Raw genomic sequence first — 1,121,170 nt, forward strand, 5'->3', positions numbered from 1 at the left:
ACGCGACGACTAGTGTGGCACTCATTCCTGTCATGACGCGCAACTTACAGATAAACAATGTGATCTTTAGGGCACTAAGATAGCATCTCTATTGGCAGTAACTAGTGTGCCACTCATTCCTGTCATGACGCGCAACTTACAGATAAACAATGTGATCTTTAGGGCACTGAGAGAGCATCTCTATTGGCAGTAACTGGTGTGCCACTCATTCCTGTCATGACGCGCAACTTACAGATAAACAATGTGATCTTTAGGGCACCGAGAGAGCATCTCTATTGGCAGTAACTGGTGTGCCACTCATTCCTGTCATGACGCGTAACTTACAGATAAACAATGTGATCTTTAGGGCACTGAGATAGCATCTCTATTGGCAGTAACTGGTACGCCACTCATTCCTGTCATGACGCGTAACTTACAGATAAACAATGTGATCTTTAGGGCACTGAGAGAGCATCTCTATTGGCAGTAACTTGTGTGCCACTCATTCCTGTCATGACGCATAACTTACAGATAAACAATGTGATCTTTAGGGCACTGAGATAGCATCTCTATTGGCAGTAACTAGTGTGCCACTCATTCCTGTCATGACGCGTAACTTACAGATAAACAATGTGATCTTTAGGGCACTGAGATAGCATCTCTGTTGGCAGTAACTAGTGTGGCACTCATTCCTGTCATGACGCGCAACTTACAGATAAACAATGTGATCTTTAGGGCACTGAGATAGCATCTCTATTGGCAGTAACTGGTGTGCCACTCATTCCTGTCATGACGCGTAACTTACAGATAAACAATGTGATCTTTAGGGCACTGAGAGAGCATCTCTGTTGGCAGTAACTAGTGTGGCACTCATTCCTGTCATGACGCGTAACTTACAGATAAACAATGTGATCTTTAGGGCACTGAGATAGCATAAGATAATAGGTAAGGGTAGATTTCTCGGAAGCAGAGAGCACTACAAACGCAGCCTCCGAGCCACGCATTTGCAAAGTAGGCCCACAACTAGAAGAAGCTGTAACGGAAATATTTTACAGACGGGTTGCTTCAAAAATTCAACAATTACATTTAAAATTTATGCAAAATATAGAAGAGGGGATGAATGGGTAAGGGGTAAGAAGGGGTTGGGGGAGGCGGTTGAAGGGGAAAATAGAATAAGGATGAAAATACAACTGGAATGCTACGTTCCTTAATCACAGTTACACTGTAACGTAAACCACAATAGCGCAGACATTCCTGTACCACAGACAAACACACACAACCACGCCCAACTAACTGACATAGATAAACAGACAAGTGAGATACAACAACACTGTAGGGCACCGCCCAAGACGCACAAGCAGACAAACGCACACATATAAGCAGGAAAAAAAACAATCGGGTACCGCCTTAGGATTACTGCAGCCAAAATAAAGGTGGGCACGAAAATTTACTCATGGTAAAGGGGGAGGGGATGCCAAAACAAGGGAGCGCAATTGCAAAGGGAAAGGATGGGGACAATAGGGTCAGTGAGAAGAAAGAGGAAAAAACGCTAACAACAAACAACATACGCAATACAAAATACAAGACTGTCAGAAAACCAGTTGAAAATAGGGACACCGCCTTGGAACGGGCAGTAACCTGTATAATGGAAACTGGGGGTTGACACGCGTTTAGAGCATGCCAACTTCCCACTTACCCTATTTTCAACAAGTTAGACAACACAGAGTAAATAAAATCCGCCCTGAGCAAGGCTGTAATATAAGCGAAAAAATACCAGATCATGTTAAGTAAAAAATCTTAATCTAAGGTATAATTACACCAATGTACTCAACAACTTGTCTGAAATCAGAGCACCAAGAGCTTAACTTTTAAGGGCACGACTAAGAAAGCTCCAAGACAAAATTCCACTCCCTCCGTCCGTTGTATGTAGGATTTAGGAGAAAAGCATCATGGAGTCTTACACTTTATTAGTCATCGCACCATCAAATTGGAAAGCGTAGCGATTAACTGTAGAGGGGTCAATCACTAAACATGCACTGTGCTTCGTAATTTTCGCATCGTATCCTCTTTGATAAACTTTTTTTTAAATAATTTTACAAATATCTGTCATTAAAATAAGGATTATGTTAAATTTTCCGAATTTTATAAACAACATCTCCATAGTATTCCGGGTGTGTAAGTCCAAGTTTTAAAAGTGGTTTTAGGTAAGTTTTATATTTCTCATGTCTTTTGGCAGTAACTAGTTTGGCATTCATCCCTGCCATAAACAAAGTGATCTTTAGGGCACTGAGATAGCATGTCTTTTAGCAGTAACTAGTTTGGCACTAATCCCTGTCAGGACGTGTAACATATAGACAACCTATATTATGATTTGTTATACCTCATATAAATGTCCAATGTAAATTTCCCATTAGTTTTACTTGAATAATATATTATATATCCCAGTGATATTATATCACATGCGCAAAATCATAACTTCATATAAAATGCGCAACAGCGTTGTTTTGTTTTTCTGCGCATGTGATATTATTTTTTATATCTCCCGTTGAGAGATTGATACTTTCGCATTGAAAGTTCATGCATGTGTGAATCCGACCGATTTTTCTTCTTTTAATGATTAATTCTACGTGCCAAAATTTTCGAAAACAACTTTTTATCAAATATTGAATCGAAACTACCACCATCAGATTTGAAATGATCTAACTAAGAAAATGAGTGCTCACAGTTATAAGTTTCCTTTACAAATAAGAGAGTTACCGTCGTTAACTTTTTCGAATGTTACTGCTGTCGATTTCAGAATTGATGCAATGTTGAAACATGCGCATAAATATAGGGGTCAGCGACATGTAAACGTCTCGATTAAATCTATCAAAAGAAGTCTTATAAATAGCAAAGTCGCCACAATTTCTGAGAGAGAAAAAAGCTACCTAAATTATGTCTTCATTCTGGTTAATAACTACTTTTTAATGTTAAATAAATCAAATAAATCATAATGCTGATTTTCCAGTAAATGTTTTGACCTTTATATCGTTTCGGCATAATAAAATAAATATTGCATTCCTGAGAGTGTGATATGAAAAATGTTCACCCCTCGAAATATGAATATAGACCTCGGCTGGCGCCTCGGTCGATATTCATATATCTCGCGGTGAACATTTTTCATACCACACTCTCGGGAATGCAATATTTATATACTATGATTCTTACATGATGTCACTGTTACTCTGGATCAGAAATACTGTCCGGATATTCAGCTGGAGGTGTCATCCCAATTAATAAATTTGAAGTTTTCGTTATATCAAAGTCGTGGATATTAATTCAATGCACTACTATGTGCTTAGGGACTAACACATTCTATTCATCAGAAGATTTATAGAGAATTTATAACTAAACCTATCAGCCAAGTAAAGGCGACAGACACACTTAAATATACATGAAGTGCACATGAACATGAAAGTCCAATATACTTTTGCAATCTTTTCTTATCATATTCTATCAGTTGTTTCGACCACTTTTCTCTCTCATTATCTACTACGTATCTAGTTTGGAAAACGACGTGTTTAACTACCCAAGACCTTAACTTCGTCGACTTATAAGGTTCATAAACTCGAGTTATCCAGTCATCCGTCCACCAGTTTTCAAGGTAAGGAGGATAATAAAAGTCGAAGATTTCTAAATGTTTACGGTGAACCATGTCATGTGTAAGAATAAATGTATTGCCCTCGTTGCATGTTGGACCTACTACGCCGATATTTTCTGGATAATATCCCTTCAGTGTACTGATTCCTAAAGTTGTCCAATTTGAAGTATTAAACAATGTGTCATCATTTATACGCACCAAATATTCCATGCCATCTTTATACGCACGATCAGCTATAGTATTCACAGACTTTACATAGTTCTTACCACGAACAATAACAGGTATTGCACAATCAAACATACTGACTATTTTATCTTGAACCGTTTGTAAAAAGTCTCCTTCGTCAATGCCAATATAAATTCTATAAATATATTGCGCTTCTAGAGTTTTGTAAACCGACGGCAAACTTGTATTTACAAGTGTCAGATTTCCAAATAATGGCTTTTGAATCTTCCTGGTGGATGAAGGAACAAGAATTCCAACTTTCGTTTTATTTGAATCATTAAGAGGAAGTTTACATGTAACAAAAGTAAATTTTTTCGTTAATGAAATGCCAGTACTTGTTTTGTTGTTTTCGTTAACTGATTTTCCTAAACTTGGCTTTGCAGATAGGTCCTTTGGAACCGTGTTAAACATCTTAGCTTTAGGTTCGCTGATCACTGACGTGTTCAATTTATTGGCATTCTGACTTGCATACGTTGAATCTAATGGCTTAGACTGACTAAGTTTATCGTCTGGTGTATGTTTAAGAGCCATTTGTATCAAATTAGAATGTTTATGGTTTGAACCGACTGTTTCTTTAGTCGTATTAAAATATTGTTCCTTGTAAAACAATGGTCTGTCTTGGTGGGTTAACATGTTTTCTTTATGTTGTCGCCAAGTAATATTTTTCAACTCGTGCAGCTTGTTTGTGTACATCCCTATTGCATTTTCTTTGGAGATACTTCCGTTCTGTTTTGCCAGCATGCGTTTGGTGGTATAACTTGCAACAATGTTCAGATATTTCGGATCACTCACGTTTTCACTATATTTGTGTTTCAATAATTTTTCATGTCCGCCAATATTACCATACTTATGATCTATTAAGTTTTTATATTTTTCCCCATTGAAAGTTGAACGTTGTATTTCATGGACAGCTTTATTTTCACTTTTTTGAGATCTTTGAAAACCTGTTTCATTAAAGTTTGAAAATTTGTTGACTTTGACAATTTCAGGTGTATGTTCGGTATCATTCGATCGTTGCTGACCACTTAGATTTGTGGTTTCTTCGCTCTCGTTAATACTCTTTTGTTTCTTATCACTATTGTATTGTTCCTGTGCTGGATTTCTGATTATTGCTCTCGACAACACAACATCAGATTTCACTACAGTCTTAGTGACTTTGTTGTAAGATATGACTTGAAATTTAAATATCCATAATGTACAATATATGAACATAATGGCAAGCATTAACAGCACAATTCTGAACCTGAAGGCCTGGTGACGAATTCGTCCAACCATTTCTTGTCTTTAGAAACTCTTTATTCGTCATTTACTGAAAATATAAATATATTTGTTGTTATCTTTGTCTCCTTATGCAGTTATTTGGAAATTACATTCAAACGGATATGTGTAAATGAGGTGTAAAAGAATAAGTCCAACAAGAACCAAACTACCCATTCACAATTTTTCTTTGGCATGCACATCTCATTTGTACGACAAAACCCTAAATGACCATATATATATGACCGGTTATTACATTACACCTCACATAAGTCGCTGGTCCATAGATTGTGCTATTTACTGGTCTATATTGCAACTCTATATTTGGCAGAACTACAATCCAAACTAACAAACTAGATGCCCACGGGCAACAATTCGAGCCCACCAGCTGTCAAAAGGACTAGGAGTTGCACATGACAGCCTGTCTCACTGAGGCAAACATTTATGCCAAATAAAAATTGATAGCAAAAAGTTACAATATAAGTTATTTATAGTAACAACAAAGGAAAGTAAATCTTTAAAAAAATCTAAGTCAACACAAAAAATCCTTACAAGTAGAGATAGGTCAAAAAAAACACCTCATAATTGGATGTAACATGCGTATTGTACTGCTGAAAAGTGGTCTTGATTTTTCCCTACGACCAGTAATAAAAAAGTAACAATATAAGCTATTTATAGTAATAACAAAGGGAAGTAATTCTAGGTTCTTGCCCATGACACTCCGTCTCATGATGGTGAGCAATTGTGCCAAGTAACATCAAAATCCCTACATGCATGAAAAAGAAATGCTCCGGACAAAGTCATTCTTGTATCTGCCCTTTGACCTCTAAGTGTGACCTTAGACCTAGGGTCCTGGTTCTTGCACACGACACTCCGTCTCATTGAGGTTAACATTAATGCCAAATATAAACGAGATTGCTCCATGCATGTCAAAGTTATGGTCCGGACAAAGTCATTATTGAATTTAAATTTGACCTCCAAGTGTGACCTTGACCTTTAAGATAGAAACCTGCGGTTTGCGCATGACACTCCGTCTCACTGAGGTTAACATTCATGCCAAATATAAACGAGATTGCTCCATGCATGTCAAAGTTATGGTCCCGACAAACAAATCCGGACGACGCACGCACGGACGGTCGCACGCACGCACATACAGCCATTTGGACAACTATGTCTTCGCTTCCGCAAGCGGGCTTGACAAAAATAAAAGACGACTACCTAATGTATCATGCAGAATACCTAAACTATGGACCGTGAGTATTAGGACAAAAAGATTTTAACCGTTTTTTTTTCTTTTGGTTGCCATGACAAGCAGAATTCTGTACAGAACGTAAATCTTTAAAATAATTGTGATAGCCGACCATCAAGCTGCAAAGGAGAAGATGTCTAAGTAAACATTTTATGTGATAAAACACTTCTTCAAACCACAGGCAATATTTTTAACAAATGACCGTCAAGCGAAACAATTAGAGTATATTAGTATACACGTATATTTGATATTCAGGAAACATGTAGTGTTACCTTTAATAGACAGTCAGTAAAATTATTTTTTTCCTATATAGCAGCGTTTATTTATATTTTACATATCTATACGACGTTTTCGTCAAATGCTTGTGTCTTAATCGATACAAGAAAAACAATAAAAACTTGATTATTTAGAATTCCTTCCAATCGTAGCCATATGCTAGAATGTTGATTAAATAAGAAACAATGCACATTGTGACATTTTTTGTGCGTAAAGTTGCACATTACGTTTAATGTCAAATGGAAATACACAAATAGTAAATACGAACGACTTCTGTTTCGTTATACTTTAAATAAGACTTCAGACGGTTGAACACAATGTGCGTTGACAGATATTTTGACAAACACCAACCAATTTTATTTACGTAGACACTTTTCCAAAATATTCGTTTTTATAGAAAAGAAATAAATGTCTTAAAATGATATTGAAGCAGACCGATATCGAACGCACACATTTGCCCATTCAACAGCATATTTCACTCTATAAATATATCCTTTCCGCGCCTTAACGTAATAAAACGTATTAGCGTCTGATGGCCCTTTCACGCTTCCGCTCAAATACGGCATTACATATACTGACACTTTTAGGCAACTTTTAAACGATTTGACGAAGTTCCAAAAATCTCCATATACCCTTGCTCCGTTATGGACCGCTGTGGGATTTGTGTCTCTTCCGATTTCAAATATATTTTCGTAGATGAAAGGCTGCCATATCGTACTAAAGCTCAGGCATTTTCAAATTGTTAGAAAGCGCTGAAAATTGACTCCCCATTAGCAAAACAAAAAAGAAGTCCACGCGCATACAGTTAGACGGGATGACCCCTGCGCGTGACCCCTGACTATGCGACTTTCGTTTCGTTTTTAAGTTTAGCCTGTCTGCTTTCATTTTCTTTACTTTCGAAAAAACGCTGAAGGTCGCCTGACGTCACTTTCTGTGTTGTCAAAAACATACGTTTGCCTGGCGAAAAATGTCCGTCGTCCTAAGGATATTGAACAAAACAGTCAACCCGCTATTTGCTCTCTACCTTAACAATAACTAAAATGTTCTTTTGTGAAACAAATAATACATATAGATTGATATGCTTTTAACCCTGCTAAATTTCTATAATGAACTTGTCCATCTTTCTATTTGGACAGTACCATTAACTGTTAAAAGGATGCTTACCAAAAAGATACTGACTGATTGGCGAACAGTACAGATCAGGCAAAAGCAGAATCAATCGTGCCCAGAAATACTTAGGCACGTTAACATCTAAATTTATTCAATTTAAATTTACTACAGTAACTACAAGTCCAAGAAATATACAAGAACACATGAATCTTATCAAAACGAATGAATACCGTCTACGATAACACAGAGATGAAAATTTTAATTTTTTTTACTGGAAAATAATTCAATACGATACAAATATAAAATAATGTTTAACCATACTAACTTGTGCGACGATTTTATCTTATTTTTGTTATCATTTTCTTCCCCTTTAAGTTTATCGCTAGTTTGTTAATTTCAGACATTTAAATGTATTTATATGAGCCGTGCCATGAGAAAACCAACATAGTGGCTTTGTGACCAGCATGGATCCTGACCAGACTGCGCGGATGCGCATGCTGTTCACTAACAGTTTCTCTAATTCTAATAGGCTTTGAAAGCGAACAGCATGGATCCTGACCAGACTGCGCGGATGCGCAGGCTGGTCTGGATCCATGCTTGTCGCAAACCCACTATGTTGATTTTCTCATGGCACGGCTCATATGACTTTTCAAATATCTGTTGAAGTCGTAAAATAGATCTATTATGCAATGTCATGGCTTGGTTTTGTTGAAATGTTGAAATATTGTCATGGATATAAGGTTCTAAGCGTGAAGTAAATTTCAAGAAAGTACTTTCTGTAATTTAAAAGATACTGGCAAACAAACAAAAGCCGAGTTATCTGTTTTGTTGACTACACATATATACTGATATTTTGATAAGCTGAGTGCACTAACGAAAATTCAAGTAAGGAAAGTGTTACTTCCGAATACAAAAATGGTGAAATTCAGCTCAAATTCCAGAATCTGAGAGTTTCTGTTATTGGTTTAGTACATTCACTGAGTCCTTTGTATAAAAAGACCTTATCATGTGACTAAGTGTCAAAACAACCCTCGGATCCTAGCTGTCAGAATAACGATGACAGAATTTATCAGCTACCAAAATATTTGTTTACATATTGTATTAGTTTCGGACTCGTTTTCAGAGAAAGTACAGAAGTATAATGTGTACTTAACAAAGAGATAAAAACATTAAGGTTTAATTTCAAAGGCTTTTTCTCTGTTGTCTACTAAGACCGACGAAACAAGTGCAGGCTGATTTTTGCACTACACGGATGACTTTGAGCACATTTGGTTCCGTTCAGATGTGACGTCAATTCAATTAACCCTTAGCCTGCTAAATGTCTAAAATGGACTGGTCCATCATTCAATTTGGGCAATACTATTTATTTTTCGAAGGGGTGTTCACTGAAAAGTTACTGTAACTGACTGAATAGCGAACAGTGCAGACCATGATCAGCCATTTTGGATGGCAGACGTATGTTGTTGTTGTTGTTGTTGTTGTTGTTGTTGTTGTTGTTGCTTTCTTTTTATTTTCATTTCAAAAGGCCACATTTGAAAAAAAAAGATATATAAAATTGTTATCTTCTTTAAATAAAGATATTATTATCATTATTATTATTATTACAATATATTGATGTCAAGTGAATGACAAAAATTATGTCAATGATATGAAGGGTCAATATGTCAATTCCTGTCTAGAACGTATCATTGTTTTATTCACAGTGTACATTTCGTTAAGCATATATTACTTACTTTTGTGGTCAAATAAGTTTTCAATAATGAACTTTTGTACATGTCATACCTTTTACACAATGTTTTCCAACTTTTATAACCTTTTAGACAAGACGTACACATGGAAAATATTTTCATTTTGGCGAGATATTCGGATTTTTGAGTTCTGAAATTTTGTAATCTTGTATTTTGTGATACACAATAGATTCGCGTTTGACACACACCTCTTTAGTATAAATTAAAAACAATGACACTAGCTAGATACCTTTAGTGCGACCTTGCCAAAATAAACGTTTATCTTTTCCAGAAATGATATGCTCTTAGCCATAGGCAGGCAAAAGAAGGCCTACCTGAGACTTAAGTAAAACGAAATGCCGCAAATGGAAAAGGTAAACGTCATCAAACAAGTGCCGTTAATGAAAACGCGTTGTCACCTCAGCTTGCACAGGCCCCAATTTCACGAAAAAACTTAAGTAATTGCTTAGCTAAGTCTGTTATTTCAAATACTTGTTTTTTGCCATTTATGCGTCTTCAATGTTGACTTTTTCATCTATATCAGACATGACTATTTCATAGATCAAAGCACAATTCTGAATTTTACAGAAAATGAAGTATAAAAATAAGAAATATACTTAATCAAATACTTAAGTTCGTTATATCGTGCTTAAATAGTAACATCAAATTTGCGTGACTGAAATAAGTGCTGCAGACAAATACTACTAACCTTAAGTTTAATTTAGCTGTAAATACATTGGTATAGAAAAATCAACATTTTTTAACAATAGCTTAAGCAATAGCATGATTTTAAAATAACAGACTTAACTAAGTAATTACTTAGTTTTTTCGTGAAATTGGGTCCACAGTAAAAGACATAATGTATGTGATCCGGAAAGTAATAGATTCACTGATTAATACAAGTGAAGTAACTAATACAGAACAAGTATACAGAAACGAAGAAATCAGGGAGCACAGTGAGTCTCTGCGGGTCTCTGGCCTTAGAACGGTCAGTGGCAAAAATACCATAGGCGATATTCGTTTAAATGCACTGGCCAAACAAAAAAAGATATTATAGATATCTGGAAATTAATGCTGTATTTCTTAAGAAACTTTGCTTTGAAACTTAATTACTGACAGACCATATGTTACGGAAACACGTGAGAATTAGTTGTTTTTGAAAATCGAAAAGCGTTTGTAACACAAATGTAAACTGCCTCGATTATAAATACCTATAATTAACTCGCACTCTATAGCGGTGAAAAACTTCTTTTATTAAGCCAAAATCTTGGGGTCAGCGCCTTTAAGGTTCAATTAGCAGAATATGATGGATACTTAGAAACAGTATGATACATTCTAGTAAATTATATGTTAGTTTGCGAAATGTAAAAATACGATATTTTATTTTATTTGTATATTTGCAAACGACGGTCGTATATAGTGAAAGTAGAAGTTTATTTGTGGTAATACTAAGAAACAACATTACGTATAACTTATAGAAACTGCTTTTCGCTAGTATCTTTGAAACATGCCATAATACGTGTGATACTTACTTTACAACGTTTGGTAAACTATTATGATTTATTATAATTGAAAATAGTTCCACTGATTTCGATGTGAAATGTGAAAATGTAAGAACACAAATTTTGCTCTCATTGAAGTTGATATGCATGTAAATTATATATTATACATTAAGGTTCGCCATAATTAGTGAAAGATGATACACTGTTTGTGAAACTCGTACATAATATAAGCACTTTTTTTCTTTTTAGAAGCTAGAATCAGGTTTATGTATTGACACATTTCTACCATCGTTAACTTTGCTTGACTTTAGAGACTATAAACTGATAATAGTTGTAACAACATATACTATTTATATACTGTGTTATGACCTATACGACCTATTTCTTCAATAGAATACCCGCGTATCTGTCTATCTAAAGCTTAGTTTAAAGACACGCCCGAAATAACTGTATTCTTTTGTATTTCCATGATGGTGATTATACATGATCTGCACAAAAACATTGAGATATAAAAGTATCGCATTACAAATTGACAGCGACATATATTAGGCCAAGCCAATGTGTTTAACTTGTAAACATTTCATTGAATGAATATGGCAGTACGCACAGTGGTTGATGTATTAACCTGAGTTTAGCGTACATTTTGTTTCTACGGGGTAAGATAGTTGTTTATCTATGATTTTAAAACTATACTGAAAGGAGACTGATTATGACATTGTGAAAATTCAGGGAGTGCCTGAATTGTCCGCCTCTCATCTGGTAGTGTAGCTGTATTATTCGTGTCGGTGGGAATAGTACGTCTCTAGGTTGTGGTAGGTCTTTAAAGACACGCCACAGAATTCTTTTGTATTCCCATGATGAAAATTATACACGATTTGCATGAAAAAAAATCGAGACATGCAAGTATCTTGCTACAAACTGACAGTGACATACATTAGGCCAAGACAATGTGTTTAATGTCTTCACATTTTATTGAATGAATATATAGCAGTAAGAACAGCATTTGACGTAATGTGTTGAGGCTAGACCACCCTTTGTTTCTACAGTGTAAATTAGTAATTTATCTATGTTTTTAAAATATACTGGCAAGAGATTGACTGAATACGTTTGCAGATGAAAGTTGTGAAAGCACATTAATTCAGGCAGAGCCAAAATTGTCTACTGTCACCTTGTATTTTAGCTGTATTATACCGGAATGTTTTTGATGACGTTCATGTGAGAGGTAAAAGAGGGTCACTAGGTAATAGCGGGTCTTTAATTAGATACCGTGAAATTGAAAAGCGTGCCATAATATTTTAACCGGCTACAACAAACTGTGCCAAGTTCCATGACTCGAAAACAAACCATGTATTACCCTTATGAGAAGGCATCCTTATATTGTTGTCGTACGTTTGGTGATACATGTAAGTAGTTAAAAAATTATGAAAATGAAAGCAATGCCATAAATCAACACCATTATGATATATGACACATGTGACCTTGACTTTGGCCCTGAACCAGAAGATAACTTGACACTTATGCTGATAACAGCAGTAGTAGTTAAAAAGAAGATACTGAAACTAAGGTTTGTCTGAAAAACTGTCTATGCATAACAGCCTTTCTTATTCTTGAATAATCGAGCTAAATATAGCCTTCCTTATTCTGGAATAGTCGAACAGTCGAGCTAGACGTTAGATTACAGCCTATGTGATGGGACGTTTCTATTGTAGGGTAGGCAACTGTCGAGTTTGCTATCACCTGCAAGCGGATGTTTAAAGATGACGTGTTTATGAATTTAAAGAACTCAGAGACCCAAGTTGGTCACAACATGTATATTGCAAGTCTATATTTCAATGCTTCTATACTAATTAGCTATATTTATATTCGTTATAACCATTTTATACTGCTCGGAACAGAGAATTGCTAAACTCGGGAAATTGAAATTGTTCCGTATAACCTTGTTCATTATTGTATATCATCCATTTTAAATATTTAATATGAAAACTTGTTGACGGATCAAATTCCTACAAAACTACTGCAAGGTATTGCTGAATACATGAAGAAAGTCTGTTTCCATGGATGTGATCTTACATCCAAAATGAACCGTACATGAAGTGGGATCCGGCGATTTGGCTCCAGGACATTGACGCCCCCTCCCCCAACAAACGTGGATTGCTACTACATACATTTTCCCTACAGTTGAAATTTGAACCCCCCCCCCCCCCCCCCCACACACACACACACAACTTCCCTTCTACCTCGCCCAAAAAATGGTTGTTTTGGAAGTTAGAAGAAGATCATTATTTGTTTTGCAGGTAACAATATCTTTGTTAGTTGCAATGCTTTAACAGCCAGTTGACTAATTAAGAAGTTTGAGTGTTAAAGAGATCACATAAATTAAAAACAAGAAGTATTTTTAATCAAAGTACTGAGAGGACTGATGGGGGCAATGCTTTGCAGTTTCAATACTTGATGTAACCCATTCAAGAAATGGAGTGGTCACAACTTTAACAGTGCACAACAATAAAATTTTATTAAATTTGTGTTCAATACACTTTTATATTTTGTTCAAAAGGTAAAAGATAAAACATCTAGTCTTGTTCAATAGCAGTTGTTCGTCGAAAAAAAAAAACCCTTTCATTGCCAGGTTTGATAAAATGAAAAAGATAAAGCTATACCATGTATTTCAATTTCTTCAATACTTCTGTTTGCACTCTATGTCCTGACATCATGTGTTCTTGACAGTCTAACAAAAACAGGCAAACTTTGTAACACTTTATGAAAGTTTGGAAAGAAAGTCAAGATAGTCCAATATGTGAAAGTTTAAAGGAACAGGATTTCCTTGAACTGAGATTGAAAAAATCTAGGCTATGTTTTCTAATGTGTACAATACTTATCAATTATAAAAGTCAGGAATGTTTTTTGTTACAAATAAGCATTATTTTAATAAGGAGTCGTCATTAGTTAACACACAAACACCTGTAAAAAATATTTTTATAGATCTACCTTTTTTCCATTCCAATTATTGCTAAAATTCAGTAACTGTTTTCTTAAAAACATACATGATATATGATAATATTGTTATTCATATTGTTTGTTATGTTTGTTGATCAAAATAACATTGTCTGTTTCAATTTTAGGTTATTTAATAAACACCTGTATTTCAAACTATCAATATCATAATATAAGAAATACATTAAACACTATGAAAACCGTGATTCGTCATATCAATTAACCTACAGAACTGGCGTATACAGTTAGGTTCGAGTAAATTAGGATACGAAACGCCCGTGGAAAAAGAACAAGATTTCTGGTGGTTCTGCCTTCGAATATCAACATCAGAAACCATTTGCACCCTCAGATAGATGAAATACATTAAACTGGTAACATAAATGTACATCTGCAGGGATAATTACCAAGAAAATGAGGCCAAAATATAACGGGCACCTGCGGCAAGTTATCATCGCGGAATGGTGGATTACCTCCCATAGCAAAAATTACTCGGTCTGAAAAATGATGAAATACGTATATGTACGCGCAATTGTAACAGTATTTAGCGCAATTTTTACGTTAAACGATAATTTTCCTGCAGATAAATACCAGTTTGATCAGCGTATATGGCGTTTTTTTTTTTTTTAAATATAAAAATCTGGGAATGATTTTTCTGCGGTCCTTTTTCAACGATTTCCCGAACATTATATGTTAAACATGTCATATACATAATGTTCTGATCTTTAGACTAAAGAATCGGGCACATGTTCAGTTTGGGAAATGCTGTACTTTTCCAGAATAAAGGCGTTTCTATTGGCCCTACAGTAAGGTCGAATTTCAGGAAAAAGTAAAAAAATATCTCCCCTGATTTGCGGTGGCGTGGTGGTTGCTATTGAAATTACTGCATGCTCGCAAGATTCTGATGCCATAACTTTTGACAACATCTCCATGGATTCAAACCTTCCCTAGATGACATGTATATTCAGGATGCTCTCTCCAATTCACAGTACATAACCATATCGGCGCATTCTTTGCGAAATCTGCTATATCGGCGGTTTCTTTCCGTCGGCACCTGCTATTTTTTGCTATAAACAGTGCCCAGGTTGGTATGGGAGGCGAAAAATCGAGCTGCCATCCATGATCATAGGCATGCTGCTCAAAAATAAGTAGAGCACGGAACATAAGATCGTCTTTTCTATGTTTTATAGTGTTTACTTTTTAATTACCGCTAAGATCGTCGTTTCTATGTTTTATAGTGTTTACTTTTAATTATCAGCGATTTTGCTAGCAACTCGATAAAATTTGTTGATGGTGTACTGACATGGAACACTAGCCCGACTTTTTCCAAAGTCTTTAACCAGTTTTTGCTTTGATATCATACATATCAAGCGCACTATTTGTATTCATTTATCAATATTCTTCCAAATAATAAAGATGAATAGGCCGAAATGTAAATGGAATTTTTCAAAACTACTTACTTTCGGTTTTGTCGTGGCACCGGCGGTCTCTCTGCATACCAGTTTTTTTTTTTTTTTTAGGCTAATGAGTATCTGGAAACATTATAGCTTAATTAATTTGGTGAGTTTATTTGACTTTTTATAACTGTCAACCTGTTTATAGCAAAGAATCGCCGGTGCCGACGCAAGAAACCACCGATAAAGCATATTTTGCAAAGAGTCCGCCGATATGGATATGCAGCGTGCAATTGTGTATAAAATTTTAGTAACTATTTAAAATTCAATTCATTTTTATAGAACTTCTGTGGACAAGACATTTTGATTAACGATCAGTTACAGCTGATTTCGAGATCAAAATATATAATTATACATAATATACAATCACGAGTAAGGACGGTCCAATCAAGTACATAAATATGCCTTTAAGCTTTAAAATGTTCTTAATAGTTTGTGTAAAACAGAAGTAATCTGTTCATAGTTTATTTTACGAATTCGAACAATGAGAGAAAACATCTACTGACGATTATTAGATTAGATAATAATTACAAAAAATCAAACTGTCAAATTAATCCCCCCCCCCCCCCCCCCCACGAACCAAATAAGTCATAAATTCAAACTGACGAATAAGTAATGAATTTTTTCTACCTATTCTATTTCAAGTAAAACACTGTTATTTTATTGTATTTATTATTTTTTTTATAGTATTAATTTTTATAAATAACATATCTCTTGAAAATGTTTTCTTAGACATGCGAAAAGTATTTCATTTCAGCACTATATTTTCTGAAATAATATTTTAGAAATAACACCTGCACAGAAAATATATTTTAACAGATTGCGAATCGGGATCTATAGGATGTTGCCGCATATTTATAGATTCGCCTACTGATAAACGGTACTGATCGCCGCAAACTGATAAAGTTTCTCCATATACACATCCACAACAGTGTCGAGGCACGACGATGAAAAAATCAATAATCTATCGGTTTATCAGTGGCGTTGCAATTCCTTTGTAGTTGCTATTTTCACGCAGAATCATGAACACATTTTTTTTTAGCGTATTGAAACTAGTTATTGGATTTCAGGTCTCATGATCAAAACAAGTGTCGGTTTCAGAATCGATCACGTGATCAGATCAAGCGTCTTTATTATTCTTACGCTTAGGAAGATCTATTATAATTTATATTTATAATGCAGTTTAGTTTTTTTCACATACTGTTGTTAATATAAAATGTGTAGATCTATTTAATCATATCTGGATCAAAAATATAATTGCAAAATGCAATATGAAAGTTATGTTTGGTAAAAACTTTGGAACTCGTTTTCTGTGTGTTGTCAGGTTGGTCATAAGCTCGACAAGAAAATTGAAAGACGGTTTGTTAAATGTGGGGGCATTGCCCCCAAAAACGATACACGGCCGCATTAGTCAATGCACACTTTAAGCTACGAAACGTGCATGTACTCTGCACTTTAACATACGGTTGTGTATTTATAAAACGAAACAAAATGTAGCTTTTTTTACTGTAATATTTTCATGTTTTTGATGTAGAACATATTTTATAGAACACATATTTTACATCATAATTATATTAATCATAATCTACGAATCTCTGACAAAGAAATAAGACTAAAAAGGAGGGGCCGAGAAGTGGGGGACGAAATGACCAATTTGAAATCGTGAAGGGAAACGAAATGACCAAAATGGGGACGAGTTGACTGTTAATCATTTATGGGAGATAACCCCGTATCAGAGTGGCAGATTTGTAGCAGTTTCACTACCGGGGGGATTCAGGTTTATGGCGTAAGCTATTTCCACAGGAGTCTTGCAACGGATTATACTGGTTAACAATACAGCTTAGGGCACCTGCACACCCCTTAAGAATATAATTATTATCTATTCCATTCGAAAACCGGTGCATTTTTTATCCACCAATCAAAATGTACAGTTTTAGTCAGCTGTTAAATGAGCTTCATCGCCGATATTTACAGGAAGTAAAGGTGAAATCAAGACCGTCCTGCGGCCAGAAAAAAATATGTTGTTATGCGCGCTTTAGTTATTCAATAACAAGCTATTTTTTACCTTTACACATGAGGGTAATTAAGATATTTATCAAATCGATAAAAAATATGAACTGAAACGTGCCGTTTAGAGAAATGTTGATATCAAAACAACTAAAGACAAAGCTATATCTACTGGCTTATAGGTCAAAATATTGGGGACAGGGGGTTGGGTGGGAGGAGCTAAATGCCCATTCCAAAAATATGCAGTGTGGTGCAAATGTCCTTTTTACCATTTCAAGTGGGGACAATTGTCTAGAAGTTGTTTTTTTATTGGGGGTTAAATTAAATGACCTGGGGCGGGGTGAGTTATCCGTAGAATACATAAATCAGCCTCAACCTGTTTTTTAACATTGTGTCCCCTAAAGTCAGGGGTAAACGTTGAAAAGTCAAATTAGACATAATATGAGCCGCGCCATGAGAAAACCAACATAGTGCGTTTGCGACCAGCATGGATCCAGACCAGCCTGCGCATCCGCGCAGTCTGGTCAGGATCCAGGCTGTTCGCTTTCAAAGCCTATTGCAATAAGAGAAACCGTTAGCGAACAGCATGGATCCTGACCAGACTGTGCGGATGCGCAGGCTGGTCTTGATCCATGCTGGTCGCAAAGCCACTATGTTGGTTTTCTCATGGTGCGGCTCATATGTTTGACATTTTATAAAATCATACACAACACATCTGTACTTCCCATTAACACGCGTTCAACACCGAACAAATATCTGCTGTTCAGTTAGTAAACAAGTATCTCGGCAGCTACTTTAGTATCAACTATTTCAACGTTATTTTGTCAGCTATGGTGGTGAAATAAAAAAGAACGAGGGTTGTTTGGACCCTTGATCAAATTCTGCGCCTGGTCATTAAAAAAAAAAAGTCAGTTAATACTTACTTCAAAACAAAGAAAAAAAAAGAACTCACGTTCTGGAATTTTAGCTTAATTCCGCCATTTTTCGCCACTGAACGTCCACAAATGCAAGTTTACGTGCACAATCAAAACAAAATAACTGCCGACGCTGAGGTTCGAACCCACACGGCAAATGAATATAATCAGTAGTATGGAAACTAGAAATATTTAGATTTTGTCGAATTCGTTTTTATTCATTTTAATTCATGTACAGTTACGTTTGTAAAAATCACCTAATCATCAGCGAGTAGTACCTTGTCTATGTAAGAAAAGTCTAAGCGTCTTTTGTATCCAATAATCTGTACATTTATTCGTGTTTTTTTTTTTATATTAGCAATATAAAAAAATACTCTAACTCTATATTAATATACACAAATAAAATCAACACTAACTCTACAGAAGATCGGCAAATTAAAAACAAAATACGTCACTTGTCGTAACATCCTCAAGTTTTAAATTTTTAATGTTAATAACGGACAAGTACCGATTTCCTTGATTAAAAAAATAGCAAGAAGTTATCAGTGACTCTGAAAGCTTCAAACTAAACAAGAAATATTCTATAGCAAAACTTACTTCAGTTTATAGTATTCCTATGTTTCAATCTGAAATGGCATGCTAATTGCAGGTGTACAGCTATAATCAATACTATACCGCGTTGTATCAAGTTACATTATTCTTTTGTGTTTTCAAATCAATATACCATGTTTTTTGTTATATAGCCTGTTCGATTTGCACGATGGAAGTCGAACTAAACTGAGACGATCTGATTTGAATGAACGTCGTCTGAGTTTTGAACTCAGCATTTGATGGACACTGGCGGATAATACGTGAGTGTCATTCGTACTCAACTGAATTCGCGTATCAACATAAGTTTATAGAACAACATATGGGCCCGAAACAGCTTAACTTTCATGCGTTCCATGATGTGAAACCTGATTACAATGGTTACAAAGTTGAAACTTTCTAAGAGAAAATAAAACTGGATGTTTAAATGCTGGTCGCAACTTTCAACCTGCGTTCAAGTGGAATACAATGTCCGTTTATCTTAATCGGGAGCGGAGGACTGCTCTACCAAGCAGACTGCAAATCAAAACGAACAGTGGGCGACGGAACCCGATAATTTGATTTTTATCGACAAATATTGTCTGCCAATATCATAATAATAACAACAGTGCGACTAGCGAACGTGGTCTTCCGACAATATTATTGATATAGAATACTTATGAAAAATGATTTCATCTTAAAAGAGCATATAAAAATGATTTTCTCATAAACGAGTATTGACTGTTACTAGAATATAACATAAAAAGATCGAATTATTTTCTTTCATCTATACAGCATAAACTGTTTGGAATATTTTTTATATTATTTTTTCTTCTTTAGGGACTATTAATGTTGATATGAGCAGTCACATTCGACTAAAATATATTTGCAGAACTTAACCCTTACCATGCTAGATACGACTGATTCTGCCTTTGCGACCAGGGTAGATCATGATCAGCCTGCATATCCGTGTAGTCTGATCATGATCTGCACTGTTTGCCATTCAGTCAGTATTATTTGGTAAGCACCCCTTTTAAGAGTTAATGGCATTGTCAAAATTGGAAGACGGACAAGCTCATTATAGAAATATAGCAGGGTAAGGGTTAGAAACGTTCCTTATAGCCACTTAAGATAAAACGTAAAAGACACTGAGCAATCCTCAGATTTGTTGTCAAACCCCTTAAGAATAATTCATTCCTAACAAATAGAATATACTCTACAGACTATGTAAGACTTCTCATAAACAGGTCCATTCATGCCGAGTTAGTGTGCCATTATTTGACTTAATTGCGTTCCTAACTTTCAAAAACTAACAAAACAGAAGTCTTTAAATAGCCAGTGGTGGCCATAAAGTCCTCCCATGCTTGGACCTAGTGTTGTTATATTTTCCATGGAGTTCATTAAATGTTATATGAATCTGTATGACAGATTTCCGCGAAAGCCACCTTAATCTTTACCCTGCTAAATTTCTAAAATGAACTGGTCCGTCATTCAATTTGGAAAGTACCACCTATTATTCAAAGGGGTTTTCTGAATAGCGAACAGTGTAGATCATGATCAGTTTGCACGGATGTGCAGGCTGATCTTGGTCTGCAATGGTCGCCAAGGCAGAATCACTTGCTGCCAGCAGGCTAAAGGTTAAAGGGTCGTTTGCGATGCAGCACATTTCGTTTGTTCTCGTGGAACAGACCCATTCTACTATTTTCCTAGATTGCTTTCTAAGGGAATTTCTTGGTATCATATAAATAAGTCCCGTGAAATAAACAAATACTCAAACAAGAGGGTCATGATGACCCTGGATCGCTCACCCGAGTAATATGAACTACATGTTTTCAAATATCAAACTGATGCTAAAATATTAAGAAAGTAGGTCAGTAGGTCATATTTATGGTCACTGAAAGTCAGTTTTAAGATCAGTATGCAAAACTGTACATGTCATCCAAATTTCAAGGCTGTATCTTAAAAAACAAGAAAGTAGGTCAGTAGGTCACATTCATGGTCAATGAAAGTAAGTTTTAAGATCGATGTGCTAAACTGTATATGACATATAAATTTCAAGGCTGTATCTTGAAAAACAAGAAAGTAGATCAGTAGGTCACATTCACGGTCACTGAAATTCAGTTTTAAATCAGTTTGCAAAATTGTACATGTCATCCAAATTTCAAGGCTGTATCTTAAAAAAAGACAAGAAAGTAGGTGAGTAGGTCACATTCATGGTCACTGAAAGTCAGTTTTAAGATCGGTATGCAAAACTGTACATGTCATTCAAATTTCAAGGCTGTATCTTAAAAAAACACAAGAAAGTAGGTCAGTAGACATTCTACACGACCCAGATTCGAACTTGACCTAAAGATCATCAAGGTTAATATTCTGACCAAGTTTCATGAAGATACAGTCATAAATGTGGTTTCAAGAGTGTTAACAAACTTTGATTTGATGTGGTGACCTAGTTTTTGACCCCACCTGACCAGATTTAAACTTGACCTAAAGATCATTAAGATTAACATTCTGGCTAAGTTTCATTAAGATATGGTCATAACTATGGCCTCTATAGTGTTAACTAGCTATTTCCTTTGATTTGACCTGGTGACCTAGTTTTTGACCCCCACCTGGCCCAGATTTAAACTTGACCTAAAGATCATCAAGGTTAACATTCTGACCAAGTTTTATATAGATATTGTCAAAAATGTGACCTCTAGAGTGTTAACAAGCTTTTCCTTTGATCTGACCTGGTGACCTAGTTTTTGACCTCACCTGACCCAGATATAAACTTTACCTAAAATCATCAAGGTTAACATTCTGACCAAGTTTCATATAGATATTGTCAAAAATGTAGCCTCTAGAGTGTTAACAAGCTTTTCCTTTGATTTGACCTGGTGACCTGGTTTTTAACTCCAGATGACCCAATATCGAACTCGTCCAAGATTTCATTGAGAGTAACATTCTGACCAAGTTTCATTAAGACTGGGCCAAAACTGTGACCTCTAGAGTGTTAATAGTCAAATTGTTGACGACGGACGACGACGGACACAGAGCGATCACAAAAGCTCACCTTGAGCACTTCGTGCTCAGGTGAGCTAAAAATCAGCGTTACCATTAAAATTGGCCTGCTGCTTACACAAAATGCGAAAAACAAAATTTATCATATAGTTACATATAACAAGACATTATTCTTACACACGAAGTTGAACTAAACGTTGCAAATTAAGCAATGACATAGAAACAGCACTTATATAGTAACCACGTCGGCGTATGTAGTCTAAGTTTTGTATAAATTGTATTCATACAGTTTAAAATCGGTTCAATAGAGATCACTATAAAATGAACATGCGTAAAAGTAGTTTAATGATATTTAAGGCAATGATATGAATTCTGACCTTACATATTTGTAGGGAATATGGCATATATCGTCTATTCAAAGTATTATTGACATTTGTTTACGACTGTTATGAAATCCAGTCCTTTTAATTAAAGGCTCATAATGCTTTGTTTAAACATGTAGCTGCCACATTTTCTATTATGAACATAAAATGTATCAATTTCTAGTTAAATCATACATCCGATAATTATTTTGTCTAATATTTGCCAAAGGTTTTAATTCTGTTGAACATACTAATTTTTTATATTTTTTTTATATTTTTTTTTATTATCTTACATTATCGCTCTAGCTTTAACATTAAAGGTATAGCTTTTCTAGCCATGAAACTTCTGAAACTGTTTTAACATAACATTCAGAGCCTCATGGAACTTTACTGCAATATCCTTAATTATGATTTAACAATTAGTCTTCATACATACAACAGAAAGAGAAAATAATAAAAACAGTCTAGTGAAAACAATAAAAACTGCTCAGTTACCTGTTTGAAGAATCAACTGGCTGTCACTACAGGTTTACATCCCTTCAACCTTTTTTCTATACTATTCACGTATTGAATCCATTGAAGTATTGACTGAAAATACCACAAAATAAATTTGATCAAACTTAAAGTCAGTTGGGACGTTTTAGCCCAGTGTAACATTCCGATTTACTGAACTTAAGATATGTACGCGAAAAGGTTTCATAGATAATTTATCTGCCAATACACCCTGTGTAGTTATCAGTTAAACACTCGATTGCTCCTTTTTCAGAAATAAATCCGCAAAATGTAATCTATAATATAAATCACTTGTAAAATGATAAAAAAAATTATTTTCAATTTAATCAATACAACTCGTGTGATGCGTCACGGACGGCGGTCTTAACAAAATCCATCCTTTTACACGTTTATATGGAGATATTGTAACATATGTTGAAAATAATACCCCATGGCGAATAGAAGGTTTAATTGCTGGTTTTAATACATTTTATATTCAGTATTCGATGCAGCGTTCTTGGTGGTTTTATAATCAGTTGTACAGGCGTGTATTTTCAATATATGTAAATGAAATATTGTATATTTTCTAAAATGATTCTATTATAAAAACAAGAAATATCTTTAAAAATGATGGTCGGCGAATTGTAATAAGGAAAGAAGTTTATGAATTTTTCATCTAACATTCATCTTTCATCTAACATTTTTCAAATTGCAAAACTAAACACCGCACTTTAACAATTTAAATGGTTCTCTTTTAAGTTTTCGCAAAGGTTTCGTAGGGTTGCAATTTTGTTTCGTTTATCCTTAGACGAGACGAATAATTACAGCAGTAGTTCGATGAAGATTCATGAAGCGGTTCATGAGAAGAGGTCATTAAACGTGTTTATATTTTTAGCTAAATTGGTCCCTATCCCCATTTGTAACAAAATAGTAGGAGTCCATACGATATTGTTACACATCGAGTTTGATAAAAAATCCATTACATTTTAGTGGTTAATGCGAAGAAAGGCATATCTACTTTTAGCTATAGTGGTCCCTAATAGGGCCCAAGTTCCTATATAAATAAATTTGGAAGAGGACCTTATAATGATGCTCCAGACCAAGTATGACAAAGATCCACCAAGCTGTTCATGAGACGCTGTATAAAGGCAATTCTAGTTTTAGCTCTAGCAGCCCCTAAAAAGGGTCAAATGTCCCAGCTGAACAAAGTTGGCTGCGGGCCTAATAAAGATGCTACAAATCAAGTTTGATTAGAATACATGAGAAAAAAATCAATTAAAGGATTTTTTTATTTATTGTTTTTATTTATTTCTAAAATAGGCCAACTGATCCCGCTTTAACAAATGCATATTCGCTATTCATGAATCTTTGGACAATGACGTCACACCTATAAAACGTGAAGGTCAAGCAAAACATACAATTGTAATTATTTCAATATTTCTGTTTTATAAGCAAAGTTTGACCGTAGTCATATCACATAGATAAACTGTATGCAGCGTACCTTCATTTCAGTGTAATGAGATTCAGTCATTATATAGCATATATATAATAAAACAGATTTCAACTGAGTTCAATATTTGCATACCATACTAAAGAAAAATATTCATATATAATAAATCAGTTAAATAATTTATAACAAATATATCAAAGCAAACAAGTACTCATTTTAATATGCAATCTGAATAAGTCACAAAAGCAAGAAACCTTTTCATATACAGACGACAATTGTAACAAGGAAAATCTTTTAAAAAGCACTTCTCTACATAAAAGACTCTTATCACACCCTTATTCATGTGATACGCAGACCGTATTCAGCTCTTTCTTTAATTTGATATATATTGGTATTTGAACAGGTTTTTATCATATTTATTAAACTTACTTATCATTTTGAGATATATCAATATTCCTGCTAAATATACTGAGCCAAAGTTAGCTTTAAAACTGTGAACAGCGTCGTTTAGGATAAACGCTTTGTCTACATTTCACTCAGCGTAGCACAATCAACAGAGTGAAAGAAATTGACACTCTCGTCCAATCAGGCAGAGTGTTACATAAATCTTCCATTTTGATAAATTATCTATAATGCGTTATCAAGTAGTTTGATTTGCAAACTGAAGTCACGTGGCATAGGTAACGAAAACGAATTTAGACGGCGTCGCCGAAAAAATGCGTGTGTCAAAGTCTATGATATAGAGCTGAGATATGCTGACCTATTTCCCAGGATAAAATAAATCGGAGATTATTAGACTAAAAATGCACATATATGATAAGTTTAATAGAAGTTTAATACAAATTTGTATGTATATATGAGATAAGGACAGGTTCATAGTTGAGTATTCATTTGCAAATAATTATTAACTTTTAGTCTGTTAAATTTCTAAAATGGAATGCTCTATCATTAAATCTGGGCAGAACCATTTATTATTTAAAGACAGAATAGCGAACAGTGCAGACCATGACCAGACTGCACGAATGTGCAGGCTGATCTTGGTCTGCACTGGTCGCAAAGGCAGAATCACTTGCCGCCAGCAGGCTAAAAGTTCAGGAATTGGCCTCCATATTTGTCACAGTTGCACATAATACTGCATTATCACAACAAAAAGAAATCATGTAAAGTTACATTTTGTTCATCTATCTTGTCAAAAGCAATTTCTTTCTCTAATGTGCATTAACTAACTGTTCTCTAAAGGTGACTACCCTCGCAAGTCGAAGGAATAGGGGATAATACCTTATCCGGATTTTCTTCTGATATGTGTTATTAGCTAGATGTTACCATACCGGCCCCTTAACCGCAACCCCCACCGCCTTTGACAACCCAGCTTTGAAAATGCTACAATGTAAACAGGGTACATGATAAACTTGAGAATGGCTTGATCAGGATTAACCCGTCAGCCGTGGTGTCAATGCCCCTGAGATTCGTTGGCATCTTAGTGGACTGGAATATCATTACTGTAACTATTTATACTGTGGAAAGCTGTTGCAGTAAATGCCGTTTAAATGTGCCCATGAACAGCAAGATATTTTGTTAGATCCATATATTTACCAACTAAAGTGGTTACTCCTTTTTAATATTAGTATTTTTTTGCTTAGCTTATCAGTAAACCAACCAAATTAGGCTGCCACGCGACAATTTATATTTGGATGAAATGCATTAATACTAAATTTATCTTTCTAAAGAAGTTTAAGTTGCACCTGTAGAATAATGACAAAAAATGTTGACTGAATAAAAACAAATATTTGCATTGCTTTTTATCTCTCTCACTCTCTCTCTCTCTCGTCACATGATATAAGTTTTGATTAATTAAATACCTATCACTTTTAAAGCCCTTTGTTGAACTGTCATTGGTTTCACCTACATAAACGACTGTGGTTCGGATAGCTACAGTTCCTGTAAGATTATTAGCCCTTAGCCTGCTAAATTTCTAAAATGGACCGGTCCATCATTTGATTTGGGCAATACCATTTTCATTTCAAGGGGAGTACACTGACTAAATAACGAACAGTACAGACCATGGTCCGTGCAGGCTGATCTTGGTCTGTACTGGTCGCAAAGGCAGAACCATTTGCTGCTAGCAGGCTAAAGGTTGATATGAGCCGTGCCATGAGAAAACCAATATAATGGGCTTGCGACCAGCATGGATCCAGACCAGCCTGCGCATCCGCGCAGTCTGGTCAGGATCCATGCTGTTCGCTAACAATTTATCTAATACCAATAGGCTTTGAAAGCGAACAGCATGGATTCTGACCAGACTGCGCGGATGCGCAGGCTGGTCTGGATTCATGCTGGTCGCAGAGCCACTATGTTGGTTTTCTCATGGCATGGCTCATATTATGGGGTATTAATTGTGCAGATTTCGAGGTTGTGTCTGTCAATAAAATCAGACCCTAACGAACAGGCGAAATTATAATTTGTTTCATCTCCAAAGTTTCGCCAACGAAAAGAAGATCTCAAAAGTCTGAAATCCATGAATTAATATACCCACGAAAAAGCGGTTTTGATAAAAAATACAAAACGTCATGTCCACGAAAATCATTTCTTTGTATTTTCTTTATACGTGTTAGTTGAGGTAACTGATATCTCGGTTATTGTAAAACGTATTCAAGAATGTCTGAAACCAATAACTGGACGAATCATCCATGTCAAATAATATGTTACTAGCTACGGAACTAGATCTACGTATAGTTCTGGCTTTGTTACAACCACATTTGTAATAAAAACCAGATTTGTAATAATTATAACATTTCTCGTTTTTTTTACAAAAGTGGTTGCAAATGTTCAACCACATTTGTAATAACCAGATTTGTAATAAAAATCGCCAACTTTTTTTTTCGAGAGATGTGTTTTCCCACGTGATATTCAAGCTAATGCATGCGTTATTTAGCACGTGCAGGTCGAATTGAACTGTCCTGGGTCATTTAAGACTCCAAATGTTTTACCTGAAATCCTTGTTCATGCACATATTTTACTTTAGAAAATTATTACATTTCTCGTTTTTATTACAAAAGTGGTTGCAAAGGTTCAACCACATTTGTAATAACCAGATTTGTAATAAAAGTCGCCAACTTTTCTTTTCTGGAGATGTGTTTTCCCACGTGATATTCAAGCTTATGAATGTGTTATTAAGCACGAGCAGGTCGAATTAAACTGTCCTGAGTCATGTAAGACTCCAAATGTTTTACCTGAAATCCCTGTTCATGGACATATTTTACTTTACAAAATTATTACATTTCTCGTTTTTATTACAAAAGTGGTTGCAAAGGTTCAACCACATTTGTAATAACCAGATTTGTAATAAAAATCGCAAACACTTTTTTTCGAGAGATGTGTTTTCCCACGTGATATTCAAGCTTATGCATGCGTTATTAAGCACGTGCAGGTCGAATTAAACTGTCATGGGTCATTTAAGACTCCAAATGCTTTACCTGAAATCCTTGTTCATGGACATATTTTACTTTAGAAAATTATTACATTTCTCGTTTTTATTACAAAAGTGGTTGCAAAGGTTCAACCACATTTGTAATAACCAGATTTGTAATAAAAGTCGAAAACTTTTCTTTTCTGGAGATATGTTTTCCCACGTGATATTCAAGCTTATGCATACGTTATTAAGCACGTGCAGGTCGAACTTAACTGTCATGGGTCATTTAAAACTCCAAATGTTTTACCTGAAATCCTTGTTCCTGGACATATTTTATTTCAGAAAATTATTACATTTCTCGTTTTTATTACAAAAGTGGTTGCAAAGGTTCAACCACATTTATAATAACCAGATTTGTAATAAAAATCGCAAACTTTTATTTCGGGAGATGTGTTTTCCCACGTGATATTTAAGCTAATGCATGCGTTATTAAGCACGTACAGGTCGAATTAAACTGTCATGGGTCATTTAAAACTCCAAATGTTTTACCTGAAATCCTTGTTCATGGACATATTTTACTTTAGAAAATTATTACATTTCTCGTTTGTATTACAAAAGTGGTTGCAAAGGTTCAACCACATTTGTAATAACCAGATTTGTAATAAAAATCGCAAAGTTTTCTTTTCCGGAGATGTGTTTTCTCACGTGATATTCAAGCTTAAGCATGCGTTATTAAGCACGTGCAGGTTGAATTGAACTTTCTTGGGTCATTTAAGAACTCGAAATGTATTACTTGAAATCTCTGTATAGATATTTGTCCTAAGACACTGAACTGGCATTTTTAAAGGTTCTAGCTTGATAGAAGATGTCGGAAAATAGTTATGAATCTGGTCCAGAAATTCTTATGTATATATATCTTTTCAAACAAATTTTACATGCCAAAAGGCCTGTAAACAAAAGCCATTTCATATCAGCAGGTTTTAGTGGATTCTTTATGTAAGCTAATTCGTACCTATATACCACACATGCGCAAAATAATTTCTGTAAGGATTAGTTCGTCAAAATTTCATAAATACCATCTACTTTTAATTCTTAATGACCCTAATCCCGTTGTAAACAGTTGTCGTCTTGGGGTATTCAAGATCATATTCAGTGAAAGGTCGTTTTTGCATTAAGCCTATACTCTTACAGCTTACCTGACAGATGGACATAGACACGAACACCAATGGCAAATATTGGACTTCAGCAGAATCATTTGATATAGGAAATAATCAAATAACAAGCTTATTAAGATTTAGCTAAATTTATTAGGTCTATATCCTTTAGACCCTTTAAAGACACATGATCACAAATAAAGCAAAATTACACAACAAGTATCGTAGTATCGTAAGCAGGCATGAAGTAAGGGACAATGCTACAAAATCAGGGTTACAACATAGCTTTTAGTATCAGTCAAGTCAGTGTCTTTGACTCTAATGACCCCAACACCTAACGTCTTCCACGATTCACGTGCTGAGTCAAAGCAGGCGACAGATGCAAATAGTTACAGACACACATACACACGAACATTTACACACACGCACACGAACGCGCACACGCACAACCTGGCAGAAATAAGTATATAAAAAGAAAAAAACTCATACTAGAGTTGTGGGGGAAATCATTACTAGTGTAAAGTGTTATACTTAGAATTTTTAGATTAAAGTTATTGTTTATGGCATCTCTTTTACTTTGAAAGCTATTGATTTGAAACTTAAAATATTTCTTTAAAATCAAAGATTACACTAGTAGAAACAATCTCCATAACCCCTAATAGAAGAGAGAGTTATGCTTCGTTTGCACCGAGAACCTTTATGGTACAGTTTTATATAAAGATTAATTTATCAGTAACTTTCAAAGGTATTGACTGGAAACTGAAATTGGATCTCTACTATAACACTTTACACTAGTAATGAGTTTTTTTTCTTTTTACATATTTATGCCACATTTTAATTTAGATTTTGTTACATATAAAAGTATTGTTAAGCTCTTATGTATATTTCTACCAGCCAAGTTGTGCGTGTGCGTATGCGCGTTCGTGTGCGTGTGTGTAAATGTTCGTGTGTATGTGTGTCTGTAACTATTTGCATCAGTCGCCTGCTTTGACTCAGCATGTGAATCCTCAGCATGTGAATCGCGGAAGACGTTAGGTGTTGGGGTCATTAGAGTCAAATACACTGACATGACTAATACTAAAGGCTATGTTGTAACCCTGATTTTGTAGCATTGTACCTTATTTCATGCCTGCTTACGATACTACGATACTTGTTGTGTAAATTTGCTTTATTTGTGATCATGTGTCTTTAAAGGGTCTAAAGGATATAGACCTAATAAATTTAGCTAAATCTTGATAAGCTTGTTATTTGATTATTTCCTATATCAAATGATTCTGCTGAAGTCCAATATTTGCCATTTGTGTTCGTGTCTATGTCCATGTGTCAGGTAAGCTGTAAGAGCATGGGCTTAATGCAAAAACGACCTTTCACTATAGATGATCTTGAATACCCCAAGATGACAACTGTTTACAACGGGATTAGGGTCGTTTAGAATTAAAAGTAGATAGTATTCATGAAATTTTGAAGAATTAATCCCTATAGAAATTATTTTGCGCATGTGTGATATATAGCTACGAATTAGCTTACATAAAGAATCCACTAAAACCTGCTGATATGAAATGGCTTTTGTTTACAGGCCTTTTGGCAAGTAAAATTGTTTTGAAAAGATAATATACGCAAGAATTTCTGGATTAGATTCATAACTATATTCCGACATCTTCCATCAAGCTAGAACCTTTAAAAATGCCAGTTCAGTGTCTTCGGACAAATATTTATACAGAGATTTCAAGTAATACATTTCAAGCTTCTTAAATAACCCATGAGAGTTCAATTCAACCTGCACGTGCTTAATAACGCATGTATAAGCTTGAATATCACGTGGGAAAACGAATCTCTCGAAAAAAAGTGTTTGCGATTTTTATTACAAATCTGGTTATTACAAATGTGGTTGAACCTTTGCAACCACTTTTGTAATAAAAACGAGAAATGTAATAATTTTCTGAAATAAAATATGTCCATTAACATGGATTTCGGGTAAAACATTTGGAGTCTTAAATGACCCATGACAGTTTAGTTCGACCTGCACGTGCTTAATAACGTATGCATAAGCTTGAATATCACGTGGGAAAACACATCTCTCGAAAAAAAGTGTTTGCGATTTTTATTACAAATCAGGTTATTACAAATGCGGTTGAACCTTTGCAACCACTTTTGTAATAACAACGACAAATGTAATATTCTTTTAAAAGTAAAATATGTCCATGAACAAGGATTTCAGGTAAAACATTTGTTTGGAGTTTTAAATTACCCAGGACAGTTTAATTCGACCTGCACGTGCTTAATAACGCATGCATTAGCTTGACTATTACGTGGGGAAAACACATCTCTCGAAAAAAAGTGTTTGCGATTTTTATTACAAATGTGGTTATTACAAATGTGGTTGAACCTTTGCAACCACTTTTGTAATAAAAACGAGAAATGTAATAATTTTGTAAAGTAAAATATGTCCATGAACAGGGATTTCAGGTAAAACATTTGGAGTATTAAATGACTCAGGACAGTTTAATTCGACCTGCACGTGCTTAATAACGCATGCATTAGCGTGAATATCACGTGGGAAAACACATCTCTCGGAAAAAAAAGTTGGCGATTTTTATTACAAATCTGGTTATTACAAATGTGGTTGAACATTTGCAACCACTTTTGTAATAAAAACGAGAAATGTTATAATTATTACAAATCTGGTTTTTATTACAAATGTGGTTGTAACACGGCTTTAAGACTAAGGGCCGTTTTATTTGTTCTCGCAAGATTTCTGTCATTTGCTGGTATTGGTATAAATGTTTGATTCCCAAAAGAAGTTCCATGCAATTATCAAAATGAGTTTCAGTGAATGTCATTTTACTCAAAGGATTTGCTAATGTTGCTTTAACATAATTTGGCGTCCATGTGTGTTCTTTCCACTTGCATCATGATAAGGAAAATGACTTTCGATATTCATTGAATACCACTGACTGATACACTGTGTAAGCGGGAAAAGCTGTGATGAATTCGGAATACATGAAGTCCGTGTTTATTCTTATTTACTCCTACATGACAATTGCTGAATTTAAAGACGTGTTTAAATGCATCTATATGTAAATATGTGCATCATGCAGAGAGGTTGGGCTTGCATATAAAGCATATTTCCCATTTTATTTCTGTTTACTAATCCTATGAATGGAATGACTGCAGTATGCTGACTATGATTTATTTTCGTTGTATTTGTTAGACGGCATCCTTGAAAGTCAGTTTTGCATGTCTGTGTATAAAATGTACTTAGTGTTACCTTCTAGAAATAAAGAATCATCAAGGAGAGAGTTTCAAATGAGCTCAGCTTTCTACTCAATCTTTCATGCTTTAATTATGTAGCGTTACATGTTGTAAATATATATGTAAATTGTCTAAACCAAAGAATCATCATCATCATCATTATTCTCATCATCATCATAATTATTATTATTATTATCATCATATTATTATTATTACTATCATAATTCATATAAATTCCAGAAGTCCTCAGAGGTTTTTACATGCACCAAACTTGACAAACATAAACTACACTTTTTATACTATTACAAGCACAGATTAAACAACTTTATTTAACATTGCATCCAAGCCCTGATAATGACAATGGCTATTGATAATGATTTTTTGGTAAAATGAAACATGGTACCAAACGACTATATTTTATTTTTAAAAAAATATTTATAATTACAGAAATGCGGAATATGATATACATTGTTGTAATTATGATATAAACCAGTTCTCTACTTTTTGTTGGATTTAACGTCGCACCGACACAATTATTGATCATATGGCGGAGGAAGACTCATTTTGCCCTTCCGTGCATTATTTCATCACGGGCGGGCACCTGTGTAGAACCAGCGACGTTCCCTGAGCAAGCCTTCCCCGCGTAAAACCAACGACATTCCATAGACCGGCTGGGTGGCTTCCTCACATGAAGAATTTCACGCCCCGAGTGAGGCTCGAACTCACATCGGTGATGGGCAAGTGATTTAAAGCTAGCGACATTAACCACTCGGGCACGGAGGCGCCTTATATAGCAGTTCTACACAAATTCGCTACAATGAATGTCATGTTTATATGGATCGTCAGCTACGGCATATCTTATTTTTAGTTCACACGGGTCGTAAACCCGCAATCCAATTCCCGCTGTGAACACGCTGTTAAACGATTTCATACTTTGTTCACACTTCATTGTGATAATGTGGCCTTTTTATACATTACAAAGCAGATATTTCACATAAATGACATTTGTCATGTTTGTGTCGAATAACATTGTACTTTTTTCGAGAACATTATTTTTTTCTGACGCGCAACACTATGCCCCCTCTTTAATTACCACCCGTGAATATAAAACCCAGAAAAATAAAACATACAAATAAACAGTTAAATTATGTAAACAGAAACTACAGTTTTATATTTTGGAATTATACAGTCAATATAATATCGAATTCCATATTTTTGGTGTGTCATATATAAATCCTACGCCAAACTTGGTGGAAATGAACATGCTGGCAAAGTTCACCCAACTTAGGGCGAGTAGCTTTAACTCATCATAGTTAAAATCTTTTTGCGTGTTTTTTAATTAAACCAAAAGTATTTTTTTTATAAAACTGTGTAAGTTAATATTTCTATTCTTTCAATGGCTTTTCTTTTGATCCCCCTCAACCCCTCCCCTAATCCAAACTTCTCTTTATGATACTAACGCAATCGTTAAACAATGGCTGATAAAAATACCAAATGTATTGGTCTGCCGTAGATAAAAACAAATGTTGTGCATAACTTGCTTTATTGGCAAGTTGTCGCTGGTAACTATTGAATTTGTAGTAGATAACAATTTATTAACTTTGTTGTATTCTACTTGAGCATACATGTACATGCAAATATATATATGAGCCCCGTCATGAGAAAAACCAACATAGTGCGTTTGCGACCTACATGGATCCAGACCAGCCTGCGCATTCGAACAGTCACGTCAGGATCCATGCTGTTCGCTTTCAACGCCTATTGCAATTAGATAAATTGTAAGCGAACAATATGCGCTGTCTGGATCCATGATGGTCGCAAGTGTACTATGTTGGTTTTTTCATGGTGCGGCTCATATAAAGTTACAAATGCCATGCAGCAGTTGTTAGTTCATATTCCAAATAACTGTACTATATTAATATCAAAATTGTTATATCACAATAGATGCATAATATTCATTTATTAATATGTATAACGTAAAGCGAATGAAACTTATGGCCAATTAAAACAATAACATTTATATTGATTTCGAAAGTATAATGAGCGTATTAAAAATACATGGCTAAGTTCTTTTTAACCCTTATCCTGCTAAGTTTCTATAATGAACTAGTCCATCTTTCAAGTTGGACAGTACCATTGATTGTTAAATGGGGTGACTACCAAAAAGATACTGACTGAATGGCGAACAGTGCAGATTTTGATCAGACTGCATGGAGGTGCAGGCTGATCAAGATTTACACTGGTCGCAAAGACAGAATCAGTTGCGTCCAGCATGATAAGTGTTAACATTACACATTGTCGGAAGACATTTAAAATATCTGGGTACATGTATATTTGGACTTGACCTATAATGTATAAACTTATGTTGTGTTAAGGGGACGCATACTTTGAAATTAGAAAAAAGTGGGTGGGGTATGATAAAATTTACCTGCAAAAAAGTACAAGGTTTTGGTACATGAAATGGATACTGTTGCAACTGTTATAAGTACACAAAGGATTGCTCACTAAAATAAAAATGAGAAAACTGAAACAAGAAAGTTATTGTTGAATTACATAAGACTTATTGTGTACATTCAAAGTCAACAATTAAGACTTTTTGGTGCGAAAATAATAGTGCTTCACCTTGTCCAAACATTTATCAATGTCCTACAGATTCTTATTTAAAGAAAGAATGTGAAATATGGTCACTGTCTTGCTTTTCATTTCGCATATGTAAGCTAAAACACATTATTTAGTTTGTTTACAAAGTAGTGCATAAGAAAAGATACGGTGGTCAAGGAATGCCACATTCCAAAACTAAAAGAGTATATTCCCCTTAATACATTAAACATTATCGTTACAGAAGTCTAGTGGCTTACAATAAGGGCCTAGAAATGTTGCCATTATTAATTTTTAACTTGGTATTCATGAACTACAATGCAATTAAATGTCAAAACACATTCAACAAACTTTTGAAAATGTATTGTCTTAAAAATCCCTAAAATAACAGAGTAAGGTATGAAATTTGGTTGAGAGGTCCAATCAATTTGTATATGTGCAAAAGTAACATTCTAATCTTGTTCACAAAAGTTACTAATACACAGCAGGCATGTCAATGATCAAAACTGGACGAATATACAGTTATCCTCACTTTAATGTCATTTATAATTTGTCCTTGAATTCTCCACCATACTTTTCATAACTCTGTTTGCACGAGTTGCACGAGAATGCTGTCATTCACGTAAAAAAATGGGGTCAAATAAGTTGTAAATGCAATATCATCTAAACGTAATTACTGGATTATGCAGTTCAAGATAAACTTTATCTCATAACGTAACGAACATGTATAATGTTGTAACAACAACTTTACTTACACTGATTTAAATAGCAGTCGGTTTATAAGTGACTTTATTGATTCATTTTGTGTTTTGTTATTGTTGTCAAAAAGTATAACGGAAGTGCCTCACAATTGAAGCGGAAACCAGTTTGATGCGCAAAGTAGTCCAATGTAAGTAATATTTTTTGACAAATGTCCACAGAAATTAATAATTTTCTAATATTAAAGACGAATATCTGAATAGGATTCATTATTTGATAAGAAATTATAATCATCGACATGTTTTTTTAAAAATCGTACACGTGCTGACACCTAAGTTGTCTCCCGTTGTTTATTAGAGTTACCTTTCGTCCGGCGCAGTAATACATTTGCAGTGAATCGCCGAGAAGTCGTGGGAAAATTAAAAACCATGTAAATAAACTAAAACTAACCACCTTTTCAAGATGAATTTCAAGTGATCGCCATTATGCATTTAACCCGCCTGACCTGTGTAGCATCTTAGATATCTGTTCTAAGGTATTCATTGTGTAGAATGTCATGTTATGCCCTTGCAATGCTAATCCCACTCTGACTTTTTTTGTTTACATTTTTATCAATGAGAAATATGGCGTCCATCCCGAGCTGAAATGACGTGGCGTTAAATTTTTACATGTTTAAGCAAATCTGGTGTGTTAGAAAGAAAATATCATCCCTTCAACATTATTTGTAACACTGTTATTGTAAAAAACCTGTTTTTTCCTTATACAAAATCTTAATATTTTGTGTTGAATGTACTTTCACAAAGACCTCTGTTTTCCTATTACATTCATAGTACCACATCCTTATCCACAAAATACTGAATATTACAGGTGTCCATCAGTATTATATCAGTTTAGGAATATGTATTTTATTTTCCCACCATCAATTTCTTGAATATGCACCCCTTCCGCATTTCTGTATGAACTGTGAATGTAGCAATAATGTAATACTTCAGGGTATTGTGACCTACTTTACTCATTGGGACTTTAAGCTTAACTGTAATTTTATTATAAGGTTTCAGACTACTTTAAGTAATTATTTATCTAGTTTGATCTTGAAACTGTTGATTTAGCCCAGCCTCACCTACTTTATTAATTTATAAAAGTAGTAATTTTTGTTAAATCACTAGAAACAGCTGACTTCCTGGTTTTGCAGACATACTGTTGTTGTTGTACTTGCAATGCATTGTGGGTAGTTGCTTAGCAACTGCTGCCTGAAGACTTTGTTTACTCTACTGTAGATAGAAATGTCATTTAACTTTAAGGCGAATATGCTTCCTAGAAACTCCCTTAAAAGGAAATTTGAGGTTATAATCTTTTAGATTATTCATTTTTCTTTCTTTTCATACTAATTTTATTTATGATCTTAAATGTTTTGATGGAAATATTGGCTTTAGTTTCCTTACAGTCTAAGTTCACAGCTTCCACAACCCCACAGTTTTTAGTGTGAAGCTGGGTTCACATTTATTTGTGTGGAGTTCACATATCCTCACATTTTTGTGTGTGCACTTCCACAACTATTTTTGTGAAGTCTGGGAGGTATAAATACCCCACTCTGCCTGTTTTCAGGGTTCACAATCTTAAATCTCTGGTTTTGAGTGGCTGTTATAGTCAGATAATTTTAAGGAAATATTTAAAGAAGTCTAGCAAATTTTATACAAAGATAGTCATACTTGGTGTGTTTTTTACCTGCAGTATTTTAATATTTTAACTTTTGATAAGCATTTTTGAACTCTTAGTTGAATAAAACTGCTATTTTTCATTGGATCAACTTTAAATTTTAACTGTTGCTCTGAGTTGTGTATTAGAAGCTTACTGACAGTTATCAAAATTATCAGAGGCTGGGCTTGATTATTATCTTTAATGAATAATAGACCTTACAAGTAAAAATACCATATTATCACAATATTCTTGAGAACTGTGAATTATTTACAGAATTACTGTGTGAGTTTTATTAAATGATGACTGTTGCTGAACATGAATTGTTTCTGTTGAAATTCTTACTTCAATAAACTATAGTTTAACTGTCAAAGGAGTTGATAATTTCTGTAGTTAAGTGCTAGAAAACCGGCCAGCCTAATAGTACCTCCAGTTGTTTAACATACTTATAGAAGAATTGTCTATATATAAGTTTCCCAAAGGGCTTACACTTCAGCCAGGGTGCAACACTTATAATCAGGCTACAACTATCTGCCAATTGCATCATACCGAGTCAGCATAATCATAGAAATAGATTCCATCAATTGAAGTTTACACAGAAACTACGTCGGCCATAGCGTAACAATATGCGTCCCCTTAAGTTATCTTTTACAAGAGCTTAAATGTACTCTTTCTAAATTCGTAGATTCATTTAGAGCCCAAATATACTTCTACTACATCAGTATCTAATCAATAGAATGTCGTTTCCAAAACTGTCAAAGTATTTTTTTACAAATAAGTTTGAAACAATCTAAATGACTTTATGCCAAAATAAAACACAGATTCAGTTGTATATTATGTAATTTTTAAATATTGTTTTTCATTTGTATAGGGGCCTGTTGGAGGTCGTATGTATTCTATAAAAAAAATAGAAATGCGTCACAGACACGGATGCCCCCGCTACATGAGAAAGTCAAAGGCATAAGTTATTCATAGTAACAACTAAGGGAAGTTAATCTTTAAAAAAATCCTAAGTCCGCACAAAAATCCTTGCTAGGTAGAGATAGGTCAAAATACTTTTCAAAATTAGATGAAACATGCATGTTGTACTACAGAAAAGTGGTCTTGTTTTTTCCCTAGGACCAGTAATAACCAGTTTAAATATTAGCTATTTATAGTAACAACAAAGGGAAGTAATTCTAAACTAGGGACCTGGTTCTTGCGCATGACATTCTGTCTCATGAGGGCACACAACTGAGGCAACTTGCATCAAAATCCCTCCATGCACGAAGAAGAAATGTTCAAGACAAAGTCATTCTTGTATGTGACCTTTTGCCTCTAAGTGTAACCTTGACCTTATACCTAGGGACCTGTTTTTGCTCAAGACAAATCGTCTATCCATGCTTATTATTTGTGTCAAATCATTTTGAAACTGGACCACGCATGTCAAAATTATGGACCGCACACGAACATCACCCTTTCCCGAACATACAAACAAACAAACGGACAAACACACACACGGACAGGGGTAACACTTTCGAACAATCAGAACAAAAAAGGTATTAAAATTGTTTTTTAATTTGTATCAAAATTTAACAAGAGCTGCTTTTGAGAAAAGCGCATGTCTCCCACAACTGCCTAATCATCTTAATAGTATGTCAGTCTTTATATACTGTTTACTCACAACAAATATACCCTTGAAGAGTAATTTGGGTAATTCAAGGGCCATACTTTCAAAGTGCTTGGGCCGGTTTGGCAAGTTATCGAACTTGGCCGAGGACTTATGGTCAAACACATTTTGTTCAAGTTTAGTGAAGATCAGATGAGAAATCTTTGACTTAGAGCGCGGACAAGAGTAAAAAGGCCTATTTTCGGTAATTCAAGGGCCATAATCTGAAGTGCCTGGACCGATTTGGCTGCTAATAAATTTGACCGAGGACTTATGGTCAAACATATTTTGTTCAAGTTAAGTGAAGATCGGATGAGAAATGTTCGACTTAGAGCGCGGACAGGAGTAAAAGACAGATTTTCGGTAATTCAAGGGCCATAACTCCAAAATGCCAGGGCCGATTTGACTAATTATCGGTCTTGGCCGAGGTCTTATAGTTAAACACATTTTTTATAGTTTGGTGAAGATCGGATGAGAAATGTTTGACTTAGACTGCGGACAAGATTTGTGACAGACAGTCAGTCAGACAGACAGACATACAGACAAACAGACAGACATACACACAGACTGGAGTAAATCAATACATCTCCCAAATTATTACCGTAAATGTCACGTGATGGTACATAAACTGATTGTTAAGGTTTAGGAGTATATCATCAAAACACGGAAATATTTGATAAATTAACAACAACTTTACTAATATTTTACATGACCATTACATGTTCTGCCGTACTGTCCCTTACGACGAATACTTAAAATATTCTGAAAAAGTTGTCCCCCTTTGAAAATGAATATCATTTGTAAATAAATAAAAATAAGCAATGTGTCTGAAATTATTAGTACTCCACCTCTGATTCATGTGGGGAAGTTTGCAGTTACCTGCGAAGAACAGGTTTGTACTGGTACAGAATCTAGGAACAATGGTTAGGTTAACTACCCACCGTTACATGACTGAAATACTGTTGAAAAACGGCGTTTAACCCAAAACAAACAAAAACAAAACGTAATTGTAAGGGGTTAATTAGCAATTACAATTATTTGCCTGCAAAAGTATTCAGTTTTTTTTTATTGCGATGGTATAACGGAAAATGCATTAACTTACCAGAACTGACGTCACGGGTTCTGGACTTGGTTAATGTCCCCTCCAAAAGTATGATTTTCTGAAATAAAACAAACAAACAAAGTCACTTAACAAGTTAGCCTGGCAGCTTAATACACATAAATGATATAAAATATGAAACCTGATTTAGCGAAAAGTTTTTTCATTTCACGTGTTTAATATACTAGTCGTTATGTATACTGTTGATATTTCATTTATTCGCATAATGATCTATTTACGGGTGACCACTTTTCAAAAACACAACACAATGATGGATCATTACGTAATAATAATAATTAGTTTTGCTTCAAAAGTATTTTATATCTGGGTGTTTATTTTCTCCTCCTGTTTATTTTAAATTCTTGAATCAGAGGGTATATACATCTGCTTTCTGAATTCTTAAGCGTCAATAGCCTTGTGGAAGAGAGCGTCTTCTTCGAGTGCGGGAGGTCGTGGGTTCAATCTTTGGCCGCGTCATACAAAAAAAAGAAACAAAAAAAACGTGAATACGGCACCAGTAGCTCCCTTGCCTGGCACTCAGCATTAAGAAGGAAACTGGGTATCCTCTCTCATACCCTAGTGGCGATAACGAGGTTTCGGAGACGATCAATGTAAGTTGTAGAACTTGCTTCACAATATATCTAAAATAAATTAGTGTAAATCAATTCTTAAGCATTGTAGTAATTCTGATATTATATTATCGGATTAAAATGTCTACGTTAATAAATTACAGTTTGTGGTAATTATACAGTGAATAGTACAATTCTGAATTCTATTGGACCAGAACATAGCCCTAGTTACCCATTTTAGGACGAGGCGAAAGACTGTCAGACTACGAAACAAGTGGTCGTGATTTCGAGCCCCGGCTCATCAAGCTAGATATTATTAACATTTGGAATATCAGTCCTGTGTGTGGGTGCTTTACAACTAACACGCTAAAGAACCAGAGAAGCTTCTGAAAGTGTAGCGTCTTCTATTTGTTGTCCATTCCTCCCAGTAACATTTTAGGTAAACGGCTACAAATAAGCTTACAAACAAACAAACAAAGGCGAGTCCAAATATGGGCTATTACTGCTTTGCACGACTCCAACTGCAATCAGTATTGTAGTCACCTATTTATGTACATTGTAATCTTAGCTAAACTTTTAACTGAACAAAAAATATTTTCTAAAAAAAAATACTTAATTTCTTCGCTCACATCGGTTTTATCTTCCCTGTGTTTTTCTAAAATATCATTTTTTTAGCTACTTGCTTTTGTTTTCCTATTGTGCTAACAGAAAACTTGAAAAGAACAGTTATACATCACATATGCGAAGGTTGAAATTTAGTTCAGTATAACCTAGTCTATTCACAATATCCCGCCTTAAGTAGTAGGCAACAATAAGGAAGTGGTTACGCGGAAAATAGTTCCTCTGTTTTATGGTGAATATTGGTGAATTTTTTAGTGAAAGACCTGCAATAAATGGCATAATTTAATAGAGAAGATATGAAATATATAGGTACATGTACAATTTGACAGAATGAGAATGTTAGAATATGCATAACATGACTTTTTGATAGGGCCTGTTTTGCCTGTTTGCGGCCATCTAGAGAGTGAGAGTATTCATCATACGCATGTGATTTGGTTCAAAATGGTGGAAAAAAGAGCCGGTCAACCCCATGTTTATTGTGGCTAGAATTTTTTCTCTTGAATAGTTCTGTTGAGTTCAGCTACTTTTAGGGGGTTAGAATGCATGCAATAGTGTCCAGTGCCTCTAAAGAACATATAGTAAAAATAACTGTGCTCTTAGGCCTGATATAACAAACATAGATTTGACAAATTGAAAGCTCCAATCACTGTCTCGTAACGAGATATACAGTTTATTCACGGTATTTTCAAGTATATATAGCAATTTTCGAAAAATACAGTCCAAAAAAAACCGCCAGAATGTTTACTATTGGTCTAGGGTCTAAAATCTCCATTTTCGTATTGAAAAACTCTCCCCAAGTTCTGTAGGAATTACTTCCCTTGTATAATTCATTTATCTGTTGACATCAGTATATTAAAGTTTATATATAAAACGAAAAAAAAAAAAGAAAAAAAAATGGAAATAGCTTTAATAATAATAAATTATTAAATAGCTGACATATTTTGTCGGGGTTCATGCGAAATGAACGATAGAACAGGATCGGCAAATCCATGAACCGCGATAGCTTTTTCTCGATCCTATTCTGTCGTTCATTTCGCATGAACTCAAATAAAAAACTATATTTCTTATATTTACATTATATTATCTTTCCATTTGTAAACAGGGTATGTAAATATTAACATTTATTAAGTGTGTATATCCATTAATTTGAACTAGAAGTTCATAAGAAGGGATATAAATCAGACCCTTTCATATTGTACAGGAATTTCCTTCAATCGTATTTTGCTTGCCAACAGCAACAGCGTTTTCACTTCGTTTACAATCACGTATCAAAATCACATAAAGGCATTAAGTGTTCTTATCTTACAGGAAGATCGCAATTTATAACTTAATTACATGTCAGTGTATTGTCCGTAAGTATTGACCTGGCACTCATGAATATTCCGTTTATTTCCGTAAATTAATTCTCGATGTCCGAACATGAATAACGATGTAACTATAACATATATATAATTTCTTGATAACGTAATGGCACTTGTTCAGGTAGCTGTGCGGACAAAGCGTTTAGCTGCCAACCACTTGGTTGTGGGTTCGAGTCCTATGTCTGACTGGACATTTTTTAAAGTTTTATATGCAAACTAACCACTGTATCGTGATTTTTATGGTCCATTTACTGAAAGTTATCATATTCAACCGCTGTAGAAAAAGTGGAATAACAATGGTTTTAGAAGGATCTTATACAAAAACACATAGTACTTGTCACCAGCGTTTCCAGAAAACAAATACTACAAGAGATACAATTAAAATTCATAAAAAATATGATGTTTGAAAAATGTAACAATAATTTGAATAAAACAGGCATCGATAACATTATATTACATAAAAATATTTTTATGTGATTTCGAACCAGTGATAACATGCTTGGAAGTCAGACATGTTACCACTGCGCCACCGTGTCATCGATTAACTGTATCTGTTACTTTAGTATTATAGATATTTTCAGAATATAACTATTGCGTAAATTAACGTAAACGTCCGAAAATATTGGCGAAGATTAATGAGTGCCAGGTCAATACTTACAGACAATATACTCTATAATATCTAGTCATGTATTATGTTTATATACCAATGCCCTTTAACAGAAAATGCATATGGAATGTAAAGTTTGCTAAATAAATGGTGTCGTTGCTTTTATTGTTGTTGTTGTTGTTGCTGTTGTTGTTGTCGTTCTTGTTATTGTTTTTGTTAAAATGTATGTTATGACAGAACATGTACGTATACACCTTCAATCTTCACGCTATGAGCACACAGTGTGAACTAAATTTGTTAAGTGAATATACCATACAATATTTCTACATTTGTCAATAATTTACTAGAAAGCATATATAACGATATATTAAACGAGAGTGCTTAAGTGGCAGTAGATTTGAAAATTCCACAAAGCTGCGCTGATACCAGTGCAAAAAAAAATCATGAAAAATCCAATTTTGACAAATTCAAGGCAAGTTTTGAGCGAATGTATTGCATAGACTTAGCACTTCATTATGTGACATTTTCACCCTGTCGATTCTGTTGCTTCTGTGATAAAAACGAGTAAAACGCAGGTTTCAGGACTATAATTTTGAGGCAAAAATGGCCCGGAATGCACACCTTGCGCGACCTGTACCGTGTTATCTGCAAATGACTGACCTAAAACACATGTATATTTTAAAGCATGAGGCCAGACGAAAATAATGATGGGAAGAAAAGTGTCTCATAACCGTTTAATTTTTCCACAATTATGAGCTGACTCTAGATGGATGGATGACCGTTTCCATTTCGTCTGAATTCCGTTACCTCATGTAAGACTTTAGACCCGGCCGTCTACACGGAGCTAGGAAAATCGCTTCAAGCGCATATTTACTTTACACAATAAATACTCGTACGCAGGAATCCTCATTTACATAAACATCATAAATAACCAGTTGAATATAAATGCCTTTAAAGTGCATCTGTCTATTTTATTTAAAAAAAAATGTACCCGGGCCAAATGCGAAACTGGCCCCTGCCATTGATATTCTTGCAAGATTGCATTGAATCTGTCTCAAACGTTAATCAACAAAACAGGATGAATAAAAACAAAGATAAAGAGTCACGTCTACTTTGGGTAAATAAATGTAAATACACTGATTAATTCAGTTAAAACGCCTGTGGAAAAAAAAAACAACATTTAGTTGATTAAATACACAATTGAACGAAATTTAATCGTATTTACCTGCATAACTTACGTGGTCTGGACCGATGTGGGTATAGAAGGACGGACCCGCCGATGACAGAAATGATATCCTGACACCTGGTGGGTCTTCCATAAAGTCACTGTGAAATCATAGCTCTTAATCCAACATAAATATCGTTCACGTAAACACTGGCATTTAAATAAACTTATCTTTATTCCATATTATTCAATTATATTACCATATAAACAGCACGCAAGAGGAGTCGCCTAGCTACAAAATCATATATTGATCGGAATTATATATTAGATAACATCTATATATAAGTGTTGTTGCATCATGTGCTGTTTATGTGTTCTATAAATATTCATGAGACTGGTCCTTATCTTAATGAAATCGATATCGCTATTACATACTTGCATCTTGTATCATATTTCTTTGTTTGTTTGATTGTTTGTTTGTTTGTTTTTGTTGTTGTTGTTGTTGTTGTGAAGAACAAGAAGAGATTGTCAATTAAATGCGGCCGTTCAAATTTAAATGATAACATGCAAAAGGGAGGTAAAAAGTATACACATTTGAACTTCTAATGGATTTCAGCTGTTCATTTGATTGTCAAATCCAAATAATGGACGACTTTTGTTCATTGATATTCATAATAGCCTATCCCGTCACCATAGAAGTGTTTGTTATGTTGGGTTTAACGTTGCACTGACACAGTTATATGTTATACGGTGACATCATAGTTCTTGTGGTGGAGAAAGAACCCAGGTGCCCCCTCGGACATTATTTCATCACGGGCGGGCACCTGTGTAGATCCACCAACCTTCCTCACATAATGAATTCAACGTCCCCAGAGAGGCTCGGACACATATCGGTGGGACATCTCAATAATTATTTTGCTTATATTTTTAATGAAACCCATACCATTTGTATCCAAGTGTATAGAACTGTTAAATATTGATTCATACATATAAAGAGATGAGATTAATATAAATATTACACTTACCTTCCTCAAAATTTATGAATTTACTGGCTGGCAAATAAGTTCATATCCATATACCCGTTAGTGACAAATAATATGTTGCGCATTCAAGGTAAAACTCTTGTTGTCATTTTCTATTACTATTCATTCACAATTGTATAAAACATCCCACAATATAAATTTACAACACTAATTTCACTCCAACCATCTTTAAGTAGTATATAATTTGATTCACTTAAAAAATAAATGACCTCGCTCACAAACAATGATACACTGATGGATAAAATTATTTTTAAAGTTAAAACTTTTATGAAGAACAAATTAAGAAAAGAAGTATCCTTAACAATAAGAATTATAACACGTATTCAGATTAAACGTACATTAATGTCTCAGTGTTACGGATGGCGGATGTAACTCGTGTACATATAAATAGTATATGCGAAATATAAACCCGTTCATTGTATACGCTCTATTTCCTGCGATCAGATTCATGCGCATAAATTGTCTCAAATGTAAATACTTAACAACATCCTTTCAAAGATGAATAGCTCTTCCCAGTTTTAAAGGTGGTGAATCAGTTTAGCAACACTTTTGTGACATTTTCAATTTTCAGCAGAGATTTATTTAAGGAACAAAGGGGCCCATTTCATACAATTATATCCCTATTAGAAATGTATGTTTTTTGTTGTTGTTTTTTTTATTTAAGACACTGTAAAATTGTTCATTTCTTTTTTAATTTTGTTTTGTTTATTCAGTCATTTTTACGGATCATTAAACAAGATAAAATGCTGTTGTTAAAAAATGTCGACGCGGATGAACTTTTTAAATTAACTGTGGGAAAATTAAATGCAGTTCTCCATGTGGGACTTGACACGAGGACAATTAATATTGAAGAACGGGACTCAAGAGCCATGACCCAGCAAGAGACCGGGTCAAGTCTAGTAAGTGTCGCAGCTGAACAAGGAAGTTGGTTTTGCTAAATTTAACATGCGGCGATTTCAGTTTTTACCTGGTGAAAGCCTGATACTTTGCTTATATTGAAGTATTTAGTTTGATTTTATGGCAATTTAATGTTTAAATACCAAACTTTTCATACACTGTAAACAATGCTTAAAAACTATCCAAATTTAACTGAAACGGGAGATTGTGTTAATAATAAGTTTGTTTTACAGGGTGTGGTGTTTTTTGAACCTTGTAAAATTAACCAAAAGTCAAGAAAGTATCGACTCACCAGTAATATAATATTGTACAAACCAACATAACTACACGGGAATTTCTAAAGGCCAAAAATAATTGATAACTTGTGTTTAGAGGATGTCATTCATTTTCATATTAATTTAAATAATGTTATCGTTTGTTTAAACGAGAAATTACACACACACAAAAAAACTATTTTCAAAAAAAAATGCTATTTTGAACATAACTTCCTGCAGTATTCAAGCTACATGAACAACTTTAAATTTTCATCAAATGATGTGGACTGGTATCGCCTCAAATTTTGTTTTTTGTCAGCTTTATGTATTATCTTTTTCTCTTTTGGTTAAAAGACAGCTATCTTGTTTCCATTACAACATAAAACAAAATTTACTTTTTTTTGATAGTTATTTTTAATGTCTGTCCTCATTTCGCTACTTAACTGTTTTTAAGTTAATTTCGTCAGCTGGGATTTCTTAAATCATTTAAAGAAATGAAAGAATGTTCAAAATCGGAGTAAAAATGAACAAGTTATGAGCATTTAAATATTTTGTCAAATTGGCGGCCATTTTGTTTCCATGGCAACAAAAAAGAAAATGGCGGATATATTATATTTTTAGATACACATTTAAACTGTATTCACTTATTTCTGTAAAATAATGTCTCTACTTTTTCCAGCTATAATGAAAGAAATTATCATGTTATACACCTTACACTCAAGAAGTATATGAAAATTAATCTATCTAAAAGGTTATTTGCTAAATAAAGAATTCAGCAGTGTGTAAATGACGTCATAAACACTAAAATGGCTGCCTCCATTTTCTTAAATTTCAAGCTGTCATATATTTTTCAATAGCGGACCAATTTAAAAATTCTTTCAGCGTTATGAATGGCTTGAGGATGGCTTTCATATAAAATTAACTTATTGTCAGGCTTCCCTTGCCCTTTAATCAAACTAGAACGACCGTCGTTTATATGACTGAAAAACTGTTGAAAAAGACGTTAAACCCGAACACACACACAAACTAGAACGAAAAACAAAAGCTATTATGCTTTCCAATTTAAACTAAACATATTTTTAAAATGATGTATTTTAAACGTTTATGGCTAAGTGAATAATGGCTTGGTACTATTGTCTGTATTTTGTCCCTAGTCTTATTTTATGATTTAAGTGTTATGTATACAATGCAGGTTCCGTTATAATATATCATGTGTAAAGATGAGAAAACTCTTATTCCATTAATATTTTGTAAGCTTTGTTCAGTAACTGTTTTATTATGACATTGTTTTAAAATGATTTTTCAGAGCTTGTAATGAACAAAAATTACAACGCCCCCCCCCCCCCCCCCCCCCCCCCCCAACTCGTCCTTTTATGAAATGTTCATATTATTTAAGATTTATTATGGGTAAAGACATAAACATGAGTGAATGCCATGAACTTGTCGGAACTTGAATGCATTGGCCGACACGTTAGAAAACAATATAATCTTCTAAAAATACATTATTAGGCAACTTCCGTGCGATTTCGTTTTCTCGTTTGTTATTTCAATATTTTCGGGGGAAGGTGTAAAACGCGGACCACAAAGGGAAAAAGGAGTGCAGACTAGTTGAGTTATATAGGGGATCTGCAAAATGCAGACCACAAAGAATATTCTAGGTATTGGAAAACGCAGACCACATAGAATGTATGAAAATTTGGAAATAGCTGTTATGACACTTGTGTTTTATAAGTGGACATGATATTATTACATTGGAAAGTCAGTTAATTACAAGTTGTGTGAATTTGTAGAACTTCATTGAATAAAGATACTCTGTTTTTTTTTTGTTTTGTTTTTTTTTTTACAAAATTTATCTGCATTTTTTATGTTTATATAGAAATATATTTATGAAATTGACATTATTAAAATTCAAGATAATTAACTGGTAATAATCATTTGAGAGTCTTTCATAATATCAAAAGTTGAATCTTTAGTACCAAAATACAATAGCTGAATTTTAAATATATAATTTATGCAGTTTCTCAAAACTTGTATTTATTAAATGTCCATATGAACCACAAAGAAAAACAACATACATTGTAAATATATACATACATTTAATTTAGTAATAAAATATAGATAAACTTTCCATAACCACAAAGTTAAAAAAAAATATATATATAAATTTATACATCTAATTCAACAATAAATACACCTTCAGTGAACTGCAGAAAGAAAAAAAAACATTCAATTTTAAAATAAATAATAGATATTTCTTTACTATGGACATGGCCGATCACATGTACTAGACACAACAATATTCTCATATTAAGTCACATGTATACAACAGTCAGTTGTAGTTAAGAAAATAGAATGACGGAACATTGGATCAATCTGCAAATATATATCAAATCTGATCTGATACAACCTACATATTATAAAAGATTTATTGTCAGTACTTTTAGCAATTATTTTCTGTTTCATGTCTTTAAGCAATTTTTAACTTTATTTGGTCACAGATAGATTCAAAATTTCCTTACAGCTGCTATTTGCAGCTAGTCACCGATGGAATCACGGTGTCCCCGTGCTCAAGTTTTTAATGTAAGCAAATAGAACAAGTGGAAACTCCACAGGTCGCTCAACACAACAAAAACGAAAATGTTGCGGGCTTGGTTTGATTGAGCCTGTTCATGGACAGTAGTGGAAGTGCATGCTACCGTCCACGCCCTCTAGCCCTGAGTTGAGCAGAACTGAACATTTACACATGCTAAAAGTACAAAAAACAATTTAGAAACATCCGCAGATCTATGTGTTCATACAAACCATTTTATGGTATACCTACTTATACGGATTTTAATAGTTTTATGTCAGTGACTTAGTCATCTTACTAAATATTGTAAATGTGTAAAACTAGTGTATTAATAGATCAAACTGACTTATATTTCTGTATAGAAAGTCAATGTACGTATTTTTAAAATATTTAAATATGTAATGTTTTGTCATGTTGTACGTATGAAGAGACATAAATAAACTATTTGACTTGACCTGTAATAACACAGAAATTGCTTGTCTAACCAAGAAATATCTAGGAACAAAAGAACGAAGACCGACCGACTGACTGACAATCACAATTCTTATGCATGGTGAATATACTTCTTACATGCTCTTCTCAGTTGTGTTAGACAAATACAGCTAAAAGGAAAATATAATGCAAAATATGCTTTGTAATCAAAGGCATATTCCCCAAATCTTGCATATTGAGTCATTGTGACTGACCTAAATGATGATATTTGGTAAAAATAAAAAATATGTAAAATATTTTCTTGAAAATTCTGCTTGTATAAAACATAAATAATGTCTTTATTATCATCTTATACAGTAAATTGTCAGTACATTTGCGTATTTGTGACCCTCCTACTTTTGTGGTTGGCCAGGAAGCATCAAAAAAGGCTCAATGGCCCAGGGGATTTGACAACATTATACAATATCACAATCTAATTAACATATAGAAAACATATTTGTGGCCCTCCTACTTTTGTGATTGGTCAGTAAGCAGCATGACACACGTCAAAAAAGGCTCCATGGTCCACAGTCCAATTAACATGTAGATAAGGGCCATACATATAGCCTATACGAGCTGCAATGATTTACATAAAACCGAAGAATGCCAAAATCACATACGGAGAATGCCAAACTCACATACGGAGAATGCCGAAATCACATACGGAGAGAATGCCGAAATCACATACGGAGAATGACAAAATCACATACGGAGAATGCCAAACTCACATACGGAGAAAGGCGAAATCACATACGGAGAAAGCCGAAATCACATACGGAGCCTGCCGAAATCACATACGGAGAATGCCAAACTCACATACGGAGAAAGGCGAAATCACATACGGAGAATGCCAAAATCACATACGGAGAATGCCTAAATCACATACGGAGAAAGCCGAAATCACATACGGAGAAAGCCGAAATCACATACTGAGAATGCCAAACTAACATACGGAAAAAGGCGAAATCACATACAGAGAATGCCAAAATCACATACGGAGAATGCCTAAAGCACACACGGAGAATGCCAAAATCACACACTGAGAATGCCGAAATCACATACGGAGAATGAAGCCGGAATCACATACGGACAATGCCGAAATCACATACGGAAAATGCCAAAATCACATACGGAGAATGCCGAAATCACATACGGACAATGCCAAAATCACATACGGAGAATGAAGCCGAAATCACATACGGACAATGCCGAAATCACATACGCAGAATGCCAAAATCACATACGGAGAATGCCGAAATCACATAAGGACAATGCCAAAATCACACACTGAGAATGCCCAAATCACATACGGAGAATGAAGCCGAAATCACATACAGAGAATGCCAAAATCACATACGGAGAATGCCTAAATCACAAACTGAGAATGCCTAAATCACATACAGAGAAAGCCGGAATCACATTTGGAGAATGCCGAAATCACATACGGACAATGCCGAAATCACATACGGACAATGCCGAAATCACATACGGAGAATGCCAAAATCACATACGGAGAATGCCTAAATCACAAACTGAGAATGCCTATATAACATATGGAGAATGCCAAAATCACATACGGAGAATGCCGAAATCACATACTGAGAATGCCAAACTAACATACGGAAAAAGGCGAAATCACATACAGAAAATTCCAAAATCACATACGGAGAATGCCTAAATCACACACGGAAAATGACTAAATCACACACTGAGAATGCCGAAATCACATACGGAGAATGAAGCCGAAATCACATGCGGACAATGCCGAAATCACATACGGAGAATGCCAAAATCACATACGGAGAAAGCCGAAATCACATACGGACAATGCCGAAATCACATACGGAGAATGCCGAAATCACACATGGAGATTGCCTAAATCACATACGGAGAATGCCAAACTCACATACGGAGAAACGCGAAATCACATACGGAGAAAGCCGAAATCACATACGGAGAAAGCCGGAATCACATACGGACAATGCCGAAATCACATACGGAGAATGCCAAAATCACATACGGAGAATGACTAAATCACAAACTGAGAATGCCTAAATCACATACAGAGAAAGCCGAAAGCTAATACGGAGAATGCCGAAATCACATACGGACAATGCCGAAATCACATACGGACAATGCCGAAATCACATTTGAGAATGCCGAAATCACACACTGAGAATGCCGAAATCACATACGGAGAATGCCAAACTCACATACGGAGAAAGGCGAAATCACATACGGACAATGCCGAAATCACATACGGAGAATGCCGAAATCACACACGGAGAATGCCGAAATCACACACGGAGAATGCCAAACTCACATACTGAGAATGCCAAAATCACATACGGAAAATGCCGAAATCACATACGGAGAATGCCAAACTCACATATGGAGAAAGGCGAAATCACATACGGAGAAAGCCGAAATCACATACGGACAATGCCGAAATCACATACGGAGAATGCCGAAATCACACACGGAGAATGCCGAAATCACATACGAAGAATGCCGAACTCACATACGGAGAAAGCCGAAATTACATACGGAGAATGATTTTAAATCACTGTCAAATATGTTCTGTTTTTGTCATTTTCTGTTTCCATCCACTGAAACAGCATGCCTGCATGGTTGTGAAATGCACGGAAGGTAGCGCTGTGTAGGATTTAGTGTTAAGTTTACGTTAAATACATGTATAGATATTTTCATTGTAAAAAGTAGTAAAAGCAACTAATTCTCATGTGTTCCCGTAACATACTAGTGTATTCATTCTTAAGAAAATATAGTATTCCATATATCTAAACAAATCTTATATTTTTGTTGTCGAATAATCTAGAATTTAAATGTTATTAATGTTTTCATACTCACATTGCAATATTGAGACGGTATCTTTTTAATATAAATATGATAAACAATTCATTGAAAAGCAGCTACAAATATTTGTATACCCGCAAGGAAACGTACAATGTTATCGCACATTCACTGTCCGTCCGTAAAATGTGTCCGGAGTCATCTTACAGTTCAATTGAATTTTGTTGAAATGTTTATCAGCATATTTTTTCCTGGTCGAATCCAAGATGATCGACTTTCAGACATCAAAATGCAAAAAAAAACAGTAAAAGTGCGGAAACACTAACAACAAATGACTTATACGAACATTTTAGAACTTTGTATAGTACAGATACGATAAATGATAAATGCAACGTACAACCAAAATATCATAGATGAAGATCTAGATAAAGAAATAAGCATGTCAGAAATAGAGAAGGCAATCTTTTCACAAAATAATAATAAAAGTAGTGGCGAAGATACAATAATAGCAGAAATTTATAAATGTTCATTTCATGAAACTTCTCAATTTATTCTTAAATATAATTGCAAAAATTTACTCTCAAGTACTACTAAATCGTCTAACAACATGGTCAATAGAACATTAAAAATATAGACAACCAATACGGATTCCAAAAAGGAAAATCAACGATAGACTGCATCTTTATATTACACTGAGTCTCTATTATAGCAAAAACATTATCCAATAAGATGAGGTTGTACGTAGCCTATGTGGATTCTGAAAAGTGTTTGATAAATTAGAACGGGCTTTCATTTTTCATAAACTTATTCAGCAAAATGTTAGTTCAAAATTTGTAAAAGCAATCTAGGGTATGTATAGCTGTGTAAAAGCAGCTGTAAAATACAATAAACAATTGTCGCCAAGCTTTGAATCTAATATAGGTGCCAAACAGGGCGACCCAAGTTCAAGTCTTTTGTTTTTATTTTTTGTAAATGACCTAATTAACAGCATTAATAGAAATATGAAAGGATTTTTTAATTTAGATGATTTACAATTAATTATGTTACTATTTGCAGACGACACTGCGTTATATGCCCATACTCCAGAGGTGTTACAGTCAATGTTAAATAATTTACAGATATATTGTCAAGCTTGGAGCTTAAAGGTTAATATAGCAAAAACTAAAATTATGATATTCGAACAAGGTAGACATTCATATTTTCACATTTAATAATGAAATTTTAGAAGTTGTTAAAACCTTCAAGTATTTAGGTATTTATCTATTTAAAAACGGGAACTGGTATTGAACCCAGCAGCATCTTGCTCAGCATTCCCTGTTAGTCCAAAATATTAGACGTGTACATGCTCATTTTACCTTCAACATTCATTATTTTATTATTTTACATTTTATTTTCAATCTGCATTGTAACGTCTAAAAGGGCCCTAATCAGTAGAATGTAGCATTTTCTCACACGAAAAATATACGATATACGCAGGTTTAGACAATCCAGCCTACCGTTATTTATCATATTCTAGTAATATATCGTTTAAATTTACCTTTAAAAGCCCTCATATCCAATATATGTCAATTGTGTACAGTTTTCAATACACATTCCGCCATTTTTCAAGCATATTCAGCAGGTTATAATATATTTAGAATCGACTTAGACGAAAACAATTTTCCACGTGAACTGTTTGCCAATTGATCCAGAGGGAAAATATTTCGTCTAAAATTGATTCTCAAAATTAACTGTGTTTACACAACATTCGGAATAGACCGGCAATGTTGCACACCATAATACAGATACACGGCAATACATACAGTGAAAAGAAACAACTCGATATTTATATATGAAAAGTAACTTTTATTTTATAATTATTCACATGTGCAGTTGAAAAAAGGATTATTTTCGGTGTAAGTAGTGTTCTTTCACTTCGGATTGGGTTATGTTGTTCATAATTTGAAGATTAGAGGCGACATGAAGTGTGTTCGCTTCTCACTACATGTTATACATGGCGATCCGATAAGACCTGACATAACCGATAGACGTCAAAATGTTAAAATATGTTATGTCAGGTCTTATTGATAGGACTACATTCCCTGTATGCGTTACATGATTTATTCACAGTATTTAATCAATTAGATCTAAAGATACAGGATAAATGTAAATTATTCGATACTTTGGTAGGATATATTTTACATTATGGCGTTGAAGTTTTGGGGTACAACGAAGGTAAAAGTATTGAATTAGTACATTGTAAATTTCTTAGAAAGATACTTTGCGTGAGAAACCAACTTAGAAGCATAATATGGAGAACTATAGTCCGTGTCTGATAACTTCGGAGTGACGTCACGTTTGTTTATGTTTTCTGGACTTATAAAACTAACAAAATAGGTAAAGCAGCTTACATAAACAATAATATTGGGTATATTTCATTGCAACACGTCTGTCAGTCCCGGTAGCTCAGTGGTAAGCACTGACGTTTGAAATGTTGAATTTTGCGGCCGTAGGCTCGAATCGAGGTAAGTGTGTTTTTTTATCGTATTATGAATGCATAGTCACGAAAACACTCGGAAATTTCGTGCAGGTTAAATTCCTCTCTGGTATATTGCCAGTATACGTATTAGTGTAGTCAACATGTCCGAGGCGTCCACGTCTGTTGTTGCAAAGAGAAACATTGTTCCGTATAAGAATGATGCTAAATGCATACTACAAAATGTTCTGAAGGTAATTTCAAGCATCATTTTTTCCCATATTTCAGTTCGTTATTGTATACCGTAGTGCTGTATTACTGCATTTTGAATATTTTCAGTTGTCTTTGGAAAAATGTAATTAAAACTTAAATAAAAAACAAAGATCTGAAAAAAGCATAAACCACGGTGGGATTCGAACCAAAGCGACAAGAGAAATATAAATAATCGCACATCTAATGCTAACGCTCTACGACCGGTACTAATCTTCTACTTCAAAGTAACCCTTCCAGTTAATAGTATAATATAAGTGTGTACTTAGATAATGATAATTATCGAATACCCACTTGACTTGGACTCGTCCTAACAGTCACTCCGAAGTTATCAGACACGGACTGTAGGACGATATCCAATGGCAATACATCGTAAAATAATAATGATCAAATATTGGTTTAAAATACTAAAATTAAACAATAACTGCATACTTAAAAATACATATAACATGCTTAAAGAAGATGCAGATTATAATATGTCATACAGTGGAAAAAACTGGGCTTTTCACATAAAATCGTTGTTAAATGAAATAGGTTTGTCAAATATTTGGTTACAGCAAGGTAGACTTGATACTGATTTACAAATAATTAAACTTAGAATATTAGATATTTATAAACAAAGCTGGTACGCAAACATAAATAATTCCAATAGACTTTCATCTTGTAGCATTCACAAACACACATTTGAACTAGAAAAATATCTCAACGTAATAAACAATAACAAACATAGAATCGCTTTAACTAAATTTAGAATGTCAGCTCATAATTTAGAAATAGAGAGGGGTCGGCACGAAAATATCCCCAGAGAAAGTAGGAAATGTCGAAATTGTCCCTTGAATTTGGTAGAGACAGAGTATCACTTTTTACTATTATGTCGGAAATACTATGAACTGCGAAGGAAAACCATGTTTTTGTAGATGGCCTACAATACAGAAGTTCGAATCGCTTATGTCAAGTACAAATATTGAGATATTAAACAACCTGGCAGCTTACTTATATCATGCTTTCAAGAAAAGAACATAGATTACATTATTTCACTCATTTTTTCTACGACTAAACGATAGATGCTTTCAGTGTTTTGCTAGTTTGTGTATCAACCGAGATTGTGTTCTGTGGCGACCTCTGAGCCGAATGAATACATACTTGAATACACCTATGTTGTCATGCCATGAATATACTACCACTTTAGATTTCATACAGTTTGCCGGGTTGTAGTGATAAATATAGCCAGTCTATCCCTCTGATCCGTGACATTCCGTGCAAAGCATGATTGCAAATTATCTAGATACATGTACACTGCTGACTAGTGGACAAATTAAACCAACTACAGTTAATGCGGTCTCAACCAAATTGAATTTGCAACATTCACTATTAGCCTTGTCATCAGTGCTTCCGAGGGATCCACTTTTCAGATTTTGATAATATATTTTGTTAGTATTACGTTAATTAGTATATATCTTTTTCAAGAATTTTACCAAAGCAGTTGATAATTTTAGGTTTTATTTATCAAAAACATTCTTACATTTTTATGCCCCCGAAGGGAGGCATATAGTTTTCGAACCGTCTGTCCGTCTGTCGTTTTGTCAGTCTGTCAGTCTGTCCGCAATTTTCGTGTCCGGTCCATATCTTTGTCATCGATGGATGGATTTTCAAATAACTTGGCATGAATGTGTACCACAGTAAGACGACGTGTCGCGCGCAAGACCCAGGTCCGTAGCTCAAAGGTCAAGGTCACACTTAGACGTCATGGCCAACATTCCAATACATTAACCAGTAGTTTCGGCAAAGTAGTCTCCCTTGAATATACACCGATCGCGGACCCGATAACGTTTTATCGATAACAGTTTTACTATAGATTTGTATAGGAAAATATATTTCAAACATTAAAAACGTATTTTTATCGTTATTTAACAAAATTTTATAACCTCGTGAAGTAATCTTCATTTTTTGCCCTTTATTTCAATATATTTTTTATCGATGTGATACAAAAACTTATTGCTTCCATTTTTGTTTGAAGTTTTTGACTATGGTTCCTATGTATTTCTATATAGAAATTTTGAAAAGATCGATTATGTCAGGTTTTAAAAGGCTATAAAAACATTTTCTATCAAAATGACATCATTTTATAACCTCGTGAAGTATTCTCCATTGTCTGAACATTGTTTGGGTATTTTTTATTTTAAAATTGAAAAATGACAAATTGCTTCCATTTTAATTTGAAAATGAAGTAATCGCAATCTTGAGCACGCTTTTCACAAATATTTACTCGACGGTACGACGGCACAAGGCAATGCTTATCAATGTGTTGCATATCTGTTCGAGCATTTTATTTATTTATTTATATATTATGATTAAAAGTAAAACTTTTTTGAACTGGCAAACTTTAAGTCACATCTTTAATTGGAAAATAAATTGGTCTTAAAAAGTTCGCATTAAATTAAAAAGGCAATTAGAATTAATTCTATGTAATTGCTATACAAACTGTGCCGGTATAAGTTTTGACGATATTACAATAAACTGTTCAATAATTGAAACATTTTGCGAAAATTTTGTTATATATGGGTCTAAAATATTACATACAACCATGGCTTTTTTACGTTCATTGCGAGAACGTAAAAGTATAAATTACAAATTAATGAATGATGGTCATATTAACTGTGGTGATAATTTGATTTATTTACCCGTGCGTGCATTTCAGTTGAAGATGAAAAAAGGTACACTTTACGAAACCAAAGAACTATAAAAAATGTATTTTATAGTTCTTTGACGAAACTTATTGTTCAAATTGTTTAAAAAAAAGTATATATTTATCAAATACAATGATCACTTTCACCGGTATATGACCTTTTTTATTATCATCATATTGGCAGAAATCTTTTATGAAAACAAAGACATTTTTATATTTTTCATATATATTTATTATTATTCTACATTCCATAAAGGAAAATAAATTCCTACTCAACAAATCTTCATGGTCCAAGGGGACCCCTGTTATGCAAAATTGCCCATCAATTAGCGACTATTACATAATCGCTGATAAGCAGCAGATAAGACGGGGTTTTTAGATTGGTTTATCGTGTAGGGCACCTCTTCACAAATGTTTTATGATCTTACTGCGAATATTGTGAAACAGTGAAGTTTTATTGTAATAAAATAATTTTTAATAGCAAATAGATACTTTAGGTTAATTGTAAAATGTAAGATAGTATTGTTTTAGACAATTATAAAATGTGTTGTTGTATGTATAATATAAATGTGCACAAAGATAACTCAAATGAAATGTTGAACTTATATAGTAGTGGATCTATATATATATATATATATATATATATATATAGGCATTTAAAAACCACACATGACACTAGAAATTGCCAAAATTTATATATGTGTTTAATTCAGTTTAGGTTGTATTGTCCAGCTGTTCAAAACTATTCTGAAAAAACTGCTTAACCGTTACCTAAATTTCTTTTATAATTTTTTACACCCATCTAAAATTTTATGCAAAAAAAAGTATGATAAGTAAAAACAGTACATCTGTGATCAATTTGCCGATAAATAATTTAATAAATAAATATCTGTTTTATCGTTTAAGCTATAAGAAGATATATATGGCAGAACATCTCTATGTCTCAGTTGATGATTTTTATTTCAGACGTATTTTGGGGGAAATGTGCATAGCCTGGGGTGTTTATCTTGTGTCCATCCGGTGTTTTCGCAAAGGTCCATAAAACATCATGCGTAAAACACTTACAGTCAATATGCAGTAATTGTCAAAATCGAAATTTTCAGGGCGATAAATTAAAATAAAAAAAGTAACTCGAGAACATAATTTTACAACATTACGTTTCATGGCAAAAGGGGAAAAGCTTTCAAAAGGGAATTGAAAGTAAAGGAATCCGAATTGTTTTGTGTGATGTTTTATGTATATCTTTATCACTGAAAAGTGGCATTTTTTATTTTTATATTTTCGGTCCATGCATTCAACGAAACTTATAACTTCACTCAGCATATACATGACAAAAAATACACATTACATACGCATGATAAGTGAGTATTTTTACCGTAAAATCGTACATTTTACTTATTGTTTAATATATAATTATTTATAACTCATGGAACAATGTCGGTATCTAGCAAAGTCCATAAAATACAAATAATTACAGTAGCTTAAAGATGTGTTATATTCTACTTTAATTTGCATACTTCAATTATTCTATCTAACCAAGATGCGTTGCTCAAAAATGTAGAGCCGATTTTACCTATTAATGCAAAAGAGCAGGTTTATCGATATTTTCGTGTAAAGGGAAGCAACTGCAACGGCGCACAAGGCAAAAAATCAATACCGACAAGAGTTGCGGTTCTCGTATATTTCACGCTCAAAGTTGGGGATGTAAAGGTCATTTTTCATGATAGTGCATTCGTGTCCGGTCCATATCTTTGTCATCCATGGATGGATTTTCAAATAACTTGGCATGAATGTGTACCACAGTAAGACGACGTGGGCGGCGCGCAAGACCCAGGTCCGTAGCTCAAAGGTCAAGGTCACACTTAGACGTTAAAGGTCACATTTCATGATAGTGCATTGATGGGTGTGTCCAGTCCATATCTTTGTCATTCATGCATGGATTTTAAAATTATTGGGCATGAATGTGTACCACAGTAAGACGATGTGTCGCACGCAAGACCGAGGTTCATAGGTCAAAGGTCCTAAACTCTAACATCGGCCATAACTATTCATTCAAAGTGCCATCGGGGGCATGTGTCACCCTATGGAGACAGCTCTTGTCTAACGATGTTTCAGCAAATAACTTCTTATTTACACTGCAGTCTGATTTTTTTTTATGCCTCGAAGATGGGCATATTAACTTCACATTGTCCGTCCGTCCGACTGTAATTTTGTAAATTCTTGTAACTCGATCTGCTATCCATGAAGGAATTTTGAAATAGTTTGGCATAAACATTAACCTTAAGGTATAGGTCCATGTTTCGGAGAAAAAAGTTCGAACGTCAGCAAATCATAGAAAGAAAGCATTGTTTTACATGAAAATTTAACAGCGTATAAAAATTTATATTATTCTACAAAACCATTGTCAATTTACTCATATATGTATTGAATTCCGGAAAGGGACTGCATGAAGGGGCCAAACTTCTGGACAGTCCAGCGCCTTTAAAAACTCACCATTGTTTTAAAAAGCTGTTACAGGTCTTCGTTTTGATGCATTTGCAACATCGTGCGAGTGTTTAAACTTTACATAACTGGGTAAAACATCGTTTTGACAATTGTTTACATTTATTTCTTTACAAAAGCCATTCTTATTCAAGCGCGTAGTGAAAATCTGGCAAACATACACACTTCAAATTGCTAATCTATGTCTTTTCAATACGAAGTCTATATAATCCAACAGAGATAATGCTGCATATACAATCATTGCTTACTTCATATTCTGTTTTTAAAAAAGTGGAATGGTGAACTCAATGGGACATGCAAAATGTAATAATGTAATAATCCTGAACATGTGAAATATAACAATCTTACAATTTTAAAGAGGCGAACTTGTATAATAAAATTTTAACACAATGTCAAAAAAAAAATGAAACAAATTTTGGCCTTCAAGTCTAAAAGGGATTTCGAATATGGTATTTTTGTAATAGTACAGACATAATTTTCGCACATAATAATTATTAAGTTATTTTCAGACGTCACAGAATATTTGCTATGTCTAATAATTGTACTTAAATGTATACAATTATCAATTAGTCCATGGTCACATTGTTGTAGAAAATAAAATCCTATAGAAATCAAATAATTACGCCCGATTAAATCTTACGCTATTGCCCCACAAGTCGTAGGATACTACTGTGACGTCCAGTTCACAGCGAGATAAATATCGTCTTTCTTTTATAATTGGTGGTTATATATTTTTAATGGCCTATTACTAACTGAATTATATATATTATATTTCAGAAGACCTTAAACTACATTCAGATCAAGATTTCAATGTAATACTTGGTTTTAGATGTTGTTCAGATATATCAACGAATCAATATGTTATTACAATGTCTACCCAATGCTAATGTTAAAGCCTCGCATAAAACTTCTGAAAAAAAAACAACCTTTTTTTGGTTCGCTATATCTTAATATGTGTTATTTCAATGTATATATATTTTAACATTGGGGCATGGAAATATGTTCTTTACAAACCATGTTTGTTTTCATAGATCAAATAAGAGCTAAAATAGGGACATTTTCAATTACATTTTACCGAAAATTAAATAAATCAGTGTTCGTTTTAGTTGAAATTAACTGTTTATATTATTTCGCTATCGTGAAATCACAATGACGAAGCACGAAATCACAATGGCGAAGCGCGAAATAGTGAATTTTTCGGAATTTCGCGCTTCACAATTGCGCTTCGAAATCGTAATATTGCGTTTTGTGCTTCTCCATCATGCGCAGGTGATGAGGGAAGCGTTGAATCCGATCCATGACGGCAAAGAGCGAGATCACAAGCGCAAAATAGCGAAATTTTCTCAAAGTCGCACTTCGCCATTGTGATTTAACATACGACGACGAATTACGGAATTTAGCGATTTCGCAATTCGCCGTCGTGACCTCGAACGAGATCACGATAACTAAGCATGAAATCGAGAGTTTTTAGCAGTTTTTAGCAGTTTGCCACCGGTCGCACTTTGCAATCATGATCTAGCTCTTCGCCATCGTCATTTCACTGCGCAGGTGATACATGAAGCGCGGAATCATGAAGACAAAGCTACACGTACAGCAAAATTCATTTTACTATCGTATATTTACCTACAGACATATCCCTTGAATGATATATCCAATTATAATAATATTTCGAAAGTTTGTTACCACGAAACATCTGTTTTGAACAAATATTTTTAGCTTCAAAAATATCAGGAGGATACCCCGACCCCCACATACCTCTGCGTACTATGAAAATGCCCCAGCTACGTGCCTGTTATTTAAAGGGTGACAACTTATTTAGAATATTTTAAATATCCAACTCTGTGGGACAGAACAGTAAAACATGTATTGGACAGGTATGTTGTGTGTCAAGATGCTGTTCATTTACTAAAAAAGTATGTTGTTTTGTGATATACTGCTAAACCTTAATGAGACGACGTTTCGTGTGTAATACTCAGACCCCTAGCTACAAGGTCAAGGTCACATTCAGAGGTTGACAGTTTACATGGTGTGTTTCTTGTCCGTTCCATAACTCTTCCATCGATTAAGAGATTTTAAAATTATATGGCATAAACGTTCCCTATATCAAAATGACGTGTCAGACACAAGCCCAAGACCCCTAGCTCAAGGTCAAAGTCACACTTAGACTTTGTATCCTTCTTGTGCAGTCAATAACTCTGTCATTCATCAGAAATTTCTTGTCACAATTTTTCCCTATGATGAACTGGTGTGTCATGCTCAAAACCTAGACCCTAGCTCCAAGGTCAAGGTTACCTTCGGAGAACTTGTTTAATCTGGTCGCAAAATGAGTCATACCTAAACTATAGTGGCATATTTTGCACAGACAACTAGCATTTTTGTTCACACTTCGTGACTTCGGGGGCATTAGTCACTAATAGTGCCAGCTCTTATTTGAGCTTTAGTTTTAAATACTTAATATATTTTGAGAGTTGTATATACTTGTATTTTCCCTATAAAATGTCAAGGTCAGTAGTGGCTATTGTTAAGTTACCTTTAAGACACACCACAAAATAACTATAATATTTTGTATTTCCATGATGGTAATTATACATTTTTTATATGAAGAAATGAGAAATAACAAGTATCTAGTTACAATTTGACAGTTACAGATATAGGGCTAAGACAATGTATTTAAAGCCCTGCTCTCGTCCTACCTTTTAACCTTGAATTGTCACTGAAAAAGCATGAAAATCCTGACTATGAACAGTGGCGCCTGTCAAAATAGAGTCTTTTTTTATAAAAAAAAAATCTATATGAAATACCTGTGGTTATGCGTGCTGAAGTGTGGCACGTGGCCGTTAACTGTTCCCTATTGTAATCATGGGTTGCATACACACAAAAGAATTTAAATAGCAGCGGAGCAGGGCTTTAATGTCTAAATATATTATTCAATGAATGTAGTAGTATGCACGATTATTTGCACCAAGTTCATGCGAGAGGAAAAAGTGGACCACTAGGTATTAGTGGGTCTTTAACACTCCTAATTTCTTGAATACCGATGGATAAAAATAAATGCTATAGCCTACAATTAACGGTTAATGCGAACACGATAATGTTACACATCGATAGCCACACGAGAACTACATGCAGATATAGACTTGCCACAGTTCGCTACTGCGAAAATACAAAGTGGTAATATTGGACTGGGAATCCACGGCATGGTTTGCAAATACGAATACCTTACATAAATACAGTGGTATTCTATGTATATGTAATATACATCATCATCCGAGAACGTTATTAGTACAATAGTTGAGTAAATTCCGCAGGTAGTAGATTTAATTTTACATAGTCCAACGAGCTGGTCTTTTATTTTTGGTTTTCGGAAAGGCCGACCGAAGTTTGGTTCATAGACATAAATCATATCCGAAAATATTTACATACCATCGACACACTTAGACTTTTGGACATATCTGGCAAGGAACTAGTTTTTATATATCGTAGCTAAATCCCTGATTAATGCTTTATCGTAAATCTATTTGCGGATGTTCTCGTATAACGCATTTCGTTTCATAACGTCATTGAGTTAAGAGGATGAAACAAGAAATAATGTGATTTCGATACCGATGTATATATGAACCGTGCCATGGAAAAACCAACATAGTGGCTTTGCGACCAGCATGGATCCAGACCAGCCTGCGCATCCGCGCAGTCTGGTCAGGATCCATGCTGTTCGCTTTCAAAGCCTATTGCTATTAGAGAAACTGTTAGCGAACAGCATGGATCCTGACCAGACTGCAGGCTCTGGATCATGCTGGTCGCAAAGCCACTATGTTGGTTTTTCCATGGCACGGCTCATATGTAATTGCAAGTCATGGCTTATTTTATTTATGTAGTGATGAATTTCGAACAATGAGCCGTTGATACTTCTTAGCGTCACTTCTCATTGCGAGGTCCAATAATACCCATTATATACACAAAGTAGTTAAACTAATAATGCAAGGGAAATAACCTCTGCAAGCTGTTATGTATTATAATCAAAAGTTACTTGTCCTTACCTTGCTCTTAGTTGTGTTGATAAGAGTAAATTATGATAAAGTTCTCTTTCATACCCTTTAGTTATCGGGAGTTATGATAGAGAAGTGTTCATGTAATAGGTTTTAATCTACTGAATCTTCTCAGTTAAATGTTTAGAAACTACTGTCATGTGTTTTGCTTTACCTAAATTGTACTGTTTGAATAGACTATAAATTGTATGTATGCAATTTCATGTCGATTAAAGAATATGTTATTTTATGTTATGTTATGTTTTTCAAATTGAAATACATGCAGTCATATACACTAACCAATTTACTTGTCACATTGTAAAATGGACGAAAAGAAATTCGGCTTAATATGGATTCAAAGCAGATATTTGATGAATTGTGAGGTATACATTTAGGAGGGTTGAATCTTTTAAAGCTTAGAAATTATCTGTCGAAGATGATACCGGTTCTGGTAGACCTAAAACCACTGTTACCAAGGCAAACATCGCTGATGTGAAAGCTGTGGTCGAACAGGATGCGCGATTGTCGGTGAAAGATACAGCCATTAGTACTGGCATATCAGAAGGCAGTGCAAACAATTCCGAAAAAGCGTCTGGACATGAGAAAGGTTTGCGCTAGTTAAATACCTCATTTGCTCATCGAGGAGCAAAAGAAACAACGCCTTAAATGTGCCAAGGTACTTTTGAAAACATACAACAGCTGTGATAGTCGGATTAGTTCTATCTTGCTAACAATTGACGAAACCTGGGTGCACATGTTTGAGCCACAGAGAAGGGCTGATAAAAAGCAACGACAGAGAAAAGATAAATAAACGCGCCCGTATTGCCAAGAGAACCATGACTTCGAAAACTATGTTGTATGCAACTTTCTTCAATTCTAGCGGCTCAGTCTTTCAATTGCCTTGTCCCTCTGGTCACACAGTCACTGGAAAAATTCTACAAGAATTTTGTACTGAAGAAAGTGAAAAAGTATTATAATAAGAAACGTCCGAGCAAAGGAGAGTCAGGAGTCCATATTATACACGACAATACAAGTACGAGGTTGTTAAATCTTCCAAACAATTCGCCTTATTCGCCTGACCCGAGTCCCTGTAACTTTTTTTATTTCCAAGGATTACGAAAATGCTTTCTGGAAAGAAATATAAGTCCAGAGGTTCTCTTGGTAGCGCCATTTATCACTGTCTCAACAGCTACCAAAATCTGCTTTCGCGATTGGATAAAAAGGTTACAAAAATGTGTACAGGGGGAATACTTTGAGGGTTTGTAATAAAAATAATTTTGATAAAACGTAGTGATTAAGAAATCCGAACAGACCTCAATGATAAACGCGCCATCGATTTATTACAATACTCTCTCTCTATTTCAATTAAGAATTCCGTTCTTTTGCATCGACAAACACCTCACTTGTTGATTATTTTCACTTCTACGTTGAAGATAGTTTTTTCAATATGCTTGATAAACATTTTAACAAAGTATTGCACAACACTCTTGATTTTGAATTGAATAAAGAGCTTCCTCTGTAGGCAATGAAAAACCATTGCAAAGAGTGTTAACAATACCTTTAATTTTAGTGAAAAGCTCCCTCCGCAAGCATTGATAACATTTCGACGATTTATTACAATGCTGTCTTGATTTCAAATGATATATCGATAAATACCTTAACGAATATCACGATACCATATCTATTTGAATGAGATCTCTCTCAGTATGGATCAATAACCACATCAAAACTTTTGTTTTATAATTCAGCATTTATTCTATCCACGACAAGGGAGAGATTTTTAAAAACATGGACAAACTTCCTTCATTAATGTATCATAACCGAGAAAATTTATCCACTAAATATTAAAGTGGTACATCATTGTATTACACACAGTCTCGCATCTTTGATAACTTCCATAATCTAAATATTGCCCGCGCATTAATTTCCAAAAGTCCGCTGATAGTCCCATTTATTTAATAAAAATATTATTTAAATCCAACTTTTTTCATACTCATTAGTGTTACTAACTACATGCTAAAATAGGTTTTAATTCCACCGAGCTATGCTCCGTTCCGGTTAGAATGCCAATAACTAATCTAAACTTATACTTACAATACAATCTCTTGTTCACTCTGTAAAACGGGGACCTCCGTGGCCGAATGGTTACGATCGCTGACTTCCAATCACTTGCCTCTCAACGATATGGGTTCGAGCCTCACTAGAGGCGTTGAATTTTTCATGTGAGGAAGCCATTCAGCTGGTTTACGGAAGGTCGGTGGTTCTTCCCAGGTGCCCGCCGTGTGTTAAAATAATGCACGGAGAGGGCACCCGAGATCTTCTTCTACTATCAAATCGGGAAAGTCGCCATATCCTTCCAGCTAAACCGTATTAGCGTCAGATGGCCCTTTCACGCTTCCTTAGAATCAACATTTATTATACGAAATTCATTAAAAGTCTGCAGCTCTCAAATATGGAAATATCTTACATTCGAGGCATATAATGACACTTTCAGACAACATCAAAAAGTACCTTTTGAACGATTTGACGAAGTTCCAAAAAATTTCCATATACCCTTGCTCCATTACAGAATCCTTTGTGATTTGTGTTTATTCCTAATTCAATTGTTTTTAGCAGATGAAAAGCTGACATGTCGCGCTATAGCCCAGATCTTTTTGAATCATTAGGAAGTGCTGAAAATTGACTCCCTATTCGCAAAATCTCGCATACTAGTACATTTTACGGTGTTCCGTTTGGTCAATCGTGACTTTTTACATGATCAACAATTAGGTAAAATTTGCCGTCTTATCGGTAAAATTATCCCCCTTGAAATCACCTAGCTGTGCTATATCGATTTTTATCTGGTTGATATTTTCCAATAGAAACAAAGAAGGAAAAAAAGTTTGAACAAATATTGTTTTAATTAGAATAAACACACAATATTTATTATCCTATTGAAGTGTTCGTCATTCTTTTCTCTTTACAAAGGTATAAAAATTATTTATCTAAAATGAAGAATTAATGCTTCCCTTGGCGATTAAAAAACATCACTATCAGTCTCTGTTTACAGCATATAATTACTGAATAAATAAGCAAAAACCTGTGATACGTATCTTATTCTTTCCCCTGTAGCCACTTTATTCATAATTTGAGAATATTTATTATCCTATTGAAGTATTCTACAGACAATAAATTTTTTATATATGTTTTTATTTTGAAATTATTTTAATGTCTTCTTGCTTCCCTAGACGTTTAAAAGATGGTGTTTTTTGTATTATTTCTTATTTGCAAGTGTCCGTGGTATTTCCGAACGCATGCGAAAACGCACGAAATCGCCCGAAGTTTAGCTGCCGATGATACAGAAAGAGCTGAATGTTACAACCGAGTATTATTTTCAATTGGTAATTCGTACTGCATGCATAAATATTAAAGAAAGAAAGGCAGAGACAGAGAGAGAGAGAGAGAGAGAGAGAGAGAGAGAGAGAGAGAGTGACGGATACTTACCCAATACTTCTATATAGGAGTTGTAACATAGTTACTTCCCTTATCTGCTTCTCCGCCATTTGCCGTCTCTACCCGTCAGAAGGGAACACAGGCACTTGGTTGCACTGATAGTATTTTTCTTATATTGGCCTGTACCTACTGTTTGTTGGTTTTAATACGTGCACCAGTGCTCCCTGTATTCAAAAACATTATTTACTGTAAGTGAATCCCTTTTATTAAAAAAGTTAAAATTTTAGGTTTTGGTATATTATTACATATAAGGTATATATCTGACGAGGCAACGGAAGTGTATGACCGGTGTATGACGGGTAATGAAAAGGTTTTGAACCACTAAATTATTTCCGGCTTTTGAGAGTTGATCAAGACTGTTGTCTTTTTTTTTAAACTATGTAATAAAAATGTTACACAAGGTCAAAAACAAGCTCACAACATTAAATTATAGAAAAAGAACTTATTCACAATGCACATGTCAGATATTAATTTATAAAAATTGAAAATGTATTTCTGTATGAAAGGTAGGTATATACTTCATAAGTGGCTGCAGGCAGGTATTAAAAATCTCTCTCTCTCTCTCTCTCCCCCTCCCTCCCTCCCTCTCTCTCTCTCTCTCTCTTTCATAATGTCAAGTCATCTCTCGACTGATAGAGACATGGGATACACGTCGATTGCTAGTTATGTTGAAAAAGAGTTCTAAAAGACTGTTGGGTCCGACATCAGCTAAAATGAAAAGGCTAAAGGAATGTTAGCATGGTAAGTGTGATTAAAAAAGAATAAGCATTAAAGATAAAAAACCATAGCACTCTGGTCTAGTTACATATACTTTATGGTTGCTACAACCACTTGAAAGCTGCAAGGTCAGGGTGGTCAAGATTATTCCACAGTACATCTGAAACTTTGTGGTCAGGTTATTCTACAAGGTCAAGGTTATTCCATAGTATTACTTAGGGACAAGATGGTATATGCATATTCTAGCTGTGGACGGACAAGTATTTGTATGCTTATGTTTTGGGCATTTTCGTTTGTTGTTGCGATTTGGGTTTTGAAATTAAGCGTTTATTAGCATTTAAAGATATTTAAGTGATATTTTACATCTGTCACTCTATTTTGCACTGACAATTAACTATAAAATAAGCCATGGAGTAAATATTTGGTTTTGATGACGCTTTGATTTTTGTGACATGTAGTGCCTAATTTAGAAGGTTTAACTCATGTCCCACTTATTTTCCCATTGTTCTAGCTTGTTAAGATTTTCCTGGAGGATTTTGTTTCCATCCACAGAATTGATATCATAATAAGGTATATGTATAACTACATTATCGTCGGCAAAATGTCGGATTTGAGACTTGATTGAAAATGGGAGATCGCTAAATATAAATAGAAAATACTGAGGTGTAAGGATGGAACCTTGTGGAAACCCAGATGCCATTGGTACTTCTTTGGAATTTCGCCTCAAAAACTACAAATTGACTTTTATCAAGTAGAAATGCATAATACCGCTTGATGACTCGTGGACAGACACCATGATCTTAACAAAAGTCTTACTGAAGTCGAGTAAAATTAAGTCAATTTGTTTACGACTAGAAGTGCTGTTAATCAGCTCACCTATTAACTCAGTTGGTTGAGTTTTACAATATCTCCTTCAGAAACGCCATGTTGGAGGTCATAAAGAATGTTACGTTTAGAAAGATGGACAGAGACATCGGATGCATAGATGTGTTCTAGTGTTTTACACAGTGAATGATATACAGATAATTTGCCAAGTCATGTGGGTCCCCCTTCTTGAATAGAGGACAAACAAAATCTTATCTCTATTTTGTGGGAACAGTGCCTGAGAAGAAAAAAATGTGGAAGATTACCAGTAGAACATCAACAATTTCATCATTAAGTTCCTGGGGCAACTGGACAAAAATGGTCTGGTCCTGCAGCTTTGTCTGGTTTTAGGTTAGCTAGCAATTTGAGAATATCCATTTTATCGATGGAAATTTCAGATATTATGGAGGCAATGTTCAGAAGGCTATAGAATTTTAAGTTTTTGAAGTCAGTTTTTTTTAAGATAAAGTGCTGATTTGTTTAAATACGGATTTATAATTTTAAATTTGAAAATGAAATAGATTATTATAGTGTTTGTGGTCTTAAACCAGTGAAATGTCAAAAAGGTTATTCCATAACCCTACATATTGCTGGTAAGTAAATATTACACAGACTATCATCATAACTGAGGAGTTACATTTACATGCTCTTCACCAGTGTGGATTATAAGTCCTGCTTTGGTGTTGAAATCTTTCGCTTGAAAAATTTATCCTGGTACATGGAAGGTTGGTGGTTCTACCCAGGTGTCTAATGAAGTTATACCTGCAGGCACCTTATGTATTCCTCCAACAACATCAGAGGTTTGAAAAATACCATGTCAAGAGACAGGAAAAAATAACTGTACAGCAATAGACCAAATCAGTTATTACCATTCATAATTTTATCATGTCCAAAACATTGCGCAATGATAATTATTTCCACTTTGGTGATTATTACATTTCACTCGGACTTTATCGTAGACCCTTTGTAAAATCTCAACTTTAAACTAAAATAAAGGTATTAAATCCATATAATATTTGAACAAAATTTCAAAGTTTTGTTGTTTGTAGCATCGTCTGAAGCATGTGCATTGAAAAATCTTAATTTGATATCTAAAATAGTGTGATATTTATTTCTAGTCACTTTATTTTCATTGTAAATATACTTCGTTATACCCCAAGTAGAAACTGGCATGTAGTCGAAAATGCAGCTCTCTGATTGGTCAGTTAGAATCCCTAACGTACGGTGATGTCATGTTAAAATTATAAATTTCTGGAGGTCCATCATGAATTCTGTGAAAAATTGTAATGATAATTCTTGTACAATCTTTGTCGACGTGTCTGTGTTATGGTTCTGGCTCTGTAGGCAAAAATCGACATGTACTCCAGTTCGTTTTACAGTCTTTTCCATTGATCTGTTTTAGTAATACAGAGTTAATATGTAATATTAACGCATGAAATAAGTTAGGTAGTTCTAGTTACCACGCCACGATAAATTAGTGGCTTACTACCGTTTGCAAAACCAGTCAACCGTAGTTCCGTTGCCGATAATGGCCGATAATGGCGGAGTGCAATACCTTATCTTTATATCTATCCTGAGACCAAATTTTTAAGATTCTTTAAAAAGCGAATTTTCAACATACCATCAGTGCAACCAAGTGCCTGTGGAAGGGAAACGCCAAAATTTATCATATTGATAAAGCTGTTTATTTACTGTACGTATTTTGTGATCTTACATTTAGAATAATTTATTTAAATGGTCTGAATTGATGTTTTCTGGAATGCATTTATGAAGTATTTGTTGTTTTGAATGCGGGAATCGGTCTTAGACGTTAGATGCTTATAAAAGTATATTGAGTTAGAAGGCGCTCTATGAATTAAGAAGGCTGAGAGTTTTAACCAATCAGAATAGCTTTAATATTTGTTGCGGGGTATGATTGAGAATTTTAGCCAATCAGAATAGTCGAATTATTTGCTGCGGGATATGACTGGGGTATAAATAGATCTGTTCAATGCTGTAGAGTCAGTCTGCTGGTTGTCCATGTAAGTGTCAGATCGGAGCAGTACCTATATTTACTGATGCACAGAAATTTCAGATATCTGGCATTAAAAATATTTTACTGTTCCAGTAAAACCTCATGGGCAAATGTTTAAAAGGGTTTAGAATATATAGAGATATATTATATAGGAATATATTTAGAGTTCTTAAATAGAGGAGATCTATTTAAGATTCCTGAAATAAGTAAGCATTCGAACGAAGAGTTGTTCGAGAGTTGGGGATATTCTGAAAGTTTGAAATATTTCATAAGTTTATGATTTAATTTGTTCAAATGTTTTGAGATTTAAAATATAATTGTTCCATAGATAAATCATTTCTTAGAATAGAAGTCAATCATAAGGTTAAGAAACCTGAGGAAAATTTATATATTTGAATAGTTAAAATCATTAGGCAAAATAGCCCAAGAAAAATTATTATTATACATATTTAGATATTAGGAATAAGGCACGCTCCTGTTGCACGCTACAAAATTGGTGGCAGCGGTGGGATATCATTGATAAATGTATCTTTATCACTTACCTACGTATTTTAAAGCTTAAATACACATTTATTTTGGAGTTATGGCCGAGGCAAGGGATACGGAAGATTTTTCTTTCTATTTGGAAAAGATAGATAGGTTACAGAAAGAGAATGAGAGTTTAAGAATGAAATATGAAATTGAACTGTTAGAAAGACAGTTGGCCGAGTTACAGGCTTCAGGCGTGGAGAATGCTAAATATGATATAACTAGTACCCCTATATACCCAAAACCAAATCGGCAGTTGCCAAAGATACCTAGTATAACACGTGAAATTTTGAGTCAAGGGCAACATTCGACCGTTTCACCTGGTTATGACCCGAATGTTAAACATTCAACGCCAAAGTTTGAGATACCTTATTTAGGGTTAAGAAATGAATCACAAAATGAAAATGCAGAAGCTGGGGGTTGGGATAAGTTTGTCACTAAGAGAAAAATATTTGTGAAACCAAAGGAAAGCTCAGATCAAATAAGCAGTGATAAGAAGTCTGAAATGTCCGTTAAGACTAAAGATACAGTTTCAAGTTCAAACAAAAATAAATCTGAAAATGAACTTTCGGATAACAGAAATATATCTAGTAGTGATAAATCTACAAGTTTAGATACATGTACACCTGCAGAATCTAATGTTAAATTTATTCAAAGTAAGCCTTCTGTCTTAATGAAACCAGCGACATATGATGGTGCAGGGTCTTGGATAGACTATAAAGCACATTTTGAGGCTTGTTCAAAAATAAATAATTGGTCAGATGAACAGAAAGGATTGTATCTCGCTGTATCGTTAAGAGGGCAAGCTCAGGGTGTATTTGGAAATTTAGGAAAGTCTAGTAGTAGTTATACTGATTTAGTAAATGCACTTCAAGAAAGGTTTGCACCCCCGAATCAGACAGAGCTATACAGAGCACAACTTAGGGAAAGGCGACAGAAAGCCACAGAAACTTTATCTGAAATGGCTCAAGAAATAAGACGTTTGACTAATTTAGCATACCCTTCAGCCCCTGGAGATGTAAAAGAGACCTTAGCAAAAGAACAATTTATTGATTCGCTTTCGAATTCAGAAATGCGTTTAATAATAAAACAAGCTAGGCCTATAAATCTAAATGATGCTGTACGCCATGCAGTAGAACTCGAAGCATTTAATAAGGCTGAACGCAAACGTCTAGATGGCCAGGGGTATTTGAGAAGTACTAATTCATTAGAACAAAATGAAATTAGAAAGCAAAACAGAACAATAGAAATGTTGGCAAAATCAGTTGAAGAACTGAAGACTAAGTTTGATACATTTCAAAACAAAAATAGGTCAAGAAGATCAGATAGCTTTCATGAAGGGAAATATAACTATAAAGACAAAACAAACATGCCTAAGAATACAGACACATCTAGAACATTTTCGAATCAGAATAGAAAACCTAACAATAGGTTTACATGTTTTAACTGTGGTGAAGAAGGTCACACTCAGTATTATTGTCCGAAAAGACGACAAAATAATGACAAAAATTCAGTAGGACCAAAATCGAAACATAACTTTAATTCATCTTCTAGGAATAGTTCTTCGAATTCAAAACAAGGTTCCGGGTTGTATGTTACTGGAATAGTTAACGGAAGAGAGGCTAATTGTTTAATTGACACAGGAGCAACTCTTACCATGGTTTCAACACAGTTCTTTGAGATGCTTGAGCATAATAAAGATTTAGAAATATTTGAGCATGACATTTTGACTGCATCAGGTTCACCTTTGAATACAAAAGGTAAAACAGAAATTAATATTGAGATAAATAAATGTAAATGTCTTGCGAATGTTGTTATCTCAGATATTGATCTTGATATTGTCTTAGGACTTGAATTTATGAAAACTCATAATGTAGTTGTAAATGTGTTAGACGAGACAATGCTGCTTCAAGGCAAAACATGTAATTAAGCTGTCAGGGAAACATAGGGTCTTATAGAATTCTTGTTAAAGAAAAATCGGTTGTTCCACCAAGGTCCGAAATAATCATTGAGGGAAAAGTTTCAAATCCTGAAATGATACATAAACATGGCCTTTATATTGTAGAACCTATGGAGAACAAACACATTTATGATAATAGTCTAATCGCAAAATCTTTAGTACGTGGAAGTAGTACTGTTCCACTTCGGATAATGAACCTTTCACATGAAGAACAAACTTTGTATCCTGGAACAAATTTAGCAACTTTAAGTCCTGTTTCTAGTGTTAGTTCCACGTCAAACAAATGTAATGTTCCTTCCAAAATACCTGAACATTTGAAAGATCTTTATGCAAGATCTATTACAGGTCTTACTGAAATACAAAGAAAACAAGTAGCTAAATTGTTGATTAAGTATTCAAATATTTTCTCTGAGTCAGAAACTGATATAGGTAGAACTGGTATTGTAAGACATCAAATTCCAACTGGAGATTCTAGACCAGTTAAGCAACCATTACGTAGAGTTCCAGAACACTTGAACAAGGAAATTGAAAAACAAATTAAAGATATGTTGGACAGAAATATCATTGAACCTTCCTCTAGCCCATGGTCAAGTGGTGTGGTAATGGTTAAAAAGAAAGACGGTACGCACCGCTTTTGTATTGATTATAGAAAAGTCAATGATCTTACGATTAAAGATGCATATCCACTTCCTAGAGTAAACGAATCGCTCGATCAATTAGCTAATGCACAATGGTTCAGTAGTCTAGATCTATCTTCGGGCTACTGGCAAGTAGAAGTAGAAAAAGAAGACCAAAAGAAAACAGCATTTTCAACAAGGTTCGGTTTATTTGAATTTAAGGTCATGGCATTTGGATTATGTAACGCGCCTGCAACCTTTGAAAGGCTTATGGAAACTGTTCTAGCAGGCTTACATTGGCAAATTTGTTTAATCTATTTAGACGATATAATTGTGATCGGCAAAACATTCGAGGATATGGTCAAAAATTTAGAGACAGTTTTTGAACGATTAAATGAAGCAAATCTAAAACTTAAACCGAAAAAAAATGTTTTCTATTTGCTAAAGAGGTCGAATTTTTAGGACATATCGTATCGGCTTCTGGAATAAGAACAGACCCAAAGAAAATTGAGAGCATAAAAACGTGGCCAACACCAACTAATGTTCACGAAATTAGATCTTTCTTAGGTCTTTGTGGATATTATAGAAAATTTATTTTGAATTTTTCTGAAATCGCAAAACCTTTGTTTAAGTTAACAGAAAAACATATGCCATTTTTATGGAATCAGGAATGCGAAAAATCGTTCACGACTTTAAAACAAATGCTAGTTCAAGCTCCAATTTTAGCACATCCTGATTTTACAAAGCCATTCATTTTAGATGTAGATGCTAGTAATTTTGCTATTGGAGCAGTTCTTTCGCAAAAGGTGAATCATTCAGAACGTGTTGTAGCTTATGCCAGCAGAACTTTGAGTAAAGCTGAACGTAAATATTGTGTTACCAGGAAAGAGCTGTTGGCTTTGGTTTATTTCGTGAAATATTTTAGACATTATTTATATGGCCAGAAATTTGTTATAAGAACTGATCATGGTTCACTCCGTTGGCTGATGAATTTCAAAAACCCCGAAGGACAAGTTGCCCGGTGGTTAGAAATTTTGTCAGCATATGATATGACAATTGAGCATAGACCAGGTAGACTTCACAAAAATGCCGATAGTTTAAGTAGAATACCTTGTAGACAATGTGGCATTGATAATCACCCTGAATTTAAAGAAAAAGCTTTCATGATCAATTCATGTGATCAGAAATCTGAAAGTTACACAGATATAGATTTACAAAGTGCACAGGAAGCAGATGACAATATCCAGATTGTAAAGGCGTGGTTAGTTAAGGGAAATAGACCAGAATATAAGGACATTTTAAGTCAAAATTATTTTGTGAAATCATTATGGGGTCAGTGGTCTAGATTAGCCATTAGAGATAATTTGATAGTTAGGAAATGGGATGTTTTAGGTACTGATGTTGTGTATTGGCAAGCAATAGTACCGCTTAAGTTGAGACAAACAGTTTTAAAATATTCACATGATATAAAAGCTTCTGGACACTTGGGTATTCGAAAAACTTTGAGTAAAATAAGACAAAGATTTTACTGGCCAGGGCTTCAAAATGATGTCAGAGGTTACGTATCGAGTTGTGAAGCATGTCTTAAACGGAAAGGACCCACACAAACAAGAAAAGCTCCTATGCAAATTGTAAGAAGTGGTTATCCGTTTGAAAGAATTGCTATTGACATACTAGGTGAACTCCCCCAAACTGAGTCAGGAAACAAATATATTTTACTAATTGCAGATTATTTTACAAAATGGACGGAATGTTTTCCGATGGCAAATATGGAAGCACGAACAGTTGCTAAGATTTTAATTGAAAATGTAATTACTAGTTTTGGTATTCCAAATACCATTCATTCAGATCAAGGTTCTCAATTTGAAAGTAAACTTTTCAAAGAAATGTGTTCTTTATTGCAAATTAAGAAAACCAGAACGACACCATACCAAGCTCAATCTGATGGAATGGTGGAAAGGTTTAACAAAACTTTGGCTACAATGTTGAGTATGTATGTTGAAGAACATCATAGAAACTGGATGAACTTCTTCCCTATGTTATGATGGCCTACAGGTCGACTGAACACGAAACTACAGGAATGACGCCAAATATGTTAATGTTAGGTCGAGAATTAAGTACTCCTTTAGATTTAGCGTTTGAAATGCCCCTAGCATTAAGAAAATACCAGCATCACAGTGGGTTTGGGAATTGCAAGAAATTTAGAATCAGCTCACAATTTAGTTAGACAAACTACTGAAAAAGCTATGAAACGACAAAAGATTTTTCATGATACAAAATTATCTTTTGACAAATTTATTGTTGGTGACAAAGTTTTTGTATATTTTCCTGTTAAAAAAGTAGGTTGTTCTTCAAAACTAACATCGTTTTGGAGAGGTCCATATATAGCAGCAGAAGTAGTTTCAGATGTATTATATAAAGTCAACTGTGGTAAATTAAACACATTTCAGGTTATTCATGTTAACAGGATGCGAAAGGCGCCAAAACAGATGACATTTGATGATAGCCCAATAATGTCAGATTCTTTTCAGGTAGACTCAAATCAGAATGACAGAATATCAGATGATGAAAGTTTAGAAGAAGTTATACCAGATAAAAGTAGATATGGTAGAGAGAGAAAGAAACCTGCATGGTTAAATGATTATGTACGTTCTATTTTCAGGTCTAAAATGCCAAACACCAAAATGACCAAAAAGAAAAGAAGTGACTGAAAAGTATACAGAGAATATCAGAATACCATGTGCAGTGTGCGGTGTCACTTTCAAGAAAATTTCCTATCTGAAAATTCATAGGAAGAAGTATCATAAGAAAGTAGAAGAAAAAGCTACATTTGAGAAGAAAAGTGAAAATGCAGCTCAAACAATAAGTGTAGATACAAGTGAAGACGAAAGTGATTGGGACGTAGACCCAGACATCAGTATTCAAGATGATGAAGATACGGAAAGGGATGAAAAGGAGAGCAAGGATGAAAACAGTCTGGAAAGTGATGATACTGATGGAAGCAGTTTAAGTGAAAGTGAAGTTAATGTAACAGGTGCAAAGTCCGAAATCAAGGAACAATCAGAAATAGAAGACAAAGCCCTAATGAACAAAGAATTGGAAACACAGAAGCAGTCTGAAGCTAAAGATATTATGAAGGGACGTCTTGAGAGACTAGAAACAAAGCCAAAGATATTCGTGCCGAAACGAAAAGCTTTTCCACTGATGGAGAAATCCAAGGAGATGTATAAGAAGCAAAAATTTGACAATACTATTAAGCCTGAGAAAAGACTACCAGTAGATAAGCAAACTAACCTTCCTAAGGTTGAGAAGAATGTTAATAAGATTAACATAGAGTGTGAAATGGCTATTGAGCAAGACAATACTGCAGTGCAAGATATGTCTGTGAAATATGGTTCAAAGAAAGTTTTTCAGAGTTTTGAAAAAGTTAAAGGAAGAAAATATGAAAGAGAAGAAACCATAAACTTAGGTGATTACTAACCAGAAGATATAAAGATTGAACCTAGAAACATTACGTTGAAGAAGAAAACGTCAGAGGGAAAATGTGTATTTGAAATTGAAATAGAGGAGCTAAGAAAATAAGAAACAAAGATGTTTCTAACAGTAAGAGAGACTTGGAGATGTTGTTCAGTTGTTATTTTTAATTGTTCACTCATGAAGAAATGTGTATTTTAAAAATCTGTTAAATGTCAGTTGTTGTTATTTTTCCTATACAGTGGCCAATCAAAGTGTTTTGAAACATGCGGGACGCATGTAGACGGAGGCGTGGGTAATGTGACGGATACTTACCCAATACTTCTATATAGGAGTTGTAACATAGTTACTTCCCTTATCTGCTTCTCCGCCATTTGCCGTCTCTACCCGTCAGAAGGGAAACGCCAAAATTTATCATATTGATAAAGCTGTTTATTTACTGTACGTATTTTGTGATCTTACATTTAGAATAAGTTATTTAAACGGTCTGAATTGATATATGTTTTCTGGAATGCATTTATGAAGTATTTGTTGTTTTGAATGCGGGAATCGGTCTTAGACGTTAGATGCTTATAAAAGTATATTGAGTTAGAAGGCGCTCTATGAATTAAGAAGGCTGAGAGTTTTAACCAATCAGAATAGCTTTAATATTTGTTGCGGGGTATGATTGAGAATTTTAGCCAATCAGAATAGTCGAATTATTTGCTGCGGGATATGACTGGGGTATAAATAGATCTGTTCAATGCTGTAGAGTCAGTCTGCTGGTTGTCCATGTAAGTGTCAGATCGGAGCAGTACTTATATTTACTGATGCACAGAAATTTCAGATATCTGGCATTAAAAATATTTTACTGTTCCAGTAAAACCTCATGGGCAAATGTTTAAAAGGGTTTAGAATATATAGAGATATATTATATAGGAATATATTTAGAGTTCTTAAATAGAGGAGATCTATTTAAGATTCCTGAAATAAGTAAGCATTCGAACGAAGAGTTGTTCGAGAGTTGGGGATATTCTGAAAGTTTGAAATAATTCATAAGTTTATGATTTAATTTGTTCAAATGTTTTGAGATTTAAAATATAATTGTTCCATAGATAAATCATTTCTTAGAATAGAAGTCAATCATAAGGTTAAGAAACCTGAGGAAAATTTATATATTTGAATAGTTAAAATCATTAGGCAAAATAGCCCAAGAAAAATTATTATTATACATATTTAGATATTAGGAATAAGGCACGCTCCTGTTGCACGCTACAAGAGAGAGAGAAAGAGAGAGGGAGCGAGCGAGAGAGAGAAGAAGAAGGAGAAGGGGAAAGTCATAACAATTTCATGAGTTAAATTTACACAATTAGAAAAGAAGCTAAAGTATATAAGTGGTCTATTTACTGTTTGCTATACACATTTAGAAAAGTAGAAAAGAAGCTCAAGTATGTAAATTATCTATAGATAGATAGACTATTTCTTTAATCTGGTTTAACGACAAAGATATTGTGCAAATGGAGAGGTATGTGATCAATTAACCAGGTGTGCAACTTGGAAAATACGTTTTATTATTGCAGATAATTATAGAAGTGATAATAACAGTGCGGGAATAATTTCAGTTATATTAAGGCGAACCATAGTTTTTGGGAATTACAAGCTTTCCGCAAAATAAATGTTACAGGGAAAGATGCTGACGTATCATGTTAATAAATAAAAAAAAATCATAAGACATGATGCACCTTGCAACTACATATATATATCCTAAACCGCGATGTACGATGGTACGATGACGAAAATGCGATGGTGCGATGGCACGATGATGAAACAACGATGGTACGATGGTGAAAACGCGATGGCACGATGATGAAATCGCGATGATGCGATGGTACGATGGTGAAATGTCAATGTAATATCGCGTTTTCATCATCGTACCATCGCGTTTTCACCATCGTGCCAGCTCGTTTTCATCATTGTACCATCGCACCAACGCGTTTTCACCATCGTACCATCGCGTTTTCACCATCGTACTATCGCGTTATCACCATCGTACCATCGCATTTTCACCATCGTACCATCGCCTTCCGGTGGTCATGCGCAATGGTACAGAATATGTTTCTGTAAAATCCAGGCTTAATACAATCTCATTTTCACATTGTACTATGTACCTTCAACATCCTAACAAGAATAAGCTGAGTAATATCATGTGACTATTACACCCAGCTTTTTATTTACTTTCTTGCATAAAATACAAAGGACGTGGCCTTGGAGATTTTACAGTTTAATGAACTGAGCACTGAACATTTTGTAAAACATTTTGCAAAACAACAGAATCTAAATAGTAAATTTCTTCTCACAAAATACATTGAGATACATTCATCTATTGTTAACAAAAATACAAGTGTACGGGACTACGCATTTCTAACCGGAAAGCGATGGTACGATGGTGAAAACGCGATGGTACGATGGTGAAACCACGATGGCACGATGATAAAAACGCGATTGCACGATGGTAAAAACGCGATGACACGATGATGAAAACGTGCTATCGCGTTTACACCATCGTTGTATCATCATCATGCCGTCGCGCAATAGCGTTTTCGTCATCGTACCATCGTGCATCGCGGTTTAGTATTAAACTAGAATGTGTCTGTAGGACACCGGGTGTGCCCCCCACTGGTACATTTGTCACAAAAAAGGGGAAATAATTCAAATGTTTGCAGTCATAATGGGGTATAGCCTCAACAAACATTTTATGAAAAGGATTATTTATTCTAGGCCATATACTTTTTGAGCTATGAGCATCACAAACAAAAATTCCACTGTTTTGGCTATTACAAGGGCTGTAACTCTGTAATAACCTCTAAGATTCTCAAAAAGAATGCTAAGTGTGCACGGTCACATCATGATTAAGACTCAAGCAAGGTTTTATGAATTTACATCAAATACTTTTTGAGCTAGGCACATAATTAGGTGAAAATGTGCATTGTTTTACTATTTCAGGGGCCATAACTTTAAAAATAGAGGGTGGAGCCAGCCAAAATATAAGAGATATTCAAGTTTTTATCATGATAAAGACTTATGCAAGTTTTCAACCATTTGTATTAAATACTTTTTGAGCTAGGTGCATCACAAGGTGAAAATGTGCATTTTCTTACTATTTCAGGGGCCATATCTCTGAAAACAGGGGGTGGACCCAAATGAAAAATAGGAGGTGCGCAAGTTCATGTCATGATTAAGACTCATTCAAGGTTTCATGAATCTATATCAAATACTTTTTGAGCTAGACGTGTTACAAGGTGAAAATGTGCAGTTTTGACTATTTCATGGGCCATAACTCTGAAAATAGGGGACGGAGGCAGACGAAAAATAGGAGGTGCGCAAGTTCATATCTTGATTAAGACTCAAGCAAGGTTTCATTAATTTATATCAAATACTTTTCGAGCTAGGCGCGTCACAAGGTGAAAATGTGCATTTTTTGACCATTTCAGGGGCCATATCTCTGAAAATGGGGAGGGGAACCAGATGAAAAATAGGAGGTGCGCAAGTTCATACCATGGTAAAGACTCATGCAAGGTTTCATCAATTTATATTAAATACTTTTTGAGCTAGGCGCGTCACGACACGAACTTCGGACGGACGGACAATAGCAAATCTATATGCCCCACCACTCATTGGGGGGGGGGGGGGGGGCACAATAAAAAGTCTATATTGTCCAAACGGAGCAACGGGGTAGACCGATGCGCGTGACCCCTGACTACAGACTAATGCAAATGCGACTTTCTTCTTAAAAGTTTAATCTGTTTACTTTCATTTTCTTTACTTCCGTAAAAAGCTGAAGGCCGTCTGACGTCATTTTATGTGTTGTCAAAAAACATACGTATGCTTGGCGAGATTGCATATGATTGTTTACTAGGTGGAACGTTAAACCTAACAGCCTCTGTAAAAAGAAAACATATTGCAATGGTACATTGCAAAAGCACATTTTTAATTAACTAGTGGGCATTTTTTTCAACATGGAACTTCCTACGTTTTAAACAAAAAATGATAAATCACGAAAGGAAAAAAATGATATTTGTAAAATAAATGCATATCTTTTACAGAATGCATTGACTTTTGCATTGACTTTTGGCATTCTACATTTGGATGAAACAGACTGGTCTGCACTCAAGTATGATAGGGATTTCTTTTTTATTTCCTAAAGACAAACACTTCTATTAATAACACACACCAACAAGCACAAATGATGTCAAGTAAATGAATATTGAAATAAAGCATTTAATGAATTTGGTCAAAATATATTAACAGAAAAATAAGCGTAATTACGTGTTCTTATAAATGCGAACTTCTGAACATTTGATAACCTAATCAATCTGCATGTAACTGTGATTTAATTGTCTTTAAAAATTCTGTGGTCAATTATAATTCTCATAATTCCATTGATATTCCCGTAGCTGCTATTCAACTGTCCTTCTTATTTAAGGCATACTTTCCAACAACATCTGATAAGGTCAGTAAGATACAATTAAAAAGAGCCGACTGCAGAAGCGCATTAAATGATTTGTAATTATTAATTAGTAAATCAACAACACAAATAACTAATGTCCATCTGAAAAATGAAGAGAAAATCTGACAAACAAAACAAAGCAAAAATAACATGACATGTAATAGAGGATCTCCAAAATCCAAAAAACATGTAGAACCTGGTGCGTAGTCTTTCAGCAAAAATATCAAAACATAGTTTTGCAGTTCTCTTAATTTCCTGGAATTGTTGTCTGTACGGGAGCGACGATACATTTAAAATTCCAGACTCCACACTGATATCTCCCGGCGGAGTTGGCCTTTTTTAGACAAATAAAGCAGAATTTTTGACCACACGGACATTTCATCTGCTTGCACGCCTCTTTGTGCTCAATTAACAACCCACATGTTGGACAGGCACGAACTGCGGGGCAATTTGGAACTTCGACGACGGTTTTCTTGGGACAATTTTCTATAATACGTAGTCGCGGATCTTTGCCGGTGCATCCGAAGTTTCCACAATCTTTTGTATCACTAGTTAGCCAGGTCTTGAGACAAAACCAACAAAATTCATACAGCTTTCCCTTCTTCCTTGTGCAGATTGGACAGATGACTCTCTGGTCCTTTTTGCTTTTTCTTTCACAAAAAGACTCACATTTTGGACATTCCTGGATCCCGACAGCCTTTCTCAGATAATTCTCAGTTACTTTTGTTTCAAATTCCTTCTGTTCTTCGCTAGTGAGAACAGCGAGCCTCTTGACAGTAAAAAACTCCCAGACATGGTCGCAGAAAGGGTCGTCTGCAGATTTCTTGTATGGACAACGAAACTCGTACTTGCCGGCGCTTAAAAGACTCCTGCAAAATGCCGTCAGTGACTCTGGACCTGCATTAAGAAAGAGATAGGAATCAAAATTGTGTATGATCATATCAAATAATATTTGCAAGATTTAACGATCTGCATTATCAGGATGGCCAACCAACGTGTCTTTTCGGTATCGCACACGAGGAAAATCGCTCGATTCAGGTAACATTTTTGCATTTAATTTCATTTTTATTTGACAGATGATAATAAGATAACAACAAAAACGTCAGAGGCAGGAAAATGCATGCTTTCGTCGCCGCAAAGCGCCTACCAGAAATTTTCGATACTTTTCTCAAGCATTTCGCCCAGATGTTTTTTCATGGTCCAAATATGTACGTAACGTACACATTGGACTTTGAAAGACGTGTTCGAAGACAGTATTGAAGTGTGGCAGAGGTTTTATGCCGATGAAAGCACTCGTTTTTCTGTCTCTGGCGCTTTTCTTTTTATTTAAATCCATTTAAATCCATCAAGTAACAAGGAAATTACAAACAAAAATGTTAGATGAATCGAGCGATTTTCCAACGCGAGTACGATACCGAAAAGTCACCCTGATCTTCTGAAACAGATGTTCCAGTGAATTGTGCAAAGAGAGTTTTTACAGTCTTTCTGTTTTCGGTGTAAAAGAACTATTATAACAGTCATTTTCTGTTGTCAATACTCTCCAATATTTACTGCCACCCACTCCAAGTTATATGATATTTATATAATAACAAGAGGACCATGATGGTCCTGAATCGCTCACCTCTTCCCACATGATCCAGTTTTGAGTATGACGTCGTTTTTTCTATTATTTGACATAGTGACCTAGTTTTTGAGCTCATGTGACCCAGTTTTGAACTTGACCTAGATATTATCGAGATAAAAATTCTGACCAATTTTCATGAAGATCCATTGAAAAATATGGTCTCTAGAGAGGTCACAAGGTTTTTCTATTATTTGACCTTTTGACCTAGTTTTTTAAGGCACGTGACCCAGTTTCAAACTTGATCTAGATATCATCAAGGTGAACATTCTGACCAATTTTCATGAAGATCCATTCAAGGGTATGGCCTCTAGAGAGGTCACAAGGGTTTTCTATTTCAAGACCTACTGACCAAGTTTTTGATCGCAGTTGACCCAATTTCAAACCTGACCTAGATATCATCAAGATAAATATTCAGACCAACTTTCATACAGATCCCATGAAAAATATGGCCTCTAGAGAGGTCACAATGTTTTTTCATTATTTGACTTACTGACCTACTTTTTGAAGGCATGTGACCCACTTTCGAACTTGACCTAGATATCATCAAGATCAACATTCTGACCAATTTTTATGGAGATCCATTCACAAGTATGGCCTCTAGAGAGGTCACAAGGTTTTTCTATTTTTAGACCTACTGACCTAGTTTTTGACCGCACATGACCCTGTTTCGAACTTGACCTAGATATCATCAAGATGAACATTCAGACCAACTTTCATGAAGATCCATTGAAAAATATGGCCTTTAGAGAGGTCACAAGGTTTTTCTATTATTTGACCTACTGACCTAGGTTTTGATGGCACGTGACCCACTTTCGAACTTGACCTAGATATCATCAAGATGAACATTCAGACCAACTTTCATACAGATCCCATGGAAAATATGGCCTCTAGAGAGGTCACAAGGTTTTCTATTATTTGACCTACTGACCTAGTTTTTGAAGGCACGTGACCCACTTTCGAACTTGATCTAGATATCATCAAGGTGAACATTCTGACCAATTTTCATGAAGATTTCATGAAATATATGGCCTCTAGAGAGGTCACAAGGTTTTTCTACTTTTAGACCTACTGACCTAGTTTTTGACCGCACGTGACCCACTTTCGAACATGACATAGATATCATCAAGATGAACATTCAGACCAACTTTCATACAGATCCTATGAAAAATATGGCCTTTAGAAAGGTCACAAGGTTTTTCTATTATTTAACCTACTGACCTAGTTTTTAACGGCACGTAACCCAGTTTCAAATCTGACCTAGATATCATCAAGGTGAACATTCTGACCAATTTTCATGAAGATCTTGTGAAATATATGGCCTCTAGAAAGGTCACAAGGTTTTTCTTTTTTTAGACCTACTGACCTAGTTTTTGACCGCACGTGACCCATTTTCGAACTTGACCTAGATATCATCAAGGTGAGCATTCTGACTAATTTTCATTAAGATCTTGTGAAATATATGGCCTCTAGAGAGGTCACAATGTTTTTCTATTTTTAGACCTCCTGACCTAGTTTTTGATGGCACATGACCCAGTTTCGAACTTGACCTAGATATCATCAAGATAAACATTCTGACCAATTTTCATGAAGATTTTGTGAAATATATGGCCTCTAGAGAGGTCACAAGGTTTTTCTATTTTTAGACCTACTGACCTAGTTTTCGACCGCACGTAACCCAGTTTCGAACTTGACCTAGATATCATCAAGGTGAACATTCTGATTAATTTTCATGAAGATCCATTGAAAATTATGGCTTCTAGAGAGGTTACAAGGTTTTTCTATTTTTAGACCTACTGACCTAGTTTTTGATGGCACGCGACCCAGTTTCGAACTTGACCTAGAATTTACCAAGATGAACATTCTGACCCATTTTCATAAAGATCCCATGAAAAATGTGACCTCTAGAGATGTCACAAGGAAAAGTTTACGCACGCACACACGGACGCACGGACGGACGACGGACGACGGACACCGCGCGATCACAAAAGCTCACCTTGTCACTTTGTGACAGGTGAGCTAAAAAACGAAGCAACCATATACACGTATTTGAACTGAAAGTGTGTTGTGGTTTGGGGAGGCCATGGCTTTCCTTGGATATTTGTTTGTTTGTTTTGTTTGTTTTGGGTTTAACGCCGTTTTTCAACAGTATTTCAGTCATGTAACGGCGGGCAGTTAAACTAACCAATGTTCCTGGATTCTATACCAGTACAAACCTGTTTTCCGCAAGTAACTACCAACTTCCCCACATGCATTATCACAGGTGGAGGACGAATGATGTCAGACACAAAGTCCTTTATCAAATCGTCACGGAGAACATACGCCCCGCCCGGGGATCGAACTCGCGACCCCGCGATCCGTAGACCAACGCTCTCCCTACTGAGCTAAGCGGACGGGCCTGTTGGATATTTATCCTGGTTCTTTCTTGGATATTTATCCTGGTTCTTTCACAAAAGGCACAACAGAGAAACACCATTAAGTGCCACATGAAATAGGCGAGAAGACACATATCAAGGCAACTTAGTTTCAGTCCCTTTAAGTCAGGTCACGAACTAGAACGCTGTGAGCTTTTGTTAATGTTATAGTCATATGAATGTTATGAATGCTATGTTTAATAATGATAGTTGTGTATTTTTTTTTTAAATCAGGCTAGTTTATGTGCAGGGACGTAGGAACAGAGGGGCATTGGGCACGTGCCCCCCCCCCCCCCCCACCTTTGCAGAAATATTGACAAATTTTCTAAAATTTACACTGAAAATTTACAAACATTCTGGCTGTGCCCCTTCCCCTCCTCCCAATTAATTATTAAAACATAGAAACACAGGCTGTGTTCCTCAATCTAAAAATGCTTCATACGGGCCTGATGTGTGTCATAATTATTCAGGGTCCTCAGCTAATTATAATTAGACAACAGATTTTTTAGAAATTGATGACGGACGGACGACCCACGACGGACATCAAGCGGTCACAAAAGCTCACATTGAGCATTTGGCTCAGGTGAGCTAAAGTCCCTATCATTTGTTATAACAACTGTAAGAATACAATAAAATTGTTTCAGACCTAGATATACAAACTGATACCCCTATTTACCGTGAATATAAGAATTCAAAATTTTGCTATTCAGATGGTCATGTCATCTCTGGTAACTTTGATATTATTAAAGACAAGCATATTTGTAATATATTCTTTAAAGGACCTAAATACAGAATTCCATCAAATATTGATTTTGATTTGATGCTTGTCTGGTCAGACTGCAGAATCGATTGAAACATTTTGTATTAAATGGTGCCGTCGTGAGAATGCTGACCCCAAAGCATTAACGTCTTGGAAACACACTACTTTTAACATAGTCGATACTCGTATAAAATTTTATAAAACAAATGAGCACCTACTTCCACCTAAACCAAGTTTACTTTACGACATCGGAGAAAAAAAAATTCAAAAATTTCATTCTGCTTTTGTTCAAGCATCAAAGGCGGCCAACAATATTATAATCACGCCTACATTATATTAATGCTTTACGAGACGAACTAAATGGCACTATTTAAAGCTTTTACACCGATCCATCCAAAACACGCGCTCTGCACGTCGTGTCGATGTGGTGAACATTTGTGCCAAGGTTCTTCGAAATCCTTCATGGGGTCCAAGTGTTACACAGTGGACACAAAATTGCTAACGGACAGACAGACGAACGGACAGACAACATCGTCATAACATAATTCGTCCCTTCAGGCGTATAAAAATTATTCTATGTGGACCTGTGACGAAGGTTGTACAGCCCTCTCCTTTTTATTGAACAATATTTACGTCAGGTTTGGGAATGTAGTTTTCAGACAAGTAACTGGTATTTCCATGGGACAAAACTGTGCACCAATTGTCGCAGATTTGTTTTTACGTTGTTATGAAAGAGACTACTACGGACACGCAGGCAGACGTTATTACTGCATTTAGTACTAAATCACGCTATTTGGATGATATTCTTAATATTGATAATCCGTTTTTTGTTCAGTTGGTGGATATTATTTGTCCCCGGGAGCTCCAATTAAATAAAGCTAACAGGTCGGGTACTACTGCTTCCTTTTTAGGTTTACATCTGTCTATCTATGTAAATATGGGAGGACTATATGATAGGATAGGCAGTTTATTAAATCCTATTGGGAATGAACATTTTTTATTTCTGTCTTCTGACCTTTTTGGCAGGGCCTTTAAGGGTATTTCTCTTGATGCTCTGTCTTCTGCGTTTTTGTTTCTTAAGGTGTTTGTGTTTGGGTGGAGGGAGGGGGGGCGGACGCATGTGTGTGCGTGTGTGTACTGGCTGGTTGATTGGTTGTAAGCAATCCACGTGCTGGGAGTTGCGACTTTGTGGAACGTGGCATTCTGTGGACATTTTTCCTTGTTTTTTACCAAATGATGTTTGTCTTTGCAACATCACAATACACTTCTGTTTTCGCATAGAACCTACAGCAAACTTGGTTAGTATAACTACCAGCCTTAAACTGCTTAATAATTGATATTGTTTCATACATGTACTATAATCCTCGCTTTACTCCATTATTAATATCATGTTAACCGTGTAGGAATATGTTAATAATATGTCATACTGATAGCATAAAATATTATAAACATATTCCAACACGGTTAACATGATATTAATAACGGAGTAAAGCCACGGGCAGTAAACACTGGCTCCCCTTCTTTATAGAGGTAAGTTGAAACAAGAGATAACAGAGTGATGTTGGCGCCCACCATTGAGCCATTTTTTAATGTTCCAAATTTCAAGATTAGACCAAGGTCAAAATCAAGGTCAGAGTTCATTTCGGTACACAAAACTGTGCATGTGATCCATGCATGTGGTCCAAATTTGAAGTTGTAGCTTGAGAAATATGAAAATATGTCACTAGATCAATTTCAAGGTCAATGTTCTTTTCTGTACACAATCCTATGTATGTGGTCCAAATTTGAAGGCTGTAGCTACAGAAATGTGAAAGAAGCTACTAGGTAAAAATCAAGGTCAAATTTCAATTCAGAACACAAAACTATTCATGTGGTCCAAATCTGAAGCCTGTAGCTTGTGAAATGTGAAAGTAGGTCAATCTCAAGGTCAAAGTTCATTTCGGTACACAAAACTATGCATGTGGTATAAATTTGAAGCCTGTACCTTCAAAAATGTGAAAGAAGGTCACTAGGTCAATGTCAAGATCAAAGTTCATTTCGGTACACAAAACTATGCACATGGTCCAAATTTGAAGGCTGTAGCTTGAGAAATGTGAAAGTAGCTACTAGGTAAAAATCAAGGTTAAATTTCAATTCAGAACACAAATCTATGCATGTGGTCCAAATTTGAAGCCTGTAGCTTGAGAAATGTGAAAGTAGGTCACTAGGTCAATCTCAAGGTCAAAGTTCATTTCGGTACACAAAACTATGCATGTGGTCCAAATTGGTAGGGTGTAGCTTAAGAATTGTGATAATAGGTCATTAGGTCAAAATCAAAGTCAACTTTTCGGAATACAAAACTATGCTTGTGGTCCAGATTAAATGTGAAAGTAGGTCAATGTCAAGGTAAAAGTTTATTTCGGTACACAAACCTGTGCATGTGGTCCAAATTTGAAGGCTGTAGCTACAGAAATGTGAAAGTAGATCACCAGGTCAAGATCAAGGTCAACTCATGTCAAGGTTCATCTAGCCAGTCAAAACTATACGTAAGGTCAAAATTTGAATGTTGTAGGTTATGACAAGAAGATTTTTAAAGTTTTTTCCCTATATACGTCTGTATAAACCATGTGACCCCCGGGACGGGGCCTTATTTGACCCTAGGCATTCTCATTCATCAGATGTTCGTCAAAATCCCTAGACGAACCTCTGATTTATTTCTATCGTTTATTTGGTGAGCATGCGCACTCGTAATTACTACCGGGAGAAGTTTCAGCCAATCAATTTTCGCCACTATTTGGCACGCCGAATTGAAATTTCAAACAATAAGTAAGCAAGGTAGTTGCTAACGATGGATAAAGGCGATATTCCATGGTTGCGATTAATAAAGATTTATTTCTGTTATTTGATGTTAAGAAATTTACCTGAAGAAATAATAATATTCCTCCGGACGATTTGATTGGTTCGCTTCATTTTGTCGCGAAACGACGCTGACTGGCTGAAACGTTTTACCTGTAATGTAACCAAACCACAAATATCTGCGAAATGTGCCAGAGGTTCATCCGGGGAATCACGGTAGACCTCTGGTATGCGAGAATGGACCCTAGGGAAATAATTTGGACATTCTTGGTAGAGGGCCGCTAGATGATGTTACATACCTAATATCAAAGTCCTAGGCCCTGTGATTTTGGACAAGAAGATTTTCAAATTTTTTTCCTATATAAATCTATGTAAATTATAAAAATAAACAAAGGGCCATTACTCACTCAAAAATGGTTGAACCAGTCTGATTTTCAGGGGGACACAACTAGGGTACTTATACATCATTCTGACAAAGTTTGGTCAAAATCCCGCTCCCCCCCTCCACCCCAGTAGTTTCTGAGGAGATGCGATAACGAGAAATTGTTAACGGAAGGACGGACAGAAGGACGACGGACCACGGACGCAGAGTGATTTGAATAGCCCACCATCTGATGGTGGTGGGCTAAAAAAGAGCCAGTAATACTTCCGAAGCGGCGCTAATGACCGGAACTACATGAGAAATGTAAAGAAAGACAGAGGGTTAGTTTATTTTTTGCTTTCTGTAACAAATTTAAGTCCTTATTTCAAAAAATGCCAGGACAATGCTATTCGCTCTGCAGATCGACCTGCATACATAAAGGTAAAGGTAAAGGTAAGTTTTATTTACCGTCGCTTGGTGAAACAATTAACATAAGCTCTATAGAGCTTTTCTGCGACCCTATATTAAGAACAGTTAAAACCAATTATACCTCACCCCCAGCAATCTGCTGGTATCCATTTACAGCTGGGTCGACTGAGGCAAACGTGATAAAGTGCCTTGCCCAAGGACACACCGCAATGGGAGTAGCCAGGATTCGAACCAGGGGCCTTCACCTCCGTAGGAAAGCGTCTTAGCCCTCTCGACCAATGCGTCCACATAAGAAGTTTAACCAATTCTGAGTGGGACAGCAGTGCCCATGTTTTGAAATAAGGACTTAAATTTGTTAAAGAAAGTAAAACATAAACTCACCGTCTGTCGTTTTTTACATTTCTCGTGTAGTTCCAGTCATTAGTAAGTATCACCAGCTCTTTTTTCAACTCATCTCCATAAAGAGTGGGAGCCAGTGTTTACAGCCCATGAAAGCGAGGTAGCAGCCCGCCCGCTTAGCTCAATAGGGAGAGCACAAGTCTACGGATCTTGGGATCGTGAAATCGATCCTCGGGCGGGGCGTATGTTCTCTGTGACGCTTTGATATAAGACATTGTGTCTGAAATCATTCGTCCTCCGCCTCTGATTCATGTGGGGAAGTTGGCAGTTACTTGCGGAGAACAGGTTTGTACTGCTGCAGAATCCAGCAACACTGGTTAGGTTAACTGCCCGGCGTTGCATAACTGAAATACTGTTGAAAAACGGCGTTTAACCCAAAGCAAACAAAGCAAACATACTGATAGCATGTCCGCAAGGCATTTCAGCACGTTGACCTCCCTCCTCATCGTCCATTGTAAACATATCCGGCTTGTCAGTCAGTTGTACTTCGGAGTCGTACATCTTCGGTTGCTCTTCGGTTGTCTCTGAACCACCGAGGAGACGCAATACGACAAACAGGTTAGCTTGGTCTGAAATGTTGTAATCTTCCAGGGTCTGAGTTTTCCCATATTCATCCTTTGCTGTGAGCTCCTTACCTTAAATAAGTGACAAGAAAATATTCAGTTTAATTTCCGGCATCAAGTGTCCATTTACTTCCTTATTTTACACCTTTGTGACAGAAAATACGAGTCATACTTGAAACAGTTATATTTTCAAAAGGGTTTGATGAATTTTGGAATTGCAAATATAACAAACGTTTTAGACTTTTTGAATCAATACGGAGGTCATGAGATAATTTCATAGCCTGTTTGAAGAGATTCCGCTCTTTAACGTAAGGCAATAAGTAACATTCAACCAAAAAGGTCCTGCAGTTACATAACTCAGAGGTTGTGTCACAACTACTCTGGTATTGGTGCAAGTAGAGTTTCATCATGATGTGTTATAAATCAGAAAAACATACCATTTTACGTGAGAAATATAAATGGCAATGATACATACTACAGTATAGGACCCGGAGATCATCGTCCTTGATGTGCGTAATCTCAGAAACCTTTTTGCGTAGAGCAGCTATTGTTGCATCCTGAAAAGAAAACATTAACTAGTGGTATAAGTCTCATCTGCCACATTACATTGATAGTACGAGTTTTCCCGCATTAAACATGAACCTACAGTTTCCGACATGATCCAGATGGCGAAACGGTTATACACTCATTGTTGTAATATTTTCAAGTCCTTTGTTATCGTTGAAAACATTCACTTTTACTGTAATAGAATTCCACTGAAGCCGGTGCTGGATTGGGGCGTGAGGGAGTTTCGGCTTTCATTCCCTCTCACGAACAGACTCAATCACACTGACTTTGTAGCGTCCTATGCTTCCAAAGAATTTTCTGTTGATGTGATCATTTGCAGTGAAGCATGTCAAAAACTAGTACTTAATTGTTTGAGTTCTACCTTTCATCTGTTTCAACATATTAATCTTAACTAATAGGTCTTCTACTGCAAACAGTCAAATTACTTCATTTATGAAGTAGTAAATCAAAGGACTGAAGTACTGACTGGGCGATTATCTTGTCAGTATGAGGGAAATTTTGGGTTCGAACCCCGCTACCAACCGGACTGTTAATAATTGTGGTCCAGTCCTGTTCCTTCCCTAATACGATGGTTAGGAAAATTGATCACCGCAAGGAAAATTGACCGCCTTAATATAACCTGAAATACTGTTGAAAACGGGTGTTTAAACAAAAATCGCTTACATCTACACCCCCCCCAACCACTCCCCAAGCAAATTGGAGACAAAGCACTTTTTACAATATTACTTTCAGCATTCGTCTCAGAATGTTTCTAAAACGACAACTTGTTTAGTATAAGAATTGTCCAAAAACAAAACTGCCGTTTAAACAATATTATAGTTTCTATTGTAAATGTAAACATTATTTCTGTAACAAAATATAACATGTACGCTGTCTCGGTATACAAATCGTAGAATGTGGTCATTTGTTTCTTCTCACGTTACTGCGGCAATTCAACGCAGCGCTTACCTCCCCTAGAACCTGGCAACTGATCTGGTAGACTGGCATCAGTGGTTAGAGTCGTTAAATGTAAAGCACTTGGCCATAAAATCAGTCCTCTTTGATAGCACTTTCTAAAAAAAATTACAATATCTCTAACTCTCTGACTCTAACGTTGACTCTCTGACTCTAACGTTGAGATGAGCCTAGAGAGAAAATGTTTTTATTGGAAAATATTAGTTTTAGTATGAAGAAAGAATAAACTTTATTACAGATAATTTGATCTCAACAGACGTTGTAAGTCAACTGATCTGGAAGATTGATTTTTAAAATTTATGCTTCCCCTTTACATTCTACACATTTTGTACTCATTATTTATTGTATTATATAAAAATCATACCTATTGAAGGTCATACTTTTATTAAAAATGTAATTATAATGCACAGTATAATTCATATCGACGTTTGTTATGAATGAAACTGTGCTCGGAACCAGTCTGCAATTTCGTAATGTTTGTTTAATAAGCTATTTAAGGACCGAGATAATAGCCTTTAATTTGACCGGGTGGCCTAGTTTTTGACCCCACATGACCCAGATTCGAACCTGACCTAGAGGTCATCAAGACAAACATTCTCACTAATTCTCATGAGTTTCAAACATTAAATGTGGTCTCTAGAGTGTTAACAAGAGTTTCCTTTTAATCTGGCCTAGTGACCTAATTTTTGACCCCACATAACCAAGATTCAAACAAAGCGCGGGAAACCAACATCCGTAAACAGGAAAGACGTCACGACGTATCAAAGACAAATGGTCAAGCTTAGTTCCGGTTTTTGTTTTATCAGTTGCAGCGTAATGTTTTTATTTTTTGATAAAATAACGTTTGTTTTTTTTTTTCAGTCGAGAAATATATCGGGAACAAAGAGGAACTGTCAAGGTATTGGATTTTTATTCTGTTTTATGAAATAAAATATAAATTACTACATAATTCTTCTATATATATGTAGTTCGTAATACGTCATTTAAAGCACGATAATCATCTTACACCGCGGGGTCTAAGATGGATTTTTCCAGCACCGGTAAAAATACCGGAAATCCCCGTCTGGTATGCTGATAACAATATTCTTATATTGTTTGTGCTTGCAAAAATAGGAAACACATATTTGCAGGTACACTTGCTTAATTAATGTTCAGATAGGCCTATTCTTAAATTTTACAGAAATAACTGTTTTCTATTTTTTGTTTGAGTATTTGTTGTCATTAGTTGTAAAGCACATTTTAGACTGATTCAGAATACCCGAGCAGACTGTATATAATATTCATTTTTCTATAGTATGGAGGATTTATAAGTATCTAAAATCCACACAATCTGTCAAATTAGTTACGTCCAATATCCTTTCCGCACCCTTAACGTACTAAAACGTATTAGCGTCTGATGGCCCTTTCACGCTTCCGTAGAAACAACATTTATTACATGAAACTTATTTTGAAATTATTTCTGAAATGTCTAGGTCTGCAGCTCTCAAATACGGTTATATCTTACATCTGAGGCATATACTGACACTCTCAGACAACATCAAAAATGACATTTTGAGCGATTTGATGAAGTTCCAAAATTATCAATGTACGCTTGGTCCGTTACGGACCCCTGTGGGATTTGTGTTTATCCAGAGCTCAAATATTTTTCATAGATTAAAAGCTGACATGGTGTACTAAAGCCCAGATTTTTCAATTCGTAATAAAGTGCTGAAAATTGGCTCCCCAATAGCAAAAAAAAAAAAGTCCACGCGCATACATTTAGACGGGGTGACCTCTGCGCGTGACCCCTGACTATCTACGAATCAAAATGCGGCTTTCATTTTCAAGTTTAGCATTTCTACTTTCATTTTATTTACTTCCGGAAATAGCTGAAGGTCGAGTGACGTCATTTTCTGTGTTGTCAAAAACATACATATGCCTGGCGAGATTGCATAAATAAGTGCTGGCCGTCCTAAGGATATTAGTATTTTATACGTATCACTTTAAAGCATGTCATGTGGTTCGATTAGTGTTTACATTTAAACCGGAGTAACAATTATTAACCCTGGGCCAATACATTTCACCGCCAACATTAAATCGCCCATTTTGGATGCACGCACATATTGAGTCTACAATATACTGACTAAAAAGTAGGGTTAGGTTTAACATACGTACGCCGGATAGACTCGGGCAATGCCGGGACGCCAAACGAATGCCACCAGCGAAACGGGGTACGCCGCAAATATGAAACGAATTGGCCAAGTGGAAGCTGTGTTACTTTGTATTGATTTTTTGTAGATTAATTGAATGTCACTGAGCATAGTAAGTGAACAAACAATTAAGCCTGACCCAAAACTTCCCACACACTTCCTTTCCACCCCTCTTTATTCTGTGGAAATCATACAATATAACAAGAGTGATATGATGGCTTTATTCACTCGCCTGAGTACCATTGCACTCCGTGATTAGGTGTAGGTCACTAAGACCATAACACATCATGCTCAAACATATTTAAGCATAAACACTCTTTGATCTTGATCAAAAGTCGCAAAGTTTGTGTTCTATTACCCCAAATCAAATACATATATTACAAATGATCTGAAAACCAAGAACAGTATTACTTTTAACCATTAAGTTAGGGGTCGAGTGCGGTATGGTGAAATTTTTGTGTAAAGTTTTTTTTAAATATCTGTCCATGCATTAAATATACTAGACAGACAAGAAAATAGTCCCAAAGATCCAGTCAAAAATATGATTTATAGAGGGTTAATAATAATGTTCTATTATTTGATCTAGTGACCTTAGTTTAATAACCCAGTTTCAAACGCACCATAAATTTCAAAAAGACAAATGTTCTGACTAGATTTTATGTTAATCGGATAAAAAATGTGTCATGCAGCGTGTTAATATTTTTTCTATGTATTGATTTAGTAATCTAGTTTGAATTCCAGATGAATCAGTTTCCAATTACCATTTCACCTGTAGTGACCTGGTTTTATTACCCAGATCATCGGGTGATTAAAGAACGACCAATATTTCAACCAGGTTTCAGGTCGATTAGATAAGGATGTGGCCTCTAAAATGTAAACAAGGTCTTCTATTATTTCATTTACTGGCATAAAGGCAACATATTTTGATCAGATTTCTATTTCTTTAGATCATCTAAATATCTGGCCTCCGGTCTTTATCATTCAACTTAGTAGCCTAGAATTTTCCAACGAAAAAAAAAAAGGATTCGGCGCAGTATTGAACCTCAGTCGACTGGACGTCAATCTTTTTATAGCATATTAAACTACAAAATGTAAATATAAACTATAGGTTTTTCCATTCTATATTTAGGTTATTCAACCGATATTTCCAGATTACTAATATGTAACTGCGTGTTAAGTAACATATGATATTATTCTATTTTAGTTTTATCAGTGTAATCAATAGTACAGTAAATAAATAGTATAGAAAAACATTTTTGCGCTTTATGAAAAATCATAAGATGGACTTTGAGCCAGACTGCCTTTTACAAGTCTTTTAGGCGGGTTATTACACAAAAGCAAAACACGTGGGTTTATAATAAGTCAAGCACACCGCCTTTAGCCCCGCATTCGTTTTTTTTTTTTTCTTTATTTCTATTATTTTTTTTAATTTTTGCAGTAACTAATTTTCATAACCTAAGGTTACAGTTTAAAACGCGTACTTTTATTGGGTACGCTTTTCTCTATAGGTTAGGAACCGTGGCGCCTTTTTAGCGTCACTTAGAACTCTGTATACCGTTATTTTGAAAAAGAACTAATTGGAAAATGAAAACTATTTCTGCAGTTCGAAAAGAAATATTTAAATGGAGTGACTTTAACTGTTTCTTTTAAAGTGTAACGGCCCCTTTTAGAAACCGGACTTCTAAGCAGAAATATGAAAAGAATAATAATTCTTAGCGTATTTGCAGAAGCTTTGTTGAATTTCAGTCTTATCCAATGAATCTTAAACAAACATTTTAATTGCCCGCCTTTCAAAAACAAACTATTCCATATCAACAAAGATATAATAAGATGACAACATCTCAAACATGGTCTGATAGTTATGCACGTTTGATAAACCGGAAGTAATGGCGTAACGTCATTTATCCACAGAAATCAGAATAAAACCTGGACTCGGTATCCAGAAATGGAAATCATTTCGTGAATTACTGGCAACCCGTGAGTAAATTTATTAAAACGGCAACGTTGCTATCTTTGTTAAGATAAAATATGACATCAAAAAAACTGACACGTTAAGTAATTCCAAATTATGTCTTCACATCAGCTAGAAATATACGGGTGTCAGTTATCATGGTCAAATATCTTTTTAAAAAAGCACAAGGACATATGATTTGCACGTGTTTATTAACAACTTTTAGAAGTTTTATCAAAATCTGCATTGGAGAAAAAATCTATTCGCGAAAATGTTATCAAAATTGTGATTTTCCCATAGACGCCCATTATGTTAACTTGTGTAAGGTCCAAAATTTTCAAATCAGTCTAGCAAAAACAAACGAGCGCGCAACCTTGCCTTTTATTTTATTTGTCAAATTTTATAAGTAGATTCTATATTATGATGTTTTGAAAAATCAGGGTGTAATAAAATTCTAAATTGTAGAAAAATCTTATACGAACAAAGAACTATATGTGGGATATTTAAATAATTTTAAAGTAGAAATAAAGTATGTCATATTTCTTACTTTGTGCCAATCAGACTTAAACACTGAAATACTGTTGAAAAATGGCGTTGAACCCAAAACGAACAAACAAACAAAAATAACAAAATCATGACGGGTTTGTTTCGTGTTGAGAAAGGGATTACTCTCCTTTAATAGTGTGTGTAATTTGATTTAACTTTGAGCAAAATTTAAGGATGATCTTGTTTTAATTACTATTCCTTTTAATCTTTTACCAATGTATTTACATGTATATATATGTATGTATGTGTTCTTTGATGTCTTTGTAAAGCACTTTTGAACGTACATATTTTGTATGAAAAGAGTGCTTTATAAATGTGGTATAATAATAATAATAATAAACGTACTAAGCTTAGTCCACTTTCAAACTTTCAGAACATCTACACTACTAAGTAGTGGATTTGTATAACCTGTCGGTTCGCATAAACATACAAGTAGACAAAATCTAAGTGTGGTTTCTTCGTATCACTGCAATGATTATTCTAAGAAAATAGACGCACGAAGATCTCGAAATTTGAATGATATTATTATCGTGGTGTTGTAGTATTGCATTCTAACTCGCACTTAGTACAGGTTATAGATCATTTGAGCCGTGCCATGGGAAAACCAACATAGTGGCTTTGCGACCAGCATGGATCAAGACCAGCCTGCGCATCCGCGCAGTCTGGTCAGGCTCCATGCTGTTCGCTTTTAAAGCCTATTGGAATTGGAGAAACTGTTAGCGAACAGCATGGAGCCTGACCAGACTGCGCGGATGCGCAGGCTGGTCTGGATCCATGCTGGTCACAAACCCACTATGTTGGTTTTCTCATGGCACGGCTCATTTATTGACATTCTAAAGCAAGTAACCCTTTTTTGTAATTACCTTAATCAGTAAAAAGAATTTTTTTTAATTTGCACAATTGTCATAGTGATTTTGTACAATATCTTATTCAAAAATCTGATTCTGTTTCATTTTGCAAAGGTGACTTTGAGAAAAAAGTTTAAGCCTGTCAAGAGAAAATTTGAATTTGAATTTCCCTGGGAGGTGTGGCCACAAACTTTCATGCGGGTTGAATTATAAATACATAGCAGACGACTCACTTATCGAGTTCTACAAACTACTCGATGTTACATTAAATGAAAATATAAGGTTTAACTCATAATAATCTAATAGTTATATTTAAGCAACTATAACTTTCAAGAACTTAATTACAAATAAAACAAGACAAAGTAATAACCACTGTCGGCTGCTTTTGCTCAACATTTATAGTCTGGTTTATTTTTAGACCAGTATAGAGGTAAAAACAAAAACTCCCGCTGGTATACCTATGAACAATAGGAAAATTTGGATATATATAAATAGCAACAACTTTAGTGCACTTCCTGGTCAATGCTGTATTACGCAAAAAAGCTTGCATTAAAAAGAAGGAAAAACACAATTTGTTAAGTATATACTTGGTCCGTTCATTATATAGACACATTATTTCTTGCATGCAGTCCCTGTTTTAGATGTTCCTCTGCCTCCCTGAATGTGGGAGATCCATAGTAGGCGGAACAATGAATACTCACTAATATGATTAAGTGGACCAATTTTATCAGTTATGAAAACATATGATTTTTTTTTGAAAATCCTTCGCTTGTCATTGGATAAACAAGAGCACCGCAATGTGGAGCAATATACGTCCGAAATTATGACTTTTGACCCCTAAGTGTGACCTTAACCTTGAAGCGAGCCATCCGAACTATGCGCTCTGCACGTCGTCTCGATGTGGTGAACATTTAAATATGCCAAGTGTCTTTAAAATCCTTCAAGCTGTTCAAGAGTTACACAACAGACACGAAACAAAGTCATATGGCCTTTGACCCCTAAGTATGACATTGACCTTGAAGCGAGCCATCCAAAACATGCGCTCTGCACGTCGTCTCGATGTGGTGAACTCTTGTGTCAAGTTTCTTCGAAATCTGAACAAGGGGTTCAAGTGTTACAGAGCGGACACGAAATTGCTAACGGACGGACACCGGCGTCATAAGATAATACGTCCCTTCGGGCGTATAAAAAGATGTTTGAACTATAATCCTTGATAATGTGTTAATGGAAATAATATATTTCACAGTGATTTTCTCTTGCATAAAATTGATATATCACTCGGGCTACTCCAAACAATGATTTTATTCAACGACAAATCACTGATTGGGATTTATAATTTCTTAAATAAATAATCAAGCATAACTGCATAACCCATAATGCCGCTTCCACACACCCCCCCCCCCCCCCCCCCCAACCCCCACCCACATACCTTACCCAAGTGATTTTCTCTTTAGCAGATTTTTTCAGAAACACTGCAAGTTGCATTTACTAGTTACATCATGTACTCAGCTACCGTGTTACTTATTTCATTACTGTTGCACCTTTAACATTAGCTAGCCAGACTTTTGTACGTCATCCCATATTTCAAGCTATAAAAATAATGACATTTGTAAGACTGAACTTACCTCGTCGATGCGTATTATAGTGGTCTGCCCTTCAATCCCTTTCAAAAATAGCTGCAAAGTCTTTCCTGGCATGTTCGAATATGCGTTTTAATCCTGAAGAAAAATACGAAAAGGATCTGAGAACTATGCCTAATCATACGGTGCACATATTTTATTTACATTTATTTGTTTACCTACAAGCAGAAGAAAATAAAGTAGATGCGTACCTGTCCGAGGTCGGATGTAGATGTGGACTTTTAGTTGGTTGATTTATTTCGTTTATATATATATAGAGGCTATATATAGTTTATATGAAACCGAAAATAGTGTTTCCCATATAGACGTTTTCCGAAAAATTGTATCTTTGGTATCCCAAATAACTACGTCACGCTGTGTATATTTAGAATATACTACTGCAGACGAAAAAAAAAAGATGTACATGAGCGCATGCTTTATAAATAAGTTAATATTATTGTTTATTGAAGAAAGATAGTGATAGTGGATTTAAACAGAAACCTGAATTTTCATTATGCACTAAAATCGCACTTTTCAAAATAAACGAAGAAAGAAGTTTAAATTATAGTTTTCTTAAACCAAAACAATAGCAGACAGTATATAAAAGTTTTCTTAAACCAAAAACAATAGCAGGGATTCTTGCGAAAGAAGCACTGATGATATGGCAAATCACTGATATATAAAATGGTGCAAAAATTAAAAAAAAACTCACGAATATTCGTTACTTCTCCTATTAATGCCATTATTTACGAACAGTTAGACATAAAAGACATTTTAAAAACGTTAGTGTTTGAAATTATTTTTTGTCCAATGGCATTGCAGTACTGTTCAAATATTAAATTTAACACGTCAAAATTATCAATTTTGCACTTTTTGGAATGATCCTGTTGCAGGAACAACGTCCATTTTGTTTTCTTTCCTTTTTTTTTTCATTTCTCAGTTTAATAGTCTCTACTGAACTACAGGACATGAATGGAACGTCGGCCTAGCCATCTCATGTTTTCACAAAACAGCAAAAATGTGCCCGAGTGTCAGTCAACAAGCATGGAACTCTTCGATTCACCGAAGATGACTCATCGATTCATACAAAGTTAGCAGCAGTTAGTTTTACGACTGGCATCAGAATTTTACATTATCAGCTGTTTAAATTTTCTAAAGAATTAACAATATTTACCTCTCGATGTAATTTACAAACATCCAAAATCACGATGTTCTAATTATTACAAATATTGATTCGAAGTGTACTCTGCTACCTTATCAAAGGGCAAATTCTGTGACTGACTCTTGTCTGAAAGACAGCGGAAGTAACACAGTCTAACACTCTTGTTATCTATTTAGTACTACGTAATAGGGAATACCAAAAGTTTGAAAATTTCACGGGGAAATTTTCGACAAAAAGTAAAGCCGTAGTAGATAAAGTTTCCTTTTAAAAATGAAAGGTTTGGCTGGTTTTGGCATAGTCTACATAACTTGACAAGTGGGGGTAGGGGTCATTACATAATATTCTATGCAAAACATGATTGCGATTTTCTACTGCTGTTCCCATGGGAACGCCAGTCTTGAAGTCTTAACTTTAGAGGCAAGGGTATTGAACAATTCTTGGCGTTTTGGGTTTTGAACTACTGGTGTCCAACCTCCATATAAAATTTTAAGACTCTAGCCCAAAGCGTTCTAGTTATTGGGCGGAAACCAATTTCCGGCCCCTGTGACTTCGACCCAGTGACCGCAAAAACAATAGGGGTTCTCTACTAAATGAGACCAATTATCCTATGAAGTTTGAAGACTAAAATTGGTTTAATATACCTTGCAGAGCTACTTGTTTTAATAACACCCCTACAACAATAATCAAACCAACCATAATAGTCCTGTCAAAAATTGGCGGCAAAATGTCTTTTGAGACACCTTTTGGCAGGTTATATCCTTTCAGGGAAAGGGGGGAAGGGGTCTCTAACAAATTTCACAACTGGCCGTTAAATCTTTTTAATAATTACTACAATGGATAAATGTAAACTCAATCATGAATAACGTAAACGTCAAAATTGAGAAGTTGTCAGTTTATCGTACAGACTTACGTTTTATAGTTATATTCCTATTGCTGTACACCCCCATTTTAATAATAGACAAACAAAAGAGCAACTGCAATCGGAAAACTTCCAATATTTCCGCATTGCGCAGCTTACGTCACAGGTCACTTGTTGCTTCAGTAACATATTGATCTCGGTTTGCGGCAGCTTCCCGGCTTTTCGTATCATATACTAACACACACTTGGGTACCAAAAAAACCAAAAAAACAAAACAGGTGGCCCTTTTTCAAAAATATGAAATTGGGTGCAACATCTGCGCCCTTAGAATATTTTAGTCGCAGAAGTAAACCCGTCAATAAAATTGCTAGCGTAACATTCCTTTACATGTTAACAACAGTAGTATGCCAATATATTTGACACGTATTCATTTAATTTAGTGTATGTCTCACCTCGATTGTGATGAAAGCATAAAGCTTATTTGAACCACTCTTGAGGCCGCTTCCTGGAAAAACAAGTACTAGTGTCGTATGAGAAGTCATGGTCATTTGAAAGTCGGTTTACAGTAAAGCCGGAGTTAGGAAAAGTTTGTGCAAAATAATAAATGATGCCATATGCAGACATCTTGTGCGAATTTAAGGAATAATGCATTTTATATAGTTAAACATGACGGGGAGATTATATGCCTGCGGAATGATTTCATGAGGGTGTGGCCCTAGTGAATTATTCTACGCGGCCTGGGATGAAGGTCACTTTTTAGTCTTATTTTTTGTCACAGTTTCCTAGATTATGATTAACATAATTATGATGTAAAATATGTGTTCTTTCAAATATGTTCTACATAAAAAAACATGAAAATATCACTTTAAAAACTACATTTTGTTTTGCTTTATAAATACCCGACCGTATGTAAAGTGCAGAGTGCATGCACGTTTTCGTAGCTTCAAGTGTGCAGCATTGACTAATGCGAACGTGTATCATTTTTAGAAGATACTCCTTGTTTTCTTTGCAGCCATCGCTGGGGATAATTGTTCTTTCGCTGGATACAGATTTAATTTAATTCATTTATTTAATGTATTTAATTTGTGCCTTGGCTAATGAAATTAGGTAATGTTCAATATACATTTTAGTTGTATGTTTAGTGTATGCATTTGAAACATCATCTCACCTTGCCAATTTCCATGAGAAATCTTTAAACAAAGTCTCGGCCTACTCCCACTGAATTGTATTTTGGTTTTCATTTATACTGATGAATTAGTTGGTATGACAGGCGTATTAGGACGGACCTTACTTATCAGCCAACGCAATGATGATATAATCTGTCATTAATATCAGTTACTGTTGTTTTCTCAAAATAATGGCTGATGATATTGCTTCTTGCATATGGCTGCTGTCATATCCTATTAAACACGATCCATTGATGAAATAATTAAAATGAGCATGATTTTATCATATTAGAACGATGTATAAGTAACGTCTTTGAAACTTCTTTAACGAACTCAGTTTAATAGTTCTGAAATACTACAAAAGTATTTCAAGAAATCTTCAATTTATTGTGACGAAATTGTCTTTTCTTTTCTAAGAACTTTTCGAAAAAAGCATTACCTTTCAGTTCAATGAATTCGTCCAAAAATGTATCCTAATACTTGAAAGGAAATCAAGAGATGATTCCTTGTAATAGATAGAATTTACTTGGAAACTATCTTAGAGGGCTGATATTTTAATGGCTTTTACAAAACGCGATATTGTGTCTACCTATCATCTCCATAACAACCGGAGAATGTTGAAATCGTACGTCATCAACGGAAAATGCCGATTGTTTTATGGGTCTGCTACCTTAACCCTTTAACCGTAGCAGAACCTAAAGGTTAAAAGTGAAAAAAAAGAGTTAAGTATAGAAACACTGGCAATAATTCATTAACTAGAAGTTATATTGAAATACTTAGGCTTATAATTACTTTCGCAGTAAAGAGATGTGTAGCTAGGGGATTACAAACTATTATCAAATTCAAACATACATTTCTGACAGGGATCTAACTCTATGTCTTAGGGAAGATCTGTTTCTATAATTTGATCGACCACCTTTAAAGTATACCTTTATGATCACCTCTAGAATAAAAAGCTTTTTAAAACTACCATCACATAAGATTCTATAGTTTTCACTCTGTTTTATTCCATTAGGGTTTCGACAAGGACTGTCAAACTACGTTAAAAGATTGTCTTTGGTAAATGTATTACCCTTGTTGCCTTGAAGGTCAGTAAGTAAAAGGTTAAAATTACATTGACCTTGATGTTTTGAGGCAGTAGGTTGAGAAACTTGTTCCTTCTTCAATAACGCCAAAGCAGTATCGCCTGCGGCCAGTTAATGACCGCTTTTGTTTTTGAGATCAGCAGCCAATTGTATAAACAGCAGTGTTCCAGATAAGCTGCGTATCGGCGTATTTTACGCATAAAAATCAACTAAAAACGCACATGATTTCATTTTGATGCGTACATTATACGTACATGACTTTGAACTTACGCACGACATTAAAACTTGAAGCGTACCTTAATTATATTTAAATGAAAACATGTTGAAAACAGCTGATCACTACTTCCGTATAAACAATGCGACGGGTAACCATTATTAACTTCGCTAAAACGTTCTACCTGTCTTAGAAACCGTAAACTAGTCTACTTGAACATCTGCGTCGTCTAGGCGCTCTAGAAATTTTATGTATTTACTTATCAAAATCAAGCGTTTGATCGTTGTATTAAAACGAAAGTAAACACATTATTTTTTATCATGGCTTCCGAAGCAAAACAGAGAAAAATTGATAAGTTTTTTGTGGTTAAAACACCTCTACCGACTAAGAGCTTGGTGCAACCAATAATCGAAGACATTATTTCTGCCGTTTTAAAAAATAAAAAGTCGCATGTGGCTGTCACATAATCTACCATTGAAAGTTGGAAAAAATCGTATCCTTGGATAAAAACTTACTGAAAAGGACAGTTTATGGTGTTGTTATAATGTCTGTCTTTGTCTCTATAGTAACGGTAAGTATTGTTAAAATTACCCTTTATCCGAGTTTGGAATTTTGAATTTACCCCCATCTTCTGAAAAGTGGGGGTAATTACCCATGGGGTCAAAAAATTATCTGGAACACTGTAAACAGTGGTTAAAATATACCATGATAAAACTATAACCGCGATATATATATCGTGGTTAGGTAACCACTGATTATTTTCTCTTGTATAAACCAGTTTAACCGCACCGTAACCTAACCACGTAAAATATCAATTTAACCGCGGTAAATTTTCCAATAATGCACTGCGCGCATAACCGGCCTTCCATACAGTTCTCTGAACAAGGCACTTTTATGATGTCATCAGTATAATGATGTCATCAATACACGTGTGTACAGTACATATTGTCTTTTACCAAATTCAAGGTTATTAAACAGTGTAAACAACTGCATTAACTAGAGAGAATCTGTGCATTTAATTATAAGTATGGATTTTAAAAGTATCTTCGGAGTAATGTGTGTTTATAGTGACAGTAGGACTGTAATTTTAAGGAAATGCTTCTTGAAATGGCTACAAACGTGTTTTGCTGAATGTGGCTTATCAAGTAAGATGTTTGCTTCTTTTTTTCACATACTGAATCAATGTGTATTTAATGTACTGTAGAGCTGGTGCGCAATGGTCTTTGTGGTCGCAGTTCGCCTGGACATTGATACTTTGTTGATGTTTTCTACTAACAAATGCGGCCTCATTGCAGATAAACGGACGAAAATATTTTAAAATGGGTCTCGTCAAAACAACCGAATAGTGAATTACAGACGGGAGCCCTATAACGGTATAAAATTCACTCATGATTCGTCGTCGAATAAAATCTGTTGCCGTAGTGACAGAGCTTGGTTCCGTTGCGTCCGTCGTTCCAAAGTCGGTCCAACAAGTCTGTCTATCTTGTCAGCTAACACCTGAATACCTTTTGCGTAATTTTTCATCCGCCAAGTCCGTCAAATTTGTCTGTAAATACGTCGAATTGTACGGCGGCCATGTTTGAATGGTTACTTTGTGGTTACCAAGCTCCCGTAGGTGGGTTAAAATTAACCGTGGTTATATTGTGGTTACCACGACTGACGTTATTTATACAATCGCTTTCCACGATGTTACCATGTTGGTTACTGGCATTTAGTGGTTACTGTGCGGTTAAAGTTTTTATACAATTGGCTGCAGTAGTCCAACAGTTTAGGTTACGATGTCCCCGAAACTGAAAACAGTTTCCGATCAATAACTGGAGATTTGGTTTGGCCTATGACTTTCAACCTTTACTAGATGATTGCCTATAGACAATAGATTATCCCTATTCTTTCAGATGGGAGTCACCAGATATACGGTCAACGTCACAATGTTAAACTAAAATGTTTTTAACAATAACTGAGTAGTGCTTGGGCATGTGGCTATCTTATTTTACAACATCGGTAGAGGACCCTTAATGTTTGAAAGGTAAAAGGTCAAAGCCACATTGGCTTTGAGACTTGAAATGAATATATGGTCTGTAAATAAAGCCCTATAGGTCATTAGGACAAAGATCAAGGTGACAGCATTCTGAAAATTATACAACCATTTACCTCCGACAGGCCAAAGTCTCAGGTATATAAGTTTTACAAACCTGTTTTATTAGATCGTCTGATTAAAACAATCAACCTATTGTCGTCACTTGAATGTCGGCATCGGCGCTGATTAAGTTTTTTTTTTTTGTTTTTTGTTTTTTTTCATATTTATTTTTTATCCAAAATTGTAACAGCTGTAGTATTTAACTTTGCAAACTTGTTTTTCGTCATTAGATGAGTCATTCGACCAATAACAATAACTGACAATGACAATGACAATGATTTTATTGATGCTGGCTTCGGCCCATATCAACAGTTATTTGCACATGATATATCACAATGACTATGACTGGAACCAAAGTGAAATAAATCAAAGTACTTATTGTGTACAACATATACAATACATATATACAATAGTATAATGTTACTAAAGCTTCTTTGATACCCTTAAGTACAATCACATGTTATATGAGTTAACTATGCAGAACCTATACATGTATGTGTATAATCTCTTGCTATATTTAGATTCAGTTAATCTTGCGGTAACATATGGAACTTTTCATATAAATATTCATATAAATGCATGTACTTTATTATACTATGAAGAATGCCAACATAAAGGGGGGGGGGGGGGGGGGGGGTCGCAGTTAGGGGTCTGCGCAAAATGTTTTTTGATTTTATTAATATTTTGTGGTAATATACCTACATGTATTAAGTTTCATTAACAAGTGTTATTGTTACCAGTTTTTACTTACTTCTATAGATATTTACATTTAAAGTGGGTGGGGTAATCTGACATGTGACCAGCCAGGAACACAATTTCTGTTATTCTTTTAAAAATGGTTCTAACTTTTTACCTGAAACTTTCATGATAAAATAACTATGCAATGGAAATTCACGCAACATGTTGCATTTTAAATTGTACTGAATGCTTTTTTAATCACAGAGCCACAAAGTGGTCTAATCAAATTTACTGATTTTCAATGGACGAACTTTACCAAAAAGCTAAAACATTTTTCATTAGTTGAGATATTAAGGTGTTATTTTCAGCAGATATTGCAAACTAAATAAAAATTAAAATGACAGTATATCAGTATATTCTGATTAGTATTGGTTGAGTGGTACACTCTCAAACTGGGAAAAAGTGGGTGGGGTAAATAAATATTCGAAGCAGCACTACAAAAATTGTGCAGTTGTTACGAAATGGCCTCAGATTGTCTATTACTATCTTAATGCCACCAAGAGTGGTGGGGGCATATAGATTTGCATTTGTCCGTGCGTCTGTCCGTCAATCCGTCTGTGCGTCCGTCCAAAGTTCGTGACGCGCTTAGATCAAAAAGTATTTGATATAAATTGATGAAACCTTGCAAGAGTCTTTATCATGATTTAAACTTGCACACCTTCTATTTTTCATCTGGCTCCGCCCCCTAATTTTAGAGTTACTGCCCCTGGAATAGTAAAAAAACGCACATTTTCACCTTGTGACACGCCTGGCTTCAAAAGTATTTGATATAAATTGATGAAATCTTGCATGAGTCTTTATAATGATATGAACTTGCACATTTTCTATTTTTCGTCTGGCCCCGCCACTATTTCTAGAGTTATGGCCCCTGAAATAGTAAAAATTGCACATTTTCACCTAGTGACATGCCTAGCTCAAAAAGTATTTGATATAGATTCATGAAACCTTGCATTAGTCTTAATCATGATATGAACTTGCGCATCTCATATTTTTAATCTGGGTCCGCGCCCTATTTCTAGAGTTATGGTCCTTGAAATAGTCAAAAATGCACATTTTTACCTTGTGACATGCCTAGCTCAGAAAGTATTTGATATAAATTGATGAGTGTTTATCATGATATGAACTTGCGCATATACTATTTTTATCTGGGTTTCCCCCCTATTTCCAGAGTTATGGCCCCTGAAATAGTCACTGATAAATGCAAATTTTTACCTAATTATGTGCCTTACTCAGAAGTATTCTCGGTGCCTTACTCAGAAGTATTTAAATGTAAATCTTGCTTGAATCTTAATCATAATGTGACCTTTGCACACATGGCACTTCTTGAGAATTTTAGCATTTATTACAGAGTTATGGCCCTTGAAATAGCTAAAATAGTGGATTTTTTGTTTGTGATGCTCATAAAGTATATGGTATAGAATAATGAATCCTTTTCATAGTTTTTTGAGGCTATACCCCATTAAGACTGCAAACATTTGAATTATTTCCCCTTATTTGTGACAAATGTACCATGCGAGAGGTAGCGGGGTGGGGAGGGGGACACACCCTGTGTCCTACAGACACATTCTAGTTTTATTAAATACGGACTTGGTTGATAAATTTTAACATTTTTTTTTTCACTTTAATAATACTTTATACATGTGTGCCATGGAAAAATCAATGCAGAAAATTTAATGTTAATTTGAACAATAGCTTTTCTCAAAATATACTGCCTCAGACTCAGGCAAAACATTTTGTTAAATACTTTGAGCTTTCAGGGTTAATTTGGTTTGTCTACATGTCATGTTCAAGGTCCATGCTTTTTCCATGACACACATGTATAAAATGGGATTTTTTTGTTAAAATTTATCAATCAATGCTGTATTTAATAAAATTAAGATAGTAATAGACAATCTGAGGCCATTTCTTAACAACTGCACAATTTTTGTAGTGTTGCTTCGAATATTTATTTACCCCACCCACTTTTTCCCAGTTTGAGAGTGTACCACTCATCCAATATTAATCAGAGTATACTGATATACTGTCATTTTAATGTTTATTTAGTTTACAATATCTGCTGAAAATAACACCTTAATATCACAACAAATGAAAAATGTTTTAGCTTTTTGGTAAAGTTCGTCCATTGAAAATCAGTAAATTTGATTAGACCACTTTGTGGCTCTGTAAAGAAAAAAGTATTCAGTACAATTTAAAATGCAACATGTTGTGTGAATGTCCATTGCATAGTTATTTTATCATGAAAGTTTCAGGTAAAAGTTAGAACCATTTTTAAAAAAATAACAAAAATTGTGTTCCTGGCTGGTCACATGTCAGATTACCCCACCCACTTTAAATGTGAATATCTATGAAAGTAAGTCAAAACTAGTAACAACAATACTTGTTAATGAAATTTAATACATGTAGGTATGTTACCACAAAGTATAAATAAAATCAAAAAACATTTTGCGCAGACACCTAACTGGGACCCCCCCCCCCCCCCCCCCCCCCCCCCCCCCTCTGTTGTCACGATATATACTTGTATATGAATTCACATTTGATTCGATAAATACTATTTTACTAACTTCTATATCTACTGGACTGATAATGATATTAAATTACATAGTACTAGTATCATGTAACAATTCACTCTTGTCTAAATGCATAATAAGATACGTAGCTTAACAGAACATAAAATTATCATTTTCAATAGGCTTGCACAACTGTACACAGCTATTCTGTAAAAGAATTATAAGAGACTTATCACAGTATACTTAATCTAGAAACACAATCACAGAGACAAATAATAGTATTTACATGCTAAATCCGAGGAACAACTGCTAATTTCAAAATTAAAAGCTAATTAAAACTGGAAGTTTGGAAAAAAAACTGAATGATGAAAAAGGGCACTAACGAGCATTTAAGAAATGATTTAAAAGATCAGTTATCAGCCTCGATCAGATCGAGAGTGAACTAATTAGCAGTTGTTTCCCGTATAGAATAAAAGAAAAAAAAAAAAGCACAATAGTTATCTATAAAAAAAAGTGAGACATTATTTACACAAGTTAAAATACTATCTTTGAAGTATATAAAACAGGTTTTGGCACAAACTCGCACTAAAGATGGATAAGTAAAAAAAATTGCATTTGGTCATCTTCGCAAATATTTATAAAATTACTTTCACAAGACAATGCCTTCTCGAAAAGTATTTCTCTTAGGTCACTGTACATTTCACAGTCTAGTAAAACATGACTCTAGTTCTCTAATGAATCACAGAAAGGGCGTTTACGGTCTTCTAGCCTGATGTTTTCAAACCTTCCGGTTTCTATTCTTAATGGAGCCACTCCACATCTAAATTTACTAAATGCAGACCTATGTCTTGCAGGCAAAATCATTTTACAATATAGTTCTGTTTCGAAATGTTGTTTAAATATTCGATAAGTTCTGAGTTTGTTATGACCTCGGCCAGACGGGCCTATTGTACTGTTAACAGATGCGGACCAGTCTACAACAAGTGAATGAAGTATTGCCATGCAATACAAAGTCCCCTACTGGAAGGCACCTAATTTTTTCTACTGCAGTATAACATAATGAACTGATATCTGTCAATGATGTATAAACAATATTGTACTACATATACAATATGTTATAACATTATAACAACACACTTGGATTAAAATGTGCATATATAAAAACCCACAGTTGTTTTCATATTGAATTTTTTTGGCTGATTATAAAAATGTTATCATGTAAGTTATTTATAGTAACAACAAAGGGAAATTAATTCTTTAAAAAAAAAAAAAAAAAAAAAAAAAAAAAATTAATAATATAAGTCCACAAGAAACTCTTTACCAGGTAGAGATAGGTCAAAATACACCTAAAAATTGGATGTAACATGCATGCTGTACCACAGAAAAGTGGTCTCGATTTTTCTCTACTGCCAGTAATAAAAAAGTTACAATAAAATCTATTTATAGTAACAACAAAGGGATGTAATTCTAAAAACAAGGGTGCCTCATGGTGGTGAACATTTGGTCCAAGCTACATCAAAATCCCTCCATGCATGAAGAAGAAATGTTCCATACAAAGTCATTCTTGAATTTGACCTTTGACTTCTAAATATGACCTTGACCTTAGACCTAGGGACCTGGTTCTTGCGCATGACATGTTGTCTTATCCAGGGGAATATTTGTGCCAACTGATATCTAAATCCTGCTTTGCATGACAAAGTTATAGACCGGACAGAAAAAAATCCTCTTGACCTTTGATCTCAAAGTGTGACCTTGACCTTTAAGCTAGGGTACTGGGTGTTGCGCATGACATGTTGTCTCATCATCGGAAACATTTGTGCCAAGTAATATTAAAATCCCTTCATGGATGGCAGAGTTATGGACAGACAGGAAAAAAACTCTGTTGACCTTTGACCCCCAATTGTGACCTTGACCTTTGAGCTAGGGGTCCGGATTTGCGCATGACACGTCGTCTCATCATGGGGAACACTTGTGCTAAGTAATATTAAAATCCCTTAATGAATGTCAGAGTTATGGACCGGACACGAAACAGACCCTGTTCATGCTATGTTAACATTTGACTGCTAAGTGTGACCTTGACCTTTGAGCTAGGGGTCTGAAAGTTGTGCATGACATATCGTCTTATTATGAGGTACATTTGTGCCAAGTATATTAAAATCCCTTCATAGATGGGAGAGTTATGGACCGGACAGGAAAAAAAACCTTGTTGACCTTTGACCTCCAATTGTGACCTTGACCTTTAAGCTAGGGGTCCAGGTTTTGCGCATGACACGTCGTCTCCTCATGGGGAACATTTGTGCCAAGTAATATTAAAATCTCTTCATGGATGGGAGAGTTATGGACCGGACAGGAAAAAGCCCTGTTGACCTTTGACCTCCAATTGTGACCTTGACCTTTGAGCTAGGGGTCCGGGATTTGCGCACGACACATCATCTCATCATGGGAACATTTGTGCCAAGTAATACTAAAATCCCTTCAAGGATGGGAGAGTTGTGGACCGGACAGGAAAAAAGCCCTGTTGACCTTTGACCTCCTATTGTGGCCTTGACCTTTGAGCTAGGGGTCTGGGTTTTGCGCATGACACGTCGTCTCATCATGGGGAACATTTGTGCCAAGTAATATTAAAATCCCTTCATGGATGACAGAGTTATGGACCGGACACGAAATTGCGGACGGACGGAATGACGGAATGACAGAATGACGGAATGACGGAAAGACGGAATGACGGAATGACGGAAAAGAGCATTCCTATAATCCCCAAAACTGGTTTTCAACCAGTAGGGGACTAATAAACTTATCCATAGTACATTTGGTTAAGCGATCAGTCAATAAACGTTTATACATAGGGGATTCTATGTTACAAAACTCAGATAAGCTATTATCTCGCAAATATTTCTTAACATAATAAAACCAGTTTTTACAGCTATGTGATTTGACATTTGCCCAGAGTGCAATTCGTTTATTCTGCCTAGAGTTATCTGTGTTAGCTAATCGGGCCCAGAAAGCACCTACAGAAGTCCACTGGCGGACTATTGGTGGCTGCCAACCCATTTCACTAGCAATGGCAGTATTAGGCGTATATTTACCAACTCCAAGGAAATAACGCATGGCGCGATTTTGGACAGCATTTATACAACCAAACGTTCTATGGCCCCAAACTGATGCACCATACGAAATTACCGGCCATACTACAGAGTCGTATAACTTTGTGTAGACATCAAAAGGTAAGCCGCCAGCTTTTTTGCACTTTGCGATTAGCAGACCTAATGCACGGCTTGCACTCTGAGAAACATGTTTAGCAGTAACATTGAAATCAAGGTTTTCGTGTAAAGCAATTCCAAGGTAAGTATACTTGTCAACAGTTTCTATAACATTATCACCACATTTAAAAACAGTACTTGTTAAATGTATTCAGATTAAAAACCATCCTAGATAATGTAGATTCCTATGAAAAAGTCAACAAAATGAATCTGGCCATTGAATTACTGGATAGGCGTATTAATTAGTAATTGTAACAGAGAGTTATCAGCAAGTAAATTGTGGAATAATGGTAAAGTACACAACTTCACAAAGTTATATATTGATAAAATAAGATTCTTTTGGCATGTGACTATATCACTGTTTATACATGACCGCAGTGTAGGCTATGTTGCGTTAGTTACAAGTTGTGGCAATTGATATCGTCATTTTTGCCTGAGTATATTTTTGTAATGAACTTGATGGGTAGATGTATTTAATAAGCTAGTTATACACAGTACGGTAAAGTTCATTCAAGTACGAATTTTTCGACTGAATATCTATATAAAGTTTGAATTGCTACAAATCATTTTTTAAGGAATAACTGTTGTTTTTTTTTTTTTTTTTTTTTTTTTTTGGTGTTTTTTTTTTTTGTTGTTGTTTACGTTCAACGTGTTTTTGGTTGAATTTTCAATATAGCTATGTACTGCCCCGTTTGTAATAGAAGTAAATGTTTCGTATATGTACTTCTTGGTGAAAAAAAACACACAAAAAACACGTGTGACGTGTTTTTTTTTATTTCATTGAAAATGAAAGTAACTGACGCGCTTGAACATGCTTCTTTTATCTAGCTGAAGAACAAAATACCCCTTCAAAAGGTCATATGAGCCGCGCCATGAGAAAACCAACATGATGCATTTGCGACCAGCATCCGTGCAATCTAGTCAGGATCCATGCTGTTCGCTAACGGTTTCTCTAATTGCAGTAGGCAGTTGACCAGATTGCGCGGATGCTGGTTGGATTTCTCATGGATTTCTCATTGGATTTCTCATGGCGCGGCTCATATTTTTATTTTGTCTATAGGTCTACTATGCCTATCAATAGCACAAAAATGTTTTAACATGCCACTTTGGATTTCACTGAACGACCGGAGCATGAGAAATAAAGACGCGAGGATGGAATTGAAAAACTGGTATATAATTATGTTATTATAAAGAATAAAGGCAATTATTATTTGTTTAACGTAGTCCCTTATATAGGCGGTTGTCTCAAATTGAAATATGTATATTTTAAATCATTAATTGCATTGAGGAATACTGTTTTACCTTGATCGAACGGTCACAAAAAATAGTGAGCACCAGTCAGTACACAACTATGTATTCATGCTATTTAAAAACAACCTTTTAACAGACGTTTATCATTCAAACCTTTGATACGATTATTATAAACAACAGTAACCCATAATGAAAATGAGTTAAATGGGTTGCGCGCATCTCCGCTGTCCCCACCTCTATTACGATATCTACGGCTGAAACAATGATACGCACTTGACTTGAGACATGTGTTTATTTTACGTCAATGCTAACTAGTAAGTACAAACATTTTCAGAAAAAAAAAGCTGAAAACCCGAAACGGGAATAACTGTTTAATTTGAAGTAAAATTCAGGGTCTTCCGTACAAGAAAATACTACAAGTTTTGGACAAAGTTTGTTTTAATTGTCCATGTCTGTTATTCAACAATAAAAATATCTGACGTCGCTAACTGTGAGCAAACCCCCAAATGACGTTTGTCTGGACGCCGCCATCTTGAAATGGACGTCGCGTCATTTTACAATGCAAGTCTATGGGGAAAAACATAAAATCTTGATTTTTAACTTCATTTTACTTTTTTTCAAAAAAATGAAAAAGGTGCCTAGAGATATTAACCGTCTGGTATTAACGATGTCATTTTTGACAATTTTATATACAGTATAACTAAATTATCGGAGGTCCAAAATTAGGTGGGACAGACTATAGTAGACATAATCTCTATGTATGAAATGATGAAGTGCGCACGCGTGGAATGATGGCAGATTTGTAAGTTCTATGAAAAATTTATTGCATACCAGACGGGGATTTCCGGTATTTTTACCGGTGCTGGAAAAATCCATCTTACACCCCGGGGTGTAAGATGACTCTCGTGTTGTAAATGGCGTATAAAATATAATTACGAACTACATATATGTAGAAGATTTATGTAGTAATTCATATTTTATTTAAGAAACGGAATAACAATTCAATACCTTGACAGTTCCTCTTGGTTCCTGATAGTATATTTCTCGATTCAAATCGCGTTATTTTATTAAAAATTCATAACGTTACGCTTCAAATGATAAAACAAAACCGGAACTAAACATTGTTATTTGTTTTGAAACGTCATGACGTCTTTCCTGTTTACGGACGTTGGTTTCCCGCGCTTTGTTTAAATACACTGCTATAAGAAATAGTTCTAAAAAGAAAGCCGTTCGATTGGTTTTATTTTTATTATTATTTCTTGAAATCGGTATGCAAGAAAAAGATTCTGTCACTGGTTATAGGTGCAGATAGAAATATCCGGCTCTCGGGGAACTGTTTAGGCGGTTTCTCGGCAGGGAGCCTCGTTACCGCCTAAACAGTTACCCTCAAGGCCGGATATTCCCATCTGCACCTACAACCAGTGAAAGAATCTTATAATCTATGAAAAGAAGTAAAACATTTGAGAATAAATAAATTTACACAAATTATAAATGACTGCAACACATGGTGCGCATTCAAAAATGTTGAATAAGCTTAAAATTTTTCATTGATGTGTCATTGTTTATTCGAGGTATAAGCGAACGGGCAGGGGTGGGTCAGGAATAGGAATACCAAACCCAAACTTTCAGTTTTTTTACATTCCCTTACACAATATTTCATTTACCTTTATGTTTTAGTAAAGATTTACATGTACCATATATTTTGTATGGAAAAGGCGTTTATTTTCGTATAAAGACAATGGTACAAACACATCGGTATATTCATATTAAAGACGACCTTTTCCGCGAGAATGCACGCGCACCCTGACGTCATTCACAAAAAAATAACAAAATGGTGTGGTTCGAAAAGTTCTTTCACCTATAACTAATTTCTTCTGACGGTTAAGATAGAAAGTGAATCGGCACTACTTTATGATTTCCACTGGATTTTACAATACTTTAAATGATACCAAGGAAGCGTATTTTCGTCGGAGGAGAAATTACAATTGAACGTCGTTGTACATCGGCTGGTCTTTTCGATTGCTCTAATAAGATGTTGTAAAAATCAATTAATTTTGATTTTCTGATACTCATGGAAAGCAAACTACTTATATGTGTAGCAAGCTACCCTAAAAATTAAAATATAAGAATCATTAATTAAATTGAAAGTTGTTTTTAAAAACTCTAACTTTCAAAAACACGAATTATACTACTTTTTAAGCAAAGTGTAATTATGCCTATAAATTTGAGCAAATGTTTTTGAATCTAATTTCGTTTCGGAAAAGGACCAGGCCCCGGTTTCACAAAAAAACTTAAGTCTGTTGTAATGACTTAAACTCAATAGTGTACTCATCTTTTGACTTAAGTTGAGTAATTATTTGAGATGCGTTTCACGAACATTTTATTGACTCAACTCAAATCTCAAAGCTTGAGTTGAGTCTGTTAATTTGAGACAGCTCTAAGGCTTCCTCAAATCTATAATTATTACTCAAATATGGCGGATTTTGTTAACACGCTTAGAAGTTAGAGCTGCATCGCCGATGTGAGTGGATCCTGACATGATAAACACGTTACAAGTCCTATCTAGGTGTGAAAACAGGGAGTGCGATAGGTGCCAACAGGAATTCGTAGGATCAAAAGTCTTTTTTGCTAAATATCATCATCATAATGCGTTGAATCGTCCAATATCTCGTCTCCCCGCTCCCCACCCCACCCCGGTCCGCCCCCTCTCCACCAAACACCATCTCTCAGGATGATTACGCTCCATTGTGACAGCGAGCTCATTACATGTAGACATCCGTGGAGTTCGTCAGTGTCAGGGCTATTGCTAGAACAACAGCAGCTAGACACATTTCCTTGGAGCGAAAATGCAAGAAACACACGCACTCGGTGACTTCAACAATACCAGATACACGATTGGTCTATAGCGTTTCCAATGTAAACATTTACAACTTGTTTACCCAAATCTACCGTAATGACCCACATGTGTTTTTATGTACAGTAATATCGGATGTATCTTAACGTGTCCGGACTTACATATAAATCTTGCCTTGCTATTGAGAACGTTACCGTAAGTGCATATATGGCGGTTTTTGATCATGTGTTACGTAATTGTAGCTATTTCTACCCGTTTTCAAAAATGTAGTCTAATTTTATAAGTTTAGGTAAATTATCAAATGTGTTTTATCAAAAAATGAGTTGAAAAATTTGGTCGGTATTCCATCATCGCTGTCAGTAGTTTTCAATGTGCTTTCAACAAGTAGTGCAATGTCAAAAGTTAATTATTTTTAATGATATCCAATAACACAATTAGGCTTACATGTCGGATATTCCATGAAATGCAGTCCAGAATTTTTGGGCTTTTTTAGTACTTCTCTAAATCGTAAACTATTTCATTGCTAATATCAAACTGCATGCTTTTTTTATTTGTCCACACATTCGTCAATCACTTATATATAGCACTAGTACATATGGGCCTATATTTGAGCGAGGTTTGCAACATTTTGTTCTATATGCTCGCCAAATGTATGTAGACCTACATACAAGATTTTTTTCTTTTAGTGTGATGTCACCTTTGTGATAAGCTAATAAGTCAATGTTATGTATCTGTTATAGAAAAAAACGATTAACAAAGTATACATGTTCATTATCTATGTGTACCAAGTAGGCATTTCATGTAAATATGGATATAGAACTCGTCCAAGTGATCTTATATCACTAACGTATTTATCCAAAAGTTGAAGCAGTCTCCATTTTCCGGGAGAGGTGCATTTCATGAATACTTGCTCCAACATTTTAGCTCGACTATTTGAAAAAGCTATATATTGTACTCTCCGGCGTCGTCATGAACATGTTAAAATTTTATCGAAATTTTCCCAATTTCACTATATGCATGATTATCTTCTTTACCACTGCTCACTACTTCACGTAAGGATTGGTCTTGGCAAGGGGGCGACTTTTTCAACTGGTTTAAGGTTAGGCACCCCAAATATCAAGGTCACTGTGATGTGTGTAAAACAGAGTAGGGTGTACTAATAAATAGTTAGTGTGGAATATGTAACAAAAAATGTGAACGAAAATCATGAATGGTGGTTAATGGGGATTGGATACAAGTGAATGTGAGAAATATGTTGTTGTTTTTTGAAGGGGAGGTGGGGGTGGATATGAGGAAATCTAAAGAATAATCAGTTTCTTTTTCTAGGGTGGGGTATGAGGGCTTCATTGAAACAATATAAGTAAATTTAAAATAAGAAAAAATGGTGGGATGGAGGTATATTGTCCGGTTACGATATAAGACGTAGGTGTGGAATATGTAAAACATATTTTGTTGCGATTGTGGTAGTAGCAGATGGGTGCAATTTGGTGGGACAGAGGTATGTGGGGATATGAGGTTTCTGATAAACAAAAAAGAGATATACGATATTTGTTAAAATTTTATTGACAACTCACATGACTTGTTTGAAATTTTATTACATTTTTCTTCATAATTATAGATGTACAGGAACAGAATATTTATCAATTTTTTTTTTCAATTTCAAAATATATAAGAATGTTATTATATGTATTTTAACATAATGAGTTAAAAGAATTATATATAAATGTATAGAATTGATAAACTAGTAAATTTCGTTATAAGCAAAAGAGATCATTTTAAAACTTAATCTAGAGATCACTTTCAGACAATGTCTGCTTCATTTATGCAATTTCTGAACAGAACACTGGCATAAAACCACATTTTCAGCCTTAAGTACAACCACTAGTAAAGTATTTATATACGCTTTCTATACACCAAGTTTGGTGACAAAATTGATAATTAAGAAAAGTGTACTTAGTTTAAAAGCTGCAAAGGAAGCTATGGTTCTTACTCCTTACTAATTTAATGATAATTAAGACAAGTGTTACTGTGTATAAAGTTTAAAAGCTGTAACATTTTTAGTATTTGAAAAGTGAATCTAAACTAAAAATTTAACAAAAAAAATACATAAAGACCACAAAGGGTCATAACAAAATTCATCCACCTCATACTAACAAAATGCATGTCTGAGTAATGATTCTTGGTCTATTTACTCGCATAATGAGAAACAAATGTACAAATCTCTGATAGTATTAAATTAAAGTAGATCCAAACAATATTTTCAACAAAAAAAATCCCGAGTAAAAAAGAGCCATAATATCAAAACAGAGTTATGGAACTTACACAGTGTTTGTCATGTCATCACAATCAACATGTGTGAAATTCAAATCATTCCCAGTAACGGTTACTAGATCTATACCAGCTTATTACAAAAACGTTACCAAACATTGCTACCTTGACCTTTGAGATAAGGGTCTGGGTTCTGCACATGACACCCTGAATATTTATAATATACTTCATGATCCATCCGGGGACAATTACACTATTGTACAAATTTATATTACATTCTTTTCAGGGGAAATAGATATTTGATCACAACGCTAAAATGCGCACACAAATGTAGATACATATTATACCTCGTTTTCAAATGGGAAAACTGATCACTTTAATTTATTGTTGTTTTTTTATTTTTCTAACAGAAATAGCTGTTGGTCTTTGCTTTTTTTTACTTAATGTCCTCTATTTCAAACAGCATCTTTTTCTTTCCAGAGCATAAACATCGTCTTTTTATCATCTTTGATCTGTTTTGTAGACTTCTGTTTTCTCAATCTGTTCAGAAAGGTCTTTGATCCGAGTCTATAAAGTTAAATGAAAATGTATGAATGTGTTATCTTACACAATTGTTGTCTACTGAATCATCGGATATGATGTAATTTTCTTGCCTACCTAGCGGGGGAAAGTATACATTTGTTCGGGCATATGCAAGGGATAGATTTTTCTATCTTTCCCTAAGTCTCCAAAATAAGGCAATCTTGAATGGAGTGAGTGATGAATATCACATCATATCCAATGGCTCAACAGACTGCAATTGTTTTATTAAAGTAACATTATCAGATCTGCCTGATCTAGCTTTTGTATATTTCTCCGCTTCTATTTTTCATCAATGATAATAAAATCAACTGACAATTGCTGGCATATCTTTCTATGTATAACATAATGCTTCAAGAAACAAGAGCTGTCCGTAAGACAGCGCACTCCACTATTCGGCGATTTGACTGTAAAATGAATTTATGTCTCATGTCATATCAGATGATGATTATAAGGAAATATCTTTAATTTCAAGTCATTATCTTGCCTAGTACCAAAGATATGTCTATAAACGAAGCTTTCGAAAAAATTCAACATGAAAATAATTCCAAGTATAACAACCTGGTGACCTTGACCTTGGGTATAATGGGTCCAGCCCCTGCACATACTTTGTTTGTATGCTGGACAATGTTTATGTGAGTTTACAGTAAGATATAAGCAATAGTAACAAAAATATGACAGAAAAACAAAGGTTGCCGAAAAACTTTAACCTTAAAAATAATGTAAGTATAACACCTTGGTGACCTTGACCTTGGGTATAATGGGCCCAGCCGCTGCACATACTTTGTTTGTGTGCTGGACAATGTTTATGTGAACACACAGTAAGATATAAGCAATAGTAACAAAGATATGACAGAAAAACAAAGGTTGCCGAAAAACTTTAACCTTAAAAATAATGTAAGTATAACACCTTGGTGACCTTGACCTTGGGTATAATAGGCCTAGCCCCTGCGCATACTCTGTTTGTATGCTGGACAATGTTAATGTGAGCTTACAGTAAGATTTAAGCAACAGTAACAAAAATATGACAGAAAAACAAAGGTTGCTGAAAAACTTTAACCTTAAAAATAATGTAAGTATAACACCTTGGTGACCTTGACCTTGGGTATAATGGGCCCAGCCGCTGCACATACTTTGTTTGTGTGCTGGACAATGTTTATGTGAACACACAGTAAGATATAAGCGATAGTAACAAAGATATGACAGAAAAACAAAGGTTGCCGAAAAACTTTAACCTTAAAAATAATGTAAGTATAACACCTTGGTGACCTTGACCTTGGGTATAATAGGTCTAGCCCCTGCGCATACTCTGTTTGTATGCTGGACAATGTTAATGTGAGCTTACAGTAAGATTTAAGCAACAGTAACAAAAATATGACAGAAAAACCAAGGTTGCCGAAAAACTTTAACCTTAAAAATAACCCAAGTATAACACCTTGGTGACCCTGACCTTAGGTATAATGGGTCCAGCCCCTGCACATACTTTGTTTGTACGCTGGACAATGTTTATGTGAACTTACAGTAAGTTATAAGCAATAGTAACAAAGATATGACAGAAAAACAAAGGTTGCCGAAAAACTTTAACCTTAAAAATAAACTTTGGTATAACACCTTCGTGACCTTGACCTTGGGTATAATGGGACCAGCCCCTGCAAATACTTTGTTTGCATGCTGAACAATGTAAATGTGAAGTTACAGTAAGATATAAGCAATAGTAACAAAGAAAGACAAAGACTGCCGAAAAACTTTAACCAAGAAAGCTCATGTTAACGCCGGGGCGGGTAGAATAGCACCCCTGTTCTCCGAATAGTGGAGCTAAAATGTTAAATAAATAATGATATTCAACAATGTTAAAATCACTGAGATCCAAACTGCAGACCAACCTCCTGGTTATGTTTTTAACATTTTATGACATGTGCAATTCTTGTTAAGCATGAAATAAATCTAGGTTGTGCACAGTAGGAGTTAACACTGGTGTTCTTACCATTTACTTTTTCTTCTACTTCTCAAACTGACAACAATATTATCCCCTCCACCACCAATCAATGGAAAAATTCATAATTTTTTGTTGTTGTTGCTGAAATAAAATTAAAAAAATAATGCTTTTGAAGTTCATATTTTAAATAATTTAATCACAAGAATGAAAAATAGTTTCATTAAAACTGTACCATAAAGGGAGGTAATCAGAAAGAACAGATTGAGCAACACTTTCTCCTATGTCAATCAATATTCAAACCTACATGGGAACACTTATCTAAAATTGGATTTAAAAAGAACTAATGTATAACATGCTCACAGCTAACAAGAGGGCCACGATGGCCCTAGATCGCTCACCTGACTTTCACAGATTGACTTAAAACTAAACACAACGCTTTTCAAAGTTTTCCATACAGCCAAACAGGGAAAACTGGTGACTATTTTAATCTAGGATATCCAGTTTCAAATTTGACCTAGAGTTTAATGAAAATCAAACATAGATTGTTCACAAGGTTTTTATATGCTTTAACATTGGGAGCTAGTTTTTTTTACCTCAGATAATCTCGTTTCATCTTAACCTATATACAAAGTGACCCATATTCTGATAAAAATATATAATGAATATATCAAATGAAAAACGTGACCTCTAGAGTGTTAACAATATTATTCTATGATTTGACCTAGTGACATAGCTTCTAAGTCATGTAAGCCAGTTACAAAAGTTACTTAGATTTCATAGAGACACATAGTCTGGCAAAGTTTTAACTAGTGACCTAGTTTTTGACCCCATGTAACCCAATTTGGTACTGACCTAGACTTCACAGAGATAAATATTATGAAAAAAATGTATGATGATCAAGAAAAAAATGTGGCCTATATAGTGTTAAAAAGGTTTTTTCTGTGATTTGTCCCAGTAACATAGTTTAATACCTCAGGTATTTAAGTTTTGAAACTGACCTAGATTTCATAGAGACAAACATTTTTGCGAAGTTTTATGTAGATCAAGAAGAAAATGTGGCCCCTACAGAGTTAACAAGTTTTTCTATGATTTGACCTAATGATCTAGCTTTTGACTACAAATAACCAAGTTTCAAAGGGTGAAACCTGACCTAGGTTTTAGGAGACAAATGTTCTGACAAAGTCCTATGAAGATGAGGTAGACAATGTGGCCTTAAGTATTTACAAGATTTCCTATTAACTGACCTAGTAATCTAGTTTTTCACACAGATGACCCAGCAACAAACATGTCAGTGATTTTATTAGACTGTTGAAGACGGACGATGACAAACACAGAGTGATAACAATATCTCACCTTGAGCATTTTGTGCTCAGGGGAGCTAATATTAAATAGGATTTGAAAGTCCTGATAATATGCGCATATCAACTTCATATTGATGCTGTATACCAAGTTTCATCTAAATTTGATGGAAATAGTGATAGCAGAGTACACAAGGAATTGTGACAGACAGTCTTATAGTTTATACATTATATACACCTCCCATGTCTTTGACACCAGGGCTATTAAACTGAATCATTCATTGTCTTAGTATATAAATAAAATTTAATTTTCATTCAATAAAATGGAAGATTAATTTTTAAAACTTAAATTCATAAAGCCTAATTATAGGCTAGAGTGTTTATTGAATCTACAATTTATTTCAGTAGCAATACCTGTCAATTATATTATTTCCTTATACCACTTCTGCCATATGCACAGTATAACGAAACAGGCTGGGTTGGAAGTACTCCTTTCTTTACAGAAACTTCTTTGGTTGGGGTAGCTTGTAGACCTAAATTCAATAAATATTGATTTTAAAATCATACATGTTACATAATCTTTGAAAATCAGTCTTTTTTACAGATCAGTTAATATGAAATATGAAATAAAAACAAAGAGTCCTTGTGTGGAGTTGATTAGCACAAGGGGTAAGTCCTTATATATCTTTATATACTTCTGCATGAAAAATAATTTTGTATGGGATTATTTCTATCTACCAAAACAATGGCCTGTTTTGCAGCATACCAGTTTTCAGCCCAACCATTTTAGGAATCATTGTAAATATATAAAAACAATGGTTCTATCTAACAGTAATATTACACTTTAACTAGAAAATCAGCTATATTCATGTTGAGAATTGTTTAAATTTTTGCCATCCAATGTGCAGAAATTCTATTTTATGAAAGAAAGGGAAGTATAGCAAGAATTGTTGTTTCATGTGTGTTTACATTATTTGAAGTGGCAACTTACCTATAATAGAGTCTGTGCCATCATTGAAACCCTTCCTCTCAGTCTGTCTTTTTTTTCTTTTTCAAGAAGGTAATTTATGATGGGGTTAATGTCACTCTTGGACAACCAGCAGTCTTATTTTCCATTGCTATATAGTAAAAAAAGAACTGATATTTGATATTTTCATCAATGAATACTACAAGTATTAAAACTATTGATCTTGTTAGGTATCTTAATTAAAGTACTGTAGTATCAGTGAAGACTTGTGCAATGTTTTATCAATTTAAGCAATTATTACACATCAGAGACATACCACATCAAATGCTGATGCTGAGAAAAACTGCAGGTTTTCATTTTCATTTAACCCATCTTTTCAGATACGAAGTTTGCAGTTAATAGCCCATAAACAGTCGTAATACATTTTTAAGTAATAATGATCTTGTCACTATCACACTTCTGTAGAAACAACTTTTGTTGCTTAGTCAACATTTTCTCCCCCCTTGAGAACAAGCAAATACTGCTGTTTAAGTTAGGCAAGGATATTTACCACTTTTGGTTCAGTGTAGAAAACCAGTAAGTTTAGATTATTAAGTAATATAATTCAGTCTTTATCAATTGCAAATTTTTATCCAGTTTATTTTGTGGGTGTTTAATATGGCAGAGAATGACTTTCACAATATCTACATACACCCATTACATTCAAACAAATCCAGCAAAAGATTGCTTGAATTATTAGCTTGACTCATATTTCATAAAAACAAAATGGATAGAGTTAAATTTACAAATGTAGTAAGTAAATATGCTGAATTACATAAACTGAAAGAAGTCAATGGGACTAACCTGTATTTTGACTGTCATTTTTGATGTTCTCAAACATCTTCTTAATTTCAGTTGATGTGCAGAGAAGAAGCTTCTTCAGATCTATAAAATTAAATCAAATAAATAATATAAAGTATAAGCAAGTATCCAATAATTTCAAAACCAAAAATTTCACTTTAATACTTCAAGTGTCTAAATAGTTAATAGCAAACTGTTACCGGTTTAGCTGATTTAGTGATAACTTGTCAATAAATTGCTTATGTAAAATGCTAGGTGAAAATCTAATTCAATATCTAGGTAATGAATATCCACAGGGATTGTTCTGAATAAATTTTATTATCACTGTCAATCCAAGGTTTTTAAAAAGTCACATTCACAATATTTACATTGTGCATATATTGCAATTCTTCTTGCTAACAAGTATGTGAAATGGAATCACAGATTAAAAATACTTTCTGATAGCAATATTAAACAGACTGATATGCAACAGAAATTTTAAACACAGAAATTCAAAATTACTTTGTCCTACAACACAGGGCAAACAGGACCATAGACTGCAACTTCATTTCCCCAAGTCCACCTTTCAGTTCCCTGTAAAAATAAATGACACAAAAACATTTTAATTCATATATATGTATTGGTTTATTACACTTTTATAATTTATGTTAATTTTTTGGTAAATATCAAATGGCAAATCTATTTTTAAAAATAGTTCTCACTTGTGTTGGAGATATGAAAACTCTACTGCGATTTCCGTTAGTCACCGTTATTTATTTTAGCAGTTAAAACGAATTCATCAAATTATGAGCATAATCCAAATTTAAAATACTAAAGAAAAGCTTAATTTTATTTATTATTTTAATCATTCAATCCTGAGAAAAACAAGAAATTGATGAAAGATCCATTATTATGCACAAATGACTTAATTATTTTTAATAATTCATCAAATTCGCAATAGTGTTTTTCTCCGGGTTAAAGGATTACAAATTTTTTCAATGTTTTTAATACCATGAAAAAAAAACTAGATCTATACAAAGAGCTCTGAATTTGGCTACCCCTATCAGGCCTCAGTCCGCTTGTCAATACATGCCATCAGCTGTTTAGATGGAATAGAAGCTATGACTAGAAAAAAACGACAGCAATATTTTGAAATCAACACATGTTTTGCTAGATAAATGAAAGTTTCCTCTCTGCAAACACTATTCATATTGATTACTGGGCCTCTAGACAGTCCTAAAAGGGTTGTGTAGGGGTACGATAACTTCCGGACCTCTAGACGGTTACTCAACCCCTAGCCACTGCCTAAGGCTAAATTCATCCGGTTACCGGATCCCTAGTCCAACTAATTTGACGTGATCCTAGGAAATATTGAGATTTCTCATTGATTTATGCCAAAATTACCAAATAATATCCAAAATTACGAATTTTCTGGTGATTTAAACCTATGTATGTAGCCTGCTGTACACAATTAACATTTACCCTGTCTACAGAAGACTACACGCCAATACTCGCAAGCGATAAAACCAATATCTTTAAATGACTGTGTACTGTGATTTATCTTCCATTATTTTCGTCTTTCAAAGTTTGACGTTTTGATTGCCCGTCACAAATATAAAACAATCTGAACGTCGAATTATTTTGACTAACCGGATCCCCAGCCACTGCCAATAATGACATCAATGTAATCTAAAGTATGGGGTCACAATCATAGCAATAATGTTACAAATAATCAGTACCTGATGATGTGATCTGATAATGTTGTGTTTTTTTATCGAATTCATCCATACCGAAAATTGTACCGCTTTTGTTGTTTTGTGCAACGATATTTGACGGAGATGGTCGGTGTATTTTAGTAATTTTACTTCTTTTCTTCCTTCTGTTGCGCGAGGTCTGAAGAGCTATCGGAATTGTAGCTTATATCATTAAGAATATTGAAAGATTTGAGTCGAAAGTTTTCACTCAACTGAGCAATAACTTAAGATTTTTTGTGAAACGCTCTCAAACATAATCACTCAGCTGAGTCGTTTATCAGACTTAAGTTATAACTTGAGTTGAAATATGAGTAAAAACTTAAGTTTTTTTGTGAAACCGGGGCCAGGTCTTGAATGCATTATTGTATATCTAAGAAATAATAGATCTCACTCTGTGATTTGTCGCTGAATAAAATCATCGTTTGGAGTTTTCATGCTAAGGAATTATGTCACGAGGGCGCAACTGATACTGATACTGCTGAAATCGGTGCGGAAGCACGGCCTGATGTTCTGTTGGAATTAATGTAAGGAAATATAAAGAATACCCGGATATATTTTTATAAATTCTTTCTATTTAGGTACACATGAGCTGTTGCATTTTGTTGCATTGTTTTGTGTGTGTGTGTGTGCGTGCGTTCGTGTGTTTGCTGGATTAAGGAATCTGTGTATGTGAATGTTTTACATGTATGTATGTAAAGGAATAAACGGGCTTACAAATATTGGGTCTCAAAAAAAATGAATGATATTTTTTGCGTTTATACTGGTTTAAACCACATTTAGACTCCTTGCAACTCTTCCAAAAATCGCAGTGCGATTCGTTGATTTAAAAGAAGTCCCAGTGTGGTTTAAAAACGTACAAAAATAGCATTTAATTCTTAAGTCAAGTTGCTTTGCACTATAACTTATGTTTATTTTTTTTCCTTTTTGAATTATAAATTTATTCACGTCATCTTCATGATACTGTCAAAGCACTTGATTAAACTTTGTTCATTAGTGTTTTAAATTCTTAAAGTGAATATGCTTAGATAAAAGAAAATTGCTTTGAATTAAAAGTAGAACTCTTGAGTAAAGAAATGTAACAAGGACATTCCTTACAATAAACATTGTTCATTTCGGAGTTAGGACAAATCTCTTGCTGAATTAAAGTGTGACATGTTGAAACATCGATGGGGTTTGTCTGTGAACACCATTCATTCTGTAGTGTATAAATCACTGAAGTCTGAAAAAACTCAGGCCTCATTATGGGATGTATCTAGCAAAATGTCTGTGTAGTGGAGCGAGAAATTTACCTTGTGACCTCTATTTCTTCCAAATATCCACTTTTGTGTTTTATCTTTATTAAGGCAATTTAATCATATAGATATGAAACAAAACCTTTTATTTGATTGAGTTAAATATAGTCTTTTAGTTGATTTAGTGAAATAATCAATTTCGCTAATATACCAGCGATAGCTTGTAGGACATGAGGATGTCCCTGTCAATTAACTCTGTTGTTCCAAATAAAACATTGTGTTTACAGCAGTTGATAACTGAGTATCTACCAGTTTAGGTAAATCACGCATAGACGATATGGAATAGTATCTTAAACTGAGACTCGATGAACGAAGTACTGTATTAGCGCAATGGGTTAGACCGCTAGGTATGACGCCAAAGGTCCGGAGTTCGATACTGGGTTGAAGTATACCTTTTACCTGTTTTCAGCATAGATACAATACCGGTTTTTCAACTGGCTTTAAAAATAATACGGTAATACAGCATACACGGGTTCTTTGTGAACGTCCAATTTTTACCGATGGAATGTAAGTACACTATCCCCACATTATACACCAACATGCCATTCCATAGCTCGAAATGGCGAACATTGAAAAAAGCTTCTGATGAGCGATTTCATTATTCTGAAATTCTGAAACGGACACAACTGACGATTCTGCAACAGATACAGCGGACGAGCCGGAAATGAAATGAATTTTACTGATTAAAATTTCACAGATAATAAAACAAGTTAAAACAAAGTAGAAAAAAAATAGAAAAAAAATAAACGTAATAAGATTAAAGGAAAAAAAGAGAAGACAAACTGAGAATCAAACTGATATAAAACAAACATAAAGCAGGGCTACATAAAACTTTTCCTTAGAAAATAAACCTCTTGCGAGTTTCGAACTCGTGCTATTTTCGCGCTGCATTTGAAAACCGACAGCTTAGCCACCTGAGTTATTTCGCCAATCAAGTAAATGTTGATTTCTATTTGAAAAGTATCATACGAATTCCTATCTAATTTACCGTGACATCTGACCAACCTAAATTATCTGTCTTTGACTCGCCTGACATTTTCGCGCCATTTTTATTATCGTTCGCGGACTGTACATTTATCCCATTCATATGGCTTTGTTTACAAACAGTAATGATACTAGGAGTGCCATGCTTCAGGTTATTCCATCTACAAGTACCTGTTGTGCACGGTTACCAGGGAAATAAAGTTTTACCCTAGTTAAACGGTATGCCCACCACATTGGACCTCGCTTAAATCCATGATAGCAACATCTTGGTCCCTACAGCTAGGTCCACATGACCTCCGAGCTTGAAAACAATACTGATTGTCCACAAGGATTTAGTAGGCGTTTATGTGGTCCAGTACATTGTTTACTATTATGTGTTTAATGTCATTTACGGCAGCTGTCACAGCGCAACCTATTGCGCAGTAGCCGGTCCGTTACATATACATTCTGTTTTTCGTTGAATAAAAAGTTAAATATTTTTCAGAAAATATCGGGTATTCGCGTAATGGCAACAAACTAAATGTAAACATGTTTTAGTCATTAATAAGCGAACTGGACAGTTTCTAGCTAAAGGAAAGGCAAATGCAATGTAAAAGAGGTGTCTGTGTTGTAAAGAAAATGCAGCTTTTTATAGTAAAGCTACGAATGAACACAGTAGAAGTTCAGTTCTTATCCACGTCGACACAGGAAGACAACCAAAGATGACTACAATACAGGTGGATAGCAAAGTTACGGCCTCTATGAGAAATGAACTTAAATTCAAGAAATATATAAATGCTTCAGAATAAAAGCATGGATATACATTATTTTTATGATTTCTTTCTGATGAGTATTATATTATAATACTACCTATACAGTAAAAGGAAACACGGTGCCCGTCGAAGCAAAAAAAAATGTATTAAAAATATGCAGTTTTTGTTAAATTTTACAATATTAGAAAATTTTCTCAGGAATGAAAATTAAGAAGAACTTGTTTTTCAGTTAAATATTTTGAATTTATAATGAATCGTAATAATTTATGCCAATTATATGTTGTGAATTGAAAACTGAAGAAATTTTAAGAACCAGTTTGTCGTACAATTTAATGCATGTTTTGCTTCAGTTCTTGGTCCTCATATTTTAATACCAATCTCAATATGTTCATACACTTATCGGAACGGGCATAGTGACATACCCTAATGATCGCTGAAATATATTGTAGTAGATAGTAACAGCTCATAGAATAAGATTCTATGAAATGGCTTTAATGAGCTTACATTCTATGCAGGCTTACATGCTATGCAGGTAAGTGATGCAGGCAGTGAATTGTTCATCACATATATCATTCTAAAAGTCGCTGATCCAAGGCAATATGAAGATACATTTCTTTGTTAAGCAGAAATTTTCTTTAAGAGAAACCGTTGTCAAAATTTTCTCAGTAATTTTCATTGAAATGAAAACTTTTACAACACTAACAATTACATGTAGTTTTAAATGATGAGTTTGAAATGTAACATGGTGAAGATGTACTGACTTACTTCCAAAGTGAAACATATTTCTCTTTTCAGGACCTAATATTACTTTCATGAATTAGTTCTTTTCTGGTAATGGAGTTATTCAGTATGTAATAAGCCGGTGTTGAGGGCGTGAAAGGTGTTCCACGTTTTATTACCTCTCACAAAAACCTCAATCAAACCCAGCCAACTGTAATTTCACTTGATTAAATTATTTTTGTATAGATTTCATTAATCAAACAATATTTTATCAATGAAATGATTTAGTTCAAAATGCTCATTTCATTTCCTCATCATTATCAATTTAGTTTTTTCTTACGTGGCCTCCGTGGCCTAGTGGTTAAGGCTGCTGACTTCAAATAACTTGCCCCTCACTGATGTGGGCTCGAGCGTAGAATTCTTCATATGAAGAAGACATCCATCTAGCTAACGGAAGGTCGGTGGTTCTATCAAGATACCCGACCTTTATGAAATAATGAAAAAAAGTTCGAAAGTCGCCGCATGAGATAATTGTAATAGTGTCGGTGTGACGTTAAACCCAACAAAAATAACAAACGTGTGATAAGTAAATATGCAGTTACGCTCTGTATCAGTACAAATACCTATTATAGTCTGCCTCACCTAATTTTGGACCTCAGATATATTGTATGTAAAAATATCAATAAAGGTATCGTTAATACAAGGAGGTTAAAATATCCCTAGGCATGTTTTTTTTTGAAAAAATAAAATAAAATGAAGATAAAAATCAAGATTTTATGATTTTTTTCATAGAATTACGTTGTAAAATGACGTTAAGTCCATTAACAATACCAGGTTTAGTAAAGGGTCATGCTTCAGCATTCCTAAAGTCAAAGGATTTGGTAAAAAGTCATTCTGCTATAAAGGTTTTTCTTTGTGGAATAATTTGTCACATAATGTTAAAAATTTTGCAGACATGCAGCAGTTCAAGGTTTCAGTAAAAAATCATCTTCTACATAGCTTGTAGTTTACATTTGTCTTTTCTATTTATACTGTGATTCCTTTACTGTGATACTTTTTTAAACTGCTGAAAACTTCTCCAGTTACCACCATTTATTACAAAGTTGTTGTGCCTTGCTAGGACTTGTCATCATTCATCCAGGACCACAATGGAAATAAGGAGTTTCACATTCCCCTCTTTTATGTCATGCTGGGTATATGAATACATGTCCTGGTATTTTATTTCAGCAGTTATTGGTATTTTTTGTTAGTAATGATTCTCAATTGTCTTTCAATATGTTTTAATTCCTAGTCATTGTATATGTGATATTTGAAAATTGTTTTAATTTGTGTTGTACCATACCATGTATTTTATATACTAAATAAATCAAACAATACAAACGTCATTTAGGGGTTTTCTTGGGGTTTTCATTATTGCCAGATGGCAATGTCGGCCTCACGTGGTGGCCCTTTCGTTACTGTCTCCAGAGCCGTATTGTTAGTCAGCTATGGGTCAGGGCCGTATCCGAAGCCAGTATATAGTCATTTATGTTCATCATCATCCGGCGTAAGGGATGGAATCCGTGTCGGAATGTCGAAAACCCTGTGTAAAATTCTGTGCGGGCCCAATAAAAGAGTTGTAAAAGTGTCGTGCAGGTTAAAACTATTTACAAGGCGTCTGGTCTAGTGGTGTGGTGCGAGAGCTCCCCGGCTGGCTTGAAACGCCTCTGTCGTGGTGCAGTCAGTGGTCCGTTTCGGGAGGCGATTCAAGTCGCTTATAGTGTGGGGGAAGAGGGAGTCCCTGCAGATGGTGGTTGCATCCGCTGTCTGTCTGAAACGGTTTGAGCCACGGCTTATACTGTCGTTAAGCTGAAGTGCTTCAGCTGCCCGAAGACTTCTACCAGATGATGATGAATTTTGAATAGCATTGAAAGTCTTGCGAGGTAACGCCGTTGTTCGAATGACTTCCAGTCTATGTCTTGTACCATCTTTGTCACGCATCCTGGTGTATGGTCGGTGTATGCTGAACGGACAAACCTGGCGGCTTTACGTTGGACTTGCTCCAGTTTGTGTTTCAGTGCCTGAGGCCTTGGGTCCCATACGGTGGACGAATACTCAAGGGTTGGCCTGACCATAGCTGTGTATGCAGTGCTTTTCACTTGCTTGATGCAGTCACCAAAACTGCGGCGAATGAAACCTTGGGGTTCTGTTGGCTTTCCTGGTCGTGATGTCCACATGCTTCTGCCAGCTCAGATCTTCACTCAGACTCCTAGGTACTTGCTGCTGTCGGTGGTCTGCAGGACTTGGCCGTGGCTTTAAAGTGTATGTGGTGTTGGTACATATTCTGATGACAGTGCACTTTTCTGGGTAAAATGACATCTGCCAATCCTGTTCCCTTTTCTCAAGTGCTGCGAGATCGTTCTGTAGGCGGTCAACGTCTTGTTGGGACATAATTTCCCGGGAAAGTAGGCTGTCGTCAGCGAACATGTTGTAAGCGATTTTGACCTAGATCAACAAATGATTTCTATTTTAAAATTTTAAAATGGCATTTACCTTGGTCGCCAGAAACTGCTTGAACAGTGATACTGTGATAGCATTTTCCATTCACGTACAATGCCCAATCAACTGCAGGTGCCTGTATCCTGATATGCGTGCCGTCGATGCAGCCTAGAACGTTCGGAAAGCCGGCAAGCTGGTAAAATTATGTAGAATTTTTTCTTTTCTCATCTGGAGTTGGCCATTTTACAAATTATTTCAAGTGACCAATTAATGCATCTGTCACACCACCAACAGTCCGACTAACGGCCCCTTTGTTAAAGCCCGTAGTAATGCCACTGACTTGGTACATGGCACCAGTGGCAAAAAAAATATAAGGGTTATTAGAATCTGTTGCTTAGGGGCTATAGCACTACTACGACTTGTTGGTCTCTTAAGGTCATTTAACAACAAATTTTCAAGATAATCAATACCATTTTTTTAAAAAAAAAACTATATCTTTCCAACATTTCATTGTCTCTAAGGTTTTATATATGGGTTGTGTACCTATATTCACGTTGCTTCCTCACTTTGATAATAGAACGGCAGCCATCTTGGAAAACTCTGTTGAATTTTAACGGAGCTCCTAACCTTGATTAGTTTAACAGGAGAATCGTCTGTTAAAATTAATTTTAAATCAGTCGTTAAATTTGAGCAACAGAATGTTCGACTTTCAGTTCGCCTTTCAGTCAATAGCTTTTTGGTACGCATCCCTTTTAACAGATAATGGTACTGTCAAAATTGAAAGATGGACAAGTTCATTAAAGAATTTTATTAGGGTAAGGGGTTAAAGAAATAATGTACAGCAGATACCTTATTTCAGACTACAATATTAAACTCAGAATATTTTTGTGTTTGAATTCTTTCACTGTATACTATTTTTATTGGAATTTTTTTTCAGTGTGAAGTAGTACATCAAAATGTGGCAGCACAATTGCTTGGTGATCGTAGATCGACTTCACGTCAATTTTTGTGTAGCATATGGTCAGGACTTCATACAATTTGTTATCTACATGATCAACTCTACAGAAAACCACTCCTTTTCCTGTGGTGTTCAAGACTTTATAATAACCAGTGTATAATACAAGCGAAAGAATTATAACAAACAGATCGTTCTAAAAATTGTTTACATGGTAACACATGTTCTTTATGGTGAATTTGATATGGAATGCTCACAACAAAACATATCATTACACCATTTTGCTCGAACGCGGACTGATTTAATGCATGAAGAAATATTTTGATAACCATATGATGAAAATATTTTGATAACAACAGTAGCGTGGAAAATCATTTTTCAGCATTTGAAAGCCATATTGATATCTTAATTTGGGTTTATACATAAAATTTGAACTGTCGAATTACTTTTAGTGTTATTAGATTAGCAAAACAATCGAAAAAGTCGACAAAATGCAACAACTGCTTAAAATAATTAAAGAGAAAAATAGTAGCGTGGAAAATCATTTTTCAGCATTTGAAAGCTATAATTTAATTGATATCTTAATTGGGTTTATAATTTGAATGTTATTAAATTAGCAACAAATGTCGACAAATTGAAACATCTCTGAAAATTATTAAGGAGAGAGTTTCAAATAAGCTTAGCCTTCTACTCAATCCTTCATGCTTTAAAAACGTAGCGTTTCATGTTGTAAATGTATTTTATGAGTACCAAAATAATGCCCCCAGACTATGTTTAATGGCGTATCCTAGAGTCTTTCCTTTGAATTTTAATATAAAGATGAATAGTTTTGGACGCTACCCGGCGATTCGAGTTAATTGAATAAAGTGTTTTATGCAAGGTGTATGCATGTTATAGTGTTAGTTCATATCTACATTATATGTTAATATAAGGTGTAGGCTATCATATGTACCAATATAGGCTATCCAAAATAAGCAAAAGAAAAACATTTCGGATACAATATTAGATCTAGAAATAAGTGTTTTTTTTTTTTTTTTTTTTTTTTTTTTTTTTTTTTTTTTTTTTGCAAAGAGAATCAGTCTATATCCTTTCCGCTACCGTAACGTAGTAAAACGTATTAGCGCCTGATGGGCCTATTACGCTTCCGTAGAATCAACATTTATTTCATGAAATTCATTTTGAAAATATTTCTGAAATGTCTAGGTCTGCAGCTCTCAAATACGGAAATATCTTACATCCGAGGCATATATTGCCACTTTCAGACAACATCAAAAAGAACCTTTTGAACGATTGACTAAGTTCCAAAAATCTCAATATACCCTTGCTCCGTTACGGACCATGTCTCAGTAAAAACATGGATTTTTGTTTTTGTTCTGTTGTATTTGATCTAGGCCACAAATGCAGTAAAAAAAAAAAAGAAAGAAAAATGCTGTCCAGTGAAAAAAAGTTATGATAAAAATGTGCAATAATTTTACACTTTTAGTATGTTAAACGTTAATTTTCTCGGACATAAAGAAATGAATTTTGGAATTTATGTAACTATTTATGACAGTTATTTTGCATTATATGTACTAAACGAAACATTTAAGAAAAACTGTCAATAAATGTAATTTATCAGGAAAATTAATTCATAATTTGTTTCATTTGGTCATTTATTTATCCTGCCTGTATCTTTAGATCGGCCATAGTAATATACCGTAGAGTAAAATTAATATTCAAGTAGATATATGTGAAGTAAAAAAAACACAAATATGTCCGTAGCGAAAAATTCTAGGAAATGACTTTCACTTGATTTAATTAACAAGCGTTTAGCTAAAACGGTCCAAAGTCCACGAACCTTTGCAAATACGTGGCTCTAAGGGTATGATTTTGGTGCTTTGTGCTTCCGGGAAATCTACCCTTATCTATTCTTTTTTATTGAATTTTCTTTTGCTGAGTAAATGCAAAAATGAGATTATTCGTAACTAGCGTGAGAGTTTATAAATAAGACGTCTTGCCAACTGTATCTCCATATGAATATGAGCCGCACCATAAGAAAACCAACATACATGTAGTGCGTTTGCGACCAGCATAGATCCAGACTAGCCTGCGCATCCGCGCAGTCTGGTCAGGATCCATGCTGTTTGCTTTCAAAGCCTATTTAAAGCAGAAAAACCATTAGCGAACAGCATAGATCCTGTCCAGCCTGGGCCGTAAGCGCAGGCTTGTCTGGGTCCATGCTGGTAGCAAACGCAGTATGTTGGTTTTCTCATGGTGCGGCTCAATTATTTTATTCGTCACATCAGTTTGGAGGATTATATACCCGTGCAAATGGACTACACTTCTCAATACTTGATAAAAATTTTGGGTTTAGTTAAAAACATCCTGATAAAATAAATTCATATTTTCCTATTTATGACCTTTTAAAAAATATCGCAATGAGTGCCCGTGTAATATGTTACCTTTACTCAATTTTGTAATTGAATAGAACGGCCGTCTTTGAGCAGTTCCGCGTTTCAACCAGTTTGATAATAAAAGTTCAAATGTCTCCTTTTTTAGTATTCACATAGTTTTTTATACAACCCATCAGGGCTTATTAGTCCCTAATTCGCTTCTGGTGATATATATCCATATGCTCACCGATAGTGTTGAAAAAAATTGTTGCTGCCTAAGTTTAGAAAAATGGCTGAATAAGCAAAACACAACACAATACCGGCACACCATATTTTTTTAATGATTAGTAATGTTTTCATAAAGTTAATCGATGTTGTGTCGTTTGTTTCTGCTAATTCAAGCGGACTTATTCTTGACACATGCCTTTCAACACTATCAATTCTCGTAAACATACGTCATCAGCTGATAAGCCAAATTTTGCCTCTATAAAAAGCATATATAAATGCTGAATCTTCTTAACCTTTACCCTGCTAACTTTCTAAAACGGACTGGTCCATCATTCAATTTAGGCCGTACCACTTGTTATTCAAAGGGGTGTTTACAGAATATTTACTGACTGAATAGCGAAATGTGAAGACCCTGATAAACCTGCACGAACATGGTTTTCCGTAAAAAAAAAACAACAGAGAATGCCGAAATCGCATGCTGAGAATCCGTAATTTGCCGATGGTCGTTACGGGTCCACCACGTGATCTACCAAGTGATCCACCACGTGATCCACCAGGTGATACCAGTGAACAAGAAATATTCAATTTGGTATTATTGGTTATTCTGGGCGATATGCCTTTCGGTACAAATATTATTTGCGAAGAAAAAGAGAGATGTGTACACTTTTATACATATATTTTAAGCTTCCTGTCTTTTTTCATATGTCGTCATCTTAATCTGGGTGACTGTTACTGCTGGCGAGAGTTATTGCTTATAAAGCAAAATACCTACTATAATCAATCCGTCTTTTTGGTACTAATGTTACATTGTCATATGAGAAATCAGCCATACATTTGTTTGCTATTGCATCATCGATTAATTCGCCTCTCCACCTTGGATCAAAACAAGCTCCTCTCGGGTACCACTGGTCTTGAAAGCAAGTGCAGTATAGAAATGAAATTTTCGTCCACTCGTTTTGCTTCAGTAAGACATTGGTCCTTCTGCATGTATAACCTGCGAGGGAAAAAACAACATGGAAATGATAAGCTATTTGCGAACGAATAACGGCTTATAATGAATTAATTTATAATTGTGCCATCTGAATTATCTGAAGAATTTTGGCGTCAAAATAACACCCTAAAATATTTGCTGTGGTAAAACTGATAAATCGATAAAACATGACAAAATATACTTGTGTCAACACAAACATGACAGAATACACTTGTATCAACATAAACATGACAGAATACACTTGTATCGACATGAACAGGACAAAATATACTTGTATCAACATAAACATGACAGAATACACTTGTATCGACATGAACAGGACAAAATATACTTGTATCAACATAAACATGACATAATACACTTGTATCGACATGAACAGGACAAAATATACTTGTATCAACATAAACATGACAGAATACACTTGTATCAACATAAACATGACAAAATGTACTTTATCAACATAAACATAACAGAATACACTTGTATCAACACAAACATGACAAAATATACTTTATCAACATAAACATGACAAAATACACTTGTATCAACATAAACATGACAAAATATACTTGTATCAACATAAACATGGCAGAATACACTTGTACCAAAACTAACACTAACAATACGGTTATATATTTTACTCGAATAAAAACACTCCGGGGGAAGTACGTTCAATGATCGACTGAAGGCAATGTCAGTTTTAATCTTAGAAATATATTTCTGCAACTGATTTATCATAAACAGGCAATATTTATTTAATATCATGTTCCTTACTCTAACCGATGATGTTACTAACTCTAAACGCGACATAGGCAAGCGTTACTGACACTCATCGAAGTTTTGCGGCTAAACACATTACTTGTATCCGAGTAAACTTTGATATGCCAGCAAGTCTAAATGTGATTGAAAATCAATTTTTGTTCAACGTGTGCAAGATTTTCTATCCGGTTTTCCATTTAACGGTTTCCCCCAAGATATCGTAGTCTAACTGAAAGCAAAATGTACGCGGTGGCACAGAGTTGACTTATACTAATGCATGCGCACACCTTAATTACAATTAAGTCTGCAAACAGATCATTTTGAAGCACATACGCAGCGGAGCAACATAAAGTGAGCATGAAATTGTAGGGTACATTTGTATTAGATTTGTATCGAGAAATATGCACGAAATATACTAGCAGGATATGGAATATATCCTGTCTCCACGTGACGTATATTGACAAATAGAAATGCAAGAAACTTGTAGGAGGCAAGATAAAGCAGAATAACTGCGCAGCTTTAGGAAGAATGAATGCATATTTCTCGATGCAAATCTAATAAAAAACTGATAATTACTACACGTGTATTATTCATAATATCAATGATATAAAATTTGTTCTTCAGACGACATTCATGAATCTATAAAAGAGATGTCAAAATTGACGATACGCATCCAATATGAAATTTGAACGTCAATATTGAAAAATATTGTAATGCCCGCGTACGGTCTGGTACGGCCTACGGGGCGATAGCCTGAACCCGGAACACAGCATGAGTGATTTCCCTTGGCGCGGGCAACACGAAAAGACGTTGCTGGTGTTGCTAGTCAGAATTATTTGGCTATTGTCCTAAACAGTATAAAGTACAGACTAATTCCACCTGGTAAGTTTCCCACAGTTACAATAATATCTCTTGCACACCGGACTGGCGTTTCCGTTGATTTTACCCATGCCGGCAAAACCCATCTGGCACCCTGTCATAGATTTTGCAATGTAGGAACTATATCAAAGACTGCGAGTGTAACAGCTTTGATCGAAACAAAAACAGTTTGCATCAACTCGAAAACATTGTGTAATGCATCGGTCTCATCCACTTATTCTATTTATAGTTCAAATGAGGGTTTTCCTTTGTTCCTATTAAAATCCGACGAAAACGGAAGTAGTCTGTTTCTCCGTCTTTTTCGCAATCATAACTAAGCGGAGTCCAACTTGAATCGGTCAGCTCAGCTAAATACCTAGGTATGGATATCTCAAATGACCTGTCATAGGACAATCACATAAAGAGGTCAAGCAAGAAAGCTAACTAAACCCTGGGGTTCTTACGAAGAAACATTAAGGTCAAATCCCAACCTATTAAGACCATTGCTTACCAGACTCTAGTCCGACCACAACTCAAATATGCCACCAAAGGTATGGTCGCCCCACACCAAAACTCAAATTTACCAAGTTGAAAGCATCCAAAGGAGAGCCGCCCGTTTAATCAAGACCGACTACGGCCGTACTTCCAGTGTAACAGATGTGCTACACTCCCTAAACCTTCGTCGACTGGATCAATGGCGTTTAGATTCTAGGTTATCACTTTTCTATAAGATTCATCATGATCTGGTTGCTATCCCAATCGTAGATTACCTGACCCCAATGACCCGTTGTGTCCGCTATGGCCATTCCCTAAGTTATAGGTTAATTACTGCAACCACTGACTATTACAAGTTTTCTTATTTTCCAAGAACAGTGTACCATTGGAACCAACTTCCAACCAGTGCCGCCCACCTGCCTACCCTAGAGCAGTTCAGTGCTGCGGTTTGCAGCTTAGAACATGGCTGACCCTAATTAGCCCACTAACTCAAGTTTAAATCTTTTTATATCACCAAAGTTATTGTTAGTTTCTGCCACTCTAAAATTTCATCACTATATTCTTTCTCTTTATGATTTTGACGCGCAAAACGTCTACGTTCCAGCTAGGGGATTGACGTCAACGGCAGATATGTAGGCAGGTAGGTAGGTCGATCTCAAAAACACGTTGGAGAAAATTTCGTAGTATTCAAATTCAAATATTTGAATTATTCTATTCTTTACAAAAATCAGTTTAAAACAATAAAACATAAATAAATCCTAACTAATGGAATACAAACGTTCTACGAGATCTTATTGCAAAACTAAAACAGGCTTTTGCATTGCAACCTATTCAACAGATACAATAACAAGAGGCATCCAAACATTCTGGCAGAAAACAGCTGTATTTGTCATTTCTCGGGACTGTTTTAATATGTGACAAAACGCATGTTTACATTCTCGCGCTCATGTGCTGTTAAAATTGCTTTTATATGTTTTTTCCATGGCAAAGTGTAGACGTATTAAGACAGCAAAACAGATGATTCAAAAGGAAGTGACGTAAACGTGAAAAAAATCGACGCAGAAATTCCCAGGTATTTCATGGGAATTTAATGACGCTGATGGACAACATATTCATGCATTAGTTTTTTCATGTTTAATACTAGAATAGCTTTAACGCATGTTCATTTCGTGCTAAAACATCTTCAGAATCCCTCTGGAATCGTTTTTACCCCCTCCCTCTAAAGGGCTCGGGCACCCACCAATCCCTCGGGATTCGGCAAATGTCATTACACGAAAAAAAACATGCCTACGCAATTCTCGCATAAAACGTTTTGATACAAAAATGCCTGTAGGCTAACAACGGAGGTTATGCCTTGCCCTTGACTGCGTGTGTATATAAAATGTTAAACCAGAACTACCTCTCTATTTACACATCTGAAACCCCCACCTGCAGTAGGTTTGCGCTAGAATCAGCGATGACTATTATTTCTGTAGGGCTGATTTTTTTCACAAAGCACAAATTATCCCCCTCCACTGGTCATCGGACATAAAGTCAAGAATTTTCCATAGTGCTGTAAAATTATGTTTACTGATAATAATTGTATTGTACTTATTACATGTACATGTGTTCTATTACTCATACTCGTTCTTTTGCAGACTTTGTAGAAACTAGAATTCTGACCACCATAAGGGCTGCTAGTTTTAAAATATTAGGAGCTATCTTTACTCACCATCAGGACATTCAAAGTCACAGTTGCTGCCATTCTCCTTAGCCCTAGGATTAACACATTCGAGTTTTTGTCCGGGACAATTGGCGTCCTCGCATGTATAAGTGCCGTTCTGGTGGCATGTGCATCTGTCACATGATCCAAAAGGACCTGCAAGGTATCTAACATTGTCACTAATACATTCATTCCTCATCAACTTTGTTCAGATCTTTAGCTAAAGTGGTTCCAATTAAATATGTAACTAGCAATAGTAAGTGTACTTTAATATGACACAATTTACTGCTATATACAAAATCATTTAGATGAAATAAATTACTATTATACGGACAAGATTATTCAGTCAAAATAGGAATGAGTGTTATATATACAAGAATATATTAGTCAAAATAGGAATGAATTCTATAGACAAGATCATTTAGACGAAATAGAAATGGCCGTCATTTAGACAAAATAGATCTGACCGTTGTACGGACAAGATCATTTAGACGAAATAGGAATGACTGTTATGTGGGTCGATCGCTTTGACGAGATAGGAATGGCTGTTATATGGACAAGATCATTTAGACGAAATAAGACTGACTTTAACGTGTACAAGATCATTTAAACGAAAGAGGAATTGCCTCAGGCAAATTCCACAAACTTACTTCTCAAGGACTTCTCAAATTGCCTTATATTTGCCTTCTCTGTGTCTTAACCCGCCCCTTTATGGAAGTCAATATCAACAGAAAGGAAAGAAATTCAACTCTAAGTTCATCTTGTAAAAGAAATATAAAAAGAAAACATAAGGAGTCATGAAAACATAAGAATAAAATGCCAGTAAAAATAATTACACCAGTGCTGAGGTGTACAATGCTTTCAAAGTTTGTTGACAACACGAGAACATCGTAAATAATAAGCTTTTCATTGTCTGGTCTAATTTCAGCGCTGTCGGCCCCTATGTGCAGCCAAGCGGAACAATTAGAAAACCATACAAGGAATAGTCAGGCCAAGTTTCATATGGAATATGAAAAAGATGTATGGAAAAGATGTCGTTCAAAGAAACTTGTTGGTGACAGATGGACGCACGCACGCACGAACACAAGACGGACAATGTACACAACGTGATAACAATAGTTCACCATAAGCACTTTGTTTCAAACTCCTGTTAAGACAAAAATTCTGACCAAGTCGCAATATGATTGTGTCAGATTTGTGATCTCTGAAGTGTTCAAAGCGAAATTATTTGCGTCTGACGGCGATGACGACGAACGATGAACACTGGGCGATCACGCTAGCTCGCTCACCTTGCCCACTTCGTCACAGATGTATAAATTAACTTCTAGTATCGAAGAATATTTCAGTTAAGTATAATGACGGTAAGTCAAATACTTTTGACGATATATGATATAAATTTTCTCTGACGGACAAACAAACAAAACAAGATCTATATCCCCGCAGTAAAATAATGTCAGAATAAGCCATACCTTATCACCAGTGCTACTTTAGAAGATTACGTCAACTTTCGCTCTTCTGCACAATTAATGTTGGAAATGTGCATATATAACCCAAAATAATATGGTTGTGTTGTTTTAAACCAAAGAAAACAAGAAACTTAAGCTAATGATGGAGTAGCAATTGCTAAATGAATAATCGTGTTTTATACCCCAGTCACACATACGACGCGGATAGCTACGTCTGGCCACGGATAGAAAGGTAGTAATCCGTATCGATCCGTACCTCAGCCGTACGGATTGGTAAGGATTGATACGAATTACTACTTTGAGGTACGACTCAGGTACGGATCGATACGGATTACTACGTTTCTATCCGTGGCTAGACATAGCTATCCGTGCTGTATGTGTGACTGGGGTATTACCAATCTGCGCCCGGTTGTCTGGACTTCAATCGACTGTTAAACTAACCGCAGGTTAAATTTTGATTCAAAATACTCGACTTGATGGGAAACGCTAGTATGTTGTTTTGATTTTATTGTAAAGAATTTTCAGTGTTCAAAATTCTTACCGTATACATTTGTTTTTCTAAGTCTTCTGAAATGTCGAAAAATAACACTTAAAAGTTAATCAACCGTTAGCTTAATAGCCTGTTAAAGTTTCAAAGAACTGGACTCAGGTCACATTTGACAACTGTTTTTAATGAGTTGGAGATGCGCATTTATGGCAAGATGCAAAATTCAACAGATAAAACTAAAATGAGCGTTCGAATTCCTTAAATTTAATATTTTAACACGTGAGAAAATGCATTCATAATAAACGATGTTAAACGTGGCATATTGTGACCGCATCCGGAAATCTTTGGTTGAAAATACAAACAAAGAAAAACAGATTTCCTTTATTCTTTTTTTTTTTTAAATTTGAACATATTGTTTAAAATGCCAACGGCTTAGTTGCGTTGCGTTACCAGTAACGCATACATTCTGCATCAATTTTAATGAGCCTTTTAAGGACAATAGCTGACGAACAAATCCTAAAACGGAAATATCTTTTAAAAAATGATCAGCGCAGTAGTTGGAGTACGTAATATACTGTTTTCTATCTAAAACAAGCCAAATACGTTGACTCTTTACTAAGGTTTCCAGTTTTTCACATCTGGCGAGAATACCCTTGTTTTGAGCATCTATCAATCCACAATGAAAACATAGACGTAAAAGGCAAGTTATCCATTTATGCGCGAAAGCCATGATCACGTCACTTAAATAGCTATTCTTCTTAACCAAACACGGGATACTTACTTTCATTTCGGACATATCTTTCAGGTAAACCTTATGTCTGCTGTACTTGTAATTTCACTCAGCGCTGCACAAGACACTGAGGGAAAATAATTGGGCACTTTCATCAAATTAGCAAGACGACAGTTTAAATCTCTCGTGTTGGTTAAAATACATATGATACGTTATCGAGCAATTTGAGTCCCGTGACATAGGTCACTGTTGGTCATGAAAACGAGCTTAATACGGCTGCGACGAACACTGTTAAAACACGCCATGTACCCGGATAATCCTAACTCTGTTCAGCGACCCTAACTCAGTGCCAACATGGCTGACAGAGAGACGATGTATGTAGTTAATTTCCTTGTCTTTTTTCATGTTTTTATGTGAGTATGCAATGTTAGCGTAAAACTTTTGATAGTCATAATATACTGTATTGATAAAATGTTTTGTGTACTAAATATTTCAATCGAAATGTCACATTATGTGGCTGGAATTCATTAAAATGTACTCAAAAAAGTCTTCAAAATGAACATGTTTTATGTTTCTAACTGTTTTAAAGTACCAGAAATTGCAGTTAGACCTTACTTATTAAATGAATGAGTTCCATAAATATCACTTTGACAACGTTTAACAGTATCAAAGTTTGAAATTGATTTCTATAGCTTAAAAATTGTATTGATTATGAGGTGCGTTTAAATTTGCGGATAATTCCTAACTGGTATAGGAAACAGTGCTGGATAAATACGAACTTAGAATGGATAAACACCTAACCAAACGAAAACGGCTGTTCGTCTGTGCTTTTTTATGGACTGCTGATGCTCGAAGTTCTTTGATCTACCCACCCCTGCAGGGATGTGGGATTCCTATGTCCAACTTATCCGACTCGTGATTTTTTGCCGTCAGACAAGTGCAATTTTAATTCTGTGTGTCCGCGGACATGCATACTTTTTCAGGTATAAAATGAGAAAACATAAAATATCATTTAGATTGTGTGTTGCTTCAAGTGTATGGAGGTGATAAAGATAATGGGTTCTTTGACTAGGTCTCGCGCACACTGTAATTCGGTGACTATGATAAAATATCAGAGAAGATTTAGATACAAGAAGATTTATTTAACGTCGGAAAAGTATAAACATATAACACTAGCTTAAAGCTATTTTCCGACAAACACATGTAAATAAGCTCAACATAAGTAAAACAGCTGTAATAAAATGCAAATATGTTAAAGCAAATTAAAGCAAATAAAGCATCTGGCTCTAAGTAGATAAGAAACAAATCATAAATTATCACATACATGTTACAGCGCATTAAAACAAAATAGCACATATGCACTAGCAAATAAAAGGAAAAAGTAATTTACCACATACAGATTTAGCACATTTAAAGCAACATAAAAAAAATTAGCTGACACTACACAAAAATAAGAAGAGTCACATTTTACAACATGCATTTAAAAAAAAAAACATAAAAGAAGAAATCATATACATGCTAAAGGGAACATAAGAACTACTTAAAGTAGCTGAAGAAAAATATTTGCATCATCAGCATATAGCATTCTGCAACTAAAACTAAACAAGAGGACCATGATGGTCCTGAATCGCTCACCTGCCCCCACATGAACTGAGTATGACGTCGTTTTTTTCTATTATTTGACATAGTGACCTAGTTTTTGAGCTCATGTGACCTACTTCTGAACTTGACCTAGATATCATCAAGATAAAAATTCTGACCAATTTTCATGAAGATCCATTGAAAAATATGGCCTCTATAGAGGTCAAAAGGTCTTTCTATGTTGAGACCTAGTGACCTAGTTTTTGACCGCAGTTGACCCGGTTTCAAACTTGACCTAGATATCGTCAAGATGAACATTCAGACCAACTTTCATGCATATCCCATGAAAACTATGGCCTCTAGAGTGGTCACAAGGTTTTTCTATTATTTGACCTACTGACCTAGTTTTAGAACGCATGCGATCCAGTTTATAACTTGACCTAGATATTATCAAGATGAACATTCTGACCAACTTTCATGCAGATCCCATGAAAAATATGGCCTCTACAGAGGTCACAAGGTTTTTCTATTATTTGACTTACTGACCTAGTTTTTGACCGCACGTGACCCAGTTTCGAACTTGACCTAGATATCATCAAGATGAACATTCTGACCAATTTTCATACAGATCCCATGAAAAATATGACTTCCAGGGAGGTCACAAGAATTTTCTATTTTTAGACCTACTGACCTAGTTTTGGACCGCAGTTGACCCAGTTTCGAACCTGACATACATATCATCAAGATGAACATTCAGACCAACTTTCATGCAGATCCCATGAAAACTATGGCCTCTAGAGTGGTCACAAGGTTTTTCTATTATTTGACCTACTGACCTAGTTTTAGATCAGACGTGACCCAGTTTCGAACTTGACCTAAATATTATCAAGATGAATATTCTGACCAATTTTCATGCAGATCCCATGAAAAATATGACCTCTAGAGAGGTCACAAGGATTTTCTATCATTTGACCTACTGACCTAGTTTTTGACCGCAGTTGACCCGGTTTCAAACTTGACCTAGATATCATCAAGATGAACATTCTTATCAATTTTCATGCAGATCCAATGAAAAATATGGCCTCTACAGAGGTCACAAGGTTTTTCTATTATTTGACTTACTGACCTAGTTTTAGACCGGACGTGACCCAGTTTCAAACCTGACCTAGATATCATCAAGATGAACATTCTGACTAATTTTCATGCAGATCCATGAAAAATATGACCTTCAGAGAGGTCACAAGGATTTTCTTTTATTTGACCTACTGACCTAGTTTTTTAGGGCACGTAACCTAGTTTCGAACTTGACCTAGATATCATCAAAGTGAACATTCAGACCAACTTTCATGAAGATCTTGTGAAAAATGTGGCCTCTAGAGAGGTCACAAGGTTTTTCTATTTTTAGACCTACTGACCTAGTTTTTTACTGCACGTGACCCAGTTTCGAACTTGACCTAGATATCATCAAGGTAAACATTCTGACCAATTTTCATAAAGATCCCATGAAAAATGTGTCCTCTAGAGTGGTCACAAGCAAAAGTTTAGGCATGCACGCACGGACGGACGATGGACGACGGACGCTGCACGATCACAAAAGCTCACCTTGTCACTTTGTGACAGGTGAGCTAAAAAGGAAAACAAGGGTTACACACAGAGAACTAAAAGGACATTTAAAGACATCAGAAACGTAAACAACTTAAAAAAAAAAGTATTATGACAAGTTTGTAAGTAGAATTCCAACTGCTGAGACAATAAGTCACTGTCAAAGGAAATATTTGACCCAGTAGTCAGCCAAATTAAAATCAAAAGCACACAGAGATCGCATGTATGACTAAAACAAGTCGGTTTTAACACACAGTTACTGTGATATGCTTTTCTTTTCATTGTCCTAAATAAAGAACTCGATCTCCAGTCTATTTGCGCTTTCATGAAGGTTAAATATTACAAATCAGAGCAAATGAAATTTGACTATGGACAAGTGGATTTTTAAGTGTCCGTGGACAAGTGAAAAATGTAAGGATACCCACACCCCTGTCCCGTCAATCCATGCATCACTCCCCCCACCCCACCACACCACGCACACACACACTTTTCTTCCCTATTTACCGTCTGAAAAATATCATATTTAATAATTAATCATAAATCTAATCCCATTTAAACAATATCAAAAATATTCCATTAGCACCTCTATAAAAATCTCTTACACTATACGATATACAAGATTTGAAACAAACACAATTCTTCTGAAACAGCGTGTGTGTGTGTGTGTGTGTGTGTGTGTGTGTGTGTGCGTGCGTGCGTGCGTGCGTGCGTGCGTGTGTGTGTGTGTGAGAGAGGGAGAGAGGGTTGGGGACTACAGAACTTCGAACATCGGTGGTATTAAATAATTTCTTATGTAAATATAATAATTTTGACTTTTATACTGAGTTATTTTTTAGGGTTTATCCAGATTTTTCCAAACATTGCTATTTGCATAATATTAAAATTATGAAAAAATATTTGACTGTAGTGGGCATACATATAACATCTTGTAAAATTAATGACAAAGTTTGAAGACATAGCTTATAAAGTAATGTTTACAATAATCAGACCATGTATATGTCAACTCATTCATTTCTATAAAATACTAGTCAGTTAGGTGTTTACCCGACACACAATTTCGTGTAAGTTAGGTTTTTATCCATTCCTCATGTAAACTGAGTTCGGTTTTTATCAAATCAAAGTTAGGTTTTTATCCCTTTTCTCGCTGTCAGTACATTTGAACATGTATTGTGCCAACATGTAGTGGGTTAACAACATAGTGTAAGCGGGTCTATAAAGCAGTATACCTTTGCTTTCAAACAACAAAATAGTCGAGGCATCAAAAGCATAGAAGTATTTTTAAAGATTTTTTGTAAAAGTTTTCATTGAAAAAGTTGCCTTGTTCGTCGTTTTTCCACCTGAAAACACAAGGGTTGATATATTTAACATGATACATTTTGAAATAAATATACACTTGATCAATGTATATAGATATAACAACAGAAACATTCCTTTATACATCGTAATTAAACAGAAAACAAAGTTGTATCGGCTTTACATCCGCCATGTTGGCACTGAGTTAGGGTCGCTGAACAGAGTTAAGATTATCCGGGTACATGGCATGTAAAATAAGCGTCTGCTTTTACTCATATCCGGATACGCATTAGCACATTAATGAAACATGCTTTTCATTAAGATGGGACCAATTGTTTTAAATAACATTCTATTTTTACCACGAACGAATTTGTTTCAACTGAAGGGATGAAAGTGAGGTTATGGGTTCCAAAACGTGACAAAAGTCTTGCAAACCTCGGTAAATGGCAATATACAACATAGTTTATATTTAGCAACACATACCTTGAGGCACTGTATCCATCCGCCATATTGTGTCGCGCGTATTGCAGCCGCATGTAGGACAACAAGAGTCATGTTGATACGCATATCTAGACTCGGGACAATCCAGCGATGACGTACTGCAGCTGACACTGTTGCATTCAGGCTTGCATTCTAGACAACAACCATCAGTAGTATTTTGTTGCATCGATACGCCGCAATTTGGCTTCGGACATTCTTTATATAGGCACGTTACGCAGTGGAACGATCCATTTTCACAACAATGGCAAACTTTGCAGTGATCTTGAGGATGTTCAAAGATTTCTGAAAAAAGAAGTCTTTCTATGTTTTTTTTTTGTATGAATACTGACAATACAGATCAGTTATTCATAAAAAATATCGCGTTACCAATATGATAATGTAATAGTATTACGTTTTTTGTTGTATTTGTTGTTTTTTGTATTGTTTCTTTTTTTTTTTTTTTCTTTTTTTTTGTGAAATAACGTCTACAGAAGCCTGCGGGAATGATGAACCTACTTAAAATGATGGTACTAAAACACCTTACTCTTAAGTTCTAACTTTGTCTTAAGTAAGCTTTGTGGAACTGACCCAAGCTATTCAAAGCTCGTTTGACATAAGAAAAACTAAGCGCAGGGGATGAGAAAAACTGCACCTAAGGTAACCAGTACGAAGAAATATTTTTATTTCTTTTGACTGTATTTAAATCTTATAACAACATGTTGTTTTATATAGATATCTACATACAAAACATTTCTCTGCTTCAGTGTCAGCCTTATTTTTTTCTCAGGGTAATCACCAGCTGTTCAACAAATTTTCTTTTCATTTCGAATCTTTTAAAATGGTATAGAACAAGATTGTAGCAATTATTTAGTTCCTTCTCAACGAAATTGATATTTTCATATAATGTCCAATTTCATTAATTCAGTATTCAGTTATGTCACAACATTGTTTTTATAAAACATAAACGCTTGGTATTTCAAGAAAAAACACTAGAAATACAATTTTCGATAACGAAGTGATGATAGAACAAACGAACTACAATTTGTAGTTCAAAAACTCAATATAAGGAGGAGACATATATTCGTGAAGTGAACCCTACCTACAATTTTTTTCACAAGGACGCAGCCACGACAGAAAATGAAAGATCTAGTGTTCTAGAGAAATGTACTAAAACTAACAAATTTTATTCCTATTTCATCATTTTGTGAATTTGACACTTTTGTACTTAAATAATTAGAAATATTTCACTATAATATTTCATTAATTCACTGCTAAATTATCAGAAATATTTCACTAATATTTCATTAATTCACTGGAAATAAATCACTCTAATATTTCATAATTTACATCAATATTTGAGTCTTATAATTCTCTGCAAAACTTGTAGCCGTAAAATCGAAATATTTTTTTTATAATTTTCCATAAGCTACAATTTCATGATGTATTGTCTACACCAATATCTTATTTGTATTGCATACATAGTTATATATAACTATCAATCTGATTCAACATATAACCCAAATATTTGACACCACAGACAAAATCTGTTTTGAATGAAATAAAAAGTTTTCTATTCCCACAAACGGTTACTTTAAGTTCTTTATTCTCTCAGAATACTACCACTTGATTTTAAAATTCTTCAATCTCTTTTGCAGATTGAATTATACTATTCATTTATATTTTGAATTTGATTCGAATAAAACGGTATGGTCTATCTTTTAACAAGTTTTATTCTTCACTTCTCTTGAAATATGATACAATATATTATTCATATACGCCATTCCAGAAAACTCCGAACGCTTCATATTTTAGATTTCTTAATAAGTCTTTAAAGTTATCGTAAAGAAACATTTGACACGGTAAGATTAATTTCACTTATTTCAGGCCATTTTGGACACAAAATGTTTTAAATAATAAATTTCAGCCGCGCCATGAGAAAACCAACATAGTGCATTTGCGACCAGCATGGATCCAGACCAGCCTGCGCATCCGCGCAGTCTGGTCAGGATCCATGCTGTTCGCTTTCAAAGCCGATTGGAATTAGAGAAACTGTTAGCTAACAGCATGGATTCTGACCAGACGGCGCAGATGCGCAGGCTAGTCTGGATCCATGCTGGTCGCAAATGCACTATGTTGGTTTTCCCATGGCGCGGCTCATATTAAGTTTTAACTAAATTTGTTGAGAGGTTGTTTCAAGATTCTGAGTTATCTTAGCAGGCATAAAACCAATATTTCATATAAAAATTTAGTGAAATTTCAATGAAGGTGCTTACTCAAAATTTTTGATCTGTCAAAATCTATACGTGGCGAAAATGCATCTTTACCACAAAAAAAAAAATAACATTTTAAAAATATGTTGAATATGTAAAAATATCCTACAACCATTCCTGTTGCCCTTTTAATTGCAGTACAGGTTATAAATAGTATGTACAGATTTTAAAGACCAAAGCCAAATGTTCGTAAAACCATAGCTTAAACTAGCAATAGTAAAAAGATCTTACCATCCTTTTCGTGTATTGTACCGTCAAATTTACACTTTCCGTGTGTATACGCTATACTAGAAAGAACCAAAAGAATGGTAAAAGTATAGGTCAATTCCATATCTCCACTGTAAACTATGTTTCGTCGAAAATGAGCGCTCGCTTCAAAGCGATCACTTATAACACACTCGGTGTATCAAAACTGTTGTCATCCTTCGGTTTTACTTACTTAAATAAGCTCATCGATTAAAACAAGGGTGAAAAAATATTAGATTGTGTTTGTTTCAGTAAAAGTAGCCGAGTGAACATCAAGTGCAGATTATGCACGAGTAAGTGAAATATAGTTTGATCTTAAATGTTAATTAAAGACATTTTCTTTTTATTTCATGAATTTTCAATGGATGCCCAATGCCCAATGGTTTCTAGCCAATTTCATCCGTTTGATCTGCGTTACCAGTGAAAATTATACTTGATATTTTCGCTTTGATTTGGTTATAATTTACCAGTTCATTAAAACATATAATAAAGTTTAATAAGTTTATTTTCTGTCAATGTTTCTGCAACTTTAAGCAGGTAAGTTAATTTCCCGTCAAAACCTACGAAAAGTGTCATGTTAACATCTTCAGCAACCAGTCTGAGCTGATGCTGCGGGAGCACCGAACACTGGTCAGGATATCAGCCGCGCCTTTATGGATTCAGTGTTGCTATATTGTCTGGTCCTTTGGGATCGTGGAGTTCATTCAAAACATGTGTAATAGAGTTCCGCTTAAGCCGGTGCTAGGGGGTGTGAGAGGTGTTGCACTTTCCATTACCCCTCATGAACAGACTCAATCAAACTGAGTCTGCTATTATTTTGCTTGGTTGCATTCGATGCGTCCGAAGGATCTTCTTACAGATTTTTTTTTAATCGATCCTGGATCGCTAGCGTTTTAGATTTTAAAGTCGCTTACAAAAAGATAAAGAAAACTCTTCAGCAAATTGTAAGCTAACAATAATGTCATACACTACATTTAGGCTACGAAAATAACGGGGCGCAACGTTATTTGAAAGCATTAAACGTAAACAAGGTAAACAAAGACCCCATCTGTCTCGCAAGCCGTTTGCTTTGCACTGAGTGGAACAATTGGTGATTGTAAAGCACTACAGTCCGTTATTCTAAATTCGGCAAGTAAACAATATCTCTATATCGGAAGGCTTTGGTGCATGTAAAAAGTAAGTAATTGCCTTTTCTGATTCAGTAAATGTAAATTGCAAGGATCTGCGGGATACATCATACGATAAGAGCAAAAACATATTGCAAGATCGTGTTGCCAAACCCATTTGCGTATGTTATGTTGTATACTTTCTTTTATTATCCGCGCCCACATTCGCGGAGTATTTGTGATAGCTTTTTGTGAGACACAAACGAGAACTTGACAATAAGTTTCACTAGAAGAAAAGAAGCAGGAAAGTAATCGAAGAGCAGAAAAAAAAGCGATTTTTATCGGAAATCACTTGGAAAATTCCTTTCGTTTTCAGTTAGATCAATGCATCGTGAAGAAATAGTTTTGATGAGCATGTTTTTGCATAAACTCTAAAACATGCATTTCTCAAGCATATATTGATGGCTTACCGATATAATTTTAAAAATCAGCATATACATTTTTTTTTCAGTGTGTTGCAATAATTACCGTTTGCGTAATGTTATTTGCAGTAGCTGCGCAAACGATACGCGCAAATAACCAATCTGCGCGTTTTGTAAATCGCTCACCGCAAATAACCAATTTGCGATTAGCGCAACCATTAGCAAATCGGACAATTTTTACTCACTTACTCACATTTGTTAAACGCGCAAGGAATCTAGCTACCTTGCGCGTTTGGTAAATCAGTCTGTGCTAAAGACATACCGAGTTTAACTTCCGACGAAATTTCATAAGAGGGCTTTTTGTACAAAATTGTTTGATGATAAAAATGGCAAAAACCAGACGTGCTTGAGTTTTTGTTTTAAAGTCGGTTTTAGAGTTACTTATCGTCATCCCAGCACTTATTATTATCAATTTTTTAATGTTTTTATAGTTTACCCTTGCAGGAAATCCTGGAGGTTACAACACACTAAATAGCTGTTCTTCTTTATTCTATATAAAACTGACATATTTCCAATGGCCGCAGCACACACACAGAGTCAGGACCCATTTTAAATGTCTGTAACTTACATTTACTTGATGAATATTGTCAGTGCTGAATAAAAATCAAAAGAAAAGTGGGGGTCATGTTTGATGCAAGAATAATATTTTTAGTCAAACACACAAACTGTAAAATCAGCTAAAAATGAGACCCCAAATTGTAGTGGTGGTGTATGATCTAAGTTGCCATGAAAAATTCTGTCATATTGTTATTTCATTATGACAATGCAACCTACATATCAAGCATAGATCTGCCATGTGATTTTAGCAAAAAAAAATTGCAAAAAAATATGAAAAATAGCTCTACAGTGCTTAAAATCTGAGTACAGTGCTTAAAATCTGAGGACTATTTCTATCCGCCATTATTTTCATTACCGTTTTTTTCGCGCCATTTTCCTATTTAGTGTCTGTATGCCTGGATATAAAAGTTTAATGACTTAAACGTAGACCTTTCAAGAACAAGAATGACTGTATATACCAAGATATTGAGCATTTGAAATGTATTAATTAATCGATTTACTACCTGCACGGTTTACGCTGCACGTTTAACAAGTACTAAATAGGTAATCAAACAGCACTTCGGGCTTCAAATAATGGCGGAAAGAAAGTTATAGTGGCAATTTCATGTTTTATGTAAGCCATTTCCTGCTTTTATTTCATTGTGTCATACTTGACATTTTGATAGCATTTTGAAGCAGATTATTTTCAAGTATAGAAATGTAAACAACCCTTACACATGTGTTCATACCCAATTTTAGCTGTCAGTTTGGACGATATTCCATAGTGAGACAGAAAATCTCTCATAGAAGATACATGGCCACTGCTTTTCTTGGTTATAGGTCATTTAAGAACATAAGACTAGGATTCTTTTACAATGGGTCTGGCTATGTGTTACCGCTCTCGGAAGATTGTTAATTTTATATAGAATATATAGCAAATTTATTTACTACTGTATATCCTTTGGTAAAGCGCGCAGGGCAGATATGACAAAGGATTGATAAAAGGGCACGCAGATAACCAGTTGACAAAGACTTTGGTAAAAGAGTAAACAAAGAGTTTGGTAAATCGCGCAGATTGGTATTTGCGCTTAACACAAACATTAATTCGCACCTATTGCATGTACGCACGCATTTAGGGTATAATATAGTGACTAAAGCGGTAAGGGTTAGCATTAATTCTCACTTATTGGATGTACGTACGCATTGAGTGTATAATATACTAAAGGTTAGGGTAAGGTTAACTAGGCTTATAGTGTATCATGGAATTAATGTCAGCCGTCCCATCGTGTCCAGTCGTTACTTTGAGAAACTCGAACAGAGATCAAATCGGGTAGTTTTGGTGATTTTGGATAAAAAAATGAAAAAATCTGTTATTTAGAAATTAATGTCAATTATGACATACCAAGCAAGATGTGCTCCCGACGTGGAAGGAATTACTCGTTTATATGCATTTTCCAGCAAATCTACGCACTTTTTTCAATCACGGCCTTTTAAGACACTTGTTTATTGGAGCCATACTGTGATGGTCATTAGCCCCCAACTGTGCTGGTGAAGACAAAAATCCCTTGGCCCACTGCCAAAATCTAGGCCTTCCAATAAACAAGGGTCATTGATTATTGGAGAGTCAGTCTACCTTACAAGTGTATCTGTTAGTGAGAAGGGGAAACGATGTAATTTATTTTAAATTAATGAATAATTGATAACTTTTAAAGTCATACTAGTTTTACTTTTGGCATTTCTGTGTAAAGAAAAATATTTGTTGATCAAACACAATAATAAAATAATCAGAAACTTATTTTCACAATAATGAAATAATGAGAAACTTACTTAAAGAAACATGCAAGTTTTCATTTTTTCAAATTCTGTCTGGAGAATTGTGATATTTCTGAAAAATGTGACTTTCACTCATCTAAAGCTTGCAGAATACTGTAAATAACATTTGTCTAAATTGAAAACAGAATGTGAATTTCAAAGTTACAAAGCAAAGCATGAAAAAAGTCCCTTTTGGCAACATACTGAAAATGAAAATTGAGTATAGATGGAACACAATAATCTTATATTCAAATAATGTTGATTACAAGAATACATGAAAATCAATTTCCAAATCGAAAAATATTGTTTGTCAGCACAAAGAACTCAGGAGGTTTTCACTATATTTGTGTTTTATTATCATTATTATTTTCAATATTATTACTGTATCTTTTATCATCCTATATGTAATATAATAATAATAATGATAATATACTAATGATAATATGATAATAATAATAATAATGATAATGATATTATTATGATTATTTCTATTATTATTATTATCATTATTATAACATTAAAGTAATAGTTATTATCATCAACATAATATCAAAATAATAGCCTAATTATTATTATTATCATTCCACATTTACTGAAGAAAAATTAATTTCTTTCAACTCCACTGCACACTTCTTCATGATCTAGTTGGTGTCCCTGCTGTGCTATTTGCCCTCTAATCAGTTGCTATTACATAATCGCTTATAAGCAGCAGATAAGATGAGAGCTGTATACTGGATTTGTGGGGGTGGTGGGACACTTATAGTAATGAATCTAGGCCTTTAACGGTAGCTGCGGCGTTTAGCGCTTTAGCGACATTTAAAGACGTCACAACGTTTTTCAACAGTATTTGAATTATGTAACGGTGGGATGTTGGATTAAACAGAATTTACAGAATCTGATAACAATACATATTAAATACATGCATACATACAAGTGAACTACATAGGAGCAAAATATACATATAATTTGAAAACAAATGACCAATATGAATTAGTTTCCTTGATGTGTAATGTTGAAATTCGAAGTGTGCATATATTTTTGAGTTAAAATGTAACATATTATGATATTTTCGTAGAGATAATGATAAAAGAAAAAGAATAAACAAAGAAAAGAAATTCGCTGTAATAAGCGATCGTGTAATAAAATGTCGTTTCAACAATGTATGATTAGACGATCTTTAAAAAAAGATGATCGGCGAATTGTACATAAGACGAGAAGTTTATGAGGTCTCATATCATTTGTGTTATTCTATCATCTATCTAACATTTTGTAAATAGCAAAACTAAACTTTACACTTTAACAAATTAAATGTTCGTGGGTGTGCAGTTTTGTTTCGTTTATTCTACGGTGAATAATTACGGTCTGGAAGGCACTTCTCTACCTAGAAGACTTTAATCGAACGGCTAATAATACCCTTATTCATGTGATACGCAGACCGTATTCAGCTCCTTCTGTAAATTGATATATTTTGGTATTTGAACAAGTTTTTATTATATTTATTAAATTTACTTATCATTTTTTTTAGATATAGCAATATTCTTGCTAAATATACTGAGCGAAACGTAGCTTTAAAACTGTAAACAGCGTTATTAAGGATAAACGCTTTGTCTGACAGTTCACTCAGCGTTGCACAATCAGCAGAGTGAAAAAATAGACACTCTCTACCAGTCAGAGCATTGCATAAATCTTGCATTTTGATAAATTATCTATAATGCGTTATCAAGAAGTCTGCTTTGCAAACTTCTGTCACATGACATTGGTCGGTCTAGGTCACGGTTTCGTTCTTAGTATGGCATTCGCCGACAAAAGACGACATGTTTCTTACACAGTGATTAAGCGACACCAGCTAGAACACCCATCGCAAATATTCAAATCAAATATTGATACAAATCAATAAAACACAGTATTGTCCATAAATTTTCGGTGGTCGAACCTAAATAGCGATAAAACTATTGCGTCCATACATAATGTCGGATGTGTGGACAAAACGTTTACCTGCCTGGATTATGGATAAGAGTCGTACGTCTAACCATATCTTTTTTTCAAATTTTATATGTAAACTTAACAGGCAGGAAATTAGGCAAACTTCCGAACATGCTTTTTATGGTTCATTTATTGAATGAAATACACTTGTATTCAAGTTAACCGTTGTAGATAATGTCGAACAAAAAGCTTTGAAAGTGTCTTAGATAAAAAAGACAAATAACTTGTCACCCGCGTTTCCAGAAAATAAATACTACATGAGAAAACATTAAAATTAGTGAAATATGTTACATAAAGTAATGTAAGAATAAAAGCAATATCGATAACATTACATTACATTGTTGTTGTTTTTTTTTTAAAGTATTTGAGGTGATTTCAAACCCCAGGTAACATGCGTGGCAGTCAGTCACCTTACCACTACGCTACCGCTTCGTCGGTTAACTAACTAGGTTATCTAAGTAGCCTAATGTAGCTATTATAAGGAAACAAATATTGCGTAAACTAACGAAACGCCCGAAAATATTGGCGAAGATTAATGACTGTTACTAGGATATAATATAACGGAAATAATATAAGCCTATGTATTGTTTTAGTTATGTTATCGTACTCAGTAAGTTAATTTATTTAAAATGAAGTTGCGCAAGGTATTTAATGTTTATTCAGAGATTTATTGAAATAGTTGAGTAAAATGTACTTGGTAGTTCACTGCGAAACATTTCAAATTAGGATATATCAGATATGCAAAGTTTGGTTGAAATCAATGAAAAAAATGAAATAAAAAGAAAATTGATTTAAATTATAAACTATTTCTCATAGGTTAACACCCAAATTTATATTTTTACTCATGTTTACGGAATTTTCTGGTATTCTGTCAGTGAAAGCTATTTCGAGCTTACCATAAGACCAAAAATATCCTCTTATATTATATACACTTATACGTTGTAATAAATTTATAACATAAATGCTGTATGCAAATATTTTGTAAATACATAAAAACCTGTCCCAAGAAATCTAAAAGGGTTCCTGACCATATACATGTATTTAGGTCATAGGAGACAACTCTCAGCCTGAAGTTATTCAAATATTGTATTATTCTTCAAAACATATGATATAATCAGAGCTAAAAAAAGATACAGAAATAAAGAAAAACAATAAAGTAAGAATGCAAACAAAGAGTATCCATGCAGTTGGTAGTCAGATTGGTGAAACAACTTTATACCATTATCGTTTATTCAGTACATTGGTTGATTATAATAAGAGACACAGTTTCAAACTGTGGGATTTTCATTTTCACTGATCCGGGATTAAACTTGAACTCAAAAGAATATAAATTTACAAATAAACTGATGTTGTTTTCTCTTCAGTAAAAGTAGAGAAGTGTCTAAATTCCTACAACAGCATAAAGAGATGCGCTCCATCGTGTTAAAATGTAAAAGAAATCTAAAACTATCAATGAATTATTTAAAATGTTACCAATTTCAGCAGCCCAATGTCATTAAGTTGTGTACGACGTTGTCAAATATGCGTGACGTTGTATAATTTGGTAAAAGAATTTAAAACACATGAAAAGAAAATAAGTAAGATCGAAACTCAAATACCTATCTATCGTGAATAGCAGATTTGAATTTTTCAATTGCGGGCTAGCCAGGGCTAGCTATTCGAGGTAATATTATATCCGACGAAATAGTTGAAAGAGACAGATGTCCTCTATACGATAACACTTCCTTAAAAGTCTTAAATTAAATAAAGTCTCTAAAAGGGCTTTAACAACTGTTTATCTGTCCAGGATGTAAAATAACAAAGTAATAAAAATGCCATATACGAATTAAAACCATATTCATGAAATCAAATAAAATGCTTTTAGTTAGGTATTTACAGTTTTAACGTTTACTGAAATTCAATTTAAAAGACTTGACTGAAATGAAATCACATTCCGGATGTTTAGCAAAAAAAATGAGATAATGGATTTCATAGTCTAGGAAAATATCCCAGTTTAGATCGCTAAAAAGAAATAACTATGATTCCAAGTATTCAAATGTTACAAATGAGTGGCATCATGGTTATAAATGAAAGATATATTGACTTTGAATTTACAAAGTATCCGTTGGTACAAAAACAGTAATCTTATATCTGTATTCAAGTTCGTAATCTGTGGAGTATCAAAGTAAATGAAATGATGTACTTTCTGCTTGCGTTTCCTAATATTATTTTATTCAGTAAATCCTACAAAATCCTACAAAAAAAGTAATTTTAAACCCACATGAAGCGCGTATATTAATTTTTTAAACAAAAATGCCTGTAACACCGAAAAAAGGATGTAATTTGAAATATTAATTACAGTTTAAAGTCTGCCTTGATTTCATTTTGACACAAAGCTGCCCTCTTCTTCAGCGTAGAAATCTAGTTCACCTAGACTAAAATAAGTTAAAAGTCGAACAAGTTAAAGGACTATGCTTTCTGATTTCTTTCGATTTGTTTCTATTTTCAAATTTAGAGTCATTGTGAGTATAAGTAAATTAAAATGTAAAATCATACATGGTGGTGCTAAATGAAAATATATCATCAATCTTAATGGTAAAGTTATGTGTTGTTCCAATTTGTTTTTCAAGAATTCAGTATTAAAGTGGAATTAATATTTACAAAATGTATATTTACTGTGGGCATCTACAGGACGCAATTTACTTGTTGTTAATTTTTGATCCTCACAAATGTATCTTTGTTTAAAAATAGAAGATTGCTTCCCTTTCAGAAAGGGAGAAAATGAGTTAAAAGTCGAAGAAATGAACGATTTATATCAAACATTCCCAAATTAAAAATGTCCTTCCAAGTTTATGTTTGTAGAACAAGAAAGAACATCATCACATGATGAAGCGACATGGTAATAATATTATTATTATTATTATTATTATTATAGCACATTTAAATAGCACTCTATTCATGTACATGTACACGTTCAAAAGTGCTCTACAGAATAAATTACAAACAATACAAACAAATACGCATTCAACAGAAACAAAATTGCATTCCACATTAACAAAAATTATGAATGTAAAAACATATAGGTAAAACAAGACAAAGATACATACATATTTAAAAGTATTATGGTGACCCTGGGATAAAATACTGTTTTATACTGTTTTATGAACAGAAGAAAATGTTTCGGTCCGTTAACGAAATGTTGTACCAAGAAGTGTGCTTTTAGCAGACTTTTGAAAGCAGCTAGCGTGTGAGCTTCCCTGATCTTGACGGGAAGAGAGTTCGAAAACTTTGGAGCAGTGAACAATAAGCTGCGATTGCCATGCATCATGGTTTTAGTTGCTAGGATAACCGGTGCAGTGACAGCATGCCTTGTGATCTTAGGTTGCTGACCGGTTGATACTCTTCTGTCATATCCCTTATATAGGCACGGGGCTGATTGTGTAAAGCCTTAAAGGTGTGGGTCAGAACCTTATCTGCACCCTGTATTTCACTGGCAACCAATGGAGCTCCTTCAGAACCGCTGTTATATGATTGCGACGGGGCGTCTTAGTGATGATGCGGGCTGCCATGTTCTAGATATGTTCCAATTTGTTAAATGTGCTTTTTGGAATACCACTTAACAAGGCATTACATTAGTCTAACCGTGAAGTAACCAGGCTGCTGACAAGGGTCTTTGTGGCATCACTGGTAAGATACCGTCTGATGTGACCTATTCTGCGTAGTTGTGCATATCCAGCCCGGCTGACTTGTTGTTCCATATCCATACTGTTGTCAAATACTGCACCAAGATTCCTAACACATTTTGTGGATTTTATCACGGAGTCACCGACCTTCACCGAGACGACATCAATGTAGTTGGAGTTACGCTTTGGTGCGAGTAAATTACCTCCGTTTTATAAGCATTGAGCGTCAGCATGTTACAATGGCTCCACGAGACAATTTCAGTCAGATAGCTCTAAATGTGGCGCAGATGAAGCAATTCTCTCCTCGTTTATTTGGATGCCTAAAATATATCTTTCTTTTAAAAACTGATGTCTCCTATTCCTTCCTATGTGCTGAAGACGAACTATTTCCATTAAATGCTTTATTGTGTTGCTGTAAATGCTGCTGCTGTTGTTCTTATTCTTTTTAATATGTTCTTGAAGAAAATAGTAAAAACCATACACTGAGAGAGTTAATAAAATATGTGGGAAGAAAACGTGTCCATCCCCTCTGAAAGTGCCACGAAACTCAGTGTTTCAAGCAGACACGCGTGACATAAAAATGTAAATTTTGCAATTCAGGACAATGGAGAATGATATAAGAAGAAAAACCTTGAACTTTGTTTTTTGCCTCTTATTATCTAATGATGATGTATCACAGGAGAATTTATTTCTTTTAAATATACATGTTGATGCCTGGTTTGTTTCTTCTTTTGGCCAATCAAAACACAAATAGCACTGTGTCAAAGGTAAAACAATCAGGTTTGTTATTTAAGATTTTACTATGTAATTAATGAAATGTCGGCGAAAATTACCGAAAAATGACAACCGTAAAACGACAAGAGGTATCAAGCAACTACATGCCACGTTGGAAAACCTCTTCTTGCCTTACTTTTAAATGTGCACCATATGTGGCTAGCTTTACATTGTCATCTATATATCTAATCTATTAAGCCAATAATGTCTAATATTATATTTATTTCATTATTGGTTGCTATGACAGCCGTTGTTGTTAATTGTGAAGATGGAGGGCTTAAAGTTGAAGTGGTTCATGCCGTAGAAAAATGTGAAAGAAAATCGAAAAACCTTGATCGTGTGACCATGCATTATACAGGATTCCTTGAAAATGGTACACAGTTCGACAGCAGGTAAGCTTTTTGTATGAAACCAATAATAGCAGTTTAATGTAATACTTCATTATTTTAGTTAAACGGCGATGAAAGCTTAATGCATAATTTAGTCAAAAATCGCCTTCAGGGGAATATCAGTATTATTCATATACAATGAGTCTCGACTAAGATTAAAATAAAACTAGCAATATTTAAATTTAGTATCTGTTGTATGTATAAAATGTACATTATTCATATCAGAGAAAATTACTTAGGTTAACATGTATGCAACGTAACGCTTAATCGTTGTAACGTTACGAATCCTATGAAATAAAACCTGTAACGTGGCATGTCGTGGCATTGTATAGAAAACATATATATATATATATATATATATATATCGTATCAGATCAGATCTTATCACATCGTATTGTATGGTTTTGATTTGAACTACGTTAATTAAGACGAACAATATATAAGCCATTTCATATACATTTATATATATATGTAAAAGTCTTTGCCGGAGTAAGTAATTTACATAGAGGATATTACATGAGTGTCTTTTCATATAGAATTCATTAAACGGGTTGAATAAAATAATAAAATGCGAGGCTAAGTCGAGCATTTTATTAATGTTATTCAACGAGTTTAATAAATTTAATGTGGAAAGTCACAAATGTATTATTCTTTTTATCACATGTTAGCTTTCCCTGTCGAAATATAAAAAAAATCTACTTTCTTTCTTTATAAACAAGTCAATTTGACCAACGTCTCCTACGCTATAAACGACGTCGACGTCAAAGCTTTATTACACTAGGGTATTATCATTTTTAAGTTATAGCTTTATTATATTCCCGCGACGTCAAACATGTGATAAAAAGAATTCTAATATGCTTGCCCATGTTAAAACACTCTTACGCTAGAATGACGTCATGTTAACGTGCCGTGACGTCAAAGTTTTTGTTGCGATCAAGAAAGAGCGCTTCTATATTTTACAGTAAGGACATTTTAGAATCGAAATAATTTATAGCACAAGCGTGTTTTAACAGTATTTATACATTCGGGTGGTAATACGTCGTTCAAATAATTTCACTCGGGCTGCGCCCTCGTGAAATTATTACGAAATTATTACGCCCGACGTATAACCACCCATCGTGCATAAATAGTGTTAAAGCACTTTTTTGCTATAAATTATTTCTTAATTCTAATACGCTTGTCTCTGTTAAAACACTCTTACGCTAGAATGACGTCACGTTAACGCGCGATGACGTCAAAGTTTTTGTTGCGACCAAGAAAGAACGCTTCTATATCGTATCTACGGATTAAGATTGAGGGCATATTAGAATCGAAATAATTTATAGCAAAAGAGTGTTTTAACACTATTTATACACTCAGGCGGTAATACGTCGTACAAATAATTTCACTCGGGCTGCGCCCTCGTGAAATTCTTACGCCCGACGTATAACCGCCCATCGTGTATAAATAGTATTAAAAAACTCTTTTGCTATAAATTATTTCTTAAATATATATGCGTGCGTGCGTGCGTGCGTAAATATAAAAGAATATTGTTGGTTTCAATTAACTTAGCCCAAACCACACGATATGATACGATACGATCCGATCCGAGAATATACGATACAGAAAAAATGTACTGCATTAAACATTTTAAAAAAGGCTTGTGTTATAAGTACAACATTATCGTGGTACTTATAATTAAAACTTCAACAGATGCAATATTTCTCCTTCTATTTACAGTTTATTATTCATACTTGTTATCTTGTCAGTGATAAAAAAGAGATTTGAAGGTCAACAGGTAACGTTATAACTTAAACTGAGATGCGACATGCTGGCGTTGATGACATAAGGCGATTATCATTTAATAACAGCTGTGATTACTCTCACAGAGCCCATTAATAAAGGGCTGTTTAAAGAGTTAAGTTTTCATTGTTTAATAAGGGTGACATTTCAGCCGTTCTACCATCCAATTACTTCCCCAATAAAACAATTCAGATATATGGAGTGAGAACCTTGCGTCCTTTATTAAATTGTAATACATGTATATATCATTTAAGACTTTGTTATCATTTCAGCGATATTCCTGTATGAAACTATCCTATTTGGTCGTGAGACTGATTCAGAATTATAACAAAAGTTGAATGGACAGCGTGCTTAGTTCCAAATTCAAAGTAAACATATGATGTAGAAAGGTTCCCATTGTCAATATTCACCCAACGCCCCCATTGTTTCCCTAACGTACGATTCTGCTCGCGTTTCAGAGTGATATGCCCTACATCAGGCCAAAATGTATATAGATGATGAAAGTTTTTTTTTATTTTTGTCTGTAACTGTTTTCCCGTGGAACCTTATTTTTCGCTGAAGGCATATTTCACACTAGCTAAATACGGCCAAATTCTTCATTCCAGAAAAATACTGTCAGGTTGTTCACGTTTGCCTAATGTGTGTAAGCGTTTTAATGCATTTGTTTTAATGAACCGTATTTTTGACACTAACATATATTTTATGATGAATCTTATATACTGTAAGTGGACGACATAGTTTGATCGCCAACTCTAAAAAAACAAGGATAAATATCAAACAGGGACATTCAAAACTTTAAAGAAGTAGTTGTAATTAAGCATTGAAAATACATTGTAGTGTTTATCAATTGGGAAACCAATATTGATTATAGGGTTCAACCTACTATGATATGCCAGTGCAAATATATAAAAAGCTGGGGATGACACGTTCACTAGGTTTACACGTCAACAGTTTAAAAATAAAACTGTGAACATTATTACTAATGTCATGTAGTAATAAGAACGCTTAATTACTAATTATATGTCATAATATCTTTTCAAGTGTAACCGTAAATAAGGGAAACAAAAGACAGAGCAAAAATAAGTAAGTAAGTAAGTAAGTAAGTTAATTGTTTATTATAGTGACTTCCAAATACATAATATAAATTATAAATACATCAAAAGACATCCGGCCCATCGGACCAATAATTGTATATAGTTAACAGCTTTTAGGGTTGAATGTAGATACCTAAGGTATTGTGCACATTTCACTGTTCTTCCTCGGTGCATTCTGCATGAATTGCTCGATTTAATTTCATTTTGTATCTAAAAAAGACTCTAACGATGACCTAGTGTGACCATATCATGGTTCAAGTGCATCACTTAAGCGGAGAATACAGCAGTATCTAAGCACCAAAACATGTCCCAATTTCAGGATGAGACCTTCTTTGGACGTATGCAGTCGGCATACTGAAAATCCATCGGCAATGTAATATGTTCTATTATTTGGACATATATACCAGCAATATATCCACATGAATTTATTCATCCTCAAGTCCTCTTGGACGCTTTGAGTAACAGCAGTAACAAGGATTCGAGCCGATTTTCAGACAACTGAAAAATGCTTAAAAGTTGCGATTTTCAACACATTTAAACGTTCTTCGTCGGCACATAATGCATCAATTGCTACAACTAATTTCATTTCATATCATCTCATAAAGGCCGCAACGATGGCCTAAGATGACAAAATCTTGGCTTAAGGCATCGTTTCTGCGCAGACCAAAACCACGAAATTTCATGCCCACGAAATTTAATGATTTTACAGTATGTACTATTATTTGGACATATATAGAAGCAATATATCTACATGGTTTAATTTATCCTCGGGTCCTCCCGGATACGGATGCTGGGCTTTTAGACACCTGAAAAAATGCTTAAAATAGGATGCCGTCGCGATCCTGAAAATCTGTCAACAATGTAATATGTAGTCTCTTTTGAACAAACATATCTATGTAGTGCAATGCCTCCTAATGCCCACATGAAAGTTGTGAATAACAGCATGAAGAGGGTTTCTAGCCCGTTTCCTGTGGCATAAAAAAAAACGAAAAAAAAAATGTAAAACAGACTGATAATTTTGTTTAGGGCAAAGAATGCATTAGGCCATACCAAATTGATCAATAGTTCTTCGGAAAATTTTCAAAAAAAAACAGGAGCGGGCGAGCGAAATTTTTATTTTATTTTTTTTTTTTTTTTTTCTCAATTTTGATTTTTTCAGAGGCGGGTAGATTTTACATGGAGCGAGCGGGCTTTTTTTATTTTTTTTCCCCAGCTTGAACCCTTGAGGAGGCGGTTATGATTATATATAAAGTTAACATTTCTTTAGAAATAACACAGAAATGAAACATTTACAGTGTGGGTAACACAGTATATAGCTTTTCTATATGTTTTAAAGACTACATGAATGATTTTGCAAATAAATTCTTGCCAAAACTCACTGAATCACTTTATTTTTTTTATTTTGTAATTTTAATTACTAAGGAATGAGTGTCTTATTTTTAATTTTGATTTTTCTACATTAATCTGAAGACGTGCCTATTTAATGGCACAGGATGAGGAATATTTAAGACAAAACAGGCACAGGATTGTGTGGAATAACATTTCTTCTGAAACACAGTTAGATGGCTTTGACACATGAACAAATTTGTGCCCCTAGTAGAACTCCAACCCAAATGATGAACAACACCATAATTCCTGACTTTTTCAGTTTGGATCATCAGCTACATGACGCATGAAATCCGATCAATATCACTTTGACGCATTAAAACAGCGATAAAACCTGTTTTGCCGTTATTATTCCGGACCGCATAATCGAAAAAAATTATTTTTTTCGGAGATTTTTATGTACGTGCGGGCGGGTAATTTTTATTTTTTTTTTCTCGGGAATGAAATTATTGATGCGGTAGTTCCGACGAACGACATATCAATTTGGTATGGCCTTAATTGCTAAAATTGATTTCATATTGTATTTCGCATGACTTCCAACAACTGTTGTTACTACTATAACTTCCGACAGTAGCAGCAGTAATACTGCTGTTGCTGCTAAAACTGACAACAGTAACAGAAGTGTTGCTGATAAAACCGACAACAGTAACAGCACTAATACTGCTGTTGCTGCTATAACTTCCAGCAGTAGTAGCAGTATTACTGCTATTACTGTTATCACGTTATAGCAGTAATAGCACTTATACTGCTGTTACTACTGTTACTGCTTTACTGATAACTTCACGACGGTCGATGTTGCCCTTGTGTGTTTTCTTCTAAATCACATTTACGAACCAGAGGTGTTAACTATATGGTATTTAAGATGGATAACGAAACAATAGACAACATGTTTCGACAATATAGTTTATTTGTTTATTTCCAACCTTTGACATTTGGGAGGCCAGTCTTGCATAACTCTTACTGCTTGTGCGCAGTAATGTCAATGATCAGTAAGACCTGTGTTTATTTAAAGAAAACCTGAAAACAAATGCCTCTCAACAAGACCACTCGGGTCTTAACACTTATCATGCTGGACACAATTGATTCTACCTTTGCTGCCAGTGTAGATCATGATCAGTCTTTTTGGCACCTTTTAACAGTTAATTGTAGTGTCCAAATTGAAAAATGGACAAGTTTATTATAGAAATTTAGTAGGGCAAGGGTTATTACCAGTAGTTTTACCGATTTGAATAGCCGTGTATCTAACATATATGGACCACCCTAACGTGAGACCACTTTTTCCACTGTCCCAAGTGTTGTCTTTTTACATAGATTAAATTTATTACGGAAGTGGTTAACGTTTGTCATGTTTCGTGTATTTCAGTCTAGAAAGGAATCAGCCGTTCGAATTTCAGCTTGGTATCGGTCAAGTCATCCCAGGTTTGGAAGAAGGGCTCCGGGACATGTGCCCTGGGGAGAAAAGAAAACTGACAATTCCTCCTTACCTTGCCTATGGAGGTAAAGGAGCAGGTAATATGAACCTTTTTTAATTCAGTTACTTCTGCACATTTTGATCAACATTTGTTCTTCAACTGCACCCTATTTTTTTCAAAGCATAAAAATATTATAGAAAAGAAACATTGCAACATAGATTGTTAGAAACATCTAACAGTTGTACATTTGCATATTTTCTATCATGTGACCAAATAAAATGTATAGGTTCTCGTGCATAGCTTTGAGATATGTATCCATAATGTAATAAAACCCAAATTTGAAGATGATTTATAACTAACAATACCTTAATTTAACTGATATTTCTAACCACTTTATTTTAAAAACTAAGTTAGTTATTTATATTTTGATATTAAAACTACAAATTACAATCATATGTATGATGAAGTATATTATTATACCAGATTTATTTAGCACCCTTTTCATGAGGGCGATAAATATTATCGGTCGACTACTTAAGTACACACTGGGCGCAAAATTCAATCTGACCAGAGGGACAGAGTGAGATAAAGCCCCCAGAACAGATAGAGAGAAATCCTTTTTAGGCACAGGCCTGTCCGGCTTACTTAGCCGAGCTCTTTGCGAATAGACTGTCTGGTTCTTTAACGTGCCCAATGTATAGCACCGATACACACGAAGCCGTCTTTCCTGGGAAGAACCAGTACATGCCTCTTAGTTAGGTGGGAGATTCTCAAGAGCATGTCAGAAATTTCCAGTGTCTGGACCGGGATTAGAACCCCGGACCTCTAGATTGATAGTCAAACGTGTTACCATTAGACCACCTACTCCAAATGAATCAAAATCATTTTTATCTTAAATGATATAAAAAGACTATTTCTGAAAAGAAAGTGTTCAAAGTGACCCTACAAATATATCATTTTGTAGATCTAAATGTATTTTTAGGTTTTGAAACATGGTTTTGATGTTTGTTTTATGTTCTATCTGTCTTGTTTGTAAAGTTTGAAAATTTGAAATTACGTATGTACTTCAAATATTTTGATTTCACGGACAGCAACATATAACTAGCACGTGCGCGTGATATACGAGCTCACCATTTCATAAATACTCTTTTTAGCTGACGTAATTCCCCCAGATGCTACACTGTTATTTGTGGTCGAGCTTGTGCATACAGCTGACGGTCCAGTACCACCAAGTGTTTTCAAGCAGGTAGACAAAGATGGGGATAAAGTTTTAACACAAGAGGAGGTAATTATGTAAACTCTGTAACCCAGAAGCATAATAAATCTCATCAATATGGCAATGTGTACATTTGTACTAGTTCAACTGCCTTTGATTTTTTCATGGTAGTCTCTGCAACTCTTAGGTTTAATTTTCACTAGCGCCGATTAGATCTTGCTTTCCAATCTGAGGTGTGCAGGGCCCATTTTTATTTACAAAATGTTAATATATCTACGATGTAAATTTTCTTGAAAAAAAATGCCAGAGCTTAAATACAAAAGTCAAACAGACACACTTCAAAATCAGCTCAAAACATGAGATCGCAATGGTGGTGTTTGGCCTAACGTTCCATCGTGGATTGTCGTCATATACATTTAAGTGCAATTATTTTATGATAGAATATTCTACTAAGATATCAGACACAGGATGTCAAGCATTGACACCCCAAGAGAGAACAAGATATTGCAATGGTATTAAGGGAAAGTATTCTGTCGTGCGAAGAAACAACAACTAAGAGCTGTTTTAATATGCCATTATGCGGCGACAACGTTTTCCGCGCCATGTATTTATTAAGTGTCTTTATACCTATACAAGTTTTCAGCTGTTAAACCTGTCCTCACAGACCATCTTTTGGAGAGTAAAAAGATCGTTCGTGGTTTGCAGATGCTGTTTCTTGGAGGTAAAAAAATCACTGCAGAAGTTTAACTAGTTGTCTTAGGAACAAGGTAGACTGTTCAAACGTAATATCCGGTACAAGGTAGATTGAAATGTAATGTTTATTCTTAATAGCGTAAACTTAATTTCTTTATTCAGGTATCCGACTATTTAGTCGCACAAGATGAGGAACATGGACAGCCGACCGACAAAGATTCCAAGGATTTCAAGGAGAGGATACAGGCAATATTTGACCACGAGGATAAGGACAAAGATGGAGTTATCTCCCATAATGAATTTAGCGGACCTAAACATGACGAGTTGTAATACTTGATGATAGCAGTGCTTTTTTCAATTTCTATTTTCATAACTTGCATGCTTTTTATACTACAAAACATAAACATTTGAGAAATCAACTTTTTTCATCTTTTAATAAGCTATTTCGTCGGGGACAAAAAAACCACATTTTAAAACATTTTTGGTGGCCGAAGATATTTATTTAAAGATTGTACAGTTTTTATGTTGAAAATGTGATATGATATTGGTTAGCAGATTTTTCCAAAATAAAACGAAAATACACGTTATATATCGTGCCTACTTATATTCCCCAAAGAATAATTAAGATGCTCTTCATCAGATGATGATGACGACTACGACGACGATGATGATGATGATGATGATGATTATTATTATTATTATTATTAGCACAAACTGTTGCATTTTAGCTTCCTCTACTTGCAGGCAAATATCCATGTAACTCTGGCATGATTTTGTTAAGTTATGTAGAATGTTTTATTTATGCAGGGTAAGCAAGTATAATCAGGACTAGGAGTGTTAAAAATGATCGGGTTTAGCGTGGAAAAATAACTGATCCCAGGGTGGAAAAAAATGACTGATCCCACGTTTGAGAAATAACTGGGTTCAGGTTGGAAAAATGACTGTGTCTATTATTATTATTATTATTACTATTATTATCATTATTATGTTCATTATTAGTATTGTTATTATAATGATGCTGAAGGGGAAGATGATAATGATACTTTTCATCAGTTTTCCCCTGTACAAAATAATACACGTCTTCAAGAAATATCTTCATGGAGACAATTCATTTCTCTTTACCATGTACAAAACCACTGAATTTTATACTGTGGGTTTCTTTCATCTTCGACTCGGTCATATTTTCCAATCTGGCACCAGACAATTTTTTCCATCCTGGATCCAGTCATTTTTCCACTCTTGACCCAGTTATATTTTCCACCCTGAACACAGTTATTTTTCCACCATGGGATCAGTCATGTTTTCCGCCCAGGGATCAGACATTTTCTCCACCCTGGGATCAGTCAGTTTTTCCACTTTGAACCCAATCACCTTTTCCACCCTCTGATCAGTCATTTTTTTCCCACGCTAAACCCGATCATTTCTAACACTCCTAGTCTGATTATACTGGCTCACCCTGCAAAAATAAAACGTTCTACATAACTTAACAAAATCATGCCAGAGGATATTTGCCTGCAAGTAGAGGAAAGCTAAAATGCAATCTATATAGTCTATACAATCTATAACGTTTGTCCGCTAGTCTAAGACATAGTCACCTTAGCGATTAGACCCATTTCATTGCTCAAAATATAAAAGGCGTAGGCACTTCCCTGGGTCATATAACAAAAGGAATTGGATATGCGGCGGACTGAAAAAACTTCAATACGGGTGCTAAAATACAGGTTATCTTTGAACCATGCTTTTGATACGATGTTTAATTTAATAAATCATCGTTTCAAGGGCATGATGCGATTGGTGCTTAAATGCCATCGATGTTTGAAATGAAGAGACACAGGCTTGAACGTTTACCACTTATTCATCGAGGATTTCATTTATCGATATGGAGAGACCTACTGGATACTTGAAATAACTTTGGAGAGACTACAACTTTGATAGGTTAACAGTGAGTCAATTTTCCAATTTTTGTAAAATAGCTTGCTCATTGTTTGTTGTTTTTTTTAATCAAAATTATAGTTCACTCATGCATTCGCATGTAAATAAAATGAGTTTTGAGTCTCTCCCGATAAAAGGTACGTGATATTTCCATAATACTTCAAATTTAGACAGCAAACAAGAAATTAAAATGGGAGACTGCCATTGGAAATATAAAGTTGCCGGTTATTTGGATTGTTTAGTTAAGCAGAAAATCGGGTGACGTTTTTAGTTTATCAAACCATGTTTACTTTGCCGATAAGTGTTGTAGTTTTGTCATATGACACCGAAGTTGGGGTAAACCTTTGGGATAGGACAGATTTTAGTGTATTCTATTATTCCTGTCGAAAGCAGTGGTCACTTTTTCACATTTTGTATTCCAAAGTCAGTTAAAATAATCACACAGAAGCAGAATACTGTTAAACTCAGATGACAAAGAAAATGAAAAAAAGAAGATAATTTTGTCTATAAATTGACCAGTGCTACATGAGGTGATTGCTACAGATGTAAACTAAAACTAGCTTGCTTTCTCTGCAGCACCACACGTTCACCACGCTTTAACACAATTAACTTGATTATGGATTAAACACTGAAAAATGTTACGTTATTGAAATCAGGATTATGCTATATGTATTACCTTCTATTGTCGTAAAAGTAATATTATTGTTGTATTGTAAGCGCTTGATTGCCAGTAGGCTATATGAAAGTATCCATGCTAGTTTGCATGGATACTGTATTCTCCAAATACCGGAGTTACTAAAATTTGACGTTTATTCTAGCATAAAAATGCTGTTCTTGTCACATTTTGGCGGAGTTTTAACAGAAGAGAAAACGTGTGTTAATAGAGAGATTCTGGCGCGTACGTGCTGCTAAAATACTTTTTATATATACTCGTTCCATGGCAAAGCATAGACGTATTATGGCCAAAACACGGGTAATTCAATAGGAAATGACGTCAAAGTGATAAAACAACGCAAACATTTCAGTGCATTTCATGGAAATTTAATGACGTTAAGGGACAATATATTCATTTTATAATTGTTACGCCTTTCATTCTAGAATAGCGTTAGCGTATGTCCATTTCGTGTTATAACATTTTCAGAATCCCTCGGGATACGTTGGTAGCCTCGTCCTATCGGGCTCAGGCAGCAACCAATCCCTCGGGACTCTGCAAATGTTATAACACGAAAAAAAAATGCGTTATCCCTACAGTAACACATTGAGTCAGTTGCAGTCGTCAGTGATGAGCCATTTAAATATAAATTCTTGTCCTATCGATGCTCTTGAGCAATGAAGCCATTCGAACAGTGTCCACTATTTCTGTTTATTTTCTGTGGTTTATAATGACATATCTAATGCATAGACCATTAACGTAGGAAGAACAATTTCACATTCTACTGTATCGTACTTTTCTTGTAATACAAGGTATAATTATTCTATTTGATGATTAATAGAATTTATAAGGGTGTTAGACCAACAAGAAATACGACAGAGATTTCATTACCTCCAAATGAAAGTCTGTTTTAAAAAATGAACCTGAAACAATTACAGCTGTTGTCATCATCAGGTGGGAAAAGTTTCAATGATCACCATTATAACGTACCCAGCTTTCCAAAAGTATCTGATAATAGGTCACATGCATGTGCTTATATGCTGAGAGTCAGCAAAATTAATAACAACGAGAGAATAAAGTTCTTTAATTACAGTTCGTCCTTTGAAAGTCAGATTGAACTGAACAGCCGGCGTATAAATCAAGTTCGCTAGAATTATCTTGATGAGAAAATAATTCGAATCATTTGCATCGTCACCACTCTGTGCTAAGAAAAGAAACATGTTAGACAGCTCGATAGGGACCTTTTGTATGGTAACAGCTTGATGAAACTAAGAATGAATGGAGTCACATCAACCAAAACAAAAAATGGATGATGTGTACATTCAATTAAGTATGAAAGAGAACGCAGATTAAGGCAGGTTTGAAGCAAACAGACCATGATTTAAGAACAAGAGGGTCACGATGACCCTGAATCGCTCACCTGTGTAATATGAGCCACATGTTTCAAATTGCAAAGTGATGCTAAAATATTAGAAAGTAGGTCAAATGCATGGTCACTGAAAGTCAGCTTTAACATCGGTATGCAAAACTGTACATGTCATCCAAATTTCAAGGCCGTATCTTAAAAAACAAGAAAGTAGGTCAGTAGGTCAAGGTCATAGTAAGGTGACCCGTAATCACTTAAGTACATCAGGTAAATATAATTAAACAGTCTAGGAAATATGATCTGATAATTTTTGTAGTATTTTTTCCTAAATAACTCATATAAAAAGTGACCCCAAGGGTGGGGCCTCTTTTTACCCCAGGGGCATAATTTGAACAATTCTGTTAGAGGTCCACCAGGCAATGCTACATACCAAATATCAAAAGCCTAGGCCTTTCAGTTTCAGATAAGAAGATTTTTAAAGTTTTCTCCTATATAAGTCTATGTAAAACTTGGGACCCCCCTGGGCGGGGCCTCTTTTCACCCCAGGGGCACATTTTGAACAATCTTCATGGAGGACCACAAGGTAATGCTACATACAAAATACCAAAGGTTTAGGCCTTTCAGTTTCAGACAAGAAGATTTTTAAAGTTTTTTCCTATATAAGTCTATGTAAAACTTGGGACCCCCGGGGCGGAGCCTCTTTTCAGCCCAGGGGCACAATCTGAACAATCTTCCTAGAGGATCATTAGATGATGTCACATGCCAAATATCAAAGCTCTAGGCCTTGTAGTTTTGGACAAGGAGTTTTTTTAAAGTTTTTCCTTTCGGTTGCCATCGCAACCAGAGTTCTGCATGGAAAAAAATTCTTTGAACAATTTTGAAAGAGGACCCCCCAAGGATTATTTCTGCGAAGTTTAGTGTAATTCTGCTCAGTGGTTTTCAAGAAGATTGTTTTAGAAAATGTTGACGGACACACGACGGACGACGGACGACTGACACCGCACGACGCACGACGGACACTGACCGGTCACAAAAGCTCACTATGAGCCTTTGTCTCAGTTGAGCTAAAAACATACATTATGTACTTTAAAGCTTTTTTTCATCTTCTACTGAAATGCACGCATGGGTAAATAAATCAAATTATCACCACAGTTAATATGACCATCATTCATTAATTTGTAACTTATACATTTACGTTCACGCAGTGATCAGTGAACGTAAAGAAGCCGTGGTTTTAATAATATTTTAGGCCCATATATAACAAAATTTTCGCGAAATGTTTCAGTTATTGAACAGTTTATTGTAATATCGTCAAAAATTATACCGGCACACAGTTTGTAAAGCAATTAAATAGAATTAATTCTAATTGCCTTTTAAATTTTTTGCGGACCTTTTAAGACCAATTTTCCAATTAAAGATGTGACTTAAAGTTTGCCAATTCAAAAAAGTTTTACCTAAATCATAGTATATAAATAAATAAATAAATAAAACGCTCGATCAGATATGCAGCACATTGATAAGCATTGCCTTGTGCCGTTGTACCGTCAAGTAAATATTTGTGAAAAGCGTGCTCAAGATTGCGATTACTTCATTTTCAAATTAAAATGGAAGCAATTTGTCATTATTCAATTTTAAAATAAAAAATACCCAGACAATGTTTAGACAATGGAGAATACTTCACGAGGTTATAAAATAATGTCATTTTGATAGAAACTATTTTTATAGCCCTTTAAACCCCGACACAACTGATCTTTTCAAAATTTCTGTATAGAAATACATAGAAACCATAGTCATCGACTTCAAACAAAAATGGACCCGCCCGCTTAGCTCAGTAGGTAGAGCGTCGGTCTACTGATCGTGGGGTCGCGAGTTCGATCCTCGGGCGGGGCGTGTGTTCTCCGTGACTATTTGATAAACGACATTGTGTCTGAAATCATTAGTCCTCCACCTCTGATTCATGTGGGTATAAAAATCGATAAAAAATATATTGAAATAAACGGCAAAAAATGAAGATTACTTCACGAGGTTATAAAATTTGGTTAAATAAAGATAAAAATACGTTTTTAATGTTTGAAATATATTTTCCTATACAAATCTATAGTAAAACTGTTTATCGATAAAGCTATCGGGTCAGCGTTCCGTGTATATTCAAGGGAGACTACTTTTGCCGAAACCACTGGTCAATGTATTGGAATGTTGGCCATGCTAAATCGGTGTTTGATTAATAATAACATTTGATGGCACGTTATGACCACGAACAGTATTCATGTGCTAATTCCAGAATTTTTAACTTTGTTTGATTAAGACCGTTTTGCAGTAGCATGAGACGGCTGACAATGAAAATATATACTGAATGTCCTAAGCCGATAATGTGCTCAAGCGGGACTCTTGGATCAAGAGGCGTGGGTAGTGTGACGAAACTCGAGAAAAGCATTTGCTTTCGATATACATTTTTCGTCCAAAAATAACATCCTTTCAATTAATGTTAGAAGTTACCCTTAAATTCATTTTGTAAGTACGTACCAGGTCTACACCTGCTGCGATTTGCCGTATAAAATAAGTGATATAATATTTTTATCGCTTTTACATAGCTTGATATGGTGCCCACGTAAGCAGCCGAGGTTACACGCATGATCATAACGTCAGTCCGGGGATGCCCGCATCACCGTCTAGGTCATATGAATACAGCTTTTCAGTGTGTGAAATCAGTTCGTCAGATCGTCACTAGCTGCAGGAGATAACAGAAAGGAGAAATTAATAATTGAATTATTTAAGTTTAGATTCTATTGGAAACATTTGAAACTTGGGATATGTTGTTTAGCGGCAGGAGAACCCCAAGAAAAGCAGCATATGCTCTAAGGTGTAGAGATGGTACCTATCCAAAAAAATCTAAAGGGAACAACTCTTAATTGACCAATAAACTGAAGCCAACATAAAACAGTAATCACAAAAGTGAAGGAAAACCAAATAGGTCCTTTTCCCAACAACGTATTAGGCAGACAAAATATGACCTACATTTATTTAAAACTCTTTGTATTGGATAAACAACATGCACACTTTTCTCATGGCTTACATTGACAATTTTTATATGTTGTGCTGAGGCCTTGCTAGAAAGTTTAGTAGTGCATACAACTAAAATAAAATATTGCATAAATTCCTTTCAAGCAATTTTACGACATTAAGAAACGCTACCTCAGATATATAAGGTTTGGCTTTTTAGCTAAAGTTATTTTTTGTTCCCAATGATAACTTGGTTTACACGAAATTCGATATAGTACAATTTATATCCAACAATGATAAATTAAAAAAAAAGAATTAAATTGGTATCACATATGTGTAGCAACAAAGGTAGACTGTTGCTATATTTATCATTTGAAAGTCTTTCTTATGCTTTACTCTGAAGAGCTTTTGAACCGACTGTAACAACATGATGAAATTATATTTTAAAAAAAGCTGTAAGAAGAGACATATCTCAAACAGGTCAGAATTAAAGCTATGCTGGATTTGCTGAACTTGACCCATGGGTCTAAAAACTGCTATAAAAGGATATGTATAAAAAACTGAACCGAAATACGACACAATTGTGTATAGCTAGAAAATGGTTTTAAAAGACCTTTATCACTCCAAATCAGATTTGGGGGGAACTGATCAGCAACTCCCTCACAGAGATACAAGTTACAAAATATTCATTGATAAAACATAGGCAATAAACATTTAAAACAAATACAAGAAGTAGTATAGGTCCAAGAAACATGCTTATCTGTGACCATACCTAAAAGCAGGTGGTAGTTAAATACGTTAGCGAAAGAAAACACCGCCAGGTGAGCATGTCTCTATAGCTCTGTTCAAATAATGCATTTACAAGTACAAACAGGTGTGACGGAATCATAGGCAAGCACATTGAATGCAGTAAATGGAAATAAAATTAATCAACAAAATAATAGTAATTGCGGCACTAGCACGGAGCAAACAAAAACACTCAGCAAATAAATGAAGAAAAAAAACAAAAACGCTAGGAAAATAATGCGCAAATAAATAAGAAAGGACATAACGACAAAGGATCTACACTGAATATTAGCAGCAACCCCTGTGTTGTGTCACTCCTTACGAACATGGAACACACTTACAATCAGTTCCCGTCCACGAAGACATCAACTGCTTGACCTGATTGAAGCTTGTTGCAGTTGACCTTACGCCAGGCAGCCTGTAGCCACGCCTACCAGTTTTCAGGGGGAACAATTCATGCTGGGCCCGACAAACAAAGGAATCAAATGGCGATGGCAGAAATATTTTGCCGGACATTCTAGTTGATTTCGGCATACGCTACCTCAATTCACACGTATTTCTAAAGTGAAAAGACAAAACACAATCGTTAATAAGTGGATGTTCTGTAGCGAAACATAAATTCTACAAAAACAACGATAGGTTGTTGTTAAAAGCCGGGAACTGCACCCGAGTATGAGGAAAACTAAACAAGGCAGGGGGCCGAGCGGAAAACACGTAAAAAAGACGGAAATCTCTGAAACCATTATAGCTGATTTTGTGTTTTTTTTTAATTGTCCGTTTCTTTTTCATTATAGAAACGTCAAATTTCGATCTCACGGAAATCATGTAGGGTATGACTATATTAAGCAGACTAGAACATTGATTTTTATTAATTAAGGTTGAAATCAGACTGTGGATTCTGAATCCTATTTCAAAATAATTAGATAAATTAAATAAGGTAATTTACATGTAAAAATTGTCACTTGTGTCATTTAAGAAACGTCGGATTTCGAAATACCGGAACTCATTTAAGATGCTCATATCATTGTTCAACATTATTCAGATACATAGCATTTAATGTCTAATACTTGGACATGATGTGTTTTAAGTATAAGTAAAGAAAGTTCTCTTATTAGAATTAAAACGTGTAAATGATAAATAAATAAGATATAGTCCAAGGCGATGATATAGTCCATACTCATATTTCAAGACTTATACCGGCGCATCGCAGCTTAAAACAATGTTTGAGCCTACCAAATTTCTTTATAAAGTATACAGAATGAATGCACAATTTTTTGTTTAAGAACATATCTTCTTTATACGAAATATGCTATTTTTTCTGGAATTTTAGACGAAGTTTACGCTGTCTATTAAAATGAAATTTAGAACGAAAGCACACACCGAGTGCTAAGTCAAAACTTCGAGCGCCTGGAAAATTATTGATTAGACTCATTAAAAATAATCTTATATTAATCATAGTTTTTTATCATGTTTATTATTTGTTGTATTATCACCCAGGTATGACTTAACATACACCAGTGGAGATTGATGTAAACCTTAAAAAATGCATAAATCATGTTTCAGGTACATTAAGGCATACTGTTTACACGTTACCATTCAAATAATATAGAACATCAAATATTTGTGTTTTATCAGTACCTACCAGTTACTCTGGTAACTGATGGAATATTTTTACTATTGAATAAAGAATACTAGGCACTTTTGTTAAATAAGAAAGTTAATTTTCATAGAATTTTACACTGATTTAAATGAAATAATTAAAACGTTATAACACAATGAGTGCTAAGTCGAATTGCTTTGCTTTTAAACACTCTTATAAGATTTTTAACATCAACTATTCTTGAGGACGTCTACAGAGCCTGATACATCGTTGACAATATTCGAGGTCTGAGAGTGGATTTGGAAAAGGGAAGCGCTCTAGTATTACACTCTCTTCCCTGTGTCTGATGTAAAGGTGTCCTAACGTCACCTTTTTACCATTTTGGACGATTTTTCGGTGGTATTTATATTCTTTGACTGGCGAGTCGGGCACTAAGTTTGACGGACAAAATGGCGGCTAACAACAAGGCTTATCAGTTCTGTTATCTGATTGGTCAGTTGGAACCTGTCAATCAACACTGGCGTAAGGTCAGTTCTGTAATCGTCAGGTAAAGAGTTCCACAGCACGTGGATAGCATACCTAAAAGAATTCTTACCATAGGTTGTTGTTTTTACTCTTGGATCCTGCAAAATATTAGAATATCTGAAGTTGAAAGATGAATTTTTTTATAATAAGACTTTCAAGTAAAACTGGAACAATTTCATTTAAGATTCTATTTGCAGCTTTTCCATTTTTTTTCATGTTATATTGTGAGTAAAAATGACATGCCATTAGAGAGAAATTAAAGTTCGAAAGTATAAAAGTATGAAGGATTGTAAGTTTGTTAAGCTTATTTAAGTTATTTCCAAGTCTTTGAAGGTATAGTCCGAATCCCGTCCAGGCAGTGACCCGAGATCGTATAGTGAACTAGTTTTTTAAAGTGAAAACTGACGAAGTTAATATTTAGATGAATTTCATTTACCTGCCCATAACGTAGTAAAGTTCAAGATTGAAATATAAAGTTGATATGTAGGAATTTACTAGTGTTTGGCAAACCAAACTTTCTCGCTATTATCCGCCCTGAAGAAGGCGTTTCTTTGCCTTTTATTACCGTGCGCACGGGCCAGTGCACGACAGTTGGTTAATCTTATCCAATAGCTTCTCTCCATCGGACTTGTTATGTCTGTAACCACGGAGACCCGACCGGAATAGTCCAAGTGGAAATCGGGTATTTCCGTAAGCAACCACGCAGACGACAATATATCGAAGAGAAAGTGTCGAGCAGATGACAACGGCTACTAAATACCTAAATTGTTTTTCTTAAAACATTTTATGCAATACAAACAGACTTATATTAAGTTTTCAATATATCAAATATTCACAAGAATACCCTGAAAAAGAAAAAGACCTGAAAAAATAGAACACATCATATAAATATATAAATTAAAATGTCATTTCGAACATACTTTTATTAATTTAATTCCTTTCTTTTGAACATATCAGTATATATGTACACACACATAGAAAGTAAAACACACACACACACACACACCCCCCCCCCCCCCGCACACACACACATATACATATACAGTGTAACTTCCGAAAACCGAACGACCTCCGGACCAGCCTTAAAGTTCGGTTTTTGGAAGTTTCCGGAATTCAGAAGTTTGAAAGTTTGTAGGCAAAGTGGACGTAGTGCACATGAGTTATGTTTTTTTACACGTAGGATGAAGGAGATTTTTATCCTTTTAATTTTTCTATTTCATCTTATTTAATTAATTAATTCGATAATTAATTAATTATTTACAAACATTAAGGATAATAAATACATAAATAACAAGTATAAACAGAAACAACAGAACTTTAATAATAGCATTTACGCAAACATTTTCCACTTACATTTTACCATCTTTGGAGTCCCGAGTTCGTCAACATTAAATTTTAATCAATGTTGATAATGCATAGTTTAATCGATGTAACGAATCATTTAAAACATCTATCTTTCTTTTGTTCAAACAATATGAAAGTTTTTAACAGATAAGATATTTAATTCATCATGTTTTCATAAACTGAATGCAAATGAAAATGATCGCTAATTACTTCCTTATTTTTGCATCAAATGATCATTGTGATTACATAGCGTGTCAAAATAAACGCGCACCGCTAATAAATAAACAAAAGAACAAGTTGACAGCGTTTCTGGATTATCAGGTGACACTTTTAATCCAGTAAATATTTTGCTGTTCGGTTTTCAGAAGTCAATTTTAGTGTTAAAATATAAACGGTTCTTCAAAAATCGTCCGGTTTTCAGAATTCTGAAGTTCCGGTTTTCAGAGGTTAAAATATATAGAAATAAGAACAGAAAGAAACGGGACCTTGACTTTCGTGCGGTTTTCAAAGGTTTCCGGTTTTCAGAAGGTCCGGTTTTCGGAAGTTACACTGTATCTATATATATGTCACAGGTTATCAACACAGTTCGTATTTTCATAAAGTTAAACACAGATCCATGTAATCCAGCTCTTCCTCCTCTGTGTGTAGGGGGTACCAGGAAGTTTTAATTTGCTTCGTGATTTTGTCACATTTCACGCAGACATCCTCGTCTCGGCATACTTGATTAGAGTGAGGTCTTACAGGAAGTGATGGAAGCACTATTATTGTGCTACGCCTTTCCTCCGCATGTTTCAGTTTAAGTTCCTCCTTCTCGATTTATTTAGAGTGCTTCCAGACTGGTTTCGGCACGTCTGGCTTCACAAACATTTTATTTGTTTCCATTTGTTTTTCTGTACATACTGTATGTCTGTTTGATTTGGCATGAATTTGAAGTTTATGCTTATCAACGATTTAAATAGGTAGGAGCGGCAATGGTATTTTTTCCTGTGTTCCTGGACTCTTGAGTATCTGAGGAATACTCTAAAAGTTGTACATGCCGTGACCGGACATGCCATACCTTAGACGGCCAGATAACATCGCTTAAAAGAGAAAGAACTAATTAAATAGATGAATAATCACCCTGCACATTCTGGAATACTTAAATAATCATTTGTAACAGAGCTGTTATTTTCTGAATAACTTTGTATGGACCTACCCAGCTCAAACCGAACTTTTGTTTAGCTTTTTGGAGGGTAATATCGTCAAACGAAATCGCTTACTTCAAACGTTCGTGGTTTCAAATTTCGTTCATAAACAGCTTTTGATACCTAACGCATTGTAGGTGAACTCGAACGCATTCTGTGACGCTTGTCGGACCCATTCAATGTATTGTATAAAGCACGCGATATAATCTCGATCTGGTGGGTTTCAGACTATGAGGTCTATGGTATACTTGTGTTCACGATAAAGCATAAGCAAGTTAAGGGTACATCTGGAGCTTTTCTGTTGTGTAGCCCTATAACTTGCCATAACATAAGGCAAATGATCGTCCCGGTCGTCACGAGCGTCAGAGTAGACAAATCTGGACAGCAATGAAATAATACTAGAATTAGTTCTTTCAATTAAACCATCGGTTTTTGGGGTTTTATGGGCAAGTTTTCGACTTCTCGACGTTAAGCAATTTGCAATTATGTGTAAACAACTCTAACCTAAACTCAGGGACATGGTCTGTATGCAACTGCGTCGAGCAGCCAAACCTTGAAAATACGTCCGTCACTAATTTGTCAGCGACAGTTAATGCCGAGTGGTCTTTCAGCGGAAAAGCTTCCATCCATTTGGTGAAATAATAATCAATAACGAGTATGTATTTGTTTCCGTCTCTGGTGCGAGGGACCGGACTTAATATATTAAGGGTCAGAACAGACATAGGTTGATAGACGCGGAATTGTTGAAGGGGGTTCCGGCTAAATCCTGGACCGGGTATCGAACGCGCACAAAGCTCACAATTTCTACACCACCTGTCTATGTCTATGTCGTCTTACATCCCTACCCAGTAGAAACGTTGTTTAATGGCGTTTACGGTTCGATCCCGACCTTAATGTCCGGCGTACCTTTGTTGATGGAGTTGTTTGAAAATTCTGTTTTGCATTTCTTTCGGTGCTACCATTTGAAATGCAACTCTCCCTCTTTTATCTTCGTATTTTCTTGTATAATACGTCATTTCTGATTTAAAGAACTTCCCACTGGTTAAATAGATAAATAACATGGGGTAATTGTTTAATAACTTGGGATTTCTTTGGTTAATAACTTTATAGCTTTTTAAGTTGGACAATTTCTTGTATAACTGCGTCGTTTTCTTGCATTGCACAAAGTTAACTGGTTGTACGAGATTCTAACCAGCTTGGTAGAAGTACTTCAGGCGTAAACGGATCGTCTTCCACAACCTGTGTAACGGTATACAAAGTTTGATTTTGTATGAGATCTACGGGATCTGAAGAGAATGTCTCTTGATCCCACGGCAATTCTGTCACCAAGGGAAATAAATTTTTCGAATTTTGTCCATTATCTGTAAGAGTTGTCATTCCTCTTTGTCACTACAGTCCGGACTCAACATTTCTGTGCCGGAAGTCGACTTATAGCGTCAGCATTCGCGTGGATTTTTAGCTCACCTGAGCCAGGCTCAGAGTGAGCTATTGTGATCGATCGGCGTCCGGCGTCCGTCCGTCCGTCCGTCCGTCCGTCGTCCGTCCGTCCGTCCACACTTTCCTTTAAACAACATCTCCTCCTGAACCATCAGGCCAATTTTGATGAGATTTCACAGGGATGATCCTTGGATGCTCTTCTTTAAAAAAATGTTCAAAGAATTGAATTTCGTACAGAACTGTGGTTGCCATGGCAACCGAAAGGAAAACCTTTAAAAATCTTCTTGTCCAAAACCACAAGGCCTAGGGCTTTGATATTTGTTATGTAGCATCATCTAGTGGGTCTCTATCAAGATTGTTCAAATTATTCCCCTAGGGTCAAATATGGCCCCGCCCCTGGGGTCACATGGTTTATATAGACTTATATAGGGAAAAACTTTGAAAATCTTCTTGTCCAACACCATAAGGCCTAGGGCTTTGATATTTATTATGTAGCATCATCTAGAGGGCCTCTACAAAGATTGTTCAAATTATCCCCTTAGGGTCAAATATGGCCCAGCCCCGGAGGTCACATGGTTTATATAGACTTATATAGGGAAAAACTTTGAAAATTTTCTTGTCCAAAACCATAAGGCCTAGGGCTTTGATGTTTATTATGTAGCATCATACAGTGGGCCTGTACCAAGATTGTTCAAATGTTCCCACTAGGATAAAATATGGCCCCGCCCCGGGGGTCACATGGTTTATATAGACTTGTATAGGAAAGAAACTTTAAAAATCTTCTTGTCTGAAACCACAAGACCTAGGCTGTTGATATTTGGTATGTAGCATTGCCTTGTGGTCCTCTACCAAGATTGTTAAAATTATTTCCCTGGGGTGAAAAGAGGCCCTGCCACGGGGTTCCCTAGTTTTACATAGACATATATAGGAAAACTCTTTAAAAAATCTTCCTGCCTGAAACTGCAAGGCCTATGCTTTTGATATTTGGTATGTTGCATTGGACTACTACCAAAATTGTTCAAATTATGCCCCTGGGGTGAACGAGGCCCTGCCCTGGGGGTCCCAAATTTTACATAGACTTGTATAGGAAAAAACTTTAAAAATCTTCTTGTTTGAATGTTCAAGGTCTATGCCTTTGATATTTTGTATGAATCATTGCCTAGTTGATCTCTAACAAGTTTGTTCGAATTATGCCCCTGGGGTGAAAAGAGGCCCCGCCCCAGGGGTCACTTGATATATGAGTTACATAGGAAAAAATACTTCAAAAATTATCAGATCATATTTCCTAGACTCTTTAATTATAATTATCTGATCATCCCAAGTGATAAGGGTCACCCGACTGTGACCTTGACCTACTAACCTACTTTCTTGTATTTTAAGATACAGCCTTGAAATTTGGATGACATGTATAGTTTTGCACACCAATCTGAAAACTGACTTTCAGTGACCATGAATGTGACCTACTAACCTACTTTCTTGTTTTTTAAGATACAGCCTTGAAATTTGGATGACATGTACAGTTTTGCACACTTATATTAGAACTGACTTTCAGTGACCATAAATATTACCTACTGACCTACTTTCTTGCTTTTGAAGCTTTAGCAAAGAAGTTTATTCAAGCAAGCAACTTAACTCAGGTGAGCGATATAGGGCCATCATGGCCCTCTTGTTTCCTTACCTGTCGTGTATTCATAACAGAGCTGACCATCTAGCCAGAAGTCCCTGTGGTTCTTTGAAATTGTTTAACCTTTTATGGGAGCATGGTCAACGCGTAGTACAAAAGATCTTCCTAACAAGTACTGTTTGAAATGTTGTACAAAATACACTACGGCATACAGCTCTCTTTTCGTCGTACAGTAATTTTGTTGTGCGACATAAAACACGTGACTTCCATAAGTGATTACTCGCTCTTGGCCGTCTTGTTCTTGTTATTCATTATTTTTAAGTATTCCCGAAATGCCAAACCCACTCGCGTCACAATCTAATACAAATTTTCTTTTAGACTCTAAGGGAAAGGCAAGAAAGGGACTCGAACATAAGTTCAATTTCAAGTCAATGAACGCTTACGCGTTAAGTCTGTGACGGGTTGCAGCCTATCAGAACAGGCGGGTATCATTTTTCTGTAATAGTTAATTATACCAACAAAGGCTCGGACTAAAGATTTGTCTATTGGTCTGACCCATTCATGCACAGCTTTAACTTCCTGTGGATCGCAAGTTATACCTTCTTGTGTAATTAAATGTCCCAGAAACAGACATTTCTCTTGAAACAATTTACATTTTGTGGGCTTCAATTTTATTTTGGCGTCACGAAAGCGTTATAATACCTCCTTGAGATTTGCTATCGCAGAACTGAATTTATCTTCCTTTATTATGGCGTCATCTAAGTAGACCAAGCACTTTTGACGTACTGAAGATTTTTCAGTAGGCCTAATATTTCCACGAGTCTCTCAAAAGAAGCTGTCGCGTTTTTTCAGACCAAAACACATAACTTTGAACTGAAAATGTCCTTTTCCCGGTATCCTAAATTCTGTTTTTGATTTATCGTACTCGCTTATCCTGAAGCGCAATCTCACACTGGCCATAGCTTTCGCGGTGGTTCCAATGCCGCGGCGGTGGAGGATTCGTTGCAGAAGCGATGGATAAATATGGCTGGCTGACTACATTTACGCTGTCATAGGTAAGTTTTCTAACGTTTTCCGATATTTTTTCACGTTTGACTGGAAACAACCAGTGAGACAAAAGCCCACATGTGTACTCTTCCAGCCTAAAACACTTGTTCAGTGCAATTCTTTGTCATTAATGTAAACACTTCTGTAGTTTGACGAGGGACTGCCGTTTTTGTAGAAAAAATGTTAAAATCTTGTACAAAGCGACCCCTGAGCACGTTTGCATCAAATCGTGAGTATGACACTGTCAAACAACAATTATTTGCCTTCGTAATGGGTGAATTTTCATTGCAGGGATATAAAATAATCGGCCAAATTGATTCAATTTGGGTACAATTGCAACTCATTACGGTGTATCTTGTTTCTTTAATGTTCGTTATGGACTTTTAACTTAACTAAACAGCACTTTTCGTGGGATTTTGACTGGAGTAGGTCCATGAAATCAATTTGACATTAGACAGCAATAGAAACTGAATGTTTAGTAATAATGTACTATAAATTTGCACTTCCGTTTTGTTGAATACCTACACGAAAAGTAAGCTTAATGTTTTGAACCATTGTTATTTTACTAAATCTACTCCCAAGAAATAACACCATGTTCTTTAGTTTATACTCATGTGACCTTGTTTTAGCTCGATCGATTGTGATGAAAGCTGAAAGCTTATTGTAACCACACTCGAGTCCGCTACCTGGAAAAACCAGTACTGGCGTCATATGAGAATACATGGTCATGACCCCAGTGGAGCTCGAATCCATTACCCCTGTGTTGAGCGGCCGACACATTATCCACTAGACCACCGCTCCCCTCGCATGTTCTTTCGTACCAAATACACCTCCATTATGATTGTTTATATGAACTAATGAAAGACTTCATTTTCCCTAGATATATACAAAATATCAACTGACAATATAGTAAGACAATGACCGAATTAGTCCTTATTACATTAAGTTGAACAACAAAACAAATTAATACAGTGTCTCTTGTATATAACATGTCAAAACTAGATGTGTGTCTATAGGACACAGGTGCCCCCCCCCCCCCCCCCCCCCCCCCCCCCCCCCCCCCACTGTAACATGGTTTTATGACTCAGGTTAAATAATTTTTAAGATGTTTGCAACACAAACTTTTAAGAACCTTATGTGTATTTTTCACTTAGTTAGCCTAGCTGAGTAAAATCCTATAGAGAACACTTCACAGGCTATAAAACAATCCTCTGTTTTATGATTCTATGTCTAGTACATTTTTACATACATGTTTCACAAACTTTTTTTTTTGAGAAAGCCTTGACAGGAAGTCTGGTCTTGTGTAATGAAAAAACTTAAGAAACAAAATAAGTCAGGGGCCATAACTCCTACACGACTGAATGAATCCGGACGCGAAACCGCAGGTGCACAACTGCACATGCTGACCAACATTCCTGTAAACTTGGGTGACTCTAGGTCAAACACCTTTGGAGCTACGCGCGACACAACATTAAATGACAAATGATTTACTAAGTCAGGGGCCATAACTCCTACACTACTGAATGAATCCGGACGCGAAACCCCAGGTGCACAACTACACAAGCTGACCAATATTCCTGTAAAGTTTTGTGACTCTAAGTCAAATACTTTTGGAGCTAGGTGCGACACAACACTAAAATGACCAATTTTTGCAAAGTCAGGGGCCATAACTCCTACACGACTGAATGAATCCGGACGCGAAACCCCAGGTGCACAACTACACATGCTGACCAACATTCCTGTAAAGTTTTGCGACTCTACGTCAAATACTTTTGGAGCTAGGCGCGACACAACATTCTCAAAAGGACGGACGGACGGACGGAGGACTGACGGACGGAAGGACGGACGGACGGACAAGAGCAAATTTATATGCCCCCGCCACTCAAAAAACGAAACTTGAATTAAATGACTTCCCGTCATTTTTATTTTACCTTATGATAAACGAGCATGAATTTCAGTCCTCATATACACTGAAAAGAAAGCTTCATGGCTGAAAATGCATATGGCTAATGCCACACTTGAGGAGATTGCTTGCTCTCTCCTTTCCATCAGAAATGCAGCTAACAAAAACGTGTAGAGCTTTTTGACGGTTTCTGGATTTTATAATATGCATCAATGTTTATGAATGACCTAACAAATTATGTATAGATTAACTCCAGGTGTCAAACACCATAGGTCTTGCCTTTGCAAAGTTGCAAACACATATTTCTCTAAGTAATGTACGGAGCAAGGAGATGGCGATACAAAGTGGTCAAAATGTCAGTCATTTTCACAAAACTTCTCATAATAATTATTAAGAACTGGTTTCATATTGTTAAGTCGTATTTGATTAGTCTAGATTTGAATGATTTTTGTGAATACATTTCCAACTACAATTAAAGCAACGTCTATGCATATGTATGTTAACGATTGGAAGTCCAAATTGAATCAGGTAAATAGTACAAAAGGTAGATGTTTGTTTTTTGTTTTGTTTTGGTTTTAACGCCGTTTTTCAACAGTATTTCAGTCATGTAACGGCGGGCAGTTAACCTAACCAGTGTTCCTGGATTCTGTACCAGTACAAACGTGTTCTCCGCAAGTAACTGCCAACTTCCCCACATGAATTATCAGAGGTGGAGGACTAATGATTTCAGACACAATGTCGTTTATCAAATAGTCACGGAGAACATACGCCCCGCCCGAGGATCGAACTCGCGACCTCGCGATCCGTAGACCAACGCTCTTACCTACTGAGCTAAGCGGGCGGGCTACCAAAGGTAGATGTAGAAATAAGTTACGAACTTATCTAAATTTAGTTACAGTAGAACAGCATTGCAAAATTATACTTCCAAATAGTCATCGTTCAGCCTTATTAGTGGCCCCACTGAGAATATGAAGGTATAGATATTGAAAACAGAAAATGTCGTTTTTGTGCTACTAGTAGTATAGATGAAAGCCATGTACTTTTGAATTGCCACATGTACTAAGAAGTTAGCGTTGACTTGTTTAACAAAACTTGTTTAATAAATCCAAATGTTGGTATTATGTCAAAACAAGATCAGATAAAGAAATTTTTTCCAGCCCTTCATTAATTAGATATACCGGTAGTGCTAGAGCATGTTTTCATATTTTAAAAGAAAGATCATTTATACTCTCTTTGACAGAATATAAGATACTAGTATCTTCAAACTATGTACATAATGTACCTTGATCTTTTTTCTCCTTGATAAACAAAATTTTATGATAGAATGCTATTGCTAATAAGTTGCTTTATGATCTGATCATAGAGGATATTTATTTTTACACGTTTTCTATTTTCAGTGTCTTACTCCATTTCAATGCAGTATTTAAACATTGGATTAGCGGTAACAATCTAGTTTTCAGGATAAGTATGATAATAATTGTGACTGTTATTCACACAGTAAATAGATGTCAATAAGTAGTTTATTAAGGGGACGCATATTGCTACATTCACAGTTCAAACAGAAATACGGAAGGGGTGCATATTCAAGAAATCGATGGTGGGAAAATAAAATACATATTCCTAAACTGATATAATACTGATGGACACCTGTAATATTCAGTATTTTGTGGATAAGGATGTGGTACTATGAATGTAATAGGAAAACAGAGGCCTTTGAGAAAGTACATTCAACACAAAATATTAAGCTTTTGTATAAGGAAAAAACAGGTTTTTTACAATAACAGTGTTCCAAATAATGTTGAAGGGATGAGATTTTCTTTCTAACACACCAGGTTTGCTTAAACATGTAAAAATTTAACGCCACGTCATTTCAGCTCGGGATGGACGCCATATTTCTCATTGATAAAAATGTAAACAAAAAAAATCAGAGTGGGATTAGCATTGCAAGGGCGTAACATGACATTCTACACAATGAATACCTTAGAACAGATATCTAAGATGCTACACAGGTCAGGCGGGTTAAATGCATAATGGCGATCACTTGAAATTCATCTTGAAAAGGTGGTTAATTTTAGTTTATTTACATGGTTTTTAATTTTCCCACGATTTCTCGGCGATTCACTGCAAATGTATTACTGCGCCGGACGAAAGGTAACTCTAATAAACAACGGGAGACAACTTAGGTGTCAGCACGTGTACGATTTTTAAAAAAACATGTCGATGATTATAATTTCATATCAAATAATGAATCCTATTCAGATATTCGTCTTTAATATTAGAAAATTATTAATTTCTGTGGACATTTGTCAAAAAATATTACTTACATTGGACTACTTTGCGCATCAAACTGGTTTCCGCTTCAGTTGTGAGGCACTTCCGTTATACTTTTTGACAACAATAACAAAACACAAAATGAATCAATAAAGTCACTTATAAACCGACTGCTACTTAAATCAGTGTAAGTAAAGTTGTTGTTACAACATTAAACATGTTCGTTACGTTATGAGATAAAGTTTATCTTGAACTGCAGAATCCATTAATTACGTTTAGATGATATTGCATTTACAACTTATTTGACCCCATTTTTTACGTGAATGACAGCATTCTCGTGCAACTCGTGCAAACAGAGTTATGAAAAGTATGGTGGAGAATTCAAGGACAAATTATAAATGACATTAAAGTGAGGATAACTGTATATTCGTCCAGTTTTGATCATTGACATGCCTGCTGTGTATTAGTAACTTTTGTGAACAAGATTAGAATGCTACTTTTGCACATATACACATTGATTGGACCTCTCAACCAAATTTCATACCTTATTTTAGGGATTTTTAAGACAATACATTTTCAAAAGTTTGTTGAATGTGTTTTGATATTTAAGTGCATTGTAGTTCATGAATACCAAGTTAAAAATTAATAATGGCAACATTTCTAGGCCCTTATTGTAAGCCACTAGACTTCTGTAACGATAAATGTTTAATGTATTAAGGGGAATATATTCTTTTAGTTTTGGAATGTGGCATTCCTTGACCACCGTATCTTTCTTATGCACTACTTTGTAAACAAACTAAATAATGTGTTTTAGCTTACATATGCGAATGAAAAGCAAGACAGTGACCATATTTCACATTCTTTCTTTAAATTAGAATCTGTAGGACACTGATAAATGTTTGGACAAGGTGAAGCACTATTATTTTCGCACCAAAAAGTCTTAATTGTTGACTTTGAATGTACAAAATAAGTCTTATGTAATTCAACAATAACTTTCTTGTTTCAGTTTTCTCATTTTTATTTTTGTGAGCAATCCTTTGTGTACTTATAACAGTTGAAACAGTATCCATTTCATGTACCAAAACCTTGTACTTTTTTGCAGGTAAATTTTATCATACCCCACCCACTTTTTTCTAATTTCAAAGTATGCGTCCCCTTAAAAGTCCCTTGTAATTCATTTATGAATGGCAATGTACTTTAGTTATATGTAAATTTTAAGTATAACATGGGGCCTCCGTGGCCGAGTGGTTAAGGTCGCTGACTTCAAATCACTTGCCCCTCATCGATGTAGGTTCGAGCCTCACTCGGGGCGTTGAATTCTTCATGTGAGAAAGCCATCCAGCTGGCTTACGGAAGGTCGGTGGTTCTACCCAGGTGCCCGCTCGTGATGAAATAATGCACGGAGGGGTCTTCCTCCACCATCAAAGCTGGAAAGTCGCCATATGACCTAAAATTGTGTCGGTGCAACGTTAAACCCAACCAAAAAGAAAAAGAAAAAAAGAATAACATATTTTAACATGAGAAAATGTTTTAATTCCATGTACATGTATGTATATTGCATATTGATGAGACTATAATAAAATAAATAAATAAAAAGTTTTCATACGTCACTATAAGGAAATAAATGTACCCGAAAAACTGTTTAAAATCATTCACAAAATGACTGCTTTTGCCAATTTAGAAAACAGGTATCAGTTTCCCGGCGATATGTATACGAAGTCATGTAATACTATATACGATTTCTAAATGTTGAGAATCTATTGCATCTGGTGTCGGAGTGATATAATGGTAACCGTTAAACGGAATTCAAGTTTCGTTAGAAGGGCAGTTTAGTTCATTTAGAAAACCGAAACGGACATTCAAGAAATCGGACACACCGTATTGTATTGCAATTGTGCACACCGCACACTGCGGTGGAATCCTTTTTGGTCGATTATTTTATATGTCTGCAATGAAAATTCATCGATTATATAATTCATATTTATCAACCGCTTCTTCGACGAATCCTCTACCCCCGCGGCGTTGGAACCACCGCTTCTGCGAAAGCTATGGCCAGTGTGAGTCTAGGGTATGATAAAATGCTGATGAAGACAGGCATTCTAATGTCTCGTCTGTTCTTGGTAAAGGGTACGCATCCAGACGGGAACTAGAATTTAATTCTCTGAGGTCTATACAAAAGCGAATGATTCCGTCCTTTTTAAAAACAAGACAAATGGGTTTATAGTAAGGGGAGTTACATCCTTCTGTTACTTTTGGTCTAACAATTAAAGATTGGAATTATTCTTGTTGATAACTTAGAAGGTTTTGTATCACCAGTGTCTATATAGTGTTCCACTAAATCCGTTTGTCCTAACTTTCCATCCGGACCTATGAAAACGTCACTATATTCTGTTATTAGAGACGCGAGTTGTTGTTTTTGTTCAATGGAAAGATTATTCGATGTGTTCTGGATTAAACTCCTTAAATATTCTGGTAATTCTCTTGTTAATGGGTTTTCTCTATCGCTATGGGAATTATCCTGTAGAATAGCATCTGTTGAACCTAGGACGGAATCTGAAGGCATCCGTAGGTCCTTTTCGCTGGCGTTAAGTAAAGACACTGCTACTTTCGGTTTGTTAGGATCGATAAGCGTTCTTGCTACCATGGTTCATTTTTGCATAAAATCCTTTGTCGGTTCTAAGATTGATATGTCTTCTACATTGAGACGATTTACATACGCTTTCACGATAATTTCCGATTTCGAAGGTACGGTTTCTGCTTGACATAATTTTACTCTCGCGCATTCGTTAGACTTTGCGAAGCTTAACTTGACATTTATTTGTTTTAAAGATCATTTGTTTTATTTTAATTCTAGCACCGTATTCATCCATGAAATCAATGCCTAGAATTCCTAGACTTTCCTCAACGTCGGCTATGACAAAATTTTGTGAAAAAGTGTTCAATTTCAATGGTTAGTTTACACTGACCTAAAACTGACATTTCCTTGCCATTTGCTACCCAGAGTTTACAACTAACAGGTTGAAGCTCAGGTTTGTTCTCCATTTTTATATGCTAAATGTATTTGAAAAGATTATCAAACGTTTTATTAAAAGAGGTTACGACCCAACTGTTTTGTGACATACCGCATGTTAAGTGTTCAACCCGTTTACAGTTGGACACTACGCTTCCCTCTTTGATTGCGTCTGACGGAAGAGGGGGAGGACTCTATGATGAGCAGTTTTTAAATCCTACCAGGACTGAACTGTTTTGATATTTGTCTTCTGGCCTGTTTTGTTGGGGCCTTAATGGTGTTTCTCTTGTTGCTCTGTCTTCTGAAAAGGCATTGAGTACATACGTTTTTGGTTCTTAAGATTTGCTTTTTATATATTTATACACGAGCATTTTTGTGTTTTACATGCCATGCCTTTTTGTTTCCATTACGTGTGTTATAGATTCACCTGGATGGGATTACTTTTATTTACACTGTCCCATGTCTTTGGAACATGGTGGGGGTAAGAGTGAGGTTGGGTGCGCACCATAAACCGGTTTAAGCTCCCCAGTGGTGTTTTTGCCACTGACCGTTCCAAGGCGGTGCCTCACTGTGTTCCTTTGTTTGTTCGTTTTGTCCTAATGTGTTGACTTTGTGTGCGCGCGTGTGTGTATGCTTATTGTTCGTCTTGTCCTTATGTGTTGGCTTTGAGTGTGTGTGTGTGTGTGTGTGTGTGTGTGTGTGTGTGTGTGTGTGTGTTGTTCGTTTTGTCCTGATGTGTAAGCTTTGAGTGTGTGTGTGGTGCACGCGTTTGCATGCTGGGGGGGGGGGGGGGGGGGGTTCGTTTTGAGGAGGCTGCGCTTTTGGTGCGTGGCACTCCCTGTTTGATATTTTTCTTTGATTTTAGTAGTTCGCGGGGTCGCGAGTTCGATCCTCGGGCGTGTTCTCCGTGACTATTTGATAAACGACATTGTGTCTGAAATCATAAGTCCTCCACCTCTGGTTCATGTGGGGAAGTTGGCAGTTACTTGCGGAGAACAGGTTTGTACTGGTACAGAATCCAGGAACACTGGTTAGGTTAACTGCCCGCCGTTACATGACTGAAATACTGTTGAAAAACGGCGTAAAACCCAAAACAAACAAACAAACACAACAAGTAGAGCCTGAATCTATTAGTAATTCCCCTTCAAGTCTATTTAATTTTGCGTTTACATACAAACACTGATTTTCATTAATTATTGATGACTTTTCACTGGAACTATTTGACGGACCTCGACGTTATTCTGAGATTATGCCGAATCAGTTGGAAGTGCTAATGTGTCACATTGTGTGCTGCTGTCCGAAGTTTCTGCAGACTGGTTTCCTTCTTTTGTCTGGTTGCGATGCGGTTCTGTTCTGTTCTGTTGCTCTGTGGGAAGCGTGCTTTTAAAGCTTGAGTTTGAGTTTTCATTTGGCCTTTTGTTCTCACTTCTATTTGTGGCTGAGCTACCAGCCGCTAGGCCAGTCGAAATTAGTTTTTCTGGTTCTGGTTATCTCTTGCTTTCTTGAAGCATCTCGTTACATTTGACCATCCCTATAACAATAGCTGCATAATATTTGTGAATGTGTTGACCTTGACCTTGACCTTGGATAAGGGGCTGGAGATGCCCTTCTGCCGAAGCGTCTCGAGGACTCGGGGACGTTTTTCTATCGTGTGTCTGTGTTGAGGGAAAAGTTCTAGGAGACCTTCTCCTGTAAGGTTCGTTATTTGTCTGTGTATTTTTTTTTATTTTCAGGGTAATTTCGTCCAATTTACTACTGATCACCTCTAACTTTTTATCTACCACGGAGGACACTAAAGTTTCAAGTTCCTGAAGGCTGAACTCAGGTTTATACTTTAAAGGTCTAAGGGAGTTAATCGTGTCGTCTTGTCGAGATGTGTTTTCGAAGGTTACCTCCCTTTGTTATGCTGCTGGTTTTATTGTTTTGTCCAGTCACCCTTGTAGAGTATACTCTACTGTGAGACTAATAGCTTGATCTAGAGTCGATGAGTTGGACATGACGTTGCAGTTCGAAGATTCCCAGACCGGCGATGTACTGGTCAATGATATGTACCTCTAATTGATTATGGTATGCGAGGGTATGCCCTTTGACCTCAGCGCCTTAAGATAATGCCAAAATCTGCGACGTTCTCTCCTCGTAAACGACGCCTATTCTTTAATCCACATCTAAAAGCTATCTCTTTTTTCAGGTGGGTTGAACCTTTGTGTAAGTATATGGATGAGTGTGTCATAATCAGTCAGTTAAGTCAGTCAGTTAACCTCCTAATAATTTTAAGATTTCAGCGTCACTTTTTAAAGCGATAGCTAACATTTGTGCTTTGTCAACTTTCGACCATTTTTTTTTTTCAAGAGACAACTTGTTTTTTCAAAATGAACTAAGTAATCTGACCAGTCAGTGTTAGAGCCATCGAAATTGCTGGGGTCAGTACCTTTTTGTTGGACTGTGAACATGGTGGCTGTGGTTCGAAGGCATTACGAGGTAAGGAGTATGTCTGGGCTAGAGAAGCATGTTCTGTAGGTACTATGTGATTAAGCCCTGGAGGAAGTTGTTGGAATATAGTGTCACTTGAGTCTGCACGTTGCATACTGTGAGAATGCAGATTACCAAAGAGCAAATAAGTCTCCATATGCGACATAGGTAGTATTTGTCTTCTTAATAAGTGTATATGTGGTACAGTTTGCGCGTGTACATATGGTTGATCTCCTGCGTCTAGGTAAAGGTGTGTGAGTAAACTCATGACACTGGTACAAGAAGGTTATCAAGTACTCATATGTTTCAGCTATGTGTGGCTGTACTTGAGAGTACATGTTGATTTCACGGTCAAGATCTAACAAATCCTCCATAAATTGACAAGAATTTGTGTTTTCCTGTCCTCTTTATTTTCAGGCGAATTAGTATCGGTTTTATCCATTGAGTATTGAATACTGTATCGGTAAACGAACAGAACAGGTTATTGATAATCTCACGTGGAATACACGAGTGTCTATACACCCTACAATTCCATGCAGTATACATGAATATTATATTACTATAACATACGTGTATGTATTTACTAATACATTTATATACAATATCAAAACACACATGAATAAATAAGGAAAATATACAACGTTCTAGAATAATTTGTCACGGCACCAATGTGGTGGACGGGGTTTCGGCTTTACCTAAACTCTGGTATATGGTTCGAATCCCGTCCAGGCAATGCCCCGAGATCGTTTGTGGAACAGTTGTTTTTTTTTTTCAAGTGAAAACTGACGAAGTTAATATTTAGATGAATTTTATTTACCTGTCCATAACAGAGTAAAGTTTTAGATTTAAGAATTTACTAGTGCTTTCGCGGGCGATATCTCGCTATTGTATCATGGTTTACCTGCAGTGTCATTATAACTGTTAACTTCTACATGTAATATTCTTCAACCGAGGAAGAGGCGTGACTATAAGCCGTACTCTAACTAAGTTAGAGAACATGTCTTAGGTCCCGCCTACATATAAAATACTGTAGAGAAATGTTGAACTTTCTGAAACCGTTCTCTATTTCAGTTAAAGTACGCTTGTCACGTGATGGTACCAACGCTTTTTAAAGTGAAATGTCAAAATTATTAGCCGAATGCGTTGTTCATATTGACGGACCATGATACAAAACAGAAAGCGTAGGGCCACTCGAATAATGAAGTTATTCTCATGAACCCCTAAACTTTCTATTACATATCCCACAGCACCCACGCAGACGACAATATATCGATGAGAAAGTACCGGACAGATGACTACGGCTACTACAGAATTAAAGTTTAGCTGAAAGTTAATATCGATACCTAACAATTTAACTGTTTCTTCACAAGTAATATTACTCGAACCAATTTTAAAGTCTGGATTTTGGCAAAAGTTTTTTTACCAATTGAAATTGATTAGGATTTTGCTTGCATATTATTAAATTTTAAGACATACCCTGACAACCCGTATGCCGCTAACTTTGAAAGAAGTAGACCAGACTACTATTTGACCCCTTTGATTGTTCTAGAATTTTTATAGGAACATAGTCTCTCATTGTCACGTACGGTATGATACGGGAAAGGCACGACTTCGCTGTATGACAAAGGTCAAGGTTATTCGCATCCAAGATGTCGGCCTCCACGAATAATGGAAAGAAGCCGCAACAAATACCGAAATCAATCAAATTTCTCTTCGGAGGAACAGCGGGGTGAGATAAAAGTAGATGAAAATTGCATCTGAAAATGTGATTAAATGTATTTCTTTTGATAAATAGCTCATATTTACAAAGGCAGAAAGTTTAATTTAACCTTTTCATACCCCACCCACCGGCATAATTTCATAAAAAATGGCCGATAAAATATGTATTATTTTTATATATATCCCTATGAATGCTGTAATGTAAGTGAATGAAAATTGGACAGATAGGTTTAACAAAGACTCGGACTAAGATGTTTACTCATTATTTCTTCCCAAATGACTAAATTATTGAAAGCTGAAAAATAATTTATATGAAACTACTGACAGCATACAAGGACGTAAATATCTAGAGTGGGCAGACCAATGCTCGGCGTAAAAACTACATATTTTCAATCTAAAAACTGATTTAACATTAACTTACCATACACAAGTTCTTTATCGTCAGTTTGTAGAACAGTCTGCGAGTATTCAACCATATTGTTTACATGTTTCTAGTCACACGGTGACGTGATAGGCGGGAGCTAAAAATAGTATCAGTAAAACCTGTGTGGTTCGTGCGGAAGTATACCAACACTCGGCGTACGGCATATCAATCTGCAGGTTATAATTTTGAACTATTTATGCATTGAAGTGAAGTATAAGACAAATCTCAGTATTCTCACACAAGACATAGGTTATATTGATTAACTTATTGTTTTTTAAGTACATAAACATGTACTTAAATTAGCCCTCTCTCTATTCTGCATATATAAATTGAATAAACACATTTTATATGCTGTGTTCTCGTAATTCCGTGGCTCTTTAACTGCCAAAATTGTGCATGCGCATTTGATTTTAGGTATTCACATGTTGTTTTTTAACCAAAAGTAGCTGCAACCTTTCAATATAACCATGCTTAGTCAAAACATCAACAAGATACGACAGAAAATGGAAAATCTCATCTCATGTATGTTGACCTACATTGGTTTGGATCAGCTGGCAGCTTCTCGTTGAATCCATGGCTCTGATTGGCTAATTGATGGTCGCTATGGTGAAGGGTACCTTGACAAATTACACTGCTTAGAATTTAGTTAGGGGACTGCTTAATGTGTTGCTACAATTTTGTCACAATTGGTTTGCATGTTTGTATTTTAATGAAAGTTTTTGTGTGCCACCATCTTTTTCCTTAGCACTGAATAGTTTTTTTTTCAACATTTTCATATTTTTAAGTAAATAAGCTATACTAACCTGTTTTTATGCAATTTTGGATGCTCACAGATCTTTGTTTACTTTTCTGAGAAACTTGCATGAACTTAGGACATACGTGGTAACTGCACAAGCATAATTTTGAGAGCCACGGAATGAACGAGAAACCACGGAATATCGAGAATTAGGTATACAACAATTATCTTAAGGAATTCATTTGAAGATAATTTATCACAGTTGTGTGAGTCTAACTTCATGAAATCAATAACTGATGATAGTTGATGATATATTTCCATTATTTTTGGAAATCTTTTCAAAAGTGCCATTAGTCCACACAGTATATCAGTTACTTGAACAGCATAAGCTACAGAAAAGTGAAGTACAATGAGTCTGTATAAAAGGCCATGATAAGGGTTTATAGTTTATTTAAGTATAAAGAAATAAAATAATTAAAAGATTTTTTTTCTCTATATTTCCACTTGCAAGCTACTTTTTTAATACCTGTTTCACCAGAAAATCTGTTTTAATGAGAGTAGAACACAAAACTGAATGGCTTTTAGCGTTGCATCGTCAGCTCTACTGTGACCACGTGACCATACTGGGAATGAACCGCACTTGGATAAAATTACGCGTGGTGTAAACAAACGAAATGGGACTCACAAGAGCTGATATTTTAAATATATATAAAGAAATTCCCAGAGAAACGTGATACACGCCGAGCGTTGGTCTGCCCACTCTACATCTGTCCACCCAACCGTCCAACTGGGCGGTGCTGTCAGAGAAACAGTTGTTAAAGAAATGGGTATATTAAGAGGATAAAAAGCCCAAAAAGACAGTTACAGTTAAAATAGTGAGTGAGTTGGGTTTTACGGTGAATCGACACAAAATGATCATATATCGCCGGTACAGTTAAAATAGGACAGAAGCGATGCAATAACATGTTGACTACCGCCAGCCTCTCTCTAAAGATACTGAAGCTGTGGCTGGATTTGACATAGGGTCGTAGGGAGTTTCAAAGTTGGATGGTCCTCGTAAAGTAGATGTTAGAAAAGTACTGAGTGTGAGACTAGGGGATTAAGTAGTTTCAGTTTGTAGATTAGATTAGTCCACTGCCACTGTCTGGGCCCTTATTTTTTAAAACATTACTAATGAGTGGAATGACCTTCTATGTTGGAATGTGTTCCAGTTTAAGGTGTTTAACATTTGGGTAACGCTACTGGTGTAACTGTAGTCGGACATGACTTACCTGGCAGCTGACCTTTGAACATTTTCAACTTTACTTGTGTTTTTTGCCATGGATGCCAGACGCTTGAACAGTACTCCAAAATCCTCACATCAGTATCAAAAACAATGAAAATCTGGCCATGGGTTAGCCATCTGTGTAATTATTTGGTGGTCTTTTCAGTTCAGAAAACATTCCTTTGGATGCCTCTTTCTGTCCTCGAAACCTGGTAGGAATCTGGTTTTCATTGATTCACATTGTGTATTGACAGAATTGAAAATACTTACTGCAAAACGAAAACAATCTCCGAAAAGTGTCATGTTGTCTTGTGGTGTTGCATTATCACATTATAGGGTGTATTACAGGTCAAGGTAACCATGGGACTGAAAATGGTTTCCTGTCAATAAATTGAGTGCTTTGGCCTATGAGTCTTGGACTGTGGTCACTAGATGACCTTTTCTATTTTAGGGTCAGTGGTCAAGGTCATAGTGACTTACACTAAAAATGGTTTCTTATCAGTATCTCAGACATCCCAACTTTTTCTGAATGCCAAGTGGGAGTTTTTGCATTCCAAAGTGGGAGATTGAGGTGTTCAAGTGGGAGATTTAATACTGTGGTATTTACGTTCAATGCAGCAGCTAATGACAATATCAACTTATTTGCACTTACATCACTAGTCATTACTCTTCACATGTTGTTTTTGAGTTTATCATGCATATTTTTCAAGTCTTGAAATGTTAATATCTAACTAGACAACACACTTCAACTCCTTGTTACTTACGCAAGCCTTCTTTGCAAAATTTAATAGTTATGGCACTTTTAGCACTATGTCTAACTTCAAAACTCCACTGATAATTAAACCTGCACTCATATTTCTTTTGTGGGGAACAAGACTACCCAGGTGAGTTTTTGTACCCCCCGACAACAAAGTTGTAAGGGGGGGTATACTGGTTTCAGGTTGTCTGTCTGTCCGTCCGTAGACACAATCTTATGTGCACCATCTCTCCTTATCCCCTTGACACAATTTAATGAAACTTCACACAAGTGATCAGTACCAACAATAGTTGTGCATGGGGCATGTTAGGTTCTTTCAAAAAAAAATTTTGCAGAGTTATGGGACTTTGTTTTTTTTTGTTACTATACTATATACATAGACACAATCTTGTGTGCACCATCTCTTCTCATCCCCTTGACACAATTTAATGAAACTTGACACAAGTGATCAGTAACAACAGTAGTTGTGCATGGGGCATGTTAGGTTCTTTCAGCGACAAAAATTGCAGAGTTATGGGGCTTTGTTTCTTGTTAACATACTATGTACATACAGTCTGCATATGCAGTCTTGTGCGTGCCTAATCTACCGAACCCTTGCACACAATTTAATGAAACTTCACACAAGTGATCAGTACCAACCCTAGTTGTGCATGGTGCATGTTACGTTCTTTTAGATAAATATTCTGCATAGTTATGGGACTTTGTTTTTTGTTACCATACTGTATACATACAGTCTATATACATACAGTCCACATAATTATGCAATCTTGTGTGCATCAAATTGCAATGTACTGTGTCAGTGCATGCGGGGGTACATTCATCACCTTTAGTGATAGCTCTAGTTACATTTTGGCATGACAATGCAACTGTTAGAACCGTCAAAACAAAATGTACAGAGTTAAAAAGAATACAAGTTTTAGCAATAGAAAATTAACTGTTTAATTCTCATCTCAGTCCGCCCGTATCTAAAAGCCCTTGCCCCAATTGTTTTATGACCAAAATCCTGCTATCCAAAATTGTATGTCCGGATACTGTTATGCTTCATAGTAGTTGGGAATAGTGGCAGAGTCTCATTGGACAAAAAAAAATCTTGTCATCATTCCCAACTAAAATGTGTCATAATTTATATCGTGTATTTTTCATAATAACATTACACTCTAGAAGAAGAAAAAACAACTTAAAAGCACATTGTCGTCTGTTTTGGCAGGTATAGTTGACATATGTTGTAAGATTTTTGTTAAGATTATAAAAAAAAGTATAAGAATTTAATTTTATTTTGTGGCAAATCTTTGTCAAAAATGGGGAAAACATACTTTTTGGTGAGGAAAATGGGGCTGAATTTTGGTCCCAGAAAAAGAAGTGTCTATGATCTTTAATTAAATTAGAATGTTTTGGCTTATGGCCATCAGACTTCACTCGCAACATGATGGTTACTTATGATTGGCCATAATGGGGAGCATAGTTATGTGTTTTACTAAGAGCTTTAAATAACCATGATAAATTAGAATTTCTATATGAATTGGAATCTGCAATAAGTTTCATAGCAGCTGCTGTATTAAACACACAAGCTGCTTATGTGAACAGACATTGTACAGAAGGACTAAATCTTAACTTATTTCTTTACTACAGGATGGCGGCCACACTCTTTGTACAGCCCCTCGATCTGGTTAAAAACAGAATGCAGCTCAGCGGTGAGTGAGACAAACATGTACTGGTAATGTGTATAATTCAATTGCTGTCTTGATCTTAATCGTTTATTGTATTAAACCATTTTATATACTTTGCAAGAATGTTCATTCTTAACCATTTTTTACACGGGTGATGAGTGCTTTAATATGGAATAATCATACTTTTTTTCAGGAAATACAAACATGATGAAGTAAAGTTGATTTAACTGATGCCTTATGGAAACTTTCAGAACACAAATTTTTAACCAGGTTTTCCAAAAAAAAAAAAAAACTGGTTAAATGATTGAAATTCAGATATTAACTAGGTTGAAAGTTTTATGTGGACACTGGAAAATCAGCTTCAGGAATCCTACAATGTGTGTATGATTGATTTTCTATGCACAGGTGAGGGCGGGACAAAAAGAGTACACAAAACCAGTTTCCACGCACTTAGATCTATAATAGCCAATGAAGGAGTGCTAGCAGTATATACTGGGTAAGGCATACTTTTATTATACATTGGTAATTTTACAGTGAAAAATATCATATCATTTTATTACTGGTTGCCTGGGTGAAATGTTAAAATTGTGTTGAAAGCATAAAAAGAAAATGTATTTCACATGTGATCCAAATGTATTTCACTTGAAAATGCCTCACATGAAAATATTGCATCCAGTGTTAACTACATTAAATATATTTCGATCTTTACACTAAAACAAAGAAATATCCCTGATGTACATGTAGATACCAAGATAAAGGGTTATTGTATCCAATAAAGTATGTATTCAAAGGTTTGGTTGTAATTTCCTTGATTGAAGTTGAGCAGCAGCAGATTAAGCATTGGTTTCAATCAGTAAGAGCAGAATAATTGAGCTCCGCCATGAGAAAACCAACATAGTGGCTTTGCGGCCAGCATGGATCCAGACCAGCCTGCGCATCCACACAGTCTGGTCAGGATCCATGCAGTTCGCTTTCAAAGTCTATTGCAATTAGAGAAACTGTTAGTGAACAGCATGGATCCTGACCAGACTGCATGGATTTCCGAAGCCCTGGTTCTGTCAGTAATTAAGTTTCAAAGCTTTCTTAAGAAATACAGCATTAATTTCCTGATACCTATATTTTTTCTGTTTTTTTTTATTGGTGAGTTGTACTGTCTGGAGGCCAGTGCTTTTAAATTAACAATTTTTTTTCAATTGCAGATTATCAGCTGGATTGTTGAGACAGGCTACATACACAACAACCAGATTGGGAATTTATACATCACTATTTGAATACGCCACAAAGTGAGTTCATTGCCAGTTTAATCTTTCTTATTTTAATCAGTAGCAACCTACATACCATGATTTTGTAGACAGCTTGAGGCATTTTTGAACCATTCTGTGGTAAAACTGGTATTGTAGTTGAGGAAGCACAAGTGGGTTACCAGTAAGATTTGAACTCCGAACCTCCTGCTTAATCAGCAGACATGTTGTCCACAGAACAACTTTGCCCCTGTTTACTTTTACATTAGGTTTTATAGAAACTTTTAAGGGCTTTTTAGTCCCCTACTGGTGGGACACTATAGGAATGCCTTCCATCCGCCTGTCTGTCCGTCCACAAATTTGGATCCTGCAATTACTTAAAAACTATTCAAGCTAGGTAGGTTCTTGGTATATGAATATAGAAGAATATGCATGTAAATGACTTATGCTTGTAGGTCAAAGGTCAAGGTCACTATTGAAGGTCAAGTAAGAATTGTTTCCGCTTCATAACTTTTATATGCATAGATAGATTGTCTTAGTGCTAGACAGAAATGTTCCCCATGATGAGTCAACACATGATCTATGCTTGTCGGTCAACGGTCAGAGTCATTGTTGATTGTTTTCCACCGTTAGTGGACTTCTGTATTGCCACTGCAATACTCGGTCACACTTGTTTAAAAAAAGAAATTGCACTCAGTGATTTCTTCTTTTGTTTCTTACAAGCTCATGTGCTTGATTGAACGATAAGTTTTTTTTTCAATGCTTGGAATGAAATGTCCAGTTTGTTATCTTTACTGCGCTTTTGTTCATGTAAAATTTATTGTTTCAGAGAAGGCAAAAATCCAAACTTCTTCATGAAGGCTGTTATAGGTTGTACTGCCGGTGGTATTGGTGCATTCGTTGGTACACCGGCAGAAATATCTCTCATAAGAATGACTGCAGATGGCAGGTGAGTAAATCAAACAGGGATTGATTTGAATTTCCAAATCAAGTTTGTTAGCAACTTACTTGAAGTTTGAAAATCGTTGCTATACATTGATGTTGTGTTTGTCTTTCCCTTTTTGCTTGTTACAGAAATCATGTCATGTAAGATTTGGGCGAATCATTTTGATTGCCAGGGGCCTTGTGGCTGAGCGGCTGAAGTCACTGACTTCAAATCACTTGCCATTAACCGATGTGGGTTCGAGCCTCACTCGGGGCATTGAATTCTTCATGTAAGGAAGCTTTCCAGCTGGCTTACGGAAGGTCTGTGGTTTTACCAAGATGCCTGTCCATGATGAAATAATGCACAGAGGAGCACCTGGGGTCTACCTCCACCGTCAAAGCTGGAAAGTCACCATATGATCTATAATTGTGTCGGTGCGGTGTTAAACCTAACAAAAATAAAAACAAAACATTTTGACTGCCACTTTGTATAGATAGAATGAGAGTATCTCAAGTAAGTATTTAGTTAAGTATTTATTTGTCTTCATTTTTACTGAGTTGATATAGGAAATGTCTTGTGATACTGAAAATATGCTGGAAATAAGTGATAAGATTGTTCTCCAGATCAGTTTGCTTTCACCACAGTTCATACAAAGACAGGAATAATATCAGAAGTAGCCCACCCACTTAGCTCAATAGGGAGAGCGCCGATCTACTGATCCTGGGGTCATGAGTTCGGTTCCCAGGCAGGGTGCAGTTCTCCGTGACAATTTGATAAAAGACATTGTGTCTGAAATCATTATTCCTCCACCTCTGATTCAGGTGGGAAAGTTGGCAGTTACTTGTGGAGAACAGGTTTGAACTGGTACAGAATCTAGGAGCACTGGTTAGGTTAACTGCCCACCATTACATAACTGAAATACAGTAAAACCTGTCTTAAGCAGCCAGCCAAGGGAGTGGGGAAAAGTGGCTGCTTAATGCAGGTAATTTATAGAATGAATGACCATTTTGGGAAATGAGACACGGGTGCGTAAGACAGGTTGGCTGCTTAATAGAGGTGACCACTGTTTTACTGTACTGTTAAAAAACAGTGTTAAACCCAACCAGAAGCAACATGTTCAGGAAAATTTACTACCTTACTACCTAGTAGTAGCAGTATCAATCAGTACAAGTTGCACACTTTTCTCATCAGGTGAAATAAATGTTTGATTTTTTTAACCATCAGATTGCCGGAAGCAGAGAGACGAGGATATAAAAGTGTTTTTAATGCTATCTACAGGATATCCAATGAAGAAGGGGTTGCTACTCTATGGCGAGTATGTAATAATTGAAATAAACTTCAGATTATAAACCAGTATTGGTTTGTTTAACCTTTACCCTGCTAAATTTCTAAAATGGACTGGTCCATCAACCAATTTGGGCAGTACCATTTATTATTTGAAGGGGTGTTCACTGAAAATTTACTGACTGAATAGCAAACAGTGCAGGCCATGATCAGCCTGCACAGATGTGCAGGCTAATCTTGGTCTGCGCTGGTCGCAAAGGCAGAATCACTTGCAGATAGCAGGCTAAAGGTTAATACAGTTAATATTATGCAAACCAGGGCCAAGTTCTACCAGTGTATAAGTGTTCAACTTTAAATCTTTAAAAATTAAAGTTATCATAACTTCTTTGACATGAAAAGTGCTTAAAAATTCCAGACAAAGTTGTCATTATAGAAACCACTTAAGCAAAGCTTGGTAACAAATTGTAGTTATTTATTAAAAATAAGGCAGATTGCAAATTCAGAATTTTAAAATTTAAGACTTAAACATGTTGATGTACATGAGCCAAGAGTATAAGTATGGTATATATACTATACCTAGGTAACAAAATATAAATACCAGTCTAACATGAGCCAGATTGTTTTAATGTTAACAAAATAACTGCTTATCAGATGTATTAAGACATAGCATATAATCAAATGTCATAGCCGACATGATGAAATGTGTGTGAGACAAAACAGACAAATACTAGTATTTGGTGGATGTCATCAAGGATTTGTAATTAATTGGCTGGAGAAAAGTGAAGTAGGGGATCACATTCTTGAATGTGTCGCCGATGATTATACGATTGTTGACAGTTGTCTGCCCATCACTAATGATCACCATCATAATTTAGTTAAATGTGAAAAAATATACAGTCGAACTACCTTAACTCGAACTCAACGGGACCACCAAAATTTGTTCGTGTGATTGGTTGTTCGAGTTATCGAACAGAATTCATTTTTCAGGGACCTGACGACGAGTTCGAGAGAAGGGTGGTGTACGAATTATCCGAGTATGAGTTAATGAAGTTTGACTCTATATTAAAATTTAAAAAGGTGTTACAGTGAAGTTTTATTAAACTATTAACAGTGAATTGATACTCAATAATGCCCCAAAAAAGTGCTTGGGGGTAAAATAATTTTTTTATGAAGGTACAGATGTATAATGAGGGACCTCCGTGGCTGAGTGGTTAAGGTTGCTGACTTATACCACTTGCCCATCACCAAATTTGGCTCGAGCCTCACTTGGGGCATGGAATTCTTCATGTGAGGAACCTCTGCGATATATGACCATTTTGTGTTGATTCTCCGTAAAACCCAACTCACTCATGTGAGGAAGACATCCAGCTGGCTTATAAAAGGTTGTAGTTCTACCCAGGTGCCAGCCTGTGATGAAATAATATAAGGAGGGACACCTGGGGTCTTCACCATTAAAGCTGGAATGTCACAATATGACCTATAATTGTGTCTTGCGAGGTTCAACCAAACAAAGACAAAATGTTTGTGAATTGATGAATAATATTAAAATTTTAGGGATGCTGGCCAACTGTAGCACGCGCAATGGTAGTTAATGCAGCACAACTTGCATCATACTCACAAGCCAAAGAGGGACTTATTAAAACAGGTTTGATGATACTTATAGAAATATATATCACTTTGGCCAAATTTGGCCACCATTCACTTTGATAAATGAAGATAGAAAACGGCAAAATATGGTTACAGAATATAGAACTGCATTCTTTATTCTTCAAAGAAGTAAGTAGTGTAGAGTCTTGAAAATATGCACAGTAGTCTAATACTGTATGAACCCTGATAGAGTTGTATACTTTGGTTGCTCTGGGGAGATGTTGTTGTTTGGAGGTAATTTTATTCATATGTAAAGTATAGAAAAAAAAGTTCACATTTATTAGCTTCATCTTTATTTAGCTTACTTAATTAAGTGGTGTTTCTAAGACAGAAGTGAATGAAGACAATGTGTAGAGACATTATTAAAAATCAGTTAAGGTAAGTGGCCACTAAGTTTTTAAGGTCTGTGGCCACCGATTTTGTTAAGGTCAGAAACCACAAATTTTTTAAGGTCACAGGTCAGAGACCATCTTTTTTTTTAAGGTCAGTGGCCACTTATTTTTTAAGGTTAGAAACCACCAATTTTTAAGATCAGTGGCCACCAATTGTTTTTTAAAGGTCAGAGATCACAAATTGTTTAAGGTCACAAACCACAAATTTTTTAAGGTTGCCAGCCACCAATTTTTTAAAGGTAACAGGCTACCAATTTCTTAAGGTCGCAGGTCACCAATTTTTAAAGGTCATAGGCCACCAATTTTTTGAAGGTCAGAGCCTACTAATTTTTAAGGTCACAGGCTACCAATTGTTTACAGATTAGAGACCACCAATTTCTTAAGGTTGCCAGCCACCTATTTTTAAGGTCACAAGCCACCAAGTTTTTAAAGATCAGAGACCACTAATTTCTTAAGGTAAGTGACAACTTGACCTTCAAAAAGTCCACATTCTAATCCACATTGTGTGATTTAAAAAAAATAAATCCACTTTAAACCACATTTAAGCCTGCCCGCTTAGCTCAATAGGGAGAGCGCAGATCTATGAATCTCGGGGGTTGTTAGTTCAAGCCCTGGGCAAGGCCTATGTTTTCTTAGGCGATTTGATAAAAGACATTGTGTCTGAAATCGTTCGTCCTCCACCTCTGATTCATGCGGGGAAGTTGGCAGTTACTTGCAGAGAATAGGTTTGTACTGGTACAGAATCCAGGAACACTGATTAGGTTTAATTTCAAAGTCTGTTTCCAGCCATAACCATCTACCAAAACTGTTTTGGCAAGCAGTGTAACTCGGGTGAGCAGCGAGCCATCATGGCCCTCATGTTTGTAAAGGTGGTGAATGAACTGTTCTTCCAAAGAAATCAACAGGATTTTACAAAATGTACATAATGAAGATAAGACTAATCTCTTATAATTTTGCATGCTGCAGAAAATTTGTAAAATAGGGAATTTAAATTATTATTGTTAGATGGTGTTTTTCTTCATTCATTTGCAATGTTTATGAAGATATTACCCAGTTAAGGTAGTTCTGGAATAAATGGTTTGTTTTCTATTTTACAGGGTACTTCAGCGAAGGATTATTCTTGCATTTTGTTGCTAGTATGATCAGTGGTCTGGTGACAACATTTTTCTCAATGCCAGTTGATATTGCTAAAACTAGGTAAGTTAAAGATTTGTCAAAAGCAACATATTTTTAGTGGCGATAAATCACTGCTCAATCTATTCTACATTGCATAAGAAGAGTAACAAGTAAGAAGCTTTTTATGCCCCCCGCTATAAAAAGAGGCAGGCAATTTATTGTATGTGTATGCGTCCTATATGTGTGCACAAAATTTCTTGTCATGATGACATCTTGTGCATTGTGTGATTTTAAGCTCACCTGAGCATGAAGTCTTCATGATGAATCCATAGGATCGTTTGATATGCAGTGTTTGGCCGTGCTCTGTACTTCTGTTGTCTGTCTGTTATCTACAGATTCTTTAAAGAACTCCTTAACCGCTATGCAGATTTCATCCAAACTTCATAGGAATGTTCCATGGATGGTTCTCTTTCAGATTCCTTCAAATCTACATCATCCATATAGAATTCTGGACATAATTGCAAAACAAAGAAAAAGCTTTAATAATTTCCTCCTCAAAAACCACTGGTTGAATTTGAAATTATTTCACAGAAATGTTCCCCGAGTGAGTTTCATCCAAATTCTTCAGATCAGTCTATTTTGTTAAAAAAACATGTCTGTAGGAGGTGGGACTAGATTTCCCTATATGGAAAAATTAGAAAAAAAGTTTCTCTGAAACTGCTAGTCTGATTTCAAGTTAGTTTGGCAGGAATGTTCCTTGGTTGACCCAATACCAAGCTCCTTCAAGTGATTCTGTTTTGTTAAAAGATATGGCTGCCATGGGGATGACTATTTTCCCTATACAGCTGTATGGAAAACATGGCAATCTTCTTGTCTGAAACTACTTGCCAGATTTCAGAATTTTATGAGTAAAGTTTTAGCAGATTCCTGCATATTATTCTTTTTTATTAAAAAAATATGGCCCCCCAGGGGGCTGTGCTAGTTATCCTGTTTGACTACTGTGAAAACATTTAAATTCGCTGGCATGAAATTTCGCGCGAACGTGAAAAAGTACTGTTTCGCGCGGGCTTTAATTCGCGCATTTTTAATTTATCAATGAATAAATAAATTAAAAAAATAATTAAGCACGGTCTTAAATTCGCGCATCGGTTCTAGCGCGAAATACGTGAAAATTCGTCCTACGCGAATAAAAATGATTTCACAGTATATGGAAAACTTTGAAAATCTTCTACTCTCAAACTGCAAGCCCTATTTAAAAATAATTTGACAGAAAGGTTTCTGTGGTGACCCTTTACAAAACTCTTCAAGCCATGTTTATTTGTTTATAGACATTGCTGCCTGGGGGCAGGTTTTGTTTTTTCCATATGACTACATGTATATGAAAAACTTTAAAAGTCTTATCTGAAACTGCTAGCTGGATTTGAAACAATTTCAGAGCAATGTTTCTTGCGTGACCCTGCACTAAATTTCTTTAACCTTTAGCCTGCTGGCGGTAAGTGATTCTGCCTTTGTGACCAGTGCACATCCATGCAGGCTGATCACGGTCTGCACTGTTCACTATTCAGTCAGTAGATATTCAGTGAACACCCCTTCGAATAATTAACGGTATTGCACAAATCAGTCCATTTTAGAAATTTAGCAGGCTAAGGGTTAAATCTATTTCATTAAAAAATATGGCCACCAGGGAACAGGGCTAATTTTTTCTCTATTTGACTATTTGGAAAACTTTGAACCTCTCTGGCCCAATTTTAAAATAATTTCACAGCATTGCTCCTTGTTCAACAATTATTCAATTCATATGTGAAGGTCAGGTGAGTGATCTAGGACCTTCATGCTTTCTTGTTTGGTAAGTTGGCCATTGTGTAACATTTTCATGCAGACATGGATATTAGAATAATTTGGCATAAGCATTCACTATTAACAACAAGAAGATTACATGTCACAATCAAGACCTTTACACCAGCCTTAACTATTATTTGTGCTGCATTAATTCTTACTGTAAGATTATGGTGTTTATTTACAGTATATAATTTGTTACAGGGTTCAGAACATGAAAGTGATTGATGGTAAACCGGAGTACAAAGGAGCTGTGGTAAGTCTTCTCACATAAGATTTATATTTTTACGCCCCTGGGCATATAGCGATTGAACTGTCTGATTGTCTGTCGGTCCATACAAACCAGGTTGCCTACATAAATGACCCAATTTAGTACATACTCACTCAACAGTCCTTGAGCTTAAAACCTCAAAAAGCTTTTGTCATACACCCGGGGGCATGGGTTTGTGTTTTTAAAATGCAGCTCCTTAAAAGATAAAAGTGTAGGATCTTCCTCTGGGAAGTCGCCATATGAAATTTAATTGTGTCAGTTTAATGTTAAACCAAAGACAAAAATTTAAAATAAAGCCCAGAGGTCTACCACCATATTTCACAGTATTTCAGTTATTTTATGGGGCTACTTTTCCCGATACAGTAGCAGCACTCTCAGCTTATCCAAAGGTGAAGAAAAATTGACTTATTATATTATTATTATTATACTAGATTTATATAGCGCCCTTTTCATGATCAATTTCATGTTCAAAGGCGCTTTACATAGTTCAAATGCAGCCACACAGGGCACATAATTCATCCTCTGCTAGTACAGACACAGAGCGACCTGACCAGAGGGACAGAGTGAGACAAAGCCCCCACGACAGAGAGATCAGAAATCAGATACAGGCTTGTCCGGCTAACTTAGCCTAGCTCGTTGCGAAAAGACAGCCTGGTTCTGTAACGTGCCCAGTGTAATACACTGATACATGCAAGGATTTCCTGGGTTCCTGACCAGTACACCTCTAGTTGGCTGGGAAACACTGAAAAGCGTTTCTGAAAATTCCCGAGTAGCTGCCGGGGATCGAACCTCCGACCTCAGGATTGGAAGGCCAGTGTGCAAACCACTGAGCTATCCATCCACCTGGCTTCTTGCTTGTTATGTTCTATCGGATTTTTGGTAACATTTACCTTGTCTGCAAATCAAACACTTAAGCTCTAGATCTGTAGTCTTTTCCAGAATGAGGTAGCTTTGCAGTTTTTAGCTGTTTTATATAATAGGCAGGGCATTAAAGGCACTGACCTCCAGATCATACATAGTGCAACAAAAAAAAAAAAAAAAAAAAAAAATTTTCGATATCAGAAAACTATTGCTGTATTTCTTAAGAAGGCCTTGAAACTTAGTTACTGACAGATTTTACATTATGCAAACACCTGTTTTTATTATTTTTTTCCATTCAAAATTTAAAAGTTTGAAATGGGGTACCTGAGGTAAACTGCCTTATAAAGACTGTTAAGTACATTTTCCTCTGTGGTGTATTGGTCAAGACCACAGGAAAAGTTTTATTGCCAGAGTGAACCGGGTTCGATTTCCAACTTGATCATGTTTTTTTCTTGATTCAGCATTTTAAGATAGTTTAGAAACAAAAACTCATGTGCTAGTGTTCATAAGATGACAAAACTTCAATATTTAAGAAAGATCTTTTTTGCCAAAACCTGGAGGTTCGTGCCTTTAACAACAGTTTATTGTTGTTTATGAATTATAAAGTTTTAGAAGTGCCATCTTATTATAAAATCCTAATATAGTAAGGGGACCTTGCTGCCAGTCCAGAGATTGTAAGTTTGATTCTGTTGGCTATGTAAATGTTCTTAAGCCACCAGAGAGAGGCATGTAGTTATAACTGTCTGTCAACATTTGCTTGTTCATTTATCCAAAACATTTGATTTCTCAGCTACAAGTCCAAGAGTTTCAAATAAAATTTTACCAAAGGAATGTATGTCTTGTTTATCAGTGAGATCTTTACCTCCCAAGGTCAAGGTCACAGTTGTACAGGTAAGGACCCTATCCCTAAAACAAAATCAGATGGCAGGGCAGGGCAGCACAAGCCACATACCAAAAGAATTTCATTTAATACACTTTAAGAATTTGTCTGATGGATAAATGGCAGTAATATAACCATTTTACCAAAATACTAAAAGGATCATTGCCTGATATACAGAACCATATCAAACTCTTATTTTACAGGATGTTATTTCAAAAGTGATCAGAAAGGAAGGTATATTCAGTCTGTGGAAGGGATTTACACCCTACTACGCCCGACTTGGTCCACACACGGTGCTAACTTTTATATTCCTGGAACAGATGAACAAGTACTACAAGAGGCTAGTCCTCAAGGATATGTCGGAAGGAGGTGGTGGCTTATAATGAAAGTTGACACGTAGGAAACAGTAGAAAAATAGATGTTTAGATCACCACTGTGTCAATATTGAAATGTTAACACAATATTCTGTCTTCTTCATGTAATATTATTGCCATGTTTTAATGATTGATATATCAAATATTTGTGCTTTACAAAATTTTGCAAAATTTAGAAACTGACTCATTACGCAAAGTTTTTTACCTTTGCATTTAAGCTGTAAATTTTTCTGGTTTAAACTGTTAATCCCAGTTTTCACAAGTACTAATTGTAACATATTAAAGAAAAATGCTAAAATGTGAAATTTAATCCCTTAAAAATAGTCTTTACTTTACAGTATATTTATATTTTCACTGGTTGAAAATTGGTTTACTGTCCGACAGTCCCTTTGCAATATACCTATTATACGTGTATTGAAAATATGTCAGCTATACTGTCCTGAAAGAGTGTTTGGTGATGTGCATTTTGTGCAGAATATATCATTGTGAAGATTTTCTATTTGTATTAGATTATGTAGTTTAAAATATGTTTTGAGAAATCAGTTTATAATAATCCTTCTCTTGTATTTATCAAATATGTTTTGATTCTCTAAAAACGTTAAGATCTTTGATAACTATTATATATAAACTTACATTATATGAGCCGCGTCATGAGAAAACCAACATAGTGGCTTTGCGACCAGCATGGATCCAGACCAGCCTGCGCATCCGCAGTCTGGTCAGGATCCATGCTGTTCGCTAACGGTATATCTAATTCCAATAGGCTTTGAAAGCGAACAGCATGGATCCTGACCAGACTGTGTGGATGCGCATGCTGGTCTGGATCCATGCTGGTCGCAAAGCCACTATGTTGGTTTTCTCATGGCACGGCTCAATTATTGTTTTAAGAAGAAAGTTGTAACACATATTTGCATTTTGACAAGGTTCCTATGATTAAACTCTAGTCTCTTCTTGCCATGAAATTTTACATAATTCAGAAACATTGTATTCCTTTCAATATATGTATTAATGCAATGCAGCACTGCTTCATAATACATCTGCTTGTCAATACAATGTGGTCATCTAAACCTGCTAAATTTCTAAAATGGACTGGTCCGTCATTCAATATGGGCAGTACTACTTGTTTATCAAGGGGTCGTTTTCACTGAAAATTTACTGACTGAATAGCGAACAGTGCAGACCATGATCAGCCTGCACTTGTTGGAAAGGCAGATTCACTTGCTGACAGCAGGCTAAAGGTTAAATACATACACCCAATTGACATGTGCAAAATGTGGCAAAATATATTCTAGTGTTGTATTTTGGTGTTTCAAAATATGATATTTTACGTAATGTTTACCAACACTTCATTTAGATCATTTACAATAAAAGTGCACATTACATTCTTAAATATTTAATTAGAAAGTGTAGGCAGTTGCAAGCTTTATTCTTGTATTGATGTTGCTTTTTAATATTTTATGGAAGCCAACAGCAATCATGAAACAGTTTATAAATATATTTGTCGCAAAATAAAAGTAACTATTGTCAGTAATGAAATTGTATGCTTTTGCCATTATGTTATAATTGAGAACATGTACTATGTTCCTGTTGATTACCCCCATGTTTAACCAGGTGTTATGTGCTTATGTAATTTCAACCATTATTTGAGCCGTGCCATGAGAAAACCAACATAGTGGGTATGCGACCAGCATGGATCCAGACCAGCCTGCGCATCCGCGCAGTCTGGTCAGGCTCCATGCTGTTCGCTTTTAAAGCCTATTGGAATTGGAGAAACTATTAGCGAACAGCATGGATCCTGACCAGACTGCGCGGATGCGCAGGCTGGTCTGGATCCATGCTGGTCGCAAAGCCACTATGTTGGTTTTCCCATGGCACGGCTCATTTGTTCTACCAGCCAGTGATTAAACTCGAATAAGCGTGTAGAGATACATGAATTTACTGCTTTATTTTTGAAACACAACATATACAATGCAATATTGAGAGAGAGAGAGGGAGTGGGGGAACTAAGTCTGGATTGTTGTACAGACATTGTAGTATTTAAGAAGATAATTTATTAAGGATTTGGGGTTTTTTTTGGCAGATTTTTTAGCAGTTTTGGGGTCATATTTCCAGTTTGAAAAAGTACTTTTTTCCCTTATTTGAAACAAAGTGTCCCAAGTTGAGTAAAAAAAAAATGGTTAAAATTGATTATTGTTCATAGAGGTTATACCGTACATACGTTTCTAATAAAGAAAATATGAATCTTGTGGAAATATTTTGCATGCATTTATATTAACCATAATATTGATTTCTGTTAAGCCTTGGCAGCTACAATGTCTATGCTGTGAATTTACATGTATCTGCTAATTGCTAATTTTCACATCACACCACCGCTACAGGGCTTGGTTAAAGTAAGAATGGAAGGACTTCCGAATACATTATGGGGCTCTTTCACTTGCACCTAGAGTATGGTCTGTAGACTGATAACATATCTATAAAAAGATCCTTTGGAAGCATAGAATGCAACCAAGCGAAATAATAGCAGACTCTGTAAGTTCAGGCAGAAGGTGCTTATTAAAAACAAGCATGTTATCCCAGTCAAATAATCCAGGGATACATATTTACTGCTGTCCCTCTGTGTCTGTGTTGCATTCAGTTTTGAGTACTAGTGATTCTAGTTTGATCCATGCAACTGCGTGTAGTGCACACAAAAGTTCAAACCAGTGCTGATCATTTAAACTTTGGTTTTCATAGATCTTACTATCAGGTGAAAGTGCCATCAATTATATTTTCAATTTGAACACTATAGTGATGAGAAACCTGTGGAGTGTTAATGGTTCTGAGGTTCATACTGAATGTACTTGATGTTTGATGGACTGAAGAACTGCACAGACTTGCATTTATTCAAATAACTTTACAGACTGGTGCATTCTATCCTATAAATCTTTTAACATTTTTTATTTATATCTATTGGATTTGTTTTGGTTTATATCTGTATCTTTATATTCATGTTAAGTTTATTTAATAATCTGTGCTTTTTGAATTTGTAGTCATTTATAAGGGGCCTCCGTGGCCGAGTGGTTAAGGTCGCTGACTTCAAATCACTTGCCCCTCATCGATGTAGGTTCGAGCCTCACTTGGGGTGTAGAATTCTTCATGTGAGGAAGCCATCCAGCTGGCTTACGGAAGGTCAGTGGTTCTACCCAGGTGCCCGCTTGTGATGAAATAATGCATGGTGCAGCACCTGGGGTCTTCCTCCACCATCAAAGCTGGAAAGTCATATGACCTATGATTGTGTCGGTGCGACACAATAAACCCAACAAAATAAATATAAATAAATGTAGTCATTTATATTTTAAGAATTTATTCCATAAAGCTTCATTGAACATGGATATTTATGTGAATTTGAATAGAGTTCTCTATCAGTTCTCTATATGTGTGATGTAAAATGATAATGATGAAGAATACTTTAATCCTGTCCTGAATTGAACTTAAAAATATGAATCTGACGGATGTTTTTAATACGTTGAGACTACCTATCAAATGTTTATTTTTGTTACCCAATACTTATTCTGCAATTTATCCATAACAGTAGAATTTTACTTACATGGTAGTCTCCCTTGTTTGAAAAGTCAACTTGTTCATGGTTTGATGTTTAGATAAATTTTTTGATTTACTGTTTATAAATAAGAAATTTTTTAAAAAGTGCTATTTGAATTTCTTTGCAAAATGGATGTGATGATCATTGTGGCATACATTTTGTGACAACATTGATTAATGTATATTTATGGGAGGTAATCTCTGTCATGAGTTTGTAAAAGTAGCATGTCTACCCATGACAACATTTTTAGTAACTCATACACTGAAGAAAGTATTTTGCTTTAATCCTAGTTATCTAAGGATCACAGTTATATAACATGAAAAGAAAAAACTTGTAATATCTGCAGGTTGTAGTACCATTTATGAAATGTATGTTTCTTAAAGTAAAAAAGTACATGAATTTAGGTTTATCAAACTCCAGTATTTGTGTGTTTGTGTTATGTAATGTAGTATTTAAAATATTCAAGTTTAACTTGTATGTGCTTTGGCAGTAACAGTGCTATATTTTAAATTTTCACATTAATTTTGTTTACTTCTTGTACTTACACAAAAATGTTATTTAATGCATTTCTGCTTTTCATATTTTTTAATCTTTGCTAGGAAAAAAAAAACACATTTGGTTTTGACTGATACATTTATGATATGCAGCCTTTAAAGGTGACCTTTTTCCACAGGCTGTTTCCATTTTATGTCTTCTTCGTAAAATACTCCCTTGTTTTTCCTCAAAAAGAGATGTTTATTGAAGTGTTAAGAAATATTTCTTTTCAATTTTTGATAAATAGGATATTTCAAATCAAATATTTCAGTTAAACAGCATATTTTATAGAATTCTTTGGCTAAAATAGCCAGGATATTTAGAGGGAAAAAATATTTACAGTTTTACATCTTGCAAGTAATTTATATTGCATTTTGCAGCAAGTAAGTGATGAAAAACACCAAAATGTTAAGCAAGAATCGGTGGGCAATATAAAGAAACAAAAACAGCTACCAGTAACTAATGTCTTATGTATAGTGTTTATTGTGTTGTTAAATATAGTTTGAGATGTGCACGTAGTAATGGGTAACAGTAGTACAATATGGCTGTATACTTGGATGAGAACCAGTTCGAAAAATTATAGTTGACAAGCTGCTAGGCAAGTCCAATATGTTTTCCAGATGGGTACATGTCCTATTTTATCCTATATTGTACAGAACTTTGTTTAATAATCCTTTTTATTTTATACTTATTTTTTTGCAGAAACATCGCAGCAATCATTTCTTGATGTTGATATTCATTCCCGATATTTTTATCGGTCACCAGCTTTTATCATTTAGTTAAGGTGGAGATTCAGATCAAAGTTGTTGGAATATATTGTATCCAATATGGAAATATGATGGACAGTCATGTGGAACAATTGGAAAAGAAAAAATAGGTATAGAATAATAACTGTTATTTATGATTTTGAGAATCATGCTGTGAATAAAGCTGTTACAAAATGTCAGAAACTTTGTTATGATCAAATATTATATTATTTCATACCTTGAACAGAGTTGACAAAAACTAGGTCTAAATGTTAATTATGTCTCCCCTCCCCTCTCGGGGAGACATATTGTTTTTGCCCTGTCCGTACGTCACACTTCATTTCCAATCAATAACTGGGGACCATTTGACCTAGAACCTTCAAACTTCATAGGGTGGTAGGGCTGCTGGAGTAGACGACCCCTATTGTTTTTTGGGTCACTCCATCAAAGGTAAGGTCACAGGGGCCTGAATATTGAAAACCATTTCCGATCAATAACTACAGAACCACTAGACCCAGAATGTTGAAACTTCATAGGATGATTGATCATGTAGAGTAGATGACCCCTATTGTTTATGGGGTCATTCCGTTAAAGGTCGAGGTCACAGGGGCCAGAACATTGAAAACCATTTCCGACCAATAACTGGAGTACCACTTGACCCAGAATGTTGAAACTTCATAGGATGATTGTACATGTAAAGTAGATGACCCCTATTGATTTTGGGGTCACTCTGTTAAAGGTCGAGGTCACAGGGGTCTGAACATTGAAAACCATTTCAGATCAATAAATTAAGAACCACTTGATCCAGAATGTTGAAACTTCATAGGATGATTGGTCATGCAGAGTAAATGACCCCTATAGATTTTTGGGTCAGTCTATTAAAGGTCAAGGTCACAGGGGCCTGGTCATGTAAAATCATTTCCGGAAAGAAACTTGAGAACCACTTGACCTAGAATGTTGAAACTTAATTGGATGATTGGACATGCAGAATAGATGACCCCTATTTATTTTTGGGTCACTTGATCAAAGGTCAAGGTCACAGGAGCCTGAACAGTAACTTAAGAACCACTAGGCCAAGAATTTTGACACTTAGCGGGATGACTGGACATGCCAAGAAGATGATCCCTATTGCAGCCAACCATCAGTGTCTCTTTTTTCGCTCCTGACCCCTATTGACTTCTTGCCTATACGACTTTGCATTGGGGGAGACATACGCTTTTTTACAAAAGCATCTTCTTGTTCAACCTATGGATTGATAACAAAATGGACACAAGTTTTTTATGTTGTGGAAAACCCATCGGCCTGATTGGTGGTCACCCAACCATAAAGCATAATGATGGTACAGCATGTACTCTGATCTGAAACCAAACACTTGTGGTTGTCATTTACACAGTTTTCTCTAATGTATATATTTTACCAAATTTATATAACACCGTTTTTTATGTTCAAAGGTGCATATACAGACATATGCAGCTTCTCAAGGGCATGAAGTTCTTACTCTTCTAGTGCTGATACAAGGCCATCTGATCGAAGGGACAGAGCAAAACAGAGTGGGAGAAAAATTTAAGATACAGGCATGTTCAGATAACTTAGCCTAACTCTGTTAATAGCCTGGTTTTTAGCTCATCTGATTTTTTAAATACATCTACAAGGTATTGTCACTTTATCTTCGGCGTTGGTGTTGGTTAAAATTTTTGTTTAGGTCCACATTTTCTCAAAAACCAGAAGTGCTACAGCTTTGAACTTTGCACAGTTGTTTGTCACCATAGTGGCTTTGCGACCAGCATGGATCCAGACCAGCCTGCGCATCCGCGCAGTCTGGTCAGGATCCATGCTGTTCGCTTTCAAAGCCTATTACTATTAGAAACTGTTAGCTAACAGCATGGATTCATGCTGGTCGTAAAGCCACTATGTTGGTTTTCTCATGGCACGGCTCACATGTTCTGCATCCTGTTATCCCATTGAAATATTTCAAATAACTTGGTACACAAGTTTGCAAAAATGAGATGATATGCAAAATGCAATTTTCAGTAAATCTTGGTCCAAGATCTAGATTGTGTTTTAAGATCAACAATCAAATAAGCAATATTTTCTGTCTGCTTTATTTTGAATATTGTCCTTTATTATCCTGTCACCACAACCGCGCACACACTCACCCTGCTTCCCCCTTTCCCTCCCACCCCCTGCACACCTCCCACCCAAATCTGCCCATCATGTTTCGTGTCCATAGCATAACTTAAAAAATATAAGGTATTGACTCGAAACTTTGAATATAGGCAAGTAGTGTCAAGACAATGTGCAGACTGCAACAATCTACATTACACCGCCCCCACCCCACAGAAATAACCATTCAGTATCTTGCCCTTTATTATTCTGTCACCACAACCACACACACACCCTGCTTCCCTCTTTACCCCCCCCCCCCCCACCCCCACCTGCACACCTCCCACCAAAAACAAATTCTTTAAATTTTACTTGCTTCCGTCCCCTCTGATATAACCCTTTGGGGGTATATTGCCCCGCTTGGCGGAGATCTTGTTCAGTTATATCGCCTGATAATGCAAGGCAGTTCACCCTTCCAATTTATTACCTCACCTGCACTTTGACAAGGGTGAGCTATAAGTATAGGTTGATGATCCATTGCCCTGCATCAATACTTTTAGCTAGACTGTCATTAGCACGCCCGCTTAGCTCAATAGGAAGAGCGCAGGTCTACAGATCGTGGGGCGTGAGTTAGATCCTCGGACAATGCGTATGTTCTCTGTGACAATTTGATGAAAGACATTGTATCTGAAATTATTCGTCCTCCACCTCTGATTCATGTGGGGAAATTGGCAGTTAATTGCAGAGAACATGCTTGTACTGGTGCAAAATCCAGGAAAACTGGTTAGGTTAACTGCCTGCCTGTACATAACTGAAATACTGTTGAAAAACGGCGTTAAACCCAAAACAAGACTGTAATTATGAAGTATAATGGAGAGCTCTCCTACTAGCTCCGGCACCCGCACATTGATAAATGTTTCGATGCTCTTCCAGTTTATCTCCATTATTGCAGATAGGATTTACATCAAACTTAAAATAGTTATTCCTCATTACCACCCTGTAACAGTATTTGATTTGTATGTCGTAGGTAATACATGTATATATACGATGTTTAAAGAGTTAATCTTCGCATTATATGATTAACAACAAACATCGATGTTTAAAGAGTTAATCTTCGCATTATATGATTAACAACAAACATCATATTATACATGTATTACGTACGACATACAAAGCATCACGGGAAGGTTATCAAATACTGAGGTCGCATGTGAAACAGTTTGACATACAGTCGGAGTCTGAAAGGGATGACGAAGTTTTGACAGTCAATTCCAGCGGAAAAGTTCAAGCTAAAATATTTGCAAACATGCTGCTCGTTAACCAACAGAAAACTGTCAAGTTTCAGTTAGACAGTGGCGCAACAGCAAATATTATTTCTAGATCGTATGACCGGATGAACTATTAGAACACACGCAGACAACTTTATCGATGTACAATAAATCAAAAATGAAATCCTGCGGAACGTGCGTATTACTGCTGAAAAATCCAAAGACTAGGAAACGCTACAAGGTGAAGTTTTGTCGTAATTGAGAATGACAGCACACCGTTGTTAGGTTCACAAGCAATTCAGAAAATGAATTTAATTAAGATACAATATCACAACATTTGTCCCGTAGACTTGTTACCTCAATTAACCACGGATGAAATTGAAACAAAATTTGCGTCAGTATTTGAAGGTGAAGGTCAGTTTGAAAACCACTTACATTTGGAAATAGATGATACAGTCAAACCTGTGAAAATGCCTGTACGCAGAGTACCGGTAGCTATGAAAGAAAAATTGAAACGAGAGCTAAATGAACTTCAAAAAAGGGGAATAACTGCGAAAGTCGATACACCAACAGACTGGGTTTCGAGTTTAGTAGTTGTCAAGAAAGCCAATGGGAAACTTCGCATCTGCATAGACCCGAAACCACTGAATAAAGCCTTAAAGAGAAGTCACTATTTGTTACCTGTGTAAGTAACGCAAAAGTTTTCAGCAAGTGTGATGTCAAAAATGCATTTTGGCACGTGGTGCTCGATGAGAAATCTAGTTATCTCACAACATTTGAAACGTCATTTGCGCGATATCGTTGGTTGAAAATGCAATTTGGAATATCTCCAGCGCCAGAATACTTTCAGCAATTTCTTGAACAAAACTTAACAGGTCTTTCGGGTATTAAAGCGATCGCTGATGACATTATAACTTATGGCAAAGGTGAAACCTACGAAGAGGCTTTGCGCGATCATGACAACAACATGCAGAAACTACTTGAAAGGTGTCAAGAACGAGGCATTAAGCTAAACAGGGACAAATTTCAGCTTCATAAAACTGAAATGCAAATTGTAGGACATTTACTCACGGATAAAGGAGTACAAGCAGATCCGTCGAAAATTGAAGCTATTACGAAAATGCCTAAGCCAACAGACAAAAAAGCTGTCCAACGGTTATTAGGTCTTGTCAACTACCTAGCAAAATTTCTCGATAAGCTTAGCGAGATGTGCGAACCGTTAAGTCAACTTACGCGTAAAGATGTTGTGTTCAATTGGGCACACGAACATGACGAAGCATTTGACACAATCAAGCAGTCAGTGTGCAACGCGCCAGTATTACGCTACTATGATTCTAAACTCGAAACAGTAATACAGTGCGACTCTTCTGAAAGTGGACTCGGTGCAACATTACTCCAGGAGGGACAACCAGTTGCATATGCAAGTCGTGCACTCACACAAACAGAGCAAAACTATGCGCAAATCGAAAAAGAACTGCTGGCGGTGGTTTTTGCATTTGAGAATTTTCACCATTTCACATATGGTTGGAGAGTTTTTGTAGAAAGTGACCACAAACCACTTGAAATTTTAAGTAAGAAACCGCTTTTTCGGGAACCAAAGCGCCTCCAACGGATGCTACTGAAATTGCAGACTTATGACTATGAAATTTGCTATAAAAAGGGCAAACACATGTATATTTCTGATACGCTTTCTAGAGCCAACATAGCTAATGGATGTGCTACGCACCTAGAAGAAGTACTGTTGACAGACTATGAGAAAGAGATAGAAGCTACATGTTTGTCAGATTATTTGGCAGTTTCGTCTGAAAGACAAACTAGAATCAAGCAAGCTACGCTCGAAGACCAGACATTGGTAAAGCTGATTGAGTGTATTAAGAATGGAAGGAATAAAGCGCCGAGAGAAGTAAAGCCGTATTATTCTGTCCGGGATGAACTATCGGTAGATAACGGTATTACATTTCGCGGTAATAGATGCATCATACCAAAAAAGTAGGCGTAGAAAAATTCTAGATCAACTTCATTCGCATATCGGAATAGAAGGTTGTTTAAAACGCGCTCGTAGCTGTGTGTATTGGCCAAATATAACATCTCAAATTAAAGCTTCATAAGCAAATGTGACACGTGTCAATCATTAGAAAGAAAACAGAGTAAAGAACTGTGAATCAGTCACAGTATTCCAGACAGACCTTGGGCAAAAGTCGGAACAGACGTGTGTACGTTTGATGGCAATGACTATTTGGTAACTGTAGATTATTTCAGTAATTTCTTTGAAATAGATCGATTGTATGAAACAACGTCGAAGAAAATAGTTGCCAAGCTGAAACAGCATTTTGCAAGGCATCCAGAAATTCCTGAACGTGTGATCTCAGATAATGCAAGTGTTTACAAATCAGAAAAGTTTAAATCATTTTCAAGGAAATGGGATTTTACGCATGTGACTTCATCTGCAAGGTATCGAAAAGCTGAAAATGCAGTTAAGACTGCAAAACGTATTATGAAAAAAGCAAAACATTCGCATACAGACCCGATGCTAGCACTTTTAAATTTTAGGAATACACCTCAACAGGCCACAAGTTATAGTCCAGCTCAGCAGTTGATGAACAGAAAAACACGAACATTACTACCGGATACTGATCAAATCAGTTTCAGCCTAGCATACCGTCAAATGTTAAGGCTAAACTTCAGAAAAGCAAAGCCAGACAAGCCTACTGTTATAACAGGAATGCGAAGCCATTAGACTGTTTGCGAGCTGGTGATACTGTGAGAATACAGCCGAATGAAAGAAATAAAACTTGGGAAAAGGGAACTGTTGTCGAAAAACCACAAACGCGGTCTTACAACGTTCTGAGAGAAAATGACACGGTAGTGAACCGAAATAGAAAAAAATCTAGTGAACTTTTCAATGAACAAAGGGAGGAGACTGAAGACATAGATCCGAAAGTAAACGACCAAGAGTTGTTGCCACAGGCAGATTCTCTAACTGAAACGGAATTGAAACCGCAAACAATCGGTCAGTCAGTGAATTCAGAATTGAAGTATAAGGACTATCATTTAACTGATAAACGATGAATTCTTAATATTAACACGTATGCAAGTGTGATTGTTACTGACTTTGTCAATGTTAATTTAGAAATTGTTTAGCAAAGAAACAAGTAATGACTTTAATTTTAACCATAAATACTTATTTAATTAAGCTATTCAGTCAGTTCTGTATTATCTTCTTTTCCGTAAAAGAGAAAAGATGTAACAGTATTTGATAACCTTCCCGTGATGCTTTGTATGTCGTACGTAATACATGTATGTATACGATGTTTGTTGTTAATCATATAATCCGAAGATTAACTCTTTAAATACACGCATATCATATGACACAAATTTCATGAATTATTCCACTTTTACTTAGAATTTCAAGTAAACATTCTGGTGCACTTACACTGTTTATCTGTTATTACTTAATGGATTAGAATAAATTAAAACAATTGACCCACATCACCATCCACATCATTTGATACAAGGTCTATTACTCTGGCAACAATTGTTCATGAATTATGCCATCGTTTTACTCAGAATGTTAGGTCAATTTTGTTGCATTTTTCTTTATCTTTGTTATTGCAGAAGAGATTTGATTCAAATTTTCAATAATTATTCAACATGACACAAGGGCCACATCTCCCATCCCTCTTTTACTTAAAATTTCAGGTTTAAGATTTGGTGCATTTTCACTCTATCTGTAATTTTCCACACCAAAGGCAGAGGGATATTGTTTGGCGTTGTCAGTCAGTCCTGCTGGTCGTCTGTCAATGCATGCATCTTCACCAAACCTGGTTGTACAGTCTTAACTAAATTTTGTTCAACGGTTTTCAAAAGAACTAAAAATAGAAGATGCTTTAAAATGACTACTTTTAATAAACTGTGATGGATATACCTTCATCAAACTTTTCCTGTCATATCCTTGTAAGGACCTCTCTCGTGTTTATTCAAATGGTTCATGTTGACCTGTTTTAGTGACTGTCAGAGCTAAAAAAATTGAAAAATAAAACTTGAAAAAGGTTAATTCTACTGAACATCTTGATGGATCTTCACGATCGAAGCATGCTTCGTAGCATCCTTGCATCTCTCTATTTTGTTCAAATGGTGCTACTTAATTATAAGGCTTGTCAGAACCAAAAATAGAATAAAAATAAACTTTTAAACAACTACTCATGATCCACTTGAAAAATCTTCCCTGAACTTGGTCCATCAGAAGTGCCATATGTTAGCAGTGACATATCTACTAAATGTCAGTAACTTTTCTTTCAGTTTTCATACCTAGCTTTATCTTGGTGCTGCAACCACCCGAAATAAATATATATGTTATGTGTATGCTCGGCCACGAATCCCATGTGATTGACTACCTGTGACTGTTCTATATGGTCAACTACAACCAAAACACATACAAAGTTCAAAGAAATACATGTTTGTGAGGTTATGCTTAGTAAGTTCAAGTATTAGTACCAAGCTCTGTTTCCATAGCAACACGGATGCTGATGGATCTTCGAGTAAAAATAACAGGTAAATAATTATTAATCAATTAACACGACCCATGTAATGTATAAAAACCTTAGGAATAATTTATAATACCTAAAAGCTACACTTATTTCATAAATTAGGCGTGTTTAATCATTAAACACGCACCGTGTCAATTAACCTATTTAATTGATTGTAACCGAAAGGACTATTGAAACAATCGAATTCGACAAACTTTTCCCATGGAGGATTTTCTTTTTATTTGTAGGTTAAACGCTAGAATGAGTGCATATTATTAGCTATTTATGTTTTCTGGTATGAGAAACGTGAAAATTTTTGTCTTTTCTTATCAAGTTTTGATCGCTAACAAAGTTTTTTCGGAGTTGAAAACGAAAGTGAGAGCTCAGAAATCCTTACGATCTTTACGATATACACTTTCTTTGACAGGCGAATATCGGTAGACGTCATTTCATAAAGTCTTCTTTGATAAAGAGTGGTGTGAAACAGTGTATTGGAAAATGTAAACTTAAAGCAATTTGTTGTGATTAAAGTGCGTTTTCTTGGCTTATAAAGCCATGGCAACAAAAGTGATTTATTTCACAGTGGATGGGAGCCCAGAACAAGCGGAATTTAGGAGCGACGACCCGGCAGACGACGTAAAAGGTAAAACTGTCAAAAAATGATCCAAGTGATTGATTTGTCGCGTGCCATTGAATGTTATGCAATTAAGCAGGCACACTGACTTCCTGAAGTTGCTGCTAAATATTTAACTTTATGATCAGTATAGTTGTAACTTTTGTTTTGATATAATTGGCAAGATTGTTAACCTGAATAGTTTTTTTTTAGTTTTCATGTTACGTAATATTATACCGTATGTATATATGCAGTGTTAAATAGTAAAGATTTTGTAGATTAGCTCTCTTTGCTAAGATTAAAGTGTTGTATTCATAATAAGTTGATGTGCATTTTTCATTATACATTTTCATAGCATGATTTTAAAAGGTTGGTAGGCCTATATTATATCAAAAAAGTTTAAATGGTATTTAAACTGTACTTTTTAAAAGGACTAATTAGTACCCAGAGGTTTGATGTTGTTGTTGTCTGCTACAGTGTATACATATTACTATAAGATGCCAGTCACAGCTATGTATTTATGGTCAATGCCTTTGAAATAAATAAATAAATTCTGGGTATATAATTATTCTTACGCTGATTTTTTTTTTTGCCATGCACCTGCACTGCAGACTGTGTGACAACGTGTGTATCATACCATGTAAATCCACTATTATTTAACCTAATTATAAAAGCTGAAATTTCAACAAATCTCCCGTCTAATTAAAAAAAAACAACCCTCAAATTTTGTGTAGTAACTGCACATTTAATTATAAGGTTAATTAAGGACTATAATGTGTAATTTTCAAATCTGCACTTAAGTGTCAACAGTTTTGATGCATTCTTACAAAAAAGATATAATGTCCACCTTTTTAGCCTCATTTATAACAATTTTGTTTCAAAACAGAGTAAATATGGATGTTTAGAATATAAGGCCATACCAAATTTAAAAGTTGTTCATTGGATTTTTTTTCTGAAAAAAATGTTACAACTAATAGATAATGAAAAAGAAACAATCATACATACAAACTTATTTACCCTTACCAAAATAATATATCAAATTACTTGGTAAGTTTATATACATCAGCATTTCAGTGATATGAATCCAATTTTTGTAACAACTTAATTTTAATAGGTAAAATAATGTAAGAAAATTGTGCAGCTACACAAAGGGAAAACAACTTAATGCGATGAAATGCAAGTATCATGATACATAATTGCCTATGTGTGTATGTAGTATGTTTTTCATGGTGATTAAAGTCCCATTTTTAAACAATTTTTCATTTGTACACTAGCTGTTATAAATATCTGATAAATGTAGCGCAACAAGAAATTTTGACAGGATTTTTTTTTCAACAAAAATATTTTGTAAAATGTACAAGTGGCAAATCCAACAAACAATTTCTTAATTTGGTGCAGCCTTACTTCAAGAAATTGTAAATTTGTGTAGTGTAGCCAAACAATTTCTTAATTTGGTGTGGCCTTACTTCCAGAAATTGTAAATTTGTGTAGTGTATAGCCAAACAATTTCTTAATTTGGTGTGGCCTTACTTCCAGAAATTGTAATTTTGTATAGTGTAGCCAAACAATTTCTAAATTTGGTGTGGGCTTACTTCCAGAAATTATAAATCTGTACATTAAAGAGAACAACAGCAATAAACAAAAAGTAGAAACAATTCATTTAAAGGAATTGCAGACTTTTAAAGAAGGAAGGTCATAGCTTCTAAAGAAACAAACTTTTTCCATGTACCTTCAATTCTAATTTACAAATTGTCTGTATTGACAAGATCTATCTATACAACTTGTCTCAATAAAAGTGTGCTTCAGTCATTTATCATGGGTTATAGATTAGCAGGTAATTAGCTTTAAGGTGCTATTGGTAATTTGTAAACTGTTCCATGTGATAAGTTGATAACATTTTGACTGTCATAGTACAGTATTGATAGTGTTAACTTGCTAATAGATATTTCTGTCAAGATGCATTGTATTGAACTATTTCGAGTGCCAATAGAAATTGTCTTTTATTGCAAAACATAATCGTCCATAACATCACTCATTTTCAGATATACCGGTATAGGCCCAATATAGATTTTGCAGTCTTGTTAGAAAAAAATTGATATTCTTTATTTTTGTTGAAAAAAGGAGTTGTGAAGTTTGAAAGGTTAGCAGATTCCATTTTTTGCAAAAATAAAAGCAGAATATAAACTGAAATATTGTACTTTTTGTTGAAATCCCCCTGGAAGCCAGTTTGAAAAAAAAGAAATTTATACAAATTTAAATGAAATTTGACTGTATTCTCCACAAAAAGTCCTCTTACAAGGGAAATGTTTTTTTTTATTCTAAAAAGTCTTCTGAAAAAGGAAATGTGTTTTAATTTTCTATCTCTAAGGCTTTCAGATATTTAAAGGCAATGAGGTTGAAAAATAAAAAAAGAAGTTGATTTTAGATTTAATGTTATAAACAAAAGGTATTGATCAATAGACAAGAAAACGGCTGCGTGTTGTGGTCAGATATATTATGATTTGTAGTATATTGTCAAACCTCGTCAAGTCAGTATATGTCATGATCCGGCCCATCAAATGATTAATACAATTATTGTTGTGACATTGACAGACACTATCTTCTGTTTTGCTGGGGGAAAAATTGATCCAAATTTAGCCAAAGTTATGATGATAACAAATATCGACAAGCAGTTTTTTAGCTTGACTGTGTGAAGTATAATGTGGAGAGCTTTCCTACTCTGAACGTCAACTTCAGCATCTGTGTTCACTGTTTTATAAGTCTTGAAGCACTGTCACTTTTTCTCTGTTATTACACGATGGATTAGCTTCAAACTTAAAAAAGTTAAAATAGTTATTCCTCATTATACCCACATTGTGAGACACAAGAGTCATACATTTTACACAGAGTTTTAGCTCGACTACCGATATTTGTCAACCATTCGTCAACATCCACATCACAGAAGTTTTGCATGTAAGCCAGTGTGCCAATACCACGTGACTTTGACGTCATTTTATGGCTAAGACGGCAAGCCAAATTCCGTCGATTCGATTCTTCAAAGTGGCGTAAGTTCTTTATTTCTTGATCAAATATGACCAAATAAAGCGCAGGCTAAGGAAAAAATTGAGTACTTCACTCACAAGTAAACTGTTTTATCAACAGATGAACAGTTTTGGCCTGAAAACGGGAAAACTTTTTTGTTTAGAGAAAATGAGCATGGTAAGACAGCAAGCAAGAGCCCTTTTTGACAGAAAAACGGATGATTGTACACATCAGAGATGTCGCACGTATTACCGATTCACAGGAATTTAATGCCGGCTCTGTTGGAGGCCTTAATTGACAAAAAAAAAAAATGCAGCAGAATTATTTAAAAACTTTTAAAAAATTCAAAATATGCTAAGACGGCAAGTCCGCTAAGACGGCAAGTCATTTTTATTAGATATACCTGGTTGCACCAACTTACGTCATTCAACACTTCCGTGGTTACAGGCCGTCCATCCTTCTATCAATCCGTCCGTCAGTAACATTTTTACTATGTTTCATCAATGCTTGTGAAATAAAATAGAGAAAAGTGGAAACTTTACAGATTGCCCAACACGACAAAAACGAAAATGTTGCAGGCTCGGTTTGATTGAGCCTGTTCATGGACGGTAGTGGAAATGCATGCTACCGTCCACGCCCTCTAGCCCCGGGTTGAGCAGAACTCAACATTTACCCATGCTAAAAGTACAATAAGCAGTCAAGAGACATCCGCAGATGTATTCAAACAGCGGTGAACATGGAACCTTCAATGAACACTTACATAAAAGTTCAGTGACATTCATTGATCATCTTTCATCTCCTCCTTGAATCACTAGTGCTGGGCAAAAGAGATATGAACGGTTTATCCTCACTGTTTTCTCATTAAGGCAAAACAATTATTTTAACTTTGGACCATACACCGTTTTTGGTGGAATTACACACTATCATTGAAGCTACCATATGCATCGCCGAATGAATACGTCATCGGATGTTGCTAAATTGATTTTTAGGTTGAAACCACGAAGTGGTTGAGACTATAATTACCATATTCCAGAGCTTGCAAAAATATCAGACTAACCATTTTCACTGAAAGACAGATTAATCCGCAGTAAGGTTTTTTTTCCCATTTTTTCGGGCTAATCGACTGATATTCTTATTGATGTTTTTTGAACATTGTTCTACAGTCGGTTGATATTTTCATACATATGTAAATACAATAAGGTTAAAGAATGCGTCATTTCGTATTAAAATTATGTTTTTAAGTCTGTTGATCCATCGAGCATGACTAAGTTGAAAAGCGAAGGTGTATTCCTTTAAAACAATTCAGAAAAACCGCAGACGTGACCGAAGCGCATGAAAATATGCCGTTAAAAAATAGTTCAAAACGTATAAGAAAGATTTCTCTAGTTTAGCCTTAATACATAATGCACTCGTCAGTAATAAAACAGCATATGATTTTAATCATTTTTTCAAGTTGTATAGGATATAGATCTGCATGCGATTCTTTCTACCTGTCCTGATTCGAATGACAAGGGAGATCACTGTGTAGGAGTAAGCTAAATGATAAACTGCTTTATTTAATTTAAATTTTTTTTTCTGAATTACTTCCCTTTATTCTTACTTTATCCTTATTTTTGTACAGCTTTTATAACGACCAATTCACATTATTTATTATTTAACATTTTACTTTATCGTTTTAATATCTCTGTAAGGCTGATGCAAAACTGAGTCAAAATATTTGTTTAAAATTCTTTCTTATAAATAATTATATCTGTAGTATATTAATTGCTACAGTGTTCCACTGTTACATGGAAAGCTACACGTTACAGGTTAAAGCCCTGCTCCGCGGCTATTCAAATTCTTTTGTGTGTATGCAACCCATGATTACAATAGGTAACAGTTAACGGCAACGTGCCAACCTTTAGCACGCAAAACCACAGGTATTTCATATAGAATTCATATACAATAGATTCGAGATCTATTTTGACAGACGTCACTGTTCATAGTCAGGATTTTCATGGTGGTAGGACGGGAACAGGGCTTTAAGGAAAATGGTCGTGCTGCAAGTACACGTCTGGTTAACTTACCTATTTGTCTCGATATTTAATGTAATAACCTATATTAATACTTAAAAGATAAATAATTGACATTCCTTGCAAATCCTGAATACATTTAGATGTTAGGGGTACTTTACTTTGACTTTTAACAACATTACATCAGTTCCGGATTATTATAATTGTTATTGAATTGAAAAATTTACATGAAAGTTGTCATTTTGATAAACGTTAATAAAACAGAGTAAAAGCTACAGACTTTTTAAAATAGATTATGAAGCAAAATAGAATCAAAACAGTACATAACGAGAATTTATAGTCGGTTAAAAATCTCATCAGAGCTAATGTTACTTGTAATTTGACTTTCCGACTCAATTAATAAATCTTATCTTAATATATCAAATGTTGGTGTTTGCCTGATGTGAAGTTTCTAAGTATGTGTGCCCGATAAATGAAACTGTTTGATTTCGTTTAAGCAAAATTGAATCAAAGCATATCAACGGGGCATTTACGTCTTCTCCGATGATTTTCATGTGTATAGTTCCTTTTCTTATCTCAAAACTGCACGGAAGTCGAAACAGCAGGATCTTGGGGTAGATACAGGTCTAGTTTCCAGTTTGGCGGACCCTACTGACTTCTACTGTTGTTGTAGCAGGGTCGGTCGTTTGTACAAACATTTTTAACAAGGTTTTGGTGTCACGATTACTTAAGTCGTGACATCAGTACATTTTATTTTATTAGGTTCGGCTAAACAAGAAGTTGATTTTGCAGAAATGTGTAGAATCCCGTCCCTAGATTTGCCACTATAATGCCACCCTTTTCAATGGTGGAGTATTTAGACAATTTTCCACCAAAATGCCACCTAAAATGCCACCAAAATGGTGAAAAAATGAACAGGACAGTGGCAAACCCGTTTTCCACTAAATTCCACCTCTTTCCACTTGTGCACACCTTTAGGTGGCAATAAGTGGAGTATTTAGACAGTTTTACACCAATATGCCACCATTATGGTGGAAAATTTGTTTGCCACTTAATTCAACCAATAGCCACCTTCATGGTGGCAGTAAGTGGAGTATTTAGACAAATTACCACTAAAATGCCACCATTATGGTGTAAAAATATTTTCCACTAAACGCCACTTACTTCCACCAATCGCCACCTAACAGGTGGCAGTAAGCAGACAAAATTTCACCAAAACGCCACTATGGTGGCAGTCCTATTTTCCACTAAATGCCACCAAATAGCTGGCAATAGCAGGAAAATATGTGGCAACTAGTGGAAATCGTCTGCACCTGCTGAATCTGAAAAAACTCAGTAGTAAGCAAAAATCAAATTATATTAATATATTTTTTATTTTTATGAAAAATCAAAGATTCTTCACAAGAAATCACAAAAGATCTGAACACGAGGATCAGGATGTTGTCAATGCAGTCTTATTTTTTCATATTCCAGGATGGCTTAAGTAGATGGCGATTGACTCTCCAAATTTCACTCCTTTGGATGTAAGGCCATTTTTCCAGCACACAATCTGTAACAGCAAACCATACAATGTCATCTATTAATAAATATATTTTTCTAACATTCTGAATAATTTTGCAGAAAATTGTAAATTTCCTTTAGAAAATATATGAAATCGAAAGACTAACTGTAACTCACTGACATAACAAAGAACTCTACAAACTTAATCTATGTCAAATATTATGAAATCATTTAAATTCGCTGGCATGAAATTTCAAGCAAACGTAAAAAGGACTGTTTCACGCGAGCTTTAATTCGCACATTTTCAATTTATAAATGAAAAAATAAATTAATTAAAAAATAATAACAGCACGCTCTTAAATTCACGCATCGGTTCTAGCGCGAAATATGCGAAAATTCGACCTATGCGAATAAAAATGATTTCACAGTAATATGCAACATCTTTATTATAACTGTGAGAAGTTTCTTCAAAATCTACATTGTAGAAAAAATTCTATTCACTCAAACGGTTACATTGTTATGTGGAAATATATGCATCTTGAATCAATAACAAGAACTTGAGAATTGATTAAAGATGTGGAAGCACCATTGTTCTAAGTGATTTACACTTGTGTCAAATTTCATGAATATTTATCAATGGATTACTTGTTATGTAGGAATTTATGGATTGAAAAACAATTAAATGGCAATAACTTTGGTTACTGAAGTGATCCTGATGGAAATTGCACATGCAATGCTGTCCTGTAGTGATCTACATTTTTATAAAGTTTCATGAAGATCCATCAATAGATGCAGGAAAAATCCCTATTTTTTACCAAATCAAGGGGAAATACTTCTTTTACTAGGTAAATAATTGAGCAGTGTTAAGCAGTGTTAATGAGCTTATAATAATTACATGAGGTTTAGTGATTCTATAGACAAAGCTATAAAAATATTTTTCCAATTACAAGCATTTTCAGTTAATCCGACAGATAAAAAAGAAAGGACACCACCAAAAATAATATCCCTCCACCTTTGGCAAAAGGTAATAATAGCACTTGGGTTTTTCATCACATTTATAATTAATATTTATCATATAATATGCCAGGAATTTCTACTAATTCGTGTATTTCTTTAAAAATTAAGGGTTATTTAAACATTAGCTTTTATAAAAACATATAATATTTACCTGATTCAAAATTATCTTGATATGTTTCTTTTATGCAGTAATAAGCTGTATGCTGCTCAGGTATATACAGTCAGGCAGGCATATCATGTCACAAAGTTGCACTTTTTTCACAGAAGGTACCTGGTACGAACAGTTTAAAGTACATATTGTATCCTAAGTGCTAATCAATGATGTAAATAATTACAAAATGATACAATTTTACAAACAGTGTTATAAATATGATTGAGCTATATTCCAGAAAACTGGGATTTATCCATCTGCCAAACTTCCTAAGACATAAAAGGAGATTTGATGACTTTAATTCAAAGCAGTTTGGTAAATGTTGTTAAAGACAGTAATAATTAAAAAAAAATAAACAGTATAATATTGTTACCTCTCACAATGTGTTTCCAGTTTCTCCCAGGCTGACTCATCAAATGCCAGATTTCAAAATTTGGTATTACTACACAGATAAATTGATTCCACACAATCATACACTTTCTTGGTCAGCTAAAGAAGGTGTCAAATCCTTAAGTTGAAAAGCTATTGTAAAAACATCCTTTTTATAAACACTTCTTTTTTTCAATTAATGAAGAGAATAGGCAAAAACTATTTCTTTGCATCTGACTTGATGTTTGCCTGCATATATAAATCGTAACTAACCCAAATTCCACCTGGGATTGTTTCTATACATTAGTGTGGGAGCTTGTAACTTGATCTATCATTAATCTTATCTTTAACCAACTTTCACTCATGCAGAAATAATACACTGCAGACACATTTAAAAATGATCTTTTCAGAGTCAGCTAGTACAGCCAATTTCCACTAGTTGCCACCTATTTTCCACCTTTTCTGTCTTTCATTGAATATAATGCAAAGCTATAATAAGCAATAAATATTCTGTCTCACAAAAATTTTCTGTATACCATTCTGAATATTATTTTTGTCCAGCTAGAGTCAGCATAGACTTATTCTCATTTTAATGAAACCCTTTGAAGACGGGCCTGGGTATACTGTTTTGCAGATGTTGGTCAGTCTGTCGGTCATTTGGTATGTTGACCAATTGGTTTCCGGATGATAACTCAAGAATGCTTGGGCCTAAGATCATGAAACTTTATATGCAGGTTGGTTATGACCAGCAGTGACCCATATTGACTTGGAGGCCAGTAGGTCAAAATCACAGCGCCCTGGAACAGTTAAACAGTTTCCAGATGATAACTCTAATAATCTTGAGCCTAGAATGGGAAGGTTGAACATAGCTAGCAGATAACTCCTATAGATTTTTAGTTCAGTAGGTCAAAGGTCAAGGTCACAGTGAGCTGGAACAGTTAAGCTGTTTCCGGATGTTAATTTGAGAACTCTTTGACCTAGGATCATGAAACTACATAGGGAGGTTGATCATGACCGGCAGAGGACCCCTACTGATTTTGAGGTCAGTCAATGGTCAAAGGTCTAGGTCACATTGTCCCAGAACACTAGAACTTTTTTTGCCCAATAACTAGAGAATGCTTTGGTCTAAGATCACATTTGATACAGAAGTCACTTATGACTGGTAAATGGCCCATAATTATTGATTTAAAGGTAGTACATCAAACGTCCAGTGCACAGTGACCAAATGATTTCTGTTTCTTGTACAGTTACTGAATGCATCAAGTGGGGGCGGGGAGCATTTTGTGTTCTACGAGCTGTTGTCAATGTGCAGTTTTAGCAAAGTCAGGTTCTGTGTCAATTAGGCCTGAAGTTTGAAGTTTAGTGTCCATTATACCTTGATTCCAACCTGAGTCCATGTGAAGATTTTTGTACAAGATAATCCAATGTCTTACAGTTCTCTTTTAAATCAAACATCACAAAAATTTCTAAGTTTTTTTTCCACCTATTCGCCACCAAGAAAATTTGCTAAGTCCATATTTTCCACTAAACGCCACTCGATTTCCACCATGAAAAAAAACCTGTGTTCTACTTTCCACCAATTTACACCTTTCTACCACCATAAAGAAAAACTATGTTCAAATTTACACCTAATGTCACCTAAATGCCACCAAAATAAGGTGGCTTTTGGTGGCAAATTTACCACTTAGGTGAAAAAAGAGCTGAATTACACCAAACGCCAACTAATGCCACCTATTTCCACCAACTGCCACCCGGTTTTCATCGAAATAAGTGGCAAAGAGTGGCATTAGGTGGCAAATCTAGGGACGGGATTATACAACCCTTTCTCCAAAAATTGTGAAAGTTGGTGTATTTGTGGGTGGTTCCAATACTCCCGCTTTCATAGCCTTGGGTATTGTTTAATCACCCCTTGGATATGGTGCCTGCTTTTTAATTTTGTCTTTTGACTGTTCCTGTGATACGCAGGCTCCATAATCTCAGATCCCCTTCCTAAATTCCAGTTTATTTAGTTCTGCCCATTGTTTTCTCGTTTGGGGCAAACCCTTTATTTTATCTGAGGACCAAACGCCGCTCTTCATGGAATTACACGCCTCAACACGTGTTTCATTGAAGGTTCCATGTTCATCATAGTTTGAATACATCTGCGGATGTCTCTGAATTGCTTTTTGTACTTTTAGCATGTGTAAATGTTGAGTTCTGCTCAACCCGGGGCTAGAGGGCGTGGACGGTAGCATGTATTTCCACTACCATCCATGAACAGGCTCAATCAAACCGAGCCTGCAACATTTTCGTTTTTGTTGTGTTGAGCGACCTGTGGAGTTTCCACTATTTCTATTTTGATATGTGATATCGTGTTAAATTTTGGAGGAAAAAATAAGATTTTTCTATTCTACTCAATACTTAATATAGAAATATTTTTTAAAGCATGTCTTCTTGCTTATAGACTGAGTTAAGAATAAGATTCTTATTTGTCAAAACATTATTCTATATATCTGAAAATTGTGTTTTTGATTTGTGGAAGTCGACAAAATGACTCTTCTTAATAAGTAGCCTTATTTTTAATACATAACGATTTGTCAAGAAAACATTCACTCAAACATTATATGTACAACAGACTTGTGAACATATAAAGTAGTATTGATTAGGTCAAAAATGTGTATTATTTGTTGTCTGCTGCTAACTGTATATTTGTTCTTTAGTTTTCGAAACGCTATAACATACTTTAATCCAAAGACCGACACGCAGAGGTACATCGAAGATGGTATACATGTGTAGCTTTTGAATTCTTAACCTTTCTAGAACAGTTCTTACTTATATGCCAATCCTGCTAGAGCAAATCATAATTCTCGTTTAATTTATCTATTAAGCCTCACAATTTAGCAACTGTACCAAAACAAAAAAAAACATATAACGTACAATGTAGTTCAAAACATCATATGACTTCTCTTATATAACGGTTCTTTGATGTTTTCCTATAGTTTTGACAAGAAGTAGAATGATCTACTATTGGTAAACATCCAATGACCGCTTGTAGAGAAGTGCGACTCCATAGACGATATTACTATAAAAAATGACTTGCCGTCTTAGCGGACTTGCCGTCTTAGCGTATTTTGGATTTTTAAAAAGTTTTTAAAAAATCCTGCTACATTTTTGTCAATTAAGGCCTCCAACAGAGCCGGCATTAAATTCCTGTGAATCGGTAATACGTGCGACACCTCTGATGTGCACAATCATCCGTTTTTCTGTCAAAAAGGGCTTTTGCTTGCCGTCTTACCATGCTCATTTTCTCTAAACAAAACAGTTTTCCCGTTTTCAGGCCAAAACTGTTCATCTGTTGAAAAAACCGTTTACTTGTGAGTGAAGTACTCAATTTTTTCCTTAGCCTGCGCTTTATTTGGTCATATTTGATCAAGAAATAAAGAACTTACGCCACTTTGAAGAATCGAATCGACGGAATTTGACTTGCCGTCTTAGCCATAAAATGACGTCAAAGTCACGTGGTATGGGCACACTGAAGCAGGTTCCTCTAAAACTATTAAGCCTAATTAATGCTTTCAAACTTCATGCATGTATTCGGCATAATGAGTTGACCTCATACAACAAATTACATAACTGTAACTTTAATTTTGTCAAAGTTATGCCACTTTTAACTTAAATGTCAGGCTGAAGTTTTGTCTCAAAATCTACTTGGCCAAACTTGTGCTTTTAATCATTTTACATGTTTTGGCATCATATATGAGATGCCCTCTTTGGGCAGGTTACGTAACTCTAGCTTTTATTTTGTTAAAATTATGCCCCTTTTTTCAACATAAAAATTTTGCGACAGTTTTGCATACATAAGTGCATTCCTCAGGAATTACTTGTCCAGATATTTTCAGATTCTACACACGTCTTTATAAGCATCATTATATGATCCAACATGGCAAGCTTCATAACTCTGGCTTACATTAATTACTCCAGCTCAGTTTTACTATGTGGATTTGACTCAGGCTTTATATAGTTGTTCCTTATCACCACACAAGTTACATTACACTGGCAGAAATATTCCATGAATTGTGTCCCCTTTATAGCTGTATAAAATATATAATAGGGAACAACTTCAGTGTTTTACTATGGTTGTCCCACATCATCATCCACATTTAGGGTATTAATCACTCCAGTGATATCTCTATGTTTCCTCCGATATTGTTCAAGTGATAGCACTAATGGACTCTTTTTAGGAGCCACTAGTTTTTACTGAACACAGTTGTTACCATTTAGGATTCAGTGTGTCATACATGTACATTATATTCAAGGTCAACAGTCAAGGTCAGGTGAGAGATTTGGGGCCACTTATGCCCCTCTTGTTATTGGAAATAAATAATCCTTTCTAGCCATTTTCAATAATTTTGAAGTCTTTTTTTGCAGTCTCTCTTAGTCTATATATGTGCCTGGAAATCAAGCAGGAAAATTTAATGAACTTGCAGACCTGTATAAATATTTACAGAGTATACACATTGCAGATCTATATAATTATGTTTTCTATCGAAGGCTTTTACACAGTTATAGAGATAGCAAGAATTACAGTAACTTTAACCAGACATCCATATGTTCAGATACTTATTTCAGTACCATTCCTGCATAATTGCATTATTGATATAACCAGAAAGATTGAAAGTTATTTTATTTACTTAAGACTGGTTCCAGAGGTAACTTAAAATACCACAAACCTAATATTTCTTTTGTCAACAAGTTCCTGGTATTTATAGTATTACAATTTTGACATACCAGGTACCATTAATTTTTTTTATTCTGTTATCTGGCAACTTCATCTGGACAGTGTATTTGATCATTGGATGTTTACATACATTTCTATATGTTTTTCAGTTTAGTTTCTTTGCTTCTGGATTGACCAAACACGTTTTTCCCCAAGATTTTAGGCTGGAATACAGATGTGCGCATTATACTTGGGTGCACATTTTAAATGGGTATTTATGGTACCATTTTAGTCCAGGGACCCAGTATTCTGTTAGCATGATAAAAAAGGATCACACCTCCAGATTTTATGTGGAATTTAGAAAGGTCACACACTTACTACTGTAAAACTGCATACTGATTCATTCAGTAAGTTCATAAAAGACTGTAAATAAAACTGTTGGTCACAGTATAATTATAATGAAAGTGTGATATAAAAGGGAATGTAAGGAATTTTAGTTGTACTTTGTATGATACTTGTAAAATATCCCTATAGTAAACAAGGTTTAGCAGATCTCAGACTCATTAAAATTCTCGAGGTAACTAAAAATGAGTTAAGCCAGCCAGCTTAGCTCAGTAGGGAGAGCGTTGGTCTATGGAATCCCGGGGTCGCGAGTTTGATCCACGGGTGGGGCATATGTTCTCCGTGATGATTTGATAAAAGACATTGTGTCTGTAATCATTCGTCCTCCCCTAAGATAATTCATGTGGGGAAGTTGGCAGTTACTTGCGGAGAACAGGTTTGTACTGGTATAGAATCCTGGAACACTGGTTAGGTTAACTACCCCCAGTTACAAGACTGAAATACTGTTGAAAAAAACAGCGTTTACCACCCCCCCCCCCCCCTCAAAAAAAAATAAAAATAAAAATGAGCTATTCCATTTATACAAAATCTTGATAGAGCCTTCTTGTAAACCAGTTATGGATTGAAACAAGATAATGTCAGTTTTTCACCTGTTTTCAATCAGGGAGGATAAATGGCAGCAGTCTAACAAGAGATTAATTTTCATTTTATAAAGCTTTAGTCTATGACTGCTCAGGTTACCAGGAAACCCCAATAGAAAATCCAATATAATCATTCATGGTTTTAAGCAAATTGGAAACAAATGAAACTTAATTTAATTAATGTGGCTTAATTAAGTAAAGGAAGGTCATAGTGCCTTTTGTTTGCATGGGTTTTTGTAGGATTTTATTATGATATGTTGTAAGTGTAAAGCTCAAAAAATGTCAAAGTTCGAATCTGGGTGTGTCAACACTATTTTGCTTGGTTAAATTTTGATAAAACTCTTGACTGTAATTTACACATTTCTGAAGTTTGCAACACTGTGGATTCTTGATTAAATGCATTTATGTTGAATTATTACAGTTTAAGGCCTTAAAAGTGTTAAGATGACCCAACTATTGCAATAAATTATTGGAAATATATAAGTCACCTGTAAACTTTCCATAAGTGCTTTAGTTTTATCTTAATAACACATAAAACAGCTTTCCAAATTACTTACATGGTTAGAAAAGCACTACTTTTAATATTGTACATGAACTGTTATGGTTAGAGCATTAAAGGGAGGTAATAAAAACAATAGATTCAATAAAACATTCTAGGATATTCAACAAATTATATTCAAAGTTTTGACAAATGTTAAAACTCATTACATAAATTAGAAATAGGATTTAACAAGAAATTAATGTATTTTATGTTCATAATGGAAAATGTGGCAGCCAGCCAAATTTAAGGCATTTTTGAACCTTTAAAAGGGAACTTTTTAAATTTTCATTTGATACAGTAGAATAAGAATTAATGGCCTCTATAAAAAACGTGTGTATGTAACTACTGTGAAATAATTGAAGAGACTAAGCTACACATTTTAGGCGAAAAATGATTTCTGGTAAAAAAATCTATAAAAAGTGATTTCTCTTAAGTGATACAATCTTATTTACATATTAGATTTTTGCAAACTATTCTTATAAATAACCAAAGCTATTGTGGAGAATTTCATGCAACACATCTGAAATATTCTAATGCAGAAAATTTACATTCTTCTTGCATTTTTACCAATATCTAACTTTTATTTTCACCCACTTTATCATTTTTCAGTGTTATATACATTTAATATGCTTAATTTAGTGGAAATGAACATGCTGAAAAATTTCACCCAGACTGTTGACGAGTAGCCTAGCTTTAATACTTATGGGGGACTAATTTCCAGTGATTTTATGGTTGCATCAGTGCACAGTTAATCTTAAATCCTATACAGTAAGCGGATATTTTTTTATTAATTTTATCTAGTAAAAATTGAAGTCCATGAAATAATTGTCTTGTTGTTTTTGCAAGTAGAATCTACCATGGAATTTTTATATTTGTATATGCTCACAAAATTAAATTATTTCACAGTACTAATAATATGATTAAAAGTTAAAAATTAATTCAGCAAGGAAGTAGAAATATAGTTTCCACTTGGGTGTTCTTTTTGTGACATTTCCCAGTTGGGTTCCAAGGCATGATTAAATTCATAGAAAATTATATGTAAAAACGTCATCAACTTTGCACTTTCATCATAGGCTTAAGCCTCTGATGAATTCCTATAATTGTGTTTTACTTGAGAAATGAGCCGTGCCATGAGAAAACCAACATAGTGGGTTTGCGACCAGCATGGATCCAGACCAGCCTGCGCATCCGCGCAGTCTGGTCAGGATCCATGCTGTTCGCTTTCAAAGCCTATAGCATTCAGAGAAACTGTAAGTGAACAGCACGGATCCTGACCAGACTGCGCAGATGCGCAGGCTGGTCTGGATCCATGCTGGTCGCAAACCCACTATGTTGGTTTTCCCATGGCACGGCTCAATTGTGTTTTACTTGAGAAATTAGTTGTGCACATGTTTGATATGATGACCTGCTGACATCAAAGGCAGACAGGATCAGCAGAAAGAAAATTTTAATGCTCAGGTGAATCTTTTCAGACCTTTATCTACTTAATGTTCAGGTATTTTCATCCTTGATGAAAGGGAATAGTTGAAAGATTGAATCTATTCTCAATATTTGTTTATATCTTAGAATAAATCAGAGGGAAGAATTACGGTATATACCAAGAGAAGGTGGATGAAATGTTTCAGCGTAATAGAAATGGTAAAATTGTAGAACAAAGGTTTGATCGTGCTGGAGGGTTTTTTTGTGCGATTTTTTTGTAATTTGGTTTAAAATTGCTTCATATTGAATAAAATAATTGTGTCAGTGCTGTTTGAGTGCAAAGTCTATTCTTTAGCAAATGATTGTCAGAGACAAAAATGTTGCCGGTTTTGCAATTGCAAGCAGTGTTTACAATTTACAAGAATTTGACGTACTGATTTTTCACATAATATTACTTTGCCCCACAACACAATTTTTTTTTCTTAAATATAAAGCAATAACCCACTTACCAGTGGAAAAACCTCCAGCACCTGAACTGTTTTCTGTTTCAGAATTGAGCCACTTTTATTACAGCGAAACATGTTGCTCACTTAATCTTTACAGCATACCACTGTACCTCTCCTTCGTGACAAATGAAGAGCTGATTTGAAAAGCAATTGATCTAAGTTATTGTTTTGGTCAAGTAAGTTTATAAATGAATTTATTATACATTGCATTGGCTGTTATGCAATGTTTATACAATGAGCCGATCATGAGTTATTGGTGAACAGTTCAGTCATTTGAACTGTTCCTGAGTTGACTGGATTGTATTGTGATACTAGTTTTTTAATTGTTGAACCTTAGGCCATCATTATTGTTAAAATTCTGTCATTCTTTTTATACGTCCATCTCTGATAGAGCTGGGCGTATAATGTGAACACCCGTGTAGTCGAACAGTTTTCATCCGATCTTCACCAAACTTGCTGACAATGTTTGTGGGCATATCTCAGCCAAGATCGATAACCAGCCAATACGCCCCAGGCACTCTTGGATTATGGCCCTTGAATTACTCGAGAAACAGCCTTGTCTGCTCTCTAAGACGAACAGTTTTCATTTGATCTTCACTAAACTTGCTGACAATGTTTGTGAGCATATTATCTTGGCCAAGTTCAATAACCAGCCAAATCGTCTCTGGCACTCTTGGATTATAGCCCTTGAATTACTTGAAAACTGCGAATTTAGCCTTGTCCGCTCTCTAAGTCAAAAAGTTTTTATCCGATCTTCACTAAACTTGCTGACAGTGTTTGTGGGCAAGATCTCGGCAAAGTTCAATAACCACCCAAATTGCCTCAGACACTCTTGGATTATGGCCCTTGAATTAGGCCAAGTTCGATGACGGGCGTGTTTTGTGACAGTCTGGCACTTTTGTTTTATTGAAGAAAAGCTTTTGAATTACTTCAGTACGATTAAGTACGGTACTTACATGTATAATAATCGTAAATTAGGTAACTGACTAGTGTTTTAAGCAGGCTGAAACAGTTTTTTATGTTAGAAAGTGCAAGTAATATTTTAGATGTGATAGACTTGCTTTTATTAGCTCACTGCTCAGGTGAGTTATTGTGATCGCTCGATGTCTGGCGTCTGTCATCTGTCGTCTGTCAACATTTAGCTTGTGTATGCGATAGAGGCTGTATTTTTCAACTGAACTTCATGAAATTTGGTCAGAATGATTACCTTGATGAAATCTAGGCTAAGTTCGAAAATGGGTCATCTGGGCTGAAAAACTTGGTCACTAGGTCAAATTAAAGAAAAACCTTGTGTATGCGATAGAGGCTGTATTTTTCAATTGATCTTCATGAATTTTGGTCAGAATGATTACCTTGATGAAATCTAGGCCAAGTTTGAAAGTGGGTCTACTGGGATCAAAAACTAAGTCACTAGGTCAAATCAAAGAAAAACCTTGTGTATGCGATAGAGGCTGTATTTTTCAACTGATCTTCATGAAATTTTGTCAGAATGCTAACCTTGATAAAATCTAGGCCAAGTTTGAAAATGGGTCATCTTTGGTAAAAAACTAGGTCACTAGGTCAAATCAAAGAAAAACCTTGTGTATGCGATAGAGGCTGTATTTTTCAATTGATCTTCATGAAATTAAAATTTTGATCAGAATGATTGCCTTGATGAAATCTAGATCGAGTTAGAATATGGCTCATCTTGGATCAAAAACAGGTCACTAGGTCAAATCAAACAAAAACCTTGTGTATGCAATAGAGGCTGCATTTTAAACCGGATCTTATGAAATTTGATCAGAATGCTTGTCTGGATGAAATCTAGGTCAAGTTTGAATATGGGTCATCTAGGGTCAAGAACTAGGTCACCCGGTCAAATTAAAGAAAAACCTTGTGTACGCAATAGGGGCTGCATTTTACACTGGGTATTCATAGAATTTAGTCAGAATGATTGCCTTGATGAAATCTGGGTCAAGTTAGAATATGGGTCATCCATGGTCAAAAATTAAGTCACTAGGTCAAATCAAAGAAAAACCTTGTGTATATGATAGAGACTGTATTTTTCAATTGATCTTCATGAAATTTGGTCAGAATGATAGCCTTGATGAAAATAAGGTCGAGTTTGAATATTGGTCATATGGGGTCAAAAACTAGGTTGCTAGGACAAATCAAAGAAAAACGTTTTTTATGCGATAGAGGCTGTATTTTTCAATTGAGGTTCATGAAATTTGGTGAGAATGATCGCCTTTATCAAATCTAGGTTAAGTTCAAATGTAGGTCATCTTGGCTAAAAATCTAGGTCACTAGGTCAAATTGAAGAAAATACTTGTTTACAGTTAGGAGACCACATTTTTGGTCCAGTCTTAATGAAAATTGGTCAGAATATTTGTTTCCATGAAATCACTAGGTCAAACATGTAAAGTGTTACGGTGTGTTTCTCAGGTGAGTGACCTAGGGCCATCTTGACGGAAAATTGTCATAAACATCGCAAATTACAAAACTAACTGCAATTTGCCGAACTGTAAAATTAGCCTTTACAATTTGTAAATGGGCAATTTTTCACTCTATTAGTGAAAATGTTGACCTGTTTTCAAATAAAGTAAAACAAAAGATTTGCTTTAAACCATTGCAAAATGTCCACCATCATGACTTACTGATCAAAATCTTGTGACAATTTATAATTGCTTTTCATGCAAGATTTCCATCAATTTCTCTCCATTATCTTGGAAATGATGGAGTGGTTAATTCCAGTTATTTTTCTGATATTTACAGAAAAAAGTTTCATGGTTATACAAGAAAATTATCTGCTGTCAGTAACAATGTTCTTCCACTCTTGTTAATCAATAGATTAATTGATATATTATTTCTAGCATAAAAACATGAACCTTGGCACTATGGGCAGATTGAATTCTAAAATAGAGGTTTTAGAAAAATATTTTTTCTACCTGATATATTTTTAGCCCACCATCATCAGATGGTGGGCTATTAAAATCACTCTGCGTCCGTGGTCCGTCCGTCCATCATTCCGTCCGTCCGTCCGTTAACAATTTCTCGTTATCGCATCTCCTCAGAAACTACTGGGGGGATTTTGACCAAACTTTGTCAGAATGATGTATTGGTACCCTAGTTGTGTCCCCCTGAAAATCAGACTGGTTCAACAATTTATGAGTGAGTTATGGCCCTTTGTTTATTTCTATAATTTACATAGATTTATATAGGGAAAAACTTTGAAAACCTTCTTGTCCAAAACCACAGAGCCTAGGGCTTTGATATTTGGTATGAAGTATTATCTAGTGGTCCTCTACCAAGATGATTCAAATTATTGCTCTGGGGTCAAATGTGGCCCCGCCCTGGGGGTCACATGGTTTATATAGACTTGTATAGAGAAAAACTTTGAAAAACCTCTTGTCCAAAACTACAGGGCCTAGGGCTTTGATATTTTGTATGTGACATCATCTAGTGGTCTTCAACTAAGATGATTCAAATTATACCCCTAGGGTCAAATATGGCCCCACCCTGGGGGTCATATGGTTTACATAGACTTATATAGGGAAAAACTTTGAAAATCTTCTTGTCAAACCACAAAGCCTAGGGCTTTGATACTTGTAATGTAGCATCATCTAGTGGTTCTCTACCAAGTTTGTTTGAATTATCCCCCTAGGGTCAAATATGACCCCGCCCCGGGGGTCAAATGGTTCATATAGACTTATATAGGGAAAAGCTTTTAAAATCTTCTTGTCAATAACTACAACATTCAAATTTGGACATGTATATTTTTGAGTGGCAAGATGAACCTTGACATGAGTTGACCTTAATTTTGACCTAGTGACCTACTTTCACATTTCTGTAGCTACAGCCTTCAAATTTGGACCACATGCATAGTTTTGTGCACTTGAAAAAACTTTGACCTTGATTTTGACCTAGTGACCTACTTTCACATTTTTGAAGGTACAGGTATCAAATTTGGACCATATGCATAGTTCTTTGTTTCAAAATGAAATTTGACATTGATTTTGACCTAGTGACCTACTTTCACATTTTTGAAGGTACAGTCTTCAAATTTGGACCACATGCATAGTTTTGTGTTCCGAAATGAAATTTGACCTTGATTTTGACCCAGTGACCTACTTTCTCATTTCTCAAGCTACAACCTTCAAATTTGGACCACATACATGGTTTTATGTACTGAAACAAACTTTGACCTTTACATTGACCTAGTGACCTACTTTCACATTTTTGAAGGTACAAGCTTCAAATTTGGACCACATGCATAGTTCTGTATTCTGAAATAAAATTTGACCTTGATTTTGACCTAGTGACCTACTTTCACATTTCTCAAGCTACAGCCTTCAAATTTGGACCACATGCATAGTTTTGTGTACCGAAATGAACTTTGACCTTAAGATTGACCTAGTGACCTACTTTCACATTTCTGTAGCTACAGGCTTCAAATTTAGACCACATGCATAGGATTGTGTACCGAAACAAACTTTGACCTTGACATTGACCTAGTGACCTACTTTCACATTTTTGAAGGTACAGGCTTCAGATTTGGACCACATGCATAGATTTGTGTTCTGAAGAGAAATTTGACCCTTGATTTTGACCTAGTGACCTACTTACACATTTCTCAAGCTAAGCCTTCAAATTTGGACCACTTGCATAGTTTTGTGTACCAAAATAAACTTTGACCTTAAGATTGATCTAGTGACCTACTTTCACATTTCTCAAGCTACAGCTTTCGAATTTGGACCACATGCACAGTGTTGTGTACGGAAATGAAATTTGACCTTGAGCTAGTCAGTTAGTCTTGAAATTTGGAACACTCCAAAATGGCACATTGGTGGGCGCCAAGATCACTCTGTGATCTCTTGTTATAAGTTCGGCTGGTTAAAAAGGGAGGGTTTTTGTACTAGCAATTGATTAATAAATTTGTTGTATAAAATTTATTATAATAAACTGACACTCTCATATAATTCTTTAATTGTGTATATTGTATGGATATTTGAAATGCATATTACTAGCATACTTGATAATAATTGACGGATGTGCAGGCTGATCATGATCTGCACTGTTTGCCATTCAGTCAGTATATTTTTGGTAATCACCCCTTTTAACAGTTAATGGTACTGTCCAATTTGAAAGATGGACAAGTTCATTTTAGAAATTTAGCAGGGTATTAGGGTTAATTCACCTGTATATTCCTTCTGTGACATTTTCCCAGCTTTGTTCCACCAGTGCATTAACCTGATTAAATTTATAGAAATCTATATTGAACACATCTTAAGTCTACACTTTCTTTGATCTTGCTTGCATCAGATGCTCTGTATAAATGATTTACAATTTTGTATATAATTTAATACCATTTTCTTTCCAGAAATTAGTGCTTATATGTTTAATATGACCTTTGAATATAGCAAAGCCAAGTCGAAAGAAATATTTTAATGCTTGGGTAAAATTGTATTACTGTATGTTCCTTTATGCACCATTTTCAAAGAGGAGTGGTGTTGATTTTTAAAGGCCCTAAACATTATTTTTATTAACTTTTACCCAGCTAGATTTCTAAAATGGACTGGTCTGTTCATTTTGGGCTATACCATTTATTATTTGAAGGGGTGTTCACTGAAAATTTACTGACTGAATAGCAAACAGTGCAGACATTGATAAGCCTGCAGGCTGAACATGGTCTGCACTGGTCGCAAAGGCAAAATCATTTGCCGCAAACAGGCTAAAAGGCTAAATATAAAGCCTTCAAAGCGCTTCAAAGTCAAGGTCACACTTAGGAGTCAAAGGTCATATGACTTTGTTTCATGTTCGCTCTGTATCTCTTAAACTGCATGAAGGATTTTTAAAGAAACTTGGCACAAATGTTCACCACATCGAAACAACATGCAAAACGCATGTTTAGGATGACTCGCTTCTAGGTCACATTTAGGAGTCAAAGTTCATACCTTCGGGCGCATATTTCTCCGCAAGGCAGTGCTCTTGTCATGGTCTTTCATACCCGGGGCAATTATTGCTTTTCTTGTGAGATCTCCATTTCTTTATAAATGATGGTCACTAGCTTAATTATCCCCCACCCATGAAATCGGGAAGTGGGTATTGAAATGGCGTTGTCCGTCCGTCTGTCCGTCCGCAGCCATTTCTCAGTAACTAGCAGGTAGAATTTCATGACACTTGAAATAAACATGAACCAACATACTTAGATGATGCCCATCAAATTTTTTATCGGATTGGTAAATTTCCCTTAGAGTTATTGCCCTTGATTTAATGAAAAATCTACATCTGCAGCCATTTCTCAGTAACAAGCTGGTAGAATTTCATGAAACTTGAAATAAATATGAACCAACATACTTCTATGATGCTGGTCATTTTTTAGCTCACCTGTCACAAAGTGACAAGGTGAGCTTTTGTGATCGCGCGGTGTCCGTCGTGCGTCGGTGCGTCCGTAAACTTTTGCTTGTGACTACTCTAGAGGTCACATTTTTCATGGGATCTTTATGAAAGTTGGTCAGAATGTTCATCTTGATAATATCTAGGTCAAGTTCGAAACTGGGTCACATGCCATCAAAAACTAGGTCAGTAGGTCTAAAAATAGAAAAACCTTGTGACCTCTCTAGAGGCCATATATTTCATAAGATCTTCATGAAAATTGGTCAGAATGTTCACCTTGATGATATCTAGGTCAAGTTCTAAACTGGGTCATGTGCCATCAAAAACTAGGTCAGTAGGTCTAAAAATAGAAAAACCTTGTGACCTCTCTAGAGGCCATATTTTTCATGAGATATTCATGAATATTGGTCAGAATGTTTACCTTGATGATATCTAGGTCAAGTTCGAAACTGGGTCATGTAGGGTCAAAAACTAGGTCATTAGGTCTAAAAATAGAAAAACCTTGTGACCTCTCTAGAGGCCATATTTCTCAATGGATCTTCATGAAAATTGGTCAGAATGTTCACGGTTCGGCTGGTTAAAAAGGGAGGGTTTTTGTACTAGCAATTGATTAATAATTTTGTTGTATAAAATTTATTATAATAAACTGACACTCTCATATAATTCTTTAATTGTGTATATTGTATGGATATTTGAAATGCATATTACTAACATACTTGATAATAATTGACGGATGTGCAGGCTGATCATGATCTGCACTGTTCGCCATTCAGTCAGTATATTTTTGGTAATCACCCCTTTTAACAGTTAATGGTACTGTCCAATTTGAAAGATGGACAAGTTCATTTTAGAAATTTAGCAGGGTATTAGGGTTAATTCACCTGTATATTCCTTCTGTGACATTTTCCCAGCTTTGTTCCACCAGTGCATTAACCTGATTAAATTTATAGAAATCTATATTGAACACATCTTAAGTCTACACTTTCTTTGATCTTGCTTGCATCAGATGCTCTGTATAAATGATTTACAATTTTGTATATAATTTAATACCATTTTCTTTCCAGAAATTAGTGCTTATATGTTTAATATGACCTTTGAATATAGCAAAGCCAAGTCGAAAGAAATATTTTAATGCTTGGGTAAAATTGTATTACTGTATGTTCCTTTATGCACCATTTTCAAAGAGGAGGAGTGGTGTTGATTTTTAAAGGCCCTAAACATTATTTTTATTAACTTTTACCCAGCTAGATTTCTAAAATGGACTGGTCTGTTCATTTTGGGCTATACCATTTATTATTTGAAGGGGTGTTCACTGAAAATTTACTGACTGAATAGCAAACAGTGCAGACATTGATAAGCCTGCAGGCTGAACATGGTCTGCACTGGTCGCAAAGGCAAAATCATTTGCCGCAAACAGGCTAAAAGGCTAAATATAAAGCCTTCAAAGCGCTTCAAAGTCAAGGTCACACTTAGGAGTCAAAGGTCATATGACTTTGTTTCATGTTCGCTCTGTATCTCTTAAACTGCATGAAGGATTTTTAAAGAAACTTGGCACAAATGTTCACCACATCGAAACAACATGCAAAACGCATGTTTAGGATGACTCGCTTCTAGGTCACATTTAGGAGTCAAAGTTCATACCTTCGGGCGCATATTTCTCCGCAAGGCGGTGCTCTTGTCATGGTCTTTCATAACCGGGGCAATTATTGCTTTTCTTGTGAGATCTCCATTTCTTTATAAATGATGGTCACTAGTTTAATTATCCCCCACCCATGAAATCGGGAAGTGGGTATTGAAATGGCGTTGTCCGTCCGTCCGTCCGTCTGTCCGTCCTCAGCCATTTCTCAGTAACTAGCAGGTAGAATTTCATGAAACTTGAAATAAACATGAACCAACATACTTAGATGATGCCCATCAAATTTTTTATCGGATTGGTAAATTTCCCTTAGAGTTATTGCCCTTGATTTAATGAAAAATCTACATCTGCAGCCATTTCTCAGTAACAAGCTGGTAGAATTTCATGAAACTTGAAATAAATATGAACCAACATACTTCTATGATGCTGGTCATTTTTTAGCTCACCTGTCACAAAGTGACAAGGTGAGCTTTTGTGATCGCGCGGTGTCCGTCGTGCGTCGGTGCGTCCGTAAACTTTTGCTTGTGACCACTCTAGAGGTCACATTTTTCATGGCATCTTTATGAAAGTTGGTCAGAATGTTCATCTTGATGATATCTAGGTCAAGTTCGAAACTGGGTCATGTGCCATCAAAAACTAGGTCAGTAGGTCTAAAAATAGAAAAACCTTGTGACCTCTCTAGAGGCGATATTTTTCAATGAATCTTCATGAAAATTGGTCAGAGTGTTTACCTTGAAGATATCTAAGTCAAATTCGAAACTGGGTCACGTGGGGTTAAAAACTAGGTCAGTAGATCTAAAAATAGAAAAACCTTGTGACCTCTCTAGAGGCCATATTTTTCATGAGATCTTCATGGTTATTGGTCAGAATGTTCACCTTGATGATATCTAAGTCAAGTTCGAAACTGGGTCACGTGGGGTTAAAAACTAGGTCAGTAGGTCTAAAAATAGAAAAAACCTTGTGACCTCTCTAGAGGCCATATTTCTCAACGGATCTTCATGAAAATTTGTGAGAATGTTCAGCTTGATGATATCTAGGTCAGGTTTTTAACTGGGTCATGTGCGGTCAAAAACTAGGTCAGTAGGTCGAAAAATAGAAAAACCTTGTGACCTCTCTAGAGGCCATATTTTTCATGAGATCTTCATGAAAATTGAAGAGAATGTTCACCTTGATGATATCTAGGTCAAGTTTAAAAGTGGGTCACGTGCCTTCAAAAACTAGGCCATTAGGTCAAATAATAGAAAAACCTTGTGACCTCTCTAGAGACCATATTTTTCAATGGATCTTCATGAAAATTGGTCAGAATTTTTTATCTTGATGATATCTAGGTCACATGTGCTCAAAAACTAGGTCACTATGTCAAATAATAGAAATAATGATGTCATACTCAGTTCAACACTGGGTCATGTGGGGATAGGTGAGCGATTCAGGACCATCATGGTCCTCTTGTTTTTTCAATTGGTCAATTTTCCTTAGAGTTATTGCCCTTTAATTGTTTAAAAATCTACAGATTTGTACATAACAAACCAACCCATTGGTAGAATTTCATTAAACTTCTTTCATTCTTTTCCATGAACATTTAGTATAAACATGTGAAGTTTTGTACCCACACCTGGTCACCACCTTGCCTTGGTCACACACCCTCCCACTTTCACCTCCCCCCGCCACCCCACAAAAAAAAAATAATTCCTTTTTTTGTTTTTCAAACCTTCCATGAATATTTATTAGCATGCAGAGTTGTACCATTCCCCCGCCTCACTCTCCATTCAGTCTTGCCCACCACCCCGATCATGCGTCCCAATCCCCCACCCAGGTTTTTTCATTTTTAATTTTCCATCAATATTTATAATCAGCAGTTGAAATCTTGTACCCTCACCCAGTCACCCACGCTGCCCCCCTCTCCGCTGACCCTCACACTGCCCCCCCCCCCCCCAAAAAAAAAAAAAACATTCATTTTCTGTTAAAATGATTTTGACTGATGAAATTATTTGCTTCTTAGTAACATCCTTCTAACTTTTTGCCAGAAATATTTTTTTATCATGTCTCACCTCAAGCCCTTTCGGCGGGGGATACCAATTCATCGAATTTGCTTGTTTTCTAATAAAGTTTTATATATATACAGAGAAAAAGGCATCATGGCCACACACAGTTACATGCTGACAGTAACAACTGTGTTTTTACATCCTGTCCTTTTCAACTTTTGCTAATCAATGAATTAATTGATACAGTATTTCCAGCATAAACATGGTCTTTCTATGCCACGGACAAATCTAATTTGAATAAAGGCTGTGCTGCAGCTAAAAGAATTCTGTATCCTTGACATTAATTGGTTGAAGGGATTATATTCTGTTTAATATTCCAGTAATCATTTAGGTGACCTGTGATAGAAAATGGTGGAAGCCAGGTTTAGACATCTGAAGGCATGATGTAGGTCCATTTTGAGCATCTGTGTGATTATATAGGGTTGATAAACATGTAAAAACTCACCTCATAGAACAGTTTTTGGAGTTCAGTGCTAAACAAATCTATAAAGTTTGAGCAACAGTTAGCAGACAGTAAAAAAGCAGCAAAATCTGTAGTCAGAAGTTTAGACAGGGGCTGCAGAACCAGATTTTGAAGAAAACTTAAAACAACAACAGCAAAATGTCAGACTGAAGTTTTAGTATTAATGGCTAATAGAACAACACAATAAAAAATAAGGTTTCCTTTTAAAAGGTAAGGCTTGCTTGATTTTGCAATCTAGGAACTATATCGAAGACTGCAACTATAGCAGCCTATGATCGAAACAAAAATGGTTTGCATAAAACCAAAATCTGACATTGTGTAAAAGCATCAGTATCTTCCACTTGTTCTATTTATAGTCCAAATGAGGGTTTTCCTTTGCTACTATTTAAATCTGACGAAACTTCTCTGTCTTTTTCGCAAACATGACTAAGCAGTGAAAACATGCACAGAAGCAGCCCAAAACCAGATACCCATGCCGCTGCGGCCTTTAAACACTAATGTAATGGATTCGGCCACAACGTAAGCGCAGAAACTGGCGTCAAATTTTAGTCTGAGATACCCATTTGGCAAGCTTTGTGCTTACTGACAGGTATAAATGTCCATTAAAGTTCTTTACAATAGTAACTAAAATAACTGGAATATGTAAAGTCAGAAATGAAACGATCTTCATTTTCAGTAAAGTCTTAATTAATATATGTAATTGATTTACATTCTATTGTCATATTATTGTTTGTAAAACACCCTCGAATTATTATCGTAATGTCATAAAAGGCAATTAAATGCCCCTTGGACCGAAGACATGTAGGTGTACCCAATCGGTGGACTCTTAACATCCTGCCACTTGGATATATTCTGCTTCCCGGCTTCTTTTAGTAGACACAACAACATTTGGGGAGGCATTGAATATAACCGAAAACAATATAGAGGCTTGGAGCTGTTTAAGAAAGAAAGACCAATGTTTGCGCCAAAACTTGTGCACTGTGAAAATAACGCTTTGTGAAAATTACAATCTTCATCTTCTTTAAGTCTGAATATGTTCCAGAACTAACCACTTCAGAACCTTTATAGAACTTTTGCAGAATTTTATTTGGTTCTTAAATTGTTCTATGACTGTTCCAGAATATTTTAAGAAGTTACAAGTTTAGAACCTATTTATGTTCTACAAAGTTCCATTTTTGTTAAGAAAGAAAGACCAATGTTTGCGCCAAAACTTGTGCACTGTGAAAATAACGCTTTGTGAAAATTACAATCTTCATCTTCTTTAAGTCTGAATATGTTCCAGAACTAATGACTTCAGAACCTTCATAGAACATTTGCAAAATTTAATTTGGTTCTTAAATTGTTCTATGACTGTTCCAGAATATTTTAAGAAGTTACAAGTTTAGAACCTATTTATGTTCTACAAAGTTCCATTTTTGTTCTAAAATAATGTTATAGAACAGTCTAAAACAAATGTTCTACAGCACAAAAAGTGAATCGTTCTAGAACTGTTCTGTAATGTTCTAGTACAGTTCTAGACCTGTTCTGTAATGCACCGTAGTACAGTTCTAGAACTGTTCTGTAATGCTCTAGTACAGTTCTAGCCCTGTTCTGTAATGCTCTAGTACACCTCTAGAACTGTTCTGTAATGCTCTTGTACAGTTCTAGAACTGTTCTGTAATGCTCTAGTACAGTTCTAGAACTGTTCTGATTTGTAGAACTGAGTTTCACAGGGGCAGGGCTTGAATCTAATGCTATATGCCAGTGGAAACTGAAAAAAATAGGTCTCTCTTGACCTGACGGTCATAGTGGTTTTCATTTCTTCTGCATTATCTTAGGCTGATGGTGTTTCACACTGTATGTATCCATGGTCTATATATATAGCCATATCATGGCCTGTTTGTTTTCAGTTCAGTTTTGGTTCTGTGCAAGTTTTATGAAAAGGCCGTAATGTCAGTGAACCCACACAATCAAACAAATTGATTAAGTAAGTTGGAAACACTGCCTAGCCCTAAATTAAACTTAATTGTGACCGATATATTCCATAATGCACTTGAAGTAGAGTTCTCAATGCTATTGTGGAAATGAAAGAAGATTATAGAACCGATTAATTTCCAATTGACCCATTTATAAGCAAACTCTTTAACAAGGTGACATTTCATTCATTTTATAAATTGTTTGTCATGTCTTAAGAAAATTTTGAAAAGTAAACTGAATTTTTAATGCAAACTTGAAGTCTGTAAAGAAGTAGCTCTGATATATAAAACCTATTCATTGTGTTTCTTTGTAAGAAAAGAACGAATATAATAATTTACACTGCATCCAATATAAATTTGTGCCCATTAATGATATAAGTAAAATTTTTCTTCTGTTGTTGAAGTAAAAGAATTATAAAAAGAAGATAATTTAACATTGTAAGTCTTTCTTTTTGGCTGCACCAGGAGTGGAATTATAATAATTATGTCAGAGTGCTAGTCACATTTAAGAAATATTTTATGTTATTTTACAATTTCCAGATGTTCTATTACAGATTTTTTAGGATCAAAAAGACCCATGAGATAAAGTTAGATCAAAGTTAGAAATACATGTGTTATTTTCTTTTTAGCTCACCTGAGCACGAAGTGCTCAAGGTGAGCTTTTGTGATCGCCCTGTGTCCGTCATCTGTCGTAAAGTTAGATCAAAGTTAGAAATACATGTGTTATTTTCTTTTTAGCTCACCTGAGCACAAAGTGCTCAAGGTGAGCTTTTGTGAACGCCCTGTGTCCGTCATCTGTCGCCGTCAGTCGTCCGTCTGTCCGTCGTCAAAAATTTGACTGTTAACAATCTAGAGGTCACAAGTTTGGCCCAGTCTTAATGAAACTTGGTCAGAATGTTACCCTCAATAAAATCTTGGACGAGTTTGATATTGGGTCATCTTAGTTCAAAAACTGGGTCACCAGGTCAAATCGAAAGAAAAGCTGGTAACACTCTAGAGGTCACAATTTTGGCTGAGTCTTCATGAAACTTGGTCAGAATGTTACCCTCAATAAAATCTCGGACGAGTTTGATATTGGGTTATCTGGGGTCAAAAACTAGGTCACCAGGTCAAATCAAAGGAAAAGCTTGTTAACACTCTAGAGGCCACATTTGTGACTTTATCTTCATGAATCTTGGTCAGAATGCTAATCTTGATGATCTTTAGTTCCAGTTTGAATCTGGGTCATGTAGGATCAAAAGCTAGGCCAGCAGGTCAAATTGAAGGAAAAGCTGGTTAACACTCTAGAGGCCATATTTATGGCCATGTCTTAATGAAACTTGGTCAGAATGTTAATCTTGATGATCTATAGGCCAAGTTTAAATCTGGGTCAGGAGGGGTCAAAAACTAGGTCACAAGGTCAAATCAAAGGAAAAGCTTGTTAACACTCTAGAGGCCACATTTATGGCAATATCTCTATGAAACTTGGTCAGAATATTCTTTATGATCTTTAGGTTAAGAACAAACCTGGGTCAAGTGGGGTCAAAAACTAGGTCACCAGGTCAAAAAATCAAAGGAAAAACTTGTTAACACAATAGAGATTATATTTATGACTGTATCTTCATGAATCTTGGTCAGAAAGTTAACCTTATTAATTTTTAGGTCAGGTTAGAATATGGGTCATGTTGGGTCAAAAACTAGGTCACCAGGTCAAATCAAAGGAAAAGCTAGTTAACACTAGAGGCCACATTCATGACCTTATCTTAATGGAACTTGGTCAGAATGTTAATCTTTAGGATCTTTAGGTCAAGTTCCAATCTGGGTCAGGTGGGGTCAAAAACTAGGTCACCAGGTCAAATCAAAGGAAAAGCTTGTTAACACTCTAGAGGTCACAAGTTTGGCCCAATCTTAATGAAACTTGGTCAGAATGTTACCCACAATAAAATCTTGGACAAGTACGATATTGGGTCATCTGAGTTCAAAAACTAGGTCACCAGGTCAAAACAAAGGAAAAGCTTGTTAACACTCTAGAGGCCAAATTCATGGCAATATCTCAATGAAACTTAATCAGAATTTGTCTTGATGACCTCTAGGTCAAGTTCGAAACTGGATCATGAGGGAACAAAACTAGGTCACCAGGTCAAAAAATCAAAGTAAAAACTTGTTAACACTCTAGAGGTCACATTTATGACTGTATCTTCATGAATCTTAGTCAGAATGTTAACCTTGATAATCTTTAGGTCAAGTTCGAATCTGGGTCATGTGGGGTCAAAACTAGGTCACCAGGTCAAATCAAAGGAAAAGCTAGTTAACTCTTTAGAGGCCACATTTATTACAATATCTTAATGAAACTTGGTCAGAATGTTAATCTTAATAATCTAAAGGTCAAGTTCCAATCTGGGTCAAGTGGGGTCAAAAACTAGGTCACCAAGTCAAATCAATGGTAAAGCTTGTTAACAATCTAGAGGCCACATTTATGATTGTATCTTTATGAAACTTTGTCAGAATGTTCATCTCTATGATCTTAAGATCAAGTTCGAATCTGGGTCATGTGGGTCAAAAACTAGGTCACTAGGTCTAATCAAAGGAAAAGCTAGTTAACACTCTAGGGGCCATATTTATGACCATATCTTAGTGAAACTTGGTCAGAATGTTAATCTTGATAATCTGATCTTTAGGTCAATAGGTCAGATGAGTGATACAGGGCCTTCAGGGCCCTCTGACTTGTATAAAACATTTGAGAGCATACGAGTATTTCTTATTTCAGTATAATTTCTAGTTTTGTACATTTTGCATTTAATAGATATTACATTTCTAATAAATTTCCGCTATAAATATATTGATTGTCAATGTTATGTTAGACAAATAAATACAAAAGGTCTTATATTTATGTAATTCCTTAAACTGAGTATTTTCTTCTGCTAAATTAATTCTCCCTTTGTCGGTCAACCAGGATAAAAAATCAAATCTTGAAAATAACTCCAGTGAAAATCTGCAGTCTGTATTAAAAACAACAAGAAGCACAATTGTACAGTGGCTGACTTAGGACCTTTAGTTATGTTGCGATGGCAATTGTTGGCCTCTTTTGTACAATATTGTGTTATGTCATTCGGGTGTCTGCGCCAACGAGCTTATATAAATTTTAAGTTTAGTTTGTTGTTTTGGCACGACAAAATAAAACATTAATTAGCAATGTGAAATAATGAGACATGAACGCAACAGAACGAAACATTTTATTTTGCTTCGGCTGCATGGCATATTAACAAAGGTTTTATTTTGGCATGGGCACCATGACGATAGATAATATTTTGTTATATTGCATTGGCAATCATGTGGCTTTGTAGTATGTTTTCAAAGTGTCATCCTCGCATGGGCTTCAATCGAGATGATGTAACATTTTATTTTGTCTTAGTGCGGGCCATGCAACAAAAAGAAAATCTTTGCCAGTGGCCTGCATGCCATCGTGAAACAAGGAAACATTTTCATTTTGTCTCGCACAAATGCCAATTAATTAAACATGCCAACACAAGCTTTTAATGGATGGCGCGCATACCAGCAAGAAGTTAGGTAATGTCATATTCTGTGTTTCATCATATCGCTTTGTTACTTTCCTTTTGTTCCATTGGGGCAGACACCAAAACGTCACACAAAATTTTCAAAGTTGATGCATATGCCAGGACGACAAAACAGAGTGCTACATAAAACGCTTGCACGCCAACACGACATAATGAAATGTCCTAAGTCAGCTACCATACAATCAAGTGTAAATGATCAGCAGTTAAATCCCATTAGTTGACCACAATCAGATTACCACCTTTATAAGCTATGTATATTGGCACTGGTTTAGTTGGGTTTATTATTATGAAAAGAAAAAAATCTGCCTTTACACAGAGTTTGATATAAAATATATACTGTTTAAGCCATTAATGAATTAATTGCTGAATTATCAACCACACTTAAATAAACACTTTTTATATAAAAAATAAATAAAATAAAAGTTACTGTGACCCAGTAAAATGATGTTTAGCTCATCTGAACTTTGTTCCAGGTCAGCTTTTAGTATTGGGGGATTGCCTGGCATCTGGCATCCATCATCTACATAATTTATTAATATTAATTGTCCTTCATCAGCACATACTTTAAGTAAAAACTTTTCCTCTGAAACCACTGGTCTGAATTACTGTAGTTAAAGGGGGAAAAGCTCTAAACAACATCTTCTGTTATGGATATTCACCAAACTTGGTCTTTAGTATTGTTGCACTGGTCTATATACATTTAAGGTTAAAAGGTCAAGGTTAGGTTAGTGTATTTAGGACCATCCTCATGCCCTCTTGTTTTAATATGATATAAATAAATATTCATATTTCAGTACTCAGCACCATCCCCCTCACTTTACCCAGTTAACTGTGAAAAAACCCCAAATTTCTGTTAGCTAAAAAATTATCCAGGTTTTTTTTACGTTTTGGGCCTGACTGGAAGGCTCCCGGGTTTTTGAGACTTCTTGTTTTGTAAAACACTTTTTATAAATTATAAACATGGAACCCATAATTGCTTTGCATTCATTATTTTAAATGAGTTTGATAAACAGTGCTGTATATTGTATAATTGCAAATAATTTGCTGTGATATAAAAGGCTGTAAAAGTAATGCTGAATGTTTGTCTTGCAGGTTATAGCTAAAAATGGATAGCAGTGTTGAAAATCAGAAACTCTAGCAAACAGCAGTTTTCTTAGTCTGAAAGAAGCTCCGTAAATTTACTGAATATAATTTAATTACACAGGAACCTTCTTGCACTTGTTTATCCTGTGGTTACCAGTTAAGAGGGTTTACTGTTAAGGATGCATTCAGTAAAAGGGGCATTTTTTAATGGGGCTCCAGAAAAATTTTTTTGGGCCCTAGAGTATTTAATTTACTAAAAATTTTTTGGGGAAATTTGGGAAAAATTGGTAAACTCTAAATTCCCTAGGAAAAATTTTTACTTATGAAAACTTGTAAATGTGAAAAAAAAAAAAAAAACAAATTAAATCGTTTTATTTTTTGGGGGGAAAAACCCCCAAATAAAGGTTGTTTCCCGTCACATTAAAGTTTTTGGGGGGTTTGCTTTTTTCTTCACAATTGCTATTGCTGCAACAAAATTTTAAAAACCTTCAAATTTTTGTTTTGGGGTCATTTTTTTTTGGGTTAAAAAAGAATTGGTAGGGGCGATGTTCATTTTTATTTCTAAGAAAGTGACTTTTTTTGTTGTTTACTCCTAGGGGGAAAGTTGTTTTTTTAAAAATTTCAAAAACCGTTTTAAAAATACACGTACTACCATACCCCCAATTTTAATTCCCCAACTTTTTGATTTACAACTTCATAAAAATTTCCATTCAATGCGTATGTATGGGGAAAATTAATCCCAGCCGTGGTAAAACAATTTTTGGGGAAAGATTCAGATTTTTTTTATGCTAGAAAAAATTTCATTCCCCTGCTTTTTAAATTTTTTCATATAGTATTTTTATGTTTCCCGTTTAAAAAATTACCGATATGGGTTTATGAAAAAAAATTAAAAGCGAAATTTTTAGGGTTAAATTAAGCTTTTTATTTTGGACCCCCTGTATAATGCAAAAATTTTTTGTTTGTTTTTGTTTTTTTGTAATTCTATGTTCTACTTGAATGTATCTATGAGCAAAAAATTAGGGTTTAAAATTCAAACCCTTTGAAAACATTGTTTACTCTGAAAAAATTTTTCATTTTTTTTCCTGATCTTTATGAGACATGGTGGGAATGTTTTTTCCTTTTTAAAAATTTTAAAATGTTTTATAAAGTTTTGAAAAGGGGTTTTTGGGAAAAAACGGGGAAATTAGGTCAAAATCATAAAAAAACTTTGTTAAAAAAATTTAAAGAGGCCAAAAATTTTTATTTATTTTAATTAAATCTTTGTAAAAAAATTTTTTTCTTTTTTGAAATATAGGTCAGAGTTCAAAAAAGGGGTACCCATCTGAGGCCCGGGAATTTTCATTAGGGAAAATTGATTGAAGATCCCCCTGTTTTAAAAATAAACAGGGCCAAAATGTTTGTTTCTATAGAATCTAGGCAAGGGAACATGTTTTAATGGGAAAAATCTTAAAAAAAATCTTCTTCAAAAAAACCCAAAAGCCCTAGAGCTTAGATTTTTTTACATGTAAAAATTCCCAAGGGACCTCACAAAGTTGTTCAAATCATGCCCCCGGGGTCAATTTTGCCCCCGTCCCGGGGGTTCATTGATTTTACATAATTTCTAAGGAAAATTTTAAATTTAAAAAAAAAAAAAATAAACCGGGAAAGGTTTAGACCCTTTGAATTTGACATGTAGATTTCCCTAGTAAATCTACAAAATTTGTTCAAACCCTTGCCCCCGGGGTAAAAATTCACCTCCGCCTAGGGGTCATTTGTTTTTTTTTTAAAAGGAAATTTTAAAAAATTTTTTCAAAAATAAAAAAAGGGGCCAAATTTTTAAAGGATTTTTGGGCCCTTTTGCTTTGGGCCTACTAGACTTCTAAAAAATTTTGTTAAAATCATGACCCCGGGGGTCAAATTGACCCCCCCCCATGGGGTTTTAACGGGGATTGTACAAGAAAAATCTTAAAAATTTTGAAAAAATAAACCAGAAGGTAGAGTTTTGATATTTGACATGTAGATTCCCTAGTAGCCCTCTAAAAAATTTTTTTTAAAATTTGCCCCCCCAACCCCGGGGTAAAATTTGCCCCAAGGCCAAGGGGTTACTTAAATTTTTACATGGGAAAATCTTCAAAAATTTGCTAAAAAAAAACCCAAAAAGGGTAGAGTTTAGTTATTTGATATGAAACTTTGCCTATTTGGTTTTTTCAAAAATTTTTCAAATCATGTTTCCCTGGATTAAAATTGGCCCCCCCCCAGGGGTAACTTGATTGTACATCGGAAAATCTTCCAAAAAAAATCTAAAAATCATCAGTTTGAAATTTGAAACATGTATTAAAATTTACTCGGGAGGGGTTTCCGGGGTTCATCATCCCCTTTTTTAGACCCTTTAAAATTTAATTTTTTTAACTGAATTTAAGGTATCAAAATTTTCCCCGTTTACAAATAACGGGCTATATATAGTGGTAAAGGGGCCCGCAATTTGACCCCGGGTTTTGACCTTTGTTTTTTAATACTTGATTAGGAAAACCCCTAAATTGAAAGGGGGGGCCCATTTAAACTTCTTTAATACGCAATGTATAAAACATACATGCAACCCAAAGCCCCCCTTTTTCTAAATAAAAATAATCGAAAAAAATAATCGCCTAAGGTAAACCATCGCGTATAGACTACTATGCGGCTTTTTAAAAAACAAGGGAAAAAAATTTAAAGCAAAGGGAGCCTTTTGGGGGGTGTATTCAGGTATTCAAAAATAGGGGGGGGGAAATTTTTTAATTGTTTGGCTTTTAGAAACCTGAAAAAGTACCTTATCTTATAAGACCAAAGTAGATCCCATTTCAAAAAAGCAAATTTAAAAAGAGCTTGTTTTTCCGGTTTTGTATTTTTTTTTTAATTTGTTTCATAAGGGGGCAGTCTCCTTTGAGAAAAAAAATTTGTGATTAAAATTTTTTTTAAGGTTGTCGGGTTAAAATGTTTGCCCCATATTTCATTGCAAAAAAAACATGCTTAAAAAAAAGTGGCTTTTGGTGGGCCCAACAATCTGAAAACTAAATTTTACCCTTAAAATTTCAATTATTAGGAAAAAATTGGAAAAAAAGTCCTTATCATTAAAGACAGTTTAAACGGGTTCCCTTGTAAAAAAGGACAAATGGAAAATAGCCCCTTTGGCTTTTAAAATTTTGGGGACAAGTGCCCAAATTTTTAAAGTCTTTGGCATTTAGACAAATGGACAAATAATCTCTGCATTAGGACAAATGCACAAACAGTCTTTGTCATTAAGACAAATGGACAAGTAATATATGCCCTTTTGTTATTGGGTAAAGGGGCCTAACAGTCTGTAATTAGGCAAAGGGAAAAATGGCCCTTGTCATTAAGAAAAAAAAGGAAATTTAAATGTCTAAATTTTCCACTAGAATAAATGGACAGAAGTCGGGCGGGGGGGGAACAAATGAAAAAATAGTTTTAATACTATGGAAAAATTGGGGGTCAGTAGTTTTTGTCACTTTTTGGGCAAATTTTTTGTCATTACGACAAGGGGACAAAGGGTTTTTTGTCTTTTAAACAAAGGGAAAAAAATTTTAGGAAAATTTTGGACAAAACCTTTTTAATGTGTATAAGGAAAAATCGGAAAAAATTGCCCTTTTTTAGGTTTATTTGTACAAAATTTTTCTTTCCCACTGGGAAACCATAATAATGGAGAGGGGGGTTTTTTTTTGTTGGGTTTAAATTTCAATGGAAAATTTTATATTTTTTGCCAAAAAGAACAAATTTGACAATTTGTTTTTAGTTTTAGAAAAAAAAAAAATTTTGGAAACTTTTTAACAATTTCTTTGAAAATTCAGGTAAATCAAAAAATCTTAAATTTAAAATTAAAAGTTTATGCAAAAAAAATGACATGGGAAATTTTATTTTTTTAACTTTAGAAAAATAAAAATGGAATTTAATAAAAATTTGGTTACTTCGTTTTTGTCCATTTGAAATTGTTAAAAGATGGGACACTTTATAAAAACGGGCGGGTTTTTTGTTCTTTTTTAATTTGATTGAGCACTCAAAACAAAATTTGGGTAGATTTTTAAAACTTTTTGATAAAAAATTTTAAAGGGAGATAATTTCTCAATGAAATTTTGGTTTCCCTTTTCCGAATGAATCGGCTCTAATAACAAAAATCGGGCAAAGCATTTTTTAAATGAACAAAAATGTGGGTCTAAAAGGAAGCAAAAACCTCCCTTTAATTAAAAGAACAAAAAAAAAGGTAAAAAAAAAAACCCTGGGAAAAAATAAATGGGGTTCCAGTAAGAATTTGGTTTTTAAATGAAAAAAAAGGTTCTTGTTGTAACCCTGAACCTGTCTAAGTATTTTAGCAAAAAAATGTGTGTTCATTTGAGTTTTGGGAAAAATTTAAAACCAACTAAAGGGGATAAAAGTTAATGGTTTATTTAGGGAAAAAGAGAGTTCTTCTTAAGCCCAAGTTTTTCCCCCTTGGGGGGGTTTTATTTTTTTTAAACAGCAACACTAACAAGTTTTCTTCCATCAAAATAATGGTTGTTTTAGAAAACCCCCTTTGATTTTCCGATTCGGGTTTAAGTGCAAAACCGATTTTAAAATTCGAATTTCCCTTTTTAAAAAAATAAATCCCTCAGCCCCCCCAGTTAGCTCATTTTGGAAAAAGACAGTTGATCAAAGGTCACACTTTTTAAACCCCCGGAGTGTGGGGGAATTTAAAAAACCGGGCGGGGAAATAGAATATTTTTTCGGTCTTTTTGAGAACAGCAAATGTCTTAAAGAATTATAACAGTCAGGTGAATGCATTCCCAAAGGGCTGCTGAAACTAATTTTTTGGGGTTTTTAACTGTTTCTTTTTAAATTTTTTCAGAAATTTTAAGTTGAATATGCAGGAATGTAAAAAACCCTGAGTTTTTAAAATTTTAAGATCTTTAGAAACGTTTCCACTGAACTTCAAAGGGGGAGGGGGGGGAAATATAGATTTTAATTTTTCAAAAATTTTCCCTTATCCCGGTAATTTTCCCAAAAAAAAATTTATTTATTTTCTTTGAAATGCCTTGAAAGTTGCATAAAACCCAATTTCATCAAGCAAAAACTGAAATAAAATTTTTCAGCAATTTGTATTTTAATTTTAAAATTTTTTCTTACTTTCCCCTGTAATTTTTTACGGGCCAATTTTCTCCCAAAAAATTTAAAGTGGTGAAATTTTTCAGAAATTTTAAAGGGAAGAATCCTGCTTAATTTGTACTCACCGAGTTTCAAGATGATAGAGAATTGTTACCTGAATTAGATTAGTTCTGGAAAAAATGTCTGTTGTCCCCAGAGGTTTTCTGTCTTGTGGGAGTATAATATTTGTAGACAGTCATTTGTTGTTAGCTCACTTAAAGCACAAAGTGCTCAAAGTGCTCAAAGGTTTAACTTTTGTGTTTCGTTTTTGTTTTCAGTGGGCCTTGTCGTCTGTCATCAACATTTTAAAATTTTTTTAACCCCTCTAGGGGTCAAAATTTTTGGGCCCCAAATTTTAAATGAAACTTGGTCAGAATTTTACTCCAAAAAAAATCTTGGACGATTTTGGGAAAAGGGATTATCGGGGTTTTCAAAAGGTAGGTCAAAGGTTAAATAAAAGGGGAAAAGTTTTTGTTAATCTCTAAAAGGCCCACATTTGTGACTATATTTTCAAAAAACGGGGTTCAAAAAGTTCATCTTGAAAATTTTTTTAAAGGAAAAATTTCGAAAAGGTCATGTGGGCTTAATATTGGTCACCATTTTAAAACAAGGAAAAACTTTTTAAACACAAAGGGGCCACATTTATGACTTTTCTTAAAAAAGGTCAGAATTTTAATCTTGATGATTTTAGGTCAAGTAAAATCAGAAACTAGGCCCCAGGTAAAATAAAAGGGGAAAGGTTTTTAAACACTTAGGCCACATTTATGAAAATCTTGTTTAAAACATGGCAAAAATGTTAACCTTGATGATCTTTGGGTCAAGATCAAATCGGGGTCGGGGTGGGTAAAAATTAGGTCCCGGGTCAAATAAAAGGGGAAAAGCTGTTAAACTCAAGAGGCCCATTTTTGACCGTTACCGAAAGAAATTGGGTCAAAAATATCTTGATGATCTTTTGGTAAAGGTTGAAATCTGGGCCCAGGGGGGGTCAAAAACTGGTCCCGGTCATATCAAAAAATTTGAAAAAAGTACATTAAACCATTTTTGGGCAATTTTGGTTTTGGTTTTTAAAAATTAGGTTACGCAGGTGTTTCATTGAGAGATATTGAAAATGCTAATCTTTATTTTTGTCTTTTTTTTAAATTTCCTCATTCCTGGTTCGGAAAAAATTTTTTTGTCTCAAAATCTGGGCAAGTTTAATATAAATCTAGTTACTGGTTCAATTGTAAAAAATTTTTTTTAAACAAACTCTTTAAAAAAATTTTTTTCCCTTAAATATCTTGAAGTTTTGTTTACTCAGGTGATGTTATGGGTTCATTTTCCCCCTCTTTTTTGTGATTTAGGTTTTTTTGTTATACTTACTTATTATCAAAAATTGAAATTTGTGTGTCCAATTTCTCTGTTCCAAAATTATAAATAAAAACGGGATTCGTTTTAGTGTTGTGTCCGTCTTTTCCCCTCTAAAAATTTTCTCCCGTTTCTAAAAAGCGGGGGACATATCAAACCTATTTTCTTCTTCCAGAGAATGATACAGAAGCACTGTAGAAAGTCGTTTTATTTGTGATCATCTGTGCAAGAACTGTAAACATTTAAAGATTTTTGACAGATTTGAAAAAAATAATTAAAAGTTAAACCTCACATATGCAAAGGGGCTAGAGATTTATCCTAAACCCGTTTACCCCAGAATAAACAATGTTTATAGTTTAAAACCCAACTAAATGAAATTTTTCTCACCCCTTAAATTCCTGACCATCTTTTTTTCAAAGCGGGAAAAATGAAAAAGGAACTCAAAAGACAAACCCAAACAGTGTCCTTTTTAAAAAATACAAAACTTGTTTGTAGACATATTCTGCGGGGTGAGAGGGATTTTTAACCAAAAATATAAACTTTTGACCCTTACAAAAAGCCAAAAGGGGTTTATAAAATTTTAAAAAATTTGGAAGTTGATTTTTGGTTTGCAGCCATTAGATTGCTAAGAAATTTTAGATGTTTCGATCATTAGTACAGTTTTGTTTCTTTTTAAAGATTTTAAAAACAGACGCTGTAAAGTGAAAAATTTTTTTTTCCTTGGGTAAATTTAAAGACCAGTAAAAAACTATACATAAAAAATTTTGAATTTTTTTTAAAATTAACATTCCCCCAAATTATTTTCCTTTATATTTTTTGCACATACTTTGATGCAAAAATGGGTTTAAAGAAAATTTTTCTTAAACCTTTTCAGTAGCATTACCCAACATCTACATTTCACTTAAAATTTTTTGGGTTTTTTAAACAAAAAAAAATGTTGTTGGTGCATTATTTAAAATTCCTTCGAAAATTCTAATTTTCGGGGGTTTTTTCTTGTTTGGGATCATTACATATTATTTTTAAAAATTCGGGTTAACGCCAATTTTAAGTGTCTGTAAAGCCCGGGTCTGAAGAAATTTTACGCATTTTTTTTTCCATGCCTTGAGGTAAAATGTGGGAAATTTTGGAAGGTTATATGAAAAGAAACCTGGCTCCAATTTCATAAAAAAAATTAAAGTAATTATTTAAAATTGATGTTTCAAAAAAAACTGTGCCAATTTGATATTCTTTTAAACTAGGACCACACAGAACATCATTATAATGATGATTTATTGTTGTTACCACATAGAATATCATATTACTTATGATGATTCCTTGAAATGTGTCTACGTGGACTGTATTTTACGGGTTTTTTTTCATGGAAACTGTGCCCAACACAGAACTTCAGATTCTTAAAAATTAAATTTTAAAAAATTTTAATTTATAGCCAAAGAGTTTTTTTAAAACTATTTATGTATGATGGGCCGGTTTTTTATAGGGTCTTTCGTAATAATTTCCGAGGGCACTGTGACCCCGAGGGAAATTATTTGTACGACATTTTTCCCCCAAGTTTTATAAATTTTTAAAACCCCCTTTTGATTGCTATAAATTTTTTTCAATTCAAATAATTGCCCTGAATCTAAAACAGTAAAAAAATATACTAGCGCTTTTCAGTTTTTTTGGGTCCAAAAAAAGCATTGGGCGTCACCCCCATGTTAACGTGACATCATTCTACCGTAAGAGTGTTTTTTAAAAGAGAAAAAAATTTTTTAAAGATTTTTGAAAATCTTTCTTTAAAGATGATTTACTGAAACTTTTTCCAAAATAGAACAAATACTAATATAACAGTTTTCAATTTTAAAAAAAAGTGATTTTTTGAAACTCAAAGTGCCCCGAGTTAAACAAAGGTCTTAAGTTGTTTTAAACAGTAAGTTCTTAACTTTTTGCTGCTAAATTTCTAAAAAAAATGATCCCGAATTTAATTTGCGCAGTACCATTTAATTTTTCGAAAAGGCCCTTCACTTTTAAAAAATTTTCTTTACCAAAAAACAAACCCGTGTTGACCATGAACACCAGCATGGAAGGGGGAGGGATTTGGTTGCATGGGCACAAAGGAAAAATCCCCTTGCCGCAAAAAGGTTAAAGGTTAAAAAAACACCCCTTTCTGAACAATATTTTTATATTTACGTGTTTAAAAGTGGTGATGAAAGGTTTTCCTGTCAAGATGACAATCACTTTAAATATTTGTTTTAAAAAAATTTTCTGCTAAAATATGAAAATTTTTCACAGAAATAATTTGGGTTTATATATACACTGTCAGTTTTAAATGTCTATAATGTCCTTAAAAAACAAAAAAGTTGGGTGTAAACTTTGGGTTGGGAAATCTTTAAGAAATGAATTTGGGGGGGGACAGTATCTGGGTTTAAATGAAAGGCCCTGGGGCCCCTTTCTACAGTTTGGACATTCATTCATTGATTATTTGTTTGTATGTTTCTTTTTTAGCTTTAATTTTTTTTTTTAAAATTAAAAAAGGTGGGAAAAGCACTTTGTAAAATTTTTTTACAAACCCGCATTTTTGATTTTGATATCGATCAAAGTAAAGGTTTTCCCCCGGGGTGAATGTGTAAATGTTTTCTTGGTTACTAGTGAAACCCTTTTAGTATGACTTTGCAAACATTACCATGCACGTTGTTTTTTGGGGCCAAAAAATTTAAAAAAAGAAAAAAAAAATCGGTTTATTTTCTTTTTTAATTTTTTTTTCTATTTAAAGAGTGAAAATTAAAAATCTTTATGTGGGATTTACAAAGGGCTCGGCGTAGAAGTAAATTTTTCCCCTTTTATTTTCAAAATTTTGAAATAAAGGGGAAAAAACGACAATCTCAATTTTTTTTTATATTAGAAAATTGGGGGAAATTGGGCTAATTTAAAGGATAAACGGCTCAAATTTTTTTGCCAAATTTTTTTTTATTTTCAAGATAAAAATTTTTTTTTGATTTGAATTTAAAAAAATTTTAAAACCCTTTTTCCATCCATTATTTTTTAATTTAAAGGTTTTTTTAAAATAAACCCCCAGTAAAATTTGACGTCAAAAAATAAAAATCTATCAAACTCGCAATAGAATAATATGGGGTGAACAGATAAAAAAAATTTTTACTCACGATTTGTTTGTATGTGCATAATAAAGAAAGAAATAGCAAAAAATCAAGCTTCAAGAAATTTTTTATTAGGGATTGTTCTTTTTTTAAAAATTTCTTTATGTTTTTGGTATTTTTTGATGTTAACGTGACATATTACGACTCTTCCCGTGTAGAGGTTTTAATTTTTAAATTTATTCTGTTTTTTTAAATTTAGAAATTTTTTTACTGGAAAAAAAAACACTTTTTTAAAAAATAAACCCCCCTAAAAATAAGTGAAAAATTTTTTTGCAAAATCAAATTTGTTTTTAGAATAAAACAAAAAGGCTATTGAATGAAAAGAACTCAAGCGTATCTGCTTTTAAAAAATTTTTTATAACTTGGGGAAAAAAAAATTTTTTGCATTTATTTAAAATATTTTTTTTTCCCGTAATTTTGTATTTAAAATTAAATTAAAATACATCATAGTTTTTAAAAAGAAAAATTTGGAAAGGTTTAAAAATGAAAGACATATAGTCCCCTTTTAGATTTTAGAATTTTTATTTAAAAATTGATATAGGTTTGTTCCACGCAATGCAACGACCCAAAAAATGTTTTCATACGTTTAGTAACTTTTTCTTTTGGGTTTTTTAAAAAAAAAAATTGCACAATTTTTTTCAAATAAAATTCCCTTTTTTTGGGCCCCCTAACATAAATTTTAAAAATTTTAAATTTTTAGGAAGCCCCTGGAGGGACAATTTTATTTCCCAACTTTTCCCCCTTTTTGATTCTCACTTTTGCCCCCCCCGGGCTTCCCTACTTATCAAAATTTTTAAATTTAACCAAAAGATTTTTAAGGTGTACCAATGAAATTGCAAAACTGTCCCCCTTTTGAATTTCAACAACTGGGAGTTTTTAAAAAAAATGAAATTTTGGGAAAAAAAAAAGCTACTGTATATGGCACTTACAATGCGCTTTAAAAAAAACATTAAAATTGGGACATTTTCATTTTCATTTCCCATCCAAAAAATAATGACAGTGAGTTCATTATTTATGACCCCTTTTGTTTTCACTAGGACTTTTTTCCCAACCCCTTTTTCAGTTAATTTTTTGCGTAATTTTTTGCTCAAGAAAGGGCATCTAATTTTTGTGTGTGAGGCGGATTTTAAAAATGCGCATGACAATTTATTCCCTTCCCTTGAAAATCCAAAAGGGGGAAAATCGGGGTTTTTCCTCCATCGTCAAAAAACTTGGGGAAAACCGCTATAAAGACTAAAAAATTTCGTCAGTGTGACGTTAAATTTTCAACATCTGTCTGTTTAATTTTTGTTGCTAAAATTGGGAAAAAAGTACAGGTTGCCCCATGATGATTTTTTTTGAGCCCCAACCTTTTTCTAACCCCCCCGTTAAATGTTACTTTACCTTAGGGGATAGAGGGCCAATTTTTTTGTCCCCAGAATCGATCTCAGAGTAAAAAAAAAAAGTTTTTAAAAAAAATTTTCGATGATTTATATTGGGGCCAAAAAAAATTGCCAGACAGATGGAGGGGCGGACGGAAATACCAAAGTTGCATGCATCAACCCCTCACACATGAATATTTCCCCTTTTTTCTATATGACATGGGAAAAAATTTTTCTATTTAAAAAATCAACGTTGTGCCAATGTTGGGCTCAACCCATGGGCTGAAGGATGTGGGGGGGGGCAGGGGGTGGGATATTAGTAAAATTTCGCCCGGGAAGACAAATAAATCTAACTTTCATTAATTCATCACTTTTTATCTCAGGTTTATTTAAAACAATTATTTTTGTTTTTGGGGAAGGGAAAATTGGGAAAAAATTTTTTTTTTTATCTTTGTTTTTTTTTTTGCTCACCGTTTACAAAATGACAAGGTGAGCTTTTGTGATCGGCGGTGTCCCCTTCGTTTCGTCGTGGTCCTTTAAAATTTTGCTTGTGACCCCCTAGAGGTCACATTTTTTTGGGATCTTTTTGAAAGTTTTGGGCCCGGGAAAGTTCATCTTGATGGTATTAGGTCCCAAATTCCCCAAATGGGGCCGTGCCCTCAAAAAATAGGTCAGTAGGTTTTTAAAAAAAGGGAAAAAAATTTTGACCCTCTAGAGGCCAAAATATTTTTAAAGATTTTTCTGGGAAAAATTTGGTAAAAATTCACCTTTTTATGATATCTGGTCAAGTTAAAATGGGGGCAGTGGGTTCAAAAATGGGCAGAAGGGTTAAAAAAAGAAAAAACCCTTTTGCTCTCAAAAGCCATATTTTTCATGAGTCTTCCCTGATATTGGTCAGAAAGTTTTTCCTTGTTTATATCTAGGGCAAATTCGAAATTTGGTACATAGGGGCAAAAACTGGTCAATTGGTCTAAAAATAAAAACCCCTTTTGACCCTCTAGAGGCCCTATTTTTTCAAAGGGTTTTTCATGAAAAATTTGGCCCCGGAAAGTTCACCCTTTATGAAAAACGGGGCAAGTTTTTAAAAAACGGGTCCCTGGGGTTTAAAAATAGGTCCGTAGACTAAAAAAAAAAAAACCTTGTGACCCTCTAGGGCCATTAATTTTTAGAAATCTTCATGAAAAAATTGGTTTTGAAGGGCACCCTTTATGATATCTAGGTCAAGTTCGAAAAATTTTGGGCATGTGCGGTCAAAAATATTTAGTAGATTTTAAAAATAGAAAAAAAATTTTTGACTTTAGAGGCCCTATTTTCAAAGGTTTTTCAAAGAAAATTGGGCAAATGTTCCCTTGATGTTTAAGGGCAATTTTCGAAACTGGGGACTTTTCCAAAAAAAGGTCAGTTTGGTCATAAAATAGGAAAAACCCTTTTGATTTAGAGGGATATTTTTTTAATGGAAACTTTATTTAAAATTGGTCAGGTGTTTACCCTTTGGGAAACTAGGGGCAAGTTTCGGGAAAGGGGCCGGGGGTTAAAAATAGGTCAGTAGATCTAAAAAAAAAAAACCTTGTGCCTTTTCTAGAGGGGGGGGATTTTTATGAAACTTCATGAATATTGGTCAAATGTTCACCTTGAGTATTTAAATAGGTTTGAAATGGGTCACGTGGGGTCAAAAAACTAGGTTCCCCCCCCCCGTGGTCTAAAAATAGAAAAAAAAATTTTGACCTTCTAGAGGCCAAAAATTCTCCCAAAGATCTTTTATGAAAAAATTTGGGGAGAATTTTTAGCCCTTTATGATATCTGGTTTAGGGGTTTTTAAGGCATTTCGGTCAAAAACAAAGGGCAGTAGGGGGAAAAAAAAAAAACCTTTTGACCCCTCTAGAGGGCCCTATTTTTTCCAAAGAGATCTTTATGAAAAATTTGGGGAGAATGTTCACCTTTATGATATCGGTCAAGTTCAAAAGTGGGTTTATGTGGGGGCAAAAATATTGGGCTTTTGGGCAAAAAAGAAAAAACCCTTTTGCCTTCCCAGAGGCCAAAAATTTTTCAAAGGATTTATGAAAAAAGGTCAGAATTTTTTTCTTGTTTATACTAAAATCAATGGTTCCCCAAAAAAGGTCATTTTGTCAAAAAATAGAAATAACGACGTCATTTTCAGTTAAAAACTTTGGGGCATGTGGGGGTAGGTGAGCGATTTTAGGACCTTTTTGGTCCCCTTGTTTTTGTTTTTTTTTTTTTTTTTTTTTTTTTTTGAGTGGGGGAGGGGAGTGGACGGAGGGGTTGGGTTTGGAGGGTTTTGGGGTGAAGGCGAAAAACCCTTAAAAAGGAAAAAGGGGTCTAATTTTTTATATATCAGGCTAAATTTATTTTTTTAGCAAAATTCCCTTTAAAACATTTTGGAAGCGGGTTTCATTTTTAAAAATGAGACTGCGGAAGGGTGGGGGCCCCTGCTAATTTTTAAAAAAATTTCCCAAAAAGCGTGCCCCAGATAATATTTCTTGCACACGAATAATTGTCGAGAACGAGATTTAAATGTAAAGACCAAAGGATAAGATGTCGTTCGCGCGAAAAAATTTAAAACTTTTAAAAAAAAAGATTTTTCCAATTTTTTTTTTTCCTAAAATAAAAAAAAAAATTTTTCTTTTGTAGTATATCCAAAAGTACATTCCCCTTTTAAAAAATTTTTAATCCCAAAAGTTTTGCTCCTCCCGAATTTTTATTTATCAATGTAAAAATAAGCTGAACTGAAATGAAATGATCAAAAATTGCTTTAAAATTGGGCGCTCAACAAAATAAAAACGAGCTCTTTTTTTTTAATTTTAAATAGCAAAGGTAAAAAAACATGGGTGTATAAATCTAAAATGTATATATTTCAGGGAAAGTATATAATTTTTAAAAAGGGAAAAAAAGGTTTTGTCCCCCCACTATACTTTTAAAAAAAAAAAAAAATTTTAATGCGGAAAAAGGGTTCCCGTAAGACTTGTTTTTATCCTACACCCTTTATTGAATCTGTTTTTTCTATGGTTTATTTTTCAATGTTGTCATGAGATTCTTCTTTTTTTTTGGGTTTTTTCTTGGGTTTTTAACAGTATTTCCCGTATGTAAGGTGGACAGTTGACCAAACAGTCTTCCTGGATTCTGTACCCTTTCAAACTTTCCGCTAAGTAACTGCCAAATTCCCCCAAAAGAATCGGAGGTGGGGGACGAATGATTTTTAGACAATGTCCTTTTTTTATTTTGGCAAGGAGAAAGTGCGCCTCGCTTAGGGCCCCAATCACGAACCCGCGATCCCCAGAAAACTGCGCTATCACTACTGGGCCCAAGCGGGCAGGCGGGCCCGAGATCCTTTTTAACGTTTTCCTTTTTCATTCTTCAGTTATTTAAAAATTTTTAAAGATTTTCTTTTCGTTTAAAAAATTTAAAAATGGGATATTTTAAAAGATGAATTTGGGTTTTTCCCACATGATGGCACATTTTTTCCCCGATTTTTAAAAAAGAATGGAAAAAGAATTTTTATTTAAATTAATCACGAATTATTTTAAAAAGAATTTTAGAAAGGTTAAAAAATTTTCAATTTTTTTAAAAATTTTTTTAAACATTTAATTTTTTTTATTTTTTTATTTAAAAAAATTTTTGGGAAAAAAAAATTTGAGCCCTTTTCCCCCTTAATTTAAAGAGGTTTTCGTTTTTTTTAAAAAAACTGGGAAAATTTTTTGGGGAATCGTTTTTTTTTTATTTTTTCCCTCGTTTTTAAAACAAAAGTGACAAATTTTCAAACCAGTGCCGTAGACCTTTGTATAAAAAACCATAAAGATTAATTTTATGCGTAAATGAAAAAAAAACAAATGAGAGGGAAATTTAAACCAATTTTTTTTTGTTTTTAGTGTGGGGGGCCAAAAAGACGGGCAGGGAATGTTTGCAGTCTTTGCTAAAAGGTTTTACTAAAAAAACCCAAAAAAAGTTAAAACCCCTTCACGCCGGGGGGTAACTTCTACTTTAATATATATCCCAAAAAAATATGCGGGTTGTAAAAAAAAACAAAATGCCAATTTTTACCTTAACTTCAATTTTTTTTTTAGGTTTTTTAAATGACTGTATGAAGTGTATTTTATATGGAAAAAATTTGTAACCCCCCAAATGCCAAAACCTAGGGTCCATGCTCCATCCCCACCTTGATTAAAGTTTGATGTACTTCCCAAATTGATCTCCCGTTATTACTCATTGGATTTACTAGATGTCTGTTCCACATCATCACCAGCATCATATGAAAACATACTGGAACTGGCAATGAAGTGATTTTCAAATCTGTCTTTCAGTAGACTTTGCTCTAGCATTCTTTCAGTATACTTTCCCAAAATTATCAATATTAATTTTTTAAATTAAAAAACACTTCCCTTCCCATTTAAATTATTTCACTTTTTAAAAAAAAACTGACTTTCCAATAAACCCGTGTCCTAATTTTTTAAATTTGGGAAACCCTACTGGGTAGTCATTAGCCCCAACGGGGTAATGAAGACAAAAAAACCCCCTTTCCCCGCCAAGATCTAGGCCCCTTTTAAAATGAAGCTAGGGTGGATGGGGGTTTTTGCACATTTAAAGCCTCTAAAGGGTCAAAATTCATCAACCAAGCCCCCCTATGGTTTCTTTTTTCCCGGAAATTTTTTAAAGATTGAATTAACTATCACAATGGAAATCCAAAATTTCCCCTGGAAATCTTAAAATTTCCGTTTTGGGAGTGTAAAAAGTTTTCGTGAAATTGGGGTTATGTTGTTATATTTTCTGGTCCCCCTGGGGTCAGGAATCAATTCGTTTTTCTATAAAGATAGAATTTGGTAAACAGGTGGGCCTTTGGGGGATTAGAGTTATGGCAATTTCATAACCTTTTCATGAACAGGGCGCTTTTAAATTTTCTTAAAATTTGGGTTTGTCCTAGGGCACTTCCCAAAGGTTTTTATTATTGATTCATTAGATATCACAAAAGTTGAAAAGTTTTTTATTTTAAAATGCCGTCAGTGTTTTTAAAAGTTTCCCCATACTTTATTCAGTGTTTTTTTTTCTCACCTAAGCAAATAGGCTCAAGATGGTGTTGGGGAACCGGTTTTTTATTTGGCCTCCCTCGGTTTTCCATCGAGCATCAAAAATTTGCCTTGTTAAACACCAAAAGGGCCCCAGTTGTGAACCCCAAACTTTATGAAATTTTGGGCAAATTTTTTTGTCTTGATGATCTCTATGTCTTTTTAAAATGGGTCCCTTGGGTCAAAAATAGGGCAGTAGGGAAAATAAACAAAAAAACTTGTTTTAAAACTCTAGAGTCCCCAGTTTTTAAATTTGAAATTCTTTAGTTTTGTAGGAATGTTTGTCTTGATGATGGATCAAGTTTTTAAAGTTGGTCCCGTGGGATCAAAAAATAGGTTACCCCGTCAGGGGTTTAAAGGAAAAAACTTTTTTATACCTTAATGGCCCCATTTATAACCCCCAAAATTTATGAAAATTGATCCCGAAAGTTTATTTGATGGTTTTTAGCCATGGGCGAAACTGGTTTTCCGTAAATACCCCTGTATAATGCGCAGTTTTTTGACCCCCCGGCCCCCCCCGAAACGTGGGTGCGAAAAATACACAGGTATAGACAATTTTCCCAAATTCCCAAAAAAAGTTTTTTTACCGATGTTTCCCCTTTTGGTAAAGGGGGAAAATACTCCCCCCGTTTCGGGCTCCCCCTAAAAAACTAAGATTTTTGTTAATTTCCCTAAAAAAATTTGAATTTTTTATTTTTTTTTTAAACAAAATTAATTTAAAAAAATTTTTTAAAAATATTTTGAAAGAAAAAAAATGTTTTTTAAATTTACAAAAATTATGGGTTTCAAAAAAAAGATGAGAATTATCTTTTTAACCCAGGATCAAACTGTGAAAAATAATTGACACGGGTGAAAAGTGATTGCCGGTTTTACTGGGTTTAGATGTGACAAAAAAAACTTTTACCCCCCTTTTGTTTTTCAGTTTAAATTTAGAAGCTTTGTCATTTTTTTAAGTCCCCTTCCCAAAAAATTGAAAACAGCTGCTATTTATTTTTTTCCCAAAAAAAGTGAATTAAAAAAAAGGGAAAAAACAAATATAACAATAATTTTTGGGGTTTTTTTTTGGAAAACAAAAAAATCGATAGTACCCGGGGGGGACCGATGCGCTTACCCCCGTGGGGATAAAAATTTTTACCGGGTTTTTCGATTTTTAAAAAACTACTTTTGTTTTTCCCCTCCACCTCAAAAATTTACCAAATTTTTTTTTTTTTTTTTTTTTTTTTTCCCCAGGGTTTTGGACTAAGATCGGGGGTGCGCATTATACACGGGTGCGCATTATACACGGGTATCTACGGTATGTGAGATCACTAAACCAGATCAAAGGAAAATCTTGTTAATGCTCTAGAGTCCACAGTTTAAGTTTGAAACTCATGAAACTTGGTCAAAATGTGTATCTTGATGATCTTTAGGCCAAGATCGAATCTAGGTCACTAGGCCAGATCAAAGGAAAATCTTGTTGACACTCTAGAGACCAAATTTTAAGTTTGAAACTCATGAGAATTGGTCGGAATGTTTTTCTTGTTTAAATCGAGGTCATGTTTGAGTATGGATCATCTGGGGACAAAAACTAGGTCACACGGTCAAATCAAAGAATAACTCTTTGTGTGCAATAGGGGCTGCATTTTTGACTGGATATTGGTGAAATTTGATCAGAATGATGTGCTTGATGAAATCTAGGTCAAGTTCGAATATGGGTCATCTTGGGTCAAAAACTAGATCACCCAGTCAAATCAAAGAAAAACCTTGTGTATGCAATAGGGGCTGTATTTTGCATTTGATGTGCATGGTCAGAATGTTTGTCTCTATAAAATCTCAGATGAGTTTTTATCTTGGTCATGTGGGGTCAAAAACTAGGTCACCAGATCAAATCAAAGAAAAAGCTTGTTTACACTCTAGGGGCCACATTTTTTATTAAATCTTCATAAATCTTGATCTAATGTTTGTTGTCATGAAGTGTTGGATGATTCTGAATCTGGGTCATGTGGGGTTAAAATCTAGATCACTAGATTAAATCAAAGAAAATGCATGTTTACATTCTAGAGGCCACATTTTCAGTCCAATCTTAATGAAAATTGGTCAGAATATTTGTCTCTATGAAATCTAGGACGGGTTAAAAAGTGGGCCAGGTTGGGTCACTAGGCCAAATTGAAGAAAAATCTTGTTTACACTCTAAAGGCCACATTTTTGCTCCAGTCTTCATGAAATTTGGTCAGAATGTTTATATCCTTGAAAACGCAGACGAGTTTGAAACTGGGTCATATGGTTTCAAAACCTGGGTCACTAGGTCAAACATGTTTACACTGTTATGGTGTGTTACTCCGGTGAGCGACCTAGGGCCACCTTGGCCGCCTTGTTAATATTTTCTGGTACATTGACATCATGGACACTCCATTTAATTTTACTAGAATAGAATTCTTCTTAAGCCAGTGCTAGGGGGCATGAGAGATGTACCTCTCATGAACCAAGTCTGCTAGTGTTTTTTTTTGGTTGTGTACTTTGACTATGCTTCAGAAGGATCTTTTAATTACTCTAGCATTGAAGCGATTGGTGTGCTCTGAGTTAAAACTGTTCATATATTATATATAGCTTTCACTTAGATCTACAAATGACCAAATGACCAATTATTAAAACCGGAATGCCAGAATAATGGTAATGAATGTTTGCCTATTAGCAGTGTCAATATTTAGAATACAATAAACACAAGAGGTGTCTTTAAAGAGATGGTAACATTATCCTAGCCTATAAACCTGGTTTTATAGTTTGGTCAATTATTGACGTTCTCTGTTCAAACACAATCAGTACTTTTATGTTGACAGTAAAGAAACGCATTGACGTCATTTGATAGTCTCTGAGCTTGAGTAGGAATTACCAAGTGCTTGTTAACTGCGTGTTGTGTCAATATTTATCTCTTATGATATAAGTCTATGACCAGATATTTTGTAATGTTATGTAATGTTGATAATATTTTGCCGTATTGAAACATTTCTTGTTTACCAGGGTTTCGGAACAAATTCAGCCATTATTATAAACTGGAACAATATATTGAATCTGCCTTAACATGATGGCAGCCAACAAAAGTTTAAACCCTCTACCAATCTTGTTACTACAAGAAATAATGAAAATAGAAAAGAGAAAAAAAACATGGTGCAAAAAATCCCCGAGAATTATGAAGGTTTTCTCTTCACCTCATACTTGTAATATATTGATAACATCATGTTTTGTATCAGTCATGCTGGGAAGCTCTTACATTTCCTTTACAGGATAATGTATTGCTGCATACTGCAGTATGGAGGGAAGCTTAGGGCCTACTTTCTTGTTCATAATTTTAATACGTATTATAAGCAAAAAACAATAATAATTATTGCTTCTACTTAAAATATGTATGTAGCTTATTAGATCTGCATTGAGAAATAATTTTTTTATGTACAAGGTCTGCATTGGAAATGTTGCGAGACTTTATATAGGAGCACGATATTATTCCGTGAAAGAACTGGTGTACAAATTTATAAACCCGGAAGTAGTAATCTGTTAATATAGGCATCTACACTAGGTCTTGATATTATTTTATCAACAGAGGATTTTACAAGAGTATTAAACAAGTTGAATAAAGTAATAAAACTTGAGGCTTATAATGCAGACCATTTCATCCATTTTATTCAGCAAGCTTAATAATTTAATATAATGTGGAAAGACAAAAGATTTAATATTTGTTTTATCAGATGTGAGCTATTCCTGCTGAAACATCCAAATACCTATTATATACAAAGGCCATTCAACCAATGTCTTTTATACAAAAAATGACATCAGTGTTAAAGGCACCAGACCAGAAAGGAAATGCCACTGTACAGTACGTTATACCCTACAGGCTACCCCTAGGTATTATAACTATTAGAACAATGGTCATGTACAGGAAAATGCACTAACACATTTCAACTGTACAGTTTTCTTACATAAAAGACGCAGTTCGATGAATTAGGTACCAAGCATATTGAACAATAAGTAATTTATATTTTCCATTATGCAATTCTGTCACATTGTCTCAATAAATTTCATATTGCTGAGATACTCCACAGTCACATTTTATGCCTTCGTCAATGTTACAGAAAAAACTTGCGTGAACTTCCCTAAATGAACATCCATTCTAGAGGTCACAGCAGTGTGCACATAGTAAGCGAATTGTAAAAAACAAAAACAGAATGCAAAATATACACAGTTATAAATACAATAAAACTCGAAATGATGAATGAAATTCATCTTCAAATGATTTTGAATTTGAAGACATACATTGGTACACATTTGTATTGTTAATCTAATTCACATTGCACATTTATGCTGCTTATACACATTTTAACGTACATGTGTAGTTAAGCGACGACTGTCACATATTTTCACATAAGGCAGTCAGAATAATTTTGCAATCTAGACCGGAACTGCATAATGGAAGGTCATCCAAGTTTTATCTGTAACATTGGTACACAGTGGAAGATAAATTACCACTTGCTCAATATCCAATTAGTACACGTTTACCGAACTGTGCCTTTTAGTTAAGAAATGCGCAATTGAAACGGTAAGTGTATTTTCCAATTTATGGCCATGGTTCTTATATTATACCTAGGGGTAGGGTATTAATCAAAGCACTGAAAGTCCGATGATGCAGTTGAGGTCTTGGTGCATGGTTAACTCATATACTACTATTCAGATGATAAGCAGCTCTAGTTATTGTAATACCAAAATTATGTCATGGCTTAAAAATTATATAAGTAAAAGGAAAATTACTATCATTTATGAATATTTTTACATAAGAACAGACCCACAAATGATATTGTGCTCCTGAAATGAAATTTGTCCATCAGTATGGAAATTTTTTGATGTCTCTGGCCTTATTGCAGATACATGGAGATTGAAATTACATATGTACTATGAGTATTGTTTAGCCTTTAGCCTGCTAGCGGCAAGTGGTTTTGGCTTTGCGACCAGTGTAGACCAAGATCATCTGCACATCCATGCAGTCTGATCATGGTCTGCACTGTTCGCTATTCAGTCTGTAAATTTTCAGTGAAAATACCTTCAGATAACAAATGGTACTGCCCAAATTGAATGATAGACCATTTTAGAAACTTAGCAGGGTTTTAGGGTTCAAACCATCATACTGCTGGTTCCTGTTTATGTACTCTGCTATGTTTTCGATTGTCTTAGAGCAATTTCAGTGTGTATTATCATTCGAAGACAGCTAACACAGAATTTAAGACACCTCATGTTTCTTGTATTTAGTAAGCATGCTTTAATTATACATAAATAAACAATGTCATGTATTTTATTTTTCAGAGACGTTCAGATCTGCAGCGGAAGCAGGACCAAATGATATTCTCAAACTGTATAATGCCAAGGGCAATCTCATTAACATTTCACCTCGTATACCTGACAATACTCCAGAAGCTCGCTACCGGTTACACGTTGTCGCTGCGCAATGTCCTGGTAAGATGGCAATTGTTTCCATGGTTATATATTACTATAGTGTATACACAGACGCATCAGGCAGTGGAGAGGTTGGATACATATGCATTTGTACTTGGTTACAAAACATTGAATAAGCACGTCTTGCTAAACGTTGTTTGATTAATTTGATCGAGTTGTTTACTGCATGTAAATCTACATGTTTAGAACTTCAGATGTTGGTTTTACAAGTACATTTTGAAAAAGTACAGCTAAATTCTGTGAAAATCTTGCAGTGACTTTGACAAATTTACAGAAATTTTGCATGTAACACATATGCTTTTAAGCATTTAACCACAAATTTCATGCCACAGATTTAACAATTTCACTGGTGGTGAAATTTGCAGAACTGTTTTCCTGATATAACAGTAAAAAAAAATTAACAGATGAAATGTGTACTAATAACTTGTGGATATGTTTCAGGTTGTGTTATGGTCATTATATATAGGAGAATTTAAGATTCTTTCTTCCTGATGATAGAAGAATTTAATTAAACATTTATAGGGATGATAGTTGAATTATCAGGAACTAATATTACTGCTCCTGTAATCTATGTGACAATTTTACCTTCATTCTGCTAGGCTGGTACATCTTTACTGACAGCTTCTTCCATTGCAGCAGTATCTCAGTTCTCATGCATCCTGTCAGATTTTTAGCACAGTGTATTTTAACACTGAAGACTTAACCCTTACCCTGCTACATTTCAATCATTGACTTGTCCATCTTTCAATTTGAACAGTACAATTAACTGTTAAAAGGGGTTCTTACAAAGATACTGACTGAATAGCGAACTGTGCAGATCTTGATCAGACTGCATGGATGTGCAGGCTGATCAGGATCTACACTGGTTGCAAAGGCATTATCAGTCCTGTCCAGCATGATAACTCTGTTGAGAAATTCATGAACAGTTCATGAATAATCCTTGAACTATTCCAGAACTTTGTTCATGAACAGTTCACGAATAGTTCATGAAAGTTTGTGAACTACAAATGGGACTTTTTATGGCATCAAAAATTCATGAACTGGGCATGGTTCATCAAGTTCATGAACTGGACTGGTTCATCAAATTCATGAACTGGATGTGTTCATCAAAGTTCATGAATTGATAGGTTCATGAATTTGATGAACCAGAAATTCGCGAATTTGATGAACAGTTCATGAATAATTCTTGAACTATTCGTGAACTATTCATGAACAGTTCATCAACTACAAATGGGACTTTTTGCGGCATCAACTATTCATCAAGTTGATGAACCTAAGTTCATGAACCAAGGGTTCATGAACTGAAAATAACAAGATAAATGGAAAGTTGATGAACCCAGCTGAATTAGAAACAGTGATTTTGACAATAGTGATGTTACTATAGCAACTGCCTGATAAAGCCTGTCTGAGAAAAGCAGGCTTTCTCAGGTCTGTGACTTGAGAACACTTTGCACTGTTTAAACCTGTGATTAAATCCATTTTGCATTTAAAAATTATTACGCCCTCATACAACACTGAAAAAGGTCTTTAAATTTCAAAATATAAAAAAGCGGAAAAAACAACAAAATCCCAAGTGAAATTTTATCCAAAATTCAGTTGCTAGACGGTCTAATTTACTTTAATCTCAAGATTGACATTCAGATTAGATACTAGCTTTGTTTCAGGGTCATGAAAACATGTGACATTTTAAAAGGATTTTATATTTTTAAAATGAACAATTTATGACAACACCATAATTACTTATTTGATATTCAGTATACTCATGTTCCTTTTAAACCATTCCTTCTCATTTGCTGCACAAACTTCTAAAAAATTGCTGAATCACATGTGCAAAAAATTTCCTAGCATGCAACAAAATAATGGAAACTGATCATGTGACATATATTTAATGAACATTCATGAACAGTTCATGAACTTATTCATTTATTGTAAAAGGAAAACCTAAGTTTTTTATGTTTAATGAGTGAACAGTTCAGAAACTCCTTATTGGGTTCAAGAACTGGTACTGAACTAGAAAAAGGTTTTGAATTTTTAGTGCTTTTATTGAATCTTAGATGACTTTTTCTTAAGAACACATCAAGAATGTTTTAAGAATTTAATATTCTTAAACTGCTCACAAAATGTTCATCATTTTTTTTCAAGAATTTTTCTTGAATTCTATAGGTATATTGACATTCATGAAAAAATCTTGATTCATTCTTAAACAAGTTCATGAATATTTCAAGGATTTCTGGTATGAAATGAAAGACATCAATAAATTCACCAACCAAGTATCAGTGTACACCATTATTCTTTTCCAGTGACATTTTCTAAATTGCCAAATAATGATGAAACTTCTGTTAGCTATCCCTAATGTTTAATCAAAATTTTGTACAAATTGCAGACAACATAAAATACAAAATACTTGACTGTAGTAACATTCCTAGTCATATGTATGTTATCAGTAACTCTGGTATTAGCCTTCAGCTGGAAATACTAGAAGCTTTTACAAGTAAACGGATCCTGTTTTATGAATTTTATGAATTTCAGACTTGATTGATCAATTCATAAATTTGAAGTTCATGAACAGTGTATGAACTTCAGGTTCATGAACCATCAGCATAATTGAAATAAAATCAAATACTGCACTGGAGTTCTGAATGAAGTCACTTGTTTGATTACTGAACTTATAATTCGTGAACTTAAAATCATGCACCAAAGGTGAAATTTTTGAAGAACCAGTTCATGAATAATTCTTGAACTTAAGGTTCACAGACAGTTGGTGAACTTTTTCAGGAATAGTTTCATGAACAATTCATGAACTTTTGGTTCATGAACAGTTCACAAACTTTTTGAGGAACATTCATCGCATTGTTCACGAATGGTTCAGGAATGTTCATGAACAGTTCATGAACAGTTCATGAACGCTTATCAGTTCATGAAGTACAGCTCAACAGGGAAGGGTTAATTTTGTAGTTTACTTTCACTTATACTTTACATCTGATATTAACATTATTATATCCTACCCCGCCTTGAAGAATGTTATCCTATAGTTGTTGGTATTCAGTTGAAAAAAAAAGATGAAGTGACAGTGACCTTAACATTTAAAATGGTTACTGATAAAAAAACTTGAATATGTCTTGGAGTAAGACTGTCTATGTTTATAGGATGATTGTGATCAGAAAATGACTTGGGTTCTGAAAGAAAAAGGTCATGGTAAAAGTTACCTTGAGATGGAAAAGGTTTTTGATCAATAGCTTGAGAGCCTTTCTAGATATACAGCCATCAGACAGTATTATTTTCCAGAAAGAAATGAAAATTGAACAGCTTGTAAAACATTTATAATGCCCTACAAAAAATTGTAAATTTACTGTTTGCAAATGGACTGCCTATTAGGCGCAATGCTTTGGAAAGTACAGTGCCTTTAAAATCTCACTATTTTTAAACAAATGTTATAATTTTTTGTGTAGGTACATTTGAAATTATGTCCCTGTGCTGAAAATTTTTCATAACTAGGTTTAATGTAGTTTTCAGAATTGTTTATTTTTATTTCTCATTTTTAAAGGGGGACAATTTTTTTGCAAATATTTTAAGTATCTAATTCTATGGGATAGGACTGGACAAGTAGATTGTTGATAAAGATGTTATTCACTTTCAAAATATTTCTGTACTGCCAAACTTTAAGCTATATAATAATCAAGTATCTTATGAATGAATTTTAACAATTACAAAACTACCATATGTCGGGTTTACCCTTCTGACCTAAATTAACAAATTTTTTGTTATTATGAAGAGGGAGAACACTTTTTTAAGGAACATATGGCGTGAAATGATATAATTATAATGTGTAAGGATTTTCTGCAAAGACAGTTTAGTGTTTTGAAAGAACTGTAGATTTTTCTACATTTCAGGTGATCCACCTATAGCAGAACAACTAGGATTTGATGTTGGTGCAATAGAAAAAAGGTAAAAAACTTTCTGTAATTCTCATGTTAGTAATTACACTCAGACTATCACATTTGATCTCTGAAATAAACAGAATTGATAAAGTTATAGGTCATATGGTGACTTTCCAGCTTTTTGTGGTTGAGGAAGACCTAGGTGTCTCCCCGGTCATTATTTCAGACATGACCGGGTGCCTGTATAGAACCACAGGCACAGAACCACCTACCTTATATTAGCCCGCTTGGTGGCTCCCTCTCCGGAATGAATTCTAACATCCAATCAAGGTTTCCAACCCATAGTGGTGAGGGACAAGTGATTTTTCAGCCATGGAGCCTCTTTCAGGGTTTTTTCTTGCTGTTTTGGGAACATAGCCTATTATCCCAGAAATTGGGAATTTTGACATGTAAATGCTCCAAATTGGGAAATATTTTAGTCCAATAGGATAAAGTAAGGATGTGTTTACACTTGTTTCACATTGTACAACCTCTTTAACATACTGCCATTACAAAATTGTCCATAATTTGGTCAATGTTTGCAATTTTGATGAAGTTTGTTTTCAGAATGTAGGTTGGGTGTTTTTGCACTCATTTTGTGAAAAATAAATACATTTTTTGGCATTGGGAATGTAGCCAAATAACAAAAACGGCCAAGAAAAACCCTGTCTCCACCCAGAAATCCTGCAGAATGTTCAGTACAAAATAGAAATTGTCTTCTGGTCATATGTTTTCATTTTCTAAGAGACTTAAAATACATTGTAGTGATCATAAAAGAGCAGTTTTAAAATACTAGCCACAGTATAAGAAGATAAAGTATCCAGCATAAACAGATGGGCACTTTGGAATCGTTTTTATCAGAGTCTTCCTGCCTTTACATGCTTATTTCCTCTTAATGTCTCTAAGATATTTCCCTGAACACTCACAAATCAAGATGCAATATCTAAACTGCTTAATGCCTTTCAGTAAAAGAAAAATGAGCCGCGCCTTGGGAAAACCAACATAGTGGGTTTGTGACCAGCATGGATCCAGACCAGCCTGCGCATCGGCGCAGTCTGGTCAGGATCCATGCTGTTCGCTAACAGTTTCTCTAATGGCAATAGGCTTTAAAAGCGAACAGCATGGATCCTGACCAGACTGCAAGGATGCGCAGGCTGCTCTGGATCCATGCTGGTCACAAACCCACTATGTTGGTTTTCTCATGGCATGGCTCAAATGCAGATGAAATCAGTGATTAACACATGTTTTAATCCCGCTATACCTTAAGGATCCTTCCTTTGTCACAACAGACTGTTTGTTCATAAGACACAATACTTTGTTTATGATCTTAATTAAGACAGTCTCATGCCAGACTCTTATTTTGACAAATTATTTCCCTTGTTTTTATGTCTATGGTAGTACAGTGTAACTTCCGAAAACCGAACGACCTCCGGACCAGCCTAAAAGTTCGGTTTTTGGAAGTTTCCGGAATTTAGAAGTTTGAAAGTTTGTAGGCAAAGTGGACGTGGTGCACAAGAGTTATGTTTCATAAAAACGTAGGATGAAGGAGATTTTTATCCTTTTTAATTTTACAATTTCATATTAATTTATAAATTAATTAGATAATTAATTAATTATTTACAAACATTAAGGATAATAAATACATAAATAACAAATATAAAAAGAAACAACATAACTTTAATACAATAGCATTTACGCAAACATATTTCGCTTACATTTTACCATCTTTGGACCCAAGTTCGTCAACATTAAATTGTAATTAATGTTGATAATGCATAGTTTAATCGATGTAACTAAATCATTTAAAACATCCATCTTTCTTTCGTTCAAACATTAAGAAAGTTTTTAACACAAACGATATTTAATTCATCACGTTTTCATAAATGGAATACAAATGAAAATAACCGCTAATTACTTCCTTACTTTTGTATCAAATGATCATTGTGATTTATAGCGTGTCAAAATAAACCCACACGCTAATAAAAAACAAAAGAACATGTTGACAGCGTTTTCTGGATTATCAGGTGACACTTTTAAACAAGCAAATATTTTGCTGTTCGGTTTTCAGAAGTCAATTTTAGTGTTAAAATATAAACGGTGCTTCAGAAATCGTCCGGTTTTCAGAATACGGAAGTTCCGGTTTTCAGAGGTTAAAAATATATAGAAATAAGAATAGAAAAAAAACGGGACTTTGAGTTTCGTGCGGTTTTCAAAGGTTTCCGGTTTTCAGAAGGTCCGGTTTTCGGAAGTTACACTGTACATATTAATATTGAAACTTCTTGCTGTTTGACCCACCTTTATATATCTCTGTGAAAAGGGATATATTACATGATCCCCCGGAGCGGATGGCTGGCGGGTGGGTCAAATCCATGAAAGTTGTCCACTCTTTAACTTGAAAAGTTCTTTACCAGTGCTCACCAAACTTAGTCACAATATAAATTGGCATAATATCTCAGCCAAGTTTGTTACCCAGCTGGATTGTCCCAGAGGCTCTGGAGTTATTGACCTTGAATTACTAAAAATTGTGAAAAATGACAGTGTACACTTCTCTTACTTGAGTAGTTCATATCAGGTGAACAGCAAACTTTGTCATACTGATTATGTGTTCAAGATCTCTTTTAATTTCAATAACCAACTGGAACACCAAACAAAGTGAACACCAAACTTTGTCATACTGATTATGTGTACAAGATCTCTTTTAACTTCAATAACAAACTGGATCCTCCAAATCTCTCTGGAGTTCTGGTTCTTGAAATACTCAAGTTTATGAAAATTGACAGTGTCCTATCTTTAACCTGAGTAGTTCTTATCAATCGCTCACCAGACTTGGTCATTAATATTATGGATAGAGTATCTTTACCTTGTTTGATAACCAACTGGATCTTCAGAGTTTCTCCTGAGTTATGTTTCTTGAATTACTCGAAATTGCAAAAATTTACAATTTTCGCTCTCTAACTTGAGCTGTTCTTATTCAGTAACCATCTAACTGATGACAATGTTTATGGGCATATCTCAGCAAGTTCAATAACCAGCCTGATTGTCACAGAAGTTCTGGAGTTATTTTCCCTGAATTAATGAAACTTGTGAAAATTGACAGTATTCACTCTCTAACTTGGGTATTTCTTACCCAATGATCTGCACCCTTCTTGGTCACATTTTTTTTATGGGCATAATATCTCAATCAACTTTGATATATCCAGTTTTGAACTATGGCCCATGCTTTATTTAAAATTGCAAAAATTGACATGTCCAATTTATAACTTTTTTAACAATTTTTATCCAATGTTCACCACAATCTTGGCCAAGTTTGATAGCCAGGTGGATGGTCTTTGTTGCTTGTGAGTTGTGACCCTTGAATTAATTGATATTGAGGAAACTTGCAACTAGTCTGCTGTTTTAAAAGTCAAAAGTAATTTGCTGCGACAGGCAATTATTGTGACAGTTTGCCAACTCCAGCATTCCATTTATGGGTTTTCTTTTAGTTCTTTACATTCATATTGTACATCAGTAACTATATAAGGAACTACAAGGTTGGTGATCCTAGGAACTTTCTTGATACTGTAAGTGTATATGAATTCGCTGAGACAAATTTTCACGGAACGGGCCATTTTCGGCATTGTAGATATTTTTGCGCATAGGCTTAAAATCATAAATTCGTGCATGGCAAAATATCCACTAAGGAAGGCACTTAAAAGAGTATAAAATAGATACAAATCGCGACTATGTCAATATCGCGAAAATTTGAAGCCCGCGAATATTTCTATACTTACAGTAATCTAAATTTTGAGTTTATTGTCAAAAAACAGTTTTGATGGGTTAGTTTCAAATGTAAATTTCAGGCATTTAAATTTCCAAAATCTGCAGTTTCAACTCTGCTGATGTCAGAATATTTCATTGTCAGACAAGTTGTTTTTGCAACAACATTTTGATCAGGGAAAATGTTAAAAGTGAATGAAAACCTTCAAAAATTGAATTTATTCTAGTTAAATTCAAAACACAAAAACTTTCGGCCACCACCCTCGAGACTGAATGATGAAGATAATGGCATTGCATAACTTGCATCTGGTTATTTTAAGCACAAGTTTACAAAAATCTTATAAAAGAACCGCTGGAATGTAGACATTAGATGTTACTCAAGTTCATACTGGTTCTTATATTATACCATAACATACATTTATAATGTGATCTGGCAATGTTGCATTTAAAGATTTTTTATTCTGTCAATGTTGTTAAGATAAAATATGTCTGATTGATTTTGCAGACTTCAAGCATTAGAGAAACGGGTATTTATCGAAAATGGTGATCTTCCTACAAGTGTATGTGATATTAAGTCCCGAGTGGCCGAGTTCAAAAACAAACTACAGGTAAGCTCAAAGTTTTAATGTAGCTGATTATTTGGAAAAAAAAAAAGATTAATAGATAAGAGTTTTAGATCATTGTGAATATGAAGAAATATGAATACAGTCAGACCATTATATGTAGACAGCCCATAGAGTAATCTAAAATACAGTCTTTGCAGGAGTGATCTTTAAAGACTTTAATATAAACAGGTGAATGTTCACTGCCAGATTAATGTCAGTAGATTGAAGGAGAAACTAGTGATCTTTACAAACAAGTGATCTGTGATTAAAGGTGATCTGTAAAACCAGGTGATCTCAGTTTACAGGTGGTTTATACAGCCAGGTTATATCTGTGTTCATGTGGTCTTTACAGCCAAGGAGGATTTATAGATTGCCTTGACACCCAGTAGAGCTCTTTTTATAGGTCATCTTTATTGCCAAGTGATCTCTGTTTACAATTGGTCTATACAGACAGGTGTTGTCTGTTTACAGGTGATCTTTGAAGCCAGGTGCTATCAGATTATAAGTGTTTTGAACAACCAGGTGATCTCTTTTTATAGGTGGCTTTTACAGCCAGAAGATCTCTGTTTACAGGTGGCTTTTACAGCCAGATGATCTCTGTTAACAGGTGGTTTTTACAGCCAAGTGATCTCTGTTTATGGTCTTTACATTCCGGTGAATGCTGTTTATTGATGATCTTTATAGCCAACTGATGTCTGTTTACAGGTGATCTTTAAAGCCAGGTTACTATCAGTTTATATGTGTTTTGTATAGTCAGGTGATCTCTTTTTATAGGTGGCTTTTACAGCCAGAAGATCTCTGTTTACAGGTGGCTTTTACAGCCAGATGATCTCTGTTAACAGGTGGTTTTTACAGCCAAGTGATCTCTGTTTATGGTCTTTACATTCCGGTGATCGCTGTTTATTGATGATCTTTATAGCCAACTGGTGTCTGTTTACAGGTGGTCTTTAAAGCCAGGTTACTATCACTTTATATGTGTTTCATATAGTCAGGTGATCTCTTTTTATAGGTGGTTGTTACAGCCAGATGATCTCTGTTTACTGGTGGTTGTTACTGTACAGCCAGGTGATATCTGTTTACAGGTGGTTGTTACAACCAGGTGATCTCTGTTTACAGGTGGTTGTTACAGCCAGATGATTTCTGTTTACAGGTGGTTGTTACAACCTGGTGATCTTTGTTTACAGGTTGGCTTTACAACCAGGTGATTTCTGTTTACAGGTGGTTGTTACAACCAGGTGATCTCTGTTTACAGGTGTTGTTTTTACAGCCAGGTGATCTCTGTTTACAGGTAGTCTTACAAACAAGTTTGGCAGTAATTTTCTGCCTAGTACATTTGATAAGAGTATTGCATGTCTCAAATTAAACTGGTTTCAGAATAAAGGAACAGAATGAGTATAATTATGTAAATGAAATTACTGTAGTTTGACATTTTATTCCTTTTAAGAAATCAGAGATCATAAGAACTTGCATAAACTCATGTAGTCAAGTAATTTCATTGCAGAAAACTGTTGTGTCTGATTTCTGCCAGCAATTGATGCTGTCATTCTGGCACCTGGGAAAGAATAAAAGACAATGGATGTCATTCTGCATTTTCTTTGTCATGTTAATTGTTCTGTCACTCTTAAAGGAATGAAAAGACAAATTTTGAATTATTTCACTTTATATCTTCTTGGTTTAGCATACATAAAAAGGTCAAAGATGAAATTGTTTCATGTGGTGTCTTTTAGCTCGATATACTTTTCCAGCTCTGACACAGCAATAAAATGAAATTGCTTTACTTGGTGTTTTTTATTGATTTCTTTTTTGGTTACACCAGAATGACCAACTCTTTTGTCTCTTTGGGGTTTTTTTTTTGTACCAAAAAGACATTTCAGAGTTGGCAGAAATCAGCCACAAAGGTAGCTGCATTGATGTGAAGTCAATTGAGCCGTGCCATGAGAAAATCAACATAGTGGGTATGCGACCAGCATGGATCCAGACCAGCCTGCGCATCCGCGCAGTCTGGTCAGGCTCCATGCTGTTCGCTTTAAAGCCTATTGGAATTGGAAAAACTATTAGCGAACAGCATGGATCCTGACCAGACTGCGCAGATGCGCAGGCTGGTCTGGATCCATGCTGGTCGCATACCCACTATGTTGGTTTTCCCATGGCATGGCTCAATTAATCATTCTTTGAAGGGTTCCAAGTAATGGCATTGTGTGTAGACTGTATTACAAACAGAATCTGCACATTATCTGTTTAATGGATCTGCTAAATTCAGTGGAGTCTCATCAGTGAAAATTGAATGTTTTCAGAGAAATGTCATGCAATATGGTGGAAATATTATAGAAATAATTTGCAAGGATTTTTTGAAGTTCAAAATACATTTACACGATTGATCGAACTTAATTCTAATTATGCTTGTTTCTGTTAAAACATTATGCTTACGCTAAAATGATGTCACATTAACATGCCATGACGTTGATGTTTTTGTTGTGTAACAAGAAAGAGCACTACTATATTTTATCTACAGTTTTAGATTAAGGGCATATTTGAATCGAAATAATGTAAAGCAAAATTGTGTTTTACCTAAATTAGTACACTCAAAATCGGTTATATGTTGCTAGAATAATTCACACCGGCTATGCCCTCGTGAAATTATTCCGCGGACGTATAACCTCTTTCTGTGCATTAATTAAACATTAAAACACCGTTTTTCAATATATTATTTCTTAATTACAGAACAGTTGAAATTTGAAGATATAGCTAACTACTTTCTGTGCTTGAAATGCATATACATGTATATAATTATTAAAGTAGACCCCTCTAAAAGTCAAATGTGTAGACATTTATGTTCAGTAACATCAGAAAAAATGGTACCTAGCTCAAATATTTCAGTAGATCAAATCTCTTTTGGAATATAATTAAAATGGAACAGGTTAAGAAAAGTTTAGCCACTATTCAGAAAATCCCAGCAATTCAAAACTGAAGAACTGAAGAAACAATTTAGAGATTTTTAGACAAATTCAGCCATTATTCCGAAAATTAGAATTAGAACTATTCAGACTAATTTGAAAAAAAAAAAATAAATAAAAAAAAAAAGATTCAGAGATTTTCAGACCAAATTTAAAATTTAATTCAGCAATTGGCTTTTGAGTCAGAACTATGCAGACCACATAACTTTATTTTTGTGGTTCAGTGTAATTTGCTGTGAACCACTTTTTCAATGATTTTTCCAATATATCACTAATCTAAGTGCATGCGCTTGTTCTAGTTGCAGTTTGCAGCAGCATGTCAGAATCTGAGCCTGTAACTGCTTGTTTTAATGAAATAGTCTGGTTACAATGATTTAATGAGCAATATTGAGAAATATTGGCGGTATTATTTTTGTAGATCAATGAAATAGAAGTAAGCTAATATAAAATTTCATAATGATCTCAAGTTCATACTTATTTGTTTCATAAATTACGCAACTTTTATTAATCAGTCATCATATTAATTACTTTTACTACCTCACTACTGAGGTAAAAAGGAGCTTTCTGTTTAAAAGTATGATCTTTCAGGTATTTAGTATATTGCATTCAGGGTCCAGTAAACCCACGACCGCCACCACTCAAAGAGAGAGGCACAGTAAGACATAACTAGGCTACAAGATGGTTATACTTAAGAATAATAATCTTTTGTGATGATTATAGATAAAACAGTCAGCTGTATAAATCTGCAGAATTGTTAAATACTCAGCAAGTTCAGATGACCATTGGTAGTTACACTTTCATTACATGGGTTAATGAGGACAAATGGCATCGGACATTCACAGTCATGTCATATACAAAAATTATCAGTTATAATCCATTGAGAGGTAGTCACATGACGTTGTTCAAAGTTATTTGATATTTAAAAGTTTGCAGGGTATCCTTATATCGTCAGTAAGTTTATTTCAAAGGCTTATATATATACAGTAGAGAGAATTTATGCGAACTAAATCACCACCACAATATACCAGACCAATTACGGCAAAGCGCCTAGCAGTATAAACGAACACAAACACTTTATATATATATATATAAAGAAAAAATAAACTTGACTCGGTACAAATTTTTGCTATATATATATATATATATATATATATATATAGTTTAAATGAAATTCAATATGAGAAAATTTTTATTTTACCAAGTAAAATATGAATGATTTACGTGTTTGAAGCACCAACTGACCAAGAGTTGAATATTTTAAATACTAGCAGGAGGAGATAGAGAAATCTGTGTAAATATTTACAGTGAGGTGTTATCAATTGTGAGGATTAGTACAACATTTTGTCTCCTAGGACCTGGGTCATTTGTGCGTAAGAAGTTCCTTGTGTTGTGTTCATTACATGTCAACAAAAAAACTTCATTGTACAAACCTCTTCATTTGAACTGTTTATTAATGAGATTCTTGTTTGTATTGGATTAACACCATTTTTTCTATATGTGCCAGTGTCCAGTTAAAAATTGTGGACATATAGTCGTTCATGAAATATATTAGGGATGGGAACGAATACTGAAATCAATATTCGAATATTCGGTTTGCCATATTCGAATATATTCGAATATTCGGTTTGTTTTTATGGAAGCTTTAAATTCTTATTAAGTGATTGGCATATACACAACGTATTCATTTGTTTAAAGCGTGGATCATCGTACGTAATAAGGCCAAAAAATGTCTGTTTCGGGTAACCCGATCCAACCTAGCAAATCCCGCCGATCCTAGCGTTTTATTTCACGATTCTATCAGTATAATCATGAACAGATTTAACTAATTCAGTGTTTTAGCTTCAAAATGATACAAAAAATCAAAACGATTATAATTTAGACCGTCGCAATTTTATCTGAAAATAGCAGGTCGTCCTATTTAAACACGTGACGCGCTGTTGTATTACCGCCGCCATTTTGAAAATTTTCAATCGGCGTGTAAAAATCGTCGTGTAAAAAGCAAGTAAGGCAGACTTAAACCTCCTTCAACATGAACTTATGCATCAATCATATGGTATTGCTTGATTTTATTATAAAGTACTTCAAAATTTAATTCGAATACGGCCGATGGCGGATGAAAACCGATTCTGCGGATGGTCTGAAACGTCGTACAAAATATTGTGAAAAGATCGACAATATCTACAAGTTGGTATTGTTTTCAAAAAAAAAAAAATCTACAACTTGTTACATAAAACAGGCGCCAATAAAAATGAACAAAAGATAAAAAGAGATCACATTTACGCCTAATACAAACTGTTAATCCGTAGCGATGACCCAGGTAATTATGCATTGCAATTTTCTTGTTAATTGGACATCTTTTGACATGCATCTGACACATTGACGCCTGTTGCAAACTGTTAATCCGTAACGATGGCCCCTGCCAATTATGCATTGCTATTTTCTTGTTAATTGGACATCTTTTGATTCGCGATAAACAAACATGACATGGTTTTAATCTGTAGAATTAGCATGCTCATATTGCCCAAAATCAATGATACTTATTTTGAAAAAAAAAATACAATAATTTACGAATATTCGAATTTGATTTTCATATTCGAATATTCGATCGATTTTCGAATATTCGAATATTCGAATATTCGTTCCCATCCCTAAAATATATACATGATACAAAGTACCACATAAAAATGCGTCTTAGAGCATTGTATTTTGAAAAATCTTTCACTTCTTTAAATAATTTAAGAAATTCTAGCAGACAGAATAAACACAATGCACAACATTGCCTTTCCCTTTAAAATGGTCTTGTGGAGATGGATTGAAACTTCACACACTTGTTCACTGTGATGATTTAACATGCAAGGTATAGGTTCTATAACTCTATTTTACATTTCTACAAAGTTATGCCCCTTTTTGGACTTAGCAATTTTTTGTTATTTTTTTTATATATAAGGTGCAGCTTATCATGGTGGTACAGTTTCCTTAACATTATTTTGCTTTTCCACAAAGTTATGCCCCTTTTTGGCAATTTGATATTCAGTAATTTAACTTTGCTGTAGTAACAGGACTTTGAATAGTCAAGCACTGCTGTTCTCTGACAGCTGTTAGTCCGCTGTAGATTCAATCCTAAGCTGTCAGACAATAGGAGAGTGGTATCTCTACAATGTTTTGATAAATGGACAGGCATTATGTTGGCTTTAACAAGATTGGAAAAGGCTCTCCAGTTAACAAGAAATGTGAACGATAATCAGTCCTAAACAATCCATCAGGATTTTTGCAAATCCTGAGGTCATTTCAGGCCAGTGATCAGCCTGGTGATGTTTTCACAGAAATGATAAAAAAGAACAGATATTTGTAGATTTCGTGGATTCTTTTGGTGTCGTTTAATGGCTAAGTGCCAACATTGTTAGTACATGTAAGGCGCACCTAATACTGTGATTTATCTCCTTAATCAGTTGTCTGATTAGTGCAAGATGAAATAACTTTAAAGGAAAAGACAAGATTGATTTGAATAGGCCATTTTCTGTCTCCTGCATCTTTGATGTAGTAATCTCAAACTCATGCAGATGGTTTTCAGATTTTATTTAATGTTCAAATTTGTGTTTTCAACCAATTGGAAGATAAATTAAATGAGAAAGAACTCAGATACCTTTTCACGATTCAACACTAGTATCCACCACCAAGTTTATTGAGATTGTTCTACTGTCTTTTTTACCTCACCGGAAAACACATAAAAGTTATTTTGATCACTCGCTGTCTGTTATCCATCCATCCACACTTCCCTTCAAGTGACATCTCCTCTGATACCATTTGGTGAAAGTTGACAAAACTTGGCCTGGAAGTTTTTTGGATGGTCCTCTATCAAAGCTGTACAAAGAATTTTAGACCATGCAAAACTGTGGTTGCCATGGCAACAGAAAAAATAAACTTAAATTCTGTTTCTCAGAAACCACTTTCTAGGTTTCAATACAATTTGATAGAAACTGCTCATCAGATCACAGAAATGTCTCTTTTTTGACCCTCTGCTACAATTGTTCAAATTCTTCTGATTCATCAAAACATATGGCCACCAAGGAGTGCTTGGTCACTTCTCTATTTAAGTGGAGATCTTCTTGTCAGAAAATGCAATACCAGTTTGGAAATAATTTCAAGCAAACATCAATTGTTTTGGATGACCCACTACCAAGGTTATTTAAGTTATTATGATTGGTCACATTACCCTATATGCATGTACATGATACGAGCTTTAAGAAATCTTGTTTGCCGTAAATATCTGAATAAATAAATAATTTCAATGACATGTATATTTAACACTATGCATTTTGAGTGAGAGTTACACAGAATCAATGAAAATTTCAAGACCTAAGTGGTTCATAGTTGCAAAAATCCCAGAATGCATTTGTCTGCTTTTTGCTAGAAATTGTCTATACATTTTGCTTCAGAAGAAAATCATTTATTGTCATTATTGTAAGGATGTTTCATAATGATACCTGTGCAAGTCAGAGTTTTGGCCAGATAGTACTAGTGGTTAAGTATTCGCGTACTTGAGACAGGTCCAACTTGGTTAGATAACTGGTTAGTCTCAAACTGGTAAAAAAGAAGCCAATTAGATTTGTCCTCAGTACAATAACTTTCAAATTTGCATAAAGAATAAACAAGTCATATTTTATATAAATGTCTGCAACAGCAAGAATTTGTAATAATATGAATTTATGAGAAATCTCTGAAAATCTGTCTCCATCACTTCCATAAGTAATCTGTCTCATGTCTGAAAACCACTGAAGTAGTTAACCTTTAGCCTGCTGGCGTCAACTGATCTCAATTGCCTTTACGACCAGTGCAGAGCAAGATCAGCCTGCACATCCGTGCAGGCTGATCATGGTCTGCACTGTTCGCTATTCAGTTAGTAAATTTTCAGTGAACACCCCTTTGAATAATAAATGGTATTTCCCAAATTGAATGATGGACCAGTCCATTTTAGAAATTTAGCAGGCTAAAGGTTAACAGCTGATGATACCAGCTATCTGTCTGGCTTTTTCTTCCAGATGATACTGAAATTTGCTTTTATTTCCCCTAAAATGTATATCCTTTGGTCCCTTTTTCAGTTGTAAATCAAGTTAATGTTTTAATTTAGTAAAACAAACATGTTTTACAGTATTCAATCATGCCAAGAATATTTAACAATCTACCAAAGATCTCCCAACCACAGGCAAAACGGACGAATAGACTTGTGTAAGCAATTATCCCAATGGAAAAAAGTAAATAACCAAGACAAACAATGTTAGGCATTCTTCTACAGCAGTAAACAAGTCATAACATAGTTATAGGTCCCAGGGTTTTCCTTGAGAGGAAAATGAAATGCTTTTCAAATTAAGTTTAACATGTTTATATGACACTAAAATGTCTCTTCCAGTAAACATAGATCATTTCAGGATGTAATATTATATACACCGGACTGGTGACACTCCTTGCAGAATTAATTGTATTGGTGTAACACAATGTTTTGTCGAGTTTGCATCAGCATTTTGCCATGATTAGATTATGCTTTCAGAGAAATTTCCCCTTAAAGACCTGCTCCAGTCCTACCTTTTAACCTTAAATTGTCCATGAAAAAGCATGAAAATCCTCACTATGAACAGCGACGCCTGTCAAAATAGAGTCTATTTTATATAAAATTCTATATAAAAATTTTACCCGTAGTTTTGCATGCTAAAGTGTGGCGCATGGCCATTAACTGTTACCTATTGTAGCTCCATGTGGTTCTGGGATGATCTGTTTATGAAAAGAATTGGAACCACTGCCTTACCCTTGCATGATCGTAAGAGGTGACTAATAGGGTCTTAACACTTGGTTTTGCAGTAACTCTGTGATTCCAGCAGTTATGCAAATTTTGATTCCATACCTCATGTTTCTATTTCGATGTAAATGGGATGTGGAACCAAAATTTGTAGTCCTGACACTTCGGCGCCAAATAACCTGTACTGTGTTGGTGCGCCGTAAAACCCAAATAAATAAATAAATAAGTTACCTATTGTAATCATGGGTTGCAAACACACAATAGAATTTGAATAGCCATGGAGCAGGGCTTTAACCACAAGCATTAGTGACAGTTCATGGCCTTAAATAGTCTTGTATCAGTGTTATAGGATACAGTCAAACCTTTGTGAAGGAGCCACCAAATCAGATGACTACTTAATACAGGTAATGATTTTTAGCTCGACTATTCGAAGAATAGTCTAGCTATTCTACTCACCCTGGCGTCGGCGTCGGCGTCACACCTTGGTTAAGTTTTTGCATGCAAGTGCATACAGCTATCATTTAAAGGCATATAGCTTTGAAACTTATTTATTCTTTTTCTAGGTCAATTACCAACCTCACTGGGTCAAGTTCCATAACTCTGACATGTATTTTGAGCAAATTATGCCCCCTTTTGGACTTAGAAAATTCTGGTTAAAGTTTTACATGCAAGTTACTATCTCCAGAACTAATGCAGATATTGAATTGAAACTTCACATGTGTCTTCGGGGTTATAAAACTAGTTGATAGCACCAAGTCCCATAACTCTGACCTTCATTTTGGGCAAATTATGCCCCCTTTTGGACTTAGAAAATTCTGGTTAAAGTTTTGCGTGCAAGTACATACAGCTATTACTAAAAGGCATATAGATTTGAAACTTATTTTTTCTTTTTCTAGATCAATTACCTACCTCACTGGGTCAAGTCCCATAACTCTGACATGTATTTTGGCCAAATTATGCCCCCTTTTGGACTTAGAAAATCCTGGTTAAAGTTTTACATGCAAGTAACTATCTCAAAACTACTACAGATATTAAATTGAAACTTCACATGTGTCTTCGGGGTTATAGAACTAGTTGATAGCACCAAGTCCCGTAACTCTGACATGTATTTTGGGCAAATTATGCCCCCTTTTGGACTTAGAAAATCCTGGTTAAAGTTTTGCGTGCAAGTACATACAGCTATTACCAAAAGGCATATAGCTTTGAAACTTATTTATTCTTTTTCTAGGTCAATTACCAGCCTCACTGGGTCAAGTTCCATAACTCTTAACTTGTATTTTGAGCAAATTATGTCACCTTTTGGACTTAGAAAATTCTGGTTAAAGTTTTACATGCAAGTTACTATCCCCAAAACTAATGCAGATATTGAATTGAAACTTAACATGTTTCTTTGGGGTTATAAAACTAGTTGATAACATCAAGTCCCATAACTCTGATATGTATTTTGTTCAAATTATGTCCCCCTTTCGAACTTAAAACTCTTTTGATATTTAACATTTTGGGTAATAATTTCCTGCTTCTGTGACAATATTTCGAATAGTCGAGCTTGGCTTCTTACGGACAGCTCTTGTTACAAGAGTACAGACTATTTCATAATACATGTATACAATGTGGTCAAAATATAATTCTAACACGATCCACAGCAATTGCTATATAAACATATAGCGAAATCGCCTATACATGAATCTACAATAAAATATGGCTGGCTGTTACATTTCACCCCCTATGATTGTGACATTAGAGATTCTACTTTAGTTCTATTACATACGAATTATTTCAGGGCCAAACGGTTGAAAACAGCATTTCAAAAAAATAAATATGATAAAAAATCATACTGACTTATGTGTAGGACCGCAGAACACGTTTTGATCTCTACGAACGAATTCAATTAGCTCAGTTATGATTCAGCGGTGACGTCATAATGATGTGACGTCATATAAAAGTTAAGTTCGTCACTCGTAACACAGGGTCAGATCGCCTAATTTGATGATTCTATTCATAATTAGTTTGCGAGCTGTTAGATTACTTATTTATAATACTTCTCAAAATTCTGATAAAAAAAGAAAAAATATCTATACTTCCATTGGCTGTGCAACACTTTCTAAACATAGGGGGTAAATTGTAACAGCATATGACCCGAATGACGTATTACGCTGAAAATGTAGTATTGTAAAATACGAGTTATTTGCTTTGTTAGAATCGAAATAATAAATATGTTCCAATAATTTTATCAATTAATAAAACATGGGCAGTCGTTTGGATGCGAATAATTAAATCACTCGTGCTACGCACTCGTGATTTAATTATTATGCATCCAAACTCCTGCCCATATTTTATTAACTGATAAAATATAGGAACAGATTTATTATTTCTTAAATAATGTACGTTGGTGTCACTTACCAAGATTAGATTTATACATTTTTTTAAACAAAAAAGTATGTAGAGCCTATGTATGTTAATACTATACTATGCTTATGCTGAAGGCAGCCACACATACATCACCATACAAAGTCATATTTATTTATAGCCCACCATCATCAGATGGTAGGCTATTCAAATCACTCTGCGTCCATGGTCCGTCCGTCCGTCATTCCGTCCGTCTGTCCGTTAACAATTTCTTGTTATCGCATCTCCTCAGAAACTATTGGGGAGATTTGATCAAACTGTCAGAACGATGTATTGGTACTCTAGTTGTGTCCCACTGTGATCTCTTGTTTACATACAAACATTAACAGTTAAAAACTTAACAGTTTCAAGTATTTATAATTTATCATACAGGTACAGTAGATTTTATTCAAGGTATTGTCATCAAAGACATAATATAGAGAAATTAAGAATTTAGTTTAATCTAAAAAATGTTCAGTTTTAATATTTAGAAGCATTTAGTCAGTTCTGTCACATAGTATTTTATATTCTAAATACTGATTTGACCTTTTGACACTTGTAGCTGAACTTATTTGCGTAAGTCTCAGGTAAGGAAATCTCAGATTTTCCTGAAACATTCTATGATCCACTAAAATGTAGTCAGCACCCATATGTATATCTAACATTTTTCTGTTGAATATTTGCCAGAGCAAGTAAAGGTGTGAAGTGACCATTAAATGGAACTGGAAGATACATTTGGGAAAGTGGCCACGAAGTCTGCATAAAGCACATAGCTGTTTAACATACTAATTTAAAGAAGGAAACTTGTTGGGGGTGATTTAAAGTGACTGTTATTGACAGTCAGTTGTTTCTGAAAAGAGACGGTTAGTATATTCAAGTTGAACTGTGGCAATAAATAGTATAAGAAGGCTAATGACCAAGATTAACACCTACTGTATACAGCAGTAAATGATCTGTTGGTGATATGGTGAAACTGTCTGGCCTTTCAATGAAAGAATAATGAAGTGGTTTCCTAATAAACCTTAATGTCTCCAGATCCCAACACTGACCATCATACAAATGAGATTCTAAATTTGGAACTAACATCCTTGCAAATATAACTATGTTTAGCAGGTTATCATCAACAGCTTAATTCTCCAGGATTAGAATGGCAGCTCTGCTGCAAAGATTTCTGTCTGGTCTTTTTCTGGTCAGAACTTGGATAATGCCAAATGTGGTATGTTTATGTCTGAGGAGAAAATGAATTATTTCAGTTATGCAGGGAGGCTTAGGTAGTGGATTAAATGTTGGCTGCTTCACCATATATATGGATCTTAGCTCTGTTAGGTGATAATCTCTTGGTTTTATTAGCTTTCCTAAACTGAAGGGTCAGGGTGAGCTGTTAATATACCTTGATGGTCCATCATTCTTTGTCAGACATGTCTGTCCTGTATATATAGAAATCTTCTCCTCAATGAAACTATTTGTTTGGTCTGTAGCATACTAGCAAGGTCCTTTCTCAAGTTTTTTCAATGGTTCTTCTTTGACCTTTTTTAGGGGTCAACAGGCCTAAAAATAGGTACAATTTTCAGCAATTTCTTGTTATGAATCACTGCACTTAGTCTGTAGCATCATTGTAAGGCTTTTTCTCATGTTTGTTCAAATAGGGACACCTGAAAATGACTTTAATTTTTTATTCTCATGAACTGCTTCATGGATTTGTCCCGTTTCAGAGGCTGCTAGAGCTAAAATCATGAAAAACTTTTAAAACAATTTTTCTTCATGAAAATTTTATGGATCTAACTTAGTCTGTAGCATCATTGTAAGGTCCTGTTTTGAATATGTTCAAATAGGAGCACTTAATTAACCAGGTTTAGGAGATGAGCCACTGTAACTGGAAATAGAAACACATTTAAACAGTTTGTTTACCTCTTGATGGATCTTCATTAAACTTGGTCTGTAGCATCATCACTAGGTCCTCTCTCAATTGTGTTCAAATGGGAGCACTTGGCTCCTTTTATGGGTGACAATACTAAGAGCTGAAAATAGAAATACCTGTTAATGAGCAATTTTCATGAACTGCTTAATTGTATGGTATACTTCTTCCTTTAGAGGCCATTAGAGCTAAAAATAGAATAATCTTTTATAAACAACTTTCTCTTGAACTGCGTGGTGGATCTTCACTCAACTTGTTATTTAACATCCTTGTAAGGTTCTTTCTAAAATTTGTAGATTGGAGCATATGAACTGTTTTATATTTTATACATGACACAGATGTTACCATTTAGTACTCAAGGTAAAATAATCCTTTGGTGAGGGGCTTGTGTTCTCAAATTTTAAACTATTGGAATCGAGACCTTTTTTTAGACAAGAGGTAATTAAATATGCTTCCTGTGTCTCGATCATGGTTCTAATCAGATTCCTGTGTGCTATGATAAATGAACAGGCATTATTGCTGGCTTAAACAAGACTGAAAAAGGTTTTGGAGCTAACAAGAAATGTGGACAGTAATCATTCCGAAACAATCCATCAGGATTTCTGCAAATCCTAAAAACATTTCAGGCCAGTGATCAGCCTCAGACAATGTTTTCTAGAAATAATGAATATGAATGGATATTTCTTTTGCTCCTATGAGTTATTTGTTGATTTCTAGGATTCTTTTAGTGCCATTAACTAGGATTCTCTTGGTGTCATTTAATGGCTGATTGCCAACATTGTTAAGCTTAATATTGGGTTTTATCCCCCTTAATCATTGTCTGATTAGAGAGTGAAAATCACATTACCAGACAATACAAGATTGATTTTAAAATGGCCAGTTTCTTTTTGCGTAGTGATTGACAGATGAGTTTAATTTCAGTTTTCACACTTTGTGTTCAATAGATCTCTTGTCTTCAACTGGAAGATAATAAGATAGTACTCAAATAAACAGCCAACAAATCCATCTTCAGGATTAACCAAGTTGTTTTAACATGGTTTTATTCAATCATCTGATTATAATATAGGTGTTATTAAAAATTTCAGTTGTTTAAATGTCATAATTTCATTTTTACAATGATTTAAGTTAGGCTAAATAAAAAAAATATGTGTGGTTCAGGTAACCCGACTGACCCTATTTTTTTACTGCCGACCCTAAGACGTTTTGTTGATTTTCGGAACAAAAATTGTGTGCAGTTACAAAGAAGCCTGGGACGGAAAATATCGAGTACGAACTGAAACGCTTTGAAGACAGCGTCTATCGATAGATCATCCGATATTTAGTAATGCATGAAGACAATACACCAAGACAATACACAAACGTGTCAATATCGAATTACACCTCTGGGCATAATTTAAAACCTCGTCGTGAGTTGCGAGAGTGTTCCTTCACGCAAGAACGATTATTAGTCAGTCTGATTCACCAAACTTCGCCCCACCTACTTCTACAAAAGCAAATGAAGCAACTGAAATGAAATATTAGCTGCACGCTTCTTCTAAAGCTCCACCGATTTTCTTGATGCTTAAAACCCGAGCTAAATTTACAAGTTATTTTTAATATCCAGCAAGATAAATTTACAAGTTATTTTTAATATCAAGCCGATTCACGGAAGTAATGGTCGATCATGAGAACCAAAAAAAATTTCTGGAAATAAGCTGATTCGCGGAAGTAATGGTCGATCACAAGAACCAAAAAAAAATTCTGGAAGTAATGATAAGTCGGAGGCTCACAAAGAATTAAAAATTAATTATGTGCGATTGTAAAACTATATGCGTGATCATGAAATGTGTTAAATAAATCTATGCATTCGTCACATTTCAGTCGCGTTCGTAAAATTTCAGTCAAAGAATCTTTGAGATACAAATGAACTAAAGCAGTTCTTTTGGTTCTTTCACATGCCCAATGTATAGCATTGATACATGGGATGAATTTTTAAAAGCCCCACCCAAGAGCTTCAAAACAAAAAGCTACTAATACCTTTAGGTGGTATTTTCACTATACATTAATACGTATGGAATGAAACAGAAATTGAAATATATATAATGAAACTTTAAGCATTTAAAAAAACTTTTAAAAAGTCATAAAATAAAATAAAACAACTCTGTTTTTATTTTCAGTGACCATAAATGTGACCTACTGACCTACTTTCTTAATATTTTAGCAACAGTTTGACATTTGAAACATGTAGCTCATATTACTCAGGTGAGCGATCCAGGGTCATCATGACCCTCTTGTTTCATAAGTTTCTTAGAGAAAAAGATTAAGCAGGATCAGTGTCTAGTGTAATAATAAAGTAGTCAGCCATGAATTGAGATGAGGCTCAGAATGTAAGTCTGTTATTGGTCAATTCAAGATTCACAAATCAGATGCTGGGGGTTTGAGACAGGTCTACCAGTCTCAGTTAGATCATATTTTACCAAGGTCTAATCAGTCTCAAATCCTTCAGTTGTAACTATATTGCAGTTTATCTTTCAAACTTGCATAAAGAAAAAGGAAGAATCACATTCTCAAACAACAAGTGTACAAACTCAGTTTTATTTCATATTTTACATATTTTCACTGGGACTGATCATTTTCAGTCTGAAGAAAAAATCTTCTTTTAAGTTGAACCAGAAGAATACTCACTGAGCTTGTATTAAAGAAGTCATCATCATCATCTTCGTCAGTGAGATATTGTGACAAACGAATATATTAATTTAAGAAAAATGTCTGAAAATGTGTCTCCATCACTTGCCTATGTAACTTGTCACATCTGTAATAACCTCTAAAAGTAGTTAACTTCTGTTAAAATTTATATTATCACATGTCTGGTTTTCTTCTAGACAATATTGGTTTGTTTCTCCCCAAAATTACACCCCCTGGTTCCCTTTTGGGTGGTGAAACAAGTACATTGATTGTCTTTATTAGGTTAAAGCTAATTTAACACTTCTTGCAGTGTTGAATCACCCTAGAATATCTCACAGTACAGATAAATGTCTCCTTACCACAAGAGTAAATGACATTTGAATTGTCTGCATACTGTATTGAGAATAGACTTGCACAAAAATCTATGAGCTGCGGGTAAAGTCAAAGACTTTTGATCACTTGTCCCACATCAATGTGGGTTTGAAACCTTACTTGTGGTTTAGAATTCTTCGTGTGATAAAGCCATCAGACAGACTTAAGGAAGGTTGGTGGTTAATTCTATGCAGGTGCTTGACCATGTCTGAAATTGCCTTTAGGGTTAGGTGGGGTTCTCTTTCAACACAAAAAAACCTGGAAAAGTTGCCATATGACTATCATTGTTACTCTAAACCCAACAAAACTAACATAAAATAAAATTCTATATCAATGCAATAATACAAACACAAAAAAGTAAATGATTAAGACAACACCTACCAGAAGCCATTACATAATAATGTAAACCTGTCATGTCTTTCTTTTCAGGTTTAACATGTTTAAGACTCTTAAATGTCTCTAAATTCAAACATGGACCATTTTAGCTCCTTACTCAGTTTGGTGTGTTAGTGTTTTGTGGAGTTAACATCAGCTTTATAATTTAGGTTCTTGACACATCCTCCTGTCAGAGAACTTTCTCTGCAGTAAATTTTGGGTATCAATGACTGTTAGTTTTAAGCACATGGACAGTTGCCATTTCATGGTGTGAACTTGTATCTCTAAATAGCCTTAATTTAGTCACAGTTTTGCATTCTGAAGTTAAAAAGCTAATGACCAAGATTAACATCTACTGCGGCAGTAAATGAGCTGTTCATGGTATGGTGAAACTGTCTGGCCTTTCAATGAAACAATAACGAAGTGGTTTTCTAGTAAAGTTTACCATGTCTCTGTATGTCTCTAGATCCCAATATTGACCATCATATGCAGTTTTGATATGGATGAGACTTTCCTATTGAATGGATTACTGGTAAATAGTCATAACTATTGCCTGAGGTACGAAGGACTAAGGGTCAACAGTTTAAATTATGTATAAACTGACAGTTTTGGTTATTATCTGGCAAGTCATTCAGTAAATGTTTTATTGCATGAAAACAAGAATTTATTTTCATGTTTGTTATAGCCAAGCAAACTTGTTGAATATAGACCGGTCATGAAGCTCAAGTCATGGATTAGTGATTTAGATAGAGCCATATAATAATTGAGACTTAACATCTTTTGCAGATATAAGTGAGTTTTGTCAAGCTAGCATCAAGTTCCCCAAACCAAAATACAAGCATGCGGCAAGCTTGTGAGAAGTTTGCCATAAGCTTGCGCAAGCTTACAGCAATCTTAAAAAGATTGCAGCTATGTAATATAATGCTTGCGGATGCTCCATAGAAATTATGTTTGCGGAGAAGTCTTTCTTCGCAAGCTTGCAGCGAGCATCCTGCGATCGTAATACTATTTAAGGTTGCGACTAAGCTTGCGATAGAAATTAAGTTTGCAGATAAGTCTTGCTTTGCAAGCTTGCAGCGGGCATCCTGCGATCTTAAGACTATTTAAGATTGCAAGGTTGCGACTAGCTTGCGATCCTGTAACCTTTTTAAAACTCTTTTAGTTCACTGATACATATAAAAGGGAGGTAATATGTTAAACCATTAAAATTATACTTTTTATGTAAAAATAAGTTGTTTTAAAAAAATATTGTCCCTGACTGTTAAATCTTCATCTACTTAGCACTAAAAGTATTGTTTTATGAAAGTGCGAAAGTTTTACAAACTGTGCAGTTTGTCAAATTGAAGGAAGTATATAATTAAATTTTTAGACTTTTACATTATTAAAACTGTCTCACAAACCTAAGTAAGGTTTAGGAAGATAGTATAGTTTGCAAGCTTGCAGGCAACCTTGATATGATTACAAGGTTGCAGGAGGCAAATGATTTTGTCTACACCCATAGAAGTGTGTTTAAGCTTGCAAGATTGCACAAGCTTGCAATCTTGTTATGATTGTGTAAGTTTGCAAGATTGCGCAAGCTTGCAATTTTGTTATGATTGTGCAAACTTGCAAGGTCGCAATTAAGATTGCTAGGGTTCCAATCGCAAGCATGCGCAACCTTACAAGCTTGCAAGATCTTAAACAGGTTGCTGGAAGCACGCAAATTAGTTTGCGCAAGCTTAAATTATGGTTGCGATGGTTCCAACCGCAATCCTGCTGCATGCTTGTTAAGATTGCAACTGCAATCTTGCTGCGACCTTAATGCAAGCTTAATTAAGCTCGCCATTTTGGTTTGGGACAGCTTAATCCTCAATGGTTAGAACATCAGCTTTGATACAGAGATGTCTGCCTGGTCTTTTTCTGGTCAAAACTTGGATAATGTGTTATGTGGAGGAAATAATGAATTATTTCTGTCAAGGAGGGAGCTTAGGTGTAGAGGATCAAGCATTGTATAGCTGTCCACTAAATTGGATTTGAGCTTTGTCAGCGTCATGGTCATGATGATTTCACATGTCTTTTTTCAGGAAAGGCACTGGCACTTGTAAGAATCTAGAGATGTTTTACAGTAAAGTGGAAAATAATTAGGTTTAGACATAAATCTCTTATTAATTCATGAAATTGCTTTTATTTTAGAGTGTTGAGCACCTAAGTTGGCTGGGACTGTTCAAGGACATTAGTTCAGGTACCTCACTACAACCTTTCTGGGACAAGAAAGCTTTACAGCGTAACACAGATCATGATCGGAACATATATGAAAAATATATACGTATGAGGTAAGCTAAAATATGAATGAGGTTACTAAATATCTGAATATAGTAAAAAGATATGTTTATATCAGGTGAGGTAGAAGTATGTTGCTATTACTGAATATTTGAATATATGAAAAATATAATGTATGAGGTAAGATCAGAATTGATATACATGAGATAAATTCAGAATTATATTTTTCAATTAATATAAGATATAAGGATGAGTATTATACCAAACTAAGTTCCAAATTTATATGCTTGCATTTCAGTAGAATCAGAAATAGTTCGATAGTCTTAACCATTAAAGATGTATTATGCCCAAATTTGATATTTTAAAATAGGAACAGTATTTACGTAAACATAGACTAAACATACTTATTTGGTAAACAGTACTGTATATTAGGCACAAAATTTTCCAAGTAAGCACATTATGACTATAAAGTGCCACACACAAAAAAAATGGAAGATCTTTTGAACAAAATTATGTTACTGCATATATAACATTTAATTGTGATTGTAGTTCTATGTCGTAGTTTTTGCATGTGACCAAATTCAATTTTTCCAGATCCAAAAAGAATTATCTGATTATAACGTATTTTAGCAAAAGATGGGCATACTATATCTTTAATGGTTTGTATAATGATTCATTCTGTTAAGTAAGTCTATTTGCAGTGTTGTTGTTGTTATTTTGACACTTCTTTGTAAAAGTTTTCAAACGCATATTGAAGAAAATCGTGAAAAGTATTAACACTATTTTGTGAAGATATAGATGTACATTAGTTCATGTATTTGTAAGTTCATGTAATGCGTTTCATCTCTATTACAGTCAAGTTCAAATCACAGATGAGGTACGTCAATATTTACGGAAGCCCACTTTCGACAACTGGCAGTGGGACGAACCAGAAATGCTTGTACTGTTACAGCAAATGTACATTGATCTCGGATTTCTCACAAAGTTTAACATTGAGGTAATTTATTAATAAAGTCATTTATTATATACCTATATAAATTATGTAAAAAATCTGCTTGTATTTCACAATTAAATATGAACAGACCGACAAAAATTCAGTATTGTACCTTTTAAATTCCGTATTGTACCTTCCGTATTGTATGCTGCCAGACTATTTTCGTTAATATGCATGACCCAACACAATTCTATAAAAAGCGCACATAAAAACTTAACTATGTTCCATTTAATATCGATAAACATTGAAGATTTCGTTCAAGAACAAAACAAGAATCAAAGTGGTAAAAGTATATAATAAAAGGGTCATTATAACAGTAGCTAGATCTGGGACTTTGTATTCGGCTCTCGTGGATTTTTCAAGGTTGGATCACACTCGGCGCTTGCGCGCCTCGTGAGATCCGATCTGGCAGAATCCACTCGAGCGGAATACTGCATCGCAGATCAAACTACTGTTATAATAACCCTATTATATGAGCCACACCATGAGAAAACCAACATATTACATTTGCGACCAGCATGGATCCAAACCAGCCTGCGCATCCACGCAGTCTGGTCAGGATTCATGCTGTTCGCTAACGGTTTCTCTAATTGCAATAGGCTTTGAAAGCGAACAGCATGGATCCAGGCTGGTCTTGATCCATTCTGATCGCAAATGCACTATGTTGGTTTTCTTATGGTGCGGCTCATATATACCCAACCAGGTTAATTGAAAATCTTCACCTTCATTATACAAGTTGCTGTAAACGTGTAATTTGGTTTTGCTATTACTCTGGGCACACTGATGTTAATTGTAAGGTTATGTAAGTTGACAGCAAAGTTGACCACCGAATGATGGTGAATGAATTCACAACAAATCAGAAGATTCATAACCGTAACCTAGTTAATAGAACTGACAGCACCCAATCTGATCTATTTCATGTAATTACGTTTTGTCTTCATTTTGGGCACAGTGAGGTTATAGGAACAAATTTGTTTTGACAAAATCAACCAAATTGTTGATTATTTGTATGTAAGTAGTGCAAGAAAGGATGACCAGTCATTTTGTTGATGAAATATTTCTAAATAGATCAATTATAAAAATACCCACCATGGGGGTGCAGGTTGTCAGTATTGCCTGTCTGTCTGTTAGCAATTATGTTTCTGCTCTTTAGTAAGAATGCTTTGACCTATGGATCATGGTCTGCACTGTTCCCTAATCAGTAGGTAAATTTTCAGTGAACACCCCTTTTAACAATATGTGGTACTGCCGAAATTGAATGATGGACCAGTTCAGTTTAGAAATTTAGCAAGGTAAAGATTAAAAAGGAACATTCATGTTGAACCCATTTTATTAGTGAAAGGTCATGATCATTGTTCTGTGAAATGATGATATGGACATACTATGTAATGTAACTGGACAGGCATGTTGCTTCAGGCATGATATGCTTTCACTCTGGGTATAGGAAATCATTCAGTGTTAGTTTTCCATTTTGCCAGATACAATTAAAGTGTGTTTTTATCCTTATATCAGTAATACTTCATCAGAATCGTATAAAATTATTGAACTTGCAAATAAAGGTTAGATAAACTGGAAAATTTATTGCCGCAAAATTTATATAAGCTGTTTTACTTTTTATTCTTGATGGCCATGTAAAAATGGAATTAGCATAACAGATATTAATTCCTTGCTCTCCACCTTTATTGGAAAATCATCATTTTCTCCTTATAAGAAGCAATAATTTTATTTATGAATGTAGGAGTATTTGTAATAATAGATGCTGTTCTTTGTGGGTTTCTCTCATAAATATTCATTGTGGAATATTATTTGAGATATTTCCACTGTGCTGAACATCAAAGAAAATTAATATTATCCTTATATATAGAAGTGAGACAGGTGCATAATTTTCCTGTGGGAGAATTTTAACCCCAGTTGTAATCCTCTGTTAGGTAATATAATGGTGTCAACATTTGTCTATGCAAATTCAGAAGTCACTTTGACCTCATGTGGCAAGTAACATTACTCTTGCTTGTATTTTGTGAAAATTATGCCCCATTTTAACATGGAAATTTTGTTAAAGTTTTGCATATAGGTATTATATTTCACTGGAATCACTTGACCATAATTATGTTTTCATATCCTTTACACATGTTTGGCATCATAGGCAAGTTACATAACTCAGGCTTACAGTTTGGCAAAATTATGCCCCTTTTTCAAAATTTTGGTAAAACATTTATATTAGACGGAATATATTCGAGTGCGCTGTCGTGACATCTTGTGTTGTTGTATTTTTCTTGTAAAATATTTTTATTTCCAAATAGATGTAGAACATTAACAAACAAACAAAAAACAACTTTAAATTTTATTTCTTTACAATATTTTATCAAGATATTATTGATTCGACATTCTCTATACTTATTACAAATGACCATCTTATCAGAAAATCTGAAATAAAAAGGTATGAAAGAGGACATGAGAATTATAGAAAAAAAGAGAGAGAAAAATAATGAGAAAAGCTGAGATAATGATATCCCTTTGGGGAAATTAATGTTCCCTGCGATAATATGACAGAAATTTGTTGAAAGTCATTGTGCCCCGCTGCCTATAAAAGAAAAAAGCTGCTAGCTATTTTTTATATACAATTGAATACTTTAATATCATTAATAATCATTAGGGACTAATTTTCAAGGATTGTTTGGTTTGGTAGATCCATGAAATTAAATTCAAATGATACATATTAGATTCCAATTCATTTTATCTTCGAAAATAGAAATCCACAAATACATATCAAAAGCTGTTTTGACACAAACTACAAAATTTAATGCCCATAAAGATAATTGAATTCACTGATAAGTAATTTGGTTTGAGATTTATAAATATGAAATTTGTGGGTTAATCTATATATTGGTATGAATCCAAATAGCTAGAAAACACCACTCTAGGATTTAGGATTTGCATTTTTATGCCCCCACTTTGGGGGGGATATAGATTTGCCCTTGTCCGTCCTTCCGAGAATGTTGTGTCGCGCCTAGCTCCAAAAGTATTTGACGTAGAGTCACAAAACTTTTCAGGAATGTTGGTCAGCATGTGTAGTTGTGCACCTGGGGTTTCGCGTCCGGATTCATTCAGTCGTGTAGGAGTTAATGGCCCCTGACTTTGTAAAAATAGTTCATTTTAATGTTGTGATGCACCTAGCTCCAAAAGTATTTGACGTAGAGTCACAAAACTTTACAGGAATGTTGGTCAGCATGTGTAGTTGTGCACCTGGGGTTTAGCGTCTGGATTCATTCAGTCATGTAAGAGTTATAGCCCCTGACTTAGTAAAAAATTGGTCATTTTAATGTTGTGTCTCGCGTAGCTCCAAAAGTATTTGACCTAGAGTCACCAAAGTTTACAGGAATGTTGGTCAGCATGTGCAGTTGTGCACCTGAGGTTTCGCGTCCGGATTCATTCAGTCGTGTAGGAGTTATGGCCCCTGACTTAGTTAAAAATTGGTCATTTTAATGTTGTGTCGCGCGTAGCTGCAAAAGTATTTGACTTAGAGTCACCAAAGTTTACAGGAATGTTGGTCAGCATGTGCAGTTGTGCACCTGGGGTTTCAGCAGCCAAGAACTTCATGCCTGTCTACATACCTCTCAGACCACAGCATAGTCATCGTTGAGTTCAAGCAACATTAAAATGTGGTGATGGACATGTATCTAAAAATCTCAAGAAAGCATATATGATCATTATATATGGTTATTTTTTGCATTTTTTTTAGCTCACCTTGCTCGGGTGAGTTATTGTGATCTCTCGATGTCTGGCGTCTGTCTGCGTCTGTCTGTCTGTCGTCTGTCAACATATAGCTTGTGTATGCGATAGAGGCTGTATTTTTTAATTGATCTTCATGAAATTTGATCAGAATGCTTGCCTTGATGAAATCTAGGCCAAGTTCAAATATGGGTCATCTGGGGTCAAAAACTAGGTCACTAGGTCAAATCAAAGAAAAACCTTGTGTATGCGATAGAGGCTGTATGTTTCAATTGATCTTCATCAAATTTGGTCAGAAGGGTTGCCTTGATGAAATCTAGGCCATGTATGAATATGGGTCATCTGGGGTCAAAAACTAGGTCACAAGGTGATATCTAAGAAAATACTTGTTTAAACTCAAGAGACCACGTTTTTGGTCCAATCCTTATGAAAATTGGCCAGAATATTTGTTTCTATGAAATCACTAGGTCAAACATGTTTACACTGTTATGGTATGTTTGTCAGGTGAGCGACCTTTGACATTTGAAACATGTTGCTAATTTTACTCAGGTGAGCAATCCAGGGTCATCATGACCCTCTTGTTGTAGATTAATTAGTGCAAGGTCAAGCCTAGCGTGCCTTCTATTTGTTACAGTGAAACAGAAATAAGGAAATAGCAATGTGAAAATTTTAGCATGAATCTGAGATACCGATGTTAAAACATTATAATTATCACAGCAGTTTTTCTTCCCATGTAAAACGAGGTTTGGTTTGACGTCATTGTCATTTGAGACTATGCAGAATTTCAGGAATTAATCAAAAGTAATTACTAAAAACTCAAAGTTATAATAAATGCAACCAATGATTTCTTTAATTATAGCAGGCAAGACTTTGCTTTGTTAGGTTTTTATGCCCCCAAAGGGAGGCATATTAGTTTTCAACTGTCCGTCCGTTCGTTCGTTAGTTTGTTTGTTCGTTCGTCACAATGTTAACTTTTTGCATGAAGGCACTTTACTCGCAAACCACTGCACCCAGGACCTTCAAACTTCACATGCTGATAGTACTTATTGAGTACACGACCCCTATTGACTTTGGGGTCACCAGGTCAAAGGTCAAGGTCACCAGGTCAGAGGTCTATTAAGGCGCTGCTGGTGCATTTGTCACAATTAGTGACAGCTCTGGTTTCAAGCTACAATGGCTGATCATTTGTTTCCTGACACTGATATTTTGCCACCCAGATATTTTGCCATTCGCCCCCATAGATGTTTCCTGACACTGATATTTTGCCGCCCTGATATTTTGCCATTCGCCCCCATGGATGTTTCCTGACATTGATATTTTGCCACCCTGATATTTTGCCATTCGCCCCCATGGATGTTTCCTGACATTGATATTTTGCCACCCTGATATTTTGCCATTCTCCCCCATGGGTTTGATCCTTGCAGAGATATTCAAGATTAACTATTGTGAGGAAGCAGACTAGACTTCTCTTCAGATGATTTGTTGGGGTTTTTTGGCTGTCTGTTGGGTCCTGAAAAATTACCAAAGTGGTTTTCTACTATCAAAATTGAAAACTAATGCCCTATAACATGTACTGTGTTGGTGTTGCAAAAAAATATATATATAAAAAAAATACACACACACAAAGGGATATGTTCCAGACACACTGTGAAAGTATATTTTATTCAATTGGAACTAATTTTTGTTGTGGGCTTGATCAATCTACAAAATTAAATTCCAATGTACAAATACAACAATTCCAATTTATTTTAGTTCGATAATTTATATCTGATTTTAGCTAGCCTGAGCAATGCTCAGGTGAGTTTTTCTGATCGCTCGATGTCTGGTGTCTGTCATCTGTCGTCCGTCAACATTTAGCTTGTGTATGTGATAGAGGCTGTATTTTTCAACTGATCTTCATGAAATTTGGTCAGAATGATTACCTTGATGAAGTCTAGGCCGAGTTCGAAAATGGGTCATCTGGGGTCAAAAACTGGGTCACTAGGTCAAATCAAGGAAAACCCTTGTGTATGCGATAGAGGCTGTATTTTTCAATTGATCTTCATGAATTTTGGTCAGAATGATTTCCTTGATAAAATCTAGGTCAAGTTTGAATATGGGTCATCTTGGGTCAAAAAGTAGGTCACTAGGTCAAATCAAAGGAAAAGCTTGTATATGCGATAGAGGCTGTATTTTTCAATTGATCTTCCTGAAATTAAGTCAAAATGATAACCTAAATGAAATCTAGGCTGAATTTGAAAATGGGTCATCTGGGATCAAAAAGTAGGTCACTATGTCAAATCAAAGAAAAACCTTGTGTATGCGATAGAGGCTGTATTTTTCAATTGAGCATCATGAAATTTGGTCAGAATGATTGCATTGATGAAATCTAGATCAGGTTTGAATATGGGTCATCTTGGTTCAAAAATTAGGTCACTAGGTCAAATCAAAGAAAAACTTTGTGTATGCGATAGAGGCTATATGTTTCAATTGATCTTCCTGAAATTTAGTCAGAATGATTGCCTTGATGAAATCTAGGTCAGATTTGAATATGGGTCATCTTGGGTCAAAAAGTAGGTCACTAGGTCAAATTAAAGAAAAACCTTGTGTATGCAATAGAGGCTGTATTTTTCAATTGATCTTCATGAAATATGGTCAGAATGATTGCCTTGATAAAATCTACATTGAATTTGATTATGGGTCATCTTGGATCAAAAAGTAGGTCACTAGGTCAAATAAAAAAAAACCCTTCTGTATGCAATAGAGGCTGTATTTTTCAATTGATCTTCATGAAATTTGGTCAGAATGATTGCCTTGATGAAATCTAGGTCAGGTTCAAATATGGGTCATCTGGGTCGAAAAGTAGGTCACTAGGTTAAATCAAAGAAAAACCTTGTGTATGCGATAGAGGCTAAATTTTTGATCTTTTAAGCCAAAACTGATCTTCATGAAATTTTGTCAGAATGATAGCCTTGATGAAATCTAGGTCAAGTTCGAATATGGGTCATCTGGGTTTAAAAACTAGGTCATTAGGTCAAATCAAAGAAAAACCTTGTGCATGCAGTAGGTGCTGCACTGGATTTTCATAAAATCTGGTCAGAATAATTGCCTTGATGAAATCTAGGTCAAATTCGAATATGGGTAGTCTGGGGTCAAAAACTAGGTCACTAGGTCAAATCAAAGAAAAACCTTGTGTATGCGATAGAGGCTGTATTTTTCAATTGATCTTCATGAAATTTGGCCAGAATGATAGCCTTGATGAAATCTAGGTCAAGTTTGAATATGGGTCATCTGGGATCAAAAACTAGGTCACTAGGTCAAATCAAAGGATACTTACTTATACTCAAGATTTTAATGATAATTGGTCAGAATATTTTTTTCCATGAAATCACTAGGTCAAACATGTTCATACTGTTATGGTGTGTTTCTCAGGTGAGCGACCTAGGGCCATCTTGGTCCTCTTGTTTTTATAAGAGCCTCAACATTTTATGTCCATGAAATTGAATAATATTTCACAGTGTGGCAAATTACAGATTTCTGTTTTGCACCTGCTACCTTTATTATTGTAATGAAGACTTCGTGATAGAAGCATTCACCATTTAATAAGGTCATCATGCTTTTTGCTAACTATTACTAGTGGGATATTATTAAAAAATGTAGCCTTTGAAGATGAAAATGCTGTTTGATCTTTAATAAGGCAAAATTTGATTTAAAACGGAGTGCATGGTTGTGTTCTATACTTTTCAAAGAATCTTTACAAAACAGATTTTTTTTTTTGCAGAGTTCATGCCCAGTGTGCCTGCTGTAAAATGTTTAGTCTGCCCATCCTTGGACGCAGTGTGTTATTATATTTTCTAGCCCTTTAAACATCCATTTTTACTACAGTAGAATTCCGCTTAAGCCGCAGTTGCAGGGGACATGAGGGGTGTTGCATGTTTCTTTACCTCTCATGAACAGACTCAGTTGGACCAAGTTAGTGATTGTATGTTTCTTGGTTGCATTCTATGCTTCCAAAGGATCTTTTCAGACTGTATTAAACTGGATGATAAGTTATGTAGCAAAGCAACTTTTAGTGCAACACTTGTCTGAGTGTGGAGAGCTCAAGTTTTGACTATTAATCTATTATCAGTCTAAATATGTTTGCCATCTGTTGTAAAGGTATCCGCGTTGGAAATTCACAGTCACAATTTTAATGATATTTTTGCGATTTTTTTTTCTTCTGCAATGTAGATTGTAATGAAACTTCGCAGAATTATAAAATTAACATAACTATGATGTATAATATGGTAAAATGAAATGTTTATCTGCTTGTTTTTAAGGTACTTGCCTATGATTTAAAAGAGATCAGCACATTTCAAGCTGATTTATTTGGAATTAATTGACATGTCAAACTTTTTATGCCCCTGAAGGGAGGCATATTAGTTTTCAACTGTCCGTATGTTAGTTTGTTACAACGTTAACTTTTTACATGAAGGCACTTTACTCGCGAACCACTGCACCCAGGACCTTCAAAAACCACATGCTGATAGTACTTATTGAGTACACGACCCTTATTGACTTTGGAGTCACCAGGTCAAAGGTCAAGGTCACCAGGTCAAAGGTCAAGGCGCTGTGGGGGCATTTTCACCATTAGTGACAGCTCTTGTTAGTATCATATTTTATCTCTAGAAAGATGATATAATTGCTTTGCAATAAAATTTCTCACAGTTGCCATGAATTCATAAAAGGATTTTCATTTCCAGATGCCAAATCCAGTCTTTATTCTATATTATCCTCATGAATGATGTTACTCCATTACTTCCAGTTTATCAGTCCTGCAGAAATACCGTAAATGTCATTAACAGTTTTACCTGAAATGTTAGCCCAATATTGATGGAACTTGGTCAGAATATTTGCCTCAGTACTGATATTAGGTGATTTAAGGTTAAAAACTAGTAAATAATACATTTCTCTTGGGGCCCCTTTTCACCAGTCCTGTCTACATGAACAGAATGTTTATCTTTATGAAATTTAGGTTATATTTGAAACCAGGTCATACCATGTCAAGGCTTGATCAGGTGAGTGACACAGGACTTCAATAAATTATTGCTCTCTTGTTTTTAAAAATTAATAGTCCTTGTAATTTAACTGGAAACCAGGAACTTGTTCTGGTAAATGTAAAAGATACAGCATGCTTTCTGATAGTTTTTGAATTAAAGGAGTTTATTCTCTGTATGAAAAAATTATCTTCTTATTTCCCCAACACCACTAAACAAGAAAATACCTAGCATTCTAAATTGCTAATTAAGAAAACAATGTTTATTTTTCATCATTAATTTATTGTGTTGCATCTTCCTGTACCCGCAGTTCTGAATTTACGTAAATTGAAAACTTGTTTCTAGATATATTTCAGAATGAGTTTTTGCTAGTTTTCTGTTATTAATGAAGTGCAGGATGTTTCTGGTATTTCCTGTTAGCAATGCTTCCAATTTAAATTTAATGATAAAATCTTGTTGCTTAGCGATAAGATAGAGCTGCTTAAAACCTGGAAAAAGTATATAATGCTATATGGTATTGATAAGTTTATTGCATAAGCACAAGTATTAAGGAAATACCAATGTCCAGAATGCAGAAATACCCTGACATTTCATTCTGTTATTTTGTTCTCCAAATTATAACAAAAAATTGTAGAATAGAATATTACAGGTGTAATAGAAAACAACTTTTTGCCAAATACAAGCTACAGTTTTCCAATTACCAGTTTTATATGTCACAGATGTAGGAAACACTTTCTCCATTTCACAAATACACATTGGTACCAAAACTGAGCCGAATTGCGCTTATTTTTATACGCTCGTTTGAAAAACGGGACGTATTATGGGAATGCCCCTGGCAGGCGGGCGAGCGGTGTCAACAGACTTTGTCCGGAGCATAATTATCTTCTTCATGCATGGAGGGATTTTGATGTAACTTAGCATAATTGTTCACCATCATGAGATGGAGTGTCATGCGCAAGAACCAGGTCCCTAGGTCTAAGGTCAAGGTCACACTTAGAGGTCAAAGGTCAAATTCAAGAATGACTTTGTCTGGAGCATATCTTCTTCATGCATGGAGAGATTTTGATGTAATTTGGCACAGCTGTTTACCATCATGAGACGGAGTGTCATGCGCAAGAACCAGGTCCCTACATCTAAGGTCAAGGTCACACTTAGAGGTCAAAGGATACAAGAATGAAACTTTGTCTGGAGCATTTCTTCTTCAGGCAGGGAGGGATTTTGATATAACTTGGCACAAATGTTCAATACCATGAGACGGAGTGTCATGCGCAAGAACCCAGGTCCCTAGGTCTAAGGTCAAGGTCACACTTAGAGGCCAAAGGTCAGATACAAGAATGACTTTTTCTGGAGCATTTCTTCTTCATGCATTGAGGGATTTTGATGTAACTTGGCACAATTGTACACCATCATGAGACGGAGTGTCATGCGCAGGTCCCTTCTTTAGAATTACTTCCCTTTGTTGTTACTATAAATAGCTCATATTGTAACTTTTTCATTACTGGTTGTAGGGAAAATTTGAGACCACTTTTCTGCAGTACAACATGCATGTTACATCCAATTTTGAGGTGTATTTTGACCTATCTCTACCTGGTAAGGATTTTTGTGTGGACTTAGAATTTTTGGAGGGGATTTTTTATGCCCTCGAAGGGAGGCATATAGTTTTTGAACCGTCTGTCGGTCTGTCAGTCTGTTGGTCCGTCCGCAATTTTCGTGTCCGGTCCATATCTTTGTCATCGATGGATGGATTTTCAAATAACTTGGCATGAATGTGTACCACAGTAAGACGACGTGCAGTGCGCAAGACCCAGGTCCGTAGCTCAAAGGTCAAGGTCACACTTAGACGTTAAAGGATAGTGCATTGATGGGCGTGTCCGGTCCATATCTTTGTCATCGATGGATGGATTTTCAAATAACTTGGCATAAATGTGTACCACAGTAAGACGACGTGTCATGCGCAAGACCCAGGTTCGTAGCTCAAAGGTCAAGGTCACACTTAGACCTTAAAGATCATTTTTCATGATAGTGCATTGATGGGCATGTCCGGTCCATATCTTTGTCATTCATGCATGGATTTTAGAATAACTATGCATGAATGTGTAACACAGTAAGACGATGTGTCGTGCGCAAGACCCAGCTCCGTAGGTCAAAGGTCCTAAACTCTTAACATCGGCCATAACTATTCATTCAAAGTGCCATCGGGGGCATGTGTCATCCTACGGAGACAGCTCTTGTTTTTTTGTTTTTTTTTTAATATTAACTTCCCTTAGTTGTTACTATAAATAACTTATATTGTAACTTTTTTATAATTGACCGTAGGGAAAAACCAAGACCACTTTTCTGTGGTACATCATAGATGCTACTTTCAAATTTTAGGTGTATTTTAAGGTATCTCTGCCTCAGGTAAAGAGTTTTTTGTGGACTTAGAAAGTCAAAAGAATTACAATAATTACTTAAACACAACCACAGAATTAAAATTCCAAATACAGGTGCTAGTGTAGAGAAATTTGCTGTAACGGGCGTATATTGTGACATCAGGGCTCCAGATATTTTTTTTGGCCTATGAGTATTTACTCATCATAATTTTAAATGACGCGAGTAAAATGGTAAAATCTGAAACTGACTAGGAGTACTGGTACTTTTACTCCTGAGAATTTGTAAATGTGAAAAACCAGAAATCAGTTTTATAACATATTTATTGGGTGTAACCCCCATGAATTTGTTCCCTTGCAGTTCACTACGGTTTCAATATTCAGCATTCAAGTTTTTGCTTCTTTTTTCTCCCTTGGCTTGCTTTGGCTTCACCCTCGCTACTGAATCCAATAGAATATTCAATATACCTTTAACTGTGTTTTGGGGATCATTTTAGTTAGTTTAAAGAATGCCTAGAGTGTTTGTTCACTTTTTACATTCATAGAAAGAGACATTTTTGTTGTTTACTCTGCACTAGAAGTTGATATTTTAAATCGACACCGCTTTAAAATACACTACTGTACCATCCATATTAATTCCCAACTATTTGATTTATGCACGCATTGAGTGTATAATAACATTTAACCTAGGTGTATAGAGTACCATTCAATGCGTGTGTACGTTCAAAGTGGAAGAATTAATGCCGACCGTTCTCTGTTACATAAAGCATCCAGACGATTCAGATTTTGTTTATGCTAGTAAAAAGCCATTGCGTGCGTTTCTGCAATTTCATATATTATACGTTTTTAAATGCATAAAAATTATCAGACATGCATATATGCATTATTTCAAAGCGTAATTTACGCTAATATGCATCTTATCTGGAGCCCTGTGACATTCTGGCACTCTTGTTCAAATTCTGAATTGCTTAGGGCTTTAACATATACAACAAATTTTGATGTGAATTTCTAGGTGAGAATGTGTAGAAGAATTATTATTATAAACCTAATAAAAAAGAAACCCATTTGAAATGAACTTAATATTGGTGATAATGATATGTTACTGCTTGGATAAGTAGACCAGGGATGTGTGTGTGTGGGGTGGGGGGGGGGGAGTTAGAATGAAATGGGTACAGTCCATGTGAACCATGAATAATTTGACAAACTTGGAGAATATCACAAACTTGTTCAGGAATTGCATGAACATCCTGGATGATCTTGTCAGATTGTTAGCATTAGCAAAGAAAAAATCAAGTAACTTGTTGAAAAATGTGACCCTTTTCACCTTTTCAACTGAATTTGGTAACCCAACTAGGATTTCAATGGTACACGTTTTTGGTTCAGTGTCGGTTTACTTTTCGTTTCCAACAGGATACAAGTTACAGGATTTTTATGCAGTTGTCTATACTAAATAATGTTTTAGATACAAAATAATATTTTTTGGCAGCTGTCAATACAAGATAATGTCACAGATACAGCAGGATATAACTTCATGCTTTTTGCAGTTATCTGTACAGTATATAAATGTTTCAGATATAACCGGATGTTTTTCTGTTTTGCAGTTACCTGTGTTACAGAACTGGCTGTTTGAAATCTACAGAAATTACAATCCAGTGCCTTTTCACAACTTTAAACACTGTTTTATGGTTGCACAAATGGTAGGTAATTTGTCAGTTAAAATGTAATAAATTACATACTGTTTAAAAATTAAGTACAGTCAAACTTTGTTCGCTCGAACTGGATTGGACCGGCAAAATTTATTAGAGTTATTGGTAGTTCAAGTCATCGAAATTTATACATTATACAGGGATTTTGCTGGGACCTAGCAATTTATGAGCAAAGGCTGGCATTCAAATCTGAGTTCGAGTGAAAGAAGTTTATCTGTACATTCTTTTTAAGATCCTCAGAATAGTTTGATTTTGTGCTGTTATTTTTCAAGCCATGCTTTTTAAAACCTCAATGCTGTGAATCGTGTAGTGATCTATAATCTGAGATACTATAATAGGGAAATCTGGTGACCTGGTAATGTCTGGTTTCATTTATTCCCCATAAAGTAACTTGTTTAGCACCAGACAGATATGATGTGAAAGTAGACATAAAGTAAGAAATAAAAAAAATTGAATTATTCCTGCAGTCAGGGGCATCGTAAGACTATGACATTGTGTATAAGATGGTGATTAGGGGGCAATAGGCTTCCCCAGGAATTTCTTTTGTTTTGAATGTATGTAGGAGTGTTTTCTGGCATATCCAGGGAAAAAATACAAAAAAGCATGTGTGGTTAAAGAAGCTTAAACTCCTATGATACATTTTGGTTAGGAAAGTTATATGCAGGCCTAGCCTACGTGGAGCTATGTCAGTGACAGTATGACTGTGTATCTCTTAGTATAATTAGCAAAAAGATGCAAAAAAACTATCTCGTTGCAGTCGATAGTCTTCTCGTTTGACATATCATGCAACATCTGCTTGTATAACAATAATTACAGTGTATAGAAAGTTTTGCAGTTGTTTTTAACATAGAAGTGGTTAAGCCCACATTTTAACACTGTACTGATTCTAGTAAGAACTCCTTTTCTTACTAGTGCTTCTGGCTTTAGCTCATCTGGGTACAAAGTGCTCAAGGTTAGCAGTTAGAATACTCCTGTGTTTGTTGTGCATTGTCCTACGCTTTGGTATGTGCATTTTTTGTTATTGATCATTGGCAATTTTCTTGTTAACACTCCACAGATCACAATGTTTGCCCAACAATAATGATACTTGGTCAGAATGTTTCCTTACTAAAGTCTAAGATGATTTCGAAACTTGGTTATCCCAGATCAAAAATAAGGTCATCAGGTCAAATCATTGAAAAACTATGAATACTTTAGAATCCACATTTTCAACCTAATCTTCATAAAACTTTGTCAGAATATTTGTCTCTTTTAAATCTAGGAAAGGTTTAAAACTAAATTAATTTAGTTCAAAACTAAGTCACTTTTTCAAATAGCAGAAAAAAGCATTATTAACAGTGTAGAGGCCAGACCTTGTACCTCATCCTAATAAATTTTGTCAGAATGGTTGTCACCTCGAAGTCTAGGTCAAGTCTGAAACTTATTTATCCAAGATAAAAAAGTAGCTCACTAGGTGAAATTGCAGAAAAAAAACAACCTGTTAACACTTGAGGCAGATTATTTAAAACTTGATTGATGTAACATCTAGTATTATACATTTGTTCTTTAAGGTTTATACCGTATGACTGGTCATACCAGTGCTAGGGGTCTTGAGGGGTGTTGCACATTTCTTTACCTCTCATGAACACACTCGAACAGAGTCTGCTATTGTTTTGATTGGTTGTGTTCTATGTCACTTAAGCATGGGTAAAAGTCTATTCTGTAAAGTTGCCATTTTCAATTGTTTTTGCATTTTGCGCTTAAAGATTAATGAATTCTTTCATTTTTACAGATGTATGGTTTAACTTGGTTGATAGACTTACCATCATTGGTTGATGATATAGATGTACTCATACTTCTGACCTCTGCAATATGCCATGACCTAGGACATCCAGGATATAACAATGCATATCAAGTAAGTTTAACCCTTACTCTGCTAAATTTCAATAATGGACTTGTCCACCTTTCAGTTTGGACAGTACCATTAACTGTTAACAGGGGTGCTTACCAAAAAGATATTGACTGAATGGCAAACAGTGCAGATCATGATCAGACTGCATGGATGTGCAGGCTGAACATGATCTACACTGGTCGCAAAGGCACCACCAATCGTGTCCAGCATGATGAGGGTTAATAATTTATCACCTCAGTGTAAACAGTGGATAACTGCATTAACATAAAGAAACACTTGTCCAGTTTTTGCTGAGGTGGCAATCTGACGTACAGACAAAATCCACCACAGGCAAAATCCAAACTCTGCTGATTTTGGATAAGGCAGACTAAAACAGTCATTTCTCATGTTTCAAAACATTTCAAAATTTTAAGATTATAATGTTATTAATAAAATAAAAATCATTTATCAACTTAATCAAAAAAATATATATTTTGTATCACCCAATTAAATTGAATAGTAGAGGGAGTAAATTTGTAGAAAGGGACTTAGTCTTCATTCAGTAAGTATATAGAACATTTAGTCCCAGTTGATGTCTGATGTATGTTAGAGTTTGTCATCATTCAGTAAGTACATAGTAGATTTTGTCCTTATTCAGGAAAGATGTAGTAGATTTTGTCATCATTAAATAAGTATGTAATTATGTATTATTGTGGTTACAATTTAGAAAATTATGTGGAAGTAGACTGGTAGCATAGTCAGTAGATCACTAAAAAAGTATCCTGAGACATTTATTTTGAGACCCAGTCCAGCTGCAAAATCTGTTAGCTCTTTGACCTTTTCTGCATATAATAGGGTTGTGAAGGTGTCAAACAAGAAACAGTCTCTACTAGATGCACATGCCTTTTAACGGGTCATGAAATTGGCCTTAATTCTTTCAAAGGTTTTTAACAGGTCACCATTAAAATTCACCCAAAACTACTTACTATTTAATGGGATTTTCATGACCATAGTTTTAATGCCATACATTAAAAATGACTTTGATGGCCATGAAAAGCTGCTTAAAATAAACCATTAAAATAAGTTAATAGGCTCCTTAAAACCCCATGAAAATTTTTAATTGGCATGAAATTAATGTGCCATTAAAAAATTACCCCTTAATTTCCCATTAATTAGTAAGAACTAATGGGGCCATTAATTTTTTTATACTCTGTTAATGGCCGTTAATTATTAAAAAATTGATTAATGATCTCATTAAATATGTCAGATTTAATTTTAATGGGTTTATAATATTTTAATTGTATATCAAATTAAGGGCCTTGAAAATTTGCATTCAGAATTAGACATCGTAAGATAATCAACTTCATAATAATATTTGCCGTATTGATTTAAACTACGTATTACTACACATGTAATAGTATTTATGCATATGTACTGTTTTGTAAAATGCTAGAAGAATATTTGTTTCTTCTTTTTTCTCTTATTATTTTGTAATGTAAACACATGTAACAGCCTCGCACAAACATTTGTTACATTGTATCCTTATTCTGTCATATGTTCATATGAAATGAGAAAATAAATGGATATTGTATTGTATTGAGTTGTACTGAGAAGGGTGTACAGGTACTGGTTTAATAGATCAAGTGACCATGTGGGTAGTTTTAACTATTCAACATTACAATATTGACAAACATTCTGACCAAGTTTTTATTGGCACAGACATTAGGCATCAGGTGTATTGAAAAAGCAACTGTTGATGACAACGTCAGTTCACAATGGGCAATCACAATTTAGCTCTACTTCAGTATTTTGTGCTTACATGCATGCACTGTACATCTAAGAGCAAATGTTTGAGGGATTGCATCACAAGTAGCTTCTCCCATCTCCAATTAAGCGTACCACACTCTTTGATTCATTGAAACAAAGAAGCGGTTGATCTGCCCATGCCCCAAATGAATTTAAATCAGACTGTAAATTTTCACAATTATGTGTACTGTTCACTTCTCTATAAACCTTAGTTTCTACTCAAGAATTTGAAAATCTAAACTAGTCTGAACACAGTTTATAATGTAAATTCCTTACCCCACCCATTTTCTTATACAAATGCTGATTATTTGGACAAGAAAAACAAAGAACAGAAAAAGTAGCATGCATCAGTACGTATTTACCCTTACCAAAATTTTGTAGATTGATGTTATCAAATAAATTAATATGTTTCCATCCGACTTTCATTGAAATAAATCCGATTTTTGTAGGAACATAATTTGCCAAACATTTGAAAAAAAAATGGTGTAACTGCATCAAGGGGAAATAACTTCAATGCAACTAAATATAACATCATGATATATTATAGACGATGTGTGCGTAGTATGTATTTATTGTGATTAAAGTCCATTTTAGAACAATATGAGACTGGAATATAAGCATTCAATAGTAGAGCAAGCCAAAAACCAAACAGAAAATATGTACGAATCACTTTTTACAGAATTTAGGATTTAATGGGCATTACATTGCTGTTAAGGGCCATTAAGTTTACTCTTAAATGAAATCGTACACAACCTGAACATTTAATGGGTATTAAATCAAATTTAAGGGCCATGAATAATCCTGTTAAATTAAAAAATACAGAATTTCACTATTTTTTCAAAGCCATTAACTATTTTAGCTACCAAACTAAATTTTCAATGGCATGATTCATGGATAAAAATGGGTGTTTTAATGGTATTTTAACATGTAACCCATTAATATTGTGAAACCTGTTAAATAAAGTGATGCAAGAATGAATGGGGTTAATTAACGGTTTTTCCTATTTTAATGGATATTTTACAGGGTTTTAAACCATGTTTAATGGTACGTGCATCCAGTAGTGAATTGTGGTTGCACTCAGTGAAACAGAGGCCAAATTTCTGTTTACTACAGAAATATACACATTTTTTTTGTACTTTTATCTGACTGTAAAACAAAAACACTGATATCTTTATGATGCAAACATGTAACGGTTTTTGTTTCATTATTTATTTTTTGCCTTTCAGATAAATGCAAAAACAGAACTAGCATTACGGTACAATGATATTTCTCCATTAGAGAACCATCATTGTTCTGTTGCATTTGAGATTTTAGAGAAACGGCACTGCAATATACTGGCCAATCTCACCAAGGATCAGTACAGACGGGTACGAGAGGGTATGATCAAGTAAGTCTCTGATATGATAAGCTAGTAAGAAACTTGTGTCTTTTAGCAACAGTCATAGCCACAGAATCATTTTAAGGAAGGAAGTCTTTTAGCAACAGACATGACAACAATATCATTTTACAAAAGACTGTCTTTTAGTAACAGACATGACAACAATATCATTTTACAAAAGACTGTCTTTTAGCAACAGACATCACAACAATATCATTTTACAAAAGACTGTCTTTTTAGCAATGGACATGACCACAGGTCCTTTTGGAACAGGCGGTATCATTTTTTTTAGCTCGCCTGTTCAAAGAATATGGAGAACTATACTACTCACATCGGCACTGGTGTTGGCGTAGGCATTGGTTAAAGTTTTTATGAAATTGTGTTATCTTGTAAACCATCAAAGATATTTATTTCAAACTTAGAACACTTGTTTATTATAACAGTCTCTACCTGTAGGCAAGAGTACATAACTCTGTCAAGTATTTTGGCTGAATTATGGCCATTTTTGGACTTGGAAATTGGTTCAGATTTCGTACAAGTCCATGTTTTGTAAAAATTGTTTGATGTGTGGCTTTGAAACTTTGAACTCTTGTTAATTATATATGTCCCTACCTGTAAGCAAGAGTAAGTACATAACTCTGTCAACTATTTTGGTTGAATTATCGCCCTTTTTGGACTTGGAAATTGGTTCAGTTTTCGTACAAGTCCACCTTTTGTCAATACTATTTGATATGTGGCTTTGAAACTTTGAACAATTATTATCCAAATCCACAAATACAGGTACATTGTTTGTCTTATTAGCCCACCATCATCAGATGGTGGGCTATTCAAATCACTCTGCGTCCGTGGTCCGTCGTCCTTCCGTCCGTCCGTCCTTCCGTCCGTTAACAATTTCTTGTTATCGCATCTCCTCAGAAACTACCTGGGGGATTTTGACCAAACTTTGTCAGAATGATGTATTGGTACCCTAGTTGTGTCCCCCTGAAAATCAGACTGGTTCAACAATTTTTTAGTAAGTTATGGCCCTTTGTTTATTTCTATAATTTACATAGATTTATATAGGGAAAAACTTTGAAAATCTTCTTGTCCAAAACCACAGAGCCTAGGGCTTTGATATTTGGTATGAAGCATCATCTAGTGGTCCTCTACCAAGATGATTCAAAATATTTCCTTGGGGTCTAATATGGCCCCGCCCCGGGGGTCACATGGTTTATATAGACTTATATAGGGAAAAACTTTGAAAAACCTCTTGTTCAAAACCACAGGGCCTAGGGCTTTGATATTTTGTGTATGACATCATCTAGTGGTCTTCTATAAGATTGTTCAAATTACCCCCCTAGGGTCAAATATGGCTCCGCCCCGGGGGTCACATGGTTTACATAGACTTACATACTGAAAAACGTTGAAAATTTTCTTGTCCAAACCACAAAGCCTAGGGCTTTGGCATTATTAATGTACCATCATCTAGTGGTTCTCTACCAAGTTTGTTCAAATTATCCCCCTAGAGTCAAATATGGCCCCGCCCTGGGGGGTCACATGGTTCATATAGACTTATATAGGGAAAAGATTTTAAAATCTTCTTGTCAATAACCTACAACATTCAAATTTGGACCACATGTATGGTTTTGAGTGGCAAGATGAACCTTGACATGAGTTGACCTTGATTTTGACCTAGTGACCTACTTTCACATTTCTGTAGCTACAGCCTTCAAATTTGGACCACTTGCATAGTTTTGTGCACTGAAAAAAACTTTGACCTTGACTTTGACCTAGTGACCTACTTTCACATTTTTGAAGGTACAGGCTTCAAATTTGGACCACATGCATAGTTTTGTGTTCCGAATTGGAATTTGACCTTGATTTTGACCTACTGACCTACTTTCACATTTCTCAAGCTACAGCCTTCAAATTTGGACCACATGCATAGTTTTGTGTACCGAAACAAACTTTGACCTTTACATTGACCTAGTGACCTACTTTCACATTTTTGAAGGTACAGACTTCAAATTTGGAACACATGCATAGTTCTGTGTTCCGAAATAAAATTTGACCTTGATTTTGACCTAGTGACCTACTTTCACATTTCTCGAGCTACAGTCTTCAAATTTGGACCACATGCATAGTTTTGTGTACCGAAATGAACTTTGACCTTAAGATTGACCTAGTGACCTACTTTCACATTTCTGTAGCTACAGGCTTCAAATTTAGACCACATGCATAGGATTGTGTACCGAAACAAACTTTGACCTTGACATTGACCTAGTGACCTACTTTCACATTTTTGAAGGTACAGGCTTTGTGTTCTGAAGTGTTCTGAAGTGTAATTTGACCTTGATTTTGACCTAGTGACCTACTTTCACATTTCGTCCTTGAAATTGATCTAGTGTCCTACTTTCACATTTCTCAAGCTACAACTTTCGAATTTGGACCACATGCAAAGTGTTGTGTACGGAAATGAAATTTGACCTTGAGCTAGTCAGTAAGTCTTGAAATTTGGAACACTCAAAAATGGCACATTGGTGGGCGCCAAGATCACTCTGTGATCTCTTGTCTATTTTTCTTCTTTTGTCTGAAAATCTCTGGTAATATTTTGACCCCATACTTCCATCAATTCTTCGAATAGTCGAGCGCGCTGTCAACAGACAGCTCTTGTTCTAGAATGTAGTTTAGCATCAGACATGATTACAGTATAATTTAATTGACACAATATTCTGGGAAAATATTGGCATGGTAATATAATTTCTTATATTTACAGATGTATTTTAGCAACAGATATGGCCAAACACAATGAGATTGTAAATAATTTCAAAGCAATATTGGAACAATTTGACTTCAGTAATACAGAACATAAATATCTGGTAAGTATTTGTCATTGACTGCTTTTTCTCTAAACTTCTTTGAAAACGAGTAACATAACCTATTTAGAATTCTTTAGGTTGAAAATTTTATAATACTTTATAAACTTTTTGATAATTTTTTGAAGGTGGTCACACTAAGGTTATAAAACCGAATTAGAAAGCCTGTCTCAGAATTAAGCCTTGTCATTGGACAATTTCAAGGTTATGCTCTAAATTTCTTAAAAAACCGATCAAATTCTTTGGACGTGAGAGTGGTCTTCATACTTGGTTTTATAACCTTTAGAACCAGATTACAAGTTTTCATAGCTGAGGTTTACATTTTGATTAAGCCATCCTTCTGTTAAATAGTTTTTGTTAAAACTAAAAGGTGAGAAAAAAACTAAAAAAATGTAACACTTTCTAATTAAGATCATTTACAATTTATTGCTTGATATTGCTTTCCTTTGAATGGATTTGGAAAAGAAATCTGAAAAAAAAAAGATACGTTCAAAGATTATAATTAATAGAATAGAACAGATTTGAAACTGGCATAACAACAAAGAGTTAAATCTCAGGATAATCAGATGAAAACTTGTTTTGTCATTCAGTATTGCTTTTTTGATGAATTAATCAGTGACTCGATTTTGCAAGCAAAATGACCAGCTTGCGATTCTATCGTTCATTATTCCTTTCATTTAATCTGTTCAAGACTGTAAAGTTAAAATGTAACATAACATAATGAAAGGGCAACATACGAATATATTGCTGTTATATATGTTTTATAAACTTTGATCATTGTAAAGCATTGAATTGTGTGACTTTCATGATGTATAAAGATGGTAAACAAACAGAGATATGACATTTAGTAAATCAGACATTCTGTCTTGAAGGAATATGAATCAGAACAAATCATTTTCCTTTCACTATGATAAATACCCCTGTTTTATTTCACACTGGAAAATGATCATGTTAAAATGTATATTCTATACATATCTGTCTCAGCATCAGGTAATTCCTAATGCTAAGAAGAAAAAATAGACCAAGATTGAAAGCATCTCCATTGTAAATAAATGTATTGTCGAAACTAATGATATGAAAGATAAAGACAGCGTATGGAAGAGTCCATTTATCTCAGTATGTTCATGCATCATGAAAGTCACAGTCTACACTCTGAACTACCAAAGACTGAATGGAAAATAAAAGTTTTTCATCAGGCTATTTAGTTTATATTATGTGCATGGTTTTAGAGTGGAAACATTGTCACAAGGTGCTAACATACACATTCAGTATGCATGGTGTGAGTCATAGAATTTGAGTAACCTAGAAGACACACAGGATATCTATCTAAATCGGTAGTTAGAGCTTACCAGTCAAATTGTTCGGTAGTTTACACGCACTTGAAAAAGATACCAGTGTAAATCATCACTATTCCCCAATAATAACATGATTCCCGTGCAAATACGAGGACACGTATTAAAAATTGATATATCAGCAGTTCATATTACTTGTTATTAGTATGAAAACTAAAAATATTTAGATTTTTACACGTAATGAAAATATTGAATTCCCTATGCTTCATTTAAATCTATTTCTGGTTATGTTTGTAAACATCACATTATCGTTGGGGAATAGTATAATATTTCCTGGTCATTGTTTTAGCTCATTTGCAAAGAGGATGCAGGTTGAGCTTTCAGTATAGGTGGATTATCTGCCTTTGGCCGTCCGTTGTCTATATTTTTCATTACACAGTTTATTCTTGTAGACTGCTTAATGGATATTAGAATTATTCCTGCATAGACCTGTCTAAAGTATATTCAAATGGCTTTGCTTGACTACATTTAGGATCACTGCAACTAAATTTAGAATTATAAGACTTCGAAAGACTCAGTTGTCATGAATGGTTTGATGCGTCTTCACCAAATTTGGTCAGAAACAACCTTGCATGTATCATTTTCAAGTTTGTACGAATGGTTCTACAAGATCCATAATTATTCTGTCGCAAGGATCATTGTTTTACATTTATTAAATATACCAAAAGTTTAAGACTTGATAACTTACTTGAAGGATATGCTATCCGTCCCCTACCCATTTTGTTCAAGTCAGGTTGCTGGAACAGAGTTTTTGTGCCATCACAGGGGTAAGTGTTTAAACACAGAGCTAAATTTTAAACTTTTATAAAAGCTTCCTTGTTAAATACTGCAGAGCTTAGACATAGGATATTTTACATGTAGCAAAAGCTAGCCTTTAACAAACAAATTCATTCTGTTAAAAAACATGGGGGTCAGATTTTGGGCCAGCACAGGGGTCATTGTTTCAATCTGTTAAATTCTTGTAAAGGAGGTCAAATTTGGGTTGACCATTGGTAATTGCTTTAGTCTGTTAAATTCTAGTCACATAGATCAAATTTTGGACAACTGCAGGGGTCTTTGTTTGGCTAAAATATTTAAGTAAACCTTAAAAGATCTGCTTAAAGGATGCTCACCAAACTTGGTCAGAAGCATTCCTGATGGAAAGTCTCTGTAAATTGTTCCAAATTGCAAGCATTTAGTATTGCAAAGTTAAAAACTTTAATAGATTCCTAACATTAAATTCCACAAGGTTGTGAGGTCAGGTGAGTGATTTGGAGCCATCATGGCCCAAGACAGTGTTGTTAATATGTTCTTACTTACACTGAATTTGTACATGTGTGCTAACATATTCTTGTTTCCATGGTAACCTTACAGCTAATGATGATACTTATGAAAGTATCCGACATCTCAAATGAAGCAAGACCAATGAACGTAGCCACACCCTGGTTAGACTGTCTTCTGCAGGAATTTTTTAACCAGGTTCAGTGATCAAAATATTGTGAAAATCAGTATCAGTCTATCCACGAATTTTGTACTGGTAGTACCCTTCCACAGTGTAGCATCACTTTGTAGATTTTTATACTAGGCAGCATGCACAAGCACATTATTCTATATTAGTTGCAGAATTTTTTTTTCCTTTTTTTAAATTTTTTTTTTATTTCAAAAGTATCTGACAAGCCTTAAGTGTATTGTAAAGTTGGAAAATGAAATTTGCCACAATAATATCAGAAGTCGGTGTTTTAAGAGCAAAGTATTAATGATAAAAATTTTCTGCGTTACATCCAAAATGAAATAAAAGGAGCTGCACCATGAAAGAACCAAGCGCAGGCTGGTCTGGATCCATGCTGTTTGCAAAGCTGCTATGTTGGTTTTTTCATGGCGCGGCTCAAATAAAGTTAAACCTGTATGAAGCAGACTTACTACCTGGCCGCTAATGGCAGGTTGCTGCTTAACTCAAGTTGAAACTAGAACTGAAAGTTTAATTTGGAAGTTAAGTGACTGGCTGCTTAAAGCAAGTGGTCGCTTAAATACAGGTGACTGTTTAAAGGCAGGTGCGCCCATATATTTTGTCTACCATTAATTTTACACTCGATCAAATCTGAACTCTGTTCTTTGCCAAGTCTTTAAAGACACCCTAAGGCTTGTTATAGCTATTTTTATCTTATTAATACTTTTATCTTGTTTTTGTTTTTTCTTTTTTGTAGAAATTATGTCTAGATTATTTTTTGTAGCAGTTGAGTGATTTAGCAAACACTGCATGATATAATAATTAATTCATATGAAAACTAATACAATATGTAATAGAAAGAGTAGGGGTTCACGAGAATAATTAGGTTACTTCAAGAAGGCGTAGCCTTCGAGAAATGACCTTATTATTCAAGTGGCCCCTATGCTTACTGTTTTGTATCATGGTCCGCCAATATGAACAACGCATTCGGCTTCTTATTTTGATTGACAAGTTAACATTCCATTTTAAGAGTTGGTACTATCACATGACAAGCGTACTCTAACTGAAATAGAGAATAGTTTCAGCAGAAAGTCCAACATTTCCCTACAGTATTCTATATGTAGGCGGGACCTAAGACATGTTCTCTAACTTAGTTAGAATACGGCTTATAGCCTCGCCTCATCCACAGTTGAAGGATATTACAGATAGAAGATGAAAGTTATAATGACACTGCAGGTAAACCATGATACAAATCTAATTAGAGTAATGAATCTTCTGTCCTATGTTAGATTTTATAGAAGTTTAAAGATCTGAAAGTTGTTTGCTACTGTGTTCTAGATGTTTTGTAGCATGCAATTCACAACACCATTGATCACATACTGACATTTGAAGTATTTCGAGTAACCTAAAATAAAACTTTATTAGGTTTAAAATGTTGTTCCTTTTCTCTTACATTAATAAATTATGTAAACGTCTGTCACAGACACAGAACATTTATGTAGCAGATAATCATTTTTTATCTGTTTGTTAATTTTAATTATATACTACAATTTAAAACTTCTTAAGATATAGATGTTGTTGTCAAATTATGTTTTACCAATACGAAATATATAAACTTTTTCTTGTTATTCTTCTTTTCAGTAGTTCTTAGCTCATATTTTGTATTTAGGTTTGAATACTTTAAAGAACAGCATTTTTGAATCCATTTTTATTATCTCCCTTTATGGCTCTGTATAAGTTGCTGTGAAACTTTGAAAGTTATGATTTTCTTTCCACGTAATTACACATACCGTACGTTCTCGCATATAAGGCGCACTTGCTTATAAGACGCATCCCGACATCGGGCATGCAATCTGGGGTCTTTTCCACTAACCCTCGTATAAGATGCAGTCATCTTTTGATATCAGCAGTATCAAGTATTTGTAGAAATGCATTATTTTTCAAACATTATGTGTTTTGGGAAAAATAAAATGGTAGAAATCGCCAAATTTTTTTTGGTAAAAAAACTGCAAACTTCAGTCATTAAATGTTAAAATATATAATCAGCTTATATACAATTATTTTTCTGTGATAAACATTGAAATGAATTAGAAACGGAGAACTTGCGTCTACAAAACAGCCGAAATTTTGACGATATTTGCCGATGTTACACAATGAAATAAAATAAAGTATTTTAAAAAATATATTTTTGTATGTAATAAAATGCACTTGAATAACCAAGATACGGCGGAAATACATCTAGAAAAGATTGGCGTTATTCACCAAGATTATTTAATTCTTTGCAGACTTGTTTTATAAAACGTAAATCCTGCTTTGTATGTAATAAAATACATTTTAGCTCCTAGGAAACGGCGAAATTACGTCTACAAATCGGCCGAAATTTTGACGATATTTGCCGATGTTACCCAACAAAATAAAATAAGGTATTTTAAAATATATTTTTATGTATGGTAAAATGCATTTGAATAACCAAGATTCGGCAAAAATACATCTAGAAAAGATTGGCGTTATTTACCAAGATTATTCAAGAGTTTGCAGACTAAGTCTTGTTTTATAAAACGTAAAACTAAACAGAATGTTTCAAAATCCTTCTTTTGTACGTAATAAAATACATTTTAACTACTAGGAAACGGCGAAATTACGTCTACATATCGGCCGAAATAATATTGCCGATTTTATGGCTGGGCTGTCAAATGAAATGACACGTGTCAGTCAATTATAGCTTGACACCTGCCAGTCAAATACAGGTTTGTCCACTTCGATATATTACCCAGTCGTGTTCGAGTTTCGAGTAGCTAGGCATCTCTACATGCCCGTCATTTGGCAAGAAGATTAGTCCAAAATAATTTCCGTTGGCCATTCTTTGAAGATGCCGAAGTTTTACATCAATCAGTGTTTATTTGCGGATTTGAAGCATCAGATATTTCATAACAAGTGTGTTTTAACAATTAACACCCTAAAACAGTTCTCTGTAATTGGCACCAATTAACTTTTAATTATTTTCGGTTTGCAGGATGTGAAAATATTTCTATGTTCAGTTAATGTCCATTACAATTTACAAGTTAATTTAAAGCCGATATATTCTGCTGTTTTAAAAGGAAAAAAAATACATTAATTTATAAAAAGAAAAATATACTTTTGAATCGTAAAATAAATTAATATCGATTTTTATAGCGGGCCGAGATACGGTATGTGCCGTTACAAATTTTTTAACAAAGATTTTATCACCGCTATGCAAATTGCTGCCGAAAAACGAAAGTAGCGGTTTGCAGTGACAGAAGTGAAGATGTACTGAGCTGTAAATTGAAGATTGTTTAAAATTGTCTTTTAATTTCCTTGTAGTATGGGCTTATAAGATGCGTCCCACTCTGGACTGGAAATGTGACTCCTAAAAATGCGTCTTATAAGCGAATATGGACGGTATTCTCTATTAGGACAGCTGTTTCATCTGTTTTAGCATAAAATTGAATTTTATAAATCACTCCGGAACTTGTGAGTTTTTCAGTAAGGTTAAACTACACAAAAAAAAAATGGAAATTTTTACAGTTATTGATAATGTTGAGAAAGAAGTTCTGTTTAGCTGCCCATCTTGCCAAGAATAGTCTGTCGTGTTACTACACTCAGGTACACGTGCCCGTCACTGTATCATGAAACCTTAAATTTTGAAAGCAAACTTAATTACTAGAAATAAATAAAGATTACTTTTTCTGCACTGTGTAAAAAAATTTCAAAAATCTGTTTTGATTTTTGAACAGTAATGTTTTTAGACGTCAGGACATCTTGAAATTGCATATTACAAGGAAGCACCATTTTCCAGGAAGTAACATTTTTTAAGTGGAAACTACATTTTATGTACAAACTACATTTTGAAGAATAATTAAGTCCAGAGGTGTGTGTTATCGCTTAAAAGGGACATGTAGTGGAAAGTGATATTCTGTTTTGATGAAATAATATTATTCATTCATTAGATTGGTTAATACTATGGGCAAGCTCAAATAGTTATTAAATATCAAAGTTAAATTGTTAATTAATTAACATTATAGTTAAGTAGCCATAGACTTGCATTTTTGTTTGTCTTGTGTATGATTTTGGTCAATGGTGTTATAGTTTAAACTGTAGTAAATAATTGAATATTATCAGGGGTGTAGGCATGTGTACAAAAAAATGGAAATTTTTCTGTATATTAAAATTAATATAGTCAGACCTGTGTTTGCCGTAACCTTTATTAATGAATGAGCCATTCTTTAAGCAGTCACTTGTATTTCTTACTATCAAAAGTTATCATTGATGCTAGATCGTCAACTTTTTTTTTTACTTTATTAAGAAAAATCTTAAAAATAACATTTGAGCCGTGCCATGAGAAAACCAACATAGTGGGTTTGCGACCAGCATGGATCCAGACCAGCCTGCGCATCCGCGCAGTCTGGTCAGGCTCCATGCTGTTCGCTTTTAAAGCCTATTGGAATTGGAGAAACTGTTAGTGAACAGCATGGATCCTGACCAGACTGCGCGGATGCGCAGGCTGGTCTGGATCCATGCTGGTCGCAAACCCACTATGTTGGTTTTCTCATGGCGCGGCTCATTTCTCTTGAGCATCAGTTTTAATTGCGAAAATCAGCCCAAAAATTAATTTTGCACTTAAACATGCACTGGTAAATGGGTCAGATGTATTACTATGGCTAATTGAGATTTCACTTCACAGCTTTGCTTCATCACTGGCTACACCCCTGCTTAACCTTTAGCCTGCTAAATTTCTAAAATGGACTGGTCCACCATTCAATTTGGACAGTACAATTAACTGTTAAAAGGGGTGCTTACCAAAAAGATACTGGCTTAATAGCGAACAGTGCAGATCATGATCAGACTGCATGGACATGCAGTCTGATCATGATCTGCACTGGTCGCAAAGGAAGAACCATTCGTGTCCAGCAGGGTGAGGGTTAAACTTCTTTTTGTTTAGAAATGCATGGAGCATTTACATAGTGTTACTAACACATCATTTTGTCGTCGTGTTTTTGTTTGTCTGTTAATCAGCTACTGAAAATTAGTAAATGTAGTATTTTGGTGAAGTTTAGTCAAAATTTCAGTATACAAACTTCAGTCGCAACTCGGCCTACCTATTTTAAAGCTGAAAAATCTGCAAACATACCAAATTTTCTTCTATACTTTAAAGTATAGAAAAGATGTTGGTATATATAAAAAATGTAGGGTGCCTGTTGTTTTACCATATTATTTTTTAATACATGGTGACACCACACAAATTATAAATTACATAAGCAGTACATTTATGGCTGTAATGCAGTGATCTGGGAATCATTTATAGAGAAAGCTAAGCTTCGCCAAAATGTTGCACATATTTACCATATGAGCCATGCCATGAGAAAACCAACATAGTGGGCTTTGCGACCAGCATGGATCCAGAACAGCCTGCGCATCCGCGCAGTCTGGTCAGGATCCATGCTGTTCGCTTTCAAAGTCTATTGCAATTAGAGAATCCGTTAGCGAACAGCTTGGATCCTGACCAGACTGCGCGGATGCGCAGGCTGGTCTGGATCCTTGCTGGTCGCAAAGCCACTATGTTGGTTTTTTCATGGCACGGCTCATATATTTTCACTGTTGTTTTTATGTAGTATATTGCATACAGTAGAATTTGTATGTATTCCTCTCTCTTCCTGCATAGTTACTGATGATCTTATTAAAAACTGCCGACATTTCTAACGAGGTACGGCCCCTGGAGGTCGCTGAACCCTGGATCGAGCGTCTGTTAGAAGAGTTCTTCATACAGGTAAACGTTGGCATGAAAACTAACAAGTGATTAACTTACATCTACCTTCTTGGAAAAAATTATCCTTCACACCCAGCCTGCCTCAATATGAAGTTTTGAGCTCAGATTGAGCTTTCGATTGCTACATGTATCTCCTCTGTTTCACCTCGTATTTTACCATAAAATCCAAGTCTGTGTTATCTACACCTTATTCTCCTAATATGTGCATTGATCCAAATCAGATCAGAGTGAAACCTTTCATTTATGTGTATATATAATGCATTGCAAATACTTTTTTTATGCCCCCGAAGGTGTGCATATTAAAATCGCACTGTCCGTCCATGCGTCTGTGTAAATTCTTGTCCGGGCTGTGACTCTGCCATCCATATAGGGATTTTGAAATAACTTGGCCTAAATGTTCACAATGAGACGACATGTCATGCGAAAGACCCAGACCCCTAGCTCCAAGGTCAAGATCACAGAGGTCAAAGGTTAACAGCGTCTGTTTCGTGTCCGGTCTATAACTCTGCCATCCATGAAGGGATTTTGAAATAACTTGGCATGAATGTTCTCCTTAATGAGACAACTTATCATGTGCAAGATCCAGACCCCTAGCGCCAGGGTCAAGGTCACTTAGAAGTCAAAGGTTAACAGGTGTCCGGTTCATAACTCTGCCATTCATCAAGGGATTTTGAAATTACTTGGCATAAATGTTCCCCTTAATATGTGCAAGATCCAAACCCCTAGCTTTAAGGTCAAGGTCACACTTAGAGGTTAAAGGTTAACATGGTCTGTTTCTTGTCTGGTCCATAACTCTGCCATCAATGAAGGGATTTTAAAATTGACTGGCATAAATGTTCCCTATAATGAGATGATATGTTATGCGCAAGACCCAGACCCCTAGCTTCAAGGTCAAGGTCACACTTAGAAGTCAAGGGTTAACGTGGTCTTTTTCTTGTATGGTCCATAACTGTGTCATGGGATTTGAAAATAATTTGACACATACAGATGTTAACCATATTGAGAAGGTGTGGCGCGCTTATGACCTGGGTCTCTCAGGTCAAGGTCACAAAATGATTCAAACCTAAAGTATTCTGGTATATTCTGTGCAGACAACATAGCATTCTTGGGCATGCTTTGGGGGCATTTGTCACCAATAGTGACAGCTCTTGTTCTTCCATGAAATGATATATGACCCTTGCATTTCTATTTACTTGAATTATATTGGCCCTAAATGGCAGAATATTCTCCAGATCACATTCATTTACTTGACATTGCCAATATTATGGTTAAAAAAACATATCCTGTCAAAGTCCAAACAAATCATGCTATATTTTGTACAAACCATAAGTTCAGTCTATGAGGTTGAAAAGAATAATATTTGATTTTAGCCATACCTTTGTGGATACAATATACCTTCTTTAATGTCCAGTTTGTGTACCTTTTTGATCTTTATGTATACAATATAATATGAAAGCAGAATATTTCCATTGCCCTATAGTACTCACTGCATGTATATAATAATTGTGTAGATTTAAGACATTATAAGCAGATTCCTCTATACATGATATACATGTATGTGTATTACCACAAGTTTTTCTGACAGTCAAACTTGCATAACAAAGACCACTCAAGATCATAGTTATGTTAGGTCAAACTAACTCAACATTTAAACAGTTAGGCTGTAAAAAAATTCAGATATTCTTATATTTTTCTTATCATTTTAAAAGATTTCTTATATTTCAGCAGGGGGCCTCCGCGGCCAAGTGGTTATGGTCGCCGACTTCAAATCACTTGCCCCTGATTGATTTGGGTTCAAGCCTCACTCGGGGCGTTGAATTCTTCATGAGAGGAAGCCATCCAGCTGGCTTACGGAAGGTTGGTGGTTCTACCCAGGTGCCTGCATGTGATGAAATAAGACACAAAGGGGCGCATGGGGTCTTCCTCCACCATCAAAGCTGGAAAGTCACCATATAACCTATAATTGTGTCGGTGCAACGTTAAACCCAACAGAATAAATAATATTAATATATTTCAGCAGACCTCAAGCTGTTCATATATCTAATATATTTAGCTTTTTTTTTAATACTATAATCTGAAGTGGACTAAGAACCAACCGGTTGATTTATTTTCGGAGATATATGCATTTTAAACAAGAATAAAAGATACATGTATATTGCAAAAGGTATAGCTTTCTACAGTTTGTATAAACATGTAAGTAGTAAGACTAAAATTCAGAGCTATATTGGATTTTTCATTGGCATTTAAAGTTAGATAATTATAATAATGCAGACAGCCCTATAAATTGTGTTTGATTAGAATTCTGTTAAATTAGAATGGGCAGCACATAGGATTTTTGTCAAAAATGCTGAATACATAAAAAGTTATGACACTTGGTCTGTTAGCGAAATCTTGTATTGCACCTGGTCATATTTCCTTGAGTGGTATTATATGCAAGTTTGACTGCAGAACAGCATGGAAGCTTGTGTAAGGTTTTGAGTGACATCTTATTGAAATATAATGTGTATGTCTTCTTCCAGAATGGTTGGTATGGTATGTTTCTTATAAACTACTTTCTGTTCTTTAGTAGTTTATCTTGCAATACTAAATACCTACATATAGGCAACACTAGATAAATATATAAATGCTTGTTGCATTTGAAATGCTAAATATTCTTAGATATTTCTTTGCCAAGGAATATGAAATATTCTAAGTATAGATTGAGACATGTTCTGTTTTAAGAAAATTTGTTTTTCTCCATATTGCCATATCTTGTAATAGAATAATGAAGTTTTATTCATTTGTTTTCTTTTTCTTATTGTAGAATAAAAAAATAAGGTTTCTTCCACATTTAGTTCATGTATATATTTTTCTTTGAGAAAAAAATTGTATCATTGTGTATTTTTAAAATGTTAAAATACCACTTTTCTGTATAATGTTTCAGAGAAATCTTTAATTCTGACAATTGAAATGGCATAATATAAATTTTACTTAATTATGTAATATAGTGATTCATTGATGATTTATACCTCTGTTTCCATTTTTCTATCAAGTAAATAAAAATCCTTTTTGGATAAAAAGAATAACTTTGAAAAGCAGCTGCTTTATGAACTGATATTAACAACCAAGATGTCTATGCTGTGAAATCATTAATATTTGTGAGTTACTAATTTCCACAAATTCCATGTTTTCATCAACCCATGGAATTCAGTCCTTATGAACAAATGAAATTCCCATTTACATTATCTTCAGAAGTTGAATTTCACAAATTCATATCCCCTGAAAACAGATGTTTTGGCCAAAAATATAGAATTTCATGCCCATGAAATTAAATGGTTTCACAGTTACTATATAAATTTAAAAAAATATTTGATTAAATGTTTTTTTCCCCCAACCTTACCTGAAGCCAACATAAGTATATAATATGAACACACTTTCTAGTATATCATCCCCCGTACCATTTATAGTAACCATCCCAGTCTTTTCACTTGCACAAAACACAAAAGTTCATTCTCTAAAGCTTCTCCATATTGCCATCATACTATCATTTCAGAATAATTTGGCATTTCTGTTCTGTAACAACAAAATAACTAAACAACAAAGTAACTATAAAAGTGTTTTCAGGTAAAATGATAAATGGAAATAAAAGCTATGTGAGACTTATTTGTTTTTCATTTTTGAAAAGCATAAGTTATCGTGAAGAAATAGCAGAGACAAATAGAATAACTGTAAATTTTGAAGCGGCACTTTATAGTTCAAATAAGTGGTACCGTAATATAAAGTAGCAATATATCACACTTGACAGAAGCACTTGCTGCAAATATCTTGAAGCATTTTTATTTATTGAACACATGTAAATATTTACTTAATTGTTATGCAATCATGGTGCTATTTTTAGCATGACCAAAATCAGAAGTGGTAATACCCAACAAGTAAAAGTTTACATGAACTGGGTAAACATTAAAAATATTGTCAAATTATAGCGCACCTGAACTGTCAGTTAGTTATACGGTAGACTTACAAAAAATCTTGGCTGCTTGTTTCTTTTCTTCACTTTTGCATAATGTAATTGAGCACAACTACAAACTGAAACTGATTTAAAATGTAATGTACTAGCTGGACTTGAACATTCAATAATTGATATGCAGGTATTTTTCCCCATTGTTTTGCAATAAATAGTCTGATTACTCTAAAATTTTCAACTTTCTATTGGAGGTAATATATATTAGAGCTTGACCAGTTTGTAGTATTTCATATAGTTTCCATGCAAAGTTATGTGACTCTACAAAAAAAAAAGAGAAATGTTTTTCTAGTTACTTTGTTATATATTAAAGACTGCTTTCTAAACAATGAATAAAGAGCCATTAAATTTTCCTTTACATTTTCCTTATCAGTGCCCTTTTATACCTAATAGCATATAATCTGAGGAATTTAAATGTCATTTGTTTGTTATGGTGAAATAATAATGTTAAAAAAAGCAATAGCCTTTATAAAATTTGTTTGTTAGCACTGATTAGATTGACCCTCTAAAATTGCCCAGAAAATGACTTTTTTTGCATACAATTTTCAAATATCTATACTCCTTTCTGTTGTAGTGACCCAAGTTTACTGCAGTGCTGGTTTAAAGTCAGGAATTTATATTTCTTGTAAAATATAAAGAAATAATTCATTAGCGGCAGCATTAATATTATTTCAATTTGGAAAGAAAAACAAAAATATAAAAATATAAGCGTCTTAAACTCACCACCTTTGAAATACCATATAACGGTGTTTTTTTTACCTGCTGCTAATTTGTCCTATTTTTTACGACCAAATCAGATTCGTAAATATTGGCCTCGTATAAATTCGCCACGTAAAGTCAATTATACCAGTAGATCTTGTGATTTCATAAATTTTAGAATTGTATATAATAAAATCATGTGTTTTTACCTTAAAACCGTAAACTTTTACAGCAGTAAAAACAACCCGCTATACGGAACTTAGTCAAAACTTCACCAACAGACATTTTTTAAGAATGGCCTAAAGCATTTATATGACATAGTTAAATACCATATTGTATTACAGAGTGACATAGAGAAACTTGAAGGACTGCCAGTAGCTCCATTCATGGATAGAGAGAAGGTGACAAAGTCTTCATCACAGATTGGCTTCATCAAATATGTACTGCTGCCCTTGTTTGAGGCCCTAGGGACACTGCTTCCAGTCATAGAGGTTTGGGCTCTTGTTACAGTCATTTAGTAAAATATAAACTGTATTTTATTGAGACCTCTGGGGACACCAAAGTGTTTATGTTGTATTGAGACCACTGGGGACACCAAAGTGTTTATGTTGTATCGAGACCACTGGAGACACCAAAGTGTTTTTGTTGCACTCGGGGTATTGCCCTTTAAAGTGAACACCTCTAGGGATGCTCAGTGTTTTTAGCTTACCTGAGCCAAAGGCTCAGGGTGAGCTATTGTGATCGTTCACCATCCGGCGTCCATTGTCCGTCCGTAAACTTTTACTTTAAACGACATCTCCTCATAAACCGCTAGGCCAATTTCATCCAAACTTCACAGGAATGTTCCTTGGGTGAAGCTCTACAAAATTTTTTCAAAGAATTGAATTCCATGCAGAACTCTGGTTGCCATGGCAACTGAAAGGAAAAACTTTAAAAATCTTCTCCTCAAAAACCATAAGCCCTAGAGCTTAGATATTTGACATGTAGCATTGCCTAGTGGACCTCTTCTAAAATTGTTCAAATCATGACCCCGGGGTCAAAATTGACCCCGCCCCAGGGGTCACTTCATTTTACATAGATTTCTATAGGAAAATCTTCAAATTTTTTAAAAAAATAAACCAGAAGGCCTAGAGCTTAGATGTTTGACATGTAGCATTGCCTAGTGGACCTCTACAAAATTTATTCAAATCATGACCCCGGTTTCAAAATTGACCCCGCCCCAGGGGTCATTTGAATTTACATAGGAAAATCTTCAATTTTTTTCAAAAAATAAACCAGAAGGCCTAGAGCTTAGATATTTAACATGTAGCATTGCCTAGTGGACCTCTACAAAATTTGTTCAATCTTGACCCCCAGGGTCAAATTGACCCCGCTCCATGGGGTTACTTGATTGTACATAGAAAAATCTTCAAAATTTTCTTAAAATAAACCAGAAGGCCTAGATCTTAGATATTTGATATGTGACATTGCCTAGTAGACTTCTACAAACTGTTCAAATCATGACCCCCGGGGAAAAATTGGCCCCGCCCCAGGGGTTACTTCATCGTACATCGGAAAATCTTCCAAAAAAATTCTAAAAATCCCCAGTTCGACATTTGAAAGATGTAGCTCATATTACTCAGGTGAGCGATCCAGGGTCATCATGACCCTCTTGTTAAAATACAGCCTTGAAATTTTGATGACAAACACAGTTTTGCACACAAATCGTAAAACTGAATTTCATTGACCATGAATGTGATTTACTGACTTTCCTAATATTTTATCATCAGTTTGACATTTGAAACATGTAGCTCATATTACTCAGGTGAGCGATCCAGGGTCATCATGACAGTCTTGTTGTTGTTCTCAGGGTATTGCTCTTCAAAGTGAACAACTTTGGGGATGCTAAAGTGTTTATTGTTATTCTCAGGGGATGCTAAAGTATTTATTGTTGTTCTCAGGGTATTGCCCTTCAAAGTGAACACCTCTGGGGATGCTGCAGTGTTTATTGTTGTACTCAGGGTTTGCCCTTTAAAGTGAACACCTCTGTGGATGCTGCAGTGTTTATTGCTGTACACAGGGTTTGCCCTTTAAAGTGAACATCTCTGGGGATGCTACAGTGTTTATTATTGTTCTCAGGGTATTGCCCTTTAAAGTGAACACCTCTGGGGATGCTGCAGTGTTTATTGTTGTTCTCAAGGTATTGCCCTTTAAAGTGAACACCTCTGGGGATGCTACAGTGTTTATTATTGTTCTCAGGGTATTGCCCTTTAAAGTGAACACCTCTGGGGATGCTGCAGTGTTTATTGTTGTTCTCAGGGTATTGCCCTTCAAAGTGGACACCTCTGGGGATGTTAAATTGTTTACTGTTGTTCTCAGTGTATTGCCCTTTAAAGTGTTTTTGTTGTTCTGAGGCTTTTGCTGTTTAAAGTGAACATCTCTAGGGACACTTAAAGTGTTTTTTGTTGTTCTCAGGGTATTGCCCTTAAAACTTAATGCTTCTGTGGACACTGTTGGGTTCTTTTGCGTGCCTACAGGTCAGATGTATTCTTAATCTGTGAAGAACAGTTGATAATGTAAAAGATTTGTACTTCTTATTTTAATATTTTCACTAGGTAACTGGGAGCCATTGAAATAAGGAAAATATATTTCCTTGCTTCACACCAGTTTTCAGATATTTATTTTGTTTACTTGCTACCTGAATTTGCTGAGAAATCAATCAGATGTACAACTTCTCTATTTGTTGTTGCCTGATGGTTTTGCTCTCTAAGAGTGAACACAAGTCAGGGGAATACTAAAGTGTTTTAATTGCAATGAAGGCAATGTTACTTAAATTTTGCATATTTTATATAAATAAACTAAATGTGAAAGAAGATATCTGCTGTTGTATAGAAGTGTTTGCACTATGAAGTTGTTTCTAGCGTAGGTTGTAGCATTTCAAGTTAAATTACATTTAAATTTTCATATCCGAATGGTTGCCCTTTATACACTACTGATATATTTGATTAAATAAACTGGAATGACTCTCCTTTAAGTCACTTACTGCTATTCATATTCCTGGATGGCTTGGTATTGTGTGTCTTTGCTAACCAGAATAGAATTTACTGTAAAGTTTAAAATGTATTCTTTTTCTTGTTTGTTTACAGAAGGATATCATTGAGCCGGTGAGAAATGCACTTGACTATTATACTCAGATGCAAAAAGCATTAGAGGAGGAAAAGGAGAAAAATTCAGCCAATGAAAAATCAAAACAAAATGGACTGACCAATAAAATGAATGGAGACATCAAAGTATGACCTTAGGCCTCTAGTAGGATTTTCATCCAATCATCAAAGACGTTGCATCAATCTAAATTTCGTTGACAGCCAATCATAGACAAGAAGATAGAGATTTGTATTTAAATTTGTTTTATATTCTCATATTATACCCAGAGATACCTCCCTGAAGGTTGCAGAGACAACAGTTGTGTAAAATGTAATAAACTGATGCTTTATATCAGAAACAACATACAAGGCTTAGACAATTATTTACCAGTGAGCACTGCTGTGCGACAGAAAATGTAAGGGCTTTGCGACCTGCATGGATCTAGGTCAGCAGACATTCATACTGCTCATTTATCCCCACATCTATACTGTTTGTTTATCAGATTTTCACTTGTTTACGACACACTGTGTATGTGCCGGCTAATCTGGACCCATACTAGTCGCAAAGCCCATAGGTTAGTTTTCGCACAGCAGTGCTTAAATGATATTTTGTTAAAGTTCAGAGCTGGATTAGAATAACTTCCACTCAAGCACTAATAAATTTTTGTTTCTAAGATGTAAAACAGTGGTTGTACACAGTCATATTGCACCAGGAAAAGTTTTGCTTATGTGAGTTCAAAATGGCATTTCGCATTTTTACAACACTCTCATGTCAGTTTACAAAATCATTTGGGTAGTGTAGAATTGGTTCTTATAAGCACAGAGAATGAGCTCAGATGAGATAGAAACAATAAGTAACAAGATCAGTTAAGTATTTTAGGGGCCAGTATTGTCTTAATGTAAAGTAGATTTTTAAGTCTGAAACAAGTAACAGATTCAAAAGATTTATTGCTTTGTCACACTGAATGGCTCAGTCTAACAATGTATTATTGTCTAAGGGTTTTGTACATTTGAAATTCATAAGATACTCAAGTTGCAGCTTTTATATTCTATAATTTCTTTATTTTTTCCAGTCATTTAAATTGTGAATTGGCAAATCAGTGTTTAGGAACAATCATGATATTGAAATGGTTAGGTTAAATTCGATAAGAATTTAGTTTTAAACTGTGTAATTTTTTTGATGATAAGATTTTTTTCTTAGAGTTCCTTTTCTGTTGAGTTGTATGACAAACAGCAGTACCTTGTACTTTCTATCCAATTATAGTAAAATACTTTCTTCTTTAAGTTTGAGAAGATGAATGGCATAAAATATCAGTTTTCGAAATCACCTGCTGCATATTTGTGAACATAAGAGTTTTTTTCTGATGAAGAAATCAAGCATGAGAAAAATATCATTGCTCTTTCACTGCCACATGAGGAGTTTTACACCTCAACTTATACTGCTTTAGTCTCTCATAATGTAGAATTTCATGATCAAATCCCTGTCTTCCAATGAAGCTGCCAAGAAACAAATTGATTTTTAAACCTGATCTGTATACTGGATACCATTCTGTACTGATTTGTTAAAAGCTTTATACACTGGATAAACTGTCTGCTGGATATGGTGAACCCTATAAAGTCTCACTAGATAAACTGTCCATGGTAGAAAGTGTCCATCCAAGTCTCCCTAGATAAACTGTCCATGGTAGAAAGTGTCCATCCAAGTCTCCCCTGATAGACTGTCCACCCTATAAAGTGTTCATCCCCTACTCCCTAGATAGACTGTCTATTGAATAAACTGTACATCTGTTGAAGTTTCCACTAGATGAACTGTCCACTGGATAAAGTGCCCAGCAGGTAACTGTTTGTAATATATACATCAAACAGATGAAAGTGGATTCTTGCTGCAAACTTCAGTGATATCAATATTGGGTAGAAATGACTTCCATATATGTTGGGTAGAAATGACTTCCAAATAGTCAGTGTACAGCTTTAGCAAGAGGATAAATTTAAGGAACTAGATTCTGATGTTTATGCTTCTATTATTTGATGAACTAAAAACGGTTCAGTGTGACCTGTAAGTCTTGCATCTGTTCTCTGTCGTCCACAGCTTTACTGATAACACTCTAACACAATTTTAGGTCAGTCCTAATTAAATTTGGTCTGAAAATTTGTCATAATAAAATCTTGGATGAGTTCAAAACTGAGTCATGTGATGTAAAAATATATCACTATGTCAGATAATAGAAAAATCTTGTTGATACTCCAAGATGACATTTCTACTCTGTAAACATGAAAAACTGGGTCATTTCGGGTTAAAAATGAGGGCACTAGGTCAGATCATAGTAAAACCTTGTTAACTGAAGAGACCACACTTAAGGTGCAGTCTACAAAATGGTTGTCTGTATGACATCTATGTCAAGTTCAAAATTTGGTCCTCTAGATCATTAGATCAAGTGTAGAAGAATACTTTTAACTTTGTAGAGGCCATATTTTCTATCTTATCCTTGTAAAACTTTTTCAGAATGTTTGACTCTACAATATTTAGGTCAAGTTCAAAACTGAGTCATCTTGTGTCAGAAATTAAGTCACTTGGTCACTTGAACGGATTGCTATAAAGAGCAATGTTAATTAGTGTCTTTGGGCAATCATAACCTTCTTGTATTAATATTCAGAAAATATATATATATCACACAAAAACACAGTCATATAGACTTCATACTGGTTAGATGTTTGTTATGTGTAAACAGGCCTTTTAAAGGGCCTGCTTTTCTCTACTTTTTTTTCTAGAAATATTCATACAGTTTCAGCTTAGTTGAAATAACTTTGTAGGTTGAATAAGGCTCTTAATGTCTCCTTGTCCATTCTGCCCAGACAAGATTTTAATAGATCAACAAGTTTATTTAGAGTTGAGTTTTATGATAAGGATAGAGTTTTATGCAGACATTTGAGACGCGCCATGAGAAAACCAACATAGTGCATTTGTGACCAGCATGGATCCAGACCAGCCTGCGCATCCACGCAGTCTGGTCAGGATCCATGCTGTTCGCTTTCAAAGTCTATTGCATTAAGAGAAACCGTTAGCGAACAGCATGGATCCTGACCAGACTGCGCAGAAGCGCAGACTGGTCTGGATCTATGCTGGTTGCAAATGCACTATGTTGGTTTTCTCATGGTGCAGCACATTTATTATTAACTTTGACTTTTTGCTGGATCACTTATATTTGGTATGCACACATTTTTCTGGATAGAATGTAATATGATAATGACATTAGTATTTGGATTTCTCTTTCCTTTTCTATTTCAGAAAGAGCTACTTTTAGATAATATTTTTGTTCTGATTATAGTGATACATATACAAGAAAAAAGATCTGATTTAATCAGAGTGAAAGGCTATGTTAGATTGTTTTATGACATTATACTGTATACACAGTACCTGTACAATATTGTTATTTAATGCCTTTCTTACACTGACAGTTTAATTTCTATTAATTTTCAAGATTTTGACCGAAATATGTACAATGATTCTTTTTCTACTTATATTGTGGGAAATTGAGTTTGAAGTTGTTAGGTCAGAGGTCAAGGTCACAGCGACTCAAAGTACGAAAGCCTTTTCTGCTCAATATCTTAAAAATGATGACCTAGAAACCTTTAACTTGACAGGTATAATGCATATGTGCAGCTTATAACCTCTATTGATTTATAGGACTGGTCATGATTAAGGCCACAGTGACTATAAGTACAAATCGAGGGCTCAGAGCGAAACTAGTCTAAGTGTATATAGAAATAGAAGCAGATAGACTAGTTTCGCTCTGAGCCCTCGAAATACAGTTTCCACTCAATATTTCAAGAATGACTTGATCAACAACTCGCAAAGTTGAGTCACACAGTTATCATGGGAAGTCAACAACCTCTTAATACATTTGAACAAAATGAGCAGTCACCATGGACTCTTTTGATTTTATCATCATTAAGTTAAAGGTCATGGTCGCTTTATGGGAAGTGATCACATTAACCCTTAGCCTGCTGCAGGCGAATTTAACAGCCTTTGCAAACAGCTTGGAACCAGATCACACGCCGATTAAATCGGCGTCTGATCAGGTTCCAAGCTGTTTGCCTCTCTGACAATATTTTTTCCAATTTTGGAGCAAATTGAATGAACTTTACAATTTTAGCAGACGACATTTCCAGCAGACGACAATTTATCTAGCATGCTAAAGGTTAATGTATTATCATTAATTTATATTATGATGCTCATTCTCCATACATCTGTTTGCAATTTTGTTTCCACTCAATAACTTCAGAATTGTTTGACCTATGATTCTAAAACTTAGTAAGCATGTTGCTTTGGGTATATTTTCTGTTGTTTACAATTAATAATGTGATAGTTTAAGATAATTTTCAGCAGCTAAAAAGGTTTAGCTAAGAATGCCAAACTTCAGTTATTTTGAACAGTATTGAACTAGCCAGTTAAGGATAAGGTCTAACTTTCATAATATAAAAAATTGATCGCAAATATCTGATGTGATGGATCAAGCATTAAAGTGTGTAATTCTTATATTCAGAGACCTGTATTTGAGATTCTTTACTGAACTTATCTATATTCTAATGTACAGATCCTTTTTAGAAATTTCACTACACAGGTAAATTTCTCATAGGTATTCACATACTCCTCTTTCAGCTAAAATATAATCATGGTGAAGATCATGTATTACCTTTGCAAAAGACACATGTTTTTGCTTTAGGGTTTTTATTACATGAACTTGAGAGGTAGCTCATATTGAAATAGCCAATGTTTTACATTATTTATCTATTCTTAACTCTTGTTGTAGAAACATCAAAAATTGAATTGCAAGGAACATAATATAACTCTTCTTGCATGTAATTGGTACAGTTATTGTACAAACTGAGTATATTGATCTGTACAATATATCATATTATGTAGTAAAACATGTTTTATCAAGAAAAATGTAATTAAGATTATGTGTAATCCCAGAATATGAAATTAAAACCATTCTGCTTCTAAGCAAGGATAAAACTTTCACTGAAAATATTCCGCGAAGTAGTTTACATCTATAATTTGGTAAAAATATATTTTAACTTATTTACTACAGAAAAACACTAAACTGTCAAAATAATTCAATTTTATCAAACATTCAGATACCCAGTTTCCCATTCTTTATGAAAATTTATTTTTCTGATCAGTGATCAACACTGGAATGCATTGGTTACTCGCTATTTATTTTTTATGTTTTGGAGCATATTATTTAGAATCAATAAATCAAATAAAGTTGTGGTCAGTTTTAAATGTTTTCATTTCTGATATAAAATAAAAGACAGATAAATCATGTCGCCGCTACCAAAGTTATAAGTGTATACTTCTGGCAATCATAGAATCTTCTTTTTATTCCTAATTACATAAGGAACTTGTTCAAATGCTACACAAAATGGTTCCATTCATGAGCACTGCTTATGAATTATCAGCAATAAAGAAGTCCTAATTTAATCTGTCTCCATCTGCCTCCATTCACACTGACCATTTACATCCTATAAGATCTATCACTGTAAAGGTATTGCTGCCCATGGTTACATCACTGCTTTCCAGCAGCCATTTAGATAGTCACGAAGAGTTCATCTTGGCTTTGAGGCCTATTTGTATTTATATCTCATACATGTAATTTAATAGTGTGGCATTTGCTTTGTTACAAATCGAGTGTTACAAATATATCAGAAGTATATTTATCAGAAGGGCAATTTGTAAGTGAGATATTCATGAAGTAAAGGTGGTGAATGTTAATATTTCAAAATAAAGTTGTTGTTTTTTTAATTGCATGCAAACTGTTTGTTGTTTTTTGTTTTATAAAGTTAAATTGTACAAGTGACTTGACATTTTTAATAGACAAAATGTATACAATGTATTCAGGTATTCTATGTTTCTTTTGCAAAGGTAGTATACATGTATGCTGTTCATAATCATAATTTAGACAACATAGGGGAATGCAAAAGATTATGAGACAATTTTTTACCAATATAGTAAAATTTTGAAACAGACCTGTAGAAGTGGAAAGCCTGTAGCTTGGTTAACCCTTAGCCTGCTGGCGGCTAGTGATTCTGCCTTTGTGACCAGTGCAGACCAAGATCAGCCTGCACATCCGTGCAGTCAAATCATGGTCTACACTGTTCGTCATTCAGTCAGTATCTTTTTGGTAAGCACCCCTTTTAACAGTTAATGGTACTTTCCAAATTGAAAGATGGACCAGTCCATTATAGAAATTTAGCAAGGTAAGGGTTAAACTACATAAAGAACAACATGTCTGGTGTTTTACCTAGAGTATATTCGTTGTTTTATTAGTACAATGTTAAATGTTAGAATCTGCTTTTGAATTAGCCAAATATAGTTATTTGAATTACTGTCTTGAGGTAATATCCTATACCAGTAATTGATGGTAATTAGTGCCAAAAGGCATAAGACAATAATGATTAGAGAGAATTCTTGTGCCACAACATTTTTACATGCATTTTAATGTTTTTACCTGTGCAGACACTGCTGGGCAGAAAAAACTTAGCTAAAACTTTTTTCAGGTAGATCTATATTCTTTTTGTTGTGCAATTTTTTGAAGGGTTATACATTGCAATGATAGAAAAATTATTTCGAGATTAAACTACATGGATTAATTGTTTGCAGTTTTTGTCTTGAATTATTGTTACTTTATATTTCCAAAGATTGTTCCATAAATTTAATACAGTGCAATGTGTATAAGTTACTATTCATTTTTGCAGACTGTTGTGTAGGAGATTGGAAAAAAATATGATTTTCAGCACTGCATACATTATGTGGACTATTTGATATTGATTTACATACAAAATCATTTTGAAACTATTTAGAACAAAATCTTTTTGATATTTTATGAATATTTTAATTATTGTGCAGTTGTACAGTTGGTATTTCATAAACATGTGTTGTTTCCCTTGACTGATGGGGAATATATAGTTTTTGTCTTATCCTGCTGTTTGTCTGTCTGTCGGGGAGTTGCAAAATCTTGTCGACTCTACTCCTCTATAGCTTATCTGATTTTTATAAAATTTCACTGCTGTTATTAGAATTAAGCTTCCTATCCTAACAATTTTTTTCATCACTACTTCCTCTACACTGTTATGGGTGCTTCATTCAATTGATCATTACCAAGCCTAGTTGTGCATATTTTACGGGTTTTAGTTTGATTGTATTCCACTCAGTCATGCCCCTCACTCAGTCATGCCCCTTTGATTAAAATTAAATGCATGGGGAGACATATTTGTTTTGATCAACCATCTACTGTATAAACATTCGCATAAAGTTTTTGTATTTTGATCACTCATAAATATTTTCACTACTCACAGATAGCATCATAAACAATTCCTGATAGCCATAGAATTAGATTCATCATTTATAATAATTTCTGCATGCAGGAGAAAGATTGGAAATTGTAATAAAATTGCCAAATTACCTTTTTACCTTTTTAGATAATTTTATATTCATGTTCATAAATGACAGAACAAAATCATTCCTATATTTTGATATTTCATTGACATCTTCATTCATAACGAGCCCACAGCTATATTGTTACTTTTAGTGTAAATAGGCAGATATACATACTCTTTTCTTTACTTATATTTGTACTGCTGTTTTAAGTGGAATATTTTATAGCAAAAAGGTTGTAAATGATGCCTCATTTCATTAAGGTAGTTTTGCATTTTTGATTAACCTAAAATGAGGGCATAATGTTATTTATCAAGAATACATAGATTAATGCCTGGTAGTTGTTATTGGTAGCGTCAACATTTCCAGGGGAATCTATTATCTCCCATGTATTACCTGTTCAACAGTCAGTGCTGCTGTCTTTCTTAATGTATGTTTTGACAATAGGTAGAGTTAGATGTAAATATTTGAAAATAAAAGCCTAAAATTAGCTGCGGTGTAAGAGCTGGAATTGCTGTAGGTCAAATTTGAAAAATTAAGCACACCGACCACACTGATGTTAATATGCTATCATATGATTACAAATAGGTAAATCCACAACTTTGACAGGTCATTAAAATCTGTATTGTAGGACTTTTTCTATACATGAAAATATCATCAAAAGTGCGATTTTCCCATAAAAGTCCAATGTAAAAATTGACCAGAGGACAAATATTTTCAAATTAGTCTCAGAAAATATCAAGCACACAACATCTTTTTTATTGGCTCCATTTTCTTTAGATACTATGATATGCTTTGAAAAAAAAACTGTTTGATAAAATTCTTTATTGTATAGAAATGTTTGCTTCAGACATGCAGAACTACTTTAATAGTTTAATGTTAGACACTAAGAGCATCTACAGCATAATGTCACCTATATATAAAATTACTTCTGCTGTGTTTGCATTTGAAACAGAATTTTAATAAAATATTTTCCAACAATATCAAAATTGAATAATTCAGGTATTTTATGTCTTATTTGAAAGGTTTTATTTCCCAGAGGTAAGCATTCTTCAAGCAGAAATAAGTCTGGGTTTTTTTAGCTCACATGTCACAAAGTGACAGTGTGAGCTTTTGTGATCGCGCAGCGTCCGTCGTCCGTCCGTGCGTCCGTGCGTCCGTGCGTAAACTTTTGCTTGTGACCTCTCTAGAGGTCACATTTTTCATGGGATCTTTATGAAAGTTGGTCAGAATGTTCATCTGGATGATATCTAGGTCAAGTTTGAAACTGGGTCATGTGCGGTCAAAAACTAGGTCAGTAGGTCTTAAAATAGAAAAACCTTGTGACCTCTCTAGAGGCCACATTTTTCAGAAGATCTTCATGAAAATTGGTCAGAATGTTCATCTTGATGATATCTAGGTCAAGTTCGAAACTGGGTCACGTGCCATCAAAAACTAGGTCAGTAGGTCAAATAATAGAAAAACCTTGTGACCTCTCTAGAGGCCTATTTTTCATGGGATCTGTATGAAAGTTGTGTGAATGTTATCTTGATGATATCTAGGTCAAGTTCGAAACTGGGTCAGCTGCGGTCAAAAACTAGGTCATTAGGTCTAAAAATAGAAAAACCTTGTGACCTCTCTAGAGGCCATACTTTTCAATGGATCTTCATGAAAGTTAGTCAGAATGTTCACCTTGATGATATCTAGGTCAAGTTGAAACTGGTCACGTGCCGTCAAAACTAGGTCAGTAGGTCAAATAATAAAAAAACCTTGTGACCTCTCTGAGCCATATTTTCATGGAACTGTATGAAGTTGGTCTGAATGTTCATCTTGATGATATCTAGGCCAAGTTCGAAACTGGGTCACTGTGGTAAAAACTAGGTCAGTAGGTCTAAAAATAGAAAAACCTTGTGACCTCTCTAGAGGCCATATTTTCAATGATCTTCATGAAAATTGGTCAGAATGTTCACCTTGATGATATCTAGGTCAAGTTGAAACTGGGTCACTGTGCTTCAAAAACTAGGTCAGTAGGTCAAATAATAGAAAAAACCTTGTGACCTCTCTAGAGGCCATATTTTTCATGGGATCTGTATGAAAATTGGTCTGAATGTTCATCTTGATGATATCTAGATCAAGTTTCGAAACTGGGTCACTGGGTCAAAAACTAGGTCAGTAGGTCTAAAAATAGAAAAACCTTGTGACCTCTCTAGAGGCCATATTTTTCAATGGATCTTCATGAAAATTGGTCAGAATGTTCATCTTGATGATATCTAGGTCAAGTTTGAAACTGGGTCACGTGCCTCAAAAACTAGGTCAGTAGGTCAAATAATAGAAAAACCTTGTGACCTCTCTAGAGGCCATATTTTTCATGGATCTGTATGAAAGTTGGTCTGAATGTTCATCTTGATGATATCTAGGTCAGTTCAAACTGGGTCACTGTGCTCAAAAACTAGGTCATAGGTCAAATAATAGAAAAAAAACTTGACTCTCTAGGCCATTTTCAGATCTTCTATGAAAATTGGTCAGAATGTTCATCTTGATGATATCTAGGTCAAGTTAAAACTGGGTCACGTGCCTCAAAAACTAGGTCATAGGTCAAATAATGAAAAAACGCTTGTACCTCTCTAGAAAACTGGGTCATGTTGGGACAGGTGAGCGATTCAGGACCATCATGGTCCTCTTGTTAGGCTAAGCCAAATGAAAACGTTTCTGTAGTTCTAAAATCCCCATTAAACGTATAAAAAATGGTGATACAGATCAACTACTTCATGATATTAAAACAGTTATTGTGATATTATATATTAGAAAAAGTGAACTATAGATGTAACAATATAAACCTATAATACAGGTTGGATTTACATGAAACTTTATAAGATTAGATTTATCTAGAAAAGAACTGGACACTCTGGAAAAATGTGCAGTTCTGCATTTTAGCCCTTGCCATGCTCAACACGATCTATTCTGCCTTGCGATTGGTGTAGATCATGATCAGCCTGCACATCCATGCAGTCTGATCATGATCTGCACTGTTTCCCATTCAGTCAGTATCTTTTTGGTAAACACCCCTTTTAACAGTTAATAGTGCTGTCCAAACTAAAAGATGGACAAGTTCATTATAGAAATTTAGCAGAGTAAGGGTTAAAATGAACATATTTAGAGTATACACTGCAGGTGAATTACTAATCAGGAAAATCATTTTACAGATGTATTTATCTTTTTAGGTTTAAGTTGTATGCTAGAATTTTTTTACACAGATTTTTGTTATTAATGTCTGATACATTTATTTTCACCATGTAGCTTTATGGTTGTATGTTTATTGACATGATATTTTGCAATTAGGGCCTCTGCATTTTTTGTTAAAACTTTGGCCTTTTTGTTTTTTGTTTAGATTTATTAAATCCAAAAAGGTACAACAGATTTGGTCCAGATTAAAATATTTTCCTTGGCCACTTTTGATAGAATTTGTAGTGACTTGTTTTTTTTTTTATTTAAGTCAGAAGTCCTACTATCAGTACAGTGAGAGGACTTTTAATTTAAATTTTAGTACAAGGATACTTAAAAAACTTTTATATGTCGAAATGGGAACGTTTTTGTTCAAGATGAATTCTTTTTATAAAGTTTTATTTGATTTTGATCTAAATGGCATTTTTACTTTATCATATAGTCACGACCTTTCTAGAAGGTTGTACATGAATGGGAGCAAACTAGTTTTATTTTGTTTAATTTTAATTGTGAAGTTTTAGTCATATTTACATAATCTGTTATAAAAATACAAGTACTGAATATATAAACAGACACAGAAAATAAACAGATCTGGTGAAATGTACTCTCACTGTATCCAAAAAAATCAACAACAGGAATTTCAAATGGCAGAATAATTGCCATACATGTGTTATTACGTGTTTTCATTATCCAAGGATTACTTAGATCTGAAGGCTGCATGTACATCTACTCTGTACACATATATATTTTATTTATTCCAGTCTCATCCATATACATTATAAACAAATATACATTCTATAAGAATTATTTGAGACTATACAGCACATAAAACAACATCATTATTTGTATGTACAAATATTAAAACATACAGCAGCATTAATACTTGTACAAATATGAGCCTCGCCATGGGAAAACCAACATAGTGTCTTTGCGACCAGCATGGATCCAGACCAGCCTGCACATCCGCGCAGTCTGGTCAGGATCCATGCTGTTCGCTAATGGTTTCTCTAATTACAATAGGCTTTGAAAGCGAACAGCATGGATCCTGACCAGACTGCGCAGATGCGCAGGCTGGTCTGGATCCATGCTGGTCGCAGAGCCACTATGTTGGTTTTCTCATGGCACGGCTCATATTAAAAAATAGCATTTCAGGAAATCTTACCAGTGTACAAAATACACTAAAAATTAGTTCTTGAAAGGAGTATTTCTATTTATTTAATTTTACTTTATTTATTTATTCATATTAATATGAGTTATGTCTACTCTTGAGGTGTATCTAGTATACTTGACTAAAGATAAATAAAATTACTAATTACATGTACATATTTATTCCTCATAACATAAAAGTTGTATTATTTTTTCATAATTGTATTCACGGTTTAAAATTTTCTTGTTCAGTTTTACAAGCCTTTGTCGATGTTGATTTATATAGAAGTTTTCGTGTTATAATGTTCGTTTATACAACATGTTATTCATGTATGTAAACAAGATTCTTTCTGTTTTGTACTAAAATAAACATGTTGATATGATGCACATTTATACAATATGTTATTCATGTATGTAAACAGGGTTGTGTCTGTTTTGTACGTAAATAAACATGTTGATATGATGCACATTTATACAATATTTTATTCATGTATATAAACAGGGTTCTGTCTATTTTGTACGGCAATGAACATGTTGATATAAAATGTACGTTTATACAATGTGTTATTCATGTATGTAAACAAAGTGCTGTCTGTTTTGTACTGAAATAAACATTTGTAGAGATAATCAGTTCATTCAGTTATGAGTTATTCTTCCCTAGGTACAACCTATATATTGCATGACAGGTCCACGTAATCATGAAAACAACGTTGAAAGACAGATAGAAGGGAGAGCCGAAATTAACATACATTGAAAGTCACTTAAACTCCTTGCGAATGTGATGTTTCATGTATATCCGGAGTTTTCATGTCAGAAACCGCGTAAATTCAAGATTTTTTAAGTTCGTATGATAGCGGCTTGTATCTGATTGTTTTTGTATATATGCTTAAAGGGGATTAAACTGGTTCTTTCCAAAAAGGGAAATCCTTAAATTTTAGATTAAAAGTTTGTTGAAAAATAAAGTAGCAAAATTACATTAATCCTGGAATGTTGTTCTTTGAATTGGCTATTGCTAATAATTATGAAATGAGTTGATAATGCAGAAGACAAATTTTAAAACAAAGTGTAGTTTCGGAATTCACTTCGAGGGGTTGTACTTAGCCAAAACGGTCCATGTTTTTACTGAATATCACTTTTTGAGACTTTTAATACCGTTTTAAGAGCTCTTTCATTTGCCCTGATCTCTGAAACCGTATCAGTTTAAGCTATCAATGAGAACCTTGTCGCAATAAGTGCTTAGCCAGAACGTTATATGTGCATTAAAGTGAAAACCAGAAAGATATAAGCGCACATAGTTCCTTCTGGCGATATACGTTTTGATACATTATGTAAGGTACAAATGTGCCAAAAGAATACAAGTGCGCTCAAGCCATTTTAGAAGTAACACATTATGTTGATAATTCAAGGCACAAATGAATTATGACCACTTCATTCGTTTTGGAACCAACACCTCAGGTTTACGTGGATAGAAGAATACAGTAAGGATCTTTATCCACAAGATGTTTCACTGGCAGTTATAAACGAAAAGTAGTATTCTTATCAGGGTTCATGTTTTATTCACCTGTTAACTTATATTGTTCTCTGCTAAGATGGTGCAAACTCTCCGCATTTTACATCATTTTTCAGTATTCGTTATATACATCACATACAAACATTAATACTCATTATACTGTGACAATTACGTTCTTTACATTGATACATACGCTCGTATGCATAAATATAAAAATGTTTATTGTTTGTATACAAAATTTTCACCAGAAAAAGAATGCCTTTATTTACACATGTTTTTACCTTATTTTTGTCACAACCGGATTGTTTTTGAACAAGCTTTAGTAAAAATATTCTGTTCTAATCTGATATCAAAGTCCTTGCGTAAGTGTATAGTGTAATTATATGACTAAAAGTAATAATGTATGTTTGGTCTACCTTGATTTCAGTGTGCGAAAGTACCTTTCATTTAACAGTAACTTTAAATTCATTCATTTTAGTTAGTTTATTCTATACATATAACAGATAATGAAATGTAAACACATGCACGCCGCATGTGTGACACGCGCGAAAATTCAAAACAGATATAGATAAACGTGAAAACAAGAAACTGTTAATGAACTGTGTCTCATTTCTTCTCTTGATTAACTTTTCTGACAGGAGCAGTAGGTCGGAATTCTAAAATGATGCATCTTTAGTCCGCTGTATCCTGGACACCATGCTAACATGGATTGTACTGTGTATTGTTGTTTGCATCTTCCACTGCATTCCTGCATCCATCTGTAAAATTATAGAACAAGAGAATACTGCTTAGTGTTCACTAATGATAAAATGAATTACATATTAACAAATATTTTCTAATGTAATGTGAAGAGAGAGTGGCTAAAATATTATGTAAGTGTTTTCCTATTCGACTAAATTTATATTTTGAAATAAACCTGGGCATGGCCCGAGGACCTTTTTCGTAACTGAAAGAAAGATTTTACGAGAGCTTGTTTTTGTTTTTGGTTAAAAGGTTCATAATGCAATGCCACATTTTCCGTTATGAACATTAAATATATTAATTTATTGTTAAGTCTGTTTTCTAAACTACTTGTCATAGGTCTAAATACTGATGAACAAAGCAGAAAGTGATATTGAAACAATTGTTTTTGATTACCTCCCTCTATGGTTCTAACTGTAAAAGTTTTTGTGCAGTTTTAAAAGTACCGCTTTTCTAAACATGTAAAATTTTATGCACAACTTATATTTGGACAGCTGTTTCGTCTTGTTTTAAAATAAAGATTAAAACCTTATGGAACTTCAACGTCGCTTTTCAACAGTATTTCAGTTATGTAACGGATGGTGAGCAGTTAACTTAACCAGTGTTCCTGGATTCTGTACAAGCCCGTCCTCCTTCAGCAGCTGCCAACCTCCCCACGTGAATCACAGTTGAAGGGCGAAATATTTAAGACACAATGTCTTTTATCAAATACTCAAGGAGAACATACGCCTCGCCCGGGGATCGAGCTCACGACCCCGCGTAGATCTCACTCTCGGTCCCGAGCTAAGCGGGAGGGCTACGGCAGTATATTTAGCGCACTGACAAATATAGAAGACGTTTACGAGAAAATGAAAATGAGCAGTCAGAAAAAAGTAACACAACTACACTGAACTCGTATTTTCCAGAAATAAGATTACATTGTGGAAATGGGCAGAAAAAAATGGAGTAAAATGATGGGCCCTATTTGGTAACACGTTTAACACCATTTCTATTCCGAACAAAGCAATACTTTATGTCAGTGTTTTACAACTGAACTACACTTTAAAAATATAATTAGAAGTAATTGACACATACCCGCAAATCCCAACAGATATGTACTGGTACAGTCTCAAAAATGGGATTTGAAGAATGTAGCACTTTCTTCCGGAAATGTTTCTAAGTGGACCTTTGTGAAACGTAACATATCGCCATCTGTAAAACATTGCAACGTAATGTAGTTTATGGTTAAGGAAAAGAAGCACACTGTACAGTGTAAAGCTCAAACTATTATTTGATAAAATTACAACCACGAAAACACTATCATACACACATTACAACAACTGTTTGTGATATATGTTTCTTTAAAAAGCCGGGCCTTTTGAAAAGGAATAATCAAAGATACTTAATTTCATAACACTGATAATTTCTAGGATGTTAAATAATTTGGTCATCACCCGGTAACTTTCAGAAATAAACATCTAATGAAGTTAATGGTGTCCGTAAAAAAACCCGAACATTTGATTAAATGCAAAAATTGACCGTAAACGGGATACTCACGTGGGGCAACAGCCATCACGGTCACTCCAGAAACGACGACATGTAGGACTGATATATGTTGCTAAAGAGCTTTTTGCAGATTGCTTTTCCAAGGCACATGCTGATGGAACCTTTTCAATATAGTCGTTAAACTGTAACCCCGTATTATTCTCTGCAACTTCCTGGCTAGAGAATGAGTCTGGGTAGGCGTTTTGGATATTACGAAGCCTGCAAACAGTCATAAGAAAAATATTGAAATAATAATATTTGACTAAGTATTGCAATAACAGCCACGCCTCGGATTTGGTTTCGTGCATTTTGATGGGGTATCATCCTAGCCTAATATGAATTTAACCAGTACAATATTAGATTCCAGATATCCGATAGGTCAAGATATTGTGGTAATCAATTTGTTTCGATTTAGTGGTATAAGACCCAAAAATTCTGATGGTATTTATAATTTTGTACAGTTTCTTATAAATGATGTCCGCTTTTAAAAGTAATATCATAGAGGCACAATTATTCATCCTCTCCCAGTTTACTGTTATCTCACATAACAGATTTCAAGTATGTATTATGACAAGATGCATTAGGCTAAGTTTTTTTTATAATCTAGAAAATTCTTACGGAATTTTGCCACATTTGCCGTCAGAACACGTTAACACACTATCATCTGTGTATGTCAAGCCTTCCTTAAGTATCACTTTCGCTGGTTCCGGCTCGAGAGATAGAGCACATGTGGACTGGCCTGCCACTCCAGCTTTATACAAACAGAGATTTACAAGAACACACAAAACAGCAATCTGTAATAAAGCATCAGTTTCATCTATAAGTACATCTTTCACGCATCAATGCAGCATTCTGAGATATATCTGGTAATTAAAGCATCAGTTTCATCTATAAGTACATCTTTCACGCATCAATGCAGCATTCTGAGATATATCTGGTAATTAAAGCATCAGTGTCATCTATAAGTACATCTTTCACGCATCAATGCAGCATTCTGAGATATATCTGGTAATTAAAGCATCAGTGTCATCTATAAGTACATCTGTCACGCATCAATGCGGCATTCTGAGATATATCTGGTAATTAAAGCATCAGTTTCATCTATAAGTACATCTTTCACGCATCAACGCGGCATTCTGAGATATATCTGGTAATTAAAGCATCAGTTTCATCTATAAGTACATCTTTCACGCATCAATGCAGCATTCTGAGATATATCTGGTAATTAAAGCATCAGTGTCATCTATAAGTACATCTGTCACGCATCAATGCAGCATTCTGAGATATATCTGGTAATTAAAGCATCAGTGTCATCTATAAGTACATCTTTCACGCATCAATGCAGCATTCTGAGATATATCTGGTAATTAAAGCATCAGTGTCATCTATAAGTACATCTTTCACGCATCAACGCGGCATTCTGAGATATATCTGGTAATTAAAGCATCAGTTTCATCTATAAGTACATCTTTCACGCATCAATGCAGCATTATGAGATATATCTGGTAATTAAAGCATCAGTTTCATCTATAAGTACATCTTTCATGCATCAGTGCAGCATTCTGAGATATATCTGGTAATTAAAGCATCAGTGTCATCTATAAGTACATCTTTCACGCATCAGTGCAACATTCTGAGATATATCTGGTAATGCAGCATTCTGAGATATATCTGGTAATTAAAGCATCAGTTTCATCTATAAGTACATCTTTCAAGCATCAATGCAGCATTCTGAGATATATCTGGTAATTAAAGCATCAGTTTCATCTATAAGTACATCTTTCACGCATCAATGCAGCATTCTGAGATATATCTGGTAATTAAAGCATCAGTGTCATCTATAAGTACATCTTTCACGCATCAATGCAGCATTCTGAGATATATCTGGTAATTAAAGCATCAGTGTCATCTATAAGTACATCTTTCACGCATCAATGCAGCATTCTGAGATATATCTGGTAATTAAAGCATCAGTGTCATCTATAAGTACATCTTTCACGCATCAATGCAGCATTCTGAGATATATCTGGTAATTAAAGTATTGCATCATTTTGTCAGAGATGTCTACAAAGACTACAGGTTTTCAATAAATGCGTAGTCCTGTCATTTATCGAACATTATATGAACATTAATTTACGATATCCAGTAAAATAGTTCATTTTTCAAATAAATATATGAACTACATTGCAACTGTATGTTCTGTACACATTTATACAGTGGCTGGCTAAACATGCATTAGGTGTGCACTATATTTTGTATGTTAAAACTAACTCACAATACTGTTTACACATAAAACACGTTAATTTTATGTTAACATAGATACTATGAACTAACGTCTAAAACATAATATTTACATCTTTTAAAAATATCATAATTGAGCCGTGCCACGAGAAAACCAACATAGTGGGTATGCGACCAGCATGGATCCAGACCAGCCTGCGCATCCGCGCAGTCTGGTCAGGCTCCATGCTGTTCGCTTTTAAAGCCTATTGGAATTGGAGAAACTATTAGCGAACAGCATGGATCCTGACCAGACTGCGCGGATGCGCAGGCTGGTCTGGATCCATGCTGGTCGCATACCCACTATGTTGGTTTTCCCGTGGCACGGCTCATATATTTCCACAAAATAAGCAGGTAGTGGTGATGTGCGTAGACTTCTGTCGTATAAATAACGGATATCCGTTTATCTTTAAATAAGCAACAAACTATACATTAAAATGAAATAAAACGGTAGTTTAAATCTATTTGTTTTTTAACATATACTAATATCAAGATCTTTTCGAAAGTATCCTTTAAAAGTTACCAGAATTATTTTTTACAATAAGGTATTATGTTGTAAAATTTATGTATCCTATACATATAAAGAAATGTAACACTTTTGCTTGGTCTCAAACAACACGTAACTCATTTATATATAAATACTATATTCACTCAGTTAGCCATTTCCTTAACTAAAGAAAGTACAAACTTAGTGTTTGCTTGTTTGTTTGTTTTGAGTTTTAACGCCGTTTTTCAACAGTATTTCAGTTATGTAATGGCGGGCAGTTAACCTGACCAGTGTTCCTGGAGTCTGTGCCAGTACAAACCTGTTCTCTTCAAGTAACTGCCAACTTCCCCACATGAATCAGAGGTGGAGAGCGAATGATTTCAGACACAATGTCTTTTATCAAATCGTCACGGAGAACGCACAGTCCGCTCGGGGATCGAACTCACGACCCCGCATCTGCGCTCTCCCTATTGAGCTAAGCGGGAGTGACATTGATATTTCAGAACAGTTACTTCAAAATAAAATAATACCCAGTTCGACTCATATTTTTCTAAATATGAAGTGTTTATTATATTTTCAATAAATAACTATAAGCGGGTCCGTCAACAGAAGGTTAACTTTAATTGCATAAAATACATTTCGTATTAAATATGTACTTATGTGTAATTAGGCAAATTATATTGAGGCCAGTAAGAATTGAGATTTTCATTAGATAAACAAATATTCGGATGACAAGATTAGATGTAAATTTCATTCAATTTTATTTTCAAATCGGCAAAATACATTTTAATACATTTTTTAATACTAGTTAGTATTTGCTCACTTTGATCGTCACCTAAACTATATACAAATAACTGTAAATATCTTGAGTTTTAACGTTTTCTAATTACCCAAAAGCTATACAGCTACCACTTCTCGCTGTTTATTTCATTCTGATGTTTTTGTTTACAAAATCTGTTTCTTTTATTCACTGAAAAATTTGAAAAAAAAAAAACTTTTAAAAGACGAAATCATGAATTGTAAATACGATGTCTCAGTTTACCGTTCAACAATTTATTCTAGGTCGCATTTAAATATAACCTTATTTATTTGCTCCGTCAAATCGCTGGTTAATGACCGAAGCACATCCCAAAATGACCTTACTGTTGCGAGTAAACGGTCATGTTTAGGACTGAATGAATTTACACTACAATACACCCGATTCAACAGTAAACTGAAGAAAATTCTATAGGTTTTGTTTTCAATTAAAGTATGCAACTATTTAAGAAACAGATATCAGTATGTATAATAACTATAATTCATAATAAAGTAATAACATACCTGTGTTTTGCATGTCATTTGTTCGCGAAACGTCATTGTTGCCCAGTTCTATTTATTTATGCAGTGTTTTATTATATCTTTAAAAATAATGAACATTTGCTTCCAACCCTGAGCTTGTTTATATAAGACAGCAGCATTTTGTTTGACGTAGGATGACAATGCTTATAAAATGTTGGCAAAATTAGATTGGTTTATTTAGATCCTGTTTCATTAAACTAAGGTAAATTTATTTCGACAATGTTTCAAGGGATCCATTAATCAACCTACCGCAAGATGATAATCTAACCAAATAACCCCTTAAACCTTTAAATAGTCACGTAGTTAAAACGTGATACATGCTGTTATGGATGTTTACTGACAAACAATATCAATTATTTTTTTTTATTCGGATTTGAATCACAAACAGTTTTAAGTATAGTTCAATTCAAAAAAAATATTTCCAGAAAAAGTTTAATACAGGCATATTCATAAAGGAGCGATAATGAGTAGTGTCAACTACATATTTTACAAGAGCGATGTCTTGGAGAAAGCATGTCACCCATCATAAACTACAAGAAGGTCTTTACCAAACTTGATTAAAAGCATCCATGCATGGCCCTTTTAAATTTGGTTATGCTCGTTCGCTTGGGCATCAGACCTAAAATACAAAGAATACAAAATCTTTGAACGACTTCTTCTTATGACCAATTGAGTGGATGGTCGCAATTCTTGACCTGTAGCCTGTAGCATATGTGAAAGGTCCTCTCTCAGTTTCACTTTGTACAAAGGTCCGCCAGATCTGTCCTCTCTCAGTTTCACTTTGTACAAGGGTCCACCAGAGTCCGCCAGATCTGTCCTCTCTCCGTTTCACTTTGTACTAGGGTCCGCCAGATCAGTCCTTTGTACAAGGGTCTGCCAGATCAGTCCTCTCTCAGTTTCACTTTGTACTAGGGTCCGCCAGATCTGTCCTCTCTCAGTTTCACTTTGTACTAGGGTCCGCCAGATCAGTCCTCTCTCAGTTTCACTTTGTACAAAGGTCCGCCAGATAAGTCCTCTCTCAGTTTCACTTTGTACTAGGGTCCGCCAGATCTAAAAATAGAAAACGATACAAGACTTCTTCTCATGAAACACTTAAGGGATCTAGGTTTGTAGTATTATGCCCTTCTGTAGGACTTCTTGTTAGGTAACCAAATTATGTTCAAATGTTTTGGCTTGGCATTCAGGAGCCACCAGGGGCAGATGGACGAATAATAATAATAATAATAATAATAATAATAATAATAATAAAACCCTTAAATAACTTCTTATGAGCCACTTGAGGAATCATCGGCAAACTTGATCTGAAATACTCTTGTAGTGTCATCCTCCAGGTTGAGCTTGATCTTTATGAGGAAACACCAGCCAAAAAATAGAAAACAAATACATTAATCATCTGCTTCCCATGAAACATTTAATGATCTTTAGTAAATTTGGTTTGTAGCCCTCCTCCCCACCCTCTTAAGTTTGTTCAAATGGTTCCGCCTGGGCCTTTTCTAGGGATCACCAGAAATGAAAAAAAAGTATTTAAGCAGCTTCTTCGCATATGATGGACTCGAACACTTTTTAGAAATTGATCTGTAGCTTCCTTGTAATGCACATTCTCAAGTCTTGTTTATGTTACTCTTGGATCCAATGCTAAAATAGAAGAAAAACCATTTAACAAATTTCCTCATTGAATCACTTACAGGATCTTAGCCAACTCCTTGTAACGTCTTCTATTCAGTTTTCAAGCAATTTATTCGTGGTTCAATTTAGGGGAGTTGGTGTGTTTGTGTGTGTGGTGGGGGATATTGATATAAATAGAAGAAAAACACGTGGTTGTATAGTCCTTGTAACGTCTTCTATTCAATTTATTCAAACAATGTATTCGTGGTTCAATTTAGGGGAGTTGGTGTGTGTGTGTGTGTTTGTGTGTGTGGTGGGGGATATTGATATAGATAGAAGAAAAACACGTGGTCGTATGGTCCTCTCATTTTGTTTCGAAAGGTTTCAGTTGACCCCTTTTAGGGACTATCAAAACTACAAAAAAATATATGAAGCATCTGCGTTAAGGGAATTCGACGAAATATGCACGGAGCTGTTCGTTTTGTGTGGTTTTCGCAGATGGATGCAATATTCGTTAATGTTTTGTCCAAGCGGCACAAGAAAGTTTACAAAATAATCAAGTACTGTTTTAGGGAGAAACTTTGAAAACTTTGTTGAAATGGGACTATGGTGATAACGTATACATGCGTAATGGTTAAGGTCGCCATTATTTCACAAAAACTGTTTATGTAAGCGCGACGAAAGTGAACACAAGGCACCCTATATAGATATTCTGAAACGTTTTCACCTACTGAAGTATGTTGTGCACACTCCGAACTTTTTTCTGTGCGAGGTTTTGGATGCAACAAGTTATGAGATATGTTAGGGTATGTTAGAACTATTTGTCTTATCCCGTAAACTATATTATAATGAATCATGCACAGTACTTAGCTTCCATTTAGCAAACTTTGCCTGCTTGCTTAGAAACCCCTGGCCCGAAACCTTAGGCAATAAATAGTTAATAGAAGAGAGGCCAATGCTGTCCTGTTTATTTCTTGATAATTGCATTGGCAGTTCATGTGTTCGTTAGTGTTCATGTATTAACTGGGTATTAGCAATAGAACCAAAAAATAAAAATGAAATAAAAAAAATAAACAAATAAAAATAAACAACCTTGTTTGCCATGCAAGATACAATAAAGTGCATCGGGCAATCTCAGAGTCCAGTATCTTACAAATTGCCTCTGCCTCTTCAGTTCTGTCAATGCATTTCATTTTTATCCGGTTAAAGACAATTAGGCTTAAAGTTCTTGCAATGTATAATAGCTTTTATAATATAATCGTTAAAGAAAACAAAATACAACAGTATAACGGTTATACGTTCATATAAAACTTACAGAAGTACAGATTATTCGTACTGACATGATTGTGTTGTTAGATGTATTTATCCGTAAGTAATACATAATAATATGTATACGAGTCCGCCTTTTGTCTGAATCATCGCTGGCGTATTGTATATTCCGTAATAATATTTCCGTAAATTATTTACGGTATCCGAACATACTCTTAATTGATATTCAGTCGCATATGCAAGTAGCTGTGCGGACAAAGCGTTTAGCTGCTAATATTAGGGTTGTGGGTTCGAGTCCTACGTCTGACCCAAACTCCAACGCAGTGATCTCCCTTGTCGCTTCGCTCATTGATCACTGCCAACACAATGTTTTTAGCTAAAATTCAGTTAAGTGGACTTCTTTTAGTTATATGATTATTTAATTATTTTTCCCCCATGTTTTCGAAGTTTACACTTCTTTAAGCACAGGCAAATGTTCCCTAATGAAAAAAAATAATGATTTTGAATGAAAATAGATATTTATTTACACGATCGGTAAGTACAGTGCGTTTACTAGGTCATCCGTGTTTATATGTTTTCAAATCAAAATTTCTCTATTTACAAAATGACCTTTCTACTGTTTGAATATGTTTTGTTTTAGCTTGAGCTCACGTCTTTCTTATACAAGACACACTAAAAGATTGAACCCTGAGTTTCGGTTACAAAACGCAATATTTAATGTTTACAAACATCATGTTTACGAAAACGTTTTGTATCCTGAAACGAAACTGAAAGTAAACAAACGAATATGTCGACGTTGATCTTTGACGCGGTTCACTATTATTTTCGATTTTCGATCAGTATGATGTGTCAATCATTGATAAATCCTTTGATGGTATTTTCGGTTTAAAATTTGAGAATAAAGAGACGGACTATAATTTTGTGCTTTATTCATGCTATTTACCACCTGAAAACTCGCCTGGGCAAGGATTTTATGCACATTTGTTAGCGCAGATCTATATCAATAATGATAGTGACGCTATATATATTGCTGCAGACTTAAACTCTAGAATCGGGTCACTATCAGACATAATGAGTGGAGTTGATGAAATTCCTGAAAGAAAATGCATAGATAAAACTGTTAATCAGCACGGACACGAAATGATCGAATTTTTGAATGAGGCAAAATTTTGTGTGCTAAATGGAAGATTTAATGACACCGAATATACGTCAATATCAAGGAAAGGTCGAGCTGTGGCAGATTATATTTGCGTCCCGCATGACGTTTTTAACAATTGTAGGTCATTAAAGGAGTTTTCAAAGTTTATTTTCCGTTCTATACATGTTTACATACATAAAAACAATCAATTTACATGGAACATACATGCATAGCCAATCTATTAAAGATTTGTAACAGACAATTATTAAAACATTTTACATAGTTCAATAAATAGCACACAAATACAGTTCAAACTCGATAACCCGAACTCGCTTAAGTTGAACTTTCGCTTAAGTCGAACATATCTTTCAGTCCCAATCTAAATTTATTCCAGTCTGACTTTGTTTAAATTGAAAATGTTTAAGTCGAACTTCGACTATTTAAAATCGAAGTGTTTACATTGGTCCAACCGACTTCGAGTTAAAGAGTTCCAGCTGCAATATGAAACTACTTGATATATACATATCAGACAGATAAAATTCAAAATACCCTTGTTAATCTTAGTTTAAAACTGCCTTAAAATCTAGTTACTTAAAACACTGAATTTCCTAATACTATGGCAATAAGCTCAACATTACAAAATGGTCTAAAATAATGAAACATGCTTGGTCACACCAAACATATGTTAGATTAACGAGAGCATTTTGAGTGATAGATAAATATCATCAATACCTTTAAACAATGGATAAATTTACACTGGCCTAAAATAGTTTGACATTTGAAAATTATTATATACATGTCATTTACTAAGAAATTGACATCTTCGATCAAGTATTGCACAGCAGGTTTTTGCACTTAATCTCAATAATGCTGGGTTCGTTAACACAAATTTAAGCTTTTCAGGATCAGACAAAGATTCAAAATTTGAGTTACAATTCAGTAAGACATGTATTTCATCCTCAACCGTATTACAAAGAAAAGGACAGGTTCTATTTTCAACTTGCAACCCTTCATATCTGCCCATCTCAAGACGGATGGGAGCTACCCCACATCTGAATTTACACAATGCAGATCTATGTGATATAGGCATAATAAGTTGACAATATTCTTCAACTTTGTATTCAGGTTTCAGTGTACAATAAGTTCTGAGCTTATTTCGGCCTCTACCACTAGCACTTTCTACTCTATTTATACCAGTAAACCAAGCTCTTAGGTAATTTTCTTCAACATTTTTAGTGATCTTGTCAGTGACATATTTCTTAGGTACATATTCAGAAATATTGTAATCAATTTGACATTCCTCAAACTTTTTCTTAACATGGAAAAACCAATTTCTACAAGAAGTACCAAATTTGTAGCTAGCCCAGACTGCTATTCGTTTATTGAGTCTGGTCATTGCAGTGTTACAGATACGAGACACAAAGCCAGAAACAGTTTTCCACTGACGTACCATAGTAGGAGTCCAGGCCATCTCCCCGGCAATAAATATATTAACTGTACAGTCGCTTGCGGATGAACATAATTTGCATGACCTATTAGGAGAAAGGTCGAGATTACCCGACCATTCAGCGGTAATTACAGAGTTTACCGTATCATACTGTGTAAATGTAGGTCAAGCGTTGTCTGGAGATCAAGAGATTAAGCGACACCGATTTAACACTAGAAATATACCGAACGACTTTATGGACAGCCAGTTAACGAGACTTGCGTTGACAGATATAATAGCACAGATAGAAAGGTGTCGAGAATCTCAGGAAAATATTGACAATATATTATAGCAATTTGTGCGAAGCTATCATATCTGAAATGGAACGGAAATTACCAAAGTATAATACATCTAGTAGATCGGCAAAACGGTACAGGACGAAAAAACCTTTCTGGAACGAAGCATTAACCGAATTATGGAATGATATGAGAATCAAAGAAAGAGCGTTTCTAGAGTGCAATGACAATAGAAATGTTAGAACTGCATTGCGACGGGAATATTTACAATCGAGAAATCGTTTTGATTAAAATACTGAACCAAACAGTGCGGGCATATAGACAGTCACAGGCCATAGAGATAGAAACGATATCTACTAACAACCCGCAAGAGTTTTGGGATAAGATACGGAAATTGGGCCCAAGAAATGACATATCGATACCTATTGAAATTATCGATGATAATGGATTTACTGTACGAAATGAAAGAGAAGTACTCGAAAAATGGCGGCGAGATTTTCAGAATCTTTATAATGGGGAAGACAACAATGAATTTGACAGTGAACACGGTACATAAACTCTTATTAGAAAGCAGAATGGACGATCCTTTATACTTAGAAAACGACATTTTAAACTGTAATATAAGTATGGAAGAAATCGCTAATGTGATTATGCATGCCAAATCTCGGTCAGCTAGTGGGTACGATGAGATCCCGTATGCGGTACTTAAAAATCCGCCAATTATCGCCATATTACAGCAATTATTTCAGTTACTGTTCGATACATCCATTATTCCGTCGATATGGAGAAAGGCTATCATTTGTCCCATTTTGAAGGATCCAAATTCAGACAAACGTATACCAATGAACTATAGGGGAGTTAGTCTATTATCATGTGTGAGTAAATTATACAGTGCTGTCATCGATAAACGGCTTAAGGATAACATGGTGTAATAGCCATATTTCATATCTTGTAACTGGATGGTAATATTTAAATGAAATTTGGTCACTTTAAAGTCATTCAAAATTAAAAACTTTTCACCGAGAGATTTTTTAAATTTTATCATTTTTTGAGGAGATAATCTGTATTGAAGTTAACATTGATGTCTATGGGAAATATATAAATTCGTTGCTTACGAGAATCTAAACTTGAGTTTCGAGAAAATTTTGTGGTAGAAAGCTGCATTATATGATTCTGATACAAAAATCAAAAAGAAATCTAAAATTCCCCGTAGGAAAAAAACATTTTATTTTCTAGTTTTCAAGGGAGATAACTCATGAAAAAAATTATCAGGGGAGGTAAACTGAAGGATTTTTTTGAGAACTTCTGTCACTTTATAACTTGTCAATATGTACCTTATTTCTATCGTTTGACATTTTTAAAGCTTATATTATCGCTTTTGGTGAAATTGAGGCCTATTACACCATGTTATCCTTAAACAGTTCTTAGACGAGAATGACGTATTGGCCGATGAGCATAACGGTTTTAGAAAAAATAGGTCATGCGAAGATCACGTTTTTGTTCTAAACAGTATAGTTCGTAATAACCCTTCCGTGTTCACAGCGTATATCGACCTCCGGAAGTGTTTTGACTTTATTGACAGGGACATGGTGTTATACAAGCTGCTTTTAAATGATATTGACGGGAAATGTATAGTACTGTTAAGAGCATCTATCAGCATACGGTTTCATGCGTTAAAATAAACAACAAAGTTACTAACTGGTTCGATTGCATGACAGGGGTAAAACAGGGAGACAATATTTCGCCGACAATCTTTTCCATCTTCATCAATGATCTAGTGAAGTGTGACCTTGACCTCGGTTTTGACTTGGGAGAAAGAAAAGTTTCTATGCTGCTCTATGCAGATGACTTAGTCATGTTTGCTGAAACCGAGGAAGATTTACAAAGCATGTTAAACGTCTTACACAACTGGTGTAAGCGGTGGCGTGTCCTCATAAATACTGACAAATCCAAGTGCATGCACTTCAGGAAAGGTCGCACATCACAAACGATCAGATATTTACTGTTGGTGGAAACGTTCTAGAAATGGTTGAGACATACAAGTACTTGGGTGTTACATTCATTATAAAGGTGATTTCTCCCATAAACGCCGAGATTCTTGCTAAGGCGCGGCAGGGCACTGGAAAGATTATTTCGAAAATTCATAATTTAAAGGATATTGGTCTGAAACATTTGAAAAATTATACGTATCTGGCGTTACCCCCATTTTGGACTACTGCTCTGGAGTTTGGGGATACCGGAAATTCCAGACTATAGATAACATTCAACACAAGGCTATACGTTATTTTCTTGGTGTACACAGGTTTGCTCCCCTGATTGCTATTAATGGAGATATTGGATGGCTTCCCAGCAACTACCGTCGATGGCTGAACATGATCCGATACTGGAATAGACTTATAAACTTTGATGACCACCGTTTAACTAAATATGTTTTCAAACTTGACTATACGAATGGTCGTAGTAACTGGTGCAGTGAGTTAAAAGACGTTTTAATCAAATTAAACCTAAATGTTCACCACGAAAACAAAAGCGCCGTTAATCTACAGACAGTAAGTGAAAAGCTGAACAATTATTTCAGTAACATATGGAGAGACAGTTTGCCGAATGTATCAAAACTGAGGACATATGCTAAATTTAAGAACGTTTTTAAGACTGAGAATTATACACTGCTTAATCTGAGAAAATATGAACGCTCTATGCTTGCTCAATTTAGATGTGGTATTTTGCCCCTTAGGATTGAAACTGGACGGTACATTGGTGAACGCCCGGAGGAAAGACTTTGTTCATTCTGTCAATCACGTTCCATTGAAGACGAGTGTCATTTTCTTATTAACTGTACATTCTACAGGGATATACGAACTGATATGTTCAGTGACCAATTTAACAATAATAACTTTACCGTATTGAGTGATAGTGATAAACTGGTACATCTCGTAATTATCCTCGTAAAGTTGCAAAATTTATTGTTAAAAGCTACTTAAGGAGGAGAAAAGCAATATATAACACCAGATAAATTAAAACCAAATAATATGAGTAGAAAATTTACTTATTTTTCAGTATATTTATATGTATTTCTGTGTATTTAGTTTTAACAGTATTTATTAGATATTTCTGTGTATTTGCATTTACATTCATGATACGGTGATAAGTGCTTGTTATTACTATGTTGTAGTAGGAGTGATATTTAAATTATTGATTATCTCTCTTTAAAGTTTCAGAAAAATGCTCATTTCATGTGACATTACACATGTTCTTTGTATTACATTGATTGGTGACTTATAGGCCCATTGGGCCGGGTGTGTTTAACTGTTAAATATTGTATGTTATTATGTTTATATGCTCACACAGGTCACGTTAATAAACAAATTTCTTATCTTATCTTATCTTATAATGCTGCCATTTGACCCAAGCCGAAACAGATGGAGGCTTTTGAATATTTTCCTGCTGGCCAAGATATGTTATTGTCAAAAGTTTGGTATATCATAATGACATATTAATATATAAGTTAATTTTTTAACCGATCTGACATCACGTGATGAACCATGGTCACGTGAATGTTGTGTTGGCAGTGATCAATGAGCGAAGCGGCAAGAGAGATCACTGCGTTGGAGTTTGCGTCTGACCATATCCCCACCCCCACCCCAATTTTATATGTAAATTTACCACTTATTTGATCAAAAGTATCGTGATATTTATGGTTCATTTATTAAAAGTTATCCTATTTACCAGTTGTAAAAAAGTGAATAAAATTGTTTTAACGCTAACTTAGATAAAAAGACAAACTTACCTGTCATCAGCGTTCCGGAAAAAAAATACATGTACTACAAGAGAAAACAATTACAATCCATGAAATATGATACATAAAGTGATTTAAAAATAAAGCAGGTATCGATAATATTACATTACATTCCGTTAAAAAAAAGTGATCCAAGTGATTTCGAACTCGTGGTAACGTGCGTGAAAGTCATACACCTTACAACTACGCCTCCGTGTCATCGGTAAACTGTTTATGTTACTTTAGTAATATAGATATTTCGTGTAAATTATCGAAAACGCCCGAAAATATTGGCGAAGATCAATTAATGAGTGCCGGGTCAATACTTACGGACTATATGCATTTATGTAGTTCCGTTCACAAAAATGCAAACGAAGGGAAATCATTCTGCACAGTATATTGCTTCATAATATGAACAATAACCTCCCTTCCATTTGGAATCTTAAACATTTTTTATTCGGCGCACCCATACTAAGCTCGTTTTCATGACTTACAATGACCTAATCCACGTGACAAAGTTGGCAAATCAGATAACCTGATAACGTATCATAGATATTTTAGCTATACGAAAGATTTAGGCAAAAGTCGCGCTAACTAGATAAAAGTGTTCTTTTGTTTCATTCTTTGTCTTCTGCAGCACTGCATGAAACGACAAAACGTCCATCCTGAATGACACAGTTTACACTTTTAAAGATACGTGTCGGTCAGTATATTTAGCAAGTATTTTGGTACGTCTAGATAAATATAATAAGTATGTCTAATAGATATATAGATAGATACATCTTTTATTCCACCATAAGATAAGAAGCATAATTCACATCATAATAAAGAAATTATATGAACATATAATACATAGACAAAATATATATCTATTGAACACAAAAGAAATGGGAAATGATAAAGTGTAAAAGCAATTTACATTGAGATAAATGACAATTTATAGCAGAGCTACCGGCGCCGCAAAGCGGCGCCGACAGCGTCGCATTACGGTTAAACGTATGAAAAATAAAATGAATAGAGAGATCTAACTGTGTATACTATCGAGTTGAAAATTCGTGGTACTTTTTGGAATCGGTGTTGTTCGGATTTTTTCAAGTACACTATGCACATAGTAATTAATCAGTAAAGACGTCAGTAGACGCTTACTGTTTACGGTTGACAAAAGCGTCTCGCTTACTGCTTTGAATATTGAATAAAAATGCAAATGAGCGTTTGATAATAAGAAATTAATGCTCAATACATTTTCTACGAAGAAAAAAAGAAATAAAACACAATATTTTCAGTTTGAAACGACTTTTGTCACGCTGCCATTACTGAACTTTATTATATATACTTATGTTTGTCCCATGACGTCATAACTCCAAATTGGTGTAGTGGTTAGCGAGTTCGCGTTGTAATCCAGAGGTCGTGAGTTCGAACCTCACCCGGACCACATTTTTTTTAAATTTTTATTTTTATTTCATTTTTTTTTGTATTATTATGAGTTTTGAAAATATTGTATAACTAAAGTCTATTGTAATTAAATTTGGAGTTGGAACATTAACTTTTTACATTAAATCCTCATTGCCCAACATTCACACGCAAAGAAACAGAATTCCTTTGGCTATTGGCGTAATGAGATTCTGTTAGGTTTGAAATTTTCAAAGTTCAAGCTTTTCAATTTGAAGCAGTTATCATTTTGTGACTGGTTTCCAGTATGATAATAAGTTATGTAAAATTGTTGATGCAGTGCGTTTTAATAAGAATAACAGAAATTATTCAAATACGTTTTTTCTTTTCTTTATCTTGGTGCAGATGTTAATCTATACCAAACTTTCTTTTGATTCTATACAGAATATTTGTAGAGTTTTCACATGTCGAGAATTAATCTTGATGCAGTCTAAAACATGCATTCAGAAATCATGAATTATCATTAATAATTTTAATAGATCTAAAGAACATAAACTTCCTAAACGAATCCATAATTCCAGATAATTCCAGCAACACTCCTTTTAAAATTTTTAAAGGGCACTGGTGATTTTTCATGGGAGCTCTGCCTTTTAGGTAGCACCTACTTTCATATTAATTTCTAATATTGAATGTTTAAGAGGTAATCCACGATATTATTTTAGGTATACATAAACAGCAATAATAGGGGATGAAAATCCCCGAGACGGTAACGTCCGTATATAGTTATTCGTTTTTGTTGTCTGCATATACTGAGCCATTTTTTTCGATGTTTTCCAGTTCCGATTTATGTACAAAACGCAGACTGGTTGTCTGCAAGAACATCCGAGCACCCCGAATTAGTCATTGAAATTCGTAAACCGCGCCAACAGGATTCTTTTTACTTCTTTTATGTAATGAAATTGAAAAACACTTTTAAAACAATAAGGAAGTGTAAAGGCTGTCAAGTTTCTGCGTGGAGTGCAAACAAACAATAAAATCCTAAAGCCAGTGCCAGAACGCGGTGCATGACGTCACCGTCGCGGCTTTCCGTAAATTTTGCAAAGTATGATATTTGCTGTAAGAGGTAATATGAAAGTAGGTGCTACCTAAAAGGCAGAGCTCCCATGAAAAATCACCAGTGCCCTTTAAAAATTTTAAAAGGAGTGTTGCTGGAATTATCTGGAATTATGGATTCGTTTAGGAAGTTTATGTTCTTTAGATCTATTAAAATTATTAATGATAATTCATGATTTCTGAATGCATGTTTTAGACTGCATCAAGATTAATTCTCGACATGTGAAAACTCTACAAATATTCTGTATAGAATCAAAAGAAAGTTTGGTATAGATTAACATCTGCACCAAGATAAAGAAAAGAAAAAACGTATTTGAATAATTTCTGTTATTCTTATTAAAACGCACTGCATCAACAATTTTACATAACTTATTATCATACTGGAAACCAGTCACAAAATGATAACTGCTTCAAATTGAAAAGCTTGAACTTTGAAAATTTCAAACCTAACAGAATCTCATTACGCCAATAGCCAAAGGAATTCTGTTTCTTTGCGTGTGAATGTTGGGCAATGAGGATTTAATGTAAAAAGTTAATGTTCCAACTCCAAATTTAATTACAATAGACTTTAGTTATACAATATTTTCAAAACTCATAATAATACAAAAAAAAATGAAATAAAAAATAAAAATTTAAAAAAAATGTGGTCCGGGTGAGGTTCGAACTCACGACCTCTGGATTACAACGCGAACTCGCTAACCACTACACCAATTTGGAGTTATGACGTCATGGGACAAACATAAGTATATATAATAAAGTTCAGTAATGGCAGCGTGACAAAAGTCGTTTCAAACTGAAAATATTGTGTTTTATTTCTTTTTTTCTTCGTAGAAAATGTATTGAGCATTAATTTCTTATTATCAAACGCTCATTTGCATTTTTATTCAATATTCAAAGCAGTAAGCGAGACGCTTTTGTCAACCGTAAACAGTAAGCGTCTACTGACGTCTTTACTGATTAATTACTATGTGCATAGTGTACTTGAAAAAATCCGAACAACACCGATTCCAAAAAGTACCACGAATTTTCAACTCGATAGTATACACAGTTAGATCTCTCTATTCATTTTATTTTTCATACGTTTAACCGTAATGCGACGCTGTCGGCGCCGCTTTGCGGCGCCGGTAGCTCTGCTATTATAATTTCTAACTGTATAACTTACACGTAATAAAACGTAAAATGCAAATAAATACATCCGCTGCAACCCCTCAAACAGAAAACGTGTTATTCTATTTATACAACAACAACAACAACAACGTTTACGTTTATTACTGTCAGGCTCATATTACTGTAATTGTTAAAAAGATTTAACGGGCAGTTGTGAAATTTGTTAGAGAACACCACCTGAAAGGATGTAACCTGCCAAAAGGTGTCTCAAAAGACATTTTGCCGCCAATTTTTGACAGGTATTATGGTTGGTTCGATTATTGTTGTAGGGGTGTTATTAAAACAAGTTAAGGAAGTAGCTCTGCAAGGTATATTAAACCAATTTTTTTTATACAATACCACCGTATTTTTGTATATCAGCGTTTATATTTCTGTGTTCGTATTGTAATTACTGGTGAATGCCACGGCCAATCTGGGTTGTTTTTCGTTCGTGCACCCTTTTGTAAGGAATAGACCATACCCTTAGAAAAAAATGGCGGAGAAGAGCAGAACAAGTGCTTCGGGACAGGTTTGAGTGACTTTTTAGTTCATTTAAACCTTCAAAACCATAAGGCTTAGAGTTTTGTATATTCTTATTATGCTCCCCCCCCCCCCCATCAAAGATGAGGGGGTATATTGCTTGCTTTGCACATGTCAGAAGGACAGTCGGACGGTTCATAGACCATAACCTTTCAGTCTGGTAACTATATTCTGATCTCTCAGTCGTTGGGGCTTTGTCTCACTCTGTCCCTCTGATCAGATCGCTCTGTGTCTATACTAGTAGAGGATGAATTATGCGCCCTGTGTGGCTGCATTTGAACTTTGTAAAGCGTCTTTGAACGTGAAATTGATCATGAAAAGGGCGCTATATAAATCTGGTATAATAATAATATAGAACCATTTAACCCATAGTTTTCAAACTTCATAGGATAATTGTTCTCATTGAGTAGAGAACCCCTATTGTTTTTGCGGTCACTGGGTCGAAGTCACAGGGGCCTAGTAAAGGAAACTGGTTTCCTCCCAATAACTAGAACGCTTTGCGCTAGAGTCTTAAAATTTTATATGGAGGTTAGACACCAGTAGTTCAAAACCCAAAACGCCAAGAATTGTTCAATACCCTTGCCTCTAAAGTTAAGACTTCAAGACTGGCGTTCATATGGGAACAGCAGTAGAAAATCGCAGTCATGTTTTGCATAGAATCTTATGTAATGACCCCTACCCCAACTTGTCCAGTTATGTAGATTATGCCAAAACCGACCAAGCCTTTCCTTTTTAAAAGGAAACCTTTTTTTCTGCTCTTGTTGTTTTCTTTATCTTGATTTGTTTCTCTTTTAAATGTTGTTTTTCGTGTAATATATATATTGTTATATTGCAAGGTGAACGTGCGGTCCTAACCTTCAACTTTATAAGTTAATTAAATTGTCCCCTTACCAATCAAAATAATGGCCTGTTTAGCGCTTCATCCTATGTTTTCTCCTAATAGTTATCAACTTTCAAAACGCAAAGTAAGATTCGTGAAACGGGTCACTGATCATAGAAGTAGGATAAATAAATGTGATACCAGTTTTACATGCTGTACATTTATAATTTTTATGATTAAGGATACGTGGTACCATCTTAATGACAAAATCAAATTATCGATTTTCACTAGGCTAACTATAGTTCGGTTTTGAGGTCAGCGATGCTTTTGTACTTTGATGATTACACAGTCCGTTATTTAGGTAATGATTACAAACCAGTACGATTCGATAGGATAATTTAATTTTAGCAATACAAAAATGTACCATCTTAAAAGACTCGATAGTACAGGTAAGTATAATAATTTCAGTCTCTGCATTTTATGGGTCTAGGTTCGATATCTGTCGCAAACGTTTCACTATAATTTTTGATAGGTATGCAAAATCCATATCTTCTTAAGAAATATAGATATAATGAAATTATAAAGAAAAGTGTGTTGCATATTGTATTTTTTTCCAAATAAGTACAACATATTTTATAGAATACACATATGTGCTGTATATATGTGCAAATAAAACAAGTTATAATTGTATCTAATAGATAGATACTTTTATTTCCTCCTCGAGGGAGAGCAGAACATATTTACAACATATATGATAAAGATATGCATGTACAATGAACGAATTCAATACAATTTTACAAACATGTACAAAATATACAGATAAAAATGAATGTTATATTAATTGAAAAGATGAAATGTACTTGTACATGAAAATAATTATGGAAAAATATCATTACAAAATAACATTAAAAGAATGGATTGACTATAATTACACCTAAATTTTTTAGCTTCGCATATATTTTGTTTTAAACGAAAATGCTACTGATTGTGTATTTACATACTGGTAAAAATAGAAATACCATAATACTGTGCGGGACCTACACATACCAATTTTAAATCATAAATAACGCCGAATACTTCTATATTACATTTAAGACCGAGTATAATAATAAAGTCATGATTTACGGAAACGTATATTGACCCCCCTTATATACGCATCATATAACTTGAATATTAATGAAATATCTAATTTCTAAGATATAAAACTAAATATATGCTATAACTTTTACCACAAATTATTCTTGTAAAATCATATAAAATGTTTTGATCGAACATGTTTATGTTTATAAACAGAAGTATGTATGTAACAGATGTATATATTGACGTATGATTGTAATCTCAAATGAAAGAAGTTACGTTTTATGAAGACAAATAACCCCTTCTTTAAAGATGATTTTTATCACTGTAAATAAACATCTGTTAAGTATTCGTTTATAATTACAATGTTACGTCACCAGCGCGCGCGTTTTCCAGCACTCCAATGAAATATTTCTTGAACCGGGTCTGTTATACATACACTTTGTATTCTTAAAACGATAGCTGACATCAGACATACTATTGTATTTTTTTTTAAATCTCAGATCTCCTAATGCAGCTTTAGTGAATATAAATAAATCCTGAATTCTTCGTTCGAAAAGAAAGAAAATGCTTCTAAAACCCTTTGCCATTGGTTTCTATCGTGGATGATTTCTGCCATTTCGTGTTGGCGGGGCGAAAACACGAAAACTCGACAAAAACCTAATTTGTCGTGTTTTCGTGTCGGCGGGGTTAAAACGCAAAAAAAAAAACGACACATTTTACGCGAAAACTTGACGTTTAGAAGGGCGCCGACACGACAAATTTATCTGTCGAGTTTTCGTGTTGGTGGGTATAAATAAGTCGTGTTGGCGCCCTTTATTTGTAGTGTTTTCGTGTTTTTGCACCGCCAATACGAAAACATGACAAATACCTTATCTGTCGAGTGTTTGTGTTTTCTCCCCGCCTACACGAAAACACGACAAAATACATTACTTTTGAGTTTACGTGTTTTCGCCCCGCCGACATGACAACACGAAAAACGCTACAAATACTTTTCAGACATCGCAGAATTACTCTGAAACCTATGGTGTCTAGTTTCTACCATTTCATGTTCCTTCTTTTAAAATGTTGTCAAATAGTTTTTATACATAAAATATGTGATATTTAACAATCTTAATAACAGGATATTTGTTTTTTTCGTACTTAAATAACACTTTGATAAATGCGCATAGAGGATAATTATCAAACATGTCATTCGATCAGATTACTTATTTAGGTGGAATAAATAAATAACTTAACGGAAAAATTCGCTTATGTAGTGCTTTACATATAAACTAAAACAACAGCTTTTGATAATTTGTTAAATATTTAGAAATACAGCTTACTTTATATATCAAATATATACATAATCATTTGAAGGACTACTTTCACATTCACCAATACATATAACTTGATTAAACCTTCCCATTCGTTTTATATATTTTAAATATAAGGGGGGTCAATATACGTTTCCGTAATGATTTGATCATTTTGAAGGATGCTGTTTAAGCTTTCCTTAAAGCCTCACAATCATGATAATGCTTTTGTTTAAATGTGGTTGCCACTTTTTCCGTTATGAACATAAATATATCTATTTCGTGTTGAATCCTATTTAACATAATTGTTTTCTCTAATATTTGTCAAAAGTTTGAACATTGATGAGCAAAGTATTAAGTTTTATTGAATCAGTTGTTTTTTTTTATTACCTCCCTTTATGACATTAACGGTAAAAGTTCATATGCAGTATTAAAATATAATTATGCATAACTTCTAGTAAGATAACTATTTCATCTGGTTTTAACATAAAATTTTAAGCCTTACGGAACTTTAAAATTCTTATTTTATTCGTGCAGGAAATCCTACCAATCCAGCTATTGTTAAATTCATAATCCTCACATACTGCGAGGGGAACTTATCTGTCAGTGAAATGGTTGTCAAATCAAATACTTTCATATTGTATGACACCAGAATGTGTTTTAAGTCTAATACGATCAATTCAGATCCACTATTTAAGCTGAAAATTAGATATCATATAATGTGTACCATATTATACATTTGAAATCATATATAAATAAAACAAGAAAAAACTCTTCAATACTTATCCTTGAAATTGACTGAAATGAAATGACTTATCACTAAGTTTTTAACTATACACTTAGGTCATTGTTCCTTTTAACTTGTGTCATACCGGTGCATAGATAAATACCAAGTAGTATTGTCCATAAGTATTGACCTGGCACTGATGAATATTAAGTATGCTTCCGTAAATTAATTTTCGGCGCCCGAACCTAAGTAGTAACATAAATATTGAAAAAGCAATACAAGATATACATTTCTTTATCACCAATTACCATGTGCAGATATAGCTGTGCGGAAAAAACTTTCAGCTACCAAACCCGGGTTTGATAGTTCGAGACCTCTGTCTGAACACACTATTTTTTATTTTGTCAGTAAACTTAAAAGGCGTAAGAAATTAACATACTTATTTCTTTATTGAAAGAAAAACACAAGTATCCAACATTCTCCTACACGTACATATCAGTAAACCGTTCTTCAAAATGTCGACTTCAAATGTTCATCATTGGACAATCGTCCGTTTATTCAGTGATCTATTGAAGCCACTGATGTCGGTACACGATAAAAATAAAACGATAAAATGAATACTTCAAAAAGTGTGAAATATGTTTTCGGAAATAATGTAAAACTAAAGCAATATCGATAAAATTACAATACATCGAATTCATAAAAATGGTTTGAACTGGATTAAAACCAATGGTAATGTGCGTGTCATGCCATTAGTAAACGTTAGATATTTTCGGAATACAATTATAGCGTAAAATAACTGAAGCACCCGAAAATATGACGAAGATTAATGAGTGCAATATCAATAGTTACGTTTTGACATTTATTTACTTAGCGAAACTCTATTCTATATAACATAAAAGCTGGACGACATCCAATATTTTTTATTAACAAACACAATGATTCCCTGTCTCGGTCCACATTTAATTCAATCTAAGGCTCGATTTTGAGATGAAATGTGTTAATTTTATTCGAGTGGATGCTTGCTTTGCGTTTAAATACTTTGCAAATAAAATATAAAAAAAAAATGAAAACAATTCCGTGATTTTGGCACAATTCATGGGCTACAGATGTAAAAGATCAATTAAATGAAATTAAAAAAAAAAAAAAAAAAAAAAAAAAAGACAGAAAAAAAACACAAGAATTGATCCGAAGATTTCTTGCGAAATATAGAGTTTATGTCGGAATATATGGACAGTTAATGGACAATGGATATACAGTTGTAAAGACCACCTTTCCGAAATGACAAAAATGTTTGTTTTTGACAGATGGTCTCTCAAAACAGGTAAATTAACACTATTTTTATTAAATGCGGGAAGAGAAAATTGCGGCTTTATAAACAATGATTTTGTAATTGCATTTGTAATGAGGTGGTTTTTAGCAAAGATTTACCGTAGATACCCATGTATAATGCGCAGTTTTTTGACCCCCGGGACCACCCCCGAATCGTGGGTGCGCATAATACACAGGTATAGACAATTTTCCAACTTCAAAACAAGTTTGTTACCGATGTTCGCCATTTTGGTAAAGGGAAACTACTCCCCGCGCTTACTGTCTCCGCTAAAATCTAAGATTGCCGTTACGTTCCGTAAAAGATCGAATTGTTTATTTTTCTTTCAAACAAAATTAATTTCATATAAATTTAAAAGTATTTTGACGAAAGAAATGTTTATAAATCACAAAAATTATGTTACTAATTAAAGATCGAGAATTATCTTTAACCGAGATCAAACTGTGAACAACATAATTGACACTAGGTGACACGTTGATTGCCGGTAATTACTGGCTTTATGATCGTGACAAAAAGACTATCACACCTTTTGTTATCAGTTTAAATTGAGAAGCTCATGTCATTTTGAAAGATACCATTCCGAAATATTGAATCAGCTGCTATTTATTTATTCAAAATAGTGGATTAAAAAAGGTAAAACAACAAATATAACAATAATTTACTGGTTTTATTTTCGAGAAAACAAAAATCGATAGTACCGTGAGACCGATGCTGCTCTCCGACGTGGAGATAAAATTTATTACCGGTGTCGATGTAAACTCTACTTTCGTTTTCCATCCACCTCAAAATTGACCAAATTTTTTTTTTTTTTTTTTTTTTTTTCCCCAGGATTTTGGACTAAGATCGGGGGTGCGCATTATACACGGGTGCGCATTATACACGGGTATCTACGGTAACTGTGTACTTATATATGTTGGACATGTTTTTTTTTTTTTGCAGTATAGAGTATATTTTACGGTCCTAGACGCCAATTTATTAATCTCGAACAGAACAGAACAGAACTTTATATTCATAATAATACGATTTGAACATAAGAAGTTCCTCGTCATCATAGATATATACAGCATGCAGTAATAAACTATTTACATATATATGTACAGTGAGAATGAAAATATGACAGACATAATGATAAAAATAATAGAAATATACATGGACTAGGCGATCAAATTCATGCATTCGTACTAAATATTTCTTAGACACACTACAGTGTAATACATTTGTATGTTTAAATACAAATCGTTTTTAATCATACAAATAATTTGAATCTTCATTTGATTTATTACAAAATATAGCCAACCTATTTAAAATTTTCAAATTAGATGTGTTTAAAAGTTCTATGAATTTAAACATACTTGGATGGTTGTAATAGTAACGTTGTATATACATTTTTCTTAACACAGAATAAACAGGGCATATTAGTACAAAGTGATATTCATCTTCCAAATCTTTGTGTTCATTTAAAGTATATTTTCTTTCAGATCTCAGTTGAGCCGTGCCATGGGAAAACCAACATAGTGGGTTTGCGACCAGCATGGATCCAGACCAGCCTGCGCATCCACGCAGTCTGGTCAGGATCCATGCTGTTCGCTAACGGTTTCTCTAATTGCAGTAGGCTTTGAAAGCGAACAGCATGGATCCTGACCAGACTGCGCGGATGCGCAGGCTGGTCTGGATCCATGCTGGTCGCAAAGCCACTATGTTGGTTTTCTCATGGCACGGCTCATATATTTCTATGACTACCAGTTCCAATGTTTAACAAATGAGACGACATTCTTAATATGGTAATACTATTTCGCAGTTTAACACAATTCATTTTATTTAGATATTCAGATATTCCAAATGTCAAATAAAGTTCTTTAAATAAACAAAGAGAAGATTTGTTGTGCATGTCTTGTCTCCAGTTGCTAATGTAATGTACAAATCAAAAATAGAATAAACATTTTGATATCAACTGATCTGAGTATATCCATACATCATTAAAACCAGATTCTTGTAATTAATGTTTTACCTTAGAAGCCCATTTGACCACATACTTATCTCTATCAGTATCATATCTAAGTGAGTTAAATACAGTCATTAACAAACAATTATTACTTTTCTCTAAATGTAATTTCAGATAATATTTAACTATTCTTATTTGTCTAATTACAAACGAGCAGAAGCACTGTCATAGGTTTTGATACCTTGATTAAATAACACGAAACATGTATACCTTTGTATAATCGAAAACAAACGTAAATATGGTGGTTGATTTGTGCCATTTCGTTATTAAGTACTCTGTTTTTTTTCTTCAGATATTACCATTCATGATTCAGTGTGTCATACATATATTCAAGGTTAAATAGTCAAGATCAGGAGAGTTACTCAGGGCCATTATGGCCCACATGTTACTAATTTCATATTCACTGAGGATGTTCATAGAGTTCATGCAACTATCTGGCTTGAAAGATTGTTAAAAATGAAATCACGATGGCAGCATTCATGCTGCTGCAATAACTATCATCTGTCCCAGTTTACTGGTGGTGAATACATGCAACAGAAACGAAAAGCACATCAATATTGGTGGCGAAACACAGAAAACCTTATATGGTGTGTGGTACTCATAAAAGCCGTAATCTTGGGTTCGGCGTGACTGTGGGTGGACAAGCATTCCAAAAATATGAGTACCACACAGACATATGCATTGAGACAGAGCTAAATGTAGGACAAAAAAAATACAAACTGAAGGAAGCACAGCCAAAAACATGACTTCTTCCTTCCACATGCACTCCCGACTCACCTGATATGTGTAAATTACACCTCTACACCCTTCTTGTATTTATCACTAAGTAGAGATAGACCCTAAAATTTTCAGTGATAGTAATACATTAAATAAAATCTAGAAATTGATTTCCAAGTCCTTGAAATAACCAAATGTGAAGTTTAAGACAGTTTTGTTAAAATCAATAACAGAACTTTAAAGTTGTGATCCACAAAGAATGACAGCTCTTGCCTTGGGCTAGTACTTATAAGCAGAGATATCTATTTGTTTACATCCCTTGCAATTACTCAATTGAGTGTAAAATGAAAACCGTTTTAGACACAATATCATACTTTTTGCACAACAAAAACATTTAGGATTTATTCATTTGTGTTTGATTAACCCCTCAAAATATGATTCCTATGATTCTGTCAACTTACATAAGGTAAAAAATTAACTTTTAACAAGCCAATAATGAAATGAAGTACCAGTAAGTAATTGATAGTGCAGATAATACAGTTTTGCTTGTATCAAAATGTCACAAAAGAACCACTTTTGTATTACAGAACACCTGGTAGGATTAGTAAAGGTGCATTTATACTGATCTCTATTTCCTATGCCTACACTAAGACATAGAATACCTAAATAATAATGTAATTAAATGATATCAACTATTTCCATTTCCAAAAACCATTCCTTTAACCAGTCTCAGCTTAGCAGCTGTTTACTAACATATAACGGACCCCACTGGAAATGAATGATTAGTTTTACATGGATCATCCGAGGCGTTAAGATCATATCTTTTTTCTATGTCATAAATTATAAAATATACCTGACTTCATCTTTCATGTACGTATTAATTAGCATATCCATTTTAAGAATTTCATAAAATTTTAATCAAAGCATTTTAAATATATTGATTGTTGTATACCTGTATTTTTACTGCATAAGTGATATATAATGTTTTATGATCTTATGCCTGAATAAATTTGAATCGAAATTGAATTGACTAACGACTTGTTCATGGTCAGGACAAGATCAGACAGCTGTTCAATTTTACAGCAGTTTACAATTTTGTATAGCATCCGACGTTTCAATATTGACCATTAAAAATATACTAAAAAGACAAAACTGTTACAATTAAGAGTATAGATGTTGGTGACGCAACCTTTTGAAATAAAAGTCTGTGATTATAAGATGCTTTAAACTGATTAATTTGTGAACAGAATAATCTTTGTAACATTCAGTCAATACAATACAATCCAATACAATACAATACAATACAATATTTATTTCTCTTATTTCATGGTATACATGAAAATATGAGGCACCAAATTATACAAATACATAGTGAGGCATGTGTTATTCAATATCTAAATATAGTAAATCGTTACTAAGCGGGAGTAGGACCCGGATCTGAATATTTGTACATATGAAATGTCAATGTTGAAACATCTGTATAATCTCTTTTACAAACAGACAAAACTTTTTATAAAGAACATGATTATTGGTATCTGTATTCATAATTCTGCAGAATGTAATAATATTTGGACAACGAATAAATTGCTGTTTGATATTTATAAAAGGTCACAGTCTTTTCTTTTGAGTAGTTTTAAGAGGCACCAAACAGACAAGTCTGACGACAAGGGTGAAAAGAGCAGCTAAAACTACTGCACTGATAAAACGTCAAAAACAGGCATGACCATTTTAACTTCGCTGATTCAAAAGAAAGAGGCTAAATATGAAATCATGGGTAATACGTACGTCAAGTTGATGTATGCACATATTCGTACGAGTCCATATAACACCAACAACCATTTAATTGATAGAAAAGCAACCACTTGTGCTTTTTACGCAATATCTGCCATTTTTTTCAGAATTGCAACCGTTTTGCTGTTTGAACTAAGTTTGCAACCTTTTCACGTCCTCTGTCTTGCTCATAGAAGATACGTGCAGCTATATCACGAACCCAAAGTCCTTTTCAAATTACACTTACAATATTATTTTAATTTTTTTACTTTTTTTTACTTAATTACATTATTTATTTACTTATTTACTTTACTTATTCTTACTGATTCTGTACATTCATATATGAAGAGTCTATTAACATGCTGGTTGCGTTCTGTCTGTTACCACTAGTCCTACTATTGTTGCATATAAGAAGAGACTTGCCTGAGCGTTATTTATATCCTTGCAAATTCTTTCCTGTGTTCTTCTTAACATCTGAGCCGCGCCATGAGAAAACCAACATAGTGGCTTTGCGACCAGCATGGATCCAGACCAGCCGTTAGAGAACAGCATGGATCCTGACCAGATGCTGGTCGCAAAGCCACTATGTTGGTTTTCTCATGGCACGGCTCTGATGTTTTTTCCCACTATTTGCAGAGTGATGGTCAGTTGAATTAACATAACATCGGTATCAGTACAACATCTGCTTGGCTACATAATGCCACTATTTCAAACTTTTGCAAAGCAGTATCATAATGTAACATTTACATGCTTTATGTTTCGTATAGAAAGAAAAACAAACTTATTTTCGTATAATTAAAACAACATCGGTGCAATAATATCAAGTGTTGCACGCGCGATCTGGCGTAATTTACAATACAAAAACATGAACAAAACAGTGCCGTTCGAAAAAATCTTTGAAAATTGAAATGGAACGTTAAATGATAGCTCAGACTACTTTTTTTCTGACGGTAAAAATCAAAATTAGATTTGGCAGAACAATACGATTATTTCTATGACTTATGGAAATTTAAATTAAAAAACCCAAACACACAGAAACTGTATTTTAATCGGAAGGCGTGCGAATTACAATTTAATGTGGGCGGGTCTTTTTGCTGTTCTATTTAAATGTAAAACAAATCGATATCCTAACAGTTATATTTTTGGTACTCATGTAAAGCAAACCATTTATATACTCATGTAAAGCAAACCACTTATATACTCGTGTAAAGCAAACCACTTATATACTCATGTAAAGCAAACCACTTATAAACTCATGTAAAACAAACCACTTATATACTCATGTAAAGCAAACCCTAACTAATATACTCATGTAAAACAAACACACACTTAAACAAACAACTTATATACTCATGTATAAGCAAACCACTTATATATTACCCCTCATGCAAACAACCGAAACACCACTTATTATCTCAAATGTTATATACTCAGTAAAGCAAACCACTTGTAAGAATAATAATGTAAAACAAACCACTTATATACTCATGTAAAGCAAACCACTTATATACTCATGTAAAGCAAACCACTTATATACTCATGTAAAGCAAACCACTTATATACTCATGTTTTATACTCATGTATAAACAAACAACCTTTATATTATTACTCACATGTATAAAAGCAAACCACTAATAGAACACTAATATACTCATGTATAATCACAACCACTTAATATATTAACCCACGTTATATACTCATGTAAAAACCCAAAACACTTAAAAATTTATCGTAAAGCAAACCACTTATATACTCATGTAAAGCCAAACCAACTATATATATTTATGTAAAGCAAACCAACCCCTTTTTAAAAATATACTCATGTAAAGCAAACCACTTATATACTTATGTAAAGCAAACCACTTATATACTCATGTAAAACAAACCACTTATATACTCATGTAAAACAAACCACTTATGTACTCATGTAAAGCAAACCACTTATATACTCATGTAAAACAAACCACTTAATATATACTCATGTTATATACTCATGTAAAGCAAACCACTTATATACTCATGTAAAACAAACCACTTATATACTCATGTAAAGCAAACCACTTATATACTCATGTAAAGCAAACCACTTATATACTCATGTAAAGCAAACCACTTATATACTCATGTAAAGCAAACCACTTATATACTCATGTAAAACAAACCACTTAAATACTTATGTAAAGCAAACCACTTATATATTTACTCATGTAAAGCAAACCACTTATATTTGTAGAAACCTACTGTTAATATGTAATTATAACGATTGAATTCTATTTGTGCGCGCTAAAAGGAATGCATTTTTTTCATGTTAGCCTAAAGTATTTTTCTTTCGGGTCACATCTCAACAATTAGTTAATAGATTTGGTAAACACTTTGTTTCAGTTGTATTCAAAATAACAACTACAAATAGAGTGCCCCCTTGCCACCGGTTACTTTTGCACCGAAACTTGAAAAAATCTAGCGTTACCCTGAACTTTAGGTCGATATTAATTTAACCGACCGAAGGTTTAAGTAAATTAATGGTACAGGTAGATTGTCCGGCGTTCCTCGTCCATAATTACATAAACATATTCTCCTCTGATTTACACCAAACTTTGTCAATAGCGTCCTTGAAAGTCTCCCTCTCAAGTTTGTTCAAATGGTTTAGCTAACCATTTGTGTGTGGTTGGGGGCATTTAAATGGGGGTATTTAGCTTCTTAGGGGCCGCTAGGCACAAAATATAAATACATCTCATAAACCGCTTAACGGATCTACATCAAACGTGGTTTGTACAATCGAAGTAAGTTCTTTTCCCAAAATGGGGGCAGTTGGCTACTTTTAAGGGCAACTGGCTTCTTTAAGAGGCCGTTAGGGCTACAAGAAGAAAAATGCACACGTTTAAACGACTTCTTCATGGTCAGGATAAAATATATATAGGAATAAAGTACCTTTCGTAGCAGACAGCTGTTCATTTTAACATTTAACGACTTCTTCATGGCCAGGACAAAATACATTTTGGAAAAAATACCTAGCCCGAAATATTTACTGACTTTGTGGTGTTATTGTCGGTTGTTTGTTGTCGAATAATGCCCTCGAGTGTTTCAGAACAATGATATTTGCTGTTTTATATTTTTCAGAAAAAAGCACTGAGAGAGAAAACGAAGAGGCTTACTGTGAACTCGAGACCAAAACCAGATATAAAAATATTCATTTAGACACTATTATTCAAAGGATCCTATATAGTTGCACGTAAAAATACAATAGAATAATGTCATTAAAAGAAGCGGTTAATAGGAATTATTTTGTCATTCTTATTTCAATTTTAATAAGTTTTGTTCTGTATATTACGTTTACTCAAACGTGGAATAAAGATGCTGTGAAATATTACGACACTAATAGAAGGCATGAACAGTTGAATATTCATAAATGCTTTAAGACTTTGTGGGATAGAAAGGCATTTAGTGATTTTATCAGGAACAATACTACAGAAAATGGCGGGAATATTTCGACCTATCGAGAAAGTTCATGTAATCACTTCATAAAATTAGCCTCACCGGGTGGAAGAACGGGCAATCAACTATTTCAGATTGCTGCATTGTTCGGAATATCTTTTGAATACGACTTTATTCCAATTATTGAACCTTCGTTCCCTTTATCTAAATATTTTGATTTGCCAAATGTATCTAAGGTGAAATTAAGCAATTCGAGCATATGTACATCACAGTTTCCCGGGATATTTTACAAATGTTTTAACAGAAGTGAAAATGATAAGGCTTTTAATATGACACTTAATGGATATTTCCAGTCCTGGAAATATTTTAAAAACAGTGCGGACATCATAAGAACAGTTTTAAAAATTAGACCCAGATATATGCAAAATGCTAAACTCTTTTTACAGTTTCACAAAAAAGATGGATTCAAAAATATTTGTATACATGTAAGAAGGACGGATATGGCAGACAAGTCACTTGCACGAAAAGGTTATGCAGCGGCTCCTATCAGTTTCATTTACAAAGCTATACAGTTTTGTGAAGTCAATTTTAAGAAAGCTATTTTCTTTGTATTAAGTGATGATATTAAGTGGTGCAGGAAAAATATAAAACGTAATGTCATATTTAGCAGTTTTACAGATCCCGGGAATGATTTGGCCCTTATGACGTCATGTGATCACGTGGTAGTAACGGCAGGTTCGTTTGGTTGGTGGGGGGCATGGCTTTCAAATGGAACGGCTGTTTATTTCAACGGCTATCCACGCCCAGGAACTAAGGCAGAAGCAGAATATATACGTGAGGATTATTATCCTCCGGACTGGATTGGGCTATCGTAATGATGAATTGTACGACCATTTTATGGAGAATGGAATATTTCAAAGTTTGAATTTTCGGGTAAATGCAAACGCATGGCAGTTTGTGGGGATTTGGTCCGACATAAGAAAAAATATTGAGAATTATAGAGACCTATGCCACGTTTAGGTTGTAGCGAGTTGTTGAAATTTCCTATGTATCTCTTTCCGGGCACACGATTGGCAAAAGCTATGACGTCATAAATATGACAGCCTAAGAGAAAATAAGAAGGGAAGAAAATATATAACTGCTGAATAACTGCAGGTGACAGCGTCCTCGAAAACGATAACTGTAATTGTACTATTGATATATGTACTGATGGTAATGTTTATTCTAGATAAAAGCACTTTTATGAAACATGATGAAATTAGTTATGCTTAGAATGAACAAAAATATCCATAAATATTAGCAATAGCTCTGTTTATGCGCCAAAACTGTGATTAGAATGCGAAATAACAATCTAGTAAATGATACATTCGAGAGAATGTTGTTTCTAATTCGTAAACAGCTTAAGGGGACGCATACTTTGAAATTAGAAAAAAGTGGGTGGGGTATGATAAAATTTACCTTGCAAAAAGTACAATTTTTGGTACATGAAATGACTACAGTTTCAATGATCGAAACTGAATAAGTCATATCCTACAATGGATTTATCCTTATCATATATAGTTTACTTACGAAGAAATGTTCACACGTCAAAAGAAAGTAAAAATTGTAAAGCATAAACATTACATTAAAGGATTACTGCATTCATAGCAAATATTACTTTCAAAGTTAACGGAACATGAACGCGAACGGTGACGTTAATTGCACCCGCCGTTCCTCACTGGCTTTGGATTACTTGTTTTGTTTGCACTAGCATCAAACTTGACAGACCTTTACACTTCTTTAATGATTTTTAAAAGTGTTTTTTTTCCAATTCATTACATAAATATAAAAGAAACTGTTGCCGCGGTTTCAATGAATTTCTTATAAAGGTGGAAATTAATTCAACAACCAGTCTGCTTTTAGTACATAACGAACTGGAAAACATCGAAAAAAATTGGGTAGAAATAAAGGACAACAAAACACGTAATAACTTTGGTGTTCCCGTCATCGGGGATTTTATGCATATTAAGTATACAAAGGATTATAAATCAACATAAAAATGAAAAAATGAAACAGACAGTTATTGTTGATTAATGGACTTATTTGACATAAAGTCAACATTAATATTTTTTACGAAAAAATAGACCCACTTCAAATGATTCTCAAACTTTGAAATAATTTACAGATTCTAAGCAAAAAAAAGAATGTAGAAATAAGTTCATGTCTTGCTTCATTTCATAGTTTTAAGCTAAAAAGGTATTTTACTTAATTGTACTGTTGTACAAATTGCTTAAAAGGAACGGTGGTACATAAGCCACATTCCAAAAATTTAATAGATATTCCTTTAACACATTGAAACATTGTTATTCGTTAGCAGAATCCTAGATGCTTGTACCAATCAGACGGCCAGAAATGGTTGCAAGTCAATTGTTAAACTGGATTCAAGAATACAATGATGAATACAAAAAGATTCCAACAAACATTTGAAAACGTATTGTTTAAAAACCTTTAAAAGTAAGGTATAGAATTTGGTAGAGGACACCAATTAATGTGTATTTCAAAATTACAGGTTGGTGGGTGTTTCACAAAAACGTTTACTGATACAAAAGTATGTCAATGATCGAAACTGGCCGAATTTCCAGTTCATGTCCTTGTAATGTCATTAGAATGGCCTTAATTCCTCCACAAACCTCTCTATCATAACGTGTTTGCAGAGTTGCACGAGAATGCTGTCTTCAAGAAATTACGGGTCAAATTAAGTTTAAATGCAATATCATTAAACGAATTAAGGATTAAGCCGATCAGAAAACTTTATTTCATTAACGTAACAAAGTAAATGTTTAAAATGTAGCGAGTTTGAGATTTACAAATACTTCACTGTCACCCTTCAGTCCTGCAAGTTACAGTTATGAAGTTAAAGTTTCGCTTTATTTGGAGATTTCAAACAGATGAATTACTTCGTATTCAATTCCGCCCAAATTCATTTATCCATAATATGACCCATCTGCATTTGATAATCAATTCCGCCAGGGGCAGATTGTACAAGAAAGTTTTGAAAATGAAATTAAATAACCATTAATAATATAATCAACTCAGGATATTCAAGTGCGATTACGTAGAAACAAGCCATAACAATGAACTCTTATAAAACTCGTTGGTGTTCGCATCGAAATTAGTTTTATATGAAATGATTAATTATAACAATGCATGAATTGTATAATTCACATAGAAATAAAAAGATAAAATCAATAGCTTTCTTTTGATGTTTCTGAAAACTATACGTTAAATTCTTAAACAAAAAATGAAGCATATCGTACAATGAATTCCCCAGATATTACTTGAATTAAGTTAAGGAAGCGAAAGGTCAAACACACAAACTCCTAAAATATATTACAGGACTGATTAATCCGCATCTGTTGACTAGTAATTTCATTGTTTTCTTAGGTTATTTTATTTTTTAAGATAGGTATTGTCACAATGCGAATCCATTTAAAAGGCGCCTGAAGTATTTTATAAATGCCAATATACAAATTTATGCATACATTTAACAAGCGAATATTGAATAAGGATTATATATTTGATCAAAAATTATGCATCATGACATGTATATTTTTGAAAATCTACACAGCACACCATATGCGTTGAGAAGTCACCAATTGTCGGCGAAACAGTCAAAGATTTAGGGGGAACGCGAAATGGGAAAAATAAACCATGTAATAACTTTTTAATAACCATTTTATAATAAGTGTGACATATCAAAATTTTATCCGCGGGACAATCTTAAATAGGGGTTTTAATCATTCATTGGTGGGGTCTGTCACACCATTTTCAAGACCACTCGAGTTTTTGTAAAATGTAACAATGAAAATGGCGGGGAATGAAAAGTGCCGAATCTTTTCAGGCTCAGGGAACCTGTGCTGTAAAGAAATGGGATTATCACATTTACGGCTAAAAAACCTTTCGCTTATAATATCATAACTAAATATGTGTTGATTTCTTCACAAGAATTTTGTTTACTATTAGCATTCATAGTTTCGATTATACACAATTGTCGTATTAAGTGTCCCAGCGGATTAATCTTTATGGAAGTTTTATTTCCCACCAAATGAATAATCGCCGTTATTATTCATTTTTAAGCAAAATAAGTACTGTCAATGCTAGGGCTCAATCAGATTTAGTTTTGATAAGCGAGTAAGTTTTCCCCGTGGATTTTTTGGACAGAGAGAGTAAAATACAGACGAAGCTTTTGATTGTGATATTACATTCCGGTAAAATTTTTATTCCCTTCGACTGGAAACGGTAACTGTTTTTAAAAATCCATACCGGGCACCTAGACACACAAAAAGCTAGAAGTTGAAGGTTTTGAACTAATATCTAAGTTTTACAAACAGTTACATTACCCAAACTTCCATTAACTTCAAAGATTTAGTTAAAACTCATTAAACATAAAACTTCATTATTCTTTAGTATGATACATTTTAGATACAATTAGTATGAAGTATGACTATTGCAAAGTTATTAATACTTCGAAAGCAGGTAAAAAATCTGATAAATCTAATTTTTAAAGAACATCACACAGTAATAACACGAATATCTTAGGTTATTTTACACATGAAAACTTTGTAGAAGAGTAATAAGAGAAGTACACAATGCATATGGGTGACATTTTACACCCAAATTATATATGAGAAGAGTTGATGGGAAAAGCAAGTACGCAGATGCCAAAACTCTCTAATAACTATCCTTACAAAGATTTCAAAAAAAAATCAGTTTAAAACGTGTTTAACGATTTTTGTGTTTTGTTATAGATCGTAAAAAAAAGGAAGTTCCTTAATGCAAGGAACCTCTTTAAATCCAATTTATCCAATGAAGTAAGTACTTTTGATAAACTCCAGAAAGGAATCGCATATTTTCTCATATTTAAAGCACAAACTAGAATTCAAGGAAATTTATTATCGTTTAAGAAATATTAATTATTCGACGTTTTTTTTTTTTTATAAATGTACATGCCTGCCCTACATTGTCTCCCGTTGTTTTATATTGAAGTTACCATTATCGTCCCGACAACGTAATACATTTGCACTGAATCGCCCAGACAAACGTCGTAGTGACTATTTAAATACATGACAATAAACATATTTAATTAACACCTTACAAGATGTATTTCGTGTACGACACATTCAAAGCTATCATATACCCCGACATGCTGTACATTTTCATATTGATACGCTTTAATATTCATTTGAGAACGCTTGTTATATTCATGCTAAAAAGCTGCCATTTCATTGTTGTACATTTTCACTCAATGAAAATATGCTCATCCCGCGTGAAATTGCTTCGCGTTAATTTTTACAATGCTTAACAACACCTGGTGTGTTAGAAATATTCAAATTCCCTTTAACATAATTTGAACACTGATTTAAAAGAAACTGGTTTTTTACCTATACAAAAGCTGTAATATAATTTATTGAATGTGTACATATTCACGAAAACCTATGTTTTCCATTGCATTATATATTCACCTGAATGCTTACAACAAGATACCTTTCATTTACATGCCATCAGTCATTTATCATTAGGAAAACTGTTTTTTATTTTACTACCATCGAACTTTCAATTGAACGTATCAACCACTTCCTGCATTTTCACATTGACAATGTAGCAATATCTCCTCGACAAGGCTGTAAAATATATTACAGCTGTGAATGTCAGCATTACACACCCTTTTTTTTAATTAAACGTTCATATGTCCCGACGAGTGTTTTGATTCAAACGAACACAAAAACATTCACATGACCGACTATTGCATTTTCGACTAGATGAACTTTTACGATTCCGGAACATTTTATGATACCACTGTTTTCTAAATCGGTATCACTTTTAAATATCCTAACCGTGTACATATGCATATCAACCAACATCTACCATAACGCTTGATTTAAAGTTTTTGACACATTACATTATTCATACAAACGTTACATTACCATATTTTGCATTTCAACTTAAAATTTACATCAAGAACATCAATTTATTGAAGCTTAAAATTTACATTGAATTATGTTGATATAGTCTCACTGGACGAGGTTACGAATAAGTATAATATGACAACGCTTAAAGTTTATTATATGTTCTTCGAAAATTCCAGGTAACATATGTCTGGCACTTTACAACAATCAGTAAATATGATTCTAATACAACAATCACCAAGTTACACGCTGATTACTTATTTCATGTTACGGTTATTTACAACAACTGAACAGACGCTTTGTAAAGGGAGTAAACTCTAAGAGAAACTAGTGCGTACATTGATGGGGGCAGTACGTGTGGGGTTGGACAATGATACAGCTAACATACTATGGATTACATTGTATCTATAATGCTATAAGAAGAGGTTATTATGGAAGAAGCAAGACGCAGATGCCAAATATCAGTCTACATACATACGTCCCCTTGCAAAGCATTTCAGAAATAAAAATCATGTATTAACAGCACGTGTTTGCACACGATTTTTCTCCCGTTTATACATGGGAGGATCCGGTAAAAAAAGTAGTTTTTATGCAAGAACCTCTTATTAAAATCAATTAATCCAATGAATACGTACTTCCCCCTGAGTGTACTTTAAGACATCTCAGAAAGGAATCGCATGACTTGTTCTCCATGTATGTTTTAGGTCCAGCAAACTAGACGTTCAACGATCATATCATTATCGTTTGAGATACACTGTATTTTGACGTTTCAATGTTTTTTTTTATATTACTATCACCTCCCGTTCGAGTCCTTCCAACGTTGTACATTTTTCATATTGATAACGCTAGCCATATCTCACATTGACAACGCTATACATGTTTCGCACTGACTACGCGATACAAACTTTATAGTGACTATGCTGTATTTATTTCACACTGACAACGCTAAACATATTTCACATTGACAACGCTGTACAAATTGTTTTCGCTGTACGTATTTCACATTGACAAAGCTATACATATTTCACACCGACAATGCTGTACATATTTCATATTGACTACGCTGTACATATTTCATATTGACAATGCTTGGTATATTTAACATAAAAATGCTGCACAACGCTATACCTATTTCACATTGACAAATATGTACATATTTCACGCTGACAACGCTAAACATATTTCACATTGACAACGCTGTACAAATTGCTTTCGCTGTACGTATTTCACATTGACAAAGCTATACATTTTTCACTATGACAATGTTGTACATATTTCATATTGACAACGCTGAACATATTGCACACTGATTACGACTGGTATGTTTAACATAAAAAATGCTGTACAACGCTATACCTATTTCACATTGACAGATGTGTACATATTTCACGTGGACAACGCTATGAATATTTCACATTGACAAAACTGTATATATTTCACACTGTAAATGCTGTACATATATCATATTGACTACGCTGTGCATGTTTCACATAGCCAACACTGTACATGTTTCATATTGACAAAACTGTACATATTTCGTATTGACTTTTGCATATTGACAACGCTAAACAAATCTAACACTGATACGCTGTACATATTTCACATTGACAAAGCTACACATATTTCACATCGACAACGCTGTACAGATTTCACATTGACAACGCTGTAAATGTTTCACATTGACAACGCTTTATATATTTTACATTAACAACGCTTTACATATTTCACACTGACAACGCTGTTCAAATTTCAAACTGACAACACTATACATACTTCACATTGACAAAACTGTACATATTTCATTTTGACTACGCTGTAAATGTTTTACATTGACAACGCTGAACATATCTTATATTGATACCACTGTACATATTTCATATTGTTTTCACTTGTACACATTTCATATTGACTACGTTGTACATATTGCATATTGACAACGCTATACATACTTTACACTGACTACGCTGTATTTATTTCACATTGACAAAGGTATACATATTTCAGACTGACAATGCTGTACATACATGTATTTCATTTTGCAACGCTGTGCATATCTTACATAAGAAACGATGTGCATATTTCATTTTGACAACGCTGTAACAATTTCATATTGACTATGTTATATATGTTTCTCACTGGACAAGGCTGTACACATTTCATATTGACAACGCTGTAAAAATTTCATATTGACTATGTTTTACATGTTTCTCATTGGACAAGGCTGTACATATTTCATACTGACAACGATGTACATATTTCATATTGACAATGCTGTAAACATTTCATATTGACTATGTTTTACATGTTTCTCATTGGACAAGGCTGTACATATTCAATACTGACAATGATGTACATATTTCATATTGATTACGCTGTACATATTTCATATTGATTACGCTGTACACATTTCATATTGATAACGCTGTAAAAATGTCATATTGACTATGTTTGATATGTTTCTCATTGGACAAGGCTGTACACATTTCATATTGACAACACTGTAAAAATTTCATATTGACTATGTTTTACATGTTTCTCATTGGACAAGGCTGTACATATTTCATACTGACAACGATGTACATATTTCATATTGACAATGCTGTACAAATTTCTTATTGACTACGCTGTACATGTTTAATACTGACAACGATGTGCAAATTTCATTTTGACTACGCTGTACATATTTCATATTGACAACGCTGTAAAAATTTCATATTGACTATGTTTTACATGTTTCTCATTGGACAAGGCTGTACATATTTCATACTGACAACGATGTACATACTTCATATTGACAATGCTGCACACATTTCTTATTGACTACGCTGTACATGTTTAATACTGACAACGATGTGCAAATTTCATTTTGACTACGCTGTACATATTTCATATTGACTACGCTGTACATATTCCATATTGACTATGCTGTACATGTTTCACATTGACAAGGATGTAAATATTTCATACTGACAACGATGTGCATATTTCATATTGACTACGCTGTACATATTTCATATTGATTACGCTGTATATATTTCATATTGACAACGCTGTACATATTTCACATTGACAAGGCTGCACATATTTCATACTGACAACGATGTGCATATTTCATATTGACTACGCTGTACACATTTCATATTGACTACGCTGTACATATTCCATATTGACTATGCTGTCCATGTTTCACATTGACAAGGCTGTAAATATTTCATACTGACAACGATGTACATATTTCACATTGACATGGCTGCACATATTTCATACTGACAACGATGTACATATTTCATATTGACTTTGCTGTACATGTTTCTCATTGACAAGGCTGTCCATATTTCATATTGACAACGCTGTACATATTTCACACTGACAACGCTGTACAAATTTCATATTGTCTATGCTGTACATGTTTCATATTGACAAAGCTGTACATATTTCAAACTGACAACGATGTACAAATTTCATATTGACAATGCTGTACAAATTTCTTATTAATTACGCTGCACATGTCTTATACTGACTACCCTGTATATACTTCATATTGACTACGCTATGCATATGTCACACTGAAAACGCTGTACATATTTCACACTGACTACGCTGTCCATTTTTCACATTGACAAAGCTCTACATAGTTCACATCGACAATGCTGTATATAATTCACACTGTCAACGCTGTACATATTTCAAAATGACAAAGATGACATATTTCACACTGACAACGCTGTACAAATTTCATATGACTTCGCTGTATATATGTCACATTGAAAACGCTATACATATTTCACAATGACAAAACAGTACATATTTCACACTGACAACACTGTACATATTTTATATTGACAACGCTGTACTTTCATATTGATTTCGCTGTACATATTTCATATTGACTAGTACGCTGTACATATTGCATATTGACAACACTATACATATTTCACATTGACAAAATTATACATATTTTGCACTGATAACGCTGTACATATTTCATGTTGACTACGCTGAATATATTTAACATTGACAACGTTGTACAAATTTCATATTGACTATGCTGTACTTGCTTCACATTGACAACGCTGTACATATTTTACGTTGACGACACTGTACATATATCATATTGATAACCCTGTGCATATATTGTATTGACAACGTTGTACATATTTCACATGGGCATAGCTAACATATTTCACATTGACAATTCTGTACGTATTTCACACTGACAATTCTGTACATATTTCACACTGACAATTCTGTACGTATTTCACACTGACTACGCTGTACATATTTCACATTAACAACACTGTGCATATTTCACATTGACAATGCTGAACGTATTTCACACTGAAGAATCTTTCACTGGTTGCCATCTTTACCCGCTGCCAGTGATTGATTGTTTTTCTTGCATGCCTTATTCTCTTCAATTTGTAGAAGATGTAATTAAAAGAAAAACAAAGGTAAGGCGCTATTTTGTTATCGTAGCGTATGAATTTACGCATTCATTCATAAATTATAGCACGTGAGTCATCTTACACCCCTGGGTGTAAGGTGTCGGCCCAGTACAATTTCTTCTTCTTTGCTGTATAGTAAAACAAGCAACTTCTGACATGGATTGTGACTTTCACAACAAAATTGCAGCATTGACAGCTCTGTATTTCTGAAGAATAACCCTGTTCCAGTCAATATAGCTTAGAAAAACACTATCATCAACGATGAACTTTTTTGCTACACATCAAAGTTTTAAGTCCATGTTCATATTTCCAATGCACATCTGTCATGTCTTCCAGTCTGGAATAGGTTTTTAATCCATCCGCACAGGAGTATAGTCCTGAAAAACACAGACAAAGCAACTGTTAAAGACATCAGAAATTGCACAAAATGTACACAGTGTCAGTAAATACATTTAAAATTTAATATGTCAAAGTAGGGATGGCTTTAAATTGGGAACTTCAAAATTTCAAAGAACTACTTCCTAGGATACAAAGACCCGGAAGTACTTCAATACCGGGGTGACACCGTAAGATAAGTTTTTCTAGCACTGGAAAAGCACGGGAAAATCCTGTCCGGCATGCAAGAATGAAATATCTTCCACGAGTGAACACCAGATGCAATGTTTTCATTAGCGGCATAGCCACGAGTGAACACCAGATGCAATATTTTCATTAGCGGCATAGCCACGAGTGAACACCAGATGCAATATTTTCATTAGCGACACAGCCACGAGTGAACACCAGATGCAATATTTTCATTAGCGGCACAGCCACGAGTGAACACCAGATGCAATATTTTTACGAGCGGCATAGCCACGAGTGAAAATGTAAGATACAGTGTTCATGAATGAAAAATATTTTGATCTTTACTGCAGTACATGTAAAACAAACAATTTTTTTTTTATTTCATGTTTTGACAAAATTAACTCAGCTTATAGTTTCTTGCCTGAGAAAAATATATTTGACATTTTTCACAGTGAAAATACAAGATATATTTCACACTGATATTTCAATAATTCACTGAAAAGCATGTAATAATTGTAGTTGTATTATAACAATTAAGTTAGACCAATTATATCAGTTGTATCAGTCATGTTCTTCATTCCAATATCCCAGAAAATAACGTTTCATTTTAGCAAAAGTGAGGTACAGTAAATATTGCATCTGTATCTGTCAATAACAACATTTCTCCATTTTCAAAAGCTACTGTGGGGTCAGACAAGGGGAAAATCTTCCCCCTATCTTATTTTCTATCTATCTGAATGATTTAAAAGAGTACTTAGCTGCAATCAACCAGGGTATTAATATTGAGAAAATTTATAACATAATATCTTATTTAAAATTGTTTGAGTTGTTATAGGCCTACGCAGATGACACTGTAATAATTAGTGGAAATCAAGATACATTTCAAAGTCTTCTTTATGATTGTAAAGATTATTGTGACCAGTGGAAAATGACCATAAACATGAATAAAATAAAAGTAACTGTTTTTGGAACTAATAAACCAGAAAAATATAAATTCTTTATCAACGGTAAACTTGTAGAAACAGTTAAAGAGTATAAATACCTGGGTACTTTGTTTTCACCATCTGGCAGTTTTCTAAATGCTCGAAAATTGATTGCAAGCCAGTCAAATAAAGCCATGCACATGCTTTACACTAGAATTTATAACTTGGATTTGCCACTAGACGGGGCCTCCGTGGCCGAGTGGTTAAGGTCGCTGACTTCAAATCACTTGCCCCTCATCGATGTGGGTTCGAGCCTCACTCGGGGCGTTGAATTCTTCATGTGAGGAGTAGGGTATTATAGAGTGGAGCCTTCTTCAGGAGAAATCATCGCAGGTGGCGCACGTGCACATGTTAAAACTCATGCAATAGTCAATAAGTGAGAATTTGACGCGAATGGTATTTTATGGGGCTTTTTTTTCCAAAAAAAAAAAAAAAAGGTTTATTTAGCTCTTATGATTTAAATTTGCCGTATAAAAAGTATTGATATAGATTTATCATTACATTATAACTAGAAATGCGTATCATAATATAACCTGATTTGGCACAATGAAATGTGCTAAAACCTGCGCGCACAACATCGAGAAGATATAAAAATCTTCAGTTTTCTTGACAATAAGTACAACTAATTAAGAAGTTTGTAGTTAGAGGCCTCTCTTTTGATTGACATTGCAACGATTTCAATAAACATTATAAAGCTTAATGTCGTTTTTGTTCTCCACACCTGATTCACGTAAAGAAGTTGTCATACACTTGTGAATGTCAAGTATAGAAATCAATGAAGCCTTGTACAGTGCAAAATATCTAATAGAATTTAAAGGCATAAAAATGTCAAGTGTTAGTTTGATATGAATTAACGACATTCAGCAACAAATGTACTTTAACCAGTTTCCCACCAATTACCACTACTTAAGACTGCTCTTGAATATGTTTAAACTATCAATCTTATTTCAGACACGCCCGGACTGTATCACGATAATTGAACTGGGTTATTTTCAAAAATACAACTTCGTTACTTATGTTCCATGTTAATTGTACAGAATATCGCCACAATTTGCGTTAGCAGACTATCACTAGTAATTAACTTGGAGGAAATTTGTGTAGTTTGTATTTTTTGCAATCAATATTTTTCTTTGTAAAATAAACTGTCCTCTTTCAAGAAGCATTCTCCACCCTGGCGGAAGAGTATGCCCGTATTAACTTTCAGACAAATATCAATACCTGCTTAAAATTGAATGATAAAACTTTAAAGTAAAGTCATATTTAAATCAATTTTCAAGATATGTAAAACTAGTCGGAAAAACTAGTTTTTCACTTATAACATACTTTTTTTTGGAAACAACTGAAACTATATTTACGGGGTCAATCACGCGTTCACCTAAAATGTCATGCACGGACTTCTCATGATCCTACTGCATTGTTTCGGTCGCTTACACATAACTTTAAATTTAATCTCTGACAAATGCGTTAAATGTGTCCACAATTTGGCTCAGTGGTTAGAGCATTGGACTAGCATCGGAGCGACTCCGGTTCGATTCCCGCTACCGGCACTTGAGATTTTTGTGTATATATACATTAAAAATAGGTGTTTATAGACCTAATCGGAACAAAGAAGCCGGTAGGTAAGGTCTTTTGTAACTCGATATCTATCCGCTTTTTGTCAACGAGGTTAACATTAATAATTGTGAACTTTACTAATAGTAAATAGAAATTTACTAATAGTGGAATAGTCAGTCGGTCGGTCGGTCGGTCGGTCACTCAGTCAGTCGGTCGGTCAGTCAGTCAGTCAGTCAGTCAGTCAGTCAATCAGAATTAAGCACGACATGACAACATAACTGTTGAAACTGAAATGGAATCAATATTGAAAATGATAATAGCAAATAAGAAAATACAGAAATCAACAACACACTATTAATCCATAATTTTAGTTATAACGCAGTGAGTAAAATACCCATTTAAGGTGTTTAACAAGGTATGATAAAAAAAAAAAATTTTTAAAGACCAACTTTTACAGCGATATTATTTCGGTCTATAAAAAGCAGGTGCGTTTTCTCTAAGAATGCCAGTGTGCGGGAGTTCAAAAAAAGGAAACGCCGTTTCATTTCTTTACTTTCTTTAAACTTTGTAATTTTGTAATGCGGTATACCTGAAAGGATCAAATATTAAAAGTTTCACACATAAACTGACACCTTTTCAAAAGTGATATGTTTCCTGTCAATAATTATACCAGCTGTCTGACTTATTTTTGACTATAATTTAAAATGTATGTATGTAGCGAGATACTTTATATGTGTAAGTTACTAAAATAGAATTATGTTTTGTTCTGTTTCTGTTCTGCTCTGCTCTTATTGTTGTGAAAGCTGCCGTAATGTCCGAACTTTGTCTAGTGTTTGGCTCATATATCATAATTTTTGTTGATAAGGTTAGAAAATTGTATCTAAGTCCGGCAGATTACAAGATTTAATTGGCTGTGATGCTATTTTCTCACCACTGGAGTAATTAAAAATCAATTAAATAATTAAATAATTACTTTGTTAGGTTAACTAGAGACCACACTAATTCAAACTAGGTACCTTTATCAGCTCATGTCTTTGAGAACATGTTCACACATGTTTTAATGTCATTAAACAGCGTTATATTTTATAACTATTTATATAGTCAGAATGGAGAACGGAGCGTCTTCAAAATGGGGTCAATCCTCAACTGCAAGTTTTATTGAATACATTGTAGGTGAAAATAGACATCTAAAGGTAGACTGACATCAGTCGTTAGAGTCACAAAATGTAAAACACTTGGCCATAAAATCAGTCCTCTCTGATACCACTTTCTGAAAAAATTTACAATATCTCTTGCCTCTGTCGAGATGAGCCTAGAGAGGAAATGTTTTTGTTTTTTTCTGAGAAAATATCAGTGTCAGTATGAAGAAATTAATATTATTACAGATTATTTGACCTCAACAGACTTTGTAAGTCTACTCTAAAGGCTGAGCTTCAATCTTTCAAAAATGAAGCTGAGAAAAGTCACAAGAAATTAAGGGACGAGTTAGTTTAACTTCATACACGAAACAGAGAGCTTGAAGAAAAAATTCTATTTTGCACTGAACAACGATCAGAAAATCAGAAATTGATTAATAGTACTATAAATACTCTAGAGACATTTAATAAGTTTAGATCTCTCCCAACCGAAGTTAATGAAAAGAATGAAAACAGTTTTAACCTCTATATTATTCATCACTTGTGTATCAAATACCCGCCTTGAAAGAGTCAAGTCATGCGCTGTAAGTGATCCGTGCAGTCTGATCATGGTCTGCGTTGTTCGCTATTCGGCTAGTATATTTTCAGTAAACACCCCTTCAAATAGTAAATGGTATTGCCCAATTTGAATGATATACCAGTCCATTATACAAATTTAGCAGAATAAATGTTAAAAAGAGGCGAGTCTAAATTGTAGTAAAAAAGGAGGGGTGTCAGGTTGTATTAGTCATCCAGACTTGAGAATTTTATAGACTGCGTAAATTATCGGGTTGGAACTGAAAGAATGTCGTAAAAAAACGGAATGCCGTGTATAAAATCATTACATATAGTAAAAGCTAAATAACTATAAATACGTAGCAAATTTGGAAAAAAAAATACCCGTTTAATTCTCAACAAAGTTAAAGAAAATTCCAGTAGAGTAACCCGTAGTAAACATATTTCCTTATAAGTAAAGAAATTTTATCAATATAACGTTGGTAGAGTTAAAGATAATAATAAATAACGAATACGAGTGATTCTTATTAAGTGATAAAGTTCAAAGCCCGTATTTTGTAATATGCCATTCACAAGGTCTTGATGCCTGTTGAATTCTAAATTTTGCGTCATGATGATTTTGAAATCTAGCATAAAGAGCAAAGATTTTTATTCATTCCAAAGGAATATCTATTATACTGTGTAGAGACTTATACACTCTATGGCACTGATAGTTTTTAAATTTCAGATACTCAAGTCAGCTGGAAAGAAAGCTTTATAACTTTATTGAATAACAAAGACCCTGCATATCTGCGGTGAGATATACTAATAGTATAGTTAGCATTTCTGATCTTCTTTGCCAGATCGTAGCGGAGCACTCGAAAAATCACATTTATCTATCACTAAATCGCACTTACTGGTCATACTTGCGCTAATGTTGTTTGACATATGGACTACATTTTATCATTCAGGAGGTGAGAGATTAAAGAGGAGTGGCAAAAGAGTACGGAGGAGTTGAAAATGAGTATAGAGGAGTACAAATAATATATTGTAGATGAGGACTTCGGAGAAGAAACAGCTGCGTTAAGGGCCATACACTGCAAATGAGCCCTCTGTGTTAAAAATAACATGTAGCTTGTGTTGGGTGACGGCAATTATACATCCTATCCGCAAATGTCATCTCCAGCATACCCTGAGACGCGTCTGATGTGCTGCTGCGACATAAAATCTGCAATTAACACGCTCTCCCATCTAAATAAGTTTATGATCTAACTGTCACTGATCACTGAGGAGATGAGAGGATATGGGAGAAGCGAGAGAAATGGAGTACGAATGAATTACATTCGGGTTGACGGCTTGGCATTTCGTGTAAGAGAGGTTCGGTTACAATATACTTATACTTCGCATTCAGTTACGCATGACATCCGCATTTATAACATCTTCAGTCTATATGGAGTAGCATTATTTAATGATATTCCATAAACGAAAAACGTAGCATTTAACGATAAATACTTGGACAACTTTTTCTTCAGTGCGTGATTGCATATCAAGTAGAAAACACCTAAAGTTTAAAAAATAAAATGGATATTTTCGATGAACCGGAAAATTTAAAGCGGAGAGGAGAGTATAAACGGAGAGTATCTCTGTCAAGTAATGCACGGAGTGCCGAATTGCATCTAAGGATGGTCCTTCCAGCAGAGCAGACGGCAGCCATAATTAAGCGTATGCTTACACGTCAGCTGAAAACTAATCCGACAGCCATCGATCTTGATTCCAAGCGAATAAAAAACACCAATGAAAAAAGAAAGCGCAAAATTTCCAGAGTAAAGTTAGACGGTAGTATCAGCAAGAGTTGTTAGAAACCAAAGCAGGAAACGCTTTCTACAGGAAAAAAGCCAAAGAAGCAGAATGTGATAGAACCTGAAAACATCACTACGGTTGGTCAGGTATTTAACTGACTGCCTACCTGACTCCTCCTCATTAAGCGTTTGGACGTTAAAGGCGGTGTTTGAATGCGATATTTGCTTCAAAGCTTTTGGAAGACGGGATAATAAGTTACGACATAAAAAGCCAGTGCATTCGGACGTCGACTCGGATGACGATGCAATGTCGGACACTGATTTACAAGAAGATATTTTTGGACCTATAAACGAAACTGAATCCGATTTCAGCGATGATGATATGTCTGTAACCTCTGAAGACTCTCTACATATTGATCCTTGGCAAGAGATTTTGGAAGAAACATTCAAGAAAAATGAATCGCATTATGAAGCGGAAGTCAACGAACAAATGGAGGAAGATGCAAAAATCAGTGAAAGCGAAGCGAGAGAAAATGTATACGAGGATATGAAGTCCACCTACAGAAAAGCCATGATGAATATTTTTGGTAGAAAACTGGTCTGGTTCGACGCTATGAAGAAAGATCCTATCTATAAAGCGATAAAGAAAACAGTTAATCGTCTCATTTCAACAGAACACTACGAACCGGAGGAGGCTTTGAAATACGCCATTCTGAAGCGAAGATATCTTTTTGATAAAGTGCTGGCCAGGTTTGACATTCCCGGCGTTGACGGAGACGAAGACGAAGATACTGAAAGCACAGACGATACTAACTGAGAGTGTTACCATACGACTGTCGGTACTTTTAGTGATAGATCATAAAGGAGCAAAGGTTGTTCTTTTCAACTCAACATAAAAATGAAGCAAGGGGAAGACAAGGGGAAGACAAGGTTATATTTCAATATGTAAAATGTCGCTATTTCTTCTTTGCCTGGAGAAACCTTTTACATCATTTACGAGTATTGCATACGACGGATTATTACCTCAACACATGATTGTGTATGTTGTGCTCCTACGTTCCATGAACGTAGGACGTTTTTAAACCATTTAAAACATAGTCTAGAAACAGAACTGGGGCACTAAAGACTTTTTAAAGTTGTCGAAAGGGCTTGTTGATTGGACCATTCAAGCTCTGCCACTTCAGCGGCGACCGCGGATTATCAACTGCACAAAGCTACACATCTGAAATGGAACGGTCGCGAGTATTTCGAGAACTAAACTTTCTGAGAGCCTTGAATAACGCTAGGCCTGGTACAAGACGACAGTTAATACAGTCAATAACTTTAAGACAAATACAAGCTGTTTCTGTTTCTTAATCAAAAGATTAAGCCAACGTTCTATCATTATATCACCGCGAGACGTTCCAACGTTCGAGAATGAAAGACAGCTCATCAGAACGCTAGCTGCGAGTCGAGTCAACCGTCGGAGGAAAAAGAATTTGTTATTGCGATACCATTCACTGTTACCTAGAGCACTTAGAATGACGTATGTGTACCAGGTAATTTGCCAGGGAAGTGAGTGACGCGAACAGAAGAGAAGACTAGTAACTGAATGGACTCTTGCTGTTGAATTAGACGTTACAATAGTAGTGTGATGTTTGTGCATTTCTTTAAGAACATTTTTTATGAAGTCTTGGAAGCTGCAGAGTTTTATACAGAAGAAAATGATATGGCCGACGGTATGGATCATATTGCTTATAGTGTGAAAAATATATTCTCAACAAGTGTAAATCGGCTGTTTATATCTAAGAACAGATCTTACCAAAATCTCTGAAGCTTCAGAGTTAAACACAGGAAAGCTTGTTCTGACTAACGCTATGGATCATATTGTATTGTAAGACCTCATTTTGTGAAACACTACTGTCAACAAGTATAATTCGGCTGTCTTTACTTTATTTCTATGGACATATTCGTTCATTTGTTGCAAATATATGTCTGAATTTTACAAAATTCATGCTTTCATAGAACAAAAATTGTGAATTTATTTGGTTTATCAATATTAGTAAATATATATAAAGCACCCAATTGTCTTGACTTTTAGTTCTCCCGGTTAAACAAACTCATTCTTATCAGTGTTAAGCTTAACCTCACTTTTCTAAATTATATGAATAAAGAACAAGGTCCGCTAATGATAGCAGTAGAACGGGATGTTAGACTCATAGGGATATAAAAACCGGATGTAAAGTACAATGTAGTGTAAATGTATACCCATGTATAAATATAATCGAATACACATTATGCGTGCTAGACCCTTTTTTCCTTCACAACACACTGTTAACGTTACAGTTACTGAAAGCTGGATTATAGAGCGAAAATAGGACATAAAACTAACCAAACAACAAGGCGTTCATTTCTTTAAAATCTTAAATAAGTTTGATGGGAAATGATCGATTCTTTGGTCGATGCATGTATTTGTTGTTTATAGAACAAACATTGGTCTGAAATAAAATAAATCTTATTTTCCGGTTTAAAAACAAGGTCAATGAGCAGCGCAATTTACTAATAACGTTATGATTTATTCAGTCCCGCTCACATTGTTCCGGGTTCCGTCTTCAATTATATTCTATTGACTTCTTTGCTTGTACGCTTTTCTCTCATTTCATCCATTTTTAGATTTACCCACATTTCCGATGTTTCAAAAAGATCTGTCATAAGCTTTAAGGAATGTGAGATTGGAAGTCTACCATACAGTTGCATGGTTTTCATTCTATGCTATTTTGTGACGTGACAGGTGTCTTTCTGTAGTCGCCTGGTTCCTGTAGATGATTCATCTGTTTTTGCAGGTTTTTTTTCGAGTTTGGCTGATATATTGCATCTAATCGATAAGGACAGGGATAAGTTTACTTTTTTGTAAGTAACCATAACTTTTCATTCATATTATTTAATGCTTAAGTAAATATGTTGCTCAACTGGCCAGAAGTCCAACCGATGTTATTATTTCATAATTAATACATTCGTTATTCACCTACCCATCTATTAAGTATTACTTTAACACAAAAGTATGATACAAATGTAACTTATGATATCGCAGACGGTTTTTGTTCGCGATGTTTTACACACGTTTACCTAAAGAACTTTATGAACTGGCTTTCATCTTATGTTATACCTGACATACCCTGTTTGATTTAACACGACTGTTAAGTTGTTTCTTAGAGGCTTCCAGGAGCAAAAAATAAAAAAAAGGCCATAATTAAAGTCAAATACTGATTTTTTAAAATGTATAATATCATTTTTTCAAAATCTAATACTTTTTTCTGTCTTTTAACGTTTCAAATCTGTTTAATGAAGGTAACAGTGGTCTAGTTTTTCTATTAGGTTAACGTCATAAATATATAAAGTTTAGCAAACGAGATATTGATTGAATCCTTATGGTAACGTCTTTTCAAAAATGTTGCGAGGTTTATGTAGGTCATAAATTTAACAACTGAGAAAGATTATCTGACTCAGTTTGAATATTGGCTTTATTAAGCACACTCCTTTTCTGTTGTGTCGACCCCTCCTTTTTTAATATTTAATTAGTGTTATTGTCTTTTTTACATTATGATACATATCCCAAAAGTTTATTATCTAACAAAAAATATCAGAATATTTTTATGGTATAACACTGTGTCTTTGAAGATAACTTTATTTTCACAAACATAGTATTAATTCTGCATTTCAAAATAAACAATCATTATTGCTAAATAAAGCATTGCATTTTTGGTAATTACACCATTCCATTTGCATAGTGTTCACGGCTATCATACAAGTATAAATTAACAGCATTCCAGATTAATACTGCTAGCTTCCTTTCAGAATAAGCGCAGTAAGTCTGTTCTGACATTATATATCAAGTTACTTCAGGATGTTCTAAATTTTGATACTCAGATATTCTTTTTTGCACTATAATTCCATTACTTGTATATTATTCGATGTACATTTACGTCACTAGGATTCCAAACTTGCGTTTTTTGTAATTTCCCATTATAAATCCTTGAATGCGGTATCAACGTTTTTGAATACTGCGACAGCAACTCCGCATTTTAACATGTTTATATGACTCGAAATAGTTAGTTGCTTTTCTCTTTTTCACTATATACATTAACTTCACAGGGATTTCAAACTTGCATTATATGAAGTTTCTTATTATAATTACTTGAATGCGGTATCAGCGCTTTTGATCTCCATAGTTTAACAAAATAACTCCGTATGTAAATGTTCATAACAACTGAATATGTGAATTATCTAAATAATTCCATACATGAATGCTCTAAATAATTCCGTATGTAAATGTTCTAAATAATTCCGCATATGAATGCTCTCTTAAGTAATTCCGTATGTGAATGCTCTAAATAATTCCGTATGTAAGTATTCAAAATAATTCCGCACATGAATGCTCTAAATAATTCCGTATGTGAATGTTCTAACTAATTCCGTTCATTACAAAAAGTCGTACCTTGAATCAAATCGTGTTCTAACATGAAGGAGAAAAGAACGGCTTTTATAGGAACTTAAGCCTATGCATTTGTTCCAGAAGAATCATGCAGGAAAATGATTTACAAGAATCAGCATGGTATGATTTGAGAAATAGGTGTGTTCTGGAAATAAGTCATTTAAGGACCGACATAGATTTTCTTTGTGCAGATGAAGTGTTTAACGCATCATGACTCTATTTGCACCGACATGTCATAGTAAAGAATGGCTAGCGATAAAAGGTCACGCGAGTATTTTTTTCAAATGTAATGCGAGTCAGTGATTCGTAAAGTATTATGATTCTAATATATTATATCCTCAATTGAATAAGAATAAAAATAGGATCATGCTGACATAGAAGTTACACCTGCTTTGTTTTAGCCTGCATGTGCAAGCAAATAAGGATGCAGCAATATGTTATCCCACTTAAAGCATGAAGTCAAGGTTTATGAACATTGCACTTAATGACAACCTTAAATTATGATAAAACTCAAATGACTAAGGGGTTATATATCATATTGTGGGTGACAGCGATCCCACAATGTAGTCAGATAAAAAAATACATCTAAAATTAAGTTACTCAACACCACGCAAATTTTTATCAATGAGAAGCGTCCCAGTTTTTAAAAAAGGTTGAAAGGGTATGGTTACCGTGTCATCAACTTTGAAAGGCGAGAGCATATTTGATTTTTTTTATCATACCTCGTTAAACACCTTAAATGGGTATTTTACTCACTGCGTTATAACTAAAATTATGGATTAATAGTGTGTTGTTGATTTCTGTATTTTCTTATTTGCTGTTATCATTTACAATATTGATTCCATTTCATTTTTAACAGTTTTTAAGTTTGTATTATTCTGTCATGTCGTGCTTAATTTTGACTGACTGACTGACTGACTGACTGACTGACCGACTGACTATTCCACTATTAGTAAAGTTCACAATTATTAATGTTAACCTCGTTGACAAAAAGCAGATAGATATCGAGTTACAAACGACCTTAAATAATTTCCCACGCACTGTGATGTATAATAACCGTGTGCTTTTTGAATCATATTTTTGACTCGAAGGATTTCCCTTTTATGCAATGGAGAGCAAAAAAGAAAAGAAAAAAGGATTACCCCCCCCCACCCCACCCCAAAGTGAAGATTGCCCTCAAAGCGAAGATTGCCCCGAGTTACGGGTGTCTAGCACGAGTTTTAACATGTGCACGTGCGCCACGTGCGATGATTGCTCCTGAAGAAGGCTTCACTCTATAATACCCTACTGTGAGGAAGCCATCCAGCTGGCTTACGGAAGGTCAGTGGTTCTACCCAGGTGCCCGCTCGTGATGATATAATGCACGGAGGGGCACCCGGGGCCTTCCTCCACCATCAAAGCTGTAAAGTCGCCATATGACCTATAATTGTGTCGGTGCGACGTTAAACCCAACAAAATAAATAAATTGCCACTAGACATCCAGTTGAAGCTTTTTGACCAAACAATTTTACCAATCCTTACATATAACTGCGAAATTAGGGGTTTTGAAAATCTGGATTTGATCGAAAAAATACTGTGACATAATGATTTTCTTAGAAAAATTACAAAAAGTAAAAAGAGCACGCCACTCTATATGTTGTACGGGGAGTTGGGTCGGTATCCACTCGAGATTATTGTCAAAACAAAAATGATTGGCTACTGGTGCAAACTATTGACAGGTAGTTCCGAAAAAGAATTCTCGAATATGTTACGAAAGTATGCTCAATTCTACTACTAACTACAAATGGTTAAATTCTATTAAAATATTTTTAATCAAACTGGTAAAACATATATTTGGACGCACCAGAGAACAAATAAATTTGACTCATGCTGCAAAATATGTTAAGAGAACGCTTATTGACCAGTTTATCCAGAAATGGCACGGTCAACTTGCAAATTCTTCAAAAGGTATTAACTACAGACTTTTTAAAAGTGAAATTAAATTTGAATCATATTTAAGTATATTACCAGACAACCTCTTTCACTTTTTCACTTTAGGACAGGAAATCATAGGTTTCCTGTAGAAACGGGACGGTGGCGTAACTCACACCTCCCATATGAAGCCCGTAAATGTAATTTGTGAAGTCTGAATGAAGTTGGCGATGAGTTTCACTATCTCTTTGTATGCCCATTTTCTTTTTGCATCCAAAGAAAACGCTATATACCAAGTTATTACTACAGGAGGCCGAATACTTTGAAATTTAAGGAACTGCTTTCAACGGGACACTTACATCTCCTTAGAAATATAACACTATTTGTACGTTGTATTATGCATCACTTTAAAAATGCAAGTTAGATAAAATAGAAAAAAATGAAAGTGTATGTATTTTTCAACTCACTCGAACATATGTATGTAATCCAAATTAAGAATATTTTCTTCAAAGAATTAGCATTTTTCCTTTCATAAATAAAGCCCTTTTTTGTTTTGCTATAGTTTTACTATACTGGTTGGGACATAGTTTCCGGACAGGACCAGTTTCCGGACACACGTAATATCCGCTTTATTTCGTTGTTATTCATGTACTTGTTTCATCTAGATCATTTAGATGTTTGTTCTTCGCGTCCACAACAAACCATTATGTTACAAGGCTGTATAGTGTTAGGTTTTATGATGATAACTCACCTGTAATTACAAAACAATTTTCTGTCTTAACAGGGCATGAAGATAGCATTGCGCATGCGCAGTAGTTCACACTTGCCGAGGTATAAGGGGAAGAAGTAATTAAACTACTTAATGATTGTCTGCTGATAACATATGCTTCTTTTAATTTCTCGGTAACAGTTACATAAAATGCAGGGTTGTCGAATTTTGCACTAATTTTATTCTATATCTATTGGAATTATAAAGAATTCGTGTTAGACGAAATTCGAGTATTTCATAGTCAACCTCGTTTTGCTTTAGTAGCTGCTATTGAACGTTGGATTATGTTTCATGTGCATTTTTGAAGAGACTAATGATAATGAAATGTGAAAGAAATAGTTTAATTACTTATTTCGATATTAAATTAACAGCAAAACACCATCAAAATATTTGTCCGGATACTGGTTAACCTCACGGGGAAAAAAGCTTCTTTTAGTGACCCCATTTGAGGCCCCATGGAATCCATATTTTATGTCACAACGCGATGCTGATTACAAGATCGGTTGCGAAAGGAGCTGAAGTTCGTGTGGTATGGGCTTCATTTATGTCAAATATTTTTTTAGGGAATAATGGAGCCGAAATATGAAAATGTGTCCGGAAAATGGTTCCGAACCAGTATAGTTTTGAAGTTACGCTCACGAAAACACTTGACAAACTTTTTGTTCTATTTCAATCACTACCGAGAATGTCATTCATAATCTCCGCAGTAAGCAAGATTTTCGTGCAAAAGTACTATCGTAGTACGATAGTAGATTTTTCCCATGATAACTGACCGTATATTTGCATGGTCCATTAAATTCTGTTTGCACATGTGTATTCAATATTGCTATGTAACTGTATTTTAGTGAGGAATTGACACTGTTGTTTTTCTTTTACCTTTCTCTTAAATTAACTTTTTTTAAAACATCTGTAATTATCTGTAATTTTAAGGCAAATAGGCTGTATTTATTTGCAAAATAATTCCATCTATCTGTATACATTAACAATATACTTTGTTGATGACAAAAGAACTGTCCTCATGTTCATTACAGTAAATTATCTAATAGTACTATTGCTAAGAAAAAACCCACACTTTATTTACTTTATTCAGTCATACTGTTACATTATGTGACCGGACTTAAATAAAAGTAATTGTTGTTGTTGTTGTTGTTGCAAAACATGATAAATATCGCGCCATTTAAGGAGATGTCACAGCTGAGATAGTTTAGCATTATTACAATACACAGTCGGTATTGAAATTGTGTTTCCAATACATGTGATCATTAGATAAATCCTCAATATCTATGTGAAAATAAGGGATGTGTTTTGTATGATTGCAACACTGTGAGTTGCTCTAATTACTGACAAATGACTGAAACAATAGGAATTCGTACGAGAGATGGATAGACAAAACGACAGTGAGGTAACAATATATTCTTTTATTGTTTTAATGTACGAGTTGTAAGCTACAATAAAGAATACCCATTTTATGAAAATCAAACTGGAAGTTAGAAATAACAGAAAAAAATTAATTAGGTCATGAGTCATCATATACCTGTCAAAATTTGTCATTAGTTTTCACGAGCTGTCAAAATTACTTTTATCTCTCTATTCTGCAAATGCATTGTTTTTGAAAGTATCTTGGACGGATATTGTAGTGTGTAACTTACTTTACATTCCACATTAATATTTGTGCTTGAAATTGCTTTGTTGAGCTCACCGACGTCACATATGAATGTCTATTGTTTTAGTTTACTGTCTGTTATAAAGGTATCAAATCTCAATATTGAGATATAAGAAATGTTCCTTTCTGGTAGACAATGGAAACTATTTGGCTGAAAAATAATATAACAGTTTTTAGAAAGAACTTAATATTCTTTGGTTTTTTGTTATTCACCGGAAATTCAAAAAGTGACTTCACCTTAACGTTTCACTTTGCAAACGCAAGATAAAATGATTTCGAAGAACGTATCAAACATGCTTGTTATTTATAGGTTTGTGTAAGTAGAATATGTGCTTCGGCAGCCTAATCCTCGATTTCAGTTGTCGTCTGCGCCAGTTTTTCATTTCGGGTAAACACATAATCGAATATACATTGGCTGTTCTCCTCTCCACACAGAGACTTTGCCTCGTCAACAATAGTTTGGATCTGTTCATCCAGAAACATTGGCACAAAATCAGGAAAATTATAGTCAGCGTGAGATTTGCCAATGTCATATTTGAAATTACTTTCATTCGCTGTTGTTTTCCCTAAAAGATATTTAGATTTGTGCATTATAGTAAATGATATCTAATAATCCCACGTATAAGGGAAAATCAACATTAGAAACTCTGAATAGAAAGTAATCTGTACATTTCACTATTGAAGAAATTATACATTGAAATAATGGACTATCTTTATAAAATTAGACTAAAACGAAACATCAGTTTTTAAAGGTCCATAATGCTTTAAATATTTGATCTTAAAAATAAATGAAACACATGTCCAAATAGATGTTATGTGTACTTACATGGTTAGAAAAACACTACTTTTAATATTGCACATAAACTGTTACAGTTATAGCCATAAATGGATGTAATAAAAACAATAGATTCAATGAAACATTCTAATATATTCTGCAATATTCAGACCTTTAACAAATGTTTAAGGAAGTAATAACAAGAAATTGATGTTTTTTTTTTATGTTCATTACGGAAATGTAGCAGCCACATTTTAAACAAAGGCATTATGAGCCTTTAAGTTTAAAAAAGATACATTTTAAGTTGTTGGCTTAGTTAACAATACTTAATAGTCTTTACACATACAAGTTTGTCCGAAATATTTGAAAATCTCCCTTTCTGTTGAATTACTAGGTAAAGCAGACGACGCTGACCGCGGGAAATAGTCGTCAGTGAAGTCACCGTTAAAGTTCCCCAACAGGCCAGAAGTTGTGTTGTTGTAAGAGTCCAATAATCCGGTACTAATTTGTCACTGTCCAACATTGAAAGTAATGTTGAAGCTCACACCTGAAATACCATTCTGCGTAAACCTGTGTCTGTAAGCAACATTCATGTGAATGATTTCTGTTTATGTAAACAACAAGAATAAGTTCTGTGTCTGTAAACAACATGAGCACATTGTCAATCTGTTTCAGTAAATCAATAGGTACATTCTGCATTTTCAAACGACATACACAAGTTCTATGTCTGTAAACAGCATGGTCACATTCTGTGCCGTTAAACAACATGAACAAGTGTCTGTAAAAGCAAGATCATATTTTGTGTCTTTAAGCAACAGTAATGATGTCTGTTTCTGTAAACAACATGAGTATATTATGTTTCCGTAAACAACATAATAGTATTCTGTGCTTGTATGCAAAATTAACGATTTCTGTTTTGTAAACGGCATGATCATATTCTGTGTCTGTGAACAACACTAATGATGTCTGTTTCTGTAAACAGCCTGAGCACATTCTATTTCTGTAAACAACATGATCACATTCTGCGTCTGTAAGCAACGTCAATTATTTCAAATATATCTGGATATATGTTATTTTTCAGTGGCACACACTGAATGTTTCGGTTGCAAGCCAAAATCTTCATAGTCGTGTCTACCGCAAGTATTGCACAAAATATAGCTCATCAACTCAAGTATTTTTAAAACTTTAACATTTTAACATTTATTTTGGATAATTTTGTATGTTTGATACGATCTCTTGTTGACGGGGCTTTAAAGTCTAAATTTTGGCAATGGTCTTTTTCAAAAAATCAACTATAATTAAATCAAGAATGCGTAAAGTTTAAGATAATTATCATTTCAGAATTATATAAATAAAATGAAATAACTTTTTATCTAATTATCTTTCTTTCAGGAATAGTTACAGTAACGGGAGAATCTCACTTTTCCGCTTTCTCTATAGTATGTGTAAAGAATGACCGAGCTGTATGAGTGAATTGGTGATTTCCGACCAATTCGATCAGATTCATGTATTACCTAATGCATGCATTGTACATTTCATTTCACGGGAGGCAGAAGGTATACAAGAGGAAATATGCCGATCGCATGGCCCTTAGATATTATCATGTGGTCAAACTGACTTAATTACGTCGTGGGAAAGAACTACTTACTCGTGGAAGCTGGATACTATGGCATAGCTACTATCTCGTACAGTCGTGGCCATAAGTTACTTACGTCGTCGGAACGCGATAAGGAGATGATATTATCTCGTCAACAAGAAATACTATCGCGAAATAAATATAAAAGGGCAAATGTCCAAATGAGCAGTCATAGACGGTGCTCATAGACGGATATAATTTTCGTTTTATATTTTAATCTAATGCTTGATACTACTATGTTTATATTTAAAGTACAGTATAACATCAAATAAAGAAATCTGAGCTGTGTTTGAGTGTTAAGTATGAAATTAAATAAAAAAATGTCAGCTGTGTTTATATTTAAAGTTTAAAATCAAATAAAGAAGGGTTTACAAAAGTACTGAAATTAGAACACTATAAAACACACTGGTGATACCTGTCCCTAAAACACTTGTCGCCAGCGTCTTGTTATTCCGGCTCATACTCAGTTCGTCAAAAAAGTATGTAAAATTATCTCCCTTGCTTAGAAACTATTCAGTGTAATCTGCCCAGTCCGTGTAATTAGTGCCCACAAATAAATAAATTCCTGTTGCATCGTTGTTCAGTTCTGCTTGAAGCCAGACGTCTGATGACTGTATAACAAACGCGGTAAATATTGTCGCCTCCGACTTTGAACCGTCCGATTTCTTGGCCCTTTCTGTCCTACTTTGTATTTCAAAATCTACTGATGTTATAGGCATGTACAGGAGAAATGTAACATTTTTGGGCAAGCATGCATTATAGGATCTGTTCACTGCTTCACATTTCTGTGTAGATGTTAAAAATTTAGTTTTTTCTATGCTTTCTGGACCAAGGAGAATTTCAATACATTTCCTGAGTAAAGTCTCATCATCATCAGTCATTTTAAGCCTGACATTGTCTGGCATATAGTTTTTTGCTTTTCTGTAGTTGCCAGAACAAACCAAGCTGTATTTAGAACATGAGGTACCACAGTAACCTTTGAAACATTTTGTGTTTTATTACTTTCAAATTGCTTTTGTACTTCCTATGTGCACTTGATAGCTCTGAAACACACCTATATTTAATAGATAGAGCAAATCTGTTTTTTAGATTAGACTTCTTTTTACCACGGAACATTTTGTCACTAAATGGTGCCGGGTTAATTTGCCTTTTTAGATAATTTGCTAGGTGCCTCACATCTTTCAAGTGCACAGTTTTAGTTCCTTGACCTTTGTCTACACCAGAATGACCTTTAGAATCTCCATCACCTGTGTGGTGTGAAATCTGAAGATCTTTAGTAACATCCTTAGATACCATTTCATTCCATTTGAGTAGAGACCAGGTGTGCAGTATCATCACCTTTTTAGTTACATTTTGACATGAATGGTTGGAGAGAACTTGAATACCATGGCCATGAGATATGACTTTAGCTATAGAATGCAAAAATATGCAGTATTGCTGCATTTGAGATGAAAAAAAAAGACAATTTTCCCACTTTTTACTGAAAAATAAGCTTTTTTTTAACAAAAAAAAAAAAAATCACTAAACACTAATTTTGTTCTATATTTTATCACAGTTGCATAATTATAAGTTTTTTTTTCAGTGTGGTTGTCTATTCTGCACTTGCTGGTGGTATATTTGATGTAATATCTTACGTTTTTTTTTTGAAAAAAAAACAGCATTTAATGACCATATGTGATTCAGCCAAATTTAACGGCTTAAACCGCAGTCTTTGGACAAAATGATGGCTGTACAAAAATAGTGATTTTGAGAAAACTACTGGTTTGTTTAGGCTGAAACTTGTTTTATAAGCTGAATATAGATGAAACTTCACATAGAGAGCAAAAAAGCTGAATTTTTTTTTTCATATTTCCTTATACGGAGCAGTATATACTCCCCGTAACCATTGAACGTGTACGTCACACCATCCAGGGTAGATATACGAGGGTTTCCGAATGCACCACCTGTATGAGAAACGTACCATTTCACGTTATAAATCTATGATTTCAGCTGTGACAATTTCAGACATGTACTTTAGGTAACGCATCAGATATATCCAAAACTAGAATTGTGTAATGTATAAGACACGGATGCTCGGATGCTCCCACATACTGCGCATTTTCATATCAAGTTCCTTCATCTATGCAACTCTGAACCAGTCCCTTTAAAGACTATGTTGAGTCGAACACACAAAATTTCTTCACTATACACTATAGGGCGTAAAAAATGTTTGTTTCCGGTATCCCGACCTATCCTAAATTTTTGGCACGACCCTAAATGTTTCATGGCCTTGGAGAAAAAAAAATAAATTTTTGGAAAAATATTTGGTCAAACTGCACTTTTTATGCTTTAAACGCGGTCAGTGATTTTAGAAATCAACTTCCTAATGCTCTAAAGGCATAACCCCATTATTTGTATTCATTTTTTGACACAAAAATAATTTCCGAAAAGTCTCCCTTAATTAAAAAAAAAATCCGACCTACCTACCCTAATTTTCTGAGCATATTACCGGAAACAAAGAATTTTTTAGGCCTAAAGATAAATTAACAACGGGTCAAAACACTGATAAAATGATCATAGCCCATCCTTTATGATCATATTCAGATAAAGTTATGCATCTGAGCAACTCCGAATCCATTATTCAAAAGTGTGAGTAGTTGAACATACCAAATTTCTTCACTACTGCCTATTTTGTAAAATTAAGAAAGGACCATAATGCTGTAAAAGAAAGTAGCCACAAGAAAAGATCATTATTTATGGTCATGTTCACACCAAGGTCCTTCCTGTGTGAAATTTTCAAGCATGGCCTTTTAATAGTATTTTAGAAGTTGCAGAAAATATTTTTCTCTATGTAGCAAAAATTAGGCTATCAAAGGGCACCAACTGCGGTAAAATGGTCACAACTAAAGTCCTTCCTTTATGGTCATCTGCACATCAAGCGTGTTCATCTTTGACAATTTGAGACTAATAGTGTCGGTGGACTTAACAAAAGATTTTGGGGCGCACGTACATTCGGACAGAAGCATATTGTGAGATATTGTGAGATGGCATTTCAAAGCGTCTTGTTCGTCTGTGCGTCAAGGAGAAAATGACACGTGGATATCAAAATGTTTCCTGCTTTATATTGTGGCTATGAAAAAACTATTTTTCAGATGTCTGAAAAATTCCTGTATAAAACAGACAATGTATTATATTTATCTATAGAGTGAAACATCTGTTTAGAAAACGCAATATTTACGTATCTATATACCAGTCTTTTTGTTTGGCAGATGTATTTTTATACATTATATTCATATGAAATCAATTTATTTTATCACGAGTCATTATCAAATTTAACATTAAGACGCTGTTTAGCCAAATATAAGGCCTTCGCATGGTTAACCAGAACAGAACAGAACAGAAGAAACATCTTATGCGAAGACACAGGTTACAAAATGCAAGTATTGTGAATTAATAAGTATTATACAGAAAAAAATACATCATGAGCTACGCCAGCTCTGTCAAGGGCACATGACTGAAACTTGCGCTTCACAAGTGGGATAAATAAGCCCAACGGCTTGCTACAATAGTGCACTTAAGGTAACCGGTGCGAAATTGCACCAGGCACAGTCTTTTGTTCTACGTTTTTGAGTTTGAATTGGATAGGTTATAATTAAAACTAACATAGCAAAATGTGATTAAAATGTAGAAAGGCTGACATAAATGTTGTATGTCTGGAAGAGTATGATTGTGTTGAGGAGGATGAACAGAAGAAAGATCAATAGATTGAAACTAAAATAGTAGAATATAAAGTTTTAGCTCAATTGTTTTAGAAATGAGATTATCTTAACGAAAAGAGTTAAACAGTTTCAGCTTCATAATTTAAGATCCGTACACCTTACTATAACGAGTTAAACACAGTATCTAAATATTTGCTTGATTGCTTCGGGACAGCGTTGTTCTGCAAATATATAATAACTTTTTCATTTTTTTTTATTAAATCCCCGTTTGCATACATTAAACTAAAACATTAGCGTTTTCAAAGAAATTAACGGAAGTGGATAAAAAATAGAATAACATCAAAATTTGTTTTAACTTTCATTTAATATTTACGAAGTACAGGTTTTATTACTGATACGTTTTTGTTATTAAATGTATTCATTCGCAAGTGATAAATATGTATTTAAACAAGTCCTCTTTTATCAGATATATTTTTTTTGTCTGCATTTATGACGTTAGAAATTACATGAAAATCACATTTTAAAGAGACATCTTAATACATCTTATGGTTCATATATTAAGTCAAAATTAATCTCTTGAATCTTAAAAGGCAGAACATTCGATGTTATAACATGTATTTATCCGTGAATACTAGTAATACATGTGAAAATACATATGATTGTAAACGAGTCCACTTTTATTAGTCCTTACTTATGTCTGAATCATTGACGGCGTACCCGGGTTTATGTAATAACGAGATATGCAAAAGAAGGGAGATTATTCTGCACAGTTCATTGCTTTCTAATTTGAACAATAACCTCCCATGCATTTTGGAAAAGCTTTTCAATTTTCAACGTAACCGAATGCAACAACACATTATTTTCAAAGAATGATAATTTCTATTCGCATTTTCCTTGTGACGCTTTTTCAAATTGTTATTTCTAATACATTTGGTGTAAATTTCAAAATATAAAAATGTTGTATGTAAATATAAGTTCGTACTCCAATCCAATTATTAATATGTTGGTTAAAACGTTTCACATGACATTTTTATTCAGATTTTACAAAAGGCTATGGGTTTGAGTCCTTTGTGATTCATACTTTTTATATTTGTCGCAGCCGTAATAAGCTTGTTTTCATCACCTTTAATGACCTATGCAGCATGAAAAATGATAAATTTTCGAAAGATTTGTGAAACAGTCCTGTTAATAGATGAAAATTGTTCATTTTTTCACTCTAACATTGATTGAAATGACAATGCGTTAAGCTTGAATGATACAGTTTACAATTTTAAAGGTATATGTAGGTCAGTTTTATTCAGCTAGAATATTAGTGTGATCAGGCGCAGTCAGTTTAAGTTTACCAGGTAGAAAAGTATGGTTTTCAGGCGCAATCGATTACGCGACTGTACGACGATGATAACGCGACAATACAATGGTGATAACGCGACAGTACGATGATGATAACGCAGCAGTACGATGGCGATAACGCGACAGTACGATGATGAAAACGCGGTAGTACAATGGTGATAACGCGACAGTTCGACGATGATAACGCGACAGTACAATGGTGATAACGCGACAGTACGATGATGATAACGCGACAGTTCGACGATGATAACGCGACAGTACAATGGTGATAACACGATAGAACGATAATAAAATTGCGAAATCACGATACTACGATACCGAAAATGCGATAAAACGATATTACGATGGTGAAAACGCGACAGTACGATGGTGAAAACGCGATAGTATGTCGCATTATCATCATCGTGCTATCGTATTACCGCGTTTTCGTTATCGTAGTATCGCGTTTTCGTTATTGTAGTTTTGTGATTTCGCGTTTTCATCATCGTACTATCGAGTATCGCATTGAAGATCAACACATTCAAAGGCGATGGTCCTACTTGAATTCCGTAGCTTACCGTTTTTCTTAACTTTTCAGAAATGAGATCTGTTCTATATGGAAAAATGAGTAACTATCAATATATTGTCCAGTTAAACAGAAAAAAATAAATTAATGCAAAAATCTTCTACACAAGACAGCTGTTTACATGTCACTAACAGAACGATCTTGTGTATAATACCAGAAATCTTTTTCCGGCATGATAAAATCGCTAGAAACGCTCGCACGAAGTGAAAGAAAATACTGAGCGAATACCGTATTTCTACTTTAAGTGAGAATGGCATTCAAATACAAAAAGTCTGTTTCCTCCACTGATTCAAATGGGTAAGTTGCCACTTACCTAGAAATTGGTTAGCAAAGGTAAACACACTGGGACACTGGTTATCGCTGGTAAAGCTAAACAACGGCTATATTTATGATATGATGTCGAATGATAATTATGGTTTTACATAATTATATTTATTTATTATACATTGTAAGTAGCTTCGTGTAGGACATTTTCCATCATGGAGTATGTCGCATCCACAAGGAAACGCTTTGTCGGCATATTTTTATTTTTAGTTCCAAGGCACACTGTGTGCAGATACCATAGGTGAGAGCACAGGCTGACATTCCACCCAGTAAGGCATTGTCAGGTGGGGGTTAAAACCATAGGTGAGAGCACAGGCTGACATTCCACCAAAAGCGTACTCTTCTGCATGTACCCAATATGGGCCAGAATGGCAGACTGCCGGTACGACATGGTTGATTGATGCATATCTGAAAAAAAAATTAATCATTATACAACGAAAAATATATCAATTAAAGTTATAAACGGTTTACTTGTTTTGACTGTTACTTTAAGTCATCAAAAAAAAAAAAAAAAATAAATAATTAAAAAAAGAAAAAAAAAACAAACACAATAGATTGCCTAAAACACTATATTTGAAAAACACAAAACAAACAATTTATTTGTTTTACTTATGATAAGTTATATATATATATATAGTGCTGACAAAGAAAAACTTTAATGTCCAAGGTTAATTTCACTGCTGAGACATACCCATTCTTGCACACAATGGTGTACAGCAGCAACACGTTGTAATTTACTACCGTCAACAGCAGAATGATTTTAACGAGTAGAACTGTGTAGCAGGTGACAGTCTTTTTATTCACAGTCTGTTACGACAATTTAAACTATTTTATAAGTGGAGTATATTCTTAGGAGGGTAATATGCAATTAAACTTACTTGCTTTTAGGTACTGTGGAAACCCACACAAGATGCAAGGAAGACGGATATTTAACATTGCGCAAGGTGGGATGTAACAATTGTTTGTACTGTTTGCAATGGTCACCTTTTCCACAGTGTTGTTGGATTGGACGATTGAAAAGATGGGACAGGAGGTGCAGATGTAGTATAGCTGAAATAAAGTGTATCATTTAAACTATCCGTATAATAGTCTCTATACAACTATTTGATTTTGATAATAAATAGTACTTAAATTTTACGACAGTTTAACATTCAGTAACAGTTCACTGAGCAGAACAGTAGTAAGTATTCTAAGAAATCTAATAAGATAACTTATTAACTGTATAATCCGTAATTTGGATAATTTTTTTTTCAAATAAGTTTATTTAAACTCGAACTATGTTAAAATATTTAGTCCTATTCTGTTTGTTGTGGTTTAAGCCTGTTTTCACTAGTCGTACAACACTATATCCTGGAAGTCAATTAACCTACACGCCCCATGTGGTTCTGGGACGATCTGTGTATGAAAAGAATTGGAACCACTGCCTAACCCTTGCATGATCGTAAGAGGCTACTAATAGGGTATTAACATTTGGTTTGCAGTAACTCCGTTTTTATTTCGATGTAAGTGAGATGTGGAACCAAAATTTGTAGTCCTGCTTGGCGCCATATAACCTATACTGTGTTGGTGCGCCGTAAAACCCAAATAAATAAATAATTAACCTACACAGTTTTCCTGGGTTTCTTAACCAGTGGAAACCTGTCTCCAGGCAAGTAACTGACAACTTCCCCACATGAATCAAAGATGGGAGACGAATAAATGGCTCAATAATGTGCTAAAACCGCATTTAAAAATAACCACCGGTTACAGAACTACACACGGAATATCATTATTTGTTGAACGCCCCTCGTATATAATTATGTACAACATAAGAGTGTCTTCAAGACGTGGGTTTTGTTTAATCTTAGAATTTATGTTCCACCAAAACAAATAAGGAATATGGCAATTTTTCGGCTCTGAATGGCAAAGGATGGCCAAGGCGCCCGCCATTATAGGCATGGTCGGATGCCCCGGTAGAACCAATAATCTTCGGTAAATAGCTGCATTAATGATTGCTAACCTAACTGAAAGACTTTTACGTCACATAAATGATTTCAACCCCACATAAGTGGTGTGGCAAAGTGATTTGAAGTAAATGTCCAGCTTTGAATGGTTAAGGAAGGCCTTTTAAGCTTTTAGTCATGCATTGCTTAAAATTTCTTCCCAGTATTTCATCTTTATTTTATTCATGTTAAATGTTTTATGATAAAGCATTGTATATCATATCTGTAGCTGCAAAATGGAGAAAAATTGGTACAGTGTAAATGTCTCAAATTATGCTATTTTTCGTTTTCTTACTAATTAAACGTTCAGAATTATGGTGAGTTCATTGGTGCTTATATTCACTGTATGGTAACTACACCGGTAGCCGTGTGTTTGGATCTGTCCAATATGGCCTCTCCCGAGCAAAAAATGGCAAAAACATCACGTAAGTTTCGATATTTTGTACGATTTAACACATCTTTGTACATAAAAAATTACTATGTTTTCAGTTTTCATTCTTAGGTGCAAGTAATTCGATATAAAAATATCAAATCATGTCAGTTCAAGTTAGTAAGTGATAAAAACGTGCAGATTTTGGCAATCAAGAAGCGAAAACGAAACTTTTAAATGATCTTATCAACACTCTTGTAATTGTATCGTCAGAAAAATGAGTTAAGAAGAAAGAAGAAACATTTTCACATATCTTGTCATTGGTCTCTAAACTAAAAGTATAGTATGTTTGCGAAAAAGTACCATCCAAAGTCTATCACATGTATCAAGTGTGTAACGGTTTGGATACAAGTAAATAAAGAACTGTTAATGGTTTGGAATTAGTATATGCACCGTTTTGGATCGCAACTTAATTCACATTCCTGCACGATAGACCGGTATCAAAGTTGATAAAACCACATCTATCTCCTTCAATTATTTCTGGGATATCAGAGGTAACTTTTTGTAAGGATTGCGTAAAATCTAAAGAAAGAAATAAACTGAAGTTCATAAAACTAAATACCTAAGGTAAAAGGAAGAACTGTGTATAAACGAACCCTGTACCTACTGTAATTATTTTTGTTACCTGTGCATAATAATGTGTTAGGTTTTATAACGGATTTATTTCCGACAACCTTTTCAAAATGAATCACTATATAACCTGATATGTACGATAAAACGACTTTAACAAAAAGCAGCGTAAGTACGTTTGGGTGTCAGGTTGGTTAGATATCAAATTCGTTCGTTTTTGAAGCCCTGCCATCTGCCGTCTCGATGGTAATTTGATTTCTTTTCTTAATAAATACTCATTTGCTTATCCTATTTGTCAACTGCTTGTTTAGAAGAGGAATTAGTAAATGCTTAGAAAAAAGGCCCATAATAATAATAATAATAATAATAATAATAATAATAATAACGTTTGTTTGCCTTTTCCTCTACCAACTTACAAGCAACCCCTTAAAACATTAGTTTTGTTTCACCATTCCAAAAGATTATTTATCTCGACTACTTGAAGAATACGAAAGGCTATTGTTCACATCTGTTCGTCAGCTTCGGCATGCTCTTTGTTAATTATTTCTAAGATGTTATATCAGTAATGACTACTGGGAATTTATTGAAACTAAGTTGTTCAATGTGATGATCTGATATGCAATATACATGTTCCATAATTCTAGTTTGCTTTGTACAAAGGTATGAACCTTTTCCCGATTTACAAAATTGAGTTTTATAACTTTTTTGAACCTACGCAGGTATCTCAATAATCAATAGTTACAGAGAATCAAAACTTCACACATCTCCGTGATGATCTAACATGCAAAGTAAGAGTCTGCAAGTCTGACTTTAAATTCATTCTTCCTTTAGCTAAGAAATACTGGTTTAGCTTTGGTACTCGAGTACTATTTGGTATGTAAGCAAGAACTTCATTTATCACTTTTAAAAATGAAATGAAACTTCAAACACTTATTTACTCTAATGATCCGACATGCAGTGCACATGCTCCAAGAATCTCCATCTAATTCATTGTGCCGCTATATTGACTTAGAACTTATGGTTAAGTTCATGTATGTAAGCAGGTATCTTATTTAGCATCAGAAGATGGGAAAATTCTATAACTGAATCATACGTCTTACACAATTGTTGGTCCTTTTGTACTTGTTTATGTCATTTATTCATTCAGTTAGCTTTCATTAGTGACATAGCACATGAATAGCTGATCTTTTCTGGCACTATCAAACTTGATATTTGCCTTTTTTCATCGAGTTGCATATAAATAGTCGTGAAATTAGAACAGAAGTCAGTATATTAGTAACCAAATAAGTGAATCATTCCTTTTAAAATCTCTGTTTTGAAATGTAAGATCAGAAGACAGGAAACAAAGCTTTTAATGGGGCCTAACTATTTAACTAACTATCTTGCTTAATTAACAATATTATGTATTCATGCACTTGCAGCCTATCTTATGTAGAACTAGGCATGTGCGTTTGAATTTCCAACGAAGATTGGTGTTGACCACTGCTTTTCGTGGCCATTCCTCTCCCACTGGTCTTTTAGACTGGAACATTTCACTGCTAGGCTTGAGAAAAGAAATTTTAAAATGGGAAACGATTTCAATAGGAAATACCACCAAAAGCTCTTGAAACTGAACCCTACTGCAGTGTATATATGGATGTGTACATTATTTAAACTATTCTCAAAATATAAAGACATACTATAATGTATTAGTTTTGTAAAGTAGAAGAAAGAAACAAACAATCATCTGAGCGTCGCCTTGGAACTGTCATTGACAAAATCACCACTAGGGTATAAACTTGTTAGTACATACAGGAAAGTGATAAGGTGTACAAGTCGTGTGTTAATTAAACACTATATATTAAATCTGTCGCTTAACGTATTTCCGGCAGATCATGGAGCATGGCTTCCACGAGGATGTTCATTTGGGCAAGTGCTAACACATATATCACTTGTGAGGTGTACGTCAATGTGTACCGAACTGAAGCAGTCTTCGGCATGCATTGATCATTTACTCAGTTTTAACATATTTTTTCATGGACATCTGCAAGGATATGTGTATACTCATTTCAAAAATTATTGATTTCAACATTGTTAACAGTAACAGCCTTCATATTGATCAACATATGAGTGTATTTCTTTAAAGTATACATCCCTATTTTGTAAGAATATATATTTAAAATAATCTAAAATAAATGCTTGATGACAATGCTTTGTATGCCGGAAGATATATTTGAACATGTACCATTGTAAACTATGAAAACATTACTTAGAAACAAACAGTATTTCAAAATTAGCAGTGAAAAGTGTTAGTCCAAACCGCAAACATTCAAGAAGATTAAGTCATCCAAACCGGTGTACACTTGTTATCCAAACCGTAACATTCATGTTTTTACTACGCAATACGTTTTGTGTCCTTTTGAATCTTAGGTGTTTTGTACATATCACAGTTAATGCATACTTATACTAGAGATTATCCTAAAGTATATTTACATCCATTTAGTCCAAATATTTCAATTTAACAGGTAATAAAAATGAAATTTTGGAAGATCTGACCGATAACTGGACAATTTCCATGAGTTAATAGAATTTATATATATATGCTAAATATGATTGCGACCGCCTGGACATGGGATTTCTGAAACCCTGCCGCCATATCAGTCCGGCGATTACTTCTTTAGACATTACCGCGATTACTGAACAAAGTTTGGTAACGAAACATAGTAAGGCGTAGTAAATATCTCCAAGAACGTACATGAAGTTCCATTGTCTTTTGTTTGAGCAGCCATATTGGACAGATCCAAACACACGGCTACCGGTGTAGTTACCATACAGTGATATTGGTTTGTTCCGGGGTTTTTGATTGGGTATACTTTTCATTTAAATTAGGAAGCGCGAATGTTAGCGTCTCTATAGTTCTTTGTTGTTGAACGTGTCACAATGACATTTTGAAATACCCGCCTACCCCTGTTCAATGTCCATTAAATTTGTGTTCAGTGTTTGAACCTTAATGTTTATATGTCTTCTCATTCGTTTTTGTTACCCCTTTTCATCTGTGTTGTGTTTGTATGTATTATTTGTGCTTTAGCCTGAATTGTCTTTAATTTATAGTCCTGTGGCTCAAATTAATATTATTTGGTGCATGTATTTGTATGTAACTTTTTGTATTTTGCATTGCATCATTGTATTATTGTATTGTAGTTCTGAGATACTTGAATATCGTGTGCTAGAGAAATTTAAAAGATGAAAGAGACACTCATTGATATTTCAGTTAATACTAGATTATTGTCGTATTTCATATAGCTGAATAATTGAAAGCATTTGACTCAAGTAAAAAAAGGACACTTATTGATGAGTCGTTGATAATGGATCATAGTTATAGCCAGTTTTTGACAATTCAGTGTGATTTTGTTTAATGTGTGTTATAAAAAAATAAAAAATATAATAATGATAATGATTAATTGAAAAGACAGTGTTTGCCAATTCAGGGAGTAATAGTTTAATGTTTTAAAAGAGTGGAGTGATATAATAATGATAATAATTAATTGAACTGCAGTATAGTGTCTGTTGAGGCACATTTTGATTATTGACCCTTATGACTTGATTGTATTTTGAAGCATTTTGATGTTGTAATGCACAAAAGTTCAAAAGTATATATGTTATGCTGATGGAGAAATATTGCATGTAATCGTTCCATGGTGAACTACTGTTGTTGTTACGGGTATTTCAGTTTTCAATTCCGGCTGCCTCAATTCCATCATCTATATGAGAAAGACCCTGCTCATTCATGACTTTATCATCTATTTTTGGACCCTTTTTCCGATTGGTAGGCATTACCAACACAACATATCAGTTTGCAATTTGACCTTCAAACGTGGGTCAAACTATCTGTCAATTTGTAGCAAATGTTTACTACACGTTACGTAAAAGTAGATCCACATACAAATATAATAAAAAATGTTCAACACACCAAAGTTATTATTCTATACACTGTACGAGGGTTGTCCCAGAAAATCGGGCACTTTTTTAAAATTATTTCTAAGCGACGCATGAAATAATCATTTTAACTGATGGTGTTTCAATGTATACACGACAGGACAATATAGTTTAGAATTAAATACCTCTCATATTATTTGAGTATTCTTTAAATAATGGACGGCAGTCAGTGCTAGTAGGCTCACGCTAATTTTTTGATCCTACAAAAAGAAGTGGCTTCCATTTAAAATCATGTAACTTACCCGATATACATCTCATTGGTTTAAAATTTATATCGACATTAATTGCAATGAGTGGCACGTAATTATGTTGCGTTTCAAGTCTTTGAAATCACTTGCTTTAAAATGGTGATGTAAATTTTAAAGTAACGGTCGCGCGCACTTTCAGAAATTACGACGTCAGAAAAGTTTGCGGCGCAGGAAGTATTAATAAAATATTGTGTAGGTCGCAGTTTGACTCCTTCACAAACAAAACGGGAAGTGGAAAATTCTGCAAGTCAGGCAAATATAAGAAGGACATTTCTCTTCACGTGGTACAAACGTTTGAAGGAAAGTTGGGCGAGTGATTCAAAGAGAGGGCGACAAAATGCTTTTAAAACTTTCTGCACCGCGAACTTATCAGATGTAGTCATTTCTGAAAGTGCGTGCGACCGTGACTTTCAGAGTTACATCACTATTTTAACTTAAGTGACGCCAAAGACTTGAAACGCAAAACAATTATGAGCCACACGTTACCATTAACGAGGATATAAATTTTAATCATGTGAGATGTATATTGGGAAAGTTACATGAATTTGAAAAGGAAGCCGCTTCTTTTTGTAGGAGGAAAACTGAGTGTGCGCCGACTAGCACTGACTGACGTCCATTATTTAAAACATACTCGAATAATATGACAGATACTTAATTTTAAACTTTATAGTCCTAGAGGGTATACACTGAAATAAAACCAGTTGAAATAATTATTTGATACGTGGCTTATTTTCGAAATAATCAACAAAGCCCACGAATTTCTGGGACAACCCTCGTATTATACAAATTCCGGACTCTACGGTCATTTTTTCAAAAGACCCGAAAAGGCCTATAAAACTTCTAAGTTTGATTTAACCATACTTATTGAAGTTATTAGTCCATATTCATCCAACTTAATATCCTTTTTTTGAAATAATAGTTCTATTAAACTACTACAGAAAAGTTTTCAAAATGCCATTGTAACACGTTTAACAACCAAGAACTATAATGACGCTAAAATTCGCGTTCCTTATTTAAATGTACCCAATCAAAACCCCCGGAACAAACCAATATAAGCACCAATGAAAACGAAAGATATAAACGGTGGTTACCGGCTACTAATAGGAAATACTCAACAAGCCGGGCTGAAGCTGGGTGTGCTTGAATTAAATATTTTAATCGAATTAAAATAAACCCTTCAAATAGTAAGGCTTAACTTAAAAGACATACAGTATGGTTGATTCAGACATATTTTGTATAAAGAAATGTATTTTGTTCATGTCGTATATGTATTTCGAAGATATTGCAATTTACACTTAATTTATAACATTACAAGCGAATTATCTCCCTTTAAGCACACATTATTTTATTTTGAAAACAGAAGATAGAATTAAATGTTTCATTTAAACTTGTTTAACACACTCTAGCAATCATGTAACATACAAAGTGCATACGGTACATTTTAGAGAAATTTAATTGGTAAGAAAATGGAAAATAGCATAATTTGAGGCAACTATGTTGAAATCAAGACGGCCGCCAAAATAATTATGATAAAAATGAAACCAATGGATTTTGAGAGGTTGAGTATTAGCTTTAAAAAATCACAACTTCGTAAAAAATAGCACAAAAAATCAAAAACTCTTATTTTCGGACAATTCGGCACAGACTGTTAACGTTGATTATGTCAGCCTTCTTAATGGCCTGATCACAAAATGTCTAATTAGTATTAGAATTTACTCAAGTACTGTAAGATGTCTTTTACATGATTTTATTCAATGTTGTGATGTCGACTACTGATTGCAAGAAAGATACAATTATTGAATTTTTCTCTATCAGGTGATGTCATGAAACTTCAATTGAGTTCACCCGATAGTAGATCAAGCATCGCCTTATGCTTGAAAGCACACGATCAGCCAATGTAACACATTTAATGTAACTGAAATAACTTTCAGTCCAGCTCTTTACCATAAATTCGTTGCATTAGTTACTGATGAGGTCGCTTCTGCATTATAAACTATGAGCAAGTGAAAAATGAATTATCTCGCAACTGTACAATCACATTTGTAAGAGAGAGAGATACCTTGTTTTTAGTGATAAAAACAACAAAATAATTAAACCCTCAATGTCTAAGTCCATAAATTCTGTCTAAGTCCATAAATTCTCTCTGATTCAGGTATTGAAATAATAAACATATACGTCAATATCATTTGAGAAGGTGTTTTGTCTGTTAGTTACGTTGATGCGTTTATACATTGTACAAATATAACAAGAGGGCCAAGATGGCCCTAGGTCGCTCACCTGAGAAACACACCATAACAGTGTTGTAAACATGTTTGACCTAGTGATTTCATGGCAAAAAATATTCTGACCAATTATCATTAAAATTGGAGCAAAAAACTTGAGTATAAATAAGTATTTTCTTTGATTCGACCTATGACCTAATTTTTGACCCCAGAGTACGAGGCCCATATTCGAACTTGACCTAGATGTCATCAAGACTATCATTCTGACCAAATTTCATGAAAATCAATTGAAAAATACAGCCTCTATCGCATACACAATGTTTTTCTTTGATTTGACCTAGTGACCTACTTTTTGACCCAAGATGATCCATTTTCAAACTCGGCCTAGATTTCATTAAGGTTATCATTTTGGATTTAATTTCAGGAAGATCAATTGAAAAATACAGCCTCTATCGCATATACAAGCTTTTCCTTTGATTTGACCTAGTTTGACCTACTTTTTGACCCCAGAGGACCCATATTCGAACTTGACCTAGATTTCATCAAGGCAATCATTCTGACCAAAATTCATGAAGATTAATTGAAAAATACAGCCTCTATCGCATACACAAGGTTTTTCTTTGATTTGACCTAGTGACCTAGTTTTTGACCCCAGATGACCCGTTTTCATACTCGACCTAGATGTCATCAAGGTTATCATTCTGACCAAAATTCATGAAGATTAATGGAAAAATACAGCCAATATCGCATACACAAGGTTTTTCTTTGATTTGACCTAGTGACCTAGTTTTTGATCCTAGATAACCCATTTTCAAACTTAGCCTAGATTTTATCAAGGTTATCATTCTGACCAAAATTCATGAAGATTAACTGAAAAATACAGCCTCTATCGCATACACAAGGTTTTTATTTTATTTGACCTAGTGACCTAGTTTTTGAACCCAGATGACCCATTTTCAAACTCGTCCTAGATTTTATCATGGCTATCATTCTGACCAAAAGTCATGAAGATTAATGGAAAAATACAGCCTCTATCGCATACACAAGGTTTTTCTTTGATTTGACCTAGTGACCTCGTTTTTGACCCCAGATGACCTACTTTCAAACTCGGCCTAGATTTTATCAAGGTAATCATTCTGACCAATTTTCATGAAGATCAGCTGAAAAATACAGCCTCTATCGCATACACAAGCTAAATGTTGACAGACAGACGACAGACGACAGACAGACGACAGACGCCGGACATCGAGCGATCAGAAAAACTCACCTGAGCATTGCTCATAAAAATGAACATTGATCCGTGCTATCGATTTAGATTTGAAAATTAATTAAATATTTGACGAAAAGAGTAAGAATTGATCCGCAAATTTTATGTGAAATATACGTTGGGAATATATCATGAAAAATATCTACAATCAAGGACGTCTAGGGAAATGAGGAAAATGAAAATCAATTTATTATATCATTGGAATCACCTGCATACGTTGAAAAGGTATATTGCGTTATGCATTAGAAGGCGCAAAGAATTATGTTTGTATTAGTACTTGCACGCTTGAATTGGAGCCTGATAGTGATCCGTTGAAACCACGACGACGATACAGAACGACGGACCATGAATATGGCGTGTTGTGGAAATTCACCTTTTGCTGACATCATTCACAGGTAGGATTTTTTTTATTAATCTTATTAAAGGTATATTAGATCCAAATTTCATAACAATATTACATTTAAGAAATGAAATGAATTTTGTCGTAATGCGGAATGAACGACGACCAAATTTTGTTTTCTTTATTTTCCTTTTTTTAGTAAGTTTTTACTTTTTTCAAGACTTACTATTGATTTATTGTATAAAAGTGGAATGTTTTCATTTGATAAGCAATTTCTTGCTGTTCAAAGTGAATTTACTTCTGAAACAGAAGGGGTGTGAGTTAGACGTTTTTAATACTGAGTTACATCTGGTAAAAGTTCTTTATTTTGCCCTTACACTTCTGTTCCAAGGTTATTTTTTTAATGAAGTGAGCAAGATTCAAAACAGACCCGCAGGATTCGACCTTTATTTTTAGCTCGACTATGAATAGAATAGTCGAGCTATTGGACTCGCTCATGCGTCGGCGTCTGCGTCGACGTCGGCGTCGGCGTCGGCGTCCCGATTTGGTTAAGGTTTTGTATGTAAGCTGGTATCTCAGTAACCACTTGTGGGAATGTATTGAAACTTCACACACTTATTTACTGTGATAAACTGACTTACATTGCACAGGTTCCATAACTCTATTTTGTTTTTTTACAAAATTATGCCCCTTTTTCAACTTAGAGAGTGAGGTTGGGTGCGCACCATAAACCGGTTTAAACTCCCCAGTGGTGTTTTTGCCACTGACCGTTCCAAGGCGGTGCCCCACTGTGTTCCTTTGTTTGTTCGTTTTGTCCTTTTGTGTGGGCTTTGTGTGTGTGTGTGTTCCTTTGTTTGTTCGTTTTGTCCTATTGTGTTGGCTGTGTTGGCTGTGTGTGTGTGTGTGGTGCACGCGTCTGCGTGCTGTGGTTTCGTTTTGGGGAGGCTGCGTTTTTGGTGCGTGGCATTCCCTGTTTGATATTTGTCTTTGTTTGTTTAGAATTTTTTGGTTAAGGTTTGGAAATGGAATTGAAACTTCACACACCTGTTCACTGTCACAATCTGACATGCACAAAGCAGGTCCCATAACTTTATTTTGCTTTTTTACAAAATTATGCCCCTTTTTCAACATAGAATTTTTTGGTAAAGTTTTTGTATGTAAGCTGGTATCTCAGTATCCACTAATGGGAAAGGATTGAAACTTCACACACTAGTTCACTGTCATGATATGACATGCAGTGCAAAGGGTCAATAACTCAACTTCGCATTTTACAAAATTATGCTCCTTTTTCAACTTAGGAGTTTTGGGTTAAATTCTTATATGTAACCTGGTATCTCAGTACCCACTAATGGGAATGGATTGAAACTTCATACACTTGTCCACTGTCATGAGCTAATAAGCACTATGCAGGTTCCATAACCATATTTTACTTTTTTACTAAATTATGCCCCTTTTTCGACTTTCGTATTCATTCAAGCGACAAGGCTGTTGAATAGTCGAGCGTTGCTGTCCTCTGACAGCTCTTGTTTCATATTGGAGTTAGAATTCTGTCTCATTAAACCGTTTACTTGAGGCAACCTAGAAAAAATAATACTGACCATTTATTTTTTTTATTATTGTTAACCAATAGTTTGGGGTTCTTGCATCAAAATTAGTGGTATGATAAATTCTTTGCAAGCGTTTTGGGCAGTGGTCATCACTTTGAAATTAGTCTCTGCTTGAGCTTGATGAAATAGCATATATTATTCAAAACTTATATAAAATGTACGATAAAAGTTGTTTAAAATTTGCAACACAATTCAAAACACAGTCAACTTTAAGAATATACCTAGCAATAACATTTTCTTAAACATTACTGTTAGGAATCCAGTACCTTGATTAGATATATAATTTCAAATAAATCAATGTTAATTATTTGAAAAACTTAATCAACGATTAGTGAATGTTGGTAGAATAATATTCAGTATCGGGTATGTTTTGCCGATCATTATATAGGTAATTGTCCTTTTTATGAAGAAAATCGACCCTGGATCGATCTCTGTACGGTATCATGCGATGTAGTCCAAACAATTTATACTTTGCAAATAAATATTATAGAGTTCCTATTAAAGCATCTGATGGTTTGCTTTACAAACTAAGATAAAAAACACCAATTCATACCTGAAAATAGGTGATGAACTTCAATGTCAGAAACACGTCTGAACTGTGCAAAGCCAAGCTGAAGAGTGACTTGGTTACAATAATCAGTTGTTCTGGAGGTGACGTCACTCGAGTGTAGAGCACTGACACAACACTGCCCCCAATTTTATGAAGTTCTTCCTCTCCGTTGTAAAAGGCCTTGTCAAACAGCTGATTTATAAGTCATGTACCAACTTTAGAAATCGCCCTTTTCGGGAGAAAATTGATTCTGAGACTTATAAATTGGACAATTTCCATATCCAGATGGAAAACTAACCAAAAAACTATAGCTCAAAATCTAGGTAACCTTAACCTGTACTATACAGAAACAAGTTTATCCCTTTACAGGTATCAAATGAATAAGTTTATTCATATATCATTAAATATTCCCACATGTGTTGGAATTTATTAAATGATCATACACAAAAATCCCAAAAACTAAATGGAATATAAAACCTATAGTGTAACTGTTTTATACATAGACTATAATGAAGTACATTTAATCAGATTGGAAACTAGTTAAAGCACTTAAGCATGAATTCCAAGTAAATATGGAATAACATCTTCAGTCCATGATGATAACTTTAACCTACAGCTTTAGTTAAAGCTAACAGAAAAATGCAAGTGAGCTGAATTAAAAATGTCATGTACCAACAGACAACACAAATTTTTGAAGCTCTGTCTATAGGAATAAGGGTTACGACAGAGTTCTATATATATTGTAAACAATTTAAGGCATAAACAAGAATTGAAAAGGATACTTCCAAAGGTAATAGAATGGTATCTTTTATATTGCGCCATAACGAAAGAGTTCATAAATCCGCTAAAAGACAAATATGTTAACTAGGGACTGTTATGAATAAGTCCAATTCCCACTATATGTTGGAACTGATTAAGGATACACCTTGAATCCCCTAGGTATGAAATGATAATGTTTTATTATTACATCTATAGACTGAGTTCCATATAGCAGCTAGCAAAAACTACTGATCTAATTTCCAAATTGAACTTTTAACGACAGGTTACCAAAGCTTCGATCTGGGGTATAGACGAGTAAGGTACATTGTAAGAACTTAGTGTTTCCTGATTGGAAGAACAGAGCCTTTTGGTCACAAGTTTGTTCATTTGTTTGGATGCTCGGTTCATTTACAAGGTTCAAAACCTGTGTTTTATGACAGTGGAATATTTAACTCTCCTATATCTACTCTCTTCCTGGTGAGTGGTAAATACAGTAGTTTTGCAAGATGGCTTAGAAAAATATTTTCTATGAACATGTTTTATCAGACTGAATATTTTTACTGGAGCAAGTTTATTGAAATACTGTATTTAGTATGAAACTGAATTTGTGAAGTAATAGCAACAGACAACATATGGCATAATTATGAAATGCTAAAATGATATTATTACGAAACATTTTACAAAATGATACTAGAGGCAATGAATAAATAATGTATGCTCTTTAATACATCCCTTGAATATACGACAAACAGTACAGCATGGAGTAACTTTATATATGTTTATCTTAGGGTTAGGATTAATGAATAAATGAATGTATGAATGATCTTATGTACATCTATACAAAATATTTTCAATTTATTTTCAAAGGTCCTAATTGGACGCTTCAGTTCACAAGTGGTGTACTATAATATAAAGCTTAGTTAATGCTACTGCTCTATCCCCCACTAAAAATATTTTATTAAAGAACAGCAGATGTTGGGGATGGGAGTATTAATCATATATTCCGCTGTCATTTCCATATTGAATGGAACACAAACAGCAGTGAATCAGCTTGACTTTTGCGTGGTTTAGATTGCAATACCGCTAGTATTTTTGTTCCTTTAATCATTTAGGAATGTAAGAAATGTATCCATTTTGCACTTAGTTGTCAGTTGCCTGTAACATTGGGAGTTTACAAGTTTTATAAGACAGATAAATCATCCAATATATTACTTTCAATGTTTAAAGCAGCAGTGTCAATTTTCGGTCATAAACAAAACCAAAAAATGTGATTGTTAATCATTCTGCATAAGGAATAGACAAGGTAAGACATTTTATTTTCAGACTTACCGTGTCCGGAGATGTTCAGCTTTCCATTCAAATGGAAATACCAAAAGACCTTCCGGTAATTTGAATAAGTCACTATAAAATATCATTACCTCTTATAGTTTTTGTTTTATGTTTCAACTACAAATTTCAATTATTGGTTGCCCATTTAGATTGGTACATATAACTCCCAAGTTTATTCATGAACTGTCCCCACTGATATCTTTGTTTAAGGAAACTGATATTTTCGACTGTTCCATTATTATATGGAACTACTCCATCACATAGTAATTCAGAACTACCCTGTGTTTATCATATGTGCCATGATGATCTCATTCAGGGCTTATGACTGGTGGGAAGACTATATTAATGGCAGCTATATATTATAACATATTAAACAATCTATACAACAGCACTACTTTCTTCCCCTACAAAAATTCTTAAAGGCAAAAACTTGAAAATGAACTTAAAGAGAATTCCTATGGTTTTTTTCCTTTCATAGAATTTTTTTAAATTCACATATATGATAGGAAAATTTGAGCTGAAAACAATGAACAAATAAAAACAATAGGTCACCAGGCTTGTTTTTATGAAAAATTGTTTTGAACACACCCACTGTTGCTGAAACTGCCAGCGATTTTTCAACATTTTCATAATTTTCTGCTTTTTTATAAATACCAACCAAAATATACATCAAGACAGCACAATACAGTTTTTTCTTTTTACAGATTTTATTATATACTTATTTGATATCATAGTCATATTTGTAATACTCTATCCTTACAATAATGGGTACAAATGAAAAAGAAATGTTGTTTCGTATTTACTTTTGTGAACTTTTTTCAATGAAAAATACCCATAATGAAGAATATTTTTTTAAATTTTGAAAAAACTCTTTCATAGATTTTTTTCATGTTTTTCTTGTGTATAGATAATTGTATTGTGAGCATAAAAATGGCTAAAATGTATGGGTCACCAGGCTAAATTTTATGTTAAGGCCGCTAGAATACAACACCTGTTCGGACGTAAATGGCGCGAATCTGGCCAAATTAATTACATGTATGTCTGCGAAAAGTTAAAAAAAAAATTTAAAAATGCTTAATTCTTCCTATAAATGAATACTAAATAATCTGAAAGGTGATATTGTCTTATCAGTACTAAGTCAATTATTTTACTTTATATGAACAACACTGTCTTTGTATTAAAATGCGATGTGAAAACACAACCACAAAAATAGCAAGATACCTGTCGGGCATGATACTTGTCAATACAACATAAACCAGTATCAACATTTGATTACTGATAAAACTTATCAAAAATGTTATTTCATTCAAGATTCATCATATTTAAGATTGTCTGTAACATGTTTCAACAAATGTTGACTTCAGTTCAGTTTTCCATAGAAAGTGTCGGCTGCGCAGAAAGATGCGCATAAAAAACTATAGGAATTCCCTTTAAGTACTTTAACCTTTGTCTAAATAAAGTAAAACAAAATATATTTGAAAAGTTAACTTAAATGCCACAGGCATTGATAAAAGCAATAATTTTGAAGTTAAATTTCTGTCAATGTTGCATATATTTATCAGAAACATTATCTCCATTGGTAAATTTGTTACAAAATGTTAATATAGAACTTTTCCACTAGGATATGGAATTTGTTCCTGAGTGACATGTATGGAATCTACTTAAATGCAGTATCAGATCTCTTTCACAGGTATAGAAATCAGTTCCAAGTTCTGGGAATAATCTGATGCATTATGAATTTATTTCCAAATGCTGGTCAGGTTTCAGGTTTCCTTCTTCCGGGTATGGAAAATGTTCTAATATAATGGAGAATGCTTACAAGAAATTTTGTCTCCCTACTTGCACGATGATCCATATATCACCGCCCCTGATGGATCTCATTAAGCATTCCTATTCCAAAATAATTAGAATTGTTCTAAAATTTCTTTTGTGATCCTGTTCCATATCAGATGAAATCTATTGGACCTTATTCAGGATTTATTCCAAGTAATTGGAATTGTGCTGAAATTTACTTCTGTGCTCCTATTCCGAATCTATATGTTATTATTCAGGATCTAATCCAAAATGATTGGAATTGTCCTGACTTGTTATTTTGAGATTAGATCGCATTCAGGATTCGGCAATTACAATGAATAGAATGTCAGAAACAGTGACAAGTGGGTAAGGAATCCATTCCCCGTTGATATGGGCTTGTTCCTTATGTGTATGGAAGCTGTTCTATGCATGTATATTGGAACCATTTCCTAAAAGTTAGGCAATATGTTCCAAAACTACCCGATCATATAAATGTCCATAATAGAACAACATCACGGACAGGCATCTTGTTGTCCAGTCAAGCATTCATTTAGGAACTTACATGTAACTGTAGCTTTCAGAGTCACTCAATCCTAAGGGTACTTACATCCAACTGAACAATGTTGAATGGCATGAATCCCAACAGAATGTTTTTCCTTCTGAAAGATTGACAGAACAACAAAGCTTCAAACCCCAAGTGTACTGCCACATGTACACTTGAGTTTAAAGAATACACCTACTACTAGTATGCAAATTTTCCAAAAAAAAAAAAAAAAAATATATATGGAAAAATTACATACAGTTACCCTTTTCCCACATTTGTTGGAATACAAGTATGGACTAAAAAGTTTCCAAGAAAAAATGGAAAGCTAATTTCAGATACAAGTATGGACTGAAAAAGTTTCCATGAATCAATGGAAAGCCAATTTCAGTAGAATGAATAGTGGAAGAAATGTAGGTAAATTATGCAAAATAGAAGGGATTAAGGCTGAAGTATAAAGAATAATAGATGCTAACAAGATTTAGATTTGATGTTCATAAAGTTTGTATTCAACTCTCATAAGGGTGTCACACAAGGTGTTTTTTATTAGATATGAATCTATTCATGATAGATGCTAACTAAATATAATAGATTCGATGTAAAGGTATTACTTTGTAACTTTTTATATTTACATTCCTATTGGTGTCAAACAAGGTGTTGTTATGAGATATGTATCTATTACTCCCCCCTCCACACTATAACAATGAACCTCTTATTTTCAAATAAATAACCAAAACAAATCTTCACATGTAAAATTATGCCTAAGACATTGGAAATGGATTTTAATAAAAAGACATTATATCACATTGCATCTAATACATATAAAACATTAGACAGAAATAATTGAAGATAGTAAATAGAATTAATATTCAATTTAAAGTTCATTCCAGTATTCAGTTGAAGGAGCAATCCATGAATTACTGATTTTAGGGCATGCATATTGTTAACTGGAAAGCCAACCAAGATGTATGGATTTATATGCTTATAATTTTCCTTAAAAATGAATATAATGAATAAAGAATCTATTGCCACCGGATATTTCTGATATAAAACACTTGGAACATTGCGCCTAGTATGTACTGCATCCTGGTCATTTAAAATGAACATTACCACTGCACATAAAACAAGTGTAAATATGAGAAAATAGATTACACATGATAAATTGTGCCTAGTTTGTAGATTTACCACATTGTCTTTAAAAATGGACAGTACTACCACTGCACCTAAAACAAGTGTAGGTATGTAAAACAGAAATATCCTAGATTCATTCCTTGACTTAAGGAATACACAAGCAAGGTTGTGCTTAGCCATTTCATGTAGCAATAAAAGTAGCAATCAAGAAAAAATATCTTTTCCACACATAATTCACTAGAGTATTATTACCCAAAAATGGAGCAGACATGTGCCACCTTCCTATATAGACATCACAAAAAGAAAAAGCCAGAAAGGCCCTTGACATTTTTTATATACACATGAATGCCCGAAAAACATGCTAAAAATTGCAACAACTTGCCGAAAACATGCCGTTACAACATCCTCAGGCCTAAATACTTTTTTTATATTCACATGAATGTCCGAAAAACATGCTACACAAAATTTGCGAAAAATATATGGAAAATATATCCTAATTACTCTTTTGAACATGCTACCTGGATAGAAATAGCTAAAAGGATTAGACATTGTTTTATTATCTCAGCATGTATGTCTGAAAACATGCTACATATACCCAAAGGGCCTGGACATTTTTTCATTATCCCAACATGAATGTCCGCAAAACATGCCACATATGCTAAAAAGGCCTAGACTTTTTTTTATTTCACAGCATGATAGCCTGCAAACATGCTACATATATCTAAAAGGCCTAGACATTTCTTTATAAACGCATGAATGTCTGAAAAAATGCTAATTAAAAAAAAAAACGCGAGAAAATGACAGGAAAAAATTGTCAATTTTTAAAATGAAAAACATAACCATTTAAATTGCCGTTGCAAGCCGCATCGCAGCGCAATTAAAGCATCTGGATGGTTTGCTTTACAAACTAAGATAAAAAACACCAATTCATACCTGAAAATAGGTGATGAACTTCGATGTCACGAACACGTCTGAACTGTGCAAAGCCAAGCTGAAGAGTGACTTGTTTACAATAATCAGCTGTTCCGGAGGTGACGTCACTCGAGTGTAGAGCACGGACAAAACACTATTTGTGAAATTTCGTTATTTTGTTCTGTCGCAGCGACACAATGACAAGTCGTAGGCAGGACTGTATGGATGGATTAATTCTACGTTCATCTGGACTATGAACGACTCTTTTAAGTACAACAGGTGGGTTAACAATTTCACATCTTAAGAAACGTGAGAGTTCATGGAAAATACAAAGACTTGTCATTAAGTTGTGATCAGCTTGCAGAACTTTACGATTATAATGTCTTCTGGTTCATTGCATAGTCAGTTATAATAGTTGAGCTAATGGTTGTGATGTTATGTTGGGCGAGTTTGGCGACTTTCCCTGAAGCGATTTGTATTCATGTATCGTCTTTACAACGGTTAGCTCTAGAGGCAGTATTGATGCTATTGGTAGTAATAAAGTATCATATACCAAACCCTAAATTGTTCGCTCCAGTTTACTACCTATAGTCATATTGAATACTGCATTTATGAGTAACGCTTCCAAATCCCAGGAATTTCTTTGGAGTGATTGGTATTAAGCCTAGATGTGTATGACATTGCATGTTCTGTTTGGATTTAGCTCAGTAGTCTTTCCTTTAGGAAGTAAGTTACCTTGTTACCATGTTACCATGGTAAATCGCAGCATTTTTCTAGTATTGAATTTCGTGTAATTTAATGTTTAACTGCTACAATCTTAATTTCATTTATCTCTATCCTTTCATGTGTAATTTTTATCCAGGTTTGAGTTTGAAGTAAATGAACCCCCTCCCAAATTCATTTATATTCAAAGAAGAAAAAACTACGGATATTTAACACTTTTCAGAGTATTTTGGTTTCATTGTTATCCGTATAAGTCTGCGTAGTTGATAATTGCATCATAGTGTGCGCGTTAGCTTTCTAAAATGTGCTTAAAATGTATATGTCGCGGTGCTTATGTTTCAGTGGTAACGCTTTTTCTGTCATTTAAAAAAATATGTATGAAAACGGTGTTTTGGATTGCTTCAGTGCCATTTTGTTAAAGTACCCATTGCAACAGAGATTTTAAAACAGCTTATATCTTGCTTTTATCGTAAATTTTAGATCCAGTGACAGAGGAAGACGGAAGAAAACTATGGGACACTGGTGTAATAGGGAGTCACTCTTCTAAGTCGCTAAGTTTTGCTGTTTTTGTAACCGTAAAGGTTTTGGCTTTCCTTCGGGAAACGAACACCGGAAGTTAAATGCATCACAGTACATCCCTGATAACAGAAAATGTTCGAAAGGCATTAGTGTTCCATGGCAGAAATTATAAAAAAATCCATGGTGGTTTGACCCAACAAAATGTTGAACCAAAACTTATAAATTTGAAAATACAAATGAAAACAGGTGCACTGTAAGTCTTCTTGAACGATACCGAGTGTTAACTACCATTTGCCACTTAACGCTTCTTGCAACATACTCATTTCCAGCAAGTTGTAGGTATAAATGAACCAGGAAAGCACATGCAATCAATGTTTAAGCAGGCTGAAATTGATACACCAGAAATGCGGCAGTAAGGGACTATAAAGGCCCTCTTCAGCTCTTCTTCAAAGTGCGGGCAATGCACTGAAGCCACCACAGGAAACTTTTGTAATTTAGGAAAATTCTATAAAAAAAGTTGTTCTAAGAAAATTGAAGAACTACTACAAAAGTCGCCGCCCCAAAACAGGACTTAAGTACCTCCGACTTTTGCATGATAATGCACCCGCTCACAAGGCACGCATTGTGACCAAGTTTTTGGAGTCAGAGGTTACCGTCCTTCCACACCCTCCGTTTTCGCCAGACCTGGCCCCCCTGCGACTATTTTCTGTTTCCCAAACTTAAATATCATCTGTCTGGAAAGAGATACAAGTCGAGAAATGCCCTTGGATCTGCTGTTTATCAGTATCTGATGGGTGTTCCCATAGAAGAGTATGAACAATGCTTCCAAAAGAGGATTGACCGGCTCAAAAGGTGTATTCAGGCTGACGGAGAGTATTTTGAAGGGCAGAGCAAGTTAAAATGATCAGAACATTTGCAGTATAGGAGAACCGATGCAAGTGACATTACTTTTGGAACACCCCTCGTATAAAGCGAGGCATTGTGAAATGAAATTAGCTGGCGTGCCTGGTTTTGCAATACATTGTAAATGTTATACTAGTAGTTTTCAATAAAATTGCAAAGCAGCTATTTTATTACAGTGATTAATTCGCTTTATATATATTGTCTTCCGTATAGTTATAGCTTGGTCGTATTTTGAGCACATTCTGCATTCAAACTCTGGTTAACTTGTATTCGGAAATTAATACAAGCATCACGTGGTATATAATGTTCGAGTTACTCCTATAGTATTCTAGCAACACATAGGTTAAAAATGGTTCCTAATTGCATCAATTTAGAGATTCAGATTTGTCTTAAAGTTTATAGATCTATGTCTTTTTTCTGTGTGAAATGATAGTGCACCAATTTACGAAATGTATTACTGCTTTTTTTCAAATAAAAATAGAAGTATTTGAAATTTGTGAAAGAGTGAAATAGAATGACATACTTTTTATTATAAGCTTGCCAAAACAATACTAGAATTGACCTGAAAGACTCGTTCTCATCCCATAAGCTTAAAAAAAACGGACCCGCCAAAACCCACATACGCTGTATTGTATGAGCGCTTAGGATGATATTTGCGTTATTTAATTTCACTCGGGCCTAAAATATGACGTCACGCAAATTTCGAAGTTCCGAACAGTAAAATGGGAGGAACTAACGTCGGCGATTTAGACTATTTTTAACTACTAGTATATTACAAAATAACAAATGAAATTTATCCCGAGAAGTTGCAAAATATTTAAAGATTGCTAATAACACTATGCAAATAGAATAATATTGTACGAAATCAATAGAAACTGGACGCAAACCATATATGAAATGATATTTCTTCGTGTCTCCGAGCAAAATGTAATGAAACTCGGGACGGCGAATCGGTCGTTTCCGTTAATGAAGCATGTGCATATAAAAAAGCAAGCACTTCGGTCAGTTATACCTCAAGGTAAATAAATGCGATTATAAAATCATAAAAATGAGAGTTCGTACCTTGCATCATGAATTCTGATGTGTTAATCATACACACACACAATTGAAACAAGGACCGGGTGCCAAATGACAAAATATATAATATAAAAATGTGGAAAACCACAGGTCGCCAAACACGACAAAAGTGAAGATGTTGTAGGCTCGGTTTGATTGAGCCTGTTCATGAGCTATCGTCCACGCCCTCTAGCCCCGAGTTGAGCAAAACTCAACATGAACACATGATATAAGTACCAGAATGTAATTTAGAAACAACCGCAGATGTATTCATACGGCAGTGCACATTGAACAGTCAATGATGCACAGATTGCAATTCCATTAAAAGCGACGCACAACCAATTTTACACTAACACTGCATGAGAAAAATAGGTCTGCAGCATTTGAAAAAGAAAGGAAAATCATGTGTTTTAGCTCGACTATTAAAAGAATAGGTGGAGACATTGGACTCAAGTTTGTTTAATTCTGCCCTTTGTTTTAGGGCACAGCCGTTATTAGCCGCCGGTAGAAACCGGCGACTATATTTGATACGTTTTAGGATTTTGCAGCTGGTAGGAGAAGCTATTAAATTGTGACAATGAAAAAATGATATTGAAAAATATGGCAGTTAATGAAAGACTTACATAAAGGAATTAGGAGCTGCAAAATGCTTAAAGTTTTTTTATAATTTCAAAAGATAACTTTTGAGGAAAATAGGAAAAATGCATAAGAACTTATCCCTATACTCAGTATAAATAGTCCTACCACGTAATCTGAAACAGGTAAACATTCTCATTACACTGCAGAGAGAATGCCTTTACAATGGGGTTACAAACATATCAGATTAATAATCACAGTTACTCTATTACTTATCACTTGTTATTAGATAAACAATTAAACCCTCAACCTACACAGAATCAGTCTTTACAACATTCTACAGATAATTTCAGAAATGACCTCTAATAGTTCTTTGAACTCGAGTAAAAATCAAATGGAATTCTAAAATATTGCTGATTACATTAAAGAAAGAGGGAATATGATAGACGTTTTGTAAAAGGATACATTTTTTGAGTCGGCTAAAGGCTGAAAGCCTTTTGACGAGTCCTTGCTGTTCAGCGATTCTCTAAATGGACCGAATAACACGTGAAGGGATGTAGTTCCATTAGATTTCTCAAACTTCAAACAGTTCACTGCATGAATGAAGTTAAGTTGTGTCAATTCCCTTTGCTATGACCAATATACGATGTAATCTGTCATATTTATGACTTGTAATTGTGCAATACTCGAATGTAACTCATTAAGCATAAATGTGCATTTTAAGAATTGCGCAGGCTTTCAAAGCTTGGGTAACATCCAGCGAAAGACAAAAAATAGTTCCACAGGGCTCCAGATAAGATGCGTATTAGCGTAAATTACGTATAGAAATAATGCAAATACGCATGTCTAATAATTTCTAAGCGTATAAAAACGTATATAATATTACAGAAACGCACACAATGCTTTTCTAAAAACAAAATCTGAATCGTCTGGATGCGTTAGGTAACATAGCCGATCAGCCATAATTCTCCCACATTGAACATAAACACGCATCGTATGATTTCTATAAACTTTGCGTGGGTTGAATTTTGCAGTCAGTAAACGGATAAATTATCGGAAGAAGAAGCTCTTACTGGTTTGTTTAGTTACTACAGATATTAAAAATGATTTTAATTCTTATTTTTCGAGAAATAAACAAATCGGCGAAACATTAAATTGTATTTTCTTGTAGTTTTTGAAATCGAAAGTAGATCGTCTATGTTCGGCTGCTTTCACGAAACGAAACAACTTTTTTATGAAAAGATTTAAATAAGAGGTAATTTAACCGTAAACTTCAATGTCAGATACTGCCAATTGCTGCTAAATGTCTTCGTTTCATCACAATTTGTAAAATATATTGTTGAAACTGGAGAAAAGTGTAATCGTATCCGGATATAATATTTTGGGTAAATATCGAGCTGTGTTATGAAATTTTAAGAAAAAAACTAAAAACAAACTGAAACTGGTAGACTATACTGTCAGTACATCAATCATTAGCCGACTCAGGCCCTTCAGGCCTTTGATTTATTAAAAGTTATGTGCACGATGCGTTTGTTTGTAAAACAGACAATAAATTCATTCTAAAGCAAAATGCTGTCGATGTCAGAGGAAAAATGAATTACCACATACATTGTCTAAAGGAATCAGACGAAGTGTTGGGTAAATAAAAAATGTGTACTTTCATTAAAACAATTGAAACTTTATTAGACTTTTGTGTGTTATTTTAAAATTACTAGTTAATCTTTGCAATGTGTACTACATGTGGTATGTATATAAACACACTGGCTGGGAAACTCTAAACTTTGTCGATATGGAGTTTATGTATGTCATTAAATTTCGTGATTTTTTACGTTAATGTAAATACAGTTTCCCGGCGATTTGATGCTCTGCATCAAACTTTTACTTGTTTTATCTGGGGACCATATGCCGCTTTTCATGGAATTGCACTCTGTGCATCATTGAACGTTCCGTGTGTACCGTCGTATGAAATACATCTGCGGATGTCTCTGAATTACATTCTGGTACTTATAACATGTGTAAATGTTGAGTTCTGCTGAACCCGGGGCTAGATGACGTGGACGTTGCTTGCACTTAAACTGCCGTCCATAAACATGCTAAATCAAACCGAGCCTGCAACATTTTCGTTTATGTTGTGTTAGGCGACCTGTGGTTTTCCTCTTTTTTATTTCATCCATGCGTCCGCTACGGCGTCTCGATTTGGTTAAGTTTTTGTATGTAAGCTGGCATCTCAGTAACAACTTGTGGGAATGGATTGAAACTTTATGCACTTATTCACCGTCATAAACTGACTTACACTGCACAGGTCCCATAACTCTATATTGTATAATTTTGATTAAGGTTTTATATGTAAGCTGGTAGTTCAGTACCTACTAACGGAAATGGATTGAAAACATCACAAACTTACTTGTTCATTGTGATGATCTGTCATGCAGTACTCAGGTCCCATAACTCTACTTTGTATTTTTACAAAATTATGCCCTTTTTTTCTACTAAGCAGTTGTTGATTAAATTTTTGTATGTAAGCTTGTATCTCAGTACCCACTAATGGGAATGGGTTGAAATTGTCCATTGTCATGAGCTGATATGCATTGTACAGGTTGCATAACCCTTTTTGCAATTTTACAAAATTATGCCCCCTTTTTTGACTTTAATATTCATTCAATTGACAAGGCTGTTGAATAGTCGAGCGTTGCTGTCCTCCGACAGCTCTTGCTTTTACATTACGTTGCCTATTTTTATCTATTTTTGACTGAAAATGCAATACCATAGTGTATATCTGCGATACTTTTCTACTGCGATTTAGGAGTATACAAAGAGGACTTTACTACTTTCTAATTGTTTAAGATTTAAACTAACATTCTGTAATTACTTTTGGCACATTGTTTGATTTTCATTTGACTGATAATTTGTGGGGCGATTTTGGTTAAAGACATACGTTCCTCTTCAGGTTTTTTTTATTGCAGTTTCAAGTTCTGTAAAACGTTGCAGTTTATATTTCGAAACTTTAGACTTTTATAGGTTGATGTACTCACACCTCTTTACGTACAAGGTTGTTACTATACCTGTCCATTATTAACCTGTACTTGTCCATTCTTAAAGTATCCATTATTTTAAGAATGGACAGTTACAGGTTAATAATGGACAGGTCTGGTAAAATAATCATGTGTATAGAACGGTATCGGTACAATAACCTATATAATGGACAAAACTAACAAAGGATTACATCACAACCGTGTTTTAATAACTGTTTTACCACACTGTTTAAGTTAGGAGGCTTCTAATAATTATAGTATAGCCATGGTTCACTTTTCCGCTATGTCCTCCACCTTTGTAGTAAGTTTCCATAAAATCATTTCAAAACATAGAAATGCCTCCAATAAGTAAATCTAATAGAGAGAAAGAATTCCAGAAGTGAGTTAAAGCGAAATATATTTGTTCTGGAGTTATGTTTTTGGTAAAAGTTTTATTAAAAAATAAGGGAGCAAAATTTATAATACCACTCCTTTCATACCCTAAACAACAGTGTAATGCGTAACTTGAACAAGGAGATGATTAAGGAAGATATTACGCCAGTAAAATGATCTACGGAATATAATTGGCACTAAGAGACATGATGCTGCTGGCATTGCCAGGGAAGTGTTAAAAGTCAATATCATTCAATTTAGTTGTTACGTGACTTTATAAATGTTTAATATTAATTCGAATAATAAAATGACTTGAAGAAATTCATTGCAATAGAGTTTAGGCCAGATTATTTTTGTTTAAGGGAAAGACAATAGAGACACAAACAAATGAATAACATACAAATTATTTGTGTTCATTTTCAAGACAAAATACTTTCTCAGTAGAATAAATAAAAATTGAATGTCTATAACAGTTGCCCTTAAATATTGTTCTTACATACCTTTCATTAGGTTATTTTGTATTCCCTCCTATTTGGGATATCCGTGCTTTTGATGTTCTTTATAGCAGATACACGTTGCTAAAACAGATAATAGTTAAGGGTAGAGTTGTCGGAAGCACAAAGCTCTTAAACACAGCCTCAGAGCCACGCATTTGCAATGTAGGCCTACAACAAAAAAAGCTGTAACGGAAAAATATTGGAGATGGATTGCTTCAAAAATCTAACAAGTACATATTTATGCAAAGTATAGATAGAGGGATGTGGTGGGATGGGACTTGTAAGGGGTAGAAAGAGGGTGGAGAGGAGGCTAAAGGGGGAAAGTAGAACAAGGATGAATATATAAAGGGAACACAGTTACACTACAACGTAAACCACAATAGCGCAGACATTAATGTACCAAAGATAAACACAAAACCGCACTCAACTAAACTACTATCATAGATTATTAGATAAACAGACAAGTTAGATAGAACAAAACTGTAGGGCACCGCTTTAGACACACAGGCAAACAAATGCACACCTATAAGCAGTGAGAAACAATCGTGCGTCGGTCCAGGACTCCGGCAGCCAAATTAAAGAGGGCAACGAAAACTAACTCATAGTAAAAGTTGGGGGGGGGGGGGGGGGGGGGGGGGCCAAAAAGGGGAAGCGCAAATGCAAGGGGAAAGGATTGGAGCGATAGGGGAGTGAAGAGAAGGAGGGAAAAAACGCAAACACCAAACAAGACAACACAGGCAACAGAATATACAAGACAGACAGAAAAACAGTTGAAAATAGGGGCACGATCAGTAACATATAATAAGGAAGCTAGGGTTTTAAACGCGTATAGGTCATGCCAACCTTGCACGTACCCAATTTTTAACAAAAGTGTTTTTTTTTGTCTGAAATTTTCTTTTTCTTTAACAACCAAAATTCACTGCCATTATGAGTTTTCTTCTCTGAAAGATAGCATATACAGTGATTTTGTTATACCATCCGACAAAATGTTGAGCGTTTTAAAGGTCACTGTGCTCGATTTGCCAAGATCACATTGTTGTATGAAGTGATTGCGTATTCCCAGACTTTGCCATTGACTTACAAAATTCATAACAGATGCCTTATGTTTCAAATAGAAGCGAGCTGCGCTGTCATATTGATTCAATTAAATATCGATAATGGAAACGAAATCAATTAATTGTACAGGTAAAATGCAATGACTCATTTATCTGACGCTGATCAGCAGACAGCAAGTGAAAGGACGAGCAATTGCTGCAAATTTAGTTTAAGCGGGAACAATACTTGCAGACGTGAAAAAGATGGCAGTAATTGAATAACATTATTCATGCATACTTGTTTTGGAAAAAAACGTGGTTTTATTTTTCTATTAGCTTTGCTGATTGGTAAGAGTAGAAAACCACTTGTCGCCTAACACGACATAAAGAAAATGTTGAAACTCGGTTTGACTGAGCCCGTTCATAGTTGTTGGAAATATAAAATGAACGAGAATATCTTATTACAGATGAACGGTGCGTTTCTGAACGGGTTTTCACTCATGCGGATGCCCGTATAAAAGTTCCTAATTATGTTCAATACCATTTTATGTTGCAATATTGTACTTTAAACCATTTCAGTTTCCGTAACTTGTACGTAACAGTTTTATCGCCTCTTTTTTTCTATCATTTTAATAACGCCCGCTTCCTAAATGCAACATCCTTTAAAATACGACCATTCCCAATTAATTCATGCGTACATCTTAAAACGATTCCTTTTTTATTGTTTTAACGGAACAGGTAGATGACTCCACCATAGACAGTCTGCCTCGATAGAAGTCATCTGACTTGGCTCATAAAAAATAGTGTTTTCCTAGATTAACTTTAGATTGCCTAGGTGTCCACAAGGATGCGTATGCAGTTTGTTTGACTAGTTTGCGTGAAGTTTATTTTTCGTGTGTTGTTTGGATGACTTTATTAAGACATATCAAAAAGCACCCGGCCAAGAGGTCTATTACCCAACAGGGAATGAAATTCGTATGAAATCAATGGCTTACATTAGGCACCCTAATGTGTTTTCTAGTAAAAGAAGTCAAGTGCCACATTTGTGATCAGGAGAAGTTAATAGGTTCTTATGTAATTGTACTAAAACAGTTTGTAACTGACCAATAATACACTGAAAATACACAAAATAGAGACAAAACTATACACAATATACATGACCGTAGCGAGCATAAAATTAGGGACACAACTATACACAATATACATGGCGTAAGCAAGCAATTAAATTTTACCCAGGCAATTGAGCATGCGCATTTGTTCGTGGTTGTTAGGTAAATTTGGATGGTAAAGGCAAAGCGCCGATAGGGTTTAGTTAAGAAGGTTGTGTCCCACCCTCCGATATAGGAGTTTTTTTAATGGTGGGGGAGGGGAGGGGTAAGTGGAGGCCCCCCGAGAAAGAATAGGATATATGATATGAAAAACACACTTTGGTATGCTGTTTTTATTGAAAAGAGAAAAATTACCCTTTACATTCAGTGATCTACCCCGGGTACTAATATTGATTTATGGTTCGTTTATAGTGTGTAACACTGGTCTGTTGATGCGTCAAGTGTGAAGTGCTGTGTGTTGTGTGCTTGTCACCTTCCGCTATCAGCCTCCACCGCTGGCTAGCCTTCTGGTGAACAAGGAGCCGAGTGCGAAAGTCTTCCCTGCCAGTACATAGCCTATCTGCAGACAAGCCCATTGCAGTGCCCCCCAGTTGGTGCAACACGGTAACTGAGCACCTTGCGGCCTCGGGCAGAACTGCAGTTGACTCGGAGGAGGTCTGCCCCCAGACATGTGGCATACCAGGCCAACCGGTGTGTGGACGCGCCCTATTGCATATGAAAGATCCCCAGTTGTGTTCCAAGGGTAGGATATGACCTCGGAACTAAGGTGGAGTTAACAGCCCCGACAGAAACCTAGAGAGTTGAAGACAGAGGTGCTGGGCCATTGGTACTCTCTTAACGAACCACAACACCATGCAATAACGCTATGACTACACAGCCATCTGGTATTCAACAGTGTAGTGTCTGCGAACGAAGGAGAAGCAGATTCGTTTGTAATGTGTCTCTCTTGCAATGGCAGTCTCGGATGCAACGCAGGACTTACTTTTTCTTACTTTCTGGGAGGTGTATGCATAACATTCTTCTTGGCGGATCTCCTGGTTTATCTCATACGAGTAAAATCAAATGTACAAATGTTCAAACAATTTTCCCTACAGTCAAAGTTCCGTCTAAAAAGGACTTTAGTTTTCTATGGAAACACTTATTTCATACAATGACAAGGATGTCGCTAAAACTGTACACCAGTATAACTCACCACAGAGATAAGAGCAGAATTCTTTATGTCGTAAAAATAAAATGAAATATTCATTCAAAGTTTATAAAGAACATTTAAATACACATATTTTAACGATTACAGCATAAATGAAATCCCATCAATTGATAATGATACCACAGGTCTACGCGGCATTACCTATCATCTGGATATATCATTTTAACAGCAACCTCGCGCTTAATAGTATCCAAAAAAAAAAGTGAAAATAAATCACACCGTTGTCCATCAATGATATTTTGATAAAAAGGAAATTCATTAACTATAAAGATAAATCATTATTTTTCAAATGATTTTGCTCTTTGGTACCAAAATGTTTTTCCATTTTGTTTATTTTGAACCTTAACCGTGTTTTGAAATCAGATTAGATTTGGGAAAATTGAATCTATAGCGGATATAAGATAGCCACAAAACGTTAGTTTGTAAACTTTTCTGGTGGAAGATACAAAATACCAGAGATTTTTTATAGTCGGTGTTACATATAATACAGACAACATAGCTATGTACAGCTATTGACCGACATAAATGGTATAATGAGTTATACAAACAAATGTGGTTAAACCTGAAATACATCTGTTAATCTTGGCCTAGGCCTAAATAGTAAAGGCCATTTATGGCCGAAATGCCAAATAAAAGAAAAAACTCGCAAAGAATTGATTTTTTGTGTAAGTATTTTACAGGATGTATGTAACAACATATTAAAAGTATAGGAAAGTAACATGATGCAAAATGTCTATTTTGGGGTAAAAATGTTAAAAAAATAAATGAAACTGTGGATTTCTGGAATCGACCCATAGCAACTGAACTATGCATCTTAAGAGATCCAAATTTGGCACAACATTAGATTACTATATTGTACAAAACGTAGATTAATTAGAAATTTTGAAAAAAAAGCAAGATGGCGTCCTAAATCCAATATGGCCGCCATAAAAACGACATTTAAACTAGAATTATCATTGATTTTATGTTAAATTGTCTCATATCCTTGCTTTTACACACAATAAGTTGATTATTGTTATATGCAGCTTAAGATGGAAAACATACTGCCAGAAGATTCAATATGGGGCAATAGTGCAGTATACAGACAACATTTTTGAGTCATTCAGCAGTAGAAATTATCGTTTAACTTCCTTATTTACTTACAAAACATATAAAAGTTCAAGTATTTGTTTTCTTAGTAGGATCATTTCCCATCTTTTCTTAGTAGGATCATTTCCTACCTGATAATCATGTTTTTGAGAAAAATTACATTGAAATTGTTTACAGTTCTGTTTTCACTAAATAGAAAAATGGCGCGAAATAGATGATAGTTGCATAATGGCGGATTCAAATAGTCCTCAGGTTTTGTTTCATTATTTTCTTTTCAATTCTTGCTGAAATCACATGAGAGATCTATGCTTGATCTGTAGGTAGCCCTTTCCTAATGAAATAATATCATTACAGAATTTGCCATGTATACTTAGATCATACATCACATCTACAATCTGGAGTCTCGATCATTGTTAGCTAATTTTGTAGTTTGAGTATTTGACTGAAAATATTTCCACGCATCAAACATGACCCCGACTTTTATATGTCTTTATTCAGAACTGACAATATTCTGTAAGAAAATGTAAGTTACAGACATTTTACATTTTAAATCGGTCCTGGTGTGTGCTGCGGCCATTGCAAGTACGTGAATTTTATATAGAATAAAGAAGAACAGCTATTTAGTGTGTCGTATGTGGTTAATATCAGTGATAACTTGATTTCATCATCACACATGATGTTATATACAATAGTAAAAGGGAACCAACTATTTATTAGAGCAAGTACTCATGTTCTTGTTGTAAAATATGTTAGAATTTGAACCTATCAGAAACAAGATATAGCTGCAGTTAAAACACACCTCTGCTATGTAAGTTAATAAGACAGATTACAATGAAGTCATTTTCTATCCAGCGATTGATGTAAACACATTGAGGATTCAACTTATAATTTATCCAAGTACCTTAAATGAGCTATTACAGCTACACTGAAATGGCAGATAAATGGCAGATAAATTACATAAAAGAAGACTTGAGACTAAAAAAGTGTTGCAGTATTGTAACAAAAAGTGTTGCAGTATTGTAACAAAAAAGTGTTGCAGTATTGTAACTAGGTTTCGAGCTTAAGGGCGAGCACATAGAAATTAAACCTTTACGGGATAGACAATAGCAAATACAGGCTGAGCATTGGAAAGTTGAGAGACGTTTGGTTTGGTAACCTTCTGAATCAGTAAGAGAGTTCCCGCTCACAGACGGGGTTCAACATTCATACCAATATGGTGGTTTAATGCTATATGTTATAGCATATAAACACTGAGCATCCAAGAGTCAGGGCAATCATACTGAGTTGCAACTTCAAGTAAGAGAACATCGGCTGAACATCTATGTAAAAACACATCTATGGATGTCTCTGAATTACTTTTTGTACTTTCAGCATGTGCAAATGTTGAGTTCTGCTCAACCCGGGGCCAGAGGGCGTGGACGGTAGCATGCATTTCCATTACCGTCCATGAACAGGCTCAATCAAACCGAGTCTGCAACATTTTCGTGTTTGTTGTGTTGAGCAACCTGTGGAGTTTCCATTTTTCTATTTTTGTATGTTGACCATTCAAAGACATTGTCTGATGGGAACTTCAACAAAAAAACCTGTCAATATAATATCCCCAGCCTATAGAAGTTTGAGCTGATTATCATTATTTGAAGGTTGTTAGTTTAAAGCATTGAGTGATTTTTGCCTGATCCCTGAAATTATCTAGCTCATAACCAGAGATACAAATTAGCAGGGGTCCAGTAGCTCATGGCTAAATAGATTTTGGGCTGGGCCCCTAAAATTGTTGAGAGAAAATGCCTATTTACCTAATGTTAAATATTTATTTTTGACCGTCTGGTCCCTAAATAAAAATAGTTAGTTTATATCCCTGATAACTGCAATTATTTATGAAATATTGGAATACAAATCAGTTAGGCGAGATAGTTAGAGAAAAAAAAATATACATGAGGTATATGGTTTCACTAGCTCTACATGTTTTAACAAAGGACATTCTACATAGTTTGCCAGTTAGTCTGAGACATTGTCACCTTAGTGATTGAACCCATTACAATGTTTAAGATACTAAAGGCATAGGCACTCTCCTGGGCCATATAACTCTAATTTGACATACATAATATTGATATAAATATGCTACGTGGAAGTGTTGTTATGATATAGGTTTCTTTGCTTTTGCAAAGCATATTTGTGTAAAATGTTATCAATTTATGTTCTTGGTAAAGGTTATAACATACTTCATAGCCGTTTTTCTTTATTCTTTACAAAATTCATATATTTCCAATGACTGTAGCACTCATCAGGACCTATCTTAAATTTTTATAACTCACATTGTTTTGCAGAATATTTTCAAATACTAAATATAAAGAAAAAAGCATGAGTCATGTTTGATGCAGAAAAAAATTTTTTCAGTCAAACACATTTTTTAAACTGCAAATTTTTAAATTAGCTAATGAATGAGACCCTTAAACTGTAGAGGGTGGTGTATGGTCTAAGTATACATGACAAGCACTGTTTTGTTATCATTTCATTATGAAAATGCTACCAACATGTCAGGTAAAGATTTGTCATGTGACTTCAGCAAGAATTGAAAAGAAATAAGGAAAATAGCTCTACAGAGCCAAAAATAAAATCGAGGACTATATGAATCCGCCATTATGCGACTACCATTTTTCGCGCTATTAGCCTATTTAGTGTCTTTATGCCTATAAGATATACTTGTTTCTCTAACATTGTGCAAGTTTCATTTGAAATGTACAAACAACCCAGATGCATGTAAAAACACAAGGTTTTAGTCTGATACCAACAGGGTCTAAGGTTTTATGGTAATTTCAGTAACGTATGACAACTCGTCAAATTTTGGCATAAATAGCTGTCACAACATAATTTTCAATCAGTTATCATAACTGTAGCCTACTTTTGCCCTGTTTTGTAATGTTTACTCGAATCTGTATACAAATTACACATTTAAGCAGTAACTGTTAAATATGTTGGTTGTACCTCTAACTACTAGAAATCAGTAATATTTAGAATACTAATGTGCAGTTTTTGAGAAAAAAATACCGTACAACCAAAACATTAAAACTGTGATATTTTTGTATTGTATCAATATTTAATGCAAAATTGCAATAATTTTGTCATTTTCTATCAATTCTAGTCAAAGAAAACCTTTCCCATGTGGCCAGATTTCATTTTTTACCAATATGCCCTTGTATGTTACAGTACACTGAATAGCTGTTCTTCTTTATTCTAGATAAAATTGTCATATTTCTAATGGCTGCAGAACACATCAGGACCTACTTTGAGTATCTTTAACTTACATTTTCTTGAGGAATATCCCCAGTCCTGAATAAAAATCAGAAGAAAAGCGGGGATCATGTTTGATGCAGGAAAAATATTTCAGTCAAACCATTTTAGAGGCATTTTCCTATTCAGTGTATGTATTCCTAAATAATTTTGTGGCGGCCATTTTGGAATCGGGAAGCCATCTTGAATTTGTTTAAGACTGAAGTTTGTGCGTTTTGATATAAAATGTATGTATGTACTATGATGTTGGTCATCTTTCACACTATTTGAAGTTTTTGAAATACTTAAACGGTTTCCTGTATAATGAAAATTTAATGGCGGCCATCGTGGATTTTGGCGGCCATCTTTTTTTTTTTAAATAATCTTGGGCTTGATTTTTTTGTATTATAATTCTCTACTAACATGCAAAATTTCGCTTTCTTAATACAAACAATGAAATTATTATGGGTCGATTCCAGAAATTCATAGTTTCAATTATGTTTTTTAATATTTTACCCCAAAAATGCATTTTGCACCATGATACTTTTCTATACTTTTAGTATGTTGTTACATACGTCTTTAAGAATGCTTACACCAAAAATCAATTCTTTGCGAGTTTTTTCCCCTATTTTCATAAAAGGCCTTTACTATAAAAGCTAGTTAAAACAATAGAGGTTAAAACACTGAACTGAAAAAGAACAAAAGAGCACTAATGCGTTTTTAGAAAATGGTTTCAGACATCTACCACATCAAACCAGATTTGTTATGGTTTGATTAACAGCTGTATTTCAGAAATAAGTAAAAGGAAATTACTACTTAAAGAGGCATTACAAAATAGCTGTATTCTTTTGTGTTTCCATGATGTTAATTACACATGCTTTCATTGCTTTGCATAAAAAATATGAGATATGCAAGAATTTATAATTTCAAATTGACAGTGAGATATATTAGGCCAAGGCAATGTGTTTAATGTCTTAAAAATTTATTGAATTAATGTAGTAATATGTACATACATGTAAATCAGTGTATTTAGTTAAATTTCAATCACAATTTGTTTCTACAGTGTAAGACAGTTATTTATCTATATCTTAAAACTATACTGAAAAAAGACTGACTGAATATGTTTGCAGATAAAGTTGTGAAAAAAACATTTATTCAGGTAGAGCCTAAATTGTCCAGCTGAAAATGTGTATATTATCGGTATTATAAGAATGATTTTCATGAAGTTTTTGTGTGCGAAAAAAGTAGGTCACTAGGTCGTGGTGGGTCTGTAAGAGCAGACATATCATACTCCAAACAAAATATAAAGCAAATAAATGAGCAACAACAACATGCATAATACAAGCAATCAGAATATGCATAATACTGAGCACACTAAAAATACAAATGGTTGATAGAAGGCGGAAAAAGCACGAACTGAACATAACAAAAATAATTTAATGAGAGTAACAATAGCAAGTAATCAGCACATGCATAATTATACTAAGCACACTGAAAATATATTGGTTGACAGAGGGCGGTAAAAGCAAGAACTGAAAATAACAAAAATAATTTAATTAGAGCAACAAGAGCATCTACAATTCTGCCAGTCCCACGAGCTAATCAGACTCCGGAACTAATTCAGCCCCGTAACATCTCTGAAATGCTGGGGTAATGAGTTTCAAAGTCTGGGAGCCGCGGAACGGAAAGATTTTTTAGGACGTATCTTGTACTGATTACCTGTGGGACGTCAGCCGTTTAGGTGCATCTAAAAGAATAAGAATTATTTTTTATTTTAACTAAATCGTGGAGATAAGATGGGGACTATTGTTAATTATCTTGAAAGTTTCTATAGCCATATATCTTAGCCGTCTAATTTTTAAAGTTGGGAATTTGGATTTACTTAATAGCCCTTCATAATCTGAATGATAATCGTTGTAGCTGAATCGCAAAACCATTTTCTGAATGTTTTCTATCTTTTTGGTATTTACTTCCCCACAGAATGGCCATGTTAACGGACAGTAATTGAAATTTGATAGAATGAAAGAATAATATATATTTAGTTTTCCCAGTTAATATAGATCTCTACCAATACGTTTTAAAACATTTAGTTGTCTAGAAACTTTCTTACAAATATTTGAAATATGAGTATCAAAGTTTAACCTAAAATCAAAAGTGACACCTAGCAGATTTACTTCCTCACCACAGTTTATTTTATTTCCAGCCAAATTGGAAACAGGAAAGGGAAAGTTAGATTATAAAAGAAAAAAAAATAATCAGAAAGTAAAACAAAACTTAATTTCTTCAATTTTCTATCTATTACGATGTAGATAAGGCATACGTTGTTTTACCTTAAGATACGGCATTACTTAAAGTATTTCGTATCTTACGAGAAGATTGAGGTGATCACAAAATCCCTTCGAGCAAGAAAGGGTGACATTACCGCCATCTTAGGACTTAAGGGGCCTTTAAGCTTGTCACCCAGAGCTACAAATCTATGTATATATGAAAAATATACGGTGTCGCATATACGAAAAATATACGAGAAAGATACGTCCTGTACTTTTTATACGAAGACGTGTAAATCGAGCCCCGTATTCCTGGCATATACGGAGAATATTCTTGGTGGTATAAGAAGCATATACAGGAAATTCAAGTCACGTACATGTACTTCAGAAATGTACAAAATTTTAAATCCCGTATTTCCGGCATATACGTGAAATAAACGGAGTTGTATACGAAGAATATACGGGAAATATAAAACTCGTTTTTTCGAAATATACAAATGTTTAAATCCAGTATTTCCAGAATATACGGTGATTATACGGGGTTGTATACGAAATATATACGGGAAATATACGTCCAGTATTTTCGAAATTATTTATATCCCGTATTTCATGCATATTCGTGAAATATACGGAGCTGTATAAGAAACATATACGTGAAATATTCATCCCGTATTTTCGAAATATAAGGGTTAATCTATTCCCGTACACCAGACATAAACGGGAAATATACGGCCTTGCATGCGATCAGAATAACCCTTTTAAAAAATTTCCATATTTCAATAATATACGGGGTACCGTTAGTTTAGTTTATACTAGCTCGATTGTGATGAAAGCTTCACAAGCTTATTGTAACCACTCTCGAGTCCGCTTCCTGGAAAAACCAGTACTAATATCATATGAGAAGTCATGGTCGTGACCCCAGTGGAGTTCGAACCCACGACCCCTGGACTGAGCGGCCGACATCTTATCCACTAGACTACCGCTCCCCTTACTTAAGAATTCCGGATTTTATAGTATAGAGAAATCCTTATTTTACTAGTAGGCTATACGGACTTTCAATTATGCGAGCTTTGTACACGCCGGTATTTAAGTTTTCCCGTATTTCTTCCCGTATTTGGGTAATATACGGAATCCCGTACACTCCCGTATATTTACTCTTTTTTCCGCAGTGATTTATACAATGTAATTTTTAAAAATGGCGGAAATTAAGAGCGCGGTGATTACGTCTTCCATCCACAAGAGTTTTGCCACTGACATTTCTAAAATATTTCCTTTTTATGTTTTACTTTTGCCTTTGTATTTTGTGTATGTGTTCACGATGAATACATCTGTTCATGCTGATTTAGGGTTAAGAGCTTCAATGTGATTAGACATCGTTCTTTGAGCAAGGCTGTTACAGTAAATATTGAATTATTTTTCGCGTTTTAACAGAGTTACTCTTTCTATAATATAGGCGTCTTTGACCTTTGTGTGACATTTCGTTTGACACATTTCCATTTCTCCCTCTGTTACCGTTACTTTCCAAAAACTTGCAATAGGTTATGACTTGATATATCTGACTCAGAAACTGCTTTTTCAAAAAAACTCGTTAACAAGATTTACATTTTAAGGAATTTGTCAACAACATAGCTATGCTTGTTACTTGTTACACATATTAATTTCAGATTGATATATGGTTGTAAAACGAATGTTAGCACTGCTCATAGCAATAAATGTCTAAAAAATATATTTCGAAAAGTGAATTCTTTCAGTTCAATAAAGTAAAAAAATCTCTTAAGAATGTTCATAAACACTGCTCCCTTTACTACGAAAGCCCGGTGGTGACTTCATATTTCAGTATTTCCATTTCCTATTTCTCATTTCTCACTTCTTGATTTTGGTATCGAAATCGAGAAATGAGAAATGTGAATTTCACATTTTACACTTCTCATTTCTCATTTCACGATTTCGACACCAAAGTTGAGTAGTGTGAAGTAAGAAATGTGAATTTCACATTTCACACTTCTCATAGTTTCTATATGTTTAACTGTGTAATTTAAGAAATGAGAAATAGTAAATGGGAATACTGAAATTGACATTGAAATAACCACTGGGCTTTCGTACTTTACAATTAAATTAATTTCAATACGCTTTCGATGAATAAAAAGAATTTTGAGAAAGAAATGTTTTCAATAATTCATATGATAAGAATGAATAGGTTTAAACTATCCACTTGCTAACCGTATTTACGATCAGTTGACACTCTAGACTTAGAAGAGGATGCTAACCATCGCAGTAATATTCAATACAAATGAGCCGCACCATGAGAAAACCAACATAGTGGCTTTGCGACCAGCATGGATCCAGACCAGCCTGCACATCCGCGCAGTCTGGTCAGGATCCATGCTGTTCGCTAACAGTTTTTCTAATTCCAATAGGCTTCAAAAGCGAACAGCATGGATCCTGACCAGACTGCGCGGATGCGCAGGCTGGTCTGGATCCATGCTGGTCGCAAACCCACTATGTTGGTTTTCTCATAGCACGGCTCAAATTATGAAGACTTAAGCACCATGTATGCAAGTGTAATTTTGTATTAATATCCGAATATGCTTCTACTGAAAATTATGAAGCCATAAGAATACGATCGCCTGTAACTGAAATTACTTAGATAAAAACAAAAGAAACTAAAGCCAAATTAAAAGGATGTTGAATTCCAGGAACTGACACAACAGCTAGAACTAAAAGTGTGCCGTCAAGTAGACGTTTGTGACCCAACCTTCTTGAAGTCTCTTGAACAAGATTTATTTGTATACAGAATAAGCTGCGTTATATTTAGTGTCAGACATTTACAAAAAGTCACAATTACATATTTTGTTTAGTTTTAAGTGGCACCAAATAGGCAAGTTTGATTTGAAGGGGTGACAAGAGAAAAACAACAACAGCTACACTACTGTATTGACGAAACCTAAAAGATAGACATGACCACTTTACACTTACAATTTAAGATGCATAACTAGTTTAGATGAGATTAAGAAATTAAAATAAAGCATATTTCTGGTGTAGTATCTAGATCTAATTTTAGTATTTAAATTGCCTAATTCATTGATGTTTTATAATACCGGTAATTACTTTTTTTTTTTTATTTTCAGAAGAATGCAGTGAGAGAGAAAATACAAGGACTCGAGACTACAACAAGATTTAAATAGCCCCAACGAAACTCTTAATCAAATGATCTCATATACGTGTACGTAAAATACAACAGAATAATGTCATTAACGGAAGGAGTTAATAAGAAATATCTTGCCGTACTTATTTCAACTTTGACAAGTTTAGTTCTGTATACCACGTTCACTAGTACATGGAATAAAGAAGCTGTAGAATATGACGACACTGATAGAAGACACGGTCAGTTAAACTTTAAAAACTGCTTTAATATTATATGGGATAGAAAAGCGTTTAGTGATTTCATCTGGAATAATACTGTTGAAAATGGCGAAAATATTTTGGTCTATCGAGGAAGTTCTTGTAATCATTTCATGAAGTTACTCTCACCGGGTGGAAGAATAGGCAACCAACTTTTTCAAATTGCTGCTTTATTTGGAACCTCTTTTGAATATGACTTTATTCCAATTGTTGAACCTTCATTACCCTTATTAGAGTATTTCGATTTGCCAAATGTATTAAAGATGAAATTAAAAAATTCGAGCATATGTGCACCACAGTTGTCAGCGATATTTTATAATTGCTCTAGCAACAATACAGTTTTAAATATGACAATACATGGATTTTTCCAGTCCTGGAAATATTTTAAAAACAGTGCGGAAATTATACGATCAATTTTCAAAATAAAACCAAAATACATGCAAAAAGCTGAATTATTTTTAGACGTTTACAAAAAGGATGGATTTAAAAATATATGTATACATGTAAGAAGGCAAGATATGGCTAAACAAATACTTGCTCGAAGAGGATTTGCAGTGGCTCCTATCAATTTCATTTACAAAGCTATACAGTTTTGTGAAGTCAATTTTAAGAAAGCTCTTTTCTTTGTAATAAGTGATGATATTCAGTGGTGCAAGAAAAATATAAAACGTGACGTCATATTTAGCAATTTAAAGGAGCCAATACATGATCTGGCTCTTATGACTTTATGTGATCACGTGGTTGTAACTGCAGGTTCGTTTGGTTGGTGGGGTGCTTGGCTTTCGAATGGAACGGCTGTTTATTATAATGGCTATCCGAGCCCCGGATCTCAGCTGGATTTACGGTTTAAACGTGAGGATTATTATCCCACAGAATGGATTGGGCTAACGTTATAATGAATTCTACATTAGTCTACCTATTCCTATTTTATTGAGCATAATACTTCAATCTTTGAATTTTTGAGTGTGTGCAAATTAGAATTTGAAAACTAGTTGATCTATAACTGAATTGTTTAGTCAAAATTGTAAAAGTGGAAGATGCTGACTCGGACACAAACCGCATCTGTTGAAGAGCCGTCGCTTACCAGATTGTGTTAGGGAGATTTTCATGAATGCAGCAGTGGGCCATCCTGTAAATTTTAGACATATTACTGAGTGAACGTTTAGAGTTTGATTTTGAAAAGTTTTAGAAATGAGAGCAAACGAAAATCAAATACAAATCTTCAAATGGTGAATGTTTCCTGCTATATTTATAATATACGATGCTTAAAATGAAGTGTGCAAACTAAGTCTTTTATTCTTTGTTGTTCTCATGCTGTTGATATTTTCTACTGAGTCGTACATATCATGCACTGCACGAATGGTAAAATTTGGTTAGTGCTAAACCAATTCGGGAGTTATGTTATACATACAGATTTTCAGAATTCTTGCGCAGCACCGTATTAATTCAACTCGGCAACTAAGCCTATATTTATATGATTTATGTTCATAAGTCTCTACTTTATAACAAACATTATTCTTCTTATATTCTGAATGACTAACACGAGCCCAGGCATGTTCTACCTATTCTCCCGGACCGCTTGTCGGTCGAAGCAGAATGTTCGGGCTGATATAGTTCGACTTTTGTGAGCATCATTAATCGTCATGACGTCTCTTCTGTCTACGATGCCTTGGAAGTCAACGGGATGAAAAGACTTGACAATGGGTATAACCAAATGCCGTCCGTAGCCACTATCACCAGACCAGAAAGAAAATGCCGCTTATACCCTACCCATAGGTATACTGTAAGAACCATGGTTATGAACGGGAAAATGCACAAGTTTACATATTTCAATCATACATTTCTACCTTAAAACGGGTAGTTCGATGAATGGGTACCAAGCATATTGAACAAGCGGTAATTTATCTTCTTTCGTGTACCAGTCACATTGTCTCAACATTTCATTTTCCAGATATATTCCACATACTTTATGCTTTCGTCGCCTTTACAGACAAAAACAACAACAACAAAAAAACGTGAAATTCCCGAACGAACACCCGGTCTAAAGGTCACAGCAGTGTGCACATGTTAGAGTGAAATTTAAGCAAACAAAACAGAATGCAAACTTTTCACAGCTTTACAATAACACTCGAAAGGATGAATGAAATTCATCTTAGAAATGATTTTGAATTTGCAGTAATGCATTGGTTCACACTTGTATTGTTTATGTAATTTACATTGCACGTTTATGCTGCATTACATATACACATTTTATCTGTATGTGTAGCTTAAAGACGACTGTCATACATTTTCACACCGACCAATATGAATAATATTGTAATCTAGACCGGAACTGCATTAGGGAAGTTCACACAAGTTTTTTTTCTGTAACCTTGATGAAACTATAACTACGCGTTGTTTCTTTGAGATAGGAAATATTGGAGAAATGTGACCGGCACACAATGGAAGATGCATTACCACTTGTTCAATATCCATAAAACGCATGTTTTAGGTGAGAAATGTACGACTGAAAACGGTTGGTATATTTTCCCGTTCATTACCATGTTTCTTATAGAATACTTAGGAGTAGGGTAAAACATGTACGGTGTCATTTTCTTTCGGGTCTAGTGCCAGTGCCGTAGGCCAGATGCATGACTTCCTCACATGAACGAGATCTCGAATACTAAAAGATGAGGAACAATTGATTCCGAGTCAGCGACCTTTACCACGCGGCGATAGAGACCCCTTTTTAGTTCGACTATTCAAAGAATAGGTAGAGCTATTGGACTCACCATGCGTCGGCGTTGGCGTCCCGATTTGGTTAAGTTTTTGTATGTAAGCTTGTATCTCAGTAACCACTTGTGGGAATGGATTTAAACTTCACACACTTATTTACTGTGATGAACTGACCTAAATTGTACAGGTTCCATAACTCTGTTTTGCCTTTTTACAAAATTATGCCCCTTTTTCGACTTAAAAATTTTTGGTTCAAGTTTTGTATGTTAGCTGTTATCACAGTACCCACTTCTGGGAATAGATTGAGACTTCACACACTTGTTCACTGTCATGATCTAACATGCACTGTGCAGGTCCCAAAACTTTACTTTGGATTATTTTCAAAATCATGCCGCTTTTTTTTTTTACTTTTTCCGTTACGTTTTTGTATGAAAGCTGGTATCTCAGTATCCACTAATTAGAATGGATTGAAACTTCACACACTTGTTCACTGTCACGATATGACATGTAGTGCTTAGGTTCAATAACTTTGCATTTTACAAAATTGATTATTTTCAACTTAGGAGTTTTGGTAAAGTTTTTGTATGTAAGCTAGTATCTCAGTATCTACTAATGGGAATGGATTGAAACAACACACACTTGTCAGCTGTCATGAGCTGATAAACACTGTACAGGTTCCATAAGCCTGCTTTGCTTTTCGACTTCTGTATTCATTCAATTGACAAGGCTGTTGAATAGTCGAGCGTTGCTGTCCTCCGACAGTTTTTGTTATTAAAAACTACTGTTTATGGTAACTATACAAATACTGAATTAGATGTATTGGTATACCATGTTATTTAATATTTACTATTGTTTATATTTACCTGTCATTGTCTATACAAGCAGTTGAAGGTTGAAATTACCAATGGAAAAAAGTCTTTACTGTATAAGCAGAATATCCAGAGTCCATCAAAGCCTACATAGTACATGTAACGTCACTAATTCTCAAGTTTGTTCAATTTGTATGTACACCTATAGAATTAGATAACATTTGCCAAAATAAGTCTTTGATAGTACATGATATATTTTATGAAACCTGACAGATAGATAAAGGAAATATGTGTAAAATATATAGGTCATATCTTGATATGTGCTACGTCTGAAGTTGTGGTTCATATGGCGAACAGTAATACTATGATAACTGTCAAAGGTTTAGGGTTCTAATAATAGTACCTCGATCTGGGATGCTTTTTTCAGCCCGGATGGATTTTTCAAGATCGGTTTTCACGAGGGACGCAAGCGACGAGTGTGATCCGCCCTTACACACTCCAAGAGAGCCGAATACTATATCCCAGATCTAGCTACTGTTGCCATTACCCTTTTATTATTTACATATATTTTTTGTTTGTTGTTCTGTTATCGAACGATATTTTAAACGTTTGTCGATGTAAACATAGAAATCAGTGATCTGTTATGGGCGCTATTTATAGAACTATGTCGGGTCATGCATATTAAATGAAAATAGTCCGGAAAAAGGTACAACACAGAAATTTTCTGTCTGTTTGAATTTATTTGTAAAATATACAAGATATATTTTTGAAAGAATTCTTATAGGTATATAATAAAAGCATTCACCTGTTATATTTTCTGGTCTTTTGGGATTATGGAGTCCATTTATTCTGTATATAATAGAATTCCGCTTAAGCCAAACAAATGCTAGCGTGTGTAAGACATGTTGCATTTTTCATGGCCTCTCATGAAGAGACTAAATAAACCATGTCTGCCATTATTTTGCCTGGTAGCATTCTAAGCTTTCAAATGATCTTCTAATAGATTTCATTGAATTTACAACAATTTTGTTCCCTGTTACACAGCACCACAAAAAAAGAAAAACAAAACCGTTAGGTTTCAGCTGGAAGTACACATGACAATTATCCAAGATAGAGTGTAGCATAGTGATTATGGTATTGATTTTTAAATGCATAATTATATTGGTAGATGTTTGACAAAACAAAATTCATTTATATATATATATATATATATATATATATATATATATATATATATATGGCCTTAGTTATCTTGGGCCATTCACATAATAGTCTGTTAATGAAACTGGAGATACGTTGATAATTTTTATAAACATATTAAACTGGAGATACGTTGATAATTTTTATAAACATATTCATGTACTCTCAATATATCCGATAACGACTATAGGTGTACTTGTTATGTTATTCAAACGGGAGTGCCATCTTCTTATACAGAAAAGAAACAAAACAGTACACATTATGATTTAACCTTACATGGACACACTCCTATTCTCTTTTAAACACCCAAGTTGTGCTACAAGATTAGAATCCCGTTTTATACCAGAATCGTCCCATGCCCAAGAAAATGAATAATGCTCTGCAACGCATTTGGTCCGTATTAATCAGACAAAAGGCAAAAGAGCGTCAAATACTTAAAATATATCATCAATGTGAATTGAACAAGCCAGAACCGCTTCAAGTTTAGAAGTCACCATATGACCTACAATTGCGTCGGTGTGATGTTAGACCCAACAAAACAAAAAAAAAATGAACAAGTTAAGTCAGCTCTCCGTAGGTAAAGGAAGCAAACGTATATGTTATTCAACTTGTGTTTACATATCAGTTCCTGAGTTCCAGCGTAAAAGAAGATTTAACGTATAAGATAAAATTGATGAGCTAATAAACTTATCGTGGTTTATTTTCGTTTTGTTTCTGAAAGAATAGTGTAGACATCATAACCGACTCCGAAGAATCATATAATATAATCGCCCAAAAGAATAATTCCTATGTTTGCAATAGACAAACTTTATATTCTGTTGTAACCGATTCTGTGTTGTTAATAGAAGGGGTGCAACTCAAAACAATATACATTTTAGTAAATATACATTTATTGTTTACTTTGCAGGTCAATCCTATGATATTTCATACTGATTATATCAATTTGTTAGTCTTATAGCAAGGATAATGCTTCTTGCACATTTCTTGTTATTTTAACTTAACAATGAATGATACGAAGTTAAGAACTTACTGAGCATGAGAATGACATTCAGATGTCATCGTTCATACTCTGTGTATGAATGATATCGTAAGTTGTGTACAAAAGATCATTTGAGCCGTGCCATGAGAAAACCAACATAGTGGCTTTGCGACCAGCATGGATCCAGACCAGCCTGTGCATCCGCGCGGTCTGGTCAGGATCCATGCTGTTCGCTAACGGTTTCTATAATTGCAATAGGTATTAATAGCGAACAGCATGGATCCTGACCAGACTGCGCGGATGCGCAGGCTGGTCTGGATCCATAATGGTCGCAAAGCCACTATGTTGGTTTTCTCATGGCGCGGCTCAATTTTGATTTTTATAACACTTTACAATGCTCTTTTACCCATTACCCTGCTATATTTCTAAAATGAACTTGAAATGTCCATCTTTAAATTTGGACAGTACCATTAACTGTTAAAAGGGGTGCTCACATAAAAGATACTGACTGAATAGCGAACAATGAAGATCATGACCAGACTGCACGGATGTGCAGATTAATCATGATATACACTGGTCGCAAAGGCAGAATCAATCGTGTCCAGCATGATAAGGGTTACTAATATCATAATTATGAATAATATATATTATACTCTTCGATTTATCATTGAATGGCTGGTAGTCGGATGTTCCCCGATCCTTGTCACCCAAGTGACGAGTAAGATAAAATGGTGTACCCTTTCATTTGAGACCTGAAAATCTCATCTAGAAGATTTAAAATTTTGGGAACAAATTCAATGCATAATATGTTATGACGGAAATATATTTGTTCCGACAAAAACTCACATAAAACATAGTAATAATGCGAGATTGTTAGATGCAATTTAAATACATATTAAACGGCTTTTTTTCTATTAGTGATTGCACATGGAATACTGTTGAATGAAAAAAAGTTCGACCTGTTCAAACTGAGCTTGTTACACGATTTAATCACCGAATCCTTGCCCATCCTGCCATTCATATTGTACTGATCATCCGCGACATGTCTTAACCTTTTGTATATTAATTATTATTTACATATCTAATGTGTAAGTCTCTCAGTAAATTTGCCCCCGATATCAGCACGTTCCAACGTTACTAGCGATGATACACCGATTTGATTAATTAATAATTAGGTAAAATATTCTGGCTACACTTTTAAACATTCCGATCAATTTCCTTGTCGCCGAAGACATCGCACTACAACAGTACTCGACTACACTAAGAAAGATAATAGGACAAATAACGACATAATGGACCTTATTTTCATCAGCCTATAATATTTCGTCAAACAAGAATGAATGCTTCTTTAATTATTGTTTATTCCTAATAAGGCTCAGGTGTGCGACATTTTATAACAGTTTTTAACAATAGGATATTTGCTAGGCAACCGCAAATTGTTGTTTAAAATCTCGTGATTGACAAATCAGTTTTAAGCGCATATTTTATTGATCATGCGTTTCGGAAAACAATCATTTATGGTATGATAAAATATAATACAAATGCTGCTATGCATCTAATTTATTTCACAAACAATTTGTAGTTCACAGGTGTTTTACAATCAATGTATTTGTTTTATCGTTTTATCACTAAATATTTAAATGGTCATAATCATTGATAATATCACTCATTCCTTCGTTTCACACAGAAATTAATGAATGAATGATAATATCACTTGACAATGTATAAAAGTTATAAAGATGACATTTATTTTCAAATATTCATAAAACTGAAATATTGAATCGATATAATTTACAGGTTACTTTCATGTTCTTCTGATTTTTTTCTTGTTTTTTTTCCAACTTATTAACATTACAACATTTGATATATGAAACAGATGTTACAAGTATTTATTGCGATTTGAAAAAATAACTTGCAAAGCCGAAATATAATTAACTGGCTAAAAAAAAAAAGGCTGAAGTGTTATAAGAATCGAATAGGCTTGTAGAATATATGTTTCTAAACACGAAATTAAGAAAAAATACTCTTAAAGTATTTTCAAATTTCTCTTGGTTCTGTTTCATCTGGTTAGCCTCTAACTTGCTGACAGGAGCAATAAGTCGGAATTCTGAAATGGTGCATCCTAATTCCTCCATTTCCTGGACACCATGCTAACATAGACTGTATTGTGTATTGTTGTGTGCATCTTCCGTTACAATTCTGTGGCCATCTGCAAAATTATGGTTCAGAAATGATTAGCCTGCTTCATAATATTGACTAAAATATAATGACTGATCAAATGTATGTCTAAAACAGAGTGTTCATGGGATCTGATTATAGCGCATGTCTAAACACAGAACTCACATCTTTTGAAAGCTATTTCCATAGCTGTTTTAAATCAATGATAAATTTTAAAGACGGGAAAATAAAGAAATTAAAAAATACAACAACGTTTTCTAGGAATGTAATTATTTTATTGAAATGGACAGAAAATGAAGAAAAAATAATATGATAGTCCAAGATTAACCCCTTTGCGAATGTTTTACATCAGATATATACATAAAGGTTATTGACACATACCCGCAAAGCCCAACAGATATATACTGGTATAATCTTAAATATGGTATTTGAAGAATGTAGCACCGTCTTCCGAAAATGTTTTTGAGTGGACCGTTGTGGAATGTTACATATCTCCATCTGTAAAAGAAATTCATAACGTAAAACAAACTCTTCTTCAAATAACTTGATGTAATGTATTTATACATTAAAGATAAATTAACAAAAGAGTTATAAACACTATAATTTCGTAAATAACGCCTTAGCAAAGCAATCTGTTAACTTACATAACGTCGGACATTTTAAAATAAGTAAACAACTCATAATTAAATCTTTTATTGACAACCTACAATAATATATACACAAGACTGTGCTCAGTGATACATTTAATATTATCTGAATTAACAGGGCTTTCTTAAGAAAAGGTCAAAAGCTGCTGTTAACGAGACACTCACGTAGGACAACATCCATCACGGTCACTCCAAAAACGACGACAGATCGGCCTGATCAATTGAGCAGCAGCACTAGGACTTGCTGCAGCTGGCTGTTTTAAGGCACATGCTGACGGGACCCTTTCAACATAAGTGTTGTACTTCAATCCCGTACTTTTCTGGGCCTCTTTCTTGCTAGAAAACGCACCTGGATAGGCGTTTTTAATATTGCCAAGCCTGCAAACAGTAATAAGACACTGTTTAAGTAATATTATACAGTTATTATTATATCAAATAAGCGCATTTGAGAAGTAAATATAATATAAAGTAATAAATACCACAAACTTCTGTCTCCGAAAACAAGAGATATATGTTAAAAAGTTAAAAAAAATTAAGCAGTCATTTTAATGATCTCCCATGACACAAATACAACAGGAATAACAACTTATAACAAGTAGCAAACATATAATGGATATAATGGAACTATATCATTATTTCTATCGCTTGATATGCTTTCTTTTTTTTTATCCTTTTACACTATTATACATCGTTCCTAACCATTAGCTTTTATTTCAAAAATAAACTTCCCAATCTAAATTCCAGCACATTTGTAATAAATGCATATGTACAAATATAAAGAACGCATCTGTATATATTCTTAAGTTTATCAATATAGATAAGCGTCTTACGAAAGTTTTTCACATTTGCCATCTGAACACATTAGAACAATGTCATCTTTATAGCTCAAGCCATCCTCGAGGGTTTCTTTCACCGGTTCTGGAGCAAGATCTTTAGCACAGGTAGACTGACCAGCTACGCCAGCTTGACACAGATAGACCATAACAACAACAGACAAAATAGCAGTCTGTAATAATACATAATGTTATTGAATTTTATATATAAGTAAATTTAATGCACCTGTATATACGAGGAGTATACTCGTTTCATTATGTCATTTTGTGAACAGAACAAAACATATAATTCATTTTGACTTGTACAATGTACATCATCAAACATACAATAATTTCAGTTTTTAACAATATATAGGTCTAATGCGATATTTGGTACCTAGTTGAGGATGAACAGTATAATGAAGCAATAAAGAAAACATACAACATGATAACGTGATATTACTATTACTATTATATTATTATGAAGGAAAGACGATTTCCAAAAACTCACAATCTTTTATTAAGTGGCAATAATGATGTTTTTGACATGATAATTAACAGTATTTTGTTTCAAAGAATCGATAACCCGTTGTTTCATAATTTCAATTAGGGAGGAAATGAGAATATTTGATTTATCAAATATTCAAAAGTTTAAATGAACTAATTAAAGTAGAAGTAACATGATACAATATAAATACAAGTGACAGAAAATGCTTATACGCACAAAGGCTCTCAACTTTTTGCATAAAAAGCTTGTTATTTACTACAAATAACGTGACTTTATGTGTCATTTAGACACTAAACTTAAAATACAAATAATACAAGTTAGTGGTACTATGAAAAAACTTGGCAAAAGAAATATTGTCAAAGTTAATGGATACACCGTAAGTCTTTGACTCAGAATGATGTATCAATTAAATCGATTCATTTTCTTTCGTTTTAAATATCACGACCAGTGTTGAATTATAAAGAATTTCATATTCGAGAGAGATGTATAGATTATCTCAATCAAGATATTATCTCAAGTTATATAAATATGTAATCTAAACTTAATACACATACATTTTGCAAGATAAATTCTCGCCACTAATGAGAACAGGCAATATTCTCACCCATTTGGCAAAACACATAAAATGTTGCAAATATTTACACGCTAAATATGATCGTAATAAAACAAAGTCAGAGCCTTCAAGCAAATGTTAGGATGGGTTGTATAAGTTAATATGTTGTATCTGCTATTATACAAATTTATTGATATAAGTAAGTAGACATTAAACAGAAACAATATTTGCTTCTTATTAGAATAATGACAAACAAATCTGAATTTTATATTAACGTGACATTATAACATGCTTACAAAATCTTTAGTATATGAAAACATCTACTAAAGCTAATATGCGAGTTTGTAAATATTGTTCTAGTCTTTTTAAAGTAATAAAATAAAGTGTGATTTAAATATAGGCAGGTAATATCGAATGCCGAAAGTTTAGTGTCAGCTTGAGGGTTGAAGACTGATTCTCATACTGATATGCATTTTTTATTAAATTTTTATCTGAAAGTACATGAATAGATGAAAAATTCTGTACAGTCTATCAATAGTAATACAAATGTTTTCCTTTCCATTTCTATCTGTGGTTTTACAGAATAGATTTCTTTTATTCACTGAAATTGTACACTGCCTGGTTGAAGATTACATCGGGTATACAGTAGTTTATAATGGAATAAAATCGTACCTGTGCTATGCGTGAAAAATGTCCTCGAATCCTCATTGTTGTGTTAGTCGCAGTGTATTTACTTCTTTCTTTGAAAGAAATTGTGGTTGCTAAAAGATCTCTCACTTATTAATATATGTAACTTCATCGTGTTGAACTTTGGATGACTATGCATGTTTAATGACAGTCAATTTTGATTGGTTTGTTTAGATCCTGTTTCATCAACTTAAACAAGGTTCATCAGTTTTGATATGTTTATAGTTTTTACCCGTTGGTGAGGTACGATTAGTCAGCCTTCAACAAGATAAACTCATTGGTTGGTGATTTAACCAATCCAGTACGTAAAAATGAACTCTAAAGACTTTTGAATAGTCACGTTTGATGCGAGTTTCTGTTGTACTACTAGGCCAAACGTATAATCACCTTATCCATGTAGTCTCAAACGTTAAAAATGTCCATTGAATTGGCAATACAGAGACGATATTTGTTTCTTTTGAGTGAACACAGAATATTTCTCACTGTGAAGGGAGAAAATATCAAATATTTGCCCGCTTCGATGTGAGGTATACTCAACCTTCGCTCAGAACAAACAATTTTTCGTATCTTTATTTTATGCTCACTTTTGATAAAGTACATATGTTGTAACAAATGAATATTCAGCGCAGGAAACAGACCCGTGTGCATAAACATGACGTCGGACGTCTGGTGATGTTACAACTTTCATTTCAATTTATATCTTGTAGCATGATATTATATTTCTCGTTAAATAGATTTGAGTCGAGAAATGTACTATAAAGAACAAAGGGCGACTTCAACTTCCATGCAGTTGGAAAGCTAGAAATTAGTAAAACTATTAGCTCTACAACAATTAAATCGAAAAGGCTATATCACTCACAGTGAGTGACATCGAGTGAGTAACATTGTTTGTATCTCATAGACAAAATGCGGTATGTAAATTGTAATCAATCATAATAAAATTGCATTCATTGATATTTTTAAGATATCGTAAAGAACCATTTCTCTTCAAATATATTCTAAATTTAAGATTTGCATTTCAAATATAAGCAGTGGTTTCAATTTGCTAAGAGTTTGAAGCACATCCAAAATCTAATTCAATTGCACGTACAGGTGAAGATACAATGTAACTGTAGCTGTTTCTCCGTTTAAACTTGGGTTTTGTATGTACAGGGTATAAGTTAACATCACAGTGATGCAGACAGAGCTGAGTTCAGGGCGAGTGAACATCTATCAAAGTAAACTTGAGAACAATAAAAACTCCGTGCAGCAAAACTTGAGTTTTGAATGTAAAGGGAATAAGTTGAATTCAGCAGTTTTAAGATATCAATTTCGAACGAGCGTTATTGAAGCGAGTAATTAATTTCTTAAAACTGCTGTATTCAACTTATAACCATCATACAGTTAGCATATTAAAGCGTAACATTTAACAACTAAATTTAATACAGTTGATGTGACAACTGTATGTGAAATAGAATGGCCAGATTTGAACGAAATGGAGCAATTCCATTACTTGGCGAACTGCGAACTGTAAGTGCGAGATATAACAAGTTTAACAACTAGCAATGTGCAGACATATGACGGTTTCTTACTGCTATAATCATAACCATGAGGAAAAATGTGTAAGGGATCGGGTAGGTATGTCGGTAGAACGTGCAGCGCTATTTCAAACTTATAAAAACGCATGTTGCCTGTCGTAATTGCTGATGTTCCGGAAAAACAACAGTTCCTTTTCTTTTACGAAGTCGTGAATATTTTTTTGGAGAAGAAAACATCGTGGCCATCGTGTCTGCTTTTCCGTTCGAATATTAAACGGTTCCATAGCCACACTGTAAGCCTGATAAGCACACTTTCAAAACGAGATACTAAATATAAATAAATGTTTTCCTGAATTGTCTTAAATATGTAATTACTTAATGGTACTACATATGATAAACGCTTGTAAATTTTCTCTCTTTTGCACTGGTTAAAAGGGATACCTTACACAGGTTACAGAAAACATCTTACATAAGTGGGGCATTGTTGGAAACATGTATGATACCGTACATACGGGTTATAGACATTACAGAATTTGCATTTTTGCAATCATTGGCAAATATGTCTATATCCGCTGTTTGCCATTCTATATACTCTGCTAATGGAATTGCTACATTTCGTTCAAATCTGGCCATTCTGTACCAGACCATTTAAACTCGGTTGTAATACAAGCTGTAAGATTACGTATAACTGGTCTCGATTCGTCTTTCTGGAAAACCGGTACTTGTGTTGTATGTGAAGGTATGGTCGTGCAACCAGGTAGAACTCAAACCATTGATCCCATGATGGAGTGGCCGGTCCTTAACCACTAGACTTCCACTCTCATAATGCTTGTTATTTGTTAACACAGACTGTTTGTCATAAAATCGGCATGTAACTCACGATTTTTTTGTTTAGTATATTTGGTAGAAACGTCAACATTGAATTTTTAAGAATTACGGATCTGTGTGTTGTGAAAATGAAATGTTATTTTATGATGGGGAAATGTGATTGGCTTATTTGTATCCTGTTTCGTTTAAATCAAAGATTTGTGTGATATTGGTTTTAGTACAGTCTATTGGCCAGGTAGTATTAGTCAGTCTACACAAAGTTTCAAATGAAAGAGTCGGCCAACCCTATCTGATCACCATTGAGATAGCTGCTGGATAACATTAAAGTAGCGGACAGATGTTACATCCTTATGTATAAGATATGCGTTCATTAAAAACTAAATTTATACATTCTTATACAATCTGAAGAGTTCATTCAATTTATATGTTTTTTTGTTATATGAAATTATAAAAGCAAATTTATTGCAGTGTATTTTTCTATCAGCTTATCGTTATCATAATACTGTTTTGCACAATCCTCTCGGTAATTGACAGGAACAATGTTTGTTAATTTCTGTGTTGGTTTCTAATATTTATTTACATTCGCTTCCACCAATTACCCATATGGACAACCTCTTCTAGAAGAATGCCTGAAATTTTAGGTTTTGCAGGATATTGCAAGATACACTACATCAAAAGTATTTCCTTGTTATTTAACATGCAAGGTGAAAACCAAGGGACCAGGGACAACGATTTAAATTCACATCTAAAAGGCTATCAGTATTATTATATGGTATAGTCCAGCTTCCGGTGAGGTTTGAACCGACAGCCTTCCGCTTGTAAAGCAAGCGCAATAAACATGTTTACAGTACACTCATTATTTGCTTTATATCATTTGTTTTTTGTGTAATCAGTCGACCCTTGCATATTGTTTACATGTTTTATACTTTAAGACATATATCTGTATAATGTTGTATTACGAGACATTTTGTTTAGGTTTTAAACATAGTTGTCGTTGTCTGCAGCTAATTTTCTTTCTTTCTTACGAGCAAAAATATATTGTATTTTATAGAAATATTAATTTTATAGAAAGCTGACTACTAATTCAACTCAATTAATATCTTGACATAATGTTGGCAATGTAAGGAAATGAACCCCGTACGAACCTAACACATATCTATGTTTCAGGCTACCTATTGAGGTACTGATTATAACAATGTTATTTACGATGTATTACTAGTTCACCATAAAAGCCTTAAATTTGCAATGATACAAAACCGCGTTTGTGTGAAGTTAGCAGAAAACCAGAATAACTCAAACAGAATAGCAGAAAAACTCCAGCAGAATAGCAGAATAACTCCAGCAGAACAGCGGGACAGCAGAATAGCAGAACAACATTAAAATTGCAGAATAGTAGAATAACAGAATGACTCCAGCAAAAAAACAGAATAGCTCCAACAGATTAGAAGAATAGCATAACAACATCAAAAAGACAAAAATGCTAAATGATTTTTATTCATTATAATTTGTTAGACAAGCATTCTGTCAGTTAAAAGAACAATTGTAAGAATGACTATATACAATATACGTCTCACATATTATCTTACACAATTAAAATTAGCCTAAAACTTTTTGGCGACGTATAATGGTAACATGTTTATCGCAAAAATAGTCTTAGGTTAACTCACAAAAAACGTAAGAACACTTTGAGAAAAATATAAGGAATTAACGCTTATGCTTTACAACGTAATGACATTTTTCTTGCCCATATAATAACGAAATGAACTAAACATTGATAAACACTTGTGTACCTTAGTGGAAAATGTTTTCGAAAATGTATCAACCGAAATGTTAAATGAGAGACATCTACAATATTAAGTTTGCTAAAGGCAAATACTCCTTTTCATATACATATGTATCTTGCTTGATTTTTTTCCTTGATTTTAAACTTGTAGCTACATTTCAAATATTCTTATTGCAAGTTCAAGATGAAAGCTTTTCTTGACTTTAAACAACTATCCAAATTGAGCAAATTATTGTATGAGAAAGATAAACTTGACAGATTTTGCTGTCGTTCATACACCTTGAACAAATTATATGATACTGAATAAAAACTAGGCCATTCGGTCAAAGGTATTTGATTGAATAGCTAATTAATTTAAGATATTATGTGATTCTAAATTCTAATATAGACATCACGTTTTTTACTTTCTATGAACATGTAAGAATGAAAACAATCAAGTCATCTTGTCGTCTAATTTACCGCGGTTCATAGTTCAAACAGCGCGTCGTTAAACCCTGCAAAACAAACAAACAAACTGAACTCTGAACCATGATAAATCAGGCGACAAATCGCTCGAAGGCCTTGAGTATTTGTTGAAAAAATACCACTTTTAAACATAATAATTGAGCCGCGCCATGAGAAAACCAACATAGTGGGTATGCGACCAGCATGGATCCAGACAAGCCTGCGCATCCGCGCAGTCTGGTCAGGATCCATGCTGTTCGCTTTTAAAGCCTATTGGAATTGGAGAAACTGTTGGCGAACAGTATGGATCCTGACCAGACTGCGCAAACCCACTATGTTGGTTTTCTCATGGCGCGGCTCATATATGTATTTGTTTATGTCTGTATTCAAATCTGACAAATAATTTTTCACATTTTGTCTTAAAAGCTGTTTTAAGCTCCCCAGTGGTGGTTTTGCCACTGACCGTTCAAAGGCGGTGCCCCATTGTGTTTCTTTATTTGTTTGTTTTGTCCTTGTGTGTTTACGATGTGTATGTGTGTGTGCGTGTGTGTGTGTGTGTGTGTGTGTGTGTTGGTTGTGTACTGGGTTTACGTTTGGGGAGGCTGCGTTTTTAGAACATGGCTTTTCCTGATGGAAATCATTTGAGACAATTCAAACTAAGTTAGAAAAAGTTCAATTTTCAATATTTGCATTTTTAACAATAACATTCGTAAAAAGATCCTTTGGAAGCATAGAATGCAACCAAGAAGAATTCGGTTTGATTGAGTCTGTTTATGATAGGTAATGAAATGTGCAACACCTCTTACGCCCCCTAGCACCGGCTTAAGCGGAACCTTATTACACTTATGTTGAATGGATTCCATGATCCCAAAGGACCAGAAAATATAACAACACTAAAACATGCATATTGTCATGATTATGAGGCATATTAGATTAATCTACAGCTGAAAAATGACTAAATGCAACCCGAAGATCATGATGTGTGCTGATATTGGAGATAGTAGTAGTTGTTTTGGTTGTTTAAAATTGAATGACACATTTAATTTCATTGTAAATATTCTTTTATGGTTGCTTTTAGTTTAAGAACTATTCTGAAGTGTCTTTTATCCATGTAATTTATGTATAATATATTCATAGCTTGCTTTTTCCAAGATGAGATCTCATTTGAAAAAAATAAATATATAAAAAAAGAATCACCTGTCAATGTTACACAGGCCTGAACATGGAAATCCGTTTCTGATCAGTAACTTGAGGACCACTTGACCCAGAATGTTGAAACTTTATAGGATGATTGGACATGTAAAGTAGATGACCCCTATTGCTTTTTAATCACTTGATCAAAAGTAAAGGTCACAGGAACCAGAACTTTGAAAACAGTTTTCAACCAATAATTTTAGAATCATTTGACCAAGAACCTTCCATCACGATGATAGGAATTACAAAGTCGATGACCCTTAATGGTTTTTGGTCACTTGACTTATGGGAAAGGTCACAGAGGCATGAAGATGGAACAACTCTTTCTGGTTCAATAACTTGAGAATCACTTGATCCAGAATGTTGAAACTTCATAGGATAATTGGACATGCAGAGTAAATGATCCCTGTTGATTTTGGACTCACTCGATTAAAGATAAAGGTCACAGGGGCCTGAACATGGAAAACGCTTTACTTGAGAACCACTTGACCCAGAACTTTGTAACTTCATAGGGTGACTGGATATGCAAAGTAGATGATCTCTATTGCAGCCAACTATCTTTCGCTTCTATCCTCAGTTGACTTCCTGCCTATTACGACTATGCATTGGGGGACTAGAGAGACATGGGCATCTTCTAATTTGGAAATTGATTGCCCTCCTTAAACGGCGGAGGGGTATATTGTAAAAATTAATGTCTGATGATGGATGTTGGTCGGTCTGTAGACAAATCAGTTGCCAGATGATAACTGGAGAACAACAGTGCCTAGGATTATGATATCGGGAAATTCGTCATGTCCAGCAAATGACCCCTATTGATTTTGAGTTCAGTAGGTCAAAGGTCAATATCACATTGACAATAGAACAATAGAACTTTTTTGCCAGAAAACTAGATTATGCTTTGGTCTAAGATCACATTTGATACGGAGGTCATTTCAGACTCAGTCTGGTAAATGTCCCATGATTGTTGATTTAAGGTCAATACGTTAAATGTCCAGTGGGCAGTGGCCAAATATTTTCTGTTCCTTGTCAGTTACTTCATGCAAGTGTTCTACAAGATTGTGTTATAACTAGAATCCCCAAACATCATAACTCAGCCGCGCCATGAGAAAACCAACATAGTGTGTTTGCGACCAGCATGGATCCAGACCAGCCTGCGCATCTGGTCAGGATCCATGCTGTTCGCTAACAGTTTCTCAATTGCATTAGGCTTTGACAGCGAACAGCATGGATCCATACTGGTCGCAGGCCCACTATGTTGGTTTTCTCATGGCGCGGCTCATATAATTATCAATAAGGCCATGACCGTTGCTCACATTAACTGTTATTCCCCTTGTTTCAGTAAAAGCAGAGTGTTTCCCAATGATTTGTTAAAAAATGTTTATAATTCAAAAAATATTTTGAGCAAAATTAACCAAACCTCACAAAATTGTCAATAAGCACATGAGCTTTGCTCGTATATTATTTTATCCCCTTTGACAGTAAAAGCAAAGTTTTACCCCTTGATTTGGGAAAGAAAGGTTGAAAATGCTTATTAATCAAAAGAAGTTTAATTAGGATCACCAAACTTAAGCTAACTGTTCATGCCCATTGCTAGAAGCTGTCAAGCGCTGCCCTCTTCAGTCCTCTCAGTGCCTTGATTTTTATTCAGTCTAGTCGACGAAACACAATTCCAGGCTAAACATTAGGAGTAGCACTTCAAACCCTAAAAGATTAATTTCCAGGGGAGTAGACATTGCACAAGCCTCGGGTATATTGTTACGAATGTAATATTTCAGAATCCAACTGGTGCCCTGGGAATCCACAAGGACGCTCCTGAGCAAATGAATATTAATTTAGTTTCAATTCAGAATACAAGACAATAATGTTTGATACTAAAGAGCATAGTCTACGTTTACTGCACACCCGTCTCTGATTTTGTATTCCAGTTTCATCCCGTATCAGTCAATTAAGTAGATTGCTATTCTCTTTTTCGTTGTACGCATACCTTCTTTGGCGACGGTGTAAACGCTATACTCAGCCTTTCTCTCGAGGTCATAATGCTGTACCCATATTTTGTCAAGTCAACCCATCCTCGCACTTGTGCTTTTATGCAGCAATTAGTTGATAGTAACTGATATTCACATGGCCACAAGAGATCTTTACCATACGGTAGTTGCAATTTAGACTGTTGTGGAAATTCTGTTCAATAAGTACATTTTCAGTTTACTGTCATTAAAATTTATTTATGATCATTTGATAACTAAAATATTATCATTTAGTAGTTTATAATTGTTCAATATGTATATGAAGCACATTTCTAGATTTAAATTCACGGTAGTGAACGCATTACAAATATTCTATTAGAAAAAAAGTAAAATATTCGTCATAATCAATTTGGTAAACATATTGCATTACCGTTACATATCTAATATTATTAATAGACATATCACAAGAATGTAATGGCATTCATTAATTCTTCATAGAGAAATTAATTTTCATATCTCATCAAATATATACCGAGCTGTGTTGGCCTAATGGCGAAGGCAACTTCCCCGCAACTGGGTGATCGAAGGTTCGAGCGCTGTCACAGGCGGATCTTGTAACTGAAGAGAGACCCGGTTTGTGAGCCACCAGCTAGTTGAATAAATGGCTACCTGACATTTAGAAATAGGAATCGGAAAGTAGTGCTGTTCAATGTATGTCCAGTGTCCAATTAGCCGTCTTAGCTGGCTCATCCAATAGGAGTTATACTGTAATGAACAAACGTTGCAAGACCATATCTAATAAATGTATAATAATGTATCAAAATAGAAATATGGTAATATTTTGAAGTTCTCTACAAACAAAGTTACGATCCTTACACAGTTTTCATAGTTAAGATATATTTATTGTTAGACAAACATGATTGTTATTACTTCTAAATTAAAGAACGTTCTGCAAATTATATATCAGAAGCGATTAAATTTTCAAATAACCGACACATACTCTTAGAAAATCTGATAAAATGAAAAGTTTTATCATTATATATTCTCTCGTTTGAAAGGAAATATAAACTTCAAAAAGGAGGTATTCGTTACGTATTTTCAAGGTTGTCACATAATAGGAACAACACCCATGGTTGTAAAAGTATTTGTAACAAAGAAACCCTACTGTAAGTTGATTTAATAATAATAAAACATTCTATCGCAGATGAAACATTAATAAAATATTTTAGTAATACAGTAAAAACTATCTTCCAACTGTCACCATCTATAGCGTACACGGTACGTGATCATCATATAAGATAAAGTGTTTTTAACAAAAAAAAAAAAGAAAAAAAAACAACGAAAAAACCTTCTCTTTTATCTTATTACATTTTAATTTTTTAATTTAAAAATTAGCGTAGCTCCATAAAAAAAGGGTTTATAGTGCATTCATACAAATGACAAGATTAAGCAAGTGTTTATGGTGATTTATTTAACATTACCGTGATTTCATAGGGTTGAACTACTACAGGGACCAGTCTCTATTCTCCGTCATTCTACTGGACTAAGATGCAGCATAACTAATGGGACTGACACTATTTCACTAATGACATGCCTATCCGCAGATACCAAACATAGGTACAATTGTAGTCAATATTTGTGTTGTGTGCAGGTGCCGTTTCGCAAATTACTCAGTATCACGTTTCCAATGTTTATCTATTCACAGTTTCAATATATAGTCACCACATTCTAGTATAACATAATTTTGCAGTTATCGTTAACTGAAATGACATTTAACGGTAATTTGACTGAAAGAACACTAGGCAGGTTTTAGCTGCTACTGGTATGCCATAATATATAACCACATACATGGGCATGTATTTGATGAAATATTTGTGGATGGTATGCACAAAGGGGAATCGAAGCCGAAACCACGATGATCAAAGTCGAAACCACGACAGTGGAAGTCGGAACTGCGGTGATGAAAGTCATAAGATGAGACTTCAATGGTGACAGTCGGAATCACGATGATGAAAGCACAAAATTATATGTTCTTTGCACTATCGTAGTTTCGTGATTCCGGCTTCTGCTTTTATTTATTTTACCCGTGACAACCACCAAATGCTCATTAGAAGCTAATATGGGTAAAATTCAACACAAGACTAGGTATAGATTGATATTTGGGCTTTATTAAGCCGTAGGAGATGTAATGAAACAGAGTGAAATAAAAATCGAGTTATACAAATAGAATTTTAGACATATCTGGCCATGAAAATACGCCAGTAAGTGAAAAACAAAATAAAATGTCAAGACAAATAAACAATTATACATTTCTGATTTTAATTAAAAAATAGGGTGAGGTTGGGTGGGTAAAAGAAAAATATTGCAGATCTTTTCTCGTCCGAATTAATGTTAAACTAAACGCTGATTGGTTGCTATAAGTATCCAAGCTAATTATATGTACATAGTTAACTTGCGGCCGGACAGTAAGAGTCTGCGGGCCAAGTTAATATTCGTCGTCCGGCACATAAATAATTTTTTGGCACATAAAATACATTTATGTTACCCGTGACAACCACCAAATGCTCATTAGAAGCTAGTATGGGTAAAATTCAACACAAGACTAGGTATAGATTGATATTTGGGCTTTATTAAGCCGTAAGAGATGTAATGAAACAGAGTGAATGGTTTCATAATCGGGAAACAACCCACAGACGACCAGACACATTTATCGTCATAGTTTTGTGATTTTGGCTTCCACCGTTGTAGTTTCATTATTTCAGTATTCGCCGCAGTAGTTTTGTAATTTCGACTTTACATCCAAAACCAAATTTTGACCCACTTATAATTAGAAAAATCTTCAAAACGTGAAAGTTAAATAACAGTTCGTAACTTGAATTATTTAAAAGATAATAGGTAAGGGTAGATTTTTCGGAAGCACAGAGCACAAAAAACACAGCCCCAGAGCCACGCATTTGCCAACAACAAAATGAAGCTGTAATGAAAAAATATTCCAGACGGGTTGCTTCAAACATCCAACAAGTACATATTAATTCATGCCAAATATTGATGGAGGGGAAGGAAATAGTAAAGAGCGAAATGGAGTCGGTGGGCGGTTTGGTGGGGGGGGGGGGGGGGGGGGGGGACCCGAAGCGGAAAGTTGAACAAGGACGAATAAACAAGGGAATGCCATGTTCTTTAGAAACAGTCGCACTACAACGTAAACCACAACAGCTCAGATACTCATGTACTAAAGATAAACATGCAACTACGATCAACTGAATAACATAGACAAACGAACAAACAACACATAAGAAAACAGTAGGGCACCGTTATAGACTCACAAGCATACAAACGCACCCACAAAAGTAGGAAACAAACAATCAAGTGACGTCTTAGGATTCGGCTGCCAAAACAAAGGGGAACCACGAAAACTTACTCAAAGTAAAGGGGGAGGGGATGCAAAAAGTAGCGTAAATGCAAGGGAAAGGAGCGGCCAATAAGGGCAGTGAGGCGGAGGAAAAACGCTTACAACAAACAAGAAAACATACGCAGCAGACAATACAAGACAGACAAAACAACCAGTTGAAAATAGGGGCACCGCCTTGGAAAGGTCAGTAACCTATAAAGGAAACTTGGGGTTTAAACGCGTACAGGACATACCAACCTCGCACTTACCCTATTGTCAACAAGTTAAACAACACAATGTAAATACTATCCCCGCTGAGAAAGGCTCTAACATTAGTGCAAATATAACAGATAAATAAAGCAAAACATAAAATTAATGTAAATTTAAGGTATATTTACACCAATGTACTCAACAACTTGTCTGAAGTCAGAGCAACAAGAGCCTAACTTTTAAGGGCACGACTAAGAAAACGTTCAATATCTCCTGGTTGGTTCTGAAAAAAATTCTACCACAACATTGATAGCGTTTAAACAATATCGAATGTTGATACATATGTCCGTTTACTCTTGTTACGGAGGGTAGATTTTAGTGACCATCTATGTTTTTAGACATAAAGAAATTAAACATTAACGCAGTTACTTAATGAAAAGAAACTCTTTAATGCAACATGTTTAAAAAACACATCCGATACACAATCCAATCAATATGACATTTTCTACCGTCAACACCGAGAGAGAAAAAAGGTATATGACTAAAAATGTTACGCTGTATTCTTAAAACAAAAATTTGAAATTTGATATTTGTTATATTTATAATATTGAACGTCGTATAGAAGAAAAAGGACAGCCCTCTGTCAATTTAAAATGTCCTTAACACCACACAAAAAGTTGCGGATGTGTTATGTATAGCACAGTGCTGGAATGGCGATTCTAAATACATACAACTTCGTTACGGAAGTGATAAAATTTACAACGAAATGAAAACATTAACCTAACCATTTTTTTTTCTTCTGGCATGGAAACATGGTTTTGAAACTTTTCAAATGTTTTACACCGTTGATTAGAAAACAACGAAACAAGTAGTCGACATATTACAGTACTTCCGGGCAGTGCTAACGTATTAGAAACCTGTCACCTAACATAAATTCAAAAACAGCATATTTCATTTAAGAGGCATCCCTTGAAACAGTACATTTGCGACAGTTACCTCCATAAGACTAAACAGCAACTAAACTAAACTACCAAATATGGCATTTATACAAAATCTGTACATACAGCTTGTAACGGAAGTGATAATACATTACGGAAACTGTGTTACACACATAGTTAGGCCTATATTAAAACTGCTTTGTGTAACGGATTACTGAGCATAATATAAAAATGTCAGGGTTCTTTAGAAACAGTTCAAATGATAAAGCCCTCTCATATGCAGGGTTTCTATCCTTCTACGATCACCGTCAAAGAACCTCGAACATTTCTTGATTTTCTGTCTTTTCTAAATAATCAATTACTATGTACGCGTCTGATTTCCGGGAGTTTGCATTTGTTACTATTTTTCCCTGATTCAGTAAGGAAATTAATCAGAACTTTATCTCGAGCCATGTCATCATACAACGCAGCCATCCAGCTGTCTCTTCTCGCACACAGATTTCTGTGATTTGTCAGCAACAGTTGCATTTTTCGGTACTTTTCTGATATCAGTGCGTTTGTCTTCCATTCTCTGAACAATTCCAACTCACTTTCTAGTGTTAATAAACGTTTCCTTACTAACATTTTCTGTCTTTTAGTTTGTCACATCAATGTCTCGGACGTTTAACATTCAACAGTTTGGATAATAAAATCTGTAAAGATCCTTTGAAACCAAAGAATGCAGTCAAGCAGAATAATAGCAGACTCGGTTTGATTGAGTCTGTTCAAATCATTGTAAGTTATGTGTGCAACTAAATCTTCTCTGCACATGGAATAAAAATAGTCAAATTTTTCAAATAAAAAAGGAATTTCAGAGAAACCTAATTACAATAAAATAAGTCTAAGAATATCTTATTTCAACTACATACAATATAACAAAATTTCTATGTAACCTCCGTAACATAATATCTTCTCCGTAACAGAATAAAACAAGTGGTCGTCAAAAGCACATTTTAAAACAAAAAAGATATTATATATAAAGTTTTAAGTATTACATAATGACGAGGACATAACTGAAACCAGAAGGAGTCATATTCACACTATGTACCCGGATAATCTTAACTCTGTTCAGCGACCCTAACTCAGTGCCAACATGGCGGATGTAAAGCCGATACAGCTTTGTTTTCTGGTAATTTCGATGTATAAAGGAATTTTTTGGTTGTTATATCTGTGTCCATTGATCAAGTGTATATTTATTTCAAAATTTATCATGTTAAATATATCAACCCTTGTGTTTTCAGGTGAAATACCGACGAACAAGGCAAACTTTTCACTGAAAAATTTTACAAAAAATCTTAAAAAATACTTATATGCTTTTGATGCCCCTACTATTTTAGTGTTTGAAAGCCAAAATATACTGCTTTATAGGCCTGTTTACACTATGTTGTTAACCCACTACATGTTGACACAATACATGTTCAAATGTACTGACAGCGAGAAAAGGGATAAAAACCTAACTTCCAGTTGATAAAAACCGAACTCAGTTTACATGAGGAATGGATAAAAACCTAACTTACTCGAAATCGCGGGAAGGATAAACACCTAACTGACTAGTATTCTATAGAAATGAATGAGTTGACATGTACATGGTCTGATTATTGTAAACATTACTTTACTTTACAAGCGGTATTGTTTTCAAACTTTGTCATTAATTTTACAAGATGTTATATGTATGCCCACTACAGTCAAATATTTTTTCATAATTTTAATATTATGCAAATAGCAATGTTTGAAAAAATCTGGATAAACCCTCGAAAATAATTCAATATATGTGTCAAAATTATTATATAATTATATAAGAAATTATTTAATATCACCGATGTTCGAAGTTCTGTAACCCCCAACCTTCTCTCCCTCCATCCTCTCTCTCTCTCTCACACACTGTTTCAGAAGAATTGCGTTTGTTTCAAATCTTGTATATCTTATAGTGTAAGAGATTTTAAAGAGGTGCTAATGGAATATTTTGATATTGTTTAAATGGGGTTAGATTTATGATTAATTATTAAATATGATATTTTTCAGACGGTAAGTAGGGAAGGAAAGTGTGTGTGTGTGTGTGTGTGTGTGTGTGTGTGTGTGTGTGTGTGAGGAGTGGGGGGGGGGGGGGGGGTGGGGGGTGATGATCATGGACTGACAGGACAGGGGTGTGGAAATCCACGCATTTTTCACTTGTCCAAGGACACTTAAAATCCACTTGTCCATAGTCAAATTTCACTCGCTCGGATTTGTCATATTAAACCTTCATGAAACTGCAAATTGACTGGAGAGTTCTTTATTTAGGACAATGAAAAGAAATTCATATCACAGTAACTGTGGTAAAAAAAAATGCTGTTAAAATATTCGCCTTAAATAGTTTATAAAAGTCTGAAATCGCACAAGCAGGGTTCGTGATCTTTTGATGCCATGCCCAAAACACTGCCCACGCAATGGTACAAATCCAGATGAATTCAGAGAAAGACTCTTAAAACGTTCCGACTTGTTTTTAGTCATACTTGCGATCTCTGTGTGCTTTTGCTTTTCATTGGCTGACTACTGACTCCCATAATTCCTTTGACAGTGACTTATTGTCTCAGCAGTTGGAATTCTACTAACAAACTTGTCGAAATACTTTTTTAAGTTGTTTACGTTTCTGATTTTTTATCATAGTCACCGAGTTACAGTGTGCGCAAGACCTAGCCAAAGAACCAATCAGATCATGGAAAGTGACGCTTAAAGACACAGATGCATGTTTTTTTTCTAAAACTGCAGCAATCGAGAGACTCTCAGCAAGTACATCCCGGATTTCATACATTAAATTATCTTTATCACCTCCATACACTTGAAGCAACACACAATCTAAATGATATTTTTTTGTTTTCTCATTTTATACGTGAACAATTCTGCTTGTCCGCGGACACACAGAAAGAAAAATGCACTTGTCTGCTGGCAAAAAATCACGAGTTGGACAAGTTGGATATAGGAATCCCACATCCCTGCAAGGCAGGGTGGGTCAAAGAACTTCGAGCATCTATAGTTCCTACATAAAGCAAGGCGAACAGCTATGTTTTCGTTTGGTTAGGTGTTTATCCATTCTAAGTTTGTATTTATCCAGCATGGTTTCCTATACCAGTCAGGAATTATCCGCAAAACTAAACACACCTCATAATCAATACAGTTTTTAAGCTATAAAAATGGATTTCAAACTTAGATACTGTTAAACATTGTCTAATAGATGTTTATTGAACTAATACAGTTGATAAGTAAGGTCTTATTGCAATTTTTGGTACTTTAAAACAGTTAGAAACATAAAACATGTTCATTTTGAAGACTTCTTTGCGTACATTTTAATGAATTCCAGCCACATAATGTGACTTGTCGATTGAAATATTTAGTACACAAAACATGTTATCAATACAGGATATTATGGCTATCAAAATTTTTACGCTAACATTGCATATTAACATAAAAACATGAAAAAAGACAGGGAAATTAACTACATACATCGTCTTTCTGTCAGCCATGTTGGCACTGAGTTAGGGTCGCTGAACAGAGTAAGGATTATCCGGGTACATAGTGTGATATTGGGCTCAGTAAATTAACAAGGACAACTTCAATTCAGTCAGACAAACTATCTCACCTCAGAAACTGTATTGTGGGGAAAATCATGTTCTGTATCACTTTTCTACGGAGAAAATAGTCAGAAAAATATATATTTCTTGAATCTGAGTCAGATTTGCCATGTCTCTTTCGCCAAGCTTTCATGTCTGAAATTTGAATGTCGCACTAGAATTTACGAACACTTTATCTCTATCGTAACGGACACGTTTAAAGGGGCATATTTATTGTATCACTGTATGTTATGCATTGTTTTACGTTCAATTCAAATTGGAAAGGCAGAGAAAACACATTTTAACACCGTAAAACCTAATCACATCATGTATTAGAATTATTTTTTTGTATATATTTATGAACTTACCTCATTTTCTTGAAATACTGTTCCGTCAATAATTTTCAAATTACACTTAAACGTCTTTGCAGATTAGCCTCTGCAGTAGTTAACCTCATGTGTATAGATCTACGTCATCCTTCTCTATCTATATAAATCCGCCATTTTGTTTTTGGTGGAGTCAATTTTTGAAATCACTCGGGCGTGGAGTTATGGGTATGTTTACATATCTATCCTGTAGCAGACGATTACCTAACAATAGAGAGCTGCACCCCGAGAGGACTCGTACTACGGAATAAAAGGGGGAGCCTAAACGTGTTCCAACACGCTCAAGGAGAAAAATACAGCCCCTTTATTTTAAACAATAGGACGGATACTATTTCAAGGATCTAAGCCCAGGTTCACTTTATATCGCTACAATTCAAATTAACCCATAAATAAAATAAAAATTGGGCAATAATGAGTCAGATGGGCAGGTCTGGACACGTAAGAAAAGTGAATTAGGTTCAATTTTGACGTTCAGAGTATTTAACATTTTTGGTAAGCCAAAGTGGTGTACATTTAAAAAATCTGATTCCCGACACTCAAAGTAGATAGCGCTCATCGAGACATTTCGTTAGATACCCTACATGCCTAAGTTCCGTCCAATAACGAAGGAGAAAAACTGGGTTGTAACGCATGAATGATTTCGTTTTAAACCCCGATATCTAGCATATCATACGTGATAGACTCATAAAAGTATATATTTTCTGAATCTGCTCAACAAGACCTTTCCAATGATGCCTGTCCCAAGTCTCTACGATGACTTTGAATTTTGATGACGTCATTTCCGGTCGGGATTCGGATTTTCGAAATGTACACCATTTGGGCTTACCAAAAATGTTAAATACTCAGAACGTCAAAATTGAACCTAATTCACTTTTCTTACGTGTCCAGACCTGCCCATCTGACTCATTTTTGTCCAAGTTTATTTTTATTTTTGGGTTAATTTGAATTGTAGCGATATAAAGTGAAACTGGGCTTAGATCCTTGAAATAGAATCTGTCCTATTATTTAAAATAAAGGGGCTGTATTGTTCTCCTTGAGCGTGTTGGAACACGTTTAGGCCCCCCCCCCCTTTTATTCCGTAGTATGAGTCATCTCGGGGTGCGGCTCTCTATTGTTAGGTAAACGTCTGCTACAGGATAGATATGTAAACATACAGTTAACTCCACGCCCGAGTGATTTCAAAAAAAGACTCCATCAAAAACAAAATGGTGGATTTATATAGATAAAGAAGGATAACCTAGATCTATACAGATGAGGTTAACTACTCTCTGCTTCCTTCGAGTGACACATGTGAAAAACATTTATTTTTGTTTTTTTTTTCGCATTTCAGTAGGCTTTTAGAACCGCTAAGATGTTATGTTACGGAAGGGATAAGTTACTGAAGAGATAAAATTATTTGAATATTAGATAACCCTTCAATACCTTGATGGCATGTACTGAAAACAAGCTTTCATAGTGATGCATTCAAGGTATATGATACAGACATAGAGGGAAAACACCAGAAGTCCCCGTTACGGAGGAGAAAATTTAAATCGTGGCAAAATATAGATGAACTGGAAACGATTATATCAGAAATATTTACTCATTGGAAAGTAACTAGGGAGTTATTTTAATAAAGAAGAATCATTTGACGACAGTTTGTATCACTTTTGTCACATCTATACCTGTTTCAAAATACGTTGTAAATATATTAGTTCATGTTACGGTAGGTGAGTACTGTTTTGGGCGACAGTAATATATATTACCGGGATGAATGCATTTTGTGCTTATACTATTGAAAATGTCCTTCCGAAATTACAATGAACCCTCTTTCAAAATATTGCATGTAGGTTTGGTGCACAGATATACTCCTGTGCTATAAACAGAGTTATTATGTGGTTCAGTATACTTGGCAACATAGCAGAAATGAGCAGAATGCTTATATTTTACATCCTACTGCACATAGAAAGTCGAAAAATAGATCGACTGAAGGTATAAAAATACAAATCATATACCATTGCTAATGTAACAACCTCTTTTCAATGTAATTTATTCATCATGTGCTTGTAATAGATCAACAAGAATGCAGGCGACACGGAATTTTCTAAAGTGGGTCAAATTTTTGGTTTTGACTGTTTCATGACAAGGGGCATAGAAATAAAGAAAAGGTTCAAACGAATAAATAGATTCTTTATTACCTCCACAGATAGGTGAACAGTATGGTATATGATATATGTACACAGTTTTCAGACAATAACAAAAAAGTAAAGCAAGTAGCATTAACATGACCAAAATGCGATTATTGACAAATAGCTAGCCAGATGAAAAACACGAGAAATATCTTGCTCTTGTCAACAAACTGTCGTGCGAATTATGTATAAACGTCCCTTATATCTTTCAAAATATTATGACCTATATCCGCAATGAAACTTTTTAAAACCAACTCTGAAACCTTAAAACTCTTTTAATCTGTTTTGATACAAACTGGGATATTACACAAGATCTTTTAAAACACCAAAAAAAAAAAAGAAAAGAAAAAATAAACCAAATAACAAAAAAAAAAAAAAAAAACATAAATGCTATAAGAATCTGATATACAATGTAAAAGATTATGTCGATAAACAAATAAAGTGCAGAAAATGGTTTAAAATATTTTTAAATTTCTTTGGTTTCCTTTTCTACTGGTTAGCCTCTAACTTGCTGACAGGAGCAATAAGTCGGAATTCTGAAGTGATGCATCCTAATTCCTCCATTTCCTGGACACCATGCTAACATAGACTGTATCGTGTATTGTTGTGTGCATCTCCCTTTACAATTCCGTGGCCATCTGAAAAAGAATAATTCAAGAATCATTTGAATGTTACATAACATGACCTGAAGATACAATGGATCGCAAAAGTGTATATATATATATGTTTAGCTGTTTTATAAACTCCGTATAAACATGTGAATAGATTATCAGCTTGTTTTAATTAGCAATTATTCTAACTAAAATTTTGCTCTCACTATTTCGATTATCGGTGTTTCTTCGGCATCATATCTTTAGAAAAAAAATCTGGATTAACCCTTTATATACATGTTTCGCGCAAGAATTATAGTTAAGAGTAATTGACACATACCCGCAAAGCCCGACAGATATGTACTGGTACAATCCTAGAAATGGTATTTGAAGGATGTAGCACTTTTTCCTGAAAATGTTTGTGAGTGGACCTTTGTGGAATGTAACATACCTCCATCTGTAAAAAATATTGATAGCATAAAATAGCACACTGATTTTGCACACAGCTCGATGTTGCATTGTATTCATCAAATTTTAAGATAAGTCAACAAAACAATAATAGCTATCTAGCTCTCGTTACCAATTGCTTGTGAATATTTTGCATTTTAAAATTTAACATATTCATATTTTCAAAAAAAATCAGCGAAGATCTTAAAACATGGTCGTTCAATATTACTTCTTACAAGACGATATGAGAAAATAAAAAACTTTGCCGAGAAAGAGAAACTCACGTAGGACAGCATCCATCACGGTCACTCCAGAAACGACGACATTTTTGAGTGATCAGTCCTGCGGCAGCACGAGAATTTTCTGCAGCTTGCAATGCACATGCTGACGGAACCATTCCAACATAGTCGTTATACTGTAACCCCGTATTTTTCTCTGCAACTTCCTGCTTAGAAAACGAGTCCGGGTAGGCGTTTTTGATATTATTGAGCCTGCAAACAGTAATACGATTATGTAAGACTAAGTGTTGGAATAGACTAGGGTTTGATTTCGAGCATTCTGATATGTCATCAACCAAGACTAATATGAATTTATCAAGTACAATATGAGCCACGAGATATCTGAGTCGTCAAAATGTAATGATAAGTAATTTTTTGTTCGATTTGGTGTAATGAGACTGCCAATCTGGGCGATATTTGTATAAACCCTTACAAATAATGTATATTAAATGTCATAAAGGCATAGTATTCATCATCTGCTAGTCTCATGTCCCCCTGCATTACTGTTCTGTGTCATACGTGCAAATATATAGTATAAGAATTTACATCTAGCTATGTATTTTAAGGTTCATGTAAAGTCTTTTGAAACCACCCCTCGGGTGAATTTTTGTTTTAGTTTTTATGCCACATAGGCCTTGGTCTATCATATATAATACAACAAATTGTTCATAATAAGTAGAAGAAACTTCTAAGACAGGTTATTCCCTTCTCGGCAACACATTTGGTCTTATATCACATGTGCTTTGACTGTTCATGTTCTATTTTGTAGAAGATATCAAACTTCTTTCTCAAAAGTATTTTGTCATTACTTTTATTATCATTGTGCGCCTAACATATTTGTCCAGGTACTCCGGGAGTTGAAAGTGTTACAAGCCATGTATATTTAAAAAAAATCAAACATTGCAAAACGAAAGTGAAAGTAGAGCTGTCAAACTGACAAAAAACTGCAGTATTTCAACAAATATAAAAGTAAACTATTTTTCATTTCCCGGAGTACCTAGATAAGTATGTAAGACACACAACAAATTAAAACAAACTTAGAGACAAAGTATGTTTGAAAAAGAAGTTTGATATTTTGTACAAAATATAATGTGGACAGTTGAATTACATGTTTTGTAAGACAAAATACATATTACCAAACAAGGTGACCTCTAAAGAAAGTATTTTCTACTTCTTCTGAACAACTCCGTATAATATGTTATGAATATTATGGGTCTGTCGGGTATAATTTCCAAAATAAAATTTTACCCAAGGGGTGGTCTCAAATGCTTTACATGAACCTTAATGGCATTTTATCATAAACATTCTTACGAAAGTTTTCCACATTTGCCATCATTTGAACACATTAGAACACTGTCGTCTTTATATGTTAAGCCTTCCTCTAGTCTCTCTTTCACTTGTACCGGCTCAAGATCTTTAGCACAACTAGATTGTCCAGCCACTCGAGCTTGGCACAGACAGAGGATTACAACAACCGACAAAACAACAATCTGAAACAGCAAAATGTCAATGTATTTTAATATATGAACAAATTTCAATGGAATGCGACAGGGGTATACGTCTGTTTGATTAAAGGAACATCAGACAGATCACTTTTTGTACCCACAATTATCTTAAATTCCGCCCGTTCTTTGCTTTGATCATTAAGTAAAATAAATAATAATATAGGTTATCAAAGTAGTTGCGAATTTTCTATGTATGCAATATTACACAAATTTTCAGAAACTCCCTTATAATTCAGTTTTTTTCCTTGTACTTTTGCTAACAAAGGAGTTCTTTACAATAAAACAAAAAATGAACTAAAAGATTCTGGTCAATTATACAATTCATAGATCTAATACACTAATAATAATCTACAAAAGTTTGGCATACCGACCTTCATATTGTGACAAGAATGTCTTCCTGGTGTAAAGCTTAAGATATTAGTTATTCTTAACAATTCCTTCTTATTACAAATAACATATTCAAAATAACATAGTCACAAACGGCCAGTTGTGTTTTTAAAAATGAGCAATAGATATCATATTTTCCTGACTGAAATAAGTACTGCAGACAAATACTACTAACCGTAGTGTAATTTAGCTATAAATACATTGTTATAATAAATCAAAATTAATTAACAATAGAATAAGCAATAGCACGATTTGAAAATAACAGTCTTATCTAAGTAATTACTTCAGTTTTTTTCCGTGAAATTCAGGCCAGGGGCCGTATTCATAAAGCATCTTAAGTATAAGTTTTGACTTAAGTTTAAGATTTTACTTAATTTTGTGGTGATTTCAACTTAAGTCTAAGTAAAAACTTAAGTTCTAGTCATAAAACAGCTAAAACTTAAGATACGTAAGAAATGACTTAAGTCAAAAAATAAAATAGCATGGTGAGTACGATTAAAGTGTTGTTTTCAGATAAAAGCACTTTAAACATAATTGTGCATGTTGTATCTGTCTGAAATTTATGTTGTCTTTTTAATGTTTTCGTCCACAATAAAAAACAAGAATTACTTATTAAGTTGTTTTATGAATAACAAATATACTTAAGTAAAATAAATTTCTAACCTAAGTAATACTTAAGTAAATAATCAATTTCTTATACTTATACTTAAGATGCTTTATGAATACGGCCCCAGGAATAATATACTATTTGTCTGTTGTGTCGGTGCAACATTAAACCCAACAAAACAAAGCAAAACTATTTTCTCTGTGCATTTTAATCGGTTTGTTTTATTTAATAGTTTCTTAAGATCACTGCAAACGTACAAAATTTTATTCACGATGATAATGGATCCTATAATGTGGCCTTAATTAAACCTCTTGTCTCTTCTTATAAACATTAAACATTACCCGCTTCATAGTTACACAAAACATTTTGTACGTGTAATATCCTTACCTGTTATAAAACAAATATTGACCGTTATACTTTATGCAGTTTAATAAGAAACAAATATCAGTATACGATGCTATCGTTAATAATAAAATAAAAACGTACCTGTTGTCTGCCTTTAATTTCTTCAAGAATCTTCATTTTTGTTTTAAGCGCTTATCTATCCGACCAGTGTATTAATTAACTTCTTAGAACGAAATGCACGTTTGCTGCAACGAAGTATTGCCCTTATTTATATTTGTAGTAGCTATTATGTTACCTAGGGTGACAATACGTGTTTAGTGACGGCGGAATTTGATTGGTTTGCTTAGATCCTGTTTCGTGACACAAGACCCATTACTTTTTATATGTTTTAATGCTTCTGATTGGCCAGGTAGGATTAGTCAGCCTACATAAACAAAAACGATCATCCAGCCAATTCAATATCTTAAAATATCTTTTAAGACTTTACAATTAGCACGCACATAATTTACGCTAGACAAAATCTATGATGTTTAATGATGCACAAGATTTGTAAAATATATTATTACTGTTCTGATTTTAAAATGTAAACAGTTTATACCGATTGATTTAGCTCGATTGTTATTAAAAAGTTAATTTTATTTGAACCACACCTGAGTCCACTACCTGGAAAAAGTCAGTACTGTTGTCGTATGAAGAGACGTGGTCTTGACCCCAGTGGGGCTTCAACCCACGACCCTAGAGTTGAGCGGACGATACCTTTTCAGCCAGACCACCGTTCCACTTAAATTATGAACAGCTGGAAGTGAAGTGACGACAAAAGCATTTCCCAGCGATGATACTGATAAATTCATTCAGTCCAGAAGCAAAAATATATGCGAGTTATGCAGACTGCATACTTTTGCAAGATTGCAGGCTAAGAGACAGCTATATCACCCGCCGCTAAATTGTATTGCCAAATTGCCACTCACATTTACTCTGAAATATCACCAGTCAACACATGCCGCTTTGCGTAAACTTGTTGAAGACATATGGCATAAATTTGATAGTTTTCTTTTTTAGCAAAAGATAAGATGGCGTCCATGGTTTATACTCAATGGACACCCCAAGAGGTTTGAAACATAATCGCCTCATCGATACGCAGTCTATTCCGGAAAGGGCATCTCAGTCCGACTTTACAGTATATGAATCATCATTTATCAAACGAACCTTCCTTTCAAATATGATATGATATCTGCATTTAAAATATATACAATGGTTTCAACTTGATAAAATTTTGTTTCATATGTTAAGCTTATGCCAACTACGATATCATATGCACGATTGAATTTTTTAAGGTTTTGTGATACTGGTAATGCATTATGTGATATTCAGCGTAACGAATATGGTTATTTCTTTGTCCGTTCTTACCTCTGTATGGGAAAGATAGAGCTAAGCTCTTTCATGACGACTGAATATATTTCGCGAGATATCTAGAATTGAGGTAAATTCGAGAACAATAATAATTGAAGGAAGCTAACTTGATTAAGTGTTTTGAATTTGCGATACATTACAAGTTATATGTCTATCAACCCCCATGTATAAACGGTATCTAGTAACTAAAGCGATATGATTGTGTTTCACAACATTGACTGAAATTGTAAATTTAAATTGATCGAGCAGTTCTGTCGGTAGAGCATGCTGGGGCATTTCATGGTCCGGAGTAGCATGTATTGCCAACCATAAAGGTTGATGTTTCAGAACAAATTAGTGTCGTTTACGTGATGCATTAATCCGAAAACTATTTTGGAGAAGAATATAAGGCTATCATGTCGATTGTTTGGTACGAATCTTTAAACGGTCACGTATTTCAATGAACGACAGTCAGTGCAATTTCAGAACGATACTATTGTCGGAAAGATATTTTTGTCGGAAGTGATACTCTGTACAAAACTGACATACATTGCAGAAAAAATGTGGCGTTGAACTTGGTATTGTTGCCAACATGTGTAATACCGTTCATATAGCTTATGAAATAGAAATTACAAGATTTGCCTATTTTTCATTCAGAAGCAAATGTACTGATATCAGTTGTAAATTGTTACGTGGGCAGCAACGCAGACTGCTTTTAAAACAATTTAGTCATAAAATCGTTTCGTTTATTTAGAATAAAAAAAACTACGAATCTGTTTATTCACTGGTGACAATTTTAATCTGTAATTGGTTTATTTATTGGTTTCTTTTAATAGCACAGAATTTATGTGCTTTTCAATACAGTCTTATGGCCAGGTAGTATTAGTCAGCGTACAAAAATGAAATCCAATTAACTTGCGAACCAGTCATCTCTGTCTGTTCATCCTTGAGATAGTCGCTGGATAATATTAAAGTAGCGCACAGATGTTACTTCCTTGTATTTAAGATTAACTTTCTGTAATCACTAAAAAGTATCTATTATGGATGGCGCATATATTTTTATACAATCCGAACAGTTTACATTATGGTAGTTTGTTATACAAATTTACTTATAACAATTGTATTTTTCGATCATCAGCATCAGCTGATGTTTTCTCAATATCATTGTGTTGTTTTGCACACTCCTCGCGGGACTAAATAGCAAATTTGTTTGTTTCCTTGTTTCGAGTATTATTTGAGCCGAGCCATGGGAAAACCAACATAGTGGCTTTGCTAATAGCATGGATCCAGACCAGCCTGCGCATCCGCGCAGTCTGGTCAGAATCCATGCTGTTCGCTAACGGTTTCTCTAATTTCAGTAGGCTTTAAAAGCGAACAGCATGGATCCTGACCAGACTGCGCGGATGCGCACATATGTTATTTCCTTGTATTTAAGATTAACATTCTGTAATCACTAAAAAGTATCTATTATGGATGGCGCATATATTTTTATACAATCCGAACAGTTTACATTATGGTAGTTTGTTATACAAATTTACCTATAATAATTGTATTTTTCGATCATCAGCATCAGCTGATGTTTTCTCAATATCATTGTGTTGTTTTGCACACTCCTCGCGGGACTAAATAGCAAATTTGTTTGTTTCCTTGTTTCGAGTATTATTTGAGCCGAGCCATGGGAAAACCAACATAGTGTCTTTGCTAATAGCATGGATCCAGCATGTTTCGTGACACAAGACCCATTACTTTTTATATGTTTTAATGCTGCTGATTGGCCAGGTAGGATTAGTCAGCCTACATAAACAAAAACGATCATCCAACCAATTCAATATCTTAAAATATCTTTTAAGACTTTACAATTAGCACGCACATAATTTACGCTAGACAAAATCTATGATGTTTAATGATGCACAAGATTTGTAAAATATATTATTACTGTTCTGATTTTAAAATGTAAACAGTTTATACCGATTGATTTAGCTCGATTGTTATTAAAAAGTTAATTTTATTTGAACCACATCTGAGTCCACTACCTGGAAAAAGGTATCCGCGCAGTCTGGTCAGAATCCATGCTGTTCGCTAACGGTTTCTCTAATTTCAGTAGGCTTTAAAAGCGAACAGCATGGATCCTGACCAGACTGCGCGGATGCGCAGGCTGGTCTGGATCCATGCTGGTCGCTGGTCGCAAACCAACTATGTTGTTTTTCCTTTGGCACGGCTCATTTGTATTCACTTCCTCCAAATACCCGTATGGGCAACTTCTCAGAGAAAACAATGCTAGTTATTTAAGGTTTTGCAGGATACACTAGATCAAAATAGATCAATAGGCTTTGCTTAGGTTCTTTAACGTGCAAGGTGAAAACCACGGTACTAAGGACATATTAAGACGTTTAGTATCTTTATATGGTAAATCCAGCTTCCGATAAGGTTTGAATCAACGACCTTCCGCTTGAAAAGTAACCACATTTAACATGTTTAAAGTACGCTCAGTTTTGCTTTACATTTTTGCTTTTGCTTTATCTCCATTCATTTATCTCCGTCCATGAACTGGCTCAATCAAACTTGTAACATATTCATTTTTGTTGTGTTGAATGCCCTGTGGAATTTTAATTTTATTTTTATTGCAATTAGTCTACATCTACATATTGTTTACATGTTTTATACCTTGAAAGACAAATACCTGTACCTTAATAACGTTGTATTACGGACAATTCTGGTCAGGTCTTAGATATATCACTTATCTGTAGCTAATTTTCCTTCTTTTTACAAAGAGTGAATTTTTATATTAACAGAAAGATGTAACATATATTCAACCCCGCGATTAAGTCCTTGAATAAGTGTTAAACGAACGCGTTCGAACCTCAAAAATATCAATATTTTTGCTATTTCACCATATAAGCCTGAAATTGTCTTTACTGAATAGCCGCGATCTCCGCCCTCACCTCTCCATAGAGGAAGAAAAACTATTATAGTTTTGAAATATAAAATTCCAATTATAAATCATCTATGACGTTCGAATACAATAAAAAAAAAAAAAAAAAAAAAACAACAACAACAACAAAACAAACAAGTGGATTAAGTATTGCTATGCAATACAAAGTCCCCTACTCGAAGGCAACTAATTTTTTTCTCTACCGCAACATTACATAATGATCTGATATATGGCAATGATGTATAAACAATATATTATTATGTATACAATATGTTATAACACAACATTTGGATAAAAAATTGCAAAGATAAAATCTCAGTTGTTGAATGCTTACACCTTCTATAAATATAAAAAACATTTCATTTTAATTTTGTTTTACATTTATTTTGAAATTGGTGGGAAAATATAAGAAAAAATGTACGAAATCGTCATATTAAAGGAACATAATCCTGAAAAAATTACACCAACATTTTTTTCTGTAATTGGGTCAATATGACTCATAAGCTTATATTTATGATATTAAAATATTTTACAGACTGGACAGGAAAAGATCAATGTTGAATTTTTACCTTCAAATGTCACCTTGACATTTGAGCTAGGGATCTGGGTACCACATATGACACACTGTCTCACTAGGGGGAAATTAGTGTCAAGTAATATTAAAATTCCTTAATGGATGACGTTACTCTTAAAAGGGAAAATGAGAAACACTATCGATAATATTAAGTTTGCCAAAGGCAAATAAACCAAATATTGAAGCGTGTTGATATATCTCGATTGATTATTTTAAAACTAAATTGTAATATTTATTTATTTCTATCGATACATGCTGACACTTTTTTATATTTCAATTCTTTTTATCTCGTATTTAAGATAAATGCTTTTCGTGTTTTTAAATTTATAAACGAACGAAAATTAAATTTGAAATGTTTTGCTTTCGTTTAAGTAGTATAGTAATTGTCTAGTCTGGTGCAATTTTAAAATTTAATTAAAAAAAAAATAATTTATAAAAAATTTTATAAATTATTTAATTAAAACGTATATTTTTTTTAAAACAACTTTTTAATTTAAAATCAACAATTTTTATAAATTTAAAAAACAACTTTTTAATTTAAAATCAACAAGTATATTTTTTTAAACAAACCTATTAAAATAATTTATAATTGTTTCTTCATTTTGTTTTACATTATTAACTTTTAGTATTCTGTATAATAAATCGTACAACGGTACTTTGTCTTGTAACATTTTAATGAAAAATAAACAATAGTAACCACAGAGCGTACTTGTTTTATCTTGGTTTAAATTAAAATACATATAATATAGATGAGTTTACAAAATAAAAAAATTGTTTGAAAAAAAGAAGATTTACTGAATAAAAACCCCCATTATGTTATAAAAAAAAACGGAGAAAATAAATAATGGCTACTTGTGCTCTTGTGGAAGAATGAATCAAAGTTTGTTAAAACTACTATGACAGCAGTAATTTAGACATCCATAAAGCAGTGTTACCTTTATTACCCAAAAAAAGGGGTTAACACTTCCAGGATATAACTATTGGGGGCCAGAAATCCTTTAGATAATGGACCTCCTGTCAACAAAACTGGACGCAGTATGTATGGACCATGACTTTTCTATGACAGCGGTGTAAAAAAGGGAAACATGTGAAAAAAAAATGCTTTCCAATTTAAATAACACAAATCAAAACATTTAGGGAAAAGATTGCAAAACATTTAGTTGAAAAACCAGCAATTAATATGAAATATAAACTTGGTCTTGGCAAAACGAAAGTCAAAAACGGAAAAGGGGGTATCTCTACCCCGAAATAAATTGGAGTGATGAATTAGCCGAAGAATTACACAAACCAATTAAAAGAAAATTTGGGAAAACGAAGAGTGTTTGTCAATGATATTGATGATACTTGGTCTGCTGATTTAGTTGATATGCAAGCTTTTTCAAAATATAATAAAGGAGTAAAGTACTTGTTAACCGTTATTGATATATTCATAAATATGCTTGGGTTAATTCCATTAAAGAATAAAACTGGAAATCTGTTACTGAAGCATTTGAAAAATAATTTTAGAAGGACGATTACCAGTAAATTTATGGTAGATGAAGGAAAAGAATTTTTAAAAAAAAGTTTGGATCATTTTTGAATAAATAAAAAATTAACATGTACCATACATTTAATGAAGGTAAGGCTGTATTAATAGAAGATTTAATAGAAGTTTAAAAAGAATATGTGGAAATATTTTACAGCAAATAATACTTTACTTATTTAGATAATTTGCAGGTATGGTTGATAAATATAACAAACAAACACTCTAGTATTAAAATGACACAACCCGAAGCTAGTAAAAACTTAAATAAAGGAAACTGTTTTACTTTAATTTATATGGTAATTTAAAGATACCAAAAGAAAAGCAAAATTTTAAAATGGTGATCGTGTTCGCTAACCCAACTTAAAAGACATTTTGAAAAAGGATATACACCAAACTGGACAGGGGAGATATTTTTAATTATAAAATTAATAATACAAATCCCAGAACTTTACACTATAAAAGATTTAAATGATGAAATAATTCAGGTTCATTTTATGAACAAGAACTTTTACCTACTCACAAGAAGTTTTTAGAATAAGAAAAAGTTATCAACGAACTATAAGAAAAAACAGCTGGGTTAAATTTTAAAGTGAATTGGAAGAAATTTAAATTGAAAAATTATTATATAAATGAGTAATAAAAATTATTTCTAATAATGGAAAGAAACAATAAAATCAATTAAATTAATTCACTTAACTAAACTAGCCGCTGCTTACAGAAAAAGTTATAAATTTTGTGGGAGAGTAAATACAGGATTACAGATTACGCAGTATCTTTGGTTGTTCAGTGCATTAGCACTTGTTCCAGCTATTCCTATATTTGTAGCAGCTGTTGTGTTGTTCCATCAGTAATTACCATATTTATTAATAGACAAAAACTTAACGACAAAAAGCTATTTTTAAATTACATCACCGCAAAATAAAACAACTAAAAACAAAGCAGGGATTCCAGCTTTAGCTGTCATAACCCTAATGATCCTAGAAAAGAAAGAGAAAAAGTTATTCAAGATATTTTTTCAATACTGTTAGAAATGCAGAAAGAAAAAAATTTTTTTAAATCCCCTTTGAAAGAATAATGAAAAAATTTAAACTTAACGGATATAAGGCAAAGGGGAATAATATGTTTTTCAATGTGCGTTTTTTGTGTAAAGATTTTTTCTATAAGTATTATAAAATGGTTAATAGAAAGATAGATAAAATGATTATGCCAAAATTATCTAGCACTTTAGGAGAAATAATGAATCCGGATAAAAAATCATATAAAAAGTTCTTAAAAGAAGAAATGTTTTAAAATCAAAACTTAATCAAATATTAACGATGAATATAAAAATCATGTCATTGATAAATTACAAATTGTTATTGACCCTTATCTATCAGAAAAAAATAAATTATTTGAATGAAATGTGGTTGTCTATTAACTGAAGAAGAAATACTGAAAGGTTATGTGATTGCCCCAGACCAAATAATTATCGAAACAATCCTAAAAAAGTTATTGCAATAAATTGTAGTACAAACAGGAAAAAATTATAAATATTTATCAAACATCTAAGATTTAAATTTATTAATTCTAGAACGTATCAAATGTTGTGAAGGCAGAGGTAGGGCAAATTTGGAAGATCAAAAACGATGGAGAAAAATAAAAATTGAAATATTTTTAAATATAAGTTTTTACCGCGTGTGCGTTTTGTCCAAAGATTTATTTTCTAAATATAATATATAGATGAAATCGAGAGATCCACAAAAGGATATTATAAGAAATTTGAAATTAAAATTGAATATAAAAAAGATCCAAAAATCAATTATATTTAACTAAAACGATCATTTAGTATTCTTAAATCTAACTTAAAGCTTTAAAAGGTATAAAAATAAACGTTGTTTTAAAAATAACTTTTGTAAAAATGGATAAAAATGAAGAAATATATAAATCAGCTTATTTTCAATCAAAGGCTTTGGAAATTATTAGAATAAACGAAATAAAAATAACTTTACATCAAACCTTTGATGAAATAATAAATAGAATTGGCAACTGGATTTCAGAAGGAAGCGGCTGGGTAATAGACTGCTCACTATATAAATAGATATAAATACAGTCCTTTAGCAGCTTCAAGCTATCTGGAACTACCTAAAAAATTACAAAATCCAAAGAAAGGATTGATAAATATAAAAAATAATGATAATGAATGTTTCAGGTGGTGTCATTTGGCACATAAATTTCCTATAAAACAAAACCCCGAAAGAGTTTCAAAATATAAAAAGAATATAAATGATCTCGATTACACAGGAATAAAGTTTCCTGTTACATTAAATCAAATACCGAAAATAGAAAATTTAAATGGCATTTCATTTTATGTATTTGGGTATGAAGAACCCAATGGAGTATATCCGTTATATATATCAAAAAATAATTATTCTAAACATTGTGATATGTTATTAATTAGTAACGGTGAGAAAAATCATTATGTCTGGATAAAGAATTTTAACAGACTAATGAATAATATTACAAAAAATGGACGTATAAAACATTTTTGTAAGTCTTGCCTTCAACATTTTACAAAAGAAGAAATACTGAATAGGCATAAAGAAAATTGTTTATCTATTAACGGTGTTCAGGCTATTAAAATGCCTCCTGTTGGTAGCAAAGTACAATTTGAAAATTTTAAAAAACAGCTAGCGGCACCTTTTGTAATATATGCTGATTTTGAAGCATTAACTGAAAAGGTGTCAAGTAGTCAACCAAATCCGGATTCTTCCTTTACTGAAGAATATCAAAAACATACAGATTGTGGTTATGGGTATAAAGTTGTCTGTTGTTATGACGACAAATATACCCAGCCAACCCAGGTATATAGAGGACCTGATGCTGTATATAAATTTATAGAAAAAATGCTTGAAGAAGAAAAGCGTTGTAAGAAATATTAAAAAATAATTTTAATAAAGATTTAAGAATGTCTATTAAAGACAAAAAAGAATTTAAAAAAAAAGTTTTGTCACATCTGTGAAAAAAATATACGAAGTTTAAATAAAGTCCGGGGATCACTGTCATATAACTGGAAAATTCAGAGGAAGCGCTCACTCAGAGTGTAATATTAATTTTAGACTAACGCATAAAATTCCTGTTGTATTCCATAATTTGAGAGGTTATGACTCTCATTTTATAATGCAACAAATTGGAAAATTCAATAAACAAATAAACGTCATTCCTAATAATATGGAAAAATACATGGCGTTTATGATTAGTGACTTAGTATTTATTGATTCATTTCAATTTATGTCGCAATCACTAGATAATCTATCTAAAAATATTACTGAATTTAAGTATTTAACTCAAGAATTTCCTAAAAGGAAAATAGAATTATTTAAAGTCAAAGGAGTGTATCCGTATGACTATATGGATTCCTTTGAAAAATTTAATAATTCAAAATTACCAAATAAAAAGAAGTTTTATTCTGCGTTAAATGAAATGCATATATCAGATAAAGAGTATGAGCATGCTCAAAATATTTGGAAAAATTTTAAAATTAAGACAATGGGCGAGTACCATGATCTTTACCTGAAAACAGACGTTCTGCTTCTGACAGACGTCTTTGAAAACTTCAGAAAAATATGCATGAGTTACTACAAGTTAGACCCATGCCATTACTTTAGCAGTCCTGGGTTATCCTGGGATGCTATGTTAAAAAAGACAAAAATAAAATTAAATTTAATAACTGACATTGACATGCAGTTATTTATAGAAAAAGGCCTTAGAGGTGGAATCAGCTATATAGCTAACCGCTACAGTAAAGCTAAATAAATATAGAAAAATTATAATAAAAAAGAAAAAAGTAAATACATAAGATATTTAGATGCAAAAAATTTTTGTATGGAGGGGAAATGACCAGCCTTTACCACGGGTAATTTTAAAATTTGACATCTGAAAAACAATTTAAAAAATTAATAGCAAAGGGTAAAACCAATTTTATAATTGAATGTGATCTTGACTATCCAGAAGAATTACATTCTTTACATAATGACTATCCGTTTGCCCCGAAAAAATTATTATACCAATGATTGGTTATCTAATTATATAAAAATATTAAAGAAAAATTTGAAATAGGAAAAAGCAATGTAAAGAAGTTGGTCCTATTTTAGGAATAAAGAAAAATATATATTACATTATAGAAATCTTGAACTGTATACACAGTTGGGATTGAAAATAAAAAATACACGAATTCTAACCTTTTGATGAAAGTCCTTGGTAAAAAAATTTTTTAAATTTTTAATACTCAGAAAAGATCTGAGTCAAAGAATTCCTTTGAAAAGGATTTCTTCAAACAAATGAACAACTCCGTCTTTGGAAAAAACGAGGGAAAAATTTTAAGAAAAAGGGTTAACTTAAATTAACCCTGACGAAAAAATATTATTAAAATATGTTGCCAAACCATCGTTGTTAGTGCGCAAAATTCAAACGATAATTTATAGGAATAATAAATAAAAAAAAGTTTTTTATTAAACAACCCAGTTTATGTGGGAAGGTGCATTTTAGATTTATCAAAGTTCTTAATGTATACTTCCACTACAATTATATAAAACAAAAATATGGAGATTCAGCGAAGTTGTTATTCACTGACACTGATTCTCTTTGCTATGAAATAAAAACCAAAGATGTCTATAAAGACTTCTATAAAGATAAAGAATTTTTCGATAATAGCGATTATAAAATAATTAAAAATTCTATTTCGATGGCAACAAAAAAGTCTTTGGGAAAAATTTTAAAGATGAAGCTGCCGGCATTCCAGTAAACTGAATTTTTTGGTTTAAACGGAGCAAAATGTATTCATACCTATTAGGGGATGATAAAATATAAAAAAATGTAAAGGAATAAAAAAGAGTGTTTTTTAAAAACACACTAAACCATAAAAATTAAAGACATTTTGGGTTTAACTCAACACAAAGTATACATAAATTTAAAGTTATAAGATCAAAAAAACATAATGTTTCTAGTTATGTTTAAATAAACGTCGTTACATGTTATGACGAAAAAAAGTTTTATTCTTAAGGATGGAATTACTAACCAAGCCTTCAAATAAACAAATTTATACATCATTACGATGTAATTTTTTAAGCATCTTTATGATGTGATTTTAGAAAGAACATAGTTTCTTATTTTTTAAGCATCTTTTTGATGTAATTTTTTAAGCATCTTTATGATGTGATTTTTGATAGAACATATTTTCTTATTTTTTAAAACTCTTTATGATGTGATTTAGAAAGAACATAGTTTTCTTATTTTTAAAACATCTTTATGATGTGATTTTTAAATTTTTAAAGCATCTTTATGATTTAATTTTAATTTAGAAAGAACAAGTTTTTTATTTTTAAAACATCTTTATGATGTGATTTTTATAATTGTTTTAGGAGAAACATAATTTTCTACTTAAATAATAGAACCAAAAATTGTTAATTGAATATTTTTAACATTTAAACCATAATAGAAATAACATTATTCATTTTAATTATTAGCATAATTAATGAAACAAATTCTTTTTTTCTGTTTTTTTTTACATCTAACTTTGAAGAATTACTTTTCTTTATTTTTTAGTTGTAATTTAGCTTCTCCTTTATCTAATTTAATTGCATCAACAAGAATAATTAAAATAGAATACATGCTTGATTCTTACATTATTACTATTTTGAACTAAAACCAGGACTAGCTTTACAGTTTTCCATTGAAATAATCCACTATCAGTATCTTCGTATAACATGTTAAAAACATGGAGGTTTTCTTTATTTTTTCTTTCTATTTTACTTACTTTTTCGTTTATATTATTGAATATTCCATATTAAAGGGAAATAAATAGAAATAAATAAATTGACTGAATATATTTTGAGATAACTTCCTGGTTCTAATATATGTATCACCACCTTTAGGTAATTTTTGATATGTCTTCATTTGGTAAAATTGCAAACCATGTTTTTTTTGTTTAAAATTTAAATTTTTTTTCTTAAAACAAGTGTGTTTATTTTTAAAACCTCAGGTTTTATATACTCTATCCATTTGTGTGACCTCCAGCCCCAACCACTAAAATAAAATCAAAACTTTTATTAAAGGAGTCTACAAACCTATGTAATGTTAACTTCAATTATATAATTCTCATCTTGTTCGTTAGAATTTATTTGTTCCTTTTTTAATAAATTTTATAATCTGTATCTTATTAGCTCGTATTCCAAATAATGCAAAAAAATTTTGGTCTTTACTTTTGTTGTAATTGTTTATCTTCATACCCATATAATAATTTACCAAAAACCGTTATATGTAGTTGTCTGTTGTTGTAATGTTCAAAAAGAAACACTTCACGTCTTACTGTTTCTATTTCATCTTCATTGTTTTATAATTTTCATTTAGTTCAAAAATTACTTCACTAAATCATCAAGTCGTTTTGTTGTAGCAACTTCAGAAGCAGACAAATTGTCAACAACAACCTTTTTTTTCTAGCTAACTGTGTTTCTTGTTTTAAGAAAACTTTTTACTTTTGTAATTTCTTGGGTATTAGTAAAATTACTTGGGTATTAGCAGTAATTGATTCTCCTTGTTTAAGCGATATTTCAACTACAGAGTCCAGATCATTTATTATTTTTTTAATTTTATCATTAAGTTCGTTGATATCTTTTTGTAATATTCTGTAAGTGTATTTAAATTTCCCACGTACTTTAAATTATAAACGTGTGTCAACAGTACAATCAAGATCCGAGTTGTTTCTTAAATTTTCTAGCTGACCATAATTGTTAATTTGCTTCTCCTTGTTTAACTGATTTTTCAACTAAAAAGGTCCAGTTCATTTTATGTTCTTCAATTTTAACATTAAACTGCGTTATATCTTCTTGTAATTTTTTTGTAATATTACTTAAGTCTGCATACTTTAAATTATGACGGTTTGTCAACAGTACTAATCCAAATTCGAATTGTTTTTTTAAACTCATCTATTTTAGAATTAAGCTCTTTTTTAAAGGGTTATCTAATGCTGTGTCGTGATCATAAACCTCTTTGTGAAGCTGCCTTTTCCATTTCAATTTATTTCTGCAAGTTATTTGAAATAAATTCTAAAAAAATCTTTATGCTTATTTTCGTTTCAGTATTTAGTTTATTTATTTCTGTTCTGATTTCTAACTGATATATTTTGAAACCCTTTTTCTCGGTTTTCAATAATCTTGTCTTTTAGTTCTTCTGTTTAATCATACTATCTTTTAATTCTTGAATTTGAGTGAAAAAAATGTTTTAAATTGACTCGAAATACTTCTTTATGTTTTCGTCTGTCAAATCAGATTCTCTTCAAGTTCTTTTAAAAGAATCAACCATAGCTTTCATTTCTTCTTCAATTTTACCTTGTAATTCAACTATTAAAAATGAATTCTTTTTAAAATCTTTTGTTAAAACTTCAATTTCTTTACTTCTGCTTCTAGTTCTGTTTATACTTTTTATATCTTCAAGATTATAATAATCTATTACACCTTGAACTTTTTTAAACTAAATCGTCTCGAAACTGCATCATTGGTTTATCTGGATTTCCTAGGTTAATAAGGTTATTACCTCCATATCTAATGCCCTGTTCATTGTGTTATCAAGTTCCTTATTTCTGTGAAGATATGATTCCGATTCTTTTTTAAGTTTTTTTGAATTGTTTTTTAGTACAAATCACTTAAAATCAATATCAAAATTTAACTTTACTTACGACCCGTCAGGTTTTCTTATTTTTCTATATTATTAAAAATTTTCCCCTCTATATATTATTGTTAAATAAATAAATTAATTAATTTAATAAAATGTATTTAGCATAACTGACTCTATGAATATCAAAACGACTAAATTTTTCTTGTTTCTGTAATTTTTCAGTTATAGAAACCCACATCCTTTTCTATTTCTTTTTTAAGCCTTTTGTATTGTTTTTTAGTAGCATAATCATTTAAAATCAATATCAAAATTTAACTTTTTAAATTACATTATCAGATTCATTTATATCATTAAAATTCCCATCTATATTTACTAGTAAAGTTTTTTTAAAATTTTTTCTCGGTTTGTCTATATACAAAAAATCATATTTTTGATTTGTTGCATTAGCAAAAGAGTTAGGGTTAATATTTTGTTCATTACAAATCATATCATTTTCTCGTTTACTTGGGCTTTCAATAAAATATAATGTGAACAGTTTAATCCGAATTCTTTTGGTGTTTTTTTAGTAAGACTGACTTAAATAAATAGCACAACAGTTTTTTTTGGACGTCCTTGAATGAAGTATTTTGTTATTTTTATTTTGAACTTTTTTATCTTCACATACAAAATCATCAAATATTACTACTTTTTTTTTTTTCTGATTCAAGATTCTCACAAGGTTCAATTTTGGGTTTGGGGTCAGCTGAATATTCAAGTATTTCATTTGGGGTCCCTTTTATTTTTTCTGCAATTCCATTAAAAGTTTAATTAATCCTGATATTTAGATTGTTCTAGGTTTTTAGCATACAAGTATAATTTATCATAATATATAAGAGGTTTTCGAAGTATATGCATTAATGTATTTGTTTTTCCGGATCCAGAAGACCCACATATTAACATTCTAAAACATGAATCCGGCATAAAAGGATAATGTTGTTTAAAGTTTATTGGATTTATTACTTTTTGTATCATAATTTGGAATTTCCCCTTTATATATAATAATACATTATCTTACATTATCTTACATTATTTTACATTATCTTACATTATTATATAATGCAATCAAAACCCTTTAAAGAAATAAGAATAAGAAAAAACTTAATCGGGCAAAAGATGAGGGCTCTTAGAGAAGAAATAATGAAAGAAAAAATTAGAAAAGCCTACAAATCGTGATATTACACTGAATTTATAAACCAATTACTGAAGGAAAAAAAATCAAAAAGAAGAATTGTCAAGTCATTAAAAGCATTACCTGGAAATAAGGAGCAATTAGGGATTACTAGGTGATGAAATGAAAGATATACAAACATATCAAGGTTTACCACAGCTATTCCAAGAACCGCTATCGTTATTACCGCCGAAAGATTATACGGGTTTGGATGATGAAGATGATAAAGATGATGAAGATGATGAAGATGATAAAGATGATGAAGATGATGAAGATGATGAGTTTGGGGGAAATTTAGATAAAAATATCGATGAAGATGTATTATCAGATTGGAACTTACCTGTATTATCAGAGTAAGTAAAAAACAAAGATAAAGGTGATTGGATAAAAACAAGAAAAGAGGGTTTCTGAAAGCTTAAAGAAAAGTACTCGTAAAATAAATAAACCGAAGAAGAAAATTCGGATGAAATAATTGAATTTACAGATGCAGAACCTTGACTGCAGGTGATATGTTTCGGATTAAAAACAGACAGAACAATCTTAGAAAATACGGTTAAACGCTTATCAAAATGATTTATGACTCAGAAGATTTGGAAAGGGAATAAGATATCATAAACAAAACAAAGTTTTCTTAAAGAAAACCCAAGTTCTGATCCATATAAATTTCAACCAAATGGACATTATGTTAATTTAATTATTAACTTAAATAAACTTTATGGTCAAAATAAATTAATTGCTAAAGATGAATAACTGGAAAAGAAGTAATAAACACTAAAGTAGATAATGATTTGATTGATTTGATTAATAAAAGATATAACAATAATAAAAAACATTCAATTCATTCTAGAAAATATTTAAGAATTAACAAAAAATCAGGATTGCCTATCAATAAAAGATCTATGAATTTAAAAAAGTAATTAGGGACAGGGTTATGACGTTTGTCCATGTGATCCAGAAAAATTGGTTAATGACTTGGAGTTAATTTTTTGGTTCGATTGATGCTGGAATAATAATGAAGAACTAAAAAATGAAGGTATTAGTATAATTGATGAATTATTAAAAAAAGATAAATTATTACCAAAACAACATGAAATGTTATATAAAAAATATTTTTCTTGAATTATAAAAAAATATGTTTTTAAAAATTATAAATGGAACAAAAATTGTGTTAAGTTCTGAAACAGTTAAAAAATTATGAAAATAATACCCCTATGATTTTTCAATCAGATTTGGTCGTTCTTTAATTTTAGATAAAAATAAAAATTTTGTTTCGGTTTGGCTATATTAACACTATGACCTATTCTTGGCATATATTAGTGATGAATATGACAATAAAAGAAATTCGTTATAAAAATGGTAAGGATTGAAAGATATTATATTTACAAATGGTTCTTACAGTTACACTGATATTAATAAATTTCATAAGGGGAAAAATTAAAGTAATTTATGATTATGAATTTGATAAATCAACATTGCTCCAATAATTTAGAATTTGATTTAAGTAGTTTTAAGATTTTTGATTTCAATTAAAAATATTTTATGTTGGATTTAAGACTGTCAAATTTTCATACATTGCTTGGATTTGAGAAAAAAACTTGAGAATATGAATGGGGAACTGAATTACCAAAAATAACTAACTCTGTGGGTACAATTTATATTCATTGTGATCTTATTGATAATTCACTTGTGATGGTAATTTTAGTGATATATTTGCTTTAAGTACTGCAGATTTAAAAAGAGCTTATCCATTTACCAAAAGAACCTCAGATAATTGGATATTCTGAAGTTATAAAAATATGATAAATTCAATAAGAATATATATTACAGACATTTTGGTAGAATAAATTAAATTTTAAAAAAAATTGAAACAAGTTTTTCATTAATTTTAAAAGAAATTAAAATTTTTGTTTTATATAATGTACAAAAAGGTTTATGATAAAATAAAGGAATATTTATTTATGTTAATGCTCTTACAGGAGAAGAAATTATACGTGGTAAACTGGGGTCTCCGAGGACGCAGTCCTTGGTACAGGTATCTTTGACACTTTAACGAAATTGTTTTCAAGTGGAGTTCATCTGCTGGAAGAAAAACTCTGGAAACAGCAGGAAAAGCTGCGTTTGAAAGTGGAACAAAAATGTTGGGAATGGAAGTTGGAAATTTAGCTGCTAATAAAATTGTTGAAAAATTTAAAAAGAAACCTGCTCAGGGAGTTGGCAATTTAATTGCTAAGGATTACAAGAAAGAATAACTTAAAATAATAAGGAGGATATTAATATAAGATTGAATAGATTATTGTCAGATCTGGAACACATAAACGTATTAATAGATTAATTTATAAAAAATAAAATAATATATAATATTCATGTTTAGAACAAACAATATTGTGAAAGTATGAACTAACTCCTATCAAATTTGATAATGCTTTAATATCTGTCTTGGGAAATGGTAATAAGCAACAAAAAAAACGGTATCAAATTTTCAATTAATGATAGAAGCTCATATTTTGATTGGTTTAATGGTTATTTTGAAGTAAGTTTTAAGGTTAATAACTTGCTGATGGTGCTAATTATGCTGGTGGAGATCAAATTGCTTTATTAATAATGCAGCTTCATTAATTTACCAAATGAAGGTTAATCAAAATGGGAAAATTGTATATGATAGTGATAATTTATATAAGGTAGTAAATGTAAGAATCTGGTTGAACTATCTAATGATTATGCAGAATCAACTGGAAAAAACGAATATATTTATTTAGATACTACTGCCCACTGCTGAGAGCAGGGAAAGATCAAGCTGGATATAATAAAGGTTTTGCTTTTAAAAGGTATTAATCCAAGGTGGTAATGAGGTAAAAGTTAAGATTCCGCTAAATAATTATTCATTTTTTCATGGTTTAGAAACTAATTTATACCTCCAAGTCAAATTCAAATAATATTGCAGCTGACAAATGATGAGGAATTAATTTTTTAGAGCTGGTGGAGACCCGGGAGGGTATTGTAACAAATTTATTCTATGGTTCCACGTTTAATTTTCAATGAATTTGGACTAAATTTAATTGCTGAAAGATTTACAAAAGCAAGATGGTCTACCTTCGGGAAATGATAACACAATCAGCTGATACACAACAAAGTTTTTAAACCTTTTGAATAACAGCTGGTGTAACAAAAACCACAACATGTTTTGTTTATTTACACGACCTGACAAAAGTAATTCACAAGTACAAAATCCACATTTATTAGATCATTTAAAATTTATGCAGCAAATAATAATTGCACTTTTAGCTCTTGCGTCTTGAAGTAGGTAAAGGTGTTTTTTATCCAGAAACAGAATACACAAGTATATCAAGATATAGACGATGTAATTAATTATTATTATAAACAAAATAACAAAAACTACGGAAGTCTTCTTAAATGATTTTTAATTTTAAAAAATTTTTTTCGGATTTGTTCATTTTAATTGGAATATAAAAAGGAAGTAATAACAGAAGATCCTAAGCATATTACATTAACATTAAGTAAATATTCCACCAGCAGCTACTATTCGTGTTTTCGCAATTGTATTGGGATGAAGAAAAAGTTGAAATAAATACTATTGGAAATGAACTTGTTACTTTTTTAAATAAAATAAAATAAAATTAAAATAAAAAAATATAAAGTATAATGTCATCAAATTATATTGAATATAGGGTTAGTCTTCAGACGGACAAAAGAAAAAAATTTTGCCGAGCCTACAACAACAAACTCCATATAATTTTAGATTTAAAAAATGAACAATTACGTGGAAACTTCCCTTTACTTTAAAAAAACACAATTAATCAAAATTTAAAAGTCTATTAGAATAACAAGGGGTTAGAAATTACAATTTCAAAAAAACAAATGTCCAGTCAAGGCCAAAATGGTGGATTTTTAGGAGCTTTGGTTGGTTTGTTAGGAAAAACAATTCTTCCAATGGCAGCAAAAATAGCCCCAAAAATATTACCCTCTAGGTATCGGTGCTTTTTTCAGGGCTTGCTAGTACTGGTGTTAGTAAGTTACTTGGGGAAAGGTATGATTTCAGTAGCTAAAAGATAAAGAAATATATAATACCATATGTTTTCACCTAATCAAAAAAGACAAATTAAAAGGGTTATGGTATAATTAAATTAACACCAAACAAAAACAAGATGGTGGGTTTTTAGGTATGTTGGCTGCTAGTCTAGGAATACCATTAATTACTCTTTGTTAACTGGTAAAGGGAAAGGCCGGGGTTACAAATTGATTCTCAAAGAATACCTTTTTAAAACGAATTCCCCTATTAAAAAAAAAATAAAATTTATAAACAAACCAATTTCTAACTTTGAAATAGAACAATGGGTAAAACAATTAAAAATTAAAACCTTTAGGGGGGTATTAGTAGAAATAATTTACTAAAATTAAAAATAAATGACGATGTGGAATAATCAATTTAGATGACTCTGTTGGACCTGGAACACATTGGTTTGTTATTTAAATAATATTATTTCGATCCATTTGGGCTTCCTCCACCAAATGAGCTAATTAAAAATTTATTAAAAATAAAATACAACAATGTTCAATATCAAGACAAACAAGTACACTCTGTGGTTATTATTGTTTATTTTTTATTAAATGTTTACAAAATAAAAACCACTGTATATTTTATTGTATAAAAGTTAACAATCAAAGAGCAAACGAACAAAATTATAATTATTTTAATAGGTTTGTTTAAAAAATATACTTGTTGATTTTAAAAATTTAAAAAATTGTTTTTAAATTTATAAAAATTGTTGATTTTAAATTAAAAGTTGTTTTAAAAAATATACGTTTTAATTAAATAATTTATAAAATTTTTTATAAATTATTTTTTTTAATTAAATTTTAAAATTGCACCAGACTAGACAATTACTATACTACTCGTTTATATAATTTAGTCAAACTCTTTTCTCTGGGCAGCAAATTCGTTTTTCTTTGTTTTCTTTTGGTTAAGCGCCGTTTTTCAGCAACATTTCAGTTATATAATGGCGGGGAGTTAACCGAACCAGTTTTCCTGTATTTTGTATCAGTACTGACCTGTTCTCCGCAAGTTATTACGAACTTCCCCACATGAATCAGAGGTAAGCATTTTTTCTGACATTAAGTTATTTCAAAAGACATATCGTATCCTTGAAGCATATCATTTTGCTTTCTATTCCATTTATTTATGTCGGCGTTTGAAATTGTAGTATATTATTGTAATTTTACTCATGTAATTGTAACTGTAAAGTTAACGTTTATGTAACGCTCTCATTTTGCATTTGAACGGTAAATTTCAGTGTGTATGAATTCTTATAACATTCTAAATGTGACTATTAATTTGAAAAAGTACACATCCTCGGACACGTATTTGAATAAGAGCAGTTTAATTCTACTTGATTTTTGAATTTGCATCTGTGCGGAAAGAGGAAAATCAAATTACAAGGATTGTGATAAAAAAGTCTTTTCATACATGCATACATACAATCAAAGATATTTCATCTACATTTATTAAGTGTTTCATATACTTATTTAAATTTCTCGAATATGAAGGGCGTTTTTGATTTTCTCTTCTTCCCTGGATGATTCAAACCCAAGATTTCCAGCATCATTTTTAATGTTTTCCCCCACTTTATCATTTTTACCAACCGGGAGATACTGACACAAATTTGAAAACTTCCGTATCGACAAGTTTGTTTTTTTCTTACTCTTACTTCGTATAGCTTCACTGTGAAACGCTTGGATATACTTTACAAACAGAGATAATCACTATGTCCAGTTGTGTGGTAATATTAATTTTTACTTTCGTTTTCTTATTTGTTCAGAACGTGAATTAATATTCGTATATATTTTGTTTTACTTTCCTAAAAAAAATACAAAAGAGGATTAAAGCGTTCAGGTGTGTACAGAGCAATTTGTTATAATTTTTCAGACATTAGTATTAAAATAACAGGAACAGACGAACTCAAAGGTAAAAAGTATAATTTAAATTGTCATTTTTGATGTCAATGTGTATAAAAGTGACATTACTAGGCCAATACTTTCGATTATGTAGTTTCATTTATTATTTTTTACAGTTGACTTTTTTTACATTGGGTTTTAACTGTAACTATAAATATAAATGTGACTGTATTACAAACAAGTTATTGCGCACTCACCCGCTGAAATCCGAAACTCTGTAGACCTTTATAAGAGTTCAGTTACAGTTATAGTGTCTTCCTTTTAGGCAAACTTATTTTAACTTGGAACCATACGTACTGCACACTGTATGTCATAGAAGGTTCCATATACACAGCCGTATGAACACATCTGCGGGTGTTGCTAAATTGTAAACATGTATAAATGATAAGTTATGCTCAACCCAGGGCAGAGGAGGAAGAGTTTCCACGACCGTCCGTGAATAGACTCAATCAAACTGATCTATAACATTTTAAGTTATGTCATGTAGGATGACTTGCGAATTTCCACTTTTCCTATTTTATTACATTTTATTTTACTTCGTTTGACTTTATTACAATTGTGTTCAATATTTATACAGGTAGGTTTTCTTCTCGTTGTGTTAGTAGCGGGTGTTTCTTTATCAGTATCCGAAAGTTCAATCAGTTGCCGTTCAGAGGACCCGCTGGAAATAACTTTTGCTGCAACTAGACAAGCCGTCGAGACAGACACTGTTTATTTCACAAAACATGGCGTAACCATTTGTACGAAAAGACACTGCGGTGTTATACCGTAATTATATTTATTTTTATGATGAAAGACGATGTTAACAAAATAGTACGTTTCTGTTCAAAAAACCTAGATGGATTTTGAAAGTGTTCCATGTTTATAGCATTTTACAACATTATGAGTGAACAAACTGTAATGTTTAATAATAGAAAGTGAATACCTTCCATTTTGTCGTCTAAAATAATTCATACGACGTGTGCTATTTATACGTCTTTTCATTTGGTTTAAACAATATTTATTGATCAAATAGCATTTAATTACAATACATATTTACAAAAGCTAGGGATCGAGTAGACAGCTAATAAGCTTTTTAGAAACTCTTTCCCGAAAATCTGTACATATTAAATTGCAGTGACAACAATTCATTGTAAAATTAATGCATGCTTGCAGACAATTCTTTTCATGTTTTAAATATTTTAAGAGTTCTGAATTTGGAGTTAACTGTATACTAGTCGATTGTCGACATGAAATAGAAAAAGTGGGACTTCTAAATGTAATGCGTTAGGTCTACTGGGAAATAGCCGATGAATGTTAAAATCATATGAACAGAGGGGGGAGGGGGGGGGGGGGGGGGGAGGGGGAGAGAGAGAGAGAGAGAGAGAGAGAGGATGTTTGGTTGCTTTTGGGATGGGGTTACTTGTGGGATTTCTAGGCTTGGTGTTTGCAGGTCTTAAATGAATCTCCTGGCTTGATGTATGTATTCTTAAACGTGAGTGAAGACAGATGTAATGTTTTGAGGACTATTTGCATCACCAAATAGGAGTAGTAATGTAATGTTTGTGATATGACTAATTTTATCTTGTAACTGTGTTCGCTGCCTTTGGTATCGAGGACACTTGAAAAGTAATGGTGCGTCTATTCAACCTCCCCGCATAGAGAAAGAGGGTTGTTAATAATGTTTTTTGAATAGAGGGGCTCATTTAATGAGCTACAGTGTCTGCATAATCTGGTATGGATAATTTGGGACTTACCCAAGTAGTAATGACATGGTATCTTTTTGACATCCGTGTTAAGTTTACCTTTAAAGCTATTGAGACTGGGAGCTTCTCTATGTTCAGTGGATAGTTGGTTCCAGTCAGATATTGTGTGAGGCAGAAATGAATTAGAATAGAGTTGTGTATTACAATGTATAGCTCTAAGGTCCTGAGCATTTCTTAAGTTGTAAGCAGTCGTGTTCCCAACGAGATTAGGTACTAATGACGATAGATAAGATGGAATGAGATTGATTGTCATTTTATAGAAAAGAGTTAACCTTTGTTTCCTTCTTCGTTCTTTTAGAGGTTGAAAGCAAGTCTCTTTGTACATATTGTGGATGAAGACTAATTGAGTGGTCCCTGATATGATTCGAAGGGCTTCCAGTTGTATCTTTTCTAGTTCGAAGTCATCCTGGGTAGTTATGTTGTTCCAGAAAACATTAGAGTACTCGAGAAGGGGTCTAATGAAAGCAGTATAGATTGTTTCCAGTGATTTTCTATCCAGAACAAATTTAAAGCTTCTCATGATGTTTACCCTTTGCCATGCCTTCATCTTGATGTTTTTGATATGCTCATGCCAAGATCCATCGTTGGCAAAAGTGACACCAAGGTGTTTATGAGATTCTACCTGTTGAACTGGAACGCCATTCATAGTAAGTGGTGGATGAAAAGGTTTGTTAGCTTTACGAGATAGTAATAGAGATTCTGTTTTAGACGGGTTGAAATCTACAAGCCAGGTACTCGCCCAGTTGGAAATTTTATCAAGATTAGAGTTTAGTGTGATTGCAGAGTTATATGGGTTGTCAACGATGATGTAAAGACTGGTATCGTCTGCAAAGAGGCGGATAGTAGAGTTAATATTATGGACAATGTCAAAGATATATACAAGGAGGAGTAGAGAACCAAGAATCGAGCCTTGTGGGACACCCGTGTTTACAGGTAGAATATCAGAAAAGATCCCAGAGAGGACCACTCTTTGCTTTCTCCCAGAGAGATAATCTAAGAACCAGTTCAATAAGGGATCAGATATATACTGTGGCTTCCAATTTATGAAGGAGACCGCGATGCCAGACGCGGTCAAAGGTTATAGGGTCGTTTTACTTGAAGACTGCACAGACGTGTGCTAGTTTCCACTGGGAAGGTACTTTTTCAGTTTGTAATGATTTGTTGAAGAGATGACTGAGAGGATGTGCAAGTTCTTGCGAAATTTCTATTAGTATTCTGTTGTTTATTGAGTCTGGACCCGATGCCTTACCAGTAGATAATGATTTTAGTACTGATGCTACTACTTGTGGTGTTACTTCAGTGTTGTTTAGCTGTGGTGTGTCTATATTTCTATTTGCGTTTGGAAGGGGTTTATTGTTATCGTTAAGTTCTGTCTGCGAGTGAAAGAAGTTGTTCAATTGATTTGCTTTGTCTGTGTCTGAAGTTACATATGTCCCATTGTCATTAAGTATTTGTATGCCAGTGTTTTTGTCGATTTTGATGTAAACTGCTTGAGTGTTTTCCAGAAGTCTGTTGGAGTTAACCCCTCTGTTTTTAGCTTATCTGCGAGTTTCACAGTTAAGTTATATTTTGCGTTTCTTAGTAGAGTTGTTGTTTTATTTCTGATTTGATTGTATGTTTGCCAGTGTTGTGGGTTATTTGATTTTTTTTTGCTTTGTCGTATGCTCTTTTGCGTTTTCTGATTTGTTTTCTTATCTCGTTGTGGAACCATGGTGGTGATGACTGTCTTATTGTGACTATTTTATTAGGAATGTGTTCTTTAGTTATTTTGTTGATAGTATCTGTAATGTTGCTAGCATATGTGTCAATGTTGTCGTGTTGAAGGGTTTCCCAGGGAAAGCAGGCAGTTGCGCGTCTGAGGCCATTGTAATCTCCACGGTTAAACTGCCAAATCATTCTCTTATATGTTCTAAGATGTGGTTTCGTAAAATCAATGCAACAGAAAATTGGACAGTGATACCTCGTGTTCTGATCCAAAAAAGGTTCTCCAACACCAGTAAGGGCCACCTTGCATGAAGAAGAGACAAGGAACAGATCTATGAGTGACATTGATGTTTCAGTGAAATGTGTGGGTTCTTGTATTGTTTCAGACATGTTATACTGTGCGGTTATATTTAATACCTCTGCTGAAGTGAGAGGTTTAAGCATGTCGAGATTGAAGTCACCGGCCACAACTATGTCTGCTATTTTGGTATCAAATACGAGTCTAATAGAGTTTTCTATTTGAGTAAGAACATATGGAGCAGAATTTGGAGGACGATAGAAAGTTCCATAGAGAGGTTTTTTTTCGTTTTAAGTTGAAGTTCAATCCATATACTTTCAACTCCATGTACTTCCAAATCAGGTCTCCTTATGGCCGGTATTTGATTGTTCACATAAACGAGGATACCACCATGGTTATCAGTACCCCTGTCTTTACGAAAGGGAGGCGAGTAATTTTGAAACAGTAGAGCGTCAGAGTCTGTAGTAGCTGCTAGCTAAGTTTCCGTGAGAGATATGATATCAAAGAGATCCAGCTCACCTTGTAGAATGTCCTTTTTTCTCAGAAAGGTTTGGACATTATAGTGGACAAAGGACAAGGTTTTCGAAAAATCATTTATCATTGTGAATGAGGAGTCAGAAGAAGAAGTAGACCTTTCGGGGCTAGGGCCAGGATTTTTATGTATATCACCTCCAAGGAGAAGAATTATTGCCATCCAGGATACGAGTTCAAAGCTATTGAACCGTTTGGTTCCTTTCATTTTATGCTGAACTGAACAGAACAATCCAACAGTCACCCTGTATAATTGTACGTCAATCGCCATTATGTTATAGCAGTATGAAAACAGTGTAAGGGTGGGGTAACCCGCATCCCTAAGCAACCAAAAAGACAAAGAGATAGTTCAGGATGAGAATGAAAGCAGAAAAAAGGACAGAGTGAGATATTTCTTTAAGCCCCATATGGAGATTAACAAAATTTTCTAAATACGATATTGTGTACAGCGAAGTTGAATTATTTGATAAGCATTTGTATTTTATTGATTAACTGACAAGACGTTATTTTACCACATGTGTGTTCTAACTGATAAATATTGTAGAGGACTCAATCACCTGCAATTTTATATAGTTCAATTAATTTTCGACATTCATGCGTATTTTAACCATGGATATGTACTCTGCAACTGTGTCACCTTAATCATAGGAATACAATGATTTTCATTAAAGGAACAGATAACTTTTACAGACACCGGATTATTCGACTGTAAAAATGTTTTTTTAACGTTTATGTGTTCATTAGAGTATTTTTATATAGTGATTGTTGTTGTCACGATTGCACAACAACTTTTCATTTATTATCTGGTTCCACGGTTAAACCACATTTTCCTTTCAATTGTAAATCAGTATAATTATGATATTCATAATGAAGAATACTGGATATTTTATTGGAATTTTTCATGAACGATAATTCTTAATAGAGATGTTTTGTTCAAATACGAGTTCATGTCACGGTACTTGTGTATTGAGATTATCTGTGTAATGTGTCTATGGCATGTGTGTATACTGTGTATACTGATAATTTATGACGTAAAAGTTTATAATTTGAATTTCAATATTTTTTTTTCAGAGAAGAGAAAATGCTTTGCTCATATCCATTCACGTTCACCTCTGTAAAAACATATACGAAGAAGACAGGTCTTCATTATTACAAGAAAATGAAGACCATTCCAGAAAGAGGCCAAACGGAAAGCTCTAAAGGCAGGAAAAAGAGGGGAGACGAATGTAACGTGCTTCCTGTAGGGGACGGAGATTACTGCTGTCCAACGTTAGTTTTCGGATTATTGAGATCAAGTGTTTGTTTAGCTTTACTTGATATTTTAAAGGCATGATGTTGCATGATGAATACTTTACTGTAGCCTGTTACTCTTTCCTTAGTATAATTTCACAGACTTTACAGTTTCTTTAATATTCACAACACACTTTCCGTTGTATGATTTAAGTGAAAAATTAATTATATTCATATTAAGGTATACTTTGAGTTTGATAAATTTCATATAACATTTGTCGCTTATATTTTAGGCACTTATACGCCACCTATTACCTAAAGGAGATGGACAATACAGAAGATGAAGCTTGTGTAATCATTCATTTGCCATATCTAAGAAACTTTCAGATGGTAACTGAAGGAATCTGTGGGTAAGTTAAAATCTTCTCTGATCATTTGCCTTACAATGAATAATTTGATCATTTATGCATCTCTTTATGCTCGGCTCGGATTTATACAACGCACATGGAGAATGTAATACAATTTTCTAGATAACTAAGTTCAAATGTATTGTTTGTATGAACGCAAACGGAGATGTAACGCAAACGTTCAGGTACCGGGTCTGAAATGATCTGTTAATAAAGACAGCAAATAAGATTATTAGTATGTTTTATTTATAGACCATGTGGCTCGTGTAACGCTGATCCGTCGAAGTCCTGCCAGCAGATGTATACAGTGCAATCCTTGCTTGCTTGGAATAAAGTCAAACATAAGCTGCGTTTCGAGATGTTCAATATTCCTACATACTGTTCGTGTATAAATGGAAATTAACAGTGATAATGGAAATGTTTGGTAATCTCACGTGTGTGAACTTTAAATTGCTATATGAAAGAGGCATTTTTAAGCGTTTTTCAATAACTGGTAAGAGTAGACTGTTTTGGAAGCATTTAAGCAGGAAAAACCGCAAAGCCATATAAAGTCAGGCTAATTATTTGCAGACTGTTAATATGCCGACATACACTATAGCCATGTATGCATAATAAAACTTATTTTGTAAATCTGTCGTTTACTTTTTACAATGATAAGTGAAATTTATCTTTATATTCATTTCCGCACGAATAAACGTCACAAGTTGTTTTTTATGTTTAATTGTAAATATCAGTTGCAAAATAAAAATGAAATTCAAAATATTTTAGCAAACCATCCTTTTTGGCTGAAGTGATTGGTTATAAATTGATATCCCTGTCTCTGAATGAAGTAAAATGTGGTGACTGTACCAGTACCTATTAAGGGGATTCCAAGCTTTTGATTGTTTGGTTCATTTTTGCACATTATGTCATATCAATGCGTGCCTTTCAAGTTTGCGGTACAGATTTTGACTTGATCAGTATCTATTAAACTAATCACAAGCTGTTGGTTTACAACTTATGTAAGATAAAAAGCGTTTCTTTCACGTTTGCCATACAGCTTTTAGTGTTATTTTGATACACGCATAAATTATTTTTAAAACGGCCATGAAAGATGTCTACATATTGTTTCACGGCTGCAGTGTACATGCAGTCTGATTTTAAGCGTTGATCAATTCCATTTAACGACTTACGGAAAAACTGCAGATTTTACCGTTTCTCGGGCATATCTGAAACTATGGCTTAAGATGCTTAGTACATATATTTTATGCATTTCGTGTTTTAGCGAAACATGAGAAAGTCAGTAAGGAATTTTAAAAATTGCAGGCTTACCTTTTTCGCCAGATTTATCTTTTTATAAGAAATTGCAGACCGTTAACTATTTTTACACAAACAAATATTTTTACAAAGTGAGATTTTTTTCTCCATGGTGTCCGTTGAAAATATTTAACGACAGAAATAAGTTAGCGTATATGTTTGCAACATGGACTATAGTTTGTCTTTTTAAACATTAAAAACATCAAATAAATGCTTATCGACACACACTTTATTCGATAATGAGTTTGTACAAAATGGTGTTTACATTTAAGAAATAATTAATCGCAAAAGAGTGCTATAACACTATTTATGCACGATGGGTGGTTATACGTCGGACATAATAATTTCACGAGGGCGCAGAGTGTATAAATAGTGTTAAAACTTGTTTTTGCTATAAATTATTTAAATTCTAATATACCTTTAATCTAGCAGATAAAATATAGTAGCGCTCTTTCTTGGTCGCAACAGAAACTTTGACGTCACCGCACGTTAAAGTGACGTCATTCTAGCGTAAGCGTGTTTTAACAGAGACAAGCATATTAGAATTTGGTACAATTTATCATCAAGCTGAACCCATAAACATTACAAAAATATTCCTTCAGACAATATCACATTTTGCAAGTATATACATAAAACGAAAACAAATATGTACATATATCTATATCTATATCTTTACATTGATATTTTCTTCCTTCCGACGCGGAAAATTTAATCTTTATTTCTTTCTCACGTAGAATTACAGTAAATGTTATTGTTCAATGCGTATTTTCAAGGGAGACAATATCATTAATAAGCCAGCAATTTGGCTATGAAAGCTGGCAATGATCATGTCAGATTAGTTTTGCACACAGAGTAACTGACTGACCGTGTAGGTCATTTAGTTAAGTAGGTAACCCTTACCATACTGGACACGATTGATTCAACCTTTACGACCAGTGAAAATAATGATCAGCCTGCATATCCGTGCAGTTTGATCAAGATTTGCATTGTCACCATTCAGTCAGTATCTTCTTGGTAAACAGCCCTTTTCACAGTTCTGTCGAAATTGAACGATAGACAAGTTCATTATAGAAATTTAGGGTAAGTGTTATAAAGCGGGAACCACTGTTATATAACAGCGATTTAGATACAGGTTGATAAAGCACGTCCGCTTAGCTCAGTAGGGGCAGCGTTGGTTTACGGATGACGGGGTCGCGAGTTCGATACTCGGGCGGGGCGTATGTTCTCCATGACGATTTGATAAAAGACATTGTGTCTGAAATCATTCGTCCTCCACCTCCAATAATTCATATGGGTAAAAGTTGGCAGTTACGTGCGGAGAACAGGTTTGTACTGGTACAGAATCCAGGAACACTGATTAGGTTAACTGCCCGCCGTTACATGACTGAAATACTGTTTAAAAACGGCGTTAAACCCAAAACAAACAAACAAACGAATATGTTGATGTACGATTTCATATATGAAAACAAAATTTTAAAACAAAGCATCAGAATGATGAAAATGAAGTTTAAATAAAAGATAGAACGCTTAAAAAATGTAATGAAAATATCTAACATGAACATGTAGTTTGAATAAAAGATAGAACGATTAAAAAAGTAATGAAAATGTCTTACGAATCCGATGAGCAAAACGTGTGAAAATAAAAAGTTTTGTCTCTTATTTTTATCTTCTTCATTGACAAGAGCAATGAGTCGGAATTTTGAAATGATGCATCTTTACCCCTCCGTTTCCTGGACACCATGCTAACAGGGACTGTATTGTGAATTGTTGTTTACATGTTCTGCAGTTGCTTGGCCATCTGCAAATGTATGAGACACAAATTACTCAATGTAATCATATCGTTTAACTTATATCTCACAAAGTGTTTTGATTAGCAATTTTATCAGATGTTGATATCATCAAGATACCTGCAAAAACGATTTCAAGTAATGTGATGACGTTGTTTGAACTGGAAAGACGTATGAAATGAAAACGAATCAAACACAGTTTGCTTGTAAATAAAACCTTAAGAATAACTGCATATGTTTTGCATACTCGTTGCTTTGTAAAACATTAATAGATGTAAGCTACAATACCCGCAAATTCCGACGGAGATATACTGGTACAATTTCATATGCGGTATTTGAAGAATGTAGCATTGCTTTCTGTAGATGTTTGTGAGTGGTCCTCGTGTAAATGTAACATATCGCCATCTGTATACGTTTGCAATATAAAATAACATATGCATTTATTTGCAAGTGCCTTGTTGTTAGGCCGCTTACACATCAAAAAGAATCTGTACACATACATATTTTAAGTATATAAACATTGGAACTTCGAAAATGTGATAGATAGTAATGCACTTTCCAAATAAAACATAATTTTACTGACAATGCTTTTAGAGCAACATAAATCCTATAATGATTAAAACATGATCTTTTAAACATAATAGCTAAAAGTATTTTAAAGGTGGTCAATCACATTTAAACAACATTTAATGACATTTTTTACTTTTTGTATATTCTGGTAGAGAATTATTTAAGGAACAAAAAGACCGATTACATAGAGTTAGATTCCTATTTGAAATGTATATTTTATTATTTTTATAAAATTTTGTAATTACTCCCCTTTAATATGAAAGTATATAAAAAGCTGGGTATTTCTTTTTATTTCGATACAATGTCTAGTTTTACATTTGCATTTGATAGACATATCAACTGCTGAACAATCTGAACCAAATGCAAGTTTAAAAGCTGTGTGTAGCTTCTGAATTCATTTATTTCCAATCTATCTTGGTTGCGCAACCAAGATAGGCAAAGGGAGGTAATAATAATTTTTCAAACTTGCGTTTCTAATGAATTCCATCTAAATACATAATTTTTAATGCAAATATTTTACAAATATATTACAATATGTCTAATATTTATACATTTCCTTAGGCAAAGTATGTTTATCAAATTTATACTTATGATAAAATAACTCTATCTTGGTTGGGCAACCAGGATAGGAAAATGAAATTTATAAAATACCTCCAGTGAAAATCTAATTTGTATTAAGTGTTAAGTGAACATAAATGAGTGTAAATGATCAGATGTTAAAGTTTCGAACAAATCCGTTACATGGCTAAAATCTGATTATCCACCTTTAAAATAAAAATATTCGATCAAGGCATAGTAAGTCGTTAACTCACGTAGGACAACATTTATCACGGTCACTCCAGAAAAAGTAGCTCGAGAAACTTGGACAGGTAGGACTGATAAATCGAGTACTTGTATCTTGTTTTGTCGAGGTACATGCTGTCGGGAGCTCTTTAACATATTCATTATACCTCAATTCTGTAGTTTCCACCGCATCTTCTTCTGTCGAAAACGAGTCCGGATAGGCGTTTTTGAGATTTTCAAGCCTGTAGACAGTACGTTTTAATAAACAGAGATTTTTACAAACGATAATTTAAAACTATCTATGTCCACGTTGATTGTACATACATTGAAACTGCAAATATTATGTGTAGAGCTACATCTTTGATAAATGATTGCCTGTGTTGAGTTTATGATATACAATAAACGTACATGTATTTCAGATTATTTCAAATTAAAACTTTCATATATTACAAACTATCTGCTTCAAATTACTAAAATGTCCATCCAACTTCCATGGAAGTACTAAGCAACTGGTTTCAGTGAATATAATCTTAATGTATCACGACGGTAGAGAAAAACACGAAATTAAATGCGTCAGGAGACATTTGGAGCATATTGCATGTAGGTAGTGGACTTGTAATGGCATTCCGTATTCGTACGAAATCATTCTCGTATTGGCCTTTGGCTCTCTTCGGACGTTCATATAGCTCATACGAATACAAGGCTTTACGTTCATGCCGGATAATGCCGAAGGCGTATAATTATGCAGAAAATGTAACCAAACGGAATTTCCGATTGTTATCATTATGGATGCACTACCTTAACAGCGCTCTTATGCATATAAAAGAATTAATGGCAGATACTTGTACAAAAAAATCGAAACTGTATCAACACGGCGGTACAAATCTGACAGACCTGGACATGGTTTTTTTGCGGTGTCACATCTTATATAAACTGACATCAATCCCAGTTAGAGAATAGAATTAGAAAACACAGAAACAATTCTTACGATAGTTTCTTGCATGTTCCATCAGTGCACATAATGGCATTACCATCTTTGTAGATCAAACCTTCCCTTAAATCTTCGTTAACCGGCACTGGTTCAAGATCTTTAGCGCAAATAGACTGACCAGCAATTTCAGCTAGACAAAGGCAGATAATTACAGCCACAGGTAATGCAAAAGTCAGTAATAAAACAGAATATATTTAATTTACATCTTCCACATTTGCAGTGATGTAGACTAATGTTTTAGTCATGTTTCTCAAAACTATACTAGTTTAAACATATGTGTTCTCAAAATAAAGTATACACATTGCTACATAAGTCATGCTGTGATCAGAGCAATACTGGAAAGGAAAAGAATGGAATGAAAGCCTTATATAATTATTTTCCTTCGCAGACAAAATTAAACTGTATGAGCATACCGAGCTTAAATCTGTAAGACTAGAAACATAGTCATAAACCCGAAAACAATGTAAGCAGTTGAAAGTTGACAAATAATACTATTACTTAATGGATCTGTCACCGAGTTCAGCTTGCATTCAGGTAGATTCAAATTTACTACAGAATGTAACGAATCTTAATGACTGATGAAATTTCTTTAGAAAATCATTTCTAGTGACAAAATAAAAGAAACAAGGAAATTTACTGTAGATATATGAAGAATCTGCCCATCACAAATTAGCGATTTTTATTGACAATGTACAGCATTTTTCATTAGATACGTTTGTACCGAAGTAAATTAATCAAACATTATCATCTTAAAACATAGTGATTATAAGACTGAAAACATGAACTTACCACTTAAACGTTAAGTAAATAGTATGAGACTATAGCCACGTAAAATGTTTAGCAAAATATAATATTTCATGTATTTATCCACTTTTTAAAACATATTCGTACAAATTTAGCGAAACAAAATTGTATACAGAGTACAATTAAATTTTGAATCTCGTTATATGTATTTGTTCATAACAAATGTTAATTTTATTCGTTGTAGTGAAATAATCTTTATACATGTATAAATAACTATAAACCTCGTATACCTTTCTTATCTCTTAGTTATTAAACGTTCATTCAATCTTTACGTTTTATCTGTGTTTAACTTACTGCAAAATTAATATTCAGTGAAAACGCAAATTTACTCAAAAGCAAAAGATAAGATCTCACTTTGATGTTTTATAATATTCCTTTTAAAAGTTAGGAAACGAATATTGTATGCAATAAAGTATCCACCTACCCGTGTTTTACATGCGTTTCTTCCGAGTAGCTTCATTATTGTGTTCGATATATTCAAGGTATTTATTTACTTCTTCTTGTTATGTGTATTTATATACAAATTCTGTAACTGTTTACTTCATTTTTCAACGACATTGACATTTTGATTGGTTCGTATAGATCCTGTTTTATGAAATCTTATAATTTATTTTTTAAAAGATCCATTGGCCGGGTATTATGAGTCAGTCTACAAGGAGGTAAACAAACTGATTAGCCAATTTATAATAGCGAATCAGCAGCCAGATTTGAAATACAGCTTTAGAATACAATAAAGACTGATGTTAATACTAGAAGTATGCGTTCTATTTTTTTTGTGTATTTTGACTCATACGTACTTAATTAAAATTATGCCGTTGTGACCCTTAAGCCTGAACTATTTTGTATAATTTGTATAATTTTCAAACATCATTTGTTTTGTCAAATATTCAGTGATTTCCAAAGTTGTCATAAAACACTTAATCCGTATTTGTTTTCATTTTGTTTTATTACAAACAGTTAACAATGCAATACAAACAATACAGTTTTTTATTCAGGTTTCATTTTTCGTGACGGAGTATATTTACATCCATATTCATACAATAGTCTTGCAAAACTATCTAAAAGAAATACGAGAGTTTACTCAGATATAGGAAATGTTAAAAGATAATAATATTCTTCTTAGGTGGCAACGTAATATAACTATATCTTTCAGAAATCAAGACAGATGCTATCTGGCATAGTTGTTTCAATGTTGTTTTTTTTTGATGATCTGCAAAGGACAACATTTTCCATCAGCAAGAAAACAGTTTCTATGTCAGTTCTATCATAGTATAAATGAGTGGCGTAAATTATAATTTATTTATGCAATGAGTCACCAACTTGAGAGACTTTCTATCCGACTGTTAATTAAAACATTTTATATTCTGAAATATATAGACAGACAGACGAACAACTAAACCATCCAGAACTTCTTAGCTTGCATTTCCATTGAACAGGTACAGTTAACCGAGTCTTCTACATTTTCATATACGTTGTGTTTGGCGACTTGTGGTTTTCCACTTTATTATCACAGCGGCGTTGTTTGTTCCATGAGGCGGCCGCAAATAGTCTCTCTTTATCGTTAATCAGAGCTGTTATATCATATTTCATGAAATTTATTTAATAACTAATACATTTCATTTTGTGATTTGCCGTTGAATAAAATCATTGCTTGGAGTTCAGATGCATAGGAATTTTAATAATACGCACCGAACGATAAAAAATGGTTCGATTCAAGAGCACGAGATTTTGTTACCAAGAAGTTTTAAGGAAATCCTTGACGACAACCCGTTTTCTGTTGGTTTCAATTCCAGCGAGCCGCTCTGCCGTTCGACGCTATTGCGTAATAAATATGACGCCAGAAAAATGCATAGTCGTATTATTTGAACTTTAGGCCAAATGCCACTTTTAATGGAATTGTACTTTGTATAACATTGGATTTTCTATGTACACTGTCGTATGAATACTGTGTATGTCTCTAAAGTATATTTTGGTTCTTGGCTGAGTTCTGCTAAACCAGGGGCTAGAGGACGTTGACGGTAGATTTTCCACTGGTGTCCGTGAAATCGAATCTGCAACATTTCTATTAATGTCATATTGGGCGACCTGTGGTTTCCACATTTTCTATTTCAGACATGTTTCTTTAACAGCAAATAAGGTGAACATATTTAGATATTTTGAATAGGTTTATCTGCCATGTAAAGTCATTTTCATATTCGGTGTAAGTTATTTGAGTTATTATATGTTATTTGAGTTATTATAAACATATAGATAAATTATTATAATCATGTGTCACATAAACCATGTGTGACTTGTGTACTAAATGTGTTGCCCTTTATACATCACTGATCATATGAAAATCAGGCTATACAATGCGTCCGTCCACAAAATGATAAACGACATATCTCTTCAATCCCTTATTAAGATAACAACTTATTTATTCACATGCCCATTTTACGCTCTAAAATATATTACATGCTATTACGGATGTTTAGTGATATCTATTTTTACTTTACTGATTTATATCTGGATGGATTAGCCCAGAACGCTTCACAGTAGACTGCTTTAACACTAGAGTATGACTGATCCATCTGCCTGTTCAGAACAATACTTGTTACAGGGAGAAAACTCATCTAAGCTCGATATAATAAAAAAACCTCATAGGGTGTCAGATTTCGGGCATATGGACGATAGGATAAGATCATAACCTTTTAAGATTTCAAATGATCCTTTACAATACCAATGGTATATATTAAGAGGTAGAATATTTTTAAAGGCAGCATAAGAATGTTTTGTAATTTAATATTTCAACAGTTTTGTCTAGATTAAATTACAGTTGTACTTCTCAGTGGCATCCTCCACCCTTTTGACCAGATATATCAGTGTTGTAAATAAAAATTCCACATCTTTAGAAGTTGCAACTTAATTATTTATAATCGGTCGTTTATTAAAAGACCGACGAGATTGCTTTCTTGCTGCTCACGTGACAGGTGTAATGAAGTATTTCGACCCCCATAGAATAACGACCCCCGGTCATTATTTATAGAAAAATTGTGAATCCTTTATTCCCTAAAAATAATTGTACTCCCCATATTTAATAAAAAAACTGACTCCTTTGAAAAACAACCCCGTATTATGTTATAGAAAAAACTGACCCATCCAAGTAAATACTGACTCCCTAAGATGACTCCTTCGAATCTCATAAATAACGACCCGGTTATTTTCTATAGAAAAGTGACATCCTTCATGTAAAATACTCACTGCCGAATTAAACTACATTCGAACTTCTCATATTATCGTTCCCGGGACCTTTTCTGTTTATAAAAAAGTTACATCTTCCGTGTAAAACGACGGCTCTAAAAAACTCGTTCGACGATAATATCTAATTAAAAAGTGACACCAAACCTTAACGGATCAATTTTACTAGATCTACAACTCTAATCCTTCCATTGCCAATAGTTAACATTTTGATTGTACTACTACTACTGCAGCGCTACTTCTATTGACTATTACTACATGTACTTCTTCTTCTTCTACTACTATACTTACTACTTCTACTGCTACTATACAACTGCTATACTGATCATCTTTACCTGTTTCCACTAATACGTCTTGTATCTTACCCCTTCTCTCCTGCTGCTGTTGTTGCTGTCACTTATTCCTCTGTAGACTTTAATGCTGTAGTACTGCAACTGCACTGCCAACTACACTGCGCTGCTTACTACTATACTACTACTTACTATACTACTACTACTTTCTCTATGTTTGCCGCTACCGTACTTTAATGCCACTGCTAAGTATTGCAACTTCTATTAATACTTAGTTCTATGCTAGCTGTTTCTTGTGCTATTTTCTTTGAAGAATTATCTCTATCGAAGTTTGCAGGATTATTGCACTGTGTTCTTTGAGAACTTATTGTGAATTTTTATTTTCATGAAAAAAATGTATACACAAGAAATGCGTCTAGAAATAGAATCCCTTTTCCCGTTGCGGAATGCTCTGATTTCTGTGTCAAGTGATGGAATCTGGGGCTAATGGTCAAACGGAAGGACGGACGGACGGACAAGGACAAATCTATATGCCCCCTCCCCCGAGTGGGGCATAAAATGCAGCAATTAGGCTTTAGATACATATCACTAAATTTGACCAAATGACCGGGGGTCGTTTTTTTATGGGAGTCAATATTCTTCGTGAGGTTCAGTTTACTTCACGTGGGGGAGTCATAGTACTATGATCTGGAGGTCATAATACTTTGACCGGGGGTCACTTTTTCTATAGAATAATGACCGGGGGGTCATTATTCTATGGGGGTCGAAATACTTCATTACACCGGCATGTCTCGAGTTGAGTGAAAGAAATTGGCCCTATGTACACGTGAAAACATGTAGACTCAAAGAAGTAGTATAAGTGAAGTGTAATGATAGTAATGCGTTTTATTTCCCTCAAATAAACATGAAATAACCATACACATACTTTAAATAAATATAACAGAATTTGTTTTCTTTAAATGGAAATCGTTATGTTAATGAATTTAAAACTTACAATAAATAATAACAGCAGACTTAATGAAATGTGCATAGGCATAAATAGACTTTTTTTAACTGGGGACCATACGCCACTTTTCAAGGAATTACATGCATTTCCACTACCGTCCGTGAACGGGCTCAATCAAACCGAGCCTGCAACATTTTCGTTTGTGTCGTGTAGAGCGACCTGTGGAGTTGCCACCTTCCCTATTCAATACAACATATACATATGGTACAACCGTCAAACAGCACGTTAAGACTGCTTTAGTGATAGTCGATAATCTATGAGAATGTCCGTTGGAATAATAGAAATTAACCAAGTAAACCGGAAGCAACTTCGATTTACCGAGTCTGTTCAATAGCTAATGAAATGTGCAATGCCCCATCGGCTTAAGCACAATTTTATCATCCAGAAACATTAATATTGCTTTACAATTTATGTTGATCTTAAACAACATAAACAACAAGTGATTATAAATAAAAACATTATCTCAAAAACATTTTATTACTTTATTTAAATTTGACTGACATTTTTATCACTAGATACAATTTTTACATGCATGCTGTTTAGACGATGTTTACTCATAAATACGTCTAATCGCTCGTAAAAGCCACCTCACCCGCTAGATATTTTGTAATTATTGTAATCAAGTAGATCTTATTTAATCATTAAGTATTCAAATATGACTGAAATATCAGATATAGTTAGGTACAGCTAGTATTGAAACACCTATTATACCACTGTTATGTACCCGACCGTTACATTTGTGGACAATAAACATGTCCTACATCGCAAACAAGGAAGTTCATAAAAAGACCCAATCAAAGATTAGAAAACATTTTATTTACTTTAATAATATAGTACTGTGACTTAGTCTTAAAATATTTCCATTGGATTTTTATCGTTATTGCTTGATTGCCCTTCATGTTTAACCCTTAGCCTGCTAAATTTCTAAAATGGACATGCCCATCATTCAGTTTGGGCAATACCATTTATTATTTCAAGGGGTGTTTAATAAAAATTTACTGACAGAATAGCGAATAGTGCAGACTATGATCAGCCTGCACGGATGCTGATCATGGCCTGCACTGGTCGCAAAGGACCACCAGCATGCTAAAGGTTAAATAGTTCACTCACATGTAACATTGCAGCTCGTTATAAACCAAACCTATAAAGTTTATTTATGGGATATCTCTTGTGTAAGTGTGTGATTCCCCTTCAAGCGTGTAATACCATTACTTTTTTACTTTCAAATTACAGTGTTTAAATAGTTCAGTAGTGTGTATCATTGATGTAACATTGATGTTCAATCATTTATACTTGTTATAAACCAAACCTTATAAAGTTTATTTATCTATTAATACTCTCCTTTATGGGTGTTTTGTCACGTTAAAATGTACAGAAACATCTTGAACTTGAGCGTCGTTTGTATTTTGTATTATCCTCCAACTAAAAAATACTAACAGTCTTCGACAGACGTTGCAGATATGGGTTGCTAGTGGCATCTATAAGTAAGCTAGAATACAAAAGATAAAATGTAAGGAAGTGCAGAGCAGCTCAAACACAGCCATAGAGCCATCCGTCGCAAAGTAGGCTTACAACGAAAAGGAGCTGTTACGGAAAAATACTATAGAAGGTTTGCTTCAAAAATCCAACAATAAATACATTATAAATATATGCAAAATACAGAAGAATTTGGGGTTGGGGGGGGGGGGGGGGGGGAAAGAGGGAAGGGCGGGTAAGCAGTAGATAAAAGGGAAGGTGGATCAAAAATGAATATTCAATAGGGAAACCCACGTTCCTTAAACGCAGTATTCCTACAACGTAGCAGACACCCACGTACAAAACACACCCACGACCACACCCATACCCACACCCCAACACACATACTCACACAGATAAACAAACAAAACTGTAAAAAGAACATGCTTTTTATCGGATTTCAGATTTGTATGAATTATTGCACTGACCAGTAACATGCTATATCTATGGTTAACCTCGCAAACTATCATTGATTGAGGCACAATGATGCACCTTTATTACAGCGAAAGAAATCAGTCATTACGTGCCTACGCCACATAAGACCAGTATGCCGAGAATAATATTTAGGGCTACGTCTCCTTAATCATATATATCCGGCCTGTCAAATTAGTACCCATTCTAATTGTTAATGCTCTTTCTCATAGTGCTATACAGCGAATGCAAATATAAGTAATACGCCTTTGAACGTATTTATCATTTAAAGGCGCTATATAAATGTGGTATAATAATAATAATAATAATAATAAAATATAATAATGATGATGATGATATTTAAATCAATTTGGTATCATAGTAATAAAGCTATATTCCATCATGTGCTGGCATGTTCACAATTTCTATTTACCAGATATTTAGATCGGGATCAAATGTCTTGTTTGCGTCGACCTGAACTGAAGGTTTCGAAATATTTTCAATACAAATACCAGTGGGTTTGATTGATTATTGATTTCTCAATGAGGAAGTAGATTTAATGTTTATAAATTATTTTCTGTTTCGGTTTTTAAATAATTATTAATACAGCAATGTAAAAATCAGATTTCAGTCAACCATTAAAGACAAGGAATTTCTAGGTTTTAAAAGGTATGAAATATAGGAATATTTATTTTTTTATACTACATTAAAGTATTGGTTATGTGCGGTCAACCTTTGAAGGATTTGTATCGTTTGATTGTGTTTTTGTCAGTTATTGCTATTGTTTCTTGTTTGAAGGTAAGAAAATGTTTTAGCAATGGTTATTATCGGATACTGACTTTATAAAGTTTTATATTATTTTCAATTCCATTAGTTTAAAAGTCCACGGGATCATATACACGCACACGTTGTAAAAATAACACGCAAAGCTCAAGTATGAAACTTAGAACTTGATGTACAGTGGATAACATTTTATAATTATTGACGCTTAAGCCATTGAATGAAGAGGGTATCGATGGAGACGATAGCCTATATGTAACATCATTTTTATGATATTTTACTCGGTGTTGTTACTGTCATTCTTGTAGATAATAATCGTTATAAAGTCAAAAAGCGTTCTTTCATTTAGACGGTATGCCACAGTTCTATTTTTAGACCTTATCTACCACCGGGAAAACCCCGAAGTGACTTTAAAGGAGCATTAGTTTTGAAAAGGATTAAAAAAAAGTAGTTATGTATAAAAAAGGACTTATCTTAACAAAAACATGATTCATGTAATATATGAAACAAGTACGGTATTCTGTTTGAACCATCCTGGCTTTTTATTCCTAAATCGCGATGCCACGACGGTATGATGATGAAAATGCGATGATACGATGATACAATGGTTAAAATGCGACAGTACGATGATGAAAATGCGATAGCACGATGGTGCAAACGTGATGGTAAGATGGTGATAACGCAATGGTACGATGGTGATACCGCAGTGGGACGATGGTGATAATGCGATGGTAGGACGGTAAAAATGCGATGCCACGATAGTGCGATGATGAAAATGCGAAAGCATGATGGTGAAAACGTGATGGTACGATGGTGATAACGCAATGTTACGATGGTGATAACGCGATGGTACGCTGGTGATAATGCGCTGTACTAAGATGGTGAAAACGTGATGCTACGATGGTGATAACGCGATGGCACGATGGTGATTCCGCGATGGTATGATGGTGAAAATGCAATTCCAAGATAAAACTTCTATGATACGATGATACGATTGTAAAAACAAAAAGGTACGATGGTGGAACCGTGATGGTACGATGGTGAAAACGCGATAGCACGATAGTGAAAACGTGATTATACGATGGTGATAACGCGATGGCGCGATGGTGAAAACTCGATGGTACAATGGTGATAACGCGCTGTACTAGGATGGTAAAAACCTGATGCTACGATTGTGATAATGCGATGGTACAATGGTAAAGAGCTGTACTAGGATGGTAAAACCTCGGTGCTACGATGGTGATAACGCGATAGCACGATGGTGATAATGCGATGATATGATAGTGAAAATGCGATGCCTAGATAAATGATGATAGTTATCGATGATACGAAGATACGATGATCGATAAAAATGTGATGGTAAGATGGTGAAACTGTGACGGTACGATCGTGAAACCGTGGTGGTACGATGTGATAACGCGATGGCACGATGGTGATAACGCGGTGGAATGAGGGTGAAAATGCGATAACACGATGGTTAAAACGATATGGTACGATTGGGATAACGCGATGGTACGATGGTACCATGGTGAAAACGCGATAACGAGATTGTACGATGGCGATACCGCGATGGCGTTATGGTGAAAAGACGATATTACATCGAAATTTCACCATCGCAACATTGCGATGTCATCATCGTGCCATCATGTGTTCGCCATAGTAACATCGTTGTTTTATCATCGTGTCAACGCGCCATAGTGTTTTCATCATCGTACCATCGTGCATCGCGGATTAGGATTAAAAAAGGTCACGATTGTCCAAACGGAACACCGTAAACAAGTAGGTGTGGTATCTGATTTTAAACTACAAGCGATGACATAAACCGTGTTATTATGATAAGTATTTTTGCGTTTTACTGTAATTAATTTGTATTGATGAACCGCATCAAATGGGATGTAGAATCAGATCTGAATATGCTTTGTATTATCTTCTGCTTTTGAAAAAAAAAAACATCTTCATTAATATAAAATAGGATATTAAATATTTTCATTTAATGGAGGAATTAAGATGTATAACCCCGTTGTTTGCATTAACATTAATACATATCGAACTTATAGATAGCACAAAAATAAACATATAGATTTACATGTTAGCTATTGTATGTAACTCGGTGTATTTATAAAAGAAAATATAGATATTGGAAATTCAAAAATATTAATTATTTCCTTTACAAAATTTTAAGCACTCGTAGCAGCAGCAAAGGTCAATGACAAAGATAGTATGTGTTTTACCTATGTATTGCTTGAGGAAATTATTACTCATACAGTTTAAATAATTTGCTTAAGGACGGAGAGGAAGGGAAGAATGCTTCGCGGCCTACGGGTAGTGAGAGGTCCAGACTGGAAACATGACAACCAAGATGGCGGGCATGATCACGTAGGTACCGTGGTTGCCGAACAGGGGGATAACACTGTGAAGGTTAATTGGGACATGGGCGACTCATCAATATGTAAAGCAGAGGACGGAAATCATGAACTAAAAATATTTGACTCTGCAAGTATAGGTGTGTTTAGGAATCCAACTACTTAGCCTATTTCGATCAACTTTCAGAATGTACATGTTTGTGAGCAACTGATCTTATTACAACATTATATGTATCTGAAACGTTTAGTTCTAAAAGAAATTATTCTCTCGCTTATATGTTCAATCATTTTCCTATTTTATATCTGGTGATTACTCTCTGACTGACCGTCTTTAGTGTGCATTTAATAATGCAAGTTTAGAAAAGTATTTAGAATAACGGTTGCTTAGTTACCTTTTCAATGTAAAAATATTTCAGAATATCTGTTTCTTTAATTACAGGAGTAACTCATCCTAATATAGCATGTGTAGGATGTGAGGAGGTGTGTATTTTAGGGACTTTGTGGAAATGTTCTACTTGTCAAAATACAAACCTGTGTTCCCTCTGTTACCATGACGACAAACATGATGCAACACACACGTTTTTGAGAATCGACTTTCCTGGAACGGAACCGTAATTATTAAATTGCAGATTTATGTTTAATATATTTCTCACTCTCTTTCAGGATATAAAATTTTCTCAGTCTGATACACTTTTTATATCGAATCCATTATGGTGCCTATTAGGAACTAGTAACATCTTGTTATTCAGTCTGTGGCTCTGGTTTTGATGGATGTGCTCAGTCATTCCTTGGGTTATACTTTTACGTTTGATAGCCAAAACTCCAAATTGAAATTCAATCTACATTTGATTTCAAGAATCAGTTTCATCATATTAATATTATAGTACATATTTAGAAACAAGTGAGGATATTTAACTTTACAATCAATCAATTATTAGAATATTTGACTGACCAATAATACGAGGCATACCTGAAAACTATATTCTCATGAAATCTAGAAGGTACTGCTCTGGAATAAAAACAAAGAAAAATATCAAACAGGGAATGCCACGCACCAAAAGCGCAGTCTCAAATTTGACACGTCGTCACACACTGTATCTGACTTGAAGCATGCATAGTTCTATTGCAGCCATGAATTATCTTGTAAGCAAAATTAACATATACAGTCAAAGCTGTATGCCCTTATATGTTCCTGCCTTAGGAAAAAGAGTAAAGGAGGTCTTTCTTGACTGGTAGTCTCTCAACACTAAAAAATATACACCATTTATGATTAAACGGGAAAAAGGAAACAATGGCCGTTGTAAGCAGTTTTTACAGTAGAGTTCTTTACTCGGAGGTGGTATTTAGTACAGTCTTGATAGTAAACAATTAAATTAAAATTTGTTTTCAGTAAGTGGTCATACATTAACTAATTTACAATGCCATTTACAGGGTCATTTTGCCGAAACGATTATCTAGCCAGAGATCTCGAGCTCTTGGTATTTTTCCGAATGCCACTGTTACAAGAGGACCAGACTGGGCATATGGAAATCAAGACGGTAAATTAAAAATCAAACGATTAAGCAGTTTTTGCTGCTGATAAATAAGATAAGGTTTAGGGGTTGTTATTTGTTATCAAGCCAGAAATCTCGAGTTCTTGGTATTTTTCCGAATGCCACTGTAACAAGTGGGTCAGACTGGGATTATGTAAATCAAGACGGTAAATGCAAAATTCTATTGATAACTAAGATAATGTTTGGGGGTTATTATTTGTTATCAACTGGTGATCAACTAACCAGTTAGACCTAACTCTTGAAAAAGACTATTTTACATTACTTTATCACCAAAATGTCTTACAGTTTAAATCTACTTCCAAATAGTCTCAGCATAAAGTTTTCAAATTTTTACTACATATTTGGTATATTACAGCAAATATGATTTATAAGTCTGAGTTAGTTCTTAACATGAATAATTTATTTGGGCTATATGTCGATTGCAAATGGCTATTTACAGTTTTACTTGAAAAACTATAAGCTGGTTATTTTTAGTCATACATGTACATGTATTGTAGTTTCTATCGATTCCATTTTGTTTTGCTTGATGTGAATAATTCAAATAAATGAAGATATAAATAGAGCGGCGTCCATGTTAATGGTACATAGTATAATGCCAGTTCCTCTTTGTCCGGTTCAGGAGGAGCGGGAAACGAAGGAATAGTTGAAGACGTCCTAAACTTTGGTCAAGACGCCTCGGATAGGAACGCTGTTAGAGTTCGTTGGAACAAAGGCAACACAGGGATTTACAGGTTAGGTTACCAAGGCAACGTAGATCTGGCGTGTACTGAGGAGGCTCCTGGTGGTTCATTTTATCCCGAACATCTTGCTGCACTCGATTTAGCTACACATATTCTTTGGAAGAAATCCGTTGACGTCTTATGTATTGGAGACACAGTTTGTGTGGAAATGACGTCAGAACAATTAAAGCAACTACAGCAGGTGCTCCGGAACTGGAGCACCCGGATGGAAGAGGTGTGTATTGTATTACAATACACTTAAGTTTTATGACTGGAAGTCAAATACTTTCTGAGATATAAGTGACACAAATTTGTATCCAACTTATGCAGTTGTTTGACAATCAAGGGTCATAGCTCTTGTCTGACTGATAAAAATCCAGAACAAAATCCTATGTGCACAACTTCACAAGCTGAATAATATTCCTATGATGTTTCAAGACCCTATGTAATATACGGTTTTAGATATGTGCGATATAACTTATTTTTGATGTCTTTATATTCACATTTTTACTAAGTTAAGGGCCATAACTCTAGATTGTCTAAGTGACGTCTCTAACAAATCCCTAGATGCAAAACTTCACATGCTAAAAATTTTCGTGAAATGTTTCATAATGCTGGGTCAATAACATTTAGTGACAAATGCGGCACAAACTTTGGCCTTTTTATACCTATTTTAAAGTTAAAGGCCATAACTGTGGTCAGACTGTGCGAGATCCAAATTAAAAGCCATGATGCATTGCTTCCTGTGCTGAATAACAGTTTCGTAAGATTTGATGATTCTGGGCCAAATACTTTTTCAGATATGAAAGATACAAATTCGGATGGACGGAATAACAGACGAAATGACAAGCGGACGGAAAAGGATAACTCTATGTGCCCCCAAAGTGTGGATGGGGAGGGCACAATAAATGGAAATTACAACGATACGAATTTCATCTATGAATTGAAAATACACGAGTCATGCTGGAAATCAAACCTTACCTACATGTATAACAGGAGCAACATTCTTTTTAGAGAGGGGAAACATTATCCTGTGCGATCTCTCAAAACAAGTATCACAAGAGGCCTAGAGTCATATTCCTGTCTCATTACGAACACTTACACGTTCCAAAATAAGCAAGTTCTCTATAACCATATTATTGAAATATTAAAATATTGATGCCTGGTATACGCATATAAGTTTGATATCAATTGAAAACGTATTGTCTACTGGAAATTTTTTTTAAAATTACTTTATGTTTTAACATTATAATTTTAAATGATACTGCAACAGAAATATTATTTTTACAGTGTAAGATTTATAATTCGCAGTCATAAAACATGACTGTAGTGATTGTGCATATTATTTATAGTCATTATACTTACTGTTTCTTGTTCAGCTGACACATCTCTTTCAAATGTAACGAAAAAAAAATGGTGTAACCAGGCATCAAAATTTACTTATTTGAGGATCGGAAATTATAAAACAAACTTATGTACATAACTGGCAACCTGAAATATATGATGTTCCCCATTTCATGATGAAACTGCAAGAACAACTCTAGTTCCTTGTCACTTTCAATAGGTGCAGGCAATGTCTTATTCAGTTCCTTCAGTTTGTCTTTGTCTAATACCTGAAATATAGTCTTAATATTATTTTGAAGTTGAACATGACTTCAAATTCAAAATCATTTCTTAGATAACTTTTATTCATAATTTCGAGTTTTATTGTATTACTGTGAAAATTTTGCATTATGTTTGTGTTTGTTTACATTTCGCTTTACATGTGTACACGACCATGTCCTCTAGACCGGAAGTTCATTCGGGAAGTTCATCACAGTTTTCTGTTTCTGCAACGTTAACGAAAGAATATAGATAAATCTATTTCATATTCCTGCATAAAAATAAATTAAAAAGAAACGTAGTACATAGTATAAACAGGTCTTAAATTATTATCAGTAAATTTTGACAGAATCTCAAAAAAGTATGCATTTTCTAGGCGTTGCAAAGTATAATCATATTAACAAGTCTTAGGACAGGAAGGTGACTATTACATTAAAAATGTATGTTTACTCTACGATCTAGTGTTCTACCTTCCATAAACACCATGTTAAGTTTACAATATATACCAGTGTGGTAACAAAGTGGTTCACGCTGTCCCTTTTTACCGAATAGAATTGGATCATATTGTCATGCAATACAAAGTCTCCTACTGGAAGGCAACTTATTTTCTCTACTGCAATATAACATAATGATCAGATATCTGGCAGTAATGTTAAAACAATAATGTACTATATATACAATATATTATAACACATCATTTCGATTAAAATTTGCATATACAAAAATCTGCAGTTGTTGATTGCTTCAAATTTCTATACATATAAAACGTCTTTAATTGCAATTTTGATAACATTTAATTTTGAAATTGGAGGGAAAATATGAGACAAAAATTAAGAAATCCTCATATTAAATGGAACTAATTTTGAACAAAATTCAATTTGATCTATAGTTTTACGACACATGGGCTTATATTAAAATATTTTACAGACTGGACATGAATAGATCAATGTTGCCCCTGACCTTCAAGTGTGTCCTTGACCTTAAAGCTAGGGACCATCGTACTCCATATGACATATTGTCTCACTATGGGAAAAATGTGTGTCAAGTAATATTGAAATTCATTAATGGACGACAGTTATGAACAAGAAAGGAACAAGCCTATTGAGCTTTGACCTCCGACTGTAACATCGACTTTAATGTGAGGAATTAGGGTGCTTCGTAATACGTTTAGTGTCATAACGGGAATATTTGTTACAGTAATATCAAAATCCCTTAACGGATGACAAAGTTATTGACCTGCAGGAAAAATACCCTATTGACCTTTTGACTCCAAATGTGACCTTGACCTTTGCGCTAATGTCTGGGTGTTGTGCATGACAATTGTTTTAATGGGGTACATTTTTGCGGCAATTTATATAAAAATCCCTTTTTTGATTGCTGAGTTACAGACGTGACAGTAAAAAAAAGCCTGTTGGTGTTTGAACTCCAAGAGTCACCTTGACCTTTGAGCTTAGGGTCCTGCATTTGCACATGACACATCGTACATCGCCCAGAGGAATATATGTACCAGCTAATATTCAAATATTGTTTTGAATGACAAAGTTATGGACTGGACAGACAAAACCCTATTGACATTTGATCTCAAAGTGTGACCTTTACCTTTGTGATAGCGATCTGAAAGTTGTGCATTACATATTGCTATATTTTGAGGTACCTTTGTACGAAGTGATATTGAAATCACTACAGGATCGTTGATTTACAGACTGAACAGGACAAAGCCATGTTGACCTTTGATCTCCTAGCGTGACCTTGACCTTTAAGCTAAGCGTCCGGTTTTTGAGCATGACACATTATCTCATCATGGAGAACATTACTAAAGAGTTATGGACCGGACATGAAATTGTTGACGGACGGAATGACGAACGGACGGACAGACAGACGGATGGAAGGAAAAGCGCAATCCTATAGTCCTCGAAACTGCTTTTCAACCAGTAGGGAACTAATAATTAAAACAGATTTTCGATTCTTAAATACTATAATGAACAACCTTTAGATTTTCCTCCTTGAGTCGTATCAGGTTGTCTTCTAATGTGACCCATTTCGCTGGGATATCTTCTCCCCAGTATCCCTGTTTGGAAGCTTCGTCGAATATATGTTTCTTTAGCGACTGAATTGTTCCATCTTCAGTAGTGTTATCTATTAAAAAGTCCTCTGTGGTCAAATGACAACTTGCTACCTTGTCAACCAGAAATTCTCTCAACTTGCTGAAAGCATCATCTGGAGAGATGTCCTTAAATAACACAAAAACATTTCTTTACTTTCGTATGTGGGAAAATGATACAGACGCAATATCAAAGCTTTCTAAATGCGACCATATATGACTGAAATGGAAATAATCAAAAAGGCATAAAATAAAATTGTCTTTGTCAAAATTGGTTACTCTTTTATGAAGATATTTTTGTTAATGTTATTCATTTCGTTTTTATTATTACAAATGTACTAGTATTAATCTAATTACTTAAGGAATAAGGTTACCTTGTTACCAGGGTAAATTCAAATTAGATGAACCGCAGCAATTTTTTGTATTTCGTATAATATGATGTTTAACTGTTACAATCTAAATTTCGTTCATCTCTGTCCCTTCAAGTTCAATTTTATCCAGGTTTGAAGAACATGACCCTCAAAAGGTATTTTATATTGAAAGAAGAAGGAAAATACGGATATTTAACACTTTTCAGTGTATTTCAGTTTCATTGATATTCGTAGAAGTCTGCATAATTGATAATTTTACTAGTATGCGCGTTAGCTTTCTAATATAAGCTTAAAATGTATGTCGCGGGGCTCGTGTTACCATTGTTACACATTTTCTCTCATTTTTAAACAACTATGTATAAAAAACGGGGTTTTTCGATGGCCTCAGTGTCATTCTGTTAATGACCATTATGGAATATCAGGGTACTATTATTAGCAAAATACCAAGCACATTACATGACACCCTATTTTTCTTAAAGTCTAAAGTAACCATGGCAACAAAAATGTTTAAAATAGCTTGTATCTTGCTTTTTTGCCGTAATTTCTTATAAATTCATTGGGGGTTGCTTGACGTTGCAACGTATTAAGATACTCTGCCAGTGCTATTGTTGTATAGTTAAAATGTGATATGATATTTGTATAGTCTCTTATAATTCATCTATATGAACGGCCATTTACATGTAGTTTTACTGGTTTTTTATATGTATATTTATGTAAATGTAAATGGAAGAGACTCGAATAAACTAATAAACCTAAACCTATAAAAAATATTGAATACAATTATCTTTCTTGTTAATGTAGCTTTAAAACATGTTATTTCTAACGTAAGTTATATGTTCGTGTTATTTGCATTTATTTAAACAAATTTCACAGCTTAAAATACTTACAGCAGTACCCCTCGTTTGGCATTTTTTTTACGGAAAAATCGTTCAGCATGCTGCTAATATTCTCATGGATATTGTTGATATGAAAATAAAAAGCTAAAGCTGTGTTCCTAAAATAGACCAGTCTCAATGCTTTTGAATTTTACATTTAGATATATAGGTCACGGGCTTCGTTTCCATGGTAACAACAATTCAATCTAAGAAACCACAATTTTCTACTGAAATTTGAACAATTTAGATCTTAGTTTTAGTATATAAGTAACACATTATCAATTGAAACTGAAAAATAGATTTTACAAATCAAACTGCCAGTTTGTATTTGAGAATGGTCGTAACAAGTAACCTTTCACCCAACTATATTCCAAATAACATTGGTTACCATCATCCATTTTCTTACATTCTGCATAACGTTTCAATATAACTACATAAAAGAAGCAAAATATTGCTTATTATTCAGAAAAGACTTACAGAAAATATTTCAGCAAATAATGGTCATTTGAAAAAAGTTCAAATAAAGAAAATGCACAGAGTTACGTACTTTCAAAATAAAAACTATTAATTCTGCGCGGTAACTGACACATAATGTCATGACGTCAATGACGTCATTTTAAGGCAACATTGCTTTGTAGCGTTTCTGCAGCACTTTACACATTATTTCTGCATTATTAAAACATAAAGCATCAGATCGGAGACAGGTTCATGTTTTGTTTTCAGAAGAATAGATAAGCAAACACATTTAGTTTGTCGTAAACGTCGTCGTAAATCGTCAAGTAAGCTTCCGGTTGGACATGCGCACATACAGATATCAAGGTTGTCACAAATTGACATACGGGCCTTAATTTATCTGTAGTGTAAATGCAGGTATTGCATCATCTTTTTGTAATTTTTTGAGTTATTGAGGTAAATGTCAGATTTCATGCATAAAATACCTCTCATGTTTTTCTGTATTTCATAACTTAAATTTCCATGTAAATTTCATTAAATTCGGTTCAGTAATAAGAAAGTTGATATTTTATAAACTTCAGTAATTTATGTTTTTATCCCCAAAACCTCTATAATGGGCCTCAAATTGTCAATTTAAATTCGCGCCAAAGTAGTTAGATTCCCCGGCTATATCGTGAATCCCGTGAAAATAGAAATAGTAAGAGTTCACGCATAGGCCGTGAATCCCATGAAATTTAGTATTTGGCGGGACATTACCCTTTTAATAGACTGGACTAGATATGCCTTGCGCACACCACCTTCCGACATTATAGACGAACTTATGTCTGAATTATTTTCTTGCTAGAAATTTATGCTCGATCGAGGTAAGAAATTCATTTGTTAGATTTTTGTATGATTTTTGCATTACGATTTTTATTTGGTAAATTTTTGTGCATTCTACAGAATTCTGTAACATTTACTTTTCGGCATGTGATATTTGCTAGTTTCGGTATGTCAGGACTATTTATTAAATTTTTCAGACTTTTGTAAATTATTTAGAAAGAGGAGTCTAAACGTTTCGTTTATATAAGATGTTAGATTTATACTGAAATTTGTATCGTGATAATTGTAAAGCACTGTTTCAAAAACTTATGTCAAACATTTTGTTAATTATGGAACGCCATTACTGCATTGTATTGTTATGTATAAATCTATATGGCAAGTTTAGTACCATGTATGTAATATATTATTGTAATATGAAATTGTGTGCCAGTCTATTGCATATACATACAATGTCCGTTTTAGTGTATGGCATTAGATATTATATGGATGCCAACTATCATATAACGTTTGATTTACATTGAATTTTGTTAATTTGTAGTTGTAAATAATGACTGCAGTTTATCATTTCCATTACTATAATGTTTCATCATATACTTTTCATATCTTTTTCATACTTTAACTTTAGTCTTTTAAGTAAGTAATCTTTGTAATAATGGAAGTAATCAGTGACGTATTTTAATCATGTGACGTTTGAACTTAGTAGCACATATGTTTTGTATAAGTAGCACGTATTATTTATGGGAGCCTACGGAGGTATGGTGTACCCAAAGGAGCAGTTATATGCCCTGACTTATTTGTTTTGCTATGGTGCTTACCATATGTTATATATTTTAGCTTCTTCCGCCAGACGATTTTACCTGGTGATGTCATAACCCGGAAGTACAATGCCCGAGGTTCACTTGTCTTCACTCGCCTGGATGTGATATTCCCAGCGCAGAGCTTACGTCCCGTGGTTGTGCCGTAAACCGCAAAGACGCTGATTTTTGTTATCCTCTGAAGTCAGCTCAGGGATGCAATCACCTACCACCATAGGGAGCCAATACGGAATCAACGTATTCACGGTTTAAAGGGACTCGATTTCAAGATAAGTTTTGATATTGTTTGTGCTACTTAAAGTTCGCAATTAAATTAAAGAACTGTGACACGTCACTTTAGAATGGAACTGTAAGATCTTTTGTATCCGGAGATACTGAACTTTGATTTTTTTTCTTTCTTGTGATCAGTTTTTTTTTCATATCATCTATGCATTGTTAATAATCATCTTATGTAAATAAATTTGTAAATATTGTAAAGGGTGTTGATTTGTTCTGATGGTTACTGTCGCCGGTACGGCCTTTCCTGTCACAAAGGTAACCTACCTCCTTAATAAACATATAAATCTACGAACTGTTATATTTTAAAGTAATAGAATTATAACACTATGACGCCATGATATTGCAATGACATCACAATGTTTAGCGTAAGTGTACCAAACGGCTTCAGTACTGCTTTTTCACAACAAGATGCAGAAGACCTGTTTTTTTCACATTTTTACATTTGAAAATAATTCATATGCTCTTCATTCGGTGACAGGGAGTTGGATTTTTAGAAGGAAACAAACATCTTTCCTATCTTAAATATTTAACATCTTTACGAATACCGTATCATTGTCACAAACTGTCATATGGGCCTCAACGTATCTGTAGTTCAGGTATTGCATCATCTTTTTGTAAATTTTTCAGTTATTGAAGTAAATGACAGATTTTACGCATAAAATAACTTAAATTTCCATGAAAGTTTCATTAAATTCGGTTCAGTAATGAAGAAGTTGGTATTTTCTAAACTTCCGTAAATTATGTTTTTATCCCCAAAACTACTATAACGGGCCTTAAATTCACATTCGCGCCAAAGTAGTCGGAGCTCACGGCTATTTCGTGATTCCCATGAAAATCCAGAATAGTATGAGCTCAAGGATACGTCGTGATTCCCGTAAAATCCAATATTTGGTTGGACATAAGCATATAAATTGACTGGACTAGATCTCCTTAGAGCACTCGCCATTACAGTCTTGAGACGACATTATGTCACTCTTCTATTCATGGTAGAAATAAAAGTTTGCTTGATCGCTGTAAGAAATTTATTTGTTAGATTTTTGTATAATTTTTGAATAACGATTTTTATTTAGTAAACTTTTGTTCCTTCTACAAAATTTTGTAAAACGTTTACTTTTCGGCAAGATATTAGCTAGTTTCGGAATGTTTCTGACGTTTGTAAATTATTTATTTCGAAAGAGGAATCTATAATGTTTCGTTTGTATAAGTTGTAAAATTTACATTGGTAATTGTGTAACGTGAAAATTAGCAACTGCTTTTTGTCATAAAACGTATATGTCAATCTTTTCGTTGTAATTATGGAACGCCGGTACTGTATTGCATTGTAATATATAAATGTATGTGTTGACAAGTTTAGTACCGGGTATTTAATATGTAATTGCATTTGAATTTATCGTTTGCCAGTATATTGCATATCTATTAAATGTCCGTTTTGTTGTATGGTAGTTGATGGTACATTCATACCAGCTATTGTGTTACGTTTGATTTGCATTTCTTTTTTGTTTATTTTTGGTTGTAAATAATAGCTGCAGTTTATCATCATCTTTTCTATAATTTTCATCATAATCTTTTCATATCTTTATCAGACTTTAACTTTAGACTAGTAAGTAATTGATTTGAGAAATAACTAAAGTAATAAGTGACATATTGTAATCATGTGACGTATGAACTTAGTAGCACGTATAATTTTATATACGTAGCACGTATTATTCATGGGAGCCTACGGAGGTATGGTGTACCCAAAGGAGCAGTTTTATGCCTTTATTTGTATTTGCTATAGTGCTTACCATATGTTATATATTTTAGCTTCTTCCACCAGACGACTTATTATCTGGTGATGTCACGACCCGGAAGTCCTATACCCGCGGTTTGCTTTACTTTACTCGCCTGGATGTGAATTCCCAGCGCTGAGAATTTTCGTCCCATGGTCATGTCTTAACCGCCAAGCCGCTGACTTTTGTAGTCAACTGAGACAGCTCAGGGATACAAACAACTGACATGGGGGAGCCAGAATGGAGTCAACGTCTTCGCGATTTTGTGGAACTTTATCATACCAAAGATTAGTAGTGTTACTTTAAGTTTTAAGTAAAAGGAAACACCTGTTATACGTCAAGATGAAAATGACCTGTAATTAATAGAACTGAACATCTTCTAGAATACAGATACTGAGCTCAGTTTTATTCAGTTTTCAGTTTCTCAGTTTATCAGTTTTTTTCAGTTTTTTTCTTTCTTTTCTTCTATTTAGTTTTTTTTCATTCATTATTAATAATCATTTTTCTGTAAAAAAACTTGTAAATATTGTAATGCGTGTTAAATTGTTCCTGTAGTTTCTGTCCTCGGTTCGACCATTCTGTCACAATCAGGAAAGGAAAAAGTCCGAGATGGATGAAGTAAACCACATTTTTAAGATTCAAACATAAAAGAAGTGTAAATAAATCTACCCACCAAATTTACATGAACCTTTACCCATGATAATTAGATAATACATTGTAAACAATGATTTGTCGTAGCATTGCATCATATTTTGGAGTTCAGATGCCAACGAATTGTATCACGAAGGTGCAGCTCGAGTTACAGAATAATTAGCATCTGAACAACAATGTTTTTATTAAGGAAAGAAACACTGTTGCAGCTGTACGACTGTGAAACGAAAATAAGGATTACTTGTGTGATAGATATATTTGACAACATCCGTAAAAGAAAAATGAATTTGTTGCATAATGACTTATAGTTTCAGTATTCCTTCTTTAATAGGAAAATAAATCTGGTCGTGTGTTAGTATATGCGCTTAATCTATAAAGATTTTTGTTGTGATAACATCAGAACACTAAGCTGTGTTTGCAAGATCAAGTTCCAATGGCAAACATTACTAACAGAAAGTGTTGGTACCTGTTTATCAAACGCGTTCCATTTCATTTAAAGCAGACAAAAATGAGACAAAATATCCCGGAATCAGGAACGAAAAAACTGAAATGATGGCACCGTGTACTATTTAATTAGCAGCAGTACCTTTAAAAGCAATAAAGTACGTGTCAATTAATATAATTGTTGCATAGAATCTCAACCAGATCCCTTCAAAATCATGCATGGTGAAAATAATAGACGGTTTGTCAATTTTGAATGCTGTGTCCATATTTTGTACGAAATGATGCCTACATTTACCTCAATATAATACAGCTTTTTAGGACATATAAAACGTTTAAAACATAAATCTAATTAAAAATTTGCTTTACAAAATGTGTATATGCTCAGATGTAGCCTGTTATACACTTTCCTGTGACTGATACCAGAGATGTTCATCACCATTAAATATGTTTAGTATGTCTGTACGTAGTCGTTATGTATGCGGCAAACTTAAACGTTCTTACTTTTTGTAGGATAGTTAGTCCAAAATATTCGCACTTTATGTACATGTATAAATAAAAATTTCAACAAGTGGAATTACACGGTGTAAGCAATGCTGGAAAATACATTCGAAAATATGCGTCGATCCTGGACAATACGATGACCCAGTCCATATGAATCACTAAATGGGTTTAATCATATTTACATACCATTTTTAACTGATCTGCAAAAGTGCCAACCAAAATTATAGGAGGTCCATCGTCTTCTTCGTTACTACAAAACTCATGTATCGAATTCAACCAGAAGTCAATATATTCTGAAATTCAAAGTATATATTTTTTCTGGTCTTTAACAAAATGGACTGTTTCTACGAGTTCATAAAGTAATACATTCATACAAGTTAGTTAACTACGCTGCAATTAAAGTGTAAATGAAATGTTACTTTTGAATCGGCCATTTAATAAACAGCCTCACTATTTATTAATATGCGGATACATATATTAAGTATATCCATCAAGTAGTAAACGCAACGATATCTAAATAGAAAAAAGTGGAAACTTCACAGGTCGCCCAACACGACAAAAAGGAAAATGTTGCAGGCTCGGTTTGATTGAGCCTGTTCATGGACGGTAGTGGAAATACATGCTACCGTCCACGCCCTCTAGCCCCGGGTTGAGCAGAACTCAACATTTACACATGTTAAAAGTACAAAAAGCAATTTAAAGACATCCGCAGATGTATTCAACCGGCGGTGAACATGGAACCAGTTTTATTTTTTAAAGTTATCTTCAATATCGCCAAAAAAACTATCTTTTAATAACATGTATAAAAATTCAGTTTATACCAATTCTGGAAAATGGAATATCTTCTTTAAGGACTGTGTAATTCTAATGTGTTTAATCAAATCGAGTTCTTTAGACCGAATCATATATACATAAGACTAAGAAGTTCTGTGTATACTTTCGAGATAATAACATATTTTTTATTTATTTACCTATCAAACCGAGCTTAAATTCCAGTACATCCATTTTCGAACTCAACAGATTGTTGTTTTTTAGGTGTACCATTACGTTATATAGGGCTCAACCTTACCAATCAAGTACCCAGTATTAAAAATTGCATATTTGACAATATCAGATGATAAACAATCATGCGTATTATTTAGTTGGCACAACATACAGTTCCAAAGAAATTAGTTTAAACTGTATTATATAATTTACCACACCCTATAAACTACTGTATTCCCCCTTATCCTGCTGCGACCGATCAAAACAATAAACTGACAGCTAATATTTGAAAAACACAGTTTTAAAGTGACTAATATGCTTTTGGTATGTATATTTAAATTTTATTGGAAGCTGAACATGATTTTTTTTCTGTATATAATGTGTTAGCCTGATTACAGGTAAAATTATAGCAAAAAACACGATTGGTCACTGATTTAGTCCAGAAATTGTACATTGTCGGCGTCAAAAGTACATATTTTCTTGCTTTAAGGATAAACTATACATGTAAATCCCACTGTTTCATGGATAAAGAAACATTACTAGTTTGGTAAAACAAAATAAAACCATTGCTAAAATCGGCAGTTTATTTATAACAGTCAATGCAAGAAGATTCGGTGTGATTTCCTGACTGTATGCATGTTTGCTTAAGTACTGTACAAATGTTTGCGACTTTCGTAAAAAAGACTGTATGCCTATTTGCAACTTATTTATAAAACATCGGCTTTTTCTACGCTCCTGTAGTATTTCTGTAAAATTATAACCCGCAAACAAAGTTCGAAGGAGGATGGTATATATGAGTCACCATGCGGTCTGTCTGTTCCGTCTGTTTGTATGTGTGTCCTCATAAATTTGGTCGTGCAATTACTTGAATCCTATTACACCTACCTCTCTCAAACTGTACACACAAACATCGGCAATATGTAGTTAATGTCCGTCTTATTATTTTCCTTTTCTCTTTAATGTGACTCTTAAAGGTTAAACATTTTTCGTGGCCGTACAATAACTTCTTTATGCATTAAAGGATTCTGAAAGAACTTGGCACAAATGTTCACAATCATGAGACCATGTGTCCGCACAAGACTATACTTCCTAGAATTTCAAACAATTGAAACCGATATATCATCGCAAAGAACCCTGCGACAGGACATACAGCCGTCGTGTTTACTACTGATTTGACCATTATTTCTCTTATGTTTATACTAACCAATTAACACACAGCTTTCGATTTAAATGTTTCTTTAAAATTTTCTGTATTTGCCGATGATATTAAAACAAAGACGAGGTAGAAATTACGCCATTTTTAACCAAAAGGAAGACTTAGTGGATTGAGCCAGGCATAGCAATGAAACAACTGAATCCGCAAGGACAGATTCCCGGCGTGTGCAAGCGTTATCACTGTCAAATGTAAATTATTTCAAACATGAGAAATAACAGTCAAATCACGACAGGTAGTAAACACGATGACTGTATGTCCAACCGCAGGGTACTTGTGGGTGCAATAATTTTTAAAAAGGCAGTGGCTATGGTTACGGTACCGTAATCCTAGCCTTTTATTCTAGGATTACGGAAGTTCCACATTCCTAGACAACCCTATGAGAATGGATCATTTTGGCAGACGGACAGACAGACACACGGACAGACGGACGGGGGTCAACCTATAGTCCCCTCCTGTCTCATCTCATCGACATTTTGAAGTCGTCAGGTAAAATTTGTTCTCGTGACTTCCATAGGGAACTTATTGCATGACATAGTAGGGACCCTGTACTTTATGAATGTATATGTCTGTAAACCAACAGGGAATACTTGCATGTAAACGATTCTGAAACATTCAATTGGTTATATAGTTAGTTAGGATGGCGACTCGCAGAACCTCCAACCCCCTCCCCATGTAATAGTACATGCATAGCAGTAGGGGTTCGACATTAAATGACATTACATACATGACGACTGATCAATAGAGACAATGTTTTGTATGTTTTTCTTATTTTATTTACGCCCTTAAAGGACATAAATTGCCTACTGTAGTCGCAAAATGGAATACAGTGTCAGTCAAAAATACGAGTTCAGATCAAATATCAAAACTGACAAGTCGGTATACAGTGAATGTTTTTTTACCGACTAGATGAAAAGTAATTTCTTTCAAAAACGCAACACATATGCAACATCTTATTTACATATATTAATGGAGTATGCATGCTTATTTCAGAAAATATCATGGATTATTGGATTACAAATCTATCTGACGTGTTATTCATCAGTTTCGTGTCATTCATGCAATGAGTGTGATCAGTCAACATTTTGTCAGTATTTTGTAAACATTACTTGTCTGTTTCATCTATTATATCATCATATACACATATTTATGTTCGAATTATCGTTAAACTTAGATACACATACCGTGTAAAGCAAAATAATTAATTTTAAGACGATTTCTTACATTCGGCCTTCCTGCTTATTGTTTTGATCGGTCGCAAATACATCGGGAGTACAGTCGTTTATAGGATGTGATTACGTGCCGGGTACAATTAGGCAGATTAGATAAATGATGGTGTGCAATGGTTCTAGAAAAAGTAACATTTTTTCATCGACGGAAAAAGCGATAACTAGAAAATGCTTTTGTAAAAAAGCGCATGTCTCCCCCAATGCAAAGTCCTATAGACAAGAACTCAATAGGGGTCAGGAGCGAAAGTCAAAGAGACACTGATGGTTGGCTGCAATAGGGATTATCTACTTGGCATGTCCAGTCATCCCGCTAAATTTCAACACTCTTGGCCTAGTGGTTCTCAAGTCACTGTTCAGGCTCCTGTGACCTTGACCTTTGATCAAGTGACCTCAAAATAAATAGGGGTCATCTACTCTGCATGTCTATTAAGTTTCAACATTGTAGGTCAAGTGGTTCTCAAGTTATTTCCAAAAAAAGATTTTACATGAACAGGCCACTGTGACCTTGACCTTTAATAGACTGACCCCAAAATCAATAGGGGTCATCTACTCTGCATGTTCAATCATCCTATGAAGTTTCAACATTCTGGGTCAAGTGGTTCTCAAGTTATTGATCGGAACTGGTTAACAATGTTCAGGCCCCTGTGACCTTGACCTTTAACGGAGTGACCCCAAAAACAATAGGGGTCAGTTATTCTGCATGAACAATCATCCTATGAAGTTTCAACATTCTGGGTCGAGAGGTTTTCAAGTTATTGATTGGAAATGGTTTTCAATGTTCAGGCCCCTGTGACCTTGACCTTTCACAGAGTGACCCCAAAATCGATAGGGGTCATCTACTTTGCATGTACAATCATTCTATTAAGTTTCAACATTCTGGGTCAAGTGGTTCTCTAGTTACTGACCGGAAATGGTTTTCAATGGTCAGACCCCTGTGACCTTGACCTTTGATGGAGTGACCCCAAAATCAATACGGGTCATCTACTCTTTATGACCAATCATCCTATGAAGTTTCAACATTCTGGGTCAAGTGGTTCTCTAGCTATTGATCGGAAATGGTTTTCCATGTTCAGGCCCTGTGACCTTGACCTTTCACTGAGTGACCCCAAAATCAATAGAGGTCATCTACTCTTCATGACCAATCATCCTATGAAGTTTCAACATTCTGGGTCAAGTGGTTCTCTAGCTATTGATCGGAAATGGTTTTCAATGTTCAGGCCCCCGTGACCTTGACCTTTGACGGAGTGACCCCAAAATCAATAGGGGTCATCTACTCTTCATGACAAATCATCCTATGAAGTTTCAACATTCTGGGTCAAGTGGTTCTCTAGTTATTGATCGGAAATGGTTTTCAATGTTCAGGCCCCTGTGACCTTGACCTTTGACGGAGTGACCCCAAAATCAATAGGGGTCATCTACTCTTCATGGCCAATCATCCTATGAAGTTTCAACATTCTGGGTCAAGTGGTTCTCTAGTTATTGATCGGAAATGGTTTTCAATGTTCAGGTCCCTGTGACCTTGACCTTTGACGGAGTGACCCCAAAAACAATAGGGGTCGTCTACTCCAGCAGCCCTACAACCCTATGAAGTTTGAAGGTTCTAGGTCAAATGGTTCTCCAGTTATTGCTCGGAAATGAGGTGTGACGTACGGATGGACGGACGGAAGGACGGACGGACAGGGCAAAAACAATATGTCTCCTGGGGGAGACATAATTACTCTACACACCAAAGGTATCAGCTTTGAGTAGAGATGGGACAATTTCAAAATTTTGAAACCGGTTAATCATTTGTATGAAATCAAATCGAACCGGTTAATCGGCTACCATATTTGAAATGCTGTTTTCTTTCCTGACGACCTTAAAAAGGGTACTTCTAGCAGCTGACTTCATTAGGAACTTACGGACTTTATAGTTTGGAAGCAGTGTGATAATCAATAAGTGATATTTTGGTGTATTTTATTTCAGATATATCACGACAAGCAAATCCGAGACCACTGTTTATGTTCAGTTGATGTGTTTTAGCGGGCCTATGTGCTGGTCAAAGAAATGTATAAAGATAAAATACGATTCGTGATGTTTATTGTTTTAGAACGATTTGTGGTTTTGCAAAATTGAAACCGGTTTCACCTAGTAATGGAATCGGATCCGATTAACCGAGTAATCGTCCCAGTCCTAGCTTTGAGTCAGAAAGCAATTATGTTGATGATGCTAGGCTATTTACTTAATATAAAAAATGTACTTCTTATGAAAGCCTGAAAACACAAAAGTATTTCACTGAGTTTTCTGATGCGATATTATCCAATCTTTTTTTTTTTGACAATGACAATGACAATTCTTTATTTGCTTCAAGGTACCTCCGGCCCATGAAGGATATAAAAATTACTATAAAAGCTTTCAAATCATATAGTGTGCGAATAGTTAAACATTAATATACAGTTTTGCAATATGGGTATTTGTTTCAAAGTTTTCCCCCATCAATCAAACATCAAAATTTCTTGCGCTAAAAAAGTTTGAAAAAAGTTTCTTTCTTTTTCCAAAGGGCATAAAAAAAGAAATTACCGCGTTGATTTTACAGTTCTTCATTTCTTGTGAATAAGAATATTGAATTTTTTAAAATCTGGGCGAGTATAATTTTGCTTGGTATTGTAGTACACGGAGTCTCTAAAACCCCCACGTGACAAAAATGGTACTCGTCCTAACAGAATTGGTACGCATGTTTCATTTTCTATTTCTCTTGCGGTATTAGTATACCTTCCTTTCTCAATTTAAAAAATTTCCATACTCCCAAATTTTTAAAATTAACGAACGTATCGAATTTTTAAAAATTAAGTACGCAGGTATACTCAAATTAAAAACTCATTTTTAAATTCTTTTAGTGACAAGTTTAGTTTTTAGGTTTAAATTTCTTTCGATCTTGTTTATAAATATCCTTTAAACCTTTTTCAACTTTTTTAAAAAGCCCGACTCATACTGACTTTTTGCTTAACCATCATGACCCCAAACCGTGATCACAAACAATTTTTACAGCAGTTTTCCCCGTTTACATGCCCCCTTCGTATCTCATTTTTGATCTATTTTGATTTCTTCACAAACCTTCATTGGGCATTTTCAGATTTTTATCCAGTATTAATTGACCTTTTGATGTTGTTTTGTATAAAAGGGTATTACCACGTCTCCTAAAATTTCAACTTAGTTTTTTCTGTTTAGCACCTTTAAACCCTTTTTCATGGTAAAAAAAGGCACGTTCTAGTTCAAAAAATTATATATGCCCCATATTTCAGAAACCCTATGCAATTGAGGACAAATTTACAATCGAAAATTTTTAAAAAATACAGATTTTTTTACAATTGACACAGGTTAGTGAATTTTTTGAATAGATATTTGTACTCTTTTCCCTTTAACCATAGTATGAACCATACAAATTTATGATAAGTCTAGTAAATGTCAATCCAAATAACCAAATTTTTTTACAACTTCAATCTCAGCATCTTTTATTTCCATTTTTTTTTCCCCGCAAGTCGCCGCCATTTTAAAGATACAATTTTAGTTTTGCCTTCATTTACTTTAATTTAAATGTTCACAAAAATTGACAAAATATTTAGTTGCCTTTTTAAGGCCATACACGTGTCTGCCATAATGCAACATCATCTGCGAACATTAAAAGGAAAAAACTAATAGTATTTGTGCAAATTTTATAAACCTAGTTTTTATTTGAAAACACGTTCGTTCTCTTAAAGAAACAAAAAAAGATAGGGCTGGGTAAAACAGCCCCGTTTTAAGCCGATCGTCTTTGTATATATTCACTTTTGAACCATTTAAACTAAAATGCCTTAACTTATGATCATACTTTTAAAACTTTTAAACAAATTACCTTTTATTACCATTTTCCTTTAAATATTTTCCCTAGATCTGCCTATTTACGTGTCAAAAAATTTTGAAAATCCCCAAAACAAATACAGTTTTGTCTCTTTTTTTTTTTAAAAAGCGGTCTATAAAGAAATTTAAAAAAAAGGCATTTAACAGTTGAAAACCTGTTTTTAAAAAACCGGCTTGATTTTCCGAAATCTTATGGTACATTTGACAAAAAAATTCAACCCGAAAAGAATTCCACAATATATTTTACTCAAAACATTCTGAACGAGTGCCTCTATGTTCTCTACATTATTTTCGTCTCCCTTTTATGAAATGTTATTATAATGATTCACACCAACTTTCGGGTATTCCCCAGAGTAAAAAGCCTATTTAAAAAATTTTACTAAAAAATGAAAAAATACTCTCAAAACCATACATAAAGAATTTGGGAATTGTTATCTGGACCAGGTTTTTTCCCTTGCTTTAGATGCTTTATTGCGAGTCTAATTTTATCTTCTAACATTTCTGAATTAAATATATAATTTTCAATATCATTATTTGGTTCATCTATCGAAATGTCAATGTTTCCTATATTATTTTTGTTTGCAACTGCAGGATTTAATAGACCTTCAAATTGTTCTATCCATTGAGAAGTGCTTATATTATTACTTCTTGTTTGATTATGACAAGTAATTTGTTTAAGTTTTGACCAAAATGATCGTTGGTCATTTACTTCATTTGTAAGCTGATTTAACTGTTTCACATAAAACTGTTTACACTTATTTTCACATAAATTTTTGAATCTTTCCTAGCCTGTATGTAAGACCTAAGATTTTCATTCATTTCTTTGTTGTCTGTATTTTCGCAATTTTTGATACTTTAACGTTTTGAAATTTTACATTCTTTATCAACCATCTTGGATTTTTATCAGCAGTTCTCGCTTCAAAGAATGTTCAAACTGTTTACCAACTTCTCTTAACATTTCAACAAAGTTAGATACGGTGTCATTAATATTATCTTTGGGTTGTCTATTTCAAATAAACAGTTTGTTAAGTACATCCTTTGAGAATGTCTCTTCAGCTTTATTTTGAAATGACAGTTTATGTGTACAGTTTAGTTTATATACAGTCTCTTTTATATGAAGAGAGTTCTCTTTATTATATTTTTTAACTGGAACGTTTAATTCACATTTATTGGAAATGTGCAGATTCACCTCGTTCGGCTACACAAAAATTTTTTAATAGATTTACAATATCCTTTGAAACCAAAACAATAATCTATAACACTACAGCCATTTGTTGATGTATATGTAAAGTTACCAATATCTTTATCTTCACCCATCCTACCATTCATAATATATATGAAAAATCTTACATAATTCTATCAATTGTCGGCCTTGTGCATTACAATTTTATCACAAGACTGTCTATTTTCATTGATAGGGCATTGAAAAATATCATTATATTGTTCCAATAGTGTAATATTATTTTCACTATTTATACAATCACTATGTTCGCCACATCTGGCATTTAAATCGCCCATCACTAATATGTTACATGCTTCATATTTGCTATTTACTGTTAACATGAGATCCTCAAAGAGGCTTATACCCTTTGCTTCTTTATCAACATAAAAAGAAGATTCAAGAGGTGGCAAATACAAGAAAACTAAAAGTAAAATCATTAGCCAAATTTAACTAAATTTTTGTTAATAGTAAGTTTTCCCCGACCCAAATCGTCTTTTCTGTTTTACAAATTCTTTTAATTCATTTCACTTTTAAACTGACTCCACCCTTTGCTTACCATACCTCTTTTTATGCTGGCAAAAAGAAACAAGTTTGTGTGTAAGTAAATATTTCGTTTTTCTTTTTTTTTCCCAAAGGTTTCAGCAAACGAAAATATATCAAAGATTTTAGATATACAACAAATCTTAAAATTTAATTTTTTTCATAAACCCCTAAATCTTCCAGTATGTGTGTCAAAAAAATTATTTCGTTTCTTCTTTATTTTCCCCCAGGTTTCAGCAAACGCAAATATATCAAAAGTTTTTAGATTCAAAAAGTCTGTAAATTTAATTTTCTTCAAAAAAACCCCTAAATATCCAGTATGCTAGTTAATAATTTTTTATTTGGCCTCGGCGAACCCCTAGTCTACTTTAAATTCCTTGATCTTCATTGCGCTACCTCACCATTTTATTTTTTGCCCTGTTTTTGTCCTGTTTAGTTAGCAACTGGTTTTTTTTTAGCATTTACAAACAACCTTCCATTTTCTCTCTTGTTACTTGGGTTGATGTCAATTTAAAATATACCCTATCTTGCCACGCCCTTCAAAAGCTAGAGTGAATTTTCCCTTGTAGTTAACTCTTCCAAAATTCAAATCTTTTTAAATTTAACTGCTTTGCCTTTAAAAGCTTTGTTTTATCACTGATTTTTTTAAATTTTACAATTACCATTCGATGAGTATTTTTTTTAAAATTTTACCAACACGTAAACTTCACAAAGAGATTCCAAATTCCAAGATCGTGGGACAAGCTATTTTGCAGACAGTTTTATAATTTAGATTTTAAATTTGCCTCGTTTCATCTATAGATTCTTCTAATCCCAAAAAATTTAAGTTAGCCTTTTGCGATTGCCGCTCCAAAATTTCAACGCATCTTCTAATTTCTCAAATATCATTTTTCTTTGTTTTATCATTAAGAGAAAACAATATCTAGTTGCATCAGTCTCTATTGCTCGTAAATGTCCATGTTAACTCTAACCTTTTAATATTTTCTTTGTTTTCTAACTGTTTCTTATCAAATTTATCAACTCTGGCTTTCATTTCACACAAAAAAGTTAACTTCCAAATCTGTTTTTTAAACTTGGGTATTGACCGAACACTCTGAATTTCGATTTTTTAAAATTTTTCTCCGCTTGCTTGAATTTTCCGAAAACTCTTTTTTTATCAGAAAAGGCCCTGGATTTAATCGACATCTCCTGCACGTAGAAGTAAGCTAGAAGAAGGCTACGTATTATTTTCCCTCCATAAGGGTTTTATGGTGAAATCCAAAAAATTTTTTAAATGAATTTGCGGGATCAAGCAATATCAGATGGAAAATTATCCGATTTAGATAATGTTGCCATATCGAGGACAGTGTTCGCAAATAACGTGCCAAAACCAAAAGTAATATGTAAAAACTGCCCATCAAAAGATTCTAAAATGAAAAATTTTACGTTTTTAATGGATTGTATTGTCTTTTTAGTATTTCCATTATAACCTCTTCCAGGACCCAAAAAAATCGATCCTTGAAAAGTATGTATCCCCTTCCCCCATTTATCGTGGGGCCCCTTATGCGTTCCGTAGTTTTTACGAACAAAACCCTGTATATGCCTATATATATCGATAATCCGAGCGAAAAGAAAATTTTGCAGGTAAAACATTTTACAACTTAGCGCACAATAATATGATAACACTTTAGTGACATCAAAAGATGCTTACAAAATTTTTTCTAAATCTATAAATGCTTTTCGTTAAACAAAGTTTTTATTTTTGCGGCAAAAGCCAAAGAGAGCTTATTACAGCTGCGCCGAAAAGTTTTTTATATGAAAAAAGGGTAATGCTTTCGTACGCAAGGCAGACATTTGTTTTAGTTTGTGCATAACGCCCGTCTTTAGTTTTCTACTGTTTTAAAAGTCCAAAAAAAGACTCCCTTTCCGAACAACATGCAAAGTCTTTTTTTCGACAATTCAGGTTTTCAGAGTTCTTAAAACAGATGACGGTAGGTGCTCACGTATTCATTTCCCTTATCTAATATTCAGTAACTTTTTAGAGGTTCTATGTCTTTAAATCTGATGTTTTCTAATCGCACGAAATGCGGAATGCCCAAAAGTTATTTTCAATTTAAATTTAGTGTGTGGGAAGACCGCCAACTACTCAGTTTAAGTTTTTAATTAACCCTCCCTCTTCAATAAAAATACGATCGGATTAAATATTTAAATCAAATTAACAAAATTCCTAATGGTCAGTTTATATTGTATTAGTATTTTGTTAATAATGCATGTATTTACAAGAAATTTCACATACCGACATTTGAATAGGTAGTGTAGATTAAATACTGTAAAATCTGGTAAATAAGCGTATACGCTTATAATAATTTTAGTGACACTTTTATGCGCCTTTTTTTGATATGTGCTTATACTTAAGCCAAAAACTATGCGCTTATATTTAATATGCGCTTATAGACAAGCAGCGTGCGCCTATTTTTGATATATTACGAATATTAAAGTGGAATTATATGCATTTTTCAAGTAAAAATCAAGCTTAAATAGGTGTGCATGTAAAAAGGTTGGAGGATATTATAGCTTTTAACCCAACATACCAAACTCTTCCTGTTACCAGTACATAATAAGTTTAGTTTCCAAATATGACTTTTCTGATTTTGACTGGGGCAGTCTTTTTAAACAAGAGGACCATGATGGTCCTGAATCGCTCACCTGTCCCAACATGACCCAGTTTTAAACTGAGTATGACGTCGTTTTTTTTCTATTATTTGACATAGTGACCTAGTTTTAGAGCTCATGTGACCCAGTTTTGAATCTGACCTAGATATCATCAAGATGAACATTCAGACCAACTTTCATACAGATCCCATGAACAATATGGCCTCTAGAGGTCACAACGTGTTTTCATTATTTGACCTGATGACCTAGTTATTGATGGCATGTGACCCAGTTTCAAACTTGACCTAGATATCATCAAGGTGAACATTCTGACCAACTTTCATGAAAATCCATTCAAAAGTATGGCCTCTAGAGAGGTCACAAGGTTTTTCTATTTTTAGACCTAATGACCTAGTTTTTGACCGCAGCTGACCCAGTTTCGAAACTGACCTAGATATCATCAAGATGAACATTCAGACCAACTTTCATGCAGATCCCATGAAAAATATGGCCTCTAGAGAGGTCACAAGGTTTTTCTATTATTTGACCTACTGACCTAGTTTTTGATGGCACATAATCCAGTTTCGAACTTGACCTAGATATCATCAAGGTGAACATTCTGACCAATTTTCATGAAGATCTTGTGAAAAATATGGCTTCTAGAGAGGTCACAAGGTTTTTCTATTTTTAGACCTAATGACCTAGTTTTTAATCACAGTTGACCCAGTTTCGAACTTGGCCTAGATATCATCAAGATGAACATTCAGACCAACCTTCATACAGATCCCATGAACAATATGGCCTCTAGAGAGGTCATAAGGTTTTTTCATTATTTAACCTACTGACCCAGTTATTGACGGCACGTGAACCAGTTTCGAACTTGACCTAGATATCATCAAGGTGAACATTCTGACCCTTTTCATGAAGATCCATTCAAAAGTATGACCTCTAGAGAGGTCACAAGGTTTTTGTATTTTTAGACCTAATGACCTAGTTTTTGACCGCAGCTGACCCAGTTTCGAACTTGATCTAGATATCATCAAGATGAACATTCAGACCAACTTTCATACAGATCCCATGAAAAATATGGCCTCTAGAGAGGTCACAAGGTTTTTCTATTATTTGACCTACTGACCTAGTTTTTGAAGGCACGTGACCCAGTTTCGAACTTGACCTAGATATCATCAAGGTGAACATTCTGACCAATTTTCATGAAGATCTTGTGAGAAATACCGCCTCTAGAGAGGTCACAAGGTTTTTCTATTATTTGACCTACTGACCTAGTTTTTGAAGGCACGTGACCCAGTTTCGAACATGACCTAGATATCATCAAGGTGAACATTCTGACTAATTTTCATGAAGATCCCATGAAAAATGTGACCTCTAGAGAGGTCACAAGCAAAAGTTTACGCACGGACGCACGGACGACGGACGCTGCGCGATCACAAAAGCTCACACTGTCACTTTGTGACATGTGAGCTAAAAACGTCAAACTGCAAGCAGGAGTTGCTTCCCTTCTACTTCAGAAATTTCTATTTTCAGGTAAGGGAGATCATTGCGCAGAAGATTGAAAATATATCTATTATTTTATCAGACTGATTTCTTTATTTTTAAAGCATCAACTTCAAATACTAATGCGGCATTATCGTTAATTTAACACATCTAAATGCACAGGAACCGAAAATTGCTTTTATAGAACACTCACCCAAAACACACTATATGCAGTATTAAATGCGCATAATGCCACTTTAACATTTCCTACCTTGGTTTAGAAAACGAAAGTAAAACATGGCCATGGACGTGTGCAGTAAACTGCTTCCTTTCATTGCATAGGCTTACAGTATTTAAACATAATGAATTACTCAATTTGCAAGTAATGTTCAACCTCTCGGACCATTCAATAATTGTCCAACACTAAAATTGTAACATTATGTCCATATTCTTTCCACAGATTTACAAAAAAATGACAAACTATTATGACAACGCAAACAACTTTTCTGGTATTCAAACATTTTCTATTCAAAAAGCATGATTATCTTAAACAATTATCGTTTTATCAGACAATAGACTTTAAAATCTGATAAAACTTGTCACCTGTATTTACCATAAACAATTATCACGGTATAATACAAACCGTTAATAACGTCTTTTTGCTGCATCTACTATTTGTTTACCAGTAATCGGATATGCGCCTACTTTCGAGACAAAATTATTGTAAGGTAATGACATGCGCTTATTATCCCATACGAAATAACGGTAAGGCCGTATGCGCTTACTTTTGATATGTGCTTATATTCGAATATGCGCTTATTTACCAGATTCTACAGTATTTGTTATGTGATATACTTAAGTGAAAGAAATGATATACATATGTAGATAGAACACAAAATACAATGATATTATACATTGTATGTCTGCTTCTAAAACACGCACAACCGTTAAATTAGAATAGGAATCATTTGGATTTCCTTCTATCTTTTTTGATAATGACAACATCATTAAGCGTGGATTTACATCAGAACAAAAAGAGAGTTAAAGCAAATGTGTTTGAAACTATATCAATAAATGAATGCATTATCATTATCCCACCCACTTAATATACCATGAAATGTTACAGGCTGGCAAGTAAATCGCGTCATATTTTACCAGCTGATAACTCAAACAGCATCTCAGTTATCAATGTAAACAACCTTTCAAATGAAAGAAAAATCATTCATCTTACGTTACGCTGCGCACAACAAACAAAAAATATTAAAGTCGTTTATTTTACCACCTAACCAACACTATCAAAATCGCCGTTTTGGTAGTACCATTTCCAGCTTCCGGTTGTAACATTCGAGGTAAATCACTTTAAAAAAAAACAACAAACAAGAAATATCTTTAAAAATGATGGTCGCCGAATTGTAATAAGGAAAGAAGTTTATGAATTTTTCATCTAACATTCATCTTTCATCTAACATTTTGCAAAACTAAACACCGCACTTTAACAATTTAAATGGTTCTCTTTTAATTTTTCGCAAAGGTTTCGTAGGGTTGCAATTTTGTTTCGTTTATCCTTAGACAAATAATTACAGCAGTAGTTTGATGAAGATTCATGAAGCGGTTCATGAGAATAGGTCATTAAACGTGTTTATATTTTTAGCTAAATTGGTCCCTACCCACATTTGTAACAAAATAGCAAGAGACCTTACGAAATTGTTACACATCGAGTTTGATAAAAATCCATTACATTTTAGTGGTTAATGCGAAGAAAGGCATATCTACTTTTAGCTATAGTGGTCCCTAATAGGGCCCAAGTTCCTATATAAAGTTAATTTGGAAGAGGACCTTATAATGATGCTCCAGACCAAGTATGACAAAGATCCACCAAGCTGTTCATGAGACGCTGTATAAAGGCATTTCTAGTTTTAGCTCTAGCAGCCCTAAAGTTGGCTGCGGGCCTAATAAAGATGCTACAAATCAAGTTTGATTAGAATACATGAGAAAAAATCAATTAAAGGATTTTTTTATTTATTACTTTTATTTATTTCTAAAATAGGCCAACTGATCCCGCTTTAACAAATGCATATTCGCTATTCATGAATCTTTGGACAATGACGTCACACCTATAAAAAAGTGAAGGTCAAGCAAAACATACAATTGTAATTATTTCAATATTTCTGTTTCATAAGCAAAGTTTGACCGTAGTCATATCACATAGAAAACTGAAGATTCAGTCATTATATAGCATATTATATAATAAAACAGATTTCAACTGAGTTCAATATTTGCATACCATACTAAAGAAAGATATTCATATATAATAAATCAGTTAAATAATTTATAACAAATATATCAAGGCAAACAAGTACTCATTTTAATATGCAATCTGAATAAGTCACAAAAGCAAGAAACCTTTTCATATACAGACGACAATTGTAACAAGGAAAATCTTTTAAAAAGCACTTCTCTACATAAAAGACTCTTATCACACCCTTATTCATGTGATACGCAGACCGTATTCAGCTCTTTCTTTAATTTGATATATGTTGGTATTTGAACAGGTTTTTATCATATTTATTAAACTTACTTATCATTTTGAGATATATCAATATTCTTGCTAAATATACTGAGCCAAAGTTAGCTTTAAAACTGTGAACAGCGTCCTTTAGGATAAACGCTTTGTCTACATTTCACTCAGCGTAGCAAAATCAACAGAGTGAAAGAAATTGACACTCTCGTCCAATCAGGCAGAGTGTTGCATAAATCTTCCATTTTGATAAATTATCTATAATGCATTATCAAGTAGTTTGATTTGCTAACTGAAGTCACGTGGCATAGGTAACGAAAACGAATTTAGACGGCGTCGCCGAAAAAAACATAAATTCATTATTATCCATTCTTATCAAAGGTGATTGAACAATTATATAAAGACTACTTGTAAACATCCCGAGCCGATTACAACTAAAAAAACATTTGTTTACTTTGGAAAACCCTAAACGGTTTCTATAATTTTGACGCATTTACAGCTCGAATATGATGAGGCTCTGCTAATAGGTTTCTATACGCAATGTCAGATCGTTCCTATTATTTTTCGACTTTCTTAACACGCCTCATTTGATGATCAAATGCTGAAACTAAAATCTGATTTTGTGGGGTTCCAAATTAAAACTTCTGTATTAAAACCAATCTAGGGACAGCGTTATGTCATTACTAATTTTCAGGGTCTTTCAGGGCTTTTTATTTTAACTCCTGACGTAAGTTATAGTAATGACGTCACATAATACTTGGAAAAGAGCACCAAAATGCGGAGTAATGTACGCCCAAAGGCATGAAGTTTGACCCCTAAGTGTGACCTTGACCTCGTAGCTAGCCATCCAGAACATGCGCTCTGCATATCGTCTTGATGTGGTAAAAATTCTTCGAAATCCTTCAAGGGATTCAAGAGTTACAGAGCGATGACATTTGACCTCTTAGAAGCGAGACATCCAAAACACGCGCTCAGTACGCCGTCCTGATGTGATAAACTTTTGTGCCAAGGTTCTTTACAATCCTTCAAGCAGTTCATGAGTTAAAGTGCGGGCACAAAACACACTCTTGTGACTATTGACCCATAAATATGACCCTGACCTTGAAGCGAGCCACCCAGAACATGCTCTCTGCGCGTTGTCCTTACGTGGTGAACATTTGTGTCAAGTTTCTTTGAAATTCTTCAGGAGGATCAAGAGTTACAGAGCGGACATGAAATACATTTATATGATCTTTGACTCCTAAGTGTGACCTTGACATTAGAGCCAGCCATCCAGAACATAAGCTTTGCATGTCGTCCCGATTGGTGAACAACTGTGTAAAGTTTGTTTGAAATCCTTCAAGGGATTTAAGCGTTACAGAGCGGACACTAAATTGCTCACGGACAGGAAGACAGACAGACAGACCGACGGAAATCGTGCTACAATGTATAACATAATACGTCCTTTCTGGCGAATAAAAAGTCAGTGGTTGCAGCATTGTTTACATATCGTGATTTGTAGAAATATTAAGTCTGTTAACTTGAGTAATTCACCTTCAATTTAAGGATTTTATAGAATTTTATTTTTTTTGGTTATTTTTTTTTTGTTTTTCGTTTTGTTTTTTCTTGCACCATTAATGGCACTTCCCATTTGGTAATTTTGGATAAACTGAACAATTATCATGTTCGCCCTTAACTTATGTCATACAAGTATTCTTAAATAATTGTTGCTAAGCAATGTCCTCGTATCATTCACTCCTGACAGACCGAAAGCTGAACAAGGAATGGCCTTATACTAAAACTACTCATGTATATTATGTCTAAAGTATGTATATTTTAGATGAAATTATGACCCGTTATGTAAGCACCTTTAAAAAAATAAAATTTGTGTTTTTCAAATAGTGTTAAGCTGACAGCAATCCGTCATCATTTTTCAGAATCGCCGTTTATAAATTGAACCGGGGCGGGAAGTTGCCAACCGGATCATTTTTAGTGATCTATGATCTCTTCAAGAAATCAATATGCATATACATTTTTATTGATTGAGCTTCAAACACCTGTGGTTAAGGTGATATTAATCGACATCCATTAACTAATAATTGTTTATTTATTGTTACAACATTCTTGGAGTGTCTTCATTTCACTTCCTATCGCACATACTACCTATATAATTATTATGCTTACCTGCAATTCTGCACTTTGCCTCTCCTCTGCAGTCAGTATGCCAAGGATCGTCGTCTACCGTATCATCAATGTGCTTGGAAATATTTGTGACGAGCAGGTAGACTGCTCGACGAGAGAAAAAAACCTGATGAGTTGCATAAAACACATTCTGTCCGGCAAAGTCCCACAACGACAGGTCGGATGTTCCCAAATGTTCTTTGTCAACTTGTACGTTTTCTATGAATTTCTAATTTGTGAGAAAAAAGCAAATTACAACATCGCAACGTATTGATTCTGGTTGGACAAAAGAAATAACAACAAGAGCTGTCTCCGTAGGATGACACATGCCCCCGATGGCACTTTGAATGAATAGTTATGGCCGATGTTAGAGTTTAGGACCTTTGACCTACGGAGCTGGGTCTTGCGCGCGACACATCGTCTTACTGTGTCACACATTCATGCATAGTTATTTTAAAATCCATGCATGAATGACAAAGATATGGACCGGACATGCCCATCAATGCACTATCATGAAAAATGATCTTTAACGTCTAAGTGTGACCTTGACCTTTGAGCTACGGACCTGGGTCTTGCGTGTGACACGTCGTCTTACTGTGGTACACATTCATGCCAAGTTATTTGAAAATCCATCCATCGATGACAAAGATATGGACCGGACACGCCCATCAATGCACTATCCTTTAACATCTAAGTGTGACCTTGACCTTTGAGCTACGGACCTGGGTCTTGCGCACTGCACGTCGTCTTACTGTGGTACACATTCATGCCAAGTTATTTGAAAATCCATCCATCGATGACAAAGATATGGACCGGACACGCCCATCAATGCACTATCCTTTAACGTCTAAGTGTGACCTTGACCTTCGAGCTACGGACCTGGGTCTTGCGCACTGCACGTCGTCTTACTGTGGTACACATTCATGCCAAGTTATTTGAAAATCCATCCATCGATGACAAAGATATGGACCGGACACGAAAATTGCGGACAGACTGACAGACTGACAGACCGACAGACAGACAGACGGTTCAAAAACTATATGCCTCCCTTCGGGGGCATAAAAATAATGCAAATAAAAAGATAAAAAGCATAATACAAACTATATACATGACACTGTATAAGTTAAATGGATGTTCCATGCAGTAATTAAAAGTTTACCTATGCACAACCGGCGCCCTTTCGTTTCATACTAACTCACTGAACAAGAGGGCCACGGACATCCTACAGCACAACTTGATGTTACATCTCAAACATGGTTGACAAGCTTGTAAATAATTCATAAGGGTTGAATAATTTAAGTAAACTCAATTTAGAATTTTTTTCAATAATTTAGAGTAAGACTATATCAAAAGATAGCTGGATAGAAAAAGAGAACATTTTTAACATTTAATCTAACGTAAAAAGGGAACAAATGGTGAGCTTATGAAGACCGTGATTGTTAACATCTCCAATACATTGACAAATGCCTTCAACGGGATTCATTTTCTTTTAAAGTTGCCTTTACAAATATATAATTAGGAGACGTGAATATTGTACAAAAATCAGTATTTCTTTCAAACCTTATTCTTTCTATTTTCAGTAACAGCGACCTTGATCCTAGTGGGAATACAAATGATCCCAAAACTTTCTGTCGTTAAGCTATCTACATTTAAAGTCCAATCGCACTGTCGTCTTCCTCATTAGAACTATAAAGCGGAAATCTTTCTTCAATCTTACTTGCAGTTGTCCCTAATACAACCCAAATATAGTTCTTCATATATTCTGTCTGGCGACAGTATGTGAATTTTAACTAACGTTTAAAACCATAAACCACCTTTTATATACTATGGTTAATAATTTTCAGTAAACTACGTGATTATTTTAAGAATTTTCTACTTTTTTATTTGACGGTCCAAAATGCCATTAGAACAGGCTTGAAAGTTGGCAAACATTTATCAAGCAATTTATGATTAGAATTATCTAAAGTGTTTTAGCTCTAGCGGTCCCTTAAATGGATAGGCGAAAGCATTTGAACATAAATGAAAGATGTCTCGTTCAAGGATGCTTCAGGTTGACTTTGGTGATGATCCATCAAGCCGTTCAAGAGAAAAAATGTGTTTATTTTTTTTTCTACTGGTATCTCTGTTGTTGCCTAATGGGGCCAATGAGACAATACATCTGAGAGTCGTTAATGCAATAATTCTATAAACCAAGTTTATGGAGAGCTATCAAACATGAGAAGAAATTGTTTACATGTCATTTTTTTCTATTTTTATATCTTGTGGCCCCTACAAGGAGTTATGAGACCTTATTCGAAAAATAACTAGAGCTATCACTAAAGGTGATTAATGTACCCCCCCCCCCCGCATGCACTGACACAGTACATTGCAATTTGACGCACACAATAATGCATAATTATGTGGACTGTATGTATATAGACTGTATGTATACAGTATAGTAACAAAAAACAAAGTCCCATAACTATGCAGAATATTTATCTAAAAGAATGTAACATGACCATGCACAACTAGGGTTGGTATGCAGACTGTATGTACATAGTATGTTAACAAGAAACAAAGTCCCATAACTCTGCAATTTTTGTTGCTGAAAGAACCTAACATGCCCCATGCACAACTACTGTTGTTACTGATCACTTGTGTGAAGTTTCATTAAATTGTGTCAAGAGGATGAGGAGAGATGGTGCGCACAAGATTGTGTCTATGTATATAGTATTGTAACAAAAAAAACAAAGTCCCATAACTCTGCAAAAAATTTTTCTGAAAGAACCTAACATACCCCATGCAAAACTACTGTTGTTACTGATCACTTGTGTGAAGTTTCATTAAATTGTGTCAAGGGGATGAGGAGAGATGGTGCGCACAAGATTGTGTCTATGTATATAGTATAGTAACAAAAAAACAAAGTCCCATAACTCTGCAATTTTTTTTTCTAAAAGAACCTAACATGCCCCATGCACAACTACTGTTGGTACTGATCACTTGTGTGAAGTTTCATTAAATTGTGTCAAGGGGATGAGGAGAGATGGTGCGCACAAGATTGTGTCTATGTATATAGTATAGTAACAAAAAAACAAAGTCCCATAACTCTGCAATTTTTTTTTCTAAAAGAACCTAACATGCCCCATGCACAACTACTGTTGGTACTGATCACTTGTGTGAAGTTTCATTAAATTCTGTCAAGGGGATAAGGAGAGATGGTGCGCACAAGATTGCGTCTACGGACAGACGGACAGACAGACAGACGGACAGACAGACAGACAACCTGAAACCAGTATACCCCCCCTTACAACTTTGTTGTCGGGGGGTACAATGATCACTTTAGAATGATACTACAGACCAAGTTGAATGAATATCCGTTAAGCGGTTCATAAGAGTTCTTATGATGTGTTTCTATTTTTAGCTCTGGTGAGGCTGAGCCATTTAAATAGGTTAATGCCAGGATAATTTTAACGACGAATAGGGAACTTTAGACAAGAGTTTCAGAGGAGGTGCTTATGTAAAAATGTACATTACACGAACGCCTTAGGGTAGAAGTATACAGATTTTTTTTCTGATCGTTAACTAGAACCCACTGACCCAATATGCGATCTGAACCTTGTTTTCTTCTTTTATAAGCTATTCATAGGACAAGTTCAATTCAAAATCGAACTGACATTATTCAACAGAAATTGTTTTGCCATCTACTTTATTAAAAGTGACCTTTACATGAACTTATAAGGTCTCATATGCAATTCAAACTTTGACTCACTACAAACTACCAAATTCCAAGTTTCACTTAAATATCTCAATACTGTTTAAAGTGACAGATATGTTGTGACAGTAACCGTTACCTTATTACCTAATTCTAACTATAAGATAGGCTAAATTTTAGTTCAATACCCATCCTTCCACCAAATCATATCGCATATCTAGTAACCAGGTTATCTACTTTGAAAAACAGGCTAAGAAAGCACCATCCCCTAGCTGCCATGTCCAGGCATTGATACCACATTAAAATTTGTAAGTGGGCCTGTTCTTGGAGGAAGATTCCCTCGTGGTTCTCTGGTAGCAAACGTTTTTGCGAATTAAGATGGATTTAAAACGGGTTGGTAGGTAATCCAATGAGTATTTCTCAGGGGTTTCTTACAAGAATATTACTACTACATCTTTATAAAATTTGAATATAACATGAACATTGTTATAATTGAATTATGCACTGTTAATCAAAATATGCATAAACTACTGCAATTATCAATATATTGAATCTGCCCTTTCCTATTTCAAAATGGCAAAGTTTAATCTGACTTTCCTTACTGGAAAATATAAAACAATGATTAATATCTAACAGAGAAAGTCACGTTTTAAAATATGAAGCCTCCCCAAACGTCAACCCAGCATGTGTGCGTGTATGTGCCGTTTTTAAGTGCGTTTGCTGATGGCCTTTTTGGGATTCATGCCTTATAGTTGTGTTTGGCTGTGCTTCCTGGAAATCTACCCTTACCTTTTACCTTGTGCAATGGTTATTGAAAAGTAACTACATGTAAGTATTGAACAATTATAACTTGATGGTAACTTAAAAATGTTTGTTTCAAAGCCACTTTATTTGTAAAGTCTCATTCTTAAATACAAATTGAATTGCATCCCAAGAAAGCAAACAGCAGAAAAGAAAGCCATTTGTGTAGGACTTTACGGAAATTCCTTTCGTTTTCAGCTTGATGAATACGCCGGAAAAAAGGTAAACAATTTGTTGTGTAATTATTTTATTTTTAATTTATTAAAAAAAATTCATTTATTATATTGCAGGCATTGTTACTGGCCACATTTATTTCATAATGATAAGGGTATAGGCCTTTTATTCCCACCGAAATTCCGGATAATGCTTTGTACATACATACATTGTTTTATACTACTACTTCTGTATAAGCATTTGTAAAGAATTGTTGTATGTTGTGTACTTATTATTTATTACTTACATGTCATTGTTTCTATGTATTAAGTTTGTACCTCACTCTGCAACTCCTTGAAGGCACAAGGCTCCTTCATCTAAATGTAGGCTGTGCTCACTCCCCATTTGGTAATCAACACAAAACGTATTTCATAGTACGTTATATTTTTAGTTTTGTACTTTGATTATTCTAATTTTTTGTTAAAGATTTATATCTTTAATGTTTGATTTGCATAATCATAGTCAATTGTTTTACAAATGTCACCGAACAATAAGGCAAAAATGGTTTTTGAACCAAGGGGACTTGCATTTTAAAGTATCCTTGCTCTATTATCTAAATGTAGATTTCTTACAGGTTGACTTTTAATAAAAGTAGTTTAGTATATTTTAGTTAGCTTTGAAGTAATTGTGGAGGTGCCAGCTGTTAAATGACAACCCCCATCGAAATAACTGTGCAATTAACGGCTGTCACAGTAAAGTGTTTTACAAACAACCTTTCTTAGACGAGTGGGATGAGGGGGTAAAACAAACGTTACGTTACTCCACATCTATTTCATTTTAGACGCTGTCCCAGCTAGAGTTAGGGTGCGAATCTCAGTAAAAACACAAACATACTTCTCAAGGTACGTTCAGGTTATAACCCACTATATCGGAAAAGATAAAATATGACAAGAGCTTATACTGTAGTAAACATAGGAAGTGGCATCAAAATCACGAGAAGTACCCTTTTTGGGACATACGCTAGATATCCTTATATTTTGAATTTTGTTATCAATTTTGATAGGTATATTTGATATTACATATACATTTATACAAAATCTTTCTCGTTATTTCACAGAAAATTATTATACATGTATCAGACTTTATGAATCACATATATCTGACAAAGTTAGAACTATTTCAAGACGTCCAATTTAGTTCTACTTAAATATATATTACCCAAATGCCTCAATGGGGTATAAAATATAATGACAGTTCCGAGCCTCATAGACTTTGTAAAAATTCAAGGAAGAGTAAGTGTTTTATATGAGTCAATGTTAATCGGGAGACTCCAGTGTTTGGGTCAATTTTCACCCAAGATACATAATCTCAATTAACTTGGTAGGGGACCACTACATAATTTCATATGCACAAAAACTCAAAGGCCTGTGACTTTGAGAAGAATATTTTTTTTAAATATTTTGACTTATAAGCTCATATAAAACAAGGCCAAATTTGATCGCAGGGGCACGAATTGAACACATCTAACGACCTATACAACACGAGAAGACAAAGGTTTATAGCTAAAAGGCTTGATTCAGAAGTAAAACCAGATTTAAGTTATAACTGCTCTTAAATTTTGAAAAGTCTCTACATATTACAAGCGGGCAATGATGGCCATAGATCGCTCATCCGAACGGTTTTGGAAGATAATTTCGCAAGGAAAATGTCTGTTACATTATTTTGAAATAGTATATTTGTACAATCATCGTAAAGTGCAGTTTCTAACATTCTGACATGAGATTTTTTAAGGTCCCACTATATGCATATAAGTGACCACGCCCCCTGGCGGCCATGATTTTGATGAATCAGAAGAATAGTTAAACAATTTTCTTAAAGGGTCGCAAAAGTTGATTTCAAATTGGGCCTGCTGTTTATGACAAAAATATGTTTAAATTTTCCAATATATACATATAGGGGAAAAGGGACGAAGACCCCTGATGCAATTGTTAGAACAGGACCATTTGTTTGATATAATCTTTAAAACTGGCAAGCTGTTTCGAACAAGATTTTTGAAGCTTCCAATATATACATATAGGGAAAAGTGAGCACGGTACCTGGTGGCAATGTTTTTTTTCACGAATCATGATAATGTAAGTAATGTTGATAGAGGGGTATAAATGGAAAATTTGTGAATTTGTGAAATAATTTCAAAATCTGATTAAGAGAAGATGTTTCTATTTTTAGCTTTGGCGATCCTTATATGTAAATAAGCGGAACCGTTTGAACAAGTTTGGAAGAGGTCTTAGGAATATCAAGGCCAAGTTTAATTAACGTCAACCAAATAGAGTTAGAAAACATATTGTTTAAAGACGGTGTGGATGGATGAACGAACGCAGAATAGCTCAGCCACGCATTTCATGTTCAGATGAACCGATAAAACCCTTGAAGACCTAAATATCATCGAGATATTTGAAAACCTGTGATCAATTTACTCATGTTATCACGTGACTTATGGTGAAACTAAATAAATTTCATTCCATTAACACAGACTGAACTATTTATTAAAATATTAAGTACACTTTTTTCAGATCTGAATTTTCTTATATGCATTTGTGGAAAATCAAGAATATTTCAAACCAACCTAAATATGTTCCAGTTAGTTTCAAGTTATATGAAAACGTCAAATATAAATATTTACCTTCAAATGCCGCAAGCTCTGTGCATAGTCTTCATCCACAGATTCAACCGCTGGTTCCTCAATGTCATCGGTGGATTGTGGACGAGAATAAATAATCTCCGCTGATTCTTTCATAACTGAAAATTGCTAGATATTTCACATAATCGTTAAGGCAGGAATTAATTCGGTTCTTAATGAAGCTTTATCGTAGTTTCAAATGAATGGAATTTTTTAAAATTAATTCATGTTAAAGTATGATATAAAAAGACCTTATCAAATCACGTGCTTCATATCTTTTTGTTCTGTTATGATCTTACTTGCAAGTCGCCTCGAAAATTTACTTTTAACTCTTGTTGGTGTCGTAAAAAATTTTTAATTTCCTAAAAATGTTTTCTTATAAACTGACTGATTTGTACTAAAAGTTGTTATAAAGGCAAATTATGTGAAAAGTGCATACAATTATTCAAAATAAATGACAGAGTTAAGCTTCTTGCATCGATGCCTCACATACATGTATATATATAATAATTCAAATTTTCCCGAAGTCCCTTGATCTTTAAACGAGATCTATCAATAATTTTTCGTTTCATTTATACTTGTCTTTACTAGGGTTCCACTTTATGCATTCAGCTATCGCCAAGGCAAAACTAAATCACTGAAAACAGTACAGCTTTATCAGAAACCAAGAGATGCCCTTTAAGGCAAACATATGAATAAGTCTCTTGCATATTGAAAACATGAAAAGCGATTGGAACATTATCTATGTTTAACAAGAGGGCAATGAAGGCCCCAAGTCTCCAAATACATCACTGACTTAATGATACACTGTACATGTAATTGTACCAACTGCATTTTGTTTGAAACATTTTTATCCTGAAAACGATAAACAAGAAAACTGTGTATATAAGATGTTTGGCATTGATCTTGAAGGAATGTCTCTTATAAATTCACAGTGTCGTCATTTTGAACCTACTCTCAAGATGATGTATGTATACATTCATTTTCAGTTTTTGCAAGTTGTTTTTTTTAAATTATTTATTGGTATTGAAACTGATACCAATTCAATTGCTAATAAATGCAGCATAATACTTTGTTGTATCTTTAAATAATCATCAAAATATTTTCTATTGTGACTCAGACCTTCCTGTCCCAGTATGCAACTTGCTTGCGACTGATGCAGTCGTGATACAAACCAAGTGCACCGATCAATGGATAATATCATATTATTTTATTGAGCAGAAAACATTGTTTGTTATCTTAATGAATATACTCTACATTCTTTATATAAAGGTTTTAGATATTAATCAGGAAATTGAATTTGCGCAAAAACAGAAAATCGTGTACTGAAATCGATATATTTTAACTTTTTGACACTTTTTGATAATGTTTTTAGAACGAACACAATATTTATTCTATTTTTTATCTTAATTATTTCGTAATTTAGGTCCTGTAAAATGTTTATTTTTCCTGTATATTTTGAGGTTATTCAAAAGATAACAGGTAAGGGTAGATTTCTCGGAAGCACAGAGCACCAAAAACACAGCCCCAGAGATACGCATTTACATAGTAGGCCCACAACAAAAAGAAGCTGTAATGGAAAAATATTTCAGACGGGTTGCTTCTAACATCCAACAAGTACATATTAATATAAGCTAAAAATTATTAAAGGGGAAGGAAATGGTTAGTGGTGAAATGGGGACGGGGGTAGGGGAGGAATCCAAAGGGGAAAGTTAAACAAGGAAGAATATACAAGGGAATGCCATTTTCTTTAAAAACAGTCGCACTATCACGTAAACCACAATAGCGCAGACACTCATGTACCAAAGATAATCACACAACGACGATCAACTGAATAACATAGAAAAACGAACAAGCAACACATAAGAAAACAGTAGGGCACCGTTATAGACTCACAAGCTTACAAACGTACCCACACAAATAGGAAAAACAATCAAGCACTGTCTTGGGATTCGGCTGCCAAAACAAAGAGGAGCCACGAAAACTTACTAAAAGTAAAGGGGGAGGGGATGCAAAAGTAGCGTAAATGCAAGGGAAAGGAGAGGGCAAAAGCGGGGAGTGGGGTGGAGGAAAAACGCTTACAACAAAAAAGAAAATATACGCAACACACAATACAAGACAGACAAAACAACCTGTTGAAAAAACTTGATTAGATATTCTTCGGCATATAAGCACGATATGATTTATTTCTCACATCGCTGCATTCATATTAAACCAGGTCTGCATCAGTAATATGCAAAATGACTTACATTATGTGTAAAGCTATTGATTTCTTATGTTTCTAATATAGGAATTAAAGACAGATAAATTATGTGAACTATTGTCATTAAAATATCTTGCACTACTTTAACTCATCTAATGCAGTTCAAAACAGAAACTGTTTAAGTGTAACATCTGCCTAATCTATAAAATTAAATATTAGTTATAAAGGCTTCAGACAGTCAAAGGCGCTGTCATTAGACATCTACTGATTTCTTTCTTGTCGTTTTATAACTTTTTGATATCCACAAGGTGTTCGCATCACTTGCTTTTGGTGTTTCAAATTGTAAGAACCAACAATCAATGAACTGATTTGAAATATTTAAATCGTTTCATTACACACTCTTCAAATGTTCTACGTACATACCTTGAAACTTTCGTTTAAACGTGATTTCATCTGGAATTGTTTGGCTATTGCTATCTAAGGAAAATGTTATATTATGTAAACATTTCCAATTCAACACCATGTAATGACCTTTAAGTAACATCTAGAACGTTTGAATCTAATTTACTTCAAAAGTGGTAACTTAAAGTATAAACTTGAAAATATAACATTTTAACAAGAGGGTCATGATGACCCTATATCGCTCACCTGTTAAACTTGGCCTTTGAATCATCAAGATAAACATTCTCAAATTTGACCTAGATATCATCAAGGTGAACATTCTGACCAATTTTCATAAAAATCCATTGAGAAATATGGCCTCTAGGGATATCACAATGTTTTTCTATTATTTGACCTAGTGACCTAGTTTGTAATGGCACGTGATGCAGTTTCGAACTTGAAATTGATATCATCAAAGTGAACATTCTGACCAATTTTCATGAAGATCCACTGAAAAGTATGGACTCTAGAAAGGTCACAAGGTTTTCCTATTTTTAGGCCTACTGACCTAGTTTTGGAACGCACGTGACCCAGTTTCAAATCTGACCTAGATATCATCAAGGTGGACACTCTAACCAGTTTTCATGAAGATCCATGAAAAATATCGCCTCTAGGGAGGTCACAAGGTTTCTCTATTATTTGACCTAGTGACCTAGTTTGTAACGGCACGTGACGCAGTTTCGAACTTGACATTGATATCATCAAAGTGAATATTCTGACCAATTTTCATGAAGATCCACTGAAAAGTATGGACTCTAGAAAGGTCACAAGGTTTTCCTATTTTTAGACCTACTGACCTAGTTTTGGAACGCACGTGACCCAGTTTCAAATCTGACCTAGATATCATCAAGGTGGACATTCTAACCAGTTTTCATGAAGATCCATGGAAAAATGTGGCCTCTAGGGAGGTCACAAGGTTTTTCTATTTTTAGACCTACTGACCAAGTTTTTGACCGCAGTTGACCCAGTTTCAAATTTGACCTAGATATCATCAAGATGAATATTCGGACCAACTTTCATACAGATCCCATGATAAATATCGCCTCCAGAGAGTTCACAAGGTTTTGCTATTATTTGACCTAATAACCTAGTTTTTGATGGCATGTGACCCAGTTTCGAACTTGAACCAGATATCATCAAGGTGAACATTCGGACCAATTTTTGATAAAGATCCATTGAAAAGTATGGCCTCTAGAGAGGTCACAAGGTTTCTCTATTTTTAGACCTACTGACCAAGTTTTTGACCGCAGTTGACCCAGTTTCAAATTTGACCTAGATATCATCAAGATAAATATTCGGACCAACTTTCATACAGATCCCATGATAAATATCGCCTCTAGAGAGTTCACAAGGTTTTGCTATTATTTGACCTAATAACCTAGTTTTTGATGGCATGTGACCCAGTTTCGAACTTGAACTAGATATCATCAAGGTGAACATTCGGACCAATTTTTGATGAAGATCCATTGAAAAGTATGGCCTCTAGAGAGGTCACAAGGTTTCTCTATTTTTAGACCTACTGACATAGTTTTTGACCGCACGTGACCCAGTTTCGAACTTGACCTAGATATCATCAAGGTTAACATTCTGACCAATTTTCATAAAGATCCCATGAAAAATGTGACCTCTAGTGTCACAAGCAAAAGTTTACGCACGGACGCACTGACGCACCGACGACGGACGCCGCGCGATCACAAAAGCTCTCTTTGTGACAGGTGAGCTAAAAATTAAAGATTAAATGAATGTCAGGTATTATTTTCTTTTCCCCGATATATCTGTGTATTATCAACATTTGACAAGTGTAGATATGCCAAACTCTGTTCCAGTGACACTTAACAGCATATTTTCAGTTCTATTTTTATATTCATAAGAATGTCAAGAAGTAGATACTTAACTTGATATCATCTTTTTTGCATTTGGATAGCAACTGTGATCTTTTATTTTGCAGGGGCCTTAAAGACATTTTATCAAGTTTCTACTTTAAAACAGGTACATTTTCAATTGCTTCTTTTCTACAAATTACTTGCACTTCGCTTCGGTTTTTCACTCTTTATTCAGTACTGAAAATTAAGTATGCATAAGAAATTAATAATGACTTTTATTACGAGTACATACTAACATTGCAACATGTAGTGCCAAACAAGCTGTATGTCATACCTGTATCAGAATGTTTTGTTTCTGTTTTTCTTCTGTCTTCTGGATATTCAACAGTTGTTTTCTGTTCCTGAGCCTTATCAACATCCATACATGAACATGTCTGCGATCTTGTTTCTTCCTGAGGTTTTGCAGATTCTGAAAAATTAACATTTTCAAAACATGACTTTTCTTTCATTTTCTGCAAATTTAGAGCAAATGGTAAAACTGCATCTCTGCAAAGGAATTTTGAGGAATTTGCGATTTAAGCCCATGCTGGGATATAAATCCAGAAGATACACTGGTATATGTTTCTATATAAAAGAAATATATATCTGAAAATATAGTTTTAGTTCTGTTAAAGCTACGGAATAAACAAACTTAAGCATAAAACATGCACAAGTCTATAGATATTACTATGTTAGTAATTTTTCTATTTGAGAAGTTAATTTTTCACAGAATGCCAAGCACGTATATTTGCAATTTTCATATCTTAATTGTTAGAAAATTATATTCCCGGAGAGGAGCTTACAGGTCATAATATCAGATTACAGTGAACTGTGAACAGAACGTGATTTTATATCAACAAGAATGTTGTAGGAGACTTTAAACAATTGAACTTATGAAATTTTATTATTGTGCATTTAAGGTATTAGGCCCATAATAGAGTACCTCCTTTCTGAAGAGTATTCAATTCCTACCATAAACCTACTTTGACGGCAATTTTCAGGGGGGCGTAGGTTCAAGCCCTACTGGGACCAATTTTTTTTTCCCTTTTCCTTTTTTTCTAGTAAGTTTTTACTTCTTTCAAGACTTGTTATTGATTTATTGTACAAAAATGAAAAAAAATCATTTGATATGCGATTTCTTCCTGTTAAAAGTGAATTTACCTCTAAAACAGAAGGGGTAGAGTTAGACATCTTTAAAAATACTGAGTTACATGCGGTAAAAGTTCTCTATTTTGCCTTCATTCTTTAGATTACATATTGTGGAAGAAATGTAGGTAGGTTTTATTTCTGCCCCAAGGTTATTTTTGAATGAAGTGAGCAAAATTCAAAACAGACCCGCAGGATTCGACCATAATTTTTCAATATTGGAGTTGGAATTCTGTCTGATTAAATCCGTTTACTCGAGGCACCCTAGAAAAAATGATATTGACATTTTTTATTTTAAGTTTTATGATTGTTTACCAATAGTTTGATGTTTCTTTCATAAAAAATAATGGAAAAATAAATTCTTTGAAAACGTTTTGGATAAAGACCACCACTTTGAAATTTGTCTCTACTTGAGCTTTAGGAAATACCATAAATTACACAAAATTTATAAAAAACGGCACGGTAAAAGTTTTTAAAAATTTGCATATAAGTGCGAAGCACGGTCAACTGTAAGAATATACCAAGAAAATGCCATTTTTTAAACATTACTATTAGGGGCCTAATACCTTAAGCACGAGACTTCCGGGCTATCGCGACAGATGACTTCGTAATTTCGTATTTTTTATTGCAACAATTGATGATATTGTCTGTATCCCAGCTCTGTTTGTCAATTTGACCGCGCAACACCAACAAAGCTCGGATCTATATTCGTATTCCTTGGACAAGCAATTTGTATTGAAACGCTCTGACTAAATTATCTCTTGTTATTGCATTGGTACTCAATGGTAATTTCAAAACATATTAATTTGTAACAAAACATATTTAGTGTTTGAGACATATTCTCAGTGTATTGAAAAAGACTAATAATATTGGCTAGTTTTGGCAGTGGGCGGACGGGAGAGTGGAGCTTAACCTCCAAGTGTCTGTGTTAAAATCCATAGATGAGATAAGATTCCATAATTGATTTACAAAGTGACTGGTTATCAAATTGTTATACACGACTCTCCCGGAGACCCAACTTCACAGTCTTGTGCTTTACCGAACTCACTGACACGACCTGGGTGGTCATTTTATGCGGAACGTGTTGGCGATATGTACAACAAGGCTTGATAGTGAACACTCCTGTGATGTTTCGTCGAAATCTATCCAGCAGTTTGACCTGTGAAAGCTCGACAAGATGTTTCTATTTTTATAGCTCTGGTGACCATTTTGTGCAGTGAAGCAGAACGTGACAGAGATATGCACAACTAGCATGATAGTTGGACATGATTGAAAAATTGTTTGTTTGTAACACATTTTCTTTAATTTATACATCAGACTATAAATTATCTGTCTGTTCAGTAAAGTATTAATGCAATTGATCGTTGTAATGTGATTAACATCATTCTATACCTCAAATTGATTTCCCTATATACTCTACATATATCGTACATATAATTACTTGTACACATAATTAGTGGTTCACTTCGACTAAACGTGGTAATAATAATACCTGGTACGCAAAGTAAGTGGCACATATTGACAATAATTCGCTAAACTGTATCATAAAAATCCATAAAGTCATTTTCAATTCCTTTAAATCTAACATAAATGAGTATACTATTACATAGTATTCTTTCTCAACATATAAGATACATAAGCCATTAAGATATTATCATCATTAATCGAAAAATACACCATTTTGCAATAATCATGATAATTAATGTTAAAACATGACCTTACACTTTGCCTAACTCTCTAACCTTGAAATAACCCCTAGTATGCCTCAGACCCATCAACACAGATGAAAGATTAAAATGGAAATCAGAAAAAAACTTTATCACCAGATGAAACATTTTTAGACAGCATAGGTAAGCAGTAAATGCAATTGACAGTTTCTATTTAAGACATTAAGAAATTGGCAATGTTAAGGAAACGTTTACCACAACCATCCTCAACAGAGGAATTCAACATACTTAATCCAACATTATATTTTATCATTTCTTTTGGGTTCAACTTTACTTTTTTAAAATTCCCTACTATGCTTAAACCCGATGAATCAACTCTGTGCATAATAACATTGTTGGAAAAGTACTTCTTTCAATACTGCACACGAAATTTGAGTTTCTTGGTTAAATTTGTTGTTTAGGTCCACCTTTTTCTCCAGAACATATATAACACATTTCTCACATACTGACCAGCACTTGCAGACGAGCGATGGAAACCGTAGGCGGTGCTGTCCTTGTTTCTATTGTACATTTGTACTTCTAGAGGCCTTCAATATCTGTCAAACGGAACCATTTGAACCACTGAACACTGTTGATAGAAGACCTTACTAGGATGCTACATATAAAATCTAATGATGATCCTTCAAATTGTTAATGAGGTGTCATTTTCAGGTTTTCTTTTATTTTTAGCATTGCGGCTTCTAACATCAGTCAAGCTGAATCATTTGTACAGTTCTAAGAGACGACTTTTCTAGGACCATGTCCAAAAATCAATCAAGCAAAAATATGTGAAAAAACAAGAGCTGTCTGATGACAGCGCGCTCGACTATTCGAAGAATTGATTGAAGAATGGGGTCAAAATATTTCCACGGATATTCAGACAAAAGGAATAAATAGATTAGACAAACAATGTTCCTGTATTACTTTGATTTCGATAAGTCTTGCACTAAATGGCAATATATGAGCCAATTTCAAAGTCCAAAAAGGGCCATAATTCAGTCAAAATAGTTATGTACTCTTGCCTACAGATGGAAATCATAATGATAAACAAGTGTTCAAAGTTTAAAAGCCATATGTCAAATAGTTTTGACAAAACATGGACTTGTATGAAAACAGAACCAATTTCAAAATCCAAAAAGGACCATAATTCAGCCAAAATAGATGACAGAGTATTGTTCTCTTTCCTACAGATAGAGACTATTATACTAAACAAGTGATAAAAGTTTCAAAGCCATATGTCAAACACTTTACAAAAAATATGAACTGGTACGAAAAACTTAACAAAGATTTCTAAGTCAAAATGGGCCATAATTCAGCCAAAATCCTTGATGCAGTTATGTACTCTTGCCTATAACTGGACAATGTGATGGTAAACAGGTGTTGAAAGTTTCAAAGCTTTATCTCAAAAGACTTTGTCAAAATATGACCTGGTACGAAATATTAACCCAGATTTCTAAGTCAAAAAGGGCCATAATTCAGCCACAATCCTTGATGGAGTTATGTACTCTTGCCTATAACTGGACATGGTGATGGTAAACAAGTATTGAAAGTTTCAAAGCTTTATCTCAAAAGACTTTGTCAAAATATGAACTGGTACGAAAAACTTAACAAAGATTTCTAAGACAAAAGGGGCCATAATTCAGCCAAAATCCTTGATGGAGTTATGTACTCTTGCCTATAACTGGACATGGTGATGGTAAACAGGTGTTGAAAGTTTCAAAGCTTTATCTCAAAAGACTGTCAAAATATGAACTGGTACGAAATATTAACCCAGATTTCTAAGTCAAAAAGGGCCATAATTCAGCCAAAATCCTTGATGGAGTTATGTGCTCTTACCTATAACTGGACATGGTGATGGTAAACAAATATTGAAAGTTTCAAAGCTTTATCTCAAAAGACTTTGTCAAAATATGAACTGGTACGAAAAACTTAACCATGATTTCTAAGTCAAAAGGGGCCATAATTCAGCCAAAATCCTTGACTGAGTTATGTGCTCTTGCCTATAACTGGCCATGATGATGGTAAACAAGTGTTGAAAGTTTCAAAGCTTTATCTCAAAAGACTTTGTCAAAATGTGGACTGGTACGAAAAACTTAACCCAAGGTGTGACGCTGACGCCGACGCCGACACCGATGCCAACGCCGTGGTGAGTAGGATAGCTCTATTTATTCTTCGAATAGTCGAGCTAATAAGACAAAACCCTGCCCGTGTGCTACAGACAAAGTGTAGTGTAAGTCTAACCAGTAGTTGTTTAAGTTTAAATGATGACGCTATTGGCGACAGACACAAGGGTGATCACAAAACTCATCTATTATTTTTTCAGCAAAATGCTCAGGTAAGATATAATATACAAACCACGTCTTTACCGTGTAATGTGTCCTCGATATCTAACATTGAGTTCATCTCCTTTGAAGGTTGTAGTTGAGTTACTTCTTGGTCATCCTTTTTAAATAACTTTGCCAGCTGATGGAAAATTGCCTTCCGTGCTTTGTCTGGTTAAAGTACATGATAAGTAGATAATTACATTATAATTATGTCTTAAGCACCGATATAACCAAAGATGTTTGACTTTGTACTTATCGTCTAACTAAGTACTGGATGACAAATCCTAGTACCTTTACTACGATTGCAATGAGATAAAAGAATCAAGATATCGGGAAGTACAGTTATGTAACGGATGACAAATTCTGATATCTTTCCTAACACCACTAACAAAATATAAAGGTCTTTGTGCCAGTACATTGACAACAATGCAAATAGGACATTGTATGTCTGTGTAACATATGGTGATCGTCGTTGTCTAATAAGCAGAATTGTAAGTGGGTCCATGTATTAACATATTTTAAAACTTCTATGGATCTAAGTATTGAAATATTTTAAAACTTCTTTAACTATGTCCCGCATACGGTTTATGCCGCATGAAATAGGAACAAAAGCTGCAAGGGCAAAAGTCTACGACTGTAAAAGCCGCACACAAATAACGCAGTCCGACCACATGCACAAATGCACACATGCACACAGCGGCCTAGCAGGCACACATAAAAACAAGGATGCACCAATAGGGCCATAGACTTAGATAGCTCAATGTCACAGCTTGCTTGGTAAGGCATTGAAAATATTTATGAAATGAGTTTATAATTAGAAAAGTGGTTTATGACAGGAGACTTTTAAATGCTTCCACGATAACGTGTTTTGACAAACTTGAATAGACCTTTCAATATCTTTAATAAATGTTTACATCATTAAATATTACTACGCTAATTAGACGCAAACATTTGCAAATCGTTACTTAATTTCAAACCGCATTTTCTCAGTACCCCACAAAGTATGTACATGAATTATGACAAAGATCAAACAGATAAGATTCAGTCTGTTTAACTTATAAGCAACGGAATACTGATGTTAATGTAAAATTTAAAGGTGTTTAGTATTCCTCTTGCAGTTTGTTTGAATAGTATTACCTTTCATTTTATTACCTTTATCCGTCTGCTTTCCATGTACTTGCCATGTTCCATCATTCATCGAAACCTTACATCTTTTGACGTGGACGTCGATACCGTCTGTGCTTTCTCGTTTACCAATATCGACCTCATCTCCAAAAAGTCGTTTGGTTAAGGTAGTTTTTCCAACTCCATAATGTCCAACAACCATCACTCTTATATGATGTGCACGATATTCGCCTTCTTTCAGGGCTTTCCTATAAATGTCAATTGACCTGCTGTCCATTTCTAATATTTCTTTAGGAAGCTTTCCTGCAATGTTATTAATGATATGAATCAGTGAAACCAACTACGCTGCACTGAAATGCTAACACGACATACACTTAGCTATAGGTGAAACCGCCAGTAGTAATGGATTCGTGAAAAATAATGCACGAGACAAACAGTATCAAAAGCATTATGTTCTCGAAAACCACAGATACCAGTGTCTTCCTCGAATTAAACAACTTATATTTATTTTGGCCATAAAAAATGACGTTCATTTAAACAAAAAAAAACTTCTCTAAAAACAAATAAGTACTCGAGAAAAAAATGATAGCGCAATGTTAGTTCGGTAGTTTTAGCATTAGGCTATAGATCGAGAGGTCGCCAGGGCGAATTCTGGGCGTGTGATAATTTGATAGCAAAGAATATTTGAAGCATGAAAACGAATGTAAGGTTACTAATCATTTAGACAACGTGGTAGTTGTGCAATTTGCTATAAACATATTTATTATTTTATATCAGTGAACCAGTTACTTACCAAAAATATTAACATTTTATTTACTGAGAAATTATTATCACTTACGCCCTTAGGTAGAATTCGAAACAAAACTGAATAGAATCCAAGGACACAGAAGAACCGGAAATAACAAATTGAGTGCACAAAGCTGTATATTCCTGGATCATCAGGTGTATCATGATACATTTTAATACATGAATCTACTTATATTAATGTAATAATGTACAATACCCTTAGGCTGTTTTTGCTTCTGTGCAGTACGAAACCGTTCTATATCTTCAATGTAATTTCTCCAGGTTATCTGTAATTTAAAAAAAACAATGTGTATACAAATACAATCATAGAAACATTACCAGCCAAAATATGTAGCAAAGAAACTATGATATTAATATTTAAGATACAAATAATAAAACAATATGTATATAAAAATAAATATTGCGATAATAAAATCTCATTACACCTAATGGCCTATTAATTTGTAAAAGAGAGATACTGTATAACAGTATTTTTTATCAAATATATTCTTGCCATACATGATTACTGGCTGGGAAAAAAGAGAGAAAATTTAATGACACTGACCTTCTTATCAGACGTTTGCCAAATAGTCTGTTTTCTGGCGACATGGTTCTTTTTGAAAATTTATACTACAATTCTAATATAACTAGAATGTGTCTGTAGGACACAGAGTGTGCCCCCAACCGGTACATTTGTCACAAATGAGGGGAAATAATTCAAATGTTTGCAGTCTTTGAGCTATGAGCATCACAAACAAAAAATCCACTATTTTAGCTATTTCAAGGGCCATAACTTTGTAACAAATGCCAAGATTCTCAGGAAGAATGCCAAGTGTGCAAGGACACATCATGATAAAGACCCAAGCAAGGTTTCATAAATCTACATCAAATACTTTTTGAGCTAGGCACATAATTAGAGGAAAATGTGCATTTGTTTACTATTTCAGGGGCCATAACTTTTAAAATTGGGGATGGAGCCGGCCTAAAAATAGGAGGTGTGCAAGTTTATATCATGATAAAGACTTATGCAAGTTTTCAATCATTTATATTATTTTTTTTTTAACTAGGTGCATCACAATGTGAAAATGTGCATTTTTGACTATTTCAGGCGCCATAAGTCTGAAAATAGGGGGCAGACCAAAATGAAAAATAGGAGGTGCGCAAGTTCATATCATGATTAAGACTCATGAAAGGTTTCATGAATCTATATCAAATACTTTTTGAGCTAGGGGTGTCACAAGGAGCCAGACAAAAAATAGGAGGTGCTCAAGATCATATCAGAATAAAGACTCATGCAAGGTTTCATCAATTTATATCAAATAGGTTTTGACCTAGGCGCGTCACAAGGTGAAAATGTGCATTTTTGACTATTTCAGGGGTCATAACTCAGAAAATAGGGGGCCGGAGCCAGACGAAAAATAGGAGCTGCGCAAGTTCATATCATGATTAAGACTCATGCAAGGTTTCATGAATCTATAAATCTATATCAAATACTTTTTGAGCTTGGCGCGTCACAAGGTGAAAATGTGCATTTTTTGACAATTTCAAGGACCATAACTCTGAACATAGGGGGCGGAGCCAGACGAAAAATAAGTGGTGCGCAAGTTCATATCATGATAAAGAATCATGCAAGGTTTCATCAATTTATATCAAATACTTTTTGAGCTAGGCGCATCACGAACTTCGGACGGACAAGACCAAATCTATATGCCCCCACCACTCATTGGGGGTGTGGGAGGGTGGGGGGCGGCGGGATGGGTCACAAAAATTACGTTGCCAGAATAAGTATAAGTATCGTCTGGTAAATATGCACATACACATATTGGACAGAACCAATGATCCACAGCAATTTCTTTTGATTCTGGTTTCACACACGATGCATGGTAACGACGTGGGCATGTCGCACAAAGAATAAGTTGCCCGTCTTGTTTGCAAACCTCGCATTTACCATTGTGGTGCTTCTGAAAATGGAAATATTAATGAGAAAAGGGAATCGAAACAGCGCAAAAAAGTTTAAAAGATCTTGAAAGTTCCATAATATTTTTAATTTGATGCTAAATTTAGATAAAGTAATTGGACGGACAAAGGGCGATCACAAAAGCTCACCTTGAGCACTTCGTGTCCAGCTGAGCTAAAAAAAAAAAAATGTGGATGTAATATGCATGTTGTACTACAGAAAAGTGGTCTCGATTTTTCACTACGACTAGTAATAAAAAAGTTGCAATATAAGCTATTTATAGTAACAACTAAGGAAAGTAATTCTAAAGAAGGGACCTGCGCATGACACTTCGTCTCATGATGGTGTACAATTGTGCCAAGTTACATCAAAATCCCTCCATGCATGAAGAAGAAATGCTTCAGACAAAGTTATTCTTGTATCTGACCTTTGGCCTCTAAGTGTGACCTTGACCTTAGACCTAGGGACCTGGTTCTTGCGCAAGACACTCCACCTCGTGGTGGTGAACATTTGTGCCAAGTTATATCAAAATCCCTCCATGCATGAAGAAGAAATGCTCCGGACAAAGTTTTCATTCTTGTATCCTTTGACCTCTAAGTGTGACCTTGACCTTAGACCTAGGGACCTGGTTCTTGCGCAAGACACTCCGTCTCATGATGGTGAACAACTGTGCCAGACTACATCAAAATCCCTCCATGCATGAAGAAGATATGCTCTGGACAAAGTCATTCTTGAATTTGACTTTGATCTCTAAGTGTGACCTTGACCTTAGACCTAGGGACCTGGTTCTTGCGCAAGACACTCCGTCTCATGATGGTGAACAACTGTGCCAAGTTTCATCAAAATCCTTCAATGCATGAAGAAGATATGCTCCGGACAAAGTCATTCTTGAATTTACTTTTGACCTCAGTGTGACCTTGACCTTAGACCTAGGGACCTGGTTCTTGCGCAGGACACTCCGTCTCATGATGGTGAACAACTGTGCCAAGTTTCATCAAAATCCCTCCATGCATGAAGAAGGTATGCTCCGGACAAAGTCTGTAGACGCCGCCCGCCAGGGGCGTTCCCATAATAGGTCCCGTTTTTCAAACGGTCGTATAAAAATGAAATAGTCAAGTTTGTAAGCATTTTTTTTAAAATTATGAATATTTCTTGCTTTCTATTTTCTTTTTTTCAAGAATATATGTTTCATGTACATGTAAGTTACGCTTACTGATGGACATGCCCGTTATGTTACCTGCTTTGATTTGCCAAACATATATGATTTTTATTTATATTTTTATGTCTTAGTTTCTTTAATGCAAAAGAAAAAGAAGACAATAAAGATCATATATTCATATACTGATTATATCTGATGCAAAATAAAAGAATAAAGTAGCGTTATTCTATCGTTCGGTGTCTTCTTTTTTCCGTTCCGTATTGTATATTATTGTAAAACCGTATTAGATAAATTAAACTAATTAATTAAATAAATTATTAACACTGTATGATACCTAGTAGAAATCATTTTAAAGAAGAGTGTATTTGTTGTTTTGGGGGATGAGTAAGTTGGGTTTTACGGCGAATCGTCACAAAATGGTCATATATCGCCGAGAAGAAGTCATTTTGCAAACGCCAACTGTAAAGCATAAACACTGATGTAATCAAAGTACTGAAAGTACAGAAAGGCTGGCTACCACAAAACTCTGAATGAAAACTGTGCGGGAAAGATGTTTGCAAAATCTTAGATATTATGGGTTTTCCATATTAAACTAAGGCGAGCATAGGGTATTGTTGTGATCTTGATTAACTTGTGCATCCAAATTAAAGTTAAATCGAGAAACCTAGTTTATCAGATGTAAACATGGGTCCAAGAGAGTAAACTATAGTTTAAGTGTTCGCTCGAAAATTTATGTTAGTATTCGATAATCACAGTTTTTCGACAAAGAATGTAATTGTTGGATAATTTGATTGCCGAGAACCATTATATACGGACGTGAACCTATGTTTACTACCATGAAATTGGGTTTACGAGCGTGAACCATAGTTTATGAACGTGAACGTAGGTTTAAGTTCGAAAAACTTGGTTTGGAACAAAACTATGATTTTTGGTCATTATCCTATGTTCACCAGCGTTAACCTATGTTTACGGTTGTAAACCCATGTTCACGGTCGTAAACCTAAGTTCTCGATCGTTAACATTATGTTCACGTTCGTAAGCTATGGTTTACACCCGAGAACCCTGGTTTACTCCCGTAAACATAGGTTCACGCTCGTGAACTTAAAGTAACGGCCGAAATTCAAAGTTCAATTGAAAAACCTAGTTGAAACCTGGGTTTACGGGCGTGTTTTCGCCCGAAAATATGGGTAAATATTAGCAAAACCTGGTTTTACGTTCGAAAACCCTTGTTTACCTGTAATTGTTAATTCTACTTTTTTACCGTAAACCTGGGTTAACGTTATTATTGGACAACTGGCGTGCCATAACCGTTTATATATGTTTCTTACGAAGCGATAATAAACACTGAGGGACATAATATCAGATAAAATATAAAGGTAACAAACACAACATCTGTATTTCGATATGCAATCCCCCACCCAACACACACATTATGTGTGAATGTATGAGCATTGATCAAATGGGGCGATTTTCTTGTCGGTATGAGGGAAATTTTGGGCTCGAACCCCGCTATAATATAAGGTATTAGATCACTAATAGAGAACCTCCTTTTTGAAGAGTATACAATTCCTACCATAAGCCTACTTTTACTGCAATTCTTAGGGTGGGGGGGGGGGGGGGGGGGTAGGTTCAAGCCCTACTGGGACCAATTTTTTTTCCTTATTTTCCTTCTTTTAGTAAGTTTTTACTTCTTTCAAGACTTATTATTGATTTCTTGTACAAAAATGGAAAAAGATGAATCTTATAAGCGATTTCTTGGTGTTCAAAGTGAATTTACTACTTAAACAGAAGGGGTAGAGTTACACATATCTAAAAAACATTGAGTTACACGCGGTGAAAGTTCTCTATTTTGCTTTCACTCTTAGATCATACATTGTGGAAGAAATTTAGGTAGGTTGTACGTCTGCCCTAAGGTTATTCTTAAATGGAGTAAGCAAAATTCAAAACAGAAACAGCATTCAATCTTATTTTTTCAATGTTGAAGTATGAATTCTGTCTCATTAAATCCGTTTACTTGAGGCACCATAGAAAAAATGATATTGCCATTTTTTATTTTGTGTTTTATAATTGTTTACCAATAGTTTGATGTTTCTTTTATTAAAATTAATGGTATAATGAGTTCTCTGCAAACGTATTGGATAGTGGCTATCACTTTGAAATTTGTCTCTACTTGAGCTTGAGGAAATACCATAAGTTATACAAAATTTATAAAAAAAACGGCACGGTAAAAGTTGTTTAAAAATTGCAAAAAAGTGCAAAACATGGTTACCTTTCAGAATATACCAAGGAAATGCCATTTTGTAAACATTACTATTAGTGATCTAATACCTTAGGAAAATTGACGTACCGTAATAATATATTTTTTGAAGGGTATTCAATTCCTACCATGAGATTACTTTAACTTATTTTTCAGGAGGGCGTAGGTTCAAACCCTACTAGGACCAAACTTTGTTCATTATGTATCTTTTTTCGAGTAAGATAAACTGTTGTTTTTTTAAGACATATTATCATTGATCTGTCGTACAAAAGCGGATATGTTTTATTTGATTAGCCATAATTAGGTCATAATTTTCAAAAGTTGGAGCTTAATTTCCGATTAAATCCTTTTACTCGAGGCTCCCCAGAAAAAATGTTATCACCAATTCTATTTTGTGTTTTATAATTGTTACGCAATATTTTGAGGTTTCATTTAGAAAAATATTTGGTAAAATGAATTCTCTGTGATCGTTTTGCACAATGGCTATCACTTTGAAATTTGTCTCTGTTTCAGCTGGAGGAAAAAAAGACATAACTTATACAAAATTAACAAATAAAAAACAAACAACAACGACACGGTAAAAGTCATTTAAAGATGAATCACAATGCGAAATATGTTAACTTCGGAACTGTATCAAGTTAGTGCAATTGTTAAACATTACCAATACGGGTCCACTATCTTAATACAACCTGAAAAAAGTTCAAAACGTGTGTTTAAACAAAACTCGCTACATCTATACCCCCACCCTTAAAGCAAATTGGTGACAAAGCGCTTTTTACATTATATCTTTCAGTATTCGTCAGAATGTTTAAAACGAATTTAGTATAAAAATAGCCTAAACACAGGTATAATGTGATCATTTGTTTCTTATCAGGTCACTGTGGCAATCACGCAGCGATTACGTCCCTTAGTACCTATAGCAAATGATCTGAAAGAATAGTTTCTTAAAACTTAAGCCCTAAATATAAGACCTGACATAACTCATATCACTATAAGTTCGTTTTAATTGATATTTCATATTTCTTATTTTCCACGTTATGTCAGGTCGTCGAATAATGCGCAGTATAATTCATATCGACGATTGTTTACTTAGCTCCTTATAGACCGAGGTCATAATCTATAACGAAGCAGTCAACGTTGAGTTAGTTCCATTCATACGGACATTTCATTCATGGAGGCGAATTATTTACCATGATTATGTAATATTTTCTAATGTTATCTTTCAAGTATTTACCTTTAGAAAAATAAAACATTATTATAACATGTTTGCGCAAGGAGATCTATTGAAACAGGTAAGTTTAACAATCTTTATACAACTCTATGGCAAAACTGATTAACGTGGCCGACTATTTGAATTGCGCATGAAATTATATTTTGTGTTGTCAGTCTCAGCACCTGTTGAACTTTACAGAAACTCGATATATGGTTATAATAGTCTGGAGGATATCGCCAGCCTAAAAATGTAAAGCATACCTAAAACATCCATGGAAAAATGTAAAGAACACTATGAATAATATAAAACATATCTAAAAACATCCATGTTGTTTTGTACTGGTACTGAAAAAATGGTATAGAATTAATTCCCTATTCCAATTGTTTTACAGGCCTTTATGTTCGGCCCCTCCCGTAGAGGTGTTAAGCGGAGGTAGCCGAAGCATGTCGTCTGCGCTCCTCGCTATTATCTATGTGTATTTAGACGGTGAAAGAGAGACAACTGTGTAAAGCGTTAATAAACATGGGAAGATAATACTATCGAATTTTATCCAATTCTTCAGTATGTATGTTGTAGATATCAAAGACGTTGTCTGACGGGAACTTCGACTAAAAGACCAGTCAAGTATAGTATCCCCAGCCTATAGAATTTTGAGCTGATTTACATTAGTTGAAGCTTGTTGTTTTAAAACATTGTTTTACTTGATCTCTGAAAATATCTAGCTCATAATTCAAATTATTTACGAATCATTGGTACATAAAATCATTTAGGCAAGGTGGCCAAAGGAAAATTTTATATATGAGATATATGCTCTCACCAGCTACACGTTTTAAGAAAGGACATTTTACATCGTTTGTCAGCTAGTCTAAGACAGTTACTTCAGAGATTGAACCCATTTCATTGTTCAAAATACCTAAGGCGTAGGCACTTCCCACGTTCGTACCCTGACAATGTTAATGTATATATGCAGGTCGAAACAATTTTATGAATTGTGACAACTTTGGGTCGAGGAAGTCTTCATTTCTTCATCAGAAAGTGTAAGGAACTTTGATCATTGACAAACAAGGGGTCAAGTACAGACCACAAATATCATTCTTTTACGTTTTGTGAACTGCTTGTACAATGATTCCCTAGGTGTTGAGGAAACGGTTTTCAATACGACGGTCATATGTGACCTTGACTTTTGACATGCTATCCTAAATCAATATGGGCCATTTACAGACAAGGTGCAATTATCCGATAACGTTTGACCACAGTATGTGTATAAAGTGGTAGGTAGATAAATCGGAAGGATTAATTTCTCAATTTCGACACCATTGTCAAACAATATCCCCAACACAAGAGGCCCGGCGCTGATGCGCCGTGCAATAATTATTAATCTGAAAACGTCACTGTGACCTTGACATTTCAGTAATGATCCCAAAAGCAATAAAGACTGACTACTTGCAATCAAGCTACAAGTTTGATCTATGAAGTTACCTAGACACATAGCGGAACCCGTTTATTGTCAGAAGGTCACTGTGACCTTGACCTTTCATTTTCTAGTATTTACCACAGGCAATTGTCTTCTGAAGTCTCCAGTTATTGAGAGAAAACTGTTAATTTAGATTGGTGGCGCTAATGCAGGTGTCAATCATAATCATTACGTTTTACATTAAAAACAAAGAACAACACACAACTGGATGCAAAATCAAGATAAAGGTCTTACGGTAAAACTTGGAAAATGTCAAGTGTATTGTGTTGATTATCACTACAAAAGTTTAACCTTACTTCTGTTTATCTGCTCAAAGCGCTCTGTGCGTCTTTATCTGAATACAAATATGCAGGGTCAGTCAAAAGTCTCCGTAAATCTTGGAAATATTGGTGCAGATCTGCATTTGAAATTTCAAATCAGTCTTGTCAAAAGTTACTGAGAAATTAAAATAAAGGGAGGTTATTTGTCAAAAAGTCAATCCAGACTTGTCTACCCTGATTGGCTGGGTCAATTTGATCACATAAATGAAATTGCTAGTAGTTACCAAAATATATTCATTTTAATTAAAGACAAAGGGAGGGAATTTGAAATAAAGTTAGTCAAGAGTTATCTACCCTGGTAATCTGAGACCACCTGAAGACATATACTAAAAAATTTCAAATCAATCACATACACATGATTTGGACTGGTGAAGAAAGAAAATTGAAAACAATGTGACATAAAGCAAATTTTGTAAATCATGGGCACATGGGTCTTACTAAACTGATTTAAAGCTATTGGAACACTTGATCATACACATTCTATGTAAATATTATTTGGATTCATACATGTGATCTCCCGCGCGGGAGGGTCAAAATCCCGATTTTTTCACCTTGCATCCCATCTCCCGACCAAAACCAAAATCCTCATGGCACTATTAGCTCTATTATGACTGAGCTGATAATTACCGAGGACTGCCAAACATTTATTTATTTATTTGGGTTTTACAGCACACCAACATGTTTACACAGTAAATCCAAAGAAGTATAAAATACACAGAATGGCAACTGGCTGTACTTTCACGTGATCTCGCGTCCGAACGTGATTCGGCGTTGTCTTAGTGAAGCGAGCATGGAGTTGAAATGTGTACCTTTAAAACTACATGTAAAATACATGTTAGCTTCTAAAACAACTTTTGTTTAATATGAAATAGTCTTAAGCATAAAATACACATTTTTTACTATAAAAAAAGCGTGGTCATATGGTAATAATTAATTAATTGTCAGTGTCATTCTTTCGCATACAAAATGGCACGTGGAGAACTTACGGTAACGAGATCTCGTTTGCAGCCGCAGGATGTTGGCGATATTTGCTCTATGTGACTTTCAAGTTGCCGATCTATTTATTTTTTATAACTCTTCGATAAATCAAAGCGACACCAACTATTGTGTATTATACCTGTTTGACACACATGTAGCTGGAGGAAAGAGTTGTTCTTCACAGGTGTATTTCGATAACATGATTGTTTGTTTTGATAATGGATTAGACCATCTGGCCTTTTCCACCTGTCTCACGTGGCCAAATATCGGCCCATCCTCAATGCCAATTAGGCTCCATTTTTTTTACCAATTTAAAGCAAAAAACTCCCAGCCATAAGAAATAATTCCCAGCTGAAAATAATTATTTATTATTCAAAGAAAAGTTTTGTTCGGTAAGGAAATCACATAAATAATTGCTGGAAAAACCAACCCGTTACTAGTTTTAGAACGTGATTGTCACCTGCACCTCAGTAAAAACAAGAGGACCATGATGGTCCTGAATCGCTCACCTCTTCCCACATGATCCAGTTTTGAGTATGACGTCGTTTTTTCTATTATTTGACATCGTGACCTAGTTTTTGAGCTCATGTGACCCAGTTTTGAACTTGACCTAGATATTATCAAGATAAAAATTCTGACCAATTTTCATGAAGATCCATTGAAAAATATGGTCTCTAGAGAGGTCACAAGGTTTTTCTATTATTTGACCTATTGACCTAGTTTTTTAAGGCACGTGACCCAGTTTCAAACTTGACCTAGATATCATCAAGGTGAACATTCTGACCAGTTTTCATGAAGATCCATTCAAGGGTATGGCCTCTAGAGAGGTCACAAGGTTTTTCTATTTCAAGACCTACTGACCTAGTTTTTGATCGCAGTTGACCCAGTTTCAAACTTGACCTAGATATCATCAAGATAAACATTCAGACCAACTTTCATACAGATCCCGTGAACAATATGGCCTCTAAAGAGGTCACAACGTTTTTTCATTTTTTGACCTACTGACCTACTTTTTGATGGCACGTGACCCACTTTCGAACTTGACCTAGATATCATCAAGATGAACATTCTGACCAATTTTTATGGAGATCCATTCACAAGTATGGCCTCTAGAGAGGTCACAAGGTTTTTCTATTTTTAGACCTACAGACCTAGTTTTTGACCGCACATGACCCTGTTTCGAACTTGACCTAGATATCATCAAGATGAACATTCAGACCAACTTTCATGAAGATCCATTGAAAAATATGGCCTTTAGAGAGGTCACAAGGTTTTTCTATAATTTGACCTACTGACCTAGTTTTTGATGGCACGTGACCCACTTTCGAACTTGACCTAGATATGATCAAGATGAACATTCAGACCAACTTTCATACAGATCTCATGAAAAATATGGCCTTTAGAGAGGTTACAAGGTTTTTCTATTATTTGACCTACTGACCTAGTTTTTGACCGCACGTGACCAAGTTTCGAACCTGACCTAGATATCATCAAGGTGAACATTCTGACCAATTTTCATGAAGATCTTGTGAAATATATGGCCTCTAGAAAGGTCACAAGGTTTTCCTATTTTTAGACCTACTGACCTAGTTTTTGACCGCACGTGACCCAGTTTCAAACTTGACCTAGATATGATCAAGGTGAACATTCTGACCAATTTTCATGAAGATCTTTTGAAATATATGGCCTCTAGAGAGGTCACAAGGTTTTTCTATTTTTAGACCTACTGACCTAGTTTTTGACGGCACATGACCCAGTTTCGAACTTGACCTAGATATCATTAAGGTGAACATTCTGACCAATTTTCATAAAGATTTTGTGAAATATATGGCCTCTAGAGAGGTCACAAGGTTTTTCTATTTTTAGACCTACTGACCTAGTTTTTGACCGCACGTGACCCAGTTTCGAACTTGACCTAGATATCATCAAGGTGAACGTTCTGACCAATTTTCATGAAGATCCATTGAAAATAATGGCCTCTAGAGCGGTCACAAGGTTTTTCTATTTTTAGACCTACTGACCTAGTTTTTGAAGGCACGTGACCCAGTTTCGAACTTGACCTAGAATTTACCAAGATGAACATTCTGACCCATTTTCATAAAGATCCCATGAAAAATGTGACCTCTAGAGATGTCACAAGGAAAAGTTTACGCACGCACGGACGGACGCACGCACGCACGGACGACGGACGACGGACACCGCGCGATCACAAAAGCTCACCTTGTCACTTTGTGACAGGTGAGCTAATAAAATGCGAATTATGCAAGGAAATCGTATGTTTTGTATGTAAAAACCTCCCAAAACATACTTATACATCAACATTTATTGAATAAAGTACCAAAATCTGACAGATACAATCAAATGTCACATATTTTCGCGACCCGATTTTTTCTCCCAAACACACACACACTCTACTTTTTGGACAATATAGTTGTAATCATGGTGAAAACCTATGTAAGTGTAGTATAAACAAAAGTTGAATCTATTTTTGCAAGGACTATTAAGAATCAGCCACCTAGGAAGAAAACATTGAAAAATAAATTCTCTAAATTTCACTAAGGGATGCCTTAAATTTATAATTCGTTTGAATTTCTAAGACTTGAAAATTAATGTGCTATTTGTTAAAAATTGATAAAATGCAATATATTTCATCCTTTTAGGTTTTTGAAGTTAACAGTAGAATAGAAAATAACATAAAATTATGAATTTTGTTTCTAAGTTTTACGTTTGCGCGCTTAATATATGTCGATAAAAAGCCTCCAGCTTTGAGACCCAAACTCTTGCTGAAATATAGCAAACCTTCAGTTTTGGGATTCTGTACTTCTTACATGTATGTTGGATTGGTGAAGAAATGAAGTTGCTTGAGTGTACACAAGGGGAAATATAGCAATCTCTGTAAAATCAAGGGCAAGTAACAAGGTGAAATATAGAAAATTCTGTCAATCAAGGGCATATAACTGAGGTTTTTCTATTTTTAGACCTCCTGACCTAGTTTTTGACGGCACATGACCCAGTTTCGAACTTGACCTAGATATCATCAAGGTGAACATTCTGACCAATTTTCATGAAGATTTTGTGAAATATATGGCCTCTAGAGAGGTCACAAGGTTTTTCTATTTTAAGACCTACTGACCTAGTTTTTGACTGCATGTGACCTAGTTTCGAACTTGACCTAGATATCATCAAGGAGAACATTCTGACCAATTTTCATGAAGATCCATTGAAAATTATGGCCTTTAGAGAGGTCACAAGGTTTTTCTATTTTTAGACCTACTGACCTAGTTTTTGAAGGCACGTGACCCAGTTTCGAATTGACCTAGAATTTACCAAGATGAACATTCTGACCCATTTTCATAAAGATCCCATGAAAAATGTGACCTCTAGAGATGTCACAAGGAAAAGTTTACGGACGGACGCACGCACGGACGCACAGACGACGGACACGGCGCGATCACAAAAGCTCACCTTGTCACTTTGTGACAGGTGAGCTAAAAATATAGCCTCTATCGCATACACAAGGTTTTTCTTTGATTTGACCTAGTGACCTAGTTTTTGACCCCAGATGACCCATTTTCGAACTCGGCCTAGATTTCATCAAGGTTATCATTCTGACCAAAATTCATGAAGATTAATTGAACAAGAGATCACAGAGTGATCTTGGCGCCCACCAATGTGCCATTTTTGAGTGTTCCAAATTTCAAGACTTATTGACTAGCTCAAGGTCAAATTTCATTTCCGTACACAACACAAATCTATGCATGTGGTCCAAATTTGAAGCCTGTACCTTCAAAAATGTGAAAGTAGGTCACTAGGTCAATGTCAAGGTCAAAGTTTGTTTCGGTACACAAAACTATGCATGTGGTCCTAAATTTGAAGCCTGTAGCTACAGAAATGTGAAAGTAGGTCACTAGGCCAATCTTAAGGTCAAAGTTCATTTCGGTACACAAAACTATGCAAGTGGTCCAAATTTGAAGGCTGTAGCTTGAGAAATGTAAAAGTAGGTCACTAGGTCAAAATCCAGATCAAATTTTACTTCGGAATACAAAACTATGCATGTGGTCCAGATCTGAAGCCTGTACCTTCAAAAATGTGAAAGTAGGTCAATGTCAAGGTCAAAGTTTATTTCGGTACACAAAACTATGCATGTGGTCCAAACTTGAAGGCTGTAGCTTGAGAAATGTAAAAGTAGGTCACTAGGTCAAAATCAAGGTCAAATTTTATTTCGGAATACAAAACTATGCATGTGGTCCAAATTTGAAGCCTGTACCTTAAAAATGTGAAAGTAGGTCACTAGGTCAATGTAAAGGTCAAAGGTCATTTCAGTACACAAAACTATGCAAGTGGTCCAAATTTGAAGGCTGTAGCTTGAGAAATGTAAAAGTAGGTCACTAGGTCAAAATCAAGGTCAAATTTTATTTCAGAATACAAAACTATGCATGTGGTCCAAATTTGAAGCCTGTACCTTCAAAAATGTGAAAGTAGGTCACTAGGTCAATGTCAAGGTCAAAGTTTTTTTCAGTACACAAAACTATACATGTAGTCCAAATTTGAAGGCTGTAGCTTGAGAAATGTGAAAGTAGGTCACTAGGTCAAAATCAATGTCAAATTTTATTTTGAAACACGAAACTATGCATACGGTCCAAATTTGATGCCTGTACCTTCAAAAATGTGAAAGTAGGTCACTAGGTCAAAATAAAGGTCAAAGTTTTTTCCAGTGCACAAAATTATGCATGTGGTCCAAATTTGAAGGCTGTAGCTACAGAAATGTGAAAGTAGGTCACTAGGTCAAAATCAAGGTCAACTCATGTCAAGGTTCATCTTGCCACTCAAAAATATACATGTGGTCCAAGTTTGAATGTTGTAGTTACTGACAAGAACATTTTAAAAGCTTTTCCCTATATAAGTCTATATGAACCATGTGACCCCCGGGGCGGGGCCATATTTAACCCTAGGAGGATACTTTGAACAAACTTGGTAGAGAACCACTAGATGATGCCAATTACAAGTATCAAAGCCCTAGGCTTTGTGGTTTGGACAAGAAGATTTTCAAAGTTTTTCCCTACATAAGTCTATGTAAACCATATGACCCCCAGGGCGGGGCCATATTTGACCCTAGGGGTATAATTTAAACAATCTTATTTGAAGACCACTAGATGATGTCACATACAAAATATCAAAGCCCTAGGCCCTGTGGTTTTGGACAAGAGGTTATTCAAAGTTTTTCCCTATATAAGTCTATATAAACCATGTGACCCCAAGGGCGGGGCCATATTTGACCCCAGAGAAATAATTTGAAGTATCTTGGTAGAGGACCACTAGATGATGCTTCATACCAAATATCAAAGCCCTAGGCTCTGTGGTTTTGGACAAGGAGGTTTTCAAGTTTTTCCCTATATAAATCTATATAAATTATAGAAATAAACAAAGGGTCATAACTCACTCATAAATTGTTGAACCATTCTGATTTTCAGGGGGACACAACTAGGGTAACAATACATCATTCTGACAAAGTTTGGTCAAAATCCCCCCAGTAGTTTCTGAGGAGAGGCGATAACGAGAAATTGTTAACGGACGGACGGACTGACGGACGTTCTAACGAAACGGTCTTTATGTGACTCCCCCATTGTTCTCTCTATTGTTCTAACAGTCACATAAAAAGAAAAATAGTCACATAAACAGAACGGAATGAATGACATCGAAGAGAAAGTACCGTTATGCAGTCACTTAACCATCATTTCGCGGGCACGGAATGACGGACGGACGGACCACGGACGCAGAGTGATTTTAATAGCCCACCATCTGATGATGGTGGGCTAAAAATACAGCCTCTATCGCATACACAAGGTTTTTCTTTGATTTGACCTAGTGACCTAGTTTTTGACCCCAGATGACCCATTTTCGAACTCGGCCTAGATTTCATCAAGGTTATCATTCTGACTAAAATTCATGAAGATTAATTGAAAAATACAGCCTCTATTGCATACACAAGGTTTTTCTTTGATTTGACCTAGTGACCTAGTTTTTGACCCCAGATGACCCATTTTCGAACTCGGCCTAGATTTCATCAAGGTAATCATTCTGACCAAATTTCATGAAGATCAGTTGAAAAATACAGCCTCTATCCCATACACAAGCTAAATGTTGACGGACAGACGACAGACAGACGCCGGACATCGAGTGATCAGAAAAACTCACCTGAGCATTGCTCAGGTGAGCTAAAAACAAGAGGGCCAAGATGGCCCTAGGTCGCTCACCTGAGAAACAACTATAACAGTGTAAACATGTTTAACCTTGTGATTTCATGAAAACAAATATTTTGGTCAATTTTCATTAAGATTGGACTAAAAATGTGGTCTCTTGAGTTTAAACAAGTATTTTCTTAGATATGACCTAGTTTTTGACCCCAGATGACCAATTTTCGATCTCGGCCTAGATTTCATCAAAGCAATCATTCTGACCAATATTCATGAAGATCAATTGAAAAATACAGCCTGTATCGCATACACAATGATTTTCCTTGATTTGACTTAGTGACCTAGTTTTTCACCCCAGATGACCCATTTTCGAACTCGGCCTAGCTTTCATCAAGGTAATCATTCTGACCAATATTCATGAAAATCAGTTGAAAAATACAGCCTCTATCGCATACTCAAGTTTTTTCCTTGATTTGACCTAGTGACCTAGTTTTTGACCCCAGATGACCCATTTTCAAACTCGGCCTAGATTTCATCAAGGTAATCATTCTGACCATTATTCATGAAGATCAATTGAAAACTACAGCCTACAGCCTCTATCGCATGCACAAGGTTTTTCCTTGATTTGACCTAGTGACCTAGTTTTTGACCCCAGATGACCCATTTTCGAACTCGGCCTAGATTTCATCAAGGTAATCATTCTGACCAATATTCATGAAGATCAATTGAAAAATACAGCCTCTATCGCATACACAAGGTTTTTCCTTGATTTGACCTAGTGACCTAGTTTTTGACCCCAGATGACCCATTTTCGAACTTGGTCTAGATTTCATCAAAATAACCATTCTGACCAATACTCATGAAGATCAATTAAAAAATACAGCCTCTATCGCATACACAAGGTTTTTACTCGATTTGACCTAGTGACCTAGTTTTTCATCCCAGATCACCAATTTTCGAACTCGGCCTAGATTTCATCAAGGTAATCATTCTGACCAATATAAGATCAGTTGAAAAATACAGCCTCTATCGCATACACAAGGTTTTTCCTTGATTTGACCTAGTGACCTAGTTTTTGACCCCAGATGACCCATTTTCGAACTGTGCCTAGATTTCATCAAGGTAATCATTCTGACCAATATTCATGAAGATCAATTGAAAAATACAGCCTCTATCACATACACAAGGTTTTTCCTTGATTTGACCTAGTGACCTAGTTTTTGACCCCAGATGACCCATTTTCAAACTCGGCCTAGATTTCTTCAAGGTGATCATTCTGACAAAATTTCATGAAGATCAGTCAAAAAATACAGCCTCTATCGCATACACAAGCTAAATGTTGACGGACGACAGACGACAGACAGACGCCGGACGCCAGACATCAAGCGATCAGAAAAACTCACCTGAGCATTGCTCAGGTGAGCTAATAAGTAATTTACTTTATAGCTGCATACATGTAACTACTAACAGACATCAAGTTGGTTGTATCCCATACTTATTGACATGTATGAAATTATTGCTATCATGTAATTTTTTAGCATGGCATCACGTTTGTATTGAGCACTGTCTTCTTTGCTTCGCTAATATATCTTCCTAGCTATTCTAGTAATTTATTCTCAGATACTTGAACTACACTAAAATATTGCTGGAGAAACAAAAGGTAATACCCATTATCAGCAAGCAAAGCAGAATTTAAATTGTTCAAAAAGTACAATGTACATTCTAAAGTCTGAAAAAAATCTGGCTGCACATGTCATTTCAATTCCTAGTACTTAAATATACCTTCCTTCGCGCATTCCTGACAACTTTGGGGTCAGCTTCATTAACTTCAGATGCCACCTCACTGCTGCTTTTTTTACCTTGTGATTCACCCTCTGAAATGTTTTATAACAAAAACCTTTGATATTATAGAATTGATAGAATTCTGATGACAACAATCTTTGCAAAACTAGTCATCAAATGGTGCTAAGTCAATGATTAAATGCTATTTAGTGCATTGATACTTCAATTTATTTTGTTGGGTTTAACGTTGCAGTGACAAAATTATAGATTATGCTTTGATGGTGAAGGCAGACCCCAGGTGCCCCTCTGTGCATTTTTTCATCATTTCTCAAAACAGATTAGTTTCTTATATAAAAAAACAACATTTCATTATCCTTTAAGTGATGGTAGACAGGCAGAAGACAGACAGAAAAACAGACATTAGAGGGTCACAGTTAATAATTTTGCAATGTCATAGTTTTCGCGTGTGTTCTTATATAAAAGCTATGCAGTTCTTTTTTCTTTCAACTATTGAGTAGAGGTTTAGTACTTGTGAAGAGTATAAGTCTCTGAAAATCGGAGATGCAAGAATATATCAATTAAGTGGATTGTTAAGACATATAGACACTAAATAGGAAAATGGTCTGAAAAAAATGGTAGTCGCATAATTGCGGATTCAAATAGTTCTCCGTTGTTTTTTTGTTTTTTTTTTTTTTGCTCTGTAGAGCTATATTCCTTACTTTCTTTGCAATTTATTTTTTGCTGAAATCACAGGACAGATGTATGCTTGACACTTAGGTAACATTTTCATAATGAAATACTAATGTGACAGAATTGTCAGTGATACTTAGATCATACACCACCACTACATTTAGTGAAAATACTCTTCTTGCATCAAACATGACCTCCACTTTTCTTTTGATTTTTATTCAGCACTGACAATATTCTTCAAGAAAATGTAAGTTGCAGACATTTAAAATAGTTTCTGATGTGTGTTGCAGCCATCGGAAATATGTCAATTTTATATAGAATAAAGAAGAACAGCTATGTAGTGTGTTGTTAAGCCCGCCCGCTTAGCACAGTAGGGAGAGCGTTGGTCTACGGATCACGGTGTCGCGAGTTCGATCCCCGGGCAATACAATAATTCTTGTGGGAAGTTGGCAGTTACTTGCGGAGAACAGGGTTGTACTGGTACATAATCCAGGAACACTGGTTAGGTTAACTGCCGCCGTTACATGACTGAAATACTGTTGAAAAACGGCGTTAAACCCAAAACAAACAAACAAACAAATTTAGTGTGTTGTAACCTTAAAGAAAGAAAATGCTTGATTAAGTAGTTTCAGGCTGATCACTACCAAATCAAATGCAAGCCTCCGCAGGTCTCACAAGTAGTCCAAATATAAAAAGTGCTAATCTTTTTTCTTTTCCTAGTGCCTTTTCTCAACAGCAACGTGTTTACTTTTACCCTACCGCGTTTCAGTATGTATCACTTTGCATTCTATCGAAATCGGCATGTTCCTATCGCCTGCTAGGTAAAAATGGCGGCATAAGAATTCAACGTCTCGAAAAGAGAAATTGAAAGAAGCGAAAAGTAGTAGATTCAGCGGGTTGTTTTTAACGAACTGTAGTTTTCTTATACAAAAGATAACACCCCCTTTTTCTTTTTGTTTTTCTAAAGTAGCGATATAGTTCTTTATGGGAATATAAGTCTCTAAAAATCTGATATGCTAGAAAATGTCGAAAAACCGTTATGAAGCAAGTGGATTGTATATGAAATAAAGAACAGCCGGATTTAGTGGTGTTCAGCCTTTCAATTTTTAGGCTAATCACTACCAAATAGAAGGTAAGCCTCCGCTGGTCTATCACAAGTAGTCCAAATATAAAAAGTGTTAATCTTTTTTCCTTTCCTAGTGCCTTTTCTCAACAGCAACGTGCTTACTTTTACCCTACCGCGTTTCAGTATGTATCACTTTGCATTCTATCGAAATCGGCATGTTCCTATCACATGCTAGGTAAAAATGGCGGCGTAAGAATTTAATGTCTCGAAAAGAGAAATTGAAAGAAGCGAAAAGTAGTAAAGGACCTTGGACATTTTCCTATTCAGATTGCCTATCCGATTAAGGAAAACGTGACATAGGGATAGACTTCTGAAATTGCATAGTTATGATAGTTGAAGACCATTTCTTGATAAATGAGACTTCATTTTACAAGTTTATGAACAAAAAAGAAGACTTTGTAGACATTTCTCATTCTCTTTTCTATTAAAATATGAACATAAATCATTTTTACGTTTTAAACATCATTCCCACCAGTGACGCAACAAAATAGTTCACATGCCTTTGTAAAAAATTATTATATACGTATGCTGCAAAAATGGCACTTGGTCACAGGTGGGAAAGTGTTTAAAATTGAAAAAAACTACGTACAGGGTGTCAGCAAATAAATTTTTACATAAATATTTGACACTTATTGCATGTGTTTCCTAAACTTTACATATATACAGCTTTATTCATTTTTGTAAATATTTCAAGCACAGAAAACACTAAACTAAATAAATAGGGGACATAGAAAGTGAAGCTAGAAAGCAGACAGATCCTTATAAGTATATCTTATGAATTTTTCAATCAGATCTTTACCTCTTGACAGTCTAAGTCCCTCGATTGAGTGTTATCAGGATTGAGACAACTGCATCTGTCATAAGTCAAGAACCAAGCAAGTGGCTTCAACATATTACATATGTGTCTTCAACGTAAACATGACAAAGAAATACAGACGAACTTCTATGGGAATAGTGCCACTTAGGTGCATTTTTTTTTACCTTTTGTAGGACACAGTTGAAGCGAACCTAAAATGCATTTTAAGAGCAACATTTGCTTTTATTCGATCCAGCATCCTATACCCTAACAGAACTACACCAGACACCATCTCATTAACTAACCTAATTGCTTCCAGAACTTACACTGACACCCATAGAACTAATACTGACTCGCCCATAACTAACACTGACACCCCCAGAATTAACATCAATTCGCTCACACGTCTGAAACTTATTTCGAAGCCAACCGAAATACTAGTAAGGACCTCAAAGAACTAACACAGACACCCCAAGAATATCTATATAAATGTTGATACTAGCTAGTGAAGGTCCACTGATATAAAATGCTAAAAGTAAGGCAACCCTGACCCCGCGGTGGAATAGGCAGTCTCCTGCACCCCTCCGTTTCAACTGAAAAAGGCCAACTACGCCTATGTATGGCCAGCTACACCACTGCATGTATTCAATAATAATCCTCCACATAATGCCCGGTCAGTATTGTACATGTGTATAAATACAGTATAGCAATAGATGTATAGAAAACAAACAATAGAATATGATCAATGCATCAGTGTTATCATGGGCATTCGGGTGGAAATAACTGAAGTACAGTTAGGGGCCAAATGTTTTGTTTCACTTTTATTTTTTCCGTTTCGTTTATTTTCAAAAATGTCAATAAAACCGATAATTTGCATGGTATCAGTTTATTTATTGTGTTAAAATATTTCATAGTAGACATACCTTAAATACCAATGCTTATTTTAACTAAAAATACACATTTTAAATTTTTCAAAAATATGACCCTTAGTTACAAACTGTTCGAATTTCAAGAAAACGAATATAAAATAAAACTATTTTTTGTGACAGTTTGATAGGAATATAACTTATTTATCAGTATTTGATGCTGTTATATACAACTATCAGCTACTGAAGTCAAGAAATAGCATTGAACTTAGGGCAAAATCCCTAGCATAATGTCCGCTGTCCTTCAGCGGGTTGTATTTAACGAACTGTAGTTTTCTTATATATAAGTTAACACCCCCTTTTCTTTTTGTTTTTCTAAAGTAGAGATCTAGTTCTTTATGGGAATATAAGACTCTGAAAATCTGATATGTTAGAAATTGTCGAAAAACCGTTAAGAAGTAAGTGGATTTTATATGAAATAAAGAACAGCCGGATTTAGTGGTGTTCAGCCTTTATACGGTACGTTTTGGTTGTGTTGTGCCTATTACCCGGAAGTTAATGTACATGTCAAACATGGTCGACAGAATGCCGAACCACGTAACTGTTTGGATGAATTATCTGAAAAATGCCATCGATGAAGGAGATTATACAGTGCTTGGCATTTTGATTGCTGTAATTCTTGTTGTTTTAACATTTTGTAAGTTTTACTTTGTATTATTTATCTGTGTTTTTACAGAGTTTCGATTTATTTTTTTAACATATGGTTTCGCAATTGTTTGTTACTGGGTGGGGTATGGGTAAAGTTTGTCAGGGGACTCAGCCTTAACTCTCAGTTACAGAAATGTGTAATAGCATTGTTTCAGGGTCTCCTCTGCCATTCGACATGGTGGAATCAAGTCCCAGGTTGTATTGTCCCGAAGGTGACAAATGTCTACGTCCCTGTTGAGCGCAAATAACCAATCTGCGCTATTTACCAAACGCGCAGCGCATATAACAAATTTTCGTACGTTGGTTATATGCGCAACAATTTACCAATCGTTGCGCAGGATAAATTTAACCTGCCCGATTTACCAAATGCGCAGCGCAAATAATAAATGTAACTTTATATATCAGAAATTAGCATTTCGTGTTTGATAAATCATGCAGTTGGTCAATTTATTAATAAATATAGATGTCAAATGCTGAATATCTCGGTACTTAAATTAGGTGTCATAAATTTGTTTCTACATCAGTAAATTCACGGCAGTCGGTCACACGGCTACTAAACGCTAGCGCCACCACCAAATTGTGGTGATAAGGAAAAGAGCTATCGATATTTCCGTGGTGCAGCTATCGCCCGTTTCTACTTGTAAACAAGTCAGTAAGATTTATATTTTATCTTATATTTTCATTGATAGAACTTTTTTCGAAAATCGGAAAATGCAGTTCCGTGTAACAACACTTTAACTACAGGTTGACTGTAATTTCATTAAAATATTATGCAAATTGTGGTGCCAGGAGCTTTTCTCCCGAATCTGACAGCGACACATTTTCATATCGGCCAGTATCCGAGCACCATTCTGATGAATAGACACACTGTAAGAACATATCTGCACATGCAAATGGTGTAGAAATGATAAATAATTATATACGCAGACACCTTGAATAATAGAACCTCGGGTTAGAAGAAATATACCAGGATTTTTAAAAGTGGTGGCGCTATAACTCTAGTGATGGCGCTATACAGTAGTGGTGGCGCTGTTACGGCATTCAATAATACGAACTGCTGGCCCATCCGGAACAAAACAAACACCAATATTCTCTAATTGGTAATTTTCCTGCAAGGAATTATGTTATCAAAGAAAGAAAAACATGATCATAGTTTATTTACCCTGATGAAACATTCTCTGTCAAAAATAACGCCTCGGTAGCCTAGTGGTAGAACGTCCGCTTCGAGTGCGGGAAGTCGTGGGTTCGAACCCCAGCCGCGTCATACCAAAGACGTAAAAAAATGGTACTAGTAACTTCCTCGCTTGGCGCTCAGCATTAAGAGCATAGTGCTAGGACTGGTAAGCCCGGTGTCAGTATAATGTGACTGGGTGGAGGGATCATGTTACGTGTCTACTGCGTGATATTCCAGTGAGGCAGCACTATAAAGTTGGGCATTGTGCTCACACAAGAAAAAAAAAGAGAAAAAATACTCACATACCATTGGGACTTTTGTAGTCAAAGTAAACATTTTCCTTTGTTTAAAATGTTAATGTAGAATTATTTTTAACCTTTAAATATTCTACTTAAATACAAACGTAAGTGTACTTGTAATTTAGTCAAGAAAAATAGTAGCAGTACATTTATTTCAAACAAAGATTTGTGTCCAGGATATTTTTTTTTTTGATTTAACGTCGCACCGACACATGATAGATCATATGGCAACTTTCCAGCTTTAATGGTGGAGGATGACCCCAGGTGCCCATCCATGCATTATTTCATCACGAGCGGGCACCTGGGTATAACCACCGACCTTCCGTAAGCCAGCTGGATGGCTTCCTCACGTGAAGAATTCAACGCCCCGAGTGAGGCTCGAACCCACATCGATGAGGGGCAAGTGATTTGAAGTCAGCGACCTTAACCACTCGGCCACGGAGGCCTCTGTGTCCAGGATAAATCAGTTTTAACGTGTGAATTAGAAAAATAGTCCTCACCAAAATTCTCTCTCAAATATAAAATAATTTTATAGACACTGTAATCTTTTAATTTTACTGTTAGAAGACGTTAGGGATGTTAAATATATCTCACTTCAATACATGCACGACCAAACCGAGTCTGCTGTCATGTTTGTCGGTTTCAGTCCATGCTTCCAAAGCATCTTTTCACAAAATGTATCACATTGTAAAGGTAAATGATAATCTCAAGTGGCATCGCTAGACCGCTCACGTAAATTGAAAGATCCACGTATTTAGTATAATTTACATGGTAACAGACAGAAATTTTACAATTAATTCAAGTCCTCGATTTCAACAACCATATAAAGCTCCGCTGTGGGATTTTCATACATTAAAATTGAATATATTAGCCACAACAGCGCCACCACTACCGTATAGCGCCACCACTAGAATGATAGCGCCACCACTTTCCAAAATAATGGTGTTTATTCCTTTTACTGTGTTTTTCGTAATTCTGTGGTGTGTGGGAATACGTGTAATTCTTTTCTACAACATTTACATGCGCAGGTATGTTCTTACAGTGTGTCTATTCATCAGAATGGTGCTCGAATACTGGCCGATATGAAAATGTGTCACTCTCAGATTCGGAAGAAAAGCTCCTGGCACCATAATTTGCATAATATTTCAAAGAAATTACAGCCAACCTGCAGTTAAAGTGTTGTTACATGGAACTACATTCTTCGATTTTCGAAAAAAGTTCTATCAATAAAAATATAAGATAAAATCTAAATCTTACTCACTTGTTTACAATTAGAAACGGGCGATAGCTGCACCACGGAAATGTCGATAGCTCTTTTCCTTATCACCACAATTTGGTGGTGGCGCTAGCGTTTAGTAGCCGTGGGTCACCAGGTTTCAATACCTCCAATCTTATACAAGATGCAATAAAACCCAAACATGCGTGAAGGTGTGATTTCCTCCAGCTTGCACACGTCGTCCCCTGGTGTGTTTTAGGCTATTTTTAAAATTTTCTACTTCACCCGAGCACACACTTAGCAAAATATCGTTTTTATTATATTGAAATATCTTGAAATTTCCCAATAATATTCTTTCTACCAACGGGAGCATATCTCTCAACATGTCTAAGATGAAATAAAAAAGTCACAGAATTAAAAGAAAATTCTTACAGATCTTATCTATATTATTATTATTATTATCATTATTTTTATTTTATAGTACAAAATCTATTGAATAAAGAGTAGGCCTTTGATCACAGACTAAAACTATAGGTTTTTTTTTACAAATCAAAATGGATCTATAATGTTACACCTGTAACTTGCGTGGCAGGTCGGTCTTGCGCTAATAGCAAAGTTTGAAATTACACTGTATTTCAGATATATTTCATTCATAAAACATACTATTTATGTAACTTTCAAATGAATACTGTAGAAAAATGAATAGAAAAAGAGTGATTTCTGTCATAACGAGAACGAAATATTACATTTTTTATCTGCGCAAGATGTGTGTCTGCGCTAATAATAAATCTGGAAATTACTCTGATAACTTGAATATCTTTTATAATTTAAATCATATTAACTTTTACTTTGATTTACGATTACAGACTAAAACTATAGGGTTTTTTTACAAATCAAAATGGATCTATAATGTTACACCTGTAACTTGTGTGGCAGGTCGGTCCTGCGCTAATAGCAATGTTTGAAATTACACTGTATTTCAGATATATTTCATTCATAAAACATACTATTTATGTAACTTTTAAATGAATACTGTAGAAAAATGAATAGAAAAAGAGTGATTTCTGTCATAACGAGAACGAAATATTCCATTTTTTATCTGCGCAAGATGTGTGTCTGCGCTAATAATAAATCTGGAAATTACTCTGATAACTTGAATATCTTTTATAAATCATATTAACTTTTACTTTGATTTACGATTACAGACTAAAACTATAGGGTTTTTCTCGCTATGACGGAAATCACGCTTCTTTCTATTTTTTTTTTCTACTCCGAAAACATTTTTATGAAGTTACATAAATAGTATCTTTTAGAACTGAAATATGTTTGAAAGATCAATGTCAGTTCAGAAATTGCTATTAGCACAGGAACAACATCCCGCGCAGGCTACGGATGAAACATTATATTCAGATTTTCAAAAGCTACATTTTTAGATCATTGTAATCGAAAAACGAAGTAAAAGTTAAAATGCTTTATAAAAGATATTCAAGTTATTGGAGTAATTTTCAGACTTCTATTAGCGCAGGACACACATCTTACACACCTACAAAATGTAAAATTTCGTTCACATTTTGAGGAATTTTATTAGTTATTCATTCTATTTATCTCACTATAAAACATTAAACAATTATATAAGTATAAAAGATCTGTAAGTTCGTCTTTTAATTCTGCTTTTTTTTTGTTTTATTTTTAATCTTGGCCATGTCAAGAGATATGCTCAAGTCGGTAAAAAGAATTGCGCTTTTTCAATATGATGAAAAGAAAAGCGATATGGTGAAATGTGGTAAGTGTGTGGCAATTCAGTCTGTTATGTACGTAAGTCTCCTTTATGTTCTATATTCGGTATAAAATGACTGCGTGTGATCGAATGAAGTAAAATACTTTAGTTATAAAAAGAATAGAGAGGACGATGTGGCTATCCGAAGGAAATCACACCTTCACGCATGTTTGAGTTTTATTGCATATTGTATCATATTGCAGGTATTGAAACCAGGTGACCGACTCCCAGGAATTTAATGATTTTGAAATAAATTTATGACACATTTTTATAACCAAGATTTGCAATATCAGTCTGTAATTGTTAAACAATGTAAAAGTTAGCATGGTTTATGGCAGATATGCATATTATCAGAGTAATTTCCAGATTTTCTATTAGCGCAGGATCGACATCCCGCACAGGCTACGGCGTTTAAAAGTTAAAAAAGTATAAAAATAAATAAAAAAAATACTTGTGTTATTAAATATACCTAGGATATTTTGTATCATTTTAATGTTTTTAACACCCATGACAAATGACTCTTAATACCGTCGTCAACAGAAATTTATAGGCCATAAACTACCAGGGACGTGAGAATCTCATTGAAATTACCGCATAAATACGCTCATTTACTTAAAAAAATGTTTTTCTTTTTCTTTACAAATTCACACCTTTACGCGTGCCTTATCACCGTCAGTTTTACAATTTTATGTAGGCCTACAAGTCTTACACTCTAATGATATTCAATTTTATCGGGAGATATCATCCATATGTTAAAAGCGCACACTCATTTACCAAACGCGCAAGACAGTTGCCCTGCGCGTATAAGAAATATATAAGGTTGCCCGATTTACAAATCGTTGCGCAGATAACAAAGTGGTTATTTGCGCTGCGCGATTTACCAAATGCGCAGATTGGCTATATGCGCGTAACATCCCCACGAGTTGTGTGACATTAATGGAAGATAGATAGGTGTAATGTCTTGATGCACCAATTTTCAGCAATTCAAATTCAATTTGGCAGTTTCTCTTAAAAAGTGGAAACAACTTTCTGAGGCCCAGTTGAGGCCCTGTGTTTGATATCCAACAGGAGTCTGAAATTCTATCAATAAGACCATAGAAGTCTATCTTTACAAAAAATACCCCCTATATATATAAAATAAACACCAGGAATGAAACGTCAAAAACCCAGGGTCCCCTGAAAATACGCACGGAACACAGGGTGATCGCAATTTAGCGAGCGTAGTTAAGAAATAACACTAAAATACACCTACCACACTCGACAGCATTCAAATCTGATGCACTTTACAAGAGTAATCAGACATTTTCTGAGGTTTTCTGAGATTTTCAGCTGTTGCCGAAGCCATTCGCTGACGTCACAACAACAACAACAATTACAGCGCCTAGATAAAGATAAAATACTTATTTTATCCTTTAAAATTTGTACATCGAGTAAATAAGTATTAGAATATTTATATGTTTACATCAGTCTATAATATCCCCTAGATTCCTATTGCAATAAAAAGATAATTTACAAAATTCGATTGGGAAAACCCGTAAAGAGAGGTTACTCTTGGGATGATCCATTTTACGATGCAGTGGAATATCTAAATTTCAGTAGTAAAATTTGATACTTGGTGTACAATGACTTTTTTATATGAATAGAGCAATATGAAAATGCCTGTTATGTAATTTGAAGGCAAGACAGTACAGGAATTGCTACTTTCTAATTTTATCCCGGCGCTGTAATTGTTGTTATTGTTGTGACGTCAGCGAATGGCTTCGGCGACAGCTGAAAATCTCAGAAAACCTCAGAAAATGTCTGATTACTCTTGTAAAGTGTATCAGATTTGAATGCTGTCGAGTGTGGTAGGTGTATTTTAGTGTTATTTCTTAACTACGCTCGCTAAATTGCGATCACCCTGTGTTCCGTGCGTATTTTCAGGGGACCCTGGGTTTTTGACGTTTCATTCCTGGTGTTTATTTTATATACTGGTTTCCCAGTAGTTTCCGGACCCAAGTAGTTTTCCGGACCTTTTACATTTCGTGCCGTATAGACTTTACGCCGTCGTAAAGCATCTGGATAACAATATCATATCATCTAGACCTTTGTTGCCTTTACATAGCACCGAAAACCCAGCATTACTGAAATAATTTATTATTTGAATATCCCGGTTGTTTTAACTTACTTCGATGTAATGTTTACACAAGAGATTGTCAACTGCAGGGGGATTCCAGTTCCAGTGCGCATGCGCAGAAATTGAGGTGCCTTGAAGGTAAATATCAGTTAATTGATGCTCCCATTTACAGACGATACAGTAAAAACATTCCGATAGTAATAAAATAAAACGAAAGTCTGAAAAAATCGAACTATTCACTATTCTACGGCATTAAATTATCGATTAAAAATAGGAACCAAAATAGACAGGGATTTACCTACGATACCGTCGTATCAATCAAATGTTTAGCTGCAGTGTCCATGTCTGAGTGGTCAGGGCGTTAGACTACCAATTTTGAGACCGGTCTTGTTATTTTATTAAGTTGTTAATTATATCAAAACTTCTTAATTTCTTTTTTGTAATATTACCAGTCCGCTAAATACATCCCGTCATTTTGGGCGTGACGTTGCAAACGTCAGTAAAACGTAATTAGACGTAGCTGTAATGAGCGTATTATAAACCTAGTATTCGTTAAATTCTTGAAATATACTTTTCAAATCATCATCAGGCCTTAGAATTATGTTTTAATTTTGAATATATATAACGAAATCGGAAATTTTTACTTTTACAGAAAGGGTACAACTTTTACACTGAAAGGTCCGGAAAACTACTCGGACAAACTGAGATATTAATGGAATTAATTGCCCCTTTTTAGGCCTCATCTACATTTGGGTTATGAACGCAAGTGTAATACAAATTCTGCATGGTGGTAACGAAGAACCTAGCTGTTTTTCTGTGAAAATTTTATGTTTCTGCTATGTTTAGTTTGAAAGTTACAGGCAAAAACTAGCGATTTCGGTCCGGAAACTACTGGGAAACCAGTATATAGGGGGTATTTTTTGTAAAGATAGACTTCTATGGTCTTATTGATAGAATTTCAGACTCCTGTGGATATCCTAACATGTGATCTTAAATCTAAATATATGTAGAACAAATTTTTGTGTGACAAGCGAAGACTGCAATGAAAAAACATCTAAGTCTTATTTCCAGTCTTTGCACCGTCAAGTCATGGTCAAAGTTGACAGTTTGCCGTATGATGTAGATGGGTACAGACCCGTTTAGACAATTATAGGGGTTTTCTAGGGCTACGGCTTTTTAGCACTATTTCTTTTTTCATACTCATCATAGTACATAAGCGACACATGGAGATTTACAGTTTTTTCTCATTAAACACTACATCTAGTTCATTGTTTTATTGATATTTAAAGTTTATTCTAGTCAAAATCTAGTCACTGTCAGACATATAAAAAGATTTGTGGTCATAACTGATTAAGTTGTACAGGCTTAAGTTTGAAAACTCAGTTCAAAACTGCATTCACTCTGCTATGTGTAAGTATCGTGATACTGTATCCCGATACAACCAAAGTATCGCGATAATACCGTGATACATTTTCAGCGGCAATACCCAACTCTATTAATTTGGTAGAAAATTAATTGTCAAATAAGACTTTATCATTATAAAACTGCAATCTTCTGGATCATTGATTTCAACTTGTTTAGATTTGAAGATTGAATACTGCTTTTAGCCGGTGCTAGCGGGCATGGGCAGTGTTGCGTTAAATTCCATTACTGCTCATGAACAGACTCGATCAAACCGAGTCTGCAATTTTCACTGTTTGCCTTGTTCTCAGTGCTTCCGAGGGATCTACTTTCCAGATTTTATTTACAGATAACACTGTCCTGCCGATTATTTACTTTTTCTTCTGATACATGAAATAACCAGGAACTCCAAATGTGAGAATTCAACATTTCCTTGCTGATTAATTTATTATAAAATTGTAGAGTATTTAACTTTAAAATTAATGATATTTGAAATTCAGCAGAAAAATTGATTAAAACAAACATTACCATTTATATAAAAAGGCATATGCACCCATTTATGTTGTAATTTAACAATAAATAATCTGCAAGGAACAGTTCATTTTATGTTAATCAGTTAACCGACATGAGTTGGAAGGAAATGTAAACATTTGAAATATTCGTAATTAATGGTCACCAAAATGTGCGGAAAACATAAATACTAGATAATCATTATTATAAATTTATAGTATGTCAAAACCTAATTCAAGATCGCTTTGTCTGGTCTATTTTGTGCCAGTTTGATTCCTTGTTATTTATTTGTGTTCCTCGGTTATTAAGGTTCGAATAAAAATGTTTACCTGTTAGTTGAATATTGACAAAATCTTATTTCATTGTTCGTACAATGTATGCAACAAAATATAAATTGTGTGAATAACACACAGCATTTGGAAAAAGGAGGTCCGTACCTCTGGACAACCCATAAAAGGATTGTCTAGGAGTACAGATCCGTACCTCTAGAATCAGATTCTCGAGGTTTGGATCCATACCCCTAGACACTTTCATTGCATCAATTTAGCAAATAGGAAGTGACTAGGGATACGGATCAAATAATGCACATGACATTGTGTTAATCTAAATCATGATGGTAGACAATAAAATTTTAAAGGGTATACCTACTCGAAAACTGTTATTGAACCTTTTTAGCTCACCTGTCACATAGTGACAAGGTGAGCTTTTGTGATCACCCGTCGTCAGTCCATGCGTGCGTCCGTCCGCCAACAATTTCTTGTCTGCACGATAGTGGTTTCATTTATGATTTTATTTTAACCAAACTTGCATACAACTTGTATTACCATAAGATCACGGTTCCTTTCTTGAACTGGCCAGATCCCACTATGGGTCCCAGAGTTATGGCCCCTGAAAGGGCCAAAATTAGCTATTTTGACCTTGTCTGCACAATAGCAGCTTCATTTATGATTTGATTTTTACCAAACTGGCACACAACTTGTATCACCATGAGATCTTGGTTCCTTTCTTGAACTGGCCAGATTCCATTATGGGTTCCAGAGTTATGGCCCCTGAAAGGGCCAGAATTAGCTATTTTGACCTTGTCTGCACAATAGCAGCTTCATTTATGATTTTATTTTAACCAAACTTGCACACAACTTGTATCACCATAAGATCTCGGCTCCTTTCTTGAACTGGTGAGATTCCATGATGGGTTCCAGAGTGATGGCCCCTGAAAGGGCCAGAATTAGCTATTTTGACCTTGTCTGCACAATAGCAGCTTCATTTATGATTTGAATTTAATCAAACTTGCACAAAACTTGTGTCACCATAAGATCTCGGTTCCTTTCTTGAACCGGCAAGATCCCTTAATGGGTTCCAGAGTAATGGTCCCTGAAAGGGCCAAAATTAGCTATTTTGACCTTGTCTGCACAATAGCAGCTTCATTTATGAATTTATTTTAACCAAACTTGCACACAACTTGTATCACCACAAGATCTTACTTCCTTTCTTCAACTGGCCAGATTCCTTCATGGGTTCCAGAGTTATGGCCCCTTAAAGGTCCAAAATTGGCTATTTTGGCTTTGCAGCCATATAGAGACTTCATTTATGGTTTTATTTGATACAAACTTCCAAAATATCTTCAACAACAGTAAATCTTGGATTCCATGACAAATCAGATCCAATCATAGGTTCCAGAGTTATTTTATATCTGATTACCTCCCCTGATTGGAATCAAAATGGATTTATATCAGTAAGTACTTACAGGACTTATTTGAAATTGTATTATTGTTATTAGTTGGACCGAGACAATCAGGGTAGATAACTATGGACTGATTTTATGTCAAATCACCTCCCTTTATTTCAAATTAAAATTGTTATATCTCCATAACTACTGAAGATACCAATCTGAAATTTCATTTATGTCAACAGATTTATTTTGCAGATCCTTCTTTTGTCCACTTACAATTTTTTTTTTTAAATAACTTCCTTTTTACGTTACTATAAATAGCTTATTTTTAGTAACTTTTTTATTATCGGCCGTAGGGAAAACAAGAGACCAGTTTTCTGTGGTACAACATGGATGGTACCTCCAATTTTTAGGTGTATTTTAACATATCTATACCTTGTAAGATTTTTTTTTCTTTTTGGTTAAATTTCTTCCCATTGTTGTTCCTGTCTTTTGGACTTAGATATTTTTTCTGAGGACCTTCTTGTCCTCAAGTGCAATGATAACAGGTGAGCAATATAGGGCCATCATGGCCCTCTTGTTAACATATTTTTGTGAATGTTGGAAGTGTTACATTGAATCAAAGTAGGTCAAGAATGCAGTTAATACCAGCTGACCTAGCCTAACTTTACGCTGTAGTTTGCTGGTGCAAGCGGGCAAGTAGAATTTTACTGTCCTGAATCTGATATTATATTTATACGCTTGAAATGATTTATGCATGCATCACATCAGAGATGAGATGTTTGCTTTCTTGTGAAAAAGTCATGTCTCAGTATGAACATGAAAGACATTGAAGCCTAAAAAAATGTTAGTTTCCAGTAACATGCTCGCAAAAATTAGGGTAGGTAGGTCGATAAAATTTTTTTTGGAATGTATTTATTACGTGAAATGGGACTTTTGGAAATTATTTTTGTGTCAAAAAATGAATACAAATAAGGGTGTTATGCCTTTAGATCACCAGGAAGTTGATTTCTACCATCACTGGCCATGTTTAATGCATTAAAAGTGCAGTTAAACAATTGTTTTTTAGGCCTAATATATCTCATTCAATGAAATATGAAACTAAAAAAGTCTTTGTCCAGATGTTATTTTGGTACATTACATATCAGACTTTTTCTTACATTATTGCCCCATGCCCGGGGTCAATTACTTAATTAAATTACAATTATATTGTTAAATGTCCAGGTAAATCACACAGATGAAGGCATATGGTGCTATAACATCTTTCATGATGTTAGATAGATTTATTTCACAGGGTATTATATTTTTCAGTGATATTTGGTGTATTCAGACAGAGAGGCAATAAAAGACGAGGTGTTCTCATTCTAGGAAGCTGCGATGCTGGGAAGACACTGTTGTTCACAAGAGTAAGGAAAATTAATAAACTTCATTTAGTTGGGCTTTCCATTTACAAAATTGGCTGATAAATGGGAAAGCCTCTTCACAACTTTCAATTGTACATGTTTCACATGATGGTGAAAAATTCATCATTTCATGGAAATTTTCACAAATTGTAGTTTGTATATGTTCACACTAGTATATGAAATTACTGCTGTGGAAATAGAACTAATTTAGTTTTAAATTCAGCTTAGCTGCTATTTTTACAGTCAATAGATGTCAAAGTACTGAAAGCTTTTAAATGATACACTGTACATACATAATTGAAATAGAATACTAGATTTGGGAAACCATATATTTAAACATGTGCTACCATCAAAAGTAATTCTATGTTATTATGTGTCTTCATGTTGATTCATTAAATCTCCCTTTTTATGCACAAAAAGCATTTAATAGCAGAGAAGAAAAAAAGATCTTTTTATATATGTAATATACCGCGGACTGGCCCAATGGCCAATGAAAAAGAGTAAATCATGGAGCATGTTTCACTTTTATGTCATTGGAGCCAAAGATTGAACAGTTATACTATGCATAAATTAAAGTTGTAAAGATTTAGACGAGAATTAATTCAATTGTTTGATTATGTATAATTACAGTTGGTGTATGGAAAATACAAGGCTACATTCACATCAATCACAGCAAATTCAGGAACATACACACTCCCAGATACGGTATTGTATAGATCTTATAAGTCTGTATTAATGACAATACACGGTTGATTAAAGGTGAAAAACGGTCACAAACGGATACAGATCTGAGACTACCATTAATGTTCTTATGCCTCTGATTCAAAGACCCAGGAGGCATTGTAGTGTTTGGATTGTCCATCCCTCACACTTCTTTGCCTAATCATCAACACGAAGTGGACATACATGTGCCTATTGTCTGGACTTCCGTACACGTTCATTTTTTTCCCAGAGTTTAGGCCTTTTTTTTTACTGAAATATCTGTACATAGTATTCTCAACTCCTGCTACAGTTTCACTCAAATTCAAATGAAACTTGGTAAAATTCATCAACATCAATAGACATGTGCATTTTGTTTTGTGTCCAGTTTTTATATGACCATGAAACAGGATGTATTAATATTATGTAACACCGAAGACAGATGAGCAGCATCCACTGAAGTTGCCCTATCTAACTTGAGCAGTTCCAATCTAATGTTCACCAAACATGGTTACAATGTTTATGGGCATTTTGACTTGGCTGTGTCTGACAACCAGCTGGATTGTCCCAGTGACTCTGGAGTTATGGCCCTTGAATTACTCAAAAGTGTGAAAAATTGACAGTGTCTGTTCTCTAACTTGAGCAGTTCTTATCCTGTGTTCACTAAACTTAGTCAAAATGTTTATGGGTGTAATATCTTGGCCAAGGTTGATAACCAGCTGGATCCTTTAAGCCTTTCTGGAGTTATGGCCCTTGAATAATCAATTATTCAGAATTGTGACAGTTGACTATGTCCACTTCATGATATACCATTTCTTATCCAAAATTCACCAAACATAGCGATGAAAGCCATAATGGTGTTGTTAAGAATTTATATGTTTAATATGCATGAGTGTCTAGAATTCTCTTGCTGCTTTGTAAGTAAAATTAAATACAGATAGACAAATATAACCCTATCTACATACTATTAATTACAATGAAAGAAATGAGTAAAGTTGATTAGATGCAATGTGAAAATTGCTAGTCTTTAAAAAACTTAAACACCACATATTCTTCAATACAATGAAAATGATTATGTACTGACAGAAGTTGAAAAGCTCAGAGAGTCATCCATGTGACAAGTTTAATTATGTTCAGAAATAAGTTCAGCAGTATTGAATGAAAAGAACTTACCATATATATATGTATATATATATACACACACTTAATAAATGGCTTGCCAGTCAATAGTAAAAACTATTTGCCCAAGGTTTTAAAAAATTCAATAAGTGTTTTATTACGTGACTTGTTTTTTTTTCAAGTTTTGAGGTCAGCTGGCAATTTATAGTATCCTTATATGATGTAAGGATTCATGTAATATTCAGTATGGACGGTATTATTTCAGGGTAAAACACTGAGGATTCTAGATTTACCTGGACATGAAAGAGTCAGGCTACAGATGCTGGAAACTCACAAAGATGTTACAAGGTATACACTCAATCTGTTTTTTTTTTTGTTTTTAGAAGGCTCTTAAAGGTAAATGTATTATTTTAAATCTTCCTCAGAAAAGATTTTACAAGGTAAATGCTTTAATTGCATTTTCTATGTAACAGAAAACGTCTTACCAGGTATACTCTTAAATAGTAAACTTTCATGGCAAAAGATCCAACGAGGTTAATTTTAAAGAATTACTTAATTGTTATTTTCACCGAAAAAACATCTTGCATATATATATAGTAGATGCTTCATTTGTATTTTTTCTCAGAAAATGTCTTCCAAGTGAACATTTCTTCTAAAAAGTCTTCACATCCGTTTCATATTAACATTGTTAAAGTTTAAAATGCTTTTATCAATAATGAAATGGTCGTGAAAATTTATCAGAACATAATAAGGCCTGTTATGTTTTTTGCTTTACTTTTTTTCATATTACCGATAAGTGTGATTATATTATATTTTTCAGGGCTATCATGTTTGTAGTGGATAGTTCTAGTGTTCAGAAAGATATCAAAGATATTGCAGAGTAAGTCATGATTTGATATTACGATATCTATATTTAGGGTCACATGATTAGTAATAAAAGCAAGGTTGGCAAAAAAATGGGAAATACTCATAAAAGACAGGACGGTGGGAAATACTGGGAAATCCCGGGAAATACTGCCTTTTACTGGGAATTCCTGGGAAATACTGCCTTTTACTGGGAAATACTCAATGATATTTAGTACCTTGCAATAAAAATTATTATTATTATTATTATTATACCAGATTTGTTGAGCGCCCTTTTCATATGTAATATACGTTCAAAGGCGCTTTACAATTAAACATGTGACACATCGCAGAATAACAAAACATGACATATGCAATCACAAAACTGAAACTGAACAATTTGATTAAACGCCATTTTATAAAAGATATTTTCAATGGCGTTGTACATAATAATAAAAAATAATAGTTATTACAACAATATCATAAATGAACAATGATAATATTTACAGCCTTATTGTAACAAACAGCCATGACCACACTCCCAAACATAATTAAATCAATTTTTTTATCTTTGTTCATTGAATCTTTTACATTTTAAACAGTAATTGATAGACAGATTCAGTGTGTTTAAGTTTGCAACCAAAAATCAATTGTTATCAAATTAATATCTCAGCTGTCTTCTAGCTAGTTGTTCACTGTAATTTAGCCTTGGTAAGGGATTTGACCATGATGTACAATGTACAATAATTATTACAGCCTTTTGTATCAAAACTCTTAAATTTAATAGTCATTAATCAAACAAAAGATCTTAAATTTAATAGTCATTAATCAGACCAATTAACAATAGTGATATAATTATATTGTTTTGACATCATAAAATGTGATCTCGTTCAAAATTTTACGGCAAAACACAAGAAAGAAACTCAACTGCTGTGAACATTTGCAGCCAATTCCAAATGTAACCTTTGAGCTGTTGGATTTGATAATAAAATGAAAGTTGATGTTGAGGTTTGGTCAAATTGAGGATCTACTTGACATAATTATGTATCAACCTAACTCAAAGTAGTAATTGTATAGTAATTCAAGATCTATCAGAAATTATTGTTGCTAAAGTTTGACCTTGAGCTTTAATATTCTTAATTTGTTTATAGTAAAATACACGCAGCCTTTCATTTTGTATACATTCAGTATTTGATTTTAGAATATGAATGCATGTAAAACATGGTAGTTACATGCTGGATACAATTCTATCTTGATTTATTACATTTCAGGTATCTTTACACTGTACTGAGCGACAACAAAATCTCTAGCATTTGTCCACCAGTGTTAATTGTTTGTAATAAACAAGATTTGACCTTTTCCAAGGGTGCAAAGGTCATTCAAGGACAACTGGAGAAAGAAATGTAAGTACTTCACAAGACACATGTCACTGTGGAGTCACTAGGAGTGGCTGCACATTTCATTTTCACAATTTTATAGACAGATTGATCAGCTGTCTTAACATTGCTTGATTTGTTTGTAAGAGAATGTCAGTTAAACACAGAAGGCAGTTGCGTGTTATACAGTGTGTATATTAAGTAATAAACACCAGTTGATGCTTAGACTGGTGAGAGAACATTTTGAAGCCAATTGTAATGTCAAATTGCCACATGGCATCAGTCTAATTAGAACTCTATTGAATAAAAGTTCAGCATAATTTTAATCATTATATTTGAATGAGCATGTAAGAGACCTTCCTCTGGATTATCATCTAATGTTCCACGTTTTCTGTTCAGAAACTTAGATATTTAACCACTTAGGCTAATGCCCCATGGTTCGGTTCTTAAACATCTAAACTCTGAAACAACGTAAATCGGGTGATAAACCGAAAGATTTCGTCACCAAGTTTTTTCAGGTAAATAGAACTTGTAAAAATTTACTCTGATCTAGCACTTATATTTGTTTACCATCCATTTATTAACTAGTTTACTTCAGCTGACACAATTTCATCAAATCATTTGTTGATCATTGATATAGTTCAGTCAGGGCAAATATTAGAACTATGAATTCAGCTGTATTTCAAGATACATGTAATATAGTTTTATTTCTGTTACAGGAACACATTGAGACTTGCATTGATTTTCAGAGTTGTAATAATATCCAAATATTGTAGGTTTGGTGTTGCTGGCAATGGTTTTATGTTCACTAATATTCGAGAATAATGCCTTTTGGTGAATTCTGAATATTCATGAATAATACAACTCGTGAATTCAGAATATTTGTGAATAATGCCAAACATTAATTATCCCCCGACGAAAGTCGGAGGGATATAGTTTTGGCGTTGTCCGTCCGTCCTTCCGTCCGTCTTTCCGTCCGTCTGTCCGTAGCCATATCTAGGAAATGGTTGGGAATATTTATTTAAAACTTCTTATACATGTTCACCACTATGAGTTCTTGCGGCCCATCAAGTTTCATTCAGATTGCCCAAGTAACACCAGAGTTATGGCCCTTAGAAGTTTCTAGTGTTAACTATATAGGGTACTATAAATATGGCAATTTCTGCATCATAACTTTTGATATATTTGACCTAGAACTATGAAACTTAAACAGAATTTAGATCACCATAATGTGGTTGTGTACACACAATTTCATTCGGATTTATATGTAAATTAAGAGTTATTTCACTTTAACATACTTATCATTTGGTAGAATTTCATTAAATTTCTTTCATTCCTTTCCATGAACATTTATTGTAAACATGTGAGGTTGTGTACCCACACCTGGTCACCCCCTTACCTTGATCACACACCATAAGATCTTGATTCCTTAGTTGAACTGGCCAGATCCCATAATGGGTTCCAGAGTTATGGGCCCTGAAAGGGCCAAAATTAGCTATTTTGACCTTGTCTGCACAATAGCAACTTAATTTATGATTCGATTTTAACCAAACTGGCACACAACTTGTATCACCACAAGATCTTGGTTCCTTTTTTAAACTGGCCAGATTTCATCATGGGTTCCAGAGTTATGGCCCCTTAAAGGTCTAAAATTGGCTATTTTGGCTTTTGCAGCCATATAGAGACTTCATTTATGGTTTTATTTGATACAAACTTCCAAAATAACTTCAACAACAATAATTCTTGGATTCCATGACAAATAAGATCCAAGCGTAGGTTCAGAGTTATTTTATATCTGATTACCTCCCCTGATTGTAATCAAAATGGATTTATATCAGTAAGTACTTATAGGAATTATTTGAAATTTCATTATTGTCATTAGTTGGACTGAGCCAATCAGGGTAGATAACTATGGACTGATTTTATGTCAAATCACCTCCCTTTATTTCAAATTAAAATTGGTATATCTCCTTAACTAATGAAGATACTGATCTGAAATTTCATTTTTTCTTTTTGGTTAAATTTCTTCCCTTTGTTGTTACTTGTAACTGTCCTTTGGACTTAGATATTTTTTCTGAGGACCTTCTTGTCCTCAAGTGCAATGATAACAGGTGAGCGATATAGGGCCATCATGGCCCTCTTGTTTTTTAAATGTTCAAACCTTCAACATGTTAAGTTGTGACTGCACAAACCTTTCCCTCAGCCATGTTCAAGATATCTTACCTGTGTTCTCTTAAGGACATCTGTTCTTTTAAGTTCAAATGTACATGTTAAACAGCAACACCTGGTGCCAAACCACTCAAAGACAATATTTCGTTCCAGTTAAACTTCAAGCTCACATTTCAATTAACTGCATTTAATTTTAAAAGCTAAGCTTATTACAGTAAGCATATCCCATTCAAAATAAATTCTTTAGTCAGGATCAAAGTATCATACATTTATTATGTACTCTTTAATTAAACATTTGTTTTCTGTTAAATTGATTTTGACTAATGAAATTATTTGCTTCTTATTAACATCCTTAACTTTTTGCCGGATATATCTTTTTGCCATTCCTCACCACAAACCCTTTCGGCGGGGGATACCAATTCATCGAATTTGCTTGTTCTGAATATTCTTGAATAATGCCAGTTGTGAATTCAGAATATTTGTGAGTAATGCCACCTGTGAATTCAGAATTTTCGCAAATAATGCCACTTGGGAATTAAGAATATTTGTGAATATTGCCATTCGTGAATTCAGAATATTTGAATATGTATAATGCCACTTATCAATTCAGAATATTTGTAAATAATGCCACTTGTGAAGTCAGAATATTAATAAATAATGCCACTCATGAAGTCAGAATATACGCAAGTAATGCCACTTGTAAAGTCAGAATATTTGTGAATATTAATAGCGATTTTTTTTCCTTATAAGATACCAGATATCGGACCCGTTCACAATTGCAAACAGTCTTTTACAATTTTTAAATTAAGGAATTTGTTATGTTTGTCACCCTATATTATTGACCCATAGTGCGTTTGGGTACTAAACATTAATTCATAGTGCGTTTGGGTACAAATCAAGTACGAATCATGAAATGGTTTCGTTCCACAGTTGTTTCATACACCCCATTGAATAACATTTTGATTCACAAAGTATTTAAAAAATTCACAATTAAGGAGGTAAAATTCACAGTTTTGAGAAAAACGATGCTAATATTCACAATTTTTCTGGTAGTGGACCCATTCACTTTTTATGCCTCCGACATCTACTGATGCGGGAGGCATATAGTGATTGTCCTGTCCTTCTGTCTGTTTGTTCATTCATCCATCTGTCCGTACTAGGTTAACCAAATGGGACCGTTTCATCTAGCATCAATACCCCTTACTAGAATGACTTGATACTAACGCAGATGTAACCTGTGACCATTCCCCATCTTCAGACATCACCTGACCTCAGTTTGACTTTGACCTCATTTTGGACTTAGGTTGCTTTATATGGGCCATCTCTTGGTTAACCAAATGGGACCGTTTCTGCTAGCATCAATACGGCTTACAAGAATAAATTGATACTAATACAGATGTAACCTGTGACCATCCCTCATCTTCGAACGTCCCGTGACCTCAGTTTGACCTTGACCTCACTTTGGACTTAGGTTGCTTTGTATCGACAAGGGTGCCACCAGGGGCATCAAGCGTTTATTGAACGCAGCTCCTTGTTTTTAAAAGAAATCATGTCTTAAAGCACAAGCACTCAAATTTCATGAATTTTTAACATCGCAAATAAGACTGCTAACAAAGTTGCTAAATAAAGCTCACGTGAACATTACCCTAACTACATTTCTATGAAATGGTTCAGTTTTGCTGGCATAAAATGTGATGGTTTTGGTCAAACAGCAATTTTGTAAAGACTTGATTTTATGAATTTTAAAGTTTAACCCTTATCATGCTGGACACGGTTAATTTTGCCTTTGCGGCCAGTGTAGATCATGATCAGCCTGCACATCCATGCAGTCTGATCAAGATCTGCAGTGTTCACCATTCAGGTTGTATCTTTTTGGTGAGCACCCCTTTTAGCATGGTACTGTCCAAATTGGAAGATGGACATGTTCATTATAGAAATTTAGCAGGGTAAAGTTTAAGGTTAATATGCATTGGATTTCAGTTTCTTAACACAACCACAAAATCCTGGAAAATAAGTTCCCAAAGAATATAACTGATTTCACAGTAGTTACAATGATGTTCAGTTGTAACAGTTTTTGTCCTTTGATTACAGGAACACTTTGAGGATAACAAAATCAGCAGCATTACAAGACACGTCAGCCGGAAACAATAACACATATCTCGGAAAGAGAGATAGAGACTTCACGTTCACCGATCTCAAGCCTATGCGTGTAGAGTTTGCAGAATGTAGTGCTCAAGGGAAAAATTCTGAATCTGAACCAGACTTGAAACAGGTGGAGGAGTGGTTGTCACGTATAGCATGAGCAGTAGAGTACTTGTGAATACTAGTCAGATAAATCGTATTGCAGTTTGGCAAAATATACTGTTTGAGATCTTTGTATTAAGACTTATGCCTACAGTTACTAGAGTACTATTTTGAATGCTTCAGCAGAATTACTAAATTTCTTGATTGATTGTGTTTTATTTTTAACTGTATCTGTTATTGTTCAGTTAAGAGTTTTAGTTTAGGACGTCACAGTTTCAACTGCACACTTTTTATGGTTAGGTGTTATTTTGCTGCTTGAACTTATGACGAATTAGGATCAGGTTTAGATTTAGAAGATTTTTTAAGCTGGAACTTTCATAGGGAGATAACAGAAGTAACTAGTGGGAGATGATTTAGCAGTTGTTACAGAAAATATTATGTTTGATTAACATTTGTGCCAGGGTTTTAGGGTTAATAAATGTTCCATACTGAAAAGAAACAATCAAACATTTATAGTATGCGTGATTTTCTGTTTATTTCCGGCTCGACGGGTTGCTGGTAAAAAGTTATGGAAGAAACAGAATGTTTAATGAAACATAACAGAGGTATCTTAACATACAGTGATACTGTTTTGTATGCCTGTCTTAGGAAATTATAGGTAGATGTTTTTGTATTGTTGACAACTTTTGTAATATTTAAGAAAAATAAAGAAAATGAATATGGTTAAGGAATCTGTGTTTGTAACTATCTTGTTATAGAGGTAATGTTTCTTTCTCTTCCTTAATTGTTACAAGTTACGTTTTTCATCCAGGAATTCAGAAAGCTGAGAATGTGCAGATAGCCCACTGACCTAGCAAAATTTTTGTCTGGGAGCCCAACAGGTTTTGCATTTTCTACAAAATAGTGATAAACAAAGGAAAATAAAGTCATCTGTTTTATGGTTTTGGGTGTAGTACAAGAATATAACAATGAAATGATATTTACATTTTCATGGTTTCAGTGCAGTGAAAATATTATTCTAGCTTGACTATACAGAGTACCTATACAGAGAGCTGCCTGCTTGGCCTAGCATCAAGGTCTAGTTCCAAACCTTGGTTGCACTTTCACATTATTACTTGATGGTTTTGCTTCAACTTAAATAAGTTACTCCTCATCATTACGTACATCATATGACACAATGGCCATTACTCTCGCACCAATATTACTCTTGCAGAAATATTCCATGTATATTTAAGTCCCTTAATGTTTCAGTTTACTTTCACTCTATCTCTGTTATTACTTAATACATTTTACTTAACTTTAACTATTGTCCAATATCATATTGGCATTGGAGTCATTAAACATCCAGTTATAGCTCCAGTTTTGTCAGATGTGCCCTTTTTCACTGTCCAGCAAAAAATAGCCAAGCATCCAGTCTCTTGTAAAAGCTCTTGAAATGTTTTTTTTTCCCAGGTGTGGAACTGCACTTGAATGGGAAAGAATATAGATTATAAATAACCGAAAATTCTTTCCAAATTATCATTCAATAAAGATATAAATACAATGTAAAGTTATATTTTTAGCTTGACTAGTCGAAGCATAATGGAGAGCTATACTACTCACCATGGCGTTGGTTAAAGTTTTTATGAAATGGTAATATCTTGTATACCATTAAAGATATTTACTTCAAACTTGTAACACTTGATTATTGTAACAGTCTCTACCTGTAGGAAAGATTACATAACTGTCAAGTATATTGGCTGAATTATGGCTCTTTTTGGACTCTTGTCGAGTATTTTGGCTGAATTTACTTGACGTGTGGCTTTGAAACTTTGAACACTTGTTATTATACCAGTCTCTATCTGTAGGCAAGAGTACATAACTCTGTCAAGTATGTTGGCTAAATTACCTATGGCTCCTTTTGTTTTTGTACATGTTTTATTAGCTCACCTGTCATGAAGTGACAAGTTGAGCTTTTGTGATCGCGCAGTGTCCATCGTCCGTGCGTGCGTAAACTTTTCCTTGTGACATCTCTAGAGGTAACATTTTTCATGGGATCTTTATGAAAATGGGTCAGAATGTTCATTTTGGTAAATTCTAGGTCAAATTCGAAACTGGGTCACGTGCCATCAAAAACTAGGTCAGTAGGTCTAAAAATAGAAAAACATTGTGACCTCTCTAGAGGCCATAATTTTCAATGGATCTTCATGAAAATTGGTCAGAATGTTCATCTTGATGATATCTAGGTCAAGTTCGAAACTGGGTCACGTGCCTTCAAAAACTAGGTCAGTAGGTCTAAAAATAGAAAAACCTTGTGACCTCTTTTGAGGCCATATATTTCACAAGATGTTCATGAAAGATGGTCAGAACGTTCAACTTGATGATATCTAGGGCAAGTTCGAAACTGGGTCACGTGCCGTCAAAAACTTGGTCAGTAGGTCAAATAATAGAAAAACCTTGTGACCTCTCTAAAGGCCATATTTTTCACGGGATCTGTATGAAAGTTGGTCTGAATGTTCATCTTGATGATATCTAGGCCAAGTTTGAAACTGGGTCACGTGCGGTCAAAAACTAGGTCAGTAGGTCTAAAAATAGAAAAACCTTGCAACCTCTCTGAAGGCCATATTTTTCATGGGATCTGTATGAAAGTTGGTCTGAATGTTCATCTTGATGATATCTAGGTCAAGTTCGAAACTGGGTCACGTGCGGTCAAAAACTAGGTCAGTAGGTCAAAAAATAGAAAAACCTTGTGACCTCTCTAGAGGCCATATATTTCATGAAATCTTCATGAAAATTGGTCAGAATGTTCACCTTGATGATATCTAAGTCAAGTTCGAAAGTGGGTCACGTGCTTTCAAAAACTAGGTCAGTAGGTCAAATAATAGAAAAACCTTGTGACCTCGCTAGAGGCCATATTTTCCATGGGATCTGTATGAAAGTTGGTCTGAATGTTCATCTTGATGATATCTAGGTCAAGTTTGAAAGTGGGTCACATGCCGTCAAAAACTAGGTCAGTAGGTCAAATAATAGAAAAACCTTGTGACCTCTCTAAAGGCCATATTTTTCAGTGGATCTTCATGAAAGTTGGTCTGAATGTTCATCTTGATGATGTCTAGGTCAAGTTCGAAACAGGGTCATGTGCGGTCAAAAACTAGGTCAGTAGGTCTAAAAATAGAAAAATCTTGTGACCTCTCTAGAGGCCATACTTGTGAATGGATCTCCATAAAAATTGGTCAGGATGTTCATCTTGATGATATCTAGGTCAAAATCGAAAGTGGGTCACGTGCCATCAAAAAGTAGGTCAGTAGATCAAATAATGAAAAAAACGTTGTGACCTCTCTAGAGGCCATATTTTTCATGGGATCTGTATGAAAATTGGTCTGAATGTTTATCTTGATGATATCTAGGTCAGGTTTGAAACTGGGTCAACTGCGATCAAAAACTAGGTCAGTAGGTCTTGAAATAGAAAAACCTTGTGACCTCTCTAGAAGCCATACCCTTGAATGGATCTTCATGAAAATTGGTCAGAATGTTCACCTTGATAATATCTAGGTCAAGTTTGAAACTGGGTCACGTGCCTTAAAAAACTAGGTCAATAGGTCAAATAATAGAAAAACCTTGTGACCTCTCTAGAGACCATATTTTTCAATGGATCTTCATGAAAATTGGTAAGAATTTTTATCTTGATAATATCTAGGTCAAGTTCAAAACTGGGTCACATGAGCTCAAAAACTAGGTCACTATGTCAAATAATAGAAAAAACGACGTCATAGTCAAAACTGGATCATTTGGGAAGAGGTGAGCGATTCAGGACCATCATGGTCCTCTTGTATAAATTATTTGTCATATGGCTTTGAAACTTTGTTTACCATCAAAGTCTACATATGTAGACAAGACTAGGACAAGGACAAGGCTCTGTTATAGCCCTTTTTAGCTCATCTTATTTTTGGGAAAAAAATGATGAGTGTTTGTCATCACTTGAGCGGTTGTTGGTGTCGGCGTTTGCATCGGCGTTGCCTGGTTAAGTTTTATGTTTAGGTCAGTTTTTCTCCTAAACTACCAAAGCTATTGCTTTGAAACTTGGAACACTTGTCCACCATCATAAGCTGACCCTGTATAGCAAGAAACATAACTCCATCCTGCTTTTTGCAAAATTTATGGCCCCTTTTGTACTTAGAAAATATCAGATTTTTTGGTTAAGTTTTATGTTAGGTCAACTTTTCTCCTAAACTATCAAAGCTATTGCTTTGAAACTTGCAAAACTTGTTCACCATCATAAGCTGACCCTGTACATCAAGAAAAAAATAACTCCATCCTGCTTTTTGCAAGAATTATTGTCCCTTTTGGACTTAGAAAATCAGTTTTCTTGGTTAAGTTTTATATTTAGGTCAGCTTTTCTCTTAAACTATCAAAGCTATTGCCTTAAAACTTGCAACACTTGTTCACAATCATAAACTGACCCTGTACAGCATGAAAAATAACTCCATCCTGCTTTTTGCAAGATTTATGGCCCCTTTTGGACTTAGAAAATATCAGATTTCTTGGTTAAGTTTTATGTTTAGGTCAACTTTTGTTGCTTTGAAACTTGCAACACTTGTTCACCATCATAAGCTGACCCTGTACAGCAAGCAACATAACTCCATCCTGCATTTTGCAATAATTATTGCCCCTTTTGGACTTAGAAAATCATTTTCTTGGTTGAGTATTATGTTTAAGTCAACTTTTCTCATAAACTATCAAAGCTATTGCTTTAAAACTTGCAACAGTTTATCACCATCATAAGCGGACGCTATACATCAAGAAACATAACTCTATCCTGCTTTTTGCAAGAATGATGGCCCTTTTTAGACTTAGAAAATCATGGGTAGGACAATATTTCTATTATACAAAACAATCAGATGAGCGTCAGCACCCGCAAGGCGGTGCTCTTGTTTAGCTCACCTGTCACAAAGTGACAAGGTGCGCTTTTGTGATCGCGTGGCGTCCGTTGTCTGTCGGTCCATGCGTGCGTCCGTAAACTTTTGCTTGTGACCACTCTAGAGGTCACACTTTTCACAGGATCTTTATGAAAGTTGGTCAGAATGTTCATCTTGATGATATCTAGGTCAAGTTGGAAACTGGGTCATGTGCGGTCGAAAACTGGGTCAGTAGGTCTAAAAATAGAAAAACCTTGTGACCTCTCTAGAGGCCATACTTTTTATGGATCTTCATGAAAATTGGTCAGAATGTTTACCTTGATGATATCTAGGTCGAGTTCGAAACTGGGTCACGTGCCATCAAAAACTAGGTCAGTAGGTCAAATAATAGAAAAACCTTGTGACCTCTCTAGAGGCCATATTTTTCATGGGATCTGTATGAAAGTTGGTTTGATTGTTCATCTTAATGATATTTAGGTCAAGTTTGAAACTGGGTCAACTGCGGTCAGTAGGTCTAAAAATTGAAAAACCTTGTGACCTCTCTAGACGCCGTACTTTTCAATGGATGTTCATGAAAATTGGTCAGAATGTTCACCTTGATGATACCTAGGTCAAGGTCGAAAGTGGGTCACATGCCATCAAAAACTAGGTCAGTAGGTCAAATAATAGAAAAACCTTGTGACCTCTCTAGAGGCCACATTTTTCATGGGATCTGTATGAAAGTTGGTCTGAATATTCATCTTGATGATATCTAGGACAAGTTCGAAACTGGTTAAACTGCGTTCAAAAACTAGGTCAGTAGGTCTTAAAATAGAAAAAACCTTGTGACCTTTCTAGAAGCTATACTTTTCAATGGATCTTCATGAAAATTGGTCAGAATGTTCACCTTGATGATATCTAACTGGGTCACGTGCCATCAAAAACTAGGTCAGTAGGTCAAATAATAGAAAAACCTTGTGACCTCTCTAGAAGCCATATTTTTCAATGGATCTTCATGAAAATTGGGTCATGTGGAGACAGGTGAGCGATTCAGGACCATCATGGTCCTCTTGTTTGACATAGAAATTAGTTAAGTTTCACATATCATTCCATATTTTGTCTAATTGTTTGATGTGTGTACGTCATTAAAACTTTTAACACTTGTGTACCATCATGCATGGTCGCACATTGCCATATAGTGCAATACTTATCCAGTTCCACAAATACAGTACATTTTCTGTCTTATCTATTTTTCGTCTTTTGTCTGAAATACTGCGGTAATATTTAGACCCTATACTTAAACAGTTCTTCAGATAGTTGAGCGCACTGTCAACTGACAGCTCTTGTTTCCAGAGTTGTGGCCCTGTTGTGGATGTTATTTATGCCCACAGCTCTTTCAGGTGGCATGTGTCATACAAAGTTGACATTCTGGTTCATTTGAGATGGCTATAGAAATGTATATGTAAGAACTTTTCATTGTAGGCTTTTACATGATAGTAAAAAAGTTAGTGGTTATATTTGGTGATGTAAAACCCAAGGGAAGTCATAAGTATTAATTCTTGGTCATAGAAGTGTAATTTTGTTGCGCATCTGTCAGGAAACAAATACAACTGCAAAAATCTGTCATAAAAGATGCACTCCCCCTACTTTTGCCAGTTTAAATGCAAGTCCTCAAAATACAGGGAATAGCACTCTTAAGACGGCAGTATATACCTTAACATTTGTATGTGTGCATGCCCAACTGGAAGCTAATGTGAGGATTTAGGAAATCGTCCATGACAAGAACTGGAAGCTAACGTGAGGATTTACGAAATCGTCCATGACAAGAACTGGAAGCTAACGTCAGGATTTACGAAATCGTCCATGACAAGAACTGGAAGCTAACATGAGGATTTACGAAATCGTCCATGACAAGAACTGGAAGTTAACGTCAGGATTTACGAAATCGTCCATGACAAGAACTGGAAGCTAACATGAGGATTTACGAAATCGTCCATGACAAGAACTGGAAGCTAACATGAGGATTTACGACATGGTCCATGACAAGAACTGGAAGCACACGTGAGGATTTACGACATCGTCCATGATAAGAACTGGAAGCTAACGTGAGGATTTACGAAATCTATTCTGCTTAAAAAATTAATTAACCTGTCTCTGATCTGATGCTTAATGGTTTGATAATGCTGACATAAAGTATAGCTTACCGCATAACCACTACAAAACATTGTTTTTATTTAAATGATGTCATGACGTTACATGTTTAAGTTACCACGCAAAATTAATAGCTTTTGTCTTGAAAGCAAGTAATTCTGCACATTTTTTTATTAATGTTGAACTATTTTTAAACAGCCATTATTTGCCAAAATTTTTGTAGGAGTCTTTCGCTCTAAGTAATGATCAATACTTTGTGGCTTTTATGTAGTTAAACATCTCTGTTGCCACGGTTACATTAAACGTTAAGATAGATAGGGTACCATGTAAAGTGTTGTGTATTAATTCTGCTCATAATATTACCCTAATACTCCGTGTTGGTCATGTACAGAATGACACTGAAGCTGTCAAAAAACTGGTTAGGCCTTTCATACGTCGGTGTTTAAAAATGAGAGAAAATGCGTTACTATTGGACAGAAGTGGTTTTATTAGACCTTTTCGGCGTAAATGTATTTGTATGCGACTGCGAACACGTATTATGTACTTCGGTCAAAAGTAAGGGGTTTTCTCAAACATATTTTAGATAATATATTACTATGCCAATGTTAAATATGATGGGAGAAAACTATTTTTAATGATAATTAACCCTTAGGGTTTTTCACACATTTGTTAGCCGTTACGAGATACAAAGGACGTTTTCACAAAGTTTCTTTAAGTTAATGTCGATTAATTGATTATTAAACAATCAGCCGATTATCATTATATCTTGTTAAATAACAAAATAAATAGATGCATATTATTATGCCTATTTTTTTCTGCTGAATTTCAAATAGAATTCATTTAAGGGCCAGATGCACTCATTTATCTGTTATCAACAGTTTATTTTACAACAAACTAATCGGCACGGAACAGTCTATTCATTTGGAGTTCCTCGGTTATTTAGGTTTTGAAAGAGAAGGTCAACAACCGGGTCAACGCTGGAATCTGTAAACCATTTAGATCCAAGTTTTAAGGACGTATGCTAGAATTTGGTGCGAAAATTTTCCCAATAACAGAATTTCTTCAAACTTTGGATATTGAAGGACAATCATCTAAGAAACAAAAAAATGCAATAAAAATCATAGGTCACCGGTATCGAAAAAGAGTTATCTGCCCTTGAAAACGGCATTTCCCCCAAAAATGACGTTTTCAAGGGCAGATAACTCTTTTTCGAATCCGGTGACCTATGATTTTTATTGCATTTTTTTTTTGTTTCTTAGATGATTGCCCTTCAATATCCAAAGTTTAAAGAAATTCTGTTATTGGGAAAATTTTCGCCCATCTCATATACAGGGAATTCTAGCGTACGCCTTTAAGTGAACACTGGTAAAGTCTTATTTTTTATTTCATTTTCAACAAAATTTAAGATATAAATAACCCTTAATCTAAAAGGAGGTCCGTACCCCTAGAAAACCCCTAATACAACGAAAAATGAAAATTTTCGGTTGCTACAACAACAATGCCACGTAAGTATTTGAAGTTGATTCTTTAGAAATAAAGAAATCGGACTAATAAAATTATAGTTATTTTTTTCTTCAATCTTCTACGCAATTATCTCCCTTACCTATAGGGAGAGATTTCTGAAGTAGAAGGGAAGCAATTCCTGAATAAGGAAAAACTCATATTTGAAAAGTTATTACTTCGTACTGGTAACAGGAAGAGTTTGCTATACTGGGTTAAAAACTATAATTTCCTCCACCCTTTTTACACACATCTATTTCAGCTGGATTTTTACTTGAAAAATGCACAAAATTCGACTTTAATATTAATACCGATTCCCGTAATCTTGGCAGGGTGGAGTTAGATGTAGACTTGATGCCAGACCTTTTATTACGTACATTTCTGGCTTGGTTTGGTTTTGTATGTAAATTGGCTTAATTCCAAAATACCATCCAGCTGGCTTACGGAAGGTCGGTGGTTCTACCCAGGTGCCCGCTCGTGATGAATCACGGAGGGGCAACTGGGGTCTTCCTCAACCATCATAGCTGGATGGTCGCCACATGACCTATAATACATAATCGTGTACATGTCCATTTACGCTGAAAAGGTCTATTTGTGGCTGAAGCATTAACACGGTGATACATCGTACATATGATTAAATTAGTCTTATTAAATTTTATCGAGCTGTTTGATTAGCTTTATAACGTAGACAAAACAAAAAGAAATTTAAAATAACACTTCACAGACTGTTGTATTTCTTTCTCGGTTGATAAACACTTTTTAAACACCCCTCGACATGCGCGTACCAGTGACAACGAACGTAAGTTATTAGTTATTTATAGATTTTAAGCTCTTTTTTTCAGCTTTTTTTAAGAAATAACATTTAATTTCTTTTACCAACATAACATTCTGTTGACGTTTGTAAGTATTTCTTTGTCTAGGCCTTACTGTATATGATTTTATTACATATTTATATAAAACTAGGACAGCTTATGTTGAAACCGAAAGTGGAACATAATTTTTAATGAATTCTTGGATTATGTTCTTATTTATATAATTTTACAAATGTAAACAATAAGAAATATAATATACAATCCCGTTTGTAGTGGCCAGTATTGATGATTAAATGAATTGAGTTTCATCTGTAACTCGGTTCATATTATAGACTGAAGGGAGGGGTGACCCACAAGTTGGATAATGTTTCAAACTATCAAAGTGTTACTTCCCCTTATCGTTTTGACAATATTCCTGCGCGGAGGTTGATTTGTTTGTTGGTTTTGGGTTAGGTGGCAGGGGAGTGCAGATTTGCGAATTCCACATTGACGTGTGGGTACCAGTGTGGAAATATCCATAGAAATCTCGTTTTTGCTTATTTTTCTTTGAAACTACTATGGACCATTGCAGATACTATAGACTACATAAAGACGACTCTCCAGTTCTATGCACCTATCGCTTTCCATGCCAGATGTAGTGAAAATTGGCCAAATCACCCAAATTTTATAGACCAAAATTAGCCTAACCGGGCCTCACGTTGATCTCTGCCATTCATCCATTTCATATTTTTAAATCCAATTGCGTAGCATATATGTATAGTGCGAACATAGATGCATACCCAGGTGGTGTGGAATGTGTCTCCCAACCACCACTTTATTTCCCTAATTTTCACTTGAAAAAAAGTGGATGGATGGCAGCCGAGCGTCTGGCCGACGTTTTGTTCTGATGTTTATGTTTTAGCTTCAACCGGAAGTACGGAGCTAGGAATTTTAAAACACCCGCCATGTAGAATCATTAACCGTTCCTCATTCCCCAGATATATTAAAGAATTAATAACGATACTGGAATGATGTTCTATACCTTTACGTGAATAAAACCTGAAGCGGATACTATGAAACAAAGAAGGGTTTTATAATTAGTGATCTTTCACCTATCAAGGATCACGCATCTGCTAGCAAAATATTTACCTGCTTTTCCAGCACGCTGCTATGCCGTGCGACGTTTCGACATAACAATTGTGATATATATACGGTGATTTATCAAACATTATCAACCTCAGCGCGTGCCCGCCCGCTTAGCTCAGTAGGTACAGCGTTGGTTTACGGATCGCGGGGTCGCGAGTTCGATCCCCGAGCGGAGTGTATGTTCTCCCTGACAATTTGATAAAAGACATTGTGTCTGATACCATTCGTCCAACACCTCTGATACATAATAAATGTGGAGAAGTTGGCAGTTAGGTTAGGCCTACCTGCGGAGAACAGGTTTGTACTGGTACAGAATCCAGGAACACTGGTTAGGTTAGCTGCCCGCCGTTACATGACTGAAACACTAGAAAATATTAAAAGTAAGAAGTTGTACAAGGAATTAATAAAAGAACGAAAGTAAGTGATGAAAAGATGACCAGAAAGAATAAAATAATTGCCGCCGCCGACAAACTCGATGTCGCTTCCGATACGTTCGGTCGTCGGAACTTTCAAACAAACCCATTCCCGCGTAGAATATTACATATTCATAATTGCCGCATAGCTTTTGTCCAGCTTTTGGTTCGTTTTTTTATATATTTCAAACGTTGTTTCCACCAGTACCGCAGAAATGTTGCCATAAATAACTACCGAATGTGGTATTAATTTCCCAAACCGCGCGTACACTGTGGTGGAAAATTATTGTTTCATGTAAGACTGGTCAGCCCGATGTCAGTATGATGTGACTGGGTGGGATATGTCACGTGTCTACGGAATGATACATGTAATTCAGTGGGGGAGCACTGAAAGTTGGGCATTGTGCTCAATGCTACAAGAGACACCGTCGTTTATAGATATGACTTGAAATATTTTTAAAATAGACTTTAAACCCGAAAACACACGCACACGCACACGCACACGCGCACGCACACGCACACACACACACACGTTCTTCTTACATGTTTTGTGTTTGTATGTTTCTTATAATTACGTATCTGTTTTCCATAAAGACCTGCGGGAAATGCTAGAAAATATAGTAAAGCGTTTGCATAATTTGCATGTGACATTATGTGTTTTGTAGCCGGGTTCCTTCGGACCAATCTGTCAAAACCTGTTCCATGGTTTATGTAAATGCAGAAAATGGACAATCAATATGATATATATGTATACACAGTTAAATTGTTGAATTAAAGTTAGTGCTTGAGACTGCCACGTGATACTTGGTAGCTAACACGATAATATTCCAAACTTGTCTGAAAACATTATGTTTAAACTATTGTTTTCAAGATACGCTTTTTATTTCCAGGAAATTTTAGGCGATTGAGAGGAAGTTTTCAGAAAAGTTCGAAATATCAGGATAGTTACTGCTGAATGTATCGAGATAGCTATCTTGCTAATACATGGCAATTTAATTGTGGACACATACGCGAAAGTATCGAGATACGACTGTAAATTATCGCAATAATATTTCTAGGATACTTTTCACTACTGAGATAATCTTTTCAGAAAACTTTGCTTTACCATGATAACATTTTTAAGTATCGCGATAGCTACTTAGCTTTCTCGTGGCAGAAATATGCCACCAAAATTTCCACATCAGCCACTCAGAAATAAAAAATTATGACTGTTGTCGTCTACATTGGTTCCAAGGCTTTTCTTTGCTGTAAGGCCAGCCTTTTTTTATTTTCTGGTTTACGGGAGATTTTTCAAAAAGTTTGGGTCGGGGGGGGGGGGGGGGGGGGGACAAATAAAAATAAAAATAAAAATCCCAATTTTGAGGAGTCGACCAAATAAATAAAAATAAAACGTCCAAAAGGATGCAATTTTTTTATTTTTTGTACACCACAGAAAACAAAAGCTTGCAAGCTTAAATTGCATACACACTCACAAATGAACTATTCTGAACTGGTTTATATCTCATCATCTCAGTATACTGTTGTTTTCTTTATGTGCGGCTTGTATGAATAATGCCATTTTCAAAGTCACCAAGGATATGTATTATTTGTGTTTTTGTATGTATATATTTTATAGTAAAAATAGACTTATGGAAACATTTTTCATAATAAAATATACAGATACCACAGTTGACATATAAGAACTTTGCATAATGTTTATTATATATTATAAACATGAATAAAAACTGCTATTAAAATGGGGATATGCAATGACTACTTTAGGTCTGCATCCTGCATACATGCATATTAACTGGCCGTAGATGCAAAGTCTTAAAAGGCAGGCATTGTCGTACTAGAAAGCCAAAATTATGAATTGATAAAAATTATAAATGCACACTGGCTTTAAAATTAAATTGCTTTGGTTAAGTTTCAGTGGCTTGAATATTGTTTTATGTTTTGCCGATTGTCAGTGCCATCTATATTGTACGACAAGCCAAAACAATCTGAATTTTGGTTCAGCTAAAATGTGTACAAAGTACATGAAGTAACAACCTTATCGGTTGATGTTCAAACAACAGTATCGGAGATTTATAAGACTCCTTACTGAGATGGGACTTGGACTTAGTAAGTTAGGAGTCCGAAAAAACATTTATTACTGGATATGTCATTATATGTTCCTCAGTGTCGAAGGCACAATTGTGACATCGTGTCTGAATGTTTGTCCCAAACATACTTTCAAAGAGTCTTCTTACAGATTTTATCGGTATACTTCAAGTGAACAGGACTCATGAGAATATTGCTGGGAGTTTCATGTTTGATAATTATCTTTTGAGTTACAGTACCTGGCTAGAACTTTAGTCAAATTAATTTGACGCGATCCTAGGAAATATTGCGATAATCTTTTCATATGGGCAATTAATATCTCCACTCGGATTTGATCGCCTGTCAAACATATTAAACAACCATTAATCTGACTGTCCAATTATTTTGACTACATGTACATGTAGTTTGAATTTTTTATCACATGTATCTTTGTCAAGCATTTGCCGGGACATGTGTCATTTTACATTGAAATTGCACTTTGTTTTGAACAGAACTACTGAAAATTGTGGTATTAGTTATTTTTTCTTCTCTAACCCAAAGACTTCAAAGTAAAAAAAAAATGTGTTTAGCAAGTTGATACTCACTTTTGCTCTTCCATTCTGTCATTTCTTTGGTTTCTTTCCTTTTTATCAATTGTGGTATTTTTCTGACAGTCCCACATAAATTTGATCGTTGTCCAATTATAATATACAGACAACAAATCTCGTACATGTGATACGCCAGATTTTTCAACATCTGGACTGCGTTGATAGTGAACTGAAGGTCATTTTTCGTATGTGATTATTCCTAATGTTGAGCTTTAGGTGCTGTAATTTCTACTCAGATCCAATTTCTTTACAATACTTGTTATCTCTGCAAACTTATTCCAAAGATTATTGTCTGTTAACTTGCATACTTTTCCAATTTAATTTCACACAGTTTACATTCATGCAGGCTGCCATTTTTCATGCGTCTGCTGATCCTGATTAAAAACCTCTACCTTACAGTTAAACTTTTATTTTTGGCAGCAGCGATTATGGACGGTCGGCGGGTAAAATGAAAATAAAAGTACTGAAAATGACTTTTATTTTTATTTTGTTTTGTCAAAAAATAGGGTCGGCGCTCCCGTAAACCAGAAAATTAAAAAATGCTGGCCTAACGTGAACGATAACGAAAACATAAAACACGAGGTATCTGTGATTAAAGAAATATTGAAAAAGATGTGACTGTTGCACAACGGAAGATTAGAAAAAACATTATTCGGAATGTATAGTACATTTATACCCATTCTCCGAACTGCGCGTTTTAGATTGAAATGGTCAGTATATTTTTTTTCGTCCGGTAATACGGCTTTCATATAGGTTTTTTTCGGCAGTTTTTATAGCCGTTATTCGGCTATATTTCAAATGCCAAAAAGTATGTATTTTTCCCAAAAGAGTGCAAAAATTCCCAATCTACATTCTGAAAAAATATCCAAATTGCACAAATACTGACCAAATTATGGACACTTTTGTAATGGAAGTATGTTAAAGAGGTCGTAGAATGTGATGCAAGTATATGAGAAAGTGTTTAAACACATCTTTACAATATCGTATGGGACTAAATATTTCCCAATTTGGAACATCTACACATCAAAATTCCCAATTTTGGGGTTTAGGCTATGTTTCAAAATTAGCTAGAAAAAAACCCCACGTAGACTCATGGTAGCAGGTAGGGTATAACATGCGCAATGCCATTTTCTTTCTGGTCTTACAACAAGTAAGATTTTATTACAATTCGACATGTTTAAGTGTAAGATTAAGTATTGTAAGATTGCCCCCCGCTTAGCTCAGTAGGTAGAGCGTCGGTCTACGGATCGCGGGGTCGTGAGTTCAATCCTCGGGCGGGGCGTATGTTCTCCATGACTATTTGATAAACGACATTTTGTCTGAAATCATTAGTCATCCACTTCTGATTCATGAGGGGAAGTTGACCGTTACTTGCGGTTTGTACTGGTACAGAATAACCTTACACTGGTTAGGTTAACTGCTTGCCGTTACATGACTGAAATACTGTTGAGAAACGGCATCAAACCCAAAACAAACAAACAAAGATTAAGTATGTTACTCGTTTTTATACAATAATTATATATGTTTATAATATTGGTTAATATTGAGCTGTTAAGCAGGTAAACATATCTAGTTGTTAAAGTATTGAGACTCCAAACGTCATGCGTCCAGTCTGAGTGTTTATCAGTTTGATTCCCATTTGTGTAATACTCTGCAAGTGCTTAGATCTTCCTCAACAAAAACAACTGACCGTCTTACGTAATAGACAGCTTTTTTGAGAAAAGACACTAATGATATCAATCAAATCCGAAGGAACAAACACCGTTACTGTCAGAGATAGTTACTGTCTGTTACACAAATTATAGAACTGGCATTATTGTGTTCCATCCCCATTAGTTTTCGAGTCATACTTGGTAGAAAATCTGTTAAAATTGTAAAAGAAGTCACCCAGACAAACCTTCCATAGACAACATGTTGTAAAATTTCACAGCGTCGAAACTGCTCAAGATGCACATGTTAAAATGTTTGTCCTAACAATATCATCAATTTAATGATACATTTCTGTTAGCTGGGACCGCATCGCTTTAAACTGTATAAGATATCAAGACAAGGATTTCGACGATACGGACGGACAGGGAAGGACAGATTCTCTCAAAGATAATCTTTGAGGAACGAAAAAAAATGGCGGATTTCAGTTTTGCATTTTTCAACTTAACAGTGTTTTATCTACATAACGTCGCTTGCCACGTTATTACACCATAATTGCAGATGTTGATCAGAGTCGATCGATAACGTACAATTTATTCGGCGACTGAAAATTGAAAAAAACAAAACAACCACAACATTTTGTCATTTTTACACAATTTGTTTATACAAATAGATTTTGCCCGGGTCAAAAATAATATTGAGTGTAATCAATAGTCGTAGTGTGTTGTAACTTAGGTACACATAGGTATCAAGGAGACCGGATATTTGTCAATTAGAGGGTAATTGGAAGCCAGAGACTGATAGTTACATGTTTTGATGATAAATACGCTCTTGTAAGACTTTCAACGAAATAGTATCTTGTCACGGCTGTCTAAAATTTGCTGTTTTAACATGTTCAATACTAGTAAATTACTTTCTGTTGTTTATTTCAGGGTATGTTCAGATATGACATTACAAACTGTATAACGACTGTATGCCTGTGCCTAGGAGCCTCATTCATTGCATGGAGTAACAAAGAAGCAAAGCTGATCACTTACTCCACGAAGAATGAATAGCCTTTTAATTAACTGATACAGTGGAACCAGGGATAATGGATCTTCTAAGAAAGCCTTTTGATAAAAAATATCAAAACTGGATGAAAGCACATCTTGCTGTAAAGATTACAAAAGAAGGAATTGAACCTTTTGTTTATAATGAAATACAACAATTCCAGCAGAAGTGTTTGTCTGATATTTGTAACAATAATGGACTTCCTGCTGGAACCACGTGTTCAGGTTGCTGTACAGAAAATGTTGTTGTTTGTCCTACAAATAGAATTTGTGATGTAGGACGTGCGAAATGCAGATATCATAGAAATTCTGCAACACAATATTTCCCACCTGGCTGCCCTAATAAGATATGTCATAATTTCAAAAATGATATCCAGAATGCTCATAGGTTCTGCGGTCCGTCCTATAAAAACACTGATGCTAGTCAGTGGTGCAGCAATCCTTGGGAAGTGGCTAAATGTTTCATGCCACCCGACGGATACAGGGATGTGACAAGTGCGGCAGAGACTGATTTCAATGCAATTATCGCTGTTGTCATGAACCATAAAGGCTTTCAGTCCAAGGTGATGGATGATCTTAGCAAGAAAAGTAATATCTTTGAACAGGTAAGTGTTAATTAATTGATGAGATCCAGAAAGCTCATCAGTATTATGGTCCATCCTATAGGAATACTGATGATACACAGTGGTGCAGTAATCATTGGGAAATGGCTAAATGTTTATGCCACCTGACGGAAAAATGGACATACCGAGTGCAGCAGTGACGGACTTTATTGGTCTCCTCGCTGTTATTTACATGTAAGACTTTCAGTCAAAATTCCATGATAATCTTGTCTCGAGGGATAACAACGTTTACATGGTACATCAATATTATATTTGGATATCAAAGCTTTATTTGACAGGGACAGTAACTGAATAACGGTTAAGAAAGCATATTATCTTCTATTTTAGTGGATGAAATACAAAATGACCCTATGCTGTAAACGTTTTTGTTTTCTTACGTTGAAATAACAAATCAATGACTGTACAAGGAACATGCCTGAAAGTAACTTTTGCAAGTTGCTGTGTGCATTGTTTAAGTTGTTCTAAACAGTCACTTGGTATTTGTTTGTGTTTCTTTTGAAAGAGTTTATACGTAGTTAAAAAGTTGTTCTGAGCATTTGAACTAATGATTGGTCTGTGCATGTTGTAAGTTATGTTCATTTCACAGTGTGTATTTTTTTTGCAATTTGCAAGTTGTTCTGTGGACTTGATGACTTGTTACACCCCCAGAAATGATTGTTTTTGCGAAGAGCGGGGTTGGGAGGTATATAGAACTAAGTTTGACACTGTCTGTCTGTCGTTCCGTCCGTCCGTTTCATGGTTTCCGGACAATAACTCATGTAAGGCTTGACAAAGATAAATAATGTTTGGTACACATGTGTAACATCATGAAATACAGGTCAGTTTCGACTTTTAGGCCAGTAGGACAAAGGTCGAGGTCACAATGACTGGGAGCAGTTAAACCGTTTCCGGAAGGTAACTTGAAACCACTTAGGCCTAGGATCATGGAAGTTAATAAAGAGGTTGGTCATGATCAGCTGATGACCGGTAAAGATTTTGAGGTCAGTAGGCCAAAGGTCAAAGGTCAAGTCAATGTTAGTCCGCCCTCTCAGCAGTGGTTACTTTTCCCCTCAGAAGTGGTAGGTCTGCCTCTCAGCAGTAGTTAGTTTTCCCTTCAGTAGTGATAGGGTCACCTCTCAGGAGTCGTATCTTTTCCCTTCAGAAATGATAGGCCGCTCTCTCAGCAGTGGTATCTTTTCCACTCAGAAGTGTTAGGTCGCGCTTTTGGTTGTGGTAGCTTGCCCCTCAATGGTAGATCGCCTAAGAGGTAGTTATTTCCCCGCAAAAGTTTTAGGTCATCCCGTTAGCAGTGATAGCTGTTCCCCACAAGTGGTAGGTTGCTCACTCATCAGTAGTAGCTTTTCCCCTCAGAAGTTTTAGGTCGCCCCCTTAGCATCGATAACTTTTCCTCACAAGTGGTAAGTTGCTCACTCATCAGGCGTAACTTTTCCCTCAGAAGTGGTAGATTGTCCTCTGGGCAATGGTAGCTTGCCACTCAGTTGTAGGTTGTCCTTTCAGCAGTGGTAGCTTTTCCCCTCAGAAGTGGTAGGTCGCTTTTCAGTTGTGGTAGCTTGTCCCTCAGAAGTGGTAGGTTGCCATCGGTAGGGGTAGCATTTTCTCCACAAGAGTAGGTTGCCCTCAGCAGTGGTAGTTTTCCCCCTCAGAAGTAATACATAACCCTCTCGGCTATGATAGCTCGCTAGTCAATGGTAGTCCGCCCTCTCAGCAGTGGATGCTTTTCCCCTCAGAAGTAGTAGCTCTACCTCTCAGCAGTAGTCAGTTTTCGCCTCGATAGTGATAGGATCTCCTCTCGGGAGTCGTAGCTTTTCCCTTCAGAAATTATAGGTCGCCCTTTCCGTATCTTTTCCCCTCAGAAGTGGTAGGTTGCGCTCTTGGTTGTGGTAGCTTGCCCCTCAGTGGTAGATCGCCTAAGAGGTAGCTATTTCCCCGCAGAAGGTTTAGGTCGTCCCGTTAGCACTGATGGCTTTTCCCCACAAGTGGTAGGTTGCTCACTCATCAGTAGTAGCTGTTCCCCTCAGAAGTTTTAGGTCGCCCCCTTAGCATCGATAGCTTTTCCTCACAAGTGTTAGGTTGCTCACTCATCAGTAGTAGCTTTTTCCTTCAGAAGTTTTAGGTCGCCCCCTTAGCATCGATAGCTTTTTTTCACAAGTGGTAGGTTGCTTACTCATCAGGCGTAGCTTTTCCCCTCAGAAGTTTTAGGTCACCCCCTTAGCATCGATAGCTTTTCCTCACAAGTGGTAGGTTGCTCACTCATCAGGCGTAGCTTTTCCCCTAAGCAGTTTTAGGTCGCCCCATTAGCATCGATAGCTTTTCCTCACAAGTGGTAGGTTGCTCACTCATCAGGCGTAGCTTTTCCCCTCAGTAGTTTTAGGTCGCCCCCTTAGCATCGACAGCTTTTCCTCACAAGTGGTAGGTTGCTCACTCATCAGGCGTAGCTTTTACCCTCAGAAGTTTTAGGTCACCCCCTTAGCATCGATAGCTTTTCCTCACAAGTGGTAGGTTGCTCACTCATCAGTAGTAGCTTTTCCCCTCAGAAGTTTTAGGTCGCCCCCTTAGCATCGATAGCTTTTCTCACAAGTGGTAGGTTGCTCACTCATCAGTAGTAGCTTTTCCCCTCAGAAGTTTTAGGTCACCCCCTTAGCATTGAAAGCTTTTCCTCACAAGTGGTAGGTTGCTCACTCATCAGGCGTAGCTTTTCCCTCAGAAGTGGTAGATTGTCCTCCGGGCAATTGTAGCTTGCCACTCAGTGGTAGGTTGCCCTTTCAGCAGTGGTAGCTTTTCCCCTCAGAAGTGGTAGATCTCCCCCCTCAGAAGTGGTAGCTTTGGTAGGTCGTCCTCTCGCCAGTGGTATCTTGTCCCTCAGTGGTAGGTCACCCTCTCGGCAGTGGTATCTTTTCCCGTCAGAAGTGTAAGGTCGCCCTGTCGGCAATGGTAGCTTTTCCCCTCAGATATGGTAGCTCGCCCTCTCGGCTGGGGTAGCTTTTCCCCTCAGAGATGGTAAGCTGCCCTCTTGGCAGTGGCAGCTTATCCCTCAGTGGTAAGTCGCCGTCTCAGCAATGGTAGCTGCAGTGGTAGCTCTTTCCCTTCCAAATTGGTAGGTCGCCCTCTCGGTTGTAATAGCTTTTCCCCTCAGAAGTGGTAGGTCGCTCTCGCAGAAGTGGTAGCTTGTCTCTCAGTGGTTGGTCACCCGCTCAGCAGTGGTAGCATTTTCCCTTCAAAAGTGGTATGTTGCCGTACTGGCAGTGGTAGCTTGCCACGCAATGGTAGGTCACACTCTCAGTAGTGGTAACTTTGTCCCTCGGAAGTGGTATGTCGCCCTCTCGAATGTGGTAGCTTTTCCCCTCGGTAGGTCGCTCTGTCATAAGTGGTAGCTTGCCCTTCAGTCGTAGGTCTACCTCTCTGCAGTGGTAGCTTGCCCCTCAGTGGTAGGTCACCATCTCGGAAGTTGTATCTTTTCCTCTCAGAATTTGTAGGTCGTCCTCTCGGCAGTGGCAGCTTGCCCCTCAGTGGTAGGTCACCCTCTTGGCCGTGGTATCTTTTCCCGTCGGAAGTGGTAGGTCGCTCTCTCGGCAGTGGCACCTTGCCCCTCAGTGATAGGTCGCCCTCTCTGCCGTGATATCTTTTCCCCTTAGAAGTGGTAGGCCGTTCTCTCAGAAGTGGTAGCTTGCCTCTTTAGGCAGTGGTATCTTTTCCCCTAAGATGTGGTAGGCTGCCCTCTCGGCAGTAGAAACTTTTCCCGTAAGAAGTGGCAGGTCGCCCTCTCGGCAGTGGCAGCTTTTTCCCTATGAAATGGTAGGTCCCCAAGTGGGCAGTGGTTACAAAATCCCTGGTAGTGGTAGGTTGCCCCTTCTGTAACGGCAGCTCGCCTGGTTGCCCTCCCAGCAGTTGGCAGCTCCCCCTTTTTGGCCTTCTCTAGTATTGTTCTTATGATCCTAGTAGTAGCAGAAGAGTGCAATCACAGGGGCCAGGTATAGGCAACAAGTTAATACTAAGGTTTTTAGACTTAGTAAAATAAATACTGTAAGACTGTTCAGAATTTAAAATGTTTTACTTTCAATGTAATAGCTTATAGACAAATAAAGCAAAGTTCAATTCTTCACTCTGTAGATTTACAAGCGAAAACTCTAAAAACAATATAGATAAAGTGCGATTCCTGCGAAATACATTTTAGAAAATGCTTATTAAAGACATAGAGGCTGAGCAGCAATTATTTACAAAATCTTTGAAATGCACCTTTAATTAATGGAAAACAGTAAAAAAAAAACGCTGGAAGTTCCCGATCGACTGTACGGTACTTCAGCAGAAAGTATTCACAAGTCGAATGATATATTTGTTTTCTTTGACATATACACATTTAGATTAACTAAATTTTTCATATGAGATCGCCGTGCATAAATGTCGATGCAAAGCTAATGACCGTTTTGTAAAATTTCATTTTTACATATAAATGATACACATTTTGTTATAATTGAAAAATAATCACGATTTGTAATGTATTTTTGAAAGCTACGAAACGTTAACATGATGTAGGAAGTGATTTAACGAACCTGATACGAAATGATATGTATTTTTACAGCTTCTTGCTTTCTTTATGTTCTATGTATTAATTCGGCCGGTGCAAACTTGCAAATTTTCAATCAAACAGTAATTATAATGTTTGCTATAATGTGAAAGTCGTGAAAATTCGGTAGATTTCAAATATTTTCATACCGGAACGATCCAGCTTGGTCGTTATTGGGGGACAAATATGACCATCGGGAATGAATTCGGCCGGTCGCTGGTCGCGGCCGCCAGGTGGTCGCTATTCACGGCCTTTTATGAGCATTTTTCTACGGGGGGACCAGAGACCGGCCGTTGTCGACAGGTGGTCGCTATTCACGGGTGGCCGTTAGCACAAATTTGACTGTAATTTGACTAAAGCATCAAAATCAATGAATATGTTATGGTTTTTCCAAAATCTTAATTTTATTAATTACCATCAAGGTTTCGGTAGACTGTATTTTCTCAGTCTACCGGCACCTTGATGGTACTTTATATAAGTTACAATTTGGGCAAAATAAGACCATATGCTTTGAGGTTGACGCTTCTGTCACGGTATAAACGCAAAACCGCACTGTACAAATACGACCATGACTCCCAGAACATATGAGCTCTGTATGTACTGCAGGCATAAGGGGTTTACTCACAATATGAAAATTGATTTTGGAGGTACCTCGTTGTAACTGTTACGGCTAAATCAATAAATTTACGTCAGATTGTTAATAGCAGCATCGCATTACGGTTAGACGTGTGAAAAAGAAAATGAACAATTGTGTCTACTACCGAGTTGAAAATTCGAGGTACTTTTTAGCTGGACTATACGAAGTATGGAGAGCTATCCTACTCGACCCGGCGTCGGCGTCGGCGTCCTTCCACGTCCGCACTTTAGTTAAAGTTTTGATGCACTTTCTCTTTATCTCTGTTATTACTTGATGGATTTACTTCAAACTTAAAATAGTTATTCCTCATCATCACCCACATCATATGGCATAAGGTTCATAACTCTTGCACCAATATTTGATGAATTGTCCCCCCTTTTTACTTAGAATTTTCAGGTTAAAGTTTTGGTGCACTTTCACTTTATCCGAGTTATTACTAAATGGATTTGATTCAAACTTAAAATAGTTGTTCAACATCATCAGTCACATCATATGGCACAAAGGTCATAACTTTAGCACTAATATTTTATGAATTATCCCCCCTTTTTACTTAGAATTTCAGGTTAAAGTTTTGGTGCACTTTCACTCAATCTCAGTTATTACTAAATGGATTTGATTCAGACTTAAAATGGTTGTTCAGCATCATCACTCACATCATGTGACACAAGGACCATAACCCTTGCACCATTATTTCATGAATTATCCCCCCTTTTAGCTCACCTGTCACGTAGTGACAGGGTGAGCTTTTGTGATCGCCCTTCGTCCGTCGTCCGTCCGTCCGTCCGTCGTCCGTCCACAATTTCTTTTGAACAAGATAGAGAACACATTTTGCAAGCAATTTTGATCAAACTTGTACAAAAATTGTATTGGCATGATATCTCAGTTCCTTTCGAAAACTGGCCAGATCCCATCATGGGTTCTAGAGTTATTGCCCCTTAATGGGCCAGAATTTGCTATATTTGTGCATCGACAATTTCTTGTCTGCACAATAGTGGTTTCATTTATGATTTTTTTTAACCAAACTTGCACACAACTTGTATCACCATAAGATCTTGGTTCCTTTCTTGAACTGGCCAGATCCCATTATGGGTTCCAGAGTTATGGCCCCTGAAGAGCCAAAATGAGCTTTTTTGACCTTGTCTGCACAATAGCAGTTTTATTTATGATTTGATTTTTAAGTTGCACACAAATTGTATCACCATAAGATCTTAGTTCGTTTCTTGAGCTGGCCAGATTCCAGTACGGGTTCCAGAGTTATGGCCCCTGAAAGGGCCAGAATTAGCTATTTTGACCTTGTCTGCACAATAGCAGCTTAATTTATGATTTGAATTTAACCAAACTTGCACAAAACTTGTGTCACCATAAGATCTTGGTTCCTTTATTGAACCAACCAGATCTCATAATGGGCTCCAGAGTTATGGCCCCTGAAAGGGCCAAAATTAGTTTTTGACCTTGTCTGCACAATAGCAGTTCATTTATGATTTGATTTTAACCGAACTTGCACACAACTTGTATCACCACAATATCTGGGTTTCTTTCTTCAACTGGCCAGATTCCATTATAGGTTCCAGAGATATGGCCCCTGATAGGACCAGAATTAGATAGTTTGACCTTGTCTGCACAATAGCAGCTTCATTTATGATTTGAATTTAATCAAACTTGCACAAAACTTATGTCACCATAAGGTCTTGGTTCCTTTCTTGAACCAGATTCCATTATGGGTTCCAGAGTTATGGTCCCTGAAAGGGCCAAAATTAGCTATTTTGACCTTGTCTGTACAATAGCAGCTTCATTTATGATTTGATTTTAACCAGACTTGCACACAACTTGTATCACCATAAAATCTCGATTCCGTTTTATTCGCCCGAAGGGACATATTATGTTATCGCCTCGGTGTCCGTCTGTCGGTCTGTATGTCTGTTTGTTAGAATTTCCCTTCCGCTCTGTAACTCTTGAACCCCTTGAAGGATTTCAAAGAAATCTGACACAAATGTTCACCTCATCGAAACAATGTGCAGAGCGCATGTTTCGGATGGCTCACTTCAAGGTCAAGGTCACACTTAGGGGTCAAAGGTCATATGACTTTGTTTTGTGTGTATATTGCTCTGCATTTTGTTCACTTACAATTAATTTTTTTTAATTACTTCCCTTTTATGTTACTATAAATAGCTTATTTAAGAAACTTTTTTATTATTGGACGTAGGGAAAAACCGAGACCACTTTTCTGTGGTACAACATTGATGGTACCTCCAATTTTTAGGTGTATTTTGACATATCTGTACCTTGTAAGAATTTTTTTTAATTTTGGTTAAATTCTTCCCTTTGTTGTTCCTGTCCTTTGGACTTAGATTTTTAGCCCACCATCATCAGATGGTGGGCTATTCAAATCACTCTGCGTCCGTGGTCCGTCGTCCTTCCGTCCGTCCGTCCGTCCGTCCGTTAACAATTTCTCGTTATCGCATCTCCTCAGAAACTACCAGGGGGATTTTGACCAAACTTTGTCAGAATGATGTATTGATACCCTAGTTGAGTCCCTCTGAAAATCAGACTGGTTCAACAATTTTTTAGTAAGTTATGGCCCTTTGTTTATTTCTATAATTAACATAGATTTATATAGGGAAAAACTTTGAAAATCTTCTTGTCCAAAACCACAGAGCCTAGGGCTTTGATATTTGGTATGAAGCATCATCTAGTGGTCCTCTACCAAGTTGATTCAAATTATTTACCTGGGGTCTAATATGGCCCCGCCCCGGGGGTCACATTGTTTATATAGACTTCTATAGGGAAAAACTTTGAAAAATCTCTTGTCCAAAACCACAGGCCCTAGGGCTTTGATATTTTGTATGTGACATCATCTAGTGGTCTTCTACTAAGATTGTTCAAATTATCCCCCTAGGGTCAAATATGGCCCTGCCCCGGGGGTCACATGGTTTACATATACTTATATAGGGAAAAACTTTGAAAATCTTCTTGTCCAAACCACAAAGCCTAGGGCTTTGATATTTGTAATGTAGCATCATCTAGTGGTTCTCTACCAAGTTTGTTAAAATTATCCCCCTAGGGTCAAATATGGCCCCGCCCCGGGGGTCACATGGTTCATATAGACTTATATAGGGTAAAGCTTTTAAAAACTTCTTGTCAATAACCTACAACATTCAAATTTGGACCACATGTATGGTTTTGAGTGGCATGATGAACCTTGACATGAGTTGACCTTGATTTTGACCTAGTGACCTACTTTCACATTTCTGTAGCTACAACCTTCAAATTTGGACCACATGCATAGTTTTGTGCACTGAAAAAAACTTTGACCTTATTATTGACCTAGTGACCTACTTTCACATTTTTGAAGATACAGGCTTCAAATTTAGACCACATGCATAGTTTTGTGTTCCGAAATGAAATTTGACCTTGATTTTGACCCAGTGACCTACTTTCACATTTCTCAAGCTACAGCCTTCAAATTTGGACCACATGCATGGTTTTATGTACCGAAACAAACTTTGACCTTTACATTGACCTAGTGACCTACTTTCACATTTTTAAAGGTACAGGCTTCAAATTTGGACCATATGCATAGTTCTGTATTCCGAAATAAAATTTGACCTTGATTTTGACCTAGTGACCTACTTTCACATTTCTCAAGCTACAGCCTTCAAATTTGGACCACATGCATGGTTTTGTGTACCGAAACAAACTTTGACCTTTACATTGACCTAGTGACCTACTTTCACATTTTTGAAGGTACAGGCTTCAAATTTGGACCAAATGCATAGTTCTGTATTCTGAAGTGAAATTTGACCTTGATTTTGACCTAGTGACCTACTTTCACATTTCTCAATCTACAGTCTTCAAATTTGGACCACTTGCGTAGTTTTGTGTACTGAAATAAACTTTGACCTAGTGACATAGTTTCAAATTTCTCAAACTACAGCCTTCAAACTTGATGCACATGCATAGTTTTGTGTACAAAGAAATTTGTCCTTGAAATTTATCTAGTGACCTACTTTCACATTTCTCAAGCTACAGCTTTCGAATTTGGACCACATGCACAGTGTTGTGTACGGAAATGAAATTTGACCTTGAGCTAGTCAATAAGTCTTGAAATTTGGAACACTCAAAAATGGCACATTGGTGGGCGCCAAGATCACTCTGTGATCTCTTGTTTTCTGAGGACTTAGATTTAGTTTTAATTTCTTCCCTTTGTTGTTCCTGTCCTTTGGGCTTCATCAGTCACAATTTTGCTCCTAACCTCCTGTGATGTAATCCTTCAGGCATGAAACTACTGGCCTGATTTGAAAATAATTTTATTTGAAGTAACTTTAAGAAAATTTCAACTATATTTTCTCATAATTCTTTTGATTGATCTTGATTATGATTTTTTGACCTTCTTGTCCTTAAGTGCAATGATAACAGGTGAGCGATATAGGGCCATTTTGGCCCTCTTGTTACTTACAACTACAGTTAAAGTTTTGATGCACTTTCAATCTAATTCAGTTATTACTGAATGGATTTGATTCAAACTTAAAATAGTTGTTCCGCCGTATCACCAACATCATAAAACACAAAGTCCATAACTCTGGCACAAATATTTCATGAATTATGCCCCTTTCACTTAGAATTAAAGGTTAATTCTGATGCATTTTCACTATATCTCAAGTTATTACAAAATAGATTTGATTCAACATGACACAAAGTGAATTATGCCCCCTTTTTGCTAAGAATTATACGGGAAAACCGTCTATAGATAATGTGTACGTGTATATGTCAAAGTAAACCTATATACCGTTCAACTTGGGAATATGATCTATGGCACAAGACCAATACGGAAGTGGTTACGCGGAAAATAGTTCCTCTGTTTGATGGTGAATATTGGTGCATTTTTGAGTGAAAGACCTGCAATAAATGGCATGATTTAATAGAGGAGATATGAAATAGTAGGTACATGTACAATTTGACAGAATGAAAATGTCAGAATATGCATAACATGACTTTTTGATAGGGCCTGTTTTGCCTGTTTGCGGCCATCTAGAGAGTATTCTTCATACGCTTGTGATTTGGTTCAAAATGGTGGAAAAAAGAGCCGGTCAACCCAATGTTTACTGTGGCTGGAATTTTTTCTCTTGGATAGTTCTGTTGAGTTCAGGTATTTTTATAGGGTTGGAATGCATGCAGAATTGCTATAGTGTCCAGTGCCTATATAGAACATATAGTAAAAATAACTGTGGTCTTAGGCCTGACTATACCTTCACCGTTTTTGTTGTTGTTGTTTTTACCCATAATTGCCGGAATTGCTGCCGCGCAGTTTGCGCAGTAAATAATTTTCAGGACAACATTAAATAAAATAAAATTGCTTATGAACGATCCGGCGCCGCATTACCAAAACAGATTATTCTATCGAGTTGAACATTTGCGCTATTAATGGAATCGGTGTTATTCATGTAACGAGTTTATGGATGATTCAAGCGGCCCGCTTTTTGTTTCGAATATTGAATAATAACGTAGGCTACATTACAGCAGAGTTTGAATTATAAAGCATCGCTAATTTTTTCTTTTTTAATGTAGAAACCCAATAATTTCAAAAATATCAAAGTAAAACGAATTTAGACACGCTGCCCTAACAAAATTTATTTATATACATAATTTTATGACCAAGTTGCGTCACACTTCCCCGTGGTCCAGTGGATGTCGTAGATGCTTTCCATGCGTGAGGTCCAAGTTCGAATATCGTCAGATGCTTCTAAAAATTTGTTTCTTTTTTTTTTGCTTTAGACCCAATTTATGTTTTTTTATTGATATTTATCACAATTTTTGCAATTATTGGAACAAAAATCAATAATGTGTACAGTTAACTAATGTTCTGTCTGTAAATTTAAAATTCAAAGGCATGGTGAAGCATACATCGATATTGCTTATCTCCCCTCCCTTCCACAGTCTTTCACATACATTGCAACTACTTTCTCAAAAAAAATCAATTCATTGACTAGGGTTTCACACTTTGAAAAAATGTTGGCTATAAACTTGAGAGGTCCCAACTACGATCCCTATCAAGCTGAGAAATTAACCTTAATCATATACAGAAAAAGGCCCCAGACTGTTAAGAGTTAGGTAAATTAAATTGGATTTCTTGAATTTCAACCAAGAGTGTTTGTGTTATAGATAAAATTCTGGTCAAGAACTTTTTAGAATGAATTTGAAATAAGAATTTTACATGTAAATGGTAGATTGTCATTCTCAAATACAAGAGGTTTACGATAGCTGTTTTAGTGGGCCACAATTTGTCCGTGTCATTTGACAGTAATGGCATTTAAAAGAATTGAAATAGTCAGTGTTTAGGATAGCAGGATTATGTAAGTTCCCGTTTCTATACTACAAAAGAATATCAGAAGAACATGAGGTTGAGCGTGATGTTACGCAGGCTTAATGAGTAAATTGTTGTGTTTATTTTTGTTGTTGTTGTTGTTGTTGTTTTTAAAACCTATTTGTAACAAATGAACTGAAAAGAAACTATGCATTCCCAGATTCAGAAATTTGTGTTAGAGAAACAAATTGACAGCAAAGGCATGATCGTTGATGCGCATTGCGCCAAGTGTAGTATGTACAGAAGGGGATATACTGAACAGTTTTAAATATAAGTACGTATGTAATTGGTGGCCTACTGGTACTGATGATAAACCCGGACAGATGATAAAGTCGACCACCTTGGAATTTTTCGATTGCAATCGGTTATTTATATGATTGAACACACCATCTAATAGCAACCACTTACAACACCAACTGGTGAAAACAAAAACAAAATTGGTAATATTCTGTATAAATAAATGAATTGCATTTATCTGTATAACAAAATATTTATCCAAAATTACTGGGGATGAGGGTGTTCTTTACGCATGCTCACTGTCAACACATAAAGGCCTGGCATTGGGTCACTTTTCATTATTTGATCCAGAATGGCTGTTGCAGCATTTTGGGGAAAGTTTCAATATAATACTATGAGGAAAATTTTGTAAATGACAAAGTGGTCAAATTTATCAAACGTTCGTACAGTCCCCATTTTACATATCCCTTTCAGGGCCTCACTTCATGTGAGTTTGCTTACTAAATATAACTTTGAATTATGTAAAGTTTTCAGCAACTATTAAGCGTTATTTTGATACCAACCATTGATAATAATTTGCAGAAATAAAAAAGTTACAGGTAAAAAAAACAACTTATTTTCTGTCCTGGTTTATCATCAGTACCAGTATGGGTGCATTTTGGGACTAGATTCTGTGCACCCAAATATCACTATTATCTTTAACTCATGAACACTATTTTCCATTGTCTGTCTACATGGTCTAGTCTTGACAAATTGGAAGAAATGATTAGATCTACGTTCATTTAAAAAAAACATTTTAAAACATTTTCCTTTGTTAATTTTTATAAAAAGAGCAAAACCGTCAGGCTTACTGTCAAAACTGAAAATATCAGAAAGAACAATTTTGAATTTATGAAGAAAAAAAATCCGTATGACTAGGTTTTCCCGTCGGATAGGCAGCGCCTAATTCCATATTATTTAATGTTTGATACACTTGATCCTTATCTGTCTTATTACTTCATACGTTTGACACAGACTCAAGCTATTATCCAATATTTCATCCATGTCGCAGTCATTAAACACTCCAGTGACAGCTCCAGCTTCGTCAAATGTGCCCAGTTCCACTATCCAGCATCGAAATAGTCGGGCGCGCTGTCTCCTGTGACAGCTCTTGTTGCAATCGGTGTTGTTCGGGTTTCTTCCAGTACACTATGCGCATAGTAGCAGAGCTACCGGCGCCGCTTAGCGGCACCGACAGCGTCGCATTACGGTTAGACGTAGGAAAAAGAAAATGAATAGAGAGACCTAACTGTGTAAACTATCGAGTTGAAAATCCGTGGTACTTTTCGGAATCGGTGTTGTTCGGATTTTTTCATGTGTACTATGCATATAGTAATTAATCAGTAAAGACGTCAGTAGACGCTTGCTGTTTACAGTTGACAAAATCATCTCGCTTACTGCTTTGAATATTGAATAAAAATGTAAATGAGCATTTGATAATAAGAAATTAGTGCTAAATACATTTTCTACGACGAAAAAAAAAGAAATAAAATACAATATTTTCATTTTGAAACGACTTTCGTCACGCTGACATTACTGAACTTCATTATATACTTATGTTTGCCCTGATGATGTCATAACTCCAAAGTGGTGTAGCGAGTTCGCGTTGAAATCCAGAGATCGTGAGTTCGAACCTCACCTAGACCAGATCTTTTTTTAATTCCTTTTTTATTTCAGTTTTTTTTTTGTATTATTATGAGTTTTGAAAATATTGTATAACTAAAGTCATTCATGTGAAATTTAACAAGTGTTTATAGTTTTGATGTCAGGTTCCAATGTAGTGCCTGTGCAGTAGTCAGGAGGCATAACTTTTAAAAAAAGCTTTAGGATCAAAATATACAGGCGTTGAACTGGGAAAAGCAAATAATGCTCTTCTCCCCGCTCACATACATTTCATCCGTTAGCTTTAAAATCACTGACCAGAGTTTATAAAAAAATCTAAAACTATTGGCGATGAATTATCAATAAACATCAAAAAGGTTCTTACTGCCATCCCTATTCTCTAGTGCTAAAAGATTAACCATAAAAATGCCATAGATTGTTAACTTAGAAGTTCAGTAAATAAACAGGGGTTTTCGAGAATTTCCGAAAAATGTCATTTAAAAGAATTACAATAGTCATTTCCAGGATTACGTAAATTCTAATTTCTATTAACTTTGGAATTGGAGCATTAACGTTTTTACATTAAGTCCTCATTGCCAAACATTTACACGCAAAGAGACAGAATTCCTTTGGCTATTGGCCTAATGAGATTCTGTTAGGTTTGAAATTTTCAAGGCTCAAGCTTTTAAATTTGAAGGAGTTATCATAAGTGTCTGGTTTCCAGTATGATAATAATATATGTAAAATTTTTGATGCAGTACGTTTTAATAAGAATAACAAAAAATATTCAAATACGTTTTTTTTCTTTATCTTTGTGCCGATTTTAACCTATATCGAACTTTCTTTTGATTATATATACTATAGAATATTTTTCGAGTAATCCCATGTCAAGAATTAATCTTGATGCAGTCTAAAACATGCAGAAATCATGAATTATCATTAATAGTTATGATTTTAATAGATCTAATAGAGCATAAACTTCCAAAACGAATCCATAATTCCAGATAATTCCAACAACACTCCTTTAATTTTTAAGGGCACTGGTGATTTTTAAAGGGAGCTGTGCCTTTTAGGTAGCACCTAATTTCATATTAAGGGCACTGGTGATTTTTTCAAGGGAGCTCTGCCTTTTAGGTAGCACCTAATTTCATATTACGTCAGTAGACTCTACAGCGTCGCATTACGGTTAGACGTGTGAAAAAAATGAATAATTGTGTATACTACCGAGTTGAAAATTCGTAGTTCTTTTTGGAATGGTGTTATTCGGGTTTCTTCCAATACACTATGTGCATAGTAATTAATCAGTAAGACGTCAATAGAGGCTTGCTGTTTACGGATAAGAAAAGCGTCTCGCTTACTGCTTTGAACATTGAATAAAATGTAAATGAGCGTCTGATAATAAGAAATTAGTGCTAAATACATTTTCTACAAAGAAAAAATACGATAATTTTTGATGTGAAACGATTTTCGTCACGCTGCCATAACTGAAACTTATTATATATACTTATGCTTGTCTTGTATCATGTCTTACTTCCGCAGTGACCTAGTGGTTTGCGAATTCGATTAGTTATCCAGAGGTCGGGAGTTCGGTCCTCAACAGAACTAGATTTATTTTTTGATTTCCTTTTTAGCTCACCTGAGCCAAAGGCTCATGGTGAGCTATTGTGACCGCTCAATGTCCGTCTCCGTCGTCAATCGTCCGTCGTGTGTCCGTCAACATTTTCTAAAAAAAATCTTCCTCTTGAAAACCACTGGGCAGAATAACACCAAACTTCACAGGAATGATTCTTGGGTGGCCTCCTTTCAAGATTGTTCAAAGAATTGAATTCCATGCAGAACTCTGGTTGCCATGCCAACCGAAAGGAAAAATCTTCTTGTCCAAAACCACAGGGTCTAGGGCTTTGATATCTGATGTGTAGCATCATCTAGTGGTCCTATACCAAGATTGTTGAAATTATCTCCCTAGGGTCAAATATGGCCCCGCCCTGGGGGTCCCAGGGTTTATATAGACTTATATAGGGAAAACTTTGGAAATCTTCTTGTACAAAACCACTCGGCCTAGGGCTTTGATATTTGTTATGTAGCGTCATCTAGTGGTCGTCTACCAAGAATGTTCAAATTATCCCCCTAGGTTCAAATATGTTTTACATAGACTTATATTGTGAAAAAAATGTTAAAAATCTTTTTGTCTGAAACCACAAGATGTAAGCCTTTGATATTTGGTTTGTAGCATTGCCTTATGGTTCTCATCCAAAATTGTTTAAAATGTACCCCTTGGGTAAAAAGAGGCCATGCCCTGGGGTCCCAAGTATTATATAGATTTATGTAGGAAAAAAAATTAAAGTTCTTCTTATCTAAAACCCACGACCTAGGCATTTGATATTTGGTATGATGCATTGCCTAGTAGTCCTCTACCAAAATTGTTCAAATTATGCCCCTGTAGTTAAAAGAGGCCCCGCCCCGTGGTCATTTAGTTATTATAAGAGTTATATAGGAAAAGATACTTAAAAAATTATCTGATCCTATTTCCAAGACTGTTGAATTACCTGATGATCCCAAGTAATATGATGTCATTTTACTGTGACCTTGACCTGCTGACCTGCTTTCTTGTTTTTTAAGATACAGCCTTAAATTTGGATGACATACACAGTTTTGCACACCGATCGTAAAACTGAATTTCATTGACCATGAATGTGACTTTCTGACTTTCTTAATATTTTAGCATCAGTTTGACACTTGAAACATGTAGCTCATATTACTCAGGTGAGCGATCCAGGGTCATCGTGACCCTCTTGTTTTAATTCACTAGATTTTTATTGTATCCTTTATGAGTTTTGAAAATATTGTAACTAAAGTCATCCATGTGAAAATTTAACAAGCGTTTTGTTTTGATGTGAGGTTCCAATGTACGACCTGTACAGTAGATATAACTTTAAAAAAAGTTTTGGGGTCAAATTTTACAGGCATTGACCTCTGAAAAGCACATCATGCTCTTCTCCCCTTTCACATGTATTTCATCCATTATCTTAAAAATCACTGTTCAGAGTTTATCCCTAGGAAAAAAAACTATTGGCTATGAATTATCAATAAACATCAAAAAGGTTCCTACTACTATCCCTATTCTATAGTGCTAAAGCACGGCTACTAAACGCTAAGGCCACCACCAAAGTGTGGTGATAAGGAAAAGAGCTATCGACATTTCCGTGGTGCAGCTATCGCCCGTTTCTATTTGTAAACACGTGAGCAAAATTTATATTTTATCTTATATTTTTATTGATAGAACTTTTTTCGAAAATTCGGAGAATGTAGTGCCATGTAACAACACTTTTACTATAGGTTGGCTGTAATTTCTTTAAAATATTATGCAAATTGTGGTGCCAGGATCTTTTCTCCGAATCTGACAGTGGCACTTTTTCATATCGGCCAGCATTAGAACACCATTCCGATGAATAGACACACTGTAAGAACATACCTGTGCATGCAAATTGTGTAGAAGTGATTAATTATTACATACGCACACACCATGATTAATAGAATCTCGGGATAGAAGAAATATACCAGGATTTTTAAAAGAGGTGGCGCTATAAATCGAATGATGGCGCTAGACAGTAGTGGTGGCGCTATAACGGCATTCAATAAAACGAACTTCTGACGCATCCGGAACAAAACAAACACCAGTATTCTCTAGTTGGTAATTTTCCTGCAGAGATTTGTGTTATTAAAGAAAGAAAACACGATCAGAGTTCATAAACTCCCAATTCATATTTTCTTTTTTAAGTATTTGACAATGTGAAACGTCTTTGAATACATCTGCAATACATGTACTATCCTCTTCAGATTCCTCTTTAAAATCGACCGAATCCGTCGTATTATCCACATAATTTATAGTGGAGTCTTCCTGAGAACCAAACAAATAAAAACAGTTTCACAATTCTCCAGATCGTTAGCATTTTCAAATAACTCTTCATATTCATTGTTATCATTTGAAACATCTCCATATTTAAAGTCTTTCTCGACTTATTCCTATCGGAGGCAAAACTTGATGAAATATTTTTTCTTCCTTTTAGATGTAAGGAAAAGTCCCCTTTTCCTTCTTCCCTTGAAAATCCGCATCTGCAATAGATGAACAGAGCATACATAAATTAGTATTGGGATTCTAGAACAATTAAGTAGTGATAAATCATTTTTCACGTGTGAATTAGAAAAATAATCTTCACAAAAAAATTAAAGACACTGTAACCTTTTAAATTTTAATGCTAGAAGATGTGAGGGTGTTACAAATCTCTTTCAATTCATGCACGGCTAAACCGAGTCTGCTGGCATGTTAGTCGGTTTCAATCCTTGCTTCCAAAGGATCTTTTAACAAAATTTATCACATTGTAAAGTTAAATGATAATATCACTTAGCAGTTCAGTAAATTAAACAGGGGTTTTCGAGAATTTCGGCAAACTGAGTAAAATTCTGATCATTAACTTTTAAAAATGGATAGTCTTTTGAATTTAAAGCTAGCTTTGTACATGTAAATGATTGTTTGTCATTCTCCCATACCAGACGTTTATCATCGCAGTATTTTTGCCTGAAAGTTGGACATATTCTACCTTCCAAAAGGAACTAATTTGACAATAATGACGTTAAAAAGAATTAAAATTCACTGTCCAGGATGTCGTAAATTGTGATCTCTATAAACTTTGAAATTGGAACATAAACTATTTACATTAAGTCCTCATTTCCAAACATTCACACGAAAAGAGACAGAATTTCTTTGGCTATTGGCCTAATGCGATTCTGTGAAGTTAAAAAAATCACAAACCAAGCTTTTCAATTTGAAGCTGGTTTCCAGTATGATAATAATTTATGTAAAATTGTTGATGCAGTATGTTGTAATATGAATAACAGAAATTGTACAAATACGTTTTTCTCTTCATCTTGGTGCAGATGTAAATTTATATCGAGCTTTCTTTTGTTTATACAGAATGTTTGTCGAGTTTTCACATGTCGAGATTTAATCTTAATGAGCCTAACACATGCATTCAGAAATCATAAATTATCATTAATAATATGAAATTAGCTGCTACCTTAAAGGCAGAGCTCCCGTGAAAAATCAACAGTGCTCTTAAAAATTAAGGGAGTGCTGTTGGAATTATCTGGAATTATGGATTCGTTTTGGAAGTTTATGCTTTATTAGATCTATTAAAATTATAACTATTAATGATAATTCATGATTTCTGAATGCATGTTTTAGACTGCATCAAGATTAATTCTTGACATGGGATTACTCGAAAGATATTCTATATAATCAAAAGAAAGTTCGATATAGGTTAAAGTCGGCACCAAGATAAAGAGAAAAACGTATTTGAATAATTTTTGTTATTCTTATTAAAACGTACTGCATCAAAAATTTTACATATATTATTATCATACTGGAAACCAGTCACACATGATAACTCCTTCAAATTTAAAAGCTTGAACCTTGAAAATTTCAAACCTAACAGAATCTCATTAGGCCAATAGCCAAAGGAATTCTGTCTCTTTGCGTGTAAATGTTTGGCAATGAGGACTTACTGTAAACAATCCAAAGTTACTAGAAATTAGAATTTATGTAATCCTGGAAATGACTATTGTAATTCTTTTAAATGACATTTTTGTCTAATTTTGGTTCTTTTTGGAAGGAAGAATGTGTCCAACTTTCAGTCAAAAAATACTGCTATAATAGACGCCTGGTATGGGAAAATTACAATCATTTACATGACTGCACAAAGCTTGTTTTCAAACCAAAAGACTAGCAATTTTTAAAAGTCAATGATCAGAATTTTACCTAGAGAAAAACAGTGTTTGCGGAAATTCTCGAAAACCCCTGTTTATTTACTGAACTTCTAAGTTAACAATCTATGGCTTTTTTATGGTTAATCTTTCAGCACTAGAGAATAGGGATGGCAGTAAGAACCTTTTTGATGTTTATTGATAATTCATCGCCAATAGTTTTAGATTATTTTATAAACTCTGGTCAGTGATTTTAAAGCTAACGGATGAAATGTATGTGAGCGGGGAGAAGAGCATTATTTGCTTTTCCCAGTTCAACGCCTGTATATTTTGATCCTAAAGCTTTTTTTTAAAAGTTATGTCTCCTGACTACTGCACAGGCACTACATTGGAACCTGACATCAAAACTATAAACACTTGTTAAATTTCACATGAATGACTTTAGTTATACAATATTTTCAAAACTCATAATAATACAAAAAAAAAAAAACTGAAATAAAAAAAGAATTAAAAAAAAAGATCTGGTCTAGGTGAGGTTTGAACTCACGATCTCTGGATTTCAACGCGAACTCGCTAACCACTACACCACTTTGGAGTTATGACGTCATCAGGGCAAACATAAGTGTATAATGAAGTTCAATAATGGCAGCGTGACGAAAGTCGTTTCAAAATGAAAATATTGTATTTTATTTCTTTTTTCGTCGTAGAAAATGTATTTAGCACTAATTTCTTATTATCAAATGCTCATTTACATTTTTATTCAATATTCAAAGCAGTAAGCGAGATGCTTTTGTCAACTGTAAACAGTAAGCGTCTACTGACGTCTTTACTGATTAATTACTATATGCATAGTGCACATGAAAAAATCCGAACAACACCGATTCCAAAAAGTACCACCGATTTTCAACTCGATAGTATACACAGTTAGGTCTCTCTATTCATTTTCCTTTTCATACGTCTAGCCGTAATGTGACGCTGTCGGCGCCGCTAAGCGGCGCCGGTAGCTCTGCTATTATGATATTTTCTTTATCATAGCTAAATGACCATTTAGCATTGTGTCCACGTTTTTGATTGAAATTTGTCAAACTTTGAAAGTGATGACAACAAAGTTTGAAAGTTGTTAAGTATTTATGTCTAGATTAAGAGTTATTGAAAGCGGTTCAGTGTACTTTATGACAACTTTACCAGTTCTTTAATGTCACAAAAAGACCAAAAAGACATGCATTATTGTGTAAATGGCATCTAGAAGGATACTTAAATTTGCTTCTAATGTATGACGGGGTCAAGTCTGTCATGATAACAACCTTACAACGAATTCGCTTTTAGTGACTATTCAAAATTGGTTTGAAGTCGCAAAATGATTGATATTATATCATAACGTTACTCGAACTTGTTGCTGATGATTTGTATGTTATTACTTATATAGAGTTATATTGTTCTAAACGTTGGTGTATTCTCAGAAATAAGAAATATATTGCCAATGCTTAATTAAATTGTCACAACAATATTATGTTGACGTCACGACGACGAAATGGCTCATAACATAACTGTCTTAATTAACATGGTTATTCACTGTGCAGTATAATTCGCCATCGTGCGCGCCCTAATGAACTATTCCGCTCCGGTTCTGGCGTGTATAAAAAAGGAGCGCGACGACCTACCACTTGGTAGTACGTGTTAACGTCAAACCACATAACACAAAACTGGCAAAAATGTGGTAAATGTTTTCAAAAATGTAGGTAACGTCCCCTAAGAACATGTTAGAATCGAAATAATATGTCTCGTTAACCGATTTGCTCTTGAACAAAATCATTGCTTGTCGTTTAGATGTGTATTATTAAATCACAAGCCTAAGGGCTGATTATATTCAACGACAAATCACAATTTCAGATATATCATTTCTTTGATATAAATTGTAATGTTTCCAGCAACGATCGGAATTCAGTATTGAATAAAAGTGAGCCGTGATTGCGTGAAAGGTAGTTCTTCATTTTATCTGGCATACATGGTAATTCTGCAGGACATAATTTAACAAATTGGTAAATTTGTCATGTCAACAGCATTATTATTTGACTTGTTTTAATATCAATTTTGCTTTTCACTTTGTAGTGTAGAGAAGTCTACAGAGCGATTAGGTATAATCATAGTTTAGAAGTGGAAGATACAGATCTTCAACACTATTTCGGATGTTTACGGAGTCTTCTGACTGATCCTGCATATTTGTATGTAGATAAAGACGCACTGAGCGCTTTGTGCAGATTAACACAGGTAAGGGAAAACTTTTGTAGTGACAAATCATACAATGCACTTGGCATTTTCCAAGTTTTACTGTAAAACCTTTATCTTGATTTTGTATCTAGTTGTGTGCCACCAATCTGAATTAACAGATTTCTCTCAATAACTGGAGACTTCAGAAGACAATTGATTGTGGTAAGTAAATGAAAGGTCAAGGTCACAGTGACTTTCTGACAATAAACGGGTTCCGGTATGTGTCTGGGTAACTTCATAGATCAAACTTATAGCTTGATTGCAAGTAGTCAGTCCTTATTGCTTTTGAGATCATTACTTAAAATGTCAAGGCAACAGTGACGTTTTCAGATTAGGAATTATACACATACAGTGGTCAAACATCATCGGATAATTGCATCTTCTTGTCTGTAAATGGCCCATATTGATATGGAATAGCATGTCAAAGGTCAAGCTAGGTCACATATGACCGTCGTACTGAAAACCGTTTCCTCTCAATACCTAGGGAATCATTGTACATGCAGTTCACAAAACGTAAAAGAATATTTGTGGTTTGTGCTTGACCCCTTGTTTGTCAATGATCAAAGCTCCTTAAACTTTCTGATGAAATTCTCCGACCCAAAGTTGTCACAGTTCAGAAAATTGTTTCGGCCAGCATATATACATTGACATTGTCAGCGTACGAGTTAAATGACCGTGGGGAGTGCCTACGCCTTAGGTATCTTGAACAATGAAATGGGTCCAATCTCTGACATGACTATTTCTTAGTCTAGCTGACAAACGATGTAGAATGTCCTTTATTAAAACGTATAGCTGGTGAGACCGAATATCTCATATATAAAATTTTCCTTCGGCCACCTTGCCTAAATGATTAAATCAGTAAGCGTAACGTACATGTACATGAAACATAGTACTATATTCTTGAAAAAAAAGAGAAAATAATAGAAAGCAAGAAAACTTTATAATTTAAAAAAGTGTTTACAAACTTGCCTATTTCATTTTCAGATATTATATATTAATGCAAATAACTATAAAAATAAATTTTATACTACTTTGTTTAATGTGACTCTGTTACGTTCTTTTATTTCATTCAATAGAATTTTTGATGATTTCAAATTTTAAATGACTGAATTAGATCTAACATATCAGTAGTAATTTACGTAAGTTATAAACATTTGAAAAACTAATTGTTAAACACAAATAAGAATAAACAGAAACACCAAACTAACAAAAAACACAGACATTTTCGGAACAGAGGAAAATGCCAATGTTACACAATTGATTCTTTAATACTTGCTCTATCTAATGTTACTCTTCAACAGCTCAATAAGTTTTTTTTTCCTTTTATGTAGCGGAAAGAAAATAATAATCATTATTATCATCATTAATATTATATTATATTATTTGTATAAGGGATTTCCTTTTCTGTTAGCGCGTGCTATACATGCTTGAGATTAGCTCTGCGTACATCTCGTACTAAATCACTATCACATTATCCTGAACTTCACTGTAATTGATACAGACTGAATTCTTTTAAAAGGAAAAGATGTATTTGATTAAACATTGATAGACTATTCGAGAATTTAGCTGAGCTATGCTTCCGCTGCTATCACTGAGATGATTCTTAGATCTGTGTTTTAGATAGCATGATCACGACGAGTCCCCTGATCAGAGCGGTGAAAGCACTGAAGGACAATTATCCTGGAAAGTGGCAAACCGAACTGAGCAAAAATGAAAATTTGCGTTATACAAGTAAATGCTCAAAAGTCACACTAGAGCTCACCTTAACAATTAGATAAAAAACAGTAGGGACAGAAGTGACAGATAAAGGTTTCATCATTAGACACCATTGCCACAAAGAAGTTTAAGGGAAAGACTGTACAGTTGTACTCTGTAATAAAGGTTTCACTAGGAGGCTTGGATATATATATATATATATATATATATATATATATATATATATATATATATATATATATATATTTGTATTGTTGAACAATACGGATAATATAGCGGGAAAAAAGATTGAAGGAAATGCCGTTTTTGATAATACATGGTTTAATTCAGTAAAAATACAAGTTAAAAATCTCAACCGGTTTCACCATTACTATGGATCTTCAGGAGAATGTTTATGACGTCGTCGTCAGGCAACGACGTTATCAATAATGAAGTCGCTTATGTAAATGATGAATATTGTTAAATTGTCGTTAGCATCATTGAAAAAATATAAAATATGAAATAATGCATAAATTCCGTCCTTGTAGATTCTGCAAATATTTATACAAGTAGTAGTTATTATTTCGCATTCAGAGACGGTTTAAATAGATTGTTGAAATATGTTTCTTTCATCTTCCGAAGGGTATTATTATTTTCTTTCGGCTTGTAAACCCAAGTTCACGGAGGTAAACATAGGTTCACGTACGTAAACAATGGTTCTCGGCAATCCAATTATCCAATAATTACGTTTTTGGCTGAAAAAACTAGGATTATCGAATACTAACATATATTTTCAAGAGAAAACATAGGATAACGGGCGTAAACCATAGTTTATACTCTTGAACCAATGTTTACCTTCGATAAACTAGGTTTCTCGCTTGAACTTTAACTTGGGTGTACGAATTTACGAACGTGAACTATGGTTTACAACGTTATCCTATGTTTCCGCTCGAAAGAATAGGTTAACATGCTTTTACGTTCGAAAAACCTAGTTTATCTATCACTAATTCTAGTTTTTGGACGGTGAACTTGGGTTCATGTAATTATTGGACAATTTCCATACATTTTACGTCCGTAAACTTTGGTTCGCGATCACAAAACCTAGGCTCATGGTCGTAGACAGAGGTTAACGCCCGTAAACGTAGGTTCACGCTCGTAAATATAGGTTCACGACCGTAAACCCATGTTCACGCCCGAAATTCAATTCATTAATATATCGACCGTAAATCATGGTTTACGTTTGATAAACTATGTTTCTCGAATAAACTACGAATGTCGGTCGTTATCCTATGATTACAGTAGTTATCCTATGTTTACGCTCATGAATCCCGGTTCACACTTGTTAAAGCCCTGCTCCCGTCCTGCCTTTTAACCTTGAATTGTTACTGAAGAAGCATACAAATCCTGGCTATGAACAGTGACGCCTGTCAAAACAGAGCCGATTTTATATAAAATTCTATATGAAATAAGTGTGGATTTGCGTGCTAAAGTGTGGCATCTGGCCGTTAACTGTTACCGTTTGTAATCATGGGTTGCATACACACAAAAAGAATTTCAGTAGCCGCGGAGCAAGGCTTTAACCATAGTTTACGAACGTGAACCTGTTAACGACCGTGAACTTGGGTTAACAAGCGTGGCTTAGGGCTTTATTCTTTGTTATCGCTCAAAAATATAAATCAGTATTCGAAAAACCAGGTTTTACGTTCGAAAACCTGGTTTATCGATCGTTAATCCTAGCTTTTTTTTACCGTAAACCTGGGTTGAATGTACATGTAATTATTGGACAATTGTCGTGCCATATACTTTCTTTTGACAACAAAAATAATGACGTCTCTCGACCTTCAGCTATTTCTGAAAGTGAAGAAAATGAAAGTAAACATGCAAACCTTGAAAATGAAAGTCGCCTTTAGATTGGTGGATAGTCAGGGGTCACGCTTAGGGATCACCGTCAAAATATATGCGCGTGAACTTTTCTTTTTTGTTGTGGCTAATGGAGTGTCAGTTTTCAGCATTTTCCAACGATTTGAAAATACCTGAGCTTTAGCTCGACATGTCAGCTTTTCATCTACGAAAAGTTATTTGAACTCGGAATAAACACAAATCCCAAAGAGGCCCATAACAGAGCAAGGGTACATAGAGATTTTTGTAACTTCGTCCAATCGCTCAAAAGGTCCTGTTTGATGTTGTCTGAAAGTGTCAGAATAAGCCTCGGGTGTAAGATATTTCCGTATTTGAGAGTTGCAGACCTAGACATTTCAGAAATATTTTCAAAATGAATTAGTGTAATACATGTTGATTCTACGGAAGCGTGAAATGGCCATCAGACGCTATTACTTTTTATCACGTTACAGGTTTGGAAAGGTTATAAGCGTTAATGCCTGTGAAATGTTTCATTCTAGCATAAAACTGCTGTTCTTGTCACTTTTCGGGAGTGTTTTAACAGGACAGAAAACGTGTGTAAACAGGGAGATTCTCGCGCTCGCGTGCTGTTATAACACATTTTTATATATGCGCGTTCCATGGCAAAGCGTAAACGTCATTCGGCCGCAAAACGGATAATTCAAAACGAAATGACGTCAACGTAAAAACAACTCAGACATTCCCGCGTATTTCGTGGAAAATTAATGACGTTGAGAGAGATTGTATCCATTTATCAGCTTTTACGCGTTTTATGCTAGAATAGCGTTAGCGCATGTTCATTTCGTGTCGTAACATTTGCAGAATCCCTCGGGAATCTGCAGATGTTATAACACGAAAAAACATGCGTTATCCCTACATTGAAATTATTAAAAGAACAAGTTTTGAATATCAGGGGAAAATGGTTACTTAAAACAATATATTGTATTCAGTCGATTAACATACATACCTAATCCGTTGGTTTGACCGGAAATTTAGCCAATATGACCATCCCATTCAGTGCAAGTACACAACAAAAATGTGCGCATTATACAAGTTATGTAACAGCAAACTTACTCAAAAATACTTCATCTTGAATATTGCGCAAGTTTTTGGTCCGAGTTTCAGCTACATTTTATCTGTATTAAACTTAACAAGGCACTAAAATACATCTGGAATTTTCGTGACTTTGCACGAGATCGACGATGGATCTGTCATGTTCACCAGATTAATCAACGATAGCATGCAACATAATTTCTAGTTTTATTATGTTCCTTTGGATTACTTTTAGATTTCAACAGTATTTCGGCTTTTTCACAGAAAGACGGTTTACCGACATCATACATGGGAAAGACCAGTGCTAATCTCCAATCCTCCGTCTATCAGAGATGTTATTGTATAGTTAAAAATCAGTGACCTTAAAAAGTTTTACTCGTTGTCCGGTCCATTTATGAAAAATATATGTAACGCTTTAGACATGTGCGGATCCAGTCTATTTTGTCAGAGGGGTCCTACTGCCCCCTTTACTATGAACAGGAAGGTCTAATACGTATCTGTCGTTACAGCTATGACAAACATGTTTAACTCACAAATTGGACGTGTAACGTGTGTGTTTTTGTTGATGTTTGCAAGTACAGGTTTGTCAATAATTTCTTGTTGAAAAGGCTGAAACAGAAAATAAGCCAGAGAGCTCGAGGGGCGGGGATGATGTCCTAGAAATTTTGTAAAGACAGCGCTTCATTTCCTGCATTCTATGGCATTATAAGAGCAGTTAAGAACACTTTTTCCTCTGCAGTTTTATATACAATATACCCCTTATTTTCACATTTTTATGAGCTAACCTGTTAAATTTGGAAAAAATAATAAAATTAAGTTTTCTTAAAGGTAAACTTAGGTTCTTTGAGATAATTAACATAAATATGCAGTATGTCGGGGTTGTATGTAGCAGCAGCAACATACACTTTGAAACGGCCCTAATGTTGCCTTTTCGAAAAACCATTTTCTTTACTTCTTCCCATTTTTAGGATTTTACACGGGGAGGGGATCCGGACCCTCCCGGATCCGCGCATATTAGATATTCAGTGCGGGTACAATACAAAACATATGTAGGCCTATATATACAGGTTATACAACAGCAAACAAACACAAAATACTGTTACTAATTATAGGAGCCCGCCCACTTAGCTCAATAGGGATAGCGCGGATCTGCGGAGTGTTCGATCCTCGAGCGGGACGTATGTTCTCCGTGTCGATTTGATGAAAGACATTGCGTCTGAAATCATTCGTCCTCCACCAAGTGGGCATTCGACGTCGTAACGACGTTGATACGACGTCGGATACGGACGTCGATTCAACGTTGCATTTTGGTTGAAAATGTAAAGTTTTTAGACGTCGAAGTCTGACGTCGATTCAACGTCGGTTTTCTGACGTCGATTCAACGTCAGTTTTCTGACGTTGTTTAGACATCATATTTCTGATATTTATAATATCGGTTTTCTTTCCAAGAAACAACATTAATTTCACCTTTATAAATCATTTTTTTATAATGTAACATTAAAATTCTTTTCAATCGACATCTATCGTCATGATAAATAAGGTCAACATAAATTCGTTGTAGTCAGTGGAGAACTTTCTGCTTTGATTGTTGAATCTCTCAAAATCATCATAATTATCAGTGCAAACTTCATCTGAAATATATAAAATGTGAATGTTCAGTTACTTCAAAGGCATTCTGAAAGTTTAAATTTTAAACATTATATTCAATGTTAACTCTTCTGTCAAGTATGTTTATAAGTTTTATTTTATAATTAAAAGATTCTTGTTCTTACGAATTGTATGAATTTTCTAAGGCGGATAATAATTGATATGATAAGTCAAATAATTAAGAAATAAATATTGAAATACTTACCTTTTACAAATCGTGTTAAATATTAATCCATACAGTTGCTCTAAATGTCTGCAAACTCGAATGTATCAAATTACCATGAGAATGTGTAAACATCTCTGCGAGTTGCGTGTGTCTAACTGAGCTACATGTGTAAAGTTCAACGCTGGGTCAGATTTCGTAACTAATGTTCCCGTTTTGATCCGGGTATATCATCTGACATCATAGTTTAAAATTTAGCCAAAATGAAATTCTTGCGCTAGACCAGTTTAGTTTGTTAAATGCTTACTAATAACTACTCATTCCCTCAGTTACAGGTCCGATGTTTTGGTTATTTTTATTTATTCAGACATAGTTTTATAGAAGTGCCTGTTCAACCTATACTTAACAGTTCTAATCTCCGGCCTGGCCTGGCCCGATGAGCCAAATTTTCGACTGGGCCGGGCCAGGCCAGGCCAGGTCAGGCCAGGCTAGATTTTATTGTGCATATAGAAATGAATGACATAAAATCTAAATATACAATTACAGTAGCAGGCAGTAATTAACCTGTATTGTTTACTTGCTGCAGGTCAAACAGAATGAGAAAATAGTCCTCCGAAAAATCATTAATTAGCCATCATTCATCTTATTAGTCCCCTACTGGTTGAAAACCAGTTTCGGGGACTATAGGAATGCGCTTTTCCGTCATTCCGTCCATCCGTCCGTCCGTCCGCAATTTCATGTCCGGTCTATAACTCTGTCATGCGCAAAACCCGGACCCCTAGCTCAAAGGTCAAGGTCACAGTTGGAGGTCAAAGGTCAACAGGGCTTTTTTCCTGTCCGGTCCATAACTCTCCCATCCATGAGGGGATTTTAATATTACTTGGCATAAATGTTCCCCATGATGAGACGACGTGTCATGCGCAAAACCCGGACCCCTAGCTCAAAGGTCAAGGTCACAATTTGAGGTCAAAGGTCAACAGGGCTTTTTTCCTGTCCGGTCCATAACTCTGCCGTCCATGAAGGGATTTTAATATTACTTGGCACAAATGTACCTCATAATAAGACGATGTGTCATGCACAACTTTCAGACCCCTGGCTCAAAGGTCAAGGTCACACTTAGCAGTCAAATGTTAACATAGCATGAACAGGATCTGTTTCGTGTCCGGTCCATAACTCTGACATTCATTAAGGGATTTTAATATTACTTGGCACAAATGTTCCCCATGATGAGACGACGTGTCCTGCGCAAATCCCGGACCCTTAGCTCAAAGGTCAAGGTCACAATTGAAGGTCAAAGGTCAATAATTTTTTTTCCTGTCCGATCCAGAACTCTGTCATCCATCAAGGGATTACAATATCACTTGGCATAATTGTTCCCCATGATGAGATGACATGTTATGCGCAACACCCAGTACCCTAGCTTAAAGGTCAAGGTCACACTTTGAGATCAAAGGTCAGTAGGATTTTTTTCCTGTCCAGTCTAAAACTTTGTCGTGCAAAACAGGATTTAGATATCAGTTGGCACAAATATTCCCCTGGATGAGACAACATGTTATGCGCAAAACCCAAGCCCAGGGTCTAATGTCAAGGTCACACTTAGAGACCAAAGGTCAGACACAAGAATGACTTTGTCTGGAGCATTTCTTCTTCATGCATGGAGGGATTTTGATGTAACTTGGCACAAATGTTCACCAACATAAGACGGATTGTCATGCGCAAAAACCAGGTCCCTAGGTCTAAGGTCAAGGTCATATTTAGAGGTCAAAGGTCAAATTCAAGAATGACTTTGTCCGGAGCATTTCTTCTTCATGCATTGAGGGATTTTGATGTTACTTGGACCAAATGTTCACCACCATGAGGCACCCTTGTTTTTAGAATTACGTCGCTTTGTTTTACTATAAATAGATTTTATTGTAACTTTTTTATTATTGGCCGTAGAGAAAAATCGAGATCACTTTTCTGTGGTACAACATGCATGTTACATCCATTTTTAAGGTGTATTTTGACCTATCTCTACCTGGTAAAGAGTTTCTTGTGGACTTATATAGATTTTTTTTTTTTTTTTTTTTTTTTTTTTAAGATAAATTTCCCTTTGTTGGTACTATAAATAACTTATATGATAACTTTTTTATAATCGGCAAAAACATTTCAATATGAAAACAACTGTGGGTTTTTATATATGCACATTTTAATCCAGGTGTGTTGTTATAACATATTGTATATAATAGTACAATATTGTTTATACATCATTGACAGATATCAGTTCATGATGTTATACTGCAGTAGAGAAAGTTAGGTGCCTTCCAGTAGGGGACTTTGTATTGCATGGCAATACTTCATTCACTTGTTTGAAACAGGGATTTGCACTGAAGAAATGGTGTAACTAAATGATAACTACCAGGTTTTTTCTGTAATCAAATTATTTAAAGTCAGCTATAACATTTAGTTTTAAAACTAATGGATAATTTCATTAATGAGTTTACCTGCTGCAATATAACTGAATATTTACATGCAGTGAATGCATCTCTTTGGGAATTGTAATTACAGGTTCTGTCCCTACTATCCTTAGCTGACCTCTTAACTGTTCAGTTGAACTTTTAATGTGTATTTGGTTTAATCAAGCTGATGTTCAATTGATGGATGAGTAATAAAATAATATTCACTGTGGAGCCTCTTATAAGTGGTCAGGGTGTTGGCATTTTAGATTATTTGACGGTTTTCAAACACAAAAATTAATTAGCATCTAAGTTTTCTTTTCACTTCCTGTGATAAAGTCACGAGAGCTATTAAAGAGCTGAAACCCTCCCCCACCCCACTACTGGCGCCGGCATTTGTCTGTTCATCTGTCTATCCGGAAGGAAGTAATGGTTTTTCACTTAGTCTCTAAATGTCCCTTCACAACTCCCTCCCATCTTTGTTGCAGTTCTTAAATTTGTTTTGAGATGAGTCCTGTTTTTATGCCCCCGAAGGGAGGCATATTAGTTTTCAACTGTCCGTCCGTTCGTTCGTTCGTTAGTTAGTTAGTTCGTTCGTTCGTTAGTCACAACGTTAACTTTTTGCATGAAGGCACTTTACTCGTGAACCACTGCACCAAGGACCTTCAAACTTCACTTGTTGATAGTACTTATTGAGTACACAACCCCTACTGACTTTGGGGTCACCAGGTCAAAGGTCAAGGTCACAGGGGCCAACGTTAACTTTTTGCATGAAGGCACTTTACTCGCGAACCACTGCATCCAGGACCTTCAAACGTCACCTGCTGATAGTACTTATTGAGTACACCACCTCTACTGACTTTGGGGTCACCAGATCAAAGGTCAAGGTCACAGGGGCCAACGTTAACATTTTGCATGAAGGCACTTTACTCACGAACCACTGCACCTAGGACCTTCAAAGTTCACTTGCTGATAGTACTTATTTAGTACACCACCCCTACTGACTTTGGGGTCACCAGGTCAAAGGTCAAGGTCACAGGGGCCAATGTTAACTTTTTGCATGAAAGCAATTTACTCGCGAACCATTGCACCCAGGATCTTCAAACTTCACATGCTGATAGTACTTATTGAGAACACCACCCCTACTGACTTTGGGGTCACCAGGTCAAAGGTCAAGGTCACAGGGGCCAACGTTAATTTTTTGCATGAAGGCACTTTTTAGCCCACCATCATCAGATGGTGGGCTATTCAAATCACTCTGCGTCCGTGGTCCGACGTCCGTCCTTCCGTCCTTCCGTTAACAATTTCTCGTTATCGCATCTCCTCAGAAACTACCAGGGGGATTTTGACCAAACTTTGTCAGAATGATGTATTGGTACCCTAGTTGTGTCCCCCTGAAAATCAAACTGGTTCAACAATTCTTTAGTGAGTTATGGCCCTTTGTTTATTTCTATAATTTACATAGATTTATATAGGGAAAAACTTGAAAATCTTCTTGTCCAAAACCACAGAGCCTAGAGCTTTGATATTTGGTATGAAGCATCATCTAGTGGTCCTCTACCAAGATGATTCAAATTATTTCCCTGGGGTCTAATATGGCCCCGCCCCGGGGGGGTCACATGGTTTATATAGACTTATATAGGGAAAAACTTTGAAAAACCTCTTATTCAAAAACACAGGGCCTAGGGCTTTGATATTTTGTATGCGACATTATCTAGTGGTCTTCTACTAAGATTGTTCAAATTATTCCCCTAGGGTCAAATATGGCCCCGCCCCGGGGGTCACATTGTTTACATAGACTTATATAGGGAAAAACTTTGAAAATCTTCTTGTCCAAATCACAAAGCCTAGGGCTTTGGCATTTGTAATGTAGCATCATCTAGTGGTTCTCTACCAATTTTGTTCAAATCATCCCCTAGGGTCAATTATGGCCCCGCCCTGGGGGTCACATGGTTCATATAGACTTATATAGGGAAAAGCTTTTAAAATCTTCTTGTCAATAACCTACAACATTCAAGTTTGGACCACCTGTATGGTTTTGAGTGGCAAGATGAACCTTGACATGAGTTAACCTTGATTTTGACCTAGTGACCTACTTTCACATTTCTGTAGCTACAGCCTTCAAATTTGGACCACAGGCATAGTTTTGTGCACTGAAAAAAACTTTGCCATTGATATTGACCTAGTGACCTACTTTCACATTTTTGAAGGTACAGGCTTCAAATTTGGACCACATGCATAGTTCTGTGTTCCGAAATAAAATTTGACCTTGATTTTGACCTAGTGACCTATTTCACATTTCTCCAGCTACAGCCTTCAAATTTGGACCACATGCATAGTTTTGTGTTCCGAAATGAAATTTGACCTTCATTTTAACCTAGTGACCTACTTTCACATTTCTCAAGCTACAGCCTTCAAATTTGGACCACATGCATAATTTTGTGTACCGAAACAATCTTTGACCTTTACATTGACCTAGTGACCTACTTTCACATTATTGAAGGTACGGGCCTCAAATTTGGACCACATGCATAGTTCTGTGTTCCAAAATAAAATTTGACCTTGATTTTGACCTAGTTACCTACTTTCACATTTCTCGAGCTACAGCCATCAAATTTGGACCTCTTGCATAGTTTTGTGTACCGAAATGAACTTTGACCTTAAGATTGACCTAGTGACCTACTTTCACATTTCTGTAGGTACAGGCTTCAAATTTAGACGTACATGCATAGGATTGTGTACCGAAGCAAACTTTGACCTTGACATTGACCTAGTGACCTTCTTTCACATTTTTGAATATACAGGCTTTAAATTTGGACCACATGTATAGATTTGTATTCTGAAGTGTAATTTGTCCTTGATTTTGACCTAGTGACCTACTTTCACATTTCTAAAGCTACAGCCTTCAAATTTGGACCACTTGCATAGTTTTGTGTATCAAAATAAACTTAAGATTGACCTAGTAAACTACTTTCAAATTTATCAAACTACAGCCTTCAAACTTGATGCACATGCATAGTTTTGTGTACAAAGAACTTTGTCCTTGAAATTGATATAGTGACCTACTTTCACATTTCTCAAGCTACAGGTTTCGAATTTTGACCACATGCACAGTGTTTTGTACGGAAATGAAATTTGACCTTGGGCTAGTTAATAAGTCTTAAATTATGGAATTCTCAAAAATGGCACATTGGTGGGCGCCAAGATCACTCTGTGATCTCTTGTCTTGCGAACCACTTCACCCAGGACCTTCAAACTTTACATGCTGATAGTACTTTATAAGTACACCAATCCTACTGAATTTGGGGTCACCAGGTCAAAGGTCAAGGTCACAGGGGCCAACGTTAACTTTTTGCATGAAGGCACTTTACAAGCAAACCACTTCATTCAGGACCTTCAGACTTCACATGCTGATAGTACTTATTGAGTACACCACCCCTACTGACTTTGGGGTCACCAGGTCCAAGGTCAAGGTGCTGCGGGGGCATTTGTCACCATTAGTGACAGCTCTTGTATATTTTTACTTTGACAGTTTTTACTTTTACTTGACTGTGTTTCTCAGTATTGTTTCTTACTCATCAAGACTTCATCCACAACACATCCCCAATAACTGCCATTCAGGATCACTTGGAATTTGAGCGAGTTTTTAATGTATTTAAAACTAAGAAATAATATTTCTACTTTACAAATGTTTTTATGAACGTAAAAAATTTACTCCACAGAAGAAGTATAGACTGAGATAATAATTTCTGGCCGTGTGAAACTTTTTTGTCCCATGTCGCTTAATTAGGCGCGTTCATATTGCTTTCTGTTTAAAGAGGAGGAAAAATGAGAAATTTTATTTATTTAAGAAATGAAAAGATTTTTTTCGATGTTTAACGACAGAATAGGATCGGCAAATCCATGAATCGTGCTAGCGAAAAATATAATTTCATTTCTTATATTTACATCATATTTCCTTTTCATTTGTAAACAAAATAATATTATAAATTGCACATAGTTTGTGGCATTTAAAATTAACATCAGTTTCCCGGCCATTCTGTTCAACAAATGGAATATACTGCGACGTCATCTAAGGAACGTCCTCCCTGACTATACGCGGACGTCGTCAAAACAGCGACCCGTTATCAGTAAGCAGCGATGACGCAAACCTCGCGCCTTTCCTTTTGCTATTCGTACGAAATTTTCAATGGAAAAGAATAGGGTGAATCTAAATATCAGATTTTAGGATTCAGGACAATCCATGTTTATCGTCCTTGTTTGCGCATATTTGTAATAATACTAATACTATCGAGTGATGGAGTTAAAGTGATGCGATTTCGGCATGGCGAATACGCGTAATCACATGGAAGTTGCCGAACGTCATTACGGTTCCGCTACCTTACTTATTTTCCAGGCAATCTCACCATTAATTTGCCGAATATAGTCTTGGCTCCACCGTACAGAATGTATTCTTATTTCTTATAGAAAAGATCTGGAGCAGAGAAGAAAACAAAGATTTCTTGGAACACAAGGACGTGCTGCTTAACTACATGGAGGTTCTTGGATATATAACCAAGCCAAGGCATCAGACTGAAGAAACAAACAGCTCAGCAGACTTGGAGGTGAAATAATTATGTTTACCTAATATGTACCTACAATCAGTTTTATCAAAATGCAATTATTGAAATAAAGAAAACATGAAACCCCACGGGTTGCCAACACAAATGAAAAAAAAAAGCTTGGTTTAGTTGAGCCTGTTCATTGACGGTAGAGGAAATACATACTACCGTCCACGCCTAACGACAACGTCGAGTCCCTAATTGAGCAGATCACGTTGCAAGTAAAGAAAGCAATTTAAAGCCAATCTAGAAATCAGTGGGAATAAATAAACTAAAATTTAATGGAGGCAAGTCTGTACATCACAGAAGCAGTCAAAAGGCAAAGTAAAAAACAGGCACCATACCCAAAGGGTTATTGAAAAATATATAAAGCTAAGAAAGCGCGAGTATTATAACCACCCAAAACATTTAAACTAAACCGTACTGTACTCGCCAAAAGCTCAGGGTGAGCTATTGTGATCACTCACCGTCTGCCCGTCGTCCGTCCGTCCACACTTTCCTTTAAACAACTCCTCCGAAACCACTGAGCAAATTTTGATGAAACTTCACAGGTATGATTTTTGGATGGTCTTTTATTAAATTGTTCAAAGAATTGAATTCCATACAGAACTCTGGTTGCCATGGCAACCGAAAGGAAAAACATCAAAAATCTTCTTGTCCAAAACCACAAGGCCTAGGGCTTTGATATTTCTTATGTGGCATCATCTAGTGGGCCTCTACAAAGATTGTTCAAATTATCCCCTAGGGTCAAATATGGCCCCACCCTGGGGGTCACATTGTTTATATAGACTTACGTAGGAAAAACTTTGAAAATCTTCTTTTCCAAAACAATAAGGCCTAGGACTTTGATATTTAGTATGTTGCATCGTCTAGTTGGCCTCTACCAAGATTGTTCCAATTATCCCCCTAGGGTATAATATTGCGTCGCCCTGGGGGTCACATTGTTTCTATATATAGACTTATATAGGGAAAAACTTTGAAAAGCTTTTTTCCAGAAATAAAAAGGCTTAGTGCTTTAATATTTGGTATGTAGCATCATATAGTGAGCCTCTACCAAGATTGTTCAAATGACCCTACCCCCCTTGGTTGAAATATGGCCGCGCCCAGGGCGGTCACATGGTTATGATAGACTTGTAAAGGAAATTTTTTAAAAAATCTTCTTGTCTGAAACCACCAGACCTAGGCTTTTGATATTTGGTATGTAGCATTGCCATGTGGTTCTCCACAAAGTTTGTTCAAATTATTACCCTGGGGTTAAAACTGTCCCAAGTTTTCCATAGACATATATAGTAAAGGACTTTAAAATTCTTCTCATCTGAAATTGCAAGGCATACAGTAGGCTTTTGGTATTTGGTATGTTGCATTGCCTAGTAGTCCTGTACCAAGACAACATATGACCCCTGAGTTGAAAAGAGGCCCTGTCATTGGGGTCCAAGTTTTACATAGACTTATATAGGAAGAACTAAAAAAATCTTCTTGTCTTAAAGTTTAAGGCCTATGCCTTTGATATTTTGTATGTATCATTGCTTAGTTTATCTCTAACAAGATTGTTCGAAATATGCCGCCGGGGTGAAAAGAGCGCCCCAGGGGTCACTTGATATATCGAGGGTTCAACGCAATAAGGGCGTATCTACATATAATTGTTATATGTAGATACGCCCTTATTGCGTCGAACCCTCGATATGAGTTATATAGGAAAAATTATTCAAAAATTATCAGATCATATTTCCTAGACAGTTTAATTATATTTACCAGATGACCCCAAATGATAAGGTGTCACCGGACTTTGACCTTGACCTACTGACCTACTTTCTTGTTTTTAAAGATACAGCCTTGAAATTTGGATGACATGTACAGTTTTGCACACCAATCTTAAAACTGACTTTCAGTGACCATAAATATGATCTACTGACCAACTTTCTTGTTTCTAAAGCTTTAGCTAAGAAATTTGTTCAAGCAAGCAATTTAATTTGGGTGAGCGATATATGGCCATCATGACCCTCTTGTTTCTCAATATTGCTTTCCCAGTTGGACAGTTGCCCTTGTACTCAATATTGTATTGTTGGCAGCATTTGTACTACTCAGTATGACATTTTGTCTTCAGCAGGACAATTTTATCTTTTTCAGCAGGCTGCAGAGTATTATTTTGTCCCGTGTAAACTAAAGGAGCCCGCTCAAAGAGAAGTTACAGCTAGCACCGATTCACGCCATTGCAAATCTACTAGTAAACTCTGTTTCACTACATCCGAAGAAAAGGACGAGAGATTTATTCCTAAGACAGCATTTAACCGCTTTTTTGCAAACTGTCTAAATAAATGGCCCCTGTCAATACAGAAAGGAAAATCCATGATTTTCTGCGGCGGTGCAGTATTTTGTCTGGAAGAGAATCATTTCCTTTATATATTCTTGTACGAGCACGTGATTCAGATGTGGATATCAAGACTAAGTATAGACGGTCAAAGTCCAAAGCACTCAGTCTGTCTTAAAACAAAAGACTGTGTTACGAGCATGCTTGAAGAAAATGTCAAAATCAACAGCCACTTCGTGCTGTTTGTGAAGTGTCCTGAAGCTTCACTGAATAATGACGAAACGATGATGTTGCTTGAAGGAGAAACCGATATCCATCAAGACCCGATTCCATGTTATTGCCAAGGCAAAGAACACTTGATAGTATATGAAGACTTGATCAAATACTGGTCTGATGAAACCACTGTGCTAGAAATGAAACTTGGTAAGAGCAATCAATTTTTTTTTACCTCTCATGATAATTCATCATTTACTATAACTTTCATTTACATATACAACATACTTTTGGTATGAACAGAAAAAGTTAAAGTATAGTAATAATTGAATGGGAGCTTCTACGTAAGACTATTCTGTATCGGTGACTCCTTTATGAATTTGAATGTTGCACTGATATTCAATGTTTAGGATCGCAATTCAGTTTTGAAATGTGAAGTTGGATGTTTAAAAAATACTATAAGTATTGTATTGATATTTAATTTTTAGGATCGGAATTCAGTTTTGAAAGAATCCCAACCGAGAAAGAGTTCAGTCACATTGCAAAAGAAATTGGTTATGAATTTAAACAACTGGGATTCGAACTGCATTTTTCACAAGCTGAAATCGACCAAATATGCATAGATAATGAAATTGCTGTTGACAGAACAAGAACATTACTGCTGAAATGGAGGACCCGTGCGGCGGACAATGCAACGTTTGGTGAGCTAGGGGCTGCAATGCACAGAGTCGGTTTAGACGTTGCAAAGGCTTTTAAAACGATTTAAAAGAATGACTTGAAGATATTGATATCTCAACCCATTGATGAAATGATTTATCCAATAATGGGGGTCATTACATTTGTTCATTCGTCACAACTTAGTGAATGTTGCATTGTTATTAACATCCATTATCAGAAGACCTACTTCTTAACGTTTGCCAGTTCGGCATGGTTTTATTACATAGTTTGTCGTGTTGAATCTCAACCTTGTTTAAATGATAAACAAGCATATGCAGATGCAAATAGAATATATCGGACTTTGATATCCGGCCCTTATTCGTCAACGTTTAAAGTCTGAAATTTAGACTGTAAGAATACATTTTGCTCTGGGACTGTCAAATATTCATACATTGTAAAAGAACTTTGCAAGAATTTTTTTTCCTGCAGTTAATTTTCAGTAATATGAATACTATACACAGGCTTTACGTGCCCTGGTTTATTTGTAATGGCTTCAGATTTCGATTTATAAGTACACAAAGTGGGCTTTAGCAGGTGAATTCTTGAATGATAGAAACCTTGTTTCATTACCAATCATACGCAAATTAAATTCGAGCAACGCATTTTATGCTTGAAACATGGCCAGCGTACAAAAGTTATTACACTAGTTTAGTACCAAAAATTGTAGTGGCTTTATTTACTCCCACGATACCAAAGCATGTTATAAAGAATGCATTTTTCATACTTTGATGATCAAACAGGCTGAAGGAAGGGACATACGTAATTTAGTACAATTTTGATGGAGTAGCTTTAATACATTTGCTTTTTAGCTCACCTGAGCACAAAGTGCTCAGGGTGAGGTATTGTGATCGCTCACCGTCCGGCGTCCGTCCGTCCGTCCGTCTGTCCGTCCGTCCGTCGTCCGTCCACACTTTCCTTTAAACAACATCTCCTCCTAAACCAACAGGCCAATTTTGATGAAACTTCACAGGGATGTTCCTTGGATGGCCCCCTTTCAAAATTGTTCAAAGAATTGAATTCCATGCAGAACACTGGTTGCCATGGCAACCGAAAGGAAAAACTTTAAAAATCTTCTTCTCAAAAATCAGAAGCCCTAGAGCTAAGATATTTGGTGTGAAGCATTGCCTAGTGGACCTCTACCAAGTTTGTTCAAATCATGACCCCGGGATCAAAATTGACCCCACCCCAGGGGTCACTTGATTTTACATAAGAAAATCTTAAAAAATCTTCTTCTCAAAAACCAGAAGCCTTAGAGCTTAGATATTTGACATGTAGCATTGCCTAGTGGACCTCTACTAAAATTGTTCAAATCATGACCCCGGGGCCAAAATTGACCCCGCCCCAGGGGTCACTTGATTTTACAAAGGAAAATCTTCAAAAAATTTCTAAAAATAAACCAGAAGGCCTAGAGCTTAGATATTTCACATGTAACATTGCCTAGTGGACCTCTACAAAATTTGTTCAAATCATGGCCCCCGGGTTCAAAATTGACCCCGCCACAGGGGTCACTTGATTTTACATAGGAAAATATTTAAAAAATCTTCTTCTCAAAAACCAGAAGCCTAGAGCTTAGATATTTGACATGTAGCATTGCCTAGTGGACCTCTACTAAAGTTGTTCAAATTATGACCCGGGGGTCAAAATTGACCCCGCCCTAGGGGTCACTTGACTTTACATAGGAAAATTTTCAAAAGTTTTCTAAAAATAAACCAGAAGGCCTAGAGCTTAGATATTTCACATGTAGCATTACCTAGTGGACCTCTACAAAATTAGTTCATATCATGACCCCCTGGGTCAAAATTGACCCCGCCACAGGGGTCACTTGATTTTACATAGGAAAATCTTCAAAATTTTTCTAAAAATAAACTAGAAGGCCTAGAGACTAGATATTTGACATGTAGCATTGCCTAGTGGACCTCTACAAAATTTGTTCAAACATTGTCCCCCGGGGTCAAAATTGACTCCGCCCTAGGGGTCACTTGATTTTACATAGGAAAATCTTAAAACAAAATTCTGAAAATAAACCAGAAGGCCTAGATCTTAGATATTTGACATGTAGCATTGCCTATTAGACTTTTACAAAGTTTATTCAAATCATGGCCCCTGGGGTCAAATTGACCCTGCCCCATGGGGTTACTTGATTGTAAATAGAAAAATCTTCAAAATTTTCTAAAAATAAACCAGAAGAGCTTAGATATTTGACATGTAGCATTGCCTAGTGGACCTCTACAAAAAGTTTTCAGATCTTGTTTTTAAAGTTACTTAAAGAAAATTTCAACTATATTTTCTCATAATTCTTTTGATTGATTTCTATTTTGATCTTTTGACCTTGAAGACTTGTCCTTAAGTGCAATGATAACAGGTGAGCGATATAGGGCCATCATGGCCCTCTTGTTTGATGATAGAGAATCTAACCATGAATACCCTGTATCTTTAATGAGAAGTTCGTCATTAATTTTACGTAATACTTAAGCTGCATTCAAGCACTTATATCTAAGAACTATATATACCATTATGTTTTACTAATGCATAGACGTTTGCTGTTTTCTTAGTATAGATTATTAGATTTGTATCTAGAAATAAGTACGAGGTCTGCAGCAGAAATATTACGCGGCTTTAGGGACGCAGTATTCTTCCGCGAATGAACGAGTGCATGTAAAGTAATAATCTTATCACACAGCTTTACACTATTTTATTAATTAAATATATGTATTTTTGTATCTGAGACAAAGGGAAATACCGTCGCTGATGAACTTCATAATACGATGACCAGATGAAACACGCGCCATAAGTGACGTCACACATCCGAAATTTGAACGCCGTTAAAACATTGACCTGTGCGGTTTCATTTTATCTTAATCAATTTAAAACATGAGTATATATATATAACAATACACGGTACATATCTAAATAATCATATTCTTCTGTGTTAAACGGTGTACATGGTATCAGTTTGAACTGCATTAGAATGAGAAGTAGATTATATCAACAAACAAAGCGACTGATTCATGCCATTGCAAAGGGGTTTTACCGTTATATGACCCTTTGTTATTTTCTATTTAAGATATCATTTACAGAGAATGTATATTGTAATATACTGAATATCACTACCATTATGCGTTATCGCACGAATTTTGTTTTCAAATTTGTTAATAATCTGCAGTAACATTTGAGAAAATAGTTCACGAAGGGGCAATAACTTACGGGTTATTTTTATTTGAAACAACAAGTCTATTGAGCAGCATGCTATTTATTTGCTGGTTATACAACATATTGTAGCTGTCAGAGTACTCTGCTGCCGTGGTTTTTGATCTAAGTCGATTGACTATGAACGATATAATACCGTTAAAGTAATTAAATTACCAATCCTTCTTATAGTTATTGTAATGTTTGCATATGCCTGTAAATTGAAAGTTGCCTTTGTCAGTAAATCGTGAGTGATTATTGATACAATTGTCAGTTATATTCTATTACAACAGATCTAAAAAGAAGAAGTGAACTGAAAGGTGTAATTAGAAAATAGTTGTTGTATTTGATATTCCATTCCCTTAGTCATGCCACGTATCGGCTAATGTAACAATTGTTTTATTCTATGAAACTAAAAGAAACTATTTCTTCTCAGTGATCCACTAGCTCATTATGATGCATTATATGTTTGCTGATATGCGAGAGTAATTTATACGTGCACGTACAAATATTTTGTTGATATGTTTCTGACGATCAGAAGCAATCATTTGCACTTGCAAAACCCGAGGTGAGATTACTTTCTGTAGTAGCCCAGAGCTACCTGTAGTGGTTTTCCTCCACCATCAAAAGCTGGCAAAATGGCAATATGTACTATATTGCTTCGGTGTAACTGCAAAAAAACATATATGGTTGGCTTTCGCATGGCGGAAAAATGGCAAGAACGCGTAAACTAGGTTAAAATTCATCCCGGGTGTGAAGGAATATAGTCCTAAAGCCTCTTGAAATGAATGTGCCGTTTTTAAAAAGACTTACGTTTCCGTCAAATCACTGCCAGTAATACGTTTTACATACAAAAGTATTCAAAATCATCGGAGTTAATGAATAGTCCATAAATGTTAACATCCGAGTTCAACGACTGCACTAGCGGCCGTTTTCGACAGTCTTTTTTTCGACCATGCCTATTTAACGGCTAATATACTTTTTCAGGAATAACGTAGAACCCGGAAACTTTACACAGGTGTTCCGAAAGGACTCATCTGTTAAACCAGATTATAAAAGTTTCCACAGGTTGTTCAGAAACAAAACAATTTGCGCAAAACTATGGATTTTTGCTCGATTTTTTTCAAACTGAAGAAATTGTTAGCGAATATCTCAAAACATAACGATCGTATTTGGCCCAGAAATTGTAAATGTAAGCCATGGTCATTCCTTGACAAAACTGTCAAGTTGATTTGCAAGAATTTGCTTCGTTTTAATAGAAATAAATGAAAAACTTTACCTACCGATTTCCAGCTGGGTTACATTTCCAGCTGGGTTACATTTCCAGCGCTAGTCAGGATAGCCGGTTATCCAGTGTGTTAACCGGCCACTTTAAAATCGAAAATAGTTTTTCAGAGTATTCACGCTTCCTTTGTATTGTGTGTTGTTTTCGACCTGGCGGGGCGGGGTTAATATGTGCCTTACGGAAATAATTGTAATCTAAAAAACGAGAAATTGGTTAGAGCAATATCATTGTTTAATTCCGTAGTCTTTCGGTAACCAACGACATAATTTCAATGCTACATTGGCTGCAATGTAAGGTAGATGGCCACTGAATAAGAAATCAGACTTCCGAATATACTACATAATTATATCCTGCACAATAATGCAGTGGACCGTCGCGAAACCCCGTCCTGACAAGTCGATTAAATCGCGCAATTGATCAGTTGTATTGTTTTATTTATTATACCCTCAGATACAGTATCTTGGTGCTATACTGGACTCCAGTCCGTACGTCGGTCGTTACGTCCGTCCGTCTGTAGACGAAATTTGTCCGGCTATTTCTCAGCAATTATTTGCCAGATTTTTATTAAACCTTGTAATTATTATCAGTATCAAGCCTAGTTGTGCATGTTTGCAGCGGGTTCCATTTGGATGATTTTGCACTAAGTTATGGCCCTTTATTGATTTTTTTCTTTATATCTATGTGGAAAAATTCAGCGCTATTTCTTTTATCAAACTATGTAATTCTTATTGGTACTAAGTCAAGTTGTGCTTGTGCAAAACACGTTCCATTTAAATGATTTTTCACATAGTTATGGCTCTTTATCATTTTTCTTCATATGTATATGGAAACAAATGTCGCATTATTTCTCAATTATTGCATGCCAGACTTTTATCAAACCTTGTTATTATTATCATCGGTACCAAGTGTAGTTGTGCATATGCAAAGCACGTTCCATTTGAATGATATTTCTCGAAGTTATGTCCCTTTATTTGTTTCAAATATGAGTAAAGTTACACTGGAAAAATATTCAATAATTTTCTAACATATTCATTCGCTGTTGTCGACCCTTAGTGATTACATGGTCTCTTGACCATGATATTTACCTACTGACCTACTTTCTTCTTTTTTAAGATATTGCCATAAAATTTAAAACACTTCTTCAGTTTTGAACATACATCTCATAACAGACTTAAAGAGACCTTGATTTTGACCTACTAACTTTAAGTGACCTTGATTTTGGAATCTGACGTTTGATAAATTTCAAAACATATTACTGCTGGCTTAAATCGCTTTTAACATGAAACTGCCATCCTGTCACCACGACTTCAAGTCCCAATCACTTTTATGATTTGTGGCAAGTTTCTATTCGTTTCCTTGGCAAAACAATCGGTTTTATTGTCATATATTTTGACCCTTTATTAGTCCCCTAATGGTTGAAAACCAGTTTCGGGGACTATAGGAATGCGCTTTTCAAATGTTAATATGGCAAGAACAGGGTCTGTTTCGTGTCCGGTCCATAACGCTGCCATCCATGAATGTATTTTAATATTACCTGGCACAAATGTTCCCCATGATGAGAGACGTGTCGTGCGCAAAACCCGGACCCCTAGCTCAAAGGTCAAGGTCACAATTGAAGGTCAAATGTCAATACGGTTTTTCCTGTCCAGTCCAGAACTCTGCCATCCATCAAGGGATTTTAATATTACTTGGCATGAATGTTCCCCATGATGAAATGACGTGTCATGCCCAACACCCAGAACCCTAGCTTAAAGGTCAAGGTCACGCTTGGTGATCAAAGGTTAATGGGTCAATGTTCTTGTCCGGTGTATAACTTTGTCATGAATAACAGGATTTGAATATTTCTTGGTACAAATGTTCAGCATTATTAGAGGGAGTGTCATGCACAAGAACCTGGTCCCTAGGTCGAAGGTCTAGGTCACACATAGATGCCAAAGGTCAGATACAAGAATGACTTTGTCTGGAACACTTCTTCATGCAAGGAGGGATTTTGATGTAACTTAGCAGAAATGTTCACTATCATGAGACAGATTGTTATGCGCAAGAACCAGGTCTCTAGGTCTAAGGTCAAGATCACGCTTAGAGGTCAAATGCCAAATTCAGGAATGACTTTGTCCGAAGCATTTCTTTCTGCATGTAGGGATTTTGATGAAACTTGGCAGAAATATTCACCACCATCAGGCACTCTTTTTTATGCCCCCCCCCCATAAGTGGTGGGGGCATATAGATTGATTTGGTCTTGTCCATGCATCCGTCCGTCTGTCCGTCCGTCCGAAGTTCGTGACGCGCCTAGCTCGAAAAGTATTTGATATAAATTGATGAAACCTTGCATGAGTCTTAATCATGATATGAACTTGCGCACCTCCTATTTTTCATCTGGCTCCACCCCCTTTTTTCAGAGTTATGGCCCCTGAAATAGTCAAAAGTGCACATTTTGAGCTTGTGACACGCCTAGCTAAAAAGTATTTGATATAGATTCATGAAACCTTGCATGAGTCTTAATCATGATATGAACTTGCGCACCTTCTATTTTTCATCTGGCTCCGCCCTCTATTTTCAGAGTTATGGCCCCTGAAATAGTCAAAAATGCACATTTTCACCTTGTGACATGCCTAGCTCAAAAAGTATTTGATATAGATTCATGAAACCTTGCTTGAGTCTTAATCATGATATGAACTTGCGCACCTCCTAGTTTTCATCTGGCTCCACCCCCTATTTTCAGTGTTATGGCCCCTGAAATAGTCAAAAATAAACATTTTCAGCTTGTGACACGCCTAGCTCAAAAAGTATGTGATATAGATTCATGAAACCTTGCATGAGTCTTAATCATGATATGAACTTGCGCACCTTTTAGTTTTCATTTTGGTCTGCCCCCAATTTTCAGAGTTATGGCCCCTGAAGTAGTCAAAAATGCACATTTTCACCTTCTGACATGCCTAGCTCAAAAAGTATTTGATATAGATTCATGAAACCTTGCATGAGTCTTAATCATGATATGAACTTGTGCACCTTCTATTTTTCATTTGGGTCCGCCCCCTGTTTTTAGAGTTATGGCCCCTGAAATAGGCAAAAATGTACATTTTCACCTTGTGACACACCTAGCTCAAAAAGCAGTTAATATAAATGGTTAAAACTCGCAGAAGTCTTTATCATGATATAAACTTGCACACCTCTAATTTTTTGGCTGGCTCCACCCCTTATTTTTAAAGTTATGGCCCCTGAAATAGTAAAAAATGCACTTTTTCACCTAATTATATACCTAGCTCAAAAAGTATTTGATGTAAATTCAGGAAACCTTGCTGGAGTCTTTATCGTGATGTGACCTTGCACACTTGGCATTCTTCTTGAGAATCTTAGCTCTTATTACAGAGTTATGGCTCTTGAAATAGCCAAAACAGTGGATTTTTTGTTTGTGATGCTCATAGCTCAAAAAGTATAGCGCCTAGAATAATCAATCCTTTTCATAAAATGTTTGTTGAGGCTATACCCCATTAAGACTGCAAACATTTGAATTATTGCCACTTATTTGTGACAAATGTACCAGTGGGGGCACACCCTGTGTCCTACAGACACATTCTAGTTTAGAATTATGTCCCTTTGTATTACTTTGAGTTGCTTATATTGTAACGTACTTATTACAGGCTGTAGGGACAAAGCGAGACCAGTTTTCTGTGGTACAACATGCATGTTACATCCAATTTTTAGGTGTATATTGACCTATCTTGCCTGGTAAAGAATTTTGTGAGGACTTATATGGATTTTTTAATGTTACCTTTTTGATAATCGGCCAGAAATGTTTTATAAAAATAACTATAGGGTTTTATATATACAAATTTTAACCTAAGTTTTGTTTATAACATACTGTATATTTAGTACAATATTGTTTATACATCATTGACAGAAATCAGATCATTATGTTATACTACAGAGGAAAAAAAATGCCTTCCAGTATGGGACTTTATATTGCAATACTTCATTCACTTGTTTTAAAAGAGCCTTTGCATAGCCGAGTTTGTCAAAGGCCTCGTTATAAAATAGGGTTATTATAACAGTAGCTTGATCTGGGATGCAGTATTCGGCTCGAGTGGATTTTGCCAGATCGGATCTCACGAGGCGCGCAAAATCCACGAGAGCCGTATACAAAGTCCCAGATCTAGCTACTGTTATAATGACCCTTTTATTATATACCTTTACCATTTTGATTCTTGTTTCGTTCTTGAACGAAATCTTCAATGTTTATTGATATTAAATGGACCTAAGTGAAGTTTCTATGTGCGTTATTTATAGAAATGTGTCGGGTCATGCATATTAATGTAAATAGTCCGGCAGCATACAATACGGAAGGTACAATACGGAATTTAAAAGGTACAATACGGAATTTTTGTCTGTCTGTTCATATTTGATTGTGAAATACAAGCCGATTTCCTACAGAATGTATATAGGTATATAATAACAGGAATTATGTGATCATTTCTTTCCATCATCAGTAATTCATATTTAGCTAGCAGCTATTTAGTATTCATCTGACAGTAGACACGGAACGTAATTTGTCTCAAGAATTATTTGAAATTTGATAACTGCTCTCTAGAAGTGGAACCCACTGATTTACATTCATGGCACCATTGAATAGGACTGAAAGCTGAACACAAAATATTCAAAATTATCGCCATTATGTTTATTTTACGCCATTTTCTCCTCTGCAGTGACCGTGATATTATCATTTTTTAATAAAAACACTAAGGCGTAGATAATGTCATGTCTATCGTCATGGACCGAAGCTTAAAAAACGAAATTAAGCAGAGTTTTCGAATTGTCTTGATCACTATGTCTGCCAATGATGCAATTTTGGACTATTTGTTCTGTGTCCTGTCGGAATGTCAATATAAAAGGTGTTTTACTCGTGCCTAGTTATGTATTACTAAGAAATACTGATCTGACCATCTTATCCTCCATTTGGCAAATATCTGACTGGACATTACTGAAAATACATCTTTGTAATTTAGCACACATTTAAAGGTTCTTAGTTTGTTTGTTTGTTTTGGGTTTAACGCCGTTTTTCAACAGTATTTCAGTCATATAACGACGGACAGTTAACCTAACCAGTGTTCCTGGATTCTGTACCAGTACAAACCTGTTCTCCGCAAGTAACTGCCAACTTCCCCACATGAATCAGAGGTGGAGGACTAATGATTTCAGACACAATGTCGTTTTATCAAATAGTCACGGAGAACATACGCCCCGCCCGAGGATCGAACTCGCGACCCCGCGATCCGTAGACCGACGCTTTACCTACTGAGCTAAGCGGGCGAGCTAAAGGTTCTTAGTATCAGATTTTGGTCATGCTATAGATTTGTTTGAAACGCTTGGCAGGAGTAACTCTTAAAATTGATTTTAACCAAGATAAACTTATTTAAGCTTAAATATTAAGATTTCAAGAATATCAAACTACGCAAAGCTGTTTTCATTTTGAAATACACAGCCAGAATAAAATGTATAGGATGATCCTTTTGATTTTGTTGGATTTAACGTCTATCGGCAGAATAATGCGTCATATAGCGACTGTCCAGCTTTTGGTGACGAAAGCAGACTACAGTTGAGCTGTGCCATGAGAAAACCAACATTGTGGCTTTGCGACCAGCATGTATCCAGACCAGCCTGCGCATCCGGGCAGTCTAGTCAGGATCCATGATGTTCGCTTTTAAAGCCTATAGCAATTAGAGAAACTGTTAGTGAACAGCGTGGATCCTGACTAGACTGCGCGGATGCGCAGGCTGGTCTAAATCCATGCTGGTCGCAAAGCCACTATGTTGGTTTTCCCACGGCGCGGCTCTGTTGTATTTTCGGGCGTTCTCTGGAGGTTTCATCACTAGACCAATTCTTCGTCCAAAGTGGAATTCGAAACTGCACTTGCGAGTGATTAGAAATCAACAACAATGTCCCTTTGAAAACAAATCATTTTGCTTGTAGTGGTAATGAAATATCGTTGCATTATTACAGTGTTATCTATATACTTGCTACTTCGTTTCCGTTAAGCAATATCAAGAAGTGATTCGGAAAAACTCCTTTAAATTGAAAGATTCTTCTATTAAGTATGTTTTGGTACCCGAAGATTTTTGCATTTATTTCGAAAACAGAAAATAGGTTTCTTTTCCTTTATAACTGATAAAAAATGTCAAAAATATCAAATTTTGCGACATCTGTTTGCCAGTCGGACTAAAATCATGTACACTTGTCTTTAAAAGCTCATCAAGGATAGGATCATAAATATAGAAAGAATTTGTTTAATAAAACATATTAGGAAAGACACAGTGTTGAAAAGACAATATTTTTTTAATACCACTGTTTTTTACTGAATGTTTGTTTATTTGTTAACGTCGTTTTTCAACAGTATTTCAGTTATGTGACGGCGGGCAATTAACCTAGCCAGTGTTACTGGATTCTGTCCCGGTACAAACTTGTTCTCCGCATGTTGCTGTCAACTTCCTAACATGAATATATGTCTATCGGTCATAATTACAGCGCCGTAGCCACACTGAGGCAAACCGAGGCAGTTGCCTCGGTTAAAATTTGAGGAGCCAAAAAAAAAAAAAGAGTAAAAAGTAGGGCTATCACACTGATGAAAAATTCAGTTATTAAAGTTCAAAAAAGTAGAATCTATATATATATATTAATATCATTAGAATATATCAGAACATCATTTGCCTCATGACATTAAATAACTTGAGGCAAGGTGAGGCAGAAATCCTAGCAGTCTTATTGATAGCCTTGCCAGGTCCGGATTCAGGGGCCGGATCGAGGAGGCCCGTGCCCCCACCGCCCACAAGTTGACTGAGAAGTGACCAATTGCACCCAATTATTTATTATTATTATCATCAAATTTAAGCCCAAAAAAGCACCAGAGGCCACTATTTCATACCGATATTTCAAAATTTTCCAAGGGAAGGGCCCCGTGACCCCACTTAAATGATGGGAAAACTCCCTCCAATACATCAAAATTTTGACCCAAACAATGCACCAGAGGCCACCATTTCATACCTGTATTTCAAATTTTTCCAGGGCGAGAACCCCCTGACCCACCTAAAATGAGAGGGTTCCCCCTAAAGTATCTCAAAATTTAGACCAAACAATGCACCATAGGCCACCATTTCGTATCTGTATTTCAAAATTTTCCAGGAAGAGAGCCCCTGACCCTACTAAAATGAGTGGGAAAACTCCTACAGTACCTCAAAATTTAGACCAAAAAGTACACCATAGGCCCCCCATTTCGTATCTGTATTTCATATTTTTCCAGGGCGAGAGCCCCCTGACTCCCCTAAAATGAGCGGATTCCCCATAAGGTACCTCAAAATTTAGACCAAACAGTGCACCATAGGCCACCATTTCGTATCTATATTTCAAAATTTTAGGAAGAGATCCCCCTGACCCCATTAAAATGAGGAGGGAAACCCCTTCCATACTTTAAAATTTAGACCAAGAAATGGACCAGAGGTCACCATTTCATATATGTATTTCAAGATTTTCCAGGGCGAGAGTCCCTGATCGCACTAAAATGAGGGGTTCCCCCTAAAGTATCTCACAATTTAGACCAAAACAATGCACCATAGGCCACCATTTCGTATCTACAAATGTATATTCTAAAATTTCCCACGAAGAGAGCCCACTGACTACACTAAAATGAGGGGGAAACCCCCTTCCATACCTTAAAATTTAGACCAAATATGCACCAGAGGCCACCATTTCATACCTGGTTTTCAATTTTTTTCAGGCAGAGTGCCCCCCTGAACCCACTAAAATGAGAGGATTCCCCCTACAGTACCTCAACATTTAGACCAAAAAATGCAATATATGCCATTATTTCGTATCTATATTTCAAAATTTCCTAGGAATAGTGCCCCCTGACCCACTAAAATGAAGGGTTACGCCCCATGCAGTACCTCAAAATAAAAAAAAAAACAATGAATAAAACACCAGAGGCCACCATATACATGTAATTCAAAAATTTCTAGGGGGAGACCCCCTGACCCGACCCCACACCCAACACGGACAGAGCCCCTCACCCCCACCCCTCCATTACCTATCCCCTCTCGGGCTATAAACTAATAAACTACCAGTAAACTGATAAACAGCATGTTGTTGTATGTCTTTACTGATGGTTTTCTGATTTTATTTTAATAAAGCCTCAGTTATCCTTACAAGTTATCAATGTATTTTTTTTTTCTTAAAATGTGAAAGTAACTGAGATAAATAGGGTTAAAAGAACGAATTTTACTGTGATGTAACACAACAATTCTTGGGGGCATGCCCCCGCACCCCCGTAGATTGCCTCGGTTAAAATTTGTGTCTGGCTACGGCACTGATAATTAGTGGGCACGTGTCGCGAACCGCTGATATCTGTCTTGTTCCAATGTTTCTTATAAATATGATGAACTGACCTATATGGTTCGATTTTGAATATTTTGCATTGTGGTGCTACTCAAAAAGTTCAAATCACTGGTTGTAAGTAATCATGATTAAATAACACGAAACAAACTGCGGATCAGAGGTTTTTTTCCTTCGTCATCTTGAAGTACTTTACCCACCGGAGATGTTTCCGGAGATTAAAGTCACTTTATTTAGTTTCAGTTTATATTGTACAGTATCATGTATTTCATTATTTTCCATACATTAGTTTCTGTTTTCGTAATACTTATTTCGCCGCTTGTACATAACGTTAATATCTCATAATAGCTAGATTTTAAACTCTGTAGTATAGTTCTGCATATTGTTTATGCCATTAAGGATTATTTTCTTTAGGTCATAATACGTTATTCTGTTTTTAACTTTCACTTTACTGTCTATGTTACATACGAAAGACCGAATTGTTAAATGTCAAATTGAATGTTAAAGAACGATATTCTTGGTTGGCCTAGATGAATATTCTATCCTTTTAATAAGTTATTATTATACTTACTATCATTATTATAATCATTTATTATTACTAGTAGTAGAAGTAGCGGTAGTAGTAGTAGTTATGGTAGTAGTAGCAGCAGTGGTAGCAGTAATAGTAGTAGTAGTTGTAGTGGTAGCAGCCGGAGTAATACAGTCGTAGTAGCAGTGGAAGTAGTAGTAGTAGTAGTAGTAGTAGTAGCAGTAGCAGTAGCAGTAGCAGTAGCAGTAGCAGTAGCAGTAGCAGTAGCAGTTAGCAGTTAGCAGTTAGCAGTTAGTAGTAGTAGTAGTAGTAGTAGTAGTAGTTGTAGTGGTAGCAGTAGCAGCCGGAGTAATACAGTCGTAGTAGCAGTGGAAGTTGTAGTAGTAGTAGTAGTAGTAGTATAGTAGTAGTAGTAGTAGTAGTAGTATAGTAGTAGTAGTAGTAGTAGTAGTAGTAGTATAGTAGTAGTAGTATAGTAGTAGTAGTATAGTAGTAGTAGTAGTAGTAGTATAGTAGTAGTAGTAGTAGTAGTAGTATAGTAGTAGTAGTAGTAGTAGTAGCAGTAGCAGTATAGTAGTAGTAGTATAGTAGTAGTAGTATAGTAGTAGTAGTAGTAGTAGTAGTAGTAGTAGTAGTATAGTAGTAGTAGTAGTAGTAGTAGTAGTAGTAGCAGTATAGTAGTAGAAGTATAGTAGTAGTAGTAGTATAGTAGTAGTAGTAGTAGTAGTAGTAGCAGTATAGTAGTAGTAGTAGTAGTAGTATAGTAGTAGTAGTAGTAGTAGTAATAGTAGTAGTATAGTAGTAGTAGTAGTAGTAGTAGTAGCAGTATAGTAGTAGTAGTATAGTAGTAGTAGTAGTAGTAGTAGTAGTAGTAGTAGCAGTATAGTAGTAGTAGTATAGTAGTAGTAGTATAGTAGTAGTAGTAGTAGTAGTAGTATAGTAGTAGTAGTAGTAGTAGTAGTAGTAGTAGCAGTATAGTAGTAGTAGTATAGTAGTAGTAGAAGTAGTAGTAGTAGTAGTAGTAGTAGTATAGTAGTAGTAGTAGTAGTAGTAGTATAGTAGTAGTAGTAGTAGTAGTAGTAGTAGCAGTATAGTAGTAGTAGTATAGTAGTAGTAGTATAGTAGTAGTAGTAGTAGTAGTAGTAGTATAGTAGTAGTAGTAGTAGTAGTAGTATAGTAGTAGTAGTAGTAGTAGTAGTAGTAGTAGTAGAAGTAGTAGTATAGTAGTAGTAGTAGTATAGTAGTAGTAGTATAGTAGTAGTAGCAGTATAGTAGTAGTAGTATAGTAGTAGTAGTAGTAGTAGTATAGTAGTAGTAGTAGTAGTAGTAGCAGTATAGTAGTAGTAGTATAGTAGTAGTAGTATAGTAGTAGTAGTAGTAGTAGTAGTAATAGTAGCAGTATAGTAGTAGTAGTATAGTAGTAGTAGTAGTAGTAGTAGTAGTAGTAGTATAGTAGTAGTAGTAGTATAGTAGTAGTAGTAGTAGTAGTAGTAGTAGTAGCAGTATAGTAGTAGTAGTATAGTAGTAGTAGTATAGTAGTAGTAGTAGTAGTAGTAGTATAGTAGTAGTAGTAGTAGTAGTAGTAGCAGTATAGTAGTAGTAGTATAGTAGTAGTAGTATAGTAGTAGTAGTAGTAGTAGTAGTAGTAGCAGTATAGTAGTAGTAGTAGTAGTAGTAGTAGCAGTATAGTAGTAGTAGTAGTAGTAGTAGTAGCAGTATAGTAGTAGTAGCAGTATAGTAGTAGTAGTAGTAGTAGTAGTAGTAGCAGTATAGTAGTAGTAGCAGTATAGTAGTAGTAGTAGTAGTAGTAGTAGTAGTATAGTAGTAGTAGTAGTAGTAGTAGTAGTAGTAGTAGTAGCAGTATAGTAGTAGTAGTAGTAGTAGTAGTAGTAGTAGTAGTAGCAGTATAGTAGTAGTAGTAGTAGTAGTAGTAGTAGTAGCAGCGGTTGTAGAAGTAGATTTAATAGTAGTAGTAGAAGTAGTAGTAGTAGTAGTAGTAGTAGTAGTAGCGGTATTAGAGGTAGATTTAATAGTAGTAGTAGTAGGAGTAGGAGTACATTGTTGTAGCAGTGGCAGTGGTAGTGGTAGTAATAGTAGTGTTAACCATACGTTGCATTTTTATACAAAAGCTAGAGATTATATTTCACGAAAACGTATGTCTCTCACCACCTATTATGTTTAAATTGTAATATGCCGCAAATTATGAGTCTCCAGGGAAAGTCGCTGAACCATAACAATCCTACAATGTATACAGTTAGGCTTGAAAGTGATTACTTCTGTGAAGTTTGGTGTACCTCAAACCAATGGTATAGGTGATGTGGCGGAGATCAAGGAATTTGACAAATCTAAGATTAACACTCCGCTGCAAGTCATTGTATCAAAACATGATGATAATACGCACAGCTAAGCATCGCAAAAAATCACTCGATTTTATATAAAATTGCGTATAGCAAACAGTTTAAATTATGACAAATCAAGGGCCAAAATCTGCTGAAAAACACCGAACTGGAACTTGCCAGTAATATGAGTAATTAGGTTTGGCATTGATAACACCCGAATCGTTGACGCGCTTCCGACGGCGCAGGCATTGCGCAGGATGTTTACAAAAATAACGAACACGGTGAGTAAAATTGAATGTGTTTGGTCATTGTCTTTGTACAATAAAAACTTTTCAGAAATCGGGGAATGCAGCGGGATGTAGTTGTATCTTGCCGAAAAAGTCATGCCCAGTTTGTGAAAAAATATGTAATATGGTTATTTTGCGCGTGTTTTTCATCGCATACAGCAACGTGAAAATTTCAAAAGCAATGAGTATTACGAGTTATTTCACCTCCTGCTAAAAAAGGAATAACGTATAAATTCTGTAATATTTTAAATAAAGACATGATATCTGATTGACTGATTGACTGAAAAATACATGTCAAAGGAAAGGCATATCTACTCGGTCTGCCAACTTTTCAGTCCAGTGCTGCAGGAATCTCGATGGCGCCGCAGGCATCGTGAGGGGCGCAATCATCTTGAATACTATTGTAGTCAGTAGTACGTGTAATTGCGACCTTCTAACATATATAAGTACAAAAATAATAATAACAATGTTGTTCCTCAAGTTATTGTGTAAGACAAATCTTCTCAATCAGAACATTGTAGTATAAATTATCATAGCTATTTCAAGAAGTTTGCAATACTTTTTCTTGCTGTTTTGGGAATGGGCCAGGTCCCTTCCAGTTGGAAAAATCAGGTCATTTTGTATCGATTTGGGATTGTTTTCTCCTAAAATAGCAATATTCAATTACCAAACATTCCCATTTGTAACAATTATTGATGCTTAGTTCAAAGCAAGGTATGAAAACCAGAACGAACTGGAGCACAAAAACTGTCATAACGTTTGTCATTTTTCAACCAATTTTGATGTTTTTGTTTCAGCATCATTTTTTTCTTTACAGTCTGGGCGTACTATTTTGATAAGCGGTGAGCTGAATTTCGCCCCCACCCCCCACCACCCCCTCCCCCATTCGCCCTAAACACACACACACACACACACACACACAAAATGGCGAAAATCACTGCTTTTGGCTTTCCGAAGAAAAGGAACGAAAAAAGTAAAAACATGAAACTTCCCTTAAAACGATAATGTTCCCAAGTTTTGTGTGGGAAAGAAGCAATTAAGTTATCAATAGTTAAATATTTTGTTAAACGTCGCAAGTATTTCATATTTAGTATAGCATTGAACATATACTATAAGTTTTTACCTTTATTAAGTATATATCTATACAAATAAATTATGTAAAAGAATGGGATGTATTTCACAAACTAGAAATGTGTCCATGGGACACAGATGCCCCCACTTCATGACATTAAAATGACAATTTTTCCCAGGTCAGGGGCCATAACTCCTACAATACTGAATGAATCCGGACGCGAAACACCAGGTGCACAACTGCACATGCTGACCAACATTCCTGTAAACTTTGGTGACTCTAGGTCAAATACTGTTGGAGCTACACGCAACACAACATTAAAATGACCGATTTTTAACTAAGTCAGGGGCCATAACTCCTACACGACTGACTGAATCCGGATGCAAAACCCCAGGTGCACAACTGCACATGCTGACCAACATTCCTGTAAACTTTGGTGACTCTAGGTCAAATACTTTTGGAGCTATGCGCGACACAACATTAAAATGACCAATTTTTTACTAAGTCAGGGGCCGTAACTCCTACAAGACTGAATGAATCCGGACGCGAAACCCCAGGTGCACAACTGCACATGCTGATCAACATTCCTGTAAACTTTGGTGACTCTAGGTCAAATACTTTTGGAGCTATGCGCGACACAACATTAAAATGACCAATTTTTTACTACGTCAGGGGCCGTAACTCCTACCGGACTGGATGAATCCGGATGGGAAACCCCAGGTGCACAACTACACATGCTGACCAACATTCCTGTAAAGTTTTGTGACTCTATGTCATATACTTCTGGAGCTAGGCGCGACACAACACTAAAATGACCAATTTTTACAAAGTCAGGGGCTATAACTTCTACATGACTGAATGAATCCGGACGCGAAATCCCAGGTGCACAACTACACATGCTGACCAACATTCCTGTAAAGTTTTGTGACTCTACGTCAAATACTTTTGGAGCTAGGCGCGACACAACATTCTCGGAAGGACGGACGGAAGGACGGACGGACAAGGGCAAATCTATATGCCCCCCCCCCCCTCCCCAAAGTGGGGCATAAAAAAGAAACAAGCAGAAGATATACCGTATTATTACATACTCGTTTCTATTCCCCGTTAAGTTACACTGGTACCGGAAACGTCAATATTTTTCCATACACTGACGCCTGAATTTCATATCGGGTGCGTGACGTAATTCAGTGTGTGTTGTTGCACTATTTTGTTCTATTTAGTTCAGTATTGTCAATCCTATTCAGGCTATTGAACATATTTATGATATTTACATAATATTTATACGTGTAGATGCGTATGTAATAAAAAGGTTATTATCTTTGCATCGAGAAATATGCACTCGTTCTTCTCCTAAAGTCGCGCAATATTTCCGCAGAAGAACTCGTGCATATTTCCCAATACAAAGCTAATAACCTATAAATGTACACTGTTAAAATTTAATCTCGTGCTATGAATTGTGTCCGGACTTCTTTCATTAATATTCGTCACCCGTTTCTGTAATAAATTCAAACATTAAAAACTCTTTTGTAATAAACAAAAAAGACATATAGATTATCCGCTCTAACACAAAATTTCACTTGTTGGAATAAAAAGAATCAGTATAGAAATTGATTTATGTTTTTTTTTTGTGACATGTTTAGTGTTGAACAATTGCGCGGTGAATAAACGTATTTTTGAACACCCCTCGTCATTTGCACCGTGAACCGTGTCGGAAGGTAGGTTGTTGATATATTTTTCAAACATAGATTAGTTTTAAGGTTTAAAGTTTTTAAGGCTTTCAAGATATAACGTTTCCGATCCAGTATTCCTTTGTTCTGTTTTGATATCCAAGAATTTCTTTGTTGGTTTAAATAGTTGTTATTTAATGTATGCATATATAAAACAAGGACATTATTTGGTAGCATGAAGAATGTAAACCGAAAGTGAAATATTATTTTCGATGATGCATCCTTCTATGTTCTAATTTAAACCATGTTATATCTGAATAATGAAATATGATTTTAATTCAGATTGTAGCTCACAGTATATTATAATATAATGACTTTGGGGCATTTTATCTAGCGATTTTCATATAATGCTATAAATAGATTTTTGAGGAGGGGTGACCCTCAAATCGGTTAACCACGAGTTATGTATTGGTCGAGATAAAGATTATTCATCTGTTGTGTAAATATCTTAACTTAAATCAAAAATAAATTAAACAAATGAACTAACTTTAATACATTTTTTTTTTATTTGTTCATCATTAAGAGGTTCAAATTATTGAACTCGTGCTTTCATTTTCAAATCAGAATTATTTTAATAACATGATTTTATGAACAGTTTGTTTAAATCCGGTCATCAGAAGATATTTAATTGTAAAGGTTTGTTAGAAAATTAAAGTTCTCAGAAAAGCAATACTTTCTGATCATGAATATGAATATATTTATACGTGTTTATGATATTTGTGTCAAGTAAGGTAGGCCTAAATCAAAGCAGAGACAGTACTTAGAGCGAGTGAGTGAGTTGGGTTTTACAGCGAATCGACACAAAGTGGTCATATATCGCCGACAGAGGCAGTAGAAGCAATAATACAGTTTCACTGCCCTTTGCATGCAGCAGTATAAGGTGAAGAAGATAGCGACAAACATTTAAAACTAAAACTGAATGATTTGATTAAACGCCTATTTTTATACAATGATATATTCAATGGCGTTGTACATCATGATAATTATAATTATAACAATATTAATCATGTCAGTAATAACAAAATCCCTTTTAAGTGGATACAGTCAAATACAATGCAACAGTCCAACTAGAATCTTTCAATTTCTGGCCTAGAAAGAAGAATCATTTACGTCCACAAATGACAAAAAATGCAGGTAAACAGTATTTCAAACAAGGAAAGTACATAACATAAAGAGTAGGTGTACCCTGTGTGGAAATTCTGAGCAATGCATAAAGTGGTAAAAATTAATAAAAGCATTTAAATGTACACATGGAGATTTCAAATCCTCGTCACTTTCTTGTTCAAATCATATTATGCAAAGTTTTAACTTTGATTTTGTCAGCAAGATTACACTGATGATGTCATACGCTTCAAAATATATAAAAAAAACTGCATTCTTAAAAATACACTGTTTTTTGCGGCTCACTGATTCAGGTAATTGTACGATAGTTGAAATTCTTTTACAAGTTTATTAATTTCTTCAATATCACTGTCTGTTGGACTAAATTGTTTCAAAATGGGTCTTACTCTCTTTTTTATCAGGAAAGTCATTATAAGTAAGTGAGTCAAGGTACAAGTCTTCCGTCAACTGGTCAAGTTAAAACCTATGTTTTAAAGCCTTGTTCAATTTTCTCTTGTGCAGTAGTTTAAGTTCCCCGGGGTGGTTCTGGATTAGCTTTATGAGTTAAATCTTGTTGTAGATTAGTATCACTATCTTATATGATGTCAATTGTGCAACGAAACTTACGGCATGCACTAATCGTGTGCAACCTGATCAAATTGATCTCTGCATTTGTGACCTCACCACATCAATCAGTTCAAAACTACTACATCAGAGAATGTAGAAGATTTTTCTTGAGCACTTCATAATTTAGTATTACATGCTTGACGCCACAAATTTAGAACCAGAATAAATATTTCTCATTTATCCTTTTATTCTTTTTCTTTCTTCATCTGCTTATCTCTTTTTCAACTCACACACTCATTAGCCATGCATGTGCTTGTTTCACTTAGCTTATAAATACAATATTTGCAGGTTCAACTGAGCTATATTTCTTAAAGATAGTATTTCAGACAAGATTATAAACACAGTCTGTCATTGTAGGAGAAGACCACTATACGTTGTTACTTTTGACTCTGATCCTTTTCCTTTTTCTTGCATGCATCTTTTTTCTGCATGTAACATGAATTGTACATAATATTTCAATTATTGTTTGACATAAACTATGTTAACCAGTAGGGGACCAAAAAGCACTTGCATTGGTGCAGGCATATATTTTCCACTACTGCATCAGAGAGTACACTTTACTGAACTTTTTCAGTTACATGTAGTAAGATATCATACAAACGTAACTGTTTTATCTTATATATTACAGGTTTTTCCTAGACTGAACATCCTTGCTCAAAATTGACAACTCTCATATTGAACAGACAGAAAAGAAGAAAGAGGAATGACAAGAAACAGAGGAAGTGAAAGACTAAGAACGGTCTAGATATGCTAAAAAGAACTAAAGGTATACTAAAATCTTAAAACTTTTGCCCATTAAACATTTAACTGTTTTCAGCTGTTGCTATAGTTGCCGTCTATCGTCCATCGTCTTCCATCAACATGAATACCAAAATATAGAAAACCCTTTAAGGTTAAGAAGGTGTAATTCAGCACCAACTAACAAAACACCTATCGTTTTGTCATTGCGTTCAGTCGCGATGTGTATCATAGCTTTTAGTTTTAATTCTTCATAAAATGTAAAAAGAAATCATTGCACAGAGGTAGTTTGGTCAAGAACAAAACGTTAGATCGTAAAAACCAAAATCACAGCACTTTGGAACTCTATTTTTAGAACATTCGAAATTGCCGCCGTTTATAAAAAGCTTTTATAGTAAAAAATCAGAATTAGCTTGAAGTTATGTCAATTTTCACAACAGTCTGTCGATACATCAAAATGCCCTTTTTTCACATTTAAATGTTCCTGTAAATTTAGATGATCCCCGTTATGCGTTATGTCAGCTTGACTTTAATTTCATATTGTTCTAGAGGAAATAAATATTTCTGACCAAATTTTGAATGAGGCATTATGTTTTTCTTTCCGTCTGTCTGTCTGCCGGTCTGTCCTTCTCTCCAGTCTCAAAAAGTATTTGACACAGAGTTGTCGGACCTCTTATTGTTATTAAGAGCGTGGAGTTAGCACCTGGTGTTTTAATTAGGATCTCACACTGCTTGATCAAAGTTATGGCACTTATCTTAGTAAAACTGTGCATACAAAGGGCCTAAGTTATATGATATGTATCGCAAAAAGTAGTTTACCTAGGATTATGAAACATAAAAGGAATATTATTTGGCATGTGAAGTTGTGGCGCAGGGGATTTGTTTGAGATTTTATTCACCCATACCAAGGTTATAGTCCTTGACTTTGTGAAAGGTATGCTTTAAAGAACATAAAAGTTTGTGTTGCATGTATGTTAAAAGGTGTTTGACCCACGGTCATGAAATGCAATATGAATGATATTCAACTTGTAAATTTGTGCACCTGGGTATTGTTTGGGATTTCCGACCGTCAGGCAAGAGTTTAGGGTCATTGATTAAGTCAGGAATATGCATATATGGCGTCTCAAAAACATTTAACTTAAAGTCATTAAACATTGTAGAATATCATATATCATGTGAAATAGTGCAGCTGTCGTTTGGGATTTCAACCAGCCAGACCAGAGTTATGGTCATCGATCAATAATTACATAACACTATATGTCTCAGCTTCTCCTGTAATCTGGGACATGTGCTTTTCTCAGTCAGCGTAAAATATGCACTTACTTAGAAATTTATGATACTTGAATAACTACCAAATACTATTAGCCGAATGGTAGTGGACAGATTTCAGTGGCTCACTTAAGACGATAACCTGTGTAACTAAATTTCTTTTTTCCTACCATATTTTAACTTAATAGGAATGACGCTTTGTTTAAAACTACAACGCTGTAACTGATGACGTATCCGGCAGATGAAATTATTAAATCACTTGTGAAAGCAATTCAATATGTGAGAATATATTGTTACCAATCTTTTCATGCAAAAAAAGAACAACAAAAACTGTGCCATATATATTACAGTTTTTTTTTAAATATTGCAATTGTATTGTAAATGTTTAAGAAATTTGAACTGAAATGCATGAATATGAAGTTGAAGAAAAAGATGTTTTTTTTAAGTTTGTTTCGTGTTTAACCCCGGGTTTTCAAAAGTATTTTAGTTATGGAGTAACATTTTGTAAAATACCAGAGTAAGTGTTGGATTCATATTGAAGGGAGAACACTCTAAAACTCTGCTTTGCAGACTTTTTTTTTCCGACAAAGTTCAAATTTTCTAAATGGACGAAAGACTGTGGTAACTGAGATAATAAAATGTCTCTGTTCAATAACTCAAGGTAGCTTGATTTTTTTTCAGAGATGGCAGAAGGCGAGGAAGTGTTTACGCCGAACCGATTCAATATACTTCACAGAAGAATGAAAATGCAAAGAGAAGGGAAAGGTATCTTAGTTTATGAAAATTAACAATCTGTACAATATTGTTAGGGTCTTACATCTGTGGATGTCTCTAAATTGTTTTTTTTTGTACTTTTAACACCTGTAAATGTAGAGTTCTGCTCAACCCGGGGCTAGAGGGCGTTGACTGTAGCATGCATTTCCACTATCGTCTATTAACAGGCTCAATCAAAACAAGAAAGGATATCCAACAGGGAAAGCCACGTTCCAAAAAGGCAGCCTTCCCAAAGACACACACGAACAACACTCGCACACACACACACACACACACACACACACAATAAACACACAAGGACGAAACAAACAAATACAGGAACACAGTGGGGCACCGCCTTTTAACAGTCAGTGGCAAAACCACCACTGCGGAGTTTAAACCGGTTTATGGTGCACCTAAACTCACTCTTACCCTCACCATGTTCCAAAGTCACAAGACAGTGTAAATAAAAGTTATCCCCGCCAGGTGAAACCTAACATACGTAAAGGCAACAGAAGGCATGAAATTAAAAATCTGTAAAATATTGTTAGGTTCTTACATCTGCGAATATCTCTAATCTTTTTTTTATACTTTTAACATCTGTAAATATCGAGTTCTGCTCAACCCGGGGCTAGAGGGCGTTGACAGTAGCATGCATTCCACTATCGTCTATTAACAAGCACAATTAAAACAAAAAATAATATCCAACAGGGAAATCCACGTTCCAAAAACGCAGCCTCCCCAAAGACACACACGAAATACACTCGCACACTAAACATACACACAAAATAAACACACAAGGACAAAACAAACAAATACAGGAACAATCTGTAAAATATTATAAGGTTCTTACATCTTTGTGAAGTCTGTCAAATGCTATATATTGTATTGGAGGTGCAAGAACACAAACACACTGGCAATATATCCACGAAATCTAGTCTGAGCAGGAAAATCATGCAGTTTCATTTAAGTCCGACCGGGGACTTTTGAGAGACGTGTATTAAAGATAAATGCGAATACGCAGACAAACAAGTAAAAAACAATATGAATCGCATGAAATTGGGGTGGGACACAATAAACCTTACATATTCAAGTGTGACATTTATCTTGGAGTGAAGGACCTGGGGCTTTCGTGCGACATACCGACATGTGACGGAACACAACGCCAAGCCATTTTGAATCCATATTATATACAGCAGATCTATGAACAGGACAAAAACATAACCCATAAACCTTTGAAATCGAATTGTTATTGGCTGGTTTTAACTTACACCAATAGAATATTAAAAATATTGACTGTAATTTAGCGTATTAATTGTTTATTATGCCAGCTACAAATCCTGTTAGTTTTTAGCTGAAGGACTTACTTAAGTAAAATTTTCAAAATAAAAGTTTCGAATGACTGTCAAAAAATCAAATATTCAGCCCAATTGATAGACAGATTTTAAAAGTTCATGACTTTCGCAATCAACAGATAAAGTAACTCAATGGCTCACTAAATTCGTTTGACATATGGCGGGAAATTAACCAATCTTTATGTGAATTCAAATGTGCTTATCAAATACAACATTTTAACAAACTTATATTGTAACTTGGTGGGTTTTTTTTAAGTTTGATGAATAGAAAAGTTGATAATTCTGTTTTTCAAAAGTTCTACCCGGTTAATTACTTTCGTAAAGTACTGTCATACTCAGGACTTTAACATATGGATGTTTCCGTAACATTTCAAGATATATGATTATTAAATATTGATATAGATATTTATGATTTGTAACCAGTTATTGTTTACAGTTTGTGATTTAGCGCTTAACTACGGAACCCTGTTAGTGCCATATGAAATGTCGTCCGTCGCCCCTCAAAGGCTACGCACGTCATTGCGATATGACATCGCGACAATGTGATACGACGCGTGACAGTGCGATACGACACACGACAATGCGATACGATGTGCGGCAATGCGATATGACATTCGTCAAAATGTCGCTTCGCAATGTCGTGCATCGAGTTGGCAATATTGGCACGAAATGTCTCGATGTTGCGTCGCATTTTCGTCCATCGTATCGCATTGTCGCGCATCGTATCGCATTATCGTGATGTCGTATCGCATTGTCGCGATGTCGGATCGCATTGTCAAGCATAGTGTCCTGCTTTTTAAAGACGCGCGACAATGCGATTCGACGCGCGATGCGATACGACGTGCGATAATGCGACACGACACATGACATTCTCAAACGACATTGTCGCGATGTCGTGTCGCATTGTCGTGTGTCGCCTATGCACCTATAGCACGACACGCGACATCGCGATACGACACACGACAATGCGATACGACATCGCGACAATGCGATACGACGCGCGACAATGCGATACGACAAACGACAATGTGATATGACATTCGTCAAAATCTTGCGATGTCGTATCGCATTGTCGTGCGTCAACCGGTGTTCACTTGAATAAATACCGGTGTTCACTTAAATTAAATTGACACATGATTGTTGAGATGCATTATTTCCTCTTCAGGTGAAATACATTACACACATTTACATGATAGTAAATTCAGCAAAATCAGTACAATATGTTTGTATTTACAAACAGAACTGCTGACCCCTTACCTAAATGTGCCATTGATAAACCAGTGCTCATTTGCCTAAAAGGCTTAATGACTGGCCGGTAGGAAATCTGAGTTCACATATCCTAGCATTTAACTCAAGTAGTATAATTCCACTTGATCAATATTAAAGCTGGCCAGAGTTTAGTTTTCTCTTTTTATAAAATTAGGATTTAATCTTAAATTGTCCTATCTGTAAGTCGAAACCAGGTCATTTGGTTTAAACGTACGTTCATTTCCAAACTGTCAAGAACGGATGAGCAACTCAAGGGCATCATGTCCTTCAAGTCTTACTTTTGTAGACATGTCAAAAGCAAGTCTCTGTCCCCTAGCTCAAAAGTTTAAGTCACAATTTTAAATCGAACCATTTATGCCATTTTTCGAGCCCGACCCTCAACCTTTGCACGCATCAAGTAGTGTTCAAACAACTTGCCAAACATACACCTTGTTAAGACTATATGTCATGTGTACCTTTAAGAACCTTTGTTCAAGGGTCGTGATCAAGTATTAAAGTCATTTTTTTTGTCTATTCAGTAACTTTATTTTTATTTTATTATTATTAGGCATCATTTCCCTTACAAGACGTAAAAGTCCTAGCTGAAATGTCAAAGTCATACTTATAAGCCAGTCGATATATTATTACCCAATAGAAACATTCTTTGGTACTCAACATTACTAAGCAGGGTCATTCGTATTCTATGGACTCATTTCTAGACTATCATAACCATGTTAAGTGCATATGAGGACGTAGGATGCATTTCATCCGTGGGTAATTGGCTACAAGGCAGCATCATAATTACTAAAGATAGATAAAATAGTTTTCAATATATGGCTTTTGTTCAGACTGAAATGATGTTATCATACTTTGTGTAAAGCAAGACAATTATTTAGGCATTATTATCAACGATCCGTCAGACAAAGGCCTCTGTTACTGGCATATATTTTATCTATTACCAAACCTCATCAGTTTATCCTCTTATGGACCTTTGTCAGGTGATCAGTTCAGAGCTGTCTGTACCTTTTTTTTGGTGGACATTCAATCGATATAAAAACACATGTCTTTGATGTGATCCAAAACTTGTGAAAATCATATACATGTACCTTCAGTCACTAAATACTATGTAAGAGGTAAACTGTGTCACTTTGATTTGTGAATATTTTAGGTATTCTGCCGAAGGAAATTCTCAATATGGACAAGGAATCAATAGATTTGTACATGAAAGCGCTACAGGAAGGCAAGGTTTCTGTTAAAAATATCCGCGTAATGGTAGTTGGTCATTATGGAGTTGGGAAAACAACGTTGACGAAACGTCTTTTAGGGGAGCCAGTTAAAATCACAGAACGAGCCAGTACAGATGGTATAGACGTTCATGTTGATAGGTGTAAGATCTCTCTCAAAGATGGGACGTGGATTTTGCAAAAACCTGGTGAGTGATGTATATTTGATTCAAAAGTATTTCATATTTTCAAGATAGAACATCAGGATGAATATTTCGTCGCACCTGGCACCCCGACCGAATTCATTTGCCATGCATGGAAGGATTTTGAAATGACTTGGTACAAATGTTACCTATAATAAAATGACGGCGGGCAGTTAACCTAATCAGTGTTCCTGGATTCTGTACCAGTACAAGCTTGTTCTCCGCAAGTAACTGCCAACTTCCCCTCATGTACCAGAGGTGAAGAACTAATGATTTCAGACACAATATCGTTTATCAAATAGTCACATTAAAAAAAATACGCTCCGCTCGGGGATCGAACTCACGACCCCGCGATCCGTAGACCAACACTACCTACTGAGCTAAGTGAACGGACTCATCTACCACTTGGGTCCAGACTGTTCAAAAACCTGTTGTGTCCAGATTGTTCCAAAACATGGTTGTCAAGCTACATTTAGAGAAAGCTGAACCACGTCTCCTCCTTTTACCATCTCTTAAATAATGAACTAATTTCATGAACTGTTTCTTGGAAATATCAACAAAACACAGTTTTTCTATATGACAAAATTATGGCCGCAAGAGCTAGAAATGAAATATATTGGATTTGTGTGTTCTTTTATTCTGATAAAAAGCCTTTTTTATTTCAAAATGATTTCTAAGGGATCCCTGACAAGATTTTAAAATTTGATTTATTCATCAGAAAGATAAGGTACAAGGCCTTGAAAAGAAAAATATTTTCATACTGTCCTGTCTTAAACTGCCAGTCTGGTTTAGAAGAAAAAAATCACACACTGTTCCATTGTTAACTCTGTACCACGTCTGTACAAACTGGTCAAGTTTGTCAAAACACGTTATTGTGGAAGCATTTAAAATTCTCCGGTCATAAACCACTTTTCTAATTATAAACTCATTTCATAAATATTTTCAATGCGTTACCAAGCAAGCTGTGAAATTGAGCAATCTAAGTCTATGGCCCTATTGGTACATTTTTGTTTTTGTGTGTGCCTGCTAGGCCGCTGTGTGCATTTGTGCATGTGGTCGGACTGCGTTATTTGTGTGCGGCTTTTACAGGCGTAGACTTTAGTCCTTGTAGCTTTTGTTCCTATTTCATACGGCATAAACCGTATGCGGGACATAGTTAAAGAAGTTTTAAAATATCTTAATACTTAGATCCATAGAAGTTTTAAAATATGCTAATACATAGACCAACTTACAGTTCTACTCTTTAGGCAACGACGATCACCATATGCTCCACAGACATAAAATGTCTTTTTTGCATTGTTTTCTATGTACTGGCACAAAGACCTTTATATTTTGTCAGTGGTGTTAGGAAAGATAACAGAATTTGTCATCCGTTACATAACTGTACTTCCCGATATCTTGTTTCTTATATTTCAATGCAGTCGTAGTAAAGATACTAGGATTTGTCATCCAGTACTTAGTTAAACGATAAGTACAAAGTCAACCATCTTTGGTTATATCGGTGCTTAAGACATGATGATGATGTAATTATCTAATTATCCTGTACTTTAACCAGACAAAGCACGGAAGGCGATTTTCCATCAGCTGGCAAAGTTATTTAAAAAGGATGATCAAGAAGTAACTCAACTACAACCTCCAAAGGAGACGAACTCAATGTTAGATATCGGGGACACAATTCTCGGTAATGATCTCGTTTGTATATTTTATCTTACCTGAGCATTTTGCTGAAAAAATAATAGATGACTTTTATGATCACCCTTGTGTCTGTTACCAATAGCGTCATCATTTAAACAACTACTGGTTAGACTTACACAAAACTTTGTCTGTAGCACACGGGCAGGGTTTTGTCTTATTTTTTCACATATTTTTGCTTGATTGATTTTTGGACATGGTCCTAGAAAAATCCACTCTTAGAACTGTTCAAATGATTCAGCTTGACTGATGTTAGAGGCCGCAATACTAAGAATAGAACAAAAACCTTAAAATGACTCCTCATTAGCAATTTGAAGGATCATCATCAGATTGTATATGTAGCATCCTTGTAAGGTCTTATATCAACAGTGTTCAATGGTTCAAATGGTTCCGTTTGACTGATATTGAAGGCCTCTAGAAGTATAAATGTACATTAGAAACAAGGACAGCACCGCCTACGGTTTCCATCGCTCGTCTGCAAGTGCTGGTCAGTATGTGAGAAATGTGTAATATATGTTCTGGAGAAAAGGGTTGACCTAATCAAAATTAACCAAGAAACTCAAATTTCGTGTGCAGGATTGAAAGAAGTACTTTTCCAACAATTTAGTTATGCACAGAGTTGATTCATCGGGTTTAAGCATAGTAGGGAATTTTAAAAAAGTAAAGTTGAATTCAAAAGAAATGATAAAACATAATGTTGGTTTAACTATGTTGAATTCCTCTGTTGAGGATGGTTGTGGTAAACGTTTCCTTAACATTGCCAATTTCTTAATGTCTTAAATAGAAACCGTCAATTGCATTTATTGCTTACCTATGCTGTCTAAAAATGTTTCATCTGATGATAAAGTTTTTTTCTGATTTCCATTTTAATCTTTCATCTGTGTTGATGGGTCTGAGGCATACTAGGGGTTATTTCAAGGTTAGAGAGTTAGGCAAAGTGTAAGGTCATGTTTTAACATTAATTATCATGATTATTGCAAAATGGTGTATTTTTCGATGTAATGATGATAATATCTTGATGGCTTATGTATCTTATATGTTGAGAAAGAATACAAAATGTACTATGTAATAGTATACTCATTTATGTTAGATTTAAAGGAATTGAAAATGACTTTATGGATTTTTATGATACAGTTTAGCGAATTATTGTCAATATGTGCCGCTTATTATGCGTACCAGGTATTATTATTACCACGTTTGGTCGAAGTGAACCATTAATTATGTGTACAAGTTATTATAATGTACGATATATGTAGAGTATATAGGGAAATCAATTTGAGGTATAGAATGATGTTAATCACATTACAACGATCAATTGCATTAATACTTTACTAAACAGACAGATAATTTATAGTCTGATGTATAAATTAAAGAAAATGTGTTACAAACAAACAATTTTTCAACCATGTCCAACTATCATGCTAGTTGTGCATATCTCTGTCACGTTCTGCTTCACTGCAAAAAATGGTCACCAGAGCTATAAAAATAGAAACTTTTTGTCGAGCTTTCACAGGTCAAACTGCTGTATAGATTTCGACGAAACTTCACAGGAGTGATCACTATCAAGCCTTGTTGTACATATTGCAAACACGTTCCGCATAAAATGGCCACCCAGGTCGTGTCAGTGAGTTCGGTAAAGCACAAGACTGTGAAGTTGGATCTCCGGGAGAGTCGTGTATAACAATTTGATAACCAGTCACTTTGAAAATCAATTATGGATTCTTATCTCATCTATGGATTTTAACACAGACACTTGGAGGTTAAGCTCCACTCTCCCGTCCGCCCACTGCCAAAACTAGCCAATATTATTAGTCTTTTTCAATACACTGAGAATATGTCTCAAACACTGAATATGTTTTGTAACAAAATTAATGTTTTGAAATTACCATTGAGTACCAATGAAATAACAAGAGATAATTTAGTCCGAGCGTTTCAATTCAAATTGCTTGTCCAAGGAATACGAATATAGATCCGTGCTTTGTTGGTGTAGCGCGGTCAAATTGACAAACAGAGAGCTGGGATACAGACAATATCATCAATTGTTGTAATAAAAAATACGAAATTACGAAGTCATCTGTCGCGATAGCCGAGAAGTCTCGTGCTTAATTGCACAATAATAAAATTTCATAAATTGTTTAAAGTCTCCTACAACATTCTTTTTGATACAAAATCACGTTCTGTTCACATTTCACTGTAATCTGATGTTATGACCTGTAAGCTCCTCTCCGGGAATATAATTTTCTAACAACTAAGATATGAAACTTGCAAGTGTACGTTCTTGACATTCTGTGAAAAATTAACTTCTCAAATAGAAAAATTACTAACATAGTAATATCTATAGACTTGTGCATGTTTTATGCTTTGTTCATTCCGTAGCTTTAACAGAACTAAAACTAAAGTTTTCAGATATTTATTTCTTTTATATAGAAACATATACCAGTGTCATCTTCTGGATTTATATCCAAGCATGGGCTTAAATCGCAAATTCCTCAAAATTCCTTTGGAGAGATGCAGTTTTACCATTTGCTCTAAATTTGCAGAAAATGAAAGAAAAGTCATGTTTTGAAAATGTTACTTTTTCAGAATCTGCAAAACCTCAGGAAGAAACAAGATCACAGACAGATTCAAGTATGGATGTTGATAAGTCTCAGGAACAGAAAACAACTGTTGAATATCCAGAAGACGGAGGAAAAACAGAAACAAAGCATTCTGAAACAGGTAGGACATACAGCTTATTTGGCACTACATGTTGCAATGTTAGTATGTACTCGTAATAAAAGTTATTATTAATTTCTTATGCATACTTAATTTTCAGTATTGAATAAAGAGTGAAAACCCGAAGCGAAGTGCAAGTAATTTGTAGAAAAGAAGCAATTGAAAATGTACCTGTTTTAAAGTAGAAGCTTGATAAAATGTCTTTAAGGTCCTTGCAAAATAAAAGATCACAGTTGCTATCCAAAGGACTAGAGATAGGACTAGCAAATGTTAAAATATTATTCCAGTAAATATTTATTTACATTGCGCCTTTACGACATTATTAAAATGCAAAAAAAATGATAAGTATCTACTTCTTGACATTCTTACGAATATAAAATTTTGAACTGAAAATATGCTGTTTAGTGTCACTGGAACCTATACCTGTAGATAATAACTCTAAAAATTGACACAGATTTTGGCATATCTACACTTGTCAAATGTTGATAATACACAGATATATCGGGGAAATGAAAATAATACCTGACATTCATATAATCATTAATTTTTAAAATGTTATATTTTCAAGTTTATACTTACCACTTATGTAGTAGATTAGATTTAAACGTTATAGATGTTACTTAAAGGTCTTTACATGGTGTTGAATTTGAAATGTTAACATACATTTTCCTTATATAGCAATAGCCAAACAATTCCAGATGAAATCACGTTTAAACTAAACGAATGTTTCAAGGTGTGTACGTAGATTATTTAAAGAGTGTATAATGAAACGATTTGAATATTTCAAATCAGTGCATTGATTGTTGGTTCTTACAATTTGAAACACCAAAAGCAAGTAATGCGAACACCTTGTGGATATCATAAAGTTATAAAAGGACAAGGAAGGAATCAATACAGCTTCTGTTTTGAACTGCATTAGATGTGTTAAAGTAGTGCAAGATATTCAAATGGCAATAATTCACATAATTTATCTGATATTATCCATTGATCGGTGCAATTGGTTTATATCACGACTGTATCAGTCGCAAACAAGTTGCACATTGGGACAGGAAAGTCTGAGTCAAAATGGAAAATTGATATCAATTTCAATACTAATAAATAATTTTATCTTCGGTTTAATAAAAAAAAATAAAAAAAAACAAACATGCAAAAAACTGAGAATGAATGTATACATACATCATCTTGAGAGTAGGTTCAAAATGACGACACTGTGAATTTATATGAGACATTTCTTCAAGATCAATGCCAAACATCTTATATACACAATTTTCTTGTTTATCGTTTTCAGGATAATTATTTTTCAAACAAAATGCAGTTGGTACAATTACCGGTACAGTGTATCATTAAGTCAGTGATTAATTTGGAGACTTGGGGCCTTCATTGCGCTCTTGTTAAACATAGATAATGTTCTAATCGCTTTTCAGGTTTTCAATATGCAAAAGACTTATTCATATTTTTGCCTTAAAGGGCATCTCTTGGTTTCTGATAAAACTGTACTGTTTTCAGTGATAGATATAGTTTTGCCTTGGTGATATCTGTAGAATGCATAAAGCGGACCCTAGTAAAGACAGGTATAAATGAAACGAAAAATTATTGATTGATCTCGTTTAAAGATCAAGGTATTTCGGAAATATTTAACTCTGTCATTTATTTTGAATAATTGTATGCACTTTGCACTTAATCTGTCTTTATAATAACTTTCAGTACAAATAAGTCAGCATATAAGAAAACATTTGAAGAAATTAATGTTTTCTTATGACACCAACAAGTTTAGCTATACGTTTAGAGTTAAAAGTAAATTTTCGAGGCGACTTGCAAGTAAGATCATAACAGAACGAAAATATATGAAGCACGTGATTTGATAAGGTCTTTTTATATCATACTTTAACATGAATTAATTTTTAAAAAAATCCATTCTTTGAAACTCGGTAAAGCTTCATTAAGAACCGAATTAATTCCTGCCTTAACGATTATGTGAAATATCTAGCAATTTTCAGTTATGAAAGAATCAGCGGAGATTATTTATTCTCGTCACCAATCCACCGATGACATTGAGGAACCAGCGGTTGAATCTGCGGATGAAGACTATACACAGAGCTTGCGGCATTTGAAGGTAAATATTTATATTTGACGTTTTCATATAACTTGAAACTAACTGGAACATATTTAGGATTGTTTGAAATATTCTTGATTTTTCCACAAATGCATATAAGAAAATTCAGATCTAATTCAGGCTTCCTGAAAAAAGAGTGTACTTAATATTTTAATAAATTGTTTAGTCTGTGTTAATGGAATCAAATTTATTTAATTTCACCATAAGTCACGTGATAACATGAGTAAATTGATCACAGGTTTTCAAATATCTCGATGATATTTAGGACTTAAAGGGTTTTATCGGTTCACCTGAACATGAAATGCGTGGCTGAGCTATTCTGCGTTCGTTCATCCCTCCACACCGTCTTTAAACAATATGTTTTCTAACTATATTTGGTTGACGTTAATTACACTTGGCCTTGATATTCCTAAGACCTCTTCCAAACTTGTTCAAACGGTTCCGCTTAGTTACATATAAGGATCGCCAAAGCTAAAAAAGAAAAATCTTCAAACCAAATCTTCTCTAAATCCACTTGTCAGATTTTGAAATTATTTCACAAATTCACAAATTGTCCATTTATATCCCTCTATCAACATTACTTACATTATCCTGATTCGTGAAAAAACATTGCCAGCAGGGACCTTGCTTACTTGTCCCTATATGTATATATTGGAAGCTTCAAAAATCTTCTTGTTTGAAACAGCTTGCCAGTTTTAAAGATTATTTCACACAAATGGTTCTGTTCTGAGACTCTACAAAGATTGTTTTGATTGATAAATAACAATGACACCAGGGGATTTCGTCCCTTTTCCCCTATATGTATATATTGGAAAATTTAAACATAATTTTTGTCATAAACAACAAGCCCAATTTTAAATCAACTTTACACAGATAGACCTTTTGCGACCCTTTGAGTTTTTGTGCATATGAAATTATGTAGTGGTCCCCTACCAAGAAAATTGGCCCAAACACTGGAGTCTCCCGATTAACATTGACTCATATAAAACACTTCCTTGAATTTCAAAGCTGCAAGTCTCATTGCTTAGACATTTATAATGTAGGGCATATATTTTACAAAGTCTATGAGGCTCGGAACTTAGATATTTGTCATTATATCTTATACCCCATTGAGGCATTTGGGTAATATATATAAGTAGAACTAAATTGGACGTCTTGGAATAGTTCTAACTTTGACAGATATATGCAAATATATATAAAAAATATATAAAAAAACTTGTGATACATAAAGCCTGATAGTAACTTTCTGTGAAATAACGAGAAAGGTTTTGTATAAATGTATATGTAATATCAAATATACCTATCAAAATTGATAACAAAATTCAAAATATAAGGATATCTAGCCTATGTCCCAAAACAGGTACCTCTCGTGATTTTGATGCCACTTCCTATGTTTACTTCAGTATAAGCTCTTGTCATATTTTGTCGTTTCCGATATAGTGGGTTATAAGCTGAACGTACCTTGAGAAGTATGTTTGTGTTTTTACTGAGATTCGCACCCTAACTCTAGCTGGGACAGCGTCTAAAAATGAAATAGGTGTGGAGTAACGTAACGTTTGTTTTACCCCCTCATCCCACTCGTCTAAGAAAGGTTGTGTGTAAAACACGTAACTGCGACAACCGTTTGTCATTTAACAGCTGGCACCTCCACAATTACTTCAGTACTAACTAAAATATACTAAACTACTTTTGAAACGCAATTTCTTTTTTACGTTCCGCTTAAGATTATTGTGAATATTTGAAGCAATATGAATATAAACTTGATAGTAAAATAGAAAATATATTTCTCTATTAGCTGTTGGCTTAAATGCATTTTGTCTTTAAAAGACTTTGAAACGTATGATGTTGACAGTCTTTTACCATTGGTGATCTGACGACACAAAGGAAACTCTGCAATGCAACATTCTTAAGGGTTAGTTTCAAGAATAACATACATGTAAACTGTTTCGATGTTAAAATATTCAAAAGGCAATGAAGACTATAATCATAATCAGTTTGACGAAAAATATTTTGATATTAAATTGATCAGCATATTAGACGAGAGTCCTTATTTAAACATTGATTTTTCATTTTGTGGCTCCCATATTTGGAATGTATGTCACGAAAAGCGTACAGGTCTGTGACAGGCAATGAAGGATTTAACAAACTTGCGAAGGATGCTGAACAGGAGATTATATAACAATACTGTCTTTGTTGTAGACCTTAGGCAAACCCATAGTCTGATGGGATGTCATGAATGTTTGAGAAAAATACATTGCCTTTGTAGTGTGAGCAGGTATTTTATTGTTGTACTTAGTGGCCTTATAATTGGCTGATCATGACCAATATGCGAAATTGTCCTCTTAGTTTCGATATATAGTTTTATATATGGAATGGAATGAAATGTATTGCATACACAAGTTTGTGATTAAATCCAGACTTACGTAGTGGTTCATCAGAATGATCGAGTTTCAAACTTAGCTAAGATGATATTAAGATGTTATCAAGACCATTATTCTAATAAATGTCTAATCAGGCCTCTACGGGCTCTATATGAACTGTAATATAGTTAATTGATGAGGAAGAACTTAGATGCACAGTGTGATAGAAACACAAAAAACATCATTTTATTCCGACTAGGGGCGTGAAACTCACAGTTCAAAAGGAATACGAAAGTTATATACCAAGGATTATATGTTGACGACTTCGTTGATGTATTTACTTGGGAGTATTGTTGTTGTTGTTTTCCTCACCTCCTCCTTAAGATAACAGCTTATGAATATCCAACAATACATATTGACTGAACAGGTTACTACTATAAAACACCTTTACGATGACGTACAGTCATAGTCTGATCAACTGGCATTTTGGAAGAAAAAACAGTCTGTCGTGTGCAATCAGTAGCCTCTCAATTGCTCTGATATTGCTAAAAGTCAACCTGTAAGAAATCTACATGGAAATAATAGAGCAAGGATACTTTAAAATGCAAGTCGCCTTGGTTCAAAACCCACTTTTTGCCGCCTTATTAATCGGTGACATTTGTAAAACAATTGACCATGATTATGCATATCAAGCATTAAAGATATAATAAAGTGCTATGAAATAAGTTTTGTGTTGATTACCAAATGGAGAATGAGCACAGCCTACATTTAGATGAAGGAGCCTTGTGCCTTCAAGGAGTTGCTCAAATGCTTATACAGAAGTAGTAGTATAAAACAATTCATGCATGTACAAAGCAGTATCAAGTGGGAATAAAAGGCCTATACCTTTATCATTATAAAATAAATGTGGCAATTAACAATGCCTGCAATATAATAAATCAATTTTTAGAAATAAATTGAAAATAAAATAATTACACAACAAATTGTTTACCTTCTTTCCGGCGTATTCATCAAACTGAAAATGAAAGTAATTTCCGTGAAGTCCTACACAGTTGGCTTTTTTTCTGCTGTTTGATTTCTTGAGATGCAATTTAATTTGTATATAAGAATGAGACTTTACAAATAAAGTGGCTTTGAAACAAACATTCTTAAGTTACCATCAAGTTATAATTGTTCAGTACTCGTATTGATAATTGCACTAGTTTATGCATATTTCAATTAACAGTGCATAATTCAATTATAGCAATATTCATGTCAGCCTACCAGTTTGATCATAACTGAACCAGACAACAAACAGTCATCTGAAAAGCAATGAGATATTCATTTAAAAAAATGACACATTCACCTTTGAAATAAAATGTCTAAACGGACCTTACGAATTAAAACTTCGTGTTAAAAACTGCTGTTCTGAGACCAGAAGGTACATGTATTTAAGAACTACGAGGAAATCTTCTTCCAAGAACAGGCCCAGTTGCAAATTTTAATTTGGTATCAATGCCTGGACATGTCCGCTAGGGGATGGTGCTTTCTTAGCCTGTTTTTCAAAGTAGATAACCTGGTTATATTTGGATTGTATTAGGGACCACTGCAACTAAGACTGAAGAAAGATTTCCGTTAAATAAGTCTAATGAGGAAGAAGACAGTGCGATTTGACTTTAAATGTAGATAGCTTAACAAGAGAAAGTTTTGGGATCATTTGTATTGCCACTAGGATCAAGGTCGCTGTTACTGAAAAAAGAAAGGATAAGGTTTGAAAAAAATACTGATTTTCGTACAACATTCACGTCTCCTAATTATATATTTTTCTAATACGTTTATCTCTGTTAAAATACTCTTACGCTGCAATAACGTCACGATAACGTGCGGTGACGTCAAAGTTTTTGTTGCGACCAAGAAAGAGCTCTTCTATATTTAACCTACTGTTTTAGATTAAGGGCATATTAGAATCGAAATAATTTATAGCACAACCGTGTTTTAACACTATTTATACACTCGGGTGGTAATACGTCGTACAAATAATTTCACTCGGGCTGCGTCCTTGTGAAATTATGACGCCCGACGTATAACCCCCTATCATGCATAAATAGTGTTAAAGCACTCTTTTTCTATACATTATTTCTTAGTAAAGGCAACTTTAAAAGAAAATGAATCCCGTTGAAGGCATTTGGCAATGTATTGGAGATGTTAACAATCACGGTCTTCATAAGATCATCCTTTATTTTGTTCCCTTTTTACGTTAGATTAAATGTTGAAAATGTTCTCTTTTTGTACTCAGCTATCGTTTGAAGTAGTCTTACTCTAAATTATTGAAAAAAAGTTGTAACTTGAGATTACGTAAATTATTCAACCCTTATGAATTATTTACAAGCTTGGCAACCATGTTTGAGATGTAACATCAAGTTGAGCTGGAGGATGCCCATGGCCCTCTTGTTCATTGAGTTAGTCGGAAACGAAAGGGCGCCGGTTGTGCATAGGTAAACTTTTAATTACTGCATGAAACATCGACTTAACTTATACAGTGTAATGTATATAGAGTTTGTATTATGCATTATATCTTTTTATTTGCATTATTTCTGTTATTTCTTTTGTCCAACCAGAATCAATACGTTGCGATGTTGTAATTTGCTTTTTTCCTCACAAATTAGAAATTCATAGAAAACGTACAAGTTGACAAAGAACATATGGGAACATCCGACCTGTCGTTGTGGGACTTTGCCGGACAGAATGTGTTTTATGCAACTCATCAGGTTTTTTTCTCTCGTCGAGCAGTCTACCTGCTCGTCACAAATATTTCCAAGCACATTGATGATACGGTAGACGACGATCCTTGGCATACTGACTGCAGAGGAGAGGCAAAGTGCAGAATTGCAGGTAAGCATAATAATTATATACTAGGTAGTATGTGTGAAGTGAAATGAAGACACTTTAAGAAGCACTGCGAAAAAAGGGTCAATATACGGGAGTGTACGGTCCCGTATATTTCGAAAATACGGGAGTTTTCGGGATGTATTATTACAAATATACGGACCTAATATACGATCCCGTATTCGGAACATCTAGTATACGGGAAGTCCGTATATTTGTCATGCTTTATACGGGATCCCTTTATACCCCGAATATACATAAATGTATATTTTCCCGTATATATGCAATATACGAACTTTAAAAAAATCCCTAGAAATGTGTTTATTCGTGTCCTGCTTTAACATAAGTTTCATTTTCATGTATTCGAAGGGTTTTGAGACTTTTTTCCGTATACTTTCCGTATTTTAGAATATACGGAACACGTATACGAGCCTGTATTTTTCCGAATAAACGTAGTATACGGATCCGTATTTTTGTCATATACAACTGTGATTGCATCTAATATACGGGGCATTTAAACGGACTTGTATTTTCTAATATACGGGCTTCGGATTTTTTTCCCGTATACGCATGATATACTAAGTATACGGATCCCGTATTTTTGTCATATAGGGGGACTGGGGATTTGCATCTAATATACGGGGCATATAGGGGACTTGTATTTTCTAATATACGGGCTTCGGTTTTTTTTTTCCGTATACGCATGATATACTAAGTATACGGATCCCGTATTTTTGTCATATACGGACTGTGATTGCTTTAAATATACGGGGCATATACGGACTTGTATTTTCTAATATACGGGCTCGGATTTTTTCCGTATACGCATGATATACAAAGTATACGGATCCCGTACTTTTGTCATATACGGGGCATATACGAAACTGTACTTTTTTGATATACGGGCTACGGACTAGTCCCGTATATGCATGGTATACGCAATATACGGATCCCGTACTTGTGTCATATACGGGGAAAATACAAAAAACTGTATTTTTTACTATAGGGGCTACGGATTAGTCCCGTATATGCAGGGTTTTAACGCAATATACGGATCCCGTACTTGTGTCATATACGGAATGATTTGCATTGATATAAGGGGAAATATACGAACCTGTAGTTTTTGATATACGGGCCAGGTTTTTCCGTTTATGCATGATATGCAGAGTATTCAGATTCCATATTTGTGTCACTTTTTAGACTGAATTTGGTTTTCGTATTCGGGGAATTCAGGGACCAGTATTTCTAAAGATACATTACCAGACTTTTCCCGTATATGCATGTGTAGTATACAAACCCTGTTTTTTTCTTTTATGTGAATGATTTTGTATATGGGCACACACTGAAAGATGACAATTGAATGTCGGTGATACCTACAGCAGAATACGGTATGTTAGAAAAAGCAAGACAAAGACGGGTATGAGAAAAATTCATATTGTTATTAACTGGAGACATGTCAGATTAAACTAACTTTTTAAATTCAACTTAAATTACTTTTTTAATCAGTTTTTCAAAAAGGTTATGAATCTTTTCATTTCTTGTCCAAATGAAATAAGCAAATTAAAACGTTTAGTAATCAATAACATCAAGCATTTCTTAATATTATTATGTTCATTTCTAATGAAAAACTAGCAATTCGCACATTTAATTCTGCGCGGTTTTACTCAACAAATCATTTTAGTATCACTTCTTTTACTATTTTCTGTACATGTTTTCGTTTTCCCATGAATGCTGATTACCGCTATAGGGTTTTTCGATTTGCCGTCTTCTAAAAAGAGCAGAACCCCCCCTCCTAATGTCCGAAGGTGTACTTTAAAAGACGCATGTGGTTCTGTACTGGAACACGATATTTAAGCAGGTTACAAATGTGAACCACATGGAAATATTCAGTTTTCCGATCTATAAGTATAGCTTTTATCTGTTTACGAATGTCACTGAGAACGAACGGCTCATCCGGGGTGTCTGTCTGCATCTGTTGATCAAACTAGTAGAAACTTCAAACATAAGTATATTCTCTATCGGGGAAAATAAATAGTCGTTCCCGTTTTCTGATTCCCGTAAACAACTTTGTGTCAACCTGGAATAAAAAAAAATGCACGCATTAAAAGTTATAAAAAATGGACTCTTGCAATCATAGATATGATAATTATATCTATTAAATGATGTGAAAATTATGACGAATAAAAAAGACATGTGGGATGACGACATCATTAAGTGTCAGAACGCCCTACTCATTTCGTCGCGAAAAAGAAATTAAGATATCATTAAACGTGCCTGTTGATATTTAATACAGTTATCTATGTAGTGTTTTTATTTGCATTTTTTTGGTTAAATTACGTTTAAAAAAATATCTCCCAAATTATATTTAATATAAAATGCATGGTGTTTCATAGTGCCGTCACACGTTGTCCGGTCAATCCTCACCTCATTTTGATGGATTGTCTTCAAACTGACATTTCAGTAATTACATAAATACAGGAGAGAAATTTTTTTAAGAGAGATTTTACTGTCAAAAAAACTTCAAAAGCACAAAAAAGTGCGGTAATGGGATCTAAATAACACTTCCCCATTTTATTCCTACCAAAATGTCAAAATACAGCCACGGTTAAAAATTTAAACCAACGCTTGTGTTAACGTAAAATATGCTAAATTAGTGTTCCTTAACCTGTCCGCCTTACGCAATCCTCCGTGTTAGAACTTATTCAAAATGCACAATAAATCTTTTGTACAGTTTGGATAAAAAGTATCAGAGTGACATAACCGCATTCTCGCATACCAGAGGTCTACCGTGGTTCCCCCGGGGTTTTTACGAACATCTGACTGATGAGAATGCAAACAGTCGCGTTGTTTTAAACTTTTTTAAATTTAATTTAATATTTCAAAAATCTCTTTAAACTTTGTGACTGAACAAGTTCTGAACGATTATTTGCCTCTAAACGTTTTAATATTTGGTTAAAAAAATCTGAAGAGTTACAAGATTTCCATCTCGTGGTCAGTTTAATATTCTTTTGACAAGTACAATATTCATCATAAAAGTCCCATCTTTTATCATGGTCAAATAAATAAAATTTCATCTGTAAATCTGGATTTAAAATTATCCAAATCTCATAGATTAACCCAACTAAAATATAATAAATAATATAAAGGGGATCAATATGATTTACATTTATTTCATATTAGAGTTGCCCAATATTCGAAATAATTATGTAACAGTGTATAATGTTCTAATCTGTGTAAAATGAAAGAAATGGTACAAGTTTGATTGAAAGTTTGAAGATCGAATTAACAGACATACTCGATTTCTTCCTAATAAATTTACCACTTTGTTTTCAGAATGATTTGTTTTGCACGAGCGCATGTCTATTCGTGCACGTGAACAGGCCTGGGGTAGAGTAACAAAAAACGGTTACACATGCAAAGATAGACCTTCCGCGAGATGTTTATTGTTCTCCCAGTTTTTTTTTCGAAATATATAGACCAGGCAAACAGGCTTTTAAAATTCCTTAATCAATATTCCTTAATGCCCCAGGATATGCTTGACGATTAAATTCTACAAATAACATCTACGGAGTAAAATATTGAAAGGAAGGGTTCGATTAAAAAGAAATTATCATCATCAACGATACCTTTTAAGCTGAAGTTGTCAATTATGAAACTTAAAATAGGAATCATTTTGTTTCTATAAATTTTTAAAAAAAAGTCATATTTTAGAAAAAAGATGGTTCGCGCCGGAAACGAACACTGACCGCAGCGGCAATAAAGAAGTTTTCCACTGTCGTTACCAATTATAACGCAGGGAGGGTTAAGTGTTTTTAAAGCGCGTTAAATATACAATTTTTATCGTAAAAATTAGTTAAAACATCTAATTCTCATGTGTTTCCGCAACATTATAGTCTGTCAGTACACGTAGCATAATATACAAACCCTTAAATTTTCCATATATCTAAAAAAATATTAAAGCCGTGCCATGAGAAAAAACCCAACATAGTTTGGGTTTTCAACTAGCATGGATCGGGACCAGCCTGCGCATCCGTGCAGTCTGGTCGGGTCCATGCTGTCCGCTTTCAAAGCCTATTGGAATTAGAAAAACTGTTAGCGAACAGCATGGATCCTGAGCGACTGCGCGGATGCGCAGGTTGGTCTCGATCCATGCTGGGCGGAAACTAAGACTATGTTTTGGTTTTCTCATGGCACGGCTCAATTATATTTTTTTTTGTTTTGTCGGACGATTTTGGGCCAGTGCCTTTTTTTAGTATTCGTTTAAACATTGCGTTATTTCTTAAAGTTATTTTAACCCCAAGATTGCATACAGTTACACTTAAAAGAAGATAATTTAATAGGAGAGATCGTGTTTGTATACAAATTCTATTTTTAGAACTGATAAGACGTGATCGGGTGGGGAGAAGCCGACCCTCCATGTTTTTTGTAAACAGTGATGTTTTTTTAACGGTCTAAACTTTCTTTAAAACACAAATTACATAAATAATTTTTTGATCAATGGAAAGGTTTTTAAACAAGCAATTTATTTATTACTTTTAATTGTTATTTCGAAATTAAATGGGTTAATTATGAACGCTTAACTTACACTGTTTTTCTAAAGGTTGTGAAAATCACTACGCCGCTTTTAAAATTATATGTCATTTAAAAAAGGTTATTCATGAAAAAAGATATTTGGATACAAAATATGAAGATTGTTAGTATTTCAAATCTTTTTTTAATTTTGAAAATCCATAAATGAGCAAAAAAATTTTTAAAAAAATTTAAAAAATTTTTGTTTAAACATGTTGTACAAAACGAGTGCGCTGTTGAACGCGATAACATTAATATTTATAGTTGTGTTAAAGTATCAACTGATTTTAGCGTTTCCTTTCAAATGTTATAAGTTGAAATTCCCTTCATTTTCAACAAAAGTGTACAGTGTCCAGAGTATTAACATTTGACAGCTAACCGTTCTCTGCAAGCATCTGTCAACTTCTTCACACGAGTACGAAATATTTCAGAAACAGTGTTTTATCAAATTATACGCCGCGCCTGGAGATCGATCTCCCGAACCCATGGTTCGTAGATCTGCGCTCTTCCTATAAAGCTAGGTGAGGGGCTGTAAAATTCGGCCTCATAGCGTAACTTGGAGTAAAATGTTAATAAGTGACCTAAAGGGTATACTTATGACTTTAGTAAAATATGAGAAATAGTCAACACTATTTATTTATATAGAGAATACTAGGGTAGTGCCGTAGATGAGAAAGTTTATCTGGCGAGGTGGAGGAGGTTATCGGGTGAGCCGAAGGCGAACCTGATAACGTCCGGAGCCGAGCCAGATAAACTTTCTCCATCTTAGGCACTAACCTATTATTCTATTTATCTTGTCATTACATCATTTTCCGATATTTGGCAATTTATTTTACAAAAATAAGTGTGCGACAACCGTTTTAATGACGTCATATTCGTAATGACGTCACTTATATAATGACGTAATCACCGACAAAATCGCAATAACTTCTTCGTTTTTTAATAAAAACTCATTATTTGACCACTCATTTTCTTAGTTCTGACATTTCCAACACAAGGGTGATGGTTTCAATGCAAAATTTCTTATGACAACAATATTGATCATAAGGTCACATGATCAACTGACCGTATATCACTGGTCACGTGTCAACTGACGGTATATCAAAAAAGATATACGGCACCCTGATATCGGGTCGAAAATACTGCAAGTGACAGGATAAATAAGTTGCAAAAGCAGGCATTGTGTTACAAAGACAGAGCTCGAAGCGTGATACTACGATACGCGACATCACGACTGGGAAAATGTAATAAAATAATATTGAACTTCTATTCGCCGCCGTGATCTCACGCTTCGCCATCGTGACCCCACTCTTCGCCATCGTGACCTCACTCTTCGCCATCATGATATCGCGCTTCGCCACCGTTACCTCACTCTTCGTCATCGTGATCTCGCGATTCTACATGGCAATAATTATAGAGGAGGCGATGACCCTGACGGAAAACGGCAACTACTGAAGCAAAATAATCTGGTATTCCAACAGCGAAAATATCACATTTAAGTTGAAGTAACTATAAAATGGGCAGACTAACATTAAAACACGTAATAAAAAGAAAATGTATTTGCTATAAAAAAAATTTAATCTCGAACACGATATCTTACAGGAAACGTTTTAACAAATCGAGTATTTCATTTGCATAATTATATATCATTGACAAGCATTGTGCGCATGGTACGCGTTTGTTCTAAAAATACAAGTCGGGACTTCTTGGGTCCTCTAAGGAATATGATAAAATATTAGCAGTAATGTCTCCTAAAGAAAGTAGAGTCATCGTTTCGGCTTAAGTAATTCTTGTAATATTGAAAAATGTTTGCATGTTTGTGAATTTTGCGGTGTTTTCGTTAGGAATATCGTTCATTCGCCCTTTTGTCCTGAATTTTGGTTCGCATCGTGAGTTTTGCATTAATTTACATTTTCGCAATATCGCCCCTTGATGTAATATTCGATTCGAAAGTGTGATATTACCATCGCACTGTCGCACTTTCATAATACTGCAAAAATGTAGAGCTGACAGTAGTGCAATTAAACGATATTGGACAGTAAATATATATTTTTTTATTTTTGAACTACCTAATATATTTGATTTGGCCTTGATAAACAAACAATCAAGGCATTTCATTGCGTTACATTATATTTACTCAGCGCATCTTACCATAAATCACTTTTAGCTTTTCCTTAAATAAGTTATTGAACTGAAATTTCTTTATGAATTTACTGCAATCGATTCAAGTTTTAGTTATAATTATGTAGACACAGCAGCTGTTTTATCAAGGAAAATATCTTTTTCCCCAAGAGGTGAGCACACAACACTTTGTTGTTTTTCTTTGTTTTGTTTTTTGTTGTTGTTGTTTTTAATTTTTATTGTCTTTAAAATAATCGACACGTATGTTTTATTGACCTTGTTCCTTTTGATCAACTCTTCTTTAGTGTTTTCAACCCAGTGGTCTTTACTATCCCATATGGGATAAATGTGATTTTTTTCTTTAAAGCCCATTGTGAAAATTGGACCAATATTTTCAAATCGGTCTAACAAAACATCAAGCACGCGAGCCTATCGTTTTTATGCTGAATTGTCTCTACGGATACATTCGTGCTTTGAAAAAAAAAAATGATTTGATAAAATTCTATATTGCAGAAAATATTTGTTTCAGGCGTGCAGAAGTTCCTAACTATTTTAGCTAATGTTATGTATCTTATTGTCATGGTATTTCATAAAAAATAGACTAATAACACAAACATTTTATACCTGAAATAATTCTGATCAGTTTATTTCCTCTTTTATCTAAAAGTGATGGAGTCAATAGAAGCTAACGTGAATGAGGAAGAGCCAAAAGACAACTGTTGCCTGCCATTTTCAGTGTTCTGGTAAAGACGAATACAACCAAACCATCACATCACCAGGTAACATATACCTTTTTTTCTTTTTTCTTTTTCTTTACCGAGAGAAACAATATTCTTTAAAGTGATCTCATGTCAAACGTTAAGCAAAAAAGTCAACCAAACAGAACATTTTAAGATTAAAATCAATGTGAATTGTATAGTAAAAAATAAAAAATAAGATATTTCAAGATGTTACATCATTATCATACTGTGACCCAGCTCTAATACGTCCATGAACACTCTAAAATTCTTTTTAATAATTATGCCTTACTTTTATTCCATCTTCTGCAATCTGCTATCATACTAAAGGAATCCTAACTAGGCGTGAGTTTAACGTTAAATTGTAGAACTTAATTGCTCAAAATGGTTGATGTTTGTAATAAAAAAAGATTCCTATCAAAATATGTTGTATCTCTAATGATACATAGTTATGTAATACATGAATTTAAAAGTCATGGAATATATACAAGCGTTATGTAATACATGAATTCAAAAGTCATGGAATATATACAAGCGTTATGTAATACATGAATTCAAAAGTCATGGAATATATACAAGCGTTATGTAATACATGAATTCAAAAGTCATGGAATATATACAAGCGTTATGTAATACATGAATTCAAAAGTCATGGAATATATACAAGCGTTATGTAATACATGAATTCAAAAGTCATGGAATATATACAAGCGTTATGTAATACATGAATTCAAAAGTCATGGAATATATACAAGCGTTATGTAATTATACATGAATTCAAAAGTCATGGAATATATACAAGCGTTATGGAACATTTAACATTGAACATCTTTTTTCAAATATAAATATAAAGACAAATCATTTTATTTCCCTTTCTGCTTCATTTGACCAATAAAATACATCAACAGATTTTTTATGCAATTATGACAACGGACCGCCGTGACTTTTTCTCTACATTTGTACATGTACAACCCGCCAACACAATACTTGCCATGATGCACTGATGTTCTCATACGTCCTTATTGTTTTCAGAGGAGTCTACTTATGGTGTTTATTGTTTCCTAACAGCGGCTAGTACTGTCGCACACCTTACGGCTTTTCTCTTTGCATGTTCCTTGATGTACACTTGTGCAAAGATATGCTGTGTGCCTGTGTGTGGTTGCATATATCGTTGCCTAGTTAGCGCTGGACATACTTGGTACATATTCATTGCCATAGGAGGTTAGTAACGTGAAATCACAAACTGTTGAATAGTTCAATTGTAAGCTATAACTTCATGGTTTTTGTCTAAACAGATATTTTATTACATAAGTTTTGGGCCTAAAACTCGTTTCTTTCCGGTAACCTGCTCAAAATATTAGGGTAGGTAGGTCGGTATTTGTATTATTATCTTTATTATTTATTATTAAATGGGACTTTTCGGAAAATGTTTTTGCGTCAAAAATGAATACAAAAAAGGGGATTATGCCTTTAGAGCATCAGTAAGTTAATTTCTAACATCAATGACCATGTTTAAAGCATAAAAAGTGCAATTTTATAACTTTTTGTTTAAAAACTTGAATAAAAATCTCAAGGCCATAAAACATTTAGGATCGGGCCAAAAATAATGTACGTCTGGATACCGGAAACAGATAATTTTACCCCTTATGCCATTAGACAACAGTAAAATACACTGAACGATTATAAATGATTTTACAGGATTTATATAAATACATTAGGTTCGAGTTGGTACATGTATTGAGAGCGGCAAAACCTTTCGCATTAAGTGCGTATCCTGCATATAATTCACCGTGTTTTCCACACACCGGATACTCATAAAACTGACAAAAATGGGTAGGTTAATAAATCTTTTAAATGAGAGTTTTTTCGAGTCACTTTTGTTTACTCAAAACCAGGGGGAAACTAACGCTGATCGATCCAATTCGTGCGTCGGCATAAATGTGGCATTTGATTGTTTTATCTTGTGCAAAAAAATCAAGAATCAAAACAAAGTTGTTCGTGTATTTCTTTTTTTTTCTTTTTGCAAAATAGATAAATAAATAACATTTCGGCCGTGTCATTTAACAAATCACAAATCAAAGTACCAAAGTGGTGTGTACTTTTTAAAGTAAAATAGAAAATTTATAGTACTCAAGTATGGAAAAGCATAAGTGCCAGGTGGGTGTTATTTAAAAACGCAAACATTTGAATAACATTCCAGAAATTTAGAATTATTATCTCGCAAGTAATCTACTCTATATTATAACATTGTATTTTGCCTTTTTTTCTCATGATATGAATGTCCATCCGTTTGTCAAATGTTGAAAAAAACTGAGTAAGTCTGTTACGGCTACTTCTCCTTAACCTCCGAATAAGAATATAAACGGATATATCTGCCTGCACATTCATATATGGTACTTGTAAGTACACAGCATGCAGGGGCTCGAACAAATGTCAATATATCATATTTAAAATGACCCTGTCATACATCCATGAATAAGCTACTCGGATTCCTCTAGATAACGGATATTAGGCTAAAATTCTAGCCAGTAGCCACGACCCACTACTAAATGTTTATGTTTAGTGTGGTATATTTTTTGGTTTTAAGATATGGTAAAAAAATGAAACATTCTAAATTCAAACACTATCAGATTACCTTCTATGAACTGACCTCACCTCCTGTGGAGATCTTTTAGGCACACGATTGTGAACTCGCTTGAACGATAGCAAGGTCCTATGACTCCTTGTCACGGTGTAGGGTTTGAACCGTGTTTAAAACATTCCATATCTAGTCTATATCATACATTCATATATTCACTTAATTGATATGTATAACTATCTTAATGAACTCTTTATCACTTGTATAACGTATGGATACAGATAAGATTTAAATCCTTTTGACAGGTTTCTGTAATCTAGCGGGAAGCGTAGCACTACCTATCGTTGTGCCAGCTGAAGATGTAATTAACATTTATGGATACCAACTTGCACTAGGCAGTCTTGGTTTTGACATTATCACGGTAAAAACAGTCTCTTACCTTTGATGTTTTGTCTTAGTATTTATCATCTACCTATTTTTATTTTATTTTTTGGTACGGTTTAACTTCGCACCGACAAACGTATAGGTCATATGGCGACTTCCAGTTTTGATGGTGGAGGAAGACCCTGAGTGCCCCTCCGTACGAGTGGGTACCTGTGTAGAACCACCTACCTTTGTAAGCCAGCTATATGGCTTCCTTACATCACGAATTCAACGCCGCGAGTGAGGCTGGAATCTACGCCGCGAGTGAGGCTGGAATCTACATCGATTAGGGGCGAGTGATTGTAAGTCAGCGACCTTAACCACTCGATGACGGGGGCATCTCATCTACCTATACATATACATGTAACACAAGACAAAGATTAGTTTTGGATTATGTTCTAACTTTAAAAAGTACTTACTTTTAACCTTGGACGTATTTACAACATTCGAAAATATATTTAAAAACTAAACGCTTTTCTTTGTGACTTTCCAAATCTTCTATACTGACAACTCTCAAACTTTAAAGATATTTTCCACGTTCCATTTTATTAATAATCGTGTAATAATTTAGTTTAATATGTACAAGTGTGCATGTTATATACTTTTTTTCTTTTAGTGAACAATATACAAGCATAAACGTCTAAGTCAAAACGAATTAGCAGAAGCATATACAAGTAAATATTAGACCCTTCTATCATTATCAAGGTTACAGCCTGGATTGCCTTTATGAAATACCATGGTGTGCCAGATCGTAGATACTTCCTTGGTTCCTCAAAGAAGATAGCCGATTACGAAATCAACGTAACTAAATCGAGAACTGACACAACATACAGACATGCCTCTGGGCATACGGAAACTAGAAAAGGAATTCCTATGAACAATAATATTATTACTCTCTTAAACGGATCCGTTACTAAGTATAATTGATCTGTCTTCAAATATTGTGCTAAAATTATGTTAAATTTGTTACAAACTGTAATTTTAGTAGTATCAAAACAATCTGACTAAAGTACATCTCCAATTAACGCTAAGCTTTTGGTCAGAAGACTTGCTATTTATAGACTCGTTCTGACAACCCTTCCGCTAGCCAATCAGAGCATTGCTTTCAACATTTTGAAAGAGAAAGTAGAAGTTTAAAAATCTATATTTAGCCCGGGGTTTTCATGTTTATTATGACGACCACATGGGGTGAATATGTGTCAGGCAGCTGGTTAGATCAGTTGATAGAGCACAATGATAGTTCAGCCAAAATGCTTGCTGAAACGAGTCGTTTGTTTGATCCAAATAAAAATAAAATTGCGAAAATAAAAATAGCGATATCGTAAATCCAAATATACAGAAAGATGATCAGATCAAGTACTTTAGTCAGATTGTATCTAAAATAGCAGAAAAAACACAAGTGTAGTAGTTCAAATGTTTTTATAAGCACTTTCACAATGCAAAAGGTGTGCAAAAATGCAAAATGTGGCCAAGGAAACGAAGTAGTTACTGCCACCGCAAAATATGAATAACCATATCACTACTGGGAATATGAACATGAAAATTATTATATCCTATGCAATTTTTTTTTTTCACTCGGTTGAACGTAAATTTATGTCTCATTTGAATTTAACCTTTAAGCAGATGAAATCAAGGACTTCGTTAGTTTTAAATATCTTAGGTACATATAGTTTACGTGTAACGTTAATACATAGGGAATGCCGCCTACATCAAATGACATTTTTCTCTCACTCCTTAGTTTTTGTGTTAAGTGGAAATACTATCACTGACAAAATCAATTTATTGCTTCAAAGTTTTGGTATACACTATTTCTAATAATCTGAGATGGAAAACATACATGCTTTGGCAGTTTCCTGAAGGAAATTTAACAAACCAGTGAGATTATTTATCTGTCTGGCAAGATAAAATCAGCACGTAATTTCTGTTTAATGCAAAACTCTGTTACACTTTTTTTACATTTCTTCTCATTATTTTTCAAGTAAAATGTGTAAGGTAAACATTATTTAACCAAGTGCTGCGAAATGCCTCGTAAAAGAATTTGAAACATCTTTAATTTGGTGACAATCATTTTATCGTGCAGTGCAATTTTTATAGGAAATGGATAATATCCGAGAGTTTAATTTTGAAACTTTCGAAAAATAAATAGGCTTTTGTGCTTATCACTCATACACAGTCGGGTTACCTAAAGTATTCTGTTTAGATTCGTTAGATTTTTGCTTGAGAACTTGCAAGATAGAATAAACAATATGAAGATATCAAATAAATGACACATGCGAGTTTGTATGCATTAATTTTATACAATCGTGCAGTAGATGTTTTTGAAAATTCAAGGTATGCCTCTTGTAATATTCGCCCGCCCGCTTAGCTCAGTAGGTAGAGCGTTGGTATACGGATCGCAGGGTCGTGAGTTCGATCCTCGGGCGGAGCGTATGTTCTCCGTGACTATTTGATAAACGACATAATGTCTCAAATCATTAGTCCTCCACCTCTGATTCATGTGGGGAAGTTGGCAGTTATTTGCGGAGAACAGGTTTGTACTGGTACAGAATCCAGGAACACTGGTTAGGTTAACTGCCAGCCGTTATATGACTGAATTACTGTTGAAAAAAGGCGTTAAACCCAAAACAAACACATTTTCCGATATTAGTACTGGTTCTTTTCAAATTTAGGTTGATTTGGGTGTTTTCAACTAGAAAATTCGGCATGGAAATAATGGTTTATGCCTTAATATTTTTAATAATTATAAATTGCTTTGAATTTAAAGCGAAACAAATTACTCAACAAACATAAAATATGCTTGCCATAGCTTGTAACGCAGGTCTACGTAAAATCGAATCGCACGGTCTAATTAACAGTGTGCTACTTTCATACTTATTGTGATACTGAGAAGTTCCAATGATAACTGCAATAATTAGTATCTGTTTACCTTTTTATGGTTCATAATGTAATTGTATAAAATATATTTTTAAACACATTTTGTAAAATATCTCTTATCGCAATAGAGATAGAATTAAACAGGATTCTTTAAGAAAAGATTTTTATAAGTTTAAACCTTGCTTAAATTTCAAAGTCGACTGCTTGAAAAGATTTTATGATCTGTGAAGAGTTCAATAGCATACATTTTTTTGAGATCCGCCTTTGGTTGAAATTATGCGGACAAAAACCCGCTGATTTTATTATGATCTGCGAATTATTAAGCGTTTAAAACTTATTGATATCATATACATTTATCTTAGGAAATAAAGTATTATTTTTTTCTATTCCGTACACCAAGTTCTCAAGTTTTCTTTTCTTTATTCTGAAAAAAATTGAAGTTAATTTATAACTTCCGGTTTGTCTAATATGCATAATCGTATCCAGATAAATGACAATTCCTACGGCCTTCGTGATATATTCCTACGCATAAGAACTTTGGCTAAAACTGGCTTGATACACCATGACTAGAAACTGTATGTATATATATTGTTATACTGAAGTAAATACAAACATAGTAAACAAGTTAGAGATAAATAAAAGAACAAGTTATTATTTTTAGTCTGGTGTAGTCGAGCCAGTTTACTTCCAGCTTTCTTGGGGGATAGGCTATTGAACTATAGCCTAATGCCCTGCCCAGGCATGGAAGCAAACGGACTCGAAGAAACCAGTTTGGCATTGCCTGATAAGGAATGGTGGTGGGGAGGTGGCGGTAAATGTGTAACTTTTTTGTAAAATAAATCGTGTCTTACATCGATCTTTACGCGAAATTGAATCTGCATAAATTATCGCCGTGCCGCTTCCAATAAAAACGTCCCGTTTAGTCACATGACCTTGCTGCTGCGGCTGTTCTTTGTCTACCGCGTAATTACATGCATATTCATAAGGCCGGGTGCAGAAATCGATGACGTATTACGCACATGTTTACCATTCAATACACATTTATCATCAAACGAATCACGTGATGAGAATTAACTTTGTCGGCCAATCGTATTATTCGATGTGATGACGTATAGTGCAAACTACCGATGATGCGATACGCTACTTTCAATACACAAAGTTTGAATCCCGAACACACGCTGATTACTCGTAGCTGACGTAATGCGATAACACCGATGACCCGCTGATCAAGCATACACAATATTCTGTGCATAAGATGTGAAATACGTGCCAATTGTTTAGAGACGTTGTATATTTTTTATAAACCGCGTTTATAACTATAAACTTTAATTTATACCAAATATTCCACTACAGAAAAAAGAAAAGCATAGATCTATTCTATCATTTATTGTTTGGCTAAAACTGGCTTGATACACCATGACTAGAAACTGTATATATATATATTGTTATACTGAAGTAAATACAAACATAGTAAACAAGTTAGAGATAAATAAAAGAACAAGTTATTATATCTACTCTGGTGTAGTCGAGCCAGTTTACTTCCAACTTTCTTGGGGGAAAGGCTATTGAACTATAGCCTAATGCCCAAAGAAACTCGGCTGCAGCAATAAACATGAGACGTTCATGGTTGAAAGCTGAAGGGGAGTTTCATCCGAAAGAAAGGTGTCCAAACCTTACCAGGCAATACAATAGTAACATGATATACATTACAGCATTGCAGAGATAGCTGTGAATATTTTTTAACAGCTTATACAAAATATGTACACAATCAGGACTAACTAATAGTAGAAAATCGCGGTACATCGGATGCAGGAGTCACCGAGAAACTCCCTTTATAGGCCTCCGATGTCATGTATGGAGCCAGAGTCTCCGATGGCAGACTCGAATATTGAGCCCGCGATGGCAGGCGAAGAGACCTCGTGTAGGAGTCTACACTGGCAGACTTGAATATTTAGCAAAAGATGGCATGCTAAGAGATCCGGTGCAAGAGTCTACGATGGCAGACTCGAATCTTATTGCCTGCGGTGGCAGGCGAAACAGCCAGGGGCAGGAGTCTACGATGGCAGACTCAAATATTTATGCCTACGATAGCAGGCTGTGAGACCCGATGCAAGAGTCTACGATGACAGACTTGATTATTAATGCCTACGATGGCAGGCGAAACGGCCAGGTGCAGGAGTCTACGATGGCAGACTCGAATATTAATGCCTACAATGGCAGGCTATGAGACCTGGTGCAAGAGTCTACGATGGCAGACTCGAATATTTATGCCTACGATGGCAGGCTAAGAGACACGGTGCAAGAGTCTGCGATGGCAGACTCTAATATTTATGCCTAAGATGGCAGGCTAAGAGACCCGGTGCAAGAGTCTACGATGGCAGACTCGAATATTAATGCCTACGATGGCAGGCTAAGAGACACGGTGCAAGAGTCTACGATGGCAGACTCGAATAATAATGCCTACGATGGCAGGCTAAAAGACACGGTGCATGAGTCTACGATGGCAGACTCGAATAATAATGCCTACGACGGCAGACGAAACGGTCAGGTGCAGAAGCTACTATAACATACTGGAATAAACATATGTGAGTACATAATACTATTACATGAAGTTAAACTAGTAGTGAAAATCACATATAAATGTACATACAACTATCTCATAAACAAAGACATATTGAAAAAGAAACGTGATAATATCATTATTTACAACATACTAGCGTTGAAAATTCTGTGTCCAAGTGTAAAATATATGCTACCATAATGTAAATTCTTTTGAAACAACAAACATAAAATATAATTATTTACATCATAATTGCGATGAAAAGTCAGTTTTATAGTGTAACATACTATAGCATACTGAACATTCTTTGCTAAACAAAACTTCAATCATATAAGATAATTTTTTGAGCCTAAGCTCAACTTTTGATTGTCTTATATTAAATACTGAGTATTTTAAATGAACGTCCTTATTAGAAAGCGTTCTGAAATACAATGTTGCGCTAATATTTCTTTCTTAAGACCTTTAATACGGCTCTTGTTGGGAGGATGGTCCTGTGAACGTTTAATTTTGTTTAAGTCTGTCTATTTAAACTTACGTCTTTGACATGGCAATTTGAGCCGCTTGTATTGTTTCTTGGCGCGTGTGAATATATGTAGTATAGCAATCCGAAGACCTCCTCCCCAGAGTTTTTATTAAGTGGTCTTCTAGTCTTAATTTGCCACATGTGGTAGCGGCCCCAATTCTTAGACTATGACCATTGTATCTAGAATCGTCTAATCCTAAAATTCTTGTAACAAATTTCAAATTATGAATGAATTTGCTTCTTGTTAGAGGCATGCCATCAAATGAAATGTATAGAGCTTCTGTTCCGCGGGCGGCATGATGTAATTTTCGAACTTTTAAGTAATCAGACAGCGCTTCCATGGGACATACAGCATTGTGCGTAGCGTAAATTGAAATATTTACCCCTTTCCTAAATGGATCAGTTTTAGATGTTTTCAGAGTAACACTAACATGTTCCTTATCAAACCTTACATCTGTCAAGCAAAGATTATCATATACTGAAAAGGTATTCTTTACCGTAAACTCTCCACATCTCAAGAAACCAAAGAAGGCAAGAGTACAACATGAAACCATCATCGCGTCATCATGTACACCGAAACAACCTTTCTTCAGATAATCAACAATTTTTGACAGCATATCAATATCGATTGGAAGTCTCTTTGACTGAGTTGTTTGTTTTCTCTTAACTGATTTAAAAAATGTATAAATTCTTACATTTTTACTATTAGATTCTAAAGGTGAACATACACCGTGTTTGATATAGTGATGTCTAAGTCCACAAAGATAAATTTTTATTGTGGAATATTGTATATGTAAGCGGTTAAACAAATACGCAATGAATTTGATAATAATATCCTCTGAAATGGGTGGTACTTCCGTATTTGCGGCACAGTAACCATCTTTACACATAAATGTTCTATATTGCCTAACGCCAGATTCGTACGCTTTCGCTGTGTTCGGGCTTAAAACGTTTTCCCACATGTCACTGACTATTTTTTTGTAGTCCCACAATATTTCCCTCTCTGTCGGACATCGCTCCGGGTAGAGATTTGCTTCCGGTGCTGCTTTGCGGAAGCGACTCATCTGAAAACGAGAAAGAGCGTCTGCAATAATGTTACATTTGCTAGGGATATATTTTGCTCTAAACGTGAAGTTATGTTTAGCTGCTAGCCATGTCATGTTTCGCATTAGTTGCATAATATAAAGGCATTTAGAACGACCTTTATTTAAAATACTAACGGTAGCTTCATTGTCACAATAGAAAACTAGCTGCTTGCATTTCCATTTTCTACCCCACACAATTGTGGCGGTTACTATCGGGTACAGCTCTCTGAATGCCATAGATAAATTTTCTTCTACTGTGCTAGGCCATTTCTCACAGAACCACTCATTTTGAAAAAATGCAGAAAACCCTAACACTGAACTAGCGTCTGTAAATAATTGCATATCTTCACAGGAAGAGAACTTATTTTCATAAAACACTGATACGCCATTCCATTTTTTTAAGAATATTAACCACATTGTGAGGTCTTCTTTGCAATCTTTGCTTAAATGAACATAATGATGTAACTCCTTCACTGTTGTAGAAATATTGATTAAATAAGACACAAAGCTTCTTCCCGGTACTATAACTTTAGAAGCAAAATTGAAATGACCTAGCAATTGCAACACTTCGCGTTTAGTACATGATTTCTTCTTGAGCAAACTCTGAATAAACTCCATGATTCTCTCGACTTTGTCGCGTGGTAGCCGAGCCTCTAATCTGTCTGAATCTAAAACGACCCCGAGGTATTCTAACACTGTTGTGGGGCCCATTGTTTTTGATTCGATAACGGAATCTTTAATTTGTTAAATATCAAAGTTAATAACGCCATAGTCCGATATCCGTTTGAATTGGGACTTTGAACAGTGAGGAAATCGTCCAAAAGGTGAAAGATAATGGAAATTCCATAATTATTTTGTGCAATCCAACACACTGCTTTAGAAAGATTGTCGAATATTTTTGGTGATGATCTACATCCGAAAACCAGACGAGTGTACACGTAATATTTTTCTTTCCATTTAATGATGAAATATGGCATCTGACTTGAACAAATTGGTATTAATTTAAAAGCGTTGGCTATGTCAGTTTTACACATTAAAGCTCCTCGGCCTAGTTCTTTGATAGAATTGATAGCATCGTCAACCTTCACATAACTTAAGCTACACATTTCTTTGTCAATACAACTGTTAATACTGTGGTGAGTGGTGTTGTCGTGTGGGGCCGATAGATCCACAATAAGTCTCTTTTTTCCAGAATATTTCCCTTCCGCAACACCTATTGGGGAAACACGAAATTTATCAAACGGTGGTTCGTCAAAAGGTCCTTCTAAAAATTTGTTTTGTAGTTCCGATTCGATTAATTTATCTACCACTTCCGGTTGTTTTAATGCAGACTGTAAGTTTTTACAAATTTTATTTTCTTGAGGAAAGGTGTCAATTAATGTATTAAATCCAAATGTCAATCCGTTACAAAGATAATTAGTGAATTCTTTATCTGGGTAATGTTCAAGTTCTTTCCGTAATACTTTAATGTCAATTGGAGTAGATGGTTGAAATAGTCACTGCTTTTTGTTTGGAATGCGATCTGTTTTCTTCGCTCTATGACAAGTAGCTTTACCGTGAGAATTGCCGAAACATTCCGAACATATATGCGTTCGGTTACACATACGTCTAGAGCATCCTTCTGCGTTGAAATTATTACATACTTCTGCACCTTGGTGGTATAGTAACTTCCGGCCATATTTGTCTGCTTCCTTCGACTGGTATGGTTTGTTATGGCTGAAGACTGTCTTGTACTTGTGCATCTCCGACGTTAAGGTATTGGGGCAGAAGTCTGTTTCATGCAACGTAGAGGTGCACACAGAACGCTGACGTTCCTTCACTCCTCCAAGGACAAGTTGAAACAAGTCGTTGTCTCTTCTTGACCAATCTACCGCAATTCCCAATTTAACAGCTTCTGCTGCCTTACTTGAAAAGGCAAGGTGGTAGTCGTAAAAACGCTCACCGTAGAATGAGTGTATTTTGCTTATATCGGTCTCATAAGCCTCAAGTTCTTCCCGTCGATGTGGCCACTTTTGAACCATGACTCTACAATATTTTCCGAAAGCAGTTCTGAATTGTTCTATTGACAAGCGTTTCCTTAGGCGACTATCTGCTTTCTTCGATTGACTGTTAGGTTCGAATTCAGGAATAAGTAGAACTGCCAGATTCACATCCCTACCGTCAATAATTTGCTTCTTTAAAGTATCACTCACGACGTCAATGTTTGTGAGCATACTTGCTGGTAGGCCGTTTTTATTTCTTGCGGATTGATGTCTTAGAGAATCTAATTCAGACATATACATACCGTTGTCTGTCTGCTCTGTGTGCTTGTAAACTTCACTTAATGTTGGAACTTCTGAGTCTCTCTTTTCAGGCTGTTGTTCCTGCCTTTCGTCACTATCCTTGTTTTTATTCATTAATTTTATTGTTTCATTGAATGCTGACATAGTTGCATTCAATGTTTGAAAACATTGCGCCATTTGTGCGCTGTATTGGCACCGTTCAACTCCACGTTTCTGACCGGCGACCTACTTCTTTGTCTGTCGGAGCGAGTGGAACTTTCGCCGACGTTTTCTTTATAAAGAGATTTTAACACTGATTTGGTCATGCTCACTGGAACTTTAATCCCTTGTTTTTCAAGTGCAACCCTAAGTTCCGATATGGTCCAATTATCCACATTGTCTTTGTCGTATGTTCGTTTTTCTTGGCGAGATTTTCTCGAAGACGCCATTTTTAATTGTTAATCAATAACTTTTCGATCGGGTTTAATATTGATCCAGGATCTTCACTAATTGTTCTTATTTCCAGTTAGGCTCTATTACGCATTAAATGTAATCCAATGTAACCAAATGTAACGTATTTAAATATCCAGAATTATTCCATATATAGGTAATATATTAAATATAAATGTGTAACTTTTTTGTAAAATAAATCGTGTCTTACATCGATCTTTACGCGGAATTGAATCTGCATAAATTATCGCCGTGCCGCTTCCAATAAAAACGTCCCGTTTAGTCACATGACCTTGCTGCTGCGGCTGTTCTTTGCCTACCGCGTAATTACATGCATATTCATAAGGCCGGGTGCAGAAATCGATGACGTATTACGCACATGTTTACCATTCAATACACATTTATCATCAAACGAATCACGTGATGAGAATTAACTTTGTCGGCCAATCGTATTATTCGATGTGATGACGTATAGTGCAAACTACCGATGATGCGATACGCTACTTTCAATACACAAAGTTTGAATCCCGAACACACGCTGATTACTCGTAGCTGACGTAATGCGATAACACCGATGACCCGCTGATCAAGCATACACAATATTCTGTGCATAAGATGTGAAATACGTGCCAATTGTTTAGAGACGTTGTATATTTTTTATAAACCGCGTTTATAACTATAAACTTTAATTTATACCAAATATTCCACTACAGAAAAAAGAAAAGCATAGATCTATTCTATCATTTATTGTTTGGCTAAAACTGGCTTGATACACCATGACTAGAAACTGTATGTATATATATTGTTATACTGAAGTAAATACAAACATAGTAAACAAGTTAGAGATAAATAAAAGAACAAGTTATTATATCTACTCTGGTGTAGTCGAGCCAGTTTACTTCCAACTTTCTTGGGGGAAAGGCTATTGAACTATAGCCTAAAAGCCCAAAGAAACTCGGCTGCAGCAATAAACATGAGACGTTCATGGTTGAAGCTGAAGGGGAGTTTCATCCGAAAGAAAGGTGTCCAAACCTTACCGGCATACAATTAGTAACATGATATACATTACAGCATTGCAGAGATAGCTGTGAATATTTTTTAACAGCTTATACAAAATATGTACACAATCAGGACTAACTAATAGTAGAAAATCGCGGTACATCGGATGCAGGAGTCACCGAGAAACTCCTTTATAGGCCTCCGATGTCATGTATGGAGCCAGAGTCTACGATGGCAGACTCGAATATTGAGCCGCGATGGCAGGCGAAGAGACCTCGTGTAGGAGTCTACACTGGCAGACTTGAATATTTAGCAAAAGATGGCATGCTAAGAGATCCGGTGCAAGAGTCTACGATGGCAGACTCGAATCTTATTGCCTGCGGTGGCAGGCGAAACAGCCAGGGGCAGGAGTCTACGATGGCAGACTCAAATATTTATGCCTACGATAGCAGGCTGTGAGACCCGATGCAAGAGTCTACGATGACAGACTTGATTATTAATGCCTACGATGGCAGGCGAAACGGCCAGGTGCAGGAGTCTACGATGGCAGACTCGAATATTAATGCCTACAATGGCAGGCTATGAGACCTGGTGCAAGAGTCTACGATGGCAGACTCGAATATTTATGCCTACGATGGCAGGCTAAGAGACACGGTGCAAGAGTCTGCGATGGCAGACTCTAATATTTATGCCTAAGATGGCAGGCTAAGAGACCCGGTGCAAGAGTCTACGATGGCAGACTCGAATATTAATGCCTACGATGGCAGGCTAAGAGACACGGTGCAAGAGTCTACGATGGCAGACTCGAATAATAATGCCTACGATGGCAGGCTAAAAGACACGGTGCATGAGTCTACGATGGCAGACTCGAATAATAATGCCTACGACGGCAGACGAAACGGTCAGGTGCAGAAGCTACTATAACATACTGGAATAAACATATGTGAGTACATAATACTATTACATGAAGTTAAACTAGTAGTGAAAATCACATATAAATGTACATACAACTATCTCATAAACAAAGACATATTGAAAAAGAAACGTGATAATATCATTATTTACAACATACTAGCGTTGAAAATTCTGTGTCCAAGTGTAAAATATATGCTACCATAATGTAAATTCTTTTGAAACAACAAACATAAAATATAATTATTTACATCATAATTGCGATGAAAAGTCAGTTTTATAGTGTAACATACTATAGCATACTGAACATTCTTTGCTAAACAAAACTTCAATCATATAAGTAATTTTTTGAGCTAAGCTCAACTTCAGAAGCAATAGTGTTGATAATGCTAGGCTATTTACGTAATATAAAAAATGTTCTTCTTATGAAAGCCTGAAAACACAAAAGTATTTCACTGAGTTTTCTGATGCGATATTATCAAATCAAAAGATGCCTTACAAAGTTAATTTCTAAATCTATAAATAGCTTTTCGTTCAAACAACGTTTTCATTCGCTGTCAAAAGCGCATAAGAGAGCTTAATACAGCTGCGCCGAAAAGTTGTTTATACTGAAAAGGATAACTGCTTTCGTACGCAAGGCAGAGATTTGTTTTAGTTTGTTGTCATAATACTTTTTTAGTTTTACTGTTAACAGTCCAAAAACTGACTCCTGTCAGCAACAACATGTCAAATGTCTTGTTTTCAGACATTCAGGTTTTCAGAGTTCTTTACACAGACTGGTCGTCTTTAAACCTGCATGCCTTATCTAATCGCACGAAATGCGAAATGCCGAAATGTTATTTGTCAATTAAGCTATAGTGTGTGGAAAAGATCTGCACAACTACTACAGACCCAAATTTAATTTACCCTCTATCTTCAGCTAAAAGTACGCATCGGAATTAATATTTAAATAGATTAAATATTTGTTATGTGATATACTTAAGTGAAAGAAATGATATACATATGTAGATAGAACAATAAATACAATGATAGTATACATTGTATGTCTACTTCTAAAACGGACACAACCGTTAATTGAATAGGAAACATTTGGATTTCCTTCATTATTTTGATAATGACAAACATCATTAAACGTGGATTTACATCAGAACAAAAGAGAGTTAAAGCAAGGCGTTTGAACTGTATCAATAAATGAATGCATTATCATATCCACCCCTTAATATACCCTGAAATGTTACAGGTTGGCAAGTAAATCGCGTCATATTTTACCAGCTGATAACTCAAACAGCATCTCAATTATCAATGTAAACAACCTTTCAGATGAAAGAAAAACCATTCATCTTACGTTATCCTGCGCACAACAAACAAACAATATTAAAGTCGTTCATTTTACCAGCTAATCAACACTATCAAAATCGCAGTTTTGGTAGTCCGCCATACCTTATCTAACATTCGAGGTAAATCACTAAAAAAAAAAAACATAAATTCATTATTATCCATTTAAGAATTTTTTTTTGTTGGATTTAACGTCACACCGAACATGATAGTCATATGGCGACTTTCCCACTTTAATGGTGGAGGAAGACCCAGGTCCCCCTCGTGCATTATTTCATACGAGCGGGCCCCTGGTAGAACCACCGACCTTCCCTAAGCCCGCTGGATGGCTTCCTCACATGAAGAAATTTAACGCCCCCAGTGAGGCTCGAACCCCCATCGATGAGGGGCTAGTGATTGAAATCAGCGACCTTAACCACTCGGCCACGGAGGCCCACTCTTAACAAAGGTGATTGAACAATTATATAAAGACTACTTGTAAACATCCCGAGCCGATTACAACTAAAAAGAACATTTGTTTACTTTGGAAAACCCTAAACGGTTTCTATAATTTTGACGTTTATTCGTGACGTCTTTACAGCTCGAATATGATGAGGCTTTGCTTTTATGTTTCTATACGCAATGTCAGATTGTTCCAATTATTTTTCGACTTTCTTAACACGCCTCATTTGATGATCAAAAGCTGAAATTTAAAACTGATTTTGTGGGGTTCCAAATTAAGACTTCTGTATTAAAACCAGTCTAGAGACAGCGTTATGCCATTACTAATTTTAGGGTCTTTCAGGGCTTTTTATTCTAACTCCTGACGTAAGTTATAGTAATGACGTCACATAATACCTGGAAAAGAGTATCAAAATGCGGAGTAATGTATGCCTACAGGTATGAAGTTTGACCCCCTAAGTGTGCCCTTGACCCCGTAGCTAGCCATCCAGAACATGCGCTCTGCACATCGTCTTGATGTGGTGAACATTTGTGTCAAAATTCTTCGAAATCCTTTAAGGGATTCAAGAGTTACAGAGCGATGACTTTTGACCTCTTAGGGTGACCTCTACCTTAAAGCGAGACATCCAAAACATACGCTCAATACGCCGTCCTGATGTGATAAACATTTGTGCCAAGGTTCTTTACAATCCTTCAAGAAGTTCATGAGTTAAAGAGCGGGCACAAAACACACTCTTCTGACTATTGACCCATAATTATGACCCTGATCTTGAAACGAGCGACCCAGAACATGCTCTCTGCGCGTCGCCCTTACGTGGTGAACATTTGTGTCAAGTTTCTTTGAAATTCTTCAGGGGGATCAAGAATTACAGAGCGGACATAGACACATTTATACGACCTTTGACTTTTAAGTGTGACCTTGACATCCAGAACATACGCTTCGCACGTCATCCCGACTGATGAACAACTGTGTCAAGTTTGTTTGAAATCCTTCAAGAGATTGAAGAGTTACAGAGCCGACAATAAATTGCTTACGGACAGGAACACAGACGGACCGACGGAAATCGTGCTACAATGTATAACATAATACGTCCCTTCAGGAGAATAAAAAGTCAGTGATTACAACATTGTTTACATATCGTGATTTGTAGAAATATTAAGTCTGTTAACATGCACCTTCAATTCAAGGATTTTATAGCATTTTAATTTTATTTTTTGTTGTTTTTTTTGTTTTGTTTTTTCTTGCACCATTAATGGCACTTCCCATCTGGTAATTTTGGATAAACTGAACAATTACCATGTTCGTCCATAACTTATGTCATACAATTATTCTTAAATTGTTGCTAAGTAATGTCTTTGTATCATTCACTCCTGACAGACCGGAAGCTGAACACTGAATGGCCTTATACTAAAACTGCTCATGTATATTATGTCTAAAATTATGACCCGTTACGTAAGCACCTTTAAAACTAAAATTTGTGTTTTTCAAATAGTGTTAAGCTGACAGCAATCCGTCATCAATTCTCAGAATAGCCGTTATAAATTGAACCGGGCGGGAAGTTTCCAACCGGATCATTTTTTTTTTTAGTGATCTATGATCTCTTCAAGAGATCAACATGCATATACATTTTTATTGATTGAGCTTCAAATACTTGTGGCTAAGTTGATAGTAATCGACATCTATGAACTAATTAGTGTTTATTTATTGTTTAAAACCTTCACTGCGAAAAAAGAGTTAATATACGGGGGTGTACGGGATCCGTATATTACCCGTATACGGGAAAAAAAAAAATACGGGAAAACTAAAATACGGGCGTGTGTAGGGGCTTGGTATATTTTAAAAGTCCGTATACTAATAAAATACGGATTTCCGTACTATGAAATACGAAATTTAGATACGATACCCCCTAATTTTAAAACGGGAAATTTTAAAAAGGGTTTTCTGATCGAAAACACCGTTTTTATATCGTTAACGAACCTATGGTTTGGTACCATTTAGTGAATTGGAAGAAATTTAATTAAAAAAAATATTAATATTAATATTAATTATATAAATGAGTAATAAAAATCTAATTTCTAATAATAATGGAATAGAAACAATAGATCAATTAATTATTCTTTTAACTAAACTAGCTGCTGCTTACAGAAAAAATTATAAATTTTGTGGGAGAGTAAGTACTGGGTTATATATCACAGCAGGTATTTTTGGTTGCTCAGCTGCATTAGCACTTGTTCCAGCTATCCCTATATTTGTAGCAGTTGCTGGCGCTGTTCCAACAATAATTACCATATTTACTAATAGACTAAAACTTGACGACAAGAAATTTATTTTAAAAACACATCATCACAAAATAAAACAACTTATAACAAAAGCACGGATCGCAGCTTTAGCTGTTCATGACCCTAATGATCCTGGAAAAGTAAATAAAGAAGATCCAAATAAAGTTATTCAGGATATTCTTACAATACTATTAGAAATGCAGAAAGAAAAAATTATTCAACACCTCTTGAAATGCATATGAAGGAATTTAAACTTAACGGATATAAAAGTAAAAAAGAAGAACAGTTGTATTAAAGGTTATTAAAGATTATTAAAGATTTTTTCTATAAGTATTTTATATAAATGAGAAAATTATATCAGTTGAAGGTAATATTGCATCAGGAAAAAGTACGTTTTTAGATATTATTAAAGAATATAATCCTAATTTTAATAGAATTCCAGAACCAATTCACGAATGTTATGGACCCAAGCGGAAATTCATATAACCTTTTTGAACTTGCTGCTCAAGAACCTTCCAAATATTTATTTCCTTTTCAGCTAACAACTTTAAACAGTCATATAAAAATGTTATCTTCTGCTAAACAGTTTGATGGTGTTTCTGTCCTTGAACGTTGTTATTTAACTAACAGTAACGTTTTTACAAAACAACATCACGACAACGGTGTTATAAATGACCCCGAGTGGGCAGTATACAATCTTTTCTTAACTGATTATATTATAAAACCATACGGAAAAAAACCCGATTGATGGATTTGTTTATGTTAAAACCGACCCAGAAATATGTCTTAAAAGACTTCAAAAAAGAAACAGAACGGAAGAAAATAGAGTTGGTTTAGATTATTTAGAAAAAATACACAAATTACACGAAGAATGGTTAAACAGAATGTCTCAAGAAGGTATTACAATTTTAACAGTTGATAACAATTTAGAAAAAATGACTTTAAAATCTTATTCAAAAGATATAGATAATATAAACAAATTTCTCAAATCAATATAATTTCTTTAGATGCGTTTTTAAAGATTTTTTTCTGTAAGTATATTATATATAGATGGTTAGTAGAAAGATAGATAGAATGATTATGCCAAAATTATCTAGCACTTTAGGAGAAATAATGAATCCAGACAAAAATTCATATAAAAAAGTTCTTAAAAGAAGAAATGTTATTAAATATTGGTTAAATCAAATAGTTAGCGATGAATATAAAAATTATGTTATTGATAAATTACAAAATGTTATAGATCCTTATCTTTTAAAAAATAATTTATTTGAATGGAACTGCGGTTGTCTATTAACTGAAGAAGAAAATGCTGAAAGATTATGTGATTGTCCCAGACCAAATAATATTCGAAACAATCCTAAAAAAGTTATAGCAACCAATTATGATACTAATGAAGAAAAAACATATAAAAGCACTTATGCAGCATCCAAAGACCTTAATATTTATTCCGGGTTAATAACAATATGCTGCAAAGGAAAAAACAAAGTTAAAAGTGGAATATCAAAAACCAGTGGAAAAAAATATAAATTTAAATATTTTAATTCTTCTTAAACTTTATTTATTTTATTATTTCTTTAATCCTTTTTTCCTTAGTGATTTTTTTTCTAAATATAATATATAGATTGAAATTGAGAGATCTACAAAACAATATTATAAGAAATTTGAAATTAAAATTACATATAGACAAGATCCAAAGAATCAATTATATTTAACTATAAACGACTCTTATGAAATACTTAAATCTGAACTTAAAACTTTTAAAGGTATAAAAATAAACGTTGTTTTAAAAATAACTTTTGCAAAAATGGATAAAACTGATACAATATATAAATCAGCTTATTTTCAATCAAAGGCTTTAGAAATTATTAACACAAATGAAATAAAAATAACTTTACGTCAAGCTTTTGATGAAATAATAAAAAGAATGGGTAATTAGATTTCTGAAGGAAGCGGCTGGAGAATAGAGTCAGTTGATGCTCATTATATAAATAGATATAAGTATAGTCCACTGGCTGCTTCAAGTTATTTAGAATTACCAAAACCGTTACAACACCCAATGAAAGGATTAATAAATATAAAGAATGATGATAACGAATGCTTTAGATGGTGTCATTTAGCTTATAAATTTCCTGTTAAAAAAGATCCCCAAAAAAATTCAAATTATAAAAAACATATAAACGATCTTGATTATACTGGAATTAAATTTCCTGTTACATTAAATCAAATACCTAAAATTGAAGTTTTAAATGATATATCATTTAATATATTTGGTTATGAAGAACCTACGGGATTTTATCCATTGTACATATCAAAATATCAATACGAAGAACACTGTGATATGTTATTAATTAATAAAGATAAGATAAATGGCGACTGTAAATCACCAGAGACCCCAGTCCAACATTATGTTTGGATAAAAGACTTTAATAGATTAATGTTTAAAAAAAACAAAATGTAAAAATAAAAAACATTTTTGCAAATCATTTTTACAAAATTTTTCACAAGAAAGAATATTAAAAGAACATATTGAAAATTGTTTAGCTATTAATGGTACCCAAGGTGTAAAAATGCCAAAAGAGGGAAGTAAAGTACAATTTAAAAATTATCATAAAGGTTTAGTAGTACCTTTTGTAATTTATGCTGATTTTGAATCAATAACTAAGAAAGTTTTAACTGCTTTACCATCAACTGAATCTTCATTTACTGAACCATATCAAAATCATATAGATTGTGGTTACGGCTATAAAGTTGTTTGTTGTTATGACGATAAATATACTAAACCAACCCAGATTTATAGAGCCCTAATGCAGTTTATAAGTTTATTGAAAAAATGCTTGAGGAAGAGGAATATTGTAAAGAAATATTTAGTGTTAACTTTAACAAAGAACTAAGAATGTCTAAAAAAGATGAAGGTGAATTTAAAAAACAAAAGTTTTGTCATATTTGTGAAAAAGAATATAATGAAAATGAAAATCCTGTTCTAGATGAAAAACAAAGTTTTCCAAACGGACCAAAGGTCAAGGACAACAGTCCTCGAGGGCTACCGCCAGTCCGGGATCATTGTCATATAACAGGAAAATTCAGAGGAAGTGCTCACTCAGAATGTAATATTAATTTTAGACTAACACCCAAAATTCCTGTTATTTTTCATAATTTAAGAGGTTATGACGGTCATTTTATTATGCAACAAATAGGAAAATTCAAAAAAGAAAATAATGTTATTCCTAACAATATGGAAAGATATATGGCATTTATGATTTCCGACTTGGTTTTTATTGATTCATTCCAATTTATGTCTCAATCATTGGATAACTTAGTAAAAAATATTCCAGAATTTAAATACTTATCTCAAGAATTTGATTACATAGAATTATTAAAAACAAAAGGTGTTTATCCATATGATTACATGGATTCATTTAAAAAATTCAAAGAAACAAAATTACCTTCTAAAAAAGAGTTTTATTCAATTTTAAATGAAACACACATATCTGACAACGAATATGAACATGCTAAAATGTTTGGAATAAATTTAAAATTAAAACAATGGGAGAATATCACGATCTATATTTAAAAACTGACGTATTACTTTTAGCTGATGTATTCGAAAATTTTAGAAAACTATGTTTAGAGTACTACAAATTAGATCCTTGTCATTATTTTAGTAGCCCTGGTTTAGCTTGGGATGCAATTTTAAAAATGACTGGAATTAAATTAGATTTAATAACTGATATTGATATGTATCTTTTTATTGAAAAGGGAGAGGAGGATTAAGTTATATTTCAAACAGATACAGTAAAGCAAACAATAAATATATGAAAGATTATGATCCTAAACTTGACAGCAAATACATTATGTACCTCGATGCCAATAACCTTTACGGTTGGGCCATGTGTCAACCTTTGTCCTCTGGAAATTTTAGATTTATATCCGAAAAACAATTCAAGAAATTAATTGCAAAAGGTAAAAGTAACTTTATAGTTGAATGTGATCTTGAATGTCCAAAAGAATTACATACTGTACATAATGATTATCCTTTGGCTCCTGAAAAAATTAAAATAACAGATCAATGGCTTTCTGACTATAGTAAAACTATTAAAGAAGAATTTGAAATAGGAAAAATAATGTAAAAAAATTAGTTCCAACTTTAATGAAAAAACAAAATTACGTAGTTCATTATAAAAATCTTGAACAATATACACAATTAGGGTTAAAAGTAACAAAAATACACAAAATATTAACTTTTGATTAATCTCCTTGGTTAAAAAAATATATTGATTTTAATACTCAAAAAAGATCTAAAGCAAAAAATTCATTTGAAAAGGACTTTTTTAAGTTAATGAAAAACTCTGTATTCCGTAAGACGATGGAAAATTTACGCAAGAGGGTTAATATTAAATTAACCCATGATGAAAACCTTTTATTAAAATATATAGCCAAACCTTCATTTGTTAGTTCAACGATGTTTAACAAGAATTTGTTTGGTATTCATAGAATAAAAGAAAGTTTGTTATTAAACAGACCTTGTTATGTTGGAATGTGCATTCTAGATTTATCAAAATATTTAATGTATGATTTTCATTATAATTATATTAAGGAAAAGTACGAGGGTAATTGTAAATTACTATTCACTGACACTGATTCATTATGTTATGAAATAAAAACCAAAGATGCATATGAGGATTTTTATAAGGACAAAGATTTATTTGATAATAGTGATTATGATAGTAATTCAAAATTTTATTTCGACAATAATAAAAAAGTAATTGGAAAATTTAAAGATGAAGCTGCCGCCATTCCTATTGTTGAATTTGTTGGATTAAGAAGTAAAATGTATTCATATTTATTAGAAAACGAAGTAAATGTTAAAAAATGTAAAGGAATTAAAAAACTTGTTGTTAAGAAAACAATAGTTCATAAAAATTACAAAGATACTTTGTTTAATTCAACCCAAACTAATCACACCTTTAAAGTTATTCGTTCTGATAAACACAATCTTTCCAGTTATGTTATAAATAAAACATCTTTATCATGTTATGACGATAAAAGATATATTCTTGATTATGGTATTGATACATTAGCTTATTCTTAAATTAACTCTTAAATTAATTCTTAAATAACTCTTAAATTAACTCTTAAATTATAGAACCATAAATTGTTAATTGAATATTCATAACGTTTAAAGAATTAATATAAATGACATCATTTATTTTAAATTTATTAGCATAATTAATAGAAATAGATTCATTTTTTCTGTTATTTTTTACATTGTAACTTTGAAGAATTACATTTTCTTTATTTTTTAGTTGTAATTTAGCTTCTCCTTTATCTAATTTAATTGCATCAACAAGAATAATTAAAATGCAATTAAAATTAATTCTTACATTATTACCATTTTGAACTAAACCAGGACTAGCATTTACAGTTTTCCATTGAAATAATCCACTACCGGTATCTTGAGTATAACATGTTAGAAACAATGGAGGTTTTCTTATTATTTGTTTTTCTATTTTATTTACTTTTTCATTTATATTATTAAATATTCCCATTATATTAATTATTCCAGTTAAATAAAAACACAGTAATTAAATAAAGTTTTAATTAAAGTTGTAATCCAAAAATTTGCTTTCTTTATAATTTATATATTCCTCCAAAAGTTTGCTTTCTTTATAATTTATATATTCCTCCAATATGTAGAATTTGACATAACTATCCGACATAAGAATAAATGGTATTTCTGTAGATGATGAATCGTCATAAGGATGAATGTCAAACATTGTCCTTTCTGTTAAATAAATTTTAATTTTTTTCTGATACATACATACACTGCCCGCTTCGGGCCCACTATCATCGATCTTGGATGTTATATTTACACTCCCGCCAGGAAATGTACCTGTAAAACCCTCTTGCCACCACCTAAAAAGAAAATGTGATATTTTGCATTTTGTCGACTGGTGGGACGCCATTATAAAAACCTGATATCTATTATATAAATTCCGGCTTTTTTTTACTGAGAACACATTTTTTAATAGTACATCCGGTACAACTAGTTTATATTCTTGATTTGTGTTTATAAAATCTGTATAATCTACGATATTTCCAGATACCAAATTAAATGCACTAAAATAGCCCGCACCACGATTAATTATATTATCATATAATGAATATATCCAGACACCGTGGCGATCAAAATACTTTTTCAATTCAATGTATGAATATGCTACAAGGGATTTTGGTTCTTCTCCTTCATCATGATCGCTGTTATATTCAAAAAGAAACACTTCACGTCTTACTTTCTCTAGTTCTTTTTTCCAATTTTTCTCTATCTTTTCTATCTTTCCTTTTAAGTTTAAGAATTATTTCAGCTAAATCATCAAATCGTTTGGTTGTAGCAACTTCAGAAGCAGATAAATTGTCAACAGTATTTTTTGTTTTAGCTAATTGTGTTTCATGTTTTAGAAAAACATTTTTTACTTTTGTAATTTCTTGGGTATTAGTAGAAATTTCTTGAGTATTAGCAGTGATTGATTCTCCTTGTTTAGTTGATATTTCAACTACAGAGTCCAGTTCATTTTTATGTTTTTCAACTTTATTATTAAATTCACTGATATCTTTTTCTAACATTTCTGTAAGTGTACTTAATTCCGCGTACTTTAAATTGTGGCGTGTGTCAACAGTACTAATCAAGTTCCGAAGTTGTTTCTTAAAATTTTCTAGCTGATCATTAATTGTGTTAATTGCTTTAGCATTAGCAGTAATTGATTCTCCTTGTTTAACTGATTTTTCAACTACAAAGTCCAGTTCATTTTTATGTTTTTCAACTTTAGCATTAAATTTATTAATATCTTCTTGTAATTTTTTTGTAATATTACTTAAGTATGCATCCTTTAAATTATGACGGTTGTCAACAGTACTAATCCAAATTCGAATTTGTTTTTTAAAGTCATCTATTTTAGAACTGAGCTCTTTTTTAAGGTTATCTAATGCTGTGTCATGGTCATCACCTCTTTGTGAAGCTGCCTTTTCCAGTTCAGATTTATATTCTGCAAGTTTATTTGAAAATGTATCGAGTAAATCTTGATTCCCTTTTACCATTTCAGTATTTAGTTTATTTACTTCTGTTTTGATTTCTAACTGATACATATTTTGTAACTTTTTCTCAGCTTCATTAATCTTGTCTTTTAGTTCTTCATGTTTAATCATACTATCTTTTAATTCCATATGTTGCTTGTGTAAAATGTTTAAATTGACTCTAAATACTTCTTTTATGTTGTCATCTGTCAAATCAGATTTCTCTTCAAGTTCTTTAATAGAATCAACTATAGCTTTCATTTCTTCTCCGAGTTTACCTTGTAACTGAACTATTAATAATGAATTGTTTTTTAAGTCTTTTGTTAAATCTTCAATATTCTTTACTTCTTCTTCTAATGTCTGTTTTATACTTTTAATATCTTCAAGATTATAGTCATCTATTACACTTTGAATTTTTTTATACATAAACCGTCTTGAAACTGCATCGTTGGGTTTATCTGGATCTCCTAGATTGATTATTTCATTACCTCCCATATCTAATGCTCTGTTCATTGTGTTATCAAGGTCCTTATTTCTGTGAAGATACGATTCCGTTTCCTTTTTAAGTTTTTTGAATTGATTTTAGTAGCATAATCACTTAAATCAATACCAAATTTAACTTTACTTATACTGTCAGGTTCACTTATTTGTTCTATATTATTAAAAACTCCCATTATATATTACCAGTAAAGTTTTTTCTAAAAAACTTCCTTGGTTTGTCAATATATAAGAAATCATATTTTTGATTTGTTGCATTAGCAAAAGATTTAGGGTTAATATTTTGTTCATTACAAATCATATCATTTTCTCGTTTTCCTGGACTTTCAAATAAAATATAATGTGAACAGTTAATTCGAATATCTTTTGGTGCTTTATAGTAAGACTGACTGAAATAAATAACACAACAGTTTTTGTGACGTCCTTGAATAAAGTATTTTGTTATTTCATTTTGAACCTTTTTATCTTCACATACAAAATCATCAAATATTACTACTTTTTGTTTTTCTGATTCAAGATTCTCACAAGGTTCGATTTGGTTGGAATCAGCCGAATATTCAAGTATTTCATTTGGATCTACTTTATTTTTTTCTGCAGTTTGGCTTAAGTGGTTAATTAAATCTTGATATTTAGATTGTTCTAGGTTTTTAGCATACAAGTAAAATTTATCATAATATATAAGAGGTTTTCGAAGTATATGCATTAATGTATTTGTTTTTCCAGATCCAGAAGATCCACATATTAACATTCTAAAACATGAATCTGGCATAAAAGGATAATGTTGTTTAAAGTTATTGGATTTATCACTTTTTGTATCATAATTTGGAATTTCCATTTATATATAATAATACATTATCTTACATTATATTACATTATTTTACATTATTTTACATTATCTTACATTATCTTACATTATTATATAAATGCAATCAAAACTTAATGAAATAAGAATAAGAAAAATCTTAGTCGGGCAAAAGATGAGAGCTCTTAGAGAAGAAATAATGAAAGAAAAAATTGAAAAACCTACAAATCGGGATATGTACACTGAAATTTATAAGCCAATTACTGAAGGAATAGAAAGTCAAAAAGAAAAATTATGAAGTCAGTTAAAAGCATTACCTGGAATAAAACAACAATTAGAGTCACTTGGTGATGAAATGAAAGACATACAAACATACCAGGGTTTACCACAGCTATTCCAAGAACCACAACCAATTACAGGGTCTCCTGGAAAAGTTGAAAAATCTAAAAGACAATAAGAATATATACCAGTAGATTGGGGGGATGAACCTGTTAGATGGATACAAGGAGATAAATTAAAAGAATTAGAAGATTATGGAAGAGAAAAGATGGGAATAACTGAAACAACTGATGATACAACTGATGATACAACTGAAGAATCAGAAGAAGAAATGGGTGCAATGTCGTTCGATCCAGAGGTATTAAATAAAAAAATTGATTTAGTACTTTTAGATAAAAAAATATAACACACCACAAGAAGTGTTTGAATTTTTTCACACTGAATCTAAAAATCCTGATAAAAAATGACTAGGGAAGAAGTAGAGGATATCATAAAAATGTATCAGAGGATATAAAAAAATGGGTAATGATTCTGGTTCAATAACTAGAAAGAAAAATCCCACAAATCTCGATCTGAAGCAAAAGAAAGTAATTATAGCCACGTCGGATAATTTAAAACAATATAGAAAAGTACTCAATGATATTCTTAATCAAGGAGAATATATGGGAAAAGGAATAAGATATCATAACCCGTATAAAGTTTCACCAAATGGACAATATGGTAATTTAATTATTACCTTAAATAAACTTTACGGACAAAACAAATTGGTTGCTAAGGATCAAAGAACTGGTTAAGAAGTAATTAACACTAAAGTAGATGATGATTTAATTGATTTGATTAATAAAAGATATAACAATAATAAAAAACTTTCAATTCTTTCTAGAAAAAGTAATTAGGGGACAAGGTTATGACGTTTGTCCGTGCAATCCAAAAGAATTAATTAACGATTTGGAGTTAATTTGTGGTTCAATTGATGCTGGAAATAATAATGAAGAACTAAAAAATGAAGGTATTAGCATAATTGATGAATTATTAAAAATGAATTCACTCTTACCAGAACAACATGAAATGTTATATAAAAATTATTTTTCTTGAATTTAAGTTTTAATTATATATAAATGGAACAAAAAATAGTATTAAATTCTGAAACAGTTAAAGATAATAACAAAAATACTCCGAGTGATTTTACAATCAGATTTAGTTGTTCTTTAATTTTAGATAAAAATAAAACTTATGTTGTTGGTTTGGATAGTATTAACACTATGACCTACTCTTGGCATAATATTAGTGATGAATATGACAATAAAAAAATTCGTTATAATAATGGTAAGGATTGGAAAAATATTATATTTACAAATGGTTCTTACAGTTACACAGATATTAATAATTATATCAGAGAAACATTAATAAGTAATGATGATTATGAATTTGATAAATCAGACATTGCTCCAATAAGTTTGGAATTTGATTTAAGTAGTTTTAAGATTTTGATTTCAATTAAAGATAATTTTATGTTGGATTTAGAAAAATCAAATTTTCATACACTGCTTGGATCTGAGAAAAAATTTGTAAACAAAACTGAATGGGGAACTACAACACCAAATATAACTAACTCTGTGGATACAATTTACATTCATTGTGATCTTATTGATAATTCACTTGTTGATGGTAATTTCAGTGATATTATCTATGCTTTAAGTACTGCAGATTTAACAAGAGCTTATCCATTTACAAAAGAACCACAAAGAGTTGGATATTCTGAAATTAATAAATATATTATAAATTCAATTAGAATATATATTACAGATGTATTTGGTAAAATAATTAATTTTAATGAGGTTGAAACAAGTTTTACACTAATTTTAAAAGAAATATAAATTTTAGTTTTATATAATGTACAAGAAAGTTTATGACAAAATAAAGGAATATTTATTTATGTTGATGCTCATACGGGAAAAGAAATTATACGCGGAACAGGTATCTTTGACACTTTAACGAAATTGCTTTCAAGTTCAGCCCATCTTCAATTAGCACAGCTGGAAATAAAGCTCTGGAAACAGCAGGAAAAGCAGCACTTGAAAGTGGAACAAAAAAGGTTGGAACAGAAGTTGGAAATTTAGCTGCTAATAAAATTGTTGAAAAATTTAAAAAGAAACCTGCTCCGGCAGTTGGTAATTTAATTGCTAAGGAATTACAAGAAAATAATAACAGTAAAACTAATAAGGAGGAAGAGGATATTCATATGAGAATAAATAGAATATTGTCAGGATCTGGGACATCAGCTCAACGTAAACGTATTGACAGATTAATTTATAAAAAATAAAATAATATATAATATATACATGTTTAGAACAAAACAAAATTGTGAAAGATATGAATTAACTCCTATTCAATTAGATACAGCTTTAATATCTGTCTTGGGAAATAATGTTAAGCAACAAAAAAAAAAAAAAAAAAAAAAAAAAAAGGATAGCATTTTACAATTAATGATAGAAGCTCATATTTTGATTGGTTTAATGGTTATTTTGAAGTAAGTTTTAAAGTAAATAAGCTTGCTAACGGTAATAATTATGATGTTGGAGATCAAATTGCTTTAATTAATAATGCAGCTTCATTAATTGATCAGTTAGTGGTTAAACAAAATGGAAAAATTGTATATGATTGTAATAATTTATATAAGGTAGTAAATGTAAAAAGTTTGGTTGAATTGTCTGAATATTATGCAAAAGCAACTGGAACAAATGGATTTATTTATTTAGACGTTAATAAAAATGCTGAAGGTAGAAAAGATAATGCCAATTATAATTCGGGGTTTGCTAATAGAAAGGCATTAATCCAAGATGGTAATGAGGTAAATGCTAAAATTCCATTAAATAATTATTCATTTTTTCAGGGTTTAGAAACTAATATTTTACCTCCAAGTCAAATTCAAATAACACTGCAGCTAACGGATGATGATGAATTAATTTTTAGAGCTGGCGGAGACCCAGGTAGGGTAATTGTAACAAAATTAATTCTATGGGTTCCACGTTTGGTTTTTAATGAATTTGGACTTAATTTAATTTCTGAAAGATTTACAAAAGCAAGATGGTCATACCTGCGGGAAATGGTGACGCAATCAACTGATACACAACAGATTAATACAACTTTTAGAATAACGGCTGGTGTAACAAAACCACAACATGTATTTGTTCATTTACAACGACCTGACAAAAGTAATTCACAAGAACATAACCCACATTTATTAGATACATTTAAACTTAATAATGTAGATGATAATTGCACTTTGAACTCCTGTCGTCTTGAAGTTGGTAGTGGTGTTTTTTATCCAGAAACAGAATATACAAGTATATCAAGAATATATGATGATGTAATTAATTATTATTATAAACAAAATAATAAGACTACTGGAAGTCTGCTAAATAGATCAAACTTTAATAGTTTATTTGGATTTGTTTATTTTAACTTGGAATATAAAAAGGAAGTAATAACAGAAGATCTTAAGCAGATTACATTAACAGTTAAGTTAAATACACTTCCCACTGCAAGATATCGTATTTACGCAATTGTATTATATGAGAAAACTGTTGAAATAAATACTATTGGAAATGAACTTGTTATTGTTTAAAAATAAATTAAATATAAATTATATATAATGGTATCAAATTATATTGAATATACAGTTAACCTAACAGATGGACAAAAGAAAAATTTAGCACAAGCTTATAATAATAAAATTCCACATACTTTTAGATTAAAACATGAACAATTACGTGGCAACTTTCCTTTACTTTTAACAAAAACACAAATTAATCAAATTGAAAAGTCTATTAGAAATAAGAAGGGATTAGAAATTACAATTTCAAAAAAACAAATGTCCAGTCAAGGTCAAAATGGTGGATTCTAAGGAGCTTTGGCTGGTTTGTTAGGAAAAACAATTCTTCCAATGGCGGCAAAAATAATTCCAAAAATGTTAGCCCCTCTAGGCATCGGCGCTTTGTCTGGACTTGCCAGTACTGGGGTTAGTAAAATACTTGGAAATGATATGAATTCAGTAGCTAATGATAAGAAAAATGTTATATCACCATATCTTACACCTAATCAAAGAAAGCAACTAGTAGGATCTGGAGTGATTAAAATAGCACAAAAACAAAAACAAGACGTCGGGTTTTTAGGTATGTTGGCTGCTAGTCTAGGGATACCTTTGATTACGTCTTTGTTAAGTGGTAAGGGACATGGTCAGGGTATACAGATTGATTCACAACGGAGACCTTACAGACGAATTCCTATAGTAAAAAAAATAAAAATTTATAAACAAACCTATTTCTAACTTTGAAATTGAACAATGGGTAAAACAATTAAAAATTAAAAACTTTAGGGGTGTATTTAGTAGAAATAATTTACTAAAATTAAAAGTAAAGGACGAGTGTGGAATAATCAATTTAGATGACTTTGCTGGGCCTGGAACACATTGGGTTTGTTACTTAAATAATATGTATTTTGATCCATTTGGGCTTCCTCCGCCGAAAGAAGTAATTAAGTATACCAAATGTAAAATACAACAATGTTCAATATCAAGACAAAACAAGTACACTCCGTGGATATTATTGTTTATTTTTCATTAAAATGTTACAAGACAAAGTACCGTTGTATGATTTACTGTATAAAATACTAAAAGTTAACAATCAAAGAGTAAATGAACAAACTATTAAACTTTATTATAAATTATTTTAATTAATAAGGACAAAACTATTGTAAATTGTTTTTAGTGTGGAGTATAAATATAGAATCTCTGATTCTCTTAAAGTTTCCTTTTGTTTTTTTTTTCATTTTTAAATATATGTTTTCTTCATTTTAAATCATCTTTAGTTAAATCGGAGGTTTTCATTCGGTTTAACTAAAGATTTAAAAGATTTTGAGGGTGCAGGTGTATCGAGTGCAACCGAAGGTTCCAGCTTCGCGAGTTAGTATTATAAGTTTAGGGTAAGGTTAAGGTGCACTTATAGAATAGGGATAAGAGGTCAAGTGGGGTCAAAACGCCAAAACCCTTATTTTACATTACTACTAACGCTTACAACGCAAAGACTTGTCGTCGTCAAGCATAATGTTTGACGTTACGCTAGATGGCGCTGAATTACGACTTCTTGACCTTTATTTTTAGTGTTTTAATGTAACGTATGTATTGGTGAAATATATGATAAACTTAACAAAGAATGATAAACTCAATAGTATACATTCATTGCTCAGCTGCATACTTGTTCTTTTCGAATATTTATCCTTGGAACGGAGATTATAATATTAAAGTGACTTTGTCATAATAATTTGCCACTGGTTGTAGATGCAGATGGGAATATCCGGTTCGAGGGTAACTGTATTGAAAATAGAATTGTAGCACTCTTTCTTACAGAGGCGTATTAAAAACGAGCACAGGAAATTAATAAAATCTGAAAAGCCCGAAAACAGGAATGACGTCTTCACGTTTCAAAGACGCACAACAAAGAAATCCTGGTATACATGTAGTTATATCATTTAGTTTAAACATATTTTATTTCAGTAATACATGAAACATTTACAGAACAATTAATTAAGGAATTGGACAGAAAGCTATATCAGCTTACGGTTGTCCTCTCCTTTAGTTATATCATTTGTAGCGTAACTATATTAAAATTGTGAATGTAGTATAAGGAACAACAAGCGACTATCAAGGTATTTGATTTTTATGGAATTTTACATAAAATATACGATATGAATACATGAATAAATGGGTCGTTAGTAATTGTTGTCATTAACAGTACTAGAGTCATCTGGCATGGAAAGTGCAATGGGTATTGTCGACAGGGTTAGAATCTTTGAAAGCCTGGTGTACAAGAATGTACCTTACTGGTCAAAGTTGTGTTCTTGAATTTTACATGAATTCATAGCGTAGGGAATAAAGTTTAAAGCACACTGACTTTTCCTGCCTTACAAATAATGTTCCCTTAATATCAATGTGGCTAAATACCAATTTCAGTTTGTGTTCTTTTGTATGTTATATTTATATTTGATAATCTGTTAAATGAATGTGAGAATTTTAGAACTTTGATATGTTTTATTAAGAGACCCACTGAAGTAAATTTTACAATGACCTCGGAACTAAACTGTAGAACATTTTTCTAAATGAAATAAAATGAGTTTATTTGATTAATAAAACAATTGGGTGTTACTACTTTCTTTTCTACCGTATTTTAACTATTTCATTATGCAATCAAGGTAAGGCAAATTTTGGAGGGGGCTTTTTGTTGATGAAGATTGGTTGCTGTCTATGTGGCTGATAGTAATAACTGACTCAATGATAAAGAAATCGAATTACACGTGTGCTATGTTATACATTTCTTCAATTACAAATATAAAGTAATGTTAGTATCGTTACAATAGATAGTTTGAGATTTCAACCTTCGTCTTCCCCTTCAACGTATCTCATATTTATTTTGGGTGATGTGCGTGTATTTTATTTAAATCAGACGTTGCTAGTTAAGTTTTCCTTGTAATATCAAGAAAGCCTTAGACTTCTCTTTATTCCTAGGTGAAATAAAAAGCTTTGTTTCAGGATTTCTGCTTATGAAGTTATTCGATTATCCTTATCTATAATTTGTCTAAATTTGATGTGAAACACTATCAATAAGTGTAAGAATAATGAAGTTTTATATGGCTAATAATATTAACTAAATGCATTGAATTAAACCTGGAAGTATAAAGTTATCAACTGATTTTGAGAGGCCTTGAGATTTTGTTCAGTCTTTAACGTCTACGACATATTTGTGTCCCTAGGCGGTATGTATTCGCACATTCATTTAACAGATTTTATTAATTTCCTGTGCTCGTTTTTAATACGCTTCTGTAAGAAAGAGTGCTACAATTCTATTTTCAATACAGTTACTCTCGAACCGGATATTCCCATCTGCATCTACAACCAGTGGCAAATTATTATGACAAAGTCACTTTAATATTATAATCTCCGTTCCAAGGATAAATATTCGAAAAAAAAAACAAGTATGCAGCTGAGCAATGAATGTATACTATTGAGTTTATCATTCTTTGTTAAGTTTATCATATATTTCACCAATACATACGTTACATTAAAACACTAAAAATAAAGGTCAAGAAGTCGTAATTCAGCGCCATCTAGCGTAACGTCAAACATTATGCTTGACGACGACAAGTCTTTGCGTTGTAAGCGTTGAGGAAAAACAGCTTGTATGCTCATATTTATTTTGGGTGATGTGCGTGTATTTTATTTAAATCAGACGTTGCTAGTAAAGTTTTCCTTGTAATATCAAGAAAGCCTAAGACTTCTCTTTATTCCTAGGTGAAATAAAAAGCTTTGTTTCAGGATTTCTGCTTATGAAGTTATTCGATTATCATTATCTATAATTTGTCTAAATTTGATGTGAAACACTATCAATAAGTGTAAGAATAATGAAGTTTTATATGGCTAATAATATTAACTAAATGCATTGAATTAAACCTGGAAGTATAAAGTTATCAACTGATTTTGAGAGGCCTTGAGATTTTGTTCAGTCTTTAACGTCTACGACATATTTGTGTCCCCAGGCGGTATGTATTATACTAGATGGGCCTTTTCGTCGTATGAAGTGAAGTTTTGAACGTCCGAAAATGTGATATCTCGAAAGTCAAAACTTAGTCTTTTTTCTTCTACTCTGTCCCCATACTCGGCACCAAAGACTGAAATCTGGATGGAGGCACATGGCAGGACAGTCATTGTACTTGAAAAATAAATAATTACGCGCGTTTATCATTTTGCGAACATTTATTTCAGTTCCAGATAAAAACAATCCGTTTCTGTCTGACACTTTATACGACATATAGTTGCGTTTTAAACATAAGATGATACTAGTGAGACGGAAAATTCTTCTGAAGTATCAGACAATTTCAGATCTATGATATCATGATGCGAGACGTTTCCTGTTAGACGTATGGGATAACTCCATTCTTTACGTGCACGAACCCAGAGCCTGGCAGAGGGGCATTGTGGGTCAATCCCTACTTTGATTCTTACATTTTACAAAGAAAATCGGTCTTGAAACTCGGTGTGACCCACACCCCGCTACCCCCGCCCCCTTTCCCCTACCCCTCTTTAAAGTTGGTGTCCCCCTAACCGAAATTCCTGGATCTGTACATGTTCTATTAATAAAATAGTATATTCAAACAAATGCATGTATATGCCCACATGTTATTTTGTGCGACAATTTCCGTCTCTACCTAATATTTCGCTAGACACATGGTGACTTGGCACGATTATATTGTGCTGTCTGAGAGTTTGGTAATATACAGGGTTATGCAGAGTGTCATGATGCCGAAACGTACCTTATATTTTGTTTCAATGCGCTTGTACATGTATTCATAACTTGTGTATATGACTCATGTTATCAACAAATCTTTTAAAAGGTTACACTTCCATCAGGTACATTGTTTATGAGTGTCTACAAGTAAAACTCGATGTACAAAGTACCAATTCAAAGTGAAAAAGCCTTTAAGAAAACCTATGAAATACTAGTCAACAGCATGACGGATGAATCGGTCCTTTATATTTTATGGTCATGCCTTTTGTGTTTGTATAATCGTATATATTTAACTTAATTTCAAAGTTCTTCGACAAATGCATTTGAAGTAATTGGTGTTTCATGTTTTTGTTTGAAAAATATTAACTGCACCATCTTTCAAGAACACCATCATCAATAAAATACGTTGATATGATTATCATTTTTATTTCCTGTTATGTATGATTTACAATCGTACATTGCATACTGACATATTTTATATATAAAGAATAAATGACAAAAGAGCCACATAGAAAATCAGAATTAAAAAACATGACATGATAGTTCATCTTATTTACATAAAACATTGCTACATGTTTTGGAGACAGCTATCATAGTAACTAGGAAGGGTTGAGCTTCAACATATATATTGTCTTCAGGCATTTACAAGCCGGCCCTCAATCGATGATTTCTAGTGCACTTTTGTCGCTGAGAACATCTGACTGTATATGAAAAAGCGGTAAATCGATCAATTTTTTAAACGACTTCCATTCACCATTTAGAGTTATGTTGTAAAACGGAACACTGTGAGGACTGCATACGATCGTTTAGCTTGTTTTCATTTCACCTATATCTGTCTGGACAGGATTCATCAACAGCATAAACCAAACCATGCTATCAAGCTTAAAGATACTTGATCAAGTTGTTCTCAGATTATTGAATGGAAACGGTTTTCAAAGTTCAGGCCGCAGTGATCTTGACCTTTTACTTACTGACCCAAAACATAATAGGGGTTATTTACGATATAAGTCCAATCATATTGTCAAGTTAGAAGGTTATGGGTCAAGTGGTTCTCCAGTTATTTAAAAGTAACATTTTCCAACGTTTAGGTCCCTGTAACTTGATCTTTCACCTGTTGTCGCCAAACTAATAGAATTCATCTGTCTTATATACCCAATCATACTTTTTAGTTTGAAGATTCTAGGTCAAATGGTTTTCAAGTTATTGAACGGAAACCGTTTTGAAGTTTCAAGAGTCATCAACTTTATAAGCCCATTCATGCTATCAAGTTTAAAGATACTTGGTAAAGTTGTTCTCAGGTTATTGAATGGAAAGGGAAACGGTTTTCAAAGTTCAGGCCCCTGTGACATTGACCTTCGACATATTGACCCCAAACACAATAGAGGTCATTTCCTTTAAAAGCTCAGTCATGATACCAGCTTTGCAAGTTCTTGGTCAATTGGTTCTGAAGCTCTTTAGCAGGTACCGTTTAAAGGTTCCCAAACTTGTGACCTTTACCTTTGAAGTAATGACCATAAAAACGCTAAAGGCCACCTACTGCAAAAGCTCATTCATGCTATTAAGTTCGAAGGTTCGAAGGTTCTAGGTAGAGTGGACCCGTTTTCAAATTTCAAGCCATTGTGACCTTGACCTTTGACTTATTGACCCCAAAAATTTAAAGAGTTATATACATGTACTTGTTAAGCCCAATTATGCTACAAAGAGTAAGGATTCTGGGTCAGATGGTTCTCAAGTTATTATGCAGAAACCGTTTTCAGGTTTCGGCCCCTGTGACATTGACCTCTGACTTATTGACACCAAAACTACAGCGGTCATCTACCTTTTAAGCCCAATTATATTAAAATGTTTGAGATTTCCGGGTCAAGTGGTTCTGAAACCGTTCTCTCTACGGATGGACTGTCACAAACTGACATACGGGCCTTATTGTATCTGTAGTGTAAATGCCGGTATTGCATCATCTTTCTATAAAATTTTGAGTTATTGAGGTAAATGTCAGATTTCACGCATAAAATACCTCTCATGTTTTTCTGTATTTCATAACTTAAATTTCCATGTAAATTTTATTAAATTCGGTTCAGTAATAAGAAAGTTGATATTTTATAAACTTCAGTAATTTATGTTTTTATCCCCAAAACCACTATAACGGGCCTCAAATTGTCAATTTCAATCCGCGCCAAAGTAGTCAGATTTCCCGGCTATATCGTGAATCCCGTGAAAATAAAAATAGTCAGAGCTCACGCATTAGCCGTGAGTCCCATGAAATTTAGTATTTGGCGGAACATTACCCTACAAATAGACTGGACTAGATATGCCTAGCGCACACCACATTCCGACATTAGACGAATCTATGTCAGATTGATTTTTCTTGCTAGAAATTTATGCTCGATCGAGGTAAGATGTTTATTTGTTAGATTTTTGTATGATTTTTGAATTACGATTTTTGTTTGGTAAATTTTTGTTCATTTTACAGAATTCTGTAACATTTAATTTTCGGCATGTCATTTTGGCTAGTTTCGGTATGTCAGAACTATTTATTAAATTTTTCAGACTTTTGTAAATTATTTCGAAAGAGGAGTCTAAAATGTTTCGTTTCTATAAGCTGTAAGATTTGTACTGAAATTTGTGTAACATGATAATTGTAAAGTACTCTTTTTCAAAAACATATGTCAAACATTTCGTTGTTATGGAACGCCGATACTGCATTGCATTGTAATGTATAAATCTATATGGCAAGTCTTGTACCATGTATGTAATTTATATTATTGTAATATGAAATATTGTGCCAGTCTATAGAATACACATATAATGTCCGTTTTGTTGTATGGCATTAGACATCATATTGATACAAACTATGGTATAACGTTGCATTGACTTTTGTTAATTTGTAGTTGTAAATAATAGCTGCAGTTTATCATTTCCGTATCTATAATTTTTCCTCATAAACTTTTCATATCTTTTTCATACTTCAATGTTAGACTTTTAAATAATTAATTTTGTAATGATGGAAGTAATAAGTGACGTATTTTAATCACGTGACGTATGAACTTAGTAGCAAATACATTTTGTATAAGTAGCACGTATTATTTATGGGAGCCTACGGAAGTATGGTGTACCTAAAGGAGCAGCTTTATGCACTGACTTATTTGTTTTGCTATGGTGCTTACCATGTGTTATATATTTTAGCTTCTTCCGCCAGATAATTTTTACCTGGTGATGGTGTCACAACCCGGAAGTACAATACCCGAGGTTCACTTGTCTTCACTCGCCTGGATGTGATTTTCCCAGCGCAGAGCTTTCGTCCCATGGTTGTGCCGTAAACCGCAAAGACGATGATTTTTGTTATCCTCTGAAGTCAGCTCAGGGATGCAATCACCTACCATCATAGGGAGCCAAAACGGAGTCAACGTATTCACGGTTTAAAGGGACTTTACTTAAAGATATGTTATATTTATTTTGGTGCTACTTAACGTTCGAAATTAACTGAAACATCTGTGCCACGTCACGTTACAATGAAACTGTCAGTGATAGAACTTTGTATCTAGAGATACTGAACTCTGATTTTTTTTCTTTCTTATAATCAGTTTTTTTTTTATGAATAATCTATTCATTGTTAAAATCATTTTATGCAAATAAATTTGTAAATATTGTAAAGGGTGTTGATTTGTTCGGATAGTTATTGTCGCCGGTACGTCCATCCTTGTCACAAATGGTGTCAGAAGTGGGATTGGTCGACCAGACACAGTAGCTATTCGAACATTATTAACACTCATTCAACTGCAGCAATAATGTGTAATGATTCCTCTTGTTTTGTTCTATTGTTACACATATAATAGTTTTATTCATTTTTCAGAGTGACGTCTTACCTCAGACAAGACAAGACAGACCCATAGCTTCAGCTAACCAGCTTTAGTAGTCACAGACTGATAGACAGTTGCATACGACACTTGGATTCTGGGGTGAGTTCGTTCCTTTTATTTTTCTTTTGGGTTTATTTTGTGTCACTCTATGATTAAGCCACCATATATCTGTGCTGAGAGTGACCACCCTTGACAAGGAGAGTTATCCTACTCACTCTTAATTGTGCGTCGCCCTACTTCTCCCAGTGATCCTATTATGTATTAGTGTACTGTATACATACTAGATACAGTATTTTACTTTGTGTGTGTTAACAAGTTTTTTTACTTGCATATACTTTTAACCTACTCTTATATTTAGTGCTACACAGTTGTGTTATACCTACACTTAATTACCATAGGATAAAACACTCTGGTTTATTTTTGTTTTATTTGTTTCACTAAAGTGTTAACACTAGTTACAGCTGATTGATATTTGATAAGGCTAGGGTATTGTTACAGCCTACTGTCACTGTACATTGTTGATTGTTGCCTATGCAACCTTGATTGACACATAGTACTGTTGCGCAACTTACCGTATTCTTATTTTAGAAAGGACGTCTTGTGTAGTATATAGGTAGAGTATAGTATTTTGTTTTGGCTTCAGTGGTAACTGTACAGCCTTAGTAGGAAAAGAGTTAGGTTATGAAGGAGAGGAGTTACGTAACTTTGTTAAGGAAGAGCAGGCTAGGGAACGTGAGGAAAGACATAGTAGATTAGAAGCAGAGAAGGAAAGATTAGAATTAGAAGCTAGGTTACAGAAGGAAAAGATAGAACATAAACGAACTAGTAGTGTAGAAGCTGAGAAAGAAAGATTAGAGTTAGAAGCTAGGTTGCAGAAGGAAAAGATAGAGTATGAACGTAAGTTAGAATTAGGTAAGTTAGAACACGAACGTAAGTTAGAACAGGATAAGTTAGAAATGGAAAAGGAGAAGTTAATGTTAGCTAGGACGTTAGAAACAGAGAAGGAGGAAGCAGTAAGTAGGAAGTTAGAGACAGAGCATAAGTTTCAAAGAGACTTAGAAACGATGAATAAGAAAAAGGTAAAGGTTTGATGAGAAATTGATTCCATGGATACGTATTTGAATGTGTACGAAACGTACGCTGTTGCGCAGGATTGGGACAAAGAGATATGGTCACTCAACTTACCGTTCGTTCTAAAAGGTACGGCAAGAGAGGTTTTTGATAGGCTTCCGTTAGAAGATAGGAAGGACTATGATCAACTGAAAGCCGCTTTGTTACGTCAGTTCAAACTCACTGACGATGGCTATAAGAAACATTTAGAACTGAAAGGCCTCGTGATAATGAGACCTTTGTGATGTTTTTAGCCAGAATAGGTAGATATTTAGATGGTTGGCTTAGATTGAGTAAGGTAGAGAAAACTTTCGAAGGATTGTTAGATTTTATACTTAGGGATCAATTCTTAGACGTATGTAATAGAGAACTGTATCAGAATTTGAGTAGTAAGAGGTTAGTTAAAGCTAGGGATGTAGCAGAAGATGCAGATTTGTTTGCAAAGACTCGTGGAGGTCCCAAGTATTTCGTGAATCGAACCAATAAGGACCGAAGCCATAAACCATATGAAATACCCCAGAGACAGTATCCTAGTAGTCATGATGTAGGCACTAGTAATAGAGGTAGTAGCAATGTTGCTAATAGAGGTAGAGGTTATCAACCCTTTGGTATACTGAAGTGTACTAATTGTGGTCGTATAGGGCATAGTTCATATTACTGTAGGAGTGGAAAGTACGGTAATAGTGCTAATGCAGCAGCAGATATAGAGGTAGAGCAGGAACAGGAAAGTAGCAAAGGGGAGAATAGAAATAGTAAGGAAAATAGAAATAGAGATAGAGGCCGTGACCGATCTAGGAGTAGAGGTAGAGGAAGAAATAGAGATAGAGATAGGAGTAAGTCAAGTAGGTAAAAGAGTGGAAATAGTATTATAGAACTCAGTGATGTTGAGGAGTTAGGTATGCTTAGTGTAAGTACATGTCCTACAAAACCCGGTACTTGTAATGGTAGGGATGTAATCGCTATGCGGGATACAGGTTGTACATGTGTGATAAATTGCTGCCGAATAAAGAATAAGTAACAAGATGAAACTAGTTACTTATTCCTTATTCGACTTATATGCTTTTTGGAATAGATATGACATGTGTTCAGAACACGTTTTGTAGGTGTTATAGTGAGTAACAAAATCAAGTTATAGAAATGGTGAACGAGATGAGACGTTATCTGTGTTCATTCATCTTTTACTTATTCGAGTTCTAATTATTCGACTTCTGCAATTTTCTGGTGAAAGAAAAATTCTGTGTGTTCGGAATACGTTTTGTAGGATAAAATGTGTGTTACTAAAACATACTGAAAAAATGGTAAACAAAGTGATACTTTATCTCGTGTTGATTTGTCTGTTACTTATTCGTGTTTGAATAACGAATAAGGAATAAGTGACAAAATGAAACTAGTAACTTATTTCTTATTCGACTTATATCATTTCTAGGCGAAAAAGATATGACATGTGTTCAGAACACGTTTTGCAGGTCTTATAATGAGCAATTAAATCATGTTGAAGAAACGGTGAACGAGATGAGACTTTATCTTTTGTTAATTTATCTGTTACTTATTCGCTTTTGAATAAGGAATAAGCAACAAAATGAAACCAGTTACTTATTCCTTATTGGACTTAGATAAATTTTGGTGAAATAGATATGACATGTGTTTAGAACATGTTACTTATTCGCGTTTGAATAAGGAATAAGTAACAAAATGAAACCAGTTACTTATTCCTTATTGGACTTATATGAATTTTCGGTGAAATAGATATGACATGTGTTCAGAACACGTTTTGTAGGAGATCAGACTTTATCTGGTGTTAATGTGTATGTTACTTAATCGCAGTTGAATAAGGAATAAGTAACAAAAAGTATCTTGTTACTTATTCCTTATTCAAGGAATAAGAAATAAGTACACAACTTTCTCATCATCATAAATGATTGCTATTCACCCGGGCTACGCCCTCGTTACATTAGTCCAAAAGCGTGCATAACCTAATCCTACTGATTTCTTAACACATGGTTCTGCTATTATAATATATAATTTCTTGAATATAAATCTTTTCACCATTTTTAATCATTGCCGTCTCTCGTTGTTGCTCTGATTGCAGTCAACTAATTCTTCTAATCAAATTTTTGCAATTACACTTTCCAAAAAATAGACTGTGACCCATCGAAAGTTGCTGGATGCGTTCAGTACACAAGAGACATGTAAATTGACAAGTGTCTTACTAAGAGCAGCTAATGACTAATGAATACAGTAGATAAAACCTTAGAGATATTATATTTGTTGCAGACTGACGGCAGCAATTTTCCATTTACAAGTATACTGTTAGGTCCATACGCAGTGGTCAGCCTTGGAAAAACCTATGCACTGCATCCACTGTACAGTGTGAACCGTCTAGAATGTTGCAGTGAGTATGCACATTCCCTTTGTTTACTCTAAAAAAAATATGCATGGAAAAGACGGTATAAACTTTTGCAAAGAAACGAGTCACTACAATGAACACAAATATTTCGTCACGTCTCTTCTATAATCGGTTTGTTGTAAATTGTTCGCCTTTTGTATGTCTGTTAGTGAAACTATTTTTAGTCACTTAGAATTGATGCAAAGCTAAAACAGAACATGACAAATAGAAACAATTTCTGAAATTAGGGTCAAAGGTCGTGCACTTTATCTATTTACGTTGAAACAATGTCATCTATAGATACTATTAATATGTTATCCAAAAGTGATAAATGGAATTCATTCAAACTTCAAACAAAGATTAAGGACATTAAGGAAAAGTGCTTTGTACAAGTACAATAAATCTGTCTAGCTTACTTTTTGAATTATCTCCCTTTATTAAACTTACATATAACATTTCTTTTCCAAAGAAGAACTCTAAATTTAACCAATCATTTTTGTTGAAATTTCACACAACGATAAAACCACTGAAAGTGTATAAAATCAGGAGTCTATCTCGCTCATTTTTTAAATTATCTCCCTTTGTAGAATGTAGTTGTCTAAACCATATCGTTAAACACTAAATGACATTACTTTCTATTCAGTGGTCTAAATAGTACTTACGTTCCTGGCATCAGTTGGTCGTTACAAAGCTTTTGTCAAAAGATTTGTGGTACCCTACTTGCTTAAGGGATTGATCAATTATATAGAAAACATATCAGCAGATGGTCACAATCAATACTAGAGACATAAAGATTAATATTTACCGTATTATGTACTTGTTCAGTCAGCCCTCAGCTCCTTGACACTTACATTATCATCAATATATATCATGTACAGCACAGCATATGATCTTTGATAGTTGTATATTCCCTTTGTCTGCATATTTAAATTTTTGTATATAATTTAACACAGGTATCTTAAGCATTGTTATAGAATATGGGGTTCCTTTTTGGCTCATCTGATTTCTAACTCGATTATACGAAGTATAAGGAGAGCTGTCCTACTCGACCAGGCGTCGGCGTCTTTCCGCGACCCAACTTTGGTTAAAGTTTTTTTTACACATTCTCTTTTTTCTACTTATCTCTGTAATTACCTGATGGATTTGATTCAAACTTAAAATATTTATTTCTCATTATCACCCACATCATCTGACCTAAGGGCCATAACTCTGAAACCAATAATTAGTGATTTATCCCCCTTTTCACTTAGAGTTTCAGGTTAAAGTTTTGATGCACTTTCACTCTATCTGTTTTATTACTGAATGGATTTGATTCAAACTTAAAATAGTTGTTTAACATCATCACCCTCATCATATGAAGCAAGGTGCATAACTCTGGCACAATTTTGTCATGAATTATTCCCCCTTTTTATTTAGAATTTCAGGTTAAAGTTTTAAAGCACTTTCATCCTATCTCTGTTATTGCTAAATGGATCTGATTCAGACTTAAAATAATTTTTCAACATCATCACCCACATCATATGACACAAGGTGCTTAACTCTGGTATATTTTTTTTTCATGAATTAAGCCCCCTTTTACTTAGAATTTAAGGTTAATTTTGATGAATTAAGTGTTCACTTAAAATTTCTATTTTTGTTTGAAAACAAAATAAAACAAAGCTGACATATGAAATATTTAATTAGGATTAAATTGATCACGTTATAACCAATATTGTTTCAATGATAATAACAAGACATACTGTTAAGTATCCAACAGCATAACCATTATCAATATTCAATATAACGCCAACCCGGAGGCCAAACAAATGAACAAATAAAATATACAATATAACACTTGATTAAATGACAACTGAGTCAAAATTTATGAAACAGAGGTGTCTTTTCATAAATGTTGGCAAAACACAACACAAGAAATTCAGAAATAATTCTGTCAATAGCATATGAACACTGTCTTTTTCTAGGAAAACGTCAAATACCATTTTCTCTAGAAAATTCTCCAAAGTATAACATACTACTTTGTAAAGAAATGAACTTCCTCTGATAAATTATCTACGAGAGAAGTTTTACTAGTATACATTCAATTAATATATAGCATTAGCTATCCACCTCTTGTGAATTAATTACACGTTTGTATAAATACACTTCAACAGTACAAATTTTTTTAGAGATGAATCTGTTAATTACACATCAACACTGTCCTTTTTCTAGGAAAACGTCACATACCATTTTCTCTAGAAATTTTCCCAAGGTATAACATACTACTTTGTAGAGAAATGAACTTCCTCTTATAAATTATCTACGAGAGAAGTTTATTTGTCTGTCCTTCAATATATATACTTGTATACATAATAATGTAAACTCATTATATTATTTTGTGTAGAAAATAACCAATTAAATTCCAAACTTAACATATAAATCGAAGTCTCGAATTAAAAATTACCACAAGACTACAAATTTGAAGTAATTAACTAAACTCAAGAATTTCTTTATTCCTGTATTTCACATACATGTGTCACAAATTTATGAAATATAACTGTACCAGAACAAAAGACTGAAAAGGTTTGATTTGCTAAATGACCAATAGTGTCAATTAAACCTGGTAACTGTTACATACTAGTTTCTCAAGAATGTAACTGCAAATTGTTAGAAACCAAAATGCAATTAAGAGGACTTTTTCAGAGATAACTTGAGCCTTGAACAAAGCTATGTGTAAATCAGTGCTGAAAACGATTAATTACATATGTGCAACTGTATTAATGAAAAACTGTCTTAACCGCCTTGTGCCCTCTAGATTAAGATGTAAACCACCGTCCTTAATAGCAAAAAGTTCCCTACGTGGAAGATTGGCCTTTAAAAAAGGACGAAAAGTCTTCAAAAATTTGACCTTCCTATCCTTACAAATGGCCTCTAAAGTAAGATTTATTTCCTTAACCTTCGATCCAGTTTCAGAAAAATCCACTGGTCTAGGTAAAACTGAAGAAAAGCAAAAAGACACTGAGCTATCCGCATATGTTCTAGCACAAGTGACAAGATTTGAAAAAAGTGAGGAAATCTCACCAGCTGAATGGTTATTAACATCATTGGTGCCAACATGAAAAATGATATTTTCATAATTGAGATTAATTGAACCTTTAGCAATTTTTGAAATCAAGCGTGAAATGGTAATTCCAGGAAACGATTGAATGTCTGTATCCCAAATGTCTTTAACATGTTTGGCAATGGAGTCCGAAATAATGAGACACTTCTTGATTTTGGGGTTTCTTAGTTGATTAATGCGTGAAACTGAAGAAATAGAAAAGAAAGTTAAAAATTTACAAGCGAGATAATATACATAGAAGGGCACAAGGATGATCTCAGCAACCTGCGTCACTTAAAACTGTAATTTATCACTTAAAGAAACCAAAATATTGAGTTTGTCTTCTACTGAAAGTGAAATATATCTTTTGTATACATCAGAATGCCAGTCACCTAAAATTTGAATTTCGTCAGCTGCAACATTAGACCTGAATGCAAAAGTAGCAAAACCTCTGCGGAAAGAATGTGAAGAGAACTTTGAAGAATCATAATCTAACTCTTCTAGAAGAGACCTGAGCCTTTTGTGAAACATATGATATGTGACCATCTTTCTATTTTTTAATATAAATAAAGGCTGGTCTACCCTAGTAGTGGGCACAAATTCCAACATATTGTAGTAGGCTGTTACAGGACATAAGATTGAAGTCTGTAACTTAAGAAGAGGAGTCTTTAAAAAACGTTGTCCAAACTGAATGGTTTTTGACCATCTCATAGTTACGCATAAATTTTCCCCTATAGGAGAAATATCACTTCTTAACAAACAACGAAGAGATTCAATATCTGATTTTGAAGTAGGAACTAAATTGGACTTTCTAGCCACTAAGAAAAAGGCAAATAAAAATAAACACCAATAAACAGAATCATCAGCATTTGACATATCAAGTTTACTATACAACTTGTTTAATATAACCGGGGTAATATGTTCAGCTTGTTTAACACAATGTTGTTTTAATCTAGTTAAACCTTTTAAAGATAGATTTATGAGAAATTGGTTCAAATGGTCTACAGAATGACCCAATAACGAATGCATGGTTCTAACTCCGCTTAGGTAATTTCGAATACTATCAACTGATTTGAAAGATCTACTCAAAAACTGAGCATATAACTGCAAAGTGTATGTTTCAGCAGGTAAATACTGTAAACGAAAATATAAACAGAACAAAATGAAAGATTCCCATTGAATCTTCAAATTCCTCCTTGAACCTTTTGCGTAAGCTGATAAATTTGACAATTTTAAATCTTGTTTCAACTCTTTAAACTGTTGGTCTGAAATAGAATAGTAAATGTTCTACCAGACATTAGCAAATTCAAATAAGTCATCTGACACAAAACTCTCAAATGTTTCCACATGATTAGTTAATGAGTTGAATTCATCCTCATATTTTTTATCTAAATGCCATCTAGAAAGGGAATCTGCTAATCTATTCTCATTACTAGACAAATGACTGGATCTAATCTCACATTCATAAAGAGCTGATAAGTAACAAACTTCTCTTAAACCATTCTGAAATTCTTCTGATCGTGACTTTCCAGTGTTCAAGACTTGACATACTGACTGGTTATCACAGTATACAACAATGCATTTACCTTTAAATTCGTGACCCCAAAGTTTCAGGGCAACAATTATTGCAATTAGCTCTAGCATTCCAATGTCTAAATTTTTTTGCCGTATTTGAACAGGAAATTCTGTATGATAGAATGTTCCATTGAAATAACCTCCACAGCCTGTGAGACAACTGTCAGTAGAAAAAACTTCATCCGGTCTTGACCAATCATCATATATCATAATGGAAATACCATTATAATGGATCAAAAATCTGTCCCACCAAAGTAAATCCTTCTTGACAAATGGGGGAATATCAGTTTCCATGTTTGGATGCAAAGAATGTATGGACCGTAACCAATTTAGAAGTCTATTTATAAAAATACGGCCTGGTCTGACACAAGCCGCAACAAAATTCAATTTTCCAATAAGAGACTGTAATTCTCTAAGTGTAGCTTTTGATTTATTTAACCAATGTGAAAGTAAGGTTTTGATTTCATGTAATCTATCAGGTGTGACCTCCATTGTCAATGAACTGGAGTTAAATAAAACTCCCAAGAAAATCATGATTTCAGAAGGTTCACAAGCTTTATCTCTTGATTCCTTCAAACTGGCCTTTTCAAGAACCTGTCTTAAACAATAAAAGGCAAACCATGCCTTATCTCTAGTTTCCACACCTGCCAAATCATCTAAATAATTTAAAATGGCTATACCTATTTGAAACAACATAAAGGAAATGGCATTTGTAACCCTCTGGCAGATAGCAGCAGCATTTCTTAAACCCATAGATAACACTGTGTCACAGAATATGTGCTTTCTCCAACGAAATAAGACTAAATTATAATCACCTGGACAAATATTTATTTGTCTATAGGCTTTACTCAAATCTAATTTAAACATTAAACAATGCCTTCCTTTTGCTTTGATTAACTGAACAAAATCATCAATTCTTGGAAATATTAATTCTACTTCTTCACCCAAATAGCTATCTTTACTAATGAAATCATTGACAGCATTGCCCCTGGGAAAACTAAGATCAAGTATAATTCTTCTCTCTTCTGAATCTTTTTTGGGAACTGAATTCAGAGGAGAAATCTTAAGATGATCTGTAAAAGGATTTTTTCTAAATGGTCCTATTATGGAATGATCAGACTTTTCTTTTTCTAAATAACTTGTAATTTCTGAAGGATAATTTTCTGCTCCTTTATGATTTTTATGTTTCCGTAACTCCACTTGTTCAAAAGAATTAATTTCACCCTATAAAATCCAAAGGGAAAGCATATCTTAATAAATCTATTACTATATTATCTTTATAACCTGTCAACATCCTGTTCCAAAATTCAATGTCTATCTTGTTATTGACTACTATCCGACAACCCTGAAAATTTGGTTTACCAGAAATTTTAACCTTTTCCTGTAAATTCACCATATTAAGGGACACATTATCAACGTTTGACTTTGTTACTTTACAAATTTTACATGATTTCGAGTGATAACAAAGTGCACTTTTGTCACTTACTTTTCTTTGGTCATTAATTTTATCAATAGCAACCAAACAAAACTTTGGAAGGAATAAATAAACCAACTGTTCATTCGAATAACAAGCCTCGGATAGTTGAGCAAAACCTGTTTTAAGTCATTTTTGACTATGAGGGCATGCACTTGAACATTCAGGATGTTCCAGTTTCTTGCTAACTTTTAGCCAGCAAGTGGCACAGAAGCCTGTAGCTCTTTTTTTGCTTTAGCTTTTAGACTCTTTTTCTTTCTTAACTGTTGTAAAGTTACTTTATTGTCAACATTTTTAAAATTCTCACCTCGTAAGTCCGCTACCGCTCTTCTTTTGTTTGAAATCGTTTTCTTCAGCTTACTTATCTGAGCTTGTTTCTGTAGCTCCTCCTCCTCTTGCATTAGCGCCTTATACTCACATTCTAGCAAGGCTAGAGTTTCTGTGGAGCTTGGTCGTCTACACGTTTCATCTTCTCCACCCGTTGCTCCGTTTCCCACAGTGGTAAGTTCGGGAGGAACTTCTGTTGTGTCGTTTCCGAATCCGTCGGAGTTCATTTTACTGCCTGATTGTTTGTCTGCTCGACTTCTTGTTTTCTCGATCAGACATTTTTTGGATGAATTGTAAATCACAAATTATAAAATTATGAATTGTTCAAGTTAAAATTCGTGTCCAATTATTTACTAATAATTCCTTATGGTTTTTCTACATTTTTATCGTTTTGTAAATTTTGCTAATGAAAATTAGACGAAATTTTTTCTGTTTCCGAAAACCAAGAAAAGAAATTTTGACGTGATCAAACTAATAGAAAAAAACAGAATGAAGCGCCAAATCCAGAGAAATCTATATATTTACCTGTGAACAACCTATCAAAATAGGGATAACAATAATCCTAATAACCAATCAATTTAAAATTTAAATAATCCGTTGACCAACCAAATAAATTGGCACAACAATAAGAACTACTTGATTATGAAAGGAGAAAATTGTTTGTTCCTCATAATTAATCGATTTTACTGTAAACAATAAAATACGCTACATTTTCACTATATCTCAGTTATTATGAAATACATTTTTAATTCAAACTTGAAGAAGTTGTTCCACATCATCACCCACATCATATGAAACAAGGTGCATAACTTTTGCACCAATATTTAATGAATTATGCCCCCTTTTTGCTTAGAATATACTTATATAGTGTTTTGATACACGTTATCTTTACCTCTCTTATTACTTAATATTTTTGATTCAGGCTATTGTGCAATATCTTGAGCCACCATTGGAATCACTCAGTGACAGCTCCAGTTTCCTCAGATGTGCCCAGTTTTACTATCCAGCATCGAAATAGTCGAGCGCGCCGTCTTCTGTGACCGCACTTGTTCGAAAATAATTGTCATCACTTGATCGTCATCGGCGTTGGCGTCTGCGTCGGCGTTGCCTAGTTAAGTTTTATGTTTAGGTCAGCTTTTCTCCAAAACTATCAAAGCTTTTACTTTAAAACTTGCAACACTTGTTTACCATCAATAGCTGACTCTGCACAAAAAAAAGTTACTCCATTCTGCTTTTTGCAAGAATTATGGCCCCTTTTGGACTAAAAATATCAAATTTCTTATTTAAGTTTTATGTTCAGGTTCATTATCTCATAAACTATCAAAGCTATTGCTTTAAAACTTGTAGCACTTGTTAACCATTAAAAGCTGACTCTGTATAACAGGAAACATAACTCCATCCTGCTTTTTGCAAGAATTATGGCCTCTTTTGAACATAGAAAATATCAGATTTCTTGTTCAAGTTTTGTGTTTAGGTCAGCTTTTCTCCTTAGCTATCAAAGCTATTGCTCTAAAACTTGTAACACTTATTAACCATCAAAGACTGACTCTGTAAAGCAAGAAACATAACTCAATCCTTCTTTTTGCAAGAAATATGACCCCTTTTGGACTTTCAGATTTCTTGCTTAAAGTTTGCGTTTAGGTCTACCTTTCTCAGGAAGGTCAAAGTCATTGCTTTAAAACTTGGAGCAGTTATTCGCCATTTAAAGCTGCAAGTACAGTAACTCTACATTGTTTTTTTGCAAGAATTACGACCCCTTTTGAACTTAAAATATCGTGGGTATTACAATATTTCTATTATACAGAGGCAAAAAAAAAAAAAATCAGATGAGCATCTGCACCCGTAAGGCGGTTCTCTTGTTTTATTTTAGCATGCTTTCATTGTAACATATGTACCGATACTTATATTTACTTTTGAAACAAATGTACTGCATAACACATGTATAATTCGATTTTATTTATTTTTTTGTGAGTTCTTATTTCAAGTCGCTTTTACATAATTTTAATGAATAAAATGCCTCCTCCCACAATTTACCACACTTTGAGCAATGACTGTCTACCACTGAGGATATCATGCTTTGTTTAGCGTACCATTTATTTCACCAAAATCTACGTTACATTAACACTTAAGATTGACAAACTTTTCAAAGTTACACAATGAGCATTAGGTTACAGTGCTTAGTTAACAAGCATGTTAAAATGACTTTTGAATAATTCTTTATGTAAATTAATTTAAAGTGCATTCTTTCGCCAGATGCAGCTTATTGGTACATACGTTACTTAATTAGATTATGTCTTTTGTTCATTAAAACTCTCTATCGATAGAGAGTGAGTGGCGCGGAAGTTCGCAGACTGGGCAACAGCGGTCCGGGTTCGATTCAAGGCTGCTGCTGATATCCCGACCAGTGTTTAGTACTGGTACTGTTTCCAGACCTTGGGCTCCGCTGGAAATAAGTTGTTCCATCCATTACGGGTAGGGATTTTCGTCCACTACCCACTTTAAACAAGAAACTTTACTTTTTTTAAAACGTTTATATCAAACCAAGTAAATGTTGTGTTATATACCGATAACCTAAATGAGTTTTCATATAAGGAAAGCAGTGGAATATTTCCGAATGTTTATATGAACTCACTGCCCTGTGCTGCTATTCTGCTAATTTCACATAAACGAATTATTTAACAATACTGAATATTTTTCTGTAATCATGAGTTTACAAGCATGTACATGTACATGCTTTGGCGACTCCCACATACGGCCGACATCATCCTTACATAATACATATATTGGCTTGCAATTTTTGTTGATATATTCCAACGACGCCACTTAAATATTCACCATTATAAACAATATGACATGTGCAAAGGTAAAGGTCACATGCATCCAAATTAAGTTTCCTTTTTGTTTGTAGATAAAATTACTTCCCTTTTATATCATATAGTATAATAAATGTGTTTTTTTTCGGTTTCGGAACTAATTCAAAAATGAAATTACGATTGGTTCTGATAGATATATAAAAATGCTATTAACAATATTACATTTCCAGCATATGAACACAGACGCAAGTCACAATTTTATTGAAAGAATAATTGTTTGGATTTTTTTTTTTCAAATATTAACGTAACTGAATGGTTTATCAATAAAAGTAATCATTGATGTAGTTGATAAATAATACCCTTTTATATGCAAGGTTATGCATCTTTTCAGTAGGCAATATGATCATGTTTATTTACACTTCATAGCACTTACTGCGACCTGTGGACTTTTAACATATATTTGTGACATTTAAACTGAGAAGCATCTGTATGATCAAACTGATTGCATTAGTTAGATAAAGAAAATTATCTTAACAAGAAATCAGAAATATTTGGTTAAGTAGTCTCAAACCCGAATTAAAACAAGTCAGAGCTGTCCGTAAGACTTTTCTCATTGCTTGACTCTGAATTAGAGCTTTGCTAGTTAAAACTTTATAAAACTTTAACCAAAAAATCGAAGTTAACAAGGGGCATAACTTTGTAAGAATTCAAATCAGGGAGTTTATTTCTCCTGGTGTAGACTTTGATAGTAAAAAACTATTTAAAGTTTCAAGTCAATAGCTTTGATAGGAACAGAGATATTTGACTTTATCAAAAACTTTAACTTAACCAAAATTCTTAGTCAAAAAGGGGCATAACTCCATCAAAATTCAAATCAGAGTTATGGGAATTGTTTCTCCTGGTGTAGACTTTGATAGTAAATAACCAGTTTAAGTTTCAAGTCAATAGCTTTGATAGTAACAGATATATTTGACTTAATCAAAACTTTTAATCAACGGCGACGCCGACTCCGATGCTGGGGCGAGAGCCATAGCTCTACTTTATCTTCGAAATGAAACATTTAAAACTTTACAATATGTCCTGCCGGAAGGTGAACTTCAGCAGTATTTCTCGATAAAATGTATGCAAATATTACATACAGATTTACTGGGACGTTTTTAATCTGTAAAATAAAAGCTTTCCTAAAATTGCATATAACTAATATATATTGAACAAAATAGCTAAGTGTCCCCAATATTTATTTGCCAGTATCTTAAAAAAAGACATAAAATATTTCTTGAAATGTAGTGTACAATCAGAACAATATGTAATTGATAAAATGCCGAACTTTCAACAAAACCAAAACACGTCTTCAGATATAATATTCATTCATTTTACGATTTCAACCAATTTTTGACAGGTTACAGAAAGTACACAAACATGTTTACAATGTGCATGTACATACTAAAAACGAAAACGTATTTTGGGAAGATAATGAAAAAACTTCGTTAACTTGCTTTTTCTAAAAACAGCATTCACCATTCGTGTCATATTTAACCATTCGCTAGAAATAATGTTAGTATGAACAGTTCTTATTCTTACAAATGGTAATCACTTGTTCACTAAAACACAGCTTTTATGTGTTTATGTGACTTTTTTACAAATGGGGTGAGTAAGTAAATTAAAAAAAAATTATATGTTGGCGTCATTTAATAGTTTTGAAATTTTATTATGTTATTAACAACACCTTGTTCTAACAGTATGCTAAATTTCAAATTTGTATTTACAGAATTTGCAAAGATATTGGAAAATTAGCAAAATTGTAATGCGGTTAGCTATTTTGTTCTGTATATATACCCTATGACATCCAGCTAAAGTATTGGGCGACCTGTTGGGTTTCCATTTTCACTATTTTCTGTGGAGTTTCAATTTTCACTATTTTATTACCACAGTTCTGTGCCGTTTGGTGGCCGTAGTGTTATTTTTTGATCTTTTCAAATCGTTCAGCACATTTTTGTTGTGTTATTGCTACTGTTATTTTTTTTTCAGTTTAAACATTTTGTCCTGGGTGGTTCCAATATCCAAGCTTTTTATACCTTTTGGTATCTAATAAATATCCAATACGGAAAGCTATGATCTGTAAACGCAGTCTCCCCAAACAGCAACGGGCATACGACTATTACACACACGCACATACATACACCGATAATGCAAACAAACGAGGACAAAAAGAACAAATAAATGGATTGAATAGAACACAGGGATACAAACAAAAACTTATAGGAACACATTGTGGCGTCGTGTTGGAACGGTCAGTATCAAACAACATTTTGACATACATAATTTACTTAAAGATTTGGACTGATCACTGAGGTTTTGGTTGGACATTGAATAATGGTTTTCAATAAACTGATTTTATTCGATCCCTGGGCGAAATGTATGTTCTCCGTGCCAATTTGATAAGGCAATGTGTCTACAATCGGTCGTCCTCCACAGGGAAGTTGGCAGTTACTTGCTCAGAATAGGTGTGCCTGTTAAATGGATTTATATAGGTTTTCAAAGAAAGCTTGTTTTCACATTATTTTCATTGTAAATTTTATTGTATGTATGTGATTTATTTACATGATATTTTAATAAATACAGTTAAAAACTGTCCGCAGCTGAAATACTGTTGAAAACGGCGTTAAACCCAAAACAAACAAAGAAACTATATTATGTAGAAATTATGTAAATGTTTTTATTAAAAGAATAGAGGATACTTCGTTAAATCCTTGTGGACAGTTAGTATTACAAGAGTTTCTGCGGGACTTATCTTACACCTTTTTTCGCCAGTGAATTCAAACTTTTCAGAGAACTACCGTTTCCCAGCACTAAATAAAAGTTAAAATCACCTATATAAACTTATGTATGTATACAACACAGTATTTGCATATAAGACCAATTCTCTGTAAGAACCAAAAAATTAAAGAAGGTGTCGGAAACTCATAGTCTCAGATTTACTTCATACTGCACCCGTTTTAGTTTTTTAGCCATATATGAAGAATTAAGGTTAAAAAGATATGAATCAGCTGTTTTTACCGTGGACACGTGAACATTATACTTTTTGCACAAAAGGCAATTTCTGAGAGTCAAATTTTACTAAAATGTTACAAATTTCTTTACACATATTGATTTCTATGTCTGAAATAGAGCACTTATTTTCATATTTGCCTGAAAAACATACCTGAAGTAATTATTTAAAACAAATAGTGTCCTTCAACATTTTCACATTTTTAGAAGCAACAATTTTATAAATATCCCGATATAAGATTTTACATTATCTTTAAAAATTGGTCTGCTTGTATATTTTTTAACTTCTAACAGAAAAAAGTGTACACATCTGAATACAATACTTGTATGGATTCAGCAGAGCAATGATACCCATTTCAATTTAAGGAGGAATTTTAGTGGGTCATTCATATTTGAGCTTTCTAGAGAATTTTAAAAATTGACAAAAAATGAGTTTTCAGCAAAAAATTACAGAAAAACCTGAAATGATATACATTACCAGATACAGAATTATAGCAAAACATAAGTATTTCATGTAAAATCATTTTACAAAGTTATACTGTCCAAAACTGTGTCTAGAATTTAAAGAGAATGATCCGTTACCATGGCAACGTACAAAAAATTATAGTGCAGACCTTTTTTAAGCACATTCTGTATCAATTTTGTATTCTGTGACAAGAAAAGTTCATCTGCAAGCTGCCAATGCATCTAAGACACCTAAAGCATTTTCTGAGCAGAATTAAGAAAGATACAACCATAATAATGATCTATGAAACTTAAAGCATTGTCACAAGGTCAGTTTTCAACAGCCTTGTATGCACTTTTCTTTCTTTTGGGTAAACTAATTTGGAGTTTAACAGCAGTTGGAAATACTCATAACTAGCTGTTACTGGTCCTTAAGTTATTGTGTGGTTACTAATCATGACTGTCCATTTTTTCAAGCTGCTATGGTTACAACATTCAATTTGCTTTAAAAGTAACTTTAAATCATAGTTTTTTTGTTTTTTTTCTTGCTGCAGTTACTATAAAGCCATTAATATTAATTGACATTTTTGGATAAGATAACAAAAAAAAATATCTATGTGTGTTTGTGTAAAGACAGTGTCCTTTCACCTTTGGAAATCACTATGTTGCCATGGAAATAAATGGTAGTAAAAGCAAAATCATGTATATTTCGCCATTTGATTTAATAGATACATTTTAAATACAATTCAAAATTATGAACAAATAACAGTGTATAATCAAGACTGAAAATATCATGATATTTAAAAAATAAATATACAGTATGTTCATGTAATTATAACAATCTAGGAAAGTTTATTAGGTTTAAATATTTTCAATGGTAAAATGAACGTTTCCGTTATCAATTTACATTAACGTAAGCATGTAACAAAATTACAATGCTCAAGTATTGGGATTTGAAATACAAATATCCCATTCATTTCCATCCAGCAGATTTTTTTGGTGAATATTTTAAAAATTGATATTTCGGGACCAAGATGCATATTCTTCCTAAAACAATCAAATTAAATAAAATTATCTACAGAACAGTTTAGTCAATATTTTGCTAGATACAACTTTAAATGTATATAATTCTTTCAAACTATCAAGACAATGACCAGGCTTTTTAAGGATAGCTAAAGATAATGTAGATTTAAGACTTGACTAAGCTTATTCAGAAAAACCCTGATCATCTACATTCCAGTGCCTGTAAATACTCAGTAAATACAAACTGCAGTTGCAGACGTATCTTCTAATTCTTTCCAAAATTGATCAAAATACACAAACAAATCTAGATATCTACTTTATTTATTAAAGTAAATATATGCTAATAAAATAGGATGTTATATGCCTTCGCCATATGAACACATCTGCGGATGTCTCTAAATTGTTTTGTGTACTTTTAGCATGTGTAAATGTTGAGTTCTGCTTAACCCGGGGCTAGAGGGCGTGGACGGTAGCATGCATTTTATCTACCGTCCATGAACAGGCTCAATCAAACCGAGCCTGCAACATTTTCGTTTTTGTTGTGTTGAGCGACCTGTGGAGTTTTCACTTTTTCTATTGTATATCTTTGAATGAAACCTGTTTTACAGATGACAATTTTACTGAATTTCTGAAGAATAATAGATGTTGTAATATGACTGAAAGTCAGCTAGAGACTCAGATGTTATCTTTAAATCATTGGCCAATTAGTATATATGGGCTTAAGTTAACACCTAACACGATATAGGTAGCTTTACAAATGTATGAAAGTTCATTAAAATCTACCTTGCAGACATTTTTAAACAAGAAACGCGGCAATGCCACGAAGCCAGGTTTTCAACACTTTTCATAAGAATAAAAAAGTATACTGAATCACAGTGCACCACTTTAAAGCACAACCATAACCCTAACCCTAACCTAACCCTATTTTTAGTAACAATGACCTTGACCTTGATCCCAGAAACCCCAAAATCAATCCCAAGCTACCACTTTATATAAGTTTTCTATACACCAAGTTTCATCATGATAGCTCATTCCTAAGTTAAGTTATTGACCGGAAACCCTTTTTATATTTTAAGTAACAGTGACCTTGACCTTGACCCCAGAAACCCCAAAATCAATCCCAGCCTTTGTCTTGATATAAGCTACATACATACCAAGTTTTATTCAAATATCTTTACCGAAACAAAAGTTATTGACCGGAAACACCAGTTTGACGCCGCCGCCCGCCCAACGACATACCCCAATCTAATAACTCAGGTTTTCGTTGAAAACCTGGTTAAAAATGCATTTTATCAGAAAATATGATTTTATGATAAAGCCTTAAAAGTAAAAAATAATTGTAATATTTCAACAGTCTCACAAAATCAAGTTTACAACTTCGTACATTATTTTGCTATATTTTCTCAGTATTTTTTAAAGACTTAAAAATCCATATAGAATAAAATTATCTATGGTAGAAAATATACAATAAGATCTGCATATGTTTGTGAGTAATAAGCCTTCATGTATAATGATACTGTAAACAGGTAACCAAATCTAATGAGAACTGCAAAACATGTGTTTTTACCAATATTCAAAGACTGTCATGTGTTTATTCCATTTAAATATGTCCAAATGCATCTTTTTTTAAAATACATTAAATTTTATCAAATTTAAATATAACAAATTTAATGTAATACACGCTAAAGTAATCAAACAAAGACTTTTTTATTTTAAGTTAAAGTCAAGTGTTAAGATATTTTTCAACTAAAGAGCCTTTGGTTCAACAACTATCAACATTTTTAAGAAATGACATTCTAAATGTTTTCCATAAATCTAAAAAAAAAAAAAAAACATTAATGCAAACAACACAATTCCTTTTTCAGGTGTCCAGTGTTAGTTCTTCTATTTATGTCAAAGACACAAATCATTCTTTTAGTCTGTGGCAATCAAAAAAAGGGACAGATCTTCACTGTTCAGATGTCCATAACTCATTCCAAAAACACTGATTTATGATTCCCCACAAACTTGTGTCCTCTACTTTAGTCTGGCTGTTCAGGTGGTATCAGAGGTTTTCTGAATGAATTTACTTTCACCAGGTAGATGTCACTGAAAAATAGAAAAGTGAGAGAATAACAATCCGAATGTCTTTTATTTGACTATGGGTGGTGGTGGGGTGGGGACGGGCTCTTCAGTTATAATATTTGTGATACCATGTTACTGGGTAGAACTACTGATCTTCTACAAACCAGCTGGAGGATTTCCTCTTACAAACTTGTAAATGAATAAAATTTACATACACTATTTCAATCATTTAATAAGTTTTATATAAGTAAATGTATAATATATACATCTTTCCTTTATTCTTTTAATGAAAATAATTTATTACATAGACCTCGCCACCTCCTTGAAATGATTTTAAAAGGAACAATTGTATGTAATACATTAAATACTTTTCACTTTGCTTCACTTTGATTAAAAAATACATGAAATTCCAAATAAAATTCATAAATATTCTCTCAAAAAATTAACATTTAATCATACATTTTTAAAGACCTGATCAGATACTAAAACAAACTATAAATAAAATGTAAATACCTTCCTTTTATTCCAGTATAAGGATGATGATGATCATTCATTCTTTGAAGAATTAGTCTGGAATCAACACAGATCAAACTAAAATGGTTGTTACTGTTGTTACATCTTGACAGTCACAGGATTTAATCCTTTTCAACATTATATGGACCACATTAAAAGTGAAATCTGTTTCTCATACATGTGCAGAGGGTCCTTTTCTGAAAAAGGGTATGTCGTATTTTAAATTTTCAAAAACTTATCAATATTTATAGTCACACTACAATAGAATGTTTGTCAGTTCAAGTTAAATAAAGTCCTACTAGCTATTCTTGTATCATAAATTGAGAGGTCAAGATTTCATACTTGTATACAGTACAACACCGCTCGCTCGAGGTCGCAAGGAGATGAGCAAAATGCTCGAGTTATCCATGGTTTCGAGCGACCTGAACATTGACCAACATAAGTAGAAAATAGAATTTTGTTTTACCAATTGTCATCGGGATCATTTGCAGAGTAAACGGTGATGCGTAATAATAACATACTTGTGATATTTAAAAAAATCGTATTAAAAACGTTATCGATGATAGACGTTTCAATACGTAATTTGTAAATGGCACATATGAAGAAGCAACTAAGACTTTTTATTTTCATTTATCAACAAGTGCATATCAAAATGATCGTCTCAATTTTATGAAAAGTCTATATCATTTCCTTCATTTGCATGCAAACAACTGCTGATTAAAATACTAAGATTTCATAACGATCAATTATTGATTACTTAAAACTTCTTTTCTGCGGGATCGAGAAGATCAATATTTGATCAACAGAACTTTTCTTCAACCTTTTATCAATAATTATTCTCATTAATCAGATCAAATATACCGACAAACAAACATTTAGGATAGTCGTGGAATAGACAACACAATTCTCACGGCGTGCGAACATTTTTAATTAACTGATACATTCTGACCACCGGAGGTGTGAAAAATTTTGAGACCTCTGCTCGAGTTTGCCAGAAGAAACAAATAGTAAATTAATACACAGGGACCAGGTGTCATGCTCGAGCGTTCGAGTTATCGATGTTCGACCAAGCCATGGTAATTTCACATAGAAAATAGAAGGAAATCGGCCGGGACCACATGAATTGTAACTATGGCATGTGGGTGATTTTATTCTTTATTTCAATAGGCCTCTGATGTGTAAAAGTAAGAAAAATATTAATTTTAACAAAATCGAACCATTTACATTCAGTATGGACTTGCAAAATAGTTAAACAGGCATGTGCAGATTAAAACATGCTGACTTATGTGTAGCAATGGATGCAGTTTAAGTTTTCATATCAGCATTCAATGAGTTTTTGGTTGCGGGTTTATCCCCCATGAACAATGCGGATGAATTATCAATGAACAAGCAATTCTTATTCAACCTGTATCCACTCACACTGACCATTTAGATTATATAAGATCTATCAATGATAAGGTATTCCAACTCATGGTTACATCACAAGCTGGGTCAGGCAGAGTTCATCTCAGATATGAGGCACATTAAACTTGTATTTGTTTCTCATTCATGTAAAATTTACAGACTGATATTTAAACAGAAAATAAATCTACTAAAACCCACAACTATCAGACATTTAAAGGCTTTGATTACTTCAGTAAGCCTATACTTCTACAGGTACGTTGGCAAACACATACACTATTGCAAATGACTAAATTATGATTACCTCTCTAGAACATCCACTCACTTCATAGTTGTTTTAAGCTTATCATCAAAGCAGTCATTTTCAAAAGACACAGCTCATAGCTGAAAAACAAAACAAATAAATTTACAAAAATATATACATATTGAAATATAAATATGTCTTTGTCTGATTTTTACAAATGACATAAAAAAGCATGCTAATGGTAATTTACAACTAATATCGGGGCTTTTTTCCCCTATGAGTCTACCTCCCATAAAAGAAGGTAATCCCGAAGGAAAAAGTAGATCTATGTTTATTCCCAATTCTGAATTTGAAATTCCAAAATGTGTGCTACCTTATATGGGTGTTTGATATTTGTATGTATATTTAGGTTATTAAATCATTTATTCTGTTGATCAATTACTGAAATATAATCCATTGATATTTTACACAAAAAATATCTTTACATAGATTTTGGTAATTTGAAAAAATTCCACATTAGACAATTTCTGAGAGCATTTTCCCAATTCCACTGGTGTTGGTGCATGGCATTCCCAAAATAAAAAAAATAGAAACAAGAAAACAAAACAAACAAAAAAAAAAAAAACGCCTGGAAGTGTTATCTTGTTAAAATAATAAGAAATGTCTGTCCAATGTTTAAGAAAATAATCTCTGTATGGTCTTTGTTGAAGGGGGTGATCAAATATCTTGCATAGCTTGAAATGTTTACATGTCAGAATTCTATCCACAGTTTAGACTCATTTGTGCCAGAGAATTTTTCCCAAACAATGTCGCTTTTCAGCAAATTTAAACGTGGACGTAGCTTGAAGGGACACATGCTTGCATCACATGCCCATTTAGCATAAAATCCCTGACTGTCATTGTATTAATATACTAAAAATTTGCAAAAATCGAGTAGAAAACTGCATAATCGTGGAAATAAACTTAGTTAAGCTCTTTGTGGTTTCCTAAATGAAGAGCATCAATGGGAGGTAATAGAAATAGGACAATTACCCCAAATTCTTTCCAGATAACAAAATAGGTATGAACCCCTGATTTTTTAAAAAATTAAGTAAGTTGGGGATCTGCATCCTCGTTTCCATGGTAACCGGGACATATATTAAAAAAATGAAAAACGGGATTTTCTTAATTTTGCATCCTCTTCAAGAAATCAAGAAAAAAATCAGTTTAAAGGATATCTGTGACTATGAGTTTCCAACTTATTTTGGTTTTTACAGAGAACTGGTCATAATTTTCAAGAAACCAAAACTTTTCTTCGTAAACAGGCTGAAATAACAACTTAAGGACCGTAAAAAATCTTGTATATCACTCACTTGTGAGAGCTAGTTTTCTCCCCTACTGCGCAGTTTGTAAAATTGTGAAAACAATCTCCATTAGCAAAGAATGTAGTCGTTGTATTAAGCTCGCATTTTGAGTTAAAAGTTGTATATTAAAAGTTTGAATATCAACAAGCAAAGGGTCTGAAAATCACATTTTTAACACGTAACCAAAATATTCAACTAGGAAGTCAGAAATAATACTGAGATAGAATGTTGTCGAGACGTGATGCACAAAGTCATTCTCTTAGAAAATATCACTAAATGTATAAGATGAGTGTAAAAATAATTTCCGTGATTTTGTGTCTGTGTGAAAATATCAAATAATACATTTCATGTCAAACGAAAGTTGCACACAAAGCAGCCAACATTTCCAGAGCATATTTATACAGTTCCCGATAGACCTGTCATGATCTTTTTATATAGTCTGTATATGAATCTTTCATAGTCTGAGTCTGAAAAGAAAAGAAATTAGTAAATGAAGTCAGTGAAATATGGGATGTGAGTATATGTATAACAAAGTTCCTTTTCAGTATTAAACCATAATCATTTTAAGATGTCTGACTTGATATATGAGCTAAAATGTTAAGAATTGTCTCAGGAACAAACGATTTCAGGATATTAATGTCCAGGAAACAATCATGAAAGTCAAACATGTACAGCCAGGACACACTACCAAGAGCCCATATCAATCGAATAAATCTTGGGCCGGTCCATATGGCTAAAAAAAGAGTAAAGGGAAAAGTTGCCGTACAACTGATGATTAACCGAAGCTGTCTATGATAAATATCGTAGCTTGAGCCTGGCTCTGTATCATATGCTACCTGTACTGAAGAAGCGTTCGCGTAAAACTATGGTGTTTTTCGTAAAATTGATGAATATCGCTCTTGGATTGATATAGTTATATGCCTACTGATTATAAGAAATACTAGCATTTGAAGTTTGGTGCATTGCTTTTTTCACACATACAAAATTACAGAGGATGACAAGAACATTTTCACATATGTCAGAACTACGTCAGAACTACAGGAAAATACGCACACAAAATGGATTAGATTGCAAAGTGGGAATGGGGTGTAATGTGAATTTTCCATACTTCTGAACGGTCTGTTGAAGACGGTATTTAATACTATTTTATAAAGCCTCACCAAATTAAAAAATTGTTCGTCGGGTTTGCCGCTCGAATATTTTCAGAAACACACAAAAAATATTTTTTGTTTGTTTTTGGCCCCACTGAAAAATATCAAGGCAAAATTTGTTGGTGCTCTAACTTTACGGACGTAACAGTGAACAAATGCTTATAATTCCAGTCCCAGATTGTTCTAATAACAACAAATACATAGTACTAGACACATCGTCTATAATATATTATGATGATTGTATTTAGTTGCATTAAAGTTATTTCACCTTATGCAGTCACGCCATTTTCTTAGAATGTTTACCGACTTGAGTTGCTACACAAATCGGATTTATTTCATTGAAATAGGATGATAAAACATTCTAATTTATTTGATAACATCAATCTACATTATTTTGGTAAGGGTAAAAACGTATTGATGCATTTCGCTTCTCTGTTTTCTGGTTTTCCTGTCCAAAATGATCAGCATTTGTATACGAAAGTGGGTGGGGTAAGGAATTTACATTAGGAGTTGTGTTCAGACCAATTTAGATCTTCAAATTTTCCAATGGTCGAGTAGAATAATGTTAATGCACGTTATTCTCCATTTCATACCTTAATTGAGACTTTGTTTCATCAAATTTAATCCGTTAAGAAAGTTTAAAAGTTAGAACAAGAGCTGTCCGTAAGACAGCACGCTTGACTTTTCTCAGTGCTTGACTCTGAAATAGAGCTTTGCCAGAAAAAGGGGTATAATAGTCAAAAGCTTTTAAAGCTACAGTGATATTGGACGTTAAATAAAACTTAAACAAAAATAAAGGAGCATAATCACCACAAACTTGAGTAAAATCTTCAACTTAAGTCAAACTTATACTTAAGATGCTTTATGAATACGGCCTCTGGTGTAGACTTTGATAGTGTAACTATGGCTTATGTTCTATATGGTAGTTCGAGTTCAACTACTCTATAAAAGAATGACCAATGTTGTTTGCGTGGTTCGAAATGTCCTTTTTATTATTTATCAATTGTATCACATTTTGTATCACATCTTTATATTGTCTTAGACACTAAACGGTCTGTTATATTGTAAATGACATTTTCCTAGTCAAAACTGTGACCGAAACACGGTGACCTGAAATACACAATTAGGAATAGTAAATAGGATGTAACAATAGAAGCTTATACCTGAAAATATACATGTATCTAAAGTTCTTATGTAACGTTATACATGTACATTTACAATTAGTAAAAATACATAAATCTGTGTGTTCAGTGGTCCGTAAATACTTAAATGAAATCCTGTATCATATGTAATACATATGAAATCCTCGTCTCACATACTGCATATAAAAATATATTTACTCAATAAAGCATTACACAAAACAGTTAACATAAACTCACCAAATTATGGACCTGATCGCACTAGCTACCTTACACAACACATCTCCGCCTGTCTCCTGTGAGTGCTTTACTGTATTAAACTGCAAATTTAAAAGAACAACATGAGCAAAGGTGTTCATGGTTGTGATACGGTTGAAAATAAGTTACGAGGTTAGAATTTCTACTGTCATTTTTAACGACATGTTCATTACTCATGTATACGGAAATTATGCCAAATACAAATCTTTTACTTACTTAATAGATAATAAACAACTCTTCGTCTAGAATGAAGTGACCCGTTAACAGAAACATTTGAAATAAATACAATACCTATTAAATAATTCCATTATTTAAGTTCCCTTTTTAAGAACACAACAGAATAACCAACATGTCTGCTTTATCAAACTGAAAACGGCGCTCTGCCCCGGGACAGCGGATCACGAGAACCAATAAAAATAGAGTTCAAATAAAGTCAACAATGTCAAATGTAAAAAATGGAATGGAGGTCTTACATAACAGCAACTGAGAGGTCTCACACAATTGATGGTATCAGAACCCTAAATTATCATCCTGCCACACACTCCCCCTCTGTGGGAAATAACGTCTCGTCATTCGTCCGTTGTCTTAGATTAAACGTACACTAGTACTTCTATTCATATGACTAGCATTAATTACTCCTATTTTCAATAACTACATAGTATGTATTAAGTACATACATTTCTACAACTATAAAGTTATAAGTTCATCCCTGCAATGAGTATGGCTGTATTCTTAAAGGTGATTGTGATTAATTTTGAGATAAAATTTTATTCTCTTTCCTACATCTCTCCCAAAAAATTGTGACCTCACAATAAAAACACATATATAATACTACTAATAATAATAAAAATCACAAAAGAACAAAATTACATCAAGTCATCACAAAATTATCTATCAAATTGTGAAGTAAGCAAAATATGTTTAATTAAATTGCATTACGACGCAACAAAAATATGAATCGCACTAGTCCAGTACCTAATGCAATATAGGACATCTAAACCATCTAAGCTTGACAATATATACTACACAAGTCATATTCACAAAGAATCTCAACAAAATATTTACAATTTTGATCACAATATCATTATATGGTGACATAACATATATTGACGTAACCGCATGTTGAGATAATATTGGCATGTATGTTATGTGAAATGTTTTTTTTTGTGTGTGTGTTTTTTTTTTGGATAAAATACTGTCATTTACTGGTACATTTCACATCACATATTTCAACACATTGCACTAAAATATTTACACAATCCATGGATATTTTAAAACAACATAAAATATGCTATTCCATAATAGAAAGTATTATCTTATGGACAACTTCTGTGTCTAAACTTGTAAATATTCCAGAGTTCATCAAGACGTTAAGGGTTTCCAATTTCTTGTCCCTCGGTCATGTTTCCAGTGTCATCTGATACATATGAAAATCTTTATATCTCCCTGGAAGTTTGTTTCTGGTAGGTCGTTTTGTCTTTGATTCTTTCTCTCTGTGTATTTCGACATCTACTGCCACTGTTTTTTTTAGGTCTTATCGCTTTTCCTTTAGGTTTTTCAGCTTTGTCCTCGGACTTCTTTTCCTCAGTAACATTGAGCTATGTATTATTTGAATCTATGATGTCAGGTTCATCCTCTATGATGGTAGGCGTTTCTTCATCTTCTACTATATCAATTTCTGCACCACATTCTTCTTCCATATGATCTTCAGATATTTCCTCTGTTTCAGATACACCTAGTACAGCATCCGCTTCTGTACCATCAGTACATGCTTCCTTATGTACTTCTACCTTGCTGTCTTTGACCCTCTGGTTATCAATCTGATCACTTGGTCTAATGACTTTTTCTGCCATCGCCTTACTTCTTCCTGTTTCCATCAGATGCGCATCTTTCTTTACTTGCAAATCTTTGTTTCCACTCTTCATGTGGGCGTCCCCACGATGATATGTATGTACAACATAGTCATCTTCTGAATCCTCATCGTCTGATGAATCTTTATCATCTTTCCCTTCATCCACAATCTTCTTCTCCTGCACTGGTTTTGTTGTCCTATCAATTTCCTTCGTTGGTATGTGTTTTCGTGGTTTTGGTACTGGTGTCCAATCTATGGTACTTCCATCAACTTCTTTAGTGTTGATCAGTAATAGGTTGTTCCTATGTATAACCTTTTCTATCCCTTCTTTGGATTTGATTCTGAAAACTGGAATATCTGGTCTTATCTGCTGCAATACAACATATGGTTGGTCATCATACTTGTCAGCTATCTTGTGCTTCCCATCATGCTTAAAAATCCTGACTAGTACTGTGTCGCCCTCTGATATCTTTGAAGCCTTTGCCTTCTTGTCATATTGGGTTTTCTGCTTGCTTCTTGCTTTCTCTGTGTATTTCTGTGCTATTTCTTGGGTTTCTTTCATCTGTTTCTTTAAGTCTTCCAAATATTATCGTGCGGTCTTGTTGGTTATATCCGATTCATCTAGTATCAATTCAAATGTTGAATCTATTGGAAGTTTCGGAGTCCTTCCAAACATCAATTCGAACGGTGACATCTTTGTACTTCCGTGTTTAGTACAATTGTATGCATATGTCAGGGATGGTATGTAATCTTTCCAGTTTGGTTTCTGATTTGGCTCCAATGTCCCTAGCATGTTAAGTAAAGTTTTGTTACATCTCTCTGTGCAACCATTACCCATAGCATGGTATGGAGTAGTTCTAGTTTTCTTTACATCCATGGAGACAAGTTCTTTTATAAGCTCTGACTCGCAATTGGCTCCTTGGTCACAGTGTAGCTTTGTTGGGATTCCATAGTGGACGATGAAATTTTTATACAGAGCATCGGCAGTTGTTTTGGCCGTCTGATTTTTCGTTGGTATCGCAAGGGCGTACTTTGTAAAATGATCTGTTATCACTAAGATGTTTCCGTATCCTTTTGATGGTTCTAAGAATAAAGGTAATCCATGGAGACAAGTTCTAAAGGGTATGTTGATACAATGCTGACAAGTTCTGATTTGTAGTTGGTACTTGATTTTCTTCTTTGACATCTCTCACATTCTGAGACCCACTTTTCTACATCTTTTGCCATACCTGGCCAAAAGTAACGCTCCCTTAATAGCGACAATGTCCGATCGCGTCCCGGATGTCCAATATGATTGTGAAGACCAGTAAGAACTTCTGTTCTGTAGTATTTAGGCAATACCAGATGATATGAGGTTTCCTTCTCCGTCTTCAATTCTCTGTATAGAACTCCTCTCTTCATAATGAATGAGTCAAAATGTTTCCTCATATGAAAATCTTCCTTTGTGTGGCACTGACTCTTGTCTGGTACAAATTTATCTATTACTGCCCTGCGCCATCTCTCTATCAAAGGATCTGCTCTCTGTTGTCTTCTTATTTCTCTATATTCAATCTGGGCTAAGGGTACACCTAGTTCTTCAGACACTTCTACTATATTTATGTTGCAAACTGGTATGATGTCTATGTATGGATTGCAAGACATGGAGTTGCAGATGGCCTTTACTGTAGAATTGTCCATAAAGCAAATGTCGCCATGTTTTATATCTATGCTTGGTAGTCTGCTCATTACATCAGCATCTATGTTTTTGTGGCCTGCTCTGTACTTAATGTCAAAGTTATATTCGCCTAATACAGAGGCCCATCTGTGTCCTGTTGCGTCTAGCTTTGCTGACGTAAGTATATTTGTTAACGGATTGTTATCTGTTAGTACTTTCAAGTGTTGAACAGCTAGGTAGTCTTTAAATTTTTCAGTCACAGCCCACTTCAAGGCGAGAAATTCCAACTTGAATGCGGAGTAATTCTTTTCCGACTTTGTCAAAGAACGACTGGCATATAATATAACTCTGCCATCTTGATAGAGTACTGCTCCGAGTCCAACACCACTTGCATCTGTATGCAATGGCCTTTTGAAATCTGGATAGGCTAATACTGGCGGCTGTGTAAGTTTCTCTTTCAGATCCTCAAAAATTGTCTGCTCTGTATTAGTCCATGTCCATTCCTTGACTGGTTTCTTCTTTTTCTTGGAAGAAGTGCCTGGTAATAAATCTGTTAGAGGCTTGATTATCTTAGAAAAATTCTTGAAGAACCGTCTTTAATATCCACAAAAAGAAACAAAAAATCGAAGCTCGTCAGCATTTCTTGGCGTTTTCCAATCCCTAATCTTTTCAATATCGGCAGGGTCTGTTTCAATGCCGTTGGCACTTACTACATGGCCCAGAAAGTGTAAACGTTCTTGGAAGAAATGGCATTTCTCTGGAGATAATTTCAGGTTATTTTCCTTCAATCGAGTAAGTATCAGGTCAATTCTTTCTAGATGTTCTTCATAAGTCTTCGCGAAAATGATCAGGTCGTCCAAATAAATGACACATATTGTCATGTTATAATCTTCCATCAACCTTTGATATGTTGCAGGCGAGTTTGATAGACCAAAAGGCATTTTCACATATTCATAAAAACCAAGTGGACCTACAGTGAATGCTGTCCTTTCTTTATGCGTATCTTCAACTTCTACCTGGTGGTATCCAGATTTCATGTCCAGAGTAGAGAAGTATTTAGAACCGTTCAAGACATCAAACACTTCTTCGATCCTTGGTAAGGCGTATGAATCTTTGGTCAACTTTTTATTCAATTGCCAGTAATCGACACATATTCTGAGAGAATTATTCTTCTTACGTACAAGTACGATGTTCGAAGCCCACGGCGACTTTGATTTTCTAATGACTCCTGTTGTTTAGAGTTGTTCAAGGTAATTTCGAACTTCTTCTACCATATGTGGAGGGATACGTCTATGAGGTTGTTTAAACGGAACATCATCAACTAAATCTATTCTGTGTTTGATCTTTGTGCATTTTCCTGTATCAGTGCGTTTTTTTTTCTGAAGCAAATCTCTTATTTGTTTATTTTGTTGTTCAGTCAAGTTGTTGTTGTCATCTATTGTGATACTGTCTAAGATATTCTTTTCAGCATTCTGTTTCTCTATCTCATCCATCAAGTCTTGCTCTATTTTAATGGGCTGTAACTCGCAAATAATTGCTCTTGGAGAGATAACTGCACTATTTGTTGTTAAATTGGATAGGGTAACGTAGTGTTGTCCTTTCTTTCCGCCATCGTAGTTGACTATTCCTGGTGTTATGTCTATGTACTCTGGTAATGTGCTATCTTCAGATTCATGTATGATGGATGTTGTTACCATATTCCAACTCTTTTTCTGTTACTGTCAATATGTCCTTGGACTCATTTGGGCCTAGTATTATCTTGTTGATTTCCGCACATCTTATGAGTGCTATTCAGTTCTTGTGTTTCTTAAGTTCTTTCTCTCTCATTGATATGCATCTAAATGAAAGGTACCATGATGTGTGTAATTTGGCCTTCTGTAAATACTGTTCTCCAAACTCTGCTTACATTCTTCAAGTAATTCTGTCAAAATATTTGTCCCAATAATTACTGGTGTTTTAAATGAGTACTTGGTATCCGGTGTAACAAGAAATAAACAAGTATGTGTAGATGCATTGGGTAAACCCTGAGTCACTGTCATGTCAATCTCTATATATCCTTCATAAGGTAGTTGGTTTCCATCAGCACATTCTACCTGTAAAATATCTGAAAATGGTTTTATTTCTGTGTTGCTAAACTGCTCCTCATAGGAAGATTTCGATATGGCGCAACTTCCAGTATCTAAGAGTGCTGAAGTGATGACACCTGCTAAATCAATTTGAACTTCGTTTGTGTTTCCTACTAATTTAGGATCTGTTTTAACTTTATTGTCCATATTAATGGTGCTTTTGTTTGATCCTGCAACAAAAGCACCTACTCTTTTGGCAGTTTCTCATAAGATGTCCAGTCTGATTACAATTAAAACAACGACGAGGTGAAAACATGTTGGTGGCTACTGGACGTCGAGGTTCATACTGTTCAGTTCCACTTCCTTGACCTCTATATGGTCTGTTCCCTCTACCTCTAAATCCTTGTCCTAATCTATTTGCTTTGGCTCCTCTGTTGAAACCGTAGTGCCTGGGTGATCTTTGATATTGTTGTTGATTAAGTTGCTCCTGTAATTCATTCTTCTCTTTCTCTATCTTGTCAATTCTGGTATTCAATTTATCAAGTAAGTCCTTCACCTGGCTCATCTCTGATTTCCATCTATTTTCCATATTCATAGCAACATTACATTTCTTCGTCACGGCTTTTTCTAAATTCAGTTCATTTTCTATTTTCCTGAGTTCCTATTTGAATTTGTCGTAGTCTTTAATTGTGTCATGTTTGTATGTAGCTCTCAAACTAAAGTCTCTACTCAGTCCTGCAAATGATACATTCTGTAAACTGGAAACATCCTTTGGTGCAACTCCACCCGATTTCACTGCTTGTGAATATTACTCTTCGACCCGCGCTGCATAATCTGATATACTTTCTCCTGCTTGTTGTTTGCAATTGAAAAACTTTTCAAGCACCGTCTCTCTGGTGTCGACTAATCCATATTCACTTTCAAATTTACTGATAACTTTTTTCACTGTCATTCCATGTCCCATTCTAGTCAACTTTTCACCTGCCTTTCCTAGCATTGCTGTTCTTATTCCAAACATAAGTTGCTCCTCTGTGTATATGTTGTCCTTCATTAATTCTTCTAAGTCATATTTAAATTTGGGCCATGAAGCTTCTTCTTTTCCATCTTCCCCATAACATTTAAGTAATTTTGGGTAGTGGTAACTCTTAATATAATTGTCATGGTCATGTGATTTAGACGGAGTTTTCACTTCAATTGTTGGTTTATCTGATCCCAATGTTTATCCTCATATTTAATAGGTGGATCCTCACTTATGTCTCCCTCATCTTCAGCTACTAAGGCTTTCATCAATAAGCTTGTGTTTAATTTCTCCCCAGACTCTTAAATGCCTTAAGAGCTTCCATTAAAGATTTCTCTTCTTCTGACATCTCTTTCATTGCAGTAGCACCCTCAGTGACCTCATTTCCAATACTCTCATCTACATGTATGTCTGCCTTGGTAGTCATTATATTAACTTTGAATATGTTTGTTGATAGTTGATGAAGTTTGATTTAATTTTTTGAATTCTCCAAATAATATTGTACGAATGTATAATATTTACTTATAAATCTATTTATCTGTCTGTTCTCTCACTAAACTCAATCTCTCAACACTTGCTCTCTTATTATAACATAACAAGTGTAGTCACTATTCCAACCCAGTGGTTTTATAAGTACACCTAAGTGCAAGTTTCAATTTAATGCACCATAAAATTATCACTTCTGATTCCTATAGCCAATATCGGTTAACAAAATCTGTTATACAAAAAGACTCGTATTCTATTCAAATTGTTTCCTAGTGAAATATTTCTGTCAATAAAATCTTGAAAATAATTTTTTAATTTATCAACAAATAACTTATAATCCTTTTTATTACTAATGTATGTGTTATTAAACACTATCGGTATTAAATCCCACACTGTTTCACTTCAAAATTGGCTTTCGCTCACTTATCTTACACTTACACTAACTTACACTTTTCACAACTTACACCAATATGTCCTCTCTCAATGTTTATCAGTGTAAAATACACTATATAGTTTATATATCAATGTAACTATACGATATCAGTGTCTATGAACACTATCACTCATATATGTTGAGCGTCAAGAATACCAAGCATTAAAGCTTACACTTATAAGCTTATACCAAATTCACATCAGTTCTCACCAACACATGCTATCATTTATCTCACACTTCAATCAAAATCTATCAATGTTTTCTTTCTATCAAATGATTTTTTATTGTAGTGTAAAATTCAATTTACACTAACACTTTTACACTATTGCACACTTCAGTGAATCAACACTAACACAGTTTCAGATATCAATATTTATTTCAAATTTCAAAACAATGCTATGTAACCAAACACCTTGGACACCTGTCGGCTTAATTGCTGTCAAGATTTTATTTTAATAGCAATAAAATATTTATTCTGAAAATCTAAGAGTCAACAATTAGCTTTTGTAGAATTTCCTTTAAATCAATATTCTAAGTACAAGTAAGATTCCAGCTGCAAATTTCTTAAAAAGTACCAGAAATTAAATAATATAATAATTTGTTTAATTCTATTTAAGTAATAATTAAATAAGTAACTATTGAGTTGAACTAACTGTCAACCAAGTATTCCCCAATATAGACAGAAAATGTTTCACTTTGTGAACAAGTTTCTTACTGTAATTATCAAAGAGAAATCGTTTTATTAACAGATATTCCTTCAGTATACAACACATAAATGAACCTGTAACTATTTTTTGTTATGGTAGAACCAGTGAATGTACTTCTACACTGTTCAAATACACTACAAACTACAATTTTGACAGCTATGGTTTTGTATACAACACGTGTTTTCTACATATTTCCGTTTCCGGCGAATACATTTCTTGTATATTAAGAAACTACACATAAAGTAGTCCGTCAGGTCAACCAATGAAATCCATTAATTTATGGCGGGCTAATTAATATGCGTGGGCGATCCGGAAGAACCTACTAACTGCCAATGAAAACGCTCGATAGGTGGCGCTTTAAAAATGGCTACCGGAAGGTAAACAAAAAAAAATAAATCCTTCAAATATCACTGAACCTCTGTGAAATGGCCAAGAATCTTCCAAATATCAACCAAAATTAACAAGGCATAAGTTTTTAAACCAAATTGGAATCAAAATACCTGTTAAATAAAGATTACAAACCACGTGGTATTCGTGACCTATATAGACTCAGAGTTGTTTATAAAATACAGATGTACATGTGCACATGCAATTCAAAATAGCAGTATATATGGAGTTAATTAACCTTCACCTTTTTATTAAAATTAGGTACTTAGGAGTTAATTACCTTGATCCAGGGAAATGAAATATTAGTTTAGAATCATGCAAGTGAATGACCTCACTTACTTGTACAATATCTCTCAAAATATGCTTAAAATTGAAACAAAATCTGTGGTAATGTAGAATTATAGAATTACTAAAAATCTGGAGCAGTTTCTTTCCAGAAAAGAAATATTAGCCTGAATTTACCACAATTTATGTATGTAAATTTAAATTCAATGTACTCACACACTCATGAATGTATTACTGTAACCTCTGTACTGTAACTGTAACACCGCCACAAAATTCTGTAAAAAGTTCTGACCACTGACGCACAAAGATAACTGTCAATTTATTATTATATTAAGAAATGTTCTCAATGTTCCTGGTGAAGTCTAACTGTCTGATGTGAGGTGCTTAGATGAATCTCCTTAGGTATACGTGTAACCAATCCCTCCCGACCGAAACCTGTTGAATTCCGAGAGCCTAATTTCGACGTAATGTGGTTAGATGAATCTACCATGGGTGTACGTGTAACCCGTCCGTCCTGACTGATATTTATCTGTGTGATTGTGATTATCCATTAATAGTCCGATTTTATCCTTGGTTTAACAATAACCGAAATTTAATGATACAATTAAGTCCACAAAATACATTGATGTTATCACTGGAATACAAAGTTCTTATGTAACGTTATACGTGTACATTCACAATAAGAAGTAAAAATACATAAATCTGTGTGTTCTGTGGTCCGTAAATACTTAAATGAAATCCTGTATCATATGTAATATATATGAAATCCTCGTCTCACATACTGCATATAAAAAAAATATTTACTCAATAAAGCACTACACAAAACAGTTTACATAAACTCACCAAATTATGGACTTGATCCCACTAGCTACTTTACACAACATATATTCGCCTGTCTCCCGTGAGTGCTTTACTGTATTAAACTGCAAATTTAAAAGAACAACATGTGCAAAGGTGTTCATGGTTGTGATATGGTTAAAAATAAGTTACGAGGTTAGAATTTCTACTGCCATTTTGAACGACATGTACATTACTCATGTATACGGAAATTATGTCAAGTACAAATCTTTTACTTACTTAATAGATAATAAACAACTCTTCGTCTAGAATGAAGTGACCCGCAAACAGAAACATTTGAAATAAATGCAATACCTATTAAATAATTCCATTATTTAAGTTCCTTTTCAAAGAACTCGACAGAATAACCAACATGTCTGCTTTATCAAACTGAAAACGGCGCTCTGCCCCGAGACAGCTGATCACGAAAACCAATAAAAATAAAGTTCAAATAAAGTCAACAATGTCAAAGGTAAAATATGGAATGGAGGTTTCACATAACAGCAACTGAGAGGTCTCACACAATTGATGGTACCAGAAAAACAAAGACAAATATCAAACAGGGAATGCCACGTACCAAAATCGCAGCCTCCCCAAAACGAAACCTACAGCACGCAGACGTGCACACCACAAACACACACACATACACGTGCACACACACAAAGCCAACACACGAGGACAAACCCTAAATTATCACCCTGTCACAATAGTATAAATAACTATTTATAAGTTTCAAGTCAAAAGCTTTAATAGTAACAGAGGTATTTGCCTTTTTCAAAGACTTCGGAAAGTCGAGCTATAAATGCTACATTTTCATAGCAGTAAATATTCAAGTCACATATCTATGTCATGACTATGGTTAAAGGTTATGCATTGTTGTATATTACATAATTTCTGACAGCATTTTCAAACACATACATTATTTAATTACACTGTACTGTATGCCGATGAAATAACCTTTTTTCACGAGTTTGCTTTGTTGTGCGACCATCAAAATGTAACCAAACCGAAATGTACCCCTATTTTCTCAATCCCTAGTGAATTATTTTTAACGTAAAAGAGGTGTACATTCTATTTTAAGGTTTCTATTAGTTAATCAAGAGCCAAAACAAGACAAAATATATGAATTTTGCTTTGTGTATTTTATCAATTAATCGTCTGCCTTAAAAAAGCTACTTAACCTTTAGACTGCCGGCGGCATGTAATTCTGCCTTTACAGCCAGTGCAGACCAAGATAAGTTAGCACGAACATGCAGGCTGATCTTGGTCTACACTTGTCTCTATTCAGTCAGTACATTTTTAGTGAACACCCCTTTAAATAATAAATGGCTCTGTTCACACTGAATGATAGATCAGTCAATTTTAGAAATTTAGCAGGGTCAAGATTATAAAAGGTAGGAGTTAGAAAAGTTGTCTGTTTTTGTGTTCATTTCAAACAGCTTCATATCAGGACTTAAAGAACTGTAGGGATTTGCTTTCAGAAGACTTCGTTTTTAAAAACGTTCGCTGTTAGCTTTTTTGCGCATCATTAGCCTTTTATATTATTTCCACTGACCGTTCCAAGGCGGTACACGTTCTCCAATGTTTTCATTTATTCGTTAATCGGAAAGTTTTACTTTGTCTATGCATACACTGCTGCAGGGTTCTTTTTGAGGGAGTTTTTGGGCTTTATAAGTGATCATTCTTTCTCGATCATAATAGCATTGTTTAAACTGTTTAAAGAAAATCATTATATAAAATTATGCAACTTTCCTCAAGAAATGAAAGGATTAGCTTCTTTAATCCAACTATGTGAAAATAATGAGTTGACCTGGGTGCAAACAATGGCTTATCCTAAAAGATATAACTTGCTTTTGTTTTGCTGTCTAGATATACGGCAAACCTGTTTGTATTATGTAAACATCGCTCAAGTTAGGTGGTATGCCATTTGTTTTGAAACGATCTGATTTTTTTTTCAATATTTGCATAACAAACATTTTTCATGGCTGATAATATAACTGATAAGGTAAACACAGAATGTTAAATGACTGTATTGCGTATTGCCTTGTCGTATTTTTTTTGTCTTAATTAAAACATCCTTTTGGCAATGAAAGCTAAAACATAAACCACTCGTACTATCTTAATGAAACATTTATATTTCATATGAATTCAATTGTAAACTAATGTGTGTTTGTTGAATTTCAAAATGCATGTCTACATCAGATATGAGGTTCGTCAAATATAGGTGAGCAAAACCTGACACAGGATGAAATGCGTATTTATTTTGTCGGGATTCCGATTAACATTTGAATTGACGTCAAATATTTTTTTCAAATTAATTTTTCGATATTAGTAATATCCTAGAAATACTTAAATGTAATATTAAACAAGGAACCCACAATTGAATAATGCTAACAACTGCCTTATTATCCCAGAGATAGAAAGTCCACTGTGTGTGCGGGGGGTTGCGGGTTCGATCTCTTACCATGCATTACCACAAACGTGGACAATGGCATTTGTAGCTCCTTTGCTTGTATCAAAAAGGGTTACCAGGAGGTAAAATAAGCAGAGTATCTGTTTCTGTTTTACTAGCTGGTCGCAAAGAAAAGCTCTGTAGCTGATGTCTTTGGCTACATACGTACCTGAATTTACAGGGTACTACATGACCAAATGGTTAATGTCGCTGGCTTCAAATCACTTGTCCCTCATTGATGTGGGTTCGGGCCTCACTCGAGGCATTGAATTCTTCATGTGAGGAAACCATCCAGCTGGCTTACTGAAGGCCGGTGGCTCTATCACGGTGCCCAAGTGTGATGAAATAATGCACGGAGGGGCACCTGGAGTCTTCCTCTACAAGTCGCCATATGACCTACAATTGTGTCTGTGTGTCGTTAAACCCAACGAAATAAAAAAAAAAAAAAAAAAAAAAAAAAAAAAACAACAAACAACAGAAACATCAGATATTACACAAATAGTGATTTTGATTAATTGCGAGATGAATTGTTTTGAAGATCAAATAAATGTGGCATGTTCTATCGTTTAAATTTTAAAAGCAGTCATTGCTTTTTTGGATGACTTAGGTCCAAATGATTGTTGTCGTGCTTTTTTGAATGACATAGGTTAAAGTAATTGTTGCCGAAAAAGGGCCCTGGGCATCGCCAAGTGAAGCTCATCATGATGTACTTAATGGATATTCATGTTATTTAGTTTATTCAAGTATATTAATGGGGACCAGAAAATTGCGTTCATCCAATCTTGTGATAAAAGCAAACTAACTAGCCACGGGGCAAAACGTTTTCATTTCTTAAAAGAGTCTCACCATGCTCTTAATAGAGCACACCTGCAGAGTTTAAGCGATTTTCCACTTGCGTAATAGTAAATAAAATGTAAAAATAAAGTATTAAAGTGACATGTATGTAGTATTGTGAGAACAGTTATATTGCTTGTAAAATCGGAAGAAAAATCTCTGCTTTAGTAGATTTAAATGTTTGAATATGAATATTGCTTGAATGATGTTGTTGTCTTTACGCCATAACTCTTTGATAAACCACAGATCAATTTGAATGTTGAGTTTGAATATTGCTTGAATGTTGTTGTTATCTAAATTTTGTTTTTATTTCGTTTTTAAAGGTAGATGCGAGGTTAGTTTAAACATTTACCCACATGCCGCATTTACAGTTTTTATGTTCTTATCCTCATCATCTTCATTATTATTGTTGTTGTTGCTTTTATTTTCATTATTACTATTATATTATTATTACATTATTATTATTGTTTTTTTTTTATTATTGTAATAGCAGCAGTAGTAGTAGTAGCAGCAGCGGTGGTAGTAGTAATAGAAGAAGAAATAGTAGTAGTAGTAGTAGTAGCATTGCCTTCTACACCATTATTAATTTCAGTAGACCTTTATTACTATCATCTTTAAATCATATCAGTAGACCATTATTAATATCATTTTTGCACCATTGTTAATATCATCAAGACAAACATCGACATTAACCCCGTTGGTATCTATGAAATAATGGTAAAAAATATAAAAAAATAAGCAAAACCGACGTTGCTATCCTGTCATACATGAGACGACATCTAAATTTACGCTTCATATTTGTCTATGTTAACCTCTCTTTCTTCTTAAATTATACTCTGTTGTTTGATTAATTTAAAGTATCATTCTGTTTTTATGAATTTATGTAAGACAATAGTGGTGCAGTAAAATGAGTGCATAATTTGATTTCATTGACATTTAAAGACGCGCCACAAAATAACTGTATTCTTTTGTATTTCCAAGATGGTAATTATACATGATTTGCATGAAAATAAGAGAAATAACAAGTATCTAGTTACAAACTGACAAGGACGTATATAAGGCCAAGAGAATGTGTTTAATGTCTAACTGTATTATAGAATTAATGTAGCCGTATGCACAGTACTTGAGTTACTTGCGGAGAACAGGTCTGTACTGGTACAGAATCCAGGAACACTGGTTAGGTTAACTGCCCGCCGTTACACGACTGAAATACTGTTGAAAAACGGCGTTAAACCCAAAACAAATAAACGACCTAGTGACCTACTTTTTCACCAACAAAAACTTCATGAAAATCATTCTTATTTTACAGGTAATATACAGCCATACTACAAGTTTTCAGGTGGAAAATTTAGACACTTCCTGAATAAATGTGTTTTCACAATTTCATCTGCAAACTTATTCAGGTAATCTCTTTTCAGCATAGTTTAAAGAATATAGATGAATAACTATCGTACATTGTAGAAACAAAATGTAATTGAAATTTAACTAAATGCACTGACTTATTTACGTATTGCTTCAGTAATTCAATAAATGTTAAGACATCAAACACATTGTCTTGGCCTTATATATGTCACTGTCAAATGTAACTAGATACTCGTTATTTCTCATTTACTTCATGCAAATCATGTATAATTACCATCATGGAAATACAAAAGAATACAGATATTTTGTGATGCCTCTTTAAAGTGAGTTTAGCCCATACTGTTTCTACAATGTAAGGTAGTTATTATTCTATGTTTTAAAACTACGTTGAAAAAGATATTGACAGAATAAGTTTGCAGGTGAAGTTGTGAAAACACATAAATTCGGCGGGGGGGGGGGGGGGGGGGGGGGGGGGTGGGGGGCTCGGGGTCGGGGGCTAAATTATCCACCTGTCATCTTGTAGAAAAGCTGTATTATACCATTAGTATCAGAATGATTTGCACGAAGTTCATGTGGACGGAAAAAAGTAGGTAACTAGGTTGTAGTGGGGTTTTAAAACACGCCACAGTATAACTGTATTCTTTTGTGTTTCCATGATAATAGTTATACATTGCTGTGTTTCAGTTTTTGGTTCCTGTTTCATTTTTGTTATGTTTGAATTTGACAAAGTGTTTGAAATCCAAAGAAATAGTTTCTTACAAAGGCGATCGAATCATTAAAGTCTTGTAAAAACACACTATTGTTCTGACGAAATACTTTCCTCTATCAAAATGTAAGCTAATATGAAATATTAAGCTAAAATCCGTAATATCGCTCTGCTTTGAAATCTCCTTACTCCAAAGTTAAAAATCTTGGTTAGGAGACCAGTGTTAGTGTTTTTATATTTTGTGGTCCTTTGAGATCATGGAGTCCCTTCTATATCTATTTAATAGAATTCCACTTAAGCATAATTTTGCTAAGGGGCGTTCCTACGAACAGACTTAATCAAATCAAGTCTACTATTATTTTGTTTGGTTGTATTTTGTGCTTCCAAAAATTCTATAGATTTTATAAGTGCAACCTTGCTACTAATTGTCAACAGAATAAACCAGTCAAACTCACTTGGATTTGTGTAAGCCTTTGAAATATACAGTCGATTAGCCAGTTCCGGATCACTAAGGGTTATATTTGTTAATGAGCTTCGGAAATATATATTTTAAAACACCTTTTTGCACAGGGAGAAAGGAAAATCCTTTCGCTTTTTAAATTACCACATTTGGTTTGAAAATGCAAAATAAATAATTATACTGCAGGAGCAACAGTGGTGTCACCACTTTGGTCAGTTACGGATCATTTTGGTCTATCTCAGATCATTTTAGATTAAAACTAAAACGCACTGGGACACCTGTGAAATTATAATTGTTTTCTCTCATCCGACCAAATCATTACATATTGGCAAACTGGAAAGATAAAAATATTTTCTTGTTTAAAAATAATTTTCCGATTGTGTTGTGTTTCTGATGTGTGAGTTCCGGATCACATGGACTGACAAAATACTAATTTTCTTCACATTCCAGCAATTTGCAAAATTTATATTTTGGTATGTTATTTCCCTTATTGAAGCAAATATTCATGCTAAGAACTAAATGATTATCTTCGTCATGTAAGTGTAAACAGTGCTGTGATCCGGAATCCCCATGATCCGGAACTGACTAATCAACTGTATTAAGCCGTAATTGTTGACTATGAAAGTGTCAGATTTGGACAGAATGTTTATATACTAAACAACGATCAAATGTAGTGGTTCTAGATCTCATTCTATACTCACATAATGTATCACGTATAACATAAAATATAGATATCAATGAAACAAAACAGCTGATTTCAATTTTATTGATCAAACCAGAATAGAAAGGCACAATATTGTACAGAAGTGACAAAATTATACGATGGTAATCAGTTTTTAAGACACGCAATACAAAATTTTGAAAATGTGTTTTTTATGATATTAAACAATTCATTTAGATTGTAAAACAGTAGATGGTTATATTGGTAGATGGTCTTGTTGATCGCTGTTCCTTCTTTTTCATGTTGAACTTTACTACTGCCGGACCCTGCCTATATTTTTTGTTTCCACTGTGTATAGAAATGGTAAACAATATTAACATCAACAAGATGTAAACGTAGGGATGTTTCAAAAAAAGGTATGTCTCGTGTCTGTTTTATCAACGTTTATAGACTGTAACTTAGACCTTAACTTATAAACGGCAAAAATGTAAACCATAAGCATAACCATTTTATAGCAATTTTATACTTATGCAAATTTACTGTGCTGACTGTAATAGTAGAATGCACATGCACGCACAGTTTCGGTAAAATCTGCCAAAATTTAAGAAAGACAAAATTAAAAAAGAAACTTTATTCTGTTGAAGTCAAACTTCATCTTAACTCGTCCGTGGATATTGTGCCTAATTCTTAACGATATGACAGTCAGAAATGAACATTCTATCCTTCATTAAGACCGCTATGATACTTGGAAAAAGTACTATGTTATATGTACAAGGGTCATTTTTAAATCTGTGTCGACCCCATTGTATTTTGGATGCGTTTTCTCGTATTTCCAGCATATGAATGAGCTAAATCTGCTTACATAACAGTAATAAATCTTATTCTGTTTTATAATTGTATTAAAAAGAAATTCCTGCATCAAACTCTGAATCGACATAATTGCGATTTAAAGCAACGCGTTTATAAAAAAATCAAAATATTGAGCTTTGAGGAATCGTTTCAAAATGCCACTTCCCTCTTAACAGTACCATGTGATTGCAAATAACAGAAGGTTTGTAATAAAACATCGAGTTTTTCAAATGTTTAAAACACGTTTTTAATTTGCCTTTCATAACACAAAAATGCGAAAAAAAGCACAATATGAAGAATTACAAATGTTTCTTATCTGTACATCAAGTGAAGGTTCATAGCATTAGATTTTAATATGCCCTCCTTATTCATAATAGTCTAACGTGCCTGTTTAGACCACATGCACTCAGTTGACCCCTTATAAAATCTATATAAATCCGTCATCTTGGATTGGGGTAAACATGAGAGATTTTCGGGTGCACTGTGGTGTGACCATAACAATCTGGGTTCTGTAGCAGACGATGTAAAGTTAACCGCCATTTTTCCAATACTGCAAAAAGATTTAAATTCAAACGTACCCCGTCCAGGGTGGGCTAAATATAGGGCGCTGCCATCTTTGAAGGCTAGCAGACCATCAACACTGATATTGATTTCTTGATCTGGTGGCAGACGATTCGTCTATTCTCGCATTATGAAATGAAACCGGTTCATTTAACAGCCGACGCTGCGTAGACCCAGTCTTATACAAATCAGTTATATAGTGTATAAAGATATATAGCATACATATTCCATGAGGTCTCGGTACTTGAATTAACCCTACAATAGATTCTTGATCAGACGACACTTCAGCTTTGGGGGGTACATTAACCAGTTACTCTCTCTCTCTCTCTCTCTCTCTCTCTCTCTTAGGTTTTACAAAAGAAAAACTTTCTTCATGATTTTCTCATTGTTTTACTTTAACAATGCACATACATAGCTATATATAATCTAACACAACTGTCACATATTCGAGAAGAACATAAATCAAACATACATACTTTAACTTGAAACATTCAGTCTTTAAAATCCATATGGTTGAGTGCAGTAATTGCTGTTAATTACACGTTTGTCAAATAAATCTTATAGTCTTTAACTTCTCGTTAAGTGAGCACATGTCCAGTGGAAGATTTCCTTATCATCTTATTTTCGTCCACCACAGAAACATGACCAACTGTACTCATTTCAGTCACTATGTCTCTAACGGTGTTAAAATTAATGTCCAGCAAATTTTAAAACTGAGAGTGATGCCGCGAACTTTGCAGATAGAAAGCTGTCCTTTTTTGTTAGGTTTAAGTAATTTTATGCGTAATTTTTCGGGCCCGTGATATCACTAGATTGTAGTCAGATGTTTTCGAGAAGAGATGCAGTGTTGAGACATTATCGAATGAAACACTTGGTGAAGGACACAGGAGGATTTTATCAACAGCCTCCGCCACCACCACCACAGTTCAGTGAAGCGTAACTACCACCACCACAGCATTGCAGTGAAGCATATTCACCACCACCACCGCCACCACAATACAGTGAAACGTATCCGCGAACACCACCACCACAACCCCGAAATGTAGCGTTTCCAACATCACCACACCAGGGACTACGCATGGCAGTTGCTCTAATTCTATATTCCTTCAACACCCTTTTACCATGATGATTACAGGACCTACAGGTATATTTTCGTTTTCTAAAATGTGCTGTCATAAGACCTGGGATTTAAAAATAGTCTTGTTTTTTTTTTCATTTAAAAATAAATATAAAGACAAACTTTTTTTCTAATACTGATGCTTAATTTATATCTCAGTATTTTATAAAACAATAAATACCCATTATCGTGTTAATTTTGTTACAATTGTATTTCAAACATTAAAATTGTGATGTTGTTGAAAATATTTGTTTTATGATAAAATGTAACGTGTTTTTAAAAGAGTTGCTATAACATCATGACTCAAGAATTCAACCTCAGATTCAGAGAATTGTTTGGTTACACAGGCGTTGACAGCCTGCCTACACAAACATACAAAATTCAGTGCTGCCAAGTGTAGAGTTTTTTCAAGGCATTCCAGCAGATTTGGAGGAGGATGACTTTTTCAATCCAAATATGAACAATTTACTTATTCTGGATGATTTAATGTCTGTAGCTGGCAAAGACAAAACGATCACCGATTTATTTACAGAAGGGTCTCATCACAGAAATTTATCCGTCATAGCTATTAATCAGAATCTCTATGCCAGTAAAGAAACTGTCATTACTTAGTGATATTTAATAATCTTGTAGATCAACAATCTATCATGACATTGCCCAGACAGATGTATCCGGGAAAGACAGGTCTGTTTTTAAGAGCCTTTAACAAGGCCACAAAACTTTATTGTGGGTATTTGTTTGTTGATCTAGAACCATTCACTCCGGAAAATAAGAGATTAAACTATGATTTGAAATGGAGTGAAAAAACTTCAAACCATAAATGGTGTGAAACTGGCCAATCTGGGGCTTTGCATGCAACAAGATTCTATAAAAAAAACGAAACTCAGTCCTCTCCGCCTCATTCTGTAAGTGGAGCTCTTTGATACTTCCCACGATGTGCAGCACCATGATAAACGTGGGTGGTGTGCCGAGAATGCTTATGAGCCTCCTAACAAGAAACAGAAACTGGAAGAGGACTCAGAGGAAGAAAATGTCGAAGATAATCAGGGGTTCCTAAATTTGTGGGAAAAGGCACAAGACGATAATTTAATGTGGAGCGTTTTAACAAACTCTATGATCGATTTGTATCTGAAGGATAAGACAATGATGAGGCCAGCGAATTAGCAGAAGAGCGAATTCAACCCTATTATGAAAGTTCTTTCTTCCAAAAGTACACGCACTTAATAGAGGTTTACATTGTGCCTTTACAGATCTAAACACTGTCAGTGAGTTACACCGCAAGATCGTGGAAGATAATTATACAAACGCTAATCGCTAAAGGGATATCTAAGGAAAATGCCGTTAAAAGAGTGTTGAAAAAGTACACTGGTCAATTTCAGAGTTTATTCGAAATTGAATTTAGTGAAGACGAAGACAGTGATGAAGAAAACGAGGAGGACGAGTCTGATACTGAATAAAATACTTAATGTATAAACAATTATTTCATTTACGTTGTGGATTTCAGACATCAACACCAATTACCAATATGTGGCGCAATAGCATGGGGTACAAGAACATAGGAGACAACATTGAAATTGACCATGTTATCCCCTTGCCTCTGTTTGTGTTTTTATGGGCTTTTTTACATATAAGTTCTTGAATTTCATCTGAAAAAACATTAAAAAAAAATCCCCTCTATCATAAACATTTTTCCACTCTATCATATCACGTGACGGATCCCTGTGTTACGGACATGTCGTAGCAACTGGCGATGACTGGTTGCCTCCAGATCGGTCTCGTTGAACAGGCTGTATCTAGATTTGGCCGGTGGGTAACAATCCGGGGGAGGGGGATTTCTGTTACTTCATCTGTGTTAGGGATCACTAGACGAATAAAACTTCTTGAAATTTAAACCTATAAAACCTAATAGTGACAACGTTATTACAACGCTTTATTGCATTACATATACTAAATATGCTTATAGTAAGGTGGACAAGTGTAGCATGGGAGAGAGAGAGAGAGAGAGGGGGGGGAGAGAGAGAGAGAGAGAGAGAGAGAGAGAGAGAGTAATTGGTTAATGTACCCTTCAAAGCTGAAGTGTCGTCTGATCAAAAATCTATTGTAGGGTTAATTCTGCACGTCTCAAGTACCGAGACCTCATGGAATATGTATGCTATATATCTTTATACACTATATAACTGATTTGTATAAGTCTGGGTCTACGCAGCGTCGGCTGTTAAATGAACCGGTTTCATTTCATAATGCGAGAATAGACGAATCGTCTGCCACAAGATCCAGAAATCAGTATCAGTGTTGATGATCTTCTAGCCTTCCGAGATGGCAGCGCCCTATAAGTAGCCCACCCTGGACGGGGTACGTTTGAATTTAAATCTTTTGGCAGAGTATTGGAAAAATGGCGGTTAACTTTACGTCGTCTGCTACAGCACCCAGATTGTTATGGTCACACCCCAGTGCACCCGAAAATTCCCTCATTTTTTCCCCAATCCAAGATGGCGGATTTATATAGACTATATAAGGGGTCAACTGAGTGCATGTGGTCTAAACAGGCACGTTAGACTACTATTCATACCGAACCCAAACCCTCTCACCGAAAATAAGCCGCCTATCCTGTTAGAAACAGTTATTCAACTTAGTCCTATGTTATAATCATGACTTTGTTGGCCTTGGAATGCCACTCTGGTCCTAAGCCATTTCATTTAAAGGCAATTAGTAAAATTACCATATTCTTAAGCCAGTCCAGACATGTTTGCCGTAAGTGAGTTCATATTAACCATATTGTTCCTATCACTTCAGCCTGATAAAAATATACCACCCACCACAACGGCGCGATGATTGAACAAGACTTTCTAGCATTAAGCCTATGTTCATAGGGGTAGACCATTTTAACTTATATCAGACTCTTTACCCAACATTTTAAGTCATAAGTGTTTGGAATTTCAAGGCAAACTCGACCTTGGTACTCACCGATACAAATCAGATCACAAGGACTATCTACGCATATAGGTCTCACACAAACGCCCTGTTGACCGAGGGAGAGGGTACAGTCCTGAAAATAACGTGTAAGGGAAGTAATATTTAAATCTTTATACATACATAAAAGACATACTGTACGGCTTTAAAACTTTTAAGGGAAAGAAATCGGCATCCATTGGAACAAGGCAGACATTTTGAAAACAAATTCAGCAAGGCATTAAATTGAAATCAACTTGGGCACTTAACACCTGAAACGCATCAGGTTATCAAAACCTCACATGATTTCCTTTTATGTCAATAAACTTGCATACGTAAAACAGGCATTTCGAGACCGCATTTGCTAGCAAAAGATCTTCCCGGGCAATGTTATTATTCTCTTTTACGATTGAACAAATGTAAACACCCGAACCACCTATTTTTCCTGTGAAACTGTATGTTACTTCCTGATTACAAGTTACTACCTAATAATTATGATATCTAGAAATACTAGGGAATTAAACTTGCAAGCGTTAAACAGCTACAATATTGTCGATAGTAGCATAAAAAATAAACAAAGTGTTACTTACTTCACCCTCTTCCGTACATTCTGCATAAGCAGTCGCAAACAGTACAGACAGACTAATCTGAAAAGGATGAAGGGTCAAAATAACTTTTCTATTCTGTACAGTGAAAAATTAAATACAGCCATTAGGATGGTATTCGCATAGGTTTTATTAGAAAAGAGGGAAGATTAATAATATTCGTGCCGAGTGAAACTGAGTAATATTCGTGCCGGTTTTATGAAAAAAATAGCAAAATTGAACAATCTTGGTGGCGGTTTTATGCGGAAAGAGCGAAATTGCATAGTTTTGTGGCTGTTTTATGAGAAAAGAGCGGAAGTGCATAGTTTCTGCGGCGGCTTTATGAGAAAAAGTGAAATTTATATAATCTTTGCTGCGGCTATATTAGAAAAGAGCGAAATTGCTTAGTATTCGCGGCGGTTGTATTAGAAAGAGTAAAACTGAACAATTTTGTTAAAAAGAAAGAAAATAAACAGTGTTCGAGACAATTTTATTAGAAAAGAGATAATTCAATAGTGTTCGCGGCGGTTTTATTAAAAAGAGTAAAACTGAATATTTTCCGCGGCAGTTTAATTAGAAAAGAGCAACAATCGTATTCAAAACATTCATGAAAATTAGTATCATCATCTCCATAAGCATATACATATAGAGATAAGAAGCAAATAGTGTGTATCTATGTGGTGTTCTCTTGTAACACATTATCAGCGAAGTGAACAGTTAAATCAAAAAAGAGTTTTTCTTTTCAGAACCACCAATATATTAGTTTTATATAACGTTTTTCTGTGAAATATTTCGTGTTTTTTTTTTTCATAAAAAGTACACTTTTTACTAGTAAGGAACTATAAAATTGCTAAAAGTTAATTAAAATTGATAAAATTTATTATATGTAAAATTTAAATATCTATCTTTCACGAACACCATATCTTACTGTTTTTGTTTTACTCGTGGCTACGACACTGCGTTCAATTTAATCTTACACTGAAGCAAATATTTATTAATATCTTCGAAATAATATAGTAATTAACAATGTATAGCTTCAAATCAAACCGACAGCTCTGAACATTTAGACTCGTTTGATTGCCTATTTATCAAGGTGGGATATTTTCCAGATCCAGACAATTAGTGAAAATAAAATACTACGAGGTTTTCACAAACTGGAAAAAAGTAATCAACATTCAAATGTAACAATAAGGATGAATGTTTGTCTCATTCCTAAAAATATTATTGTACGTGATCAAATAAGTCTCATTAGTTATGAGAGAAAATAAGGGTCATTAAATAATGTCTGCACCTACATTGTAGGGGAATTTTGCTCCGGTGTGTCTTGGCGTAATTTACACAATGATAAATTAAAGATCATTTTAGATATTTTAAGTTTTAAACTTCGATCATTTGTTGTCTGAATCCGGATTTAAAAATAATTTTGAAATTGGTAAAATAAATATAAATGATTTTTTATTTTTTTTTTAGTAAGCATGTTTTAGATGATTTCAAATAGGCCTTTATTCTTTATTTTTGATTGACGTCAATGTGTCTGCAGCAAGAACTATTTTTTACGCAAATTGATCTAATGTTTATTATGAATAACATTTAGAACAAACTGTAATGAAATGTATGTAAAATTAAAACTTACCACAGCCGATAAAATAAATCCCTTCATTTTTTCCGATTGAGAACTGTTTCAATTACAAATTTTTGAAGGAATATTTGCGTAGTGTTTTCTGCATCCTTTTATAATGCAAAAGTCGAAAACACTTAAAGCCGTAGGTTACGCTTCAGTTTTATCTCCTTGTCAATCGTATTTTGTAATGATACCGTTTTTTTTTGTCTTTCGGGTATCTTATTTTGCTGAATTTGCATAACATACATAAGGTATTTAAAGTGTGATAATACAATTTTATACCATCCAATTCAATATGACACTAGAAAACTGGAAAATATCTCTTATTTAATTGTAATTTTAAATTCGAATTCGTTTCCTTGGTTCGAAACATTTACAGCAATTGCATTATAATCCTATGATTTCTTTCAAATTCCTTGTCAATGCTCTGTTGTTTTCATACACCATTTGTTTGTTTGTTTTGGGTTTAACGCCGTTTTTCAACAGTATTTCAGTCTTGACTTTTCGTTGTCAAAGCAAATGCCGTTGCTACGCTACGTGTGTTTTTCATACAAATTACGCCTTGGAGCGGGCTTTTTGTTTTGAGATATTTAACTTAAGAAGCAAATTGGCATAATATTAAAAGATATCAATATTCAAGTAGTTCATTATTGTAAAAGGTAAAGGTAAAGATCTTGTCTTGTTTATTAAAGTATCACCCCTATTGAAAGGGCCAGCTAATTTGGCTTATGCGTCACCTTTATTGTGCGTACCAATTACCTCCCAACTCCTACCGCTATGCCAGGCGCCAGGCGGATAGAAGTCGGTAACCATTCATTTAACTAGCTCGCGGCTTACGAACCGGCCTTTTCGGAACGAGTCCCATGACAAACATCCCCCGGACGAACGCTCCCCATGGGGCTCGAACATTCGATCTCCCGATCCCGAGGCGGACGCCTTAACCACTGGGCCACGGTGACAGGTATAGTATATTGTATTAATTTCATACGTATAGTCTTGTTGAATATCACTATACTATTATATGATTCTTTTACAGTTCTAGACCAGTACCCGTGTTCACTCTCTTAAACGATTGTAGAGCGTCAGTCTTGCAACCGGTCGGGAACCAGGCTATTACGTTCCCTCCACAGAGCTAACTTGGCGAATCTAGCACCAATAACTAGTGACATAAAAATCAGAAAATATTAACAAACAATTGAAACATTTCTTAACTGATTACCGAATTTAATGGGCACATTCGGGAATTTCCGTAAATCAGTTGTTTGATTTCGGCATTCTTCGTTTTTTTCGGAATACCAAGAAATAACGACCGAAAAATTCCGAAATTACCTTAAGAAATTCGTACAATCGAAGTGCGTTGATATTTACGTGGAGTAATGTGAGAGTTTGATACTCTGTGCCATCTTTAACAACAAAGCAGAAGTCGATAAATACAGCTGAGTTGCCTTGCCTTGATATGGCACTACACCTGTGCTGAATGCATGCCGTGCTGAATGCATGTTGTGCTGAATGCACAGCAATATGCTGAATGCATGCTGTGCCGAATGCATGCTGTGCTGAATGCATGCTGTGCTAAATACATACTGTGCTGAATGCATGCTGTGCTGAATGAATGCTGTGCTAAATGCACGCTGTACTAAAAGCATACTGTCCGGAATGCATGCTGTGCTGAAATAACACACTAAGTGTTTGCTTATTAACCTCCAGAGGCTGCTACTGCTACTGCTGCTGCTGTTACTGCTACTGCTGCTGCTCTGCTACTGCTACTGCTACTGCTGCTGCTTATGATGATGATGCTGATAATGATAATGAAAATAATGACTGTTTTCTGTTTAATCACTAGATAATGGTGATGAAGGAGATAATGATGATCAAAATGATGAAAATAATGACGATGCCGATGACCATATTGTTTACCGTGATGATGACGACGATGACAGTGATGATAATGACGATTATGATGCTATAAGGAACACGATGCTTATGGCAGTTTTCTGTTTAGCTATTAGAAAATGATGATAAGGAGATGATGGTGATGAAGATGTCAATGTTGATGACTATCACGATGATAACGATGTTAGTGATGATGATGATGATCATAATGATAATCACAGCTACTATTTTACCACTAGAGGAATACAAAAAAATGGCGACATTGATGATGATGATGATTAGGTACATAATGACTGAATAATGATGCTGGTGACTGAATGATGATGATTGGTTGTTGTTGTTGATGATGATGATAACGATGATGATGAAAATGATGATTGGTTTATGAAGATAAGGGCGTGGAGATGATGATGATGATGATTATGATATTGTTAGTGGAAATAATGATGATGATTATTTTATATTGTTGTTGATGATGATGATGACTAAATGGTGATGATAGTGTAAGTAGAAATAATGATGACTTTTTTTGTTGATGACTACGACGACGATGAAAATGATGCTGATGATGATTTTATGATGATTTTGTTTTGGCTGTGCTTATTGTCGTCGTTGTTTTGTTATTGTTGATGATGACGAGGATGATGAGAATATTGGTGACAGCTATAATGATGATGATTGTTGATGTCATGGTTATTGTTGTTGTTGTTTGATGATGATGTTAGCTTCTGAATGTGTTTTCAGTGGGTTAACAAATATGAAACACTGTTTTGCCAAAGGATATAACCATGTTGTTATCTGATTAAAATGTAAATGTGATCATTGAATGGTTTTGCTAATGGGTAAGCGTTTATGCGTTTATTAGTTGAAATACAAAGGAACGCTTTTAAACTAAAGGGATGCAATAAAATAGTTGAAGAGCTGATAAGATTTTAATGACTTGACACACTGTACACCACATAGTTCATACAAAATGAAAACAGATTTAAAAGTTAGCTGCTATGGTTTTTAATGACATGACACACTCTACACCACATAGGTCATATAAAATGAAAAACAGATCTAAAAGTTATGTTATTTTAACTATGTACATTGACCCGGTGGTGGTGAAAAAATACCGAATCGGTGATATTTGCATCGGGTACACATTACATTATAATAATTGTAAAATGGATGAGAATATTTTAATGACTTGACATACTGTACACCGCATAGGTCATACAAAATGAAACACATGTTTAAAAGTGATATTTGCATCAAGTACACTTTCTTTCGTTGTTTTACGATCGTTAGAATATCTTTGTTTTATGTATGTGGTTTAAATATCTTGCCTTTAGATACCGTAACATATGCTTCGGATTCCCCTTAAATATCTTTTGTTTTAATTTACGCTATTCTGTATCTTGGAAGGCGATGAAAATGAGGTTTTATGCATATTTTGTCGATTTAAACTCCCTGTGTTGTTTTCCACTGACTGTTCAAAGGCATACGACAAAATATGGAGTGGAGTCTTGGAGTGGAGTCTGGAGTGAGATCTTGGAGTGAACTTGGTGTCTAATTTTGGAGTGAGATTTTGGAGTCAAATTGAGTGTGTTTTTTCATTGAAAGTTTGAAAAGTTATTAAGATTAAAAGTAGTGGTATTATTGGTGAAATTTTAAGCTGTGTGAAGTTGGCTAAACAAACGACATACGACATTCGAAAATTTTAAATGTCGTTCAATTCGCGACATACGACATTCGAAACATTTGAATGTCGTCCATTGCGCGACAAATGGCATACGACATTCGAAAATTTTGAATGTCGTCCATTGCGCGACAAACGACATTCGAAAAATCTGAATGTCGTTCATTGCGCGACATACGACATTCGAAAAATTTGAATGTCGTTCATTGCGCGACATACGACATACGACATTCGAAAATAATTTGAATGTCGTCCATTGCGCGACATACGACATTCCAACTTTGACCAAAGTAATTGAATGCCGTCCATTTTGCGACATACGACATACGACATTCGAACTTTGACCAAAAAATGTGAATGTCGTTCAGTGCGCGACATACGACATACGACATTCGAACTTTGACCAAAAAATTTGAATGTCGTTCAGTGCGTCACATACGACATACGAAAATCGAACTTTGACCAAAAAATTTGAATGTCGTTCATTGCGCGACATACGACATACGACATACGACATTCGAACTTTGGCCAAAAATTTGAATGTCGTTCAGTGCGCGACATACGACATTCGGAAATTTTGAATGTCGTCCATTGTGCGACATACGACATACGACATTCGAACTTTGGCCAAAAATTTTGAATGTCGTTCAGTGCGAGACATACGACATTCAAAAATTTGGAATGTCATCCATAGCGCGACATACGACATACGACATTCGAACTTTGACAAAAAAATTTGAATGTCGTTCAGTGCGCGACATACGACATTCGAAAATTTTGAATGTCGTCCATTGCGCGACATACGACATTCGAACTTTGACCAAAAAAATTGAATGTCGTTCAGTGCCCGACATACGACATACGACATTTGAACTTTGACCAAAAAATTTGAATGGCGTTCAGTGCGCGACATACGACATTCGAAAATTTTGAATGTCGTCCATTGCGCGACATACGACATACGACATTCGAACTTTGACCAAAAATTTGAATGTCGTTCAGTGCGCGACATACGACATTCGAAAATTTTGAATGTCGTTCATTGTGCGACATACTACATACGACATTCGAACTTTGACCAAAATATTTGAATGTCGTTCAGTGCGCGACATACGACATACAACATTCGAACTTTGAACAAAAAATTTGAATGTCGTTCAGTGCGCGAGATACGACATACGACATTCGAAAATTCTGAATGTCGGCCATTGCGCGACATACGACATACGACATTCGAACTTTGACCAAAAAATTTGAATGTCGTTCAGTGCGCGACATACGACATACGACATTCGAACTTTGAACAAAAAATTTGAATGTCATTCAGTGCGCGAGATACGACATTCGAAAATTCTGAACGTCGTCCATTGCGCGACATACGAAATACGACATTCGAACTTTGACCAAAAAAATTTGAATGTTGTTCAGTGCGCGACATACGACATTCGAACTTTGACCAAAACATTTGAATGTCGACCAGTGCGCGACATACGACATTCGAAAATTTTGAATGTCGTCCATTGCGCGACATACGACATACCACATTCGAACTTTGACCAAAAAATATGAATGGCGTTCAGTGCCCGACATACGACATTCGAAAATTTTGAATGTCGTCCATTTCGCGACATACGACATACGACATTCGAACTTTGAACAAAAAATTTGAATGTCGTTCAGTGCGCGACATACGACATTCGAAAATTTTGAATGTCGTCCATTGCGCGACATACGACATTCGAACTTTGACAACAAAAATTGAATGTCGTTCAGTGCGCGACATACGACATACGACATTTGAACTTTGACCAAAAAATTTAAATGTCGTTCAGTGCGCGACATACGACATACGACATTCGAACTTTGACCAAAAAATTTGAATGTCGTTCATTGCTCGACATACGACATTCTAAAATTCTGAATGTCCTCCATTGCGCGACATACGTCATACGACATTCAAACTTTGAACAAAAAATTTGAATGTCGTTCAGTGCGCGACATACGACATACGACATTCAGTATACTTGTTTGACAACATTCTCTCATCACTAGTATTTTGCTTGGCCGAATACAAAGCATCTGAGCCACGCCAATGTGGTTTACGTCCTTACGAAGCTATCAAGCTGGCCTACGGAAGGTTGGTGTTGATACCTAGGTGCCCGCCCATGATGAAATAATGCCCAGACTGGGGACAACCGGGTTCTTCCCTCACCATTTAAGCTTTGAAATTTAAAATGTGTGGATGTGACGTTCAACCCTCAAAAACGTGATCTGTTTTTTTTTTTTAGTATTTACTTCAGGAATTTCTTCAAAAACATTAAAAACATAATGCATTATTTTTTAGATTGACTTGTTTTTCAGTTTAAAAATAAATATGTAGTTGCATATCTTTCTTCACGACCCTTTCATTTCTGTTAAAGAATAATTATGCATATGCCATCAGTATGCAAATCTACGGTGTTCCGTTGGGGCCATCGCAGTTTCGCGTTGTCGTCCTAAGGGCAAAATCGCGAAACGACGATATTTTGACGCGAAAACGCGATACTTTGGCACGAAAACACGATGCTATAACGCGAAAATACGAAACAGAAATATCGCGTTTTTGCGCTGTTAATATCGTGTTTTCGCGTTTTCGCCCTCGATCTGCCATCGTCTTTTCGTGTTTTCGCCTTCGTGGTAAGTAGGGCGAAAACGCGAAAACACGATATTGGTAGCGCGAAAACGCGATATTTTTGCATCGTGCTTTCGCGACCTTGTATCGTGTTTTCGCGTTTTCGCCCTCTCAACTGTAACACTGTTTTAATATCGTAATTTCGCCTTCCGGTTGGACTTGCGCAAACGCTTGCAAGACTTTTCGAGAGGACGAAAATTCGACCCCGATACATTTCATCCCCAACTTACGATGTTCCTTGGACATTTCAACCCCTCCTTGGACATTTCAATCCCAATCTATGATAAGCATGGCAGGGTAAAAGATGTCATTTTTTTTAAAGCGGTTTACCTATTCATCCATTTTTCGACACGCATTCTGTGATATGCATGGAGGTTAAAATGTGTAGCAGTGTATTTATCAGTCCATTTTAGAGTTAATTGATAAAGATGATATGTATAACATGTAATAAAATGATGAAATCGGGATTGAGTTGATTTTTTCTTTTTGAAGGTGATATAGGTTTTGATTTTTTTTTAATATTAAGATAACTGTTATTCAATTTTATCCGTGCTTGCCTGTCTACCTTTTCATCAGTCAAATAAGTTAGAACTTGCTATGACTTTATAAATGTGTTTTACTTGAAAACTGTTTTATAATTAGAAGGCAGCCTGAAGGATATACTTACGTACCAGTTTACAACTAATTTATTTAAACATATATAAATACTGTGTGAATCCAGGCGGTGCTTTAGTTCAAAAACACGCACGAAGTGTATAAAACGGCAATGTTTAGCCGCATCTGCACTTAGAAAATAACAACATACTAATAGAGTAACAAATTATCAACTTTAAGATGTCATCGTCAAAATCTCAAGTTAAATCCCGCAAAAAAAACCCATTTGGATTCGCGAGAAACACAATGACACACTTCTACAGTGTTGTGAATTAAAGTCATACCGCTTATCGACTAGCTACAGGGTCATAAAAAGATAGAAACCGGTAAAGTTCTGCATACCGGGAGTCAGATAAAGTCTCCATATGGCGCTGTATATTGTCAGAAAAATGTTGCATTTACATTTAGAACAACATAAAAATATTGAATATTTTGCTATATGCGAAATAAAACCATTTATTTTTTCTTTTACATTTTCACACTACTGGTAGAAATAGAATAACCACCCAAATCGCATCAATACTTTTTTGCAAAAAAAATGTAAATAGCACGTCGGCTTGAGTTTCGTGATCAGTTCAGTTGAGAATAAGCCTAGTGTCATAAAATGCTCTCTCTATATCTTATCCATATATTGTGTGTCGTTTTGTCTGTCATTTTGTCTGTCAGTCAGTCTGTCTGTCTGTCTATATATATGTATGTTTGTATGCAATTTACTACAGATGGAATCTGCGATAGTTTGTCCTTGAAATGAAAAAAAAATCCTGTGACAACTAGCGGGAGCTAAAAGAAGCAATTTCAGATTGGGGCAGATGTTGTTTATAAAATTATGTCGAGCATTATTTAAAGGTTTGGACCAAAAAAGTTCCATAAGGATATTGATGAGAAGTTTGAATAAAATCTGCAATATAGAAAGTTTTATGTTTGCAAAAAATGTTATCTTTTTCACCTACAAGTATTATTGAATATCTTGTGTTTTACTTTGCATACATACCTCATGTTACAATTTTCTCTGAAAAAGTCACATATCCTACTGAACAGAACATCTTTATAAATACTTCATCTATGTTAAAATAGATTGGCTATAAATGTATATGCGTATGTTTAATACCAAATAAATGATACGTTATGTTACATTTATGACCGGAAAAGTAGATCTATTGCCTATACGAAAAAAAAAAAAAAACCTCCAAATATCCTAAGATCGTGTCAAATTTGTTTAACTGTCCTAATGATACGACTTTGATGTCCAAAGATGAAATCTTTAGAGTGACCACATATTCTAACATGACTCAATTTGATTTAAGAAATAATTTATGGCAATGGCAAAAGAGTGTTTTCACACCAATTTATGCACGATGGGCGGTTATACGTCGGGCGTAATAATGTCACGAGAGCGCAGCACGAGTGGAATTTTTTGTACGACGTATTACCATCTGAGTGGATAAATAGTGTTAAAATACGGTTTTTGCATAAATTATTTCGATTCTAATATGCCTTTAATCTAAAATAGTAGATAAAATATAGTAGCGCTCTTTAACAACATTAACGTCACCTCACGTTAATCTGACGTCATTCTAGCGTAGATAGATAGATAGATAGATAGATTTATTTCGGTAAGGATTGCACATACATGGACAATTAAAACAACATGTATAGTAAATACAACATAATAACATAATGCATACATGAAATTATAAATAGCCATGACAGGCACACCGTCACCAAGGATTACATAAAAAAAGAGAAAACTCTTATTTCCATTGTGGTCCTTTGTGTTGGTGGCATGACATAGAGAGGCATAACAGAGTTTACAGAATTATGTGACTAGATGGAAATTGCACAACTATATCAATTTAAGAATTATGTGACTAGATGGAAATTGCACAACTGTATCAAAAAGTAAAATGCGAGCTTAAGTTAAAATGTTCATACATCGAAAGCGATATGAATAGTTATTAAAACAAATTAGATAGTTATTAAAACACATTAAAGGAATTATGCTAAACTGTCTAGTAAATAATTCTTTACTAATGTTTTAAAAACAGGTAATTTCTCAGTCTGTGCTATACTAGCAGGCAACTTATATGAGTGTTTTAACTAACAGAGAAAAACCTATTAGAATTCCAAGTAAACGAAGATGGAAATTAAGCTCGATATTTTTAATAAGGCCTTCGAGTGGTTTATCGTCTTTAGAGTTAATAAAACGTAGGAACTGAACCACGAGTGCGTTAGCACGAGTGGCTAAATACTGAAGCATCTGAACGATGAACCGTGGTAAGTTAGACTATACATCACAAAAAGGCATTGATTATTTTCGTTCATTGACATATTCTAATAAAAATTATGCTGGGCTTCATTTACCCGATGATAAAGAAGAAGAAAAGATGAAAAAGAAGGAAAAGGAATAACAACAATTAGATCTACTACTACTACTACTACTACTACTACTACTATTACTACTAATGCTACCGTTGTAATGTATCGGCCGCCATGCGGCAAGTTGACGTCATCATTGACGTCATAATGCTCTCTTACCGGTCCGCGCGTCAACCGTTGTTTATCGCAGATTCTAACATGGCTTGATTTGATTTCCAGTTAAATAAAGAAGGAAATCAAGGTCTGTATATTCTGCTATAAACAACGGTTGACTCATGGACCGGAAAGAGAGCATTATGACGTCAAAATGCCCCATGATGTCTAATACATTACTCCTTCGGTAATGAAGACCAGCATAATTAAGAAATAATTTATAGCAAAAGAGTGTTTTAACACTTATTTATGCACGATGGGGGTTATACGTCGGGCGTAATAATTTCACGAGGGCGCAGCCCGAATGAAATTATTTGTACGACGTATTACCGCCCGCATTATTTCGATTCTAATATGCCCTTAATTTAAAACAGTAGATAAAATATAGGAGCGCTCTTTCTTGGTCGCAACAAAAACATTGACGTCACCGCACGTTAACGTGACGTCATTCTATCGTAAGAGTGTTTTAACAGAGAAAAGCATATTAGAATATTTATCAAATATGTCAATGAGCTTGTCAGAATGAAAACAATCAAGGTCTTCTTGTGATTTATCGTCTAATTTACCACGGTTCATCGTTCAGATGCTTCTGTATTTAACAACTCGGGCTAACGCCCTCGTGGTTCAATTTCTACGCACTACGCATATGAACTCTGAACAGTGGTAAACTAGACAATAAACAACTCGAAGGCCTTGATTATTTGTTAGATATACAGAGCTTGATGCCCTCTTTGTTTAACTGTAAATAAAATCTGCGATAAACAACAATTGACGCGCGGACCGGTAAGAGGACATTATGACGTCAATGATAACGTCAAATTGCCGCATGAGGTCCGATACATTACTCATCGGGTAAATGAAGCCCAGCATCATTTTTTTTTTAAATATGTCAATGAGCATGTCAGAACAAAACAAGGCCTTCTTGTGACTTATCGTCTAATTTACCACGGTTTATCGTTCAGATGCTTCAGTATTTTTTATCTGTAGAATGTTGTAAAGACTGGGATTTTTTAATGTGGAAAGACACAAATGTAATATCTTTTTATTACATGTAAGCTTTTCCTGTCGAAACACGAAAGGTCATTTTTTTTTACATCTTATAGACAAGTAATTTCGACCAATGTCTCCTATACAGTCAAACCTGTCTATAAAGACCACCCTTAGGAGTGCCAAAATGTGGTCTTTATTGGGAGGTGGTCTTTATTCACAGGTTAAAATGCACTGTAAATGTTAAAATGGGAAACAAAACATGTGGTCTTTAGAGCCAGATGGTCTCTGTTAGAGGTGGTCTTTAATACAGGTTTGACTGTATTTGAAACTTGACAGTAACAGTGATCAGTAACAACAGTACTTATGCAAGGTGCATGTTGGTTTCTTTCAGAAACAATATTTGCATATTTTAAGAATTTTGTTTTCTATTACTATAATATATACATAGAGTCTGCATATGCAATCTTGTGCGCACCTAATCTCCTGAACCCATGCACGCAATTTAATAAGACTCAACACAAGTGTTAGTACCAACCCTAGTTGTCCATGGTGCATGTTACGTTCCTTCAGAAAACCTCTGCACAAGTATGGGACTTATTTTGGATAATACATTATATACATACAGTGCATATGCAATCTTGTGTGCGTGTAATATCCTTTACCCATGCACACAATTTAATGAAACTTAACACAAGTGATCAGTAGTAACCATAGTTGTGCATGGTGCATGTAAGTTTTTATCAGAAAAAAAATTCTGCACAGTTACAGGACTTTGTTTGTAACTCCACTATTCGGAGAATATGGGTGCGTTTTAGCTCCAACATTTGGAGAACAAGAGTGCTATTCTACTCGCCTTGGCGTCGGCGTGAGCTTTTTTGGATAAAGGTTTTCAGCAACCTTTGTTTTAGCCCGACTTCGAAGAATAAGCTAGCTATTCTACTCACCCCTGGCGTTGGTGTCACACCTTGGGTAAAGTTTTGCATGCAAGTACATATTGCTCAGTCAAAGGCATATAGCTTTGAAACTTATTTTCTTCTTTTTGTAGGTCAATTACCAACCTCATAGGGTTTTCTATATAAATATGTTCAATATCAATACAGTCCACATAATATTTATTCAATCTTGTGTGCATTAAATTGCAACGTACTATGTCAGTTACACTATTTAATATAACAGGCCCGTTGAAACCTATACGATGATATAATTTTCATACATGTACTCCGACTACTCGCTTACTTTTTGCAAAAGTCATGCGAAAATCTTTCTACGAAATAATTGTTTTCGAGCAGAATGTCCAAGTAGTGTGTAAACACTGTCCCATATATTTTTTAAAAAACCTAAAATTATTATATAGATTTATTTTACTGTAAAATGAGCGAAAAAATACGGGGATCACCGACTTTGTTTTCGCTGTATTATCTTTAATTTTCCCCTACCGCCATTTTTACGCGCAGATTTTGTGCATCAAAATTTCAGAAGGAACTGTTTACATTTTATGGGATCACAAAAAATGTTTACTGCAACACAAATTTCATTTTAAGCGTATTCTTATTTTGTAAGCCATTTTCCGATTTCTTTCTGACTTTTATCGTCATACGTGTATACATGAATGCATGTTTCACACAAAAAAGCGTAATAAAAAAAAAGATACTTCTTATCAAACATTTTATTGCTCGCGACAAATATGACGTTGAGTTTTGAATAAAAAGTTTGCTTTAATCTTGTCTCATATAAAACCCAAACGATAGAATTTGACAAAAAAACTAACATGATGATGAAAACTTTATTTTCTGTCGATTAAAGGAATAAAATTATGGGGTCACCGAATTCATTTTCGTGTAAAATTACGCTACCCCTTCCCCCAAAATCACAACATAGCTTAGTTTACATGTTTTCCTGATATATCACTTTTCAAATCTTAGTTTTTTACACTCTCATTCATCAGAGATTCACTACAGACGTGAAACGAATCTTGGTACGTGAGAAAGAGGGTTTCCTTTTCAAAAGAGGTCTCTATAACAGTAAAATTGGCGACTTCAGTTCGAAATGGTTTCAATGCAGAATGTTTTACATACGTCAATGCGACAACTTTGCGTTATGTTATTTTTGAAAATCGCTTTAAATATCATTTTCTATAAAATAAAGATATTTTTTCATCTTTTTCTTATTCAAAATACAAATAAACAAGTTTTCCGTTGTAATACACTGCTAAAATGAAGAAATTATGCATTACGCAATTGTATATGAGCCGCACCATGAGAAAACTAACATAGTGTGTTTGCGACCAGCATGGATCCAGACCAGCCTGCGCATCTGCGACGTCTGGTCAGGATTCATGCGGTTAGCTTTCAAAGCCTATTGCAGTTACAGAACCCGTAAGCGAACAGCATGGATCCTGATCAGACTGCGTGGATGCGCAGGCTTGTCTGGATCCATGCTGGTCGTAAACGCAAGTTATGTTAGTTTTCTCATGTTGCGGCTCATATATCATGTAAACAGTTCGAAGTTTTCACGCTTGAAACATCGTTATTGTAAATTTATACAACAAGTTCAAATATTTTAAAGTTTGTAATTTCAGACGTATGACCATTGACTTAGCCGCCCCGCCATGGGAGTAAAGGTTGTTTGAATATTGTTTTTCTTGTTATTATTCCTAACCCTTCCTAAGCACGCACGCACGCACATCCAAATGTCATATTTTTTTGCTATTTCGTTTCTTACTTCTCCAGCCTAGTAACATATGGCCACGTGTTCACAAAACATTTTCAGTCTCAGCTGAGTTTGATAATGAAACGGTATTTGTCATTTATATCTAAACAGCATGTTTAAAAGTAAATTTTACATTAATAACTATTTTCAAGTGACTATTCAGTATTGATAGTTAGTCTTACTTGGAATTTAAGTTTTAGTAAAATTAATATTAAAATTTCAAACTCAAACTCAGCTGAGACCGAAAAATGTTTTGTGAACAAGGGGCCTGGCCATAAGACTAGTTGCCTTGGGCTTGCCCGGTTAATTACCTGTTCCACGCAAATGTTTACATATATTGACGGTGGGATTCGGTTTTAAAGGTCAGAGTTAATTGTTCATTCTTCTAAAATTTTATACCACATGTGCTATTTGAAATAAATCATAACTTCCATACTTTCGGTAATCATGATATAAGAGATACTTATACGCGATAGCATATCCTTATAAACTTCCGATGAGTGTACTGCTATTTTTTTTTAATTTTTACATTCTTAGTTTTTTACACCTCAGATAAAAAAGTGAAACCTTACACATATACATGTACACGTACACGTACGTAAATAAAGTGAAGCCTTATATATATACATGTACACGTACACGTACGTAAATAAAATGAAACTTTACACATATACATATACATGTACACGTACTCGTACAAATCCTAATATCTCGTATATACAAAAGTTGGAGCCGCCGGTCCTCCGTACAAAGTTACGATTCTTAAAACGCCCATATAGATAATGGTCTCATAGAAATACACATGTTTAATATTCAACCGCTGTTGAATTACAGCGAGTCTCAGTCACAACCGCTGTTTTCTTCTTTCTTTTACCCCACCCACTGAGTTCAGTAAAAGGAGCGCGATCTATGAATCATGTGTCTGATCCCCGGGTATAGCGTGAAATCGAGTTTCATGAAAAATGGACGTCAATGGTCGTTTTTGACGGTTTGTAGAGAAAAAGGTTACAGAAATATCAAAAAAGTAAAATACGCATTCTATGAGGAATATGCTGAATTTTATATTTAACAAAATGTCGATACGGAACCCAACAACTTCAAATAAGGCGCATTCCACCTTAAGCACAGATAAAACGCTACGTCTTTTTCCCGAGTTTTTCAACCAAGTTCACATTATCTGTTCGTAGTATTTATTTGCAGCCTTTATTGAACGGTTTGTTGCATTATTTATTTGTTGTTTTAATCCGTTTCAACTGTCTCATAAATAGTACAATACAATTTCCCCCCGAATTCGGAGATGTTACTTCGAGCCAGACTAGCTACAGCGTTCCACGAAGTGGGAAAGTTGTCAAATTTTTTACAGAGAGTGCTAACTGGTTAGAAACTATAAAGAAAGGCTGATTAAGCAGACCGACGTGACATAATTGAAGGTTGTTGAGACACGGCGTGACACAATTAATGGTTATCAAACGCATAAGTGCAATAAGTTATTTATTTCATGTACATACACTTTTAATGTATGACGTTAACTTCATGTCGTTCTGACTGTGCATACTTTGGTTAACTTAAAATTGTGTTTGGGTTGTACGCCAGTTTTCGTCAACATTTTATTCTTTTACGAGCACTAAACTCTTTTCCCACAATAACTTACAACTGTCTCATTTAAAAAAATATTAGTCACGGATAAAGTGACTGTACTGGACACCAAACCTAAGACCGTTCGGTTGACGGGCGAACGGTCCAACCATTGTATCCTTCGGGGCGACATTAAGGATGTTGGTTATTTTTGACTGGATTAATTAGACAAGAAACTTTTTTCTAAGGGTCAGTTGTATATGAAGATTTCAAAACGAGAATTATTCTAAAATCACATATTTGTTAAGCATGGTTTAAAATGTTCATTTTGAGAAGATGAAAGTTAACATCCAGCTATAATAATCACGTTATTCAAATTTGAAAAAAAGAGCAAAAAACAAAAAAAAAAAAAAAAAAAAAAAAAATATTTATAAAAATGGTGGAAGTTTTTATCTGAGTGTTAGATATGAATACGGTCAAATGCGGACAAAATCTTAACCATACGTATTTTTACTCTAACATTAATGAATCAATATATTTTTTCACTTTAATGCGTTCATTCTAGTATTTAAAGTAGAGAGTAGTTATATCCACTCCTTTTCTGAACTACAAGTAGATATTTTATTGTTTAAATATGACGAAAAGTTGGACGCGAAATGAAATCTTCAGCATACATGCTGTTTACCGTCAACGTTTAGAACGTAAAGACGTGGTGTCGTCAAGCATAATATAATGTTTGACGTTACGCTAGATGGCGCTGAATTACGCCTTCTTGACCTTAAAGTAAATCCTGTTCTTTCATGTTCACTGCAGTTCTCTTAAAGTAAAAAAAGTGTAAAAAACCATGATTCAAATTTCCTGAAATAGAATGTTTTGTGACTTTTCTTGAAGATTATTTATAGAGTCTGATTTTTTTACATGTAATTGAAGGTAAATTCTGTACATGTAATGGGAGGATGTTTAAGTTTCAATACAATGTTTAGTTTATTTTAAACTTATTTTAGATAGATTTCATCTGTCAGTTACAGAACTGTTGTTTAGTTTGGTTTAAACCTATTCTAGATAGATTTCATCTGTCAGTTACAGAACTGTTATTTGGTTATTTTGAAGTGAAAACAGATCTATGATACACAAATTGTTGCTTTTTTATATTCTTGCCTTGTAGGCGCCGACGTAGCACCAAAACGTCACTTTAGTGTTGGGCCTATTACGCCGTTGTTGCTTTAAAGCAGCAGTTAGCCAAAGATTCGAACAACAGAGGTGTTGCTCAGAATACTTGTATCGTTTGCTGTGCGATTTTTCTCCCTTTTCGCTTTTAACTTTTTTTCAACAAAAGGTCGCCATAGCCTTCACCTTTGACCTAGTTACACCAAAATCAATATGGGTCATCTGCTAGGCATTGCCAACCTCTACCAGATAATGGAAATTTGGGCTCTATGGATTGTTCAATTATTGAGTGGAAAGCATTTTCAAACAAAAGTCGCTGTGACCTTGACCTTTGGCCTTCTGACCCCAAAATCAATATGGTTCTATCCATGACCAGTCATCCTAATTGTACTATTTATGCACGGTGGGCAGTTATACGTCGGACGTAATAATTTCACGGGGGCGCAACCCGAGTGAAATTATTTGTAAGACTATTACCAACAGAGTGTATAAATAGTGTTGAGGTATGACCCACCTAATGGTGAATACTTTATATGTTCAGAACAATGTTACAGCAATATAATGTTTCCAGTGAGAGACTTGTATGCAAAATTTAAACAACTTTTACCGTGTGTAATTCATGATACTTCCTCAAGCTCAAGTAGAGACAATTTCAAAGTGATGGCCAGTGTCAAAAACGTTTGCAGAGAAGTTATTATACAATCTATTTTGATAAAAGAAACTTCAAACTATTGGTAAACTAAAATTGGTTCACAAAATGAAACTGTGAATATCATTTTTGCTGGGTGCCTCAAGTAAAAGGATTTAATGAGACAGAATTCTAACTCCAACATTGAAAAATTGAGGTCGAGTCCTGTGTGACTGTTTTAAATTTTGCTCACTTAATTCAAAAAGAAGCCTTGGAAAAAAATGTAAAAACTTAACAGAATCTAGGAAAATAAGGGGGAAGAAATGGTCCCAATCGGGCTTGAACCTATGCCGCCTCAAACATTTAAGTTGTAGGAATTCAATACTCTTCAAAAGGAGGTACACTATTACAAGGCCTATACCTTAAAACACGGTTTTGCTATTCTAATATGCCGTTATTCTAGAACTAGATAAATTGAAGAAACGCTTTTTCTTGGTCGTAACTAAAACTTTGAAGTCACTGCACGTTAACGTGACGTCATTCTAGCGTGATAGTGTTTTAACAGAGATATGCATATTAGAATGAATGCTTGGATATGATAATCGTAATCACGTATTGTCGGACCTTAACATACCGTCTTTTGATACATATCAATTTGGCAAAGTGTGCCACTCAACCTTTGATATGCGAATAATTCAGGGTATGGAATCACGTGATTATGTAGGCCCTAATAATAGAAACGAATACATGTGTCCTGATACCGAAATACACTAAGCGAAAAGCACGTATTTTTTAGGTTACCAAAGTGCGTGCATCATTGTCTACTAGACAATTTCGAACGATATTCAAATCATGGTCTCAGCGTCAAATTGGCCCCATCCCAGGAGTCATATAGTGCTACATAGGCTTTTATATATTACAAAAACTTGTCTTCTTACTATTTAAATGCAGTAAGCTGCATTTACTCAGGTGAGCGCGGGACCAGTTGTTCGATCCTCTTGTTTATTTACTGTTTGTAGTTTGTTCTTTCAGATAAACCGAAGTCTTTTAAGCTTATTATGCTGTTTCCTTTCGTATACCGCTGTTTAGCTGAAACATCTAACTTATTACAAACACCGGCGATGACTAATTTTTTTCTTTTTTAAGTATTTGAACGAAGTACCCAAAAGAGATATGTTGTCAGAAACAATATAAAAATAACTGAAGACTGAGACATATCTGAAAAAAAAATATAAAGAAAACGGCAAGCAACAAAAATATGACTTTTGTCTTTGTATTTTCGGTATCTGTATCTGTGCATTTTAATCACATGATCACATATCCTGGAATTATGTTCAGTCAAATACAGAAGAATAGTTGATGTTTGACCTTAATCAGGTGATATTCCTAGACAGAAGACAAACAGGATCCGGTTGCAGATGAGATGAAATGAAATTTCCTAATTAAAATTAATCATTGCTCTTCATACATGTGTGTCAGTGTTTTAATGACATATGCATATATACGTAGAGCTACAGTACTGTTTTAAATGTTTCAAATTCTTCACCATTTAACGTTTTTACACATGATATAAACCGTTAAGCAAAAAATCTTAAGATCTTCTCTTGGAGAAAACACGTCAATTGTCATATAAGAAAAACAAAAGAAAAAAAACCTAAGAACATGGAAGTCAAGACTTTATACTTCATTAATCACAAGGAATTGAATGTATAAAACAATGCTTATTGTGGCAAGACCATAACTGAAATTCGTTTACCATTATAATTCTGGATACAAATATAAAATGTCTGGCTTTCCACAAGGTGTTCCTTCTCGTGTCTGCCTCCTTATATAATGTGTATTGCACTCTGTTCGTACTAAGTCCAATTCCTACTAAATAAGTTGCATAAAGCAGAATCTAACGCAACTTCTGCGACAAGAAACAGACATAAAAACAATAATGGCTGAGAAAAAATAATACAAAAAGTGAAATTGGCATGTTTGTTTTGCAGCGCGACCATGTTTTGTCCCCAGAAAATGACACAAGACTATAAATACATACATTTACATAATAAGTTATTTCTGTCAAATAAACCCTATGTTTAAATTAGCATGCGCGGATCCAGTCGACTGTCCAGCAACCACATCATATTCTTTCAACGCAAAGCAACTGAGGAATATGTTGACAGCTATCTAATGTACTAAGTAACACATGTTACTTATTGACTTGATAGAGATTATTGTGAGGGCTTGAGTGTGGGGAATTACATGTTATACGTTTTACCTTAATCAATTAACTCTAAAATGAATTAATAACTACACTGCTACATATTTTAACCTCCGTGCGTGTCGAAAAAGGGATAAATATGTACACCGCTTTAAAAAATGACATCTTTTACCCTGCCATGCTTATCATAGATTTGGGTTGAAAATGTCCAAGGAGGGGTCGAAATGTCCAAGGAACACCGTAAGTTGGGGTTGAAATGTATCGGGGTCGAATTTACGGTCTCGAAATGTCTTGCAAGCGTTTGCGCAAGTCTTACCGGAAGACGAAATTATGATATTGAAACATCGTGTTTTCGCGGTTTCGCCTTTGAAGTTTTTAGCGCTATCAGTATCGTGTTTTCGCGTTTTTGCCCTACTTACCACAAACACGAAAACACGAAAATACGATGTCAGGTAGAGGGCGAAAACGCGAAGACGCGATATTTTCTGTTTCGTGTTTTCGCGTTAAAGCATCGTGTTTCCGCGTCAAAGTATCGCGTTTTCGCGTCAAAATATCGTGTTTTCGCGATTTCGCCCTTAGGACGACAACGCGAAACTGCGATGGCCCCAACGGAACACCGTACAAATCTGTTATTTTATTTCCCGGATTTTAGCGGGATTGGAGGTGCCAGGTTGAGTAACTATCGGTTCATTTTGCGCTTTAACTAGTGGCAAGATCTTAGGGAAGTCGTAGTAATTGATTGATATAAAGTTCAAACTTTAGAATTGACGTTTTCGTTGTTTAATGGAGCGAATACAAAGACCCATTTTGCGGAGCCTACCTTTGATAAAACTTTGAATTGATAATTGAATTCAAATAAGATTATAAAAGATAATTTCAGTTAATGGTATCTAGTTACACTCAAAGACTTTAAGAATGCCCCAATCAATGCATTTGAGAAATAAGCTTAGAACATTTTCTTGATGCATATATTTATGAAATATGCATAATAAAAATGTGGAAGGGAACAATAAACTTGAAAATTCCACAAACTTTCGTTGGTAAATGTTCGAGAGAAATAAAAAAAGAGAAATGTCAGGAAGGTGTAGAACGGATGCACTGTATATACTTAGCACATAATCTAGCATTTATAGCCTGTCGATCCGGTAGACGTAAAAGAGTACAATCCGGTTTCAGGACACTAAGTTTTGTGGAGAAATGACCAAAAATGCACACTTATATTTTTTATGAAATACTGAGCTGGATCTGGATAGACGGATGACCGTGTCCGTTTCGCTAACTTATGTTACCTCCGGTAAGATTTTTGGATCGACACGGAATTAAGAAAATTGATCGTTTTGACAACAATTTGTTGTCTATCAGATTTTTTTTCTATAGGTATCAAACAAAACTAGCTGAATAGAATCGCCTTTAAAATAAATCTTGCTATTTTATTCAAAATAACGTACTCGGGCCACAATACGAAACTGGCATATGCCACTTGAAACATGAACACACTAAATAGCTGACCTTCTTTATTCTATATACATCTGTCAAATTTCCAAAGGCAACAGCACGCATAGGACCCATTTGAAATGTCTGTTATTTACATTGTCTTGAAGGATATTGCCAGTACTGAATAAAAAATTAAATAAATAAATAAATAAACAGACACATAAGAGAAGTGTGGGAAATGATTGATGCAAGAAAACTATTTTCAGCCAAATACAAAATACAAAAACGGAGAACCATTATCGGCAATCATTTCTTTCAGCACCCTTTTTCTATTTAGTATCTGCATGACTTTAGTGGGAAACTTGGCTGTGCCGAACGAAGCTATACTTGCGTTCATGAAATTTCGTTGAGATCGTATTAAAAAATGACCAGTTTTGAATGATTCAAAGATAAAAGTAATATAAAGATATGTGGTTGGTGACGTTGATATCATTCGAAACGTTCACGAGGTGTGTGTCAAACGCGGAACCTTGCAGTCGCATCTTTTCCAGTATAATTTTAGGACCTCTCAAATACCCATATAATTGGCTAACGTTTGATATTATCACATAGATCACTGATAATAATAAAAGATATGAAATTTGGATAAAATGCTATTTATGAATGTTTAATCAACCTCAGTATGTAATAACATTTGGTATTCATAAATGCGCGTGAAGTATTTTGTATTATGAGAATTACGACCAACACGCGCAACCACAACAATATACTTATAAAGTACGTTTTGTTGAGGTTAAATATTCTGTAATTATAATTTCTTTCTTACCCTGACACTGATCCTTTCTAAGAAAACCCTTTCCTCCCCAGGCTCATCTCAACAGAGATAGAGAGAAAGGATGTTTTTCTTCAAAAAAGTGCTAGTAAAGAGGATTTTTATAGTACAGGTACTTGTGTTTGAAGCACTCTGACAAATGATGTCAGTCTTTCAGAAACAAGAAGGGGTTACCTTTTAATGTACATGTATCACAAAAGAAGTCACCCGATAAGATTTAATAAAGTTTCAAGTATGATTACAAAACAGTACGGACAAAAACATTGTATTGAAAGATAAGCCGAATGCATATTTACTGTAAGTAATAATTTGTATTGATATATCCCGAATTAAGAATTAATATGTACATTTATTGCTACCTGTCATGCCTACAGAATCATGTTGGGGCCATTTATAATGTCGCGTTTGTGGGGTCGACATACGACAACACGAAGTGACATAGCGACATTACGAAGTGACACCCGACAATCGCAAACGAAGGCGACAATCCCAAACGACAATGTCGCGATATCCACTTTGAAATGTCGCCTTTCAAAAGCACGAAATATCGCGATGTCACTTCGCGTTGTCGAGCGTCGTATCGCATTGTCGCTATGTCACTTCGTAATGTCGCGATGTCACTTCGCGTTGTCGTGTGTCGACCCTGCAAACGCGACGGCGACATTATCAAACGACATGCGATAATCACAAACGACGCTCAACAACGCGAAGCGACATTTTCCAAATGTCGTATCGTATGTCGCGTGTCGCGGGTTTGGGTGAGGGTCGACGCGCGACAATACAAAACGATACACGACACGCGAAGTGAAACTCGACAATACGAAGCGACATTTTCATAATGTCGTATCGCATTGTCGTGCGTCGACCGGTGTTCACTTGGATAAATACCGGCTAATCATGGTCGCATTTTTTCGAAACATTCATCAATTTCATTTTATTATTAAAAGCGTTAAAAGTAAGGTATCAAAGTGAAATTTCTTTTAACAAGTAGTATTGCCTAAACGAATATTTAAAACAATGTTCTTCCCCGACGGGCACCCCAACATTTGCTGAACTTTGTCATTTTTGGCTTAAAATATTAGCAGTAAAATAAGGAAAAAGTGCTTATAAAATATTTATTTTGGGTAAATAACTGCAAATAAAAACTTGTTTTGATAGAAAATGACAAAATCTGAATGTTTGTGACAAAAAAGACAACATCTATTCGTCCGTCTATACGTACTTAAAGATAAAAGCTGTATTTCCGTACTTTTCCGTACGGAATATGTCCGTGTTTTTCATTAACTTCAAATAATTATAGAATGTTCCAAACACAAGATATTTTAATGAAATAACTTTTATTAATTAAATTTAAACATTGTCTAAACGAATATGTAAATTGTGTAATTTTACCGCCGAGGATTTCGTCGGAGGACCGTCTCAAAATGTATCAGTTTTCGTGAAAATATGCATACTTCTTCATATATTAAATAGAGGGGTGGTCCTTGTCTGAGAAGCCATATCTTCATAACCTGATGTCCGATTTTAATAAATGATACCTTGTTGCAAAGGACAAGTCAGTACCTAGAGAAAAGAGGCAACGTCAGGTTCGAACCCGGTCGGCTAGGGGTCAAGGTCATAGGTCAAATTCCGGTAATATTCTCAAAATATGAACTTGTCAGAGCAGTCAAGACGGTCCTGAAAACCCAAGCACTACCTTCGCTGAGTCCAATGGCACCATTAAAGCAATTCTCACGGCTCCCTGAGTCGGGCCAGCTTAGTCTTGGCCAGCACCCTACCGCATATTACAAGTTTGATCATTTTCTGTTACCAGCTGTAAGATATCCGGTCTGAAGAATTTAAATTTGACAAACAAATGAGTAAGGCTAATCAACCTTTTGAATATTTTTGTCTTTCATACTGAAAAGGGGCTTAATTTTGATTACCTGATAACGTTCTTTATTTCTGTCCTTTCTATGAGGGGAAAACCAACATACGAACATTTATTAACGTATGAAAACGCGCTGGCTTCCCTTTCCGGCACAAAAGAGACTGCAACAGGAATTAACTTTGAACATTTAGAATTAGATATATTGGGTGAACTCATATATTTTACAACATAAAAGCTACATGCAAACTCTACTACTTTATAACTAACTACTTAATGAAATGACCTAATTCCAGGTTACATTGCCTCTGATATCTGCAAGTTCCTATTGTTGAAATTACCGTAGTTTGGTATTTTTAAGTAGTTTAACATTTCATGCAGTATCAATTCACCATAGATCACCTACTTCTTTTCGTTTTATGTCTAAGTAAATGTTTACCTGTTTTAAACTGAAATAGTTGTTGCAAAATAGTAATGTTATTTCGTATAGCAACCGATAGCAGCAGTTTCGATACATATCTGCTGCCTTAATGGTATATAACCCACTGCATTTTAAAGACACCCTTATTTTCACAATATCTAGCATTAAAGCCATTTTGTAATTTTGCTCTCTTCTATCGACAACTGTCAAGAAGAAAATGTTACATGGTACAATTTTATTCCATAACATTAAGAAAAACGATGAATTTTCAGTCCTAGGTGAAGACACGTACACGATCTCGTTCTTTTGCTGGCTGTATTCTAGGAATCGATGCTTGCCTCGAGTAAGTATTTGTTGAAATATGTACCGAAATGTTCTTATGTTCCGCGAAACTGCAGTTGTATGAAAACAGTGAACATCTTTGAAATTTTACAACATTTGTTGATGTTTACGTTTTTATACGTATAGAAACCGGTACATTTTCGCATAGAAGCAACGAAACACAAAAAGTATACAGACCCCGTTTTCGTTAACCACTGTGATTCAAAGAGTAGGTGGAGCTATTGGACTCACTCATGTGTCAATGTCGGCGTCGGCCTCGGCTTCTGCATCGGCGTCGGCGACTCGATTTGGTTTAGTTTAGTTTATACTTATTTATTTTAGATCGATTGTGATGAAAGATTTACGCTTATTTGAACCACTATCGAGTCCGCTTCCCGGAAAAGCCAGTACTGGCGTATTATGAGAAGTCATGGTCGTGATCCCAATGGGGCTCGAACACACGACCCATGGGTTGAGCGGCCTACACCTTAACCACTAGACTACCGCTCCCGATCCGGTTAAGGTTTTGTATGTAAGCTTACATCTCAGCAACCACTTTAAGGGGATGGATTGACACTTCACATACTTGTTCACTGTGATAAACTGACTTACATTGCACATGTTCAATAACTTTATTTTGCCCTTTTTTAATTCATGCCCCCTTTCCGACTAAGAATTTAGTTAAAAATTTATATATGAGCTTGTACCGCAGTACTCACTAGTAGAAAGGGATTAAAACTTCATACACTTACTCACTGTCATGATCTGGCATGGGTTACAAAGGTTCCATTACTCTGCTTTGCATTTTCACAAAATTATGTCCCTTTTCCGACTTCGCAGTTTTTGGTTAAGTCTTTATATATAAGCTGGTATGTCAAGCACACATGGGAATGGACTGAAACTTTACAAACTTGTTCACTGTTAAATAACTTTACTTTGCATTTTTACAAAAATATGCAATTTTTAGACTTAGCAGGTTTTGGTAAAGTTTTTGTGTGTAAGCTGGTATGTCAGTAGCCACTAATGAGAATGGGTGGAATACTGCTTAACCCGATGCTAGGGCAGTGTTGCATTTTCCATTACTGTTCATAAACAGACTCAATCAAAGCGAGTCTGCCATTTCCACTGTTTGCCTTGTTCTCACTGCTTACGTAGGATCTACTTTCTAGATCTAATTTACATGATTGTCAATTGTCATGAACTGTTACGCACTGTATAGTTTCTATAACTCTGTTATAATTTTCAAAATTTCCCCCCATTTCGGCTTACATATTCATTCAACTGACAAGGCTGTTAGATAGTCAAGCGTTGCTGTCATCCCACAGCTCTTATTTTTCGTTGCTATATTGCGGAAAACACTGTTTATCAATAATTATTACAAAACACAATGCCGGTAGCATCTTCTGGAATAAGGTAGAATTTTATAGCAAATACAGAATGATATCTTAAAACAAGGTCAGTAAACAGTGTTTTGCCACGGGGGAAAGACATATACACAATATTACGTAACTTATAACACTTTAAAATATCGCTGTAGTCCTTATTTTGTATATTAACTGGTTTAAGGCAAAACCATATTTTTCAGTAGTATTTGATATAGTGACTTATTGATCATTACATCAAGAATCGTTTCTTGATAAACATTTTTCACGTTTAGCAATATTAAATGAATTTTTATTTACATCAGCAATACTTTTACAATAACTTATTAAAAAAAGATTTTCGTGAAATGGAGCTTTTTCACACTAAAATTTAATGCAATAGTTTTGCCTCGTTTCTAACACCATAATCAAAAGCCGGGGAAATGTGCGCCAGTATTTTAGACCACCTTATTTGCAATTAATTAATAAAAGACAATCTGATTGCATCAGATTAAATTGTTTAAGTGACATTTGACATATATTGCGGTTTTTCATATATTACAACGTGCAAGACATTGAAAAATGATCTGGTGACCAATAATGATTCGTTTTTTTGAACAAATGTGTTGATAGCTCTACATAATATGTGTATGCATACATATAGGTATATAATGTATATAGTTATCAACACATTTTTATTATACACATATATTATATGTTACGAAAGTCAAATGATTATATTGTTCAATGTGTCTGTGGTAACAAGAATTCGTCTTTAAGATTTGTAAGTGTAATCTGTTATATATTATGCTTCTGCATTAACGATATATGTGTAACATTAGTAAAATGGGTGTATTGTTACGAATGTTTGTATAAACATATAAAAATGGTCTTCAAAACTTATCAATAACAGTCTACCATTTTACCAATAGATATCAAGTTATATAATTATTTCTGTCAAAGCACTTTATTGATTATAAACGTTGTTATCTACATAAAGAATATGCACAATTTCTTTAATGTACTAATAAACAGTTCTTACATTCATTCTTACTGTTTCTTCTGCCCAAAAGAAGCCATTTTGTTTACTAGCTAAACAGTATCTTTTTGAATAGAAGAGTGTTAGAAACATACCTTTACAACACTTTCAGAATGATTTGAAAAATATTACAGTCCTATAAACGTCTTTTCTATTGATGCGCAATTGTGCAACCACGTTGTGATGAAGGGAATAGCAAAAATTAAATGGGTAATGCCCTGTATGAGCAATATATTTTTTTCTTGTAAAACTTAAAAGTTTGAATGTCGTACATCAGTATTGTACGGAATCCGGTTAGTGCCAAATTTAATGTCTTTCAGGGCGACACACGACAATCAATGCGATACACGACACGACGCATGACATTGCAACGCGACGGACGACAATGTGCAACGACACACGACATTTTAGCATTTGAATGTCTCATTGTCGCGCTAGGTTTTAGCAAGAATATTGCAGTAATAAATAGCGTGTCGTTGTTAATTCTAAAGTGTCATGTAGTATGTCGCATTGAATGTCATGTGTCGTGTTGTGTGTCGCGTTGAATAGTCTATTTCTTAGTGGATTATTTTTTACTCTTTTACTCATACAGAAAGTCGCCCGCTTAGCTCAGTAGGTAGAGCGTCGGTCTACGGATCGCGGGGTCGTGAGTTCGATCCTCGGGCGGGGCGTATGTTCTCCGTGACTATTTGATAAACGACATTGTGTCTGAAATCGTTAGTCCTCCACCTCTGATTTTTGTGGGGAAGTTGGCAGTTACTTGCGGAGAACAGGTTTGTACTGGTACAGAATCCAGGAACACTGGTTAGGTTAACTGCCCGCCGTTACATGACTGAAATACTGTTGAAAAACGGCGTTAAACCCAAAACAAACAAACAAACATACAGAAAGTGTCCGAAGTCCTTTAATTCATTTATTTTTTAATTAATACACTGAGATGATAAGATGTCTTCTTTCCTTAATTTATACTGAACAAAACAGTTTTCTTAGCCTGCCATTTTTTGTTTTGCCATTACCGTTAAACCACTCAATTGATATCTGTATGGTATTTTGTCTTTTTAAAGTATCAAATCAAAATTTCCCCTCTGCTTTCTTATAAATCGTGATCAACCGTTTTCTTGTAACACGACTTTTATATGCATTTTTTTACTTTTCAACAACGAATGTGGTACTTTAATGAATAAAATATATATTCTAAGCTTTTGAAATCTTACCTATTATTATCATGTTGATGTAAATGTACGCTTAATTTCAAAAGTATCTTCAGTAATTCTAAGATATTGGCTAAATAGCAGGCAGAAGGCGGGTTAGCTGTATTGTTCAATATATTATTTTAACTGTAACTTTTTTATTAAACAAAATTATTGGAAGGATTTGTCCTGGGGTAAAATACATTCGTTAATGACCTGTATACTACTCTCCACAGGAAAAGAGGGGGCTGTATGTATAAATTGTTTTAATGTGAAATCTAAAATTTATCTGAACTTCAAATACCACGCTAGTCATTTAGGTGAAAATTCTCGGAGGCAATAAAATCCGCATCATCGTCAATATTGAGGGGCAAATTATGTAATTTTCTCAAAGTGGCAGCAGACAGAGCGGAATTTTTTCAATCCTTTTCTATTCACGTATAACGACATTTGGGCACCTAAAAGAGATTTATTTCTAGATTTTATTGATTTCGGACCAAATTTCCGTACATGAGATGATGATCTTGCTAAATCTGGTGCCGATAAAATCCCGTATTTTTGTTTGATTTAGACTAATAATCACGATGGATGTGTTAAATATGTGGCATTTTACATGAAATAGGTCTTATTTTACATTCTGTGCATTAAAACATTTGCTAAACTCATATAAAACGCTAGAAATATTGCAAAAACTTGAACATGAAATAACATATTTGGCCAAAAATGAACTGCGCAGATTGTCTTTACTGAAGATTTTCTAAAAAAACGAACAAGTTTAAAACTTACCTAAAATTAAATAAAATAGTTCCTCTTATAGGTCATATAGCAGTAATTCTGTCAAAAATGTGCTTATGTGTTGTAGTTTAAAAAAGTCCCGAATAAATAGATCCTAATTGTTCCATTTAACGCGTAAACCGGGTGCCAAATGTGTATTATTTCACTTGCGGAATGAATTTTACATAAAATAAGATGCTATTCATGCTAATATTCCCATGCCTTCAAGTTGTTTACTTCAAAACGAAAGTAAGGTGTTTACTCTGCGGACCGCTTTCTGAAATGCATGCGAGAAAATCTAGATACATGACTTCAGTCTGCCTACTATTCAACACCCCTTTTTCTTTACATTTTCTTAAAGCATTTGTATCGATATCTTGTTGAAAATTGGTCTACGACAGAGAGTAAATCTAGATACTGTATCACAATTGATCTGAAGTAGCTGAATTTTATATGAAACAAAGAACAGATACTTTTATTGGTACATGTATATAGCCTTTACCATATAGCTGTTGTCTACCCTGATATCGATTTTCTGTCATATTTGTTTGGAGGTCAATTCTTCCCTCAAGCAAAATGATTTGTTGAACTTTAACGGTATGGTTTGTTTCTGAGATATTTTGTTATTGGTACAAGAAGAAATCTTTAGTTACAAAAATGTTGAATTACTTGTTTTACTAGAATATATTTATAGCAATGTTTGAAAATATTGTGTTATATTTGGGTAATATTTACTATTTACAGATCATGGTAGTTGGATAGTTCAATATAAACATGTTTATTATTAAATATGAATGTAGCCACATCTTGTCAAGTATATATTAACATTTTTTTTTACTGGAAGATCATTGAAGGATCGATAGTTGTATTTATCTAAATAATTAGTAGTATTATAAATGTATATTTGATCAAAATAAACAATGCAGATATGTGTAAATAGCTATGAACACAAAGCCTACAAATTTTAACATCCTACGTCCTAATACTCTTATAATATTTAAGCTCAACACCAGATAATCAAGTTTAATACCAAACTTATCATTACGTTTATAATATTTATCATCATAGTATCTCATGTTTGTCAGAATAATTTGTGTATTTTATATATTACTAACGAATTAAATAAGCACAGATAGTGCTTGACTCATTTTCTTTCTTCCATTGCTATAATTGTAGTTGAATTGCTGTAAATGATAGGAGTTGAAATGAGATATGTATCATTCAAAAGATATATTCATTGCGCGAATGAAAACGGTTGCACCTATAGTTTCATGTGAATGGTTAAAAAAACGATTTTTTTATTAAATAAAGACATTTAACGAAATCATGGCATTATAAGTCGTGGCGTGGAAGAAAATAAAATGTAAATTTATGGTAAAAATAACATGTGATGAATCAAATTTTCAAAACGAATAAACTTTTTTCACCATAGGATTTTTAATTTCTGTATTTTTGTGTTTAAGTAAAATGGGTACCTGCTCATTTTAATGTCTATTTACAATGTTTATGTGTTGTTTTTTTTCTCTATGAAGCAACGACAGAGAAATTTCCGAAGCCGTTATGTCAGATGGGAAATGTAAATAATGAAGAAGTGTTAAAAGAAGATACTTAAATAAAATATAAAAAAAAGTAAGAAGAAAAGGGGAAACAAAAAAGAGTGGACAATAATCTGTAAGAATCATTTTGAGGACACGAACTTCGAGATGATCATATGCTGCGGCGGCGATATCCAAATTCTGTCCGTCTGAGCAATACTGGCGTCAACATCCTGGTCTCTTTGATAAATGAAAATACATATATTTACATGCCAAAAATGTAGTAGTTGTCTATTCAATTATCATGAAATGGACACATTTTCTCGTTAGTTAGCGTGGAAATCACGTTATCTGTGTGGGCTAAATGTTCATATAGTTACTAGCTAAGAAACAGTACTTTCAGTAATATATGCCCTGTCTCTATATCAGATGCAGTCTGGGGAAAGCACGAAAACAGCGGTTTCAACCAGTATAGAGATCTATTACTGACTTACATGGAAATTCTAGGATTGATGGCTAGACCATTACAACAAGAGGACCATTCAGCAAAGGTAAGTTGAAGTAAATGAAAACCAGTATAACATCGACAAAACGAAACAAAATATGTTAGCATTAACTTACGACGCAAAAGAATTATTTATACTCTTTCAATTCCTTTCATCCTTGGATTCTTCATGACGTTTTATGGTATCTAAACCCCGTTTCCTCACCATCCTCATTCCGAGGCATTATGAATATTAACTTAGTTTTAAATTACTTACAAGTAACATATGACCGTTCAAAAGTTGGCGTATCAGTGTTCTGTGGATACACATCTAGTTATTTTTAGAAAAAATATTAATAATTTTCTGTGCAGTAATGTACTACATAGCTCTGACCTATTTATATTTCTCTTTTATCAGAGGTCGAAGACTGGTATTTTGTTCCATGCATGCTGAAAGAGCCTCCCCCGGAGAAAGAAACCTGTTATTGTGATTCTCGAGATTGCAAGTCTACAAGTAAACTCTGCTATACGACGACTGAAGAGCCTGAAGAAAGATTCTTGCCAGCTACAATGTTCAACAAAGTACTTGCTGCATGTCTACAAAAATGGCCATTATTAAAACAAAACAGAAAATCCATGATTTTCTGTGGTGGCGCTATTTTCAGTCTGAAAGAGAACCATTTCCTCTATATTTTCTTCTACGAGCATGTGATATAGATCTGGATAACACGGTCAAGTTTGGGTGGACAGTTTCCAAATATTTCACTCTGTACTGAGACCAAACAGAACATCGAATATATACTGAAAACAAACATCAGAATGCACAGTAAGATTATAGCGTTTGTCAAATGCACAAGAGCTGTTCTTTATTCAAACGAAAACATGATACCGCTTGAACATACGGAAGATGATTCAACAGAGGAAATCGTTTGCTATTGCCAGGATAACAAACATGTTGTTCGGTATTGTGATCTGACGAAATATTGGTCATGTGTTCAAGATTCAAATAACTCGTCAGGTAAGTTCAGGTTTGATACACAAGATTGAGGCACATAAAATATACAACTCTGTTTAACCAAATATGAACACACATGTACCGTTCATTTGCCCGTATCATTCTCTTGTCAGTGTAGGATTGCCAAACTGTATGTTTTAATCCGGGCAACCACTTAGAAGTCATAACTTCATAGAATAGTTCCTTTCAAATCATTTTTGTGTTAGCGATATATGAATAATATGCATAGATTATTATTCTCGCCTGGGGTAGTGTTATATAACAAACAAATATAATTCTAAACTAACAATGAATCGACATTAAATTTGTCATGAATTATATAGTATTTTAGGACTAGCAAATAAAAAATCTGATGTGATATATTAATTCTTATTTTAAAGTAAATTAAATAAATGCTAATACTACCTGTGTCTAGACAGTGATATAGTTGTTTAGTTGCATTTATTTCTGTGTTATACATGTACGTCTGTCATTTTATTTTTTAGAATTTGAAAGCGACCAGACCACTCTCACTGAAAAGGACTTCAGTAAAATTGCAAGTAGGATTGGCAAGGAATACTTACAACTAGGACGGGAATTAGGCCTTACAGAAGCCAAACTGGATCACATTGAATTAGATAAATCGACTACACAGGACAGAATAGTAAGAATGCTCTGTGAATGGAAGAAACAGGTGGCAGACAGGTCAACAGCTTGTGAGTTGAGACGGGCGCTCGCAGCTATCGGTAAAGATGCTTCAGCAGTTCTGCGATGATTGACCTGAATTTATGTTTCAAGGAATTAGAATAGTCTAGCCCATTTGCGTCGAGGATTGATATGCATTTATGTTTCAGGGAATTAGAATAGTCTAGCCGATGCTTCGAGTGGTTCCTATAGATAATATTTCATGACTTACACCATCGTTGTTAATCTGGATATATTACTGCGATTAAAATCCATGATTAATAATATATGAAGTATTTCACATTTGTCCAACACAAGGGTGAACAGCATTTAGTCATTGAATAATTTGTTTTATTATATACCTATATAAATTCTATCAAAAATACAGCTTGCATTTCAGAAGAAAATATAAACAGGCCGAAAATTGTCCCGTGTTGTACCCTCCAAATCCCAAATTATACCTTCCGTATAGTATGTTGCCGGACTACATTCATTAATATACATGAGCTGGCACAGTTGTGTAAATAGCGCAAACAAAAACAGCACTCATTTTATCTTAATATAACAAACATTTTATATTTCGTTCGATTACAAATAAACAAACAAAAAGACGTAAGTATATAATAACAAAGGGTCATTACAACAATAGCTAGATCTAGGATTTTGTATTCGGCTATATAGTGGATTTTGCAAGGATAGATCACATTCGGCGCATGCGCGTCTCGTGTGATCCTATCTGGTAAAATCCACTCGAGCTGAATACAGCATCCCAGATCGAGCTACTGTTATAATAACTTTGTTTGAATATACATACTTCAGACGGAAGCGATTACTATGAAGTGTTTAGTTTAGATGTAATTGCAATATATGTTGTTATTCTCATTTTAGGAAACAATAATTGCCAGACTAGCGTTATGGCTTCCATTATGTTCCACATTTGAGGTCAGAAGCCTTTATATTCAGCCTCATCTACGTAAACATGAATTGTAAATGTTTTATTTGTAGAAAATGATAGCACTTGTAATCCTATCTTTAGTTTATACTAATTTGTTTTAGTTCGATTGTGATGAAAGCTTCAAACTTATTGGAACCATTCTTGCGTCCGCTTCCTGGAAAAACCAGTACTGGTGTCATATGAGAAGTCATGGTCGTGACCCCAGTGGGGCTCGAACCCACGACCCCTGAATTGAGCAGACGACACCTTATCCACAAGACCACCGCTCCTCTTGTAATCTTTACTTCAATACATTTTGTTTAATTTGTAGCAGTACTTCTAAATGTTTCATACGTATCATGCCTGTAAATATTCTTAGAATTCAAGGATTGTCTGATTTAGCTTTTTTCTCTGATAACAAGAAAAGTATAAAGTATTTCATCAGAACTACTTTACACTTTATATCTATTAATGTAAAATCCTTAAGCAAAATTATGTCCTATTTTTATCCCGGCCTCATGGGAAAGAGCTGTCACTCATACTTGTTTTAGCTGTAGTGGGCACTAAATGCGCCAAAATCCCTATTTTCTCTTTGGAGTTGGCCTTATAGTAACATCACATGTCAGGATTGATAAAAATACATCAAGCGGTTGATGACAAGAGGTCCTTTAATGGTATTTCTGTTTTAGCAATATCGGTCCCTTAAAGGGACTGAGTAGCCAGATTTAAATATAATTGGGAAGGACCTTATAATGATGTCACACTTCATGTTGATGAAAAGGTATAAAATGTTTTATGAAATGAAATTAATTTAAGGTATTTTTTTTACAGTTTTAGTTCCCACTTAAAGGGCCAACTTTGGAGGACCGTATAATGATGCTTCATATCAAGTTTAATAAAGATCCGTCAAACGAATCATGACAAGAAGTTGTTTTAATTTACTGCTTGTTATATCCTTCTTCGCTACACTCTTCCGAAATTAAGACATTTCTTGATTATACAGTGAGTAAGAAAAGAAAAAAAAAAAACAAAAAAAAAAACACTGATGACGGTTTCAAAAATGAGCTGCGTTACTGAACTTTATTTAATGCCATAAGTGGTTACAATTCATACAAATGTATTAATATAGAATAAATATTTAGTATTAAGCAACTATTTGGATGTGTGTATGAGATATCGTCAAATATAGATATTATAAAATACTAAGAACAAGTGAATAAAGTATTGCCATGCAATACAAAGTCCACTACTGAACGGCACCGAATCTCTACTGTAGTATAACATAATGATCTGCTATCTGCCAATGATGTATAAATGATATTGTACTGTATATACAATATATTATAACACAACACTTGAATTAAAATTTGCATGTGCACAAATCTATAGTTGTTAATTGTTTCATAACATCTATAAATATAAAAAGTATTTAATTTCTATTTTGATAACATTTCGTTTTAAAATTGGTGGGAACATATGAGAAAAATATAAGAAATCATCATATTAAAGGGAAGTAATTTTGGAGAAAATAGACGAATATTTTTAGCTCGACTATTCAAAGAATATTAGGTAAAGCTTCACATACTTGTTCACTGTGATAAATTGAATTACATTGCATGACTCTGTTTTTTATTATTTTTTAGCTCGACTATTCATAGAATAGTAGAGCTATTGGACTCACCCATGCGTAGGCGTCCGCGTCCGCGTCGGCGTCCGCGTCCCGATTTGGTTAAGGTTTTGTATGTAAGCTGGTATCTCAGTAACCACTTGTGGGAATGGATTGAAACTTCAAACACTTATTCACTGTGATAAACTGACCTACACTGCACAGGTTACATAACTCTATTTTGCTTTTTTACAAAATTATGCCTCCTTTTCGACTTAGAAATTCTTGGGTAAGGTTTTGTATGTAAGCTGGTATCTCAGTAACCACTAGAAGGAATGGATTGAAACTTCACACACTTATTCACTGTGATAAACTGACCTACATTGCACAGGTTCCATAACCCTATTTTGCTTTTTTACAAAATTATGTCCCTTTTTCGACTTAGAAATTCTTGGTAAAGGTTTTGTATGTAAGCTGGTATCTCAGTAACGACTTGTGGGAATGGATTGTAACTTCACACACTTACTCACTGTGATAAACTGACCTACATTGCACAGGTTCCTTAACTCTGTTTTGCTTTTTTATGAAATTTTGCCCCCTTTTCGACTTGGTTAAGGTTTTGTATGTAAGCTGTTATCTCAGTACACACTAATGGGAATGGATTGAAACTTCACACACTTGTTCACTGTCATGATCTGACATGCACTGTATAGGTCCCATAACTCTACTTTGCAATTTTTTCAAAATTATGCCCCTTTTTCGACTTAGAAGTTTTTGGTTAAGTTTTTGTATGTAAGCTGGTATTTCATTATCCACTTATGGGAAAGGATTGAAACTTCACGCACTTGTTCACTTTATGAGCTGATAAGCACTTTGAAGGTTCCATAACCCTTTTCCCATTTTTACAAAATTATGCCCCTTTTTCGACTTTTGTATTCATTCAATTGACAAGGCTGTTGAATAGTCGAGCGTTGCTGTCCTCCGACAGCTCTTGTTGTTTTGTAAAATTACACTGCGTTTATGACCATTGGCATATCATTGATGACCATGTTTAAACCAGGGCCGACAATGATATGGATAAGTTTTGTCAATCATAAAAATCAATGATAATGAATTGTCCATGTTGCAACTATGATCTGACCATGTCCACATCAATGATAAACGTAGTCAGGGTAATAGAGAGTTGTGTCCCCTTAATGAGAAGACACATGTTTTTAGGCAGAGCTTATTTTTCAAAATAAAACTGTCCTATCAAGTGATAAAGTGTTCAAAACTGGACTATAAAGGAATAACATTTAGAGGTACACTTTTGTATATCAAAACCTAGAATAAATTTGGAGAAGATGAACTTTTATGAAATAATGTAGAACAAAAGATTTGAAATCATAAAGGATAGCAGTGTGTATTCATGCAAGACTTTAACATTTGTTGTACACACTAAAGGTGCTTAACCAAAATATTATTAAAAATGTCAAATAACGAAGGAGACTCTGAGAGGAAAAGAACCAGAAGTGAATTAAGTAGTACAGGTAGTGAGCAGGATTCAGCTACTGGAAAACCATCAGCAAAAAATGCAAAAAAATCAAAAGAAGAACAAGCAAAAAACATAACTGAAGAAAAACATGCTGCCCAAAAAGAAACTACAGAAGCACAACTACAAGATATAGCATCTTATATTGTTGAAATAAACAAAAAACTTGCCAATATTATGACAAAGGATGATGACAGCATTAAATCAATGATAAAAGAAATTGTAAAACAAATGAAAGATGAGCTATTAAATTCTGTTAACCATAGAATTGAAGTGCTGGAGTCCAGTTTGTTTGAAAAAGAAAAAGAAATGGATGAACTAAAAGAAAGTGTAAATTATTGGAAATGCGCCTTAAAAAGCAAGAAGAATATAGTGGAAATTTGATGAGAGAAGTAAAGGAAAGTGCAATTAGTTTTGAAGAATATAAAAACAATGTAGAACAGTACAGCAGAGCAAATAATATACGTATTAGTGGGCTAACAGAAGAGAAAACACAAACAAGAATAGATAACTTTGATGATCAAGTATCAGAGCATAGCTCCGTTGCTGATGAAACAAATCTGGAAGAAGATGTAACCAATAAAAGCAATGACGATCAAAATGATTTTTATTTCGAAACGCCAGAGGAGACTACCAAGCTAGTCACTGAAACCTTTAACAGGAATCTTCCAGGGTTAAACCTAGTTAAACAGGATATTGATATGTGTCACCGCCTGGGAAAGAAGGGTAAAAAAACACGACAAATAATAGTAAAATTTGCCTCCCGTCTAGTGAAGGAAAAAATCATGAGAAGAAAAAAATCACTAAGGAAACCCATTTATGTTATGGATGACTTAACAGCAGTGAACCATAATGTTCTTATGAGTGTTAAGCGTAAGCAGCAAGAATTTGTTGATTATGGCTGGACAAGGAATGGTCAAATATACTATAAAAATAAAGTGGGAAATATACATAGAGTGCACTTCCGTGAATATGATACTTGGTTAAATCTTAAGTGGCCAACAAGAGACATGAGGAATTAAAAAAAACTGGTAAACCACCTTTAATATATCTTCAACCAGTGACCAGTGGATTTTGTTCTACAAATGACCAAGCATGAACTTCCTATATAATTTGACTACTGATATGATAAGAATTCATGCTTTTTGCATGACAAATTAACTATATATATTGCTGTGTGAATTTGCTAAATATTTTCTAAATATGTTACCTTTTCTCTGTGAATTTGCTAAATATTTCCTAAATATGTTACTTTTTCTTGTAATTACATACTGTAAATGTTTTTGAGAAAAAAATGGTTTAGCCTAACTAAAAATAAATTAAAATGTGTGATAGAAAAGATTGCATATGTGCAAATATTGAAACTGATTTTTGTCTATAGACCTTAGTCTAGCTACTGTGGAGAAACTTTTGATAGAAATAAAATGCTATTTCACTTTAAATGTAGAATTAAACTACTTACATACTTTTGATTAAAATATCTTATTTAATCTGATGCTACACTCTGTTTTTAATATAAATTTAAACAATAATTTTACGGATTTGATTATAGAATTGAATTTGATAGAAATGTATTTTGTAATGCAGAATGATAATTCAATACATTTTTTTTTTCAAGCGTATAGTGTATTACTAAAGCAACTGGGCTGTTCAAATGTACATGTAGAGTTAAGCAACTAGTCCGTGTTATACTCTGTTTTGAATATAAAGTTAAACTATTTAACTGATTCGTTTATAGGAAAGAATTTGATAGAAATGTATCTTGCAATATATAAAACAATATATATTTTAAGGTATATCGTATTATTATAGCAACTGTGACTGTTCTATTTTCAGGTAGAATGGAGAGCACTTTTTATCATTTAGTTGCATATAGAGTTAAACTTTGCAATATACAATTTTTTTTTCAAGGGTATATCGTATTATTATAGCAATTGTGACTTCTGTTTTCATGTAGCCTCAATGAGAGCACTTTTTATCATTCAACACCTAATTTTATTGCTGATTGAAATTATATATGGCCGTGTGATTTTATATTGGCTTAGAGTTAGACACATATTAACTGTTATAGAAAAGGATAATTATGAATTCTCCACCTTAAAAGAATATTTTGATAGAAAGTACTTTTCAAATGCCGAGCTATGACAAATTTTTGGATATAGGTAACAGTGAAAAAAACAACAAAAAAAACAACTTGAATTTAATGTAACTTATACTAAATTAAAGCACTTTTTTGTCTTTATGTTATAAGATCTAGTAAAACCTTTTATTTTGACTCCCTTTGTTGGTATCTTTTCATGTGTACCTAACTGCAGTTTGAAAAAATTTATGGTCCTTTTTTGCAGTTGAAATGAAAAGTAGTAATTTTTTATTATCAAACTAACACAGCTTATTCTTTATGTATGAAAATCATCATGAAATACTATATTACAAACTTAAGGTTTCAATGTTTGATTGTATCATCTTACACATACAAATCCAAGAATCTATATGTCTTACACAATCTGTTCACTTAATGTCAAAGGTCTTGCAGATAAGAAGAAAAGAAAAGAGGTTTTCTGTTGGTTAAAAGAAAAGAAATTTGCAATTGCTATGCTGCAGGAAACACATTTAACTGAAGATAAAATTGATCAGTTTAGAAAAGATTGGCAGGGTGAAATGTTTCTAAGTGGCATTAACACAAATAGTCAAGGTGTAGCCATGTTAATAAATCCAGATGGTCCTTACCAAGTTGCAGTTACAGAATCTACAAATATAGTTAAAGGGCGACTGTTAGCACTTGATATTAAAATAAATGAGGAAGAATATACTCTTATTAACATATATGGCCCAAATAAGGATGATTTATTTACTTTTTCAAAATCAGAAACATACCTAGAACTAAATAATGATAAAAAAATCATAATCGGCGGAGATTTTAATACAGTTTTAGATAATAATCTTGATAAAAGAAATGGACTTTCAAATACCCACACAAGATGCAGAACTAAGTTAATGAGTATACTAAAAAAATTTCATTTAATTGACATTTGGAGAGTATCAAACCTGCAAAAACTTCAATATACATGGAGTTCAAATAGTAAACCACCCATATTTTGCAGACTTGATTATTTCTTGGTAACTGACACCTTACGGAGCATAATTAAATGTAGTAAAATACAACAAGGATATAAAAAGTGACCATTCTTTAATTTCATTGACTATAAATGCTATAGTTCAAAAAAGAGGCCCTGGTTATTTTAAAATATATAATAGTTTAATACTGGATGAAGTTTACTCTACAAATATAATAAACTGTATAAACAACACAGTGAATTTCAACAAGGATGCACGTCCTGAGGTATTGTGGGAGCTTATTAAAAGCAGCATAAGAAATGTAACCATCAAATATGCAACAAGTAAGAAAAAGAAAGAAAGGGAGCAAGAAGAAAAACTACAGAATGAAATTCATATCCTAGAAACTTTAATCTTTAATTCACCAAATGTACTCCAATACTCACAAGAACTAAATGAAAAGAAAAACGAATTGCAAACACTTTATGACAAAAAAAATAAATGGTATTATGCTAAGATCAAAAGCTGTACAAGTAGAAATGAATGAAAAAAATACAAAATACTTTGCAAATTTAGAAAAAAGACATGCTGAAAGGAAAAATATTCAAAAGCTCCAAATAAACAACAAAACAATCACAGATGCAACAGAAATTTTAAAAGAAACAACATTTTTTTATGATAGGAAGACACAAGAAAATTCAAACATAGACTTTCTAGATTCTTCCATGACTAAATTAAGCAAAGAAGACTCTGATCAATGCGAGGGATTATTAACTGAATATGAATGTAAAATTGCATTGTCTGAAATGAAAAATGATAAGAGCCCAGGCTCTGATGGATTAACAGCTGAATTTTATAAACATTATTGGGAGCATTTGAAAGTATTTTATATCAATGCAATTAATAACTGTTATCATAAAGTTGAACTTTCAGATCTTCAAAAACAAAGCATTATTACTCTTCTTCCAAAACCAGATAAAGATCCTACAAATTTGTCAAACTGGAGACCCATAAGTCTATTAAATGTACACTATAAAATTGCAACAAAGGCTATAGCCAATAGGTTAAAGAAAATACTTGCAAAACTAATAAACCCAAATCAAACTGGTTTTATGAAAGGAAGATACATTGGAGAAAATGTTAGGCTAATTTTTGAAGTTATCGATTACATTGAAAACAACAATTTGAAAGGGTTATTATTATTTTCTGATTATGAAAAGGCTTTCGATACATTAAATCACAATTTTATAATAACATGCCTAAAGCATTTTAATTTTGGAGATAGCCTAGTCAGATGGATTGAAACCTTCTACAAAAATATTACAGCAGTAATAATTAATAATGGATATTTATCTGAAGAAATATGTATTAAGAGAGGTGTACGACAAGGATGTCCCCTTTCTACTTCATTATTTATTCTCTGTATGGAAATATCATCAAATAAAATCTCTAATGACGATAGTATTAAAGGAATCACTGTAAATGGTGCAGAAATAAAACAAACTCTTTTCGCTGACGATGCAACTTATGTTAACAATGGTGAAAAAGAATCTTTTGAAATTCTTGTTACTGTAATTACAGAATTTGGGAAAATATCAGGATTGCAGTTAAATTTAAAGAAATCGGTAGTATTAAGACTAGGAACTTTTAAAGAAAGTAAAATAAAATTTTGTGTAGATAAACAGCTCTTATGGACCTCAGAAAGTGCAAAAACTCTTGGATTTACATTTACTGCAAATCACTTAAAACATTTAGAATTGAATTTAATGCCAAAAATTGATCAATTTAAAAATTGTCTCAAACAGTGGCAGCATAGAAAATTGACGCTATTAGGCAAAGTTACTGTTCTAAGAACCTTCGCATTACCAAAACTCATATACCCGCTAACAGTCTTGCCCAACCCATCAGAAATAATTCTAAATGATATAAATAAAAGGATTTATAATTTTCTTTTGGACGGAAAACCAGACAAAATTAAACGAAAATTACTTCTGAAATCTTACGAAAATGGAGGGATTAAATTGACAGATATTTATGCCTTTTTAAATTCACTATAAGCTTGTTGGGTTAAAAGAATCATTGATGAAAACAACCAAGGTTTATGGAAACTCTTCTACAATCAGTATTTGGAAAAACATGGTGGAAAATTTATTTTTGATTGCAATTTAGCAACGAAAGATATAAAAAATGTTATGTGCCAAAAATCTGTTCCTAAAAGACATTCTTATCTCTTGGTTCAATATCCAGAATATGAACTATGAAAACAGCACTCCCATAAACTGTCATATTATATGGAACAATTCAAATATAAGAAGTAGAAATGAAACAATATTTTTAAAAGAATGGTATGATAAAGGGATCAAATATGTTGAACAATTATATGACTTTAGGTCAAACAATTTCTTTTCTTTTGAAAAGGCACGGTAAATGTACAATTTTCCTACACATAGTTTCTTGAATTATCATAAGATTATTCATGCCATATCTGCTTTCAAGACATTAAAGTTAAGAGAAGAAATAATAACACAAAATAGAGATGAAACTCTAATGGAAAAGGTTAAAAAATGAAATATCCAAATAAAATATTATATAATATACAAATAAAAAATATGAAAGAAGAAACGATCACTCCACTAAGAAAGTGGGAAAGACTTATTGATAAAGAAAATAAAAAAAAATGGAAAAAAATATTTTCAACTCCTTTTGTGTCAACAATTGATACTAAACTGAGAAATTTTCAATACAAATTCCTAATGAGATTAATTCCAACAAATACATACCTTTATAAATGTCAACTAACATCATCAAGACTATGTGATTTTTGCAATATGCATGATGAAACATTAGAACACTTTTTCTGGGAATGCTCAGTTGCACAAAATATGTGGAATAAACTGAGTGATTACTTAAAAACAAAAAGCATCAATATAAAATTCAACCTTCGGGAAATTTGTTTTTGTATACAAGAACAAGGTTTAACAAATGTCGTTATAAATTTTATAATAATTCTGTGCAAGTTTTACCTTCTGCAAATGAAAAATTGTAAAACAGTTCCAAAAATAGAAAGCTTTATTAAGATCTTAGAAAACAGAATCTTACTGGAAAAAGAAATAGCTTTTAGAAAGGAAAAACTAGACCTTTTCAAACAAAAATGGCAAAGATTCCTTTGACGTCTTCATTACTTTTTCTTACTCAATTGTTCAATCTTTTAAACATCTACAACAGTGTAAAAGACGATACAATCATACTTCCCCCCCCCCCTTTTTTTTGGTCTTTTTGTTATCCTTTTAAAGTAGCCCTTTTCATGATTATTTTATTTCTCAACTGTTCTATTAAGTGGGATAGCAACAAAAAATATTATTATTTTTCTTTACATTTTATATTATTAAATACATGATATTTAAACCTAAATTGGAATACTAGACTATGTTAACCATAATATTGTCAAGTCTGTGTATATATATATGAACTGTATGTTTAGGTATCATGTATAAAATAAACGGGGTGACCCGCAAGGGGCCTCAAATGAAAAAAAAAAAAAGGTTTGTCAATCATAAAAATCAATGATAATGAATTGTCCATGTTGCAACTATGATTTGACCATGTCCACATCAATGATAAACGTAGTCAGGGTAATCAAGGTCAAATTATTGTTATATTAATACCATGAAACTACTTCACTTCCAAATTATGGTGAAATCATGTTTGTTGAAGTAGCAATGTTTTGACTTTTGTTGAATTTTATATTATGGTCACCTCATGTTCTTGGAAAAATTAACCTTTACTGGACCTGTTTTGACCATAATAATATTATAGTCAAATCAATGCCATCAAATATTCCATTTCCATACCAATGTCGAAACAGAGTTTCCAGAAGTGGCAATGTTCTGAAAATGTCTGAATTTCATTGTCATATTATGGCCAACTCATATTCTTTTCAAATTGACTTGTTTTGGCCATGATTACATTACGGTCAAATCAGTGCCATATCTCTATAAAAGGTCTGTGGAATACCAGTGGTTTCTAGAGGAATTCCACTGGAAAAGTTATTTGATAGTTATTCCACTGGAATTCCAGTGCTATTATCAGTGGCATTCCACCGACAGTGGAGTTCGAGCGGAGTCCACTAGAATTCCAGTGGAGTCCATTGGAATTGAATTTCACTGGAACAAATACCACTGGATTTCAACTGACCAGTGGCATTCCTATGAAATTTTTCTGTAATGTAAAATAATATAAGACTAAGACTTAGTATATGATTTGAAACTTGTTGACATTATACATATTTCTATCTCTGGGTTGGTTAAATCTCAGATATATAGCCTGTTGTCTGGATTATATTTATTGAATCATTTGATATAATAAATCATTATTTTGAAGTAAAGCCTTACTATGTACACGCATGTGCCAAATTAATGTCGTCAAAATGGCCACCAAATTATTACTTTACAGGGGACTGCAAATTCAAAGTGCTATAAAAGGTGGTGAAAACTAACAGAAGGAAGACTTTCAATCCATTCCTATTAGTGGGTACTGAAATACAAGCTTACAATCAAAACCATTTTAACCAAAATATTTCTAGTCCAGAAAGAGCCATACCCTGCGGAAAAATTCATGGACAAACTATGGTATAAACATGGTAAACCATGGTAAATGACCAGGTTTCGGCTATGATTTAAATACATTATGACCATGGTTGAAACATGGTTTGACCAGGTATCGCAAATGGAATATGACCACATCGAAGTTGGAACATAGTCTGTACAGGTGTCACAACCCTGCTTTGCAATTTTACAAAATTATGCCCCTGTTTGGACTTTTTCAGTCAATTGACAAGGCTGTTGAAGAGTCGAGCGTTTTTTTTTTATTATTTGGGTCCACTTGACACGTAAGCTTATATAAAACTATTGTAAAGACTGGAAAGGAAAATATCAATGTTGACCCCGGACCTTCGGGTGTGACCTTGGCCTTTGATCAAGGGATCTGGATATTGCAAACTTCACATTGTCTCATTGTGGTGAACATTGTGACAAGTAATATTAAAATCCCTGATGACAGAGTAATAGACCAGAATGGAAAAAGTCCTATTGCTGTCTGACAGTAAGCTTGACCTTTGAGTTAGGGATAAGGGTTGCGTATGACAAGTTGTCATATTATGAAAAACATTTGTGCTAAGTTATATGAAAAGCCTTTTATGGATGAGAGTTCTTGTTTATACAGCAAAAAAATATACATATTGACCTTTATCCACAAAGTGTGACCTTGACCTTAAAATTAGGGCTCTGAATAATGCGCATGACACATATCGTCTTATCATGGGGTACATTTGTGCCAAGTAATATTAAAATCTCTTTAATGATTGTTGAGTTACAGACCGGAGAGGTATAAAGCTCTGTTGACCTTTGATCTCCAAGTATGACCTTGACCTTTAGTTAGGGTTCTGCGTGTTGCGAATGGCACGTTGTCTCATCATGGGGAACATTTATGCCGAGTAATATTGTAAACCCTTGATGGGTGAAAGAATTCTGGACTGGACACGAAACTGACCGTGTTCATGCCATGTTAACATTTGACTGCCAAGTGCAGCCTTGACTTTTGAGCTAGGGATTTGAAAGTTGTGCATGACATATCACCTTATTATGGGGTACATTTTTGCAAAGTTATATTCAATCCCTTCATGGATGGGACAGGAGAAAGCCCTGTTGATCTTTGACCTCCAGTTGTGACCTTTACCTAGGGGTCTAAATGTTGCGCGTGACACATCGCTTTATCATGAGGAAAATTTGTTCCAAGTAATGTTATAATCCCTTGATGAATGACAAAGTTATGGACCGAACACGAAACAGACTCTTCACGGATCGAAGATTTATGAACCGGACAGAACTGACATTTGAGCCACGAGTCCGGATTAAGCGCTTGACACGTTCTCTAATCATGGCGCTTGACATGTTTCTAGCCATGGGGAATAGTTATGCCAAGTAATATTAAAATCCCTTGATGAATGACAGAGTTATGGAATGGACACGAAATTGCGGACGGACAGAACGTCACTGGGAAGGAAAAACGCACTCCTATAGTCCCCGAAACCGGATTTCATCTAGATGGAGACTAACAACCACATAATATGAAATTTAGTGAAAAGTTATCGTATATACAATATGAACGGTATGTAAATAATTATATCTGGTAGATAAGCATATTCACTTATGATAATTTTAGTGACACTTTTATGCGCCTATTTTTGATATGCGCTTATATTCAAGCCAAAACTATGCGCTTATATTTGATATGCGCTTATAGACAAGCCGTGCGTGCGTATTTTTGATATATATTGGGATAATTGACAGTGCTTACCTTGGTTGAGAAAACGAAAGTAAAACATGGTCATGACGTGCGCAGTGAACTACTTCCTTTTACTGCATACATTATTTATACATAATGAAATCATTATGATCGTACATAATTTGCTAATAATGTTCAATCTCTCGGACCATTCAATCATTGTTCAGCACTAAGACTGTAACATTTTATCCATATTGTTTTCACAGGTTTACAAAAGAATGACAAACTATTAGACAACGCTGACAACTTTTCTGGCATTCATTTACTGAAAACATTTTCTGTTCAAAAAGCATGATTATCGCAAACAATTGTCGTTTTATCAGACAATAGACTTTAAAATCGGTAAGAACACTTGTCACCTGTATTTATGATAAACAATTATCACGGTATAATACCGTTGATTACGTCTTTTTGCTGCATCTTTGTTTGTTTACCAGTAATTGGATATGTGCCTACTTTCGAGACAAAATTATGGTAAGGTCATGACATGGCTTTATTATCCCATGCGGAATAACGGTAAGGCCGTATGCGCTTATTTTTGATATGCGCTTATAAATTCGAATATGCGCTTATTTACCAGATTCTACAGTATTATTATTTGGCCTCACTTTTAAGATTTATATGAAAATTTAGCGCAAAAACGACCTTCTATCAGTAACGCCCGTCAACTGATTTCACAACATTTATCCTACACACACCTAACTAATTTCGCGCCACACCAAGGTTTTTCGTTGGCCATTATGTTTGAGAGGACCTTAAAATAATGCTTTAAACATACGTCGAGTTGTTCATGAGAAAAAAGTATTTATTTCAGCTCAAAAAAGGGACAAAGTGACCCATTGTGAAAAAGAAGAACCTATGATACAGACAAAATCTGATGAAGATCTTTCTAGCGGTTCATGAGAAGAAATCCTTTAAAGTTGTTTTGTTTTTTTCAAATTTGTGTTCTAGCGAACTGTTTTTATAAAATTTAGATAGGCCCTTGCAAGGATGCTACATATACCAAGTTTTGTGTAACTCTGACAAGCAAGTTGAAATTCGGTAAAGGTTAGCTGAAAAAATAATAAACGATATTTTCTCAGGAAACACTTTATGGATTTTAAGTAATATCCTTGCAAACAGATTTCTCAGATTTGTTCGGGTGGTTTTGCTTTCTTTGTTGTTGTGCAAATGGTTCTGCTTGTCCACTATTAGGGGTGGCTTGAACTTAACGTAACTACCTGTAAACAATTTTCATGAACCATTACATCGATCTTCAAGAAAATGAGACTTTAAGATCCTTTGTAAAGATCTAAACTTTAACGAGTTGCATTGGCCCAAGGTAGGGACCGCCGGAGCTGCACTTCTTTATTCTACATATTAGTGGGTACTGAAATACAAGCTTACAATCAAAACCATTTTAACCAAAATATTTCTAGTCCAGAAAGAGCCATACCCTGCGGAAAAATTCATGGACAAACTATGGTATAAACATGGTAAACCATGGTAAATGACCAGGTTTCGGCTATGATTTAAATACATTATGACCATGGTTGAAACATGGTTTGACCAGGTATCGCAAATGGAATATGACCACATCGAAGTTGGAACATAGTCTGTACAGGTGTCACAACCCTGCTTTGCAATTTTACAAAATTATGCCCCTGTTTGGACTTTTTCAGTCAATTGACAAGGCTGTTGAATAGTCGAGCGTTTTTTTTTATTATTTGGGTCCACTTGACACGTAAGCTTATATAAAACTATTGTAAAGACTGGAAAGGAAAATATCAATGTTGACCCCGGACCTTCGGGTGTGACCTTGGCCTTTGATCAAGGGATCTGGATATTGCAAACTTCACATTGTCTCATTGTGGTGAACATTGTGACAAGTAATATTAAAATCCCTGATGACAGAGTAATAGACCAGAATGGAAAAAGTCCTATTGCTGTCTGACAGTAAGCTTGACCTTTGAGTTAGGGATAAGGGTTGCGTATGACAAGTTGTCATATTATGAAAAACATTTGTGCTAAGTTATATGAAAAGCCTTTTATGGATGAGAGTTCTTGCTAATACAGCAAAAAAATATACGTATTGACCTTTATCCACAAAGTGTGACCTTGACCTTAAAATTAGGGCTCTGAATAATGCGCATGACACATATCGTCTTATCATGGGGTACATTTGTGCCAAGTAATATTAAAATCTCTTTAATGATTGTTGAGTTACAGACCGGAGAGGTATAAAGCTCTGTTGACCTTTGATCTCCAAGTATGAGCTTGACCTTTAGTTAGGGTTCTGCGTGTTGCGAATGGCACGTTGTCTCATCATGGGGACATTTATGCCGAGTAATATTGTAAACCCTTGATGGGTGAAAGAATTCTGGACTGGACACGAAACCGACCCTGTTCATGTCATGTTAACATTTGACTGCCAAGTGCAGCCTTGACTTTTGAGCTAGGGATTTGAAAGTTGTGCATGACATATCACCTTATTATGGGGTACATTTTTGCCAAGTTATATTCAATCCCTTCATGGATGGGACAGGAGAAAGCCCTGTTGATCTTTGACCTCCAGTTGTGACCTTTACCTAGGGGTTTAAATGTTGCGCGTGACACATCGCTTTATCATGAGGAAAATTTGTGCCAAGTAATGTTATAATCCCTTGATGAATGACAAAGTTATGGACCGGACACGAAACAGACTCTTCACGGATCGAAGATTTATGAACCGGACAGAACTGACATTTGAGCCACGAGTCCGGATTAAGCGCTTGACACGTTCTCTAATCATGGCGCTTGACACGTTTCTAGCCATGGGGAATAGTTATGCCAAGTAATATTAAAATCCCTTGATGAATGACAGAGTTATGGAATGGACACGAAATTGCGGACGGACAGAACGTCACTGGGAAGGAAAAACGCACTCCTATAGTCCCCGAAACCGGATTTCATCTAGATGGAGACTAACAACCACATAATATGAAATTTAGTGAAAAGTTATCGTATATACAATATGAACGGTATGTAAATAATTATATCTGGTAGATAAGCATATTCACTTATGATAATTTTAGTGACACTTTTATGCGCCTATTTTTGATATGCGCTTATATTCAAGCCAAAACTATGCGCTTATATTTGATATGCGCTTATAGACAAGCCGTGCGTGCGTATTTTTGATATATATTGGGATAATTGACAGTGCTTACCTTGGTTGAGAAAACGAAAGTAAAACATGGTCATGACGTGCGCAGTGAACTACTTCCTTTTACTGCATACATTATTTATACATAATGAAATCATAATGATCGTACATAATTTGCTAATAATGTTCAATCTCTCGGACCATTCAATCATTGTTCAGCACTAAGACTGTTACATTTTATCCATATTGTTTTCACAGGTTTACAAAAGAATGACAAACTATTAGACAACGCTGACAACTTTTCTGGCATTCATTTACTGAAAACATTTTCTGTTCAAAAAGCATGATTATCGCAAACAATTATCGTTTTATCAGACAATAGACTTTAAAATCGGTAAGAACACTTGTCACCTGTATTTATGATAAACAATTATCACGGTATAATACCGTTGATTACGTCTTTTTGCTGCATCTTTGTTTGTTTACCAGTAATTGGATATGTGCCTACTTTCGAGACAAAATTATGGTAAGGTCATGACATGGCTTTATTATCCCATGCGGAATAACGGTAAGGCCGTATGCGCTTATTTTTGATATGCGCTTATAAAATCGAATATGCGCTTACTTACCAGATTCTACAGTATTATTATTCGGCCTCACTTTTAAGATTTATATGAAAATTTAGCGCAAAAACGACCTTCTATCAGTAACGCCCGTCAACTGATTTCACAACATTTATCCTACACACACCTAACTAATTTCGCGCCACACCAAGGTTTTTCGTTGGCCATTATGTTTGAGAGGACCTTAAAATAATGCTTTAAACATACGTCGAGTGGTTCATGAGAAAAAAGTATTTATTTCAGCTCAAAAAAGGGACAAAGTGACCCATTGTGAAAAAGAAGAACCTATGATACAGACAAAATCTGATGAAGATCTTTCTAGCGGTTCATGAGAAGAAATCCTTTAAAGTTGTTTTGTTTTTTTCAAATTTGTGTTCTAGCGAACTGTTTTTATAAAATTTAGATAGGCCCTTGCAAGGATGCTACATATACCAAGTTTTGTGTAACTCTGACAAGCAAGTTGAAATTCGGTAAAGGTTAGCTGAAAAAATAATAAACGATATTTTCTCAGGAAACACTTTATGGATTTTAAGTAATATCCTTGCAAACAGATTTCTCAGATTTGTTCGGGTGGTTTTGCTTTCTTTGTTGTTGTGCAAATGGTTCTGCTTGTCCACTATTAGGGGTGGCTTGAACTTAACGTAAGTACCTGTAAACAATTTTCATGAACCATTACATCGATCTTCAAGAAAATGAGACTTTAAGATCCTTTGTAAAGATCTAAACTTTAACGAGTTGCATTGGCCCAAGGTAGGGACCGCCGGAGCTAAAAATAGAGTACCTGTATCCCTTTTCAAGTGTTTATTCAGGTGATTCCGGTAATCCCTTTTAGGTGCCGCCAGAAGTTAATTAGAAAAAAATATTTAAACAAATGTAGCTCGTCAACCATTTGGTGGATATGCACCACTCTATCTTCGAACATTCTTCTAAAATCTCCTCTCAGATTCCTTCAAATCGTTCAAGTTGTCTCCAGAACTTAAAATTAATTAAATAATCTCACACCAACTGCCTCCTCTGAAGCACTTGATTGACTAAACCTATCTGCAAACACCTTGGCTTCGACCTTTTCAAAGTTTGTTCAATTGGTTATGATGTTTTGGGCCGTCACAGCAAACAAAACCGGAAAAATTAGTTAACTTTTAATGAAATGCGGATAGATGTCCATTAAGAAGCAAGGTCCAAAGGTCAATGTCCTCCTCAGGTGAGCAACTTCGGCTCATCTAGTACACTCATGACAGAAAATAGACTCCAACAGCCTGAAAATCAATAACGACTGTTATGCGTCATAATTTTGAAAACAACAGGCTCCTGTATCCACAAGTAAACTGCAACATGTAATTGAAATTGTGTTAAATTGTAGTTCACCCTCCCGCTTAGGTAAAGCGCAGATCTACGGATCGCGGAGTCGCGACTTCGATCCCCGGGCGGAGCGTATGACCTCCACGACGATTTGATAAAATAAATGGTGTCTGACATCATTCGATCTCCACCTCCGATTCATGTGAAGAAGATAGCAGTTACTTTCGGAGAACAGATTTGTACTAGCATAGAATCCAAGAATACTGGTTAGATTAACTGCTAGCGATTACATAACTGAAATACTGTAAAAAACGGCGTTAAACCTAAAACAAACAAAACACAAACTGTAGTTCTGATATAAACAGAAAATAAAATCATATCTGATTCAGTAATGCATTTTCTGCAGAATGCCAATGTGACATCTACATATAGATAGGTTACAACAGCTTAAATAGTTGCACTTCTTTATTCTATATAAAATTGACATGTTTCAAATAGCTGCAGCACACACCAGGACCAATTTTACATGTCTGTAACATTCATTTTCTTGAAGAATATTGTCAGTGCTAAATAAAAATCAAAAGAACAATGGAGGTCATCTTTGATGCAAGAAAAATATTTTCTGTCAAACACACAAACTGCAAAATCAGCTAAAACTAAGACCCCTAATTTTAGTGGTGGTGAATGATCTAACTATCCATGTCAAAGTCTGTCGTGCTATTATTTCATTATCAAAATGCATAGGTCTGTCATGTGATTTCAGCAAAAAAGATGAAAAAAAAATAAGAAAAGTAGCTTTATGGCGGATTATTTGAATCCGCCATAATGCGACTACCGATTTCTTTCACACCATTTTCTCATTTAGTGTCTGTATGACTCTGACAGAACCAAAAAGGGCTTCTCATATCTCTGCTTAAATTGCACTTAATGACTTCGTTGGGGAAGCCAGTACTATTTTTACGAAAAAATTACAAGGGGATTTCAGGTATATGCGCACTTTGGTCGTAAACTCTTGAGTTTCCGAAATTACTAGTGTGTGGTTGTTGCTGCTTGTTTATAGCCAATTAATCTGCCTCCAGGTCCGAGCTGTCAATATGTTTCAGGGACATAACTAAGTTATTTCTTTGGAACCTTGGAAAGCAATCGAGCACAATGGTGGCAGAATGAGTGTGATGTCCTGTGCTTATGAAAGGTAATGGAATACATATGATTGTTTATATTTACATTTGAATTGCAATATTTCTAAAATTTGAGCTGATTTAGTATTTTGATAATGTTATACATGTAATTGCAATAGGCTTTTAGTCTTTTTTTCATTTTGTTCATTGTAGATTAAGTTGGGTTACAATGTTTATATTTCGAGCTCGTACTACATTGATGCACCGTTTATGGATAACATTCATACTATAGTAAAATTTATTTACAGAAGCTAAGGCGAAGTGTCAACAATATTCTTTGACAACGGTTGACATAATCCTTTAATAGAATATTTGACTGTACCAAAGTTTATTTTTCGGTAACCAAAGAGATCACCAGATCAGGACGCGTCTCTCTCTCTCTCTCTCTCTCTCTCTCTCTCTCTCTCTCTCTCTCTTTCTCGCTCTCTCACGCACGCACGCACGCACAATATAGATGTTCTGAAATTTTATTTTTATTTTTGAAAATTATATACATAAACTAAATAGAAAGTATTATAATACTCAGTGCTTTTAAGAAATGTCTTGAGGGTTCACTAAGAATTGTGTCCTAAGGCTACGCTAATTAGTCATTAGATCTTGTCCTATTTAACAAAAACAATCGATCAATGTAAAATGATTAAAGGTTATGTCTAAGAAATCTAGATGAGTTTTCGCACCTCCTCCAGGGATAGAAAAAAACATAATATTATGAATTTTCAGTAAATCTCAGACATTTCGGTCTCAGTAATGTTGAACATTAACATAATAAATAGGTCCCAGACTAGCTTTTACAGAAAGCTAACCTTGTTAACATGGTTAACATGTTATGGTGATACTGGGTATAGCCTAGTGTTGCTGCCATTGCAAGGACATGTTCTAAGGCAGCGATATATCTATACAAATCTTTTAATGCAACACTCAATCTTTGCAAATATCTTAAGCGTTACCGTATACGTTTAACAATAACACTTTTAATGCCTTACAGGAATTTAAACAATCACATTTTTTCTCATGTTAAGATCTTGCCTCATTTTTAAAACTTTTCAAAACACATAATAAAAAAGTAATACAATTTTGTAATCAAGTGCCAGTTTAATACAAAAGCAAATCATGAAACATGCAATAACAACATTATTTTGACATAGCAATCTTTTAGAGCAAAGTGCTGAGAAAAAGTATCTACAAACTGAGTTTATATGTAAAAGAATGTATCCCTAACAGTGAAACTCGGTAAAAATAGCTGAAGTTCTGTTAAAAAACGTATCAGACATACGAAAATGTTCGTTTTATTTAACCCCTCCCTCTGTAGTTTATTGGAATAAGTTATCTTTCGAAAGTTTTACATTCACGGTTTCAGAGTGCATGCCTGCTTCACATGCCAATTTTGAAATTTCAGTTTTAAACAAATGTTTTAAATGAGTACAATTTTAAATGGCCATTATGTTGCCATTTTCTTACAAACATGTAAGTTCTTTATCAAAATGTTTAGAAGGTATCTTAAAATAGATAAAAAAATTCATTACTTATCAAATTTTACCCAGTGCCTTTGTTTGCTTTTGTTGGTTCCCTGTAATATTGTAATGCACTACCGTGCTTAAATTTTTGTTATACTGCAAGTTTAAATATTTATTAAAGCCATGTGTTTTAGTATATTATTTTTGCCGGGAAACTGTAATATAAACAAGAACCAAGTGGTTGCAAGCATCACTAATGTTAAATCCAAAAAGCAGTAACAATCAAGTTATGAAAATTTCGGAATATTCATAAGTCACAACGTTGTTAATAGCTCGTTACATTCAGTAGCAACAACGTCAAATACGCGTAAGAAAACATAGAATACAGTAAGTAATAGCATGAGTATACATTTCAATATTGCAGTAAGCAAACAAAAAGGTTGAACGCACTTGTCAATTACATGCAAGAATAACCGATATTCATGAAAGGACTGTTTTCTTAGCATTAAGAAGCATTAAAGATGAATTTCTTGTAAGGCAAATGTAAGAAACTAAAATGCAGTTGCAATGTTGCAGAACGCATATATAAGTAAATAACTTAGCAATGTCATTTAGCAGCATGCATGTCCTGGCGGAGATTCCCTTCCATATTAACAGCACACTAACATCTCTGAAGCTGAAATGTTTAGCTGTTTTCAAAGGAATCCGAAAAAACCTTTAAAAAGAAAGGAAACAAAATTATTACAAGTAAAATTATCGCATTTTTTCACCTGAGAACGAATCTCTTTGGGTACGAATGAAGGGTATTCAAAGGCATGTACTCTGATCAACTTCCGTCGCTGTTGCATTAAAATATAATACTGGCAATGCAGGGAAAGAGTGATTGAATTCAAGTTTTTTAACCCTGACAATTTCTTGGGAAGTCCTTGAAGTTGAATATTGGAGGTGGGGGTGGGGAAGCGGGTAATTTACATGAATCATTTGCCATTGAATATCTATGCTGCTGTAAAATGTTAAAGGAGTTAGGGACACACTGTCACTGGTCAAACTGCACTAGGTTGTCCTGTTGAAATCTACTTTCATCTTATTTAATCGTAATCTTGCTATTGTTGACCGCTATTGTTTGACTACACAGATCCTTAAAAGTAACCAGGGAAGACGTTGATAGTTACAAATCGGCAAAATTGAATTAAAGCAAATAACAGGGATGTTTGAAAGTTGAAAGTACATGCAGTATCCACATCTTAGAATAATTTATATTGGTAAAACAGTCCTGTTCGAAATTAGCCAAGTACAATGTTTTGCCGTGTGCTGAGCTATTAAACATAGTGAGAAGTGTACAGTTGTGTTGTGCTTAAACGTGCTGTATATTTTATAATCGTGCTATCTTGGAGTTGAATTATTACCACATCAACAAACCAGAAATGTGGACAATTTTTGAGAAAATCTGTAAGGTGAAGATATTTTTTTTCATAAAGCAGTTATTTTTGTGTTTAATTTCGTCAGATTAATCCTTGTTGCTACCCATTTCAACATTTAAAAAAAATGCAAATACTGGCAATATATGTTTTGGAAACGACATTATACATACCAATTAGGTTATGTGAACTACGTTACATAGTGTGTGGATACATTCATTATACCTGTTTGACAACTAGATACATTAAAATCACGGTTCTTTTTTCTAACATTTTACTGAAACAATAAAAAAAAACTGTTTAAAAGAACATATTTACCACAGACATACATTTTTGTCAGATTTTTGCATTTTAAAATGTGTCTGTTTAAAAAAATTCTGTTTTACAGCATTTTCTAAATATCTTATTTTGAAGTTTAACTGTGGATGGCAAAATAATGTTTCAATACAGGACAATACATTTAATTACAGGTATTATGACTTCACTTTATGAATAATCCAAGATTAGAATTCAGAAGAAGCAAAATCTGCAATACACGTTGGTACAAAACAAATTGTGTTTGATAACGTAGTTCACCATTCTATAGTTTGCAGACTATAAATGTGACGTTGCCGTTAATTCATGTTATGTAAACATATTTTTTCATAACCAAAACCAAACACATTTGTACTTTCTTGACAATTTTATATTGAAATACAGTAATTTTATACATCTTATATTTTCACAATTTTTTTATTTTAAGAAAAGTGGTTTATGAAATTTATGAATTAACTTAATTGGACTAACTGTGATGTAAACAATCCTGCCATATTTATTCAAAATAGACACATCTAGTCACCACAGTTCACACATATTGACTAGGGATCACAATAATAACAGGAATGTATGGGGGCGTAGCTAATGCTGACTATATAACTAGTAAGAAGTGTAACCAACATTTATATATAAGGATTTCAGTTGAGAATGTTTTGATCAACTGTGCGCTAAGTGCTGCTTTACACTTAATATTGCAAATAAAAGTAGCCACAGTTAACGTAAAGAAGTAATAACTAGATGTAACTCAAATAAAAGAACAAGGAACGAAAAGGACACGAAGATTATGCCGATTAGTACATGTATATGGTAACGTAGTTCACAAAAATGTTTATTTGTAAGAATTATATCCTTGCTTATGATACAAATACAAGTTGAACATGTGACATAATGTTTAACTCTATGAAACAACAATGTAACGCCATTTTCTGAAATGATAAAAACAATTCTGATCACATTTAAATTTATGTGAACTACGTTATTATTTTGTGAACTACGTTACCATCACTAGCATGATCTCCATGTATTATACCTATGTTTGCATTTAATGTAGCAGTAACACATCACAAAGTCATCATAATATCACTAGAAAATGTAGAAAATTAATCATTTGGCTAACTTACTTGATCTGTTACTAAACGACTGGTTAAAATATGATTGTTTGTGTTACTTTTATTTGATGAAATCACATATGGGACGCAGCATCCTTGTTTACACAGAACACCGTGAAGTGTAATCAGTGCTCATGTGTATTGCTTCCCAAGAAATTAGGCCTAGGATTAAATAATAGACATTTTGCTAATTTGATAGTAACCTAGATCACGGTAACGTAGTTCACAAAAAAATAAGTTAAGTCTGTCTGACTTAATAAATGATGCACAGTGAAACTTCTTTGTTTTAATATAACACTGTTTACTAATATGTATGTAGTGAGTAACAGGCACACCTTTGTTTTAATTGCATATAGCAGTAATGTATGGTAACGTAGTTCACAAAATAATGTAAAAATAACGGGGTATCGTTTTTAAGGGGATTTTTTTTGAAATTTATCAAGACATATGAACGAAATAATTTCATATTGTACCTTTTCTATGTCTTGACTGACTTCGGGACTGATCATAGTACATATCGAGGGTTCAACACAATACGGTAGTAACTACATTTTTGAAAAGTTTACAAAAACAACAAGAAACTGGCTGATTTTCTTAAATGTCAAATAATTAACAAATCCCCAAAGTATAATATCAAGAAATGATTACTTTGCACAATAAATTTACAAACAGGTATATTTTTGAGCAAAAAGTGTTTGTTTTGTAAAATGTTTAACTTACGATCGTATTGCGCTATATCTACTGTTAATTTGAAGAAATATTTACTTGCAAGACAACCGTAAGTAAACTTAAAAGGCTATTGCAACAGAACAACCACATCAGTTTGTTAACTTCTGTGTGATATGGTATTTCCTAAAATTAAATATAGAAAAAAGAAAGCCAGTTTCCAGTACTTAAGTCATTTTATTCATCAAAAATTTTAAAATTAATTGGTTAAACTGTTTTCTTACAGGCGGACAAAACAGTTTTCTGTAAACTGGTAACTATCTGAAATTTTCAAACATACGGATATTTTACAAACTTGTTATAATTATTTAGTCAATAGAATGTTGAAAAAAGTGTCAGTGGGGTAGGAATGTTTCATTACTGAAATACTGTTGAAAAACAGCACTAATGCCTCCACCTGCACCCACGCTCCGCCCTCAGCCCCAATCAAACTCTGTTGAAAAAGGCACAAACCCCTCCTCTCAAACTCACGGCCAACCATTACATTACTGAAATACTGTTAAAAAAGGGCACTGCCAACCATTACATTACTAAAATTCTGTTGATAAAAGGCACTGACCTCTCCACTCAAACCCACTGCCAACCATCATATTACTGAAATACTGTTGATAAAAGGCACTGACCTCTCCCCTCTATTCTGTTTATTAACTGTATTTCAGTAATGTAATGGTTGGCATTGGGTTTGAAGGTAGGGGTTAGTGCCTTTTTTTCAACAGTATTTCAGTAATGCAAAGAATTGAATTTTGAGTATAGTGGTGATGATAAATATAACAGTTAAATAAATGGTCACAATTTCATGTTTACACATAGACAAATATCAGTCAAACCTGTCTATAAAGACCACCCTTGAGAGAGCCAAAATGTGGTCTTTACTGGGAGGTTGTCTTTATTCACAAGTTAAAATACACTGTAAATGTTAAAATGGGGAATAAAACATGTGGTCTTTAGAACCAGGTGGTCTCTGTTCAGAGGTGGTCTTTAAGACAGGTTTAGCTGTATATCATACTGACAAACTTTGGAGTTGACTTCTTGTAATGGAAATTATAGAGCCAAGTTTCTTTATACAAGTTGTATGTTCACTAATAAATACGAAAACCTTATAGTCGAATTAATTTGGGTAAAGGATCAGAAGTTCTATCTTTTATGTTGAGTACTGATTTGACTAAATATGCAACGAACAACATGGAAATTTATTTTGTTTTATACGTCCCGGCTTGTAAATCCTAAAAAGGTCGATCTTGCAATAAATAGTACATACTTAGAAGTACAATACCAGAGATAATTTTTAGATATAGAACAGTCTAATTAGCTATCAAGAATGCCAAGACAATCTGTTTTATAAAGTCATCATTCGGACATTTGATTTTGTAAAAATCATTTGATAATGCTTAACAACGTTTAAAATATAATGTCCCTTTACTAACGTTCAAATAAACTGGTAACCAAACAATTGATTTATGTAGAGTTTTTCAAACAACATTATAGCAGGATAAAAAATAAAGGAAATGTTACTTTGTGAATAATATGTACATTAAGTGTTAATCCTATAAAACTAAGTATCACAAATCTTAGCTCTACACCTAGTTTTCGAATAAAAACAAGATTTTTTTACAATAATGTCATGAATAGGAGAAGCAAATGTTAATAGTTCATAATACCGGTTTAAATATTTCAAGCTATCAATTCCATTTTGTCTCATAATATAGTCCCCTGGCTACCAGGTGAAATCATTCACCGCTCTAAGGATTTTGGCAGGCTATCATAGAATTATCATATGATAATATGGGAGTATACTTACATTTTCAAACATATTCAAATAAACAACACGACGTCAAAATGACTCTTAATTAGTCATACCCGCGAAATCATTCAGAATGAGTTGAAAAGCGTACTTTACAGAAGAGGCATGACAAAATATGAATTTGAGGCAAGTTTTGTTTTTCACGCCTCATCATTTGTCCTAAATGTTTATGTGAAGAAACTAATATTTCTACCTCTTTTGAAGCTATTATTACCATAAAATAAGTATAATAATGAAATAATTTAATCAAATATATTTCTTAAACAAATAAAAGTTTTAAAACAGTTGAAAACTGATGTACCTCCTGTATTTCAAAATGGATATTTAGTTAAGGCACTGGGTAAAATTTGATAAGTAATTAACTTTTTTTTTATCTATTTTAAGATACCTTCTAAACATTTTGATAAAGAACTTACATGTTTGTAAGAAAATGGCAACATTATGGCCATTTTAAATTGGACTCATTTAAAACATTTGTTTAAAACTGAAATTTCAAAATTGGCATGTGAAGTAGGCATGCAATCTGAAACCGTGAATGTAAAATTTTCGAAAGAAAACTTATTCCAATAAACTACAGGCAGAGGGGTTAAATAAAACGAACATTTTCGTATGTCTGATACGTTTTTTAACAGAACTTCAGCTGTTTTTACCGAGTTTCACTGTTAGGGATACATTCTTTTACCATATAAACTCAATTTGTAGATACTTTTTCTCAGCACTTTGCTCTAAAAGATTGCTATGTCAAAATAGTTTTGTTATTGCATGTTTCATGATTTGCTTTTGTATTAAACTGACACTTGCTTGATTACAAAGTTGTATTACTTTTTTATTATGTGTTTTGAAAAGTTTTAAAAATGAGGCAAGATCGTGAGAAAAAATGTGATTGTTTAAATTCCTGTAAGGCATTAAAAGTGTTATTGTTAAACGTATACGGTAACGCTTAAGATATTTGCAAAGATTGAGTGTTGCATTAAAAGATTTGTATAGATATATCGCTGCCTTAGAACATGTCCTTGCAATGGCAGCAACACTAGGCTATATCACCACAACATGTTAACCATGTTAACAAGGTTAGCTTTCTGTAAAAGCTAGTCTTGGACCTATTTATTATGTTAATGTTCAACAGAGATTTACTGAAAATTCATAATATTATGTTTTTTCTATCCCTGATAAGAAGAGGTGTGAAAACTCATGTAGATTTCTTAGACATAACCTTTAATCATTTTACGTTGATGGATTGTTTTTGTTAAATAGGACAAGATCTAATGACTAATTAGCGTAGCCTGTAAGACGCAATTCTTACTGAACCCTCAAGACATTTCTTAAAAGCACTGAGTATTACAATACTTTCTATTTAGTTTATGTATATAATTTTCAAAAATAAAAATAAAATTTCAGAACATCTATATTGTGCGTGCGTGCGTGAGAGAGAGAGAGAGAGAGAGAGAGAGAGAGAGACGCGTCCTGATCTGGTGATCTCTTTGGTTACCGAAAAATAAACTTTGGTACAGTCAAATATTCTATAAAAGGATTATTTCAACCGTTGTCAAAGAATATTGTTGACACTTCGCCTTAGCTACTGTAAATAAATTTTACTGTAGTATGAATGTTATCCATAAACAGTGCATCAATGTAGTATGAGTTCGAAATATAAACATTGTAACCCAACTTAATCTACAATGAACAGAATGAAAAAAAAAAGACTAAAAGCCTATTGCAATTACATGTATAACATTATCAAAATACCAAATCAGCTCAAGTTTTAGAAACATTGCAATTCAAATGTAAATATAAACAATTGTTACCCTACGGCTGGAGTTACGTTATCGTATAGAATATTGTTCCTTCGCGTTGTGTCTTTGGTGGGTAATCAAGAGCTCATATGTATGTGAAACGAGAAGATGGAAAATAAACAAACACACTGTCAGTTTTATATAATCTATTAATTGTTAACTAGAATATGCAGAAATAATCACACGCGAACCTCTCTCTGTATCAACGTATATACAAGTCAAAATAGATAAAACAGTTGATAGTAATATAATCCCAAAATGTCTTTCAATACAGCACACCCTGACGTAGAATTGGTGGCTGGAAAATAATGTGTATACTCTACAAGTATCTATCTAACAGTGCGCGCCACAGTACCGTGGTCTATGGGTTTTATAACAACTATGTGACCTTTGACTGTCTAGACATGAGGACATAGTTATTATTAGCTTCTTTCTAAATATATGTTTGACCAATGCCCATTTGATCGGGTCAACTATATGTCACGCGTTTACCTGTGTGACCGGTTAAGGTATTTCATGTATAAACTGAAATATACGAATATACATGAAAGATGGAATGCTAGATATCATAATGACCTGGGTAAACGTTAAAGTATAACACAATCATATGTATTCCATTACCTTTCATAAGCACAGGACATCAAATTCATTCTGCCACCATTGTGCTCGATTGCTTTCCAAGGTTCCAAAGAAATAACTTAGTTATGTCCCTGAAACATATTGACAGCTCGGACCTGGAGGCAGATTAATTGGCTATAAACAAGCAGCAACAACCACACACTCGTAATTTCGGCAACTCAAGAGTTTACGACCAAAGTGCGCATATACCTGAAATCCCCTTGTAATTTTCTCGTAAAAATAGTACTGGCTTCCCCAACGAAGTCATTATGTGCAATTTAAGCAGAGATATGAGAAGCCCTTTTTGGTTCTGTTCGAGTCATACAGACACTAAATGAGAAAATGGTGAGTCGCATTATGGCGGATTCAAAAAATCCGCCATAGAGCTACTTTTCTTATTAGGTCTTACATGACAGACCTATGCATTTTAATAATGAAATAATAGCACGACAGACTTTGACATGGATACTTAGATCATTCACCACCACTAAAATTAGGGGCCTTAGTTTTAGCTAATGTTGCAGTTTGTGTGTTTGACAGAAAATATTTTTTTCTTGCATCAAAGATGACTCCCATTGTTCTTTTGATTTTTATTTAGCACTGACAATATTCTTCAAGAAAATGAATGTTACAGACATGTAAAATGGGTCCTGGTGTGTGCTGCAGCCATTTGAAGCATGTCAATTTTATATAGAATAAAGAAGTGCAGCTATTTAAGCTGTTGTAACCTATCTATATGTAGATGTCACATTGGAATTCTGCAGAAAATGCATTACTGAATCAGATATGATTTTATTTTCTGTTTATATCAGAACTACAATTTATGTTTTGTTTGTTTTAGGTTTAACGCCGTTTTTAACAGTATTTCAATTATGTAATCGCGAGCAGTTAATCTAACCAGTATTCTTGGATTCTATACTAGTACAAATCTGTTCTCCGAAAGTAACTGCCATCTTATCCACATGAATCGGAGGTGGAGAACGAATGATGTCAGACACCATTTATTTTATCAAATCGTAGCGGAGGTCATACGCCCCGCCCGGGGATCGAACTCGCGACCCCGCGATCCGAAGATCTGCGCTTTACCTAAGCGGGAGGGTGAACTACAATTTAACACAATTTCAATTACATGTTGCAGTTTACTTGTGGATACAGGAGCCTGTTGTTTTCAAAATGATGACGCATAACAGTCGTTAGATCTATTTTCAGGCTGTTGGAGTCTATTTTCTGTCATGAGTGTACTAGATGAGCCGAAGTTGCTCACCTGAGGAGGACATTGACCTTTGGACCTTGCTTCTTAATGAACATCTATCCGCATTTCATTAAAAGTTAACTAATGTTTCCGTTTTTGTTTGCTGTGACGGCCCAAAACAGCATAACCAACTGAACAAACTTTGAAAAGGTCGAAGCCAAGGTGTTTGCAGATAGGTTTAGTCAATCAAGTGCTTCAGAGGAGGCAGTTGGTGTGAGATTATTTAATTATTTTTAAGTTCTGGAGACAACTTGAACGATTTGAAGGAATCTGAGAGGAGATTATAGAAGAATGTTCGAATATAGAGTGGTGCATATCCACCAAATGGTTGACGAGCTACATTTGTTTAAATATTTTTTTCTAATTAACTTCTGGCGGCACCTAAAAGGGATTACCGGAATCACCTGAATAAACACTTAAAAAAGGATACAGATACTCTATTTTTAGCTCCGGCGGTCACTACCTGGGGCCAATGCAACTCGTTAAAGTTTAGATCTTTACAAAGGATCTTAAAATAGAGAAAAGTGGAAACTTCACAGGTCGCTCAACACGACAAAAACGAAAATGTTGCAGACTCGGTTTGATTGAGCCTGTTCATGGACGGCAGTGGAAATGCATGCTACCGTCCACGCCCTCTAGCCCCGCGTTGAGCAGAACTCAACATTTACACATGCTAAAAGTACAAAAAGCAATTTAGAGACATCCGCAGATGTATACAAACGGCGGTGAACATGAAACCTTCAATGATACACGTGTTGAGGCGTGTAATTCCATGAAGAGCGGCGTTTGGTCCCCAGATAAAGTAAAGAGTTTGCCCCAAACGAGAAAACAATGGGCAGAACTAAACAAACTGGATCTGAGGTTATGGAGCCTGCGTATCACAGGAACTGTCAAAAGACAAAATTAAAAAGCAGGCACCATATCCAAGGGGTGATTATACAATACCCAAGGCTATGAAAGCGGGAGTAATGGAACCACCCAGGCCGAAATGGTCATGTTGAGAAACTAAACAGTACCAATAACACGACAGGAAAGTCGTTCTGAACGATCTGAGAAGATCGAAATATAAGTCTCATTTTGTTGAAGATCCAGGTAATGGTTCATGAAAATGGTTTACAGGTACTTACGTTCAGTTCAAGCCATCCCTAACAGTGGACAAGCAGAACCATTTGCACAAAACAAAGAAAGCAAAACCACCCGAACAAATCTGAGAAATCTGTTTGCAAGGATATTACTTAAAATCCATAAAGTGTTTCCTGAGAAGATATCGTTTAATATTTTTTCAGCTAACCTTTACCGAATTTCAACTTGCTTGTCAGAATTACACAAAACTTGGTATATGTAGCATCCTTGCAAGGGCCTATCTAAAAAAAATTAAAACAGTTCGCTAGAACAAAAATTTGAAGAAAAAAAACAACCTTTTTTCTTCTCATGAACCGCTAGAAAGATCTTCATCAAATTTTGTCTGTATCATAAGTTCTTCTTTTTCACAATGGGTCACTTTGTTCCTTTTTAGGACACTAGAGCTGAAATAAATACCTTTTTCTCATGAACCACTCGACGGATGTTTAAAGCATTATTTTAAGGTCCTCTCAAACATAATGGCGAACGAAAAAAACTTGGTGTGGCGCGAAATTACACTGCAAAAAATATGTGCATATACGGGAGTATACGGTCCCGTATATGTCTGATATACGAATATCATATAAAAGGTATCTTTCCTGAAAGTATGATCAAAATCTACGCCTTAAACATACTTTTGGACCTTGACAATCCCTAACTTTGAGTACTGACATAATCTGTTGAAACGTATTTATGCTAAGTATGAATGAACGGATCCATGTGAGAAAAACATGAATGTCCAATTAAAGAATACGAGATTCCCGTATATGGAATGTTCCATATACGGGAAAAATGTTTCCGTATACGCCCGTATATTAGGAGTATACGGAATGCGTACACTCCCGTATACGGAACCATTTTCCGCAGAGTTAGGTGTGTGTAGGATAAATGTTGTGAAATCAGTTGACGGCCGTTACTGATAGAAGGGGTTTTGAAGTGACGCCGAATAATAATACTGTAGAATCTGGTAAATAGGGTGCATATTCGAATTTATAAGCGCATATCAAAAGTAAGCGCATACGGCCTTACCGTTATTCCGCATGGGATAATAAAGCCATGTCATGACCTTACCATAATTTTGTCTCGAAAGTAGGCACATATCCAATTACTGGTAAACAAACAAAGATGCAGCAAAAAGACGTTATCAACGGTATTATACCGTGATAATTGTTTATCATAAATACAGATGACAAGTGTTCTTACCGATTTTAAAGTCTGTTGTCTGATAAAACGATAATTGTTTGCGATAATGATGCTTTTTGAACAGAAAATGTTTCCAGTAAATGAATGCCAGAAAAGTTGTCTGCGTTGTCTAATAGTTTGTCATTCTTTTGTAAATCTGTGAAAACAATATGGATAAAATGTTACAATCTTAGTGCTGAACAATGATTGAATGGTCCGAGAGACTGAACATTAATTGCAAATTATGTACGATCATTATGCTTTCATTATGTATAAATACTGTATGCAGTAAAAGGAAGTAGTTCACTGCGCACGTCATGACCATGTTTTACTTTCGTTTTCTCAACCAAGGTAAGCACTGTCAATTATCCTAATATATATCAAAAATAGGCACGCACGGCTTGTCTATAAGCGCATATCAAATATAAGCGCATAGTTTTGGCTTGAATATAAGCGCACATCAAAAATAGGCGCATAAAAGTGTCACTAAAATTATTATAAGCGAATATGCTTATCTACCAGATATAATCATTTACATAACGTTCATATTGTATATACGATAACTTTTCACTAAATTTCATATTATGTGGTTGTTAGTCTCCAGCTAGTTGAAAACCGGTTTCGGGGACTATAGGAGTGCGTTTTTCCTTCCGAGTGACGTTCTGTCCGTCCGCAATTTCGTGTCCATTCCATAACTCTGTCATTCATCAAGGGATTTTAATATTACTTGGCATAACTATTCCCCATGATTAGAGAACGTGTCAAGCGCTTAATCCGGACTCGTGGCTCAAATGTCAGTTCTGTCCGGTTCATAAATCTTCGATCCATGAAGTCTGTTTCGTGTCCGGTCCATAACGTTGTCATTCATCAAGGGATTATAACATTACTTGGCACAAATTTTCCTCATGATAAAGCAATGTGGCATGCGCAAAATCTGGACCCCTAGCTGAAAGGTAAAGGTCACAACTGGAGGTCAAAGATCAACAGGGCTTTCTCCTGTCCCATCCATGAAGGGATTGAATATAACTTGGCAAAAATGTACCCCATAATAAGGCGATATGTCATGCACAACTTTCAAATCCCTAGCTCAAAAGTCAAGGCTGCACTTGGCAGTCAAATGTTAACATGGCCAAATTCTATCACCCATCAAGGGTTTACAATATTACTCGGCATAAATGTTCCCCATGATGAGACAACGTGCCATTCGCAACACGCAGAACCCTAACTAAAGATCAAGCTCACATTTGGAGATCAAAGGTCAACAGAGCTTTATTTCTGTCCGGTCTGTAACTCAACAATCATTAAAGAGATTTTAATATTACTTGGCACAAATGTACCCCATGATAAGACGATATGTGTCATGCGCATTACTCAGAGCCCTAATTTAAAGGTCAAGGTCACACTTCGAGGATAAAGGTCAATAGGTATATTTTTTTGCTGTATTAGCAAGAACTCTCATCCATAAAAGGCTTTTCATAGAACTTAGCACAAATGTTTTTCATAATGTGACAACTTGTCATACGCAACCCTTATCCCTAACTCAAAGGTCAAGCTTACTGTCAGACGGCAATAGGACTTTTTCCATTCTGGTCTATTACTCTGTCATCAGGAATTTTAATATTACTTGACACAATGTTCACCACAATGAGACAATGTGAAATTTGCAATATCCAGATCCCTTGATCAAAGGCCAAGGTCACACCCGAAGGTCCGGGGTCACAATTTATATTCCCTTTCCAGTCTTTACAATAGTTTTATATAAGCGTACGTGTCAAGTGGACCCAAATAAAAAAAAAACGCTCGACTATTCAACAGCCTTGTCAATTGACTGAAAAAGTCCAAACAGGGGCATAATTTGTAAAATTGCAGGGTTGTGACACCTGTACAGACTATGTTCCAACTTCGATGTGGGAATATTCCATTTGCGATACCTGGTCAAAGCATGTTTCAACCATGGTCATAATGTATTTAAATCATAGCCGAAACCTGGTCATTTACCATGGTTTACCATGTTTTAAGACTCAATGGGTGATAATTAGATTACTGAATAACAAACTGGGTAATTATAATCATTTTTTTGTTTGCTTTAAATGGTTATATGTGTGGTGGGCCGGTTACGATTTATAGCATTTTTTTTTATTACTGCCGAGGCTTAGTAAAAAAAAATCTTCGAATAAGCAGAAATTGTAAGTATATTGAACAGCTGTGATGACAGAAAAGAAACTGAACACAGTTATTTTATCTAGAATTTAAATTCTAACTTTCGTTTTACATATATTTCACCATGGCAGTTTTCACGACCGTGATTTTCGGAGATTTCTGTCATTTACAACAAGAGTTTCTAGTGCACTCTTAATGATAAATTAAGTTAATAAAAAGGCTGAATTCAAGAAAAATATGACAACTGTTGCAAAAGCAGCTCTTAGTTTGGAACATTTTTCGAGAATAAAACTTGTAAAAGTGTCAAATCTCACCCTCTTTAAGGCAATGTTAAAATGTGATCTGCTTAAGAAAAAATCTTCAAAACCCCTTTTATAAATGGCAAATAATTATAAAAATGATACGTTGACAAAACTTGGTATCTTTAAATAGATTTTGGAAGGGTAGAAGGATCAGAAAAAAATAATTTCTGGAGTGCTATAAGTCCTACAAGAGCATTGATCGATGCTATGTGCTTTGCAGTTGACTTGTTGGCTTTGTAATTTTATTGTTTCCGAAAATGTTGTAGCTCAGAGAAAAAATACCCGATGTGATGCCTGAATAATGTAATGCTTATTGTTGGCAGAACTCATGAAACAGAGTAAATAATTAACAGAATTCAGGTTTGGGTAAGTACAGTTATATTTAATCATGCGAAATTCTCCCCTTGCATGGACCCTGGCCCAAGTCCAAACAAGAGGGTCATGATGACCCTGGATCGCTCACCAGAGTAATATGTTTCAAATGTCAAACTGATGATTTTTAGAAATTTTTTGGAAAATTTTCCAATGTACAATCAAGTAACCCCTGGGGCGGGGCCAATTTTACCCCGGGGGTCATGATTTGAATAAAGTTTGTAGAAGTCGACTAGGCAATATTACATATCGAATATCTAAGATCTAGGCCTTCTGGTTTATTTTAAGCAAATTTATGAAGATTTCCCAATGTACAATAAAGTAAACCCTGGGGCTGGGTCAATTTGACCCTGGGGGGTCACGATTTGAACAAATTTTGTAGAGGTCCACTAGGCAATGCTACATGTCGAATATCTAAGCTCTAGGCCTTCTGGTTTATTTTCAGAAAATATTGAAGATTTTTCTATGTACAATCAAGTAACCCCATGGGGCGGGGCCAATTTGACCCCGGGGGTCATGATTTGAAGAAATTTTGTAGAGGTCTACTAGGCAATGCTACATGTCAAAAATATAAGACCTAGGCCTTCTGGTTTATTTGTAGAAATTTTTTGAAGATTTTCCTATGTAAAATCAAGTGACCCCTGGGGCTGGGTCAATTTTGACCCTGGGGTCATGATTTGAATAAATGTTGTAGAGGTCCACTAGGCAATGCTACATGTGAAATATCTAAGCTCTAGGCCTTCTGGTTTATTTTAAGAAAATTTTTGAAGATTTTCATATGTAAAATCAAGCGACCCCTAGGGCCGGTCAATTTTGACCCCGGGGGTCATGATTTGAACAACTTTAGTAGAGGTCCACTAGGCAATGCTACATGTCAAATATCTAAGCTCCTGGGCTTCTGCTTTTTGAGAAGAAGATTTTTTAATGTTTTCCTATGTAAAATCAAGTGACCCCTGGGGCGGGGTCAATTTTGACCCCGGGGATCTGATTTGAACAAATTTTGTAGAGGTCCACTAGGCAATGCTACATGTGAAATACCTAAGACCTAGGCCTTCTGCTTTATTTTTAGAAATTTTTTGAAGATTTCCCTATGTAAAATCAAGTGACCCCTGGGGCGGGGTCAATTTTGACCCTGGGGTCATGATTTGAATAATTTTAGTAGAGGTCCATTAGGCAATGCTACATGTCAAATATCTAAGGTCTAGGGCTTCTGGTTTTCGAGAAGAAGATTTTTTAAGATTTTTCTATGTAAAATCAAGTGACCCCTGGGGCGGGGTCAATTTTGACCCCGGGGTCATGATTTGAACAAACTTGGTAGAGGTCCACTAGGCAATGCTTCACACCAAATATCTAAGCTCTAGGGCTTCTGGTTTTTGAGAAGAAGATTTTTAAAGTTTTTCCTTTCGGTTGCCATGGCAACCAGAGTTCTGCATGGAATTCAATTCTTTGAACAATTTTTAGAGAAGACCATCCAAGGAACATCCCTGTGAAGTTTCATCAAAATTGGCCTGTTGGTTTAGGAGGAGATGTTGTTTAAAGGAAAGTGTGGACGGACGGACGGACGGACGGACGACGGACGGACGGACGCCGGACGGTGAGCGATCACAATAGCTCACCCTGAGCACTTTGTGCTCTGGTGAGCTAAAAAGCAAGAGAGCTCTGAGGCTTTAGTTTGTAAACTCAGTTCAAAACTGCCTTCATTCAATATGTGTAAGTATCGTGATACTTATCGCGATACAACCAAAAGTATCATGACAATATCGCGATACATTTTCAGGGGCGATACCCAACTCTAGTTTTAACCATGGTTAAACCATAGTTTGTCCATGAATTTTTCCGCAGGGTATGGCTCTTTCTGGACTAGAAAATTTTTGGTAAAAATGGGTTTGTATGTAAGCTTGCATTTCAGTATCCACTAATAGCAATGGATTGAAAATCTTCCTTCTGTTAGTTTTCACCACCTTTTATAGAACTTTGAATTTGCAGTCCCCTGTAAAGTAATAATTTGGTGGCCATTTTGAGGACATTAATTTGGCACATGCGTGTACATAGTAAGGCTTTAGTTCAAAATAATGATTTATTATATCAGATGATTCAATAAATATAATCCAGACAACAGGCTATATATCTGAGATTTAACCAACCCAGAGATAGAATAATGTATAATGTCAACAAGTTTCAAAATAATATAAAAAAATATACCAAGTTATATTATTTTACATTACAGAAAAATTTCATAGGCATGCCACTGGTCAGTTGAAATACAGTGGTATTTGTTCCAGTGAAATTCAATTCCAATGGACTCCACTGGAATTCTAGTGGACTCCGCTCGAAGTCCACTGTCAGTAGAATGCCACTGATAATACCACTGGAATTCCAGTGGAATAACTATCAAATAACTTTTCCAGTGGAATTCCTCTAGAAACCACTGGAAACCGCTGCTATTCCAGGTATTCCACAGACTTTTTATAGGGATATGGCACTGATTTGACCTTAATGTAATCATGGCCAAAACAAGTCAATTTGAAAAGAACATGAGTTGGCCATAATATGACCATGAAATTCAGACATTTTCAGAACATTGCCACTTCAGGAAACTCTGTTTCAACATTGGTATGGAAATGAAATATTTGATGACATTGATTTGACTATAATATGATCATGGTCAAAACAGGTCCAGTAAAGGTTAATTTTTCCAAGAACATGAGGTGACCATAATATAAAATTCAACAAAAGTCAAAACATTGCTACTTCAACAAACATGATTTCACCATAATCTGGAAGTGAAATATTTTCATGGTATTAATAGGACATTAATTTGACCATGATCAAAACAGGTATATTACCCTGACTACGTTTATCATTGATGTGGACATGGTCAAATCATAGTTGCAACATGGACATTTCATTATCATCGATTTTTATGATTGACAAAACTTATCCATTTCATTGTCGGCCATGGTTTAAACATGGTCATCAATGATATGGCAATGGTCAAAAACGCAGGGTAATTTTACAAAACAAAACAAATCAAAACAGAGTCATGGAACCTATGCAATGTAATTCAATTTATCACAGTGAATAAGTATGTAAAGCTTTACCTAATATTCTTTGAATAGTCGAGCTAAATATATTGGTCTATTTTCTTCAAAATTACTTCCCTTTAATATGATGATTTCTTATATTTTTCTCATATGTTCCCACCAATTTTAAAACGAAATGTTATCAAAATAGAAATTAAATACTTTTTATATTTATAGATGTTATGAAACAATTAACAACTATAGATTTGTGCACATTCAAATTTTAATTCAAGTGTTGTGTTATACTATATTGTATATACAGTACAATATCATTTATACAACATTGGCAGATAGCAGATCATTATATTATACTACAGTAGAGATTCGGTGCCGTTCAGTAGTGGACTTTGAATTGCATGGCAATACTTTATTCACTTGTTCTTAGTATTTTATAATATCTATATTTGACGACATCTCATACACACATTCAAATAGTTGCTTAATACTAAATATTTATTCTATATTAATAAATTTGTACGAATTGTAACCACTTATGGCATAAAATAAAGTTCGGTAACGCACCTCATTTTTGAAACCGTCATCAGTGTTTTTTTTTTTCTTACTCACTGTATAATCAAGAAATGTCTTATTTTCGGAAGAGTGTAGCGAAGAAGAATATAACAAGCAATAAATTAAAACAACTTCTTGCCATGATTCGTTTGACGGATCTTTATCAAACTTGATATGTAGCATCATTATAAGGTCCTCCAAAATTTGTTTAAAAGAGAGCAATTGGCCCTTTTAAGTGGGAACTAAAGCTGAAAATAGAATACCTTAAATTAATTTCATTTCATAAACCCTTTTATAGCTTTTCATCAACTTGATGTGTGACATCATTATAAGGTCCTTCCCAATTATATTTAAATCGGGCTACTCAGTCCCTTTAAGGGACCGCTATTGCTAAAAACAGAAATACCATTAAAGGACCTCTTGTCATCAACCGCTTGATGGATCTTTATCAATCCTGACATGTGATGTTACTATAAGGCCATCTCCAAAGAGAAAATAGGGATTTTGGCGCATTTAGTGCCCACAACAGCTAAAACAAGTACGAGTGACAGCTCTATCCCATGACGCCGGGATAAAAATAGGACATAATTTTGCTTAAGGATTTTACATTATTAGATATAAAGTGTAAAATAGTTCAGATGAGAATTCTTCGATACAGGAGCACTTTTCTTGTTATCAGAGAAAATGCCAAATCAGACAATCCTTGAATTCTAAGAATATTTACACACATGATACGTATGAATCATTTAGAAGTACTGCTACAAATTAAACAAAATGTATTGAAGTAAAGATTACAAGAGGAGCGGTGGTCTAGTGTATAAGGTGTCGGCCGCTCAATCCAAGGGTCGTGGGTTCGAGCCCCACTGGGGTCACGACCATGACTTCTCATATGACACTAGTACTGGTTTTTCCAGGAAGCGGACGCGAGAATGGTTCCAATAAGTTTGAAGTTTTCATCACAATCGAACTAAAACAAATTAGTATAAACTAAAGATAAAATTAAAAGTGCAATCATTTTCTACAATTAAAACATTTACAATTCATGTTTACGTAGATGAGGCTGAATATAAAGACTTCTGACCTCAAATGTGGAACATAATGGAAGCCATAACGCTAGTCTGGCAATTATTGTTTCCTAAAATGAGAATAGCAACATATATTGCAATTACATCTAAACTAAACACTTCATAGTAATCGCTTCCGTTTGAAGTATGTATATTCAAGTGGTAATTAAATATTATTGGATTTAATCAAGTTTTAAAGAGTTTAACAACAGTTATGCTATATACCCTTTAGGGGTTAACTGTGTATGAAACACTCTGTCTGGTACCTTTGTATGACTCACTGGTTTACATTTATAACAAGCAGTACTCTAGCAATGCATTCAGTCTTTCTGCTGCAGCTGCCTAACTCGCTAATATAATATTTTGAGTAAAATTATTTTACAATTACTAGGAACTACTTTGAAATATTCTGTGTCTTGGACTATATGAATTAACAGTGACTTATTGGATGTTTTAAAGTATTATTGAGTCATATACTGTATCTAGGCTTGATTCAACTGTGCTGTGAACTCATTATTGGATATTGTACAGGATTAGTACAAACAAGACTACAGAAGTGATAATAAAAAAAAATAAAAAAAATAAATAAATAAAAATTAAATAAAAATAATAAATATAATAAAATAAAATAATGCCACGTAGGAGGGGAAGAGCCCAGGAAAGGTCTGGGATAGACAGTAGAGTGTGCTCCCGGGCTGTGTCTCGTGCCTCTGAAGACACACAGAGACAAAGAAGCAGATCCCCTCTAAATGGACTTAATATGACAAATCCTGCCAACTGGACCTTAGCAATGCTAAAAGAAAAGTTGAAAGCGGAAGGTATTGTTTTACCCAACAATACACCTCACAAAACATTGCTGAAACTGTACCAGCAAATCCAGAACAGGAACAGTGACAATGCGGTCAATTCAAAACATGATACAAATGCACAAGGAGTTGTAAATGTTATGGCAGATATACCGGGAAACTTATCACAACTACAGGAAGAAATGTTGAAAATGCAGTCTGCTTTGGCTGAACTTGCCAAGAGAAAGGACAACTCAGATTCAGATGCAACGGTTCCGAAGACTAGCACCAGACGCAGACAAATATCCCACCAAAGTGCCACCCCTATGTAAGCTATACCTTGGTTAGAGAATACTGTAGCAAAACTGTGGAATGCAGCTCATGAAGATGGTACAAAAAATTGTATAACTGTGCATTTAAATTGTTTACATTTTTAATGGAACAAAACTCTCTGTGGCTTACAAATACCAGTATACCTCCAGCAATTGATGAACAAACTTTGATTTATTTTGTGGCTTTTTGTACTGAGAGAGGTTTAAAATATCACACAATTAGCAATATTTGTCAGGACCTCGTTATCACTATTTGAAGAATAAAGTTCAATCACCCCTCTCAAACGGGTCAGAACTCCACCAGCTACAAGTTATTCTTAGAGGTGTAAAAAAGTCACAAGTGAACATTAAACCAATACCAAAGATTTTATTCGTATAAAACATTATACAATGTTTATAGCAATACAAATACTATTTAAAGAGAGAAAACATGAAATATACATTTTCTGAAGAGTGAGATAGTTATTTAGTTAACAAATCTAACCATGAAACAAGCGTCAAAATATGCCATGTCTGCGGGTTTTTGAGTCCAATGTGGTTCTGATACGCTATTTCCATATATGCAGCCGTCTATCGTCCCAAACTATTTTCATACTTGCCATTCAACCTTTCAGGCTTGTATGCCTTGCATCACGACTGGCCTGCAGTTCAACTTTGTTGACTGTTTCGATGAATATCATCATCATCTGTCATTCAGTTCATGGAAGATAAATCATGAACTACCAGAGATGTTATAGTCCTGTTCGCTCGAACAGTGGCCGACCCATCTCTGAGCCATTCACCATGGCTTCTTGTTCCCGGGCTGTTAACCAAAGTCTGGTTCACCGGGAACTCCAGTTCTCTGTCCGAACCCGACTGGTTCCAGGAACTGCGGCAGTATCGCCTGTACCTTTACACTGGTCAGGATCTGCCTACTATGATCCGCAAGCGTCATAGCCTGCAGTCGTGACTCGTGATGGCCTTAGCAGGCTGGCCAGCTTGCAGTGATGGACCGAGTGGGGCTGCCCCCTTTCTCCAAAGATATAATGTTTAAGATGTATATAATATTTGTATAATGTAGTTGTGTATCTCATATAATTATATACTTGTAATCAACCAACTGTGTCTGTTTTTTGTTAGACTCTTTAAAGTGGTGATTAAATATTATTGGATTTAATCAAGTTTTAAAGAGTTTAACAACATTTATGCTATATACCCTTTAGGGGTTAATGTGTTAAAACACTCTGCGGTCCCTTTGTATGCCCATTTTTTACATTTTTAACAAGCAGTACTCTAGAAAGCACAGTCTTTCTGCTGCGCTGCCTAATCGCAAACCACCATCCCTCCCCCCCCAGCTTTTTACATTGCAAGTTTGTCCGGGGTATGCCTACAGGTCAATCACTTACTAAGGCAATATATGGCCATTTTATAACTTTCTCATCTGGGAGCTGTATTAGTCGAGTGGATTTTACCAGTGGTCACACGAAAAGCGCATGCGCGAATGGACTATCCTTGCAATACCACATTAGAATACAAAAATCCTAGATCTAGCTATTGTTGTAATGACCCTTTGTTTTTTATATACTTACGTTTTTTTGTTTGTTTATTTTTTAATCGAAGAAATATAAAATGTTTGTTTTTTTAAGATAAAATGAGTGCTGTTTTTGTTTGCGCTTTTACACAACTGTCCCAGCTATGAATTTTAAGAATGTAGTCCGGAAACTATTTAAAGGAGGTTTAATTTGGGATTTGGAGGGAAAAAAAGGGGGAAATTTTGGGCCCTGTTTTTATTTCCTTCGAAAGAAAGCTGTTTTTTTGTAGAATTTATATAGGTTTATAATAAAAAAATTTTTCAGGACTAAATGCGGTTCACCCTTTGGGTTTTGGGAAAAAAATGGGGTATTCTTTTTAAAATCGGGGATTTTTCGCGAATTATCCGATTAAAAGATGGTGGGGCAAAAAATTATTATCTATTGGAACCCACTCGAGCATGGGCTAGATTTCTAACCCCTGAAAAAAAATGCTATCAATCCTGAGAAAATGGGCTAGAAAAAATTCTAATTCCTTAAAAACATAAATTTTCAGGCAATTCGAAAATTGAAGTCTTTACCGATGTGCGGGCCCCCGTCTAAAACCCCAAAAAGCTTTGCCTGTTCCCACCTTTTTTTCCTTGAGAGCTTTTTATATTTGTTGGTAGTCTTTATTTTAATTCAATGTGATAGTTGGTTCTGAAAGGGCCCTAATTCCCGCCCCTAGTTTTTTTGTTTTCCCTTTTGCAACCCAAATTGCAATTTTATGAAGTCCTTTTCAGTGAGATGGTCTGGTGCTTTCTTTTCAAAAAATTAAATGAAAAAAGAAAGTATAACACAGAAAAAAAAGCAATAAAAACTATATCAGTCGACAGGTGTATTAGCTTTATTTAATTTACTTTAAAATAAAAATTAATATATCAATAGATTTTTATTTGCTAGTCTAAAATCTATATATTCATGACAAATTTAATGTCTTTTCAGTTAGTTTAGATTATATTTTTTGTTATATAACACTACCCCAGGCGAAATAATAATTTTATGCATTTATTCATATTCGTAATAAAAATGTTTTTAAAGGAACTTTTATGAAGTTTTGCTCTAAGTGGTTGCCCGGATTAAAAATACAGTTTGGGAATCTACATGACAAGAAATGATACGGGCAAATGAAGGACATGTGTGTTCTACTTGGTTAAACAAAGTTGTAATTTTTGTGCCTCAATTTTGTATCAAACCTGAATTTTCCGACGAGTTATTTTTAAACTTGAAACATGCAATATTTCGTTTTAGATCACAATACCCAAAAAAAGTTTTTTATCCTGGAAAAAGCAAAAGATTTCCCCTGTTGAACATTTCCGTATGTTCAAGCGGTATTGTTTTCGTTTGAATAAAGAACAGCTCTTGGGATTTTACAAAAGCTATAAACTTACTGGATTTGATGTTTGTTTTCAATTATATTCGATGTTCTGTTTTTGGGCTCAGTACAGAGTGAAATATTTGGAAACTGTCCCCCCAAAATTGACCGTGTTATCCGATTGTATACATGCTCGTAGAAGAAAATAAGAGGGAAAAAGGTTTTCCTTTTTAGACTGAAAAAAGCGCACCACAGAAAAATGGATTTTTGTTTTGTTTAATAATGGCCATTTTTGGACATGCAGCAAGTACTTTGTTTAAATTGGCTGGCAAGAATTTTTTAGGCTCTTCAGCCCTCGTATAGCAGAGTTTTCTTGGACTTGCAATCTCGAGAAAAACAAAAAGGGTTTTTTCCCGGGGGAGGGTCTTTCAGCTGCATGGAAAAAAAATCCGTCTTCGCCTTTGATAAAGGGAAATATAAAAAGATCAGGCTTTGTAATACATTACGCGCAGAAAATTAAATTTTTTCTAAAAATAATGATATGTATCCCAGACATGATACGCCAACTTTTGAACGGTCATATGTTACTTGTAAGTAATTTTAAAACTAAGTGAATATTCATAATGCCTCGGGAAGAGGATGGTGAGGAAACGGGGTTTTAGATACCATAAAACTCATGAAGAATCCAAGGATGAAAGGATGAAAGGTTAAAAATTCTTTGCGTAGTATGTTAATTAAATATTTTGTTTCGTTTGTCGATGTTAACTGGTGACAATGGAACATCATTACACATGAATGTTACAATATCATTGAAATACAGATGAAAATTAAATACCCATAAAAAATGAAACTGTTAATAGGATTTTCATTTACTTCAACTTACCTTTGCTGAATGGTCCTCTTGTTGTAATGGTCTAGCCATCAATCCAAGAATTTCCATGTAAGTCAGTAACAGATCTCTATACTGGTTGAAACCGTTGTTTTCGTGCTTTCCCCAGACTGCATCTGATATAAGAGAGAGGGCATAACTTACTGAAAGTACTGTTTCTTAGCTAGTAACTATATGAACATTTAGCCACACAGATAACGTGATTTCCACGCTAACTAATGAGAAAATGTGTCATTTCATGATAATTGATAGACAACTTAACATTTTTGGCATGTAATATATGTATTTTCATTTATCAAAGACCATGATGTTGACGCCAGCATTGCTCAGACGGACAGATTTGGATATCGCCGCCGCAGCATATGAACATTTCGAAGTTCGTGTCCTTAAAATGATTCTTACAGATTATTGTCCACTCTTTTTTGTTTCCCCTTTTCTTCTTACTTTTTTTTATATTTTATTAAGTATCTTCTTTTAACACTTCTTCATTATTTACATTTCCCATCTGACATAACGGCTTCGGAAATTTTCTGTCGTTGCTTCATAGAGAAAAAAACAACACATAAACATTGTAAATAGACATTAAATGAGCAGGTACCCATTTTATTTAAACACAAAATACAAAAATTTTTAAAAAATCCTAGGTAAAAAAAGTTTTTTCGTTGGAAATTTTGATTCATTGTAATTTTACCATAAATTTATATTTATTTTTTCCCCACCCCACGACTTTAATGCCTGATTTCTTTAAGTTTTTTTTAAAAAAAACGTTTTTTTAACCCATTCTAGAAACTATAGATGCAACCTTTTTCATTGCGCAATGAATATATTTTTGAATGAAATTATCTAACAACCCCATCATTTACGCAATTCAACTAAAATTTAAAAGCAAGGGAAGAAAGAAAATGAGTAAAGCACTTCTGTGCTTTTTTAATTCGTAGTAAATATAAAATAAAAAAAAATTATTCGACAAACATGGTACTAGATGAAAAAAATTTAAAACGTAATGTAATTTTTGGTTTTAAAATTTGATTTTTTTTTTTTTTGGTTGGTTAAATTTATAAGAGTTTGGGATGTAGGATGTTAAAAATTTGTGGCTTGTGTTCTAGCTTTACACAATCGCATGGTTTTTTTTGTAAATAACATTTATAATACTATAATTTTTTAAAAAAAAATCAAAATTCGACCCTTAATGATTTCATAAAAAAAATTTTAAATTAACTTGAAAGAGGGGCTCATTATATTAATAATAAACATTTTTATATTGAACATTAACTACCATGACTTGAAAAATTTTAAAATATTCCCCAAATATAAACAATTTTTTTCAAAAATTGCTATAAATATTTTAGAAAACAAGAATTCAACTTTTTTGTAACTAAAGATTTTTTTTTTGTACCTAAAAAAATATCTCAGAAACAAACCATACTTTAAAGTTCAACAAATCTTTTTGCTTGGGGGAAGAATTGACCTCCAAACAATATGACAAAAAAATGATATCGGGTAGACAACGCTATAGGAAAAAGGCTTTTACCGTCCCAAATAAAGTATTGTTCTTTTTTTCATATAAAATTCAGTACTTAGATAAATTGTGTGTATTAGATTTACTTTTTGTCGGGGACAATTTTCAAAAAGATATCGAAAAAAAAATGTTTTAAGAAAATGTAAAAAAAAGGGGGTTTTGAATGGGGCAGACAAAGTCAGGTATCAGATTTTCCGCATCATTTCAGAAACGGTCGCAGGTAAAAAATTATTTTGTTTTGAAGTAAAAAAACTTGAGGAGGGGAATATTGATGATAGCATTTTATTTTATGTAAAAATTATTCCGCAAGTGAAAAATAACATTTGGCCCCCGGGTTTTCGCTTTAAAAGGGAAAACAATTGGGATTATTTTTTCGGGTTTTTTTTAAATCACACATAAGACATTTTGAAGAATTATGCTTTTGCCTAAAGGGAACTTTTTATTTAATTTTAGGTAAGTTTTAACTTTTTCTTTTTTTTTGAAAATTTTTCGTAAAGACAATTTTGGCGGGTCATTTCGGGAAATTGTTTTTCAGTTCATTTTTTGAAATTTTTAGCGTTTTATATGAGTTTAGCAAAGTTTAATGCACAGAAGAAAAATGGACCTTTTCCCCACTAAAATGAAAACATATTAACACATATCGTGTTTATTGTCAAATAAAAACAAATGGGGGTTTTTACGGACCAGTTTTTGCAAGATCATCCCCTCAGTCGGAAATTTTGGCCCGAAATAAAAAAAATCTAAAAAATAAATCCTTTTGGTGCCCAAATGTCGTTAACGTGAATAAAAAAGGATGAAAAAATTTCCCGCTCGTCTGCGCCACTTTGAAAAAAATTCAAAATTTTGTCCTAATATTGACGATGATGGGATTTTATTCCCCTCAGATTTTCCCCAAATGATAGCGGGGGGTATTTGAAGTTCAGAAAAATTTTTAGATTTACATTAAAAAAATTTATACATACAGCCCCTTTTTTCGTGGGGGTTTAGTATACATGTCATTAACGAATTTTTTACCCCAGGACAAACCCTTTCCAAAAATTTTTTTTAATAAAAAATTTACAGTTAAAAAATATATTGAACAATACAGCTAACCCCTTTCTGCCTGTTTTTTTAGCCATATCTTAGAATTATGAAGAACTTTGAAATTAAGCGTACATTTACATCAAATGTAAAAATAGGTCAAGATTTCAAAAACTTAGAAAATTTTTTTTTTTCATTAAAATACCAACGTTTTTTGGTAAAAAAAATGCATATAAAAATCGGTTCAAAAAACGGTTTATCACGATTTATAAAAAAGAGAGGGGAAAATTTTGATTTGATACTTTAAAAAGACAAAATACCACGATATCATTTTGGGGGTTGAACGGTAATGGCAAAAAAAAAATGGAGGCTAAGAAGGGGTGTTTTTTTCAGTTAAATTTAGGAAAGAAAAAAATCATATTTCAGTGTATTTTAATTAAAAAAAAAATAATTAAGGGTTCGGCACTTTCTGTATGTTTTTTTGTTTGTTTGTTTGGGTTTAACGCCGTTTTCAACAGTATTTCAGTCATTAACGGCGGGGGTTAACCCCAAACCGTGTCCCTGGGTTTTTACCAGTACCTTTTTCTCCCCAAGAACTTGGCCCCTTCCCACATAAAAAAAGAGGTGGAGGACTCCCTTTTAAACACAATGTGTTTATCAAATAGTCCGGAGAACATAGCCCCGCCGGGATCGAATCCGACCCCCCGATCCTGACCGACGCTTACCTCTAAGCTAAGCAGGCGACTTTTTTAGGAGTTAAAAAAGAAAAAATAAACCCCTAAGAAATAGATTTTAATTACAAAACCATCAAAATCATTTTTGAGTTATTTCTTTAAAACAAATTTTCAATATTATTTCATAAAACGGTGTTTTTTTTTAAAAAAGAAATTACGGACCCCCGTTATTAATTTAAAGCTATTTCTTTTTTTTTTAAAACATTGTTCCCCCCCCCCTCCCCCCCCCCCGTGTTCAAAACCATTTTTGGAAAACATAGTGATATTTTAATTATACATTTTTTTGAGAATTTGGGTTGATGCAAAGTGGGGGGGGGCAGTCTTTTTAAAAAAAATATAAAATACAGGACGTTCCCAAATGTAAAAACCAATACTTTTTATATTCATTTTTAAAAGTTTGATTGTCCTATTTTTAAAACTGTTTTGAATCAAAATCATACAAATTTTACAAAAGGGACAAAAAGGTAGTTTTAATGTTAGTGTAGAGACGCGCACGCCCCTAGCGTGAGGAAGTTATTTGTTTCCCCTTTATTTTTGTTTTTTAATCTTTTTTATTTTTTATTGTTCAATCTTTTTTTTGGCGTATTTATTTAATCCTTTAGGCACCTCCAAAGTCAACGATTCTTTCTTCATGTTCTTTTTTTTGTGAAAATACTTGAGTTGTTTTTTTGGTGGACTAGGCTATACACAACAAAAAGGGAAAAATTATATATATTTTACAAAGTTTCTCTATCCTAAAATATTGTTATCCCCAAAAGAAAAAAAAACTTGGGTTGTAGCTGTGATAAAGGTCAAAAAACAGTAGCTTTTTGGGAGGTCATTCAGTGACGGTTTCCTTTAGCGTGATGCCCCGAAAGTGTTGGTCAAGTCGCCCCATGAAGTTTGGGAATACAAAAACGGCTAAACCAAAAAAGGTCTAGCCCGGTTAGGTGGAATTTTTGCAGCGACCTTTTTATTTGTCCCAAAAATGACACATTTCGAAGTGTTTTGCCAACCCCAAGCCTTTATTTTTCATAACATTATTTTAGAGGGTTGCGCAGATCATCCTGATGATTTTTTTCGATCAGTTCTTGGCAAGCCCACATTTTCATTCATTTTTTTAAAACCAAATATTGTCTGTGCCTGATATTTTCCCGAAATAACCAATCCCACAACCTTGAAAAGATGAGGATAATGCCTTCTTAGTATTAATGTTATAACACAACCATTGCCCCTCACTCATACAGAGCTTACATAAAGCACATTTATAATAGCCAAATAAACCCCTGTAATAAAACTGGGTGGTCCTTATTTGTATATCTGTAGATTTCTATTTACACATGTAATGACAATTTTCTTTAAATTTCGAAAAGTGATGATCATGGCCCGACAGAAAGAAAATTCTCTGTACATGTTAACCCTCCCCCTGGTTTCTATTGAAACCTGGTCGTGAACGGGGAAAAAATTTTAACCCATTTTAAACGGCTTTCTCCCAAAAACGCAGTTCGGTAAAAAAGTGTGTATGGATATCAAAAAATGGTAATTTATTGTATCGGTCAAATTTCTTCAATTACTTCTTATCTTAGAAAACAACGCGTAGTTTATAGATTTTTCAAGGTTACACAAAAAACTTGCTTAAACTTCCCTGGTGAAGTTCCGGTCTAGATTACAAAATCATTCTGATTGGCTGATGTGAAAATGTATGTCAGTCGTCATTTTACAACACGAAAAATGTGTATATGCAGCATAAATGTGCAAAATGAATTAAATAAACAGAACAGATGTATACCAGTGTATGATTTCAAATTCAGAATCATATCCAAGACGAATTTCATTCATCATTTCGAGTTTTATCGCAAAACTTTGAATACTTTGCATTCTGCTTTTGTTTGTTTACCTTATGCCTAACATGTGCACACTGCCGTGACCTCTAGACCGGATGTTCATTAGGGAAGTTCACGCAAGTTTTTTATGTAGCGTTGACGAAAGCATAAATATATGGAGCATCTCAGCAATATGGAATATTGAGATAATGTGACTGGTGCACGATGGAAGATAAATTATCACTTGTTCAATATATTAGGTACCCTTTCACCGAACTGTGCATTTTAGATGAGAAATGTACGATTGAATTAGTTTAGTGCACTTTCCCGTTCATGACCATGGTTCTTATAGAATACCTAGTGGTAGGGTATAACATGTACAGAGGTATTTTCTTTCTGGTCTGGTGCCAGTGGTATAGATAAGAAAGTAAAGTAAGTTTAAATCAAGTACAGATTGTTTGCAAAAAATAGCGTTCTCTTTTTTATGTTTAAGATTTTAATCTGAAAATGTTATTTTTTTCCATAAATAAACATATTTTGCCACTTTTTTAATTGGAATTCATATATTTGAAACTTCCGTAAAGTGATGACATTATATGTTTATGGAAATTAAACATTTTATTTTTTTTAAAGAATATACCCTGGTCTAGATTAAATAAGAAAAATATCTTGATAAGAACAGATACAAACCAGTTTCTTCTGTAATAAGTTAAATAACACATTGGTTTATATGTGATTCAAAACGATTTGGGTATTGTTTGAATACTTAATGAAAATTTTTCATTCAAAATGTAGGCTAGAAGCATATATTAGTGTCCGAATTCCTTTAACGACCCGAAAATTAGGGTATGCTTCCGGAAAAATGCCGTTTTCATGGGCAGGTAACTCTTTTTCAACACCGGTGACCTATGATTTTTATTGGATATTTTTGTTTCTTAGACAATTGTCCTTCAATATCCAAAGTTTAAAGAAATATTTTTATTTGGAAAAGAAAAATCCCCTATCTCATATAAAGGGAATTCTAGCGTACGCCTTTAAGTAAAAATAAAAAATTGAAGTAAAGTTAAGTAATTTTAAAGTGGAATTTCATTTGTTTTCTTATCATCATTTCTTTCTAACAATTACACAGGAGGGAATGAAACCATTACCACTATCACATGTACACCGATGAATTTTCAAAAGGCCGATGCGAAAACGTTGGTCAAACAATAAAATGTAAGATTTAAAATCGTACCAATCAACACAGGTTTTAACAAAGCTGTTCGGTCAAAGTCCATCCATTCTTTCTTTATTTTTTGCTGTTTAATGCAGAATGACTTTGCAGTAATCACACTCTTAAAGGCATCAATTAACCATTGTGGATCCAGAAGGATGTAATCTGTCAAGTCATCTTTGCTGCAACATAAACATATGGCACAACGTTGGTACTATCAAAAAGTTGATACTAAGTGTTTAATATGAAAGAATATATCAACATAAAGATAACCTGTCTATGTTAGATTTTTTTTTAAAAAGCTGATTATAAACATGCAAACCTTGAAGACCTACTGAAGTTTATACTTAATATTCATTATTTTATCAAATGGTCCTCAAAACACCCATGATAATCTGCTTACAACAGGCAACCTTCATAACAAAGGCAACTAGACAATATCTGTAAAACCGAAGAATACAGTATGATTATTGAAAATCAAAACCTGCCCCTCTTTTTGGGGGTAAAGTCCTATAAGTTCCCCTGAATATCAATCGAGACGCTTGGTAGATCTGAACAAGGTGGACAAGTTTACTAATAGAATAATCAAAAGGCATAAATAGAAAAGTCTGAAATGGACATTTATATTTTGCGCATTCTCTTCTGGGAGTAAAGTTCCCTTTACATTTTTGCTGAGAAATACTCCAGACAAAAAAGGTCCTATAGAACGACGCTAATGATGAATAAAGAAAGGACAAGAACTCAATAAAAACCGTCTAGCTGAAACAAGAAAATAATATGCTCATCTCTTTCTCTGAATTCAAACCAGTGGTTGTTGGGAATACTCCGGACAAGAAAGGATGCTGAAGTTTACTACTTTTGAATAATCCAAGGGCAATAACGTATTGAAAAATCATCCAACCGGAACATGAAACCAAGTGCACATTTCATCGTAAGTGCTGACCCTCCTTTGCAGTTTACTGAATTTCAGCAAGAAGTTGCTGAGGAATACTCCCGGTCAGAAATGGTACTATGATATACTAATGTTGAATTATTAAAGGGTAAAGACTCATTGAAAAATCATCCGTTCGGAGCACAAAGATACTACACGTTTCTCCTCTTAAGAATAAAGCTTATTATGACGTTTCGCTGAATTATAGCCAGTGGATGCTGAGGAATACTCTGGAAATGATGCAAGAGTACACTAATATTGAAAACTCAAGGGGCAATATCTCAGTGACAAATCATTCAGAGCACGAAGACAACATGCCATCTCCTCTTGGGTGTGAAACCTTTTTCTGACTTTGAGGTACATTCAAGCCAATGGTTGCCAATAAATACCCCGACGATAGGGATGGGATTGAGGGACGGACGAAGCGGCTGCTTTATGTTTTCTTAATCGGGTAGCATAAAAAACTTCAAGAATAGAGTTTATTTACTGACTACATGTATTTCTCCTGTCATAGACTGACAACCGTATCACACACAAGGCAGTGTGCCTTATACATAATAGGAACTCTATCTGAAGCGTTTTGAATTATCTATCTGTAAGGGTTAAGTCATAGCCGCTCTTTTCCATCAACGTCCGACCGGCAGGGCACTGAGTTAAAGTCCGTTTCAAACATGAAAATAACTGACTTTTATACCTGAAATGAAATGATATATATTAGACATCAAACACAGGTTTTACTTAATACGCATAATATACATGGTAAACATTGCTGTGATTGAATTATTTTCAATTAGAATACTGGGATATTTTTCATGTTTATTATTCGTTCATGTAAATCTGGTATAATAATTAAAAAATAAGGTTTTTGATAAGCCAGAGAGACCAGAGACACTCCCTGTTACTGACAGTTAATTTGTTAATGCAGTCAGTAACCATATCAAGTTAATTGAGCTACACTAGCGAGGTGGCTTTAAAGGACATGCTATTGTGTTAGTCAAAGGTTATTGTTGTTTCTGTAAGGAAAATGTATAAAATGTTCAAGCACATTAAGAATTAATTGAATGTTTCTTTTGAACATACAAAAAATGTATATGATAATCTCTTTGAACAGGTAAAAAAGGCATGCTGACGTTACTCTATATTTCAGATGTAAGTATGTATACATATGTATAAGTAATTATGTTATTACAGACCTTGCGTATTGATATATACATGTAACCACAGGCACCAGTATCGGAACTGGGACAAAAATATGTTTGTTTTCATCCTAAATGAGTTAAAAATGAAAAATATGTAGTGAAATATGAGCCCCATCAAAATATACATATGTCTACTGAAGGCCAGAATCTCGAGAATCGAGCCTGCGAGCAATGGGTTCACTTCCCGGGCCGTTGTGAAATAAATTCTCTAGACAATTAAACAAACTACCTATCAATATTTCACGTGTACATTTAGCTACAAAATGAGACCGACCCCAAGTCTCTAGCCCTTCCCGTTCATTGAAATATCTATCAGAAAAAAGAGTGCCTATCTGTTGAAAGTTCCAGGTAGATAGAAATGTGGCACAACGGAACGGTACGAAATCACGGACTAAAAGATGTTTGTCAGCCTAGCAAGGGTCAAATTCATTTGACATTAATAACAAGTATTAAATAAATATGCAAATTATGGCCACTCACCACCGTCAGTATCATCTGCTACACGCGATATTACTTTTTTATTTTTCCCTCGGTCTTTCAATTGTATTCCGCCATTGAAACCCATACGATAATATCAGAGTAATTTTGTGCGAAACGATGCGGTTCTGTCGGAGGGGGTCGCTATTGGCCAATCAGAAATTGCGTTTAAAAATACCTTACGAATTCTGTTCAATGGCGTAGCATTCAATTGAAAGACCGTGGAAAAATTTGAAACGCCAATATCGCGTGTTTGAAATGCTACTGACGATTGTGAGTGGCCCTAGTTTATGTATTTATTTATACTATTTAGTATTTTTTATTGAATTTGACCCTTGCTTGGCTGACAAACATATTTTAGTCCGTGATTTCGTACCGTTTCGTTGTGCCACATTTCTGTCTACCTGGAACTTTAAGCAGAAAGGCACTCGTTTTCTGATAGATATTTCATGAATGGGTAGGGCTAGAGACTTGGGGTCGGTCTCATTTTGTAGCTAAATGTACACGTGAAATGGTGATAGGTAGTTTGTTTAATTGTCTAGAGAATTTATTTCACAACGGCCCGGGAAGTGAACCCATTGCTCCCAGGCTCGATTCTCGAGATTCTGGCCTTCAGTAGACATATGTATATTTTGAAGGGGGCTCATATTTCACTACATATTTTTCATTTTTAACTCATTTAGGATGAAAACAAACATATTTTTGTCCCAGGTCCGATACTGGTGCCTGTGCATGTAACACCAAAATACAAGGCACACAAAACATACAAAATATCAATACACCCGTCCCAGTGGGTCCATTACTATTGCTCACTTTCAAACATAAATCATGATAAATGTACAAGTTAAAGACATCATTCAATTCATATCTCTGACAAAATGGAATGTCTGCAATTCGACAAGAGAACGGGCAGATAACAACAAAATGAATTTCATCTTCGATCATATGTATCACTAAAATTACACAGTCTCTTCTCTATATTAAGCACTGCTTTTATTGTCAAACATTCAACCACGGCGTAAGTTCCAGTCCGTAAGACCTTAATGAGCTATGTTTACCTTGGCTTCATGGTAAACATTTTAGTAATATTTCTTTTTTTTCATAACTCTATTAACATTTTAATATCAATATTTAAATCAATTGCCTTTTAACAAGAATTTTCACTATGTAGAAGCGTGCTGTCCAAATTTGAGTATGCACAGTTTTCACGCTCATATACAAGGCAATATTCTAGAATATTTACTTAGACGAGGAACTAATGACTTTAATGATATCTGCAAAAGTTTCCTAACTTAATATGACTGTTACGACGTGCGTGTCGATGTCCAGATTTTCTAGTGTCATTATTATGACACAGTAGACAATTCCGCCCTTAGTAGGCCACGTCTCGTTTTAAGTTCTCCGTTTCTTTTGTTAGTATTTTAGTCTGAATGTATTTTAAAGAGTCTCATACCCCTGAATCTTGGGAGAAAACCAGCCTCTGAAATCACGATTTATTTTTATTTAGCTCTAAATACCATGGTATATTCATTTGAAATACAAGTTTTTGGGAATCTTTCCTTAAGCAACAAGTAATGAATTGGTAAACATTGTATTTCAATTTAAAAAAAAAACACAAAACAGAAATACAGCAAATGAGCAACCGCGTGACTACACACTGAGACTGAACAATTGAGTAATTGTGCATTGACCGTCACTCGTCAACACAAGTTACTTTGCGCATGCTTAAGAAGACAAAAACAAGCGGCAACTATACACGGACTTTTGAAGACAATCAGCCGTGCTTTTAGAATTATACACAAATAACTGAGATGTAGTTATTCGGAACATGCTCAACACTTCCTTCGTTTTAATTTCCGTCGATTTTTTTATTACACATTCCTACTTTTTGCTTTTTATGATGGTAACAACCACTTAAAATGATCATTTCTCGACTCTAAAAATATTTTCAAAAAATATTTACCTGCAAAATAATTTTGCCTTTTTAGCATCAGTTCCAATGACAGCTGCGATCAGCTCAGAAGGCCCGGATGCTTGCAGCATGGTCGTGCCGTTTATACTGAATAGGTCTGGGTTGAGCTCATATTTTTGATAACACTTGCGCATATTTTTGTCCATTTCACTAAAACACGTGTCTGGTGCTGCTAAAGGCCCTACAATTAAGATGAAATACGCATGCCCAGTTTGGCGGAAGTAGATATTGATATTAATGCCAGCTAAAAGACATTTTGTAATATGAATTAGATGCGTCAACAATATTCTTATTCTAAAATGTATCAATGGTTTACCATTTAAAAGTTTAACAGTTTTAAAAAAACTTATCAAATAAGTAAACTTCTATGAAATTTGTCCCACGGCGTTTGCTTAATAAACACTTAGTGGAAAATACTAGCAAATGGCAGTTTCAGTTTCTGCACGTGTCGGCAGATATCAATGGAACTCTGATTTAGTATTATAATATCCATACCTTTACCACACAGCTTTTGAATTTCGGACACCATGGAAACAGTTTCGTGTTCTAACTGAGAGTACTCCTGTGTATTTGAACAGCGAGGGGAGGTTCTGAGGCTGATGATCCCGTCATAGGTACACGATATAATGCTGCCTTGGTTTCTACAAGGAAATACAAGATATTTTATATTAATCCCAGTAAACATTGGTATATTGGACCAATATCGGCAACTCGATATTTGTTTTAAGTACTGGTCCGACATTTAGCCAATGTCCGACACCAACAGCTAACCGGTATCCATCGGAAGCAATATCGAATCAGTTTGACGGTCAACTTTGCAAAACAGATACTGGACCTATATTAAAATCACATCGGTCCGATATCGGACTGATATATAATTTTTTCTTGGTAATGCTACATTATTTTATAAAATTACTGTTAATGAGATAACACAGAAGTTCCATACAGTATTTTTCGCCCTTTATTCTCAGACTTTGTCATTTTTACATGATCCTGTGGATTTTTATGAAATTTTCAAAAACTATAACAATTTAAGTAAGTTGCATGCTATCTTTTCACTAAAATTCTAACTTAAAATATCTTTGGCGAAGTGCGCATTGAAAAAAAAAATGTATCTTTCTTTAAGAGAAGTCAGAACCTCTGAAATTCAAAGTACGTTATATCAACGTAATAAGAAGGTTTTTATGCGAAACATTATAAAAACATCTAGTCAACGTAAAAACTCGTTACTTACCGGCATATTCCTGATGTTATTTGTGCCCGACTTCTAGAACCGGACGTCAATGAACTTCCGGATATAAGTGCATAGACGTTTTGCATTCTTATCCCGCCGTTTTCCTGAAATTAAACACGTGATCCCGAATATCAAAATACATGTTAAAATGTAAAAATTGAAAAGTGAAATAATAAAAAATAATATCTTTTATATCATCTGTGAAAACGACGAGAAGTTATTTATTAGAAAATATCATTATTGATAAAGCGACACGTCGTTTTGCCTATTTATGCGGCAAACTAATTTTTGTTTACGCATGCGTACAGGTAACATGTAACTTTATTTGTATTTCTGTCTAAAACATACCTGGAAGCATTTTTGGACAGCGTTCATTCCGGCAGACGTGCATTGTCCTATTGAGTTAGTCCTCGACGGGTCTGAACCTGGTCTCTGCGCTGGTCGGGAACCAGAAGGCAGCCCTGGACCCTGATTCAGATTTCTGTTATTTGCTGGTATCATAGGGAGCTGGTTTGTTCCACGTACTCCTGTTGGTAAACCCGAACCCTGACTAGGGGTTCGAATACCTGGACGGGGTCCCGAAACTTGGTTTGGAGGAATCCGGACTCCTGGCGGAATTCCAGCTCCCGCGTTCTGGTTAGGAATCATCTGCGGCATCTGTCGCTGTGCAGTGCACAGCGAAGCACCAATACAGACCAGACCTGAAAATATCACACACAGTAAAAGTAAAATCCACCGTAATTATAAACACCAAGCAAATAAAAAATGTACGGCTAATTTTGAGCATGAAATGGTACAATGGTCTTTTAGTCCAGCCAAATTGTTAAATATGGTGCCTAAGCGTCATGTGTAATAAGTTATATCGCATTTCAAATTTTTCTTTTAGGGTACACCCTGCTTATCTTTCCCTGAAATATTTGATTTAAGAAATAATAAGTTCCCAAACGTGGTTTATCGTAGAATAACCCGAGTTTTGAGTTCTGTGCGTAAGAATATATCACGAAGGCCGTAGGCCTGAGTGATATATTGTTTCGCATAAGAACGAAAAACCCGGGTTATTCTATGATAAATCACACTTGGGAACTTATTATTTCGATTCTAACACGACATACTAGTATCAACAGTGTTAGAAAAAAGTGGTAACTACTTTTTACGACCGCGCTACACACCTAGATCGGATGACGTCATTGCATGCGAGTGGTATATCGCAGAATAGGCCTAACCCGAGATAGATTTTGCTCTACATGTGTGTAGGTTATTTGCTGGTCGTGTTAGAATACTAGATATATACCTAAATCTAGAATATCCTCATCAAATCTATCTTATTTCGCTAAATGAATATATACTACATGTATAAAAGCAACCTATTTTATATTTATCAACAGTCAAAAAAGGTGATTTACATGCGTCTATTTAGGCAATCATAAGTGTGATGTATTTTAATAAACCTAACACAGTACTTTACGCACACCATTTTTTGTGTTTACATATATTCTGATACTTCTAAATATAAAATTTGAGCATAATATGCTTTTTAGAAAGGTAAATATATAGAGAGAATCTGATAATTATTATAAATGGATATGGATTAAAACATTTCCCGAAATGAAATTTAAAAAAGGATGATATGCTAAATTATATTTTTGTCCCTTTTAATTTATATAAAAAATCTAATCGCCGCCAGGGGATTAGGTGATGATGTCTCGGATTCGAACTAGACGTATATCTTGATTCGTGTCGTTTATTTGTTGTTTGATAAAATGAAAGATAAGTTTTTATATATTTAAAACTGATAAAATGTTACGATGTGAACTATTGTCAATTTATTAAATTGAAAAAAAAAATGAAAACTAAAAGATCGCCATATAGAATATAAGAATCAAAAACACTGAAGTAAGAAACAAAAGTTACACTTACTTATTAACACCGGTATGTCCATTTAGAAATATATAAACTTTTTTTATTTTGAGACGACTTCAGTTAATAGCCAAGACTGGCGTAAAAGTCCTAAAAAGTAAAGTACTTGACTGCACACCACGAAACTAATTAATTAAATGATATATCATATTCATTTAGACATTTCTTATATAGGCTAGACATTGAACTGTTCACATTTTTAACAAATTACATCAAACATAATTAATCAACTTATCGCATAGGTATTTAATTACTAAGTAAGACACCACGTGAAAGAATTTTACCCGCGTGTGTCACTGTGACATTTAGGAACCCCCCAGGGGGCGCATCATTGTAAGTTATATACTTAAAAAGATTTTTTTTATGACAAATAGATATTTTCAAAAGCTTGTTAAAATTACTTCGTCATATTTCGAAAATTATTTCTACATATGCTATGTCAGTAGCTTACGTTCTCTGTAAAATACTTACTTATGCATAGACTTCAAATAAAATTTCTATTTAAAAATATATATTGAATTGTAAATTGTCTTAACATTAAATACATTATTTCGGTGTAACCGATCGAAACATATTTCTCCGAGTGACATATTCACGAGTGGCGTAAAACTTACCCGAATTTCATCAGAAAAAAGAACGGGGCGAGTAACTTTGGAGTTGCTTACATTGTTAAATAAAAAGAAAACGTAGAGAGGAAACGGTTGGTTAAATACCCGCAATTCTACAAGGTTCGATAAAGGTTTAAAAACTTCGTATTACACCACTTACTTGGATTATCTTTCCTTGGACCGACCCTCGCAGTAACCAAATTATCACCCTGCATCTGTAGTGGGCGAGGATAATCAAAACAAATGTACTTACGAAGTATATGCACTGAAATGTTGTCTCATTTAACATTTAAGCTTTTATACCACTATTTGTTTCGCAATTTTCGTAACAAGGATGTTCCTTGATTTCTTTATAAACATATGGCAATACCATTCATTTTATGTTATAGACACATGTAATAATATCTAATGCATCTTGATTGATTTCAAATCTAACGTCGAAAAGGATTTTGATTTATGTCTTTCAGCCGTTTTTTCTGACATCAAAATGTTTCAAATGTGACTTTCCCTAATACCCATACCCTTTATCTACCCCTTACCCGCGTTTGTATTTTGCATACAATTGAAGCAACCCGTCTGCTATATTTGTTGCGGGCCTGCATGGCTCTATGGCTTTGTTTGGGATGCTCTGTGCTTGCGTGGAATCTACCCTTACCATTTATTTTTTATTTCTCTACATATTATTATGAAACGTTCTAGATGCCTTAGTACTCATAAAATTGTAAACATTTTAGGGAATTCAAATACTTCCTACTAGCATCTCTTTGAGAGCTCTAGAGTGATGTATAAATTATATCTAGACTTTGAAAAATAAAACCGTAATTCACGGAAAAGCTTTGTTACACATTTGGTAGATCAAACATCATATATGCTTTTTTTCTCTATCCGTTGGCAGTAGAGCTTGATGGCAGGGACGAGAAAAGAACCTTTTACTTTTTCACCATTATATATAGACTTTAGTACTAGTACACCTTTGCACAAGGTACACTGTCTTGCTTCAAAATAGCAAGTGTAACTAATGTGAATAATAACTGATAATAGAGACTAATAATTAACAGGCAATAAAACACTTGCAGATCAATGGTCTCCTACTGGGTAGACTGTGGAAAGTTCTGATACTGCTTAATTAACTGCCACATTTATGTTAATCTATATGTTTTCAGTTCTTGCGGTGAATATATCAGGTATTTTTACAGCCAAAATATCATTATAGCTTTTACCGCTAAGAAGCAAAAAATATAGGCTAGCATGTGTAGTTAAAACATGAAAATTAATGAAATTTTGTTTTACGTGTATGATCGAAATAGCATTCACATGTTATAGTTTTAAAATATTGCATCTGTTTGAACAGAACAGAACAGAACATACACTTTATTTATTTCAACCTTACAATGAAACAAAGATATATTCTGTATATAATTCATATTGTACAAGTTATTTGAGCCACAAAGTAAAAGAACAAGGTATATCTATTTCACATTTGCTTTTCCCCTACCTCAGAATGTACAAGACAAACATTTTTTATGAAATAAGAAACTGCCTAATCTTTAACACTTTCATTTTAATATCAAATGTATAAATAAGTGCTATTTCAGAAATGATATTTAGCAGAACCATGCTTTAAAATATTTAAACGAAAAGGTTATACGACGGTGAAATAAATCGCAAGGGCATAGCCGTGGCTTTTTCTAGGGTTTTTGGGAAAAAGGCCCCTGGTCAAATTGAGAATATTCTACGCGGTAAATTGTCAAAATTGGGGAAAAAGTATCGACAAATCAAGTAAATTGTGAGTTATTAACATTTAATTATATTACTGTAAAACTTTATTTTCAAGTTTTATGATAGACATTCAAATGAATTACACATCACACAAGTATTCCCTAATGAAATTTAGAGAATTCATTTTTCGGCAGTTTTTTTCTAAGTTGTTGATTCTATACAAACCTTACTCTTAAACCTTTGTTTACAGTCAGTAAGTTTTCATCACAATAACAACTGCATTTTCTAAAAAGTAGAGTGTGTGTATGTGTTTGTGTTCGAGTGAAAAAATCGGGTTGCGAAAGTATGTGACAATTGATTATAATGGTGTAGATCCAATCTGTCAACACTTATTCAGTATTATATATGAACAAATGTTAATGTATTTAAAGTGTTTTGAGGGGTTTTTACTACAAAAATATATAATTTTCAGTCAGAATCATGTATTTAACTTTTGCCAAGGTGCAGACAGTCATGTTATCAAAAATAGAAACAAGTTGGTTTATCCAATATTTTGTGTGATTTCATTAGCAGTTGGGATGTTTTCCTATGGATTGGGAATATTTGCTTCAAATTGGGGGAAAATGGAGCATATTTTGCATTTGGCCCCGTGAGAAAGGTGGAAAAAGCCCTGAAAACCCAAGTAAACTATTCTATGTCGCATATAACAGATTCAGTGCTTAAATATATTAAAACACGGTTCTGTTATATATTTTAATGATATCAGAGCAAGGCAAGGGTTTACACGTCCTGTGAAAAATTAGGAGTGCGTAGAGGTCATATGAATAATTGCGGGCCAAGAATGTACTAATATTAAATGTAACACCATTCTGTTATACATAATTTTGATTCTGATATGCCTTTTATATAATAGATTTGCCGATCATACTCTTCCATTCATTTCGCATAAACTACGAAAAAAAATAATTCTTAAATAATTCCCAACCTCTCTATAGTATCTTTAAAAGAAACACAAACATTCAAACTCTTGACTTCCACACATTATTTTTAATTTCATAATTATTGCAAAATAATGCAAAACATGATTAAAGTTACCAGGTTTCATTACTTTCTACAAGATAACTCATTATTATTAGATCATAAAAAGAAATAGAAAAAGTGGCCACTCCACAGGTCTCTCAACATGTCAAAGAATGACAAATGTTGTAGGTTCGGTTTAATTGAGCTTGTTCATGGACGGTAGTGGAAATGCCGCATGCTACCATGCCCTCCAGGGTTTAGGGTTATTTCTTTTACATAAATCATAACTGGTTACTAGAACAAATTATAAACTCTTAGGACATCTTTTCACATTTTAAAAATTCTATTTTTAATATACAGGTTGCAAAAATATTAATCGATATTATATTTTTTCTTTATTATTTATTACTTAAACTCTTTGTACTTCTTATATAATGTAAATAATTTTCTAACATGTCCAACTATTTCTCCAGTATCAAAACTGCATGGCTGTATGTTATATAGATATGAAATGAGATGTGTCAGCATCTATAATCTACTGTGTGGACCATGTGGTACCAATTAACGGATGGCCCTTATTAATTAGATTTATCATAATCTTCTCAGTACCCTGAAATCCTGATTTAATGCTGGAAAAGGGATATATTCAGGAACAGTGCATAGGACTGAATATAATTATATGCACATAAATGCTTATCTTAGGTTTCTATGTTTATTTTTGTTTAAAGCCCTGAGGGTTTTGCTACATCTATTTGTACTGACACATACACTTTTTATTTAAATTGAGTCATTGTATGAGTTAACGGCATAAAGATGTTAAAATGTCGCTTTAAAATTTGTAATATTTAGACTAAACACAGCGTAAGAAGTTCACATATCTTTGAAATATTGCAAAACTGTTCATGCTGACTAAAGATTCAAGATAGATCTATACATTGTGATTTAATCTTATTAATCTTTGATATGAAGTTATCATAATAATATTCAAAGGGCAAAAAAAAAAAAAAAAAAAAAAAAAAAAAAAAAATAATGATAAAAAATAAATAAAAACTATTCATGCTCACTGAAGATATATTTATACTTTACTTACTAACCAAATGGCAAAAAAAATTGTTAATTTCGTGGCAGCTTCAAGCATCAACGCGATATTTTGCGCTGAAACATTTTCAGAAAATAAATAAAATATCTAAAAAAATATTATTCATTGCTGAAATGTTTTGTGGAAAATGCGCATATTTCCTGGAAAGTTTACAACATTATGGTGACAGCTACCTAGCTATCTCGTTGAAGAAATATGCCACTATAGTTAAGAACTCTCTGGAAAGTTTTTGTTATAGGTCAGTTACTGGCATAAGTTGAGTGCTTCTTTTTTTACATAGGTCTGACTGTGTGGTAGCTCTTGGATTGTTTATTTTGTATAAAAATATAGCATACTAATATGCCTCACGTAAATAATCAATGTAAACTACCCAATGGTTTTAGTTGAATATTATCCTTTCTAAAGTGGACTGGTCAAATCATTCAATTTGTACAGCACCATTTATTATTCGAAGGATATGTAGGCTGACCTCGCAGAGGCAGAATCACTTGCCGGCAGCAGGCTAAAGGTATAATCGTAGGCCTACTCCCCACAAAAGCGCCATTTCAGTTTTCAGTGCTTGTGGTATTTACTTTTGAAATCACCCGTTATCATACTCCCCATTAATTTGATATCTCCTGCGCAAAAACACGCTAACTGGTTTTCTGCGCATGTGATATTTTTCAAATTACCCGTTGCAATCTTTTCATTTATTACAAATCATTCTCTAAAACAACTCTGTTTCTACACCAATGTTAACTTCTCATAATGCAACAATGCTAATAAATATTAGAATCACCATCTGACCTATTTACTTATAAATTGTCCTTTCGCTTAAAGTCACCTTACAAATAGCTAAACAAACACCTGCCTTTAATCAACTTTTACATATTAAAACCTATCTACTTTTAATGCATTTTTACAGATACAATTAAAAAAATCGGTATAAACACATATTTTAATTAAATAAATATTTTGATATAGAATCTCGTTTTAAAAGTTATTCCCAACGATCACAGACATACTGATCGAGAGAAATATCTAAAGATTATGTGTGTTGATGTCTGCATTGCATTGCCATTATCAGTGTGTTTTCTTACATCTGTACTAATGCGTACTCATTACACACTCAAATGCAACACTTGTTAGTGTTGCTAATATCTTAAACTTTACTGAAAATAAAGAGGGGATATCAAGGTCCAAAGCTGAATAAAGTCATGATTTATACAGTGTTCCGTTAGGACCATCACCTCCTATCTTATATAAGCCACATACTAAGCGCGAAATAACGAATAGCGAAGCAAGCGCGAGACCACGATAGCGAAGCATGAGATCATTTCACAATTTCGTTATCGTGATATCAAGGTCACGCGCTTCACGTGTCGCTGTTGCGATATCGCGCTTCATTTAACGTTTGCTTTAGCTGAACGCGAAACACAAGATTACGATGGAGGCAAAACAAAATTGTGAGTGCTTTGTTATTTATCCTTTCGCCATTGTGATCTCGCACTTCACAGAGCAATCTGGCCAGAGCGACATAATGAGAACAGTACCCTATACGTGTTTCATCAAAGTCTCCTATAAATACCAGGTGTTGTATAGCTTTCACTGCCCGAAAAAACAAACTTATGTACATTCTTTCATCATCTTACTGATTATTTGAATAATGGAACTTTGTTAAAAAGCTTGATTATTTTGAGTAAAAAACTGTACAGAATAAACACGAATGTCTCGGTTATGACAAACATATTCAATTTCATTTGTATCATAAAAGCCTCCTAGAATGCAGTCAATAGCCATTTCAGCCAGAAGCTATCAATAGAATTCCATCAATATTTGAATCATCGCACGAGTCTTCCATTCGGTCAAGCTCTGGAAGACGATCTTGTTTCGCATTGTTACATGGTAATGAAAGAGAATCCCTATAGTTTTTTGACTTTCATAGAATTTTTTCAATATCACATATATGATATTAAGAAAATTTGTGGTGAAAACAATGGACAAATAAAAATAATGGGTCCCCAGGCTTGTTTTTGTAAATATATTGTTTTGAACACACGCGCTGTTGCTGAATCTGCCAGCGATTTTTCAACATTTTCGTAATTTTCTGCTTTTTTATAAATACCAACCAAAATATTCATTAAGACAGCAAAATAAGGTTTATTCTTTTACAGATTTTATTATATACTTATTTGATATCATAGTCATATTTGTGATACTATATCCTTACAATAATGGGTACAAATGAAAAAAATCTTGTTCCCTATTCACTTTTGTGAACTTTTTTCAATGAAATATACCCATAGTGAAGAATTTTTTTTTTAATTTTGAAAAAACTGTTTCATAGAATTTTTTCTTGTTTTTCTTGTGTATGAATAATTGTATTGAGAGCATAAAAATGGCTAAAAATGTATGGGTCACCAGACTAAATTTTATGTTAAGACCGCTTGAATACAACACCTTTTCGGACGAAAAATGGCGCGAACCTGACCAAATTGATTACATGTATATCTGCTAGAATTTAAAAAAATGAAATTCTTAATTCTTCCTATAATTGAATACTAAATAATCTGAAAGGTGATATTGTCTTATCAGTACTAAGTCAAGTGTCTTACATTATATGAACAACACTGTCTTTGTACTAAAATGCGATGTGAAAACACAACCACAAAAATGGCAAGATACCTGTGAGGTACGATACTTGTCAATACAACATAAACCAGTATCAACATTTGATTACTGATAAAACTTATCAAAAATGTTATTTCATTCAAGATTCCTCATATTTAAGATTATTATACCTTTCTTTTGTCTACAATGATAAAATCCCATTACCCGAGAAAGAGATATTTTGACTATCAAAACCATTTTCAACCTTTTTGACACGTGATCAAGCAAAAGTGACTCTCAGGTCATGTGACCGCGCTGATATTTTGAATGTCATATAAGGGCAATTAACTGCTTCAATTTTTTAGCCAATTGTTATCTCCCCTGTACACATATAGGAGTGACGTCACTATTCAATGTGTACACAGTCGATTTCCGCGCTAAAGATGAAACTGTTTTAAATGAATTAAAAACATTTTTAAACATTTTTATGTACTAAATTTTTCGGTATAATAAAATAAATGTCATATGGCAGTGTGTGTGACATTGATATTTTCAACCCTCAAAACAGAATGTCACCACTCGGCTTTCGCCTCGGGTGACATTCTGCCCTCGGGTTGACAATATCAATGTCGCACACGCTGCCATATGATATTTATATATTGTCTGTCACATGTTTCAGCAAATGTTGACTTCACTTCAGTTTTCTATAGAAAGTGCCGGCTGCGCAGAAAGATGCGCATAAAAAACTATAGGAATTCCCTATAGCAAAAGAGTGTTTTAACACTATTTATGCACGATGGGCGGTTATACGTCGGGCGTAATAATTTCACGACGTATTACGACCCGAGTGTATTAATAGTGTTAAAACACGGTTTTGCTATAAATTATTTCGATTTTAATATGCCTTTAATCTAAAACAGAAGATAAAATATAGTAGCGCTCTTTCTTGGTCGCAACAAAAACTTTGACGTCACCGTACGTTAACGTGACGTCATTCTAGCGTAAGCGTGTTTTAACAGAGATAATGCATCATAAAACCTATGGAACTCCTTTTAAATAATGCCGTTATTACAAAGCTGCATTAGGTCTTTCTTTTTTTGCAGCAGAAATAGGTATTTTGGGTTGATATCTCCTTTGCAACTGGTCCTTTGAATTACCTCCTAGATCCCCAAAGTTTTGTACGGGTCGTTTTAACGGTATCTTAGCCATTTCATATTTGACAATAATATTTTTGCTCCTGTTTCTGTTTTCTTCGACACTTTCATAGTGAAATTTCTTGAAGTCTAAATATCGATGTGTTTTAACGGTACAACTAAATAAGGGGTCTTCCTCCTCGACACTGTTTTATTTTGTATCACCGAGATGGGACAAATATCTTCGTTCTTTTCTTTGCATACTCAGTGGTAGTGTGCATTGATTCTACTATGTGCGTGTGGCTTGACTCTTAAAACGTATGGTCGATGTTTTTCACATTTTGTATAGTATTTACACAATACAGTAAACTAATAGTTTGCAATTATCTTCCTATTCTATCCCCAACGAGTATCAAAATATAAAATGACATTGTCTTACCTTGCAGAAAGTGTCTAGAGATCAAGCTTAAGGGCATCCAACGTTTAATCTGAAGTACCTCTCTTAGCAGCCACTTCCGACTAATGAAAACATTCCCTTGCCAATTTCCTAAGTTGTATAATGTAAGATTGCAGCAACATAAGTTCCTTATGCTATAATTCAAGCGTACTAAAGAACATGGGATATACAACACAGATTTGAGTTCAAAACAGGCAACGTGAACTTTTGACTGCATCAAAGCCATCTGTTTATCTGCTTTTTTTTCATCTCTTGCTCTCTGTTTTCTTTCCTGATTTTTGACAAAGTACTCTTTCCGTTCAGCTGTCACCCTTCAACTGCATTGTAGTATACATTGCATGTGCTACACGGATCCTTCCCGGATGGAGTGAAAATGAAAATGTTCCTGTACTTTTCAACTTTGACAGGTTTTGTACCTTCTTTTTTACACTTTCTTCATTTCATTGACACATTTTTGTCAAAGTAGGCTCTGGACCAAGGAGCTCTCGGTTGTTTTCTTTCCTAAGGTAATGTCGCTTAAAATAATTACAATTCCTATCTTAAATCTACGCATCTTTAGATGGGAAATGAGTGGATATGTGGCTTTACATCATCAGTTGTGCATCTCGGAGGGGGAGGGGGGGGGGGGGGGGGGGGAGGTTGTAGGGTTATAGGGTTACATCATTTCCTCTAACATGTCCGTCCTTCTTTGATTTCTGTGCTTGATCAATATATGCCTTTCCATTGGATAATGTTGCCATGCAAACAAAGAAAAATGCATATAAATTTTACATTTCATCATACTTTTTTTATTCAAAATGGTATTTACATTTAATAATCCAGGAAAGAAATATTTTGAAAATATTTCTATTGTAACTTTATCGCTGTAACTTGTTGCAGTGAATGAAATAATAAATAAAGGCAACTTACCTTTAAAATATTACTTTTCCATAACATCAATTCCAGTTTTAAGATGCACACTTTCAGAGCAAATTCATGTTGGAGTCGGATAATTAGTAACTGCATAATACCTTACAGGTTGCGTGTGTTTCGCATTTATTTTCACCCTGGATGAGAACTTCCAAATGATGACTTTTTGTTTTTGTTCTGCTTTGCTTTCATCTACATGTATGTAGTCGAGGTAGATTTGTTTTGATGATGCTCTTGTTTCATACATGATATTATTCATGTAGAATCTACATGTATCTTACAACACCTGATGACATTTTAATATATCAATAAATATGAATTTTTAAGTCCCCCTTTTGTGTGGCAATTGGTCTGCTGATGCGTCAAGTGTGGTGTGCTGTGTGTTGTGTGCTTGTCACCTTCCGCTTTCAGCCTCCACCGCTGGCTAGCCTTCTGGTGAAAAAGGAGCCGAGTGCGTAAGTCTTCCCTGCCAGTACATAGCCTCTCTGCAGACAAGCCCTTTTGCAGTGCCTCCGAGTTGGCGCCACACGGTAGCTGAGCACCTTGCGGCCTCAGGCAGAACTGGGTAACCCCGAAAGAATCCTAGAGAGTTGAAGACAGAGGTGCTGGGCCATTGGCACTCTCTTAACGAACCACAGCACCATGCAATATCGCTGTGTCTACACAGCCATCCGGTATTCAACAACGTGGTGCTGAATCTCTGAGGTCCCTCCAGGGGGATTCAGTGCCGGGCTCTGAGCCTCGACAGAGTCCACCCACAGTTAATGGGGGTCCCTCCTTCAATCCACAACATGCAAAGAGAAGAAGGAGGAACATACCAAGGAGAAGAACCAATCCGCATCAACCTTTCAGGCTGATGCATTGGAATGCGGAGGGTGTCTTCAACAAGAAAGCTGAACTTGAGCATATCCTCCATGAGAAAGACATCAATGTCTGTTGCATTCAGGAAACTCACCTACAGCCAGAGAAATCCTTCAAAGTCAGAGGATACCAATGTTTCCGCTGTGACAGAATTGGCAGACGAAAAGGAGGCATCATGACATTGGTCAGGAACAACATCAGCGCTGTCCAGACCAACACGCATATGAATGACTCCGAGTTCCAAGTTCTGAGCCTCAGAAAGAACGATTTCGGTTTGAAACTTGTGAACATATACTCCCCCAAGTGACAAAGCTCTGTCCCTTGACAAAGTTAAAACTGATGAACCAGGTTCATCATTGTAGGAGACTTTAACACGCCACTCACAAGCTGGGGATATGACCACCTGGATAAACGTGGAGAGGAAGTGGAGACCTGGCAAGATGATAACAAGCTAAACCTCATCAACAAGCCGGATGATCCCCCAACGTTTTACACCAGAAGCTGGCGAACAACATCAACCCCTGATCTTGCTTTACGTACTGATGACATACATGGACATGTCAAGCGGGAAGTCAATGAACAACTAGGAGGTAGCGACCATCGCCCAGTCCAACTTACTATGGACCGTATAGCCTCACTTCACCTAACATCCCCAGATGGAACTACAAGAAGGCCAGGTGGACCTTTTACCAAAGTCTGAATGATGAGCTCTGTAAAGACATCAGAGTGGAAGGTAGAGACATCAACCGGGTTGTCAAAGACTTCAACGCCAGTATACTTAAGCTTACAGCGCCATTCCAAGGGGAGCAAGAAAGGACTATAAGCCATACTGGAGTGATGAGTTGGAGAAGCAGAAAACACAGAGGGAAGAGCTGGAGAAACAAAACAGCCTCGCTCAACCTAGAGCGAGATTGCCAAAAGCTGTGGAGATTGACGAGACAGCTGAACGACGAAGAAACAGGAAGAGGCTCAGTAACTTTGGAAGAGAATGGTGAACTGTTGACGGGTAAACAAGCGGCAAACACTTTTGCCTCTAACTACAAAGATGTTTCCAACATCCCCATCAACAGGGAACGGCAAAGGGAAGCCCGAAGAGATAAAAGGGAAAGGCAGACAAGCCAAGTGACACCAGAATGCATGAAGCAGGGTCTTAAACTGCATGAGCTACAGACAGCTCTTAGGCAGTTGAAGACAAAGACGTCTCCTGGTCCAGATGGAGTCACAAATGAAATGCTGACCCATCTAGGCACTGAAGCAATTTGCAAACTCCTGGAAATTTACAACTACAGCTGGACACAAGTACTGCTTCCACAAATATGGAAAGAGGCAGTCATGATCCCCATCCACAGGAAAGGGAAGGATCCAAAGAAGGCTGCAAGCTACCGCCCAATCAGCCTAACCAGCTGTGTTGGAAAGACCATGGAGAGGATTGTGAATGCACGCCTGAAGTGGTACATGGAGACTAACAACCTATTTGCAACGCAACAATCTGGCTTCAGACAATTCCGCTCCACTGAGGACAAGACCACTTATCTATCGCAAGAGATAGAGGACGCCTTCCAAGAGCAGAAAGTCGTGCTTACAGCATGGATTGATCTGCAGAGGGCGTTTGACAAAGTCTGGACTGATGGACTCCTCGTCAAGCTGATGATGACTGGAGTAGGAGGTCACATGCTGAGGTGGATTAAATCATACCTCCACAACAGGAGAGCAAGAGTCAGTTTAGAAATGCCAGCAGTAGGAAGTTCCTGTTGCGTCATGGTGTCCCACAAGGCGGAGTCTTATCCCCTACACTCTTCTTGCTTTTCATCAATGATCTGGTGTCTGAACTACCGAAAGGAGTTAAGGCTGCTCTCTACGCTGACGATCTGGTGTTATGGTTGTAAGGAAGAACATGCCACTACAGCCACATACAGGATGCAAGAAGCCATCAACAAGCTTTCAGCTTGGGGTGAAGATTGGTGTGGGATCGATCAATACAGAGAAATCGTCCACCACACTATTCTCCCAGTCGTCAAAGCAGAGGGCGGGTTTAAAAACAAGATGGGAAATACTTCGCTGACTGAAGCAGACGAGGCAAAATACCTTGGAGTGACCTTTGACAAACGGCTAACCTGGAAACCCACATTAGTCAAGCAGAAGGAAGTCCCGTAGAAAGCTTGCCATGATGCGCAAACTTGCTGGAACAACGTGGGGAGCAAATGATCAAATACTCAAGACAGTATATCAGGGAACAGTGAGACCCCATTTAGAGTATAGCTCAACTGCCTGGTCCACTACTGCCAAAACTAACCAACAGGCTTTAGACAAAGTTCAGAACCAAGCATTGCGGATCATGACAGGTGCTACAAAGTCTACACCAATCTCCTTCATGGAGAAGCTAACAGGCACACAGCCATTACAAGACAGAAGACATGCAAAGGTTCTGCTTCAAGCAGGGAAGTTCAGGTCTTTTCAAGACCATCCCATGAAAGCCAAGCTAGATGGCTACACAAAGAATCGGCTCAAACGTAGCAACTTCGTACATGAGGCAAAGAAACTCAACCGAGAGTTCAAAACTGAGCTGAGCATACCAACGACTCCCCTAGGTAGTGAAGACATCATAAACCCACTAGCGAATGATATGTCCTCAGTGACTGTGAGACTTGCTGTTCCTCGTCTTGACCGCGGGAAGCAAGAGGATGAAGGCATTCGGAAGAGCCTCACACTTGCTATGATCAATGAAGACTATCCTCCGGAATTATGGACTCATGTCTATACAGACGGATCAGCCACATGCGCCGTCAAAGATGGAGGAGCAGGAGTTTTCATTCAATACCCAACTGGCAAGAGAGAAACACTACATGCAGCCATAGAAAAACACTGCAGCAACTACAAGGCAGAGACTGAAGCACTCATGAAGGCCGTCTCAATGGTCGAAGACTCGGCAGAAGAAAGCTCCTCAGTCGTCTTTTTCACAGATGCACTGTCTGTCATGGAAGCTCTTATCAACAATAAAGCTCCTCAGCTAGCCAGGAGAATGCAGAGCCTAACCTGCAAAGTAGCACTTCAGTGGATTCCATCCCATTGTGAACTTGCAGGCAATGAAGAGGCAGACAAACTGGCTAAGCTAGGAGCTCAGTCAGAACAACCAACAGAACCTGTGAGTTACAAGGATGGAGGAAGATGCTTTTCATCTCCTTGATCGGTCTGAACAAGTGATGATGGTCAGGCTCCGCTCAGGGCGCAACAAGCTCAATGCTCACATGTACAAGAAATACAGACTGACATCATCGCCAACTTGTCCATGTGGTGAAGAAGATCAGACTGCGGAGCACATACTTCAGAGATGTAAAAGGCACGACCAGGAGCGAGCTGCGACTTGGCCGATAGATACCTCAATCCACCAGAAACTGTATGGAGGCATTGAGGATCTTCGGCAAACCACAAGTTTCATTGAGGCTACTGGTCTGACAGTGTAGATGCGAACGACAAGAAGAAGAAGAAGAAGTCCCCCTTTTTCCTCGACGGGTATTCTATTGTAGGATTAGGTCGTTTTGGGAAAATAGCATTATAATGATAAGAGATACGTGTTTTACCAGCCTAAATGTTTAAAAAAGAATGCCTTTTTTTGTAGATAATATCATTAACCTTTAGCCTGCTGGCGGCAAGTGATTCTGCCTTTGACCAAGATCAGCCTGCAGATTCATCTTGATCTGCACTGTTCACTATTCAGTCAGTAAATTTTCAGTAAACACCCCTTCAAATAATAAATAGTACTACCCAAATTGAATGATAGACCAGTCCATTGTAGAAATTTAGCAGGGTAAAGGTCAAGCACAACTAAAGTTGCTAGACGAGATACTTGACCTTAGTTGAGCAAACGCAGCTAATGAGTATGAGTACAAGTAGATAAGTAGAGTTACATGTAAAGCGCCAAGTTGATTAATGCAACATTAAGTAACATTTTACTACATCATTTTGAAGTGAGAGATTTTCATTTTGAAAGATGCGTAGATTTAAGATAGGAATTGTAATTATTGTAAGTATGTATTGCTCTTTTGATTTTTTTTACAAGAAAGAATGTTTCAATATTAAAATTATTTGTGGTTTTCCAAAACTCTTATCCTTTTCTTAGATATATAGTCGTATATTCTATATTATAGTCATTCAGTACGGATATTTGTAATATAAACAAGCCTGAGAATTATGCACACAAATACTATCTCTACATACTGTTCAGTGTGCACAAATTAAACATCTCGTAGCTCTACAAACGGTACCCAGTTGTTCGAAACTTTGACAGGTGAGTAAGCTAATAGTCGATATATTTCAACATTTTAGAAGACTTAGAAAAACAAATGTATGAGTTAAGAATTATGAACACTAAATAGTCTTTTCAGAAAAATCAAAATACCATTTGTTTCCTACAAATACTAATATATTGAATCAAAATTTAACCGCGGTTAAGTTAACAGTCGGTAAAAGTTTCGAACAAATGTGCCCAGACGGTAAAAAGGTGCGCATCGTATTAGAATTTTAACACGTCCTTCGCACATGCTATATATATAATATGTCGCACGCCCAAGAAATAATTTCGATCTACCTGTAAGTTTTAGTTGTAATCACATTCAAGTTAGGCAATACAGAATATCGCTGTATGAGAGGGTTACGGGTAGCATAGTTCAGTATTATGTGGAAATAATGAGTTGAACAAATTCACAGCAAATATTCATCTGTGTTTCCATTGGGACTAAACTGGCGGAACACCGTCCTGTAACCTAAAGATATGGTGGAGATAAAGAGTAAGGTTTGTGGTACCATTAACCAGTTTAAACTAACTGCGGTGCTCTTGCTTCTACGCATTTCAAGGCGTTGCCCCACTGCGTCCCTATATATACTTTTGATTTATTTTTGCTGTCCATATTATTTACTTTATTTATGTTTTAGTACAAGTTTATCATGCATTAGTCTATACATACACTGTTTGAGGGGGTTCCAATCTTTGGACATGGATTTTAATACTAGAGCCAACAAAATGACTGAAAGAAATGAAAGTCAAATGAGCCGTGCCATGAGAAAACAAACATAGTGGCTTTGCGACCAGCATGGATCCAGACCAGCCTGCGCATCCGCGCAGTCTGGTCAGGATCCATGCTGTTCGCTAACAGTTTCTCTAATTCCAGTAGGCTTTGAAAGCGAACAGCATTGATCCTGACCAGACTGCGCGGATGCGCAGACTGGTCTGGATCCATGCTGGTCGCAAAGCCACTATGTTGGTTTTCTCATGGCACGGCTCAAATGCGTTTTAGAAGCTTGTTTGAAACTATTGCTGTTGTTTTATATTTTAGACAATTACACAGATTTGCTTTGTTTTCGGTGAGTTGTCAATAGACCAAAAAATCCGAGAAGGAAATCGCAAGCCAGGTATGTTTCATTATAAATTTGCTTAAGTGTAATGTACTGTGTATTCTTTTAGTGCCTTAACGACCCGTTCACTGTATGTACAACTTTAGACTCTTCCACGCGTTCATACTACATATAAGACATTTCCACGCGTTCATACTACATATAAGACATTTCCACGCGTTCATACTACAATATTAGACATTTCCACGCGTTCATACTACATATTAACTCTGTATTCGCTAAGACAGATCAGTGTGACAGACTATGTACAACTTATAATGTAATGAAAATATGTCACGAAACACGAAAATATTGTCTCACGAAACAACAGAATGAAGCGTATAAATTGACTGACTGCCGTGCGTGATCAGTTCGGGGTTATTCGAATTCTGCACCTAAAATTGAATAGAGTAAGTAGTGTTTGATTACAGAAAAAACAAGTGAATAAAGTATTGCCATGCAATACAAAGTCCCCTACTGGAAGGCACCTAATTTTCTCTACTGCAGTATAACATAATGAACTGTTATCTGTCAATGATGTATAAACAATTGTACTATATATACAATATAACAACACACTTGGATTAAAATGTGCATATATAAAAACCCACAGTTGTTTTCATATTGAATTGTTTTGGCTGATTATAAAAAAGTTATCATATAAGTTATTTATAGTAACAACAAAGGGAAATTAATCCTAAAAAAAAAAAAAAAAAATCTATATAATATGAGTCCACAAGAAACTCTTTACCAGGTAGAGATAGGTCAAAATACACCTAAAAAGTGGATGTAACATGCATGTTTTACCACAGAAAAGTGGTCTCGATTTTCTCCACCGCCAGTAATAAAAAAAATACAATAAAATCTATAAAGTGGTCTCGATTTTTCTCCACCGCCAGTAATAAAAAAGTTACAATAAAATCTATTTATAGTAAAACAAAGGGACGTAATTCTAAAAACAAGGGTGCCTCATGGTGATGAACATTTGGTCCAAGTTACATCAAAATCCTTCCATGCATGAAGAAGAAATGCTCCGTACAAAGCCGTTCTTGAATTTGAGCTTTGACCTCTAAATATGACCTTGACCTTAGACCTAGGGACCTGGTTCTGTGTGTGTGTTCGGGTTTAACGTCTTTGTCAACAATTTTTCAGTCATATAAACGACGGGGACCTGGTTCTAGCGCATGACAATCCGACTTATGTTGGTGAACATTTGTGCCAAGTTACATCACAATCCCTCCATGCATGAAGAAGAAATGCTCCAGACAAAGTCATTCTTGTGTCTGACCTTTGGTCTCTAAGTGTGACCTTGACATTAGACCTTGGGCCTGGGTTTTGCACACGGCATGTTGTCTTTACCAGGTAGAGATAGGTCAAAATACACCTAACAATTGGATGTAACATGCATGTTGTACCACAGAAAAGTTGTCTCGATTTTTCTCGACCGCCAGTAATAAAAAAGTTACAATAAAATCTATTTATAGTAAAACAAAGGGATGTAATTCTAAAAACAAGGGTGCCTTATGGTGGTGAACATTTGATCCAAGATACATCAAAATCCTTCCATGCATGAATAAGAAATGCTCCGTACAAAGTCATTCTTGAATTTGAGCTTTGACCTCTAAATATGACCTTGACCTTAGACCTAGGGACCTAGTTCTTGCGCATGACAATCCGTCTTATGTTGGTGAACATTTTTGCCAAGTTAATCACAATCCCTCCATGCATGAAGAAGAAATGCTCCAGACAAAGCCCTGTTGACCTTTGACCTCCAATTTTGACCTTGACCTTTAAGCTAGGGGTCCGGGATTTGCGCATGACACATCATCTCATCATGGGGAACATTTGTGCCAAGTAATACTAAAATCCCTTCAAGGATGGGAGGGTTATGGACCCGACAGGAAAAAAGCCCTGTTGACTTTTGACCTCAAATTGTGACCTTGACCTTTGAGCTAGGGGTCCGGGTTTTGCGCATGACACGACGTCTCATTATGGGAAACATTTGTGCCAAGTAATATTAAAATCCCTTCATGGATGACAGAGTTATGGACAGGACACGAAATTGCGGACGGACGGACGGAATGACGGAAAAACGCATTCCTATAGTCCCCGAAACTGGGTTTCAACCAGTAGGGGACTAATAATCATATGCTTACACCATGATAATGTATGTACCGGTTAAAACTGAACGCTGATTTTATCTATGGGACATAAGAAAAATAAAGCTCTTTATTTATTTACAGATACATCTTGTATTATTAAAACTTGATTTATTTGTTGTTCGGAAATAATAGTTATTACACGTGTTATATTACTTGCATTTGATTTTTTCTCCCTCTTTCAGAAAAAGACATCCGTTTGGTTGGCGGGAACTCGGCGCTGGAGGGTCGAGTTGAGATCCGGTATAACAATACATGGGGTACTGTATGTGACGATGGATTTGATAGAAAAGCCGCTAAAGTTATCTGTCATATGCTTGGCTATCGAAGGTAATATTGATTTTTCTCCATATTTTATGCAACCTTTAACGATTTTAACGTACTTTAAGTAGTTTGAGAACTCTTGTCAATACAGGAGTACTCGAACGTTTTCAGATATAGTCACACCGTCACAGTATTGTCACATTGGTGTAACCACCGACCTTCACTTAGCCAGCTGGATGGCTTTTTTTTACATGAAGAACTGATCTTCTGTAAGCCAGCTGGATGGCTTTTTTACATGAAGAACTGATCTTCTGTTAGCCAGCTGGATGGCTTTTTTACATGAAGAACTGATCTTCTGTTAGCCAGCTGGATGGCTTTTTTACATGAAGAGCTGATCTTCTGTTAGCCAGCTGAATGTTTTTTTTACACGAAGAACTGATCTTCTGTAAGTCAGCTGGGTGGCTTTTTTAAATGAACTGCCTTCTGTAAGCCACTGGTGGCTTTCTTACAATAAAATTCCCAAGCCTCATTTGCATGATTACCTTAGTTACGAATAACTGGATATTTTTATTGAAGTTATTATGTAAAGAACAACATACTTCAAATGTTTTGTACAGGAGTAACCTTTTGTAATCTAATAACTATTGATTGATTTGAATATGTGCAATAAATGTAAATTTCAAAATTGTTCGTTATCTGTTTACTTTCTTTCTTTAAACTCGAGTATTATCTGGTTTAAAGCTATCACAAGGAAGATCTCGAAATTGCCTGAAAGTACCCTAGAAATTTTTGAAAATACATATTCGACAAGTGCGCACCTAACTGCATTGCTATTAAGGTAGTTCTAGTGATTAACCGGATGTTACAGTATATTGTCATTATCTGGAAAACCTAGGATAATTTCAGGTAGCCGTTATACGGGTAACATAAATGTTGCCGGTAATCTATCAGATCCCTTATTAAATAGTCGCTACTGTTTTTCTTAAGATTAATTTTGACACTTGCTAGGTTATGATGTAATATAATCCAAAATAATAGCATAAAATAAGCAGAAATGTAAGGTTGGCAAATTGTGAAAAGTTTAGGACACGGCCTTTTACATTTTATTTGGTTATAACATTGAAAATAGGTAAATCTCCAACTATGAAAAGTCTAATTAAAACTTACATATTTATGGAACTTTATCTATACGCATGAATATCATCAAAGGTGTTATTTTCCCATAGAAGTCCATTGTGAAAATGTCTCGTATATCCATATTTTCAAATCGGTCTAACAAGGAATCAAGCATAATCCCCTATCTTTTTTCTTGGCTAAATTTCTCTCCGATACAGTGACATTTTAAAAATATGGTTTTGTAAATTTCAACTTTGCATAACAATATTGATTTTGTTTGAAATGTACACACCTAGCTTAAGCTTACCTTGTAAACTCCGAAAATGTTTTTTTCTCAAAACAATGTAGGCCACAGACACTTCAAATGGATCATATATAGTCCCATTGCATCCTTTGAAAAAATAAAATAAAGGACGCCAAAGTCTAGCTCCATGATGTTGATAAAATATGGTTAGAAAGAGTCATATAATGATGTTTTTTTGTTTAGGTGAACTCCTAAATGTGAATAAAACATAGACCGTTAAATTGTGACAGTATGCGCTTCCAGGTTTTTGTTGCTTTATCCTGCAGCCCGGCAATTACGTGCATGCCATTTTATATAAGCGTTTTCAGACGGTATTGTTTCTCAAAACAGATTAGTTTCTTATATAAAAACAACATTTCATTATCCCTTAAGTGATGGAAGACAGGCAGAAGACAGACAGAAAAACAGACATTAGAGAGACACAGTTAATAATTTTGCAATGTCATAGTTTTCGCGTGTGTTCTTGTATAAAAGATATGCAATTCTTTTTTTTCAGCTATAGAGTAGAGGTTTTGTACTTGTGAAGAGTATAAGTCTCTGAAAATCGGAGATGCTAGAATATATCAATTAAGTGGATTGTTAAGACATACAGACACTAAATAGGAAAATGGCGGGAAAATAATGGTAGTCGCATAGGTAGCATTTTCAGAATGAAATACTAACGTGACAGAATTTGTCAGTGATAATTAGATCATACACCATCACTACAATTTGGGGTCTCGTTTTTAGCTGATTTTGCAGTTTGTGTGTTTGGCTGAAAATATTTCTCTTGCATCAAACATGACCCCCTCTCTTCTTTTGATTTTTATTCAGCACTGACAATATTCTTCAAGAAAATGTAAGTTACAGACATTTGAAATGGGTCCTGTTGTGGGCTGCAGCCATTGGAAACATGTCAATTTATATAGAATAAAGAAGAACAGCTATTTAGTGTGTTGTAACCTTTATAGGGACCTTATAAGGGAACATCGGCAAAAATGAAAATCGTGCCATTTGAGGGTTGAAATGGGCTACTTTGATTAGAATTTGATAGAAAATGACAAATTTATTGCAGTTTTAGTGTAAATATGGACAAAACACAAACATATCACATTTTCACTGTTTTGGGTGTATTTGTTTTTAAAAACTGCATATTTGTAGCCCAAAGAATTTCTAGCAGTCAGGGGTAAAATTGAACATTTTTAACTGTTTAAATGTGTAATTTGTATGCAAATCAGAGTAGAAAATGACAAAATAGGGCAAAACTAAGCCACAGTTAGATAACTGATAAAAATTATGTCGTGACAGTTATTTTTTTGGAAAATCTTATGTGTTGTCTTACGTTACAGAAAATGCAATAAAACCTTAGAAACTGTTGGTATCAAGCAAAGCCTTATATTGTTTCGTGCACTAAGGTTGTTTTCACATTTCAAATGAAACTGGAACAATCTTAGAGAGACAAAAGTTTTTTTATAGGCATACAGACAATAAATAGGAAAATGGTCCGAAAAAAATGGTAGTCGCATAATTGCGGATTCAAATCCGTTTATTTGCTCTGTAGAGCTATTTTCCTTACTTTCTTTGCAATTTATTTTTTGCTGAAATCACAGGACAGCTGTATGCTTGACACTTGGGTAACATTTTTATAATGAAATACTAATGTGACAGAATTTGTCAGTGATACTTAGATCATACATCACCACTACAATTAGGGGTCTAATTTTTAGCTGATTTTGCAGTTGAAAATATCTTCTTGCATCAAACATGACCTCCACTTTTCTTTCGATTATTATTTAGCACTGACAATATTCTTCAAGAAAATGTAAGTTGCAGACATTTAAAATAGTTTCTGATGTGTGTTGCAGCCATCGGAAATATGTCAATTTTATATAGAATAAAGAAGAACAGCTATGTAGTGTGTTGTTAAGCCCGCCCGTCCGCTTAGCTCAGTAGGGTGAGCGTTGGTCTACGGATCGCGGTGTCGCGAGTTCGATCCCCGGGCAATACAATAATTCATGTGGGAAAGTTGGCAGTTACTTGCGGAGAACAGGGTTGTACTGGTACAGAATCCAGGAACACTGGTTAGGTTAACTGCCGCCGTTACATGACTGAAATACTGTTTGAAGAACGGCGTTAAACCCAAAACAAACAAACAAACAAATTTAGTGTGTTGTAACCTTAAAGAAAGAAAATGCTTGATCAAGTAGTTTCAGGCTGATCACTACCAAATCCAATGCAAGCCTCCGCTGGTGTCACAAGTAGTCCAAATATAAAAAGTGCTAATCTTTTTTCCATTCCTAGTGCGTGTTCTCAACAGCAACGTGTTTACTTTTACCCTACCGCGTTTCAGTATGTATGACTTTGCATTCTATCGAAATCGGCATGTTCCTATCGCCTGCTATGTAAAAATGGCGGCATGAGAATTTAAGGTCACAATATGCTAAATAGTTTTCCCTATATATTCTGTATAAAACTGACCTTTTTTAAAGAGCTGCCAAACATAGCTAGACCCATTTCAGAGAAAAAAAAATCCTTACCTCATTTTAAAGAGTTATGATAAAACTAATATAAAATGAAGAGAAAAGTAGGGGTCATGTATATTCTAAGAGGGATTTCTATGGTCACATTTGCTTACTGTAAACTGACATCAAAATCACACTGCTGTGACCTGGAAGTACTACTCATACTAAAATTGAGCTTGACTTCACCAAATACAACCTGCTCTCCCATTTTTCCTACCAAAATGTCAAAAATACATCCACAATGAAATTTAAACAGAAACTAGCTTCAATTTAGACCTCTGTTGCCATGCCAGATGAAAAATTAGTGTTCAAATACCTGGCAGCCATTACGCGACTAGACCAGATGGCTCCCACGCTGGTTCCTTTAGAAAATGAAAGAAGCGAAAAGTAGTAGATTCAGCGGGTTGTTTTTAACGAACTGTAGTTTTCTTATACAAAAGATAACACCCCCTTTTCTTTTTGTTTTTCTAAAGTAGCGATATAGTTCTTTATGGGAATATAAGTCTCTAAAAATCTGATATGCTAGAAAATGTCGAAAAACCGTTATGAAGTAAGTGGATTGTATATGAAATAAAGAACAGCCGGATTTAGTGGTGTTCAGCCTTTCAATTTATAGGCTAATCACTACCAAATAAAATGTAAGCCTCCGCTGGTCTATCACAAGTAGTCCAAACATAAAAAATGCTAATCTTTTTTCCTTTCCTAATGCCTTTTCTCAACAGCAACGTGCTTACTTTTACCCTACCGCGTTTCAGTATGTACCACTTTGCATTCTATCGAAATCGGCATGTTCCTATCGCATGCTAGGTAAGAATGGCGGCGTAAGAATTTAATGTCTCGAAAAGAGAAATTGAAAGAAGCGAAAAGTAGTAAATTCAGCGGGTTGTATTTAACGAACTGTAGTTTTCTTATATATAAGTTAACACCCCCTTTTCTTTTTGTTTTTCTAAAGTAGTGATCTAGTTCTTTATGGGAATATAAGTGTCTGAAAATCTGATATGCTAAAAAATGTCGAAAAACCGTTATGAAGTAAGTGGATTTTATATGAAATAAAGAACAGCCGGATTTAGTGGTGTTCAGCCTTTATACGGGATACGTTTTGGTTGTCGTGTTGTGCCTATTACCCGGAAGTTAATGTACATGTCAAACATGGTCGACAGAATGCCGAACCACGTAACTGTTTGGATGAATTATCTGAAAAATGCCATCGATGAAGGAGATTATACAGTGCTTGGCATTTTGATTGCTGTAATTGTTGTTGTTTTAACATTTTGTAAGTTTTACTTTGTATTATTTATCTGTGTTTTTTACAGAGTTTCGATTTATTTTTTTAACATATGGTTTCGCAATTGTTTGTTACTGGGTGGGGTATGGGTAAGGTTTGTCTGGGGACTCAGCCTTAACTCTCAGTTACAGAAATGTGTAAAAGCATTGTTTCAGGGTCTCCTCTGCCATTCGACATGGTGGAGTCAAGTCCCAGGGTGTATTGTCCGGGAGGTGACAAATGTCTACGTCCCCACGAGTTGTTTGACATATCAATAATATAATAATATAATGGAAGATAGATAGATAGGTGTAATGTCTTGATGCACCAATTTTCAGCAATTCAAATTCAATTTGGCAGTTTCTCTCAAAAAGTGGAAACAACTTTCTGAGGCCCAGTCAGGGGTGTAAAATTCCGCTCGCATTGGCGAGTTAAAGTCTGGATAGGACGAGTGGACCTCGCTGTATACTCGACCGATCGGGCGAGTGGTTTTCACGTCGTAGCTTTAATGAAATTCAAAAATTACATCTCGAAAAACGTCAACAAACTTTGAGATGGTTCAGTTGCTACTTTGATTGACTGGAATTTACCCGCGAATCGTAAAGATATCAAAACGTCATGCCGGTAATTTTCCATTCCGAGAGCATGTGCGACCTATCGTAATATCTAATTTACATCGCCGTTACTTTGTTTATCGACACGAACACAAAAAACGCGCGTAGTGCATTCATTTTTTAATATTATCGCTTCAATTTTTCAACACCGCTTGAGAAGTAATACAATTTGAATTCTATTAAGATTTCAATAAAATATCGACGGAAATGTAAGCAGATTTGTATAAAAACGGTTGAATTTTCATATAATCATTTGTTAAATTTCAAACAGCGCGATCTTAATTACTTATTTCTTTCTAAGAGAAAATAAGTGATACATACTATGGGCATAAAATTCAGACTTTTGACAAAAAATAACAAAAAACAGAATAAAAAAATCTTAAATAATGAAAAAGCGGCAGTAATTTAAATACATGAGTAAAACGATTTTTTGGGTAAAAAGGTTTCTGTTAGTGCGGCGGAATAGGTTACGTGACCTCGTGGACGTAAATAGAAATTTGATTTAAAAATAAAACAAAATGATGTTGCGGTTTTTAATAAGTTTTAAATGAACCTTTGTACGTGTACTTTTTGATAAAATATTCATCTCAAACGATAATGTAAATTCTTTGAGGGCAAATAGGTCACAGAGGTAGGATTTTCCACTATTTATCACATTTATCGGGAAATAAGTCTTGAGAAAATGAAAATAACTGATATTTAATACTTTCCTGACACTTTGGGAAACTACGGTAGGGGTTAGACTTTGATTATTATTACTATCAATGCAGTTATTATTGAGAGCAACTTGATGGTGGAGATGACAAAATTAGTGAAAGAAAAAGAAAAATGTCTGGTGTGAAAAGGAAATTTAAGAGTAACAAAAATGAAATCAAAAAGGAAACATAGTGTACGAGCTATGTGTTATATTTGAAATTTGCTTGTTGTACATAATACTCCTTCCATAAAACGTGACAGTATTAAAAATGTCAATTATTAGGGCGAGTGACTGTTCACTAAGGGCGAGTAGATTTTACTAGCTACTAGTCCTGCAGGGCGAGTGGTGTGAAAAAGAATTTTACACCCCTGCCAGTTGAGGCCCTGTGTTTGATATCCTAACATTTGATCTTCAATCTAAATATATGTAGAATAAATTTTTGTGTGACAAGCGAAGACTGCAATGAAAAAACATCTAAGTCTTATTTCCAGTCTTTGCACCGTCAAGTCATGGTCAAAGTTGACAGTTTGCCGTATGATGTAGATGGGTACAGACCCGTTTAGACAATTATAGGGGTTTTCTAGGGCTACGGCTTTTTAGCACTATTTCTTTTTTCATAGTACATAAGCAACACATTGAGATTTACAGTTTTTTCTCATTAAACACTACATCTAGTTCATTGTTTTATTGATATTTAAAGTTTATTCTAGTCAAAATCTAGTCACTGTCAGACATTACAGAATAAACATATAAAAAGATTTGTGGTCATAACTGATTAAGTTGTACAGGCTTAAGTTGGAAAACTCAGTTCAAAACTGCATTCACTCTGCTATGTGTAAGTATCGTGATACTGTATCCCGATACAACCAAAGTATCGCGATAATACCGTGATACATTTTCAGCGGCAATACCCAACTCTATTAATTTGGTAGAAAATTAATTGTCAAATAAGACTTTATCATTATAAAACTGCAATCTTCTGGATCATTGATTTCAACTTGTTTAGATTTGAGGATTGACGGTGCTAGCGGGCATGGGCAGTGTTGCGTTTTCCATTACTGCTCATGAACAGACTCGATCAAACCGAGTCTGCAATTTTCACTGTTTGCCTTGCTCTCAGTGCTTCCGAGGGATCTACTTTCCAGATTTTATTTTACAGATAACACTGTCCTGCAGATTATTTACTTTTTCTTCTGATACATGAAATAACCAGGAACTCCAAATGTGAGAATTCAGCAGTTCCTTGCTGATTAATTTATTATAAAATTGTAGAGTATTTAACTTTAAAATGAATGATATTTGAAATTCAGCAGAAAAATTGATTAAAACAAACATTACCATTTATATAAAAAGGCATATGCACCCATTTATGTTGTAATTTAACAATAAATAATCTACAAAGAACAGTTTATTTTATGTTAATCAGTTAACCGACATGAGTTGGAAGGAAATGTAAACATTTGAAATATTCGTAATTAATGGTCACCAAAATGTGCGGAAAACATAAATACTAGGTAATCATTATTATAAATTTATGGTATGTCAAAACCTAATTCAAGATCGCTTTGTCTGGTCTATTTTGTGCCAGTTTGATTCCTTGTTATTTATTTGTGTTCCTCGGTTATTAAGGTTTGAATAAAAATGTTTACCTGTTAGTTGAATATTGACAAAATCTTATTTCATTGTTCATACAATGTATGCAACAAAATATAAATTGTGTGAATAACACACAGCATTTGGAAAAAGGAGGTCCGTACCTCTAGACAACCCGTAACAGGATTGTCTAGGAGTACAGATCCGTACCTCTAGAATCAGATTCTCGAGGTATGGATCCATACCCCTAGACACTTTCATTGCATCAATTTAGGAAGTGACTAGGGATACGGATCAAATAATGCACATGTGTTAATCTAAATCATGATGGTAGACAATAGAATTTTAAAGGGTATACCTACTCGAAAACTGTTATTGAACCTTTTTAACATATTTTTGTGAATGTTGGAAGTGTTACATTGAATCAAAGTACATGTAGGTCAAGAATGCAGTAAATACCAGCTGACCTAGCCTAACTTTACACTTTAGTTTACTGGTGCAAGCGGGCAAGTAGAATTTTACTGTCCTGAATCTGATATTATATTTATACACTTGAAATGATTTATGCATGTATCACATCAGAGATGAGATGTTTGTTTTCTTGTGAAAAAGTCATGTCTCAGTATGAACATGAAAGACATTGAAGCCTAAAAAATGTTAGTTTCCAGTAACATGCTCGCAAAAATTAGGGTAGGTACATGTAAGTCGGTAAAATTTTTTTTGGAATGTTTTTTATTACGTGAAATGGGACTTTTGGAAATTATTTTTGTGTCAAAAAATGAATACAAATAAGGGGGTTATGCCTTTAGATCATCAGGAAGTTGATTTCTACCATCACTGGCCATGTTTAATGCATTAGAAGTGCAGTTAAACAATTGTTTTTTAGGCCTAATATATCTCATTCAATGAAATATTAAAATAAAAAAGCCTTTGTCCAAATGTTATTTTGGTACAACATATCAGACTTCTTCTTACATTATTGCCCCATGCCTGGGGTCAATTACTTAATTAAATTACAATTATATTGTTAAATGTCCAGGTAAATTACGTTTACCATTACATGAGATTTAGAACTGTAATTATGTCTCCTACACCACTGTGGTGGGAGACATATTAATTTACTCCTGTCCGTGTGTCCCGCGCTCTAAGTTGCACATTTCTCATCTGATCTTCACCAAACTTGAACAAAATGTGTTTGCCAATAAGTCCTTGGCCAAGTTCGATACCTAGCCAAATCAGCCCATGCTCTTCAGAATTATGCGATATATGACCTCGCCATAAAACCCAACTCATTCAGAATTATGGCCCTTGAATTACCGAAAATACTTATGCCAGTGATACAGGTCTTGGTGCATGGTTGACTCAGATACATAATGGAGAAGAAATGCCAGTCTAGATGATTAGGCAGTTGTGGGAGACATGTGCTTTTCTCAAAAGCAGCTCTAGTTAATTAAATTTCAATTACATTGCAAATTGATCATCTAGCATGCAGAGGTTCTACAAACAGAAATTTAGAAGAATTGCTCATCTGTGCTATTTTCAGAACCTATCACACAGATGAAGGCATATGGTGCTATAACGTCTTTCATGATACCAAATAGATTTATTTCACAGAGTATTATATTTTCAGTGATATTTGGTGTATTCAGACAGAGAGGCAATAAAAGACGAGGTGTTCTCATTCTAGGAAGCTGCGATGCTGGGAAGACACTGTTGTTCACAAGAGTAAGGAAAATTAATAGACTTCATTTAGTTGGGCTTTCCATTTACAAAATTGGCTGATAAATGGGACAGCCTCTTCACAACTTTCAATTGTACATGTTTCACATGATGGTGAAAAATTCATCATTTCATGGAAATTTTCACAAATTGTAGTTTGTGTATGTTCACACTAGTATATGAAATTACTGCTGTGGAAATAGAACTAATTTAGTTATAAATTCAGCTTAGCTGCTATTTTTACAGTCAATAGATGTCGAAGTACTGAAAGCTTTTAAATGATATACTGTACATACATAATTGAAATAGAATACTAGATTTGGGAAACCATATATTTAAACATGTGCTACCATCAAAAGTTACAAATTCTATGTTATTATGTGTCTTCATGTTGATTCATTAAATCTCCCTTTTTATGCACAAAAAGCATTGAATAGCAGAGAAGAAAAAAAGATCTTTTTATATATATATATACCGCGGATTTGCCCAATGGCCAACGAAAAGGAGAAAATCATGGAGATTGATTCACTTTAATGTCATTGGAGCCAAAGATTGAACAGTTATACTATGCGTAAATTAAAGTTGTAATGATTTAGACGAGAATTAGTTCAATTGTTTGATTATGTATAATTACAGTTGGTGTATGGAAAATATAAGGCTACATTCACATCAATCACAGCGAATTCGGGAACATACACACTCCCAGATACGGTAATGTATAGATCTTACAAGTCTGTAATGACAATACACGGTTGATTAAAGCTGAAATATGGTCACAGACAGATACAGATTAATGTTTTTATGCCTCTGGTGTCAAAGACCCAGGAGGCACTGTAGTGTTTGGATTGTCCATCCCTCACACTTCTTTGCCTAATCATCAACACGAAGTGGACATACATGTGCCTATTGTCTGGACTACCATGTTCATTTTTTTTCCAGAGTTTAGGCCTTTTTTTTTAATGAAATATCTGTACATAGTATCCTCAACTCCTGCTATAGTTTCTCTCAAATTCAAATGAAACTTGGTAAAATTCATCAACATCAATAGACATGTGCATTTTGTTTTGTGTCCAGTTTTTATATGACCATGAAACAGGATGTAATAATATTATGTAACACCAGAGACAGATGAGCAGCATCCACTGAAGTTGCCTTATCTAACTTTAGCTGTTCCAATCTAATGTTCACCAAACATGGTTACAATGTTTATGGGCATTATGACTTGGCCGTGTCTGACAACCAGCTGGATTGTCCCAGTGAGTCTGGAGTTATGGCCCTTGAATTACTCAAAAGTGTGAAAAATTGACAGTGTCTGCTCTCTAACTTGAGCAGTTCTTATCCTGTGTTCACTAAACTTAGTCAAAATGTTTATGGATGTAATATCTTGGCCAAGGTCGATAACCAGCTGGATCCTTTAAGCCTTTCTGGAGTTATGGCCCTTGAATAATCAATTATTCAGAATTGTGATAGTTGACAATGTCCACTTAATGATTTAACATTTCTTATCCAAAATTCACCAAACATAGCGATGAAAGCCATAATGGTGTTGTTAAGAATTTATATGTTGTTTAATATGCATGAGTGTCTAGAATTCTCTTGCTGCTTTGTAAGTAAAATTAAATTCAAATAGACAAATATAACCCTATCTACATACTATTAATTACAATGAAAGAAATGAGTAAAGTTGATTAGATGCAATGTGAAAATTGCCAGTCTGTAAAAAACTTAAACACCACATATTCTTCAATACAATGAAAATGATTATGTACTGACAGAAGTTGAAAAGCTCAGAGAGTCATCCATGTGACAAGTTTAATTATGTTCAGAAATAAGTTCAGCAGTATTGAATGAAAAGAACTTACCATATATATATATATATATATATATATATACTTAATAAATGGCTTGCCAGTCAATAGTAAAAACTATTTGCCCAATGTTTTAAAAAATTCAGTAAGTGTTTTATTACGTGGCTTGTTTTTTTCCAAGTTTTGAGGTTAGCTGGCAATTTATAGTATCCTTATATGATGTAAGGATTCATGTAATATTCAGTATGGACGGTATTATTTCAGGGTAAAACACTGAGGATTCTAGATTTACCTGGACATGAAAGAGTCAGGCTACAGATGCTGGAAACTCACAAAGATCTTACAAGGTATACACTCAGTCTGTATTTTTTTCCTTTTAGAAGGCTCTTAAAGGTAAATGTATTATTTTAAATCTTCCTCAGAAAAGATTTTACAAGGTAAATGCTTTAATTGCATTTTCTATGTAACAGAAAACGTCTTACCAGGTATACTCTTAAATAGTAAACTTTCCTGGCAAAAGATCCAACGAGGTTAATTGTAAAGAATTACTTAATTGTTATTTTCACCGAAAAAACATCTTGCATATATATATAGTAGACGCTTCTTTTGTATTTTTTCTCAGAAAATGTCTTCCAAGTGAACATTTCTTCTAAAAAGTCTTCACATCCGTTTCATATTAACATTGTTAAAGTTTAAAATGCTTTTATCAATAATGAAATGGTCGTGAAAATTTATCAGAACAGAATAAGGCCTGTTAGGTTTTTTGCTTTACTTTTTTTCATATTACCGATAAGTGTGATTATATTATATTTTTCAGGGCTATCATGTTTGTAGTGGATAGTTCTAGTGTTCAGAAAGATATCAAAGATATTGCAGAGTAAGTCATTATTTGTTATTACGATATCTATATTTAGGGTCACATGATTAGTAATAAAAGCAAGGTTGGCAAAAAAATGGGAAATACTCATAAAAGACAGGATGGTGGGAAATACTGGGAAATCCCGGGAAATACTGCCTTTTACTGAGAATTCCTGGGAAATACTGCCTTTTACTGGGAATTCCCGGGAAACACTGCCTTTTACTAGGAAATACTCAGAAATATTTGGTACCTTGCAATAAAAAGGTTTTATAAACATAATTAAATCATTTTTTTATCTTTGTTCATTGAATCTTTTACATTTTAAACAGTAATTGATAGACAGATTCAGTGTGTTTAAGTTTGCAACCAAAAATCAATTGTTATCAAATTAATATCTCAGCTGTCTTCTAGCTAGTTGTTAACTGTAATTTAGCCTTGTTAAGGGATTTGACCATGCTGTACAAACTACAATGTACAATAATTATTACAGCCTTTTGTATCAAAACTCTTAAATTTAATAGTCATTAATCAGACCAATTAACAATAGTGATATAATTATATTGTTTTGACATCATAAAGTGTGATCTCGTTCAAAATTTTACGACAAAACACAAGAAAGAAACTTAACTGCTGTGAACATTTGCAGCCAATTCCAGATGTAACCTTTGAGCTGTTGGATTTGATAATAAAATGAAAGTTGATTTTGAGGTTTGGTCATATTGAGGATTTTCATGACATATGTATCAATCAAACTTAAAGTAATAATTGTATAGTAATTCAAGATCTATTAGAAATTATTGTTGCTAAAGTCGGACCTTGAACTTTAATATTCTTAATCTGGTTTATAGTAAAATACACACAGCCTTTCATTTTGTATACATTCAGTATTTGATTTTAGAAGTATGAATGCATGTAAAACATGGTAGTTACATGCTGGATACAATTCGGTTTTGATTTGTTACATTTCAGGTATCTTTACACTGTACTGAGCGACAACAAGATCTCTAGCATTTGTCCACCAGTGTTAATTGTTTGTAATAAACAAGATTTGACCTTTTCCAAGGGTGCAAAGGTCATTCAAGGACAACTGGAGAAAGAAATGTAAGTACTTCACAAGACACATGTCACTATAGGAGTGGCTGCACACTTCATTTTCACATTATTTTATAGACAGATTGATCAGTGGTCTAACATTTCTTGATTTGTTTGTAAGAGAATGTCAGTTAAACACAGAAGGAAGCATTTTGAGTGTTGTATATTAAGTAATAAACACCAGTTGATGCTTAGGCTGGTGAGAGAACATTTTGAAGTCAATTATAATGTCAGATTGCCACATGGCATCAGTCTAATTAGAACTCTTTTGAATAAAAGTTCAGCATAATTTGAATGAGCATGTAAGAGACCAACCTGTGGATTAATGCTAATGTTCCATGTTTTCTGTTCAGAAACTTAGATATTTGACCACTCTGGTTAATTCCCCATGGTTCAGTTCTTAAAAATCTAAACTCTGAAACAATGTAAATCAGGATATAAACCAAAAGATTTCATCACCAAGTTTTTGCAGGTGAATAGAACTTGTAAAAATGTACTCTGATCTAGCACTTATATTTGTTCACCATCCATTTATTAACTTGTTTACTTCAGTTGACCTGATTTCATCAAATCATTTGTTGGTCATTGATATAGTGCAGTGAGGGCAGAGATTGACCCTTGAATGTTAAATCATAGTGCCTTTGGGTACTAAACGTTAATTCATAGTGCGTTGGGTATGGATCATTTAAATGGTTTCATCCCAGAGCTGTTGCATACACCCCATTGAATAACATTTTGATTCACAAAGTATTAAAAAAAAATCACAATTAAGGTGAGGAGGGGAGGGGTGGAATTTACAATTTTGAGAAAAACGATGCTAATATTCACATTTTTTCTGGTACTGATTAATCTGCATGTCTTAAAGCACAAACACACAAATTTCGTAAATTTTTAAAATCGCAAATAAGACTGCTAACAATAAGGTTGCTAGTTAAAGCCCATGTGAACATTACCCTATCTACATTTCTATGAAATGGCTCAGTTTTGCTGGCATAAAATATGATGATTTTGGTCAAAACAGCAATTTTGTGAAGACTTGATTTCATGAATTTAAAAGTTTAACCCTTATCATGCTGGACACGATTAATTCTGCCTTTGCGACCAGTGTAGATCATGATCGGCCTGCACATCCATGCAGTCTGATCAAGATCTGCACTGTTCACCATTCAGGCTGTATCTTTTTGATGAGCACCCCTTTTAGCATGGTACTGTCCAAATTCATTATAGAAATTTAGCAGGGTAAAGTTTAAGGTTAATATGCATTGGATTTCAATTTCTTGTATTAACAAGACCACAAAATCCTGGAAAATAAGTTCCCAAAGAATATAACTGATTTCACAGTAGTTACAATGATGTTCAGTTGTGTTTGTCCTTTGATTACAGGAACACTTTGAGGGTAACAAAATCAGCAGCATTACAAGACACGTCAGCCGGAAACAATAACACATATCTCGGAAAGAGAGATAGAGACTTTACCTTCACAGATCTCAAGCCCATGCGTGTAGAGTTTGCAGAATGTAGTGCTCAAGGGAAAAATTCTGAATCTGAACCAGACTTGAAACAGGTGGAGGAGTGGTTGTCACGTATAGCATGAGCAGTAGAGTACCTGTGAATACTAGTCGGATAAATTGTATTGCAGTTTGGCAAAATATACTGTTTGAGATCTTTGTATTAAGACTTATGCCTACAGTTACTAGAGTATTATTTTGAATGCTTCAGCAGAATTACTAAATTTCTTGATTGATTGTGTTTTATTTTTAACTGTTTCTGTTATTGTTCAGTTAAGAATTTTAGTTTAGGACGTCACAGTTTCAACTGCACACTTTTTATGGTTAGGTGTTATTTTGCTGCTTGAACTTATGACGAATTAGGATCAGGTTTAGATTTAGAAGATTTTATAAGCTGGAACTTTCATAGGGAGATAACAGAAGTAACTAGTGGGAGATGATTTAGCAGTTGTTACAGAAAATATTATTATGTTTGATTAACATTTGTGCCAGGGTTTTAGGGTTAATAAATGTTCCATACTGAAAAGAAACAATCAAACATTTATAGTATGCGTGATTTTCTGTTTATTTCCGGCTCGACGGGTTGCTGGTAAAAAGTTATGGAAGAAACAGAATGTTTAATGAAACATAACAGAGGTATCTTAACATACAGTGATACTGTTATGTATGCCTGTCTAAGGAAATTATAGGTAGATGTTTTTGTATTGTTGACAACTTTTGTAATATTTAAGAAAAATAAAGAAAATGAATATGGTTAAGGAATCTGTGTTTGTAACTATCTTGTTATAGAGGTAATGTTTCTTTCTCTTCCTTAATTGTTACAAGTTACGTTTTTCATCCAGGAATTCAGAAAGCTGAGAATGTGCAGATAGCCCACTGACCTAGCAAAATTTTTGTCTGGGAGCCCAACAGGTTTTGCAGTTTCTACAAAATAGTGATGAACAAAGGAAAATAAAGTCATCTGTTTTATGGTTTTGGGTGTTTGTGTAGTACTAGAATATATCAATGAAATGATATTTATATTTTCATGGTTTCAGTGCAGTGAAAATATTATTCTAGCTTGACTATACAGAGAGCTGCCTACTTGGCCTAACATCAAAGTCTAGGTCCAAACCTTGGTTGCACTTTCACATTATTACTTGATGGATTTGCTTCAACTTAAATAAGTTATTCCTCATCATTACGTACATCATATGACACAATGGCCATTACTCTCGCACCAATATTACTCTTGCAGAAATATTCCATGTATATTTAAGTCACTTAATGTTTCAGTTTACTTTCACTCTATCTCTGTTATTACTTAATACATTTTACTTACACTTCAACTATTGTCCAATATCATTTTGGCATTGGAGACATTAAACTTCCAGTTATAGCTTGTTTTGTCAGATGTGCCCTATTTCACTGTCCAGCAAAAAATTGCCAAGCATCCAGTCTCTTGTAAAAGCTGTTGAAATGTTATTTTTCCCAGGTGTGGAACTGCACTTGAATGGGAAAGAATATTTTTTTTTGGTTGGGTTTAACATCGCACCAACACATTTTAGATCATATGGCGACTTTCCAGCTTTGATGGTGGAGTAAGACCCAAGGTGCCCCTCCGTGCATTATTTCATCACGAGCAGGCACCTGGGTAGAACCACCGACCTTCCGTAAGCCAGCTGGATGGCTTCCTCACATGAAGAATTCAATGCCCCGAGTGAGGCTCGAACCCACATCGATGAGGGGCAAGTGATTTGAAGTCGGAATATAGGTTATAAATAATCGAAAATAATTCTTTCCAAATTATAATTCAACAAAGATATAAATACCTTCACCAATGTAAAGTTATATTTTTAGCTTGACTAGTCGAAGAATATGGAGAGCTATACTACTCGCCATGGTGTTGGTTAAAGTTTTTATGAAATGGTAATATCTTGTATACCATTAAAGATATTTACTTCAAACTTGGAACACTTGTTTATTGTAACAGTCTCTACCTGTAGGCAAGATTACATAACTGTCAAGTATGTTGGCTGAATTATGGCTCTTTTTGGACTCTGTCGAGTATTTTGGCTGAATTACGGTCCTTCTTAAACTTGGAAATTGGTACAGATTTCATACAAGTCCATGTTTTGCAAAAATTACTTGACATGTGGCTTTGAAACTTTGAACACTTGTTTATTATACCAGTCTCTAACTGTAGGCAAGAGTACATAACTCTGTCAGGTATGTTGGCTAAATTACCTATGGCTCCTTTTGTTTTTGTACAAGTACATGTTTTATATAAATTATTTGTCATATGGCTTTGAAACTTTGTTTACCATCAAAGTCTACATATGTAGACAAGACTAGGACAAGGACTTTGGCTCTGTTATGGCCCTTTTTTTGACATAGAAATTAGTTAAGTTTCACATATCATTCCATATTTTGTCTAATCTGTTTGATGTGTGTCATTAAAACTTTTAACACTTGTTTACCATCATGCATGGTCACACATTGCCATATAGTGCAATACTTATCCAGTTCCACAAATACAGGTACATTTTTTGTCTTATCTATTTTTCGTCTTTTGTCTGAAATTCTGTGGTAATATTTAGACCATATACTTAAACAGTTCTTCAGATAGTTGAGCGCGCTGTCAACTGACAGCTCTTGTTTCCAGAGTTGTGGCCCTGTTGTGGATGTTATTTATGCCCAGCTCTTTCAGGTGGCATCCCTTACGGAAATATTATAGTTTGCCGCGAACACTTGCTGCGATCATGCCGCGAATATCCGGCGAACATGCCGCACACACTTTTGATACAATTGGCATAATTGTTCGCGGGATGTTCATTTGGTGTTCACTTTTCACATGCAAATTAGTTTTGCCGCGAACTTCCCGCGAACAAGTAGCTGTGAACTTGCCGCGAACAAGTTGCTGCGATCATCCCGCGAACTAGTTGCTGCGAACATCCCGCGAACTAGCTGAAAACCATCACTACAGAAATTGTGTACAAAAAAGCATATATGTACAGAAAAGTGCAAAAACAAATAAATTAATAGGAATCAGGGATCTAAATTTATTGAATAAACTTGAACACTGAGGTTGTAACAAATTCAAATTGTCAATGTCTGAACTTTTTCATATCATATTTGGAGCATTTTAAACAAAGTTTTAATGATAAAATATGTTTAAATTTTAACTGTTACTTGTCATTTCAATAACAGTGTCTGAGTGCATGCATTCATCCCAATGTTTTTTCTTCACACTGCTTATAAGTTATATGTATCACTACAGATCTGTCATAGTTTTACATGTTAATATTAGACTTACGAAGCTTAGAAATTGTCAAAATAAGCTAGTTTTTTATTTCTTTGTAGATAATCTGATACAGCTCTGCAAAAGGTTAAGCATATCTTATTTCATTTTCAAAATTCCTTATGTTTATTGAGATTTATGAGTATAGATATTAAACATAAATTTTCTGACTTACCACAAAAAAGTATATATTCCTATCATGCAGCCTCTAAGAATCACTTATGAAAACTGTCTATAATGCACACAGATTTCCTTCTAAACATGTCCAGAATATCTGGTTGTAATTAACATATCAGACTCATACTGTGACCTTACAGATAATGTTACAAATTAATTGATCTACAATTACCTGCTCTTATAAAAGCTCTTCAGTAACAGTTTACCAAAAGATTATAATCTTCTAAGTTCTTCTCGCGAACATGCCGCGATCATTGGTCTTCCTGCGAATATCCCGCAAACTGGTATCAAACCAATCGCGGCATGTTCCCGGTAGCAGCGAATATCCCGCGAATACTTCCTGCGAATAGGTATGTTCGCAGCATGTTCGCAGCTTTTTGACCATTTCGTAAGGGATGTGTCATACAAAGTTGACATTCTGGTTCATTTGAGATGGCTATAGAAATGTATATGTAAGAACTTTTCATTGTAGGCTTTTACATGATGGTAAAAAAGTTAGTGGTTATATTTGGAAATGTAAAACCCAAGGGAAGTCATAAGTATTAATTCTTGGTCATAGAAGTGTAATTTTGTTGCGCATCTGCCAGGAAACAAATACAACTGCAAAAATCTGTCATAAAAGATGCACTCCCCCTACTTTTGCCAGTTTAAATGCAAGTCCTCAAAATACAGGGAATAGCACTCTTAAGGCGGCAGTATATACCTTAACATTTGTATGTGTGCATGCCCAACTGGAAGCTAATGTGAGGATTTAGGAAATCGTCCATGACAAGAACTGGAAGCTAACGTGAGGATTTACGACATCGTCCATGACAAGAACTGGAAGTTAACGTCAGGATTTACGAAATCGTCCATGACAAGAACTGGAAGCTAACATGAGGATTTACGACATCGACCATGACAGGAACTGGAAGCTAACGTGAGGATTTACGACATGGTCCATGACAAGAACTGGAAGCACACGTAAGGATTTACGACATCGTCCATGATAAGAACTGGAAGCTAACGTGAGGATTTACGAAATCGTCCATGACAGGAACTGGAAGCTAACGTGAGGATTTACGACATCTTCCATGTCAGGGATTTACGAAATTGTCCATGTCAAGAACTGGAAGCTAACGTGAGGATTTACGACATCGTCCATGACAAGAACTGGAAGCTAACGTGAGGATTTACGAAATCGTCCATGACAAGAACTGGAAGCTGACGTGAGGATTTACGACATTGTCAATGACAAGAACTGGAAGTTAACGTGAGGATTTACGACATCGTCCATGACAAGGCTTATGTGTTTGTATATCTATTCTGCTTAAAAAATTAATTAACCTGTCTCTGATCTGATGCTTAATGGTTTGATAATGCTGACAAAGTATAGCTTACCGCATAACCGCTACAAAACATTGTTTTTATTTAAATGATGTCATGACGTTACATGTTTAATTTACCACGCAAAATTAATAGCTTTTGTCTTGAAAGCAAGTAATTCTGCACATTTTTTTTATTAATGTTGAACTATTTTTAAACAGCCATTATTTGCCAAAATTTTTGTAGGAGTCTCGCTCTAAGTAATGATCAATACTTTGTGGCTTTTATGTAGTTAAACATCTCTGTTGCCACGGTTACATTAAACGTTAAGATAGATAGGGTACCATGTAAAGTGTTGTGTATTAATTCTGCTCATAATATTACCCTAATACTCCGTGTTGGTCATGTACAGAATGACACTGAAGCTGTCGAAAAACTGGTTAGGCCTTTCATACGTCGGTGTTTAAAAATGAGAGAAAATGCGTTACTATTGGACAGAAGTGGTTTTATTAGACCTTTTCGACGTAAAAGTATTTGTATGCGACTGCAAACACGTAATTATGTACTTCAGTCAAAAGTAAGGGGTTTTCTCAAACATATTTTAGATAATATATTACTATGCCAATGTTAAATATGATGGGGGAAAAACTATTTTTAATGATAATTAACCCTTAGGGTTTTTCACACATTTGTTAGCCGTTACGAGATACAAAGGACGTTTTCACAAAGTTTCTTTAAGTTATTAATGTCGATTAATTGATTATTAAACAATCAGCCGATTATCATTATATCTTGTTAAATAACAAAATAAATAGATGCATATTATTATGCCTACTTTTTTCTGCTGAATTTCAAATAGAATTCATTTAAGGGCCAGATGCACTCATTTATCTGTTATCAACAGTTTATTTTACAACAAACTAATCGGCACGGAACAGTCTATTCATTTGGAGTTCCTCGGTTATTTAGGTTTTGAAAGAGAAGGTAAACAATCGGGTGAACGCTGGAATCTGTAAACAGATCCAAGTTTTAAGGACGTATGCTAGAATGTGGTGCGAAAATTTTCCCAATAACAGAATTTCTTCAAACTTTGGATATTGAAGGACACTCATCTAAGAAACAAAAAAATGCAATAAAAATCATAGGTCACCGGTATCGAACAAGAGTTATCTGCCCTTGAAAACGGCATTTCCCCCAAAAATGACGTTTTCAAGGGTAGATAACTCTTTTTCGAATCCGGTGACCTATGATTTTTATTGCATTTTTTTGTTTCTTAGATGATTGTCCTTCAATATCCAAAGTTTAAAGAAATTCTGTTATTGGGAAAATTTTCGCCCATCTCATATAAGGGAATTCTAGCGTATGCCTTTAATACCCCTAGAAAACCCCTAATAGGGTTGTCTAGAGGTACGGATCCGTACCTCCAGAATCAGATTCTAGTGGTACGGATCCGTACTCCTAGACACTTCCTAAAATATTCTACAGTGATCGAATATTATATGCTCAACCGCTCCGCAAATCTGTCGCACAGTGTGAAATGTATGTCACAACCATATTTCTAGGTAACTTATTCATATCTATATTAAAAAGAGATGGTCATTAGAAAATCAGGGGCGGATCGAGTTGTCAGAAAAGTAAATGAATACTTGTGTATTCCGGTTCCAGCATTAATCTTTATATATACTACTAGTCTGGTCTCAGATACAGAGAAAATTAATGTCATGAAATATATTCTAAAATCTTATAAGACATTTTGCTCGCTTCGCACTCAGTAGATATTGTAGTATCTGCCTCCAAGCCAAGGTCAGGTTGCATTAAAATATAATTATCTGGCCTCAATTAAAGTTTGTCCTAGAAGATTCAACAAAACAAAACACAAAAAATAACTACAACTATTCTATTCTGTTCCATATCCTACACATGGAAGACATAGTCAGTTACACTGATCTGTCTTAGCGAATCTCTACAGGTTAATATGTAGTATAAACGCGTGGAAGAGTCTAATGGAAGACAGTATTGTTGCATTTTGCTTTAATTCCAGTAAGAACCTTCAATCGCATGTATTACTTCTCGTGCAATAATTATGTTGACTATTAAAACTGTACACATGTACATGTCAAACTATCTATACAGTATTTAGTCCTTATTGTGCACAACATATTGTTTCATATATGCCTTTTATTCATTTATACATACTTACAGAAGGACTAAATATATGATCGTAAAAATGGATAACCCGTGCTAAATTTTTATGTATGTAAATAAATGAGAAACGAATCTGAGCAAACATTGCCATCCCAGGCTCCTCTGATTTCCTAATGATCGTCTCCTAATTGTTGAATTTGAACAGAACTACCGCCAGCAGCGATTTTATTCCCCGGGAGTTGAGGACCCGTGAGACATATATTCGTTGTCGTTCACAATAACTTTTGTAGGCTATTCATCTTCTTTTACTGTTTTCATTCAATTCAAACACAATTTGATATGAATCTTTAATATCAAGTGGGCATGCCTCCTTTCCCTAAACAACGAAAAATGAAAACAATTTTCGGTTGCTACAACAACAATGCCACGTAAGTATTTGAGGTTGATTCTTTAGAAATAAAGAAATCGGAATAATAAAATTATAGTTATTTTTTTCTTCAATCTTCTACGCAAATATCTCCTTTACCTATAGGGAGAGATTTCTGAAGTTGAAGGGAAGCAATTCCTGAATAAGGAAAAACTCATATTTGAAAAGTTATTACTTCGTACTGGTAACAGGAAGAGTTTGCTATACTGGGTTAAAAAACTATAATTTCCTCCACCCTTTTTACACACATCTATTTCAGCTGGTTTTTTTACTTGAAAAATGCACAAAATTCGACTTTAATATTAATACCGATTCCCGTAATCTTGGCAGGGTGGAGTTAGATGTAGACTTGATGCCAGACCTTTTATTACGTACATTCCTGGCTTGGTTTGGTTTTGTATGTAAATTGGCTTAATTCCAAAATACCATCCAGCTGGCTTACGGAAGGTCGGTGGTTCTACCCAGGTGCCCGCTCGTGATGAATCACGGAGGGGCAACTGGGGTCTTCCTCAACCATCATAGCTGGATGGTCGCCACATGACCTATAATACATAATCGTGTACATTTCCATTTACGCTGAAAAGGTCTATTTGTGGCTGAAGCATTAACACGGTGATACATCGTACATATGATTAAATTAGTCTTATTAAATTTTATCGAGCTGTTTGATTAGCTTTATAACGTAGACAAAACAAAAAGAAATTTAAAATAACACTTCACAGAATGTTGTATTTCTTTCTCGGTTGATAAACACTTTTTAAACACCCCTCGACATGCGCGTACCAGTGACAACGAACGTAAGTTATTAGTTATTTATAGATTTTAAGCTTTTTTTTTCAGTTTTTTTAAGAAATAACATTTAATTTCTTTTACCAACATAACATTCTGTTGACTTTTGTAAGTATTTCTTTGTCTAGGCCTTACTGTATATGATTTTATTACATATTTATATAAATTAATAATAAAACTAGGACAGTTTATGTTGAAACCGAAAGTGGAACATAATTTTTAAAGAATTCTTGGATTATGTTCTTATTTATATAATTTTACAAATGTAAATAATAAGAAATATAATATACAATCCCGTTTGTAGTGGCCAGTATTGACGATTAAATGAATTGAGTTTCATCTGTAACGCTGTTCATAAATAGACTGAAGGGAGGGGTGACCCACAAGTTGGATAATGTTTCAAACTCTATCAAAGTGTTACTTCCCCTTATCGTTTTGACAATATTCCTGCGCGGAGGTTGATTTGTTTGTTGGTTTTGGGTTAAACGCCGTTTTTCTTGTCGTTGTTTCTTTAATTTACTATAGAGCTTTCTGTAAAAATAGGTACTGGAAATAATGATGTTCTATACCTTTACGTGAATAAAACCTGAAGCGGATACTATGAAACAAAGAAGGGTTTTATAATTAGTGATCTTTCACCTATCAAGGATCACGCATCTGCTAGCAAAATATTTCCCTGCTTTTCCAGCGCGCCGCTATGCCGTGCGACGTTTCGACATAACAATTGTGATATATATACGGTGATTTATCAAACATTATCAACCTCAGCGCGTGCCCGCCCGCTTAGCTCAGTAGGTACAGCGTTGCTTTACGGATCACCGGGTCGCGAGTTCGATCCCCGAGCGGAGTGTATGTTCTCCCTGACAATTTGATAAAAGACATTGTGTCTGATACCATTCGTCCAACACCTCTGATACATAATAAATGTGGAGAAGTTGGCAGTTAGGTTAGGAGAACAGGTTTGTACTGGTACAGAATCCAGGAACACTGGTTAGGTTAGCTGCCCGCCGTTACATGACTGAAACACTAGAAAATATTAAAAGTAAGAAGTTGTACAAGGAATTAATAAAAGAACGAAAATAAGTGATGAAAAGATGACCAGAAAGAATCAAATAATTGCCGCCGCCGACAAACTCGATGTCGCTTCCGATACGTTCGGTCGTCGGAACTTTCATTGTTGCTTTCAATCAAACAAACCCATTCCGGCGTAGAATATTACATATTCATAATTGCCGCATAGCTTTTGTCCAGCTTTTGGTTCGTTTTTTGAGTCGGCTAAACGCTGTCAAGCGTTTGACGAGTCCTTGCTATCGCACGATTTCTCATTCTTAAATGGCCTCACAACACAGCGAAGTGATGTAGTTCCATTGGATTGTCTCTAATTTCAAAGAGTTCATTGATCGAATGAAGTTCATTTATGTCAATCCTATTTGCTATGACCAATATACGATGTAATCTGTCATATTTATGACTTGTAATTGTGCAATACTCTGAATAAAGCCACGTATTTTCTTCCGCGGTAACTCATTAAGCATAAACACGCATAACGATTCTGCGGGATTTGGTAATACATTTGCGCATATGATTATGGTGACGAATTTTATGCCCTTTTGTCACAAAATAGCAAATATGATGTTCACAAATTCAAATAAAAACTGCATGTTAACTTATTAGCCAAATTATCCATTTGTTACCCTGTCCGTTTCAAAAAAAAATCTTTAAAATCATTGCGCAAATAACAAATTTATTGTGCTGTGCATTTTATGAATTGCGCAGACTTACAAAGCTTGCGTAACATCCAGCGAAAGACAAAATATAGTTCCAGAACATACTGCTAGTATTTTATTGAGTGGGTACCTCTGAAAGCATTGGAATGTCTCTTATCAAAGAGTTTACCACATCGATGAAATTAAATTATGACAGCTTCATTTTAAATGACCCGAATAAGATATGTGCAGTACGTTAATTCTTCCGCGAGACTTCGCGGATGAATCCTAACTACATTCTGGACACTTCTCGGCGAACACGCGTGACCTGTTTATAACAATGCTTCTACGACTTTGCGTGGGTTGAATTTTGCAGTCAGTAAACGGATAAATTATCGGAAGAAGAAGCTCTTACTGGTTTGTTTAGTTACTACTGATATTAAAAATGATATTAATTCTTATTTTTCGAGAAATAAACAAATCGGCGAAACATTAAATTGTAGTTTTTGAAATCGAAAGTAGATCGTCTATGTTTGGCTGCTTTGACGAAACGAAACAACTTTTTTATGAAAAGATTTAAATAAGAGGTAATTTAACCGTAAACTTCAATGTCAGATACTGCCAACTGCTGCTAAATGTCTTCGTATCATCACAATTTGTAAAACATATTGTTGAAACTGGAGAAAAGTGTAATCGTATCCGGATATAATATTTTGGGTAAATATCGAGCTGTGTTATGAAATTTTAACATTCAAGTAACATACATGATAGATATTATTGAAACAGAAATGATTCTAGAATTTATTTTTATTACACCTACATAATAATCTATGTCAGACTCGTATTCTAGTCCTGAGGCATGATCTGAAAGTAAAAAAGATGAAGTGACAGTCATACTTTGGATATTGTAATACTAGAAAGAATCTAGATCTAACCTTTCTGGAATTTTGACTGGTTTGGATAATTTGCTTACGATTCAGGTTCGCAAAAAAATGAAACCGTCACCCATTCTGCTTTTCATGATGACACATGGCTTGATTTTTTGCAGTCAGTAAGCGGATAAATTATCCCGAGAAAGAGCTCTTACTGATTTGTTTAATTACTACTGATTTTAAAAATGATTTTATTTCTTATTTTTCGAGAAATAAACAAATCGGCGAAACATTAAATTGTATTTTCTTGTAGTTTTTGAAATCGAAAGTAGATCGTCTATGTTAGAGTGCTTTGACGAAATGAAACAATTTTTTTTTATGAAATGATTTAAATAATTTCACCGTAAACTTCAATGTCAGATACTGCCAATTGCTGCTAAACTGTCTTCATATCATCACAATTTGTAAAACATATTGTTGAAACTGGAGATTTTGGCGGTATAAAAGAAATTGTAATCATATCCGGATATAATATTTTGGGTAAATATCGAGCTGTGTTATGAAATTTAAACATTAAAGTAACAGACATGATAGATATTATTGTAACAGAAATGATTCTAGAATTTATTTTTATAATACATACATAGAATCAATATCAGACTTATATTCTAGTGCTGAGGCATGACCTGAAAGTAAAATATGAAGTGACAGTCATTCATACTTTGAATATTGTAATACTAAAAAGAATCTAGGTAATATTTAGAAATTGAAACATAAAATTTTCAGTTAGAAATCGCACCAAAGGCTGTATCAAGGGTCTACATTTTCAAAATTTCCTTGTGGTGATACCCCAAACCTACTTGCAGGAGGGAGTATCCTCCCACACCCTCCCCCCATATTGCCACTTTACAGTTTGATACATTTGCCCTTTTACCACCTGCCACAATGCCCATTTCAAAATCTGACTGCAGTTCAAAGCGGGAAGGAACACCCCTCCCCACACCCACCCTGCTACCGACCACGTAAAAATGGCTCAAACATTTTTTCAGCCCAGTCTGGGCCTGTCTGTCTACATGAATCAAAACGGATAATTGAAAGTACATAGACTTGGGGACTACTGACATGGTTTTGAAGGGGTTAACAGGTCTGAAATAGAATAAATGATGGTTTTAACTAAAAAAGAACTGCATTTATTAATATTGGTTATCTTTTCCGAAATTGGTAGCTAGTCCGAGTAACTTCTCTTAGTTTCGAATGCGCAATTTTCCTGTCAGTGTAAACATTCATGACACTATATATTGACACTCAGCAACATTTACATATCTTTAAACGCAAAAGTAAGTATACTTTAAATTCACATCCCTTATAATATGATTAAACAATACCTAGCGTGTGACACGGTTATTGCCAGGCCCCTTATCTGTAAAATATCTGAACAGTTCTTTCGTCCATCCGTTACAAATTGTATGTGGCAATCCGCGCTATAAAATTTCAATATATAAATTTTCATATTCAAATTTTATCATGTGCGAATATATACCAGCCGATAATTGCCTGTTTTGGTAATGCCGGAGGCAAATGTTTACTGGAAAAATATTTACAGTCATGGGCAGTATCTTAGTGTCACCTGTCAAATTGTAGTTTGTACTTTCAACATTTTTATTTTTGCGAACCACTCTTCAATTTTAGAGAAATATATTGGGTTTAAATACTTGTATAATGTCAATCAAAGTTTTACTAGGCATCGATTGAATGTCCATTTCATCTATTGTAACAAAATCTCTGTTCAGTTGAGGAAAAAAACTAAAACCAAACTGAAACTGGTAGACTATACTACCAGTACATCAATCATTAGCCGACTCTCAGGCCCTTCAGGCCTTTGATTTTATATTTCAAACGTTGTTTCCACCAATACCGCAGAAATGTTGCCATAAATAACTACCGAATGTGGTATAAATTTCCCAAACCGCGCGTACACTGTGGTGGAGAATTATTGTTTCATGTAGGACTGGTCAGCCCGATGTCAGTATGATGTGACTGGGTGGGATATGTCACGTGTCTACGGAATGATACATGTAATTCAGTGGGGGAGCACTGAAAGTTGGGCATTGTGCTCACTGCTACAAGAGACACCGTCGTTTATAGATATGACTTGAAATATTTTTGAAAAAGACTTTAAACCCGAACACAAACGCACGCACGCACGCACGCACACACACGTTCTTCATGCATGTTTTGTGTTTGTATGTTTCTTATTTGTTGTAATTACGTATCTGTTTTCCATAAAGACCTGCGGGAAATGCTAGTAAATATAGTAAAGCGTTTGCATAATTTGCATGTAACATATGTGTTTTGTAGCCGGGTTCCTTCGGACCAAGCTGTCAAAACCTGTTCCGTGGTTTATGTAAATGCAGAAAATGGACAATCAGTATGATATATGTATACACAGTTAAATTGTTGAATTAAAGTTAGTGCTTGAGACTGCCACGTGATACTTGGTAGCTAACACGATAATATTCCAAACTTGTCTGAAAACATTATCTCAAAATTATTGTTTTCAAGATACGCTTTTTATTTCCAGGAAATTTTAGGCGATTGAGAGGAAGTTTCCAGAAAAGTTCGAAATATCATGATAGTTACTGCTGAATGTATCGAGATAGCTATCTTGCTAATACATGGCAATTTAACTGTGGGCACATACGCAAAAGTATCGAGATACGACTGTAAATTATCGCAATAATATTTCTAGGATACTTTTCACTACTGAGATAATCTTTTCAGAAAACTTTGCTTTACCATGATAACATTTTTAAGTATCGCGATAGCTACTTAGCTGTCTCGTGGCAGAAATATGCCACCAAAATTTCCACATCAGCCACTCAGAAATAAAAAATTATGACTGTTGTCGTCTACATTGGTTCCAAGGCTTTTCTTTGCTGTAACGTGAACGATAACGAAAACATAAAACACGAGGTATCTGTGATTAAAGAAGTATTGAAAAAGATGTGACTGTTGCACAACGGAAGATTAAAAAAACCATTATTCGGAATGTATAGTACATGTATACCCATTCTCCGAACTGCGCGTTTTAGATTGAAATGGTCAGTATATTTTTTTCGTCCATTATTACGGCTTTCATATAGGTTTTTTTTCGGCTGTTTTTATAGCCGTTATTCGGCTATATTTCAAATGCCAAAAAGTAGTTATTTTTCCCAAAAAGAGTGCAAAAATTCCCAATCTACATTCTGAAAAAATATCCAAATTGCGCAAATATTGACCAAATTATGGACACTTTTGTAATGGAAGTATGTTAAAGAGGTCGTAGAATGTGATGCAAGTATATGAGAAAGTGTTTAAACACATCTTTACAATATCGTATGGGACTAAATATTTCCCAATTTGGAACATCTACACATCAAAATTCCCAATTTTGGGGTTTAGGCTATGTTCCAAAATTAGCTAGAAAAAACCCCATGTAGACTCATGGTAGCAGGTAGGGTATAACATGCGCAATGCCATTTTCTTTCTGGTCTTAAAACAAGTAAGATTTTATTACAATTCGACATGTTTAAGTGTAAGATTAAGTATTGTAAGATTGCCCCCCGCTTAGCTCAGTAGGTAGAGCGTCGGTCTACGGATCGCGGGGTCGTGAGTTCGATCCTCGGGCGGGGCGTATGTTCTCCATGACTATTTGATAAACGACATTTTGTCTGAAATCATTAGTCATCCACCTCTGATTCATGTGGGGAAGTTGACCGTTACTTGCGGTTTGTACTGGTACAGAATAACCTTACACTGGTTAGGTTAACTGCCCGCCGTTACATGACTGAAATACTGTTGAAAAACGGCGTTAAACCCAAAACAAACAAACAAAGATTAAGTATGTTACTCGTTTTGATACAACAATTATATATATGTTTATAATATTGGTTAATATTAAGCAGGTAAACATACCTCGTTGTTAAAGTATTGAGACTCCAAACGTCATGCGTCCAGTCTGAGTGTTTATCAGTTTGAATCCCATTTGTGTAATACTCTGCAAGTCCTTAGATCTTCAACAAAAACAACTGACCGTCTTACGTAGCAGACAGCTTTATTTGAGAAAAAACACTAATGATATCAATCAAATCCATAGGAACAAACACCGTTACTGTCAGAGATAGTTTCAGTCTGTTACACAAATAATAGAACTGGCATTATTGTGTTCCATCCCCGTTAGTTTTCGAGTCATACCAGGTAGAAGATATGTTAAAATTGTGAAAGAAGTCACCCAGACAAACCTTCCATAGACAACATTTTGTAAAATTTCACAGCGTCGAAACTGCTCAAGATGCACATGGTAAAATTTTTGTCCTAACAATATCATCAATTTAATGATACATTTCTGTTAGCTGGGACCGCATCCCTTTAAACTGTATAAGATATCAAGACAAGGATTTCGACGATACGGACGGACAGGGAAGGACAGATTCTCTCAAAGATAATCTTTGAGGAACGAAAAAAAATGACGGATTTCAGTTTTGCATTTTTCAACTTAATTAACAATGTTTTATCCACATAACGTCGCTTGCCACGTTATTACACCATAATTACAAATGTTGATCAGAGTCGGTCGATAACGTACAATTTATTCGGCGACTGAAAATTGAAAAAAACACACACAACATTTTGTCATTCTTACTCAATTTGTTTATACAAATAGATTTTGCCCGGGTCAAAAATAATATTGAGTGTAATCAATAGTCGTAGTGTGTTGTAACTTAGGTACACATATGTATCAAAAAGACTGGATATTTGTCAATTAGAGGGTAATTGGAAGCCAGAGACTGATAGTTACATGTTTTGATTTTGATGATAAATACGCTCTTGTAAGACTTTCAACGAAATAGTAACACAAGTTTATGTTTAATGTTTAAGTTAATCTTGTCATGGCTGTTTAAAATTTGCTGTTTCAACATGTTCAATAAATTACTTTCTGTTGTTTATTTCAGGGCGTGTTCAGATATGACATTACAAAATGTATAACGACTGTATGCTTGTGCCTAGAAGCCTCATACATGGCATGGAGTAACAAAGAAGCAAAGCTGATCACTTACTCCACGAAAAATGTATAGCCTTCTAATTGACTGATGCAGTAGAACCAGGGATAATGGATCTTCTAAGAAAGCCTTTTGATAAAAAATATCAAAACTGGATGAAAGCACATCTTGCTGTAAAGATTACAAAAGAAGGCATTGAACCTTTCGTTTATGATGAAATAGAACAATTCCAGCAGAAGTGTTTGACTGATATTTGCAAGAATAATGGACTTCCTGTTGGAACCACGTGCTCAAGTTGCTGCACAGAAAATGTTGTTGTTTGTCCTACAAATAGAATTTGTAATGCAGGACGTGGGAGATGCAACTTTCATAGAAATTCTGCAACACAATATCGCCCATCTGGCTGCCCTAATAAGATATGCCATAATTTCAAAAACGAAATCCAGAGAGCTCATCGGTTCTACGGTGCGGCCTATAAAAACACTGATGCTACACAGTGGTGCAGCAATACTTGGGAAGTGGCTAAATGTTTCATGCCACCCGACGGATACAAGAATAGCACAAGTGCGACAGAGACAGATTTCAATGGAATCATCGCTGTACTCATGAACTATAGAGCATTTCAGAGCAAAGTGCATGCTGATCTTAGCAAGCAAAATAATATCTTTTACCAGGTAAGTGTTAATTAATTGATGAGATCCAGAAAGCTCATCAATATTATGGTCCATCCTATAAAGTACTGATGCTACACAGTGGTGCAGTAATCACTGGGAAATGGCTAAATGTTCATGCCACCTGACGTTGACGAGTTTAGCAGTGACAGACTTCATAAGAGTGCTAGCTCATTTACATATGAGACTTTTAGTCTAAGTTCCATGATAATCTTAGCTTGAGTGGTAACAACGTTTACAAGATACAACAATATATAATATATTTGGATAGCAAAGCTTTATATGACAGACATGGACAGTAACTGAATAACGGTTAAGAAATCATATAATCTATTTTAATGGAGGAAATGCAAATGGCCCTAAGCTGTAAAAGCTTATATATCCTACCTTAATGCAAATTTAAAGTTCGAACCTGGGCATGTGTGGTCAAAAACTAGGTCACAACTCGAATCAAACGAAAAGCTTATTAACACTCTTGAGGCCATATTTATGACCCTATCTTCATGAAACTTTTAAAATGCTTATATTTAAGACTCATAGGCCAAGTTTAACAGGTGAACGATATAGGGTCATAATGACCCTCTTGTCTCAGAAAATGCTGGTATAAGTTTTTGATTATCTAAATTACAAACTTATTGAAATGCTAATTGATCATTACTTTTAAATTACTTAGTATATTGCCCTAGGTCTGGGTGACAGACGACAAATAATTTTGACTATTGACAGGCAAGCCGTTCGATTAGTGTTTTATTACATGACATCAGAATTAAACATTTGTTGTATTTTTTATTCCCCCGAAGGTGGGCATATTAAAATTGCACTGTCCATCCGTCCGTGCATGCGTCCGTCCGTCTTTCCGTGCATGCGTGCGTCCGGTTTATTCTTGTCCGGGCTGTAACTCTCCCATCCATAAAGGGATTTTGATATCATAATGAGACAAAGTGTCATGCGCAAGACCCAGACCCCTAGCTCCAAGATCAAGGTAACACTTGGAGGTCAAAGGTTATCATGGTCTGTTTCGTGTTTGGTCCATAACTCTGCCATCCATGAAGGGATTTTCAAATAACTTAGCATAAATTTTCCTCATAATGATACGACGTGTTATGCGCAAGATCCAGACCCCCTAGCTCTAAGGTCAAGGTCACACTTAGAGGTTAAAGGTTAATATGGTCTGTTTCTTGTCCGGTCCATAACTCTGCCATTGATGAAGGGTTTTGAAATTAGGGTTTTGAAATTACCCGGGCATAAATGTTCCCTATAATAAGAGAGGTGACATGCACAAGACCCAGACCCTTAGCTCCAAGGTCAAGGTCACACTGAGAAGTCAAAGGTTTTTCTTGTCTGGTCCATAACTCTGCCATTTATCAGGGGATTTAAAATTAATTTGAAACAAATGTTAACCATATTGAGAATATGTGTCACGATTATGATCCGGGCCTCTTAGGTCAAGGTCAAGGTCACGAAATGATGTGTGATTTTTTTACGCATACAGCTGTAACATTCTTGGGCACACTTCGAGGGCATTTGTCACAAATAGTGACAGCTCTAGTTTTTCTTCACGAATTGACCAACAAAATCTAGTGTTGAATAATCGAACGGCTTGGAAGACAGAATTGACCTTAGTTTTCTTGTCAGTAACAGTTGTGCTTGTGAGTAGCTACACGAATGCGATGTGTTTCTATACTCTTAACAGGGGAACCCTACACCTTTTGCTTTTTATGTAGTGACAGGGTGAGCTTTGTGATCGCACTTTGTCCGTCGTCCGTCCGTTCACAATTTCTAGTGAACATGATAGAGAAATTCAGTCAAATATTTAACTTTATTGTGTTTTCAGAATATCCAAAATGACTAAAATGTTCCGTTCTCTGACACTATGTTATATTCTTGAAATAGAGAGATCTTTTCTCTCAGCGTGGGTAAATGTGCTATGACTTTATTAAGACCGAGGGAATTTATGTAGATAAGGATCAGATGGATATTCTGAGCATGCGCATGAAGGTTTATACATGTAGAAAATGAAACATGGTATACCTTCTGCAGTTGTAGCTTGCCCTTCAGTGGTAGGTTCCCTTCTCTGCAGTGGTTGGTTTTCCCCTCAAAAGTGGTAGGTTGCCCTATCGGCAGTGGTAGCTGGCCCCCCATTGGTAGGTCGCCCTCTAGGCAGTGGAAGCTTGCCCTTTAGTGGTAGGTTGCCCTCTCAGCAATGGAAGCTTGCCCCTCAGTGGTAAGTCGCTCTCACGGCAGTAGTACCTTTTCCTATCAGAAGTGATAGGTCGCCCTCTCGACAGTGGTAGCTTTTCCGATCAGAGGTGGTAGGTCGCTCTCTCCGCAGAAGTAATTTGCCCCGCAATGGTAGATCGCCTTCTGGGCAGTGGTAGCATTTTCCCTCAGAAGTGATAGGTCGACCTCTTGGCAGTGGTAACATTTCCCCTCAGAAGTGGTAGGTTGCAGTCTAGGCAGTGGTAGCTTGTCCCGCAGTGTTAGGTCGCCCTCTCTTCTGTGTTAGCATTTCTCCTTAGAAGTTGTAGGTCCCCCTCTTGGCAGTGGTAGCTTTTCCCCTCAGAAGTGGTAGGATGCAGTCTAGGCGGTGGTAGCTTGCCCTTTAGTGGTAGGTCGCCCTCTGCTGTTGTAGTATTTTTCGTCAGAAGTTATAGGTCGCTCTCTTCGCAGTGGTAGCTTTTCCCTTAAGATTGATAGGTTGCAGTCTAGGTGGTAGCTTGCCGTTCAGTGGTAGGTCGTCCTCTTTTCTGTGGTAGCTTTCCCTCAGAAGTGGTAGGTTGCCGATCGGTAGTGGTAGCTTTTTCTCTACATTGATAGGTCGCTCTGTGCAGTGGTAGTTTTCCCCCTCAGAAGTGGTAGAAAGCCTCTTGGCTGTGGTAGCTCGCAAGTCAGTTTTAGGTCGCCCTCTCAGCAGTGGTAACTTGCCTCTCAGTGGTAGGCCGTCCTCTCAGCAATGATTGTTTTTTCCACTATTTAAGTGTATATGGCTTACGGATCCATGCACATCCTAGATAGGTTACGTCCATCTTGTGGCTTTGAATTGCGTTTGGGGTCTTTGTGACTAAAAACAGCAAAATGGTTCCATCCCAGTATCTTTAATTTGGATCGCCTATTATCAGCAAACTTAGCGTGGGGGAAACCGTGGTAAGTCAGAACAAGGGCGATAATTTAATATTTATTAATGTACATGATATTTGATGAGGTATAAGACTGGCGTAACCAGTACCTGCTATCTCCAACAGTTTCAATAGCGGGAGGTCAAAACAAAAGGACGGAGTGAGAAAAGTTTTCGACTCCGTAAGTGCATTTTCGCAATTTGCATAAGTTTTGTTTCACACATTATGAGTATAGAAACATTGTTTATCGTTATTCACGATTTAAAAGTCCTTTTTCTGAGAGCTTACATTTGAAACACTACAATTTGAATTATTGTCATCGGCGCGCTTTCACAAGACGATGACAGAAGGTAACACGTGGTTGGGGTAAATTGGAACAGCGTGGTTGGGGCATGTTGGAACACTGTTCCGACTTGCCCAGTCAGGCCTATTGGTCTTATGGGCGTCTAAAGAAAGCGTCTCTTTTCTGTCTGCCAAAATAATTTAAATGCAAATTAGTCTACGAAAATGCAGCATTCGGTGTAAAATTAATTGCATTTGACTTACGTTGGTATACTGTTGTAGGCGAAACATCAGATTGTATCTATACGCTATTTTTAGCTCAACAGAGCACGAAGTGATCAAGGTGAGCTATTGCGACCGGTCGTTGTCTGGCGTCCGTCGGCGTCCGTCGTCCGTCAACATTTACCTTGTGAACACTGTAGAGGCCACAACTTTGACCCAATATTTATATAATTTGGTCAGAATGTTTGTCTTGATGATCACTAGATCAATTGAAACTGGGTAATGTGGGGTCAAAAACTAGGTCGGTAGGCCAGATCAAAGAAAAAGCTTGTGAACACTCTAGAGGCTACACTTGTGACAAAATCTTTATAAAACTTGGTCAAAATGTTTGTCTTGACGATCTCTAGGTCAAGTTTGAAACTGGATTTTGTAGGATCAAAAACTAGGTCCCATGACCAGATCAAAGGAAAATCTTGTTAACACTCTAGACACCACAATTTAAATTTGAAACTCAGGAGAATTAGTCAAAATGTTTGCCTTGGTGACCTTTAGGCCAAGTTTGAATCTGGGTTATGTGGGGTCAAAAACTAGGTTACCCAGTCAGATCAAAGGAAAAGATTGTGAACATTCTAGAGGCCACAGTTGTAACCCTGTCTTTATGAAACTTGGTCAGAATGTTTCTTTTGATGATCTCTAGGTCAATTATGGTCATGTAGGGTCCAAAAATAGGTCAGAAGGCCAGATCAGAGGAACAGCTTGCGAACACTCTAGAGGCCACAGTTGTGACTCAGTCTTTATGAAATTTGGTGAGAACGTTTGTCTTGATGAACTTTAGGCCAGATTTGAATCTATAGGTTATGTGGGGTCAAAAATTAGGCCACCTAGCTAAATCAAAGGAAAAGCTTGTGAACACTGTAGAGGCCACAGTTGTGACTCAAACTTTATGAAAATAAATCGGATGGTTTGTCTTGTTGATCTCTAGGTCAAGTTTGAAACTGGGTCATGTGAGGTCAAAATACTAGGTCACTAGGCCAGATCAGAGGAAAATCTTGTTAACAATAGAGATCACAATTTAAGGTTGAAACGCATGAGAATTAGTCAGAATGTTTGTCTTGATTAACTCTAGGTCAAGTTCGAAACTGGGTCATGTGAGTCAATAACTAGGTCAGTAAGCAAGATTAAAAGAAAATCTTGTAAACACTCTAGAGTCCATGGTTTAAGTTTTAAACTCATGAGAATTGGTCAGAATGTTTGATGTTTGTCTTGATGACATCTAGGTCAAGTTCGAATCTTGGTCATGTGGGGTCAAAAACTATGTCACCCGTTCAGTTTGTTCCAATTTACCCCTGTCCGTGTTCAAACTTGCCCCGACGACGGGGCAGGTCGGAACATCACATCTTGTTACTTTGGACTAGTGTATTTTGATAAATACACATTCAATATACAAAGTGAGCCAGTATTATTGAAGAAATTGCAATGCATTGCTAAAATATTTATAACTGATTTGCCGAATATGTAAGAAATACACAGAACGGTTCGATGAGTATTTTTTGTTCCGTCTTGCCCTGGTCTCCCCTGTAGATAGATTTGATCGAAGCAAACGTTTTAATTGTATTTTGAGTCACTTGTGTCAAGGGTTAGGCCAGTGTTACTAAAATAGATAATAGTTTCCACTCAATATTTTTAGTTTGGATATTGTAAAAAAATGTTCGAACAGCTTTTATTTAGGAAAAGTTTGAGATTGATTTCAGTTTCTTGGGTCAGGGTCACTGTTACTAGAACAGAAGAACGGTTTCCACAAACGCTGATGTATGGCGTTGCAGCATGTCCTACGCAAAGTTGCAATTTTTTTCGAAGCTATATTTCAACTTTTTAGCTCACCTGAGCAATGCTAAGATGAGTTATTATGATCGCTCGATGTCCGGCGTCCGTCTTGTCTGTCGTCTGTCTGTCGTCTGTCAACATTTAGCTTGTGTATGCTATAGAGGCTATATTTTTCAATTGATCTTCATGAAATTTGGTCAGAATGATTGCTTTGATGAATTCTAGCTCAAGTTTGAATATGGGTCATCTGGGGTCCATAGAAAGGTCACTAGGTCGTATAAAAAATACTTGTTTAAACTCAAGAGACCACATTTTTTGTTCCAATTCTTATGAAAATTGGTCAGAATATTTGTTTCCATGAAATCACTAGGTCAAATATGTTTACACTGATATGGTGTGTTTCTCAGGTGAGCGACCTAGAGCCCTCTTGTTTATGTGTAAGTTGTCCTGTACATTCTACGAGTTGTTCAGAAGATTATACAGTAATTTTTTAAGTTGTTTTGTGCATGTGTAAGTTGTTCTATGCAGTTTGGCAGATTATGCGGCGCCTGCGCCCGTTACTTGACACTCACTCTGTGGGGTTTATGTTATTTTTTTCAGTAGATTTTAAAGCTTTAATACCTCGCAAAATAGAAACAAATTGTGGTCTAAACTTAAAATTAAATACATCAAGTAATGTGCATACTGCTATATTAATTCAATTAAAAAATTAGATGTCTAGTCTTCCCAAGTGTCTCTGCAAACATTGAGCAGATATTTGTATTTCGCAATTTCTCGGTGCAAATCGTGTATAATTATCATTTAAACACAACGTGGGTCTTTAGATGCATAAAACAAATTACAAAAGGAACATAACAAATTACAATATACAAAATGTACCAAACAACTAAATCGTACAGAACAAATTAACATTGCAATTTTGAAATGATTTTCATTTTAGTAGTTGCAGGATACACAGGAATTTTTTAGAGATTTAAAATGCTTTAGTGTTTAAGGTGGAATGCGCCTAATTTGAAGTTCTTCGGTTCCGTTTCGAAATTTTGTTTAATATAAAATTCAGCATATTCCTCATAGAATGCGTATTTTACTTTTTTGATATTTCTGTAACTTTTTTCTCTACAAACCTTCAAACACGACCATTGACGACCATTTTTGGTGAACCATGATTACACGTCCGTCAGACTGTTTTCTTAAATCGTTCTGTTCAGTCAACAAGTATCGATTTGCTTGTTTCTCATCGTATTTTCATTTAAACATGTCTTTGAAATGGTGTATAATTTGTGGAGATCATTTTAACGTTGAAGCCGATATTTACGTTAAAGTGACGTCAGAGCGACAGATATGACGTTTAGTTTTGAATAAAAAGTTTGCATTAATCTTGTCTCATGTACCCAAACGATAGAATTTGACAAAAAACTAACATGATCATGAAAACTTTATTTTCTGCCGATTGAAAGAATAAAATTATGGGGTCACCGAATTCATTTTCGCGTAATATTACGTTACGCTACCCCTACCCCACAAATCACAAGATAGCGCAATTGAGTATTTTTTCATGTATTTCCTCCTTTTAGGATAAACTCTACTATTTTATTTTTCCTAGTAAAATTAAATCAAAATATCCTTTAAAACTCTGTTACATTAGCGAAATAATTTCTGTGTAGAACTCAGATTTTAATGTTTGTATTATATTTGATATATGAGAATGCGACAAAATCAACACCCCGTTACCATTTGCGCTGAATTACATTACTCTACCCCTACCCCAGATTTAAAATGCGTAATTAAATGGATTTTCTGATTCTCGTGATCAAGACAAACTCATCTTTAACCTATTTAAGTAGAATTTAATCAAAAGAGGCCTTTACAGCTATTAATGATTTCATTCAACGTTACAAGTGAAATGATTTATCTCGCAAGTTAATGATAATACATGAAAACTCATATATCGATGCACATTAAATTGTTAACATTTACAAAAATAAATTTAAAAAAAAAAAAAAAAAAAAAAAAAAAAAACACGACAGAATAAAGTGAAATCCTTTATTTGAATTATCTCAACCTTTTAATGTTAACAAGTACCAGTCATGATAGAATTCCATCACATGCCGCTATTCCGTGACGTATTTTCTTTGCGTAAAAAATTGTTACATAAAGAATTTTATGCATCTAATAGAACTGAGGCAAACAAATATAGGCCTACATTATAAGTATATGTCATTAATATCTTATTAGTTAATATAGGTGTATTCTTAATGAAGCAGATTCGAACAACAACCAGTCTTCAGAAAATAATACTGGGGTAAACAGAATCTGGCCAACCTCGGCACAGTACGAAAAAAGTAAAACGTAGGTGAAAATGAGAAATATTCATTTTAACATAACACATATCTCGGAAAAAAGTGCTGATACAACTTTTTAAAATTTAGAAAGCCTGTATGTAATTATAACATCTTGTTCGAGTAAACATTATTTTATCTAACTTTATTATAAATTTTACGTTTTGGAAATATTTCGATTGTTTGGAGTACTTAGTCGGACACACCGATTTCAAATAAAGTGAATCCTCCTCATAACCGCGGGAAAACAACATATTTGTTGTAAGGAGGCTGTTGTTCTGAAAAGGTTAATTTATTTAGCAACTTGGTTAGATAGAAACAGCATCGTTTGCAAAGGGGTTTTAGCTCTCCGGAGATCTGTGTACAAATGTTATCCTTGTATTCATAGACACATAATAGAAAGATATTCCATACATAATACTGTTTCCTAATATTAGAAACATAAGAAATACGAGTAAAGAAAACATTCCATGACATAAAAAAGAAAGATTTTTTTTAGCTCTGTTTTTTTACGTTACCGCGGGCAGTTAACCTAACCAGTGTTCGTGGATTCTGTATTCCCAACAAATAACTTCTATCTTCACCACATAAAGTGGTGGAGGACGAATGATTCCGGACACGTGCCTTCTATCAAATCGCCATGCCCTACCCGGGGACCGAACTCGCGATCCATAGATCTGCGCTCCTACTGAGCTAAGCGGATGGGGTAAAAGAAAGAAAGAAAGAAAGCAGCGGTTGTGACCGACACTCGCTGTAACTCAAAGAAACCTCTCTTATATCATAAATACTGAACTTGTAGAAGTTATGATTTATTTCCAATAGCGTCTGTTGTATAAAATTTCAAAATAATGAAAAATTAACTGTGACCGTTAAAACCAAATTCCACCATCAAATTATGCGAACGTATGCGTGGAGCGGGTAATTAATTGGACAAGCCCATGACAACTTAACTTATGGTCAGACGTTACTAGGTGGTGAAGTAAGAAACGAAATAGTAAAAATGTAAGACCTCGGAATGTGCGTGCGTGCGTGTGTGCGTACTAAGGGAGGGTTAGGGATAATATTAAGAAAAACAAGATACAAACAACCTTTACTCCCTTGGAGGGGCGGTTGAGTCAAGGGTCATACGTCTGAAATCACAACCTTTAGAATATTTGAATCTGTTGTATAATATTGATCAATGATGTTGTACAATAATGATACTTTCTGTTTGTGTTTCAAGTATGAAAACTCCGAACAAACACAACTGCATATGTTGCATATGCAAATATTCTTCATGTTAGCAGTGTTTTACAACGGAAAACGTCTTTAGTGGTACTTTGAATACGAAATATTTAAAAAAAAAAAGCTTTATCATATAGAAAGTATATTTAAAGCGACTTTCAAAATTAACATGATCAGTATTTTAAGCAAAGTTGTCGTATTGGCGTATGTAATACATTCTGCATTCAAACCATTTCTCAATAAAGTCGCCAATTTTACAGTTATAAGGACCTCTTTTGAAAGGAAAACTCTCTTTCTCACGTTCCATGATTCGTTTCACGCCTGTAGTGAATAACTGATGAATGAGAATGTAAAATACTAAGATTTGAAAAGAGATATATCGGGAAAGACAGACAAACTAAGCTATGTTGTTATTTGGGGGTAGGGGTAGCGTAACGTAATTTTACGCGAAAATGAATTCGGTGACCCCACATTTTTTTCCCTTTAATCGACAGAAAATAAAGTTTTTATGATCATGTTAGTTTTTTGTCAAAGTCTATCGTTTGGGCTTTACATGAGATAAGATTAACGCAAACTTTTTATTCAAAACTAAACGTCTTATTTGTCGCTCTCACGTCACTTTAACGTAAATATCGGCTTCAACGTTGAAATGATCTCCACAAATTATACACCATTTCAAAGACATTTTTAAATGAAAATACGATGAGAAGCAAGCAAATCGATACTTGTTGACTGAACAGAACGATTTAAGAAAACAGTCTGACGGACGTGAAATTATGGTTAATCAAAAATGGACGTCAATGGTCGTTTTTGAAGGTTTGTAGAGAAAAAAGTTACAGAAATATCAAAAAAGTAAAATACGCATTCTATGAGGAATATGCTGAATTTTATATTAAACAAAATTTCGAAACGGAACTGAAGAACTTCAGATTAGGCGCATTCCACCTTAAACGTATGGCCTTCTTAAGCATCAGTCTGACATCAAATATACACATAAAAAAAACTTGTAACACCGATCGATATTTTGCGAATATCTGTCATATAACTAATAGCACATATGTGAAAATGTTTACACGTTCAGGAAAGTAAATATATCATAGTAACATATTACACTTTCATCAATATCGAATGATGCAAAGACATCATTTTACTTAATTTACGACCTCTATCCATTTTAAAAAATCACAAAAATACGCCTTCATTAAACGAGCAAGTTCATATTCATGTATGAAGAAACCTGTTACCGCAATGGCTAAACGTATGGTCATAGTGCTGTAAAAATATTATTATTCTCACAAATATTTTTTAACTCTTTCATTAGAGTTACAATAAACGTAAAGCATGTTTTGTAAGAAAAGTAAATTATCAGTTCTATAGCATGCAAGGTAACTTCTGGAAGATATGATTTTCTAAGTTTGTCAAGCGTACAGCATGTTTACTTGATTTTCTTTTTAAAACCAATTTTATTTTACGCTCTACAGTGCAGAGAGGTCAGCACACAGATTACTCATTGTCCTAGCATGCAAGTCAGTGATGCCGATCTTCGACATTACTTTGGTACTTTACGGAGCATTCTGACTGACCCTGCATATTTGGCTTCAAATAGAGATGCACAGATTGCTTTGAGGAGATTAGTAGAGGTAAGCTCTATCTTTTATAGTGACCATACATATTTGAACATTGCTGTTGGTCTCGTTGTTTGTCTTCTATGATATAAGTACATTCCGCAGTGTCATATAAATTTGCTTGCTTTTGTCGACATTTCAAATGGATAAATACAAGAATGCGTTAGATATGCAAAATGTACATCCTTTACATTTAACAAACCGAATATTCACAAATATTGGGAAGAGCTATTTTCAAATAATATCAAATGGGAATCCTTTTACTATGTATTAGATAACGTTGTAGTAGATAATCGAATAAAGCAATTTAAATATAAGACTATACATAGAATAATAGCAACAAATGCTAATCTGTTTAAGTGGAACATAGAAAATAGTCCATTATGTAAATATTGTAATGAGTTTGAAGACTTTGATCACTTTTTCCTTGGTTGTAAATATTTAGATACCTTCAGGTCAAAAACTGAAGTTACATTTAATAGATATGGTTTTAATGAATCATTTAGGAATCTGAAATGTTTGATTATTGGATACAAGATAGAACTCCGTGAATATGGCAATATAAATTTATTACTAAATTGTATTTCATATTGCTTATACAAAACTTATTTTATGAGCGAAAGACGAACAAAAGTTTTAAACATTTGGAACATTTTATATTACGATATTTTAGTTTTAATCAGCTATTATGAAAATAGGAATATTAGTCCGTATACTTTGAAAGCTTTTTTAATGAATATGTGATTGTGTATTCAAGTTACTATGTAATCAAGAAAGTATTGCTCAGATGTATATCTCATATATTGTCTCATACTCAAATGTCAGTGTATGTTATTACTAATGTATATGTTGAAATGAAAAAATAAACTGGTTGTTCCACGTTTGTGAAACAATTCCAAAAAGAAAAAAAATGTACATCCTAGCTCAAAGGTTTTCTAAGATTCCTGAACATTTTGTAACTCCTCCGCATGAAATCCAGAATCGTTCTTCTATGAGGAACATTGAACAGAAGTCTAATATTTTACATTATTTTATGTATAGAAATATGTTAAAATGACTTGGTTTATTAATTCACAGTTTCATGGACTATAGGATTGTGCTTTTCCGTCTGTCATTCCGTCATTCCGTCCGTCCATCCATCCGCAATTTCGTGTCTGGTCCATAAATCTGTAATTCATGATGTATCAAGGGATTTTGATAATACTTGGCACAAATATTCCCAATAAGACGACGTGCCATGCGCGAAGCACGGATCCCAAGCTCAAAGGTCAAGGTTGCACTTGTCAGAGGTCAACGGGTTTTTAGCTCGACTATACGAAGTATAAGGAGAGCTATCCTACTCGACCTGGCGTCGGCGTCGGTAAAGACATTGTGTCTTAAATCATTCGTCCTCCACCTCTGATAATTCATGTGGGGAAGTTGGCAGTTACTTGCGGAGAACAGGTTTGTACTGGTACAGAATCCAGGAACACTGGTTAGGTTAACTGCCCGCCGTTACATGACTGAAATACTGTTAAAAAAACGGCGTTAAACCCAAAACAAACAAACAAAAGCGTCCATCCGCGTCCCCACCTTGGTTAAAGTTTTTTTACACTTTCTCTTTTTTCTTCTTATCTCTGTAACTACTTGATGGATTTGATTCAAACTTAAAATAGTTATTCCTCATCAGTTTGTAAAATGTTTGTTTTATAAGCTCACGTATCATATGGACCAAATTAAAAAAAAAATGTTGGATGTTTTCTTTAAGAATTACTTCCCTTTAATATGATTTCTTGCATTTTTCCTAATATTTTTCCGCTTAAAGGTTTCCAAATAAAATGTTAAAACATTGAATTTATTTTAAATACTTTTTATACAATGTTATACGCCCGTTTGAAATACGAGACGTATATAATGGGAAGGCCCCTGGCGGGCGGGCGATGTCTACATATCTTCTTCATGCATGGAGGGATTTTGATGAAACTTGGCACACTTGTTCACCATCCTGAAACGGGGTGTCATGCGCAAGAACCAGGCCCCTAGGTCTAAGGTCAAGGTCACACTTAGAGGTCAAAGGATACAAGAATGAAGACTTTGTCCGGAGCATTTCTTCTCCATGCATGGAGGGATTTTGATATAATTTGGCAAAAATGTTCACCACCACGAGACGGAATGTCATGCACAAGAAGCTTGTCCCTATGTCTAAGGTTAAGGTCACATTTAGAGGCCAAAGGTCAGATACAAGAATGACTTTGTCCGGAGCATTTCTTCTTCATGCACGGAGGGATTTTGATGTAACTTGGCACAATTGTACACCATCATGAGACGGAATGTCATGCGCAGGTCCCTTCTAAAGTTAGAATTACTTCCCTTTGTTGTTACTTTAAATAGCTTATATTGTAACTTTTTCATTATTAGTCGTAGGGAAAAATCGAGACCACTTTTCCATAGTACAACATGCGTGTTACATCTAATTTTGAGGTGTATTTTGACCTATCTTTACCTGGTAAGGATTTTTGTGTGGACTTACAATTGACTGTAGGGAAAAACCAAGACCACTTGACTTTTCTGTGGTACAACATAGATGTTACTTTCAAATTTTAGGTGTATTTTAAGGTATCTCTACCTGGTAAGGAGTTTTTTGTGGACTTAGAAGTTTTACACAAAAGAATTACAATAATTACTAAACAACCACAAAATGAAAATTGCATTTGCAAATACAGGTCAGGCTAGTGTAATGAAATTTGCTGTGACGGGCGTATATTGTGACATTCTAGCATTCTTGTTTTGTAATTTTAGATGTTATAAAACAGTTATAAATTGTAGATTTTTTGTGTACTAGTATGCATATTTTATTCCCAGTGTTATAACATATTGAATATATAATACAATATTATTTATACATCATTGATTGACAGATATAAGTTCATTATGTTTAACTGCAGTACAGAAAGTAAGGCGCCTTCCAGAAGGGAACTTTGTAATGCATGGCAATACCTGATTCACTTGTTTGAACTCGCCTAAACACAAAGTGTACGGACTGAGCTTTTGAAATGATTTATCGTCCGTCGTCGGTCCGAGCAAATCGATAATTTGATAGTATTCATTCCGTGACCACATAAGTGTTTCGTTACTTACTAATAGGTTGTCGTTCTTTTTGTCTCAAATCATTATAGTAAAACTTCCTAATCTAGGGTGTCCGGTTATCGGTCTGTCCACATTTTCACGGCACAACGTCTTTGAAACTATTTGACTGAAGTTAATGAAACACGACATGGATGATTCTTGGATTATCCTTGTTCAAAGGTAAAAGAAGACACTTTTTTCTTTTCCACTTGTTCAATTTAGAAACACTCTAATAGAAATGATATTAGGGCGATATTCTGCCAATAGCATATAAATCATTTAGATTTGAGGAAGAAGCATTGTCGTTTAAGGACGTGGTCTGTATTTGTTGTTTCTATTTGGATGACCGAAACTTTCAGCCTGTACAAATTGATTGAATTGTCAATAGGCGCGCCAATGACGCTTAAATCATTTTAATACATATCAGGCGAGACTTTCAATTTAGTTCCTACACTAAACAACAATACAATAGTTACTCGGTATATTTTAGTTCGCCCCCCCCCCCCCCCCCCCCCCCCCCCCATCATCCCCACTCCCACTAAGTGTTGACAACTGTTTTCAATACTGATTTACTGCTCTGTCTTGCTTGCAAAAAACCTATTATGTCCCGTAAGGCGGAGTTCTTGTTAGCTTACCTGAGCACGAAGTGCTTAAAGGTGAGCTATTGTCATCAACATTTGTCGGGCGTCTGTCGTCAACATTTTACCTTGTGAACACTCTAGAGGCCACCTTATCTATTGTATCTTAATGAAACTTTGTCAGAATATTTGTTTTGGTAATCTATTGGCCAAGTTTGAATCTGGGTCATCTGAGGTCAAAAACTAGTTCATTTGGTCAAATCAAAGGAAAACCTTGTGATCACGCTAGAAGCCACATTTTAAGTTCAATTGTCATGGGAACTTGTAAGAATGTTTGTCTTGATGATATCTCGGTCGAGTTTGAAACTGTAAACTGAGATCAAAAATTGGTTGCCAGGTCAAATCAAAGAAAAAACTTGTGGACACTCTAGAGGTCACATTTAATCCGGTTGTCTTGAAACTTGAGCATAATGTTTGCCTTGATGATTTCTTGGATCAGTTCGAAGCTGGGTCATCTTGGGTCAAACCTAGGTCATCCGGTCAAATTACTGAAAAACCTTGTGTTCCCACTAGATCTGCATGAAATTTTATCAGATTGTTTGTCTTGATCAAATCTAAGTCAACATCGAATAGGGGTTATCTGGGATAAACACTAGATCGCCTGGTCAAATAAAAAATAACAACTTGTGTATGCAATAGGGGCTGTATTTTTAACTGGATCTTCGTGAAATCTTATCAGAATGTATGTCTAGAGAAATTCTAGGAAAAGTTTGAATATGAGTCATCCGTGTTCAAAACCTAGGTCACCTGGTCAAATCAAAGAAAACCTTGTGCATGCAATAGAGGCTGCATTTTTCATGAATATTAGTGGAATTTGATCAGAATATTTGTCTTCAAGTTGATGATGTCTGACTCGGTCAAATTCAAATATGGGTCATCTGTGGTAAAAAACTAGGCCACCCAGTCCAATCAAAGAAAAACTGTATGTGTGCAATAGCGGCTCCACAAAAAGTTGGTCATTCGATCGAATGAAAAGAAAAGCTTGTTAACATACTAGAGACAATATTTATGACCTTATCTTCATGAGACTTGGTCAGAATCTTGTTTACACTATAGAGACCACATTCCCCACCCCTGCCCAATTTTCATGAAACTTGGTCAGAATATTTATCTCCTTGCAAACGGGGACGAGTTTGAAACTTGAGTTATGTGGTGTCAAAAACTGGGTCACTAGGTCAAACATGTTTGCCCTGTTCTGGTGTGTTAACTCAGGTGAGCGATCCAGGGCCAACTTGGCCTACTTGGTTTTGAGCAAGCAAAGCAGATGATGGCTACATTAGTTACAGAGTATTAGGCATTTCTAGCCTATCCCGATGCTGACTTGGATGTCATAATTATGACGATAAAATGTTGGGTTTTTTCTCAAATGCATTATAGTATAGTATACTAATGTAACCAAAATACAGAGCTTTAGCAAGCGGTTATTTATTTGAGGGGAACACTATACATTGCTTTCGAAAATAAATCAGAAAATATTCAATTGAAAACATAGCATCTATGGGGGGGGGGGGATCAGGGAAGGGGGAGGGGGTCCCAGTTAGGTGTCTGCGCAATTTTTTTTTATTATTTTATTTGTATTTTATGGCAATATACCTACATGTATTAAGTTTCATTAACAAGTGTTACTGTTACCAGTTGCGACTTACTTTTATAGATATTTACATTGAAAGTGGTTGGGGTAATTTGACATGTGACCAGCCAGGAACACAGTTTCCGTTATTTTTTAAGAAATGGTTCAAACTTTTTACCTGAAACTTTCATGATAAAATAACTACGCAATGGACATTACACAACATGTTGCATTTTAAATTGTATTGAATATTTTTTTCATCACAGAGCCACACATTGGCCTGATCAAATTTACTGATTTTCAATGGGCCAACTTCACCAAAGGGCTTAAACATTTTTTATTAGTTGAGATATTCATGTGTTATTTTCAGCAGGTATTCAAGTAGCCTTAGTGCAAGTAGTTTTATTATTCTATCTGGTTTGTTAGTAGCTGCATAAAATATACAGTACAGGCACTGCTGTCAGTGGTCATTTACCTACATGTACATAACACATTGGTTATTAATTCCTAGGCAGAAACATAAACGTTCGGCGAGGCGACATTTACTAGACCATGTTCTACGGGGCGACGTTTGCGACAAAACAAGATAACGAATTGGCAGAAATTAGCCACCATACAAAAATATGGTAGCAGAAAATACAGTAATATGTGAAACAGCATTCTACTTTCCTTATGTGCAAAAAATTACATTCGATTATATCTAAACGGTGTGACGAATACGGAAATGATATACGGTCGATGCATAGCACGAATATTTAACATAGATTGGAGCTCAATATAGTCTTAGAATGTCGGTCGATCGGTCGGTCATATGACTTCCAAAAAAGAAAAAAAAGACTGTCGGTCGATCAACCATGTGGCTTCCGAAACAAACTACGACCAAACTATCGGGAGGTTACCATATGGCTACATAATATTAAATGACATTTAGCGTTCCCTTTGCGGAAGCTTGAGATCGAACTTGTAATGCCCATTATCGCAATCCAGTTTTAGTCATAGAACGGTATAGACGAAATTTCCAGATACTAAGTCGAAAGTTTGAGTATTAAAATAACTAGTAATACCAACTTTCGAGTAAGGTATCTCAAACTGTTCGAAATACAGAGTTAGGTAGCTATATAACTCGAAATTACGAGTTACATACTTTATAAAATAACACATAACTGGCAATATTAATGTTCTTCCGTATAATGCAGCCTTTTCTTTAATTCTATAGTCAAACTACGTTTATCTATTTTACAGTTATGTTTGGGTTATTTTACCTTTATCTTTGTTGCAAACATGGTTACACAAGGCTGTATCTAAAACGACTGCCTGTTGATGTCTAACATTACTCAGATGCTCTGGGAATTCATATACATGTATAACTTCACTCTAAAACGTTTAAAAACTAAGCGATGGCATATCCAGAATAAGATATGAACCACAAGATTGGTGTAAAATAAACGAATACAGTTGTGGCGTTAATTTTTCTCTTACACCGTGTTACATCACTTGAATATTTTGAGATGTCCCGGTAAACGTCCGCAATCCGGTATAAAACTCGTCATCGGATTAGACTAGAAATGCCTATTTGAGAGGTTATTAAACAATTCTTGCTTCTAACTTACAACAACACTCCGCACTTTTGTAGGCGTGTCCCTTCAATTGTTAATTGTATTAACGCCAATCAATCTCTTACAAGAAAACTAAATAAATTTAAAGTATAATTGTTAGCATACATGTCATTATATTTTATCTCACAGCTTGAGAATGAAGAGCAAGTTAGTGACGACGAAACACGTTCGCCGCTTCATTCAGAGATAGATGCAGAAGGTAATTACGCTTCCATCAGTTGATATTCAGAGTAAACATCTAATAGTTTTATTAAGCCCCCCTTCGAAGAAGAAGGGGTATATTGTTTTGCAGATGTCGGTAGGCCAGTCGGTCCGTCTGTCGATGTGTAGACCAAATCGTTACCGGATGATAACTGAATAACGCTTGGGCCTAGGATCATGAAAGTTTATATGGCGGGTTTCCGGATGATAACGCAAGAACGCTTGGGCCAAGGATCATAAAAGTGGATAGGGAGGTTGGTCATGACCAGCAGATGACCCCTATTGATTTTGAGGCCAGTAGGTCAGAGGTCAAGGTCACAGTGACCAGGAACAGTTTAATGGTTTCCGGATGATAACTCTTGATGAAGTCGTGGGCCTATGATCATGGAAATTGAAAGAGAGGTTGCTCATGACATGCAGATGACCCCTTTTGATTTTGAGGTCAGTAGGTCGAAGGTCAAAGTCACAGTGACTCGGAACAGTTGAACAGTTTCCGTATGATTTGGACCTAGGATCATGAAACTAAATAGGGAGGTTGGTAATGACCAGCAGACGACCAATGTTGATTTTGAGGTCAATAGGTCAAAGGTCAAGGCCACACTGACCAAGAGCATTAGAACGTTCGTGTACAGTGACCAAATTATTTGTGATCCTTTCGCAATTACTAAATGCATCAAGGGGAACATTTCGTTTTCTGTGAGCTCTTGTTTAAGATTTCTGTCAAGCTTCGTTTAGATATCATCATGGCTTATAGGCATATGTGCGTGCTTTAATATGTATGTGCGCCCGTACGACTTTGTCCAGACTTTCAAGAGCGACCATTTAGATTTTGCGGAAGTAGTTGCCTGAATGAGAGACTGAGTCGCACTCAGACTCCAAGACCCCTATCTGAAAGTTCAAGGTCATCCTTAGAGTGGGGTCAAAAGTTTTGTCAGATACTGGACGGGTCGATGCTTACATTGTTTTTGTATTTTCAGAAAATATTTATTATCAGAATATACTGCCAAGGCTACAAAAAGGGATCGAAAGCTATTTATGATCTTGTCCTAACTGTAACTTTACCATGCATGGGATAATCAAATATTTAGTATGCAGAAATATTTGCCTCGGCGAGGTAGTATGTGGTGCAAAAAACGCAGGTTTTTATCTCAAAGGCCATTTTCACACTGGAATTTCAAATGACATTCAGATACAATATTATTGTCCGGGATGTAACTTTGACTAGCATGTAGCATTTTTCATGTTCATTCGTATTCAAGTGTATGCCTGAATTAGACGGTGTGCGATGCGCAAGACCAGTGTAAAAGTAAAAAAAAAATCAAGATCAAATTTCGAGTCAAAGGTAATGTCTGATCTTTCCTGGACTATAACTGTGACAGGCATGGAGCTACCTTAACGTTAAGCTTTTATAATAGTTTGATGTCCGTAGTCTGTCCATTCATCCTTAATAGATATGTTTATTAGCATTAACATTTCTAAAACGACGTAATGAAACTTAGACATTGTGTTTATGGCCATGGAGTTGTCGGTAAAATTCCATTTTAGGCAATATCGAACAAGTTGGTCAAGATTTATGGTCGTTGATTTATGAATAAACGCAAAAATAATACGTATGATTTTAAGGTATGATTTTAAGATCTTCCATAATAATAATCTTCCTTAATAATAATTCAACTATTCACTATGTTAAAATTCTAGCACCCCTATTTTACCTCCAGATACTAGTATCTTGGGCTATTCTGGATTCCGGTTCGTACGTCGGTCGGTCCGTCCGTCGGTCCGTCCGTCACTCTGTAGACGGAATTTGACAGGGCTATTTCTCAGCAATTATTTGCCAGATTTCCATCAAACCTTGTACATTTTTTAATTATTATCAGTACCAAGCCTAGTTGTGCATGTGCGAAATGAGTTCCATTCAGATGAGGTTTCTCTATGTTATGGCCCTTTATTATTTTTTCTTTAAATGTATATATGGAAAAAAATTGTCCGTGCTATTTCTCGGCAATTATTTGCCAGATTTCCATCAATCTTTTAATAATAATCAGTACCAGACCTAGTTATGCGTGTTCGAAGCGGGTTTTATTCGGATGATTTTTCACGAAGTTATGACCCTTCATTTATTTTTAACTCTCCTAAGCCAAAGGCTCAGAGTGAGCTATTGTGATCGCTCACCGTCCGGCGTCCGTCCGTCCGTCCGTCGTCCGTCCGTCCATCCACACTTTCCTTTAAACAACATCTCCTCCTAAATTATCAGGCCAATTTTGATGAAACTTCCTTGGATGGTATTCTTTAAACATTGTTCTAAGAATTGAATTCCATATAGAAGGAAACACTTTAAAAATCTTCTTGTCCAAAACCACAGGTCATAGGGCTTTTATATTTGGTATGTAGCATCATCTAGCGGTCCTCTACCAAGGTTGTTAAAATTATTCTCCTAGGGTCAAATATGGCCCCGCCATGGGGGTCACCTGGTTTACATAGACTTATATAGGAAAAACTTTGTCAAAACCACAAGGCAAAGAGCCTCAATATTTGGCATGTGACATCATCTAATGGTCCTCTATAAAGATGGTTCAAATTATGCCCCTGGGGTGAAAAGAGGTCCAAAGATGGTTCAAATTATGCCCCTGGGGTGAAAAGAGGCCCCGTCACGTGGGTCCTAAGTTTTACATAGACATATTTTTCATGGGATATGTATGAAAGTTGGTCTGAATGTTTATCTTGATGATATCAAGGTCAAGTTCGAAACTGGGTCACGTGCGGTCAAAAACTAGGTCAGTAGGTCTAAAAATAGAAAAACCTTGTGATCTTTCTAGAGGCCATATATTTCACAAGATCTTCATGAAAATTGGTCAGAACGTTCACCTTGATAATATCTAGGTCAAGTTCTAAACTGGGTCACGTGCCATCAAAAACTAGGTCAGTAGGTCAAATAATAGAAAAACCTTGTGACCTCTCTAAAGGCCATATTTTTCATGGGATCTGTATGAAGGTTGGTCTGAATGTTCATCTTGATGATATCTAGGTCAAGTTCGAAACTGGGTCACGTGCGGTCAAAAACTAGGTCAGTAGGTCTAAAAATAGAAAAACCTTGTGACCTCTCTAGAGGCCATATATTTCATGAAATCTTCATGAAAATTGGTCAGAATGTTCATCTTGATGATATCTAAGTCAAGTTCGAAAGTGGGTCACGTGCCTTCAAAAACTAGGTCAGTAGGTCAAATAATAGAAAAACCTTGTGACCTCTCTAAAGGCCATATTTTTCAATGGATCTTCATGAAAGTTGGTCTGAATGTTCATCTTGATGATATCTAGGTCAAGTTCGATATCTAGGTCATGTTTTATGCTTTGTTCATTCCGTAGCTTTAACAGAACTAAAACTAAAGTTTTCAGATTTATATTTCTTTCATATAGAAACATATACCAGTGTCATCTTCTGGATTTATATCCAAGCATGGGCTTAAATCGCAAATTCCTCAAAATTCCTTTGAAGAGATGCAGTTTTACCATTTGCTCTAAATTTGCAGAAAATGAAAGAAAAGTCATGTTTTGAAAATGTTACTTTTTCAGAATCTGCAAAACATCAGGAAGAAACAAGATCACAGACAGATTCAAGTATGGATGTTGATAAGGCTCAGGAACAGAAAACAACTGTTGAATATCCAGAAGACAGAAGAAAAACAGAAACAAAACATTCTGAAACAGGTATGTCATACAGCTTATTTGGCATACATGTTGCAATGTTAGTGTGTACTCGTAATAAAAGTCATTATTAATTTCTTATGCATACTTAATTTTCAGTATTGAATAAAGAGTGAAAACCCGAAGCGAAGTGCAAGTAATTTGTAGAAAAGAAGCAATTGAAAATTTACCTGTTTTAAAGTAGAAGCCTGATAAAATGTCTTTAAGGTCCTTGCAAAATAAAAGATCACAGTTGCTATCCAAAGGACTAGAGATATGACTAGCAAATGTTAAAATATTATTCCAGTAAATATTTATTTACATTGCGCCTTTACGATATTATCAAAATGCAAAAAAGATGATATCAAGTTAAGTATCTACTTCTTGACATTCTTATGAATATAAAAATAGAACTGAAAATATGCTGTTAAGTGTCACTGGAACCTATACCTGTAGATAATAACTCTAAAAACTGACACAGAGTTTGGCATATCTACACTTGTCAAATGTTGATAATACACAGATATATCGGGGAAAAGAAAATAATACCTGACATTCATATAATCATTAATTTTTAGCTCACCTGTCACAAAGTGACAAGGTGAGCTTTTGTGATAGCGCGGCGTCCGTTGTCCGTCGTCAGTGCGTCCGTGCATAAACTTTTGCTTGTGACCACTCTAGAGGTCAACTTTTTTATGGGATCTTTATGAAAGTTGGTCAGAATGTTAACCTTGATGATATCTAGGTCAAGTTCGAAACTGGGTCACGTGCGGTCAAAAACTAGGTCAGTAGTTTTAAAAATAGAAAAACCATGTGACCTCTCTAGAGGCCATACTTGTGAATGGATCTCCATAAAAATTGGTCAGAATGTTCATCTTGATGATATCTAGGTCAAGTTCGAAAGTGGGTCACGTGCCGTCAAAAAGTAGGTCAGTAGGTCAGATAATGAAAAAACGTTGTGACCTCTCTAGAGGCCATATTTTTCAATGGATCTGTATGAAAGTTGGTCTAAATGTTTATCTTGATGATATCTAGGTCAAGTTTGAAACTGGGTCAACTGCGATCAAAAACTAGGTCAGTAGGTCTTGAATTAGAAAAACCTTGTGACCTCTCTAGAGGCCATACCCTTGAATGGATCTTCATGAAAATTGGTCAGAATGTTCACCTTGATGATATCTAGGTCAAGTTTGAAACTGGGTCACGTGCCTTAAAAAACTAGGTCAATAGGTCAAATAAAAATAGAAAAACCTTGTGACCTCTCTAGAGACCATATTTTTCAATGGATCTTCATGAAAATTGGTCAGAATTTTTATCTTGATAATATCTAGGTCAAGTTTAAAACTGGGTCACATGAGCTCACTAACTAGGTCACTATGTCAAATAATAGAAAAAACGACGTCATACTCAAAACTGGATCATGTGGGAACAGGTGAGCGATTCAGGACCATCATGGTCCTCTTGTTCAAATAGACACGCTTCTTATTTCTGTTTAACTTAAAGCATATCAATGTCTTACTTAGCATGTGATTTAATTTCACATTACTATTCTGTATTAAGGAATTTCAAAATCGATGAACTAATGTACATTTTCAAACAAATATTTTCAGTTTCTATCAGTTTACCAAATAATGATTAAGTTTTTATTAGCTCACCTGTCACAAAGTGACAAGGTGAGCTTTTGTGATCGCGCGGTGTACGTCGTCCGTCGTCCATCCGTGCGTCAGTGCGTCCGTAAACTTTTGCTTGTGAGCACTCTAGAGGTCACATTTTCTGTGGGATCTTTATGAAAGTTCGTCAGAATGTTCATCTTGATGATATCTAGGTTAAGTTCGGAACTGGGTCACGTGCCTTCAAAAACTAGGTCAGTAGGTCTAAAAATAGAAAAACCTTCTGACCTCTCTAGAGGCCATATATTTCACAAGATCATCATGAAAATTGGTCAGAATGTTCACCTTGATGATATCTAGGTCAAGTTCGAAACTGGGTCACATGCCATCAAAAACTAGGTCAGTAGGTCTAAAAATAGAAAAACCTTGTGACCTCTCTAGAGGCCATATATTTCACAAGATCTTCATGAAAATTGGTCAGAACGTTTACCTTGATGATATCTAGGTCAGGTTCGAAACTGGGTCACGTGCCATCAGAAACTAGGTCAGTAGGTTAAATAATAGAAAAACCTGGTGACCTCTCTAAAGACCATATTTTTCATGGGATCTGTATGAAAGTTGGTCTGAATGTTTATCTTGATGATATCTAGGTCTAGTTCGAAACTGGGTCACGTGCGGTCAAAAACTAGGTCAGTAGGTCTAAAAATAGAAAAACATTGTGACCTCTCTAGAGGCCATATATTTCATGGGATCTTCATGAAAATTGGTCAGAATGTTCACCTTGATGATATCTAGGTCAAGTTCGAAACTGGGTCACGTACCCTCAAAAACTAGGTCAGTAGGTCAAATAATAGAAAAAACCTTGTGACCTCTCTAGAGGCCATATTTTTCATGGGATCTGTATGAAAGTTGGTCTGAATGTTCATCTTGATGATATCTAGATTAAGTTCGAAAGTGGGTCACGTGCCTTCAAAAACTAGGTCAGTAGGTCTAATAATAGAAAAACCTTGTGACCTCTCTAAAGGCCATATTTTTAATGGGATCTGTATGAAATTTAGTCTGAATGTTCATCTTGATGATATCTAGGTCAAGTTCGAAACAAGGTCATGTGCGGTCAAAAACTAGGTCAGTAGGTCTAAAAATAGAGAAACCTTGTGACCTCTCTAGAGGCCATACTTGTGAATGGATCTCCATAAAAACTGGTCAGAATGTTCATCTTGATGATATCTAGGTCAAGTGTGAAAGTGGGTCACATGCCATCAAAAAGTAGGTTAGTAGGTCAAATAATAGAAAAACGTTGTGACCTCTCTAGAGGCCATATTTTTCATGGGATCTGTATGAAAGTTGGTCTAAATGTTTATCTTGATGATATATAGGTCAAGTTTGAAACTGGGTCAACTGCGATCAAAAACTAGGTCAGTAGGTCTTGAAATAGAAAAACCTTGTGACCTCTCTAGAGGCCAAACCCTTGAATGGATCTTCATGAAAATTGGTCAGAATGTTCATCTTGATAAAATATCTTGGTCAAGTTTGAAACTGGGTCACATGCCATAAAAAACGATGTCAGTAGGTCAGATAATAAAAAAAACCTTGTGACCTCTCTAGAGGCCATTCTTTTCATGGGATCTGTATGAAAGTTGGTCTGAATGTTCATCTTGATGATATCTAGGTCAAGTTTGAAACTGGGTCAACTTCAGTCAAAAACTAGGTCAGTAGGTCTAAAATTAGAAAAATCTTTTGACCTCTCTAGAGGCCATATTTTTCAATGGATCTTCATGAAAATTGATCTGAATGTTCAACTTGATGATATCTAGATCAGTTTCGAAACTGGGTCATGTGCGGTCAAAAACTAGACCTGTAGGTATAAAAATAGAAAAACCTTGTGACCTCTCTAGAGGCCATATTTTTCATAAAATCTTCATGAAAATTAGTGAGAATGTTCACCTTGATGATATCTATGTAAATTTCAAAACAGGGTCACGTACCTTCGAAAACTAGGTCAATAGGTCAAATAACAGAAAAACCTTGTGACCTTTCTAGAGACCATATTTTTCAATGGATCTTCATGAAAATTGGTCAGAATTTTTTTCTTGATAATATCTAGGTCAAGTTCAAAACTGGGTCACATGAGCTGAAAAACTAGGTCACTATGTCAAATAATAGAAAAAACGACGTCATACTCAAAACTGGGTCATGTGGGAAGAGGTGAGCGATTCAGGACCATCATGGTCCTCTTGTTTTCAACCAGTTGGTTAACCGATGATAACTCAAAAACGATTAGGCCAAAGATCATGAAAGTTGACATGGAGATTGGTCATGCCAAGCAGATGACCCCCATTATTTCTGAAATCAGTAGAACACAGAAAAAGGTCTCAAATACCCGGAATAGTTAAACCGTTTCCGACGGATAACCTGGGAAGACTTTGGCTTAGGTTCACGAAACTTAATAGGGAGGTTGATCGTGACCAGCAAATGACTCCTATTGATTTTAAGATTATTAGGTTAAAGGTGAAGGCCACAGTAACCCGGAACATTTAAACCGTTTCTGGAAGATAACTTGAGAACGATAGGGCCTAGGATCACGAAACCTAATAGGGGTTTTGATCATGACCAGCAGATGGCCTTTATTGATTTTGAGATCAGTAGGTCAAACGTTAACGACAAAGTAAAGAAAAATCTTTTAACACTCTTTGGCTACATTTTCTGTTTGGTATTTTTTAAAAACTTTGTTACAGTGTTTGTTTCTTTAAAGTTAAGATTAAATTTGAAACTGGGTTACATGAAGTCAGAAACTAGGTAACTTGTTCAAATCATGGAAAGATACTATGGAGGCTAGCCTACATTTCCTTCTTTTTGCAAGAATATCGGTCTCTATAAAACCTATGTGTAGTTTAAAACATGGTTACCAGAGGTCAAAAAATATGTCAAACATGATTATTTACAAACGAACGAATGAAAGAATGTATAATTGAACGACTAAATTTGATTAAAATTGAATTAATATATAAGTGAGTTGCATATAACTGCATAATGCATAGAATCAATTTGAATAGATTTTTGCAAGCCCGCGAACACACTAACGTATGGAATGTTCTAATTCACATGACACGTAAAAATATAACGGTTATAACTTTGGTACATTTTTCTATTTTCGGTATTCCAAGGACTGGTCATATGTTTGTCTATGGAAAACAAGTAGTCAGTGTCTTCAAGGGATCTGATAAGCGCCGTCAATCCTTTTCTGTCGGTTTTACCAATATCCGGTCATAATTAGATCTAAATAATTGCATGCGACCATCATTGCATCCTGAGTTTAACTCCTTGACAATTGACTATCTTCTCTTCGTCAGATCTTCCAAAACACTCTTTGAAACCATTTGGTTAGACCGTGTTAAGACCGGCGTCCGTCGGCAATCGTCCATCGTCAACATATTTTGTTTAAACATCTTCTCCTCTGTAGCGAATAAGATATGGAACAAAAAATGGCTAAGATGTTCCCGTTTGTAAAGAAAGCTCCAAAGTCTGCATGAAATTACGTTAAGGTATCCAAATTCATAAAGAGGGGGAGACACGCTATATATGCCATGGAACCTCCTTTTAAATCAATTTGAATCAATTTAAAAAGGCGGGAAATAATGTCTTGAAGTTTTTCCTTTAAATTGAACTGTATCTTCACAGTAATGTTTTATATGATCTAAACATAGATAACATATCACTTACATGTACAGAAAACCATTTGGTATTGACAAATATACAAAGTTTGCCCAAAAATATTTCGATTTCTCAACATACATATTAAAAAGGGACGTAACGAGATATAGAGTGTGAAAAGATTTTTCTTATGAAGAAAGCATGAAAAATTGCATTTAACTATTATAAAGTATGATGAATCAGAACAGGATTACATATTCGATTTGTTGGCTTGAAACAACCAAAAAAATAAAGAGGCCCAAAAGGGGAACTACGTTTTATTTATTTCAATCAAATATATTTAAAACAATTTCCAAAAGGTTAATTCATGTCCTTAATCAGTTATAACCCTTGACACAAAATTTAATCAATTACATTTTACACACATTTAATATACATGGCTCAGGAAAAATGATATGAGGTTCTTACAGGGGTACATGTAATTGTTAAAAAAGTCTCATTTAAAGGCCAAATTAATGTATTTGAATCTTTTAAATATCATATTATTAAACTTAAAAATATTCACATTTTGAGGTCCATGAATAGTCCGCTTCACAATACTTGAATCAATTACATTTTACACACATTTAATATACATGGCTCAGGAAAAATGATATGAGGTTCTTACAGGGGTACATGTAATTGTTAAAAAAGTCTCATTTAAAGGCCAAATTAATGTATTGTAATCTTTTAAATATCATATTATTAAACATAAAAATATTCACATTTTGAGGTACATGAATAGTCCGCTTCACAATACTTGAATCATTCCTGTTCTGTAATAATTTTATTCTAACATCCATTTAAAAATAATAACGCTGTATATGGTTTATTCTGAAGTAATTATTAACTGTTATACATGTAATTTCTAGGGCAATAGATTTATATTAAGAGGAGATGTCCATCAAAGGATCATTTCTTACGTTTTTGTAAGGTACATTAAAATTAACTCCCTTAATGTTTTGTCTGTTACATAACCGTATATGACATGATCATATTTTCAGACCAAATGGCTTATCCAAAGACCAGTAAAATAACAGAAACTAATATTTGCACCTTTTCAATAGATATTTAAGAACTGTAATGGGTTTTTCAGCATTTCTCTAATACATTTGTTTGACAAATTTACATAATTTTCCTATACATGACTGTGTTATTGCACTGGCACTTAATTGGTTCTGTAAAGTGTACACAATAATGGAACTCAAGTGTCACTACTGGTCCATCAAGAGTCAACAGGATTAAGCATTGCAAGGGTCACAATTAAGGTATACAGACACTAAAAAACGAAACTGGCGCGAAAAAGAATGGTAGCCGCATAATGGCGGATTCAAATAGTTCTCCTGTACTGCTCTGGGGAGCTATTTTCCTTCTTTTCTTTGCATATTATTGCTGAAATCACATAACAGATCTATTCTTGACATTTAGGAAGCTTATATCATAATGAAATGAAATCATGACAGAATTTATCATAGAAAGTAATATCATACAGAACCACTACAATTTAGGGTGTCATATTTAGCTGATTTTGCAGTTTGTGTGTATGACTGAAATATTTTTTTTTGCATTAAACATGACCTTCACTATTATTTTGATTTTTTTTTCAGCACTGACAATATATTTCAAGAAAATACATGTTATACGCATTTAAAATGTGTCCTGCTGTCTGCTACAGCCATTTTAAATTTTTCCTTGCCTTAATGCCCCTCCCCAAACATGACCACATTAATAAATCGTTCTGTGGACATATTAGAAACGTGAACAGGAAGTTTAGATGGTTTCTTTGAGTAACTAGAAATTTGTCTGGCTCTATTTACTGACTTACACCTTGATGCCGCTGTTTATAACATGACAATGTATTTTTCCAAAAATGTAATTCTGTTACAACATATGGTGTACTAACTTGTATTCAGTGAAGCACTGCCATAAATAATATACACCCAGTTCTTTATATTCACCAATGACAAAGCTGTCCATGGCATGCATTTGTTTGCCGCAGATGCATTAAAACAAAACCACAAAAGGATAATCGTACATGCAACATAAACACTGGTGTTTCTATAGTAAAAGCGTTTGCTGGTAATTAGCTGTAGCTTCATTTGGCCGTTCCAAACAGTTCTGATACATGCTGACTAATTCTATCAGCAAGAAAAACAAGGACAAAAATGTAAAAGGAGAAGACACACCAAAGAGTGCAGCCACCTATACAACACTTAAATCTAACATTCTTTTTGCATTATCTGATTGTGATACTGTCTCAACGCGTTTGCAGGCAAAGGCTATCTTTACTTAAGGCTATGTCTCGTTTAAAGGTTTGACAAGCGCATATGTCAGCTAGAAGGATTTATATTTCCATCATGCAACAAACTATCGCAACGAACCCAGAGAATATATTTTCTTAACCTTTAGCCTTCTGACGGCAAACGATTCTGCCTTTGAGAACAGTGCAGACCACGATGAACCTGCACATCCGTGCCAGCTCATCTTGGTCTGCACTGTTCGCTATTCAGACAGTACACTTTCAGTGAACACCCCTTGGAATAATAGGTGGTGCTGCCAAAATTGAATGATGAACAAGTCCATTTTAGAAATTTAGCGGGCTAAAGGTTAAGCAATTAGACATATTGAAAGCAAAAAAGAAATTTTCACTTACGTAGCATAGAGCATTGTATCAAGTAGGTTGTATTTGGAGACAGGCATTGACAGTGCTAATCCTGTCGACTGGAAACGGACAAGAAAACTGGCACTTAGCTTCAGTTATGTTATACAATTCGTAAAGCTGCTATCAGTTGGAAGAAATTCATCAATGTAACTAAAAGAATACATACACAGGCAGATGAAAATATATCAATCAAATTTGATGTGTACTCAAGCAAATTGGACACTTAAGTTGACAATACAATGACATATATTTCTATCGAGAAGGTACAAAGCATATAACAATAACAATTTTAGTTTCTGACATATGATTTTTCTGATGTTTTATAAACACAGAAGAAAGCCTACCTATCATTTCAAATAATTCTTTGGGCGTTACCCTAAACAAACAATTATTCCAGGTCTTATAATCGCGCTACTGAGTTGTATTCTTGACACCTAATTTGACAGAGCACATATCAGCTATGATTTTAACTTGGACGGCCTGCAATAGTCATTTTAGCCGTGTTGAACGAGATCTATCGGCTATACAGCTATGCCGAGTATTATACTCAACTATTACCCACACGTACAATGCTCCCTATTTCTTTATTAGAAACATGGCATTAGTATATAGACCGATTTGGAACCTAAGATGAAAATATTCTGTTTCGTTATTTATCCCAAAGGCCTATATAGGATAAATGTAGCTCCATTATTTTAAGGAGACAGTGTTTGTAAACTAATCGCATTATCTTTACTTTCGAAGATTTACATTTAAAGCTATTTGGCATGACTTGTTATGTCTGTATTATATATTCATCTGTAGATTTTTTTTATGTTATATGTAACTATTTGCGTACTTGGGGTGTCTGCAGTAAATCACTGCACTTTAGAAACGTGTATAATTATAAACATTAACCTAGGGCTCTATGGAGGGGTTCAGCGGGAGAAGCATTCTAGTGGTACAGGTGTTGCCAGATCAATACGAAGGTCGTTGGTTCAAACCGTATAAAGGTCAATCTATCATACGATACCAGTGCTCTTTTCATGAAAGCAGCATTTATACTTAAATTAGTCTTGTTTACATAAGCGATATGATATTCATACATAAAAATAAAGTCATCCTATAAATGAGATTTTTTAAACATTTTTTACATTTTAGGACCTCATCTATGTCATTTGTCTTTGTCTTATATATTAAATGTGTATAAAACGTAACTGAATAAATATTATCTCAAGAATAATTACTTATTGAGGTCATTAATTCACTTTTTTGAAAGGGCTTTCAAAAATGTATGATTAAAATGAATAAAACATATATCCCTTTTTGGGGCCTGATTTTAAGCTATTTTAGGTTAGCGAACCGCGTGTCGCCTCCTTTGACTTTTTATGGATTCAGCATACTTCAAATTAGTGATATACAAAGTTTCATGCTTCCTTCACAAACGGAAACATGTTTTCCCTATAACCTATACGCTACTGGAACTACTTTTCAAAATTACACCAAACTTGGTCAGTAGCATCCTGGCACGAACCTTTGCCAGCTTTGTTCAAATGGTTTACCTTTACCCATTCTGAAGGGCCAACAGAGCTAAAACTAGAAAAAAATCTTTAAAAACTTCTTCTCATGGACCGCTTGAAGGACTTCCGAGGGATCTACTTTCCAGATTTTATTTCATTAAACTTGGTCTGTAGCATCATTTTAAGTTATTCTCCCAATTTTATTCAAATAGTTGCATTTGGCCCCTTTTAGGGGTCATTTTAGCCAAATTTTTAAACAAATTTAAATGACAACTTCTCACGAGCCGCTGGATGATCTTCATCAAAACTGGTCTGTAGCATTATAGTGTCTTCTCCCAATTTTGTTCAAATGGGGCACTAGCCCCCTTTTAGTGGTCACTAGATCAAAAACTAGAAATGCCTTCAAAAGACTTCTTCTCATGAGCTGTTTGATGGATCTTCATTAAACTTGACTTCTAGCATTATTATAAGGACCTTTACCACAATATTTTAATTAGGGACACTTGGCTCTTTTTAGGGGCTGCTAGAGCTAAATCTTGAAATACTTCTTCTAATGAATGCCTAGAGTTTCATTAGTCGGAGTTTCGTAAAAGAGTTGTTCAAATGAAAAAAAAACACTCAACATTTTAGGTGTCTATCTAATACAGAGACTATCACAATGAAGAAGTGCAAATATTGTACGACCGTACATAAACTATTCTACTACGAAATGTTTCTTAAAATTCAAAATCATTATTCCTTCCATGTATCGGATATAGAGTTATAGAAGTAGCGCTAAGATTTTCACCAGCATTATTGCATCTCTTGGAACTCTTTATTTAAGCCTTTAATTATATCTGTATTGCCAGCATCTAATATGACATACGTTGCACTATTTGACCATCTCGATTGGGAATAGTTCTGTTGTTCAAATAGATGTTGTGAATACCGTAGTGTGGTTATGACAGCTGTTTAAGTGAAGAGATTTTCAGTTACTTAACTTTGAATAAACATATATATATATTTCATATATATATGAAGGAGACCTTTATCTTAAAGATCCTGAATTTATAATTCCATTGCAAAAATGAAAAATATAAATACGAGGCGTATCTTTATACACAAAGCTTGTATAAAATTTTTGGAATTCGACGTAATAAAAATTAGTAAAGTTGAAAACGATTTTTTAATGTAATAGTTCTATTCAAAGGATGTTCATTCTATTCACTGACAGGTTACATCGAAATTGGTAAACCGCGGCCTTATTTCCCCGGTCTTTCAAGAACTATGGCTGAATGCAAAGGTATGTTGTATGTTATATTTGTCTAATTTGAAAATATAAACTTGATAAAAACAATTTATTTCCAAATATGATGAAATGTATTTCTTTTAAATAGATTGTGTTAGATATTGATTTTGTTAATCATTTTTAAAAAAAAAAACAACTTCTAAGATGCTTTACACGTTTGAGTTTTCATGTTTTACTGCACGTAAGGTAATTGACCCGAAATAACATTCGGCAATTTACATGGGATTACTTACTTCTGTTAGCCTATTCGACATTCTTCGGACGTAAATGTAGTTCATCGCGTACATATCTTTCTTTAAAAAAAACTACGGAGAAAGCCGAAATCGCATACGGAGAATATGAAATTTGCCCATTGTCATTGAGGTTCTACTACCTTAACATGAATACTCTGAAATCCTTTATATGTAAAAGAATTAGTACTTCCACCTCTGCTCAAGGCAATTTTCAGTAAATTCCGTGGGGTGGGTGGGGGAGAAGGGGCTTATATAGTAGAGAATCTAGGCTACGTCACGTGACATGGGTCGGTCTAGGTCACGGTTTCGTTCTTAGTATGGCATTCGCCGACAAAAGACGGCATGTTTCTTACACAGTGATTAAGCGACACCAGCTAGAACACCCATCGCAAATATTCAAATCAAATATTGATACAAATCAATAAAACACAGTATTGTCCATATAGTTTCGGTGGTCGAACCTAAATAGCGATAAAACTATTGCGTACATACATAATGTCGGATGTGTGAACAAAACGTTTACCTGCCTGGATTATGGATAAGAGTCGTACGTCTAACCATATCTTTTTTTCAAATTTTATATGTAAACTTAACAGGCAGGAAAATAGGCAAACTTCCGAACATGCTTTTTTATGGTTCATTTATTGAATGAAATACACTTGTATTCAAGTTAACCGTTGTAGATAATGTCGAACAAAAAGCTTTGAAAGTGTCTTAGATAAAAAAGACAAATTACTTGTCACCCGCGTTTCCAGAAAATAAATACTACATGAGAAAACATTAAAATTATAGAAATATGTTACATAAAGTAATGTAAGAATAAAAGCAATATCGATAACATTACATTACATTGTTGTTGTTTTTTTAAAAAAGTATTTGAGGTGCTTTCAAACCCCAGGTAACATGCGTGGAAGTCAGTCACCTTACCACTTCGCTACCGCTTCGTCGGTTAACTAACTAGGTTATTTAAGTAATATAGATGTTATAAGAATACAAATATTGCGTAAACTAACGAAACGCCCGAAAATATTGGCGAAGATTAATGAGTGTTACTATAAAAGGATATAATAGAACGGAAATAAGCCTGTGTATTGTCTAAGTTATGTTGTCGTACTCAGTAAGATAATTTATTTAAAATGAAGTTGCGCAAAGTATTTAATGTTTATTCAGAGATTTATTGATAAAGTTGAGTAAAATGTACTTGGTAGTTCACTGCGAAACATTTCAAATAAGGATATATCAGATGTGCAAAGTTTGGTTGAAATCTATGAAAAGAAAATGAAATAAAAAGAAAATTGATTTAAATTATCAACTATCTCTCATAGGTTAACACCCAAATATATATTTTTTACTCATGTTTACGAAATTTTCTGGTATTCTGTCGGTGAAAGCTATTTCGAGCTTACCATAAGACAAAAATATCCTCTTATATTATATGAGCCGCACCATGAGAAAACCAACATAGTGCATTTGCGACCAGCATGGATCCAGACCAGCCTGCGCATCCGCGCAGTCTGGTCAGGATCCATACTGTTCGCTAACGGTTTCTCTAATTGCAATAGGGTTTGAAAGCGAACAGTATGGATCCTGACCAGACTGCGCGGATGCGCAGGCTGGTCTGGATCCATGCTGGTCGCAAATGCACTATGTTAGTTTTCTCATGGTGCGGCTCATATACACTTATACGTTATAATAAGTTTATAACATAAATGCCGTATGTAGATATTTTGTAAATACATACAAACCTATCCCAAGAAACCTAAAAGGTTTCCTGACCATATATTTAGGTCATAGGAGATAACTCTCCTGAAGTTATTCAAATATTGTATTATTCTTCAAAACATATGATATAATCAGAGCTAAAAAGATACAGAAATAAAGAAAAACAATAAAGTAAGAATGCAAAAAAGAGTATCCATGCAGTTGGTAGCCAGATTGGTGAAATAACTTTATACCATTATCGTTTATTCAGTACATTGGTTGATTATAATAAGAGACACAGTTTCAAACTGTGGGATTTTCATTTTCACTGATCCGGGATTAAACTTGAACTCAAAAGAATATAAATTTACAAAAAAATCTGATGTTGTTTTCTCTTCAGTAAAAGTAGGGAAGTGTCTAAATTCCTACAACAGCATAAAGAGATGCGCTCCATCGTATCAAAATGTAAAAGAAATCTAAAAATATCAATTAATTATTTAAAATTTTACCAATTTCAGCAGCCTTATGTCATTAATTTGTGTATGACGTTGTCAAATATGCGTGTCGTTGTATAACTTGGTAAAATAATTAAAAACACATGAAAAGAAAATAAGTAAGATCGAAACTCAAATACCTATCTCTCCTGAATACCAGATTTGAATTTTTCAATTGCGCTATTCGAGGTAATATTATATCCGATGAAATAGTTGAAAGAGACAGATGTCCTCTATACAATAACACTTCCTTAAAAGTCTTAAGTTAGATAAAGTCTCTAAAAGGACTTTAACAACTGTTTATCTGTCCAGGATGTAAAATAACAAAGTAATAAAAATGCCATACACGAATTAAAACCATATTCATGAAATCAAATAAAATGCTTTAGTAAGGTATTTACAGTTTTAACGTTTACTGAAATTCAATTTAAAAGACTTGACTGAAATGAAATCACATTCCGGATGTTTAGCAAAAAAAATGAGATAATGGATTTCATATTCTAGGAAAATATCCCAGTTTAGATCGCTAAAAAGAAATAACTATGATTCCAAGTATTCAAATGTTACAAATGAATGGCATCATGTTATAAATGAAAGATATATTGACTTTGAATTTACAAAGTATCCGTTGGTACAAAAACAGTAATCTTATATCTGTATTCAAGTTCGTAATCTGTGGTTTATCAAAGTAAATGAAATGATGTACTTTCTGCTTACGTTTCCTAATATTATTTTATTCAGTAAATACTACAAAATCCTACAAAAAAGTAATTTTAAACCCACATGAAGCGTGTATATTAATTTTTAAAACAAAAATGCCTGTAACACCGAAAAGAGGATGTAATTTGAAATATTAATTACAGTTTAAAGTCTGCCTTGATTTCATTTTGACCCAAAGCTGCCCTCTTCTTCAGCGTAGAAATCTAGTTCACCTAGGCTAAAATAAGTTAAAAGTCGAACAAGTTAAAGGCTTTCTGATTTCTTTCGATTTGTTTCTATTTTCAAATTTAGAGTCATTGTGAGTATAAGTAAATTAAAAAGTAAAATCATACATGGTGGTGCTAAATGAAAAAATATCATCAATTTTAATGGTAAAGTTATGTGTTGTTCCAATTTGTTTTTCAAGAATTCAGTATTAAAGTGGACTTAATATTTACAAAATGTATATTTACTGTGGGCATCTACAGGACGCAATTTACTTGTTGTTAATTTTGGATCCTCACAAATGTATCTTTGTTTAAAAATAGAAGATTGCTTCCCTTTCAGAAAGGGAGAAAATGAGTTAAAAGTCGAAGAAATGAAAGATTTATATCAAACATTCCCAAATTAAAAATGTCCTTCCAAGTTTATGTTTGTAGAATAGGAAGGAACATCATCACATGATGAAGCGACATGGTAATATTATTATTATTATTATTATTATAGCACATTTAAATAGCACTCTATTCATGTACATGTACACGTTCAAAAGTGCTCTACAGAATAAATTACAAACAATACAAAAAAATACGCATTCAACAGAAACAAAATTGCATTCCACATTAACAAAAATTATGAATGTAAAAACATATAGATAAAACAAGACAAAGATACATACATATTTAAAAGTATTATGGTGACCCTGGGATAAAATATTGTTTTATACTGTTTTATGAACAGAAGAAAATGTTTCGGTCCGTTAACGAAATGTTGTACCAAGAAGTGTGCTTTTAGCAGACTTTTGAAAGCAGCTAGCGTGTGAGCTTCCCTGATCTTGACGGGAAGAGAGTTCGAAAACTTTGGAGCAGTGAACAATAAGCTGCGATTGCCATGCATCATGGTTTTAGTTTTTGGGATAACTGGTGCAGTGACAGCATGCCTTGTGATCTTAGGTTGCTGACCGGTTGATACTCTTCTGTCATATTCCTTATATAGGCACGGGGCTGATTGTGTAAAGCCTTAAAGGTGTGGGTCAGAACCTTATCTGCACCCTGTATTTCACTGGCAACCAATGGAGCTCCTTCAGAACCGCTGTTATATGATTGCGACGGGGCGTCTTAGTGATGATATGGGCTGCCATGTTCTAGATATGTTCCAATTTGTTAAATGTGCTTTTTGGAATACCACTTAACAAGGCATTACATTAGTCTAACCGTGAAGTAACCAGGCTGCTGACAAGGGTCTTTGTGGCATCACTGGTAAGATACCGTCTGATGTGACCTATTCTGCGTAGTTGTGCATATCCAGCCCGGCTGACAGAGTTGACTTGTTGTTCCATATCCATACTGTTGTCAAATACTGCACCAAGATTCCTAACACATTTTGTGGATTTTATCACGGAGTCACCGACCTTCACCGAGACGTCATCAATGTAGTTGGAGTTACGCTTTGATGCGAGTAACATTACCTCCGTTTTATAAGCATTGAGCGTCAGCATGTTACAATGGCTCCACGAGACTATTTCAGTCAGACAGCTCTAAATGTGGCACAGATGAAGCAATTCACTTCTCGTTTATTTGGATGCCTAAAATATATCTTTCTTTTAAAAACTGATGTCTCCTATTCTTTCCTATGTGCTGAAGACGAACTATTTTGATTTATTGCTTTATTGTGTTACTGTAAATGCTGATGCTGTTGTTCTTATTCTTTTTAATATGTTCTTGAAGAAAATAGTAAAAACCATACACTGAGAGAGTTAATAAAATATGTGGGAAGAAAACGTGTCCATCCCCTCTGAAAGTGCCACGAAACTCAGTGTTTCAAGCAGACACGCGTGACATAAAAATGTTAATTTTGCAATTCAGGACAATGGAGAATGATATAAGAAGAAAAACCTTGAACTTTGTTTTTTGCCTCTTATTATCTAATGATGATGTATCACAGGAGAATTTATTTCTTTTAAATATACGTGTTGATGCCTGGTTTGTTTCTTCTTTTGGCCAATCAAAACACAAATAGCACTGTGTCAAAGGTAAAATAATCAGGTTTGTTATTTAAGATTTTACTATGTAATTAATGAAATGTCGGCGAAAATTACCGAAAAATGACAACCGTAAAACGACAAGAGGTATCAAGCAACTACATGCCACGTTGGAAAACCTCTTCTTACCTTACTTTTAAATGTGCACCATATGTGGCTAGCTTTACATTGTCATCTATATATCTAATCTATTAAGCCAATAATGTCTAATATTATATTTATTTCATTATTGGTTGCTATGACAGCCGTTGTTGTTTATTGTGAAGATGGAGGGCTTAAAGTTGAAGTGGTTCATGCCGTAGAAAAATGTGAAAGAAAATCGAAAAACCTTGATCGTGTGACCATGCATTATACAGGATTCCTTGAAAATGGTACACAGTTCGACAGCAGGTAAGCTTTTTGTATGAAACCAATAATAGCAGTTTAATGTAATACTTCATTATTTTAGTTAAACGGCGATGAAAGCTTAATGCATAATTTAGTCAAAAATCGCCTTCAGGGGAATACCAGTATTATTCATATACAATGAGTCTCGACTAAGATTAAAATAAAACTAGCAATATTTAAATTTAGTATCTGTTGTATGTATAAAATGTACATTATTCATATAAGAGAAAATGACTTAGGTTAACATGTATGCGACGTAACGCTTAATCGTTCTAACGTTACGAATCTTATGAAATAAAACCTGTAACGTGGCATGTCGTGGCATTGTATAGAAAACATATATATATATATATATATATATATATATATATATATATATATATATATATATATATATATATATATATATATATCGTGTCAGATCAGATCTTATCACATCGTATTGTATGGTTTTGATTTGAACTACGTTAATTAAGACGGACAATATATAAGTAAATTTATGTTCTCTTATGAAATAAATTGTTTTAATTTTTGGTGGGTATCGTCTTGTCTAACATAACGCCTCACTGCTAATCCGCACCTGTATTTGTATTTATAGTCGTATCAGTTCAAATACTAGTCTGACAAGTTTTAATCCCACGGGATTTTCATGGGCAAATTTAGTGCAGTGACAAGTACATTCTTTATCGGAAATCCGTAGAGGACAGATCGTTTACAAAATTTTAAAGAAGATTACGACGGAAAACTGCAGCGCTACTGTTTTGAGAATTCACAATTGAGATGAGTATACATTATATATTTTCTTTAGATGTCTGCGCTTATAATTTTGATTGCTGAACTTTCTGTTTATACGGCATTTAAATATGTCCTCTGGAAAGTAATGGAGACACGTGTTCATCCTACAATCAGCAAGATATTGGTTATTTGTTTTTATTCAATCACTGACTGAATCAGTCTGAAGTGAATATTAGTTATTAAAAAAAAAAGTAATAATAAATAAAATTAACAGACATAGTGAGCTGACAAACACTCACAGGTAAAACATGGGTGTGATCGAGCGTTTTTTTTTTTTTTGTTTGCATGTACATGCGCAAAAATGCAGTACGTTAGTTCCTGTACATTCTTGGTCATTATTATTTATGGACTTTAATCATATGTACAATATGCATGTACTGGTTTCACCCGAGGTGTATTGAGGTTTATGCATTTCTAACGTACATTGTTGCGGAAATATTTTGTAACATGATTTAGTATCGCTAGGATTAATCAAAGAATGTTGCTTTGTAGCCTAATATAATTACAAAAAAAAAAATACAAACTATTATGTCATTAAATCAAATAGAACTATACATTTGGTTGTTTCTTACCAATTGTCAAAATTATTCTTTAAATATCTTGCTTCAAATGATAAAAAGCATGCTGCATAGTCTAGTTACAGCTTAACAGATCCGATGAGAAAGGAGCGACATACAATTAATTGGTTCCATGCCGTTTTCAACAGTATTTCAGTCAGATGGTTGAAGTGTTCGTAGAGACTGCACATAGGAAAATTGAACTGTTAAACAATATAATGCGGACATGTTCGAAGTAAGACGCAGTTCTAGCCTGTACGCTTTGATGCGGATAATCCATTACGTCAGCAACTGTAACACCAGCATTAACACGGTCAATCTCTGGTATAAGGGGCTGCAGAAAACTAATGTCGTCAACCGGCTATTCTCCTAATGTCTTTAAACAGTTCAGCTATAGGAGCGGCGTGGCATGGTCGGGATCGGCAGCTATTGGGGCACCTTGTGTTGAAAGGTAACTGCTGTACCTGGTTAATTTTATTAGGTCCGATTTATCTAGGTCCGTTGCATGCATTACTTAACTGCCTGCATGTAAAAGAATAAGTTATAAAAATGCATTGATATGGAAAACGAAATAATCAAGAAATATCGAAAATAGGTGTAAAACAGAATTGAATCAATTATGAGAATAATGTTAATAATAATAATAATAATAATAATAACTATAATAACAATAATGATATGAATAATAATTTCAATAATATGAATGAAAAGAAGACGTCACAGGAAACTGTTTATGACGTTACAAGTCAGTGGCAGTAGGACTCTTCTAATTGAAAGTCTTATGGCTATTGGTTTCCTATTCGTCCGCCCGTCCGTCCGTTCGTCTGATGTTCGTTTAAAATAAATAGATAATACATTTTGACGAAAACCTCAGCAAAAGGTTTCATGATGACCCTGGCTTATAGTAATCGAACTATTGGATAATATGTACATGTACCTGAATGACATTGTAACATTTAAAGATATACAATATGTAAAATATCCCAGCGAGTTTCATAGATTTTGATACATCTTAAAAATTAAGGTACATAGCAAAAGGTAATTTCTAGCTCAGACTTTAACTGTTTGTCAATGACCTGCTGTACCTATTGAGTTAACGTGTATTCACTGCATACCTCGTTTTGGCGAATTTTATTTTCATAAAATGTTGAGTGGCCCTCAATACACGAATGTGCATTTCGGTATGGCATATTGTAAATCTTATTAGTACTAAAAACTAAAATGCATTACATTCGTTGAAATCTATAGTTATCATCTTATATCATAGAGATCGGTGAGAGCATCTTTGCCTCGTTTCTCATATTGCGAAGTACTAGAACCTACAATTTCTATTAGGTCTGGTATGTTCTGCGCTTATTTTCATAGTTTTTCTGCACCTTCGCGCTGCTATGTGCTTCCAGGCATTTTAGCTGGAGCTTTGTCTTTCATATTTTCTCATCATTTTCATATATACCATGCTATATATTTACAATATGCCATAATTTTCATTTGAAAATTTACAATAAAGTCACGGCCTTATCCCACATAATTTTGTTTTGTTTTTGCTGTATTACATGGTACATTCACCTTTGTCTTAGAACCGATGAACTTCCTTATGCAGTCAGACCCGTACTGTAGACAGCCTCCAAAAAATATAACCTGCTTACTATGGTCACACGTCACCTGTCTTGGGAAAATATATGGTTTCGCAAATACCGGCAATTTTCAGTTCCCTAGGGAGGTTCTGCAGCCGGGTTTGACTGTATATATATATAAATACCCTAGCACCCACCAATAAATTAAGTAAATTTATGTTCTCTTATGAAATAAATTGTTTTAATTTTTGGTGGGTATCGTCTTGTCTAACATAACGCCTCACTGCTAATCCGCACCTGTATTTGTATTTATAGTCGTATCAGTTCAAATACTAGTCTGACAAGTTTTAATCCCACGGGATTTTCATGGGCAAATTTAGTGCAGTGACAAGTACATTCTTTATCGGAAATCCGTAGAGGACAGATCGTTTACAAAATTCCCTCCCACCCTTCCCATTACAGTAACTTTGTTGTTTTTTAACATATTTCTGCCGTCAAGTTTAATCTGTTTCAGGGTCACAATGGTGAATCATACTGCTGAACCCTGCCACAAAATGTACTGCTGCACCAAACATGTCACGCCGCTTCTGTAATCTATGGTATATAGAGAACAAACTCTTTACAGTGTGTGTGTATAAACTCAATTTTGCTAGTATGCTTCTGTTGGTACATTTAATCATCATGGAACAATACGGTTGAATGAAACCGGCTTGATTTTTAACTGCATGTATTCATTTATAAACATTCCGAATGTTACTATCTTTTTCTTTTTGGTACTTTGTTTGTTGTTTTTTGTTAAATTTGGTTTGAATTTAAGCACGAAGATATCATGAGTTAGTGCTGGTTTACTACACAAAGCGATAGCATGCAGGTTCGCCAAATTCTGGCATTGTATTTGCAGAAATATGCGGAGATGGTCTTAATGTCATTTATTCTGTAAAAAAATCAAACAAACATGAAATATTTTTGTAGGACATCGTTTTGTACATCGATTTATAAGTCGATGACAGCTCATGAACATTACCCAGTTTTTGTTTTGTTTGGCACATTTATTTTATCAACTAGAAACATTGATGATAGTAAATACTCGGAAAGCAGGGGGTGGAGAGAGCCTTTTCGCTGGTCAGAGCCTCGGATTCTCCCTACCTCCCCCCTCTTATATAAAAAATATCATAAAAAATAGAAAAGAGTTAGGGTTGGGGCAGCCGGCTCGCAGCATACGATTAACCTGTCTTTCTGGGTGGTTTTTAGATGAAATTAAAACAAAAAATAATAATAATAATGCGTAAAGATTAAGATAACATGACAAGTATTTGTCATATTACATATGAATTGTCCATTCTGTATTCTGTCTTACTGCATATGTTCATAAAGAGTCCGGTATATTTTATGTTTCTTTCGGCATATTGATTGCTTAAGTACATGCATATTTGGAAAAGAATTATGATTTTTTCTGTCTATATATATTTCGAAGGCGTTCTATTGATGCATTGTGTTATTGGGATATTGATTGTTATATGAACAGTAGTTAACCACCATCTTTGAAACCAGTTTTAAATTGTTTGTTTGGCATTAGTTATATAGTAAAGGAAAGAAATAAGGCGTGTAGCGTATATAAACTTGATTTTATTAGTAAATATACATTATTTGCATTGATCTGATTTCATCAATTTAGAATTATTTTATTGTCGTGACTTAAATGGCGCTTACAAATTGTAATCTTTTTCGGGGTACAGTAAAGAAAGTCTTCTTTATTAAAATGTTTGGCTCAAGTCAATTCTAATTTCATTTTAACTTTTGTCCGTGTTGTGAGCAATATTTAGTGATCCACAAAATATTTTATTCTTGTATACTACGGCAGTATCAAAATAAAAGCTCACTTGTCTAGGTTGACCTTCTCGTATCTGCAACCTCGCGCTCGGTTGGTCATCTCTTATTATTGTGTTATTGGGCGGGCGCTCTTTAACCGTTAGAGGGGGCCTTGTACCATGTGGTCGGCCATTCACCTGGTCCATGATTGACTGTGTCTTATATAAACAGGGTTGTTCAACTTATCGGCCATACGATTATTAGTGATCAGTCGAAAGTTGCATTTGTTATATGTACGTGTAGGTCCGTACATATTTTTATAATTGTGGATCACTTTGCTACAAACCTCTAACACATGGGTTATGTTGAAACAGACATGTAAATCCCCCCTGTTTTCTTACGTTTCCAGTCTGCGGGTTAGCTCAGTCAATCGCTTGGATGGATTATATTATTATTGTAGCATAGTTTGCTATAACCATACCCTCGCACCGGTCCGTTTGTTCATATATTACATTGAAACAATTTTTTCAATATTTTAATATTTTTGTGCGTTTGCTGAAGACTTTCTTGACTTACATCAGATTTTATTTTGATCTTGGTGTTATGTTTCATTTCACATTTACTTAATCTAGGAAGAATATTTTTGTTGATATATCATCTCATGTCACAGAGATCTCTGAGAGCATCTTTGCCTCGTTTCTCATTATTGCGAAGTACTAGAACCTACAATTTCCTATTAGGTCTGGTATGTTCTGCGCTTATTTTCATAGTTTTCTGCACCTTCGCGCTGCTATGTTGCTTCCAGGCATTTTAGCTGGAGCTTTGTCTTTCATATTTTCTCATCATTTTCATATATACCATGCTATATATTTACAATATGCCATAATTTTCATTTGAAAATTTACAATAAAGTCACGGCCTTATCCCACATAATTTTGTTTTGTTTTTGCTGTATTACATGGTACATTCACCTTTGTCTTAGAACCGATGAACTTCCTTATGCAGTCAGACCCGTACTGTAGACAGCCTCCAAAAAATATAACCTGCTTACTATGGTCACACGTCACCTGTCTTGGGAAAATATATGGTTTCGCAAATACCGGCAATTTTCAGTTCCCTAGGGAGGTTCTGCAGCCGGGTTTGACTGTATATATATATAAATACCCTAGCACCCACCAATAAATTAAGCCATTTCATATACATTTATATATATGTAAAAGTCTTTGCCGGAGTAAGTAATTTATATAGAGGATATTACATGAGTGTCTTTTCATATAGAATTCATTAAACGGGTTGAATAAAATAATAAAATGCGAGGCTAAGTCGAGCATTTTATCAATGTTATTCAACGAGTTTAATAAATTTAATGTGGAAAGTCACAAATGTAATATTCTTTTTATCACATGTTAGCTTTCCCTGTCGAAATATAAAAAATTCTACTTTCTTTCTAAACAAGTCAATTTGACCAACGTCTCCTACGCTATAAACGACGTCGACGTCAAAGCTTTATTACACTAGTGTATTATCATTTTTAAGTAATAGCTTTATTATATTCCCGCGACGTCAAACATGTGATAAAAAGAATTCTAATATGCTTGCCCATGTTAAAACACTCTTACGCTAGAATGACGTCATGTTAACGTGCGGTGACGTCAAAGTTTTTGTTGCGATCAAGAAAGAGCGCTTCTATATTTTAGAGTAAGGACATCGAGTCGAAATAATTTATAGCACAATCGTGTTTTAACAGTATTTATACATTCGGGTGGTAATACGTCGTTCAAATAATTTCACTCGGGCTGCGCCCTCGTGAAATTATTACGCAATTATTACGCCCGACGTATAACCACCCATCGTGCATAAATAGTGTTAAAGCACTCTTTTGCTATAAATTATTTCTTAATTCTAATACGCTTGTCTCTGTTAAAACACTCTTACGCTAGAATGACGTCACGTTAACGCGCGATGACGTCAAAGTTTTTGTTGCGACCAAGAAAGAACGCTTCTATATCGTATCTACGGATTTAGATTGAGGGCATATTAGAATCGAAATAATTTATAGCAAAAGAGTGTTTTAACACTATTTATACACTCAGGCGGTAATACGTCGTACAAATAATTTCACTCGGGCTGCGCCCTCGTGAAATTCTTACGCCCGACGTATAACGGCCCATCGTGCATAAATAGTGTTAAAAAACTCTTGCTATAAATTATTTCTTAAATATATATGCGTGCGTGCGTGCGTGCGTGCGTGCGTGCGTGCGTGCGTAAATATAAAAGAATATTGTTGGTTTCAATTAACTTAGCCCAAACCACACGATATGATACGATACGATCCGATCCGAGAATATACGATACAGAAAAAATGTACTGCATTAAACATTTTAAAAAAGGCTTGTGTTATAAGTACAACATTATCGTGGTACTTATAATTAAAACTTCAACGGATGCAATATTTAACCTTCTATTTACAGTTTATTACAGTATTCATACTTGTTACCTTGTCAGTGATAAAAAAGATATTTGAAGGTCAACAGGTAACGTAATAACTTAAACTGAGATGCGACATGCTGGCGCTGATGACATAAGGCGATTATCATTTAATAACAGCTGTGATTACTCTCACAGAGCCCATTAATAAAGGGCTGTTTAAAGAGTTAAGTTTTCATTGTTTAATAAGGGTGACATTTCAGCCGTTCTACCATCCAATTACTTCCCCAATAAAACAATTCAGATATATGGAGTGAGAACCTTGCGTCCTTTATTAAATTGTAATACATGTATATATCATTTAAGACTTTGTTATCATTTCAGCGATATTCCTGTATGAAACTATTCTATTTGGTCATGAGACTGATTCAGAATTATAACAAATGTTGAATGGACAGCGTGCTTAGTTTCAAGTTCAAAGTAAACATATGATATAGAAAGGTTCCCATTGTCAATAATCACCCAACGCCCCCATTGTTTCCCTTAGGTACGATTCTGCTCGCGTTTCAGAGTGATATGCCCTACAACCGGCCAAAATGTATATAGATGATGGAAGGTTTTTTTTTCTTTTGTCTGTAACTGTTTTCCCGTAGAACCTTATTTTTCGCTGAAGGCATATTTCACATTAGCTAAATACGGCCAAATTCTTCATTCCAGAAAAATACTGTCAGGTTGTTCACGTTTGCCTAATGTGTGTAATCGTTTTAATGCGTTTGTTTTAATGAACCGTATTTTTGACACTAACAGATATTTTATGATGGATCTTATATACTGTAAGTGGACGACATAGTTTGATCGCCAACTCTGATGAAAATCCACAGGCTATGCTGAATACAATGCATGAATGGTGCGAACGCTGGAAGGTCTTGGTCAACTGCGAAAAGTCTAAGGTCAAGCACTTCCGGAAAGGACACAAGACAGAAATCACAACCAACATATGCCCAAGATGCATCAGAGAAAATTATAACAAATATCAACCTTTCCCAGAAACAGAAGAAATAACAGAACAGAGGACAAACTGTCACAAAACGCTCCAAGAAGCGAGGATTAAAAGGAGAAATAAAGATATTGTTGAAGGGTCTAAAATTTACACCCACACACGAGAATGAAAATAAAGAAGAAATAGAAACAGATTTAAATGATTTTCATAGAAACTTAGACTGAAAGAATTCTTCCACGATAAAATCTTAGATAATGATGAATAATTAGTACGTAACAAGAGCAATTTTGCACCACCTAAAGGTCGTAATATAAATTTGAACTGCATTATCGAAGCAAATAACAATATTTCCACACAAACATTTACATGTCAATCAGAAATATAACATAATAACGTTGGAAGAAAGGAAGCAATTTCGTCCTTACAAAATGATGACAATATTGTAATCAAACAGGAAGACAAAGGGGGAGCCATAAGTATTATGAATAAGAATTACTATAAACTTAAAATTCGAGAAATGCTTGAAGATAGAACATTTTACAGGGAAGCTGATGAAACATATTCTAAAATAACATTTAAGAAAATTAGAAATGTCATTAAATTTACCAGAGATATTAGCTAGAAAGAATTTGATTATTTATTAAACTTTGAATTCAAACCCAGTACGTTTTATGGTCTGTATAAGATTCATAAAAGTAAGCTTTTTAAAGATAAATGCATTGAACAAAATACTGAATAATATTATAAAGAACTAGGAGACCCAGATGATCTAAAATTTAGACCGATACTAGCAAGCCCAGTTTTGAAACACATAGACTAAGTAAGATATTTTATTAAAACCCCTTTGTCTGTCATGTTAAAAGTTACATTAGAGATGATATCGACTTTATTTCCCACATTCCATCAAATACAACTGAAGATTGCAATATTAGTTTCATTTGACGTCACAAACCTTTATACAAACACTTCACACAAGTTAGGACTAGAAGCAATTCAACATTGGCTAAAACATCCTGGTTGTATTCATAAAAGATTTGCAAAGGAACTCATCTTAAACGGCGTCAAAACAATTGTGGAAAATAACAATTTTTCATTTAATGGAACATTTTATAATCAAATCAGGGAAACAGCTATGGGAAGCCCGGAACTAAATTTGCACCTACATATGCAACATTAGTATTAGACCATTACAAAATCAGGGAACATGCGACAGACACAGCTTTTGCTATATATCAAAAGGAACTGGAAACGATTTCTAAATGACTGTTTTGTCATCTGGACTAAATAAAAAAAAATCTACTTCAGCATTTCGACATCCTGCTAAATAATTTACACCCAGACATAAAATTTACAATAGAAATAGGGGAATTTAGATATTTTGGTTAAGAAAAGTGGTTGCCATCATTCAACAGACATTTTCTATAAAACAACAGATAAGAAACAATACCTTGATTTTAAATCACGCCGCCCTTAACACACAAATTTTGGCATTCCATTTAACATATATAACTAAGCTAGACGTATTTGCACAATTGTTTCAGATACTAACATTAGGAATATATATTAAAAGCACTTATGGCATCGTTCCTTAACAGAAATTATCCTAAAACTGTCATTAAAAATGGAATCAGCAAAGCACTTAAAATTCCAAGAAAGACACTACTTCAAACAAAAATCAAAACATATAAAGAAACAATACCTTACGTATCTACATTCAACCCTAAAAACACTTAACTATATACAATTATTGGTCCGATGGGCCGGATGTCTTTTGATGTATTTATAATTTATATTATGTATTTGGAATTTATGTATACACAAGTCACTATAATAAACAATTACCTTACTTACTTACTTATTTTTGCTCTGTCTTTTGTTTCCCTTCTTTTTACTACATGACATGCGAAATAATGTTCACAGTTTTTGATATTTATCCTTGGTTTTTTAGATATGATATTATACATAATTTTTTCCTTTTCAGTTTGATGTAAAATACTTCTTATAACTAAATATCTTCTTGCTTCCAACTTTGTTTTAAATATATCACCATCACTTACATCTGAGCATACAGTGAAAATCACTAAAATTTGCAATTTCTGTCTCTTTAGAGACAATTGAATCATGTTTTCCCAATGAGAGCTTATTAGTACATATGTAGGTGTTCTTCCCTTTATGAACATTATGATAACATATTTACAACTTCATATTGTAAAAACTTCTTGATTCCAATTAATGTCAAAGTTAATCAAAAAACTAAAAACCGGCAGATTTCTTAAAGTTCTATTGTAATTCACAAGGTGTTAATTTACAGAATTTAATAACCAAAACAATTCACAAATTTAAAACCAGGGGTATAAATGATAACTCAGAAAATTTTTGTATTTTTATATTACTAACGAATTAAATAAGCACAGATAGTGCTTGACTCATTTTCTTTCTTCCATTGCTATAATTTTAATTGAATTGCTATAAATGAAATGAGATATGTATCATTCAAAAGATATATTCATTGCGCGAATGAAAACGGTTGCACCTATAGTTTCACGTGAATGGTTAAAAACACGTTTTTTTATTAAATAAAGACATTTAACGAAATCATGGCATTATAAGTCGTGGCGTGGAAGAAAATAAAATATAAATTTATGGTAAAAATAACATGTGATAAATCAAATTTTCAAAACGAATAAACTTTTTTCACCATAGGATTTTTAATTTTTGTATTTTTGTGTTTAAGTAAAATGGGTACCTGCTCATTTTAATGTATATTTACAATGTTATGTGTTGTTTTTTTTTCTCTATGAAGCAACGACAGAGAAATTTCCGAAGCCGTTATGTCAGATGGGAAATGTAAATAATGAAGAAGTGTGAAATGAAGATACTTAAATAAAATATAAAAAAAAGTAAGAAGAAAAGGGGAAACAAAAAAGAGTGGACAGTAATCTGTAAGAATCATTTAGAGGACACGAACTTCGAGATGATCATATGCTGCGGCGGCGATATCCAAATTCTGTCCGTCTGAGCAATACTGGCGTCAACATCCTGGTCTCTTTGATAAATGAAAATACATATATTTACATGCCAAAAATGTAGTAATTGTCTATTCAATTATCATGAAATGGACACATTTTCTCGTTAGTTAGCGTGGAAATCACGTTATCTGTGTGGGCTAAATGTTCATATAGTTACTAGCTAAGAAACAGTACTAAAAAATAGTCTTTCAGTAATATATGCTCTGTCTCTTATATCAGATGCAGTCTGGGGAAAGCACGAAAACAGCGGTTTCAGCCAGTATAGAGATCTGTTACTGACTTACATGGAAATTCTTGGATTGATGGCTAGACCATTACAACAAGAGGACCATTCAGCAAAGGTAAGTTGAAGTAAATGAAAACCTATGTAAGACATGTTTTCAATTTTATATGTGGTATTTAAATTTCTCTACATTCATCTTTTTTTCAATTGATATTTGTAACATTTTCATGTGTAATGATGTTCACATTTGTCACCAGTATAACATCGACAAAACGAAACAAAATATGTTAGAATTAACATACGACGCAAAAGAATTATTTATACTCTTTCAGTTCCTTTCATCCTTGGATTCTTCATGATGTTTTATGGTATCTAAACCCCGTTTCCTCACCATCCTCTTCCCGAGGCATTATGAATATTCACTTAGTTTTAAATTACTTTTTTTTTTTAATTTCAGCAACCAAAGGTTGCTCATTTATTATCCCCGTCATTGTGGAGAGTGGGGTCGGAGAGCCATCCACCACTTCCCCTTACAGAATCATGTATAGCAACTACTCATATAAAAAATTTTAACTAATAATAAAGATATACTGGTAGTTAAACTTCGTTTAAAAATGGGGTTTTAAATTACTTACAAGTAACATATGACCGTTCAAAAGTTGGCGTATCAGTGTTCTGTGGATACATATCTAGTTATTTTTAGAAAAAATATTAATTTTCTGTGCAGTAATGTATTACAAAGCTCTGATCTATTTATATTTCTCTTTTATCAAAGGTCGAAGACTGGTATTTTGTTCCATGCATGCTGAAAGAGCCTCCCCCGGAGAAAGAAACCTGTTATTGTGATTCTCGAGATTGCAAGTCTACAAGTAAACTCTGCTATACGACGGCTGCAGAGCCTGAAGAAAGATTCTTGCCAGCTACAATGTTCAACAAAGTACTTGCTGCATGTCTACAAAAATGGCCATTATCAAAACAAAACAGAAAATCCATGATTTTCTGTGGTGGCGCTATTTTCAGTCTGAAAGAGAACCACTTCCTCTATATTTTCTTCTACGAGCATGTGATACAGATCTGGATAACACGGTCAAGTTCGGATGGACAGTTTCCAAATATTTCACTCTGTACTGAGACCAAACACAACATCGAATATATATTGAAAACAAACATCAGAATGCACAGTAAGATTATAGCGTTTGTAAAATGCCCAAGAGCTGTTCTTTATTCAAACGAAAACATGATACCGCTTGAACATACGGAAGATGATTCAACAGAGGAAATCGTTTGCTATTGCCAGGATATCAAACATGTTGTTCGGTATTGTGATCTGACGAAATATTGGTCATGTGTTCAAGATTCAAATAACTCATCAGGTAAGTTCAGGTTTGATACACAAGATTGAGGCACATAAAATATACAACTCGTGTTTAACCAAATATGAACACACATGTACCGTTTGTTTGCCCGTATCATTCTCTTGTCAGTGTAGGATTGCCAAAATGTATGTTTTAATCCGGGCAACCACTTAGAGGTCATAACTTCCTAGAATAGTTCCTTTCAAATCATTTTTGTGTTAGCGATATATGAATAATATGCATAGATTATTATTCTCGCCTGGGGTAGTGTTATATAACAAACAAATATAATTCTAAACTAACAATGAATCGACATTTTTGTCATGAATCATATAGTATTTTAGGACTAGCAAATAAAAATCTGATATGATACATTAATTCTTATTTTAAAGTTAATTAAATAAATGCTAATACTACTTGTGTGTAGACAGTGATTTAGTTGTTCAGTTACATTTGTTTCTGTGTTATACTTCTATCATTTTAATTCTTAGAATTTGAAAGCGACCAGACCACTCTCACTGAAAAGGACTTCAGTAAAATTGCAAATAGGATTGGCAAGGAATATTTACAACTTGGACGGAAATTAGGCATTAGAGAAGCCAAACTGGATCACATTCAATTAGATAAATCGACTACACAGGACAGAATAGTAGCAATGCTCTGCGAATGGAAAAAACAGATGGCAGACAAGGCAACAGCTTCTGAGTTGAGACGGGCGCTCGAAGCTATCGGTATAGATGCTTCAGCAGTTCTGCAATGATTGACATGCATTTATGTGTTTCGGGAATTAGAAGAGTCTGGCTAATTTGCGCCGATGATTGACATACATTCATGTTTTAGGGAATTAGAATAGTCAAGCCTATTTGCGTCGATGGTTTTATATAGATTGCATTTCATAACTTACACCATCTACCGTAATATGGATATATTACTGCGATGTGAATCCATATAAAATATTTCACCGGGTAAAACAGCATTCATAATATAATCATTGCATAATTAATTTTGATACATACTTCAAACGGAAGTGTTTATTGTGCAGTGTAAAATGTAAATGCAATATATGTTGTCATTCTCATTTTAGGAAAATAGATATCAGTTGTCAATTATAAAAAAAAAACTAAACTTAAAATAAATCGGGCTTAAATGTGATAGATGTTTGAAGCGTGACAATCTTCAACTAACGGCGGCTGTTAGAATTACATAACAGTGTAGTCTTGCCATTTGCATTAGGGAAATTGCACTTTTTTTCACATGACTACGTATGTAAACAATCATTTTCTGTCTAGCATTGTGTCTCCCGTAATACTGTACATTTAGGGTAAAACGGTTGCATATAAGGCTTCATCTACGTGACCGTGAATTGTAAATGGTTCAGTTGTTGAAATTCAGTACACTTGTAATGTCTGCTTCAATGCAATTTTTGTTGTTTTTTTTTTTTGTTTGATTTCTTGCAGTGTTTAAAAATGATTTAGTGAATTAAGTATTGCCATACAATACAATGTCCGGATCCACTACTGGAAGGCACCTGTCAATGATGTATAAACAATATTGTACTATATAAACAATATTTTACTATATAAACAATATGTTATATCACAACACATGGATTAAAATTTGCATATACAAAATCTACAGTTGTTGATTGTTCATAACATCTATAAATATCTAATATTAATTTTCATAACATTTCATTTTGAACTTGATGGAAAAAATATGAGAAAAAGGTAAGAAATCATCATATTAAAGGAAAGTACTTCTGCAAATAGACCAACAATTTTCCAATTGGGTCAATATGACTCATGCGCTTATGTAAAATATTGTACAGACTGGACAGGAAAAGATCAATGTTGACCCTGGACTTTTGGGTGTGACCTTGACTTTTGCACTAGGGTCTTTGTTTTGCACTTGACTCATTGCCTCATTATGGTGAACATTTGTATCAAGTAAAATTGAAATCCCTCAACTGATGACAGAGTTATGGACCAGAAAGGAAAAGAAATCCTATTGATCTTTGACCTCCTGACAGTGACATTGACCTTTGAGTTAGGGATACGGGTTGCGTGAGACAAGTTGTCTCAGTGTGGAAAACATTTGTGCTAAATAATATTAAAATCCTTTCATGGATGACAGAGTTATTGATCATACAGCGAAAATAACCCTATTGACCTCCATGTGTGACCTTTACCTTTGAATTAGGGGTCTGGGTGTTTCGCATGACACATATCGTCTTATCAAGGGGTACATTTGTGCCAAGTAATAATAAACTCCCTTAAAAGATTGTTTAGTTACAGACCGGACAGGAAAAAAAACTGTTGGCCTTTGACTTCGGAGTGTGACAAACGTTCAGCTTAGGGTCCGAGTTTTGCACATGACACGTTGTCTCATCCAGGGAAATATTTTGCCAACTGATATTTAAATCCTGTTTTTCAGTACAAAGTTATAGACCGTGCAAGAAAGGAAACCCTATTGACCTTTGAACTGTCTTTTGAAGTGTGACTTTGTCCTTTAAACTAGGGTTCTTGGACTTCCAAATGACATGTCGACTCATCATGGGAAACTTTTGTGCCAAGTAATATTGTAAACTCTTGATGGATGATAGAGTTCTGGACTTGAAGCTAAACAGACCCTGTTCATGCCATATTAACATTTGATTGCCAAGTTTGACTTTGACCTTTGAGCTAGGGGTCTGAAAGCTGTGCATGACATGTCGTCTTATTATGGGGTACATTCGTGCCAAGTAATATTAAATTCCAATCATGGATGGCATTTATGGACCGGACAGGAAAAAAGCCTTGTTGATCTGTGATCTACAATTGTGACCTTGACCTTTGAGCTAGAGGTCCGGGATTTTGCGCATGACATATCGTCTTATCATGGGGAACATTTATGCCAAGATAAAATTAAATCCTTTGATGAATGACAAGAGAAATAGACCCGATACGAAACAGACTCTGTTCATGTTTTGTTAACATTTTACTATCAAGTGTGACCTTGACCTTTGAGCTAGGGGTCTAAATGCTGTGCATGTCACATCGTCTTATTACATTTTTGGCAAGTAATATTAAATTCCTTTCATGGATGTCAGAGTTATGGAACGGACAGGAAAAAAGCCCTGTTGACTTTTGACCTCCAATTGTGACCTTTACCTTTGAACTAGGGGTCCGGGATTTGCCCCTGACACGTCGTTACAATCCTATAGCGCAATCCTATAGTCCCCGAAACTGGTTTTCAACCGGAAGTCGACTAATAAACACATTTGTTATATACCTATATAAATCCTGTAAAAATATCGGCTTGTATTTCACACTTAAATTGACCAGGAAGAAAAACACTCCACATTGTACCTTCTGTAGTGTATGCTGTCGGACTACTTTCATTAATATGCATGACTTGACACAGTTCTATAAATAGCGCACATAAAATCTTCACTTAGTTCCATTTTAATATTGATAAACATTGCAGATTTACATACATGTGCATACATAGTGTAATTTTATATTGCGAAAAAGTCCTTAAAAACCAACAAAACAACACAGAATGATTGCTTTGATTTATTTTTACAATTCAAAAACAGTTTTTACTAGTACAGCTATAAGAAAAAATATTTATACATTTATCTACATGTAGATAGGTTACAGCACACTAAATAGCTGTTCTTTATTCTATATAAAATTGGCTGTAGCAGATATCAGGACCCATTTTAAATGTCTGTAACTTTGTTTGAAGAATATTGCTAGTGTTGAATAAAAATCAAAAGAAAAATGTGGTTCATGTTTGATGCAAAAAAAAAAAAAATCACAAAGTGCAAAATCAGCTACAAATGAGATTTGTAGCGGCGGTGTATGACCTAAGTTTCCATCATCACCATCTGCAAATTTTGTGATGTGATTACTTCATCATGAAAATGCTACCTACATGTCAAGCATAGATTTGTCATGTGATTTCAACAAAAACAAAAAGCAAAGAAAATAAGGAAAATAGCTCTACAGAGCAGAAAACTCTGACGAATCCGCTATTATGTGACTTCCATTTATTTCGCACCATTTTTCCATTTAGTGTCTGTATGCCTGTAAGAATTTTTTTTCTAAGATTGTGCCAGTTTCATTTGAAATGTACAAGCAACTAAAATGCATGAAAAATACAAGGTTTTAGTTTGATGCCAACAGTGTCTAAAGTTTCATGGCATTTTCAGTAACCTACGAAAGATAAAAGGTAAGGGTAGATCTAAGACAATGCGTCAAATGTTGCCTAAAAATAGCTGTCGCGACATAATTTACTATCAGTTATCCTAACTGTAGCCTAGTTTTGCCCTGTTTTGACACTTTCTACTCTGATCTGCGTATAAATTTCACGTTTCAACTATTAAAATGTTCAATTTTACCTTTGAATGCCAGAAATTAGCATTATTTAGGCTACATATATGCAGTTTTTGAAAAATAAATACAACCCAAACAGTGAAAATGTGATATATTTGTGTTTTATCCATATTTACAGCAAAGCAGCAATAAATTCTGTTATTTACTAGTTGCATTCCTCTAGACCCATGTTAGCATACAAACGTGGTAAAAATCTTAAAGACTTTCTTGTAAAGTCTAGATATTCTGCAATGCCCCCTACCCCCATCAGCGCCCGTTCCAGCAAATGCTACCGACCTAGATGTACAAATTGTAGCAAGATAGTAGAAACTGATGAATTCGTTAGTTCTTCAAATTCCTCTATGTATAAACTTAGATTTAATACAGACTGCACATCATCAAATGTCATTTATGTCATAACTTGTAAAAAGTGTAACATGCAATATGTGGGTCAAACAAGACAACAGGTTTCTAAACGTATGAACAGTCATAAATTTGGCATTAACAATTTCAGCGATCCTGCATATGCTAGTAGTGTGGCTGCAAAATTTCAACAGTACTGATCACAATTTAGATGATTTCAGTTTTTTACCAATTGACATTGTTGATAATGATATAGATAGATTGTTACGTGAAACGTCCTGGATTCACCGGTTAAACACCGTGCACCCACCTGGCATGAACAGGAGCGTATTGGTTACTGTGCGATTACATTTACCGAGTAACATTTAATGGGGTTTTGTATACTAACACTTTCATAATATCCCTACAGCTTAATTATGATCCAAATATTTTCTAGATATACACGTCACAAAATTTGGATGGACAGACATCCAGACAGACTAACTGACGACATACTGGACAAAAAACAATCTTTTTTGTTGTCAGTATTAATCAGAGAAACAGTTTTAAAGCATACAAATGTATCACAGCAAATCTGTGTTTTTTCCAGACTTGAAAGCAAATATGAAAATCTAAGATTGTAATTAGAAGTGCAATGATACAGCTCTATTGGACATTAAAGGCACTGACCTCCAGATATTGGTTTAAAATGATGCTTCTTTGCAATTGAAGTTTGGTCATATATAATGAACATTAGCAGGGATCATCCTACAAGGCGATTTGCGCAATATCGTCGCTGTAAAGTCGGCCACTTTGCCTAATTATCGCCTCCGGGCGAAATCCAAATCGCCGAGTTTTTCAGAGTGTTGTAATATATTTACTAAAAGTTGTAAAACTTGATGCATATTCTAGATTAAATTACCGATAAATCGATAGTCAACCCCGCCTACTCACCTGTCAAACTTCAGCCAATCGTAGCGTTAACATCCCACTGTGTTAATCAATAATATTGTAAGCCGCCGCCATTTTGAAAATTTTCAATCGGCGTGTAAAAAGCCGATAAACTTAACGAGTGCATGACCTTATGCATCAATTGTATATTATTTCTTGATTTTATTAAAACTTACTTCAGAAATTATTTCAAATACGGCCACTGTAAACCAATTGGCCGGGCGCTGTGGATAAAAAAAACGATTCCGCGGACGTCTGAACTGCCGTACAAAATATTGTAAAAAGATCGCCAATATCTACGACTTTGGTATTATTTTCGAAAAGATTAATAAATAAATCAGTTAAATGTATAAATCTGAACAAGTTGATGCAAGAATCGGGCATTATTAAAGCACGAGAATCGAAACATGAATGAAAATTTTCACGGCGTTTCGATCGCGCACCTGATAAATTTACGAGATTCGGACGCGTAAATTTCGGATAAAATTTAAAGTCAACTTCTTTCATAGCTAAGTTTATACTTTATTTAGAAATTCATGAAAATAATAATCAATTACATTAAATAATTATAGCAAGACCCATATAAAGTGGATATATATAGGCAGTAAACTGAATACTATGCCGAATCTTCTCCTTAAATTCCTCGATTTCTCCCTAAAGTCTGTTGAGGGAGAAGTCACTTCTCCCTAAAATTTTGAGCTAGGATGATCCCTGATTAGAAGATGTCAGTTTTTGTTTCTAAACAATTTTGAAAAATAACAAATCAAGAGAGAAAACAAGAGGACCATGATGGTCCTGAATCGCTCACCTCTTCCTACATGACCCAGTTTTGAGTATGACGTCGTTTTTTCTATTATTTGACATAGTGACCTAGTTTTTGAGCTCATGTGACCCAGTTTTGACCCTGACCTAGATATTATCAAGATAAAAATTCTGACCAATTTTCATGAAGATCCATTGAAAAATATGGTCTCTAGAGAGGTCACAAGGTTTTTCTATTATTTGACCTATTGACCTAGTTTTTGAAGGTACGTGACCCTGATTTGAACTTGACCTAGATATCATCAAGGTGAACATTCTCACTAATTTTCATGAAGATCTCATGAAAAATATGGCCTCTAGAGAGGTCACAAGGTTTTTCTATTTTTATACCTACTGGCCTAGTTTTTGACCGCACGTGACCCAGTTTCGAAACTTACCTAAATATCATCAAGGTGAACATTCAGATCAATTTTCATGAAGATCCATTGAAAAAAATGGCCTCTAGAGAAGTCAAAAGATTTAAATAATTTTAGACCTACTGACCTAGTTTTTGATTGCAGTTGACCCAGTTTCAAACTTGACCTAGATATCATCAAGATGAACATTCAGACCAACTTTCATACAGATCCCATGAAAAGTATGGCCTCTAGAGAGGTCACAAGGTTTTTCTATTATTTGACCTACTGACCTAGTTTTTTAAGGCACGTGACCCAGTTTCAAATTTGACCTAGATATCATCAAGGTGAACATTCTGACCAATTTTTATGGAGATCCATACACAAGTATGGCCTCTAGAGAGGTCACAAGGTTTTTCTATTTTTAGACCTACTGACCTAGTTTTTGACCGCACATGACCCTGTTTCGAACTTGACCTAGATATCATCAAGATGAACATTCAGACCAATTTTCATACAGATCCCACGAAAAATATGGCCTTTAGAGAGGTCACAAGGTTTTTCTATTATTTGACCTACTGACCTAGTTTTTGAGGGCACCTGACCCACTTTCAAACTTGACCTAGATATCATCAAGATGAACATTCAGACCAACTTTCATACAGATCCCATGAAAAATATGGCCTCTAGAGAGGTCACAAGGTTTTTCTATTATTTGACCTACTGACCTAGATTTTGAAGGCACGTGACCCACTTTCGAACCTGACCTAGATATCATCAAGGTAAACGTTCTGACCAATTTTCATGAAGATCTCATGAAATATATGGCCTCTAGAGAGGTCACAAGTTTTCTATTTTTAGACCTACTGACCTAGTTTTTGACCGCACGTGACCCAGTTTTGAACTTGACCTAGATATCATCAAGATGAACATTCAGACCAACTTTCATACATATCCCATGAAAAATATGGCCTCTAGAGAGGTCACAAGGTTTTTCTATTTTTAGACCTACTGACCTAGTCTTTGACCGCACGTGACCCAGTTTCAAACTTGACCTAGATATCATCAAGATGAACATTCAGACCAACTTTCATACAGATCCCATGAAAAATATGGCCTTTAGAGAGGTCACAAGGTTTTTCTATCATTTGACCTACTGACCTAGTTTTTGAAGGCACGTGACCCAGTTTCAAACTTGACCTAGATATCATCAAGGTGAACGTTCTGACTAATTTTCATGAAGATCTTTTGAAATATATGGCCTCTAGAGAGGTCACAAGGTTTTTCTATTTTTAGACCTACTGACCTAGTTTTTGATGGCACGTGACCCAGTTTCGAACTTGACCTAGATATCATCAAGGTGAACATTCTGACCAATTTTCATGAAGATCTTGTGAAAAATATGGCCTCTAGAGAGGTCACAAGGTTTTTCTATTTTTAGACCTACTGACCTAGTTTTTGACGTGACCCAGTTTCGAACTTGACCTAGAATTTACTAAGATGAACATTCTGACCAACTTTGATAAAGATCCCATGAAAACTGTGACCTCTAGAGATGTCACAAGGAAAAGTTTACGGTCGCACGGACGACGGACGCTGGACGCTGCGCAATCACAAAAGCTCACCTTGTCACTTTGTGACTGGTGAGCTAAAAACAGAGTCAGCAATCGCACCAGGGCAGGCTCTGTAATAAAATCTTTCCAGTGTTCTTGATCAATCCACTACACAGGAATACATACTCAATGATCATTAAATATTCTATATTAAAGGCAGTTTACCTCCGTACACCTTTACAAATTCTTTTCCATTATGAATCGAAAAAATAAGTAAAAACAACTAATTCTCATGTGTTTCTATGACATATAATCTGCCAGTAACTAAGTTTCAAAGCCTTCTTAAAAGTGATAATTTCCTAATATCTGAAAACTTTTTCTTTTGTTGTCATACAACCTGGAGGTCAGTGCCTTTTAATATAATTTAGTCCAAAAGGAGAGCAATCTTGCCAAAATAGACTGAATTGCTGATATGTTTAATTTGTGCAAACTAGCATCATGATCCCAAAACTTTCTATGAAGTTTCAACAGAACACATAGAGGTATCAAAATTATTGAAGAAAATGTAAATTTTAGGCATAACATTATCAAATTTTATGCATATTTTCCAACTGCAAAATGGGAAATGATTTTATCAAGCAAAAGTCAAGAGCTATGGGACTTTGTACATGAACTTGCTTCATGATCCTTATAGCTTGTTAGAAGTTTCAAAATAATATTTGAATATTTGTTTTGGTTCCAGAAATATCCAACGAAAACAATTCAGGAAGGGACAGGATAGACAGAAAGTGATTCATTGAAACAGTCCCCAAGTTTAATGGGATTATACAATGATAATACCTCCAGCAGCTTTGCCAAGAATTTGATTCCTTCATCTGTCAGGTTATTGTAGCGAAGGTCTAAACTGGTCACAAACACATTGTTTTGTAGAAGCTTGTACAGAACTTCACAATCTTTGTCCTCCAGGCGCTTGTCAGTCAGAAGCTTGTTGTTTCCCGCCAAATACAAATGCATGGTGTCTTTGATTTCACTAGAATTGAAAATCAGAGACATACAAATTCAAGACCTGATTACTGCATTGAGAGAAAAAAAAGAACAGAAAAGTAGTTCTGTTTAAACATACACTTACTATAAGGCACTATGGCAAATTCTACTATAAAACTTTCAACCCCTAGCAAACAGAAGTTTGGATACCATTGAGCAGTCACACTACATCACATGTTATATAAGTGAATTTATAGCCCTCACCTTTGTCAAAAAAAAAAAGCTTAAATACTTTTTTGTTAAACTCTGTATTCAAAAATTGTACAATACTATAGATCATTCATTTTCAGAAATATTCTGACACACATCTATTCCTTCAAAATTTGAATCTATACAGTTGACTGATAGGGATGGGTCATACATGTAACAGCGTTTAAATCTTGTAAAAAATGTGAAATTCAAACAGCCCAATTACTTTTACAAAGTATCCTTTCAAGAAAAAATTCTCACTGAGGGTCATTTCTCTCTACTTCTTTCACTGCCTAATTAAATCACCCTGTAACACTTGAATAATTGTAGCAGTCAGGTCAGTGATCCTACGTTAGTGACCACTTGCTAACTTCCTGAATTGAACTTTGGTCTAATTTTAACCAGTCTGTAAAGATTTTAACGAAGAAATTCATTTTTTTTTTTAATTCAACAGGTATCATTCTTGTTCTACTTACTTATCTTATGATGATAAACATGTGTGCAAAGTTTCAAAGCTATAGTTCTGATAGTTTTTGAGAAAAAGTGGACCAAAACAAAAATCTTAACCAATGCAAGGATTAAATGATGACAATACTTTTTTTTCAAATTTCAAACAACCTAAAAAAGTATGGCATGTGATTGATTGAAAACGTAAGGCTACAGTTCATTTGATATTAAGTCTTTAAAGCATGTGAGATGGTACCAGCATTATGACATTTGAGCCGCACCATGAGAAAACCAAGATAGTGCGTTTGTGACCAACATGGATCCAGGCCAGTCTGTGCATCCGCACAGTCTGGTAAGGATACATGCTGTTTGTTAACGGTTTCTCTAATTGCAACAGGCTTTGAAAGCAAACAGCATGGATCCAGACCAGCCTGCACATCCGCGCAGTCTGGTCAGGATCCATGCTGTTCGCAAATGCACTATTTTGGGTTTTTCATGGTGCGTCTCATTTTTATTAATTTCCACAAATAAAACAGTGATATCATTTCATAAAACAGTTGCCAAGGTACCATCCATTTTAAGAATTAATGGCAACTTGTGAGTAAAATTTATTACAATGGCAATGTCATTCCCTTTCTAAAGTTAAAATACGATATTTAAGAAATAATAAGTTCCCAATTGTGGTTTACCGTAGAATAACCCGTGTTTTGAGTTCTTATGCGTAAGAATATATCATGAAGGCCATAATGCCTGAGTGATATATTCTTATGCATAAGAACTAAAAACACAGGTTATTCTAGGGTAAACCACAATTGGGAACTTGTTATTTCGATTCTAACACGACATACTAGTATCGACAGGGTTAGAAAAAATGGTAACTACTTTTTACGACCGTGCTTCGCGCCTGGATCAGATGACCTCATTGCACGCATGTGGGTTATTGCAGAATAACCCCGAGATATATTTGGTCTATATGTATGTAGGTTATTTGCTGGTCGTGTTAGAATAAAATATATGACATGTTAAATAATTCAAAATAATATCTTGTTTGAAATGCGCGAATTAAATTAATCATGGCAAATAACTAAAAAAGAAACACATAAGCCTGTACATTTTATTTCATCATTTCATAGGACATATGTTTATTTACGACTGTGAGAAGTTTCATTTGAATCTGCATTGTAGGAAAGTTTTTGTTCACAAAAATGTTATGAAATTTGTGATTTTCCCATAGAATTCCATACAAGTCAAAAATTTTCAGATCAGGCTAGCAAAAAATCAAGCACAAGACCCTATCTGTTTTATTCCCTGAATTTTATAAGTATATTCTGAAGGTTTAAAAAAATCAGGATTAAATCAAAGGCTACATTGTAGAAAAAAAATTAATCCGAATGTGCCGAACTACCTTAACTGCAAGTCAAATGTTGCTTTATCAATAAAGACAATAATTCATACTCATGTATGTTTAACAAGAGCACCGCCTTGCGGGTGCTGACGCTCATCTGATTTTTTTGTATAATAGAAATATTGTCCTACCCATGATTTTCTAAGTCGAAAAAGGGCCATAATACTTGCAAACAAGAGGACCATGATGGTCCTGAATCGCTCACCTGTCCCAACATGACCCAGTTTTGAACTGAGTATGACGTCGTTTTTTTTCTTCTATTATTTGACATAGTGACCTAGTTTTTGAGCTCATGTGACCCAGTTTTGAATCTGACCTAGATATCATCAAGATGAACATTCAGACCAACTTTCATACAGATCCCATGAAAAATATGGCCTCTAGAGAGGTCACAAGGTTTTTTCATTATTTGACCTACTGACCTAGTTATTGATGGCACGTGACCCAGTTTCAAATCTGACCTAGATATCACCAAGGTAAACATTCTGACCAATTTTCATGAAGATCCGTTCAAAAGTATGGCCTCTAGAGAGGTCACAAGGTTTTTCTATTTTTAGACCTAATGACCTAGTTTTTGACCGCAGCTGACCCAGTTTCGAAACTGATCTAGATATCATCAAGATGAACATTCAGACCAACTTTCATACAGATCCCATGAAAAATATGGCCTCTAGAGAGGTCACAAGGTTTTTCTATTATTTGACCTACTGACCTAGTTTTTGACCGCACATGACCCAGTTTCGAACTTGACCTAGATATCATCAAGGTAAACATTCTGACCAATTTTCATGAAGATCTTGTGAAAAATATGGCTTCTAGAGAGGTCACAAGGTTTTTCTATTTTTAGACCTACTGACCTAGTTTTTAACCACAGTTGACCCAGTTTCGAACTTGGCCTAGATATCATCAAGATAAACATTCAGACCAACCTTCATACAGATCCCATGAAAAATATGGCCTCTAGAGAGGTCACAAGGTTTTTTCATTATTTGACCTACTGACCTAGTTATTGATGGCACGTGACCCAGTTTCGAATTTGACCTAGATATTACCAAGGTGAACATTCTGACCAATTTTAATGAAGATCCATTCAAAAGTATGACCTCTAGAGAGGTCACAAGGTTTTTCTATTTTTAGACCTAATGACCTATTTTTTGATCGCAGCTGACCCAGTTTCAAACTTGACCTAGATATCATCAAGATGAACATTCAGACCAACTTTCATACAGATCCCATGGAAAATATGGCCTCTAGAGAGGTCACAAGGTTTTTCTATTATTTGACCTACTGACCTAGTTTTTGATGGCACGTGACCCAGTTTCGAACTTGACCTAGATATCATCAAGATGAACATTCTGACCAATTTTCATGAAGATCTTGTGAAAAATATGGCCTCTAGAGAGGTCACATGGTTTTTCTATTTTTAGACCTACTGACCTAGTTTTTGACCGCACGTGACCCAGTTTCTTAGAACAACTGTTGCAAGTTTCAAAGCAATAGCTTTGATAGTTTATGAGAAAAGTTGACTTAAACATAATACTCAACCAAGAAAATGATTTTCTATGTCCAAAAGGGGCAATAATTATTGCAAAAAGCAGGATGGAGTTATGCTGCTTGCTGTACAGGGTCAGCTTATGATGGTGAACAAGTGTTGCAAGTTTCAAAGCAATAGCTTTGATAGTTTAAGAGAAAAAATTGACCTAAACATAAAACTTAACCAAGAAATCTGATATTTTCTATGTCCAAAAGGGGCCATAAATCTTGCAAAAAGCAGGATGGAGTTATGTTTCTTGCTGTACAGGGTCAGCTTATGATGGTAAACAAGTGTTGCAAGTTTTAAAGCAATAGCTTGGATAGTTTAGGAGAAAAGCTGACCTAAACATAAAACTTAACCAAGAAAACTGATTTTCTAAGTCCAAAAGGGGCAATAATTCTTGCAAAAAGCAGGATGGAGTTATGTTTCTTGATGTACAGGGTCAGTATATGATGGTGAACAAGTGTTGCAAGTTTCAAAGCAATAGCTTTGATAGTTTAGGAGAAAAGTTTACCTAAACATAAAACTTAACCAAGAAATCTGATATTTTCTAAGTACAAAAGGAGCCATAAATCTTGCAAAAAGCAGGATGGAGTTATTGTTTCTTGCTATACAGGGTCAGCTTATGATGGTGAACAAGTTTTGCAAGCTTCAAAGCAATAGCTTTGATAGTTTAGGAGAAAAGCTGACCTAAACATAAAACAGAACCAGGCAACGCCGGCGCCGACACCGCTCAAGAGATGACAATAACTCATCATTTTTTTTCAAAAAATCAGATGAGCTAAAAATGTTTAAAACAATTTCCAAGAGTTATGGTTCTTTGTCTACGTATTCACATAATAATGATAATCAAGTGTGCAAAGTTGATGAGGATTTGTGGTTTAGTGAAAAATCTTCAGCAGCCTTAGTGTCTGTCATAGGCTCAAGTTATATTGGGGTAATCACACTCTGCCATACTATAATTAAAGTCAAGTGAATGTACTCGAGTTGTTCCTTTTTTTTAAAGATAAAGCTGTTATTAGATGATTATAGAAAGTATGCACCAAGTACTTTCTCCAAAATCAACAGTGACTTTTTTTTAATTTTCAAAACAACATGTGGCTTTCTGATGGGAAAAGTCAGTAGAAAAAGTTATCAAAACAGAGAATATCCAAATTCATTGCATTTGAACTGAAAGTCAAATCAATTTATTCAGTACAGATATACAAAAAAAAAAAATTTGCACCTTGGTGTTATTGTATGTTTCAGAAATTTAACATCCAACAAATTTAAACAGACATGCTGGTGGAAATTCTAAGCACTGTATGGGGTACCTTGGTTCTTTGTTTAATATAGATATTAGATTTTTAAAATGCGTGTCATGGAATAATTTCTTTAAGATTTTAGAGGGAATATACCGGTATGAATTTCTTTTTCATTCGAATATGAATTATTTTATAACAAATACAAAAATACAGTTGTTTGTAATAACTTCTAGACATGTCGCAATAACCCATTTATTCTTACTTAATAACAAACAGCTATCTTACTGTATCTTAATACTCTAATATTTTATTAATCTTATGCCTGATCTTTTGTTTAATGCTTACTAAATAGTTTATTCACAATGATATTTATGATCATTTATGTCATATGTCATTTAAAATGTCTTATTTTTTGTCGTACTTTTTATGTATTTGTAAAACGGCATTGAATATGTTTTACGTAAAAAATAGGCGTTTAATCAAATAAAACAGTTTCAGTTTCAGTTTTTAAAATAAACCATTTTTAGGGGAAATATCAGTCCCTTGCAAGTGGAAAAAACCTTTATCAAGCTGTAAAAAAATCATTGATCAAAGAAAAATAATCTTAACTGTATCAGTTCCATGAAAGTCAGGCAAAAAGGTGGCAATAATATAGTGTTATTTAGTTTTAACTGGTTGATTGACTAAGTGACCTGGATTCTGACATAAGATCAGGTAGTTTAAAATTAGCAAGATTTTAATAATATAAAGATTAACATTCTGACAAAGTTCACAAAGATCAAGTAGAGAATTTTGACTCTGGAGTGTTAACATAGTTTTTCTACTATTTGAGCTAGTGACCTAGTTTTTGTCCAAAAGATGACCCAGTATTTGTCTGGTCTAAGGTTTTACTGGGACACAAACATTCTGACCAATCTCAGACTGTACCGAAATTGTGACCATTAGACTGTTAACAATAAATTTGTTAATGACGAATGATGACAGACACCGGGCAATCACAATAGCTCAACTGAGAACTTTGTGCACAGGTGAGTTAAAAAGGATATTTAAACAGTCCATTTTATCATGGCACAGCTAATATTTCTAGTTGTCTAGCACTTACCCTTTCTGTTTCCTCCTGTTAGCAAAGTGACATGCAGTGTAATTGGAAGAACATCACAACATCAAAGCAGGCAAGGGGATGTAAAAATATATAAACAATGTGAACGTTATATATAGTGAATGTTAAGCTATTTTAAGTGACGGGAAAGGAAAATTCCAATCTGTGAAATGTCCAAAATACTGTTCTGTAGAGTAACCTGTAACAAAGCATGAAATGAGCCGCGCCATGGAAAAACCAACATAGTGGCTTTGCGACCAGCATGGATCCAGACCAGCCTGCGATCCGCGCAGTCTGGTCAGGATCCATGCTGTTCGCTTTCAAAGCCTATTGGAATTAGAGAAACCGTTAGCGAACAGCATGGATCCTGACCAGACTGCGCAGATGCGCAGTCTGGTCAGGATCCATGCTGGTCGCAAAGCCACTATGTTGGTTTTCTCATGGCACGGCTCAAATGACCAGTGTTTTGTAATATTGTAATTTTTTGCTCTAAATTGGAGAAACAAAAGCATATTAATTGATTGGAATTTTCCTTCAATCTATATATTCAAAACAGTCCCCATGACAAAATCCTCTGTGCAAAAGTGTATTTTAGTCATGAGAGATCTTATGAAAAGAGCATTCTGCAAAGTATTTTACACCAAGGAGATTTGTCATGAAGATTAAATGAATACTTGTAACTTCAAACAACCTGAACTGTCCTCAGACCTAAATCTTACATAAAATATGACTAAAAACTAAACTTTGCAACAGTTTTTAACATTTTTGTTAATAAAACAAGTGATTGTAAATTACTTGGAATCATTCTTCATCACCAGTTTCCGAGCAAGTCTATTTGATGGATACCGGACCATTTAAAAAAATGCAACACTTTTGACAATCATTCTGTCATTATAAATATTTAAGATATTGTTTCTGACAGAAGCACTGCCTTGCGGGTGCTGACGCTCATCTGATTTTTTATGTATAATAGAAGAATTGTCCTACTCATGATTTTCTAAGTCGAAAAAGGGCCATAATACTTGTAAAAAACAGATGGAGTTACGTTTCTTGATGTACAGAGTCAGCTTATGATGGTGAACAACTGTTGCAAGTTTCAAAGCAATAGCTTTGATAGTTTAGGAGAAAAGTTAACCTAAACATAAAACTTAACCAAGAAATCTGATTTTCTAAGTCCAAAAGGGGCAGTAATTCTTGAAAAAAGCAGGATGGAGTTATGTTTCTTGATGTACAGGGTCAGCTTATGATGGTGAACAAGTCTTGCAAGTTTCAAAGCAATAGCTTTGACAGTTTAGAAGAAAAGTTGACCTAAACATAAAACTTAACCAAGAAATCTGATATTTTCTAAGTCCAAAAGGGGCCATAATTCTTGCAAAAAGCAGGATGGAGTTATGTTTCTTGCTGTACAGGGTCAGCTACTGATGGTGAACAAGTGTTGCAAGTTTCAAAGCAATACCTTTGACAGTTTATGAGAAAAGCTGACCTAAACATAAATCTTAACCAGGCAAAGCCGAAGCCGAAGCCGACGCCAATCAAGTGATGACAATAACTCATCATTTTTTTTCTCAAAATATCAGATGAGCTAATAAAAAGAAATAATCCTAACCTGTTATTGTTATGTATACAATTTTTTGTAACATCAACTGTTCAATTTTGGAATAATTCAAGCAAGAAAACAAACTCCTGAAAGTTTATAAATTTAACTGAATGAAAGACGTCAATAATGGTGTAACTCTCTTCTCTACTCGGTGTTGTCAGTCACGAAATATACTGGAATATGCAGACATGGGTTTTCACTTAGGCAAAGAATTTATGATGCTAACAGAAACTGAGGGGCTTCCATGGCTAAGTGTATAAGGTCGATGACTTCAAAATCACTTGCCCCTCACCAATGTAGGTTTAAGCCTCACTTGGGACATTTGAATTCTTCATGTGAGGAAGCCATCCATCTGGCTAATGGAAGGTTGGTGGTTCTACCCAGGTGCCCGCTCATGATGAAATAATGCATGGAGGGGCTGAAGTCCCCATATCACCTATAATCTTTTGGTGTGATGTTAAACCTAACAAAAACAAAAAGAAAACAACACAGGTCTGGTTATGTTTTGATCAGAATTTTGAAGTGACAATTCAGATTGTTTACACATATTTATATCTATAACATGAAATAAACACAATAAAGGTAAACTACAACATCTGGCATATCATTTTAGTAAACAGAATATTAGATTAAAATGTGACTTTCTCTATACATACACAAGTGACCATTCTAACTTAGCCATGAAAACTTACAACAAATATACCTAGCAAATAGCTTATAACAATATAACACAAATAGTTTGCTACTTCACTAGTACTATACACATTGTGTACTTCTGGAATTCCCGAGTTTTACATATCTATCCAAATTTGTAAGATTACTACGTATATTACTAAGGATTGCTTTAATTTACTAACAATAGAAATGGGAACATTGTCTCAGTAGATTAACATCAGTTCAGCACTGCCCAAAGGTAAAGTCAAAGCAAATTGCCTCTTTCTGGTCTTGACCATACTGTGATTAATTATAAAATTGTGTCAGTGGATTTCACTGACTGTCACTTTACACACAGGCATAGCAAGAGGATCAGCAAATCTTAAACAGCAACTATAGCGTGACAGTCAGTCATTTGATATAGGTCTGAGGCTCTCTAAGTATTGCATCAGCAGAGAAGTTTAAAATAAACTTCAGCAATCAAAAGAAAAGGATCATGGATGCATGTAGGAACTCGACAGAAAATGTTCCTCTTAGTATTTTCTTCATTTTCCACCTTTAAAATCATGTTTAAATCAGTTAGAAATTTTCTTTCCGAAAAACTGAAACCAAACAGGTTGTTTGCCTCATTTCAACAGCATTTCTACTGTGTTTGTACATGACTACCTGTCAATCATACATAACAAGTAACAAGCTATTTTAGATTTCATATACTTGTTACTTAACAAACCAGTACATATGTTTTATGAATTAGATGGATAAAAGGATGGTCAGTCATACTTGTTGCCTAAAATGCATGAATCATTTTGAGGTAAAAATATACAAAAGCCAAAAATGCCATACAAAACTACATGGATGCAGAATTTATCTAAATCATGAGGCTAACAGTCATTGAATCACACTGTAAGACAAGATATGATTTTTTATTTCTTATTGTATATTTTTTATCAAAAAAAACATAAAAGGGAGGTAATATTTAGTGGCAAGTTATTATTTTTTTATGATGTTTTAGATGTTGATTAATTTCAAAAGCTATTTGTTTTGACTATCAACTGAAAATGTTGAAAGACTGATAATTTGTAAACTTTTATGAACATGACTGACTTCCCATACGTAAACAGTGAATGTTAGAACGTAAACTTCAATGTCATGGAAAGACTGAATTTTAATTTGCTTACAAAACTGTGTCCTCTTTTTCCTTCTCAAACATTGTCACAAAGTATGGATTTGGATCAATACCAAGTTCTTTGCACACAGCATCATAACGGAATGCAGTAGAATGGATATCTGACATTGTTCTTTATACCTACAAAAAACAATAGGAAATGTATATATTTTTAACGATAGCATGACACAATGCCTCTTCTCCGTTCATGCTGTTATTTTCCATAAAGTTTTGAATTTGAATAATGAGGGTATGATGTTACAAAGGCAGAAGGGCTAGGAGGGTATTAGGGATACTTAGAGTAAGAAACAATATCAGCTTGCATAAGAAAGAGGTGAGAAGAAGAATAAGAAAACATGTATTTTACTTTCTGATTGAATGTAGGTGTATTGATGATGGTACCAAAAGCTGATATCCCTCAGACTAAAATCATGAAAATATTAGGTTATAATAAATTAAAATATAAAATGCTAGGTTCAGTGATAAGAGAGGGATTAATTATGAAAATACAATGAAACTGATAACATAACACAAAACTCTAGCAAACATCAGTGATTTTCATTTGTAAAAATTTGAACATACTTAAGCCCTGACTGGGAATCAAATTTGTGACCTCTCAAACCTAAGGCGGACACTCTACCAAGTGGATACAATGCTACAAAGAGTACTTTTCCAACAAAACTGCAAATAAAACTAGATTATTTTTGTAGATTTTTTCATAAAGGTACTGATTTAGCCAGAATGTGCCAGCTTTAAAAATTTCAAGAATCAATGTCATGTCATTTCACAGTTCTTTTCAAAGATTTAAGCCCAATAGGGCAACAGTGACCAGCCTGCTTAAGGTATTACTTTCGTTTTAACCAAAGCAATAAAGCTATTTTACTCTTAACCTTGCACTTCAAGAAATCTTTCTCACTTTTAACAGGGGTGTAAAATTCTACTCGCCCGCTCACATCGGCAAGTTAAATTCAAGCTAGGACTAATGAAACTTTCTTACTGAATACAACCAAACGAGCATGTGCTTTTTTTCTTTGTGCTAAATATTTCAAACAAGTATGCCCACGGGCAGAATGCTGAGCCCACCAGCTGTCAAGTGTGACCTTGACATTGGACCTAGGGACTGGGTTCTTGTGCATGACACTCCATCTCATAATGCTGAAAATTCATGCCAAGTTACATCAAAATCCCACCATGCATGAAGAAGAAATGCTCCGGACAAACTTCAATTTGACCTTTGACCTCCAACTGTGACCTTGACCTCTGAGATAGAAACACAGGGGTTTGCGCATAACATGCCTTCTCATTGAGGTAAACGTTCATGCCAAATATAAACAAGAATCACCAAACGTGGGCTTGACAAAAATGATAATATAGTATTCAAGTCAGTAGACGCTTTAAAATTCAAACGCAAAACAATCATGATTAATAGGTGTACGTAACCGCAAGACTGTGATTCACTGGTCAGTTTTTTAGTTGTAATATCTACAGTAAATACACATAAGCCAGTGCAGACATGAGTATATTTTATCAGCATTGATGTTATTTCTCATGGCTTAATATCTCATACTGTGCCACATTTGATATCCACAATGACAGGTGGAATGATGAAAGAAATTTTAGTTGGGCTGATGAAAGAAATTTTACTGGGGCAAGTGACACATCACTACGGGCGAGTTTATTATACTAGCTAATATTACAGGAGTCCCATAAGGAGAATGGTGAAAAATAAATTTTACACCCCTAACAACTGTTGATATGATGTGTGCACCATATAATCAGTACTAATTGTACAGTGTACCGTATTTTCCTGAATAAACACACCCGCAGGCGTTACATTTTCCAAAGAGGCGGCGTTTATTTGAGGTAAAAAAATAAAAAATGAAAATTTTTACAAAACTTAAAAACAAAATTCAAACTAACTATTAAGTGTTTCTGTGTTGTTTAATGCCCCCAAAACATAATTATTTGGCATCCAATTTAATGCAGTGGGTCTTTTATGCATTTAAATATGGTACCTCATGTATTCCATGTCTGCTTTTTGACACGCTTGCGATGTTATTACGTCATGACCCAAGCAGCTGTTGTACTCCGATAACCTTTTCCTTAGTACATGCGGGTAGCTAATAGCGCAATACACAATGGTTCAGCACGCTGCTTATGTGCCTGCTTTTAAATTAAAAGTTATTAAAACTGCCAAAGAAAAGGGCAACACTTTGCTGCAAATTGGATACGTACCGTACTTACTATAAACGTGTTGGACTTACAGTACATGTACTGTTTAAAAGTGTGTTTAATTCTTAATACATTGGAGACTGTGACCTGTGAATTACTTATTATGTGGACTTATAAAAATGAGGTAGGTGATTTTTTTCGTTCTTGTTGACTTTCTTTCCTCCAAAAAGGGGGGGGGGGGGCCTTAATTCGGGAAAATACGGTATTTTGTAGATGTAGCCAGATGTAGATGAAGCTGTGATTTAGTGCCAAAATTATCACTCCAACCTGTAGCAGAGGTGGAACCCAACTGTTCTATAAAAAAAAAATGTAAACAGAGGGCACAATCCATATATATTCGCAGGAACTGTTGCATTCTAGGACCACACACACTGAGACAATGCCGCTGTAACAGGATTGTTTTGACAAAAATTCATACATTACGTGCCATTCCACCAAAGTAAGACTTTGTAAGTAACCGGTCTATATAAATACAACTGGATGTCACTTTTAAATCATGTTGGATAAGGTAAATTGTCTATAAAAAAAAATAGCTGCATGTTTAATATAATATCAAATCAAAGAAACAATGATTGAAATCATGTACAAGTAAAATCATGTATACATAGCATGTGAAATGATTCATTTCTGTATATAATTGAATCTGATAAGAAATATATGTCATATATTATACGACATATTTCTGGTCAGATTTCAAATTATACAGACTCATCAGATAGCAGTATCTAAAATATTTTGTAACAGCAACATGTGATATCTATATCACAGAATTTCAACATGAACTAGCTAGAATGCACTTTACCAGTACACACTTCTTGCTAGGATTTTAAAAAGCAGGCTGTGCTTGTTACAATCACTTAGATAAATTGTAACAATAATCTATTCAATAATCTATTCAATAAACAAAAAAAGAAGACAAACTGGGGTGTTGGGTAGTCCAAATAATAGGACATTTTGGGACAGCCTGATAATTTGATTGTCGCTGTCTGTCACGTCCAAACTTATTCTGCATATTTCTGTTAGGAAATTCCCAATTGAAATCCATCGGGAACATTTTCTTGTATATGTACAAAGTTTTTGTAAAGATTACATCTCTAAAAATGCATTTATGTTGATCTTAAAGCAAAAACTTGCCTCGCTGACATTTTATGAATGTATATTTTGTGTTTTGTTTCTGCAATTTAGTGAAATCAGCAGTCTGTTGTTTATTCAAACCGGTGTCAGCACAGATATCTCCTTACACCTCTCACATCATATTTTATTTGAAATTATTAATTGAATTCAACCCTTTTGAAGTTTCTACATGAATATTATTTTTTTTAAATTTATTAAAGAAAGTAAGTCTGACCATTATATTATGACTTTTTTGGATTGTTTAACGTCTTCGTTTTTCTAACAGTAAAATGCAGATACAGGTAAGGCTTAAAGGCATGACACTGGTCTATAAAATATCAGATCATAAACTGATAAAATAAGTCATCCCGATAAGCCAAATGAGTATACGTCTAGTGGGTGGGGGTGGTAGACAAGATTACTTTCGCCGAGTGGCTGCTTTTTAATTTCTGACTTTTGCAGCCACCACAGTTTGACCGTCACAATATAAAACAAACTGTATACGTCAGATTAGTCAACTAGGGTAGATAAGCTTACTGTCGCTGAGTGGCTGCTTTTTAATTTCTGACTTTGCAGCCACTGCGACTTTACAGTTTGAACGTCACAATATAAAACTTCGACTACTAGTGGGGGTAGTAGTCTCAATGAGGATAATGAGACAGAATCTATTGAAAGTGTGTACCGGTAAAGTGCAGGTGTCACTTTGAACCTCCTATCTGTCAGAGTAAAATAAAACAGTGCACAAGAATCACTGAGCTAGCTATCTGTGATTTTTTTTTGCGCCGATTTGACTCCGAAATTCGGCATCTTCCCAATTGACAAAAATGGTCAAAATTCCCAAAAAATGCTTAAAAATTCCCGAAAACGAGATGATTTTTCCCAATTAGATTGTTAGAAATTACCTAAATTATCGAAAAATGTTGCATAATTTCAAATATTATAGTAAGAAAATAAAACTTAAACACGCCAACCTTTTCCATCATTTCATTATAAACTTTCCAAAATGATTTTTTTATTAAGTTTTATTAATTTTTCCCAATTTTGAAGTTAATCGCGCTAAAAATTCCCAATTTAAAAGGCATGGGCTGTTGCCGAAAAAAGTAAAAAAATCACTGGCTAATACTCGGACAAATGAAAACTATCCGAAAAAGGGGATACTTTAGTAGCCATATCGAATTAATCAAGTATAATATACACGTATAATAATTGAAATATAAAGGTAAAACCTGAAATTGAAAAAATCAAGCATACGCTTACTTTGTAATTAATTTTTACACAATTTAATCGCCAAAGGTCTGTAGAAAATCACTCTAAATATTCGCTAACGCACCTTGTTGCTACAACAATTTATGTTATCGCAATTTCCCGCGATATTTTGTCTTGTGTAAATCCCGTACAAAACGTACGGTTATATACAGGTTACACTATACCATTTCAGTTTCTTGTTTCTTTCCTATAAACAATAAAATATTTAGACCTCATTTTCAGTACCTTACAGCAAGTCAATGATATTAAAACCATATATGGTCATTTAGTATATCATGTCTTCTTATCAAAACTAGAAAAGTTTTGACACGTTATGTTACATATAAGAGAAATAATCTGTGCTGAAGAACTCCACCCTCTTAAAATGCTCTCATGAAAATAGCTGGTTAGCAACTATACGTATGTGGACATTCTCTCAAAGAATAAAACTAATACCTGGAAATTCACAATGGAAATGGTCTAGATCTTGTGTCAATACAATAAGCAATAAAACTATGCCAAAAATATAACTGCCATATCCCCATATGACTCATAGTCGGTTGTAAAAGCTCATGAAAGCTTATGTTTATATGTTGCTGTCTTGTCGACTCAAAATAAATCTTGTCTTGTCTTGTCTTGTCTTATACCAGATTTCATCAACATCATGAAACTAAATTTTGGACTACTTCACACATAACACTGAGTATAGTCACTTCCTGTTTCATGTAATCAGTCCTGCTGCATAATAAATAACGCCTGCTCAAACAGTGTTTTATATGATTTAATTGCAGAAAAACAGTAACTGTACAATATATGAGCTTTTGTGTCGACACTTTTACTGCTAGATGTCAGAAGAGACACTCGGTAGCAATAATTGACATAAATGAAGAAGTAATATGCCATATCATGAATTATATATAGTATATCGCCTCAATAGCTCAGTGGTATATAGAGTGTCCGTCTGGTGTTCGATCCCTAATCGCGTCATACAAAATACATGAAAAATGGCATTGGTAGCATTAAGTGGACGCACTGGCCGAGAGGGTTAAGACGTTTTGCAACGGAGGTGAAGGCCCCAGGTTCGATTGCTGGCTACCCTCACTGCAGGTGTGTCCTTGGGCAAGGCACTTTGTTTAACAAATCGACGGTAAATAAAATTTACATTTTAGCTCGTAATGTATGTTGAATATATACGTTAAATAAAGCTTACCTTTAAGTATTATCCCTGTAAGTAACTTTATATTTTATATTCATACTGCACAGTATAATGGAGTTTTTATAATGAGCAGTATGCAATTAACAACCATTCTTATTTGGCAAAGTGATCATTGAATAAGGATACTTTTATGGTTCAACTCTTGCATCCATCAAAAGCTATTTAATTTTTCTTTTAAACTTTATTTAAGATTGTTTTCTCCGGTTTCAGATTTATTCTTTTGTTTTTATTTTTGTATAAAATCAGCAGTATCTTTAAAACTAATCAGTACTGAAACTATTGCCGGGCAACGCTTTTTTAAAGCTAGGGATAAGATCGTCATGAAAAAAGAAGGTTCTCTTTTGCCCAAAAATGGCCTAAAATTGAAAGTCTCTAAATGCAGTAGAGAACACTAAACCGTTGTGCGGTCGTATTAAGCGCTGCTTAGACATGCAAAGCCATGCACATTTATACACACAAAGACACGCAAAGGCGCACAAAGACAAAAAAATAGGTAAGGGTAGATTTCTCGGAAGCACAGAGCACCAAAAACACAGCCCCAGAGCCACGCATTTACATAGTAGGCACACAAACGTGAAAAAGAAGCTGTAATGGAAAAATATTTCAGACGGGTTGCTTCAAACATCCAACAAATACATATTAAATTATGCTAAAAATTGATGGAGGGGAAGGAATGGCAAGGGGCGAATTGGGGTCGGGGGTGGGGGAGGAATCCGAAGGGGAAAGTTAAACAAGGACGAATATACAAGGGAATGCCATGTTCTTTAAAAACAGTCGCACTACAACGTAAACCACAATAGCGCAGATACTCATGTACCAAAGATAAACACACAACTACGATCAACTAAATAACAGAAAAACGAACAAGCAACACATAAGAAAACAGTAGGGTACCGTTATAGACTCACAAGCATACAAACGCACCCACACACGTAGGAAAAACAATCAAGTACCGTCTTGGGATTCGGCTGCCAAAACAAAGGGGAGCCACGAAAACTTACTAAAAGTAAAGGGGGAGGGGATGCAAAAAGTAGCGTAAATGCAAGGGAAAAGAGAGGGCAATAGGGGGAGTGGGGCGGAGGAAAAACGCTTACAACAAACAAGAAAACATACGCAACAGACAATACAAGACAGACAAAACAACTAGTTGAAAATAGGGGTACCGCCTTGGAACGGTCAGTAACCTAAATAAAGGAAACTGGCGGGGGGGGGGGGGGGGTAAACGCATTTAGGGCATGCCAACCTCGCTCTTACCCTATTATCAACAAGTTAAACAACACAATGTAAATAAAATCCCCGCTGAGAAAGGCTCTAACATTAGTGCAAAAGTAACAGATAAATAAAGCAAACATAAAATTAAGGTAAATTTAAGGTACAATTACACAAATGTACTCAACAACTTGTTTGAAGTCAGAGCAACAACTTTTAAGGGCACGATTAAGAAAACTGTAAGACAAAATCCGTTGCATGTAGGATTTAGGAGAAAAAGCATCATGGAGTCCTACACTTTATTAGTCATCGCACCAACAAATAGGAAAGCGTAGCAATTAACTGAAGAGGGGTCAATCACTAAACATGCACTGTGCTTCACGATTTTCGCATCGTATCCTCTTTTGATAAACTTTTTAACCTTCAGCATTTATCGTTTGGGAAGCACTGTTCTAGGCTTGCTAATTCAGTATTTTTATTTGGAAAATACTGGTCTATGGCTTGCTAATTCAGTATTTTTTTGTTTGGAAAATACTGGTCTATGGCTTGCTACGTCAGTATTTATCATTTGGAAAATACTGTTCTAGGGCCGCCTGCTTCTTCAGTATTTACCATTTGATTTACTTCTTCAGCATTAATCATTTGTAAAACAATGTTCAAGAATTGCTACTTCAGTATTTATTCATCATTTGGGAAACATTGCTTTGTACCGTGAAAGTTGTTACAAATATAGTGTGCGGCGATACTTTGTACCATTTCAGTTTTACTAGGTCCCTAATTGGAACACTGCTAATATTTAGATATTTGATGTCTTAAGACTTTTATTTTATCTTTTATTAGAGCCAGTTTTCTAACTGAGTGTTTTTAAAAATGTGTATTTTTTGGCAGTTTTTAGTAATAGATTTGCAGTGGTAACCTAACTTTTAATAAATGTTATTAATATGTGATATTGTCATATTGTCGTTATCAACAGTATCTTATAACTTTTTAATAGAATGACCATTTACATTTTTATCTTACTTTATGTTTAAACGCATTTACATGTATCTACTGTATAAATATAAGTGAATAAGACTTTAATAAATAAATATATATCTACTAGGTACAAACATAAAACTTTTCTGCGGGTGCTAAACCAGTGAAACAATGTCTCTGCTTTATGTTGTTGTTTTTTAAACTCTTCGTATTTCGTTACAGTTAACCATTTCAGTTTTACTAGATACCCTTTCCTGCGGGTGCCGAACCAGTGAAACAAAATGTCTCAGTTTTAATTTTTTTTACTCTGCTTATTACGTTACAATTAACCATTTCATTTTTACTAGATACCCTTTCCTGCGGGTGCCAAAACCAGTGAAACAAAATGTCTCAGCTTTCTGGGTTTTTTCACTCTGCTTATTACGTTACAATTAACCATTTCATTTTTACTAGATACCCTTTCCTGCGGGTGCCAAAACCAGTGAAACAATGTCTCTGCTTTATGTTGTTGTTTTTTAAACTCTTCGTATTTCGTTACAATTAACCATTTCATTTTTACTAGATACCCTTTCCTGCGGGTGCCAAAACCAGTGAAACAAAATGTCTCAGCTTTATGGGGTTTTTTTACTCTGCTTATTACGTTACAATTAACCATTTCATTTTTACTAGATACACTTTTCCGCGGATGCCAAACCAGTGAAACAATGTCTCAGCTTTATGTTTCTTTACTTTGCTTATTACGTTACAATTAATCATTTCATTTTTACTAGATACACTTTTCCGCGGATGCCAAACCAGTGAAACAATGTCTCAGCTTTATGTTTCTTTACTTTGCTTATTACATTACAATTAACTATTTCAGTTTTACTAGGTCTCTAATTGGAACACTGCTGATATTTGATGTCTTAAGACATTTATTTTATCTTTTATAATGCTCATTAGAGCCAGTTTTCTAACTGAGTGTTTTAAAAATGTGTATTTTATGACAGTTTTTAGAAATAGATTTGCAGCGGTGACCTAACTTTTAATAAATGTTAATATGTGATATTGTCATATTATCGTTATCAACAGTATCTTATAATTCTTAAATAGAATGACCATTTACATTTTTATCTTACTTTATGTTTAAACGCTTTCACATGTATATACTGTATAAATGTAAGTAGATAAGACTTTAATAAATAAATATATATATCTACTAGGTACAAACACAAAACTTTTGTAAACCAGTGAAACAAAATGTCTCAGCTTTATGTTGTTTTTTTTTTACTCTGCTTATTACGTTAGAATTAACCATTTCAATTTTACTAGATACCCTTTCCTGCGGGTGCCAAAACCAGTGAAACAAAATCTCTCATCTTTATGGTTTTTTTACTCTGCTTATTACGTTACAATTAACCATTTCAATTTTACTAGATACACTTTTCCGCGTGTGCCGAACCAGTGAAACAAAATGTCTCAGCTTTATGTTCTTTTTTTTTTTTTTTTTTTTTTTTTTTTGTTTCTTTTACTCTGCTTATTACGTTACAATTAACCATTTCAATTTTACTAGATACACTTTTTTGCGGGTGCCAAACCAGTGAAACAAAACTTAAAGCAAATCACAACATCTTAATGTGCACATGGTCGGAACAGCTGCGACTACAAAAACAAACAAAAAACTCACACAAAAAAACAGAAACGTAACATAATATTTTCTTTCTGGCAATTCTAAAATTAGGCTTCGAGTCTCAAAATACGTTTACTGAGCTACTGAGATAAAAAAAAAAGAACAACAACAAACATTCCAATAAAGATAGATAGATGTATCAGTATATCTACCGTCGTAAATATTTTCTCAGAGAGGCATACTGCTGATTACACTGCAGAAGTAAGAGTTTTCTGATATTGTTTGTATCTTAGTTCCATGAAGTTATATCATAGGCACATTGGAGAAAATGTTTAATGCATTTGGTGTATTAATAAGTTAAGTCTTTATGTGTTGCGTTGTGATAATTACATGTTGCTCTTTGGAATCAAAGGACGCATTTGGTATCTTTCTAGAAATAATATCGTTATTATATGGATTTACGTAGAACAATAGTTTGAAAACTGTCTAAAAAGTTTACATCTTGATTTTTGTAAAAAAAAAAGGTTTAACTTTGGCTTAATTGTTTTAAGCGACTTTTAGTTTTTGTTTCGTTATCTAAATTTCAGGATTAATAGTTTAATAGTAAACGTTAAGATAATATAAAATTATTTTAAAGCTGAAACGCAAGTTGTTCCATTATGCTTTCAGGTTTAATGAAAATAATGCTGCGATTCCTGCTACCTGTGTTTCTTTTATTAACGTATATATATTGTGTCCGGGGTAATGATGTTACTATATCTGCATCAGCGGGAGAAATCAGAGGATCATCTGTGCTCATATCGTTTGCTGGCAAGCCGTACAGAGCAATGGTCTTCTTTGGGGTTCCTTATGCCCTCCCAACAGATGGCTTTAAGAGATTCTCGAAGCCAGTCAGAAATCCTCGGTTCAGTGAAACATTTGACGCAACAAAACCACGGTGAGCATGTCCACAGAACGTTAATAGGGTGCCAGGTCTTGAGTCATTACCAGTAAGTGAGGATTGTTTGAGTTTAGATATTTTTGTACCACACTATAACCATGTGACAAAACCTAAAGCTGTAATGATATTTATTCATGGTGGAGCATTTCAGTACGGATATAAAGACGTTTATAAATCTGAAGTCTTTGCCGCAGTCAACGACGTCATTTATGTAACTATCAACTACAGGCTTTCAGCGTATGGCTTTCTAGCAAGTAAAAAGTTCGGACTGAAAGGGAACTATGGGTTATGGGACCAACATATGGCAATTCAATGGGTGCACGAAAATATTGAAGCTTTTGGTGGTGACCCCGGAAGGGTAACATTATTCGGAGAGTCCGCTGGTGCAGTTGCTGTGATGTATCAAGCTCTGTATGAAGGGAATAGGGGTATGGTACATCGTGTGATAGCACAAAGTGGATCTGTTGTGTCTTACTGGACTTACAGCGAAAATCCAGATGTCGCTTTTGAGGATCTTATTACTAGAAGTGATTGCAAAATGAATACATTAACTGAAATACTTGAATGCCTTCGAGCTCTGAATATATCAGATCTACAAGACATATTTTCATACGAGACCTTGTTTTTACCTGTTACCGATGGTGAATTTGTAAAATACAACCCATTCAGTCTGTTCAAGAAAAACACCAAAGAATCTGCAGAGGCTTTGCGTATTTTTACTGATATTGACGTTATCATGGGTACATGAACAGTGACGAGGGACTAGCTGATCTAGAGATTTTAGCAAAAATATCGGGAAAGGGCATTGAAGAGCTTTCAGATGGTATGACATCGGAAGAATTCAGAAATTACACATACAGACATCTAAACTATGTTAACTTCACTAATGATGTAAATATGGTGAATTCCCTTATACATCAGTACACGAACTGGACAAGACCAAATGATTCTAATTCTCGGCGATCTTCCTTCCTTGACCTCCTGAAAGATATAAGCTACACTCCTTCGAATATCTACATGTACCAGTTCGAACACAGGCCTAGCTTCTCCATATCTCCGTTATGGATCAAAGGGGCCAATCATATGGAAGAAATACCGTTCGTTCTTGCGTTCCCTACAGATTTCATAATTTCATTGGGTATAAAGTCAGTAGAAGAGATACTTGTATCTGATGATGAAATATTACTGTCAACAAACATGATGAAATTCTGGACACAGTTTGCAAAGACAGGGTATGTAAAATTGTTCGCTTAAACCTATTATCAAAGAAAATAACACTAGATTAGCGTAATGTATTGCTTGAACGTGGATAAAGGACTTCTAGGTTAAAGCATGCATCGCCCATCCTCGAAAGAGATTGATACTTTTTCCCGAAAACTCTGTAGTGAACATAGATTTTATCAGGAAGTTAATCTATGATGGCATATTTCTGCCAGTCACATATCCACTTATTTAGCTCGAAATTCCTTGTAAAAAATGTCACTTCTTCAGTTATTACTAGTATCTGGCAAGTGACAAAACTGTGTGTTATTCACACAAGTATCTTAAAAGGACAAAACGACCTGTTAGTGCCCACCTCTGCCATCCACATATTCGCATAAATATGTGGTTATTGTGAGAATGTTCTTGATATCTAGTTACTATTTGTGGCCAAAGTGGCGATTAACAGTTAGACTTTTTGTGCCATATACGTAATGAATGAGTGTGTGATTCATAACATTCAGAAGGAATGATAAATTTGCATATCTATTATGCCCCTTTTATGTATTTTCATTAATTCCGTAATGACAGGGGACGATTACGGGACATTGCCAATCATAACCGACTAACTGACAAAAATCAAGATACCTAGTTAACATAAATGGATATTCTGATGGCAGTAATGGGCAGCAACGAGCAGTTTTATACTTATACTTATGTGGATAACATGCAGTATTGTCACTTGCCAGATAATAACTGAAGAAATGATATTTTTACGAAAAGTTTCGAGATACATAAGTGGATATGTGGTTGGCAGAAATATGTCACCTATAGAATAACTTCCTGGAAAAATCCAAGTTGACTACAGCATAATTAACATACCTGGATAACACGCAATTTTGCCATTTGCCAGACAATAACCGGATATGTGAAACTGTCTACATAAATAAGTGGATATGTGGTTGGTAGAAACACGCCTCCATATTAATATGTCATCCATATTGTGTTCCCATATTGATTCAAAGCTGTGAATGACGAACTCAATGCCTGTGCATTATAAAGCGATTGTTAAGAAGATCCTGTCTGTATTCTTAGAGGCAATGTAATATAATATACGGTAGTGTTTTGCAATGTTTAGAACGTTTGCGGTCTGTTCTTAATAAAACTTGGTACATAGGGAACTGTAATATGAGTATTTTTTTTTTGTTCTTGTTCACTATGGAGAATCTGTTATCTCAGTAGAACTATACACACTGCAGAACAATATTATTCTTCCTTTGACAAACATTAGACATTTATCTAAGGTTTAGAAGACGGTTCTGGAATGTCAAAGGGATATGATCTAAGAGTTGTTAGGGTCTAAGAGTTGTTATGGTCTAAGCGTTGTTACGGTCTAAGAGTTGTTAGTTGTTACGGTCTAAGAGCTGTTATGGTCTGATATTTGTTATGGTCTGAGAGTTGTTATGGTCTAAGAGTTGTTATGGTCTGAGAGTTGTTATGGTCTGAGAGTTGTTAGTTGTTATGGTCTAAGAGTTGTTATGGTCTGAGAGTTGTTATGGTCTGAGAGTTGTATGGTCTAAGAGTTGTTATGGTCTGAGAGTTGTTATGGTCTAAGAGTTGTTATGGTCTGAGAGTTGTTACGGTCTAAGAGTTGTTATGGTCTAAGAGTTGTTAGTTGTTATGGTCTAAGAGTTGTTATGGTCTAAGATTTCTTAGTTGTTATGGTCTAAGAGTTGTTAATATGTGATATAATATTATGTATCTTCACAGAAATCCGAATGGCGTCAGAGATAAACATCCTGGCGTGTGGCCTGAATATACCTATGATACACAGTCCTACATTATGTTCAACACGGACGGTAAACCATACCCTACAGGGTATCACTTCCGGATTGAATTTGTGAACTATTGGACAAACGTATTTCCAGGACTTCAAGAAGCATTGACTAATGCAAAAGTTGTATGCGACGTGAATTCAGCAGCTTCATTAGGTTCTCATTGGACATTTTATTGTTTATTTTTTGCATTTTTCATGATCTATTCCGAGAAAAAATAACTGAAGTTTATAGCCTGTTGTATAGATAATTGAGTGTAGAACTATTATGAAAATAAAACTGTGTCACTAAATTGCTTTCACAAGAAACTCACTTCATTCCTTAGCTATATCTACATATGTATATACGTTATTAGTGCAATGCAGCTTTTTGAGTGTAGCTAACATCTAAATAAAATACAGTGAGGAAGCTGAAATCAGGAAATACTGACATAGGATCACAGCGCTCGAATGCATTCTATTGTATAAAATAATAACTTTGTTACAGCACAGGATTTGGCTTTTTATTAAAGAAATGACATTGTTTTGCCGTTTTTCTTTGATATCATTTTAGCGTACCGCTATGATGTTTGACGCTACGACTTGAAAATTGTGAAATACAAAAACGATTTTGTTTCACGATGACACACAGTTTTCAGTCTTTGTATAATAGGAAAGTAAATCAGGTCCTGTTAGAACATTAAACATATTTATTGTGAAATATCAAAATACAACTGTGAAATATATGTGACAATTTCGTAGTGTTTGATATCTAAAATAGATTTCAATAGTTCAAAGGGTAACATTCGGCTAACATCATTGAAAAAGACATAAAATAACAGAAACATCATCTTTTTTTTTGCTTTACATTCAAGTTCGTAATATCTTTTCCTCTTAAACACAAAGTCTTTAACGGGAAAGGCAATGTTGTTTTTATATTAATTCCATCTGCTTGGATTTCTTTAATCATTTAATTAAAGAAGTGAAAGAATTTTTAAAATCGACTTAAAATGAGACAGTTATGAGCATTTAAATAATTAATCAAAATGGTGGTCATTTTGTTTCCATGACAGCAAAAAAACCAACAAAATGGAGAGTTTATTAAATTTCTATACACATACTAGAATTGTAAATACTTATTTCTGTAAAATAATTTCTGTATTTCATCCAGCTATAATGAAATAATTTACCATGTTTAACATCTTACACGCAATAAACATATAAGATTGATCTATTTAAAAGGTTATTTGCTAATTAATTTTAAAGAATTCAGCAGTGTGTAAATGACGTCTTAAACACACAAAATGGCTGCCTCCATGATCAGCCATTTTCTTAAATTTCAAACTGCCATATAATTTTCAATAGTGGCCCAATTTTAAAAATTCTTTCAGCTTTATGAAAGGCTTGAGGATGGCTTTCATATGAAATGAACTTATTGCCAGGCTTTCCTTGTTGGTGCTTTCCAGGACCTGTAATGACACTCGGCAATTTCCGTGCGATTACGTATCACAGGAATGCGATTTTGGCAACCTTCGGCCATATTAGAAAATGGTTTTTCATAAAACCGGAGAATTCCGAAATCGTATTAGGAGAACACATAAACGAACGGAAATCGACATCTGTCATAAGGGTCCGCTATCTTAAAATATATTTTATATATCGTGTTTATAATCATCTTAAATTCTTGGACTTCTTTCTAACACCGCCTTTTAAATGTCATTAGCAGTTCATTTTTTCGTTCTAAGTACATAATTATGGTATGCTATGAAGATGGTCAGTCATCAAGAGCTGAAACGTACGTAGTTCAATATTTACCTGTAACTAAAGATTAAACGTGTTTGTATCCATATTATATGCAATTCGTGATATGTTTTCCCACTATAATACACATGACCACCTTTGACGTTCAGCCAAAAATTATTGTGAATATAACAAAATAAACATAAACCTGTTGCGTATAATTTCGGATGTTTATTTCTGAAATCATTTATGCGTAAAAACGGAATAAACAATTTATGGTTTTTGTCACTTTTTCAATTCGGCAATCAATTAAATGCGATACACGAGGTCAAAATGATGAAAATCGCGAAACAGTTGGTCGAAAATAAAGGTTTCCTTTAAAAGATGGAGACATGCGTAACGTTGTCGACTTTTATAATCTTAAGGCACATAGTGTGTGAGGTTAAGACACAAACAGAAATTCTAAATGGTTCATTTTAAACATGTACGGAACAACATATTACTTTGTCAAACTTTCAAAGTATTCGCAATCTAAGCAGCATTTTCAAAACTGATAATGAAATAGTATTGAAATACTCAAGTCTTCCGTTTACATTTGAAGCTAACTAGTATTAAGCAAACATCTTTCATTTACATCAGCATCTTTCTAGTATTAAGCAAACATCTTTCATTTACATCAGCAACTCTCTAGTATTAAGCAAACGTCTTTCATTTACATCAGCAACTCTCTAGTATTTAGCAAACGTCTTTCATTAACATCAGCAACTCTCCAGTATTAAGCAAACGTCTTTCATTTACATCAGCAACTCTCCAGTATTAAGCAAAGGTCTTTCATTAACATCAGCAACTCTCCAGTATTAAGCAAAGGTCTTTCATTTACATCAGCAACTCTCTGGTATTAAGCAAAGGTCTTTCATTTACATCAGCAACTCTCTAGTATTAAGCAAACATCTTTCATTTACATCAGCAACTCTCTAGTATTAAGCAAGCATCTTTCATTTACATCAGCAACTCTCTAGTATTAAGCAAGCATCTTTCATTTACATCAGCAACTCTCTAGTATTAAGCAAACATCTTTCATTTACATCAGCAAGAGTAGCCAGAGATCAGCAAGAGTAGCCAGAGTTCATCCAGTATCCAGAACTCTGGTTACTCTGGCTGGCCAGAGTAGCCAGAATTCAACCAGGGTAGGCAGAGTTTCTAGATTTTTTAACATGTTCTGGCTACTCTGGTCAGCCAAAGTAGCTACAGTAGCCCGAGTCACCAGGAAATCATTTGCTCTGGTTACTGTGTCTGTTTCTAACGGAGTAGCCAGAGTTCAGTCAGAGTAGCTAGAGTTTCTAGGATTTTAACCAGGTACCATGTTCGCAAAATAGTTTCAGTCTAATCTAAGTTTAATTATGAAACTTAATATGTCATTTCTATCTTAATGACATATTTATTTTCAGGTACATGTGTTTTTTACTTTCAATTTGGTGTCATTTTTTTCAACAGAAAGAATATGAGACAATACACTGGGGATAAAATATGCCATGAATAAGATCCAGAATGGGTCAATTCAAAACAAAAGACCATGACAGCCAGGTCGCTCTGCATTAAATCACAGTCCAGTGTGGTATGGCATATAGCCGTATAAGTACTGAAGATCCAGGATGGATCGGTGTCGCTTCGTCGTGTCTACCCTTCGTGGGATGCAGGCTACTTTGTAAAATTACAACTTATATAAAAAAAAACATACCTAAGCATTATTTACAATGTACATGTATATAAACAAACAGCCTTTGCATATAGCCGTTTATTTTATTCAATTTTGTTTTTGAAAGTGTCATTTTCTGACTCGTGTTACTCTTAACTTTGTTCGAAAATCATGCCGTCTTACTGTCTCTTTGTTGTTGTTGTTATTTTATTTGATATTTTTAGGCTTGTTTTAAAGATTTTCAATCTACCAGAAATATATAGACCTGTTTGCTTTAATCTTTGTGAATTTCAGCCTTCATATACCACACACACAACACGCAACAGGTCTAACTTTTTATTTACATCATAATTATATACAACAGTTAGTGCAACCTAATCATGTATAACATGATTTGTATGAAAAAGGGTCATACATTTTAAAAATGGCTCTAGTTTACATGTTTGTATATATTTAGAGTAACTAGAACCCGTGCGCATTTCAGTTATTCCTGGTTACTCTGGCCAGCCAGAGTAGTCAGACTATGTAAAAATTATGAAACAGGCTGTCCTGGTCAGCCACAGTAACCAGAGTTCTGATTACTCTGGCTACTCTGGCAACAGGTTTTTTTGTATTTTCTTTGGCTATTTCTGATTAGCAGGGTAGCTAGTACCAATGGCCATCTCGGAAATTCTGGCTGTTCTGGCTAGCCATAGTAGCCAGAGCAAATGAAATCATGGTCACTCTGACTACTCTGGCTGACTAGAGTAGCTAGAACATACTAAAATCCTAGAACGTCTGACTACTCTGGCTGCTGTCTGAAAAATAAGACAATTTATTGAAGTCCGTTTTATGAATCACTTGATACATATAAAACACTAAAAAATCAAACCTGAGAGAACCAAAAGGGTAATTTCGCAATAAGTATTACAGTATTTTCTCTGGCTATTCGGGCTAGCCCGGGTAGCTAGAACCAATGGACATCTCGGAAATTCTGGCTGTTCTGGCTAGCCAAAGTAGCCAGAGCAACTGACATCCTGGTTACTCGGCTATTGTGGCCAGCCAGAGCAACCAGGTTTCTGGCTACTCTGGCTGCTCTGGCTAAACTCTGGCCAGCCATAGTGACCAGAGTTCTGGCTACTCTGGCTACTCTAAATAGCCACTTCAAAATAGTTATTGACTTGGAATTCAGTTTTAAAGATGCTATTTAGATAGAAATGACATATGAGTCGCGCCATGAAAAAACCAACATAGTGGGTTGAGACTAGAATGGATCCAGACCAGCCTGCGCGTCGGAATCCATGCTGTTCGCTAACAGATTCTCCATGTCCAATGCGCTTTAAAAGCGAACAATATGGATACTGACCAGACTGCGCGGATGCGCAGCCTGTTCTGGATCCATGCTGGTCGCAAAACCACTATGTTTGTTTTCTCATGGCACGGCTCAATTATTAAATTTCATAATCAAATTCAGCTAAGACTGAAAAACTTCTGTGAACATGGGACCTGGTTACTCTGGCTACTCTGGCTGACCAGAGTTGCAAAAACATGTTAAAATCCTACAAACTCTGCCAAAGTAACCAGAGCAAATGAAATCCTGGTGACTCGGGCTACTCCGGATACTCTGGCTGACCAGAGTAGTCAGAACATGTTAAAATCCTAAAGACTCTTGTTACTATGGCTGAACTTTGGCTGAACTCTGGCTACTCTGGTTGAACAGTGGCTACTCTGGCCAGCCAGCCAGAGTAACAAGAGTTCTGGCTACTCTGGCTACTCTAAATAGCCAATTGAAAATATTAATTAACTTGAAATTCAGTTTAAGCATGCTATTTAGATAGAAATAACATACTAAGTTTCATAATCAAATTCATTTAAGACGGAAAATGTCTTGTGAACCAGGTTACTCTGGCTACTCCTAAAATCCTAGAAACTCTGGCTACTTTGGCCAGCCAGACTAACCAAAGCAAATAAAATCCAGGCGACTCGGGCTATTCTGGATACTATGGCTGATCAGAGTAGCCAGAACATTTTAACATCCTAGAAACTCTGGCTTTTCTTGCTGAACTCTGGCTACTCTGACCAGCCAGAGTAACCAGAGTTTTGGCTACTCTGGCTGAACTCTGGCAACTCTGGCCAGCCAGAGTTATGACTTCTCTGGCTGAACTCTGGCTACTCTGACCAGCCAGAGTAACCAGAGTTATGATTTTTCTGGCTGAACTCTGGCTACTCTGGTCAGCCAGAGTAGAGTTATGACTTCTCTGGCTGAACCCTGGCTACTCTGGCTAGCCAGAGTAACCAGAGTTCTAACTTCTCTGGCTACTCTGGCTGCTCTGGCTAATTTCACGCACATGTGTTTACAAACAATATCTGATACAACTGCCGTCATGGGATTTCCCGAAACCGAGGTCAAAACAAAAATATCATCGACTCATTACTGCGTCGAAATGAAGAACAGGACAAGTAACAAACTGACAAAGCAGTATTTATGATCAATCATTGATTCCACGGGTTTTAACACCAATAATAATAGAATATTTATCTGATAAGAACCAAATAATTGTGTTTTACGTATTCGATAGATTTAAGACAGGTAGTGTTTATGCATTGTGTAAGCTGAATAGAGTAATCTAATTCAATTCAAAATTAAAACTATGTTATGGTATGGTTATGATACACAAATTAAATAGGTAGATGCATTGTTACGTCTATGCAGAGAAAAGCTACCATCATGACAGTAAGTCAGTTTTATTTAGAAATTTTAATGGCTTATTAACTAGTTTTCTAGATGTTTCGATAAACAATGAAATTAGATGTGACTGACGTTGTTTTCTTATTATTATATTTATTTTTCTTTTTGGATTTTTTTAAAGTATGATGGCATGTTTAGGACCTTGGCGTACTTATTTAGATCGAATTATCTCGAGCGCTCGACATTATGTCGTGCGTTCGAGATAAGATGTGAGGGCTCGAGAAAATAGCCCGTGCTCTCGAGATAAGATGTCGGGATACAAATAAAATGTTGTACCCTGAAGATATAAGTTGAGCCTTTGAAATGATTTGAATTTCAGCAAAAGGGCCATAATTACTCTAAATCGATCGGTTGAGTTTCAAATCTCAAAAGCATGGCTGCTTTTAACATCGCTTATTTTCTTATATGTCTCGGTAGAACAATATGTTAAATAATCGCTTAAAGAAGACTATTCACGTCTTTTTTCCCTTTTTGCTCAAAGACACTGACATTCGTGGGCGTGGGTTTTCGGCTGTGAACCTCCGGTGATCGTTCTAGGAAAATCATAATAATCTTACTTCGAGATAGAGTTATCCCCAGTGCACGACATCATATCTCCAGTCTAAGACATCTTATTCCGAACGCTCGAAATTAGTTTGGTCGTAGTTTATTGCAACATTATAATACAGTTCAGAGACCGAAACGTCTGAAATTGCGAAATCAAATGGGTAAGGCTGATATATAGCGCTCGAAATCTAATTTGATAAGTATGTACTAATAACCATATAGAAATAGACGCACAATTTCCTTTTAAGTGTAACAGTACAAGACAAGCGCTAAGTAGTAATTCTAGCCTTTTTGTGACCTGCTACAGTTTCACAAGTCAAAGCATAGCAAATGTTTCTTCTTGGGCACATCTATATAAATATATAATGATTATCTTGTAAAATTTTGATTGCAATGTCTGTTTTATACTGCCAAAAAATGTCAAGTAGGTATTTACGCTAGTTATTATTTAAGATAAATTGTTAAATCCAACAACAAATTAAATCTGTTACCACTTTCAGTTGAGTAAATACGGAAATAAGACACTGACCTGGTCAATCCATTACTATTCGATGCGTGAATTTGTTGCGCATAATTAGAGGGTCGCAGTGGGGTTTGTTTTCACATATTAACCATACATTTGAAGATAACGATACTATTTAGTTGTTTACATGTAAATTTGCTGATATATGTCTATCTGTTTGTACATATGTTATGTTCTTCAATAATGGAGGAAATAAAAGAATCAGTCAACCATCGGGTTTAGTAATATGTAATCCAGTTCAATCAGAGAGTCGCCTCAATTAGAAAAGAATAGATTTAACGTTAGAGGTTATTTCTAAGGTCACGGAGTTTGACTGGCCAACTTGTAATGACAACAGCTTTCGTTATCAGTAGCTCAGTCAAGTGTGACTTACTGAACTATAATGTTCCTTCTCAAGAGTAGGAACAATAAATCAGGAAACGAGAAATACTATTGAGCTACTATTATTGTCAGAGTGAGCACGCAATAATCTACAAATCCATCAACAATTATCGATATAATCGCTTTCTTCATCAAGTAAATAAATACATTTCAGAGACAGTTACCATGATGACAAGTTTCATTTACCGCATTTACCGCACAACTAATTTTTGCTTCTTGATATATATTTAGTACTCATTCTGATTTAAAACTGTCTGATTCACGCAGGAGTTGAATGAGAAAGTCAATGAGATCTTTTGTAATGAATTCTAATGATGATTCGAATCTTGCATCAAAAAGAGCTGAATAATAATAAATTGTAATAAATTATCATGTCTACGTAGGAAGTAAGTTTCAAAGTATTTCAACAATACGGCATGTTCTAATCTCTGGCCTGGCCTGGTCGCAAAGCCACTATGTTGGTTTTCTCATGGCATGGCTCATATAAACATTTCTTTACCGCCAGGTCGTACATGCAGATATAGTTGTGCTGACAAAACGTTCTCGGGACTGTGAGTTCGAGACACCTGTTTGACCATTTTCGTTATCATTTTTTTTTTAAATTTCATCTGTAAACTAAGAATGCTGGAAAATTGTCACTTATCGTGATTTATTGTTCATTTATTGAAAGAATACACAAGTATTTGACATTCTTCTACATACAAGTTATTACCATAAAATGTTGTAAGAATAAAAACAGTATCGATAAAATGACATACTGATTTAATGAAAACAATCTGAATTGAAATCGAACCCAAGGTAACATGCGTGAAAGTCGGAGAACTTATCACTACGCCACTATTCCATTGGTAAACGTTGCATGTTATTTTGGTCAATTTAGATATTTTCAGCTTACAAATATGGAGTAAAATAAAGAAAACGCCCGAAAATATTGGCGAAGATTAATGAGTGGCACCTGTCAGTACTAACGGACAACAACTTTCAATTTCTAAAATAATGCTATCTCCGTTCTAGGATCTGGGATAGTATGATGCGGGGAAGCGATAAATAAATTTTGTAGTTTAGGTTATACAAATACTGAATATTTTTGTAAGACTGTTTTTATATTGATCTAAGTATGGGAAAAGAAATCCTACAAAGTTTTGTAAAACAGGCTCAAGAGCATCTTTTAGCGTTATATATCTATTAGATATAACATAAACACAATGCACCATTATTTTTTGTGCAAGAAAAATATCAATAATCTAAAATGCCAACACCCTGACAATGAGTTAGAGGTCCCACAATGAATATTATTTTTATTACTCTTCCATAAATTGAACATCAGCTTAATTAAACCAAACACACATTAAAAGTTCAACTGAACAGTTAAGAGGTCAGCTAAGGATAGTAGGGACACAACCTGTAGTTACAATTCCCAAAGAGATGCATTCACTGCATGCAAATATTCAGTTATATTGCAGCAGGTAAACTTATCAATGAAATTAGCCATTAGTTTTAAAACCAAGTGTCAAAGTTGACTTTAAATAATTTGATCGCAGAAAAAATAGGTAGTTATCATTTAGTTACACCATTTTCTTCAGTGCAAATCTGTATTTCAAGTAAGATGAATGACGGCTAATTAATGATTCTCCAGAGGACTGGTTTCTCATTTTGTTTGATCTGGAGCAAGTAAACAATACAGGTTAATACTGCCTGCTACTGTAATTGTATATTTAGATTTTATGCCATTCATTTCTCTATGTACAATAAAATCTGGCCTGGCCTGGCCCGGCCCAGTCGAAAATTCGGCTCATCGGGCCAGGCCAGGCCAGGCCAGAGATTAGAACATGCCCAACAATACGGGCCTAGGAATCGAATTCAAGACGAAAAAGTACATCAGGTTTGAAACGGAGAGTGTTAACGCTCGGGCCGCGAGGAACTACTGTTTGTATTGGAAACGTTGTTTTCAAACTTGAACTATGTCATACTGGAGTGTGTAACTGTGCGGTACCCTGTGACCATTCGAGAGGCAAATGTGTACAGAACAACTAGTGCGCGCGAAATTTTCGACTGATACTATCATAATATCATTAAAGCTATATTTATAGCCATTTCACTTAGTCTAAACACATAGTCGTATTGACACGTAGGCGGTGCCGAGACCGCATAGCATAGTTGTATTGGCCTCCAGCAGTGACGTCATAGCATTTTGATATTATAACAATATGCGCACCATATACTGTAACCATTCGTACATGAATTATATTTTTAATGCCTTTGAGTTGTTGAATCTAATGATAATACAAGATTTAGCTTACCAAAAGGTTCCTTCTAGCGCATTATTATATTAGATATTCGTTTTAAAAGATCTTATCTATTCAAAAACATTTAAGTTATTTCACACAAACATTTATTTAACTTATAATAATAATCAAACACCTTCTACTTAAATATTATAGCTCTGTCAGCGGATAATAAATAATAAAGACCATCATTCTATCAAAATTTCGGGAATCCTCTGTCGAAACCTTCCTTAGTGGCACAGATCGGAATTCGGCCATATGTTAGCCTCTTTGTAAATTGAAAGTTTCACATAGCAATACATTGACAGAAAAGTGCTGTCAAACGCCCTTAACTGCATCGCGTGATTGTTACTTCCAGCTCCAAAACGAAATATGACCGCCTGGGTCCGTAAAAGTTAATACAAGAGAATGAAACCAAGCAGAATAATAGCAGACGATAATTTTGGGCGAGAGTCTATTTTAAGATGATGCATATTCATTTAAATAATCTCGATTCTTCATTATGACAAGTTAGATTTAGGAGTTATATGATTTAAACTATGTTTTTGTTTCTTGAAGGTCTGTTATTAAGTAGTTGTATTTCACTAAACTTCAGTCTAAAGATTGACTTAAAGATGCGTAAACACACACTGGCAAAGAGGCTATTTATAATGAACTTGCATGAGTCCAAGATGGCGGCGCCCTACTGGAATTCGGATGCCTTTGATGATACCCTTGTATCCATTACCTGCTCAGCCAAGTGTGACATGTTCACCATAAGTGTTCCTTCTCTTGAGAAGGAACAACAATTATTTCCTTCTAGGTTTGATCATTATGAAGACCTGGGAAAAGTGAATTTCTTACGGGTAAAAAAAATAATATTAGGTTGAATAATATCTTTATTATTTATGGAAAACAACTGAATACGTTTTGTAAATATGGTATCCTTTAACCTTTTGTTAATTATAGTCTAAGGAAAAAGCATCAAATGATTATAAAGAAAAACGGCAAACCTTAAAATTTTGTGGGATAGATACGTTAACAGATTACCGACTAGACGTTTGACTGTAATTGTGTAAGAAAAAATATTAAGTAATAAGAATACAAAAAGTTTTAAAGTCGACAATACATTACATATGAATGCATTTTAATACCGCTCGTTTTAATGTTTCAAGTTACAGAAAGATTTCAATCAGTTTTATTTACTAAATAACATGACTGATCAATTTGTCAGTTTGTGGTATGAAATTACAATAAGTTTGATTATTGTTCTATTGTATCTAGTGCGTCCGGGGTTCTATTCTTTATGATACAAAAAGTCATGTTTCGTATTTTATTTCAATACTAAACGTTATTATTAATATTAGATTATTCATTTGTATAATTTTACATATCAGTTATGATCCTTTTGAAACCAATTTAAGCCTAAGAATTATTAAGGCTAGTTAAACTTATTCGCTAAAGTTGTCAAAGGAGTGTGTGGTGTTATTACGTTTAGGAAGTAAGTAAAACTACTCATTTTATTTTTAAAGAAAGGACTTCTAAATCTCTTAACAGAAAAAGCAAAGCAAATTGTTGTGTTTATGGCTTCTTAAATATCAGTAAAAGTAAAAAAATACTTTAATCGTCTAGGTGTACACCAAGGGGTGAGACTCAATGCAAAAAAGAGGTTTACTGCTTTGAATACGCTATTCCATATTAATTTTAAGGAATAGTGTCACAGACGTTTGGTGTATGTATTCAATTTAATTCTATATCTTTGTATGTGCAACGACAGACGGTAATATCCCTATTTCAATACAAAAGTGTCATATAATTGAAATTCATCTGTGACATGTCCAGTGGATCCATTCAAAAATTGTTTAGACAACTGGAAGTCACCCCAGATACATATGCCTTGTTAAAATATGATGAGTAGGATGTTTTATAATCCGTATTTACCTATTTTCTTTATATAGTCGTAAGCCAAAGGACGTGTTTTGTTTCAGATATTTTTAAAAATTTAAAATACTTTTCTAAATATATAGGTTTACAATCAAGCATAATGAATTTGAAGACTTTTTTATCAAACGTAAATAGGTACTGAGACAACTTTGCATAATTACTGTACTTATTAAATATTTTGACGGCAACATTTATTATGCTATTTGAAATGTAGTTGCAAAGGGCAACACCTCTGTCGGCTATTTTTAATCATGTATTGTTCACACTTTAATTAACGACAACCATACCTCTAATATATTTACTATTAAATGATTTAACAGATGCAGTCAGACTAATATATGGTCAAACATGGCTACTGCAGCGCCACAATCACACGATAATGATCTTAAAAACTGGATTAAAGGCGCTTTTGCCTTGCATGTTACTAAAGAAGGTCTTGAGGACTTTGTAACGGATGAAATTAGCCAGTTTCAGACAGATTTGCTCACGTCAATATGCAGAAACATCGGTAAACCTGTTGGGACAATATGTAATTCATGCACAACAGCCAATATACTACCATGCCCAACAAACGGGTTTTGCACCTCTGGCGGAAGGTGTAAAATGCACGTTCTTACAGATCGCAGACGAGAACCAAATATACCGTGTAAAAGTAATATTTGCCAGGCTATTCGGGGAGGTATCCGACGCGAACATAGATACTTTCATCCTAGCAAGTTTGAGCCGTCGTGGAAAAATGCCGACGCGACACAGTTTTGCAGTGACTCGTTTCAACTGGCAAAGTGTTATATGTCAGTTGATGGCTACAGCAAGGTACAGTCCTTAGCGGAAACAGATTTCAATGGAGTCATCAATGTCGTCATAAACAACAAAAGGTTCCAGAACAAGCTAAGTGCGAAGTTATCTCAAAAGACAAATATATGTACAGAGGCAAGTATTTAATTTTACATGCAACACACAAAATATTAATGCAACACACAAAATATTTTAATATTAAATATTATTTGATATTATTTGTTGCTCAATTTAATATATAGTGATCCATTCATTCGTTTTTTATTATTCATTAAAAAAGCTCAGTGAATAGGATTTCATAATTCATACGACCGTTAACATTTAATATACCGAGTGACGTTATAAGAACTTGCCCTCTTATCTCAGTATGTATCACGATTTCGATTCCCAGGTCATGCGTATATTATGTTCTACGTCACGATTTGATAGAAGTCATTATTCTGAAATCATTCAATTTCCGCTTATGATTCATGGGGAAAAGTTGTTAGTGGCTTGCGGAGATCATATCAGTACTAGTACAAAATCCATGAACACTGGTATGGTGACGTAGTTTAAATATTGGCATAAATTGGCACCAATACACACCAGCCGCAGTATATTAATAGACATTAGTATTTGTAATGAAGTATGAACATTTCAGGCACGTGATATAGGACGCCTTATCCGACATTCACCAAATCTTGCAGTATCAGATGCCGACCTTACAAAGTACATCGACACCCTGATAGATCTTCTGTCGGACCGAAAGTATCTGGCAACTGAAAATAAAGCCAAGATAGCAGTTGCTAAATTGCAAAAGGTTTGCTGTTATCATTTATTATTAAAAAAAAACGATCAGATAATGAATGAGATGCAATATTACCATTTCCGCCAGTAGAAAAGTGTTATTCGGAAATTCGTGTTTGATATCGCAACTGTATCAATTCCGCGACAAAAAGCTCATTTAAATAGTGTCTGTTACTTGCTTATCTTTTTTACCTTTTATATTCATATTTGTTAATGCTGATCAAATGAAGTACACAACAATCAATAATAAAACATAACGCATACTTGGTTGAAAATGTCTTTTTGAACCTATTGTAAAATGACTGACGAAAATTATTATGATAACAAAAGTATTTAAGCCACAAGTTTACAAATGGACACTTAATGGGTTTGGCCTCAGATTCTGTATTTTACATCTCTGATCGTTATATCCATTTGTTATTCTGTTACCGTTTTGAGCACACATGTATTAAGATGTTTAAAAACAAATAAAGATAAATGTTTTAGAAAGAAACGATGTAATAGTACAGCACTAATTCATGTCTAGGCCACACCATTTTGAAACATTGTTTATCAGATAATTAAAAAAAATGAGGAGTAGAGTGAAAATGTGTATTTTGTTTGTTTTGAGGAAAACAGGAGCGAGCAAAAGAGCGAAGAAATATATTTTCTGGAAATGGCTTTTGTTTAAACAAAAAAATATATAAAAAAATAGAAAAAACTTTTTTACGTTAAGATTATTTCACCAGAAGTTGCAAAACTTTAGTATTTGAGTAGCTCTAAAACAGTAAAATAAAGTTTATTCTCTAATTGTCTGGAAGACGATTATTCAAATTTATTACGTAATAGTATATTTTGTTTTACATAGGATCTGTATGTCTGTTCATGTTGTTTTAGCTATATACATATGCTGCATGCATATTATGTACATACAAGCAAGAACCAAAATAAAAATAGCTGTCTGAATTTAGTAAGTATGCGTTCAAGCAAAATAAGTTATTGTCCAATTTCAGCTTTTGTAAGGTATTTTCTGAATGTAGATGAACACGCTAACTGAAATAGGTGAAAGAAAATACTATATACATGTACATATCTATTACACCTATTAAACTGTTTGGCGTTTAGACATGCATTTGTACATTACATACATTTATTAGAAAAATAAAGTGTATATTACAGCTGAAAACGACATATTTGCTAGACGACAAAGACAGCGAAACAATCATTGCTGCTATATTGACATCTGTCAAATCGATGAAGGACAACACAAAAGAGGATATCATACAGCAAGCTATGAAAGAAATTAAAGACATGATACAGGTGTCCAAAAAAGAAGTACATGATGCTACGCAAGTTTCATCGAAGAAAATCACATCTACTTCGAACCTAGAACTCGAGAAAATAAAGGTGGTAGCAGAGGAGGCTATACAAAAATTTCACGAAACTGAAGCACGTAAAATGAATACAAAAGACAAGAAATGTTCAACTGAAGAAGTAGACAGGGAAAACTTTCGTTCAGAAGTCACATATGGACTAGAACAAGGTAAAGATTTTATGTGTAGTTTTATGTCAAATATGATTTCCTTATACAACAATGTATTTCGTGAAAAGAATTAAATACAAAAAGAAAAATATATTATGAAGTATTATAATTACTTATCACGGTTGTAGTCGACGATGGAAATATCCGGTAAGAAGGTAATTATTTAAACGAATAGAATGAATAAAACCAAACAAAATGCCATCTTTGTAGCGCCCCTTTCATTTTTTATTGTAAAGAATTTAACCAAAGCATGTAAATAGAAATTACATCATAACGTTTCAGAAACGAATAACAATAAAGTTCCCATTCTATTTATCATTGTTAGCGTAAAATTGCTACCCTCCTGAAATGACTTCTTTTTAAATCGAGAAATATACTTTGGGGAGCAACGTAACTGCTTAAGCATTGGATGCATATAAATATATACATGAAAATAGATAAATACATAGAAATATATCATAATGCGTGAATATAAATGTAGTTCATGTAGATAGCTGTCATTTAAAACATTAGAGTCATCTGGTATGACGGTGCCAGATGGGTTTGGAGATCATGTATTATCACTTGAAACAACAGTTACTCTATGTACAGTGCTAGAAATTCCAATCTTCTGAGTGGTTAAGGTTTTAAATGGCATATTTCGTAAAATGTTTGTACAAACAGTTTCTATTCAGACTTGCCTTCATAGATATATGTAATGTCAATATAGAAATTTTGTATAATGTATATTTAATAGTGATACATCTTAGAGTGGAAGAAGCTTCGTCGAAGACATGTAAACATGTAGATTTAGACGTGAGAAGACTAAGAGAAGGTAAGACTAAAACAAAAAAAAGCTAAAAGATCTTCAAGCACATTTTCATTATACTTTAATTTCTTAATGGAAATTCACTTCAAAATACATGTAGTTATTTTACTTGAAATTTTCTTTGAAATATAATATGTTATTTGTGACTTTGTAATAAAATCTAGTCCTGAATGAATACCATTGTCCCTTATTTTTAAACTAGAGAATTGGCCAGCACGATAAGAGACAATATGACACGACTAGGCTACTCTATGTAACGACAGCAGTTGCAATAGTTCTTTTTTTCTCTCGCCTGACCATTCACTGACATTTCCTCCTGAACAGTAGGCGGAAGACGATAATATAATTCTTGTCAATAGTGTTCTTTAGGCAGCAGCCTTTGCATCGGAACTTTGAAAATCGTCTTTTCTGAAACTGCTTTGCTTATTTATGAATATTTTAATGGTGGCCCATTTCAAAATTATTCATGTAAGCATGTCCAGTTTTCTTACAAACATTATTACCATAAGCAAGATACTTCGCGGAGCTGTCCTTAAATTTTATTCTGTTTATTGTTCTCCACCTCTGGCTCTCGAACATGTACAATATCCAGAAACACATTTGTACTGAATTACTATTGCAAACGGCGTTCAACAGGGAAACATAATTTTTAACTCTTCTTTAAGACTTTCTTTTATCTAATACTTCAACTGCTTAAAATATTATCTGGATATATTGTAGGTCTAAGAGAAGATCTAATTCTTTCCTACCGAGAATGTTACAGTACTTTTCCAGTGAAAAATATTATCGGAGAGCTTAATATTCCTCTGCTCAAGCTTTATGTTCATCAGAAACTAGAAGCGGTCGGAGGAATAAAATCATTGAATCAATCTGAAGAATCTGAATCCGCAACACCGGTTAAGACATATAAGGAATTGTTTTTCTGTGGGACTGAAACTTACAAAAACATATACATCACCGCAAATGCTGGAACTGGAAAAACATTGCTTATGAGGATATTTTGTCTGTCATGGTGCCAAGCTTACAAACCAGTCGAAGTGGTTCCGTCCGAATTTCAAAAAGAAAACCTAGATGCAATACAGTATTTTGAGTTCGTTTTCTTCTTGTCACTTGATGATACTGATGATACAAATTCCTCCGCCTGTGACATTGATGACTTGATTGAGATACAGATATTACGGAAACTGTCAAGGCAACATCAATATACTAAACGCTTTCTAGTAGATATTTTAAACAGAAAAGCGTGCCTCATAATTTTAGACGGTTTAAACAAATGGTCTCATCCTGATAATTGTACATCAGGATGTAGGATGACCCGTTTTCCTCGGAGGGCAGCTCGTCCAAATTGCACGACAATGACAACAACTCTCCCGTGGAACTTTGTTTTCATTCAGCGTACGAAGCAGATAGACAGGCATATAAACATCTGCGAGCTAGACAAGGATACCGCTGCAAAGTTGATAGGAAATGTTGCGTCTTTTCTAAATGAAAAAAGCGCGTATAAAAAGTCAGCAAACAGTAAAGAAATACAAAAGGCAATTACAAAATCGATGTTCGATGAACCTTGCCTTGACCCATATAGCATTTTGCAGTTTGCTTGCCTCTTGTTTGCGAGGAAATCGATTGGTCGATCCAAATGTGAAATATATAGTAACCAGCTCGAACTAAGTCTGTCCCGAGGTCTTAAAAATGTAGGACATGTTCCGTCTTATGCTCAAACGTTGAAGAGAAAACTTCCTCGATTTTTCGTTTCCAATATCGAATGCAAAACGAACTACGGGATCCTGCTTTGTATTGGTAGATTTGCGTTTGAGACGCTATTCGGCGGCGACAGTGTATCCAGGTTGCGGTTCACGGAAACAGATGTCATGAGATACATGTCTTCAAATATCTTGGATGTGAGCTTGAAGCTTGGAATACTTACGCAAGACAGAACGTGTGAATCATTTTCAGCAGAGCATTTATCTTTAAAATTTGAGAATTTCACAATGCAAGCATATTTCGCAGCTCTGTACATTCAGTCGGAACAGTCTGAAGTTGTAAAATTTCGAATTCACAACGAGTGCAAATCATTACAGACTGTTCTTCGAGTGTTTCCTGTATTTGTGTTCATTAGCGGATTCGATCAAGCGCTTGCAAGCGACCTTTTGCCTAAATTATTTAGCATTGCGTCAGAAGATGACAAAATACTTGAAGTCAGGCGCACAAGCTCATTATTAAGATCTTCCATAATAAATTCAGAACTAGTAAAACGCTTTCAGAGTCTAGTAATAAATTGTGTGGACGAGTGCATAAAAAATGATCATGACGGAATAAAACTTTCGGTCAAAGACATTATCATTGATACAAGTTCGCAACAAGACAATAGTCTGACATCTCTGATCGAATGCAATGTAAATAATCTCAACAATCTCAAGTCATTGAGTATTCAAGAATGCAATTCAACCGATACGGTAAACAAAATATTACAACAACTAAACACACAGAATATTCGTCATCTTAGAAAATTAGAATTGAGATGTATTCCGAACACATTATTGCTTCGTACACTGCTTCGGAATAGTCGACTTTCTTTAAGATGTTTAGAGTTATCTTCCCTTGCGTTTGAAAATGCCACAAAGAAATATCATTTTGAAGTGATAAATATTCCATCGGATCACATCAAAATTATATCAAGCATGCCATTTTTAGGAGTCTTAACTCTTGGGTCATTACGTATAAGCCACGATGATTTTACGGATCTGCTGAGTTTCCTTTCGCGCAAAACAGAAATGAAGCACATCATTTTGTACCATCTCGTGTGCAGTAAATATGCCTGTGGTGGTCACATGTTGGATTTATCTTTACATAAGAAACTTGAGGCATTAGGATTAGATAGTGTTCCATTATCGAAGCTTCGTTTGAATGCAGTCAATCAATTTCTTGAGGAATGCTGGATTGGAAAATTGCCGTCACATATTTTGTCTGCAGCGTTTCCCTGTCTGGAAAACGCTCATAGCCTACATACGTTGTATTGCCTGAAATTGGATGATCTTTGTGCAATGCTACAATCCATTCCAAAATTAAGACGTTTGAAATATATCTGTTTCCGATATATTAACTTTGGCAACAGGGTAATAAGCCTGACATCAAATACGAAAAACATTCAAATAGTATCATTAAATGGGGTAACACTTACAAGCGACGCATTAAAAAGACTTATTGACACTATAAAAACCTTGCCACACGAGGTCGATATTTGTCTTAAAAATTGTAAAGTGACTCCAGTGGAAGAGTACAAACATATTAAAAGTTTAATTAGGGGTTCTGACGACTTCATCATTATGTCTGATGGACTGAACGAACAAAAAGTGCAGTTGTTCCAATTCGGTACTGTCAATAAGAGCCGCGAAATAGTACAGTCCGGAAATGTCCATGCCATAACCTCTACAAGGATGCAAGCAATAACATCACCGTCAGAACAAATAGTATAGACATGACAGAGCTAATATCAGATCCAATAAATACCTTTTAAAAGATTTAGTTTTTTTCTGAAAGAAGAAAGGGAGCAGGGCCAGATTTACTGAATATAACGAATGATCCTATTTCAGATTATGCACAGTTTCTGACAAAATGATGTGATAGACACTTAATTATATTACTGAATTGTATTTCGTTCACCTTTTTGGACGTGACAGTGTAAACAAAAGCTAAGCTAACCTTTAACAAAAGTGACCAAATCACCGACTGTATCAAATTAATCATACAATTAAGATCAATCAGAGTAGAGGAGGTACATTAAAATGAGGACAAGATGAAAAACATAAAGACACTCCAGCGTTCCTGCACCATCACTAATGATTTGTACAGAAGTCAGTTTCCAATCTGTGATTTACGATATTTTCATTCAGTCTGCTTTTAATAAATGTTTGATCAGTTTTCATAAATATTTTAACAATCTGGATTCTATTTTGGATTTTTCCTTTTTATATACATTGTATATTATTTTTCATATACCTTGTGCAACATCTCCATAGTATCTAGAGTGCGAAAGTTTAATAACGTTTTCAGGTTCTTATTGTAATTCAGCATATTTAATAAATCTAATGAAACACATCATATCGGTAACCTTGTTGTAAGCCGTGAGGTCTATATATAGTACATTTTATATGAAATATTGTAATACTTGATTGTATTTGTACAAACTGTCAAAACATCCTACAAGAAAAAGTTGACTAAAACTATTATTTAGATTAGTCTATCGGTCCAAGGCTCCATAGAAATGGGCCGTTCTGCGAGAAAACATGTATAAGTGATATCATTTTCTAGTCATAACATTAAATAATTAAACACAATTCATTGTTTCTTGTAGTCATGAAGGAATTGGTATATCTAGATTAATTCATGCAAAACAAAGCAAGCTGACGGAGTGTGACATATATTGTAAATATAAATGCTATTTGAGTTGTAATGATATCCGGAATAATTTCTATAAGAAGGTCCTTTGGAAACTCATAATGAAACCAAGTAAAATAATAGTAGATTCGGTTTGATTTGTCTGCACATGAGAGGTAATGAAACGTTCAGCACCCCTCAAGCCTCCTAGCACCGGCTTAAGCGGAATACTTTTGTAGTCAAACTTGATGTACTCAATAATCCCGAAGGACTAGAAAATATAACGACACTGAGTGCAAGTACGTAGAGACTTCTTATAGCAATCACACTGTACTTTAAAACTGTTGTCATGACAGTTAATAGAATCTACAAGAACACCACTCAGAACGCAGACTCGGTTTATTTGAGCCTGTCTATGAGAAAGTCAAAAACATCAATGTAACATGAGAAAACTGCAGTTTTAAGTTGTTTTTAGTAAAATAATTTTCAAACATTCTCCGAATATTTTAATATATTATGTACCTTTTTTGTGAGTAACATTTCGAATTTGAATGACATAATTAGTGTGCATGTGGTTTTGTGAGTAACATTTCGAATATGAATGACATAATTAGTGTGCATGTGCTTTTGTGATTAACATTGTGAATATGAATGGCAGGATTAGTAAGCATACACAAATGCTATAACAAAGTTCTTGACATCATATTTCTAATCGCGTTCTGCGATAACATAACAGTACATGTATTTAAACTTCAGAAACGGATGGTTTATTTTTTATGAATGATAATGTGAATAGCGATACTTTGGTAAGTTTTAAATAAACAGTAAATATAAGCACTTGATGTAGAATTTCTCAGACAATTCTTTTATACTTGAATTTAAAGGAAGCATTTGGACTTATATGTAGTTACCACTCAAATGTAACAAGTTTGCTGTATATGAAATAAATAACATAAACAAGGCCCTTAGTTCCGTACAATAAGTGTGTTTGATAATGAAAAAAAAAGCACAAAGCAAAAAGTATCTTAAAAGTATTATTTTTAAGCATTTAAGCATATTAGTGTTTCATAAGAAGTGCTTTAGTATTTTTTTTTAGTATTTATTAAAACCCAATGCTATAGGTTATGAAACTCTTTTCCTGACTCCATGATATAGGCTAAGAAACTCTTTTCGTGGTATTATCTGAACGACAATTTGTGAACGTTAAAACAAATAAGGATTTCTCATGCGGGTAAAGGTAAAAACTCGCCATGACAATATTATCCAAATCATGAACTATTAAAATTACACATGCAGTATGACGTCCTAGCTTCTGTTCATAAACAAGAAGGAACTAGTCCAAAGAATTAAATAATTTGCAAACCTGGAATGTACGTGTGCAGTATTTAAAGTACAGTTTTTAATTTAAATAAGTACATGTAATCCCTTTCAATTTTTTTTGTGATAGGTAGAATTTTTTTCAATCAAATGACTGATCTGACAGATTTCATAGTTTCACTTCCGAGTGGTGACGCAGGGAAGCTAGGCACCTTGAAGTGCAGGGCTAAACTACGAGGGCCTAGGATGAGGTCTGCCCTAGATATGTGGCATGCCAGGCCCGTCGGTGTGTGGATACGCCCTAATGCCCATGAACAGATCCCCAGTTATGGATCAAATAGCTCAGCTGCCTTGTGGATGACAGAGGACAGCTAAAGGCTAAGGGAGTAAACCCTGACAGTAAATCAGAAGTGGAGTCCCTAAGGCGGTATTTGTCAAACCCTGACAGATTTCCGGCAACTCCTGCAGTCAATGTAATCCCAGACGTACTGGTTTCATCCGTCCTCCGAATTCTGCTATTGACCCCGAGAGAGTGGGAGTTGGTAGGTCGTGGGTGGGGGGGGGGAGGGGAAGGGGTCTGATGCTTGGGAAACACAGCTTGTCAACACAATGTGCCCAAGCTAAATTGGCTTACAGCCAGTCGCTAAGGGTCATTAACTTCATTGGATAGCTACCGCCTGCCATAAACTGAGCAGCCCTTAGTAACTTTATCTCGCCACTGACCAACTACCTAGCAATTTGGGGCTTAGGATAAACTCAGTCAAATGGACAGAAATTGTCACATCAAAGAATATGAAAACAAAAAAGATAGTAGCACTCAGAATCGGATGCTGGAATGTACGTACCATGACAACTTGCTGAACGTCTGTTCTCGTGACCATCTTGGACCTTAGAAAGACAGTCATCATCAAAAATGAGCTGCTACACCAGAACGTTGACATACCTGCACTGCAAGAGACTCGACATGCTGAGTCTGGTAGCTTGAAGGAATCATATTATACATTCTTCTTCTGGTAGGGAAAGAAGGAGGGAACACGTGAACACGGAATTGGCTTTGCAGTTAAGCTGCTTTACCATCAAGCGCTTGATAAACCTGCAAGTTATCTACACCATGGGACCTATCAATCTACTTTGTGTGTGTGTGTGTGTGTGTGTGTGTGTGTGTGTGTGTGTGGGTGGGTCCCAACTATCATGGCCTGTGACAACACCAAGGATGAGTTTTACAGTCTGTTGTTCATCAATAAATGATTTCAATGTTCGTGTAGGAAATGACGATAATTCTTGACCAAACTGTCCAGCCTGATTTGGAGTAGGAATGTGCAATGAAAACGGACTTCGTCTCTTGGAGCTGTGTTCGTAACAAAGGGTATGATTGTGTCATCCAAGGTCCAAACATTGGCATCAGCTTGAGCTAATACTAAGAAGACGCAGACATCTGAGTCACTTTCTCATTACCAGAAGCTTTCACAGCGCCGACTGTGACTCAGACCAATCCCTTGAATATACAACCCAAGAGGCTCTATCGAAGAAAGCAGGAAGAAAAACATAGAATCAATGTTAGCAGGACAAAGTTTCCACATATGTATTTGTCAGCCTCCTGGGCACCTCCCTTTTTAGAGACTATGACCAAGCCTCAACGCAACAATAGAACAACTTGAGGAATACAATATACGATGGAGCCATTACCATCTTTGGCAAGAAAACTTGATCCAGAGAGAATAACTGGTTCGACCACAACATTGAGAAACTCGCCACTCTAAATGATGCCAAACGCTCTGCTTTACACGCCCACAAAGACAAGCCATCAAAGGCGACTCTCGTCCCTCTAAATACTTCCAGGAATGTTTTCCAGAAAGAAGTCTGGATTTGTGTTATCAACTACTGGTCTGATCAAGAATAAATGAAATTTAAAAGAATATATTCGGCGAAAAGTTCAGTTCGCTACTCGTATAAAATTTGAGAATAGTGTTATATTGTTTTTACAATTGTGGGGAGGGGTAATCCGCATTGGAATTTAAACTAAAGGTGGCTTATCCATCTTGATATTTGATCAAGTGATGTTTTGGCCTTGAAAATCTAATGAGTGGGGTTTTGTTCCACTTCATTACTTAATGCCTACAGAACAGCATCAAAATTCCATTTTTGAAAACAAACTTTTTAGATATCGTAAATGATATCAACTAGTATGGTATAAATTCAGAGAGCAGGCGCTGGTCCCTAGGGAAGATCGTTTACAGGCAGCTTGTATACTGTTACAGTATCTTAAAAAAGAAAATTCTACTTTTATGATTACAATTTATCAAAAAGCAAAATTCTACCGGAATACTTACATTTAATAGATTTTCTAACGCAACACTTAGTTATTTATCAATATAGTATACATATTACTCAATGCACATGTTTGAAGTTTGGTTCATTTGGCCCAAGACCACGCCCAACTCTTTATTTAAAATTCACAAATAACAAGACATTGAATTTTTAAAAACTTTTTTTTATTTCGACACAAAAACAAGTCACAAAACGTACAATAACACCATAATTTTGTCAAAGCTATAATAAAAGGAAATTTAACGTATTGAGCATATTTTTTTTAAAAGTAATTATTTACAACTTGGTGCTATAAAATAAAGGTTCAGTTTTTTAAAGCTAATAACAATAAAGTTAAATTTCATAATACATAACTGTCAAACATAAAGTAAAATCTCATAATATATCTGTCAAATATAGGCAAATATTCATTTTATTCAAACTTTCAAATGTGTTTTTGGATGAGTTATATACCTTTCAAAATTGTTTCACATTAGCGGGTCAAACTGTTAACGCGAAATTTGTCCTTTCTGTGCTTTCCATCCATTTCGCTTAATCAAACGGGAAATGTTCGCCTGATTTCTTTGCAAAGTATTGAATGCCGTAACAAGTTAGAAACATAATTTTTATATACATTTTATATTATAATTTGATATTGTCATATAAATTACCATTTTATGTTTTCATGTGATCTTTGTGTTAATAGTTTGGTTGAAGAACTAGGTCTAAGAAACACGTATTTTTTTCGATATTTGTTGGCCTTCTTTTCATACAAAAAAAGAATATAGGTTCAAAAGTGGTTAACAGTAGAATGGACATACATGTACAATAGATGGTTATATAAATTAAAGCAACGATACGGACTAACTCTGCATATTAAAGTACGTGTTTAAAATAATTAGATAATAATTATAATTAAAATGATTAAATGCTAAACATAGGTTACTACATGAAAATTAAAATAATATCGCACTTGCAATATGCATGAAACTTCGAATAGCACAAATTGTCTGGTTAAATACAAAAAAAAGAACATCTTAACAGTTTTACCCAGGAAACAACACTGAATGTTTTTAAAATACGATTCACAGTCAGATTCAGTCTATCACATGTGCATTGTCATTGTCCATAGTATTTAAAAATAAATGTGTTTTTAATGTGGTTTTTTTGTATGAAGAGAGTGTTCCACAGTTTCTTATGTCATTAGGTAAAGCATTGCAGAGTCTTGATGCAGTATGTCGGAAACTTCTGTCATCGTATTTTAAAGTACGGAATTTTACACAAGAAGTAAATTTAAATATTGTGATCTTAAATTTCCTGAAGGTCTGTTTATATCAAGTATGTCCTTGATGTATTTAGGGTTCTGATCATGAAGAGCTTTATAGGTATGGGTCAGGATCTTAAACTCAATTCTGTATGTACAAGAGTCCAATGTAGTTCTTTAAGCACTGGTGTTATGTGTTCGTTTCTTCAAACCCTAATTCGAATAAAGCCAACTTGGTCCAAAACCAAAGAGCCACAGCAATACTAAGTAGATTGACATTCAGCTAAAACCGTGTTATTGTATGTACATACTCTGGCGGGCTTTCAGGGCGGCAAAATATACTGGTAAGAATCAAGGAACATCAGCTCGAACTAAGCAAAACAAAACATTTACGGAGAGTTTTTTTTGGAACCCATCCACTAAGAGATATAAGAGTATAACACACAGTGGCAGTCATATCGAAACGCTAATAAACATAATTATAAGATTACAGTCAAAAACCAAATAACATCATCATCTGTACTCCAGCTCGATGACTTCCTCACTTGAAAGAATCCTACACCCCAAGCGGAGTGTCGAATCACATGGTTGAGGAACAAGTGATTCAAAGTCAGCGACCTTACTACTGTTTGCAGATCAAATTGCCCCTTCAACTTTTTTCAAATCGATAGAGTTGCACATTTACGTCACAAAAACTGTGAAGCTGAAGCTATTTTTGGAGCAATCCTGACAGGTTAACCCCGCCTCATCCGATAAATTATTCATTCACCTTGTCGTGAAACTTTTTTTCTTTATCTATACTTCACACAAAGCGCGCGCTCTGACTCTATCTTTGAAGTATCGCCGTACTTGCATACATTGTAAAGTGCAATAAGGTGATAATGGATATGTTTTAAAAGTAGAATATTGAATATTTCAACTACGTTCAAATGAAAACAGCGTTTTTTTGTTTGTTATGACAATTATTATCGACGAAATTTCCATCCAGGCAAGGTTTATAAGGTTTTATAGAAAAGTATCTTTGAACCTTCCAGTTACGCAACACTTGTAGATCTAATTGTCATATCCATAAACAAGAGCACCGCCTTGCGGGTGCTGACGCTCATCTGATTTTTTTTTTGTGTAATAGAAATATTGTCCTACCCATGATTTTCTAAGTCTAAAAAGGGGCATCATTCTTGCAAAAAGCAGGATAGAGTTATGTTTCTTGATGTTCAGTGTCCACTTATGATGGTGAAAAACTGTTGCAAGTTTTAAAGCAATAGCTTTGATAGTTTATGAGAAAAGTTGACTTAAACATAATACTCAACCAAGAAAATGATTTTCTAAGTCCAAAAGGGGCAATAATTATTGCAAAAAGCAGGATGGAGTTATGTTGCTTGTTGTACAGGGTCAGCTTATGATGGTGAACAAGTGTTGCAAGTTTCAAAGCAATAGCTTTGATAGTTTAAGAGAAAAAGTTGACCTAAACATAAAACTTAACCAAGAAATCTGATATTTTCTAAGTCCAAAAGGGGCCATAAATCTTGCAAAAAGCAGGATGGAGTTATGTTTCTTGCTGTACAGGGTCAACTTATGATGGTGAACAAGTGTTGCAAGTTTTAAAGCAATAGCTTTGACAGTTTAGGAGAAAAGCTGACCTAAACATAAATCTTAACCAAGAAAACTGATTTTCTAAGTCCAAAAGGGGAAATAATTCTTGCAAAAAGCAAGATGGAGTTATGTTTCTTGATGTACAGGGTCTGCTTATGATGGTGAACAAGTATTCCAAGTTTCAAAGCAATAGCTTTGATAGTTTAGGAGAAAAGTTGACCTAAACATAAAACTTAACCAAGAAATCTGATATTTTCTAAGTACAAAAGGGGCCATAAATCTTGCAAAAATCAAGATGGAGTTATGTTTCTTGCTATACAGAGTCAGCTTATGATGGTGAACAAGTATTCCAAGTTTCAAAGCAATAGCTTTGATAGTTTAGGAGAAAAGCTGACCTAAACATAAAACTTAACCAGGCAACGCCGACGCAGACGCCGACGCCGACAACCGCTCAAGTGATGACAATAACTCATCATTTTTTTTCAAAAAATCAGATGAGCTAAAAATGATTTATTTGATATTTAAACTTCTGCAGAGTATTCCGTAACTGAACTATCGTAAATCTAACTCCATGATTATAGATTTTATTTTTTGGTGGGGTTTAGCTTCTACTTGTATGTGAATTTATCTACATACAGGCAGTTGATAAGCCTTGTCTTCGTTCATGGAAAGAAACAGTTATAGACTCACATAAGTTAAAATAATTCGACGTTTAGTTTGTTGTATATTTGTGACGGTCACTCTAAAAGGTCAGAGACTTACTAGGAATGAGGTAAGTGTATACCTGGGAATAAGGTAACGTCTGTGCGTTCTGATTGGTCAGTCATGTAAACAAACCCAGGAAGTGATTATTTTTTCAAAATTGATATTTTCTCACTGCATTTACAGTATTTTATTATACATTTTGACAAAATTTGTTACATTTTATGTGTATTGAAAAAAAGTTTTATCAAACGAATTTCTCCCGCCATGTCAATGATGTAAACATGGGGTCATCTTATTCACACGAAAATTACTTAAATAAAGTATCACTATTCATATGTTTTTGTCCGATATTTTGGTAGAACTAAGATAGTTCTTGAAAAACTTGTAATTAGATATACATGTTTCTATGTATGGAAGGCCGTACACGCCATAATGTTACAATGTAAGTCTATGGGAAAACAATTGGTGGTCTCTAACCAAAAGGACCAAAATAATTGAGGATAAATAACAGTACACCGTCATGTAAAGTTATTGATTTTCTCGCTTGCACATTATAATGATTATGTAATGTGTAACGTTAATCGTATTAAGGGGAATTATGTTAACTTTTACATAAATTAATGAGGAATTGAATCCCACTTTGATTAGTCTAAATAATAAGACCTCGGGTAGACCGATTTTACATTTTGATATATGACGTTGTCTACCTAAAAGGGATATCAACCAGTCAAAATTATAACGATATTCAACCCTTGAGTAAAATTGTTTGGACTACCTTTTGATACATGTAAGTTTTATTTGAATTTATCTTATATCCGCAACAAATCAGCATTTAAACCCAAATCTAGCGATGACAATTTCTTACGAGTGGAGAAATCTACTCGTAACTGTTTCCTAGGATCGCGTCAAATTAGTTAGACTAAGACCCACATATTCCGTAAGAAGACTTTTTTCAATTAAAGAAGCATTGTCGGTTCCGGGAATCAAATTTATGCCCTTCAATCAACGATGAGCGAATCCAACAACTCGAGTCAGTCACGTTTTATAATTATTGTGAAAACTAAACACGAGGTACATTAAAAGAAAATTCTGCAGCAAAAGGTACTGAAATTTAGGCAGAAAAAGGCCTGTGTAATGTATAAGAGGGTGTCTTTTTTCCACATCCACGCTACCTAAATGTAGTGTGCATTGTGGCAAGATTTATTTCAATTTTAAATGAAGATTAGATCTAGTACATCTGTTACAGTCCAGTTAAACACCCGTTCCAACAGTATTTATGAGTATTTAAAACATACTTTCTCGGTCATGCAGCCGATGTAAACAATTTAAGTTCATTCAGTATTTTTTACTCGTATCGGAAAGGCGGAGTTACCTGTATAGACGAGATCCAAAAATAGCTTCAGCATCTCTGCTTTTGTGACGTAAAGGTACAAGTCTATCGATTTAAGAAAAGGCGAAAGGGCAATTTGATCTGCAAACAGTAGTAACAACTCGGTCACGGAGGCCGCTCGTATAGTTTGCTTCAATGTTACTCCAGAGACTATTGAAAGGGAAATTACGAGGTCAAACGTTAGAACTTTATATAAGTATAAGATAACTGAGCGACGTTTAAATAAATGTTCAAACTTAGATATCCACCATCTTATTCAATATACATTTTAAAGAAATGTATACAATGATGACAGTTTACGTGTGCAATAAAATAGAAGATACACTCACAAATGTAAGAACAAGAAATGTGTAAATAACCTCCCATGTGTATCTGTTCAAGTACTTTACTGAAATTGAGGTAGGTGATCTTTGAATAAAATTGACAACAAAACAACTGAAATGAATACTGCAGGGTAAAGACAGGTTTTCAGCATAAAAAATACAGAATTAAGGTAAACATAGCTATGGTATTGTAGCATAGAATAACCCACACGCTTGTTTTACTGAACTATTCGCATATGTTAATAGAAAACGCAGTGTCTTATAAATAATAAAGTGAAAACTTTTTATCAAGAGTGCTGTCTCATAATACAATAGCACTTAAAATGCATTTCTGCGAGAAGGTATATCAAAACCCGTTTTATGGTGATATGGTTTTCAAACTTAAGGTTTTGGGCCATGGCAATTTTCCAATTGTATTTAGTAAATTCATTAAACGTTTTATTATAAGAGGTTATGATTCAACTGTTTTGAGCCACACCGCATATTTGGTGTTCAACCCTTTTACAGTTTGACGCTACGTTTTCCTATTTGATTGTGTCTGACGGAACAGGTAGAGGGCTGTTATGATTAGTTGTTCTTAAATCCCACCAGGACTGAGCTATTTTGATTTTCGTCTTCTGGCCTGTTTTGACGGGCCCTTCAGAGTGTTTCCCTTGTTGCTCTGCCTTCTGCAAAGGCATTGAGTACATACGTTTTACGTTCTTAAGGTTATACAAGAATCTGACAGTGACAGTTTCAGAAAGGAGAAAGAACTGCATTTCATAAAAACCTTGAAACCGGAACTTAATAACGTTTGACTGTGATATTATATTTATTCTCCGTTTGTTAAGCATATAACCCAAGGGTGAAAAAGCAGATAAATTAGTTATTTATTACACAGACTTTTGTTCAAAACGCTTTATATAACCTCTAATATGTTACGACTCGCAAATATTTATCTTTAGTGGTTGCATTTTAGTACAAAAAAAATGGATAGATACAGAAAGAAAACATGGAGCTAAATATGGTTATTTTTACGAGGGGTGTTCAAACAAGAATGCAACTAGGCCAATATCTCGCTTTTAACTACACTTTGCGCGAAAAAGGTACATGTATCGCATAGAGGGTTGGACTTACACACCCGGAAAATTTAAAATACCCCTTATTTTAATCAAATTTTTGTAATATTGGTTAGAAATTTTATCAAAAGAGGATACGATGCGAAAATCGTGAAGCACAGAGCATGTTTTGTGATTGACCCCTCTACAGTTAATTGCTACGCTTTCCTATTTGATGGTGCGATGACTAATAAAGTGTAGGACTCCATGATGCTTTTCTCCTAAATCCTACATACAACGGATGGAGGGAGTTGATTTTTGTCTTACAGTTTTCTTAGTCGTGCCCTTAAAAGTTAGGCTCTTGTTGCTCTGACTTCAGACAAGTTGTTGAGTACATTGGTGTAATTGTACCTTAAATTTACCTTAATTTTATGTTTTGTTTTACAGTCGACATCGTACTTGCGACCACCTCTATTAAGCGATTTTTGTATTAAACGACCGGTCAAAATCCCTCCCGAACGTTTTCAGTACATAAATTAATTCCATTAAACGACTTTTTTATTAAACGACTAGCGACCACATTTATGTAGTCCCAACAGGTAAAATATTCGACAAATGTATCTATTAAGCGACCGGGTACCAAAATTCTACCGGGCATTTTTTCATCTGTGTAATTAGCAAGTACGTTTTGCACGTGACTGAATGCAATTAACCTTTGTATCAGTCGAACTGACAAACAATCTAGCCATAATTTTCACGGTTTATGGAATTGGAAAAGTGTTCACGATGTTAAAACAGATTTTGAAACCATACATGTAGGTTCATAATAAAAACAGTTACATTAACAGTTAAAAATAACTTTTCTTTTCATCTGACTGCAATTCATTAAGAGACCATTCCATTAAGAGACCACTTCTTAGCAGTCCCTTGCGTGGTCTCTTAATACAATGTCGACTGTATTTATCTGTTACTTTTGCACTAATGTTAGAGCCTTTCTCAGCGGGGATTTTATTTACATTGTGTTGTTTAACTTGTTGAAAATAGGGTAAGTGCGAGGTTGGCATGCCCTAAACGCGTTTAAACACCCAGTTTCCTTTTTTAACGTTACTGACCGTTTCAAGGCGGTGCCCCTATTTTCAACAGGTTGTTTTGTCTGTCTTGTATTGTGTGCTGCGTATGTTTTCTTGTTTGTTGTAAGCGATATTCCTCCGCCCCACTCCCCCTTTTGCCCTCTCCTTTCCCTTGCATTTGCGCTGCTTTTTGCGTCCCCTCCCCTTTACTTTTAGTAAGTTTTCGTGGCTCCTCTTTGTTTTGGTGGCCGGATCCAAAGACGGTCCTTGATTGCTCTTTCCTGCTTGTGTGGGTGCGTTTGTGGACTTGTCAGTCTACAACGGTGCCCTACTGTTTTCTTATGTGTTGCTTGATCGTTTTTCTATGTTATTCAGTTGATCGTCGCTGTGTGTTTATCTTTGGTACATGAGTGTCTGCGCTATTGTGATTTACGTTGTAGTGCGACTGTTTTTAAAGAGCATGGCATTCCCTTGTATATTCGTCCTTGTTTAACTTTCCCCTTCGGTTTCCTCCCCCACCCCCGACCCCAATTCGCCCCTTGCCATTCCTTCCCCTCCATCAATATTTAGCTTATATTAATATGTACTTGTTGGATGTTTGAAGCAACCCGTCTGAAATATTTTTTCAGTTACAGCTTCTTTTTGTTGTGGGCCTACTATGGAAATGCGTGGCTCTGGGGCTGTGTTTTTGGTGCTCTGTGCTTCCGGAAAATCTACCCTTACCTATTTTTTTGTGTAAGCACTCCATTGATACAATACATGTTTGAATCCGTTCAGTCTAGCTTTGACAATAGCTCCATTAACACTATCTACTCGTGTACACTACAGCTAAAATGGTTGGGAAAAGGTCTCCTTTCACTGACAAAAAACGATCCTATATCAAGAACCGCTGTATCCTTTGTATACAGGCGAAAGACTTATTGAATGAAATATGTCGTGTTTATGGGAACAATGAACTTTCTTTTTCATCTGTCACATGGTCGTGTTAGAAATTTTAAAGTGGTGTAGATTCAGTTTAAGATGCGCCTCATGAACGCCGTCCGAAAACTGCAACTTCGCCAAAATACAGTTGAAACTCGGTATCTCAAACTCGCTTACCTCGAAATTCCGCTTAAGTCGAAGAAATTTTAAAGTCCTGTCAAATTTCCTTCTTTATGTAATTCAACTTCGGTTACGTCAAAATTTGACTTACCCAGACTCCAGATGTGTCGAAAGGGATTTTCAGTCCCGTCAATAAAATTCAAGTGCATTGTAAACTCGGTAAGTCGAAGTGAGAAAAATATGCGATAAAATTTCACACATGTCATTGTAAATGTGGTTTGTTTTTAACACATGTCCATGTTTGTTGCTTAACCAGTAACACGTGATGCCGACATATCAAAGGCGCGGTGATTATCAAAGTGAGATGATGTCATACTTGTTTGCACGTGCCAAGAAAAACATGCGATAAAATTTCACACATGTCATTGTGAATGTGGTTGGTTTTTAACACATGTCCATGTCTATTGCCTACCTTATCAAAGATGCGGCGATTATCAATGTGAGATGACATCATACTTGTTTGCACGTGCCATAATGATAATTGTTTGATGTAAACGTTAGATTTCTTTCATCAGCAATCATTCGTTTTTGAAACCTTACGAAAATTGCTTTTAATTTAAACTAATGAATTAATTAGTTTGAACAGTTGGGATCTTTAATAAGGATTAATTAGAGGTAATCGCGATGAGACTGTAAAAAAAAAAAATAACTTCTTTGGGAAAAGCATCGTTCGTTCAAATTTCAGATCAAAATGCTGCTAATCCTCCGGGAGAGAAACATAATACAAAAAAGAAAACTTGACTCAAAAACATATGAGGTTGGTATCATTTTTATTCTTCGAAAAACTGAAAACCTTGATAAACACAAACTGTACGGAATCCTGTACGCGTAAAGTGCCGACAGAATATACAAGGCATTTAGGAAACAGCTTTTATTTTTTATTAAATCTTTTCGAACCGTGTACTCACTTCGTCCATATACGTCCCTCCTCATAACTCAAATTTCGGTTATCTCGAAATAAAAAGCATGGTCCCTTGAAATTCGAGATACAGAGTTTCGACTGTAGTTGAAAAAGTAAAGGATTTGATTGCTACCGATGCAAGATTTGCAACTAGACATATAGCTAAATGCGTTGGTATCTCAGGAGCTGCTCATACAAGTCTCAGACGTGATTTAAAAATGAGAAGGATACGTGCCAAATGGATACCCCATCTCTTTACAAAAGAGCAAAAACTTGCTCGGGTAAGAATCGTCAAACAATTGTTGTAACATTTCCCTAAATACAACAATCGATCTTTCACAAATATCATCACTGGCGATGAGACGTGGGTTCACTTTTATGAGCCCAAGCGAAAGATACAGAACAAAATATGGACAACCAAAGGAAGCGAAACGCACCATGAACGTCAAAAAGGCAATGTATGTATTTTTCTTTACAAATCAAGGTCCTGCTATTCAAATTGCCGTACGAAAGGGTAAATCTGTAAATGTCAAGTTTTACAAAGGCAAGATCCTTCATAAATTTAAGAAATATTTCGCAAACCTTCGGCCAGCAACTGGTCTCCTTGGTGTCAGGTTGTTGCATGACAATGCTTCGTCACACAAAGCGGTCATTGTACGCAAATATCTAGCTTCCTCACCCTCCTTAGTCGCCAGATCTTGCCCCTTGTGACTTTTTTCCTATTTCCGAGGCTCAAAAAAAAAGAACACCTTTCCGGAAGAAAATATCAAACAGGCAAAAATCTCTGTTCGGCTTTTTTCGAGTGTCTGAACAGTATACCTCGAAAAGATTATGAAAACACCTTTAAAAATTGGATAAAAGATTGAAACTTTGTATATCACATGGCGGTGAGTATTTTGGAGGATTGAGATAATTATTTTGGCATTGTTTGTTAAGCACTTCTGAAAATTGGCCTAGTTGCATTCATATATGAACACCCCTCGTACTTTAGTTACCTATGACAAGTAGAGCGCCAGGTACATATATTTAGACACTGACTGTGTATAAATCAAATTTATGTTAACCACAACTCAGTACAAGCTTGTATCGAGAACAAATCAACTAAAGACATAACTAGATTGATAAATGGGCTTTATTAAGCCATAACTCGAAAAAGATTAAACAATATAATACCTAAAGCTAACAATTATTACGTAACTAAATGTTTTGGTATTTTTTTCAACATATCTAGGCGCGAAAATCTGCCAGATCATATGACTAGATAAATATAAAAACAATCAAAAAATCTTTTGAGTAAAATTACATAGTTCATATAAGTAATATAACACACATCGGTTTAGGAAAGATCATATCCATATTAATGGAAGCACTGAGATAGTTACAAGTATACATAGACCTATCAAATACCATTAAGCAGTCTGAAAGTTGCTAACTGTGTCTCTTTGACACAAGAGGTAGTGGGTGGGTGGGAAAAGCATTTTTCTTGTGTACTTTTTTCTGAAGCCAAAATTTATCTGAAAGGTGATTGGCTGATACTGATATAGCTTAATTACATATGCATAGATTATCTATCGGCAAAGAGTCACAGTATGCGGGTCTGTATTAAACAACACATGTTAGCGATACCGACCCTAGGGTAGTCTTACACACAAATAACTTTATAGGACATAAAATACATTTATGTTAACCGCGACAACCACCACAATTCAACAGAAGCTTGTATGGAGAAAAAATCAACTAAAGACATAACTAGATTGATAAATGGGCTTTATTAAGTCATAACTCGACAAAAAATAATCAATATAATATCCAAAAGTAAAAATTATTACGTAACTAAATGTTTTGGTATTTTTTTCGACATATCTTGCGAGAAAATCCGCCACTGAAGATATGTGCGTTAAATTAGCCAGAGCAGCACGAGTAGTAGCCAGAGTTCATCCAGAGTTCAGCCAGAGTTTAGCCAGAGTAGCCAGAGTTCAGCCAGAGTTTAGCTAGAGTAGCCATAAAAGTCAAAACTCTGGTTACTCTGGCTAGCCAGAGTAGCCAGAGTTCAGCCAGAGAAGTCATAAATCTGGTTACTCTGGCTGGCCAGAGTAGCCAGAGTTCAGCCAGAGAAGCCATAACTCTGGTTACACTGACTGGCCAGAGTAGCCAGAATTCAGCCAGAGTAGCCAGAATTCTGGTTACTCTGGCTGGCCAGAGTAGCCAGAGTTCAGCAAGAAAAGCCAGAGTTTCTAGGATGTTAAAATGTTCTGGCTACTCTGGTCAGCCATAGTATCCAGAATAGCCCGAGTCACCAGAATTTTATTTGCGCTGGTTAGTCTGGCTGGCCAGAGTAGCCAGAGTTTCTAGGATTTTAAGAGTAGCCAGACGAAGCGACACCGATCCATTCTGGATCTTCAGTACTTATACGGCTGTATGCCATGCCAAACTGGACTGTGATTTAGTGCAGTGCGACCTGGCTGTCATGGTCTTTTGTTTGGTATCGACCCATTCTGGATCTTATTCATGGCATATTTTATCCCCAGTGTATTGGCTCATATTCCTTCTTTTGAAAAAAAAATGGCACCAAATTGAAAGTAAAAAACACAGGTACTCGAAACGGTTGTGGGTGTAAAACCAGAATATGCATTTTTTTTTTCGCAAAGTGGCGTGTTACGTGGTTTTTAAAGAGCTGTCTTGGCCTCAAACACGTGTACGGCCCCGGTCACGTGAAATCCTTTAGTATGGCATCCGTGTGTGTCGAAGTTGGTGTCACACTTATTTTTAGAATTTTCTTTGAACAGAAAACTATGGTGCCCAACTCTGGCTGTGTATTTCTCCCATAATCGCGCATCGTGCCATCGCGTTTTCACAACCGTACCATCGTTGTTTCATCAATCGTGCCATCGCGTTTTCGTCATCGTACCATCGTGCATCGCGGTTTAGTATTAAATAAAAAGTCACGATTGTCCAAACAAAACGCCGTCATAACAGTGTGAAAATGGTGAAAAGTCAATTTACATTACTGAAACAAAATTGATAGGTAAGACTAAGTCACATTAAATGATATTTAATAGTTACCATTATATATTGAATGACCTTCATACACTATACTTGAATTATTTTAGCTCGTGTCACTGTTTGACAAGGTGAGGTTTTGGGATCAACTTTTGTCTTGTCTATCAGATTGAGTCAGGCTCTTTGACTGAATTCAGTACTTATTCCATTTTATATTGTAAAACCTTAAAACTCTTCTCAGGTATCACAAGGCACAGAGCTTAGATATTTTGCAAGAAGCATTGGCAAGTACATCTCTTTCAAAATTGTTTAAATCATGGACTCCGGGGCCTTGGGGCTTTAAGTTTCACATAGAGTAATATATTAAATCCTATAAAAATATTCGTATTTATATATTTTGTATGTAGCATGGCCTAGTGAATGCCTCTCTTAAAATTGAGCAAATCATGTCCCCTGATGTCAAAATTGCCCCCGCTTGTGCTAATGAGTTTGCAAAGTCTTACAGGAAAATCTTTTAAAATCTTCTCAAAAGAATTGCAATGACAAGAGTTAATATATTTTACATGTTCAAATCAATACCCCGGAGTCAAAGTGGTTCCTACTTAAGTTTTATATAGAAAAAAAGCATGATATACTTACATAGCAAAAATCTTTTTCAGAGCCACAAGGGTAAGAGCTGAAATAATTTGCATGTAAATTAGCAAAATTTATAATGGAGTTCTTTCAAACTTGATTGAATCACCACCCCCAGGGCAATATTAGTCTCTCTCTGTGGATTATCAATATACTTCTAATCTTATACAATATATGTTTACAATTTCCAGAATGCCCAGAATTTAGAGTTAACAATTACAAATTGTGAATTTTTACTATAACTGTCATAACCCACAAGGTCCATGTAAGCGATGCAGGACCTTATTCAGGACCATATGGGTCCTCTTGTTTATATTGATATCATAAACAATTGCAGTGAATTCCATATAACTTTGAGTGTAAAAATAAAGAATATTTATTTGAAGGCCTCTGGTTTTGTATTTATTTAACTTCAGTGTTTGCCTTGAAGTTGTACCAAATGAATTAACTTGAAGACATAATATAAAGAAATTGTAGAATAAATTTTTCATACTTGTTGACAGCAACCAATTCCTGAAATTTGCATTTTAAAGTTGTGGAAGTTGACGAAATGTTGACATGCGAACACATACACTTAAAGCGGCTTAATAACGGTATTTCATGTAAACCCTTGAAAAACCTGTGACATGCCAATCAAAACGCAAAATGCCATTCAAAAATTCATTGTGGTCACCTTATGCCATCAGACAATTAACATTCCATGTTGTATTAACTCGGTATTACTTGTTTACGTATATGAAACGATATTGACTGTGTTTGGATTAAACAGTTATAGGACTGCTAACTGCTAACTGATTCTTTGAAGTCCGTTTGATGAATCCTTGAGGGTACAAAAAAGGATCATTTCGCAGCATGTTAAAGCCCTAGAAACTCTGGCTACTCTGGCAGAAGTCCGTTTTATGAATCACTTGATACATAAAACACACAAAAAAAATCAATCTGGAGAGAACCAAAATAGTCAACAATCTTCTCACACCTTTCCAAAATAGCTTCCGTTCCAAACATAGCTGTGAGGCTCAACTATTATCCTTTACACAAGAAACTTTTGACAATCTCCAATCTGGAAACAAACAGGTCTCACTGTAATGGATTTCTCGAAAGCTTTCGACAAGATCGATCGTCAGGTCCTTCTCTATAAAATCGTGAAACTTTGTGTCTACAGAATCTCTCTATCCTGGATTCAATTTTTCCTTAGTAACCGTTCTCAATCTGTAGGGCTCACACTCTTTACCAGTTCTATCAGGGGGTTCCTCCAGGTTCAGTGTTGGGTCCTTGTCTCTTCCTTTGTTTTATCAATGACCTTCCTGACTCTGTTAAAGGTAGAATACGCTTATTTGCTGATGACACTATCATATACCTCAACATAGACTCGTTAATAGACTCTTACAAAGTTCAAGATGATTTGACAAAATTATAAGAATGGTTCCAGGAACGTAATTGGTCTATGGAATTCAATCCTGATAAATGCGAAGCAATAGGAATATCAAAAAAAAGAGAAAAAATATCATCTTTCCATATAAATTACTTAATCAAGAACTAAAAACTACAGAAAATGCTAAATATTTTGGAATTACTATTAGTGATGACTTAACTTGGAAACACATATTGAAATTACATCTTCAAAAGCTAGTAACACTCTCAGATTTATAAAAAAAAATATGTACAATGTAATAACAATAATATTAAAGAAACTGCCTAAAAACATACGTTCGCCCACAATTAGAATACTGTAACACCATATTGCATCCATTGCAGAAAAAACTTAATATATGAGATTATTATCATTATTATATTATTATCATCAGCATCATTATTATTACTATTATTATTATTATTATAATTAATTCAGATCTGTTGAGCGCCCATTTAATATAAAATATACGTTCAAGGGCGCTTAACAATTAAACATTTGACATATCGCAGATAAGTAGGCAAATCACAAAAACATGGCATATGCAATATTAAAACTGAAACTGAATGATTTGATTAATGGTTATTTGTACAACATTATTCGGGATGCATGTATTCTTCTATGTTCTAGTGTCTGCCATTTAAGTTTCAAGCATTGATGTTACGCTGCTTTGGTATGAGTAGCCAGAACATGTTAAAATCCTAATAAAGTCTTGTTACTCTGGCTGAACTCTGCCTACTCTGGCCAGCCAGAGTAACCAGAGTTCTGGCTAATCTGGCCACTATAAATAGCCAACTGAAAATAGTTATTAACCTGAAATTCAGTTTTAAACATGCTATTTAAGAAGAAATAAAATATTAAGTTTCAAGATCGAATGCAGCTAAGACTGAAAATGTTTTGCGAACACGGGACCTGGATACCCTTGCTACTCTTGCTACTCTGGCTGACCAGAGTAGCCAATACATATTAAACCCCTAGAAACTCTGGCTACTCTGGCTAGCCAGAGTAACCAGAGCTACTTTAATTAACCACTTGAAAATAGTTATTAACTTGAAATTCAGTTTTAAATATGCTATTTACATAGAAATGACATATCAAGTTTCATAATCAAACTCAGCTAAGACTGAAAATATTTTGTGAACACGGGACCTGGTTACTCTGGCTACTCTGGCTGACCAGAGTAGCCAGAACATGTTAAAATCCTAGAAACTCTGGCTACTCTGTTAGAAACAGCCAGAGTAACCAGAGCAAATGATGTCCTGGTGACTCGGGCTACTGTGGCTACTTTGGCTGACCAGAGTAGCCAGAACATGTTACAAATCTAGAAACTCTGCCTACTCTGGTTGTATTCTGGCCTCTCTGGCTACTTTGGCTGACCAGAGTAGTCAGAACATGTTAAAACCCTAGAAACTCTGGCTACTCTGGCCAGCCAGAGTAACTCGTGCTGCCGGTTGTTCTCAAAACGTGCTCCGAATATTTTAATAATTTTTGGATTTAATTCGTGAAATGGATAGTGAAGTTCACGTGGAATATTGAATTAAGTGAATATTCTAATGAACGAACTGAAGGATGTGGATTATAGTGCTTTTATAGATGTTTTTTGGATAATTTGAAACTTCCGACCATATCCCACCCATCATATTTCAGTGTAATTGTCTGCGCATCCATTTCGCGCATGCATGGGAATCTGTTTCTGCGAGGATTATTTGTGTTTATTAAAAGTGGAATACAGGCGGACAGGATACATTTGTGAGTAATTACACCTCTTAGGGCGCTAGGCCCCATTTGGAATCGGTTTTTGGTAACTTTTTCGACTGGCGGGAATTTTTTGTCTCACTGCGCAGACATTAAGCGCAGGGCGGAAACTACCAAAATGGCGAAGGCGGAAGTTGGAAAATTAAACGTAAACATTTTACTTTGCCTGACGTTTGTGATTATGATATCTGTATTACCTTGCCAGGACGACATAAATCGGGTCAAGGAAGCTTTCGAGAGGTCTACTAGTTCTCTGGAAACTTTGAAAGTGTCTTTAGGTGTATTGAAATATCAAAAACGGTTTTTATTGGAAAGTAAATCTAGGTTGTGTTTTGTTATGTACATGTTACTGATACAAGCAGGCGATATTGAAGTCAACCCAGACCCTTGTAAATACCCATGTGGGATATGCAAGAAAAACGTTGCATGGAATGCTAAGGCAATACAATGCGATGGTTGTGATATTTGGTTTCACAGTAGGTGCGCTAACTTTCAGTATACTTAGGAGAACCAGCTTATCTTGGATTTGTACATGTTGTGGGATACCAAATGTGTCTTCGTGTCACAGCATTGATATCGAGGAACTGAAAGTGAAAATCCTTATCGGTCGCTAATTCCATTGGACAATAAATCTCAGGCAAATAAAACTTATGATTCAGAATTGGATATTCCAGTAAATTACTGTTATGCTTCCACCCCCAAACGAGATCGTAGTGGAAAACGTAAATTTTGCAGACATATCTCATATCTCAGATGTGTTATCATCACATGCTGGAAGTGTTTTTAGCGAGGCCACATCTTCCTATGTTAACAATACGCTCTCAGGGAATCATACTAGCCATTCGGTGTCGGAACCGAAAGGGGGGTTAAGTATTTCAGTTGATCCAAAAAGTGGTAGCTTGGATATACTAGTGATTAATTTCCAAAGTGTTCATAACAAGGAGTCAGACTTATACAATATCATAGCCAGTCGATCACCAGATATCGTCATTGACACAGAAACTCGCATGGACTCTAAATTCTTTAGTGCTGAACTATTACCACCAAATATTCCACCAGAACATCGATATCAGACATTTCGGAAAGATAGGAGAGAACTTGTTAATAAAGGAGGCGGTGGGGTCATGATTATGGTACGTCCAGAATTACCTGCTGAAGAATGCTTGGACTTAGATGCAGAGTGTGAAATTAAATGGATTAAAGTGAAAGTCTCAAATTCAGAAAACATATTATTTGGAGCATTCTACAGAGAACCGAAATGACCCATAGATACCCTAGATGAATTGAAAAACTCTTTAAGTAAGATAAGTGTAAATCAAACTTATAGAAACATGAAAGTGTTCTTAGGGGGTGACTTTAATTTAGGTGACATAGACTGGGAGATGGGATGTGTACCCGCAGGCAGTAGAGATAAACAACATTGTGTGATAAGTTGCTAGACATTTCTAAGAATTCTTGCTTGGAACAGATAAATACCTTACCAACACGACAAGATAGACACTACATAGGAATACATACTCAATGATCATTAAATATTCTATATTAAAGGCAGTTTACCTCCGTACACCTTTACAAATGCTTTTCGATTATGAATCGAAAAAATAAGTAAAAACAACTAATTCTCATGTGTTTCTATGACATATAATCTGCCAGTAACTAAGTTTCAAAGCCTTCTTAAAAGTGATAATTTCCTAATATCTGAAAACTTTTTCTTTTGTTGTCATACAACCTGGATGTCAGTGCCTTTTAATATAATTTAGTCCAAAAGGAGAACAATTTTGTCAAAATAGACTGAACTGCTGATATGTTTAATTTATGCAAACTAGCATCATGATCCCAAAACTTTCTATGAAGTTTCAACAGAACACATAGAGGTATCAAAATTATTGAAGAAAATGTAAATTTTAGGCATAACATTATCAAATTTTATGCATATTTTCCAACTGCAAAATGGGAAATGATTTTATCAAGCAAAAGTTAAGAGCTATGGGACTTTGTACATGAACTTGCTTCATGATCCTTATAGCTTGTTAGAAGTTTCAAAATAATATTTGAATATTTGTTTTGGTTCCAGAAATATCCAACGAAAAAACAATTCAGGAAGGGACAGGATAGACAGAAAGTAATTCCTTGAAACAGTCCCCAAAAACAAAGTTTAATTGGATTATACAATGATAATACCTCAAGCAGTTTTGCCAAGAATTTGATTCCTTCATCTGTAAGGTTATTGTAGCGAAGGTCTAAACTGGTCACAAACACATTGTTTTGTAGAAGCTTGTACAGAACTTCACAATCTTTGTCCTCCAGGCGCTTGTCAGTCAGAAGCTTGTTGTTTCCCGCCAAATACAAATGCATGGTGTCTTTGATTTCACTAGAATTGAAAATCAGAGACATACAAATTCAAGACCTGATTACTGCATTGAGAAAAAAAGAACAGAAAAGTAGTTCTGTTTAAACGTACACTTACTATAAGGCACTATGGCAAATTCTACTATAAAACTTTCAACCCCTAGCAAACAAAAGTTTGGATACCATTGGGCAGTCACACTACATCACATGTTATAGAAGTGATTTTATGACCTACACCTTTGTCAAAAAAAAGCTTAAATACTTTTTTGTTAAACTCTGTATTCAAAAATTGTACAATACTACTAATCATTCATTTTCAGAATTATTCTGACAAGCATCTATTCCTTCAAAATTTGTATCCATACGATTGACTGATAGCGAAGGGTCATACAGGTAACAGCGATTAAATCTTGTAAAAAATGTGAAACTCTAACAGCCCAATTACAAGAGCCTTTTAGAGATAGACCCTAAAATTTTCAATGATAATAATACATAAAATAAAATCTAGAAATTGATTTCCAAGTCCTTGAAATAACCAAAAATGATTTCACAAATGTGAAGTTTATGATAGTTTTGTTAATATCAATAACAGAAGTTTTAATATTTAATTTAAAGTTGTGATCCACAAAGAATGACAACTCTTGCCTTGGGCTAGTACTTATAAGCAGAGATATCTATTAGTTTACTTCCCTTGCAATTACACAATTGAGTGGAAAATGAAAACTGTTTTAGACACAATATCATACTTTTTTGCACAACAAAAACATATAGGATTTATTCATTTGTGTTTGATTTACCCCTCAAAACATGGTTCCTATGATTTTGTCAACTTACTTATGGTAAAAAATTAACTTTTAACAAGCCAATAATAAAATGAAGTAACAGTAAGTAAATAATAGCGCAGATAATACAGTTTTGCTTGTATCAAAATGTCACAATAGAAGCACTTTTGTAATACAGAACACCTGGTAGGATTAGTAAAGGTGCAATTATATTGATCTCTATTTCCTATGCCTAAGCCTTTTACAAAGTACCCTCTCAAAGAACAATTCTCACTGAGTGTTTTTTCACTCTACCGTCTTCACTGCCTAATTAACTCACCCTGTAACACTTGACTAATTACAGCAGTCAGCTCAGTGATCCTACTTTATTGACCACTTGCTTACTTCCTGAATTGAAGTTTGGTCTAATTTCAACCCATTTAATGAAAAGATTCTGTTTTTTTGGATTCAAAAACAGGTAATAATTCCAACAAAATGCATGTAACAGGTATTGTTCTTGGTCTACTTACTAATTTTATGATAATAAAGAAGTGTGCAAAGTTTTAAAGCTTAGTATAATTGAGAAACAGTGGACCAAAACAAAAATCTTAACCGATGCAATGATTAAATGATGACAATATTTTTTTTTTCAAATATCAGACAAGCTAAATAAAGATGGCATGTGATTGGTTGAAAAAAGTATGGCATGTGACTGGTTGAAAACGTAAGGTAACAGTTCATTTGATAAGAAGTCTTTAAAGCCCGTGTGCTGGTACCAGCACTCAATATGACAATTTTATTAATTTCCAAAAATAAAACAGTGATATCGTTTCATTTTAACAGTTGCCAAGTATCAACCATTTATGAATTAATGGCAACCTGTGAGTAAATTTATTACAATGGTTACTAACATTACTCTCTTTCTAAAGTTAAAATATGATATTAAAATATCTGACACATTAAATAATTCAAAATAATATCTTAAAACCAGTTTGAAATGCGCAAATTAAATTAATCATGGGTAAATATCTCAAAAACAAGCGCATATACATTTTATTTCACCATTCATAGGATATATGTTTATTTACGATTTTGAGAAGTTTCATTTGAATCTACATCGTAGAAAAGTTATTGTTCATGGAAATTTGATGAAATTTGTGATTTTTCCACCGATTACCATTATAAAAACTTGTGAGAGGTCCAAATTTTACAGATCAGTCTAGCAAAATATCAAGTACAAGACTCTTATCTTTTTTATTCCCTGAATTATATTCCGAAGATATGAAAAATCAGGGTTTTAATCAAAGGCTACATTGTAGAAAAAAATTTGATCCAGACGTGCTGAACTACCTTAACTACATGTACAAGACAAACGTTGCTACATAAATAAAGACAATAACTTATACCTGTCATGCAATTTCCAAAGAGTTATGGTTCTTGGTCTACTTATTCACATAATAATGATAATAAAGTGTGCAAAGTTGATGAGGATTTGTTGTTTAGTGAAAAAGGTTTCAGCAGCCTTGTCTGTCATAGGCTCAAGTTATATTGGGGTTATCACACTCTGCCATACTATAATTAAAGTCAAGTGAATGTACTCAATTGTTCCTTTTTTTAAGATAAAGCTGTTATTAGATGATTATAGAAATTATGCACCATCCAAGCACTTCCTCCAAAATCAACAGTGATTTTTTTTTAATTTTCAAAACAACATGTGGCTTTCTGATGTGAAAAGTCAGCAGAAAAAGTCATCAAAACGGAGAATATCCAAATTCACTGCATTTGAACTGAAAGACAAATCAATTGTTCAGTACAGATATACAAAAAAAATGATAATTTTGCACCTTGGCATTATTGTATTTTCAGAAATTTAACGTCCAACAAATTTAAACAGATATGCTGGTGGTAATTCTAAGTGCTGTATGGGGTACCTTGGTTCTTTGTTTAATATAGATATTAGATTTTAAGAATGCGTGTCATGAAATAATTTCTTTAAGATTTTAGAGGGAAAATACCGGTATGAATTTCTTTTGGAGAAAATAAACCATTTTTAGGGGAAATAACAGTCCTTTGCAAGTTGAAAAAACCTTTATCAAGCTGTAAAAAAATCACTGATCAAAGAAAAATAATCTTAAGTGTATCAGTTCCATGAAGATCAGGTAAAAATGTGGCATGTGTTTTTTAGTTTTAACGTTTGCCTCAGTGGCCTGGATTTTGACCTAAGATAAGCCAGTTTCAAAAATACCAAGATTTTATAAAGATTAACATACAGACCAAGTTCACAAAGATCAAGTAGAGAATTTGGCCTCTAGAGTGTTAACATAGTTTTTCTACTATTTGACCTAGTGACCTAGTTTTTGTCCAAAAGATGGCCCAGTATCTAGTCTCATCTAAGATTTTACTGGGGCCAATCTTAGACTGTACCAAAATTGTAACCATTAGACTGTTAACAATAAATTTGTTAATGACGAATGATGACAGACACCGGGCAATCACAATAGCTCAACTGAGAACTTTGTGCACAGAAGAGTTAAAAAGGATATTTAAACAGTCCATTTTATCATGGCACAGCTCATATTTCTGGTTGTCTAGCACTTACCCTTTCTGTTTCCTCCTGTTAGCAAAGTGACATGCAGTGTAATTGGAAGAGCATCACAACATCAAAGCAGGCAAGGGGATGTAAAAATATATAAACAATGTGAACGTTATATATAGTGAATGTTAAGCTATTTCAAGTGACGGGAAAGGAAAATTCCAATCTGTGAAATGTCCAAAATACTATTCTGTATAATAACCTGTAACAAAGCATGAAATGAGCCGCGCCATGGAAAAACCAACATAGTGGCTTTGCGACCAGCATGGATCCAGACCAGCCTGCGCATCCGCGCAGTCTGGTCAGGATCCATGCTGTTCGCTTTCAAAGCCTATTGGAATTAGAGAAACCGTTGGCAAACAGCATGGATCCTGACCAGAGTGTGCGGATGCGCAGGCTGGTCTGGATCCATGCTGGTCGCAAAGCCACTATGTTGGCTTTCTCATGGCACGGCTCAAATGACCAGTGTTTTGTAATATGACAGTAACTTTTTGCTTTAAATTGGAGAAACAAAAGCATATTATTTTTGATTGGAATTTTCCTTCAATCTCTATTATTTATATTCAAGACAGTCCCCATGACAAAATCTTCTGTGCTAAAGTGTATTTTACTCATGAGAGATCTTATGGAAAGAGCATTCTGCAAAGTATTTAGCACCAAGGACAGGGTTTTTTTTCGGCCGTTTTTATAGCCGTTTTTCGGCTATATTTCCAATGCCAAAAAGTATATATTTTTCCCAAAATTAGTGCTAAAATTCCCAATCTACATTCTAAAACAAGTGCACCGCCCTGCGGGTGCTGACGATCATCTGATTTTTTTTGTGTAATAGAAATATTGTCCTACCCATGATTTTCTAAGTCTAAAAAGGGCCATCATTCTTGCAAAAAGCAGGATAGAGTTATGTTTCTTGATGTTCAGTGTCCACTTATGATGGTGAAAAACTGCTGCAAGTTTTAAAGCAATAGCTTTGATAGTTTATGAGAAAAGTTGACTTAAAAATAATACTCAACCAAGAAAATGATTTTCTAAGTCCAAAAGGGGCAATAATTATTGCAAAAAGCAGGATGGAGTTATGTTGCTTGCTGTACAGGGTAAGCTTATGATGGTCAACAAGTGTTGCAAGTTTCAAAGCAATAGCTTTGATAGTTTAAGAGAAAAAGTTGACCTAAACATAAAACTTAACCAAGAAATCTGATATTTTCTAAGTCCAAAAGGGGCAATAAATCTTGCAAAAAGCAAGATGGAGTTATGTTTCTTGATGTACAGGGTCTGCTTATGATGGTGAACAAGTATTCCAAGTTTCAAAGCAATAGTTTTGATAGTTTAGGAGAAAAGTTGACCTTAACATAAAACTTAACCAAGAAATCTGATATTTTCTAAGTACAAAAGGGGCCATAAATCTTGCAAAAAGAAGGATGGAGTTATGTTTCTTGCTATACAGGGTCAGCTTATGATGGTGAACAAGTATTCCAAGTTTCAAAGCAATAGCTTTGATAGTTTAGGAGAAAAGCTGACCTAAACATAAAACTTAACCAGGCAACGCCGACGCAGACGCCGACGCTGACAACCGCTCAAGTGATGACAATAACTCATCATTTTTTTTCAAATAATCAGATGAGCTAAAAACTTTCCATCAAAATTGCACAAACATTGACCAAATTATGGGCAATTTTGTAATGGCAGTATGTTAAAGAGGTTGTACAATGTGAAACAAGTGTATAAGAGTGCATAAACACATCTTTACTATATCCTATGGGACTAAACATTTCCCAATTTGGAACATTTATGCGTCAAAATTCCCAATTTTGGGGGTATAGGCTATGTTCCCAAATTAGATAGAAAAAACCCTAAAGGAGATTTGTCATGAAGATTTAATGAATACTAAAAACTTCAAACAACCTGAACTGTCCTCAGACCTAAACCTTACATAAAATATGACCAAAAACTAAACCTAAACCTTACATAAAATATGACCAAAAACTAAACCTAAACCTTACATAAAATATGACCAAAAACTAAACTTTGTAACAGTTTCTAATATTTTTGTTAATAAAACAAGAGAAAATGTAAATAACTGGGAATCATTTTTTATCACCAGTTTTCGAATAAGTCTATATAGATGGATACCGGACCATTTAAAAAATGCAAAACTTTTGACAATTATTCTGTCATTGAAAATATTTAACCCTTACCCTGCTATATTTCTATATAGCTAATGGACTGATCCATCTTTCAATTTGGACAGTACCACTTATTATTCAAAGGGGTTTTCACTGAAAATTTACTGACTGAATAGCGAACAGTGCAGACCATGATCAGACTGCACGGATGTGCAGGCTGATCTTGGTCTGCACTGGTCGCAAAGGCAGAATCATCTGCCGCCAGCAGGCTAAGGGTTAAGATATTGTTTCTGATAAAAAGAAATCATCTTAACCTGTTATGTATACAATGTAACTTTAACTGTTCAATTTTGGAATCATTCATGTGAAAAAAACAAACTCATGTTTTCCAAGTTAAAATAAATTTGATCGAATGTATGAGGTCAGTAATGTGGTAGTCCTCTTCTCCACTGGCTCTCAGTCATAAACTAGAACTGTCACAGGAGTGATGAATACCCCCACAATACGGTCTTGTCACAGAAGAATGGCAACCATAAGAAAGACATGGCCACAAAAAGGTGCAATTTAAATTGAACTTGGCCTGTATTTTATGATGTTACACCTGTGTACCAAAAACATTTAAATCTGTCAAGAACTGTCACTGGAGTGTTTAATGACTCCAATGGTGGATGAATATTGCACAATAGCCTGAGTCTGTGTTAAAAAATATCAAATAATAAGAGAGGTACAGATAAAGTATATCAAAACAATTTATAAGTATAATTCTAAGCAAAAAGGGGGCAGAATTCAGGAAATATTGGTGCAAGAGTTATGCAACTTGTGTCATAAGATGTGTGATGATGTGGAACAACTACTTCAAGTTTGAAACAAATGCATTTCATAATAACTGAGATATAGTAAAAATGCGTCAAAATTAACTTTAAATTCTAAGTAAAAGGGGGCATAAGTCATGAAAAATTGGTGTCAGTTATGCACATTGTGTCATATGATGTGGGTGATAAGATGGAACATCTATTTTAACTTTGAATCAAATCCATTTGGTAATAACTGAGATAAAGATTTCGCGACGGGATGGGACGGGACAAAACTGACTCCTATATAGCCGCCCCCCCAAACATGTTTGGTGGGGGTATAAGAACATTTTTAATTGGAATATGCAGACATGGGTTTTCTCTTAGGCAAAGAATTTATGATGCTAAAAGAAACTTCTGAAATACCACAGGTCTGGGAGGGAGGGGCCTCCATTAAGGTCACTGACTTCAAATCACTTGCCCCTCACCAATGTAGGTTTAAGTCTCACTTGGGACACTGAACTCTTCATGTGAGGAAGCCATCCATCTGGCTTATAGAAGGTTGGTGGTTCTACCCAGGTGCCCACTCATGATGAAATAATGCATGGAGGGGCACCTGGTGTCTTCCTCCACCACTAAAGCTGAAAAGTCACCGTATCACCTATAATTTATTGGTGTGATGTTAAACCTAACAAAAACAAAACAAGAGGACCATGATGGTCCTGAATCGCTCACCTGTCCCAACATGACCCAGTTTTGAACTGAGTATGACGTCGTTTTTTTATCTATTATTTGACATAGTGACCTAGTTTTTGAGCTCATGTGACCCAGTTTTGAACTTGGCCTAGATATCATAAAGATGAACATTCAGACCAACCTTCATACAGATCCCATGAAAAATATGGCCTCCAGAGAGGTCACAAGGTTTTTTCATTATTTGACCTACTGACCTAGTTATTAATACCATGTGACCCAATTTCAAACTTGACCTAGATATCATCAAGGTGAACATTCTGACCAATTTTCATGAAGATCCATTCAAAAGTATGGCCTCTAGACAGGTCACAAGGTTTTTCTATTTTTAGACCTAATGACCTAGTTTTTGACCGCAGCTGACTCAGTTTCAAACCTGACCTAGATATCATCAAGATGAACATTCAGACCAACTTTCATACAGATCCCATGAAAAATATGGCCTCTAGAGAGGTCACAAGGTTTTTCTATTATTTGACCTACTGACCTAGTTTTTGAAGGCACATGACCCAGTTTCAAACTTGACCTAGATATCATCAAGGTGAACATTCAGACCAATTTTCATGAAAATCTTGTGAAAAATATGGCCTCTAGAGAGGTCACAAGGTTTTTCTATTTTTAGACCTACTGACCTAGTTTTTAATCACAGTTGACCCAGTTTCGAACTTGGCCTAGATATCATCAAGGTGAACATTCAGACCCCATGAAAAATATGGCCTCTAGAGAGGTCACAAGGTTTTTTTATTATTTGACCTACTGACCTAGTTATTGATGGCACGTGACCCAGTTTCGAACCTGACCTAGATATCATCAAGATGAACATTCTGACCAACTTTCATGAAGATCCATTCAGAAGTATGACCTCTAGAGAGGTCACAAGGTTTTTCTATTTTTAGACCTAATGACCTAGTTTTTGACCGCAGCTGACCCAGTTTCGAACTTGATCTAGATATCATCAAGATGAACATTCAGACCAACTTTCATACAGATCCCATGAAAAATATGGCCTCTAGAGAGGTCACAAGGTTTTTCTATTATCTGACCTACTGACCTAGTTTTTGATGGCACGTGACCCAGTTTCAAACTTGACCTAGATATCATCAAGGTAAACATTCTGACCAATTTTCATGAAGATCTTGTGAAAAATATGGCCTCTAGAGAGGTCACAAGGTTTTTCTATTTTTAGACCTACTGACCTAGTTTTTGACCGCACATGACCCAGTTTCGAACCTGACCTAGATATCATCAAGATGAACATTCTGACCAACTTTCATAAAGATCCCATGAAAAATGTGACCTCTAGAGAGGTCACAAGCAAAAGTTTACGCACGGACGGACGGACGGACGGACAACGGACGCTGCGCGATCACAAAAGCTCACACTGTCACTTTGTGACATGTGAGCTAAAAAGACACAGGTCTGGTTATGTTTTGGTCATTGTTCTGAAGTGACAATTCAGATTGTTTACACATATTTAAATCTATAATATGAAATAAACACAATTTAAGGTGAACTACAACATCTGGCATATAATTTTAGTACATAGAAGATTAGATTAAATGTGATTTTCTCTGCATGTACACAAGTGACCCTTCTAACTTAGCCATGAAAATTTTCAACAAATATACCTAGCAAATAGCTTAAACAATATAACACAAACAGTTTGCTACTTCACTAGTACTATACTATATACTTGCGGAATTCCCAAGTTTTACATATAATCGAAATTCATAAGATGACTACATGTATTACTAAAGCCTTCTGCAAATTGTCTGTTTCTGGTCTTAGTTATAAAACTATAAATGGATTTCACTGACTGACACTTTACACACAGGCAGCAAATCTTCAACAGCAACTATAGCGTGACAGTCAGTCATTCGAAGTAGGCCTCTAGGTATTGTGTCAACAGCAAAGTAAAAAGAATGTTCAGCATATCGAAAGGAAAGGATGCATGTATGAATTCAACAGAAAATGTTCCTCTTATTTTCTTCATTTTCCACATTCATAATTATGTTTAAATCAATTAGAAATTTTCCTTTCCAAAAACTGAAATCAAACAGGCTGTTTGCCTTAGTCCAACAGCATATCTACTGTATTTGTACATGTTCCTACTGACATGATTTAAGTTGTCAATCATACATAACAAGTAACAAGCTATTTTAGTTTTCATATACTAGTAATACTTAACATACCAGTACAGATGTTTTATAAATTAGATAGATAAAAGGACGGTCAGTCACATTTGTGGCCTAAAATGCATTCATGAATAATTTTGGAGGTAAATATATATGAGCCGTGCCATGACAAAACCAACATAGTGGCTTTGCGACCAGCATGGATCCAGACCAGCCTGCCTATCCGCGCAGTCTGGTCAGGATCCATGCTGTTCGCTTTCAAAGACTATTGCAATTAGAGAAACTGTTAGCGAACAGCATGGATCCTGACCAGACTGCGCGGATGCGCAGGCTGGTCTGGATCCATGCTGGTCGCAAAGCCACTATGTTGGTTTTCCCATGGCACGGCTCATATAAAGGCCAAAAATACCATACATAACTGTACATAGATGCAGAATTTACCTAAATCATGAGGCTAACAGTTGTTGAACCACACTATAAGACAAGATATGATTTTATTTTTTATTTCTTATTGTATTTTATTTATCAAAAAACATAAAAGGGAGGTAATATCTAGTGGCAAATTAATTTTTTTCTTAACTGAGATGTTTGTTTTGACTATCAGCTGCAAATGTTGAAAGACTGATAATATGAACATGACTGACTGCCCATAAGTTAAACAGTGAATGTTAGAACATAAACTTCAATGTCATGGAAGGACTGATTTTTAATTTGCTTACAAAACTGTATCCTCTTTTTCCTTCTCAAACATTGTCACAAAGTATGGATTAGGATCAATACCAAGTTCTTTGCACACAGCATCGTAACGGAATGCAGTAGAATGGATATCTGACATCGTTCTTTATACCTACAAAAACAATAGGAAAGGTATATGTTTTTGACAATAGCATGACAAAATGCCTCTTCTATGTTCATGCTGGTATTTCACATAGGTTTGAATTTGAATAATGAGTGTATGATTTTACAAAGGTGGACAGGCTAGGTGGGTAAGAGGGTAGACTAGCCACTAGACTGATAATAAAGAATTTGTCACAAAATTTAAGCCTTTGTAATTTTTCTTTTATTCTGTTGAATAGTGACAAATGCCAGTCTCTTTTAGATATTTTCTTAGAGAACTAATTGTAATATTATCATGATATAGGACATAGGATATAGACTGGCTACATTCACAAATTTAAAACAGGTATATACTAAAAATATCATAGTCTAGGAGCTAGTCTAGCATGAGGGATACTAAGTAAGAAACAATAATAGCTAGCATAAAAAGAGGTGAGAAGAAAAAAGGTAAAACATGTATTTTACCCCTTACAGAAGCAAGCCTCTGTGGCGTACATGCTGCGTATTTGCTGTGTATATGCCGCGAATACAGTAGTATGCCAGAGGAGTACATTTTACATACACCGCATGCCGCGTACATGCCGCGTACTATTTCGACGAGTACACAGCATGTACACAGGAGGTCACTAGTACACTTCAAGTACGCAGCACAGACTCTGAAAATTTAAGGAGTACACTGCATGTACGCAGGAGGGACTTGTACAAGAAAATAGTACACTGCATGTACACCGCAGATACTTTGAAATTTGTGCAGTACACTTCATATACGCGGGAAAGACTTGTATAATTTCTTTTGGCATTTATACTTAGTTTTTTTTTTTATAAGTTAAAGTCTGAAGTAAACTTCATATACGCGGGAGGGACTTCATGCAGGAAGGATTTGTACATTTTTTTTTTTTTTTGGAAGCAAGAACTTGATTTCCAAGTAACTTTTATCTTAATAGCATAGAATAGTTCAGATTACCGGTATTCTGAACAATAAAAATTTGCCAAACTATTTGCAATGTTCATTTGTGAAGCTTACATCTTAGTGATTTCTGAGCTGCACCTTGCATGCAGTGTAAAAATATATTCTTTTTCATTTTGAATTAATCCTGGAGCTTTCTAACTTGGATAATTGAAAAGCCTTATTTGAACTTCGTTGCATTACATTTTGTAATACATGAAATAATTACCAAGATAATGCCTCAACAGCGCCCAAATGAGAAGAATTAATAGCTCTCACTGTTATTTGAATACTCTTAAGCAAAACACCACTCTATCATGTTTTATAAAGGCTTTAATGCTCATTATGTTAACTCATTAAGGCCTCACCAAATTAAAAAGTTGTTAATCGGATTTGCCGCTCGTATATTTTCAGAACGTTTTTGGCTAATTGCGCTCGCCCCATTGGAAAAAATCAATCCAAAATTTTTTGGTGCGCTACTTTTTACGGACGTAAAAGTGTATAAATGCTTATATAATTCCAGTCCTAGATTGTTCTCAGATGGATTTTAATCAAAATAAATACATACTACGCACACATCGTCTGAAATAAATCATAACACTTATATTTAGTTGCATTAAAGTTGTTTCCCCTTGATGCAGTTACGCCATTTTCTTCAAATGTTTACCAAATTACATGCTACAAAAATTGATTTATTTCATTGAAAAGTGGATGGAGAAAAGCATACTAATATATTTGATAACATCAATCTACATTATTTTGGTAAGGGTAAATACTTATTGATGCATGTCACTTATCTTTTTTCTGTTTTTTTCTGTCCAAATGATCAGCATTTGCATACGAAAGTTGGTGGGGTAAGGAATTTACATTATCACAGCAGTTTCGCCACAAGAGTACACAGCATGTATGCAGCAGGAGTACACAGCATGTACGCCGCAGGACTCGGGCCAGGAGTACACAGTATGTACGCCGCAGGAGTACACAGCATGTACGCCGCAGGAGTACACAGCATGTACGCCGCAGGGGTAGTACACCGCAGGCTCATTTGCATGTGAAAAGTGTATGTGCCGCGTACATGCTGCGTACTATTTCTCGCATACTAAATTCCTCCAGCGTACATCCTGTGTACTATGTAGTCCACAGCATGTACGCAGCAAGTAGTACGCGGCAGAGCTCATTTGCATGTCAAAAGTGTACTACAAACGTACTATCGGTGTATGTGCGGTGTATATCCTGCGTACTATTGATTTCAGTACACATCATGTACGCATCATATACGCTGTATGTACACAGCAAGAGTACGCAGCAGGCCTTTTTCTTCTGTAAGGGACTTTCTGTTTTAAGTGTTTAACGTAGGTGTAACGATGGTACCAAAAGCTGATATCCCTCTCTCTACAGGCAGTTAATTTACGAAAAGGCTGAAAATTCTGGGAATCAAACCCGGGACCTGTCACACCTAAGGCAGACAGTGTACCATGTGGCTACGCTGCTACAAAAAGTATTTCTCTAACAAATCTGCATATGAAACTAGATTATTTTTGCAGCTTTTTTCATAAATGTACTGATTCAGCTAATATGTGCCGGCTTTAGAAATTTCAAGTATCACTGTCAAGTCTCTGTATATCATCATTTCACAGTTCATATATTTAAGCTTAAATGGGCAATTTGACCTCCGCCTGCTTAAGGTATTACTTTTTTAACCGAAGCACTGAAGTTAATTTACTCTTAACCGTGCACTTCAAAAATTCTTTCTCACTTTTAACAGGGGTGTAAAATTCCACTACCCGACTAGCACTGGCAAGTTAAAGTCCGGCTAGGAATAGTGAAGCTTTCTTACTGAATACCTGACTGAATGGGCATGTCAGTAGACACTTTATATCCAATTGTACAACAATCATGATTAATAGGTGTGCATAACTTTGTCGCTTACAACAAGACTGTGATTCATTTGTCAGTTTTTTAGTTGTAATATCTACAGTAAATACACATAACCCAGTCCAGACATGAGTATATTTAATCGGCCTTGATGTTATTATTCGCCTCTTTATGTCTCGTACTGTGCCACATTTGATATCCACAATGACAGGTGGAATGACAAAAGAAATTTTAGTTGGGCTGATGAAAGAAATTTTACTGGGGTGAGTGCATGACACTTCACTACGGGTGAGTTTATTATACTGGCTACTATCATATGAGTCCTATAGGGAGAATGATGAAAAAATCAATTTTACACCCCTAAACAACTGTTGATATGATGTGTGCACCATATAATCAGTACTGATTGTGCAGAGTATTTTATAGATGTAACCAGATGTAGATGAAGCTGAGATGTAATGTCAAAATTATCACTCCAACCTGTAACAGAGGTGTTCTATAAAAAATGTAAACAGAGGGCACAATCCATATATATTCACAGGAACTGTTGCATTCTAGGATCGCGCACACCGAGACAATGCCGCTGTAACAGGATTGTTTTGACAAAAATTCATAAAGTGCCATTCAACCAAAGTAAGACTCTGTAAGTAACCGGTCTATATAAATACAACTGGATGTCACTTTTAATCATGTTTGATAAGGTAAATTGTCTATAAAAAAAAGCTGCATGTTTGATATAATATCAAATAAAACAAGAGCGCCGCCAAGCGGGGCAATATACGCCCAAAGGCTTACATCATAGGATGGGAGAACTTGACTGTTGAAGCCCCAAAGGACTGCATGGAACAACAAAAGGAAAACTTCAAAAAAAAAATCTAAGTCCACCAAAAAAATATTCAAAGTCTACAAAAAAATCCTTATCAGGTACAGGTATGTAAAAATACACCTTAAAATTGGAGGTACCATCCATGTTGTACCACAGAAAAGTGATCTCGGTTTTTCCCTACGGCCAATAATAAAAAAGTTTCAAAATAAGCTATTTATAGTAATATAAAAGGGAAGTAATTCAAAAAAAATTTATTGTAAGTACCAGGGCTCCGGAAATTTTGATAACTCAATCGGTCCGAAACGAAAATCCTGACATCGGCGCTACCCCACCCACCGCATTCCCAATATTACATATTTTGAAAAACGTGATAGAGTAAAGAAATAAGCATGTCATGCATTAAAACTGAGTTACCGGTCACCGCGTGTTTCCATACAATGAAGACAGTTATTCAGTGTTATGTGTGATCGTTACTTTGTTTAAATTTCGATGTTTTTCCGAGAAAATACTTGTAAGGATAAAAATTACTGAGGCATTGACACCGTGTGCGTAACTAGTCTAAAAGCCAACGCACGTGACCGGTACCGTATACACGGCAGATACTTTGTGATGTTTCCTCATTCTTTGACGGAATTCTATAAAATACAATGCGTCAAAGTGAATTACACGACACATATTCTCTGCTAAACAGTCTCAGTATTTTCTGAATACTCTGCCGCGGACTGAATGTGTACGTTATATGAACGCTGAGATCGAATTTCCCGCATGTATAGTACCAAAAGGTTACGCGTGTTGGCCACGGAAATTTCATTTCACTTATGTTGTACTTCAATAAGCAACTACATTTTATAAAGTTATATGTTCTCTTCTGATGTAAACAAAATTTCATTTTGAAACGTTTTTTAAAAGACCGATTTGATAAACAGCGCCACTCCGGTTTTCTTTATCATTCGTGTTTGCCAGTCCATTTTTTTCTTTTTCTTTTTTGCACAGTCAGGTTGCAAAGACGATTTTCTGCACTTGTTTCAACTGGAGCCCAAACAAATTAATCTTGTAATTTTTTCAAATCAAGTAATTATAAAAAATATTTTGATCGGTTTTCCGTGTGATGTCTCATTAAATCAAAGACCTATAATGTACAATTATAGCTCTTTGATTAAATGCAGTGACCATTTGTTTTTTACCGTGATCAAAGATAGCCTTTTGAAATAAACCATCCGTCGGATTCTAAATAAAAGAAGTGGATCCCCGTCGAAATGATTTGGATCCAGTCAGACATATTTGGACACCAGTCAAAAATGTTCAATACATTGCAGTCGGCTGTCTGCAAACATTAAGGAGGATGTGCCGCGCGAGCACTGATTGCGTCACGTGCTAATTACGGACCGATTATCAAGGTGACAATCAGACCGTTTGACACGTTTATTAATTATCTGAGGGTGCGACCAACAATTTCCTGCTTGGCAGTAGATGGTGTATTGCGATATCAGACCGAAATTTATACTTTTCTCCATTTTTACGGGACCGATATTTTTCGTTTTTTCACTTCATGAATCGGTCTGAAAAGTCAAAAATCGGTCCAAAACCGACAAACCGGCAAATTTCCGAAGCCCTGGTAAGTACAAAAAAAGAGATCTGCCAAATAAAAACAAGAGCACTGCAATGCAGAGCAATATACACAAAGCAAAGTGATATATGACCTTTGACCCTTAAGTGTGACCTTGACCTTGAAGCGAGTCATCCGAAACATGCGCTCTGCACGTCGTCTTGGTGTGGTGAACAATTGTGTCAAGTTTCTTTGAAATCCTTCAAGGGGTTCAAGAGTTACAGAGCGGACACGAAACAAACTGATATGACCTTTGACTCCTAAGTGTGACCTTGACCTTGAAGCGAGACATCCGGAACATGCACTCTGCACGTCGTCTGGGTGTGGTGAACATTTGTGTCAAGTTTCCTTGAAATCCTTCAAGGGGTTCAAGAGTTACAGAGTGGACACGAAATTGCTAACGGACAGACGGACGGACGGACACCAGCGTCATAACATAATACGTCCCTTCGGGCGTATAAAAAACAATGATTGAAATCATGTACAAGTAAAATCATGTATACATAGCATGTGAAATGATTCAGTTTTGTATATAATTGAACCTGATAAGAAATATATGTCATATATTATATGACATATTTCTGGTCAGATTTCAAATTATACAGACTCATCAGATAGCAGTATCTAAAATATTTTGTAACAGCAACATGTGAGATCTATATAACAGAATTTCAACATGAACTAGCTAGAATGCACTTTACCAGTACACACTTCTTGCTAGGATTTTAAAAAGCAGGCTGTGCTTGTTACAATCACTTAGATAAATTGTAACAATAATCTATTCAATAATCTATTCAATAAACAAAAAAAGAAGACAAACTGGGGTGTTGGGTAGTCCAAATAATAGGACATTTCGGGACAGCCTGATAATTTGATTGTCGCTGTCTGTCACGTCCAAACTTATTCTGCATATTTCTGTTAGGAAATTCCCAATTGAAATCCATCGGGAACATTTTCTTGTATATGTACAAAGTTTTTGTAAAGATTACATCTCTAAAAATGCATTTATGTTGATCTTAAAGCAAAAACTTGCCTCGCTGACATTTTATGAATGTATATTTTGTGTTTTGTTTCTGCAATTTAGTGAAATCAGCAGTCTGTTGTTTATTCAAACTGGTGTCAGCATAGATATCTCCTTACACCTCTCACATCATATTTTATTTGAAATTATTAATTGAATTCAACCCTTTTGAAGTTTCTACATGAATATTATTTTGTTTAAATTTATTAAAGAAAGTAAGTCTGACCATTATATTATGACTTTTTTGGATTGTTTAACGTCTTCGTTTTTCTAACAGTAAAATGCAGATATAGGTAAGGCTTAAAGGCACTGGTCTATAAAATATCAGATCATAAACTGATAAAATAAGTCATCCCGATAAGCCAAATGAGTATACGTCTAGTGTGTGGGGGTGGTAGACAAGATTACTTTCGCCGAGTGGCTGCTTTTTAATTTCTGACTTTTGCAGCCACCGCAGTTTGACCGTCACAATATAAAACAAACTGTATACGTCAGATTAGTCAACTAGACAGGTAGATAAGCTTACTGTCGCTGAGTGGCTGCTTTTTAATTTCTGACTTTGCAGCCACCACGACTTTAGTTTGAACGACACAATATAAAACTTCGACTACTAGTGGGGGTAGTAGTCTCAATGAGGATAATGAGAGAGAATTTATTGAAAGTGTGTACCGGTAAAGTGCAGGTGTCACTTTGAACCTCCTATCTGCCAGAGTAAAACAAAACAGTGCACAAGAATCACTGAGCTATCAGTGATTTTTTTTGCGCCGATTTGACTCCGAAATTCGGCATCTTCCCAATTGACAAAAATGGTCAAAATTCCCAAAAAATGCTTAAAAATTCCCGAAAACGAGATGATTTTTCCCAATTAGATTGATTTCTTGTGAAAGTTGAATAAAAACAATTATGCAAATAATCATAAAAATTCCGACTCTAATTATGGTTTATTCACAGAATTTAATTGCCAATTCGAGGCGCGTTGTTTACATAAAATCGGTTACGGCATAGTACGGCAGGGCCCTCGTTTGCCGATATTTGGGGCCGAAATTCGGCCCCATTCCCCCCTCGAAATAGTATGTTTTTTTCCCCACAAGTATAGAAAAATTCCCCCTCGAAAGAAAAAAAAAATCAAGAAAAAAATCGATACCCGATATAGTCTTAGGAGCCCGGGTCCGGGAGATTTTCAAAAGACGCTCAAAGGACCCGGCATGATAATTGCCTGTGCGTCACTCGGACCCGGAGACATTTTCCTTTGATAATCCTTCCTCTTAGTCATTTCCTAAAGTAAAACTGTGTCCACGATAAACACGTGTATTCAAAATAAACACTCGCGGTCATGCCCTCCTGCCTTTGATCTTCTGCTAAATTCCCGCCCTTTATCCTGTGGACATGCCACGCTGATTTTTCTTTATCAGCAAGTTACGTCACGGCGAGTGCACATAGGTAATGAGAATCAATGAAGTGTTAACATTAATTGATAAAGCGGTACCCGTATTGAGCCTGCATACTGTCAAAAAAGGCACCAATTATTAAATTATCGTAATTAAGAGACCAGCTGATTACCGAGCATGTGAAAAGTGTCCTGCAAGATTTCTTCATGCAAACTTTAAATTAGATCATTGTTTAATGATTGTACCTTAACTTCAACGAGAAAATCCACAAATTTAAATGAATTTGGAAAGTAAAAATAAGTTTAGAATGTCCATTCACGATTCTAATTACACCCGATGACATATGCAATTTTTCCAAAATTCACTAAAAAAACTTGACTTTCAATGCAATTTTTAATGAAAAGTAGCATCATTATTTGAGGAACTATCTCTGGTTTACCTTAGTGGACCAAGTAACTGGCAAAAAACAACATTTCAGACGACATTCCAAAAGTGTACAAGTATCCGGATAGTACGTTTTTGGATACATTTTTACAGAGTGTTTTAGCACTTTTCTGCTAACAAACAAAAATATTGAAGAAAAACCTCATCAAATTAAAATGAATTTTGATAAAAATTTATTTACAATATGAGATTATATGACCTGAAACAGAAATTGTTGTTATGCTGTAACATGTTCTTGGTTGTAGTAGCTATTAATTACGTAGTATTACTTTATAAGAAAATATAGTCAATTGTATTGATGTGTTGGGGCAGGACTCTTTGTATTTTGAAAAAGGACCCTTCTAAATTTTGACCCAAGGGTCCCGGGACTCTTGGGTTTTCAGGTCTAGTGGAACCCCAGGTTTTACTGATCCGTATAATACGCTCGTTTTTCAGTTCCCCGGATGCGTGTATGCAAAGTTACTTCCCTTTGAAAAAAAATGTTGCATAATGCACATCATACAGTAAAAAGATCACGGATGCAACTGGGGCGAAATGCGCAAAAATAGATTTGCTTTTTAAGCAGCATGCTCTCAAAAAACTACACTGCTGTTTCATTAGGGCCAGACATGCACAATCGGGTAGATACGATGAAGGGAAGCCCTGCTCCGGCTGCTGCTGAGACAATGTCCGTGGATACTGCTAGTGCTTCCGTTAATGACGACATGTGAACCTCGATTGGATGTCACCTAACTGATTTAATAAAAGAAAATAAAAGTTGCCTGTTTTCAATAGATTATGTTCTGTACAATACTTCAGATATATTCACATTAGTTTGATATCTGTAATACTCAACTGGCCTTAATTTAAGGGGTTATGATCAGATGTCGTATCTCCAGAATGAATTCCCCACTCCTTTGAAAACGACGCGAAATTCCCCTCCTTCAAGGGCCCCGGCCCCAATTCCCCAAAATGTAGAGAGGGCCCTGTACAGCATTTAGTATGACTTTCATCACGGTCGCTAAATGCTTTTTCATGCGTCAAAATGAGTCGGAAAAAAATTGTTAGAAATTACCTAAATTATCGAAAAATGCCGCATATTTTCAAATATTATAGTAAGAAAATAAAACTTAAACACGCCATCGGTACTCCGGACATTAGAACATCTTTTGATAAAGTTAAAGAGAAATCAAATTCAAATCAAACGTCAGAAAAGCAAAGTGATCTATCCAAGAAATCCGAGTCCCTACAAAATGACCCTCAGAAATTAACAGATTCAAGCTCATGGTGACCCTAAGCTATCTGAGCTATCAGATCCTGTGGCATCAGAAAATAACCTGTCTGTCCTGTCTGTTCAACCTCAGTGCTCTCAGCTGGATATAACCTTTTCCATCATATCATTATAAACTTTCCAAAATGATTTTTTTTATTAAGTTTTGTTAATTTTTCCCAATTTTGAAGTTAATCGCTCTAAAAATTCCCAATTTAAAAGGCATGGGCTGTTGCCAAAAAAAGTAAAAAAATCACTGGCTATACTCGGACAAATGAAAACTATCCGAAAAAGGGGATACTTTAGTAGCCATATCGAATTAATCAAGTATAATATACACCTATAATAACTGAAATATAAAGGTAAAATTTGAAATTGAAAAAAATCAAGCATACGCTTACTTTGTAATTAATTTTTACACAATTAAATCGCCAAAGGTCTGTAGAAAATCACTCTAAATATTCGCTAACGCACCTTGTTGCTACAACAATTTATGTTATCGCAATTTCCCGCGATATTTTGTCTTGTGTAAATCCCGTACGAAACGTACGGTTATATACAGGTTACACTATACCATTTCAGTTTCTTGTTTACTTCCTTTAAACAATAAAATATTTAGACCTCATTTTCAGTACCTTACAGCATGTCAATGAAATTAAAACCATATATGGTCATTTAGTATATCATGTCTTCTTATCAAAACTAGAAAAGTTTTGACACGTTATGTTACATATAAGAGAAATAATCTGTGCTGAAGAACTCCACCCTCTTAAAATGCTCTCATGAAAATAGCTGGTTAGCAACTACACGTATGTAGGCATTCTCTCAAAGAATAAAACTAATACCTGGAAGTTCACAATGGTCCATGGAAATGGTCTACATCTTGTGTCAATACAATAAGCAATAAAACTATGCCAAAAATATAACTGCCATATCCCCATAATTTTATAACTCATAGTCGGTTGTAAAAGCTCATCGGAGCTTATGTTTATATGTTGCTGTCTTGTCGACTCAAAATAAATCTTATCTTATCTTATCTTATCTTATCTTATCTTATCTTATCTTATCTTATCTTATCTTATCTTATCTTAACTTAACTTAATTTAACTTAACTTAACTTAACTTAACTTAACTTAACTTAACTTATTCCAGATTTCAGCATGGAACTAAATTTTGGACTACTTCACACATAACACTGAGTAGTCACTTCCTGTTTCGTGTAATCAGTCCTGCTGCATAATAAATAACGTCTGCTCAAACAGTGTTTTATATGATTTAATTGCAGAAAAACAGTAACTGTACAATATATGAGCTTTTGTGTCGACACTTTTACTGCTAGATGTCAGAGGAGACACTCGGTAGCAATAATTGACATAAATGAAGAAGTAATATGCCATATCATGAATTATATATAGTATATCGCCTCAATAGCTCAGTGTTATATAGAGTGTCCGTCTGGTGTTCGATCCCTAATCGCGTCATACAAAATACATGAAAAATGGCATTGGTAGCATTAAGTGGACGCACTGGCCGAGAGAGTTAAGACGTTTTGCTACGGAGGTGAAGGCCCCAGGTTCGGTTGCTGGCTACCCTCACTGCAGTGTATCCTTGGGCAAAGCACTTTGTTTAAGAAATCGACGGTAAATAAAATTTACATTTTAGCTCGTAATTTATGTTGAATATATACGTTAAATAAAGTTTATCCTTAAGTATGATCCCTGTAAGTAACTTTATATTTTATATTCATACTGCACAGTATAATGGAGTTCTTATTTGGCAAAGTGATCATTGAACAGAGATACTTTTATGGTTCAACTCTTGCATCCATCAAAAGCTATTTTATTTTTCATTTACACTTTATTTAAGATTGTTTTCTCCGGTTTCAGATTTATTCTTTTCTTCTTATTTTCGTATAAAATCAACAGTATCTTTAAAACTAATCAGTACTGAAACTATAACCGGGCAACGCTTTTTTAAAGCTAGGGATAAGATCGTCATGAAAAGAGAAGGTTCTCTTTTGCCCAAAAATGGCCTAAAATTGAAAGTCTCTAAATGCAGTAGAGAACACTAAACCCTTGTGCGGTCGTACTAAGCGCTGCTTAGACATGCAAAGCCATGCACATTTATACACACAAAGACACGCAAAGGCACACAAAGACAAAAAAGATAATAGGTAAGGGTAGATTTCTCGGAAGCACAGAGCACCAAAAACACAGCGCCAGAGCCACGCATTTACATAGTAGGCCCACAGCCGTGAAAAAGAAGCTGTAATGGAAAAATATTTCAGACGGGTTGCTTCAAACATCCAACAAGTACATATTAAATTATGCTAAATATTGATGGAGGGGAAGGAAATGGCAAGGGGCGAATTGGGGTCGGGGGTGGAGGAGGAATCCGAAGGGGAAAATTGAACAAGGACGAATATACAAGGGAATGCCATGTTCTTTAAAAACAGTCGCACTACAACGTAAACCACAATAGCGCAGACACTCATGTACCAAAGATAAACACACAACTACGATCAACTAAATAACATAGAAAAACGAACAAGCAACACATAAGAAAACAGTAGGGCACCGTTATAGACTCACAAGCATACAAACGCACCCACACACGTAGGAAAAACAATCAAGTACCGTCTTGGGATTCGGCTGCCAAAACAAAGGGGAGCCACGAAAACTTACTAAAAGTAAAGGGGGAGGGGATGCAAAAAGTAGCGTAAATGCAAGGGAAAAAGAGGGCAATAGTGGGAGTGGGGCGGAGGAAAAACGCTTACAACAAACAAGAAAACATACGCAACAGACAGTACAAGACAGACAAAATAACTAGTTGAAAATAGGGGCACCGCCTTGGAACGGTCAGTTACCTAAATAAAGGAAACTGGGGGTTTAAACGCATTTAGGGCATGTCAACCTCGCACTTACCCTATTATCAACAAGATAAACAACACAATGTAAAAAAATCCCCGCTGAGAAAGGCTCTCACATTAGTGCAAAAGTAACAGATAAATAAAGCAAACATAAAATTAAGGTAAATTTAAGGTACAATTACACAAATGTACTCAACAACTTGTCTGAAGTCAGAGCAACAAGAGCCTAACTTTTAAGGGCACGACTAAGAAAACTGTAAGACAAAAATCAACTCCTTCCGTCCGTTGTAAGTAGGATTTAGGAGAAAAGCATCATGGAGTCCTACACTTTATTAGTCATCGCACCATGAAATAGGAAAGCGTAGCAATTAACTGTAGAGGGGTCAATCACTAAACATGCACTGTGCTTCACGATTTTCGCATCGTATCCTCTTTTGATAATCTTTTTAACCAATTTTACAAAATTTGATTAAAAAAGGGGTATGTTTAATTTTCCGAATTTTATAAACTACATCTCCATGGTATTCTGGGTGTGTAAGTTTTAAAAGTGTTTTAAGGGTCGTATTGTATTTTTCTAACAGTTCAGACGATCTGTAGTAAAATTTACTAAAAGCTTTCCATAGCTTATGATAACGGTAACCCTGCAAAGGTGGACACAAAAAAATTTGAAAGTGTCTTCGTTGAACCTCAAATTGAAATAAAACACATAAGAAATCAAATTTATACATTTTTCGGCGACGCCGTCTAAATTCGTTTTCGTTACCTATGCCACGTGACTTCAGTTTGCAAATCAAACTACTTGATAACGCATTATAGATCATTTATCAAAAAGGAAGATTTATGCAACACTCTGCCTGATTGGACGAGAGTGTCAATTTCTTTCACTCTGTTGATTGTGCTACGCTGAGTGAAATGTAGACAAAGCGTTTATCCTAAATGACGCTGTTCGCAGTTTTAAAGCTAACTTTGGCTCAGTATATTTAGCAAGAATATTGATATATCTCAAAATGATAAGTAAGTTTAATAGATATGGTAAAAACCTGTTCAAATACCAACATATATCAAATTAAAGAAAGAGCTGAATACGGTCTGCGTATCACATGAATAAGGGTGTGATAAGAGTCTTTTATGTAAAGAAGTGCTTTTTAAAAGATTTTCCTTGTTACAATTGTCGTCTGTATATGAAAAGGTTTCTTGCTTTTGTGACTTATTCAGGTTGCATATTAAAATGAGTACTTGTTTGCTTTGATATATTTGTTATAAATTGTTTAACTGATTTATTATATATGAATATTTTTCTTTAGTATGGTATGCAAATAATGAACTCAATTGAAATCTGTTTTATTATATATATGCTATATAATGACTGAATCTCATTACGCTGAAATGAAGGTACGCTGCATACAGTTTATCTATGTGATATGACTACGGTCAAACTTTGCTTATGAAACAGAAATATTGAAATAATTACAATTGTATGTTTTGCTTGACCTTCACTTTTTTATAGGTGTGACGTCATTGCCCAAAGATTCATGAATATGCATTTGTTAAAGCGGGATCAGTTGGCCTATTTTAGAAATAAATAAAAATAATAAATAAAAAATGCTTTAATTGATTTTTTCTCATGTATTCTAATCAAACTTGATTTGTAGCATCTTTATTAGGCCCGCAGCCAACTTTGTTCAGCTGGGACATTTAACGCCTTTTAGAGCTAAAACTAGAAATGTCTTTATACAGCATCTCATGAACAGCTTGGTGGATCTTTGTCATACTTGGTCTGGAGCATCATTATAAGGTCCTCTTCCAAATTTATTTATATAGGAACTTGGGCCCTATTAGGGACCACTATAGCTAAAAGTAGATATGCCTTTCTTCGCATTAACCACTAAAATGTAATAGATTTTTATCAAACTCGATGTGTAACAATATCGTAAGGTCTCCTGCTATTTTGTTACAAAAGGGGATAGGGACCAATTTAGCTAAAAATATAAACACGTTTAATGACCTCTTCTCATGAACCGCTTCATCAAACTACTGCTGTAATTATTCGTCTAAGGATAAACGAAACAAAATTGCAACCCTACGAAACCTTTGCGAAAAATTAAAAGAGAACCATTTAAATTGTTAAAGTGCGGTGTTTAGTTTTGCAATTTGAAAAATGTTAGATGAAAGATGAATGTTAGATGAAAAATCCATAAACTTCTTTCCTTGTTACAATTCGCCGACCATCATTTTTTAAGATATTTCTTGTTAAAGATGTAATGGCATGAACCTGGGAATCGAACTCGCAACGAAAAAGTATCAAACGGAGCGTGTGATCGCTGGAGGAATTGGTCTTGTTGTTTTTTGTTGAGTTTAACGACATAATTATAGGTCCTGTGGCGATTTTCCAGCTTTGATGGTGGATGAAAACCTCTAGATGCCCCTCTGTGCATCCTGACCGGGCACCTGGGTAGAACCACCGACCTTCCGTAAGCCAGGTGGATGGCTTACTGACGTGAAGAATTCAAAGCCCCGTGTGATGCTCGAACCCACTACGATAAGGGGCAAGTAGTTCGAAGTTAGCGAACTTAACATTTCGGCCACGAAGGCCCCGAGGAATTAGTGTTTGCATTGAAAGCGTTTTTATGGACTTAGACTTACGTTATTCTTCTGTTTATTTACATTGCAAGACACCAAGTACTGTGCGCTACCGATAGGTCTTTGTGAGAAATATATATTTCAACATGTCAGTTATTTGTGTTTCATATTCTAAAACAACTCGTTTTATAGATGTAATACACTGTATTTTAAGTAGCTAAATAATTTTAGTTGGTAGTCGTATAAAGCGATGGGGATAGGGACCAATTTAGCTAAAAATATAAACACGTTTAATGACCTCTTCTCATGAACCGCTTCATCAAACTACTGCTGTAATTATTCGTCTAAGTTATTAATATGTGATATTGTCATATTGTCGTTATCAACAGTATCTTATAATTTTTTAATAGAATGACCATTTACATTTTTATCTTACTTTATGTTTACACGCTTTTACATGTATCTACTGTATAAATGTAAGTGAATAAGACTTTAATAAATAAATATATATCTACTAGGTACAAACATAAAACTTTTCTGCGGGTGCTAAACCAGTGAAACAAAGTCTCTGCTTTATGTTGTTGTTTTTTAAACTCTGCTTATTTCAATACAATTAACCATTTCAGTTTTACTAGATACCCTTTCCTGCGGGTGCCGAACCAGTGAAACAAAATGTCTCAGCTTTATTTTTTTTTTACTCTGCTTATTACGTTACAATTAACCGTTTCAATTTTACTAGATACAATTTTCCGCGGGTGCCGAACCAGTGAAACAAAATGTCTCAGCTTTATGTTTTTTTTTTTTTTTTTTTTTTTTTTTTTTTTTTTTTTTTTTTTTGTTTGTTTGTTTCAATGTCTCAGCTTTATGTTTCTTTACTCTGCTTATTACGTTACAATTAACCATTTCAATTTTACTAGATACACTTTTCCGCGGGTGCCGAACCAGTGAAACAATGTCTCAGCTTTATGTTTCTTTACTCTGCTTATTACATTACAATTAACCATTTCAGTTTTACTACATACACTTTTCCGCGGGTGCCAAAGCAGTGAAACAATGTCTCAGCTTTATGTTGTTGTTTTTTAAACTCTGCTTATTTCGTTACAATTAACCATTTCAGTTTTACTAGATACCCTTTCCTGCGGGTGCCGAACCAGTGAAACAAAATGTCTCAGCTTTATGTTTTTTACTATGCTTATTTCGTTACAAATAACCATTTCAGTTTTACTAGATACTCTTTTCCGCGGATGCTAAACCAGTGAAACAATGTCTCAGCTTTATGTTTCTTTACTTTGCTTATTACATTACAATTAACTATTTCAGTTTTACTAGGTCTCTAATTGGAACACTGCTGATATTTGATGTCTTAAGACATTTATTTTATCTTTTATAACGCTCATTAGAGCCAGTTTTCTAACTGAGTGTTTTAAAAATGTGTATTTTATGGCAGTTTTTAGAAATAGATTTGCAGCGCTGACCTAACTTTTAATAAATGTTAATATGTGATATTGTCATATTATCGTTATCAACAGTATCTTATAATTCTTAAATAGAATGACCATTTACATTTTTATCTTACTTCATGTTTAAACGCTTTCACATGTATCTACTGTGTAAATGTAAGTAGATAAGACTTTAATAAATAAATATATATATACTAAATTTTGTAAACCAGTGAAACAAAATGTCTCAGCTTTATGGGTTTTTTTTTACTCTGCTTATTACGTTACAATTAACCATTTCAATTTTACTAGATACACTTTTCCGCGTGTGCCAAACCAGTGAAACAAAATGTCTCAGCTTTATGTTCTTTTTTTTTTTTTTTTTTGCTTTTTTTTTTTTTTTTTTTTTTTTTTTGTTTGTTTCTTTTTCCCTGCTTATTACGTTACAATTAACCATTTCAATTTTACTAGATACACTTTTTTGTGGGTGCCAAACCAGTGAAACAATGTCTCAGCTTTATGTTTCTTTACTCTGCTTATTATGTTACAATTAGCCATTTCAATTTTACTGATACACTTTTCCGCGGGTTCCAAAGCAGTGAAACAATGTCTCAGCTTTATGTTTTTTTACACTGCTTATTATGTTACAATTAACCATTTCAATTTTACTAGATACAATTTTTTGTGGGTGCCAAACCAGTGAAACAATGTCTCAGCTTTATGTTTCTTTACTCTGCTTATTACGTTACAATTAACCATTTCAGTTTTACTAGATACACTTTTCCACGGGTGCTAAACCAGTGAAACAATGTCTCAGCTTTATGTTTCTTTACTCTGCTTATTATGTTACAATTAACCATTTCAATTTTACTAGATACACTTTTTCGCGGGTGCCAAAGCAGTGAAACAATGTCTCAGCTTTATGTTTTTTTACTCTGCTTATTACGTTACAATTAACCATTTCAGTTTTACTAGATACACTTTTCCGCGGATGCTAAACCAGTGAAACAATGTCTCATTTTTATGTTTCTTTACTTTGCTTATTACGTTACAATTGACCATTTCAGTTTCACTAGATACACTTTTCTGCGGATGCTAAACCAATGAAACAATGTCTAGACTTAATGTTTTGTTTTTTTACTTTGCTTATTACGTTACAATTAACCATTTCGGGTGCTAATCTAGGAAACAATTAATATCTTAGCTTTATGTTGCTTTAATTTAGTCTCCATATTACGTTACAGTTAAGGTTGCGTTGCACGACATGAGTTTGAAAATGGAAGTTCTTTTTTATCAAAATTCATATTATGCCTCTTTCTCGGAATTTCGAGCCTTCTCATTGATCCGAGCAGCTATTTCCTGTTTTTAAATTTTATGCATGTTGTGGCAAACCATGTGATAGTTTAAAAGGAATATAAATAAAATTGTATTATTCATATTAAAACAGGGATATACACAACAGAAAAGTTTGGCACAAAATGTATTTATCTAAAATTACTTGGGTAATATATAACCTCACAAGGTAAACAAAAACCACTTACTGTAAACTGTTTTTGTCTGCAAACACAATTATATATCTGTTCATAATTAAAAAAAAAGAAAAAAAAACTTTAAAAAGGCCATAGTTTTTAGAGCAAGTACACAAGTCTCGGTTCAACGAGCAAGCAGCTGGCTGTTTCAGAGGGTGAGGGTAATCATGTGAAAGCCTGTATTATTCACTGACAACAACCCTTTGAATTTTTCTTCATAGATGTTGGAGTATCAAACTATAGCAAAATTTCTTTTGAAATTTAGATCTGTTCCTGACAAGAACTGAAATACCAATTAAGGGGCTCGGAATAACGAGAAAAGGTCATAAATATATAAGATAACTTGGGTCTGGTCTCTTTCAGAAACTTTACTATGGAATGTGTAAGTCTTATTTGACTTTTTAGGATTGGAACATGACATATACAAGTCCAGAGTCCAACAATATATTCAAAGAATAGTAAAACGGTGGTATGAAGTGTTTTGTAAATGGTCGTACGCAATTTGTCTGTCAAGAGAAGAAACGGATAAGCTATCCGGTAAAATCTACTAAATCCCTATATTTGAGGAATTAATTTCCTAGATAAACCACTGAAAGATCTGTAAAACATAATTCAGCCTGTCCCTCTCTCAATAGGTCAAATTTACCATTTTTATATACAGTGGTTCATTCATAACTTTCATTTACCATATCAGGTTTTGGATTTCCAATCAGCTGAATTGACCATTATTAGTAAAGGAGATCAAAACAATAGCAAACCCACATATGAGAAACTTGCAAGCGTACAGAAACATCTTCTGCATGTTGTATTCTACAAATGGTAGAATGAATAAAATATAACAAATAGCGGTTTTTTGTTGTTTTTTTTTTTTTTTTTTTTTTTTGTAAAACTTTAAGGGTGTGCGTGCGTGCGTGCGTGCGTGTGTTTCGGTTAAACGTCATTTTCAACTATTTTTCATTCATATAAACGGCGGTGTTTACTTGTAGCGGTGAACACAATTCCCAACTTTGTAGTGCTGCCTCACTGGAATATCAAGCCGTAGACACGTGACATGGCACCCTACCCATTCACATGATACTGACACCAGGCTGAGAAGTACTAACACTACCCTGTAAATGCTGAGCGCCAAGCGAGGAAGCTACTAGTAGCATTTCTACGTCTTTGGT

At 34.6% G+C, this 1,121,170-nt stretch overlaps 30 protein-coding genes and 2 long non-coding RNA genes across 56 annotated transcripts; 20 read left to right on the forward strand and 12 right to left on the reverse strand.

Moving 5' to 3' along the window:
* Positions 1-716: 716 nt before the first annotated feature.
* LOC123526291 (uncharacterized) lies at positions 717-45,577 on the reverse strand. Of its 15 annotated transcripts, none has more exons than XM_053523692.1 (5): positions 45,102-45,549; positions 40,269-40,394; positions 39,757-39,814; positions 22,753-22,845; positions 717-5,153 (listed from the first exon to the last, which is right to left on the reverse strand). In XM_053523692.1, the coding sequence occupies exon 5, from the start codon at positions 5,117-5,119 to the stop codon at positions 3,350-3,352; it is 1,770 nt and encodes a 589-aa protein (XP_053379667.1). In that variant the 5' UTR covers positions 5,120-5,153; positions 22,753-22,845; positions 39,757-39,814; positions 40,269-40,394; positions 45,102-45,549; the 3' UTR covers positions 717-3,349. The 15 variants fall into 15 exon arrangements, 11 of the variants coding, with proteins under 11 accessions (XP_053379667.1, XP_053379668.1, XP_053379666.1 ...); XM_053523693.1 differs by lacking the exon at positions 45,102-45,549 and adding an exon at positions 44,137-45,087; XM_053523691.1 differs by lacking the exon at positions 40,269-40,394.
* A 36,301-nt stretch (positions 45,578-81,878) lies between these two features.
* On the reverse strand, positions 81,879-101,506 carry LOC123527935 (uncharacterized). Of its 2 annotated transcripts, none has more exons than XM_053523702.1 (5): positions 101,442-101,506; positions 100,274-100,366; positions 92,069-92,150; positions 91,429-91,665; positions 81,879-83,108 (listed from the first exon to the last, which is right to left on the reverse strand). In XM_053523702.1, exons 2-5 carry the CDS (start codon positions 100,343-100,345, stop codon positions 82,459-82,461), a joined length of 1,041 nt encoding a protein of 346 aa, XP_053379677.1. In that variant the 5' UTR covers positions 100,346-100,366; positions 101,442-101,506; the 3' UTR covers positions 81,879-82,458. The 2 variants fall into 2 exon arrangements, with proteins under 2 accessions (XP_053379677.1, XP_045163613.2); XM_045307678.2 differs by lacking the exon at positions 101,442-101,506 and adding an exon at positions 100,480-100,540.
* An 18,781-nt stretch (positions 101,507-120,287) lies between these two features.
* LOC123527054 (uncharacterized) lies at positions 120,288-612,265 on the reverse strand. Its single transcript, XM_053523703.1, has 14 exons — positions 612,178-612,265; positions 596,661-596,804; positions 595,061-595,130; positions 594,085-594,360; positions 592,975-593,100; positions 588,052-588,186; positions 583,254-583,369; positions 575,932-576,157; positions 558,251-558,357; positions 550,971-551,213; positions 548,873-548,994; positions 125,890-125,961; positions 122,332-122,424; positions 120,288-120,335 (listed from the first exon to the last, which is right to left on the reverse strand). Exons 4-13 carry the CDS (start codon positions 594,332-594,334, stop codon positions 122,403-122,405), a joined length of 1,419 nt encoding a protein of 472 aa, XP_053379678.1. The 5' UTR covers positions 594,335-594,360; positions 595,061-595,130; positions 596,661-596,804; positions 612,178-612,265; the 3' UTR covers positions 120,288-120,335; positions 122,332-122,402.
* LOC123527934 (kielin/chordin-like protein) lies at positions 137,483-152,016 on the reverse strand. The gene is made up of 4 exons (XM_045307677.2): positions 151,848-152,016; positions 149,350-149,649; positions 141,717-141,863; positions 137,483-137,896 (listed from the first exon to the last, which is right to left on the reverse strand). The coding sequence occupies exons 1-4, from the start codon at positions 151,945-151,947 to the stop codon at positions 137,655-137,657; spliced, it is 789 nt and encodes a 262-aa protein (XP_045163612.2). The 5' UTR covers positions 151,948-152,016; the 3' UTR covers positions 137,483-137,654.
* Positions 162,324-170,771, forward strand: LOC123526289 (uncharacterized). The gene is made up of 4 exons (XM_045305381.2): positions 162,324-162,610; positions 168,233-168,378; positions 169,436-169,566; positions 170,353-170,771. The coding sequence occupies exons 1-4, from the start codon at positions 162,423-162,425 to the stop codon at positions 170,518-170,520; spliced, it is 633 nt and encodes a 210-aa protein (XP_045161316.2). The 5' UTR covers positions 162,324-162,422; the 3' UTR covers positions 170,521-170,771.
* On the forward strand, positions 197,943-218,798 carry LOC123527933 (mitochondrial 2-oxoglutarate/malate carrier protein-like). 3 transcript variants are annotated; one of them, XM_045307674.2, is made up of 10 exons: positions 197,943-198,069; positions 202,870-202,931; positions 203,313-203,403; positions 204,107-204,190; positions 204,978-205,097; positions 206,298-206,388; positions 207,912-208,002; positions 209,494-209,593; positions 211,553-211,604; positions 213,564-218,798. In XM_045307674.2, the coding sequence occupies exons 1-10, from the start codon at positions 197,990-197,992 to the stop codon at positions 213,741-213,743; spliced, it is 951 nt and encodes a 316-aa protein (XP_045163609.1). In that variant the 5' UTR covers positions 197,943-197,989; the 3' UTR covers positions 213,744-218,798. The 3 variants fall into 3 exon arrangements, with proteins under 3 accessions (XP_045163609.1, XP_045163611.1, XP_045163610.1); XM_045307676.2 differs by having other exon boundaries at positions 198,006-198,080; XM_045307675.2 differs by having other exon boundaries at positions 198,035-198,105.
* Positions 226,129-355,574, forward strand: LOC123527931 (high affinity cGMP-specific 3',5'-cyclic phosphodiesterase 9A-like). Of its 5 annotated transcripts, none has more exons than XM_045307670.2 (14): positions 226,129-227,134; positions 281,812-281,961; positions 285,870-285,906; positions 290,140-290,242; positions 308,868-309,007; positions 309,810-309,951; positions 322,663-322,758; positions 324,539-324,661; positions 327,670-327,830; positions 330,577-330,679; positions 333,382-333,486; positions 339,135-339,239; positions 344,283-344,429; positions 347,064-355,574. In XM_045307670.2, exons 1-14 carry the CDS (start codon positions 227,047-227,049, stop codon positions 347,211-347,213), a joined length of 1,650 nt encoding a protein of 549 aa, XP_045163605.2. In that variant the 5' UTR covers positions 226,129-227,046; the 3' UTR covers positions 347,214-355,574. The 5 variants fall into 5 exon arrangements, with proteins under 5 accessions (XP_045163605.2, XP_045163604.2, XP_045163603.2 ...); XM_045307669.2 differs by having other exon boundaries at positions 226,130-227,134; positions 285,867-285,906; XM_045307668.2 differs by having other exon boundaries at positions 226,529-227,134; positions 285,852-285,906.
* Positions 232,940-236,922, reverse strand: LOC128548544 (uncharacterized). Its single transcript, XR_008367153.1, has 3 exons — positions 235,179-236,922; positions 234,806-234,925; positions 232,940-233,686 (listed from the first exon to the last, which is right to left on the reverse strand). It is a non-coding gene; the product is annotated as an uncharacterized LOC128548544 (long non-coding RNA).
* Positions 359,311-366,862, reverse strand: LOC123527932 (uncharacterized). The gene is made up of 5 exons (XM_053523704.1): positions 366,708-366,862; positions 363,239-363,414; positions 362,633-362,839; positions 362,171-362,287; positions 359,311-361,113 (listed from the first exon to the last, which is right to left on the reverse strand). The coding sequence occupies exons 1-5, from the start codon at positions 366,741-366,743 to the stop codon at positions 360,978-360,980; spliced, it is 672 nt and encodes a 223-aa protein (XP_053379679.1). The 5' UTR covers positions 366,744-366,862; the 3' UTR covers positions 359,311-360,977.
* LOC123527930 (galactoside 2-alpha-L-fucosyltransferase SEC1-like) lies at positions 385,468-394,842 on the forward strand. The gene is made up of 2 exons (XM_045307667.2): positions 385,468-385,665; positions 393,278-394,842. The coding sequence occupies exon 2, from the start codon at positions 393,409-393,411 to the stop codon at positions 394,465-394,467; it is 1,059 nt and encodes a 352-aa protein (XP_045163602.2). The 5' UTR covers positions 385,468-385,665; positions 393,278-393,408; the 3' UTR covers positions 394,468-394,842.
* On the forward strand, positions 438,461-472,602 carry LOC123527929 (galactoside 2-alpha-L-fucosyltransferase SEC1-like). Its single transcript, XM_045307666.2, has 2 exons — positions 438,461-438,803; positions 468,151-472,602. The coding sequence occupies exon 2, from the start codon at positions 468,268-468,270 to the stop codon at positions 469,318-469,320; it is 1,053 nt and encodes a 350-aa protein (XP_045163601.2). The 5' UTR covers positions 438,461-438,803; positions 468,151-468,267; the 3' UTR covers positions 469,321-472,602.
* Positions 475,673-479,587, reverse strand: LOC123526282 (uncharacterized). Its single transcript, XM_045305374.2, has 5 exons — positions 479,498-479,587; positions 477,783-477,958; positions 477,118-477,330; positions 476,687-476,803; positions 475,673-476,336 (listed from the first exon to the last, which is right to left on the reverse strand). The coding sequence occupies exons 1-5, from the start codon at positions 479,531-479,533 to the stop codon at positions 476,195-476,197; spliced, it is 684 nt and encodes a 227-aa protein (XP_045161309.2). The 5' UTR covers positions 479,534-479,587; the 3' UTR covers positions 475,673-476,194.
* On the reverse strand, positions 497,943-504,711 carry LOC123527928 (uncharacterized). Its single transcript, XM_045307664.2, has 5 exons — positions 502,259-504,711; positions 500,585-500,763; positions 499,280-499,486; positions 498,889-499,005; positions 497,943-498,596 (listed from the first exon to the last, which is right to left on the reverse strand). The coding sequence occupies exons 1-5, from the start codon at positions 502,292-502,294 to the stop codon at positions 498,455-498,457; spliced, it is 681 nt and encodes a 226-aa protein (XP_045163599.2). The 5' UTR covers positions 502,295-504,711; the 3' UTR covers positions 497,943-498,454.
* Positions 523,065-530,156, forward strand: LOC123527927 (uncharacterized). Its single transcript, XM_045307663.2, has 5 exons — positions 523,065-523,186; positions 523,939-524,129; positions 528,711-528,908; positions 529,163-529,279; positions 529,529-530,156. Exons 1-5 carry the CDS (start codon positions 523,172-523,174, stop codon positions 529,677-529,679), a joined length of 672 nt encoding a protein of 223 aa, XP_045163598.2. The 5' UTR covers positions 523,065-523,171; the 3' UTR covers positions 529,680-530,156.
* LOC123527926 (uncharacterized) lies at positions 531,900-536,020 on the reverse strand. The gene is made up of 5 exons (XM_045307662.2): positions 535,932-536,020; positions 534,701-534,876; positions 533,742-533,954; positions 532,648-532,764; positions 531,900-532,370 (listed from the first exon to the last, which is right to left on the reverse strand). The coding sequence occupies exons 1-5, from the start codon at positions 535,965-535,967 to the stop codon at positions 532,244-532,246; spliced, it is 669 nt and encodes a 222-aa protein (XP_045163597.2). The 5' UTR covers positions 535,968-536,020; the 3' UTR covers positions 531,900-532,243.
* Positions 542,498-547,613, forward strand: LOC123527925 (E3 ubiquitin-protein ligase MIB1-like). The gene is made up of 4 exons (XM_053523706.1): positions 542,498-542,635; positions 545,032-545,249; positions 545,549-545,720; positions 547,282-547,613. The coding sequence occupies exons 2-4, from the start codon at positions 545,051-545,053 to the stop codon at positions 547,307-547,309; spliced, it is 399 nt and encodes a 132-aa protein (XP_053379681.1). The 5' UTR covers positions 542,498-542,635; positions 545,032-545,050; the 3' UTR covers positions 547,310-547,613.
* Positions 612,266-616,209: 3,944 nt separating the features above from the next.
* On the forward strand, positions 616,210-637,109 carry LOC123527936 (signal recognition particle receptor subunit beta-like). Its single transcript, XM_045307679.1, has 7 exons — positions 616,210-616,352; positions 627,837-627,931; positions 628,559-628,633; positions 630,012-630,094; positions 630,567-630,626; positions 631,861-631,992; positions 636,226-637,109. The coding sequence occupies exons 1-7, from the start codon at positions 616,214-616,216 to the stop codon at positions 636,434-636,436; spliced, it is 795 nt and encodes a 264-aa protein (XP_045163614.1). The 5' UTR covers positions 616,210-616,213; the 3' UTR covers positions 636,437-637,109.
* An 8,562-nt stretch (positions 637,110-645,671) lies between these two features.
* Positions 645,672-679,699, forward strand: LOC123527057 (uncharacterized protein CXorf38 homolog). Its single transcript, XM_053522672.1, has 4 exons — positions 645,672-645,702; positions 652,502-653,223; positions 674,548-674,706; positions 679,589-679,699. Exons 2-4 carry the CDS (start codon positions 652,660-652,662, stop codon positions 679,697-679,699), a joined length of 834 nt encoding a protein of 277 aa, XP_053378647.1. The 5' UTR covers positions 645,672-645,702; positions 652,502-652,659.
* An 8,361-nt stretch (positions 679,700-688,060) lies between these two features.
* On the forward strand, positions 688,061-701,470 carry LOC123527922 (uncharacterized). 2 transcript variants are annotated; one of them, XM_045307659.2, is made up of 3 exons: positions 688,061-688,202; positions 690,330-690,930; positions 691,209-701,470. In XM_045307659.2, the coding sequence occupies exons 1-3, from the start codon at positions 688,131-688,133 to the stop codon at positions 691,484-691,486; spliced, it is 951 nt and encodes a 316-aa protein (XP_045163594.2). In that variant the 5' UTR covers positions 688,061-688,130; the 3' UTR covers positions 691,487-701,470. The 2 variants fall into 2 exon arrangements, with proteins under 2 accessions (XP_045163594.2, XP_045163592.2); XM_045307657.2 differs by having other exon boundaries at positions 690,327-690,930; positions 691,209-693,208.
* An 8,736-nt stretch (positions 701,471-710,206) lies between these two features.
* LOC128548218 (uncharacterized) lies at positions 710,207-730,556 on the forward strand. The gene is made up of 8 exons (XM_053522673.1): positions 710,207-710,229; positions 712,598-712,735; positions 714,658-714,741; positions 718,501-718,764; positions 720,314-720,439; positions 723,034-723,168; positions 725,163-725,278; positions 730,284-730,556. Exons 2-8 carry the CDS (start codon positions 712,717-712,719, stop codon positions 730,554-730,556), a joined length of 1,017 nt encoding a protein of 338 aa, XP_053378648.1. The 5' UTR covers positions 710,207-710,229; positions 712,598-712,716.
* Positions 730,557-737,218: 6,662 nt separating this feature from the next.
* Positions 737,219-744,198, forward strand: LOC128548296 (uncharacterized). Of its 2 annotated transcripts, none has more exons than XM_053522780.1 (5): positions 737,219-737,366; positions 737,861-737,972; positions 738,963-739,151; positions 740,814-740,929; positions 741,548-744,198. In XM_053522780.1, the coding sequence occupies exons 2-5, from the start codon at positions 737,888-737,890 to the stop codon at positions 741,548-741,550; spliced, it is 393 nt and encodes a 130-aa protein (XP_053378755.1). In that variant the 5' UTR covers positions 737,219-737,366; positions 737,861-737,887; the 3' UTR covers positions 741,551-744,198. The 2 variants fall into 2 exon arrangements, with proteins under 2 accessions (XP_053378755.1, XP_053378754.1); XM_053522779.1 differs by having other exon boundaries at positions 741,637-744,198.
* Positions 744,199-819,179: 74,981 nt separating this feature from the next.
* On the reverse strand, positions 819,180-826,920 carry LOC128548297 (uncharacterized). The gene is made up of 4 exons (XR_008366923.1): positions 826,777-826,920; positions 825,150-825,206; positions 824,575-824,656; positions 819,180-819,431 (listed from the first exon to the last, which is right to left on the reverse strand). It is a non-coding gene; the product is annotated as an uncharacterized LOC128548297 (long non-coding RNA).
* A 29,445-nt stretch (positions 826,921-856,365) lies between these two features.
* LOC128548546 (uncharacterized) lies at positions 856,366-858,690 on the forward strand. Its single transcript, XM_053523708.1, has 3 exons — positions 856,366-856,795; positions 857,149-857,746; positions 858,229-858,690. Exons 2-3 carry the CDS (start codon positions 857,548-857,550, stop codon positions 858,495-858,497), a joined length of 468 nt encoding a protein of 155 aa, XP_053379683.1. The 5' UTR covers positions 856,366-856,795; positions 857,149-857,547; the 3' UTR covers positions 858,498-858,690.
* Positions 858,691-931,543: 72,853 nt separating this feature from the next.
* On the forward strand, positions 931,544-935,540 carry LOC123527052 (macrophage scavenger receptor types I and II-like). The gene is made up of 3 exons (XM_053522781.1): positions 931,544-931,680; positions 932,990-933,065; positions 935,392-935,540. The coding sequence occupies exons 1-3, from the start codon at positions 931,648-931,650 to the stop codon at positions 935,538-935,540; spliced, it is 258 nt and encodes an 85-aa protein (XP_053378756.1). The 5' UTR covers positions 931,544-931,647.
* Positions 935,541-940,521: 4,981 nt separating this feature from the next.
* Positions 940,522-951,307, forward strand: LOC123527921 (signal recognition particle receptor subunit beta-like). The gene is made up of 7 exons (XM_053523709.1): positions 940,522-940,664; positions 945,190-945,284; positions 945,915-945,989; positions 947,351-947,433; positions 947,904-947,963; positions 948,915-949,046; positions 950,421-951,307. Exons 1-7 carry the CDS (start codon positions 940,526-940,528, stop codon positions 950,629-950,631), a joined length of 795 nt encoding a protein of 264 aa, XP_053379684.1. The 5' UTR covers positions 940,522-940,525; the 3' UTR covers positions 950,632-951,307.
* A 7,320-nt stretch (positions 951,308-958,627) lies between these two features.
* On the forward strand, positions 958,628-1,004,926 carry LOC128548219 (uncharacterized). The gene is made up of 7 exons (XM_053522674.1): positions 958,628-958,676; positions 966,238-966,959; positions 977,445-977,603; positions 984,647-984,716; positions 988,289-988,423; positions 999,071-999,139; positions 1,004,778-1,004,926. Exons 2-7 carry the CDS (start codon positions 966,396-966,398, stop codon positions 1,004,924-1,004,926), a joined length of 1,146 nt encoding a protein of 381 aa, XP_053378649.1. The 5' UTR covers positions 958,628-958,676; positions 966,238-966,395.
* Positions 1,004,927-1,015,887: 10,961 nt separating this feature from the next.
* LOC128548547 (uncharacterized) lies at positions 1,015,888-1,019,321 on the forward strand. The gene is made up of 3 exons (XM_053523710.1): positions 1,015,888-1,016,451; positions 1,017,109-1,017,706; positions 1,018,180-1,019,321. The coding sequence occupies exons 1-3, from the start codon at positions 1,016,395-1,016,397 to the stop codon at positions 1,018,446-1,018,448; spliced, it is 924 nt and encodes a 307-aa protein (XP_053379685.1). The 5' UTR covers positions 1,015,888-1,016,394; the 3' UTR covers positions 1,018,449-1,019,321.
* Positions 1,019,322-1,021,271: 1,950 nt separating this feature from the next.
* On the reverse strand, positions 1,021,272-1,041,150 carry LOC123527820 (leucine-rich repeat-containing protein 34-like). Its single transcript, XM_053522675.1, has 5 exons — positions 1,041,030-1,041,150; positions 1,036,441-1,036,568; positions 1,033,015-1,033,029; positions 1,026,890-1,027,079; positions 1,021,272-1,021,280 (listed from the first exon to the last, which is right to left on the reverse strand). The coding sequence occupies exons 2-5, from the start codon at positions 1,036,554-1,036,556 to the stop codon at positions 1,021,272-1,021,274; spliced, it is 330 nt and encodes a 109-aa protein (XP_053378650.1). The 5' UTR covers positions 1,036,557-1,036,568; positions 1,041,030-1,041,150.
* Positions 1,041,151-1,047,087: 5,937 nt separating this feature from the next.
* LOC128548220 (bile salt-activated lipase-like) lies at positions 1,047,088-1,047,714 on the forward strand. Its single transcript, XM_053522677.1, has one exon. It carries the CDS (start codon positions 1,047,088-1,047,090, stop codon positions 1,047,712-1,047,714), a length of 627 nt encoding a protein of 208 aa, XP_053378652.1.
* A 265-nt stretch (positions 1,047,715-1,047,979) lies between these two features.
* LOC128548298 (acetylcholinesterase-like) lies at positions 1,047,980-1,050,525 on the forward strand. Its single transcript, XM_053522782.1, has 2 exons — positions 1,047,980-1,048,198; positions 1,049,937-1,050,525. The coding sequence occupies exons 1-2, from the start codon at positions 1,047,984-1,047,986 to the stop codon at positions 1,050,220-1,050,222; spliced, it is 501 nt and encodes a 166-aa protein (XP_053378757.1). The 5' UTR covers positions 1,047,980-1,047,983; the 3' UTR covers positions 1,050,223-1,050,525.
* Positions 1,050,526-1,055,979: 5,454 nt separating this feature from the next.
* On the forward strand, positions 1,055,980-1,070,992 carry LOC128548548 (uncharacterized). 2 transcript variants are annotated; one of them, XM_053523712.1, is made up of 6 exons: positions 1,055,980-1,056,128; positions 1,062,122-1,062,731; positions 1,063,237-1,063,395; positions 1,064,541-1,064,904; positions 1,065,641-1,065,718; positions 1,066,433-1,070,992. In XM_053523712.1, exons 2-6 carry the CDS (start codon positions 1,062,150-1,062,152, stop codon positions 1,069,183-1,069,185), a joined length of 3,936 nt encoding a protein of 1,311 aa, XP_053379687.1. In that variant the 5' UTR covers positions 1,055,980-1,056,128; positions 1,062,122-1,062,149; the 3' UTR covers positions 1,069,186-1,070,992. The 2 variants fall into 2 exon arrangements, with proteins under 2 accessions (XP_053379687.1, XP_053379686.1); XM_053523711.1 differs by lacking the exon at positions 1,055,980-1,056,128 and adding an exon at positions 1,061,222-1,061,358.
* A 20,257-nt stretch (positions 1,070,993-1,091,249) lies between these two features.
* LOC128548221 (leucine-rich repeat-containing protein 34-like) lies at positions 1,091,250-1,112,103 on the reverse strand. Its single transcript, XM_053522678.1, has 5 exons — positions 1,112,062-1,112,103; positions 1,102,115-1,102,242; positions 1,095,603-1,095,617; positions 1,092,075-1,092,264; positions 1,091,250-1,091,393 (listed from the first exon to the last, which is right to left on the reverse strand). Exons 2-5 carry the CDS (start codon positions 1,102,228-1,102,230, stop codon positions 1,091,250-1,091,252), a joined length of 465 nt encoding a protein of 154 aa, XP_053378653.1. The 5' UTR covers positions 1,102,231-1,102,242; positions 1,112,062-1,112,103.
* Positions 1,112,104-1,121,170: the final 9,067 nt, after the last annotated feature.

The sequence above is a fragment of the Mercenaria mercenaria genome, chromosome 14, assembly GCF_021730395.1.
Source record: "Mercenaria mercenaria strain notata chromosome 14, MADL_Memer_1, whole genome shotgun sequence".
In the NCBI taxonomy this organism is placed as follows: domain Eukaryota; kingdom Metazoa; phylum Mollusca; class Bivalvia; order Venerida; family Veneridae; genus Mercenaria; species Mercenaria mercenaria.

Coding starts and splice junctions, on each gene's coding strand:
- LOC128548298 (XM_053522782.1), top strand. CDS start 1,047,984: ATGTACCAGTTCGAACACAGGCCTAGCTTCTCCATATCTCCGTTATGG. Junction 1,048,199..1,049,936: donor ACACAGTTTGCAAAGACAGG/GTATGTAAAATT, acceptor GTATCTTCACAG/AAATCCGAATGGCGTCAGAG.
- LOC128548220 (XM_053522677.1), top strand. CDS start 1,047,088: ATGATATTTATTCATGGTGGAGCATTTCAGTACGGATATAAAGACGTT.
- LOC123526282 (XM_045305374.2), bottom strand. CDS start 479,533: ATGAGGATTCGAGGACATTTTTCACGCATAGCACAG. Junction 477,959..479,497: donor ATTTTTCACGCATAGCACAG/GTACGATTTTAT, acceptor GTATTATTACAG/ACTGCTATTTTGTCTGTTGT. Junction 477,331..477,782: donor GGCAAATGTGAAAAACTTTC/GTAAGACGCTTA, acceptor TACTGTTTGCAG/GCTTGGCAATATTAAAAACG.
- LOC128548219 (XM_053522674.1), top strand. CDS start 966,396: ATGGATCTTCTAAGAAAGCCTTTTGATAAAAAATATCAAAACTGGATG. Junction 984,717..988,288: donor TTCAGAGATAGATGCAGAAG/GTAATTACGCTT, acceptor TTACTTTTTCAG/AATCTGCAAAACATCAGGAA. Junction 988,424..999,070: donor AACAAAACATTCTGAAACAG/GTATGTCATACA, acceptor ATTCACTGACAG/GTTACATCGAAATTGGTAAA.
- LOC123527054 (XM_053523703.1), bottom strand. CDS start 594,334: ATGGACAGCAGGTCAATTGACATTTATAGGAAAGCCCTGAAAGAAGGC. Junction 558,358..575,931: donor GGCAAAGTGCAGAATTGCAG/GTAAGCATAATA, acceptor TTTGAATTTCAG/AATATATTGACTTCTGGTTG. Junction 548,995..550,970: donor TCAAGGAGGAAAATCTAAAG/GTTGTTCATTAT, acceptor ACTATATTTCAG/GTATTAGACAAAGACAAACT.
- LOC128548547 (XM_053523710.1), top strand. CDS start 1,016,395: ATGGAAATTCTTGGATTGATGGCTAGACCATTACAACAAGAGGACCAT. Junction 1,016,452..1,017,108: donor AAGAGGACCATTCAGCAAAG/GTAAGTTGAAGT, acceptor CTTTTATCAAAG/GTCGAAGACTGGTATTTTGT. Junction 1,017,707..1,018,179: donor AGATTCAAATAACTCATCAG/GTAAGTTCAGGT, acceptor TTTAATTCTTAG/AATTTGAAAGCGACCAGACC.
- LOC128548221 (XM_053522678.1), bottom strand. CDS start 1,102,230: ATGTCAGATATCCATTCTACTGCATTCCGTTACGATGCTGTGTGCAAA. Junction 1,091,394..1,092,074: donor TCTTGGCAAAACTGCTTGAG/GTATTATCATTG, acceptor ATTCCTATGTAG/TGTCTATCTTGTCGTGTTGG.
- LOC123527930 (XM_045307667.2), top strand. CDS start 393,409: ATGTCATTAAAAGAAGCGGTTAATAGGAATTATTTTGTCATTCTTATT.
- LOC123527925 (XM_053523706.1), top strand. CDS start 545,051: ATGCTTCGCGGCCTACGGGTAGTGAGAGGTCCAGACTGGAAACATGAC. Junction 545,250..545,548: donor ATTTGACTCTGCAAGTATAG/GTGTGTTTAGGA, acceptor CTTTAATTACAG/GAGTAACTCATCCTAATATA. Junction 545,721..547,281: donor GACTTTCCTGGAACGGAACC/GTAATTATTAAA, acceptor TGTCCGGTTCAG/GAGGAGCGGGAAACGAAGGA.
- LOC123527820 (XM_053522675.1), bottom strand. CDS start 1,036,556: ATGTCAGATATCCATTCTACTGCATTCCGTTATGATGCTGTGTGCAAA.
- LOC123527929 (XM_045307666.2), top strand. CDS start 468,268: ATGTCATTAACGGAAGGAGTTAATAAGAAATATCTTGCCGTACTTATT.
- LOC123527928 (XM_045307664.2), bottom strand. CDS start 502,294: ATGAAGATTCTTGAAGAAATTAAAGGCAGACAACAG. Junction 499,006..499,279: donor CGTGATGGATGCTGTCCTAC/GTGAGTTTCTCT, acceptor TATTTTTTACAG/ATGGAGGTATGTTACATTCC. Junction 498,597..498,888: donor ATATCTGTCGGGCTTTGCGG/GTATGTGTCAAT, acceptor ATTCTTTTTCAG/ATGGCCACGGAATTGTAAAG.
- LOC128548548 (XM_053523712.1), top strand. CDS start 1,062,150: ATGGCTACTGCAGCGCCACAATCACACGATAATGATCTTAAAAACTGG. Junction 1,062,732..1,063,236: donor AGACAAATATATGTACAGAG/GCAAGTATTTAA, acceptor TGAACATTTCAG/GCACGTGATATAGGACGCCT. Junction 1,065,719..1,066,432: donor CGTGAGAAGACTAAGAGAAG/GTAAGACTAAAA, acceptor GATATATTGTAG/GTCTAAGAGAAGATCTAATT.
- LOC128548218 (XM_053522673.1), top strand. Junction 714,742..718,500: donor AATGCAAAGAGAAGGGAAAG/GTATCTTAGTTT, acceptor TGAATATTTTAG/GTATTCTGCCGAAGGAAATT. Junction 720,440..723,033: donor TATCGGGGACACAATTCTCG/GTAATGATCTCG, acceptor TTACTTTTTCAG/AATCTGCAAAACCTCAGGAA.
- LOC123527931 (XM_045307668.2), top strand. CDS start 227,047: ATGGCAACAAAAGTGATTTATTTCACAGTGGATGGGAGCCCAGAACAA. Junction 285,907..290,139: donor GTTGGTGCAATAGAAAAAAG/GTAAAAAACTTT, acceptor TTGATTTTGCAG/ACTTCAAGCATTAGAGAAAC. Junction 333,487..339,134: donor TGCAGGAATTTTTTAACCAG/GTTCAGTGATCA, acceptor CTTCCTGCATAG/TTACTGATGATCTTATTAAA.
- LOC123527921 (XM_053523709.1), top strand. CDS start 940,526: ATGTACATGTCAAACATGGTCGACAGAATGCCGAACCACGTAACTGTT. Junction 945,990..947,350: donor CATACACACTCCCAGATACG/GTAATGTATAGA, acceptor GTATTATTTCAG/GGTAAAACACTGAGGATTCT. Junction 949,047..950,420: donor GGACAACTGGAGAAAGAAAT/GTAAGTACTTCA, acceptor CTTTGATTACAG/GAACACTTTGAGGGTAACAA.
- LOC123527936 (XM_045307679.1), top strand. CDS start 616,214: ATGTACATGTCAAACATGGTCGACAGAATGCCGAACCACGTAACTGTT. Junction 627,932..628,558: donor AGACACTGTTGTTCACAAGA/GTAAGGAAAATT, acceptor GTATAATTACAG/TTGGTGTATGGAAAATACAA. Junction 631,993..636,225: donor GGACAACTGGAGAAAGAAAT/GTAAGTACTTCA, acceptor CTTTGATTACAG/GAACACTTTGAGGATAACAA.
- LOC123527935 (XM_053523702.1), bottom strand. CDS start 100,345: ATGCCAGGAAAGACTTTGCAGCTATTTTTGAAAGGGATTGAAGGGCAG. Junction 91,666..92,068: donor TCTCCGGGTCCTATACTGTA/GTATGTATCATT, acceptor CACTTATTTAAG/GTAAGGAGCTCACAGCAAAG. Junction 83,109..91,428: donor GCCTTGCGGACATGCTATCA/GTATGTTTGCTT, acceptor TTCTTAATGCAG/GTCCAGAGTCACTGACGGCA.
- LOC123527934 (XM_045307677.2), bottom strand. CDS start 151,947: ATGGAATTGACCTATACTTTTACCATTCTTTTGGTTCTTTCTAGTATA. Junction 149,650..151,847: donor TACAATACACGAAAAGGATG/GTAAGATCTTTT, acceptor TTCTTTTTTCAG/AAATCTTTGAACATCCTCAA. Junction 141,864..149,349: donor GATGGATACAGTGCCTCAAG/GTATGTGTTGCT, acceptor GATACCTTGCAG/GTCCTTTTGGATCATGTGAC.
- LOC128548296 (XM_053522779.1), top strand. CDS start 737,888: ATGAGGAAGAGCCAAAAGACAACTGTTGCCTGCCATTTTCAGTGTTCT. Junction 737,973..738,962: donor CCAAACCATCACATCACCAG/GTAACATATACC, acceptor TATTGTTTTCAG/AGGAGTCTACTTATGGTGTT. Junction 740,930..741,636: donor TTGGTTTTGACATTATCACG/GTAAAAACAGTC, acceptor ATCATTATCAAG/GTTACAGCCTGGATTGCCTT.
- LOC123526289 (XM_045305381.2), top strand. CDS start 162,423: ATGTCTAATATTATATTTATTTCATTATTGGTTGCTATGACAGCCGTT. Junction 168,379..169,435: donor CTATGGAGGTAAAGGAGCAG/GTAATATGAACC, acceptor TACTCTTTTTAG/CTGACGTAATTCCCCCAGAT. Junction 169,567..170,352: donor AAGTTTTAACACAAGAGGAG/GTAATTATGTAA, acceptor TTCTTTATTCAG/GTATCCGACTATTTAGTCGC.
- LOC128548546 (XM_053523708.1), top strand. CDS start 857,548: ATGCACAGTAAGATTATAGCGTTTGTCAAATGCACAAGAGCTGTTCTT. Junction 857,747..858,228: donor AGATTCAAATAACTCGTCAG/GTAAGTTCAGGT, acceptor TTTATTTTTTAG/AATTTGAAAGCGACCAGACC.
- LOC123527926 (XM_045307662.2), bottom strand. CDS start 535,967: ATGAAGCTACTCGGAAGAAACGCATGTAAAACACGG. Junction 534,877..535,931: donor GAAACGCATGTAAAACACGG/GTAGGTGGATAC, acceptor GTTTTATTACTG/ACTTTTGCATTACCTGTGGC. Junction 532,371..532,647: donor ATCTCCGTCGGAATTTGCGG/GTATTGTAGCTT, acceptor ATACATTTGCAG/ATGGCCAAGCAACTGCAGAA.
- LOC123527932 (XM_053523704.1), bottom strand. CDS start 366,743: ATGACGTTTCGCGAACAAATGACATGCAAAACACAG. Junction 362,840..363,238: donor GGCAAATGTGGCAAAATTCC/GTAAGAATTTTC, acceptor GACTGTTTGCAG/GCTTCGTAATATCCAAAACG. Junction 361,114..362,170: donor ATATCTGTTGGGATTTGCGG/GTATGTGTCAAT, acceptor ATAATTTTACAG/ATGGATGCAGGAATGCAGTG.
- LOC123527927 (XM_045307663.2), top strand. Junction 524,130..528,710: donor AGACACTGCGGTGTTATACC/GTAATTATATTT, acceptor TTTTTTTTTCAG/AGAAGAGAAAATGCTTTGCT. Junction 528,909..529,162: donor GGAGATTACTGCTGTCCAAC/GTTAGTTTTCGG, acceptor CTTATATTTTAG/GCACTTATACGCCACCTATT.
- LOC123527922 (XM_045307657.2), top strand. CDS start 688,131: ATGGAGGTTCTTGGATATATAACCAAGCCAAGGCATCAGACTGAAGAA. Junction 688,203..690,326: donor ACAGCTCAGCAGACTTGGAG/GTGAAATAATTA, acceptor TATCTTTTTCAG/CAGGCTGCAGAGTATTATTT. Junction 690,931..691,208: donor TGTGCTAGAAATGAAACTTG/GTAAGAGCAATC, acceptor TTTAATTTTTAG/GATCGGAATTCAGTTTTGAA.
- LOC123526291 (XM_053523701.1), bottom strand. CDS start 5,119: ATGGTTGGACGAATTCGTCACCAGGCCTTCAGGTTCAGAATTGTGCTG.
- LOC123527052 (XM_053522781.1), top strand. CDS start 931,648: ATGCGTAGATTTAAGATAGGAATTGTAATTATT. Junction 931,681..932,989: donor AGATAGGAATTGTAATTATT/GTAAGTATGTAT, acceptor TTTATATTTTAG/ACAATTACACAGATTTGCTT. Junction 933,066..935,391: donor AGAAGGAAATCGCAAGCCAG/GTATGTTTCATT, acceptor TCCCTCTTTCAG/AAAAAGACATCCGTTTGGTT.
- LOC123527933 (XM_045307674.2), top strand. CDS start 197,990: ATGTCGGCCTCCACGAATAATGGAAAGAAGCCGCAACAAATACCGAAA. Junction 203,404..204,106: donor GTGCTAGCAGTATATACTGG/GTAAGGCATACT, acceptor TTTCAATTGCAG/ATTATCAGCTGGATTGTTGA. Junction 205,098..206,297: donor AGAATGACTGCAGATGGCAG/GTGAGTAAATCA, acceptor TTTAACCATCAG/ATTGCCGGAAGCAGAGAGAC.
- LOC123527057 (XM_053522672.1), top strand. CDS start 652,660: ATGGATCTTCTAAGAAAGCCTTTTGATAAAAAATATCAAAACTGGATG. Junction 653,224..674,547: donor AAAGTAATATCTTTGAACAG/GTAAGTGTTAAT, acceptor TTCACTTTGTAG/TGTAGAGAAGTCTACAGAGC. Junction 674,707..679,588: donor CTTTGTGCAGATTAACACAG/GTAAGGGAAAAC, acceptor GATTACTTTTAG/ATTTCAACAGTATTTCGGCT.